At 41.4% G+C, this 1,153,433-nt stretch overlaps 11 protein-coding genes and 2 long non-coding RNA genes across 32 annotated transcripts; 6 read left to right on the forward strand and 7 right to left on the reverse strand.

The window, feature by feature from the left end:
* The first annotated feature begins 642 nt into the window (after nucleotides 1–642).
* On the forward strand, nucleotides 643–102,218 carry ITPRID1 (ITPR interacting domain containing 1). Of its 5 annotated transcripts, none has more exons than XM_072153229.1 (15): nucleotides 643–799; nucleotides 34,572–34,709; nucleotides 37,742–37,773; nucleotides 41,969–42,019; nucleotides 44,096–44,147; nucleotides 49,520–49,600; nucleotides 51,371–51,573; nucleotides 53,705–54,252; nucleotides 61,596–61,650; nucleotides 89,091–89,167; nucleotides 90,789–91,955; nucleotides 94,043–94,170; nucleotides 96,176–96,287; nucleotides 98,198–98,443; nucleotides 99,207–102,218. In XM_072153229.1, exons 2-15 carry the CDS (start codon nucleotides 34,669–34,671, stop codon nucleotides 99,240–99,242), a joined length of 2,829 nt encoding a protein of 942 aa, XP_072009330.1. In that variant the 5' UTR covers nucleotides 643–799; nucleotides 34,572–34,668; the 3' UTR covers nucleotides 99,243–102,218. The 5 variants fall into 5 exon arrangements, with proteins under 5 accessions (XP_072009330.1, XP_072009331.1, XP_072009329.1 ...); XM_072153230.1 differs by lacking the exon at nucleotides 643–799 and adding an exon at nucleotides 16,930–17,158; XM_072153228.1 differs by lacking the exon at nucleotides 643–799 and adding an exon at nucleotides 16,930–17,150.
* A 9,726-nt stretch (nucleotides 102,219–111,944) lies between these two features.
* Nucleotides 111,945–124,607, forward strand: PPP1R17 (protein phosphatase 1 regulatory subunit 17). Of its 5 annotated transcripts, none has more exons than XM_072153238.1 (5): nucleotides 111,945–112,091; nucleotides 113,179–113,250; nucleotides 115,972–116,076; nucleotides 116,787–116,936; nucleotides 122,273–124,607. In XM_072153238.1, exons 2-5 carry the CDS (start codon nucleotides 113,202–113,204, stop codon nucleotides 122,335–122,337), a joined length of 369 nt encoding a protein of 122 aa, XP_072009339.1. In that variant the 5' UTR covers nucleotides 111,945–112,091; nucleotides 113,179–113,201; the 3' UTR covers nucleotides 122,338–124,607. The 5 variants fall into 5 exon arrangements, with proteins under 5 accessions (XP_072009339.1, XP_072009336.1, XP_072009338.1 ...); XM_072153235.1 differs by having other exon boundaries at nucleotides 111,947–112,091; nucleotides 113,126–113,250; XM_072153237.1 differs by having other exon boundaries at nucleotides 111,957–112,091; nucleotides 115,924–116,076; nucleotides 122,273–122,503.
* Nucleotides 124,608–142,474: 17,867 nt separating this feature from the next.
* Nucleotides 142,475–662,571, reverse strand: PDE1C (phosphodiesterase 1C). 4 transcript variants are annotated; one of them, XM_072153240.1, is made up of 18 exons: nucleotides 662,299–662,571; nucleotides 531,409–531,459; nucleotides 518,307–518,472; nucleotides 277,802–277,915; nucleotides 276,182–276,364; nucleotides 274,663–274,729; nucleotides 259,188–259,304; nucleotides 225,652–225,792; nucleotides 200,037–200,137; nucleotides 183,203–183,331; nucleotides 180,020–180,121; nucleotides 176,474–176,594; nucleotides 173,948–174,029; nucleotides 171,817–171,937; nucleotides 168,999–169,174; nucleotides 166,796–167,086; nucleotides 146,234–146,299; nucleotides 142,475–144,393 (listed from the first exon to the last, which is right to left on the reverse strand). In XM_072153240.1, exons 1-18 carry the CDS (start codon nucleotides 662,348–662,350, stop codon nucleotides 144,221–144,223), a joined length of 2,253 nt encoding a protein of 750 aa, XP_072009341.1. In that variant the 5' UTR covers nucleotides 662,351–662,571; the 3' UTR covers nucleotides 142,475–144,220. The 4 variants fall into 4 exon arrangements, with proteins under 4 accessions (XP_072009341.1, XP_072009340.1, XP_072009342.1 ...); XM_072153239.1 differs by lacking the exon at nucleotides 662,299–662,571 and adding an exon at nucleotides 616,588–616,785; XM_072153241.1 differs by lacking the exons at nucleotides 518,307–518,472; nucleotides 531,409–531,459; nucleotides 662,299–662,571 and adding exons at nucleotides 386,004–386,030; nucleotides 448,192–448,492 and having other exon boundaries at nucleotides 142,477–144,393.
* Nucleotides 444,686–449,001, forward strand: LOC140133262 (uncharacterized). Its single transcript, XR_011855858.1, has 2 exons — nucleotides 444,686–444,831; nucleotides 448,460–449,001. It is a non-coding gene; the product is annotated as an uncharacterized lncRNA (long non-coding RNA).
* Nucleotides 662,572–709,032: 46,461 nt separating the features above from the next.
* On the reverse strand, nucleotides 709,033–711,794 carry LOC140134203 (uncharacterized). Its single transcript, XR_011856119.1, has 3 exons — nucleotides 711,688–711,794; nucleotides 711,327–711,423; nucleotides 709,033–710,109 (listed from the first exon to the last, which is right to left on the reverse strand). It is a non-coding gene; the product is annotated as an uncharacterized lncRNA (long non-coding RNA).
* A 32,358-nt stretch (nucleotides 711,795–744,152) lies between these two features.
* On the reverse strand, nucleotides 744,153–750,550 carry LSM5 (LSM5 homolog, U6 small nuclear RNA and mRNA degradation associated). Its single transcript, XM_072153243.1, has 5 exons — nucleotides 750,342–750,550; nucleotides 750,118–750,213; nucleotides 748,104–748,131; nucleotides 747,244–747,316; nucleotides 744,153–744,465 (listed from the first exon to the last, which is right to left on the reverse strand). Exons 1-5 carry the CDS (start codon nucleotides 750,484–750,486, stop codon nucleotides 744,433–744,435), a joined length of 375 nt encoding a protein of 124 aa, XP_072009344.1. The 5' UTR covers nucleotides 750,487–750,550; the 3' UTR covers nucleotides 744,153–744,432.
* Nucleotides 750,551–795,293: 44,743 nt separating this feature from the next.
* On the reverse strand, nucleotides 795,294–824,895 carry LOC140133265 (cytochrome P450 2C20-like). The gene is made up of 9 exons (XM_072153244.1): nucleotides 824,649–824,895; nucleotides 811,940–812,102; nucleotides 811,714–811,863; nucleotides 811,475–811,635; nucleotides 808,894–809,070; nucleotides 806,697–806,838; nucleotides 802,534–802,721; nucleotides 796,591–796,732; nucleotides 795,294–795,648 (listed from the first exon to the last, which is right to left on the reverse strand). Exons 1-9 carry the CDS (start codon nucleotides 824,823–824,825, stop codon nucleotides 795,467–795,469), a joined length of 1,482 nt encoding a protein of 493 aa, XP_072009345.1. The 5' UTR covers nucleotides 824,826–824,895; the 3' UTR covers nucleotides 795,294–795,466.
* Nucleotides 824,896–858,744: 33,849 nt separating this feature from the next.
* On the forward strand, nucleotides 858,745–900,883 carry AVL9 (AVL9 cell migration associated). The gene is made up of 16 exons (XM_072153245.1): nucleotides 858,745–859,097; nucleotides 871,588–871,708; nucleotides 873,474–873,559; nucleotides 873,894–873,965; nucleotides 875,320–875,409; nucleotides 878,028–878,094; nucleotides 879,491–879,531; nucleotides 881,483–881,521; nucleotides 884,693–884,762; nucleotides 885,959–886,470; nucleotides 888,192–888,326; nucleotides 890,521–890,740; nucleotides 893,841–893,958; nucleotides 894,471–894,524; nucleotides 894,600–894,688; nucleotides 896,670–900,883. The coding sequence occupies exons 1-16, from the start codon at nucleotides 858,996–858,998 to the stop codon at nucleotides 896,774–896,776; spliced, it is 1,923 nt and encodes a 640-aa protein (XP_072009346.1). The 5' UTR covers nucleotides 858,745–858,995; the 3' UTR covers nucleotides 896,777–900,883.
* Nucleotides 900,884–967,482: 66,599 nt separating this feature from the next.
* KBTBD2 (kelch repeat and BTB domain containing 2) lies at nucleotides 967,483–997,974 on the reverse strand. Of its 5 annotated transcripts, none has more exons than XM_072153251.1 (4): nucleotides 997,956–997,974; nucleotides 977,680–978,158; nucleotides 976,260–976,425; nucleotides 967,483–970,622 (listed from the first exon to the last, which is right to left on the reverse strand). In XM_072153251.1, exons 2-4 carry the CDS (start codon nucleotides 977,847–977,849, stop codon nucleotides 969,090–969,092), a joined length of 1,869 nt encoding a protein of 622 aa, XP_072009352.1. In that variant the 5' UTR covers nucleotides 977,850–978,158; nucleotides 997,956–997,974; the 3' UTR covers nucleotides 967,483–969,089. The 5 variants fall into 5 exon arrangements, with proteins under 5 accessions (XP_072009352.1, XP_072009351.1, XP_072009349.1 ...); XM_072153250.1 differs by lacking the exon at nucleotides 997,956–997,974 and adding an exon at nucleotides 997,770–997,840; XM_072153248.1 differs by lacking the exon at nucleotides 997,956–997,974 and adding an exon at nucleotides 997,323–997,581.
* A 6,564-nt stretch (nucleotides 997,975–1,004,538) lies between these two features.
* LOC140133268 (uncharacterized) lies at nucleotides 1,004,539–1,016,181 on the forward strand. Its single transcript, XM_072153252.1, has 6 exons — nucleotides 1,004,539–1,004,611; nucleotides 1,008,344–1,008,502; nucleotides 1,010,546–1,012,399; nucleotides 1,012,918–1,013,040; nucleotides 1,014,313–1,014,423; nucleotides 1,015,844–1,016,181. The coding sequence occupies exons 2-6, from the start codon at nucleotides 1,008,352–1,008,354 to the stop codon at nucleotides 1,015,879–1,015,881; spliced, it is 2,277 nt and encodes a 758-aa protein (XP_072009353.1). The 5' UTR covers nucleotides 1,004,539–1,004,611; nucleotides 1,008,344–1,008,351; the 3' UTR covers nucleotides 1,015,882–1,016,181.
* A 25,542-nt stretch (nucleotides 1,016,182–1,041,723) lies between these two features.
* On the reverse strand, nucleotides 1,041,724–1,072,942 carry RP9 (RP9 pre-mRNA splicing factor). 3 transcript variants are annotated; one of them, XM_072153256.1, is made up of 7 exons: nucleotides 1,072,808–1,072,942; nucleotides 1,055,307–1,055,486; nucleotides 1,053,962–1,053,992; nucleotides 1,052,520–1,052,649; nucleotides 1,050,863–1,050,954; nucleotides 1,047,484–1,047,545; nucleotides 1,041,724–1,042,087 (listed from the first exon to the last, which is right to left on the reverse strand). In XM_072153256.1, the coding sequence occupies exons 2-7, from the start codon at nucleotides 1,055,474–1,055,476 to the stop codon at nucleotides 1,041,925–1,041,927; spliced, it is 648 nt and encodes a 215-aa protein (XP_072009357.1). In that variant the 5' UTR covers nucleotides 1,055,477–1,055,486; nucleotides 1,072,808–1,072,942; the 3' UTR covers nucleotides 1,041,724–1,041,924. The 3 variants fall into 3 exon arrangements, with proteins under 3 accessions (XP_072009357.1, XP_072009355.1, XP_072009356.1); XM_072153254.1 differs by lacking the exon at nucleotides 1,072,808–1,072,942 and adding an exon at nucleotides 1,071,999–1,072,096; XM_072153255.1 differs by lacking the exon at nucleotides 1,072,808–1,072,942 and adding an exon at nucleotides 1,057,655–1,057,809.
* FKBP9 (FKBP prolyl isomerase 9) lies at nucleotides 1,072,205–1,097,970 on the forward strand. Its single transcript, XM_072153253.1, has 10 exons — nucleotides 1,072,205–1,073,113; nucleotides 1,079,969–1,080,114; nucleotides 1,085,775–1,085,964; nucleotides 1,087,936–1,088,081; nucleotides 1,088,983–1,089,172; nucleotides 1,089,455–1,089,600; nucleotides 1,089,690–1,089,876; nucleotides 1,093,600–1,093,745; nucleotides 1,094,669–1,094,832; nucleotides 1,097,530–1,097,970. The coding sequence occupies exons 1-10, from the start codon at nucleotides 1,072,857–1,072,859 to the stop codon at nucleotides 1,097,710–1,097,712; spliced, it is 1,755 nt and encodes a 584-aa protein (XP_072009354.1). The 5' UTR covers nucleotides 1,072,205–1,072,856; the 3' UTR covers nucleotides 1,097,713–1,097,970.
* A 2,492-nt stretch (nucleotides 1,097,971–1,100,462) lies between these two features.
* Nucleotides 1,100,463–1,134,796, reverse strand: NT5C3A (5'-nucleotidase, cytosolic IIIA). 3 transcript variants are annotated; one of them, XM_072153257.1, is made up of 9 exons: nucleotides 1,134,475–1,134,796; nucleotides 1,109,115–1,109,213; nucleotides 1,108,054–1,108,123; nucleotides 1,107,919–1,107,965; nucleotides 1,105,493–1,105,578; nucleotides 1,104,187–1,104,276; nucleotides 1,103,723–1,103,885; nucleotides 1,101,904–1,102,104; nucleotides 1,100,463–1,100,998 (listed from the first exon to the last, which is right to left on the reverse strand). In XM_072153257.1, the coding sequence occupies exons 1-9, from the start codon at nucleotides 1,134,610–1,134,612 to the stop codon at nucleotides 1,100,897–1,100,899; spliced, it is 996 nt and encodes a 331-aa protein (XP_072009358.1). In that variant the 5' UTR covers nucleotides 1,134,613–1,134,796; the 3' UTR covers nucleotides 1,100,463–1,100,896. The 3 variants fall into 3 exon arrangements, with proteins under 3 accessions (XP_072009358.1, XP_072009359.1, XP_072009360.1); XM_072153258.1 differs by lacking the exon at nucleotides 1,134,475–1,134,796 and adding an exon at nucleotides 1,114,023–1,114,172; XM_072153259.1 differs by lacking the exon at nucleotides 1,134,475–1,134,796 and adding an exon at nucleotides 1,113,859–1,113,880.
* Between the last annotated feature and the right edge of the window lie 18,637 nt (nucleotides 1,134,797–1,153,433).

Genomic DNA, 1,153,433 nt, shown 5'->3' on the forward strand with positions numbered 1-1,153,433 from the left:
AGAAGTAGAAGCAATGCTTTGTTCTGCTTACATGGTGAGTATGCCACAGTATACATAGACATTGAAAGCTAACTCATATGTTACCTATAATATATATTTTGTCCTAAAAAACAGAGACTTAAATAGCTGTGTAGGCTAAGCAAAATGTGTGGGTTTTGGAATGTAAGTTGGCAAAATTATGTTTAACTTTGAACTCCTTTAAGGTCCCAAGGGGTTAAAACTTATTTTGCACTGTACAATAGAACAGGTCCTTTCTGGGCGATGTTGAGTTGATTTGTTGTGCTTATTACATGTTAGCATCGGTTGTGACAGTATAATCATACAGCTATGAACATTAATTTGAGCCTCTAAGAGATGTTAAATATCCTTAGCTTCTGTTTTCCTTTCAGCACACTGACAATTGGACACATTGGAAAGTATGCAAAGTTCTCAGCTGACAGGTCATAATTTATCTACCTGTTCTGGTTCCAATCAGATTGTCAGCCTGTTTTAAGCTAAGACCATCTTCCTTTCTATACCTCCAGCATTTTCAGGTTTACTCTCTGGCTCTCTCTCTCTCTCTTTGTAATATCTAATGTTTACCTAGAAAAACAGGTTTGCCTTATGTCCAGTGGGCGGGAATATGAAAATTCACTCTAAGGTTAAGCAAATGGGTTTTTATCTTCTGCCTGTTTCGTGCAAGCTCTTAGTACAGCGCTCTGACCAAGGAATATACTAAAGCCCTGTGGTCTGAGACATGAACTGAATCCACATCACATTTCACTATGCCAAGACAGGGGGAATCCTCAAACACGACAAGGTAAGAAAACTTTATGACCCTTTAGTCAGTGCGAAAAGAACAACTAAGACAGTTCCTCCGGTAATGATAACACTTGCCCCAATAACAAAGATCAGAAACTGCAATGTACTACATTATGCATGATTGCTACCACCATGATGCCACAGAGATTAGTTATTGGCACCTAACATCTGTTCTACCACTCGGCTTTAAACTTGGTCCAGCCTCAGGTGGAATTTTTACATCTTTCCCTTAAGTATGAAATTGTTATAGAAAATGTAAAACTCCCTACAGATGCAGCCTATCAGTGCCTTGTGTCCATCTTTCTATCTGAAATATATATATACGGTCCCCGACTTAAGGACACCCAACTTACAGACAAGCCCTAGTTACAGAAGTACCTCTCCAACCTCTGATGAAGCTCTCTGGATGTTTTACATTAGTCCCAGGTTGCATTGATGAGCTGTAAGGTGTCAGCAATGAAGTTTTATTGATAATCTTTATACCCATAACAGCACAAAATTTTGAAAATTCAATTGTCAAAGAAACAAAAAAAAATTGTCTAGAGCTACAATTATAAACTATAGCTATTCTGACTTATATACAAATTCATATGTATACTGTATTAATTTACTGTGAATACATGTGAATATATATGCAAGCAATTTCACACATATCTAGTTACTTAGTTATATGTAACAACCCTCAGAGATTCCTTTTCAGTGTGTATATTTGGCTTGGTCATGGAGAATAGTCACATTCACAACATCAACAGAAAATATACCCCAATTGTCAACGTTTTATTAAATTCCATATGTACCAATTTTCAACAATTTTACTGTATTTTTCCCTATATATCTGGGATTTTCATATATTTCCCATTTCATGGGAATGGTTACGCTTTCAATATTACTCTATTAAATATTTTATCCTGAGGAATAAAGGATTTGCTTGAATAAACATGATAATAAGGTTGTATCTTATTGCCACATGGTATAGAATGAACTTGTTCTCACTCTCTCTCATGTGCTGAGCTAATCCATTGATCCATCTGCATAAGGATATAAAGATGCACATAGCGTAGGGTTCCTGTTCTGTGAAGTTTGCTCAAATTAGTCGGCAGCTTTGAGATCATATGGGAAAATATGAAGTCTTCACAACATTTTGTTAAATTTATTTGTTTTCCATTACTATAAATTTAAATTGATACTGTTGATTCTCTCTAATGGAACCAGGCCAAATATCTGCTGTGGGACCCATGGACACTAAATGTATAGTCCCACCAAAATCTCCATACAAGCACTGGTATTTGTGTCTTTAACATGTAGATACCATTGATTGGAAGCTCAGCAAGTGCCCACTCCATGACATAGTCAACACAACTACATCATTGTGCCGTCTGGGTCTTTCCACAGCGGCCAAGACACTAGAGCTCAGCCTGTTAATGCCATGGGGTCATTAGGGTAGGTTTAATTATTTAATGTTGGTCCACATTTAAAGGAATGCTGTATTTCAGAGGGCAGGGGGGCACTGTATGCAAATCCATTAGGGCAGTGGTGGCTAACCAATGGCATGGGTGCCAGAGGTGGCACTCAAAGCCCTTTCTGTGGGCACCCAGGCCTTCAAGGTTTCCTCCAGCGGTCCAAAACTATTCTTGGCAACACCTTTTTGGCTGCCGGGATTACACAAGAAGCGGGAAGGTATGGATAGAGATGGATTATGGTTGGAGCTCCTGCTCTGGGTCCCCTGATTCTTCATCTTCAGGGGACCCTGGAAGGAAGCTACAATCCAAATTTTCTTTCTATTTTATTGGTGTCCTCAGAACGCCAATACGATTAAGACTTATGATACAGTTGGGATCAATAGTTTACTGTTTAAATTGTCATCTTGGCACTTTGCCACATAAAAGTAGAGTTTTGGTTGTCTAAAAGGTTTGCCATCACTGCTTTAGGGGGCACTGAATAATGTGCAGGGGAGGGAGTCTGGATATTAATCCATGGGGGGGCACTATATTGGGGATTACTGTAAATATGTATAGAAATGGGGGCACTGTATAGCTGAAGGACTGTATTTAAATTGAGGATAAACACATTTACCCACATTTACTAAAAACAATGTAAACTACACTATGTGCAGTTTACCTGTATAGTGTGCAGAGGGCGCCAGATAATTTCTGGCGCACATTCTGCATGAATCTGGCGCTCCCTACATTGCCCAGACAGAGTGCACCAACTTTTTTTCGGTGCACCTTTAGTACGGGGTGTGCAACACACAATAAATGTGCGATACATAATAAATGTGGCGCATGCCCAATTCAGTGACAAAATTTGTGTTGCTTGAAGAATACTGCAGTCGAGACACAACAGAGTTGTGTGCAACACATATGTGGCGCAGACACTTTTTAAATACCTGTGGAAGCAGTTTGCTCATGAAATAATGTGCAGAGTCTGCCAGGGCACAGGGGCTTTAGTAAATGTCTTCGCCAGTCTTCTCTTCCTTTACTTAATTTCCACGCTAATGCACTGCTCTATTGAAGGTGCGCATCATTATGTCATCACATCAAGTCTGCTGACTATAGAACAATGCATTAATGTGGAAGAGAAGTGAAGGAAGAGAAGACTGCTGCAGGGGAATGTGGAAGGTGAGTATTTTTTATTTTAGAGTTCGGCTGGGAAAGTGGACATTGGAAGCAGAGGGTGGGGGCAGTTAAAGGAAAGGGGACATGGGAGGAAGGCATGATGCAGGAAAGGAAATGTGGAAGGAGCCAACCCTTAAAACCAGAGGATTGGCTCACTCAGGGTCTTACACATAATGGGGCACATTTACTTTCCCAGTCAATGCGTGATCCTCGATACAGACTGTCCGACGAGGATGAACTCTGCCGCAATTCATGAAGATTGTGAGCCTAATATCCTGTATGTGTCGCTTCTCTGTTCAGGTCCGCCGGAGTTCACCATATCCCTCCCGGTGCATGTAAGTGCTTGGCTTCTGACACAATTTTAAAGTTAAACCCACGGCCCACTCCCCAATTTTTGTCCCATGAAAGTCGGTGAGATTGCGCCAAAATCCTCTTTTAAATCCATTTCCCAGCAGCACTGTCCGACGACAGTGTGGTCCACGGGGCCCTTAGTAAATGAGCCTCAATATATGACCCCCCCCCCCCTAGATCCAACAGCAGACAAATCTATTTGGAGCAGACTGAAGCGATCATTTTCAATTCTAATAGGATTATTCACAAATATTATGGTTTATTAGATCTTAATAATTTCTTCTTTACGGAGATTTTTGAACTATTATCGATAGAGTGCTGATCTTTTTGGGCCAACATTACCTTGGGCTCCATGCACACTACCAAATCACAGCTCCCATAGAGGTCTACGCACCCGCTCATGGTGCAATGACCACCTATTTTGAAGATGATTTCCACCCAGCTGGGTGGAAAACACACAGTTGTGTGCATGAAGCCTTAGACTAACACTAACCTGTACACCATATTACTCATCCATCAAAGTATAGACCTCAAAATTCTTAGATCTAAAGTAGATGAAAATGGACGATTTATTTTTTTGGAGGGTATTTTAGAGGGTCTTCGGTGTATCCTTGCATTCGTGTATATCTCTCCACCTTTCTCCCCAGAAGTTATTAAACAATTACTTATCTTCATGGAGAACAGTCCAGATTGCCCTGTATTATCATGTGGAGGCTATAATACTGTGATGAATGGAAAATTAGACAGGAGTTCGTGCGACCCCTCTAAGAGATTGGAGGGGGATTCGCCTTTAAAAAGAATGTGTGATGAAGTTGGGCTGATGGACACGTGGAGAAGGAAGTACATTAATATAACTCTTGTTTCAGTAGTTCATATAAAACAATGTCAAGGATTGATATGGCACTGTGCAATGATACTTGTTTGGAATATATAAATAGGATAAAATATGAGCCAAACAGCTTATCAGACCATTATCTTGTGATGGTCGACCTTAATACAAAGAAAGATAGGAATGGATACAGCTCTCCATTCAGAGTAAATGCACATTGGCTATCGATACTTGACATGGATCAGGAGTTAATGAAGGAAATCAAAGAATTCTGGGATAGGAATAAACAAGCAATGGATATTAGATTGGCTTGGGATACATTGAAGGCCTATATCCGGGGCATCCTATATAATAAAATTCAATGGGAAAAAAAAACTAAAATGATGCAGGGGGATATGTATAAACAGAGAATTCAAATCTGTAGAACTGAATTTAATCTCATGTCCTCTGAGGATAACTTTGGAAAATTAAAAGAGGCCCATAAAGAGTATAATAATTTCCTACTGGATAAGACACATCATGCGGCTATGTTTGCAGGATATAAAAGATTCTATGAAGGTGGGAAAACAGGCAAGACGTTACCAAGGGTTATCAAAAGTCAAGAACCTAACACGGGGATAAGGACAATTCGAAGTAAAAGTGGCCAAATATTTAATGAAACAGGGGAGATACAAGGGGAATTTGTTAATTTCTTTTCAGATTTATATTCCTCCCAAATATCGGTAGGACAAGAAGAAATTAGAAGTTATTTAGAGAGTTTAGGCCTTCCCCGAATAACAGACCAACAGAAGGGACAACTTGATAAACAGATTACTAAAGAAGAGATAGGGGAAGCACTGGACGCGATTTCGGGCAATACTGCCCCAGGTTCCGATGGACTGCCCTTCGAAATTTATCGGGGATGTAGGCAGGTTTTGCTGCCTATCCTCTTGGAGGTTTTAAATTTTTCACTCAGGGAAGGAAAGTTACCGACCTCTATGAGATTGGCCATGATTGCCCTAATATTAAAAAAAAATAAGAATGAGCTTGAGGTTGAGTCTTATTGCCCTATCTCATTATTAAACACCGACGTTAAATTGTTGGCCAAAACATTGGCATTAAGATTGAGGACGGTGGTGGCGGTTATAGTACATTTGGATCAGTCAGGCTTCATCACTGGGAGACATGGGGCTAAGAATTCGGGATTTGAGGTCAACTGGTCAAAATCACATATTCTCCCTTTGGATGACTTTAAAGTGGATGACACTAATGAATTGAATGTTTTAGCAAGAGGAGAATGTATAGAATATCTCGGCATGAAAGTATATAGATAACAATTTGGTCCCTTTAATACAACGGGTGAGGAAAAAAATTGCTATATGGATAAAATTATCACTGTCACAGGTAGATAGAATGGCACTTATAAAGATGATTATTCTTCCCTAGTTGCTGTATATTATTACAGTTACTCCTATTTGGATAAAGAGTAAATTCTTCAAAATCATTGAGAGGTTAATGAATGATCTTATATGGGGAAGGAAGAGGGTAAGAATTAAACTTGAAGTATTTTACAAACCAAAGGGTAAGGGGGGATGGTCTCTTTGGTGGGTGGAACTGATAAATTAGTTATTGGGGAAATAGCACGAGTAGCGGGAATAGACACTAGGAATGGAATAGTTTTATTAGAATCAGGCTGTTTGAATCAATCTGCACTTAGAAGTTTACCAGTATGCAGTTGTTTTCGAAAAACTTGGGAATGGATTAAAAAAAAATATGAAATAAATAATAGCACAAAATTTTCACCATTATGGCAGAACGTAAGATTATAGGAATTAGAGAATTTTCACGGTAGGACTTTTTGGGAACATAAAGGAATCCAATTTATTTCACATATGTTTGTAGATGGTAGTTTAATTCCCTTTGACACAGTAAAAGAATTATATAATATTGATGATACAAACTATTTTTATTATGTTCAATTAGCACATAGAATAAGGAAGTTGAGGGATAAGCAGAGTTTAAGGATAGGGAATCACAATATAATAGATTTTTTGGGAAAAGTTAGAGGGGGGAAAAAATTATTATCCAAAATATATAAATTTATTATAAATAATATAAGGGAACCAGACACACATATAAGTAAAAGAAAATGGGAAAGAGATATTGGAGTGCTATCGGATGAACATTGGACGAACATCTTCCAAAATATGAACATTGTATGCTCAGAAGCAATCAGTCTGATTCAGTTCAAAATAATATATAGCTTGTACTATGCTCCGGCTATGATCAATCGGTTTAAGAGAACAAAGAACGTAAAATGCCCGAAGTGCCAGGAACAAAATGCAGATTTCCTCCACATGATGTGGAACTGTAATGTGGTACTGGAATTCTGGGAGGATATACATATAGAGGTGAGCCGTGTATCAGGACTGACGGTTCCTAAGACACCAGATGTCTTTGTGCTGGGAAATATGTGTGAAATCACTGGTACCTCACATCAGGTTAGATGGCTGGGAATGGCACTACAGGTGGCTCGCTGTATACTGATTTATAATTGGATATCCCTAAAAGACCATCCATGGCAGAATGGCATAAGAGACTAAATAAAATAAAAAATTTTGAAAAAATTAAATATATAGAATTAGGAAAGGAGGAAAGGTGGCAAAAAAGATGGCTAGACAATAATGTAGAGAACTAACTGTGAGGAGGAATTATGTATATATGTATGTGTATGAAAATTTTTTTAAATTTATTTAATTTTTTTTTTTTTCGCTGACTGGGAGGGGTGGGGAGGGAGGGAAAGGAATAGATTAGGAGGATAGAAAAAGTAAGAGGGAATCTGAGGATAAAGAATAGCACTATGAAATATTTATTGTTGTAGTTAAGGTGATTATAAACGAGCTGTATAAGTGAAAGTGTTATGGTTATTTCTGATTATTGAGATGTTCAGATATCAATAATATAAAGTGGATTATTGGAGACGTACAGCATATTTCTAATGTACTAAAAGGTTATTTAACACTGTGTTGATATCTTGTGATATCCCTCGCTTTTGATTAATGTTTTTTGTAATATTTATGGAAAATTTTAATAAAGAAAATTAAAAAAAAAAAAAAACCCTGTACACCATATTGTGTTTTAGGGGGGAAAAAAACTTTACCAACAATGTCCACTATGATACCACCAGTCAGTCAATGGGTCCGCAGAGCGCATTTTCGCCGGGTATCCCGGCGACTTCCGTTTTGCGCTGAATTGCTCCGGGATCTTGGTGCACACACGATCGGATTGTGGCGCATGGGCGACAGAAATCTGCCCCAATGTCTATATTGTCAGTCCCAGTAGCTCTAGAATCAGCCAGGCTTCCCTTAATCTTAGCCAAGCATCAAAATACATCAAAGGTTTAACAGTAGATGGTCTTATGATAGCATTTTTTTTGTTTAACATTAGGATATGTTTCCATGCAACCCCCCATTGTTTTAGGTTAGAATAGAATAATAGCTTTATTAGCCCCATAGGGGAAATTATTAGTGTCACTGTAAAGGCCGCCATGTTGTTACATACAAAAATACAACCTCTGAACTGTATAAATACATCAGGCAGGGATGTATAAACTGGAAGTCCTTGCTTATGATTTTCACTTTTCTACACCAGGATAGACATTCTACAGCAGGATAGTTAATAGTTAACCACTATGTTATTTGCAATTTACCTTGTATACCTATTACATTCTTTGATATTTCAATCATACATATGCCACACATAATATGTACTCGTTGTATTTGCTTACAGTACATCAGTGTACTGTTGAGTAGACACAGAGTAGAGTCAACTTGTAATGTTCTCTCTAGACAATATGGCACAATATCCCACTAGGATAAAGATAGCAACAAATAACATCTTACACAACACAATTGACATTTAAGTTCTATTAAGATTATGTCATGGTTTTAAAAGCAATGGAGTGTGGCAGTCATAACCATGTAAATAAAAATTACAGGTGTAGAAAATGAAAATGAAGACTCCTAACACTTTTGATGTACATACTAAAGGAATCTACACCTGTGTTTACAACCACCATATTTTGCACAGCCACTCAGACTACGTCATAGACTAGTTTTTGAATCAAAAGCGCCCGCGCCTTCCAAAACACACTTATTAATCACCATATACAGGAGCCATTGTCTGCTGCTGCTGTGTCTGTGTGCTCTGAGCTTTGATTGTTTACTATAGGCAATAAGCATAAGACAGCTTATGTGTAAGGTAAGATGGATAGGGATAGAGACAGAGGCAGGGAGAGGGAGAGAGAAAGACAGGCAAGGAGAGTGTGAGAGAGAGACAGGCAGGGAGATTGAGAGAAAGGCAGGGAGTGTGAGTGATAGAGAGAAAGGCAGGGGGAGTGAGTGAGTGACAAAGACACAGACAGGGAGAGTGAGAGAAAGGCAGGGAGAGTGAGTGACAGAGAGGCAGGCAGGGAGAGTCAGTGACAGACACAGGCAGAAAGACAGGCAGGAAGTGGTAGTGAGTGACTGAGAGACAGGTAGGGAGAGTGAGGGACAGAGAGACGGTCAGGGAGAGTAAGAGAAAGGCAAGGCGAGTGAGTGAGTGAATGACAGAGAGACAGGCAGGGAGAGTGAGTAAGTGAATGACAGAGAGATAGGCTGGCAGGGAGGGTGAGTGAGTTAGTAAAAAAGAGACAGGCACGAAGTGGGAGAGTGAATGAGTGAGTAACAGAGAGACAGGCAGGGAGAGTGAGTGAGTGAGAGAGAGGAAGGGAGAGTGAGTGAGAGACAGTCAGGGAGAGTGAGTGACAACGAGACAGGTGGGAATTGTGAGTGAGTGACAGAGACAGTTAGAGGGAGTGAGTCAGAGATAGAGAAATAGAAAGGGAAGGTGGGTGAGTGACAGAGAGACAGACAGAGAGATTGAGTGAGTGACAGAGACATGCAGGGACAGTGAGTGATAAAGAGACTGCAGGAAGAGTTAGTTACAAGAGAGATGGGCAGGCAGGGAGAATAATTGAGTAACAGATAGATGGGCAGGAAAGTGAGTGAGTGACTGAGATACAGGCAGGAGAGTGAGTAACAGAGAAACAGGCAGGGAGAGTGAGTGAGTGACAGAGAGACAGGCAGGGAGAGTGAGAGACAGGCAGGGAGAGTGAGAAAAATGGAGGGTGAGTGAATAACAGAGACACGCAGGAAAAATGAGAGAAAGGCAGGAAGAGTGGGTGAGTAACAGAGAGACAGGCAGGGAGAGTGATTAACAAACAGGCAGGGAGAATGAGTGACAGAGAGAGAGAGACAGGCAGGTAGAGTGAGTAAGTGAAAGACAGGCAGGAGAGTGAGTGACAATGGGACACGTAGGGAGATTGATTGAGAGATAGATAAACAGGCAGGGGGAGTGGGTGAGTGACAGAGGGACAGACAGGGAGAGTGAGTAAAAGAGAGACAGGCAGGGACAGTGAGGGACAAAGAGACATGCAGAGAGAGTGAGTGAGTAAAAGAGAAACAGGCAGGATGTGCCCTCCACCAATGACAAATGTTATATTAACTATATGCACATACATGTCTGCTGAGTCTCTGACAAGGACTGATTAAGCCTGCCATGGGCCCATGGGCTGTATGAATATTATGGGCCTCTACAAATCTTGAAATCACTTCCTGCATATGGTACTAGCATCAAGCTTCTTGGGGAATGTAGGATGGGTCCCTGCTTTCAATCTTCAGTTGCAGGACCTTTAATGGACCATCAAAGGCCTTAAATGGCTCTTTTGTACATATGTATAGAGAGGAAAAACAGATGTAGGAGGATTTCATGGGTAAAGGTTCTTTTCACCATCAAATTTTGTGGGTGTTTTGGATGGAAATAGGCCTCAGGCTCCGGCCCAAACCTCCTATTTTATAATCCACTACTGGTCTCTGACCTCCAACTATCCAGGCTACTGCAATCTCTGACCAACACTTACCTCACACTTGACAGTCCCGACACTCTTTATATCCCTATCTGTGAAGAACTTGTAAATGTGGCACATCCGATTTAAATATGAAATTTCACATCAACTATCTGATTATGCAAAATTACTGACACTTGAGCCTTCCAGCCTGTTTTACTAGCCCGGTAACCCTTTTAATGAGAGAAGGAAGGCTGGCAACAAGCTATTTTGCTCAGTGTGCATATTAAGATCCTGGATTAACAGTAAACTGAATCTTTACCTTTGCAAATACTAAAAAAGCCAAACTATGCTCTGAAAATTAATGTACATTGCCCTTTTTAATAGATTTAAAAGGTTTTTATCCATATGTTTTTTTTTCTGGTGTTTATTGGTTAATTGATATTTTCAATGTGGATGGTGATCTGTGGACGAAAAAAGTTATTGAGACATGGTTTATCCAGACAACAGGCAGAAATCACTTATAGCAAAGTAACGTAAACCTATAAAGGCTCCATGATTTATTCCTTTTTTTGAGCCTTATTTCTGCATTTCCAAACCGGGATCACTGAGATTTATCAAAGTTGTCTTTTTGTGCTTGTGTTTACATAGTTATGCTCGTTAAGATTTATTACACTGGTTTATTAGCTAATGACAATGATGCCTAACAAGGCAAGCTGTCTCTTGGTAAGTAATGGCTAAGATGAGATACATGATAGTTAGATATTGTTGGAACTTGGTTTGAGTTCAGTCTTAATAACTAACTAATGTAGGTGTTATATTGATTCATTCCTCCGTGGCCATCTGGTATTTTAACATTAAGTTGGCATCTTGCTTAGAATATATTATTTTCTTAATTTTGTTAGCTCCACAGTATTGCACAGTGCTGCTGATATTGTTTAAATTAAAAACTGAATGAAACTTGGCAGACCCCATTGATCTTATATGGAGTGCATCAGTTTTCTTTAAGGGTATAAAGTACACATTTAAAGGGGTTTGACCATGAATCGAAAATTCTCAAATTTCAATCCCTTAGTGCTGTTAACACAATAAAGAGGATCGTTAACCCCTTACTTTACAATTTTACTCAGTTTTATTGCAGTTTTAGCAACTACCACTCACAATAGTGATGGTCAGTGTAAGATTCCAGTGTGTGGGCGGGGACTCTCTAAGCAGATACTTCATGATTCCTCTAGTTGTCTATGCTGGATATGTGGTTATCAGGGTACAAGGTTTATATACACTTTCATTTAGCTTCTTAACATTCTACTAGTATCTTACACTTGGAAAGAGAGATGAGACACATCAAAGATGATGAGATGCATATTACACATGACTTTCTCCCCTCTTCTCCCCATTTCATAATGTCAGCTCTACTATATACCTCCCTCCCTCGGCCCTGGATAAAGAGCTTATCTGCCTGTAGCTTTACTCTCCTAATAATGTGTACATGCCAGCAGGGAGTTAGTGTTTGTGTCAGTGTATGTAATATAAGGGTGGGGGCCCCCGCAGGGAGCAGAGGGAGAGGGGAGCTCAGTGAAGCATCAGGCAAGATGACTGCCGACCCTAAAGTCAGTATATCCAGAGTTCAGTCTAGGGGTCTTGTGTATAACAGGACCGATAGAGACTGGTTTGAATTATATCTGTGGAATGCTGTATTTTTGTTAATAACATTGAATTAGAGAAAGTATTGTTTTGCTACCCTGAGTACATTTAAGAAATGTGTCTTCATGGGAATACCCCTTTAATTAAATTCATCTGCCATATACATGCATTTCTTGAATGGCATATTATAAAAACATTTACCTTTGTGAAGATAATTTCCCATTTGTGTAGCAATGCTGAGAGTTTCCCTTAGATATGACCACCCCAGGCCACGGTGACCACAAATGCCCTATTGTGGCACCTGACCACCCGGGTACAACATTCATTACCACAGAATGACTGTGGGATATGCAATAACACCTAGACATATAGGGCCAGATGTATCACTCATTTTTTTCTGTTATTTTTGCTCCTTTTCATACTGGCACACTGTTTTTGCGCCATTTTTGCAGTTAACTGGCAAACTAGCCACGCAGCAAAAGTAACCAGCTTTCCCTCATCTATTCTACCAATCCAGATGTTTTGCTGCGCCTATTGATATTCATCACTTGCGAATTTTCATTTAGGCGCAAAAATGGGTGCAAAAACACTCCAGCCCGAAGGTGGCGTAAACTGAGAAGTAACACTGAGCCCCTTTTCAGAGCAGCTCATTCCCAGCAGCGGAGATCAGCCAGACACTAGAACAGATAATACAGATATTAGATATTCTGCAGACAGGAGCTGTAGACTCTATTTACAGTTCATCATCTTCTATTTACAAAACATTCTGCAAAATTCTCAGCTCAGAGCAAGAGCTGAGAACTTTGCAGAATGTTGCAGATACTACAGACAAGTGTCACCCATGTAATTCTGCACAGTATCCCCCTCAGATACCAGTGTGTCTGAGGGGTATACTGTGCAAAATTACAGGGGTGCAGCAGGAGACCAGCACTGGGGGATCCCCTCCAGGAGAAGCCCCTGCTGAGGAGATCACTGGGTGCAGGGTGTCACACACCTGGGTGCTGTTGTGCATGTTATCTTCATTCCAGGATGTGAGAAAAGCAGAGAGGAGCTTGTAGCAGGATTACATGTAAGTGCCCAAATCTAACATTGTGCCTTAACTGTGCCAAAATTGTGCCTAAACTGTGTTAAATTAAAGTGATTAATAAGAGGCAGGAAATTAACTTATCACAGATGGTTGTAGCTTGTAATAATTCTGGCAAAACAGTGCGCCAGAATTTAGGCGTAACTACTACACTGAGGCGCACAAAAGTGATAAATGTGGCCCATAGTAATCCTTTAGAAGTTTGGTAAATGACTTCACAGCTCACATGGATTTCCCTGCACTTTACAACTTTTACATTGAAGTCCATTTTAAAATACTAATTTATAAGACTCTGTTTTTAGCGGAAACATCTGAATATGGAAAATGTATCTACAATTTACTATAAGACCGTAGGAGTATATTTATTCTATTGTACGGAATTTATCAAATATTTGGTGCTGCATATACATCCCTTAGTAAGGCTCTGGTTGGAGAAACATTGCCTTAACCAGGTACCAATGTTTTTTTTGAAACTTTTTATTTAGCTAAATATTGAGATTATGAAGGTGATCCAATAATCCTTGTGACCTCAAAAGCCTTAGATTCTAAAATATAGTAACTTCAAAAAAAGTTAGAAACAATATTTCAATTTTCCGTCCCCTTTCCACAATTGCACATAACCATAAACAAAATCATAAATAAGTTAGTTATCCTCATTTCCATAAATGGCAGATCTATCAAAATTTATGAATACTGGTATACCTACTAATACAGCAAACATCCTAACGAAATAAAAAATCCAAACATCTAAACCAGTACAATTTCTCTACTCCTAATAATTGGGATAAAAGGTGATCACAGTTAACACAGTTTTCAAAATGTTATCAGTGAAAACAGAAGCTCATCTTGTGCATCACAGTAAAAAAAAGTTTCGGATGCAAATATTTGGTGATATACGGAACATTTTCTTCCAGCTTCCCAGTACATAGCACAGAATATTAGATGGTGCCATTAGGAATTACAATTTGTTGCAGAAAACAAGCCTCTGAAAAAGACAGAAATTTATGACTATGTTAAATTGACACTGAGGGGTTTATTTAATAAGGGTCACGGATTGCACTTTCGTCGGACTGTTCGTCGTTTCCAGGATTTGCACAGCTTTGAAAGGTATTTAAAGGACACCTGTCATCAGGTCTGTGTCACTAGTCCTGTCACCTCTACCTGTTGGAGCAGCTCACAAGGATCCCATCCCAGCCTTTATCTAGTCATTTCATACATTATTCATTGTAAAATCATCTATTTTTTATCATGTAAATGAGGCTGGTCACATGGTCAGAGGCAGTGATGTCACCCCTGTTACCCCTCCCCTCTCCTCCCCCTGCTCATGTCTGTGTGTAATGTATAGTAAAGCATGGCTAGTGTGAGTGCTGTACCTGCTGACATGCTGCATCCTCCTAATATACAGGTGAGAGACACAGACATCAGCTACACATGAATCTGACATGTTCTGCTGTAACATGGCTGCCTGGAGCTGCTGTATCTCCTATACACACACACATGCACACACAGGCTGCAGGGGGTGTGGCCACCAGCACCAGGAAGCACATCATTATACAGCCTCACTCCATTATACAGGCTGTCAGTCAAGCACTGGGGGTGTGGCTGTACCTCCCACTCATGAATAGAGTGGACAGCTTGAATATGCTAATGCTTCATTGGACATTTCACAGGTCATTTGCATACAGCTTTAGGACCTCATTGCTTAGGTTTACAGGCATGTAGAGGGACAATGAAGGGATAGAGGCAATGCTCTCTAATAGCAGTTTATGAAAATATATTTAGTTTAGGGGGGTTATTTTGCATGACGGGTTCTCTTTAACAGGGGTTTTCCGCTGGGATCGTGTCGCACACAATCGTATTTTGGCACAGCAGCGCCAGCTTTCATGCCACAGAAATCGGGGGGGGGGGGGGGGGAGGGGGGTTGTGCTGTCAGATGATCCAACTGATTCGGACTGAGCGCAGGATTTCAGATTCAAATAGTGTCCAAGACAATGCACTTACATACACCAGGAAGAAGAAAATGAATAGACCTGAGCGGGGAAGTGACTCATGCAGGATATCAGGCTCATGATCTTATCATCGGACAATGCACTTTCTGTGAACTCCAGTGGATGGGTAAGTAAGTGTGCCCCATACTGTACTAAGGAATCCTGAAGGATCTCAATTATCACATACACTCACGGGCCACTTTATTAGGTACACCATGCTAGTAACAGGTTGGACCCACTTTTGCCTTCAGAACTGCCTCAATTCTTCGTGGCATAGATTCAACAAGGTGCTGGAAGCATTCCTCAGAGATTTTGGTCCATATTGACATGATGGCATCACACAGTTGCCGCAGATTTGCTGCACATCCATGATGCGAATCTCCCGTTCCACCACATCCCAAAGATGCTCTATTGGATTGAGATCTGGTGACTGTGGAGGCCATTTGAGTACAGTGAACTCATTGTCATGTTCAAGAAACCAGTCTGAGATGATTCCAGCTTTATGACATGGCGTAGTATCCTGCTGAAAGTAGCCATCAGATGTTGGGTACATTGTGGTCATAAAGGGATGGACATGGTCAGCAACAATACTCAGGTAGGCTGTGGCATTGCAACGATGCTCAATTGGTACCAAGGGGCCCAAAGAGTGCCAAGAAAATATTCCCCACACCATGACACCACCACCACAAGCCTGAACCGTTGATACAAGGCAGGATGGATCCATGCTTTCATGTTGTTGACGCCAAATTCTGACCCTTGTGCAAATTGTAGCCTCAGTTTCCTGTTCTTAGCTGAAAGGAGTGGCACCCGGTGTGGTCTTCTGCTGCTGTAGCCCATCTGCCTCAAAGTTCGACGTACTGTGCTCTTCTGCCTACCTTGGTTGTAACGGGTGGCGATTTGAGTCACTGTTGCCTTTCTATCAGCTCGAACCAGTCTGCCCATTCTCCTCTGACCTCTGGCATCAACAAGGCATTTCCGCCCACAGAACTGCCGCTCACTGGATGTTTTTTCTTTTTCTGACCATTCTCTGTAAACCCTAGAGATGGTTGTGCGTCAAAATCCCAGTAGATCAGCAGTTTCTGAAATACTCAGACCAGCCCTTCTGGCACCAACAACCATGCCACGTTCAAAGGCACTCAAATCACCTTTCTTCCCCATACTGATGCTCGGTTTGAACTGCAGGAGATTGTCTTGACCATGTCTACATGCCTAAATGCACTGAGTTGCCACCATGTGATTGGCTGATTAGAAATTAAGTGTTAACGAGCAGTTGGACAGGTGTACCTAATAAAGAGGCCGGTGAGTGTAGCTGCATACTAAAGTTAGGGAGAAATCTGGGGTTTGTAGCAAATTTCATAACCTTCAATGGAAATTAGTATTATATTTATTGTGACATGGATTGCAAAACACAGACATCTTCAAGTGATTCAACACATTTGCCTTCACATATCCATCAAACTTTTAGACGCTTGTCCAGTCAGAGGATATACTTAATACTCATGCATCTTCAGCAAAGAAAGCGCAGATTGTTTATAAAAGATGCCTCCTGAATATTAAGTTTCCACTGCCATTTGCTCGGTTTAATTGTTTTGAAATGCAAATAGCAGAGCATTAATCCAAAAGTAGCATATCCATGGAAACAGCAGAAAAGAAGTTTTGCTACTTCCTTGGGCAAGGGTAATCCTTTTCCCTTTCCTTTATGGCCCTGCCAATTTGTGAAAAGGAGCAATACATTTCTAGTGAGAGTGAATAAAGTAGCTGACCCTTATTATCTGATTTTCCTGACGATTTGGTTTTGTTTATGTAGTCCTGTAATGCTCGGAGCTATTTGATTCTTGGTGCACTGCTTGTCTTATGACACTCTGACTGTGAGGATCTGTGATGCAGTAATAGAAGGAGAGCTAAGCACCCTGTGACTTATTAAGGAAAAGGATTCTTTAGAAGTTACTGTTCGGCCAAGGTTCACCAGCTGGTAAGCATGTATGGAACATTTGTTTTTATGAAAATGTTTGTGAAATTATCTCTGACATAACTGCACCATAACTGGAAATAACCTTGGGTTTTCCGAAGATCATTTGTGAGTAAGTTCATACACGGGGTAAATAAACAATGTCGTTTGTTTTACTTATTTCCTCTTTAGCAGCCAATGGGGGTCATCTATCTTAAAATGTTCTCCTTTTTTCATTTATTTTTGCAACTTTTTGTGCACATTTGATAAATTTGCGACTTTTCAACTCACCTAGCAAAATTAGCTGCACAAGAATTTTTCAGTGTTGTGCCCGATATATCTTTAAAATCCAGATTTGAAGGTATAAAAAAGTCACAATTTTGTCTGCAAATCAAGGTTAAAAAGTCGCAAATAAACTCCAGTCCTGACCATGCGTAGAAAAAACTTTAAAAAAAGTTGAAGAAGAGTATGAGACTTTTGTGCGACTTTTTATTAAATAAATATTTAATAAAAAGTCGCAAAACCCCTCAGCTGCCTGATATATCAACCTCTAAGATAAATCAAACAACTCCAATAGCCAGAAAAAAACAAGAAAAGACACACTCAAATGTCCAGTCTAAAGATAAATGACCTCCAATGTCTCTGCTGCACTACATTCTCCTGTAAAATCTATAAAATATATTCTATCTAGACATTTAAAAAAAGTTATGTATCTTTCTAGTATAGACTCAAAAGTTAGAAGTTGTTAAGTTAGAGTAGACAGTCTTAAATGGTTACTAAGTTTTCAACAAACTTTGTATAAACCAACAGTATAAGCCACTACGTGAAACTTTGTCGTCTCATGTCTCATCAGAGCCAAGTGCTATCATATCCACATATTTTAACTTCCTCCTTCCTTGCCTATGTAGTAAATTCTGGCTCACAAGCAGCAAGAAAGAAGCTCATTGAGGAGATAGATTATATAGACGCTCAGTGGAGGAGGGAGGAGGCACAGGAGCAAAGTCTTCTACGAGGAGCTTAAAGTGAACAGCCACACGCTCACCAACCTAAGATATATACTGCTGCTGGAATATGAAGATTACAAGTCACATAATGCTGAAAAACAGTATTACTCCTGAAAAACATACACTAGAGTGCTGTTTGATGCAAACTTTGATGAATGCTTAGATACATGTTAAAGGGAACCTGTCACCAGGAGTCCTATTTTATCAGGGGACAGAGACAGACATATCAGAGTACTGTATATGCCAAATATGTTTTTAATATTAATCAGGAGTGTCACACCAAATAATTTGGTCTGATAGAAATGGGAAAAGGACATAAAGCGCAAAATTCAAATGTAGGACACCAGGGATAATTTTTAGGGTTGTATTGTGTTTACCTGGAAGAAGTCTTGAGTTTAAGCATATCACAATAAATGTATATATCACAATAGTGCAGCAGAAACCGTGGAAAGAGACGTGGGCATCAACCATGCTGAGCCAGGAGTTATTGGCGAGAAAATTCCAAATTTATTAAATATACAGTTCCGACTTCCATACAAATTCAACTTAAGAACCTACAGAACCTATCTTGTACGTAACCTGCCTGTATATACAAAACCTAGGTTTAGCGCCTTAGTTTTATGTTTACCCATCAGGATGTAAAGATATTATACTTAAATATTAACCGCGTGCCTACTTGTATATATGATTTATTTATAATAGGTTTTTGATATGTTTTGTATATCATTCAATTTTAGATGACAACATCTATACAACCTTGTACTACTATTTTTTTGTATCTCAAATCCAATTCCTTTTTCTTTATTGTTCATACTATGCACATCAGCTGTATGTTTTGACGGATAGTATTCAGGGCCGCACTATCACACTGATCCCCTTGACCATTTGGTACCATGACTTATACATACTTTTAAAAATGGACGCTCACACATGGCTGTATCAAGCTGTTTTTATTCATTTATTGATCTATTGTTATTTAATCAAACCTTATGAAGACTCCAGTACGGAGTTGAAACGGGTTGAAGCTTGAAGATGAACAGTCCTGATGTGGAATTTTCTTGCCAATAACTTAAATATGTTTTTAAAAAATGTCTGTGTTATATGTGTCTTAATTTCAAACACCAAATACCACAGACACTTTTTAAAAACATATTTGGCACATACAGTACTTTGTCTATAATATTCTGTCCCCTGATTCTCTTTAAAGTTTGCCAGATAATAGACCCAATTAAAGTCCTTCTAGTCTTTGCACTTTAACTGTTAGACATTACTAGTATATCTGTCCATCTTGGTCAGTAAGAAATTCTTATTGCGGGTCACATTAGACATTAAGGACCTGAAGGAAGCAGGTCATTTATAAATACTATTAGTGGCAAGATTACTTTCATTACAATTTTATTTATAAAGCCCAATGGGCCACAAAATAAAAATGTTAGTGAAAATTCTTGAAAATTTTGCAATATCCCTTTCTTCCAAGATTTACCCCTTTCCTACTAAGCCACAACAGTGACTGGTTGTATAAGCTTTTGGAGTGTAATGTGAACAGACAGCGAACTCTTTTTTTGGTTCTACAACATTTCAGACTCTATGAGTACACAATGATGATCATGTCCATATAGTTATAATCTTAAAGAGGACCTTTAGCTATCCCCACCTATTTCAATTGTTTGCTTCTCTTTATAGATGACACTCCACTGAATCTGGGGTACAGTTTGAATTTGTTTCTCTAGCCCTCACCTTTCTTGAGCCACTAGTGCCATTAGCTTTGCCTTGTAAAAATCTTATAAGGCTGTCTATAGTAATATAAAATATGTTATCTGCTGCTGACCAAGAGGGACCCATTTCAGGGTTTAAAAAGTCATCAGAGATAATAAATATTTATTGGACAGTGAGCAAGAGTTTGAGTTTTTTTAACACAACTCTTCTCTATCAGCAGGTAAACTCATTTTACTAGTGACGTCTCTGCTACACTTTGTAGTTGCTTTATTTGAATAAAACAAATGGTCTAAAAGTTAACCCTTTAAAGACATTAGGAAAGGTGAAATACTCCTGTCTAACATTTAGACCATGAAAACCTGAAGGGGTTCTCCAGTGACAAACAAGCCCTTATCCATGGTAGGGATACCCATGGATTAGGAGAATAGGGATCCCTTTTACCCCTGTCATACCTTGAGATGAAGAGGGCAGCCAGTCTTGCATGAGTTGGCCGCTTAATTCATCTCTATGGCACTGACGGAGCCAACCACCATACACAGCAATATCCTTCATCGCCATAGAAATTGATAGAGCAGCTGTCACTTGCTTGACCGGCTGTTCTCTTCATCCCGGGGTACAACTGGGGATCAACAGACCCCCGTTTTGTGATCTGGGGTGCTACCCTTAACAGAGACCCCACCAATCATTTAGTTAGCCCCTGCCTTGGGCTAACTTGTTTGTTTTAAACGTCAGCGTAAGGAGTTGTTCTAAAGTGAAATTGTTTTGCAGGCCTCAAGTTTTTTATATTTGCTTAATTTTATTCAATTTCTATTTTCCATGCTTATAGACCTCTAAGGTGTTTGAACCTCTTCATGAGTAAAATATGATGGAGTGCACTCACTTAACTTCATACAAATAAAGAGTGAAAATCCTCAAATTCAGTTCTAGAATAACTGTACAGGCAGTCCCTGGGTCCCAGTGACAATTGTATTTTCAATATTTTGTGCTTTCTTGGGAACCAGGATTATCAATTAAGCTTAATTTCAGACAACTTACAGCTGATCATTGCACCCTGGGACTAAAGTAAAGCATCCAGTAAACTTCACCAGGGGTCACAGTGGGCAGAGAGGTCCGTCTGGAACTAGGAGTTGTTTGTAAGTTGGGTGTCCTTAAGTCAGGGACCGCCTGTATTGTGTCACAAAATGACCAACAAACCTACAAGTCTGTAGTACTATAACAGTTCTTTGTGGATATGGTAAAGTATTTATATTCTCCTGGCTGGGAATAGGTGATAACTAGTTATTTTCTTAATCAAAAATATAAAAGTATTTTTTTGTTTTTAATATTCAAAAAAATATAATTTAATTAAAACAACTATTATTTTTCTTGTCTTTGTTCATTTTTGCAATCAAGGAGGCTCTGCCCGCTTCCTCGCGGCTACTCTTGCTTGCACCCACGAATCAAAACCCTTCCCCCAGCTCTACTTCACTACAATCCAGTTTCAAACTTCCCCGAATGCGGAGTCCGCCTGTTAGTCTGGCATCGGCGTGCATGTCCATGGCCGGCCCTACCGGTTCCCCCTGCAAATGCGTCTGGTTTGTAATGTGAGGAGGCGGGCAGAGCTTGAGTGGATCAGAAAGCTGTCCCACCCTCCTTGACTGCATAAATGAACAACGACAAGAAGAATAAAAGTTGTTTTTATCATACAACAGCAACACAGAGTAACAAGATTAGAAGCATTGAGATGACTGTACAGTGTTCTCTAAGGTACTGTCTGGGGTTTATTTAGCTGATCAGAGGTGACAGGTTCCCTTTAATGAACTCCCCCTATTTTCTTTCAATTTATTGGAGAATATTTACCATCTCAAAACTGTCACCCATTCCTAGCCAGGAGGATATGTATGCTTTACCATGTCCACAAAGAACTATTACTGTAATATATATTGCAGTTAATAAATGTGTAACATGTTCTAAAATTTTCTGCCACAGCCTTTTTATCTGCTTTTGCCTCTGTGTCATATCTAGCTGACCTAAGGGGATCCTCAGGAGCAGTGTGTTAGTAAGCATCTACTGTACATTATTGCTTAGTTCACATCTCAAAGCCACCAATAGCCAGACTCAGGTGAAAGGAAAAGACACACGTCTATACAGTATAATGTAAGTGCTGGAACTCCACAAAGAAAATATCACAAACTTCCTGGTAAATCTAGTTACTGGCAATAACATGTCACAGGGTATTATCAACACTTTATAGGGAAATAGATCATCAATAGAGATGAGCGAGCACTAAAATGCTCGAGTGCTCGTTACTCAAGTCAAACTTTTTCCGATGCTCGAGTGCTCATTTCGAATAACGAACACTAAAGTCAATGGGAGACTCGAGCATTTTTCAAGGGGACCAAGGCTCTGCACTGGGAAGCTTGGCCAAACACCTGGAAACCTCAGAAAATGATGGAAACACCACGGAAATGGACAGGAAACAGCAGGGGCAGCATGAATGGATGCCTCTGAGGCTGCTTAATCGCACCATCATGCCAAAATTATGGGCAACAGCATGGTGATGACATAGTGACCGAATGAGGCTAGATAGCATCTCAAACATCCAATAATTGACCCTGACACTATAGGGGACGGCATGCAGAGGCAGCAGCGGCAGGCTAGACTGTGAGCAAGAAGCGCTGAAATGATTTCCTATGTGAACAAAAGGGTTGATGGTATATTTAGTCGATAACACTGCATGGTGGCGACATAGTGACCAAGTTCCATAATGTATCTGGAGAAACACCCGAAAAATGAGCCTGACACAGCTCTTTTGATAAGGGGACGACATGTGGAGGCAGCCATGGAGACGACCTCCATGATTAAGAGCGACAGTATGGGGCATCCATATTGCGCTGCTATGATTGAAACTTCAGATCTCTAGCATGGCGGCGACAGATGGGCCGAGTTCCATTATGTATCTGGTGAAACACCCGAAAATTCTGCCTGACAAAGCTCTTTTAATAAGAGGATGATGTGCTGTATTTCCTCTCCTCTCCTGCGTCTGGGGTATAGACAGTTGAAAGTTGCGCATGGAGACATTGGTGGACGCTGTGGAGGATCGTGGACCTTGTGATTTCTAACAATGCGGAGATTGTCCAAAATGTCAGTGTCCAGGAACCCCTTGGGAACAGCGATCATAATATAATTATTTTCCTCTTAAACTTTAAAAAGCAGAAACAGGTGGGAAAATCGAAAACTTTGAATTTTAAGAGGGCTAATTTCCAAAAATTCAGGGCTGCAATACAGGATATAGACTGGGATCAGATACTGTCACATGGTGATACTAATGTTAAATGGGAGAAATTCAAATCTATCCTGGGTTTTTATACTTCTAAATTTATTCCAATAGGTAAGAAGTATAGACGGGCTAGATTACACCCCTCGTGGCTTACAGCTACAGTTAAAAGGGCAATTAATGAGAAAAAGAGGGCATTTAAAAAATATAAATCTGACGGGTCACCTGAGGCTTTCAATACTTACAAAAAACTTAACAAAATCTGTAAAAAGGAAATCAAATCAGCCAAAATACAAAATGAAAGACAGGTGGCTAAAGATAGCAAAACAAATCCCAAGAAATTTTTTAGGTATATCAATGCAAAAAAAAATGGGTCACAACAGGTTGGACCCCTTTATTCTGAAAATGGTGCATCGGTGACTGGAGACCAAGAGAAGGCGGAGATACTTAATAGGTTTTTTAGCTCCGTTTATACAATAGATGAGAGAACTTATGACTTGGGTGGTGCCAGTGCGGGTCATGCACCATGTAATATAGTAGACTGGCTGAATGTAGGCATTATCCAATCTAAGCTCAATAAAATCAATGTGTACAAAGCTCCTGGACCAGATGGGTTACACCCCAGAGTTCTTAAAGTTCTGTTATTGCTGTACCACTGTCTAAAATCTTCAGGGATTCCGTAATGTCTGGTGTGGTGCCAAGTGACTGGCGCAAGGCAAATGTGGTGCCAATATATAAAAAGGGCTCTAGAACTTCGCCAGGCAATTACAGGCCTGTAAGCTTAACTTCCATTGTGGGGAAAGTGTTGGAAGGGTTAGTAAAAGACTACATACTGGAGTATGTGACATCAAATAGTATAATAAGTGACAGCCAGCATGGGTTTACTTAGAATAGAAGTTGTCAAACTAACCTTATCTGCTTCTATGAAGAGGTGAGCAGGTGCCTGGATGGAGGAGCAGCTGTGGATATTGTGTTCTTGGACTTTGCAAAGGCATTTGACACTGTCCCTCATAGACGCCTGATGGGTAAAATTAGGGCTATTGGTTTGGCAGGAATCATTTGCAATTGGATTGAAAACTGGCTGAAGGATCGTATCCAGAGAGTTGTGGTCAATGATTCCTACTCGGAATGGTCACCAGTTATGAGTGGTGTACCTCAGGGTTCTGTGCTTGGCCCACTACTATTTAATATATTTATTAATGATATAGAGGTAGGAATTAATAGCACTGTGTCTATTTTTGCAGATGACACCAAACTGTGTAGTGTAATACAGTCTATGGAGGATGTTCATAGGCTGCAGGGTGACTTGGACAAACTGAATGTTTGGTCATCCACTTGGCAAATTAGGTTTAATGTGGATAAATGTAATGTTATGCACCTGGGGGCCAATAATCCAAAGGCAAAATATGTCCTTGGGGGAGTAAATCTGGGAGAGTCCCTTGTTGAGAAGGACCTGGGGGTACTAGTAGATCATAAATTGAATAACAGCATGCAATGTCAATCAGCTGCCTCTAAAGCTAGTAGGATCATGTCATGTATCAAAAGTGGAATGGACTCTCGTGATAGGGATGTAATATTACCACTATACAAGGCACTGGTTCGGCCACACCTGGAATATGCTGTCCAGTTCTGGGCACCGGTCCATAAAAAGGGAGCCCTGGAGCTGGAGAGGGTTCAACGTAGAGCCACAAAATTGATAAGGGGTATGGAGGATCTTAGTTATGAGGAAAGATTAAAACAACTAGATTTATTTAGTCTGGAAAAGAGACGACTACGAGGGGACATGATTAATGTATATAAATATATGAATGGTCCATACAAAAAATATGGTGGTAAGTTGTTCCAGATTAAATCAAATCAAAAGACGAGGGGGCACTGTCTCCGTTTGGAGAAACCAAGGTTTAATCACCGGAGGCGACAGGGCTTTTTTACTATGAGAACTGTCAATCTGTGGAATAGCCTGCTTCAGGCGCTGGTCACAGCAGGGACAGCGGAGAGCTTCAAGAAGGGTCTAGATGCCTTTTTACACCTAAATAACATTGATTGTTATGCTATATAGGATTGTTTCCCCTAAATCCCTTCCTAATCCAATCCCTACCCTTCCTTGGTTGAACTTGATGGACAAGTGTCTTTTTTCAACCGTATAAACTATGAAACTATGAAACTATGAAACTATGAAATGGACAGGAAACAGCAGGGGAAGCATGCATGGATGCCTCTGAGGCTGCCTAATCTTGGGATGGAGCTGGCGGTCCGCTGCCAGACGAGCTTTCGCCTGTCCAAGCCCTTGTGTCTCGGCTCCTCCCCACCCAAAATGGGCCTGTGGGCCAGAAACGTTTACTTTGAAAAAATTATAATTTTTAAAGCAGACGGGGTTGTTTGAATATTTAATCTAGGAATAATGGAATAGCATAGCGGTTCGATTTTTTATTTTTTTCGGAAATGGTTCCATGATTAAGAGCAACAGTATGGGGCATCCATATTGCGCTGCTATGATTGCAACTTCAGGTCTCCAGCATGGCGGCGACAGATGGGCTGAGTTCCATTATGTGTCTGGTGAAACACCCGAAAATTTTGCCTGACACAGCTCGTTTGATAAGGGGACGATGTATGGAGGCAGTAAGGTAGTAGTAGATTAAAGGTGCTGCAGTTGAAACTATGTTAGTTGGATCTTGGGATGGAGCTGGTGGTCCGCTGCCAGGCAAACTTTGCATGTCCAAGCCCCTGTCTCTTGGCTCCTACCCACCCAAAATGGGCCTTTCAAAGCAGGCCTGGGCTACAATTAGTACTTCTAAGAACCTTTTGTATAAGATCAAGTGTAGTACTGTTCTTATAAGTAATTGGCCTGGTTATGGCAGGGAAGGGAACGTAAACAGATGCGCAAATAGCGCTGAAATAATATCGGTAAATGATAAAAGATTGGCGGTATATTTTGTGGATAACACAGCAGGGTGGCAACAAAGTTAACAAATTTGATGTGGAAGCCGTGAAAACAACCCAAAATTCTGCCTGACACAGCTCGTTAGCTAAGGGGACGATGTATGGAGGCAGCTATGTGGACGACTTTTGGAGGCAGCTATAGAGATAAAGTGTGGAGGTAGCAATGGAGACAATGTGTGGAGGCAGCTATAAAGACTACGTGTGGAGGCTGCTATGGAGACAATTAAATTTGGATAGTGCCTGTATGTGGCAGTCCAAAAAAGTTTTCAAACCAGAGGAGCAGGTAGGTGGTCCTCCAGAAAAAATAAATAGATTGAGTGCCCGTATGTGGCAGTCCAAAAAAGTTTTCAAACCAGAGCAGCGGGTAGGTGGCCCAACAGAAAAATTAAATACATAGAGTACCTGTATGTGGCACTCCCAAAAATTGTTTAAAACAGAGGACCGGCTAGGTGGCCCTCCAGAAAAATTAAATACATAGAGTACTATAGCTAGAGGCAGTTGGCCCTGGCAAAAAATATCCAGTTTCCTCTGCTTTAGTGTACAAAGAGGAGGAGAAGGAGGAGAATGTGGAGGAGGAGTGCATACATTATTCAGGTTGAGCTGCTTTTACCTGGTGGAGAATGGAAATCCTGAGAAATCCAGGATTTGTTCATCTTGAAAAGTGTCAGCCTGTCAGCGCTATCAGTCGACAGGCGTGTACGCTTATCGGTGATGATGTCACCAGCTGCACTGAAAACCTGCTTTGACAACACGCTAGCGGCAGGGCAGGCAAGAACCTCCAAGGAGTACAGCGCCAGTTTGGGCCACATGTCCAGCTTTGAAACCCAGTAGTTGTAGGGAGCTGTGTGATCATTTAGGATGATGGTATGGTCAGCTACATATTCCCTCACCATCTTTCTGTAAAGATCAGCCCTACTCTGCCGAGACTGGGGACAGGTGACAGTGTCTTGCTGGGGTGACAGAAAACTGGTAAAGGCCTTGTAAAGCGTACCCCTGCCAGTGCTGGACAAGCTGCCTGCCCGCCTACTCTCCCTCGCTACTTGTCCCGTAGAAGTACGCCCTCTGCCGCTACCACTGTCAGAAGGGAAATACTGCTTCAGCTTGTGCACCAGGGCCTGCTGGTATTCATGCATTATCACACTCCTTTCCTCTCCAGGGATGAGTGTGGAAAGATTTTGCTTCTACCGTGGGTCCAGGAGAGTGAATACCCAGTAATCGGTGCTGGAATAAATTCTTTGAACGCAAGGATCATGAGATAGGCAGCCTAGCATGAAATCTACCATATGCGCCAAAGTCCCAACACGCAAGAATTCACTCCCCTCACTGGCCTGACTCTCCATTTCCTCCTCCTCCAACTCCTCCAACTCCTCTTCTTCTGCCCATACACGCTGAACAGTGAAGGACTGAGCAATGCTCCCTTCTGTCTCGCCAGCATTCTCCTCCTCTTCCTCCTCCTCCACCTCCTCCGATACGCGCTGAGAAACAGACCTGAGGGTGCTTTGGCTATCAACAAGGGAATCTTCTTCCCCCGTCTCTTGTGACGAGCGCAAAGCTTCCGACTTCATGCTGACTAGAGAGTTTTTCAACAGGCCAAGCAGCGGGATGGTGAGTCTAATGATGGCGGCACTGACCATCTGTGTTGACTCCTCAAAGTTACTCAGCACCTGACAGATATCCATGTCCACTCCTCATTGTAGACTTGAGGAAGCTGACTTGAGGAAGCTGACTACCAGTTCTGGTGGAAGTGGTCACACACAACCATGCCTGGCTTCAGGTTCAGCAGTGCCAGCCACAGATCAGTCTGCGCCGTGATGCCCTGTAATAGCTCTTGGGCGGTGTGCCTTTTATCGCCTAGGCTCAGCAGTTTGAGCACCGTCTGCTGTCGCTTAGCGACGGCACTGCTGCTGTGCCTAGAGCTACCGACTGATGGCTCCATGCCCACGGATGGTAATTATGAGGAGGAGGTGGAGAAGGGGTCGGAGGAGGAGGAGGCATAGTAGGCCTGAGAGACTTGCACCCAATCCTCGGCATCGGCAGTATATGAGCAGCCCAAGGGTCAGACTCGGTCCCAGCTCCAACCCAATGTGCCGTCAGCCACATATAGTGGCCCTGCCCGACAGCACTCGTCCACGTGTCCGTGGTCAGGTGGACCTTGTCAGAAACGGCGTTGTTCAGGGCACGGATGATGTTGTCTGACACGTGCTGGTGCAGGGCTGGGATGGCACATCGGGAAAAGTAGTGGCGGCTGGAGACCAAATAATGAGGGGTGGCCGCCGCCATGAGGTTGCGAAAGGCCTCGGTCTCTACCAGCCTATAGGGCAGCATCTCCAGGCTGAGTAATTTGGAGATGTGGACGTTTAGGGCTTGGGCGTGTGGGTGGGTTGCACTCTATTTCCTCTTGCGCTCCAGCGTCTGGGGTATAGAGAGCTGGACGCTGCGCATGGAGACATTGGTGGACGCTGTGGAGGATTGTGGAGGCGAAGGTTTGGTTTTCGCCTGGGAGGTGTTTGTGCCGGGGTCCTAGGAAGGGGGGTGACTAGCAGAGGCAGCAAATGACACAGGGTAAGGAGCAGTGGTGGACCCGGCCGGAGGTGAACGGCCTTGGTTCCATTGAGTGGGGTGTTTAGCATTCATATGCCTGCGCATACTGGTGGTGGTTAAGCTGGTAGTGGTAGAACCCCTGCTGATCCTGGTGTGGCACAGATTGCACACCACTGTCCATCGGTCATCCCGTGTTTCTTTAAAGAACCTCCAGACTTCAGAAAATCTAGCCCTCGCCACGGAAGCTTCACTACGTGAAACATTTGGCGCTGATGCACCAGCTCTGGCCCTGCCTCTCCGTCTGGCCCCACAACTGCCTCTTCCAACCTGTTCTGGTATAGAACTCACCTCCATCTCACAAGCACTGTGTTCACCTGTGTTTTTTTGTGTTTTTTTTATTTTTTGTGTTTTTTTGTTTTTTTATTCTGTTTTTTTGGTGTTTTTTTTTTTTTTTTATTGAACAAAACGTGTCAGCAACCAGAAGATGATGATTCCTATGGCTAGTTTCTAACCTACACTGACAGCACACAACAGGATTTTGTGCTGTGACTATGACTTTTCAGTTTTGAAAAAAAAAAAAAAAATCGTCAGACTGTGCCTAATTCAATCAAACCCCTAATAAATTTTCCCACTTAGGTGTTTGAGATGGATATGTGTGTCACTAAGAGCTAAATAGAACGTTCGCAAGTCTCCCTGCAAATTCCTCACAATATGGTACTAGCTGCACTACTAGTGCCAGCTAGCCCAGTCACAAGCAAATAAAAAAAAATAAAATATAACGCTATTGTAGCCCTAAGAAGGGCTCCTGCCTAACACTATTCTAATAGAACACCCTAACGGTTTCCCTGACCAGCAGCAGCTCTCTCCTTAAAGGCATCCAGACAGAGAATGATCCGAGCAGCGCGGGCAGGGGCTAGTATATTCCAGGGTCACCTGATCAGGCCAGCCAACCACTGCTATCAACATGTAAGTGTACCACAAGATGCTGGGTGTAGTGCAGAGTCTCCTGGCTTGTGATTTGCTCTGTTTCTGGCTGCCAAAAATCTAAACGCCGCGAGATGACATTTTCTTGTGCGGGCAAAATACTCATCCGAGCACCGAGCAGTTGCGAATATGCTAATGCTCGAATGAGCAGCAAGCTCGGACGAGTATGTTCGCTCATCTCTAATCATCAATATTGATCTATTGTTTGTTACCAATTTTTCATATTCCTGAAATATTTTAAGAACTTTTGATGGTTTAAAAAAAACCTCCTAGTAACTATCTCTATTTAATGTCCTGCATTATTCTCCCAAGGTTTAAAGAGTTTGTCCACATTTTATAATCTAAATTTCAGCAAAAATGCTGGGGCAAATTATTCTCGTAGAACCACTTCAAAAAAACTTATCTTTTTATAGTTTTGTTAAGCAAATTACAATATTTGTAATGATGCTTTGGTTTTTACTTTACTAGGGACCACCTACCATGCAAACAGTAAAACAATGTTGCCTTTTTTTCTGTTTTCAGAATTTTGGACAATCTCTTTGGTTTCAGAAATTCAGTACAGAAAAGCTAGTTAAGTAGATTAGACATAGAAGCTAATGAGGTAGGAGGTAGGTGCAGAGGTCATCAAGGCATTAGGATATTGTAGGTTGAAAATTAACACTGCAATGTGCTTGTTTTATAATAATTACTGTTAATCACTACTTTAGTTCGATGGAATTGCCTTTTTCTTTCATTCTCTACCTGAGAAAGAGTTATGAAATGCAGTTTATAATAATTAACGTGCCCTAAAAATGGTGCCATTTAAAAAAAAGCTGCTTATTTTACAGAAAATAAACTCTCATATGTAGATGAAGAGAATAGAAAACGGAAAATATAGGCTGGGTCCTCTAAGGCACAAAGAGTTAAAGGGGTATTCCAGGAATAAGCATAATTCATATACAAATGGGTACTCAAAATATAAGCTAATATGTAATTAGTTGTTATTTAAAATTTTGCTCCCCTTAGTGGAAAATGCTGGTGACATAGGCTGTAATGGAGAATTAAAATGCTACTGGCCCTTTAATCAGTCCGTTAATTTCCTCCGCGCGGTCCGGACAGGACAGAAGATGGCGCTGGTCACATGTCCACTTCACATGGCCTGCACCTGCCTGGGCAGGTCATGTGGTCACCACTATGTTTGGCTGTAGTTGGTTGGTTGAAGTGCAGCCAATATGGCCAGTGTTGTGGTGATGGCAGTTACACATCATTACTATGGTAACAGAGCAAGAAAACCTGTTACATCATCACTGGGAACAGAGCATAAGCAGGCAGGAGGAGTTACTGAGAACTAAAGGATCATGGAACTTGTAGTTTCCAGTGGCAGCCATCTTTGTGATAACCACCTACTTTAGGCCATAAATTTTGTAAATCATAAAATCAAACTATTTAAGCTCTGTTTTGTGTCTAATGACATTTATTATTGTTGTATTCATTTATTTATATCATCATGGGTTTTTGTGTCAGAAGTTCATATTCCCGGAATACCCCTTTAATATAAGAAATATAACAAGTTTATATTTAATTAGGGACAATATAAGAAAGTCTGCAGTAGATGTGGTGTAATGTGGCCTTTTTATATGTGGTTATACTCTGCTGAAGACTAATGGGGCAGAAAATGGAGAAAGCTATTTTATTACTTTTATTTACCTAAAAGTGGTTTTGCAAGAAGAATGAGGCTTTATGGTAATAACAATAATAATCTTTATTTACAGTATATAGCACCATTATATTCTGTAGCACTTTACAAATCATAGGGGACAAAAAGTTACTACATTACACATTTGGAGATGAAAGGAAGGTTAGAAGTTGGTCGGTAGTTAGCAGCACTGGATGAGTCCAGGGGAGCTTTTTTTTAATGGGGTAACAACTGCATGCTTGAAGGAAGGGGGAATGACACCAGAAGAGAGAGAAATGTTGAAGATTTTAGTGAAACGAGAAGTGACTACTGGGGAGAGGGACTATAGGAGGAAATAGGCAAAAAATATTTTGCAGTGTTTATTGTAACTTATCATTCCATCTTGTAATGCACATGACTTTGACAAAGTAGTCTCAACAGCAAAACATGAACAGCTTTAATAGACGCTGAAGGGTTTCAAGTATTCACTCTCTGTTTATCTATTAAAATCTGCAGGCCCGCTAAAGTAACCTCAGATGGGAAGGCATGTCAAGCATGCAGCATTGTGCATTGCACTGAGCACTGAAATGTGCTTTCTAATAAATCCCAGCCATTGTAGTAATCCACCTTCTGCCAATATTCATGTTTGCATGACCGCCACACCACATGATTCTTATAACAGGAAAAAAATACCAGAACCTATAGCTCGGGACTTTCCCAAGATGAACCTAACATACTGAGGAAATGTTTTCAGCTCTTTGGCTTGTTGTTCATGTGTGTCGCATCTGGTACACACGACCTTGAGATGCTTTTTACTTGTTCACACTCTTGTCCAAACTCTTTTACTTGTTCATATTCTCTTTTAGTGCTTTATTTTTTTTAATTTTTGTTAAACTCTTTATTGTAATGAACAATACGGCTTACACATTTTTAAAATGATTTCACATATATTAGCTTTCTTCACAAATATGTTTTGGAACACATGGCTGTCAAAACACAACAGATTTATTTATTTATTTTTAAACCTATTTTTATTAGAGACCTCGTGAGGCATTTCATTTATTTATTTTTATGTTTTTGTTTTTTACTTCCTGATCTCCAAAATTTAGAGTTCATTATTTTTCCCATTTCCAGAGCTATTAAGGGCCTGGTTTTATACAAGACAAATTGTATTTGGTAGTAGCACCATTTTTATGTTCCCACTGAGCAGTCATTTATTAGCCTTTGTTTATTTACTGTAGGTTTGAATACATTTTAAAGATGTAAAGCTCAGAATTTAGCCAAAATATTATTTTTCAGACACCTGTAACTTTTTAGACTTCAATTTTTTAACTGTGGTATTTTAATACTATGAGCATTTTGAGATGCTGGACCATGTAATGTGTGAAACCCTTTGTCTCTTCACTATTATATATAATTTACGAAAGGGGAGGGTGACATTTTTTAGCCCCTACTAGTACTTTTGATATGTGATTTTTAGATCACTAATACTATAGAATGCAATACAACAATATATACAGTTAAAAGGCAATGCTCAACAACATATAACATATCAAAATGCATAGTAAGCATACAGCTAAATTATAATACAAAACTAGAAGACTATTGATGTCTTATTGAAAAAAACAATTATGATGTAGTGGAGAGTTTATTGATGCACATAGTTCTTAAATAAAGGTCAGTAGAGTTAAGATAAATTTTATAAGCAACCTTCATCGCTAATTGCTATTTATTCTTATGTTGAATGAGCCCCCTTGGTTAATGAATCCCATGCTGGCTACCCTGATATTTTACCTATGCTGGGGGCCCTTTATGGTCCTTCACATTTAACTTTACGGACTGATGCCTGAAAAGATCCAGTTTAAGCCATTTCAGTTAGCTGTGTTTGCTCTTTGATGACTATGATACTTATGACTATCACACACAGCCCATATTTAAAAATCTTAATAAATACCCCTAATAATTATTATCTACATGTCAACATGCAGCATTAATATATTTGTTATATAAGTTGTACATGTATAATTTTATCTGATACAGATAAATCAAACTTTCTGCAGTATGTCAGGTAAAGAAATAATATAAGTATTTAAAGATAATTTCCATTGTGACTCATTTAGGTAGATCCAAAAATCAACTTCATATTTAGGCCTCATACACAGAAACGTAAATGAGGGCAGTGAGCTAGCAGCAAAAATGTTAGTTCATGACCTTTTAATCTATTGTGCAGTATGGTGAGCACACTGGGGCTCATTTACTAAGGAGCGCATTTTCATTGGGTTTCCTGACAATTTCCATTTTGTGCCGAATTGCCCCAGGATTCTGGTGCACTTGATCGGATTTTGGTGCATCAGCGCTAGCTTGCACGCGACAGAAATTGGGGGTGGGCCGTTGGACAACCCGACGGATTCAGACAACATGCAGGATTTAACAATTAGAAGACACGCACTTACAAGCATCGGGAAGAAGAAGGTGACATGAATGCCATGGATGGCGGAAGTTGACACATGTAAAGAGGTGCAGCTGGGTTGGTATTGCGGCTGTTAGTCGTCTTCCTGTGGTACTCCAAGCTGCCACCGCTGGCACTCTCAGCTGCTGTCCCTGTGTGGGCACAGCATTGACCTGTTTCAGCTTATCTGACATGGAGAGAAACCCCCACAATGTAGTAGGGGCGGACGTGTTCTTTCCAGTGGCACTTCTTCGCTTCCTGCACACTCCAGCTGTCTGAGTAGGATGCCATCAACTGTTACCAACAAACAAGGGGCTTGCTAGAACTGATGGATGTGGAGAGGTGGATGTGTAGAGTGAGCAGGCAGTCTGTCATTATAGCCACTTTACAGCAGTCTGTAGTTTGCTATGTAGTGGGTGTAGATGTAAGCTGATGAAGCCAAACATTTAAAAGGTTTATTTAAAAGAAATCTACCACTTAAGTAAAAGAAAATGCAGAAAAAAAGCAGTCTGCAGCACAGGGATGTGATGTCCGGAACTCCGGGCTGTTAACTATTTATGCCTCTCGCAAGACGTCATCTACCTCTCACAAGAGGGGAAAGGGAGCTATGTATTGTGCAGGAGGCATGAATTCACGTGAATAATCAACAGTCCAGAGTGCCAGTTGGATAGCACCTTTTATATCACCCATTCTTAAAATATTTTTAAATGTGAAAGGCACTATGACATGTGCTTGGATGCTTTTATCACCACAAAAAGTGAGTATAATATATTAAATTATATTGCATCATATTATTGTAATTATTATTATAGCTGTATATATATTCAAACCATCCTGAATTTAAGCCTATAGCGCTTATATAATAATAATAATAATTGTCTTCTACTTATGTGTTTTTTAGAGGTATAGAGTGACATGGCTACAGGGTTTTCATGTCATGGGATAGAAGAACACCCCAGACTCAGCAGTAAAGAATTAATGCTATATTGTGAGCTGCAATGGAGAATTCTGAACTCAGCACTGAAAATGGGTCCCAAAGGTAGGAGAATGTCTAACTTGTAGAATAATAAGAAGAGCTATTTAGTTTGTTCTTAAAAGAATTTAGTGAAAATCATGTGAAAAAGATTAATAATTGTCATATATTTTTCAATATATCTGTACAGGAAATAAGCCATTTAAAATAGCTTTCAGTACCTTGAGTACTAGCATCGAAAATTAAACAATTTGAATGACATAATGTAAAAAGTATGCCCTCTTGGCTATTAAAAATCTGATGTAAATACTTTTGTGTAAAAACTACAAAAGTGCTTAAGGAACGATACCTTTATTGGCTAACCAGAAAAATGATATTTGGTGCAAGCTTTCAGGGCACATAGGCCCCTTCTTCAGGCATGGATACAAATGAAGCACTGAGAGAAAAACACAAGATTTGATGGATGTTACAATAAGATAATTAGTACATATGGTGAGACTCAATTAAGATAAGCTGGGGCAATAAAACTAGAGGTTATGTTACACAGAGGAGGGTGATGGGGAGGGGGGGGGTGGCCTACGATGGCAGGGGTCTGGAGTTAGTCTCTTGTGGGGATTGAAGTGAGTCCATGTAATGAGCCATAAACCCAGGTGCAATATTGAGGTCATGTCAGTGACTGGAAAGTCATCATCAGTTTGAACTCCCAGGTTTTCCTTTCTCTGTTGTCCTTAAAGTCACCTTTCAGGATTAGGACCTTTAAATCCTTCTCGCTGTGGCCTGGTCCAGAAAAGTCTTTTCCCACAGGTGTGTCCATCCCCTCACTTATGGTGTATCTGTGAGAATTCATCCTGCTCTGAAGTTTTTGTTGAGTCTCCCCAATGTATATGTTATTTGTGTGACACCTCATGCACAGTATCATGTACACAACATTGGAGGATTTACAAGAGAATGTGCCCGGGATTTTATACTCCTGTTGTGTGTTGGGAATGTGGGCTGTGCTTGATGATAGAACATGGGCACAAGTCTTGTACCTTTTGTTGTGGCAGGGAAAAGTGCCCGTCTGTGTTGGTGGTGAGAGGGCACTTCTTACCAGGAAATTACTCATGTTTGGTGGCTGTTTGTAGGCAAGGAGGGGTAGGTCCGGGAATATGTCCTTTAGCCTGTTGTCCTTATGAAGAATTGCTTGGAGATCTGCTGCAATTTTCTTCAAAATCTTCATTTGGGGGTTGTACATGACCACCAGGGGTACTCTGCACTTGTCCTCTTTCTGTTGGTATTCCAGCAGGCTGCTCCTTGGAACCCTTGTAGCTTTGTGTATCTATAAGCAGGGGGTGATACCCCTGTTGTAAGAATGTTCTTCTTAGTGATAGAAGGTGTTGTTCTCTATCCTCACTCTCTGAGCAGATCCGGATGTATCTCAGAGCTTGGCTGTAGACAATAGATTTCTTGATATGTTTTGGATGAAAACTGTGCCACTTTAGGTACGCTGGACGACCTGTAGGTTTTTGATAAATTGTAGTTTGTATGCTGTTGTCCTTAATGTATATGGTTGTGTCCAGGAAATGTACCTTAGATTTTGTGTAGTCCGGGGAGAGTAGGATGGAATTTGTAAAAACTTCTTTGGAAAGATAACAGTTCATCTTCAGATCCTGACCAGATTATAAGCAGGTCATCAATATAGCAGAAGTATGCTGGAGGTTTAGTGGTGCAGGTAGTTAGAAACTCCTCCTCTAGTTTTGCCATGAACAGGTTGGCATACTGTGGTGACATTCTGCTTCCCATGACACTTCCCATATATTGCAAGTAAATGTCCTCAACAAAGGAGAAATAATTGTGATGCAGTAGAAACCTAATGAGCTGTAGGACAGGTTCTGTGGCCACGTTGTTCTTCAGTAAGGATGTTGCAGTAGAGGGATGCAACATCCATAGTTGCCAATCTTGTGCCATCTTGTAGTGGTCCCAGGTTGGAAAGTTTGCAGAGGATGTGACAATGCAAATATGCTCTGAATGGGGTTCCTTCTGTTCTATGCCCGGCTTGTGCCCATACAGCAGTTTACCAACACAAATGGGGTATTGGCATAGTCGGGAGAAATTGGGCATCAAACTTTGTGGAGTTTTTTATCATTTACTACATTGTGACTGTTTCATTTTTGGCCAAAATTAATGTATTGTCTTAAAAAATTACAGCTCCATTACAAGAACTTGGGAGCTGGGTGCAGGCTGGCTGCCATAGATACCCACAATACTTCCTGTGTGAAATGTTCAGGCAGGACTAATCAAGCTGAGCTGGATGACTCATACACAGCAACTGGTGGATGGTGCAGTGATTGATTACTTCTGCCTGTCAGGGACAACACAGTGCTTACATATTCTCGGCTAATGCTGGGTGGGACATGACTGGAGCAGTGCATAATTAGGGTAAGGGGAGAGCGCCAGGGTAACCACAAGAGCTACAGAGCCTCATTATCATAAGTTTATCATTTGTTTTTTCATCAAAACCGCTCAGCTCAGGGATTAAACAAGATAAGTTTCTGCATCAGTGTTGCTACAGCATTCTAAGGTATGTTTAGTTCACAATGTATAAAAGCAAATGGTAGATTTCCTTTAAGGAACTGGTCTTTTTAAAGCTACACCAATATAATCTCCTGAAGCTGTGACCTAGGGTCTCCTACTCTGCTTTACATACCTATGATACTAGAGGTGAACTCAGGAAATTACATACACTAGTGTAGCCAGAGTCCCAGTTGGATATCATAAGTATTCTTATCTTTTTATTCTTATGCTACCAATAAATATATTTTTATATATTTATTTTATAAATTTATCACTTTTGTTGATACCACTTTCAACTTTTGTCAGTTTGACCCTTGGTTTTGGGGCTGTGTGATATGTGCCACTGTAATGCATTTTGTAATTGTAATTTTGTTAAGGATGGCTCCCTAGTCAGAGTTTGACATCTTGACTGTGACTGCAGAAAGAGCTTTATTCATAAACAAAAACAAATAAAATAATAACAGAAATATTTTTTCATGTTAACAAAAATTTTACAAAAGACTATAACTTCAATCTTATCAAACTAAATATGTTTCTATTTGCAGTCCGCCAGGGATAGAGAGCACAAAACACGCAGGTAAGATAAAAAGAAGGCATTTCTATATTATATGCAAACAGAATTCTATATCATATCCATTTCTTTATCTGTGACTGGAAACTGGAGAAAAGAGTGTGTGAATTATATAACATGCCTAGATAGATATGCTGATGGAGAAATAATTCATAGCCACATGGATATTACTCAAATACCAAAGAGAGAAAGAGAGAGAGAGAGAAAGAGAGAGAAAGAGAACTCAGTACTCAGAACCAGTCTGCACTATGCCTGTCACCAATCTTTGTTCTCTATTACACAGAATTTCTTCACATTTTATTGCAATTTATCCTTATCTAGAGGTCTAAACTTTAGTAGATTGGGGAACATATTCCTCTACAGCAAAGAAACAAGTAGAGGTGAGAGAATTGATTTAATATTCAACCCCAAATATTTCATAAGGGCATCTCATGTTCCTTACAAGAATATTTTTGCCAATCTAAAGCAGTTTTTAGCTGTGATGTCAGAGTTATGTTCACAGTGATGATATCGCTTGCAGATGCCATATTCTGTTCTTCAAAGACCTTGTATAAAAGATCTTTCCCGTCCCATTAGGATGTATGTTGTATATTTTGAATATGTTGAATATGCTATGTTGTATTAAACATCTGTTCCTGGAGCTTTACTGTACAAAGTCCATGGGATGAACAAAGTTTTATTGCATTGTATGTACACTAGTTTGGCCTCCCATATAAAATCTTTTATGAAGGATTGTATTTGATGAATATGAATGAATATAAAAGAAATTGAGAGTAGAGACATTTTAACAGCAGTTGCAAGACCAGTAGAGAAAGCTACAATGGGACTCATGTATCTGCAAGTCTGACTTGACCATTACTGAAAAAAGCGTGGGTCATGTTCACAGAATGCATATCTCCATTCACAAAATGTATAAGGATATGCACCTTGTCTACAAAGGCAACTAGAAAAATCAACATTTCTGGTTTAGAAGTAAATGTAGGTGCAGGGCACACAAACCTCCTTTATGCATCTTGCTCAATTGACAAAATGAGGGTCATTTACTAAGGGCCGATTCACGTGTTCCCGATGTGTTACCCGAATATTTCCAACTTGCGCCAATTTTCCCTGCATTGCCCTGGGATTTTGGCGCACGCAATCGGATTGTGGCGCATCGATGCCGGCATGCACGCGACAGAAATCGGGGGGCGTGGTTGAACGAAAACCTGACGGATTCGAAAAAAGCGCTGCATTTCTTTTAAAAAAAGGGTCGTGGAACTTGCACTTACCTTCACCAGGAATAGGCCGGTGAACTTGAGCGCATTCCGGCGGGCCTCGGGGAACTTCAGCGCAGCAGCGCCACCTGGTGGACGTCGGAGGAACTACCTTAGTGAATCCCGGCCGGACCCGAATCCATCGCAGAGAACGCGCGGGAATGGACCGGGCAAGTAAATCTGCCCCATTGTGTTTTAAGATCAAAAATTCAAGACAAAGGAAAATTCCCTATAATTTGAATGGCTGCCTAATATCAAGTTTTATGGCTGCAAATGTTATTGATCGATGTACAGCTTGCACAGTTTATCTTATCTTTTGTTGGTTTAGTCACAGGTGTATAGACAAGCTGTAAAATCATGTGCTAATGCTCTGCATAAAACCATCTATCCATAGGTAGCACAGGAAATAAGAAAACATCAACCATAGATTAATTCAGAATAACATAGCTATTATATAATAATTAGAGATGGGAGAATTTTATTAAATTCTATTCGGTGAGTTCACCAAATTTTCGGATAAAATTTGTCTCGACCCGAATCATGACGGATCACATTAACAAACAGGTGTTTCCTGACTGCAGAGAGCCTTTAGGGTGTTGTAGAACATTGTGCCGTGCTCAAATATGCATAGGGAGCGTGGTTTGGTCTTCAAATAATGTTGTGTTTTAGTATGACATGCACATAACAGCTGCCGCTCTTAGAATCCCTTAACTCTTCAATTCCATGGGCACTTTGAGGTGCTGGAGCCTTGAGTGACTGAAATGGCATGTGTGCTACTAGGTGCTGCTGCTGTGGTGGCAGGATGGACCACCTCATCTGAGACATGTTTCTCCCAGGCCATTGGATGGTGATGCTGCATGTGTTGATGCAGGGCCGTGGTGCCAACATTAGCTCCCTGGCCACGCTTCACTTTCTGCCTGCAGATTCTACATATACACACGTTCGGCACCTCTGGTGTCTTAACAAAAAAACTGCTACACCGCCGAGTTGGTGATCTTACCGCCAACACTCTGCACTGAGTGACTACTAACGTTGATGCCTCGCTGAGCCACTGTGCCACTGCTTATTTGGACCTGCGAAGCGGGTTTTGTACCCCGCGGCCGTTTGGCTCCCGCACTCGCACTGCTTCAAACCTGCTGACTCATGGCCACAGCAGCGACTTGCTGCCTGATGCGCAAGCTGACACTCCCTTCGCCCGACGATGATGATGAAACCCATTTCACATGCAGTGTGAAATGACGGGAATGGACACCACATAAGCCTGCCGGTTGCTGATTGGCTTACATGTCTGCACATGTGATCGAGGGTGTTCCTTTCTTCTTCCCAGAGTTCTCTGCCCCATGTAACATGTTGTGCTCGCGCCCATTTTGCTAACAAAGGGGGGGGGGGAAACAATTTGTTCCCGAATTGAAGTTTTCCTGAAATTTAGTTCAAATCGATTCACCCATCTCTAATAATAATCCTACACTTCCTGAGCTCTGTATCTAAATAAAGTGAATACAGAGCTGTTCATACAGTCTTATGTTAATTATGATTGTTATTTAATGTAAGCATTAATATTATAAGCATATAATTATTTAGTTTTAGCATTATTATTATTAACCGGTTCGCGACCGCCCGCCGTGCATTCACGGCGGCGGTCGCGTCGCGCTGCATGGAGAGGGCTCACGGGCTGAGCCCTCTCCATAGCCGGTAAGTCTTTGCTGCATATTGAAGCAAAGGCTTACCGGTAACATCCGCGATCGGTGCTAGCAAAGCTGCCGGCAGCCTCAAACTGATAGCGGCGCATGGGCGCCGCCATCTTACCTGGGATCGCCGCTCCCCGTGACGTCATCGGGGGGCGGCGATCCGTCTCCATGGTAGCCTCGGGTCTTCCGAAGACCCGAGGCCATTTCGTTTTAACCCCTTCATTACAATGTGCTGATAGCACATTGTAATGAATGAGGAAGAAAATCCCCATATACTGCCATACTGTAGTATGGCAGTATATGATAGGATCGATCAGACAACCTAGAGTTAAAGTACCCTAGGGAGTCTGAAAAATAGTATAAATAAAAATAAAAAAAGTTAAAAAAAAAAAATTATAATAAAAAAACCTAAAATTTCAAATCCCCCCCCTTTCCCTAGAACTGACATAAATATAAATAAACAGTAAAAATCATAAACACATCAGGTATCGACGCGTCCGAAAATGCACGATATATCAAAATATGATAACGGTTTTTCAATGCGTTTAACCCCGTAACGGAAAATAGCGCCCAAAGTCGAAAATGGCACTTTTTTGCCATTTTGAAAAATCTAAAAAAATCTATAAAAAGTGATCAAAAGGTCGTACAGTCCTAAAAATGATATCATTGAACATATTATCAAATTTCACAAAAAATGACACAACCCACAGCTCCGTACACCATAGTATAAAAAAGTTATTAGCGCCAGAAGTTGGCAAAATCAAAAAAATTATTTTTGTACAGGAGGTTTTAATTTTTGTAAATGTATGAAAACATTATAAAACCTATACAAATTTGGTATCCCCTTAATCGTACCGACCCAAAGAATAAGGTAGACATGTCATTTGGGGCGCTCAGTGAAAGACGTAATATCCAAGCCCACAAGAAAATGGCGCAAATGCGTTTTTTCACCATTTTCATTGCATTTGGAATTTTTTTTCCCGCTTCCGAGTACATGGCATGGAATATTTAATACCATCATTATGAAGTGCAATTTGTTACGCAGAAAACAAGCCATCACATAGCTCTTTACGTGTAAAAATAAAAAAGTTATAGATTTTTGAAGGTGGGGAGTGAAAAATGGACATGAAAAAACAGGAAAGGGCCCGGTCCTTAACCGGTTAATATTATTGCGGCTTCTTTAAATCTTTAACTATCTAGATTTTGTCAAATACACCATAAAGGCACACTCTCTCACTCTCTGCATTATTTCTATTTTAGAGTTAAAGGTATTGAACAACCACCAAGATAACTCCTCGGTATCGGTGGAAGGTATGGTGGAAAATACCAACTGACCTACAGTATTGTATTGACATCAAATTTGTATTCAGTAGATAAAGCTAGTAACAAAATGTACCATTAGACTTCACCCAAATCAACATTTTCATTAGCTTGCTACAGTATGTATCTGAGATCAAAATTCTGCTGCATTTATGTTAGTATAGAAGAACATATAGAGGCCATGGACAAATACAATAAAGTAATAAAATACAATAAATATGTTATATAAAGTCAATTACAGAATTCCAGCCAGTTCTCAAGTGAAAATGGGTGAAATGAACTTTCCATAATTGATTTATTATGATCATTGCTTTTTGGTTTCGCACCACCAGGGGGACTGGAGTGGATTTGTGCCTAAATTTTAACATTTTTATGCAGGGACTCTTCATAAATCTACCACATCAGGATGCACATGATAATTTACACTTAAGATGTCTGAAAACAAAAATGAAATTTTTCTAACTCATTCTACAAAAAGTTGCACATTTTGACACAAATTGGCACATTCAACAAATTTGTGATATTTTAAAAACAAAACATTTGATGTTATTATTTATTGATAGAGCAGCACAAATTCCATGGTGTTGTACAATCAATAATGGATTCACACACATTACAAGACGATAACAAATGCACATACAAAAACTACAGAGATCTGAAACAAGTGGAAGGAGGATCCTGCCCATGAGGGCTCACAATCTATATGGGAGGGTAGATGGAGACACAAGGTGAAGGAGCAAAGCAGTGTGGTTATTGTGTATCGTTAGTGGTTTTCACATATAGGGAGGGGACATATTGGGAACAGCTATGTAAGTTAAGGTTAATATTTTTAACCTAATTCGCTATGTAATGGGTAACCATTGGAGAGACTTGCAGAGAGGCAAGGCAGAGGAGAAATAAGGAGAGAAATAGATAAGGCAGGCAGCAGCATTAAGTATGGATTGGAGGGGGGTTAAGTATGGTGGGAGGGATGTGTTAGATGACTGGAGAAAAAGTTCCATTTTGTCTATGTAAAAAGGGTTGGGCACTTTTCAATAAATATCTTCTATTAGACATTTCTCTGCATATGTAGGTAGCTGTGTCTATAAAAGCTCCAGGCTTTCCCCATTCTCCCCATACTGCACTATACACATATACACAACTTCCTGTCTGTCCTAATGGCAGCCTCCGGTGTGTTTTTTTCTCTCCGTCCGTCTCACTGACACACACTGGGAGGTGGCAGGGGGAGCAGCAGGATCAGTCATTATCTCCGGCTGCAGGTCCCTCCTATTTATCAGTGTAGGATCTTTGTTTACATGTCTATGCAGAGTGAACAGAGTCTACACAGAGCACTAAAGGAAGCATCAGGGATGATGAAGCAATTGGTGAATATTCATGGAATATTATAAGGGCAGTAAAGGCACATGGGCAATTTATGAATTTAGTTAAAGAGTGGCAAATCCCGTTAGGTTTTACAAAGCGGCAGGAAAAGAATGAGAATATGACAATGGTGATGTCTGGGCCATTGTAGCCAATTGGTAAGATTTTCTTTTAGAAGTTCTTTTTTTGCTCATTAATGTACCCCATCTTAACGGAAAAAAACCCAGAAATGTAGATATTTTTGCTAATTTATTAAACTAGAAAATTAAAATATCACACATAAGTATTCAGACCATTTGCTTCGACATTCATATTTTACTCACATGCTGTCCATTTCCTTCTGATACTCATTGAGATGGTACTACTGTTTCATTGTAGTCCAGCTTTGTTCAATTAAACTGATTGCAGGAAAAGCACAAGTCTGTACAGAAAAGACCTCACAGCTCTAAGTGCATGTTAGAGCACATGAGAATCATGAGCTCTAAGGAACTACCCAAGGAGCCCAGAAACAGAATTGTGGCAAGTCACAGATCAAAAAGAGTACAAAAGAATTTTTTGCAAGGTTTTCAAGGTTCCTAATGGCACAGTGGCCTCGGTAATCCTAAATGGAAGAAGATAGATAGATAGATAGATAGATAGATAGATAGATAAAGTCAGTGTTGATTAATATTTGTTAATTTGACCTTATTTGCTTATTTCAACTTACAGGCTCCATATCCAGAATGGGAATCCTTACATTATCTGTAAAAGACTATATGAGGTAAGAGCTATTTCTTTTAATTAGTGAATCAACATATGTATTGTATGAGTGATAGAAATTGGTAAAAATATTGTAAAAAAAATAGCACTTTACATGAAAAGCATAAAGAAAATCTGTAGTTCTAACTTGTTTGCTGGAAAGTGTTCAGAAAGAAATGGTAGACAATACTCTACATATAACTGAGATCTCAGTATGGGACTATCCATTTACATAAAGAATATTTGATTTTCCAGGCCTTCAGGTCTTTTCTGATTAAAAGAATACAAAAACTACTCAAAAAAAGTGTCTGAGAAGTATAAGCTTTATAACACAGAAAAGAAACAGAAATTAAATTAACCCCTTAACGACCAGGCCCTTTTTTAGTTTTGCATTTTCATTTTTCACTCCCACCTTCAAAAATCCATAATTTTTTTTATTTCTCCATGTATGGAGCTGTATATGGTCTTGTTTTTTTGCACAACACTTCATATTAGCGGTATCTAATATTTCATGCCATGTACAGGGAAGCAGGAAAAAAAAACAAATGGAATTGGTGAAAAAATGTATTTGCTCCTTTTTCTAGTGGGTTTGGATTTTGCGGCTTTCACTGAGTGCCCCAAATGACATGTCTATTTTATTTTTTGTACCGTATGAACAAAGGATACCAAATTTTTATAGATTTTTTATTGCTTTCATATATTTACAAAAATTAAAACCTTGTGTACAAAAAAATACAAATAGGAGCTGTGTGTGGCATCATTTTTATGACTTTTCAATCCTACCATTTTTAAGACTTCATTGGCCTTTTGATCACTTATTTTTGAATTTTTTTATATTTTTCAATATGGCAAAAAACTTTGGGCGCAATTTTCCATTACTGACTAAAAGTTATTAAAATTTCATAGATCAGACATTTTGGGGGAAAGTGGGAAACCATGTTTATGATTTTTACTGTTAATTTAAGATTTATATCAGTTCTAGGGAAAGGGGGGTGATTTGCATTTTTTTTTTTTTTTTTGTGCTTTAACCCTAGGTTGGCTGATTGATCCTACCATATACTGCCATACTACAGCATAACTCCCTAACTGAGCTTATGTATTTCAATACCCAGAAGCCACAGAAATATTAACTTTAAATAAAGTTATTTCAATACCAATGGCTTCAAATGTTTAATAATTATGTAACAAACTTCATCCTCTTTGATCCATCATTATTGCACCAGTTATGTTGATCAGTCTAGCATTGATGCTAACACCTTACCTTGTATGTATATTGTAACTCTCCTACAATATTCTTCAATCATGCATTATACCAATTAACTTTCCACTGTACTCAATCACTGATTGACAATCCCATCGTAGCAGTGCTGCTGTAGCTATTGTGGGGGTCTTACTGCCATGCACCATTAGATTTGCTGTTAGCATCTTCAGTTGTAAGTGTTCCTTCACAACTAATTTATTTAAGGAAGTCTATTGTGGGTCACAGGCAGGGGCATATTAAGACTGCCATGTGCCCTGGACTGTATGACTGCATTACAGCCCATACAAGTCTGGAATCACTTCCTACTTATGGCACTAGAATCAAGCTTCTTGGGGAATGGAGGATTATTCCTTTTTACCTGCTTTCAATCTGTAGTTAAAAAACCTTTGGAGGTTCTGAAATGGCACTTTGTATGGCTGTACTTGTGTATCGAGAGCAGGAACAGATGTATAAGGATTTAATCAATGAAGGGCCTTCTAGAATGCATGGACCTGGGCTACCGCCCAAAATGCCAGTATTGTAGTCAAATACTGGTCACAAGTAGCTTTATATTCTCATTTCCAGAAGTCAACGGAACATACATATTATGCTGCATATTGTAAAGCAATATGTATATACAAGTCCACAGTACATAGCTGGGCCAGAAACTCAGATAAGAAATGTTGGGGGAGAGAGAAGGGGCAGCAGACAGGGGCAGCAGACAGCTGACAGGACTAGGGATCTCATCTCTAATTCCTGCCGTCTACTTCCCCCATGTGGTCAGCAGCTACTGGTACAGATCTGTGTAAGGCCTCATTCACACGGCCGCAAAGGGGTCTGTGATCTGGTCGCATGATTTGCATCCAGATCACAGTCCCATAGTTTTCAATGGCTCCAGGTTACGGCATGGTGAGCACACAATGCCGCTATATTGCCTAGGGAAGGAGCAGGGGTGACAAGCGATCACCCCCCCTCCTACTGGTCCAGGCAAGCACACGGCTGTGTGAATGAGCCCTTAGTGTATAAATGTAAGCATCAGTGCATAAATGTATATATGTGTGTATGAGTGTATAAATGTGAGCATAAAAAATATCTACTGCAAAGGCTACTGGGGTGTGTACTGGCCTTATCTCCCAGTGCCCATCCAGGAAAGTACAAGCCCAAGTAGTCTCTGCAGTTAATTTACATATTACTAAAATAAAGTTAGGTTAGGTTCCAGGATTATTAAATTACAGATTAGGACAGAGCCAGGCAGGAGGAATCTGCCATCAGATCTACTTCTGATGCTAGATTCCTCATGGTAGGTTTCCTTTAATAGTCTACATATGCCACCATATATTTAACAGCCCTGTCATATGTAAAGTCCTTGTAAATGAAACCTTAATATGGTTGGAACAAAGTAAAATTTCCCAACTTGAAATAAGCTGCTGTACAACTAGTTTACAGACTATTGCAATCTCTTTATTAATTGAATAAATAGAAAAACTTATTTAAATGATGACTCACCTTAACAGGAATTTTGTAGAGCTCTATAAAAAGTCAATCCAAAATACAATACCTCCTTCCAATACCATTGCTAATATTTTAATATCTTCTTCCCTAGAAACATCTTCTATCCCAGCATTGCATGGCCAAGTATTCAGTCTTTATAAGTGTAGTTTGCTGTCCATAAAGACCCAATTATTCCCTATTAGGATATTTTCCATAAAGAATGACTGTAGTAACTGACAGTCACAAGTCACATCTACGTAAGCGCATTGTATTTACATCTTGTACAGTCTAGCTTGCCCAAGAGATTTAGCTTTTTCCAGTGTCCAATTCTTCTTAGCATTTGTATGAAGTACACGCATTCAACACTTAATTATTTTCCTACCATTCCCTTAACTGAAACATTATAAATAAAAACTAAGTTCTAAAAAGCCATAAGAATATTTCCTACTCACATGGTTAGAAATTTCCATATCAGGTGACTGCAATGTGAAATATTAAAGTAGAGCATGTATAGTGTTGCCTTTTAATGCAATAGCATTTACAATGTGGTATTGTGTACCTAGAAAAATGTAGTCTGGCTTTACTAGTGTCTAACTTTAAAGTGGTGCTTAATGTGAGAGACAGCTTTAAGTGTGTGTGGATCATCTCACCCTATACTGTTATGACATTTCTCCCATTAAAATACTGGTGAATGTGTCTTAAGTATGCCGAATGTCCACCTGCCATTCTATGTAGGGCTATTAGCAATGAAAATAGAGTTGAAAAGGGAACCTGTCACTAGGAATGTGATTTTTATCTGGTGACAGGTTTCAATAACCTCTCAGAATTAGGAATCATTTCTGTAGTTTATACAAGTTTAATTCACATTAGCTTGCTCCCTGCCAGCAGCATGTGGTGAGTCCTGGATAGTCGTTGTTGAAGCTGCAGCCTCTGTTTGCCTGTATCAGTCTCCTCTCCTGCTCCTTTACACAGCTTCCCCGCCCCAACCCGCTTCATGTCATGCGTATAGAGCTGGCAGGGGAGGGGAGTGGTGTAGAGGAGAGGAAGTTTGCATAAGTTTGCAGGAACGCATGCTGCTGCTGTCATCTCTAGTACTCTGTACTCTGTAATGAGTACTTCTACCTAGCTCTACTCAATATCAATTGTTAGCTTTCACATAAGTGCTCAGCTCTTTCTTGGCGTGCTCTGATACTTTGTGCCACTTTATTAAGTATAACAGCCAATATTTCTTGTAAAAATAAAAATAAACCAGATTTAAGTCAGGACCAGGTAAATATCTGATGTCTTTAAGGGTGTCCCACTTTGTGAGCTTTGTGAGCTTTGGGAATCTGTAGATGTGCATCCCAGTGGATGGACCCACATTTAGCAGACTATTATGCTATACCTGATACATATACCATATGTGTCTCATGGTAAAACTCCTTTAGAGTGTTCTGTTTCATCTAGATTAAAGTTCCCAGTTGTTGATACCTTTTATTGACTAACTAAAAAGGATAATAACAATTGCAAGCTTTGGAGACTACTTAGGTCTTGTCAACCGGCATGGTACACTATGCCGGTTGACAAAACCTAAGTAGTGAATGAAGAATTTGCTTTCTAATCAGATGCTGTCTTGCAAGACAGCATCTGATTAGAAAGCAAATTCTTCATTTTGCCATCTTCTGGCGCTAATAACATTTTCATTCTTCTGTGTACAGCTCTGTATGTGGTGTCATTTTTTTGTTTCTTTTGATAATGTTTTCAATGCAACCATTTTAAGGACTGTATAGCCTTTTGATCACCCTTTATTGAATTTTTATTTTTTAAAATGACAAAAATGGGAATTTTGGGCGCTATTTTCCCTTACGGGGTTAAACGCATGGAATTACCGTTATTATATTTTGATAATGTTTTCAATGCAACCATTTTAAGGACTGTATAGCCTTTTGATCACCTTTTATTGAATTTTTATTTTTTAAAGTGACAAAAATGAGAATTTTGGGCGCTATTTTCCCTTACGGGGTTAAACGCATGGAATTACCGTTATTATATTTTGATAGATCGGACATTTTGGAACGTGACGATACCTTACATGTTTTTGATCCCTTCCCCTCCATGTGTCAGCAGTTTAGGTCACACTTACTCCCACTGAACCCTGCCTTTTGTTTTTTTATTTCCGTTTTTGCCACAAAGGGATCAAGAAATACTATTTTACAACTTTACGCTTGATAAACATTCCTTACCTAAGTGTTCTTCAATCTGATGTTGAAGGCAGTTTGATCTTTGCTGTACAAGTCTCAAAGAGGAACACAATATTTCAGAAATAATATATTTTGGAAGTCATGGCTAGAGAAGCTGTGTTCCCTGAAGGTTAGCAGCTGATTCACCATCTGTCATAAAGCAAGATACCTTCTGTCTCATTTACAGTATAATTAGCATTTGCTAACACCTAACACCTTTATTCTCACACCTACAATATGCTGCCATATTTTGTTTTCCAAAGTAAGATGCTGAGGCTTGAATTAGACACATATTATGTTTTTTTTTCTCATGCTTTACTATTTTTTCCTCTTAATATGGTTAATTTAAGAGTAAATGAATGCAAAAAAATTAAAATGATTGCTCAGGAGAATCATTGCAATGTATAATTAAAATGAATATTTTTCTCTGTATTTCTTATCTAGCTCTCTACATAATTATATAGAAACATTTTCAACAGCAAGGAGTAATGGAACCATTAAACCTGCTCCAAGTGTTCCGACAAGGTTTGTTTCTCTATAGTTTCACATGTCTTTAGAAATGATAAGCCTTTTTATTAAAGATACATAATGATATGTTCAATCTGAAATTTAATTGGTGTAATATATAATTAGGTTGGCTCCTTCTGATAATTTTATGTCTGTCTTTGGAGCTTCACTGCCCTAAGATTCAATCAAAGTGACTTTGGCCCTTGATAAATCTGCTGGCAGTGTCTTTTCCTGTGCAAGTTGTTTGTGACAGCTTTATAAAAAGTACTAAAAAAATCAAAAGCCGCAGCTCATAGGCCAGGGTGTGACTTGAGTCAATTTGTGTCATAACTTGCACCTCAATGGAAAGTAGCAATCCATGAATTCAGTCTTATTGTGAAAACTTAGCCATGTGAGTTGAATGAATTGGATGAAATCAGGGTCTATGTGACTTACATCTACAAGTATTTAGAGAAGTAAAAGGAGAAGAAGCAGGCATGGGTAGGCTGCAAAAAGGACCTGCAGAAAAGGTGGCCATGGAGTTGAAGGCTGGCTAAAAGAGGAGCAAGAGTGTGCGGTCCAGTTAAAGAGAACCCGTCAGGCAAAATAACCCCCCTAAACTAAATATATTTTCATAAACTGCCATTAGAGAGCATTGCATCTATCCCTTCATTGTCCCTCTACATGCCTGTAAACCTAAGCAATGAGGTCCTAAAGCTGTATGCAAATGACCTGTGAAATGTCCAATGAAGCATTAGCATATTCAAGCTGTCCACTCTATTCATGAGTGGGAGGTACAGCCACACCCCCAGTGCATGACTGACAGCCTGTATAATGATGTGAGGCTGTATAATGATGTGCTTCCTGGTGCTGGTGGCCACGCCTCCTGCAGCCTGTGTGTGTATAGGAGAGATACAGCAGCTCCAGGCAGCCATGTTATAGCAGCACATGTCAGATTCATGTGTAGCTGATGTCTGTGTCTCTCACCTGTATATTAGGAGGATGCAGCATGTCAGCAGATGCAGCACACACACACTAGCAATGCTTTACTATACATTACACACAGACATGAGCAGGGGGAGGAGAGGGGAGGGGAAACAGAGGTGACATCACTGCCTCTGACCATGTGACCAGCCTCATTTACATAATAAAGAAAAGATGATTTTACAATGAATAATCTATGAAATAACTAGATAAAGGCTGGGATGGATCCTTGTGAGCTGCTCCAACAGGTAGAGGTGACAGGACTAGTGACACAGACCTGATGACAGGTGTCCTTTAAAGAGTAGGTAATAGGAGTGCTGACTAGAGAAATAGGAGACATGGGAGTTCAGTCTGTGATAAAAAAAAGGGATGTGTTTGACATAGAGTGTAAAAAGACTGGTGGTGGCTATGTAAAAAAAAAAATAGGGACATCCATCAGATTTCCTAAATATATAGAATGCCTGCACTAAACTTCCCAAACTCAGCTCCAGCCATGGTTAGATAGAATTTCTGCACTGAGCCTCAGCCTGTGGCATTAGGGCATATACTGTGCTGGAGCCTGAGGAGGTGAATAACCACTAGACAGCAGTTACTTTATTACAAAATATCCCCAGAATATTATTCACCAATATTGGTATTCAAATTAAAGGAAATTAAAAAAAATATAAACAGAATAAAATAAGAAAATAAATTTGGGGAACATATTGTGTTATCCTGGAGACTAAAGTCCTTGAAGGACAGTTTATGTAACTACTTCAGAGACAAAGTACAATTATCCAAGAGAAGGCTATATTTTTAACATTGATGCTTTTTTTTTCCTAACAGCATATCAGACATGCTCAAACTATGTGAGGCAGATCCAGTGGATCTTCTCATTGATCTTGGATTTGGTATTGATGAACCGGATATTTGCACAAAAATTCCTTCCCGATTTATCATGACACCTTCTGAAGCTAAAGGAATTAACACACGTGTGTTTTTAGAGGCCCAGAAAATGCGAATGGAAACTGAACATCCCAATTTGTGTGGTAAGTATATAGTGAGTATTATATATTCAGTATTAAAGGACTTTATACCAGAAGACATGTATTCACAATGGGCCACATTTATCACTTTTGTGCGCCTAAGTGTAGTAGTTGCGCCTAAATTTGGGCGCACTGTTTTGCCAGAATTATCACAAGCTACAACCATCTGTGATAAGGTAATTTCCTGCCTCTTATTAATCACTTTACTTTAACACAGTTTAGGCGCAGTTTAGGCGCAGTTTAGGCGCAATGTTAGATTCGGGCACTTACATGTCATCCTGCTACAAGCTCCTCTCTGCTTCTCCCACAGCCCAGAATGAAGATAACACTCACAGCAGCACCCAGGTGTGTGACACCCAGCACCCAGTGACCTCCTCAGCAGGGGCTTCTCCTGGAGGGGATCCCCCAGTGCTGGTCTCCTGCTGCACCCCTGTAATTCTGCACAATATCCCCCTCAGACACTGTGCAGAATTACATGGGGGACACTTGTTTGTAGTATCTGCAAACTTGTGCAAACTTCTCTTCTCTCTTGCTGTGAGCTCAGCGTTTTGCAGAATATTTAGTAAATAGAAGGTGATGAACTGTAAATAGTCTGCAGCTCCTGTCTGTAATGTATCTAATTGTATCTATTATATGTTCCAGTGTCTGGCTGAGCTTTGCTGCTAGAAATGAGCTCTTCTGCAAAGGGGCTCAGTGCTTTCTTCTCAGATAACGCCACCTTCGAGCTGGAGTGTTTTTGCGCCCGTTTTTGCGCCTAAATGCAAAAGTCGCACGTGATGAATATCATTAGGCGCAGCAAAACATCTGGAATTGAACGATAGATGAGGGAAAGGTGGTTATTTTAGCTGCGCGGCTAATTTGACGTTTAATCGCAAAAATGGCGCAAAAACGGTGCGCCTAAACGAAAAGGCGCAAAAACAACAGAAAAAAACAAGTGATAAATGTGGCCCAATATCTTATTAAATACCCCATCATATTATGTTTGAATGATTATTAAACTGGAGTGATTTATAAAACAAGCTCCCTGCACATTTACTAAGAAAGTTGGAAACTTCACTAAAAGTGCTATTCCCTTGTATAATTCTGGGTGAGACCGATTCATTAAGAACATGCACCAGAAATCATGAATCTGGCGCTTCCCTGAACTTGCCCGAAAGAGTTCACCAACTTTTTTGTGGTGCACCTTTAACAAAGCGTATGCAACTTTGATTTTGCATGTTAAATACGGCGCTTGGTCCGACTGAGCGCCGCAATGCCCCCTTATTTGTGGCGCATGGAGGCTTGCACAGCTGCGCCACGAAAAGTTCCAATTGTAAATACCTCCAATTATAAGCTTTTGGGGGAATATTCACTGGAATAACTATTTTCCCACATTTGAAAGGCTATAATTCAACCAAGTATACACAAAAGCAGATGCAATTTTCAGAAAATAACAATCTTTATTGAAAAAACAGCAAATAAACCAATTAAAACCAAGAAATGGGATCAGAACTACAATCTCCCCATTCCTGAATTAAATATCAGCAAAACATATATCATATATGTAGCTTATAAAGATACTTAGAAGATTAATTATTGTAGGATCATAGTAATTACAGCAGTAACAAATAATAATATGATGTATAGCTAAGGCCGCTACAATAAAATACAATGCAATTTTGCATATAAGAGAAGCATTGTTACATTACCATAAAGGTCGTACCAATGGAAAGGGGAGAATAGGTACCCAAACTTCTTAAATACCTGTGACGTTTTCACCTAAAAGAATGTGCAATGTCCATCAGAAAACTGTTGCAAACCCCTTAGTAAATGTGCCCCAAAATCTCATTTGTGCCTCAATCTCATTTATATTATTTTCATAATTCATTTATAATAACTGTATGCCATTTTGAGAAAAGATACTTTTATGATCCTTTTGCTATGATAAATTCCGATTGCATTTAACTTTCTTTAATGTAAAGCATAAAATGCATCTCCAGGGATCGTCCTGAATATCAATTCCGTACCCCTCCTTCAGCTATTAGTTTAGCTAGTTTGACAGTAGTTTACAGTATTTTAACCATTAGGCATTTAATTTTCTTTGCTCTGTTCACACTTTAGAGAGGTAGAATAAAATATATTTTCTTATTTGTAGGCCGTTTCCGGCAACTGGAAGTCTTAGAACAGGTTACAAGTGCATTTTCCTCATTGCTGAATGATATTCACACTAATCAAAATAATGGCACCCAGTATGCAAGTTCTGAGAGGAAATCAACGCTTACTCCGGAGAAGAGAAAGAGAATACGGCAACTTCTTTGGAAAGTCTCCAAGCAGTTAAAAATAGTTGATGAGAACTCAAGTCCAACTATAAATCATTTAGAAGCAGATGTAGTAAAGGAAGAACAACAACATCTGGGACCATTAATGGATTCTAGCAATTTGAAGGATTTCAGAAAGCAAAGTGGTACTGGGGAGAGCAGTTTAGTGGCTTTGTCATGTGAGGATATAAATAAGAACACAGTATCTGATGGAAAAGAATTGGAAGCATGCTCACCTTCTACACCTATGAAACAACGTAACCATTCTGACATGGCAGGAAGAATCCAAACAGCCAAGGGCTCCAAAATGCTTTTGAAGACCTTCAAAAAAACTGCTCAACAAAGACTTTTGTCTCCAGATCCAGAGTCATTTGAAATGGAAGAGGTAAGCACTAGTGAAGCATATTGTATATTCATTGTGAAATGATTTACAGGCTTATTGATTGGGATTTGAGACAAATTACAAAAGTTTGTAATCCCGCCCACCATCTTGGTTGCTCTTTGTTCATTAATTGAAATGGACGTGCTCATGTAGCTCAGCTTGTCTGGCTCCAGAGATGCTAGTTCCCAGACAGAAAAACAGGAGGGGCTCCAGCAATGGCTAGGTGAATGTGAGGCTTCAATTTCATATATAATCCATCTTCTTTATTTGAACATGTAAAAAACATATGTTCTTAAAAGAAATCCATCTAGAGGGCAAAATGCACATGAAAAGATGACGCTTTTTGAGCAGCATGGCTCTTAACCATACCTGTGTGCTACCTGACCTGTGTAGCTCTAAATAGCACGGATAAGGGGAGTGAGGCGGCATATAGCTTGTGATGTCACTGGTGGGATGCGTCTTCCCCCGCTATGTTGTGAATAAGTATATTTGTGTTCCGATTTGTTGCTTCTATAGTTGTTTCAGATATATTTATTAAATGCATGTGCTATATGTACTATATGTACTGGACCCATTGGAAACTGAAAAAGTCAAAAGAAATGGTATAGGTAAGAGCACATTAAATGGTTATTCCCATACCGAAACATATAATGTGAACTGAGGCCATTATAATGTGAACTGAGGCATACTCAGCTATTCTAGCCACACAAAAAACCATGGTGTAAGATAAACCCAACATAATTAGTGTGTGTGTCACCAGCAGATGCATAACATGATAGAAATGTATATGGTGTACAGGTATTTCTAATATAGATACATTAGATTGTTCTTGTAATTGAGTCATTTTGGAAATCTAGTTTCTAGTTCCAAAAGTTCCAATAAGCTTCTCGCATGAGTAGTTTCTTTATCCCCGCCTCCGCAGTTGTCATGACTGTTTCAATAACTGTAATCTTGAAATGCTGTAAGGATCTTTAGTGTATCTCTTTGAAATGCTTAGAAAGTCCCTACAGTCCTTGTCCTATGTTTGTTTGAGAGGTGGCATCAGTTATGTGTTCTTTAAAACGTGTTTTAAGTTTTCTTTTAGTACACGTAACGTATTGGAGTTGACATTGTTCCCATTCTCCTTAGTAGACTACGTTGGTCGAATCACAGTTGCCATATCTTCTGATGTTATATGTCTTGTTTGTTGCTATTGACTTGATTGTTCCTGTTTTTGCATGTATTGACATTGTGGGCAGCGGGCTCCCCCTTAACAGACACTTCTTTTGTAGATCAGCCATATTGCATGTTTTTTGGTATTTTCAAAAATGTTTGGGGAACGATGTTCCCTATGGTAGTTGGCAAATATGCAAAAATAGAATAAAAGCCCTCACCAAATCCTATGAATAAATGTTAGTCTTTATTGTTCCATGTGGCGGTGCGGGGAGGATGCTAAACATGGCAGACGATGGGCCGTTTCATGCACCTGCGTTTTAGTTTCTGATTTGTAGTTTATGAAATGTCAGTTCACTGCAAAGGGGCCCACTAAGGCTCTGCCACCCGTTGGCCTACTAAAACCTGGAGCCCGCCCTGCTCACCCTTTGCCCACAAGGGAGAGTGATGCCATCTTCTGAACAGACTGGCTGACACATCCATCATAGCATGTAGTGTGCTCAGCAGTCAAGTCTGTACCTGAATACAATCTGTTTCTGTGTAAAAGGGCATAGGTGTATGTATGGGTGTGTAATAATCTGTGGGTATAGGTCACAGTAACTGTAATGCGTGTAAGTATGTATGCGAGTAGATTTTGGCCATGAAAGGTGTGTTTTGCCTAAGGAAAAGCTAGGCAGATGGCAGACCTGGCAAAGAAGGGTCTGTCTGATTAAGTTTAATTTGCAGCCAGCTGAAAGTCCTGTACAAGTACCTGGTGCAGACTTCCCACAATGGGGAAGAGACAGGCTACATTAAAGGCTTGTGGAACTGTGGCAGTAAAGTGATACTGTGAGTTTTGGGGTGACTGGCAGTAGGCCAGCACCTGGTGAGGTAGGGAACCTCAATGTATAGTTAGTGGCGGAGAGGCTTAGGCTTTATTTTTGCTGTTTTGTTTATTTTGTGTTACTGCCAAATAAAACTGGCTGATGTCAGTTGTACCCAAATTGCACAGTGTGTACAGTGACAATCCCAGACCCATTCCCTTACATTTAATGTCACTTTAACATACTGTATCTGTTAGGTTAGAGTCACATCTTTCCTGGGGACACAAGAGACTTTGGCCCACATTTGGCCCCTCCGCCAGTTTTTTGTCTGACTTTATTTCAAATACTGTTTGTAAATGAACAATTAAGGTACATATAAAAAGATAAAATATTTTTACAGAGGAAATTGACTTTGACCCTCTCCAGTCTGCTTGGTTCACTGCTCAGATCTTCCGTGAGGAAAGTCATTCATTTGTCTATGAAGGGAGAAGGATGAAAAGTCAAGTAGGAGAGGCACAGACCCAGGCACAAGCTGCATTAGAGAACTCTAGGGCTCCTTTCACACTTGCGTTTTTCATGCGCGTGTTCTGCACATGCTTTTGACATGCAGAACTTGTATTGCACTCTGACCCATTGTAATCAACACTCTTTTTCAGAATTGCACCATACAAGTCTATAGAGATGCATCAAAAACACATTGCATTCTGAGACACATGCAAGTCCAATGCAAGTGCAATGCAAATGAAAATGCATTGAAAACCCGCGTGAAAAACTGAGACATTGAACAATCTCTGACTGAAAACTGATTGGACTCTGATGCAAAATGTCAGTTTTTCAAATACCAATCCCTGATCGCACCCTGATCAAACCCTGATGTGATCTGCAACACAAGTGTGGAAGGGGCCTAAGTGTTTAGCCTCTGATGTCTTAGACCTCTGTGGGGAAGATTTGCACTGGGGTATTGTGCACCACTCATCCCTTTTATCTCAATAGGTAGGTTTGTTGTTGAATTTGTATGTAAGTCGGAACTGTATATTTTACAATTGTAGCCCGAGCCAAATTTTTTTGGGTCTTTGTGACAACTGGATTTAAAAAATGTTGGGTTGTCATAAGAACCAGGATTAACAATAAAGGATCATTACAGACACCTCCGATAACTGTTATAGCTGTTTATTGTAGCCTAAGGCTAAAGTACAGTAAATTGCCAACATCCAGAGGTCCGTTTGTAACTAGGGGTCGTATGTAAGTCGGGTGTTCTTAAGAAGGGGACCGCCTGTATATATATATATATATATATATATATATATATATATATATATATATATATCAGGTTCCAGCCTCTCAACACATTGTTAACCAAAGAGCAATAAGGATCAAATAATCCAAATCAAAATACAATATTGAGAGAGGACCTACAGACAATGCACCTAGAAATACTTCAAATACCTCAAACATTAAACAAATACACCAGATCACTAAATGTAAATAGCAATCTGTATTTATCATATGTGATACTACAACAAAACCACCCATTAAAAATATAGATACATTAAAAACAAACAAAAAAGACCTGGCCAGTGTGTCCTGTACTTTTACAAGGAAGCAAGGGGGGATATACAAACAATATCTTACTGGGTCACAGTGCAGAGTAATTTTATATATGGTGTAGAAAAAGAAGGATCCACTCACTCACATATGGATTTGCAGCATGTAGACATCAAAACCTTGAGCAGGTCCCGATGCAGCGAATCAAACAGTGCTGTCAGACGACTGAGACGTTCTTGTAGAATTAGGGTACTGTACATTGTGAAAGGTATGATCCCTTATGGTGGTTAGAAACCTGTATATTATAATATTATAATTTATTTATAGAGCACCATTAATTCCTTAGTGCCGTACAATCAGTAAGAGGTTCACATACATTTCATTAAGGCAAGAAAAAGTACGGTACAAATACAAAACTACAGTGATCAGGATTCAGGAACAAGTGGTAGGGGGACCCTGGCCGTGAGGACACACAATTTATATGCGAGGGTAGATGGAGACATGAGGTGAGGGAGCAGAGCAGTGTAGTTATTGTGTGCTGTAGGCGATATTTAAATTTAGTACTATTAATACAATGGCTTGACTGCATGGCCGGGCAATTCTAGAATTTCCCTATAGCCTGTGCCACAATCTAGTGACAGGTTATAGTGAATGTGTGTGGTCTTGCACTGCCGCACTTTGTGGCATGGCCTACTATACCCCCCCACATGCCAACTTGAAGAGGAGGTGGCGTAAAGGGCAGAAAAGTCGATATTCCTCGCCATGAGCCATCAGTTGTGACGCTAGTACAATCCTTTCTAAATCTGCATCTGTGTCTATATCTGTTCAATCCTCACTTCTCTGCTTCCCACTGAAAACAGATCTTAACAGTAAACCGGGCAGGTTAGGAGTAATGTCTTCTGTTTTTTACAGAGTTCATCTGAACTATATGGGGCACATTTACAAACATCAATGCAAACTGCACTAAATGCAGTTTGCCTGTATAGTGTACAGAGGGCGCAGGATTCAGTATTTCTAGCACACGTTATCATGAATCTAGTGCTCCATATACTGACTTCTCCGACAGAATGCACAAATTCTTTGTGGTGCACCTTTAACATAGGGCGTGAAACACAATGCTCGCAGACTTTGCATGTAAAATCTGGTGCAAGGTTCTGCTGAGTACCTGAACGCCCCCTAATTTGTGTCCTATGATGTCTAGTGCAACTGTGCCACAAAACGGTCGCGTGCAACACAAATGTGGTGCTGGCACTTCTTAAATACCTGTGAAAACAGTTTACACTTGAAAAAACTTGCAAAGTCAGACAAAAAACTGGCTCACAGAGCTTAGTAAATGTGGCCCTAAATTTACAAAAATATGCAATGTGGAAGTTACTCTTTAATGGTAAATATCAATTAGAAGTGACTTCTTAGTTCTAACAACCTTCTTCTCTAACAAAGCTGAGAATCCAGGAAAAAGCCAAGAATGTGAGGCCCCAGAATTGGACTACACGGTGCATTAGATGTCATTTGTTTAAGCTGAGCAAGTTTGTCAGCTGCAACTAATGCAAATATAAAGCCACTAGGTCATCTCATTTTACTTGGCTATATAAGCACATAGCTGCAAGCACTTGCTGACACCTTGGGTTTAAAAAATGTGAAAGCTACAGATGGAAAGAACAAGCTAAATGTACACATTTATAAACAGAATGTTAAAGGAGCACATGACACGACTTAACCACTTAAGGACAAAGCTCATTCCCTAATAGGACACGTCTTTCTCTATAGGGATTTAACTTTACAACTTTTTAATTTACCCAGGTTATTTTAAAAATATTTCCTTTATGAGACACATTGTACTATATGTTACTATTAAATTTTGGTTGATATGCTTAGTTTAGTTTAGTTATATAATTGAATACATAATTGGGAAGGAGTGTGGAAATAATTCCAAATTTTACAATATTTGATTCTTCAGACAAATACTTGCTACCAAAATAGTTACTAAATAACATTTAGCAATTCTCTTGTTTTTTTTCAATGGTTTCTTGTATTTTAGGATACTGGGAGGCATACAAATAAAGCAAATACAAAATGAATTTTTCAGAAACAATTATTTTAGGGACCAATTAAGGCTTTTTTTATTAGAAACTCCCAATACATCACCCCATTTTAACAGAACAACACCGCTCAAACTATTCATAAAAGCTTTTAGGAGGCTTTTCAACCCTAGACAATATGAAAATAAAATTTAGAATTTTCCCATTTTGACAAAAATGACCTACTATGTACATGTTCACACAGAGTATAGGAGAAAGCACATCCTAATGCATGTGTTATACATTAGGCATTTTATAATAAGTAATGCACAATGGCTAGTGCAAAGGTTGACAAACAAAGGTAAGCTAGTACTGCTCCACCCAATGATGTAATATTTGTTGTACATCGCCGGGTATCATAAATTGGATATATCTTCACTGACTGAACAGAACAGCAGATTTAATGAGTTAAGAAAGATGTCATTATGGGACAAACAAAGGGTTCAAAGTACATAGTTACTGTTGAAAAAAGCCATATGTTCCATCATGGAAATGACCAAAAGCCATTCAAAATTCATTTTGGCCATTGTCCCTGGTGGTCAAAAAGCCGTAGTTTAAATTACTGACTTAATACACTGGATAGTGTATGTTGAGGTTCTATTTAATATGTAAGTACATTATATAGCTATCTAATGTACTTTTATATGCTGTATAAATAGAACCTATATACATCATAACTGGAGGCTGCAGCAAAAACTCAAACCATGAACTATGATTTACTCATGAGCAGCATCACAAGGACCTGCACCATGATTAGCGGGTGTTAATGTTGTAGCCATATTACATGCTTATGGCTCTTTCACATTGGCGTTCAGCTTACGTTGATCGTCCATTGCTTTTTGTCTCTGTTTTATCTCCACTCTGCTTCCGTTTTGCTTCGGTTTTGTCTCTGCACCTAGAAAAAAAAATGAAGGTTTAACATTGCTTTGGAAACATCACACCTGGTTTTCCAAGAAATCCCTTACTAAAGTAAGCAGCTCCCCAGCCCTACCTCAGTAATAGCACATAGAACATGCCGAAAAAAAATTATATGTGATAAAAAAAAATTTGTAGTTTCACAATATATTGACACCAATAACTTTGTCCTACTTTGGTTTACATATCTGTTTAACATGTTATTCCTTGTGGGATGTGCTGAAGTTTTCATTGCTACTATTTTAGGGCTCCTTTTTATAAAACTTTTAATGTGTTACAAAATGGTGAAAAAGTGTCATTCCAGACATTTGGGCGCTATTTTCTGCTACAAGGTTCACTGCTGGGAAGAATTCTTTTTTATATTTTGATAGATCTGTACTTTTGGGTACCTAATATGTTTATGATTATATTCGTTAGGTGGATGATTTAATTTTTTTTTTTTTTTACACAACCCAGGGTACTTTAACACTAGGAGGTCTGATTTCTCTTATGATATACTGCAATACTACAGCAGTGTAGTATATGGAAAATGTTCTAGTGATCCATAACAGTGTAACATTATTACAGATCAGATAACGAATGACAGTTCCAGGCTATCATGAGAATGATCACTCCCCAATGACATCAAAATGAGTGATGATTAAAGACAATATGGCCTGCGGCTCCTTAGCCTGTGAGCCCTCTTCATACTACTTTAATAGCCTTGTGACATACTAGTATGTCAGCACATTGTTATCCTAATAAGACAAAAGGGTTTGTGATAAAATTTCCACTGAGGAGGAAGTAGTATATGTGAAATGTCCATACTTACAATGAAAACTATTGTAATCAAAGTAATCTGTTTGCATTTAAGGTGCTAAGTTTTGAAGAAGATTGTCCTAGAACAAGGAATCAGGACAAGGGATCAGGTCAGTATACTATGCTTTCACATTCATCTCTATAATGGGACATTTATTTGAAGAACATGGCACACACCAATTTTTTTTTGGTCTTTTCAAATGAATGAGCCTGAGCATCGATCAACTCCACAAGCTTCATAAGTCAGATCCTACTTGACAAAGGTCGAGATGACCGAAACGTCATGTTAAATAATTATGATCTGTGGAAAATTACACTTGTATCCACATACATTACGGTGAAGGCTTTTTGCAATGTGACTGGACAACATATGTAGAAAGTTTTATACATAGCACATAAGTTGTATATAACACATATGTCATATAAAACATATGCATCAATCTGTCACATCCATTTTCATGCCCAAATTTGGATCTTAAAATTCTCCATCTTGGTAAGGACACATGGGAATGACTTCAAAAGGTACAGGAAGCAGAAGTTAAAAAAGTGTAAAAACGTATGCCAACGTATGCAACGGATACAACATATACATCAAAAAAACCTAGACAATTTTGAAATGTATACCTTGCAGTATACGTCTGGCAGATGCAAAAAACGTGATGTGAACCCAGCCTCATAGGGCTTTCTTCTACCCTTGTAATGGCTCATATAGCTCAGCTATGCAGAGTACAAAGGGTCTACACCTGGGTTATGTGTCGCCTATATGTGTAGCATATAGAACACATAACTGTAAGACCCACAGCAGCTTCTGTAGATGTAATATCACTTATCTCTGTCATCGTCATATTCTGATGCCACAACCTGGATATGCTGCTCTGCAGGTGGCTGACACTGCAAGTCTTTTGTAGCCTCCGAATACTTAGGAATGCTGATGATGTCATGTGCTCCAGTTTTTAATGGCTTCACCATTCAGCTGTGCCTAAAGTTTTTTCAGGGAACTTGTTTTTCTGCTATACATTTCTGGAAACAAGTTTTCAGGTTGTGCTTGCATTTCCAGCACTACACACATATTGTACTGATCTGTAGTAACCTCACCTGTTCAGCCGTCACTGTTTATTTCTTGCCGTGATCTGACTACAGACATCCAGTGCAGTTAGAGATGTCTCAGAATATACACATTTTCAGATGGTGCTTTCCATAAGATCCTCGAGCAGTTTAGGCAGTGCCAAGCAAATTTATGGTAAACTCCCATTTTTGTTGTCATAAAGTTGTATTGTGTTTAAATACAAAGGTATCTATAAAATAAAATGTTTAAGTATTCTAGAAAAGGAAAAAAAAAGGTGCTTATAGACAGTGAACTTTATGGAAAGTTGATTTTCTGGATGAGACCCCCACACTCGGTCATGAAAGAAACACAATGCTGAAGGTGTTAAACTGCTTGGAAACATATTGGTAGTTGTTTATTAAGTCAATTTCTGCTGACAGGTTCCCTTTAAAGTTTAGAAATTGCCTCAAGGAGCACCTGGCCCCTTTCCATAGTCCATGATTAAAGAGAACCCATCAGGCAAATTAATCCTGAAGGCCCGTCAGGCAAATTAAACTAAATATATTTTCATAAACTGCCATTAGAAAGCATTGCCTCTATCCCTTCATTGTCCCTCTACATGCCTGTAAACTTAAGCAATGAGGTCTTAAAGCTATATGCAAATGACCTGTGAAATGTCCAATGAGTCATTACCATATTCAGCTGTCCAGCTTATTCATGAGTGGGAGGCACAGCTGCGCCCCCAGTGCATGACTGACAGCCTGTATAATGGTGTGAGGTATAATGGTGCAATGGCTCCTCCATGTGCTTACTGGTGTTGGTGCCCCCTGCAGCCTATGTGTGTATGAGATACTACTATACACGTGACTGACAGCCTGTATAATGGTGTAATGGCTCCTCCATGTGCGTCCTGGTGCTGGCGGCCCCCTGCAGCCTGTGGGTGTATGGGAGAGATACAACAGCTCCAGGCAGCCATGTTAAGCAGAACATGTCAGGTACTTGTGTAGCTGATGTCTGTGTCTCTCACATGTGTATTAGGAGGATGCAGCATGTTAGCAGATAAAGCACAGACACTAGCAATGCTTTACTATACATTACACACAAACATGAGCAGGGGGAGGAGTGACATCACTGCCTCTGACCATGTGATCAGCCTCATTTACATAATGAAGACAAGATGATTTTATAATGATTAATGTATGAATTGACTAGATAAAGGCTGTGATGGGAGCCTTGTGAGCTGAGGTGACAGAAATAGTGACAGAGACCTGATGTCAGGTGTCCTTTAAATACAGAAACCACATTTATTAAAGTGTTTGCACCAGTCTGACTTTGCACTAGAAAGAATGTGCAAACTGCTTGCACATGTATTTATAAAGTGTCTGCCTCAGTTTTGTGTCGCAGCTGCACTGTACCCGAAATGGCAGAAAAAATGTGCATCTAAAGGGAGGGGTGTGTTAGTGCTTAGTCTGAGTTTGTGCAACATTTATTACTGAAATGCATTACATTTCTGCAGTATGAACACATTTCACCAAAAAAAGTGCACACACCCAGAGCAGTGCAAGGGCCACTAGATTAATGAAGACCAGGGCCAGTTATGATGAATCCGCCATGTGCCGCACTCTGCACACTACAAAAGCAAACTGCACATCGTTTGCACTACTTTTGATAAATGTGGGCCAGAGTCTGAACCACGAGTATATGTTCCTTATTGCAAAATCTAGTGACTCTCACTTAACTCATAATTATCACTGGCAGCTTCCACCGGATTATTTAAAAACCATTATTTTTAACCCCTTAAGTACACAACCTTAAATGACCTTCAATACACAGCACTTTTTTTCATTTTTCCATGCATAAGTTCCAAAAGACATCGGGGGTCATTTACTAAGGGCCTGATTCGCGTTTTCCCGACGTGTTACCCGAATATTTTCAATTTTGCGCGATTTTCCCTGAATTGCCTTGGGATTTTGGCGCACGCGATCGGATTGTGGTGCATCGGCGCTGGCATGCACACAACGGAAATCGGGGGCGTGGCCGAGCGAAAACCCGACGGATTCGGAGAAACCGCCGCATTTAAAAAAAGAAATGTGTCGCTTGGAACGCGCTTACCTTCACTTGGTCCGGCCCGGTGAACTCCAGCGCGTTCAGATGCTTTTCAGTGCAGCAGCGCCACCTGGTGGACGGCGGAGGAACTACCTTGATGAATCCTGGCCGGAACCGAATCCAGCGCAGAGAACGCGCCGCTGGATCGCGAACGGGCCGGGTAAGTAAATCTGCCCCATCGGTTTTTTTCTTTATCGGAAATAGGCATATGAGGGCTTGTTTTTTGCAGTATGAATTGTATTTTCCAATGGGTTCATTTTTTATGGTAAAAATAGCACAACTTTTTAACTCTACACTGTGCAGGGAACGGGATAAAATTGATATTTTGACATTTGATTTTTTAATTATAACTGCTTTACTGTACAGTATATAAGACATGATAAAATTTATTCTGTAGGTCAGTATGATTGAGGTGATAAAGGTAGAGGTTTCCTTAAGTTTAACTACTTCATTAAAAAAACACCTTTTTGAGGGAAACTCATTTAGCGAAATATAAAATGGCAAAATTTGTTACAGAGCTTTCAAAAAAGTAATTACATTTTCATTAAAAAAAAATTTTAGATTACCTTCACTACACAACAATATATATCATACTAGCTTTAGCTCTCTAGATAGTAAATAACTGCTCTTAGCTACAAAATAGAATAGGTTAAAAAAATATATTTTATATGTATATACAGTCTGAGACTCTCATTGACCGTCTCTTTTTTATAAACTTTTTTGATAGTCTCTTCCAGTGACTGTCTGTCTCTGACATTCTCATTCCAGTGACTGTCTTTATGACACTCTTATTCCAGCGACAACGGCTCCTGTATATGGTGGGTAATAAGTGGAATTTGGAAAGCGAAGGCTTAAAATTTCGTCTCAAAACTAAATCCATGCCGTTCCCTGAGTCACAGAGAGTGGCTGTGCAAAATCTTGTGATTTTAAACGCGACAGTACAGATTCCTTTATCCAACATACATACATACACACTCACACATATACACTCAGCTTTATATATAAGATTCCATACCTCTCTAACTGCCCATAAAATATATGTCTGTGCAAGACAGTGCTTAACTGAATCAGGGCCGGCTCCAGGTTTCTGTAGGCTCCTGGGCGACAGTGCCTCAGTGGGCCCCTTTGCAGTGAACTCACGTCCCAGCATTAAAAATTCAAAAACTAAAACAGTCTAATGTTCCCTGAAATATTCCCCAGTTTATCATCCGAAACAGCTGTGTCGTGGTCAGAGCAGTTTAGAGGTCATTTAACCAACAGGGCGAACCTAAAAATGTGTGTAGAACCTCAAAATACACACCTCAGCTGCTGCAGAACCTCATAATACACACCTTAGCTGCTGCAGAACCTCATAATACACACCTCAGCTGCTGCAGAACCTCATAATACACACCTCAGCTGCTGGATCACCTCATAATAGACACCTCAGCTGCTGCAGAACCTCATAATTCATAATACACACCTCAGCTGCTGTGGAACCTCATAATACACACCTGAACTGCTGCAGAACCTCATAATACACACCTGAGCTGCTGTGGAACCTCATAATACACACCTGAGCTACAGCGGAACCTCATAATACACACTTGAGCTGCTGTGGAACCTCATAATACACACCTGAGCTGCTGCTGAACCTCATAATACACATCACTGCTGCTGTACCTCATAATGCAGAACGTTGCTGCTGCAGAACCTCATAATACACACCTCATCTGCTGTGTAACCTCATAATACACATCACTGCTGACACAGTACCCTGTGGCTGAGGCAGCACCTGCTACCTAGCTGTGAGGTCGAGCAAGTACACAATGAGCTGATCCAGTAAATGCACTTTTCTACAATTATCAGTTCACAAGAGTTTCTTTTAAGGTCAAATAAAACCATCTATGACCAGGAAATTCAGTCTAAAATGATAAGAGACTGCAAAAATGTAAATAGGGAAGACATCAAGCAAGCAAAGCCGGTCGCGTCAACCCTTATGTGACGGAGATGATTATGGAACAGGAAATGTCTGAAAGACAAGTTTAATAAAGTGAATGTGAGTGAGAACGGGAGACTGACAGATACTGATCAAATATAGGTGGATTCTGTGAACTAACAGAAAGGAAAACAACAGGACGATCATTCACCCTTAAAACTGATTCAGCTTGTTTCTTACAATTCGCTAAAAAAAAGAGCGCATATAAATCCCTCTCCATATACAATTTACACAAGTAAAATGATTGAAAGCCTGAAACATTATGCTAAAATCAACCATGTGCACTAACCACCATGAGCTAGATATTAAGATACTGTCACAGCTGTACCCGTGATCCTCGGTACGGATCGCAGGTGCCTGCACGTCACCTCTTTAGGATTTAAAGGGCCAGCGTCCTCCTAATTGGCGCTGGCTAATCCGGCGCACCCTTATAATCCAGCACCTCCCTTTACTCTCTGACGGATCTTCACGTCATTCTACTGAAGTGAAAGCCTCCTGTGCGTTTCCAGATGCCTCCGTGTTTCCTGTGCGTTTCCAGACGCCTCCCAGTTTCCTGTGCGCTTCCAGACGACTCTGTGCTTCCTGTGTTCCCATGGCATTCCCTTGTTCCTGTGGCATTCACATATTCGTGTGGCGGTCCTGTATTCATGTGGCGGTCCTGTATTCCCGAGGTCCTGCCATCCCAAGGTCCTGCCTTCCTGAGGTCCTGCCTTCCCTGTGTCCGGTTTCCTGCTTCCCTACCTTGGCTGCTACCGCAGGCCTAGTCACACCCGTGGTACGAGCTGGTGGCATCACGCTGCAGCAAGACCATCCTGCTTTGCGGAAGACCAGGGTCCACTTAGACTCCGGTCCCGGGCTGTGGCGAGTAACATCATCTCCCACGGTGGTCCAGAGAGTCCACATACTCTACCAAGAGACTTTTAAACACCCCCGTGTTTGACGGATACTTTACAGATAGTACAGTATTTTACTTCCATTAGATTATCTCAATGCGATCCAACTTTGTCTCCCAACTGTTGGATTTTAACATTTTAATAAATTCGCCAACCTATCCGTAAACATCCCTAAAGCTTTCAGAGTATTAAAAAGTTACTTTATTTGCATCTCCTCCCTGGAAAAATACAAACATCCCCAACATACTAGATATTATCAACAAAATAAACAATAACTATATATATGAATATATCTATGTACATTCAATACACAAACTCTCCAACTTTTAAAGATATTGACAACCTTGGAACTCTAGTAGATCTCCCTCTCCAATACCCTTCAAAACAACTAATCAAAAATAGCCTGACAATAGTATGTGTCTACTGCGTCACTGCAAACCCACTGTTTTACTTATCCCAGTTCATCCCTTCCCTAAGACTACATGCACACTGCCGTTGCCTGCCGCACCGTAGCACGGCGGGCACACGGCATCTGCGCTCACCCCTACCCCTCTCCATAGGAACATATGGGGCACGGCACCGTAATAAGGGAAAAGATAGGACATGTCCTATCTTTTCCCAGGCTACGGAGCGGTACGGTGCCGCACGATGCCGTGAGCCCATGGAAGTGTATGGGGGACGTATATTGGCTGTATATATATAGGTCCCCATACATGTGTGTGAATGCAGCCTAACTCTGTATTATAACCTCACATTTGCATTGGTAACTATGTGACTTGTAAAATATATTTTATTTATTTATTATAATTATTTTATTTATAATACTACTACAATCTGATAAATATGTGTAATGTAACCTTGTTTGTTAAAATATTATGTTAAAATCCTATTGAAACAGACATACCTCTTCTGTACTATGTTGTCATTGTTACAGTATATGAAAGCTTTGTCTGGGAGTAGACACCATAACCTTTAGCATAATATGGTTAGGTTGAGACTTAAAATAATCTTATCAGGGATCCTCTAAGGAAGTCACTGAGCATTGTGCAAACACATCTAATATTGTCTTTACATTTGTCTCTGTCAGATGGTGCATAAGATTGAGGAAGTAGATGGAAAAAAATTCACAATAAATAAACATTTTCCATTCGGGGTGAATTCACATGCAGCTGATTTTGTTGCAGGAACTACTGATAATTAAAATAAGTCTTAATTATCTGATGAGGGATGTTTTGAAGGTCAGCACAAGCATTAATGCAAGCTCCATTAATATTAGTCAAAGTGAAAATGTTATCTATATGGCAAATTAATGTTTTAATGTTGAATTGTAGGTTGTAAATTATAAGGATAAATATCCATTTTCAGTCTTTAAAGAAAATCTGCCATAAAAATCAAGCATGATAAGTCAAGGGCACTTACACATAGTCACTGGGGTAATCTTCTTATATCTGTTATCCATGGCCTCCTTCCTCATAGAATAATCTTTTATATTTATGGTAATAAGCCATAAGGACAGGGGGTGTTTCTCCTGGATGTTACAATGAGCAGGGCAGGTTTCTCCCTTGCACTTCCTGCTGCTGCTAGATTAAACAGGAAGAGGGAGAAGGGAGAGAGAGGGGGGGGGGACAGGTTCTGCTCATTGTAAAAACTAGTGAAAACACATCACTGAGGGCGTTTTAATTTTAAAAAATAATTTTAGAAGGAAGGAGGCCATGGATAACAAATATAAGAAGATAACCACAGTCACAGTGCCTGGATCTATGATTGTAAGTGTCCCCGGTTTATCATGCTTGATTTGGATGGTAGATTTGGTCCATCATTCTGTCTGAGGAAAGCTGTCCAGGTGTCATAAGAGTTGATGATATCATTATGCACTAGTTAAAGGAGTTGTCCATGTTTTTTTTCTAAACACAGTGCCAAACCCGAGCATGGTTTGTGCTGGTATAGCAGTTCAGTGTAAAGGTGCACCACTAACCATGGTGAGGAGAGAAATCTTTTTGAACCTCCTGACAACCCCTTGAAGTAGGATGCTCAAGACCACCACCACTAAGACCACCACTAATGGAGAACAATGGAGCACAAATCCCTTACAGCAGTTGTTCTGAACTAACAAGAATACTAAATCTCAACCTTAACATGACACTGGAGCTGCACATTTCCTGTATGGTGGCTCTAGAGAAGTCCAGTAGAAATATCATCCGGGAGCTTGACTGTTTTCCAGATCTGTGTAACCTTGTCTGGGCTACACAGTAGTTTATCAGCTAACTTTTCTGGTATTGTAAGTTTTGTCCCTATAAATACTATTTATGCCTATAAATATGCCCACACTTAATTTAGTTTTGTACAGCCAAGTATCTGCCCTGGGTCTTTACAGTGCTGCAGTGAATCGATACTGAAAAGCAGCTTGATCCATCTCTCCCTGTAGAATATTTCCTAACACTAATAAGTTGGCCGTATTTTTTTCTCTCCATATTTAATTTCTGTTGCTCCCTATGAATGTGGAGATTCAGACTGCTTTGGGTCTTTTTTACGCCATGCCTTCGTGCTGATCCTGGCTGATTCTTTATAACAGACATCATGATGATGGGATTTTGTTGGGAGCTGGAGAAATAGCTGAACATAGAAGTTGATTACACAGATACCTCAATACACACATTGCTGTGGTTAATTAGCGGTAGAACCGGGGTGTTTTCTGCTCCGCATATGATGTATGACCACATTATTATCAGTCATTTGTACCATTGTTATAAATAAGTAATTGGGTTGGGAAAAAGGGATAATCCTTATTTAATTAAATTCATCTATACTCCCAGGTTGGCAGCAACAAGACATATGTGAGACTAATACCCTCAGTCTGCCTGCATGCATGTGCAATTAAAAATTCACTCTACAGTTGCACTGGCAGTTTAGTGTTGCTTTTGGCATTTACAAATTCTTTTATTTTGTGACTTTTTTTCACCAAACACATATGCTGGAGCAGATGTTGCTTATTTGTTGTTTATTCAGTTCTGTAGGCACTGGCAGCCAACATCATTGTTCGGCAAAGAAGCTCTATTCACAGTCTTGCTCTAGGACCCAGCAACTGTGAAGTCGGCTGAGCTGGCAGTCTATGCTGTGTACTAGCTGTTTATATCACAGACCTGGTATTATCAATACAAAAGCTGACAAGAAATGTTAACCTCTTAAGCACCGTAGTGTCAGACATAACACTACACATTGGAAGTAGTAACTCATAAGGAAGATATTTAGTTTTATTTGCATACTTGGGTTAGCTCACAGTTCAAGCATTCAAGTCTGCCATGGTCAGGTGCCTTGTATGGCAGTCAGTGATGACAGTATCTTTTGGCAACTGTCTCAAAATATCTACTGTACATAGGAACTTGACTGAGACAGTGGGGTACATTTACTTACCCGCTCCTGCGTGATACTAGGAATGTCCGCCGGAATGCATATCTGCCGCGATTCAAGAAGATTGTGCGCCTGATTTCCTGCTTGTGTCGCTTCCCCGATCAGGTCCGCCGGAATTCACCTTCTTCTTCCCTGTGCATGTAAGTGCTTGGCTTGCGACACAAATTTAAATGTTAAGTCCTGCACTTAGTCCACATCCGTTGGATCGTCCGACGACCCCTGATTTCTGTTGCGTGAAAAGCTGGCTCCGATGTGCCAAAATCCGATCATGTGCAACACAATCCCCGGCGCGATCCCCGAAAAGTTAGGATAAATGAAAATGCGGCCGCAGGACCCTTAGTAAATAATAATACCCTATTTGCTGTTTGCAAGGTACTTGGCATTGTGTTATACCTGGTTAGGTGAAATATACATTTGTACATATTGCACAGCTCTATCCTTTATTTATTTAGATGGTTGGATGTACGGTGTTATATACCATGGATTGACCATCACCATTTTGTTTGTTTTTGTGGATTTTAACGTGCGTTTTAAATGTCGTTTTCGATTTCCTTTGTGTGTACTAATAAAGATTTGTATCATATTATTTTATTAATATTAGTTATATGATTTATGAGTACTTTTTTGGTCCTTTATAATAATTTTGGTAATCACCCATAGTAAATAAGCCCCAGAGTGTCAGATTGATTGATTCATTATGTCAAACGTCAAAACACGTGAAGACAAAGGTTTTATCCTCCCAACAAAGTGCATGACCTTGAACTAATTCAACACATTTCTAGTTTTTCACACGTTGTACTCTGCAACACAAGTGTGAAAGAGGCCTCAGTCATGTGTGTACAGAATCCACATAGTTCTTGTACCCAAAACATATATAATGCAGAATTTAAGCAGGATCACAATGAGAATATTGGAAGAGACAAAAATCAAAACAATCTTTTTTTTTTATAAAAATAACACTTTATTTTTCTTACAAAGATTATACAATACAATATATACATATTTCATACATCAAAAATCAAAACAATCTTTGACATTAACATCAATATTTAAAAAAATTCTGTTAAGCCATAATGTTAGTGTGGCTAGTACTGGGTGATCTAGCTTTGGGCACCAGAAAGCTTTGAATCTCTGAGTAGCATAACACTTTTGCTATACAGATTTCAGTAGCCGAAGTGACAAAACAACTCCACCCATAAACAGGGCTGTATTTATACTTGCACTTACAGTCATGCTAAGGCAACTTATCATGCCCATGCATTTATTCATAAGCGCCTACATGTTCCTAAAAAACCAGGTCCTCAAACAGCAATCATGTGCAGTGCTCCGGCAATCCATAGAACTTGCTCTTTTCACTTTATATTTGATAACACCAAATAAAACGTAACATAAAAACTATTTATGATGTCATTGTACGTCACAAGGTATTACACGAAGTATGTAGAGGTCTCATCTACTGAACCCTGTCCATGTAGAGGTCTCATCTACTGAACCCTGTCCATACAGCTCAGGTGTTTGCTGCATTTTGTAGGAAGCACCCACCTATAACACCCACAGGTATTCAAATGCTGGTGGCATCTTGGCAAGGATCGTCAACTACTCTCCCCTTGATGTCATCGGAGGGTGACAATCTGTCGCCACGGCAGCCAGGAGTCTACACTCCAGGAGCTGTCATTTGGACAGATCTGAATTGGTCTCTCAGTGGCAGACCAACACAGATTATTAGCAAAAATGCCATATGCTGCAATACAGTAGTACTGCAGTATATGGTAGGAACAATCAGACCCTTATATAGGGGGCCTAAAAAGGTTAATGAAAAAACAATCCTAAGATTTCAAATCACCCCCTTTCCCTAGAAATTATATAAAAATAAACAAATAAAATCCATAACATGTTATTACAGGTATCACAGCGTCCCAAATGTCTGGAGCTATCAAAATGTAAAAACAATTATTCCCAGTGGTGAACCCTTTAACGGACAATAGCGCCCAAAATCCTGAAATGAAACTTTTTGCCATTTATCAACAAATCGCAAGGAATCTAATAAAAAGTGATGTATGTCAATATATTTGTTATATTGCATGTGCATGTACGTTATTGTCATTGTATGTACCTTGGTTAAATATACACTGGGGGAGGGAATATATCAAGATTAGAGTTTGTCACACTATTCTGGATACCCACTACCCCAATGCAGTGTGCACCTATTATAATAATAATAAGGCACAGGTCTCATCATACATTCGGGACACGGCCTTGCTACACTTGACTAAAGTGGAGGACTGGAGTCCTTTGCTCGCTTTTACATTAGAAAAGTGGTTTAAGGCTGCATTCACATGACAGTATGGGGGACATATATATGGCCCCTATAGACGGCAATGGCCGCACTGAGCATTACGGTGCCTTACACATAGGACATGTCCTATCTTTCCCCGTATGCACGGCTGAGCGCAGTGCATCTTTATGGAGAGGGGTCACCCCTCCTCCTCTCCGGACGTTTGCCCGCCCGGCTACGGCCCATCGGGCCTATGTTCCTGTGAATTTGCAGATGCCTTAAGAGTTAGTAACTTAGTCCTAGCCCTCACCATACATTTCAGGAAGTGGGAGGGTAGCAAAAAATGCAATTTACAAGACTTGTGCATGTGCAACATCCCCCACCAGGGCCTAGCCTTTTCTTGGAGCCTGGAGGCAGCCGGGCCCAGAATACCGGAGTTGCTGGCGGTTGCGGCCTAGGCACACTAGTGTTGTGGTGCTTGGTATGGGGACTGGAGGGCTGTCCTACAGCCTGGCAGGACTCCAGTGGGTGGTGTGTGCAAGAAATTAGATGAGAGAGAGGCTGATGTACTGGTTCTCCCTGGGGCAACCCCTTAGTGTTTGTAGTATGAGTCCCTGGATCATAGATGGGGGAGCCCTTGATGGTGACAGCCGTAGCAGGGACCAGACGGAGGCAACGTTGTGCAAAAATATCTTACAGTTCTTTATTCGAACCAACAGCAGAAAACGTGCCAAACGATTCCATACAGATGCCGGATTACTGGGAGTGATCTTGGAGATGCAGACTGGAAGGTAGCTGTGTCCAATGCTGGAAGCTGCAGCTTGTCCTGGGTCTTCTGTGTGAGATACTGAAGGTGTATCTCACACTGTCTCTGGTCACTCAGTGTTGTATAAGGTGAGCTGAGGCCTAGGAGGCCTGTAGCAAGAGCTTGTGCTCTAAGGGTCTCTCTGATAAGAGAGCTTGCTGGAAAGAGCTCCTCATGAGGTGAGAGCTCAGCACCAAGAGAGATTGCCATTTCCTGTCCAGGGGTTTTGTTACACTCTGGTCAGGTGGTCTCACTCTCCAATCACACTCCAGTTACAAAGGTGGAACATCAATGGATAATAACATTAAATACAATTAATCCTTGCCTATCCAGGCATTGTCTACCACTGCTAATTACCTCTATCTGACTATGTGATCCTGAAGTTAGTTGTACAGGCTCACCTACTGGGGACACACAGACAACGGGTCTTATCCGCAACTACTCCTCTGCCTATGCATCGGCAGGGGAGTTGCACATGTTAGATAATTGTATTCATGTAGCAAGTAGATGTTGAGACAAGCAACCATCTATGTTATGGCAGAGATTGTGCATATATATTATAATGTGTAACACAGCATGAATATCGTTGTTTCCGGATTGAGTCGGGGTCACATGGGCTAGTACCCCACATAGATTCCTGGCATTTACAGTATTTGCTTTACTTTTGGAGATACCCCTGAACATGATGGTTACTCAACTGATGACATATCACTAGAATAAGTCATTATTTTATGATTAGTTGGTTCCAACCTTTAGGACACATTATCCAGGTCCTTTAGTCTATACCATTGCTATAGTAAGAACCCAACACAGTTAGGGTGTTAGCTTATTGGTTATCTTAAATTGTATGATTGACTCAGCAGTAAAATATAAGATGACTTTCAAGTGAACCTGTGAGGGCAATTTTGGACACTAAACTACAAATGTTTAGTGTCCTATGGACCTATTATATAGTTTTTTTAAAGCAGCCATGGAGAGATCTCAAACAGGACGATCTGGAACAGTAAACCTGTAATCCACAACCTGTACTTGATTTAGTGCCCCAAATCGCCCTGACAGGTTCTGTGTACAAAAACACTTTAGAACAATATTTATTAAGGGTGTCAGTTTTACTTACATAGAAGAAACTTGGCACCCCCCTAGGCTGAGCAGCAGGTGCCAGGTCTGAAAAACATTCCGGGGACCTTAGGGAAAAATTTATATTTATATTGATGCAAAACTTATAAGGAGACAGAGTCATAGTGGTTACTGTATGTGTAATAAAGTGAATGGAAAACCTCCAGGCGTGTTACATTTTGTGTAAACATGGGGCGTATAGGTTACCTTCTCAAATAAATATGTAGATTAAACATGTTTGGATGGTGTAGTTAATGTAATAATATATGCAAATTTTAATTCTAATGCGTTGTATAGTACAATATATACTTCAAACCTCAAGTTCAACCATAGTCTTTATAGTTTGATGAGATGGCACACTAGCTTTATTATTTCCCCAAATCAGAGGTGAGGTTCTCTGAAGCTATTGCGGGTGTTGCACGATATAAATGAAAATGTTAGGATTAAAATAATCTAACAGCACTCTCACTTCAGAATCCAATCAGATTTTTCATATACATTATTTTTTGTCAGTAGGAAAAATATTAAAAATGAATAACAAGAATATAAAGATAATATGATATATTTCATATATATCCTATATTTTCATATCTTATCATTACTAAGGATTTTATTCTCATTTTATTTATTTCGACTATATCTCCTATAGTCCTATACTTAACTCAATTGAAGTGCTTTACATGATGGTTTATTTGAAGATTTGCATGAATACTTAACTTGTATTGTAAGAGTTTCATATGCAGACGGTCCCCGACTTAAGGACACTCGACTTACAGATGACCCCTAGTTACAGACGGACCTCTCTGCCCACTGTGACCTCTGGTGAAGCTCTCTGGATGCTTTATTTTAGTCCCCGGCTGCAATAACCAAGGTGTTTTTGTAATGTAAGGTGTTTTATAATGAAGCTTTATTGATAATACATTTGGAACAAGGACAACATTTTTTTTCTGCATTTGCAATTGTAAAAATATACCAGTTCAGACTGACATACAAATTCAACTTAAGAACAAACCTTAAGAATCTATCATGTACATAACCCGGGGACTGCCTGTATATTGTAAATAAAATAGCTATATAGTAAGCTAAAAGGCCACCATATACAGGCAGTCCCGGGTTACGTAAAAGATAGGGTCTGTAGGTTTGTTCTTAAGTTGAATTTGTATGTAAGTTGGAACTGTATATTTTATTATTGTAACCCCAACCATGGTCTCTGTGACAATTGGATTTTAAATATGTTGGGTTCTCATAAGAACCAGGAATAACCATAAATCTTAATTACAGACACATTTAATAAGGTTATAGTTGTTTATTGTAGCCTGGGACTAAAGTACAGTAAATTAACAATTACCAGAGGTCCGTTTGTAACTAGGAGTTGTCTGTAAGTCGGATGTTCTTAAATAGGGAACTGCCTGTACATGCATTGTGCAAATGACAGTGTACAGCACCTGCTGCAGTCAGATGATCTATAGTATAGAATTGCTTACAGAACTACTAGAAAAGTAGTCTGATATCACCACCTAATGGATATTTTGTAGTAAGGCACAGTAAAACCACTCAACGCTGCAAAGCTTATGTAACTTTATGGTATTATGTGAATCTCAAAGTCGTAAATATACACATTACTTATCTGAGTACAATTACATTATCCAAATGTGCCAACCTCATCACTACTATGTGCATTATTCCATTGAGTATGGGAGTATCTGTGTCTGACATATTGTAGCCATACAGTTAGTTCTGTTCCTTGTTAAAATTATGAAAATCAATGTCTAGGTCTTTCATTGATTACTTACAATACTCAGTAAACACATTGGTTTAACCTATCAGTGACTGAAATCTGAAAGATCTGAAAAGGTTTTGATGCCATTTTAGCAAATGTGCACAGATATAGTGGTTTAAAGACCCTAACTTCATTTTTTTGGTGTAGTTCATTTTTGACACCTAGGGCTAGTTAAAAAGGAACAAACGGGTCAACTATGGCAGTGCTTTTTATAGTGTAGGCAGGGATTTTTTTATTAATTAATTGGGAAATATAAATTCGTATTTAGTTATTTTTGTTACTTTTTTTTTTTACTTTATATGCTCGCTATGAGGTCATGAAAGACCCCTGGGAACATTTTTAAAATACAACAAAATGGGGATTCAGTCCATGAAAGAAATCCCACATAAATACTTAATAAAGACAAAACAGCCTTCATACATGATTACTAGAGATGAGCGAGCACTAAAATGCTCGGGTACTCGTTATTCGAGACGAACTTTTCCCGATGCTCGAGTGCTCGTCTCGAATAACGAGCCCCATTGAAGTCAATGGGAGACTCGAGCATTTTTCAAGGGGACCAAGGATCTGCACAGGGAAGCTTGGCCAAACACCTGGGAACCTCAGAAAAGGATGGAAACACCACGGAAATGGACAGGAAACAGCAGGGGCAGCATGCATGGATGCCTCTGAGGCTGCTTAATCGCACCATTATGCCAAAATTATGGGCAACAGCATGGCCATGACAGAGTGACAGAATGAAGCTAGATAGCATCTAAAACATCCAATAATTGACCCTGACACTATAGGGGACTTCATGCAGAGGCAGCGGCAGCAGCGGAAGGCTAGAGAGTGGCATGGCGACATACCCTAAATGGACTCAGGCTTCAAACCAATGGGTGGCAGAGAGGAACCAAAGGAGGTGAGCAAGAAGCGCTCAAATAATATCGGTACATGATAAAAGTTTTCCAGTATATTTTGTGGATTACACAGCAGGGTGGCGACAAAGTTAACATGGAAGCCATGAAAACAACCCAAAATTCTGCCTGACACAGCTCGTTTGATAAGGGGACCATGTATGGAGGCAGTGAACTAGTAGTAGATTAAAGGTGCTGCAGTTAAAACTATGTTAGTTGGATCTTGGCATGGAGCTGGCGCTCCGCTGCCAGGCGAGCTTTCGCCAATCCAAGCCCCTGTCTCTAGGCTACTCCCCAAACAGCACTTCTAAGAACCTTTTGTATAAGATCAAGTGTAATAGCGTTCTTATAAGTTTAGGATATGGCGGGTGAGGGGAATGGAAACAGATGCGCAAGAAGCACTGAAATAATATTGGTAAATGATAAAAGTTTGCCAGTATATTTTGTGGATTACACAGCAGGGTGGCGACAAAGTTAACAAGTTTGTTGTGGAAGCCATGAAAACAACCCAAAATTATGCCTGACACAGCTCGTTTGATAAGGGGACCATGTATGCCTACAGTTCATGCCAGTCGCTGCTCTGGCTGCCAGTCTCTTTTCGAATACAGTTTAAAATAATAACCCTCATCCATAAAGCTCTGTATAATGCTGCACCCCCCTACCTCTCCTCTCTTATCTCAGTCTATCGCCCAACCCGTGCTCTTAGATCCGCCAGTGATCTTAGATCAACCTCTACCCTAGTGCGGACCTCCCACTCGCGTCTCCAAGACTTCTCTAGAGCTGCACCAATTCTATGGAATGCTCTGCCCCGGACTATCAGACTAATACCTAACCTCCAAAGTTTCAAACGTGCTCTTAAAACCCATTTCTTTAGGCAAGCCTATAACACTCATTAACTGCATGAAGTTTTAACTCTTCTACTAACCCGCCCTGTGTCGTCCTCCCATCTGTTATCCAGCAACCAACAGGCACCAGACTTCTATGCAGTCCCATTCACCCTGGACCTGGTGACGGCTGAGTGGTTCAAGCGACAGCAATTCCATTTATTATATTTTGTTCTATTCCCTAAGAAGAATGGCTTGACCATTAAAAATTCTTTTACCTCGTGTTACCCCATCATCTTCATAAACCGTAAGCTCTGGCGAGCAGGGACCTCACTCCTGTTGTTCCATACAAATGTTGTGCTCTGTTACATTACATTTGTATTTGTTTCCTATGATTTGTAAAGCGCTACGGAATATGATGGCGCTATATAAATAAAGATTATTATTATTATTATTATTATTATTATTATGGAGGCAGTGAACTAGTAGTAGATTAAAGGTGCTGCACTTAAAACTATGTTAGTTGTATCTTGGGATGGAGCTGGCGCTCCGCTTCCAGGCGAGCTTTCGCCAATCCAAGCCCCTGTCTCTAGGCTACTCCCCAAACAGCACTTCTAAGAACCTTTTGTATAAGATCAAGTGTAGTAGCGTTCTTATAAGTTTGGGATATGGCGAGAGAGGGGAATGTAAACAGATGCGCAAGAAGCGCTGAAATAATATCGGTAAATGATAAAAGTTTGCCAGTATCTTTTGTGGATTACACAGCAGGGTGGCGAGAAAGTTAACAAGTTTGATGTGGAATGCCCTGTAATAGCTCTTGGGCGGTGTGCCTTTTAATCGGCTAGGCTCAGCAGTTTGAGCACCGCCTGCTGTCGCTTAGCGACGGCACTGCTGCTGTGCCTAGAGCTACCGACTGATGGCGCCATGGCCACGGATAGTAATTCGGAGGAGGAGGAGGTGGAGGAGGGGTGGGAGGAGGAGGAGGTATAGTAGGCCTTTAAGACCTGGACCGAGGTAGGCCCCGCAATCCTCTGCGTCGGCAGTATATCACCAGCCCCAGGGTCAGACTCGGTCCCAGCGTGCACCAAGTTAAGTGTAGTAGCGTTCTTATAAGTTTGGGATATGGCGGGTGAGGGGAATGTAAACAGATGCGCAAGAAGCGCTGAAATAATATTGGTAAATGATAAAAGTTTGCCAGTATATTTTGTGGATAACACAGCAGGGTGGCGACAAAGTTAACAAGTTTGTTGTGGAAGCCATGAAAACAACCCAAAATTCTGCCTGACAAAGCTCGTTTGATAAGGGGACCATGTATGGAGGCAGTGAACTAGTAGTAGATTAAAGGTGCTGCAGTTAAAACTATGTTAGTTGGATCTTGGCATGGAGCTGGCGCTCCGCTGCCAGGCGAGCTTTCGCCAATCCAAGCCCGTGTCTCTAGGCTACTCCCCAAACAGCACTTCTAAGAACCTTTTGTATAAGATCAAGTGTAGTAGCGTTCTTATAAGTTTAGGATATGGCGGGTGAGGGGAATGGAAACAGAAGCGCAAGAAGCGCTGAAATAATATTGGTAAATGATAAAAGTTTGCCAGTATATTTTGTGGATAACACAGCTGGGTGGCGACAAAGTTAACAACTTTGATGTGGAATCCATGAAAACAACCCAAATTTCTGCCTGACACACCTCGTTTGATAAAGGGACGATGTATGGAGGCAGCTATATGGACGACTTTTGGAGGTAGCAATGGAGACAACGTGTGGAGGCTGCTATGGAGACAATTTAATTTGGATAGTGCCTGTATGTGGCAGTCCAAAAAAGTTTTCAAACCAGAGGAGCAGGTAGGTGGCCCTCCAGAAAAATGGAATAGATTGAGTGCCTGTATGTGGCAGTCCAAAAAAGTTTTCAAACCAGAGGAGCAGGTAGGTGGCCCTCCAGAAAAATTGAATAGATTGAGTGCCTGTATGTGGCACTCCCAAAAATTGTTTAAAACAGAGGACCGGGTGGGTGGCCCTCCATAAAAATTAAATGCATAAAGTACTATAGCTAGAGCCAGTGGGCCCTGTAAAAAAATAGCCAGTTTCCTCTGCTTTACTGTACAAAGAGGAGGAGAAGGAGGAAAATGAGGAGGAGGAGGAGTGGATAAATTATTCAGGTTGAGCTTCCTTCACCTGGTGGAGATTGGAAATTAGGAGAAATCCAGGCTTTATTCATCATGATAAGCGTCAGCCTGTCAGCGCTGTCAGTCGACAGGCGTGTACGCTTATCGGTGATGATGCCACCAGCTGCACTGAAAACCCGCTCGGACAAGACGCTAGCGGCAGGGCAGGCAAGAACCTCCAAGGCGTACAGCGCCAGTTCGTGCCACATGTCCAGCTTTGAAACCCAGTAGTTGTAGGGAGCTGTGTGATCATTTAGGACGATGGTATGGTCAGCTACGTACTCCCTCACCATCTTTCTGTAAAGATCAGCCCTACTCTGCCGAGACTGGGGACAGGTGACAGTGTCTTGCTGGGGTGACATAAAGCTGGCAAAAGCCTTGTAAAGCGTACCCTTGCCAGTGCTGGACAAGCTGCCTGCTCGCCTACTCTCCCTCGCTACTTGTCCCGCAGAACTACGCACTCTGCCGCTAGCGCTGTCAGAAGGGAAATACTGTTTCAGCTTGTGCACCAGGGCCTGCTGGTATTCATGCATTCTCACACTCCTTTCCTCTCCAGGGATGAGAGTGGAAAGATTTTGCTTGTACCGTGGGTCCAGGAGAGTGAACACCCAGTAATCGGTGCTGGAATAAATTCTTTGAACGCGAGGGTCACGGGATAGGCAGCCTAGCATGAAATCTGCCATATGCGCCAGAGTACCAACGCGTAAGAATTCACTCCCCTCACTGGCCTGACTGTCCATTTCCTCCTCCTCCAACTCCTCCAACTCCTCTTCTTCTGCCCATACACGCTGAACAGTGAAGGACTCAACAATGGTCCCCTCTTGTGTCTCGCCAACATTCTCCTCCTCTTCCTCCTCATCCTCCTCCACCTCCACCTCCTCCGATATGCGCTGAGAAACAGACCTAAGGGTGCTTTGGCTATCAACAAGGGAATCTTCTTCCCCCATCTCTTGTGACGAGCGCAAAGCTTCCGACTTCATGCTGATCAGAGATTTTTTCAACAGGCCAAGCAGCGGGATGGTGAGGCTGATGATGGCGGCATCGCCACTGACCATCTGTGTTGACTCCTCAAAGTTACTCAGCACCTGACAGATATCAGACATCCATGTCCACTCCTCATTGTAGACTTGAGGAAGCTGACTGACCTGACTACCAGTTCTGGTGGAAGTTGACATCTGGCAGTCTACAATCGCTCTGCGCTGCTGGTAAACTCTGGATAACATGGTCAGTGTTGAATTCCACCTCGTGGGCACGTCGCACAACAGTCGGTGAGCGGGCAGTTGGAGGCGGCGCTGCGCTGCCCTGAGAGTGGCAGCATCTGTGCTGGACTTCCTGAAATGCGCACAGATGCGGCGCACCTTCGTGAGCAAATCAGACAGATTGGGGTATGTCTTGAGGAAACGCTGAACTATCAGATTTAACACATGGGCCAGGCATGGCACATGTGTCAGTCTGCCGAGTTGCAGAGCCGCCACCAGGTTACGGCCGTTGTCACACACAACCATGCCTGGCTTCAGGTTCAGCGGTGCCAGCCACAGATCAGTCTGCGCCGTGATGCCCTGTAATAGTTCTTGGGCGGTGTGCCTTTTATCGCCTAGGCTCAGCAGTTTGAGCACCGCCTGCTGTCGCTTAGCGACGGCACTGCTGCTGTGCCTAGAGCTACCGACTGATGGCGCCATGCCCACGGATGGTAGTTCGGAGGAGGAGGTGGAGGCATAGTAGGCCTGAAACACCTGGACCGAGGTAGGCCCCGCAATCCTTGGCGTCGGCAGTATATGACCAGCCGCAGGGTCAGACTCGGTCCCAGCCTCCACCAAGTTAACCCAATGTGCCGTCAGCGATATATAGTGGCCCTGCCCGGCAGCACTCGTCCACGTGTCCGTGGTCAGGTGGACCTTGTCAGAAACGGCGTTGGTCAGGGCACGGATGATGTTGTCTGACACGTGCTGGTGCAGGGCTGGGACGGCACATCGGGAAAAGTAGTGGCGGCTGGGGACCGAATACCGAGGGGCGGCCGCCGCCATGAGGTTGCGAAAGGCCTCGGTCTCTACTAGCCTATAGGGCAGCATCTCCAGTCTGAGCAATCTGGAGATGTGGACATTAAGGGCTTGGGCGTGCGGGTGGGTTGCACTATATTTGCGTTTCCGCTCCAGCGTCTGGGGTATGGAGAGCTGAACGCTGGTGGATGCTGTGGAGGATCGTGGAGGCGACGATGGGGTTTTTGTGGCAGGGTCCTGGGCAGGGGGCTGACTATCAGCTGACACAGGGGAAGGAGCAGTGGTGTGCACGGCCGGAGGTGAACGGGCTTGTTGCCACTGAGTGGGGTGTTAGGCATTCATATGCCTGCGCATACTGGTGGTAGTTAAGCTATTAGTGGTGGAACCCCTGCTGATCCTGGTTTGGCAAATGTTGCACACCACAGTCCGTCGGTCATCCGGTGTTTCCTTAAAGAACCTCCAGACTTCTGAAAATCTAGCCCTCGCCGCAGGAGCCCTCGCCACGGGAGCTTCACTAGTTGACACATTTGGCGCTGATGCACGAGGTCTGGCCCTGCCTCTCCGTCTGGCCCCACCACTGCCTCTTCCAACCTGTTCTGGTCGAGGACTCTCCTCCGTCTCAGAAGCACTGTGTTCACCCGGCCTATCAACCCAGCTTGGGTCTGTCACCTCATCATCCTCCGATCCCTCAGTCTGCTCCCCCCTCGGACTTCCTGCCCTGACAACAACTTCCCCACTGTCTGACAACCGTGTCTCCTCATCGTCGGACACCTCTTTACACACTTCTTCCACTACGTCAAGAAGGTCATCATCACCCACAGACTGCGACTGGTGGAAAACCTGGGCATCGGAAAATTGCTCAGCAGCAGCAGGACAAGTGGTTTGTGACTGTGGGAAGGGTCCAGAAAACAGTTCCTCAGAGTATGCCGGTTCAAATGCCAAATTTTCCTGGGAGGGGGCAGACTGGGGGGGAGGAGGCTGAGGTGCAGGAGCTGGAGGAGTGCCGATTTCGGTGACATGGGTGGACTGCGTGGAAGACTGACTGGTGGACAAATTGCTCGAAGCATTGTCGGCAATCCACGACATCACCTGTTCGCACTGTTCTGGCCTCAACAGTGCTCTACCACGAGTCCCAGTAACTTCAGACATGAACCTAGGGAGTGTAGCTCTGCGGCGTTCCCCTGCTCCCTCATCAGCAGGTGGTGTCTCACCCCGCCCAGGACCACGGCCTCTGATTCCTGCAGTAGTTGGACGCCCACGTCCCCGCCCTCGTCCTCTACCCCTAGCCCTCGGGTTAAACATTTTGAAAATGAAAGTTATAACTTTAATTTTTTTTTTACTTTTTTTTGTGTTTTTTTGTGTTTTTTAGTTTTTTTTTGTGTTTTTTAGTTTTTAAAACCAAACAATGCTATCCTATTGCTATGGCTATTTTCTAGCCAAGTATGAAAGCACACTGCTATGCCAGATGAGATGACGCTGAGTTATGAAAAAATAAACGTAAAATAAAAAGGAAATGGCAGACTGTGCCTAATTGAAATCCAACCCCTAATAAATTTTCCCACTTCGGTCTTTGCGATAAATATGTGCGTCACTAAGCGCAAAACACAGCGGTCGCAAGTCTCACTACAAATTGCTCACAATTTGCTAGTAGATGCACTGCAGCAAGGACAGCCACCAGCAGATCAACCAGAAATCAAATATATATAACGCTACTGTAGGCGTAAGTAAGCCATATGGACTCTCCTATGGCTATTTTCTAGCCAAGTATGAAAGCACACTGCTATGCCATATGAGATGACGCTGAGTTTTGAAAAAATAAACGTAAAATAAAAAGGAAATGGCAGACTGTGCCTAATTGAAATCCAACCCCTAATAAATTTTCCCACTTCGGTCTTTGCGATGGATATGTGCGTCACTAAGCGCAAAACACAGCGGTCGCAAGTCTCACTACAAATTGCTCACAATTTGCTAGTAGATGCACTGCAGCAAGGACAGCCACCAGCAGATCAACCAGAAATCAAATATATATAACGCTACTGTAGGCGTAAGTAAGCCGTTTGGATTCTCCTATGGCTATTTTCTAGCCAAGTATGAAAGCACACTGATGAGATGACGCTGAGTTATTAAAAAAATAAACGTAAAATAAAAAAGGAAATGGCAGACTGTGCCTAATTGAAATCCAACCCCTAATAAATTTTCCCACTTCGGTCTTTGCGATGGATATGTGCGTCACTAAGCGCAAAACACAGCGGTCGCAACTCTCACTACAAATTGCTCACAATTTGCTAGTAGATGCACTGCAGCAAGGACAGCCACCAGCAGATCAACCAGAAATCAAATATATATAACGCTACTGTAGGCGTAAGTAAGCCGTTTGGATTCTCCTATGGCTATTTTCTAGCCAAGTATGAAAGCACACTGATGAGATGACGCTGAGTTATGAAAAAATAAACGTAAAATAAAAAGAAACTGCCAGACTGTGCCTAATTAAAATCCAACCCCTAATAAATTTTCCCACTTCGGTCTTTGCGATGGATATGTGCGTCACTAAGCGCAAAACACAGCGGTCGCAAGTCTCACTACAAATTGCTCACAATTTGCTAGTAGATGCACTGCAGTAAGGACAGCCACCAGCAGATCAACCAGAAATCAAATATATATACAGGCGGTCCCCTACTTAAGGACACTCGACTTACAGACAACCCATAGTTACAGACGGACCCCTCTGCCCACTGTGACCTCTGGTGAAGCTCTCTGGATGCTTTAAAATAGTCCCAGATTGCAATAATCAGCTTAAAATTGTCTGCAATAAAGCTTTATTGATAATTCTTGGTCCTATTACAGCAAAAAAATTTGAAACTCCAATTGTCACTGGGGCAAAAAAAAAAATTGTCGGGAACTACAATGATAAAATATACAGTTTCGACTTACATACAAATTCAACTTAAGAACAAACCTACAGTCCCTATCTTGTATGTAACCCGGGGACTGCCTGTAACGCTACTGTAGGCGTAAGTAAGCCGTTTGGATTCTCCTATGGCTATTTTCTAGCCAAGTATGAAAGCACACTGATGAGATGACGCTGAGTTATGAAAAAATAAACGTAAAATAAAAAGAAACTGCCAGACTGTGCCTAATTGAAATCCAACCCCTAATAAATTTTCCCACTTCGGTCTTTGCGATGGATATGTGCGTCACTAAGCGCAAAACACAGCGGTCGCAACTCTCACTACAAATTGCTCACAATTTGCTAGTAGATGCACTGCAGCAAGGACAGCCACCAGCAGATCAACCAGAAATCAAATATATATAACGCTACTGTAGGTGTAAGTAAGCCGTTTGGATTCTCCTATGGCTATTTTCTAGCCAAGTATGAAAGCACACTGATGAGATGACGCTGAGTTATGAAAAAATAAACGTAAAATAAAAAGTAAATGGCAGACTGTGCCTAATTGAAATCAAACCCCTTATAAATTTTCCCACTTTGGTGTTTGAGGTGGATATGTGTGTCACTAAGAGCTAAACACAACGGTAGCAAGTCCCCCTGCAAATTCCTCACAATATGGTACTAGCTGCACTACTAGTGCCAGCAAGCCCAGCCACAAGCAAACAAAAAAAAAAAAGTATAACGTTATTGTAGCCCTAAGAAGGGCTGTTGGGTTCTTGTTGAATCACTCCTGCCTAACACTATTCTAATAGAACACCCTAACGCTTTCCCTGACCAGCAGCAGCTCTCTCCCTAGCGGCATCCAGACACAGAATGATCCGAGCAGCGCGGGCAGCGGCTAGTCTATCCCAGGGTCACCTGATCTGGCCAGCCAACCACTGCTATCGACGTGTAAGGGTACCACGTCATGGTGGGTGGAGTGCAGAGTCTCCTGGCTTGTGATTGGCTCTGTTTCTGGTCGCCAAAAAGCAAAACGGCAGGAGCTGCCATTTTCTCGAGCGGGCGAAGTGTTCGTCCGAGCAACGAGCAGTTTCGAGTACGCTAATGCTCGAACGAGCATCAAGCTCGGACGAGTATGTTCGCTCATCTCCAATGATTACGAATGATAACCTCACACAATGATAGAATGAAAACTCAAAAAATCGGATGGATCTTACTGCTCTTGAAGAAGTAGGGAGGTTGCACAAAGTGACCATGAATTTGCAAATTGGGTGCATTACACAGCATGAATATGAGACTGTCCCTAGCTAGCCCACGTGTAAAGCTACCTGTCATTACAAGAACAGTACCCAGAGCTCCCCCTAGCTCAAAATAAACCCTCACCATTCCACACAGTCCCAATATGTTTGTAGTGCATATGGCATTGTCATGAGAGGAACTAAACGCAGTGGGGCACATTTACTTACCCGGTCCTGTCACGATCCCAGAGGTGCGTTGTCCGACGAGGATGAAGTCCGGTGCGATTCACTTACATTGTGTGCCCGATATCCTGCATGTGTCGCTTCCCTGCTGAGGTCCACCGGAGTTCACCTTCTTCTTCCCAGTGCATGTGAGTGCAGGTCTTGCGTCACAATTTGATTTTTAAATCCCGCGCTCAGTCCGAATCAGTCGGTTGTCCGACGGACATGGCCCCCGATTTGTGTCACATGAAAGTAAAATAGTCGGAAATAGTTGGGAAACCTGACGGAAATGTGGTGTGCGAACCTAAATGTGCCCCAGTGTGTTTCTAGGGCTATCTTAATAAGCATATAGCCACCATTAGCGGCTCCAGTGGGAGTCCGGCTAAATCACAGGTATCATCTGCGATCGAAGGGAACAATTTCCACTTTTCCAAAATTTTGTCTTTTTTTATAAGTTTTCCACTGTAACTGGCCCATCTCTATGAACTCCAATTACAGAGGGAAACCGTTTCTCTGGGTACAGAGAGCTGCACTGGGTCTACCAACACCTAGCAACTCTAGTTAACCCTCTAAGAGCCCAAAATGACTGCCACTAACTGCTTTTACCGTCACCCTGGGTCTCTGGCAGTCTCTGATACCCAGAGACCCATCCTGCTCCTGCCATCAGATCGCAGGAGAAATTGCAGTGACGCCAAAAGACACTGTTACAGACTAGGGACCTGCACGACTGTCATCTTAAGACAGTGGGCAGTTAGGAATGAGTTAGAAAAAAAGGTGTTATCAGAAAATGATCGATTGTACAAGGCTACAACCCCAGATGTAAAACGTTAGTATTATATAGAAAAAGCCCCACTCTGCATATATTAATGTATATAGAAAAATCTATATACTTATATACTTTTCTCCAGCGCTTATTTAAAAAAATGTAAAATTTAAAAAAAATGTTACATTTTTTAAAATAATGTTGATGATATATATGTTGGACATTTGATTAGTGGGGAGACTTTGGTAACTTTTTTAGTGGGGGGAGTTTTGCTGGGCATTATATTGCTGGAGAGGCTGCTGGATATTTCATTCGAGGGGGAAGCTACTGGGCATTTTATTACTGGAGAAGCTGCTGGGCATTTCATTAGTGGGGAAGGGTGTGACCAATGCATTTCCCACCTTGGGCTTATTCTGTAGTCAATAAGTTTTCCCTGTGTTTTATGGTAAAATCAGATACCTCTATTTATATTCAAATTGCCTTATACTCCAGTATTTACAATCATTTTTTATGTTGAACTAAATATTTAAATCTTCATAGTGTCATTTTATTACCTTTCCTTGTATATATCTATATTTTAAAAAAATCCTAAAATTTAGCAGTTTTTAGCTAGCTGCTCAAAATAAATTGACACTTCCCAATGTAATAATGTTGACTACATCACATCCTCCATGTTTCCCTATATAATGACCCCTGCACAGGTCACATACCAAGATTAGAAAAGTCTTTCATAGATCTTCAGACTATAGGTGCCTATGCTGAACTTCACACATTATGGCCACCCATCCTTATGATGGCACAACTGCACAGAGGAATAGAGTAGGTAAGAGGGCTCACAGTCCCCACAATGTCCTACTGACTATTAGATTGTATGTAAAAGCCTGGGAAAATGTAACTTTTCTGTGGATCACAAGAACCCCTAGCCTGCAGATTGTTAGCCAGGGACTTTTGAGCACCCAGCTTAGAGCACATTTCAAACGGAAATATTTATAAGTCAATCACCATTCACATGTCTTCAAACTGGTCACAAGATCCAAATAATGGACCCAATAGAGTTAATGGTACACCCATTTTCTTTTGAAAAGGGGAAACTTTGCATTAATCGGCTGTTTTATTACATGACTGCATTTGTAATAAAAAGGAAAACACATCATTTTACAGAAATGACCAGAACAAACAGCTGCCAGTCTGACAGTAGTGGATTTCAAGAAGACCCTTCAGAGCCTTTACCCTTGCAGGTAAATCACATATTTATAAATAATAATCCAATTGCTATTTATTTTAGCAAGAAATTATATTCCTCAAATTTCTTTTTGTTAGCTTTCAAGCTAGAATCTCACATGCTGTTCTTGATGCAGCTTTTGAGCCATCATTGATAAATGTGAATCTAGGAGAAAGTATTAAAGGACATCTACCACCACATTTAGGATGCTCGCTACCTTCGGGGTGATGGGGGACTCCTGTTGGCATGCTCCGGGCCGTCTTCTATAATGAAATATTGATATTGGCTAGACGAACGCCTCCTGTCTCTGTTGGAATTTTATAAATTTATTCACGCCCCTTCTGTTTTCCTCCCCCATGTAGGCTTTCTGCACCCAGCTGCGCAAGGACAGTAGCTATCGCGCATGCGCAAGATGAACAAAAAGCCCCATGACATCACTGGCAGTCTGCTGCGCTTGCGGCCAGCCTACATGGGGTCAGGAGAACAGAAGGGACATGAATAAATTAGATTCTTACAGAGCCAGGAGGTGCTTGGAGTCAATATTTCATTATAGAAGATGACCCGAAGCATGCCAGCAGGAGTCCTCCATCACCCCTAAGGAAAGAGCATCCGTTTGGGAACAGTCTACCACCTCTAAATGTGGTGGTAGATGTCCTTTATATTTCCCATTACTGTGCATTAGAGACAATTATATATATGTATTAGTTGATTCTTTGATGATAAAGGGAGGACAGGCAAGGAGAATATAAAAAGGTGAAAAATTTGCACATATAAGATAGAACCTTTTCACAAAAAATAAAGGTTTTTTCCTGGACAATTGGAATAACTTTGGTTTGGACAAAACAGAATTGATATGAAACCAGATTTTTTATAGAAGCTCATCTGGGATGTTTCATTCATCTCCAATGTACAACTACCCCTCTTAAACTGCCACAAAAACTGCATGTGGAATGCTACAGAAATAACCATAGTATAATCCTACTTGCAGTCAGCTGATTTCTGGTAATAACCATGTCATTTTTTCGATTAAGCTCTAACATTAGAAAAGTTTTCTAAATGTATTTTCCCAAATGGTGTGTGGTATAAAATGGTTATTCAGTTAAGGCTATGCAATGCCATATTTCCTCTCCAGTAGGGAATTTAGAGAACTTGGACCTAGTTATTTGGTGATGAATTAAAGGCTGCTAAAATGGGTTAATTGAGATGGGCAGCCTCTTTGAATTAACCCAGCTTTTACACCACAAAGCTTACAGGCTGGGTATGACGCCATTTCCTCTTGTAACTTTAACTGTTACTTGTGAGTCATCAGAGTCAAAAAGTGACTGCTATCTGCTACTTTCCATATACTTTTAATAGGTAAACGGTAATTTCAATATAAAAGAGGGTATGCTGAAAATAATACTGAGTTCCTTTAATACTGGATATGCATTATATTGACTGCAAGAGAAGGCAAGCAAACTATTTTAGATGCATTTCCAATGATGAAATATCTAGAACAAGTTTTAGGTTTTAATGACCGCAGGTTGGTTCCTCCACCACATCATTTGACAGCCCAGTAGACAGTGGCAGTGTTTCCATACTCACAGTAATCCAAGTAATTTTTTTTTGTAAAAATTTGTTTTCTTCTCTGTTTTCAGAAACTGCATGAAAGTTCAGAAAGTAATGATAGCCAGACCACTCTCAGAGAGAAAGCAGATTTCTCTGTTTCTTATGAGGAAACTCAAGAATATGCTAATGTCACTCACGTTACTGAATCTTCAGAAATATGCGCAAATGTTACTTTAAGAAAGAAAGAAAAGTTGAAGTCATTGTCAATAAATAGTGAAGATGTGTTTCAGAGTTTTGATATTAATGATAAAGAGAATATACAAAAAACAGAAAGTCAAGAGCCGGCACCAAGAGGTATCAGTAATGAAGAAGATACAGTCAGCAACAGCTGCCTACTGCAACGTGATCTGGATGGTTCAGTCAATGAGGCTCGTGCACAGTCTCCAGAGGTTCCTACAGAATTTGACTATCCCTTTTATGTCACCCATTTCATAAGTGATATCAGCGGTAGCATCCCGGAATCCCCTAATAATATACATCCTAGTCCAATGCCAGACTTTACTGAAGAATGTGTAAGTGATCTTCAAAAGAATGACAGTGACAGAGATTCGTTTGCAGATGATGAGTGTTCAGTGGAGTTATACAGCCTAAAATGGACACCATCCCCCACGAGTGACCTACAAAGCTCTGGATGCCACGTCCATACTTTAGAGGAATCTATAGATTACTCAGATGGGGAGCAAAATTCTAGCGACCAAGACAAAAAGAGCACATTTCAAACGGAATTAAGCACAAATATTTATAAGTCGGTGACCATTCAGATGCCTTCAAACTGGTCACAAGATCCAAATGATGGACCCAATAGAGTTAATAGTGTTTATAGCAAAAATACTAACAGAAGTGAAGTGCATGCTTTGTTACAGCACAATACAGAGCGGAAGGAAGCCTTTAGTCAGACTGATGTGGGGTGGTGGAATGAATGTCATACTAACAATCACAATTTGCATCAAAGGAGCTGTTATCTCACAGAATCACATTCATTTGATACTGTTCTCTGGCCTCCATATCATTCTCCACGTTCACCTCTGAGCACCCATTGTTGTCATTGCTGCCACTGCTATCACTGCTGTATCCAACAAAGCCCAACAAGCTACAGGCATGATGCATCCATGAGAACTTCTCCTCACGTCAACCTAGAAAGAGAGTTAACTGATACGCTGAAGTTATTGAGGGAGTCACTAATCACTATATCACTGGTATGTATGGTTCACCCCACACATCCATCAACAAGTGAAATTATGTCATTATATCTGTCTCTTGTGAATAAACTGGGAATTTTGTGTGGTTATTAGATAATATCTGCTTTAGTAATCAATGCACATTCAATGCATTTCTGTGAATAATATCTACAGAATGCTGAAATATACAAAATACTATTCGGGTAGCCAATGTCATTCATGTGGTTTGCTTCATATTGTGACTTGAAAGCTATCCAGTTAAAATATAGATACAGGTGGTCCCCGACTTAAGAACACCCGACTTACAGATGACCCCTAGTTACAAACGGATCTCTGGATGTTGGTTATTTACTGTACTTTAGCCCTAGGCTACAATGATCAGCTGTAACACATTATGAAATGTGTCTGCAATTAAGATTTACAGGCGGTCACCTACTTAAGAACACTCGACTTACATACGACCCCTAGTTACAAACGGACAACTGGATATTGGTAATTTATTGTACTTTAGTCCTAGGCTACAATACACAGCTATAACAGTTATCACAGGTGTCTGTAATGAAGCTTTATTGTTAATCCTGATTCTTATGACAACCCAGCATTTTTAAAATCCAATTGTCACAGAGACCAAAAAAGTTCTGTCTGGGATTACAATGATAAAATATACAGTTCCAACTTACATACAAATTCAAGTTAAGAACAAACCTACAGACCCTATCTTGTATGTAACCCGGGGACTGCCTGCATTGTTAATCCTGGTTCTTGACAACCCACAATTTTTTAAATCCAATTGTCACAGAAACCAAAGAAATCTTGGCTGGGGTTTACAATGATAAAATATACAGTTCTGACTTACATACAAATTCAACTTAAGAAAAAGCCTACAAAACCTATCTTGTACTTAACTCGGGGACTGCCTGTATTGCCATAGGTTGTTTCAACATTGTTTCCAGGACTCTAATCAATGGGCTATCTTATCAATGATTAACAGCCTATCAACTGCTCATACAGAGATATCAATAGATGAAAAGTATCAGTCCTTAGTTGTTGATACCTTTTATTGGTATAAGTAACTAAAAAGGATGATTTGAAAGTTGCAAGCATTCGAGACTACTCAAGTAGTGGTATAAGTACAATACACTACCTACAGATTACACAGCATTTTCATAGTTACAAGTAACCTCTAACCTATACTTATTTAAGTCATATACCTTAGTCTATTTCATATATTTGAGAGGGATGCAGGAAAAAAAATCATAACATATGAGATTAAAAAGTAAATATACCACTATACTCCACAGATCTAAGAGGCAGATACAATCATATTTTCCTATAAGCTAACACAGCAGCACAAATTGCTTTACTTTCCACTCCTGTTTCTGCAATACTTGACTTTAAAGGAAACCTACCATCTCGTATCTACCTTTTAAGGAAGATCCAGTGGCAGGTTCAACCAGAAAATGGCATGGGTACCCTTTTTAGGGCTAATCCTTGAGTGGGCTGTAACTTTATAAATCTTTTATCACCTAATATACAAATATGTGAAAGAGGCTATTGGGGCGTGGTGTAGCCGGAGCTGAAGCTACACGGTGCAGCTACTCCACCCCCTAGTAGCCTTTGGATCTTCCTACTACAAGATCTTCAGTGTGCAGCTCCTGGTAGCTGCGTGCACTCGTCCACGCTCTCCATAGACTCTCTATGCAGAGCCGGCGGTTGTGCGTACTCGGATATATTTGGTATCCCTGTAATCGGAACGACCCAAAGAATAAAGTAGATATGTCATTTGTGGTGCAAAGTGAAAGATGTAAAATACAAGCCCATAAGAATACTGCGAAAATGCGTTTTTTCACCATTTTTACCAATTCGGCATTATACAGTGAAATTTGTTACGCAGAAAATAAGCCATAACACAGCGCTCTACATGGAAAAATAAAAAAAATTATAGATTTTTGAAGGTGGGGAGTGAAAAAAAAAATGAAAAAACAAAAAAGGCCAGGTCATTAAGGGGTTAATAGGTAGATCCGAGATGGAAGGTTTCCTTTAAAGAAAGTGCCTGGGTTAATACACTATTATGAAGTTTCTAAAATAAATTGTATCCTTAACAGAATAAAGATGAGGAAGTAGAAAATATGAAACGAGCATGTCAGAAATATCGGGAGAAGCTAATAGAAACTGAGCAACGTCTGACAGAACAGCAAGCTGGATGTTATAATTTATTTACAAGGGAAGAAAGGTAAAGTCAAAATTCAAGGTATTGATCAAAGGGATTTTTCACTTTAATGATATTGTTGACCTCTAAATAGTCCAGTCCAGCTCCAGCTTTAAGGTCTGGATCCAGAAACTGGAGCCAAGTTAACATTCACATTAAGAGAAGCTAAGCTGCAGTTCCAGGGTCTGGCCAATACATGGAGAAAGGATGTAGACTTTCAGCATCTGTGCTGGAGGCTGCCAGAAGCAGTGGTCAGTTTGGGGGTCCTGATTAATGGCCCCCACTCATCAGATTTTGATGACCTTTCTGAAGGACCACAAACATTAAAAAACTACAAAATGACAGTTTTGTGGTGCAGTGCTGAGTGCATTGCAATGTAATGTATGATAGGTTTTTTTTTGCTAGTGTGCAGATTTGTATTCTGTGTAAGACATGAACATGTTTATAAATCGTGCTTGATGGTAAGAGACATGGCTAGTGAAACGGAATTGACCTACATCCACAGGTCAGTTTTTTAAACCGGTCCATGTGATATATTCATATATTTAATGGTTTTTATATGTCTTACCTGAGTTTTACATAAATAATAGCGTGAATGGCAAACGCATAGATAGAAACATACACTCACCGGCCACTTTATTAGGTACACCATGCTAGTAACGGGTTGGACCCCCTTTTGCCTTCAGAACTGCCTCAATTCTTTGTGGCATAGATTCAACAAGGTGCTGGAAGCATTCCTCAGAGATTTTGGTCAATATTGACATGATGGCATCACACAGTTGCCGCAGATTTGTCGGCTGCACATCCATGATGCGAATCTCCCGTTCCACCACATCCCAAAGATGCTCTATTGGATTGAGATCTGGTGACTGTGGAGGCCATTTGAGTACAGTGAACTCATTGTCATGTTCAAGAAACCAGTCTGAGATAATTCCAGCTTTATGACATGGCGCATTATCCTGCTGAAAGTAGCCATCAGATGTTGGGTACATTGTGGTCATAAAGGGATGGACATGGTCAGCAACAATACTCAGGTAGGCTGTGGCGTTGCAACGATGCTCAATTGGTATCAAGGGGCCCAAAGAGTGCCAAGAAAATATTCCCCACACCATGACACCACCACCACCAGCCTGAACTGTTGATACAAGGCAGGATGGATCCATGCTTTCATGTTGTTGATGCCAAATTCTGACCCTACCATCCGAATGTTGCAGCAGAAATTGAGACTCATCAGACCAGGCAACGTTTTTCCAATCTTCTACTGTTCAATTTCGATGAGCTTGTGCAAATTGTAGCCTCAGTTTCCTGTTCTTAGCTGAAAGGAGTGGCACCCGGTGTGTTCTTCTGCTGCTGTAGCCCATCTGCCTCAAAGTTCTACGTACTGTGCGTTCAGAGATGCTCTTCTGCCTATCTTGGTTGTAACGGGTGGCGATTTGAGTCACTGTTGCCTTTCTATCAGCTCGAACCAGTCTGCCCATTCTCCTCTGACCTCTGGCATCAACAAGGCATTTCCGCCCACAGAACTGCCACTCACTGGATGTTTTTTTCTTTTTTGGACCATTCTCTGTAAACCCTAGAGATGGTTGTGCGTGAAAATCCCAGTAGATCAGCAGTTCAAAGGCACTGAAATCACCTTTCTTCCTCATGCTGATGCTCGGTTTGAACTGCAGAAGATTGTCTTGACCATGTCTACATGCCTAAATGCACTGAGTTGCCGCCATGTGATTGGCTGATTAGAAATTAAGTGTTAACGAGCAGTTGGACAGGTATACCTAATAAAGTGTCCTGGGAGTGTATGTTCGGCTGTGTTACCATATTATTCATTGTACTGAATTCAGTATGAGGAACAGTGCTCTGTACTGAATGTAAAACTTACTGTAAAAGTGCATCCATTGCAATTCAGGATATTACGTGTAGCTTGTAGGCCTTAAGCAGATGGCTGTATTATAGATACAGATGCATGAAACAAGCTGCTATGAGCCCATAGTGATTCATAACTTTCATTGTTTTTCCATTATTTTGTTTTTAGAGAAAATATGAGAAGATTGCATTTGTTACGTCAAAATGTTCTAAGAGAAGCAATAGAGTTGGAGTTTAATTTGGATGCCCGAGCCCATCAGGTGAAGGAGACCATTGCTGCGGTATGTGCAAAATGAAAATATTCTCAGATTGTATCAGACTTTATATCCCTAAAATAAGATTATAGTGTTTACTTTAATATAGATTACATTTTACTATTGAACAATGTTTTCTAAACACCCATTCCCATGTAATTTTTAGCACATTTTTAATTTAGTTCAGTTTTAGTTTAGTTCATACTTTAGCATTTTTGTAGCAATTTGTAGCTTTTATGTAGAATCAGCTTTTAAAGTTAATTTTGTAAAATTTAATAAAAGTTATGAAAAATATCCCATTGAATTACTGCTGTAGTAACATATAGTATATTTATCCATTCACAAGCAAACAAAAAACATTAAAAAAAGTTGACAGATGGACGACAAAACTACCTCTCTTGAAATATCAGGTTTGTTTAAAGTATGTTCCAATTTAGGGATTTACATCTGCTTAAATCTGGAGACAAAGATCAATGGGGCATTCTACAAGTAGATATTTGTACAGTTGCAAAATGTTGGCACAATGCAAAAAAGGTGGGGAAGTGTGGACCTTTAATTGCATAATCAGTCATTATATCCTAAGGAATGCTTTTTTACTTCTGTTCTGTTGAAATCTGTTGAAACTTTAATTGCAGGGTAAAAGTAAGGAATACAGATATGGATTTACAGTGAAGATACAGATGATACATATTAGTAAAAAAAAATAAATATGTTTGAGTAAAGATGAGTCGTCACACAGATTATTTCTATAAAAAGATTATAGCTCTTTTTGTTAATTTTATACAAATTTCTACAAATTTTGTTAGGATTCAGGTTTACCCTAATTCTAACAGTAGCCCTAATGCTTACCCTAACGCTGATAAAAGTAGAAAATAAACAAAAATTATGTTAAATAAAAAATGAAAACAACTATTTATAAAACAATAAAAAAGTACCGTAAATAGATTTACACATTTTTTTTATAAATACACCTTAAAGTCATAAATCACAAATATTTAAAGGACATCTACCATCAAAATCAAGCATGATAAACCAGGGGTACATATACATAGATCCAGGTACTGTGACTGTGGTATTCTTCTTATATTTGTCATGCATGGCCTCCTTCATACTAAAATCAACTTTTAAAATTAAGCAAATTAGCTTGAGGGCTCCTGTGGATTTTACCAGAGCCCCTTAATGTTATCGTTTCACAGGCTAGTAATTCGTCCCGAGGGATGGTGCTTGCAGATGAGAGTTCTTGTGTTTCAAACTCCAAATTGAGCATAGTAGATGGAGAGAGCCACATCACCGGAGCAGTAAAAATTCTAAGAAGTCTTTATCAGTGCATCATCCAGGCATAAAAAAGCAGCGTTTTGATTCCAATTTGAATCTTTCTCAACCATCATGCTCATCATGCTTGAGAAAGATTCAAATTGGAATCAAAACGTTGCTTTTTTATGCCTGGATGATACTCTAATAAAGACTTCTTCGAATTTTTACTGCTTCGATGCTGTGGCTCTCTCCATCTACTATAGTTTCACAGGCTGTTACAGTGTGGAAGGGGTACTTCCCCTCCCACTGTGTTCTAAAACATCCTCTGCTGCCTGAGATTACATCAAGCAGAGGGAGGGGGGGAGTGCTGAGGGAGCAGAGGGAGGGGAGACCGTCCAACAGCATATGAGGCTACATCTAATTTTAGAAGGAAGGAGGCCTTGGATAACAAAAATAAGAAGATTACCACAGTCACAGTTCCTGGATCTATGATATGTGTCCCTGGTTTATCATGCTGGATTTTGCTGGTAGATTGACTTTAAGATTCAAAGAAATATAATATGAATGTCTATCAATAATCTGTACAGGTTACTAAATAAAGCATTCAAAACTCTATTCAGCATGCATAATTATAGCCTTGCTTACTTGGATTATATTTACTTATGTTTTTTTCCGGATTCTAGCAACTTGAAGAAGTTTTAGAAGAGCAGTCAAGGTTGTACTCAGAGCTTGAATTTTACAACTTGGAGAAAGATAAAAATCCTGGGAAATCCTGTGAAAGTTTGCAAAGGACTCAGAGTTTACCATCTACACCATGTTCTTCAGCTCAAAATGAAGATCACTGCTCCCCAATAACTAGCACCCCAATAACCAAGGGAGAATCCAGGAGTCAATCACAAAAGATTGACCTCAGCACAATTTTAGAACATGTAAGTTGTAAAAAAAAAAATAGAACATTTAAAAAAATATAAATATATATTTTTTATATATATAAATATATATATAGACAGTCCCCGAGTTACCTACAAGATAGGCTCTTTAGATTCATTCTTAAGTTGAATTTGTATGTAAGTCGAAACTGTATATTTTATAATTGTTACCCCAGCCAAAATTGGATTTTAAAACTTTTGGGTTGTCATAAGAACCAGGATTAACAATAAATCTTAATGTGATAACTGTTATAGCTGTTTATTGTAGCCTAAGGCTAAAGTACATTAAATTACCAACATCGTCTGTTTGTAAGCAGCCGGGGACTGCCTGTATACAGTATATATAAACAGTATATATATGTTTAACAAATTTTTTTTTATCTAAGTATAAATGAACGCTGATACCACTTTTACAGACTGTTACACTGTGCAGGAGCACTCATGGGAAAGGAGTAATTGCCCCTTAACAGAGAAACAGCTTGCGAAGCTAAAGCTTTCTGGCTCGTAAAATTTTTTTTTAAATGTGATATTGGGATTTACAACAGTTTACTGTTAATCCCAATTTGTCATTTATGTTACTGGTACATGAGGGGAAAAGACACATTTTGGGCCCTTCTTGTCTTCCGGGTCCACGTTGAACTGTACTGTCTGCGCATCTACTATTTACACCCCAGTATCAGCTCCAAATTGGAGTAATCATTTGCATAATATAATGCTTGTAGATGTTTTTTTTTTCTCTCGTAAAAATTTTTTCTTTTTATAGATCAAGAAAACCTTCCGGAGTTTCAATAACTCCTAGAACCTTAGGACATGATGCTCAAGTCTTCAGGATTTTGGTTGTCCACATTTCTTCATACAAGTTCTGTGTCCTGCACTTCCATTATCCTACATCTGTCATCTACAGAAACAAGGGCAGTAAATGGGCGTGGGAAGCCAAATAATGAACTATTCAGATAAAATACTAGGACCTCATCATGTGGACGAATTATGGAGGATTCAAAGTGATATAGTGCACAATTATATCTTCTAGATATCATATTATTCACTGACAGTCATTGGCTTCTCCGATCCATAATTGCATTGTCTTGTCTATCATGTGTTTTGCTGTTTAACTGTTTACTGTGAAGATGTTTCCTTTCTCCCATTAAAATGCTGTATTAGATGATTACTGTATTATACAGTATAATACCGATTGCACCACTAAACACAAAGGTTTTAGACAGTTTGTAGACACTTGTACACAGAAAAGGTTATGACCAATAATAAGTAGCATGGCTTTATGGGAGAAGGGTGTGTTACATAATTGCACCAAAACATTTGTTCATTTGCTGGCATAAATTAAGCCATTAAGCCAATGAATGTTACAATTTTGACCAGTCTAAGACTACCCCACACAAACCTGGTATAGTTTTAGACTGTCTGTCTTACTTTGACTTTTAGACCCTTTTACACACACACTTTTCTAGAATTACAATTTTAAAGCAATGTCAAGGAAAGTTTTGATGTCACTATATTATAGTCTTTCTACCCTTCAGTCCCCACCACAGGGCTGAATGGTTTGATCGCCTTGTGACTTTTATTCCTGGGAATATCTCCAGCAGGATTGTATGACCACTCATATCTGTACTATGAGGACGTTACAAAGATAATGTATGTAGGGCAGTCCAAACCTTAGAACTCTTGTCTTCACATTTTGTACTAGGGCTGTTTGAAATCTGAGGCACTTGAATTGTATTAAGTAACACTACTTAAGTGGATACACAAAATGTTTAGAGGGAATTTGTCATGCAGTCCTTCTAAGATTATTGCAAAATGATATTTTAAGCAATGATTTAATCTGCATATACTAATATTAAGGATAAAGCTTTATATTGAGACATAGAAACAAGAAACAGAGCTCAGATCTGGCCAGCAGCCACTTCCCATGAAGTGTAGTTCTGCTGTACTGTGGTGCAATATAGTACTTTCTTATATTGCGATCAAACAAATATCATGATCACCACGAAATCTCCAAGAAAAAGAAAAAGCCTCTGCTATGTCTTTGTTAGCATTCTGAATCATTTCAGTGCTTTATATATAAGGAGGGGGGGGGCATCTGAAACCTGTGTGTGCCTGCATCTCCTCTACTCTACACTCATGCAGCTCCCTGCCCCTTCCACACTTCCTTTGATGTGCATTGAGCAGGCAGGGGAGGTAGGGGTTGGTGTTGAGTAGAGGAAGTATGCATGAGGAGACACAGGCACACACAGGCTGTAGCTGTCCCTTCACCAGGGATCACCACATGCTGCTGGTAGGGAACCACATGTGAATTATACTTATACAAACTACTAAAATTATTCAGAATACATACAAAGACATTTTAAAAACAGCACAGCATAGGCTTATTAAACCTCTCACCAGCTAAAAATTACATTCCTGGTGACAGGTTTGCTTTAAGGACTGTAGGCTGCAGGTGTAAGGTGTAAGACAATCTACCATATGATTTGATGCATTATGAAGCAAACATACCTTGAGAATGCTGTAGCTACACTGATGCAAAATCATATATTGTTTAATCCCCGTTCTGTGTGGTTTTGCTGAAAAAAAATTAAAGCTGGATCCACATTACACACATTACACACAAGCTTTCTGAACAGCCAAAACAGGACTAATAAACCTGAGCTGGTTCACTCATACACAGCAGCTGGGGGGGGGGGGGTGCAGCAATTTATTATTCTGCCTGGCAGGGAGAACAGTGATTACATCATTCTCTGGTGCAGTGCATAACTAATGTGAAAGGAAAAGCACTAAGCCCAGGTAAAGGAGCAGAGCTTCATTATCATAATTTTATAATTGTTTATAAAATCACAGGGAGTAAACAAGATATGATCCTGCATCAGTGTAGCTTCAGCATTTTCAAGGTATGTTTGGCTCATAATGCATAAAATCAAATGGTAGGTTTCCTTTATTCCTTTAAGTACTGTACAATACAGTGCAGTTGTATAGGCTGCCAAGTGGAATAAGAAATTAGTAGTACTGAGATTATTGATGTCATTTTCAGTAAATATATTGTTGCTTCCACAGTTGCAATTTGGAGACATTTCTACAATGCTTCTACAATGCTTATACAATACTGTCATTTACAGTATATAAAGCAAAAAAATATCAATATCAAAGTGTGTACACAGCTAATCTTCTTGTCATTGCTTTAGAAAGTTTTCAAAACAACTCCCTTATTACTGAAATAAGATGAGACTCTGACTGCAATCTGCAGTAAATCTATTAGGCTTTTCCACAAAAATTTTAGAATTTTGTGTTATTGTGAAGAGTTGACAAAAATATCCATACGAAAAAACACACAAGCTAAAACATAAATCAGATCCAAAGCAATAAGGGAATTCATTATGCTTTTCCCCTCTTTGGGATCCATTTGTTTCTATTGTTTTCAAAACATTACCACAAATTCCATCCTGTGAAAATCTTAAGGGAGAGACCATATATGATAACTTTAGGGTGGTGTTACATTTGACATATTCCTGTATTTTGCACTGCCTCTTAACAATTCAGAACAATGAAGCTAAAATGAGCGATTGTCCTGGTTTATGTCACTTTGCTGGTTTGTCTTTCCTCTTTGTTTTTTTTGGGAGTATTTTTGCTGTACATGTCACTTTAACTGATTTGTATATTAATGTATAACAACACTTTTTATGGATAAAATATTGAAGCAACATGTCACAACATAATTAGAGAGTGGAATATAATATGTAATAAACTAATAAAATAAACTGTTAATGAAGTGGGATGTGTCTTTAATTGACTAATAATGCCCTCAAGCATGAGAGCGTGCCAGAACTCATTGGATTATTTAGTATGGGGTGACACAAGTCAAAGAGAACCCTAAACTCATCAAGTAGTTATATTCTATATCTGCATTTATTTATTTGGGAATAGGGTTTTTTGTAAACTTCTGGAAGATCGACCGTCACTGCAGCATATTTATTTTGATAAACCGGATACATGAGGAATTTTCCACATCATCTATTACAATGTGAAAATCGCACATTGCAATAGATGAGATAATACTAGAAAACCTTGGGTCTTCGTATGACCTGAGGCTGTTATGGCAACAGATCGATGCTCCCCATTGACATTATGTGGATATTGGTGGCTGTTTGCTGCATTATGCATATTCATATGTTTTTAGCGCTCCATTACGTAATAGTAGTGTAAAAGTTGATTTTACAAGTAAGAAGGCCATGCATAACAAATATTCCACAGTCATGGTGCCTGGATTTATGAGTAGGTGTACTTGGTTTATCATGATGAATTTTGATGGTATATTTCCTTTAACCCCTTAAGGACACAGGGTTTTTCCGCTAATTTCTTGCTCTCAACCTTCAAAAATCTATACATTTTTCCATGTACAGAGCTTTGTGAGGGCTTATTTTGTGCATAACACATTTTACTTCTCAGTAACGTTACTTATTATTCCATGCGGTGTACTGGGAAGTTGTAAAAAATATCCAAATGTGGTGAAATTGGCTCAGTCTTTGGCTCAGTTTTTACAACTTTCACTGCGTGCTCCAATTACCACATCTGCTTTATTCTTTGGTTCGGTATAATCACGGTGATACCAAATTTATACAGGTTTTATTGCATTTAAAATACATTGTCAAAAATGAAATGAGTGTATACAAACAAATAATAATTTGTAATCTTCTGAGGCTTTAAAATTTTTTATTATTATTTAAACTTTTTTTAAACTATTTTTTAGACCCTCTAGGGTACATTAACCCTAGATGGTCTTTTCGTTCTGATCATATATTGCAATACTACTTTATTGCAGTATATGGCATTTTTGTACAGTATTCCTTACAATGAGCCACTGTAACGAAACTGCAGAAACCAGACAGCCTCGGGTCTGATGAAGACCCAAAGATGTCATGGCAACCGATCGGCAACCCCTGATAAAGTTCGGGTTAGTGACGATCGCAACAAAGATGGCGGTGTCCATGTGCCGCGACTTTTAAATGCTGCAGGTGGATCATCGGCAGGGTTAATGCCAGTGATCGTTGCTTGCACCGACCACAAGAATTAGCAGTAGGCGTTTGCTGCAATATATGTATGGCGTGGAGCGTGAAGGGGTTAAAAGTTTGGTTACACTTAATTTTGTTTGGCTTATTTATGATTTGATTTATGATGAGTTGATTTTACCAGGTTTTACATTTTTGATTAACCTAAATATTTTAATTTATATTAGATTTGATCATTTTAGCCTTTTATTCATTCTGATAAGGAATAAAATCAGAAGGAGGTCAGGTTTTGCAAAGGTATATTAGGGTGTGAAGTTTATTGAGGTGGGTTAATAATTGCATAGATTATTCTATTTCTTTGTAACAGGTAAAGGTAACTAGAAGACTGTCAACTCTCTAAAACTTTAACAATTAATGTAAACATATTTTTTTGACTCTTTCTAATGAGATTTAGGCATTTTAGCCACACTTATTGTGCAGATTTATTACTATAAGTCAAGATAACAGCTACTGTAGTTTAGCTAAGTGGTAAGGAATTAAATATGCATATTTATGTTTACTAATGGTAGTTTGCTTTAGGAAAAAATTGCACACCTTGGGATAGTTAGCCAAGTAATTCATTAGTTTGTAGAATCCTATGTGGCACAATTAATGTGCCTTCACATTGACTCTGCAGAAAGACATGACTACTGATCACTAATCTGCAATGTCATGAAGCATGCCAATGGAACAAAAAGGCATAATATTTCACAATAACAACATAAATAAATGTCCTAAAGAAAGTAAGTGTTTAAATGTTTACAAAAATTATAATTTGTCCTGTAGATATGGGAATAATCTTAGAGTCTTCTCATTTTGGAGGGGAATTTCATCAAAGTCAGGGCAGCAAACTGGGAAGTGTTCTAAAGGGGCCCCCTGCATGTGGACTTTTGTGGACAGAGGATGTATTGCTCCTTTACTGCCTCTCCTCTCCATATATCATCAATCTTCCAATCAACAGTTTATCTTCTATAACATTTTCCACAGTGCCATATTACAATTTGTCTTACCATTCTACTGTTTGTAAACTACAAAGTGTCATTATTGTGCAGGGCTAAAGGAGCCTCTTACTGACCGTGACTTTTCATAAAATAGTTTTATTTTGGGGCCCCACTTTTTCTAAAACCGGCCCTGATCAAAGTAAATGGTATTTGTGAAACTGTTGCATAGTAAGCGTACTTCAGCCAACTGCATAGGGAAATGTGGAGCAAGCAAAGGCAGTTCAACTTTTGCTCAGATTTGATACTCTCATTTCCACAAAAGCTGAAATGATATGTATATATCCACATACAAAGCAGAATAGCAGAATATGCGACTGACTTTACTCCCTTCTAAAGAGGAATACCCTGTAATGTAACTCTGACCAGATGCTCTCTATAATTGTATAACATCTGTTTTTATTATGTGATTTGCTACAAACTTTCCAAGGAGAGAGACAACATTGTTTTTAGGCAGAGGAGATAAGTGCACTGTGCCAAATACCATGTCCCATTGTGTTTCTGTGCCCAGTGTGACAGAAGGCTGGTAACAGTTCACTGAATCTTACTGTCAATTGGAATTTTGCTAGATGTCATTAAAAAGTAAAAGTCATTTTCCAGCACAATGTTTGCATTTGTCTACCCAACATTTTACAAAATCTTTGTATACAGTTTGAAATATTTAATTATTTGTAAATACATTAACAATTTTATTGATTTCGGAGATTTAGATTGTACTGGACTATGCTCAGTAGGCCTAGTACTGAGCTCAACCATCACACCATTTAGACTAGGGGCTTAAGACCCCCATTCTCATGAGGGGGTCCATACATTTGGACTGATATGAATTATAGTGTTTTCTTAATTGTCTTATTTGGACAATGTGGCCTTACTGTTACTGGGTGCACTTTGCTGACCATATAAGTCACAAAGCACTTCAGCACGAACTTAAATCGATTACAGTGGTATCTTTAGGGGAATGTGTCATCAATTTTTGATTTACCTCTTTCTAACCAGATAATAAAATCTATCACTTTTTCTCATTTGTTTTTATTTTCCCATTTATGCATTTGCTATCTGACCGGAGCTCTATTAGCAGTAATTATAATGCTTTACAGCAGCCCCATGAACATAGGCAATAATGGTCTGAAAGCAGACTAATTGAGATCTATGGAGTTTTTCAGTTTATTTATTTTTTGTTTTATAGGCATACAAGAGGTGTACATAAGATGTGAAATCATGTATTGTCAATTGTGGAGACAGTTAATGAAAGTGTATCAATTAAATGTATGTACCCCAAAATGTCTTTAGAGACCCTTTTTTAGCCTCCTCCATGTTCCGACAGGCAATTAATAGCATATACCCAAACAGCTTTTATCAAAATTCTGTATTATGTGGATCAAAAGTTAATTTATATTAAACTTTACCAGGCTCCCTGCCAGATGTGCCTCCTGTGTCCCCTGGGTGGGTTCATCACAGAGCCAGAGGAGAGTTTTTCTTCAAAGTGAAGGAAGAGAAGCATTTTGCACAGGAGAGGCTCTATGATGAACATGCCCAGTGGACACAGGGGACACAGCTAGCAGGGAGTCTGGTAAAGTTTCATATAAATAATCATTTGATCCAGAAATTACTGAATTTTGATAAAAAGCAGTTTGGGATATGCTATTAATTGTCGCTGTGGGCATGGGGGAGGGCTTGAAAAGGTTCTCTGGTGACAGGTTCACTTTAAGGCTCCCGGTATGCAACAACTACTAGTCACAGTGGACTAGCGAAAGCCATTCAGAATTTATCAGATTGATCAAACTGTTAATGACAGACCACTTTGGTAAATAGAGCCAATAAAATTCACTGTAGATTTAGGAGGATGGGCTGGGAAAACTGACTGCAGGGGACGGGGTCTCCTAACTGAAGGAGACCTCCAGGGGACATACATGTTACAGAAGTAAGTACTGTTAGTGGGCATGGGGGGCGGGGAGCTAGTGTGTTGACAGGGTACCTTTAAATCCCTTATGTGAGATTTATCTGGGTGCCTGATCTTTGATGAAGGGATGTGGTTTCACTGGAAAAAGAGCATGTGCAAATATGCCCAAATTTGTAAGTTTTCTACCATAAACAAAGCCAATTCATAGGATTAAAAGTTATACTTAACAGTCTTAAACCACGTCAGATTTATCATCCAGCATCAGGCACTGTGATAAATCTGTCTAATGTAAATGTATTTGATTTAACAGCAATTTTAATTAAACTGTTCTGATATGTTTGACCCCTCAACGACCTGGCCGTTTTTAGTTTTTTTACTTTTTTCACATTTTTCACTCACCACCTTCAAAAATCTATAACTTTTTTATTTTTCCACATAAAGAGCTCTGTGATGGCTTGTTTTCTGTGTAACAAATTACACTTAATAGTGATGGTATTTAATATTCAATGCCTTGTACTGGGAATCGGGAAAATAATTTTCAAATGCAGTGAAAATGGTGAAAAAAGCATTTGCACCATTTTCTTGTGGGCTTGGATTTTACAGCTTTCCCTGTGCACCCTAAATGACATGTCTACTTTATTCTTTGGGTTGTTGCGATTATGGGGATACCAAATTTGTATAATTTTTATAATGTTTTCATACATTGAAAAAACGTTATTATATTTTGATAGATCGGGCATTTTCAGATGCGGCGATAACTAATGTGTTTATGATTTTTACTGTTTATTAATATTTATCTCAGTTCTAGTGAAAGGGGGGTGATTTGAATTTTTTAGGTTTTTTTATTATAATTTTTTTTTTACTTTTTTTTATTTTTTACTTTCACTATTTTTCAGACTATCTAGGGCACTTTAACCTTAGGTTGCCTGATCGATCCTATCATATACTGCGATACTACAGTATGGCAGTATATGGGGATTTTCCCCCTCATTCATTACAATGTGCAATTAGCAAAGGGTCCACGAGCCCTCTTCATGCATCAGGACCCGACGCGTGCCGTACTACTATGGTGCGTGTCGGGAAGGGGTTAAGAAGTGGAGCTTTTTATTTCATTAATTATGGTACCATTAAAGTTATTTAATCACTTCTCTCATAGCAATGCTGCCAAGCATGTGCAGTCATAGTAAAACTGTATAACGCTAGTGTAACAAATCACTGAAAATTAGATAAAGAACTAGGATGATGAATAAGCACTGTAAAAGGTAAATATGATAGATAAAACATAACTTTTATTTCATAGCTAATAAAATCAACATTTCACCCAATGTGTATTGTGGCTTACTTCCACCTATAAAAACACATACATTTATTGTATGATGGTGCTATAAGGAGGCTCCAGCCACTGACATACTCCATCAGGCAGTGCCATGCACAGCACCAGCGGAACTAGTGTGCAAGTGCGGGGCAGGAACCACTTTACAGTCCAGCACCCCCCACTCCCTGTCCAACTGGCGTAGAGGCAGAGTAGTTGAAATTCCCGAATCTGTGGGAGTCCTGGGTTGTACGCTGCCACTACCCCAACCCCCCCCCCCCCCCCGATTAAGTAACCAAGGGCTATCTCTTACTTTCTCAATAACTAGCTATGCCCAAAGTCTGAGATAACTGTGTACTAAGTGGGCTGTATATGGAAACTGGTCTCTTCTGCTATCTGTCTGTCTATACATTCTGTTGCTAGTTGGAGAAAAGACTCACTTAACTAAGATTCCCTACCACTCACTCTTAACAGATGATTGATTCACAAAAAATTATCATCAGGGTTCAATAATTAAAAAAAAGATAAGATAAAAAAGCATGGCAGCTGCAGAGTTGATTCAAGTTGGCAGAGAGCACCATTTTGGACCAAGCAGATGCCATTTTAGTCTTATCCGGGGGTTATGTTGACCACTGTCAGATATATTGCATATTCATCTCATGATTCCAACATAATTGTGTTTAAATCTGCTGAGAGGCAAGTCTGTCATTGACTTTTGTCCTATATTTTTGCTTCAGCATCTGCTTATCTTATGTTTTGGCTTTACCAAGTCTTCTTTTCATGACTTTTAGTAAAAACATTCTGTCTCCCTGGAGTGCTCTGTATGAGTAATAATATGTATTCATCTGCATGTTTTGGGAAAGTGAATTTATAGGGAGATATTCAAGCTGGCCTATAGCATTACAGTATTATATCACCTTTTCACACCCCTATGAAACTGATCTTCTGTGTTTTATATATGTGGCTGTGTTTTAATAAAAAATGTGATTCTGCATTTTCTAAGAGACTGGTGTGTCTTAGTGTGTGCTCTGGTCCCGGTACCGGGGAGCCATTTTTGGCTATAAAGGGTTCATTCGATAGTCACCTTGCAAGTGCAGGGGGTTTGAGCCCCAGATAAAAATTCCATTATCCTGACGCCCACCTATGGGGGTGTGAATTCTCTCCTATTCAATAGAGCCTTCAGTAGGACTGAAAATTACCTCCCCTTCGGCATGGCTCTGCACTCACTCTTATATCAGACAAAAAGGAAGGCCATTCCCATGGTCCCAACACTGATCAGGTGACCGGAAGAAGCATCCTGTTACCAATGCAACAGTGGCTGGATAACACTGCCCTCCCATTACTGGAAACTCCTTCCACTAGAGTTATGGTGAATATGCCATTGGTATAATGCTGGTTATAAATTTCCTAACCAAAACTCTCTTCACTTGCCAGTTAGTGGGTCACACACACACATTGCTGGGTTAAGGCTTATGGGACATTAATACCTAAGCAATAGAATACGGAAAAAGATCTCCCAATTGCACATAGGGAAAAATTCTGAACCAAACTTTTTTTATATAAAGCAAAAACTGGTGCAGAGACTTGCCCCCTTAGTCAGTCAAGAAATCCTAAATATACTTATAGCCAGGCTGAGTGGTAATATACACATTATAAAGAAGGCTCCAACGTGATCAAATTGGGCCCATTTTGATCCAAGAGCCCAAATGGAATGTGGTACCTATGAGGTATGTGTGACTAAGTGGCTAAAAATAATAAGCATAACATTAAGTCTGAAAGTAAAACTGTGTTTGCCATTAAGCAGACACCAGGATGGTTTACACACAGTCTAACCATGCTGTTGTAAAATATAATATTTTTCTGAATGAGAGAAATATGATATCATTCCTTACATGTCCATCAGTGATCATTCCAGGAATTCAACAAATGTGATGCGAAAACAAAATGAATCAATAGCTGGATCAATAGCAGAGCTCCATGGAGAGCAGTTTACAATAGACAGGAAGTCTCTGCATCAGATTACACAATCCGCTCCTTCACTTGTGGGACACATTATGGTGGTAACTACGCTCACCAAAGCTTTGTGTTCAGGCTCACACAGCGCCACATGCAGCTGGTATCAGTGCCCAGTAACTCTGAGAATTCGGAAGCAAATAGTGAACCCCAGGCTTCCCACCAAAGTAAAAAGAACTAACCCAGTTAGAGACACTGTTACCTGTTATTCATTGGATTCATAGCAGTCTCACCTGACATGTCTATTTTAGCATAAACATATTTTGCTCAACAAATTATAATGTGATCCAGGATTAATGTCAGTAATTAGTAAAGCAATTTGTCCTGGACATCATCTTTATCTTCAATTTGATAACACTGAAGAAAAAAGTCATCATAAAATGTATATAATTCTAAAAAAAATATTTTATTACAATTCTCTAAACTCCCATTCACAGATGTAGCACATGGAGAACATGTTGACATGGAAGAAGCATGCTAGTAAAGGATACTGCCCTGAACTCAGAACCTCTGTCCCTGCCTACATGCCAGATCTGCAGATACACAGCAATATCAAAATAGAGAATGAGGTAGCACAAGTAGCAAGAGACAAGTATAGCCAGCACATGAGAACCAAACCTGACACACCCCCAGCTCAGAAATAAGATGCAATCACCCAGCTTTCCACATAACATACACCCAGCTCAGCCAAAGAAACCTAATCCGCAAAGGCACTGGTTGTGTTATTACAGTCCATGTCTGTAGCATCTCTGGTACAGTGACACCAATTTTATATCAGTTAATAGAATGGAAGACACACACTCCTAATGCCATTATATTGTGCAGTTATAAAGACTGTATGAAACCTGTGTTGTATTTGCACAAGTTGTATTTGCACAGGTTGTATTGTGTTGTATTTGCACAATAGTGCACCCTGTTATTCTGTGTATGTCTTTAGATTGTTGTGTTTTAGCAGAAAATAATAACGGCTAATAATACTCAATGATGACCACACTGTTCTACTTTTATTGTTGGGGATATAAGAGCCATGAGTATATTTATTTCGGGTTTACAAAGAATCTGATACAGCAAATACATCCTCAGTCTGAGTACAATTATTGTCATAAGACAAATACATATACCAAAATGGTTATAATTCTTTCTCATGACATCGTACAACTCAGAAATGCAGAAGATCAGTACTTGCCTTAAAAGTAATGTAATTCATATATATATATAATTTAAAATATCGGTTCATCCTATGCCTTTTATTAACATTCAAGATATCAATTTCTTAATTTCTAGGGCGCATAGAAGAACTCTGTTCCTGACTACCACAGATTCTCCATAAATCCATACATTAACCAACCCGTAACACCCTCCCCTACCCCTCATGGCTTGCAGACTTTTGCTGATCAATATAACTCTCCTCGTAGAAGAAAAAAGGAAAGAAACCCCTGTCCCCAAACCATCTCCCTATATTTCCTCTTACCTATTGTTTTATACTCTACAATCTCATACCTCCCAACCAGTTTAATCAAATCTTCCTAGTTCCTGGAAACTGGTGGTTCTGTACTTCCCCATTTCCTAACCACAAGCACTCTCCTTAAAAACAGCATTTTATTGCACCTGTCTCTTTCGAGCTTGGAGAGCTTTTCGTGACTGATCAGCCCAAATAGAGCCTCCATTCTTGAGACCCTCCTATTCCCTTTACACCTTCTTTCCAATCCTTCTATAACTTTTCCCCAAAAGGGCCGAATTGTCGGACTCTCCCATATTTTATGAAGGTAACCTGTATCTGAGTTAAGGCATTTCTCACAATTGGCATTTTTCCTTAACTTCATCCTGTACATTTTTTTGGGTGTATAATGAAGCCTTTGGATAATATTAAATTGAACTATTCTATGATTTCCACTTAATTTCCACTTTCTATACAGCTCTAACCATTAATATTTTATTTTAATCCATATATGAGGCTAACATTCTGAACTGTATTCTGTGAACTAATTAATCTAATTCCATATATTGTTCTATCACAGCAGTCCTTCTATAATACAGAGACATGCACAATCCACTCACTTCCCCCCACTTATCTGTCTTTAGTCATACAACTCATTATAAACTTACATCATCTCTGTGATCTCATGGCATAATGGTCGAGTGTTTGCTTTTATGTTCTTCTGTAGGTTTCTGGCTGATTAATTATGTTGTTAGAATTACATAAGAAAACCATCAGATGCAAGCGGAGCATTACAGTATTGTGCTTGGTCCTTCATAGGATGTTTCTATGGTAACACCTCTTTCGGATACTTAAAGAGGAGTGCAGAACAGAAGGCAACATCAGCTGGACCAGGACCTCCAGCAGCACAGAGCTCCAGCCAGCACTGCTGCTTTGGTGAGTACTGAATACCATATTGCACATGAATTTCTTCCAATCAATGTTGTGTTTACACAATATATAGATATATTAGGTGTTATTTCATATTGTGTAATGAACAATACACGGCTTACTTTGTGATTTACATTTTTCAAACCTTTATACAAATTTAGCTTAGTAATGCAAATGATTTGTGGTTATAGGAGCTTTGATACTTTCGTTTTCATTTAGGGGACATTTCTCAGTATAATATTAGTTAAATAATTTTTCTAAAATAAATTCACAGATATAATTATTAATCTTTAATTTTCTAACCTGATAGGATGTAGTTATAGTAACAACACATTCAGTCTAGGTGGTGCTTACGTATCCTGTTTTATGTTGTTACACATGAGTTCATCGTACATTAGGATGAACTAGGCAGGAATTGCTAGCATGTTTTCGTACTGTTTTCGTATTCCAAACATGGTATTACACAAGCAGTGTAGATTATCTGCTGGGAAGTCACATGAAATAGAACATTCCCATTGTTTTACAAAGCTTTATCACTGTTTCAAGCTTATTGCATACTAATGTTTAACAGATTGCTCCTTTTAATGATGAGCACAGAATTTATATGCATTTTAGTTATATATTAATTAGTTATACTTATTTATGTAAAAAAAAACTTAGACTCAATGTAATAAAAAGCCAGAGCAAAAAAGCTAAACCAGACTATCACAATATACTAACAGTATAAAACTTTTACTTTTTGACTTTTACATCAAAATGCAACAGTACATTTGATAATGTCCTCAATACCATAGTACAAGGTAGCCTATTTTTTTTTTTAAAAACTTTTTTATTTATTTATCTTGATGGGGGATGAGGTTGGTATTGTATGTGAAAAAATAGGTAGGTAACTTTAAATAAGGGTTTCAAATGTTTATATGATACAACACTTGTGTATATTATTAATTTACATTATTACTAAAAGAATGTTTTACATTTATTGGATGCAATTTGCTATTTTAACACCTTTTTATCATCATCCTTTCTTTTCCACCAAACAGTTTTCATATGTTATACATATCATTATTCCACAACATTGGATTCATTTTTACAGAGAGTAGAAGATTTTTTTTAAATATGTCCACGGAATTTGTGTCACCCCTGGATCACTCAGAAGACATATTGGGTAAGCAAGAACAGCATTGTAAGCTTTTAGGTAAATGACATTATTGGTTCTTCTGATATTTAATTGATTTGATACAAGGATGAGTCATCCATTGTCCTCTAGAGCAGAGTGAAGGATGATTCATCCTGCTGAAACTTAGAAATCTGATATCAATGGCTTTCTGGTAATAGACCTGCTGCCAGATGGGAAGATAAGGGCTAAGGTTTCTTCTCAAGGGATGGGAAACTGACTGATAATACACATTACAATGAAAGAACATAGATATAATGTCATTTATTCATTTATTTGTATATTTTAAAATAAAAAGTAAAAAAATCATATCTGTTGTAAAATGTAGACTACTTGGGAGATTTATTTTCTTTTTTTTAGCAGTGTTTGACTGCATGTATCTTATAATTCCATAATTAATTTGTAGTCACAAGTTTTATGGCATTTTATAATTTTTGCAGCTTTTACTCATTTGTAGGCACCTTGCGTAGATGTTTGTTATCTGATATACAGTGTATATCTTGGGTAGAGCATGGAGATGGTTCAATTCATGGTCCACACACCATATACATCCCCTCTTAGAGGTCTCAAAATGGTATAATAGCCACCTTAGCGGCCCTTCATGTTGCCTGACTGTGTTATTACATATGTCATATACACTGTATACCTTTGGCTGTGACTGAAGATTGGTTCAATTTATGACTTTTGGCAATTTGCAAAAGTCACATATTAAATGTGTATATAACCTTGACAACACCTTTGTGGTCTCCCAAATTGTATAGCACCCCCCTGTATTTTGACACAATGTTGTGGTCCACTTCATTTATTCTCTTTGGTGTCTCTTACATCTCCAACTTCTTTCTGTAAAATTAAAAAAAATATATAATAATTTTGCATAGTTAGGTGAAGTAGGCTTCCACTGTCATCAGCTCTAAGGCTTTCTGGAGAGATGACATTGCTACATTGTGCCTAATAGTGACAATAGTGGCAGACATTGAAATTTGGAGTTGGGAGCTGATAGGTTCCTGTTTTACTATTACATTCAATCTTACCTGCATCCAAAGGGTCCTCCACCCAGTAGTGGATTATAATATAGGATGTTTTGGCAGTAGCATGGGCCCAAGCCTTCCTGGGGGCCCATGGCCATCCAAGTTACCCACCATATGAAAAAGGACCTTCACCCATGAAATCTTTGTACATCTTTTCCTGATATGAATACACATTTACCTAGACAAGGGCCATTTCAGGAACTGAAAGAAGGGACGCATCCTCCATTCCCCAGGAAGTTTAATTCTAGTACCATATGTAGGAAATAAATTCTAGGCTTTTTGGGGCTATAATATTCATACAAATCAGGGCCCATACCTTAGTCCACCCCTGCTCCCACTACCCAAGAGATTGGGACAGCAACCAAAATATGGGACTGTCCATCTGAATGTACTGTGATTTTTTTTCACATTATTTGTGAATATGTAGTAAAAACCTTATGGTATAATATTTGGAATTCATTATTTAAAATAAGCAAAAATTAAGGATCTAGTGAAGATCCTTGAGAGTGCATATTCCCCACATTAATAAAGACATTCTATAGAAATAATTCACTGTCACTAGAGTTGTTATTTAAGAGTTAATTTTTCAAAGAGTCATTTCACAGTACTGTCATAGATATTGTGATATTGAAATTATTATCAAAATGGTAAACACTGCCCTAGTACATAATGTTTTCACTTCTCCTCTGCAACCTAACATTGCCACACAGCCAACATTGTCATGATATCTAGCGCAAAGGTATTTTATTGACTTTTCTAGAGGCAGAGTCTTTGTTAATCTTGTTGCTTTCTTTACAGGTCATTGATTTATAATTATCTTAAAGCAAACCTATTACAACACTACCACCCCCCCCCCCCCAAACCAACTAGCAGTACCTTCTTCTATAATATTTACATCACTCGGAGGTCGTTTTAGTATATTTCTAGGTTACAGCATGATGCAAAATCAGCTTTTATTATTTTGTAGGATGCAGTCAGGCAGCCAGGAAACCCTGCCTCCTCCAGTCAAGTAACCCCACCTCCTGCAGTCAGCTTGCTCTGCCCACTCCTTGCATCTGGCCCAATTCTGCCTCCTAGATCTCCAGATAGCCAGAGAATGACATCACAATTGGGAGGCAGGGCTGGGCCAGATGCATGGAGTGGGCAGAGCAGACTGACTGCAGGAGGTGGGGGTTACCTGACTGCAGGGGGTGGGGTTACCTGACTGCAGGGGGTGTGGTTACCTGACTGCAGGAGGTGTGGTTACCTGACTGTAGGAGGTGTGGTTACTTGGCTGCAGGAGGTTGGGTTGGCTGACTACAGGAGGTGGGGTTGCCTGACTACAGGAGGTGGGGTTTCCTACAAAAGATTCTCCAAATGATTTTTCATTCATGTTGCAACTTAGAAATATGCTAAAACAGCTCCAGGGGATGTACATATTACAGAGGAAGGTACTGTTAGTGGGCTTGAATGGGTGTGGGGGGTTGTGTGCTGACAGGTTCCCTTTAAATAGTTGTACAGGAAAGAAGAAAATGGGTAGGTTATCTGAAGGCTGCCTGGATGTAATTTTTCCATAGAAGTCTGAAAAAAGAGATTATTCCTTTTTTTATTTTCATTATTCATATTCAATTTTAAAATGCATTTAAATTACTTACAGACAACCTTTCTGAACAACTGATGAGGAATTGTGATATTCACATTAAAGGTAAAAAGGGAAAAAACGCTCCAACTTCCCAGAACATTGAAATGGATCTAAATCGACCTCGAAGAAAAGATACGCCAGCGTTACACAAGCCACCATTCATTCCAGGCAAGGACTTAATATCTTTACAGGAACTTATGAATGGGAACAGTAAAGCTGCTTCCAGATTACACCCCACCTATAGTATTTATGTATGTACTGGAAAATATTCAAGTGCATATATAAAACAAACCCATAGACTAGAGGAAGCCAAAAAAAAAGATTTATATTTTGGTAGTATCTGTTGGGCTATCCATCACTAAGCTTCAATGTCAATTGATTTTCTGTATGTTCCTGAAACCAGCAACCTTCTAGAAACAAAGGAGTTAACAGTCCATTCTGGTTTAAATTGGGATAAAGCAGGCTCCACAATCTTTTTGTCCTACTACAGACTGGACAACCACTCAGATTACAGCTAGATACTTGATAGTGACGAGAAGGAGAGAGGACATAGCCATCTCCTGGGACACATAACTATAGAAAACTATTCACAGCTTTATTGTAAAATATAATTATATATATGGAATTATCATGCATGTTTCCATGTATAGTGTTTTTTGTAGGATTTCATTATATTTTTGAATTGAACATTCTCAATTCACTTTCATTTGGTCTCTTAAACAAATCCAGCAGCAAGGGATGTCTAGAATATATAACACGTATATACTGTACACATTTGTCCATTTACTGCTTGCCTGAGCTCCAGCATGTGAACAGGATTTACTTTCAATCATTGTTTATGAAAGTAGCTGAATTTTAATAACATTGAATGTTTTCAGATTTTTCAGAGTTATTATTAAAAAGATTCGATGAAGTTGAGAAACAACAAAAGAATATGCAGATTCCCTCTGCCATGAATAAAGATCCTGAACTGAGCAAACCCCGGAGAAAAGACGCCCCTGCACTGCATGCTACTGTACTGCTTCCAGGTACAATAAGTATGAACAGTCACCGTACTGATATCATTATCAACCTATAGAGACTTTATGTGTAATTTATGGGCAGAAAACCGTCTTTCAGCAAACATTACATTTCACTTACAAAAATAAGACTTTGCACTTTCTTCACCTTGAATATTTACATAGGAGTAATCCCTAATTTATGTGGATATTCCATAATAATGTAGGAAGAAAGTTATTTTACCGAGGCACCACAGTCAACCACAGAACAAGAAAAATGAGATGTGTATATAGGACAAACAAAGAGTAACTTTATTAAATTATACGATCATAAAAAACATCTAAAAATCTATGAAAAGCCGAACATGAAACAACAATTAATTACATTTGTACTTTGGCTTATATTGCTCTGCTCTATCGTAGGAGCAAAACAATGAAAATATTGGACGCATCAGATTTTTAAAATGACACCAACAGAGCCCGGAAGATCCCATGTACATTATGGTGGAGTGGTGTTGGAGATCTTTATCTAGGGCTCATACAGCCCTTTTACAATTGTAAGGAAATTGCAAAATTATAGATCTTTGTTCCCAGCGCTGGGTTATGTAGCACAAAGAATGAAACATACACAATCATAAGCTATACTCAAATCACTGTGTTTATTTTTAAAACAAGCAGTCGTGTATATCAGAACAGAAAAAAAAATTGCAGAGGGCGTGAAAAGGTGATAAAATACCGTAATGCTATAGGTTAGCTTGAATATACCAGTACCTCCCCTGTAAGCCATTTTCTCAAATTAACTTAATTTATAGTTTTTACTAGAATAATAGTAGACTAGAGGGAAACAGAATGTTTATACTAAATGTCCTTGTTTTAGCTCTGTACAAGTCACAACATGGCCTTCAGTAAATAATAGCGAGGACAAAATATTATCTAAACAGTTTACAAAATGATGTTTGAGTGTGACATGGCTGGACAGTGGACAGCATGGTCCCCAGGTAAGAAAAGATGGCCTCTGGTTGAACAAAATGGTGTCTGGAGAGAAATATGATATCTCTCACAGTGGCAAGCCAGATAAAAAGTCAAATGAATGTAACCTTATTTTGATTTTAATTTATCGGTTTTATAAACGCACACCTTATACAAAAGTTATTTATGAGCTAAATACAAATATAATTAACCCAGGGCTGGAGAACATAGATATCAAACACCTGATTTTTACATGAATGTTTTGTTTGGAAAAACTGTGCCAGAATCTCTCTCCCATTGAAATAAATGGGAGGCCATCAGGTCCAGTGAGGGAAAAAAATAAGAAACACTTCAAAATCTACCATCAAAATCAAGCATGATAAACCGGGGTCACTTACTCATAGATCCAAGCACAGGGACTGTTGTAATCCTTTAATATTTGTTATCCATGTCTCCTTCTTTCTAAAATTAACTTTTAAAATTATGCTACGACCAAGCCCTTTTTAGTTTTTTCTACAGTATGGCAGTATACAGGGATTTTCCACATCATCTATTACAATGTGCAAACCGCTAGCTTTTTAATGCAGTTGGAAGCTTTGTAGGCGACGATCAAAGTGTTGTCACTTGCAATCCATGCTAGCACCAATTGCAGGTGTTACCAGTGGGTGTTTGCTGCAATTTGCAGCAGACACTCCCCGTCTATGGAAAGTGCTCAGCCCGTGAGCCCTCTCCAAACACCCACAGCAGATGTGTTATGTGGTCACATGTCATTAAGGGGATAAAGCAAATATTCATTTGCCAGGGATAGTAAACAGGAAATGAGCAACAATTATGAGAAATAGTCGATTAATTGTTTTACTGGAAATTCTGTGGAGAGCCACTTGAGACTCAAGCTCCTAGAACCAAAGTTAAATAGCTTATTAATGAAACACTTACTGGAGATAATCCATAATAAATGACTGAACCGCTGCACTAACTTGCCATAACAACAGCTTGTCTCACATAGATGATACACTGACAGGACTACCTTATTAAGCATGTTGGATTTCATATTTAAAGTGACTTCAGTGATCAGTATTTATATTGATAAGTTCAAATCACAGTATTTTATAGAATGAAAAGTGTTGTTGAAATGTACTTCTTGAATTAGATAGGTTGTAGAGTCCTTATGGGTTAATTTTAACCCAACGGCACTTTATAAACTGCCAAATAGTTGCTCTGTCCATAATACACCATTAGGTTTTTTCTTTAACCTTTTCAGTACCGATGGTCATTGGTGCCAGAAAGACCAGGTCAATTTGCACTTCTTTAAATGACGATATCTCTGGAAATGCTTATATCATAACAAATTTAACTTTGTTTTTTTCAAGACATGTCAGATGTTTTCTTGATACAATAGTTTTAATAATTACATATTTAAAATTTACCAAAAATTTAAGACAAATGTGAAAAAATAAAGATTTTTTGCCATTTTTCCAATTAAAGTGTTTTTTTTTAAGTAGTAACCTTTACCAAAGTATATTATAAATATGTACAGCATTATTCCATCACCCTTTCCAGGTTCAGCTACAGATGCAGAGGGTGCATGTACTCCTGCAATTCTGTAAAGTGAAAGTGAAAGTCTTTCTTGCAGCTTCTTCTGTAGTTTGCCTTCTTCTGACCCTCTGGAGGAGGACACACTTTAGATGCCTATATCATCTGAACCCTTGCACCTAGAAACAAGATTCTTGTGTCATATTAAACAGGAGATTTATTATATGATATATGGATTGTGTATGGATGCCTCACAGAACTGGAGATATCAACTCTTAAATTTAAATAATTTAAATAAAAATCTACTTTTTTAGTGCATGTTCAAGGGTGGATATCTCTGGTTCTGTGAACCATATATCATATTAAAGGGGAGATTCTCCTGTTTGATTTGACATCAGAATTGTGTTGCCAGATGCCTCTATAGACTATATTTTACTACACAATTTGGTGTCATCTGCAAAAATAGACACAGTGCTATTAATTCCCATCTTTATATCATTAATAGAGCTGAGCGAGCACTAAAATGCTCGGGTGCTCGTTATTCGAGACGAACTTTTCCAGATGCTCGAGTGCTCGTCTCGAATAACGAGCCCCATTGAAGTCAATGGGAGACCCGAGCATTTTTTTAATAAAACTGAACAGTAAAAGAACAGTGCAAAAAAAACATTTTCAGATGTTTGCAGATGTTTTACTTGTAAGAACACATTGAAATAACACTATTCTTCACTTTGCAGGTGTTCGCGCGTGTCTCCCGCTAAGTTAGGAGATGTGCACGAACATCTGGAATGTGAAGAATAGTGTTCTTTCAATGTGTTCTGCACTTAAATGGTCCTGTATTCACAGTTTTTAATGTTTTAATTCTATTCTTCACATTGCAGGTGTGCGCGCGTGTCTCCCGCTAAGTTAGGAGATGTGCGCGCACATCAGCAATGTGAAGAATAGTGTTATTTAAATGTGTTCTGCCCTTAAATGTTCATGTTTTCACTTTTTTTAATGTTTTAATTCTATTCTTCACATTGCAGGTGTGCGTGCGTATCTCCCGATAGGTTCGGAGATACGCGCGCACAGCTGCAAAGTGAAGAATAGAATTAAAACATTAAAAACAGTGAATACAGGACCATTTAAGGGCAGAACACATTTAAATAACACTATTCTTCACTTTGCAGCTGTGCGCGGGTATCTCCGAACCTATCGGGAGATACGCGCGCACACCTGCAATGTGAAGAATAGAATTAAAACATTAAAAACAGTGAATACAGGAGCATTTAAGTGCAGAACACATTGAAAGAACACTATTCTTCACATTCCAGATGTTCCGAACATCTCCGAACCTAGCGGGAGACACGCGCGAACACCTGGAAAGTGAAGAATAGTGTTATTTCAATGTGTTCTTACAAGTAAAACATCTGCAAACATGTGTAATATTTTTTTTTACAATAAAAATACTTTTATTCAATTTATTTTATTAATTTACTGCTCGATCTCGAGCCGGCGAGATACTCGTCCGAGTAACGAGCCGGTCCGAGTATGCTAATACTCGACCGAGGAGTATACTCGGACGAGTATACTCGCTCATCTCTAATCATTAACTAACAAGTTAAATTATAGTGGGCCAAGCACAGAAACTTGGAGTACACCACTTCTAACTGGTGAACTTTCTGAGTCAGAATCATTCACCAGATCTGGATATGATAATTCATCCAATTTTCAATCCAATTGCAAATGATTCCTTCCAAACCACTAGAACTTATTTTACCCATCAGGCATCTATAAGGGACAGTGTCAAATGCCTTTGCAAAGTCCAATAACACAATATCCACAGCCGCTCCTCCGTCCAGGGATCTGCTCACCTCTTCATAGAAGCAGATCAGGTTAGTCTGACAACTTCTATCCTTAGTAAACCCATGCTGGCTGTCACTTGTTATACTATTTAATGTCACATACTCCAGTATATAGTCTTTTCCTAACCCTTCCAATATTTCCTCCAGAATAGAAATAAGGGCTTGTAATTACCTGGTGAAATTCTAGAGCCTTTTTTAAATATTAGCACCAAATTCACTTGGCACCATAACATTCATTAGGGAATCTCTGAAGATTTTAGACAGCGGTACAGAAATAACAGAACTGAGTTAATTAAAGAACTCTGGGGTGTAACCCATCTGGGTACACATTGTACACATTGATTTTATTAAGTGTAATGCTTTTTTCCGTATGGTGATTTGGGATCTGGTAAACTCTATTTGATATTTATTGACTTACTGTTATGATTAGTGGACAATGTACCATTTTATTCATTAATGTGCATTAAAGGGAACGTATTATAAGAATTTAAGCCCATATATTGTCACCCTTTTAAACAGGACAGTGATAGGATCACAATGATCTGCTGCATACAAATGACTAAAAAAGGCCTTGGTCAGAATTGTCACATTGGCCTTACCCTTCCTGACTTGTTTAATGTCCTATGGGACAAGTAAATCTTTATAAACTGGCTATTAATTATGCCCCTGACCATAGGACATCAATAAAGCTAGAAGAGGACAAGCTAGCATGACTGTTTTATGCCTAAGAATATGTTTGTATATAAGAATATCATTGTTCTGGATTGTCCTGAATGTCACTAGATAAGGAGTTGGTATGTGAGCTTAAATCCATATCGGAGGTTTACTTTATTCAGAGACTTAGGAGTCTCTATCAGAGTTTGTTTTCCCATGTACAAGTCATTAGGATGTAACAAGCGGTAATAATTTTGTCCTACTTTTCATTCATTGGTTTTCATTGCTAATTTTATTATTTTCATTTTCTATTTGATCATGGATGGTTGTATTTACCTAACCATTTACTTCTTACATTTTTTTCAAAAGGTGCAAGGCCTGTGAATGAAGACAAGAGAACCATTATTGCAGAGAGTGACGAAAGCGATGGTTAGAAATATGGTTAAATATCTAGTTTTAGAATAATAATTCATTATTCAGTGCAGAATCTTATCAAATAATAATAAGCTCCATTGAACTTCTTGAATGACTTGGAACATTTTGTAAATTTTTGTAACTGATTTGTATACTTTCTATGTATGATATAAATGCATTAATATGTGTAATTTAAAATATTGTTGCATCTTTATTTATATAGAGCATATCTACTTATCCATCTACAATTGGAAAGTCCATGTTTTTGGGCATTTATCAGTAGAAGTGATGAGCAAGCCCGAACTGCCAAATTTGAGTCTGTACTGAATTTGGCGGGATCATCACCTAGGAACCCAAAAACCAAACAAGCTCTGTTCAGGTTCCGGGTCAGTGTTTGTTTTTATAAACTCGAGTATAAGCCGATTATTGGAATTTTGTGCTGAAAAACTCAAGTATATACAATATATTATTTTTTGTTCCTAAAAATGCACCAGGTCTTAATTGTCAGGGGTTGTTCAATTTTTCTATGAACAAGAATTTATATTTGAACAAAAAAAAATTAACATTATTAACACACAGTAGTCATGTGATCACAAGCATAAACATAACCACCCTGTCATGGCTGCACCCGCGATCCTCGGTACAGATCGTGGGTACACCCATGCCCTTCCATGTGACGCGGTTACCCCCCGGCCCAGACTTAACTCTCCAATGCTCCTGCTTCCCGATTAGGCCATGATTCTGCTGCCTGACTAGGCATTGCGCGTCCCCACTCTCTAGAGCTTGTGCATGCCAGCTTTTCAAGATAATCCAGGTTCTTCCAAATTTCCCAGACCAAGCTTTCCTAAGCGGTTCCTGTTGAAGAGAAAGCCCTTCCAGCGTTTCGAGTTGCACCTGTTCTTCCAGCTTTTCCAGATGCCTCCGTGTTCCTGTGTGTCTTCCAGTGTTTACAGATGCTCCAGTCTCCAGCGTTCCCAGACGCTCCTGGTGGCTCCCATGTACCCAGACGTCTCCAAGCCACCAGCTCTCCTCTGTGGACCTGTCCGTTCCTGTCTGCCTGGGTCGTGTGCCCGCTGCCAGTTTGCCTGCTGTGAGTTCCAGCTCATCCTTACAAGCCACACTCCTGCTGCCATCCCAGGCCTGGACTGTGTCCTACACCCCCTGCTTCCCTGGCTGCCACCGCGGGCCTAGTCACACCAGTGGAACAAACTGGTGGCACTTAGACTCCGGTCCCGGGGTGTCGGCTAGTACCATCTACATCTCCTGCGGTGGTCCACAGGGTCCACTGTCCACAGACTCCTCCTTCCGGACTCTTCCCACAGAGACTCTAGTTCTGTTGTCTGTGTACCGTTACACACCCTATCAAGAATTTCTTGTGACTCTATTTCCCTGTAAAATAAACTCATTATTTTACGATTCCAGTATTTATGAACAAAAAGATTAATTTTTTTAAATTTAAAGACCATCACATCATGTCAGCAACTTTTCTAACGACGTGGCCGTCGGACAACACGATAGATTTGGAAAAAAACGCGGAATTTAAAAAAGAATTTGTGTCGCATGATCAGCACTTACATGCACTGGGATGAAGAAGGTGGACTCCGGCGGACCTCGGTGCAGTAGCGACTCCTGGTGGATATCAGGCACACGGTCCTTAGTGAATCCCAGCAGACCCAAATCAGCTTCGGACAACATGCCGCGGGATCGCGACAGGGCCAGGTAAGTAAATGTGCCCCAATAGGTTCTGATCTACGCGTTTCAGCTGAAAAGCCTTAGTCTTGATTTATACTGACTTTCACTCCATGGTCTTTTAAATGATTTTCCCAATCAGTTACACAAGTTTTAGTGGGTAGAGAGAAACCTACAACTAAAAAACTTTAACTCTTTTTATAAACCACGACTACTTGTTACTACATAATCATGAACTATCAATTACAGCTTTACAATCTGTGGAGTTTGCCCTGATATTCACCGATTGATATTATTACACATATATAATGATAAGTGCATGTCTCAGAATAGGAAGTGGTGAACAAGCAAAGAGTATATATTACGTACAGTATACAAGAATATAGGTGGAATTATGCATACATCATAAATGGATACAAACTGCAAGATACAAAATAGAGCCTCCTTTTTTTATATTTTAAAACTTCAATAACTAGTGATCAGATCATGACGGGAGTTCAGACCTTTAGGTTGTCTAGTATCTAGAACAAAAATCCAATAGGATTCTCTATTTAGCAGTTTTCTATGGTGATCTCCTCCTCTAGTCGGTCTGCTTACTTTTTCTATAAATTTAAACAGAAAAAAGAAAAACGCAGGGGGCACTACTTCGTATTCTCAAGCTGTCAGTCTTTATGGATCAGACTAATGTGGAGTATGCATCAAGGTAGAGGTAACCCCGAGTGGTGGTGCTCAAATTCTGAAGTGGTACATGAAGTGGATATGAAAAACAGTAGAATGGCACTCACCCAAAAAACTTCTTATTTCATTCATGACAGGCAAGTCAGACGAAGCGCTGCGGCGCGAAACAGCTGTCACCTTGTTGTTTTTGTGAGTCCCTACGTCCATCCCTCCCCTCGTCATGTGTTTCCTTTGGAATTGTTAACCTTTTTGTGAGTATACCTCAAATAAACCGGAATGAAATAAGAAGTTTTTTGGGTGAGTGCCATTCTACTGTTTTTCATACTTACTTTTTCTATACCTGTCCATCTAAGGTCTGTGACTGATCCCTCGTGTACATCCCTAAAATGACGTGTGAGTGATGAGATGTTAACAGAGGAGTTGGTAACGTCTGAAATATGTCTTCTAATGCAAGTTTTTACCGGGCAGGTGGTACATCCCACGTATTGAACCTGATATTTAATGCAGGCTGCTAGGTATACAACTTAAGATGTGTTGGAATTAATAAATGTTTTGATATTGAAGGTGTTTTGTGTTGTATAACCCTAGAATGCATGACCATAGAAATCTACACTTTTACATACCTGGGGCCTTTTAGGCCCGTGTGCAAATAACATGGAATAACTCAAATAAAAATACTTTTTAAAGTTTATTTTAAAAATGCAAAGTAAGGATGCATTCCTACTAGCGCTGGTGTCTGACGGGAGGGGATCTGTACTGGATCTGACCTCCTGGTGTCCCCAGCTAAGGCTGGTAGAATCCGGGCATTCCGGCAGCCTTAACTGGAGTTACCAAGAGATCATATCCATTGCAGATCACCTCCTGGCAAACATCAGCACTAGTGAGAATGCATCCTAAGATGTGAATAATTCAAAACATTTTGTGCAAAAAAAAAAAAACAAAGTAACTGAACGGGCTTAAAACGCCCAATATACTCAATCAATATAACTCTTTATAATAACGTTTTTTTGTCAAAAAATTTTTTTTATATAAAAGTTGCAGTAAACATGCTGCAGGAATTTCCCTTTTCAAAGTTTCCTTTTGAATTTACTAATGACCGCAGTATCTTTCACATGTTATCTGTAATTCAACATCTGGAAGATGAAATTGTAGTATTTTACACAGGACTGTCTATCAAAAATGATTGCTTTGATTTCTTGGTCAGTCAAACCGCTGGATGTAGACTGTGCCATTGTAACCTTAGAAGTCAGTAAACTATAATGAAAAAAAATGATTACAATAAGGGTTGTAGACTCTTTGTTAGTGTCTGTGCAGCCCCCTCCTCTCACCTTCAGCAGGTCACCACTTTCTTTTAGGTGAAGTGGAAATCTTTGGATTTTTGGAGCTCAGAGTTTCTTTTTCAAGAAACAAGAAAACTGACTCCTTCCTCCTTCCTGTTCAGGAACTATGATGTCAGAAATGCATGACATCATGAGGTAGCCTCCTTCCCAAGATCACATGACCATGTAGTCAGGCACAATCCACACTCAGTCATAAAGACTAAGGCTACATTCACACGACCATATGGGGGACATATATACTGCCGACGTATATACGGCCGATAATCGTCCCCCATAGACGGCAATGGGCGCACAGCGCCCTACGGGAGCGGTACAGTGCAGCACACTTGCGGCACCATACCTCTCCGTACCCTGGAAAAAGATAGGGCATGTCCTATCTTTTCCAGTAATACGGCGCCGTGCACCATGTATCCCTATGGGGAGGGGCGGGGGTGAGTTGCGCTCACCTCCTCCTCCTCTCCCCGCGCGCTGCCGTTGCCCGCTACGGTTCGGCGGGCAACGGCAGTGTGAATGCAGCCTAAGTCACAGTTTTCCCCAGCAACAGAAAAGACAAAAAGACTTAGGATCACATGTAAACCTAGTACGGGCCTAAAAGGCCCCAGGTATGTAAATATAGGGTATTCACAAAAAAGAGTTATTATACCGAAATGCCTGTAACATAAAAATATATGAACAACTGGAAATGACTAACAACTATATAACTGAGGAATACCTAGAGTTTCAGAATTCTAACTAAAGTAATCTTGCAGTAAAAAGAAAAAAACTAACAGACCGGGCCTGCGAGGCCCCAGGTATGCATTCTAGGGATAAGAAGTTAAAGGACACCTGTCATCAGGTGTGTGTCACTTGTCCTGTCACTACTTGGAGCAGCTCACATAGATTCCATCCCAGCCTTTATCTAGTTATTTCATACATTATTCATTGTAAAATCATCTATTTTTTATCATGTAAATGAGGCTGGTCACATGGTCAGAGGCAGTGATGTCACCCCTGTTACCCCTCCCCTCTCCTCCCCCTGCTCATGTCTTTGTGTAATGTATGGTAAAGTATTGCTAGTGTGTGTGCTGCATCTGCTGATACGCTGCATCCTCCTAATATACAGGTGAGAGACACAGGCATCAGCTACACATGAATCTGACATGTTCTGCTGTAACATGGCTGCCTGGCTGCCTCCTAAACACACACATGCACACACAGGCTGCAGGGGGCGTGGCCACCAGCAAGCACATCATTATACATCCTCACATCATTATACAGGCTGTAAGTCATGCACTGGGGGTGTGGCTGTGCCTCCCACTCATGAATAAGGTGGACAGCTTGAATATGCTAATGCTTCATTGGACATTTCACAGGTCATTTGCATACAGCTTTAGGACCTCATTGCTTAGGTTTACAGGCATGTAGAGGGACAATGAAGGGATAGAGGCAATGCTCTCTAATGGCAGTTTATGAAAATATATTTAGTTTAGGGGGGTTATTTTGCATGACGGGTTCTCTTTAATGAGTTATTCTTGCATATGTGTTCACATGCTTTACATTTCCTATAACAACATTTATGACAACCTGGATGATCTAACCATGTACACCTTTCTGAGACTGGTATATCACTTAAGAAAAGACTAGGTGATAGAATGGTCCCCAAAGTGGATCCCATTTTTGCAACAAACCTGACCCTTGGGATACTATGTTGTTCAAATCTTTATCCTGTGAAAGTATGGGTAAATATTTACTAACAATTCTTTTAATCTCCTCAAATTGTCTACTATATTGGGTAACAAAAGTAACTGGTCCAGGATTGATTTTGTTAGTTGTAATACATTTTTTCTAACTTTGGGGACCAATTAGGAAGATCTTGTTTTGTTAAGTACCCTCTGATAAGCAGATGTAATTAAATTAGTATTATACCTGTTAATGGTGGTCCCGCGACCCATATCGCGGGTCGCGGGCTCACACGTGCTGCCCAGCCCCCGCCAGCGTGCCGCCAGCGCATCTCACCTGGCCTAGCTCCGGCTCGCTCCTTCCGCGCTCCTTCTCCAGATTTAAAGGGCCAGCGCGCCATTAATTGGCGCTGGCCATATTGCCCAATTCTATATAAGCCTGCCTCTTCCTGCAAGCCCTGCCGGATCTTTGTGCCTCACAGCCTGAGAGAAAGCTTTACTGCGATTAGCCTGCGTTCCTGTGTCTCCTGCGTTGCTATGTCTCCTGCGTTCCTTTGTCCCTCCGTGTTCCTGTGTTACCTGAGCTCCTCCGTGTTCCCGTGTACCAGTGATCCTCCATGCTGCTGTCCTGTGTGCTGTGTTCCCGTACCCCTCTGCTTGGACCTCCTGTTGCTGACCCCGGAGTGAACTCTGACGTTGCATCTCTGCCGCTTGCCCTGACCCTGTGCCTGGAGTTTGACCACGAGATTGATTGCCGTTCTTGTACCTCAACCTTGGCCGCCACTGCAGACAAGTCACGCCTGAGGAACGACCTGGTGGTACCACGCCGAAACTTGTCTAACCCGCTTTGCGGCGGGCTCTGGTGAAAACCGGGTACCACTTAGACTCCGGTCCCAGGTAGTGGCGTGAGTCATCGTCTGCAGCGGTCCAGTGGATCCACAACCCGCAAACCTGACAATACCCTCGCTCTTGCAGTCTGTTACTGACCTCCCGTGCTTCTTGTATGAAGCATTGCTCATTAGAACAATTCCCTTTAATTCTAACAAGTTCCCCATAGGGGATGTTCCTTGTAACATGTTTAGGATGACAGGAGGTCATTAAAAAAAATTTTCTAGAAGGAATTTGGTAGTCATGACGGTAACGGTCGAGCGTCTTTCTAAGATATGAATTCCCAATGAATGGGGGATGGAGTGGTACAGAGCCACTACATCACTTGTGGCTAAGCTACATCCTACCACATCTCCCATTTCTTCAATGCTTTGGGAGAACAGGTGCACAAGTAGGGTACCACCCCGATTCGATATGGAAGAACTTTTCTATCATCCTTATAACTCTCCAAACTCCAAATTTATGAACAAAAAGCAACATTTATTCAGAGACCGTCATATCATTATCTTATGGATTGTCATTATAACTCTCCAAACCCTGAATTTCATGCTGGAAATTCTTGTGGCTCCATTTCTTTTTTAATGAGGCCTTGCCCAGATATCCTGCTTTCAGTGCATTACAGTGATTTTATCCCTGTAATTCTTTGTTCCCTGTCAAAACGTCTTGCAGTATCTAAAATATGATTGTGATGAATGCGACCAGGGGGAGGGGAGGCCTTATAGTACGCAAATTCACCACTTTTCCCCAGCCTCAGCTTAAGTGGCCTAATTGAGCTAGGTTGTTTACGATCACACAGCACGTGTCCTTGCTTCAAAAGACCTCTGCAGTCAAATAGTCTCCAGGCATTCCCCACCTCCAAGTCTCAAATAGACAAAGGGCCATAACAACTCTTAAACCAATAGGTTGAATAGGGACAGTTATGGAGTTATAGTCTCACCATAAAAACAAATACATTTTTGGATTTGTGATATTCAGGTGATCACGGTGGTGACTTCCGGGGCTCTTGAACACTTGGTTCCAGAGATATCAATATATCTGGATAGGACCATAGGAAATGGGTCAGGTTTGATATCAATGCCACCCAGGGATTGACCCAGATCCAATGATACCAGAAACATTACCCTACGCTCTAGTTGTAGTACCAGGTAAGAGAGACCCATGACTCCTCATGTTGGGTTGGCAGAGGTGTATCTGCACCTGATATATTCAGGTACCTCTAAGGCACCTCTAAGTCTTTTGTCTGGGAACCATTGAAACATCAAGAGCAGAGAAGGATCTTAAGGTGTGGACTAACAGGTTCCATTAGGCCCACCACACACAAGGTAACAAACTTACTGAACTGCTGTTACTTGTAGTGCTACCTTGTATTTTGTACTCTGTGTAACTGTATATATCCCAACTGTATCTATTGTTTTGTCTAGTGTTCCCTTAAGGCAATTAAATATAAAATCTAATCTGTGTTGCTCTTTTATCTCAATCCAGGAATCCCCACGTCCAAGTCTCGCATATATACATGCTACCTCACCCTATATAATCCTGTTACGGGCTGGGCTTATATTAAAGGAGAACTGGTTGTAACTAGAGATGAGCGAACATACTCGTCCGAGCTTGATGCTCGTTCGAGCATTAGCGTACTTGAAACTGCTCGTTGCTCGGACGAATACTTCGCCCGCTCGAGAAAATGGCATCTCCCGCCGTTTTGCTTTTTGGCGGCCAGAAACAGAGCCAATCACAAGCCAAGAGACTCTGCACTCCACCCAGCATGACGTGGTACCCTTACATGTCGATAGCAGTGGTTGGCTGGCCTGATCAGGTGACCCTGGAATTGACTAGCCCCTGCCCGCGCTGCTCGGATCATTCTGTGTCTGGATGCCGCTAGGGAGAGAGCTGCTGCTGGTCAGGGAAAGCGTTAGGCTGTTCTATTAGAATAGTGTTAGGCAGGAGTGATTCTACAAGAACCCAACAGCCCTTCTTATATATATAACAATAACGTTATATATATTTTTTTTATTTGCTTGTGGCTGGGCTTGCTGGCACTAGTAGTGCAGCTAGTACCATATTGTGAGGAATTTGCAGGGGGACTTGCTACCGTTGTGTTTAGCTCTTAGTGACACACATATCCACCTCAAACACCGAAATGGGACAATTTATTAGGGGTTTGAGTAGAATTAGGCAGAGTCTGCTGATTTTTTTTTTTTTTTAGCTGTATTTCATTTTATAGCTCAAACTCCTCTTGCAAAGCAGTGTGCTCTCATTGTAGGCTACAAAATAGCCATAGGAGAACCCCAACGGCTTACTTAGGCCTACAATAGCGTTATATTTCCCTTTTTTTTGTTTGCTTGTGGCTGGCCTTGCGGGCACTAGTAGTGCAGCTAGTACCATACTGTGAGGAATTTGCTGGGAGACCTGCGACCGTTGTGTTTAGCTCTTAGTGACACGCATATCCGCCTCCAACACCGAAGTGGGACAATTTATTAGGGGTTTGAGTAGAATTAGGCAGAGTCTGCTGATTTTTTTTTTTTTAGCTGTATTTCATTTTATAGCTCAAACTCCTCTTGCAAAGCAGTGTGCTCTCATTGTAGGCTACAAAATAGCCATAGGAGAACCCCAAAGGCTTACTTAGGCCTACAATAGCGTTATATTTCCCTTTTTTTTGTTTGCTTGTGGCTGGGCTTGCTGGCACTAGTAGTGCAGCTAGTACCATACTGTGAGGAATTTGCTGGGAGACCTGCGACCGTTGTGTTTAGCTCTTAGTGACACGCATATCCACCTCCAACACCGAAGTGGGACAATTTATTAGGGGTTTGAGTAGAATTAGGCAGAGTCTGCTGATTTTTTTTTTTTTAGCTGTATTTCATTTTATAGCTCAAACAACTCTTGCAAAGCACAAAATCCAGTTGTGTGCTGTCAGTGTAGGTTAGAAACTAGCCATAGCAATAGGATAGCATCGTTTTGTTAAAAAAAATAAAAAACTAAAAAAAAATAAACACAAAAAAATGTATTTTTCAAGTTTACACTATATTTTGGAAAATGTTTAACCCGAGGGCTAGGGGTAGAGGACGAGGGCGTGGACGTGGGCGTCCAACTACTGCAGGGGTCAGAGGCCGTGGTCATGGGCGGGGTGAGACACCACCTGCTGATGGGGGAGCAGGGGAACGCCGCAGAGGTACACTCCCTAGGTTCATCATGTCTCAAGTTACTGGGACTCGTGGTAGAGCACTGTTGAGGCCAGAACAGTGCGAAGAAGTGATGTCATGGATTGCGGACAATGCTTCAAGCCATTTGTCCACCAGTCAGTCTTCCACGCAGTCCACCCATGTCACCGAAATCGGCACTCCTCCGGCTCCTCCACCTCAGCCTCCTTCCCCCCAGTCTGCCCCCTCCCACCAAAATTTGGCATTTGAACCGGCATACTCTGAGGAACTGTTTTCTGGACCCTTCCCACAGTCACAAACCACTTGTCCTGCTGCTGCTGAGCTATTTTCCGATGCCCAGGTTTTCCACCAGTCGCAGTCTGTGGGTGATGATGACATTATTCACGTAGTGGAAGAAGTGTGTAAAGAGGTGTCGGATGATGAGGAGACACAGTTGTCAGACAGTGGTGAAGTTGTTGTCAGGGCAGGAAGTCTGAGGGGGGGGCAGACTGAGGGATCGGAGGATGATGAGGTGACAGACCCAAGCTGGGTTGATAGGCCGGGTGAACACAGTGCTTCTGAGACGGAGGCAAGTCCTATAGCAGAACAGGTTGGAAGAGGCAGTGGTGGGGCCAGACGGAGAGGCAGGGCCAGAGCTGGTGCATCAGCGCCAAATGTTGCCCGTAGTCAAGCTCCCGTGGCGAGGGCTAGATTTTCAGAAGTCTGGAGGTTCTTTAAAGAAACACCGGATGACCGACGGACTGTGGTGTGCAACCTTTGCCAAACCAGGATCAGCAGGGGTTCCACCACTACTAGCTTAACTACCACCAGTATGCGCAGGCATCTGAATGCTAAACACCCCACTCAATGGCACCAAGCCCGTTCACCTCCGGCCGGGCACACCACTGCTCCTTCCCCTGTGTCATATGCTAGTCAGCCCCCTGCCCAGGACCCCGGCCCAAACACCTCCCGTGCGAAAACCCCATCTTCGCCTCCACGATCCTCCACAGCATCCACCAGCGTTCAGCTCTCAATACCCCAGACGCTGGAGCGCAAAAGGAGGTATAGCGCAACCCACCCACACGCCCAAGCCCTCAACGTCCACATCTCCAAGTTGCTTAGCCTGGAGATGCTGCCCTATAGGTTGGTAGAGACCGAGGCCTTTCGAAACCTCATGGCGGCGGCCGCCCCTCGGTATTCGGTCCCCAGCCGACACTACTTTTCCCGATGTGCCGTCCCAGCCCTGCACAAGCACGTGTCAGAGAACATCCTCCGTGCCCTGACCAACGGCGTTTCTGACAAGGTCCACCTGACCACGGACATGTGGACGAGTGCTGCCGGGCAGGGCCACTATATGTCGCTGTTGGCACATTGGGCTAACTTGGTGGAGGCTGGGACCGAGTCTGACCCTGGGGCTGCTCATATACTGCCGACGCCGAGGATTGGGGGGCCTACCTCGGTCCAGGTCTCAAAGGCCTACTATGCCTCCTCCTCCTCCCACTCCTCCTCCACCTCCTCCTCTGATTTACCATCCGTGGGCATGGCGCCATCAGTCGGTAGCTCTAGGCACAGCAGCAGTGCCATCGCTAAGCGACAGCAGGCGGTGCTCAAACTGCTGAGCCTAGGCGATAAAAGGCACACCGCCCAAGAGTTATTACAGGGCATCACGGCGCAGACTGATCTGTGGCTGGCACCGCTGAACTTGAGGTCAGGCATGGTTGTGTGTGACAACGGCCGTAACCTGGTGGTGGCTCTGCAACTCGGCAGACTGACACATGTGCCATGCCTGGCCCATGTGTTAAATCTCATAGTTCAGCGTTTCCTCAAGACATACCCCAATCTGTCTGATTTTCCCGCTCACCGACTGTTGTGCGACGTGCCCACGAGGTGGAATTCAACACTGACCATGTTATCCAGAGTTTACCAGCAGCGCAGAGCGATTGTAGACTGCCAGATGTCAACTTCCACCAGAACTGGTAGTCAGGTCAGTCAGCTTCCTCAAGTCTACAATGAGGAGTGGACGTGGATGTCTGATATCTGTCAGGTGCTGAGTAACTTTGAGGAGTCAACACAGATGGTCAGTGGTGATGCCGCCATCATCAGCCTCACCATCCCGCTGCTTGGCCTGTTGAAAAACTCTCTGGTCAGCATGAAGTCGGAAGCTTTGCGCTCGTCACAAGAGACGGGGGAAGAAGATTCCCTTGTTGATAGCCAAAGCACCCTTAGGTCTGTTTCTCAGCGCATATCGGAGGAGGTGGAGGTGGAGGAGGATGAGGAGGAAGAGGAGGAGAATGTTGGCGAGACAGAAGTGGGGACCATTGTTCAGTCCTTCACTGTTCAGCGTGTATGGGCAGAAGAAGAGGAGTTGGAGGAGTTGGAGGAGGAGGAAATGGACAGTCAGGCCAGTGAGGGAAGTGAATTCCTGCGCGTTGGGACTCTGGCGCATATGGCAGATTTCATGCTAAGCTGCCTATCCCGTGACCCTCGCGTTCAAAGAATTTTTTCCAGCACCGATTACTGGGTATTCACTCTCCTGGACCCACGGTACAAGCAAAATCTTTCCACTCTCATCCCTGGAGAGGAAAGGAGTGTGAGAATGCATGAATACCAGCAGGCCCTGGTGCACAAGCTGAAACAGTATTTCCCTTCTGACAGCGCTAGCGGCAGAGGGCGTACTTCTGCGGGACAAGTAGCGAGGGAGAGTAGGCGACCAGGCAGCTTGTCCAGCACTGGCAGGGGTACGCTTTACAAGGCCTTTGCCAGTTTTATGTCACCCCAGCAAGACACTGTCACCTGTCCCCAGTCTCGGCAGAGTAGGGCTGATCTTTACAGAAAGATGGTGAGGGAGTACGTTGCTGACCATACCATCGTCCTAAATGATCACACAGCTCCCTACAACTACTGGGTTTCAAAGCTGGACATGTGGCACGAACTGGCGCTGTACGCCTTGGAGGTTCTTGCCTGCCCTGCCGCTAGCGTGTTGTCCGAGCGGGTTTTCAGTGCAGCTGGTGGCATCATCACCGATAAGCGTACACGCCTGTCGACTGACAACGCTGACAGGCTAACGCTTATCAAGATGAATAAAGCCTGGATTTCTCCACATTTCCATTCTCCACCAGGTGAAAGAAGCTGAACCTGAATAATGTATGCACTCCTCCTCCTCATTGTCCTCCTTCTCCTCCTCTTTGTACACTAAAGCAGAGGAAACTGGCTATTTTTTTGCCAGGGCCAACTGGCTCTGGCTATAGTACTCTATGTATTTAATTTTTCTGGAGGGCCAACTACCCTGTCCTCTGTTTTAAACAATTTTTGGGAGTGCCACATACAGGCACTCAATCTATGTAATTTTTCTGGAGGACCAGCTACCTGCTCCTCTGGTTTGAAAACTTTTTTGGACTGCCACATACAGGCACTCAATTTATTTAATCTTTTTGGAGGACCAGCTACCTGCTCCTCTGGTTTGAAAACTTTTTTGGACTGCCACATACAGGCACTCAATCTATGTAATTTTTCTGGAGGACCAGCTACCTGCTCCTCTGGTTTGAAAACTTTTTTGGACTGCCACATACAGGCACTCAATCTATGTAATTTTTCTGGAGGACCAGCTACCTGCTCCTCTGGTTTGAAAACTTTTTTGGACTGCCACATACAGGCACTATCCAAATTACATTGTCTCCATAGCAGCCTCCACACGTCGTCTTTTTAGCTGCCTTCACACGTTGTCTCCATTGCTACCTCCACACGTCATTGCCATAGCTGCCTCCAAAAGTAGTCCATATAGCTGCCTCCATACATGATCCCCTTATCAAACGAGCTGTGTCAGGCAGAATTTTGGGTTGTTTTCATGGCTTCCACATCAAACTTGTTAACTTTGTCGCCACCCTGCTGTGTAATCCACAAAATATACTGGCAAACTTTTATCATTTACCAATATTATTTCAGCGCTTCTTGCGCATCTGTTTACATTCCCCTCACCCGCCATATCCTAAACTTATAAGAACGCTACTACACTTGATCTTATACAAAAGGTTCTTAAAAGTGCTGTTTGGGGAGTAGCCTAGAGACAGGGGCTTGGATTGGCGAAAGCTCGCCTGGCAGCGGAGCGCCAGCTCCATCCCAAGATCCAACTAACATAGTTTTAACTGCAGCACCTTTAATCTACTACTAGTTCACTGCCTCCATACATGGTCCCCTTATCAAACGAGCTGTGTCGGGCAGAATTTTGGTTTGTTTTCATGGCTTCCTCATCAAACCTGTTAACTTTGTCGCCACCCTGCTGTGTAAAATATACTGGCAAACTTTTATCATTTACCGATATTATTTGAGCGCTTCTTGCTCACCTCCTTTGGTTCCTCTCTGCCACCCATTGGTTTTAAGCCTGAGTCCATTTGGGGTATGTTGCCAAGACACTCTCTAGCTGCTGCCGCTGCCTCTGCATGCCGTCCCCTTTAGTGTCAGGGTCAATTATTGGATGTTTTAGATGCTATCTAGCCTCATTCGGTCACTCTGTCATTGCCATGCTGCTGCCCATAGTTTTGGCATAATGGTGCGATTAAGCAGCCTCAGAGGCATCCATGCATGCTGCCCCTGCTGTTTCCTGTCCATTTCCGTGGTGTTTCCATCCTTTTCTGAGGTTCCCAGGTGCTTGGCCAAGCTTCCCTGTACAGATCCTTGGTCCCCTTGAAAAATGCTGGAGTCTCCCATTGACTTCAATGGGGCTCGTTATTCGAGACGAGCACTCGAGCATCGGGAAAAGTTTGTCTCGAATAACGAGTACCCGAGCATTTTAGTGCTCGCTCATCTCTAGTTGTAACTCCTTGAGTTCAGGGCTGTGATTTATTGTTGTTCCATATCCGGAAGTTGAACTGACAACTTTAAATCACTTCCTCATGTGTGGTAGGATGCTAACTATTGGTTAATACACATTCCTCCAGTCAAGGCAGGTGTAAACAATTTTTGGGTTACTCTTGCAGTATCTAAATGATCTACTAATGTATGGCATGGGGGGAAGGGCTGTAGCAATGACTCGTCTTATTTCCAGGGAAGGTCTTATATTTCTAAGATTGAATAAAATTGCCCTAGGTCTTATTTCCGGGAGGGGCGATGGGGGTCTTATTTTCATACTTATTACTACTTATACTTACTTATATCTTACTAATTATCTTATCACATACTTATAACAGATCAGTAACCTTACACATTAATCTATATATGCTACACAAATATACACACACAATCTATAACAAACCAAAAATACAGCATCTGTATACAGAGGATCTAAGAGTATGGATTCATCCATTACTTATTTGATGAAAATTGATCCATTTCCTCCAATCCCTATATAAAAATTGTTATACTGTATGGGTGCTTTTGGGTGCATATGGGTAACACATGTGTGTTACATGGCCATATTCTGGCTCCTACAACAACTGACTAGTTAGTGTCAATAATTTAAAAAAAAACTTTTGTAAAATTATCTATGGAGGAGTCATGAACTACTAGAAATAATAAGCATCATAGGCCTGCATTGTTCACAAGAGCTTCACGGGTTACCACTGGAATTCTCTTCCTCTCCATTATGACATTACGGAGCTGATGCACATGTGAGATATTGCATTCCTCCACAGATGTTCAATAGGGTTTAAATCTGAAAATAGCAATCCAGCACCTTTACCCACAGTTACTTTAGCAAAGTCCCGGTCATCTTGGATATGTGTTTAAAGTAATTATCATGTTAAAATATTGCCCTGCCTTCCAGTTTCACAAGGGAGAGGATCATGCTTTGCTTCTGCATTTCAAAATACATGATGGCAACCTCAATAAACTGTAGGTCCCCCACAGCCGGCAGGACTTATGCAGCCCCATATCGGACCACCATACTTGTTTAATGCACCATAAGTTTATCTTGTAATCCGTGTCAATAGTCTGCATGTCATCAACAGACTGCCTATTGATTTCTAATGATATATCTTTAGTAGAGGACTTCAATCGAGGCAAACTCTGGAATTGATGCTCAGCACAAACATTTAACTTCTTTGGTTGCCCATGACAAGGCCTGTTCCAGAACCTGTGATTTAACAAATTTCATGATCCATTCACAGTTTCGCCATAACGAGCAGTTTGTACTTCGACACATATCACAATCTTTTTTTCCAATTCTCAGAGTTCCAGCTAAGCCATCATGAGGTTGTGCGAGAGCAATAAATTTAACTAAAACTAAGGTCTCTTCTCACACCTCAGACCTTGTAACGCTAACAAGTCACATGGCACGGAGAGTGAAAATGGGTAATTGGCCATTTGACCATTTTAACTCAGCAGTGTACTTTTGCTGCCAGTGGTTTAGACATTAATGGCTGTGTGTTGAGTTATCTAGAGGAAGCACCAAATTTATACAGGCTGTACATGAACTACTTTACATTGAATCTTATCTTCAGTGTCATATCTTCAGTATTGTCTCATGGAACGATATAATAAAATGTTTCCAAAAAAAGCTGAGGGATGTACTTACTTTTATGAGATACTGTAGCTAGGTAAGCAGAGTTACAAAATATGAACACACTTGTTTACCTACTATAATATCAGATAATGCCATGCTTACTTTCTACCTTTGGTCAATCGTTGAATGGTCGTGATAAATTTTAATTTTACTTGTTAATTCACCTGTACATGATATTCACAATGACACTTTCAAAGGTCTTGCAAACATTTTATTTAATACACATAATAGCAATAAAGCAATTAATATCAAAACCTTCTCCAAAGCTCATCTTGTGACCATGTACCCATATTTTTCTACTGGAAGCTTGTGTTAGAGATCTGGAGGAAGATATTGCACGGCTGCGAGCAATTGACAATCTTGAGAGGAGTATGCTGCTCACTGAGCAAGCAATAAGCGGGGTAGAAGTGGAGGGTGGAGAGGAAAGCCAGCAGGGCCAGGTGGGTAGCTGGGTTACTGTAACTAGAGGGGGTAGGAAGAGGTCAAAGAAAAGGAAGGCTAACTCTGACTCTGAACATCCAAGCAAAATTGCAAAATTGTGCAATGATGTAAGGACGTCAGTGTCAGAAATGGCAGCCCTAGCGGATCCTGCTCTCCCTCACAGCCGGGGGAGCAGACCAGCTAGTAGTAGGGTGGATGGGAGTGCAGGTAAGCCAAGGCAGCTAGTGGTTGTAGGGGACTCTATAATCAGGAAGACGGATAGAATAATTTGTCGCCAAGACCGCCTCAACCGAATGGTTTGCTGTCTCCCTGGTGCCAGGGTTCGGCATGTGGTGGAAAGGGTGGATAAATTACTGGGAGGGGCTGGGGATGACCCAGCTGTCGTGGTCCATGTTGGTACCAATGACAGAATAGATGGTAGGTGGAGGAGCCTGAAGAATAATTTTAAAGAACTAGGTTCAAAGCTTAAGGAAAGGACCTCCAAGGTAGTATTCTCCGGAATCCTACCTGTGCCATGCGCTACACAGAGCAGACAGCGGGAGCTCAGGGAGTTAAATGCATGGCTCAGATCCTTGTGTAGAGCAGAGGGATTTGGGTTCCTAGAGCATTGGGCTGACTTTTCACTGGGGTACAAGCTGTTTTCTGCAGATAACTTGCACCTAAGTGGAAGGGGGGCTGCTGTGCTGGGGGAGAAGATCCTAGCAGGGGTGGCGGAGTATTTAAACTAGGCTCGGGGGAGGAGGAAAAGGAAGACACTGAAGGGGTAGACAGGTCAGAGAGGTGGCAGGTTATGTTGGTGGGTGGTGATGTGGGCTGTGTATGGGGGCCTAAGGCAGTGGATAAGGAGATCCACAAGTTGCAGAACAGTGGTGAGGATATATGTGCCAGTAAAATTACTTTAAATCAGATAAATAACTGTGGAAAATTAAATTGTATGTTCACAAATGCCAGAAGTATCACAGGCAAAATGGGCGAGCTTGAGGCTCTGATATTAGAGGAACAGTTAGATGTTGTTGGTGTAGCAGAGACATGGCTCGATGCATCGCATGATTGGGTTGTTAATATTCAAGGTTTTACACTCTTTCGGAAAGACAGGGCAAATAGGAGGGGAGGTGGTGTATGTCTGTATGTCAGAAGAGACTTAAAAGCGATTGTGAATGAGTCAGTGGTCTCAGAGTGTGAGGAGGCTGAAACTTTGTGGGTTGAAATTCAAAGCCAAGAGAGCTTTGAGAAAATTATTTTTGGTGTAATTTATAGACCCCCTAACATCTCTGAGGAAATAGAGGGTCACCTATATAAACAGATGGAGCGGGCTTCACAGGAGGGGACCGTAGTGATAATGGGAGACTTTAACTTTCCAAATATAAATTGGGGTCAGGGCTTGTCTTCATCTATGAAGGGGAGACATTTTATCAACTTTCTGCAGGATAATTTTATGGTGCAGCTTGTAGAAGATCCCACAAGAGGTGACACATTGTTGGACCTTGTGATTTCTAACAATGAGGAGATTGTCCAAAATGTCAGTATCAGGGAACCCCTTGGGAACAGCGATCATAATATAATTATTTTCCTCTTAAACTTTAAAAAGCAGAAACAGGTGGGAAAATCGAAAACTTTGAATTTTAAGAGGGCTAATTTCCAAAAATTCAGGGCTGCAATACAGGATATAGACTGGGATCAGATACTGTCACATGGTGATACTAATGTTAAATGGGAGAAATTCAAATCTATCCTGGGTTTTTATACTTCTAAATTTATTCCAATAGGTAACAAGTATAGACGGGCTAGATTACACCCCGCGTGGCTTACAGCTACAGTTAAAAGGGCAATTAATGAGAAAAAGAGGGCATTTAAAAAATATAAATCTGACGGGTTACCTGAGGCTTTCAATACTTACAAAAAACTTACCAAAATCTGTAAAAAAGAAATCAAATCAGCCAAAATACAAAATGAAAGACAGGTAGCTAAAGATAGCAAAACAAAGCCCAAGAAATTTTTTAGGTATATCATGCAAAAAAAAATGGGTCACAACAGGTTGGACCCCTTTATTCTGAAAATGGGGCATCGGTGACTGGAGACCAGGAGAAGGCGGAGATACTTAATAGGTTTTTTTAGCTCCGTTTATACAATAGAAGAGAGAACTTCTGACTTGGGTGGTGCCAGTGAGGGTCATGGATCCTGTGATATACTAGGCTGGCTAAATGTAGACATTATCCAATCTAAGCTCAATAAAATCAATGTGTACAAAGCTCCTGGACCAGATGGGTTACACCCCAGAGTTCTTAAAGAACTCAGTTCTGTTATTGCTGTACCGCTGTCTAACATCTTCAGGGATTCCGTAATGTCTGGTGTGGTGCCAAGTGACTGGCGCAAGGCAAATGTGGTGCCAATATATAAAAAGGGCTCTAGAACTTCGCCTGGCAATTACAGGCCTGTAAGCTTAACTTCCATTGTGGGGAAAGTATTGGAAGGGTTAGTAAAAGACTACATACTGGAGTATGTGACATCACATAGTATAATAAGTGACAGCCAGCATGGGTTTACTAAGAATAGAAGTTGTCAAACTAACCTTATCTGCTTTTATGAAGAGGTGAGCAGATGCCTGGATGGAGGAGCGGCTGTGGATGTTGTGTTCTTTGACTTTGCAAAGGCATTTGACACTGTCCCTCATAGACGCCTGATGGGTAAAATTAGGGCTATTGGTTTGGCAGAAATCATTTGCAATTGGATTGAAAACTGGCTGAAGGATCGTATCCAGAGAGTTGTGGTCAATGATTCCTACTCGGAATGGTCACCAGTTATGAGTGGTGTACCCCAGGGTTCTGTGCTTGGCCCACTACTATTTAATATATTTATTAATGATATAGAGGTAGGAATTAATAGCACTGTGTCTATTTTTGCAGATGACACCAAACTGTGTAGTGTAATACAGTCTATGGAGGATGTTCATAGGCTGCAGGGTGACTTGGACAAACTGAATGTTTGGTCATCCACTTGGCAAATGAGGTTTAATGTGGATAAATGTAAGGTTATGCACCTGGGGGCTTATAATCCAAAGGCAAAATATGTCCTTGGGGGAGTAAATCTGGGAGAGTCCCTTGTTGAGAAGGACCTGGGGGTACTAGTAGATCATAAATTGAATAACAGCATGCAATGTCAATCAGCTGCCTCTAAAGCCAGTAGGATCTTGTCATGTATCAAAAGTGGTATGGACTCTCGTGATAGGGATGTAATATTACCACTATACAAGGCACTGGTTCGGCCACACCTGGAATATGCTGTCCAGTTCTGGGCACCGGTCCATAAAAAGGATGCCCTGGAGCTGGAGAGGGTTCAACGTAGAGCCACAAAAATGATAAGGGGTATGGAGGGTCTCAGTTATGAGGAAAGATTAAAACAACTAGATTTATTTAGTCTGGAAAAGAGACGACTACGAGGGGACATGATTAATTTATTTAAATATATGAATGGTCCATACAAAAAATATGGTGGTAAGTTGTTTCAGATTAGATCAAATCAAAAGACGAGGGGGCACTGTCTCCGTTTGGAGAAATCAAGGTTTAATCACCGGAGGCGACAGGACTTTTTTACTATGAGAGCGGTCAATCTGTGGAATAGCCTGCCTCAGGCGCTGGTCACAGCAGGGACAGCGGATAGCTTCAAGAAGGGTCTAGATGCCTTTTTACACCTAAATAACATTGATGGTTATGTTATATAGAATTGTTTCCCCTAAATCCCTTCCTCATCCAATCCCTTCCCTTCCTTGGTTGAACTTGATGGACAAGTGTCTTTTTTCAACCGTAGAAACTATGAAACTATTTACAGGTCAGATTTTAAGTCATTTTATTTATTATTTTCACATACTGTTTATAGATCTAGCAGGGGTGATATTATCATTGTGTTTACATAATGCTGTAGGCAAATCTATTGTATGATTGTTACAATAATTGTCATAATGCATTATCTATTGAACTTATTATATCTGTTTTGGATTTTAAGTATTGCTACATGTGCAAATAGTAACCACACAAGAATAAATCTTCCCAGGATTGGATTATAGTCATGAAAGCCATTGTCTTCATGTAGTGGCACTTGAATTTAAGTTAAGTATATTTTAAGTTTGTTTAAATTACATTAATTTATTTTAGCTCTTTTATTAATCTCAGCCCTGCAGAGTTCTTACTTAGCAATACTCTGAGAGTTGCTAAGGAAGGTCTTTATTCAGTCTGCATTGTGTGTACTATCCAGGCTAAATAAGCTAAAACAGGCAGATCCAGAATTACGTACAAGATAGGTTCTGTAGGTTTGTTCTTCAATTTTTTTTTTGTCTCTGTGACAATTGGATTTTAAAAATGTTAGGTTGTCATCAGAACCAAGATTAACAATAAAGCTTCATTACAGACACCTGTGATAACTGTTATAACTGTTTATTGTAGCCTAAGGCAAAGTACAGTAAATTACCAACATCCAGAGGTCCGTTTGTATCTGGTCGCATGTAAGTCGGGTGTTCTTAAGTAGGGGACTGCCTGTATACTAATGTTGTAAGCAGTCTCTGCTGTTACTCTCACAAAGAACTGTAAATGTAGTAATTTGCATGCAAATATGTACCTTCTCCACATCTTTAAAGCTTTAAAGGAAACCTACTATCACCTACCTGTTTTAATAAAACTTTTAGTTGCACAGAACGTAATACAAATCTCATCATTCATATATATATATACATATATATATATATATATATATATATATATATATATTCTCACATCTGTTAGTTTCATAGAGCTGTATCATGCATTTCTAGTGCATTCTAGTGTAGATTTCTCACTTTGCTATTTTCTTTAAAAAAAATTGTTAAATCTCAGCCTTTCCACCATCTTGTCTTTCTACAACTGAATGAACTGATCGGCAGTTCTCTCTATGTTCTCTGCATAATTTTTTACAATCAGGATTTTGCAGAAAATGCTGCAGAATGACAAACAGTGACGACAACTCTATTACACGTTTATTTTTATCCTTCGGTTCTAGGTTTCACAGAAGGTTTTGTTTGCAGGGATCTAGTATGTGCATGGACCTATTGAGCTGTGCACAGATTGATCCACATTTCAGAAAAACTGACTCATAGGAACAGGGTCTACAGTGTAATGTTTCCATGGGCTTTTATTTCGCCCCTGTAGCATTTATTTATATCATTTCTATAATGTGTCATGTGATTTGGTGCTATAATTATTTGCTAAGTCAATTCTTCAGAGATTTGTATGAGCACAGCATTTAAGGCATACAATGGCATAAGATACAATATGGCCTTTAAATAGTCTAAATCTTCTCTCTCTTTAGATTGTTTTTAAATTACTAATTTAACTAACAAATGTTCATTAATTAATTGCTTTGAACATCATTGCAGCACAGAAGATATAATTACTATACACCATGGGTATTGAAAACCATAAGTGAGAACTCTTAAGAAGCGATATGCACTATATGTATCAGTAGTGTTATGTTGCATTTTATTTCCTAATATGCAGTTTGTAAGAACGTAAGTCACTAATATTAATTAAACTAAGAGAGTTTCAAAAAACTTCTTATGATTTTTTGTTCCAGTGGAGGGAGATATGCTGTATTTTCTTCATCCTTCCTCTTTGGTCTACTGGTCTATATTTTGCTACATTTTCCTCTGTTTTCTTGTGGAAGCTAGGCAGGCGGGTTGTTGTACAGTAGGTAGGTCTTTTGAAGTATCTGAGCTGTGGTTTCAGCACTGAAAAGCAAACAGATATAACAATATGTTAAGATATCAGATCTACAGGGTTGATTAGAATTTCTTGTTTAAGAATATAGTTTATGATCCGATGGAACAATAAGATACCAATGTGCATCAAGAAGTCTGAATGTGTGACAAGTATTATTAGTACTAGGAAACTGAAGCCGATCAAATAGAATCTAATAACTGACTAATTAGGACATGTTTCCACATTCAATTTTAAGCAGTTCCTCAAAGCTTCAAAAACTCCATCTCAAAATAGCTTTTTGAAAACCTAGCCTTCTTAAAACTTGCATTGTAGTTTCATAATTTGCGCTGAAATCATGGAATGCACTGCACAGATCATTTGGGAACTATATTGGTGCACATTTACTTACCCTGTCCAGTCCCATCTCCAATGCTGATTCGGGTCCGGCCAGGATTCACTAAAGCAGTGCGCCCGATGTCCACCAGGTGTCGCTGCTGCGCTGAAGTCCACTGGAGTTCACTATCCTATCCTGGGTGCAGGTAAGCGCGTGTCAAGCGACACTTTTTTAAAAAAAAATATGGTGGTTTTTCCGAATCCGTCGGATTTTCCGTCAGCCACGCCCCCGATTTCCATCACCAATGTGCCACAATCCGATTGCGTGCGCCAAAACCCCGGGACTATTCAGGTAATATTCGGTAACCCGACGGAGAAACGTGATTCGGCCCCTAGTAAATGACCCCCATTGGGTCATTTTGTATCATATGTGATTCATACCTATCACAGGGGCCCTGCATGTGAACTGACCCCTCTCACGTCAGAGACATTTTAAGTAGTTGTGTTTAATTTTGATGAAATATCTGTTTATTGAAATACATCGTTATTTGCACTTTTATAAAAGGTTTTAGCCAGTATTTGGGAACTTTAGGAACCCGACCATAAAGCATTTATGGTTTTATGTGGAAAGAAGTGTGGCTTATGTTTAAGCAAAAAATATGTAGATGCACCAAATTTTTGGTGCATTTTTTCCCACAAAAGTTAGACTAGTCAGTTCTAAACTAGGTCGGATATTTAACTTTCACATTGATAAATCTGACTGGTTCAACACTGTTTAACTTTGTTCTAATAGTCTTTGCTTTATTCATTTTTATTCTTCGCAGCTCCCCCTAACAAATTGTTAAAATGATGGTCGAATCGGCAATACTCTGTGTGCGTTATTATTATATAGGCTAATATGAGTGTGCTGTGACATGGTGGTCAGGTGGAAGAAGAGAAAATTGACTTCTTCAATTAAGGAGGTCATCTGTGAATTAACAGATTCACAGAAATACTGGTATTAAGCTCATAATTCTACACCATCTGTGCACTGTGACTCCGTATGATCTTCTATTATTAGGAAGGCCTCCATGGAAACAGGTCAATTTCCAGTGGCCAAATATGATTTTGTGCGGCCGGCCTAAAAGAAAAAAATAATCCTAGGATTTACTAAGGGTTCGCAGACCGCACTATCGACGGATATTCTGACGTTTTCCGATGCGCCACATATAGCCGGGGATTTTGGTGCACTCGATCAGATTTTGGCCATCGGTGTCATGTGACACAAATCGGGAGGGCGGGCTGTCGGATGATCCGACTGATTCGGACTAAGCGCGGGATTTAGCATATAAATTGTGTCACAAGACATGCACTTACATACACCGGGAAGAAGATGGTGAACTCCGGGGGACCTGAGCAGGGAGCGACGCATGCAGGATATCGGGCGCATGATGTAACTATGCCAGAATCAATGGAGTCATACATAGTAATATGCATAAGAGTTGGTCAAAATCGGGAAACATCCTGTTACACACACTACATAAATGAAACACTTACCAGGCAGTTTTAGCAGATATGGAGAGTCAACAGTGCAGGAGGAATCATTAACTTTATAGTTCGTTACTATGGAAAAAAAGACATAAAAAACCTGTTATGTATGTTAAAATTTAATCTTCTAACCACTCAACTCTAATTTTGTAATAGTACCTGAGTGTTGAATCCAGTTTTGAATCCATTTTTATAAAATTGTACTCTCCTACTACCTGAGTGCCCACAGACTAGATGTTCTGTGGAATAGGCATAATCATTTTATGGAGTCAAGGTTTTCCTTGCCCAGGGGTGTAGTGGAAGGTGTTCTTTCTTATGTGTCTATTCCCCTCAAACAGGGTAAGTTTAATTCATTTTATAGTTCTCTTATCGCACTTTTTTTCAATTTTTTTAATTAATGGAAACTATAAACCACGCTTATGTTTCAACAACAATTGTATTGTTTTACTGGGAATAAGTTACACAGAACAAATTAAAAAAACATTCACCACTAAGAAACTTTATAGTATCAAATGTTATTTGCGAAAAAATTCTAAGACAACTTTACTATACTGAAAAAACTGCATCATATGTTAGAATTTCTGCAAATCCCAGCTTCTAAATACAAAATGTAAATGGGGATATTATCTGAGTTACATATATAATTAATGTGTTAATGTGTTCCCAACTGAATGAAATTGTTCCATCCTAAAAAAAAATTGGAATAATAAAAAAGGAAGTAAAAATTTGATGCAGAAATTTATAAACACAGCTCAATACATTTGTCCATGATTTATGTTAAAGGGAACCTGTGACCACATTTTTCACAAATCCCATAGAGCCATATTAACTAAATGCCACTTTTCTTTTAGCTAAAAATGGTTTCCCTCACATCATAAAATCAAATTTGTAATCTTACCTCCCATACAGCCAGATCCAGCAGCTTCATGTCATGTGACCTGGGTGATGTGATCTAAGGTCCTTTACTCACGAACATTAGCAAAACCTACCCCATGTATGCATCTGATCTCATGAAATTACAGCATGCCTCTATGGAGGCATGGGGATGAATAGAAGTCCATGCTGTATTTATATGTGATCACATACATACATATGGTAGATATTGCAAATGACAGTGGATAGTGGAAAGGGCCTTAGATTACATCACCTTGGTCATGACATGACGTGCTAAATGGTAAGAAGGAGGCATGAGGAGGAGTAGAAGAGCGTGAGAAAGGGAGGGGGCACTGGAACTAAGCCAAGCAAGACATGTCCCCATCAGTCTCACAGCTGTATCTGCCTGTACGCCAGGTAAGAAAATGGGGATGAGAGGGGGAACAATTTTTTGCTAAAGAATGGTGTCATTTAGTTAATAGGGAACCTATTACTAGCTGTATTTGTGAAAAATGTGGTGACAGGTTTCCTGTAATGTAGTGCTGCAAAATTATATACAGGTCATAAACCAATAGGATAGATACTAGTAGAATGATCACTAAATCCATAATCGTTCCATCTATTAACCTGCATTAGCCTTCAGAGGGCAGACTTATCAAGCAAATATGCTAGTTTCTCCAGACCCATTTATTATAGGTACTGTAGGAAGACAGAGATGCTGTCCTATATCATTTATCATTACTTTAGGACAGTAGGCATGAATCATGTCAGTCTTCATGTGCTGCACACTGATGTCATTAGCATAATAAAAAGATGTGTAGTTTTGACTTAAACAGAGTTCTGATATGTTCTTCTTCTCCTCTGATACATTTCCTTTTGTCTTTATATACATGCTTTTGTGCTTGCTTGAACTATCCATATTCAATACACCACCTTATACTGTATATAGAATATTGTACAAAATAAAATTCCCATTTTAAAAAATGTATTATGGAAGTCTAGGTTAAAGCAACTCAGGCTACAAAACAAAAAGTGACTTCACAATAGGCATGAATAGCCAACCTACCTGATATACCTAGTTCTGCTTTGAGTGTCGCTGCTATTGCCTTTTATAGGGAAGTCTGCATTTTCCCAGTGAAAGGCAGAGAGAAACTTACCAGCAGCAATAACTCTGAAGAACTCAGTGGCCATCAACAGTAATTTATATCCACATTTACCATATGGTTAAGGGAGCCATTAAACATGAATAAACATTCTGCGTCATGTTTCTCTCTAAAAAAAACTTTTATTTTTATCTATAAACAGATAAACATTATGTGAGCCTGGAGTACATCACTATATTTGACTTTTGTGTTTTTTCGATAGTTGTAGACTTGATTGCCACATTATTATAAATAGATTTAGCTCAGGCAGCCAGCTAGAAAAATATGCATTTACTTGTGTATGATCAGTGTAGTCATTGCTGACACTCAGTGGAGCCGTACATGGAAATGTGCAAATGGTCCTTGAAATTAAATATTGAGACACATGCAGGAATTCTTTTATCTATTGTTGTTACCTAGGTGGTGATATTTCGAGTTATAAACTTAATAGTTAGTTCACACTGGGTTTTTCACATAAATTTACCATAAATTAACAACTTAGCCCCAGTTAACATTACATTTTACCAAGCTGATGATGTTTGTAGCAATAAAAATCTGATGGAGCCCAACCTAAGTCAATGGTATTGTCCGGATTCCATTGATACAAAATGTATACAACATACAGTTCATGGCTTCCCGTAGTTATTGTGAAGGGAGTTATAGTGATACTTAGCATGTACACAAACATACAAATAAATGGACTGGAAAATGATTGGGCATACTTTTAAGTAGGAAAAAATCTAAATACCTAAAGTTAGCCTGTAAATGTAAGAATGACCAGCTAAATCTCTTAAGTATGTCTGAATACAAGAATGATATCTATTTTGTAACCATCAATCTATGAGCTTTGTAGCCATATATGAATGGAGAAGTTGATCGAACATGCACTGAAGTATCATTCACTTCAGTTTGACCACAAGAACTGTTATAAATCTCTCCTATAGAACTAAGCGCTAATGCATTGTGCGCTTGATGTTCCTCCCGCCCATTTGGTTGCGCTGGAAATACTAAGAGGCTGGCTGGTCTAGAATTGCTCAGGCTCTAGCTAGTACACTCATAGATAATGGAAGATGGCACTCAAATTTGAATAATAATTGCTTTTTATTTTTGTACAAATCCACAGAATAGCATGACATTTCGGTCAAAATGACCTTCTTCAGATGCGGATTGTACCTGTAAAAGGTGCTGGACCTCAGCTGTATGGCAGCCACGTTCTGGTCTCAGTGTTTAGCTAGTACACTGGCATGGCCCTTTTCATGTCCATTTTCTGCCCACTTGGTGTGGAGGTGGCATAAAAGAGAGATATTCGCAATTCCTGCTCGTGTAACCAAGCCAGTACAAGCCCTGATTAATCCCCACTTATGTGTTTGGAACAGAGAACATAATTATAAAAAAAGAAATTATTTATATAAATATTAAATCTATATTAATTATTGGGTCACTAAATTAACCTGCCATGTTGACTATATATTCTGAACTGCAAGAAGCATGTTCTAGAGCAGAAGGATCCTAGAAAATTGATAGATTTTGAAAGAAAAGATTCAGTATAACATAATCCATTTGTTAAAATTACTGCTAATACTAAACATTATCAGTTATGGACAACCTTAGAGACATCTCTGAACCACTGGATAATACCAGCATGTTGTCATATCAGACTGCAGTTTCCCTTTTAGTAATATTTTCCTGTCTAAATACAGTGGTGAAATGTTTGCTTGCACTAAAGTGTATTAGACAGATTTCTGGTGCAAATTACTACAGAATTTTGATGTAAATAGATAACAGATAAATCTACCCCTATTGGTCCACTGTCTGATACCGAGCCTCATCAAGCTTCCGCATGGTTTCTAAAAGCTCAACAGGAAGATATTATTCCAAATAGATTATCCACAAATTCTACTGAGCTACCCTTGTGTTCCTCCTATCGCAGTGATGGCTAACCTATGGCACAGGTGCCAGAGGTGGCACTCAGAGCCCTTTCTGTGGGCACTCAGGCCATCACCAGAGATGACTCCAGGTATCTTCCTGCAGTCCCAGACAGCCCAGGACTTGCTGTGCACAGAGCTATTTTAAAGTGACAGCTCTACCTGGGGCTATTTTCTGCTTTATTGATGTCCTCAGGGGCTGGTATCAATGAAAACTGTAACAGAGAAGGGAGTATAAATCACAAATTACATTTCTGTGTTGGCACTTTGCGATAAATAAGTGGGTCTTTGTTGAAGTTTGGGCACTCGATCTCTAAAAGGTTTGCCATCACTGTCCTATCGTGAGAGTGAAGTTACTGTGGAAACCTCTACAAAAATTTTTAGAAAATTTGTGATGAAAGATAAATAATTCACAATTGTCTACTCTTTATTGTTTATAACATTTGTTTTACTTTAAGGCCCCTTTCACACTGTCGTTATGGTCAAGTTTGCTGCTGGACATACGTCCACATAGATAAGGCTATGGAGCTTGACGGCGAAACGGTGAGCACACATATGTGGCCCCTTACCATACTGTACACAGGGAAGAGATAGAACATGCTCTATCTTTCCCCGTAAGTACATTATTATGGAGAGAAGAGGGATGAGCAACACTCACCCCTCCGCCTCTCCAGTGCACTGCCATAGCCTGGCCGAGTATATAGCAGTGTGTAAGTAGCCTAACAGGTATCATAACATGTTTGTATCAATGTCTGTTATCTTGATTCCTTGCAGACTTGTATGTGGCTATAATGTGACATATAGAGCAACAACACATCCTACAGCTGAAGCAGGTTGCAGCCCAGATTGTCTACCTAGCATTCTAAAAAAGTACAGTAAAGTTTTTGAATGTTTAAATCCACCTTTGTATATGCCATTCTACATTAGCAAAGCTTGCTCAGAGCTGTAACCAAGTAATAGCAGAAGAGCTAGACATTGCCTATGCCCACCATCAATCATGGTGACCGGTCATCAGCACTATTTACCAGAAAGGCCCCACTGAAGGTCAAGAAGAGCAACAGCGGTAGTACATGCAGCAATGTCACTGTTTTGTCACTAATTGATAAATATTCAAAGCATACGCAATTCTCTTTAGTCACTATTATTGTGCAATAAGGGCTACCCTCTTGTAATAATTTCAAATAAAATAAATCTCATTCTCTGTAGAGAAGTGGCACAGCAAAGTTTGGTAAATATAAGAAGAAATATATATATATATATATATATATATATATATATATATATATATATATATATATAACAAGCGCTAAAGCTAAGAACAGGTATAGTCCATGTTGTCCATTTGATACAGTTTTTTTCTTCTTGCCAAATTGACAGTGCAGTGGCAAAGTATAAAGATGAGATGCAGGAAACAGCTGTTTTCCCAGCATGCTGTGCCCCAAGAAACCAATATTATGGAAGACCTTGAAATGTTTTATGTAAATGAGATTTTCCCACATGAAATGAGACATTACATGAGCTGTTGTTCTGTCTTTTTTTTTTTTACTAAACACATATTATGAAAAAATAATAAATATAAGCCATTGGTGAGAAAAGTAACTGTAACATATTTCTTGCACATTACAAAAAAATTACACTCAAAAAGACAGTGTTGACCCCTGTGAAGCACGTGTGAAGCCGTGGTGCAGAGCATTGGATCTGTGAAGTTCTGCTGTAAGTGCAGGATGAATTTCCTTCCATTTGGCTTACACATGCACATGCGCAAACACATTTTAGACGTTTAGGACGCATGAAATCACATTTCCAAAATGAGTATAGTAGTGCAGGTTTCAACATGATCTCCATGTGTTCATTGAGTCTACTGAAGTGTTCCTAAGCCCCAATATAATGTTGTAATGACCAATGCTTAAGAGTTCCCCTGCTAATTTTACCTATTGTGTAAAAAGCCAAGTCAGTTTTATATTTGATTCAAGAAAAAAGGAGAGCGTTAAAAAAAATACACAAAAAACTAGTCTTTAACTGTAAAGGAGCCAGTGGATGCCTTGCTTATAAAGCTAATGCCTTGTATTTCCAAGAGACTTGTCTTTGTGGAAGAAGGAACAGAATGAAGAAGCACAGCTAAAATGATTCATTTTATTGGCATTCTCTTTTACTCTTCTTTATCTGGAAAATAAGAAGAAAAAAAGGAGAGTCACTTTTGATTCCTTTCCTCAATGTTCTTCCATCAGAGAGAAAGCTAGAATAGAAACCATGAATATCAGAAAGCATGTGTAATACTGTTCATGATGATGATGATGATGATGAGATTTGTTCACTTCAAGTCTCCTTGCATAAGGCGGGAACAAACGCTCTTGTTGTCCAAATCAGAGATAAGAGTCCATTGTGGGGGGGACAATGCTTTATGATCCATGAGTTACCCAGTATTAGTAAAATGAAAGTTGTATCTGTGCATGCAAGTTTCATATGTACAAATGTCTCTTCTCAGTGTCCATATTTGTAACGTTGTAGATGATTATTAGTTACAATTTTTATTTTATTTTAATTGTCCATTAATCTCCACAGAAGGGGCAGTTTGACAATCAGGTTGTTTTATTACAGTTCTTATTATTGTGAGGTATACGGGAAAAACATTTAATGGTAGAGAGAAACAAAGACACAAATACATCAGCATTGTGTCTTATTATGTAGAAGTAAATAAACATACATGCTGTGCACCCCACTAATTGCCGTATGTGTTTTGCCTCATACAGCAGGAAGGTATAGCTTAGCTGAAAAGGGTGTGGCTAGAGGAGAAGGGGTGTGGTCACACATACAACGCAAAATGCCTGGTTCAGGGTAAATCATAAGTAACATTAAATTAGACTGTATAAAATGATCATCCAGCATTAGTGCCAGTGATAAGAGTGACACTTGTTTCGACAGTGCACTTCACATAATTTATATTTTAGATTATTCCTATACAGGGAAGGTGGAACTCTGTGTTGTACAAATTATAGATCTTAATAAGCAGGATGGCACAGGACTGGCAACACTAGAGCTGCAAAATATGATGGAGCTGTATAAATAAAGAATAATTATTATTCCTCCTGTCACTACTTATGACAGACGAGTTCCCCTACTCATCACTCCCTTACATAGCCTTCACCTTTCATTTGCCACTGGCCCTTCTGGTAAGGGAGAGTTTTATAATGACTGGGAGAATTGTGCGCCAGTCACGATTTACCCCACTGATGCACCATGCACACATTGCCGGGATCTGGCATAGAAATGTGCTCTGGCCTGCACAAGGACCACAGTGTAGGCTTTAGTACTTGAGCTAGGACTGGGCTTGGTGAAAAAGAAGAAGTTAGAGCCAAAAGTTACTTTTATCCCTCCCCACCCCCTTCCTCTTAATAACCAATTAAAAGGCCTCAAAATTACTGAACATTAACCCTGAGCTTAGTCTTACTTGGCTGTTATCTTATGAATTGATATACTAACAGCCAGTGATACCTTGAGTCTGTTCGAAAACGATGGCTGTAAAAACAATAAACCTCTTATACTTACCTCTCTGCGCTCCTGTGCAGTGTCACCCAACACTGCTGGGTCTTTGTTTGTATACAAAGGCTAGCTGTGCCTACCTGACCTCTGCAGTGTACATGCTGCTGACTGAAAGACATCTTGTAGGCACATGGCTGTGGCAGGACCATATTACAAGCAATGTATACAAGCATACATCTGGCAGGGATGGGCGGCGCCATGGGTGAACGGGAGCATTAGTGGAGATGAGCAGAAGTGATTGTTTTATAGTGCTACCATCACTCCAGCCATATATAACATTTTTTAAATTCCTGGACAACCCTTTTACCCCTAGAACGCATACTGGGGGGCCTTTTAGGCCCCATGCTTACATTTTTGCTATTATCTGCAAAATTACTTTAGTTAGAATTTTGAAATTCCAGGTATTCCTCAAGTATGTCATTGTTGATAATATCTAGTTGTTCATGTAATTTTTTTTTATAGGCATTATGGTGTAACAATGCTTATTTGGTGAAAACTACAACTGTACGAATTGGGGCCTATTAGGCCCCCGCTGTTTTTATCATGTTCTCAGAAGTGTTTGTGTCTGAAGTTACTTTATTTGTACTTAGTAAAGCTGGTGGAGGGGCCAGGGTGTGGATAATAACATGTGAGGATGTCATGTAATTTTTGGAGGGAGTGATAAGGCCATTACCTCAAGTCCTCTGAACACAGTAATGAGCTGTGAATAAAGTACTGAGGACAGTATACACTGGATCCACAGTATACACTGAATATACGGTATACACTGACAGTATACACTGAATACATAGTATACACAGAAGGATCTGGGGTCTGAAATAGTCAAAACTCTTGCTGTTCCAATATTCAATTCAAGTAGAAACATCACCATGGACAATTATTTCACCAATGTTGAACTAGGCAATTTTCTGCTTGCAAAAGCTATTACACTTGTTGGTACTGTAATGCCTCACATGATAGAGCGAAGCGACTTATAATGCTTGCCAAAGTAAACTAAAGAAGCAATAAAACGGTGTGGCGCACATTTTCAGATTATTCCAGAGCCAGGAGAAAGAAAACAAAAGCGTTGTTTCATATGTCCAAGAAACATAGAGAGGAAAACTGAGCGAATAAATATGTAGCTGCAGCTAGTTTGCTATAGATTTCTATGCATTTTTGTGTGTTTTCATGTCTGCTTGAAATTTGGAGGAAAAAAAAGAATTTTTGGCATTTTCTGTGAAAAATTATAATTAAAATGTTGTCCATATTTTATTGAGCAATTTTGAAATAAACTTGTGAAAGTTATTTAAGTGTGTTTTTCTACATTATGTGCATGGGGGCCCTAGGGTTAAAAGGCAAAGCACATGTTGGTCTCTACAAATAAATTGCTCATAAAAAGACTTTTTTTGATGCAAAACATAATGCAATGTGAGAGCAGCCATCAGTTGTTTTGCAGAATGGCATTTGGAAGGAAGGGTCTGTGGGACCCCAATTTGCTAAAGAGTTGAGGGCCTACTTTCTACTTAAAATGTAAAATTATATCTAGTGTAAAATAAGATTTCCAGGCCTGAATGCCTTCAGGAGTAATGTGAAGACTATTCTAGTCCATTATAATACCTAAATGTTTAAATGAAACAATCTGACAGTCTAAGGGGTTCATGGAGCTTAACCAGAGTTGTCTCTGTTTGCAAACTCTGCTGCTGGGTCTATGCTGTGCATAAAGAAGTTAAAGGCTAAAGATTGTATCTCATGTATTAATGCAGGTGACCACATAACCAGACCCAGAACATCTCTGTAAACCTCGACTTTGAATTATTTTTTTAAATAAAACTTTTTGCTATACTGTTAGGACTCTTTACACTTGCATTGCAGATTATGGTAAGTCAGAGTGCAATGCATGACAAACTGCCATTTTTTCGTACATTTTTGGTCAGTTGTTGCTATGAGTCAGTATCATTTATGTTTTTTTCACACACTTTTTTTTCAATTCATTTTCAGACATGCGTGTGAAAAAGACTCAAGACTGTGGTGTATCTTTTCTGTGGCAATTGATCACGCATTGGACTTGCAAGTGTCTCAGAGTGCAATGCGTTTTTGATGTGTCTCCATAGACTTGTATGGGGCGTTTGCCATGCGCATGACTGACAAAAGTAGAGCATGCTGAGATTTTCAAGCATGTTATAATACATGCGTGTCTACGTGACAAAAATGCAAGTCTGACAAAACCCATTGAATACAATTGGACAGTGCAATGCAAGTTGTGCATGCAGAAAACACACATAGAAATTGCATGTGAAAGACCGTAGTGGCGTATAATGTCTGTATGTGGCTCTATTATCACTACAGTTTCAGTTCCAGCTATAGATATAGCAAAGTAAAACTTGACTTTGTACATCTTGATATATTTCTTTGCAGTCTGAAATTTTAACTAAAACATATTGAAAAGCCCTTAAAAGACAAGTTAGGTTTCCATGCCATTTTATGTTTTTCTAAACCAGCTTCCCATTTTATAAATACACAATAGACAATGACCAGTATTTCTTCTGCTACTTTAAACACCCTGAAAATATGTCTAGCACATTCTATCACATTTGTATAATCAAATTCGTTTGTATAATCCACCATCCGTCCTATTACTTGCATGGTACTTGGAAACCATTCTAATCAATTCTCAACTTTCAATGCTCAGTCCAACTTTATCAATACTTTTCATATATTTGCCTGCAGTGGCTCAACCTGGACTATAAATAATATATTATGCATTCGGAAAGTTGTAAGATCCTTTTAATTTTACTATATTCTGTTACAGTGGGCACATTTACTAAGGGCCGTACAGCAGTTTTCTGTTGGACTTTGCATGTTCTTTTAGATGCAAACTACTTGCACATGTATTAAAGAAGTGTCTGCACCACAATTGTGTCACACGCGACCCATTTGTGGTGCAGCTGCAATAAGTATCATGCAACATAAATTAGGGGATGTTGCAGTGCTCATTCGGACCATGCGACAGATTTATCATGCGGTCCACCAGAAGTCCACAAGAATTGTGTTGCACGCCCTAAGTTAAAGGTGCAACAGAAAAAAGTTGATGCACTCTGTCTGGGCAGCGCAGAATCCTGGAATGATTTCCACCTGAAATGTCATGCACCACATTAATTGTGCATTTAGAACATTTTAAAGCAGTTTGTATGTGTGTCCTTGGGAAAGGGGGCATGGTCTAGCCCGGGCACCAGGAAATTCCGTCTGTGCACCAAAAACTTTTTTCACTTTCTTAAGTACAGCTCCAGTTATATACTACCCAAAATACATTATCTAGCATGATTTACCTGGTGCGGAATAACACTGTGGAGTCTAACTGTGCACTGGTATATTTACTGACAGTTTTTATCTCCTTCAATAACTGGAGAAAGGTTCTAGATGTACTGATTTATGGATCAAAATTTATAGCTGAAATGTGGCATTGATGCAACTCCCGCACATGTATGCTGCTCTGGAATTGCTAAGATTCACCTGAAACAGGTGTACAATGTGCCAATCTTAATAAATTCCCCCCATTGTGTGTTAACCATGTGGATCTTGTAGTAAGGCCTAGTGCAAAGACAGTTGGATCCAACAGGTGTTCTGATTTATTATACCTAGTTACTCCCTTTTGTAATTTCACTGTTAAAGGAAATCTACCATTTGATTTCATGCATTATGAACGAAACATAGCTTGAGAATGCTGTAGCGACACTGATGCAGAAACATATCTTGTTTAATCCCTGAGCTGAGTCGTTTTGCTGAAAAAAAACTATTGTAAAATTGTGGGAAGGCTGGGTTGCATTCTGCTTGCTATTCATAAACCCATTGGGGCTTATTTACTTCGCATTTCCGTCAGACTGTTCATGGTTTTTAGGATTTGCGCCATTGGGACAGGTATTTAGCAGGGGATTGCGGCGCCAACTTTCATGCGACAGAAATCGGGGGGACGGGTCGTCGGATGATTCAACTGATTCCAACTGAGCCCGGGATTTAGCATTCAATTTGTGTCACAAGACAATGCACTTATATACACAAGGAAGAAGAAGATGAACTCCGGTGGACCTGAGCAAAGAAGTGACAGATGCAGGATATCAGGTGCATGATCTTCATAAATTGCGGCATATGTGCATTCCGGTCAGACAATGCACTTTCGGGGATCACACAGGACAGGTAAGTAAATGTGTCCCATTACATGGAGCTTACTGAACTGCCCAGACAGGACTAATGAACCTGAGCTGGTTGACTTATACACAGCAGTTGGTGGATGGTGCAGCGATTGATTGCTTCTGCCTGTCAGGCACAGCACAGTGATTACATGAGGCGACAGAGCCTCATTATCTTGAATTTTATAATAGTTTTTTCAGCAAAACCACTCAACTCAGGGATTAAACAAGATATGTGTCTGCATCAGTGTAGCTACATTCACAAAGTTTGTTTGGTTCATAGTGCATGAAATCAAATGGTAGATTTTCTTTAAGGAAATGTCATTCTTTGGTTAAGTACTTCAGCAGGAATAGGTGGGTTGGAAAACAATTATCCTGATTTCAAAGCTGCATTGGAAAGTTTGGTGTTCAGATGAATGTCATATTCTCTAAGCATCATCCTCCTTTTTCAAACAATGTCAAAGTGTTAGAAAAAGAGGCATGGCTCTAGCATTTTGCACTGTTCTGTTCAGAAAAGTGGTGGTGAGCGTCAATCAATAATACCTTATTATAGGATTGGGAAACCTGTACCACCACCTGAAGAAGCACCTTTTCTTTCATGAAGGAGAGTGTTTTGAGCTACCAGGGAGTAGTTGTGTTTCTGGATTTGTACATTTTTAAAAGTTGCACATCATAGGTCTGCTTGTCATATCTGGGACCACATAATATACTGTAAGATGGTTAAAAAAAATCTACTATTAACCAGTAACACTGCTAGGTATATACCAGCAGGCTGAATAATTTCATATATTTATTAGGAGCTTTTCTCTCCAAATATATATTTTTTTCTGCTCAGGATTTCGCCAGACAATGGAAGGAGGGGAGCTCTTGTGCTTCGTTTAAATAATTGTAAACATTTAGTTTACAACTGTATTAGCAGAACAAAGTCCCTATTAAACAAATGAATGTAATCACGTTGACAGGATTTACCGCTATTGTTAAAATAAGTCAAACATTTTTGCGTAAATTTACAGATGTAGCAATTTTAGGGCGAAAATCTAACTTAAACTACTTATACTTCTCCAAGTAGATTTGAAAGAGGGAGAATTTGTTAATAAAATTAATGCATTTAAAAAAAAGATAGTGTGGCATATAGTGTGAGAAAATTCTTTCATTGACAGCAGGTAAGGGTATAGGTTTTTGATAAAGCTTACTGTAATACTATTACCTGAAAGATAGAAGAGGCTACTGCTTCTAATCCTGTCTGACCAAAAATAACTTCATTGGAGCACATTAAAAAATTTAGAGACCTTTGGGGGTATTTATCAGGGCTTGTGCGCCACACCAGTGGCTTATAGCTAGCTTACACTTGTATTATAGCTAGCACTTGCAATTATTTGCCCTTTTCCTCCAACTCCACATCAGGGGGCGTGTAAGTGGCAGAAAGGGTAAACATGTGAAAAGTCCCCGGCTGTATTTATCCCTGCGCAGGCCCCTAACAGATACTTCAGGAGGCTGGAGCCTCTTGAGGTATCCAGCTGCGCCAGAGCAGCGGCGGACTATCATATGCCAATGCGCGGGCACCGGTGTACGATAAATAGCATCCTTGTGGCAGGGAAAGCCTTCACAGTGGTAGAAATACCATATACAGACAGGTGATGGGATTCTCCAGATGGAGTTGGTCCCTGTTCACCCGACACATCTCCTCATAAGATTCCTTTGCTCCCCTCTACCCTACAAGAAACATAAGCTGCTGCTGTGAAGGAAAAAAGAGAAGCCGCTTGAAAGGGAACCCATTCGTAACAAGGGGTCATTCGCAAGTTGGAACAACGTATTTTGGGAACTGCTTGCTTTTTTATTATCTCTGAGGATATATTAACAACTTTAGTTAATTTGTTCTGTAAATATAAAACAATGGTTAAAACCTGAAATATTTCATGTTCTGGCCCTGAAAAGAATTGGAACAATAATACTGCAATGGAATAATACTGAATGGTCTTGATTCAGCAGACAAATCTGAGAAAAAAAATTAATTTGGTATCATCATTTTTGGCATTAGCCTTTAGTCACTGTATTTATTATATATAACAAGGAAGACAGAAATAAAACCACTTAACACCCCAGTGAAAGTATGGAAAAAGACTGATAAGTTTCATGGACTGCAGGCCTGTCGTCTTTGCCATGGTAGCCTACCAATAATTTAAGAGAGTATATGCATCATACACTTGGGCCCGGATCCTCCTTCTTTTCACTGGCTATAAGCTATTATTATTGAGAGGCCTGAAAGGTAAATGTCTAATTTGACAAGATCCCCATATATCAAGGAGCTAATACATAAAATAGCATTTGTATTTAACCTTAGTGTGTGTCTGCATGGAAGTCAGCGATACAATCTACACAGGAATACCAGACTTGTAAAACTAAACGCTCCCCCATAGCACTGACCTCAGACTGGAACCACAGCCAATCCTACTAAGTTACATGCCAAGAGAACGACAAGAAATAGACCTTGCACTGCCTCCCCCATATACAGTATGAACAGTTTATATGCCAGGACCAGGGCAGTTTCTAGCTACAGGCGGCCCCCTACTTAAGACCCGATTTACAGACCGCCGATAATGACAAACGGACCTCTGGTAATTTACTGTACTGTAGCCTTGGGCTACAATAAGCAGCTATAACAATTATCAAATGTGTCTGCAATGAAGCTTTATTGTAAATCCTGATTCTTATGACAATCCAACATTTTTAAAATCCAATTGTCACAGGGACCCAAAAGAATTTGGCTGTGGTTACAATTACAAAATATACAGTTACGACTTACATGCAAATTAAACTTAAGGACAAACCTACAGAACCCTGGGACTGCCTGTACTTTGTTGTGCAAGGGGAATTTCAACAATTCACACACCTCCGTGGTCATTAAAATGTATACATTGAGCCCTGATTTTAGCATAAACAGCCCCAACAAAATTAAAAACATTAGAGAGAAATTCTGTTTCAATTATAGTGTATATAGCCTTATCCAACTAAGTTACTTTACACGTTGCTTCCTTTGGATTAATTCTAACATATACAGTGTCCTCCCTATTATTAAAATGTACAGTGTTGTTCAATTTATAACATTGTGCCTATCATGAATTATTATTATGTATATGTATACTTCACCAGAACAAAGCTTTACAATACACAAGTATAGTATAGTAAGTATAGTACTAGAACTGAGCTTCATACTGAAACAAATATATATATATATACACACTCACCGGCCAATTTATTAGGTACACCATGCTAGTAACGGGTTGGACCCCCTTTTGCCTTCAGAACTGCCTCAATTCTTCGTGGCATAGATTCAACAAGGTGCTGGAAGCATTCCTCAGAGATTTTGGTCCATATTGACATGATGGCATCACACAGTTGCCGCAGATTTGTCAGCTGCACATCCATGATGCGAATCTCCCATTCTACCACATCCCAAAGATGCTCTATTGGATTGAGATCTGGTGACTGTGGAGGCCATTTGAGTACAGTGAACTCATTGTCATGTTCAAAAAACCAGCCTGAGATAATTCCAGCTTTATGACATGGCGCATTATCCTGCTGAAAGTAGCCATCAGATGTTGGGTACATTGTGGTCATAAACGGATGGACATGGTCAGCAACAATACTCAGGTAGGCTGTGGCGTTGCAACGATGCTCAATTGGTACCAAGGGGCCCAAAGAGTGCCAAGAAAATATTCCCCACACCATGACACCACCACCACCAGCCTGAACCGTTGATACAAGGCAGGATGAATCCATGCTTTCATGTTGTTGACGCCAAATTCTGACCCTACCATCCGAATGTTGCAGCAGAAATCGAGACTCATCAGACCAGGCAACGTTTTTCCAATCTTCTACTGTCCAATTTAGATGAGCTTGTGCAAATTGTAGCCTCAGTTTCCTGTTCTTAGCTGAAAGGAGTGGCACCCGGTGTGGTCTTCTGCTGCTGTAGCCCATCTGCCTCAAAGTTCGACGTACTGTGCGTTCAGAGATGCTCTTCTGCCTACCTTGGTTGTAACGGGTGGCGATTTGAGTCACTGTTACCTTTCTATCAGCTCGAACCAGTCTGCCCATTCTCCTCTGACCTCTGGCATCAACAAGGCATTTCCGCCCACAGAACTGCCGCTCACTGGATGTTTTTTCTTTTTCGGACCATTCTCTGTAAACCCTAGAGATGGTTGTGCATGAAAATCCCAGTAGATCAGCAGTTTCTGAAATACTCAGACCAGCCCTTCTGGCACCAACAACCATGTCACGTTCAAAGGCACTTAAATCACCTTTCTTCCCCATACTGATGCTCGGTTTGAACTGCAGGAGATTGTCTTGACCATGTCGACATGCCTAAATGCACTGAGTTGCCGCCATGTGATTGGCTGATTAGAAATTAAGTGTTAACGAGCAGTTGGACAGGTGTACCTAATAAAGTGTCCGGCGAGTGTATATATATATATATATATATATATATATACATATATATATATATATATATATATATATATATGCACACACATATATGGTAGCCCAAATGATTTTACATATGTACAGAGCCCTCTAATTTACCTGTATAGAGTACCCCGTAATGAATTAATACAAACAGTCCCCCCTTTTAATTCATACCGTGCACCCTGTAAGAAATATAAATAGATACTCAGCCACCTGTATTAGTTAGATACTGTGGCCCCTCTATTAAATACTATTTTACACACATACACACATATATATATATATATATATATATATATATATATATATATATATATATAAATATATATAAATATACTGTGTCCCTCTCTATTAAATACCAAACTCCCTTTTATCCTTGCCCAATTAAAACAGCAGCTTAATATGCATAATATCTAATCATTATTCAGTGAAATAAGTAAACATGTGCCCCTTCTATTAGCTATCTAAATTGTGAATTGTGCCCCATCTATTAGCTATATACTTTGCCCCACTCTATTAGCTGTATATTGTGCCCCCTCTATTAAATACCATCCTCCCTTTATTAGATGTATTGTGCCCATCTCTATTAAATGTATATACTGTGCCCCCTATATTAGATTTATATACTGCCCCCAGGGGCGCACCTGCCATGAGGCGAGTTGAGATTCTCGCCTCAGGCGGCGCGCCTCCTGTTAGACAAGGGGGCGGCGTCGGGGTCCCGCCTGCCGGCATGTTCTCCGGGCGCCACGTCCCCCAAATCCCCCCTCAGCCGGCGCATGGACCTGTCCTTCACATCAACCCGCCCGCTGGCACTTCCCTACGCGGCCCACCCATCACATGAACACGCCCGCTGGCCGGCACACTCCCCCGCGTCCCGCCCATCACAGCCACCCGCTCACCGGCATTTCCCCTCGCAGCCCGCCCATCACACGAACATGCCCGCTGGCCGTCACACTCCCCAGCGGACCGCCCATCACATCAACCAAGCGGCACTTCCTCTCGCGGCCCGCCCTTCACATCCACCATCCCGCCAGCCGGCACTTTCCCACGTGGTCCGCTCATCATATCCACCGGCCGCCCGGCACTTCCCCTCGCGGCAAGCCGGCCGGCACATCCACCCGCAAAGGTACCTGCCCCGGCCAAAGTCCACACCGGTTCCCCACCCCCCGCTCGGATCCCCTCCCCCGGCTCGCTTCCCTCCCCCTCCCCCCCCGGCTCCGATCACCCTCCCCCCCCCCCCCCGCTCCGTTTCCCCCCTTTCCCCCGGGACTGATTTCCACCTCCCTGGCAAAGCCCACCCCCCCCACTGGAGAACAAGGCCAACGATGGAAGAAGAAAAAAGGTAAGGTAACTTCTTTGTATGTATGTATATGTAAGTATGGATGTATATATATATTTGTATATTCTGTATGTGGTATATGTATGTGTGTGTGTGTATATTTGGTGTATATACTGTTTATAAATGTATCTGCTGTATGTGTAGTCAGTATGCATGTGTGTACAGTCAGCATGCCACCATGTACAATATAACATATGGTGGCACGCTGTATGTATTATATGGTATATGGCGGCACGCTGTATGTATTATATGGTATATGGCGGCACGCTGTATGTATTATATGGTATATGGCGGCACACTGTATGTATTGTATGGTATATGGCGGCACGCTGTATGTATTATATGGTATATGGCGGCACGCTGTATGTATTATATGGTATATGGCGGCACGCTGTATGTATTATATGGTATATGGCGGCACACTGTATGTATTATATGGTATATGGCGGCACGCTGTATGTATTATATGGTATATGGCGGCACGCTGTATGTATTATATGGTATATGGCGGCACACTGTATGTATTGTATGGTATATGGCGGCACGCTGTATGTATTATATGGTATATGGCGGCACTCTGCATGTATTATATGGTATATGGCGGCACGCTGTATGTATTATATGGTATATGGCGGCACACTGTATGTATTATATGGTATATGGCTGCACAGTGTATGTATTATATGGTATATGGCGGCACGCTGTATGTATTATATGGTATATGGCGGCACGCTGTATGTATTATATGGTATATGGCAGCACACTGTATGTATTATATGGTATATGGGGGCACGCTGTATGTATTATATGGTATATGGCGGCACGCTGTATGTATTATATGGTATATGGCGGCACACTGTATGTATTATATGGTATATGGCGGCACACTGTATGTATTGTATGGTATATGGCGGCACACTGTATGTATTGTATGGTATATGGCGGCACACTGTATGTATTATATGGTATATGGCGGCACAGTGTATGTATTATATGGTATATGGCGGCACGCTGTATGTATTATATGGTATATGGCTGCACGCTGTATGTATTATATCGTATATGGGGGCATGCTGTATGTATTATATGGTATATGGCGGCACGCTGTATGTATTATATGGTATATGGCGGCACGCTGTATGTATTATATGGTATATGGCGGCACACTGTATATATTATATGGTATATGGCGGCACGCTGTATGTATTATATGGTATATGGCGGCACGCTGTATGTATTATGTGGTATATGGGGGCACGCTGTATGTATTATATGGTATATGGCGGCACGCTGTATTTATTATATGGTATATGGCGGCACACTGTATTGATTTTATATTATATGGTATATGGCGGCACTCTGCATGTATTATATGGTATATGGCGGCACTCTGCATGTATTATATGGTATATGGCGGCACGCTGCATGTATTATATGGTATATGGCGGCACGCTGCATGTATTATATGGTATATGGCGGCACGCTGTATTGATTTTATATTATATGGCGGATTGTTGTATTTATTTTGTTCTTTGTGGTAGCTCACTCTGTTTATAATATAGTACAATGGGATGCTCTATGTATTTTGCATTGCTTTATTTTCACATTAAACCAATATGATTGGGTCTGGTCCTGACACTCCTTTATATATTACATATATGGAGTGGGGGGGGGGGCGTCTTTTTATAGCTCGCCTCAGGCAGCAGAAAGGCTAGGTGCACCCCTGACTGCCCCCTGTATTAGCTATATATTCTACACCCTATATTATATACTATGCTCCCTTTCTTAGAAAGATATGATACCCCTCTCCATTACATATTCCTTGTGCACCCAGTGCACGCTTCATTGTAATGCATAAAAGTCCAGCTCCTGGAAGTGCTCCTATCACATACCACATGACTGATTCATACCACAAGGGGATAGGTCTAATTTTAATGAGTTCTGATCCCATCACTGGAAAGTTGGAGGCATTCCACTTTCCACTGAATCTTTGATCATTTTCAATCACAAAAGCGGGTATCCCTCTCCCTACACAGAATTCCTTAGCTCCATTTTTCAATTTAAAAGGAAAGAGAAACACTGCTCCCTAGAAAGACACCCCGGCCTTAATCCAGAACACTAGTGAATGTCTTAACATCACCCCCTTCATCCTGTTTAATATGCAGGGTAACAGCATGGTCAATTATGTTTTCTTGGCTATATTTGATTATTTGCATTATTTGTCTCCAGCTCTAACTGCACATGTCAGAGCATAAGAGCTAACCACGCAGGCAGCGGGAATGCTTGCTGCGGTGAGCTGACGTCATAGAGGGGCAGCGTGTGGGCGGCATGTAGGCGGCTTGTGGGCTGAGAATTTAAATTACAGCCCACCATGACTCGGCGTGGGTGCTTGGCAGGGAGCCAGGTAACCTACTGTAATCAATGGTAGATCTTCATATAGGCGGGAACTATATGAAGATCTGCCATCAGTCTTAAAAAAAATAATCTATATATATCATCTTCTGGCTTCTTCCCGGAATCGCTTCTCCGACATCTCCTTTTCTGGCCTGGGTGCATTACGATGATGCGGTGGTGTCGTGGCTGTATGACGGCATAGTGTATGTGCCGCGTGGCCCTAACACTGTGGAGTCACGCGGCAGTGTCATAATGATGCGCCCGGGCAGGATGGAGAAGACGGAGCAGCAGGGCAGGGGGGAAGAATCCGAAAGGGCTCTGTTGTGGACATTACATTAATGATGGGGAGGGGGGAATTTTTGTAAAGGGGGGCATCTGGGGTGGACATTTTATTTAAAGGGGGCATCTGGGGTGGATATTTCATTAAAAGGGAGATATGGGGTGGACATTTCATTAATGGGTGGCATCTGGGGTGGACATTTCATTAAAGGGGGCAAAATTGTATATATTTCTACATACTGTGCTACTAACTTAGACAACAAAATGTGGATGTGTGTCCATTTGTGCAAGTTTTTTTTTATTATTATTTTTTAGCTGTGTTTTTTTTTCACTGGAGATAAAGGGGCTATTGTTTTCTCAGATGTGCTCCATTTGATAACTTTCCATGCTATAACTTGTTCTATTATACACAAGTACTTGACCATAAACTACAGTAAGACACCAAAACTTACCATTTTGCACTTGTTCTTTTCCACCACTATCACCAGACTTCTCTTGCTTACTTTGACTTTGCCCTGAGGAATCATCGCATCTGTTTACATTTGGTAATCGAGTCCCATTAATATTTCCCTGACTAGATTCAGTGTGTTTGCCATCACTTGAGTTTGTTTCTTTATTTGCCTCATGTTTGGATAGTAAAGATTTTTCATTTTCACTTCTTTCTTCTCTGTCGTCATTCTTTTTATCATCCTTGTCTTGGAACTTTATTTCCTCTGCATCTCTTTTTGCCCTTTCTTCTGCATCTACAGGATTGATACAAGTAATGCAATCATTTGGCATGTGTATTAGATTAAAAGCAAAAATAATCAATTCAATTATATTTCATGCCACAAAGATAAAGTGGGCAGTCCTAATAAGTTACCGTATTTTTCAGACTATAAGGCACCCAAAAGATCCTATGATTTTCTTAGAAATCAAAAGTGTGCCTTATAGTCCAGTGCGCCTTATATATGAAACAGTTGCTTTAACAAGAGCTCTGGGTCATGCCAGCAATATCCTGCCAACATCCTGCACACACAACCCCACACCGGCTCCTGAAGTGCCCTTGCACCACGATGCCAACATCGTGCCCCTCCGTGCCCCTCCGCAGGGGAGTAGCGTTGAGAGCCGCGGCCGCGACCATGCACGACCGGCAGTACAAGAGGGGGACTCGGCAGGGACTGGAGGAGGAAAGGAGGCAAGTCGGAGAAGCGGACTCTACTTATGTGGGTCCCCACTACCGCTCACAGCAAATCTCCAACGGGAACTGAAGACCACACGGGGTGCGAACCACAGACGCCGCATGGAAACTGCCTGTGCCTTACATTCTTATATATGCACCTAGTCATCTTCGTAGGCCTTTATTCATAATGCACCTTATAGTTTGGTGCGCATTATTGTCAGAAAAATACGGTACTGTAATTGTATATATTCTTACATGAGGAGTCACTTTGCCCACTAGAATCCTATGCCTAGTAAAAGCAGAGTTTTCAATACATTCATTTCAAATTCAATACAAAATTTAACATTTTTATAGAAACTAATCATCAATCTGCTCAGCTCCTCTAGCTCTATAACATTATGGCAGTAGTTCGGAAGAACAATAGAATATTTTCAGGGTGTCAGCAAACCGTGAAATCCTTCCCCTTCAGGTCGGCTATTTTGGAGGCCACAATAATAGTCCTTGGGGCATATGTATCATAAGTCTGGCTTTGTCCGTCTGTTGGTCAGATGCATCTGAGCACTTGAGCCATGAAAAGTCTCAAAAAATAAAGAAAAAGACAAGCAAAGAGTTGGATACTTGTGCCCTGTTGTCTAAAGAGACATAGCACTTTCCCTTTACTAGAGAACTATAAAACTATTGGGGACATTTATCATATGCCAGGAATGCCCTTCAATGGTCCACTCTGCCTTCATGCCCCTCCATGCACACTGGGCGAGGAGGTAACATCAAATAACAGGAATTACTGGCGTAGAAACCCTGATACATCTTCCCATATTCCTAATTCCCTGTTATGTACATCCTCTTGGAGTCTTGATGTCTTGACATAGTGGGGCAGTCCCCGGCGTGATGCGGTGCAAAACGGAAATCGTCGGGAAACCCGACGAAAATGACCTCCATGGACCCTTAGTAAATGAGCCCCAGTATCTTACCATCAGGTAATCAAAAGGAAAAGGATCACATTTTTGATTTGTCCTTGCCTTAATTTACGACTTTTCAAGGTGCATGCAGGGTTGCATGTACCATGAGGCGGGGTGAAGTTCAGCTGCACCGTCAGACGTCAGCGAACGCAGCTCCGGAGTGTGCAGCAACGTCTTCAGAAGACCGGGTCTCCAGTGTCTCTGACCGCTTCTCCCTTCTCTGCTCCTCACAGCATCGCGCTAAAGTAACGTGATGTACATAAGAGCAAGTTCAGCCCTGCCACCGGCTCTATAGACTTGCCGATCACAAGACCTCTGGGTCTAAAGTGGTTAATCAGAGCTGCTGGGTCTAATTAGACCGAGTACAGCTCTGACCAGCATCACCAGTGACAGGTGATTGTTTTCCCCTGTTAACTGGGCCATCTATTCTGCCAAGCTCTTTTAATACTTGTAAAAGATAAAAAAAAGCCTGATCTTAGAGCTGATAGACTTCCATTAATAATTCACACAAATCCATTTATTGTTCCTAATCACCTTTGGCTGCTTGTGCTTTCCACTTTTCTCGGTTCTGTTGCACCACTTCATACCAGGTATTTTTAAAACTTTTGAAGTCCACAGTGAGGATTGAACAGTTCAAAGAGGCACTTCCTTCTGATCCAGTGCTCTTCACACTCGATCTTTTAACTTCTGAGGGGGTTATGCTGTTTAAACTGAGATGGAAATACAGAGAGGCATTTGATATATGTATACACAAATAAATGCATTATAAATAAAAGTTAATACTCCATTATATATGTACGAGAACTGAACACAAAATATCTAGCTGCCTCCCTGTAGTACATCCGCAGAGAAGTTCTAGTACCAAGTTATGTTTATAGAATATCCTCCTATAGTATAAGCCCATAAATGTTCTGTAATATATGTATTATAGAATTCTAGATCCATTCTAATAAAAGTGTAGGAAAGTTTATCTTGACTTTCATTTGGTATCAGGCTACAGCCTGTTATAAAATCTATTTTAACATTACATTTAACATTACATCTGTCCATGTATTGAGAATAATCCATTAGGAGCCTAAGGGTGGACTCACATTGGCGTTTTTGTTTTTTTTCACATCAGTGATTTTTCACTGAACCCATGGACACAAACAGATTAGTTTTCTCTTCCCTGGTTCAGTGATTTTTTACTGATGTCTTACTGAACCTTACTTTTCCATTGGCCTTTTCACACTTCAGTTTTTTTCACTGATCAGTGGTCATTTTAGAACTAGTTCTGTTTGTGTTCACCGACAACATTGGATCAGTGGGAAAAAAACTGAAGTGTGAAAAATCATTGAGGCCAAGAAGAGAAAAACAATCTGTATGTGTCAAAATTGGTTCAGTGAAAAATCAATGATACAAAAAAAAAAACGCTAGGCCAGGTTCCCAGATTTTCTTCTGGATTAGCTTTCATGGTGGTCATTCCCCCCAAAAAAACCCATAGGCCTCTTGGGAGTTTGATGCGTCCAACTTGCATTGTGTGTTTGAGTGAACAGCCCACCGCTGAGAAACCAGAGATGACCTGACATGCTGAGTTCAGTTCCGGTTTCTGAGTGCAGGACGTTCCAGTAAGCTCACTATACGAGATTGATGCATCAAACTTGCCTGTGGGGAAGGATTTAGACAGGGATGCACTGGCGAAGGCCTAAGGTCCACAAGTGAAATTGATACTGGGAGCCCACAAAATGCTTGGTTGCATTCATACAAAGTGTTTTCATTGCGTTATAAAATGCATTGCAAATGCATCATGCAAAATACATCACAAAACAAATCAGTATTAATGATGGTAAAAACGCTGATGTATTTTAAGTAGCATTTTTCCATTTTGTTTAAGATGTGTTTTAAAATGCAATGCAAACACATAAAGTAAAAGCAGCCTAAAACCATGTTCACAAGATGCAATTGTGACCCATCATCTCCCCCTTAATTTGGTCCCCCCCTCTCATATTCTGGATTTCTAATATTATGGCCCCCATCTCTTCCTCATATTGTGGCCCCTCAACTCCCTCTCATATTGTAGCCCCCTTTATCTCACCCTCATAATGCACCACCCTATACCCCCCATATTATGCCACCTCACCCCCCATATTGTGGCCCCTCATCTCCTTTCATCTTGGGTGCCCTTCTCTCCACCTCCTTTCCTTCTTTTAATATAATATAATAAACCACAGGCACTCGCCTTTCCCCATTCCCAGCACCTCTCCTCTTCTCTTCTTACTCTCTTGCTGCTGTGTGCAGTGATGTCGGCAGACATGATGACATCATCACATCCTGCCTGCCGTCCTCTACACACAGCTGCAGCAGGGGAACATTGATGATGCAGAGAGCTGATAGCTCTCTTCACCATCATTTTATTGAACTCTATATGTATCCAGAGGATGCAGATAGAGTTGAAGTCCCAACACAGTGGTGGTGTAAGCTGTGGCAGGGGCAGAGCCAAAAGGTTCAGGGCCCACTGATGTTTTCACTGGAATATCGGTGGGCCAGTCTGACCCTGTCCTTAGATTTGCTGCAGAAAGCTATGTATGTGTGTATCAAGAATTTCCCTAGATCAAAGTTTCAGATTTAGGTCGACAAATATCAAACAGGGATTGGAAAAATGGCACTTTAAATGGCAATATGCTAGAGGTACATTATAAAATCATTACCAGATGGTATCTTACTCCTTCCAGACTAACAAAATTACATCCGGAATATTCAGACAAATGGAGAAGTCGTTCACAAAATGGTTAATTTTTTTTAAAATTTTTGGGGTTGTCCCAACATTACCCTCTTTTAGAAAGAAGTATTCCGCTTATGCTTCCAAATTACATCACTTATCAAGGCAAACCCAGGGTTAGTAATATGAGAAATAGATATCTAGATAATGCCCAGCAAATATAGGAAACTTGCAGGAGACATACTCAGTTGTGCACTAAATTATCGATTACCAGAAAATGGAAAATGTGTTTTCCCCCGATTATGAGTTCCTTCTTGCAGAACATTGATTACTTCCCCTCCCAATAACTCCCTGTCCTCCTTTCACACAACATGGGACCCCTGGATTACCATACATCCTGCTCCTTCTCCCCTGATGGACAGATAGCATGATTCTAGCATGGAAGCTACTCCTTGCCTCTTATATCATAAGTGGTGATGGATCCCTGCTCTATATACTGTATAACAATATAATCTATAGTCTACCCCTGTATGTCAAGTCACTTTTGTTACCTATTAGGAAGTCTTATCCACTCAATAACTACATATTGTATTACACAATTCCTGTGTGTCTTATGAACATGGATTACTGTATAAAAATACATAAGTAACTTACCTCGATCTCCTAAATCCAGTAAGCCCAGACCGTGATGCCTCATCTACGAGTGGGATTACAATCTTTTCTGTCATGTCTGTTAACACGGTGAATGTAGGCTCCACAATGAAGTCAATAAAACCTAAGTAACACATTTTTATTCTTAATATATCTTATACTGTAACAAATTATTCATGGAGACTATTTTAATGGAAAAATCTACCAACAAATGCTATTACTAAACTATAAGGGACATTCTCATTAAGAATCCGGAAACCTGTGTGCATGTATATATAGCCTCCACAAGGTGGCGCCATTAGATAAGAAAAGGGTGGTCTCAGAGCTTTAGTATTCCAGGACAACAAAAAAGGCAAAGTTACTTCCATTGATGGTAAAATATAAAAATGCATTTGTTGGTTACTCTTCCTGAACCCATTTCCGAAGCTTCAATAGACAAATACACTAAAGTGATTCAAAGTAATTCTAAAGTATGGTTCAACAATTTTGTAAATGAACCATTACATTATTCAGTGAAGGTAAAATAAAGAAGTTCAGGTCTTGGGGATAAAATGGACATTGATAATAAATTGTAAGTTTTAGGTCACTAAGCCATTGAAATCAATACTCCTTTGTATCCTTCAATGCTATGTACACAGTAATAGCCACAATGGGGGACATTTATCATATGCTAGCGCTCGTGCGCCAGCGTATGATAGACCCGCCACTGCTTATTCGCAGCGGGAGACATCAAGAGGCAGGAGGCTTAAAAGTCGCCGGCTGCACCCTCCGCTAGCCCCCCCGCTACCCCTCCCCCTCATGCCCTTTCACGCCCCTATGGCGGATTGGTGCAAATAGTCGCTTATGCTAGCAATAGACTAGCATTTGCGATAGTTATACCCCAATAAGTAAAAGTTACTCTCAGTAAAAGTTCATTATAGGCCATGCTTTGTGAAATAACATGCACTTGTGTGAAAAGGCACAAAGTTATGCTTACTCAGCTTCAACAGCCACAGGGAAGAAGGACAGAAAGAAGACACAAAACCCCTGGATTGTAATAAAAAATTGTACCTGAAAAACCTGAGATGTCTGACTGGGATTTCTATACCTTCACTTACAATTACCATTCAGGTGCCAGAGGCAAAGGATGATATAAAATAATGCTTTGGTCTCTCACAAATAACAATTGGCCTACAGTTATGATTCTTCAGTGGCAGAAATCTCTACACTCTGAGAACCTAATAGTAGATTGTGCATCCAGTCCTAGAATTCAGGGACTATTCCTCTGTATTGGGTAATGAGAGATAAGTCCTTAATTTCAATTACAATCTACGAAGGTGAATCAGGAAGCCTTTAACTTCCTGCTCCACCATTCTGCCTATTGCACTGATGTAAGCCACTAAGAGGCCAGAAGCAGCAGCAGTGGTAGTGCATGGAGTAGAATTGCTGTGCAGAAACTTAGAGAAGTAGTATAAGGTTTTATTTTATGTATCTTTTTAAAAAATAAGAGGAGGTGGAATGAAAGGCCAAATAAGAGGGCTACAAGGGTCATGGATGGCCAAATGTGGTGGGGGATTATAGATTTTGGGGGTCACATTGCAGGAGCACAATAGGGAGGATTTTAAGTTTGTGGTCACAATAAGGGGGAAGGGGATAATTATGGCTAGAGTTGCCGTTGTAAGTGACCACAGAAACAGGGATGGACATAAGTCAAGTGCTGCAGAATAGGGGACATTACAAGATGAGGAGGATGCAGTGGTGAATTATCATTTACCACTATATACTGTATTTACCATTAAAGGAAGTATAAACAGGCTATGTGGGGTGTCATAATTTGTGTTTGTGTCCCATTGGAGAGGAAAATATGGTGTGGGGGCCCCAGTTGGGAGTCAGGGGCAAAGGCAAGCAGTGTGGCCTCATAAAAAAATGGCCATGGCTTACATATTGTTTTGCTATTTTAACCCCCTTTTTGTCTCCAAGAACTTGGGAGGTACAAAATTGGGTACCAAATAAAATTCACACTGGTGAACCTCCACTTACCTTCTACTGTATCTGTCTATTCATTATCTATCAAGGCTTGACAATGGCCTTAGACTAAGTTGAAATGTTGCTACGTGGTATTTTACACATGTACAAAAATAATTTTCAAACCTACCTATTTGGGATTGAGCAACCATTGTTGAATTGCGATCGCACAGTGGAGAAAATGGAAGGCCAAGTTCTGCTTCTTTGTCACCCTGTAAATAGTTCTTAGTGAGTTGTATATTTCTGAACAGCAAGAATTTAGAACATGAAGTTACAAATACATGAACTGTAGAATATGTGACAAAATAGGCAGCAGTCTGAGACAAGTCCATGGGACTAGATCTATTAAAATGGAAATGATTTCTGGTTCCTTGATGGCATCTAGCTGTACTTTGTCTTAATCGGACGGCTGGATTAGCATTTGCACAATAAAATCAATGCTGAACGGCGCAGAGAATTCTCAGTGTGATATGAAGTCTTATGTAAATTAAATGGACTGAATAATAAAGTGATCAGAATCTGGACCCAATTTATTCCTATGTCGGCAGGTGTCAGGTCATTGACATTGTGTACATCTACATGAGTATTATTTATTTATTACTTTATTTTAAAATTTCATTTAAATTGTCTAAAGAGAATATCTCTCTCAAATATTTGAGGCTTGTGATGCCTTAATTCTGCACCCTTTTCCATCTATAGTCTGATGTACACACAGAAATGAACAGAGCATAGGTGGCTCGTGAATGCCCACATCTGTGATGGGGTAGGATAGTGAAAGGATTGTAAAGCATTATGGTCTGTTGAAAGATTAGACCTGAATTTATCATGACTTGCACGCTACCTTTTATCCTCCTACACTATCCTCATGCCAATTGGGTAGGGAGGGGGCATGGAGGGGTATTGATGGTCTAGGGATGCCTGGCGTAGAATTTATCCTGGCACCAAGCGGTATAGCCAGCACACTATGTAGCAGCAGGGGGAGTATCACAGCTGACACATGATGCGACCAGTTGTTAGACATTTCCCCCATAGATTTCATTTTTTATTGCTCGTGAGGTTTAATTATCATTTACTTAACTATTTGGCATTTCTGCCACCTTCTTAATTGGAAATATATGTGCTGGAACCAATAAGTGGCAGTGCCTATGTAAAGAGTATTTTGTACAATTTATTTTATTAGATATATGCACTGGAGGATGTTTATGTTTAGTGCTACTTGTTGTGATGTGTCTTCAATATTTTTATGTTATGGCTGGTCCTAGGAGACCTAGTGCTATCGATTGATAACTGACTGGTACAAATAGGTACATAAAACTATGTTTGCGTTAGAACATTATGACACAGTGAAAAGCATTTGCATTGATATCTTAGGGTACATATCAGCTCTGATTTATTGCACTGCGTCATGTACTATTCGCAGGTGAAATTACTTTTTTCACTTTATGTTTTTCTGTACTGTATAACAATGTAAATCTGTCAGAATAGGCTCTGTTGGTAAAACTCATATTGTAAGTCAAGTCATGGAGTGGGATTTCCACAGTATCAATTACAATGATGTATGGAGAAAGCTAAACTTGTAGTTAATACAATATAACACGCTTTCTTATGATATACTGTACTTGTTTGAGTCATTTGACCTTGAAGGTAACCAGTCTATTTACACCTTGTTTTCTTCTGCATATGTCATCATTCAATGCAGAAAGACAAATTTCACTGCCTGCACCAATGTAGTGTACCCTTCTCTTTAAAACACCCTGGGGACCTGGTGAAAAGTCATCCACATCTCCTGGAGGATCCGGCAGCTGTGGATTTACTTTTCTTTGACGAATTAGATTTTTTTTATGCATTTAAGAACCAAATCCAAATGACCGTTTTGCATTTTATTTTTTAACAAAATATCCAAAAACATGACTTGAGTTTAAATGTTAAATCAATATATTAACATATACAACATGGTGAAGATATAAGAAAGCTTAATTATCACACATTGTACTGCTGTATTGACAACAAACAACATTTACACTAAACAACATATTTATTAACCTTTACTAAACTCTTTAGTCATATGTGAGCTATAAAAATGGACATTGACTTTTCTGTTCAGGCTTCATTTTTCTCAATATGCATGCCCAAAGCCATATTTAAACAGTTTGATCAACTATGTGACTTTGTTAAGAGAAACATGTTCGGTTTCTGGGTGTTGTAAGCTTTAGGAAGCTGTCATCAGGATGATAGGTCAAAACCTGATGACAGGTTCCTTTTAAAATCTGGTTGATTCCCCTCTATATGTGGAGAAATTACCTAATGATCTTTATCTCTTACTGGCATTTTTGGGGGGTAATTCATATAATCATTCTTCTCTTGTTGTAATGGAAATAAGCTCTCCATGTACTGGCTTGTATGGTAGCTCTTCTGGGGAGGCAGAGTCATCTTATGAAGAGGCAGTCTGGGCCACTAATGTGACAATGGGTATTTCTTAGACTACAACAGATTCCCTCTGGGCACCATAGATAACCCTAATGGAGCTGGGGTAGAAAGCAGCAGCCAAGTGACAAGATGGGATGATATGAGAAAGTTTCCTTTGTCAGTTTCCACAGATGTTAATAAAAAAAAATTATTATTATTATTATTCAAATAATTTAAAATATTGTCCTACCTGTCTGAAGAATTCTTCTAGTAGTGACATGGTCCACCGATGATGGAGGTCCCAGTTTTTAGCTGGATGGCTTATGTCTGCTGTATGCAATAGCAAGGATAAGGCTTTTGGCTTGTCAATCCTGCAAATTAAAGTATCAAATTATTTTCCTTCTACACAAGGCCTTATATGTCACAGTACAGATTAAGCCTGACACATCCTCTCAAGGCCACCTTTGCAGTAAATGAAAACTGTTATAGTTGTTCTGTACAGTAACTCATGATTCAGGGAGATCAGGGTCTTGCTAAAAGACTACTGTATAAAGCTACATTGTTTACTTGTTTTTATCCAGAATTATTCCATTCTTCTTTATGTTGCAGTGAATCAAGTTCCTGCTGCAAAATCAGTTTTATAGATCACGCAATGTTTTGCATTTGCAAAGATATTGTGAAATATCTTAGTAAACGCAATGTTAATGCATGTGTTAACATCTTGTTTATATTGCATTTTGTACACGCAAATGCACCCTCAGAAGTAACCAATACACTTAAAAAAAGTAAATGCAAAAATTTCAGAACTTTCATAAAATGGGTCACTGTGCAAAATGTTAAACATTTAAGCATGTAAAATAATTCCAATTTACATGTTAAAATAGGGTCCATGAAAAAAAATCCTTCCTCTTCACCTGTCTTGGACCAGGTGCAGATTTGCACCTGAAAAGTCGCAAAAATAAGCAAAAAAGTGATACATAAGTGAAAAGTTGCACAGAACATCTGGAAAACAAAGATACATAAGAAACACTGCATAAGGTGCAGACCAAGGTGTACTTGAAAAACAACAGCTAAAGTCGGAGTGAAAAGTCGCAAAAAAGTCACAAATACAACAAAAGTCGCAACAATGTGACAATTTGAATAGCAGAAATAATGATACATGTCTCCCAATGTATATTCACTTAATTATTTTAGAAATAATGAAATCTTCATTGATCAACATTTGATGGATTTTTTAAGCAGTACACCATGCCACAGTGTTTTATAAAATGACCAAAGCATATCAAAAAAACTTTATTTTAAAAAAATGATGATAAGATCTATATCTGTAACATAGAGAAAGATCATAATAACATTTTCTGAATGTTAAAAATGTCACCAGTCAGTAGGAAATACAGGCCTTTGCTGTGAATGACTGCAGCAGATCTGTGGCCACACAGCATCACTAGTCTCTCTGGAGTGATTTTGGTTCACTCTTATACCAGTCTCTTTCACAGTTCTGTGACTGTTGTGGGTTTCTTAGCCATAACTTTGAGGTTTTAGATCAAGATTCTTGGCTGGCCATTTCATTGTTTCAATGCTTTCTGTTTCAAGGAATTGCTTTAGCCATTTTGCTGTGTGACAGGTGGCATTATCCTGCATAAAGTATCCAAAAGGCAGGGGTTGTGGTTGCATCTCTTAACCATTGGGGCACATTAGTATTTGTATCGCCTATTGCTTTGTGTTGCTTTATTTGGCTGGGAGCCAAAATGTTCTTAAGGGTAAGTGATTCTAGGCTTGGGAAGAAGAACAGTATTAACAATTTTATCTTTTTGTAAAATGGGCCAGTGTTTGTTTAGTATTTTCGTGATCTCCCTAAACGTATCATTATAACGAGTCACGAAGTTAAGGGAATGGTCATTTGTTTGAGCCTCTGAACGGTATGTTCTTTTTCCACTTGCTAAAATGTAAACTATTGTAATTCAAATAGCTATTTGTATCTACTTTTTTTTTTTTAAAGTAGACGTATAGATGGATTGATCTTTAATATACAGGCGGTCCCCTACTTAAGGACACCCGACTTACAGACAACTCATAATTACAGACGGACCCCTATGCCCACTGTGACCTCTGGTGAAGCTCTCTGGATGCTTTACTATAGTCCCAGACTGCAATGATCAGCTGTAAGGTGTCTGTAATGAAGCTTTATTGATAATCCTTGGTCCCATTACACCAAAAATTTTGAAACTCCAATTGTCACTGGGGCAAAAGAAAAAAAATTGTCTAGAACTTCCATTATAAAATATACAGTTTCGACTTACATACAAATTCAACTTAAGAACAAACCTCCAGACCCTATCTTGTATGTAACCCGGGGACTGCCTGTATAGATTAAGATCTAAAAATTAAAGATCAACCCATCTATACATCTACTTTAAAAAAAAAAAAAGTAGATACAAATAGCTATTTGAATTACGATAGTTTATATTTTAGTAAGTGGAAAAAGAACATACCGTTCAGTCAGTACAAGAGAGTCAGAAAAATTGGTTTTGGTACTGTATTCCTGAATGCAGCAGGGTTCAGGTGCTATATTTCTGAAAAGAGCCCAGTTCTGGTACTGCATTTCTGTACTGAGCTCAGTTCTGGTTCCTTACATCTAAATGGTTTAGTACATATGTATTGAGCTAATATCTGGCATTATATTCCTGTACAAATCCCTGTTATGGTTTCTGTCTTGAGCATGTTTCTGGTCCTGTGTCATATAGTGAGCTCAGCTCTGGTTCTGTAATTATGAAGGCCACAGTAGTGACCACTGTATATGCAAAATATAATTTCAGGGATGCATTGTGTATGTTGATTTAGAGGGAAGGTGCTGCCTATGCATAAATGAATAAAGAAGCACTATATTTAATGTAATAATTTTTGGGGTGTTTTCATTATAATTGATTGTTATTGATTATTATTTGTACATATAAGATTGACCTTGTGGAGTTGGAGCAAGGGACTTTTCTGAGACTAGCCCTTTTGTACACATTAACTAGAAGCTGTCCCATTTTTCTATACAGTTTATCACCATACAAACTATTTAAAATTACAAATTAAATATCTTTCTACCTATAGTACAACTAAAATTATTTCTTGAATTGCATTAGATTCACTGCCTTCAGCACACTGCCTTGTGATCGCTATACCATACACCACTGTGTCATACCACTGTCTTAGTCCTAGTTCACAGCAGGCAGTCAGATGGCGGATTAAGGAAACCCTTGATGACGGAGGCAAGCCTCTAGAAATGTGTCGAGATTATACCTGATTTAGAGAGGGACCTTAGTGTCCCTGCTCTTATAGTGACAGGGTCAGTAGTGCACCTGACAGGGTGAGGACAAGAGCTATTGGAGTGATAGGGCTCATCTGTGCAGTATAGGGCGTACTAGGCCTTCTGATCATGCGTCCGTGTGCTCCTATTCTGAGAGGAGCCCTGCTACCTGTTCATTTCATGTAAACATATGAGCTGGTAAGATCTAACAATTTATTTACTAACTGCAAGGTCTTTTTCTACAGCCAGTATTATTTAGTGTTGGTGGCATTCTAGATTTGGCTATTTTTAGCGGTCTTTTATTACTTATCTATGTTTAGTTATCTTTTACATTTATTTCCACACCAAATGTTGCAATGTGCTCTTTATTTTAAAAGAGCATAAGACATTTTAAGAAAGTCACACACTGAAGAACCCATAATATAATACATTTGAAGTGCAAAACCAGCCTACTAGTATTTGCTTTAACCTTTTACCATAGGACATAACAACGTTACTCACCCTTCCGGCTGCTGCAAAGCATTCTTCATTGCTTTGATTTGTTGGAAGTGACAGGACATATCCGTGGCTAACACCATCTCAATCACCAAAGCCCGGAATTCCCTTTAAGGTTGCCATAAGGCAGAATGAAAAAGTATGTGTAAGACATTAGTTTTCTTGTGCATTTGCTAATTGTAATTGACATTTCTTCTCTAGACCATATGTGTCACAAACTGCTTTTAGATATCTTTATTCTGTGGGAGTTAAACTCATATATCTTAAGTAGCAAATCCAGATTAATAACTTTATTTTTTTCAATTCTTTCTGATTATGATTTTTTTTCTATATTCAGATCTGTTTTAATGATAGTGTAGATTACATATTTTTATTAAATAATTCACTTTGAAAAGAACACACCTGTAAAACTGATATTTAAAGAGGACCTGTCACCAGATTGTGACCCCCCCCCCCACACTGACTTACAATGTCTGCTGATAAAGGTTTAAAAGTCCTCCTTACATCACCTAAAATTAGCTGCCAGTGGGGCCCTGTACCTTACTTACAGATGTTTTTCTGATGTTCAGATGTTTTTTAGCCTCTTATCACCTGGCTCTGACTTAGGGACTGTCTGCTAATATTCAACTACTGGCATATAAAGCTCTATTTATTGATGGGAATATAATATAATATTGTGTCAATTTTTTTATATGGTGCCTTGTGTTACATTCATGACATTGTGACCAGTGACATCATAGCAGTTCTCACAGCCTTCTAAAAATAGCAAACTGTACACCATGTATGTGATTACATAAAATCACAGCAGTCTCCATGGATAATGGAGAGGATAAGAAGTCCATGGAGGCTGCTGTGACCTCATGTGGTCAGATACATTCAAGGGGTACAGTTTGCTATTGCTAAGAGGCTAAAGGACCTGAGATGATGTCACTCTGGTCACATGACATGAACTGTGACCAGTAAGGAGGCATAAGGCATGGGGAGGATTAGATGGGGGGCCAGCTGAGCAGGACATGCCCCCTCTGATGCCATGTAATACAAGATAAAAGGTGATTTATGTGGATGTAAGCAAAACAATTTTTAGCTAAAAGAAGGATGTCAGTTAGTTAATAGGGCTCTAAAGGAACCTGTCACTGGCTGTATATGTGAAAATGTGGTGACAGGTTCCCTTTAAACCTTTTAACTATGGCTGCTAACCCTCCCTGTCTTCAGCTTGCTATCAGTCAGTTGCCTTTGCAGCCAGGAGCCTTCTAGGTCTGATATTTCACCACCCCTAATGCATTAGAAAATGAACAATTTTACAATAGTGTGTATTGGATGAATGAATAGACCATATAAGGGGGGAAGCATAAAATAAAAAAGTGAAATAAAAGTTTTAAAGATTAAAAAATAGGAAAGAATTTAAAAAATACAGACTTTTTTCTAGAACATATGCGAAGTACTACTGTATGATTACTACTGTATGATTAATAACAATGCTTTTATTTTGCATGCTTGCTAAATGCAGGAGCTAAGATGATGCCTGTCTATGAACCCCCAGTACGTACCATGTACTGGCAGCACACTTCCTGGAATAGATGGATGTCTTGTATACAATGAGGTAGATGCCCTGCACTACCCCTTGAGGACACTCATCCCTTTTCGCCTTGCTCCAATAGGAATCGAGGCTGCACTAAGGTGGTGCTCAGCTGATGAAAAGTTGAGAAGGCAAAATCACATAATAGAGAAAGCAAAAAGCGGCACTCACCGGATTCGTGCAGAGAGTTTTATTTGGACACATAGAGTGTAGACGTGGACATAGTGCAGACCGCGGCAAGCGACGGGCCGTTTCGCGCCTATATGGCGCTTTTTCAAGCCTATGGCCTATGGCTTGAAAAAGCGCCATATAGGCGCGAAACGGCCCGTCGCTTGCCGCGGTCTGCACTATGTCCACGTCTACACTCTGTGTGTCCAAATAAAACTCTCTGCACGAATCCGGTGAGTGCCGCTTTTTGCTTTCTCTATTATGGATGTCTTGTACCCAGCCAGTTCATGGAAATCACAGGGAAGTTCTGCTACCAACGTCACAGAGCCACTGAACATGACTGGAACTATCACAGCCATATATGGACTATGGGCAAATGATGTTCTTGTGCTACATGGCTTTGCGATGATCAAGTGATAATCAGACAAACAACTATCTATGTATTCACTGTGAATTCCTCCTCCCCAAAGTAGTTTGGATATAATGTTGCGTGTTGGCAATAAAGAACAGAACTACTTCCTCTTTTGGTTGGTACCACTTCCTGCTGAGGAAGATCTTTATACCATACTCCAGTTTTGGTGTGGTTTATTTGAGCTCACTCAGCAGGCTATGTAAAATATTAGAATACCTGAGGTCGTGTAAGAAAGGGAAACCTGACACACATATGGAAATTAATAAATAACAAATAAAATCCTTCTGCTCCTCTTTAGCTCCCTAAAACAGCTTTTATTTTAACAACTAGTTCGGGTGGATTTGCCTCCCCCGACTGTGTGGGACCACCCTGTTCTCCATGGACACAGGCAGTTGCATGGTATGGGGAAATCCAAGTCCTTTAGTAGTTTGTAGAACACAGGACAAAAAACCCTTTGAAAACCACCTAAAATAGATGGGAGTAAATGCATGCAGTACAGTAACATGTATAAATGGAAGTTACCCATAAACACGTATTCAAAGGGGTATTCCCATTTCAAAAAGTAATAGATATTGTTCGAATAATGAAAAGTTATACAAATTTTTAATACACTTTCAGTATCAATTCCTCACAGTTTTCTAGATCTCTGCTTGCTGTCCTTCTATAGAAAGCTTCTATATTTACATCCAGCAGACAGAAATCTGACCAGGGTCACACAGGTGCACAGATCGTTAGTAACAGTAATCAGAGCTGTGGGATATAACGATCTGTGCACCTGTGTGACCGTGGTCAGATTTTTGTCCACTGGAAGTAAACATAGAAGCTTTCTATAGAAGGACAGCAACCGGAGATCTCAAAAACCACAAGGAATTGACACAGAAAAAGTATATTGGAAAATTGTATTATTTTTCATTATACAAACAATAACATTAATTTGCCAAAGTGGGAATACACCTTAAATGGAATTAAAGACACACAAAAAAGCTTCTGATAAAATTAATGAACTTACTAATATATTGCTTACATATCTCACCTCCAGTCATCCTTGGAAAGGTTATATAATATATTCATCTCCTCATCATCCTGTAGCAGGCGATACGCTGCACTTACATGGTGATTTTCAAGAACAGATCGGTCATTGTATAAAATAGCTGGATCTGATCTGAAAAGGAACAAAAATTATTATTAATCTCTGAATATCTCCTAAGAAGATCAAACATCTATTATAGTACAACACTGGTTATCATTCATTTATAAAACAGGATTTGATATACAAATGTAGAATCAATTGAAGATACTGTACAGGGTAATTATCACTTTTTGCCATACAAAAAAGTTACCAGACATAGCAGTTGGCATGGGTCTCATTTACTTAGGATGCTCATCCATTCCAGTTCTCTCGATAGAAGAATCAGCATTTCCAACAATGCCTGGGTGTGGCCAAAGTAGTTACAATTATGTAAAAATTGACACTACCTATCTAGGAACATATTGAGTAATTTCAGTGATGTTAAAAATAGATTGTTTATTAAATACACTTAAAAATGGACCATTAAACAGATATGGGAGGTGTCATGGCAAAAACATATAAGTGCCGGGCAGTGAATACATCAAATAACATGTAATACATTGTTTAAAAAGTGCATAGGGCAAAGTCTATAGTGCCAGGAATAAAAATGTATCAGAAACAGTGACTTCGACAAAGTCCTGTAGGGAACGAAACACGTGTCGGGAGGTGCTGGGCAGTGTTCCTTCCAAAGCGCCTTATTACTTCCTGATTCCAGGTATATACTATTATCCATTATTAAATGTGCGCATCCGATCTTGTGCAACACAATCCCAGCGCAGACACCTGTTAAATACCTGTCAAAGCCGTGTAAACCCCCGAAACCGGCGAACTGTCCAACGAAAGTGCAGTGAGCGACCCTTAGTAAATAAGCCCCAATGTATTACATGTGTTTGCTAACCGCCATATGTTTTTGCTACAAAACCACCCAAGTCGTTTTAATGCTCTATTTTATAAACAATCAATTTTTCACATCACTGATATTAAAATGTATTCTGAGTAACTGGTTTTATTCTGATTTGTGTCCTATCTCACTGCAGATGCACAAACATTTTTTGGTACACCTTTAACGTAGAGCGTGCAACACAATTCTGTCGGAGTCTGCATGATAAATGTGTTGCATGGTCCGACTGTGCTTTGGAACCCCCCTTCAGTCCAGAATTTTGTGTTGTGTCATGTATAGGGCAGCACAAATGTGCAACACATGTGCAAGCAGTTTGCACTGAAAAGAAGTCATACAGAAAACTGGCATAGGAACTATTGTGAATGTGCGCCATTGTGTTTATTGTGTCTATGTTTTCAAAAGGAGAGGCTTAGCTCTGCAATGTGCCCTGCTACCGTACAATGCTGCTGACTTTTCACATAGAATTTTGTCTTCTTCTTCACCTTCCATTCCTCATAGTGTTGCATGAATTGAAGGCATCCCACTGTGGGATGTGGGATGCAGCAATATTTTTATCTTTAAATAATGGAAGGGCATGACTGAAAGTCCCTAACAGTGTGAAAACTTAGCCTTACACAAATGCAAGCTATTTTTCACAGTCTGCTGTATGTGGTCATTGTGTCATCGACATGTAGAGAATTACTGCTTGCACACATTCATGGAAACTACAATCCGATGTATGAGACCAGAGAAATGAATTTATCAATGTGATTTCCATTGATTTAACATCAAGCACACACACAATGCAGGGAGCCCTATACAGAGAAATAATAGCATATCTACACTTGCTTTTGGCTTCTCCAAACTGCATTTGAATGTGTGGATGGACCATTACATGCTGATTTTATTTCATATTTCATATAGCTCCTATCTCGTTTTTTAAATTATTTTTACAAATTTTCCCACACCGTTCCCCTCGCCCTAAACTCTAGGATGATTGGCAGCAATAGAAAATTATGTCAGAGTGACATTGACACACAATGCTCCAAATAAAGGCATGTTTCAAGGTATTAAAAACAACACAAAAGTAAAGTTGAAAAAGACAAAGTGCTTTCAATAATTGTTCCTTATCGTAGGCAGATAGATTTTAAACACACACTTGTGATGTGACCTTAATAAAGGGTAGCCTATTGGGAGACAGAGCCTCAAAAACATATGGAAAGAAGCAGTGTTATTCAGGTTGGGGTCTTGGCTTGGCTTTCCCAATTCCTCAGCAGAGACAGCAGGTCCTCTTTCTTTTTAGAACTTACAAACAAAAGACCCAAATTCCACTGGAAGAGCTATATCACATGTCCATTACTCTCATTGTGGCCTTTAGTAGTCAATAAACTGCTCCTTCCTTTTCTCAATAGTCCTGACAAGACTCTACAAATTACTCTACATGCCATAGTCAGAATATTCCTCCAAATTACATAAGATCTTTAATACTGAGCTTTATATAAAAAATGCACTGTGACTAAAAACATGTGAGTGAAAATACATATGGGGTATGAACTTGCAAAACAATAATTATGATGATGACATAATAATTCCACTTCAGATTCATTTTAGCTCATGAAGATGGTGATGACAGTAGACATATCTCACCGGATGGCTAGTTTCATCCACACTGGAAATTGCTTACTGACATTTAGAGATTGCATGTAAAATGGTAACATTCAGGACACCATCTGTAACACTATTGAGCCAACAATCTTGCAGACATATTTAGGATTTGTAACAATGCAATAAAATATTTTTTTTCTATACATTAAATGTTAACCCCTTCCCAACAAAGGACATAATAGTGTGGCACAGGCCGTGGTAACTTCCCAACCCATGGTGTACTATTATGTCCCTCTTCCAGAGCCGATGCCAGAAGCTGCGGGTTTTAACCCCGTACACAGTCAAGAAGGGGTCCGATTCCCCGATGGCAGCATGCTGAGTAGGTTAAATAACACACTGCAATACATTTGTATCGCAGTCTGTTAGCTCAATAAGACACAGTTTTTTAAAAATAAAAAAAAATAATTCAAAGTTAAAGTCGCCTAAACACCATGATTTTATACACGCATTTTATAATGAACAAAAATGTAAATTTTCCACTAAAAAGTGATCACAAAAAGTTATTTGCGCCAAAATGCGCCTGTCTCTATCCGTCCTGCTGTAAACAATTTCAGTTGCCCCTAGAAACGACCCTGTAACTTCTGAATTAGGGTCATGGCCGCCATCTTTGATTTGTATGTGACAGCATGGAGTTTTCTGTGTCTCTCTGCTGTGTGTCTGTAGCCATGCCCCCTGCACGGAGCTGACACTGATGCACACTGAGACACTGATGACACTTCCTGCCAGGAGATAGTGAGCAGAGAGAGGCTGAAAACAACAACCTATAATCATCTCTGATCTGTGTGTCAGTGTGTTAGTACAATGTCAGAAGCCACATGAAAGTGCATATACACCTGTACCCTAATAATTGAACCACATTGACAGCTCAAAGAACTAGAGAGATCTTAATGGGGCTTACTTACTAAGGTTCGCGGATTGCACTTTCCTCGGACTGTGTGCTGTTTTCGGGGATTTTCACGGCTTTGACAGATATTTAACAGGTGTCTGCACTGGGATTGTGTCACATGCGATAGATTTTTTGCGCAGCTGCGCTGGCTTCCATGTGACACAAATTGATTCGACTGACTCAAACTGAGCAGCGTATTTCACTTTCAAATTGTGTCGCAAGGCAATGCACGTACATGCACCAGGATGAAGAAGGTGAACTCCACAGATCTGAGTGGGGAAGGTGACACATGCACGATATTGGGCATTATTATTATATTATCGTTGGACAATGCACTTTTGGTGAACTCTGCAGACCGGGAAAGTAAATGTGCTCCAATGTGTCTGCTTAGAGAGTACCCGTCCATACCCTAGGATTTTGCAGTGAGCAGCCTGGGGAATGATAGGAGCTAAAACAGCAATAAAACTGAGGAAATTGTAAAGTAAGGGGTTAAAATGATCTTTATTTTGTTATCACCACTAGGGGATTGAAATGTGAGAATTTTATTTTGTTTTGGGAAACCCCCTTTAATACATTCAAGAGTTAATGAAATCTTGTCAACATGCTAAAGACCCACTAAATGGAATATTTTTAAAGTCCATCTAATCCTTCAGAAAATAAGCCATTACATTTTTACATTTCATTTAAAAAAATTGCGTAGCCTTAAAAAAGTGACAATATAAATATGTTCTGAATGGTACACCTTCCCTTCAATGCCATAGTGTTCACGCATACAGCCGTTTACCACTACATATTAGGTATTGCATACTAGGGAGAAATTGGGCATGAAACTTTGTGAAGCATTTTGATATTTTCTCACTGAGAATGTGTAAATGTTTTAAAAAATACATTAATTTAGCCAAAAAAATAAACATTTTAAAATTGCACCTGATTTTGTTTTGATCTTAACAGCCATGAATGGGTTAAGCATAACCGAAAAATGAGAACATTTCCATCTCAACAGTTGTTTCCTTGCTATATTGTTGCAGCTATTTATATTTCTAAGTGCTTTAAATCTAGAAGCACCAAATAACTGTTATTACTGCTATATCATCAGCATGGAAGCTCTAATGAAAATACAAATCAATCAAGGGGAATGCGTGTTGTAAATCTGTGTAAAAGGATTAAATTATAGATCCAGAATAAAGGCAGTCCTTTGGAAATCAATCAAATTAAAGTGTTGCCCGTCCCAGGTTTTTTTGATAAATTATTGATGTGTTTGTATGTAGTTTCTGTGTACTCATGTGAAAGAACATTCAACCTAAATAGAACCTACTAGAAGGAATATATGCTTTTTCTCATGTCCACTTGGGGTAAAGGTCTATTTATGTCCTTGTAGAGAGTAATGACAGATATGTAATTTGTAAGATAATTATTAAATCACAGTTACCAGATAGACACTATTGGCCTAGAGTTTGGCACAAGTGACGCTATTTTAATTCAATATTTACATGGATGACATATCATATAAGATACAGTGTTGCTAGAAAGTTTGTGAAACCCTGAGAGTCATTTCTGGAGATCATTTTATTCTAAAAATATGTTGAGTTTTATATTTAAGGAAAAGCAGCAACCAGGAATGTCATTTTTAGCTGATGACAGGTTCCAATAATCTATGCTATGCTGATTTTAAAAATGCTTTTGTCAGTACAGGCGGTCCCCTACTTAAGGACACCCGACTTACAGACAACCCATAGTTACAGACAGACCCCTCTGACTTCTGGTGAAGCTTTCTGAATGCTTTACTATAGTCCCAGATTGAAATAATCAGCTGTAAAGTGTCTGTAATGAAGCTTTATTGATAATTATTGGTCCCATTGCAGCAAAAATTGTTTAAACTCCAATTGTCACTGGGGCCAAAATTTTTTTGTCTACAATGATAAAATATACAGTTTCGACTTACATACAAATTCAACTTAAGAACAAACCTCCAGACCCTATCTTGTACGTAACCCGGGGACTGCCTGTATTCTAATAAATTACACTTCATTTTAAAATTTTATTTCAGATTACCTGGCTCCCTGCCAGAAACATGTGGTGAGCCCCGAGCAGTTGCAGCAGGCCCGGCGCCAGCACCCGGCTAACCCGGGAAAGTGCCGGGGCCCGGGGTACTGGAGGGGCCCACTCGGGTCCCCGGATCTCCCCGGGTCAGCAGGACATCTGCCCCGCTGCCCGAGAGGTTCCTTCCCTCTCTCATCACGATCTGTGTCCTCCGGACACAGATCGCGATGAGAACGTGTGCAGTCACTCACTGCTTTCCCCGGCAGGAGCTGCAGCATGAGAGGTTGAAGGACCTGTGATGACGTCATGGTCACATGACCTGCCGGGGAAAGCAATGACCACACAGAGAGACCTGCATCAGTGAGGTGAGGGGGAGACTTACAGGGGCCAGGGAATATACAGGAAGAGGGGGGGGGGGCAGAGTGTATACAGGAGGAGGGGGGGGGCAGTGTGTATACAGGAGGAGGGGGGGGCAGTGTGTATACAGGAGGAGGGGGCAGTGTGTATACAGGAGGATAAGGGGGGCAGTGTGTATACAGGAGGAGGGGGGCAGTGTGTATATAGGGGGAGGAGGGGGCAGTGTGTATAAAGGAGGAGGGGGGTAGTGTATATTTAGGGGGAGGGGGGCAGAGTGTATACAGGAGGAGGGGGGCAGTGTGTATATAGGGGGAGGGGGGCAGTGTGTATACAGTGGTGGGGGGGTCAATGTGTATACAGGAGGAGGGGGCAGTGTGTATACAGGAGGAGGGGGGCAGTGTGTATACAGACAGAGGGGGGCAGTGTGTATACAGGAGGAGGGGGGAGTGTGTATACAGGGGTGGGGGGGTCAGTGTGTATACAGGAGGAGGGGGGGCAGTGTGCATACAGGAGGAGGGGGCAGTGTGTATACAGGAGGAGGGGGGCAGTGTGTATACAGGAGGAGGGGGGCAGTGTGTATACAGGAGGAGGGGGGCAGTGTGTATACAGGAGGAGGGGGCAGTGTGTATACAGGAGGAGGGGGGCAGTGTGTATACAGGAGGAGGGGGGCAGTGTGTATACAGGAGGAGGGGGGGCACTGTGTAAACAGGAGGAGGGGGGGCACTGTGTATACAGGAGGAGGGGGGCAGTGTGTATACAGGAGGGGGCAGTGTGTATACAGGAGGAGGGGGGCAGTGTGTATACAGGGGGGCAGTGTGTATACAGGGGTGGGGGGGTCAGTGTGTATACAGTGGTGGGGGGGTCAATGTGTATAGAGGAGGAGGGGGGCAGTGTGTATACAGGAGGAGGGGCGCAGTGTGTATACGGGAGGGGGGGGCAAGGTGACTACTGGAGGGCGGCCCATAAAGGGGCCCACTAGAGCTCTGTCGCCCAGGGGCCCACTAAAGCCAGGAGCCGGCCCTGAGTTGCAGCCTGTGTGTGCCTTGGTCAGTCTCCTCTTCTCGACACTCATCCAAATCCCTCCCCACTTCCTGTCATGTGTGTTTAAAGAAAAATTTACAAATACTCCCTATAACACCTAAAATCAGCTGTCAGTGAGGCACTGTACCTTAATTACAGTCATTTTTCGGATATGCAAATTAGCTTTTCTGACTCTTTCTGACTAGCTTTTCTGCTGACTCTTTTCTCTCCTGGGCTGCCAGTGAACCAAACCCCATTATTTTGACTGACAGCTTTGCCTTATGATATGTTACATTCATATCATGTGACCAGAGTGACATTAAATCAGGTCATTTAACCTCCTAAGAGTAGCAAACTGTACCCGTACTGTATGTTTGTGATGATATGAAGTCATAGCAGCCTCAACGCAGGATAGAGAAGATTAGAAGTGCATGGAAGCTGCTGTGATTTCATGTCATCAGATACATACATGGGGGAACATTTTGCAAATGTGAAGGTCACAGGATCTTTGATGACATCACCCTGGTCCTATGACATAAACTACTGAATAGTAAGGAGGCAAAATCCATGGGGAGGAGTAGATGGGAGGGGTCGACCGGGCAAGATACACCGCCTTGGATTCCATGTAATATAAATTAAAATTGATTTCTGGGAATGTGAAGGAAACACTTTTTAGATAAAGAAGGCTGTCAGTTAGTTATTAGGGCTCTATAGGAACCTGTCACAAGGTGTATATGTGCAAATGTGGCCCCTTTAACAGACAGGGGATGGTATGGAGGAGATGAAAAATGCATAAGGAGACATAGGCACACACAGGCTGCTGCTGACCAAACACCAACCCACCCCGGGACTCACCACATACTGCTGGCACACTCACATGCTACTTAAATGATTCAGAATGCTGACAAATGCATTTTTAAAATTAGCATAGCATAGGTAATTAGAACCTGTCAAAACTTACATTCCCGGTGACAGGTTTGCCCTATAATATATGGTTATAGAAAAAATGAAATAGAGATAACATATCATGAAGAAAGTATTCAATAAAAGCCTTTTATTAACATACTACTTAGATTATTAGCATAAAATTATCATGTATCAAAACATTGTATTGTGTATGAAAACTTACAGTCATGGCCATGAGTTTTGAGAATGAGACAAATATTATATTTATACCATTGAGAACCACAAGTTCTCAAGATATAAATTTATTTTTAGCATCATCGTCTTTCATATGCATAACTTTTATAATTTTCACCTCACAAATCTGGTTAAGGGCTTATTTTTTCAAGAAGGATTGTTCTTTTTAGTATTCTTATTTTAGAGTGCATAACATTTTTTAAATTACGTGCCAGAAGCGGGACGTTATAGCACGTCCCGGTGTGGAAAGTATCTACTTGCACGGACGTACTATAATGTCCTGGTGCACCTAGAGGTTAAGAGGTATAGTAGTTTTGAAAGTGTTGCTATTACAGTGGTTAAAAGTATGGCACTTTGTACATTAAATTAAGGCACAAAAATGTTGTCCCCTGGTAGATCTATACTTCTGAAGAACATCTGGTTAGTATGAATCATACGTAGAGGAAAACGGTTGCTACTCCCCGTAGCAGTAGGCATCCTGACAAGGTCAATCATAGAGGACAATGGTCAATCTTTAGAAAAAAGGAAGACTAAGGCCCCTTTCACACTTGCGTTTTTGAAGCGCGTTTTCTGCGCGTGCTTTTGACGCACAGAACTTGCATTGCACTCTGACCCATTGTAACCAATGGGTCTTTTCAGACTTGCATTTTTTTTCACGCACACACGCGCGTTTTTTTTAACGCGCATTTAAATCTCGACATGCTCTACTTTTGCAAGTTACGCGCGTGAAAAACGCACCATACAAGTCTATGGAGATGCATCAAAAACGCATTGCACTCTGAGACACTTGCAAGTGCAATGCAAGTGCAATGCGTTTTTCACGCATCATTTCATTTTCTGCGCGTGAAAAACGCATTGAAATTGCATTGAAATTGCATCAAAAATGCACGTGAAAAACTGAGGCACTGAATAAACTCTGACTGAAAACTGATTGCACTCTGATGCAAAATGTGCGTTTTTCACTGACCAAAAACTGATCGCACCCTGATCAGACTCTGACGAGATCTGCAACGCAAGTGTGGAAGGGGCCTAAATTTACTCTTTATGTAATCATTGAAGGAAGCTATTGCTGTGCACAAAAATTTGCCTGAAACCATCTGTTTGCAACCCAAATGAAAATCAAAATCTACGAGACAAAAGTGTTTAGAGGAAAAATAAAACTTCAAACCACTAAAGGCCACCCCAACTGTGAAGTATAGTTAAGACCAGATTTTTGGGAGAGCACCACAGGCATTTGTCCCAGGACCCCCACCAGTGAGCAGGAGGAGGTGGCTCCCACCATTCTGCCTGCCTCCAATCCTGCCACCTGAGCAGCAATAATGGTGTCCTGAGGACACCAATACTGCTGAGTGCTATGCTATTCAGGTAGTTATAAACTCCCTGAAGATCATTGCTCCTGGTCACCCTGCCTGTGTGGCCAAAGGAGTTGGAGCTTTGCTGATGAGTAGGTGGAACCTTGCAGATGAGTGGGCATATCTTACACCATGTAATTTCGGGACACTGGATGAGCAGTTCATTGATGTGTAAAGTGAAAGAATCAGGGTTGTAAAGGGCATATTATGAGGTTTTGCAGCAGCTGAACAGTGTATTATGAGGTTCTGCAGCAACTGAAATGTTTATTATGAGGTTCTGCAGCAGCTGAGGTGAGTATTATTATGTTCTGCAGCAGCAGACGAGTGTATAATGAAGTTCTGAGGATGCATTATTATGTCCTACATCGGCTAAGGAGTGCATCATGAGGTTCTGCAACAGCTGCGGTATGCATTATGATGTTTTGCAAAAGCTGAGGTGTGTGTTATAATGTTCCATAGCAGGTGAGGTTTGTATTATGAGGTCCTGCAGCAGCTGAGGTCGGTATATTGCGGTTGTGTAGCAGCTAAGGTTTGCATTATAAAGTTGTGCAGCACTTTTGGGGTGCGTTATGATGTTCTACAACAGCTGTGGTGTGTATTATGAGGTTGCACAGCAGGTGAGGTTTGTGTTATGATGTTCCGCAGCACCTGAGGTGTGTATTATGAGATTCTGCAGCAGCCGAGGTTTGTATTATGAGGTAATGTGGTAACTGTGGCAAATATTATGTGGTTCTACGAAAGCAGAAGAGATGTGTATTCGGTAGCAGCTGTGGTGTGTACCGAGAGGCTCTGCAGCAGCTGCGCTGTGTATTATGAGTTTCTCAATAAGTTGGCGTTTGATGGAGCTATAGAAAAAAATATTATTATTTATTTATGTATTCAGTATTCAGTTTTCAGGCAATACTGTTACTCTGAATTAAATGTTTTGTTTTTTTTTAACCAGCCTCCACCAGCCTTAATCTGGCCCTGAGTATTTCAGGAGCATCATGGTTTGGGCTGCTGACTGCCATTTAATAACTGAGGAAACAATGAATTCTAAGATGTATAAAAACATATACATCTGTTTGCAGGGGGGGAGGGTCACAATTTTTTCTTAAACTTATTCAAACTTGTCTATCTGCTGCTACAGAATTTTGGTGAAGGTGCACTGCTTGTTCAATGAATTCATAGTTCACTTGGTAATTTAATAAACTTCAGCCCCAGGCTGTAGTGATCAACATAAGAGTTATAAAAGGTGCCTGCAATGAAACTTTATTGGTAATCTTTATTCCCATGACAGCCCAAAATGATGAAAATGATATTTGTCATGGAAAGTCTTTATCTGGAATTACCCTTATAAAATATAACAGGTCTTGTAACAGTTCTGACTTACACACAAATTCAACTTAAGAACAGAACCTATCATGTACATCATGTACTGATGGATGTAATAAAGCAAGGAAATTGTGCCATGTGATCAAAAAGATTTTTTTTGTTTGCTTTGTCTTTTAAACTTTTCTGTGCTGTAAAATGTATTCATCTGTAATAGACTTCAGCATTCACATTAGCAAACACCAGATACTGAGAGCTAAACACATATTAAGTTTAGATGGATACTGTAATAATATGCCTCTTCCCTAGAGTATATGGTGAACGGTGTATAATATGCTGACACCACTGGCAATAGCACATTACTCTGCTGAATACAAAGCATGTTACTGACACTTCAATTACTGAAACAATGGCTTTCATAAGTAAGGAATATTCAATACCATGGTGTTGTCATTTCTTTCTTTTATGTCAAAACCTAAACAGGAATTTGTATAAGATATAAGATAGTTACAAAACTGCAACTTGAGACAGAATAATATCCAAATAAAGGTGGAATGAGTACCGTACATACTTGAGTATAAGCGGACCAGAGTATAAGCCGAGGCAACTAAATTTACCACCAAAAAACTGGTAAAACCTATTGACTTCAGTATAAGCCTAGGGTGGGAAAGGAATGGGTCACAGCCCCCCAGTATTGAGCCAGCAAAGTCCCAGTAGCATATAGCCAGCCAGCTCCCAGTGGTATATAGCCAGCCAGCCCCCAATAGTATATAGCCAGCCAGCCCCAGTAGTATATAGCAAGGCCCATAGTACATAGCCAGCCCCCAGTACTATATACCCAGCCAGCCAGCATCCAGTGGTATATAGCCAGACAGAAATCCCCCAGTGATAATTATAGCCAGCCAGCCCCCGGTAGTATATAGCCAGCCCCCTGTAGTATATAGCCAGCCTGCCCTCTTTAGTATATAGTCAGCCAGCCTCCAGTAGTATGTAGCCAGCCCCTTTAGTATATAGCAGCCAGCCCCGTGAAGTATATAGTCAGCCATGTGGAGAACATAGCCTGCCTGTGTAGTATATAGCCTGCCAGCCCCCAGTATGCCCAGCACATAAAAAATGAAAATACTCACCTTTCCGACGCCCCAGGCAGCTCCTCTTCTTACTTCATGTGTGACAGGTTCGTCTGTGTCAGGTCCGTCTGTGTGGCCCAGCGGGTGCACAAACTATGAAGTCAGCATCCCCTGCCTGGGGCATCGGAAAGCTGAGTACGGAAACCTTTTTTTTCTAATACACCCGAGTATAATTTGGGTGGGGAATTTTAAGCAGAAAAATTGTTTTGACAAACTCGGCTTATGCTGGAGTATATATGGTAATACTATGAATAAATCCTGCCTACCCCAGTATAACTGAATTCTATACTTTATTATAATGCAGTAGTATAATAAATAATATCTAGTGTCCTAAAGCTTCTCTGCTGTAAGACAGAATGGGAAAATCCAGACTTCTCAATCATACAGTGGAAGTGAAACATGCATAATAAAACAGGAAGTAACAAACAGCTCTAGGAGAAATCCCTTATTTTAACTCATAAAATGTCAGTGTCTGGCAAGATTTAGGAAACTAGTTTTAAAATTCTCACTCACTGATATTGGACCTCTGTCTGTTTAAATCGAATGTTCCCCTCCGTTTCCCCAATCTGTTGGAGATGCCTGTAAGTTTCAGATTCTATGCTTCCCATCTTGTGGTACTGCAAAGTAGTCGTCTCCATCTGGACTGCTATCTGGGACCTCTATAGAGATATATGTGGAGCTATTGCACTACTATCCATGTTCCCACGCCACTTAGAGATATCAAGAAAGGTCTGCATCGACATTGCTATGAGGCTGACGATCCCTAGGCTTTGGAAAACCACAACCCCTCCCATGAAGTTAATGTGGGTAGAGGATGTTGACCACATTCACCATATGGAGGAACTTAGAGCTCTAGATAGTAATCTGCTGGATGCCTACCACAATACTTGGACACTTCCTTCTCTATCAGGCTCCAAGCAGTCCCTTTTTCCCCAGCCCTGAACTTGGTCCTCTACCATTACTTTTTGTTCCAGTTTCTTTGCCCATGCTCCTTCCCCTTTTCTTCCTTTCCCCTTTCCCCGTTACTATCCCCAATGCTTACTGTTTTTGTTTATTTCGTCATGTATTGTTAAAATGAGCTGGTTGACTGCTTGAGTATATTTTGTCTTTCACTCATGCTTCATGGGATTCCTGCTCTCTTTGTTCTATTATGTGTTTTTTCAATAAACCATCAAAGGAGAAGTAACAAGTAACTAGTTAGTTAATTATAATTACTCATAATTGGTTAGTTAGTGTCCTCCTACTGTACAGCCGTTTTTTTTTTCCAAATCAGTTATCTTTTTCTTATGCCATTTTCTCTCTGTTGCAATGCTTAGTACAGTGCGTGCAGCAGGAAGAGAGATCAGCTGAGAGTCTATTCCTTTAAGAAAAGATATATTGGTTTGACTAATATGTCACTAGACTTCTTGTAAGTTATGTATTTTTGCATAAGGAGCTGCCTTTCAAGTTAACATTGAGGTAACGTTTACCCTTATCAAAACCTAAAGAATGAATTTGCATATTAAATATCCTTTTTTTAACTCATTTTTTAATTCAAATCCATTCTAACTTACATTCCATTAACCTTCAGGACTATTTTTCAAATCTGTCCTGTGTCACTTATAAGTGGTTAGAGCTGTAGACGCTTTATCATATCCAGGGGATTTTGATTGTGTTTTCGAGTGAAAAACAATCGATGATGATATATTTCGTGTTTAGTTATTAAAAAAACTGAAATTTGCTAAACATTTCGAAAGATTCTCCATTTTCAAAGTTCTACATTCTTTTGAAGTAGATAGTCAAACCCAACTAAATTCATAACTAACATTTCCCAAATGTCTGTTTTATGCTTTCAATTGACTGTGAGACGTCTAAATAATAGCAAGACTTGTTAATTACCCCATTATAGAAACTGCAACCCTGAACAGTTTCAAAGGGGTTAAAACAAAACGGAGGTGTGGTCTAGAAATTGCAATTTGTTTGGAGAATACATTCATTTTGGGCGGAAAATGAAACATTCACAATGGATTAAATGAAAAAAGGTGCACAAGTTTGATACCCAATTTCTTGTTAGTTTGCCAATACCCCATATGTGGTGGTAAACTGCTGTTAGGGGACACGGCCGGGCATGGAAGGGAAGCTGCGCCATTCAGAGCAGATTCGCATTGTCACATTGTACAGGCTATAATTTTTTTCTTTTTTAATGTTTATATATGAGTTATAGGTTTATTTATAGATGTAGTTCTCTGGTACATAATTTTGGGGCATCTATAACAAAATGATGAGATTATATTGACTCTTTGTTGGTAGATGAAATTAAAATCATCAATTTTTGGTAAGCTTTTTTTGTTATGTTTATGTTATGTTATTCTTATTCTATGGTCAACTAATATTACAATAATATTCAATGTACATGACTTTTTAATTTTACAGAATAAAAACTAATTTGGAGAAAATCTTGTTAATTTTAGCATCACCATCTTTTCAGAGGCATTACTGGTTCAAGACGAAGTATACTGTCTGGTATGCAGACTTATTTTCAGACAGTTTACATTCAGGCCCAGAATGGGTCTGGCTGCAGAAGACATCAGTCAGGCCCAGGACACTCTGCAGACCTCGGGGCTGCCGTTAGGAGGATTGGATCCCCTGGTAAGGGGCACGGAGGTCCGATCCCTAGGGGAAAGCCCCTTACAAGCTGTCGTCATTGGAGACATCTCTGATGGCGGGTGTTAAAATGCGGTGACATCTTTTATATACACCAGCTGCTACTGGAACCAGCTCCGCACTTGAGCCCGTGACAGAAACAGGACAAATTAGCACGTCTATGTGGGTTAAGTAGCTTGCAATACGGATGTACTATTACATCCGGGTATGGGAAGGGGTTAATTTCCATACAAGGCACACAGAGAAGAATGAATTTTCCTCCTCGAATCTCCTATCTTAATTGCAGAAAAGTGGAAGAAGAAGCAGCATGCAGCAAGTTGTAGGCCTCCTAATGTTTCTCCTTAGCGGCCACACTGCAGGGCACAAATCTGCCATGTCCGACCTGGTGTAATTTTGTGTAAAAACCTGTGAATGAATGTGCTGTGCTGAATCCCTATCTATGCCTATGACATGTATTGTCAACATACAACTTTTACTGACTGCTTCCCAAATATTTAGTTACATAATAGAACTGAGGGTGGATTGATAAAATGGCATCTATTGGTATAAAAGTAAAAGTGATTGGATGCACTTCATCAACATTCCTTTTCAATAAAGTGTTCTTTATTTCTAAGAATGAATCTGTGAATAAAACCCCTTCCTCCGGATACATGGAGATTGGATTTGAATCTTTCCTTCCAAGAGGAAATAATTAAGAAACAACATAGAGATTGCAATTAGCTATAATAAAAGGCTTAGTTGTCCTCGTACAATTGGCCACATTTATTAAAGCGTTTGCACCAGTTTTCTGTCTGACTTTGCAATGAAAAGAAAGTGCAAACTGCTTGCACATACATTTATAATGTTCCTGTGCCAGTATTGTGTCGCAGCTGCACTATGTCCATTCTGCACCTATAGGGGCGTTCCTGTGCAGAGTTGGACCATGCACCATATTTATTATAGCAACTCGACAGAATTGTGTTGCACACTCTGGGGCAGATTTACTTACCTGGCCCATTCGCGATCCAGCGGCGCGTACTGTGCGGTGGATTCGGGTCTTCCGGCGATTCACTAAGGCAGTTCCTCCGACGTCCACCAGATGTCGCTGCTGCGCTGAAGTTCCCCGAGGTCCGCCGGAATGCACGATCCTATACCTGGTGAAGGTAGGCGTGTGTCCCGCAACACTTTTTTGTTAAAAATGGGGAGGTTTTTCCAAATCCGTCGGGTTATCGTTCGGCCATGCCCCCCGATTTCCCCCGATGCGCCACAATCCGATCGCGTGCGCCAAAAACCAGGGGCAATACAGGGAAAATCGGCGCAAACCGGAAATATATTCGGGTAACACGTCGGGAATACGCGAATCGGGCCCTTAGTAAATGACCCCCTCTATGTTAAGGATGCATCTAAAAAATGGTACACACTTCCCAAGCAGTGCAGGGTGCGCCATTCTTATGAAGGCCGCGAGCCAGCATTCAATCATCTGCTGCACTCGGCAGATTAGTGAGGAAAAATGCACATAGTACAGTTTGCACCACTTTTTATAAATGTGGGCCATTGAGGCACATTTTCTTAGGACCTTGTGCCAGTTTTCTGGCAGACTTTGCACGTTCATTCATGTGCACAGGTATATAAGAGTGCATAGTGCAGTTTGCACTGTTTTTAGTAAATATGCCCCCGTATGTTTCACCAACTTTCTTCTTGTTCCTAGCCATTGTTCTGGGGGAAAATATATTCTGCAATAACACAGCATATTATTATTCAGTTTAATATAATGGCTTGATGAGAAGGAGGTGTGTTATCAGCTAGGATATTATAAGCATATTCATTTTATCCTGTGAAAGTAAAATAAAGTATGGAAGTTAATCAGATACAGACTTCTGGGGATTTTATTACCTTCAGGTTTCATGTATGTAGAAAAAAATAAAGAGCAGTTTTTTTTAAAATTATTAATAATCTTTGTGAGAAAAATAGATCAATGAAGTTTTGAAATAGAACACGGTGCTCCACACAGCTTCTTAATACAGAACTTAATGCACTGTGGGGCACTGAGTAATGCTACATTGGATACAATATTTGGGATATATACTCCAGTAGGTGTCATTCTTTTATGAGTGAAAAGAGTCATTAAAATTTATGCTACAGTTTAATTCAGATTTGTATAAAACAAATAATTTTAAATGTGTCTCCTACTAATGGTAACAGTACCCCAATAAGACTTCATGAACTGCTAAAAGAGACCTCCATATGGCTTTGCTCATTGTGGTAAAACTTTTCACCTCTATGGGCTCAAGGTAGTCTTGAATGACCCTGCAACACCCATAGATTGACATGTGACATAAGGGGAGAAAGGCTGAGAAAAGACTCCAGAAAGAGAAGAAGTAAACCTTTTCTTTGCTACCTTGTCTGGATGTGGAAGTTGTTTGTTGTGCCAGTGTGCTCATAGTCATGGACTGCAGCAGCAAAGATCATTGCAAATATCTCCAGTTCTGTTAGCCAGTGCTAAAATTCAAGGAGAGATGGATACGTAATTAGTATGGATTAGTAAAGAACGAACTGACAATAAATCAAATTATACTGTACAACCAATTCTTCATATATCTGAAGTTTCAGTAAAAAATACACAGATGAAGAATGGTTAAACCAGTTGTGCATACTCTTAGATCCAGGCACAGTACCCTAGCCCCTTTACAGAGTGTTTCACTGTCTGATCCATCCCTGCTCCCTCAGCACTAATGCAGTGAACACTTCCTGCTCACTGCACAAGTCCTGACGGAGCAGGGTGAATGGTGAGACAGTGGAACAGCCTATGAAGCTAGTGAGGAGGGGCACCATCAGAGCTCTTTGGGCTCATTAGCATAATTGTAAAAGTTGATGTTAGACGGAAGGAGGCCATGAATAACAAATATAAGAAGATTAGTACAGTCTGAGCCTGGATCTATAAGTAAGTATCCTCATTTATCCGGATGGATTTTGATTCTAGATTTCTTTTAAGTTGTACTTGCAAATTCTATATTTACTATTTACTACTAAGTGGTGCAAACATGATGTGATTTGTAGAATAATAAGATTATCTTTAACATTATACCAGAAACTGTTCGAGTTCTTTTTCTGTTTTTAAAATAAAAGTAAAAAAGTGTTTAGGTTAGGCTACATGCACATGATGTGGATTGTCATGAGCAAAATCAGCATCCAATACGTACGTTTTTAATGCAGATTTTCCACACAGTTTTTTTTTTCTTTTTTTCCCCATCTGTTTTAGATGAGGGAATTCTGCATAAAAACTGCAGATTTGATGCAGATTTCCACTCCCCCATAGACTTTAATGTAAAAAATAGCATGCAAAAATTAGTGAGGAAGCACAAGAAAAGTATCCTGATCATTATTTTATTTTCCGCACTGAACAATGATTTCCTCAAAGATTGTCAAAATTTCAAAAACCTTTGTTTCGAAATTGAAAACAATTGTTTAATAAACTTTTTTTGTTAAAAGCATACAGTTGTTCTTTATGTTTTTTAATAATTTTTCATTTAAATTGATGCTATTAAGCAGAAAAAAAAATATGATAGCTTAACAATATAAAGTATCATAATAACCCCTCCCCTCCCGCCTGAACACATATGTCCCTCAAAAGGAGGGAGGTCCCCAGTGATTTCAGTCTCCATATAAGGGCACTGACTTCACTAGGAAACCACCAAATACATTGGCAACAGCCAATCACTATCCTCTGCTGTGGTTGAGTCCTCCCCCTGCATTCAGGTAGCAGGATCAGGAAGCAGCGATTGTATAGTCCTCTATATGTACCCATTTATACTTCAGTGACATTACACTTTTTGACTTACAGACGACCCATAGTTAAAGATGGACCCCTCTGCCCACTGTGACCTCTGGTGAAGCTCTCTGGAAGCTTTACTTTAGTCCTAGGCTGCAATAATCAGCTGTAAGGTGTCTGTAATGAAGCTTTATTGATAATCTTTGGTCCCATTTCAGCAAAAATTTTGAAAATCCAATTGTCACTGGGGCAAAAAAAATGTTTTTTTGGAACTACAATTATAAAAAACAGTTTTGACTAACATACAAATTCAACTTAAGAACAAACTGACGGACCCTATCTTGTACGTAACCCGGGGACCGCCTGTAGAGACATTTTAGGTGCAAAACAAAAACACAAAATAGAAAAAAATTTAGATAAATCTGCTCCATTGTATTATACTGTACATTGTCCATAATTCTGACGAGCAACCTATTAGAGCTGGGTATGAAACATTGTGGGGGGGGGGGGGGGGGGTAGATTTATCACCACTTTGTTATATTTCTTCTACTACTTTTTGATACATTTTCATCTCAGATAAGGCATATTTGTCTAAGTTGGGATATTTTTTTTCTCATTTGAATTATTCTCAACTGAGACAAAGGGGGTTATTTTTCTTTAGTCTATTTTTGTTTGTTTTTTACCTGGGTTTTGGACTTGTTTGATGTATCTTAGAGGGTGATATATTTGCCATGATTTCAATGATTCTTGCAGAAACAAAAGTCCAGATGTATCACTCGTTTTTTCCATTGTTTTAGCGCCTTTTTTTAGTGTCACACTGTTTTTGTGCCAGTTTTGCGACTAAACACCAAACTAGCCGTGTAGCAAAAATAAACATGTTTCCCTTATTTATCCTACCAATTCCTACCAATCCAGATGTTATGCTGCACCTAATAATATTCATAATTAGCGACTTTTCATTCAGGTGCAAAAACACTCCAGCCTGAAGGTGGCGTACACTAAGAAGCAACACAGTGTGATAAATGTCCCCCACTGAGCTCTTGGGCAGAGCAGCAGCAGAGCAGCAGCAGCAGAGCTCAGAAAACACTACTTGCAGCCTTTGTTTACACCTCTTGATATTCTATTTACAAAACAAACTGCAAAAGCAGCAGCTTAGACCAGGAGAGAAGAGAAGTGAGTGGGAGCTGCAGATAGTACAGAGAAGTGTCTCATGTAGCAGAATGACCACACTGGTGTCTGAGGAGAAATACTTGCCAGAATTACAGAGGGGCAGCAGAAGATCCGCACCAGAGGATCCCCACCAGGAGAAGCCACTGCTGAGGAGCTCACTGGATGCAGGGTGTCACACACCTGGCCTCTGCTGTGAGTGTTATTGTCATGCTGGGGTGTGGGAGAGAAGCGGATAGAAGCTTATGGGAGGATCACACTGTGGGGATCCACACTGGAGGATGTAACTGCCCCAATCTAACAGTGCGCCTAAAGTGCACCTAAAGTGCACCTAAAATGTACCTAAAGTAAACTTATTAATAAGAGGCAGGAACTCAATTCATCGCAGATGGTTGTAACTTGTGATAATTTAGGCACAGCAATGCCCCAGAATAAAGGCTGAACAACTATACTTAAGTGCAGAAAAGTGCTGCATCTGGCCCAATTTGCCCTGGAGAACATATCTTTCTTTTATTGGTAAGGTCAATAAAGTTCTCTTTTTTGCTCATGTACACTCTGCAACCCTAATATACACTCTGCATCCCATCTTGACAGCAAAAAAAAAAAAAAGAAATGTACATATTTTTGCTAATTTATTAAACAAAAAAACCCAGAAATATCATGTGGTCATTGTGTTCATAGTAATCAGCCACTTTGCTCAGTATTGTGTAGGAGCACCTTCTGAGCTAGTACAGCCATGAGTCTTCTTGGGAATGATGCAACAAGTTTTCACATCTGGATTTTGGGATCCTCTGCCATTCTACCTTGCAGATCCTATCCAGTTCCCTCAGGTTGGATGGTGAACGTTGGTGGACAGACATTTTGAAGTCTTTCCAGAGATGTTCAATTGGGTTTGGGTCAGGGCTCTGTCTGGGCCTGTCAAGAATGGTCCCACAGATGTTCTGAAGCCACTGCTTTGTTATTCGAGCTGTGTGCTTGAAGGAAATCTACCAATTTAAAACAATAAAAAATGCTATATATACTCACCTAGGCTCCTCATGATGTTCATCCTGGTGCTCGTCTTCTCTAAGCTTGACATGCCGGGATCACCTAGAAAAGAAAGTTATAAAAAGCAGCATGGAGTAAAGGGACAAGATGTCTGGCACTCAGGGTTGCTAATTATGCACACCCTCACCACCACTCTCTCATGTGACGTCACCTAAGAGAGGGAGGTGGCAAGGTCATGCATAATAACCAGCCTGGAGCGCCGGACATCTTGTCCTGTTTTTACAACTTTCTTTTGTAGGTGATACTGGTGAGAAAAGACGAGCGCTGGGATCAACTTCAAGAGCAGTGTAGGTGAGTATATATGCTGCTTTTTTTACTGTTTAAGGCTACATTCCCACTGCTGTGAGCCCGCCGCACCATAGCACGGCGGGCACACGGCAGCGCAGGGAGAGGAGGAGGAGGTGAGCGCAGCTCACCCCGCCCCTCTCCATAGCGATGGGTGGCCGCAGCGCCATAATACGGGAAAAGATAGGACATGTCCTATCTTTTCCTGGGCTACGGAGCAGTACGGTGCCGCACGTGTGCTGCACCGTACCGCTCCCGCAGGGCGCCGCAAGCTCATAGAAGTGTATGGGGGACGTATATCGGCCACATATACGTCGGCCGTATATACGCCCCCCCCCATACTGTAGTGGGAATGTAGCCTAAAACTGTATGATTTCCTTTTAGGTCATTGTCTTGTTGGCAGGGGAACCTTTGGCCCAGATATCTCTGTACATAGCTGCATTCATCTTTCCTTTGATTGCAACCAGTCTTCTTGCCCCAGCAGCTGAAAAGCACCCCAATAGCATGATCATGCCACCACCATGTTTCACGGTTAAGATTGTATTTGGCAGGTGATGAGCAGTACCTGGTTTTCTACCACACATACCACTTAGTATTTACACCCAAAAAAGTTCAAACTTTATCTCATCAGACTAGAGAATCTTATTTATCATAGTCTGGGAGTCCTTCGTGTGTTTTTTGGAAACCGTATGCAGGCTTTCATTTGTCCTGTACTGAGGAGAGGTTTCCATCAGCAGACTCTGCCATAAAGCCCCAACTGGTGGAGGGCTGCAGTGATAGTGTCACGATACTAGTGGGACGGGAGCAGGAGCCCAGTAGTCAGGTAAGGCAGAGGAGGCTGGAGGCAGTACATGGATAGCACGCAGGGGGCTGCAATAGCAGTCTTGAACAGGAACGTAGAGACCAGAGTAATAGTCTGTCGTATCTCAGGAGCTGAAGGTGCAGTATAGACAACTTGCAGTCAGCAAAGGTGGTGTTCCAAGGAACTAGAAGAAGATCTCCTGCAAGGAGGTCTCCTGGGTGCACAGGCTGTACTCAATAAACTGAACACAATCCTAACACAAAGCAGGAAGTGTCAGAGACACATATATATAGGTAGACCAATCAAGGTAAACTCAGGGAGGTTCTAATCAGGAGAAACAGGTGGTGGGTTTTTCAAGTAGGTTCAACAAAATAGTCCAAACGGACAACTATTCAACTAGCTGAGTGACTCAGCAAACAAGGACACACAGTACCAGACATCAGAACACATGTTCGAATCCTGACAGTTGACTTTGTGGAACTATATCCCATCCATCTACTGCATCTTTGGAGCTCAGCCACAGTGATGTAGGGGTTATCCATTACATTTCTCACCAAGGCTTTTCCCCCACGATTGCTTAGTTTGTCTGGACAGCCAGGTCGAGGAAGAGTTGTGGTCTTCGCAAACTTCTTCCATTTAAGGATTATGGAGGCCACTGTGCTCTTATGAACCTTGACTGCTGCAGAAATTATTTTGTAACCTTGGCCACAATTCTGCCTCTGAGGTGCTTGGGCAGTTCCTTAGAACTTATAATTCTTATGTGCTCTGACATGCACTGTGAGCTGACAGTCCTTCTAAACACAGCTGGACTCAAGGAGGATCAGAAGGAAATGAAAAGCATTTGAGTTAAATATGAGTATCACAGAAAATGGTCTAAATACTTGAACATGTAATATTTAGTTTGTCTTCTTTAATAAATTATCAAACATATCTACATTTCTGTTTTTTTCTGACCAGATGGCATGCAGAGTGTACATTATTGAGCAAAAAAGGAACTTTAACCCCTTAAGGACCAGGCCCTTTTTCGTTTTTGCGTTTTTATTTTTCACTCCCCACCTTCAAAAATCTATAACTTTTTTATTTTTCAGTGTACAGAGCTATGTGATGGCTTATTTTCTGCGTAACAAATTGCACTTCGTAGTGATGGTATTAAATATTCCATGCCGTGTACTGGGAAGCGGGAAAAAAATTCTAAATGCAGTGAAAATGATGAAAAAACACATTTGCGCCATTTCTTGTGGGCTTGGTTTTTACAGGTCTATTTCATTCATTGGGTCGGTACGATCACGATGATACTAAATTTGGATAGGTTTTATAATGTTTTCATACATTTACAAAAATTAAAACCTCCTGTACAGAAAAAAAATTCTTCATTTTGCCGTGTTCTTGCGCTAATAACTTTTTCATACTTTGGTGTATGGAGCTGTGAGTGGTGTCATTTTTTGCGACTTCTGATGACGTTTTCAATGCTTCTATTTTTAGGACTGTGCGACCTTTTGATCACTTTTTATAGAATTTTTTCTATTTTTCAAAATGGCAAAAAAATGCCATTTGCGACTTCGGGCGCTATTTTCCGCTACGGGGTTAAACGCAGTGAAAAACGGTTATTATATTTTGATAGATCGGCCATTTTCGGACACGGCGATACCTAATGTGTTTATGATTTTTACGGTTTATTTATATTTATATCAGTTCTAGGGAAAGGGGGGTGATTTGAATTTTTATGTTTTTTTAATATGATTTTTTTTTTTTTTACTTTTTTTTATTTAGTTTTTTTACTATTTTTCAGACTCCCTAGGGTACTTTAACCCTAGGTTGTCTGATTGATCCTACCATATACTGCCATACTACAGTATGGCAATATATGGGGATTTTGCATACCATCTATTACAATGTACAATGTGCAAGCACCGATCGCGGGTGTTAGCGACGGGCGTTTGCTTCATTATGAAGCAAATGCCCGGTGACTATGAAGAGGGCTCAGCCCGTGAGCCCTCTTCATACTCCCCCATGCGCAGTAAGACGTAAGGGTACGTCTTATTGCGCTATGGGGTTAAAGGTATCTGCAACACCCTCGCCGATGCAATGGCGAGGTAGTGCTTGCGAATACGTCCCACCTGTAGGTAACACCACATTACACTACATGGTCCTTATAGGATCAAGGGGAAATTGCAGTGGTTAATCCTGCCTGGCAAGGCAGATGTTAATCTGAGATGTAATTATGTCAACCAATGTCTGTGTTACATCCTGTCTTTGTGCACTGAGAGGTAATTGGAGGAGCAGCCACCACCTGACCAAAGGGAGGTAATAAAACCTCTGGCCAGGAACGTTCTAGGGGTCTTAGAGAGAAGTCTCTCTCAGGAGAGAGAGGAGAGCAGTCTCTCCCAGAAGGGAGAAGAGACCGGTCCTAGTCAGGCCCTCTGGGTCTGCAGGACGCAAGCAGAGAGTAGTTAGCTGAGCAGTAGCTCAGAGTCTCTAGCACACCAGACCAGTGCAGGAAGAGCCTAGCCCCTGCCTGAAGTGGAGCAATAAGACTAGAGTTAGTGTAGTGAGGAAAGGGGTATCATCCTACCTTCAAGGGTGATACCTGAAGAGATCCAGGACCGAGCTGAAGCCTCCTCTAAAGACCCAGCTGCCTCCCAGCCTGCCCTATACATCCAGGCTGGTGACCTACATCCTGTGGCTCCCTCCAAATACCTCTCCAGTACTCCACCATCTTGTTAAAGGCACGTTTGCTGATGTTCCTGCGGTTCCAATAAAGAACTGTAAGTTGTTTTCTTCAACTGCTGCCTCCGTCTGGTCCCTGCTACTACCCCTGCCTTTATCACCGGCACCCTGTCCATCACCCAGAGACTCACACTCGGGACATTAAGGGGTTGCCCCAGGGAGATCCGCTATAGCAGCCGCTCCCTCATCATTTCTTGCCAACACCACCCTGCTGGAGACCTGCCAGGCTGTAGGACAGCCCTCCGGTTCCCCCCGTACCAAGCACCGTGACAATAGCGTGCTTAGGCCGCAACCGCCAGCCACTCCGGTACCGCGGGCCCCGGCTGACTCCAGGCCTCACCGCAAAGGGCTAGGCCCCGGTGGGGGATGTTGCAAGTGGCGTCACGAACAGGATTGATACTTCTGTGCCTTATTACGGCATTAAAGACTTTCCTTTACTGGAAAAAGACTGTGCTGCCTAACCCTGCTGCCATCCGGGTTTAGGCCCAAGGACTTGTGTGTTTCTGGAATGAATTGTGTTATACTGCTGCCACGTGCGGTCGAGCGCCGCTCCCGCACTCCAGAGGTTAATCCTGGCAAGAACTGTACCAGCTCTGCTACATCCGGCGCTGCCGTGCCCGAAGATTTTTACCTCAGAAACTGTGGCGCAGCAAATAATTCAAGCCCGCCAAAACCTTCACTGGCGGGAAACCCAGATGACGCATCAAGCTCCACCCACGCGCGAATGGCGCGAACCCCGCCTCCTGTGGCGCAGGAAAAATTAGAGCCCGCCACAGCTCTTGGCGGGAAGGACTTGGACTCCTCCCACTGGCTAGAGGCGGACTTCCTGCCCCGCCTCAGAGAAACGCCAGAACTTGAGTGGATTTTGGACAGTGAGGACAGCACCATGTGGGGTCCTCCGCCCTTCCCTCCTGTGGAGCGTCCGGACTTTTACGAGGTCCTAGAGACTATGGTGGTGGTCTCTGCGCAGCCCGTCCGAAGACCCTCCGCTGGACATCGGCTGCACCGAGGATGGACTCGGGCCTTCGTCACCAGGACATGTTACCAAACGGTGACGCAGTACCAAATCCCACCCGGGCGGATCCTCGTCCCTATCCCGGCTACCATCCCGGTACCGCGGGCCCACGTGGAGGCGCCACGTGGGGAGGCCCCGACTCCTGTCGAGCCAACGCCTGGGCCTAGTGTTGCCGCTCCCCCTGCTCCGAGGCCTACTACTCCTGCTGCGCGGCCTGCTAGCCCCGCTGTGGTGATTCCTGATCCTCCGGTGGTTCCTGCTCCTGTTCCGGCACCTACCTGTTGCCCAAGGAGATCCGAGCCTGAACCGGAGCCACGAGCCCCAGCACCGAAACCTCCGCAGCCTCAAGGCCGAGGTGAGGCCGCCCGCCGGCGACTCCGAGACGCTGTCTCAGACCAGCGACGCCGAGAGAAGGAGGCCCAGCGGTATATGGCCGGCAGATCCACAGCGGGAGCCTGGGTCGAGAAGAACCGCACCACCGGCATGGTCCGGTTCTTCGACAAGCGGAAGGGCTATGGCTTCGTCACCCAGGACTACACCGGACGGGAAGTATTTATACCCCGCCGGTCCGTCAAGAGGCCTGATCTGCCGGAGAGCCAGCACAACCTGAAGCCAGGCGAGTGCATTGAGTTCTCCCTGCAAGAGGGGCCCCGAGGACCTTGGGCGGCTGGTGTGATCCGGATCCCCGACTCCGATGAGGACCGCTACTACCCGCACGATGACTGGTATGAGGACGACGAGTGGCCGGAATCTCCGAACACCTCTTCTTCCTCGGCTGCGAGTCCCCGGGCGGTGACCCACGTGAATGCCCCATCCACGGTAATCGTGAGTACGGGTCCCATTGCCATCCATGGGCCGGGCATGATCCAGGGCGCCACCCCCACCGTCTCCCCTGCTGGGAGCATTGCCAGGTCCCGCGGCTCTTCTGTGGGAGAAGACATCCCGGCTAGCGAACCTTGTCCGGAGGTTCCATCTAGGCCCACATCTCCCCTTGCCGGTTACCAATGGGGTGATGACCCGGCCCCGGAAGAACCGGAGCTGGAAGGAGCCGCGGCGCGGCCGCCGGGCTCTGTCTATTTCTTCCTGGACCCCTCCGTGGTCCCTGGCTCAGTTGAGCCCCCGGCTGGAACAGCCGACACTCCGGGCGACAGCGCTCCTCCCCCTGAAAGTCTGGAGGATGTTGCTGCACCTGCAGTATCCACTGCTGCCACCGGGTGTCTCCAGCCGGCACCTACTCCCGCTGAGGATGCACAGGATTCCCTGCAGGAGCTGGATCCTGTCTTTGCTGAACCCAGCAATACTGACTAATCCCTGAAGGGCTGTAGCCCTCTTCAGGTACTATGTACAGATTGTGTATACTTCTCCACTTTCCCTACAGAGCCAGAAACTGTCCTGAGACTCTTACCCTTATTTATCTCAGTCAAGAGATTATACATTGTCTTGTGCTATGATAGCACCCCTTCCTCTGCCACAGCAGAGATTTCTTCAAAGGACTCTGTCCCTCTCCAAATAGAGGAGACCCTTTGCTTCTTCATTGCACTTTTCCCCCACATCAAGGGCTGTACCCAGAAGATGGACTTTGTCAGTAGAGACCTTCTGAGAGACTTTTGCCAGAGACTACCAGGGAAAAGTTGTTGTGTCTATTGACTTATTATTTTGCACTTAATGCCTTCCTTTTTAGGTATGGACATTCTGATTGCACTTTTATGCCTTTCCTTTGCAGGAAAAGAGACATTTGCTACCGTGCTACTCTGAGTAGCCTATCTATCTGTAACGTTATGTTATAAGATGTGTACCCATTGGGCTGCTAATCCAATGTGAGTTTACAAAAATGTTTGCACACTGTCATACCTGCCAGTAGTCTGCATTAACCCTTTTTATAGGCTTTTCAGGTTGTAGTGTGGCTGTGTCGGACCGTCTTTTTGTGTAAAACACTGACCGCTACCTGATCCCTCAAACTGAGGTTTGCACATGGGGGTAGTCCGTAAACTGCGGGTCTTTAGGGGACCGGGGGTGTTACACAGATAGCACCTGGATGCCACTCATACATGGGTAAGGTTGTCAGTCAGGAGGTACTCGTGTCGCATATGCTCATGCAATGCAGATAGACACCATATAATTGCCGCCAGGGAAGAAGCGTTGATCAAACAAATATACAGGCCTTGGTGCAAGGAGTGGATTACAGGACATGACACCACACCTTTCCTACTGTACAGTTCGGTTTAATGGCGTCAGCGACCAACTGTCATACAGCTATATTTTTGTCTTAGTCCGACACCAACCCAGGTGCCTGTCTCCAGGACCATGGGCGGTTTGTCCCTACACCTCACATAGCCTGCACTTCCTAGAAGTGCCCTTAGCCCCCTCTGTGTCCCAAACCATCTGTAGTCGAGCCGAGGGCGGCTCTTTCAATTGCCCCCGGGGTATGCAACACCCTCGCCGATGCAATGGCGAGGTAGTGCTTGCGAATACGTCCCACCTGTAGGTAACACCACATTACACTACATGGTCCTTATAGGATCAAGGGGAAATTGCAGTGGTTAATCCTGCCTGGCAAGGCAGATGTTAATCTGAGATGTAATTATGTCAACCAATGTCTGTGTTACTGAGAGGTAATTGGAGGAGCAGCCACCACCTGACCAAAGGGAGGTAATAAAACCTCTGGCCAGGAACGTTCTAGGGGTCTTAGAGAGAAGTCTCTCTCAGGAGAGAGAGGAGAGCAGTCTCTCCCAGAAGGGAGAAGAGACCGGTCCTAGTCAGGCCCTCTGGGTCTGCAGGACGCAAGCAGAGAGTAGTTAGCTGAGCAGTAGCTCAGAGTCTCTAGCACACCAGACCAGTGCAGGAAGAGCCTAGCCCCTGCCTGAAGTGGAGCAATAAGACTAGAGTTAGTGTAGTGAGGAAAGGGGTATCATCCTACCTTCAAGGGTGATACCTGAAGAGATCCAGGACCGAGCTGAAGCCTCCTCTAAGGACCCAGCTGCCTCCCAGCCTGCCCTATACATCCAGGCTGGTGACCTACATCCTGTGGCTCCCTCCAAATACCTCTCCAGTACTCCACCATCTTGTTAAAGGCACGTTTGCTGATGTTCCTGCGGTTCCAATAAAGAACTGTAAGTTGTTTTCTTCAACTGCTGCCTCCGTCTGGTCCCTGCTACTACCCCTGCCTTCATCACCGGCACCCTGTCCATCACCCAGAGACTCACACTCGGGACATTAAGGGGTTGCCCCAGGGAGATCCGCTATAGCAGCCGCTCCCTCATCATTTCTTGCCAACACCACCCTGCTGGAGACCTGCCAGGCTGTAGGACAGCCCTCCGGTTCCCCCCGTACCAAGCACCGTGACAATAGCGTGCTTAGGCCGCAACCGCCAGCCACTCCGGTACCGCGGGCCCCGGCTGACTCCAGGCCTCACCGCAAAGGGCTAAGCCCCGGTGGGGGATGTTGCATATCTAAATATTTTCTGTACCCACTGTAAATGGAAACATAAAAAGAAGTAAAAAAATTGATTGTGAATGGACCCTTAATATTAATGGCTAATACTAATACTATAATTATGGATGATAATTACTGAGTGAAAGAATGTACTTCATGTACAGTAATACAATAGTATTCTAAAGTGCTATTATTCCTATGCTAATTCTCAATTTTTTTCATTTTTGGATCCATACAGAAACGGATGAATGCTAACTCACAATGTGATCTATTATGAATTATTTTCCAGCAGGAGTCGCCAGTACATTATGTAAATTTATTACAGACATCACATAACACTCAGCGTCAAAAAAGAGGGAATTTGCTAAATGGCTGTTTACACTGGTGAACTTTTAGATTATTAATGTATTTAGAGAACTCTCCTGAGTGCTAGAGAAGAGAAGCAATTCTTACAGTCGGGCCTCTGGGTCCCAGGGTTTCTGTACATTTAATTAAGAAGTACTAATCTCACAAGAGCTTCATTAACAAGGAAGAAGCTGATAATAATTTACAGTGCTTACTATGAAAATGCCTCAATTTATATTAAATAATATTATATGGAAAGTAAGGTCTACTTTTAAAAAAAAAATTATTTTGGCTAATTCTGGAGATTTCTAGTAGTAAAACCCTTCAAGATAAAATTTAACAGATTATTCAAGTCATAAATTATATCGTAAAATTTTGGCATTGGGAAAATAAGTGTAAAAAAAAATCTATGGGGCATATTTATGCAAAACAGTACAAACAGCCTTAGACATCAAGCACACAAACATATGGTCACCCAGGCAATAGCCAAAGCGAGCATACAACTGAAGGGAGGAGAGGTGAGTGCTCCACAACCCTCTCCATTGAATGTCAAGTAGCTGCCTGGCATGGTTGTGGTGAGATGAAACATTGGGGCTTATTTACTAAGGGTCCATGGATCGCATTTCCGTCGGACTGCAAGACGTTAACGGGATTAGCGTCGCTGCGACAGGGATTTAGAAGGGAGTTGTGTCGCATGCGATCGGATTTTGGCACAGCAGCATCGGCTTTCATGCAACAGAAATCAGGGGGGGAAGGGGGCGTCGGATGATCCGACTGATTCTGACTGAGTGCGGGATTTAAGATTAAAATTGTGTCACAATCAATGCACTTAGACACACCAGGAAGAAGAAGGTGAACTCTGGCGGACCTGAGCGGGGAAGCAACACATGCAGGATATCGAGCACACGATCTTAGTGAATCGCGGTACGGTGCATTGTCGTTGGACAATGAACTTTCGGGAACTTCTCCGGCGGGTAAGTAAATGTGAATCGCGGCACAGTGTATTGTTGTCGGACAATGCAATTTCGGGAACTCCCCCGGACGAGTAAGTAAATTTGCCCCACTGTGTGCTCACTTCTATTGGGGCAGTGATGCGACGGCAAATTCTGCAACCTTATCACTGGCCCCATGAGGTTGTGTGCATAGGGCCTTATAGTGCACCATATTTATCAAAGTATTGAATGTAGATGGACACCACCTTAGGGATTAAAAATAAATGATTGACAGTTCCTTATTTTTATCAAAATATATACCAAAATCCTGATATAATGCAATATGGTGGTATAATCATAAAATACAATAGACCTAAAAATTCTCTTAAAATAACATTAAAAAATGTGATTGAAATTATGAGTGGAGTATCCTTATTCTACATCTCCCTGCCACTTCTATGGATTATTGCCGATATATTATTTTAAATGTACTTTTACAGGTCTAATGTATATATTTTGATATTTTAATAACAATAAAGACGTTAATAAGGCATTGTATAATAAGGAATAATACAGAATTTTGATAAAAACTGATTGAGAATATGCTATTAATTGCCTTTCGGGACTTAGTGGAGGCTAAAATAGGGTCTCTTGTGACAAATTCCCTTTAAAAGGATATTCTCAAGTCAGGTATTTAAGACAAATTCAACACTATGAAAAGTCCAAAAATAACAGAGGCTGTTTGCTCCCCCACAACTGTTTTTATAGTTATTTCCCTGTTAAAATCAATAAGGGCAGAGTCAAAATTCTCACTGTTAGTAATCTCTAAAGTGAAGCCTATTTCCCTAAAAATAATCTTTTAGTTATGAAGTCATGAAGTCTGAGCCAAAGTGAGTGCTACTGTGGCTTGTCAAAGCAACTGCACACACCATCTGTTTATTTTGGAGTGAGTTAAGCAGACTTGAGATTCTCATTAAAGTCATTTCATTTTTTATGTGTAGGTTTGACAATGCCAAATAAATTAATGTTTGGAGCTGTATGATTTTATACCAACACACTAAGATCTTAATTGAAAAAGTTGGCGGCTACTTTAATTGTTAAAAAAATGAACACTGTTTTTAAATTTATTGAGAACTCATTAAATGGATGTTTTCAGCTACAGTGCAATCCTTCTAGTTTATGAAGAAGACTACTCCAGTTTTATCTATTCACATTTCAAAAAAGTTTACACATTTGAACTTTAAATAAACTCTGGCTGATGTCATCGGGGATAGCGATCAGTTGCTGTGACAGGCAGGAGTCTATGGTAGACTCTATGGCCTGTCATCAAGCCTGCCTAGCAAAATGTGACTACAAAAACTGCCATATACTGCAATTCTGCAGTATTGCAGTATATTGTAGAAATGATCAAACCCCCAGGGCCTAAAGTACCCGTGGGATCGTAGAAGATAGTAAAAAAAAGTTCAAAAAATAATAAAAACCAAAAAGTTTAAATCACTCCCCTTTATTTATAACTGGTATTAACAAAAAAAAAATCTTAAACATGTTAGGTATCCTGTGTCCCAAAAGTACCAATCTATCAAAATATAAAAACAGTCATTTATAGCACCGAAACCGCCACTTTTTCTCCATTTTACAACTCAAAATAATTTTAATTAAAAGTGACCTAAGGTAGATCTCATCCCAACAAAAATAAGACCATTCACATGTCTATATGCTGTGGTATGAAAAAGTTATTGCTGTCAGAACATGGCAAAATCAAGAAATGTTTTTTTTTTACATAAAAGGTTTAATTTTTTAAATTGGTTTTTACAAAAAAAGGCTTTTAAAATTATACATTGGAGCCTGAAAGGCTTCAGGCTTCAATAACTTCTATGGAGCCTGGAGCCCCCCAGGCTCATTGCATAATTTTTAAAGCCTTTGTTTTCTTAAAAACCAGGGCATAAGAAGCTTAAATAAGAGCAGATCCTGCCAGAGGGTGCACACACCATTATGGCAGTGTGCTAGGTTTACAATCATTCATCCTGTTGTTAGATGTCCTTTAAATATATTGTCACAAACCCCTTTCTTGCTAACTTCCACCTTTTTTCTTATGCTGAACCATATTGACCTTCTTGTTACCTTATCCAAGACGGTTAATACAGTGGGGATTGCTTGTATTATATCATAGTTTTCTTTGAGCCAGCCATTAATGTGTGATAATCAGATCCGATCCGATTTTTTTCTCCCATAAAAATGTGTAAAAATTGTGTTCAAAGGGTTGTGTATGTCTTACAATGGTATCAATTGAAATGTAAGCATGTTCTGCAAAAAGTATTACATCTTATGTAACTCTGCATGATGAAAACGTGTCAGAAAACGATAATACGAAGGATTTTTTTTGTAAATTTCTTGTTGTTATTAAGACATAACATAACTATATAGATTTGGAGTCCCTTTAATTGTACTAACCCATAGGATTAAAGGGTTTGGGGAGATTTATCAGAAGTCTCTTAGAGCAGAACTGTTCTAGTTGCCCACATTTAAAACTTTTTAAAACTTCCCAGTACACTTCACAGAATGAAGTAAAAAATATGGTTTATCCTACACAAACCAAACCCTTCTTTGAGTAAGGCTCTTGGCGTAGTGGACCCAAGTGGCACCCGATTTTCACCAGAGCCCGCCGCAAAGCTGATTGGACTTGTTGCGCAGCGGTACCACCAGATTGTTCCACAGGTGCGACTTTGTCCGTGGTGTGAGCCAAGGCGAGGTACACAGACCTTCAGCAGAATCTCAGTCGGGGACAGGCAGGAGGTCAGGACGGGTAGCAACAGGTCAAGGCAGGCAGCAGAGGAGCATAGTCAGGAACGGAACTGGGGTCACAATGGGAAATCACAATAACAGCGCAGGGCGTAGGAACAAAGCTTTCTCTAGATCACAAGGTATGAAGAGCCGGCAGGGTGTGCAGGGAGAGGACTGCTTTATATGGAATTCTGGGAAATGGCCAGCGCCAATTAACAATGTACTGGCCTCTTAAATCTCCTGAAGCTGGAGCGCACGCCCTAGGAGATGAGGAAGCCCCATTATGGCCGGAGAACCGGGGACAGGTAAGAGGCGTGGGTGCCACGCTTGCGAATGGAAAGGGGCACGGGTGAGCCCGCGACCCGAGATATGGGCTGTGGGAGCATCCGTGACACTTTGTATGCCATTTTTTACAAAAAAAAATTTAAAAAGATGGCTTTTTAAATGAATGAAGCGAAAAAGGGAATGCAAAAACAGAAAAATGTCCTGCTCCTGATGGGGTCAAACAAAAAAAGAATCACATGACCTGATATGGATAAATATAAGGGAAATAGAAAGATTGAGGGTCAGGGAAAGCAGGGCAGACATGTTGAAATGAAAATGAAAATTGGCTTTGCCTTTAAGGGTTTTACAAACTTGTTGCCAAACAAGCTTTCTAATGCTATAGTTTATGTATTTTTAATGGTGTGCCCTACTCTTTCTGTAATCTCACTAGGGTACAGTATAGTAAGTGGCAGTGAGCACACTGTAAATGTAAGAATCTTTTTAACACATTGAATAAGGAGCAAAAGCAGCATGTTCTAAAAGACAAAAGTTTGCACCTTTATAATAAATTTGCTTGGCAAAATCTCAACTGTGTACTTTTCATCTGTAGCCCCAATGCTGTGGAATAACAGTATGTCATATTAAAATGTGCATTGGGATCTAGGGATGAGAGACTTGGAAGTGAACATGTGTGGTAAAGCATCCTATTTTATTTATGCTGGATAAAAGCATCTCCAATCCTGACATTTATATATTGTAAATTGATGAAGTAGTCCCCCCAGATAGAGAAATAGGACACTGCACAAGCCAGCGGTAGCTTCCAAATTGCATTTGAAAGGTATATTCGCTGGGTCATTTGAAGCCATGGAATTTAAAGTCAAATCTATCGAAGCTTAGATGAATGCAGACAGATAAGTGCACTAGATGTGACAGAGGGGACATTCTTTCATATGACAAAGGCAAGCCCTGTTATTCAGTAATACTAGGTCAAAATACATGCCGTAAATTTGGATATTTGGGTAGGTACACACCTCAGGTTAAATACTCAAATATACCCTTTAAAAATTAACAAGTACTGTTGTGTTTATTGATGATGTTAATGTTTTATCCCACTCCACCCGAGTGGTGTAGAGGGGGAATTACCATAGTTGCATTTCCCAGGCCTGTGCCAGGAATTGTAACAGCTTATATTCTTGTATTCAGATGTACAAGCCTGGATAAATCCCTCCCAATGTGTGTTTTTTCATCTTCTAATTCTTTTGTTTTTGTTTTAAGCTTTTACACTATTTACTCTGTAGTAGAAGTGACATGCTGACCTTGCAGCATCAACACTGACATGCTTGTAAGAAGAAAATTAGCTGCATTAGTTGTATGTATATTATTTTATTTGCCTTTTAATTTCTTGCAGTATAACAAATACATATACAAAACTTTTAAAGAGGCCACAATGTGGTGGTCAGTTTTACCCACAGGGCACACAGCATTAATCAAATTTTAGGGTGCAAAATAACATACCACAATGTGGTCATTTTGAGAATAAAATGTATGTAGTTGAACATACTGGGGCAGATTTACTTACCCGGCCCATTCGCGATCCCATTCGCGGCCCATTCTCTGCGCTGGATTCGGGTCCGGCCGGGATTTATGATGGTAGTTCCTCCGCCGTCCACGCTGAAGTCCGCTGGAATGCCTCAAAATACACCGGCCTAACTTGGATGAAGGTGAGTGAAATTTTCGCGCCACAATTTTTTTTTTAAATGCGGCAGTTTTTCAGAATCCGACGGGTTTACGCTCGGCCACGCCCCCCGATTTCCGTTGCGCGCATGCCGGCGCCGATGGGCCACAATCCGATCGCGTGCACCAAAATCCCGGGGCAATTCAGGTACAATCGGTGCAAATCGGAAATATTCGGGTAACACGTCGGGAAAACGCGAATCGCGCCCTTAGTAAATGACCCCCATTGTTTTCTATGAAGCCAAAATATCTGATAAAGTAAACCTTTTGGAGCAAGGAGTTGCATCAGACTCATCAACACCTATGTGGCATTTCAGTGAAAGGAGGAGTAATCTCTGGCTTCACTACACGTGCCTCACTGAAAGTAAGCCCCATTCACATTGCCTGTAAGGATGCACTACCCTATTATTTTTGAAACACCAGATATATCAGGTACTGGGAGCCCAGTTAGTCCAATGATGTTCACTAGACTCAACCTTAGGTAGTGAAAGCTGTGCTGTGGCTGCTGAAGTAGCTCCATCAAACACAGTTTACATATGAAGCAGCACACAAGTAAATTAATAGAATGTCAGTAATTTTTACCCCACTAAATTAACAGCTTCTTCAGGTGGGCTATGATATATGCTTTTGTAGAATTGCCACTTATGTTAAATCCTACCCATTTGATCTCAAAGCCATATGAAAATGAGCTGAAGAGAGCCGAGATGAGTCACAGTGAGAGGCTTAAAAAAGAAATGTCACTTTACATGCCCATATCTATTTAGTACCTTAACAATGCTTTGCAAGTGATGTCAGGCTTGTGATTCTGTGAGCTACAGTACCAGAGATACATGCAGTTAAATATGCCTATCTTTAACTGCCTAAATCACTTGCTCTGTAGCTCACAGATCCACAATCCTGGTGTGACTTGAAACATGAGATTCTAATCTTTAATATGGCACCATGCTAAAAAGCATGGTTCTAGCTATGGTAGAGACCAAGATATGGGCATCTGATGCTATGCTCCCCCTGCAGTATCTAAAAGTGACTCATAATTGAGGGAAGATTTCATCATAGTATCATAGTATACAAGGCTGGAAAAAGACGCAAGTCCATCAAGTCCAACCTTTAATAATTAAATAAATGTTTTATCCCCATAACCCGAGATATTTATTCTCTCCAGAAAGGCATCCAGGCCCCTCTTGAACATGTACATAGAGTCCGCCATAACAACCTCCTGCAGCAGAGAGTTCCATAGTCTCACTGCTCGTACAGTAAAGAACCTTTGTCTATGTTGATGGTAAAATCGGCTCTCCTCTAGGCGTAGAGGATGCCCCCTTGTCCTGGTCACAGGCCTAGGTACAGGCGGTCCCCTATGTAAGAACACTTGACTTACATACGACCCATAGTTACAAACGGACCTCTGGATATTGGTAATGTATTGTACTTTAGTCCTAGGCTACAATGATCAGCTGTAACAGTTATAAAAAGTGTCTGTAATGAAGCTATAGTGTTAATATTGATTCTTATAACAACCCAACATTTTTAAAATCCAATTGTCACAGAGACCAAAAAAGTTCTGGCTGGGATTACAATGATAAATTATACAGTTCCGACTTACATACAAACTCAACTTAAGAACAAACATACAGACCCTATCTTGTATGTAACCCGGGGACTGCCTGTATAAAAAGATCTTTGGAGAGATCCTTGTACTGTCCGTTCAGGTATTTGTACATTGTAATGAGGTCTCCCCTCAGTTGTCTTTTTTCTAAATTGAATAATCTTTTTGTAATCTGTCAGTGTATTCTAATCCCCCCATTCCCTTAATAATCCTGGTTGCTCTCCTCTGCACCCGTTCCAGCTCTACTATATCCTTTTTATACACTGGTGCCCAAAACTGTACACAATATTCCATGTGTGGTCTGACCAGGGATTTGTATAAGGGCAAAACTATGTCTTTATCATGAGAATCTATTCCTCTCTTGATACATCCCATAATTTGATTTGCTTTAGCAGCAGCCGCCTGGCTCTGGTCACTAAAATTAAGTTTACCATCCACCAATACCCCCAAGTCCTTTTCAGCTCCAGTTTTACTAAGTAATTGACCATTTAAAACATAATTATACTTTTTGTTTCCGTGGCCCAAGTGCATAACTTTACATTTATCTACATTAAACCTCATCAACCATTTCTCTGCCCACTCCTCAAGCTTCCAAAAAAACCCCTCTGTAATGCTAAACTATCGACCCCAGTATTTATTACTTTACACAGCTTAGTATCATCTGCAAATGTTGAAACTTGACTGTGTAAACCCACTACAAGGTCATTAATAAAAATATTAAAAAGATGTGGCCCCAATACTGACCCATGTGGCACTCCACTGGTAACGTCATCCCAATCTGAGAATGTGCCATTAATGACCACCCTCTGTTTTCTATCACTAAGCCAATTACTTACCCAAATAAACAGATTTTCTCCTATTCCCTGCAGTCTTATTTTATATACCAACCTTTTACGTGGCACGGTGTCAAATGCCTTTGAAAAGTCCAGATATACAACATCCACAGCGTCCCCCAGATCCAGTCTTGAACTTACCTCCTCGTAGAAACCAATCAGATTAGTCTGACAGGACCGATCTCTCGTAAACCTATGCTGACACTGGGTTATAAGGTTGTGCACAGTGAGATAATCGAGGATAGCATCTATAACAAACCCCTCAAATATTTTCCCCACCACAGCAGTTAGACTCACTGGTCTGTAGTTTCCAGGATCGCTATTTGATCCTTTTTTGTATATTGGTACCACATTTGCTATGCGCCAGTCCTGTGGAACCATAACCATAATCTTCAAATATTAAAAATAACGGTCTGTCTATCACCATACATAGTTCATGCAGAACCCGGGGGTGTATGCCATCTGGCCCTGGTGATTTATCTATCTTAGTGGTTGCGAGGCAGCGCCGTAGCTCTTCCTGGGTAAAGACAGTTGAGAAGTCAACATTCAGTAGATTGGCCCTTTCCTCATCTCCTTCCACCATGACCCCCATGTTATTTCTAAGGGGACCCCCACTCTCTGTTTTTAGTTTCTTATCATTTATATACTTGAAAAATAATTTGGGATTATTTTTGCTCTCCCTGGCAATATTTCTCTCAGTCTCTATTTTTGCAGCCTTTATCTGCTTTTTACAGGATTTATTTTTCTCTCTATAATCCTCTTTGACATAAAAGAGGCAATTCTAGAAGGAATACAGCATACCCTACCTGTGGGTGCTACTATTTTAGTGGTGTAAAAGCTAAGTTGCTACAGGCTTGCTGACATGGTTACCACTGCAGTCAATTACAGAAGCAGTTACTAGTTGGAAGCAACAAAACATGTCATTTACATATAATAGTGATAGAATATATTCCCAAAGTCGCTCAGATAAAGTAAAAACCATCTACAATCCACCAATCAATTTTCAATTATCTTCCAATTTTTAAAAGGCATGACTGGTAAAAAAGGCATCCATTATATGAGAATGCTCAAGTCCATTATACAGAGACCCCCTTCATGGCAAGTGAGACATAGAGTAAAGAATAAGAGCTGAACTATGTATGTTATTTAGGCACATGAAGAATGAAGGAGCTTCTACTGGATAATATCGGTCATGTCATTAAGCTCAGTAATGTTGAAGCCATTGGTGCAATATTGTCTTTTTTAGAATTTGTGAATAATGGTTGGTCCTAGAGAGCTGAATACTGTCCCAAATATTAGAAGTGTGTCATTAATAAGTGTGCAAAGATTGGTCTAATAGTTTCAGACAAGAGACACCAGGTAACAGAAATTCATTTGTACATATAAAAAGAGAGAGAAAGATATCTGGTTTCTTTATTTTATGAGCTTGTGAGAATCCAAGAATAGACAAAAAAAGACTCAACAAAGAGCAGCAAAGATCTTCTGCAGGCTCTAATGTTAAAGCCAAGATGCTACCCATGGGTCCCCCCTAAACTTTGCTGGGACTGGATAATATACTGTCAAGTTTTCAGTTTAATTAGAAAGTCCTATTTGTTCACCTTTTTATCTTTTATTTTAACATATTATTCCTTACAACAAAATGTCACATTTAAAACAGTTCATTTATTTAAAATTCCGGAAGAAGACGTCTAGACAAAGTTCACAAAGAAATTGACATTATCAAAGTTGTTTTATTAAAATAGTTTACCTCAAATCAAGTGTCGATTTTAACTCATTTTAGGGCTCAAATATCACTATATTTCACTGTGAGACCGTTATTTTATTTTCTTATAAATCTTTAGACTCAGAGGTAAAATATCATTGAAAACTCAAACAGGATTTGAGCAAAATGGTTACTAAAATGAACCAATTAAGGCAAAGTGCAGCCATCTGTGTAGCTGAATACTGAAGAATTATTTAGAAGCATACAGAAAAAAATGGTGTATATGGCGTGTACTAAATGTATGCACTGTCTTCTAAAGACTTTTTACACCTCATTTGACAAAAATATGGGGGGTATCTTTTCTCTTTCTAGTTTTCTACTTGTCTAGTTCCTTTTTTGTCTAGTTTCTTTGTCTGTCTTAGTCTAATTTGTCTTAGGTGGATTCAGGGTGTGTCCACACGTTTGCTTTTTCAGATGCAGTTTTTGGAGCCAAAAGAAGGTGTGGATCATAATGATTGAGACACATCTTGAGAGAAGCTGCTCCTCTTTTTACTCTACTCCTGGTTTTCTGCATCTGAAAAATTGAATGTGTGAACACACCCTCTTCTTGTGTTATATTGCACCTTAGCCAGTTAGTCTAACACTACTCTCTGGTGTGGGAAATTATTGCGCAAAAACGTCTCACAGTTGGCTTTCCGATAAATCTTCCCCCTTCTTTGTATAATGCTCTTGGTTATATTGTCTGCATATTGCTCTGAAAGACAGTTTACCGGCAGGGTTTTTCGTTGCTAAACTTTTAATGTGTCTAAAAAAAATAATCCAAAATAAATCCATTTAATGTTTTTTTTTTTAACCCGAAAGGTGGTGAAGAAAGACAGGACTAAAAAGTCCCAGTTGGCGAATACATCTAACTTTAGTCAGCTGGATTTGTTAGATAAATACAACACGGAAATTTATCATTAGACCGGCTGACTGTCACAATTCTTTTGTGGGGGATGTAACCATGTATCTCATGTTCCGCCAGTCTCTAGCTGAAAAACACTTGTGTTTTGCTGCACAGATTTATTACTGTGATAAAGAATTATGGTGTGGTATAAGACTGTCGGTTACTACTTTAGACCTACTTTAAGTTGGTCTAAACTGTGAACCAGAATTTTGGCCGCATGGACAATTTCCTGCAAGCCACACCCCTGTCTCACAAGGTCACACCCATATCTTGAAGGCCATGCCCCCTTAATCAATCATGACTAGAAAGTGCTTAAAAAAGGTCTAAAAGCCTTGATAACTGTGGTGCAAGGCATTTTAGACAGTGTTTTTGGCACCAAACCAGCAGAATTATGGCGCAAGTGCGTTTATAAATCCCCCCCATGTCTGTCTTTGGAGCTCTGCTGCAATTAGATTTATTAAAAGTGGCTTTTGCCCTTGATAAATCTGCTGGCAGTGTGTGGGTTGTTTGCGCGGTTGCATGAAAAATCACATCAACCAGAGTAGGGACTGGTGTAAATTTGCACCAAAACTTGCACCTTAATGGTAATTTGTGCCAACTTACAAATCATGAATTCAGTTCAGTATTGTGAAAACTAGTTTATGCAAATAATGAATTTGGCGCAAGCAGGGTCTATTTTAAAGTGACTTTCCACCATCCTATGTTCATTTGGCGCAATGGAAAGTCATAAAACAGCATTTGTACAACAAATGCACCAAAACAATGGCAAATATAGAGAAAAAAAAGACAATGATAAATTTTCCCAAACAAATCCATTGAAAAACAGCGTTTTCAAAGTTCTAAATTTTCTGCTTTTCGGGCAGACAGTCACAGCACCCAAACACCTTAATAACTAACATTAACTAAATGTCTCTTCTTTATATTGGCATGGCTTTTTATGCATACTTTCTTTTTTGACTGTTTTATTTTGTCCCAGAGTGGGACATTAAAGAGGGATAATTTGATCACTTGTTCAGTGTAATGTGATGCAATAGTAATGCATTTCAGCATATTACTTATGCAAAGATGTGTGCCACTTCCATCACAATTTTATTTTTAAAATTTAAATGACCACCATAGTGGGATTCCATGGCAGCTGTTTAAAGTACTTATTCTGATGACCCACCTTTCCACAGCAAGATTTATCAGAAGTGTATGAAAGCTCATGGCAACCAATCAGAGCTCACCTTTCATTTTCCCACAGCTGTTTCTAAAATTGTAGCTGACCTCTGATTGGTTTTCATGGGCAGCTAGGACAGTCAGGGAGGGAGCTCCCTCCATCTTCATTGCCACCAAGCAGAGACTACATGTCTGCCTGCAGAATCTCTCTATAAGGGAATGCCAGAGACAGCCTAATCGAATACCTTTCAGTTCTGACATTATAATACTATACTATAGAAAACATAATTAGCACAGTGTTTAAGTCTTCACATGTCTGTGTACCCTTGTGGGTTGTATGTTAAAAGAACATTGTATAAAAGAAAACAAACAATAAAGTATGTAAGAGAGTAAGATAAAAACAGCAACACACACACAAAAAAAACTTAATAGCACACCAAAAAGCTATATGAACTTAAAGGTTGTCCAAAAAAAAATTACAGGTTTTTACCACAAAAAAGATGCAGAAGAGTTTTTTGTTTTTTATTTCATACCGAAAGCATTTCTTTTTGCAAGTGTAATAAATAAGTTTTTATGTTGCATGATAAATGCAGCAAATTTAGTAAAACAGATCTTCATCATTTTTTATTATACTGTACTGTTTATCAGTTAGATATCTGAAGCCTAACATTTTGTTCTGAATAAAACAAGACCCCATATAGCCTTAGTGAAAAAGCATTATAGCTTGTAGAAAGTATTAAGGTCATTGATGTGCAAAATAGATGCAAGGATAAGTGGGCTAATGTATTTCTAGCACAATTGTGCCTATATTAGCAATATTCATAAAGGGAATCTATTATCAAAAAATCAAGCATGATAAACCGGGGACACTTACTCATAGATTCAGGCACTTTGACCGAGGTAATCTTCTTATATTATTTTATCTGTGGCCTCCTTTCTTCCTGCTAATGAATCAGAGGGACTCGGAGGGGTGTTATCAGAGCCCATCCGTACTGTAAGTACACAGGCTGGTACATTGTGCAGCAGCATATCCCACTCCCTCAGAACACTTCCCTCCCTCTGCTCCCTCAGCACTTCTCCCTCCCTCAGCACTCCTCCCTCTGCTCCCTCAGCACATCCACCTCCCTCTACTTCCTCAGCACTTCTCCCTCCCTCTGCTTGATGGAATCTCATGGCAGTCTCTTGGCATATGATGCATGATTTTGATGGTAGATTTGTTGCCCATTGTTAAAGTCACATTAGAAAATATAGTCTTAAATAATTGTCTCATAAAATGCTGGAATAGCAGTGTTTGTTTTGATATATATATTTTACAAAATGTAAAACCTATTCAAAAACTCAACATGGCCGTACTTCCTGTTCCTTTATTGCTTTCACAGCAAAACAAAAATATTGCAATATCTCTATAAGGAAAACCAATTAAAACAAAGACAATATCTAAAAAGCATTCCTAATATAAGTCAGTACTTACCGCTAACCCTGACTTAAAGAGAAAGTAATGTACAGTTTGGGTCACATCAGCTGCATGAATCAGGTTGTGATATGGATTTTTATGTTTGGTATATCCAACTTCCAGTGCCTCCACAAAAGATACAAGTGCAGAGATTGGGATCTAAAATAGAAAGCAGTAGAATTATAAAGTGTCCTGGAATTATTATTATCAGGAGGCAACCCGATTCTTTAATAATGACTGGCAGTGTACATAATAGAACTTGAGACCATAGAGTTTAGGGTAAACAGGACAGCGAAGGTCATATACTGTATACATATGATGAATATGTCACATGTACGGAATGATTGAAAACGTTACCAGATCCTGTTGAATAATTGTATCATTATCAATGTGACAGCGGAAATGCTTACAGTGGTGATTGCCTCTGCAAAGAGAAATCTAGGCTTCAGGTTGCATAGCTATATGGTCTGGGTGAATACATTTCCATATCATATAGTTATTTGTTTTTGTCCAAATGCGATTACTAGAAGAACAGAAAGGAAGAGAGTAGAAATCGAAAAGGCCTGAAATAGTTCAATGAATATATCATTAGGATTATGACATTATATTATATTGTAATATACAGATGAATTATTTAATACATACATGTGTTATGTACAGTATAAACATTTGAACAGTATTTCATGAACACAAGCTCCAGCAAAATCCCCTTAAGCAGGGCCGGCTCCAGGTTTTAGTGGGCCCCTGGGCGACAGAGCCCTAGTGGGCCCCTTTATGGGCTGCCCCCCCCCCATCCCCGTGTACACATTCCTCCCCTCCCCCTGTATACACACTGAGCCCCTCCTGTATACACACTGCCCCCCTTCCTGTATACACACTGCCCCCCTCCTGTATACACACTGCCCTCTCCTGTATACACACTGCCCCCTCCTGTATACACACTGCCCCCCTCCTGTATACACACTGCCCCCCTCCTGTATACACACTGCCCCCCTCCTGTATACACACTGCCCTCTCTTGTATACACACTGTCCCCTCCTGTATACACACTGCCCCCCTCCTGTATACACACTGTCCCCTCCTGTATACACACTACCTCCCCTCCTCCTGTATACACACTACCTCCCCTCCTCCTGTATACACACTGCCTCCCCCCTCCTGTATACACACTGCCTCCCCTCCTGTATACACTGACCCCCTCCTGTATACACACTGACCCCCTCCTGTATACACACTACCTCCCCTCCTCCTGTATACACACTGCCCCCCTCCTCCTGTATACACACTACCTCCCCTCCTCCTGTATACACACTGCCTCCCCTCCTGTATACACTGACCCCCTCCTGTATACACACTGACCCCCTCTTGTATACACACACTGCCCCCCCCTCCTGTATACACACTGCCTCCCCTCCTGTATACACACTGACCCCCTCCTGTATATACACTGACCCCCTCCTGTACATACACTGACCCCCTCATGTATACACACTGACCCCCTCATGTATACACACTGACCCCCTCCTGTATATACACTGACCCCCTCCTGTATATACACTGACCCCCTCCTGTATATACACTGACCCCCTCCTGTATACACACTGCCCCCCCTCCTCCTGTATATACACTGACCCCCTCCTGTATACACACTGACCCCCTCCCTGGCCCCTGTCATATCCCCCCTCACCTGTTGCAGCTCTCTCCGTGTTGTTACTGCTTTCCCCGGCATGTCATGTGACCATGACATCATCAAAGGTCCTTCAGCCTTCAGCCTGTGGGAAAGCAGTGAGTGCAAATGCTCTCATCGCGATCTGTGTCCGGAGGACACAGATCGCAATGAGAGAGGAAAGGAATCTCCCGGGCAGCGGGGCAGATGTCCTGCTGACCCGGGGAGATCCGTGGGCCCCTCCAGTACCCCGGGGCCCCGGCACTTGCCCGGGTTAGCCGGGTGCTGGCGCCGGGCCTGCCCTTAAGCCCTTAGAATGGGATGAAATACAAGAACAGCAAATTTTAAAGGGGTTTTCCGAGAAATATAAAATACAGATGTGGCCGAGGAAGGGGAGGGGAACTGCCTAAAAAAATAAACTTGTACGTCCGCTGTCCCACCAGTTATCCCGGTGCCATTTGGGCAGAGGTAAGTACAAGTTTTTATTTTTTTTGGCAGCCCCCCCTCTCGGCCACATAACTGTATTTTATATTTAGACAATGTTATTAATTTTTTATTTTAAACCAATGTTACTCCATTTGTCCTTTAACTTGATACAAAACCCCTTTTGTCCTCTAAAGACAGATTTTTCATAAAAAACTAATAACTTTGATTTTTTACACATTTTTTCATTTACAACATTCAAAGTTACAAGATTCAGATTTGATTTGGTGACAGATTTTTTTCGGTTTGTACCAAATCTATCAACAAATTGATTTGCTCATCTCTTCTTGTTATCTTAGTATTTCAGCTTCTACACATATATAATAAGGGGAATAATAATTGAAAACATGAATATTCACAAATTTGTAAAATTTAAAGGGAACCTACCACCACAAATCTACCTATAAAGGTAGATCGGGTGGTAGGTGGATCAATGGGACGTGAGGATAGCGCTTTTAAGGGCTAATCCTCACGTCCCTGCACTTTTTTAGTAACTTTTATCAAACTTTTATGCTAATTTTATTATGCGGCTACTAGGGCGTGGAGTAGCCGCTTCTGAGGTTACACGAGGCGGCTACTCCATGCCCCGGTAGCCTCTTTTCTCCTCCTACTCACCATCTTCGGCGCGCAGGTGCTCGTAGCTGCGCGCCCTCGTCCGACGATCCTGCAGTCTGCGCATGCGCAGAACAGCAGGCCCGTGCCTGCGCGGTCACTGCTCCGAAGCCGGGGCTCCACAGGCGCGGTCCTGCTGTTCTGCGCATGTGCAGACTGCAGGATCGTCGGATGAGGGCACGCAGCTACGAGCAGCTGCGCGCCGAAGATGGTGAGTAGGAGGAGAAAAGAGGCTACCGGGGCGTGGAGTAGCCGCCTCGTGTAACCTCAGATGCGGCTACTCCACGCCCCAGTAGCCGCATAATAAAATTAGCATAAAAGTTTGATAAAAGTTACTAAAAAAGTGCGGGGACGTGAGGATTAGCCCTTAAAAGGGCTATCCTCACATCCCATTGATCCACCTACCACCCGATCTACCTTTATAGGTAGATTTGTGGTGGTAGGTTCCCTTTAATTCTTTCTTAACCACAGAGATTTCATAGTGATCATTGTTATTGTGATCATTGTCTTATTCTGTAACTGTCATTTTTCTCAATGATTGTGTTAGTACAGGTGGTCCGCGACATAAGGACACCTAATTTATAGACAACCCCTACTTACAGATGGACCTCTCTGGTGAAGCTCTCTGAATGCTTTGCTTTAGTCCCAGGCTGTAATGATCAGCTGTAAGGTGTCTATAATAAAGCTTTAAAGATAATTTTTGTTCACAGGGACAAAAAACATTTGTTTGGAGCTACAAATATAAAATATACAATGGGCATGGAAAGTATTCAGATCTCTTAATGTACACTCTGCACCCCATCTTGACAGAAAAAAACCTATGTAGATAGGAATACTTTCAGTAACAACAGTACAAGTGGGGGTATTCCCATGAAGACAAGTTTCTTAAATATATTGAGGATAACAAAATAACACATACTCTAATTCAATGTTTTTAACAAAAACAACAGATATAATTCCAACTTGTCTCTATTCAGTTGCCCCTGGTTTCCGACCTCTTATCGTTTGACTTTTGGATTGGCAGCCATCTTGCCTGACACTGTGGAGCTAAGCTGTTCTCTATTCTCTGCTCCTTGCAGCGCCCCCTTTCCCCCTGGCTTCCAGGACGAGCTCACCTGACTTCCTGCCGGCACACAACAGTAGCAGCGAGAGGAGAGCTACAAGCTACAGGTAAGCAGATAAGTTCTTTATCCGGGGGAGGGAGGCACATCAGATCTGTCTGTGGCAGAACAGAGATGCAGCAGAGCTGAGCATGTAATATACATCTCATGGATCTCATTATCTCATTTTTAATCATTCTCATATCTCTTTTTATGTGTCAGATAGTTGTACAATGTACAGAAGGTAAAAGAAAGTGTATATAAACCTGTACCCTGATAATTTAAGCACACTGTCAGCAAACAGCATCTCATAGCACAAAGGGATCATGACATGTCTGGTTAGAGAGTCCCCACCCATATTTTGGGATTTTACACTGCCCATCACTGAGTAAAATTGTAAAATAAAGGGTTAAAAATTATATTTATTGTGTAAACATCACTAGGGGATTGAAATTTGCATTTTCTTTTGTGGGCAAACCCATTTAAGTACAAACATATCTTGTATGTAACACAGGGACTGCCTGTATAAAGTTCTGACCAATTTACTACTGAAAATTTGTAATAATTACTTATGTGCTTTACACCCTCCTTATAGGATAACACTTGGGGCTTAGTAGACACATTTTGACCGCTCGGCGGTTTGCTAGGCACCAGAATAATTTCACTTATATAAACAGAAGAGAAGGTTGGGGAATATGTATTACACCATGCATAAAATCCTGGAGAACCACAGGGAGCAAAGCTTGCAAGGCACTTAAACCTTCTCAACCCAATGTTCAAAGGAAGTGGTCAGAGCACCATTAGTGGGGGATCAGTGGTTTAGCAGCTAATAACAAATAGAAGGATACATATTTGTAGGGAGACTATGGATTACCAGTAGGCAGAACTTTCAAAAAGAGAAGAGTGGGAGCGAGGGGAGGGGCCCTAGGGAGGAGACAACTTATTGCTTGCTCCATCTTTACCCAGGCAGGGCCAATCAACAAGCAATCCCACCAAATGTACTTGCAAGTGCCCCTTTGGGAGTGGCAGGTTGCAAAATATCTTGTTACCAAGGACATTTCCAACTTAAAGGGGTATTCCAGGAATTAGCATAATGCATATACAAATAAGTCCTGAAAATATAAGCTAATATGTAATTAGTTGCTATTTAAAATTTTGCTCCCCTTAGCAGAAAAATGCTGGTGACATAAACTGCAATAAAGAATTAAAATGCTACTGGCCCTTTAATCAGTCCATTAATTTCCATAATGTGCAGAGAAGACACAGGACAGAAGCTGGCCGCTGGTCACTTGTCCACATCACATGTCCTGCACCTGCCTGGGCAGGTCATGTGATCACCACTATATTTGCCGTAGTTGGTTGTTTGCAGTGCATCCAGTATGGCCAGTGTTTTGGTGATGGCAGTTACACATCATTACTATGGTAACAGAGCAGGATGGTCTCTTACATCATCACTGGGTGCAGAGCATAAGAGGTAGTAGGAGTTACTAAGAACTAAAGGATCTTGGGACTTGCAGTTTCGAGTGGCGTCCATCTTGGTGGTAACTCCACATACTTAAGAGAGGCCATAAAATTTTGTAAATCATAAAATTAAACTATTTAAGCTCAATTTTGTGACTAATGACATTGAGTTTTGTTACATTCACTTATTTATAACATTGTGGGTTTTTCTATAAGATGTTCATATTCCTAGAATACCCCTTTAAATATATTACAGTAGCAGCCATAGCACAGTTAAAGGACATCTACCACCAGGATGAAGGATTGTAAAACCAAGCACCCTTACCTACTGATGTGTGCCCCTACTGGCAGGATCCACTCTTCTTGTAGTTTCATATAGGAAATTGTATGCAAATAAGCCTGAGAGGCTCAGGGCTCCACTGGCATATATGGAGCCCAGAGCCTCTCGGGTTCATTTGGATCATTTATAAAAACTTTCTTTTGTAAAACAAGGTCCTAAGAAGCTAAAAAAAAAAAAAGATCTGCCAGAGGAGGCACACACCAGTATATCAGTGTGCTTGGTTAACAATCCTTATCCAGGTGTTAAATGTCCTTTAAAGGAGCGAAGGAGAGAATACTGCATCACATAGCACCTGAGATATAGTACAAAAGGAGAAATACACTTACAAAAGTCAAATTCATTATCCAATGTCATGTGCTTAGATCAAAAACAAATTGTGCCCCTCCCCCCAATAAAATCAATTCTTAAAGGGGTATTCCGGGAATATGAATTTCTGGTACAAAAACCCACAATGCTATAAATAAATGAACATGACAAAACTCAATGTCATTAGTCACAAAATGGAACTTAAATTGTTTCATTTTATGGCCTCTCTAAGGGATGCAGAGTTATCACCAAGATGGCCGCCACTGATCCGGTAGTTCCCAGTATGCTCTGCTCCTAGTGATGATATAACACTCTCTAGCTTTGCACACAGGGGAGTACTATGGTTCGCTTGCATCATCAAAAAATCATTAATGGCTTTTCTTTGTTCATACAGGCGGTCTAACATATGGAGGCTGGAATTCCAATGGGTGGAAACATCGCATATCAGACTATGTTGGGGTAGGCCGTTCTGGCGCTCCAACTCGAAGAGGGTGTGCATGGCTTTGTAAGAATGGTTGAAGTGCGTGCAAAGTGACCTGGCAATTTTTAGAATGTCTTGCAGATGGGTGTAAGTCTTCAGGAACTTGTTGACTACCAGATTGAACACGTGCGCCATGCAAGGCGCATGGACCAACCCTCCTCTGTTTAGTGCGGACACCATGTTCCTCCCATTGTCTGTCACCATGGTTTCCGATTTTTAGTTGTCGCGGAGAAAGCCACACATTGATTTCTTCTTGCATGACGTGGAGCAGTTCCTCCCCTGTGTGACTTTGTTCGCCCAGGCAAAGCAGGTGTAGAACTGCGTGACACCGCTGTGCCCTGCACATGTGGTATGATGGAGCAGCACCTGTGGAGGCTAAGGTGGTGGTGGAGAAGGAGGGGGCGGACACTGGCGCAGGAGCAGCAGTTTGACAACGTGGAGGAAAAAGCGCTGTCTCTTGTGGAAGTTGTTGGTGTGGCTGGGTGGGAAGCACATTCACCCAGTGGGCTGTAAAGGACATATACTGGCCCAGACCATAATTACAGCTCCACGCGTCTGCGCTGCCGTGCACCTTGGAAGAAACTGATAAGCTCAAGGACTGGTCAACCTTCTGTTGTACATATTGGTGAAGGGCTGGCACAGCCTTTTTGGAAATAAAATTGCGGCTTGGAACTCTCCACCTCGATTCGGCACAAGCCATTAGTTCTCTGAAGGGCGCAGAGTCCACGACTTGGAAAGGGAGAGACTGCAAAACCAACAACTTCGACAAGAGAACGGTCAGCTTCTGCACCTTAGGATGGCTGGACGCATAGAGTTCTCTTTTTGTAATCGCCTTGCTCAACGACTGCTGGCGCCATGCGTAGCGAGGAGCAGGAGCATCTGGACCGGGCGATGATGTCAAAGACAAACAGCTCCCTTTGGAAGAGGTGCTGGAGCCTTGACTTGCTGAAACAGCATGTGTGCCACTAGGTGCTGCTGCTGTTGCTGCTCCTGCAGGTTGGACCGCATCTGACACCCGTTTCTCCCAGGTGATTGGATGGTGAGGCTGCATGTGTTGGCGCAGGGCCGTGGTGCCAATGGTAGCTCCCTGGCCACGCTTCACTTTCTGCCTGCAGATACGACATATACCCACGCACGGCTCCTCTGGTGTCTTTACAAAAATCTGCCACACCGCTGAGGTGGTAATTTTACCGCCAACACTCTGCACTGAGCGACTACTACTGCCTCGCTGAGCCCCTGTGCCACTGCTTATTTAGGCCTGCGAATTGGGATTTGTACCCAGCGGACGTTTGGCTCCCGTTCTCGCACTGCTGCCACCCTGCTGACTCACAGCCACAGTAGCGACTTGTTGCCTGCTCCGAAAGCTGACACTCTCTTCGCCCGACGATGATGAATCCCCTGCTACACCCGGCTGCCAAGTGCGATCGGCTACATCATTGTCAATTTGCATTTCCCGATCACTGCTACCCTCCTCACCGGTGTCAGTATGCACAGTCTGCCTACTGCAGGAATCAGCGGAAGTCTGCCCCACCTCTCCACTGCAAAGCAGCTGCTGACTGTCCACAAACACTTCGTCCTCGCTGAATAGTGGCGCTGAGCCCAGACCACCTAGTACCTCTCTGGCTGCGGGAAAGGAACAGGACAGAGCCTGGTTGAGGACAGGTGAGGGCCGCAGACCTGCTCCTGGGCCATGCCAACTAATTGTTGTATCAGAGGAACCTACGGACTATTGGCTGGGGTTGTCAGATGTTATATTTGAGGAATTGGATGACCTAGTCAACCATTCAACAACCTTTGGGTTGTTGATCAACACACTGCCACTAGATGACAACAGCAGTTCTGGCCTCACAGATTCACCCCTGCTGTGACATCCCCTTACTGTGCTGCCACCTCTGCCTGCTCCCCCTGCCACCTTTCTGTCTGACATAGTGGTTTATAAACTACGTGGATTTGACCCGTAAATCTGGCTGTAAACTAGAGCCCCCAAAAGGTATTGCAATGTGCGTTGTACAGATACCCCACAACTGACAGTGTAATTTCAGCAAAAATCACTGTATAAACTACGTGGATTTGATCCGTAAATCTGGCTGTAAACTAGAGCCCCCAAAAGGTATTGCAATGTGTGTTATACAGATACCCCACAACTGACAGTGTAATTTCAGCGAAAATCACTGTATAAACTATGTGGATTTGACCCGTAAATCTGGCTGTAAACTAGAGCCCCCAAAAGGTATTGCAATGTGAGTTATACAGATACCCAACAACTGACAGTGTAATTTCAGCGAAAATCACTGTATAAACTACGTAGATTTGACGCGTAAATCTGGATGTAAACTAGAGCCCCCAAAAGGTATTGCAATGTGCGTTATACAGATACCCCACATCTGACAGCTCACTACTGCAGATTTCTTCCTATTCGATTTTGTCACTAAATAGAACTGCTATTTGGGGTATACAGATCCCCCTTAAAGAACAACCAGAGATTAGTCCACCAATCGCTACTGCAGATGCATGAAAGTCAAACAGATTTCTTCCTATTTGATTTTGTCACTAAATAGAACTGCTATTTGGGGTATATAGAACCCCCTTAGAGAACAGCGAGGGATTGCAGCAAGAATCGCACAGCACAATAGCAGCAGCTGGACGCTACAACATGAAGTGTGAAATACTGAGATAGAAAATGGCTGTGTTTTATAGAGCGCCCATTTAGCAGAAACATGAGGGGGAAAAAAAACAACTTCAGCATAAACTTCGGCTTCGTGGCGAATCGAATTTTTCCTGAAATTCTAACCGAAGTTAGAATCATTAGAATCAATTCGCCCATCTCTAGTCCAAATGTCAGAATCTCAACACAATAAAACTTGAATAAAAAGTAACTAAGAGGTTAAACATTGGTAGCAATAAAAATGTCAACTTACTAAGGTCCCGACAGATTTAAAAGTACAACTTTTTTTTGTACAGAGGATTACATTTTTTGAAATGTATAAAAACACAATAAAACCTGTATAAGGAGAGGTGTTATTTGGAACACACAGGGAAATTCATTAACACAAAGCACTGCGCCACCTTATGAATTTTTCCAGCTTCCCAGTACAGTGCATGGAATATTACATACAGACATTTGGAAGCACAAGTTGCCCTATATATTAAAGGCCTTAATACAGTTTGTAAACAGAAAAATAAATAAAAATTATGGCTCTTGAAAGGTGGGGAGTAACTGAACCATTTCTCCACCACTGACAGTGTATGTTTATGTTTAGTTTGACATTTCTTCCCAACACACAAATAAATTCTGCACATAAAAATCAGTTCCGAACATTTAACTGAGCTTTTATCAGCAGCAGGTGCATGTATTTCAGCAATCCATTGAATCTTTTGTTATGAATTTGTACAGTCAAACAGTTAATTTGTCAAGTCTTATTTGTGCAATGAAATGGAAACCTTCGGGCTGTATTTTGCGGCAACTTAATGTTGTATACAGCTTAGTTGTCATGTCCTTAAAATGAACTCCTAGTGACCAGATGGTAAAATACATTCGCTGCCCCTAATAAGGGCAAATCCAAGAATAAATCCCAGAAGAAATGAGAGCACAAAGCCTTTTTCTTAAATCTTGAGAACTGATATTATTTGTGTTTTTAAAACTAAATTTCAATATCATCATACAAAGACATGAAGGTAAAGATTGTCATATACTATGCTTAAAAGGATGAAAGGTTCTCCACGGAAGAAAATCATGTTCTTCATGATAAAATCAAAAATCTATTAGGTGGGGAGCTTTCTTCTAGTAATTGGATTATAATCTGTACTTTTCATTTATTTCATATATCATTCAGTATAGCTGTTATTGTTTACTCATTTCCCTTCCTTAATGGTGTATATTCTATTTGTAGACTGACCCTTAGGCCCCTTCCACACTTGCGTTGTAGATCACGTCAGAGTCTGATCAGGGTGCGATCAGTGTTTGGTCAATCAGTTTTCAGTCAGAGTTTGTTCAGTGTCTCAGATTTTCACACGCTATTTCAAAGCAATTTCAATGCAATTTCAATGCGTTTTCCACACGCAAGTAATGTGCGTGAAAGAACTCAGGACTGAGCTCTATCTTTTCTATGGCAATCGCTGCATGAAAAACGCATTGCACTTGCATTGCACTTGCAAGTGTCTCAGACTCCAATGCGTTTTTGATGCATCTCCATAGACTTGCATGGTGCGTTTTTCACGCGCGTGACTTGCAAAAGTAGAGCATGCTGAGATTTAAACGTGCGTTAAAAACTGTGCGTATGTGCGTGAAAAAAATGTCTGATTACAATGGGTCAGAGTGCAATGCAAGTTCTGCGCGTCAAAAGCACGTGCAGAAAATGCGCGTGAAAAACGCAAGTGTGAAAGGGGCATTAGGTGTTATTGACCTTTGTCTACTGTATTTATTTCATATATTTAACCCCTTCATGACTGATGGTCATTGGTGCCTGAATGTCCAGGTCAATTTTTGACGTTCTGCTATGCGTTTTCTTAACCACTTGGCCATTTTGCTACTTCCTGACACGGCCTTTTTTTAAAATCTGCCCTGTGTCACTTTAAGTGCTCATAACTTTGGAATGCTTTAACATACCCAGGTGATTTTGAGAATGTTTTTTCGTGACACATTGTACACTTGTTGGTTAAGAAATTTAAGCAATATGTTTAGTATTTATTTATGAAATAAATGGAAATTTGTTGAAAATTTTGAAAATAACTGTGTTTTTTTTTATAGTCATATCGCCAAAATAACTTGATAACTAACATTCTTCATATGTGTGCTTTAACATGGCATCATTTTTCAAACATCTTTTCCTTTTTTTAGGATGTTAGGAGGCTTATAACTTTAGGTACGATTTTTCTGATTTTCATGAAAGTCATCAAAAACTATTTTTGGAGGGTCAATTTAGTTAGAAGTGACTTTATAAGGCCTACATGACAGAAAAACCCCACAAATTACACCATTTTGAAAACTGCACCCCTCAAAATATTCAAAACAACTTTTGGAAAATAAATGGAAGTGAAATTACAGAAATATATCTAACAATATATTCATTGAACACTAGAATTTGCACCTTCACAATGAGTTAAAAAGGAAAATGCATTTTACCATGTTTAGTGCAATTCCCCCCGAGTATGCCAATACCAATTTTGGCACTGTACCCTGCTGTACGGGCACAGGGGTCACTTGGAAGGGAAAGAGTGTTGTTTAGTTTGGAGGACAAAAATGTGGCTGAAAAAGTTTTCATGTGTCAGGATGCATTTAGAGAGCCCTAGTGGAACCAAAACAAAGGAAAGCCCCAAGAAGAGACACCATTTTGGAAAGTACACGCCTTGGAGAATTAAGTAAGGTGTAATTTGTTAAATTCAAATAGGCTCCAAAAATAAAAAGTTGAAAATGTACTTAAAAAAAGGCACTTTTACCCCAAATTTTTGTAAGCCACAAGGGATAAAAAAGATATAACCCCCAAAAATGTGTAAAACTATTTCTCTTAAGCATAGAATTGCCCCACATGTGCATATAAAATGTTGTGTGGGTATGCTGTAGGGCTCAGAAAGAAAAGAGGGATGTTTGCATTTTAGAAGCCAAATTTGACAGAAATTCTGTAGACGTGTCAAGATGCATTTAGAGAGCCCGAGTAGTACCAAAACAGAGGGGAACCCCAATAAGTGAAGTGAATTAAAGAACTTGGAGAATTACAAAGTATCTGCTAAAAAATCCAGAGGCTTGGAGGGGAAATAGTGACCAACAGGTGACCCCAGTTTGCGTACTACATCCGTCAAGGAAATAATAGAGGGGTATAGTGATCAAGGTTGGACGTAAATTGTGAATTGTGACTCTTTTCTGAGTCTTTCCTTTAGAAGTGATGGCATTCACTGGGTAAATGCTGTCCTGGCAAAACACGAGGGAAATCTAATCCAAAGGTACTGGGGCCCTGTCCTTCTTGTCCAAATATTAGTCTCACACCTTATCAGATGGATCAAACCCACCCATAAATTTATTGTAAGCCAGGATGCCGCCTAGCTTGGGGGCAGCGGGGGTGGTACCCCGTACAGGGGTGAGGGTGCTGGAGTCCCCTATGAATTTTGGTTAGAACAAGGACATCGCTTTTGTTCTTATACTTGACCAACACCATTTTCTGCTTGCAGAGTTCCTTTATATCCCCCCTTTCTTAGTAGCTGCCTAACAAGGGTTCCAGGGGACCTCTGGTAACCCTAATCCAGCATTGGGTGCACAGATCAGTCACTCAGAGCTCTCTGGGAGATGGCATGATGCCACTAGACATGGCCCCTTCCACCGCTGATTGGTGCTGTCCTAGACAGCAACAATTGTCGCTGTGTGTTGCTCTCATTCACCCCAGCGATGCCCATTGTGACAAATATTGCTGCTATTGGCTGGTCATGATCGACCAGCCAATAGTGGCGAACATGAACAGAGAACAGCAGACATCTGGGGTGAATGCAGCAGCGATAAGTCACAGACAGGAGAAGTCACCATGTTCTGTACCCAAAGGAGAAGCTCATCACCTGTAAGTTACTAGATGCCACTTTACCTGTGTCTTATTTATACCTTAGTAACTAAGTAACCTCCTAATGTGCATTAGTATTTTTTATGCTGCACACTGGTAATTTCTAATGTGCGCTGTGATATAGCGGGGGGAAGGACACTGTATACATCTTCACTTTTGGTTATCATTATTCTCTTCCACTATGGAGGAGAATAATGGAAATCAAATACTTATGGTAAGTGGAAGAACTTCCATTCACCACCATTTATAATAGACATAAATGCATTGAGGGTTCTCTTTTGTCATTATTTCAATAGTGTAGGGTAAAAAATAACAGACTACAGCATTATTTTTTTTATTACAGCTGAATCATGACAAAAGGTAGTTTTTCATGCATGCAAGTCTGTTGTAAATGGTGGGGGGCCCTGTAAGAAATATTGCCTGTGGCCGAGAGGACTCTTGTTATGCCACTGTGTATTTATATTCTTATATATCCTAACAAGTTGCCCCATGATAATAATAAAGCTAAAACCATCACATCTATCACATCAGTAAGCACATCAGTAAGTTCAATGTATGTGGAAATATTTTGCTAAAAACAGTATACAACAATAATTCTGAAAGAATAATATCACATGCTGTCAATTTGATCTTAAGTACTGTTATATAATTGATCAATTGTGTAGTAAGATCCAAGAACAATTTGACCACAACAATCTGTAAGTATCCAGTAATACAATTTAATCACATTATGTATTGTCCAGATGCTCTATAACTGTTAATTTGTTAAATGGTAAAACTTTGATGCCTCCCTCTAGTTTCTGGACTAGTTATCTCACATAATTATTGTGGATCATCTGCCATGTGGATATTTTGATAAATTTTGATATCAATGTAACACAAATTCCGCTTTCCTAGCAAACTTAAAGCTTATTGGTGATCATTTATCATATGTTAAAGTTATGCCTCTAAAAAGATGGTTATGCTAAAATTAACAAGATTTTTATTCAGTAAAATTGGGGAAAAAAAGCTAAATAATTAAAGTATTGCTGTAATCATGGTGAACCACAGAATAAAAATAGCATATTATTTTTATGGTACAGTGAACAGACAAAAAAAAAATCTCAAATTTCATCAATTAGCTGTTGCTGATACAAAAATAAATACCTATAAAGCGCATCTCATCTGGCAAAAAATAAGCCCCCATATATCCACATAAAAAATGTATGGCCTATATAGTGCAATAATACAAATCTGCTCTGAATGGCGCTCCTTTTAATCTATGCCCGGCCGTGTGCCCATACGTCAGTTCACCACCACACTGGGGTATCAAAGTTTGTGGAGCCTTTTTATTATTTAATTCATTGTGAGTGTTTAATGTTTCAGCCAAAATGAATGTCTTGTCCAAAAGTATTACAAATTGTTTAACCCCTATAAAACACGTTAACAAACTTCTTAAAAGCGGTAATTCATATGTTGATGGGTGCAATTTCCATAGTCACTATAAGAAGAAAAGTCCAGCTCACCACTACAGTCAAGAATCCATAGGTGCATGGAGAAAACTTTGACACCTCTACGACTCCGCATACAATGGAAAGGATACTTCATAATGTCCACAGGATTCATAAAAATACTTCTCGATTTATTGGTTCTATTTTAAAATCCACATATAACATCACTTCATGGGTATGGACGAAACACGTTGGTTTGCTGTGTCCATACACATGAAGTGAATTGAAAGTTCAGTAGGTGCCTCTAAATACAGGTTTTGTCGATTTTCCAAAAGAATTTGAATAATCGCACCCGAATTCTAAGCCTCATAACATTACAAAAAAAAACGAGATGCTTAAAAAACCATGGCAATATAAAACAGACATTTGGGAAATGTTAGATTTGTTTCATAACTAAACACAAAAGATACCATCCAAATTTTCAAACTAACATGAAGTACAATGTCTCATGCTAAAACAAATATATATATCGCATATCTTTTCTACATTGAACTGTTTCATATTTATTCTAATCATCCATCATGCTAGTTGGTGCATACAATATGTACTGTGTATGCTGTAATGTAGCGTATTGGGCATGACAAAGTTCTCCATGTAATGAAATCCAAGCAACTATCACTTTGTAGTCACTCCAGGCTATAACTGGTTTGAGTTCTAAAAATGGGGGTTAACGTAAGTTCTAAGAGGGTATTTAGAGAAAATATGTAATTCTTGTCTTATATTCATTTATTTAGAGAAATGTAGCAGGGGAAGAAGACCTTCTGTTAGTCTCTAGGCTTACTTCATTAAAATAACTAATTAATTATGACCGACAACCATTTCCTGCAAGTATTGATGTGGCAGTCTGGCAATGTCACCTTCTGTGTTCATTATCTGCCCCAAACAAAGGCCCTGAAAAAATGATATATATGTATACTTATATTTATACAGTTGAAACTGGAAATTTACATACACTATATAAAAAGACACATATGCATGTTTTTCTGCAAAGTCATAAAATTTACATGCATTAGCATTTGGTATTTGGTACCATTGCCCTAAACTGTATAACTTCTATAAAACATTTTGGATATCTTTCCTTTCCTTATCCTTTCCTTAGTCTTCTCACAATTGTTCCTTCTGATAGAACCAGTGTATCTGAGCTATGTATGTGGGCTGCCTTGCTCGTACCTGCCTTTTCAGTTTCGTCAAAAATCAGGGCTTTGTGATGACCACTTAAAAAAAATAAGGGCATTGGGAGGTGCTATACCGCGGGACACCCGGAGCGCTGGTCATATTTATGCCGCTCATCCCAAGTCATCTTATTTTTCTTTCTCGCGGACAACCCCTTTAAGCCACTTTGTAACCAGTTTGTCAGTATACTTTAGGTCAAAGCCCATTTGGAAGACCCACATGCACCAAAACTTTAACTTCCTGGATGATGTCTTTAGACATGGCTCCAGTATTGCCACATAATAAACTTTCCTCAAGATGCTATCTATTCTGTAAACAAAGATATATATATATATATATATATATATATATATATATATATATATATATATATATACACCTGTGCTAATCTGAAACAAACACTGAAATGTGCAGCAATAGTAACTTTTACTCTATACCAGTAGCTGTCAATCTAAAACAATACCATAATCATCAAGGCAAGAGGTTGGTGTTTGTTACCCTATGTGATGGATACAGACAATAGGCATATGTAGGTAAAAAATATCCAAAGGAAAAAAAAACAGCACAAGCCGATGATATCTAGCAATATTACACAGAGCAACCAAAAACGTGTGCATTATGCAGTTGAAACAGTTTTCTTTTACACTGTTAAGAGATAAAACTGATTGGACATTGACCTATATAGGCGGTCCCCTACTTAAGAACACTAGACTTACATACGACTCCTAGTTACAAACGGACCTCTGGATATTAGTAATTTACTGTACTTTACTCCTAGGCTACAATGATCAGCTGTAACAGTTATCACAGGTGTCTGTAATGAAGCTTTAGTGTTAATATTGATTCTTATGACAACCCAACATTTTTAAAATCCAATTGTCACTGAGACCAAAAAAGTTCTGGCTGGGATTACAATGATAAAATATACAGTTCTGACTTACATACAAATTCAACTTAAGAACAAACCTACAGACCCTATCTTGTCTGTAACCCGGGGACTGTCTGTATACATCATTTTATCCAAACAACTGGAGGATAATAATATAATTTACAGGCTAATGTTTTCTATATGGAGAGACACTCATTCACCTGTGATCCGATTAGTTTAATTATGCCATTGGAACTTGGACTCCCTCCCTGTTTACCATTTTAGCGTATTTGTGTTATATCTTTTAGGGGGAATACATAATATATATCATTTGAAATGTTGGGCTGGTAGCACTTTTGTTTAAATAAATTGTATTTATATACAGATTTTAACTGTAAACTACTTATCTATAACCACATGTATACATAGTATCAGAAAACTGTAACAGAAAACCTGGCAAGGAATGCAGGATTTGGAGCACAGAAACTCATATTGTGTATAAATGTAGGAAGCCTCATGATTTATAAAGGTGGTACATCTCCCTGGTTTTCTACCACACAAGCATCATTCTTTGCGATGTACAATGTACTGAAAGGCTTTTTTTAGTTAGTATATAATCTTAGTAAGGCATCTGAGCAGTACAGATTAGAGATTACCTAGAAGTGCAAGGAGCATTTTAGGGCAGAATATGCTTCATTCTTAAAATAAATTTCAGATAAATGTAAGAGATGTTCTTCAGTAGTTTAACATACAGAATCAATTACTGTTAATAAAGGCAACATAGAGCAGTCTATAAATCTATATATCTAGTGTTCTTATAAAATGAATGTAATAATCCTGTACTCAGTTCTAAAGCTATTTAAAAAAAAAATAAAGAAATTAAACAAAGTCAGAAATTCGGGTTCAACTGGTACTGATTATGAGCATTATACATGTGGCCCAAAGTGTGTTATTAGATAGTTCTGCATAGAGAAGGGTTAAAAACATGAATATTAGTTGATATTATCCCTTCTCAAAATGTAGTAACATATAAAGTGAATATTTCCATAATCTGTGAGGTGCAGCAGCTCCAGTGTGCAGCAAATGCTCCCGCAGCCTGATGGCTAAGAATCTGGATTGGGGGGGGGGGTTAATTTCAGGGGGCTGTATCTCTGGTTCTGTGACACATAGAACCTTACTTCTTTTTTTCCTATGAAAGAAGAGAGTCTCCTCTTTTATATGAATCTAAATTTGTGTTTCTAAAATGTAGGAAAACGGAGATATTAACTGTTAAACTGCCGTTGGGAGTAATTTTTATATATAAAAATGGCACCTGATGGTCTCACTTTAAACCTGAATATCTCTGGATCCATGGCACCTTGAAACAAAATTCAAGATTCATTTGAAAGAAGAGATTCTCCCCTTTCTCCCAGGGGCCCTGGGCAATTGCCACCTTTGCCTACCCATAGCGCCGGCCCTGGATACAACTTCAAAGTACAATATCTGTTTTTATTTTATTTCTATAGAAGCCTGAAGCTCCACCAAAATCACTGGGCCGTGAATATCATTTTAAGCTTTTGTTGACAATCTTTTTTTTTCTCAGAGATGGCATCCTGCTGCGTATATCACCTCTAGCAAACATTATGACATGGCTTGTAATGCAAAATCCAAGACATTTAAATATCTTTCATATGTTTATCACACATTTTGAAGGGTAATGTTAAATTAAGCCAAAGGTGATAAAAATAAAGGGGCATATTTATCAGGCCCTGAAATAGCCCTCTTCGCCACCTTCCCACAAGTGGGGCCTGAAGTGGCGTGTGGGGGATAGTGACCGGCTGAGCGGAGGGCACGGTACCCGCGCCGGCGCACTCGCTGCTTCCGGCAACTTTTAAGCCACCGGTCACGTTTATTTCTACGCCAGGTCCTGCCCTTGCAAATGCAGCGGCGTTGCAATCATACACATGAGCGCCAGTGTATGATAATTGTCCCCCAAAGAGTCTGTTTTTACTGCAATTTGTAGGATATGTCTACATCTTTAAAGGATACATTTAAATATTTTTCTGTATATTCATACTATTAATTATACTTATTCACAGATATATTTACAGAAATATCAACTCAAATGAGACTGTAAAGCCAGACAGATACAGATGTTTAGACTAAGCCTCTGCTCATCATTTATTTTAATGTGTTCCATGGGAGGTATGGTATTATATGTTGTCCTTGGGAGGTTTGGTATTATATGTTCTTCATGGTTGATATGGTATTATATGTTTTTCTTGGGAGTTATGGTATTATATGTTCTCCATGGTTGGTATGGTATTATATGTTTTCCAAGGGAGGTATGGTATTATATGTTCTCCATGGTTGGTATGGTATTATATGTTTTCCATGGGAGGTATGGTATTATATGTTCTCCATGGGAGGTATGGTATTATATTTTCTCCATGGGAGGTATGGTATTATATGTTCTCAATCGGAGGTATGGTATTAAATTTGTTCCATGGGAGGTATTATATGTTCCCCATGGATGGTATGATATAATATGTTCTCCATGGGAGGTAAGGTATCATATGTTCTCGATAGGAGGTGCGATATTATATGTTCTCCATGGAAGGTATGGTATTATATGTTCTCTGTGGGAGGTAGGTATTATTATTTGTTCTCCATGGGAGGTATAGTATTATATGAATTCCATGGGCGATATGGTCTTCTATAACATGTGTGAATACCCCAGTTGTTCCTTTCCTTGGTGTTTCTATTTTTATATATCACATATGTTTCTATATCTATTTGCAGTCTGAATCTATCTCCAGGTTTCAAAACTTTCCATACTTGAGACTATGATAAACATGTCATCCTCACAGACATGTGATGTTCATGTATTTTAAAAATTTCCTGGACTGTCCTATTCAGGCTCTTTATTGTGCTCCCATAGCATAGCTTTAAATATGAAACTCCCACCTATTGGAGATGCCCCCCCCCCACCTCACTTCCCTACTGGAATTACATGAGTCATTTTGAGTCAAATTTTGATTGTTTTTCATTTTTAATTATTCTCTAAGCTCCATGTGAACTGGGATAAATTAGTACTTTTTTTCTCTCATGGTTAATTATATCCCTTGACCTGACCTTCTTGTCCCGGTGGTCTAGCAAATTAAACATTTGGGGATCTGGGTTTCCCGGGATTACTACCCTCTTAATATAGATTGCATAAGATTACAAGAGTCTTACCTTCTTTTTATATGGGAAATATGCAAATACATTTTCCCGGAAGAATAAGGAAAACTATGCATCTTTTTGATACCTTGTAAGGCAACCTCCCATCACGCATGACTTTTAATAATCCAGATGAAGTGATGTGGAATTAAAGCCAAACCACTATATCCATTCCAGAAAATACAGATTTCCAACTGTAGACAGCACTGTTTCGACGTGGGTGCGTATCTTTGGTACAACATATGGAACTGGGTAAGAGGCTATTAACTAGGGTGAGGAAGTAAGAGTTCTCGTTACAGAGATTTTGCCAATTAAGGCCGCATTGTACACATGTGAAGACTAATAGCCATTGATGCTAGGAGATCTGCAGAATCAGCTAATTTAAAATCATACACTAACCTTAAGTCTTTATTTATTTCATGCTTGCCAGAGTCTACTCCCTAAATCTTTATTTAAGCTGTTAGATGGGCTCCTTAACTTCTTATATCGGCAGGGTGTGCACCTCGATTTTGCCTCCTGCTCTTTCAGTCTCCCAAATAGCAGGGCTGGTAATTTTATTTTGCATCCCAAATGACTGAGTGACAGAGTGACAAAGTGAAAGACCAAAAATGTCATATTTTAACAAGTGAGGTGCAAAAGGAGTTTATATAAATAAAACTCAGAAAATCATCAGATAATATTAGCAACTGAGCCCAAAGTTTACTAAAATTTTGAATACTAGTTTACAAACTACACAAATTCCTATATTATGGAAGACTACAACTATAGTCACGTTTAGTAACGTTAGACGATCTACAAATTTAGATGACAAAAGACCTGTTGCTTTAACACCATTAATCATGAAGGCTTTGGAACGTCTTGTCTTAAAGATTTGTGTGATTGTGTCTCCGCTTCTAGATCCTCTCCAATTTGCTTATCCGCCAAGGTTGGGTATTGAGGCTGTGCTGATATATTTACTTGACAGGGCATATGCCCATTTGGATTTGTTGAACAATTTCGTATGATAAACATTCCTTGATTTTAGTAGTGCTTTCAATTGTGTCTTTCCAGTGTTATTGACGGATAAATTAAGCAGTTTATTGGTGGATCAGAGAATGATTGACTGGATTGTAAATAATTTTAAGGACAGACCACAAAGGGTGAGAATCTGTAGTCACATGAAGTTTGGTCCAGTGTAGGACTCCCACAGGGGACTCTACTTTTACCTTTCTTGTGTACTGTATACACTGCAGATTTGAAGAGGGACAACAAGGAGTGCTTTTTACAAAAATACTTGGATGGTACTATTTTAATTGGATTGATAATAGATGGTGCTAACATAGAGTATAGGCACTCTGTGGATGAATTTTCTCACTGGTGTTCAATGAACAGCTTAAAGCTTAACCTCTCAAAAACAAAGGAAATGGCAAGTGATTTCTCTAGGAACAAGCGCAATTCAATTGAACCGCTGGTTATAGATGGGGTGTAAATTTATTGAGTAAAAGAGTACAAATATCTTGGAGTAATATTGGAAGATAAATTTCAACTGTTATTACTGGTCATTGCATTCCTTTGAAGTTAATATTAAGCTCTTGATCACTTTTTATCAGTCGGTAGTAATGAGTATGTAATTTTATGGGGTTGGTGCCTGGGGTCCTTGTTTGTCTGCTGGTGAATCAAGTAAGTGTAAGAAGATAGTAAAAAGGTAACAAATATAACTGATTCGGATACTGAAAGATGGGACATTGTGCTACTCAAAAAATTTCATCGGACGTTGACAAATCCATCCCATCCACCATATAGCCTACTACAGTCTTAAAGAAGTAACTTTGATGATTCATTCATTGAAATCAAATGTTGAGTTGACAGGTACAAAAATCTTTTGTGCTGAGCACTCTCCATCTTAAATAACCGTAACTGTGGTCAAAGGGGCTTAGGTGCTACATGTACTAAGCATGTACTAGCAATAAATAGCTATTCACTATTTTCAAATGTGCCTCAGTTCCACATATGGGCTTCTCCAAATTGGAGGCTCTATTGGCTGCTGTGGCGCTCTCTAAAACTCTGACACAGGCCCACAGTACTCTTCAGATCATTAGATAAAGAATTTACTAGCTGGGGATATCTATGATACGATTCTGACTCTAAGGAGGCAGAATTATCCTTCTTTGATCCCATGGTGCAAGGGATGTGGTTATGCAATCTAAATTTCTAATATTTAGTTAATTTTACTCCTGCCAGCTCCATAAGATGCGGGTCATCCGAGATGATACTTGCTTCAGATGTCAGGCTTCCAAAGATATATACTTACCATTGTATTTAGGGGTGCCAAAGGGTACTTCCCTTTTGGTTTGAGGTACTAGAATTTTTGCACAAACACTTTGGGGGAGATTTATGCTTATATTTATAAGTTTTCTGGCAGAGAAGCCCTGAAATAATCACAATTTCTTTAGTGCAGGCATCAGGCATCAAAACAATGAATTAACACATGTGGAATTATAAACTTAACAAAAAAGTGTGAAACAACTGACAATGGGGAAGATTTATCAAGCTGTCTGAAAGTCAGAATATTTCTAGTTGCCCATGGCAACCTATCACAGCTCCCCTTTAAAATATTTATGAGCACAGGTAAAATGAAAGCTGAGCTGTGATTGGTTGCCATGGGCAACTAGAAATATTCTGACTTTCAGACACTTGATAAATCTGCCCCAATATGTCTTCTAGGTTGTTTAAAGTAGCCACCTTTTGCTTTGATTACTGCATTGCACACTCATGGCATTCTCTTGATGAGATCTAGTCATCTAAAATGGTCTTCCAATAGTCTTAAAGGAGTTCCTAGAGATGCTTAGCAATTTTTGGCCCTTTTGCCTTTTCTCTGCAGTCCAGCTCACCCATAACCATCTCAATTGAGTTCAGGTCTGGCGACTGTGTAGGCCAGGTCATCAGGTGTAGCACCCTCCTTCTTGGTCAAAGAGTCATTACACATCCAGGAGGTATATTTGGGGTCACTATCCTGTTGTCTAACTAAACACAAATGTGATAGAATAGCATACCGCTGCAAGATGCTGTGATAACCATGCTGGTTCAGTATACCTTCAATTTTGAATAAATTCCCAACAGTGTCACCAGCAATGCACCCCCAAACCATTACACCTCCTCCTCCATGCTTCATGGTGGGAACCAGGCAAGTAGAGTCCATTTATTCACCTTTTTCTTCATTAAACAAAGACACGGTGGTTAATACCAAAGACATTGACTCATTAGACTAAAGCACAGATTTCCACTGGTCTAATGTCCATTCCTTGACCCGGTCTCTAATCTGAGCTGCTGTTAACCTGTGATTTCTGAGGCTGCTGACCCAGATGATACTTATCCTCCGCAGCAGAGGTGACACTTGGTCTTCCTTTCCTGGGGCAGTTCTCATGTGAGCCAGTTTCTTTGTAGCGCTTGATGGTTTTTGCAACTGCAGTTGGGGGCACTTTCAAGGTTTTTCCAATTTTTCAGACTGACTGACCTTCATTTCTAAAAGTAATAATGGCCACTCGTTATTCTTTACTTAGCTGCTTTTTTCAGCCTTAATAACAATTTTAACAGTCTATTCAGTAGGACTATCAGCTGTATATCCACCGTACTTCTGCACAAGACAACTGATGGTCTCAACCCCATTTACAAGGCCAGAAATCCCACTTATTAAATCTGACAAGGCACACCTGTGATTTGAAAACCTCTTGAAGCTCATCAAGAGAATTCCAGGAGCGTGCAAAGCAAAACTCGTAGTTTTGATGCCTTGTCACGGTTGCTCCCGCGATCCATCCTCTGCGTTGCTACCATTGCTGTTACCTGCTGTGCCTTCCAGGGTTCCTGTCCTGCTGTACCTTCCAGGGTTAATGTCCAGCGGAATCTATTGTCTGTGCCATCATCACCAGTGCTCCTCTGTGTGCCAGCGTTACCGGTATTCCTCCGTGTTTCCTGCTGTCATCTCAGGTTTGAACTGTTTCCTGCTGTATTACCTTGGCTGCCACCGCGGGTCTCATACCACCTCCCGCGGTGGTCCAGAGGGTCCACAGACTCTTCCAAGAGACTTTTACACACTTTCCCTCCTCAAGTGTGACAGCAAGATCCGGCCATGGACCCCGCCAAGGCTATGGATCCTGTCAAGGACATGGACTGTTCTAATGACTCAGACCAATTGCTGGCAGAGGTCCTCACCCAGCAGTCTCAACTGATTTTTTCTTGGAGAAAGGATCTGAGCAGGGTTACTACCCTGCTCCGACAGTTGCTAGACTCCGCAGACTCTACTTCCGCAGCTTCCCAGTGCTGCTCCAGCTTTCCAAGATCCACTCCAGCCTGCCTCCATGCCTCTGCAGCTGTTTGATTGCCAGCAACCTCAAGTCCGGCTTCCATGTCGGCCTCGCTTGGCTCCGGTGTTCCAAAAGCCAGCCGCCGTGCTTCCTCAGCTTCCAAGCTCTAATCTGGTTTTCCAAGAACCACTCCAGCCGGCCGCCATGCTTCCACCGCTTCCAAGTTCTCCTCCGGCCTTCCCAGAGGTTCCTCCAGTGACTCCACCGGCCTTCCCAGAGGTCGCTCCAGTGTCTCCACCGGCCTTCCCAGAGGTCGCTCCAGTGTCTCCACCGGCCTTCCCAGAGGTCGCTCCAGTGTCTCCACCGGCCTTCCCAGAGGTCGCTCCAGTGTCTCCACCGGCCTTCCCAGAGGTCGCTCCAGTGTCTCCACCGGCCTTCCCAGAGGTCGCTCCAGTGTCTCCACCGGCCTTCCCAGAGGTCGCTCCAGTGTCTCCACCGGCCTTCCCAGAGGTCGCTCCAGTGTCTCCACCGGCCTTCCCAGAGGTCGCTCCAGTCTCTCCACCGGCCTTCCCAGAGGTCGCTCCAGTGTCTCCACCGGTCTTCCCAGTGACCTCTCCAGATTCTCCGGCTTTCCTAGAAGCCACTCCGGCCTCCGGCTACCAAGAGCCGCTCCAGCCTCCGCAGCTTCCTAAAGCTGTTCCAGCTTTCCAAGAGCCGCTCCTGCCTCGACAGCTTCCCAGTGCTGCTCCGGCCTCCCAAGAGCTACTTCAGCCTCTGGTTGTACAGCTTGCAGAGGAGTCTATGCAAGATTGTCCTGTCTCTGCTTTTCTCCTTAGGTGTTCCATCACCAAGATGAATTGGAGGAGGCGAAAGAAGAGGCTGAAGAAGAAGAGAAGAGGGGTCCTAAAGGGGGTACTGTCACGGTTGCTCCCGCGATCCATGTCGCGGATCGCGGGTACACCCGTGCTCCGCTGCCTGCCGGTCCCCGTCTCCCTACCCTCACTTACCTCTGCTGGCTCCTGTCTGTGCTCCGGCTCCCGGCGTGTAGGCCGCAGGCCTCCTTGCCTGCAGTCGCACGCTCTCACCACTAAAGGGCGCATGCGGACTTCTCAAGCCTTAAAGGGCCAGCGTCCTCCTGATTGGCCCACGCTAATCGGCTCACGCTTATAATCCGGCACCTCCCTTCATATGAAGTTAACCCCTTATAATGAAGGTATCCAGAGCTTTGGGCCCAATTTCTGGTTCTTATGAACCAATAAGGGAAATAAGTCAATTTATTCCTAAGGTTGTTGATTTTTTTTTTAATTTTATTTTACTACACTTTACAAAACTATTTAACTTTTTTATTGTCCCATTAGGACTTACATTTGCAATACCATGATCACTTCTGTACTCAAAAGCTTCCAAAGTTGGGGGACCTAGAGGCATGGATCAGGCCTCCAGCTGCCATGACATTCCTCCGAAATCCCACAATCATGTTGCAGGGGGCTGTAAGGAAAACAGAGGGAACCCCCATTGCTCTGCCTGCCTCATTAGCAGCCATCATCACCAATAATCAAGGCAGTTAAAGGGAACCTGTCATCAGAAATTGGCCTAATAAATCACTACCAGTATGTTGTCAAGTCATGTTTCTTTCATGACCCAGCTTGATGGCATCATCCAGAAAATCAACTTTAAAGTGAGATGTAAGTTAGATCTAATAAATCAGGGAGGCGGAGAGTTAATCACTAAAAAATAAAATAAACACTATCCCTTGGACTATTAATACATGTAGGAAACATATTAACCATTAAATCATTTTACAGAAATTAAAATAAAGTGGAGTTTTTCTTTAGAATTTTCAAATATTATTATTAATACATTCTTTTTGCCCTAATAAAAGGAGAAAATGCTTGGAAGGAGCACCATTGAGCTTTTGTAGGGTATATTTTGATGGAATAGTTTTCAGGTGCCATGATATGTTTGCAGTGGCCCTTAGAAACCCACTCCCCCCCCCAAAAAAAAATACTCTTTTGGAAACTATGTTCAATAAGCATTTCAACTCACAGTGGTTTCCCAGAAATGATTAGCTTTGGCCCTATGCAAATGAAAAATTATTTTGTAGGCAAAAGAACACACATGGAGATTAGAAGGAAAGCAGCTTCATTGGGCTTTTGCTAGACTAGATTTCAGGTCTATGGCCCACATTTATAAAAACTAGTGCAATCTGCAGTTTGCCCGTGGAGTGTGCAGAGTGCGCCAGATTCATCAAAACTGGCGCATGGTCTTCATTAGTCTGGCGTCCCCTGCATTGCTCAGGCAGTGTGCAGCATTTTTTTGGTGCACTTTGTTCATGCTGCAGAATTGTGGCGCACATTAGTAATAAATGTGATGCCAAATCCGACCAAGCACTAAAGCACCCCTTTAGGTGCACATGTTTTCTGTATTGCCAGACACAGTGCAGCCTCGACACAAAACTGGCTTATTTGCTATAGTTTCTGACAGTTTTTCAATGGAGGCTACAATAAATCTAAGGGCCCCGGGCTCTCAGGCCCTTGCCCACCCACTGCTTGCCCCTGCCCAATTCTACATGTTTACAGTGGTATGCAGGTCAGGGAAACAGCAATTCTCTCGAAAAGGGGGAGATTTGTGTGTATAATGAATCTCCCCCATTATCTGGTGGAAATTGCTGAAGGGCAAAACAGCAGGGTTCAGGGTGGCAGATTTTACTGTAATTGAGTTCAGGGGCTATCTCACTAAGGATAGTTGAAACCCCCAAAAAGTGACCCCACTTTTACCCCCTTCAATGTATTTCCCAAGTGGTGTAGTAAGCATGTTGACCTCATAGGTGCTTTCCAAAAAGTATTGCAGCATAACTAATGCAAAGTAAAAATTGCCATTTTTAACCCAAAACACCAAATTAGTTCACAATGGGGCATTTATTAAGGGCTTTGCGCCATTACTGTTGTCGGACTGTGTACATTCTTCTAGGCCAGTGGTGGCGAACCTATGGCACGCGTGCCAGACAGGGCACGCAGAGCCCTCTCTGCTGGCACGCATGCCATGGTCCTCCACTGTGTGTGCTTCATTAATGGAGCTCCGGCCAATCCACAAGCTGCTGCTGTGTGCCGGAGCTCCAGTGATTCTCTGTGCATCGGAGAGGCAGAGCAGAGAGTAACACACTCTCTGCTCTGCTACACACCTCAGATGACGGACTGTAAGCTTCCCAGTGCAGGCTGCAGCTGACCTGTTCTGCCATCACTTGAGGAGCAGCAGCGGGTCACTGGCTCCCTCTTTGCTCCCTCCCCCTCCTCCTCCTCACTGAACCTGAGCCCGGGAAGACAGAAGCCGGCAGCCAGGAGTGCAGAGCAGCAACGAAGATAAGATAAGGAAGTCCCTCACTACAGGCAGGGGAAGCCAGGTACTCCATTGTCTGCTGTTAAGTGTTAAATAATTGATTTCAGTGTTTTGTGCCCTCCACCCCACAACACCCACTTTGCCCCAGTGAGGAGATCTTGCTAAATAGGTTTCCCCATCCCCCTCAGTGCCTGCTAGTTTGTTTTTATTTAACCAGGTTGGATTTGGACCTCATTTAGTCACTTTTCCTGGCACATTCAGTCCCTGCCCCTGTTTCCCTCTCCCACAGCGCTGCTTTCACCTTCTAAATTTTGACAGATTAAGACCCCTTTCACACTTGCGAGTGTGATGCGCTGAACTTGCATGCGCTGGATTGCCCAGGCCGAATGCTGCAAACCAGAGCTGCACTGACCTGCTGAATTCAGGTCCAGTTTGCAGCATTCGTGCCGGGAGATCCAGGCAGCACATGCTGCGAGTTCAGCGCATCACACTCACAGGCGTGAAAGGGGCCTTAAACCTAAATTCTTGTGATTGAGATAGAGACACAGGGTGCTAGTTGACGATTTAATGCACTTGCATAGAAATGCATATCTACTGGTGTAGCAGTAGCATTGGTGTTTCCTTTTACATGATGCCATATCTTCACTGTATGGCGGGGATAATTATCACTATATGGCACCAATGTTCATCACTGGCATTAAAAGCAATTACTGTATGACGGTAATATTAAGCATGATTCCATTTATGTTGTTGTAATAGTGATGCTCATCATGTGCCAGTATTATTTGGCATTTAAATAGTGTTATTGTGGGTATTATTGGTCTAAATTACCATGCTGGCACTTTGCGATAGATAAGTGGGTGTAGGCTTGCAGTTTGGGCACTCGAGTTCTAAAAGGTTCGCCATCGCTGTTCTAGGCTAAAACGGCTTGCACAGGTATTTAAGAAGCATTGAATTTAACATGTAAATTGTGTGACAAGCCATATATAAAAAGTTGCAATACAAAAAAGATGGTGAACTCTGTCGGCCCAGTGTGGGGAAGCGACAGATTCATGATTTCTGGTGCACGATCTTAGTGGATTGCCGCACCCACCATTATACACGGAAATAGCACTTTTAGTGCAGTTTCTGACTTTCTAAGTAAATGTGCCCCAAAATATTGTATCCATATTGGCCCCAGTATGAAAAGTTATCTCTCTACTTATTATGACATGTTTCCTATTTTTATAACACACTACACGTGGCCCTAGACCAGGGGTGGCGAACCTATGGCACTGGTGCCAGAGGCGGCACTCGGAGCCCTCTCTGTGGGCACCCAGGCCATCACCCCAGAATGAAGTTCACCAGACAGAACTCAAAGAATCTGCCTGCAGAAGCTTCCTACAATGATAGGCGAATTTGCCCTCCTTTCAACTGCGTTGGTGTCTTTAGGAGGCTGAACGATTGAAAATTGTCAAAGAACAAGGAGAAATATTACTGCTTAAATTGCTGTGCTGGCACTTTGCAATAAATAAGTGGCTTTTGGTTGAAGTTTGGGCACTAAGGCTCTAAAAGGTTCGCCATCACTGCCCTAGACTTTCATCTGGAAATACTACAGGGTATACTTGAGGCCTAATTCATTGAATTACACAGCACTGGCTGACAACTGTGCAGAAAACTCAGAATTGAAATAAAAAATGATCGCCAAACCAGTGACCCTGTTTTTTAACTACACTTTTCAAGTTATTTAGCTATAGATGTAGTGAGTATTTAATGTAAAAGTTAATGTAAAATATGTGCAAATTAATGTCAAACAGCAGGTCTAAGGGAAAAATTATTGTTTTTCCACAAATATGTCATGTAAGTGCCCAGTATGTTGTTCCCACAGAGATTTAGCCCCATTTATAGCTTGGTGTGTAGGCACAATTCAATGTGTAGGCGCAATTCCTGGTGCATGGCTTTATCCACCTCCATGCAAAGTGGGCATGGACTGGTAAAGGGGGCTAAGTGGGAAAGACCTGCACCTGCAGTCGATGCCCCGCCGGCAAAAAAAAATGTTGGCTTGCAAGGGCCAGGTGCAACATCATTCGCTGGTACACTTAGCATATGATAAATGTACCCTATGTGTCCATTCTGACACAAGTTGGGTATAACATATTGGGCACTGAATTGGCATAGTTCTGTAAAAATTGCATGACCTATGATTCAAAGTGCCCATTATACCCCTGCGTATACTCTAAAAGGGTGCAATGTCCAAAATTAGGTAACTACCAGGATATTTCATTGTACTGGCAACTCCAAAGTATTATATATGTGACCATGACCTTCTGTTTGGGCACTAAACAAGGCACAGAAGGTAGGGAGTGTGATTTAGTCAGGCGATTGTACAATACTAGTAGAGTGCCTGAAAAGTATTCAGACTGTGGGACCTTTCTTGGCACATTTGGGACAGGTTTCTTATGAACTCTTATGAACTCTTCACCATTCCCTCCTAGTTAAACCCACTCTCATTAAATTGGTTGTACTGAGGTGGTTTTTTGAGCTGATAGGAACATCATTATACTTTGTATTGATTAAATACCTTAGAAATAATATCTAATGGAGCAAATATCTATATTTGCTAACAAAAGATGTGACATGTATGTATTTAAAAAAAAACTTTTATGTAGCCATATGACCCCCTGTTGACCAAAGTAAACATCATTATTTGCAACAAATACATTCATGGTTTAAAACATGAAATATACATTCAAGTATTCATATCAATAAAATAATATGTAATTAAAATAAAAGCAGAATGACAATAACATGACAATGACATGTAGGCATATTATCATACTGTACATCAGTATGTAAGAAACAGATGTTACCAATACTAATCTGTACTAGAAACTATTAAGTAATGTTGCCATCTGCCTCTGTAGTAAATGAGCACAACTAAGACAAGGAACCTATCATTAAATATCTGTATGTCATTCTTCAGTAAACAGGATTTCTGAATCTTAGGGGTTTTCTGTGTTGAGAGTTGCGCTGTCCAGGGTTCTGATCTGAACTACTGTAAAAGGGTTACATGGGTAGCCGGGTCATAAGAGCAGGCTACACAGATAGCCTCAATTAAGTAATTCAGGCTTTCAGAGACGCAGACTGGAAGAAGGGTGGTTCATCTTTATTTCTTCTAGTCAAATGAAGGAATGGACATGTGCATCTCTCCTGCCAGTACTAACAGTCTATATCTAAAAATATCATATAAATATAGAATTATCACTAATTGTTTGCAAAATGGGAGACCTTTTAATGAAACAAAAGGACCCAGATGATGCTGCACACAGATTTCCAGGACCACACTGCCTAAATCCCTGTCAGCCATATGTGCAGCTGCATCCGTGCAGTTTGTGTTTTGATCCAGTAAAAGGTATCACTTCTTGCAAGCAATACAGTTTCAGATGAAACATAAATGTATTCACAGTAACATTATGCAAAAATCACTAATACACATGATACTGATATCAGGTACATACCTTTCTTTAAATTGTTCTTCATGGTTCCTGCTCATTAAGCTTACAATCTAATTCATGATTAAGACAGCAAGTGTGAAGTCATAAATGTAACATCTTGCAAGAAAAGGAAATACAGTTGAATGCATTTCTCAGATAATATTAAAGGGAACCTGTCACAACAGTAACCGCACCCCTTCCCCAAGCCCACTAACAGTACCTTCTTCTGTAATATGTATGTTCCCTGGGGGTCTTTTTAGCATAATCCTAGGTGGCAACATTAATTTAAAAATCATATTTTATTCTTTTGTAGGAAGCAATCAGGCAGTCATAAACATTCCCTGCCCATGTTCATTTTCAATGATGATGGCTGCCATGTAGACTGCCAGATACTGTCACTTGTAAGAGGGTTGGAGGCTAGGAATATCTACTCTCATAAAAAATAAAAAGCAGGTTTGGGTTACCAAATGTTGGGTTTACAATTACAGTAAAAATCTCATATTAATAAAGCACATCTTTATTTAATTTTCTCTTTTTTTTTTGCTCTCCAGTAGAATTCTACAATGATGCGGGTAGGAAATCCATTTTAACAAACACAAATAGCTAATTATCATACTGTTTTTACAGCAACGTACACTTCTTATAAATATGTAACTGCTCCACTGATAAAGTAGTAACTGCTGAATTAATATTTAATTAGCTACTCGATGTGTTGGAAAATCTACCATCACTGTACAATAACAATATCTTTAACATATAAAAGACAGCCCTCCAGGTATCTTACTGCATGTTACATTTTCATAAAAGCTTTAGGAATTCAGGATCTTTTCATATCCAGTATTAAATCCATAACTCTTCTTATATCAAAACTTTCAGACTTTATTATTTTATTTTGCATATACTGAGAATAATAGTTTCTTATTTATAATGTTTACCAAGTATTTGCGTCACAAAAGGAAACTATATTGAGACCTTGCCATAGTCATGCTATGGCAATTTTACACAGATGGAAAATGGAAATAATATTCCCCTCTCAACTTAATTTAAATTTTTCTGACCACTTCATGATAGAACCATGTAGATTAAGGACTACATTGCAAGTTTGATAGCATTACAGTGACATTGGCACCCTCGCACTGCCATACAGAAAATCCCAACTTTAACAATAAACTGCAAAAGGAAAACTAGAATTGTAACTGATGTTCTCGACAATTTTAAATCATTAGAAATTACCACATATGTTGTACAGAATAAATAAATGAAAAAATTGGGGTAGACAAAGAAACAAAAACAAATTTCACCTGTAAAATGCACTAAACACACTGGTACATGAAAGGGTTACCATATAAACTTGAGTTTAAGCCGAGTTTTTCAGCACAATTTTTGTGCTGGAAAAGCCCCACTCAGCTTATACTCAAGTAAATTAAAAAATAATAATCACCTTCGGCGCTGTTCTCTGGTGTCCTCTTTTCCCCGACTTGTTTTCTGCACTCAGGTCTGACCCCTGGGGAATGCGGGCAGAGACATGTCCATGCTCTTTGCCCACCCGCACACACACACACAGTGTGACATCATCAGGCTTCGAGACGCCGAGTCGTAATATGTGCGTGACGTGCAGGGAAGCCAGTGCCAAGCTATTAAAGAGAGATGGGGGAGAAGAGGACGCCAGGGGGCAGCGCCAGAGGTGAGTACTAAGTTTATTATTTTATCAGGGGAAATGCTGGATATTATATTTAAGGGGCGCAGTGTTGAACATTACCTTAAAGGAGGGCTCTGCTGGACATTTCCTTAAAGGAGGGCTCTGCTGGAATTTTATTTTTAAAGGGGGCTCTGCTGGAGATTTTATTTAAAGAGGAAGCTGCTATAGGATATTTTATTAGAGAGTAGTTGCTGCATTTTTTCCCCTAGGCTTATACTCATATTAATAAGTTTCCCCCAGTTTTTGGTGGCAAAAATAGGTACCTTGGCTTATACTAGGGTCAGCTTATACTTCAGTATATATGGTAAGTAATCCAAAATGGAATCATACCAACAAAACTCTGTAGTGGACATTGATCAAGCCCTCGCTGCATAATTCTGGCAGTTGTAACAATTTCGTCTCAGTTGTGTTAATAATTTCATTTATTCAATCTAGTTTTTTTTTTTATTAAACCTTTTTATTGTTTTTTTCTCAACATACAAACTGCAGCATTGTTCAGTAAAATACAAGATAATCACATAAGACATTAGTGGTATTTGTCTAATACAATTTAGAACGTTTATGTTCTGAGAGATTGAGATTAGGTGGGGGGATGTGGTGGGGATTAGGGGGAGAAGAGTCAAGTCCAGTCAATCAAATTTTTAAAAGTGGATGGGAAGGTGGTGGTGGTTGGTCAGTTAAGCCTAATTTATCAACTTTGGTATTTATGACACTCCAGTAAAGGGTAGCGGGGTTATAAAGTTAAGTAACATCTTAGAACAAACTAAAATAGAGCAGAGCTTGATAAAGTTCTCTATTTTATCTACCGGGATGTGCAATGTAGTAGTATCTAAAATATTTATTTTCTTGAAGCAAAGGAAAATGATCATTAGAAGTATATTATCTTTAATTACTATATGAACAAACATACTCAACAGTTTTCTTCATATGAACTTTTTTGATGACTTAAAACAATGTTTTGGGACTTTAATAATAATTTCACTAGATTTTCAATTCAGTATCAACATGGATTGAGAGATAAAAGTATATTTGATGGCACTCACCTTGAAGCGGTTGATCAAATCATAACGTGTGAGCAATTCATAAAAGATGAATTTAAGTGCATGATCGCCACTAGCATCATTTAGTGCAAATACATCAAAGGACCACTTGTCAACATTCTGCAAGAGAGCATCATACAGTTATTAATATTCTCTGTCCCACACACATACAACAACATTAACATACAGATGAAAGTTTTCATCCTGCCAGCATGAAATCTGTAAGAGAATGTATTATACATTCATTTCTGAACCTTTGATTTAGGGTCTATGATGATCATCAGCAAGTCCTTGTGCATTGAGCTAAATTTTCTTATAAAAAAAACAATAATTCAGTGTATATATTTGTGGAAGACATGAGACTAATGTTAAAAGATGCAGGAAATACTCATTCACTTGTAAGCACTTCATTTAAATATACTTTCCAAAATTTGAAGGCATCAAAAGTAGTGCAATGCTACACATGTGCAAATATACATCTATAGGATGAGATGCCAACACTTTGAAGCCAACCCATTAATAGGGCTGAGATATATCTATGAAATCCATGAATTTATTAAGTGTCGGCACCACAATATTCTTGTTTTCCAACACACTCGATGTTCTATTTTGGGGCACAAAATTTTGTGTCTGCTTGTGAACCCATCAGTTTTCTGGTGCTTCTATTTTTGAGACATGTTTTGGGGGCTTATTGTGGCACAATAATAGCCCAGCTAAAAGCCGGTTCTAAACCTTCTCAGTCCATGCACCAATTTATTAATCCCTTGTGCCACAAAGTTATATCCTACTGAACAGTATAGAACTATTCTAGCACCACCCTGCGCCCAAATGGGCATGACCTCAAGAGAAAGGAACTTGGCCTGTAGGGAAATCAGCCATGCGACAGTTTACATCGACCTAAACTGGGTCTAAAGTAGGAACTGACAGTCTTATACTGCACCAGAGTTTATAATCTCAGTGATAAATCTGGCTCAGCAAAAGACTAGTGTTTTCTAGTTAGAAACTGACAGAACCTGAAACAAATTGTTAAATTCCCCGCATTGTGCACCTGGCTCAGTTCTATGCCAGTTCCATCCAAGTGTGGAACTGCGCTATAACCTGTGCCTGAACATGACGCAGGCTATTGCTAGTGTGCAGGCCCAGGAGTGCCCCATGAGGGTGGAGTAGTTACAATTCCCATCTCTGCACTGAGCATTGTGACTAAGTCAAAGCTTGTACATCAGTATTAAGGTGTGATGGCCATGATAAATCCAAAGGCAAAAGAAGTTGATCAGCACTCACAGGCTCTGTTAAAAATGTTGTGCAGCTTTATTTATCCAAAATGGTTACAATACAGATAAAAGGCAGGTGCAAGGATAGGATGCTATTCACATCTACACAGATATCGCTATGAGCTGGACGCGGGCTGATATACCGAGCACTCCGGAAGTAGAAGCGTTCTCACATGTCTTGGCAATCAGCCTTATCTTAGTGGTTTAGATTTTTTGATAAATCTGACGTATGAGAAGTTGTGGTCTATAGTGGATTTAAAGATTTTTTTTCTTGAAAAGTCACACAGGCACAACACGACCTATACTATTTCCTACACTAGGAGGGAACATGAGTGAATTTGCACTGAAATTTGTAACTTTTTAAAGAGTTGCACATTATAAATCTGACTGCATCTGAATTGACCTAATAAATCTGACGTAAGTAGGAAGAAATGTAAAGTGAAGAAGGCAGACAATATCAGACAAAGAATCAGGTGTGGAGCAGCACCGTGCAAGGGGTAAAGTTGGGTGCAAAAATCTTCCAAACGGGTTTAGACACAACCCACCACGGTAATGAAAACAGCGATGAAGCAGCACTCCATATAGTGAAAAAAATCTTGAGTTTTTATTCCACCATAGTGACCATGCAACGTTTCACCTTATCAATAAAGGCATTTTCAAGCATGCTTGAAAATGCCTTTATTGATAAGGTGAAACGTTGCATGGTCACTATGGTGGAATAAAAACTCAAGATTTTTTTCACTATATGGAGTGCTGCTTCATCGCTGTTTTCATTACCGAAGGCAGACAATAGTCACAGAAAAGGCTAAAGTATTTAGCAAAAACTAATGCAATAATTATATGACAATCAAACATCTGAAAACTGGCATAATTACAAAGATTCATTTCCCGCTATAGATTCCCCTTAAAGGGGTTTGCCCATGAAAGAAAGTTATCAAATTTGAATTCCTTTGTGATGCTAATATACCAAAAATAACTTTTAAACCTGCAATTTTACAGTTGTATTGCTGCTTTTTCTCTAGATTAGTTGCTCAGTGTAGGCTTCAACTCTGTGGACGGGCACTAGCTGAGCAGATATTTCCCGATTCATCTGTTCTATACTTGTGCAGGAGATGATGTGTGCTGACAATGTGCTTAGATTAACAAGGTTCAGGGTTTAGCTACACTTCAATTTAGCTTCTGATTATTTCGAGTATCTAACACAAAGAAAAAGAGATGAGACAGATCAGTCATAAGATGCATATTATACAAGATGATACTCAGGTCTGCTATTTAACCTAACCAATGAAACACACTTAACACTGCTGTGTCCCCCTCCCCTTGGATCAAGAGCTTATCTTATTTGTAGAGCTGGTCTATTCTGCACACTGCTGGAGCCTCTGGCTCTAATGATCTCTTCCTATTATTCCTTCCCCACCCTCCACATGTTCATATGAGAGGAATCTGAGAGGATAGGAATATAAGTCCGATCATAGTTAGGAGTGCATTTATGGTCATATCCAAGAACAACCAAAATATAAAACAATAATAGATAATAATAGAAACAGTTTACAATTACATCTGTGAAATTCTGTATTTTTGTTAATAACATTGAATTTAAATGTGTTATTTTGCGATCCTGAGTACGTTTTAGAATTTTGTCAACGTGGGATTACCCCTTTTAACTGCAATCTTCTCAACTGGGACATGTTACGCCAATTTGTATATAACAGATAGGAAAGCTAAAAATATAGTAATAGCAAACCGGACAGTGCTGTAGGTTATTTGGTGAAAAACCTGCAGGCAGGTTCCTTTTAAATAGCAATTTACTGTAAAATATAATCTCAGGTACAATTGGATAGGTATTTGTTCATAAAGGAGAACAGCTACAGGGAATCCTAGCTGAGGACAGGCTGCAGTGTAAATAATAAATAATAATAATTCTTTATTTATATAGCGCACACAGATTACACAGTGCTGCACCAAGCATGTCAAATTGGTCCCTGTCCCCATGGGGCTCACAATCTAAACAACCTAACAGTATGTTTTGGAGTGTGGGAGGAAACAGGAGGAAACCCACGCAAACACAGAGAGAACATACAAACTCTTTGCAGATGTTGACCTGGGTGGGATTAGAACCCAGGACCCCAGTGCTGCAAGGAAGAGGCGCTAACCACTAAGCCACCGTGCCACCCAAAAATCAAGGGACTGTTATATCTTAATTTTATTTAAGGAGTTGTAAGAGTTAGATCTATATGTAAGCCATGGCTGAAATTCACAATGTAAGAATGTGGTTTTTCATAAAGAATTAAAGCTAATAGGTGATTGAATGTGACCTGCAGATATTATACATTACAACGAGAGCTGGACCCAGGACATCCTTTCTGCACAGCAAAGAGTCCATTCATCCAATGCATACTTAAGTAACAAGAGTGTCCACTAGATATGGGGAGGTCTGCTGCACAATCCAAATAAACAGATGGAAATGAAGTGCATATTAGATCATATATGTAAATGTATTCAGCGGGTAGTGGAATTCTCCAGCTTTGTTGAATTGAAAAATAGCCATAAGTTTTTCCATTTTTTGAGTAAATTTAATTATGAGCCCATATTGTCTTTAGCTCATATCTAATGCAATTTATTAGAAGCAGTGATGTCTCTTTTCTACAAAGACTCAATAGGAGTCTCTGGTGAATGGAATAAGGATGTGTATGACTGACACATATAAATGTATGGCTACTGAGGCATATGATCCCTGCTATTAAGAGCGTTATAGCAATAGCCAGGCCATTTCAGTCCATGTTCAGAGAATCTGTGCAGCCAGTTCTGTCAGTATTTGGTTCTCATCTCTTTGAGACTGGTACGTGACCGATGTATAATAAGGCTGGGCAACATTGTGATCATTAAAGAACAAATTATTAAAGAATTATTGCTGTCTCCATAGATAACAAAAGGTGCAAAAAAACACATTGCATAGATTCTCAGGAGGCAGCATCAGGCCCTATACAATTCAGTGCTTTTTAATTATAAATCTCCCAGTCTTTTTAACTCCCCCCCCCCACACACACACACACACATCTAGAGCGTCTTCTGCTCTAGAAGCACATGACCTATAAATAACTAAAATGTGGTGAAATTGACAAAAATGCATTCCTCTAAATTTTCTTGTGGGCTTTGTTTCTACAGATTTCCCTGCAGGTTCAAAATGACACCTCTCCTTTATTCTTTGGGTTGGTATGATCACAAGGATACCAAACTTATATAGATAAAAAAAAAAAATTAAAACCTTTTTCATAAAAAAAAAAAATATCCCGCGGTTAGTCCAAATCAGTCAGGTTGTCCGACGGCCACTCCCCCGATTTGTGTCGCATGGAAGTTGGCACAAAATGTGTGTTATCGAAAACCTGAATAAAAGCAGGCATTATGGGCAAATTATTCATTAGCTACTGAGGAAGGAGCCGATGAATGGCTCGGAAACGCATCTAGCAGCTCTCTCATTTGTTCCGTGTATCTACGCTCATTTTTATGGTTCTGGACTGTCATCATTTATCAGTTTTTATGCTGCACCTAATCTAATCTAGCTATGAGCCATCAGACGGACACTTACTAACAGTCCAACGGCAGCGGCTTCCCCACCCACCCGTGTGAGCTGCGCTCCTACACACCTGTGCGATTCCCTCTCTGACCGCGCTGAATGGAGTGACATGCATGCACAGAAAAATCGGAAAGAAGCTGATTGACACAGATCTGACTGCTTTGTTTGTGGAGGTAAATGCTGATTAACCGTCCGAGGAGTGGACTGTATTGTAAATATACACTTTCACTGTTAAACAACTGAGGGTAAGCACAACATCCAAATAAAGGTTAACCTTGCCAGTATATCTGATGAAAGAGATATTTATCGCATCCAGCTACTTATTCAAACAAATGGCTGGCCACCTAATTTGGAGCCCACACCCAGTGTAAAATCATCCTGTGTGGACTGCAGCTTAAAAGATCCAATTGTGGAAACAACTGAACCATATGCGCATGTGACTGGCCATACATTTTAATCGAATATATGGACTTTGATACGCTTATACGGAACAAGAACAACATGAGACCTTTTTTATCTTTTTTACATTTTAAACATATTTTTGAGGTATAGGTAAAGCACGTGGGCCCCTTTGAGTGCCACCTTACCTTTTTGCCCTGCCTGAGATCACACCGTGATACCTTTTTATGTCCTAATTGGGTATAAACATTACGTTTATTTTTTTGCAGCTTTATATTGCTGCCTACTTATATAGGACTGATTTTTTATAATTGTTTGATATTCAGTACTGTTATGTATTTTATCTATTGTTGCTTATGTATAACATTAAAATTTAATATGTGAGAATAAGGATGTGTATTTTTATTTATTTATTTATTTTGATGTATCGAGACCACAACTCGATTAAAACTTCTATATTAACTGTCTTACGAAATCAGTGTGAATTGGTGCTTGGTGTATTTTCTCTTCTCTTTTTAGTTTTTGTTTGATACAGAGAGACACTTGGATCACACCGACAGCACTTCCACTGCTTAGTTATCCTATTCTCTAACAATCAATGTCTGGGTAGTGCAGAGGTTTTATCTATTTTTATTTAAACTGAGATTGTGCTTTAAAAAAATTGACGAATAATGCAGTTAATGCTAATTGTTAGAGATGGGCAAATTTTTTAAAAATTCCAATCGCCCAGTTCGACGAATTTTCCAAAAAAAATTTGACCCGAATTGGATCATGGCGAATCACATTAACCCCTTAACGCCGAAGCCACTTTTCACCTTCCTGACATGGCCCATTTTTTCAAATCTGCCCTGTGTCACTATAAGTGGTTATAACTTTGGAACGCTTTAACATATCCAAGTGATTTTGAAATTTTTTTCTCGTGACACATTGTACTTCATGTTAATTAAAACATTTTGGTGGTATGTTTAGTATTTATTTATGAGAAAATCAGATATTTGGTGAAAACTTGGAAAAAGTCTCAATTTTTGAAATTCAAAAATTCTACTTTTACCACACATGAGTCATAACACCAAAAAACGTAATAACTAGCATTCACTGAATGTCTACTTTATACCTCCGTGGTTTTTTATACATACTCTTATTTTTGTAAGATGTTATGGGGCTTTGAATGTCAGGTGCAATTTTTCACATTTTCATAAAAAAAAGCAAAATCCTGCTATTGAGGGACCTGCTCAGGTTTCAGGTCACTTTGAGAGGCGTAAATAAAAGTAAAACCCCATAAATTACCCCATTATAGAAACTACACCCCTCAACGCATGTAAAACAACTTTTATGAAGTTTGTTAACCCTTTAATTGTTTTACAGGGGTTAATTTTGAAATTAAAAAGAGAGAAATGGAAGAATAAGACTTGTGAAAAATATTTTTGTGTTGTGTGGGGTATATTGTGATCCAATTCCTTGTAACATCATAATGCAGACAATAAGTAGACCACAAAATCCTCACAAAAACAATGTTTCAATTTTTAAAAGAAGATGTGTAAAATGATAATAGATTTTAATACGTTTTTAGTATCTGCTGATACTTTTAAAATAGGATATATTATCACTTTCCTTGTAACTCTGCAAGTAAGCATGTCATGTGCATACCTGATTTCCCATACCTGTCATATCCAGCAATACGTGTCAAATCACATGTCATCTACTGAGTTAGATTTTTGCACAGAAATTAGGATAACATAAAAATGCTATTGATTTTGTCATAAGGTTTTGACTCATGAAAGACAATTTAAGCGGAATCAAAACTGTTCTAAAACTGGTTCTATCTGTAAACACAAATAGGGAAGCTGTCACTTACTTTTACTCCCCTAAACTAGAAGCCCCTTCAGGTAGGGTATGATATCTTCTTTCTAGAATTAACTCTTTTATTTGAAAACATCTGGAACCATAGTTAAAGTATTGTATTAAAGAAGATAATCTCATCTTTCAAGCCAAATCAGGGTTGTGGTTTTTTGTGCTACAGAAAAGGAGATATTTTTCAGAGGTAAATTCATATTTAGAAATGCGAGCTGCAGATACAGATACAATTCCATACTGTGTCTTTTATCAGGTTCAGTAGGAAACAGAACAACAGGCCTGATATGATTTGAAAGATTATATTATTTTATTAATCTGACACAAGGTTCAAAACTATAAAGCCCAATATTTGGACATTTGAATTAATGCCACCCCTCCAGCATTTCAGTTTCGCAGATTTGTATAGCAGATACAATCAGGCCTTTAGTGCCATGACCTATAGAGTCAGAGATACTGGTGTTCAAGTGTTTGAGAACAGAACTGTTCTAGTTAGCCATAGCAACCAATTAGAGTTTTAATTTTATAAACAACTGTGGGAAAATGAAAGCTGGCCTATGATTGGTTGTCATGAGCACCTACAACAGTTCTGTTCTCAGACACTTCTGCTATATTTCCCCCTGTTACATTATTGCCCATATGACCATTTCTGTAGAACACACATACCACAAACCATAAGGGTTTCTCCTTTTCACATTGCCGTTGTGGTGACGTATATATACGGCCGCAAGCTTGCTGACGTAGTTACTGCCCCATAGACCGCAATAGGCTCCCTGCGGCATTAGGGTGCTGTGCACGATAGATGTTCTATCTTACCCCGCTGATACACTTTTGCGCTGTGCATCCCTATGGAGAGGGGAGGGATGAGAAGTGCTCATCCCTCCTCCTCTCAGACAAGTGTCTGAATGTAAGCTTAAATCTGATACTAGAACCATGGTCATATCTACGATCTACTATATAAAATAAAAGAAGATTGGAGCGCTTAACCCGTTAACGCTCAGCGTCCGATATATCGGACGCTGAGCTCAATGACTTAGCGCTCAGCGTCCGATATATCGGACGCTGAGCCCATGCCGGTTCAGCTCAAGATCTGAGCCGAACCGGCATCGGAAAAAACGGGGTGCCGGCTGTGACTGATAGCCGGCACCCCAGTGTAACACCCGCGATCGGAGTTGACTCCGATCGCGGGTGCTTAACCCGTTAAATGCCGCGGTCAGCGCGACCGCGGCATCTAACATGCCTCTGGGGGGGTCTTTCCTCCACGATCGGCCCCTCCGAACCATTTTCGGGGGGCGCCGATCGTTGCCATAGCAACTCTGGGGTCCGATCTGGACCCCAGAGTTACCTGCAAGAATTGCCGGTAAGATGGCGTCTGTGACGTCATCTTACTGGCACAGTGCCAGCCTATGCAAGTGTATAGGCTGACACTGATAATACTCTGCAATACATGAGTATTGCAGAATATTATCATGAACAAGCAATCAGAGGATTGCTTGTTCATATCCCATGGTATAAAAGTGAAAAAGTAAAAAAAAAAAGCTATTCAATAAAAAAATAAAGTCATAAATCACTAAAAATGCCCAAAACCCCCAAAACATATAAAGAGACATATAACTAAAAAAAAAGTCTAAATCATAACACAAACCCCACATATATAGTATCACCGCGTCCGTAACAACCCGTAGAATAAAAGTAAATCATTATTGAACCCCCACGATAAACGCCGTAAAAAAAAACTGCTATAAACCTTCCAAAAATTATGATTTTTAGCTATTCAATCCCACAAAAAATGCTATAAAATGCGATCAAAAAACCATGTGTACTCCGACATGATACTGGTGCAAAGTACAACATGTCCCGCAAAAAATAAGCCATCAACCAGCTCCGTAGCCAAAAAAGTAACAATGTTCTGCCACTTGGAAGACGGCAATACATAAATGATAGATTTTTCCCCACATTAGGGTTTTGTTTGACAAATTTAGTAAAACGTAAGAAAATATATTCAAGTCTGGTATCCCCGTAATCGTATCGACCCATAGAATGAAGATAATATGATTATTAGGCTATACGGTGAACACCAAAAAAAAAAGAGTAAAAAAACCAGTAGAGAATTGATGCTTTTCTACTCCTGCCCTCAAAAAAAGTTCCTAAATTTTCAACAATAGGTGATACCAACCCCAAAATGGTAACAATGGAAAAAGCATCTCATCGCGCAAAAAAAATGGCATCACATGGCCCCAATAGCGCAAAAGCGAAAATTTTATAGCCTTCAAAAGGGGCCAATGAGGAAACTAAAATCCTGGCAGCTGCAGGGCGCTCCTTCCCTTCTGCGTCTCGCTGTGTGCCCATAAAACAAGTAACGGCCACATGTGGGGGGTCTTTGTACTCAGGAGAAATTGCAGAACAAATTGTATGGTGAGTTTTCTCTTTTTATATTTTGGAAATGTGTAAATGTTAGGGCTAAATGAACGTATAAGGGAACAATTTGACCATTCTAAATTTCACCTCCATATTGATTCAATTACTATGAAGATCTCAAGGGGTTAACAATCTTCGTAAAAGCGGTTTCTGATAGCTTGAGGGGTGCAGATTTGAAAATGGGTTGGTTATATAGGGGGGTTTTGATGCTAAATATGTAAAATTTCATTCAAAACTGTATTTATCCCCAAAATAGTCAATTCTGAAAATCCGGAAAAGCGATATTCTTTTTGTAAGCCGCGTGACATCAAAATAAATTATCCAGACATTTCAGAAATTATGAAAATGTAAAGTAGACAAATGGGAAATGTTATTCAGCAACTTATTTAGGTGGTAAATCTATCTGCCTGGAAACGCAATGATTTTGAATTTCGAAAATGGCAAATTTTTCAAAAAATGTATCATATTTTCTTTTTTTTTGTAAATAAACGCAAAACTTATCAGCCAAAATTTACCACTAAAATGAAGCACAACATGTGGGGAAAAAACAATCTCAGAATCGTTTTGATAAGTAACAGTGTTCAAAAGTTATAACTATATAAAGCGACGCAGGTCAGAATCCAAAAAATCGGGCTGAGCCTTAACCTGCAAAATGGCTGCGTCCTTAAGGGGTTAATAAAGGGCTGTTTGTAATCAGCTTGTCAAGCTTATCAAGCAGGGGCAGTCTAAAGCAAACAACCTTTCAGATTTTCAGCTGTTTAATAATAATAATTTTTAAGTTATTAGAAGCACATTATATTGCACTACACTTACATAGAGGATACATTATTGTGTCCGTAAGCTGAAGGGGTTAAAATGAAGTTTTCCTTTAGAAAAGAAGTGAGCCAAAGTTTAGGCCTATGGCCTGTGGCCAGACTTAATTCATCCTTAAGTAAAAATGATGGTGTATTTTCAGTCTGTATAAATTCATGCATAGCTAAGTCTTATTGCTCTAGCAATGCATTAAAGATTCAAATCTTTAAATTGGAACTTTCATTTTATGCTCAATATCTGTCAAGGGTTATTTCCCAATCCTTTCTTTTCACTACAATAAACGAGGAGAAAATGCTATGGTTTTCTTGTATATGTTGGTGCGTGACTCACAACTGACAAATGACTTATGGAAAAAGGCTCAGGCGTTATGATGGCTGTCATAAAAGTTTCATAAAGAATAATTGCATAGTCTCAGATCAGACCCTGACATTTAACCCAAGCGTATAAAAACTTCACTATTCAACTTTATAAGTGAAGAACTATCAGATTTATTCACTAATGTTATGGACCATGCAACATAGCGTTCCAAAAAATGTTACACTGGCCTTTTTTCATATGACTCTCAGACTTATTCAGACTTATAGTAGAATCTTTTCATATGCCATTTATAAGAACAAAAACAAAGAAATAAATCATATGTAGTAAACAGAAGAGAACCAGGCCCTACTCAGTGGCACACTCTTGCATTTTTAGCATATTGTAGAAATTCTGATGAAAACACAATAAAGAGGCTCTACATTCAGTGGGACGGGGTCGACCAAAGAGTGGGTCATAAAGAGATTGTGCTGTAAGTGTTGATTTGTGAAGCGGGTCTGAATGCTGGGACTTTCAGAGGCACAGAGACTTTTTTGCACATTTTTTGCCACTTTTTCACATTTGCAACACAACTCAAGGTGCACTATTTTTCAATGGATCCATTGTTTATATCTGGGACTGTTTTAAAAAGTCACAAAAAGTCGCAAATGCTAGACAAGACTGACCTGTCTAACTCCACAACCTTGAAAAAAATTTAAGGTTGCAAAAAATTCAAAAGTTTATTTTCGACAGCATTTTCGAAGGCATTTTTAAAAAACCATTTGGGATCTAAAATGCTTTATTTAGACACATCCAAAGTTGTGCAAATGGACAAAACTGATTGCAATTTCTTTTCTATTTTTGGAAAGACAGTTGTTTTATTTTTTAACCAAAAAAAGCTGTCTTTCAGCTGCAATATGCAGACAATATAACCAAATGCACGGTATAAGGAAAGGGGGATATTTATTGGACAGCCAACTGCAAGACTTTTTAATGCAAATATGTGCAACTTATGTAATAAATGTCTCAAAAAGAGATCTGAAAAAACCCATTAAACACAAGTAAAGTGAGATTGATAAATTACCAAAGAAGCAGACAGAAAAACGACAAAACAAGGCAAAACAAATAGAGTTAAGAAAAATGATCCCCTTCGTTTTAGTGTTAGAGGACGCTTTTATGGTGCAAATTACAGCACAATTCTGCCACAAACAGATAATCTCCCTCATTATGTACATCAAAATGCAAGCATTGACCTTAGGTTGAGGACTGGAGCCAGTGATGTGATGGGGTAAAATTCTCTGGTTTTGAAGACAAATATGAGCTGATCAATTTAGTAAAAAAAGGGAAAAAATGGGTAAATATGAGCTAATGCACAATGATGAGTGAGTCTTAATGGGGTCACCTGTCTGCTAGTAGCTAGTGCTACACTACTACAGTATTGTGCAGATGCAGCAGTTCTTGTTCTTTCTTTCTCAACTTTGGCCTTCTTTCTACAATTGGCAACTGGATGTACCCAGTTGAGTATGTGTGTCACACACAAACGGATACCGTCCAATCAGTTCTGTAGTGATGGACTAACTAAATAAGCATTTGACAGGAGGCTAGTAATTCCGAGTTCTCATTTTTGGTAATATTTATGAGTATATATATACATATAGATCTGAGGTTAGGAAGACTCTACTCTGACTAAGGTGTTATAGCTTAGGGCAACATCATTCCAGAAGATTGGGGCCAGAGATACGGGCATGGTTATGTGTGTTACTACTTAAAGCGTAACTGTAAAGCTATGGTGATTTTACCAAATTATTAAATGTGATTCCCCCTTTGAAAGCAAACAGAACGATGCCTACTTTGTGCTACTCGTCATTTTCTTTCCAAAGCTATGGCAGTTTGTGTTCTGAAAGTGTTTGACAAAAATATTTCCCACCAGAGGTGAAGTGGGCGGAGACTAATATCTGTCAGTCTATGCCCTCAAGCTGAGGCAAGTTAGCTTGCCACAGACCCCATGATGCCCTGTGTTCTCTCTCAAAGTAATTTAGCATTAAATCCATATAGTTTCCCACAAGTAAATCTACTGAACACTGCACAGCATATTTTCAGGATGTATGTGGTGACTAGCCTACCAGTTTTCATCACATGGAGGAGCAGGGAACATGTAATAAGTGGTAGAAATCATTAGTAAACCAATTACATGCAGTCTATGCCTGTGCTGTGTGAGCAGTAAGAGTTGATAGCTTATCTACACAAAGTTGATACTGCCAATGACAAGGTGGGGCAAGGGAGCAGTGAGAAGGGCAGAGACAGACAGAGAAACTTCTGTAGAATCACAGCCTTGGATGGAGGGACTGATAGGGAATAGGGAAGATCTTGTACCTCACTATTCTGTGCAGGAGACTTCTAAATTCACTGTTCTGAAAACTTCTAGCTCTGCTACATTTACTGAAACATGACCTCTTCCACTGTGAGCAGGGAGCAGCATCTCCTTCCCTCCCATGAATCCATGGTGTTAACAATGCACGGATTCATAGGGCTTATTAGCACATGGAGAGGAGGCAGCCATTGCAATAATGAGGTAATTTGAGGGCTATAGCAAAGAAACTACTGCATATAGGTAATAAAGATAAAAGGGAAAGTTACTTTACACCCCAAGAGCTATTGATTTGTGAAAATAAAAGAACCTTTAGAACCTAAAGTTACTCTTTAAGGGCTACCGCTTGAATTTATGTCTTTTATTGCTGTAAGCTATCACATATTGAGCTCTTGTCTCTACTTAGGATAATTTGATTGTGGACTTCTGATTTGTTAAAGGCTATAACTTTATTGAATGTATTGAATTCCTATACTCCTATTCTTATTACATTGGCCTATATATGTTTTTGGTTTACAGTTTTTTCACCCTCCCCTCCGGGCTGAGCTCTTCTCCTCTATGTCATTAACTTGTTTTTAATACCATTATCATGTCATTTCATAGTTTCATTAACAATCTCATAAAAGTTATTTCTATTTTTTATGTCAAATGACTTATTTATTGGTTCTTTAGAAATGTTTTGTATAAACAAGGGAAAGAGTTATACCATTGGAGATGCCATCATTTCCTAAAACAAACATGTCAGGAGAGATGAATTCGGTTCATTAGCATAACAATTGATAGAATTGCAATCAAATACACCTCAGGGTGGATTGTCAGCCCAATCATGATACTATATCGATCTGGATTTATGATTATTATTTAGCCAGTCTGAGTCATTGTTCAATGGGTACAGATATTGGCTGTAAACTTCTTTAAGATTTTAATGTATTGTTGAACCAGTGCTATTATGCAGGAAAAGACAGCTCCTAAGTGAATTCACATTTTTCCAAATAAATGACTGAATTGATCAATGATTTCTGACAGTAATGTTCTTTTACAGACTACAAATTGTGTAAAACAAAGGTTTCAAAGGTTAATCTCAACACAAGACATTTGCCTTTCTCAAATATTGATTTCATCTCAATTACTATTATGTAAAGACTGCCACTGATTGCATTGCATTGCATGTGCTCAGATTTCACTATATGACTATAGGGTGGAAATCAATGCTATTTCTAAGGGTTACCCATGTACACCCTCCAAGCTCAACTTTACTAAGGCCATTTCCCCTAAATATATATTTGGAAGTGTCCCACAATTTTTCCTTTACTTACTGGTGATTTATTAATCTGTACTTTACAAGCATCCTATACTTGAAGCTTACACTAACCATGCACTAACTGCCTGGTGAGCCTGTGATATACACAGAGGCAGAGCTGCAGGGAAGAGGGAGAGGAGCAACATCCCTTGCTGGTGATAACACAGGAATGTTAGAGAATACCAGACACAGCTCCTGGCTGAAGACATTGGGGCAGGTTTATTAATCTGAATATAGAAAACTGTCTTTGCCTCATTTATGAGGGTTTTAGAGTTTTCAGGCTCTCCTACGACTAGTATAACAAATGTGCGTGGCATATGAAAAGGGGCATGGCCTCACAGTAAAAATTCCAGTGCCAAAAATACCGCTGACCTGACAGAATTTTGGCTGTAACATAAGCCAGCTAATAGGAGGTGCAGAGTACGACTAGACAGTCTTGTACTAGCACGGATTTATTATTCTGCATCAGACTATTATATGAATCTTGTGTAGCATAAGACTATCAACTCTAACTCGGCACTGTGTTACCTTATGACACTTTTGATAAATCCACCCCAGTGGATTTAAAACTGGGGTGGAATTAAAACTTTTGAGGTAATGATTAGAAGAAATAAATTGAACAGAAACTAAACTCAGTATTGTAACAGATAATGCAATATAAAAATAATGTTATATGTGATTATATTTTTCTATTTTTTGACATGGTAAACTAGGCCATACAGTCTAAAATTGTACCAAATATAACATGATGGCTGATGAGGCTGTAATATATTTGCACCACCCTTTGATGTCACATTTTAATCATATCCCTCTTCCTACTTATTCATACACTCTTGTTTACTGGGGCACAAAATTACGTACATAACATGGGGTCAGGATTTAGCTAATAAGAAATATCTCAGCAGAAATTGACCCAATAAACTACTACCAGTATCTTTTCATGCAGATGAACTACTTCTAGTTCATGTCTCATCCCTATTTCTGGATGATATTGTGGTAGTATCATCCAGAAAATCAACTTGGAAGTGAGAGTTAAATGTAAAATCATTGTCTAATGTCACTGAGCTAAGCATTAAATTCACCTTACTTATTCTTTAAATCCGAATATAGAAAATTCATAAACAGTATTACATTTCTTTTAAAATAGTCTCAGAAGATTTGACTGTATATGTAATATAAGTGGTACTTACCTTTAAAACAGCAATGACAGCTGGGGGATAACTCAGCCCAACCATGTTTGACGTTCGTCTGTACATCCTAAAGAAAGAAATCATTGCTTTATTATTTTGTTCCACATTTAATCACACAGTTAATAAACTGAACTATTGTACATATACATACATGCATTATACCAGTAATAACAAATCTAGAACAAGAATCTGAAGTCCATAATAAAAAAGGGTCCTACAAACAACAGAAACTTGATAATCAGATACCACCTGATGTGTAATTTAGGCCTCAACAGTTTTTGATTGTTTTTGTCAACCGTGAACTGGAGGACAAACTGTGGCCAGCTCATGGCCACCACTGACACAACCACGGTGTCAGAAGCACCCCTCTGTGTCACCTATGTGGGTCCTATTCTTGCCCAAATTTGTGGCACAGATGCCAGGCTCCTATGGAGCTCACACCTCACATCTCCAGCTGGCCCGAACCTTCCATGGGTTGCATTTCCAGTTGTGTGCATTTAGCCCTGGTATCAGGTTTTCAGTTGCTAATCATTGTCACTTAACGTTGTATTGAATTTACTAAAAAGGTTTAACTTTAAGGCATATCATATATTTTTATCTGTGAAATTTATATTTTTATTACATATAGAAATTCCTGCAGTGAGAAACTCAGACCTGTGGTACCTGGAATGTAGGCTAAGCACAAGAAGACAAAGAAAGGAAATTCACTTTCCAGTTATTTTCTTCTTTTTGGGCAATTCCTATTTATGAAAGTTTCCTGCAGCTTATCTCTTTTGCATTCCTACCTCAGTACATCAGTTCATTTAGCAAATCAATTTTTAAATGTTTAATTAGACTGTGACTCAATATATCCTCTTTGCTACTATTTTAATGCACACCTCCTTACATAAATGCACTTTACTTGTATTCTTGTATTCTGAACTCCAGGCTCTTTCTGGTACACACAGCCATTTTGTGGGAGACTTATCCTGTCCAGATTTCACATAGTGGAGTTTCATGCTGTTTCTCATGTTCTTCTTTTAGCCAAAAAGTAGGGAACTGGTTTGGCTGGGTGAGAGGCTTAGACTAGGGTCGGAACTAAGAGTTCTCCTTATGGAGACTGCAATGGACCTTTGGGAGGTATGCTTACACAGTCTTAAGATACAAGTTACATACAAGTTTAACTAGAAAAAACACATTAGATTCCACCACTACATAAATTATTTAGCAAAAGATTAAGCCAAAATGTAAAAAAACATGGATTTGCGTAAGTGGTTGTGCCATATGGTTTACTTTTGTTTACTTTTGTATCAACTGTTCAAAGGGCATAGTTTCACATAATTTACACAATTTTATTTTATGAGTATTTGTGTGTAATAGGGAAAAATAAGCTGTTACATTTCTCCAGGGATATGGCTCCAGCCTGTGTTGTCATTTATAGTACATACTGTATATTTCATAGTATAAATCTGAAAGGAAAATATACAATCTCAATTCTGAATTAATGTTAAATATCTGAACATTTGCAACTTTTTCTTACCTTTCCACAAATATCCCAGCCTGTACTGCATGTACAATGCTTCTAAACCTTGGCTTCTCCTCTGTTCTCTTTAACATCATCCCCATTTGCCTGGTAAATGTAGAAGCGAGCCAGTCTCGGACTTCTGAGGGAACTGAATCTGACCGGATGTCACTGAGTTCATCTTCTGTATCCAGTAGACGTCTGGAAAAGACAATATACATTGTTATGTTGTAGAAGGTTTCAACTGACTTAAAGGGGTAATCCCATTTCAGCAATTTGATAGTAATGTTTGTATGCTGAAAAGTTATACAATTTTCCAAAATACTTTCTGTATCAATTCCTCATGGTTTTCCAAATCTCCGCTTGCTGTCATTCCATAGAAAGCTTCTATGTTTATTTCCAGTGGATACACAGGTGCGCGGCTCATTATAACACACAGCTCTGATTACTCTCTGTGATATAACGAGCCGTGCACCTGTGTGACCATGGTCACATTTCTGTCCACTGGAGGTAAACATAGAAGCTTTCTATAGATTGACAGCAAGCAGAGATCTGGAAATCTGTGAAGAATTGATACACAAAGGATATTGGAAAATGATATAACTTTTTATCATACAAACAATAACGTTAATTTACTCAAATGGGAACACCCCTTTAAGTACTGCCCCCTTTAGTGGTTTTAGTGGTAGCAATGTGAACACAACCTTGCTCATTACATTATTTCAGAATGTGTTTGTAACATTGATCTAACATTTTTCTGATACATACCTTTATTTACTTTATAATAATGGTATTAATTGTGGTACTTAGTAATTTTAAAAGGGTAGTCCAGGAATTACTATTTGCTTATATGCTGGCCTCGGATTTGTTACAGAGGCCGGTGATGCAATCCTAATTACAGCAGCGCACCTGCTATAGCTTTAATCTAATGCTGTAGGAGAAGCGCGGCAGTGATCATATAGCAACGCCTGCCTCTGTATACAAGACCCCCAGCCATAAATAAAAAGATTCCTGGAAAACCCTATTAACATAGAATTAGACTATAGAAGCATAAAAGAACATATGGAAACAACAGTGGTGAAAATCAAGAGAGCTGCAGCTTGAAAGCAAGTCCAACCTACACAAAAAGTTACAAGAAAATGTATCAAATATCAAGCTTCTACCTCAAGAGTTACAAAAGATCCAGATTCTCTGTAAGTAGGTCAGTAGGTTGTAAGTAGTACTTTTAAAGAGCTATTTTTGACCAGACTCCTTTCTTTCCTCCATCTCTACTGTTGGACAGCATACACACCCTCTCAGGAAAACAGTTGCAGCACCCTGGTTCACTGATCCAGTTTTATCCCTTTCGGAGACTTTAACAAGGAGAACAGATCCATAGTATAATCTCCGAAAGGGCCTAAACTGGATCTGCAAACCAGGGAACTGCAACTGAAACGAGACAGTGTGTACGGTGACCAACAGGAGTGACAGAAAAAAGAAAAGAGTTGGGCCAAAAATACCAAACTTTATTGTTTATTTAAAGTACTTAAAGTACTGTTGATCTACTTACCTTTGCAAAGAAACTGGATCTATAGAAACTCTCAAGGTAGAAGCTTGGTATTTGAGAATTCTTTATAAGAACATCTGAGCCTTACTCACCTTGTCTCATCAATATAAACTGACTCCAGGACAGTTGCTGCATATTCCAGATTCTTTTTCAGGTCTACCACAGAAGCTTCCCCTCTTTCCAGCTGTTTGACCAGACATCGTAACCTGCAGGTCATATAAAAGGAAACACATCAGACTCTCTATAGATGTAAAAGCTTATTAGATTTTAATTATTAAAACTCTGCTCTACATCTACATTTATTGAATGGCAAATGAACTGCATTAAGAATATTCTCAGAAAAGTGTTATAATTATGTGTGAGTGAATTATTGGTATAATTAAAATATTGGGCTTTAAATGTAATTACTACATAATGTTATTACAAATGACTGCACATTGCCTGTAATATAAGCAAAAATATCTGTTCCCACTTCATTGTAGATCAATAGACCATTTTAAAAGGGAATGTGTCATGAGTTTTAAGGTCCCTACACCATCACCACGGTGTTATACTGACAGTATTCAAAAAATGAATTGTATAATTTTCTTGAACATAGCACTGTGCTGAAGAGAAATGTACCCCAGGGCCTTCCTTGCTTGACTACAGTCTATGGCTCATATACATCATTACACCCCAGGTCTAGCTAAAGAAAGTCTGACCAGAAGTGGTATATTTAGGGATCGGTTCTTCTAGCATCATGACCAGATAACTTTTCACAAGTCATTTACAGCATGTGCACCTTTTTGTTTTCATACTCCATCAAGACTTTGTCTGGGATCTGCTAAGAGAAGAAACCTCAGCACTTAGATAAACACAGCAGTCTCTTAGCATCCAACAAAGCACTCAGATTGACTGCCATGAGTGGAATAACTGTGACTTCATTATTCTGTCAAGTGAAATGGCACCTGCCTAAGTTTCAGGCAACCAATGGGTCAGAATCCGACTAATCTCTAACATTGATCACCTTTCCTAAAGATTATTGATAAAGGCAGATGTGGGGTTCTGTTGAAAAATGTAAGATTAAAGGTATTTATGTAGTGTGATATATTGTAATTTTATGTGTAACCAAGTTTGTATGTATGTTTATATTTTTGATACAATAAAGATTTATTTATAAAAATATCTAGCACAAGGCAGAAAAAAATGCATCTTCACACTTTTAAAGGGAAACCGTCACCAGAGACCTCATTTTCACTGAAGACATGTTGCAAAAGCCCATTACACTTGCAGTGCAAAGATGCCTTTACCCTTTTTTGAGCATTGTGATTACAGTATAATTGTGGGTTTAACTTACCTGGCTCCCTGCCAGAATCCTGTGCTGAGTCCCAGGGAATGAAATCCTGTGCTGAGTTCTGGGGGATGAAAAAATCACTTGTCTTGTATGTGCTACTCACTCCTCAACTATCAGCCCCCACCTCTCTGCTTGCGTACAACTCCTCCCTCCTGCTCCTTCACTCACACAGGGTCATGAGTAGGTTGTACACAAGCAGAAGGTTGGGACTGAGAGCTGAGGAGTGATTGAGCATTACAGACAAGTTGGGTTTTTTTCAAATGCATCCACACCAAAGCAAACCCCAGGACTCAGCACATAATACTGGCCAGGAGACAGGTAAGTTAAAACTTATAATTATATTGCAAACAAAATGCTTACAAAATGTACAAAGGCATGTTTGCACTGCAGCTGTAATTTGCTTTAGGAACCTGTCTTTAGTGAAGATGAGCCTCTACAATGGTATATATCTGTTATTTACCTTTGTATTGCAGGTGTCTGATTCTTTCTCTAACATTTGACCCTTTTCTGTCCTAACTGAGGCAGCAGACCCACTGTCTTTTGCATTGACCTCTCCTTTGCATCACATATTTAATCTCTTGCTCACTGTTGCTGCATGCATATCAGAAACATATCTACGGAATCTGCCCATTTCTTACAATTGATACCTCTAAAATGCCAATTGTTGCTCTAATTCACGCTCAACTAGACTGTTGTAACTCCTAACTAATTGATCTTCCACTCATTTAACTATTTCTATCCAATCTATTCTTAATGCAGCATCCAGGCTTGTCTTTCAGACCTAACGCTACACGGATACTTCCAGTTTGTGCCAGTCACTGCACTGGTTGCCCGTCTTCCTCTGTATACAGTTTAAAATAATTACCTAATCCAAAAAGCCCAACCTATGCTTTTCGATCTGCTAGTAATGTCAGAATAATCTCTACCTTCATTCAAACTTCTCGCGCACGTCTCCAGGACTTCTTCGGAGCTGCACCAGTTCTCTGGAATGCCCTTCCCTTAGACTAATACCCAACCTCCAAAGTTATAAATGTGCTCTTAAAATCCAACTCTTTAAACAAGCCTATTAGACTCACTAACTGCATGAAATTTCAACTCTCTCTTTACTAAGCCATCCTGTGTCCTCCTTCTATCCTGCAAACCTCAGATATATACCAAGCTCCAGCCGTCTCTGCAGTCCCATAAATTTTGGATTTTGTATACAAGATGGCGGCTGAGCAGCATTTTGTTTATTAGTTTACTCTGATCCCTTTTAAAAATTGGCTGGACCCTGGTGACAATAAGGAAGGTGTCAATATGATGGTTAAGTGGACTGAAAGCTCATGGAAAGTTGAAAAACAAGTATACTAAAGGTTCCTACAGTTTTATGGTTGATTTTGCTATAAATATTCACAAGCCATTTCAAGCAGGATGTTTCATATATTCCATTTGTATACTAGAAATATTGTGCAGTCAAAGTTTTGAGATAATTGAAAACTAGAAGGTTTTTGTTTATTCCGTTTTTGAAAGCAATTTTAGGAGTGGATTTAAGAAACAAATTAATTTAACTCCTTCTCGACTGCTAAACGGCTATGTACATCCTAATTACATCCTGCACATACCCCTTGCAGATTGCTTGTATATAGAAGTCATGAGAATGGCCCACTTCAAATGTCTATATCTTCTGAACCATGGCACCTAGAAACAAAGTTCTGGTGCCATATTTCCTCACTGGATTGCTTTGTGTTTCAGAAACTGAGATATCCACAGTTAAAGTCATAAAAAAGCTATTTTTATATACACCTTTCCATTCCTGTAACAGTAAACATCTCAGGTTCAGTTTCTCCTAGAAACACAATCCTGATGCAATATTAAAGGGGAGAATCTCCTCTTTAATATTACTCCAGAACTATGCAATGGTTCAGGAGATATTTACATTTACTAAGGGCCGTATGTCAGTTTTCTGTCAGACTTTGCACGTTTGGACGCTATTTCTAGTGCAAACTCCTTGCACAAATTAGGGAGCGTTTCAGTTGGACCGTGCTCCAAATTTAACATTCAAAGTCCAACAGAAATGTGCTGCATGCCCCATGTTAAAGGGGCATCAAAAAAGTGGGCACTTTGTAGGAGCTGTGCAGGGATTGCCAGATTCAGGCAGAACGTGTGACAGAAATCCTGAATCTGGCACACTCTGCACACTACACAAACTGCATATAGTGCAGTATGCACTGTTGTTAGTAAATGTGCCCCATAGTGTTCCCCCTCCAGTATGTCAGTTGAAGTCAGAATGCAGAAGGAGCTGCAGGGAGACAGTAGGGGAGTTTTTAAATGTACTTGCACACAATGGAAAAAATTACAAAAAACGTCATATTTTTTGCATTGTAGTTATGTTAATTATATAAAGAAACAATATTAATAAAACTATCAACTTTCAGTCTCCTATTGCATAAAAATAAACAAAGTAAAAGTTTTTATGTTATATACAGTTGTTCCAAAGTTATCATTTAGCGAAAAGCATATATCCAATGAAGATTTGAGCGTATAGATCACAAAAATACCATTCAGCGCATGTCCGCAGATTAAATAGTTTATTTGTATAAAAAAGAGGAAAGTTGGTTGTGACTTTAATACTACCAAAAAAATTGAGCGCGCTATGAAAATTTACAACATTCCCTCTACAGTCCAACACATTAGTTGTTGGATATAACCACTCTAATACACTTTAATATATATATATATATATATATATATATATATATATATATATATATATATATTCATGCAAAATGTGGGGAAATTACATTCTGTTTATAATAATTCTAATTGACTAGTTTTCTAAATTTACCACAGGTACAATCTATTATTATTATTATTATTATTATTATTATTGGGATGTCACTAGTATTTAGTTTATTACCATATAATTACAGTACAACAATTGTAAAGTTCCTATTTCTGATATCTCCATGAACAATTTTCAATGAACCACAGTGCACAAGATGAAGTATATATGAAGCACCATCTACTGGAAAGATAAAGTCGAACACAACCAATAAAGAGAGTCTCACCCTTAAGGCAATCATTTCATATTGCTGTGTTAGGAACCAACAAGAGTGTCAGACATACATTAAACTGAAAATTGTTCTTTTAGAAAAATACAGCAATGGACTGTTGGATCTATCAAATGTTTTACTCGACAATAATTTGCAAATCATAAATATCATGTTCTGTATTCTACAGCATTTCTATACATTCATATAAAATAACCCAAGGTTGATATGAAGCATAGCAAAATTGTATATCAGTACAATTATAGGGGCCAAAAAGAGAATTAATAATTTCATATATGCAATAGGCATATTCCATTTAGGGCCAGTACCCAGGGCCCAAGTTTAACGGACACCTGTCATCATGTCTCCGGAACTAATTCTGTCACCACTACCTGTTGGAGGAGCTCAGTAATTTTCCACCCCAGCCTTTATCTAGTCAATTAATTCATTAATCATTGTAAAATCATATTTTCTTTATTATGTAAATTATTCTGAGCACATAGAGAGAGAAAGTGATGTCACCCCTGTTACCCTCCCTTCTCCTCCCCCTGCTCATGCCTGTGTGTAATGTATAGTGAAGCATTGCTAGTGTCTGTGCTTTATAAGCTGACATGCTCTCTCCTCCTATACGCATGTGTGAGACACAGACATCAGCTATACAAGTGACTGACATGGTCTGCTATACACATGTGAGAGACACAGACATTAGCTAGACAAGTACCTGACATGTTCTTCTATTCACATGTGTGAGACACAGACATCAGCTACACAAGTGACTGACATGTTCTGCTATAACATGCCTGTATCCTGGAGCAGTTGTATCTCTCATACACACATAGACTGCAGGGGACGTGGTCACCAGTACCAGGAGTACAAGTACTGGGGGTGTGGCTGTGCTTCCCACTCATGAATAAGCTGGAGGTCATTTTTATAGGCATGTAGATGGACAATGAAGGGATAGGGGCAATGCTTTATAAAGAGAGTTTATGAAAATGTATTTACTTTGGGGGGTTAATTTGCCTTACAGGTTCTATTTAACTGCTATGTAAGAGCAAATTTTGTTCTAGTTTCTATACAAACTGTTATAAGCAGAATCTGTACTTGCTATTATTTTAAAGAGCAGGTGTTATGACAATGGGATTATTATCAAAGTGGATTGCTCTAATACCTCTGTTTCTAGCTCAGACCAGTTCCATACAGTAATTTCTCCCAAAAAATTCATTTCTGGTCTGTTAATAATTTAGGTAGCTGCTACATTGTTTCTAAGCATATAAGGCAAACGTACTGATGACATGTCCAGAGTTACCGTAGCAGAGAGAGGACATGACCAATGGTGACTACTTCACCATCAATCTGGCCTCCTGCAAGGGACCTGCTCACCCCTCTGCTTCTGACCAATAAAGTTATGTAAGCAAAAGTAGTATATTAGTGTAATGTTTACAATGTACGTGGATGGGGCAGTATTTGTAAGGTAAAGGCACATGTAGTGTAATGCTGCTATAAAGGTCATATAAATGTTGTGAATATTTTCTGCAAAGAAATGTATGTGTCAACATGCAGCTCCACAGCATATTTTCACCTGGATTCTATGGATTCTCATGTGTATACACATAGGAAGAGGATAAATTTGCAGCAGAGCCAAAGCAGCAGATAAACATAGCACATTGCATGCCAATTTCTATGTGATATCATTCAGCATAGTGTACATAGCAGTTTTGACATCTGAACCATTTAAAGCTAGTATAATACACATCAGATTTTTGTATGGAAAGCTAGGTAAAAAATCTGCTGCATTTCTCCATGCAAGGACCTTAAGGTAGTTGAAATATAGGTGTGTAACCATGATGAGCAAAACCTCAAATGATATGATATGAAAATCTCATACGATAGATAAACTTTACTTTCTTTCCTAATTAGATAAACTGGCAGTTTTTATAAAAATTTATTAAATTAATTAAAAGGTATTGGTTTGTGAAATAAGACCATATTTCATGGACTGATGCTGTCCCAGGAGCAAGAGTCCCAGAATCATAGTTACCTACTACAAGTCCATGCAAACCCTGCGGGGCTCCTGTAATGATGTTTTCCATGCAGAGCTGACCCACTATGTTTCACTACATAACCCCTAACCCCATGACTTATGTATGAGGCAGATTCAGTATGGTTTCAAACAAAGCTATGTACCATTCTGCTTGAAATGCCAGAGAAGAGAGCCTACTTCTCTGTGCTGGTTTACCCTAGAGTGTGTTGGGGTCCTCTCAATGCTGATCCAGTTTAAATTATAGGGTTAGGATGCAGGTTAGTATTCTGCTTTTCAACAACGATTCTGGAAGAACCGCCTGCAACTGTGAGCAGCCCCCTCGGTATTTCAGTCCATAATCAATTGTATAGGTTTCCTATGTCTCACACAATATAGATAAAAGGACAACACATCATTCCAAATTCAATCTATAATTTCATTAATTACAAAATTAAAAAAAATCTCTAATGATGATATTTGGTCCAGAGAAAACAGCAGATGTTCAATAAGAGTTACAGAGTCATAACTGTTCGGATCTGCAAACCCAGAGATGCCACCTGATTTATCTATTCTGTTTGTTTCACACTATAAGAATCCTTTGTTTCAATTAAGCAAAGTGTTCCCTGTCCCACCTGTTACTGTTTATATAGGAATGATCACTAAGTAAATGAAAACTCCATCTTCTAGTACCCAGGAGAAATTACAACTTGCTAATATAAGCCTTTGTGTGACAAGCAATTGTTACAACAGTGATTGATTCCATTTCTTAAATAGTATTTTAAGAGCAGCGGGCGGCTGGAAGAGTCAATATCCACAGCTTGAGCACCGCTTCATAGAAATATTACTCACGTCATTGGGAGCTTTTCCTTTCCAGCATTAATTTTTGCTGTTTCATTTCAAGCCCAGACAACACAGATTATTATAACAACAAGTCCATAATAATCAAAGTGAGACGTCTTATGAAGCCAGAAAAACATGTATATTACAGAGTTCACCACTCATTAGGAAACTATACCAAACTAAAGTTTTTGGGATGTAAGCCAGAGGGCTAAAGGCATGTGAAAATAAATTCAGAGCGAGAAGTTTTTATAGAATGCAGCATTCATGGTTTAAGGTAGTGAATGTGCTCGAATCTGCCCAGACATACGCTCGGGGCTGTAAACAGGAATCTATCTTTTCTTTTGTTCTTCAAGCATGTATTTTTCATTTTCATGCCACTTGTATTACATAAAAGACACCAGAGGGACACAAAGGAGCCTTATTAAATGTGACAAGCTAAATAAAGTCATTGCAGCCCAAAAACTCAATCACAACTATTCAACCAATACAGCTTCTTAAACTCATTCACATTAAAAGAAATATTGTACATGGTAACATTCTAAGCAATTATTATTCTAAAAAGGAAATAATGTATTCTTGTCTGGGCTGGAAGTGATGGCTGTCATGTGATCACTACAGTCTATCGGTGGCCTCATCTCACCTCACTTCATTTAACTGGCATGAGCATCATCTGAGCGCATTAAATGTGCTACTCATCACAGAGAAATCAAGAGGAACAAAGCCTAGAATTTATAAAAGAATTTACCTCTGCATTTCCTGGTAACATCCTAATATGGGTATATAACTACTGTAGCCCATCAGTGTCCACTACCCCAAGACATAAGGTGGGATTTATCACCATTTTGTCTGGTTTCTTAAACTACTTTCTTTCTCAGTTAAAGGGAACCTGTCACCACATTTTCACATATACAGTCAGTGACAGGTTCCTTTAGAGCTCTAACTGACTGTCCCCCTATTTTAGTTAAAAATAGTTTCGCTTACATCCACACAAATCACCTTTCATCTTGTATTACCTGTCATCAGAGAGGGGCGTGTCCTGCTCAGCCAGCCCCTCCCATCTACTCCTCCCTATGCCTTATGCATCCTTACTGTTCACAGTTCATGTCAGGTGACCAGAGTGACATCATCTCATGCCTCTTAATAATAACAAATTGTACCCCATACATGTATCTGACCACATGAAGTCACAGCCACTTCCATGGACTTTTACTCCTCTCCATCCTCCATGGAGGCTGTTGTGATTTCATGTCATCACATACATGGTGTACAGTTTACTATTCTTAGAAGGCTGAGAGACCTGCAATGATGTCACTGGTCACATGTCATAATTGTGACACAAGGCACCGTGTAAAAAGATTGACACAATATTTCCCATCTGTACATAGAGCTTTATATGTCTGTAGTTAAATATTAGCAGACAATCCCTAAGTACAAGGAGGCAGAGCAGGGATTTGAAGAGACAATAATGGGGCGTGGCTCATTGGTATCTCCAAATCTTCTCCTCTCTCAGGGTGCCAGACATGGGTCAGAAAAGCTAATTTGCATATCAGAAAAATGGCTGTAATTAAGGTACAGGGCCCCACTGGAAGCTAAATTTAGGTGAAATAGGAAGGACTTGTAACCTTTTATCAGCAGACATTGTTAGCCAGGTGGGGGCAAATGACTAACCCCCTTCCCCCATAAAGAGACCAAGAAACATTCAATGGAAATGGTAGAGACAGGACTGGCGCCAGCACTGGGCAAACCTGGACAAGTGCCAGGGCCCAGAGCTGCTAGGGGGGGCCCACATAAGGCTGTACATATGGAATCCATGGAGGTGAGGGGGGCCGCATCTTATGAATTCATAAGGTGTAAGGGGCGCTTTATATAAAATAATCATGAGGTGGCTGTTTTATATGATGGGAATATTTTAGGAAACAGGACACTTTTTTAGTGAATTTTTAGTGCCGCCACATAAGTTCACTGCCAATGGGTCTGTCGCCCAGGGGCCTACTGTAACCTGGAACTGACCCTGGGTAGAGGATTGCTACACAAAAAGTGTGCAATCACTTCTAAATTAATAAAACAAGAACTACAAAAAAGAAACATAGCCTTATTTGTACTGCAACTACTTATTCTATATTGTGATTTTTTTTTTTTGAACTGCAATCATTGTTCCCTGGAATAGGTTAAAAAGTTCTAAAAGCAGTTTAAAACTTGTACCATTTCTGATTCTTCCTGCTAATTTGCCAGGGGGTCTTTAGGTACCCTAGACACTACGGTAAAGGTAACTGCTAATGGCGCACACCCTATAACCGCACCCATAAGAAGATTTTAGCAACACTTGCAAGATTTGTTTGCTATAATAATAAAGTACATATTTATTTTGCATACATATATTATATTTTTACAGAACAATGTGACATTCACTAACTATAATCTGTTCAAGGCACTTCTAGCCCATGTATTCGGTGGTATTATGAGTCAATTCTGGTAATGCTGTGATGACCAAAAGTAATATTCAGTAAATTTCCTGCATACTGTGATTTTATGATGTATGCTCCAGAAAGCCAAAATGACTTGTAGCCGAATGACATGGGAGAATTATGCATTACAATTATGCACAATTATGCAGATTTCATCTTCAGTCATTTTTTTGACCGGTGGTATGGTAACTGGTTCATTAAAATCACATTAAATTATGTGTCACTTGAAAAGTTTAATTAAATCATCACTGCATATGGCAGAATATAATAAAAAGAGGCTATGTAATTTCCCCATCTAATTAAGCAAATGTCATTATTGTTTCTTTATATAAGATACACAGCTATCACACGTGACAATAACAAGAAAAAAATATGATTCATACACTACGAGGGTAAGAAAATAAGTGACGTTAAAGAAAACTTTAGAGTTACTATAAGAGCTGCAAAAAAATTAGATATAAATTCCATTAATCCTGAGCCTGACAAGTTTCCTAGTACAGGCAGTCCCCGGGTTACATACAAGATAGGGTCTGGTGGTTTGTTCTTAAGTTGAATTTGTATGTAAGTCGAAACTGTATATTTTATAATTGAAGTTCTAGACAATTTTTTTTCTTTTGCCCCAGTGACAATTGGAGTTTAAAATTTTTTGCTGTAATTGGACCAAGAATTATCAATAAAGCTTCATTACAGACACCTTACATCTGATCATTACAGTCTGGGACTATAGTAAAGCATCCAGAGAGCTTTACAAGAAGTCACAGTGGGCAGTGGGGTCTGTCTGTAACTATGGGTTGTCTGTAAGTTGGGTGTCCTTAAGTAGGGGACCGCCTGTACTATATAATTGAGCAGTATTGTCATCTGTAGAACCAAGAACCTGAGATGCAACCAAAATATTGTAAATTAAAATGAAAGAGTTACGAAACATTTGCTTGTATCTTCTAATAATCGTCTCAGTAATAGCCCAATAATACTATTATTTATGATCAATTTATATCAGTATAATACATGAATAGGCTATTGTTGATCAGGGGCAATATGCACTTTTTGAATTTAATTTTTTGCCTGGAGCTGTGAAATAAAACAAGGTGGGCCTTGTACACACATGATCGGAGTCCTTACGCTGCCTCCTGTGCACAAAGGCTCTTTGTTTATCTGTCTCTATAACAACGCCAAGTGTGACATCTCCTGCGTACACTGCGCTATGCTGTTTGTTTAACTGATCCTACGTAAATTTTACTCTTATATAAGTTGTAGTCATTTTTTTACATTTTTTATTTTATTATTGCTGATTCCTGTCACAGTGAAATCACATCCTGCTTGCTAAGAACTTGACTGCCTTGATTATAATTATAGATCTAATTCATAGAAGTGTTTAATTTAATCATTAAGCTGAGAAGCACACATTGGGGGTGCTTAGCAATACACTAAGGCTGGGTTCACACTAGGTTTTCTGTAAATGCTCGGTATATATGTTGTATAAGCTGAGTGCACCCATTCACATATGCTGGCAGTTAGCAGCATAGTTGTTGCCTCTGTCTGACCAGCATGCTCTGCGTCTGGAGATAAAGACAGGTTGAAAAAAGTACATCTTTCTATCCTGCTCCCTCTTGCTGAGCGACGTATACGCTCAGCGGGCAATAGATGCCTACTAGAAATGTAACATATCAGGTGGGGGGACCTGGTGATGTCACTGTACATTTAAGGACAGTGACATCAATGTGAAAACACCCTGTACATCTGCAGCAGCCAATGGCTGCCCTTGTCCACTCCTCTTCCCGCATTCAGGGGGAGGAGTGATGGTAGATTTCCTTTGAACTCTCAGTTTTTGACTGAAGTTTAGCGATTAGAGGAAATGTATGGCATTTCCTTCTATTATATTTATATTTAACAGTTGAATAAAATATATTACAAGTGTATCTAGGACAATAAAGGGTACATGTATGTATCAATTATTACAACATTTAACCACTTCACTACTGAAGACTTTATGTCATTTTTAGTGTTTATAAGAGAGGCATTGGAGGAAAATTGTATTCTCAAATGGCTGCTAAAGAGCTTTAATCTGTACAGTGTAATAGGTTGGAATGAATGCTCTGTCAAGTTACAAGAGAGCAATTTTATTACTGAATGTCTAAATTGGATCAAAAGCTGAATACGTTAAAAAAGACAATTTGCAGTGTTTGATTTCAGGTTCACTGCCAAATTAAGCTTTTTAGTGTTGGTTCTGGCTCCCAGTGAACTGGCTAAAGGGATGTTTTTGCTTAATGAGATTGTCTGCTTGGATCAGTTACCTTCTGATCCTTTAATTAAATAAAAATCAAGGGAGCTTAACATAACGAAGCACTAAGTCATTTCCTCTGTCTCCATCACAAGCCTATTAAACTCATATACTGTGCCTTATATGTCTAGTATGCACTAATCCATTTAAGGAGAACTGCAGCATCTATTATATTCTTGTAATTCATTGTGATAATGAAATAATAGTAGCCCGTGTTTAAAATCAACCACTTATGTAATGCATGTTGCTAAGCTCAGTTACTGTTTGGCGTGTTCTTACGGATAATGGTGGTACTTTTCTTTTTACAGGAAACAATCTTTTTGCTGAGGAAAAAAAGAGTTTTAAAATCGGCTTGGGCACGCCAGGCAGTCTCGGGCGCTCCTGTGTGCATAAGCATCTACTACACCAATCCATCTGCTGTTCCACTGATGGATTGTCCTCAAACTGCTGGTTCTTTTATCTATGAATTCAAGCCACTCCTAACCCCTCCAATCTTCCATTCTATCTAACCAGAATCCAACTACGGCATTGATTGAAAGCAGAGAGGTAGAGCTGTTCTGTGAGATCTCATACAGGAGTGCACCCCAGTGCTCCATGTCCAGCTACAATCCTAGAATGTATATCCACATTTTTCACAGTCCTGCTGCTTCTAAAAACAAACACAAGGATATTGTTACACAAACTCCAGGGCCAATAACTAAAAATGTATGTATCTTTGTACAGTCAAACATGGAGTCAAAAAGCTCCTGTGCTCCAGTACAAAATCTGTAACAGACCTCTAACTACTGGTTGATTTTATAATACTAATGTTTCCTATGTTGTAATTGACCCTTTGGGCACCTCATACTCCTGCATCTAGTTGCAGCTGCTCCCACAATGCACCTGTATTGAATTGAACACACATAAAACAAGAACACATCGGCAACTATTTTTACCAGATTTTGGACACATTTTCAAGTTCTGGAATTGCAAGAATGATAACCACAAATAAGTTGCATTATTGGAAACATTAAATGTGGTACATATATGTTAGTAGAAGTATGCTGGCTTTCAATATACTGTACAAGGTACAATACATTTTCAATATACTGTACAATGAGTATGCAACTCATATCATAACTATACTAAGGTTTTTATTAGCAGTATAGTGAATGCAAATTTATGAAGCTTTGACTGAAGCAAAAAATGTCTGAAGCAAAACATTGCCTAGAAAACCAAGGTCCATAGGTTAGGCAACGAATCTGTAAGGGCTTGTGTCACCAGCTGAGAACACAGCTGTTAGTGTTAGATGCAAGGAGTCATGGGTAATATGACACACTTCTGCTTCTGAACGAAGGATGACAAATGTCCCCTCTCACCATTTAAATGATGCACATGCTAAAAATAAATCATGATATTATTCACTGTGAAGTAGCAAGATAAAGAATTAAGCAACATATACTGTAAGAAACATTATCAATAACTCAAAATACAATATACAATCTATTATCCATTTAGCTCTTGTTACAATATGAACACATAGGTTAACAAGAGGCAGATCTATGCACTAGTCTGATTAATACTGTAGATGTTATAGAAGATGGACTATGACTACTGGAACATCACAGCAACTGCTCTAGTCTTTATATTTGGAGACAGCAGGTACTCTAAACATGTCAGCTCTGCTGGCAAAAGGGCACATTTACTAATGTGCCCCATAATACAATGGTCGATTTACCCATGAAGCAACCCATGCAATTGCTTGGGTCCCTGGAGATCAGGGGAGGTTCACATATTAGAAGGATGCAGTGGATTCTAGTAGAAGAGTTGTTAAAATTAGAGTGGTCTCTCCTGGCATTCTCCCTCGATAGCACTCCAACACAATTTAAAGCCATTGCATACTACCTACTCTGTTATTCAGATCAAAACTATGGATTACAGGCTCTCAAGAACTACATTAATTACAAGGCGGCATCCACTTTATTCTTCAAGATGGTGCTTGTGTCCATATATTTTATTGCATTGGTACTTCTGCTACAGTGTTTCTACTGCCATGAACAGTGCATTAAGTTACATGGAAAAAACTACAATGACTTTTGACTTGATGACTCATACACAAAGAGGATAATCCTAGTTATGCATGAATGCTCCTTAAAACATCCTAAGCAAAAATGTGTCACAGCAGAGGTTGTTATCTGGTACAAGGTAAGAAATAAAGTCCTGCATTTTTCATCTGTAAAGTTGCATATTCTATAAAGCAACATACAGTATCCAGTATTTACAACAAGGACATGCAGTATATCGGTATTTGCACTATTTTGTGATCTCTTTTTTCCCATGTATCCTGCTGGATTTCTTTGTGTTTGAAAAGAAGATGACATATTAATATGAAATCAATGATCTGGATCACATGACTACCTTTGGTCAAGTGCTGTGATATATTTAATCTGAAAGATTGTATCTACTGGATATGAAAAAAGGACATTCACTATGTTTAGAGAAAAGCTACTTTCACACAAACATGTTAGTGATGCCTGGCGCCCGTCCGTACTTACAGGGAAAGATAGATATCTATTTCACTGTGATGGTACTGTGTCACACGTCTGCTCAACGTACCACGGCCGGGCACCATAGAAGTCTATGGGGACGTACATCTGCAGCTGAATATACTTGGCTAGAACATCTGTGTGAAAGGGGCCTAAGAGCAGTAAGAACATGAATTTTTTTTTTCTAACATTATATTTTGTGGTCAAATACACCAGGGCAAAACAGATAGCAATAAATAGACACAACTTTACTAACAAGGAAGACCTGAACAAGAAGATCGAAATTCTTACTATTTAACTGTAATTTAATATCAATGGAAATTTGTTTGCCCGTATACAATCTTCAAATGTGAAGCTACACAGCCCCGAACTGGTCCCTCAGTCCATGTATTCCCAAAATTGAAGATTAAAAAATAACTGGTGCTCTATGCTTACAATCTTAGCTCTTCTTTGAACCAATTGTAGCAGGATATATCCTCGAGGTATAGCGTCAGGACTTCATCCAGGAATAGGTTCACGTTCCGACATTCAGCTAGCGGTGCTTTTCTTCTCTCCTGTGTACATACAAACACTTCCCTCCAGTGTACACACAAACTTTTAAAATCACATTGATGTGTAAGCCAGCCATCCACGGCCGACCCTGGTTTTCTCCAGTATGGCTTCTTCTCCTATAATGAAGACACTGATAAGTGTTTGTGTATACACTGGATGGAAGAAAAGCACAGGTATTTCAAAATCTGAATGTAAGCCTATTCCTGGATGAAGTCTTGATGCTCGTGAAGATACATGCTGCCACAATTGGTTCAGAAAAGAGCTAAGTTCATAAGGTTAGAGCTGCTGTCGTTTTTAATCTTCAATCAACAGTAATCTGTAGGCAATGGCAGGTGGAAAGAAGCATTACACTATGGAGCTAATTTACTAACGGTCTGCGTGCACACTTTAGTCAAACTTTCCGACGTTTTCCGGTTTTGCGCAGCTGTGACACATATTTAACAGGGGTTTGCGCTGGGATTTTTTCGCACGCAATCGAATTTTGCCACAGCTGCGCTGGCTTTCATGCGGCAGAAATTGGGGGGCGTGCCATTCAGACTGAGCATAGGATTTAACTTTCAAATTGTGTTGCAAGACAATGCACTTACATGCACCAGGAAGAAGAAGGTGAACTCCTTATGCCCTGTAAATGGGCCCCTGTGTGTAATGAAATCCAAGGCCTATTGCGGTATGACGATATATTAAAATGAAAAGTTGGTTTTCCTATGCAGAAATCTCCTCAAATGGTTAAAGTCTGTGAACATCTGCAATAAAATATGTGAATCTCATGATGGAAGAACCATAAATACCTGTTATTTACCAAAGACTAGTCTGCAAAGACCGGTAGCTGCATGAATTCTCAATGAGCACTGAAAAGTCATTAAATGTTGGTCAGGACACTAAAGATCATGTAGAATGTATTATCTGATGGAAAGTGGTGCAGCTTCTAAATCTGTAGTGACCATCTTTTGGTGTCACTGGAGTTACTTTGCTGTGCCAAAGAACCTGAGACGAAGACAGAATAAGTTTATTACTGCTTCCCATTTTGAAGTGACATAAGGGGGGACATGTATCATTATTTCTGCTAGTCGAATTGTCTCATTTTTACAACTTTTTTGCAACTTTTCACTGCGACTTTTGCTGTTGTTTTTCAAGTACACCTTGGTCTGGACCTTGTGCGGTGTGCCTTATGTACCTATGTTTTCTAGATTTTCTGTGCAACTTTTTACTTATGTATCACTCTTTTTGCTTATTTTTTTCAGGTGCAAAGGAAGGATTTTTTAATGGATCCTATTTAACATGTAAATTGGAATTTTTTCACATGCTTTAAATGTTTAACATTTTGCACAGTGACCTTTTTTTAAAAAAAAAAATCAGAAATATTTTCATTTTAATTATTTCTAAAAATGTATTGGTTACTTCTAAGGGAATGGCCACATGTTGTGTTTAAATTACATTTTAATTGGGTTTAGACACACATTACAACAGCGAGGTGATTTACCTAATTACATTACTGTTAACAAATGTGTTTACAAAACACAATATAAACACAATGTTAACACATGTAAATACTAAAGTAAGCAGCTCCTGGTGCTACAACAGATGCAGCAGTGTTACACTGATAGCGTTATCGGATTAGGGGAGGTGACTGCCGCATGATGCTCAGCAGTCACCACCGCCTATGGTGTGGGTGGGGTGGTCTGGGGAAGAGGAAGCACCTCGGACCGCCCCTCATGATTATGCCGGACCACTTTGAGAGCGGTCCGGTGTTTCTAGTGTACATTACAGCAGTATCTGCTAGTGTTATCGGAGGTTTCTGGTAACCCTAGCAGTGTAACACTGCTGCCTCTGTGGTAGCACTAGGAGCTGATTACTTTAGTAAGCAGCTCCTAGTGCCATTTTTACAAGTGACACGTCCTATTTAAGGGGAGATTTATCATATGATTAAACCCTGCCCCTCCCAACGCACCAGATCTATTTTGTGCTGGCACCCCACAATTCGTAAATTATTTTTATGTGACCTATTTTCAAGATCACCTTGTCTATTGTTGATTGTTTTGACTTAAGCAAGCTCATCTTCCACCAGATTAAGCTCTTGCTCCAAGTCAATGGGACACATTAACTTACCCGTCCCATCGCGATCCCCGCTGTGCGTTGTCCGACAAGGATTCCGGTCTTCTGCGAATCACTAAGATTGTGCGTCCAATTTCCTGCATGTGTCGGTTCCCCGCTGAGGTTTGCCGGAGTTCACCATCTTCTTCCCGGTGCATGTAAGTGCTTGATCTTGCGACACAATTTAGACTTTAAATTCTGCGGTTTGTCCGAATCAGTTGGGTTGTCCGACGGCACCCCCCCCCCCCGATTTGTGTCGCATGCAAGCCGTTGTCAATGCGCAACAATCCAATCATGTGCACCAAAAACCCGGTGCAATTCGGCGCAAAAAAGCAAATATTCAAGAGACGCAACAGAATCGAGGTCCACGGACCCTTAGTAAATGTGCCCCAATGAGTTGCTTGTCATGGTGGGAACACTGCGTGCACTTGCTGACGTACTTAGGAAACTGTAATCTCCAAACAGTCCGTAATACCAGGAGCTAATAGCTTCACTACTTCTAATGCCAGTGTCTTACAGGTCACGTTCAGGCCCTGTATCACATCCTCCATGTCTCCTTTCCTTTAGTAGTGTTCCTGGAGGTTGTGAGGAACGTTGTAGCTCTGACTTGCCTGTTGAATTCCAGTGCAAAAGCTACACAAGGCAGGAGTGGGCACAGCTGTGGCTCTCCTGGGGCCCCAAGTTTTTCAAGAAGCCACTCAATGAAGTGTAGCAGTTCCCTACTGTTAAAATATGCACAATATTTGCCCCTAGGAACAAATTAGCATAGATTGGAGCCTGATTCTTCCTTTCTAAAAGTATAAATGTTTTTTGCTTGTTTCTTTGTGCATTTTTGTTTGTTTATAGGTTTTGTATAAAATGTTAAGAAAAACCATGAAAGAACACATCCGCATTAATGTACACTTTCATTTACAAAAAAATTAACTTTTTTCTCGGCACCCTGGTACTGCTCGATAGACGCTAGCACTAACATATTTTAGTAGTGACTTTGCTAATGAAAATCAATGCCAGCCTTGGGCTTGATAAATTTAGTAAAGTGCTTCACACACGACACAACATGAATATGAGTTTCTACAATGCCGCGTCCCAGCTTCTATGATTTCCATTCACAGCTATGTTTTAAAAATGCATCAAGAGGTGACATTTCACAGTATGGACCTCCCTCCTTCCATAAAGCACAAGTAACTAAAATATAGTTTAGGCAGAAATACATCACAACATACTACATTGTGCTGTAAGTACAGATCAAAGTCAAGATAAATAGAGATTGTATATGTAAGAAATTTTTATATTTCCTTCAATGTAATCCCGAGCTCTTCGAGACCCTCTGGTCCCCATCCTACTGTTCTCAAGCTTCATATTGCTTTGAGTGGAAAGCAGCAATGCGGATAATGACTCTCATTGGACCATGAGCATGCCTATTCATTGATGTGTTATATGGACAGCATAATGCTCTAAATTATGTTATGCTTCCTTTCTCCTGCCCTTTCTTGGCGCTGCAAGGAAACTGTTGGCTCCACAACAGGGGACAGATGTGATGCCCATCTAAGAAAACCTCATTGTCAAATGCAGATCAAACCCTTAAAGGTGTATTCTCGTCTGGGCATTCACATTCAGTTTCATTAATATTCCATATATAAACATTTCTTCAATTGGATGCTATAAAAAAATGGTCTTGTGTGAAGATAATTTCTTATAAACATAGCCATGCTGACCCTTAGAAATGAGATAGCTTCCTCGGTTAAGACCACCCCACACCCCACGCTACTGGGGTCCTGCCTGACCTCTTGGATTCAGTGATCATTACCACAGGATGGCTGTGAGACCTGCAGTAACTCCCGAACATTTCATATACAAAAACTTTTTGTTTATTTGTGCAATCCCTCCAGCAGAGGTGGCCGTATCCGAGGAACCTATCTCGTTTCTAAGGGACTATATCACTACATTTGTGATAAATTATCTTCACACAGTTAATTTTTTTAATAACATCTAATTGAAGAAATGTTTAATGTATGGCAGATTAATGAAACTGAATGTGAATGTCCAGACGAGAATGCTACTTTAATATCTTCATTGATCAAAGCAAATTTCAGATTTTTATCATAAATATGACACAAAGGGGCAGATTTATCAAGCTGTCTGAAAGTCAGAATATTTCTAGTTGCCCATGGCAACCAATCACAGCTCAGCTTTCAATTTGCCAGTGCTCATGAATATTTTAAAGGGAAGCTTTGATTGGTTGCCATGGGCAACTAGAAATATTCTGACTTTCAGACAGTTTGATAAATCTGCCCCAAAGTGTTTAAGAAAAGTTCTGTTGAAACTAAATAGATAGTAGTGGGTTAATTGTGCATGTTAGGACATGTTTCTGCAACATGAAGTGTAAGCAATATATTTTGACAAACTATCTATATATAACTTTGAATTTCTAGAAATAGAAATAATTCATGGACTGTATGCGTCTTGTTATTCATTACAATATACAGGCGGTCCCTACTTAAGAACACCCAACTTACAGACGACCCCTAGTTACAAACAGACCTCTGAATGTTGGTAATTTACTGTACTTTAGCCTTAGACTACAATAAACAGCTATAACAGTTATCACAGGTGTCTGTAATGAAGCGTTATTGTAAATCCTGGTTCTTATGACAACCCAACATTTTTTAAATCCCGTTGTCAAAGAGACCAAAAAAATTCTGTCTGGGGTTACAATTATAAATATACAGTTCCGACTTACAAACAAGTTCAACTTAAGAACAAACCTACAGAACCTATCTTGTACGTAACCCGAGGACTGCCTGCATAATAATTTCGGTTTGAATGACCATGAATCCTTTAAAGGTAGTAAGTCCGTAATGCAGTGAGAAAACTGTTAGGATGGCCTGGAAGGAAACTGGAAGGAAACTGTTAAACCTTTTCATCACTTTTTGTAAAAAAATGTCTTTGTGACAAAATTGCAAAAAGCAGTGAATCAAACTTTTTATGGGATCCACCTGATATGATAATTATTATGATTTATTCATCCCTTAAAGGACATCTACCACCAGGATAAAGGTCTGTAAACCAAGCACACTGACATGCTGGTGTGATCCCTCTGTCAGGATCTGCTCTTCTTTAAAATTCCTATGGCCTTGTTTTTAAGAAAAAAAATGATTTTCTGGTTATTTTCTATATGCATTCTAGGGAGAGAGAACGATTTTTCATTTTAAGTTTGCATCTACTTTTTCAGGCCTGTTAGGGCAGTCATGATAGGTAATTGCTGTATAATATAGCAGACACCTTTCATGTAAGGAGAAGGCTTAGCTTGTGTGCCTTTACCATACACACTTAAAAACATCATGCTGTACAAGTATATCATGGTGTTTAAACGGGGTTACTATATTAGGTGTTTTGTTGACTGCAGAAATACCTAAAAAATAAGGATGTAATAGTGATTCTAATATAACATGCCAGACTGGCATTTCAACTGATAGTTTCCCCGTCATCATGCCCATGTGAGTTGCCATTTAGAAGCATGGCACCTAATGGTTAACAGCCGCTGCTAGAGCCAGTACTGATCGCAGCTGTTAATGGCGGGTGTCTACTGCATAATAACATCATCGCTCTGCCCCTTAATAACGTTGACATAATTGTGTGTTGAATGTCATGAAGAGGTTAAGAGGTTGTCTAGCAAAATAAGCAGTGTTTCATAAGCTGTCAATTAAATATGGCTTAGTATAATAACATATACAGCTAAAAGGCAAAAGTGGTACTTTCTAGAAATCATTAAATATCATTAAACTCCTTACATCTAGGTGCTGTACATGTTTTGCTGTCCTTGACAAATGGAAAACACTATTTTAATCAAGGCTAGAATAGACATCCAGAATACCTTTAGAGCCTCCAGTATTGTGAGTCATAATATATGGCAAGGCTCAAACATAGTAACTTGCTTTTCGCTTTTATAAACGGGATTTTATAAATGCACTTGCGCCACAATTCTGGTGTTTTTGCACCAAAAACACTGTCTAAAATGCCTTACACTACAGTTATGAAGGCTTTTAGACCCTTTTTTGGCACTTTCCCTTCTTGTCCAATGGGGCGTGGCATTGTGGAAAGGGGCATGGTCTCATGAGAAAGGGCGTGCGCCCAAAATTCTGGCACACAGTTTAAACCAACTAAAAATAGGTCTAAAGTAGGAACCGACAGTCTTATCCTGCACCAGAATTCATCATCACAGTGATAAATCTGGTGCAGCAAAAGACTAGTGTTTTCCAGCTAGAACAACCCAAGACACATTGTTAAATCCCCCCCAATGTAGGGTACACCTGGCACCCACTGCTAAACACATGGGGGCATATTTATCAGGACCTCTGTGCACCGCCAGTGGCGCAGAGGCCCTGAAATAATCGCAAATGCTAGCTTATTGATAGCTTTTGCGATCATTTGCCCCGATCCGCCACCTTCATGCCAGTGGGGTGTGAAGGGACGTGAAGGGGGGGGGGCGCGGCCGGCCGAGCGGAGGGCCCGGCCGGACGGGAGTGGGCCGGCGTGGGCGTTATTGTCCCCGCGCCTGCGCACTTGCTGCTGCTGGCGACTTTTCATACAGCCCTGCCTGGCGTGGGATAACCACTTCGCAGCCTCCCACCCCGATACATCAAGAGGCAGAAGCCTCTTGATGTACCGGGCTGCGAATTTGCAGCGGCAAATTTGCACGAGCGCCAGCGTATGATAAATATCCCCCCATGTGCCAATTACTAGACATAGTTGAATGTCCTTTTGGGGACAAATACACAACAATTTGCAACTTCATCAATCTGGTCTTCATTAATCTGGTGCCCCCTGCACTGCTCTGGAAGTGTGCACAGTTGTTTACTGTCTGAGACATACTGTAATATAGAAGCAGTATATCTACAATAAACTGCAATACATTAGTATTGAAGTATATCGTATAAGTGATGAGACTCCCCAGTGTTCAAGTACTCTCAGGAGTCTAAAAAAATAGTAAAACATTTTTTCAAAAGTTTAAAAAAATATATATAAAAAATTAATTAAAATTCCCCCTTTCCCTAGAACACATATAAAAAAAAGCAAGTAAAAATTTATAAATATAATAGGTATCTCCGCATCCCAAAATGTCTGAAGTATTGAAATATAAAAACAATTATTCCCAGTGGGAAATAGCATCCAAATGTCTGAATCGTCACTTTTTGCCACTTTGTCTTTAATAAAAATTTGAATAAAAAGTGATCAAAGGGTTATACAGTTTTCAAAATGGTATAAATGACAATGTAATCCCATCAATCGAAAGACATTTTTTATAATGTAAGGATTTTGATTTTTTTTTTAAACATATTGAGACATAACTAAACTATATCAATTTGGTATCAATGCAATCATAATGATCCAAATAATAACAGAAAGGTGTCATCCTGACCACACATTGGAAGCCGTACAAATAAAGCAATATGGTGCAACTGTGTTTTTTTTGCCAATTCCACCACCTTTGGATTTTTTTTCAGCTTCCCAGTAAATGGCACAGAATATTAAATGGTGCCATTAGAAAATAAAATTTTCCTGCATTTATCAAAGCCAAAAAATAGCTTTGTAAACATAAAAAAACCAAATAGTTATGCCCCATAGAAGGAGAGGAGTTAAAAACAGAAACACAAAAAAAGAAAATACTTTGTCTTGAGGGGTTAAGAAGACCACAGTCTCAGACTTCCCAATACAAAGCATTTGTTAAAAGTCTACCACATGTCATCTTTCCACTACCCTCACAGGGACCAGTGAGACAGATGAGGCACATTTTAATCACATTACTTAACCATGTGTTCACATATTGCAGTTAAAACTCCACCCATGAAGTACTGAATTACTGAATAGTTGGATGACATTTAAGTTGGAGCGAGGGGCTGCGGGGAGCGAGGTGCTCGCGATATGGGTCTAGGGACCACCCGTGACAGTACCCCCCATCCCCCCCCCCGCCTCCCCCTCTTCTTGGGCTGGAGGAATTTCTGTAGGAGATCACGGTCCAGGATATTGTCCTCCGGCTCCCACGACCTTTCTTGCGGCCCGAACTCCTTCCAGTCGACCAAGAAGAACTGCTTCCCCCTTACCGTCTTCATGTCAAGGATCTCCTTTACATCATAGGTGTTTATGGAGTCAGCCACAGGAGTGGGAGGAGGTACTTGCCAGGAGAAGCAGTTTAGGATGACAGCTTTCAGCAGGGAGACATGGAAAGAATTCGGGATGCGCATGGTCGGAGGAAGACGCAACTTGTAAGCCATAAGATTAATGTGTTTGCGATGGCATGGGTTCTATGTGCAGACAGCACTGGGTTATAAAGCCCATGCACAACTTGGGATCCCCGTCATACTAGTCAGGCACTGAGAGACATAGCCTGGGCTCAGCTGCAGGAAGACAAGCCAGGGTAGCAGGAGTCGCAGAAGCAGCCTCAGTGACCTGTTGCTGATGCTGAATAGCTAGCAGCTGTTGCAGCATGGCGTTGACTTGCTCCAGCTGATTGCGCTGTGCGGTAATCTGCCGGGATTGGTGGATCACAATGGTGGAAAAATCGGGCCGACTGGGAAGCGGAACCTCAGCGGGATTAATGGCCGGATCTTACTGTCAGGCTCAGAGGTTGTGGATCCTCTGAACCATTGCGGACGATGACACAAGCCACTTCCTGGGACCGGAGTCTAAGTGGTACCCGGTTTTCACCATAGCCCACCACAAAGCGGGTTGGACTTGCTGCGGTGTGGTACCACCAGGTCGTTCCACAGGCGTTACTTGTCCGCAGTGGCAGCCAAGGTCAAGGTACAGAAACGGTAGGCAATCTCGTTGTTGGGGACAAGCAGGCGTTCAGGATGGGCAGAACATGTTCGAACTCGGAGACATAGCAACAGGTTAGGACAGGCGGCAAAGGAAGTCAGAAACGGAACCAGGGTCACAGAAATCACAGAAATAGCACAAGGCATCAAACTCAAGCTTTCTCTAAGGCTCGAGGCACGAAGATCCGGCAGGGTGTGATGGGAGACGCAGGTTTAAATAGCCTTAGGAGAAAATGACCAGTGCCATTTAATGGTGCGCTGGCCCTTTAAATTCCCCAAGGCCGGCATGCGCGCGTCCTAGGATAAGGGGATGCGCACGCACGGAGCAAGGCTGGGACTTGGGAACAGGGAACAGGTGAGAGGCACTGGTGCTGCGCCTGCGGGTAGTGAGGGGCACGGGTGAGCCCACCACCCGTAACAATTGGTAGGTCTACTTTTTTTCTTTTTTTTTCAGATAGTTACATAAATCTCCTGTTTCAGATGGTATACAAAAAGTGTTGAAAGACTTAAGATTTATACCTGTCAGTAACAATTGATGATTGAAGAGAGTAAATCTTCTGCTTTTAGTTCATGGTACTATTGTGTCTACTGAAAACCAACCATAAACAATTCCTTTAGGGCTGTGTAATCTAACATAAACATGTTCTAAGGGAAATCCGCTGTTAATCTTCTGTTTTCTATGCTTTGTGAGGATTGATTCACTGGAATGAAATGCAAAACTAGGGCAATGACATTTTACACAGCTTTACGGCTTACGGTTCTTAGTTTGGTCAATTTGTAATTTGCTTTTTTGTGTGATTGATTTATTAATATTAAATATAGAATGACAATGACAGATAAGTATCGATAGAGTATGTAATCAAATCTGTAAACATTTGTATCACTATACATTGCTATGTCATTGATTGCTTCTCACTTAGCATCAATGGAATGCATAGGGGTCCTATAAAATTAATAGCAGCCATCTGATCCATTCTTCTCCAAGCATGTCTGCTTTGCTACTGCTCATCAGACCTAAGTGACAACAGCCATTAATACAGAAACAAGAACAATTTTAGACAATTTCCTCCAGTGCAATACAAAAGTCACCAAATAACATGAATGGCGCATGACTTCTTGAGTACCAAAGAAAATGGTTTCCTCTCTGGAGGAACACTCTGGTCATTGCTATAAACAGTGTTCAAGCCTTCAAGTCCAAGCCAGAGGCCTCCATTTAATAAAAATAGTGCAATTTCCAATGTGCCTATGTAGTGTGCAGAGGATGCCCATTGCATCGCCCCAACAGGGCATTCCACTTTCTTTTTGGTGCACTTTTAACATGGGCCGTGCAACACACTTCTGTCGGACTTGTTAAATGTGGCGCATGGTCCAACTGTGCCTCGAACACCTATTTCAGTGCAGTATAGTGTAGCTGCAGCACAAATGTGTCTTGGATACTTCTAAAATACATGTGCAAGCAGTTATCACTAAAAAATGTGCTAAGTCCAACAGAAAACTGGAGCATGGCCCTGTTGCAGGTCAGAGGCTGTCAGCGTGACATTAATGCTCAGCCTCTGTATACAGAAAAGCCTGATAGATGTCAACCACACTGAATTGGACCACCAAACTGGTAAGTATATAGATGTAGCACTGAATAACAAGATAGGCTTAACCACACGCAATAACTCAGTCTTAAGTGCATGTGAATAGGACGCCCATTTTCTGTAACAAATGAGTTAATTAACTCACTTTTAATCACGTAAGCCAGAGGGAAACAATCCTCCTCACAGACAATTGCTAGTCAGTGGTAGTGTTAGAAAATCAGGAAACAAGCAGTGTATAGAGCCTACATTTAATTAGTCTCCCTGAGTGTAATTCCTCACAGTTACCACTAGAAGTCTTCAGCTATCTGTTCCTGCATCACTTCCCAAAAGATAGATGCCTAGAAAAAGAGGAAATGCACAACTACATTACAGGTTTTCTGTCAGTTCTTCTTGTGACTCCAATTATTTCCTTTGCTCAATAAAAAGGGAGAAGTAGTTCTTTAAATATTCTCATTGAGTTTTCCCTCCTGCCTCATAATAGTCTGCAGACAGATTTGTGTTCTGGTACAGCCGGAGAATGTTCTCTCTATACACCCAGAGCTAAAATGGAAAATAATTTTCTTCTAATTTTGAATACTTCGAGTTATTTAACTGCCTTTTATATCTGACTGGATATGTTAAAACAATTGGACTGAAAAGGTTCAACAGAGTGTTAAGTCTCTAAGGGTACAAGCAACGTTTCATTACTTCTCCATCTCCATCAATTTGTGCATTTAGTTGAAAATAATGGTAGATAATAACAGTTAAATCATGAATGAGGAAAGAGTCAGAATGTACATTTCCAGAACGTAGCCTTCTGCCCTCTCCCCGTTTAGTTCACAACATACAGTATTTCATAAGACATGCACTTATTAGTGTCAAACATCTCCAGCGATGTACTGAGAACATGTAATAGACTAGCAGTGGGTACAACAAATTGCTTAGATTCTACAGGAAAAAATATCACAGCAAGCAGCTCCAGCCCCATAACAAAAATCATGTTTGATGTACTGTCAATCACTGCTACCATTAACCCCTTAATGCACTATGACAAAGCTGTACTTCTTGGTGTCATTAAGAGTGTGTGGAGAGGGCTCCGGGCTGAATCCTCTCCCTACTGGCCTAATCTGTTTGGCGCTGATTGGTTGCTGATCAGAAAAATTAGAAATCATTTAATGAAAATATAAAAACATTTTGCCACCCATAAAATTTGGAATACAAAGTAATAAGGCCATACAGAGCAGCTGCCTGTAAGCCTATGCTTATGTGTAGGATGACACTTCTAAGGAGCTGTAATAAATGGAACCTCATAACGGAAAAATACGCACAAATGTCCAAATCTAATAAAAAGTGATCTAAAGGTCGCACAGTCCCAAAAATGGTAGCAATATGAACTTTTGCTCATCCCGGAAATACATTACACTCCTAAGTATGAAAAAGTTATTGGAGTCAGAATATGGTAAAAGTAATATTTTTTTGCGGGTACAAAAAGTTTAAATTTTTGGTAAAATCTATTAACACCTAATAAAATCTATATAAATTTGGTATCCCTGTGATCGTACCGAACCAAAGAATATATTAGTGGCAATCTCTGAGGTAAAGAGAAAAGATCTGAGAATATTTCTTAGCGTGGTCGGGACCTATATTCAAAATCGTATTCTCATATTTCTTGCATTTCTGCAAGGAAAAAGAGGTCCTTGGACCATTGTTTAAAACTTAACTTTTATTGTTCCTTGTTATTATGAACAAATTAATATTTTTCTTAATGTTTGTTCAAAGAATTGGGTGCTAGCCTACATTGGAAGTGAGTTAAAATTGTGTCGTGGTGAGAGTGGGTACTGGATTCTAATGTAGTTAGGAGATGGGAATTTGGGTACTGGCCAGAGTATATATATATACGCCCTGGTGTATTTTTTGTAGGGAGTATAATCTAAGTATCCCCTCAGAAAAGGTAGTAGGTACTTTTAAATGAAAGGCTCCTTGAGAACCCTCTTGGACTGAGGTGTGGATTGCCCTGTTGTGATGCGGCTAGTGTAGTGGCCGCTATTTCTAAACTACTCCGCTAAGCCAGAATTCCCATAGACTCTCTCCTTATTTTGTCCCTAGTTGCAGTGTGTCGCTGCAGATCGGCACACTGCTATGATAGGATTTGTCCCACTTCTTTTCACCACTTGTTAAAAATATAGGCGCTCATACAGCCCCCCCAAAGAATATATTAGAGATGCCATTTGGAATGTACAGTGAAAGACGTAAAAACAGAGCTCACAAGGAAATGGCGCAAATGTGGTTTCTTGCCAATTTTACTGCATTTTGAATTGTATTTCTAATTCCCACTATACGACATAGACTATAAAATACAGTCACTAGGAAGTATAATTTGTTACACAGAAAAAAGCCCTCAAACAGCTCTGTACATGGATAAATAAAAAAGTTATTGATTTTTGAAAGTAGGGAGCGAACAGAAAGAAAATGGAAAATCAGTGGCAAGGGGTTAAAATTCCACCTATACCACATGATTAAAGCAAATGCAATCTTACCTCAACGTGGGATTGCAGGTGGAGCCTTTGGATTGAGTTTCAAAATGCAACCAAAATGCCTTGTGTGAACGTGGCCCCAGGGGCTCTACAAACACGTCATGGCACCTGAAAACTATTTTGCTCCTACAAAAACCTCAATGGTTCCTTCCCTTCCGCGCCCCGCTATGTGACCTGACAGTGGGTTATTTCCAACAGTGGGTTATGTCCTCTTACTCTGGAAAAACTGCCTAATATATTCCTAAATGCATTTCCTACTTTTATTCAGTTAATGTGAGTAAAGTTTGCAGCTAAATGAATGTATTAATGATAAATATTATTGGATTCCAAATCAAACCTTCATTTTGTTTGAATTCCTGTAAATAAAGGGTTAACCTGTGGTTTTGAATATTTAAAGGGGTGAAGTTAATAGAACGGTGTGATATGTGGTGGGTTTCTATTAACAGAGTTTCCAAAAACCCTAAAGAAATAAAATGGTCCCTGAAATAATTGATTCTAAAATTTTCTTAAAAATTTGAGAGAATGCTGTTCTGATTTGTGATCATTCTAGCGTTGTAATAAAGCAAAAGGACACTTATAAAATGATGCCAACACAAAGCTGAGATATAGTAAATGTTAGTTAGTAACTAATTTGGGTAGTAAAATTATCAGTTTGAAAAACTGAATATTTAGAATTTTGAAAATAGCTATTTTTTTCAAAATATTTACCAAAATCCCCTTTTTTCATAAATAAATATTAAATATATCAACCAAAATTTGCCTCTAACTTGAAGTACAAAATTTCATGGAAAAACAAACTCAAAAACACTTGGGTTAAAGCCTTCTAAAGTTATAACCAGATAAAGTGACACATGCTGGTTTTGAAAAATAGGCCTTGGTCATCATAATGCAAATGAGGTTGGTCACTTAGGGGTTAAATGTGGCGCAAACTCCACATAAGCACTAACACGCCACTTTAGGTGAATATTTTTTCTGTCTTGTTGGACACAGTGGTGCGGCAACACAAAACTGGCGCAGACACTTAATAAATACATGTGCAAGCAGTTTGCATGTTCTATCCAGTGCAAAGTCAGACAGAAAACTGGGGCAAACACTTTAGTAAATGTGGGCCATTAAGGCCAGCTGTACACAAGTGCAGCTCGTGGACCTTGATATAGTACAAGTGCTATCATTTGGCCGGCAGACAGGGACTCCTTGCATTGTGGGATAGGCCAAACATATGGGTCTGTTTTTAAGGAGTGACCTGTTTGTGTAGGCAGCCTAATTCTTCCATTTTATTTAGATTTTTTGATCACTTGTTTTGTGATAAAAAACTGAAATAAATTTTTTTAGGGATTGTTTTTTTTACGATGATCGTTGTGCAGGTACAACCATTTATAACATTTATAGATTGGTTTGTTATGAGCTCCATACTACACAAGAAACATTTTTTTTTCAACTCTTTATTTTTTAACATAAAGTAGTAGATTTACATCTTTGACTCTGGTCAAAGATTAATACACTTTAACTGGTTCAACTCTTAAAGGGATCCTGTCACTACATTTTCACAAATACAGTTAGTGACAGGTTTCCATGAAGCCCTATTAACTAACTGACATCATTCTTTTAGCTAAAATTGTTTCTTACATCATTATAAATCAACTTCATGTTTTATTACCTGGCATCAGAGAAGGTGTGTCTTGCTCAAACGGTCCCTCCCATGTACATCTCATGTCCCATGCCTCTTCTCAGCATGTCATGTGACCATGGTGACATCATGTAAGGATCTGTTACATTTGCAACATCTACCCCATGTGTGTATCTGACCACATAAAATCACAGCGGCTTCCATGGATTTCTTCTCTTCCCCATCCTCCAGTGAATTCTACTTCTTTCATGCGATCAGATACATCATACATACATGAACCTTGATTAAATCATCATGTTGCATGACTTTAAGTGCTCAATGATGTAACAAAGCTCTCTCTGAATGTTCCATACAGTAAAATATAATAAGCATGACTCTCTTGGTGTATGACCCAGGTGAGTTGCATATAAGTTTACAAACTGATTTTTTTAACATGGCAGCCATGGAAAGGAACAATTTAAGGAAAAGGGATATGTTTTTAATCATAATTTTTTAATAAAGTCTTTGCCAATTTGCCACATTTTCAATGCACAAAAACCCTGTAGGAAAATATAAATGTGAACCAGGCATAGTTACCATATGGTTAAAAAACACTACTACTTCTATCTATTATTATTATTCTTTTTTCTTGCTGTAAGATTGAACAGTGCATTCTGTTTCATATCTTCCTTGTGGAGCTCAATTTAATAGACTTTAATGTGCTTTCTAATCTCATCAACAATGCAACCAACTGAGCTACAAACAAGATGACCCCAGAAGACTGCTCGTAAAGATACGTGAGCACTCAGTCTGGTAATGGGTGCTCTCTATTCTATGCAGTGACAGTAGCTGACAGCGGCCCATGATTCTCCACCGTACTGTCATCTAGAATACACTGCCCCAGGCGTCGCTTTTCATGAGTTAAATATCTGCACATGTAATAAACTCTGTAATAAACTATTTTAAGCTCTTATATTTGAAGATAAATCATAATTTAGTGACCTATGATTTAAGTCATATCTATACATCTCTACTGTAAAGCCCTGAAACTTTTAGCACAAATGTGTGACTGATTGATAAGCTAGAGCTATATTATTCTGAATGTAAGAATAAATAGTGTGATTTATATCAGAATGGTCCTGACTCTAAGCTAAATTACAAATACCACTCGCTGACCATAAGGCAGAAAGACTCCATCTTTCTTACTGGTTAAAATTGATGTCTATAATATCATTATGTTGGAGATCAGAAAGATCAGACTAATAACAATGGACTGAGCACAAAGAAACCCAAGCCATAAAGACCACCAAGTCTGAGCATTCACTTCCAATTACCGAAAATATTATCCCTCGCTGCCCTAAGGATTCATTCATAAATTCCTGGCTTGTACTATGAAATATAGAGCATCCACAATAAGTAGGTATATCACCATATTTATTTTACACTTTGCAAATCAAAAAAGTAATAAAACAAATGAGTAGTAATAAGGAGTCAGAAATTGGAAACTGTCAATGTTTATTGTACGTAAATAAGTGAATTTGCAATTGTAGCCCGCCTCTGCAGGCATGTAGACACTTACAGACATTGATGGGATACTGAGTAAATAAATATGGAAACACATTTTCTAGGATGGGATTAAGAAAACACGCTACCTTGCATGACGGCTCAGGATATACCAGTATATGTATATACGGCTCCCAACTGTGGACTGGGCTGTTTAATTGCTGTGTTTATAATTATCATACTGTGACATCACTACCTCTGTTCTGTGACATCACTGTGTGTACTGTGACATCACTTTGTACAATATCCTTATACTGTGTCATCATTGTTCACAGGGATATCGTTATGGCATCCAGGGTTGGCTCCAGATCTCAGTAGGCCCCTGGGCGCCAGAGGCTCAGTAGGCCCCTTTGCAGTGAACTCACATTGGGATATAAAAAATTAAGAAACTAAAACAGTCTGCTGTTCTCATGGTTATTTTATATACAGTCCCCTCATGGTTATTTATATAAGCACCCCTCACCACCATAAATTGGTGGGTCCTGACACTCACCCAGGTATGCCCAGTGCTGGCACCAGTCCTAATGGCATCAATATGCATATCAGCTCTGAACTGTGCCACCTTTTTGTACATTATTTTCCTTGCAGTGTGCTTTATCCCTGTAATGAGACATCACCTGAGACTATTATCTCTGTACTGTGTGTATTATCCATGTACTGTGACATGACTATGTATATTATCCTTGTACGTTCATATTGCTGTCTACATTGTCCTTGTATTGTGACATTACTGTGTGTATTATTCCTGTACCGTGATATCACTGTGTATATTATCACTGTAATGTGATATATTTTTTTAAATTCTCCCTTTACTGTGACATGACTTGGTACATTATCCCTAGGGCCTAGCAATATACAATGTGACAAAACAGAATGTAATGGGTTTTTAACAGGGCAACTGTATACTTTTCAATGTGTGGATCATAGATCTTCCTATGTTCATGCATTTGATTGACTGTTTTTTTTAGCATTTTCTATAATCTAGTAGAGGATTTATAGATGTCTTAGATGACTGGCTTAACCAATTAACAAGATGTGATAAAATATATTTATGTGTGTGCCTCTGTATTCTTTCTCCCCTGTTAATAGATCCTATAAAATTAGAAACCAGTGTATGATGTGCATGACCATTCTGAGGTCTAAATAAATTCTGAGGTCGATATAATAGAATATGAACCGTGTTTGTGAATGAACATAGAAAATATAACGTTGTTACTGTATCAGAGATTAGGAACTCTGTACCATACATCTATATTTTCCCTAATTCCCAACATTTCACTTCTACATACAACCGTGTACAGTGATGAGAAGTGAATCGCTGAACTCAAGAGCTCTAGGGCCTAAGTGCTCTTGTAAACCACGGTGACTCATTCTCTAGTACAATCCTCAAGAAACCAATGTTAAAAAATAATATGGCAAGGAATGGGAATTGAAATAGCACAGCATTAAAATATCTTTAGTGGGACTTGCAGAGATGATAATTATATTTGGCAGCACTGTAGAGAATTCGAATCACACAGGATAATAAAGTAAATAATTCCGTAACTTGGACATTCTTATAATTTCTATGACAATTATTTAGTCAGAACTTGTTGGAACCAGCTGAGAATGACATAAATCATAATTCAGACATTTGATTTACACTTATTTCCTATCGATCAAATGGACTCCTCTATTATGCATGTTTTTGTAATGTGTGTGCAAGTGTGTGTGGGGGTGGTGCATTGGCAAGGCGATTGTTCATGGACAGAGATCACATGACCCTCCATCTCCATGACCCCTTTAAAGCTAACTTTATGATCGCTATGTAAATTATATACTAAAAAAACTAAAGCATGTCTAGTATGCACAGTCCTTTATTTTTTATTTTCATGGCAAAGTATCATTTTGCTATAGAGAATCATTCACCATACCAGCACTGAGTGACAACAAGGCGTCCTTCCACAGTCCCAGGTTGCTTGTAGAATCTTTGGTGAAGATATCATTTTATCTTTCAATGCTCTGTTATTCTTTTTTAAGTGATATCAGTGATCTCAATATAGGCATATTCAGTTATATACTTTAAAGCATATTTGATGAAAATTTTGCCCACAGCAAACATTTTTGCAATTTGTCTGACTAACACAATTCTACAGGTATATAACCCAAAGTTTAACAAACAAAGCCTTGTTAACTCATGTACATATATAGTGTAATGTCCACGAGTTGGGATCATTACTTAATTTTGTGTCCGGTTACCTTGTTGTAGTGGACCTTTTGAATTTGGAGTGCTGCCTCATTTTTTGGCAGATATATGAATGTGAGTTTCATACCACGACTCCTGAGTAGAGATGGGCGAATCGATTTGAACAAAGTGGAATTCGATACCAATTTCACGGAAAATTTGATTTGTCACGAATCCGAAGTTTTTTTCCTTCTTTTCTAGCTAAATGGGCACAAGTACATTGTGTTACATGGGGCAGAGGAATCTGGGAAGGAGAAAGGAACACCCTTGATGACATCTGCAGACCTGTAAGCCAATCAGCGACCGGCAGGCTTATGTGATGTCACACAGCCCTATAAAAACTGTCAGCCATTTGCAATCTCTGCATTTCACACTGCATGTGCTATCTATAGCTTCCAGTTGCTTCTACTGCACTGTGCTGATCTGCTCCAATCCCAGGGTGTGAGTAAGGGGGATCTGTATACCCCAAATAGCAGTTCTTTTTTGTTACTGAAGCGACAAGGAAGAAATCTGTTTCATATCCACACAGCTGCTGTATAGATTTCTGGACCTCTGTCAGTATGTGCGTTTTGGGGGATCTGTATACCCCAAATAGCAGTTCTTTTTTGTTACTGAAGAAACTAGGAAGAAATATGTTACATATCCATATGTAGTGATTTCTGGACCTGTCCCAGGGTGTGCGTTTTGGGGCATAACTCAAATATCCATACTTTTTTGTTGCTAAATTTGAGAGCAAGAAATACATGTCAAATATACATAGTTTATACAGTGATTTTCGCTCCAATTACAGGGTGTCTGTTGTGGGGTATATGTATAAGGCAAATTTCCATACTTTTTTATTGCTAAAGTTGAGAGCAAGAAGTACGTGTAAAATCCACGTAGTTTATACAGTGATTTTCGTTTCAATTACAGTGTCCGTTGTGGGGTATCTGTATAACACGAATTTCCATACTCTTTTGTTGCTAAAGTTGAGAGCAAGAAATAAGTGTTGAATTCACATAGTTTATAGAGTGATTTTTGCTCCAAATACAGGGTGTCTGCTGTGGGGTATCTGTATAACTCAAATACCAATACTTTTTTGTTGCTAAAGTTGAGAGCAAGAAATATGCGTAAAATCCACATAGTTTATAAAGTGATTTTCACTCCAATTACAGGGTGTCCGTTGTGGGGTATCTGTATAACGCAAATTTCCATACTTTTTTGTTTCTAAAGTTGATAGCAAGAAATATGTTTCAAATCCACGTAGGTTATAGAGTGATTTTCGCTCCAATTACAGGGTGTCCATTGTGGGATATCTGTATAACACAAATTCCAATACTTTTTGGTTGCTAAAGTTGAGAGCAAGATATACGTGTCAAATCCACATAGTTGATTAACCACTATGTCAGACAGAAAGGTGGCAGGTGGAGCAGGCAGAGCTCGCAGCACAGTAAGGGGACGTCGCAGCAGGGGTAACTCTGTGAGGCCAGAACTGCCATTGTCATCTAGCAGCAGTGTGTAGATCTACAACCCAAAGGTTGTTGATTGGTTGATTAGGTCATCCAATTCCTCAAATATAACATCTGACAACCCCAGCCAAGAGTCAGTGGGTTCGTCAGATACAACAATTAGTTGTCATGGCCCAGGAGCAGGTCAGCGGCCCTCACCTGTCCTCAACCAGACTCTGTCCCGTTCATTTCCCTCAACCAGAGAGCTACTAGGTGGTCTGGGCTCAACACCACTATTCAGCGAGGACGAAGTATTTGAGGACAGTCAGCAGCTGCTTGGCAATAAAGAGGTGGGGTAGAAATCTGCTGCTTCATGCAGTGGGCAGGCTGTGCATGCTGACATCGTTGAGGTGAATAGCAGTGACAGGGAAATGAAAATTCATGATGATGTAGCTGATCGCACTTTGGAGCCAGTTGTAGCAAGGGATTCATCATCATCATCAGACGAAGAGAGTGTCAGCTTGCCTAACCAGTGACTAGCTGAATAGTCAACATCCGGCATGGGGATAACTTTTGGCTCTCCACCCTCTTAGACCGTCGCTATTAGTCGAAAATGGGTGCCTTTTTTCCAGCTGCCGAAAGGGAGGAACAACTGGCATACTATAGAGATATACTGTGCAGATAGTTGGCCGCTGTCTATGTGCGCCATTGTCCATCCTCTGACAGGTCTTACCAGGGGATTCCTGGCAGTCATCGCTCACGTACTACTGCCACGACAGCTGTTGGGAGATTGGGGGGGGAGGAGCAGTAGCAGCTCCATCAGCAGTAGCTTAAGTCTGGAGTCCTTAATGAGCAGCTTCCTTCACCCATCTAGTTAGGAGGGCGGCCGCCACCAGCAGCAGCAGGACATGGAGCAGACCCTGCGCCAGCAAGTGGTGGCCTACTTGGACAGCACTATACCACCCCAGGTAGAGGATTCACTAGATTACTGGGCAGTCAAACTTGATGTGTGGCTTCAACTTGCGGAGTTTGCATTAGAGAAGACGTCCTGCCCAGCCAGTAGTGTGGAATCAGAGCAGGTGTTCAGTGCAGAGGGGGCCATCGTTACCCCAAGGAGAACTCACTTGTCCAGAGACTGACCTTTGTCAAGATGAATCAGGTGTCGATCGGCCAGGATTTCAACACACCGATGCCTTGTGCATCAGATTAGATCAGCCATGACTCCACCCTCAAACATTGAGAAATCAGTCTGAATTCTAACTACCTGCCTCAGCCACTATTCTGATGCTGCCACCTGCCTGATGCCACACATCTGCTGCCAGCTTCTCCATCTGCCTCCCACCATCTTTACCAGGGACTGGAATTGACACCCACCTCCACACTCTGTCATTGTACCACTTTCTGACCTCCTGCTACTGCTGGCACCTCCACGCTCTATCATTGAGCCACAAGGTGGCCTACCATGTTGCTGCCACCTCCTGAATTTTTCATTGTGCCACTCTGTGGCCTACCATGTTGCTGCCACCTCCCAAATTTTTCATTGTGCCACTCTCTGACCTCATGATGCTGCTGGTGCCACTGCCACCTCCACACTCTAACATTATGCCAAGCTGTGGCCTACCATGTTGCTACCACCTCCCGAATTTTTCATTGTGCCATTCTCTGACCTCATGCTGCTGCTGCTGCTGCCACTGCTGCCTTTATGCTCTAACATTGTGCCACACTGTGGCCTACCATGTTGCTGCCACCTCCCGACTTTTTCATTGTGCCACTTGCTAAACTCATGCCACTGCTGCTGCTGCTGCCAATTCCACCTTTGAAGTTCTTTTTTGGCAAATACATAATATTTTCAGGGAAATTTTAATAGATGATGCTTGTGGCATCTCTAATCTTCAAATTTAAATTAAAAACTTCAAATTCATTTCAAGCTTCAAATTCATTTCAAACTTCAAATTCTTTGTGGCCTACTATGTTGCTGCCACCGCCATAATTTATCAATGTGTCACATTGCGGCCTACTCATGCTGCTGCCAACTGCCAACTGTCTCCCTGGAACACCCTGTGATTTCCATAATGCTGTTTTCACCCTCCACCGCTCTATGACGTTGCCATTATGTTTGGTTTTCCCCTTCATTTCATCTGTCAGAAGGAATGATAAGCTTCAATATTGAAAACCAAAAGCAGGAGTGGACACAGAACACAGTGGACATTCAAATATCCCATTTTGTGGTCATCTCTGTTTTGGATCCACTCCTGTTTGTTTTTGGCTTTAGCAATACTGATGGATTAATGACCGAAAGAGGACATTGATGGATGAAACAAAGGGCAAAATGATCAGTGATGTCAGTGTAAAATTACTGTCTACACCCTCTCCCCTCTTTTGGTCAGTGTAAAAAGAGTGCACTCTTTGATGTTATAGTGGGATCTTGGCCCACAGCTCAGTCCTTTCGATGCTTGAACAGACGTTATCTTGTCAGGCTGCGTTCCAGCTTAACTTAATTGGTGAAGTCGGCCCCTGTAAGTGCCCATGGAATTTAGCAGTGAAGTGATTCTAAGAGCGGCGTCTGTCATGTGCATGTCATACTAAAACACAGCATTGTTTGAAGACCAAACCACGCTCTCTATGCATATTTGAGCATGGCACAACGTTCTACAACACCCTATAGGCTCTCTGCAGCCAGGAAATACCTGTGTTTTAACGTGATTCATCATGATTCGATTTGGGTCGAATCAAATTTTTCCGAAAATTTGGTGAATCGGGTCGAATCGAATTTCAACAAATTCGCCCATCTCTACTCCTGAGTCTCTCCCCCCCCCCTCCTTATTAGGGTTATTGTAACACTATGCTGCTGTGGAATTTTTCTTTATACATAATTTGTTAAGCTATTTATTTAACTTTTCTGTTTCAGGGGTTGATACATTTCTCCAAATCATAGTTCTGTTCTTTTTTTCTTTGGTGAAGCCGTGACACATGTCTCCAAATCATTGTTCCATTCCCCATATTTAATTGGAAAGAGGAAAATTTCAACCATTACACCCCTGTAGAAATTGGGGTTTCTAGTTGTTCAGAAAAGGTATAAAAGGTTATTTAATATTACCGTATGTTATGCTGGAAAATGCCTTACACAAACAAAGGTCATATTTGATGATTTGTGGCTTGAAGATTCAACAGCATCTAGCAGAACATATTCATTTAGGGCCAAAAGTCAGTACGATTAGTGGGTTATTATTGAGGATGAACCTTTGCCTGACAAACCTTAGAATCAAATGTTGCAGATCTCACTGTGAGTCCCAGCTAAAGCATAAGAACTAATTTCCATTACTGTTCTAATCAGACAACATCCATGATTTCCTTATTAACTATGACTTTGTCAACTTGATTTACATGGTTTTCTTTGGCATGCTGACAGCCGGCCTGAATCATTTAGTGTTATTGCAGAGGCAAGAATTGTCCCTGTGTTGCTTATAGTGAGTTCAGGTAAAGGGCAAGCTAATTCAAGCTTTAGTTTATGAACTGAATAATATACTTCAAATGTTTTACACAAAATATTCTACCTTCATTTCACTTTCCATAGATTTTTTTAAGGAAAATTTAACAAGTAGACATCGAATAACCCATCAGTAAATTTCTAAGGAATTCCTATGAAAAATAACAGAAGAAACGTATTCTCCTCTCCAGAAATGGTGTTGAGTTTGTAGGTAAGTGATTTTTTTTCAAGGTAAGGTGCATTATGAAAGCAAATTGATTTCTAATTGTAATAAACATAGTTGAACACAAGTATTGCTCTGTCAAAGCTACAAAATTTTTCAATGCACTCACTGGGGGAGATTTATGAGGACTTGTATGCCAAAAAACTGGAAATAATTGCAATTACTTGTGAACTAATAAGTATTGTGAAGGGGGGCACAGCCTGCACTTGTGCACTCTCTGTAGACTGCAAACAATCAGGATCAGGATTGAATGTTAACAGGTAATAGTTAAATTCTACATCAGGCAGGGCGTGGCATAAACTGGCCACTCTGCCAGTACCTCCTGGTGTATCCAGCATTATATACCAGGGGCACAGGATAAATTCCCCCCACTGTATCAATTCCTCATGGGTTTCAAGATCACTGCCTGCTGTGCTTCTATAGGAAGCTTTATTGTTTACCATCAGTGGATAAAAACCAGTCGACGTGTTGTGCAGACTATGAACGGACAGGTTAAATAGTATCATAGTTTATACGTTTGAAAAAAGACACATGTCCATCAAGTTTAACCAAGAAAGGGAAGGGACTGGATGATTGGATTTAGGGAAAACAATTCTATATAACATAACCGTCAATGTTATTTAGATGTAGACCCTTCTTGAAGCTCTCTGCTGTCTCTGCTGTGACCAGCGCCTGAGGCGCTAACTACGTAACTATCATATAATGTTAGTGAATCTTTCTGGCATAACACAAATTGATAAACAGAGATAAACTGTGCTACTAAGTTTTTATTTAAAAAAAACTTCTTATACAGGAGGTCCCCTACTTAAGAACACCTGAGTTACAGACGACCCCTAGTTATAAACGGACCTCTGGTAATTTATTGTACTTTAGTCCCAGGGTACAATAAAAAGCTATAACAGTTATAACACGTGTATGCAATGAAGCTTTATTGTTACTCCTACTTCTGATGACAATCCAACATTTTCAAAATCCAATTGTCACATAGACCAAAAAAAATGTGTCTAGAGCTACAATTATAAAATATACAGTTCCGACTTACATACAAATTCAACTTAAGAAGAAACCTATGGAACCTATCTTGTACGTAACCCAGTGTAGTTGTCTTTGAATGCCATGATCAGCATAAATACATGAAAAATTATAATTTGTCTGTGACCCCAGAAAATGCCATTTTATAGCAAACAAGTTTTTCCCTAATAAGATGTTTACCAAGCTTTTTTGTAACTCCCCTCTATTATGTACTATGTTTTCATTTATTTTTTATTACATGAAAATAAAATAGAAAAGTAATGTAGCGTGCAGGTAGAAATGTCAGTAAGGCAGCTTTATTTCTCAGTCTACACTACAATGCACTGTTATGCGTTTTAGACCTAATATTTTTATATTTATTATGGTTGTATATTCTAACTGTAGAATGTGAAGCCTTTATATGCACTGTAAATAATCTTGTCTAAAAATGAGTAAAAATTATTTAACGTGACAAATATAAAAATGTTATTTCCTTTGCTCTGATTGGTGGGGGTTCCAGCAGTGGCACCAGGGATCAAGAGTTCATTATATACCAAAATGAAAACGATGCTTTAGCACAGCTGTGGGGAACCCATGGGAATGGAGCCATCTCTGTGGGCACCCAGGCCATCACCCCAGCACAGAGTTTGGGAGACAGGACTCAAGCCTTCCTCCTGCAGTGCCAGACAGCCCGGGATGTTTAATGTTCAACACTATTTTAAAGCAACACTTCCTGGGCTTTCTGGGACTGCAGGAGGAGCAAGGTGACGTGAACAGGATTAGATTAGTATTGGAGATTCTGCCCGTGATTCTTCCTGTTCAAGGTGACCCTGGAGGGAAGCTATAATAATAATAATCTTTATTTAAAAATCATAGGGGACATATAGAAATATAATATAACATTACAGAGTATAAACAGTCATATGGAACAATAGGAGTGAGGGCCCTGCTTGTAAGAGCTTACAGACTATGAGGGTGAAGGGGGTGACACAAGAGTTTGTAGAATGGTCCAGCCATTCTTTAGACGAGAACAATATAAAATAATTAAGCTACATTGATAATCCAAATTTACCCTCCTTATTTAAGCACCAATGTGATTGAAAGCATGGAGCAATAAGTTGCTGATTCAATTTCTGTTTTGGCATTGTGTGATAAATAAATGGGTTTTTGGCTGTATTTTTGGTACTCAGCATCTAAAGGGTTCACCATTACTAGAAAGTGATATTTTATTTACACAGAAGTGATCAAAAGGTGTGACGTTTCGACCTACACTCAGGTCTTTGTCAAACACTAGAAAACATAATAAACAATTGTACATAAATATATTAATATCTTAATATATTAATAAGCTAACAAGATACTAACGTGTCATCACAGACAGTATGACAGTATGCAACACCACTCCTAACACAACTCCCCCTCACCCCAGAGTACCATTTGTCCATACGTACCACCCAGTCTCTAACAAAGTACTTCACATTCTCAGAAGACATTGGTCGATCCTGACCAGGGCCCTACCAGAAATTCCAGAATTTCAACAACCTCTCCTACCATGTAGGAAACGTCCCAAAAATCTCAGAGACTCTCTCATTCGAGCAGACATAGGCTCCAATACACTTTTGACACGTCAACAATTCCTCCGTACACCTAAGAAGGGCACATTCCCATGTCTATCCTGCTCACAATGCACAAACGTTCTCAAAGGCAATACATTCTCCCATCCCCACACTGGTCAATCGTACCCCATTAAAGACTATTTCACTTGCGACACAAATTTTGTCGTGTACCTCATCAAGTGCCCTTGTGGCCTAATCTACATAGGTGAAACTACCCAAAGAGTCGGCGACCGGATAGGTAAACACAAGTCCACCATCAGGACCAACAATTTATTGCTACCAGTTCCAGCCCATTTCCAGAGTAGACGCCACAATGTATCTCAACTACGGTTCCAAGTCCTGGAACATGTACCAAGACCAAGGAGAGGAGGAAACCGTATACAACTGTTAAAAAAACGTGAATCTTATTGGATTCACACCCTGCAGAGTCTAGAACCACGAGGGATGAATCGAGACTATGAAATTTCTAGTTTTATTTGATTGAATAAGCAGGCTGTTGTTTCATGATGATTCTAACATGTTTGTTATCTTTCCTTCCCAGAGACCTTAGAAACAACACTTCTCTACAGTGGTAAGACCTCCCACACATAACTTGCATTTATTTCTTAAAAACTCATTTACCCCACTTCTCCTAGCCCCATACACTCCCCTTTACATCCATATCACCTACCATGCTCCTCAGTACATTTTCCATATCATACCCCTTCTACCATTTTTCATCGCATTATCTATATCTCATTCTATTTACTATTGCCCATCGGTGCGCACACTCGCCCAGCCCATTTCCAGCGTCACCATCACCATGGCAATGTTTTACACATACCGCCCCGCTCCTTCAGAGACGGACCAATGTGCTTTAGACACACACCTAATCATCCCCTCCCCTCCACGCCTCCTCCATACTTACCTAATGATTCATCCAGGCCCCTCCTCCATTCACCGCTGCTTCAGCGCGAACCGTCACGTGACTGGCGACTCACGTGATCGTCACGTGACTCGCACGTGACCGTCACGTGACCGCCACGTCACACCAGGGGGCGTTCCTAGGGCTTTTAAACCCTGACACAGCGACACACAACAGCAGACTGCCTACAGACACATAGGGGAAGATTTATCAAGCTGTCTGAAAGTCAGAATATTTCTAGTTGCCCATGGCAACCAATCACAGCTCTCCATTAAAATATTCATGAGCACTGGTACAATGAAAGCTGAGCTGTGATTGGTTGACATGGGCAACTAGAAATATTCTGACTTTCAGACAGCTTGATAAATCTGCCCCATACTGTCAATACCTGATGCCCGCTAGCACAGCCAGCCAAGCCCTGACCTCCATCCTGATCGGTAATCTATCATGTTTTCCTTATATTTTCAGGCCTTTCAATACTATGCTTGTTATCACGCTACTGCTGCCTTCTATCTTATGTCACAAGACGCCTTACCCTGTACCTAGTTTTTGGAGTCTACAATTTATGGTCAAGATGATGATGATTTATGTAATTATTTATTATTTATTCTTTATTCTGTATCCGCTGGATAATTGTATTGTTCTGGCATTCTATTTACCTGATGCAGTAGTACTCTGCTATTCAGGAATTCTGTTTTGTTGCATAATTTCACACCTGGTATCCCAGTAAACCAACATAATGCCGTTCTGGGACTTCTCTTGCTCCACATACCATATACCATCATGGTCATTTAGTATCTTGTTAGCTTATTAATATATTAAGATATTAATATATTTATGTACAATTGTTTATTATGTTTTCTAGTGTTTGACAAAGACCTGAGTGTAGGTCGAAACGTCACACCTTTTGATCACGTAAATAAAATATCACTTTCTGGCATCAAAAAAACCCACACGGAGTGCTTGGATTTACTTTTATTTGGATATTATCGGGGTGGGAACCCTAATCCTAAACAGCACCCAACATTGATGTGTGACCGCACAAATTAGAAGGGTTCACCATTACTGCTCTAGCATATGTACTGTTGCTCCCTTCACTAAGTATAGCACTCAGCTTTCTCAGTCTTTGCCATAGAGATGAACAAAGCAAACAAAGGGTGCAACCAGGAGCTATATTCATTTGGGGTTTCAAAGGACCCTCGTTCCTAGATCCATTGGGATCCCTACCAATCAACCAATGGATAGAGGATACCTTAACTCAATTATCTGGGAATATGTTGTTCTGTACATTTTTTGAGCATCCCCTTCTTTGCATGTGTTTTATATGGATTTTTTTTATGAGTAGCCAATCTCCCATTTGATGTGTAATACCCTGTCCCCAGAATGGAGGATGACAGTCTGATTGGTGGGGGTCACTGCAGGGAAACTCACTTCACTGATAATGGGAATTGACCCCCATGATTCACAAGAACGAGGGGCCCGTTCACACTAATTGTATAAAGCCACATTCAAGCATGTATCCTGCCATTCCATTTAAAATAGTCATCTGTGACACTTATGTATATTGGCAGTAAATGCGAGTATATAAGATTTGTCAATGTATATGATGCTGAATAATAATTCTGGCCAAGTTTAATACAGTTTTCTGTGAAAAGTAAGGCACCTTCCTGTCCTTTACATATTGATTAATATGCCCTACATGTTAAGGTGTATTTGGGCATTGCTGGCATACTGGTACTTCCTAATAGTCCTGAAAAAGTCCAGTGTCAGATTACATAATTAGTTACTTTGTAAATCTGTACAAAGTAAATATGTGTCTCTTTTATTTCATGCATTTATTTAACAAATGATCCATTCTAGTGTTAGCTTTGGGTTGCCTATAACTTTACTTTCTCATGCTAACGGTACGTTTTCAAGTGGATGACGATAGACACATAAAATATCATTTCATTATACAATATTGCAAAAAGTGAATCATCTGTTGACATATCTAGACATGTCCAACTGCAAGGGAATTGGGGGGTGCTACATGAATAGGCATATATTCCCCTCTGCTAGAAGAATTATTTATTTTCAAGCTATATGCACAATATTTGTCTGATCATGATTTACATCTTTTGTTCTAATCCTATGAGTCACATATCCCAATGGAATGCCACAGCATCATAATGACATTCAAGCTATAGAAGACTCGCAGTGAAACCATACACAATTCTTCCAAAAGTAATTTGACTACCAGCAGAGGTGAGCAAGCTCACAAGGATTAGTCAAGCCTCATGCCTGCATGCCAACTTCAAACTCATCTAAACACCCTATAAATATTTTCATTACTGAGAGAAAGGATTTAGTTGATTAAAAAAGTCATCAGAGTTTGGCAAAAGACGCAATGTGTTAAGAATGTGTAAGCACTTATCAGACAGCCCTAGAAGGATATTATTGATGTTTTGCCCAAGTACATTAAAGCATTGATTAATCTTTCATGAGTTAAGTATCGGAATAGGTTTTTTACACATAACAAAACATGATTACTTATCAGGCTCCTATTCAGTGTAATACACACACCCTGAGATGGATATACATTTATACACCAGTCAATCCTGACTATACAAATACTTCTAATATGAGCCACAAAGACTGGTCACTAAAACCCTTTAAGGGTATATGGACATCATGGTGACTCAAAGCCACCCCTTGACGAAGGCAGTGCGCCAAAAAGCGCGTTGGGGTGTCAATCATCTGGGTAGACGCAGCAATCTTGATGCCAGGTAACTAATACTTTATTTTGCCTATTTGCTATGTCTAATTGGTGCTGTATTTTGGGTATTATACTTATATATGCAATAATGCATTAATGAATGGAGCAACATCCCTTTTCTATACAGCATGGGATTTTGATTGGACGCCTATCTATACTGTGGCAGCCTGGTATTGTCTATTTATCTCTAGTGTTGTTACTTAATCATATCTATGTCCCCCAGATGTTTTTTGTTATCCCTCCAGCATAATGCTGGTATTTCAGTTTATGTCTGTTCTATATACAAGTTTGTTTTATATATGTATCTATAAAATTACAATTTTTTTTGTTAAAAAAAATCTTAAACCGCTGAATCCTGGCCTTTTCTTAATAGGTTTTACATATATGAAGGTACTGGAAAGGGATTAACTGATCTCTTAGTGGTTTCTACACCAGATGTGTTCCTCTCTGACCATTGTGGGGTTCTCCCTGGCCATCCACACTATGCTCCAGTCTTTGCAATTCCTGGCCCTTTAAGAATCTAAAAACGTTGCATTCCATTTTCAGGCAATGTTATGGGCTCTATAATGCTCTGTAATGCAGTTAGTAATGCAGACGCTCTATGAGTAAAGAATTCTAACTTGCTAGATCCAGTGAAGGTAGTCTCCTACTGGTCCATATCTCTGTTCCTATATTTGAATCTTTGGGGGACATGTATCTTGTTGTGCGTTTGAAACGCGTTTCTTATTTAAAGCTGTCGCAGTTTGGATGTCACAAGTATATGGTCCATTAAAAAAGCATGAAGCATTGTTCGTAACAGTATTGGTGAGGTTGTCCTGTCCCTGGATCAAAACAAAGTGTACTGCTGAAAAACAGAAGACAAATTTGATAATATTCCTAACATTAGCCCCAAGTTAAACTAATTTGAATAACTTTGGTCAAACAAGCTTTCATTGATAAGAAGACTTATTTAAAAAAGAGTCTGCTTTGGAGCTATTTAAAGGGGTATTCCCTCAAAGCAAAATTCCTAAATATACTCAGAATAACAAAATCACACATTCTCTCATTTACTGTAATTAACAAAAATACAGCATTTAACAGATATAATTACAGCCTATTTCTATCAGTCATGATGTAGAGCACTAGAGACAGCGCACTTCCTGTGCAGCATTGTTTAGAGGAGACACCAGCTCTACAAACTCAGACAAGATAAGGGGAGGAGGCATAGCACTGCTGACTGTGTATTTTATTGATTTGGTGAGATAGAAGAGAATAGAGTGTCATTGTCTCTTATATCCATCTCATTACTCTGATCTGTCTTATCTCTCTTTTTCAATGTGTTAGATAGTAGAATAATCTTCAGAAGCTAAATGAAAGTGTAGGTAAACCCTGTACCCTGATAATCTAAGCCCATTATCAGCAGACAGAATCTCATAGCACAGAGGAATCATGAAGTGTCTGCACAGCTAGTGCACACACTGAAAAGTAAGGGGTTAAAAATTATCTTTATTGTGGAAACATCACTAGGGGCTTAAATTTTGAAAATTTTCTTTCATGGGCAAACCCCTTTAAAGCATGACAGTGCACAGCAGTTGACAGACTTGCCTGGGCCTGCATGAGTTTGGAAAGTAACACAAACACATGTATAATACTGATAATAACTGTGAAGCATAAGAAGAACATTGCTTAAATTCTGGTGAAGGAAATACTAACACTACCATGTTAACCTGCATTACCCAAAGAAGAACATGAGGAACAATTATTGACAGACATGTAGTGTGTGAATCCAAACTCAATTTAAAGAGATCATTCTAGCTGGTAACTTTCAACCAATAATGATATTTCCATGTAATAACCATTCAATTCAGAAAAATGGTTGTTCATGTACTATATGACTTGAGTCTGTGAGTGCTCCTGTTTGCATGTATGCTGTTTATAGGTTCATGTCAAACATGTATATTTCTTCATATCCATACTCACTAATCACATTATTGACCATAAGGTATACAGATTTGGACACCAACTTTACAGTTACAAGACTTAATCCAATATATTGATGCATGCTAAATCATGCAAGCCACTACTGTATTATGCGTTCTATTACTTTAATTAATGGTAATGCCACTAATTGATATTCAATGAAATGTAATCAGCCCCTAGGACAAAACTCAATCCCTAATTTAACAACTGTAAAAAAAACAACTTCAATTTAATAAAACTGCAATTTTGTCAAGTGAAACATAAGGAATAAACAAAATGTTGTCTTGTTGCCTTATTTTAAATAAAGGATGTTCTTAAGAGCATCCAGTGCTTTAGAGTGAAGGGTTGGTAACTTATACCCTTGGTCTCTTAAACCCTTAGGGCATAAGGACAGGATTTAGTGTTTTTTCTCAAAGGGGGATTCTGAGAATATTAAATTCTGATACAAAAAACATGATTCTATAAATAAATGAATATAACAAAACTGTTATATAGAGCTTATATAGTTTGTTTTTTGATTCACAAAATTTTATGGCTTCTCTAAAGTGGGCAGTGATGGCCACCACTGGAAACTACAAGTCCCATGATCCTTGAGTTCTTATTAACTCCTCCTTCCTGCTCTGCTCCCAGTGCTGATGTAACAGACTGTTCCGCTCTATTACCCTAGTAATAATGTGTAACTGCCATCACTGCACATTACCTCACTGAGATGACACCTCACCAAAAAATGGCCATACTGGAGGCACTGCAACCAACTGACTACAGCCAAATATAGTAGTGATCACTTGTGACCAGCGACCACCTTCGGCCCTGTGTCTGCTCTGCGAAGAGAAAATCAACGGACTGATTAAAGGGCCAGTAGCATTTTAATTCTCCATTACAGTCTATGTCCACAGCATTTTTCTGCTGAGGGGAGCAGCATGTTAAATAACAACTAATTACATATTAGCCCTTTAATGGTTAATACCCCTATAAAGGTTTTCCATTCTACTTTTCATGATATTGAATATTATTTAAAGGAAACCAATACTATGAGTAATCTATTATCAGTAGATATGATGGTAGATGCCTTCTGCCAGCCTCTGTCCTAATATGTAATTTAATAATACTGGAACCTAACCCTACTTGTTAAAAACTTTATTTAAGTAATATGTAAATGAACTGCTGAGGCTACTGGGGTGTGGAGTAGCCAAACTCGCAGTCCCCGGTCAGGCTTGTACATGCCCCAGTAGCCTCGGCAGTTAATTTACATATTACGGAATAAAGGCTCCAGGATTATTACTATTACTAAAATTAGGTTAGGCTCCACGGATTATTAAGCCTACTCCACATAATGGGGGTCATTTACTAAGGGCCCGATTCGCGTTTTCCCGATGTGTTACCCGAATATTTCCGATTTGCGCCGATTTCCCCTGAATTGGCCCGGGATTTTGGCGCACGCGATCGGATTGTGGCGCATCGGCGCTGGCATGCATGTGACGGAAATCGGGGGGCGTGGCCGAACGAAAACCCAACGGATTCTGAAAAACCGCCACATTTTGAAAAAATTATCTGTCGCGGAGCTTGCACTTAACTTCACTCAGCCCGGCTCGGTGAACTCCAGGGTGTTCCGATGCTTTTCAGCGCAGCATCGCCACCTGGTGGACGGCGGAGGAACTACCTCAATGAATCCCGGCCGGACCCGAATCCAGCGCAGAGAACTTGCTGCTGGATCAGGAATGGACCGGGTAAGTAAATCTGCCCCAATGAGTAGCTCTGCAGATCTGCCTCCCTGCATGACTATGCTGCCAATGAACAATGCGGCATAGCCCGCATAGATGCAGTGGCTTTTGGCATGTCACCGGCCAGAGCGGAGCTATGCGCGTTTACCAAAGCTTCCTGACAATATAGCTGGTTAAGTATCGAGTTAAATGTGGCTTTATCTGTAATAGAGGGCATTTCAAACAGCTTAGCATTAAAAAAAAAAATGGGTATATTTTAATTTATTCAACTCCCAGCAAAACATATGTGCCGGTTACTGATTCCTTGCCGACCAATGTGAAGTTGCCTGTAGATGGCAGTTTGCTCTCCATGAATAAAAAAATATTAACCTTTCCTTTACTTATTTCTAAAATAAAAAAATGATGTTATTGTGTTGAACTCTTTCACCGTAGAATGAAAGACAGACAAGCCTGCAAAATGAATTTTTAATACAAAAGTAAATGATTGCAACCCACCAGGGATATAATAAGAACTGAAGAGCAAACATTTAATTGTGAAACATGAAACTGTCCTTTCATCTAAGGTACTTGCTATAAAAATATGAACATTTTATCAAACTTCTGCTTAAAGGAATATAAAATGCGAAACTTCAAACAAACATGGCTAAAAAACATGAGAGCAACTTTTTCATGGGGAACAACAGCATTTACAAGTACCTACTTAGTGGGCCGTGGATCCACCCACCTAATAGCTACTGCCTTGCGTGCCATAAACAGCACGTTATGAAGAAAGATCCTTGTGTAGTATAGCCAGAGTTTTTCATCCAATAAGCTGAACAGGCATATTTCAGAGAAACAATGAATAGGGGACTCCTGTACATCTGACAGTGCTCATAATTACCTCCAGAATACTTGGAGCTGATGGCAGGCTCAAATCATGTGCCAAAAGGAGGCAGGAGAAAAACGACATCTATGGCAGCTGGAAGATGGAAAATGGCACATTCTATGCAGTGGTGTAAGATAACTCTGAGTATATAGAGCTGGATAAGTTTATTGTTCACAGATGGTGACAAAAAAATGACCTCTGTGAAGATAATTTTGCATTACATGTAGCCATGTTGTTCCTTAAAAAATTAGATAGCTGTCCTTAGATATGATCACCCATGCACTCTGAAATTAGTGGCTATACATCCACTATTCAGCCCTGCCTAGCCACCTGGATTCAGCATCTATTACCACAGCATGTTGTGGGACATGCAATAACTACCAGACATTTCATACAAGAAAATGATTTGTTTCCGTGAACAATCACTCCAGCAGAGGTGGTCATATCCAAAGACATCTCATTTCGAAGAACCATATGACTACATCTATAGAAAATTATTTTCACACAGGTACTTTATTTTAAGCAACATTGATTTGAATAAACGTGTGTTTATGGCAAATGAGTTAAATTAAAGGCCAATGTACAGATGAACATACCCCTTTTAGCACAGGTAGTCATATCCAAAGACAACTATCTCATTTCTAAGGAACCATATGACTACATCTATAGAAAATTATTTTTACACAGGTACTTTATTTTAAGCAACATCCATTTGAAGAAACGTTTGTATATGGCAAATGAATTAAAATAAAGGCCAATGTCCAGATGAAAATACCCCTTTTAGCACAGTAGTTTATAAAAATTCTACATATAAGCTCTTGGGAAAGACATGTTTTAAATGGGTATTCCCAAGAAGACAAGTTGTACTAAGGATAACAAAATAACACATTCTCTAATTTACTGTTATTAACAAAAATACAGCATTTCACACATATAATTCCAACCTGTCTCTATCAGTCCTGGTGTACACAATTTCAGTTTCCCCTGGATCTTCTGACTTTAGGGTTGGCAGCCATCTTACCTAAGGTTTTACAGACCTTCTCTCTCTCTCTCTCTCTCTCTCTCTCTCTCTCTCTCTCTCTCTGCCTCTAGCCTCTCTCCTTACATTGCAGGACAGAACTCTCACTCATTGACTTCCTGCCAGCATGTACACAGCATGAGGAGCTACAAGCTACAGGCAGATAAGTTCTGTATCTGGGGAGGGGGAGGCTCATATCTGATGTTTGTGTGTGTAGCTGAGCTAGAGAGTGTCATTGTGTGTAATATGTATCTCATGGATCTCATAATCTCCCATCTCTGATCTGTCTTATTCTCTTTCTGTTTCAGATACTGGTACAATGTTCAGAAGGAAAATGAAAGTGTATATAAACCTATACCCTGATAATATGGAATTTTACCATCACTGTGAGCTAAAACAGCAATAAAACTGAGTAAAGGGTTAAAATGATCTTTATTGAGTTAACATCACTAGGGAATTGAAATTTGAGAATTTTCTTTAAAGGACAAACACATGTAAAAAGAACAAATCTATTGTATGTGCATATGAGCCAAGAAAAGCAGTTTTAAACTATATCTTGCTACAGAAGGCCAGGTGTTCTCTTTCTTTGTCACTGTTGCAAGAGCTAACATTAAATTCATACAGTAATTTTGGTTTAATGAATAACATGTTAACAAATAATAGGATATTATTAACCTTAAGCATAGAGAAAAGGTACACTTAGTAAGGACTAAGAATAGGTTTGTTCTTCTATTACACATTACAGATTATAATCTGCTTTATGGCTAAACCTATCATGTATAATTAAGAGACCTTCATGTCTATCTTAGATTATGAGTTTTCTTAAAGGGAGTCATTAGCTCGGCATGGAGCAGTTATGTTACACAAGGTATGCTGCTCCAAAGGGAACGATTTCTTACAATCTATTCTGATATTCCAACAATAAACCATTCTAAAATGACATAATAATCATAGTGTCTGTCAGTAGGGGAGATAGTGTATCTAAAGAGGTGCATATAATGACGGAGGACAGAAATGAACCAATGGGAACAGTAAGAAACATATTTAATGTATAATCATTTGCTGCGTTGTATGTTTTCACTGTTTGACTGTGTGGAGGATAGTAAGGTTAACCTTCATTTCTTGATCAGCGGTTACTGCTCTGCTCCCTCTGAACCCTGAACACTAACTGCTTTATATCTGTGGAAAGCCATTTAGGTCACTTTAAAACACTTGCTGATAACATTTTTTAGTTACATTAGAAAAGAGATAACTGTCTGATATGTGGTCGTCGTGCTGTAAATATAGTCAAGTGTCCCAAATGAATTGACAGTTCATACTTTGAGCATCATTTTACTGTAAATTCACAGGACTTAGTCAATGTGCTATGATGATAGGATGGTGTTATCATCTGAGGAGAAAACTCAGGATTATTCATCCGGTTGACGTCATTAACATGTATAAGTACCTCTTGTCAGGATCAGTGGATCCTCTGGACCACAGCGGGAGGTGGTACTAGCCGACACCTGGGACCGGAATCCAAGTGGCACCTGGTTTTCACCAGAGCCCGCCGCAAAGCGGGTTGGACTTGCTGCAGCAGGATACCACCAGGTCGTTCCCAGGTGTGACCAGCCCGCGGTGGCAGCCAAGGTCGCGGTACCGATGAGACCGGTGAGACCGGGCAGCAGTGGGGGCACACGGAGGAGCACGGATGCGCCCGCGATCCGAGACAGGGATCGCGGGAGCACCCGTGACACCTCTTAATATTATTTCTGTGATTGATACTTGTTTCTAGAATTAATTTAGACCCAAAACTTAGAATTGCTTTGTTAACTATTAAATCTACCAAACAGGATAGTATTTCATGACCACTGGAAATCATTGACAAACATTACTGTGAATTCCATGGGTGTTATTGGAACTTGTTAACTACTATCACAGGAGTATGTTTACTGCTAATGAACAGAATCTCCCTCTCTTTTAGTACAATAATATAGTGCAACACTGTTGTTTCATTTTTATGATACAGATCTGTGGTTCCCTGAAAAGGTTGATATTAATTGTTCTTGAGCCACAGCTGGGGGAGTATGGAAGTCATATATATATAATTCTATCACCAGTAAATCAGTATGCAGTAAGCTCTTAAGACAAGTTTCTTAAATGTACACATGATAACAAAATAATACATTCTCAAATTCACTGTTATTAACAAATATACAGCATTTCACAGATATAATTCCAACCTTTCTCTTCCAGTCCTGGTGTACACAATTTCAGTTGCAACGGGTTCTGACCGTTAATCTTCTGCATCCCACCCTTGCATTCCAAGACGAGCTCACACACACACACTGACTTCCTGCCAGCAACACCACGAGAAGATTAAAACTACAAGCTATAGACAGATAAGTCTTTATCCAGTGGGGGGGGGGGATCTGTATGTTGTGGCTGAGATGTATCAGAGCTGAGAATATAATAGTATGAGAATAGAATTGTGTGATATATACTTGTAATAGATCTCATCATCTCTCTTTTTCTATGTGACAGATACTAGTGAATGACCACAAGCTAAATGTGTATATAAAGGTGTATATAAACATGTAAATAGTAAGTCAGTACAAATTAAAGTTGCCCACATATATTATCAGTCTGAAGCATTTTCTGCACAATTTCAATAAGTAGTCTTTTTAGAATTCCTCCAGCAAACCCAATTGTGTTAAAGTGGCAGTTATTTGCACCATCTTTAGTGGGGTACTGACTAATGCGGTGGAACGTATTCAAGATGTGGGAGCTAAACTGATGGGTAATAGAGTAGGAGGATCCTGCTCCAGAAAGTTGTCCTGGTACAAGAAAGTTAAATGGAGGTCTATGGCTAAGCTCAGGCGACACAGAAAGATATGTTTTAATATATTTCTAAGTTTTGAGTTAAATATTACAATTACATCATTTACGAGTTGTGAATGATAGATTAAAGGAATTGGTAAGATTTTGATGTGCTTCAGTGTTTAATTTTTCTAATTCTATGTCTGTACAAAAGTTTTTTCTATCAGAAAAGCTGAGAAATTAATCAGTGGTGTACTTAAAAATTACATGGCACTAAAATTCATGAGTGGAGAATAGTCACAGAGAGAATTGATTCTGGCATCTGTCAAACTGCGAGCAGAAGTTAAGGGAGAACTTTATTCTAATCTATGACAAATTAGTTCCCCAGAATAAAATTGTCAGGTTTACCATATAAAACGGTTGAACTGGGTGGAAATAGGTCTTTCGACAGAACACTTGCCCACTTTTGTCAAAAACAGTGCAAATTGCAGTTTGCCACTGCAATGTGCAGGGTGCGCCAAATTCGGGAATTGTGGCACCCGTTTTTCATGAATCCGGTGCCCCCTGTACTGCTCCAAAAGAGTGCATTAAGTTTTTTTGGTGCACCTTTAACCTAGAGTGTGCAACACAATTCTGTTGGACTAAGCATGATAAATGTGTTGCATGGTCTGACAGAACGTCCCTTTCGTGCAGAATTTTATGTCGCATTGTGTATACTGCAGCTGTGACACAAATGTGTCGTGGACACTTTATAAATATATGTGCAAGCAGTTTGCACTGAAAAGAACATGTAAAGTCATTCAAAAAGTAGTGCAGGGGGTTTAATAAATGTGGACCCATAGCTTTGTAACTATTTGCTATATCAATGTTCTCTTAAATACCAGATACTTCTAGAATTGAGCATCTTGATCTCTCAAAAAATACTTTAAGGGGTTACCTAGGATTGTTAAAAAGGTGGCAGCAGTAAACAGTGGAACACAGTGTTCCCTGGATTTCCTACCAAGCACACATCCATCCAAAGTACAGTGCTTTGCTTGGTATTGCAGTTCAGCCCCATTTACTTAAATGGGACTGAGCTACACACAGGCCTAGTATTAGTCGATGTTCCATTTATTCAAAGCAGATGCTTTGCTTCTGGCAGCCAATGGGTGGAAGTATTGGACCCATCCAATCTGAAATTAAACGGCTCTGAAATGTTAAAGGAACACTCCAGATATAGCTGATTGAATTATACCTTGCTCCTCCCTACTGGCATGCACCATGCACAATCCCCTGTACCATGCATTATTCAATGAATTAGCTTTGATTGGAGTGTTATTTTAAGTTCCATTAATTATGTGAGAAAACAGAGTTTGCACATTCGTCCATGCCCTGTTACCTGAAGGAGAACCTGTCATAATTGGTATATATGGAATATGATAAATGACGGCCCGTTCACAAAAAACTGTTGCTTTTACAGTTGTTTCACTAAGTGTAAATTCAGCATGTCAGAAACTGCCCAAAAAGAATAGATCTAATATATAAATCTGAGTGTATATGTAGGTATGTATGTATGACCGCTAAAGGAATCTGTGCGGTTGCATTTACAATCAACAAATTTTGCACAGCGGCTCTCTGTATTTCAGGGAACGTCATAGACTAGGTTTTAAGCCGAAATTTTCACCCTGTGCTTTCCAAAAATCCATGTATTACCCACCACATACAGGAGCCATTGTCTGCTGCTGCTGCTGTGGCAGTTAGAAGCTGAGCCATGATTGGTTGCTCTTCTTCCACAGGTAATTAATATGACTGGAATGAGAGTGTCAGAGACAATCACTGGAATGAGAGTGCCAGAGACAATCACTGGAATGAGAGTGCCAGAGACAGGCAGTCACTGGAATGAGAGTGCCAGAGACAGGCATTCACTGGAATGAGAGTGCCAGAGACAGACAGTCACTGGAATGAGAGAGCCAGAGACAGTCACTGGAATGAGAGTACCAGAGACAGACAGTCACTGGAATGAGAATTCCAGAGACGGACAGTCACTGGAATGAGAGTGTCAGAGACAATCACTGGTATGAGAGTGTCAGAGACAATCACTGGAATGAGAGTGCCAGAGACAGGCAGTCACTGGAATGAGAGTGCCAGAGACAGGCAGTCACTGGAATGAGAGTGCCAGAGACAGGCAGTCACTGTAATGAGGGTGCCAGAGACAGGCAGTCACTGGAATGAAAGTGCCAGAGACAGACAGACACTGGAATGAGAATTCCAGAGACGGACAGTCACTGGAATGAGAAAGAGACTGCCAGTGGTGGAAGCGGTCACTAAAAGAGACTACCAGTGAGAGTGCCAGACTGACAGTCACTGGAAAGAGACTGCCAGTGATGGAGGTCACTGCCAGTGGAGGAGGTCACTGTCAGTGACAGTCTGAGATAGTCTATAGATACATGTAAAATATTTTTCTGTTAACCCATTCTATTTTGTTGTAGCTAAGAGCAGTTATTTACTATGCCGGGCAATGCCGGGAGCTACAGCTAGTTTACTATAAACAATAAAAACTCAGACAGGGAAATTAATGCACTGACTCCTTCGAGTCTGAATCAGAATTCTTGCAATGAAATTATCTTTTTGATGCAATATTGTCAATGCATTTATTATATACTTAGTGAATGGATACAATGGTTACTTGTCATAGTTCTGTGATAAGAAAGAAACATCGATGATTCTATTACTAATGGACTCATGGGATTAGGCTTAATTATTGTTGACATTTTTATGCATCTGTAACATAAAGAATCATCCAGGGCTGCAGATATAGGGGGTTGTAGAGTTAGCCGATTCTACCAGACCATTAATCATAAGTGATCATAAAGGTTACTCTTCCAGATAAGCGTAAATATTTATATATATTATAAAGTACATGTGATTTCTGGGGGCTTCTTTATAGATTTTTAATGTTCAATTTACATTTCTGAGTTCCTCATATGATATTATAAGTACTTTGTATATAGATGAAAATACATTAACTAGGACATATTCACGTTTGACGTTTGGACATTTATCAATTCTTTCACTAAGAAGGCCCTGAAATATTACCAGTTAACGGTCTCAGAGATGGTGAGACACATTGGGTCACACTTATCTCTGGGACTATTTATAAAGGGGTGGAAAAGATGGTGTGGTCGGCGATGGAGTGGGCCGGCATGGACTTGGCATAGAAGTACCCCTCTGGCGCAGCACATCTCAGCTGCCCACCAGGATTTATCAAAGATCCGGCGGGTGCCGGGGGCCATCTCATACACTTAGCAGCAGTATATGATAAATGTGCTCCATTGACAGAAATTCCACAAACAATATTTATCACCTATCCATAGAACAGGGAATAAGCAATCACAGCAGATTCCTCTCATGTGAGAATGGGGAAGGGGGGTCGTCCATATGTGTGCTGCTCCATTCATCTGTGAAGCGGCTTCCAGAGATTGTAAAACGATACTTATATGTGTAAACATTGCTGCCTTCAAATTGCTGTACATAGGACCATAGAACCCCTGATCTTGTCACTGGTAGAGGTCTCAGTTGAGAGACGCTGCAGTCATTCTTTAGTTTTGTTTTATGGTAAAAAAAAAACCCTTTGAAGATTGTACACAGTGTTTTTAAGGGGTTAACACATTTCTTTAGTGCTGGCACTCATCATGGGTGTTATCCATTTTAATAACCCTGGCAAAGGCAACTTGGACTAGATCAACAATCCACGTGATGTCATCAGGGGGGAATGTTCTGTTACTGGGTCAGCCAGGAGTCTATATGAAAAAATCTCCTCCTAATTCATTTAAATTTAGCAGAGTCAGGCCAGAAGCTGGTGGGTGAGTGTGAATTCATATGCCTACATCTTGGGTTATATATCAACTAGAACCATGGTACCATATTAAAGAAGACAATTATATATTTTTGATCTACAGAACCATACATATGGGCAGGTAAATTCATCATTGAACAAATGAATTGCAAATAAAGATACAGTGCCTACTCTCATCTGCAATTGGACAGATAGAAGATTCTCACTAGAGATGAGCGAACATGCTCGTCCGAGCTTGATGCTCGGTCGAGACCTAAGTGAAGTTGGCCCCCCCACCTTGTTCAAATCAAACAAAATTGGTGTCAAACGTTTGTGCTCCGTTTGTGCTGGTTTGTGCAGCAGAAATTTTCGTTTGTGCCGCTATCGTTTTTAAGATTTTAATGAAAGTTTCCAGAGGTCATCAGAGGTCAACCAGCCCCCCCACATTGCCCAAATCAAACAAAACTGGTTCCAAATAATTCTGCTACGTTTGTGCTGGTTTGTGCTGCGCAAATTTTTGTTTGTGCTGCTTTTGTTTTGAATTTAAGAACAAAAAATGAAAGTTCAAAAGTTCAAGCAGCCCCCCCACATTAACGGAATCAAACAAAACTGGTGTCAAACGTTAGTGCTACGTTTGTGCTGGTTTGTGCAGCAAAAATTTTCGTTTGTGCCGCTATCATTTTTAATATATTCATACTTTTTTGCAGAGGTCATCAGAGTTCATTTCTTCCAAAGTACAATGTGTTTGCTAGCTCCCCCTGGTGATCAAACCAGGGAAGTGTCACTAGGTTTGTTTTTTACCAGTTCATCCAAAACACCTCAAACACCTGAACATACCTTAAAAATTATAACGGCACAAACAAAAATTTTTGCTGCACAAACCAGCACAAACGTAGCACTAACGTTTGACACCAGTTTTGTTTGATTCCGTAAATGTGGGGGGGCTGCTTGAACTTTTGAACTTTCATTTTTTGTTCATAAATTCAAAACAAAAGCAGCACAAACAAAAATTTGCGCAGCACAAACCAGCACAAACGTAGCAGAATTATTTGGAACCAGTTTTGTTTGATTTGGGCAATGTGGGGGGGCTGGTTGACCTCTGATGACCTCTGGAAACTTTCATTAAAATCTTAAAAACGATAGCGGCACAAACGAAAATTTCTGCTGCACAAACCAGCACAAACGTAGCACAAACGTTTGACACCAATTTTGTTTGATTTGAACAAGGTGGGGGGGCCAACTTCACTCAGGTTCGGTCGAGCATTAGGGTACTCGAAACTGCTCGTTGCTCGGACGAATACTTCGCCCGCTCGAGAAAATGGCAGCTCCCGCCGTTTTGCTTTTTGGCGGCCAGAAACAGAGCCAATCACAAGCCAGGAGACTCTGCACTCCATCCAGCATGACGTGGTACCCTTACACGTCGATAGCAGTGGTTGGCTGGCCAGATCAGGTGACCCTGGGATAGACTAGCCGCTGCCCGCGCTGCTCGGATCATTCTGTGTCTGGATGCCGCTAGGGAGAGAGCTGCTGCTGGTCAGGGAAAGCGTTAGGGTGTTCTATTAGCTTACTGTTAGGCAGGAGTGATTCTCAAAGAACCCAACAGCCCTTCTTAGGGCTACAATAACGTTCTACTTTTTTTATTTTAATTTGCATCTAGTACCATTTTGTGAGGAATTAGCAGGGGGACTTGCTACCGTTGTGTTTAGCTCTTAGTGGCACACATATCCATAGCAAAGACCGAAGTGGGAAAATTTAGTAGGGGTTGGATTTCAATTAGGCACTAACTCAGTGTCATCTCATCTGGCATAGTAGTGTGCTTTGATACTTGGCTAGAAAATAGCCATAGGAGAATACAAAGAGCTTACTTACGCATACAGTAGCGTTCTATATATTTGATTTCTGGTTGATCTGCTGGTGGCTGTACTTTCTGCAGTGCATGTACTAGCCAATTCTGAGCAATTTGTAGTGAGACTTGCGACCGCTGTGTTCTGCGCTTAGTGACGCACATATCCATAGCAAAGACCGAAGTGAGAAAATTTAGTAGGGGTTGGATTTCAATTAGGCACTAACTCAGTGTCATCTCATCTGGCATAGTAATGTGCTTTGATACTTGGCTAGAAAATAGCCATAGGAGAATACAAAGAGCTTACTTACGCATACAGTAGCGTTCTATATATTTGATTTCTGGTTGATCTGCTGGTGGCTGTACTTTCTGCAGTGCATGTACTAGCCAATTCTGAGCAATTTGTAGTGAGACTTGCGACCGCTGTGTTCTGCGCTTAGTGACGCACATATCCATAGCAAAGACCGAAGTGGGAAAATTTAGTAGGGGTTGGATTTCAATTAGGCATTAACTCAGTGTCATCTCATCTGGCATAGTAGTGTGCTTTGATACTTGGCTAGAAAATAGCCATAGGAGAATACAAAGAGCTTACTTACGCATACAGTAGCGTTCTATATATTTGATTTCTGGTTGATCTGCTGGTGGCTGTACTTTCTGCAGTGCATGTACTAGCCAATTCTGAGCAATTTGTAGTGAGACTTGCGACCGCTGTGTTCTGCGCTTAGTGACGCACATATCCATAGCAAAGACCGAAGTGGGAAAATTTAGTAGGGGTTGGATTTCAATTAGGCACTAACTCAGTGTCATCTCATCTGGCATAGTAGTGTGCTTTGATACTTGGCTAGAAAATAGCCATAGCAATAGGATAGCATTGTTTGGTTTTAAAAACTCAAAAAAAAACAAAAAACACAAAAAAAAAAAAAAACACAAAAAAAAAAAAAAAAAGTAAAAAAAAAAATAAAGTTATAACTCTCATTTTAAAAATGTTTAACCCGAGGGCTAGGGGTAGAGGACGAGGGCGGGGACGTGGGCGTCCAACTACTTCAGGGGTCAGAGGCCGTGGTCCTGGGCGGGGTGAGACACCACCTGCTGATGAGGGAGCAGGGGAACGCCGCAGAGCTACACTCCCTAGGTTCATGTCTGAAGTTACTGGGACTCGTGGTAGAGCACTGTTGAGGCCAGAACAGTGCGAACAGGTGATGTCGTGGATTGCTGACAATGCTTCGAGCAATTTGTCCACCACCAGTCAGTCTTCCACGCAGTCCACCCATGTCACCGAAATCGCCACTCCTCCAGCTCCTGCACCTCAGCCTCCTCCCCCCCAGTCTGCCCCCTCCCAGGAAAATTTGGCATTTGAACCGGCATACTCTGAGGAACTGTTTTCTGGACCCTTCCCACAGTCACAAACCACTTGTCCGGTTGCTGCTGAGCAATTTTCCGATGCCCAGGTTTTCCAACAGTCACAGTCTGTGGGTGATGATGACCTTCTTGACGTAGTGGAAGTGTGTAAAGAGGTGTCCGACGATGAGGAGACACGGTTGTCAGACAGTGGGGAAGTTGTTGTCAGGGCAGGAAGTCCGAGGGGGGAGCAGACTGAGGGATCGGAGGATGATGAGGTGACAGACCCAAGCTGGGTTGAGAGGCCGGGTGAACACAGTGCTTCTGAGACGGAGGAGAGTCCTCGACCAGAACAGGTTGGAAGAGGCAGTGGTGGGGCCAGACGGAGAGGCAGGGCCAGAGCTGGTGCATCAGCGCCAAATGTGTCAACTAGTGAAGCTCCCGTGGCGAGGGCTCCTGCGGCGAGGGCTAGATCTTCAGAAGTCTGGAGGTTCTTTAAGGAAACACCGGATGACCGACGGACTGTGGTGTGCAACATTTGCCAAACCAGGCTCAGCAGGGGTTCCACCACTACTAGCTTAACTACCACCAGTATGCGCAGGCATATGAATGCTAAACACCCCACTCAGTGGCAACAAGCCCGTTCACCTCCGGCCGTGCACACCACTGCTCCTTCCCCTGTGTCAGCTGCTAGTCAGCCCCCTGCCCAGGACCCTGCCACAAAAACCCCATCGTCGCCTCCACGATCCTCCACAGCATCCACCAGCGTTCAGCTCTCCATACCCCAGACGCTGGAGCGGAAACGCAAATATAGTGCAACCCACCCGCACGCCCAAGCCCTTAATGTGCACATCTCCAGATTGCTTAGCCTGGAGATGCTGCCCTATAGGCTAGTAGAGACCGAGGCCTTTCGCAACCTCATGGCGGCGGCCGCCCCTCGGTATTCGGTCCCCAGCCGCCACTACTTTTCCCGATGTGCCGTCCCAGCCCTGCACCAGCACGTGTCAGACAACATCATCCGTGCCCTGACCAACGCCGTTTCTGACAAGGTCCACCTGACCACGGACACGTGGACGAGTGCTGCCGGGCAGGGCCACTATATATCGCTGACGGCACATTGGGTTAACTTGGTGGAGGCTGGGACCGAGCCTGACACTGGGGCTGCTCATATACTGCCGACGCCGAGGATTGCGGGGCCTACCTCGGTCCAGGTGTTTCAGGCCTACTATGCCTCCTCCTCCTCCCACCCCTCCTCCACCTCCTCCTCCGAACTACCATCCGTGGGCACGGCGCCATCAGTCGGTAGCTCTAGGCACAGCAGCAGTGCCGTCGCTAAGCGACAGCAGGCGGTGCTCAAACTGCTGAGCCTAGGCGACAAAAGGCACACCGCCCAAGAGCTATTACAGGGCATCACGGCGCAGACTGATCTGTGGCTGGCACCGCTGAACCTCAAGCCGGGAATGGTTGTGTGTGACAACGGCCGTAACCTGGTGGCGGCTCTGCAACTCGGCAGACTGACACATGTGCCATGCCTGGCCCATGTGTTAAATCTGATAGTTCAGCGTTTCCTCAAGACATACCCCAATCTGTCTGATTTGCTCACGAAGGTGCGCCGCATCTGTGCGCATTTCAGGAAGTCCAGCCCAGATGCTGCCACTCTCAGGGCAGCGCAGCGCCGCCTCCAACTGCCCGCTCACCGACTGTTGTGCGACGTGCCCACGAGGTGGAATTCAACACTGACCATGTTATCCAGAGTTTACCAGCAGCGCAGAGCGATTGTAGACTGCCAGATGTCAACTTCCACCAGAACTGGTAGTCAGGTCAGTCAGCTTCCTCAAGTCTACAATGAGGAGTGGACGTGGATGTCTGATATCTGTCAGGTGCTGAGTAACTTTGAGGAGTCAACACAGATGGTCAGTGGCGATGCCGCCATCATCAGCCTCACCATCCCGCTGCTTGGCCTGTTGAAAAACTCTCTGGTCAGCATGAAGTCGGAAGCTTTGCGCTCGTCACAAGAGACAGGGGAAGAATATTCCCTTGTTGATAGCCAAAGCACCCTCAGGTCTGTTTCTCAGCGCATATCGGAGGAGGTGGAGGTGGAGGAGGATGAGGAGGAAGAGGAGGAGAATGTTGGTGAGACACAAGAGGGGACCATTGTTGAGTCCTTTACTGTTCAGCGTGTATGGGCAGAAGAAGAGGAGTTGGAGGAGTTGGAGGAGGAGGAAATGGACAGTCAGGCCAGTGAGGGGAGTGAATTCTTACGCGTTGGTACTCTGGCGCATATGGCAGATTTCATGCTAGGCTGCCTATCCCGTGACCCTCGCGTTCAAAGAATTTATTCCAGCACCGATTACTGGGTGTTCACTCTCCTGGACCCACGGTACAAGCAAAATCTTTCCACTCTCATCCCTGCAGAGGAAAGGAGTGTGAGAATGCATGAATACCAGCAGGCCCTGGTGCACAAGCTGAAACAGTATTTCCCTTCTGACAGCGCTAGCGGCAGAGTGCGTAGTTCTGCGGGACAAGTAGCGAGGGAGAGTAGGCGAGCAGGCAGCTTGTCCAGCACTGGCAAGGGTACGCTTTACAAGGCTTTTGCCAGCTTTATGTCACCCCAGCAAGACACTGTCACCTGTCCCCAGTCTCGGCAGAGTAGGGCTGATCTTTACAGAAAGATGGTGAGGGAGTACGTAGCTGACCATACCATCGTCCTAAATGATCACACAGCTCCCTACAACTACTGGGTTTCAAAGCTGGACATGTGGCACGAACTGGCGCTGTACGCCTTGGAGGTTCTTGCCTGCCCTGCCGCTAGCGTCTTGTCCGAGCGGGTTTTCAGTGCAGCTGGTGGCATCATCACCGATAAGCGTACACGCCTGTCGACTGACAGCGCTGACAGGCTGACGCTTATTAAAATGAATAAAGGCTGGATTTCTCAGAATTTCCAATCTCCACCAGGTGAAGGAAGCTCAACCTGAATAATTGATCCACTCCTCCTCCTCCTCATTTTCCTCCTTCTCCTCCTCTTTGTACAGTAAAGCAGAGGAAAATGGCTATTTTTTGACAGGGCCCACTGGCTCTTGCTATAGTACTTCATGCATTTAATTTTTCTGGAGGGCCACCTACCCGGTCCTCTGTTTGAAACAATTTTTGTGAGTGCCACATACAGGCACTCAATCTATTCCATTTTACTGCAGGGCCACCTACCTGCTCCTCTGGTTTGAAACATTTTTGGGACTGCCACATACAGGCACTCAATCTATTCCATTTTACTGGAGGGCCACCTACCTGCTCCTCTGGTTTGAAAAATTTTTGGGACTGCCACATACAGGCACTCAATCTATTCCATTTTACTGCAGGGCCACCTACCTGCTCCTCTGGTTTGAAACATTTTTGGGACTGCCACATACAGGCACTCAATCTATTCCATTTTACTGGAGGGCCACCTACCTGCTCCTCTGGTTTGAAAAATGTTTGGGACTGCCACATACAGGCACTATCCAAATTAAATTGTCTCCATAGCAGCCTCCACACGTTGTCTCCATTGCTACCTCCAAAAGTCGTCCATATAGCTGCCTCCATACATCGTCCCTTTATCAAACGAGGTGTGTCAGGCAGAAATTTGGGTTGTTTTCATGGATTCCACATCAAAGTTGTTAACTTTGTTGCCACCCTGCTGTGTTATCCACAAAATATACTGGCAAACTTTTACCATTTAGGGATATTATTTCAGCGCTTCTTGCGCATCTGTTTACATTCCCCTCACCCGGCATATCCTAAACTTATAAGAACGCTACTACACTTGATCTTATACAAAAGGTTCTTAGAAGTGCTGTTTGGGGAGTAGCCTAGAGACAGGGGCTTGAATTGGCGAAAGCTCGCCTGGCAGCGGAGCGCCAGCTCCATGCGCATCATGCGCTTCTTGCGCATCTGTTTACATTCCCCTCACCCGGCATATCCTAAACTTATAAGAACGCTACTACACTTGATCTTATACAAAAGGTTCTTAGAAGTGCTGTTTGGGGAGTAGCCTAGAGACAGGGGCTTGAATTGGCGAAAGCTCGCCTGGCAGCGGAGCGCCAGCTCCATGCGCATCATGCGCTTCTTGCGCATCTGTTTACATTCCCCTCACCCGGCATATCCTAAACTTATAAGAACGCTACTACACTTGATCTTATACAAAAGGTTCTTAGAAGTGCTGTTTGGGGAGTAGCCTAGAGACAGGGGCTTGAATTGGCGAAAGCTCGCCTGGCAGCGGAGCGCCAGCTCCATGCGCATCATGCGCTTCTTGCGCATCTGTTTACATTCCCCTCACCCGCCATATCCCAAACTTATAAGAACGCTACTACACTTAACTTGGTGCAGGCTGGGACCGAGTCTGACCCTGGGGCTGGTCATATACTGCCGACGCAGAGAATTGCGGGGCCTACCTCGGTCCAGGTCTCAAAGGCCTACTATACCTCCTCCCACCCCTCCTCCACCTCCTCCTCCTCCGAATTACCATCCGTGGGCATGGCGCCATCAGTCGGTAGCTCTAGGCACAGCAGCAGTGCCGTCGCTAAGCGACAGCAGGCGGTGCTGAAACTGCTGAGCCTAGGCGATAAAAGGCACACCGCCCAAGAGCTATTACAGGGCATTCCACATCAAAGTTGTTAACTTTGTCGCCACCCTGCTGTGTAATCCACAAAATATACTTGCAAACTTTTACCATTTAGGGATATTATTTCAGCGCTTCTTGCGCATCTGTTTACATTCCCCTCACCCGCCATATCCTAAACTTATAAGAACGCTACTACACTTGATCTTATACAAAAGGTTCTTAGAAGTGCTGTTTGGGGAGTAGCCTAGAGACAGGGGCTTGGATTGGCAAAAGCTCGCCTGGCTGCAGAGCGCCAGCTCCATCCCAAGATCCAACTAACATAGTTGCAGCACCTTTAATCTACTACTAGTTCACTGCCTCCATAATAATAATAATAATAATCTTTATTTATATAGCGTCATCATATTCTGTAGCGCTTTACAAATCATAGGAAACAAATACAAATGTAATGTAACAGAGCACAACATTTGTATGGAACAACAGGAGTGAGGTCCCTGCTCGCCAGAGCTTACGGTTTATGAAGATGATGGGGTAACACGAGGTAAAAGAATATTTAATGGTCAAGCCATTCTTCTTAGGGAATAGAAAAAAATATAATAAATGGAATTGCTGTCGCTTGAACCACTCAGCCGTCATCTTATATACCAGGTCCAGGGTGAATGGGATTGCAGAGAAGTCTGGTGCCTGTTGGTTGCTGGATAACAGATGGGAGGACGACACAGGACGGGTTAGTAGAAGAGTTAAAACTTCATGCAGTTAATGAGTGTTATAGGCTTGCCTAAAGAAATGGGTTTTAAGAGCACGTTTGAAACTTTGGAGGTTAGGTATTAGTCTGATAGTCCAGGGCAGAGCATTCCATAGAATTGGTGCAGCTCTAGAGAAGTCTTGGAGACGCGAGTGGGAGGTCCGCACTAGGGTAGAGGTTAATCTAAGATCACTGGCGGATCTAAGAGCACGGGTTGGGCGATAGACTGAGATAAGAGAGGAGAGGTAGGGGGGTGCAGCATTATACAGAGCTTTATGGATGAGGGTTATTATTATTTTAAACTGTATTCGAAAGGAGACTGGCAGCCAGTGCAGCGACTGGCATGAACTGTAAGCATACATGGTCCCCTTATCAAACGAGCTGTGTCAGGCAGAATTTTGGGTTGTTTTCATGGCTTCCATGTTAACTTTGTCGCCACCCTGCTGTGTAATCCACAAAATATACTGGCAAACTTTTATCATGTACCGATATTATTTGAGCGCTTCTTGCTCACCTCCTTTGGTTCCTCTCTGACACCCATTGGTTTGAAGCCTGAGTCCAATTAGGGTATGTCGCCATGCCACTCTCTAGCCTGCTGCCGCTGCCTCTGCCTCTGCATGCCGTCCCCTATAGTGTCAGGGTCAATTATTGGATGTTTTACATGCTATCTAGCTTCATTCTGTCACTCTGTCATGGCCATGCTGTTGCCCATAATTTCGGCATAATGGTGCGATTAAGCAGCCTCAGAGGCATCCATGCATGCTGCCCCTGCTGTTTCCTGTCCATTTCCGTGGTGTTTCCATCCTTTTCTGAGGTTCCCAGGAGTTTGGCCAAGCTTCCCTGTGCAGAGCCTTGGTCCCCTTGAAAAATGCTCGAGTCTCCCATTGACTTCAATGGGGTTCGTTATTCGAGACGAGCACTCGAGCATCGGGAAAAGTTCGTCTCGAATAACGAGTACCCGAGCATTTTAGTGTTCGCTCATCTCTAATTCTCACCTTTATACTGATACCTAAACATGGTTCTAAATATTATGAAATGATTACCTCTCCAGACTATCAGTCTGACCCATCTCAGACAAAGATGAGTCAGGCTCAGAGCCTGCAAGAGAGAGGCAGGAGAGTCACATCACATTGAATTAATCTAAATTAATGCTCTAATGCCAGCTTTTGAGCCTGACTAATCTGAGGCAAAAAAAAAAGTTTTCTACCTATGTTCACGAGTTTGGAGGAGATTTTCATAGGTAAAAGGGTGATATTTCACATGAAAGAGGGAATTCTTGAAGGCATATATCATAGTCTACCTTTTGGTGCAGCTAGTTTAGTGGGGAAAATGTAGCTGACAGGTTCCCTTTCAATCCTTTTAGTTAGGTCGGTACAAATGAGCATTGGTGGTCTCTGAGGTGTATCCATAAACTCACTGCTTCATAAATCATACAGTAGATATGACTGCTTACTTTTATGAAGTAACTTCAGTGCCCTAATATGTATTGTTAAATGCATGTCCAATCTGCCGAAGACATCTTCAACTTGAGGCCCCTATCATACCATGGAAAATATATCTAAAAATTAATAATTCCATTCTCACCTTTAAAGGCCTGTGGTTGCATTTACAATTCCTAAGAGTTAAAGCTCCTGACTGAGGGAGTACAGGCGGTCCCCTACTTAAGGACACCTGACTTACAGACAACCCATAGTTACAGACAGACCCCTGTGTCCTCTGGTGAAGCTCTCTGGATGCTTTACTATATTCCTGGACTGCAATAATCAGCTGTAAGGTGTCTGTAATGAAGCTTTATTGATAACCCTTGGTCCCATTACAGCAAAAAATGTTTAAACTCCAAATGTCACTGGGGCCAAAATTTTTTTTGTCTGGATCTACAATTATAAAATATACAGTTTCGACTTACATACAAATTCAACTTAAGAACAAACCTCCAGACCCTATCTTGTACGTAACCCGGGGACTGCCTGTAATGTGGTAATAAGAATAATAATTCCTTTATTTATGTAGCGCACACCGATTATGCAGCGCTGAACAGAGCTATGTAACTATTAACGTATAAATTTCACTAGCACTAAAGACTGCATTGGTTTCTCTAGGACATGTCATAGGTGCACACAGGGTCATCTATGACAGTGCGTTGTGGGTCATTACTACAGAATCCTGGTTATACTATTAAGCCCCTCATAACCAGCTGAAATTCCTTGTGTGCCAATACTACCTCAATTTACGCCCTCAGTTGTCTGCCTTCTTTTTCTCATTAGATAGAAATGGCTTTCTGCCAGTGCTGAAATGTGTTATGTGTCTTATTATCTATTACTAAAAGCAGAGCAAAGCTTTATATGGGAAAATGAGAGTACAAATGAATGTTTCCAGATGATTTATAGGCACTTTCTTTTCCAAATAGTCTCATCTATAGGCCGCCTCCCATCAAGTAATATGTAATGTGCTAATATGTTCAGATTATTAACCCTTTTGTTGTAGCCTAGACAGATCCAACAATAGGATTTTCATAGAATACTATCAGCTTTGTTCATTCTGGGCAGATAATAAGTCTTTGTATGCCTTTTTACTAAATTATGCCCCCAGGTGAATAGCACTTTAAAAGGATATTTTAGTGTGAAATGTATAAGCCTTTTCCTCTAGACGACTGGTAGAATGGATGACTTCCAAATGGGACCACCACCTTGGACCATGTGTAGGAGTTTGTTTTAAATGACGTCTGCTCCCACTTTGGGATCAGATATATGACAGCAGCTTGGTTTTATTAGTCTACTAATTTGGAGACATACATTCCCTCTCCTACAACCATGCTCAACAGAGCCAGCACCAGCACTGGGCATACCTGGGCAAATCCAGGAACTAGAGCTGCTGGGGGGCCCACATAAGGCTGTACGTAGGGAATCCATGGGTATGAGGGGGGCTGTATCTAATTAATCCATAGGATTTAGATGGGTCTGTTTGGTATCATAAACTAGGGATATATTTATGGAACAGGAGACTGTTTTCGTTTCTGAATTTTCTGAATTTTTAATGCCTCCATATGAGTTCACTGCAAAGGACTACTGAGGCACAGTCGCCCAGGGGCCTTCTAAAGCTAAAGCTGCAGTTGACCCTGATGCTCAACTAAAACCATTAACCTATGTATATATACATACATATAATGATAACCAATGACAGTAGTTTTGACAGCTACAATTTTCTAACATGGGTCAGTGACTGTGATAACATATATTTTACGGGACTTTATCAAATCCGTCAGCAGAATGGGTTAAAAAAGATGAAAGGTTCAAATATGGAGCAACACATAGAAATACTTTACACCAGTCGTGTCCAATGCTTCCCTGTATACTTTTGTTGGAGACTTTTTTAAGCTTATTATGAGTGTCTGGCTTTTATACATGGCTTTCAGCAATCTAAGCACAGCAAATTATTCCTATGACCTTCACCACCACACTACTGATCTTATATATCCCACAGCAGCAGTAATTACAAGGACAGCAGCTGCTTTGCTGTGAGCCTGACCATGAGGAAACTCGAATGTACATACTTTATTAAAAAAGTAAAGTCTAACTCTAGGCAAAAACATACAAATCTGCTTCTGGATATAGATATGCTCTAAAAGTCCAAAGAAATGCACTTTGTGTTATTGAGGTCAATCATCGATCTAATTGGTTTTCATGCCATTCAGGCATCCACCAGTGATGAGGCCAGTGATTGGTCAGAAGCAGTCACAAGCTGGCATGTCATCAATGTAGGACATTTCAATGATTCCACTGTATTGCTAAAGTGCTGGGGATTAGCCAGATAAAGGTAGGTTAAGGATCAGTAACATCATCAAACAGTTTTATGCTGTGGACTGATTGATGTGTCCATTAATAAAATTAAGCTAAAAAAATTGGATAAATCTGAAAGATTCCTCTATGCAAAACCTGGACCTACAGTGAGTGTAATAAGAAAAGCATCTACAGAAGAGAAACTAACTAAGCTACATTATTAAGAGTGAATAGAATGCACAGTTGTATGCAGAATAGCCACTTCTTAAATTGGTTGTCCAAGATCAATGATTTTTGAGGATTGGCTCTGGCTGTACAAACAAGAAAGTGCAGCACCTTTCATCACCTCCAGCCAAAGGCACAGGAGTGACATCATAGTCTGTGTAAGGGTGCATGCACACAAACGTGTGCCCCTAGCTACAGCTGGGTGGGCACACATACAGTGCCATGGAGAGGAGGAGGGGTGACCCCTCCCCTCTCCATTGAGATACACGGCGCACAGCGCTGTAACACGGGGACATGTCCTATCTTTTGCTGTGCTGCCATTGCTGTCTATGGGTGACGTATGTACGGCCACAAGCATGCGGCATACAAGTGGGAGGAAAAAGCAGGGATAAAGGCTCCCCACGCGTATCATCGTCTTAGACGACTTCCTCAGGGGTAACTTTTTCCTCCCACCCTTACTTAGGACGCCGACATCAGGGAAGTATTCGCACCCTGGGGGTGACTATGATTCGCTTTAAGGCACTTGCACTTTGGATACATGTGATGTTATTTGGGATAACATGGTACATCCTTTGGTATACTCCTTGGCACCTTTTAGGATTTTTTTGCACATATAGGTATTACTTACTATCTAACTGCTTGTCGTGCCGTCAAATGCTGCCCCCGTGACATCATTGAAAGGTGCTGATCAGTTGTCTTGCAGCCTGGAGTCTCATAGAGACTCCTAGGCCCATCATGAGGCCTTGAACAACTTTATAGATCAGCAATATATACACAATATACTGCAATTTAGTAGTATTCCAGTAGAATGCATGAGTGATCAGACCCCCTTCAGTTAAAGTAACCTTGGGGGCCTTAAATAACAGTAAAAAAGAAAAATAAAAGAATGTAAAAGTTTAAACCATACCTCCTTTCCCTATCAAACATATAAAATATGATAAATATGTTAGGTATCCCCACATCCCAAATACCACATCTATCAAAATATAAAAATGATTTTCAACTCTCATGAACTTTGTAATGAAAAACAAAATAACAATATCATTTGAATTATTAGTGATCAAAAGTTCATATAGGTTTGAAATAGATATAAATCAGCATGCTGGCTTGTCTCGCACCTTATACATCATATACATTAAATCTACACAAACAAAATAAAATCTGTATAAATTTAGTATCTAAGTGATCATACAAACCAAAAGAATAAAGGGGAGCTGTCATTAGTAGCACACATTGAAAGCTGTAAAGACTGAGCCCAAAGGAATTTCGGGCAAAGTCAGTTTTTGCTAATTTCATCACATTTGGAATTTTTTCAGCTTTCCAGTATAGTGCATGGAATATTAAATGGTGCCACTAACAATTTTTCCTGCAGGTAAAAAACTGAAACAAAAAAATTAAAAGAGTTCTGTTAGCGTTAAAGCGCAACTGTAATTTTTTTACAAATCCAATAGCTCTTGGGATGAAGAACAACTTGATGAAGAACAGCTTTATTATCTTTATTATTTATCTATATCCATCAGTTTCTTTCTATCCTCCTCAGTTTAGCCCGGCTCTATACTAGCTGAGCAACCTGCTATCTCTGGTTACTCTTATGAACAGTACATTAGTAAACAAGGAAAGAGGGGAAGGTCATGTGCCAGTGCTCTGTGTGTGTGTGAGTAGCAAAGTTGAGAGTGTTCAGTACCATGGATACAGATGTCTCCAACACAAAATGGTGTGATACAAAATTTCCCCTGTTCCCTATGAGTACCTACATCCCAGCCTGTGATTCAGAGTTACAATTTAAATTATGGGGCTGAAAATGCAAATGTAACTGGGGTACTGGGGCACTGGGGCAGACTTCAAACATCCCAGTTTTACAGAATCCAAAAGTAAACATCAACTTTATGTAAAGTATTCAAAAAACTGCACCAAAAATATCTTTATTTACAAGATTTGCAATCAAAGGCTCAGGCATTTGATCACTCCATTACTGCTTTATTTCTCTGTATGCCAACATCGGTACTTGTTCTAAACTCATAGTCCCATCAGCCCAATCACTTACTCAGTGACATGAGGGCTATGATGAGCCTATACAGTGTGCCCTCTTTGACACACTCCAATCTCATTAACAACCATGACATATGACCTACTTCACCATAGACTCATCCCGGTCTGTGGAACACCGGGTGTTGGTCAATGTTTCTTGCATGCCTTGCCCTCACTCTTTAGACCAGTCTACAGTAGCTGCTTCTCCCTTCAGCAGTCTCACCTGAAGTTGCTCTCTTCACTAGTAAAGCACACAAACGCATTCCATAAACTTGCATTTATACAATGTGCCTGTCACGGTTACACCCGCAATCCTCGGTATGGATTGAGGGTGTACCCTTGCCTGCTGCCGCGGTCCCCGCTCCCCCAGCTCTCACTTACCTCTCCTGGCTCCGGCCTGCACTCTTGCTCCCAGCTTGTAGGCCGCATGCTCCTTCCATGCAGTCGCGTGCTCCTGCCACTAGAGGGGGCGCGCGCGGACTTCTCCCAGCCTTAAAGGGCCAGCGTCCTCCTTATTGGCTCTGGCATTCCTGGCTCGGCTATATAGCCTGGCGACTCCCAGCATCCCCTGCCGGATCTTCATGTCCTATTACTGAAGAGAAAGCCCTCTGTGTTCCCGAGCGTTTCCAGACGCCTCTGTGATTTACGTGTTCCGTGGTGTTTCCGTGTTCCTGATTTCCTGTGTTATTCCTGTGGCGGTCCTAGATTCCTGTGGCGGTCCTAGATTCCTGTGGCGGTCCTAGATTCCTGTGGCGGTCCTGCAATCCTGTGGCGGTCCTGCAATCCTGTGGCGGTCCTGCCAGCCGTCCTTCAGAGGTCCTGCCAGCCGTCCTTCAGAGGTCCTGCCAGCCGTCCTTCAGAGGTCCTGCCAGCCGTCCTTCAGAGGTCCTGCCAGCCGTCCTTCAGAGGTCCTGCCAGCCGTCCTTCAGAGGTCCTGCCTTCCCGTGGTCCTGCCTTCCCGTGGTCCTGCCTTCCCGTGGTCCTGCCTTCCCGTGGTCCTGCCTTCCCGTGGTCCTGCCTTCCCGTGGTCCTGCCTTCCCGTGGTCCTGCCTGCCTGCCTTCCCGTGGTCCTGCCTTCCCGTGGTCCTGCCTGCCTGTCTGCCTTCCCGTGGTCCTGCCTGCCTGCCTGCCTTCCCGTGGTCCTGCCTGCCTGCCTGCCTTCCCGTGGTCCTGCCTGCCTGCCTGCCTTCCCGTGGTCCTGCCTGCCTGCCTGCCTTCCCGTGGTCCTGCCTGCCTGCCTGCCTTCCCGTGGTCCTGCCTGCCTTCCCATGGTCCCCGTGTCCCTACCTTGGCTGCCACCGTGGGCCTAGTCGCACCCGCGGAGCGACCTGGCGACTCCCCGCCGCAGCAAGACCATCCCGCTTTGCGGCGGGCTCTGGCGAAGACCAGGAGTTCACTTAGACTCCGCTCCCGGGTGCGGCTAAGGTTGTTGCGACCCGCGGTGGTCCAGGGAGTCCACTCACTTAGTCCTAAGGGACTATTCCCCATAGACTGTGACAGTAAGATCCGGCCATGGACTCCGCCAAGGTCTTGTATCCTGCAAAAGCCATGGACTGTGTCGAGGATCCTTACCTGCTACTGGGTGACCTCCCTAGCACCATCGCCCGGCAGTCCCAAGAGATTGCTGTCCAAAAGGAACTCTTGGACAGACTTGCTGCCACTCTTCGGATGATTGCCTCCCAGCAGCAGGCTCCCTTGACTCCTCCCGTTGCTCCAGTCACCCCGCAATGTTTTTTGGCAGTAGAGACTGGACCCGAAAATTTTTTACCGGACAAATTCGATGGCAACCCCAAATTGTGCCGGAGATTTATTTCCCAGTGCTCGCAGCACCTTGAACTGTTATCTTCCCAGTACCCCACCGAACGCTCTAAGGTGGCGTTCATCTACTGTCTGCTCTCTGGAGAGGCCCTGGCCTGGGCTACCCCCCTATTGGATAGTGGTGACCCGGACATGGTCTCCCATACCAAGTTCCTGGCTAAAATCCGGTCCAGGTTTTTACCACCTCAAGTCCGGCTACCTCGCCTGTCCAGCTTGGTCCCAGTGTCTCCACTGCCTCCCAGAGCTGCTCCAGCAGCGCCCAAGCCTCCGCAGCTTCCCAGAGCTGTTGCAGCGGCGCCCAAGCCTCCGCAGCTTCCCAGAGCTGCTCCAGCGGCGTCCAAGCCTCCGCAGCTTCCCAGAGCTGCTCTAGTGGCTCCGCAGCTTCCCAGAGCTGCTCCAGTGGCTCCGCAGCTTCCCAGAGCTGCTCCAGTGGCTCCGCAGCTTCCCAGAGCTGCTCCAGTGGCTCTGCAGCTCCCCGCAGCTGCTCCAGTGGCTCTGCAGCTCCCCGCAGCTGCTCCAGTGGCTCCGCAGCTCCCCGCAGCTGCTCCAGTGGCTCCGCAGCTCCCCGCAGCTGCTCCAGTGGCTCCGCAGCTCCCCGCAGCTGCTCCAGTGGCTCCGCAGCTCCCCGCAGCTGCTCCAGTGGCTCCGCAGCTCCCCGCAGCTGCTCCAGTGGCTCCGCAGTTCCCCGCAGCTGCTCCAGTGGCTCCGCAGCTCCCCGCAGCTGCTCCAGTGGCTCCGCAGCTCCCCGCAGCTGCTCCAGTGGCTCCGCAGCTCCCCGCAGCTGCTCCAGTGGCTCCGCAGCTCCCCGCAGCTGCTCCAGTGGCTCCGCAGCTCCCCGCAGCTGCTCCAGTGGCTCCGCAGCTCCCCGCAGCTGCTCCAGTGGCTCCGCAGCTCCCCGCAGCTGCTCCAGAGACTCTCCAGCCTCCGCAGCTCCCCACAGCTGCTCCAGAGACTCTCCAGCCTCCGCAGCTCCCCACAGCTGCTTCAGAGACTCTCCAGCCTCCGCAGCTCCCCGCAGCTGCTCCAGTGGCTCCGCAGCTCCCCGCAGCTGCTCCAGAGACTCTCCAGCCTCCGCAGCTCCCCGCAGCTGCTCCAGAGACTCTCCAGCCTCCGCAGCTCCCCGCAGCTGCTCCAGTGGTTCCTCAGCTCCCCGCAGCTGCTCCAGTGGCGTCCCAGTCTCCGCAGCTTGCCACGGCTGCTCCAGTGGCGCCCCAGTCTCCGCAGCTTGCCACGGCTGCTCCAGTGGCGCCCCACACTCCGCAGCTTGCCACGGCTGCTCCAGTGGCGCCCCAGACTCCGCAGCTTGCCACGGCTGCTCCAGTGGCGCCCCAGACTCCGCAGCTTGCCACGGCTGCTCCAGTGGTGCCCCAGACTCCGCAGCTTGCCACGGCTGCTCCAGTGGTGCCCCAGACTCGGCAGCTTGCCACGGCTGCTCCAGAGACTACGCCGCTTGCCAGTGCTGCTCCAGTAGCGCTCCAGACTCCACAGCTTGCCACGGCTGCTCTGGCCTCCCCTGAGGCTGCTTCGGTGTGCCTAGAGCCGACCCAGCCTGCGGCTTCCCAAGTCTTCCCGGTGCCTTCTCTGCTCCTAAGGTGTCTCATCACCAAGAAGAATTGGAGGAGGCGAAGAAAGAAAAACAGCGGGCTGAAGAAGAAGAGAAGAGGGGCCCTAAGGGGGGGGGGTACTGTCACGGTTACACCCGCAATCCTCGGTATGGATTGAGGGTGTACCCTTGCCTGCTGCCGCGGTCCCCGCTCCCCCAGCTCTGACTTACCTCTCCTGGCTCCGGCCTGCACTCTTGCTCCCAGCTTGTAGGCCGCATGCTCCTTCCATGCAGTCGCGTGCTCCTGCCACTAGAGGGGGCGCGCGCGGACTTCTCCCAGCCTTAAAGGGCCAGCGTCCTCCTTATTGGCTCTGGCATTCCTGGCTCGGCTATATAGCCTGGCGACTCCCAGCATCCCCTGCCGGATCTTCATGTCCTATTACTGAAGAGAAAGCCCTCTGTGTTCCCGAGCGTTTCCAGACGCCTCTGTGATTTCCGTGTTCCGTGGTGTTTCCGTGTTCCTGATTTCCTGTGTTATTCCTGTGGCGGTCCTAGATTCCTGTGGCGGTCCTAGATTCCTGTGGCGGTCCTGCAATCCTGTGGCGGTCCTGCAATCCTGTGGCGGTCCTGCAATCCTGTGGCGGTCCTGCAATCCTGTGGCGGTCCTGCAATCCTGTGGCGGTCCTGCCAGCCGTCCTTCAGAGGTCCTGCCAGCCGTCCTTCAGAGGTCCTGCCAGCCGTCCTTCAGAGGTCCTGCCAGCCGTCCTTCAGAGGTCCTGCCAGCCGTCCTTCAGAGGTCCTGCCAGCCGTCCTTCAGAGGTCCTGCCTTCCCGTGGTCCTGCCTTCCCGTGGTCCTGCCTTCCCGTGGTCCTGCCTTCCCGTGGTCCTGCCTTCCCGTGGTCCTGCCTGCCTGCCTGCCTTCCCGTGGTCCTGCCTGCCTGCCTTCCCGTGGTCCTGCCTGCCTGCCTGCCTTCCCGTGGTCCTGCCTGCCTGCCTTCCCGTGGTCCTGCCTGCCTGCCTTCCCGTGGTCCTGCCTGCCTGCCTGCCTTCCCGTGGTCCTGCCTGCCTGCCTGCCTTCCCGTGGTCCTGCCTGCCTTCCCATGGTCCCCGTGTCCCTACCTTGGCTGCCACCGTGGGCCTAGTCGCACCCGCGGAGCGACCTGGTGACTCCCCGCCGCAGCAAGACCATCCCGCTTTGCGGCGGGCTCTGGCGAAGACCAGGAGTTCACTTAGACTCCGCTCCCGGGTGCGGCTAAGGTTGTTATCTCCCGCGGTGGTCCAGGGAGTCCACTCACTTAGTCCTAAGGGACTATTCCCCATAGACTGTGACAGTGCCACAGACCATTTTGGCCCTCCAAGCTTTAAAGACCATCATCAGATGCCACCCTCAGGCCATTCACCACATAAAGCCTTTAAACTGCCATTGAATCTTCCATCTTAAAAGCACCTCCTACCAAGAAACATAATTTTCGGTACATTTAACAAATATAAACCTTTTCAAACAGCAATAAATCCGCCTCTACATCCCAAAGGATAGGACTTCTTCTATAAACATGGGTTAATCCTTTTAACCCATTTTATAACCATCATAATTAACCTGTTAAAAAAGAAATTCTTTCCATCAATCCTTTTCTAATGTCCTTCAGATCTTCTGTGGTTTACATAACTATACAATAAGTAATACAGTTGTGGAAGTTTTTCCCTTTTTTCTGGGGTTATATAAATATGGAATTACATCATACCCTAACAAACAATAATTCGTGTAATACTTTTAATTTCTTAACTTATCACTGCATACAATTCTGGAAACTTTTGGCCATGATAACACTTATTACAATATGAACTGTTATTCTCAGTGAAAATGAAGTGCGATCAGTGGTTGGAATTTGTCTCCGTTGGGATACAGAACCATGTGTCCTTTTCCCACATGCACTGTCTAGCAGGGAGGAATAAATGTGTGAAATATCATTACAAGAATATTGAGAATAGATCTCTTAAAATGATAACTTTAATATGCACAGCAGTAAATCAGAATGCTGTATTCATGCAATACTCACTTTTTAAAGGGTTTTACTTTTCATAAAAATTAGATAAAATTGTTGATAGAAAACAAACAGCATCTGCTTTTTCAGTGCTGCATTGACAGTCACTGAGATATACTAACAAGGGCCCACATTTATCAAAAACAGAGCAAACTGCACTAGGTGCTCTTCATGAATCTGGCGCCCCCTGCACTGCTCTGACAAATTTCACTAACTTTTTTTTGTGACAGATTAGTCTGACAGGACCGATCTCTCATAAACCCATGCTGACGCTGGGTTATAAGGTTGTGCACAGTGAGATACTCCAGGATAGCATCTCTAACAAACCCCTCAAATATTTTCCCCACCACAGCAGTTAGACTCACGGGTCTGTATTTTCCAAGATCGCTATTTGATCCTTTTTTGTATATTGGTACCACATTTGCTATGCGCCAGTCATGTGGAACATAACCAGTCCTCAGTGAATCTTCAAATATTAAAAATAACGGTCTGTCTATCACCGTACATAATTCATGCAGAACCCGGGGGTGTATGCCATCTGGCCCCGGTGATTTATCTATCTTAGTGGTTGCGAGGTGGCGCCGTACCTCTTCCTGGGTTAAACTGTTGACATTCCAAAAATAATTTACATTATTCCTCATTGTGTCTTCCACCAGGGGATTTTCCTGGGTAAAGACAGTTGAGAAGGCGACATTCAGTAGATTGGCCCTTTCCTAATCTCCTTCCACCATGACCCCCATGTTATTTCTAAGGGGACCCACACTCTCTGTTTTTAGTTTCTTATCATTTATATACTTGAAAAATAATTTTTTTTGCTCTCCCTGGCAATATTTCTCTCAGTCTCTATTTTTGCGGCCTTTATCTGCTTTTTACAGGATTTCTTTTTCTCTCTATAATCCTGTAATGCCTCATCGCTACCTTCATGTTTTAGCACCTTAAACGCCTTATCTTTCTCGCTTATTGCTTTCCTTACAAGACTGGTTAGCCACATAGGCTTTTTCTTGTTCCTCTTATGCTTTTTCCCATAAGGTATGTGTTACTCACAGGACTTTTTCAGAATATATGAGACCAAATCCCATTTTTTGGGGGGGCTTTTGTCTTTGAGAACATTCTCCCAGTCTATGCCTTTAAGGTCTTCCCTTAGTTGCTGAAAGTTTGCCCTCCTGAAGTTTAGAGTGTTGATTGCCCCTTCCGTAACGTTCTTAGTAAAGAGTAATACAAAATCAATGATATTATGATCACTGTTCCCCAGGTTCCCCCCAACCTGTAGTTTTGATACCCTATCAGGTCTGTTGGTTAGGATAAGGTCCAGCAGTGCCCCCCCTCTTGTTGGCTCCAGGACTAGCTGCGACAGGTAATTGTCTTTTGTTGTTGACAAGAACCTGCTACCTTTGAAGGACCTGCATGTTTCTGCCCCCCAGTCAATATCTGGGTAATTGAAGTCCCCCATGATAAGTACTTCACCATGCTTTGAAGCCGCATCCATTTCACTTATCAGCATTTCCTCTGCTGCCTCCATTATATTTGGAGCCTTATAACAAACCCCTAGTAATATTTTATTATTCTTTTTCCCTCCCTTATCTCCATCCATAGGGACTCCACATTTGCATTTGCATTACTGATGTCATCTCGTAGGATGGGCTTGAGGCAAGAATTCACATATAAACAAACCCCTCCCCCTTATTTATGGTCTTTGTGACAGCTTGCCCTGTGTGGTCCCCATATAATCGAATCTCCCACTACCAGCACCTGTCTGATCTTGCCTGTGCTCCGATTACCCTTCTTACTGGAGCAGACAGTCCCCTGGTTGCTAGAGGCCATGTCTTGCTGCAGTATTGCTACCCCAGAGCTTATATACCCCTCATCCGCCAGCCTGTCAAACTTATTGGGGGGCACCAGATCAGGACTAGACTCCCTACAACTCTTCCCTCTACCCCGCCTTCTACATGTTACCCAACTAGCTGCCCCCTCACTCTGCACCTCCATACTTCCCTCCCCACACCCATCTTCCCCAGAGAGTTTGTGCTCCAGGAGCAGCAAACTTCGTTCCATATTATCAATTGCCCGCAGCCTTGAAACTTGCTCATTTAGATCCAGAATCTGGGCTTCCAGGTGAGCAATTTTCACACACCCCACACAGCAGTATTCCCCCTTGAACGGCTGTTCAAGGAAAGCATACATGGCACAGGATGTACACTGTGTAGCAATACCACTTATGGAGTCCATTGTTCTAATGGGGATTACAATAGAAATATGCACAGAAAGAAGAATTTACTGTCAAAGTAACAAAAAATACAGCAGTTACCTGCTAAAGCCCCTCAAACTTAAGTCCCTTAAGTGTAAGTCACACTTAAGACACTGCACACACTTCGGATCAATGCACACTCGCCACCAAGCTCCCACACTCGCTTTTCTGATGCTTTTTTTAAAGGTTATGTGCCACAAAAATCTGCTGAGCTCACTGCAACAAGATCTGGCTGCAAACCCAAATACATGTGCAAGCAATTTTCACTAAAAAGTGTGCAAGGGGTAAAAACTGTTTAAGCTTAGTTAAATGTTGGCCAATGTCTTTTAGCTTCTGCTTATCCTATGTTAGAATACTGAGTATGATCATACAAATCACTTTGTTGTAGGCCAGTGATGGCGAACCTATGACACGCGTGTCAGCACTGACACGCATAGCCATTTCCAGTGACACGTGGCCGCCGTACGCTTGGCAATTATTTCCTGTAGCGCACAGGCTTGAGCATTCTGGTGCGCGCTGCAAAGAAGGGGAATGTCAGTAGCAGGATCGCAACGCGTGTCAGATCGCTCAGCAGGACACGTGATACAGCAATCCGTGTCAGCGCTGGAGAGACCCAAAGTTTGGGCTACGTGACTAATCATTGAATGCTAGAGGACAGCAAGATAGTTTGGTAGAAGTTCACGGGGAGACACTTTTGGATTTTTTTCCCCACTGACTTGTGAGGCATTGAGGCTGAAGTTTTCCTACCAGGGAAGAAGGTGCATTTCATCGCCGACCTGCCGGCTAGTAGTAACAGTAGTGCTGTCCGCTGGAGCGGGCTCAGGCAGCGACGAAGACGAGGTGTCTGAAGTGAGTGCTGCCTCTGTGCTGTGCCGCTTCTTCTTGGCCTGTACTGATCTGTCCTATTTTGGGAACTCCCATTCCTTCTGGCAGAGAGTATGTGGGAGCCCCCGTATAACCTCTTCTTTTGGGATCTGGCTTACTCGCAGTACTTACTCGCAGTACTTAGGCTTGTCTGCCTGGTGGCCTGTCCAGCTACTGGGAAAGTGAAAACATCACCTGAAAGGACTATTAAACACTTTTATCATAGTCTTTACCTCACTTACTGTAAAAAGAAGTGACATTGGCAAGAAGAAGTCCTTGAACCGACCTCTTCTGCCAAGTTAAATTTTGTGTTTCTTAAAGGGATTGTCCAGTAGGCTAAGACATTTTAGGAAAGGTGACACACCACCCGAGTTATGCTTGTTTTTTTGGGCAAATTTTGACACACCAAGCTCGAAAGGTTGCCCATCACTGTTGTAGGCAGTGGCACACATGAACACAGGCTATTCCTTCACCATTGACATTATAATCTTTTACCACTGAAGACAGTAATGACAGGGAATTTTGTATCATTGGGTTTACATCTGATGATGGTAGCATCAGGAATATACAGTAGAGTCTCTTTGTGGTAGTATCTGCTAATAATTTTTCAGGACACAACATCTTTAAAAAAATAGGTTTAGGGTGTTCAAGGTATAAAAAGAAAATTTACCAACCATCTAATACTGCCATGGTTACCACTGATCCTTAGAGTCCAGTGTTTCTTAAAAAACATATGTATTGTAGATGCCTCCTCAGCCAATCATTGTCCTCTTGGGCTACCTGTCTTAACAAGTGCCTGTTTGAACAACATTTCCAGTGTTGCACAAAGACAGCACAAAGACTAGCAGGGACTTTTTTTTTCTTATGCCTTCATGAACCTTTTTAAAGCGCAAAGTACCTTTCACTTCATGATGGACCACTGCACAAGGTACCATTTCCACTTGGTGTCAGGGGAGGAGATGGCTCTCCAGGTTTACATTATACATTTATCCTGGTAGTAGTAAAATTGTACTTACTGAAAAAGTAGTTGGGCAGAGAAAATTAATTTCTGGAAATGTTTACTGCGCTCATTAAAACTTATGTGCAGATAGGGTGAAGCTGAGAGGTATAGAGACCATACTTTAACACTAATGTTCTTTTTAGGATGTGAGAACATTCATATTGTGTCCCTTAACTAATGCTTAGCTACATATGCTTACGACTAAGTCCCGATATGCTAAATGTAATCTGTTGAGGAATTTGAAGGAATTTCTGAACAGATTAGTGTGCGATACAGTAGAAACAGGTTGTACAAGGAATTTAGATTCTTCTTCAGATGCTGAGGGATAGGTGGTTTGTGGGGACAAGATTGGATAACTGTTATTTACACTAACTTTGTTACGCAAACTTATGTTTATCTTTTATTATTATATTCACCCTGATGGTATATGTGCAATTGGAAATTGTTCTTGTGGCTTTATTACTAATTCTCTGTAATTACATTTGTACAACCCCTTTAATATGAAGAATGTAGCAATAAGTAACAGCCTTATAATTCCTATACAGAAAATTTCTGCTTGCTAATATAGAAGCCTTCCATGTATTGTTATAGTGGAAGTAATGTGGGATTTAATTTCCAATAAAAACATTACTGCCACTGTCACTGCCAGATGATTGAGGCAATGAGTCGTGGTATCATGTATGTAATGGTTGTGTTTGGCTGGTATACTGCATAACTGTTGTAATAAAAGCTGAATAAGATCTACATATGTCCTTGCTGATGCCAGACAGAAAATGTAAATGTCCTGCAGTGATGCCCAGCAGGGAACCTGCCAGCCTGCCAGTCTATTAAAGAGAAGACCTTCAGACTGTATCACGTGTTAGACATAGAGGGCTTGCTGGTTTGCTGCAATTTATTGGAATTTGAATATGTTTCAGAAGGAAGAAATGAATATGAAGAAGGAAATCTGTTTACCCTCTCAACTTCAAGAACACGCTTCCTCTGAAATTGACTGCATAAAGACTGATATCTATAAGACACATGAACGTTCATTTATCTTATTTTCTTAACTTTTTGGCTTAGAAAATTGCAAGGGCCTTTTCTTGCCACTGAGAAATAGTGGCTTAAACGTAGAATCATTGCTAGTACAACGCTGTGTAAAGCCAGATTAATGACGTTTTTTTAATGCAAGTTCTCTCAACTTCCCCCCTCATGTATGTGCTTGTGATTATTTTACTTATCTTGCGATTATTTAGCGATTAAAAAAAAATTGCAGACCATTATGATAAATTTGCAGACCATTATGATAAATTTATTATGAAGAAGCCTGCCCAATGATAAATACCCCATGGACTCAATGCACAGGCAGCACCATGGAATATGTTAGCACTATGGAAATATTATAAAATAATGAATAATTGCTCAGAGTCTTATTGAGTCTGACTAATGTAAAGTTCACAGAGACATGTAGACATGCCCTGGCATATATTTTCTGACTCCCTCACATTAAGACTGCTGCTAGAGCTGGTTTTAATATGGAGTTTGTTATGCTTCAGAAAGCATTAAAGCACATTACAATTTGAATAAAAAATAAACCTCATTTACTGCCAACCAGAAAATTATAATTTGACATCTTTGTCCTAGAGGAATTCATACCCATATGTATGTTGCTGTCAGTTAGCTCCCCTTCTATTTTTACTTTGATTTAATTTGGAAATGTACTTCAAGCTTGGCTAAGTTGGCTGTGTCAAAATCACCTGGCTTCTAGTCCAGCTGACCAAAAAGTCCAATGGAAATAATGCCCATCAATCACATTGTCATTGAGGTTATTTATAGTAGCATATAATTATACCTCCAAGTATATGTAAAGCATCCCAAGTCACTCATAATCAGGCAGAACTTGTTTGCTAAAAGATCTGATCTTTGTAATGACTGTTATGTTGGTTGTAACTTAGATAACAGTTAGAATGAGAAGTGGGTACGAGTTCTTACTATGGCTCAACAAAGAATGTATCAGTACTCCTAAATCTTTCTATGGTCATTATTTCATATGTGACGTTTGGCCCAGTGAGAAAGACAGTTGGGCCAAAATACTGCATGGAAAGGCTGCCTTTTTGCTTTTGGGTGTTTTTCTGCCCTATAGTATGGTTCTTATTTGAAGGAATATAATGTATAACATATAAAATAGGTAAGCCTCCCACTAAAATACATAGGTAATAGTTCAGCATCACACTATTTATATCCGATACAGTCCTCATGCAGACAAATCTGTGCATTTAGAGGACCACAAGCATTGGGTCTTGCACCATTGCAAGACCATTTTTGAAGTGGGCAGCACATTTCCTTTCCGTTATAGGGACGGTGTTGCACCACACTGTGAACAAGAGTACAGTTTTTTTTACATGAGGCCTTAAAGTAAGTGAACTTGCACTTTGTTTCAGTTATTTTATTCAAAAACAAATGATATTGTATTATTAGCTATCTACAATAGCTTGAACTGCACTTATCAAAATTAGATTTTATGGGAAATGTAGTAAACCAGTATTTGATACAAAAGTTATGTGTGCAAGTTTTCTCAATCTAGTTTTCATAAAATTATACTTTATATGTAGTCCATGCTGCTAAATGACAGCTTCCACCCTTTGAGCAACAACAGGGAGGCTATAAATCGCCAATGTAGAGCATTGGTGCCAACTGATAATGCCAGGACTCCATGCTTGACTCACCTCACCTGATGAAGTTGGAGTTTATTGAGACAATAACAGTAAATGTCATCAGGCACGGATCTTTGTGCCTCACAGCCTGAGAGAAAGCTTGTTGGTGATTATTCCTGCGTTCCTGTGTATTCCTGCGTTCCTGTGTATTTATGTGTTCCTGTGTGTTACCCAAGTTCCTCAGTGTTGCTGTGTCCCGTGTCCCTGTGTTCCCGTTCCCATCTGCTTGGTCCTCCCGTTGCTGACCCTGGATTTGGACTTGACCTTGCATCTCTGCCACCTGCCTTGACCCTGAGCCTGGACTTGACCACGAGACCACAGGGCCAGTCACACCTGTGGAACAACCTAGTGGTATCCTGCCGCAGCAAGTCCAACCCACTTTGCGGTAGGCTCTGGTGAAGATCAGGTGCCACTTAGACTCCGGTCCCAGGTGTCGGCTAGTTCCATCTCCCGCGGTGGTCCAGAGGATCCACTGATCCTGACACTGCTATGGCCCCAAGTTGTAGTTAACTTCCAACTACCCCATTTAGTAAATCATAAAACCATTAGTGTCTAAGGTAAATAAAAATAACATATAACAAAAAGTGAAATCTCTTCTGAACAGAATCATTTAATATAGATAATAAATGTGAAATTCATCTGATTATTACATTATTACATCTGATTTTTATGTAGTGTCTGAGGGCAGAACTGTTCTAGTTGCCTACGGCAGCTAATCAGGGCGCAGCTTTCATTTTCCCATAGCTGAGCTCTGATGTGCAACTATAACGGTTTGACCTCAGACACAGCTGGTAAATCCCCCCTATATAGTTATTAAATGCAGCTATAGTTTAATAGCAATCTTCTATATCATGTCACAGAAGTACAGTCAGCTATAATATGCTTATCCATTTATTCATTCCTTTACTGAGAAAAATGTGTAGCTGATGTAGCTAGCGATTAGATGCCAACTGTCTGTCAGCTGCATTGACATGAAATCAGTCGTTTTTCCTGCATGACTTGACATAAAAAGACTGGAAATTGTCATCCAAATGTAATACTATAACATCAGCAAAGACATAAAATGAGTAGCAGCAATTTAGCACGCAGTACAAAAAACTCTCACTGTTCGCTTAAGACTTAAGAGTTTTAAAAAGCTTAAAGTGAATCCGTATGTAAGTTGGAACAGGTATATTTTATAATTGTATCTTCAGACAAAAAAATAATTTGTCTCTGTGACAATTGGATTTTCTAATTGTTGTGCTGTCATAGGACCAAGGATTATCAATAAAGCTCCATTACAAACACCCTCCAGCTGATTATTTCAGCCTGGGAGTAAAGTAAATCATCCAGAAAGCTTCACCAGGGGTCACAGTAGGCAGAGAGGTCAGTCTATTACTAGGGGTCGTCTGTAAGTTGGGTGTCCTTAGGTCAGGGACCACCTGTAATATAATTTTACAAACATTAATTCCTTATATGTCTCCATGCATAATGGACTGGTGAGGAAGACAAATCATAACAAAAATGTTGCTATATTATGGAGGCCTTTAACTACAGTACCCTAAAGCTCATTTTATCAGCCGATAAAAGATCTATGGGCATTATAAGTGTCTTTAAAAATAGAAAAACACAATCTAAATGGGACAATCTTAAAGAGGTCATATGAAAGTTATATAAATTGTAGAAAAAAAAGAAAACCTGTATTATAAAACAATATAAAACAATACATTGTGGGGCCTTAGATATGATACATTGAGATAAAATAAAGCAGTTTAGCAAAGCCATAGCCAAAAGAACAAAAGTATACATTCTCTAAAGAATTTAAAAATAGAAAAAAAAATTCCGCTGTATAGGTAACAAGAAACAACATGAAGATTGTGAAGGTGGATGTGGAAAAGGCTCATCTAAAATTATCTTCTTCTTTACATTGTTTGCCCTGGAGTGTCCATTGTCAATCACTGGTTCATCAAAGTTTATATCCTTGAGTTCTGGAATTAAGAACTGAGACAGAAAATCTTTATAGTTTGTTTCAACATCCAACTAATCATATGTATCTGGAACCTTACCTTTCTACCCCTTTCCTCATGTTCTACTAGGATATGTGGATATGGCCATCCCTTTTCTATATATCACTGCATGCTGGCACCTTGATTTATATTTGATATTTACTAGCAATACAGGGAGAGTTAACTCATTACCACTGGTGACAACCATTATGGACCACTCAAATCAATATTAAACTGTGAAAATAGAAATCCATATCAAGATAAAGATATCCGTCTATTGAATATAGATTTCCAGCATGATGAGCACGGTGGGTTTTCTCATTGTACCGTATGATAATCAAGACTTGAGATTATTAGCAATCATTAGGAATCAGTACTTACATTATTGAGATTGGCTTGGAAAATTGAAGGACCGCCTTTAAGTTACACAAGGTTATTGATCATTGGGTCTTTTGTCTATGTTTGACTTTGTTTTGGCACAGTTGTGGTACAAGTGCAACTTTCCATTGCACCAAATGAACATAGGACAGCGCAAACTCACTATAGACCCTGGTTGTACAAATTCATTATTTGCTTAGACTTCTTTTTCACAATGATGAACTGAATGCATGACTTGCGATTTGGCACAAATTTTCATTTAGGCTCCAGTTTTGGTGCAAAATGACTCCAGTCACCCCCTGGTGTCCAAATAGTACAAAAACCACTACCAAATTTTTCAAGACCACTTGTTCCTTAGAAGAACATGTGCACCAAAAAAAAGAACATTTTGCGACAAACGGCCGCTCCAGCTGTTTGCTGTTACACGGAACAACATTACCCATAGTGTGTAACCTTATTACAATTGTACATGAAGAAGGATTTTTTAACCTGGAAGTATCTTTACTTTTTTGGAAATAAATGATCATTTTATACTACTCTGCAACTGTCGAGTGTAAAGAGCATCACCGTACCAGCCCCCCTCTCCTTTACCTTTGGGGTTTTTACCTCACCTCTTCTTTGCTTCACCGGGGATGAACTATATACTGTATATATATATATATACAGCATGAATATAATTATAGTGTCTGCCATCTTACCTGACCTCTATTATTTGTTTTAAGGTTAGTTCTATGCATGTTCTGTGCAGATAGATGTGAATGAGGTGTCACATCATCTACAGTTAGTAGTAGATGCAATGATGGTGTTTTCTATTAAGCTGTTGTCTTCTATTCTGATCCTAAATTCTTCATGATGTAAATGAGGTGACTGTTGCGCAGAAAACTCTTACAGAATCAGTAATAGTTCATTAGTAAGCTTATTGGCCTTAGTGAAATGGTACCTTACAGGAAACCTATCATGAGGAATCTACCATCTGTAGAGTAGATCTGATGTTAGATCCTCCTGCCTGTCTGCCTCTGCCCTAATCTGTAATTTAATAATCCTGGAACCTAACTAATTTGTTAAAAATTGTATTTTAATAATATTTAAAGTAACTGCAGAGGCTACTGGGGTATGTTCTAGCTAGTAGGTTTGGCTCCCAGTGGCCGGCCAGGCAAGTCCATGCCCCAGTAGTTTCTGCAGTTAATTTACATATTACTAAAATAAAGTTTTTAACAGGCTAAATTAGGTTCCAGGATTATTAAGTTACAGATTAGGGCAGAGGCAGGCAGGAGGAATCTACCATCAAATCTCATGGTAGGTTTCCTTTAACAAAATCCTAAAATATATGTTTAACTTAATTTTTTTTTTTGAAGAGGTCTTTCTCTTGTGACATATTCCCTTTTGGTTTTGCTACTGTAAAATGTACAAGACTACATTTGCTTGAAATGTTGTTTTTCCTGCAAAAAAGCTTATAACTAGCAGGCAAACTAAGAGTTGACGGTTCACTGAATAATGATGTGGGGTCTATAATTTTCTTCAATTCACAAAACATATAACTTTTTTACAATAAATTGAAGAGAGGGCAGAGCATGCCTTAATGAAAAAAATAATTTCATCGCAACGTCATAAATATTATGATTGCGGTCAGTGTGTGTGCTAATAATTTGCATGATTAAAAGAGCAATATCTTGCCATGACTAAGGGTGCATTGTGCACCAGAAACGCGTAGGCTTATGTGACCTCATATGCACTTAAGGGGATTATGCTTGCTATACTTTTAATGGATTTACCCGAAATAAAGAGTTCTTCGATGGAAGACAAACATTTTTAACCAAGCACTGTTGCGGAGTCTCGTGTTTTCCTTGGACTTATGTGCGGCACCAACACAGGTGTGGATCTCCAGCACGTGCGCAATCAAAAAGTTACGGTGAGCTGTATATTTTCCTTTTTTCTTTTTGACTCAATATCTAATTTAACTTGATGTTCTCCCACTCAGTCATTTATCCTTCTTGCTAAGTTATCATTGGTACCTATATAAAGCATTAAAATCCAAGCTTTTTAACACAATGATCTCATAAATCCAGTCAGGTCTAGTAGTAGGGCAATATGAACTGAAAAGGACCTAGTTAAGTATACTAATTGTCACAAAATAACATTTGACATATTACAATGCAATAAATTTAAAGCTGACTATACATACTACAAAATGCATGTTCATTGAATCACCAGGTACTAAACAGAAGCATGTCATTGGCCGCAATCTCTGAACCTGGGGCTTGTTGGTCTGATGCATGGGCCCCAGTGGCACCAAGGACAACATTGCTAAAAGATACATTATAATATACCTCTAAATATAAAACAGTAATAACTTTCCAAGTAGCAAATACCGTTACCAGTACCTTTACAGTATTACTGTACATAATCCTGTATACCATAGCAAATATTAACAATAATACCACAAATAATATATCCTGACTATATCCACATGATACTTATATACGCTCTCATTTTTTGTTGTACCATTTATTTATTTCTTCTCGATACAGCCCAGATCACCATGATTTTTTGGTCAAACAATTACACATCCAATAATGAAGTTTCATTGTTAATCCTGGTTCTTATGACAATCCAACATTTTCAAAATCCAATTGTCACATAGACCAAAAGAATTTTGTCTGGGGTAACAATTATAAACTATACAGTTCCGACTTACATACAAATTTAACTGAAGAACAAACCTAAAGAACCTATCTTGCCTGTATACTTAAGACCATATAACCTTTATCTCTAATACAAAAAAAAATATTTTAATATCCTTAAACGCCAAATAGGCAAATAGAAGTGTGTGGAGAATAACTTGTTACAAACATAACAGGCTCTATAGATAACCTTCATGTATCATCAAGGGATTTCATACCCTCTAAGCATGTATTCTTAGGTGTTAATAATACTGAGATTGCTTATGATAAAATTCACTCTTCTGGGATAACCAGGGCATTATGTATTAGCTACAATCTTGTCCTGATAATGATTCTATACCATGAACTTAAATAAAATGAATAGTAAAATCCAGTGACAGTGTTATGTCTTACCACAGAATGTAGAAAATTCCTTTTATAAGAGGATCTAATATATGTCATTAAATTCTGCAGGCTTACATACTGTATATTTATTCTATAACTGGCTGTAATGCTAGTATTTTCGTTTTTTACACCCCCTTTGTGCTTCACACAGGCTGCAGGGGGTGGGACCGCCAGCACCAGGAATAATACTAATGTATTGCAGCATAGGCTGACATAAGCACTGTTAGATTGTGCAGTAAGCACGATCTGATCTAGCAGGCATTTACTGCTGGCAGCCCTGGGGTCCTTCATTGGACCTCACGGGTTGCCATGGCAATGATTGCAGGGCAAAGAGGGTCACTGCGGCAAGGCACTTTAGACGCCGCAGTCACTATAAACTATAGGGTCAAACAGGCGGGTTTGCGATAGTCGTGATCCCCGCTGTTATGCAGAATCCCAGCTATTGAGCACTGCCAGAATCCCATAGTGATTGCTAAGGCTCAGCTTTTGAGCCTGAGCAATCACCCTGACATAACTCTACATCAAGGTGAGGGAACTACCCAAATCCTATGACGTAGAGTTACGTGAGGGTGCGGGAAGGGGTTAATGCCCATTGACTTTCCAGAGAGGTCTTAAATATGCTCTGTAATTGGTGCAGTGATTCCCTAAACCGCATACTGATTTCTATGGTACTATTGAAGTGTTTGTAAAACATGTGGGATAATTGTGTGCACTCTAGTCTGCACTGACTAATTTATGGGATCACATATGTGTTTAGCATGTGTAGAGTAGATGATGCTGCTTCAATTTGTGCACCTCCTCAAGTATTACATTACTTCATCCAATATAAACTAACTGTAAGAATGCTATTGCCTCCCAAAAGTACAAATCCATTTACGTGCTATTAATTAATCAACAATCGCCATCTACTCTCATGGTGACAGATAAGAACTTTAAGTATATTCTCAATGAGCCATTTTTGTGCAATTCTGTGTCTTGCTTGAGTTACTGAATGTATTTATTGGCACAGGCTCCTTTTACATTGGTGGCTGTGCTAATCGGTTTCTTTAACCAGATGAGAACTTTAATCATAATATACACAAAATACCTAAAATAACTTTAATACCTAAACACAAAAAGAGAGCAGGAAAAATATACTCTAATCAGAATGTCCCACACAATACGACAAAAGTGTACAATGCGCCTATCCAACCGGGCAGAAGGAAATAAGGCTAGCCTGCACGTCATGTATATGTTCTACAATAACGCTCTATTTGCATTTAGGCTTCATATGTACTGTCAATGACTCCCTGTATTCCTTTTGTATTCCTTTCTGCTCTGCTCTTTGTATTTCTACCCATTGTTGTCTGAGGACAAAAAAGTGCAAAACAATAAAGTATATGCCTTTAGAATCACAGTCCTGTGAAGAAGAGGTTTCATTATATTCCCTATTCCCCCTACTCAAGGAATAATGATACATTTTATAAGTCAAGTAATTATCAACTATATATGTATTAAGCCCTCATACCGCAACCTCATATCTAAACTCTTATTGCCTAATTCACCATGTTTTTTTAATTTCATGTTTGTGCCTTAAAGGGGTTATTCGAGAGCAGCAATAAATTAGGGGCAGGCTTTGTAAAAAAAAATCAAATGTGTACTCACTTCCTCCGTCACTCCCGAAGTCCACGGTCCGTTTGATCTGTGCCCCTGTTTGTTTACAGGGGCACAGAAGCTGCGGTCAAGAAGCTTACGGCCAGCAGAAGTAGCCAACCACTCCCGGCCGGAAGCTTCCATGCCCCTATAAACAAACAGGGGCACGGATCAAACAGACAGTGGACATCGGGAGTGGCGGAGGAGGTGAGTAGATGATTAATTTTTTAAAAAGACCGCCCCAGACGGCTACTAGTTTATTGCTACTCTCGGATAACCCCTTAAAAGGGGTTGGCCACTTTACCTAATGTTTTTTGTAATGTGTGTGTAATATATAATACTAGAATAAAAATCCTGTTTTCAAGACTTTGTTTTGAGAAAAAATAAAAAGAAATTTATGAAATCTAACCCAGAGCAGATGTGAACATAGCTTTAATTAACAAAGATTTATTATCTATTTAGTTAATGCGTCATTCCACTGAGAAATTATTCGGGGAGTTTAATGAAAAGTGTTGCAGACTAGAAAGTCTTATGCTTCACCTGATTTAATACATTGGGGCACCTTTACTAAGAATGTAGGAAACTGTACTAGAAGTGCTATTCCTGTGTAAAATGCATGGTGCACCAGATTCATTAAGAACGTGCGTCAGAAATAATGAATCTGTCACTTCCCTGCAGTATCCCAAAAGAGTTAACCAACTTTTTTGTGGTGCACCTTTAACCCCTTAACGCTGAAGCCACTTTTTACCTTCCTGACACGGCCCATTTTTTCAAATCTGCCCTGTGTCACTATAAGTGGTTATAACTTCGGAACGCTTTAACATATCCAAGTGATTTTAAAATTGTTTTCTCGTGACACATCGTACTTCAGGTTATTTGAAAAATTTTGGTGGTATGTTTTGCATTTATTTATGAGAAAATCAGATATTTGGTGAAAATTTGGAAAAATTTTTGATTTTTGAACTTCAAAATGTTCTACTTTTTCCATACATAGTCATAACCGCAAAAAAACGTAATAACTAACATTCACTAAATGTCTAATTTATGTGGACATGGTTTTTTATGCATACTCTTATTTTTGTAGGATGTTATTGGCCTTTGAAGGTTAGGTGCGATTTTTCACATTTTCATAAAAAACGCAAAATCCTGCTATTGAGGGACCTGCTCAGGTTTCAAATCACTTTGAGAGACCTAAATAAAAGTAAAACCCCATAAATTACCCCATTATAGAAACTACGCCCCTCAACGTACGTGAAACAACTTTTATGAAGTTTGTTAACCCTTTAATTGTTTTACAGGGGTTAAAACAAAATCGGATGCAATTTTGAAAGTAAAATTTTTTTGGCTAAATTAATATGTTTTTCAAAAAATGTACAAATTCTCAGTGGATAAAATACCAAAACGCTCCACAAAATTTGATACCCAATCTCTTCCGTATATAATAATACCCCATATGTGGTGGTAACCTGCTGTATGGGCACACGCCAGGGCATCGAAGGGAAGCTGCGCCATTCAGAGCAGATTATGCATTGTCAATTTTTATTGGCTATACAATCTTTATTTTTTTGACAATTTGGACATATAAGGGCTTATTTTCTGCGACATGAGATGCACTTTACAAATACTTCATTTTAGTGGGTCATTAGCTTATTGATGAGATTTTATTAACTCTTGAATGTATGGGTGAAAAGAAAATTGTCAATTTTGGTTTACTTTCTTTTCGTATTTTTTGGGGGTTGTACACCGTACACTAAAAATATTATATTATCTTCATTCTATAGGTCACTACGATTACGGTGATACCTCATGTATATAGTTTTTCATTTATTTTTACAATTTTACTGGATAAAAACTAATATAGAGGAAATCTCATTTGTTTTTGCATCGCCATCTTTTCGGAGACGTAACTTTAATATTTTTTGGTTGACAGAGCTAGTTTAGGGCTTATTTTTTACGTGTTGAGTTGTTCTTTTCAGTGGTACCATTTTTGCGCACATAACTTTTTTTGATCACTTTTTAGAACATTTTTGTGTAGAGATTTTATGAAAAATGTACATTTTTGGCGTGTTTTTCAGGTTTTGTTTTTACGGCGTTCACCGAGCGGGTCCAATAATGTTTCTGAGTTATTGTACGGATTGTTACGGACGCGGCGATACCAAATATGTGGGTTTTTTGGTGATTTTGTGTTTTTTTCACTTTATTGCATGTGTATAGGGAATATTTGTGTTTAGGGGACTCTAACTTTATTTAATTAATTATGTTTATTAAAAAATTATTTTATGTAGTGTTTTTAACATTTTTATTAACTTTTACAGGTTAGCTTGAACAAGTGATCCACTGATCTCTTGTTCAAGCTCTTCTTCACATTACACAGTGTAATACACTGCGCATGCTCAGTGTGTTACAGCCGGGTCCTGTCAGGAGGCAGGGACCCGGCTACTGGAAGGAGTATCGCGCAGCCCCGGGCACCGGCAGTCCCGGGGCTGCGATCGGAGCAGCGGATTCTTCTGCAATGCCCCTTGCACGCCGCGGTCAGTGCGACCGCGGCGTGTCAGGGGTTAACACCCGCGGTCGGAGAAATCTCCGATCGCTGGTGTTAGAGGCAGGTGTCGGCTATAATATATAGCTGACACCTGCAGCTTCTGGCGCCGGCTCCGTTCAGGAGCCGGTGCCAGAAGCATGACGTAATAGTACTGCATTTTGCGGGAACGCACCTCCCGCGATGCAGTACTATTACGTCAAATGTCGGGAAGGGGTTAACATAGGGTGTGCAACAGACTTTGCATGTTAAATCTGGCACACGGCCCGATTGAGCACTGGAACGCCCCCCAAATTTGCATCGCAAGGTGCCTAGTGCAGCTCTGCCCTAAAATGGTCGCGTCGTGACACAAATGTGGCACAGGCACTTCTTAAATATCTGTGCAAGTTTCCACTAGAAAGAACATGCAAAGTCTGACAGGAAACTGGCGCTAAGCCCTTAGTCAATGTGCCTCTGTGTTTGATGCTCATTGGTAAATCTGGTGTAGTAAATCTGGTCATTTATCTTTATTTGTCAGACTTTTGTGGCGCATTGAAATTTTTGCCCTTTTGAGGACATTTTGAAATGTCCACTGAAGTCTGTCGGACATTAGTTTATTGTCAGTAAGACACATTTATCTTCTATTCAAGATGTTCTAAATGTTGTAAATGATATTTATCTTTTAAAATTTTCTTAAATTTGCTATTGATATTTTTTGGCGCAAAAAACTCCAGACGAAACCATACTCAAGAAAATGCAATGAAGTGATTTGAGACATTTTTGCAACATTTTTAAGACATTTGTAACAAATGTTGCAAAAACGGATCTGGAAAAAAGACATTTAACACAAGGAAGAAGAGAGATTGCTAAATTAGCAAAGTAGCAGATGGAAAAAAGACAGGCAAAAACAAGCCAAAACAAACAGAGATAAGAGATGAGACCCCCACAGATCACAAGAACAAAGGGTCCAATGGGGTCCGAGGTACCTCCTTCAATCTCCGTCAAGCTCTCCAATCTCCGTCAGCTCCATTGAGATGACTGGAGCAGAACTAGATGCAAGGCCGTCTGCTTCATTCATCTTGGGAGCGACAAGGTGTACGCCGGAGGTCGCTTGGATCCAATCATACCCCTTGTACCGGTGATTTGTGGGGGTCTCATCACTGAGACCTCTGCTGATCAGCAAGTTAGACTTATCCTGTGGATAGGGCCTAACTTGTTCAGTGGGAAAGCCCCTTTAAGGTTATATGAAGACAGCCGATGGGCTGAGCCCCCTTGGTACATACTGCGCAATTGTTGAATTATGCGGCAAATACCCACCACTAACACCCACGATTGGCGCTGGCAGAGCAGCCTATGGACTTAAATACCATATTGGCTTTGATTGAGGACCCCAATGGGGCACAGGTAGGGAATCCATTAACAGTCGAAACTCTCAGAGAATCCCAGACCTGCCATACAGCAATCTGAAAATGACCATGATGAGTATTACAATACATTGTATGTGGGATCAGACTCCGTTGGAGTCAAGTACCATGGGTGGCCTAAAAAAAAAAAATACTAAAAGTCAAATCCCCCCCCCTTTATTACATTTGATATTTCATTTTGGTATGTCAGTGATCATACTGACCCAAAGAATAAAGTACAGGTGTCATTTGGTGCGCAAAGTGAAAACAGAGCCGACAAGAAAATGACGGCAATAATGAATATACTATAACCCTTGAAGGATATTTGTAGTCTACTTAGTTTTGAAAATGTAATACATTATTTATAACCTAATTTACATACACGATTGAATGATATCTCATCTCACACCCACATCTTCTTACTTTGTAATGTCAATGAAGTCAGGAAAGATCAGAATAGGCTGAATTATATGATATCATTGGCGGTTCTATTTGCAATTTAATTACCAGTATGTGTCATAAACATACTACATTTATAGACTGGGAAGTGCTACAATAAAAAGGGGAGTAAAAAAAAACCAAGTGTCACAGATGAAGTGACTGTTAGATCCAGCACAGAGATTAACACCTGTATTTATAAGTGCTATTCCTTACATTCTAAGGGATGTGTAAATCCTTTCATGATTATTCTAAACCAACTTTATACTGGCAGTTTTCTTTCTGTAATGAGCATCTGGAGCTTTATGTTAAAAGAAACTCGTGTTCTGCTGGCAATATGATAGCATGCTTTAAATTAAAATTGCTTTCTTCATGCAGCCAAAACATGTGTTCTGTTGGAACTGTTTTACATGGCAGCACAATTATTTCTGCATTCAGCTCTACTCATCCCATTATTTTTTTGTTGTTAAAATGTTTTCTATTGTATACAGGGACACAACAGTAGATGTGCAGCAGTGCCTAGGCACATGGGGGTCCCAAATGTCCCTTTGCCTTTAAAGACGACACCAGTGTTAGAAATATTACACTGAACATGAGGGCCACTTGGCATCCTAGATAGAACCATGGTGTATATGTATCCGTGTTTCTTTGTTTCCAAATAAGATGATGTAGAAACTTTCCGCATTAAACATGTAAGGATGATAAAAATAGATGAAATCCTGTCACTGCTGCAATGAGAATTGCAGTGTTATGAATTGCTATACTTACTGGGTACTATATGGTACACACCATTGGTTGAAGGCATGAATAGAAAGTACTATGCAGAGCAGTAACCAACCTATGAATGGCCATGTCAATTGATTACTAATTTTTGTATTAAAGTGAACCTGTCACCGGGAATGTAATTTTTCGCTGGTGACAGGTTCCAATATCCTATGCTATGTTGATTTAAAAAAAAATTCTTTGTCAGCATTCTGAATAATTTCAGAAGTTTAACTAAAGGAGTATTCCCAAAAAATTCTTATAGGTACTCAGGATAACTTCTCTAATTCACTGTTATTAACAAAAATGCAGCATTTCACAGATATAAATTCAACATGTCCTGCCAGGAGATCATGAGCAGAGAGAGATAGAGGATGCAAACTACAAGGAGAGAAGTGATCCAGGGGAAGGGGGAGGCAGGCACATATCTGTGAGATGTAGCACAGCTCACAGTGTAACAGTGTAAAAGTCTGTCAGCCTCTGTCTGCCCTGCTTCTGTGAAATCTCTGATCTGTCTCATCTCTTTAAAATTGTAAAGTAAGGGGTTAAAATAATCTTTGTTGTATTAACATCACTACGGGATTGGAATGTGAGAATTTTCTTTTGTGGGAAAACCCCTTTAACATTGCCTGTCGCAGCATGTGGTTAGTTCCCGGGGAGAGGGCAGCCGTAGCCTGTGTCAGTCTCCTGTCTTTCAAACTCCAAACATGCAGCCCCCCAACCCAACTAACTTCCTGTCATGTGTATAGAGCAGGCAGGGGAGGGATGGGGATGGAGTGGAGGAGCGGAAAAATACATCTTGCACTAATCCATCTGTAATGCTATACTATTGGTCTTAGTATTAATTACTTTACATGGCTTATTATCATCTAGAAATATTAAAACTTGACTGTGTAAACCCTCTACAAGGTCATTAATATAAATATTAATATTATATTATTTTTATATTAATATAAAAATTATAAAAGAAGGGCCTCAGTACCAATCCCTGTGTCACTCCATTGGTAACGTCAACCCAATCTGAGAATGTGTCAGCACCTGTCTAGCAAACGCGCTACCTCAACCAGGCTTGGAACTAGCTGTCAAACTAGGTAAGTGGTGGCGAACTCACCCTGCAACGTCCCTGCAGATAAACCACCCCGATAAGGGTGAACCCACTATCAGGAAGCTAACTGACGGTCCCTGAGCGACCCTACAAGATGATAGGAAGACTTACTTCGTCTGGCAGCTGCTGGATGGTGGAGTGGACAGGTAACTGGAATACAGAAATAGACCAGTGTTCACACTGGTGCACTGAATACTAACACAGGACTGAGACAGGGAAAGCGGAATAACACTGGGAGGTAAATGATACTGAGGGACAAACAACAGATACAGGACTTCAGGCGGGTTATACACAGGTCAGGTCAAGATCAAACGGGTTATATACAGGTCAGGTCAAGATCATGCGGGTATATACAGGTCAGGTCCAGATACAGGCAGATAAGTGGAGACAAACAAACCAGGTAAAAACCAAGATGGCTGCAAAGGTACAGAATCGGATACAAAACACAGAATAAAAAACAAGAAAGCAAGAGCACTAGATACACAGGTAAGACAAGACTAAAAATAACCAGCCAAGTATGATGGGAGAAGCAGGTATATATGGCCCTTCCCAGACACACCTCCAGCAACACACTGGGGAAAAAGTCCATCAGGCTAGTAGCCCTTAGTGGGCAGGGCTGAAATGCAAGAAGCAGAGTGTGGCTCAGTTAATCCAAACACAAGCAGTAAGCCACAGTTCACACACAAATAAACGCCATCTATTCTGCCAACTACGGATAGAGTGAAGTTTAGGCACGGACCTTACAGTGCCATTAATGACGACCCTCTGTTTTCTATCACTTAGCCACTTGCTTACCCAAATACACAGATTTTCCCTAGTCCCAGCAGTTTCATTTTATGTACCAACCTTTTATGCGCCACTGTATCAAATCCTTGGAAAAGTCCAGATATGCTACATCCACAGTGTCCCCCAGGTCCAGTCTAGAACTTACTTATCAGATTAGTCTGACAGGACCAAAACCCAGGTCCACTTTAAAGTCGTACAAATAATATATTCAAACAACTTGTATTTGTAATTTAAAAAAAAACCCTTTAGCCAAGTATTTCAACCTAAAATAAAGTTGGGTCAGTTAAGTTTTTAACAGTTTCTTTATTACCACTGTTGACTATAATGGTGCCACTAATAGTGCAAGGAATGCCCAGTAGATTTAAATATAGACCAGTACATCCAATATGAAATCAAATTAATCTCAGACTTGTTTACTACATGTTCCTGTTTAATATAATATTTATGTATTGTAATTTTGTTTTCCTTTTTTAATTGTAATTAGGCAAATCAAGACAAATAATTACTTATCCAATTAGATTATTAGTGTTATAGTTCATAATTTCCTGAAAACATGACTTACAGTATTTTACAGTAACATAACCCATCATTTTTTAAATAAGGCTATTTTTAAATGTTTACAAATTGTGTATTCTATAAAGAGATGCCATTTACATATAAATCATCTTGATTTAAAATAGAATTTTTAAATGAAATTCCTTCAGGTTTGCATGAGAAATGATGCTTGCTAATATCTAGTGCATGGCTTGTAGCTGAAAATTGTCCTATTTTATGGGTTTTGTAAAAGAAATTGAAAGCTGCTCTGAAATAAAGTGAGGGCATTGATAGTTTGTGTGTTCTCAAAATATTTTGGTAAATTTAATCAAGAAACTGAGCTGAAAATATTATACAATTTGGTACAAAATGATCTGTTTACTATGCAGAGACATGTAAATGTAATATAATTAGAATTATCATAATCAGAATATGTAATTCATTATTAATTTTGCATAATGTGGATATAAATTTATATAATTAAGCATTTTTCTCTATCAGAGATCAAGACATTAGCTCAAGATATTAGGTTTTCTTAATATTTATGCAGCTCAGGATCAAGAAATAGAAAGCAATGGATGGTCTCTCATGTGCCAAACATGAGACAACCGTTGGTTGAATGTTCATTCACAATTTACATGAAGAATTGAAGATGTACATCTGACCCAATCAAAGTGGACCAACCATTAAAAGCCAACGTGACCACTTTAACATCCACTGAAGAAAGAGGTTTAAAGGCAAAGACATTATGTAGATACAACCCACTCAGACTTGTCATATCCTTCTTCTTAATTGAGGTTATAAACCAAATGACAATGTGCTCTGTATAAGGATTGAAGGCTGTATGACAAAAAAGATGGAAAACAGTCACTAGCCTCATACACTCAAATGTGTGCACTTTGCTGGTCACAAATAAAGGAATTTGATTTCTTGTTTGCAGCCCATATGACATTGGTGGGTGAGCGCTCCGCCAATGTAACAAAAAAATGTAAATGAACAATTACTGCAGTCGCCCTGCCCAAGGCATACATTCACTGGCCATGGGCAAGACGACACATACAAAGTAATAAGGCATTATGTAAGCTGCCAAAAAAGGCTAGCCCCATTGCCCCATTACATGTTTGTGCACAGGCCTAAGAGTCTTGACAACCAAGACAGGTTATCTGTATTCTGAGCCTTGAATAGGAATATTATGTAAATAATGGCGTTCAAAAAAGTCTGTAATTCAATGCAACATGCACCGTTAAATTAGTGAAATGTCCTTTGCTACCCTGGTCTAAAAAACATCAATCAGTCAGATGGAGGCCCAAAGAAAGTAGTACAACTTTCTTGTTATAGGAGCAGATAGGACAGATAAAAGTTCCTGCCGTAGGAGATTGTGCATAAACCTGAAAGAGCAGGGCAGCAGGGTATCCTTTTATGAAGGTAATTTTAAAGAGAGACTTAAACTTGTAAAATATGCAATAACAATCCAGGAGGTCAAGATTTTCGGGGAAATTCATCAAAAATTTATCAGCATCAGAGCTCAGCTTTTATTTTATAAACTGCAGTGGGAGAACTTGTTGTCCCATTGTCTTTAAGAGTTAAGCATCTTATATCATACACATGTCCAGCCAAAAAAAAGCTTCACAATATAACTAGATTTAAGTTTGAAAAACAAGAAAAAAGGCTTATTAGATATTAACAGAAATTGATATATTTATGCTTATGAATTATACATCTAATATTTCCTAAAAAATAACCTGCATTCATGTTGGAATGAAGATAGTAATGTCAGTCCGTTAAGTATAATTAGCAGCTGCTACATTCCATAATTGGGAGCCATAACTCAGCCATAATTTACTTTATCATTACACACAAATGACATATCCAATTCATTATCATGGCCTCTTTTAGATTATACTGTGATTTATAATGTAACAAGAAAGCAAAATGACAAACCGTAATTATGTCTAGTGCACATGAAGTCAATAGATACCACAAAACCATTACTGAGATAGAAGCACAACAGTGGCTTGTTCCATCTAATCCTTGTCTGAAAGAGCTTACATTCTAAGATTAACCCCATTAAGTCACATGTTGTTATGGTGAACAAATTATTTCTATTATAAACAATTTATTTTAAATTTACCTGAATATTTTAATTTAATATTTTGATTCTGAAAATGAATTTGTAAACTTCAGATATCCTATAGGGGAGTTTTGCATTCAGGACCTGGCACATTTTTGTATTACTAATATAGTTTCCTCTGGGTCCTCCGGTTTCCTCCCACACTCCAAAACATACTGGTAGGTTGATTATATTGCGAGCCCCACTGGGGACAGTGACCAATTTGGCAAGCTCTGTGCAGTACTGCGTAATCTGTGTGCACTAGAAATGAGCGAGCACTAAAATGCTCGGGTACTCGTTATTCGAGACGAACTTTTCCAGATGCTCGCGTGCTCGTCTCGAATAACGAGCCCCATTGAAGGTTCGGGAATAAAATGTGTTAATTAATTGAAAAAGAATGTCTTCTGATAAGTTAGCAGATGTATGCAAACATCTGCAATCTATTCTTCCCTGTTCCGCGCGTATATTATCTCCCGACAAGTTAGCAGATGTGAAGAACAGTGAAGAATAGAATAAAAACAGTGAACACAGTGAACACATGATCATTTAAGTGAAAAACACAGTGAAGAATAGATTGCAGATGTTCGGCACATCTGCTTACTTGTCGGGAGATACGCTGTCCCGGGATCCGCTGCTCTTCTTCCACTGAAGTCTCCCCGATGTCTCCGTGCCGCTGCCCGATGTCTCCGTGCCGCTGCCCGATGTCACCGTGCCCCGATGTCTCCGTGCCCCGATGTCTCCGTGCCCCGATGTCTCCGTGCCCCGATGTCTCCGTGCCCCGATGTCTCCGTGCCCCGATGTCTCCGTGCCCCTATGTCTCCGTGCCCCTATGTCTCCGTGCCCCTATGTCTCCGTGCCGCTCCGTGCCGCTGCCCAATGTCTCCGTGCCACTGCCCGATGTCTCCGTGCCGCTCCCCGGTGTCTCTGTGCTGCTCCCCGGTGTCTCTGTGCTGCTCCCCGGTGTCTCTGTCCTGCTCACCGTGTTCTTCAATGTGTTCTTCACACATATATATTGTTCTTCACATACTATTTTGTTTGCACCGTTCCGCGCGTATCTTCCGACAAGTAAGCAGATGTGCCGAACATCTGTAATCTATTCTTCACTGTGTTCTTTACTGTGTTTTTCCCTTAAATGATCCTGTGTTCACTGTTTTTATTCTATTTTTCATTGTTCTTCACTGTGTTTTTTTAATTAAATGCTCAATCTCGAGCAGGGGAAATACTCGTCCTAGCAACGAGCCGCTTCGAGTACCTTAATACTCGAACGAGCATCAAGCTCGGACGAGTATACTCGCTCATCTCTAGTGTGCACCATATAAATAAGGAATTATTATTATTATAGTACAAAGTATTTGGACCCACCAAGGGTAACAGCTTCAGGACTTCAGGATTAATATAAGAACAAAGGCCATTAAGATGGATTTGGTGCATTTTCAGATTGACGGTTCTGTTTATACTGTGTAAATATTAATCACTATACACACCACAATGTTATAGTATGTTGTGGTGTGGTAGGGGCTATATGGAGAGAGCTCACCGGCTGTGCTCTCTACATACAGGGCTGGTGCCAGATGTATTACATAGCTGAACCCTGCCTTTTTAACTGCCCTGATCAGTGCTGGTACGAATCCCGGCACTTAATCTGTAAAGTGTCTTGGTCGAACGAAGGCTGATGGTGGGTGTTGCCATCTTGGATGGGAGATCAATGCAACAGGCTGACATCATCAGAGAGCACCGTCTGGTTGGATGATTTTGTGGAATCTCAGAGAGACTCCAAGGGCTTTTTTTCCATCCATAAATATTAAAATGAATTAAAAGTAATCAAAAGGTCTTATAGCTCCCAAACTGATAGAAATGCAAATGCTGGCTCATCCTTCAAAAAACGATGCCATACACAGATCCGTACATTAAAGAATGAAAATGTTATTGGTGTCAGAATATGGTGAATCTTAAATGTTATTTTTTTGTACAAAAGGTATGTACCAAAACATAAACTAACCTATATAAATGTAGTATGTCAGTTATTGTACTGACTGAAAGAATAAGGAGGAGGTGTCATTTGGATTGAACAATGTAAGTCGTAAAAACTGAGCATTTTTTTGTCAAACAAGCCCTCATACAGCTTTATAAATGGAAAAATAAAAAGTTATGACGTTTAGAAGGCAAAAATGCAAAAGGTTAAGAGTAAGGATTAAGCAAGCTATGATGTGATAGTATTGTCAATCACCGCTCTACAGAGCAAAACCTTATTTTGCATATGATTATAGCTACATTAAAGAATTGTATTCTCCTGTCATTTGCCTTTTCCAACTTTGAATTTAAACCCTTATTTGGTAACAAAGATCCCACTTTATTTGGTAATAATTGCCTTTGAAATTGGAGCCACATTATGTTATGATGGAGGATACACAGGACTACAGAATACACAGGACACAGTTCTATAGAGGGCTGGATCCTTTTTTTTGTATAATGGGAACTGGAATTTGACTGATGTTGGTGAATAACATCCAATAGGGTTTTCTGCCATTCTTGGAATAGATTGTATTCCAATATAGTGATAGCCTGCTTTGTAAAGAAGAACACCTACCGGGTAGGATTGCAGAAATTAATTGTGAATTGGAAGAGAGAGGGGAAGATGCACAGCTAAAATGTGACCTTTATGATTATAGTTTAAAACCATTTAGACTAACATTAACAGACAATTTGTGTTTAGAATGGGTTTATAGTTTATTGTATGGCATAATACAAAGAAAGATACAATCCAGTGCTTGTAAGAAGAAATCCTTGCTTCTTTTATTGGCTCCAAGTATGAGAACAAACAATCAAATAGTACAGGGCTCTGTGCCTATGAAGCAAATTACGGATTCCAGCCTACGCGTTTCAAGCGTATTCACACACTCTTAGTCATGGCTAACACATATCTGAGAGGCAGGTGGCTAAATTGTAAAGGAAAACACGTCAGGAGAAACCGGTAATCACACCTCTATTACTGACGTGTGCAAGGTAGAATGCCTCAACGCTAATCAGGAATGTCATATAACATTTCTTTAAAAAGCATTTTATTAAACATTTCTGTACAGATTAAAAACTTTAAAAGCATCTATTTACAGTTAAAAGAAAAAGAGTAATCCCCTGAAAGTGAAAGAACATTGGGGCAGATTTATCAAGCTGTCTGAAAGTCAGAATATTTCTAGTTGCCCATGGCAACCAATCACAGCTCAGCTTTCATTTTACCAGTGCTCATGAATATTTTAAAGGGGAGCTGTGATTGGTTGCCATCGGCAACTAGAAATATTCTGACTTTCAGACAGCTTGATAAATCTGCCCCATTGTGTTTAAATTATCGTAAAGGGAAAAGAGCTGCAATCACTGGCATATGAAGGAAAAAAAGAACCACACGGTTAAGGATAAATAGTAAACAATAATGCTATTTGTACGTATAACTTAGGATGTTATAACTACACATGCACGATCCTCTGACCACCACTGTGTTTTGCGAATTCTACCTACGGAAAAACATTTTTCCTGCTCATTGGGACAATATCCTCAGGTATACATACAAATATCAATATTGTTTACTATTTATTGTTAACCCTGTAGTTAGGACAGAGTCAAGGGGAGGGACCGAGAAAAAGTTTTGGAAAGAGTATGCAGAAGAGCTGTTTGTATGCACATGTGAGTGAATGGATGTAGCAAAGACTCTGTTTGTGTGAGTGAAATTATGTAGCAGACCTGTGTGAGTGAATGAAGCAAGAGCTGTTTGAATAGATCGATGTGGCAGCACTGTGAGTGTGCATGGATGTAGCAAAGCTGTGTGTGTATGGATTTAGCAGAGCTCTGTGTGTTAATGAGTGGATGTAGCAGTGCTCTACTTGTGTGTGAAATTTTAATTGGTGTCAAATATATTGTTTTTGCTTCTTTTAGATTAATAAATCTGGGGTACATCTTAAAGTAAGGTCCTTCTTATAAGATACTCATAAGAAGGACCTGTCATCAGAAATTGACCTAATAAATTACCTGTTTGGTGTGAAGCAGCTGAGCAGCTTCTACGTCATGTTTCTTTCATGACCCAGTGTGGTGGTATCATCCAGAAAATCTACTTTGAAGCGAGATATAAATGGTTTTATGAAGTCAAGGAGGCGGAGAACACAACCTTTACTGTGATTAGGGTTTTGCATCCAAGAACATTATTAACCAGATCTCCTGAAGTTTGGCACATATTGTCAATAACATGGGATGAGGTGTCAAGAGGCAGGGAAAGCTTGACTTTAATGTTAAAATCTCTGCCTCCCAGACTTGTTACAACCAGTTAACAACTCATTTTAAAGTTGATTTTCTGGATGATACTATGCTGGGCCGTGAAACATGATCTAGAAGCTATTAAACTGCTTGACAAAATAGTGGCATTGGTTTTATAAGGCCAAGTTCTAATGAAATTTTCCCTTGAATTTACAGTTTTTCCCATGTGGCGTATATAACATACAGACATTCCCTGACCTAAGAACACCCAACTTACAGATGACTCCTCGGTGTTGCTATTTTACTGAACAATAGCCCCAGGCTGCAATGATCAACTGTTAAAAGTTTCCTGTATTTGAAAATTTTAATTACGGTTCAGTACAAATCTGGTGATACTAAATGTGAACATAGATATATTATATATATATATATATATAAAAAGTAAAAAAGTTATAGCAGCACTCAAAAAAGGGGGGGTATTACTCAGGTGCACGCTCCCAGAACCGGGATCACAGTTCCTCCAACTCATAAAATACGAAAAAATGGCAGCACTCCGAGATTTCAATGTGATCAAAAATATACTATTTTATTCCAGCATGTGCCATGCAACGTTTCAGCTCCCAAAGCCTGGAGCCTTTTTCAAGCCTGAAAAGGCTCCAGGCTTTGGGAGCTGAAACGTTGCATGGCACATGCTGGAATAAAATAGTATATTTTTGATCACATTGAAATCTCGGAGTGCTGCCATTTTTTCGTATTTTATATATATATATATATATATATATATATATATATATATATATATATATATATATATTCCATACATCCGCAATGTGTTCTTCACACATATTGTTCTTCACATACTATTGTGAAGAACACTGTTCGGCACGCGTGTCTGATAAGTTAGCAGATGTACGGAACATCTGCAATGTGTTATTCACTGTGTTCTTTCAATGTGTTCTTCACTTAAAAGATCCTGTGTTCACTGTTTTCATTGTATTCTTCACTGTTCTTCACTGTGTTTCGTTAACTAAATGTTCGATCTCGAGCCGGCGAGCTACTCGTCCAAGCAACGAGCCGTTTCGAGTACACTAATACTCGAACGAACATCAAACTCGGACAAGTATACTCGCTCATCTCTAGTCAAAACCCATTAGGGACAATATAGTAAGACCAATACTTTACATTTAAGCTGTTCTGCTTGCGCCAAAAGTGTCAGATTATTAAGAAGTTCTGAAGCTTAATAATTCTTGTGCATCACTTAACAGTGGCTGGCATATAATACTTATCTCTGCCATTACTAGCCTCTTACTTGTAGCTAGTATGGAGCTGACTAGGGGAGGATTCACCCCAGTATAGTAATCTGTAAGATAAATCCTACACTAATTTTCTGTATTCTAATCACCTTCTGGATGGCTAATAAGGATGTGACAAGGAAACCAAATGGTTAAAATGCAGAGTTTCCTCTAGTGAAAAAAAATATTTTTATTTTGACTAGTCATATGTATTCCAATGGACCTGGCCTTCTTCTCTTCTGTGGTCGTAGTGCAGGGAAACTAAACCGCAGATTATTTATTGAACCCCCTGTAGATTTATAGGGAGGTGTACAACAGTAGGAAAAGCTATTGAAGTTGCTTGCAAGTGTTAAATAGTTGATTTCATACACAAATAATCATGACTTTCAAACAAAGCTTTATCTTTTTGATTTGTTCCAAAATAGAGAATACTACTTTGCAACGCTGACACTGAATTGATTTAGTAATTACAGGTTGTGATAAAGCCATTCCAAAACCAAGCAAATATTAAGACTTTTTTATAGGCACACAGTGAAATATTATTCCATAATGTTCTGTACAATATGATTCAATCACAAAAACACATTGCAAAGTCAAAACCTATAATGTAGGCAAGCCAACAGAAATGTGCATGCCCTTTGAACTGAGTGCACCAGAAGACCGGATCTAGTCAACATGAATGTGTTGCCCGCTGCACCATAATAAGGCAAATTGTGCTGTAAGTAAATGTGGGCCTTTGTATTATCATAGGTTGATCTATGATAAATTTGAAGAAATCTAATTGAAATATTTTTATGTTGTATTATTTTCTACAAACTATGACTAAATAAGTATACAGAAATATTGGAGACAGTAATATGGAAGAATAAAATAGAGAGGAAATCCTAGGTTATCTACATCTCTTTTATAGTATGTTATTACTATTGTTACTGTACAAGTAGCAGTTGTTCATGAACATATAGTGGAATAACAATTTAGGAGGCTCTTGCAGGGCTGGGAGGAGGGGAAGGGAGATGTAGGCAGTTGCCTAGGGTATCATCTCTGTTCATTCTAAGAGGAGTTCAGGTTTGAATGTCATTCACATTTTGAAGGCTGTGTGTGTATGATTATCCATGGTTTGTAAAACACTACAGAATATGATGGAGCTACATAAATAAAGATTATTATTATAAGGGATTATTACCCTTTATTTAGGGGTATATTAATAGTTAAATGAAAGTATTGAGGACAGAGTGGTGGACAATAACAATTTATTCCCCTAGACCATGTTTTTGGAGCTGTATGCATGTATGTATACATGCATGTTTGCCTTTCAATTAGTTTGAGCCTGGTTCTGTTACCATATCTATACATTAAGCTTGATTCTGTTATTATCTTTCTACATTAAGCTTGGTTCATTTTTTGTATCTATTACATGAGCTAGGTTCTATTACCATCTTTATATAGTAAGCTATATTCTGGTATCTACATAGTAGGGGATGGGGTCTCCAGAATGGCAGAGTGAAAGAGCCCTATTTCCAGTAGCGGCATGCTCCACCACTCTTCTTGCATAGTGCTACTCGTACATACATGAATTCACAGACCTATAAGAATTCAAATAATGCATTTGAACATATATAATATGTCATGTGTCAGAAAATGTCCACCCAAAATGAATATGACATAAATGTAGTTACATGAGTTATGGAAACAACCTTTCCCAGAGGAAAAACTATTGCTTAGAACCATTAAACTGAGTTTGTGGGCCTTATAGCATAAAAATGTTGCACACATCCTGCAAGGTAGCTGAAGCATGAGTGATACTATACTCCAAATAGTGGATGCAGGACTGTAAATTTAGGCAAAAATCTAAAAAAACGGTGTCCTTGACAAGTGTTTTATGAAGCTGCTACCGGAGACACTAAGTGCTTACACAGACCCAAATGCATGTGGGTTCCTACTACAACTACTGAAGTTAAACAGAATCTCTATATACGATTATGAGGGCTACAAGCTAATACTGTGACTAAATAATGGATCAAAATGAAGCATTTTTCTGCTTGGCTTGGCCTCTGAACACCATTGGCTTTGAAGCATACAGTGACCACTGTTGAGAACACTGAAGGGACGTTAGTCATATACATACGATCAATAATTCACTAGAAATACAACCAAGTTTCGAAAATGTACTTTGGAAAATAGAGATGGAAGCACTCTTTAATTTCACGAGAAAGAATTGGCTCAAACTGGACATCTTCCTGAAAATGTGTCCTACCTTTGTGATGTTTTCTTGTATTTTCTCCTGGAAAAAAAAACATCAAAACATGAAGTCTGGTAGAATGTCTAAGAATAAATGTTGTCTCTCACACTCATGAAAAAAGTGATTGCTCTCAGGGTGGAGGATGGGTAGTGATTAACAACCAGCAATGAAATCAGCTGGATTTACAGCTACAAAACTGTGAACAGGTAAAGATTGATGCATTCCAAATAACATGAGTACATTGTGCTGCTGCGGCAGGAGATGAAAGCAATTAACACATTAGAATGAGATGAATGAGTTATTGAGTGAGGGGTAGGAACTTGTTGTGAAGAGCTGATAGAGCCTTGTGAAGAAAGATTTGCTTAACTAGATCTCAGCTACATAAACACAAATAAATCATCCTGAACTACTACTGAATTTTTTACCATTGGTTTATAATTGCATTTCATTGCATTGGCATATTGTGGACATAAAATGTTACAATGATGTAATGCAATGGCTGCTGCAAATGTAAGGATTGTTGCAGATTTTCATGGTAATGACTGCTGGACTGCCATCGGCTTCTTGGGTTTTTTGTTGCACACAGTATATTGAATGAAACCTTCATGTAATATTCCCAGAAAAAATCCATTAACATAAGATTAGTTTGTTCCAAATCCAGGCATTAAAACCCCATGCACATGACAGTATCACAGACGGCAAAGAGGTCTATGCCACCCGGACACAGTGCAGCGAGCACACAGTCTCTTATCACACTTTGATCCGGATGGATGCTCAGCCTTCAAAAGAGAGGGGAGGGTCGAGGAGTGCTCTCTCCCCCATCCCTACTTCCCCTGGGCGAGTGCTGTGTCCATGATTTGGTCAGGGTGAGCCTAACTGTTTGAAGGGCCTTAATAATAAACTCATGTTGATCCAGATACCAGAAAATGTAGACTGAAAAAAAAGATAAAAAAACAACACTTGTGATATTTATTTATTCCAAGTGCCATGGGTGTGACCAGTATGCCTCTTTCCTAGGCATTGACAAATCGCTTCTCATTTTTCTTCTCCACCTTTGGCAGTTTGTGTATAAAATTAAGCAAAAAGTCATTCCTTCACTGATCTGATAATCTATCCCACAGGTGCCAAGATTTAAACCCAGGAACTCCCCAGAATTAAATTTATGTAATCGCTCAAAAATCTTCACTTAATTATATTGGCTACGCACCTAGATTCCTGGGTATCCATTTAATCCTTCAACAAATGGAAATGTCAACACTGTGTGGCACCATATCATGTAATGTATATCAGCATATTATACAGAAATGGGGGACCAAGCTCTTTAGTATTGCATATGAAATTTCATACCATCTCCATGGAAAACCCCCAGGGTTCCAGAGCCAGCGCCTGGTTCCCACATCATGGTTCCCATGGGGGGGGGGGGGGGGTTGGGGTCACAATCACTTCCTCCAATGCCTAGCCTTCTTGGACACAGGATTTTCCAGGGGACTTCCTATCTTGTGTTGTCCCCTGGTCAGAGTAGGCCAGTCATTGGATGAAGTATTTCAACTATAACAACACATCTTCAGAAGCACATGACATTTAAATATTGATGCAAAGAACTTCCTGTACAGGAAAAAGGGGGAATTACTTAGAAGTGCCTCAGCCACAATAATAAATCTAGTGTATTTTCCAAATAGCTAGGTTGAAGAGGACCTGTAATGAGGAGAAACATTTGGAGGTATCTCTGCATGCTTAAATGGTTACCACTCTCTTGGCTAGTATGTGTTATCTAACATATAAATTTCGGGGGGGGGGGGGGGAGATTTTTTAAGAAGTGGACAGATTTAAAAAAGCAAAAAAAAAAAACCAAACATTAACTTGATCTGGGGAACAGCAGCAATAATATCAGATGTCATCCAGCATTTTGTACAAGGTGACCAGCCCTATTTAATGCTCTGGAAATAAACCACACAATAAGTGAATCTGTCCTTTTTTTACAACATTTGAAACAGTATTGAGTATGAGAATTGCTTTGGTCATCCTCTCTTGAAGAATAACTTGTAGAAGTTACAATATTGCACACATATCAAATGTCCTTGTTATGCCCTCCTTATTATCGGTTGGTGCTTCTGAAAGGCATCCTACCCCATTGCATGTATAAAGAAAAGTTGAAGTCAATGAACAAAGTTTTATTGCGGTAATCCAAAGTATAACGTTTCGATTAAAATAAGCCTTTGTCATATACGTCTACCGCTGTAAGAAGGAAGTAAAAGGAATTCACTTATGTGTCTGTAGCGCTGCACGGTATTACACGTCTGTGCTTGTGGATGGCACCATGGTGCAATACCACACAGCGCTACAGACACATAAATGACGGAATTCTTTCTTACTTCCTTCTTACAGCGGTAGACGTATTTGACAAAGGCTTATTTTAGTCGAAATGTTATACTTTGGATTACCGCAATAAAACTTTGTTCAATAACTTCAATTTAAACTTTGTGTGCCTGGATATTCTTAATATTGAACAAAAGTAAACACTTTAGACATGTAGAATTCCATTAAACTATCAGGTATTTTTTTAAGACTAGCACATGATAAGAATCAGAATAACACAGTCTACGGCGACGCTCACACAACATTAAAGGGGAATTCCCATTTCAGCAAATTAATGCTATTATATGCATTATAAAAAGTTATACAATTTTCCAATATAGTTTCTGCATCAATTCCTCACTGTTTTTTAGATCTCTACTTGCTGTCATTCTGCAGAAAGCATCATTGTTTACTTTGAGTGGACAGAAATCTGACCATGGCTACACAGGTGCACAGATCGTTAGTATCACAGACAGTAATCAGAGCTGTGTGATATAACGAGTCGTGCGCCTTTGTGATCATGGCCAGATTTCTAAACAATGAAGCTTCTATAGAATGACAGCAAGTAGAGATCTAGAAAATCGTGAGGAATTGATACAGAAAGTATATTGGAGAGTTGTACAACTTTTTATAATACATACATTAACATTAATTTGCTGAAATGGGAATACCCCTTTAAACAAGGGCAGCCTAACAGACCTAACTTCAAAAATGTCTGTGCCAGTTCTTACTGTATCTCTTTGAAGCCATAGGAAAATGCATGATACACATGATAACCATAGGATGTAAGTGTGAACAGGGGCTTAGATATTGAATAAATTGCCAACATATAAAATGTTTGTTTAGTTCAACAGCAACTGTTACTTTTCAATGCAGTGATGATTTATATGTTTTCTTGTATAAAATACACTATACTGGTAACAATATAATAATGTAATAGTCTCATTACGTTCCTCTAGAACACAGTGTTGTGTCATTAATGTGTCTGAATGACTTACTGTAATATCAGTTTATCACTTGGCTTCTATTATTATGAAAGGTTCAGTAAATTTACTCTTTTTGGGATTAAGAACATTATCTATTGACCAGTCTTATGTTTCAGATTTTTACCAAATCCTGGATCTGAATCAGAAATAAGTTATTTTCACAAAGATGTATATTTAAAGGAATATTCTACTAAGGGTGAATCCTGAAGCTACCTCAGTTCCTGCTGGTCTCCGTTATTAATTGCCTGGACAATTGCTGAAATAGAGACCTGATGTGTGATATCTCTGACCATTTCTTCCCCATTATCTTAATGCAGTTTCACTGAAACACTTAAAAACTAAATCTTACTATTACTTAACTTAAGTCCCTTAAACATTCTACAGACTTTTACATAAAAAGTGAAAGCTTACAAAATTGCATTGAAAAGTTAATCCTACGGAGAGGTCTTCTTAAAGAATGAAGCTAGTTAATATAGTATTTAAAAAATTGGCACAGAAAATGTGGATAAGGAGGTGATCTTCTCCAATAAATGCTTTCCTGGAAAGGTTAGCTATCCAGTATATACACTCACCGGCCACTTTATTAAGTACACCTGTCCAACTGCTTGTTAACACTTAATTTCTAATCAGCCAATTACATGGCGGCAACTCAGTGCATTTAGGCATGTAGACATGGTCAAGACAATCTCCTGCAGTTCAAACCGAGCATCAGTATGGGGAAGAAAGGTGATTTGAGTGCCTTTGAAAGTGGCATGGTTGTTGGTGCCAGAAGGGCTGGTCTGAGTATTTCAGAAACTGCTGATCTACTGGGATTTTCACGCACAACCATCTCTAGGGTTTACAGAGAATGGTCCGAAAAAGAAAAAACATCCAGTAAGCGGCAGTTCTGTGGGCGGAAATGCCTTGTTGATGCCAGAGGTCAGAGGAGAATGGGCAGACTGGTTCGAGCTGATAGAAAGGCAACAGTGACTCAAATCGCCACCCGTTACAACCAAGGTAGGCAGAAGAGCATCTCTGAACGCACAGTACGTCGAACTTTGAGGCAGATGGGCTACAGCAGCAGAAGACCACACCGGGTGCCACTCCTTTCAGCTAAGAACAGGAAACTGAGGCTACAATTTGCACAAGCTCATCGAAATTGGACAATAGAAGATTGGAAAAACATTGCCTGGTCTGATGAGTCTCGATTTCTGCTGCAACGTTCAGATGGTAGGGTCAGAATTTGGCATCAACAACATGAAAGCATGGATCCATCCTGCCTTGTATCAACGGTTCAGGCTGGTGGTGGGGGTGTCATGGTGTGGGGAATATTTTCTTGGCACTCTTTGGGCCCCTTGGTACCAATTGAGCATCGTTGCAACGCCACAGCCTACCCGAGTATTGTTGCTGACCATGTCCATCCCTTTATGACCACAATGTACCCAACATCTGATGGCTACTTTCAGCAGGATAATGCGCCATGTCATAAAGCTGGAATCATCTGATACTGTTTTCTTAAACATGACAATGAGTTCACTGTACTCAAAGGGCCTCCACAGTCACCAGATCTCAATCCAATAGAGCAACTTTGGGATGTGGTGGAATGGGAGATTCGCATCATGGATGTGCAGCCGACAAATCTGCGGCAACTGTGTGATGCCATCATGTCAATATGAAAGAGTACAACTCGTGATTAGTAAATGTACATTACTACATTTACTAATCACGAGTTGTACTCTTTCTTTGATTAACTTTGACGTGATTATTGTAGGGCTTTCTCAGTAGACCACCTGAGAAACCCAAGACACAATATTTATTTTACATCATGTCAATATGGACCAAAATCTCTGAGGAATGCTTCCAGCACCTTGTTGAATCTATGCCATGAAGAATTGAGGCAGTTCTGAAGGCAAAAGGGGGTCCAACCCATTACTAGCATGGTTTACCTAATAAAGTGGCCGGTGAGTGTAAATATGGAGGAAGCCTGTTCACTAAATGGGGGTAAATCAGGCAGGTATTTTATATGGGAATGATATTATATACCGTAGCTTTTGCTAAGATTTAATTTCATAAAGCTCTTAATTTAGCTGCACTTGCCGAAACCATCACTAAATTGACAGTTTAGAAAAAGCCGTCTTCACATCCACATAAATGTACTTCTATTGATTTAGGGTCATAATGAAGTAAATGATGTAAATAGACCATGGGAAATTGCTTGGCAGATGAATTCCCCGGAATCCAATGTGTTATTGGTGTCATTATTCCTACACCTGCGGTTTCTTTATATGGAAGCTGATGATATGCAAACCACATTACTAATTCTTTCTATGGTTTTGCCTACTTTAACCCTCTGGTTATGGTATAGAAAGTAAACAATCACAGCTGCTATGAATTATACTTCATTGTACATGCCTACAGATAGTAGCTCCAATTCTCTATGGGTATCCGGAAGAATAAAAAAAAAAAATCTCATTTGTAGAAAAAAAATCATTTCTTTTCTTCCTGCAATCGCTTTCTCATTTTGAGCAGAGACACGTGATATGAAATGTTCAAGACACTTTAAAGCTCAGCTGTCTCAATGCAAAGCTCAATCTCTTTTTCTACAAGGTAACCTGCCTGTCTCTACATAAACCATGACACAAGAGACTAAGCTATGAAGCTATGAATTTTAGCTATGGGTATGAAAAGATTAGTAGTTCTCTGTAGGTTTGATGGCCAGCACTGTAATATATTGTATGTCTTGTGTATATAATAAAGTACTAAGCAACAGAAACTGTTGCCACTTTATAAATGAAATGTGCAGAAAAATGGTGGGGACTCTCTAAGCAAACACTTCATGATTCCTCTTTGCTATGAGATGTTGTATACTGACAATATACTTAAATTGTCGTAAAACAGGGTTTATCTACACTTTTATTTAGCTTCTGAACATTTTACTAGTATCTAACACATAGAAGGTAAGGGATAAGAGATAATGAGATCCATAAAATGAAAATAAAACACAATGATACTCTTATCTATGCTCTCTCATCTGATTAATAAAACACACAGTTGTGCTATAAAGAACTTATCTGCCTGTAGCTTGTAGAGTAAGTCTCTGCACAATGCTTGCTGGCAGGAAGTGTGTAATGCTGGGAGGAGGGGCAGGAGACACAGAGCACTGCAATGTGAGAAGAATTGAGAAGTATCCTGGGACAACCAAAATTGAAAAAACCAGAGAACAGTTGGAATTACAGGCAGTCCCCGGGTTACGTACAAGATAGGGTCCGGAGGTTTGTTCTTAAGTTGAATTTGTATGTAGGTCGAAACTGTATACTTTATAATTGTAGATCCAGACAAAAAAAGTTTTGTCCCCAGTGACAATTGGAGTTTAAACATTTTTTGCTGCAATGGGACCAAGGATTATCAATAAAGCTTCATTACAGACACCTTACAGCTGATTATTGCAGTCTGTGACTATAGTAAAGCATTTATAAAGCTTCACTAGAGGTCAGAGGGGTCTGTCTGTAACTATTGGTTGTCTGTAAGTCGGGTGTCCTTAAGTAGGGGACCGCTTGTATATCTGTGGAATACTGTATTTTTTGTTAATAACAGTGAATTAGAGAATGTGTTATTATGTTACCCTAAGTACATTTAAGAATCTTGTCTTCATGGGAAGACCTCTTTAATAGACCCCCATCAAATACTTAGTATTATAATATAAATCTAGAACCAGTCTGCTGAGCTACATTACTTAACATGCTAGAAATTAAGATTATACTACTTTCACTGGATGATAAATATAGTCTATGGGAAAATCTGGACATACAGGATATGAAGATAGACCATACAACTGTAAAAGAACCTATAAAGATAGTGGGCTAAAGGTTGATACCTGATTCATCTCACTTTCCTATGGGAACTGCATAAATGTTAAATAAGAATTTGGGGAATATTCCCAAGGAAAATTTTAAAATCTGAGCATTTTACATTGCATATTAAATAATCCTTCATAACACATTTAATCCTTAAAGGGGTATTCTCGTCTGGGCATTAACATTCAGTTTGATTAATCTGCCATTAATAAACATTTCTTCAATTAGATGTTATTTAAAAAAAATGATCCTGTGTGAAGATAATTTCTCATAAATGTAGCCATGTTGTCCCTTAGAAACGAGATAGCTTCCTCGGATACGGCCACCTCTGCTGGAGGGATTGCACAAAGAACAAAAGGTTATTGTATATAAAATGTCCGGGAGTTACTACATGTCGCACAGCCACCCTGTGGTAATGATTGCTGAATCCTGGTGCTCCGGCAGGACCCTATAGCGCAAGTCTGGCCACCGCTGCCAGAGTGCGACGTGGTCGTATCCGAGGAAGCTATCTGGTTTCTAAGGGACAACATGGCTACATTTATGAGAAATTATCTTCACACAGGATCATTTTTTTTAATAACATCCAATTGAAGAAATGTTTATATATGGCAGATTAATGAAACTGAATGTGAATGCCGAGACGAGAATACCCCTTTAAGAATTACATTTAATAAAATCTTCTGCCATAGACATAGGGGAGATTAGCCAGAAAACTAGTGTAGAAGCCCTGAAATAATCACAATTGCTAGCAAACCACCACATCAAGGGTAAGTGAAAGAGAGGCATGAAGGGGGGCACAGCCGGTGGGGAGTGCGCTGCATGTGCCATTTGTGCCCTGTGTCTGCACACTCACTGCAGCAGGCAAACTTTTATAAGTTAAAGTTTGCCTGCTGTGCATATTTCTACGCCTACGATATAGACACTGTGCAGCCCGGCCCACAGATACATCAAAAGGCCGTAGCCTCCTGATGTATCCGGCGGTGCCGAAGGGGCAGGAATTTTATTATAGGCCGGCCCATGATAAATCTTCCTCATTGTGTGAGAGCATAGGAATGTTCAAAATTGATAAATCTTAAGATGTTCCTAAGATCTATGTTGAAGCAACTTCTAATTGCCCCCATTCATTTCTTTTGAAACAATAGGAATAAATGCTTAAACACAGTCACAAGAAGCACTGCTTTAGAAACTGATGCCTTTTCTGCAGTAATTCAGCTCATCTTCTGTGATAAGTGAAGATGCACTGAAAGCAATAACTGTGATTAACATTCATGCTTGAGACAGCCTTTCATTTGCTCATGCTCTTGTCGAGTGATCATTTCATTGTGGAATGAGATACTGAGACAGGTACACTGATGAGATCTAAGACTGATTCCCTCCTGCACGCATAAGAAACACAGATTTTTACACCTTTTAAAGCCAAGGACCTTAAGGACATTTTTGGGAAATAATTTTGAATGTGACCTTAACAAAGATCAGAAAAAGTATATAAACAGTGTCTAATAAAAAAACCTCAAGAATTGTATTTGTTAGACTTTTTTTTACCTATTAACAAAACCTGTAGCTTATCTACAGGATAGATGATGAATGACTAGGTACTATTGTTTAGAATTCTGTGACTCATAGTTATCTGAAAACTGAGGTCCCTGAGCGCCTCATGTGACAAGATTTTTGTTTCGTTATTAAATGATTCTTGCGTCCAAAAAAAGTAAATAAAATGGCGGCCATGATGTTATAGTTCAATGCTCAGCAATCACTTATTTTCAAATATTTCCTGTGTATGAGTAGAAAAAACCTTTAAGTTGGGAAATGCAGTCCCCCAAGGCTTTAAAGACATGAATAGTCCCTATTCTAATCTTCCTTACTTATCTCCTTCATTGCATCTTCTTTTATATATAAAGTTAATTTAAAGTTGCATAAGATGACTGGATTATGACTAAAACATAAAAAAAAAAATTCAAGACCTCTTCTCATGATAGTGGTCAATGCAATTCCAAAGATGTTATTCCAGTGAGAAATTTAGACACATAGGATAGATCTTTTCATTTTGAAGCTGTGTCTGACTGTGTCTGAAGTGATAATTGTGAGATTTTATTCCTCTTCCTGATGGGAATTACTTGCAAATGTTTTCACAGGGAATAAAATTATAATACATCGCAGTATGCAATCCTCTCCACCCTTCCAAGACTAAAACAGTAATAGACGTGAGGCCACAAGAGACTTCTGGTTTCCTTAAACATGGAAATAAGTGGTATATCTTTACACAATGATTACAGATGATCTACCTGGTATGTATGTTGTGTCTTTGTCAGCTGCCTTCTCAGAAGCATGGGGGCAGCTGACAAGATGGCGTCACTGTCAGAAGGCAAAATGTATCCCTCTGAGATAGAATTAGAAATCTGAAGTAATATGTCATATTTCATGTAAGCAGATGAAATAAAATACTAAAATGTGCTTTAGACTACAGATGGGTCATTATAACATTGGCAACATAAACTGAAGATTTAAGGAATTTGCTGGGAAAGAAGTAGGTTGTATCTTTATAATCAGCTATTTAGTTATGTGAATGTACAAGAAAAGAAATGTATTTAGCTTGTGCGTATCAAAGAGTAACTCCACCAAAACCTGAACATTCCAAAAGGAATAACCAGTGGTCACCTGAAGCATGATAACTACTGAGTAGCAGCCCTGGAGAGCTGTGTAACCCCACTTACACTCACCGGCCACTTTATTAGGTACACCTGTCCAACTGCTCATTAACACTTAATTTCTAATCAGCCAATCACATGGCGGCAACTCAGTGCATTTAGGCATGTAGACATGGTCAAGACAATCTCCTGCAGTTCAAACCGAGCATCAGTATTGGGAAGAAAGGTGATTTGAGTGCCTTTGAACGTGGCATGGTTGTTGGTGCCAGAAGGGCTGGTCTGAGTATTTCAGAAACTGCTGACCTACTGGGATTTTCACGCACAACCATCTCTAGGGTTTACAGAGAATGGTACGAAAAAGAAAAAACATCCAGTGAGCGGCAGTTCTGTGGGCGGAAATGCCTTGCTGATGCCAAAGGTCAGAGGAGAATGGGCAGACTGGTTCGAGCTGATAGAAAGGCAACAGTGACTCAAATCGCCACCCGTTACAACCAAAGTAGGCAGAAGAGCATCGCTGAACACACAGTATGTCGAACTTTGAGGCAGATGGGCCACACCAGCAGAAGACCACACCGGGTGCCACTCCTTTCAGCTGAGAACAGGAAACTGAGGCTGCAATTTGCACAAGCTCATCAAAATTGGACAGTAGAAGATTGGAAAAATGTTGCTTGGTCTGATGAGTCTCAATTTCTGCTGCGACATTCGGATGGTAGGGTCAGAATTTGGCGTCAACAACATGAAAGCATGGATCCATCCTGCCTTGTATCAACGGTTCAGGCTGGTGGTGGTGGTGTCATGGTGTGGGGAATATTTTCTTGGCACTCTTTGGGCCCCTTGGTACCAATTGAGCATCGTTGCAACGCCACAGCCTACCCGAGTATTGTTGCTGACCATGTCCATCCCTTTATGACCACAATGTACCCAACATCTGATGGCTACTTTCAGCAGGATAATGCACCATGTCATAAAGCTGGAATCATCTCAGACTGGTTTCTTGAACATGACAATGAGTTCACTGTACTCAAATGGCCTCCACAGTCACCAGATCTCAATCCAATAGAGCATCTTTGGGATGTGGTGGAACAGGAGATTCGCATCATGGATGTACAGTCGACACATCTGCGGCAACTGTGTGATGGCATCATGTCAATATGGACCAAAATCTCTGAGGAATGCTTCCAGCACCTTGTTGAATCTATGCCACGAAGAATTGAGGCAGTTCTGAAGGCAAAAGGGGGTCCAACCCGTTACTAGCATGGTGTACCTAATAAAGTGGCCGGTGAGTGTATATATGTGTTGTTAGCATCAGGACAGTGAAAACGGATTTATATTATAAGATTGTAAATTTTCCAAATACACTCTGGTTGTATCCTCACACTGATGGGCTCTTTGATGGGTTAAAGGGGTTGGCCATTTTACTTCATGTTTTTGTAATGTGTGTGTAAGTTTGGGGGGCAGGATATTAGGTAAATTACCAATATACATCTATTAAAAGTTCTGCTCTGCTTTCTTGATATGGAAAGTGAAGCCTCCTGTCTTTGACCTCATCAGCCAGACATTCCTGTCCAGAAAATGGTGGCAGATGGAGGGTCATGGGACGACATTCTCCTCCTGGCAGACAGACTTTGGTGACAATATTTATAGCATGTATACTTCTGATTTCATGTTATTATCGTCTTATTGTTGACATGTGGCCAGAGCACTTGGCGCTTTATCTGTACTTTGTCCATGCTGTTATTTAGTCTTATTTTCAGAGAATAGTGAGGAGTGTACTCTGTGTTATTTCCACAGTGTTACAGAGAGGCACAAGAGGATGTGCAACTCTTTTATGTTTTTTTTAATATATACCAATAAACCTTTGGATTTTATCGATATGATTTGATTGCATTTCGTATATGACACTGGTCTGGTTGTACCTTGTTTAGTAGATAGTTTTTTCCAGTGGACCCACCACACATATATATGGCAATGATTGAGATGCTATGGTTTGGTGTAAACATATACTAAGGTCCTTGTACCAGTTTTCTGGTGGGCTTTGTCACTTATTTTATTTTTTTCTCCTACTGGTCATGATGTTTTTATCTTTAAAAATAATTTAGCACTAAAACATATGTAATGTGTTATAGCATACCTAACCTCTCAACAAATCTCGAATAATTTTTTTTTTAGGGATTTAGACCTGTCACCCAATTCCCTCCTTAGTGCTGCCCTTATCTTTACATCTTCCACTCCCACCTCCTTTATATTATCCTTCTCTTTTATTACTATCCCTCTCTCTTTTCTTTTTCTGTTCTTCCATCTCTCCTAACAGTTTACTACCTTACTATCCCCTCTACCTTTCTCATCCCTTTTCTCTCTTTTTGTGATTATAAGCAATAGAATGGATTTGAAAGTTGCTTCATTTAACATGAAAGGTCTCAATGCATTTTCCCACACAGTGCTCAATATTAAATACACCATGCAGAGAGAGGGACAGCATTATGGTAGGGATAGGAAGTGGACAGGAAAAGGACTTCCTGTCATCTCAGGCTGAGATTTGAAGAGACACTGAGCTGTCAAACAAAAGAAGGAGACATGTTTACTGGCAGCCTGGAGAAAGTGTGACTCTTCTTTTCAAGATTAGTTTTTTTTAGATTACATGTATCAAACTATTGGCTTGCCCTTTTCTTAAATTTTTCATGGTGTTTGTGCTCCTTTGCAAATTTTTTTTTTTTGCACATAAACTGTCTCCTTTCGCCAATGTCTAGTTTTCTGAAATCTTGAATCCAGATGTCAAAGTTTTTGGCGCAAATCTAAGGCTGCCCCTGACCAGGCGTAGAAATTAGATTGCGACTTTTGGAGACTTTTAGCAACTTTTAGCAACGTTTGTTAAAGAAATAGGCATATTAGAGGGACAGATGGGCACATACCAATGGATAGGGTACCGTATGGTAGGTGAAAATTATTAGCCAAAGGCAATTTATTAAACATAGAAGAAGGGACCACAATGTGTTTCAGGGATTGAAAAATACCCCTTTCTCAAGTGGAATTTTTTTGACTCCTTCTTTTTTCCTAAGTGTCTCAGGAGCTAGACTCCTGAGATATGCATGACAAAAGCAGGAGCCAGCAGAAAAGCCAAGAAAAGTCTCAAAAAACAGATAGTCAAAGCCAGACTTATGATGCATGTGCCCCTTTGTCTACTCATTTGCATATCATGGAAATGGTTGTAATTCAGGTACAGTGCCTCCGTGGCAGATCATTTTAGATGATATGGGACTTTAACCCTTTACCAACAGGTGTTACTGGTGTGAGGGGTAAAATTCTGGTGACAGGTCTTCTTTAAGTCATACAGAAAATTGACCACTTACGTTATAGAGACAACACATTAAGGAGTCTTAGTGTGCATCTTGAATTCTCTGCTTATTTTTCTGAATTCTCTGTTTGGTTTACAAATCAACCATATATTATATGTTTGTTTATAATTTATTTTTTCGATTATATATTCATTTTTCCATTCTTCTAAGTGGAGTGTATTTTTTGTTATTATTCATAACTCTTTTTAAAATCCACTTTGACCCTAACAAGGCTATGAGAGATGTTGACCCTAATCATACTTCATTGACCTTTGCATATAACTGTCCAGTATAAGGCTATATGTCTTATATATCAACAGACACCTTTGCATTTCCCATTGAGGGATGAAATCTAGCCTGGCAGATAAGCTTTCTTCAGCTCCAATGTAATAGCAAGGATGAAAAGGGTTCACATTGGAATCTCTGAACCAAGACATAGGAAATGAAATGTGAAATGCATTTAGTGTGTCATCTGACCCTTGAGAGTCAGAATCTGAACATCGTCTTTACATCTGAATTCTTCCTTGTAATATCAAAAGGGCATCACAGAAATCTCTGTATTCTTACTCAATACCTAGCAACAAAAACACATGACATTTGAAAGATTATATGACTCAATGTAGGGTTTCTCTGATGACTAATTTCAAGGTTGTTCAGCACAGTATAAAATCAAAGTGAAATCCAAGTCCCTAACAAAAATGCCTTAGGGTCCTACAAGACATCAACATTCATATATCATCAGTAAATGTTCAAAATTATGTTAGACAAGAGTGTTAAAGGAAAAAAAAAATAATAATCCAGGGTCAAAAAGGAAGAAGCAAAAGGTAAAAAATTTAACAACCCTGTCCTGTCTAGGCTAAGTTTGGAGAATCTATTTTAAGGAAATCACAAGGTCAGAGATGTCCTTGATGAAAACAAATATAGTATACTCTGTGTACAGACACTATATCAAAGGTCATTCTTGTTATAGTGGAGTTCCTAATTATCAAACTGTTGTTACATAAGGTTAAATGGGTAAGAAAAGTACATTTTTGGTAGCTCTACTGGAAACAATAGACAAGCTTTGAAAAGGAGGGGGTAGTGTATATAGAATACTGTTTCAGGAATAGGGTATTATGCACATATGATTAATTTATAGCTTAAAATATATTTAAGATTAGTGATAGATTAGGATACTATTTAGATAAGATACTATTTATGTATTTATTTATATACATGAACTTGTTTAGATAAAAACTTAAAAAAAAGATAATTTTGGAATTCTAATATTAAAGAAGACCTGTCATTCATATAATAGGTAAAAGTAAGCATGTACAACAGTAGCTACAACAGATATAGCAGTGCTACACTGCTAGCGTTATCGGAAACCTCTGATAATGCTAGCAGACACTGCCGCGCTGTACAACAGAAATGATGGACAGAGCTGTTAGCGGTGGGGCATATTCATGAGGGGGCAGGATTAGGGTTGGTGACTGCTGCATGAAGCCTGGCAGTCGCCGCCAGCCTATGGAATGGGAGGGGCGGTCCGGGGGAGAAGCAGTGCCTCTGACCGCCGGCTCATGAATACACCTTACCACTTACAGCGCAGTCCAGCGTTTCTATTGTACAGCGTGGCAGTGTCTGCTAGCGTTATTGGAGGTTTCCGATGATGCTAGCAGTGTAACATTACTAGTGCCTTTTTATGGGTGACCAGTCCTCTTTAAAGAAGAAGGAAATATTGGAGGCTGCTATAAAAATAGGTTGTAGAGCCCCCCATTTGCTGCTTGATACAGTCTCCAGCCTTCTGATGTGTTCGGAGAGGCAGCTGGGCAAGATTCCACGTATGATCCCGCCACCGGATATAGCAATTGTGTGAGTGCCACCAGCTGCACTCCCTTGGTGTGGAGGTGGTGTAAAGGCTGAAATATTTCCAAATACTGGTGCTGTGCCAGTAATTGTGTTTATTTCAGGGCTTGTAGTCAGAAAACTGGAGTACAAGTCCTGATAAATGTCCTTACTGGTGCTTGAGCAAAGAAAGTGTTTTTACATATGAAATGGCCAGGATTTACTACATTGTTCTCTGCTGTCCTGTGGTAATGAACAATGAACTGAGGTCCGGCGCCTCATTAGCACAAACATGGTCAGAGTATGAGAGCGGCCATATCCAAGAACAGCTATCTTGTTTCGTGGGAACAACATGGCTACGTTTATGGGAAATTATCTTCACACAGGTAGATTTTTTAAGTAAAATGCAGTTGAAGAGTGTATGTATATGGCTGATGAATGAAATTAAATGTGAATACTCAGGTGGAATACTCCTTTTTGGGAGAAATCTGCATGTGAGCATATTTTAAGGAATTACTTCCTGATGATCAGTAGATTTATGCAGCAATTAATTTTTAATTGGTCAATACATGTCCTGAAAGTGTTTTCCTTTATTAACAATAACTAAACAGTATCCAACATATTTCTGCAAGCAAATAGGCTTAGGCGCAGTAAAAGCTGAAATCTTTGAGGTTCTGAGACGATATTCTAACCTTAGCACAGCTCAATTACAATTAAAATCCTATGTTGATAGCAGGACTGAGAAGATCTCAAATTATGTTTTGTAACTTTAAATTCACTGCCTGGTATTTCTTGCTCTAGCTTCTTTACAAGCCTCCTTATTTTCTCCTGGAAAATCCATGTGCTGCTGTCAATATCATACAGTGGTTGACTACAGACAGATATATTGGTATTGAACTCCTGCAAAGATGCATCTTATCATACTTCACCAGTTCCCAGGACAATGATTAGTTCTCAGATAATCATAATATTTCACTCTGATGTGATCGGAGATGTAGCCACAGTTTTAAGTCAGGACTTTTTTGTGAACTTTAGACTTTTTTGCTGCATCTTTTAAAGATATGACACATGAAATATACAAGCGGCTTCAGAACTATCTACTCCGATTTGGGACAGCTAATTATATGTTCAGGGTCTATTGTCAGCTATTAACTGGGATTTTATAGGTCACTCTGCCGGATGATAATTTATATGCTACCTGCATATAAGTTCTTCATGTTCCTAGTTTACTCTAAAACAACAAAACGGAAATAAAAACCTCAGTGGACAAAATATATCAGTACTGTCACTGGTAATGGGTTAAGTCCAAGGATTTCTGCTAGATTAGTGGGGTAAAAGTAGGTGACAGGATGATTTACCCACCTGAAATAACTGCTATGTTTTGCCTGCCATGTCCTGCCATGCTTTGTTTTCCAGCTCTTTCCATGCCAAACCTTTAGCTTAGAAATATGCAATGCTTTGGGGGCTTACGCAGATATCTTCATGACTTCGGATCCACATCACAAGAGGAGTGATGTAGCTGAAGTGGGAAGGCTGAGAGAAGGCACTGGGTGGTGGAAGTGTTAATGGGAACTCTATAATTATGACGAGCTGTGGCACTGAGGTGCTCTGCTAACACCTCCAAAAGCACTTCAGCCCCATTTGCTTATTTTGAAGTGACATTTTGATATAGAAGGAGCAGCTGTACAATAAAAACAAAGGCATGGGTGATAAGTGTGAGCACAGTCCTACATAACATAGTAGTTAGTGTGGGTAGGTAAATCGTGGTGACAGATGCCCTTTAATGAAAACATATGAGCTCTTCCTTACATTTTCCCATTGGCTGGACAAGTCCAGATACAAGTACCATAAGGTGACCACCTTTTATTCAATATCACTTAACTGTACATGTTGGAATAAGTTGTTGTTATAATTACTTATTATTATTAATACTAATGCTAATATATGAGATTTTATGTAACTATTCATATTAAAATCCTAAAGCTTCTATTTCAGTTTCTTGGCTGTGCGCAACTCTGTCATTTACATCTGTAGGATTCTGAAGTGAATAGCATTACAGAGCTTTTATGGGGACAAATTTATTTTGCTTCTCCTACATATACAACAATATCTGTGCTTCTAAGAAAATGAATGTGGTAATATAAGGAATAATAATCAACCGAAAGAGAATAAGCACAAAACAAAGTTGAAATATTTAACAATTATATCAAATGTTTAATGCATGAGAGTATGTACAACACATTAAATATTCAGCTTTGTTCTTTTATTTAAAATATAGAGTAATCATATTTTTCTAACCCTTCCTTTTGTAGAAACAAATTGTCAAAGAGGTTGGCCAGCTATTCAGCCTGCATAAGGATGGTTTCACATTAACGTGTGTGTTCCGCTTCCGTTGCGTTTTGCTACCCTTTGGCCTTTGCGTCCGCAAAAAAACCTGAAAGTTTGACAATGCTTTGAAAACATAACAAATGGTTTCTCAGCCTCACCAGGGAAAAAATGGTCCCGTCATCAGTTTTTTTGCAGACGCATAGACTTCTATTGCTTTCTGTGATTGGCATAAGCCAATGAGAAAACAGGCCCAGGCCCTCCTGTTCAATGGAGCCATGGCTGCATGGACAGCACCTGGCTGGACAGAGACATAAGGCCAACGTAATCCAGATCTGTGTATTCTGGTAAACAGTTGCTCCTCACTATTTAAAAGGAACCTTTCATCAGGGGCTCTTTTTCTGGCTCCCCCATGTTCCCATAGAAAAAAGTGTACACATTGCCAAATAGTTTTTTATAGTAAAAGTGGCTTTTTCCAAAAAAAAGATAAGTTAGTTTAACTTTCTTTAGGCAGAGATGTGTCCCTAGTCCCATCGGAGTGGCCAGTGAGGAGTGGTTCCCCCCATCCTCAGGAAATAGCTCCATCATGCATCTATTTGAAATTTTAAAAAAGACTCTCATGTCCCTATATCTCCTCCCCCCATGTTTCCCCCATCAATATGTTATACATGTCTGCCCAACTCCTCACTGGCCATTCCCATGGGACTAGGGACACAGCTCTGAATACAGAAAGGTAAGCTTTGATCTTTCATCTTTTATTTTGGAAAAATACAGATTTACTATAAAATCTCTTTGGCAATGTTTAAACTATTCTCTTTGGGGACACGGGGCAGCCAGAAAAAGGGTTCCTGATGACAGTTTCCCTTTGAGACCTCACCCTAGGATAGTTATCAAGGCCAACCCTTTTAATAGGTAATTGGTTTAAACTATTTATATGCCTTAAGTATTTGGGCTAAAAGCAGTTGGTGACCTATATAAATTGTCACTAGTGCTTCCCTATAGGACAGCATTGGCAAACCAATAACACAGGTGCCAAAGGTGGCACTGAAAGCCCCTGTTTCCCCAATACAAAATTTACCAGACAAACACATCCTCCTGTAGTCCCATGAGCCACATTACGTTCCCCAGTATGCTCATTATTATAACAATGAATCCTGTATTGCCAGGGGCTATAGGAGGCGCGAGAAGGTGTAGACAGAGCTGGTATTATCATTAAAGCTATTGCTTCAGGCCCCAAGATTTTTGCTGTTAGGAAAGCAATATCATTGAAACCTTTGGCAGAGCAGGAAGCAACAAGCTACTGCTTAATTAGGCATGTTGGCAATTTGTAATAAAAAAGTGGCAATGTTTACAACTGGATAGGTCATTCCTATTGGCCATTTCATGCCAGGTCCTGCCATTCATAATATTACATCTGTTCAGGCCTGAATGGGCAAGGATGTAGCTAGTACACAGGTGAGGCAGGAACCACAATGTACCCAACATCTGATGGCTACTTTCAGCAGGATAATGCGCCATGTCATAAAGCTGGAATCATCTCAGACTGGTTTCTTGAACATGACAATGAGTTCACTGTACTCAAGTGGCCTCCACAGTCACCAGATCTCAATCCAATAGAGCATCTTTGGGATGTGGTGGAACGGGAGATTCGCATCATGGATGTGCAGCGACAAATCTGCGGCAACTGTGTGATGCCATCATGTCAATATGGACCAAAATCTCTGAGGAATGCTTCCAGCACCTTGTTGAATCTATGCCACGAAAAATTGAGGCAGTTCTGAAGGCAAAAGGGGGTCCAACCTGTTACTAGCATGGTGTACCTATTAAGGTGGCCGGTGACTGTACAATGAAACACATCCAATATGTCAATTCATGAAGTGCTTGTTAAAAAGTCCATAGAGCAATTTTTAACAATCACTTGAATTTGCACATATAGGTGCTGAGGTTTGTTATTATTAGAGTTGAGCGAGCATACTCGGCCGAGCTTGATACTAGTTCGAGTATTAGCGTACTCGAAGCGGCTCGTTGCTCGAAAGAGTATTTCGCCTGCTCGAGAACAAGCTTTCACTTAACACAGGATCATTTAAGGATCATTAAGGATCATTTAACTGAAGAACACAGTGAAGAACACAGTGAAGAACACATTGCAGATGTTTCCGTACATCTGCTAACTTATCAGAAGACATGAGTGCAGAACGGTGTTCTTCACAATAGTATGTGAAGAACAATATGTGTGAAGAGCACATTGCAGATGTTTAACACGGGTCATTCTCCTTTTTGAAGTTCCACAAATATTCCATTGAATAAAAAAAATGAAGAAACAGGACTGACTTCCTTATTTCTCAATAAAATGACCCATTCCAGTTCTACTATGTCCTTTATATACACTGGTGCCCCAAACTGTACACAATATTCCATGTGCGGTCTGACCAGGGATTTGTATAAGGGTAAAACTATGTCCTTATCATGAGAATCTATTCCTCTTTTTATTCAACCCATAATCGTATTGGCACTGGGCCCTAAAATTAAGTTTATTATCCACCAATACCCACATTAGTTTTATCAAGAAATGTACTATTTAAAACATAATTATAATTTTCATTTCCTGGACGCAAGTGCAATTCCTTATATTTATCCACATTTAACGTCATCTGCCACTTGTTAGCCCAGGAATCGTTCTGTAACATTATACTATCCTACTCTGTATAAATTACTTTACAGAGTTTAGTATCATCTGCAAATATTGACACTCTACTGTGTAAACCTTCTTTGAGGTCATTAATAAAGATATTAAAAAGATGTGGCCCCAATATTGACATCTGTGGCGTTCCACAGCTAACTTCAATCTCAATAAGTGCCATTTATGATGATTAGAGATGAGCGAACACTAAAATGCTCGGGTACTCGTTATTCGAGACGAACTTTTCCCGATGCTCGAGTGCTCGTCTCGAATAACGAACCCCATTGAAGTCAATGGGAGACTCGAGCATTTTTCAAGGGGACCAAGGCTCTGCACAGGGAAGCTTGGCCAAACACCTGGGAACCTCAGAAAAGGATGGAAACACCACGGAAATGGACAGGAAACAGCAGGGGCAGCATGCATGGATGCCTCTGAGGCTGCTTAATCGCACCATTATGCCGAAATTATGGGCAACAGCATGGCCATGACAGAGTGACAGAATGAAGCTAGATAGCATGTAAAACATCCAATAATTGACCCTGACACTATAGGGGACGGCATGCAGAGGCAGAGGCAGCGGCAGCAGGCTAGAGAGTGGCATGGCGACATACCCTAATTGGACTCAGGCTTCAAACCAATGGGTGTCAGAGAGGAACCAAAGGAGGTGAGCAAGAAGCGCTCAAATAATATCGGTACATGATAAAAGTTTGCCAGTATATTTTGTGGATTACACAGCAGGGTGGCGACAAAGTTAACATGGAAGCCATGAAAACAACCCAAAATTCTGCCTGACACAGCTCGTTTGATAAGGGGACCATGTATGCTTACAGTTCATGCCAGTCGCTGCACTGGCTGCCAGTCTCCTTTCGAATACAGTTTAAAATAATAATAACCCTCATCCATAAAGCTCTGTATAATGCTGCACCCCCCTACCTCTCCTCTCTTATCTCAGTCTATCGCCCAACCCGTGCTCTTAGATCCGCCAGTGATCTTAGATTAACCTCTACCCTAGTGCGGACCTCCCACTCGCGTCTCCAAGACTTCTCTAGAGCTGCACCAATTCTATGGAATGCTCTGCCCTGGACTATCAGACTAATACCTAACCTCCAAAGTTTCAAACGTGCTCTTAAAACCCATTTCTTTAGGCAAGCCTATAACACTCATTAACTGCATGAAGTTTTAACTCTTCTACTAACCCGTCCTGTGTCGTCCTCCCATCTGTTATCCAGCAACCAACAGGCACCAGACTTCTCTGCAGTCCCATTCACCCTGGACCTGGTATATAAGATGACGGCTGAGTGGTTCAAGCGACAGCAATTCCATTTATTATATTTTTTTCTATTCCCTAAGAAGAATGGCTTGACCATTAAATATTCTTTTACCTCGTGTTACCCCATCATCTTCATAAACCGTAAGCTCTGGCGAGCAGGGACCTCACTCCTGTTGTTCCATACAAATGTTGTGCTCTGTTACATTACATTTGTATTTGTTTCCTATGATTTGTAAAGCGCTACAGAATATGATGACGCTATATAAATAAAGATTATTATTATTATTATTATGGAGGCAGTGAACTAGTAGTAGATTAAAGGTGCTGCAACTATGTTAGTTGGATCTTGGGATGGAGCTGGCGCTCTGCAGCCAGGCGAGCTTTTGCCAATCCAAGCCCCTGTCTCTAGGCTACTCCCCAAACAGCACTTCTAAGAACCTTTTGTATAAGATCAAGTGTAGTAGCGTTCTTATAAGTTTAGGATATGGCGGGTGAGGGGAATGTAAACAGATGCGCAAGAAGCGCTGAAATAATATCCCTAAATGGTAAAAGTTTGCAAGTATATTTTGTGGATTACACAGCAGGGTGGCGACAAAGTTAACAACTTTGATGTGGAATGCCCTGTAATAGCTCTTGGGCGGTGTGCCTTTTATCGCCTAGGCTCAGCAGTTTCAGCACCGCCTGCTGTCGCTTAGCGACGGCACTGCTGCTGTGCCTAGAGCTACCGACTGATGGCGCCATGCCCACGGATGGTAATTCGGAGGAGGAGGAGGTGGAGGAGGGGTGGGAGGAGGTATAGTAGGCCTTTGAGACCTGGACCGAGGTAGGCCCCGCAATTCTCTGCGTCGGCAGTATATGACCAGCCCCAGGGTCAGACTCGGTCCCAGCCTGCACCAAGTTAAGTGTAGTAGCGTTCTTATAAGTTTGGGATATGGCGGGTGAGGGGAATGTAAACAGATGCGCAAGAAGCGCATGATGCGCATGGAGCTGGCGCTCCGCTGCCAGGCGAGCTTTCGCCAATTCAAGCCCCTGTCTCTAGGCTACTCCCCAAACAGCACTTCTAAGAACCTTTTGTATAAGATCAAGTGTAGTAGCGTTCTTATAAGTTTAGGATATGCCGGGTGAGGGGAATGTAAACAGATGCGCAAGAAGCGCATGATGCGCATGGAGCTGGCGCTCCGCTGCCAGGCGAGCTTTCGCCAATTCAAGCCCCTGTCTCTAGGCTACTCCCCAAACAGCACTTCTAAGAACCTTTTGTATAAGATCAAGTGTAGTAGCGTTCTTATAAGTTTAGGATATGCCGGGTGAGGGGAATGTAAACAGATGCGCAAGAAGCGCATGATGCGCATGGAGCTGGCGCTCCGCTGCCAGGCGAGCTTTCGCCAATTCAAGCCCCTGTCTCTAGGCTACTCCCCAAACAGCACTTCTAAGAACCTTTTGTATAAGATCAAGTGTAGTAGCGTTCTTATAAGTTTAGGATATGCCGGGTGAGGGGAATGTAAACAGATGCGCAAGAAGCGCTGAAATAATATCCCTAAATGGTAAAAGTTTGCCAGTATATTTTGTGGATAACACAGCAGGGTGGCGACAAAGTTAACAACTTTGATGTGGAATCCATGAAAACAACCCAAATTTCTGCCTGACACACCTCGTTTGATAAAGGGACGATGTATGGAGGCAGCTATATGGACGACTTTTGGAGGTAGCAATGGAGACAACGTGTGGAGGCTGCTATGGAGACAATTTAATTTGGATAGTGCCTGTATGTGGCAGTCCCAAACATTTTTCAAACCAGAGGAGCAGGTAGGTGGCCCTCCAGTAAAATGGAATAGATTGAGTGCCTGTATGTGGCAGTCCCAAAAATGTTTCAAACCAGAGGAGCAGGTAGGTGGCCCTGCAGTAAAATGGAATAGATTGAGTGCCTGTATGTGGCAGTCCCAAAAATTTTTCAAACCAGAGGAGCAGGTAGGTGGCCCTCCAGTAAAATGGAATAGATTGAGTGCCTGTATGTGGCAGTCCCAAAAATGTTTCAAACCAGAGGAGCAGGTAGGTGGCCCTGCAGTAAAATGGAATAGATTGAGTGCCTGTATGTGGCACTCACAAAAATTGTTTCAAACAGAGGACCGGGTAGGTGGCCCTCCAGAAAAATTAAATGCATGAAGTACTATAGCAAGAGCCAGTGGGCCCTGTCAAAAAATAGCCATTTTCCTCTGCTTTACTGTACAAAGAGGAGGAGAAGGAGGAAAATGAGGAGGAGGAGGAGTGGATCAATTATTCAGGTTGAGCTTCCTTCACCTGGTGGAGATTGGAAATTCTGAGAAATCCAGCCTTTATTCATTTTAATAAGCGTCAGCCTGTCAGCGCTGTCAGTCGACAGGCGTGTACGCTTATCGGTGATGATGCCACCAGCTGCACTGAAAACCCGCTCGGACAAGACGCTAGCGGCAGGGCAGGCAAGAACCTCCAAGGCGTACAGCGCCAGTTCGTGCCACATGTCCAGCTTTGAAACCCAGTAGTTGTAGGGAGCTGTGTGATCATTTAGGACGATGGTATGGTCAGCTACGTACTCCCTCACCATCTTTCTGTAAAGATCAGCCCTACTCTGCCGAGACTGGGGACAGGTGACAGTGTCTTGCTGGGGTGACATAAAGCTGGCAAAAGCCTTGTAAAGCGTACCCTTGCCAGTGCTGGACAAGCTGCCTGCTCGCCTACTCTCCCTCGCTACTTGTCCCGCAGAACTACGCACTCTGCCGCTAGCGCTGTCAGAAGGGAAATACTGTTTCAGCTTGTGCACCAGGGCCTGCTGGTATTCATGCATTCTCACACTCCTTTCCTCTGCAGGGATGAGAGTGGAAAGATTTTGCTTGTACCGTGGGTCCAGGAGAGTGAACACCCAGTAATCGCTGCTGGAATAAATTCTTTGAACGCGAGGGTCACGGGATAGGCAGCCTAGCATGAAATCTGCCATATGCGCCAGAGTACCAACGCGTAAGAATTCACTCCCCTCACTGGCCTGACTGTCCATTTCCTCCTCCTCCAACTCCTCCAACTCCTCTTCTTCTGCCCATACACGCTGAACAGTAAAGGACTCAACAATGGTCCCCTCTTGTGTCTCACCAACATTCTCCTCCTCTTCCTCCTCATCCTCCTCCACCTCCACCTCCTCCGATATGCGCTGAGAAACAGACCTGAGGGTGCTTTGGCTATCAACAAGGGAATATTCTTCCCCTGTCTCTTGTGACGAGCGCAAAGCTTCCGACTTCATGCTGACCAGAGAGTTTTTCAACAGGCCAAGCAGCGGGATGGTGAGGCTGATGATGGCGGCATCGCCACTGACCATCTGTGTTGACTCCTCAAAGTTACTCAGCACCTGACAGATATCAGACATCCACGTCCACTCCTCATTGTAGACTTGAGGAAGCTGACTGACCTGACTACCAGTTCTGGTGGAAGTTGACATCTGGCAGTCTACAATCGCTCTGCGCTGCTGGTAAACTCTGGATAACATGGTCAGTGTTGAATTCCACCTCGTGGGCACGTCGCACAACAGTCGGTGAGCGGGCAGTTGGAGGCGGCGCTGCGCTGCCCTGAGAGTGGCAGCATCTGGGCTGGACTTCCTGAAATGCGCACAGATGCGGCGCACCTTCGTGAGCAAATCAGACAGATTGGGGTATGTCTTGAGGAAACGCTGAACTATCAGATTTAACACATGGGCCAGGCATGGCACATGTGTCAGTCTGCCGAGTTGCAGAGCCGCCACCAGGTTACGGCCGTTGTCACACACAACCATTCCCGGCTTGAGGTTCAGCGGTGCCAGCCACAGATCAGTCTGCGCCGTGATGCCCTGTAATAGCTCTTGGGCGGTGTGCCTTTTGTCGCCTAGGCTCAGCAGTTTGAGCACCGCCTGCTGTCGCTTAGCGACGGCACTGCTGCTGTGCCTAGAGCTACCGACTGATGGCGCCGTGCCCACGGATGGTAGTTCGGAGGAGGAGGTGGAGGAGGGGTGGGAGGAGGAGGAGGCATAGTAGGCCTGAAACACCTGGACCGAGGTAGGCCCCGCAATCCTCGGCGTCGGCAGTATATGAGCAGCCCCAGTGTCAGACTCGGTCCCAGCCTCCACCAAGTTAACCCAATGTGCCGTCAGCGATATATAGTGGCCCTGCCCGGCAGCACTCGTCCACGTGTCCGTGGTCAGGTGGACCTTGTCAGAAACGGCGTTGGTCAGGGCACGGATGATGTTGTCTGACACGTGCTGGTGCAGGGCTGGGACGGCACATCGGGAAAAGTAGTGGCGGCTGGGGACCGAATACCGAGGGGCGGCCGCCGCCATGAGGTTGCGAAAGGCCTCGGTCTCTACTAGCCTATAGGGCAGCATCTCCAGGCTAAGCAATCTGGAGATGTGCACATTAAGGGCTTGGGCGTGCGGGTGGGTTGCACTATATTTGCGTTTCCGCTCCAGCGTCTGGGGTATGGAGAGCTGAACGCTGGTGGATGCTGTGGAGGATCGTGGAGGCGACGATGGGGTTTTTGTGGCAGGGTCCTGGGCAGGGGGCTGACTAGCAGCTGACACAGGGGAAGGAGCAGTGGTGTGCACGGCCGGAGGTGAACGGGCTTGTTGCCACTGAGTGGGGTGTTTAGCATTCATATGCCTGCGCATACTGGTGGTAGTTAAGCTAGTAGTGGTGGAACCCCTGCTGAGCCTGGTTTGGCAAATGTTGCACACCACAGTCCGTCGGTCATCCGGTGTTTCCTTAAAGAACCTCCAGACTTCTGAAGATCTAGCCCTCGCCGCAGGAGCCCTCGCCACGGGAGCTTCACTAGTTGACACATTTGGCGCTGATGCACCAGCTCTGGCCCTGCCTCTCCGTCTGGCCCCACCACTGCCTCTTCCAACCTGTTCTGGTCGAGGACTCTCCTCCGTCTCAGAAGCACTGTGTTCACCCGGCCTCTCAACCCAGCTTGGGTCTGTCACCTCATCATCCTCCGATCCCTCAGTCTGCTCCCCCCTCGGACTTCCTGCCCTGACAACAACTTCCCCACTGTCTGACAACCGTGTCTCCTCATCGTCGGACACCTCTTTACACACTTCCACTACGTCAAGAAGGTCATCATCACCCACAGACTGTGACTGTTGGAAAACCTGGGCATCGGAAAATTGCTCAGCAGCAACCGGACAAGTGGTTTGTGACTGTGGGAAGGGTCCAGAAAACAGTTCCTCAGAGTATGCCGGTTCAAATGCCAAATTTTCCTGGGAGGGGGCAGACTGGGGGGGAGGAGGCTGAGGTGCAGGAGCTGGAGGAGTGGCGATTTCGGTGACATGGGTGGACTGCGTGGAAGACTGACTGGTGGTGGACAAATTGCTCGAAGCATTGTCAGCAATCCACGACATCACCTGTTCGCACTGTTCTGGCCTCAACAGTGCTCTACCACGAGTCCCAGTAACTTCAGACATGAACCTAGGGAGTGTAGCTCTGCGGCGTTCCCCTGCTCCCTCATCAGCAGGTGGTGTCTCACCCCGCCCAGGACCACGGCCTCTGACCCCTGCAGTAGTTGGACGCCCACGTCCCCGCCCTCGTCCTCTACCCCTAGCCCTCGGGTTAAACATTTTTAAAATGAGAGTTATAACTTTATTTTTTTTTTTACTTTTTTTTGTTTTTTTTTGTGTTTTTTTTTTTTTTTTGTGTTTTTTGTTTTTTTTTGAGTTTTTAAAACCAAACAATGCTATCCTATTGCTATGGCTATTTTCTAGCCAAGTATCAAAGCACACTACTATGCCAGATGAGATGACACTGAGTTAGTGCCTAATTGAAATCCAACCCCTACTAAATTTTCCCACTTCGGTCTTTGCTATGGATATGTGCGTCACTAAGCGCAGAACACAGCGGTCGCAAGTCTCACTACAAATTGCTCAGAATTGGCTAGTACATGCACTGCAGAAAGTACAGCCACCAGCAGATCAACCAGAAATCAAATATATAGAACGCTACTGTATGCGTAAGTAAGCTCTTTGTATTCTCCTATGGCTATTTTCTAGCCAAGTATCAAAGCACACTACTATGCCAGATGAGATGACACTGAGTTAGTGCCTAATTGAAATCCAACCCCTACTAAATTTTCCCACTTCGGTCTTTGCTATGGATATGTGCGTCACTAAGCGCAGAACACAGCGGTCGCAAGTCTCACTACAAATTGCTCAGAATTGGCTAGTACATGCACTGCAGAAAGTACAGCCACCAGCAGATCAACCAGAAATCAAATATATAGAACGCTACTGTATGCGTAAGTAAGCTCTTTGTATTCTCCTATGGCTATTTTCTAGCCAAGTATCAAAGCACACTACTATGCCAGATGAGATGACACTGAGTTAGTGCCTAATTGAAATCCAACCCCTACTAAATTTTCCCACTTCGGTCTTTGCTATGGATATGTGCGTCACTAAGCGCAGAACACAGCGGTCGCAAGTCTCACTACAAATTGCTCAGAATTGGCTAGTACATGCACTGCAGAAAGTACAGCCACCAGCAGATCAACCAGAAATCAAATATATAGAACGCTACTGTATGCGTAAGTAAGCTCTTTGTATTCTCCTATGGCTATTTTCTAGCCAAGTATCAAAGCACACTACTATGCCAGATGAGATGACACTGAGTTAGTGCCTAATTGAAATCCAACCCCTACTAAATTTTCCCACTTCGGTCTTTGCTATGGATATGTGCGTCACTAAGCGCAGAACACAGCGGTCGCAAGTCTCACTACAAATTGCTCAGAATTGGCTAGTACATGCACTGCAGAAAGTACAGCCACCAGCAGATCAACCAGAAATCAAATATATAGAACGCTACTGTATGCGTAAGTAAGCTCTTTGTATTCTCCTATGGCTATTTTCTAGCCAAGTATCAAAGCACACTACTATGCCAGATGAGATGACACTGAGTTAGTGCCTAATTGAAATCCAACCCCTACTAAATTTTCCCACTTCGGTCTTTGCTATGGATATGTGCGTCACTAAGCGCAGAACACAGCGGTCGCAAGTCTCACTACAAATTGCTCAGAATTGGCTAGTACATGCACTGCAGAAAGTACAGCCACCAGCAGATCAACCAGAAATCAAATATATAGAACGCTACTGTATGCGTAAGTAAGCTCTTTGTATTCTCCTATGGCTATTTTCTAGCCAAGTATCAAAGCACACTACTATGCCAGATGAGATGACACTGAGTTAGTGCCTAATTGAAATCCAACCCCTACTAAATTTTCCCACTTCGGTCTTTGCTATGGATATGTGCGTCACTAAGCGCAGAACACAGCGGTCGCAAGTCTCACTACAAATTGCTCAGAATTGGCTAGTACATGCACTGCAGAAAGTACAGCCACCAGCAGATCAACCAGAAATCAAATATATAGAACGCTACTGTATGCGTAAGTAAGCTCTTTGTATTCTCCTATGGCTATTTTCTAGCCAAGTATCAAAGCACACTACTATGCCAGATGAGATGACACTGAGTTAGTGCCTAATTGAAATCCAACCCCTACTAAATTTTCCCACTTCGGTCTTTGCTATGGATATGTGCGTCACTAAGCGCAGAACACAGCGGTCGCAAGTCTCACTACAAATTGCTCAGAATTGGCTAGTACATGCACTGCAGAAAGTACAGCCACCAGCAGATCAACCAGAAATCAAATATATAGAACGCTACTGTATGCGTAAGTAAGCTCTTTGTATTCTCCTATGGCTATTTTCTAGCCAAGTATCAAAGCACACTACTATGCCAGATGAGATGACACTGAGTTAGTGCCTAATTGAAATCCAACCCCTACTAAATTTTCCCACTTCGGTCTTTGCTATGGATATGTGCGTCACTAAGCGCAGAACACAGCGGTCGCAAGTCTCACTACAAATTGCTCAGAATTGGCTAGTACATGCACTGCAGAAAGTACAGCCACCAGCAGATCAACCAGAAATCAAATATATAGAACGCTACTGTATGCGTAAGTAAGCTCTTTGTATTCTCCTATGGCTATTTTCTAGCCAAGTATCAAAGCACACTACTATGCCAGATGAGATGACACTGAGTTAGTGCCTAATTGAAATCCAACCCCTACTAAATTTTCCCACTTCGGTCTTTGCTATGGATATGTGCGTCACTAAGCGCAGAACACAGCGGTCGCAAGTCTCACTACAAATTGCTCAGAATTGGCTAGTACATGCACTGCAGAAAGTACAGCCACCAGCAGATCAACCAGAAATCAAATATATAGAACGCTACTGTATGCGTAAGTAAGCTCTTTGTATTCTCCTATGGCTATTTTCTAGCCAAGTATCAAAGCACACTACTATGCCAGATGAGATGACACTGAGTTAGTGCCTAATTGAAATCCAACCCCTACTAAATTTTCCCACTTCGGTCTTTGCTATGGATATGTGCGTCACTAAGCGCAGAACACAGCGGTCGCAAGTCTCACTACAAATTGCTCAGAATTGGCTAGTACATGCACTGCAGAAAGTACAGCCACCAGCAGATCAACCAGAAATCAAATATATAGAACGCTACTGTATGCGTAAGTAAGCTCTTTGTATTCTCCTATGGCTATTTTCTAGCCAAGTATCAAAGCACACTACTATGCCAGATGAGATGACACTGAGTTAGTGCCTAATTGAAATCCAACCCCTACTAAATTTTCCCACTTCGGTCTTTGCTATGGATATGTGCGTCACTAAGCGCAGAACACAGCGGTCGCAAGTCTCACTACAAATTGCTCAGAATTGGCTAGTACATGCACTGCAGAAAGTACAGCCACCAGCAGATCAACCAGAAATCAAATATATAGACCGCTACTGTATGCGTAAGTAAGCTCTTTGTATTCTCCTATGGCTATTTTCTAGCCAAGTATCAAAGCACACTACTATGCCAGATGAGATGACACTGAGTCAGTGCCTAATTGAAATCCAACCCCTACTAAATTTTCCCACTTCGGTCTTTGCTATGGATATGTGCGTCACTAAGCGCAGAACACAGCGGTCGCAAGTCTCACTACAAATTGCTCAGAATTGGCTAGTACATGCACTGCAGAAAGTACAGCCACCAGCAGATCAACCAGAAATCAAATATATAGAACGCTACTGTATGCGTAAGTAAGCTCTTTGTATTCTCCTATGGCTATTTTCTAGCCAAGTATCAAAGCACACTACTATGCCAGATGAGATGACACTGAGTTAGTGCCTAATTGAAATCCAACCCCTACTAAATTTTCCCACTTCGGTCTTTGCTATGGATATGTGCGTCACTAAGCGCAGAACACAGCGGTCGCAAGTCTCACTACAAATTGCTCAGAATTGGCTAGTACATGCACTGCAGAAAGTACAGCCACCAGCAGATCAACCAGAAATCAAATATATAGAACGCTACTGTATGCGTAAGTAAGCTCTTTGTATTCTCCTATGGCTATTTTCTAGCCAAGTATCAAAGCACACTACTATGCCAGATGAGATGACACTGAGTTAGTGCCTAATTGAAATCCAACCCCTACTAAATTTTCCCACTTCGGTCTTTGCTATGGATATGTGCGTCACTAAGCGCAGAACACAGCGGTCGCAAGTCTCACTACAAATTGCTCAGAATTGGCTAGTACATGCACTGCAGAAAGTACAGCCACCAGCAGATCAACCAGAAATCAAATATATAGAACGCTACTGTATGCGTAAGTAAGCTCTTTGTATTCTCCTATGGCTATTTTCTAGCCAAGTATCAAAGCACACTACTATGCCAGATGAGATGACACTGAGTTAGTGCCTAATTGAAATCCAACCCCTACTAAATTTTCCCACTTCGGTCTTTGCTATGGATATGTGCGTCACTAAGCGCAGAACACAGCGGTCGCAAGTCTCACTACAAATTGCTCAGAATTGGCTAGTACATGCACTGCAGAAAGTACAGCCACCAGCAGATCAACCAGAAATCAAATATATAGAACGCTACTGTATGCGTAAGTAAGCTCTTTGTATTCTCCTATGGCTATTTTCTAGCCAAGTATCAAAGCACACTACTATGCCAGATGAGATGACACTGAGTTAGTGCCTAATTGAAATCCAACCCCTACTAAATTTTCCCACTTCGGTCTTTGCTATGGATATGTGCGTCACTAAGCGCAGAACACAGCGGTCGCAAGTCTCACTACAAATTGCTCAGAATTGGCTAGTACATGCACTGCAGAAAGTACAGCCACCAGCAGATCAACCAGAAATCAAATATATAGAACGCTACTGTATGCGTAAGTAAGCTCTTTGTATTCTCCTATGGCTATTTTCTAGCCAAGTATCAAAGCACACTACTATGCCAGATGAGATGACACTGAGTTAGTGCCTAATTGAAATCCAACCCCTACTAAATTTTCCCACTTCGGTCTTTGCTATGGATATGTGCGTCACTAAGCGCAGAACACAGCGGTCGCAAGTCTCACTACAAATTGCTCAGAATTGGCTAGTACATGCACTGCAGAAAGTACAGCCACCAGCAGATCAACCAGAAATCAAATATATAGAACGCTACTGTATGCGTAAGTAAGCTCTTTGTATTCTCCTATGGCTATTTTCTAGCCAAGTATCAAAGCACACTACTATGCCAGATGAGATGACACTGAGTTAGTGCCTAATTGAAATCCAACCCCTACTAAATTTTCCCACTTCGGTCTTTGCTATGGATATGTGTGCCACTAAGAGCTAAACACAACGGTAGCAAGTCCCCCTGCTAATTCCTCACAAAATGGTACTAGATGCAAATTAAAATAAAAAAAGTAGAACGTTATTGTAGCCCTAAGAAGGGCTGTTGGGTTCTTTGAGAATCACTCCTGCCTAACAGTAAGCTAATAGAACACCCTAACGCTTTCCCTGACCAGCAGCAGCTCTCTCCCTAGCGGCATCCAGACACAGAATGATCCGAGCAGCGCGGGCAGCGGCTAGTCTATCCCAGGGTCACCTGATCTGGCCAGCCAACCACTGCTATCGACGTGTAAGGGTACCACGTCATGCTGGGTGGAGTGCAGAGTCTCCTGGCTTGTGATTGGCTCTGTTTCTGGCCGCCAAAAAGCAAAACGGCGGGAGCTGCCATTTTCTCGAGCGGGCGAAGTATTCGTCCGAGCAACGAGCAGTTTCGAGTACCCTAATGCTCGACCGAGCATCAAGCTCGGACGAGCATGTTCGCTCATCTCTAATGATGATGATTAAATGAATAAAGGTCATCTGCTGTACCCATATTCAGAGTAATAAATTTTGTTTTTTCTTCTCTGTTTCTCCATATCCTATGACGAAAGACTGATAACCAGTCCTAAATGATATAAAAGGAAATATTTTTATGTTTGTTATATGTGTACATGTTTATTACATGATACTATTAGTGTTTTTAATGCTGTTCCCATCAACGCCAATAAATGCTCTTATTTTTATGATTCATCTGAGTGCTCCAGCATTTTCTCTGAAACAAGTTATTCAGTGTTTATTTGGTATTTATCTGTCTTGTTCTTTTACACATATTATCCCCAAGATCTAAAATTATTGAAACTAAAAAGTTACATATAAAAGGTGACTAGTGAAAAACACAACCTAATGACAAATAGTTATCTAAACTATAAGTGATTTTTCCCTCCAAATGTCAGAATCTGTCAACCTCAAATGTCCCCATAGAGATAATTAATAAATGCAGTCTGGAGACAAATTAAAAAAACAGCTTCTTGTCCTAATTATTGGTCGCTCAGTTTTGCTCAGTACTTTTCCATACACTATATATTCCAAGATGGTAAACTGAGAGTCTGAAGATTAATAGCATTTAGTTAGAACTAAGCCATACAAATGTATTAAACAACTTATAATTGCTGTGTAATTGGTGTTAGGATGCACATGTGGCCAAGTTTGTGGTACTTGGATTACCACTAGTTTCTATTCTGCTCCTATTCTTGCAATTTAAACACATGACTACTGCCTTTCCAAGTATATTTATAGTGGCTTGGCTAAATGGTTTAAAGGGGTTGTCCAGCCACTTAAGTGAAAAATCAAGTTTTCCATTATCCACAATAAAGGGAATAATTTGCTGATTAGCAGCGGTGCCCTAGGAAGGATTCCCATGGATTATCAGGGAACGTCATATACAAGATTTTGAGCTGAAATTTTCACCCTATGCTTACCAAAATACAGTACACTTATTAACCACATATACATGAGTCATTGTCTGCTGCTGCCACAGGTTATGGCGGCCATTGCGGCACATCGGGTCCTGCTGGTATCGTGGCTAAGCTGTGTCATCACAGCCCAGACCCGGCACTAACACCTGGGATCGGAAAAACTCTGGGTTTAACCTCTTACACGCCAGGCTCATGCATGCTTACCGGGAGATCCGATCCTTCCTGCTGCAGCCACGGGATCTGGCGTGTGCCGGCTGCCGGCTTCTCTTCATGCCAGGTTCCACCTCCAGACAGGACATGGCTTTAACTAACTGAGCATGCGCAGCAAGTCACTTGAAAGCTGAGTTGTCCCTCAAACTGTGAGTTAGGGCGACATGAAAATGTGAAAAATGCACCTAAAGTTCTAAGCCTCATAACATCCTAGAAAAATGAGAGAATGCATAAAATATCATTCTGACATAAAGCTAACATTCCGGAAATGTTAGTTATCTAGCTTTGTGGGTAGTTTAACTATGTGCCTGGAAAGCAGGACATTTCAAACTTTGAAAATGAAGAATTTTTCCAGACTTTTGCAAAAACAAATTTTTTTCAGAACTCAAAGCAAAACTTATCACTTAAATTTTGCAACTAACATGAAGTACATGTGTCACGAGAAAATAATCTCAAAATCACCTGGATATGTTAAAGCATTCAAGCATAACCAATTACTGTGACACATGCCGGATTCTAAAAATCTATTCTGGTCATTAAGCTGAAAACAAGCATTGGTGATAATGGGTTAATATGAGCTTTGAGTTTTGATTGGTTACTATAGGCAATGAGTACAAAACAGCTTATGTGTGAGATAACATAGATGGAGATATAGAGAATTATCAAAAATGTCTGAGGTAAAACTGTTCCAGTTGCCCAAGGAAACCAATCAGAGATCAGCTGTAATTTTATAAACAGCTGTGCAAAAATGAAACCTGAGCTCTGATTGGTTGCCATGGGCAACTAGAGTTCTGCTCTCAGACACTTCTGATACATCTCCCCATATAAAAAGTGACAGAGAAAGTTACTGAAAGAGATGGTTAGAGACAGTCACTGAAAGAGACGGTCAGAGACAAAGACAGTCAATGACAGTCACTGAAAAAGCCGGTCAGAGACAGCCACTGAAAGGGACAGTCAAAAACAGTCACTGAAAGAGACGGTCAGTGACAGTCACGGGAAAATAAAAAAAAAATGTAAAATGCTAATATTACCTGAACTTTATGAATTTTATGGACTTCAAACATGTGTCACCCAAATCATGCCTCCATAGGGTATCCGTAGATTAAACGTACAATTGGCTACAATCAAAACATAAAATGCTGTATCTTGCAAAAAAAAAACAGTGAGAACTGTTTTAAAAGGCAGAGGGTGATTTGAAAGACTCCCCCCGGACATATATAGGATAGGTGGGGAGGCGTATAAAGTTCTTTGTAGATGCAAAGACTACAGTATTCTCCTAGAACATGTCTGTATGAAAGAGACTATAGAGCGAGACTGTGTACAAGTTTTTCTTCTGTTCTTTGAGGGAAAAACAGTGATCAGTAGTGGTGGCTTCATATGTTTATGGAAAACCTCCAGGTTCTGACCAGGACAGACAACACAGACCCAGCTGTTTCTGTAATCTTTGTTTATGACGAACAAATAGAGCTGATCAATAGGAAGATAGTGCTATGGACAGGGCAATTTTTATTATTTATGGTTAGCCCCTTTAAATACATATACATATTTAAATATTTATATACATAAATACAAAGAGAACCCCTATAATGTGAAAGCTACTGCAAATAGTTATATCAAGTTGTATCATATCAAAAAACTACTGCAACCATTAGAAGAAAGGGGCAAGACTCCATACAGCAGTTGGAACTGGTACCTTCCAAGTGCTGCATCTATTATATACAATGCATCTGCAACTGGGCATTTATTCACTTTCAAGTTCAATCATTCTACTGATTTGATATTTTGTAAATCTTCTGCAAGTACACAATGTGAACATGACTTTAAGTCTCTTAATCGGTGCCTTAACCTTGAAACTAATGGGCCCCAGTGCAAAGTCTGTGTAGTGGACGCCTTTCACATCTGAAATCAGGTGATAACTTAGGGAAACACTAGAGAAAACTTAAACATGCTCCCTACCTATAGATGGTAATAGACAGTTTTTCAGAAGGAGCATCGATTTACATAGTTTGCAACTTCTCTCCAAGGAAAACCAGTGCATTTCACAAATTATATGCATTCAATAAAATATTAAACTGCAAGTGGTTTTCCTTGCATAGATGGCTCAGAGAAGAACCTTTTGTATGAAAGTAAGAGAAAAATTATTATTAAATTACTCACAAACTCAAAAAAATACTAAGCAGAAGACCATTTTAAGGAGTTGAGATTTTAATGTACAATGCAACTTTAAAGTAAAAAACAAAGAACATTGCAAAAGCGTGGGCAGAAATGAAGTATGTAGTGTAGATACATTATAACTGTGGGAGGATATGCAAATGTAGAGGTGCTGCGTTGACGTCCTACAACTCATAAGAGCATATCATCATCTGCTGTATTACTTTAAGGTATAATCATAATTTGCTCGCTGGAAATAAATTTGAGCTTTTTCATTTTTTTTTACACAGATGATTTTATTTCAGTTGACAAAAAGTAATTTCTACCTAGAACATTCATATAATCTCCTCTTATAATGACAAGGAGGAGAGCATGTTTAACAGAGAGAACATTTTGTTTATTCTTCTATAGATCTGTAAGAAAATACATACCAAGCTTTTCTTGTGGCTAAAATACTATGTGGCACTGTATTTGTGCGAAATATGCGATACCGGTGGTCACACAAAGTGCAATAAGCCTGAACATGAAAAATCTACATGTTGAAATGTATTAGCAATTAATTAAAATTGCAATAAAAGCAATTTTAAACTGCACACATGTAGAAATGTCTCATTGTCCCGGATGTCCTAATTTCAAAGATCCAATACTATAGGTTAGCTAGTAAATGACATTTTCACTGGCTGAAATATCTGTGATGATGGGGGGCAAGTGCTACAGCAGAGATGGTCCATAGAAAAGTCCATAGAAGCATCGATGCCAGTGGCATTAAGCCAAAGTGGTCAAACAATTATTGATAAGTATAAACTGAATGTCACGTAATCTTGTGCTGGTGAGCAAGGATGCATCAGTGTGAGGTCCTGCTTCTGAAGACCCAGCCCTTTAACCTGTCCCATGAAATATCACCCATATCTGTAAAAAATATCCCCCAAAGTTATGCAAATATGACAATTTTCAAAAGAGATGAGTTTGCAGTTAGAGTGACACTCCAGAAGCCCCTATCTGTGGTTCTATAACACCTAGAAACAAGCTTTTTGTGTCATATTAAAGATATGAATCTCAACTTTCAGCTCCCAATGGTCCTGTGATCTACAGAACTGGGCATTCAGACACTTAAAAAATAGGCAGGAACTGGATCTTTATCTCCTGCTTGATATTTTCAACTATGTCTTAAGTTGCCTGTATCTCTGGTTCTGGAGCTTACAGCGATATACATCTGCAAGACGAGATTATTATCTTTAATATGACGCAAAAGCATGTTTATAGGTATTATAGATCAGAAGACTGGGGCTTCTGAAGTGACTGAAGTGACTAAATTTGACTCATCTAATGTGAAAATGAGGTGAGAAAATGAGGTGAGTAATACTTGCCCGACTATGGGGGAGAATTTTTATTTTTAGGTGAACAGGTGAGATTTGGCAGAATAGATGGAATTTTAGAATATTCATTTCATACCATACCTGAGGGTGCTAGTATTTTAGTGGGGTGAAAACCAGTTGGTAAACAGATATTTACTGTGCAACAATTTGTAAATGTGATGGCAGCCTGATATGGAATATGGAAGTTATATATAAAATCTTAATCTTGTAATTTATAAAACATCAATATGTTATTTGTGACTGTATTTAATTTCTTTCATTTGTTAAGATTCAAACAAAATGATTTCATTAAATGTGAACCTAAAAGACGTCGGTCAGACATAAAGAACAACTCGAGACATGTCTTTCACGGCAATGCACGATAAATTGAAAAGCAGCTGTACTTTACGTGTGTATTGTGCCTGCTCTGTACTATATTTATCGTCAACCCAGTTATGAAGATCTGTGCATGTCTTTGTTCCAATGTAATATCATCATAACCTTTTAAAGGTTTAAGTTCTTTTATAAAAGAAAATGAGTTATGTATCCTTGGGGTCTGACATACTTATATAATGCATCCAGTCTCCTGTGCAGCTGAAATTGAGGACATACAGTGACGTGGGCACAGCCATGCAGCTTCAGTAAGATGTGCACTGGAGCAGAACAGACTATGCTCCAAAAAAAGCTTTTTGGCTTTATTCTATCAAAAGCTTAAACCCATCATCACAGAACTGAGGCTAATAAAAAGTTATCGCGGATGAGGCAAGAGGCAGAGAGGCTGATGACAGTGATTTTTATTCATTGAGACTAACTGTATTGATTTGCAATTCATATCATATGATTCTTTATTCCGGAGTTTTCAAGATCTCTTATTGCGGTCATAGATTTGAAACCTCCATTTCTTCCAGTAGCAGAACATCTGTCTCATTCATGTTATGATCACCTCATTAAAAGACAGCTCTGAGAGAATTAATGGTGCAACCATGCATGAGATGAATGCTGCAGATGTCTGCATTAAGATAAAATCCAAGGGGAACACATCTACAGTGTGTAAATATATGTAGCAGAACATGCAACAAAAACATGCTTAAAATCATGCAACAAAAAATTCTGGTTTCAAATGCTCCTCTCTTGTATAATATGATCAAAACTTACAATGAAGGTTCTTATTATCTGACTACATGTAAAATGAAAATAAGAAACACTGATACAGAAAGAACATTGGAAAAATCCCACATTGTTAGTTCTACAAAGAATATACAGGCGTTCCCCTTCTTAAGAACAACCAACTTATAGACGACCGCTAGTTACAAACGGACCTCTGGATATTGATAATTTATTGTACTTTAGTCCTAGGCTACAATAAAGAGCTGTAACATTTATCAAAGGTCTGTAATGAAGCTTTAGTGTTAATCCTGATTCTTATGACAACCTAACATCTTTAAAATCCAATTGTCAGAGAGGCCAAAAAAAATTTGGCTGGGGTTACAATGATAAAATATACAGTTCCGACTTCCATACAAATTCAGCTTAAGAACAAACCTACAGAACCTATCCTGTACGTAACCTGTATGTAGCTTGTATATTGTTTCTAATGTATCATTTGCATTCTTGGCAGGAGTAGCACTGAGCTACAGGCAGTCCCCGGGTTACGTACAAGATAGGGTCTGGAGGTTTGTTCTTAAGTTGAATTTGTATGTAAGTCGAAACTGTATATTTTATCATTGTAGATCCAGACAAAAAAAATTTGGCCCCAGTGACAATTGGAGTTTAAACAATTTTTGCTGCAATGGGACCAAGAATTATCAATATAGCTTCATTACAGACACATTACAGCTGATTATTTCAATCTGGGACTATAGTAAAGCATTCAGAAAGCTTCACCAGAAGTCAGAGGGGTCTGTCTGTAACTATGGGTTGTCTGTAAGTCGGGTGTCCTTAAGTAGGGGACCGCCTGTATAAGAAACCCATGGCTCTCTATTGAAATGTACATAAATATTAACACATACAGTAATCTGTGTGGCTATTGAATTTACCAGAAGATTAGTTTTTCAACAAGTAGCTGTAAAGTTATACATTGATATGAGAAAATGGTATAGGTCAATTATATCTATGATTAATACACAGTAGTTTTGTTGAATTGCACATCTGTTTGTCTCTTACACTTTTCTCTGTCTGTATTCTTTTTTCCCTTTGTTTTGAGGAATTGCATTAACTGAAGATTAATGCATAAGCAATTAACTAATGCATTTCCCTGATGAAAGAGGTCATGAATGTTTCATTACTAGCGATTTTATTCTTAATGCAATAAAAAAATGGTTTAACAAGTAGATACATCAATTGCCTTGTGCTTTAATTGTACATTCTGTCTTCAGTAAAAACGGAGTCTAAATACAAAACACAGAAAAAGGTTAGAATTCCAACAAATGTTAGATTCATCCAAATGGATCTCTTCATTCCTAAATTTGCTCAAAGCTGTTTTATTTAATACTAACGTTAAAATAAAACTTCCAGGCCAGAAGGACTTAGGTGTAAAATATCTCCGTTAGCATTTTCTTACATAAAATAATAGAATAATTAATATACTTAAATGGATATTCCAAGAGGAAAACTGTTATCTTTGGTATGTGCATTATAATGGCACAAGGATGTAATAAAAGTAGGGGCCCCTATGTGGAACTATGAGGTTGGCTAACAATCAGTGGCTGCCATTATGGCAAGGAGAGCTGCCCACTGTATGTTTTACATGGTTGGCAATTCATTTAACTCCCCACCATGTAAAAGTAGGCTCCCCTACATGGGACTTCTGAGAGCGATGAACAACTTAGTGGCTGCCATCATGACAAAGGAGAACTGACTCCTGTATATTTAATGTGGATGGGTATTGGTTTTAAGGGCTACCTAGTGATGCTACATCTCCACAGCTGTCAGCCACATCATCCACTACTAAAATGAGGGAACTTGGAAACATATTAATTGTTTTGACAGTGAAATAATGACTAATTTATAGTCATCTAAGTGCCCGGTATAAATGTTTTTTTTACTAAACAACTGTATACAGTGGTACTACACCTTGTATATAAAGATATAAAGATGCATATTATTACATGCAGTTCATTTATTGCTCCTATTTTTAATGGTCTGTGATGAGATCAGTGATCTGGGACAGAAAATTAGAACAGGATGCTTTGTTATGTTACTACAAGTACAGAATGCTACAATGTGTACACCCAAAGAATTTCAATATTGAAGTGCCATGAATTCTATTCTTATCAGCTACAGTATGATGATGTCCAGCCACGACAGCCAGAAAAAATCCCATCACATCCTGACAGTACTTATTGAGATATCATGCGGACCGTCATAAAACTTTTTTTTCTGACTTTCTGTATTGAGCAGTAAGTATTTACTGATAACAATTGGAAATTGTGCTCTTAAAGCGTAACTGCAGTGTAATAATGATTTTTACCAAATCATCATATGTGATTCCCCCTTTTAAAACAAATAGAATGATGCCCATATTGTGCACCTCACCCTTTTCTTCCTCGAGTTTTGAAATTTTCTTTACTGAAGACACGTGTCAAAAATCTTTCTGAGCAACATGGACTGAGTGGAGTAAAATTAAGTTTGCTCCCAGTTCCCATGATTCCTTGGTTTAAAGCAATTTAGCAATAAATACAGTGAGATTCATACAAGTAAATCCACTGAACACTGCATAGTATACATAGAGGATGTATATGGTGACTAACTTGGTAGCATTTATCGCATAGAGGAGCATACAGCATATAATAACTAGTAGAAACCAGCATTGAAAAAATTACATGAAGTTTATAGTCTACGCTGTGTCAGCATTAAACACTCATAACTTCTCTGTTGTGCAGAAAGTGTCCAGAAAGCAGAAAAGTGGGGAAGGGGCTGCAAAGGAGTGCATAACACAACATGAGATGCAGAGAGAGAGACTTCTGCATTTACAGCACATCCTTAGCTACACACAGAGAGCACTGTCACATGAACTCCCACCTTACCTGTGAGTCCATAAAATTGTTTACAAGACGGTTTCATAAGGCTTTTCAGCAGAGTCAGGATAAGCAGCAACTCAAAGTGCAGCTACTCTGAAGTTAACTGGCCAAAAATATTTTTAGCACAGCTGGGGACAACTTTTGACCACCATTCTAAAGAAAGCTATATCATGCTGCTGGATTCTTCCTAGCCTGAGATCCAGCCTGGTATATCTATTAGACATTCTTATAAAATCATCTTCAGATCCCCCTGAAGTGGGGTCACTTCCTGGTTATGACATCAGCTAAAGGCGCTTGGGCTAGAGAAGCTTCCTGCACTTCCTATAATGCTGAGCTCTCTGCTGTAGCACTAGAAGTATTAGCACACAGATTATTACACACTCATATACGCCTACCATACGTTACCACAAATATACCTATAAACTAATACAGCCTTATGACTACTTTACACACTACCTGCTAAGACGGATATGTCAGTCAGGCTGTTCAGCAGATGCCACACTCTCCCGTTATCCCAGGACAGTCCTTCATGTAAGAGATCTAGCACAGTGCACAGCCCAACCATCCCACCCTTCTTCTGTAGACTACATATCCTGTGCCCTCCTCTTTCACTCTAAAGATGGTTCTTAACAACCAGAATGCCAAAATAAGGTAATGAATATATATTGGAAAATTTAAAGTTTAGCTATTGCATCTATAGAACTAATTTTATATAATTAACAACTATGCTTTAAGTTATAGGCCAAGCAGAGGAACTGCTGGACATAGATAATCAAGATAATATATAGTATATAATAATTTGGTACCTTCATTTACAAATAATTTATGTAACATATAAACCTCACACATTAAATAATCTTTTATCAACAAGTAGGGCAACTGGTTACTGTCTAAAAGAAATAATGTAGTTATCATTTATAACTCGGTAGCTTTGTCAGCTACCTAGACTTGACTATTAAATAATTGATATTTATGTGCCTCAAGTGTGTTTGCAGGATCACAAGAATGAAAACAACTCAATACCTATACATAATCAAAGACAAAAGGCAGTGGAATTCTGGAAATTCTACAGGGACAGAGATTATATTCAGTGAATATATAAGTTTGTACAGTGCAAGGGAATATTTCAGTACCCCACACTCCCTTTAATCTATAATATATAAATAAGTTAATACATAGAAATCTACAATCCAGGACTGGGAAGTAACTATATAGGCATAGGTAAAGGGTTGAGATTTGTAGGGACATTTCATTCCTTATCTGATGGGGCTAGTAGTTTAATGGTGTCCCTTTCATTTATTTGTCATTTGTACTGCGATTCCTCAAATTAATTTTTGTGGTCAATTAAATGAAAGGAATAAGCAGATAGGTCACAAGTAAGCTTGGTTAAGTAAGGACTTTAGCTGGTAGTAACTAAAGGCTCCGAGAAGTTTTATGTGAGTCTTTCTGAACTGGTGCAGAGCGGCATAGTACTAGGTGTGGCACAATTCAATAAACACAGCCACCAAACATAAACCATTGTTCACCAGGGAAGTCAGAGTGAAACATAAAGAGAAAACCAACGCATCCTAAGCTGCATTCTACTGGCAGAGGATGATGTCTGTACGGATGTTACATACCGTCTACTTAACAGGGTTAACAAGGAAAATCCTGCAAAAAACGCTCATCAACTAGGAATTTTTCTCAAAATACAACATAAGAAAGCATAAAAATGTACATGTATCAAAAAAAGAGAAAGGGAGGGGGAAATTTGGGAGAGAGAAAGTTGTAAGTGTAATAAAAATGAACTTTTATTAATTTTCTAAAATGGTGAGTATATTCTCACACAATAAAGTAAAGTGTAAATTAAGCAACTAGTATGGCAATATTGTTCTTTGCCATACTATGTCCTTGCCACATAGGTTATAATTTAGCACCAAGGGATATAGACTCAGGTGGGGGTTACCTTGTATTTTATTACATCCCTCCTGTGACTTAACTTAAACCCACCAATAATTTCTTGTGGGAATCAGAGACAGTGTAGAATAATAATCTTGAATTGAGAAGATCGCAGAGAATGCCTTTTTACACAGCACAGCACTGTGCTTTTGCCGGCTGCTATTGTGCAGGGAGATTGCGGTAAGATGGATTGTGCACCACGTCTCCTATTACTGCAGTAGCGTAATAACAGTGTGGTCCGCTGTGCGATCGCCTGCAGGTGAGTACCGCAACTACAGCTGCCCCTATAAAATTTTATCCCTGAGCTGTGGCTACGGACAAGTCCCGACAGCTATAGTTGCGGTATAGGGGCAGCTATAGTTGCGGTACTCACCTGCAGGCGATCGCAGAGCGGACCACCCTGGCACAAGTGACTGTGCATGAACGCACGATCCGACATAGTATGGCAAAGAGCAATATTGCCATACTAGTTGTTTAACTTACACTTTACTTTATTGTGTGAGAATATACTCACAATTTTAGAAAATTAATAAAAGTTAATTTTTATTACACTCACAACTTTCTTTCTCCCAAATTTCCCCCTCCCTTTCTCTTTTTTTGATATATGTCCCATTAGGTGGTGCACACAGTGAGTGTCTTGCAATTTGAACACGTTACGTGCTTTCATAAAAATGAACATGATATTAATGTAATAATATTGTGTCTTTAATCTTCTTATGCCCTTGTTTTTAAGAATAAAAGACTTTAAAAATCAGGCAAATGAGCCTGAGGAACTACAGGCTCCATTAAAACCTATGAAGCCCGGAGCCCCTCAGGCTCATTTGCATCATTTTAAAATCCTTTTTTTGTAAAAACCAGGGAATAACAAGCTTTCAGAAGAGCAGATCTTACCAGGGGGGGGGGGGGGGGGGGGACACACACCAGTATGTCAGTGTGCTTGGTATACAATTCTTGATCCTGCTGGTAGATTGTTTTTCAACCACTATCTTGCTGGGACAGAAACAATTCTGCAGAAATAAATGGCTGTGAATTTAAAAAACTGTGATTGTATTCATCCACTATTTTGGTACTGTAAACTGCAGCGATTTAGAAGCAGAACCATAGAACCTTGAGACCCTGGCCTAAAAAATACAACTTGTACAGGAACAGACAGGAATTCTCGCAAATTACCAAAAAAAAATAACAAGGGTTCAGGCACTTTTAATTATAGTGTATAAAATACTCAATATCGATTTTTCATGACCATTAACTAATTGGAAATTATGGTAAATACAGTAATTAATTTACAGATGTTACCAGGCTCCCTATAACCAATCTATAGTTGTTGCCACAGTCTCATAATGTGTTGCTATATTATAAACTGCTGTAAAATCTACTGTAAGTCTACAGCTCTAGAGAGTTTCAGTTAATTAACCGCAGCGTTATCACATTGTAAACATTTTATTGTATATCCTTCAGTTCAGATCCTTTAATTTTACACTTAAACATGTTTTAAGAACAGGGTTTCTTTTATTACAGTTTGAACATGACCATCGACATACACTATAATATTTGGAACAATGAAAAGACAGCTGTACAGTTGGTATTGGGGATTACAGCGGTGTACTGGGAATTTAGAGGAAGAAGGATTTATCACTACCAGCTGTAGCAGGGAGAAGAGATTAGAATCACATCAAACTGGTCAGCACTTTATTAAGAGAAACAGAATAAATCAACATCTAGCCCCAAGCTAAAGCAAATCTTTTGGACTGTGTCTTGGATTTTCTGATGTTTTTTTACTCTCGGAAAGAACATTTGTGATGATGTAAACTATTGGTATCCCTAAATTACAGAATCCTAACTATGAGCAACATCCCACAATTTAGGCTCATCCACAGAAACAATGGAAATAAATCATTTAGATCTTTCTTTTATGGGAGTTCCAAGTGTTATAAATATCTATGTACTGTAAATAATGTAAAAGTGGTATAAAGTACAAAAGAACCTACTCCACAACTACTAGCAACTTAAAAAGTTTTTCCCATTAAAGAAAGTTTTCAAATCTTAATCCCCTACTAATGTTTACACAATAAAGATAATTTTAACCCCCTTTCTTTACAATTTACTTAGTTTTATTGATGTTATTAGTCCTATCACTCCCTAGAAAGGTCAGTGTAAGAATCCAGAGTGTGGGTGGGGACTCTCTAAGCAGACACTACATGATTCCTCTGTGCTATGTAATGCTGTGTGCTGAGAATGTGTTTAGGCTTTATATATACTTTTATTTACCTTCTGAACATTCTGACACATTGAAAAAGAGAGATGAGACAGGTCAGAGATAAGAGATGATGAGATCCATGAGAAGGATTTAAAACACAATGACATTCTCAGCTCTGCTCCCTCACCTAATCAATAAAACACACAGTCATCTCTGCTATAAAGACCTTATCTTTCTGTAGAGTAAGTCTCTGTACACTGCTTGTCGGCAGGAAGTTCCTGTATCTGAGCTGGTCATGTAATGAGGGGAATGGGAGGCAAGAAGGCACAGAACACAGCAGTGTGCAGATAAGAGAAGCTATTCATGAGAAGAATCCAACCACATTAATATTTACGGTAGAATCCAGGGACAACCAAAATTGTAAACAGCAGGACTCATAGAGACAGGTTGGAATTTTATCTGTGAAATGCTGTATTTTTGTTAATAACATTGAATTAGAGAATGTGTTATTTTGTATCCTGAGTACATTTAAGCATCTTGTCTTTGTGGGAATACACCTTTTATACCACATATCATATATAACATTGTATAGACTATGAGATACAGTAGTTAGGAAGAACCAACCTTTTAACAACCAATCCTTATAAAAGATAAAAGATGCTAACTACCCCCTTTATACGGACATCCAATTCCAGCTATTGTAATCCATACAGTAAGACAGGTTAACACTCAGGAACCAACACAGTCTGCGTCGTGGCCCTTGCTCAGGGGAACTCGATCCTCACAGAAAATAATTTGCAGTGTGCAAAAGTAAAAGAACAGGAGAGCACTCACCAAAGCAAGCCAGAAGAAGTGCACACTGCGCAAAACGGCTGTCGCTGTTTTTGCTGCGCACTGCATGCATCACTCCCTCTCCCCTGGTATGTATCCCTATGATATGCAATAAAGAAAAATGTGCCCGAAGAAAACCTAATGACTGCATTTTACTATTGCACACTTTTAACAACTAATGTCTCACATTGTGTGTAACAATGCTTTTCCTGTGTAATTCTTTACTATGGTTGCATAGTACAATCGGTGCAGGGTTAGTCAATCCTAAGTACTTTTGCTTTGCACTACTGAGATACTGAGTTTGAATCTAAACAAGAGGAACTTTTATTACATAGTAGATTTCCTCTAATGCTCCAAATACATGCTGATACACTCACTGACATTGATCGCATTGATCCTCACATATGTGTATAAGAAATGAGATTGTAAGTCTTACTGTAGATAGAGGTGGATGTGAGTAATAACAATCTTTGTTCAAAGCTTATAAATACTGTAAATATCCATATTTATACTACTATATTTCCCAATTAATATTGATGCAATTGACCTCTATAATACTTCTAATTAACTGCTTTAAGACAGCTTACTTTATATAAACGTTTGCTCTATCTGAGCTTTGTACAGTGCCGCTTGTATACAGTCAGCTGTAGGATGCGATTTGGCAATTGTGTTATACACAGTGAGTGTCAGCTGCATATTACAGCAACATGGGCTGGTGATCCAATCACTGTCATGGCAGCCTCAGGATCCCCATGAGTGTCCAATATCGCATTATGACACATCCTGCCTCCAGCAGCCCATGTGTGTGCACAAAAAAAACAGGAAAAAAACATATTCGGTATGACTGCATGTGTAACAACATGTGAACGACATAAAATAAATAATAAACACTTGCCAAAAATGATATTATAAAAATTTTAAAAATAGGTACTTGTTCCAAAATAGTATTGGTAACGTCTCACACAAAATGAGGCCTCAGTCAGCTCCATCACGAGAAAAATAAAATATTTTGGTGCAGCAAAGACAAATTGAGTTTAGTTTTATTCAGAAAAAATTGTACTTTAACTATTACTGTTATGGTTTGGTGAAAACCTCAAAAAAAAAAATTGAAAAGCAAAATTGATAAATTTTATTTTCTTCCAACGAGAAAGAGTTGGGTTCACACCTCACTTGTTTCCATGCGTTGTAAGGACAGGTCGATTCCAACATGCCCTTACAAATATGGCACAGACTCACCCACTGTATGTGTTAGGGTTGGGTAACACAGAAGACAGGGGATAGTGTGCCCTGAGCTTGCCCCAACCTCTGTCCCTTCCTATAGCCCCCCCACGCTAAACCGTGGGGCAACTACTTGAAGACTCAAAATACACTGGATAAGTGTGGGAATGGAAACACAAACAGACTGACAAACATAAAACACAAAGGAATGGTAAACTAGCCGGAGTCACAATGAGAGGGTACGTCAAGAGCAAAATCAGTAAGCAAAGAGTCAATGTCAAAAACTAGCCAAGGTCACAACAATACAGATACAAATACAGAGTAATACAACCTAATGCAGCAAGCAAGTGATGAAGGGATTTCAAACACTGGCACAGGTGACTAGTGAGGCTGCAATTTATGCAGCCAGAACTCCACCTCCAGAATCTGATAGGAGCTGGACAGCTTCTGGGAATTAACCCCTCATGGTGCAGAACAACCAGGCAGCATGCAGAAGTACCACAAGTCCCAGCAGTTCCGAACCCAACTCCTAGACAGCACAAGATCTTAGCAGCCGCTGCCCGGGACGAGAGGCGGAGTTTGCACAGATACGCGCCGGGGGTCGGAGAATGCTGCTGGCACCAGCAGAACGTAGCGAACCTGACAGTATGCCTACACAGTTGGATATGTTGCCCGGAGACCCCCTCTCCCCCCTAATGGTGATTGGCTATATGCAATGGCAGATCTACATCAGAGAAGCCAGCAGAACTATCTGTCACTGTGGAGGAGGGCTGTCGGGGCTTTCCTCAGAGGTGTCTCTGTGCTGGGAAGCACCTACATGTGTTATACTGTGACCTCTCCACTCCTCCACATTACATCCGGATCTTCCTGTTATCGGAGGGAAGGGGGGAGCTTGTTACACTGTAGAATGTGTGTGTGTGTGTAACCTGTAAGTGCTTTGTATGTTTGTGTAGGTAGAGTATATATGAATGTGAATATAGATATATGTGTGTGTCTTATGTGTGTTACATATTAGTATATGTTTTCCCCACCGAACAGCAGAGATAAAGTATCATCATAATAACAGTTTGGTGCTGCTATTTTATCGGAAAATATGGATTCCTTGCATCATATATCACTATATCCCTTGTAGTCCCGTCCCCACATTAGGCATCATGCACCCAGCTTTATTTTTGGTGGTATATGATCCAGTGTAAATCCATTGCACAAAAAAGAACACGAGAGGAATGACTTACACTAGAATGTGGAAAATGAATAAACAGGCTTTATTAATCACAAATCATGATAAAACAAATGTGTTAAAAAGTATGGCTACAGGAGAGACCAAAATTTACATAAGCAGCAACCATAGTACATGAGATCAGTAGTGATAAAAGGCATAATAAGGTAACCAACCATTATTAAGTATGCCCATCCGGACCACAAGTAATGTTAACCATATGAAATGCAATAAAGTAAAAGCGTAAGTACATTAGTATAGAATAATGGTCCGGATCCCTATGACCATGGTTACCTGGCTTGCGAAATCCCCCAACGCACGTTTCAACCCGCCAGTCTTTCTCAAGGGGTAAAGTGACATACGCATGACCGGACATATAAACCGGACCTGACCAATGAGTGATCGAGAGCTGTCAATTACGGTGATCCACCTGTGTGGTCGGCGCATGCTCAGTTGGCCCGCATCTCCGTCATCAAGCGGGCCGGGCAGTGACATCACAGTGGCGGTGTGACCACCGAGTCATGTAATTGCCAATGTCACGAGGCCCGAGGACCGCAGGACGGGAAAAGCCGAGCATGCACATGTGATGCTCGGAGCGGAATAACAGGTAATGTATGGAACCATCAAAGGATCGCCAAAAATATATGACCGCTCCAAATAATCATATCATGGGCAAGATTTTCAGAATGTAAGGTCATATGCTAAAACATGGTAGAAATCATTGAAGTTATTAAATAAATCCAAACCCTTTCATGTATAACAGAGCGCAGTTTAAATTGGTATTCGGGAAATAAACACTTAATAAACTATAATATGCATGTAGAAACCTTATCGCATGATCCAGTGTATCAGAAGTAAATCCTCCATAAACACACATTTGTTTACACCAAAACGCTTGTGATCGGGAACCAGCACCACAAGTTCTGCATTGCTTACATACAAAAATTATAATTGAATAGCCTGTAGAGTGTGAAACCTGAAATTGCTACTTCCTGAACACCAGCTGACCCCAAGGTTACTGTCAAAATGGTGTGGGATTTGCCTTTTCCAATGCATTCTGCACCGCTTGTACAGTATTTTCCATTTTTGTTCAATGGGCATGATACACTCAGTACATCCCTTGGTGAATTGTATGGCTTTCCACTGTTTTGGTACCTCAGGGCATCTCCAAATGTGACATGACTGTGTGGACATACACTAATTTACATGCACATGTTGGGTATTAACCTACAGTACTTGGGAGAAATTGCCTAAAAATTGAAATTACTTAATTGATGCACAAACAAAAACTTTGGCCCATTTCTATCATATATTTATCTAATATATAAAGCTGAGTGTATGTGTGTGTGTGTATATATATATATGAACTGAACTGATGCCTCAAAAAGAAGATTTTAACATTATTAGTCTCCTAACATCCTAAAAAAAGGATGTTTAAAAAAGGTTCCATTGGAAAGAAAACATATAGTAAATGTTAGTTATTCGTTTTGTCTATCTGTCTCAAAATTAGGGCATTTGGGTTGGCGTGTCCTATATAGTGCATGGACTTATAGCTGCAAATAGCAGCCATTTCAGGGTCACTACTCTTGTCTGGTCTGGTGAGCGTTTACAACCGCAAAGCAAACATCTGGGGGGTGGGGTTCGGCAATTGCGCTGCCATTGAAACACATGCCATTGGTAACCAGCACCTAGTGTTTTGCATTGTTTTGCACTCATATGCAATCAGTTTGGTGTCTGCCTCTGTGAACTTGTATTTCTTTTCTAAATGTAATGATCAGTAGGTTGGAGAAAGGGCATTCTCACGCGCAAAACGGTCCGTCGCCTTGGCCCTGTCCTGACCCCTTTGAAATAAAGATGTTTGTTTGAACATTGCCTCAGTGAGTGGCATGCTTCATTTCTTCTACCCTGCAAGCAGAACATGTGACCGGATCCTCAGTCCGCAGTCTAGAGCAATCACCACCCAGTGTGAGTCCACAGTCTAATGTAATAGCTACCACCTGCCAGTCTGCAGTCTAGTGTAATTACTACCACCCATGCAGTCTCACTAATGTTATCACAATCCCCTGTCATTCCGCAGTGCATATGAGTTTAAACAATGCAAAAAATAGGTGATGGTTACTGATTGCATGTGTTTCGATGGAAGCAAATATGGAATCGGGCCGTGCCTCGGCCCAAGGTACGAATGGGGGAGGTCCCTAGGAGGGGTTGGCAATAGCAAACCAGTTGAGATCATGGGCCAAATCACTCTAGACATGACATGTTTCATCTTTTATTAGGCTCATTAGGGGAAAATAATAAAATGTGACCAGTGGTGACCTCATCCCTCCCTCCCTCAGGAATTCTCTTCAGGAATTCTCTTCAGAGGGAGGCGGATATTGAGAGAGATGACTTGGACGAATAGGATACACCTCTTGTGTCTAAGTCTGCTGGCAAGGTGCCAGCATTTTTAAAAAAGGTGCCATTGCTGAAACTATTTGTTTAAATGGGCTATACGACATTTGGCGCATTAGACATCCTACTGGGCATGATTTTACATTTTATTCTAACCCTCAGAAAAATTTGATACGTCACCAGTGATTTACGGATACTACCTAATCCAGGGAAGGCGACAGCTTTTACTTATGCAATGCCTATGTGATAATTTACTAAACAACAAACTATGGACATTACTACTTCTTTCCTAACTAACCAAGCCAGCCCCATTAGAAGTTTCTTTATAATCCTTTGTGACCCAAATAAATGATCTCACAACTACCTCACCTTGCATGGCATCAGGTCTCAACAGAGAGAGCTCTTATACCATACTTCTGTCTTGGTGTGATTTCTTTGAGCTCACTCAGTGGATTGTATTAACCATTAGAGAACCTGAAGTGTAAACAGGGGCAGAACCTGACACTACATTCGTGTCTTTATTATCCCTTTACTATGACATCACTATGTTTATAATCATGGTGCATTATCACTTTACTGTGAAATCAATGGGGCAGATTTACTTACCCGGTCCCATCGCGATCCCACGATGCATTGTCCAACGTGGATTCAAGTCCGGCGCAATTCACTAAGATTGTGCGTCCGAGTTCCTTCCAGTGTCGCTGCTGCGCCGAGGTCCGCCGGAGTTCACCTGCTTCTTCCTGGTGCATGTGAGTGCTTGATCTTGCGACACAAAACCTTTTTTAAATTCCGTGGTTTGTCCGAAACCGTTGGGTTGTCCGATGGCCACGCCCCGCCATTTCTGTTGCGTGCAAGCTGGCGCCAATGCACCAAAATCCCGGGGAAAATCAGCTTAAAACGGAAATATACGGAAACCCAGCGAAAGTGCGGCGTTCGGACCCTGAGTAAATGAACCCCAATGTGTTTATTTTCCAAATACATCACTGTATTATTTGTACTGTAACATAACCGCATGAATTATCTATGTACTGTGACATCCAAGTTTTGCTATTGGGCCCCAATATTCATAGTTACACTGCGGATAAATACATAGGATGGGCAAGCCACTTGATGTAAACTATAAGCCAAGGTACAATATGTCTTATTATATTGTGAAGTCCACAGAAGTAGAGGACTCTCCGTACAGGTCCTCTGAGATTGCAGGACCTGAGGCATGCTTCTGGTAAACCTTTCTATTCTCTGATCGTTGTTCACATAACAAGGAATGTGATATGTCTAGTTCATTGCAGACAGAGGTATTAAAGAATAAGGGACCATAAGAATTTCTGATATTTCTGTATAACACTAGTTTTTCTTTTCCTATGCAGGATAATTTATTTGCATGTTCCTTTCCGAGTATGACCATATTTTTATGTACTGTTTGGCCAAAGACACTAAATGACAGGATTATCTGAGTATTATGTTAATATTCTTGAAAACTGAGGTTTCTTTAAGAATACCTTTCTTTGATTATTTTCAAACCCCTTTTGGGCAATGTGTCCCTGTTATGATGGCAAACATAGTATAATCGATGTAAAATAGTATATAATAAATAATGTGTATATGTTATGATGCACAGACTAGAATTATTTGACTAGGTTACTGAAAGAAAATAAGGCTAGCATCATCTTTTTCACCTAAAGTCAATTAGCATATTCATATTTCTCAACTGAAATCTAATTTACACTTTTGCCACTAATGTGTTACTTTTGGGGAGTGCAAGAATAACTAATAATAGAGATAGATAAATCAAAGCTTTTGTTTAAAGGCCATAAAAGTTTTTTTCTGGAAATAACAGAAAAGGTGACCTATGATGAGGTGAGAGTGCATTCTGTTCAGCAAGTGACATTCTTATTCAATGGATTCTGCAGAAATCCTCTGCCTTTGGCTGACATGTAGAGGCCATCACATCAAGAGTATTTGTGAAATCGCTGCTGCATCAAGTGATCTTAAGTGTTCTTTTATTTGTCATATCAAAGTATTATATATTTTTTTACTATTTTGCCGTATGACATTGGTCAGCATTTTTTTTTTGTAAATTCAGTAAGGAAATTAAAATAGAAGTAAACATAAGCAAAACCTACGTTTCCATTAATGTCTATAACATGCACTATAGTGTATGTGCGGACTTGCCCAAAACCTCAGCAATTTTTGTTAAACAACACTGTTCTTGACCTCGGGCTGTTTACGATATTGTATCTGACCTTCATTTACATGACTAAGGATATACCAGATAGTTCGTTTATTACAAAAGCATAACCTTTTTGTTTAATCTTCCTCCCATCCCATTTAAAACCTGCTTTCTTGTAAGAACAGTGCCACACGTAGCCACAGAGTATCGCAGCTCCACTTCATTTCCATAAATAAAGCTAAGCTGCAATACCAGACATAAACCAATGAGGGTTGTGGCACTATTCCTGGAAAAAAAAACACCCATCTGGTTCTAGTTCTGTCACCAATGGTTATTCCATCAATGGTAATCTCAAATCCATCTGATGCAATAGAAGCATATGGGGTAAACATAATGGGGCTCATTTACTAAGGGCCCCGCGGCCGCACTTTCGTCGGGTTTTACGACTTTTTCTGGGATTTTGGCGCACGCAATCGGATTTCGGCACAATCGCGACAGCTTTCACGCAACAGAAATCGGGGGCGGGGCCAACGGAACAGGGAACGGGGCAGCACTGGTTATCATCATTAAAAATTAACCAGTTAACTAGTAAAAAATGGGCAGTTCGCTGTGTTACCTAACACTATAGACTTAGTTATAAGGTACAGTGCTGCACATGTCAGCCGTGTGGATTATCAGATAATTTTATTCAAAGTTGATTGATGAGTTTATTCAAGTTGATGGATGAGTGGAATAAACAATAAAATAACTCCTGATGAATTCAGCCTGGAATGAAATACCAGTCGATTTATTTAGCGGTTCCCCGCTGACCTCTGGCCCCCTCTCTAGATTATTTCCTACCATGCACATTTGAAAGTGACTATTGGTCAATTTTGCCCCCTTGAGGTATCCTGGTTTATTTTTTGCACTACCTTGCATCACAGTGGCATTTATCTGTTCCCTACCTATGCACTAAGATTACTTTTCTTCATTATGATCTATATTATATTTACTATCTATGATTTGGTTCTTCACAGTTTTTTAGTATCTATTTTTGTCAGTTTTTGACATCTTATACTGACATCTTCTGATAGTTTACCGTACAGTAAATTACCGTAGTATTTTTATATACTAAATTCTGTACAAACTAAGATATGGACATAATTTTTTTTAAAGGGTAAAAAGAACCCTTTCTCTTGTTCTAATTCTAGTGTGGTTCTGCGTGCTGGACATTTATGTTTTGAGGCAATTTTGGTCTTATTGTAATCCCAGCCCAAGAAAGAAAAATAAAGGTAGATCTACAAACATGCAGAGTTTTTACAATCACTGATAATTTTAGGTGTCTGTAAAATAACAACGGCTGAGAACCTTGCCTGCAGTGAAGACATCTGTTCCAGTCAACCTAAAGACGATGTATTATGTAGTGTGTAGCAGTGTAAAGACTTGTTTTCACTTAATTAACACATCAGAAAACCCTGAGAATTACCCTGCCATGACAACCTGATCAGTTTTTAGCATATGAAAATTCACCTGCCTGTTTCGACTGGGACAGCAAAGACCCAGCTAAACTCCACAAGAAATACAACCAAGGATAGAAAAAAACAACCCTACCTTCTATGTGACCAGGTCTTACTCTCGTGGTGAAAAGGGCAGGACAAACTCTCATGGTGAAAAGAACAGGAGTGACAAATTGTCCAATAGATGTCTCTACCCTTGCTGGTATTATTTGCTTTCCTCTTTTATCATATTTCTTTTTACAGGAACCAAGAGCAAATGCCTATTGCTTATCTTCCCTACCCTGTGAAGAATCAGTACACAATAATTGCCTATTATCACATTGACATCACAAGTATTCTTTTATTGTGTTTGATTTTTATTACAGATGGTAAAAGTGTTTTTTACAATATTTTTTTTAAAATGTTTTTACTACTACTGATTACCAGATGTAACCTGGTGGAACTTATCCAACCTATTATCCAGGACTGTAAAAGGATCACAATGATGTCGGTCTATATTCTGAAAAAACAGGTTTACAATGACAGGTTCACGATGACTTGTGAGCCACAATCTTCATCACAAATTTCATTTCAGAGGAAGGCAGCCCTAAAAGCCAAAGGATGCTGTAAAAGCGAAATGACACCTTTCAATCTCAGTTGTGGAGGTTAAGCGGAGGCTATTAGAGACCCTCTTCCTCTGATTGAGATATAAGATGCAATGGTCACTACTAACCACCACATCTCCTAAGATGAATGTCAGCAAAAAGTAAACAAAAGAAGACTTAAAGGAAATTTACCATTTGCTTTTATGCATTATGAAACAAACATACTTTGAGAATGCTGTAGCATCCGATTGGTTTTGCTGAAAAAACAATTATAAAATAATGATAATGAGGCTCTGTTGCTCCTGTGGCTACTCCGGTGCTTCTCCTCCCCCTAATTATGCAGTGCTTCAGCCTTGCCCAACCCAACATAAGCTGAGAAAACGTCATCACTGTGTTGTCCCTGACAGGCAGAACTAATGAATTGCTGCACCATCACCTCGCTGCTGTGTGTGAGTCATCCAGCTCAGGTTCATTAGTCCTGTCTGGACAGTTCAGGAAGGTCTGTGTAATGTGTTTATATATAGCAGCCAGCAGCACCCAGCTTTCCCAAGGTCCTGAATGTTATAATTGTTTTTTTGAGCAATACCAAGTTCAGAGAGTAAACAAGATATGTTTCTGCATCAGGGTAACTACAGACTTCTCAAGGTATGTTTGGTTTACAATGTATCAAAACAAATGGTACATTTCCTTTAACTTTTATGGATTAGCTAACAAGACAATAGCAAATATTGCTAAAGCAGGTAATGTACAAACATTTAAATCAATTCTTGCTTGGATATTGCTGCAAGCAACAAACTCCCTGTATTTACTCAACAGGCCAACATATGCAATTGCTTTCTCACCAGTACTCAAGCTCTAAGCTGAATGAGACCCAAGACTTGGGAGGTTAAAGCCATTAACTGTGTAGAGGGATTACTATTCTTGTCAATATGCTCCTAATGGGAATTTTACTTAAACACATGTATCATATAATTGATTACAATACATTAAGAGAGCATCAGTCTAGAATTAGCAATGTGCACAGGAAGCAAAGAAAATGTGTAGAGCCGCCGTCACCCAGAAAGCGCAGAACATGAAGTCTGTGTTCTGTCAACTACAGCTGTTAAACAACAGTAAACAGTCAAAGGCTTGGAGATTTGCACATTGTTGAAGTCTTATGTAATTTCATGCAGGCACTCAATGCAGGTTGCATACAATTGAGGAAATGAGAGGCTTTTTTATCCTGATGCTGGGAAAGAAATAACACAGCACTTATTGTCAATTAAACATTCAAGGAGCAAATGGAGCTGCTACACTTCAGCTTTACACACTGCCATATGGATGGAGGGGGGTTCTCAGAAATACGGCTCTGTTTTCTGCACCATACACAATGGATTCTATGATTTCTAGTACAATACCTGTGTTTTTCCACAAGTGATCTAAGTCCTTACTCTATATGTAAAATTAATATTGCATCCCAATATTGTAAAACATATGGATATGTGTATGGACAAAGCTTCATGCAACAACTGTTACAATTCTCAAAAGCGAGAAGCATTAAATTAAATTATACATTCATTGACACAAAGCAGGAGGCTAAAGACAATATGGATTCCATGGGGGAGATTTATCACAATCACAAAGTCTTGTGCAGTGCAAGAATTTACCATGTGGTCGTGGGGTTGAATAGAGGCTGCAGTGGCCAGTGGAGTGGTCATGAATGGAGCGTTCCACCCTGTACCTGTGTAATCTTGAAAAACCTGTGAACTCTTGTCCCAACGGATACATCGGAGGACTATGCCTCTTCCTCTTGATGTATGTGGCAGGACGTGGGGGAGTGTGGCTGCTATTATAAGCTGGCGCAGGAGCACCGCCCCTTTTTTTAAAATCAGTTTTAGGCTAACTGCACCGGCCTGTATATTGACCCAGACCTTGCACAGGATGGAAGTCTTTGCTTTATACAGAAATACAACACAAGGACTTCTTATCTGCGAGACAACCTGCATAAGTTCTTGTATCATTTTTCTGTATAAGGTGGTGACGTCTGTGCAGGAGTGGAGTCTGTATTATAGGGCCAGAATTAATCCAGTCATTGAATATCAAGCTGCTCACTATATGCAAGCGAAAGTTATAGGGGTTGTTCCACTTATGCAAGCTCTCACTTATTGATTCCTATTTTAAGCTAATCATTTTACTAACAAATTGTAATTCCTATGGTTGACATGATGGAAAGACAGTAGGAGGCTCCCATGTCCCCCATGTAAGAGAAGTGGAGGTTATGCATTTGCTCTACTGCTCCATTTAAAGGCTTTTGCATTCTATTTTGTCTTTTTCATTATCGGCCCTTATACAGAATAACTAGAGTGGCAGTGTGCATGCGTGACTATTAATCCATTCAAATGAGGGACACAGGATCCCTATTCTCATAATCTGTGGTTGTGTTCCTGGGGCCAACCCATGTTATGATAAAGGGGGAGCGCTATATTCATTATAACTGCACACTCCACATTTCATGTAATATATTGTGCATTGTGGGTAGGAGTCATAAAAAATAATGCTCAGAATTCTCTTGTTCTCATGTAACTATCTGGGAACTTCATATTTAATCCAGATTTTTATTTGCTTGGCTGTTACTTTCCTGCTATGTGAAAAATGTGTCATTAATGTTTTGTGGGATTTTAATCTATTTCCTTTTTAATCCTCCAGTTTGAGGTCCTTAGAGACTATGTGTACAGCTTCATCAAGCTCTCATGTGTGTTTACACATCTAATCTTCTTCCTACTCTCCCCAAGACAAGGAAGGTTCATTCCATGGGATTATGATATTAACAGGCTGAGTGACTTGGTCACTTTGTAATCTCCGGCTTGGTTAACAACCTCCACAGAAGAATGTAGAAATTAATAGTCACATATTCTAACAGTTGGTTTATAAAGGATTGCTTAAAGGGGTTTGACAGGATCAGGATATTGATGGCCTGTTCTTCCACACTCTGAAACTGGGTCAATCAGTTTCCAAAGGTGAACAGGACAAAGCTGCAATATTCTGTACCATATAGTTATTACAACAGATAAAATATAAATGACCTACATTAGAAAAACCCCTTTTGGGGTTTCATGTATTTAGGAGTGAGAATGATGTATGCAGATTAGCAAATACATAATATTTGTAGACAGACTTCACCCTATGCATTGTATTGGTAAAATGTAGAATGTACAAAAAGAATTTTCATGGTATCAATCCTAAAATCTGCATTGTAGGTTTATTAATATGGAGGCAATTCACTGATTTTGTTCATTTGTCACAAAATACAAACTGCTCTACCCCATTCAAAATCCCCTTCCTATATGGGGAAGATATAGTTTATGGGCCCTTTATGTTATGTTCAAAAATGCATGGCTCTATTTGCCATGCTTTCTGGTTGCCATGGGAAACTGTATTGTACAACTAGAGACAGGAGGCTTGTTGAGAGGAGCTGAAGGACCTGTAGTGATGTCACAAGCATGTGGCTCATCGAATGCTTCAGGTGGGCTAATTACATATAAGCTGTCCTGCATCATTTGAAAGTACTTAGTTGGATGTAAAAGACCTTCAATAATGTCATAAGATTGTCATATGCTTCAGATCGGCCAATTACAAACAAGCCGTCCTGTTTGGCTTCAGTGGGGTGAGTTGATGTCACAACCTGGAAGTGCCCACCCACTTCAGGAATAGCTGAATCTGATTCTTATGTTACATATATCAGATATGTCTCAGGTTAGGAAGAAGCCAGCAGCATGATACGGGTATCATTGACATTGTTATCAAAGGCTCTTTTCAGTTGTGCTACACTATTTTTTGTCAGTAACTTTACAGTTATGCTTTAATGCTGTATCTTTCTGAATGAATGGCGTGTAATGCTGTACTGAATGCTATCGCCCTAATAAAAAAGGTTTAATACTTCCAGATATTTAAATAAGAACATTAGAATTTGTGGATACTTAATAGGAAGTGATGACTGACTGATGACCATCATTTCATAGAGGAACATGGTGGTCATTTTTGTTGGATCATACAATATCAGATAACACTATCCTATGCTATATAACACAGGTATTTCCACCAGAAACTTGCAAGCACTATGCTACCATATTGAGTCCCCATATGGTGGCACATGCAGTACCTATGGCTCTGCAGCATGCTGGTACTCTCCAGGCCCTATACAGGGTACTATTAAACAATGTTTATCTAATACATCAGCACAAATTAAATTTTGTTTGTCGATTCAAGTAAACAATAAAATCACAAATGTGTTGTGTAGAAGTGAAAGGGTTAAACCATGACAGATCTAGTTATATTATTGTAGCATTAAAAAGAATAAAGGTTGATCCATCCTTGCTGTGTGTCATAAGCTGACAGCACATAACACATAACATGACTCCCCTCCATCTGACACACAATGAATTTGGTGGTACACCCCAGTGTGGCCTGGACCGGGCTGCCATATGAAGCCGTGAGTTTAATACAAGCTGGCATCCTCTTGTAACAGTGCGTACCTTGGAGTTTCTGTCTGCAGATGGCACTTGTTTTGGAATTAAGGCTCCACTCTGCAGTACATTCCTTAACAAACAAGTCGGACACTACTTCATAGTCTAAGTAAACTATACTGTGTTTGGATACAATTGCAGATTGTAACCATTTTATTTATCTTTCATAAATCCAGATGCTACAATCTTCTACAGGTGTCGCCATTCAGTGTATAGACTACTTCTAGTAACTAGGAGATTTAATGGACACTTATTATCCTGCACTTGCTGGGAAGGATGCCTGGACTATTCATTCCATACCTTCTGCACTCTACTATTAGAGTACATAACATAGGTGTACAGGAAAGTTATATTAGTCACTTGGGTAACAGTATATGCTGGACCAATAAACTGACCTTCCAACTGTCCATAATGGGGAGGGCCATAGGTAGTAGCTATGACCAAAATAGATACTAGATTGTTATATGTAATAATATATGAGTGATAGATAGATAGATAGATAGATAGATAGATAGATAGATAGATAGATAGATAGATAGATATGGGATAGACAGATAGATAGATAGATAGATAAAGTAAGGGAAAATTCGGAGCAGCACAGCAACCTCTGTGGGTGCAAACCGTAGGTCCCCAGGCCAGGGGACTGAAATATATGAACAGGAAAAGGCAGCACTCCGTATATAGTGTCAAATCAAGATGGGTGTCTTTATTCCATAAGCGACGTTTCAGCTCCTTGCGAGCCTTTATCAAGCATGATGCTTGATAAAGGCTCGCAAGGAGCTGAAACGTCGCTTATGGAATAAAGACACCCATCTTGATTTGACACTATATACGGAGTGCTGCCTTTTCCTGTTCATAGATAGATAGATAGATAGATAGATAGATAGATGTAATAGTGTAGATGGAAAAACAAATCCCGGACCCTTCAATCCATGTGCAATATTTCCAATCCACATAGGATCATTCTGAAAAGTTGCACATGGGTAAAAGAACTCAAGACTTATTTTTCCCCTGGATTGTAATGTTTCCTGTTCTTTGGTCTGCTTTGAGGAGTGCATCCACACATTCATTTGGGCAATGCATTTCTCACTGTGTTGCTTTTTTATCTCCTTTGATGCATAATAGGTATATATGAGATAGATAGATAGATAGATAGATAGATAGATAGATAGATAGATAGATGATAGATAGATAGATAGATAGATAGATAGATAAATAGATAGCAGGGAGCTAGTAAGATTCCCTACATATATAATGTATAATGTATAAGACATGGGTAGATAGGGAACAGACCGCACTGATCATTTGAAATGTACCAAAGTAGTATCTTTCAAACAATGGGATCTGCTGAAGTACCAACTTCTGGATATCCCAAGCCTTTAGAAGAAGTGGAAGCATTTTCCTCCTTCCTTCAGAGTTTATCTGAAGCATAAAATAAGAGATATAAACTACTTTGATCCTAGTATTAAATCTAGTATTGATCACATGAGCACTACCCCTGTGCGATCAAGTACAATATCTAGCACAGCCACAAAAGTGTGGTTTCCACTGTAAATCACCTTCCTCATATAAATAATTATTGAGTGTATTACATTATATTTTTCCATGCTTTCCATCTACTTGAAATTTTTTGATCTCCAAGTGAACGCTTTAGCCAGCATGAACAATAATAACAACAAATACCAGCAAGAAACAAAAGCTAGCAGTTATTACTATAACCCTAACCTTGCACATTGTGCAGAGCAGGGCATGCTGGGATCTGTAGTGATAAACCAGAAGGGCTAATGCCCCAGGCATCTGTCAAAGCAACAGGTAGAAAAAGGTAGAAATTACTATGTAGGAGCTCTGACATATTGTTTACAGATAGTATATCTATCACTAACACACACACACATATATATATACATACACCTAATGGACCAATCAAAGGTCAATGAGGGTAAAAGATTCTATAGAACGTAAACAATAACAACAATGTGAATACAGCATATAATTTTGTATGCAGTTAGTCAGCTGACACTAACATCTGAAAAGAATGTAACATAAAAAGGGGTTAAATATTGATCAGTGAATATCATATACCCTTTAATATGCACATACATAATGCTTAGTGCCATATATATATATATATATATATATATATATATATATATATATATATATATATATATATGTGTGTGTGTATATAATCTGCTGGCATATCCTACACCAGTTAACCCTATCCTATCATCTTAGTTTATATGTCATAACTTGAGCATAAGTGTAATATACATATAATCATCACTGCACAAGAAATGTATCATGAAAATGACATCAATGACCTTTGGTAAAGCTTATCACATCCTCATGGTCTTTTCTTATTTAAAACTAATATTTCACATGTTGGCCAATTCATGCAAAATGGATAGTGATATGTGTGGGATAAGAGATAAAGTTGACAGGAAAGAGGGAAGATGCAGCACTAAATGAATATATATACAGTAGAAAAGACTAGTACTTACAGTCCTCTGAGACGCAGCCAGATTTTCTCAATCTGTTCCGGCTGCAGATACTTGAGCGAATTGCTTTCAAATTCTTCGATTTCCTTAGTAGGTGACTCCATGGCTATAGGTTTGTGACTTTGGTTGAAGCTCATAAAGGATGGTTACTCCGAACAAACAAATACATGCACAGACAGACACTACAAACTTTGCCTTTAACAAAGACAGGGAGAATCAAACATTTTCTAATGGTGTCTTCTTCTTTTTTCTTTATTGTTTCCTTTTACAGAAATTCCAGATTATTAGAAAAAGTGTCTGCCATCAATAGGAGCTCCAGGTGTATACTGGAAGTAGCTGTGGCAGAATGCCATGATCCTGAGTCTGATGTTAGGGATTAGGCTGATCTCTAGATTGAAATCACTACAGATTTTTGTTTGTTTAAAACGATAAGCCAGACATACAATCGGTAATACCAGCTGAAGACTCTTTATCATTGGAAAAAAAGCCAGTGACAACAAGCTGGGGCGTACAGGGCAGAGGCATCTGCACAGCTTCTAATGTGTCTATTCTTCCCATTTGATGGACCTTGCGTGTTCTTTACTTCAGGATGCTCTGAATGCCAGCCCTTGTCCCCTCCAGCTCCTCTTCTCCCTCCCCTTATTCCTTGCCTCTCTCCTCCCTTATATCCCTCTTTCCACTACCAGTAGCTCCGCTGACAGGCAAGGGAATTGACAAGTGAAGAAAAAGTCATCCCATAGCCAGCCAGGGATATGCCTCTAACACATGCACACACACATCCACTCTTCTCTTCTCATGCACAGATGCACTAAGCAGGCTGCAGGAAAAATTGGCTGCTGCTAGAAATAAATGGGGGTGGGTTGAAGGAAAGTAAGAATAAAACTGGCTTATTAGCACAGTGATACATGGGAGGAGATACTGGCAAGGTGCTGCTCAGAGCACATGCACAACAACCACTCAGCTTGGAAGGTTTAGAGTTGGCTGCGAGAAGAATATCAGTAGTATCCTACATTGATACACTAAAGAAAATACAGAAGCCACAGATAAGACATAACATTCCACTGAGACAAACTGTCCTATGTCGCCTGCAAGAGATACAGATGCCAGAAATGAACAGTGAAGCAAGAGAAAAAGCCATATAACATGAAGTATGAATAAGGGAGAAGAAAAAGAAAGTCACACTCTCGATTCATTCTCTCCTATAAACCTAAGGCACCAGGGTTTCTCTTTCAGTTGAACTTTTTTATTCAAATGTTGGCAAATCTGAGAATCTATTATTTTGTCAGATCCAATACAATATATATATGCTTTTAAATTGTCTGCTTACATCACAACACAGCACCTATAAGTGGTGCTATTGAAGGTATAGACAGGTGTGGCACTTAAAGGGAACCTGTCACCAGTATACCCGGATTTTAGCCCTCCACACTTCCCCATAGAGCATTGCATGTACACTACTAAGCGCCACACTACCTGGGGCGCATGCGCAGATGAATGCGGGGACCTTGCGGCCGGCACTGCTTCATCTGCGCATGTCTGTGCGCACGGCACAAGCGATGCTGACAGCGCAGGCGCGAGAATGCCAGACGCGGTCAGCGAGAGTTGCGGCAAGCAGGCGGGACGCGAGTAGGTGACGTGAACAGTAGGGTCGAGCCAGGGGGCGGTAATATTGATTTGAAAATGAGGCACTGAGGAGACGTTTCCCGAGGGTGGGGGGAATATACTCCTCTTCAACCCCGCCCATTTGGCGACTGGAGTAGTCAAACTGCACAGGTCTTTCAAAGGTAAAATATAAGTTATCTTTTTCTCTGTAAAGCCAATTTTTTCAACAAAAGATGTTTAGTAGTGTACATGCAATGCTCTATGGGGAAGTGTGGAGGGCTAAAATCGGGGTATACTGGTGACAGGTTCCCTTTAAGAAAGCATGATTCTGCAAAACCCATTTGAAGGAGATTTTTCATAATTTATGACCTGTCTATAGGAACCTGAGAAATGGCTCCAAGGAGGATGTTCTCATGAAGTGGATGAAGTGGCCAGTGAATTTAAAGTGTCATGGACTGACATCAGCAGGTTGTAACAGAGAGACAAAGAGACTGGAAGAGTCACACAAAGGCTTAGAAGTGGACTTTTTTTGGCCACATCCCACATAAATGGCCACTTCATTTTGAACATTGCCTTGTGGAACTGGTTGATAAATGGCAAACAGCTCCAGGCACATTTAAGGGGGACGAGGGGCACCCAATAAGGGTACATGAACATGCCACAGGGAGCAGACATTGGGGCTTATTTACTAAGGGTCTCAAATCACACATTTGTCGGACTGTTTGCTGTTTTCAGGGATTGCACAGCTGTGACAGGTATTTAGCAGGGGACTGTGTCGTACTCGTGCACATTTTGGTGCAGCTGGCTTTCATGCGTCAAAAATTGGGGGAACTGATTCGAACTGAGCGCGGGATTGTCGCAAGACATACACTTACATACACAGGGAAGAAGATGGTGAACTCCAGCGGACCTGAGCCGGGAAGCAACACATGCAGGATATCAAGCGCACGATCTTAGTGAATCGCGGCACAGTGCATTATACGTGGAAAATGCACTTTCAGGGAATTCATTGGACCAGGTAAGTAAATGTGCCCCATCATGTTCCTTCATGGGTCGGAGAGCATCTCTCCAGGATGAGGGACCAGTGGGCCGATGTGCTGTTTGCAGATGTTGATTCCTGCTGAGCAGAAATTAATACTACCAATGAGGTTTAAGACATCAAGAAGTGCTGTCACCAGGCAAGCCTTTGGTGGTGGTGATGTTATAGTGTGGGCAAGTGTGTATAGTCACTACAGAACTACCCTATGGTAAAGTGACAAGCCCTTACTACTTAAATAGCATCATTAATCCAGTCATTGTGCCTCTGTATGAACAACACAGGCTTAAATTCATTTTCATGGATAACAATACACAAGCTTATTGAGAGCACATCATCAGGGAATGGCTTCTGGACACTCGGGTACCTCAAATGGAGTGGCCTGCATTTTCTCCAGACCTGTGTCCCAGTAAAATCCAATGGGATTAGCCAAGTCATTGTGTGTAGGCTCTTAACTCTCAGCCCTCAATAACCTTGAGTGTTGAATGCCTCAGCAGACAATTGGACAACTTGCAAACAGCATTAAGATGTCACTGTCAAACCTAAATTGTTGCTGAAGGCCACATGAAGGTTATTGAGACATTGACATTGTTTTGTAGGGTATACACCAAAGTTGTTGGCATTTGTTTAAAAAAAAATTTGAGAAGAGGAGATCTTTACTGCATGCGTCCACTCAAATTCCCTACTTTCATGGTATAATATCATTTTTATGTTCTCAATAAATCTTACCTGAAAACCAAGCATCCCTAAGTTTTTGTGAGTAGTGTATTACAAAGTTTTCTCTGCTCACTACAGATCTATTAAAAGTTTGTAGAAAGTAAATGACCATTGAAATGTCAGACCAAAATCACAAAATCAAAATGGTTTGTTCTACATAAACAGTATACACTCACCGGCCACTTTATTAGGTACACCTGTCCGACTGCTCGTTAACACTTAATTTCTAATCAGCCAATCACATGGCGGCAACTCAGTGCATTTAGGCATGTAGACATGATCAAGACAATCTCCTGCAGTTCAAACCGAGCATCAGTATGGGGAAGAAAGGTGATTTGAGTGCCTTTGAACGTGGCATGGTTGTTGGTGCCAGAAGAGCTGGTCTGAGTATTTCAGAAACTGCTGATCTACTGGGATTTTCACGCACAACCATCTCTAGGGTTTACAGAGAATGGTCCAAAAAAGAAAAAACATCCAGTGAGCGGCAGTTCTGTGGACAGAAATGCCTTGTTGATGCCAGAGGTCAGAGGAAAATGGGCAGACTGGTTCGAGCTGATAGAAAGGCAACAGTGACTCAAATCGCCACCTGTTACAACCAAGGTAGGCAGAAGAGCATCTCTGAACGCACAGTACATCGAACTTTGAGGCAGATGGGCTACAGCAGCAGAAGACCACACCGGGTGCCACTCCTTTCAGCTAAGAACAGGAAACTGAGGCTACAATTTGCACAAGCTCATCGAATTGGACAGTAGAAGATTGGAAAAACGTTGCCTGGTCTGATGAGTCTCGATTTCTGCTGCGACATTCGGATGGTAGGTTCAGAATTTGGCGTCAACAACATGAAAGCATGGATCCATCCTGCCTTGTATCAACGGTTCAGGCTGGTGGTGGTGGTGTCATGGTGTGGGGAATATTTTCTTGGCACTCTTTGGGCCCCTTGGTACCAATTGAGCATCGTTGCAACGCCACAGCCTACCTGAGTATTGTTGCTGACCATGTCCATCCCTTTATGACCACAATGTACCCAACATCTGATGGCTACTTTCAGCAGGATAATGCGCCATGTCATGGAATCATCTCAGACTGGTTTCTTGAACATGACAATGAGTTCACTGTACTCAAATGGCCTCCACAGTCAACAGATCTCAATCCAATTGAGCATCTTTGGGATGTGGTGGAACGGGAGATTCGCATCATGGATGTGCAGCCGACAAATCTGCGGCAACTGTGTGATGCCATCATGTCAATATGGACCAAAATCTCTGAGAAATGCTTCCAGCACCTTGTTGAATCTGTGCCACGAAGAATTGAGGCAGTTCTGAAGGCAAAAGGGGGTCCAACCCATTACTAGCATGGTGTACCTAATAAAGTGGCCGGTGAGTGTATATAACTACATATTCACACCCTATAGGGAACATAATAAGTTTGTTATATTGCAATCTAGCAGATTGTTTTTTTTCACCAAAAATATGAATTACCATATATACTTTAGTATAAGCCAACCCAAGTATAAGCCGAGATCCCTAATTTTACCACCAAAAACTGAGAAAACCTATTGACTCGAGTATAAGCCATGGGGGGGAAATGCATTGGTCACAGCCCACCCCCCAGTATATAACTAGCCAGCCCCTGTAGTATACAGCCAGCCCCCAGGATTATACAGCCTGCCCACCCCCAGGTTTATACAGCCAGCCAGCCCCCAGGAGTACACAGCCAGCCATCCCCCAGGAGTATACAGCCAGCCATCCCCCAGGAGTTTACTGCCAGGCAGCCCCCAGGAGTATACAGCCAGCCCACCCCCTGGAGTATTCAGCCAGCCCGCCCCATGGAGTATACAGCCAGCTCGCCTTATGGAGCATACAGCCAGCCCACTCCATGGAGTATACAGCCAGCCCGCCCCATGGAGTATACAGCAAGCCCGCCCCATATAGTATACAGCCGAGCACATTAAAAAAAACTTTGATAATCACCAGTCTTGATGTCCGGCGCAGCTCCCAGATGTTCCGGTCCCCACTGTTCCTCTTCTTTCTTCTCTATGAAACAGCCCACAGAGACACGTCCACGTGATCTGCCGGCCATCACACTCTATGACGTCATCAGTGCTGACACAATATAGCCACATCATAGTGTGCACCAGCAGATCGCATGGACGCGACTCTGGTGGCTAAGTACAGCACAGAGAAGAAAGAAGAGAACCTGCCACGTGCTGCGACCAGCATCTGGAGCCGCAACAAGGATCCGGAGCCGAGGTGAGCATCGTTGACACCGGAGGGTGAGTATGTAAGTTTTCTTTTTTTAATTGATTGGTGTATAACCCGAGGTGAGGTTTTTCAGCACTGCTGGAAAATTGATGTCTCCATTAATGCTTCTAACTAAAAACTCACTGGTCCCCAGGGTAAAAGTTTAGCCTGGAAACCCCCATGCAAATTTTTCATCATTTCAATATTTCAGCACCCCAATTCATGCAGGGCTGGCTACCTTGCTTATTTGAAAAGAAATCCACCACTTTTTTCCACCGCTTTTTAAGCCACCCATACCTCTTGCTAGCTTTAGGCATGCTGATTAAGGATATTAGCTCCTTTAGCCATAAAATCCAGGGATTTCACTAAAAACCTGCTTTTAGAATTATAGTAATAACTATCACAGGCTCCTGGCACATCACGTGGAGCTGCTGGGGTGCTCTCCTCTGCTCCTAATTATGTATGCCTCCAGCCCCTATTGTGTAAGCAGCTGGACAGTGGACTTTTTTTTTTTAAGCTGCTTTTCCTGCTCTTGTGTGTCACTCATGTTATCTAATGCATACTGTAGGTTGGAGGTGTGCAAAATTAGGAGAGACCCAGCATCTCTGTGTGACGTGGCAGGAACCTCTGATGTAGGGGCATAACTACAGTGGAAGGAGCCACAGAAGTCATTAGGGGGCCTACAGTATCAGGGGGCCCTGTCATCCAACTTGATACGCTAAAGATTAGAGGATGTGCACCAATATATACATATTATGCTGCACATTGTACAACATAATATGCATATAACGTATATGCATGTGTATAGAGTGTATGATGTCTGTATATACTGTATGTGTGTATACATGCTTTATGTTTGTACAGCAAACTTTTATAGCACTGTATGTGTGTCTATCTGCTCTATATTTGTGCACATAAGTGTATAAATGAGTCACTTGTGACTTGTATGCGTGAGTATACAAATATGTATAATTTTTAATTAGGAAGGGGGCCCCATGCAGAAGTCTGTTATGGGCCCTGCCTCTCCTAGTTACTCTACTTCTCTGATGATAATTAGCATGAACCTAAAACAGTTTTTTAGCAAAATCCCTGGGTTTTATGGCTAAAGAAACTAATATCCTTCCTCGGCACTCCTGCAGCTAGATAAAGTTATGTGTGGTTTAAAAAGAAGTTTTGTAAGTGATAGAAATCCTTTTAGGTTTATGGTAAATTAAGGACACTTTTCACCGAGGAAAAGTTTTTTATGACATGGTAAATTTCGATACATAGGCGGAATGTGTTGTTCAGCAGCTTTTGGGCCACGACAATAGTGACCACTGATCACTACAACCTTATAATAGCTTCTATTATGAACACTGCAATTAGCAAAGATTTGCCAAAACTTATTTTCCTGGACTTTGAGCTACAGGAGCAACACAATAGGGCACATTTACCAAAAACAGTGCAGTCTGCACAATGTGTATAGTGCAGGGTGCGCCAGCCAAATTCAGAATTTCTGGCGCACGTTCTGCATGAATCTGGCGCCCCCTGCACTCTTTTTTTGGTACCCCTTTAACATGGGGCGTGCAACACACTTCTGTTGGACTTTGCATGTTAAATCTGGCACACGGTCCGACTGAGCACCGGAAGGCCCCCTTCAGTGCAGAAATGTGTGTAGCATGAAGCATAGTGCAGCCGCAACACAAAACTGTTGTGTGGGGCACAAATGTGGACACTTCTTAAATACCTATGAAAGCAGTTTGAACCTAAAAGTAAATGTGCCCCAATTAATAAGTTTCACAAGCTGCAAATAAACCTGACTGCAGAAGGTGACCTGCATGCTGTGGGAGACCTGCAGCAGTTCATGCAGATGAGTAAAAGTTAATGATACTCAAACATTTCTACATAATCAAACTTTTGTGACCTTTAGTATGCAGCTAGAAATAATCCAGCATCAAGACAGTAGTGTGTATTGGATTCACCTAGGAATCCATGTTCACCGTGAGGGTTAATTACAACTGTACAACTAGTGATTTATTTGTTTAAATTAAGGTATATATTTATTTACAAAGGACACGTAAATGAAATTCTTTACTGTCAAGATGTGGGAGTCCACGGCATGGATGGCCAATCTACGGGTAAAGGAGATATAAAAAAGGGGAGTCAGAGGGTAAGCCTGCGGTGTCCTCGGGTATGTGAGTAGCTTAATAAGTAATAAAGCATAACAGGGCTCACCTCAGGAATAGAATACTGCTCGGAGCTCCCTAAAGGAGGCATTAGTGTAGATCCTGAGAAGATGGCGTCACAAGTGCTGATGCTCCAATATGTAGTTTAGGGACGTCAAAAGAGTACGGGAAGAACCCGTAAGGAGTACACATAGAAATGCACGGAAATAAGCAGAGTAGTGAAGAGAGTCCAGTAGGGTTTAGGGTGTGTAAGACTCAGAGGTCGTGCAGTGTTACCCTATACAAAACCCTATTGCGGACTAACGGTCTATCACTCCCTGAAAGCCTAGCCTCGGAACTGGGATCCTTAATGACCCCAGTCCCGACTGGAACCTGACCCTGCAATTACTGGCCCTGTTATTGGCCTATTCTAGCAGGTAACGTCAGATAACGCGTCAGGGGAGAGTCAGTATAGTGTTAATTCTGACCCCCTGTGGGTAATGTAAAACATGTCATGGCTGAGATCTGAATCCCATGTCCCGACAAGACTTGTTTCGCCCTATGGGCTCATCAGGGGATTGTTGGGTTCATGCAGAGGATACAGCCTTGTCCCTGGTGGGGGCAAGTGCGTGGTAGCCAGGCAGTGGGTGGCTGGTGAGGTATATAACCTCTCGGTAGAAGCCAAGGAACCCACTGGCCTCTGAGTCTTACACACCCTAAACCCTACTGGACTCTCTTCACTACTCTGCTTATTTCCGTGCATAGGGAACTCCGAGCAGTATTCTATTCCTGAGATGAGCCCTGTTATGCTTTATTACTTATTAAGCTACTCACATACCCGAGGACACCCCAGGCTTACCCTCTGACTCCCCTTTTTTATATCTCCTTTACCCGTAGATTGGCCATCCATGCCGTGGAACTCCACATCTTGACAGTAAAGAATTTCATTTACGTGTCCTTTGTAAATAAATATATACCTTAATTTAAACAAATAAATCACTAGTTGTACTTTTTTCTTTATTCACCTGAGTGATTCACCAGGGATTTCTAAGTAGCCTTTTTGAGCTCTCCCACCCACAATTTCCCATTAATTACAACTGGCAAACTATTAACAATAGATTCCATAAATCTCACAGCCTTCACTGTGAATAAGGATTCCTAGTCTTTCCTATATCTGCAGCGATATATAGTACTCATTTACAGGGCTGTGTGGAATATTGTGAACAATAGTTTCCATGAATCCTATGATTTTTTTCATGCATTTTTCACTTGTTTATGCATTGGATTTGACAAGTGCCATTTTTGTCTCTTTAATACTGTTAGCTTAAATTCTTATTACAGAATAGATGATAGCTATTTCCTGCATTTGATGATGCTTTACAAATGTAGTTGACACATCATTTACTAAGGGTCCGCGGAGCGCATTTTCGGCGGGTTTCCTGCCGATCTCTGTTTTGCGCTGCATTTAACAGGGGATTTTGGCGTACTCAATCAGATTTTGGCGCATCAGCGCCGGCTTGCACGCGACTCAAATCAGTGTGCGGGCCGTCGGACAACCCCGACAGATTTAACATTTAGAATTGTGTTACAAGACACGCATCGAGATGAAGAAGGTGATTTCCAGCGGACCTTGGTGGGGAAGTGACGGATGCAGGAACTCAGGCGCACGATCTTTGTGAATCGTGCCGGACTTCATCTTCGACGGAATGTCTGAATTGGGTATCGCGACAGGACCAGTTAACCCCTACGGGACACAGCATCTTTTGGCCTAAAGGACGCGGACCCATTTTTCAAATCTGCCCTGTGTCACTATAAGTGGTTATAGCGTGGGAATGCTATGAGATATCCAGGGGATTTTGAGATTGTTTTCTCGTGACACATTGTACTTCAAATAAGTTTAAAAATTTGGATGAAATCTTTTGCGTTTAGTTATGAAAAAAAACAAAATTTGGCAAAAAATTGGAAAAATTCTATATTTTCAACGTTCTAAATTCTCTACTTTTGATGCAGATAGTCATAGCACCCAAATAAATTCATAACTTACATTTCCCAAATGTCTGCTTTATGTTGGCATGGTTTTTTTAAGATTCCACATATTTTACTAGAATGTTCTGAGGCTCAGAATTTAGGTATCATTTTTCACATTTTTTGTAAAATCACCAAAACCCGTATTTAGATGGACCTGCTCAACTTCTAATTGACACTGAGAGGCCTAAATAATAGCTAGACTCATAAATTACCCCATTGTGGAAACTACACCCCTCAACGTATGAAAAACCACTTTTAAGAAGTTTGTTAACCCTTTAGGTGTTTTATAGGGGTTAAAACAAAACGGAGGTGCAGTCTGAAAATTGTAATATTTTTTCACAATACACTCATTTTGGGTGGAAAATTAAACATATACAATGGATTAAATGAAAAAAGGCTCCACAAAGTTTGATACCCAATTTCTCCCGAGTACACCGATACCCTATATGTGGTGGTAACCTGCTGTATGGGTGCACGGCTGGGCATAGGAGGGAAGGAGGCGTCATCCAGATCCAATTTGCTATGTCACATTGTACAGGCTATAATTTTTTTCTTTTTTTATTGAGGACCTATAGGGGCTTATTTCTTTTGCCACATGAGATGCACTTTTCTGGTACATAATTTTGGGGCATCTATAGCTAATTGGTGAGATTTAATTAAAGCTTTGTTGGTCGAGGAAATGAAAATCGTCAATTTTTAGGAACATTTTTATGTGTTTTTTTTTTGGCCGTTAACCATACCATAAAAATAGTATATTATTTTTATTCTATGGGTCGCCACGATTACAAAAATACTTCATTTATATATATTTTTTATTTTTTTCCATTTTTACTGAATAAAAAGTAATTTGGCAAAATTGTTGTTAATTTTAGCATCACCGTCTTTCATATGCATAACTTTTTTATTTTTCACCTCACAAATCTGTTTAAGGGCTTATTTTTTGCGAGAAGGATTGTTCTTTTTAGTGGTCTTATTTTAGATTGCGTAACTTTTTTAAATCACTTTTTAGAGCATTTTTAAAGGGCATTAATAAAAAATCATCTTTTTTTCAGAGAGAGTTTTTTGAGGTTGTTTTTTACGGGGTTCACTCTGCGGGTCTAATAACGATTTTGTTTTATTATGCAGATTGTTACGGACGCAGGGATACCAAATATGTGGGGGTTTTGTGTATTTTATTCAATTGTACTGAATAAAAACTAATTTGGAGAAAATCGTATTCATTTTAGCATCACCATCTTTTCATATGCATAACTTTTTTATTTTTTGGCAGATAAATCTTGTTAGGGGCTTATTTTTTGCGAGAACAGTTGTTCTTTTTAGTGGGCTTATTTTAGAGTGCATAAAATTTTTTAAATCACTTTTTAGAGCATTTTTTATAGGGTATTAAAAATTATCTTTTTTTCGGAACGTTTTTTGCGTTTTTTTCCTCCGGCGTTTACCGTGCGGGTCCAGTAATGATTCTGTTTTATTATGCAGATTGTTACGGACGCGGCAATACCAAACATGCGGGGGTTTTTTGTGTTTTTATGTTTTTTATACTTTATTAAGTGTTTTTATGGGAAAGTGACATTTTAGGGGCTTATATTTTTATGTATTTATTTTTTATTTATTATAATGTGTAGTGTTAAGTGTTTTTGCATAATTTTACTTCTACATACTTGAACTTAAACCAGTGATACTCTGATCACTGGTTTAAGTTCAATACACTGCTCTACAATACTATTTTATTGTAGAGCAGTGTAAACTGTCTGAGCAAGCTTGCGCATGCTCAGACAGTTTACAGCCAGACCCGGAAGGGTTCTGGCTGCCATGGAAACCGGGCAGCTCCGGGGCACATGCCAGTCCTCGGAGCTGCCCAGGAGAGGATCGGATCCCCCGGTAAGCGGCACGGGGGATCCGATCCATAGGGGGAAGACCCTTACACGCCGCGGTCATGCTTGACCGCGGCGTGTAAGGGGTTAACACCCGCGATCGGAGTCGGCTCCGATCGCGGGTGTTAGCGCAGGCTGTCAGCTGTACTAGACAGCTGACAGCCGCTGCTTCTGGTACCGGCTCCGTTCGTGAGCCGGTGCCAGAAGCAGGACGTTATAGTGCGTCCTGGTGCGCTAAGTATCTAGCCACCGGGACGTACTATAACGTCCTGGTGCGCCTAGGGGTTAAGTAAATTTGCCCCATTGGATCAAATTAGGACTTAAAAAATATGAATGTGCTTAGATTAAAGGGATATACTCTGAAGTGAAGATAAACACAGTGGGTACGGAAAGTATTCAGACCCCTTTATATTTTTCACTCTTTGTTTTATTGCAGCCAATCGGTAAGATCAAGAAAGTTCCTATTTTGCTCATTAATGCTCACTCTGCACCCCTTTTTGACACTCTGGAACTTAGTCATAGTGATCTTGTGGTTTTTCTCTCATGATTGCTTAGTTTGGCTGAACAGCCAGGTCAAGAAAGAGTTTTGGTCTCCCCAAACTTATTCCATTTAAGAATTATGGAGGCCACTGTTCTCTTAGGAAGCTTGAGTGCTGCAGAAATTCTTTTTTAACCTTAGCCAGCGTGCCGCCACATTTCTGATGGACTTGCCATAAATGTGACGGCCAGAGCGAGCCCACCCCTAGAACTGAAAAATCTGGTGCACACAGTGTCTGCACTTCAGGTGAGTGCAATGCATGCCACATTCATGAAGATCACGAGATCATCAGATCTGGTTTTCATGAATGTGTTGCCTACTGCACATAGTGCAGTTGGCCTTACAAGAAGTAAATGTGGGCCAGTGTGTTGGTATTTTTGCGATGGTTACACTTCTACAAACCTGATTTAATATTCCTTCTTGTCTGATACAGCTATGTTTATTGTGTTTGTGTTGTGTTAAAGTTCTGATTATCCTTGTGATATAACCTTACTGTTATGTAGCCTTACTATGGAAGTTACCACATATAATTTCAGGGTTTCCTGTGATATAAACGTGATTTACTGTATATAATGTAGAGATATCAATATCAAATATGTATTTCTGTGCTATGTTATTACCATAGTTATTATATGTTGTTGATATCACAGTGTTTCTTATCTGTTTTTTGTGATTTTGTTCTTTCTACAGAAACAATGAATTTAGTACTACTACTACTACTACTACTACTACTACTACTACTACTACTACTAAGGATATTTAGAATATATTGTTTTAATAGCTAATTCATATCTGATTGGTCGGGGTCTGATCTATTACCCTCGCCAATAAGCTGCTTAAAGCAGTTAATACACAGAGAATGGAACAAGAAGTAGACAACTCTATTATCAGTGTAGCAGTTAGGCAGAGCAATTCTAGCTCAGACCTAGTCAACTAAATGGGAGTTTATCTGCAGTAACCAGATTTGCGAGTACACAGATAACAGATAACATAGCTATGTCCATATTCTAAGCAATGGGGGGCTCAGGTGTCAAATCCACCAACCTGATGTATATACTGGCCATCAAACTATTTGCCCTGCAAGATCCCTTAAAAGGGATTCTAACAGAGGAAATCTACACCCTGAGCTCCCCACCCCCCCCCCCCATTATGAGAGTTTAGGTACTATGCCACTGTTTTAATGCATCTTTGACATTGCTACAGCCATCTTGTGCTGCAGTGACTTGTATCTTTATTCTAAATGGTGCATAAGGAAGTTCTTACACATATGTGGCTGTGGTGCTACTGTGCAGGAAAATTCAGTGTTACATAAGCAACCTTTTAAGATTAACTTTAACAGGACTCCCAGAGGGTAGACCTCATGGATAATAAAGTAAATGTAAATCCTAGTAATAACGCTATTAATTTACAAGATGATAAGCTGCTATTCAAAGTAATGTCCTAGATACACAAAGAGTTAATATCTGTTTTTTCATCTCAAGCCTCCATAATGCTCTCCTTCTCCTCATACCACATCCAAGGATACACATCATAACTTCTTCTATTGCAGTTCTTTAGTAATGCAGTTATAGTGTATCCATATATGTAGTCATTTCATATATATATATATTTATAACCCCTTGAAAGAATAATCGACATCTGCAAATTTAAAAAGACATTTGCCACTGGACACATGGGGCTTTCCTGTAAAGCCTGCATAATTCATAGTCAAATGAACTGCCACAGGTCATTGTGTAACAGAGATAACATGAAGACTGGAAATACACAACTATTCTTCATCCTGGGCCTCATGCTGCTCTATAGAATGCAGAGAAAAAAGGCAACATAAATTAGTAACAGATTAGTTACAGCAAGCAGACATTTCCTGTATACTCCATAGGTATACAATGGAGTGAGAGCAAAGCAGAAGAAGAATTCATTGTTTTATAAACAGTTTAAAAACCTAAATATTTTCTGTCATCACAACTTGCAATGGATACAAGAACATTTTTGAAATGTAAGATAAAACACTTGTAGCATGTACAGATCCTGCTCCAAGGACATTATCAGGTTGCATACTTCTAAGGGAAGGAGAGTGACATTTACCACCAGTAATGAATAATTGTTTACTGACCGGTATTTAATAACTAAAGTGATTGGTCATTGATAAGCAGGTAATTAATGTGTTTACCTCACTGTAACATAGCAGTTAGTATTGTAGAGGTCAGAAGTTACAGTATTCTGAATGAATCTACATCATTTTCTCTATGAAACCACACCAAGGGGAATGGTATGTTGATTGTAAAATAGCTTCAATCACACTAAAAGCCAATAAAAACTTTTAGAGTGTATGCTTTTTTTTACATTTTTTTTCCAAGAAAACTCGTTTGTTTCTATGAAAAAATATTATGTAAATATCTGTGAATAAGCTGTATGAAAACTCAGCTGAATATCGAGGGTATGTCAAGTGGTTACAAGGACTCTTCTCTTTATCTTACATCTTACCTGGATCCCATGTGGAATTGTTTCTTAATTAAAAAAAATTATGTTCAGCAGTTCCTAGAAAACATGCAATATGAATAGCAGACCAAAGATCCTTGAAAATAGTTCTCATAGTGCTTTCTTGTCTAGTTGCTGATACAGACATGTCCTTCTTACCTTAGTTTGAATTCAGTTAAGAACTTATATTTCCCATGAAAATAATTCAATCTAATATTATGAATATCAAAGGTGCGCAATGTCCTTAACAGGATTCAAATCACATACTCTGACGCTGTGGACCACACATCTGCATGTGTATCATAGTATCTTAGTATATAAGGAAAGGAAAAGACGCAAGTCCATCAAGTCTAACCTGAGAATTAAACAAATGTTTATTCCCCATAACTCGTAATATTTTTCTCTCCAGAAAGTCATCCAGGCCTCTCTTGAACATGTACATAGAGTCCGCCATAACAACCTCCTGCGGCAGCGAGTTCCATAGTCTTAAGCCTAGGTATAAAAAGATCTTTGGAGAGATCCTTGTACTGCCCATTCAGGTATTTGAGGTCTCCCCTCAACTATCTTTTTTCTAAACTGAATAATCCCAAATTTTTCATCAAGAAGGAGGCATATGAGGGGCACTGAACCAAAATGGCTTCATGGGACGAATATCAAAATTCAATTACCCAAATGAGGTGGAGGGTGCGCAAAAGTATGAAACAGGAGGTTTTCTAGCTCATACAGTCCATTAGGTGCATTTGTCAATCCATAAGAAAGAAAAAAAAGAGCTGGCACTTACCAATAAAAAATGTAGACTTTATTCTAAAACATAGCAGCGGGAGGGAAGGATAAAGCAGGAACCCACTGAAGGTGACGGCCTGTTTCGCGCTTCACGAGCGCTTAATTCTGCAGGCCATCGCCTTCAGTGGGCTCCTGCTTTATCCTTCCCTCCCGCAGCTATGTTATTTTCCAAGAAGTTAATTCAAAATAATGACCGTTCTTCATATTTTTTGGTCCTGTTAAGCATTGTCTCCATTTTGGGAAGGCCATAATCCAGTAAATCTTAGGAATTTCTGAACCATTCGATCCTGCCCTAATTTTCCTTCAGCATTGTGAGACTTCCATTGGGGTATATAAGGGTTCATTGTTGCGCTTTCTGACAATGGCTTTTTGTTATATCCTGGTGGGCACCACAATCATACATACCTACTGTGTCCCTCTGGTTATCTAAGGTAAATGACATTGTGTATATGGAAGAATTGACATCATCTGTCTTACACTCTTGCAATACATTTTACTCTACATAGAGCCCAAGGCTCATGTTCAGACAATCCAAGTCATACAGGGTACAAGTATCATCTGGAAACTGGTCTTGATTATGTTTTATAATGTTGAAGGACAAATTTGATGACTGATAGATATGCAGTGGATGGTAGATGATTATTTGCTGATGTTTCTTCTTCATTCTTAAGTATATGTGTGTATATTTATAATGTGTCTTTTTTCCCTTTTCCTTTTGTTTTCTTTTTTTGTTGTTTATTTTTATGATGTACAGGAAAATATTAAATCAAATTTTTTATAAAAAAAATAGACTTGTTTGCACTAAATACATAACTTTGATAAGCAAGTATGTGAATATTGGGGGTATTTATTAGGGCTTCTGTGCTCTTAAATAATCGCAAATGCTAACTTATTGCTAGGACTTGCAATTATTTTCCACTTTCCGCCACCTCCTCGCCAGAGGGGCATTGAGGGGCATGAAGGGGGCTGCTGCCGGCAGAGAAGTGGGTGCGGCCAGCGGGGAGTGGGCCGGCTCAGGGTATTCCTGTCTCGGTGCCTACGTACTTGCTGCAGCCAGTGAATTTTCATAGTTGCACAGACCCCTTCTGGATACATCAAGAGCGCCAGATGCACGAGCGCCAGCGTATAATTAAAAACTCAATATTGTAGGCCCTGGGTAATGGACCATTTTCTCCATTTGAGGTTTGTCCCCTGTTAACTCATGAAGTGACAATTTAGTGACATATGATGTATAAAGAGACTGCAATGCACCACATGGCTGCACATAGACATATGGGGGGGGGTTATTTATCCTTAGTCCTATGTAGCTTCTTGGCTTATAACTGTCGCTAAATTTTTGCGCAAACATAATTTCTGCTGGATTTTTTAGCAAGAAAAAAACTCAACTCTAAAATCACGCAGTGGCGGAAAAAAATACACCACAGAGTGTCGAACACCACATTTATCAACAGAGAATCTTCAAAAGAACGCAAATTTAATTGCAAAACTACATCACATAGGAGGTGGTGTATGTGGATCCATTGCTACTAAAGGGGGGATTTTTCTCAAACTAGCACAATGTTAACGTTTTTGATAAATTTTTTAATTCTTGCTCAATTTTAATGTTTTTTTCTCAATTTTATGTTTGAGGTATCTGAGAATTTACTGTGCAAAAACATCGCAAAAAGGCAGAAATTGAGCAGATGTTAAACATACATGCAACTGTTGAAAACCTGCCAGTCTAACACATAGACAACTGCTCAAAATCCTGCCTAATGATAAATCTCAGAATTTTTCTAGCTTTTGCTACATTTCAGGCTTCAAACATAAAGATAAGAAATTGTAATTTTTGGTGCAGAATCAACAACAAGTGGGACACAATTGTGAACTGGAACAAAATTTATTGGATAATTTAAACTTTTGTAGAAAATAATGAACTGAAAAGTGGAGTGTGCAATATAATTCAGCTCCTTAAATTATATAAATACCTTGTAGCGCCACCTTTTGCTGCGATTATAGCTGCAAGTCGCTTGGGGTATGTCTATCAGTTTTGCACATTGGGAGAGTGAAATTCTTGCCCATTCTTCCTTGGAGAACAGCAAAAGCTCAGTGAGGTTGGATGGAGAGCTTCTGTGAACAGCAGTTTTCAGCTCTTTCCACAGATTCTCCATTGGATTCAAGTCTGGACCTTGACTTCATTCAAACACCTGAATACATTTATTTGTGAACCATTTTATATTTGGATTTATGTTTGGGATCATTGTTTTGTTGGAAGATAAATTTCCGTCCCAGTCTCAGGTCTTCTGTGGACTCTGTATTTGGCTCCATCCATCTTCCCATCAATTTTAACCATTTTTCCTGTCCCTGCTGAAGAAAAACAGGTCAAAACCATGATGCTGGCACCACCATGTGTACCAGTGGGGATGGTGTGTTCAGGGTGATGAGTTGTGTTGCTTTCACGCCAAACATATCATTTGCCATTGTGGCCAAAATGTCTTATTTTGGTTTCATCTGACCAGAGCACCTTCTTCCACGTTAGCAGTCTTACACAAGGTGACTTGTGGCAAACTTTAAACAAGAAATTTTATGGATATCTTTGAGAAATTGCTTTATTCTTGCCATTCTTCCATACAGCCCAGATTTGTGCAGTGTACTCTCTCACCTCAGCTGTAGATCTCTACAGTTCATCCATGGAGTCATCATGGGACTCTTGGCTTGATTTACACGGAGACAGGTTGATTATATTTCTCATCATCAGTCATTTAGGACAATTTTGGATCATTCAGAGATCCTCACTAAACTTCTGGAGTTTACTTGTGCTGCACTGGAAGAAAATAATATTGCAAGTCCACTTTTCAGTTTATAATTTTTTTACAAAAGTTTAAAATATCCAATAAATGTTGTTCCACTTCAGAATTGTGTCTCAGCTTCCTAACACAGATCTACTGCACCTTGCTACAGCCACTATTAGGGAGTACCAAGACTAGGAGAGATTTGAGGTTTCAATTAAAGAGAGTCTTTCATTAGCTCCTTTAAGTCCAACTCTTTTTCATCATTAATAGATGGCACACTACTGGCTGGAATGTTTTCTTTAGCTTCCACTGTTTTTGAGCAATCATTATTTTAGGACCTCACTGAGAGATGGGCTGAGAAAAGCTGTCTTCTCCAGCCCAAGACCATCCATCTAAAACTAGAGAGCCTTATTAGCATAGTTTTAGTACCCAATATATTAAAAAGACTCTCTGATGTTGAGTGGTCCTGGACTGGAGAACACCCTAAACATTAGATTGTAGAGTTTCAAAAATGAATGATGTTGATTGATCTGAAACATCAAGAAAATTCCAACTATCCCAAAATAACACTAATGTAAAGAGGTAGAGTTAATAGAGATGGTGAAAGGTATTACCTAAACCCCATCATTGATATGTAAATCCCATTGCACTGTGCTCCCCCTAGTGGTGGCGGCCAGCAACAATTTTTATGTTTGCTTAGAGGCAATATGATATTTTTGATTTGTTATGGTTATTGAAAAGCTAATCACAGAACAAGTTATGCCAAGTCAAGATGAAAGAAAAGGAAGGGCTCAAGTACCTTGACCCCATTTTTCCACAAACCTTGCTAAAAGAAGAACAGTTCTATAACACAGGATATGCACTTTCAGTCAATTTTCATATCAATATAAAATGTGAAAAAACCAATAGCTGGAACAACAGTTAGCATGAAAACATTATTTATACTTGATAGTTGTGGTGATTCAGTGCTGTGCTTGGATTGCAATAGCTACTTGTATTGGCATTAAAGCTACTTGATGGTATTGACAAAATGCAGATTATTATTCCGACACTCATCAGTATTTTATTTACTCCAGGCTTAAATGACTGTGTGTACAGAATGAGTGTTCAACAATCATCATTTCTTACATGGAGATACAGTTATTACCATACAATATTGATTACTGCAGCTGAAAAATGCTGAGGATAATTTACTGAGAAGCACAGAGAGGTACTGAGGCATTCACATACAACATAAGTGATAAATTGTGTATTCATTGAACGCTTTTTCTTTTTTAAAATGTTTACAGTACTTGCCATTTTGTATGAGATCTTTAATCACAGTTTGTAAACTGCGAAGAAAAGTTTTAATCATGAATTTCATTGTTATGTTAGATGATGGATGTAACACAATGCTTTGGAATTTGGGTGTTAAATTAAATCTACCGTCAAAATGAAACATGATAAACCTGGGCCACTTATAGTTATTATCTACAGGGTCGGACTGGCCTACTGTTGTGACGCCTTTTAGCTCCTTGCCGGGTGCTGACCCTGCCCCCTGCCACCGCTGACTCTGCCCCTGATGTCCATGTCGAACTTCAACTCTATCTGTGTCCGGAGAGTTGGGTAACAGGATGCTGCAAAGAGCGCACGCGATTTGGCGCACGCGATCGGATTGTGGCACATTGGCGCCGGCTTTTACACGACAGAAATGGGGGAATAGCACTCACATACACCGGGACGAAGCAGGTGAACTCCGGTGGACTTCAGCGCAGCAGCAACACCTAGTGGATATTGGGCGCACGACCTTAGTGAATCCCGGCAAGCTCCGAATCAACATCGGACAATGCGCCACGGGATCGCGATTGGACCAGGTAAGTAAATGTGCCCCAATGTAAACTTATTGGGAAAAACACACCTCAAAATACATCTGTTATGTATTTTTACTGTCACGTATACTGCAATGTATCGTTTACATTAGCAGAATCTAGGTCCCAGATGTAAATTTGCAGTTCCCCAGGAGCATAATTTTACATAATTAACATAACTTTACAAGTTGATTTTAGAAGGAAGGATGCTATGAATAACAAATATAAGAAGATTACCACTGTCCATGAGTAAGCGTCCCAGGTTAAGTGTCTTACCACTGGAATCCAAATAATTGAAAGAGCAAGGCTTTGTATGAATTTGTAAAAATATCATGGAAATTTTTAACAAAACTACATATCAATTTACTTCCTCCTCCAGTGCTCCCATTGTCCTGTTGATGCCATGCCCTGTTTAGTGCCTGATATAGCATAGTATTAGGCATGGCAGCAGGGGATGGGTTGGAGTGCCAGGTGGGCGGAAGTTTCGGAGAGCATAATACCTGCCCCTTTAAACAAACAGGGTCATGGCACCGATGGGCAGCAATGTCGGCAACGGAAGTTCCAAGGGGGTCGGTATAAGTTTATTTTTTTTACAGTCTCCCTCCACCTCCCAGGCCAGCTGTATATTTTCTGAAAATCTCGGACAACCCCTTTAATATACCATGTCATCATAACAAAAATTTCATTACAAATACATCTGCTGAAGCTCTGAAAGTTTTTTTCATGCAAACATGAACAAAACTCTGGCACAGACACAATAATATATATATAGGCCATTGTATCAAGAAGACTTGATACAATGAATGAGACATGAGTGAATAGGGAGAGAGCCATGTAAGCAAAGGCTGAGAGACCCCTACTCTCAAGACAGATTGGGACTATTTCTTTCACAGCTATGAGAATAGTTCAGTTCAACAGCTTGGTTTGGAAAAGTACATTTCACTCCTGGGGCAAAATTGTGCATGATAGACTTTAGTCATAAAGTAGAAATTTTAGAGAAGCCAGTGACAGATTTAGCTAAAAGCAATGGTTCACATACCTAAGTCCTTTTAGAGCATCATAATGAATTCATCATTATATTGCCAATTATTCGGCAACAACAGTCATTTCACTGCCAAGCATAAAAGCATAACCAATAATCTACACAGAGAGCAGATATGATATTGTCAGTGCAAAAGACTATCTATCAACTGTGCCATAATATGATGTGCTTTCTTTGGTTTTTCGAAAGATCATGAGGGTCTGGGGATTACATTTGGCAAAACAAATAATCCATGTTACATACAGCCAAATATATTAAACTACATGATACTGTAAATCTGCCTTTACAAACATGATTTAAATGCATTTTATCCATGCACGTGTGTCATATGCAATTTTTCAGTTCTATTAAAAAGTGTAGTTGATGCCATGTTGTGTACATGGTAAGCTTTGGGATCCCACTCCAAGGGAATCTACCATCAGTATAAACAATTTTCAATCTGAGTACACTTATATGTAGCCATGTGCTGCCTGATCCCGGAGCTTATCTTCATTAGCCCTGAAATCACTTGTATTTTGTGTAATTTGAGTTTTAATAATAATAATTAATCTTAGGGGCTACTGCTTACGTCACAGTATTCCGTTCTTGTTCCTCATTCCAGTATTCCCTCCTAGTTTCACTAATTATTCACCACACCTGCCACACCACAATTCACCACAATTATTCACCACACTAGACTTTCTCCTTCCTAATCGTCCCCTGCCCAAAATTATGTTACGTAAAACGACTCTTGAGAATTCCCACATTTACTATCTGCAAAGCCTGAGAGCCTTGTAGGTTCAAAATACCTGCAATTTCATGGTTAATCAAGATAAGCTCTCAGCAGGCACAAAGCTACATGTAAGTGTGCTTATGTTATAATTGTTTATTTTGGTGGTAGATTCCCTTTAACACATTAGCAAATCTATCACAGTGGTTAATGATATGTGCTAAAGCAATTGCATTTTTATAAACTCTAGTCTCAATTTTTTACTACCTTTAGGCTGGCATAGGTTGCACTTGTTGTTTAATTGTTAAATTTTACATAAAGTTTTAATCTCTCAACATACAGAGCTAAATAACATTAAAAAAACAAATATATATACCATAAGTTCAGGTTTTGAGTTATTTTATCGTTTGTATTTAAAGCCTTCCTGATTTTTAAGCCTTACTTAATATTTCAAAATAAATTTTAGTGCAATGGGGAGGAGTTAGTCCCGAACACTGTTTTTACGTGTCCTTTTAAATGTATTGTAGTCACCTTGTAACTTGCAGTCAACTATAGTCTTTAGGTATTGTAGATGTTTATAATGGATTAACATTTTTGATATAGATATGTTTTGATCTGGAATTTTTTTTTGTTGCTCTATATATACATACTGTACATGACATTTTTTCTGTTATACCTCATTTTTCTCATCCATTTGTTGCCTTTCTGCTTTCTCTAAACTCGTTTATGGGCAATCACCCCCAAACATTACATAAGTTTGCAGCCTGGTTGTTTTACTGAACTGCTAAAATTCTGATTTACTGGGCAATTGAACAATGAATAAAGAGTACAGTATTTTGTGTGGTCCTTTTCAAATTCAAGAGTACTGGTGACTGTAAAAACACAAGCACTGAATGCACCATAACATAAATGTGCCTTTTTTAGTGAGACAGAACTTCAGTCACTTAACAGTTAATGTGACATTCATGAAGAGATACTTTGTTGGCTCAGAAAATGAGCTCAGAAAAAAAACAAATCAATAGCACTTACCTTAATGGAATATCTTTAGTTAAATTAAAAAAGGCGTATTTAATACTGATCTCAAACAAAATCCCAAAAGCGACAAAAACATTTTACAATTAAAGCGCCAAAAATGTAAACAGTAATTGGATGATTATTAATGAAGTGTTGCCTGGTAAATGATGACTTTTAAATAATCATCGCTCTGAATGCAATTTACTCAATGAAATAAATGCTATAATTATCACTTGGGGATTGATACATTTTAACTAATCCCAAAGCAAATGCAGGAGGCAGATGTACAGTCATTCTTTAAGTTTCACAATAAATTACTACAAATTGCTCATTGTTAAGCATTTATTGATAAAACCACTGCAGGAGACAGCAGTGTTCCAAACTGTGAATAGAACAGTGTTTATAGGGATTGTTTATGGCAAAATCTATTAATGACCTAACCATAAAATAGGTCATTAATTTGTAATCAATGGGGGTATTACAGTCGCCACACACACCTACCAACACTAAAAATGGAGCTGAAAGCATGGGACAGCCACATCCTACCTGATCTTATAGAGAACCTGTCAACCCCACCAAAAGACCCCCACCAAATATGTCTCCAATAATCCTCTCCCCAGCCCCTTTCTAGCAATTACATTTTTTTTTTAATTTAGATTGGCAAAGTTAGTTTTAATTAATCCGACCTCTTACCAAGTAAGAGGTTGGATCCTTGTATCCTGTCCCCTGGCAGTCGGCCGTATTCATGAGGGGGCTGGCCCACACACCCCCTCCATGCCCCTGTCAGTCAGGGACCTGTAAGAATAGCCGGCAGCAGTGCATATATTGTGCAATCGCTGCCTGCTCTCTGTGATGCGGCCGCAGTGACAGCAGCCTTGCCGTACCTTTTGACAGTGCCGGACGAATATTTATAACATTTGCATCGCATAGAGTTGGCAGCGATTTCGCAATACATGCGCTGCTGCCGGCTAGTTTTACAGGTCCCCGCTGACTGGAACAAAATACATTCCCAGGGCTCAGCTCACTCAGTGCGGGTTATACTTTCTCTCTGAACCTCAGCCTGCTCCGCTACTACTATGACCTGTTTTTCTTCTGCCTGTTACTCATGCCTGTCCTTGAATCCCATGACCTGATTCAGAACCCTGTATCCTGACCTGATCTGGTACCCTGAAACCCAATGTGAACTGTGGTCTGTATTTAGGCCCCTGTAACCCCAGCCTGAGCCAGAGATCTGTGTACCCCCTAGCCTTGGTCAAAACTCTGTGTACCCTAAACCTATGTGTACCCTGTCTGGAGAGTGGATGAATATACTTTTATTATTGATATGCTTTGTGAGCATTATAATTACTTAGCAATTATCAGATCATAATTGTTGCATTTAAATGAGCCTTTTATGTGGTTGTATTCATGCTTATTACAGCTGCAAATACAGCAATATGTCTAAGACCAGCTTTATTACCATACTTATCCACTTTGAGAAACAATACTCATTATTTAACCCTATATATGTCTGATTACATGAAATGTGGAGGCCAAAACAGTTCCTGCTCTGCACTAATAACTATAGTTATTTTTGTCACAACAATATGATTGTAACCAGCCCCTGGGATTTGTTTTGCCACAGTAATTCCCTGCTGATTAAATGTTTCCAATTACTATTCTCATTCTCAAATAAATGGTTCGATTGTAGAGCGCCACATGGAATATTATATTTTGACCTTAGAATTGGTAATAATTATACTTTAGCTGCGTAGGGAGAGTCACAATAATATTCTTAATTATATATAATGATGATATTAATACAGTTTGTACAGGATAAAGCCTCGTTGGAGCTATTCATTATTTTGCAAACGCTTGTTCTTAGAGATGCGCAAATCTTGCAAGAACCATGATTGGTTCTTGGAATTGTCCTGGAAATTCGGATATTAGCCACTCTATTTTTCTCAACTACATATTTTACATAAAAATCTTGTTTGGTTAATTTTTTTCTGCATGATTTAAAACATTTTTTTCTATTTTCACTCATCCACCCCCCCTCTCCCTCTGCTTTGGGATGAGTGAGAGACACCATTTTAAAGATTTGTCCAATATTGTAAAAGATTTAAAAAGTGGAAGATGTGTACCAGATCGACAAATCAATTCACTTATCTTTAGCTATGAGTAAATGTATCCATTGCTTTGTTTTTGCATCTTTTTATCAAAACTAATCCTGCAGGCATAAATTACATTATTCTTTCTATCCCATACTCCCAAGTTGTATTGAGGACAGCAGTATTTGGAAAGCAGTTTCACCATAAGATGAGATTAGACTGGGTTTGTTTGTAGAATATGACCATGGAGACAAATAGGTCAACATTAGAGATGAGCGAACACTAAAATGCTCGGGTACTCGTTATTCGAGACGAACTTTTCCCGATGCTCGAGTGCTCGTCTCGAATAACGAACCCCATTGAAGTCAATGGGAGACTCGAGCATTTTTCAAGGGGACCAAGGCTCTGCACAGGGAAGCTTGGCCAAACACCTGGGAACCTCAGAAAAGGATGGAAACACCACGGAAATGGACAGGAAACAGCAGGGGCAGCATGCATGGATGCCTCTGAGGCTGCATAATCGCACCATTATGCCAAAATTATGGCCAACAGCATGGCCATGACAGAGTGACAGAATGAAGCTAGATAGCATCTAAAACATCCAATAATTGACCCTGACACTATAGGGGACGGCATGCAGAGGCAGCGGCAGCAGCGGCAGGCTAGAGAGTGGCATGGCGACATACCCTAAATGGACTCAGGCTTCAAACCAATGGGTGGCAGAGAGGAACCAAAGGAGGTGAGCAAGAAGCGCTCAAATAATATCGGTACATGATAAAAGTTTGCCAGTATATTTTGTGGATTACACAGCAGGGTGGCGACAAAGTTAACATGGAAGCCATGAAAACAACCCAAAATTCTGCCTGACACAGCTCGTTTGATAAGGGGACCATGTATGGAGGCAGTGAACTAGTAGTAGATTAAAGGTGCTGCAGTTAAAACTATGTTAGTTGGATCTTGGCATGGAGCTGGCGCTCCGCTGCCAGGCGAGCTTTCGCCAATCCAAGCCCCTGTCTATAGGCTACTCCCCAAACAGCACTTCTAAGAACCTTTTGTATAAGATCAAGTGTAGTAGCGTTCTTATAAGTTTAGGATATGGCGGGTGAGGGGAATGTAAACAGATGCGCAAGAAGCGCTGAAATAATATCCCTAAATGGTAAAAGTTTGCAAGTATATTTTGGGGATTACACAGCAGGGTGGCGACAAAGTTAACAACTTTGATGTGGAATGCCCTGTAATAGCTCTTGGGCGGTGTGCCTTTTATCGCCTAGGCTCAGCAGTTTCAGCACCGCCTGCTGTCGCTTAGCGACGGCACTGCTGCTGTGCCTAGAGCTACCGACTGATGGCGCCATGCCCACGGATGGTAATTCGGAGGAGGAGGAGGTGGAGGAGGGGTGGGAGGAGGTATAGTAGGCCTTTGAGACCTGGACCGAGGTAGGCCCCGCAATTCTCTGCGTCGGCAGTATATGACCAGCCCCAGGGTCAGACTCGGTCCCAGCCTGCACCAAGTTAAGTGTAGTAGCGTTCTTATAAGTTTGGGATATGGCGGGTGAGGGGAATGTAAACAGATGCGCAAGAAGCGCTGAAATAATATCCCTAAATGGTAAAAGTTTGCCAGTATATTTTGTGGATAACACAGCAGGGTGGCGACAAAGTTAACAACTTTGATGTGGAATCCATGAAAACAACCCAAATTTCTGCCTGACACACCTCGTTTGATAAAGGGACGATGTATGGAGGCAGCTATATGGACGACTTTTGGAGGTAGCAATGGAGACAACGTGTGGAGGCTGCTATGGAGACAATTTAATTTGGATAGTGCCTGTATGTGGCAGTCCCAAACATTTTTCAAACCAGAGGAGCAGGTAGGTGGCCCTCCAGTAAAATGGGATAGATTGAGTGCCTGTATGTGGCAGTCCCAAAAATGTTTCAAACCAGAGGAGCAGGTAGGTGGCCCTCCAGTAAAATGGAATAGATTGAGTGCCTGTATGTGGCAGTCCCAAAAATTGTTCAAACCAGAGGAGCAGGTAGGTGGCCCTGCAGTAAAATGGAATAGATTGAGTGCCTGTATGTGGCAGTCCCAAAAATTGTTCAAACCAGAGGAGCAGGTAGGTGGCCCTGCAGTAAAATGGAATAGATTGAGTACCTGTATGTGGCAGTCCCAAAAATGTTTCAAACCAGAGGAGCAGGTAGGTGGCCCTCCAGTAAAATGGAATAGATTGAGTGCCTGTATGTGGCAGTCCCAAAAATTGTTCAAACCAGAGGAGCAGGTAGGTGGCCCTGCAGTAAAATGGAATAGATTGAGTGCCTGTATGTGGCAGTCCCAAAAATGTTTCAAACCAGAGGAGCAGGTAGGTGGCCCTCCAGTAAAATGGAATAGATTGAGTGCCTGTATGTGGCAGTCCCAAAAATTTTTTAAAACAGAGGACCGGGTAGGTGGCCCTCCAGAAAAATGGAATAGATTGAGTGCCTGTATGTGGCACTCACAAAAATTGTTTCAAACAGAGGACCGGGTAGGTGGCCCTCCAGAAAAATTAAATGCATGAAGTACTATAGCAAGAGCCAGTGGGCCCTGTCAAAAAATAGCCATTTTCCTCTGCTTTACTGTACAAAGAGGAGGAGAAGGAGGAAAATGAGGAGGAGGAGGAGGAGTGGATCAATTATTCAGGTTGAGCTTCCTTCACCTGGTGGAGATTGGAAATTCTGAGAAATCCAGCCTTTATTCATTTTAATAAGCGTCAGCCTGTCAGCGCTGTCAGTCGACAGGCGTGTACGCTTATCGGTGATGATGCCACCAGCTGCACTGAAAACCCGCTCGGACAAGACGCTAGCGGCAGGGCAGGCAAGAACCTCCAAGGCGTACAGCGCCAGTTCGTGCCACATGTCCAGCTTTGAAACCCAGTAGTTGTAGGGAGCTGTGTGATCATTTAGGACGATGGTATGGTCAGCTACGTACTCCCTCACCATCTTTCTGTAAAGATCAGCCCTACTCTGCCGAGACTGGGGACAGGTGACAGTGTCTTGCTGGGGTGACATAAAGCTGGCAAAAGCCTTGTAAAGCGTACCCTTGCCAGTGCTGGACAAGCTGCCTGCTCGCCTACTCTCCCTCGCTACTTGTCCCGCAGAACTACGCACTCTGCCGCTAGCGCTGTCAGAAGGGAAATACTGTTTCAGCTTGTGCACCAGGGCCTGCTGGTATTCATGCATTCTCACACTCCTTTCCTCTCCAGGGATGAGAGTGGGAAGATTTTGCTTGTACCGTGGGTCCAGGAGAGTGAACACCCAGTAATCGGTGCTGGAATAAATTCTTTGAACGCGAGGGTCACGGGATAGGCAGCCTAGCATGAAATCTGCCATATGCGCCAGAGTACCAACGCGTAAGAATTCACTCCCCTCACTGGCCTGACTGTCCATTTCCTCCTCCTCCAACTCCTCCAACTCCTCTTCTTCTGCCCATACACGCTGAACAGTGAAGGACTCAACAATGGTCCCCTCTTGTGTCTCGCCAACATTCTCCTCCTCTTCCTCCTCATCCTCCTCCACCTCCACCTCCTCCGATATGCGCTGAGAAACAGACCTCAGGGTGCTTTGGCTATCAACAAGGGAATATTCTTCCCCCGTCTCTTGTGACGAGCGCAAAGCTTCCGACTTCATGCTGACCAGAGAGTTTTTCAACAGGCCAAGCAGCGGGATGGTGAGGCTGATGATGGCGGCATCGCCACTGACCATCTGTGTTGACTCCTCAAAGTTACTCAGCACCTGACAGATATCAGACATCCACGTCCACTCCTCATTGTAGACTTGAGGAAGCTGACTGACCTGACTACCAGTTCTGGTGGAAGTTGACATCTGGCAGTCTACAATCGCTCTGCGCTGCTGGTAAACTCTGGATAACATGGTCAGTGTTGAATTCCACCTCGTGGGCACGTCGCACAACAGTCGGTGAGCGGGCAGTTGGAGGCGGCGCTGCGCTGCCCTGAGAGTGGCAGCATCTGGGCTGGACTTCCTGAAATGCGCACAGATGCGGCGCACCTTCGTGAGCAAATCAGACAGATTGGGGTATGTCTTGAGGAAACGCTGCACTATCAGATTTAACACATGGGCCAGGCATGGCACATGTGTCAGTCTGCCGAGTTGCAGAGCCGCCACCAGGTTACGGCCGTTGTCACACACAACCATTCCCGGCTTGAGGTTCAGCGGTGCCAGCCACAGATCAGTCTGCGCCGTGATGCCCTGTAATAGCTCTTGGGCGGTGTGCCTTTTGTCGCCTAGGCTCAGCAGTTTGAGCACCGCCTGCTGTCGCTTAGCGACGGCACTGCTGCTGTGCCTAGAGCTACCGACTGATGGCGCCGTGCCCACGGATGGTAGTTCGGAGGAGGAGGTGGAGGAGGGGTGGGAGGAGGAGGAGGCATAGTAGGCCTGAAACACCTGGACCGAGGTAGGCCCCGCAATCCTCGGCGTCGGCAGTATATGAGCAGCCCCAGGGTCAGACTCGGTCCCAGCCTCCACCAAGTTAACCCAATGTGCCGTCAGCGATATATAGTGGCCCTGCCCGGCAGCACTCGTCCACGTGTCCGTGGTCAGGTGGACCTTGTCAGAAACGGCGTTGGTCAGGGCACGGATGATGTTGTCTGACACGTGCTGGTGCAGGGCTGGGACGGCACATCGGGAAAAGTAGTGGCGGCTGGGGACCGAATACCGAGGGGCGGCCGCCGCCATGAGGTTGCGAAAGGCCTCGGTCTCTACTAGCCTATAGGGCAGCATCTCCAGGCTAAGCAATCTGGAGATGTGCACATTAAGGGCTTGGGCGTGCGGGTGGGTTGCACTATATTTGCGTTTCCGCTCCAGCGTCTGGGGTATGGAGAGCTGAACGCTGGTGGATGCTGTGGAGGATCGTGGAGGCGACGATGGGGTTTTTGTGCCAGGGTCCTGGGCAGGGGGCTGACTAGCAGCTGACACAGGGGAAGGAGCAGTGGTGTGCACGGCCGGAGGTGAACGGGCTTGTTGCCACTGAGTGGGGTGCTTAGCATTCATATGCCTGCGCATACTGGTGGTAGTTAAGCTAGTAGTGGTGGAACCCCTGCTGAGCCTGGTTTGGCAAATGTTGCACACCACAGTCCGTCGGTCATCCGGTGTTTCCTTAAAGAACCTCCACACTTCTGAAGATCTAGCCCTCGCCGCAAGAGCCCTCACCACAGGAGCTTCACTAGTTGACAGTGGCGCTGATGCACCAGCTCTGGCCCTGCCTCTCCGTCTGGCCCCACCACTGCCTCTTCCAACCTGTTCAGGTCGAGGACTCTCCTCCGTCTCAGAAGCACTGTGTTCACCCGGCCTCTCAACCCAGCTTGGGTCTGTCACCTCATCATCCTCCGATCCCTCAGTCTGCTCCCCCCTCGGACTTCCTGCCCTGACAACAACTTCCCCACTGTCTGACAACCGTGTCTCCTCATCGTCGGACACCTCTTTACACACTTCCACTACGTCAAGAAGGTCATCATCACCCACAGACTGTGACTGGTGGAAAACCTGGGCATCGGAAAATTGCTCAGCAGCAACCGGACAAGTGGTTTGTGACTGTGGGAAGAGTCCAGAAAACAGTTCCTCAGAGTATGCCGGTTCAAATGCCAAATTTTCCTGGGAGGGGGCAGACTGGGGGGGAGGAGGCTGAGGTGCAGGAGCTGGAGGAGTGGGGATTTCGGTGACATGGGTGGACTGCGTGGAAGACTGACTGGTGGTGGACAAATTGCTCGAAGCATTGTCAGCAATCCACGACATCACCTGTTCGCACTGTTCTGGCCTCAACAGTGCTCTACCACGAGTCCCAGTAACTTCAGACATGAACCTAGGGAGTGTAGCTCTGCGGCGTTCCCCTGCTCCCTCATCAGCAGGTGGTGTCTCACCCCGCCCAGGACCACGGCCTCTGACCCCTGCAGTAGTTGGACGCCCACGTCCCCGCCCTCGTCCTCTACCCCTAGCCCTCGGGTTAAACATTTTTAAAATGAGAGTTATAACTTTTTTTTTTTTTTATTTCTTTTTGTTTTTTTTGGTGTTTTTTTGTGTGTTTTTTTTTTTGTGTGTTTTTTGTTTTTTTTTGAGTTTTTAAAACCAAACAATCCTATCCTATTGCTATGGCTATTTTCTAGCCAAGTATCAAAGGAAGCACACTACTATGCCAGATGAGATGACACTGAGTTATTGCCTAATAGAAATCCAACCCCTACTGAATTTTGCCACTTCGGCCTTTGCTATGGATATGTGCGCCACTAAGCGCAGAACACAGCGGTCGCAAGTCTCACTACAAATTGCTCAGAATTGGCAAGTACATGCACTGCAGAAACTACAGCCACCAGCAGATCAACCAGAAATCAAATATATAGAACGCTACTGTAGGCTTCAAGAAGCTGTTTGTATTCTCCTATGGCTATTTTCTAGCCAAGTATCAAAGGAAGCACACTACTATGCCAGATGAGATGACACTGAGTTATTGCCTAATAGAAATCCAACCCCTACTGAATTTTGCCACTTCGGCCTTTGCTATGGATATGTGCGCCACTAAGCGCAGAACACAGCGGTCGCAAGTCTCACTACAAATTGCTCAGAATTGGCAAGTACATGCACTGCAGAAACTACAGCCACCAGCAGATCAACCAGAAATCAAATATATAGAACGCTACTGTAGGCTTCAAGAAGCTGTTTGTATTCTCCTATGGCTATTTTCTAGCCAAGTATCAAAGGAAGCACACTACTATGCCAGATGAGATGACACTGAGTTATTGCCTAATAGAAATCCAACCCCTACTGAATTTTGCCACTTCGGCCTTTGCTATGGATATGTGCGCCACTAAGCGCAGAACACAGCGGTCGCAAGTCTCACTACAAATTGCTCAGAATTGGCAAGTACATGCACTGCAGAAACTACAGCCACCAGCAGATCAACCAGAAATCAAATATATAGAACGCTACTGTAGGCTTCAAGAAGCTGTTTGTATTCTCCTATGGCTATTTTCTAGCCAAGTATCAAAGGAAGCACACTACTATGCCAGATGAGATGACACTGAGTTATTGCCTAATAGAAATCCAACCCCTACTGAATTTTGCCACTTCGGCCTTTGCTATGGATATGTGCGCCACTAAGCGCAGAACACAGCGGTCGCAAGTCTCACTACAAATTGCTCAGAATTGGCAAGTACATGCACTGCAGAAACTACAGCCACCAGCAGATCAACCAGAAATCAAATATATAGAACGCTACTGTAGGCTTCAAGAAGCTGTTTGTATTCTCCTATGGCTATTTTCTAGCCAAGTATCAAAGGAAGCACACTACTATGCCAGATGAGATGACACTGAGTTATTGCCTAATAGAAATCCAACCCCTACTGAATTTTGCCACTTCGGCCTTTGCTATGGATATGTGCGCCACTAAGCGCAGAACACAGCGGTCGCAAGTCTCACTACAAATTGCTCAGAATTGGCAAGTACATGCACTGCAGAAACTACAGCCACCAGCAGATCAACCAGAAATCAAATATATAGAACGCTACTGTAGGCTTCAAGAAGCTGTTTGTATTCTCCTATGGCTATTTTCTAGCCAAGTATCAAAGGAAGCACACTACTATGCCAGATGAGATGACACTGAGTTATTGCCTAATAGAAATCCAACCCCTACTGAATTTTCCCACTTCGGTCTTTGCTATGGATATGTGTGCCACTAAGAGCTAAACACAACGGTAGCAAGTCCCCCTGCTAATTCCTCACAAAATGGTAAAAGATGCAAATTAAAATAAAAAAAGTAGAACGTTATTGTAGCCCTAAGAAGGGCTGTTGGGTTCTTTGAGAATCACTCCTGCCTAACAGTAAGCTAATAGAACACCCTAACGCTTTCCCTGACCAGCAGCAGCTCTCTCCCTAGCGGCATCCAGAGACAGAATGATCCGAGCAGCGCGGCCAGCGGCTAGTCTATCCCAGGGTCACCTGATCTGGCCAGCCAACCACTGCTATCGACGTGTAAGGGTACCACGTCATGCTGGGTGGAGTGCAGAGTCTCCTGGCTTGTGATTGGCTCTGTTTCTGGCCGCCAAAAAGCAAAACGGCGGGAGCTGCCATTTTCTCGAGCGGGCGAAGTATTCGTCCGAGTAACGAGCAGTTTCGAGTACCCTAATGCTCGACCGAGCATCAAGCTCGGACGAGCATGTTCGCTCATCTCTAGTCAACATCAAAAAGGGAATGTAAAAAGTGCACAACTCTCAACTCATGCATAGTCTAAAAGAACACATAACATTTACCATGTAAACTGTAAACTAGAGACTTGGGATGGGACATTTCCATATTTTTTCCCCATAATAAGATAATTTGATTAGGTGAATGCACATGACTGCACTTATACCATATTTTTTAATAGATCTGTTTTCACTGTAGATTTTGGGCACTTTAGTGTGCAGATAACCTTCTGATATGTTTTTTTTCTTTTTGCTTTCATCTGAATGTTGTAGGATTATGTGTTGGCTGTGAAAGACTTGCATCTTAATTCAACCTAATCTTCTATGATACTATAATACATACAAGAGAAAAAAATAAAATAAATATGCGTGCGGGATTGTGTAATCAGTTCATAAATAGCACATTGCTAATGTATAGAATATTTTTTTAATGACACTTAAAGTCTTTTCCATGATAAAGATTTTAATACGCATCACAAGGGCATTTTGCATCTTTTCCTCCTATAGTGGTATAGTTTAATCTGTAAGATGACTAAAGCCTGTTATTACTCTCTACGACATCTATGATGACATTGAAGTCATCTGATAAGGAAAATAGGCCAATCTGAATAGAAAGTAATTTGGTCTTAATCATTCTTTAAATGTATCAATATACTGATAGCGGAATTTCAGATCATACTTTCCTTTTATTTTTCTTCATGCATTATTTCCTTTTTAACTTAAAGAACTGTTACTCACAAGACTTTTTCTGAAGTGACCTTGAATTCAGTGCAATAAATAATTAAAATCAATTTAGAAGTCATAGTAAAACAAAAGTAAAATAATTATTATTTGTAAATTAATTGTTTTTCCATAATAGCTATTATTATTATTATTATTATTATTATTATTACTATTATTATTACTAGTAAATTAGATTTTTAGGATCTGGAAATTTACAAAAATGGCCTATTGATAGGATAGGCCATTGATACCAGTTTGTTGGGGATCCTTATCTTGGAGGACAGTGGGCTGATGCAGTGTATTCTTCATTTTTAATTGAATAAAACTAAATTTTAATACCCTGTGCAGCCTCTATTATGAGTAAAGTATTGGGGTAGAGGGATTAGGTTTAACAATGTATGTGAGTGTGTTACCTACTTCAGCATCATGGTTCTAAAAAGTTATAACCCATTAACTGATAGTAACAGGCAATGCTATGAATAGGTGATATCCTATCACATCTAACTTTAAAGAGGACCTGTCACCCTGAAAAACGGCACAAGGAGCTGATTATTAAAGTAAGCAGCTCCTTGTGCTTAAACAGATGTTACACTGCTAGCGTTATCAGAAACCTCCCATAACACTAACTAACACTGCTGCGCTGTACACTACAAACTCTCAAAGCGGTCTGGCGTATTCATGAGGGGGTGGGTTTGGGGGAGGGAGTAGGGGCGGTGACTGCCGCAAACTGAGTAACTAGAGAAGCCTTAGGGTCAAGAGTTAGTTTGTGAGCTAAGCCATTAGGCAGTGCAACATTTCAGGGACCACCATCTCCCTTAAGCAATTGTGAAGTTGATTCCCTAGATCAGTGGTTCTCAACCTTTGTAATGCTGTGACCCCGCAATACAGTTACTCATGTTGCGGTGACCCCAAACCATGTGATTTGCAGTTAAAACACAATAAAATCGCGTCTCAAAAGGCTTTAGGGGACCCCTGTGTTTTGGTCGTTCGACCCCTGCTGGGGTCACGACCCACAGGTTGAGAACCACTGCCCTAGATGCTGATGCCTTGTCCACCACCTGCTGCATATTGTCCACTCTCAGCAAATAATTGATATTGTTTTTGTAATGAAGAGTTACAAAGTTTTCCAATATAATTTCTGTATCAATTCCACAAGGATTTATAGATCTCTACTTGCTGTCAGTCTATGGGGAGCATCACGGTTTACTTCCAGTGGATAGAAATCTGTCCACGGTCATTGATGCCACACAGGTCTACGAGCCATGATACTAAGACTTCCTGTAGACTGTCAGCAAGCAGAGATCTAGAAAACTGCGAGAAATTGATATATGAGGTATAATGGAAAATTGTATAACTTTTCCTTACATAAACAATATTAATTATTTGATGAAACTTGAAACTTTAACTATCAAGTTTAACTATCTTGAAGTACAAAAATATATATATATCGAAACCCCTGACTGATTTGAGGTTTTATTTCTAAGGGTTTAATGCTGTACAAAAATACTGTATGTCTTGTGGGCCCTACTGACTCTACTAAACAGCTTAATACTTCCCAGATTCCCCAATGGAACATGCATGACCTTTAAGTCACTGTACATGCCTTTATGGGAAATTCTCATGAGGAGAACTCTTTTGTCCCTGCCTAACAACACAGAAATGGCTTCTTAAGAAATATTTTAAGTTATGTGTGTATATGTGGTGCTTTTTCTCACCTACATAAACTTGAAATGTTTGCCCCTAAAATATGTTGAATTAAGATACTATATATAAACTACGCAGTGTAGATTTTAATTTCTGTTTCTTAGGTTCTTCCGGTAAATCCTTCCTCGTGTGTCTAAAGTTATCCTCCTTAGTGTCCAATACACAAGACTATTGCGTCAACTGTATTGTTACTTTACAAATATGACATGAAGAGATTTATCAGTAATCAATGGATATGTGAAATGCCTGTCTTAAAAAAGCTTCTTTTAGAATAAACTAGATTAAACGCTTCATTGATTTTAAAGGCTACTTTTATGTCTTTCGAGCACATATGGCACCTGGCTGCTTATGAATCCAGCCTTCTTTTATTGATCTTGTTTGTGTGTCTGTGACCTTTCTTATAACCAAAAGTCAAAGCGACATAAAAGGGAGTGTATATATGCTATTCTGTAGCTCTTTATATTGCACCGCTTCTATTGCTATTGTTTTAATTAGCTGTCTCCGTGGTTTAACTTAATATGAGGAACAGTTGAAGCATATTTTACTGTAGCGCAGAAATCTTATTTTGATTTTAATGCAATGCCGTCTGTACCTTGCATAGCCTAAAGAGATAAACCAAGTGTATTACCTCCACATAAAATTGTCTAATTTTTCCGCAAATGTGAAAATCTATGAGACAATTCATCAAAATGTCTAAAGAATTCTCAGCTTAATAAATCAGGGCAGCAAAAGAACATAATATGGAAAAAGACTTCCTCAGTGAAACAAAATTACAAATTTACAAATCTAGGCCATTGTGTTCAGGCATTGCAGAACAAAGAATTCCTGTGATACATTAAATGGGAATATGTATTCAACCAACAATTTACATTTTATACCCCTAGGGTGTTTATATGGGCAGGCCGCAACTATGTAACTTTCTCTGGAGACCACATTATAACATTTCAAGGACATCTACCACCAAATTACTGGTGGTAAAGTGTCCTAAATAGGCTGATCGTTATATCTAGGGCGTATTTCGGCATATTTATTGCCGAAATAATAACTTTGTAAAAGTGCCCGGCAGACGTCGCCCAAGCTTCCCCGGACTTTAATTTATGCACGCCCCCCCACCCCCACCCCCGCTACAAGCGGGGGGGAATGCATAAATTAAAGTCCGGGCAAGCCGAGAGGCGCTCAGCACAATCTGTCTGAGCACCTCTGCCATTTTTGCAAAATGATTTCGGCAATCGAAACGCCCAAATACATGTAAAAGACAGTCCCCCTATCCCATAGACATAACAAGCAGCCTATTTAGGACACTCTACCACCAGTAGTCTAGTAGAGGTCCTTTAATGTGCCTACCATTAACTACCCTTAACTAACAGTTTGGGGATTGAGTTATGAGGCTATTTTCAAGTAAAGATTTGTGGGGGTCCTACAACCAGCACCTGCACTACCCTGCTGATATCAACTAAATGGGAGCTAGGAGGCACAGCCACTACATGGGGTGCAGGGCTATCTGCTTCTGAATCCATACAATGTTCAGTTCCAGGGGTCATTGCTGCTGTTTCTAGCTGTGAGTACTAAGTGTCTTGCCCTTACCAATCTGATTTTGACCGTGGCTTATTTCACGTATACCTAAACCTCTCAGCATGCCCTGATTGAGGCATTCATAGTGAAGCAACAAAACCCCTGGACAGGGAGGAGCAAAAGGTCTTAGGCCTGAGCCTTGCTTCTGAGCACATGCTCTCACCACATGAGCATCTCTTAGGCCCCAGCTCTCCTAGAGAGCAGATCATCCAGAACACACCCTGAGAAAAAGAGAGACTGTCTGTGCACAACTAGCACAGACACACAGCTAAACCCAGGACAAGGGCTGCAGCATCCACATCTGGACACACATCTGGTGAATCTACTCCTGAGGATCACTCTCCATGACTACTCCAGTAATCCGGAATCTCCAACAATCCACTATCTGTTTTGAGATTGTTTCGGCCCGTTGCCTACAGTTGTTCTAATAAAGAACCGTGAGTTATTTTGCACAACTTTGCCTTCGTTTGATCCCTGGTTATGGCTGTATCACCACCACGGGCTCCCCAACCATTACCCAGGGACATATATTTCAGATACTAAGGGGTTGCCCCAGGGAGAACCAGTACATCAGCCTCTCCCTCCATATTTATTTCAAACACCACCTGCTGGAGACCTGCCAGGCTGTAGAAAAGCCCTCCGGTCCCCATACCAAGCACCATGACATCAGCATGTATAGGCTGCAACCGCCAACCACTCCGGTATTCTTGGCCCCGGCTGCCTCCAGGCCCCAAGAAAAGGCTAGGCCAGGTGGGGGATGTTGCATATCTATTTTACTTTTTCCATTTTTAACTCTATATATCTCTGTCTATCTATCTATTTATCCATCCCTATCACCTCACATATTACCTCACATCACATATGAAGTGTATTTTGGAAAGCAGGGGGTGGGGAGACTTTGACTCAAAACCCAGTCTATGACATTCCCTAAGTAACAGGGAGTGGCTGTGCAAAATTACATAAATGCAACTGTGCATAATCCTTTAGCGACATACACACACATACACACATATACACACATATATATACACACAAATACACACATCTTTATATATTAGATTACCAATGACTGCCTGAGTGACCAATATTCTATTGCATCACAAGAAAAGTTAAAAAACATACAAAGTTAGTTGATATTAATATATACAGAGAGCAATATAAAGGAATATTTAGGAATACTGTGTGAGTTTTTTGTAGACACAATCCACAACATGAGGCTATATATTGTTTGTCTGTCTTGAGTAGGATTTTTCGTTTTATACAACACTAGCGACCAAGTACAGTTTCTTTAAACATACATGAAAGAAAAAATGTACATTGCACACTAGGTATACAGGCATCCCAACAGCTTGTCCTGGTACATGTCAAAAATACCTAAATAATGTGTGTACCTAAATAAATGTGTGTAAAAGCAGAATCTCTCACAAACTAATCTGTTTTGGCATCATTGTTGTGATTATCTACAATCAAAAGCAAAGTGGGCCCCAACGGAATTAGAAGCGACTATTGTTTCTGTTGATTTATATTCACTCTTTAGATAAACATACATCTGTAAAGCTAGAAACATAATGCTGGATGTACTTGTGATGGAGGCTATGCATTACAATTAGGTATCTAACAATAATTCATTAAACACAATTATTACAATACATGGGGATTTTAGGCATGATTGATGAGCCTCACAAAATTAGCTATCATATTTTTAATTACATTACATTACAGAACTTTATTTAACTTTTCTAACAGGCACTATAAATGTATTGCTGCTTCTAGAAATTTGAATATTTATGTATGTTCATATTTGGAGATAAAACATTGTCCCGCATTTATCAAAAGTAGTACAAACTGCACTATGTGCAGTTTGCCTGTAGAGTGTGCAGAGTGCGCCAGATTGCGCCAGATGAAATGTGGTCTTCATTTATCTGGTGCACCCTGCACTGCTCCTGCAAAGTGCACCATTTTTTTTGGTTGCACTTTCAACATAGAGCGTGCAACACAATTCTGACTCTGCACCGAAACACCCCTCTAGGTGCAGAAATTTGTGTCGCGGCAGGGATAGTGCAATACATGTGCAAGCAGTTTGCACGTTCATTTTAGTGTAAAGTCCGCCAGAAAACACAGATTTAACTGCTTAACGACGTGCTGTATTAGTACGGTGCATGTCGGGTTCCAGTACATGGAGAAGGTTCATAGGCTGAGCCCTCTCCATAGCCAGTAAGTCTTTGCTGTATATTGCAACAAAGACTTATTGGTAACCGGGTGTTATCCCGCCAATCGCATGGGCGCCGCCATCTTGCCGAGGATTGTCACTCCCCGTAACTTCATTGGGCAGCGGCTATCTGTTACCATGACAGCCTCGGTTCTTCCGAAGACCCAAGGCTGTCTCGTTTTAACCCCTTCAATACAATGTGCTATCAGTACAAAGTCACAAGTTCATATACACTAAAATTTCTATTCATTTTAACAATGATGAGGTCATGCCTTTGGAAGCTTCTGATATTGGAAACATTTGAGTTAATTAGAGAGACATCTGTGAATGTATTTTAAAGCACACCTGAAACACACTGCTTGTAAGCCTGAAGCTGGTAAGAGTGTATCATTATACACAGAGAAATGACTACTGTATAGACATTGGAAGAAACGCCACTCTGCCATGAAGAAACCATTACTCCAAAAGAAACATAAAAAGAACAAATTAATGTTTCCAATGCACACTGGAACACAGACCTTAATTTTTGGAGGCATGACAAAATTGACACAATTGAACTGTTAGGACATGATGACCATTGTTACATTTAGATGAAAAAGGGAGAAGCTTTCAAACTTGAGAACACCATCCCAACTGTGAAACATGGTGGCAGCCATCAAGTTATGGAGTGTTTTGCTGCAGGAGGGACTAGCGAACTTTACAAAATAGATGGCACCATGAGGAAAGAACAATATGTGGCAATACTGAAATAACATCTCAAGACATCAGCCAGGAAGTTAGAGCTTGGATGCAAATGGCTCTTCCACATGGACAAGGACCTGAAGCATACTGCCAAACTGGTCACAAAGTGGCCTAAGGATAACAAAGTCAATGTTTTTGAGTGGCCATCACAAATTCCTGTTCTCAATCCTATTGAAAATTTCTGGCCAAAGCTGAAAAGGCAGTCGCACGGAAGCCTACAAACATGGCTCAGTAACACTAGTTCCGTAATGAGGAATGGGGCCGAATTCCTACCAACTATTGTAAGTAGCTTGTGGAAGGATATCCAAAATGTTTTAAAAAGCCTCTTTTGCTCCTCCTTTAGATCTCTGATATCTCATGAGAACTATCTAGGAGCAAAACCTTTCTGGTCACTAAAGGGCACTGTAAATAGTCCGTTAGATGTGAGATGGTCAAATTATCATTAATAACTGTGATTGCAGATAACCAAATGTTACCATTTTTTTCCCAATAATTACTTCACTCTTAAGGTATTTCTCTTTCTGTCCATTCTTGTTTTTTACTTCCCATTGTCTAGGGCTCTTAGGCCCATGATCTAACAGTAATTTACAAATTTGCATAGTTCCCCATTCTCCATGATGTAGGGGTAACCATGACAGTAAGATCCATGTTACTACAATCACATAATTTCCCCAACTTGCCAACTCTATCTATTACATCATCTGTGGATCTTGTACGTAACCCGGGGACTGCCTATATAGTCTTTGAAGTAGAATAAACTGCTGACAGATCTGGGGGATTGTCAGGGAATGAAATTGTGGCATCAACTTGGAAACAAAACAAGGACTTGTTAGTATGCATAAAGAAAAGGTGTTGGATACAATCGAGGTAGAGAATTTTTAATTTGAAGGGATGAATAATAAAAAATAAAACTTGTTTATGGGACCTCTTACAAGTCAGTCTGTATAGGACAGGTTTGGGAGATTTTTAGTCCGCTATTCTGATGATTACTTGCGGAGGGGGTGAACCCTCCACAATCAGACATTTACCTACATGATGACAGAAAACATTCGGGGAAAAAATGGAATATAAAAACAAATTTTAGACCTGTCAAAGATGGCAGAGCACATGTAACTATGATGAGGGAAGAGCTCTGAGCTATATGGCTGTCATACACTTAAAAATTCTTAAATTCCATAACTAATTAGCTTCCAGCTATAGAAAACAACATAAACAGTGAATGTATCAGGACAAACTGTTTTAACTATCCATCATATGCAAGTGCTCATTTAGACGTGAATATTCATGAAATGCTGAGAACCCATTTAGAGAGATTTACATTTCGATGTCACTTTCCTTTCAGCGATAGGTTTATTGTTTAAATAAATAAGTCTAATCAATGAAAACAGTGGTAAGATGATGAGATGTGCGGTGCCCAGCTTTATTTTCATTCTGGGGCTGATTGCAACCTTTATATTCAAGCTGCACAAAATGCATGATATTGCTTACTTATAGGCATGCTACAGTACATAAGTGTGTCAATGAGGTACACCATTTATTTATGTTTAAAAACATTTGGATCCAAGGTCTGGATTGACAAACTGCTCAATTTCAAGGGACCGTCCTAGTGTCAGCACCCTAAAAGGCACCAACAAACAAAAACACTACCTCAGTACAGCATCCCAGGAACCCCTGAAACCAAATAATGTATTCAGACAATTAATAATAAATACCCCAGAGCAGAAACTTAATAACATTGCAGACTCCAGGGCAGCCAATAGAAATGGAGACCCCATATCATTATTGCAAAAGAGACCCCTAGAGCATATTATAATGGAGTTCCCAGAGCAGACAATAATGATGGAGAGACTCCAGAGCAGGCAATAGTAATACTGCAGTTGCCAGAGCAGACAAGATTAATACTGTAGACCCTCAGAAAAGACAATACTAAGCCACACCTCAAAGAGCACACAATAATGCTGGGGCCCCAGAGCAGACTAATAATACTACACACCCACTGACCAGACCTATGCCATAGACCACATACAAGATTCAAAACCAGCCTATTAATATTAGAGACAAAACCAATAAAAATACTCAAGACTCCAGAGCACACTAATAGTACTGAAGACCCACAGATCAGACAATATTGATACTCGAGACCCCAGAGCAAGTAAATACTGGAGTCCCCCAGAACACACAATAATACTAAATACTAATACTGGAGACCCCGGACAAGATCCATAACAATGGAGACCTCAGACCAGACTACTTGTACTTGAGTCCCTAAAGCACATAAAAAATTAAGAGAATACTCAGCACTCCTTGCTCCCCTTCTGCTCCCTACGCTCACAACAGAGCTCCTGCTTTGCTCCATGTGCCACTCTGCGTCCTTGAGCTGGCATCGGGACCAAGAGTGGGACCTGGCTCAGGAGAGAACCTTGGAGTAGTTTGTAGTAGTAGTTTGATTAATTGTCATCTCTTGTGTACTTCTGAGATCCTCTCCTGTTTTGGGGAGGACCTGGGAGGGGTGAGCACGTGTGTCATATACCCCTTGAACTAAAGTTATACCATTTTACTGAGGGGTGCTTTTTTATGGCCGTGGGAAGAATGTCAGCACTGAAATAAATATACAGTAGCTGTGCCCACAGAATTACTGCTGAGACTAATGTTACCTGACATCCAAGCTCCTGACACAGGGATAAAGGATCACCATAAGCTCTACACCAGAAAACAAGAATGGAAATGGAAGGCAACAATACCCAAACCTAAACTGGAGGGCACAGTTTTTGAAGTCCTAGCGCTCATTTCATCTGGAAGAGAAGGACAATATTATCCTCTGGGTAACAGATGAACTTCAATATAATGCAATTTCTAGTGTGCTCTTCCCATAATTTGTATACTGTATTGCAAGTAAAGGAGATTATAACAGTGTTTGTTATTGGTTCACTCTTTCTTCATTATATTAATTATTCTATTATTAACTCATTTTTGTAGCTTTAAATTATCTGATAAATTAATATTTGCATAAATACATGAAATGTGATGCTGACATTCCTCTTTAGCATCAAACTAACATGATGCAAATGTTTTGCCTCCCCCTCAGCCTCAAAGGTGTATTACCACAACAAGACCCCCTCCTCCCCTGGTAACTGAGTCACGCTGGATATTGCAGAATACATTTCTGTCATAACAGCTCCACAGTCTGAATTTCAAATACAGCGAGATAATCTCTTTGCAAACAACTTTTGAAGCTGAATGTGAACCTGAGCATCAGAAACAAAGCAACCATTTACATATATATATTGTGGGGTATTGCTCAGGTATAAGCTAGGTAGCGGTCGCAGACAGAGGGAAAGAGACAGTTCTCAGTTCAGTTCAGTGTTTATTCACACCACAAAACAAATGGAACAAAAATCCAGCATTGTCTTCATGCTTGTTTAAAACATAAACATACAGACCAGGCTTGGCCTTCTCACCCAGTAGCAGGGTCTTCACAAATAGTCCAAATTGTTGGTGTATGTTCACACCTTGCAGAAGCTGCTGCATAGCACTTAGTCCATTTAAAGTCCAAAACAGCCAACCTGTCCTCCTAGACAGGACACGTGTTTGCTCTTGGAACAAGCTTCTCCCTCTGAGACTAGAGCTCACTCCACTCTCTTGTGCACACTTCCAGCTCAGCTTTGTTAGCTGGAACACCCTGAAAACCCGGTTTGGACCGGTGCTTGAAGTTTGGTCCGGTGCTTGATTTCAGCTTGCTGCATTACTCTGAGCAACACAAGCTGAGAGGATAATACCTCCCATCCAGCAACAAACCCCTGACTGTGTCACATACCCCCTCCCTTTGTTCAACCTTGAGGGGATGAACACTCGCCAGACAGTGCACCCGGGACAGGGCATCTGCATTCCCCTGTAGCCGGCCTGCTCTGTGTTCCACTGTGAATTTGAAGTTCTGTAGAGACAAGAACCATCTGGTGACCCGAGCATTCCTCTCCTTGGCCTGGCTCATCCACTTGAGAGGTGAATGGTCAGTCACCAGTCGGAACTTCCTCCCCAACAGATAATAGCGGAGAGACTCGAGTGCCCACTTGATGGCTAGGCACTCCCTCTCCACTATACTGTACCTGGTTTCGGCTGGGGTGAGCTTGCGACTCAGGAACCCAACAGGATGCTCTTCCCCATTAATTTCCTGAGATAGTACAGCACCGAGGCCCACTTCAGAGGCATCGGTCTGTACTACAAACTCCCTCTTGAAGTCGGGTGTCACCAGGACTGGTGACCCGCACAAGGCCGACTTCAAAGCGGAAAAAGCCTTCTCCGCTTGGTCATTCCAGCGAACCATCACTGTCTTACGTCCCTTCAGGAGCCCTGTCAATGGAGCCGCTACAGTAGCAAAATGGGGAATAAATCTCATATAATACCCCACCATCCCCAGGAATGACTTTATTTGCCTGGTGGTGACAGGCCGTGGCCAACTCCGTATTGCCTCTACCTTATTCATCTGGGGTTTGATGACTCCACGCCCAATGATATAGCCTAAGTACCGTGCCTCCTCTAGCCCTATGGCACATTTCTTTGGGTTAGCAGTTAGCCCGGCCCTACGGAGGGAGTCTAGTACAGCCTGCACTTTTGCCAGATGACTCTCCCAGTCAGCACTGAAAATGACAATATCATCGAGGTACGCTGACGCGTAACGCCGATGTGGACGAAGCACAATGTCCATTAAACGCTGGAACGTGGCCGGGGCGCCATGCAGGCCAAAGGGTAACACTTTATACTGAAATAGTCCCTCAGGTGTGATAAAGGCAGTTTTCTCCTTGGCAGCCTCCGTCAAGGGCACTTGCCAGTACCCTTTAGTGAGGTCCAAGGTAGAAAAATACCTGGCCTGTCCTAAGCGCTCAATTAGCTCGTCCACCCGGGGCATGGGATAAGCATCAAATTTGGACACTTCGTTCAGTTTACGAAAATCGTTACAGAAACGTAGCGTCCCATCTGGTTTGGGTATCAAAACTATTGGGCTTGCCCACTCACTTCTTGACTCTTCAATTACGTCCAGCCGCAGCATCAACTGTACTTCCTCCGTGATGGCTTGTCGCCGAGCTTCGGGCACCCGGTACGGCTTTAGCCGGACTTTTGCCTGGGGCTCCGTGACAATGTCATGTTGGATTACGGAAGTACGTCCAGGGAGGTCAGAGAACACGTCCGTGTTCCGACTAATGAACTCCTTGGCCTCTTGAGCCTGTTTAGGGGAAAGGCTGTCAGCAATGCGCACTGTGGCAGCCGCTTCCCCGGGAACAGTTGGAGGTACTGGTTTCCCTTCCCCTAAACATACCGGCTGCGGGGTGCTCCCAACGCAGGTCTCCCTATCTCTCCAAGGCTTTAGCAAATTGACATGGTAGACCTGCTCTGGCTTCCGCCGCCCTGGCTGATGTACCTTGTAATTTACATTGCTTACTTTTTCCAGAATTTCGTAAGGGCCTTGCCACCTTGCGAGGAACTTACTGTCTACCGTTGGTACTAAAACCAAGACTCTGTCTCCTGGGTTAAAGCTCCGTACCTTAGCTACTCTATTGTAGACCTGACTCTGGGCTCGCTGAGCCGCCTCCATATGTTCCCTGACAAGGGGCAACACTGTCTCCATCCGCTCCTGCATCTTAGTGACATATTCAATGACACTCTTATGCGGAGTGGGCTGTTGCTCCCATGCCTCTTTGGCCACGTCCAGCAAACCTCGGGGATGTCTGCCATATAGTAATTCAAAGGGCGAGAACCCAGTAGAGGCCTGGGGCACCTCTCGCACTGCGAACATAAGATAGGGCAGAAGCAGATCCCAGTCCCTTCCATCCTTGGACACTGCTCTTTTCAGCATATTTTTCAAAGTTTGATTAAATCTCTCCACCAGGCCGTCTGTTTGGGGGTGGTAAACTGAAGTCCTTAATTGTTTAATCCCCAGCAACTTGCAGAGTTCCTTCATGACCTTCGACATGAAGGGAGTCCCCTGGTCTGTCAGAATCTCCTTAGGTATCCCAACCCTTGAAAACATCTCCATTAACTCCTTAGCTATAAGTTTGGCAGAGGTATGACGCAGTGGCACTGCTTCTGGATACCGGGTTGCGTAGTCAAGGACAACTAAAATATGTTGGTGACCCCTAGCAGATTTAGGTACTGGACCCACAAGGTCCATGGCAATTCTCTCAAAAGGTACCTCGATAATTGGGAGGGGTACTAGGGGACTGCGGAAGTGCTGCTGGGGGCTAGTTATTTGACAGGTCGGACAGGACTTACAAAACTCTTCCACCTCTTTGAACACACTGGGCCAGTAAAATCGCTGCAGTATACGGTCCTGGGTTTTCTGCGGCCCAAGGTGTCCACCTAAAACATGTTGGTGAGCAAGATCCAGTACCATCCTACGATATGCCTGAGGCACTATTAATTGTTCAACATTCTCACCCCGTAGTTGGGTGACCCGATACAGTAAATTATGGTGAACCACAAAACGAGGAAAAACTGCCTCAGCTCCTGGTTGTTGTGGCTCACCTTCAACCATTAACACATTCCCCCAGGCTCGGGACAGAGTCTGGTCCCGGAGTTGCGCCGTACCAAAATTGTCACCAGAGACGTTTAAGTCTGACAATTCAGGGCCTGGCGGCAAGTCCTCTACTTCCCCAACCATTACATTCATTGGTAGTGTCTCCCCATCATCCACCGAAGTGGCGGTCACCCCTACCGCTGGCCCTTCCGCCTCGGGTTCCCAAGGTTCTGGTTCTAGGTCTGGAACATGACCTTCAGCTATTGCTCTCCCTGACCCCTGGGGACTGACATGCAGTAACGATGGCCATAGTGCAGAGAATAATGGAAAGTCTCTTCCTATAATTAGGTCATAGGGCAGATTTGATGCTACTGCCACCTCGTGGACTTTCCTCCCAGCAGGTGTTTTTATGACCACCAGTGCGGTTGGATAATCTTTTAAGTCTCCATGAATACACAATACTCGAACCTTGCGACTAGTGAACTGAGAGGGTAGCGCCAGGGTATCCCGTACTATGGTCACTAGGCTCCCTGAGTCAAGTAGGGCATTAGCCCTGCACCCATCAACGGACACTGGGCACATGGGAGGTGCCCTATCTGCATCCAGGACGTCAGCGGTACATACAGGCCGTGCATAGAAGGAAGTACGGCGAGCGTACCCACAGTCCATAGGTTCGGAGGCCAAGGGGCAATTTGCAGCCACATGTCCCAGGACATGACAGCGCCAACAGCGGAGTGTGGGGACCTCACGAATCTTTGTGGAACGTTGTTTGGACATCGTTGGGGAGCTACTCCCAGCAGAAGGTCGGGGCTTTTCCTCAGTCACTGCAAGTGGGGGTGAGGGACGGGGTGGCTTACGTGTAGGGGTACAGTCCCGCACAAAGTCCTGGGTGGCTATGTAACGTTCCACCAGACCAACCAGCTGGTCTAAATTACCTGGGTCACCTTGACCTACCCAGCGCTGAATGGCAACCGGCAGAGTGCGCACAAAACGGTCTACCACCACCCTCTCCACTATTTGGGCTGGGGTTAAAGTCTCAGGCTGAAGCCACCTTTTTACCAGGTGCAGTAGGTCATAAGCTTGAGACCTGGCAGCTCGGGATTCCACAAACCCCCACTGATATACACGTTGGGCCCGCACATAAACATTGACCCCCATGCGTGCCAGGATCTCACCTTTCAACTTCTTGTAGTCCAGGGCATCCTCCTGAGTGAGGTCAAAATATGCCTTTAACGCATCGCCAGTCAGGAACGGGGCCACCACTTCAGCCCACTGGTCAGGCTGCAGCCCCTCACGCTCTGCCGTTCTCTCGAACACCGCCAGGAAGGCCTCTACGTCATCCTCCGCTGTCAGCTTTCTCAGCGCAGTTCGGACTCTCTCTCTGGCCGCAGGCTGTAGCTGGGTCACCACTGTTGGAGTCTCACGCAGCGCCTTTATTTGTTGTAGCAGTAAGTCGTTAGTCTGTTGCTGGGCCTGCATAGCCTCAGAGTGTGCCATCTGCTGTTGAACATTAGCTTGCACAAGTTGTTTAATCAGCTCCTCCATCTTGTCCGGTGATACTAGCTGAAACTTTGCAGGTTTAATCCACGACATGCAATGGTGCCCAGAAAAAAAAAAAAAAAAAAAAGAACTCCGGTTTTGCACCACCCTCACTGCGTTTTGCCCGCTCCAAGCCACCAATTGTGGGGTATTGCTCAGGTATAAGCTAGGTAGCGGTCGCAGACAGAGGGAAAGAGACAGTTCTCAGTTCAGTTCAGTGTTTATTCACACCACAAAACAAATGGAACAAAAATCCAGCATTGTCTTCATGCTTGTTTAAAACATAAACATACAGACCAGGCTTGGCCTTCTCACCCAGTAGCAGGGTCTTCACAAATAGTCCAAATTGTTGGTGTATGTTCACACCTTGCAGAAGCTGCTGCATAGCACTTAGTCCATTTAAAGTCCAAAACAGCCAACCTGTCCTCCTAGACAGGACACGTGTTTGCTCTTGGAACAAGCTTCTCCCTCTGAGACTAGAGCTCACTCCACTCTCTTGTGCACACTTCCAGCTCAGCTTTGTTAGCTGGAACACCCTGAAAACCCGGTTTGGACCGGTGCTTGAAGTTTGGTCCGGTGCTTGATTTCAGCTTGCTGCATTACTCTGAGCAACACAAGCTGAGAGGATAATACCTCCCATCCAGCAACAAACCCCTGACTGTGTCACAATATATATATTATATGTATGTAAGTGTATGTGGATGGATGTGTTATGGACGTATGCTTTTGCTCTTCTCTATGCTTTATTACAACCTACTAAAAGAACTACTGATATTTGTATCCATGCATATAGACAGGATGTAAATCCTTGCAATATTAATTCTTCTGAATGATCAACGCCCTTGATAGAAGTTGGCATCAGACCAAAGCAGCTGGTATTAAACAAGTTGGTCACTTCATGTTTTCTGTAAAGTATAGAGGCAGGATTTATTATTGAACCACTTTCCATGAAACGATATGAATTAAAGCTCCCTAAGTTTAGCCATGCCTTTTACTCAATGAGCTGAAATTCCTTAAAATGGCAACAGATGAAGGGTCACATGATCCTAACTGTCCATGATCAATATTCTTTCCAGGACCTTAGTGTTGTATTCATGAATAATATCATAAGGTAGAGCATGGACAAATTGGTCATGGACAGTTCACATCACCTTCCATTTTATGGACAGGGATGGATGACGTATGAAATAAAAGACATTTCTTAAACGAGGGGGCTTTATTCTAGATATCAAGAAATCGCTGCAGAACTTCTAATATACGTATATTGGTAAAGAAAAGTTGAAGTAAAATGGTCCTCCTTTAACATTGGAGAACCAGTGCCAGTAAACAGTCCTAACTGGTGTAAAATTGAAGCTATACACACTGCATTTCTACCTGAATAAATAGCTCTTACGTCCTACATTATAATACTGTACTTGAAATTAAATTATGAGAAACACAGATCATTATATTCTTTCCTGCCTTAAGGAGAGAGAAGCAGGATAATTTATACTAACAGCAGTTTATTACAGAATAGATTTATATTCCTCCCTGTAAACAATAGAAATACCATGAGAGTTGTCAAAATAAAGAATATGCATTAAAATATTCATAGTATTGGGTGTTAATAGAAATATCCTAGAGGTACAGTGCTGTAACACGATGAAGAATACATGTCTATGGGTACATAGTGTTCCATCACAAATTCTATAAATGTATCATTCATGAATGAATGTTGAGCACTGTAGTTAGACAGCAGGATTTATAACACTGCTTTGATTCTCAGTCAAATGATCTCTTGTGCCGTTGTGCAGTGCACAGGTTTATTGCTGAAAAAAATTCATCGGCTTTGTACTTTATGCTGTTGTGCTGCCTTTTGTGAGTGCTCTTTAGAGAATGATCATATGATGAAAATGTCCTGTTTGGCAGCATTGTTGTTCTTTGTGGGAAGGCATCGGTAATGAGCTAATTCAAGGAGAAAGCTCCTCATTACAGCTATTCGGGAAGAGAGAGTAACATACAGTACACCCCCATTTGTGTGCACGTCTGGTCTATCTTCCTTATATCATGTACTGTAGTTATGATTCCCCCTGCACTTAATGCAAATGTTTGCACCTTACATTACCTTATGAGGGCTCCTTTCTTTCTGCAGGCGCCGTACACTATCCAGCAAATTAAAAACATTCATGGAGTGTGTGGAGAATCGTGTAATGCATGACACAGAGCTGTGCTAATAATGACGCACTTGTCTAGCAGACACCTTCAGGGTTTAATAAAAAAAGCTTCAGTTCTGCAATATGTATTTCTCCACTGTTATTTATTAGGCCTGAATTCTGGAAAGTATTTAGCGAGTGTGGAGAAACTGTATTTACTTTATTTAGGAGTTATTCTTCCCAGCGAGCAATGTTATTTTTAAAACAACCAGACAAGACTAAAGTTTATTTTTTAAGTGTAACTTTGGTTTCATAACCATTGTAACCAAATTGTTTTTCTTTCAAGATTTCTCTTTCCTGGCTTATGGCATTCTTTTCTGTTCTGGAGCTACTTGTCAGAAATCTTCCTGAGGAGTGGAGTCTAAAGTCTATCTCTCTTTGTCCTAGAACTAAGTCTACTGTATACTGCTCTCACTTCCTATGATGCCTTATGTTCACTTTTTAAGATGCTGAGTAGCAAAGTCACTGACAATTAACAAGTCCGCTGAGCCCCACATAATCTGCACTGACAGTATCTAGTCTGGTGGCTGTCACCAAGTAGGAAGCTTCAAGAGGAGAAAGCTCCAGAGAGTGAAGGAGTCTGTGGTGCAGCCTGAAGTGCAGATAGAAGGACACAGAAAGTTGTGCAGGCTGACAGACTGGGATGGAGGGACTAATAGGGCATGATGTAGATAGCAACCTGATATTTCCACAATCACGCAGACTCGAGCGCTCAAGGATCTTCTGGACACCCGATATTTTGATATCAGTAAATATTTATTATATAAAATAATAAAATGCACTGTTGCGACGCGTTTCGGTCCGGTACCCGGACCTTCTTCAGGCAGTGTATAAAAAATTACATGATCCAGTGTTACATATATAGCAAGTTGCCGGAAATAGGGACTCTCGGTAGCTGCATGTGCTTCCGGTTCAGGGTTTAACCGGGGCCGGTAAAAAACATAAACATCTGTTTTACAAATAAAAACTAATGTTATCTTATATATATAATAAACATTAAAAACATTGCATCTCTATAATAAAATAGATTCCATTAAATTTAATTGATTCCATTAAAAAAGTTTTTTTGTTGTTCCATTCATATCGGGTGATGGGTTGATTGTCTGGAACTATGTACTATAGAATAAAAAGATATTGCCTTAAGGGGCCTTATATTAATAGAGAGATAACCCCAAATGAAGATGTTATTCAAATGAATTCTGTCTCCGGGAGTCTAAGTATCAGTTTGGTATGTAGTCATGGCGATATATAGCGCTGTTAGTGAGTTCGCGTCGGCTACGGAAGCCGAGAGGGATCAAAAAGCCGATCGCGGTATCCAGGCTGATGCTGTAATACTGAGCTAATGATCGGATGTCAGGGGTTCCATGTACCGCCAGCGGATGGACAATGATGCTATGAGGTAGGTATATTTCCCTATGATGATGGTGTGCTCGTTTATTACGCTATTAGACCGATTCGATCACCTCATTTAGACCTATGGGGTGAAGAGTGCTGAGCTTGAATATCCAATAGGACTCTCTCCTATTTAGGGTTTTTACTCTATTTTTCACATCGATCGAAATTTGTTCAATCGGGGTTACTGTAATGGTTCCGAAATTTTTCTCATGTTCTAGAAGTAAATGTTTCGACAGACTCTGTTTTAAATATCCTATTTTCGTTTTATGTCTATGACCGTTCATCCGAACTCTAAGTGTCTGAACGGTGCGCCCCACATACTGCAGACCACAACTACAATTTATGAGGTATATAACGAAGTCGGAGGCACATGATAGATTTTGCTTTATATTAAAGACTTCTCCTGTAGTATTCGATGAAAAGGTAGTGATCCCGTCTTGAATTATGTCACAGCACATGCATTTTTTGTGCCTACATTTTTTAATGCCAGGTGTTATTTGTTTTTTAGTGTTTTCTATTCTGACTTTCCGTAATTTACTGGGGGCAATTATATTTTTTCCAGTTGTTGCCTTTCTGAATGTTATCATCATAGGGAAATATACCTTCCTCATAGCATCATTGTCCATCCGCTGGCGGTACATGGAACCCCTGACATCCGATCATTAGCTCAGTATTACAGCATCAGCCTGGATACCGCGATCGGCTTTTTGATCCCTCTCGGCTTCCGTAGCCGACGCGAACTCACTAACAGCGCTATATATCGCCATGACTACATACCAAACTGATACTTAGACTCCCGGAGACAGAATTCATTTGAATAACATCTTCATTTGGGGTTATCTCTCTATTAATATAAGGCCCCTTAAGGCAATATCTTTTTATTCTATAGTACATAGTTCCAGACAATCAACCCATCACCCGATATGAATGGAACAACAAAAAAACTTTTTTAATGGAATCAATTAAATTTAATGGAATCTATTTTATTATAGAGATGCAATGTTTTTAATGTTTATTATATATATAAGATAACATTAGTTTTTATTTGTAAAACAGATGTTTATGTTTTTTACCGGCCCCGGTTAAACCCTGAACCGGAAGCACATGCAGCTACCGAGAGTCCCTATTTCCGGCAACTTGCTATATATGTAACACTGGATCATGTAATTTTTTATACACTGCCTGAAGAAGGTCCGGGTACCGGACCGAAACGCGTCGCAACAGTGCATTTTATTATTTTATATAATAAATATTTACTGATATCAAAATATCGGGTGTCCAGAAGATCCTTGAGCGCTCGAGTCTGCGTGATTGTGGAAATATCAGGTTGCTATCTACATTGGAAATACCATCCCCGGTGACCCTGGAACACGGAGGACGGGCTTCAATCCACTATCGAGCTGCCAGGACACACAGGACCATAAGGATGACATGCTATTATTGATCACGAAATAGGTGAGAGTCCATTCGGACAAACTTTTTATTCACACGTGCTTGCCGATGATAATACACTAGGAGAGCGCTCCTGTCTTCTTCTCTCTTGTTCTCTCTCCTATTCTCTTGGAGGGAAATTGCATTGAGTGCATGATCCACTCTACTCCCAGGTTTTTACATATATTACGTGTCATCAAGGAAACTGACCCTGATTGTACACGGACAAAGAGATAAGACTGAGCAGCCCCAATTGACAAACTTGATATGGAATATTTCAAGAAACGCCTAGATAACAGAAGAGACCTCCTGAATAGACTAATAAAAGAAAACAAAATAGAGTCAACATCGACATTAGATGATGGGAATACCAGAGAAATGACTGGTCTCTTTAAAATCCTTGAAGACCTCATGAGGAAAGAACTGTACCATAGCTTAGATATCATGTTCTTAGAACTATATATGAAAAAGGGTGTGCTACCAAGGGGACTAACTATCAATATCCCATCTGCATTTCCCGATGATAAAGGCTATACCGCGGAATGGAATGAATACATCCATTCATGTTCGGCGGGCCTTATAAGTCGCATCATTAATAAAAGAAATAGAGAATGCGACTTTATAACAAATCAAATTGTCAAGACAGGGGAAAAATTATCCTCTTTTAATACACATCCTGACTTTACTAACATTGAGAATAATATACATCAAAGACTAAAAACGTTAGAGATAGAAATTGCCACTAAAAAAACAAGAAAGCTATCGGCTCTCTGCAATCCGAGGAAACCGATCTCAACCCTCTCCCCCCTAGAAAAATCAAAAAAACAAGAGTCAACACCTACATATAATATGAACAAAAGAACAAATAGTGTAAATAGGAAATATGCACATCCGGAACAAAGGAAAAAAATAGACTACCAACATAATAAAAAAAGAGAAAACAACCAACATGAACATATCCCCCGCACCATCCTAAACACTGCATTTAGAAGAAATGAAAATGGGATTAAAAATAAAAACAAAAACAAAAATCAAACAGTGAGACAATCGAGTCCTAGACAAAAGAATAGTGCCCAAGAGAAACCTAGACAACAGAACAATATCCAAGAGAGTCCCAGACAACAGAAGAATACCCAAGAGATCGATATTGACCTTAATGAGATCTCTATTCATGACACATTTTCACAGAGCCAGGATACAGTGATCCATATCGAATTACATAATAATCAACAAGATATCCGTTTAGAAGAACTTCCATCCATCTCCCCAGTGAGCCTTAACTTACAATCATCTTTTTTAGAGATTGGCCCGACCAGACCCCTCACTCCTCTAAGACCCCCAATAGATCCCAGTACTCCCCAAAGCAAAAACATGACAAAATCGAGGTTTCTGAACTATTTTATACCTCTAAATACCCCAAAAGCAGAAAAAAGAAAAAAACACATAGAGGAAGAAGAGGAGGTAAAAATAGAACGGGGGGGAAAAAAATCGAGACAGGAAAGACATAAAATAAACAGTCAGCTCTCGACTCCTCAAAAAACGGGGATGGAGGGACAGTAAAAATTTTTAATCTTTCCACCTATATTTTGACTAAGGAAGAAGAGAGCCTTTTAACTAAAGGCTTGAACTTCTGTCCAGATAAAAATACTGACGACTTCGAACTCTTTGTAGATCTAAACCTCTACATAAAAAAACTAACACAAAAAAGATACTTTAAAATTAAAGAGAAACAGAGCATCGGAGGAATGGAGCCGGCTCAACAAGCAGACCAATTCCTACATCAGAATGTAAAGGGAAAGTCTAACTTTAATCCTATCCAACATCGAGGTCACTATATAGATACTTTCTATAGTCTTGTTTCGGAAGACTTTAAAAAGATCCGGAGCCTACAGAAGAAAAATGATAAAAAAAACCTAACCAAGGCTGAAGAACTGGCTCTAAAAAATCTGAAACAAAATACTAATATAGTTATAAGATCGGCGGATAAAGGTGGAGGAATAGTGGTACAAGATCGGGAAACTTACGTAACGGAAGCCCTGAGGATCCTTGACGACCCGGTGTACTATGCACAACTACAAACAGATCCCACAAAAAACTATATAGAGGAGTACTCAAATTTGATAGATAGAGCACATAAAAGTAACCTGCTAAACACCAAAGAAAAACAGTTCCTGAAAGTTAACCATCCTGCGTTGGCCACCTTCTATCACTTACCAAAAGTACATAAGGATGCAATCAACCCGCCAGGACGCCCCATCACTTCAGGAATAGATTCGTTGACATGCAATCTGTCACACTACATCGATCTATTCCTGCAACCGTTAGTAAAGGAGCTTCCATCCTACCTGCGAGACTCTACCAGCCTTATAGCAGATCTAGAAGACTTCCAATGGAAAAAAGAATACGGCTTCCTTACTCTAGACATTACATCACTTTACTCCAATATAAAACATAACCTTGGATTGGAAGCATCCCGCTGGTACTTGGGGGAAACTAAAGATATACCACCAGCACAAGTCGACTTCTTGATAGAAAGTTTACAATTTGTACTCGAGCACAATTACTTTCAATTTGAAAATCAACTGTATTTACAAAAATGTGGTACGGCTATGGGAACTCGAGCCGCCCCAAGCTATGCAAATTTGTTTATGGGGCGGTTTGAGGACCAATATATTTATTGCACGACCCAATGGACAAGGAACATCGTCTATTATAAAAGATATAAAGACGATTTGTTCCTTGTATGGAATGGAACAAAAGAGGAAGCCAGATCTTTTACAAACCAGTTAAATGCTAATCCATGGGGTATCACATTTACAGAAAATTTCAATAAAAACACTACAATCTTTTTGGATCTGGAAATTACTCACAACAAGGAAAGCATTATAACTAGAACCCACTTCAAGAAAGTTGATAGTAATGGCTTTTTGGATTATAAGAGTAGCCACTACCATAAATGGCTAAAAAATATTCCATTCAGCCAGTTTCACCGCATAAGAAAAAACTGTACCCACACTGCAGATTACACAAAACAATCAAAAAATCTAAAAGAGAAATTCAAAGAAAAAAGTTATCCGACACCTATAATAAACGAAGCATATACCAGGAATCTGAATCGTACACAAAAAGATTGTCTGATACCTAAATTGAAAAATAAAGAAACATCACAATCATTTTCAGCCAATTTTCTTACAACCTTTGATAAAGGGAGCAACCAAATAAGGAAAATCCTGAACAAACACTGGGGGATACTCTTAAAAGACCCCTACTTAAAAGATCTAATACCCCAACAAGCCAAAATAACATTCAGAAAGGCAACAACTGTAAAAAATATAATTGCCCCCAGTAAATTACGGAAAGTCAGAATAGAAAACACTAAAAAACAAATAACACCTGGCATTAAAAAATGTAGGCACAAAAAATGCATGTGCTGTGACATAATTCAAGACGGGATCACTACCTTTTCATCGAATACTACAGGAGAAGTCTTTAATATAAAGCAAAATCTATCATGTGCCTTCGTTATATACCTCATAAATTGTAGTTGTGGTCTGCAGTATGTGGGGCGCACCGTTCAGACACTTAGAGTTCGGATGAACGGTCATAGACATAAAACGAAAATAGGATATTTAAAACAGAGTCTGTCGAAACATTTACTTCTAGAACATGAGAAAAATTTCGGAACCATTACAGTAACCCGATTGAACAAATTTCGATCGATGTGAAAAATAGAGTAAAAACCCTAAATAGGAGAGAGTCCTATTGGATATTCAAGCTCAGCACTCTTCGCCCCCTAGGTCTAAATGAGGTGATCGAATCGGTCTAATAGCGTAATAAATGAGCACACCATCATCATAGGGAAATATACCTACCTCATAACATCATTGTCCATCCGCTGGCGGTACATGGAACCCCTGACATCCGATCATTAGCTCAGTATTACAGCATCAGCCTGGATACCGCGATCGGCTTTTTGATCCCTCTCGGCTTCCGTAGCCGACGCGAACTCACTAACAGCGCTATATATCGCCATGACTACATACCAAACTGATACTTAGACTCCCGGAGACAGAATTCATTTGAATAACATCTTCATTTGGGGTTATCTCTCTATTAATATAAGGCCCCTTAAGGCAATATCTTTTTATTCTATAGTACATAGTTCCAGACAATCAACCCATCACCCGATATGAATGGAACAACAAAAAAACTTTTTTAATGGAATCAATTAAATTTAATGGAATCTATTTTATTATAGAGATGCAATGTTTTTAATGTTTATTATATATATAAGATAACATTAGTTTTTATTTGTAAAACAGATGTTTATGTTTTTTACCGGCCCCGGTTAAACCCTGAACCGGAAGCACATGCAGCTACCGAGAGTCCCTATTTCCGGCAACTTGCTATATATGTAACACTGGATCATGTAATTTTTTATACACTGCCTGAAGAAGGTCCGGGTACCGGACCAAAACGCGTCGCAACAGTGCATTTTATTATTTTATATAATAAATATTTACTGATATCAAAATATCGGGTGTCCAGAAGATCCTTGAGCGCTCGAGTCTGCGTGATTGTGGAAATATCAGGTTGCTATCTACATTGGAAATACCATCCCCGGTGACCCTGGAACACGGAGGACGGGCTTCAATCCACTATCGAGCTGCCAGGACACACAGGACCATAAGGATGACATGCTATTATTGATCACGAAATAGGTGAGAGTCCATTCGGACAAACTTTTTATTCACACGTGCTTGCCGATGATAATACACTAGGAGAGCGCTCCTGTCTTCTTCTCTCTTGTTCTCTCTCCTATTCTCTTGGAGGGAAATTGCATTGAGTGCATGATCCACTCTACTCCCGGGTTTTCTACTAATAGGGCATGAGAGAGGGCCCATTTTCAATATTTCCAAAATTCTGCAAATTTATGAATTTAAAATGCAGACATAAGGCCCAAAGCTACACATACACAAATCTTAAGCCCCACACAATTGAACAACCCCTTTTCAAGTTCTGGCTTTGTTGTGCACATTGTAAAAGTGGCTAATTTTAAGCAAATTATGCCATATTCGTTTCTGTGAGACATATTTGTGTTGCATGCGTCTGTTTTGAGGAGCAGCTGCACTATTCTTAATGCGACACAAATGTCTGCACTGAAGAGGGCGTTTTGGTGCTCAGTTGGACCATGTGGCAAATTTAACATGCAAAGTCCAACAGAAATGTGTTGCATGCCCTATGTTAAAGGTAGCAGTGCAGGTGGTGCCAGATTCATGAAGAATATGCACCAGAAATCCTGAATCTGCCGCTCTCTGAACTATACACAGGCAAACTGTATATAGTGCGGTTTGCACTGATCTTAGTGAATGTGCCCCATTGTCTTTAGTTGCTATCAGTGGCATAACTAGGAAAGGCTGGACCCAAAGCTAAATTGTAGTTGACCCATTGCAGTTAACATGAACATCAAAGGCTAAAATGTACGATGTTGTGTGTCTGTGGACTAAGGGTTTCCAGTGTCCCAGTCTGAGTTTCAACAATATCAAGTGCAAATGCAGTCTGAAAATGAGTGACATTGAGGCATCATTTAAAGGCAATTTAATGTAATAAAGGGAACATACAACTGTGTATGCTTTACCACCCTAACACATGTGTATAGCATATGTAGAGCATTGTGGCATTACAATAGGCCATATCAATAGAACTGAAGTATATGAAATTGTCACATTAGTTGTCAAATAGCATGTATACATGATTTTGTGATCAGAATAGCTCTCTATCCTATAGTCACTATTATGTATGCCATTGACTGTACTGAGCTTTATGTCTAAGAAAGAACAATGGTCTGTCATAGTGTGAAAAGAGGTACTGTATATATATGCCTGTTGGCCTTTTTGATGGGCACCAATAATACATACTAAAGTGTCATTCTAATCAGATGAAAGTTAAGTCGAACAGAAAATCTATTTAGTTGGTGCCAAGATCTCTTAAGTTAGTCTTGGAACACACATATTACAACCTTATTTGGCAGAAAAAAATTCAGATCAAGTTACAGTCATCCTAAAACAGTGATCGACATTAACTTTATTCTTGGAAACAATGTGGATGTACAACACAGCATACAATATTGGTCTTACAGTTACTATACTACTCTATACTTAGGCCTGAATTTTCATTGTTTGAGTCCCTAAGCCATACTACTGTATTGTTTGTGTATCATACTGTATAAATGGATGTAAATAAATACAAGAATCAAGGCCCATGCCAATCCTGTTTCATATGTATATCTAGCAGAACCATTAAACAATTTATTTAGTAAAAAATAAAGCATACAAATGTAGCCAACACATGCATTAGTTTCTGATCTTGGAAACAAATCCATTAAACAGAAATTCATCCATTTTCATAAACACAGTGATTCTTGAAATACATTTAAAACTTCTTATAAACAGTAATATATTGGTGACAGAATAATAATATAATGGATGCAGTAGACTTTCTATTTCAAGATACAGATGGTCCCCGACTTAGGGACACCGACTTACAGATGACCTCTAGTTAGAGACAAACCTTGTTTGGAGTTACAATTATAAAATATACCTGTTCCAACACATACAAATTCAACTTAAGAACATACTGTCTGAAATGAGTTTTAATTTATTATTCATCATCTTTTGCATAGAGTTTGAAATTTTCCATGTAAATATGTAAGTTTACCATAGAGGTCCCAAGCCAACCCTCTCCCACCTTAATGCCACATCCTAGTTTGCTTACAAGTATATCCTTTCCTCCATTTTTGTCACCTCACTATAAAATGTTCCCTTAAGTGGCTTTAATACAGTATTATCCTTACTTCCAGTGACCCACTGACCTGACACTGTACAATATCCCCTTCCTGTGCCTGCCCGCACTATATACTGCCCTCTGTGGTCCCCTTCTAAAACCCCCTAAAGTGACCCATTTACTAATGAACAGGGGCGTAACTTGAGTGGGTGCAGAGGGAGTGGTCGCAACCGGGGCCAAGAGGCTTATGGGGCCCATTAGGTGTCACTTTCTTATTTGAGAATACTTGTACAAAAATTCATACATTATAGACGGGGGCCTGGGACAAACTTTGCACTGGGGCCCATCAGCTTCAAGTTACGCCACTGCTAATGAAGTCTCTCTTCCTGTAGCCCCATATGTCTAAAGCCTCCCTTCCTTTACACTCATAATGATTCCTCTTTCAATAGCCCATGACATTGTTCTCTGTTGACCCCCATTTAAATGCCCCTCCCCATAATGCTCATTTTCTGCATCCCCCACTTATGATATCATATGCTCTGTAGCCACCCACTTATGCCAGCTTTCCTCACATATGAAACATGCTCCTCTCCTATTCCCATGCTGTGTGCAGCTCCCACCCCACTGGGCATGATCATCACGTCATGCCTGCCAGCTTCTGCTACACTCAGCAGCTGCTTAGGCACAATGAGGTAAAGTTAAAGGTGTATTCTCGTCTGGACATTCACATTCAGTTTTATTAATCTGCCATAGATAAACATTTCTTCAATTACATGTTATTAAAAAAATGTGTGAAGATAATTTCTCATAAATGTAGTGATTTGGTCCCCTAGAAACAAGACTGTGTCCCTGGATACGGCCACCTCTGCTGGAGAGATTGCACAAATAAACAAAAAGTTTTTGTATATAAAATGTCCGGGAGTTACTGCAGGTCCCGCAGCCGTCCTGTGATAATGAACGCTGAATCCAGGAGGTCAGGCAGGACACAATAGCGCATGTCTGGCCACCGCTGCCAGAGTGTGGGTTGGTCGTAACTGAGGAAGCTATCTCATTTCTAAGGGACAACATGACTACATTTATGAGAAATTATCTTCACACAGGAACATTTTTTTTAAATAACATCCAATTGAAGAAATGTTTATATATGGAAGATTAGTGAAACTGAATTTGAATGCTCAGATGAGAATACTCCTTTAAGTTTGCTAACAGTTCCCTACATCCCCATTACATTTAATTCTGTTGAAGCCCATGAAACACCCCACTAACAGTATGGACACACCCTGAAATGTGTGACAATGCTATTCTGTCTAGAACAGATTAGAAGCATGACATTTCACAATCAAAAAATCAGGAAATCATCAATATGCTCAGATCAAAAAAGGTGTCATGTCACATTCCAAAGGTAAAACGGTTCATGAAAAGGCATGGCCTTTCCCAAAAAGACATTTTTTTTAACTTGCATATTGAAAAGACAAACAAAAAATGGGTACACAAACCCCTACACAGAAAAAACACACATGTGCAATATAAAGTATTACAAATGCTTTTCATAGCCATCATAACATGAAGAAAAACATCAGCAGTTTAAAATGTTTCTAATCAGCCACCATGTGACCAGCACTGGGCTCAAGATGTACCTGGACAATGTAGCTTCAGTGGGAAAGCTCCATATAACCAATTATGACATATACGGTAACCCTTTCCATGAATACGTATTCATTCTATAGCACCTCAGAATACCCCAAGTGTCTTGAAGTGCCGCTGAGTTGCTCTCTCAAGTAGCACTGTGTCGTTGTAAAGGGGCACAAAATGTCTATCCGCTCCTGGTAAGAGAAGTGGCATGAAATAAAACGCTGCCACTTCCTGAAGAGTTTCCCTGTCAATTTGGATTTTCTTTGTTCTGCATCCAATCTCTCTAAAAGAAATAGCTTCTTCATTCGATCAAATACTTTCCCCTTCGGTGGTACATTTGGCTGCAACATGTGCTGCAGGGAAGAGCTTGGTGAATAGGCTCAGTGGGGCACATTTACTTAGCCGTCCGCTGTAGTTCACCAAAAGTGCATTGTCCGACGATAAAGCACTGTGCCACTATTCACTAACATCGTCCACCCAATATCCTGCATGTGTCACGTCCCTACTCGGGTCGAACAGAGTTCACCATCTTTTTGTGGTGCATTTTAGGGCTTGCGACTGTTTGAAAGTTAAATCCCACGCTCAGTCCAAATCAGTTGGATTGTCCGACGGCATGCCCCCTAATTTGTGTTCCATGGAAGCCCGTGCCGCTGTGCCACAAAAGGGCCGTGTGCGCCACAATCCCAGTGCACACACTTCTTAAATACCTGTTCAAGCCATGTAACCTCACGAAAATGGTGCACAGTTCAACTAAAGTGAGCAGCACGAATCCTAGTAAATGTACCCTAGTATGTCTGGGAGGTCCCATAGAGTTGGGATTACTGTCTTCCTCCTGTGGCACGTCATAATGGAACAGGTACATCACAAGGGCCCTGGGGATCTCCATCCCGCACATTAAATCTCCTAGCTGTTTCAGGGACTCACACAGTCCAGGAAATAGGTTAGTCCAAGGTTCCTGACATCTTCAAAAAGATATTTTGCTGGGTTTTTTCACATTGTCCTCCTAGCAATAAATGTTAACATTACCTCTCTTCAAAATCTTTTAGAGAATGGATAACAAAAAAGGGTTCCAGTACCCAAGCAGTTTGAACTGTTTTTGATAATTGTGGGTCATTATGCTGCACATTGTACACCATAATATGTATGTAACAGTGCATATCATCCAGCTCAGATAAGAAAGTCAGATGAGAGTGGGGGGCAGCAGAATGACTGGGCTAGGAATTTTTCATCTTCTTCCCCCACGTGGTCTGCAGCTACTGATACATAATTGTATAAATGTTTATATCAATGAATAAATCTGTGCTCATTAATGCGTGTAAAGTATATAAATATATGTGTATGTATATTTTTTTAAAGGAAAATGGGGCCCCATTCAGAAGTCTGCTATGGGGCCCGTGCCTCTCCTAGTTACGCCCCTACCTAAATTGATGCCCAGTCGAGGTTGTAAGAGATCAGCACACCTAAGATGTATATTTATTACAAATTTATTCATATCCATGCTAATAGGTAAATTATTATGGGCAGCATAATTTATAGTAAATCTACAGAAACATTTTTTTAACTAATTATTATCATATAAATGTTCCTATTGCTTCAAAGCATTATGACAAAAATGAGGGAAAGAACACTCTATTATGAGCATCTGTCAGGTTTTCTAAAGGCTTGAAAAACATTTTTATTTTATGAAGGTTCCCGCAGTGAAAATAGGCGTTGAGTATGTTGAGCTCAGAAGCCTCATTGCGGGACACCTAATATTAGAAACCTATGAGGACTTTTTATGATGCACAAATTATTCTTGTTGGGTTTTTTTGGCCAAGTGCAGCATATGCAGCACAACTCAAAGTACATCCTTATTTCTTAGTCTATGGTGGGCTACTGTCACGTATTTCTTTTCATCATGTACAGATCACTGAAACTAGCAGCACTTCTTAGTAGTCCAGGTCTGTACCACTTCATGTTCCTAAAAATCCTAAAAAGGAAATTTATTGTCTTCAAGTAAGTGCATCATTCCAACATAAGACACGTGATAGTCTTAAAATCTCTTAATCTGAAACCTTGTTTTTAAAAACTATACTGGAGTTTTCGCCTTCTAACCTGTCTAAGGCATGCAACACAGGGAAAACTGCCTCAATGTCACATTGTTACGTATCTATTTTGCTTGTGTATTTCATCCTGAGATTAAAATTTCTTTTTGCTGTGTATTTTTTTTACACAACCTATGGATATGATTTGTATAGATTATAGCCACTATTGAATGACTAAATCCCTGGGTGTTTTCACTGGAACAGAGCTGGAAAAGTGTAGCATTTAGTTATCTATTCTCAGAAATACATTACAGATGAACTCTAGTTATAATTTGTTATTTTATCAAATGCATATCCCACCAAAATTAGTTTATTTCTAAACTAATCTCACAGCGACCCTCTAATAATCACCTCCCTTCCTGTTATCTCACTGGGGTACCATCCCCTGGAATGATGCAATTCTGTCAAGTGTATTACACAGACTCTCCACTGGGGGAACAAATCCCCATCATAGCTTCTACTGATAAGTGCACAGTTCTGATGAATCATATGACAGTCACTTCTGCAACTGTATAATTATGGCTTCTTAGCTTTGTAGAAGTTATAAAGAGATGAATAATCAAACTGTTGCAGTCTACTTATGGTGCAGTCTATTGCTGCCCATGTGATGCTGCGTTGAAGCATCATGGGATTGCTCAAGTGTAGAGAAATGAGTGAAGAGAGTGTCTGATAAGAGCAGACATGATGATTTCAAGTCTCTTATATCCAGGGCAATAGATTTTCAGATAGAAATTATAAATAGCATCACTTGTCAGTGTACCATAATCTTTCGAATTTCATTTGTATATGCATATAATAATAATCTTTATTTATATAGGGCCATCAAATTCTGCAGAGCTTTATGCATGTACTGTGTTTTTATGTTTACAGCAGTATGAATGAGCAATCTGAATTATGATTTAGTCATAAAGTGAACATTTCAGCTTGTAGAATGTGGTTTTTTAACAAATGTATAATCTAAAATCAAGATGAACGTCAGAACAATGTAGCAGCTGGATATAATAACTTTCATAACCTTGATATTTGACCTTGTCCTTTTCAGCCCAAGAACCCTGTTACAAGACAGGTGACTTTTGCTATTACACATCTATTCCCTTTGATGACATATACAATGTTGAAGGCTACCTAAGATTGACCTATTGACTTGCAAAATATCAGATAACCAAAGTCAATTAGGACATGCACAGTAGGTCTGAAATATCCCCATGGACAAGTCAAGCATCCCCTCATTGACATGTAAAAGTCAATGACTATAGCGGTCACAAAGATACATTTCGCATTTCATTACCCTGCAAAGCTATCTACAAGTGCAGTATTTTGGTTCTCTCCATAGATGTATACATTTGTACAGATATTCCATTGATTCCATATGTAATACATGCCAATATGGTGTATAATAATGGCTATGCAGCAAATGCTATTTCCTATATTAGAGTTGGGTGTAACTTTACCACGGTAGCAGGAAAAAGATAAATGCATTCATCTGCTTGTTTCATGAGTTACTGGAAGTGGCATAGCTAGAATTTCAGCACAGGGGGGGGGGGGGCAACACATATGAGTGGGCCCTCAACCAAATGTTTTTAACTGCAAAGAAAAATTTTCCTATTTGAGTGCTGCTAGCAGTCTGCAGGTCCTTGGCTAAAGCAGAAGAACGCTATGTGTGCTGTGAACTCTGCCCTTTACACTGCATCATTGTGTCACACCCATCACCTGCTTACTTAGAGCTCCCAGCGCACACAGTGTTCTTCTGCTTCAGTCCTGGACCTAGCAGCACCAGAGCACACATCCTACGATTCTTTTATAAAAGGTCACTAGAGTTTCGCAGTAGCCCGAGCAGGGCCAGGATGAGCTCATTATGGTGCCTAAGGCAGAGGAACAAAATTGTGCCCCCCCCCCTCCACAGCAATACATAGTAACCCCCACACATGCCCAGCAGTACATAGTAACCCCCACACATGCCCAGCAGTATATAGTACAGCATAAAAGGTAAAGATATGTAGAGGCATTAGACAAAAACTGGTCTAGGCTCTGCTATAGGCTTAAGTCGGGGCATGCCCCATGTCCACTGGGTACGGCCCCGTCAGCCTGGACCCAAATACACAGTGGGCGATTCAGGCGGTCATGCGACCTCTCAAATCACCCACATTTGGTGGGGGCCCCTTTAAGGGCAAAGCGGTGGGGACCTGGGGTCTGCGCCCTGGGTGTCCCCCCTAATAATCTGGCCCGGCTTATTAGGTAGATTTTTGATGGTAGGTTTCCTTTAATGAATCTTCAAATATTAGAGATAATGGTCTATCTATCACAGTACATAATTCATAGAGTAGCAGGGGTGTATGCCATCTTGGCCCGGGTATTTTTCTATTTTAGTGGTGTTGAGGTGGCGCTGTACCACTTCCTGGGTTAAGCAGATCAGATTTAGTGGCGGATTTACATTAGTCATCATCAAGTCATTTCCCATGGGACTTTTCTGGGTAAAGACAGTTTCCACCATAATCCCCAAGTTATTCCTAAGAGGGAACACACTCTCCCTTTTAAGTTTTTTAATATTTATATCTGTTTTTTACATGATTTACTTTTCTCTCTATAATCCTCCCTATCATCGCTACCTTTGTGTTTTAGTAAAATGCCTTAAATGCCTTATCTTTCTCATTCATTGCCTTCCTTACAGTATGAGTTAATTACATGGGTTTTGGGTCACACTGGTTTCAATTATGCTTATTCCCATATGGTATATGTCTTTCACAGGAACTTTTTGGAGTATTTTTAAAAACATTCCATTTATTTTCAGAGCTTTTATTTTTTAAAAGCATTGTCCCAGCGTATACTCTTAAGGTGCTCTCTTAGCTTTTGAAATTGTGCCCTTCTAAAGTTAAAAGTTCCTGTTCCCCCTCTTTTGAAAGTCATATTGAAGAATAATTCAAAGTGAATGCTGTTGTGCTCACTACTTAGGTGACCCTCAACTTGTAATTTTGATACCCTATCAGGTCTGTTGGTCAATATAAGGTTCAGGAGTGTCCCACCTCTTTTTGGGTCTTGTACCAGTTGTGACCGGTAATTGTCGTTTGTTATTGCCAAAAAACCTTGTGCATTTGTAGGACCTACAAGTTTCTGGCCCCAGTCTATATCAGGGTAGTTAAAGGTTCACTCTGTTTTGAGGTCGCATCTATTTGACTTTGATCAGCAGTTCAGCTGTCTCCATTATATTTGTAGCCTAATAAACTCATATTTATATTTTATTATTAATTATATAAGGACTTTTTACAAAAAACAAACCCCACCCCCTTTTTTATTTTTAGGATAATTTCTAAAAGGACTATAACCATTTATATCAACAGCCCAGTCATAGCTATTGTCCAGTCATGTTTCACTGAAACCCACTATATCACATTTGCTCTCTAACTTTAAGACTTTTAGTTCCTTCATCTTCTACTTTGCTTGTTAACGTCAACCCCCACTAAATAACACTTCCCCGCTGTTTCATCCCTCTCTTTGTCTTCTTTATCTGTACAGTCATCCCCCTCCTGGTTTAAAAGCTTCTCCAGCCGTCTTTTCCCCCAGCATAGCCACACCGACCCCATTAAGGTGCCTGTAGCCGACAGAGAACTTTTCCAACCAGAAATATTTATTTTCCATTCTATACAGAATTCCAAACCTTACAATATTTCTGTAGAACACCATGTTAATATATAAGAATAGTAACAGAAAAGACACCATCTTACATTACGTATACAGATAAAAACAAGAATTTGATAAAATACCAGTTAATCCCCTCAACTCTCCAGCATTAATTACATCCCATCTGTTTGACAGCAATTAACAAAGCTTACTATAATTGGGTTGTACTCACGTCCGTCTTGCATTTCTTCATTATTCAAAATTGATACTGTGATGGTTGATTTAAAAAAAAAATTGTTATGTGTGTGGTGGAGGAATACAAGGTAATGTAAGAACTGTTACAGTGTAAACTTTGCAGTAGAGTGGAGTCCTAGCATCATATTTTTGTCTGATTCAAGGACTCCCGTCCTGTGCAATTTGTGCAGTTTGTGAGGTCAGACTAACAAACGACCTGTTTCCACAGGCTGCACATGTCCTTTTCATAAAACTTTGCATCAATCTGCACAGTAACTACTGCGTCATAATTCTTTACCTGATCCTATAAATGTACCTTTCTGGTGTTTAAAAATCTTTCTAAAATAGCGAGCGGTATTATGTTATGCAGAGTTTGTATACATGGCCTTGATTTAATGCTTTAATCTCCCTGTACTGGTTTGTGGTGATTTCTGCATCACACTTTTCCTACAAAAATTCCCATATGGATAAATATTTTTGGAAATAAGTTTTTTTCTAGACTGCATGAGAAAAATTTGTCAATGAGCAAAAACATTTACTGTACAAATGAAAGGCATATAGTGACACAAATTTTAATCTAAGGATGCTGTTGTTGAGATCCATACACTTGAGTGTCATTATAGGTCAAACTATTTTTTTTAAAAATATTCCAGAACTGAAAAACACCATAGAAGTAAGTAGAATTTTCATATCATACGTAACTATTACTGAAAAACTATACTGTCACAGGACATCACAATGAAAAGCTCCAAACCTGGGGAGATGAAATATGAAGGAAAAGGATTTGTTGGTATTGCATAATTGTTTTCAGAAATTTTGTTGCGTTATTTGTCAGAGTATTTTTACCATTTTGACATGTACAAATAAAACAGAAATTTTTAAAATAGAAACAAACCATATATTTTCTGAGAGGAGACACTTGCCCCATTTTCAAGTTTTGATTTAAAGTGTAGCATTTTATTTAAGAAATGCATAAAAATTGACTTTGATGGTAAAAAAATGTGCCCCAAACAGAAATTATTTTGCTACATATCTCCTAAATGTAATAGAGGAACACATGCATCCTTCATAGATACCTCATAGTCACGTAATATGTATGCAACTGCATGTGTGCAACAGAACCTTCCACCATTCAAAGGAATTTGAGTAAGAACTCCAATGTAGGTATAAATAAGGTAAAAACTTTATTCAAGGAATGTGTGTTTTTCATGTTACATGCAACTCTTTGACAAATTTTGGGTCATGGTGTTAATATGTAGCCACATTAGGCTAAGAAGATTGAATGTTCATCCTCTCCCTACATTATGTTAAAAAAGAATTGCTCAATATATGACAATCAGAGAGCAAGTGTGGTCTATGATCAGTCTGGGTAGGATCCAGATTCCAGGAAGAATCTCATAAGTCCTTGGCCATATAGGTGCCACCCTGTGAGGACTGAGAAGATATGCCCGTGGCAGGAAAAGGTAAAATGCAACCACTCTTACAAAATGCTGTGTAATCTGCAGGTACCATGTTATAGAGCAGCAGGAGCTGAGTAATTGAAATGTATATTTTTCTGGGGGAAAGATCAGTATAATTTGTATTTAATACTTAATGGACAACCCTCTATGTACAGTATGGCAGTGAGCAGTACTGCCTTTCTGAATATAAAGCACAAATATGTTAACACTTACAGAATTCTTCACCCTTTTTCCTTTTCATGTTTAAGTTTTTTATTCCCCTCCTTTCAGAAGCCATAATATGTTTATTTTTTCATCTACAGAGATATATGAAAGCTTGTTACCTCTAGGACAAATTGTACTTTTTATTGGCACAATTTAATATTTCATCCTGTTTGCAGCATTTTCATGCAGCCATCATTGTGCTCTCCAAATGCTTTATTTTTTTGGCCGGTACGGTCATTGAGGTACAGTATTTAAATATATGTTCTATTATGTTTTTGTAGATTTACAAATATTTACATATTTTAAAAACATTCTAACCCCAATAACTTTTTCATACTTTGGTGCGTGGACATGATTTGTTATTAATTCGTAATATTTTGATTACTTTTAATTCAAATATTTATGGATGGAAAAATAGCAAATAAGCAACAATTTGGACATTTGGATGCTATTTTCTGTCAAAGCATTCCCAGCATGGGTTTATCTGATTTACATTTTTATAGACTGGAAAAATCAAACCTAAAATGGTTATGATTTTTTTTTGTTTATTTTTATGTTTTCTAGGGAAAGGAAGAGGACAAGGCGAGCTTTTGCAAATCATAGATCGTCAATATGAGTAACATACACCAAAACATCTGGATAAAAAGATAAATGAAGCAAGTCCCACTTGGCTTGTGCCCAACAAGTTGAGGTACATATATACAGGAGTAATACAATAGTAAATGATATCCATATTAGTATACTTAGGTGAACAGCTCTTTTAGGGAGAAGATAAGTTTTCTCTGCTTTGAACATCAACATGTTTAAATTCTAATAATTCTAATAAGTATTGGATTGGTGGCCTTTGAAAGAATGTTACAAGCAAAATCAACCACAAAATGAAAAACATTTACCTTGAAAAATTTTCTCATTGCATTTAGCAGAATTACACAATAAGCAAAGATACAAGTGTGGTATACAGCAAACCTGATTGACGCTTTTGGGATTGCATCTGGGCTGTCAACCTGTGGCAATTCATCTGCTAGAATCTCTTCAGGGCTGCGAGGATCGGGGGAAATTGCAGGCTTCTGTTTCTCTTTAAGATTCAGCCCACTGATAATGCTGTTCCATAAGCTGTTCTGAGACTTGGACCCTAGAACGGATATTAAGTAATTTTACAATTTTAATTTAGAGCATTTTAGTAAAGAACATCTGAATGTGACTATAACTTACAAGTAAAATCTGATGAAACAGTTACCCATATAAACCAGCAAAGAAAAAAATAACGATATGGGATTTGAATTATTACCACAAATGAGCACTATTCTTATAAAGAATCTGTCAACTTTCCCAAAATTTCTATTTTAGCGATTTAACTACTTATTGTAGTTTTGCAAGAATTCCCCATAAACTAACAATTTTGGAGACTTTTTTGGTTCATGTTCCTCCCTAGGATATTACAGGATTTTACATACTTGGTATCCGGCAAATGCCAGATACCTACAGGGTTCTCTGCAGTTCCATTAACCTTGTACTTTGTATATTAGATAGTGACTGACATCTGGCTCAAGCAGTAGTATATTTATTTATTAAATTATTTTTATTCCATTCCTTTATAAAGACTGTCTGGACCATTATACAAGCTCTTATACCTCTAGTATCACCCCTTCATCCTCATAGACAGTAAGCTCTCACGAGCAGGGCCCTCACTCCTATTGATTCATATGACTGTTAATACTCAGTAATGCCTTATTCTATTAGTATATGTTCCTCATAATCTGTAAAGGGCTACGGAATTTGATAGCGCTATATTAATAAAGATTATTTTTATTACAGGAAACAGCACAAGTCAAAGATGTAACATCTCTTTATTTATAGAGAGATGTAAGTAAAGGTTACATGTCTACAATAAACCACAATTACAATACTACATTTTTTTATCAGGGCAATTCAGGAAACAAAACCCCCCACAGGTTCTTATGGACCTGTTGTTTAGTGTCCCGAATCGCCCTGTATGAGTTCCAAGGTGGGAGCAGTAAAAAAAACAATACCGTACTTGCTTCGGAACTCTCGGGACCTGTACAATACAGCAATGAAGCTGGAGTAGTACACCCCAGCTTCACTGCGTATGCGTTCTTGGTTTAACACATGCTGAATGAAGACAGGGTCGTCTCCCCCCACATTGTAAGAGGAGGTGCGTGTTGCAGCGAGAGCTTCAGATATGAGTCCTATGTGCCCTATCAGACTCGCATCTAAGTAAGTATATACGTTTATTTTTTAAATTGCCCCCCCCCCCCCCCCCGAGAGCTCATAAAGCCTGTTTTGAGACCCTAAACCACAGGTGCATACGGACCTGTAGTTGGTTTATGGTCCCAAAACTGGTGACAGGTCCTCTTTAAGCCAAAGAAAAGCAATATTTTTTCTGCACTACTGCAATGTGAAAATGTATTTAGCAGGCTAGGCTGTGAATATGGGTTTACCTGGCCAAGCTGTTTGGATTGTTTAGAAACATATCCATCTCTTTCCTGCAGAATTTGCTCTGGTTCATAGTTAGTGAAGCCATTGTGATTGACAGCTCCTCACACTAGTCACCTGCTGTCTGGATTTCTGGACAAATAACTATTGAGGTTGGGGCTCTCTCTGTTTGTATTGTTTTGCCCTTGTCTATATGTTTTGCATTATGGCGCCGGGAGGGACTACGAGTTACTGGCCATTGTTTAGGGTGGTTTTGAGCAAGAAGATAGGGTTAAATTGGTGGGTTCAGATTTAGGACTCAATGGGGCAGATTTATCAAGCTGTCTGAAAGTCAGAATATTTCTAGTTGCCCATGGCAACCAATCCCAGCTCAGCTTTCATTTCACCAGTGCTCATGAATATTTTAAACGGGAGCTGTGATTGGTTGCCATGGGCAACTAGAAATATTCTGACTTTCAGACAGCTTGATAAATCTGCCCCAATGTCTTGTCTTATACCTGGGCCCTTCATCAGAGCTCATGTACAACAGAGAACTATACTTGAAAGTTACATGAAGTAAAAGATATGTTTTGGTCACATTCCTCAAATGGAAGTTGGTGTCATCAGATAGGATTCCTAACCCAATTCATACCACATTTAATAATTTTGGCACACCTGTGGCTGTTTGCTCGAAGTAGTTATTATTTTTTGTTTTGTGGCATGTGTAACATTTTGACCTCAATGAGGCCTTGTCAAACACTGCAACAAATCATATTTACAATATGTACAGAATATACAACAACATACAACAAGTATCTGCCTTGTGACAAAGAAGGTTGACACATTATTTAAATCAACAAAATAAACAAAACAAATTTAATGATAGGATATGACATGAATATGTAAACTAGATCTAAGATATATGACTTAAGCTCTGTAGTTTTGCTTATTTTGTTGATTTAAAGGGGTTGTCCAAGACACATAAAAAACAGCTATGTGGCCATGTACTTACCTCTTCAGCCCCTACAGGTGTCCGGTAGGCACGGAAGCTGCGCTCAGACTAGCTTTCGGCCTGCCAAAGCAGCTGGCCACTTTCACCCGTCCCCATTCCCAGCGCTGCATCAGGGTGAGGAAGCTGGTCAGAGCGCGGCTTCCATGCCCCATAAATCAACATCTCTGGTGCTTCAGGTGCCTGCGAGATGCTTCAATGAAGCTAGCATAGTACACCCCACTATATGCACATGCTCAGTGGCAAAAACACGATAATACATGTGTAAAGTAAGCAGATAGTATTGTGCTGTGAGATCTTGAAATACATCCTACAGGGTCCCACTGCACGTGCACAGGACTCTACAGCAGATATATATCTATTCAGCAATATAGTAGTGTAGCCTGCTAGGTAAAGGATCTGGGATGATGTCATCATCACATAATCCACCAGATGGCTTCTACAATGTGCAGTTGCCAGGTTACAGGGCTGCTGGCTATCAGTATGGGGGACCAGACCAGGGGGGGTTTCTTGTGTACAGAGGGGGGTCCAGTCCTGAAGGAGGGAGGTGGGGAAAACCTGATTATATGTGAAGAGGAGAGGGGGAGACCTGAATGGGGCTGGTCCTGTGTGTGGAGGAGAAGGGTACCAGACCTGAATGGAGGGCAGTCCTGTGTGAGGAGGGGGGACCAGACCTGTGTGTGTGTAGGTGTGGAAGGGCTTTCTTTGTGAAGAGGGGGTACCCGACCTCGAGGTGTTCTGTGTGGGGATGGGGGCCAGACCTGGGGGAGTTTGCTTTGTGAGACCTGGGGAGCTTACTGTGTGAGGAGGGGGACAGATTTGTATGGGTTGTTGTTGTGAGGAGAGAGTTGCAGACATAAGGGGTGCTACCTGAGTGAGGAGGGAAACAAAACCTGCAGACTAGATGTCTTTAGAGGGGTAGTATTGTAGTCATTATTGTACATAGGAGGCAGTATTGTAGTAGTTATATTCTTGTACATAGTGGGCAGTATTGTAGTAGTTCTATTCTTGTACACAGGGGGCAGTATTATAGTAGTTCTATTCTTGTACATAGGGGGCAGTATTATAGTAGTTATATTCTTGTACATAGGGGGCAGTATTATAGTAGTTATATTCTTGTATATAGGGGGCAGTATTATTGTAGTTATATTCCTATACATAGGGGCAGTATTATAGTAGTTATATTCTTGTACATAGGGGGCAGTATTATAGTAGTTATATTCTTGTACATAGGGGGCAGTATTATAGTAGTTATATTCTTGTACATGGGGGGCAGTATTATAATAGTTATATTCTTGTACATAGGGGGCAGTATTATAGTAGTTATATTCCTGTACATAGGGGGCAGTATTATAGTAGTTATATTCCTGTACATAGGGGGCAGTATTATAATAGTTATACTCTTGTACATAGGGGGCAGTATTATAGTAGTTATATTCCTGTACATAGGGGGCAGTATTATAGTAGTTATATTCTTGTACATAGTGGGCAGTATTATAGTAGTTATATTCTTGTACATAGGGGGCAGTATTATAGTAGTTATATTCTTGTACATAGGGGGCAGTATTATAGTAGTTATATCCCTGTACATAGGGGCAGTATTATAGTAGTTATATTCCTGTACATAGGGGGCAGTATTATAGTAGTTATATTCTTGTACATAGGGGGCAGTATTATAGTAGTTATATTCTTGTACATAGGAGGCAGTATTGTAGTAGTTATATTCTTGTACATAGTGGGCAATATTGTAGTAGTTGTATTCTTGTACACAGGGGGCAGTATTATAGTAGTTATATTCTTGTACATAGGGGGCAGTATTATAGTAGTTATATTCTTGTACATAGAGGGCAGTATTATAGTAGTTATATTCTTGTACATATGGGGGCAGTATTATAGTAGTTATATTCTTGTACATAGGGGGCAGTATTATAGTAGTTATATTCTTGTACATAAGAGGCAGTATTATATGAGTTATATTCTTGTACATTAGGGGCAGTATTATAGTAGTTATATTCTTGTACATAGGAGGCAGTATTGTAGTAGTTATATTCTTGTACATAGTGGGCAATATTGTAGTAGTTGTATTCTTGTACACAGGGGGCAGTATTATAGTAGTTATATTCTTGTACATAGGGGGCAGTATTATAGTAGTTATATTCTTGTACATAGAGGGCAGTATTATAGTAGTTATATTCTTGTACATATGGGGGCAGTATTATAGTAGTTATATTCTTGTACATAGGGGGCAGTATTATAGTAGTTATATTCTTGTACATAAGAGGCAGTATTATATGAGTTATATTCTTGTACATTAGGGGCAGTATTATAGTAGTTATATTCTTGTACATAGGGGGCAGTATTATAGTAGTTATATTCTTGTATACAGGTGGCAGTATTATAGTAGTTAAATTCTTGTACATAGGGGCAGTATTATAGTAGTATTTTAGTTGTAGATGCATCATGTAGCCATTGCTAAGGCTAGTTACTTGAATTTTGTACTTATGATTAGGCAAATGGGGTGGCATTTCAATGGTAACCACATGCAGCAAAAAGGCTAGAATGGGCCCTGTTCAGCAGATAATAAGTATAACTAATAACCGGCTGCAGGGCACAGTGCTAGGGTCTATCAGAGCCCCTGCTTGCAGCCAGACAGTTATTCACAATTATCACTGGGCTCTTTGCCGAAGCTGCACTGCACACTGAAAGCCTCCTCCTCCCTTCTGTGAAATGCTGTTGGAGACCTCTGCTGTAGTTCCAAAAGGGGGGGAGACAGAGGAAGGACCTCTGGCCTCTGTCCCCAAATATATATTTCTTTCATGTTTCCCTGGATGGTGTGAGGTCTCCGGTACTATATGTAAGCTTTAGAGGGGGGTCTCCTGTTTTAAATTCAGGTCTCCAGTAATATTGTCTGCTTTGGGGGTCTCCATTATAACAAACATCTGCCCAGAGGTCTCCATTATTATACATTTGCTCTGGGGTCTCCAGTATTATAAGTGCGTTCTTCTTAGTTGGGGGAAGGTCTGCATTTTTATTTTCCTCATTATTTTTGTCTGGTTTGTGCACTATATTTGTGGTCTGCCCTGGGGTCTGTATTAGTTATTGTACAAATGAAATATTTGGTTTCTGGGGTGGTATTTGTGCTGTACTGTGTTTTTTAGCAAAAACAAAATAGTATCCAGCTCACCCACAAAGCTCTTGGTTTCCCAGTGCATGGAGATGTAATCCGAAGTCCCTCAGTTCAACAGCATACAAAAGGAAAAAAACTCCAAGGTTTTGCAAAAGCATGACTAAGTCCGGTAGGACAAAACACTTCAGTTTTTTGCTCTGTCCATGATCGTGATGTCTTGATTTTTATGTGGATGAAATAAAGCTACTATTTTATACGGATTTCCATGGATGTGCTGGAGTTTTTTCCTTTTGTAGCCTACTGTGTTTTTTAGCAAATCAATGTGGCTGGTTCCTAGTGCAACCCCTGAAGTTCAGTGGTGTGACAATGCAGAACTTGGACCTGACTTATACAAATAAAAAGGCTAATACTTTAAACATTCTTATTCCTTTAAACGACAAGGACATCGGTATTACAGCGGTTAACTGCACTCTGCTATAACAGTGAGCTGGGCATTTTTAAATGAAGTCTTCTACTGACACCTGGTGGTCACTTTTGGTAAGTATGTTGTAAGCTAAAAGAAACTATAAACCTCAGTAAAACTTTATGTACCGTATTTTCCGGACTATAAGGCGCACTTAAAAGCCTTGGATTTCCGTAAAAATCCTAAGTGCGCCTTATAGTCCGGTGCGCCCTATGTATGGCGCTGGGCACAGGGCAGCGGACCATACTTACATAGGTCCCCGAGACCGGAGATCTCCAGCGGGAACTGCAGACCACGCGGCATGAACAACTTCTGCCGCGTGGCCTGCAGTTCCCGCTGGAGATCTGCGGTCTCCGGTAGCGGGGACCTATGTAAGTATGGTCCGCTGCCGTCCGCTGCCCTCCTCCACCTTCCCCGCACCTTCCCCGCGTTCCCCGTCGCGTCTCGGCGTCGCGTCTCAGCGTCGTGTCCCGTCGGGTCTCCGTCACGCCCCCGGACCTCTGCCACGCCCCCGAACCCCGCGCCTTATAGTCCAATGCGCCTTATATATGTAATTATTACATATATAAGGCGCATCGGACTAGTGCGCCTTATAGTCCGGTGCGGCTTATAAGCCGCAAAATACGGTAGTTCCAAATTAAAACATTTATACAGCAGTTATATTATCCAGTAAAACTTTTCACATCATTATTTAACATAAGTAAGGTTGTAGTAAAGCACCTAGGATGACCTATGATGGCCTAGTTCTTGGTCATATGGATCAATATCACATCCAGTACACAATCGATCAAAACAAAGAACTAAAGAAAGACCAATGAAGTTAACCAAAGGCTCCACAGAGCAGTTTCCATTCCAATTTTTCTATAATACTGTCAGTATAGGGGGGCAAGACAACCAGACAGTGAGCCCTAAGGCTGAACCCCCCCCACTGTCCCTACCTACTTGCCTCAAGACAGCTCTAGCAACTGCGGACAACCTCGGTGGCGGTCCCTATACTATGTAAGTGACACACGTAACAGGACAAGACAGACAACACAATAAGGGGTAGTCGACAAGCCAGAATCAAAACCAGAAGAATCGCAGTACAAATTCAGTGGGCAAAAAACGGTAGTCAAAAGTCAGGCAGAGGTTCGGCAACGATAACAGAAGGTACAAAGAGGTCACAGGGAAATATGGGGAGCTGGGATATCCAGGTAAGAACAAGACAATAGCCAGCACGCAATTTAGCCACTAGCTGCCTTATAAGTAAAGCTGGAGAGACAGACAAGAAGCTGATAGGACTAGTGCTGATTGGAGCTGAAATCACCTGCATCAGTCCAGCAAAGACCAGGTAACTCATTAACTGCTGGACCAAAGTCATCGGGTGTGTCCAGACTCCAAAGGCACAATTCACATTGCACATTACTGTCAGAACTTGCTGCACCACCGCAATCGGGCGTGTCAAAACCCCTGAGACACAATTCACACTGAACGGTTCTGACAGTACCCCCCCTCTTATGAGGGGCCTCAGGACCCTTAATCATTGGACCAGGCTTAGAAGGATTATGTAAATGGTACCGCCGGACCAGACGGGGCGCATGCATGTCCTTAGCAGAGACCCACGTGCGCTCCTCTGGTCCGAAACCCTTCCAGTGGACCAGATACTGTAAGGAGTCCTGTACCCAGCGGGAATTCAAAATTTTCTCCACCTCATACTCCAATTCCCCCTGGACGATGAGTGGAGCCGGAGGAGGTGAAGGCAACACCGGTGGCACATATCTTTTAAGAAGAGACTTATGAAACACAGGATGGATACGAAGAGCATTGGGTAGTTTCAACCTAAAGGTTACCGGATTAATGATTTCCACAATGGTATAAGGTCCAATATATTTGGGTGCCAGTTTCCCTGACTGCACCCTAAGTTTCAGATTTTTAGCTGAAAGCCAGACCTTCTCACCTAGTACATATTGCTGGCCAGATATACGTCTTTTATTAGCATGTCTTTGATAAGACTCTTGGGCTTTTACCAAGTTCTGATGAGCTTGGGCCCAAACTGTGCACAGTTTAGAGAAAATGGCCTCGGCTGAGGGATTAATAGATTCTGCAGAATGAACAGACGAGTACCTGGGGTTAAAACCATAATTACAGAAGAATGGTGACATCTTAATAGCACGTTGTTCATGATTGTTTATAGCAAACTCTGCTAGAGAAATGAAGTCTTTCCACTTATTCTGAGTATCAGCCACAAAACATCTTAGAAATTGCTCTAACGATTGATTGGTCCTCTCTGTCTGTCCATTTGTCTGAGGATGGAATGCAGACGAGAAGGACAGAGAGATACCTAATTTGCCACAGAACTCTCTCCAAAACCTAGCCACAAACTGGACACCCCTGTCGGAAACAACATTCTCAGGCACCCCATGAAGACGTAGAATATGATTAATAAAAAGTGTGGCGAGTGTGCGAGCGTTAGGCAGTTTACGTAGTGGAATGAGATGACACATCTTAGAAAATCTATCCACCACTACCCAAATGACTGTCTTACCCTTAGATAGTGGCAAGTCGGTAATAAAATCCATAGAAAGATGCGTCCAAGGTCTCGTAGGGACCGGTAGAGGATGTAACAGACCCTCGGGTGGCCTACGAGGGACCTTGGACCTAGCACAAACCTCACAAGCTTCGACAAAAGCCTTGACATCTCGAGCCCAAGATGGCCACCAGTAATGGCGTGAGAGCAGATACTTAGTACCTGCCACACCTGGATGACCAGACAAAACAGAACTATGAATCTCTTCAAGAACTCGGAGTCGAAGGTTAGGCGGTACATACAACAAAGAGTCTGGAGTGTTATGAGGTGCTTGACCCTGAGATTCTGCAATCAGGGTCACCAAGTCAGGTTGCAAAATAGACACTACTACCCCGGGTCTTAAAACAGTATCAGATTGAGTTCTGGGGGAACTTTCTAAATCAAAGCTACGAGACAAGGCGTCAGCCTTGATATTACGGGAACCAGGTCGGTAAGTGACTTCAAAATCGAATCTGGTAAAAAACAAAGCCCATCGGGCTTGACGTGGCGAGAGACGTTTAGCATTGTCTAGGTAAACCAGATTCTTATGATCAGTGAGTACCACCACCTTATGTTTGGCACCTTCAAGGAAATGCCTCCATTCATCAAATGCCAACTTGATGGCCAATAGTTCCCTATTACCGATATCATAGTTACATTCAGCTTGAGAGAACTTCTTTGAGAAGAACGCAATAGGTCGCAGGTTAGTGAGAGTGTCCGATCCTTGGGACAACACCGCTCCTACCCCTACCTCTGATGCGTCCACCTCCACAATAAATGGACGTTCAAAATTAGGTTGAGTCAGTACTGGGGCCTCTGAAAAACACTTACGGAGCTTGTCAAATGCTCGGATAGCCTCATGAGACCAGTTGACAAGATCTGCCCCCTTCCTGGTGAGATCAGTAAGTGGTTTGGCTATAACAGAAAACCCCTTAATAAATTTCCTATAATAATTAGCGAACCCCAGAAATCTTTGTAAGGCCTTCAAATTATTGGGACGTTCCCACTTTTCGATGGCCACCACCTTAAGGGGATCCATACGGAAGGAATTAGGGGTGACGTAGTAACCCAAAAAAGAGACCTCCTGGATACCAAACTGACATTTAGACAACTTAGCAAACAGACTGTTTTGTCTAAGCAGTTCCATCACTACCCGAACATGTTTTATGTGTGAAGCCCAGTCGGGAGAAAAAATCAAAATGTCATCTAAGTAGACCACAAGAAAACGACCTAGATGCTGACGAAATATATCATTCACAAAATGTTGAAAGACCGCCGGGGCATTGCATAAACCGAAAGGCATCACTAGATATTCAAAATGACCCTCTGGTGTATTGAAAGCGGTCTTCCATTCATCACCCTCTCTGATTCTAATCAAATTGTAAGCCCCTCGCAAGTCTATCTTGGAAAACCATTTGGCCCCCACAATTTGGTTAAATAAGTCAGGAATCAGGGGTAGAGGGTGTTGATTCTTAACAGTGATTCTGTTAAGTTGTCGATAATCTATACAGGGTCGTAATCCCCCATCCTTCTTTCCCACAAAAAAGAACCCTGCTCCCAATGGGGAGGAAGATGGGCGAATGTGACCCTTCTGGAGACTTTCCTTAATGTACTCCCGCATAGCCTCCCTTTCTGGACAAGACAAGTTAAAAATACGACCTCGAGGAAACTTGGCACCGGGAATTAATTCAATGGTACAGTCGTATGGTCTGTGTGGCGGCAATCCGTCCACAGCTTTTTCATCAAATACATCCGCATAATCGGACAAAAAACTCGGAATACCCTCTTCCATGGAAGAGCACTCAGCAAAAGAAACCACCTCACAATGGGAGTCACATTCAGTACCCCATTTTACCAGTTCCCGGTTTGCCCAATCAAAAACAGGATTGTGCTTCTCCAACCAAGGCAAACCTAAGATCACATCAGACGACAGGTTATGCAGACACAAAAACTTCATACGTTCCACATGAACTGCCCCCACCTTAACCTCAAGGCAGGGAGTGATGTAACGTATATCCCCCTGAGCAAAGGGGGCTGAGTCTGCTCCTGTGACATTAACAGGAGATTGGAGCAGAAGGGGACACACCTCTAGACCGGAAAAGAACATAGGGTTAACAAAATTAGCAGAAGACCCCGAGTCAATCTGAGCATAACCAGAGATGTTTCTCCCTCCCAAAGACAATGAAATAGGCAATAATAACTTATTCTTATTGGTGAAGGTTACCTGTTCGCCTGAGTGACCCCCTCGATAGTCACTCAGGCGTAGAAGTTTTCCGGCGGTGGTCCAGGAAGGGATGGACATTGCCGGACTCGATGTCCTGCTTTCCCACAGTAGAAACATAAGTTGTTCAACACACGATATGCACGTCTGGTCTTGGCATCAGTAGAATCCACTTGCATAGGTTCCTCTGATGGGGGTATAGCAGAAGGGGAAGGACTAGGGTTGGTAACACGAATAGGTGAAGGTCTAAAAGCGTCTGATGTACCTCTCTCCTTTAGCCTGTCTCTCAAGCGTCTGTCAACTCGGATAGCTAATGTCATGCTATCCTCAAGGGAACTAGGAGTGGGATAAGCTACCAACAGATCCTTCAACCGATCATTCAGTCCGACACGAAACTGAAATCGGAGTGCCGAGTCATTCCAAGTGGAGGGACCACTCCACTGCCTAAACTCCGAGCAATATTCCTCCACAGGACGTCTACCCTGCCTCAGACCTGTCAAGTGACGTTCAGCATTAGCTGCACTATCCGGGTCATCATACAGTAGCCCTAGGGCCTGAAAAAACCCATCCACCGTCTGCAACTCAGGAGAACTAGGAGGTAACGAGAAAGCCCATTCCTGTGGTGACCCCTGGAGTAGAGACATAACTATGCCCACCTTCTGGACCTCATCCCCAGAAGAGCGGGGGCGCAATCTAAAAAACAATTTACACCCCTCCCGAAATGCACAGAATCTCTTTCTATCCCCACTGAACTTATCTGGGAGTTGTACAGGTGGCTCAGGTGGTGCTGGGGAAGCCATGGTAAACTGACGTGGGGCCGTCTCCTGCTCATGAAGCCGAACAGCTAGTTCCTGCACCATGGTGTTGATTTGCTGCATCTGTTCCACAATATTTGTCAACGCAGTTCTGCTGTCCATGACAGCGACAGTATATTGGGCTGGCTATTCTGTCAGTATAGGGGGGCAAGACAACCAGACAGTGAGCCCTAAGGCTGAACCCCCCCCCACTGTCCCTACCTACTTGCCTCAAGACAGCTCTAGCAACTGCGGACAACCTCGGTGGCGGTCCCTATACTATGTAAGTGACACACGTAACAGGACAAGACAGACAACACAATAAGGGGTAGTCGACAAGCCAGAATCAAAACCAGAAGAATCGCAGTACAAATTCAGTGGGCAAAAAACGGTAGTCAAAAGTCAGGCAGAGGTTCGGCAACGATAACAGAAGGTACAAAGAGGTCACAGGGAAATATGGGGAGCTGGGATATCCAGGTAAGAACAAGACAATAGCCAGCACGCAATTGAGCCACTAGCTGCCTTATAAGTAAAGCTGGAGAGACAGACAAGAAGCTGATAGGACTAGTGCTGATTGGAGCTGAAATCACCTGCATCAGTCCAGCAAAGACCAGGTAACTCATTAACTGCTGGACCAAAGTCATCGGGTGTGTCCAGACTCCAAAGGCACAATTCACATTGCACATTACTGTCAGAACTTGCTGCACCACCGCAATCGGGCGTGTCAAAACCCCTGAGACACAATTCACACTGAACGGTTCTGACAAATACGAGGCCGGTTTAATAAGTACCTGTGTTAGAAATGAAGACGCCACTTTTTAAAAAAAAAAATGTTTTATATTTTTCATCATAGTCCCCTTTTATAAAGATGTACTTCTCCCAACGTTCCTGCCATTTTTTTAACCCCTCCAAAAATAGGATTTGTTGAACTCTCCAAAATACGCCCCTGTCTGCGATGACTTCCTCATTTGAGCTAAATTTTTTTCCCACAAGCCATTACTTCCTGTTAGGGAACAAGAAAAAGTTGCAGGGAGCCATCCAAAAACAAAAAGCGAATTACTGAACAATGCTGCTCTTTTTCCATCTTAGAGAATATCACGAAACACGTCTTACTCAAATGGCTGCCAAATCCAAACTAACCTATCAATCAGTCTGAAATGTGTTATGCCATCATTTGATAGATGGCAGCACACGATGATAACACCAATTTCCCTCAGGAACGCCCTCTGTTTTCAAACACGGGTACTTATTGAACCACCTTCGTAACTTTTAGATGCAAGTTTGCACCTTCCATATAAAAAATGCAAGTCTTCCTAAAAAAAAAGTCAACCAGGACTTCAGGGTTTGGCATTTACCCTTATAGCAAAAATGTAAATAAAATAGCCAATAATTCCTGATAGCACAAAATCTGCTCAGGGCTTCAACATAGGAATAAACTAAAGCAAGAAGCATGGCTGCTTTACATTCTTGACTTACTTGCAAATCGCGCCAAAGGTCTTGCATTTTTGTCACCAGCTTCATTTGCAACTAAAGACAAGACAGAAAACAGAATTATTACAGGAAATAGGCATGAGAACAAATATAAATATAAATAAACAGTCACTGACAATTAGTCTATTATTTATTGTCAAAATTCATTGGTTGGTCTATTCAAAAATTAAGTTCAATATTTCTTAATGTGTATTTATATAAACATATAAATTCATGATACAATTTTAGGTACTTAAACATACAAATAGTTGCAAAAAATAAATAATTACCAATAAAAAATTAAAATTCAATAAAAAGGCAATATATAGATATGAAAAAATGTATACATTTTTAAAACATTTTTGGATCCAGGAGTTTATTTACATGGAATAGTAGGGCCCCTTCTCATCCCTTGTACATGAGGTTTTTTTCAATCGAGGTTACACTTGTATAGGACACTATTTGCACTTGTAGTCCCTCTTTTTTCTCTCATGCACTACTAGCGGAATTAAGGATTCTACACTATCCTTGTAGCATGGATACAGCAGGGTGGCCATCCAGTAATCATAACTGGTGATTATCTGGCCAACTGGAACATATGTGGCTCATGTTGGCCAAGCTACCAAGAAGCAAGGGCAAGCTGTCCATGGTGGCAGGTTTCTCCTCCTCCTCTGCACCACCCCAGCCACAAAGTAGCAGGCAGTAATGTGGCTATGGGCTAACGACTGTGCTTTGGCACCCTTTCTTTGTTCTGCTAGCAATTTAGGCCTCCCTGACCACTTCTTAATCCAAACTATCACTGCCTTCCACCCACTTTGGGTCTAGAACCTCAACGTCCCCACCCTCTACCACCGAACCTTCACCGCTGCCCTCCTTATCCATCTGCACATCACAGAAAGCCACAGCGGTTGGATTTAATCATCATTGTAGATCTCTTCTGATGGTCCATCCGTTGTCTACACCCTTATCCCCTAACACAAGGTATTGGGAATCTTGCAGCACTATGTCTGGGGCAGAGGTAGATAAATGGGCCGCAGAACCCTAGATAGGAAAGTCATCATTCAGCATGACTGACTGCTCCATGACTTTTGTCTGAGATGGCTTCGCTGTCTTGAAGGAGGCTAAAGAGTAGGATTCTGCACATTCAACAAAATTTGAGCATGGCAAAGATAATGTAATTGACAAATGCCTCAACTTCATGTGGCCTATTGGGGCCTACCAGAATACACTACACACTGTGGTGCATGCTTGCACTAGAGGAACTTGAAGTAAGCAGAGACAGAACACGTCCTCTCCCTGCAGTACCAGCTTCATCAAGATTGCTCTTTAAAGATTTTGCTGTAACTGCAAACTTTACTGAGAACGCACATTTAAGATTTTGATGAGACGAAATCAACTTTCCCCTAGCTCTGTCTCCTGTCTGTAATACAGTAGCATCTGGACATGTGACCCTGCTCTTTTACAGCATATGTTTTGTCTGGGCAATCACAGCAATGTCCACAGAGTGTCTATGGCTTCAAAGCTGCTACAAGCTAGTTGATTGGTTGCTCAGAAGTCAACCAACCAGCTTGTCGCTTTTTCCCCAAACACAAACCCTAAAGGGGTGTCTGGCTTCAGGGGTTGTGGTTGCGAATCCATCAAATTCGGTATGGACCTTGAGTTTGGACCCGCTTATCACTAGTGTTAATTGACGTAATTTACACTAATCTGTGGCACACACATAAGATATGTGGGTGTCATACATACAAAATGTGGTCAATTTCAAGGTTCCACAACATTTGTAGTAAGGGGAACAATACAAGTAATAACAAAGAACTCACTAACTCAACCATGATTTTTTTCAACTCTCAGCCTGTATAACCTTTAAAACGTGGGGTAGATTTATCAAACTGTTATTGACAGAATTCTGCCTTAACATGCACAAAAAACTTAACTTAAACTTAAATGCTTTGGGGCACATTAACATAACTGGCCGCTGGAGTTCACTAGAAGAGTATTACTAGAAGATTGATATATTCCTGATAAGTAACATATAGTCAGATGGCACCGCAATGTACGAGCACATCTACGCAGTGTTATTCAGTGGATAACATTTCTTCAGAGGTGATCTGGTATAAATGTTACTCTGCATTTCAGATTGCATTGGTGCTGAATGGTTTTACAAGATAGAGTATGATAACATTAACATTGAAAATAATAGCATAGAAGAACTGATTATACCCCATCGTATTTCTTGACATAAATGTATATATGGTGGAGGCAAATTTCACTGGGGGTAATATAACATTGGGCCAGCTCGTGGCAACAGTTCTATGTCTGTCTTTGGAGCTCCACTTCCCTCAGATTCATTAAAGAAGTTTTCGGTCCTCAATTCATCTGTTGGCAGTGTTTTATGTTATGGGGAAGTTTTGTGACGGTTGCATAAAACCACCGAAAGTCGAAGCACATAGACCAGGGGGATTTGGTTCAAGCAGGGTCTATGTCAAAGTGACTTTCCCTTGTCCTATGTTCATTTGGCACAAAATAGCACCACATTGCACCTCAATTGCCCCAAAACAATGCCACACATAAACAAAAAAGAAATATACATCCCTTTGCCAAATGCTGTCTTATTTCAGCATAGTAAAAAAACGTTTGAACATGCCTTGCACTCCATTTCTTAAGTATTTTAGACATTGGTAGAAAAAGAAGCATTGCTTTCAGGGAAAGAGGTAGGAGATCATTCTCCAAAATGCACCAAACTGGTCCAACTAATAGGAGAAGTAGTTATAATAGACATCCCAATAATGCAACTGGTCCTCCAGCATCAGGCACTGCAATAAATCTGGAGAATTTCAAAGCTGTCGAGTCCAACTTTATTCTATTTAATTTGTAGATTGTATTCACATCATAAATGCGCTTTAATAAATGTGGAGTGACAGCGATCTATACAAAAGGGACTTTGTGATGTCAGTCCCCAACTTAATTGCTAATAGTCCAATGTAGCTTTTAAATGACAAAAAAGGGGCACAAGAAGAATGATAAATCCCCCCTACGGGTTGTATATGTAGATGTGTACCAGCACAACTCGATAATCAGTATCAAGATACTATAGAAGTAACCACATTTGACAACAGTGAATGATATTAGGGTGTACAGCATCAGATTCTCAAATAAAAGGTAGTGAAGCCAATGGAAGAAAACTATTGACAAGGCGTGCTGCCATGTGTAGATCAATGACATGTGGAATTGGTTTTGGAGAAAAAAGTTCTTTATACACTAGATGCTATGTATTTCAATCCCGCTCCAGGGTTTTCATTGGGGGTACCACCAGGATTATTAGGTGTCAGGTATTTTGATTATTGCTTCCATTTTTGAATATTCTCCTGAATCTTTCACTCTGTGCTGTGACCTGGATTGTTTATGATTCTTCTGTGTTGTTTTGTTTGTCTTGTGTTTTCATTTTGGTGCAGGAAGGGATCAAAACCCAGTTACTGGGCACTGTTTGTGGTGAACCCAGTATTTAGGCACGAACACTTTGGGGGGCTGAGGTTAAGCCCTCTTTCACACGAGTGTATGAATACAGCCGTATGCCACCCATTTCCATATATGTAGCATATGGCCACATTCATTTCAATGGACATTACGGCCATCTATTTACATGGCCGTTCACTGTACCATTCTGTACCGTGAGCAACTCATAAACAAATATAGAGCATGTCCTATTTTCTCCAGTATTTCCATTCCAAATGCCCCTTAGAAGTCTATGGGAACATATAAAATATGTGTTACATAGGCGCTGAATATGGTTGTGCACCAAATGCTGCCGCATATATGCAGTATCCAGGGAGACCAAGCCGGGGGTCGGTGCATTCTATCAGCCAGTCAATAGTCAGCCAGCCATTATTTGTCAGCCCACCATTTTATATACTGATACTGTAAGGATACAGTGACAGACGTGCACATATGGATGAAAAACATCATGTATATATGGATTCATACAGCACAGGAGAAATCATACATTTACGTAAAAGGAGTCTTAGGGCTCACTGTCCTTGTCTGTGTCCTGTCATTTATACTGTCATTCAATAAAAAGTTTACTTTCCAGTAGATAAAAATCTGTCAATAGTGATGTGATGGACACACAGGGGTGATCTATCATTTGCAGGATTTTGAGCAGTTGTCTGTGTGTGAGACTGGCAGGTTTCGGATTGTCGGATTTATAGTCCAGTGTATGTGCAGTGTTAAATGCCTTCTGACGTGACTCAGCTGTGTGTGCTCTGTGCTAATAGGCTGCACCAGCCACACAAATATATAACATCTGCTCAATTTCTGCCTCTTTGCAATGTTTTTGCACAGGAAATTTGCAGATACCTCAAAACACAAAATTGAGCAAAAACAAAAAAATTTGCAATTTCTGTTCTGTGAGCTTGGTTTCCTCAATTGTGCTGCATCTATCTTACCGTCTGTTGTTTTTTCCATGAGTTTGTCTGATTTATTTTCAAAGTTTTTTTAAACTTGAGCTTATACTGGTGCTAAAATAAACTTACTCTAAGCAGGCTTACAGAGCACGGGCTGGCTGTCTGAGACCCACAATTCTACCTGTGTCTTGTTTTTGTTTGGATAGTACTGTGTGTTGCGGGGGATGTACAGGACAAGTCTGGAGACCTGTGCACATATTGACATGCTCATTGTCTAGGTAATATTTGCGGCAAGCAAGGGGCACTGTTCTTAGTAAATGTGCCCCAATGTGTGCACAGGTTTCCAGACTACACATCCCCTACTACACAGTTAGAATTTCTGGCCTCGGACAGTCAGTCTGTGCTCTGTAAGCTGCTTAGAGTAGGTGTATTTTAGCAACAGCATAAGCACAAGTTTAAAAAACACTTAAAATAAATCAGACAAACACAAGGAAAAAACAACAGACGGTAAGATAGATGCAGCGCAATGGGGGAAACAAAACTCACGGCATTGAAGCTCAAAAATTGCTCAGTTTTAAAGTTTTTGCTCACTTTAAATTTTATGTTTTGAGGTATCTGAGAATTTCCTGTGGAAAAACATCTCAAAAAGGCAGAAACTGAGCAGATGTTAAACATACATGTGACTAGTGCAGTCTATTCCCACACAGCACACACAGCTGATACTCACATCAGAAGGCATTTAACAATGCACATATGGACTCAGAGATGCGCGGAGAGTACAGGTAGAAGACTTCATGGAGGGCAGGTGAGGGGACAAGAAGAAGAAGATAACAGAGACAGGTAATGAAAAACACGGAAACACTTCACAACAACAGCTGCCCAAAGATTCATGCAGAACGTGCACCAGAAATCCTGAATCTGGTGCCCCCTGCACACTACACAGGTAAACTGCACATAGTGCACACTGCACTGTTCTTGGTAAACGTGCCACAATGTATGCACAGGTCTCCAACACATCCCTCGCAACCCACAACATCATCCAAACAAAAACAACATGTAGTTAGAACTCCTGGCCTCGGATAGCCGGCCTTGCTCTGTAAGTTGCTTAGAGTAGGTATATTTTAGCGGTAGCATAAGCGCAAGTTTAAAAAAATGCTGAAAATAAATCAGGCGAACACAAGGAAAAAAACAGCCAACGGGAAGATAGATCCAGTGCAATGGAGAAACCACGCTTGCGGGGGGAAAAAACAAGAGCACCAAAAAAAACCCTGCAAAAATATAAGCAAGTAAAAAATGTGCAAGAAAAATAAATCGCAAAAAAAAAACCCACCGACCCACCTAAAATAAATTATGATAAATATGGTGTTGCACACTCAAGTTGATATATGCCTCTGTGGTGTATTTTTTGCCATTTTCTTGTGCAAACATTTGCGACAATTATACGCCCAGAAGCTACATAGGACTAATGATAAATCTCCCCTACAGACTCAAATAACACGCAGCTCTGATCACTGTAGTGAACCTCTAACACTATACCTTTAAAGGAGTGGCCACTTTACTTCATGTTTTTTGTAATGTGTTTGTAAGTGGGGGGGGGGGGCAGGATATTAGGTAATATACCAATACACATTTATTAAAAGTTCTCCTCTGCTTTCTTGATATGTAATGTGATTGGCCAGACATTCCTGTCCATAAAAAGACCACAGATGGTGGGTCATGGGATCTGTCCATGAACAATTGGCAGTTAAAGATCACATGACCCTCCGTCTGCGGCCATCATAGCTTCCAGAACATTTATATTTACCTGCCATTGCGTTGTTAATACAAATTTTATTTATCACAGCTTTTTTTCTACTTTATCAAATAAGCAGAAGATGAAGGCTCCCCTGAGAAGTATTTCCATGCCTACTGCTTGTCCCCATGACGGCCCTGTCTCTTCATGAACTCCAGCAGCTCAGTGTTTTCATATGAACGCCACTATGTATCATAGCAACCAATCACATAGTTCATTTATTATATTTTTTACTTAGTTTTTAGTGTGTGCTAAAAAGAAATGTGCATCTTAACCAGATGTTTATGTGGACATGTAAAGCTTGCAAGAGGCCTGTAACTTTAATGCTGATAGCTTCATATAAGATCAACAACCATCTAGTTTTCAGATACTATGCTGGGTTCAACATTGCTGTTTTCCATTAAGAAAAACAATGGAAACTAAATACTGATGCCAAACAGAAGCTTTTCTGTGTAAGCTACAATTGACTTGCAAATACAGTACGGTCTCCTGTGCCATGCTCCTCCTCATAATGGAAAGGAAGGCTACTAACAACCAGTAAAAATGTTATGTACTCCAAAATATACAAGCCCTCACAAAATTAAAAAAGTTATGGGACTTGGAATGTGCATAACATTCATTTGGGCCAAAGCAGTAAAATATTTTACCATGTTAAGACCCACAATCAATTGATAATGTTATTCATACCATTCAGAGTATGCTAAAGAAGTACAAAACCAAAAAAACTATGATAGTGTTCTGATTTTTACCATATCCCATTACTTTAATGCAAAAATTATCTGCACAACAGTTTGCAGAAACTGGGCGCAAACAGGAGTGCTCCATTCTCCATAGGTTTCAAAAGCTTCTACTATATATAAAAGACTTTCCTAAGCAATTACCTTTTATCAGTATAAAAAAAAATCAAAGCTTAGAGGAAAATGGAAACAACTCTTTAACTATTACAACATGAGATGTGCTGTACTTCTTTTCTGACAGTAAAGATGGTAGAAGCATCTGAAGATCACCAGGCTGTGGACCACTGCTTTATTGTATAGAAAAGAATATGGGACATATTTATCAAGCTGTCTGAATATTATTAGTTGCCCATGGCAACTAATTACAGTTCAGCTTTACATTTTACCAGTGCTCGTAAATATTTTAAAGGGGAGCTGTGATTGGTTGCCATGGCCGACTAAGAATATTCTGACTTTCAGACAGCTTGATACATGTGTATCATAATGGTGATTTGTGCATCATAAACCTTATTAGAATTGCTTTTATGGCTTTTATTTTTTTTATTTTATCTTACATTTTTTGCTTTATAGCATTTTTATATTTTATTATATTATATTTTTTTAATTTAACTTCTAACTGCAGGCCTTTTCCATTATTGATTCATAGAAAAATAGAAAAAAAGAACGGCTCAATCCAGCTCACAAGTGATGAGAGTCTCCCAATCAGAGATGTTTCCCACAGCATGGAGGTATAGATGAGTTGTGCTGCTCCGGGATAACATAAATAGCATAAGCAATGTTTGCTCCAGCATAGGAAAAAAAAAAGTTTAAAAACAAAATTTATTTAGTCTACAGTATATTAAAAATTTTCAGATGCCCATGAAGGTTTTTAACATGGACTAAATAAATTTAGTTTTTAAACTTTTTTCTTTTTCCCACATTGGAGCAACCATTGCTTATACTTTTCCATTATTGCATTTCCTTTTCATACACCCAACAAAAGCCATATCTTTTTTATTTTTCTATTTGAAGAATAAACATGTAGGGCCTGTTTTCTCAGTAAGAAATTGAACTTTCTAGTGGTAACATTTAAAACCTTGTGCAATGTACTTGGAAGCTTTGAATTCTAAATGCAGTGAAATTGAAAAAAAATAATTGCCCTATTTTTTATTAAGCTTAGTTTTTACAGATTTCTTTGTAAAGTTTAAATGACACATTCCCTTTATTCTTGGGGTCAGTATTAAAATGGACCCACCAAATTTATATAGTTTTATTTTTTAATACCTTACTTTGGTTTATGGCACTGGTAAGGTGTCGGCTAGATTTTCAGTTATATCGATTTGGTAACTGTACAGCCTTTTTCTGCTGTCCCTGCCTGACTGCCTGGTCTACCCTAAATGGTATTTCTAGTAGAGCTATAAGTAGTGGTAGAGGTAGTCAATTTTCCCTTCCTGTGTCAAAGTGCAAAACATGGAGATGAAGACAAGATTGTACAAACATGGAGGAATCTTCACCAGAACCAAGCGGACAAATGCTGTACAAAATCACAAGACAAATGAAAAGTCTGAATACAAGCAAATAGTCAAGATACCAGAATACATAATAAGAGGATACACAGCAAGCTTACTAAGTACTAATACTACAGCAGACACACCTCTTATGTGAGTCCTGGTCCAGGAGGTTAAGAACTCTGAAATCGCATGAGTAATGTGAGTGGAGGGAGATTATCAGCAACAATGGGTTAATTATTGATGACCCTTAACAGATCCCTGTTAAGAGTGAAAACCTACAAACCCAAAGACCATGCAAGATCTTTAATGTGGTTAAAGATTAGTTTAGCTAGTCAAAGTACTCTTTAAGACGGCCATTACCTTTACAAATATTATAGAAATGAAGAAACTATGAAATGATGTTTCATTCATTCTACGACACAGATTTAAAAATGTATAAATGAATAAATGTGAACAAATAACACAAAGGGAACAATATCGTATTTGAAGTGAAACTGTTGAAAAGATTCATTAAGAACTGATGGTTGCTTTAACATTTCTTTTCATGTATTTTTCATTATAATTGCAAACATCCGTTAGATTTTTTTAAAGCTATGTTTACATTCATTTAAAAGTTTATTTATGAATATGCAAAGTAACCACAGGCTATTTTAAATATTTCAAAGATATTGGCAAGATTATAGAACTCACTCAGTCTCAGTCTCAGTCTAATGAAGACTTTCTACAGTCATCTGCAGGAGGAAAGTGCCTCTTTCACTTGTTAACCAAAGACATTTATAAACTATACCTCATCTATAACTCATTGGGGGGAATTCATTAAGACTTGAGTTATATAAACAGCAGTCTTAAAATTAATCCCTCCGGTTCTACAATACTCAAGCCTTTTAGTAGATTGGGTGCAAACTAAGATGCCTGCATGGAAAGATATCATCATACAACGATTTTTGAGGCATAAAGGTGTTTTAAAAGGACATTAACATACAGTTAGCCTTCTTCATGTCAACACAAGCAGGGGGGCTAAGGGGTGGATTTTGGAATCTTTCTTAGCCAGAAATTTTCCTTTAGAAAATTGTCATTCTTTGGGGATCCCTCATGGATAGATTGATATTTCTGCTTTCCCAGGCACCATACTTTCGCAGGTCACATTTACTTACAAGATCACTTGAGTTCAGTAAAAGTGCATTGTTTGTCTATAAAACAATTTGAAAGTTAAATACAGCGCTCGGTCCGAATAAGTCAGAGCGTCCGACGGCACACCCCCTAATTTGTGTTGCATGGAAGCCAGCACAGCTGTGCCACAAAAGGGTCACATGCAACACAATCGTAGTGCAGACACTACTTAAATATTGTGCAAGCCGTTTTAGCCATGAAGAATGCACACAGTCTGACAAGAGTGCACAGCGCGACCATTAGTAAATGAGCCCCATAATGACACATAATGGGGCTTATTTACTAAGGGTCGCAGATCACACTTTTGTCGGACTGTTCGCCGTTTTTGATGTAGCTGCATTGGCTCCCATGCGAAAGAAATGGTGGGGGTACGTGCCATCGGACAATCTGACTGATTTGGACTGAGCGCAAGGTTTAAGTTTCAAATTGTGTCACATGACAATGCACTTTCATGCACCAGGAGGAAGATGGTGAACTCTGTCGGACCTGAGCGGGAAAGCAACACATACAGGATGTCACAGTCTATGGGGATTAGTCCCTTGGGACTAAGTAAGTGGACTCCCTGGACCACAGCGGGAGATAACAACCTTAACCGCACCCGGGAGCGGAGTCTAAGTGAACTCCTGGTCTTCGCCAGAGCCCGCCGCAAAGCGGGATGTTCTTGCTGCGGCGGGAGTCACCAGGTCGCTCCGCGGGTGCGACTAGGCCCGCGGTGGCAGCCAAGGTAGAGACACGGGGACCACGGGAAGGCAGGCAGGCAGGACCACGGGAAGGCAGGCAGGACTACGGGAAGGCAGGCAGGACCACGGGAAGGCAGGCAGGACCACAGGAAGGCAGGCAGGACCACGGGAAGGCAGGCAGGACCACGGGAAGGCAGGCAGGACCACGGGAAGGCAGGCAGGACCACGGGAAGGCAGGCAGGCAGGACCACGGGAAGGCAGGCAGGACCACGGGAAGGCAGGCACAACCACGGGAAGGCAGGCACAACCACGGGAAGGCAGGCACAACCACGGGAAGGCAGGCAGGACCACGGGAAGGCAGGAAGGCAGGACCGCCACAGGATTGCAGGACCGCCACAGGATTGCAGGCCCCCCACAGGATTTCAGGACCGCCACAGGAATGCAGGACCACAATAGGATACCACGTAACAAGGGAACACAGGAAACCAGGAACACGGAAACACCACAGAACACGAGAATCACAGAATCCACAGAGGCGTTTGGAAACACTCAGGAACACAGAGGGCTTTCTCTTCAGTAACAGGACATGAAGATCCGGCAGGGGATGCTGGGAGTCGCCAGGCTATATAGCCGAGCCAGGAATGCCAGAACCAATAAGGAGGACACTGGCCCTTTAAGGCTGGGAGAAGTCCGAGTGCGCCCCCTCTAGTGGCAGGAGCACGCGACTGCTTGGAAGAAGCATGCGGCCTACAAGCTGGGAGCAAGAGTGCAGGCTGGAGCCAGGAGAGGTAAGTGAGAGCTGGGGGAGCGGGGACCACGGCAACCGGCACGGGCACACCCTCAATCCGTATCGAGGATTGCGGGTGTAACCGTGACAGTACCCCCCCCCTTAGGGCCCCTCTTCTCTTCTTCTTCAGCCCGCTGTTCTTCTTTCTTTGCCTCCTCCAATTCTTCTTGGTGATGAGACACCTTAGGAGGAGAGAAGGCACAGGGAAGACTTGGGAAGCCGCAGGCTGGGTCGGCTCTAGGCACACCGGAGCAGCCTCAGGGGAGGCAGGAGCAGCCGTGGCAACCTGCGGAGTCTGGAGCGCCACTGGAGCAGCACTGGCAAGCTGCGTAGTCTCTGGAGCAGCCGTGGCAAGCTGCGGAGTCTGGAGCACCATTGCGTAGCCACGGGAGCAGCTGCGGAGGCTGGAGAGTCTCTGGAGCAGCTGCGGGAAGCTGCGGAGGCTGGAGAGTCCCTGGAGCAGCTGCGGGAATCTGCGGAGGCTGGAGAGCCACTGGAGCAGCAGCGGGGAGCCGCGGAGCCACTGGAGCAGCTGCAGGGAGCTGCGGAGCCACTGGAGCAGCTGCAGGGAGCTGCGGAGCCACTGGAGCAGCTGCAGGGAGCTGCGGAGCCACTGGAGCAGCTGCAGGGAGCTGCGGAGCCACTGGAGCAGCTGCGGGGAGCAGCGGAGCCACTAGAGCAGCTGCGGGGAGCTGCGGAGCCACTGGAGCTGCTGCCGGGAGCTGCGGAGCCACTGGAGCAGCTGCGGGGAGCTGCGGAGCCACTGGAGAAGCTTCGGGAAGATGCGGAGCCACTGGAGCAGCTTTGGGAAGCTGCGGAGTCACGGGAGCAGCTCTTGGAAGCTGCGCAGGCTTGGGCGCCGCTGGAGCAGCTCTGGGAAACTGCTAAGGCTTGGGCGCCACTGGTGCAGCTCTGGGAAGCTACTGAGGCTTGGGCGCCACTGGTGCAGCTCTGGGAAGCTGCTGAGGCTTGGGCGCCACTGGTGCAGCTCTGGGAAGCTGCTGAGGCTTGGGCACCACTGGTGCAGCTCTGGGAAGCTGCTGAGGCTTGGGCACTACTGGTGCAGCTCTGGGAAGCTGCAGAGACAGTGGAGCCACCGGAACCATGCAGGACAGATGAGGTGGTCGAACTTGAGGTGGTTCAAATCTGGACTGGATTTTTGCAAGGAACTTGGTATGGGTAACCATGTCCGGGTCACCACTATCCCATAGAGGAGTAGCCCAGTCCAGCGCCTCTCCAGTGAGCAAAGAAAAAACGCATGCCAACTTAGAGCGTTCGGGGGTGGACTGGGAGGACGTCAATTTGATGTACAACGAGCACTGGACAACAAAACTCCAGCAAAAATTTGGGTTGCCATCAAATTTGTTTGGCATCAAAATATCTGTTCCAGAGTTTGCTGCCGAAAAACATGGCTGGGGGACAGAAGCAACAGGAGGAGTCACAGGAGCCTGCTGCTGGAAGGCAATAAACCGCAGGGTGGCAGCGAGTTTGTCCAAGAGTTCTTTTTGCGCAGCAATCTCTTGGGACTGCTGGGCAATAGTGCTGGGAAGGTCACCCAGAAGCAGGTATGGATCCTTGACACAATGTCCATGGCTTTGGCAGTGATCATGACCTCGGCGGAGTCCATGGCCGGATCTTACTGTCACAGTCTATGGGGATTACTCCCTTGGGACTAAGTAAGTGGACTCCCTGGACCACCGTGGGAGATAACAACATTAGCCACACCCGGGAGCAGAGTCTAAGTGAACTCCTGGTCTTCGCCAGAGCCCGCCGCAAAGCGGGATGGTCTTGCTGTGGCGGGAGTCACCAGGTCGCTCCGCGGGTGCGACTAGGCCTGCGGTGGCAGCCAAGGTAGAGACACGGGGACCACGGGAAGGCAGGCAGGACCACGGGAAGGCAGGCAGGACCACAAGAAGGCAGGCAGGCAGGACCACGGGAAGGCAGGCAGGACCACGGGAAGGCAGGCAGGACCACGGGAAGGCAGGCAGGACCACGGGAAGGCAGGCAGGACCACGGGAAGGCAGGCAGGCAGGACCACGGGAAGGCAGGCAGGCAGGACCACGGGAAGGCAGGCAGGCAGGACCGCCACAGGATTGCAGGACCGCCACAGGATTGCAGGACCGCACAGGACTGCGGGAAGCTGCGGAGGCTGGAGAGTCCCTGGAGCAGCTGCGGGAATCTGCGGAGGCTGGAGAGCCACTGGAGCAGCAGCGGGGAGCCGCGGAGCCACTGGAGCAGCTGCAGGGAGCTGCGGAGCCACTGGAGCAGCTGCAGGGAGCTGCGGAGCCACTGGAGCAGCTGCAGGGAGCTGCGGAGCCACTGGAGCAGCTGCAGGGAGCTGCGGAGCCACTGGAGCAGCTGCAGGGAGCTGCAGAGCCACTGGAGCAGCTGCGGGGAGCAGCGGAGCCACTAGAGCAGCTGCGGGGAGCTGCGGAGCCACTGGAGCTGCTGCCGGGAGCTGCGGAGCCACTGGAGCAGCTGCGGGGAGCTGCGGAGCCACTGGAGAAGCTTCGGGAAGATGCGGAGCCACTGGAGCAGCTTTGGGAAGCTGCGGAGTCACGGGAGCAGCTCTTGGAAGCTGCGCAGGCTTGGGCGCCGCTGGAGCAGCTCTGGGAAACTGCTAAGGCTTGGGCGCCACTGGTGCAGCTCTGGGAAGCTACTGAGGCTTGGGCGCCACTGGTGCAGCTCTGGGAAGCTGCTGAGGCTTGGGCGCCACTGGTGCAGCTCTGGGAAGCTGCTGAGGCTTGGGCACCACTGGTGCAGCTCTGGGAAGCTGCTGAGGCTTGGGCACTACTGGTGCAGCTCTGGGAAGCTGCAGAGACAGTGGAGCCACCGGAACCATGCAGGACAGATGAGGTGGTCGAACTTGAGGTGGTTCAAATCTGGACTGGATTTTTGCAAGGAACTTGGTATGGGTAACCATGTCCGGGTCACCACTATCCCATAGAGGAGTAGCCCAGTCCAGCGCCTCTCCAGTGAGCAAAGAAAAAACGCATGCCAACTTAGAGCGTTCGGGGGTGGACTGGGAGGACGTCAATTTGATGTACAACGAGCACTGGACAACAAAACTCCAGCAAAAATTTGGGTTGCCATCAAATTTGTTTGGCATCAAAATATCTGTTCCAGAGTTTGCTGCCGAAAAACATGGCTGGGGGACAGAAGCAACAGGAGGAGTCACAGGAGCCTGCTGCTGGAAGGCAATAAACCGCAGGGTGGCAGCGAGTTTGTCCAAGAGTTCTTTTTGCGCAGCAATCTCTTGGGACTGCTGGGCAATAGTGCTGGGAAGGTCACCCAGAAGCAGGTATGGATCCTTGACACAATGTCCATGGCTTTGGCAGTGATCATGACCTCGGCGGAGTCCATGGCCGGATCTTACTGTCACAGTCTATGGGGATTACTCCCTTGGGACTAAGTAAGTGGACTCCCTGGACCACCGTGGGAGATAACAACATTAGCCGCACCCGGGAGCAGAGTCTAAGTGAACTCCTGGTCTTCGCCAGAGCCCGCCGCAAAGCGGGATGGTCTTGCTGTGGCGGGAGTCACCAGGTCGCTCCGCGGGTGCGACTAGGCCTGCGGTGGCAGCCAAGGTAGAGACACGGGGACCACGGGAAGGCAGGCAGGACCACGGGAAGGCAGGCAGGACCACAAGAAGGCAGGCAGGCAGGACCACGGGAAGGCAGGCAGGACCACGGGAAGGCAGGCAGGACCACGGGAAGGCAGGCAGGACCACGGGAAGGCAGGCAGGACCACGGGAAGGCAGGCAGGCAGGACCACGGGAAGGCAGGCAGGCAGGACCACGGGAAGGCAGGCAGGCAGGACCGCCACAGGATTGCAGGACCGCCACAGGATTGCAGGACCGCACAGGATTGCAGGACCACCACAGGAATGCAGGACCACAATAGGATACCACGTAACAAGGGAACACAGGAAACCAGGAACACGGAAACACCACGGAACACGGGAATAACAGAATCCACAGAGGCGTTTGGAAACGCTCGGGAACAGGACAGTAACTCTCTCTTTCTCTTCAGTAACAGGACATGAAGATCCGGCAGGAGATGCTGGGAGTCGTCAGGCTAAATAGCCGAGCCAGGAATGCCAGAGCCAATAAGGAGGACACTGGCCCTTTAAGGCTGGGAGAAGTCCGAGTGCGCCCCCTCTAGTGGCAGGAGCACGCGACTGCTTGGAAGAAGCATGCGGCCTACAAGCTGGGAGCAAGAGTGCAGGCTGGAGCCAGGAGAGGTAAGTGAGAGCTGGGGGAGCGGGGACCACGGCAACCGGCACGGGCACACCCTCAATCCGTATCGAGGATTGCGGGTGTAACCGTGACAGAAACCCCCCCCCCCTTAGGGCCCCTCTTCTCTTCTTCTTCAGCCCGCTGTTCTTCTTTCTTTGCCTCCTCCAATTCTTCTTGGTGATGAGACACCTTAGGAGGAGAGAAGGCACAGGGAAGACTTGGGAAGCCGCAGGCTGGGTTGGCTCTAGGCACACCGGAGCAGCCTCAGGGGAGGCCGGAGCAGCCGTGGCAACCTGCGGAGTCTGGAGCGCCACTGGAGCAGCACTGGCAAGCTGCGTAGTCTCTGGAGCAGCCGTGGCAAGCTACGGAGTCTGGAGCACCATTGCGTAGCCTCGGGAGCAGCTGCGGAGGCTGGAGAGTCTCTGGAGCAGCTGCGGGAAGCTGCGGAGGCTGGAGAGTCCCTGGAGCAGCTGCGGGAATCTGCGGAGGCTGGAGAGCCACTGGAGCAGCAGCGGGGAGCCGCGGAGCCACTGGAGCAGCTGCAGGGAGCTGCGGAGCCACTGGAGCAGCTGCAGGGAGCTGCGGAGCCACTGGAGCAGCTGCAGGGAGCTGCGGAGCCACTGGAGCAGCTGCGGGGAGCTGCAGGGAGCTGCGGAGCCACTGGAGCAGCTGCGGGGAGCAGCGGAGCCACTAGAGCAGCTGCGGGGAGCTGCGGAGCCACTGGAGCTGCTGCGGGGAGCTGCGGAGCCACTGGAGCAGCTGCGGGGAGCTGCGGAGCCACTGGAGAAGCTTCGGGAAGATGCGGAGCCACTGGAGCAGCTTTGGGAAGCTGCGGAGTCACGGGAGCAGCTCTTGGAAGCTGCGCAGGCTTGGGCGCCGCTGGAGCAGCTCTGGGAAACTGCTAAGGCTTGGGCGCCACTGGTGCAGCTCTGGGAAGCTACTGAGGCTTGGGCGCCACTGGTGCAGCTCTGGGAAGCTGCTGAGGCTTGGGCGCCACTGGTGCAGCTCTGGGAAGCTGCTGAGGCTTGGGCACCACTGGTGCAGCTCTGGGAAGCTGCTGAGGCTTGGGCACTACTGGTGCAGCTCTGGGAAGCTGCAGAGACAGTGGAGCCACCGGAACCATGCAGGACAGATGAGGTGGTCGAACTTGAGGTGGTTCAAATCTGGACTGGATTTTTGCAAGGAACTTGGTATGGGTAACCATGTCCGGGTCACCACTATCCCATAGAGGAGTAGCCCAGTCCAGCGCCTCTCCAGTGAGCAAAGAAAAAACGCATGCCAACTTAGAGCGTTCGGGGGTGGACTGGGAGGACGTCAATTTGATGTACAACGAGCACTGGACAACAAAACTCCAGCAAAAATTTGGGTTGCCATCAAATTTGTTTGGCATCAAAATATCTGTTCCAGAGTTTGCTGCCGAAAAACATGGCTGGGGGACAGAAGCAACAGGAGGAGTCACAGGAGCCTGCAATAAACCGCAGGGTGGCAGCGAGTTTGTCCAAGAGTTCTTTTTGCGCAGCAATCTCTTGGGACTGCTGGGCAATAGTGCTGGGAAGGTCACCCAGAAGCAGATATGGATCCTTGACACTGTCCATGGCTTTGGCAGTGATCATGACCTCGGCGGAGTCCATGGCCGGATCTTACTGTCACAGTCTATGGGGATTACTCCCTTGGGACTAAGTAAGTGGACTCCCTGGACCACCGTGGGAGATAACAACATTAGCCGCACCCGGGAGCAGAGTCTAAGTGAACTCCTGGTCTTCGCCAGAGCCCGCCGCAAAGCGGGATGGTCTTGCTGTGGCGGGAGTCACCAGGTCGCTAATCGGGTGCGACTAGGCCTGCGGTGGCAGCCAAGGTAGAGACACGGGGACCACGGGAAGGCAGGCAGGACCACGGGAAGGCAGGCAGGACCACGAGAAGGCAGGCAGGCAGGACCACGGGAAGGCAGGCAGGACCACGGGAAGGCAGGCAGGACCACGGGAAGGAAGGCAGGCAGGACCACGGGAAGGCAGGCAGGACCACGGGAAGGCAGGCAGGACCACGGGAAGGCAGGCAGGCAGGACCACGGGAAGGCAGGCAGGCAGGACCGCCACAGGATTGCAGGACCGCCACAGGATTGCAGGACCGCACAGGATTGCAGGACCACCACAGGAATGCAGGACCACAATAGGATACCACGTAACAAGGGAACACAGGAAACCAGGAACACGGAAACACCACGGAACACGGGAATAACAGAATCCACAGAGGCGTTTGGAAACGCTCGGGAACAGGACAGTAACTCTCTCTTTCTCTTCAGTAACAGGACATGAAGATCCGGCAGGAGATGCTGGGAGTCGTCAGGCTAAATAGCCGAGCCAGGAATGCCAGAGCCAATAAGGAGGACACAGGCCCTTTAAGGCTGGGAGAAGTCCGCGCGCGCCCCCTCTAGTGGCAGGAGCACGCGACTGCATGGAAGAAGCATGCGGCCTACAAGCTGGGAGCAAGAGTGCAGGCCGGAGCCAGGGGAGGTAAGTGAGAGCTGGGGGAGCGGGGACCGCGGCAGCAGGCACGCGTACACCCTCAATCCGTACCGAGGATTGCGGGTGTAACCGTGACACAGGATATCAGGTGCACAATCTTAGTGCGGCACAGACAATGCACTTTCGGTGAATTCTGCACACTGGGGAAGTAAATGTTCCCCAATGTCTTAAGTTTACTCCTTTTATTTTACCAAGCTGTTTATTTTATGTATGCATATGTCTGTTTATTTTATGTTACCTTTTTGTAAGATAAGCCCTTTGTTTGTAAGCACTGTCCTTTTTGAATAAGAATCTTCTTGTGTTCTAGCAGAATTGGAGGTTAGCTGTAGGATAGATTAATTTATCTATTGGTATAATAAATTATTCCTCACATTTGAGGGCTGGTTCTCTTAAAGAAGAGTATCTCAGTCTACAGAAAAACTCTCAGTGCATACAATTGGTTATTCAGACATATATACGTGGAAACAGTTTTTCCCTTTCCCATCTCTGTTTTTCTTTTATATCTTTTATTTGGTAAGCACCTGCTAAGATTGCATGAAGAGGGGGTCAGTAGCAACTAGTGTGTACCAGAGGTCAGACTGGAAGGTGTTTTATTAGCCTACTTTGACACAGACTGGACAAGGTTCCAGACTGCACTACAGACAGATGAGACCTCACAAAAGCTGTAAAAGCTACAGGAAATTGAATATGATCACCATGTTTGATACATACCCGATGCACCCAATGCCCCACATTGATGAGTTACTGGATTAGCTCTCCAGTTCCCAGTACATCACGATTAAGGACTTGAGTAAGGGATACTGAAAGTTTCCATGTCCAAAGTGGCTCAGGGTATCTCAGCCTTTTCCATCCATTTGGGCTCAACAAATACATAGTGATGCCCTATGATGTGAAAAATGACCCTGCCATTTTTCAGTTCTTGGATAATTTGGGTTCTTGGGGAGTTTGAAGGGTTTGCCATACCTTTTCCCTGTCTTAAGTCATACTTGGGAGGATCATCTGACCAACGTCTCACAGGTGATTTAGTGAATCCAAACTGCAGGTCTGACAATCAGGCTTGGGAAGTGCCGGATAGCAATGACAGAAGAACAGTACCAGAATGTACCCAGTCTCTCACAGCATCGAAAACGGCACTAGCAAGCAATTTGTGGTACATACAGATGCCAGCATGTATGGCTTATGTGCAGTGCTCAGCCAGATGAAAACAAGGGGAAGGAGCGAAGTAATACTTGACTATTGTGTCTGTCTTTCATAAGCTCCAGGATTACCTATATGAGTGCAGATTCACAGCAGTGACTGATGAACCCTCCTGTTAGCTTGTTACACTGGGTGGCAGGTGATAATAGGAAGTTGCTGAGGTTCAGTTTGTCATTACAGCAATATTCACAAGACAGCACATAAAAGGGAGTGGTAATGCCAATTTCTTATCCCATCAGGAAAAAAATTTGAGACTAGTGTGACATATTGATAAATGTATCCATAACCCCTGGCCATATCTAAACGGTGGAGGTGTCATAATAAAGAAACATTAAAATTAAATAAAAATTAAACAGTAAAAGTAAGCGCACCCTCTGTTGAAATTCCCGTATAACAGAGGTCACATGTTGAAACCCCAATCTTGCTATACACATCAAAGAATTCATATTTTGGCCATGTGCTCTTTCCTAGTAATTTTCCAGGACTGACCGAAACAGGTTGGAATTATATCTGTGAAATGCTGTATTTCTGTTAACACTGAATTAGAAAATGTGTTATTTTGTTATCTTCAGTATATTTAAGAATCTTTTCTTCGTGGGAATACTCCTTTAAATAATTCCCAAATTATTACTACTGGTAGCATTATGTTTAGTATGTATGTGTGCGAGACATTATGAACTAAAAGATTAAGACCATCCTTGTGCTTATGGATGGATTTGGAGTCCTTCTTAGGTGGAAGTTTCAATATCCAAGCAGATTGATCACGTAATCTGCTTCCCCAGGAACCAGACTTCTAATATCACATAATGCATTTGTCATGTTACTACAGTTCTGTTAGACTTTGTAATATGATTTGGCTACATGGCGTCTACAGAGATGTTTTCAAAGTGTTTATTAAGGCCATATTTCCAAAAACATGTTGGTCTCATTCTAATACCTTATACTGTTCTCTTACAACATGTAATTGAATACTTTAAAATAAAAGTCTATGCTCCCCAAAAAATGCACCGTTGAAAAGATAATTTCCCATAAATGTAGCCATATGGTCCCTTAGAAATTAGATACCTGTACTTGGATATGAACAGCACCGCACTCTGGCAAAGATAGCCACTCATGCACTATTGAGCATTGGGATTCAGTATTCATTATTACAGGTCAGCTGTGCAACATGCAGTATCTTCCAACCATTTCATATGCAAATAAATTTTCATATGCAAAAAAATATTTATCAGGACCTGAAATAATCGCAAATGTTAGCTTATTGCCGGGAGTGGGCAGGGAGTGGGCCGGAGGGGGGCGTTACTATCCTTGCGCAGGTGAACCCACTGCTGCCACAACTTTTCACATGAATAAATGGTAAACGTTGCGCAGCAGCCTACCTGATATATCAAGAGGCGGATTTTCCTGCTGTGAAAATACTCACGAGTGCAGACGTATGATAAATATCCCCCTTCGTTTCTATGTGTAATTAAACAAGCAGCGGTTGTCCTCCATTTCTAAGGGTGCATATGACTACAGTTATTGGAAATGTATGATTATGGCAGATGAATTAAATTACATGTCTAGTTGGTGATACCCCTTTAATTCTAATTTAGATGTAGCAGGGAATGTGGTATTTAAGGGCCCTCTGGGAAATCTACTAGAGGCCAATTAAGCCCTTGTAAAGATCTAGTCCAAGTCCACATATAAAATACAATTATATACTGTAACTGAGAAGCAATTACTGGATTGTCTTATGCAATTATGTTACCATAACATGTTACCACTTATAACTTTCTGGACTAAAACAGAAAGGCTGCTTCAAGAAACTATGTGAAGACAAGGCATGGAATGTAGTGTCTGACTAGGTGTTCACTTACAGTAGATCTATCCTGGATTAATGAGCAGAGTGTTTAGTGCAAATGTTACCACTGAACAGTGACATGTGGTGAAGCAAGGGGACATTTAGCTATAATGAAGCAGAAAGCACACTGGAGTCGGCATTGTTTAATGAGCAAAAGCCTGTTTAATCATGGAATTTATTCATGTCACATTTTTGTTAGTAAATACTAACTTAAAATAGTCAAATAAAGTGGAATATTTTTATGATGTTGGTAAGAATATAATTGAATGCCCATAGCAACCAATGTATTTGCAGCTTTTGTCAGAGACAGTCAGAGACAGACAGAGACACAAATGGTATGACATAGTCAGAGACATAGTGCATCGCTAGTCTTGACATGCCGGCATCGCCTAGAAAAGAAAGATGTCCGGCACACCGGGCTGCTAATTGCGCATGCCCTCGCCATGCTGACGTCACCTCATTCGCCCATGTTCCAAGCATGGTGGAGGGAGGTGGGGTGGTCATGCATAACTTGCAGCCCGGAACGCCAGACATCTTGTCACTGCATTGCTAATTATAGCTTTCTTTTTTATGTGATCCCAGTCAAAACAAGTGATGGACAGCTCCGGGATGAAGAGGAGATGGGTTGAGTATTTGAAGGGTTTTTTTTTGTTTTTTGACTGGTGGTCTAGTCCATTATTTCAAAGAATGCTGTTAGGGCTCTGGTCATGGCTACAGTTCATTTGTGCATTGTTTTTGACACAGTTGGCATTCTCTTGAACAGCTGAATAAAAAAAGTAGTTAAATAATCACAAAAATCAAGGTGTGGGTTGCAAATGTACTTTAACTTTTCCTCAGAATATAAATTCTTAACCAAATTTGTAAGTCTACATCAATTGTATAATTAACATCATACAAAACAAAATTTAATTATTTTTAACTGTGAAAATCTCTAGATGTGAGCTTTATCCATAATAAATGACTCTGAACACTGTACAACATTGCTAAATTTAGAATTCTCTGCCCATGAGAATATGTTTAGAAGAAAATAACAACTGAAAAGAAAATCCATTTCATGCAGCACAGTGTGGAGCATGCAGGTTATATTATCACAATAGTAAAATTATTTGGTTGATGTGCAGATTTTATCAGGACTGTGCCTGCTAAGAGGTTGTAGAAACCATTTTCCATAGTTGCAGTTCTCATTACATTTCCAGATTTCAAGATATATTTAGAACTACATTTTGGCAGGAGATTTTGATGGACATTCTGTAATTTACTATATAATATGATAAGGTAGAAGGATGGAAAAATGGAAAAATATTCCTTTTTATAACAGAGCCATATTAGGTAATATTACAGCACATTGTGGTTGTAAGTACAAAATCATCAGGTAAAGTTAATGTGCTGGGGAATACATCAAGGGCTGCATGCCTGAATGTTGGCATCTATAATTTGCAAAAAAAAAGGACTTGCACATTTATGGAGTTTAGTTACATAAAATGTTGCAACATTTACAGTGTTCACTACACTTTGGAAAAATATTTCAGAAATACATCACGTTATTCATTTATACTAGTGTCAGTATCTGTCCAGCAACCGCGCAACCACAACCAGGCTTGGCACTAGCTGTCAGACTAGGTAGGTGTGACAAACTCACCCTGTGATGTCCCTGTGGGCTAAGGCCCTGCCTAAAGAAGATAAACCGCCCTGAAAAGGGGTGAACCCACTATCAGGAAACTAACTGATGCTCCCTGAGTGACCCTACAAAGTGACAGCAAAACCTATTTCATCTGGCAGCTGCTTGATGGTGGAGCGGACAGGTAACCGAAATACAGGTATAGACCAGTGTTCACACTGGTAACAGAAACTGACACAAGACAGACAGGAAGGTGGGGTCACACTAGGAGATAAACGATACTTAGGGATAACAACAGATACAGACAGACAAGCGGAGTCAAACAAACCGGGTCAGAACCAAGATGGCGGCAAAGGTACAGATTTCGTATAGCAAATAGAATGGTCAGTAGGTCAATACACAGAATAGCAAGAAACACAATGGCAAGAGCACTAGATACACAGATAGACTGCAATAATCAGCCCATAATGAAGGGCTGACCACACTATAAGGCAGAAATGGACACTGCCAAAATTTGCGCCTGCCAGGATAGGAAAAGCTGAACTTGTATCACAAGTAAAAAGACAGGATCATACATAAGGTGCAAAAAAGAGCCGCCAAATGTCTCAAAAATTCACCTCAGAGAGACAAAAGTATGATACATGTTCCCCTATGTGTGTCATTGAGACACACATAGAATTGATTTAGAGACACAGTTGTATGATGCTGTGATGACATCATCACCGTACCACATCATAAATTGGGAAACATTTACTTACCCGTCCGGAGGAGCTCCCGAAAGTGCATTTTCCAATGACAATGCACTCTGCCACGATTCATTAACATTGCGCGCCCAATATCCTGCATGCGTCGCTTCCCTGCTCAGGTCCACTGGAGTTCACCTTCTTCCTGGTGCATGTAAGGCCGTTTGAAAACGCAGACAAAGCCGCGCCTACCGGAGCGGGCTACGGTTCTATGGAAATGCCTGTGATCGGGAACGAGCCGCCGTTGTTTTGTGTTAATTTTAATTTGTCTGCGTTTGCATTTTCAAACGCAGACAAAGCGGTGAGTGTGGACACTGCTGACTACATATGGATTGCTGAGGGGGTGCTGCTCTGCTAATTTAATTAATGACATATACCATGCAGGGTAACATATAAATTAATAAGGGTTCTGCTTTGCTAAATATCATTGAATGGCAGTAAACATAAATTAATAAGAGGATGGAATTGCTGTATAACAATTAGGCCGTATTTAATTTAGGAGATAGTTTTTATCTATGTGACATACTATAGGTGATTGAGGTGTTTTTAGTGACACAGTTTCCAAATGTGCTGCACAGAGCTGAAGACATCTGCTGGTGAATACTACAGCTATAAGTCACAGCTGGAGAAGTTATCAAAGTTCTGTAACTGACGGAGAAGTGTAGTCATATATGAGGAGCCACCAAGATAAAGAACAGGAAAGATCAAATGTAGGAGGTTAGAACTATGACTTATGAGTTATACAGTAAGTGATGTCTATATCTGCCTTATGGCAGCCTCGGAGTGGCAATTTTTTCCTAAATAATAATGTGCTGTGTATTCCCAGCTGGTAAATATGCATGTATGTGGTGTATTTATAACAGCAGTATTATAAGTATTGTATGTAGGTATTGCTATGAGTATATTTATTTACCGTATTTTTCGGACTATAAGACGCACTGGACCATAAGACGCACATAGGTTTTAGAGGAGGAGAAATAAGAAAAAAATGTTTTTTCCCCAAATAGTATGCTAAAATATTTAATAAAGTAACTGGGCGGTGCAGTGCAGCCATGTTTCTCTTTGGAGAGGGGCAGGGGCAAGCAGTGGTCACCCCCTCCTCCTCTCCCGGGCACCGCCATCTATCTTTAGATAGAATTATGTTGGCATGTATTCAGGGGGTCTCAAGAGTTACCAGGGCTGCATAGGTATGAGTATATGTGACAATGGTTACAAGAGCTTACAATCTATGGGGAGGGGACACAGGAGATGACAGTGCTTGTACAATGGCCACAGGAGCTTACAATCTATGAGGAGGGGACACAGGAGATGACAGTGCTTGTACAATGATCACAAGAGCTTACAATCTATGAGGAGGAGGGTATACAGGAGGTGACAATGCTTGTACAATGGTCACAGGAGCTTACAATCTATGAGGAGGAGGGGACACCGGAGATGACAGTGCTTGTACAATGGCCACAAGAGCTTACAATCTATGAGGAGGGGACACAGGAGATGACAGCACTTGTACAATGGCCACAAGAGCTTACAATCTATGAGAAGGAGGGGACACAGGAGATGACAGTCCTTGTACAATGGCCACAAGAGCTTGGTCTGTGGGATAAAGTACCTTTACAAGTCAGCAGCCACTACATACCAGGCAACAAGGGGTTAAGAGTGTGAGAGCAGAGACCGGGGGAAGGGAGCACTAATCGCTTATCTGATCCTGTGAGAAGTTACAGGTCAGACACAGCACACAGCTCTGTATAGGCTCCTCTTCTCAAGTTGCCAGCAGCCTTCATGTTCTCTCTTCCCTCTGAGCCTCCCGGGCAGCCGAGTGGGGATTGGCCACAGAGTCCGTGCCTCTCTCCTCCCCCTCTCTCTCCACTGCTGCGCTCCTGCTCTGCCACAAAGCTCCTGTATATTGGTGCCCTGTGGACGGCAGAGCGCATGGGTGCTGCCATCCATTCCCTCCAGCAGTGGAGGGCTGAGGAGAGGAGAGGAGCGCAGCGGCACTGAGTACAGCCGCTGCGCTTCACTGTGAAGGGCTGCGCTTACTGCCAGCATTAGCTGGCAGAGCGCAGCCGGGTGCCCTCCATTCCCTCCTGCAGCTACATCCGGACTATAAGACGCACCACTGTTTTTTCCCCATCTTCTGGGGAAAAAAAGTGCGTCTTATAGTCCAGAAAATACGGTATGTAGACCTCTATTTGAGTGTTTCCTATGTATGTTATGTGTGTATTTGTATGTGTTGCGCATATATAATGTGTGTAGAGTGTTAATGGTGTTGTGTTAATATATGTAGTGTATATGTGCATATGTCTGTGGAGTGTATATATGGTATATGTGTATTCTAAAATACACACCAGGGCCCACTGGGGTCTTGTTACACCGTTGCAGATAAAATTATATTACAGATAATATTTTTTGTCCACAAGTTTTTTGAAATAATGAAATTGCAACCATTTAATTTGTATTGTATTTGTCCAATCTTTGGCTCCTTTAGGCTACATACTTTTTATGTCTGACAGAATAAAAAGTCCAAAATGGTATTGATGAAATGCCAGCTTGTTCCACAAAATAGAACAACTTGCATATCTCCAAAGGATTAATGGGTGTCAGAATATAGCAAAACAAAGACTTTCATTATTTTTGGAATATTTATTTTTTCCTTAAAGCTAATAAGACACATCACAAGTATATACATTTGGTATCTCCATATCTGTACTAACCTAAAGAATAAATGAGATGTGTCATTTGGACCACACAGTGAAAGCTGTTAAAACAGAGCACTCAAACATATTGTGCCTTTTGTCAATTTCAGGGCAACTGGAATTTTTTTGAGGTTGCCAGTAGCTTGCACAGATATTTAAATAGCACCACCAGGAATTGAAAATTGCACTAAAGATAATAAGCCTTCATGCAACTCTGCAAGCTGAAAAAGTTAAAGAGAACCCGTCAGGCAAAATAACCCCCCTAAACTAAATATATTTTCATAACCTGCCATTAGAGAGCATTGCCTCTATCCCTTCATTGTCCCTCTACATGCCTGTAAACCAAAGCAATGAGGTCCTAAAGCTGTATTCAAATGACCTGTGAAATGTCCAATGAGTCATTAGCATATTCAAGCTGTCCAGGTTATTTATGAGTGGGAGGTACAGCCACACCCCCTGTGCTTGACTGACAGCCTGTATAATGGTGTGAGGCTGTATAATGGTGTGCTTCCAGGTGCTGCGGCTACACCCCCTGCAGCCTGTGTGTGTATAGGAGAGATACAACAGCTCCAGCCAGCCATATTATAGCAGAACATGTCAGGTACTTGTGTAACTGATGTCTGTGTCTCTTACCTGTATATTAGGAGGATGCAGTATGTCAGCAGATGCAGCACACACACTAGCAATGCTTTACTATACATTACACACAGACCTGAGCAGGGGGAGGAGAGGGAAGGGGGAACAGGGGTGACATAACTGCCTCTGACCATGTTGCCTTCTCAATTGTGAATGTCGCCTTCTCAACTGTCTTTACCCAGGAAAATCCCCTGGTGGAAGACACAATGAGGAATAATGTAAATTCTTTTTGGAATGTCAACAGTTTAACCCAGGAAGAGGTACGGGGCCACCTCACAACCACTAAGATAGATAAATCACCGGGGCCAGATGGCATACACCCCCGGGTTCTGCATGAACTATGTACCGTGATAAACAGAGTTATTTTTAATATTTGAAGATTCACTGAGGACTGGTTATGTTCCACAGGACTGGAGCATAGCAAATGTGGTACCAATATACAAAAAAGGATCCAATAGCGATCCTGGAAACTACAGACCCGTGAGTCTAACTTCTGTGGTGGGGAAAATATTTGAGGGGTTTGTTAGAGATGCTGTCCTCGAGTATCTCACTGTGCACAACCTTATAACCCAGCGTCAGCATGGGTTTATGAGAGATCGGTCCTGTCAGACTAATCTGATTGGTTTCTACGAGGAGGTAAGTTCAATACTGGATCTGGGGGATCGCTGTGGATGTTGTATATCTGGACTTTTCAAAGGCATTTGACACTGTGCCACATAAAAGGTTGGTATATAAAATGAGACTGCTGGGAATAGGAGCAAATCTGTGTATTTGGGTAAGTAATTGGCTTAGTGATAGAAAACAGAGGGTCTTCATTAATGGCACATTCTCAGATTGGGTTGACGTTACCAGTGGAGTGCCACAGGGGTCGGTATTGGGCCACTTCTTTTTAATATTTTATTAATGAACTTGTAGTGGGTTTACACAGTCAAGTTTCAATATTTGCAGATGATACTAAGCTGTGTAAAGTAATAAATACTGAGGTCGATAGTTTAGCAGAGAGTGGGCAGAGAAATGGTTGATGAGGTTTAATGTAGATAAATGTAAAGTTATGCACTTGGGCCATGGAAACAAAAAGTATAATTATGTTCTAAACGGTCAATTACTTGGTAAAACTGGAGCTGAAAAGGACTTGGGGGTATTGGTGGATGGTAAACTTAATTTTAGTGACCAGAGCCAGGCGGCTGCTGCTAAAGCAAATAAAATTATGGGATGTATCAAGAGAGGAATAGATTCTCATGATAAAGACATAGTTTTGCCCTTATACAAATCCCTGGTCAGACCACACATGGAATATTGTGTACAGTTTTGGGCACCAGTGTATAAAAAGGATATAGTAGAGCTGGAACGGGTGCAGAGGAAAGCAACCAGGATTATTAGGGGAATGGGGGATTAGAATACAATGTCAGATTACAAAATTTGGGATTATTCAGTTTAGAAAAAAGACGACTGAGGGGAGACCTTATTACAATGTACAAATACCTGAATGGACAGTACAAGGATCTCTCCAAAGATCTTTTTATACCTAGGCCAGTGACCAGGACAAGGGGGCATCCTCTGCGCCTAGAGGAGAGGTGATTTTACCATCACCATAGACAAAGGTTCTTTACTGTAAGAGCAGTGAGACTATGGAACTCTCTGCCGCAGGAGGTTGTTATGGCGGACTCTATGTACATGTTCAAGAGAGGCCTGGATGCCTTTCTGGAGAGAATAAATACCACGGGTTATGGGGATAAAACATTTATTTAATTATTAAAGGTTGAACTTGATGGACTTGCATCTTTTTCCAGCCTTATATACTATAATACTATGATACTATGACCGCTTCATTTGCATAATAAAGAAATGATGTTTTTGCAATGATTAATGTATGAATTGACTAGATAAAGGCTGGGATGGAATCCTTGTAAGCTGTTCCCACAGGTAGTAGTGACAGGACTAGTGACACAGACCTGATGACAGGTGTACGTTAAGGCTTTTTTATTGCTGGAAGTAAACAACTGAACAGAGAAGGAAAAAGGTGAGGTTCATAAAGGGAACCTGTCATGAGGTTTATCTACCTAATGACGGGTTTCCACAGAAGTCTTTACTCCGTACCCTATTCATAGCTTAAAATGTTGCTGACACCTTGTCAGAAAACTCACTAAGTCACAGGGTTGTGTTTTATTGTCAGCTGAGTGATAAAGCTTAGTTCCTTCATTCCCCCTTCCCTCAGGAATTCTCTTCAGCATGTCACATATAGCCAATGCTTATATCAAATCTCTCATTCCCCTCTCAGGAATTGAGATTCATTAATAAAAGAAAAATTAGATGGCCCTTTCTATATAAAATGGCACTTTTAGTCCTCGTACATACAAATATTTTTGCAGGACGTATAGTATAGTCTGCTAGCCTCTGTTTGCAACTAGCATATGTTTTCATGTTGTTAAATGAGCTCAGACGGCTGACAGCTGAAGATGAAAAACTCAGAAAAGGTCCTATTCCGACTCGCGTTTGCAGCTTTGGCAGTCTCTTCTCCTGTCTTTGAATAGCATTTCAAAACACTATTCAAATGCAACGTGTGAATGCAGCCCTGGGGCATGTCCACATGAAACAATCATATAGAATAGGACATGTATGCAATTGTGTAAACATTTATTTATTTCCCATAACAACCCATCAGAGAAGCAGAGTGCAGAATACTACAATGAGCACAGTGATTGGCTGCCAAGAGCAATTCATTTTATCACATGCTCCAGAGAAGCTGCTGTGATTGGGGGACTATGTAGCTGACGACACTGCTGTAGTTAAGATGGAGATAGGGGCATGTGGGGAGGCTGTAGCTGTGCATGAGGGATGAAATCATGAAAATGTAGTTCTAGTTTGTTAATGTTGAACAGAGAATGTGTGGGACAGAGGATAGTGGGGGGTAGTTGTCACCATGGGTTGGACGTGATGGTGCTCATGAGAAGAAGGGTAGTAGTTGCATGAAACAATTGTACATTTTAAATAGCTGAATTTCTTTGGGGGCACTGTAAATATACTGAGGGTATGGGGTGGAGTAATAGGCTATATGGACATGGATGACAAGATAAGCTCTCACCATGCAAGGCAGGTGTCTGTGTATTATACAGCAGACACCAGCCGTTAATACCTATACATGTTTACCTTTTAAGTGCCACATTGGAGTGCAACCCTACCACCTAAGGGAACCCTTCAGCAGGCTTTCACATGCTGCTGCAGATCCCATTATACACACAAACATGGTATCTGGGGGTTCGTTTTTTAGGAAAAAAAATCAATTTACGATATCTATCTCTATTCCACTTCTTTAGCACAAATCATGTGGGTATGTTTCCAACTGTGACTCCATGACTTGGGTTGCTGCTTGAGATGCTCACATGATTTGTGCCCAGAGTTGAATAGAGATAGGTACCTTTTCTTAAACTTATTTTTCAAAAATAAACCAGCAGGTATCTTGGACAAATATGTGTCTTTGTTGTATATACTAAGACCTGCAACAGCAGGTAAAATCCTGCTGACAAGATCCCTTTAAATGCTGATGTGCACTGTCATATTAGATGTCATATTCGATATTTAATGGTGAAACTAGAGAGTACAATTTGTCCTGTAAATACAACAATAAAAAAAGTAACTGCACGAGTGAAAAATGGAAACGCAAAAAGGAAGGACTGTGGCACCAAGAAGTTGACATTTAGAAGTTGGCATTTTAGAAGTTCACTACCTCATATTGTATTTAGAGAATAGGAAGGCAAACAAGGGAAGACCAGACAGCGCTCATAGAGTAGTATTGTTTGAATAAACAGTTGATATTTGAATAAGGTGGTTGGAGAGAGGCTCACCGGATATGGTTGTGCTAGATTAGGCACAACACTATTTGATGTTTTGGACCGGTGAGGAATATCAAAGGTGCTGCCTCTAGACAGTAGTTATCCGGACGCGGTTGCCAGGACGGTCGGGATCTTGATATGGAGAGGTGAATAGGGTACTGTCAAATGTGGCGCACACAATGATTCAGGATGACTCGTCGGGTAAAGTTAAGAGGATCGTTTATTACTGGTCTCGGAACACAACGCGTTTCGGAGTATTAGGAACTCCTTTCTCAAGTGATAAGAGACTAAAAGACAGGGTATATAAAAAGGCTACGTATAAATAGATAGATAAAAAAATTTTTTTGGAGGGAATGATAAAAGCAGGAGTAGTAAGAATCAAGAAGATAATGCTAATCAGCGAGAAGTAGTAATAGTGTTTTAGAGATGAAAACACATATATCAGCAGTAGCTGAGAGGTAGACAAAATAACATGAAATAAATATGAAATAAATATGTACAAACAAAACAAACAAATTATGTTAGACAATAATGTTACAGAATACAGATGGTATGTATAATAATTCATGAATACATGGATAGACAATAAAAGTTGATTAGGTAAAGTAGATATGATCGAAAAGAATAAATAAATAGATGAATACACAAATAATTAATTAATTGGACAATCAGCATTTCGTCAGAAAGAATGAAGCGCTTCAGATATTTAAATATGAATGGTCCACATGAATAGTTCATGGATAGAAAGAAATCACAAATATATATATATATAAAATACATAAAATACACAAGGCTGGCAGAATAAAGTGCAGTTACTAAAAAAAATTTTTTGCAGTACTAGCAGAGTACAGCGAGGTTAGTTTAAACTATTAAGAGTAGGATATGGTTAATTCTTACCTGCCGTGCAGGGGGTGGGACACTTGTTGCAGCGGCTATACTGGGCGATCTAGTGAATGGGGTTATGTAAGGGAGTAGAGGGGACGGATTCGCGCCAGAGTGTGCGGGTGGCGCATGCGCCTTGTGTTTAGTAACCAATGTAATGTCTGCCGGGGTGAGCGGCGACATAAAAGGGTGGCGCATGCGCGTGAGGTCTGGATGCCGCTGAGAGTGGCGACAGACTTGTCTGGCGCACGCGTGGTGCGCCAGAAACATTGGATAAGACGCTGATCTGAAGAAGTGTAAAATGATGTATTAGAAATGGGGTGTGATCTATGAATATAGGGAGGGGATATGTGCTGGGAAGGAGAGGAGGGGGGGGGGAAGTATTTGAGTTGAAGAGAACTGAATTGTGGTATATCAATAATAAATGCAGTAGGAGGGGGAGGGGATGTAATACAAGGGGGGTGGAAGGAATTATCCAGATAAAATGAGACGTTAAAATTCAATTGCATAAAGAGAGTTAAAGAAGTCTAGAAGGGGTTCTCTAGAGTTTCATTGAGGCCATGAGGGGTCATGCAGTTCATTTTAAAAATCCAGAACATCTCTCTTTGACAGAGTTTCTTGTAGCGATCATTTCCTTCTGGGACGTGTTCAATGGGTGTTATAGAGTATGCGGTGAAGTCCTTTTGGTGGTGAGTGAGCCCGTGTCTCGAGATGCTGTGTTTAGTGTAGCCATTTACAGTGTTGCTTCTATGGCTATTCATGCGTGATTTGAGTTGTTGGATGGTTCGACCGACATATTGGAGGCCGCATGGGCACTCCAATAGATAAATTACGTATGTTGAGGAGCAGTTCATGAAGCTTTTTATTGCGAAGCTCTCATTGGTGGTGTTGCTTTTGAATGACCTTAGTTTGTTGGTGATGTTAAGGCAGCATTTGCATCCTGTTTGTCCGCATCTGAAGCTGCCGGCGAGTTCGGGGAGTATAGAATTCCTGTTTGAGCTGGATAGCGGGTTTCTTAATTTAGAGGGAGCCAGATGGTTCTTGAGTGTTTGGGCTCGCCTGTAGATTACACTCGGTTTTTTAGATAGGTTTTGGGATAGATATGGATCGTTCAGTAAGATAGGCCAGTGCTTCTCAAGGATACTCTTGATGGTATTGTGGCCGCTATTGTAGGTTGTGATGAAATTGATATTGTATTCTGTTTTGGGTGGGTTCGTTGGATGTTGTGAATTGGTGGTAATGGAAGATGGGAGGCACTCGTATTGCGTCAATTTCTTGGAGCGTTCGAGTGCTGAGTTTATAACCTCTCTGGGGAAGCCCTTCTCATGGAATCTCTTCGAGAGAACCTTGCTTTGTTCCAGAAACGTCTTGGTTTGGGAACAATTTTTACGGATGCGAAGAAATTGACTGTATGGAATGTTCTTTTTCCACTTGGTGTGGTGATTGCTCTTATAATGTAAAAAACTGTTAGTGTCCACTTTTTTGAAAAATGTTTTAGTTTGGATTTGCCCTTCTTTGATATGCAGATGTAGATCCAAAAATTCGATTTCGGAGTCGGATGAGTTTAGGGTGAAGGAGAGACCCCAATCGTTCGTATTGATGGTCTCGACGAATGTTTGGATGCTTTCTGTTGTGCCATCCCAGATAAAGAGGAGGTCGTCGATGTAACGACGATAAATCACAATGTTTCGTTCCCACTTGGGGTTGTTCTGGATAAAGGTTCTCTCAAATTCGCCCATATACAGGTTGGCGAAGCTGGGAGCAAACCTTGTCCCCATGGCTGTTCCTCGGACTTGTTTGTAGATATTATTTAGTAAGGTGAAAACGTTATGGGTTAATATTGTATTTGGGACTGCAATGTCTTGTTTGCCTACAGACATTTAGATGCAACATGGACAGATTTAACCTGGCCCACAAGAGTACCAGGGGATCCTCCTGTAGGCTCAGGGTCTTAACAAATACTTAACACAATAGTTCTAGCAGTAGACTACCCAATTTGGGAGCTACTAGTGTTGGTTTAAGGGTTGAACCCCCCCAAAACTGAAAAAAACTGAATGGATAGTAACAAGAAATTATCAGTTTTTGAATATATATATTTTATTGGTCTCTCTTTCCTCAACTTTTCTGTCTTTTTTCCCTACAGTGATTAATATATCTGAAAACAGGCAAGTATTTACATAGAGAGCAGCCAAACTAAAGCTTCTAAGAAGTCCTTAATGGCCTAGATAATATTTCACTTTAATATTTAGCTATGTTGTGATAAGTCTATCAAAGAACGTACTATACAGGTCTGTAATTAGTCATAACTTTAGCAACTTTACTTATCTGTCTGCTTTATGTGTAAGGAGAATTGTAAACTGTACTAATTATTTAGCAAAAATATTATAAGAAACGTTCGAAGTTAGCATTAGGTCAGCCTTACAAGCCTTTTCATTTTTCATGTATTATTGATATATAACAGTGAATATTTTGTTGTGACATTTAATTCTATAAATCTTATCTCCAATGTACAGTATTATAATAAAACACATATTAGAGACACATAAGAAAAACAGGCTGTTCTTCTAGTTAGTTTTTATTATATCCGTGGTAATTAGGTTTCACTCGCAGCCCCCAGGGAAGTGAGACTCAGGCTTGATATTTCACAAATAGCTGTTTGCACATGTCAGTCTCAAAGGAGGGTAATCCTGGTAAATACACATCTCATTATCAAGTTGCACAGAGCTCAACCATGTAGTAGCAGTTGGTAACAGTATGTACTGTACTAGATGCTGGAACCAGTACAGATGTCATTCTATATGCTTCATTGCGTTTTTTAAATAAAAGATCAAATATTCAGACGCTAGCACAAAAGTCAACTTAAACCTCCATTTTTTTTTCTTTACAATATATCCATAATGTACATTTCCACTTAATTTATAGACAGTGTATAGTATCTTTTTTTTATCACTGCTGTTGTATATGATTCAGATTATTTTTTTTTTTATTTTAAAACAAAGATTAGTACAATATATATTCTTTTAGAATATTTTTTTAAAACAAAGTTTATGACAGTAAAAAAAAAATTTTAAGTGTAAAAAAACAATCAAGTTAATTTTTATAAACTGATAGTACTGCACTTGATGAAAACAATTACTTTGTAATACAATCATTTGAATTTTTTACTTTTCTAGGATTAAGTATGACGACACTAAGAAAGTACATTTGGCCTTAAGGGATAACTACCATCAAAATCAGGCACCTACGCATAGATCCAGGACTGTGGCAATATTCTTATATTTGTTATCCATGGCATCCTTCCTTTTAAAATGAACTTTAAAAATGATGTTAAAGAGCCACAAGGGCTCCTAGGGGTCAGAGCCCCTTCCCCCCCAACCTCCCCCCACCCCCCGTCCTGCAGATTCACAGGCGGTTACAGTGTACAGGGAGCACTTCCCCCTCTCTCTGTGTGCAGAAACTTCCTGTGCTACAGTGACATTACATCAGGCAGAGGGAGGGGGAATTGCAGAACAGGAGCACAGGAGCAGGTTGAGACAGTCTGACAGCCTGTGAATCTGCTGCAGTCAGTTATATTGCTATATTTTGGCTACAGATCCGGTAGGCAAATTGCAAGAAGAGGGAGAAGCTGCGGTATGGTGGATGTAGTTCTCTATGGGTTACTCCCAGTGTATCTGTGTGTAAAGGTATCCTAGTATAGATAGTAGATAGCTGGTTGCATAAGGTCTGACAAAGGATGCTCACAGCCTAGTTTAGGGAACTTTGGGCTATAGAAGTTAGGAGCTGCTTGAGCTGAAGAAGGCCTGAAGTTTGCAGGCCTTGCATAGAGTTGGGTGCTGTTCCTCAGCACTCACAGGGAGACCTAGTCTGGAAGAAGTCTCAGAAAGAACTGGAACTTTCCAGCCACTGGGAATTTTATAAATTTCACCTGGGGGGAGAGGGGGTGTTACGTTCAAGATCCAACCAGGGACCTAGTGACAGGATTAGATTGACATAAATCACACATCACATATCATTGTCAATGTAAACTTTCTCTCTTCAGGTAGAAATTATACAGCTGCATTAACAGTTATAGACAGTAGGTGCACAGGGGTGATCAGGCTCTATGGGACACCTGCAATCTAATAGGAGCAATATTTCGTAATAGATGCTACGGCAGCCAGTCTGCAACTAGCTTTCTCAATTTTATAATTGTTTTTGAGCAAAACCACTCAGATCAGGAATTAAAGATATTAAGATATGTTTCTGCATCAGCATTCTCAAGGTATGTTTGCTTCACAATGCATGAAAACAAATGGTAGATTTCCTTTAAGATTTTATCAGACAGGTAGATTAAGATTACTATATAAATAACAATATAAATCCTCTTATTCTAATCTTCATTGTTCTGTGGAAATATAATTGACACCACTTTTCCATGTTGTCCAGTTCTACAATTCCCTTGGCGCTTATAAGTATAAAGGTAGCACATATAGATTAAAAGCACTTCCTTCAGAAACCATTTCTCTGAGAGCCCCAGAGGTAATTCCACACCTGCACCTTCAACTGTGGTTTCAACAGAATAAATTCACAAGACACAAGCTTAGTGACAAAACCCTTCTAAAGGTCAAGCCTTAAGTAAATAATAATACTAGAGCAGAATATTTTTAAGGCCAGATTTGTATTTTTTTTTATTTGAGGCTTCCAACAAATGTAGAAATAGATGAATTCTAACAATGCTACTGAACACTAAATACGACAGAAACACTCTCATCAGTACAAATAATTCTAAGGGCTTTGCGCACTTTGAGACGCACTTTAGTCGGACTGTTTACATTCTTCATGGCTAAGACGGCTCGCACAGGTATTTAAGAAGTGTGTGCGCTTTTGAACTTTATTCGCAAATATATGAATATTACTCAATCAATTTGTTCTTTCAATGAATCAAAATCTGCTCTTTAACTGTTATTTTCCATAAAGGTCAATGATCTTAATGTCCATGAAATCTTTCCCTATCATCTCTCCCGAGTACACAGAAAGAAAGCCAAGCAGAATAAGTATGATGTGTTTTATAGAGTAGTAGTCAAATGAATGAGAGGTTAAAGAGAACCTACCACCACGAATCTACCTATAAAGGTAGATCGGGTGGTAGGTGGATGTAAGGGACGTGAGGATAGCTCTTTTTAGAGCTAATCCTCACGTCCCCGCTAACTTTTGGGAAACTTTATTGACCTAATATGTAAATTTCGTTATGCGGCTACTGAGGCATGGAGTAGCCGACACGAGGCTACACAGCGCGGCTACTTCACGCCCCAGTAGCCACATTACTCCTCCTACCCTGTTGCGTGCAGCGCGCAACTCCTCGTAGCTGCGCGCTCTCGTCCGTCATGATGGCGGTCTGCGCATGCGCAGAACGCCGGCTGAGCAGTCCCAGCTCCGAGGCCGGAGCTACTGCGCATGCGCAGTAGCCGGCTTGTCAGACGAGGGCGTGCAGCTACGAGGAACTATGCACTGCACGCAACAGGGTAGGAGGAGTAATGTGGCTACTGGGGCGTGGAGTAGCCGCGCTGTGTAGCCTCGTGTCGGCTACTCCACGCCCCAGTAGCCGCATAACGAAATTTACATATTAGGTCAATAAAGTTTCCCAAAAGTTAGCAGGGACGTGAGGATTAGCTCTAAAAAGAGCTATCCTCACGTCCCTTACATCCACCTACCACCCGATCTACCTTTATAGGTAGATTCGTGGTGGTAGGTTCACTTTAAGCAGAACATTTAATTAATAAAATATAAAGAAATTATATAGTTTACATTTACCAAAGACAAATTGATATTATTGTGGATGTTCGGGTTTCCACCAACATCTAATAATAATATCCTGCTGGATTATCTGCCTGTCAACTGAATATAAACTTCTGGTAATACAGCATCTTTTATTCTGTGAATGGAAAGCAGTGAACCTCCAACTAAAAGGTACAATTCCACTGAACCTAAGGCATATATTCTGGGAAAAGGGATGCTTTAAAAATATCACAGCAGAGCTGTGCCCATGGAAGAAAGTTCTCAAATTTAACCACCTAGTGATTTATACAATACAGATCATTTTTAACCCCCATACTTGACTATTTTACTCAGTTTTATTGCTGTTTAGCTCCTATAAGTCAGTGATGGTCAGTGTAAAACTCCAGAGTGTGGACATGAACTCTCTGAGCAGAATCTTTATGATCCCTCTAGTGCAGGGATTTTTAGCTTCTTTCACATAGAAAAAGAGAGATGATGAGATCCATGAGAAGATATAACACACAATGACACACACTGTCAGCTATACTATATCTCAGCTATAACAAACACAGGGTCAGCTCTGCTATATGCCTTCATCCCCTGCTATAAAGATTTTATCTTGTTTTTAGATTGTAAGTCTCGTCACACTGCTGCTTGCCGCCAGGAAGTGTCTGTGTATGAGCTCATCTTGTAATGGAGGGGAGAGGGGCAGAGATTACACTGCATCTTGCAGACAGGAGAAGTTATTCACAATAAGAATCTGTCATGCCTGACCATAATCAGAAGATTTACAGTTGCAGCCAAAATTGTAATAACAGTGAATGAGAAAATGTGTCATTTTGTTATTCTAAGTATATTTAAGAATCTTGTCTTCATGGGAATACCCATTTAAAGGAGCTGTTAAAGAGGTAATCCAGGAATATAAACATCTGCAACAAAAACCCATAATGCTATAAATAAGTGAATAAAACAAAACTCAATGCCATTAATCATAAAATCAAGCTTTTATGGGTTTACCAAAGTAGGCAGAGTTATCTCCAAGATGGCTGCCACTGGAAACTACAAGTCTAAAGATCCTTCAGTTCTCATTAAGCGCTCCTCCCGCTCAGGCTCATGTAACAGACTGTCCTGCTCTGTCACCATAATAATGATGTGTAACTGCCATCACTGCACATCACCTCACTGAGATGGGTCTCAATACAACACTGGCCTTACTGGTTATACTGCAACCAACCAACTACAACCAAACTTGTCTTACTTACAAATAACACAATGATGCACCAATTTACTTACAAAGAACAGGATGATGCACCAACTGGATTTTCTGCCACTTGAGCAAGGTCATGCCCCTTTTTCTGACAAACCTGCCTATAAAATGGTCTAAAACCCAGAATAAATGTGGCGCATGGTGGTGGAAATTACTCCAGAATTAGAGCAAAGGTGGATAGATCTCCTTCATTGCATTTCTATTGTGGCATTCTTAAGATTTTGCTTAATTTCTACCCCAAGCGTATGTCCTTGCATGCTTTTGTCCATCACTTATGATTAAGGCCACTGCCATAGTCTAGTATAATTGATGTGCAGCACTCAAACTTCATTTTGCTTAAAGGGGTTGTCCACTTCAAGCATATTATGGCAAATAATTAATATTGTTTGTGTAACGAAAAGTTATTGAATTTCCTAAAATACTTTCTGTATGAATTCCTCACTGTTTGAGTGCTGCATTTCATTTATTCTATTCCTTACCTGCTGTGCAAGATCCACTACCCCAAACTGAGTGCCCTGATTATTATTTTGAATGCTAGTATCAATGTCCACACTTGCAATGTTCTACTGAGAATTTAACATTCAGTATGATTCTCAGCTGTCGGTGCAGTACTTGGACAGAAAGGTAATTTATACACACGGCTTAAAGGAAATCTACTATTAACATCAAGCATGATAAACCATGGACACTTGTAAATTTCAAAGAAATAGAGAATGAGACAATAAACAATAATCCTTTATTTAAACCAAACAACAACACGTATTTCATCCAACACAGGGATGGTAGACTAAAAAATTAAAATGTACTGAGTATGTGTAGTATATCACTAGTTGGTTCAACCGTGTAAGATGACCAACAACACACCTTCTTCACTAAGATTTAAGGTATCTGAATCACCCCCAATAGAAAATGAACAAAATGAGCATCGAGTAGAAAGCAATACACTACACAGCATCTACAACAAGTATATGAATCGATACCTGAGCAGAATAAAATCACAAATGAATAATTTAAAAACAAAAAAAGATAACAGCAAAAGAAGCATCTACGTTAAGAGTCAGTACAAGGCATTAGGTATATAGGTCAATGCGTCATGCTGTATAGCTTCAGGGTGGTTCAATAATAGTAGAAGGGATGGAGGGCTCCCCACAGGTTCTGTCTCCTACTGGAGACATCCTCAGGGGTAGAAGTGCCCCCTTAGATGCCATGCTCCCATAAATACCCCCCATCCAACTCACCAACAGGTGTGTATCTGGTGCGCTAGTCAAGATTAGAGGTATTTAATAAGATAAACATAGTTTGCTCCATAAAATCGTGTTGATTCAGGTATATACAAGAATAAAGATGATACCAATAGTCCCTAAATACCACAAAATTTCCTATATATCAAATACATACTATCTAGGAAGCTATATGAATATACCTTTAGGCGTCACATATCACATGATCAACGGTGTTGCATATATCATGCATGGTGTCAAAGACGCAAGAATAACTTGAATACAACGACAAAACTACTCAGAATAGAAGAATCAATAAGTATGTTATTCAGGGAGTCACATGCTAACGATATAAGGATAAAAAGATACAAAGTAAGATGTCCAAAGATAGATACTTGTGCAAGAATTGTACTTCGATAAGCGGGACCCATGTGTGAATACAAATAGGTGAGTTAAGAATGAATTTCTTTAATATTTTTTTATTGACATCAGAAAATATTCATAAAAGAATCCCATATGGGAGATCTGAGGAATAGACATTCATGTGACAATTCTGAATATTCAATAAGTGGAGCCCTTATATAAATATAGACAAATCATACAAACCATGGACAGTTACTCATAGATCCAGGCACCACGACTGTGCTAGTCTTTTTATCTTTGTTATTCATGGCCCTCTTTGAAAACTAACGTTTAAAAATATGCTAATGAGACAGAAGAGCTCTGTGCGGCATTTCCAGAGCCGATCTGTGCTGCAGCTGTACACTGTGTTCTAAAACTTCATCTTCTTACATCAGGCAGAGGGTTGGGGAAGTGGTAATGGAGCAGCGGGGAAAGAGAGACGTTGTAACAGCTTATGAAGCTAAGGCATGGAGTGGCACTGGTAATGCCCCCTAGAACACTTTGGGTTCATTAGTATAACTTTAAAAGTTGACTTTAGAGGGAATGAAGCCATAGATTACATAAGATTACCACAGTCGACGCCTGGATTTTTGAGTAAGTTCCCCTGGTTTTTCATGCTTAGGCCACTTTCACACACGTATACTACACCTGGGCTGGGACCTTGATGTAGCATACTTGGAGAGGTGGAGCGCCCCTCACTCTTTCTCTCTCCATAGGGATTCATGCAGCTGAGCCATACATATGGCAAAAGATATAGCATGCTCTGAAATCAATCTCATAATTGTCTTTTTAAATACAGAAGTGCCAGTCAAAGGTTACATACTAGGTGGGTATCATACAAGTAATTGTTCCAGTGTGACTAAGACGTAAGACTTATTGCAGTATTAAAGGTGGCCTATGGTCTCTTCTTATATATCTTCCTCATACAACATATGTTACGGCCCTATTGTGATTAAAACGGCACTTTTTAAGATCTTGTAAATTAATGAAATGGTCTGAAATAGTTTAAATACAAAGATTAAAAGGTCTGATCTCTATAGTATCTAGTGAATTTTTGTTCTACTTGCTATAATAAAACCGCTGAACTTTCCCTTAACAAGGATATGGCTGTGGAGCTTCACAGCATGTTTAACACTGTCTATTTATTTTCGGTTATTTCAGGTCATTTCGCTTTTGTTACATTTACAAAAAGAGCTAGCATGCTCCCTCGGGTTGTTTTTGCTCTCACACTTTAATAACTTGTTTTATTTAATGTCATTGCTGTTCAGCTTTGGTTCTTATTCTGTCAAACACCAAATACAGCTATTGTATGTCACAAACAAAGATATCCTGGAAGAAGGTAACATCATAAACAGTTGACCCTTTGTGGCTTGCCCTTGACGTGTGGCCTTATACTCATTTGTCTTTATTCTGTGCTTACATAAAACAATGTCCAATTGTCAAATTTTGTTTTATTGTTATGTTTACACCTTTTCTGAATGGTTCCTTATTTTATCTAAATAGTTTTCTGAGCTAATTTTTCTGGAAATCTCCTTATTTTTATGGCGGTAGTATGGCAGTCATAATAATTTCAAACAAAGGAGCAGCACTTCTATATTTATTGGTACACAATGGCTTTGTCCACACATATCTAATGACTTTACATAGTACAAGAAACCTTTACTAGATCTTGAGTCTTTTCTTAGCTTAAGTGGGTACTTAATTAGGTACGTTGAGTTGGACTTCCACTGATGTGATATTGATGACCTGTCCGAAATGTTCATGTCCTGAAAATCTCTATTAGAAAAGGTTCAGCAGGTAAGTCTATATTGCTGCATGGTTAAAGTCCTATAAGACCAACAACAAACAGTTTGAGAAAGTAAATTACAAATTGAGAAAAGTTACTGGGACACATTTACTAAGGGCTTTGCGCCAGTTTTCTGTCGGACTTTGCACTTTCTTTCTAGTGGAAACTGCTTGCACATGTACAATATCACTGCTAATGTGCATGGCAGAGGAGTACTTGCGAATAAGCCCCTTGTACCATTCAGTACACCAAGAGGTAATATGCAGATGTAGATACTGCCTGGATAGGCAAGGGTTAACTTGTTTACTGATATCATCCAATGATGTTCCATCTTTGAAACTGGCCAGTGACATCACCTGACCAGGGATTAACAAAACCCTTGTTCAAGGGAGCAGTTAGAGTTGTAGGCCAGAGCCTTGCTAATGAACACAAGGTCTAGGAATCCAGCTCCTGTCAGAGGAGCACATCAACTCCAAACTAAATGATTAGAGACAGCGTGTGCCTCACGCCTCTAGTGAGCTCACACAGAACAACCAGGATTAGAGCTGCAGCTTCCAGCATTGGACACAGCTACATCCCAGCCTGCATCTACAGCCAGGCTGGTGACCAAACTCCTGAGGTTCACTAGCATGCCTAGTCCGCAACTGCCAGCCACTCTGGTATTCTGGGCCCCGGCTACCTCCAGGCTCCAAGAAAAGGCTAGGCCCCGGTGGGGGATGTTGCACATATTTTAAAGAAGTGTCCGCACCACAAATGTATTGCATGCAACCCTTTTGTGGCACAAGTACATTAGGCACCATGCAACATAAATTAGGGGCGTTCTAGTGCGCCACATTTAACATGCCTTTAACAGTCTTTCACATGCCCTTTGTGAAAGATGCATCACAAAAAAGTTGATGAACTCTGTGGGACCAGTGCAGGGAAGCGCCAGATTCATGATTTCTGGCGCAGGTTCTACCGAGCGTTATACATGGGAAGAGCACTTTTAGTGCAGTTTCCTACATTCTTAGTAAATGTTCCCCACTGTCTTAATCTCTTGACTTATGGCGTGGAGCTGTTAATGCTGTATGAAGAGGGGTGAGCCCTTGTCATACAGAGGTGCAATTTGCTGCATATTGTATACAGTCGCAAACAACCCACAGGGCGTAAGCAGATTTATCAAGGGCCAAAGCCACTTTCATGAATCTGACTGCAGCAGAACTCCAAAGACTGGCACAGTAAGCCAGTCTAATAATAAATTACCCCCATTTTTTACGTAGAAAATAAGCCTTCACACAGCTCTTTAAGGGGAAAAATGAAGAAGATTTTTGAAGCTGGGGAGCGAGAAATGAACGAAAAAAGTCTGCAACTAGAAGGGGTTAGGCCCCATACACACAACCGTTGGGGGGGACATATGTACAGGCGCAAGCTTGTACATATGTCCCCCATAGACGGCAATAGCTGCACGGAGCGATACGGTGCCGCACGTATGTACCATTCTTGGGAAAAAGGAAGGACATGTCCAATCTTTCCAGATGTTACGGCGCCGTGCACCATGGCGCCAGACATGTGCCTGCTTGGCTACGGCCGTGTGCATGTAGCCTTAATCTGTAATGTATTTATAAAATGTAAGTATGCACACTGCCACTTTATTGCCCACAGTACCTTATCAGGCTGCTTGGCTTCCTATGGAGAAGGAATGGGTAAGGAGCGCTCACCCCCTCCCTCCTGCACCTGGCGGCTATGTAGTCTATTAGGTGAATCTTCACAGCTCCAGATAAACAACATCTCCTCCAGTTCACTCCTGTTACAAAACCAGAAGAGGACTGATAACGGTAGAGATATGAGGGAGCTATGTCTTTTCTTTAGCTATGTTTTCAGGTGAAAAAAACTCACCAAACTGGTGACCCCCCTCCGCTTTCTGGGACTCATCAGATGACATTATGTTCATGATTCATGTATCTGTTGAGCCAAATAGTACATTTCTTACAAATCTTAATTTGTATCAAGTAAATGAATGTTCTATGTAATAAATAAAGTAACTGATCCAATTCTAAACATTATATATATATATATATATATTTATATATATATATATATATATATATATATATATATATATATATACATAAAACAATGAGAATGCTTAGGGGTTTCCACAAAGTAACACTAGCTCTTAAAACTGAAAAAGGCAACAGATACAGTGTTGCTAGGAGACAGAATGCTCTTTGAGCCTCCGACAACAGAGCTTGGCGTTGCTAGGCAATAGTTCTGAGTTTTTGAACACCCTATGCTTCATTTTACAGACCTAGCATAAGTGGGAGATACAAAGGCTTTTGATGCAGTAGGGTTAGAGGTGATGATATCTTTAGCAAGCTTTGTCATTTTTATCATACTGGGAGTTATTTAGCGCTAACTAGAAAGAAAATGGTGAGACTAGATTACATAAGGCTAACCTGCATGATGGATTGCTAAACCATTTCATCCAATTCCAGAAATCAGAAATTTGATACTCACAGCTGGACTTTCTTTAGTGTAATATTAGTTTAATAATATAATACAAAGATAACATATCATAAATCAACAATTTCCAGATAAAAGTTAAACATAACGGTAGAGAGATAAGTCACCCCTTCTAGTCAAAGCTGGATCACAGTTATTATCCATATCTGTATCCTTTTGCCCAGTTTTGCTCCAAACCTAGTTCCTTATTATCGAGTTTTAAGAAGACTTTTAGGGGAAATAATTTTCCAGGCTTTTTTGGAAATATTGCATCATTGTACGACAATAGAAAACCTATTAACTACTTTTAATGAATGGCTTATTTTCAATAAATGCTCATTGGCATTAATAGCACAAGGAAAACATATTGAAAAAAAAATGCAGCGATTAATAAAATATGATATAAATGATACATAGTATAAAATAGAAAAAAGAAAGCGGCCCCTGATCTGATCATATAATACAAATTTTGGTGATTTTTCAGGTGCTGCTGGTGGAAAGTGCTCGTCTATTTTTGGTACTTAAAGAGGACCTGTCACCCGAATATTGCCTCTAGGAGCTGCTAACTAAAGTACGCAGTTCCCTACCCCAGTAAAAGCAGTGTTACGGACTGATTTGGTAAGCTCTGTGTAGCGCTGAGTATTCTGTGCACGCTATATAAATAAAGGAATTATTATTATTAAATCGCTAGCTTTATCGGAACATACCATTAAAGCTAAGAAACACTGCACTACATAGTTGTCAGAATGCCAGACCAAGCTTACAGCCCGCCTGGTAGCTTACGGTGACTACCAGGCGTCATTCGCCGCCTTCTAGGACCACCCCCCTCATGAATGTGCTGGACAGCTATAAGCTTGCTCTGGTGTTATGAGGGCTGTGTAGTGCAGTGTTTGCTAACTTTATCGGTATGCAGTGGCGTAACTAGAGTCCACTGGGCCCCAGGATAAAATTCCTAATGGGGCCCCCCACCCAATTATACCTAAAAAAACCCCATCAAAACCCTTTCTGCTAACCGATATTTCAGTGATTATTACATATTCTCTCCCCCCACAATTAATTATTTCCTATTCTGTCCCCCCCCCCCACAATGAATTATTTAATATTCTGTTCCCCCCCACAATGAATAATTACATATTCTGCCCCCCCACAATTAATTATTTAATATTCTGCCCCCCCCACAATTAATTATTTAATATTCTGCCCCCCCAATGAATTATTACATATTATCTCCCCCCACAATGAATTATTAAATATTCTGCCCCCCCACACAATGAATTATTAAATATTCTGCCCCCCCCACAATGAATTATTACATATTATCTCCCCCCACAGTGAATTATTACATATTCTGCCCCCCCACAATGAATTATTACATATCCCCCCCCCCCACAATGAATTATTGCATATTCTTCCCCCCCACAATGAATTATTACATATTCTGCCCCCGCCACAATGAATTATTACATATCCCCCCCCACAATTAATTACATATTCTCCCCCCACACAATTAATTATTACATATTCTGCCCCCCCACAATTAATTATTACATATTCTCCCCTCCCCACAATGAATTATTACATATTCACCACCACAATGAATTATTACATATTCTGCCCCCCCCACAATTAATTACTACATATTCCCCCCCCACAATTAATTATTACATATTTCCCCCCACAATTAATTACATATTCTTGCCCAACACCCCCCCCCCCACACACACACACACAATGAGTTATCAGATCAAATTAATGATTTTATACAATAAGCCCCTTTAAAAAAAACCCACTATACTCACCTCTGGCAGCGTATCCCGCGTCTTCTATCTTATTGCCGCGGGCGGGCAGGAAGGGGTGCGCGGCAGCGTGATGACGTCATCACGCGGCCGCGCATCCTAGTTCCTGGAGCGATGTGCGCCGGGGTTGTCTTCCGGCCACATCGCTCCAGTTATAGTGCTCGAGCGGCCGGAAACTCGACCGCGGTCGCCATTGAGAGGTCGGTACGCCACTGTCGGTAGGTTCTGATAAAGCTAGCGGTTTTACACTGCTATTGCTAGGGTAGGGCTAGGGAGCTGCTTACTTTAGTCAATATTCGGGTGACAGCTCCTCTTTAAACTAGCAAGTTATACGAAGAAGTAAAGACCTTTGTGTTTGCTGCAACCTTTCTTGCGTGGGTGACGTGGAGTCTTCTGAAAGATGAAAAGGATAATGGTGGAGAAAAAAAGAAGAATATGGTCATACTAAACAATCTGGGACATCAGTGGTTCACATTGATCAATCAAAGTGAGGAATCAATCCAGCGATGTAACTGGAATGTTTATTAATAAATAGGCGCTGTGTTTTGGTAAAACGGCTATGTGTTTGCAAAACCGTCTTTTGTTTTCAATCTTTTACTTTTTCTATAATGAGATTTATAGAAACATAAAACATGTAACATATAGAAATGGGTGGCACGGTGGCTGAGTGGGTAGTTTGTATGTTCTCCTCGTGTTTGCATGGGTTTCCTCTGGGTACACCAGTTTCCTTCCACACTCCTAAAACATACTGTTAGATTGTGGGCCCCATGGGGACAGGGACCAATTTGACATTCTTTGTGCAGTGCTGCGTAATCTGTGTGCGCTATATAAATAAAGAATTATTATTATAAACATGCTGTGCTTGAAAAAGTGCCAAAGAATCAAAAAATTGCAGCGCACTGTAAATAAGGCAATTTATCTTTTCTCAATTAATAAAAATGTACATGATTTGTGAGCATTTTCAAGGGAAAAAACACCTAAAATAACAAAAACACACTAGTTTGTTAGCTGGTGAAATGCTATTTAAAATTTGCATATAACACACACACTTTGGAAACCACATATAAGCTCCTTCAAGCACATGGTCAAACTCCTGGAATGTTTGGTCTATTCTCAACTAACCCATTATCTCTCAGTTAACTCACTCCCTGACCCCCTACAATCTGGTTTTCGTACTATGCACTCCACTGAAACTGCTCTTACTAAAGTTTCCAATGATCTCCTCACTGCTAAATCCAAAGGTGACTATTCACTCCTCATTATTTTTCTGGATCTATCGGCAGCGTTTGATACTGTACACCACCAGCTTCTCTTCAGGATGCTTTGCTCCATTGACCTAAAGGACACTGCACTCTCTTGGTTTTCTTCCTATCTCTCTGACCACTCTTTCAGTGTCTCCTTTTCTGAAACTTTCGCTTCCAATCTTCTTCTCACTGTCGGGGTTCCTCAGGGCTCAGTCCTTGGTCCTCTTCTCATTTCCCTATGAACTGCCTCCATCGGACAAACCATCAACAGATTTGGTTTCCAGTATCATCTCTATGGTGATGATATCCTGCCTTAATCCAGAACAATAGTGACTGTCTCTCTGCTGTCTCTAACATCATGTCCTCTCTCTTCTTGAAACGTAATCTTTCTATGACTGTACTCCTTATCTTTCCACCATCTACTAACCGATCCAACCATGTCTTCTTCATCTTTGTCTGTGGGATCACTGTAGCAGGCCCACCGTCTTGGGGTTATGCTGGACTCCGACCTCTCCTTTGCACCGTATATTCAATCTCTTGCTCATTCTTGCCGGATGCATCTCAGAAACAGCTCCAGAATCCAACCATTTCTGACAATTGAAACATCTAAAATGCTAATTGTTGCGCTGATTTACTCTCGACCAAACTACAGTAACTCCCAACTAATTGGTCTTACACTCACTAAACTTTCTCCTCTTAAATCTATTCTTAATGCAGCAGCCAGGCTTGTCTTTCAGACCAAACACTACACGGACGCCTCCAGTTTGTGCCAATGACTGCACTGGCGGCCCTTCTCCTTACAAATTCAGTTTAAAATAATAACAAAGCTCTGTATAATGCTGCACCTCTCTATCTCTCTTCTCTTATCTCAGTCTGTCACTCAACCCCTGCTCTGCGATCTTCCAGTGATATTAGATTAATCTCTACCTTAATTCGAACCTCTCATGCTTGTCTCCAGGACTTCTCCCGAGTCACACCAATTCTCTGGAATGCCCCTCCCTGGACTACCAGACTGATACCCACCCTCCAAAGTTTCAAAGGCTTTTAAAACCCATCTTATTAGAGAGGCCTATCATACCCGCTTAGTGCATAAAATGTCAACTCTCCCGTTACTAACCCACCCTATGTCTTCCTCCCATCTGTTATGGGGCAAACACCAGATATATACCAAGCTCCAGGCTTCTCTGCAGTCACTTTCACCTTGGACCTTGTATATGATGGCTGGTGCAAGCAGCAGAATTTTTTATTTGTTAAATTATTTTATACTGTTCCCTTACAAAGAATGGCTGGCCTATTATAGTTCTTATACATCTTGTGTCCCCCTACCGCCCTCGTCCTCATAGACTGTAAGCTCTTGCGAGCAGGGCCCTCACGCTATAGAAATAAAGATTATTATTTTTATTATTATTATTAAAAGGTCCCACTTGGTAGCAAAATTTACCCTGCAGATAAGAAGCCCTCAAATGGCTCTGTGAATAAAAAAAATAAAAAAAGATATGGATATGGAAATGAGGGGAGAGCACAACATTACTGCAATTTATAACAAAGAAAGGTGTTCATGTAACAAAGAAAGGTGTTCATGGGTTCTTGAAGCCGGCGGCAGCTTTGCTGCCACCAATCGTGGGTGTTACCGTTAAGTATTTGCTGCAATATGCATACACCCGCAGCTGATGCTGTGGTTGTTAAGAGGTTAAATCGGCATATGCTGGTTTTAACTTTTGTTCAAAAGTGTTTACTATGTAAAAAAATATGTGCTGACTAGAGATGAACGAGCACTAAAATGCTCGAGTGCTCGTTATTCGAGACAAACTTTTCCGGGTGCTCGAGTGCTCGTCTCGAATAACAAGCCCCATTGAAGTCAATGGGAGACTCGAGCATTTTTCACTGAAAGAACACATTGAAAGAACACTAAAGAAAAACACATTACAGATGTTTGCAGATGTTTTCACTGAAAGAACACAGTGAAGAGCACATTGCAGAATGATGTTCTTCACAATAGTATATGAAAAACAATATGTGTGAAGAACACATTGCAGATGTTTCCATACATCTGAAATGTGTTTTTCACACATAATGTTCTTCACATACTATTGTGAAGAACACCGTTTGGAGCGCGTGTCTTCCGATAGGTTAGCAGATGTTCGGAACATCTGCAATGTGTTCTTCACTGTGTTCTTTCTGTGCTGTTGGTTCTGCTCCAACCCGCTCCGCTCCAGCCTCCACTTCAGCCCCCGCTCCACTCCTCCATGCCCGCTCCAGCCCCCGCTCCCTGATGCCCGCTCCTCCATGCCCGCTCCGATCCTCCATGTCCGCTCCAGCCCCGCTCTGCTCCTCCATGCCCGCTCCAGCCCCGCCGCTCTGCTCCTCCATGCCCGCTCCAGCCCCGCTCCATGATGCCCGCTCCGATCCTCCATGCCCGCTCCACCCCCGCTCTGTGATGCCCGCTCCTCCATGCCTGCTCCGGTCCTCCATGCCCGCTTCAGCCCCGCTCCGCTCCTCCATGCCTGCTCTGACACCCGCCCCATGATGCCGGCTCCTCCAAGCCTGCTCCAATCCTCCATGCCTGCTCAAGCCGCGCTCCGATCCTCCATGCCTACTCTAGGCCTGCTCCACTCCTCCATGCCCGCTCCAGCCCCGCTCCGTGATGCTTGATCCTCCACGCCTGCTCCAATCCTCCATGCCCGCTCCAGCCCCGCTCCACTCCTCCATGCCTGCTCCAACCCCCGCTCTGCTCCGTAATGCCCGCTCACTACCCCTAATAAATACCCCCAAAAGTGCTCCCCCCATGAAATGCCCCCAGCAGTGCTTCCCACCCCTATTTAATGCACTCAGCAGCGCTGCTCCCATGAAGCACCCCCAGCAGTATACCCCACCCCTAATAATTGCCCCCAGTAGTGCTACCCCCTAATAAATGCTCCCAGCAATGCTCCCCCTATGAATTGCCCTCAGTAGTACTCCCCACCCTAATAAATGCCACCAGCAGTGTCTCCCCCCCCCCCATGAAATGTCCACAGCTCTTTGCTTGCACACACCCACTATGACATGCCTCTGCCTGAACTTGAGAAGAGATGTGTCAGAGCGGCAGGGTGGGGGAAAGGAGCGTCGGAGGTAAATACTGATTTTTTTCGCCTAAGTTTTTGGTGGCGGCCCAGGACAGGGTGTTGCATGATCTAGTCTTGGGCCACGGCCCGACGATTTGTGACCACTGCCTTACAATGTGGAACCTATTTTACTGTACATTCTATACTATCATACATTAATGTACAAAGGGTACTGAAATATACTATACAAAGCATATCACTCTATAATGTACTATGCTTTAGCATACTATGCTGGACTTTCTGTTCTATACGGAAATCCACTACATTCTGAGTCATTAGGTATCGTTATATGTCATTATCTGTTACTACAGTACTGTGTAGCTTGCACAAATCTACAGGTAGGGTTTACCCTCAGCTACAGTACCTGATAAAACTTTCCCTTGATTAACATTCACAGGTTTAGTAGTTCGATGACTGATGCAGTTTTAAATACATTGGAACTCTTTATAACACGGCTCGCTATAATTATCGATACATTAGCCCCCATTTATTAAAGCCCCAGCATCAGTTTTTTGTCTGACTTTGCACATTCTTTTCACTACAAACTGCTTGCACATGTATTTATAAAGTGTCTGCGACACATTTGTTTAGTGGCTGTGCTATACCCGACGCAACACAAAATTCTGCACTGACAGGGGTGTTCCTGTGCACAGTAGGACCGTGCACCACATTTATCATGCAGAGTCCAACAGAATTGTGTCACACGCCCCATGTTAAAAGTACACCAAAAAAAAGTGGCTACACTTTTGAAAGAACTATTCATGAATCTGGTGCACTCTTCACATTCCACAGGTAAACTGCACATAGTGCCATTGTCGCCAATGTATTATTCCATTGTGTTTTTTGTCTTCTAAGTACTAGATTTACATTCTATTGACAATAAATCACCAAAAAATGTTACACTGGTTTCTAATGTTTGACTAAATACATAGGAAAAAGTAGTGAATACCGATGTAAAGGTTTTTATTTTCTAGAGGTAATTCAAGGGATAAGTCAGGTCATCCTTGGGTGTTTTTAGCTTGTGTTTGATTTCGGTTCAGGCCCGTTTCATGAGTTTTATTCTGATGAAGCATGGTTAAAAATTATTATCATTTGTTAATTTCCATAGAAATTTATTTATTTTCACTTTTGTCAAGTTATTTCTGTGACCATCGTGGGTTTTTCTTTCATTAAAAAATACATCAATTTTGTCCATGTGTGTATTTTCCTCTGCTTAACATTAACCTTGATTCTACGTCATAGTATGCGGGTAGTTCCCGCACCTTCAGCCCGTGCCCGGTTGTAGTGACCATGGCGTCTTTAGTGCATCTCCGCCACGATCGGGACCCTCTGTGCAGGAGATGCCAATTGAGGCAATCCTAAGGTACGATAAGGACCCCAGGGCTGCCTTCAGTAGAAGCCTGTTAGGATTGTACTGACTATGTAATATGCTGCAATACATTAGTGCTGCAGTACATTACAATGCACAAGGGATCAAATGATCACTTATTCATGTCCCACCCTGTGACAAAATAAAACAGACATGATAACACATTGAGGCTCATTTACTAAGGGCCCCGCGGACCGCACTTTTGTCGGACATCCCGGTGATTTCCGTTTTGCGCCACTGGGACAGGGATTTAAAAGGGGTTTTTGGTGCACCCGATCCGATTTTTGGCGCAATCACGCCAGCATTCATGCGACACAAATTGGGGGGCGGGCCGTCGGATGATCCGACGGATTTGGACAAATCGTGGTATTTAACTTAAAAATTGTGTCGCAAACCATGCACTTACATACACCGGGAAGAAGAAGGTGAACTCTGGTGGACCTGATCAGGGAAGCGACACATGCAGGATATCGGCTGCACGATCTTCATGAATCGCGGCAGAGTTCATCCTCGTCGGACAGTCCGGATTGGGATCGCGCAGGGACCAGGTAAGTTAATGTGCCCCATTGTTTTTTATGGTACGGTAAAGGTCCGGGAAAAGGAATGCTAAAAACCATAAACAAGAATTAATGATTTTTTTAACCACCCCCAAGAAAGAGTTAATAAAATCTGATAATTAGCTACTGAATCCCCCCGGAAATTATGTTCATTTAAAGTGGATCTCATCCACAAAAAATAATCCCTCATATGCCCAAATTTTTTAAAAATAAAATGTGACAATGCAGATCTGAATGGCGCTCCTTCTGTTCTGTGCCCGACCGTGCGCCCATACAGCAGTTTGCCAATTAATATGGGGCATCCTCATACTCATGAGAAACTTTTTGGAGATTTCCGTCATTTAACCCCTTAAGGACGCAGGGTATTTTCGCTAATTTCTCGCTCTCCATCTTCAAAAATCCATAACTTTTTCATTTTTCTGTGTACAGACCTGTGTGAGGGCTTATTTTGTGCGTAACAAGTTTTACTTTCCCATGATGTTATTTATTATTCCATGCCATGTAGTGGGAAGCCGCAAAAAAATTCCAAATGTGGAAAAATTGAAAAAAACTGCATGTGCGTTATTTTCTTGTGGGCTCAGTTTTTACGACTTTCACTCTGTGCTCCAAATAACACCTCTACTTTATTCTTTGGTTCGGTACGATCGCGGTGATACCAAATTTATACAGGTTTTATTGTGTTTTAATACATTTTCAAAAATTAAACGAATGTGTACAAAAAAAAAAAAAAACTTTTGCCATCTTCTGACGCGAATAACTTTTTCATACTTTGGCGCATGGAGCTGTGTGAGGTGTCATTTTTTGCGAAATGAGCCGACGTTCTCATTGCTACCATTTTGAGGACTGTGCAACATTTTGATCATTTTTTATTACATTTTTTATGTCATCTAAAAAGGTGTAAAAGTTGCGTTTTGGACATTTGGGCGCCATTTGCCGTTCCGGTGGTCACCGCCGTCAATAACCGTTTTTATATTTTGATAGATCGGGCATTTTGGGACGCGGCGATACCTAATGTGTCTGTGATTTTTACTATTTATTATATTTTATATCAGTTCTAGGGAAAGGGGGGTGATTTGAACTTTTAATATTTTATTATTTTTTTACATTTTTTAAACTTTTTTTTTCTTTTTTTTCCCACTATTTCTTAGACCCTCTAGGGTGGGGGAATTACGTGACTTGAGGAGATGGATAAGCATACTGGTATGAACTGATACCGATGTAAGAGTATAAAGACACAGGTAAGTGAATGCCTAATTACGTTGAAGTACAATGTGTGACGAAAAAAAAATCTCAAAATTGCCTGGACATGTTTAAGCGTTAGAAAGATATAACCTCCTATAATAATACAGGGCAAATTTTAAAAATCAGGTCTGGTTCTAAGGCCCTAAAATAGCTTAGACCTGACGGGGTTAATCAATCCAGTTCAGCCATCTAGTGTGCTATAGCATGATTTTCCTGAATAGCTGTCTATTGAACTCAGCAGTGTATGTTTGAGTAAAGGATTATAACATTGTTCTGACCGGGGCTGCCTGCCCATGATGCCTACTTCCTGGATAAAAGAATGGATTAATCGTATGGCCTGTAGCAATGCTCTTGCTAGCGTCCTAGCACAGTCATCATCTATTTCACTTTGTATTTCAATGAATGTAATGTTTCTGCTGTCATTTTAAGTGTCCACTTAAACAACCTTAAGAATTACATCAGATGCAGCAATGAAAGTTCACACCTGTTTACAGTCTATATAAAAGCTTTTTGGTGCTTTGTTGCTATTGAAAGACAAGTGCCTACATTATTTCTATAGCATATGATCAATACATCTCCTTCTAGGGACCTACAGAAGCCTTGCTTTCTGTGCAGCTTACAGTTCATAAGATGTAAGTTTTGAAGGTATCAGCCTACAGTAATCACAGCTCTAAACCTATACAAACACTCACCGGCCACTTTATTAGGTACACCATGCTAGTAACGGGTTGGACCCCTTTTGCCTTCAGAACTGCCTCAATTCTTCGTGGCATAGATTCAACAAGGTGCTGGAAGCATTCCTCAGAGATTTTGGTCCATATTGACATGATGGCATCACACAGTTGCCGCAAATTTGTCGGCTGCACATCCATGATGCGAATCTCCCATTCCACCACATCCCAAAGATTCTCTATTGGATTGAGATCTGGTGACTGTGGAGGCCATTTGAGTACAGTGAACTCATTGTCATGTTCAAGAAACCAGTCTGAGATGATTCCAGCTTTATGACATGGCGCATTATCCTGCTGAAAGTAGCCATCAGATGTTGGGTACATTGTGGTCATAAAGGGATGGACATGGTCAGCAACAATACTCAGGTAGGCTGTGGCGTTGCAACTGTTAAGGAGGTCGCACTGGTTTCGGGCGCCATCTTGACTACTGTCCGCCATCTTAGATACAGCGGCCACCTTGGGGGGGGGGGGTAAGCTTCCCTTTTAGAAGCTATAGAGTTAAATGTTTTAATTCAGCTATTTTTCTCATTTAAACTGTTGTTTGCCTTTTCACAATATCCTTGGCATTTCTTACCGTCCTTCGGGCCTCTGTATTCTTGTTATTTATTTTGGTTATGAAGAAGCTTCTAGGAGCCATTGTGTAGATAAGCATGGCTGTAAACAAGGCCTAGTCATTTTTCCCAGAATGTGCTGGTACAAAAACATAATGGCCAATAGAATCTAAGTGTCTTATCTCCATTCATACAACACCCCAAATGCTGATCTCTATGTGTTAAAATATAGCTGTATCTGTTTGAAATAAACAGTTTGATTTGAGTGCATCGGAAGACCGACTGTGTCTTGCATTTACTCTGTCAGCTCGCTGACGGCAGCTATCTCATCCTCCCTCAAAGGGTTAATTAGGACTCACCTTACAAAAGTCAAGAGGGCTGTTGGGGCCCTGCATAAAAATCCCTAACAATATTTGGCGTCCTTTCCTGGGTGGGCTTAGGGGTGAGCAACAACAACACCGAGACAGCCTCCGTGAAGGGTCCCCGCCGGCTTGGTGAACAGAACTGACCAGAGCGCTCTCAGGGTAAGAGATTAATTTTTGTTGTCTACCTTGATATGTCACTTCTGGTTCACTGGTAGGACGGACCGGGTAAGACTGTCTCTGTGTTATGTATTTGCCACTGTTGTTCACTGTAACCTAAGCTCAGAGATTTTGGCAAAGAACCATTTTGTAAGGTGATGGACAGAGACTGAACAGAGATTGGACAATGACGGATGGTCAGACAGTCTGTGATGTTAGCTGAAGCAGTGAGATGGGAAGTAGTAACCCTTAGATGTCTGCAATGCTAGAGTGGGAGAGTGGGAGATATTCTGTTGTGATTATCATAGTGTCTATAGTACTGTTTGACTGGTGCCAATAGGGTTACCCATAGAGGTATAGAGCTCAATTTGTGCACGTGCAGCGGAGACCCGCTCTGATCAAGTGTGTGTTTAGCTTTCTTTTTTTTGGAAGTCTGAACAGCCTCGTGGGACTGTAAGAACTAGTAGTGACTTAGTAAAGAGTCGGTAAGAGAGTGGACTTGGTGTAGTCGGTGAAAGAGTAGTGACAGGTCAGAGTTGACTTGGTGTAGAGTCCTCTGTGGAAGTCTGGTATCTAGTTTCTTTGGGGTCAGTAAATCGAGGTGTTGGCATTCGCTGTGTCTGTGGGGACAAGTTTGGTTGTGTTGCAGTAGTAGGCATTTATGATGAGTTGTGAATTGGAATTGAGCCAAGTGCATTGCAGACAAAAAGATGGAGCTGCGTTTTGTTTTGTGAAGAACTGACATGTGCTGTGTCTGTCTTATCTACGAGAGAGACGATAGTGACCTTGATGTTCACGGAAAACTGAATTTCTCCATATTGAGTTGCTTGGAATCTGTGTTCTGTTATCTCGTGGTTTACAGGCTAGTGAGAACATTCACATTTGGGAGGGGTAGATCGCTGCGTTTAGACTTCTCCCTGACAATCTAGAAAAGACTCAGAAAGAACAGCCGGATACATGTAGCATGGTCCATGACCTCCAAGCTGCCAATGAGTGTACTGAAGCCCAGTGGTCCCTAGCCCAAACTGGCAGCAGTCCCTGAGAGTGACATTTTATTCACTGTTATTGATTTGGCAAATGTTTTCCTCTCTGTGCCCTTACATGAAGATTGCCAGTATCTATTTGCCTTTACCAGTTCAGTATTCCAGTACACCTGATGTAGATTCCCACAAGGGGGGTAAAACTCACCCAGCCAATACCCCACGGCCCTACAGGGAGTAGACTGGCAGACTGGCCCCTTACTGGATGTTCTCCTTTTCAGTATGCGGATGACCTACTGTTTTTGTTTGCCAGGATGCATTTATTGACCTTATGTGTTTTCTGTTCCAGAAGGGTTGCAAAGTTTCCTAAAACAAACTCCAGTACCGCCAGGAGAAGGTGGTCTTCCTAGGTCACTGCTTCTCAGCCACAGGCAGATACCTGACAGAGGGAAGAAAGCTGGCAGTCCAGAATGTGCCCCTGTCCTGAGGCCCTAAGCCTCTTTACATGTTTCTAGGACTGGCCAGCTCCTGCAGCCTGGGATAAGGTCTGCTGCCTCCAGCCCAATGCTGCCCCTTTCTGACTGCATTGCCTATTCCCCATTTGCCCTTAGTCAGGAGGCAGTTGATGCATTCCATAGCCTTAAGCTGGCAAATCCTGTCTGCCCCGGCCTTAGGCACATGCCACTGAACCAGACCTTTTATTTTATTTTGCACTGAGTATATAAGCCACAGGTGTCCTAGCCCAGGAACATGGTGGCCTCCCCAGTGGCCCACTATTAGGCCCGGTTAGACTCAGTTGTGCGGGGAGTCCCGCATGTGTCAGTAGCTGCAGCCAGCAATCTGCTCAGCAAGGCCAGTGAGCTGATCCTAGACCCTAGATCACTCAGTTACAGTGCAAACCCCACATACCTTGCACAGTGTCCTCACCCAAGTACAGCCCAAGCACCTGAGCAAAGGCCAGACAGCTCAGACTCCAGTGTGCACTCCTGATGCCTCAGGATACACTCATAAGGTGCACAGCTCTGAATCCTTCGTTCTATCGCCAGTCTTCCAGGATTCAGAGGGGGGGAGAGAAGGGTGAGTAATGCAGATGTTGAGTTTTTTCTCATAGATGGCTCCAGGTCTGCAGGAGAAGACAGGCGGTTCTGCACTGGATATACAGTGGTCAGTGGCGCACATGAGGTAGTACAAGCAGAACCACTCCCTCCACACAGGTCAGTGCAGGAGGTGAAGTGATGGCACTCAGGGAAGCGCTACAGCTGGTGGAAGGTAAAAAGGCGAACATCTATACTCAAGGTATAGTTCTGGGGTCTAAACACGACTATGAACCCATATGGAAGGCTAGAGATTTCCTCACCTCTCCAGGGACCCCCTCTAAGCATGGCACGCTGGTTAAAGAGCTCATGGATGCTCTCTTACTTCCATAAGAGGTGAGGATAATAAAAGTTAAACCACACACAATTTGGTAACTCCACAAGCCAAGGGCAAGTATGTGGCTGATGGGATGGCGAAGGCAGCTGCACAGATGGAGCCCAGAGACTGTCCTGAAGTCTCAGCTGTGAGTTCTGAGCTAAAAGTTTGATCCACAGGTGTTCCAGTCCCTGGTGGCCCGAGTGTCATCAGAAGTGAAGGAAGAGTGGAGAAAAGCTGGAGCCCAGATGCCGATGGGACCTGGATGCTGGGAGAGAGGGTGTGCCTGCCCAGAGCCCTGCACCCGACAGTAAGTCAAGTAGCCTACAGACACATACACATCCAAAATGGCCATGCTAGTGCTCATAAACCACCAGTGGGTTGCCCCGGCATTACTACCCCTGTCACTAGACTAGTGAAAGCCTGTATAGTCTGTGCCCGCCACAACCCGGGTAAGGTGGAAAAGACCCCACAGAAGGTGACACCCAAGCTGCTGTATCCCTTCCAAAGACCGCAGATGGATTTTATCCAGCTACCAAAAAGTGGTACGTAGGAGTACGTGCCTGTGTGCATTGATCTCTTTCCAGGGTGGCCAGAAGCTTCTCCCATGACCAAGGCTACTGCCAGAGCTGCAGCCAAGAAGTTGGTGAGTGAGATTTTTCTGCAGGTTTGGACTTCCAGAGACCATAGAGTCCGGTCGCAGAACCCACTTCACTGGACAGGTAAAGACTGAAACCTTGTCCCTCCTGGGTGTAGAACAGGCCCTGAACACCCCTTGCCCTCCCCAAGTTAGTGGTGGGATTGAAAGACTAAACAGCACTCCTAAGTTAGAGATCCAGGGGGCCATGGAAGAAACAGGGAAACCATGGTGCGAGTGCTTTCCTGCTGACCATCATTCAGTTAGGACCACACCCAACAGAAATATGGGATTGTCCCCCTTTGAAGTACTTTTTGGCTGTGCACCCAGACTAAGCCCCTACTTCCCACAGATCCTATAGCTGATGGCAGGAAACCAGGTGGAATATGCCACACAGTTGAGCCAGGCCTTGGAAAAGCTCTGCAAAAGTGTTTCTGATTCCTTTTTCAGATCCAGACAGAGACCTCAGGACGCATAACCTGAAGCCTGGAGACTACGGGTGGTGAAGACACACCAGAGAGAGAGTCTGGAGCCTCGCTATGATGGTCCTTTCCAAGTCCTGCTGACCAGTGCCACACCTGTGAAGCTAGAGGGAAGTCAGCATGCTTCCATGCTTTCTATTGTAAACTTACTTCTTGCTAGCTGGTCTCTTCTGACTGACTGTAAGCTCAGGGACACCCCAACCATGACTATCACTGTATCTATAGGGGTGACCAGGATGCCCCTAGGGTAGGAGACTTTACCTACGGTTGGTGCAACAAGACAATGACCTTCTATAACACTGACAGCACAGGTAACCCTGTCTTAGCAGTGTCTGATGTGTACTGGATTTGTGGGGATAGGAGAGTCAGGTCAGGCCTAGAGGCTGGGAAGGTGAGTGTACGGTGATAAGATTTGTGCATTCCTTCCTCGTGATCCCCAGGGATAAGGTTGATCAGACACATAAGAAAAGGTAGAGAATCCCAAAGGATTCTGGAGGTCTGAGAGAGAAGCACCTAGATGACAACGTTTATATAGATACAGTGGGAGCACCAAGGGGGGTCCCAGATGAGTTCAAGGCCCACAATCAGATATGGGCAGGACTAGAGTCCATTATTCCCCAGAGAGCTATGAGCAAAGATGTTGGTTGGGTAACTGTTTTTTTATTGTAATCAACAGAGATTTGTGAATTATATCGGAGATGCTTCCCAGAACTGCATGGCTTTGGACATGACCCTTGCTGAGAAGGGAGGAGTCTGTAAGATGGTGGGAGTGGCTTGTCGCATATACATCCCAGATGACTACCCCTATGGATCCGTTACCCATGCTCGTGAAAAGATTGAAGGACTGTCCAGGGAACTCAAGAGAAACTCTGGGGTGGACACTTTGTCCTTCATTTTGTGGTTGGGAGATTGGAAGGGTTTCCTTTAAGTGGGGGTGATATTGGGGATTGTGATTTTGCTCTTGTCACTTATGGCGTGCTGTGTGGTCCCCCTCATCAAGTCCACCATGTCCCAGATGGCCGTCCAAGCGGTAAGAACCACGACAGGAGAAGTGCCCGGAGCGGAGGATGATGCTGCCTGTTTACAAACCTATGGACTATGGGTACTCAGTGATGTGATTTGAGTGTGCGGGCCTGTAACCCCTGAGTGACCAGCCTCCAGGGGATCTGGTGAAGAGTTAACAAGTCCAGCAGGTATGGGCTCAGCCTACCTGTGGGTACCTGGAGCTTGAGGAGGTCGCTCAGGATGGAGTTACAGGCCAGCAAAGCTCAAAGGGGGGAATTGTTAAGGACGTCGCACTGGTTTCGGGCGCCATCTTGACTACTGTCCGCCATCTTAGATACAGCGGCCACCTTGGGGGGGGGGGTATGCTTTCCTTTTAGAAGCTATAGAGTTAAATGTTTTAATTCAGCTATTTTTCTCATTTAAACTGTTGTTTGCCTTTTCACAATATCCTTGGCATTTCTTACCGTCCTTCGGGCCTCTGTATTCTTGTTATTTATTTTGGTTATGAAGAAGCTTCTAGGAGCCATTGTGTAGATAACCATGGCTGTAAACAAGGCCTAGTCATTTTTCCCAGAATGTGCTGGTACAAAAACATAATGGCCAATAGAATCTAAGTGCCTTATCTCCATTCATACAACACCCCAAATGCTGATCTCTATGTGTTAAAAAGCTGTATCTGTGTGAAATAAACAGTTTGATTTGAGTGCATCGGAAGACCGACTGTGTCTTGCATTTACTCTGTCAGCTCGCTACCGGTAGCTATCTCATCCTCCCTCAAAGGGTTAATTAGGACTCACCTTACAAAAGTCAAGAGGGCTGTTGAGGCCCTGCATAAAAATCCCTAACACAACGATGCTCAATTGGTACCAAGGGGCCCAAAGAGTGCCAAGAAAATATTCCCCACACCATGACAACACCACCACCAGCCTGAACCGTTGATACAAGGCAGGATGGATCCATGCTTTCATGTTGTTGACGCCAAATTCTGACTCTACCATCCGAATGTCGCAGCAGAAATCGAGACTCATCAGACCAGGCAACGTTTTTCCAATCTTCTACTGTCCAATTTCGATGAGCTTGTGCAAATTGTAGCCTCAGTTTCCTGTTCTTAGCTGAAAGGAGTGGCACCCGGTGTGGTCTTCTGCTGCTGTAGCCCATCTGCCTCAAAGTTCGACGTACTGTGCATTCAGAGATGCTCTTCTGCCTACCTTGGTTGTAACGGGTGGCGATTTGAGTCACTGTTGCCTTTCTATCAGCTCGAACCAGTCTGCCCATTCTCCTCTGACCTCTGGCATCAACAAGGCATTTCCGCCCGCAGAACTGCCGCTCACTGGATGTTTTTTCTTTTTCGGAACATTCTCTGTAAACCCTAGAGATGGTTGTGCGTGAAAATCCCAGTAGATCAGCAGTGTCTGAAATACTCAGACCAGCCCTTCTGGCACCAACAACCATGCCACGTTCAAAGGCACTCACATCACCTTTCTTCATGTGATTGGCTGATTAGAAATTAAGTGTTAACGAGCAGTTGGACAGGTGTACCTAATAAAGTGGCCGGTGAGTGTAATAGGCAGCAGCCATTGATTTCAGATGCAATTTTGATTTTGATGAGGAAAAAATCTCAAAGTAGCCATGGGCGAAGGAAGTGTAGTTGAAACATGCGTTGGGGAGTCCAGGGCAGTCACTTTATATCCACATGTGTTTATTGGTTACTTTTGATACTTGAGATGGTAGGATCTATATGAGATCCAACTGCTGTCATAAGAACACTCTAACTGTGGATATACCTTGTATATTTTGGATGGGATATAGCCTTACTGGACTGTCTACACTGGTTCTTCTAGATCTGTTTTGTGTTTTAACAAATGTAATAAATTTATATGTATGTTATACATTTTTATGAAAAGAATGGTGTAGCTCCTTCATTTTTGGTAGCAATATTATTGTTTGGATTAGTTCTCTTGTGTAACATGGGAGGTATTTACCTAGTTCTGTATTGTTCCTGGAATCACCGAATACCTAGGCAGGAGTAAGCAAAAGAAAAAAAGAAATTGAAATGTACGTTCGTCCCCCAAGACCATGGAGGTCCCTAGGTAAAAAAAACAGTTTTAGGCTTCTCAAAAATTAACTTGTTGTGCCAAGGGAAAATTTTTGGTTAATGGGCCCTCCAACACTTCTGCAGAAACTCACGATACACACCTCACTGACTGCAGGAGAATATCATACTACACAACCAAGTAGCTGCAGAACATCTTATTAAACTCTTCAGCTGCAAAAATTTGTAATACAATAGAACCTTACTATACACACCTCAGCTTTTGCAGAACATCATAACATACACCTTACCTGCTGCAGAACCTCATAATACACAGATCAGCTGCTGCATAAGCCAATAATGCACACCTCTGCTGCTGCAGAGCATCCAAATATACGCTTCAGCTGCTTTAAAACTGCATAAGACACACCTCAGCTGCTGCAGAGCATCATAAAACAGACGGTCCCCTACTTAAGAACACCCAACTTTCAGACGACCCCTAGTTACAAATGATCCTCTGGATTTTGGTAATTTACTGTACTTTAGCCCTAGGCTACAATAAACAGCTATAACAGTTATCAGAGGTGCCTGCAATTAAGATTTATTGTTACTGCTGGTTCTTATGACAACCCAACATTTTTAAAACCCAATAGTCATAGAGACCAAAACATTTTTTGCCTCGGGTTATAATTATAAAGTATACAGTTCTGACTTACATACAAATTCAACTTAAGAACAAACCAGGAGAACCTATCTTGTACGTAACCCGGGGACTGCTTGTACACATCTCATCTGCTGCAGAGCATCAAAACACAAAACTCATCTGCTGAAGAACATCAAAACACAAACATCAATTGCCACATTACATCATTTTACACACCTCACCTGTTGCAGAATATCATAATACACACCTTTACACACCTTAGCTGTTGAAAAACATTTTAATACACACCTCAGCTGCTGCAGAACCTCATAAAACATTTAAACTGTGGAAATGCATTATGTTGTTTTACACACTGGTAGCCAATGCATTTGGCTAAGTGATTCATAAAAAAAGTTTTTTTTCAATTAATTTCTCCACTTTATTATTGAATATGTTGCACATGGTAGATGAGGATTAACATGCAGTGTCGGACTGGTGTACCTTGGGCCCACCAGAGAAAATTTGGGGAGGGGGCCCACCGCAGTGTGAATGCACACTAACTGTGTCCAATCATCGCTGGGAAAACATCTTATTAAATTACAGTGTACTGCGGCTGTAGCTCCATGTATGGCTGTGTACTGTGGCTGTAGCTCCGTGTATGGCTGTGTACTGCGGCTGTAGCTCCATGTATGGCTGTGTACTGCGGCTGTAGCTCCATGTATGGCTGTGTACTGTGGCTGTAGCTCCATGTATGGCTGTGTACTGCGGCTGTAGCTCCATGTATGGCTGTGTACTGCGGCTGTAGCTCCATGTATGGCTGTGTGCTGCGGCTGTAGCTCCATGTATGGCTGTGTGCTGCGGCTGTAGCTCCATGTATGGCTGTGTACTGCGGCTGTAGCTCCATGTATGGCTGTGTACTGCGGCTGTAGCTCCATGTATGGCTGTGTACTGCGGCTGTAGCTCCATGTATGGCTGTGTACTGCGGCTGTAGCTCCGTGTATGGCTGTGTACTGCGGCTGTAGCTCCGTGTATGGCTGTGTACTGCGGCTGTAGCTCCGTGTATGGCTGTGTACTGTGGCTGTAGCTCCATGTATGGCTGTGTACTGCTGCTGTAGCTCCATGTATGGCTGTGTACTGTGGCTGTAGCTCCATGTATGGCTGTGTACTGTGCCTGTAGCTCTATGTATGGCTGTGTACTGAGGTTGAAGCTCCGTGTATGGCTGTGTACTATGGCTGTAGCTCCATGTATGGCTGTGTACTGTGCCTGTAGCTCCATGTATGGCTGTGTACTGCTGCTGTAGCTCCATGTATGGCTGTGTACTGCGGCTGTAGCTCCGTGTATGGCTGTGTACTGGGGCTGTAGCTCCGTGTATGGCTGTGTACTGTGGCTGTAGCTCCATGTATGGCTGTGTACTGCGGCTGTAGTACCATGTATGGCTGTGTACTGCGGCTGTAGCTCCATGTATGGCTGTGTACTGCGCCTGTAGCTCCATGTATGGCTGTGTACTGTGCCTGTAGCTCCATGTATGGCTGTGTACTGTGGCTGTAGCTCCATGTATGGCTGTGTACTGTGGCTGTAGCTCCATGTATGGCTGTGTACTGTGGCTGTAGCTCCATGCATGGCTGTGTACTGCGGCTGTAGCTCCGTGTATGGCTGTGTACTGTGGCTGTAGCTCCGTGTATGGCTGTGTACTGCGGCTGTAGCTCCGTGTATGGCTGTGTACTGTGGCTGTAGCTCCATGTATGGCTGTGTACTGTGGCTGTAGCTCCATGTATGGCTGTGTACTGTGGCTGTAGCTCCATGTATGGCTGTGTACTGCGGCTGTAGCTCCGTGTATGGCTGTGTACTGCGGCTGTGGCTCCGTGTATGGCTGTGTACTGCTCCTGTAGCTCCATGTATGGCTGTGTACTGCCCCTGTAGCTCCATGTCTGGCTCTGTGCTGCAGCTGTAGCTCCATGTATGTATGTGTGTGTACTGCGGCTGTAGCTCCATGTTTGTATGTATGTGTACTGCGGCTGTAGCTCCATGTATGTATGTATGTGTACTGCGGCTGTAGCTCCATGTATGTATGTATGTGTACTGCGGCTGTAGCTCCATGTATGTATGTATGTGTACTGCGGCTGTAGCTCCATGTATGTATGTATGTGTACTGCGGCTGTAGCTCCATGCATGTATGTATGTGTACTGCGGCTGTAGCTCCATGTATGTATGTATGTGTACTGCGGCTGTAGCTCCATGTATGTATGTATGTGTACTGCGGCTGTAGCTCCATGTATGTATGTATGTGTACTGCGGCTGTAGCTCCATGTATGTATGTATGTGTACTGCGGCTGTAGCTCCATGTATGGCTGTGTGCTGCGGCTGTAGCTCCATGTATGGCTGTGTACTGCGGCTGTAGCTCCATGTATGGCTGTGTACTGCGGCTGTAGCTCCATGTATGGCTGTGTACTGCGGCTGTAGCTCCATGTATGGCTGTGTACTGCGGCTGTAGCTCCATGTATGGCTGTGTACTGCGGCTGTAGCTCCGTGTATGGCTGTGTACTGCGGCTGTAGCTCCGTGTATGGCTGTGTACTGTGGCTGTAGCTCCATGTATGGCTGTGTACTGCTGCTGTAGCTCCATGTATGGCTGTGTACTGTGGCTGTAGCTCCATGTATGGCTGTGTACTGTGCCTGTAGCTCCATGTATGGCCGTGTACTGAGGTTGAAGCTCCGTGTATGGCTGTGTACTATGGCTGTAGCTCCATGTATGGCTGTGTACTGTGCCTGTAGCTCCATGTATGGCTGTGTACTGCTGCTGTAGCTCCATGTATGGCTGTGTACTGCGGCTGTAGCTCCGTGTATGGCTGTGTACTGGGGCTGTAGCTCCATGTATGGCTGTGTACTGTGGCTGTAGCTCCATGTATGGCTGTGTACTGCGGCTGTAGTACCATGTATGGCTGTGTACTGCGGCTGTAGCTCCATGTATGGCTGTGTACTGCGCCTGTAGCTCCATGTATGGCTGTGTACTGTGCCTGTAGCTCCATGTATGGCTGTGTACTGCGCCTGTAGCTCCATGTATGGCTGTGTACTGTGCCTGTAGCTCCATGTATGGCTGTGTACTGTGGCTGTAGCTCCATGTATGGCTGTGTACTGTGGCTGTAGCTCCATGTATGGCTGTGTACTGTGGCTGTAGCTCCATGCATGGCTGTGTACTGCGGCTGTAGCTCCGTGTATGGCTGTGTACTGTGGCTGTAGCTCCGTGTATGGCTGTGTACTGCGGCTGTAGCTCCATGTATGGCTGTGTACTGTGGCTGTAGCTCCATGTATGGCTGTGTACTGTGGCTGTAGCTCCATGTATGGCTGTGTACTGTGGCTGTAGCTCCATGTATGGCTGTGTACTGCGGCTGTAGCTCCATGTATGGCTGTGTACTGCGGCTGTGGCTCCGTGTATGGCTGTGTACTGCTCCTGTAGCTCCATGTATGGCTGTGTACTGCCCCTGTAGCTCCATGTCTGGCTCTGTGCTGCAGCTGTAGCTCCATGTATGTATGTGTGTGTACTGCGGCTGTAGCTCCATGTTTGTATGTATGTGTACTGCGGCTGTAGCTCCATGTATGTATGTATGTGTACTGCGGCTGTAGCTCCATGTATGTATGTATGTGTACTGCGGCTGTAGCTCCATGTATGTATGTATGTGTACTGCGGCTGTAGCTCCATGTATGTATGTATGTGTACTGCGGCTGTAGCTCCATGTATGTATGTATGTGTACTGCGGCTGTAGCTCCATGTATGTATGTATGTGTACTGCGGCTGTAGCTCCATGTATGTATGTATGTGTACTGCGGCTGTAGCTCCATGTATGTATGTATGTGTACTGCGGCTGTAGCTCCATGTATGTATGTATGTGTACTGCGGCTGTAGCTCCATGTATGTATGTATGTGTACTGCGGCTGTAGCTCCATGTATGTATGTATGTGTACTGCGGCTGTAGCTCCATGTATGTATTTATGTGTACTGCGGCTGTAGCTCCATGTATGTATGTATGTGTACTGCGGCTGTAGCTCCATGTATGTATGTATGTGTACTGCGGCTGTAGCTCTTTAAGTAAAAGTTTTATTTTCTCCTCAGGACAGTCACAGCACAGGAGAAATGCTGCAGCATTGTGAGTTTAGGGGTAATACCCAGTCCCTCCAGTAGCCAGTATAGAGACAGGGCCTCCCCCCATCCCAGGATAGAAATAGGGCCAAACCCCCCACCCCAGGATAGAAATAGGGCCAAACCCCCACCCCAGGATAGAAATAGGGCCAAACCCCCACCCCAGGATAGAAATAGGGCCTTCCCCCCACCCCAGGATAGAAATAGGGCCTCACCCCCCCACCCCAGGATAGAAATAGGGCCTCACCCCCCACCCCAGGATAGAAATAGGGCCTCACCCCCCACCCGAGGATAGAAATAGGGCCAAACCCCCCACCCCAGGATAGAAATAGGGCCAAACCCCCCACCACCCCACCCCAGGATAGACAGACACACACAGAGGGCCTTACCATGCAGCAGCTGCGGGAACTCGCCTTCTCAATTAGACACAGGCCGCACTGAGTGTCGGCGCGGATGCGGTGACGTCACCGCCGAAACACAGGATGCCGGGACCCACCAGACCAGCAGCAGACATCGGGCGCGCGGGGCCGCGCTGTCGTAGAAGCGCCGGGGCCGCGCTGTCATAGAAGCGCCGGGGCCGCGCTGTCATAGAAGCGCCGGGGCCGCGCTGTCATAGAAGCGCCGGGGCCGCGCTGTCATCGGAGCGACGTGGCCGCGCTGTCATCGGAGCGACCTGGCCGCGCTGTCATCGGAGCGACCTGGCCGCGCTGTCATCGGAGCGACGTGGCCGCGCTGTCATCGGAGCGCCGGGGCCGCGCTGTCATCGGAGCGCCGGGGCCGCGCTGTCATCGGAGCGCCGGGGCCGCGCTGTCATCGGAGCGTCGCGACCCACAGGCGTCGGGGCCTACCGGAGGATTCTCCGGTACTCCGGTGGGCCAGTCCGACGCTGTTAACATGGATATTACATATGTATAAGAGAATATCAATATTTGCATATGTGGTTTTATATAGTATACATTACTTCTAATATCCAATGAGTGAAAAGGAAACATGCTAAGAATAAAAATGACACATACAAGTCGAAGTATAACATATTCAAATAATGATTTTGTATATATTTTATGACCTTTCAATCTTATTATATCTTCCATAGTAAAACATAGAAATTATTCAGCAATTTAGGGTTGTATTGTTTCAGACCAGTAATCTAATTTTAAATATATTTGAAATGATATTTCATGAAGATACATATGCATTAAAAGCAAATAAATGACACATAAATAATCGGAGTGCTTAAAATGGATTTTATAGTTTTGGAGGCTTATATGAAGCCTACACATTAAATCTCTACATCATGATTCAAGCCTTCACCAGACATCAGCCTACACCAATCTAAACAACTGAAACACCCATTTCTGGAATATATTATCCACATTGCTGAAATAATACTGTTCAGTATAATATTTAAGTTATGAAGACATCACTTAATTTTTGACATAGAAGTGCAAGGAATTTAACTTCTTTACCATACATAGTATAATTAAATATACCTTTTTACCTGTATACCCATACACAGTTACAATTGCAATGACAAGGGTTATTAAACCCTTATTGCAAACTTAGATTTATAATCAAAATTAACAAGCAGTTTGCAAAAAAAGAATCAAACAAGAACAACTTAAATGACTAAAATGAATATAAAAAGTGCTTTTCCAAATTCATCATAAAATGGCACTTTTCATGCCTTAGTGCCTACAGGGTTGGCTCCAGGTTTCATTAGGCCCCTGGGCGGCAGAGCCTCTGTGGATCCCTTTGTAGTGAACTCATGTGGCAGCATTATAAATACAGAAACTAAAACTGTCTCCTGTTCCCTAAAATATTCCCTAGTTTATCATAGCAAGCAACCCACCTAAATGAGTATAAATCCCACCTCATACAGCTCCAGCACTCCCAATCCGCTGCCATCAGCTGCCACCAGCATTTATACCGGGACCAATAAGTATCCCACTCTAAACCCACTCTTGCTTCTCTAGCAGTCACCTTGTCACACCATTAGGCATGCACACCCAGCACTCTAGCAGTCAAACAGCTAACCACACTCTACAAGGACACGAGTTCACAGAGAATACAGGCACCAAAATGAAAGTAAAAATCTTTAATTACAAAAAGTTATTCAATGCAGAATAAAAGATGTTTAAAACAAAAGAATTACAAAATAAAAAGACACACAACACGGAAAAACAGTTATAAAATAAAAAGGGAGAAAAATAAAAGCAACTTACAAATTTAAGAAATTTCTGAAGTGGGAGAAATATGGAATACCCAGATTTTCAAGCAGCCTCCATACAGTGAACACTATTTCCTGTATCTCATATTGTTTTATAAGATCTCTGTTTAGTTCAGGTTTCAGAACCCATTGATTAATTAGTCCACAGGGTCATACATGATTGGATAAAATGTTAATGAGGGAAAGAGTCCAGGAATATTTAAACAGTTCTTTGTTTCCAAGTCCTGATGCAGGAGGGGGGGGGTGACCACATGTCCTTTGGGGTCTGCACAGACCAGTCTTCAGTCCTACCTCTCTTCTCTCATCTCAGTTTATTGTCCAACCCGTGCTCTTCGATCTGCCAGTGATATTAGATTATTCTCTTCCCTTGTTTGAACTTCCCACTCACATCTCTAGGACTTTTTCCAATTCTCCTACACCTGTGTATCAGACTCATAACAAACCTTCAAAGCATCAAACATACTCTTAAAACCTCTTTAGATAGGCCTATCACATTCCTAACTGCATTCAATTTTAACTCTCTTTTTATTAACCCATTCCGTGTACTCCTCCCATCTGATATCCAGCATACACCAGATACCAAGCTAGAGGCTTCTCTGCAGTCCCACTGACTTTGGACTTTGTAGTATAAGATGTCAGCTGAAGGATGGTTTAAGCAACAACATTTTAATTTATTAAATTATTACTATACCTCTTGTGTCAACTCTTCATCCTCATAGATTGTAAGCTCTTGCGACCTGTCCTCATTCCTATTATTTCATGTGACATTGTTATTACTCTGTAACCTCTTATTTTTATATGTTCCCCATAATCTGTTAATTGCTATGAAATTTGATGCTGCTATATTGATAAAGATTATTATTATAATCACTTTGTGCTATATAAAACTTCTCCCTGTCGCCCACAGATCTGGTTCTACAAATTTTATTTTTAACCAAATTCGCAAATGCGTCTCTAGCAATATTATAATAGCATGATGCTGCCTCTGTATTTTTGCATTATTATGTTTCCACTCTGAGTTGGGAACTCAGCACTGACATATTGCCCGGCATCCTATGTGCCTGCTCAAATGCAAAATTAGAAGTAAAGTTTTCCACATCAATTTTCAGATCTTTTAGCAAACCGAACAGCATTAGAACCTTCCAACTTTTCTGGTATACCAATAATCCCAAGATAATTCATCCTTCACTGATAGTTCAGATCAACCAACTTCAATTTGAACTATGCTCCTGAGATATTTTATCCAACACAATTTTTAAAACAGTATAACTTTTCTCCAGATTGTTTAATCAAACTTCCATACTTTCCTGTTTCTCTCTAACTTTGTTCAAATCTTCCCTCAGCAAAGAAAATTAATTGCTCCTATTTGCCCTGCCAGTTCCTCATATGTTCCTCCAAGTTCAATGTCACCTCCTTCTGTTTATTCTTTTGTCCTTTCCTTTTTTTTGAGTTTTCCCTTTTACCAAATCCCCCAAAGTGACATGTCTTTGCCAAGTATGTCCTGCTCTGGTCTTTAATGTAGGAGTTTTCCAAATTTTATCTAATTGAGCTTTTGAGTGATTTGTAGGAATGTTGGTCTAAAAAAGAGAGAGCAGGTGGAGTTTCACTTGATAGAAGAAGAAAGAGACGACTGGGCTTTCACAGGACGCGGTGGAGCCCCAGTCAAAGGAAGCAAGAGTGTCCCTTACAGATGTCAGACAAATTGGCACTTATATGAACTAAAACATAGTAATGGAATGGAATCCCCTCAAAAGAGACCTTCTCAAAAGCAGTACTCTCCTCCAGTCCAGTCTTTTGAGTCCAAAAACCAATGTTCAGTAAGATCCCAAGAACAAAGAAGACAAATACTTTGTTACAGCTAAAATGTAGAGTCAGAAATATCCTGGTCAACCATTATTTCTATCTCTCAATGTAGCTGAATTCTAACCACCAGCTTCCCATTTACCAACACTGATGGGATGTGACATCTTACTGAAACAAGTAAACCCAACTTTAAAAAAATACTGTCCCAAACAGCTGCTGTCTCCAATAATCGCTCCAGCTGTCCACCAACAGTATATTCTCCACCAAGTGTGAACTTACCTGAGGCTGCTAAAGTGGAAAAACCCATAGGGGAGGGGGAGTAATAAATGCTTGGCTTGCCTCTAGAATGTTAAGTGTCAGGGACGGCACATGAAAACGCCAAGGGAAAGTGTAAGGGGTGAGACTGTCACTTTACATAATATAGATAAAGGTGTGCATCATAATTTATCATCCAGGTATTAGGACCCAAGAGACCAATGAGATATTTGTGCTCAGCTCTGATTGACTGGGTGTAACGTCCGTGCCTATGTCAGTTAGGTTCCTGATAGTGGGTTTGGCCTTATCAGGGCAGTTTATCTTCTTTAGGCAGGACCTTAGCCCGTAGGGACATCACAGGGTGAGATCGCCACCACTTACCTAGTCTGACAGCTTGCGCCAAGCCTGGTTGTGGTTGTGCGTTTGCTGGACAGGTGCTGACACTGGGACTTGGAGAATAGAGATGAGGTACAGTTTCCATGGAGAGAGGTATAGTTTAGGCCAGTGAGGAGACATTATTAGTTGGTGGGGAGTGAATTACTGGGGCTACAGTAGATATCTGAGTCCCATGTCTAGAATTGGCTATAAGTGAATGATCTTATGAACATGACAAGAGATCACAAGCTGCAAGGAATGTGTGGGTTTTTGATCTTTTACACCTCACCCATTGTTACAACATTATGTGAGGCACCAGAGGCAACATGTCAAAACATCAGCCAGGAGATTAAAGCTTGGGTGCAAAAGAGTCTACCACATCGACAATGAACCAAGGCATACTGCGAAACTGGTTACAAAGTGGCTTAACGATAACAAAGTAAATGTTTTTTAGAGGCTATCGCAAAGCTCTGATCTCAATCCTAATGAAAATCTATGGGAAAAACTGCAAAGGCAGGTGCAAGCAAGGAGTCCTACAAACATGTCTCAGTTATACTGGCTCTGATAGGAGGAATGGGTCCAAGTTCCAACTGGATATTGTGAGAAGCTTACGGAAAGTTATCCAAAACGTTTGACCCAAGTCATACAAGAGCAATGGTACCATAGACTGACAAAATGTATGTAATCTCTGATGAAAGTGAGAAAAACATGCATTTGTGTCTTTCAATATAGTGTATGTAAACTTCTGGTTTCAACTGCGTCTGTACCATGATTTTATACCATTAAAGGGGTTTTCCCACAAAGCAAAGTTAGGCCCTATCCATGGATAGGGCCTAATTTGCTGATCAGTGGGGGTCTCAGCGAGAACGAAGGATCCGTCTGACCCCTCGTCACTCCGTCAGATTAATGGAGCAGATGGCCGTGCATGACCGTTCAGCTCCATTAATCTCTATCATTCTCAGCACTGAGACCTCCATTGATCAGCAAGTTAGGCCCTATCCCGTGTATAGGGCCTAGCTTTGCTTCGTGGGAAAACCTCTTTAATATTTAAGGAAAACATTTTTATACCGTACAGTAAAGGAAAATAACTTTTTGTCTAAACTGTCTTAAGGTTTGACCAACATTTTGCCCAATTTTAGGCCTCTCCTAAACCAGGACTGCTCACTGTTATGTAATCCTAATATAATGCTACACACACTGCAAATATTTTAATGTAGGAATAAAGTAACCCATATCAAAGGAATAATGATATACTTCTCACCTGTAAAATTACCATACAGTGCAGTTAGTGCTATATACAGTACTCCCATAAGTTATCCTTACTGATCAGGTGCTGTCTGACCACTAGGAACCTGAAGCATTCATTCACCATGGTTGACACCTGAATGAAAGTAGCAGTTGGTTCATTCTCTGCAGGAGTACTGTATACAGCTAATTGATATAGTTGGTTATCTTTAGCAGTCCCACAAAAGAGAATGGAGTGACTGCTATTCAGGGATGTAGGGTACCAATCATTTGGTGATCAGCAAGTTAATTGAACTAACCTGGAAAAAACTTTACTTGTCCATTGGGCCAGACTGTAGGCTGTGATCTGTATCATAAAAGCCCAGATAAGCTTTAGAGTCATATAATGAGCAGCAAGGCAATAAGTCTAAGACCCCTTGTCACTAGCCAAAGAAACCATTGCTTAGTTCCAGACAACAAATTGTGTCTGTATTTGTTTGATCAGTTCTTTAATCCCTTAAATACAACAATTCTGTTGGTTTCTGACAAATCTACATATCATTTACAGTTTCCATTACCTAAGTAGACAAGATGTTTCACAACTGAGCTTAAAAGTGCTTCCTACAATGCAATATTTATTGATTTATTTAGAAACCAATCTCGGAAAGCACAAAACTAACCATATGTTGGTAATAGTTTCAATCTCTCAGTCAATCATTTTTCTTAATGCAATAATTGATGTTTCCATAACAACCTGAAAAACTATTCAAGCTCCATAATGATTCTACTGCATTTAATCATATTGTCTCCTTACACAGGCAATGCTGCTGTGCCGGATACCCAGCAGATATGCCATTAATGTCCCTTACAGTATGGGGAATAATGATGTCAACCTTTCTCTCAACATGATCTCATCTTATTTCAATGTAATTTCTACAAACATCCTGCTCTCATTACAGATAATGAATCATGCAAGTTCTATGACTTAGGAGATTTCCCTTACATTTCTAATGGTTCACACATTTTTTGAAATTGAAAGAGCAATCACTTTGATATTAAGCATTCATTTATATGCATCTGTTACTATCTAACCAGAGCTTCCATGAATATTTCAAATGAAATAATGCTTAATATACTGTAGAGATGTTTTTGGACTGCTTATCTATTAGTATTTAATCCATCCCCCCTATAATGTGGCATTGATGGGTTGATTTCAACAATGGACCCAGGGGCAGCCATCTTCATGCACCTGCACACCCACATGACATGGAGGTGGGGTAAAAGGGGAGATATTTGCAGTTCCTGGTCAAACTTTGGTAAATCCTCTCCATCGAATGAGGTGAAAACCCCTAAAAAATGGAAATATTTAGATACGACTGTATTGGGACCTAAAACAAATGTTCATCAGAGGTGGCGTGCCCTGCTTGTCCGGCCCCTCCCATCTACACCGCCACATGTCCTCAACATGTCAGGTGACCAGGGTGATGTCATCTGTGGTCCTTTGCCCAGTTATGTTTGCAATGTCTACCCAATGTATTTATCTTATCACATGGCAGTATTATGGCATGATGACAACAGCCTCCATGGACTTCTAGTCCTCTCTATACCTCCAAGCAGGCTGCTGTGATATCATGTGATCAGATACATATATGAGGAAGACTGTGCAAATGTAACAGGGCTTTAGAGAACGTCACCCTGGTCATGTGACATGAAGTGGCCAATGATGTATCAGAGCTCTATCTCAATGTTCCACATAGAGAAGTTCTGTAACACTGATACCTGTCAATCAGGAACTAGGAGGCATGGCAGTGCAAGTAGCTCATGAATATGCAGGGATTCATTGGGCACAAGTAGTGACATTGGACTCACATCAGGTGAGTTGCATATAAGTTTACAAACTGATTTTTTAACCACTGCAGCCATGGAAAGGAACCAATAAGGGATAAAGATAATGCTTTCTAATCATAGTTTTTAATGAAGTATTTATTTTGGGTGGGTTAATTTGCATGACAGGTTCTCTTTAACCCCTTAAGGACGCAGGGTTTTTCGGCTCATTTCTCGCTCTCCAACTTCAAAAATCCATAACTTTTTCATTTTTCCGTGTACAGACCTGTGTGAGGGCTTATTTTGTGCGTAACAAATTTTACTTTCCCGTAATGTTATTTATTTTAACACGCCGTCTACTGCGAAGCTGAAAAAAAATTCCAAATGTGGAAAAAGTGCGTCGCGTTCTTGTGCGCTCAGTTTTTACGACTTTCACTCTTCGCTCCAAATAACATGCCTACTTTATTCTTTGGTTCGGTGCGATCGCGGTGATACTAAATTTATATAGGTTTTATTGTGTTTTAATACATTTTCAAAAATTAAACAAATGTGTACAAAAAAGAAAAAAAAATTTTGCCATCTTCTGACGCTAATAACTTTTTCATACTTTGGCGCACGGAGATGTGTGAGGGGTCATTTTTTGCGAAATGAGGCGACGTTTTCATTGTTACCATTTTGAGGTCTGTGCGACATTTTGATCATTTTTATTTCATTTTTTATGTTATGTAAAAAGGTGTAAAAGTCGCATTTCGGACATTTGGGCGCCATTTCCCGCCTCAGAGGTCATTTTTATTTTTTTTTTCACTATTTTTTTGAGCATCTAGGGTACATTAACCCTAGATAGTCAGATCGCTCCTACCATATACTGCAATACCACAGTATTGCAATATATGGCATTTTTGCACACTATACATTACAATGAGCCACAGGCTCATTGTAATGCATATGCTGAAGCCATGTATCCTTGGGTCAAACGAAGACCCGAGGCTACCATGGGAACCGATCGCCGCCCCCCCCGATGAAGTTCGGGAGCGCGGCGATCAAAACAAAGATGGTGGCGCCCGCGCGCCGGCGGCAGCAACGGAGGGGTTAATAGCCGCGATCGGTGCAAGCACCGACCGCGGTTATTAGCGGTGGGGGTTTTATGCAATATGCAAAAACCCCCACCTTTGTATGAAAAGGACTCAGCCCGTGAGCCCTCTTCATACATCCCTTATACCTCTGCGCCGTAGAGCTACAGCGCAGAGCGTTAAGGGGTTAAGAGCCAGTCAATAGAACTAGTGGTACATGTGGTGTGACTATAGTTAGCTAATGAATAGAGATGGGCGAATTATTCAAAATTCTATTCGACCAGGTTTGCCGAATTTTTCGAAAAATTTGATTTCACTCGAATCGAATCATGTTACAAAAACAGGTATTTTCTGGCTGCAGAGAGTCTGTAGGGTGTTGTAGAACGTTGTGTCGTGCTCAAATATGCATAGGGAGTGTGGTTTGGTCTTCAAACAATGCTGTGTTTTAGTATGACACGCACATGATAGCCGCCGCTCTTAGAATAGCTTCACTCTTCAATTCCGTGGGCACTTGGAGGCCAACTTCACCAAATAAGCAAAGCAGGAACGCATCCTGACAAGATAACATCTGTGCCAGCTCGAAAGGACCGACTATAACATCAAAGAGTGCACTCCTTTTACACTGACATCAGATGATTCCATAGATGACGACAGAACCTGTTCTGTTAAATACGAATACATATAGAAACCCCCAAAAGAGTGGAGAGGGTGTCAGCAGTAATTTTGCACTGATGTCACTGATCATTTTGCCCTTCTTTTCATCCATCAGTATCCGCTTTTAATCGGTCATTAATCCATTAGTACTGCTAAAGCCAAAAACAAACAGGAGTGGATCCAGAACAGAGATGACAGTAAATGCGATATTTGCATGTCTTCTTGCACGTCTGTGTTCTGTATCCACTCCTGCTTTTGGCTATCAGTCCTGAAGCTTTTCATTTCTTCTGACAGGTGAAATGAAGGGGAAAACCAAACATAGTGGCAATGTCATAGAGTGGTGGAGGGTCAAAACAGCATTATGGAAATCACAGGGTGTTCCAGGAAGACAGCAGTCAGTTGGCAGCAGCATGAGTAGGCCGCAGAGTGGCACAATGACAAATTCTGGAGCTGCCAGCAACATGGTAGGCCACAGAATGGAACAATGACAAAGTGTGGAGGTGGCAGCAGCATAAGGTCAGAAAGTGGCACAATGACAAATTCTGGAGCTGGCAGCAGCATGAGGTTAGAGAGTGGTATAATGACCAAGTCTGCCATAATGAGCTGGCATAAAACATGGTAGGCCACAGAGTGGCACAATGACAAAGTGTGGAGGTGGCAGCAGCAGCAGCACGAGGTCAGAGAGTGGCACAATGACAAATTCTGAAGATGGCAGCAGCATGAGGTCAGAGAGTGGCACAATGCCAAATTCTGGAGCTGGCAGCAACATGGTAGGCCACAGAGTGGCACTATAACAAAGTGTGGAGGTGACAGCAGCAGCATGAGGTCAGAGATTGGCACAATGACAAATTCTGGAGCTGGCAGCAGCATGAGGTCAGAGAGTGGCACAATGACACATTCTGGGGCTGGCAGCAACATGGTAGGCCACAATGAGTGGCACAATGACAAAGTGTGGAGGTGGCAGCAGCAGCAGCATGAGATCAGCGACTAGCACAATGACAAATTCAGGAGCTGGCAGCCGCACCAAGAGGTCAGAGAGTGCCGCAATGACAAATTATGGAGATGGCAACAGCAATAGCATGAGTTCAGAAAGTGGCACAATGACAATTCCTGTAGGTGGCAGCAACATGGAGTTTGAAATTTGAAGTTTGAAATGAATTTAAAGTTGGAAAAGAATTTGAAGGTTTAAATGAAATTAAAGTTTGAAATGAATTGGAAGTTTGAAATGAATTTGAAGTTGAAATTTTTAATTTAAATTTGAAGATTAGAGACATGCATCATTCATTATAATTTAATATAAAATATTATGTCTTTGCCAAAAAAGAACTGCAATTTGGGGTATACAGATCCCCCAAAACGGACACCCTGGGATTGGAACAAAAATCACTTCAGAAACTATGTGGATTTTACACAGAGTTCTTACTAGTAACTTCAGCAACAAAAAAGAACTGCAATTTTGGATAAACAGATCCCCCAAAACTGACACCCTGGAATTGGAGCAAAAATCACTCCAGAGTTTTACACAGAGTTCTTCCTATTCACTTCAGCAATAAAAAAAAAACCCTGCAATTTGTGGTATACAGATCCCCCAAAACGGACACCCTGGAATTGGAGAAAAAATCAGTCCAGAAACTATGTAGATTTTACACAGAATTCTTGCTAGTCACTTCAGCAACTAAAAAGAACTGCAATTCGGGGCCTACAGATCCCCCAAAACAGACACCCTGGGATTGGAGCAGAAATCGCTACAGCACAGTAGAGTACAAGCAGCTAGACACTGGAGACAACACATGCAGTGTGAAATGCCAAGATTGGAAATGGACATCTGTTTTTATAGGGCTGTGACATCACATACGCCTGACAGTCGCTGATTGGCTTACAGGTCTACACATGTCATCGAGGGTGTTCCTTTCTTCTTCCCAGAGTTCTCTGCCTCATGTAACACGTTGTGTTCCCACAAATCACCGTAAACTTCGGAACAAGTCTTGAAATTCGGAACAAATTCCACTTTGTTTGAATCGATTTGCCCATCTCTACTAATGAACTATAGTCTTTCATTTTCATTAATGGTTACAGATTTGCTATAAAAGTTAAAACCTGATATAAATGATATTTATGTTTTTTCTTTAACTGGTACATCCGGGTTTCTGAATGCCAGGTCCCTATGTAAAACAAATGTAAAACAATATTTACGACATAAAGTGGATAAAACCCTTTACCTGAACCTCTCCAATTTTGCAACTAGAAACAATATTTTTTTATAGACTTTCAGTAATTACTCATAAATATTGATCCTTCTTGGGACAAGAATCAGCTGATAAAGTTTTGCCAGCAGGGTACATTGTGCTTATTTTACCAGTCATTGAAAAGACTGCAGGGAGTATGAAAAACATCTATACTTGTTGTGTTCAATATGGATAACTAGAGAGCTTAATATCTTCCAGCCTGGTCTTAGCCAAAGTTAATCGAACATTTCCTTCTCATCCCTCAGACATAACACTTACCCACTGTCAGGAGTTTTTAATTATTTCTGAGACAAAGAGAGGCTACGCATGTTTTCCGATAAAACTTCTTAGCACAATTTACCAAAAAGGTTTCTGAAATAATGGAGTAATTGCACTTAAATGAACCATTAATGCCTATAACTGATCACACAATTGTTTAGGTGCTCAGTCGGACCATGCGCCAGATTTAGCATGCAAAGTCTGTCGCACACCCTATGTTAAAGGTGAACCACAAAAAAGTTTGTGAACTCTGTTGGACGAGTGCAGGGAAGTGACAGGTTCATGATTTCTGGCACACATATTAATGAATCTGGAGCACAAAGCATTATACATGGGCAGAGCACTTTTAGTCCAGTTTCCTAGATTCTTAGTAAATGTGCCCCATTGTGCTTGTGTGAATAAATAGCTTTCAAAAATAACCCTAAATGTTTAATTGGTAGTAGTATTCTTTAAAAAATGACTCTAAAATGGCAAGTACATTCAGAAGTACAAATACATTTCTGAGAGTCATAGAGGTAGAGAAGCTATACTAGAACTCTTTTTGGCACTTTTTTTTGTGCTTATTTAGAACAGGTCTACAATCTTTCACACCCCTTAATGGATTTGTTTTTTCACATTGCAGCCAATTACTAATGGGCATGCGTCACAATATAACATCGTACTACCAAAACATACTAAAGTTGAATGCTAGAAAACAGTTCTCGCTCAAAAAAATTAATACATCCCCCCTACAGTGTTAAAAGTACCATGTATACTCAAGCATAAACCAAGTTTTTCAGCACATTTTTGCTTCCAAGAAACCCCCACTCGGCTTATACTCGGGTATAAAAAATGTAATATCATATTTATCGGAAATGTCAGGAGGATCAAGAGCTGCCAGACCTCTTGACAGCTTTAATGGAGATCAGGTAAAGCACTGATAAAGCATTCCACCCGATCTCCATAAGAGAAGTACCTGTGCACTGCTCTCCTCTTCCTACCATCCCAGCACGTAAGAAACAAGACCTTCAACAATGTCATCAGGTCATGTGACATTCTCAAGTCACATGACCTGGAAGAATAGGCTGTATATACAGTATAAGATTCCTGCAGGCTGTGAGTAGCCGTGGGGCAGCAGGGGAAGGTGATGGGGGTATTATTTAAATTATGTTGTAAGCTTAATGCTATGTGTGTAGGGGGTAAACTAAAAGGATAGGGTGAAAATTTAGGTAAGAGCTTAAGGGTATTTAGCGGGTTAAATCCTCATAAGAATGTATGTGTGACCAACAGGGGATATTAAATTGGTTTCAAATATATTTTTCCCTTTATGGTGTCCATATGTGTGGTGCATCTTATAGTAAGGTGTATCATATAGTCCTATTCTACCCGCGGCTCATCTTCTACCCTCAGCCTCGACTGGGCGTGGGCACATCTATTTTGCTCTACGTGTATTGTCTGTACAGGCTTCCTCAGGGGTGGTGGTAGATATATTAAATTCTATTTTTAAAGAGAAATATGATTAAAAAAAGTGTTTTGTTGTTATTTTATTCCTTTGCTAATTTTATAAACAAAAAAACATGTAATTAATAAAACTATCCTGTCAAGCTAAAGTTTGTCATGTTTGCACACCCTAGAATTATGGCTGTGGGATTTACCCCAGTGGTAATCCCACAAGCATTTGAAACCATTCACAATCAAATGAGACAAAAAAATAGACTAGCCAAAAATTAACACACCAGAAAAGTGGTTTAAAAAAGTCCCCTGGTGATATATTGTGCCAAATGTGCTTGAGACAGATAAGACCAAATATTGGTATTTGCAAGCACCCCAACACATCGTAACAGCATAAACACATCAAACTAACTGTCGTACAAAATGACAATATTAAAAGTTAAGCCTATTATAGTCATGTAGGTAGGTTTTCAAATCTCATCCATTACATTGTTCCAGTAAACCTCAGCTGCCCATCGACTTTGCCATTGGCTTACCTGCATATTATATACCCTATGTGCTTTTATGTAAGGATGTAATTTACAGATTTGCTGATTTATAATTTAAATTGCAAGGAACTTTTGAATGCAGAAAATATGCGACTTGTGCAGATTATTATGAAAAATATCAGTACATTTATTCTCAATAACCTTTATTGCTCCTATAATTATCAGAGTGATAACTAAATTAACCAAAATATATAGCTTTGAGACATTTTCTGCTTTTCCTTTACTAACCCTTCCAATGAATCGTGTTATACAACAGCAAATTCCATTTGTGCTATGTTTTCACTTAGTTTATTCCGTTTCTAGAAAACATTGTTAAATGAAGGTCGTTAGTTCTAAGTTCTCTCCTGTTCTTCATGTATTCAAACCAAAATGATATTTTTTAAATCATTAGAGCCATGATGTGTTAAACACTTCTGTGAAAAGCTTTGAATCTTACTGTGCAGAGTTTTCTACAAACATACGGTATTGTTTTTTTGTGAATGTGTGATACAATATGTTACTATGGAGATGTGACTTGCTTCTTCCACACTTCCCAAAGGCCAACTTTACTCTCCAAGGCGGACAGAGATAGACCTTGTACTTAATGACTTATCAACTATTCCCAATGGTAACACCTGCTTCTGAGGTGCTCTACATGTGCGATAAGGAGGTCAATATGTACACAAGATATATTGTGGTTAAACATGATTGAATGCGTGTAGAAAGTTGTTTTTTTAGAAATTAATAAAATGTCTATTTACATAGCATTTTCCCCAGTAGTTGCAGCATTAATCCACAACATGACTACTGCAGGTAAATATACTTTGACCAGCGTGCCTGGCTTCACATTAAATAACTACTACATTAAATAACTACAATATTTGTTTCACCTTGAAAAAAGTACAGGAATAATTATTTTATAATTGTTCAATATGGATTCCTAACATAATTAGTAGCATTTATAAAAAGGTTTTCCCACTACTGACAATTATAAATGTGTGATCACTTGGGTTATACCTCCATTCATCAGACATTTATCCCCTTTCTTGTCTAAAAACCCATGTAAACACATAGAAACAAGCCCTGACTATTGAAAATATTGTGTATTAACTATTTCTCATGATGGAGACATCTACAGATGGACAACTAATGTAAAGGGGAAACCCAGTTTTCAGGTGTACAAGACATGAAAATGTCTCAATTCCTTGGCACACAAACAGGAAATTAAGACTTTCCCATTTTCAACCAGCATACATGGCTTTACATTAGATAACTACTACAACTGGCCGAAGAAATTTTCAGTAGCTGTTTCATCAAGGAAAAAATTACAGGAATAACTATTTTAATAGTTTTTAATATGAATTCTTGACATATGGTTATTGTTTATGGTCTTTGCATTGAAAGTAATGATCATGATGCAAACTGCCCTGATAGAACGTAATATACATTGTTAATGTCCTCTGTTGCACCGATCAGTTGCTGCTACTCCATACTTATCTACCTATAGCCACGGATATGTCAAATGTCAGCACTACCCCACTTTAAGTCGTTCTGTTCTATAATGTTATTTTATAGCCCACCTTCAAGAGGAGTTTTACAATAAACTTGATTAAAACCTAAAAAAAGGTATTAATTAGAATGTAATAGCCATGGCGTAGTCACACCACCGCTTATTACATTTTCGTGTATTAAAAAACCAAGTATTTATACCAACCAAGTAACTTAATAATAAACATTTACCAAATGCATGCTTTATGTGTGCAGGAATTTTTAAGCATCCTCCCATTTCTCTAGAATATTTTGAGGTTTAGAATTTAAGTTAGTTTTGAGGGACCTGCTCATCTTTCAAATGTCCTTGGGAGGCCTCAATAAAAGTATACTCCCATAAATCACCATAGAAAAAACACCTCTCGATATATATAAATTCACTTTTAAGACATGTGTGAGCCCTTAAGGTGTTCAAGAGGGGTAAAAAGAAAATGAAGGTGAAATCGATCTATTAATTCTACATCTTTTTTGGCAACTTAGACATACAGTTTTTCTTTGATTAATTATCTACAAATATGATTCAATATTTTGTTTCAGCTAGTAGATTTTATAGTATATTTTACATAATAATTAATAATGTTCAATTTCCAGGAAAAGTATGCATTTATACCAAAGATAATACTAGCCAATTGTTTGAATTTCAACATTTACGTTTGTAGCACGTACATACACGTTTTGGATATCCTTCCACAAGTTACTCAAAATAGTTGGTAGGAATTTGGGCCCTTTCCTCCTGGCAGAACTTCTGCAACGAAGCAATGTTTGTAGTCTGTTTTTCTTGCACCTGCCTTTTCAGCTTTGTCCATAAATTTTCAATAGCACTGAGATCAGGGCATTGTTATGACCACTATAAAACATTGACTTTGTTTTCCTAAAAGGAGTATTCCCACAAAGACAAGATTTAAAAATATACTAAGGATAACAAAATAACACCTTCTCTAATTCACTGTTATTAACACACTCCAGTGCTCTTTGCCTCCTGCCTCTCTCCCTGCCTTACAAGACTAGCTCAGACACAGGCACTTCCTACCAGCAGGAGACTTACTCTACACGCTACAAGCAGATAAGGTCTTTATCCAGGGGAGGAGAGGAGGCATATAGCAGGGCTGAATGCAGGGGCAGAAGTGCACAACGGCATCTGCTGGTGATTGGCTACTTCCAATGTATAGGATGTTTCCCCACTTATATGGACAATGACATCACCAGGTCCCCCCTCCTGCTGAGTGACGCATCCGATCAGCTAGCCTAGAGGAGGGATGCAATACGATGCAATTTGCCACTATTGCCTTGCTATCCTGCGTATTATGTCGTAGGATAGCATGCTACTTCTTTCCATCCTGCCTCTTTTAGCGGATACAACGTATACTATGCCTCCATCTGCCAGTATATGTCGATGTGTTTGTTCAGCATATACATTGGGAGCTTTCCCAATTAGATTAGAGAAGTAACAATAAACTGCATTTTTGCAGAGATTTCTGGGATATATTTTCATTAGCTGGTTATTATAGATTACACTGCTCCACTTCCTGCCGTCTGCATTATTACAGCATTTCTGCCAGGGAATTTATTGTGGCAACAAGTGGTTCACTTTTCTTGAGTATAATATAAAAGCACCAGCCTTGTGACTTGTAAACATTCAATAAATATTTGCCAGGAAAATCATAGCTTTGACTTTGTGATTAAGAGCAATAAAACACATTGTTAAACGGCTCCATTTTTCTTAGAGATGATGTAGAGCAAGGAAAAGGGCTCTGTCTGTCATTATTGTTACTTAGCATTAAGGATGATGTCTTCTGTGCCCTCTGGCACTGCTACAGCATCTTGCTTGGAGATAACATTTAATTCGTAGGTCTATTTTATCTTTCACCTGTCACATAGAGACAGCAGTAACACAAAGTACATGGAGCACATAAAGCTCAAAGAGCTCAAAGAGACTTACACACAAGTCATCCTGTATCTTTCCAAGGCATGCTTATAAAAGACATTTAATACTAAGTTGTCATAACAAAATTCCACATTCTTCTAATGATCTTTCTCTATTCCTATAAGTGGCTACAAAACACAGAGCATGAAACCTCATTAAATAGGAGCATAAAAGAGCTGTAGTCAGTCCAGATCTAACTACAGCCAAATTACTCTGAACATTACACAATGCATGCTTCTATTAACTGAATCTATACAGTATAACCAATGTACTATACACCAAGGAACTTAAATCTTTCACAATAATGCTTTATTTGATGATGATCTGTATACAACATAGTGAATGTCTATCTGCTTTCAAAGCAATCATACAGCAAAGGAAGCAGCCAGCAGCTGTGCCATGAGTAGTCAGGGTGCCACCTCTACAAGAGTGTAATGAGACCTTAGAAATCAGAACAAACTGGCAAATTAAACAGAGATTTGACAGTAGATGCCAACACCCTAATTAATCCAACATGAATAGCTCAGTGGCGGCACGGCAGGTGGAAGCGTGTGGCTGATAGAAGCAAACTTTAGCTTATCCCAAAAAGTGTTTAATCCAAGAGTGCCTGCCTGTCAACATGGGAACAGGAGCAATTATGTGTTTACCTAATGGTAGAAATACGTATTAATAGCCCCGAAAATCCTTTAAGCACAAGTTCAAATTAACTAGGATCAAGCACAAGATATGGTGGGTGCCTAAACTAAACATATTGTGAATAGTAGTGTGCGTGTGTATATAATATATATCCAGAACTATTTGTAGATAGATGGAGGATACTGATATCTAAACTGACAGATGACATTCATAATTCATATTGATACACATCACAGAAATTATGCTTAATGGGGGCACTAAAGATCAATTTCTCAACTACCCTCATTTGATAGCTATAAATCAAATTATGACTAACACGCAAGCACCTTTTTAGGGAAACTTTACAAACTTTAACATCATATTTTGGGACTACGCACCTATGGTAAGGTATTGTTTGCAATGCAAACTTATTTTTTTCTCTGGTTTCTGGTCCCTCTAGTGATGCTTGTGGCAGGACAGATATGGAAGGGTTAACAGAAATATTCTACGCTCGGTACTGTGAAGCATGCATACAAAGAAGTGCACATTAGTCACAAAAAATCAAAGGTAGAAGATGATAAAGGCAATAATGAAACTCTTACCTATAGTAAAGCTAAAGCCATCGATGCTAAAAGTGGCGCTCCTGCATTTTTTAAATCCATCTTTCCTGCTGCTGGGCTCAGTCATTGTCCCCACTTACTAATTAGTTACAGGTGCTCTTCCTTTTATATCGGCAGAGATTCAATGCTGGTTATAAGTAGTCCTGCCCGGATATCTGCCTGTGGCAGCACTTACACCCCACTTCACACATCTCCTAATGCAGAGACAGCAGTGACTGTGAGAAAAGCACCCAACACTATCTCCTCCCACTGAGACTGTCACTGCTCTACTACTGACATGTAGCATTGACTTAAACAAGTGCTGTGGGACCCACAGTGCAATGTAGTAATCACACCTAATGAGTCCACAGTCGCCGTATGTACTGTGACATTTGTTGTGTCTACTGCCGCACTAACAGCCATTTTTAGGCGAACTACTGCTGCCAGCAAAGTTACAGCTGCATGTGATATTACAGATGTTAGATCAACTACATCTATTATTTATCTGCTGGTTGTCATGGGTACATGAATTAAAGAAAAGATATTGGTTAACACAGGGCATCACATAAAATGTTTACTGTAAAACAGCTACAAACAGAAGCGCCTTGCCTGAAGTAAATCCCAATCTTTAGTCCGAGACACCTCTGGACAAAGGGGAAGATGCACAAAAGACTAACTACGAGGTAGAAGAATAGAAGGGTGGATGAGAATTCAAGCACTGCATTAGTTAAAAAAACACTTTGAAAATATACACCTGTAAGATCACATGGAGATCTAGATCCTGTGATTTTAATACCATTGAAGTTTTCACAGCAAAATTATGTTTTGGTGCATGATTTAAGCTAATGATAATATCATATTACAACTTATAGCAACTCATGCCTCACTCATATCTTTAAGAGAGATTAGGAAAAGGACAAAAAGAAGGACCCAAAATAATATTGTGTTATAAAGAGCTGTTTTAGATGTGACGATCAGATGATCACTATACTGGCCTTTAAAGCAAAGTTGACTTCATGAGAAAAAAACCCTTTAACCCCTTCGCACACCACAACGGACTATAATATATTATAATCTTGTGGTGCTGTTGAGAAGGAGGGGTATGGCGACAGCTCACGGGTAGAGCTCTCTCCATACACAGCGATGTCAGCTGTATAACATAGCTGACACCCACCTCTAATTGCCACAATCGGTCCTGGCACTGATTTCAGCAGTTAACCTGTTAAGTGCTGTGGTCAACCCAATAGCGGCACGTAACAGCTCTGCCGGTGGGTGCCGCCATCTTGGATGGCCGATCAGTTCTCCCTGTGATGTCATCTGAGTGCACCAAACGGATGCCTTTGCAGCCTACAGGCTCATAGAGATTCATAGGTCTGCAATAAAATTACTATATACTGCTATACAGTAGTATTGCAGTATATAATATGAGTGATCCAAGGGGGTATGAAATAATAGTAACACCATAACAGAAAATAGCACCCAAATGTCAGAATCACCACTTTTTTGCCATTTTCCATCCATAAATATTTAAATAAAACATCAGTCATATAGGTTCCAAATTGATATAAGTTAAAACCCCAGTACAAAAGATGACACCTGACATAGCACTGTACAACAAAGTTTTTGGCCTCAGAATTTGGTAAAATGGCAAAAGATTTACATTTTTTTAAATCTGTTAAAACTTAATAAAAATTTATAAAATTTGATATCCATGTGATTTTACTGGCCAAAACAATAAAGGAGAGGTGTCATTTGGAGAATAGGAGAAAGACATTAAGAAAGACAAGAAAATGCTGCAAATGCGTTTTTTTGGTCAATTTCACCATACTTTCCAGTACGTTGTATGGAATAATAAATGGCGCCACTAAAATGTACAATTTGACCCACAGATAGCAGAAATGAAAAAGATCAATCTTGAAAGAGTTAATTTATTAATGAATTTTGGGCCCAAACAAAAACAAGTATGGCAGGTCCCTTGAGAATTTCCTTAGCTCTGTCTCCAACTGTATTTTCTGTTTCTGGGTTTCAGGCAGTTTAAGGTTATCATAGGTATCAACTGCCTTCATGGCAACCTCTCAGAATCTAGCTTTACATCTCTAGCGCAGAATTGAGATACAGCATCCCTGTCATCATACTACACTGCCAGGGCAATAGGAATACAGAAATAAACTGAGAGATGCTTTTCATACACTTCTTTCTACCACTAATCCAATATTATCAACTTCGCATGGACCGTCCACTGACTTTAGATGTCAGCAGATGCAGGTCCGGAGTCTGCAGCAAAGAAATCCGCTAAAAATTCCCTGTCACTAGAGCCTTTTCAGGCTGTGTCACTAAGGGGTTAAGAAATAAGATTTAACGCTGGGAATGGGAAGTCTATGAATATGAATTCTACAGTTTAGTCACTGTAGACCCCTTTGGGGCAGATTTACTTACCCGGTCCGGTCGAGAACCCGTGGTGCATTGTCCAACAAGGATTTGGGCCCGGCGTGATTCACTAACATTGTGTGTCGAAGTTCCTACATGTGTCGCTGCAGCACCGAGGTCTGCCGGAGTTCACCTGCTTCTTCCCAGTGCATGTGAGTGCTTGATCTTGCCACACAGATAATTTTTTCCGATTCTTCGGTTTGTCTGAATCCGTTGGGTTGTCCCCCGATTTCTGTCGTGTGCAAGTCGGCGTCGATGGGCCAAAATCTGATCGCATGCGGCAAAATCCAGGGGCAATTCGCCGCAAAATGGAAATAATATTTGGGAGACCCGACAAAAGTGCAGCGAGGGGGCCCTTAGTAAATGAGCCCCATTATCTTGCTGCAGAAACAGCCTAGTGAATGAGATTACCCCAAATCTTTTCAGCATATCACAAAAAACAAATTGCCTTTCTGTGTAGATTTTTTTATTTTAACTATCAGGGAAAATCAGCAACTTTTTATATAAAAAGATTAAGGCCCCTTTCACACTTGCATTGTAAACGCGCGTTTTCTGCGCGTGCTTTTGACGTGCAGAACTTGCATTGCACTCTGACCCATTGTAACCAATGGGTCTTTTCAGACTTGCATTTTTTTTCACGCACACACGCAGGTCTTTTTTTAACGTGCATTTAAATCTCGACATGCTCTACTTTTGCAAGTCACGCGCGTGAAAAACGCACCATACAAGTCTATGGAGATGCATCAAAAACGCACTGCACTCTGAGACACTTGCAAGTGCAATGCGTTTTTCACGCATCAATTGCAATAGAAAAGATAGAGCTCAATCCTGAGTCCATCTCACGCGCATTTTCTGCGCGATTACAATGGATCAGACTGCAATGCAAGTTCTGTGCGTCAAAAGCAAGCACAGAAAACACGCATGAAAAACGCAAGTGTGAAAGGGGCCTAAGGGCGCGGTCCCACGTTGCGTTTGCAAACGCAGACGCAGACCAAACCGCGCCCACCGGGCGGTCCGCGGTCCAATCGCATCGGCGTTTCTCTATGTTTCTATTGAAAACGCCGATGCGATTGGACCGCGGACCGCCCGGTGGGCGCGGTTTGGTCTGCGTCTGCGTTTGCAAACGCAACGTGGGACCGCGCCCTAACAGGCATACATGGCAGGTGACTGAATTATAAGCAGACACCTGCCATACACGCCTGCAATTGTGCCTGCTACCTATTACAGGTGTTCTCCATTTAATTGACTCCGTTGAACACAACCCCAGCATTTCCATGGAAGCAGTGCATGCAGGATGCCATATTGAATGAGATTGTTAAGCCCCTTTCACACTTACGTTTTTCACGCACGTTTTCTGCGCGTGCTTTTGATGCGCAGAACTTGCATTGCACTCTGACCCATTGTAACCAATGGGTCTTTTCCGACTGGCATTTTTTTTCACACACACACGCGCGTTTTTTTTAACGCGCGTTTAAATCTCGACATGCTTTACTTTTGCAAGTCACGCGCGTGAAAAACGCACCATACAAGTCTATGGAGATGCATAAAAACGCATTGCACTCTGAGACACTTGCAAGTGCAATGCGTTTTTCACGCATCAATTGCCATAGAAAAAATAGAGCTCAGTCCTGAGTCCATTTCACGCATTGAAATTGCATCAAAAACGCGCATGAAAAACTGAGACACTGAACAAACTCTGACTGAAAACTGATTGCACTCTGATGCAAAATGTGCGTTCTTCACTAACCAAACCCTGATCGCACCCTGATCAAACTCTGACGTGATCTGCAACGCAAGTGTGGAAGGGGCCTTACCCTTGTGTTATCATAGGGGGAAACTCAGTTGCTCTGAGGGGCTCCCAAGGCTGTCAATCAAGAACAACTAAAATAGACTGTCAAAGGTGAATAATCAAATCTTTTCTTTAAGTTTATAAAACACAGAGTTAAATCACTTATTGAAACTCATATTTAATAAATAAAATCATACACAAGTTGAGTACTCCATGTCCCAAAATGTGTGGTTATCAAAATATGGTGAACACTGTAACAGAAAAAGAAAATGTCCTAATGTCCGAATTTCTCTGGGTTTTGCCATTTTACCACCCATAACATTTTATAAGAAGAGACCAAAATGTTGTGCAGTTGTAAAGTTAAGGTGGTCTCAAAGGAAAAGGCAGATGGTCTCAATGAAAAACACAGCTGACACAGCTCTGTATATTAAAGTATAAAAGAGTGGCAGAAATATGGAGAAATATGGTGAAATTCAACATCTTTTTTTAAGGTATTAAAACATAATAAACTTATATGCATTTGACCGAATCCATATAAATTTGACACCGTATACATTTGGAAGAAAATTGCACAATCTACCATATTTGGATTTGCAATGTACCGGCTTCCTGGTACATTGCACAGAATATTGAATGATACAACAGTACAATTTATTTGGCAGAAAACATTCCTCATACATCTCTGTAAGTGGAAAAATGAAAACGTCATTGCTTTTGAAAGCTGAGAAAAAAAAATCCGAACACAAAAAAGGGCTGCTGCGCTAAAAAGTTAAATACAATTAAAATAAATACCATTCAATGTAAAATGAACCACACAGATCACCGGTTCTTTGGCAATTATAGGTACTTGCCGAAAGCATGCCAAAAAAGTATATTGCTAAAAACATAGATGTTTGGTATTGCTGTAAGAGTGAGGGAATTAATGCTCTTTCACATTGCCGTTGGTGCTTAGCTTCAGTTGCGCATCCGTTGTGTTTTGTCTTCATTGTGTCTCAGTTTTTCTTCTGTTTGTCTCTTTAGAGGGTTGTAACCTGCTCTACATTATAATACATCATTATAATATTAAACCATATTTTTTCACAATCCTTCATATGCACAAAATTTCTAGCTTCCCAGTTGTAATTATGGCTTAACCAAGACATTACCACAATGTACTGTATAAATAAAACTTTAGGAAGAGATTCATGTCACTGACTATGCTTTAGCAGTACCATGAAAAAGTTGAACAGATATTGAAAAATATGAATGTTTATTTTTAATATAATTTTCTTTTGTCTATTTCAGTCCAGTTGATATTGGTATTTTATCACAATAGCCCTCCAATCCTGCCAGCTGCAGTAATTGCCTAATGAGGTCATGGACAAAGGAATAAACAAGAAGCAAGAAATAACTGAGATGATTAGGAAACAATTACAAGTCATAAAGCATGGGATTGAAAGACCGGTATTATAAACATATGGAGGTCTGGATAAGTCATATGCTTTAGTTTCTCCAAATGTAATATACTGAAAAAGTTTCACCCTCCCATAAACCATTCTGCTTGGTAAGAGACCTGCATTGAATGACATTTTTTATTATTATTGATTTTAATAAAAATACTAAATGTTAAGCAACAGACTGTATTTTATTGAAAGTAATGTTTACAGGTTGATTTAATATTTGATGTAACCTGGACGGTCTACTCCAAGTTCTATCCTTAGTGTCATACATCAGATTGATGGGATTGGAAAGTTGGTCATTAAAAGTATAAGTCTTGAAAACAATTTTAAGAATTATATAAAAAGGGAATACTGGTCCTTATTTATTAAGAGTATTTGGCCATTTTGGGTGGCCACCTTAGTCCGGGGCTCCCAGCCAATGGTATGACTGCCACTTGCAAAGACGTTAAGTGAGGCAGCAAGACTACAACTCTGTCAATTAGTGGAAATTGGACCCCCCATTTTCTTGATTGTTCCAACCGGACATGGGACAATGCCTTTAAGGACACAATCAGTTTGTTCTTATGACTTTTATTTTTAGCCTGTGAATGGTAGTAAACTACAGAACCTTCTGAATCCTCATATAATACAGTGAAGTATTTTCTGTCCTTTCTGTCATTTCTGTTGACAACACATAGCAGGCAGCTAATATGGTACTAATACTGAAGGCAACATGGCAAACCTAGGAACCATCATGAGGCCCCAGAATGTCATAGCAAGACATCTGCTACCAACTCACAAGCTAGACAACAATGGCTTTTGCAAATATTGCTATGACAGGGATTGTAAAACACGCCCATATGGATATGGTGGTTTTGTACACACAAGTAAAAGATTGTTATTGTCCAAACAAACAAAATTTTTAAATGAAAGGATGCAAAGAATTCTAGATGCTTGAAGTCTCCTTGAAAACTCCTATTTTCAAATCCAATTTGTATTTACATGTTTTTTAATTTATTGGTTACCTCTAATGATGAGGTCACACGTGGTGTTTTGGTGGTGTTGTGAAATGCATTACATCAGCTGATGAGAGGTGATTTTCCTTATTACATTACTGTTAACATTTGCTTTGTGTATGCAATGTTAATGCATGTGTTAACACATTTGCTAACAATATGTTAACATGTGTGTTTTGTAAAAAATGAAGGACACTGTCTCAAATCCAATATTAACAGTAATGTCCACTCCTGTACATAACCCTCTCACATAGCTTGTGTCCATGTGAGGGGGTCCATGTGAGGGGGTTATTGCTAACACACATGTTAACAATAATGTAATTAGTAAAATAAGCTCTCCTCAGCTGTTGTAATGTGTTTTAAAATGCAACTAAAATGCCATGTGTGACCTCACCCATTGAAGTAACCAATAAATTAAAAAAATGTAAATGAAAAAAATTATGAATTTAAAAAGAACAGGTTAATGTGCAAAATTTTAAACATCTAAAGCATGTGAAATAATTCCAATTTACATGCTAAAACGGGTCTATGAAAAAAAATTCTTCCTTTGCACCTGCCCTGGACCAGATGCAAATTTGTGCCTAAAAAGTCGCAAAAATCAGCAAAAAAAAGTGATACATAAGTTAAAAGTCGGAACATCTGGAAAAAAAAAGATACCTAAGTCACACTGCACAAGTTGTAAAGTCGCAGTGAAAAGTCGCCAAAACTAGAAAATTTAACTGGCAGAAATAAAGATATATGTCCCCCAATGTGTTCAGTTGGTAAGACCATTGGTTGCTGTCCAAGACACAAGTGCAGAAATTGTATAATATTGGTTCAAGTATCAAGAGCTATTTGTACATGAAGCCTCATGGCCTTCAAAAATAGCAGCAATGTTTGCGATAGGTATTTTTGGAAGTAACACGTGTTTTACTAACAAAAAAAAACTGTGAAGGATGGAGCACAGAGTCAATTATTTTAATAACACTGTAAGTTGCCTTTCAGTTTATGTATGACATTTACAAGAGCCTAGCTGTCATCAGATAGCTTTACTTTTGCATGTCATTAATTAAGAAATAAATAAAATGTTGTTGCAGAATGAATGTTCTGGTTCATTTCATCCAAGATGTAGTGCCTTTTTCCACTCTTCAAATCCTCAGACAGGATCTAAGACATAGGGAATCAGTACACAGATACACTAATTGGTGTCAAGGGAGTACAATGGTATAGAAACAGATAGAAAAACAGAACAAAACACACTCACTTCCTTCACTGTGTTCCTTCTGAGGGTAATTAACCTTCATCATATAAAAAGCAGTTCTCGGCCATTACTGATTAAGGTTATCAGTATTTAAATTCGACCTCCCATTAAAAAAAACTTTTTTTATCCAGATAGAACCATGAGCAATGAGAGAAAAAATTGTTCCTATCCTCTACTACATATGGCCTCGGAAGAACCTCAAGCTGTCCAGCGGTGTATCTTGGCAATTCTTTTTACATCCGCTTCTGGTTGTGGTCAAGTGGCTTTCTGATGCAAATTCTTAATAAATTGAAGAATAGAAATGAGCAATAAATGGGAAAGAAGTAAACATAGTCCCCCCCCATCCCCCCCCCCCCTCTTATATGTCCTCGCCATTGAATTATAATATATATGTGTTCAGCAAAACCTGCCAACCATGGATCCTCCTCCAACAATCTGCTGAGTACAGACAATTTATATAAGGACCTGAAGTGGTTTCCTCCCCAGTTTGCTTCAATTGTCCCCGTGCCACCCGTCCTGGACGCCCCCACCCTCTTGTCTACCCTGGCGCCTTATCTTTCTCCCTCACTCCACTCATCTTGTTACTTCCTCTTGCTCTCCACTTTATGTTTCTTTAGGAAGCCCCTTTTGGGCACTTTATTGAGTCTAAGGACTCCCTAATAGTTCTGCTTCTTAATTCCATAAAAATGGTCAGAGTGCAAAGGGGCCGGAGCGTATACATGAAGAAGTATACCAAAGGTTATTCAACTGCAAATTTTGTCATTAATTTGGTTTATACTTTGGTTTACAAGGACTGCGTTCCTGTTCTTTATTTGTACTCTTACTACCAATAAAAACAAATAAAAAAAAAATATATATATATATATATATATATATATATATATATATATATATGTATATATATAAATATATATACACTCACCGGCCACTTTATTAGGTACAACTGTCCAACTGCTCGTTAACACTTAATTTCTAATCAGCCAATCACATGGCGGCAACTCAGTGCATTTAGGCATGTAGACATGGTCAAGACAATCTCCTGCAGTTCAAACCGAGCATCAGTATGGGGAAGAAAAGTGATTTGAGTGCCTTTGAACGTGGCATGGTTGTTGGTGCCAGAAGGGCTGGTCTGAGTATTTCAGAAACTGCTGATCTACTGGGATTTTCACGCACAACCATCTCTAGGGTTTACATAGAATGGTCCGAAAAAGAAAAAACATCCAGTAAGCGGCAGTTCAAATGCCTTGTTGATGCCAAAGGTCAGAGGAAAATGGGCAGACTGGTTCGAGCTGATAGAAAGGCAACAGTGACTCAAATCGCCACCTGTTACAACCAAGGTAGGCATAAGAGCATCTCTGAATGCACAGTACGTCAAACTTTGAGGCAGATGGGCTACAGCAGCAGAAGACCACACCGGGTGCCACTCCTTTCAGCTAAGAACAGGAAACTGAGGCTACAATTTGCACAAGCTCATCGAAATTGGACAGTAGAAGATTGGAAAAACGTTGCCTGGTCTGATGAGTCTCGATTTCTGCTGCGACATTCAGATGGTAGGGTCAGAATTTGGCGTTAACAACATGAAAGCATGGATCCATCCTGCCTTGTATCAACGGTTCAGGCTGGTGGTGGTGGTGTCATGGTGTGGGGAATATTTTCTTGGCACTCTTTGGGCCCCTTGGTACCAATTGAGCATTGTTGCAACGCCACAGCCTACCTGAGTATTGTTGCTGACCATCTCCATCCCTTTATGACCACAATGTACCCAACATCTGATGGCTACTTTCAGCAGGATAATGCGTCATGTCATAAAGCTGGAATCATCTCAGACTGGTTTCTTGAACATGACAATGAGTTCACTGTACTCAAATGGCCTCCACAGTCACAGATCTCAATCCAATAGAGCATCTTTGGGATGTGGTGGAACGGGAGATTCGCATCATGGATGTGCAGCCGACAAATCTGCGGCAACTGTGTGATGCCATCATGTCAATATGGACCAAAATCTCCAGCACCTTGTTGAATCTATGCCACGAAGAATTGAGGCAGTTCTGAAGGCAAAAGGGGGTCCAACCCGTTACTAGCATGGTGTACCTAATAAAGTGGCCGGTGAGTGTATATACAGTATATATATATTTGAGATCAGAATTAGAAGAGAACAATTTTCCTAATTGTCAAGGTCATTGTGCAGTCCTATGAGAATATATCATAAACTTAGTAAAATAGCAGTATTTTAAGCTTATTGCATAATGTGTCTATACTGTAAAGCACCGAGTGCAGGGTGCGCCAGATTCAGGATTTCTGGCACATGTTCTTCATGATCTGGCGCCCCCTGCACTGCCCTGACAGACTGCGTGTGACACAATTATGCCAGACTTTGCATGTTAAATCCAGTGCACTGTCTGACTGAGCGCCTCAACACCCCCTAATTTGTGTTGCATGATGCATAGTGCAGCTGCGCCACAAAGGGGTCACGTGTGATACAAATGTGGAGAAGGCACTTCTTAAATACACATGCAAGCAGTTTGCACTAAAAAGAACACGCAAAGTATGACAGAAAACTGTCGCACAGCCCTTATTAAATGTGCCCCATTACGTCTGTCAACAAAATGGGGAAAAACAGATCCAAATTGTGTAAAGAAGTCAGTGAAAGGTGGTGGATGAAGGTTGGAGAATGTCTTCTGCTGCAGGAGTAGGACCTCTCATACAGCTACATGGCAGAATGAAAGGAATTCATTAGATCCTTCTTCAACAACACGTGGTTCCGTCCTTGCGTTCATCAATCAGCAATTTTGATGCAGGACAATGCCCCCGTTACACAGAAAAACAGGTAAAATAGTTCCTTGAAACAATGAATGGCCAGCTCCAGTCCTGATCTAAACCTGATAGAAAACCTCTGGAATATCATTGGTGACAAAGTTATGAACAAGAAATCCACAACTGCCACAAAACTGTAGAGGAGACTGGAATAAGAGTGGACCAAAATCTCTCCAGAGCCTTGTGAGAGACTAATGATGTTCTTTGGCAGCACAATGTAATTCATTGTCACATTAAGAAAAAGTAATTTTAATCTTTGTTTGTGCTACAGTCATTGTTGTTCTCTAACTATGTTGTTCTCTAACCTTGTTTGCAACATAAAGGTTTCATGTCGATATACTTTGGTAAATTTTTAAAACACTCTTCTAGTGGCATGGTGTTCACCTTTCAAAAAAATCCATCAATAGTTTATCAATGGAGATTACTTTATTTCTGAAAAGTTATCATACATTGTTCTCTAATTTTGATATTGAATGTATATGTTCCCATAATTTATATAGTGATATAAAGAACTATAATAAAGAGTCCAACCCATAATGAATTATGTACAGTGACCTCCTTAAAAGGAACCTGTCACTACATTTGCACATATACAGCTAGTGACAGGTCCCCATAGAGAACTATTAAATAACTGACATCATTCTTTTAGCTAAAAATTATCTCCCTCACATCCCCATAAATCAACTTTATCTTATATTAGCTTCCATCAGAGGGGGCATGTCCTGCTTGGCCAGCTCCTCCTATTTACACCTCCATGTCCCATGCTTCTTCTCAGCATGTCATATGACCAGGGTGACATCATCATAGGTCATTTAGTCTCCTAACATTAGCAAACTGTACCTCACGAATATATGTGATCACATGGCAGTATTATGGCATGATTACAGTATGCCCCTGTGGACTTCTACTCCTTCCCATCCTCCATGGAGGCTACTGTGATATCATGTGATCAGATACATGCATAAGTAACAGGATCTTAGTTAATGTCACCCTGGTCAGATGACATGAAGGGGCCAATGATGTTCCACAGCTCTAACTAAATGTTCCACATATGCAGTTCTGTAACACAGAGACTTGTTAATCGGGAACAAGGAGGCAGGTAACTCATGAAAATGCAGGGCTTCATTGGACTCATTGCAGCCAAGGAAAGGAATAGTTTAGGGATAAGGGCAATGCTTTTTAATCATTTTTTCTAATAATGTATTTATTTTGGGTGAGCTAATTTGCGCGACAGGTTATCTTTAATGAATTATAATAATACCCAAAAACAGAGGCTGACCATGTCTCTTTAGATATGCACATTGTCTACTGAAACACGCCAAGACAATGGGGATGCACAGTCCAAAATACCGTAAAATCACCTTGAAGAGAATGAAGCAGTTGAACATTGAGATTGTTCATCACTCCTGTTTTACATGGCTTTAATAAAGTAACCAAAATGGAGAAGGGTAAGGGCAATTTGCTTAATTCTCTTTGACAATAATCAAAATATACATTAGGCCATCGTAAAATATATCGTAAAAAATACTTATCATGACCACAACAATGATTAATGATATGCCTAAAGGGAAACACATAATGAATTTATAAAATATAATACTTATCACACGTATAATGAATTATAATATAAATAGTGATCCATGAAACAAATATTAATATAAATACTAACCCCTCCCCCAATAATTTATTAAACATAGGTTTCCTTCCATGATAACATAAAGTAGTAATCATAATATTAATGGATTTTTATTTATTATGTATCATGTTTAAGATATTTAATGTATTTATTAATAAAATTAACAATTGTATTGTCCATAATAATTTTTTTATTAGAATTAGTTTATTATAAACAGTGAACACCGTAATAAATAAATTGACCCCCCCATATAATCAAGATATGTACTGTATGCCTGTGTGAATTTATATATGAATATGTACAGTAACCCCAATAAAAAATTTTTAGATATCCACTTAAGAATTTAAAAAAATCAAAAAATGGTGGCACTCCAAGTTCAGTGAAAAAGGAATTCTTTTATTCCAAAAGTGCTACGTTTCAGCTCCCATATCTGGAGCCTTTCTCAAGCCTTGAGAAAGGCTCCAGATATGGGAGCTGAAACGTAGCACTTTTGGAATAAAAGAATTCCTTTTTCACTGAACTTGGAGTGCCACCATTTTTTGATTTTTATATGTAGAAGGATTTAACAAACCTGAAGGTTGAGCACCCGATTTTTCTTAACTGGTGCAGCTGAATTGTTTTATTTTTTTCTGCACTTAAGAATTTAGTGATATACAGTACCTATTAATTAAAATAATACACAACTCACTTATCCCTTCCTCCTTCTGTTTCTCAGGCTCCTCCTGGATACCCTTGCAACATCCCCCACCAGACCCCAGCCTTTCTTCGGTGGTTGTAGACAGCCGGGGTCCAGAATACCGGAATGGCTGTCTTATGCTGCCCGGGCACGCTATGGTCACGGTGCTTGGTATTGGGACCGGAGGATGGGTCTACAGTCTGGCAGGTCTCAAGGGTATGTGCAAGAAAAGTGGAGGGAGAGGCTGATGCAATAGGTTTCTCCCTGGGGACACCCCTGAGGTATACGTAGGAGTCCCTGGATGATGGAGGATGGGGAGCCCGTGATGATGATGCAGCCAGAGATTAACAGTAGCATCAGATTCAACATGGTGGAAAGCTGGTGAGAGATAGCTGGTCTACAGGAAGGGTTGCACACAGCTTGGTAGTAACTTCAGGCTGGGTTGGTAAAGATGGAGCCAAGTACAGATGGTGTACCTCTGCTCTGGGGCTTTATCTCCTGATTTGCCCTGGGTACCCCTGCTTCCTGGCATTAGGACAGTGGAGAGCTGCACTCTCCTCTGCTTGCTTTGCTGACTAAACTGCAGGACCACGTGCTCCCGCCCACCATGCTCCCCTGGTCAGGTGGTAGCACCCTCAAACCAGCCTCAAGCTTGCTTTACAATGGTACAAGGAATATTATTGGTTATTAACATTTCACCTGTTGACTCTTGCCTGACCAGGCAGTGGCTTCAAGCAGCAATTACTAAGTTTACCTAGCAGTAGTTTCTGAATGAGCTCACCAGATAGATCTTGACAAGGAGAGGGCACTATTCCCAACAACCACCTAGCCTATGCATTGTCAGGGGTGTTGTACCCATATGGCACAAAAACATTGGGGCTCATTTAGTAAGGGTCCGTGGAGTGCATTTTTGTGACTATTTCCGTTTTGCGGTGCATCACGCCGCGGATTGTGTCGCACACGATAGGATTTTGGCGCAGCGGCGGCGGCTTGCACGTGACAGAAATCGGGGGGGGGGGCAGCCACTGGACAACCTGACGGATTCGGACAACGCGCAAGATTTAACAATTAGAATTGTGTTGCAAGACACGCACTTACAAGCACCGAGAAGAAGAAGGTGAACTCCGGCGGACCTGGTTCATGAATCGCGCCGGACTTCATGCTCGTCGGACCGTCGGAATCGGGGATCGTGACTGGACCAGGTAACTAGATTTGCCTCATTATGTCACAGTGAGGGTGCCACAAAATGTTTTACAGAAAAACACTGCTGCACTGCCCTAAGTCAACAATATTATCCTCATCTTAAAGCATAACTAAAACTTTTGACAAAACTGTATCAATTAACAGTGCAGATAATAGTAGTAAACCTCTTTAATGTGTCCTTCTTTCATCCTGGTACTTCCTTCCTTTTTTTAAGAAGTTTGTGTAAATAGGATTTCTGTCCTGTACTCCACTTTTTGCCAATACTTTTCTGCACACAAAAAAAGCTTCAAAGGTTTAAGTAAACTTTTAATACTATAGACATTTAAGAGGCAAAGACTACCCCTACTTGCTCCTCCTGGCCGGCACCCTGGTTGGTGGCTCACAACAAATGGTAGAAAAGATCCTGGATAAGCAAGGAGAATATTTTCTTTAATTGTAGCATTTTCTATACATTTTCTCGTTATTAATTTATGGAACGATTCGCAATATGGACATTATAGTATCTCCTTCGTTTTAATGTGTTTTTTATTCTTTGCACTCCAATGTGCAGTCTCCTTAGGACACCTCATAAATCTTGCCATAGGGATAGTCATAAGGTTCTAGATAGGGACTGTTTATTAACTATGAAAAACACTATCATTTCTTAGTAGGGTCCATGGCGCAATCTTTAATGCATACTAAAAAGTTTTCAGTGTGGTTTGAAACTCTTTGGTGGACCAAATAAATATTGTTTCTCATTGTGCATAAGAAGGAACATGGAAGGCTGCTGTTACAGCTTTTCCCCTTATCACAACGTGGCAACTTCTGCTATAACAGTGCCACTGCTAATTCCTCTTGAATCAGATTAAGTTATATACCATAGCCTCTACAGCAGGAATCATTCTCCTGTCTGTGTTCAGCTGCTTTTGACAGCCAGTCAAACATAACCATTAAAAGGCAAATAGGACATTAATGCTAAAAAATGTACTTTAGTAAAGTGTGGTAATCCAACCCCCTTACTTCTTACATAACAAGGTTTTAAGCAATGAAAGTAAACAACAATTGCCGGTGCTGGTTGCGCTAACAATAAACAGGATAGAAGAGAAAACAGCTGTGGACCTAAGCTGGCTATTTGTGTAGAATGAAAAACAATTGTAATCTCGGAAGAGCACAGATTCCCCCGCCACACTGTTTGCATTCATATCTATTGCGTTCATTGCGGTAATTACTTTGTAACCTAGTGTTAATATTGTAAATCACAATATACAACCATCTCCAATCTGGTGCTAGTAACACTGACACTGATGTATACCACAAACTTTGTCAAGGTGTAAAAAAATATTTGTTCTAACAAATAAGAAGTTCCAGTTATCAGTGCACTAACTTGCCCTGTAGTTATGAATAGCGGCTTTATAGCAAACTCACACAGTGACTGGTTCACTAGGGTTTACTCTTTCCCCATGGCAATGTTCATCAATGAAAATAAATGTAATAAGTGTGAGTAAAAAATTCACAACTCTTTTATATTATATATTACTGAAGATACCCTTGGAAGTATATACCGGTAGTAGCTTTGAGTGTTTGGATGAGGGTGAATAATATGTAGAAGAGTGCAAAGAACTAACTTTGTTGTGAGTACTGACAGGGTTCAGGTTTCTAAAAACAGCACCTGGATCTGTGAATTACAACAATTACAATGGGACACATTCCTGTGCAGCGATAACATGGTCAGGTACCTGCAGCACAGGAATGCAGAGCCAGGGTCATTTCTACCACTGGACGAGACAAGCAACCACCCAGGGGACCAACCATGCGGAGCAGGTGGTGGGCACCAGCCTCCGTCCTCCACCTTCTCCATATTGCCCAAGAATCAATAGCATCAGAGTCTTTGAGAGGCTGATGCTATTGATAATGAGTGCGCTGCATCGGGCTCCGTCTATGAGCTTCTGTGTAGTGCCAGCGGCTCTGTGACTCTGCATGTATCTTGCCAGCGGCTCTGGGAATCTGCATGTATCCTGCCAGTGGCTCTGGGACTTTGCATGTATCCTGCCAGCAGCTCCAGGACTCTGCATGTATCCTGCCAGCGGCTCTGGGACTCTGCATGTATCCTGCCAGCGGCTCTGGGACTCTGCATGTATCCTGCCAGTGGCTCTGGGACTCTGTATGTATCCTGCCAGCGGCTCCGGGACTCTGAATGTATCCTGCCAGCGGCTCTGGGACATTGCATGTATCTTGCCAGCAGCTCCAGGACTCTGCATGTATCCTGCCAGTGCCTCCAGGACTCTGCATGTATCTTGCCAGTGGCCCTGGGACTCTGCATGTATCCTGCCAGTGGCTTTGGGACTTTGCATGTATCCTGCCAGCGGCTCCGGGACTCTGCATGTATCCTGCCAGCGGCTCCAGGACTCTGCATATATCCCGCCAGTGGCTCTGGGACTCTGCATGTATCCTGCCAGTGGCTCTGGGACTCTGCATGCATCTTGCCAGCGGCTCTGGGACTTTGCATGTATCTTGCCAGCGGCTCCATGAATCTGCATGTATCCTGCCAGCGGCTCCAGGACTTTTCATGTATCCTGCCAGCGGCTTCAGGACTCTGCATGTATCCTGCCAGCGGCTCCAGGACTCTGCATGTATCTTGCCAGTGGCTCCAGGACTCTGCCTCTATCTTGCCAGTGGCTCCAGGACTCTGCATGTATCTTGCCAGTGGCTTTGGGAATCTTCATGTTTCCTGCCAGCGGCTCTGGGACTCTGGATGTATCCTGTCAGCGGCTCTGGGACATTGCATGTATCTTGTCAGCGGCTCCAGGACTCTGCATGTATCCTGCCAGTGGCTCTGGGACTCTGCATGTATCCTGCCAGCGGCTCCAGGACTCTGCATGTATCCTGCCAGTGGCCCTGGGACTCTGCATGTATCCTGCCAGTGGCTTTGGGACTTTGCATGTATCCTGCCAGCGGCTCCGGGACTCTGCGTGTATCCTGCCAGCGGCTCCAGGACTCTGCATGTATCCTGCCAGTGGCTCTGGGACTCTGCATGTATCCTGCCAGCGGCTCTGGGACTATGCATGTATCCTGCCAGCGGCTCCAGGACTCTGCATGTATCTTGCCAGCGGCTCCGGGACTCTGCATGTATCTTGCCAGTGCCTCTGGGAATCTGCATGTATCCTCCCAGCGGCTCCGGGACTCTGCATGTATCCTGCCAGCGGCTCTGGGACTCTGCAGATATCTTGCCAGCGGCTCTGGGATTCTGCTTGTATCCTGCCAGTGGCTCCGGGACTCTGCATATATCCTGCCAGCGGCTCCAGGACTCTGCATGTATCTTGCCAGTGGCTCCAGGACTCTGCATGTATCTTGCCAGTGGCTCTGGGAATCGCATGTATCCTCCCAGCGGCTCCAGGACTCTGCATGTATCTTGCCAGAGTGCCTCTGGGAATCTGCATGTATCCTCCCAGCGGCTCCGGGACTCTGCATGTATCTTGCCAGTGGCTCTGGGACTCTGCATGTATCTTGCCAGCAGCTCCAGGGCTCTGCATATATCTTGCCAGTGGCTCTGGGACTCTGCATGTATCTTGCCAGTGGCTCCAGGACTCTGCATGTATCTTGCCAGTGGCTTTGGGACTTTGCATGTATCTTGCCAGTGGCTCCAGGACTCTGCATATATCTTGCCAGTGGCTTTGGGACTTTGCATGTATCTTGCCAGTGGCTCCAGGACTCTGCATGTATCTTGCCAGCAGCTCCAGGACTCTGCATGTATCTTGCCAGTGGCTCTGGGACTCTGCATGTATCTTGCCAGTGGCTCTGGGACTCTGCATGTATCTTGCCAGCAGCTCCAGGACTCTGCATGTATCCTGCCAGTGGCTCTGGGACTCTGCATGTATCTTGCCAGCAGCACCAGGACTCTGCATGTATCCTGCCAGTGGCTCTGGGACTCTGCATGTATCTTGCCAGTGGCTCTGGGACTCTGCATGTATCTTGCCAGCGGCTCTGGGATTCTGCTTGTATCCTGCCAGTGGCTCCGGGACTCTGCATATATCCTGCCAGCGGCTCCAGGACTCTGCATGTATCTTGCCAGTGGCTCCAGGACTCTGCATGTATCTTGCCAGTGGCTCTGGGAATCGCATGTATCCTCCCAGCGGCTCCAGGACTCTGCATGTATCTTGCCAGAGTGCCTCTGGGAATCTGCATGTATCCTCCCAGCGGCTCCGGGACTCTGCATGTATCTTGCCAGTGGCTCTGGGACTCTGCATGTATCTTGCCAGCAGCTCCAGGGCTCTGCATATATCTTGCCAGTGGCTCTGGGACTCTGCATGTATCTTGCCAGTGGCTCCAGGACTCTGCATGTATCTTGCCAGTGGCTTTGGGACTTTGCATGTATCTTGCCAGTGGCTCCAGGACTCTGCATATATCTTGCCAGTGGCTTTGGGACTTTGCATGTATCTTGCCAGTGGCTCCAGGACTCTGCATGTATCTTGCCAGCAGCTCCAGGACTCTGCATGTATCTTGCCAGTGGCTCTGGGACTCTGCATGTATCTTGCCAGTGGCTCTGGGACTCTGCATGTATCTTGCCAGCAGCTCCAGGACTCTGCATGTATCCTGCCAGTGGCTCTGGGACTCTGCATGTATCTTGCCAGCAGCACCAGGACTCTGCATGTATCCTGCCAGTGGCTCTGGGACTCTGCATGTATCTTGCCAGTGGCTCTGGGACTCTGCATGTATCTTGCCAGTGGCTCTGGGACTCTGCATGTATCTTGCCAGCAGCTCCAGGACTCTGCATGTATCTCGCCAGTAGCTCTGGGCAGGGCCGGCGCTATGGGTAGGCAAAATTGCCCAGGGCCCCTTGAAAGGGGAGAATCTCTTCTTTCAAATGAATCTTGAATTTTGTTTCTAGGTGCTATGGATCCAGAGATATTCAGGTTTAAAGTGAGAATATCAGGTGCCATTTTTATATATAAAAATCACTCCCGACGGCAGTTTAACAGTTATTATCTCCATTTTCCTAAAACTTAGTAACACAAATTTAGATTCAGGAGACTCTCTTCTTCCATAAGAAAAAAGAAGTAAGGTTCTATGTGTCACAGAGCCAGAGATACAGCCCTCTGAAATGTAGCCCCCTCCAGATTCTTAGCTATCAGGCTACATCAGGAGCATTTGGTGGACACAGGAGCTGCTGCTCCTCACAGATAATGGAAATATTCACTTTATATGTTACTACATTTTGAGAAGGAATAATATCAACTAATGTTTATGTTTTTAACCCTTCTCCATCCAGAACTATCTGAGAACACACTTTCTCTCTTATTCCCTTTTACTTTGTGATGGGGTCTGTATGATCTCCTCACATCTTACTGATTTAGGAAAGTATATTTTCTTTATATAAGTATCTGGATTTGTACATATTTTAGAGGAAATTTTGAATGTTAATTGCCAAATGCATCGCCTGGTTCTCTGCTTTCAAAATTCTATAGGTTTTATGGCGCCTTTACTTTTTATTCTGTTTTATTAATATATTTTGCAGGTTGTGACTGTAAAAATTTCTAGCTGAAAAAAAGATATCTAGTTATTACAGTTTTAGTGATATTATGTGGATTTACAGGCAGTCCCCGGGTTACATACAAGATAGGGTCTGGAGGTTTGTTCTTAAGTTGAATTTGTATGTAAGTCGAAACTGTATATTTTATAATGGAAGTTCTAGACAATTTTTTTTCTTTTGCCCCAGTGACAATTGGAGTTTCAAAATTTTTGGTGTAATTGGACCAAGAATTATCAATAAAGCTTCATTACAGGCATCTTACAGCTGATCATTGCAGTCTGGGACTATAATAAAGCATCCAGAGAGCTTCACCAGAGGTCACAGTGGGCAGAGGGGTCCGTTTGTAACTATGGGTTGTCTGTAAGTCGGGTGTCCTTAAGTAGGGGACCGCCTGTATTTATGTGAACAGATCAATGTGGGACATTTGTGAACTCTACACATGTCCATCTATTACATTTAGGAGATGTGAAGGTAAATATTTTCTGTTTGGAGCACATTTGTTGCCATCAAAGTCAAATTTTAAGTATTTTTTTGTAAAATGTTTCAGTTCGAATCAAATGCAATTTTGAAAATGGGGCAAGTGTCTGCTTTCAGAAAATATCAGTCCCTCTCCCCAATGGGCCTCACACTTCTAATCAACCTACCAGTAATTTTTTGAAGTGTGGGAGGAAACCCACGCAGACACAGAGAGAACATAAAAACTCTTTGCAGATGTTGACCAGTGCTGCAAGGCTGTAGTGCTAACCACTGAGCCACCATGCTGCCCATCAATCTCCTTATCATCTATCTATCTCCTAGTAGCTCTGGGAATCTGCATGTATCTTGCCAGTGACTCTGAGAATCTGCATGTATCCAGTCAGCAACTCATCTGCATCCTTTCAGCAGCCCTGTGTTTCTGCATCCTGCCATCGGTCCTGGGATTCTGCCAGTGGTCCCTGTATTCTGCCAGAATTGGTAACCTTGTCTGAACTGTGACCTGTGTACCCCTTTTAGCGTGATTTTGTTTTATGCACATTGTTCTTTTTTTGTCATTACAACTCTGGTGTCCAGAGAATGAGGGTACTGTGGCCCCTCTTTTAAGAGGGTTTACTGTCATGATCCTTTGGATTGACTCTTGTTGTAAGCCACATTCAGCTGCCTCTCAGTAGCTCCGGAAGTCTGGGTGACCAGTTAGCTGCTGGGGGCAGCATCCTGGGGTTGTATATTTGGCTGCTTCTCAGGTGTCTCGGGGAAGATTGTACTGGCCCTCAACATGACTTCTGCTTCCTGCCAGTGGCCCTGGGACTTTGCATCTTGCCATCCTGACAGAGGCCCTGAAGTCTTACCAGCATCTGGAAACCTGAATTCTGTCTGATTCTGTTTTATGTACACTGTTCACTGCTTTTGTTCAATGTTATGTACACTGTTCAATGTCTTGTTAATAAAATGTTTTTTTTTCTTTAAAAAAACATGGCACTCTCTTATTTTATGTCACAAATAACCTGCAAAATATTTGGCAGGGATAGAGGAATAACCTTTTTTTCCAATCATGTGTGAGACATATTACACAATATAAAGGAACCAGAATTTTTTTTTAATTAATATAAATGGAAAGTTTATGAAAACTTGTATATTATAAAGTTTTTAAGAAAAAGTGAACCCTTTGTAATTGGTTACAAATCTACATGGAATCCTGAAAAATGTGGTAGGATGCATTTATTTATTATCATTATTTATGACACTAATTAACAAGTTTGGGACGCAAATACTTTAGGACTTAAAGGGGTATTCCAGAAATATGAACTTGTGATACAAAAAACCATAATGCTATAAATAAATGAATACAACAAAATGCAATGTCATTAATCAAAAAGTGAAGCTTAAATAGTTTGCTTTTATGATTCACAAAATGTTATGGGCTTTCTAAAGTAGGCGGAGGTATCTCTAAGATGGCCGCCATCTACAACTACAACTCCCATGATCCCTCAGTTCTCAGTAATAGCCCCTCCCTCTCATGCTCTGCTCATGATGATGTAAAAGACACTCCTGCGCTGTTGCCATAGTAATGATGTGTAAATGCCATCACTGCACATTGCCCCACTGAAATGACCTCTAACCACAACACTGGCCATACTGGATGCACTGCAACCAACCGACTACAACCAAACATAGTGATGATCATGATCAAGACCTGTCCTGGAAGGTCCAGAACAAATTCTGTCCTTGCTGATTAAAGGGCCAGGAGTATTTTAAAGGGAACCTGTCACCAGGACCTCATTTTCACCAAAGACAGATTGTAAAAGCCCATGACACCTGCAGTACAAAAATGCCTCTTTGCCTTTTCTAAGCATTTGAATTACAATATAATTGTGTGTTATAACTTACTCTTGCATCCTGACAAAATCCTGGTGTAGTCACAGGGGTTGGGCTTTGGTTTGGATGCATTCAAAAAACAACATGTGACTTGACTGAGCTGCAGGCTGCCTCCATCTTTCTGCTCCTGTACAGCTTGTCCCTCCCCACTGATGTCAGGTTGACCATGCTGTGACCTCTGAGAAGGAGCAGAAGGAGGAGCAATACAGGAGCACAGAGGTGGGGGCCAAGCTCTGAGGAGTGAGTAACACAAACAAGGCACATGTTTTTTTTTAAATGCATCCAAACCAAAGCTCAACCTCTGGGACTACCCCATGATTTTGTCACAATGCAAGGTAAGTTATAACACACACTTATATTATAATGCAAATGCTTAGAAAAGGCAGAGAGGCATATTTGCACTGCAGGTGTGATGGGCTTCTGCAACCTGTCTTTAGTGAAAATGTGGTCCCTGGTGACAGGTTCCCTATAATTTACCCTCATAGTGTATGAGCAAAACATTTTACAGCTAAGAGGAGAACATTTTTAAATAAAAACTAATTATAAATTAGCTTATATTTTAATGACCCATTTTAATATGAATTATGCTTATTCCTGGTATACCCCTTAAAGGCTCAGGCCCCTCAGTCTGAAGCCGCTGCCTTATTATTTTAGCTGTGTGCTTAGGGATATTGTCTTATTGGAAGGAGAACCTTCAGTCCAGTCAGGGCCGTCGTTCAGGGGTGGCAATCTGAGTATTTGCCGAGGGCCCTCTGTCCTAAATGGGCCCCCCATGTGGACTTTTGTGGGCAGAGGATGTATTGCTTCTTTAATAACCCCTTGGTTGAATGCCGGGTGAAGATGCTTATCATCTATCTCCTGTCTATATATCTATAATCTATCTGCCTCCTTATCTTTCTCATATCATTTGTCTATTTCCTACTCTCTTTGCTTCCTATCTATCAATAATCTACTTTATATTTATGCATCTTTAACCCCTTCACGCTCCGCGGCGGATATATCCGCCACGGAGCGCAGTGACTTAGCGCTCAGTGGCGGATATATCCGCCACGGCGCCTATGCCGGCTCGGCTCTGGATCAGAGCCGAACCGGCATCGGGAAACACGGGGTGCCGGCTGTAACTAATAGCCGGCACCCCAGTGTAACACCCGCGATCGGAGTTGTTTCCGATCGCGGGTGCTTAACCCTTTAGATGCCGCGGTCAGCGCGACCGCGGCATCTAACAAGCATCTGGGGTGTCTTTCCCCCACGATCGGCCCCCCCGAACCGTTTTCGGGGGGCGCCGATCGTTGCTATAGTAACTCTGGGGTCCGATCTGGACCCCAGAGTTACTAGCAAGAATTGCCAGTAAGATGGCGTCTGTGACGTCATCTTACTGGCAAAGTGCCAGCCTATGCAAGTGCATAGGCTGACACTGATAATACTCTGCAATACATGAGTATTGCAGAATATTATCATGAACAAGCAATCAGAGGATTGCTTGTTCATATCCCATGGTATAAAAGTAAAAAAGTAAAAAAAAAAGTTATTCAATAAAAAAATAAAGTCATAAATCACTAAAAATGCCCCAAACCCCCAAAACATATAAAGAGACATATAACTCAAAAAAAAAGTCTAAATCATAACACAAACCCCACATATATAGTATCACCGCGTCCGTAACAACCCGTAGAATAAAAGTAAATCATTATTGAACCCCCACGATAAACGCCGTAAAAAAAAACTGTTATAAACCCTCCAAAAATTATGATTTTTACCTTTTCAATCCCACAAAAAATGCTATAAAATGCGACCAAAAAACCATATGTACTCCGACATGATACTGGTGCAAAGTACAACATGTCCCGCAAAAAACAAGCCATCAACCAGCTCCGTAGCCAAAAACGTAACAAAGTTATGCCACTTGGAAGATGGCAATACAAAAATTATAGATTTTTCCCCACATTAGGGTTTTGTTTGACAAATTTAGTAAAACGTAAGAAAATATATTCATGTCTGGTATCCCCGTAATCGTATCAACCCATAGAATAAAGCTAACATGATTATTAGTCTATACGGTGAACACCAAAAAAAAAAAAAGTCAAAAATCCAGTACAGAATTGATGCTTTTCTACTCCTGCCCTCAAAAAAAGTTCCTAAATTTTCAACAATAGGTGATACCAACCCCAAAATGGTAACAATGGAAAAAGCATCTCATCCCGCAAAAAAAATGCCGTCACATGGCCCCAATAACGAAAAAGCGAAAATTTTATAGCCTTCAAAAGGGGCCAATGAGGAAACTAAAATCCTGGCAGCTGCAGGGCTCTCCTTCCCTTCTGCGTCTCGCTGTGCGCCCATAAAACAAGTCACGGCCACATGTGGGGGGTCTTTGTACTCAGGAGAAATTGCAGAACAAATTGTATGGTGGGTTTTCTCTTTTTATATTTTGGAAATGTGTAAATTTTAGTGCTAAATGAACGTATAAGGGAACAGTATGACCATTCTAAATTTCACCTCCATTTTGATTCAATTACTATGAAGATCTCAAGGGGTTAACAATCTTCGTAAAAGCTGTTTCTGATAGCTTGAGGGGTGCAGATTTGAAAATGGGTAGATTATATAGGGGGGTTTTGATGCTAAATATGTAAAATTTCATTCAAAACTGTATTTATCCCCAAAATAGTCAATTCTGAAAATCCGGAAAAGCGATATTCTATTTGTAAGCCGCGTGACATCAAAATAAATTATCCAGACATTTCAGAAATTATGAAAATGTAAAGTAGACAAATGGGAAATGTTATTCAGCAACTTATTTAGGTGGTAAATCTATCTGCCTGAAAACGCAATGATTTAGAATTTCGAAAATGGCAAATTTTTCAAAAAATTTATCATATTTTCTTTTTTTTGTAAATAAACGCAAAACTTATCTGCCAAAATTTACCACTAAAATGAAGTACAACATGTGGGGAAAAAACAATCTCAGAATCGTTTTGATAAGTAACAGTGTTCAAAAGTTATAACCATATAAAGCGAAGCAAGTCAGAATCCAAAAAATCGGGCTGAGCCTTAAGCTGTAAAATGGCTGCGTCCTTAAGGGGTTAAATCTATCATCTATCTATAAATCTAAATCATCTTTCATATTTATATCTATTTTTATATATGCATTATATTCTATCAACAATCTACCTATCATCTGCCTATATGCTATACAATTCTACTACAGTCCCATATTACAGATTGTAGTTTCAAACAGTAGTATGGTAAGGAAAATGTATTATTGTTCAGGGCTAAAAGTAGCAACCATACCGTATGTGACAGTTTATAAAAATAGCTTTTTTTTTGGATACCCACTTTTAGTTTTGCCAAGGCCCCCACTTTGTCTAAAACTTTCCCTGGTCCCAGTTTAAGGTCCAGAGTACCCTGGAAGAGGTTTTCATCCAGGATATCTCTGTACTTGGCCGCATTCATCTTTCCAGTTTCAGGGTTGGGATTGTATTTGGCAGGTGATGAGAAGTGTCTGGTTTACTCCTCTTATAATTTACTATAATCTTTGTGTAATAAGACCAGAGAATCTTATTTCTCATAGTCTGGGAGTATGTCATGTGTTTTTTTGTAAACTGTATGTGGCTTAAATATTTTGCACTGAGGATAGGCTTCTGTCAGCGCACTCTGCCATAAATCCCAGATTGCTGGAGGCTGCAGTGATAGTTGACTTCGTGGAACTTTCTCCCATCTCCCTACTGCATCTCTGGAACTCAGCCACAGTGATCTTGAGTTCTTCCCTACCTCTTTCACCAAGACACTTCTCCCATAATTGTTTAGTTTGGCTGGACGACCATGTTAAGCTGGACTCCAATGATGGTGTAGAACCATTTAAAGGAGGATCAGAAGGAAATGGACAGCACGTGAGATAAATATGAGTTTGACAGCAAAGGGTCTGAATACTCAAAACCATGTGATATTTCAGTTTTTCTTGTAGATATTTTTGCTAATTAATTAAACATTTTTCTTTTCTTCTGTCAATATGGGGTGCAGAATGTACATTAATGAGCAAAAACAAACTTTTTTGATATTAACAATTGGCTGCAATGAAACAAAGAGTTAAACATTTAAAGGGGTCTCAATACTTTCCATACCCACTGTACATCTAACTTTGCTATAACTTGTTTTCATCACTCCCATTATTTTGACTTACCCCTAGAGTAGAGGTTTATAGTTTTACTGTGATCAAGTTTCACAGTACAATAGAATACTTTCTGTTGATTTCTATATGAAATTAAATATTCTTCAGCTTTAGACAAGTGTGAAAACATTTGCAGAAAGAGATCCAGGCACTGTGACTGTGGTAATCTTCTTATGTTTGCTATCCATGGCATCATTGCTTCTAAAATAAATGTATAAAATTATGTTAATGAGGGCTCTGGGAGGAGTTTCCAGAGCCCCTCAGTGATGTCTTTTCACTGGTTGTTACAATGCGCAGAGCAGGTCTCCCCTCCCCCTGGACTCCCTGCTGCTGCTAGATTACACTACAGGGAGAGAGCAGGAGGAGGGAGACATATGTGTTGCTCAGCCTGTAAAAATACATCACTGTGGGCCTCTGGAAACACCCAACAGAGCGCCTCAGACTCATTAGCATAATTTGAAAGGTTTGTTTTAGAAGAAAAAAAGACCATAAATAACAAATATAAGATGACAACTATCACGGTACCTGGATCTATGAGTATGTTCTCTTGGCTTATCCATGCTTAATTTCGATGGTAGATTTCCTTTAAGACATGGGGGCACAGTGACAGCATCACAACACTGCCTAAAAAATTACTAAGGAGGGACTTCACCTAATGGATTACTGAGGGAGGATACTGCATAATGGATTACTAAGGGGCCAGACCTGCCTAAGTGAATACTAATGGGGGACCTTGTCTGATGGATTACTGAGGGGATACCCTGCTTAATGGATTACTAAGGGAGGCCCTGCCTGATGGATTACTGACTAAGGGGTACCTTACCAAATGGATTATTGATGGGTTGGGGGGTGTATATTACATGGATTACTGGCAGAGGAGGGCTGTATACTACATGAATTACTGACTAAGGGGGGAGCTGTATATTACATGGATTACTGACTGAAGGGAGGCTGTATATTACATGGATTACTGATTGAAGGGGGCTATATAACAATTATTACTGATTAAGAGATGGCTGTATATAACATGGATTACTGACAGAGGGGGGCTGAATATTACATGGATTACTGCCTGAAGAGGCGGCATATTACATAAATTACTTACTGAAGGTGATCTCTATTTTACATAAATTTCTGATTAAGGGGGATGGCAGTATACTTCATGGATAATTGACTGAGGTGCCTATATATAACATAGATTACTAAGATGTGGGCTGTATATTATATGGATTAATGACCAAGGGGGAGCCCTGTCTTATGGATTACTGAGGGAGGACCCTGTGTTAGGGATTACTAAGAGGGAACTCTGCCTAATAGATTACCAAGGAGGGACCCAAGCTTTTTATGGGGCCCTTGGCCACCCAAACCAATCACCAAATTTTATACTGAGAAGGGCCTTCACCCAAGAAATCCTTGTCGACCTGCTCCTGCTTTCAATACAAATGTACACAAGAGCCATTTCAGGACCTGCTATCCCCTACAACACAACTGACCACACTTTGTCGCTCACATGTATCAAACACACCCCCCCCCCAATAACAAAACCATGTTCTGCTCGTGCATATTTCGAAAATTACACTTAACCCCCTAAATATATTTCAGCATATACTATAGCCACTGAATAAATAAAAATGGGGGACACAATATGATTCACCATACAAAAAATGTTATATAAAGACCTCTCAATTTAATTACTGTGCCTATATAAAAAAAAACCTCTAATTATTGCACTTATTAATGAACAGTTTGATATGCAACCCCTCCAGATCCCTGTTCCAGATCTTTCTGTCCTCCTCCAGACCCCTCTGTCCTCCACATCCATATTTATCTGTCCTCCTCCTCCAGACTCTTGTGTCTTCCTCCCTCAGACACTTTTGTCCTCCCTCTTTAGAACCCTCTATTCTTCTCCAGGCCCTCTGTCCTCCTCCTATGACTCCTCTGTTTTCCCTCCTCCGAACCCTTTGTTCCAGTCCTACCAGCCCCTCTACCCTCCTCTTCCTGACTCCTTTGTCCTCCCCCTCCAGACCCTCTGTCCCCCTCCTCTTTAGTGCTCTGTCCACTCCTCCTGACTCCTCTGTTCCCCCTTATCTGGACACTCCTGTCAACCTCCTCCCGACCTCTTTGTCCTCCTCCTCCCAACCCCTCCATCCTCCTCCTCCTGATCCCCTTCAGGCACCTCTGTCGTCCTCCTCTAGATCCCTTCATCTTCCTTCTCCAGACCCCTCAGTCTTCTTCCTCCTGGCCCTTCATTATTCTTCTCCTTGTCCTATCTTTGGCCCTTCAGTTTGCTCTTTCAGGCCCCTCAGTCCTGTACTCTTCTTGTCTGTTCCCTCCCCCTACACTCTCTGCATGGCTGCAAATTGGGACATAATGCATGGCCACGTGATGCCATCATCAAGCTGCCGCCCATCCAGGGTCAAAGTGCGAAATGTGCCTGGGAAGTCTCCCAGGTGCGTTGCACTGTGACAGTTAATGTATTCTGCATCTTAAGATGCCAATGGCATTGATCACTATTTCTTCAGTCATAGTACACGAGTGTCTAGTGCTGCATTAGGTACTATTACTAGAACTGGAAAGGGCCTCCTATGGTGACACACTCTGCAGGTGACAACTAGAACACTATCTCTAACTGCACAGAATTTTATTGCAGAAAACGCCCACCGGTAACACCCGCGATCAGTGCTAGGTACATTCACAGGTATTAAGCTTTCAATCGCCGCTGGCAAAGCTTCCAACAGTATTTAAAAGCCAGCGGATGATTGCGTATTGGCTTAGATCGTCGCTCTTCGTGACATCATCGGGGAGCGAAGATCTGTTACCATGGCAATCTCGGATCATATGAAGACCCATTTGCACATTTTATTAGATGATGTGAAAAATCCCCATAGATAGATGGTTAAAAAAAAAATTTAAGTTAAAAAAAAAAATAACTACAAATTAAAACTCAGATAACCCCTTTTCCCTTGAACTGATTAAAAATCATAAAATTGTCTATCAAAAAATAATAATGGTTATTCAAAAGTTATAGATTTTTGAATGTGGGGATTAAAAAATGAAACCACAAAAACTAAAAAGGACCTTTGCATTAAGGGGCTAACATTAATAACTGTCAGGCTCAGGGGTAGTGGATCCTCTGAACCACCGCGGATGATGACACAAGCCGACACAAGTCTAAGTGGTACCTGGTTTTCACCAGAGCCCGCTGCAAAGCGGGTTGGACTTGCTGAAGCGTAATACCACCAGGTTGCTCCACAGGCACGGCTTGTCCATGGTGGCAGCCAAGGTCGAGGTACAGAAACAGCAGACAATCTTGTAGTCGGGGACAGGCAGGAGTTCAAGACGGGCGGCACAGGGTCAGAGTCGGGAACGTAGCAACAGGTCAGGGCAGGCAGCGGAGGAGTGTAGTCAGGAACGCAACCGGGGTCACAACGGGAATTCTCAAAAACGGGACAAAGCATCAGACACAGCTTTCTCTAAGGCACGAGGCACAAAGATCTGGCAGGGTGTGCAAGAGGAGGCAGGCTTATATGGAATTCTGAAAATACAGTAATGGCACGCTGGCCATTTAAATCTAGAGAAAATCTAGAGAATAGCACTGCTATTAAAGGGGTTGTCCACTTTCAGAAATTAATTGATATGGTTTGTGCAAGGAAAAGTTACACATTTTTCCAATATACTTTCTGTATCAATTCCCCGCGGTTTTATAGATCTCTGATTGTCGTCCTACTATAGAAAGCTTTTATGTTTACTTCTGCTGGATAAAAATCTGTCCATGGTCATGTGATGTCACAAAGGTGCACGACGTCACACCGTGTAATCAGAACCGTGTGATATAACGAGCCATACAATAGTGTTTCCATTGACAGATTTCTTTCCACTTGTGGATTTGGAGAATGGGATCGGCACCACTGGAGTAATATAAAGTAAAAAGCATACAATAACGGCCAAAGCTGTACCAAAAACTACCAAAATTGTAAATGAAAACATATGTACGCTATGAGACCAAAAACACACAATTTTATTAGTAATACAAAAAAAGCACAGCAAGAACAAACCACAATAAAAACCATTAAAAAGTGTGCAGAGCACACTTAACCATATCAATTATTTGCCGAAAGTGGACAACCCCTTTAAACTGTAAACATAGAGACAAAAAGATCCACAAAAAGGAGCTGTAGAAACAGTATTGTAGACTTGCATGTAGAAGGATGGCATATAGAACTGCTTTATTATTTTTACACTACATGGGGGAATTTGCACAGCCCCTCTGAGGATATTCCAATAACCTACCTTGATGGAACATTGCTGATTGAACAGATAATTGTACAGGAATTAGTTGTTTGTTTTAATATGTAGGGGGATAGGAATTATCTTACAAAGAGATGAATACTATGGAAACGTTTAAGGGGTAATTTGTGTTTAAAAATGCTAGGGATATGTATGTACAGTAATATATATTTGAGTGACAGTATCCCTAATAGCAGACACTATGCCCCATTAATGAAGGTTGGGCCCCAGAATATTTTCCCTGGTGGGCCAAACCCCAGTCTCACACTGAGTTGTAAGTTGTAAGTCAGCCAGCTGTAAAATATTTTGTAGTATAGTGATCGGTGCAAATAAATCTTTCCATTAAATGTCCTTTAAGGTGTATTATTTTGCATATTTCACAAGTAAATTGTGGTAATATGGTTCATCAACATATTATGAAAGGAAAAGAACGTATGAATGGTTTGGAATAAAGCAGCAAGTGCAGTGGAATGTGTCTATTTTTAGTTAAATCCCATTAGAAGTTTTATCCATTTTTAATAAACTTCCTTTTGTCAGTGTCACAAATCCAGAAAGTATTCATTTAACTAGAAAGCTGAGTAAAATGAAAAGGATTGAATATGTGGACAGGATTGCTCATTGCTGGTCCAGAAGTATAAATGTTAACCTCTTGTCTCTTCAACTACCTAATGTCAGTGCACCTCTTTATGTATATTATTACTGATCAGCCATGACATTAAAGGGAACATGTCACCACATTTTTCAAACATACAGCTAGTGAAAACTTCTCATAGAACCCTATTAACTTACTGACACCCTTCTTTTAGCTATAAATTGTTTCCCTCGCATCCCCATAAAATCGACTTTATCTTATGTTACCTGGTATCAGAGGGGGCTTGGCAGAGCCCTCCCATCTACTCTTCCCCATGCCATATGCCTCCTCACCATTCAGCACTTTATGTCAATATATAAATTACCTAATATCCTGCCCCCCACACTTATACACACATCACAAAAACATGAGGTAAAGTGGCCAACCCCTTTAATTTATATGCATTCTAGTGAAAGAAAGGTGATAAGAATATTGACATTTTCAGTTTTTTATATTTATTTACTTTTTACAAATTATTTCCTATTTTTACAGGCCCCTTAGCATGTTTCAACTCTAGGGTGGTCTGCTCATACTCCATACAAATGTAGGGTTTGAACACATTTAAAAAGGAGCTAAAACCACTAAGTGATATATATGATATAGTTTGGGTGTTAGGTGGAAATGTATACAGTCATTTCACATCTGGGTTGAGTTGTATTGCCGACGGCCACATCCAAATAATTCATTTTGCCAATAATAGAATATTATTATTTAGTTACTGTTTCCTGTTAACATTACATGAAACAGTCACTAAATAATAATTGTTTAATGAATTATCTGCAAAAAGCATTCAGTAGATGCTGCCAGCTGCAAGACAACTGCATCCCAGCCGCATCAATTTATAGTGGCAAGATGATAGGGTGAAAGTATCTCTAAACTTGCATCTTTTAGGCCCCTTCCACACTTGCGTTGCAGATCACGTCAGAGTTTGATCAGGGTGCGATCAGGGTTTGGTCAGTGAAAAACTGACATTTTGGATCAGAGGTCAATCAGTTTTCAGTCAGAGTTTGTTCAGTGTCTCAGTTTTTCACGCGCGTTTTCAATGCAATTTCAATGCGTTTTTCACGTGCAGAAAATGCGTGTGAAATGGACTCAGGGCTGAGGTCTATCTTTTCTATGGCAATTGATGCGTGAAAAACGCATTGCACTTGCACTGCACTTGCAAGTGTCTTAGAGTGCAATGCGTTTTTGATGCGTCTCCATAGACTTGCAAAAGTAGAGCATGTCGAGATTTAAACGCGCGTTAAAAAAAGACCTGCGTGTGTGCGTGAAAAAAAATGCAAGTCTGAAAAGACCCATTGGTTACAATGGGTCAGAGTGCAATGCAAGTTCTGCACGTCAAAAGCACGTGCGTTTTCTGCGCAAAGTGTGAAAGGGGCCTCAGGGTCTTTCCACTATTCCATGGCTGCAGTGACAGCAGTGGCTACAACTGCTTCTGGCTCCATGTCACTGGGTTTACAGGGCCCTAAACAGCTGAGCACATGGTAGTAATTGTCAGGAATAGCAGGGTTGAAGGCTACTGTTGGGAGAGTAGCCTGGAGTTTGTGGACCCTCTGGACCACCACGAGAGTTGATGCTAGCCGCAACCTGCGACCGGTGTCTAAGTGGCACCTGGTCTTCGCCAGAGCCCGCCACAAAGTACAGCCGTGATAGTAATATGTATACAACATGTAAATGACCTCTCGCTGCTGCATGAAGCAGTGGTCAACTCTAAAAAGATGTCCATATGTGGGAACTAAACACATTTTAATGCCTATTCTTTGTTTACTGTGGCAATGTTTCCATGACACATAATGAGAAATTACATAAATTGCACAGTACATTTTTACGCTTCAATGTATATTGCTAATTCAGGAATCACTTCAATAGTAGACAGCAATGTCAAATGAAGGAAAGAAAAATATTTCATGGTGGATTCTAGAGTATATGGTTTGACAAAGTATAGTATGAGGTTGACAAAAATAGCATGGAACAAGAGCAAAATATAAATGTAATGGAAAAAGACAGAGAGCATAAGGTAGAAGGTGGTGGATGTGGCTTTGGTTAGAAAGTTTCTGATACAATATGAATCATACACAAAAACATTTATATTCAAAGATGCTTTATTCCAACACAGTCTACATCAAGAAGTCTTACCATTTATATTATTCTGTTGCACAATATTCAAAAAGTTAGAAAATTTTCATGTATTTGACGTATTTTAGCTAAAAATCACTGATTTAATCAGTCCTGCCAACAACTCTTACAGTCATTAGAGTTTAATTACCCATCAAGTAACAAAATCATTTTCTTAAAGAAAAGCTGCGTAGAAATCATACACTATACTTATGCTGTTTCCAAAGACTAGTAGTGTTTAAAGAACTGAGCTACATAAATATATACAGGAAATACATCAGAACTTTTTCCATTTCCCCAATGAGCCTATTGATAAAAATATAAAAAATAAATATAGTTTAGAAGAATTGGTTGCTGTTATTTAAGAAAACATAGACTTAAGAATTGTGAGATTGCAGGGTATGAAAAAATGAAGCTGTGCTCACTGTAAAGAAATAAATTGTTCTTATTTTCGTCACGTACCCCACATCACAAACTTGCCAGTGTTTCCTGAAAGACAATAGAACTCTGAAAAGTCCATAGCTACATCACTAGCAACCACTAGGTGTTTAATATACAAACTTTAGAGCAAACTAGCCTGGATAACTTATTGACATCATTTAGTTCTCATTGTATTGTGGAGAGGATGTAAAAAAAGCATGTTACATTTATTCTGTTGGCCGATGCAATTCCAACAATGCTGAATTCTATTTTATTGTTTAGCTAATAGTATACAATAAAAACAAACTTCATTTTTCCATTTGTGTTTCAGTTTTTTGCTCCAATCCTCCTGGTTTTAAAAGCCATAACAAATTCTACTTCCTAGTGGCATTATGTAAAATAACATGCATGTACTGGGAAGCTGGAAAAAATACAAATAAAGTGAAAACTGCATTTGTGCCATTTTCTTGTTGGCTCTGTTTTTACAGTTTTCACTGTATGGTCCAAATAACACCTGTGTTGGATTCTTTGGATCAGTATTATGAGGGGGATACCAATTAATATAGGTTTTATTATATTTTAATAGGTTATACAATCTCCAAAATGGTAGCATTGTTAGAGAGAATAAATTGAAACTGATCAAAGAGAATATTGAATGTACATCTATGTTAACGGTGACTTGAAACCATCAGATAATTATTATCATTTTTCACAGGCTTCATCCCTAATGTGTTCATTGTATGGAAAAAGAAAATTTGAGTGTTACCTGTAAACGCTCTGTGCCTGAGGTAATTTGGAGTTTAAAGGAAATCAATCATATGAAACAACAAAAAAAACTTGATATATTCACCACTGCTCCTCTTGATGTTGATCCTAGCGCTGTCCTCCGCTATGGAGAGCATGAATTCAAGCCAAGCACGTGCATAATTAGCAGCCCGAAGTGACGGACATCTTTTCCCGCGTTCCGGGCTTTTAATTCTAACTTTCTTTCCTAGGTGAGTATTTCTAGGTTTTTTTTTCAAATGGTTGATTTAAAACACCATCAAATTAATGATTTTCTTACAAGCATTATTGGTGTTTTTTTTATTTTTTACAATTTTTTTCAAGTGCAGTCATGACAAACCCTTTGGCCGAGTACCCAAACTATAACCCAAAGCCAATTATTGTATTTAACCTGAATACTGAGGTTTTAGTATAGAAAACATACATTGGACATAATGGTCCACATTTATTAAAGCATTTGCGCCAGTTTTCTGTCTGACTTTGCACTGAAAAGAATGTGCAAACTTCTTGCACATGTATTTTTAAAGTGTTTTAGTCTGTTTTGTATTGTCCAAAACAAATGTTTGCACCACACTTATTACTGATGTGCGTCATAATTCTGCAGCATTGTTCACGAGTTTGTAACTGACATGGGAAATAAATACACATCCCATATTAATAGATAACAAATAAAATTTTATATTTACTTTTCCTCTCTTATCTCCTTTCTAACTAGCAATCTGTTGGTGGTGTTCACCAATGAGTGTGTCCTGTACCAGTTAAAACTTTGCAATACATTATTATGCTACTCAACCATCATTTATCTTATCAAACACTAGATGGAGCTGTAACTGTATGGATCCTAAAGCATGTTGCCTGTACTTCACAACCCTTAGTGTTTCCGCAAGGAAACTCTGAGAATGACATATTATGTGCTTTATGTACCTTCAGCTTCTGATATAAGTATAAGAACCTATGCCATTACCAGATGCCTGTGATACTTTGGTAGGAACAAAGACAAAACATTCTAAATATAACTTGCATTTTATGCAACATTAAGATAATTTATTGATTTGTTTGCTCATTGATGGGTTACAATATTATGGGTACACTTTTCCAGCATACCATGTGCCAATAATAATTATTTTCCAGACCATGTTGGCACCCTAGACTTTTAATCTTGTGCTTCAGATTCAATCACCAGTACTTTTAGTGCACAGAAGCACTAGGGGGCGATAGCTACTACTGCAGAGGCACAAAAAAGGACCAAGCAGGCATAAAAGCACGTACATCTGTGTGGCTTATGAATACAACACCATAGAGACATATAGAAAGACATATAGGAGCACATGTACAATAAGACTGGCTTTGTGCACCTGCCTTTTTTACAGATTCAAATACTTTGACCACCATGGAAAACACATTTTAAACTGCAGTATGACAGAGAAATACTCTCCCCTGCTGTCCTCTACACTGCAGGCCAATGTGACTGGTGGAGAAGAAGCTCAATAAAACACAATTGTTATTATTTATCCCAAGTCTTCCCAAGTGATACATGGGGCGTGTATTAGAGATCTTCTTTTGATCCAATGTTTAGCTTCAGGTAACACTTATTAGAACAGTGAATCACTGTCACTGCTAGGAGTCATATATCATGTGAACAGCTCTAGATAAGGAATGTAAAAGTCATTATACATGAGAGTATGTGTATGATTGTGTGTATATATAGCGTGTGTGCATAATTGTGTATGTTTACTGTACTTGCATGAATGTCTGTGTATTGGTGCATATGTTTGCATGACTGCATAAGTGTGCATGTATGCATGCCGTAGTGAGTGGATGTTTACTTGCATGAGTGTGTATGCATACCGTGTGTGCATGTATAGTTGCGTGATGAGGGTGTGTTACATGCATATGAGCGCAAAAGTAGTATTTCCATGATGCATATGGTTTTTAAATTGTGGTGCAATGTATATGCTAGGATATTCAAAAAAATGTATTCATGGTCTTTACACATTTAATGCTTTTGCAGAATTTTGGGCACATTTTCATCTCCAATAGAGGTTCTGAAGGTGTCATTTTTTGCAATTTTTAATGACGTTTTCAATGCTACCATTTTTAGGACTGTATGGTCATTTGAAGACTCTTTATTGATTTTTTTATTTTGATAGATTGGACATTTTGGGACATTGCATTACCTAACATGTTTCTGTTTTTTTCTGTTTATTTATATCAGTTCAAGGGAAAGGGAAAGGGGGGGGTTGAATTTTTTTTTTAATTTAATCTTTTTTTTTTTTTTTTTAATATTTTTTTCTATTTTTAAGATATTTAAGGATACTTTAACCCTAGGTTATCTGATTGATCCTACAATATACTGCCATACTACAGTATGGCAGTATGTGCAGATTTTACACGTATTACAATCACATATTACAATGTGCAAATTGCACATGAGGAGCGACAATGTCAGCCAACATGGCAGCACCCACACGCATCCGTCGATCGAAAAGTTAACACCCACAATCGGTATTACCACGGATCCTGGATGTTACCGGTGGATGTTTGCTGCATATTGCCGGCTATGGAGAGGGCACAGCCCGTGAGCCCTCTCCAATCACCCCTAGCCGACGTGTGGCGTACACCTAAGTCACGCATCGGTAAGGGGTTAATTTGAGCTTGGTTCTGTCATTCTATATACAGGTGGTCCCCTACTTATGGACACCCGACTTACAGACTCATAGTTAAAGACAGACCCCTCTGTTCACTGTGACCTCTGGTGAAGCTCTCTGGATGCTTTATTTTAGTCCTAGGCTGCAATGATCAGCTGTAAGGTGTCTGTAATGAAGCTTTATTGATAATCCTTGGTCCCATTACAGCAAAAACATTTTAAACTTCAATTGTCACTGGGGCAAATAACATTTTTGTCTGGATCTACAATTATAAAATATACAGTTTCAACTTACATACAAATTCAATTTAAAGGAAACCTACCACTTGAAGTGGCAGGTATAAGGGGGAACTACCGAGCACCAGCTCAGGGTGAGCTGGTGCCGGAGCTTAGTTTTGTTAGTGTTTTAAACCGCAGTATCTCGGTTTAAAACACTTTTTAAACTTTATGGCCCGAAGCTGCTTCGGCGCAGGGAGGTACGCGCTCGACCCACCATGCGCGTGACCGTGCGCACGGCTCTGCTTCACTTCCTATGTAGCCGCGTGCACGGTCACGCGCATGGTGCACCGAGCGCGTACCTCCCTGGGCCGAAGCAGCTTCGGCCATAAAGTTTAAAAAGTGTTTTAAACCGCGATACTGCGGTTTAAAACACTAACAAAACTAAGCTCCGGCACCAGCTCACCCTGAGCTGGTGCTCGGTAGTTCCCCCTTATACCTACCACTTCAAGTGGTAGGTTTCCTTTAAGTAAGTTTGGTTCTTTCATCATATCTATCAAGCAAGCTCAGCTCTGTTATCATATAAATGCTTGGTTCCCTTACTATATCTATACAGTATGTATACTGCTGGTCAGTTTGGGGAAGTACACAATATACCCTCTGAATGACCACCAGCAAAGCAGTTGGGATTGTTGGCGTACATACTTCGCTGGCATTTAAAAGCTTGTATCGTCGGCATAAAAAGGCTTTGTATGCTGCGGTTATTTAAAGGGTAACACCCCCAATCAACTAGTGGGGGTGAGCGTTCAGGTTCAGTACCCAAACAGAACTTTCGGGTTGAACTCGATCTGGACCAGTCCACTCATCACTAATGGTGATACAAAATATGGATAGTTTTTTTTTACAATTTTCATTTATGACTTTTGGAGCCATTGATGTCATGGTGATACCATACATGTATGCTTATTTATTTTTCCACTTTTACTAAATGAAACCTTTTTTTTTTTTTTTTAAACCTTTTAAAACACTTTCATTCTTTTTTTTTAGCACCCCCAGGTGTGTCTCATATTGCAATCTTTGGAACTTTTGGTCCAGAACTTCCTGTTACAAACCTCCTTTATGCAGAGGTTGAGTGGTGACATTGCGTCGACAGCATGTACCTACTATAGGCTGTGGTCTATATAAGGCTGTAGGGGCTACAAGTTTTTGACATGTCACCACTGCGCTGGACCTAATATAAAAACCTAAGGAAAGTATGAGTACTTTGGGAAGTTTTATACCAATAGTGATTTTTGAAGAAGAAATTCCTATCAGGAAATGAAGGCAACGCAATTCACTAAATATGCCTTTTTGAGGCTGGCCTAAGTGATTTATAGCTTTTTACAAAGTGGTAATCTTGGTATAAAAGAATGCTGCATAACATCTTAACAGTAATCTAGTAAACATTCCATAATGATAAACATAGAAGCATACACATGGTATAATAGCAAATATGTTACTTTTGTTTCCATGTAGATTTCACTTTTAATAATGTGGAGCTGACATGTATTTTTCTGCCACCTGCATAATCTGTGCCTAATAACAGAGCCAACAAAGTCCCCTGCAGATCTGCATTCTCCCCTCAGAAGAATAATACCATACCAAGTAATTGTAGTTCACAAAGCTGGCAACTGTTTGTAATGATTGTGCTTATTCCTAGAAGATATTTAGACCTAGGATGTTGCTGGTAATTTTATGAACCCTCGTATCCGAATTTACAAAAAGATAAACAAGCGCGTCTTCCTCCAATTTATTCCCCATCAAAAATAGAGGTCTATCTACACTGCTTCATTCCATAAGTTTTTTTACACCGTGAACAATTATTTTTGTTGAAAAATAAAGCTTTAAAGGACATCTACTATCAATTTAGGAGTGAGCGCACGCCATGCTCTGACGGCACCGGCTGGCTCCTAGCTCCCTGGCTTATTGCAGTAGTAGGCTTACAGCAAGGGGGGTGGAAAAAATTAAAACCCAGAAAAGCCAAGAGGCGATCAGGCAACATCATCTTGAGTGCCCCCGGCTCATTTACATCATTTTTAAAAGTTATTTTCTGAGCTAATATGCCCTATATGCCTTATATGCTAATATGCTTATACACTAAAAACTGTTCCAATTAGTGCATAAAGGAACAGGCGTCTAATGCTGGACATCAACCATAGGTCAAACTAGTGGGAGATGTCCTTTAAAGGTACATTCTCTCTGCAGCTACAAAATTCTCTAAAAAGATATGATTTCTAGTTGTACCCACATCTATTGTATATTAATGGCATATCCTGTGAATATGCCATAAACGGCCTGATTAGAATAGCCTTTTTCAGTTTTTATGGGGTTAATGGTAGTGCGGGCCCTGGGGATAACAGCATTGTCAGGGGTTCCATTATAGTGATGAGATAAAGATTCACTGGGGCACAAGTATCACAATTCTGGCTTTGTCCATCACTTTTTTCGTTGGCTTTTCTGCTGATTAGATGTATCTTAGTGGTTTTTCCTTATTGATACATGTGGCATTTGGTCTTTAGTGAATTTTTACACCTGGTCAGAGGCAGTCTTTGAACATGTGCCATGAAAAGTCTCAAGAATTACTACTGTAATACATAGTAAACAACAAGTAATGTTTGGTAAGAAAACATAAGGAGGTCTTAAAAAAAGGGATCCATGATTTTAAAAAAAACAATAGACTTTTACTTGTGGCTCTGTATGGAAAAGCAGCCTATTAAGAGGAAAATGCTGAAATCTTAGTGGACAACCCAATAATGGAGGTTGAGCAAAAAGTCTTTAGGCTCAATAATGCAATCCTTTAGCGACATTTAACATATCAGTGTTACCTGTGTCATCTTGTTCGCACTGTGTTTTTCAATCAAGGTCGGTTCACTACCTACTGATTAAGCTTATTACTGAAGTACTAAACATAGTGCTGTGATGGAATATGTAAAGTGATCTCCATAGATTTCTCTATTTTTGTTTATTATTGTTTGTTGTGTGCCTACAGTGATTTTCTGTATAACTATTCCTGACATATAATCATGTCTTGGCCCCGTGATAGAAGTGAGAGATGGCTCTAAGTAGTAATTAAACATATGCTCCCATCTGTAAAACACTAAGCCTCATGCCTCTCTTTCTGGTTTGTGTCAGCCCATCTGTAATAACATGCCCCCAGGGCAATCTTACTGTGTGCAAGATGATTTCAGTCATATAATTGGTAATGTATAAATGGACGATAAAGGAAGTCATCAGTCACCAGGTACAATGACATACACACTTCGTTACACTACATTACTAATAAAATAGTATGTGTTGTATTTGTAAGTAACAAAGTCAACAGGAAAGAGTCATGAGAACCCAAAGCTCATTGCCCACAGTAGGGCTACTGTTACTAATTGCTAAGACACACACTGTGTCACATCTTGCCCCAGACTAGTCATTTTATATCCACCTATAATGGACATCCAAAATGGCGGTCAACTTCTTGGCTCAAGAACATATCAGAAGAAAAGAAAAACTTTACTTGGTAAAAAAATCATGTACATTAACATGTTTTGGGTCAAAAAACATTTATCAAAATACACAGAAGGCTTCTATGCTTCTGTGTATTTGAATACAGGGTCCTTGACAGAGTTTTTAACCAAGTAAAATTCCCAAGTAAAACCAATAATCCGTGATATTGCTGATAGAGATATCTGTGTCTTCCATTAGAATTTAGACGTTTACAAACTCCAATGCTAGATTGGTGTGTTAATATTTATTTAATATGAGAGTCATCCTACAATAAATAACCCCTGTGTTATGTTATAGCTCCAGTCACCTCTAAATAAGTTTTTCTTCTTTTGGATATTGTGGTAGCGTTATGTGCCGAAGCATGATCCAACCAGAAAATCCTCTCTGGAGGGCCAGTCCAACCTCCCTGCCATGCCATGAATCTATAATGCTTAGCTTGGGCAATAACAATAATAATATTATTTTAAAATAAATGAAGACAATGGGGGTCATTTACTAAGGGCCCGATTCGCGTTTTCCCGACGTGTTACCCGAATATTTCCGATTTGCGTCGATTTTCCCTGAATTGCCCCGGGATTTTGCCGCACACGATCGGATTGTGGCGCATCGGCGCTGGCATGCAAGCAACGGAAATCGGGGGGCGTGGCCGAACGGTAACCCAACGGATTCGGAAAAAACGCCGCATTTAAAAAAAAAATTGGTCGCACGGGCCATACTCACATGCACCACGATGAAGACGATGAACTCCGGGGCACCTCGGCGGACTTCGGCGCAGCAGTGCCACCTGGTGGACATCGGGCGCAGGACCTTCATGAATCGCCGGAAGACCGGAACGCTCGTCAGAGAAGCCACCGCTGGAACGTGAATGGACCGGGTAAGTAAATGAGCCCCATTGGCTTTGTCCTGAGACACCTTTGCTCCTCTATTTCATGCTACCAGTCTGCTAATTGCCAGCTGTGTGGCATTGTTCCTATAATGACATGACCACACTGCACCTACTGTGGCAGAGGCACATTTTGACATTTTCTTTTCATCCCTGATAACCTTTAAATGCTTAAACCTACCTTTGACATTATAGCCTTGCCCAAGCAATAGACTCCCTAGGTTCCTTTGATTGTGTAAAGGTCTAATGGTTTGCTCATTTTATATAGTCTATATTGTCTCATTACTGTCTGCCATTACCTGTAGCTGTGTTTCTGTTTTTCATGACATTTTTCAACCCTGTCGATGTATTCACTGTCCATGTAGTGTCATCTCTCTATAATTTTGTGCTATGAACATCATATGCAGATCACCAGCTATTGCTATTTGAGGGGTAAAAATAATATGAAACCTGGGGACTCATTTCCATAATGATATATACTGTATCTTTAAGTTATAGTGAATAATGTAATCAATACTAAATATAATATATATATATATATATATATATATATATATATATATACCGTAATTAGGAAAAAAACATTTAAACAAGAAAAATCTAGAAGGCCTTAAAAATTGACAGGTTTAAGGATGTTGGATTTTTTATACTATTTTACATCATTGATGATTCTCACAGTGCAAACTATTCCTCTATGGAATAAGCCGTACAATGACTGGTGATGTAAAAGACAGCTTGTCTTGTTTATTCTCTTGTGTGTGTATGGCAGTGTACAGTAGTACAGTACACTGCTAAAGATAGCTAAACTTTAACCACAGATTCAGTCGTTACTTCCACCACTATAAGGTAGGTCAAGTAACATGTTTTGGGGGCAAAGAATCACTCATCTCGGCCTCCTATTGAAATAAATAGGAGGAAGATTTTCAGAGAAGAATCTTCTATATAAATGCTTTGTGAGCATACTCTTATGGGGACATTTATCAGGGCTTCTAAGCAAATAAGACTGGAAGGACTAAAATAATTGGAATTGCAATGAGAACTGCCAGGCTTTGAGACTGCTAGCCCATTTAAGCCAGTTCCTTGCCAAGGGGGTGTGAAGGAGAGTAAACAGGGGTGTGGCCAGCCGTGGTTCATCATAAATGTTCAGTTGGAATATTTGCATGCTACGCCAGCTGCCGATACAACCACCTGTCGGATACATCACAAGAGCTAAGCCTCTAGATATATCCAGTGGTACGCAGCAAAGCCTTCATTATACTTCGGCTACCTGATGGAGGCCTCTAAATTTCTCCCTCTAAATTTATCACTGCTGATATGCCAGTTTTTTGGCATAGAAGCAGTGAAATAATCGCAAATTCTTGTGCATTGCAAGAATTCACAATTAAAGTAGCAAATACGCCACATGGTATGGAGGAGCGTAGAGGGGCACAGCCTCCAGTGGAGGGGGCATTCTTTTGTCAAGTTTGCCTAAGTTTTGTTCACCAACCGTTCCACCCACCAGATACATCAAGCGTCCTAAGCCCCTTTATGTATCTGGCATGACACAGGGGGCTTGGCCGCTATCATGCATCGGCGTGAAATTAAGTATTTATAATTATGTTGAATGTATTGGCTTCCAGTATAATATTACAGCTGTAAATTCATAATCCTAGTAGGTTAAAAAAAATACAATGGGGCAGATTTATCAAGCTGCCTGAAAGTCAGAATATTTCCAGTTGCCCATGGCAACCAGTCAAAGCTCAGCTTTCATCTTACCAGTGCTCATGAATATTTTAAAGGGGAGGTGATTGGTTGCCATGGGGAACTGGAAATATTCTTTATTTTTTAGACAGCTTGATAAATCTGCTTCATTGTGTTGTTTGCGTAACATATGGGCAGTATTGATGGGCTTCCTATACAATTAGCGTGCATCTCTACATACCTGTGTGCCGTTTCCAAGCATAGATGTATGCAGGGGCCTTTAAAGGACCTTTACAGGTGTTAAGACTTTTGCAAGAATCCATGAAGACAAGACTGCTGGAGAACATTGAGCACTGCACAGTACCACTTCTCTAATGTATATATAGGTATTGCATAGTACAATTCTTCCTATCTACAATTTTCCAAATGACAATATGAAACGTGGGGGGGAGAGACCATAAATTCTCTAAAAGTAGGACAAGTGCAACATCCCCCACCTACAGTCCAGCCTTTTTGGACTTGGGGCTGCCGGATTCCCTTTAGTACCTGAGTGGCTGGCTGAGCATTGCCTAGCGCTCGTCTGGGTCATGGTCGCCTGGTACCAGAGGAACAAGCCTCGTCCACGCCGGGCAGGTAGATTTGCAAGAAAAGAGGGAGATGCTGTGGATGGATGATAGTTCCCCCTAGGGCACTCCCGATGTAGGGCTAGGGATCGCTGGGTGATGGTATATATGGGGTGCCCTTTTTGGGGTTCAGATTTTTGCATGCATTTTTTTACATTGGGAGAGTAAAAATGTGCATCAAATTCGCACCATAATGCAGATTTTTTTTCTGGATCAGGTGAAAGGAGGCGGAGTCAGCGTCTAGCCTGCCAATGTATTCATTTTTGGATCAGCTGATCCTACTTTCTTGAAAAATTTGATTTCTGACACCACTATGCACATACCACTATACTTGCATTGGAATATTTGTGACAAAAGTCTCCCAGAAACATTGGACATAAACTGCCGATACTTGTTTATCCATTTATTCTGTGCTGGAATAACTTGAAAACTGAGGTATGTTATCAGTGCATGACATTTTCTGTGTCTGGTACAATTATTACATACAACACATCTAATGCACAGCATGCCCCGTGCTGGGATTATCTCCCCTAACACACCATATGATCATCTGACACCAAAACCTGTAGTGAGCCAACCAGACTAGTGCACGTGTGCAATATCACACAAGTGAAGTTACTGTAACGCACTAGCCTGCACAATCTCTGGGATTTCAGGGAAGTAGGAGGCTGCATAAGGCGGCCTGTTTTTTTTTTATGGTCATAGCTTTCGATTCTAGGAACTATTCCATGTGTTGATATTCGGAACTATTAGATACTAAGACTAAGTATCTTTGAGTAGCCAATCTCCAGATTTTTACCTAGAAGAGGTTAATGTTTTAGCAACTTCATTGGCTATATATATGTGCTTTCTTTCTGTTGAATAGATATGTGTTTTTATGTTTTAATAAACTTGTCTCATTATTGTATTGCTACTTTAAATGTCAATACCTCTAATTTATAAATATTTTTATGAGAATTAAATTTGTAGTTGCCATATTCGGGTTACATATATGCTATGGGGCACATTAACTAAGAATAGTGCAAACTACACTATGTGCGGTTTGCGTTGATAGTGCGCAGAGGGCGCACATTCTTCATGAATCTGGCGCCCTCTGCACTGCCCCGACAGAGTGTAGCACTTTTTTTTTTTGGTGACCTTTATCATAGGATGTGCAGCATATTTCTGTCAGACTTTGCCTGATAAAACTGGCGCACTGTCCGAAATCTGAAATTTGTGTCGCTTGAAAAATAGTGCAGAAGAGCCACAAAATGGCCGCATGTGACACAAATACGGCACTGAGACTTCTGAAATACCTGTGCAAGCACTTAAAAGAACGTGCAAAGTCCTACAGAAACTGGAGCATGGCCCTTAGTAAATGTGCTCTTATCTCTGCAAATATAGACCAAACAAGTGCAGATATTACTTTGATACTATTTCTTGTTTACTTTATCCTGTAATACCCAGTAGCACTTTCATTTGTTGCTATTGTGATGCCCCCTATGTTTTAAATTATACTATGTGTAACATATCAATAATTCATTTTATCCATTTTAATACAGAACAAACACAATCATGTATATAAAGGCCATTAGACTGACATATTTACTACATAAGGAAAAACACTTAGCACAGTTGACGTGATTAATACAACACAAAATAAGAAAAGAGAATTACCTGCTGCCAATACTCCCGATATCAAGGCATCCCTTGACTTCTTAGTTGCCATTGTAATAATTGCTATAGAATCCCTTTGTGCTGCCGCGTTCTGTACTTTCAAATTATCTCTAGAAGCAGGCGTAAATTAGTATGTCCAAAGCAACAAAAGAGCATCAAGCCAGTCTGATCAAGAAAGGATGAAAGTTTTCTAAATATAGTAGTCTGACTTCTACAAAACAATGTTAGGAAGGCAGAGTGTTGCTTTTATTCCATAAATGTGATGTCCTCTAAGGAACATGGAAAGTCTGACAATGCAACAGCACAGCTTGGGAAGAGATCAGCAAGATGTTGTGGGTCTGCTACTCCCAATGGGAAGGCTTAAAAGTCACATGGAATGGGATCATTGTCATCTGAAATTGCTACCGTTTGCATGTGGATAATATAAACCTAAACATAAAAACACTTCAAAACTGCTAAATATAATGGAATTATTTAGTGATATTTCTTAATTCATCAGAATAAATTCCTACATTCAGGATTTATTTGTCTGTTCATTGAAATCTGTCATTTCAAATGATGTATTTATTGTTCTACAAAATGTCTATAGGAGCCCCGAGGCCCCAAACAATTTAGAAATAGGACTGGTTGTAGGTTTGGCATAGTAATCCTACCGAACCTGCAGTGGCAGGGACCTGGGTCTGAAATAGAGATTACAGTCTGCTCCGTTCTACTGTACAGATGATCCAGAGGAGGAAGCTGCAGCTGTTGGAACACTACATAAATATCTCCCGTTTTGGAGGAGATATAATTATTCTGCCCAGTAGGTGGCAGCATCCTTCATTGATGCTACTTTCTGCTTGAACTGGAGAGCGCCACCATGACATGAGGGTGAAGAGGGAGATCAGTAACATTCTTCCAGTTGGCTGAAAAATATAGAAGATCTGCTCCTCATCACATCAGTTCATGTGGAGCATCTTGTCTCTGGGTATGTGGGCTTGGAATTCTAAGGCATCCATTTTAATCCCCTGCAACCGGTAACTTCCAAATAGCCTCCCAGCCCCTCAACTCCATGCCTCCCACATCGCATCTAACCTCCTGCTATACAACTGCCAAATAAAATGTGCCTTGAGGCTACGTTCACATGTGTAAATTAAAATACAACAGAGAGGCCTTAGCCCAGTAGTATATGCACTTCCACTAAAATGCATGCAACAACACAACACACTCAGATCTGCTACTTAGAACGCCACTAGGAATTTTGGGGCCCCTGACTGGAAGATTTTTGAGGGCCCTCCCCCAATCAGTGTCCATTCCCACATTGATACATAACATTGCATGCAGAATTTTTTTTTTTTTTACCAAAACATTTTTAAGCTATGACAAATTAGACAGGACCCTACTCTACTGCACATGCCCACTAATTATACAGATAGGCCCTGCACATGCCCACTCATTATATAGATAGCCCCTGCACATGCCCACTCAGTATATAGATAACCCCTGCACTTGCCCAGTCAGTATATAGATAACCCCTGCACGTGCCCACTCAGTATATAGATAACCCCTGCACGTGCCCACTCAGTATATAGATAGCTCCTGCACATGCCCACTCAGTATATAGATAGCCCCCAAACATGCCCACTCAGTATATAGTTAGCACCTTCATGTGCCCATTCAGTTCATACATAGCCCCAGCACATGCCCCCTCAGTATATAGATACCCCCAGCACGTGTCTCCTCAGTATATAGATAGCCCTCCCTGTACATGCAGCCTCAGTCCACAGTCAGCCCCCCTACAGTCCATGGTTAGCCCTTACAGTCCATGTTCAGCCCCCCTACAGACCACGGTCAGCCCCCCCAGTCCACAGCCAGCTCTCCCCCAGTCCACAGTCGCCCCCCCCCCCCAGTCCACAGTCAGCTCCCCACAGTCCACGGTCAGCCCCTACAGTCCACGGTCAGCCCCCCTACAGACCACAGTCAGCTCTCCCCCAGTCCAGAGTCAGCTCTCCCCCAGTCCAGAGTCAGCTCTCCCCCAGTCCAGAGTCAGCTCGCCCCCAGTCCACAGTCAGCTCGCCCACCCCCTCCAGTCCACAGTCAGCTCCCCACAGTCCACAATCAGCTCCCCACAGTCCACAGTCAGCCCCTTCAGTCCACAGTCAGCCCTTCCTGTCCACAGTCACCCCCCCCCCAGTCCACGGTCAGCCCGCCTACAGACCACGGTCACCCCCACCCAGTCACCCCCCCAGTCAGCTCTCCCCCAGTCCACAGTCAGCTCCTCCCCCCAGTCCACAGTGAGCTCCCCCACAGTCAGCCCCCCCAGTTTATAGCAGATGCACCCCATTAATGAAATGACCATCGCAGATGACCCCTTTTAATGAAATATCCACCCCAGATGCCTCCTTCAATCAAATGTCCACCCCAAATGCCTCTTTTAATGAAATGTCCACCCCAGATGCTCCCCTTTAATGAAATGTCCACCCCAGATCCCTCCTTTTTAATGAAATGTCCACCCAGACCCCCCTTTTCATGAAATATCCACCCCAGATGCCCACTTTTAAAGGAAACCTACCACTTGTAGTGGCAGGTTTCTGATGGAAATATCGGGCACCAGCTCAGGGTGAGCTGGTGCCGGAGCTTATTTTCGTTAGTGTTTTAAACCGCGGTATCGCGGTTTAAAACACTTTTTAAACTTTATAGCCGGCGCAGGGAGGTACGCGCTCGGCGCTTACCATGCGCGCGGCTCTCCTTCACTTCCTATGTAGCCGCGTGCATGGTAAGCGCCAAGCGCGTACCTGCCTGCGCCGGCTATAAAGTTTAAAAAGTGTTTTAAACACTAACGAAAATAAGCTCCGGCACCAGCTCACCCTGAGCTGGTGCCCGGGATTTCCATCAGAAACCTGCCACTACAAGTGGTAGGTTTCCTTTAATGAATGTGCACCCCAGATACCCCCCTTTACATAAATCCCCCCATCATTAATGTAATGTTCAAAGCAGAACCCCCTTGAAAAAGCAGTAAAACTGAATAAAGTTTTACCAAAATATGTTATAAATATGTACAGAATCATTCGATCACATCATTCATCAAGTTCAGCTACAAATGCAGAAGGTGCATGCACTTCTACAATTCTAAAAGCTGCAAGCTGATTCTTTCCTGCAGTTTCTTCTACATTATCTCTTCAGCTGAGAGGCTGGATGGGGGCACATTTCAAACACCTATATCTCCTGAACCCCCGGAACCGAGAAATACAATTTGTGTATTTTATAAAAGAGGAGAATCTCCCCTTTAATATTCACAGAACTGGAGATAATCATTATTAAAGTTACAAATAAGTCAGGAATAGAAAAAAAACTGTATATACAAATAAGACATTTTTACTACAACTTTAAAAATGGATATCTCTGGTTCTGTGAAGCACACATACACAATTAAAGGGGATATTCTCCTGTTTAATATGACACTATAAATGTGTTTCTAGGTGCCAGGGTTCAGGAGATATACCCATTTGAAATTAGCCACTGTCATAATGTTTATAAACGTAATTTCTGCATGGAGCATGTGCACATAGGATGTATATAGCCGCATGGCTGTCATGAAGGGATTAACATAAAATAAAGAGTATATATTTTATATTTATGCGTGTGTATATAGCTTGATGATAGTGTTCACAATAGATTAAGGTCTGACTGGTGGCAGGGATTGTATTAGAATGAGGACTGATTGGTGGCAGGGATTAGACTAGCCTAAGGATGGACTGGTGGCAGTGATTATACTAGACTGAGAACTGATTGGTGGCAGTGATTACATTGGGCTGCAAAGTGAATGCAGTGTTTATGGTAAAGAATATATGTCGAAAATTTAATATTTTCACTTTTTATTTTGGGCTATATTATAATTTCTTATTTATTTACTTAATTTAGTAGTTGTAGACAAGCATGCAGTTTATGGAGGCTCCCAACTTTAATCCAGTCCTGTATGTCACATCCAGCAGGAACCACTAAAATTAAAATCCGCAGCAGGTTGCGTTTTTACATTCTGCCTCCTGCTGGAGAGCACAGTAGAAGCCTGTGGGGTATAGACACAACTGTATTAGTGCACTTTTTTCCCTAGTGATGTTACTATCCATATAACCTCCAAACCTATTCTTACCATGGAGGTAAAAAATGTAATGTGAATCTAGTCTACGAGATCTAGTGAATGTAGAAGTGCACGCACATTATACATAACTCCATTAAATTCTTTAGAAGTGCCGTACTGAATCTAGAAGCAGTTTTGACCTTACAAAGTGATATGTGTAATGTTACTGTACATTTCTGTGTGTTTTTATAGCAGCAACAGGACAAGAAAAAAAAAAATGCATTTATACTCAGGGAGGAGTAACTGGACATGGGGTACTGGAGGAGCTCCTGAAATTGCTTTATCCTTAGAACTCTCTACTCTCTATCTATACATTATATCATCTTATACTGTATATTTAACCAGAAGGCTGCTACCTCTCTCCCTCAGAGCAGTGAGGAGGGGCAACTCATATAAGAGTGCAACTCATTGTACCAAGTCCAGCTATATTTCTGGAATATAAATCAATTTTTCACATATCACCATTCTGAAAACTGCTGGTAGAAAGCTAGTAGGGCACATAATAGGACTTATTTACTAAGGGTCCGCGGACACACTTTAATTGGACTGTCTGACGTTTCCTGCTTTTGCGCGGGTGTGACAGGTATTTAACAGGATTGTGTCGCACACGATCGGATTGTGGTGTAGCTGCGCTGTCTTTCATGCGTCAGAAATCAGAGATTCGGACTGATTTAACTTTCAAATTGTGTCGTAAGATCAAGCACTCACATGCACGAGGAAGAAGAAGGTGAACTCTGGCGGACCTGAGCTGGGAAGCGTCACATGCAGGATATCGGGCGCACGATCTTAGTGAATCGTGGCACAGTCGATGACGCCACTCCTATATGTTTAAAGCAGCAAACTGTCTAGTATGTCAAGGACATGTTTCAACTAATTAGGTCTTTGTTTCTCACCATTCTCAGGGTCTTTAGGCCTCATTACTCTCTGTAACAGGGAGTAGGTCTATGGGAAGACAGACAGGACAGTGAGCCCCCAAAACTGTCACTTGCCTACTTGCTTCTGCGTTTCCTAAGCGATACGGGTCAACCACAAACACAATCCGTCCCTAGCTCACTGTGCAAACATCAAACAAGACTTACAAACACAAAAGCGGGATCAGAAGTCTGGGTCACGACAAAGATATAGAAAGGGATCATAAAAAGTATGTAAGCCAAGATCAGAAAACCAGAAAAATAGCAAGTTAATAACACACAAGTGAGCTAGCTAGAAATTTTACCAGCAGCAATACTAGCTGAAGAAGATACAGGCACGGATGTTAAACTCTCTCCATCATTCAAGGGCTGGCTTCATTAGATCTCAAGGAACACTAATCATTTTCACTTACATTATCGCAAACAAGATCAACTAAGAAATATGCTCAATGCTCTCCACATAGTGAAAACTTTAAACTTGATGCAAGAAAATGTAGGTTATAAACTTCACATAAATTATTGACTTTATGATAAAATAAAGACTAAGTGTATCCTTAGTATCGGCCTCATACATATATAAGAATCCCTGACATTACTGTTCTGTATTATACAGTCCATAGAATGTCATGGAAAATATACTGCAAAATCCATGCCAGCATCTTTATCTGTTTGCAGGATGCGGCTTAAGATGCATTGATTTTCCCTTTTTGTTTACACTAGTTATTTCTAGTGTGAACTGTTTATGTTGCTGGTTGTGTTGAGTCTAATTGCCCCAGCTAATTTATTGCTGGTAATATTTTCTGGCTAGCTCTTTTGGATTGTGCTATTCTTGCTATACTTCTCTAATTCTGGTTATCTGACCTTGGCTTACATTTTTTGACTGTTCCTTTGGACTCTGATTTGGTGCTGTATTTTCTATCTCTATGAGCTGGACCTCTGACCCTTCTTTTGTGTTATTTGTTCATGAGTCTTGTTTCATGTCCTCATTATAGCTTGAGGAGGGATCATCACCCAGTTATCGGTCACTGGTTCAGACCCAGTAAGCAGGCAGGTGAGTTTGGGGGGTCAGTTTTATGTCTCGCTGTCCTGTCCTCATTAAATATACCTAGGGACTCAAATAAGTGTTTATGCCACAAGTGTTCAGGATGTAAACAGTGCAGAATTTCTGCAGAATAATCCTACAGCTTCTTTTACACATAATTGAAACAAATTATGAAATCCAGAGACAACATGCACAGCAATAATTAGAATTATGCAGGTCAAACTGCAAAAAATATAAATTTTAATGCAGCATAATGATAAGACTTACCTAAATCCCATCCATTTTGCTACGGCAGGATGGTCACCACCAAACTTGCAGCAGCTAATCTGCAGAAATTTTCCCTAGTATGTCAGGAAAAATAACATAGTAATAGGACTATCTAACCTTGACTTATTTCCAGGTTTATTAAATACTATTTCCTATAACTGAGATGTTCAAGTAATGTTAATTCTTAATATATTCTGTGTTAAGAAGTGCTAGACAAGTAACATTCACATTTACTCTTAGATATGTCTGTAGAACTGACAACTATACATGTTATGTGCTTTCTACATGCCTCTAGTGACTTTTATGTTTGTCAGCTCTGACATTCTAGAAGTACCGGCTATACTGGATACCGTGGGAATTGTATACAAAGAAATATGTCAGAAAAGTGAAAAACAAGAAAGTTCAAGTGCCTAAAACACATCCCTTCCATAGAAATACATAATAAAGTAGAAAAAACACCATATAACAATGGAACAATCGGTACTATAAATTTGTAACATAATTGGAGCTTTATGGTGATCGCTGTAAAATAAACTTGCCGAAAAAGTGCGTTTCCATCAAATTCTTTCACAAAAAATGTTCTAAAAAGTGATAAAAAATATGGTCAGAAATGATAGAATTCTTGCAAAAAAAATAAACCATCAACCAGCACTGTCCACAGAAAAGTATAGAAATTATACCTGTGGCAATGAAAATGGCGATGCAAATAAGCTTTTTCCCCATTTTTGTTTTTATTTAGTAAAATTGGGCAGATAAAAAAAAATACTACAGCCGGTCCCCGACTTAAGAACACCTGACTTACAGATGACCCCTAGTTACAAATGGACCTCTGGAGTTTGGTCATTTACTGTACTTTACTCCAGCCCTAGGCTACAATAAACGGCTATAACAGTTATTAAAGGCTTCTATAATTAAGCTTTATTGTTAATCCTGGTTCTTATGACAACCCAACATTTTTTAAATCCAATAGTCATAGAGCCCCAATAAATTTTGCCTGGACCTAAAATTATAAAGTAAACAGTTCCGACTTACATACAAATTCAACTTAAGAACAAACCTGCAGGACCTATCTTTTGTATGTAACCCGGGGACTGCCTGTATATACCTGAGGTAATGCCATACTCGTAGTGACCCATAGAATAAAGATAACAACATATTATTTGCTTGAGTCAAAACACAAATAACAAAATGACAAACACTGGTTTAAAAAATGATTCTACCCCAAGGGGGACACAAGAAAAAGTTGCACTCCAAATGACAGGATCATCAGAAAAATTATGTGTAGGTTGAAGGCACCAATGGCCTTCATCTAGTGTGAATGGGAGATAAGGCACAATTGTCAATTGGATCAAACCTAATAGTGGGCAAAATGTATGAACATATATGGTCCGTAGGTGCAACGTATCTTACCCATGTTTAAAGATGATCGATGTCCGGAGTGACAACGCCCCGACGCGCGTTTCGGCTGACTCGCAGCCTTCGTCTGGGGGTGGAGTCGTCAGAACAACGAGCCGTGTTAAATTTATATGTGTGCCCAATAAGCGTGCCCGGAGATGATCAGGTGATCCAGTACCCGTCACGTGACGTCACGTCACTATGTCAAACTATCGCGAGACCACGCTAAGAGTGAAGACAGACGGGAAGGCGCCTGCGCAGTGGAAATAGCGAGCGCCATAAGGGAAGGTAAGTCTATCGAGCCAGTCATCTGGTCAACGCATGCGCAAAAGTAGTGCGGAATCTGTCGGCAGTCAGGGGATGATAACGAATATAGTCGGCACTATAGGGTTCATAAATTCATAAAGAGGATATCACAAGTGTAATCAGCAATATGAACACCCATTAGTAAAAACATTTACAAACTTGCTGTAGCAAATAAACACTTGTGAATCGAAAGAAATATAATTAGATATTCCTAAATGGTTACCATTTATGATCGGCACTGTAAAAATTCATGAATAATAACAGTTACAAAATTTACTGTGACGAATAAGCTCTTGTGAATCCATAAAATATCAATATACAAATTCAAATATACATAGTGAATAAAATTGCAAAATATACACTGTGACTAATTCATAAGGAAAACAAACGTGCTGTGTTACAATTTGCAGACAATACAGAACTATATAATGAACAATAAAGAATTTGGAATAAAATGTTCTTGAGAATCTACAATGTGCAGTTAAACTTTTAGAATTTTAGTTAAAATGTTCGACTTTTCGCATCATCTGAGTTCTTCATATTCTATACGTAAACGTTTGGTTTTTATGCATCTATTTGCACCCCCGCTCACTGTTCCCTCACTCCTGCACTCTTCACTACCCTTCCTCCACTTCTTCCCTTGCACCATGCACTTTAATGAATTTATGCATTTGTATAGAATTGGTTGAGTTCATGTTTACATAATTCTATAACATCAGGTATTATAAAAATACAGGTTTCTTATTTAACTGCACATTGTAGATTCTCAAGAACATTTTATTCCAAATTCTTTATTGTTCATTTGTTATGTAAAATTGATGGGTTACACATAGAAGATAATATGTACTTGGTAACATGCGACGTGGAGTCGTTATATACCTGTATCAAGCACGATGATGGTGTACGGGCAGCACGGTTTTTTCTCTCCTTTGAAAATCTTTCTCCAAATTTTTCCAACTTCTTGATACAGCTTTTGGAGTTCATCCTTTCTCACAACTTTTTTACATTCAATGGGTCCTTCTTCCTACAGCTCCAGGGTACAGCTATGGGGGCAGCTTGCGCTCCCTCATATGCAAATCTGTTCCTGGGGCTGTGGGAGAGGGACCTCCTATCGGGCGATCGGATGCCGTTGATGGACCGGGTCATCTTTTGGGCCTGGTACATCGACGACATCTTGATCGTCTGGAAGGGCAGTTTGGACGAGCTGAGGGATTTCTTTTCCCAGCTCAATCAGAATCCTTACAATATTAAACTCACTTACGAGGCAAATAAGTCCTCTGTGACTTTTCTGGATGTGAAATTAACAAAGGATACTAACGGTTATTTACAGACGAACGTGTTCCGTAAAGAGACGGCAGTCAATGCACTTTTGCACGCCTCATCATCTCATCCTCCGCAGACGATTCGCGCTATACCAGTCGGACAATTTCTTTGTGTGCGCAGAATCTGTTCCACAGATGCTGAATTCGAAGCTCAAGCAAAGGAATTAAAAACACGCTTTCAACAACGAGGCTATAGTAATAGAGCCATCAAAAAGGCATATTCTAGAGCCAAATCTACTCCTCGCCAGTCTCTACTACATCCATCACCCAGAATGCCAAGTCAAAACAAGGTAAGATTTATTACAGATTATCATTCACAATGGCAGAGTATGAGAGAGATTCTATCAAAATATTGGCCGATTTTACAATCGGACTCCACTATATCACAGTACATCAACTCTCAGCCCAGCGTGACTGCACGACGCTCTAAGAACCTTCGTGACCTGCTAGTTCGAAGCCATTACGAAACAGTAAAACCAAGAACTATCTTTAATTCAAAACTACCCGAGTGGGGTTGCAAACCCTGTGGCAGATGTATTGCCTGCCCCAATATAGCACGCGCCACGAATTTCTGTGACTCTACGGGGTCAAAAGAATTCAAAATTACCCATACTATCAATTGCAATACCAGGGCAGTCGTGTACTATGCCACGTGCCCATGCAATATGATTTATGTAGGTCTTACAACACGCAAATTAAAAATTAGGGTACGCGAGCACATGAGGGATATTACATCCGCCAAAAAATATGACTACAACACGGAGGGTAGACCGATTGCACAACATTTCAAAACACATCACAATGCGGATCCTCGGGGGTTCATTGTCTGTGGCATTGACAGAATTGAGACTAACATCAGGGGGGGCCCGATCCAAAAACAGCTGGCACAACGTGAAGCCCGATGGATATGGACATTAAATACACTTCAACCAAAAGGGTTGAATGAAACACTCAGCTTTGCTCCATTCTTATAGGACCGCTTTCAGCTCTGCTCTGCAGCCCACATCTCTGCCCACACTGGCCTGAGTCGTCTTTCAGGTTTTTAATGAGGTTCCCTTTTTTGGGGGGGGGTTTTTCCTCTTTTAACGTGTATTATATGTTCTTATTTTTATGTCATTAACAATTTCCTTTTTTCGTTATAGTTATTGTATTATACTTACCTCGAGCCACAGGATTCGTACGTTTAATGCATTGTTGCCGGAGACACGATTCATTCCCCCCTTTTCCTACCAGACCCATTCAGGAAATGCTCTGCCGCCGATTTATGCAGTCATGACATCAACGGCACAGTCGTTCTGTTTACATATGGCACTAGTTGCACTTTATTATGGGATGTTAGACTTTTCGCATCATCTGAGTTCTTCATATTCTATACGTAAACGTTTGGTTTTTATGCATCTATTTGCACCCCCGCTCACTGTTCCCTCACTCCTGCACTCTTCACTACCCTTCCTCCACTTCTTCCCTTGCACCATGCACTTTAATGAATTTATGCATTTGTATAGAATTGGTTGAGTTCATGTTTACATAATTCTATAACATCAGGTATTATAAAAATACAGGTTTCTTATTTAACTGCACATTGTAGATTCTCAAGAACATTTTATTCCAAATTCTTTATTGTTCATTATATAGTTCTGTATTGTCTGCAAATTGTAACACAGCACGTTTGTTTTCCTTATGAATTAGTCACAGTGTATATTTTGCAATTTTATTCACTATGTATATTTGAATTTGTATATTGATATTTTATGGATTCACAAGAGCTTATTCGTCACAGTAAATTTTGTAACTGTTATTATTCATGAATTTTTACAGTGCCGATCATAAATGGTAACCATTTAGGAATATCTAATTATATTTCTTTCGATTCACAAGTGTTTATTTGCTACAGCAAGTTTGTAAATGTTTTTACTAATGGGTGTTCATATTGCTGATTACACTTGTGATATCCTCTTTATGAATTTATGAACCCTATAGTGCCGACTATATTCGTTATCATCCCCTGACTGCCGACAGATTCCGCACTACTTTTGCGCATGCGTTGACCAGATGACTGGCTCGATAGACTTACCTTCCCTTATGGCGCTCGCTATTTCCACTGCGCAGGCGCCTTCCCGTCTGTCTTCACTCTTAGCGTGGTCTCGCGATAGTTTGACATAGTGACGTCACGTGACACGTGACGGGTACTGGATCACCTGATCATCTCCGGGCACGCTTATTGGGCACACATATAAATTTAACACGGCTCGTTGTTCTGACGACTCCACCCCCAGACGAAGGCTGCGAGTCAGCCGAAACGCGCGTCGGGGCGTTGTCACTCCGGACATCGATCATCTTTAAACATGGGTAAGATACGTTGCACCTACGGACCATATATGTTCATACATTTTGCCCACTATTAGGTTTGATCCAATTGACAATTGTGCCTTATCTCCCATTCACACTAGATGAAGGCCATTGGTGCCTTCAACCTACACATAATTTTTCTGATGATCCTGTCATTTGGAGTGCAACTTTTTCTTGTGTCCCCCTTGGGGTAGAATCATTTTTTAAACCAGTGTTTGTCATTTTGTTATTTGTGTTTTGACTTGAATAAAATATTTCTTATCATTACTATTACTGTTTGTCTCTAATGGTGCTATAGTGTTGGTTTTTCTCTTCCACTTTGTCGAGAGGAAGAACAATTGGTTTTGGATTAGTGCTTCCAACAAGCTACATGGTATCACGCCGAGTGGGGAGAGGGACAGGCTTTATTGCATCACTACATTTTATGCTTCCCTCCCTATTTTCGGCTTGTTTAAATTTTTGTATATTATTTGCTTGGTATGAGTTAATAAAATCTGATCAATAAGATATACATACGGCCCAAAATGAAGTACGGTATCTGTAAAGTGCATATCTCATCTCACAAAAAATAAACCCTCATATCCACACTTTCAAAAAAATAAAAATTTTCTAGCATGTACAATGTGACAAAGATAAACTGCTTTGAATGGAACCATAAATGGGAATCAGCACACTCAGGAGAAATTGGGTATACAATGTTATAGTGCATTTTGGAATTTTATTATTTGAGAATGTATATCATTTTTGAAAAATACATTCATTTAACTAAAAAAATAAAATTTTTAAAATTTCACCTCCATTTTGTTTCAACCCCCTATGAAACACTAAAAGGGTTAACAAACTTTTTAAAACTAGTTTTACGTACGTTGAGGGGTTTAGTTTCTATAATTGGGTAATTTATGGGGTTTTACTATTTAGGCCTCTCAGTTGAAAGTTGAACTGGTCCCTCAAAAGTGACCGAATTTCATGAAAATGTGAAAATGCAATGAGAAAACTATCTCAAAATCACCTGGTTATGTTAAAGTGTTACAAACTTATGATTACATAAAGTGACACATGTCAAATTTGAAAAGATGGGTGGTGTCAGCAGACCCATTTCTAGAACCGAGTGAGGTATGCCACTGCCCTGAGTGCATAGTCAGGTGGAGGGCGCTAGGTCATCTCCTTCTCTTCAACAGGAAATATATTATATAATTGTAAGGCTGCTGCCCGGTAACTGAGGCTGTTAAAAAATCTACTGCAGATCAGGGCCATGACAAACACCTCTGCTCGTAAATGGGGAAGGGGGGCAAGTTATGATCTGGAAATAAATCATTGACCTCAGCATGATGCCCCTATTTCTTCAAAGTTGTCAGTGTGTCCGTGCTGCAAGTTTTCTCGGTAGGAGTGCGGTTAGTTCCCAACCTTCCCAGACACCGGACACTCACGGTTTTTGGAGCTGTCCCGCCTCCAGTAGTTGGAAATCTTTCCGAAGACCCGAGGCTGTCTGGTTTTAACCTACTCATTACAATGTGCAATTCACACATTGTAATGAATAAGGAGAAAAATCCCCATATACTGCCATACTATAGTATGGCAATACATGGTAGGAGCAATCAGACAACCTAGGGTTAAAGTACCCTAGGGCAGTGATGGCAAACCTTTTAGACACAGAGTGCCCAAAACTACAACCAAAACCCACATATTTTTTGCAAAGTGCCAATGCGACAATTTAGGCAGTAACTTATTACTCCCTGCTCTGTCACAGGTTTAAACTGTATCGGCACCTGAAGACACCAATACAGTAGAAAGAAGTTTGGTATTATCATTTTAGCTTCCTTTCAGGGTCCTGGGACTGCAGGAGGCCTTGAGTCCTGTTTGGCAAACTCTGTGCTGGTGTGATGGCAAGGGTGCCCATAGAGAGGGCTCAGAGTGCCACAGGTTAGCCACCACTGCCCTAGGGGATATGAAAAATAGTAAAAATTAAAAAATGTTTCAAAAGTTTAAAAAATGATATTAAACAAACCTAAAAATTCTAATCCCCCCTTTCCCTAGAAGTCATATAAATATAAATAAACAGTAAAAATAATAAACAAGTTAGGTATCGCCGTGCCCAGAAAATGCTCGATCTATCAAAATATAATAATACTTTTTAATTGTGTTTACCACCGTAATCGAAAAGCACCCAAAGTAAAAAAAAAATGGCACTTTTTTGCCATTTTGAAAAATATAAAAAAATTCAATAAAAAGAGATGAAAAGACCATACAATCTTAAATATAAAAGCATTGAAAACATCATCAAAAGTCTAAAAAAATGACACCACCCACAGCTCCGTACACCGAAGTATGAAAAAGTTATTAGCGCCAGAAGATGGCAAATTATATTTTATTTTTGTGAAGGAGGTTTTAATTTTTGTAAATGTATGAAAACATTATAAGACCTATACAAATTTATATCCGTGTGATCACACCAACCCAAAGAATGAAGTAGACATGTCATTTTGGGTGCACAGGGAAAGCCGTAAAATCCAATCCCACAAGAAAACAGTGCAAATGCGTTTTTTCACCAATTTCACTGCATTTGGATTTTTTTTCCGGCTTCCCAGTACACAACGTGGCATATTAAATACAGTCACTATGAATTGCAATTTGTTACGCAGAAAACAAGCCCTCATACAGCTATTTACATGGAAAAATATTAAAGAGTTATAGATTTTTGAAGGTAAGGAGTGAAAAATTGAAATGCAAAAAACAAAAAAGGGTCTGGTCATTAAGGGGTTAACCTATTTGATGAGCAGCTCACTTATAGCTTCTACAGCCAGGAACAGGTCAGACACCACAAAGGTCCTGCTGAAGTTTGGAACATTATCATTTTGAAGCCTTGACATGCTATATTTGGATCTGACAGATGGGACCATCAAGATAAAATATATCACTTGCTCATGTGGCTCTCAATATGAGCGACAGCCAAAAGTGTAAACACTCTATTATATATAATATTATAATGCAGATAAAAACAGGTAATCATGGAAACCAGATACTTAGGAAGTTGCTATGTAGATAAACACTCAATGTTGCTATGTAGATAAACACTATAAACACTTAATGTTATGATACAGTAACGCTGTAAGGGTATCTTCAGGAGTCCCGCTGGTGACACATAGGATAGACTTACTGCAGGATTTACGTCATGGATTATTCCCCTGCAGGAATGCCCAACTACATTTAACTTTTGCAAGAGGTCACTTTGCACTCCAGCATTTAGTTGTATGAAGAGGATGAGATTTTATGAAACCCCTTCACTATGCTGCTACTGTAGACCACAGTAAGTTAGGTTTGGGCAACATTTCTAGGGATAACCGTGTGCCCCACCACTCTTTGTCCAGCCAAATGCACAACTTTTAGATGAGAGCAAGAGTAGCATCTTTACTCTAATCAATGTTACTAAATTTGATTTTCTACAGACATCTAAGATATTATATTAGAGTGCCACCGTATGCACATTTAATATGTAGAGCATTGATCCTAATTAAACAATTAATAATTACACATAACTTAAACATATATTATTTAACTACCATAAAGCAATTCTATAATATGATTTACTTCAATGTTTAGCTATTTATCATTTTTAGGAATTCGTCATTTGAAAATTAAATAATGTTGAATATTCCTCGATACTAACGAACACCACAACCTAATGAATTTTAACATGAGTGCAAAGTTTTTCTGTTTTTTTTAATACAAAAAGTTAATGCCCATATATCTGAGATAATAAGGTTGATAAAAACAGAGAAATGGTAATGAAATGACTGTTGGTTGAATGCATTAAACTTATAAAAGTAAAGTTTAAATACAGTTAGTACTAATAAACCAAGGTAAAGGTGTAACAAATGATAACAGTAGAGAGGTGACTTACAGTGTGAGCTGCTGCTGCTGCTGAACGGTGGAGAGTTGCTAGGAGCTAATTCCCCATTTGCATTGGCTATATTCAGCACCACGGACAGTTCTCCAGGTTCCACCACGCCCGGATCAGCTCTCTCCCAAGCCGGGTGAGGATGTCCTTGTACCGAGCAGTTGGATGCCCTGTGCTTCTTTGCCTTCATAGGTCTCCGCTCATTGCCTGTTCCAGGTTCTTTGCTCAGCTGAACCACTGTGTTTTTTGATCTGGTCAGAGCTGATGTTACTGAGCCCATGACTATGTGTTGCTGATGGTGATATTGTTCTCTGAATGAGTAGGTAGCAATTTAGGTGTAGAAATTGATATTTGTCTTCTTTACAGCTTTTTATATAAAAACAGCTGAGCTTTTCTCAAATGACCATTTTCATATTAGTTTACCTAATACCTTGAAACGTCATAGATATTTGGCATTTCACTTAGTCTTGCTCAGTCGTATTCATCGCAGATGCTCTTGTGTTGCCTTCTTTCAAGTTTGTAAAGTAAGGATGCTGCTGTATCTCCTCCACAGGTACTGGCTGCTTGTTAATGCTCTTGCCGTTTCAGACTTCCTCTGGAGATCTAATGAATGAAACCAAGTCCCTCCTCCTGTCTGTCTCCTGTGTACTACTCTATACTCTCTGCTGAAGCCCTTTGCCTACTATATCCAGCATTCAAAATAGTGTTGTGCATAAGCATTAATATTGCTTACCTTTAACTCTATAATTAAATATTTAACATGAAGAGAATTTATAAAGCCCTAAAAATAGAATTCTAGAATCAAAAGCTTGCAAAATAAGCTTGACTGAAAATAGTAAAAAAAAAAAAACCTAAAAGTTCAAATCTAAACATGTTAGGCATCACTGCATCCCACAATACTTGATCGCTAAAATTATAAAAATGGTTATTCTGGTGTTGAAAATAGCGCCCAAATCGCCACTTCTTGGCCATTTTGCAATGGTTGTACAGTAATCAAAACGTCATCTCCTCCGGCAAAAAAAGTGATCATACAACTATCTGTACACAGTAGTTTGCAAAAGTTATTAGCAGCAGAAAATGACAAATTTAAGACATTTTTTTGAAATCTATTAAAACATAATTAAAACCTCTATAAATTTGATATCCCCATGATCGTACCAACCCAAGGAATGAAGTGAAGGTGTCAATTGGAATGAACAGAGAAAGACATAAATACAGATCCTACAAAAAAGTAGTGCAAACATGTTTTTCGCCAATTTCACCAGATTTGGAATTTTTTTTCGCTTCCCAGTGTATGGCATGGAATATTAAATAGCATCACTGGAAAGAACAATTTGTTACACAGAAAACAAGCCCTCATACAGCTCTGTACATGAAAAAATAAAAAAGTTCTAGATTTTTGAAGGTGGGGAGCAAAAAATGGAAACACAAAAACGTTGTTAGGGGGTTAACAGACAGGAATATTCTTTTCCGGGTGTACTAATATCTATCTAATGAAAACTGTGTGGTCATACAGGTATATGGAAAGTGGTGCAATCTTCATTAGTGCACTTTGCACCACATTGTTTAATAGTGTGCATGCTTTTAATGGCCCGCAGACAGGAATGTGCACCATCCTGAACTGCTCGGGAAGTGTGCACCATCTTTTGTAGGTGCACCTTTAATATACAGCGTGCAACACAATTCTGTGGAATTATTGTATTAAATGTGTTGCAAACTCCGACTAATACACATTTTTTGGTGCACGTTTTTCTGTCTTGTGGGACACAAAGCAGCCGCAACACAAACTGGTGCAGACACTTTATAAGTACATATTAATATATCTGGGTCAACGATTTTTTTTTTTCCGGATGTGCACACAATTGTACCTTTTTTTTTGTTAGTGCACTTTAAAACTACACAGTGTGACATAATTGTTTTGGATTCTAAACATAAATGTGTCCCAAACTACGAATATGCACTACCACTCCTCTGTGGACAGACACAATAACATATCAAGGCCATTGAGTAGAACAAATGTATCAGATTTATCAAAAGTGGTGCAAACTCCCTTTGTGTGGTTTGCCTCACTCATGTGCAGGTTGTACCTGATAATTCAATAGTATTAGCCCGACCCCTGATGAAGCCAATTCACTGGCGAACATGTCGGGGGGCTAATGTTAGCAGTCCAGAGATAGTTTTTTGTGGACAGTTTGGCTGTAGTTAATCCAGTGTGTTATTTTGAGCATAGGGGTAGATGTAAATTGGTGCAACGATTTATGCCTATATAAGGGCTACTGTAACATTATTAATACATCTAAAAAGAAAGTGAGTGACAGTCTTCTGTATAGAATTGAGATCCAATATGATCTCATGTTACAGAATTTGATGCATGGATTTAGATGATATTAATCCATTGCATAAATCATCACAATATTAAAACTGCTAATTCTGAAAATTCGAGGTAGCACCCCTAGCCCTTTGCCCCCTTAGCCCCATGCTATATATGCTATCACAGTTTGGATTTAATGCAATGGCTTAACAAGAGTAACTGAACTATTTTAGAGTTAGTGAGCCTAGGCCATCTGTGTTTTTAACCCCTTCCCGACTTTTGCCGTACTAGCCCTCTCCATAGCCGGTAAGTCTTTGCTGCATATCGGCGTCATCGGTGATGGGCGATCCGTCGCCGTGACAGCCTTGGGTCTTCTGAAGACCTGAGGCTGTCTCGTTTTAACCCATTCATTACAATGTGCTATGAGCACATTGTAATGTATGAGGAGTAAAATCCCCATATACTGCCATACTGTGGTATGGCAGTATATGGTAGGATCGTTCGGACAACCTAGGCTTAAAATATCCTAGGTAGTCAGAAAAATAGTAAAAGTAAAAATAAAAAAAAGTAAAAAAAAAAAATTATAATAAAAAAACCTAAAAATTCAAATCACCCTCCCTTTGTACTACTTTGTACTACTCAGTGAGACACCGTAAACCAATCAGTTCCTTCCAGATCAATGTTTGGTCTGAGGAAGTGGAGTGTGAATTACAGTCATGCTTTTCAACAACGGATTGGGACCTGTTCTTATGTGAGTCTGGAGGGGACATTAACATGTGTGTGGACACGGTGACTGATTTTATTAATTTTTGTGTGGGTTCTATAGTGCCGGTCAAGACTATTAGGAAATACCCTAATTCTAAACCATGGGTTACTAAAGAGCTTCAAGTTCTTTTGAAGAGGAAACATAAAGCATTCCAGGTAAAGGATGGGGACCTGTATAGGGAATTACTGAAGGAGGTTAAAGTTATGATCCGTGAATGTAAAAACAGATATAAGGAGAAACTGGAAGGCAAATTGGCTGCCAACCAGGTCAGTGAGGTCTGGAAGGGTATGAAATTAATAACAGGGATGCAAGCAAAGATGGATGGTTTTTCAGGGGATAGAGATAATGCGAATGCCTTGAACTCCTTCTTTAATCGGTTTAGTACAGGGGAAGGGAACCCATGTACTGCTTGGGATGGGGACACTAACGAGGAGGATGCTATATTGGGAAGTATGGCCAATAATGATGTTGGTTTCTCAATTTTGGCAGAGGATGTAATATGTGAACTAAAGAAATTAAAGGTTAGGAAGTCGACAGGTCCGGACTACATAAGTGCGAAGATCCTTCGAATGTGCTCTGGGGAACTTGGCCCTGTTTTCTGTGAACTGTTTAATCGTAGTATTTCAGCTGCAGTGGTTCCGTCGCTATGGAAGACGTCGTGCATTATTCCGGTCCAAAAGGTCAGGGCTCCGAGAGATCCAAATGATTACCGCCCGATAGCGTTAACACCAATAATCATGAAGGTTTTTGAGCGTTTTGTTTTGAGACATCTTGCTGAAGTAGTTGAACCGTATCTTGACCCTTTACAATTTGCATACCAACCACGTCTGGGTGTGGAGGATGCGATTCTTTATTTGCTCCACAGGGTATACATGCATCTGGACGAGCCGGGGTCGGAGATCAGGATAATGTTCTTCGACTTTGGGAGTGCTTTTAATAGGATTATCCCGAAACGTTTATGTCAGAAATTGGGTAAAATGGGGGTTGGTTCTGGCCTAATTCAGTGGATCTTTAATTATCTGATATTAAGACCGCAGAAGGTGAAAATTGGAAACACGGTGTCGGACGTGGTTGTGAGTAATATTGGAGCCCCACAGGGGACTGTTCTTGCCCCGTTTTTATTTACCATCTACACCGCAGATTTTCAAAAAAATAGAAATCAGTGTTTCTTGCAGAAGTATTCGGATGACACTGCGATAATAGGGTGCATAAAAGGGGGAGATCTGTCTGAATACTGGTCGACCATTGATGTGTTCTCGGAGTGGTGCGACACAAATGGTTTGGAATTGAATCTATCTAAGACCAAGGAAATGGTAATTAGTTTCCGGAAAGAACGTGATACTGATGGTGAGCCTACGAAGATTAGGGGTGTCGCAGTGGAACGCGTCACAAACTATAAGTATCTGGGTGTTTATCTGGATGATAAGTTATTGTGGCATATAAATTCAGAGAAATTGTACAAAAAGGCGACCGGGAGACTGTACTTTTTAAGATCGCTCAGGTCCTTTGATGTGGACCGTAGGATGTTGCTGTCCTTTTACCAGTCTGTAATTGGAAGTGTTTTATTCTATGCGGTGGTATGTTGGGGAAATAATGCTCGCACGACTGACCTGAACAAATTTAAGAAATTGGTCAGGAAGGTGAACTCAATTGTTGGTATTAAGACAGAGGATTGGGAGTCAGTCTTGTGTGCACGTATGCTCTCCAAATTTAAATCCATTGTATGTAATGAGAAGAACCCATTACATAACACACTGATGGGTCAACGTAGCACATTTAGTGATCGGTTTTTGCACATGAAATGTAGAACGAATCGTTTTAAAAATTCTTTTATACCGAGGGCAATTGCATTAGTTAACCCCTACGGGACACAGCATCTTTTGGCCTAAAGGACGCGGACCCATTTTTCAAATCTGCCCTGTGTCACTATAAGTGGTTATAGCGTGGGAATGCTATGAGATATCCAGGGGATTTTGAGATTGTTTTCTCGTGACACATTGTACTTCAAATTAGTTTAAAAATTTGGATGAAATCTTTTGCGTTTAGTTATGAAAAAAAACAAAATTTGGCAAAAAATTGGAAAAATTCTATATTTTCAACGTTCTAAATTCTCTACTTTTGATGCAGATAGTCATAGCACCCAAATAAATTCATAACTTACATTTCCCAAATGTCTGCTTTATGTTGGCATGGTTTTTTAAGATTCCACATATTTTACTAGAATGTTCTGAGGCTCAGAATTTAGGTATCATTTTTCACATTTTTTGTAAAATCACCAAAACCTGTATTAGATGGACCTGCTCAACTTCTAATTGACACTGAGAGGCCTAAATAATAGCTAGACTCATAAATACTTCATTTATATATATTTTTTATTTTTTTCCATTTTTACTGAATAAAAAGTAATTTGGCAAAATTGTTGTTAATTTTAGCATCACCGTCTTTCATATGCATAACTTTTTTATTTTTCACCTCACAAATCTGTTTAAGGGCTTATTTTTTGCGAGAAGGATTGTTCCTTTTAGTGGTCTTATTTTAGATTGCGTAACTTTTTTAAATCACTTTTTAGAGCATTTTTAAAGGGCATTAATAAAAAATCATCTTTTTTTCAGAGAGAGTTTTTTGAGGTTGTTTTTTACGGGGTTCACTCTGCGGGTCTAATAACGATTTTGTTTTATTATGCAGATTGTTACGGACGCAGGGATACCAAATATGTGGGGGTTTTGTGTATTTTATTCAATTGTACTGAATAAAAACTAATTTGGAGAAAATCGTATTCATTTTAGCATCACCATCTTTTCATATGCATAACTTTTTTATTTTTTGGCAGATAAATCTTGTTAGGGGCTTATTTTTTTGCGAGAACAGTTGTTCTTTTTAGTGGGCTTATTTTAGAGTGCATAAAATTTTTTAAATCACTTTTTAGAGCATTTTTTATAGGGTATTAATTAAAAATTATCTTTTTTTCGGAACGTTTTTTGCGTTTTTTTCCTCCGGCGTTTACCGTGCGGGTCCAGTAATGATTCTGTTTTATTATGCAGATTGTTACGGACGCGGCAATACCAAACATGCGGGGGTTTTTTGTGTTTTTATGTTTTTTATACTTTATTAAGTGTTTTTATGGGAAAGTGACATTTTAGGGGCTTATATTTTTATGTATTTATTTTTTATTTATTATAATGTGTAGTGTTAAGTGTTTTTGCATAATTTTACTTCTACATACTTGAACTTAAACCAGTGATACTCTGATCACTGGTTTAAGTTCAATACACTGCTCTACAATACTATTTTATTGTAGAGCAGTGTAAACTGTCTGAGCATGCTTGCGCATGCTCAGACAGTTTACAGCCAGACCCGGAAGGGTTCTGGCTGCCATGGAAACCGGGCAGCTCCGGGGCACATGCCAGTCCTCGGAGCTGCCCAGGAGAGGATCGGATCCCCCGGTAAGCGGCACGGGGGATCCGATCCATAGGGGGAAGACCCTTACACGCCGCGGTCATGCTTGACCGCGGCGTGTAAGGGGTTAACACCCGCGATCGGAGTCGGCTCCGATCGCGGGTGTTAGCGCAGGCTGTCAGCTGTACTAGACAGCTGACAGCCGCTGCTTCTGGTACCGGCTCCGTTCGTGAGCCGGTGCCAGAAGCAGGACGTTATAGTGCGTCCTGGTGCGCTAAGTATCTAGCCACCGGGACGTACTATAACGTCCTGGTGCGCCTAGGGGTTAACATGGGCAAGTAATTAATATGTAACCACGGTGTTATTCTTCTTTTTATATTTTTTATTGATTCTTTTTAAATAATTGTTATATTTATATGTAAAGTATTTTGTATCTTACTCTGTCTGTATATGTATATCTGTGATTATGAATGGAGGTGTTGCTGCTGTCGTTGTGACAAAGTCAATTTCCCCTACGGGGACAATAAAGCATTCTATTCTATTCTATTCTTTCCCTAGAACTGAAATAAATATTAATAAACAGTAAAAATTATAAACACACTAGGTATCGCCACATCTGAAAATGCCCAATCTATCAAAATATAATACTGTAATGTTTTTTTCACTGCATTCTACCCCGTAACGGAAAATAGTGCCCAAAGTCGAAAAATGTCACTTTTTTGCCATTTTGAAAAATATTTAAAAATCTATAAAAAGTGATCAAAAGGTTGCACAGTTCTAAAAATTATAGCAATGAAAACGCCATCAAAAATCACATCACAGTTCCGTTTTAATTTTTGTAAATGTATGAAAACATAAAACCTATACAAATTTGGTATCCCTATGATTGCACCGACCCAAAGTAGACAATAAATAAAGAAGACATGTCATTTGGGGCGTACAGTGAAAATCCAAGCCCACAAGAAAACGTCGCAAATGCGCTTTTTCACCATTTTCACTGCATTTGGAATTTGTTTCCCGCTTACCAGTACACGGCGTGGAATATTTAAATACCGTCACTATGAAGTGCAATTTGTTATGCAAAAAATAAACCATCACACAGCTCTTTATGTGGAAAAATAAAGAAGTTATAGATTTTTGAAGTTGGTAAGTGAAAAATGGAAGTGAAAAAACTAAAAAGGTCGTGAAGGGGTTAAACACACTTCTCTGTTGAGCACCCAGTAGCAATGCTTTTTTTTAAAATAATAAAAGTGATATTATAAACAATTCCATTTTTGTCCGGAAATGGGTAACTTCTCTCTGCCAATGGCAGTTTTGTGTCAAATTTTGATAATTCAATAGTGGCACATAGTGTTCAATTATCTGGCGCAATCAGAGCTGCTATGGAAATTATGCACAAAGTTGCACCTTTTTCTTTTAGGTTCCCTTTTATTATACAGAACGTGCAGTAATAAATGTTGCGCAAACTAAGAACACACACCAACATGTCCTTTTACGTACACAGATTTCTCAAATATCGGACATAGTGCAGCTGTGACAGTGGCGCAAACATTTAACAAATACATTTGCAATCTCCAAAGATGTTCTTTTTAGTGCAAAGACAGACATAAAACTGTAGCAGACACAATAATATATTTGGGCCATAATGTTGAACTGGGCTCACATGTGAAAGTCACAAGAAAACTGGGATGCTGCTAGCCAGCGAATGGTTATTACTAGTCTCCTGAGAAGTAGGCAGCGAAGATACAGATAGATATTTCTGATAATAATAATAAACAATTCGATTGAAAAGTAATTCTGATTCTTATTAATTGAGAAGCTGTAAAGTAGATATTATAATTGTTTTAGCTTTTTATAAATTCAGTAAATAATTTGAACACTTCTAAAGTGGTAGCTTTAGCTGTTGCAATGCATTTATTTGCATGAAGCCCTGGAGCTCTCCTGGAACTAGTATTCCTATAAAATTGAAAAATTCTGGATCATTAATCTAGTGTATTTGTAAATGTATGAATAAATCGACAAGTGCCAATTTATCAATTCTTTGTCAATACGATGTTCCCTTACACTGCCAGCACTGGTTGATTTGTATAATAAGGTATAATAAGGCTAGAGACACATGACTGTGTGCAGTCCATGAATACTGGATTGTGCCCTGAGCAGATTTCATGGACTTAATACAGTTATGAGGATAGGATGCTGAGTATCATTGTTATATATTATGTAAGAAGATGCTTCTTTCCCACAGAACAGCAGCATTGAAATATAATCGTGATGCTCAATAAGGATTTAGATTACATAAAAGCTTTAAAGCGTAAGTAAACTTTCTACAAAAGATCAATAGTGAAGATGATAATTGTATACTTGTTATATAATCTCTTAACGATCAGGCCCTTTTATGTTTTTGCATTTCTATTTTTCACTCCCCATCTTCCAAAAATATTATTTTTTTTTTCATGCAAAGAGGAGTGTGTGGGTTTGTGCGAGGCACATTTGCTCTTCACAGTGACTGTATTTAATATTCCATGTCGTGTACTGGGAAAGGAGAAAAAAATGCAGTAAAATTGGTTAAAAAATGCATTTGTGCCATTTTCTTATGGCCTTGGTTTTTACAGCTTTCACTTTGCGCCCCAAATGACATGTCTACTTTATTCTTTGGGTTGGTACGATCACAGGGATACCAACTATATTTTAGCCATTTTACTTTTTAGCCATTGTTTTAATACATTTAAAAAATTAATTAAACAATTTTACTTTGTTTTAATACATTTAAAAAATTAAATCCTTCTGTAAAAAGAAAAATCTCCTTATGTCCCCATCTTTTGGTGCCAATATATTTTTCATACTTCATGTACAAAGCTGTGTGACATGTTATTTTTTGTGGGAAGAGCTGACATTTTTTGATCACATTTTATAATATTTTTTATATGTTGCAAAATTGTATAGTGATGTTTTGAACTATTGGGAGCTATTTTCCATTTTGGGCGCACAACGCTGGGAATAACTGTTATGATATTTTGATAGATAGGACATTTTGGGAAGTGGCAATACCTAATATGGTAGTTTATGATTTTTACCGTTTATTTTTATATATGTTCTAGGGGTATAGTTTTTTTTAAATGTATTACCTTTTTTTTAATTCAAATCACAATGTGTGTTTTATCACAATGTGCCACTGCACTGCTGTTAAACTGCACAGCCTTGATCTTACAAAGATATGAAGTTGTCATGGCGGCAGATTGTTGCAACGATTATATCATGGGAAGTGATAATCTCAGGCAAGATGGCTGCGCCCACACCTGTGACGATCGAAGAATTTACTCCTGCTATCGGTGCGAGAACCCATCACGGGTGTTACCGGTGGTTGTTTTCTGCAATATACAGCAAACACATACTTTGTATGGAGGACTCGGCCTCATGCGCTGCCATCTTTTTGAAGCCGCCGGCTGTTAATCGATGGGATAACACCCGCGTCGGTGCTAGCACCATCCGCGGGTGTTACCGGTAAGTCTTTGTTGCAATATGCAGCAAAAACTTACCTGCTATGGAAAGTGCTCAGCCCTAGAGCCCTAGTGCATGCACCCGCACCCAACGTGTCCCACTATATTACGGGGCGCGTCAGGAAGGGGTTGATGAAGTATGTTACAAAGTTTACTATAATTGCCTTCACTAATCATTTCTGAAACAAAAAAATTGGTCACAGTTTTAGTTACTCTTAAAGCAGCGGAGTAGTGAGTCATAAAAGCAAAGTCTCCACCCAGAAGCTATGAGAACAGCAAAAGCATAGAAAGACACTGCATGTGTTAGAAGATGTTAGAAAACAAAAAGTTCAAATAACACAATAACTAAAACCAGAGTAATTCCTTGTCTAGAAACACTTGACTTCTAGCAAAGATTGTTGAAAGGTGAAGTTTACTTTAAAGAGAACCCGTCATGCAAAATAACCCCCTAAACTAAATATATTTTCATAAACTGCCATTAGAGAGCATTGCCTCTATCCCTTCATTGTCCCTCGACATGCCTGTAAACCTAAGCAATGAGGTCCTAAAGCTGTATGCAAATGACCTGTGAAATGTCCAATGAAGCATTAGCATATTCAAGATGTCCACTCTATTCATGAGTGGGAGGCACAGCCACACCCCCAGTGCTTGACTGACAGCCTGTATAATGATGTGAGGCTGTATAATGATGTGCTTGCTGGTGCTGGTGGCCACGCCCCCTGCACCTGTGTGTGTATAGGAGAGATACAGCAGCTCCAGGCAGCCATGTTATAGCAGAACATGTCAGATTCATGTGTAGCTGATGTCTGTGTCTCTCACCTGTATATTAGGAGGATGCAGCATGTCAGCAGATGCAGCACACACACTAGCCATGCTTTACTATACATTACACACAGACATGAGCAGGGGGAGGAGAGGGGAGGGGGACAGGGGTGACATCACTGCCTCTGACCATGTGACCAGCCTCATTTACATAATAAAGAAAAGATGATTTTACAATGATTAATGTATGAAATAACTTGATAAAGGCTGGGATGGATCCTTGTGAGCTGCTCCAACAGGTAGTAGTGACAGGACAAGTGACACAGACCTGATGACAGGTGTCCTTTAACATCATTGGAACATTTCCTCCTGTTTGTTAGATTGTGAAGCACTGAGTTTACATTGAATGAGATATAAGTGTGAGATTTTGTAAATAGCTATGAGAAAGATTATTCAGTTAGCATCCAATTAGATCCGGAGAGCAGCTCTAGGGACCACATAGTACACTTGCACTGTTCTGCTGTCTATATCCCTCCCTAGGATCCTGCACTACAAATATATTTTCAATTAGACTTAATGAGCATTATAATTTACAAAGAGGAGCACATGTCATTTTAATGTCAACATCAAAAAGAGAAGTTGAAAAGACAAAGCATAAAACTGACATGCTGAAGCTTTGTAGTTGTCCATAATTTCATTTAAATTAGACGTCAGACTTTTATCAATTCTATAATTCTACAAAGCTCTTAGAATCTAATTTTTAAAATAACAGTTTTAATTACTTCAAACAATCAGTTGAAATATATTTGTTTAACCCCTTAAGGACGTAGCCATTTTTTGTATTCTGACTTGCATCGCTTTATATGGTTATAACTTTTGAACACTGTTACCTTTCTAAGCAATAAGAGATTGTTTTTTCCTCACATGTTGTACTTAATTTTAGTAGTAAATTTTGGCGGATAAGTTTTGAGTTTATTTACAAAAAAAATTAGAAATCATCGGGCTTTCAGACAGATAGATTTGCCACCTAAATAAGTTGTTGAATAACATTCCCATTTCTACTGTCAGGATTCAGAGGTTGTGGATCTTCTGTACCACTGCGGACAATGGCGTAAGCCTATACCTGGGACCGGAGTCTAAGTGGTACCCGGTTTTCACCAGAGCCCGCTGCAAATCAGGTTGGACTTGTTGCGGCGTGGTACCACCAGGTTGTTCCACAGGCGCGACTTCGTTCACGGTGGCAGCCAAGGCGAAGTAGAGAATTGTAAGGCAAACTTGTGTAACAGGCAGGAGGTCAAGACAGGCAGCACAGGATCGGAGTCAGGGATGCAGTGGAAGGACAGGCAGCACGGGATCAGAGTCAATAACGGAACCGGGGTAACAACGGGGATTCAGAAACACAGTAAATCACATGGAACAGCTTTCTGTGAGGCACTAGGCACAAAGATCCAGTGGGGCCTGCTAGGAGATGCCGGCTTTTAATAAATTTACTGGGAGTGGCCAGCTCCCATTAGCAGTGCGCTGGCAACACGTGTCGGGGTGTCGGAGCAGACCCGTCAATAGGTAAGACAGGGAGGAATCTGGGGACCACGGGGAGGCAATGTTGACGCCAACATTTTCATATCTGTATGGGGTTTTTCTATACCCTACATGTGCATGTATACTGGTATATGGCCCCTTGGTAGGGCAGAGAAGGGAAAGAGTGCTTTTTTTCTTTTTTTACAGAGCAGATTGGGGTAGATACGTTTTCAGCTGCCATGACGCAAATTGGAGAGACGCTCAGGTGCCAAAACAGTAGAAAACCCCAAGTGAACCCATTAGAAAAAACTACACCCCTCATAGAATTCACCAAGTGGTATGCTGAGCATATTATAACCATTAATCTTGTATTATTTTTAAAAATTAAGGCGTGAAAATTAAAAATATAAGCTGTGCAGAATTGGCACATCTAACACCACTTCTGTAATAACACTGGGGTCACCGGGTGTTCAGAGTGGACAGTTTTGATGCCTTTGGCATTGGTAATGTTCTTATACTTTGGGTGTACCCTGATGTTGTCTTGCCCAGCGAATATAGAATATATTCCCTATACATTCCCCTCTATTCGGCAGCCAGTCGCACATTGTAATAAATAAGTTAAAATAAGACAGCCTTGGGTCTATATGTGACCCAAGTCTGTCATGTTAACCAATCGCTGCCCTCCATCACTTCACAGGGGGCGGTGATCGAATACAAGATGGCAGCACCCGCTAGAGCCAGCACAAGCAATATGAGGTAAACGTCCACCTTGTATGGAGAGGGCTCAACCTGTTATCCCTCTCTATAAACCCGCAGCCAACATGTGATGTACAGATACGTCACTTGTTGGAAAGGGGTTAAGAATATGTTCCATTATGTTTAAAACAAAGGCACCATTCTATGGTAATAGCACATTAAGGCTACATTTACATCACATTTTCATTTCTCCTTTGTAAGGATACATCAGGGGGATTATGAGCATATAGTGGGTTACATCCTCCTGTTCCTATCCCCTATAAATATGAGGATAAAAGATTGGCTGCTGTCAATGTTCAGATTGTGATGTAACTGTCCTTATTTGGACAGTTTAATAACTGGAGAAACTCCCAGAGAGGCCAGTAATTGATTTAATACAGTCTAAGCCATGGAACCGGGACCCAAAGGAAGGTCAGTACAGTTTCCTGTTCCATCTTCCCCCTGCCCTATTCTCAGCTACCCCAAAGGATAATTTACACCTGTCTTTATGGATTGGAGTGTTGCCTTTGCAAACCTGAGATTGCTGTCAGTGACATTCAGACAACACAAATATGGCAGTTACCTTCCCTGCTTTCCTGATTGATGTAAATTGTTCATAATATACATAGGTGCTAGGGTTGAAACAAACACACAAGTCCATCATGTCTAACCTATAATTTTACCTTTTAGATCCAGAGAAAGGCAAAAAAAACAAGTAGGATAATTGTTGTCCACATCCTACACACAGTGGAATTGGTACAGAATTTCCTCAAAAGTATCTTGTAAAATAGGACAGGAAACTCTACATTGAAGAAGGTACCAGATAATTGTGTTTCTTGCTTTTAATTCTGTTTGTCTATGTTTGGCTGATTAAAGCCATCTAATTACATGTGAATGCCCTATGACATAGTTGCATATTTGCATAAATAAGAATGTGTGGTTCTCATGGGATGAGGAAACAGAATACCACATGAGAATCAACAAACCTGATGGTGCTGACTGCCATTGTCAGGCTTATGCAAGTTAATCCATGTGGACATTATGAGCTGTGGGTCAGTAATGATTCCTAATAGCTAAGTCCTTCGTTTAATCACAATTAAACATATTGGGGCACATTTCCGCCGCATTTAACAGGGGATTTTGGTGCACACGATCGGATTTTGGCGCCGGCTTTCATGCAACACAAATCGGGGGCATGGCAGTCGGACGATCTGACTGATTCGGACAAACCGCGGAATTTAATATTTAAATTGTGTTGCAAGCAATTAACTTACATGCACCAGGAAGAAGAAGGTGAATTCCAGCAGAACTGCGCGGAGAAGCGACAGATGCAGGATATTGGTCTCACACTGTAAGTGAATCACGCCAGTTGTTCATCCTCGTCGGACAACACACCTCGGGAATCGCACAGAGACGGGTAAGTAAATCTGCCCCATTATTATTATCTACCTTCTTTACTTAATGTTTTTGTTTAATGCATGAAAAATACAAATGATATCATCACTTTAAAATCAGCACTACAAATATATAGCACTAATTTTAGCTGTTACTCAATGTCAGGCAACAGACAGATCCATGTTCTTCATCCAATGGGGATGGAAACATAAAGAGCAGAGGGCACTAGTTCAGTATTATTCTGCAACTTACAGTGGCTACCTCTAATATAACTGTAATTATTCATCATTAGAAAGCATAACTAAACCTTTGAAACCATTTTTTTGCTTTTCAGAAATGAATAGATCACTGTAATCTTCTTAATTTGCTTCAGTAAAGAAAATGTACTACATAGATGCAGTATTTTATACCAAGAACACTTACACACAGGTGTGTTTCCCCTGATATATGATCCGTTCTTCCTTTATCTTCTAATGGCCTTATTTTGGGGAAAATTGTCTTTTAAAATGATGCAAATGAGCCTCTGGCCATGTGGTCTACTAATGTTTTTTTTCTCAAAAACCAGTCCACTAGAAGATTAAGCAAAAAACTGATCTTCTTTCAGGGGACAATAACATGTGTGTATATGTGCTTGGTGTAAAATACTAAATCTGTTTGGTAGATTTCCTTTAAAGCAGCTCACAAGGATTCCATCCCAGCCTTTATCTAGTCAATTCATACATGCTGACATGTTGTCTACTGCTATATATATGTGTGAGACATAGAAATCAGATACACAAGTACCTGACATGTTCTGCTATACACATGTGTGACACACAGACATCAGTTACACAAGTACCTGACATGTTCTGCTATAACATGGCTGCATCCTGGAGCTGGTGTATCTCATATACACACAGACTGCAAGGGGCGCGGCCACCAGAACCAGGAAGTTTAGAGATTCAGCCTGCACCAGGAGTGTCACACCATTATACAGGCTGTCAGTCAAGCACTGGGGGGTGTGGCTGTGCCTCCCACTCAAGAATGAGCTGGACAGCTGAATATGATAATGACTCATTGGACATCTCTCAAGTCATTTTCAGCTTTTCTAGTTAGCTTGCCCATAGATACCATGATGCCTTGTGTTCTCTCTCAAAGTAATTTCTCAAAGTAATTGAGAACATGTAATAAGTGGTGGAAATTATTAGTACATGAAGTCTATGCCTATGCTGTGTGAGCACTTAGGGGTAATAGCTTATCTGTGCAGAGCTGATACTGCTGCTGACAAGGTGGGGGAAGAGGGGGAGCAGGATAAGGCTGAGAGACAGAAAGTTCTGTAGAATCACAGACTGGGATGATGGGACTAATAGGGAACAGGGGAAAACCTTTACCTCAGTATTCTGTGCAGGAGACAACTGCATGCACACATCCAGCGCTGCTACATTCACTGTCACATGACGTCATCCCCTGTGAGCAGGGAACAGCAACTCCTCCCCTCCCATGAATCTGTCTGATAAACATCAGTTAAACAAATCTACGGACTCTAGGGTTTGTCAGCAGAGGGAGAGGGGGCAGCTATTGCAGCTCCAAGGTAAGAGGGATAGCAAATAAACTACTGAATGTAGGTGATAAAGATAATAGTCAAAGTTCTTTTACATCCCAAGAGCTATTGATTTGTGAAAAATAAAAAACCTTTATTTTTAGGAATATAATCAGGTTTGTTTATCTATGACTTGTCAGTGGAGAACAGGAAGAGAATGTTAAAATAAAGAAATGTATTTTTATAGAGGAAATACAAAAATGCTAGAGATCTAAAGGAGTACTTTTAGCTTAATTGAGATGTGGCGGAGAGGAAGGGTACCTCTGTTCTTTAAGGCTGGGGGGTGTAACTATAAGCTGCTGCGGAGATGAATCCTGGTTATGTTCAAAGTTAGAAGTGGAGTGTGGATTACCAGATTGGGTATCACGCTGCTTATTAAAACCAATGGTATCGAAACATAAAAAATACAGAAATCTCTGTGGCTCCGTCTCCCCTCCCTGCCTTACCTATCCGCGAGTGCCCCCCTCCTAGGGCACACGCGCCCAGGCCAGCGCACCGCTAATTGGTGCTGACCATTCCCGGAAAATTTATAAAAGCCGGCCTCTCCCAGCATTCCCCGCCGGATCTTTGGGCCTACTGCCTCAGAGAAAGCTGTTCAATGTGATTAACTGTGTTTCTGAGTTCCCGTAGTGACCTGGTTTCGTTATTGACTCTGATCCTGTGCTGCCTGTCATTCCACTACTTCCCCAACTCCGATCCTGTGCTGCCTGTTTTGACCTCCTGCCTGTTCCTGGCCACGAGTTTACCTTACGATTCTGTACTGCCATGGCCGCCACCACGGACAAAGGCACGCCTGAGGAACAACCGGACAAGTACCACAACAAGTCCAACCTGCTTTGCGGTGAGCTCTGGTGAAAAGCGGGTACCACTTAGACTCCGGTCCCATGTGTCGGCTTACGTCATCATCTGCAGTGGTACATAGGATCCACTACCTCCAAATCCTGGCATACAGAGAAAGTTTCTGTATAAAAAGACATTAAGAGTAAGGGTTAGTTCACATAAATTTTAGTTTTTAGTTAAAAAAGACAATAATAGATAATAAAACTTTTAACAAATCCCTAAAATTTCCAATAACTTTGTATGTATGCAACTGACTTGGAAAGGACATTTAAAGGTTTCAACTTCATACCCATTTATTATACTTAAATAATTTTGAAGGAAATAGTAATGGAGGTTGCCACATCATTTTTTTTTCGCTAAAGGACATCTGCCAAAAGGATCAAGGATTGTAAACCAAGCACACTGACATACAGGTATGTGCCCCCTCTTGCAGGGTCCACTCTTCTTTAACCCCTTAAGGACGCAACCATTTTACAGCTTAAGGCTCAGCCCCATATTTTGGATTCTGACTTGCGTCGCTTTATATGGTTATAACTTTTGAACACTGTTACTTATCAAAGCGATTCTGAGCGATTGTTTTTTCCCCACATGTTGTACTTCATTATAGTGGTAAATGTTGGCTGATAAGTTTTGCGTTTATTTTCCAAAAAAAAGAAAAAATGATGAATTTTTGGAAAAATTTTACTTTTGAAATTCAAAATCATTACATTTTTAGGTAGATAGATTTACCACCTAAATAAGTTGCTGAATAAGATTTCCCATATGTCTACTTTACATTTTCATAATTTTTGAAATGTCTGGATAATTTATTTTGATGTCGCGCGGCTTACAAATCGAATAGCAATTTTCCGTATTTTCAGAATTTACTCTTTTGCGGATAAATACTGTTTTGAATGAAATTTTAGCATCAAATTTAGCATCAAAACCCCTCTATGTATCAACCCATTTTCAAATCTGCACCCCTCAAACTATCAGAAACAGCTTTAACGAAGATTGTTAACCCCTTGAGATCTTCATAATAATTGAATCAAAATGAAGGTGAAATTTAGAATGGTAAAATTTTGTCGATTATACGTTCATTTAGCCCTAAACATTTCCAAAAGATAAAAATACAAAACTCAACTTATAATTTGTTCTGCAGTTTCTCCCGAGTAAAGAGACTCCCCACATGTGGCCGTTACTTGTGTTATGGGGGCACAGCGAGGCTCAGAAGGCAAGGAGGGACCTGCAGCTGCCAGGATTTTAGTTTCCTCATTCCCTCATTTCCTCAGTCCCTTTTGTAGGGTATAAAATTTTAGCATTTTCGTTATTGGGGCCATGTAAGGGCATTTTTTTTGCGAGATGAGATGCTTTTTCCAATGTTACCATTTTGGGGTTGGTATCCCCTATTGTTGAAAATTTAGGAACTTTTTTTTAGGACAGGAGTAGAAAAGCTTCAATTCTGTACTGGATTTTTTACTTTTCTTTTGGGTGTTCACTATATAGCCTAATAATCATGTTATCTTTATTCTATGGGTCAGTACAATTACGGGAATACCAAACATGAATATTTTTTTCTTACGTTTTACTAAATTTGTTAAATAAAACCCTAATGTGGGAAAAATCTATCATTTTTGCATTGCCGTCTTCCAAGTGGCACAACATTTTTAATTTTTTGGCTACGGAGCTGGTTGATGGCTTGGTTTTTTGCGGGACATGTTGTACTTTTCAACTATATCATTCTGAAGTACATTTGTTTTTTGGATCCTTTTTTATTGCATTTTTTGTGGGATTAAATAGGTAAAAATCATAATTTTTGGAGGGATTTTAGCAGTTTTTTTACGCCGTTCATCATACGGGTTCAATAATGATCTACTTTTATTCTACGGGTTGTTACGGACGCGGTGATACTATATATGTGGGGTTTGTGTTATGATTTAGACTTTTTTGTGTTATACGTCTCTTTATATGTTATGGGGCTTATGGGGATTTTTATTGATTACTTTATTTTTTAGTGAAAAACATTTTTTTTAAACTTTTTTACTTGTTCCACCATGCAACATGAACAAGCAATCATCTGATTGCTTGTTCATGATAATATCCTGCAATACTAATGTATTGCAAGGTATTAGCAGTGTCAGCCTATGCACTTGCACAGGCAGTTCTAACGTAAGAGAGGGCATTCCAACTCAGTACATAAAGTGTAACACACATTCATCTCAACTAAGAGCCTGGAAAATGGGTGCACAACCCGTGACCAACGAGCCACATGTCAAGACTCGAGTTGCATCATACATCCTGCTGACAATCACTCTCCAAACTTTATCGGGATTGGACCGGACATATAAAAGAAAATGTCATATTATTTATTATATATTTGAGGAGTCAAGAGTCGGTCCATTTTATCCGACTCCACCAAAATGGTCAACAACTCCAAATGAATATTTAAAAAAAAAGACATTTTTATTGTTAGTACCTTCATAAAGGAAAAGAAACGTTGCCTGTTTTGCTATATTGTGGAATAAAATAAATTGATATTTCAGTGCTGCTTCACTGCTTTTTTTTAAAGATTTTCCCTGGTGTGGTAGGCTATTAGAGACTGTGCTGCTCCACTCCCTTGGCATTCGGGTCAGTCATTCCTTCAAGAACACACAGTGGGGGGATTTATCAATGTGTTTGGCTCTCTTTTTGTTTTTTATTGTGACTGATTTGTCGCTCTTGGGTTTTGCGCTATTTGAGTAAAGTACACTCCACCTCCTGCTACTAATTTGTCACAGTAATGGCTAGACCCCAAATGTTGCAAAATGAAACTTTTGACTTTGCGAGTGTTTGGGCGCATTTTGCTGTGAAATCTGCAACTTTTTGCAGAAAGTCACAAGTCAGGCTCAAAAAGTTTTACTGTAGATCCAGTCATATAATAAATTGGATGCAAAAGCAACCAAGTGCAAAAAAAAGAATTGAACAAGTCGAAAATAGTGATAAATTCCCCACACTGAGGTTGACTGACCAAACTCGCTTGTGTGAACCTGGTCTTATTCCCCATGCAAACAAACATAATGGGGACCAATATCCAGCTACACCATTTGCGGCTCATAGACGTCTTTGCGATCAGAATGTGGCGCATCGGCGCCGGCTTGCATGTGACAGAAATTGGGGGCGTGGCCGTCGGACAACCCGACGGATTCGGACAAACCGCAAAATTTCATAACGGAATTGTGTCGCGAGATCAAGCACTCACATGCACCAGGAAGAAGAAGGTGAACTCCGGTGGATCTCAGCACAGAAGCGACACATGCAGGAAATTGGACGCACAGACCTTAGTGAGTTGTGGCAGACCCGATTGCTCGTCGGAAAACACATCGCAGGATTGCGACAGGACCGGGTAAGTAAATCTGCCACGTTGTCTCACCACACCATGACCATGCATGGAAAAATATAGAAATATGTCCTATACTTTGGCATATTAAGATTGAAGCCACTTCTCTATCAAGGAGTGAGCAGCGCAAGGAGCCTTAGTGTCAGTAATAAACAAACAGCTCATGTTGGGAATGTGTTAAAGCGTAACAAAAATTTTACCAAAATTGCACAAATCAATAGGGCAGATGATAATAGTAAACTTTGTTATATACTTTATTAGGCAAATATGTCCCTGTGTTCTATTATCCCCCCTATATTTTACTCCTTATTTAAAGAGAACCCGTCATGCAAAATAACCCCCCTAAACTAAATATATTTTCATAAACTGCCATTAGAGAGCATTGCCTCTATCCCTTCATTATCCCTCTACATGCCTGTAAAGCTAAGCAATGAGGTCCTAAAGCTGTATGCAAATGACCTGTGAAATGTCCAATGAAGCATTAGCATATTCAAGCTGTCCACTCTATTCATGAGTGGGAGGCACAGCCACACCCCCAGTGCATGACTGACAGCCTGTATAATGATGTGAGGCTGTATAATGATGTGCTTCCTGGTGCTGGCGCCCCCTGCAGCCTGTGTGTGCATGTGTGTGTGTTTAGGAGAGATACAGCAGCTCCAGGCAGCCATGTTACAGCAGAACATGTCAGATTCATGTGTAGCTGATGTCTGTGTCTCTCACATGTGTATTAGGAGGATGCAGCATGTCAGCAGATGCAGCACACACACTAGCCATGCTTTACTATACATTACACACAGACATGAGCAGGGGGAGGAGAGGGGAGGGGTAACAGGGGTGACATCACTGCCTCTGACCATGTGACCAGCCTCATTTACATGATAAAAAATAGATGATTTTACAATGAATAATGTATGAAATAACTAGATAAAGGCTGGGATGGGATCCTTGTGATCTGCTCCAACAGGTAGAGGTGACAGCACAAGTGACACAGACCTAATGACAGGTGTCCTTTAAGCAGTTTGTCTAAATCAGATTTGTCCCCATACTCCAGTAAAAGCTAAGAGATAAGGGAACGTGAGAGTAAGTGTAATGAATTAACAATTTACAGTCTAAAGTTAATCTTCAGCCTCCGTTCATAACTCTATACAGTTTTGGGAGCTTCAGAAACAGAAGATCAGAAATTAGGCAAAAAGAAACATTAAATGAAGTATGAAGTTAATGAAGTATGTTACAAAGTTTACTAGTACTATTTATTTCTGCAACACATTTTTGGAATGCTTCAGCCTATATGTTATAGAGATTTACACTGCTCCATTACAATTACATTTGGTTTTGTGTTTCGCCTGATGCATTTGCACTAGGTTTCAAAACACAATAAAAAAGTATCATGTGAACTCGGCCTTAGACGAGTTCTGTATTAGTTAATTAGTGGCAGTTTATTGTAGTATATATATATATGGGGTGCTGTATGTCATTTATTCAGGGGACTACATCGGATGTTTTATATGAGGGTCACTGTGTGGCCAGTTGTGTTGTGAAGGGTATAAGTTACTTAGGAGCACAGTGTTGTTATCCCAGTCATATTATACTGTAAGTGACTGGTATTTTTGTGGGTGCAGTGTGGATATATAAGTCACAATGAAGTTGTTTTCCTGATCAAATTGTTGCCTGTAAAGTACTAAAAGCCACTAATACTTGTGTCACTCAGTGATAAAGCGGTTGGGGATGGGTTATTTTTCCCCAGTTCCTAGGAGTTCCCTTAGTTCTAGTCCAACCCCTTAGTCTGTGCTATTTTCCATAAGCACCCACTCCAGTCCTTCATACATCACATGAGTAACAATACAACCCTCGCAGATACTTATATATAAAGACTTTACTAACAACATACATGTGACAAAGTAACTACATAAAATACAATACAAAATACATAGAGAACACACCTACACACAGTGGCCATCTTTCCTGCTCCCTCCTGGACCCCCAGTAATGTGTATGCATATACAATATATTCTAACACTACAGCATCTCCTGGATATATACATACACAGAAAGCACACACAATATAACCTGGTTCCTTGAGGCGAGTGCTTCTCCAGGAAGGGTCAGGAAACAAAGATAAGGTTTTCTGGTTACACCAGCCTAAATATACTTGTGGGCACCCCTGCCCTTCCCATAACTCCACCCAAAGTCCTCTCAGGATAGACCCCAGTGTGTGAGAGAATCTCACACCTGGTTCATGATGGCTTCTTCATGCTGAACGTTTTTGTTATGCTAATGATCAAATGGCCTCTGTACACACTGACATCTCACTATTGAATATCAGTGACTGCTGTCAGTATATACTATATCCATTTACCCTATATGCAATATATATAATCATAGAGCAGAGTGTCCAGTTAGGAACAAGTCAGTAAGCCAGTGGGGCTGTGTGGAGACATTATCAGGGTTTTCTGATCAGGTTGTAGTTGCTTTTCTGACGCATATAAAGGGGATCTGGCTTCAGAAGGTTGGGGAGGTAATTTACATTTTTGCATCAGGAAGCAAAAAAGGCTAGAATCACCCCTGATTAATATGATGATGTACCTGCAATGCTTTTACAGCCTGCACAGAATCAGACAGCCTTGCTTCTGCTCACTTCAGTAGGTGTTGAGACTGTAGTAATCCCTCACTACCACTTTACTGAGGACAAAGCTGTCTACTTCCCTCTCCTTTCAGTGTTTATCAGCTGATGGGTAGCCCATGAATACTGTATACAGGAACTGGATCACCAAGCTTGCTTACTTCCAAAAACCTCTTTCTTGTCTGACAATGTGAATTTTATTGGCCAATTGAAAGAAATGCTCTAATGTTAGTGATTAGTAACCAGAGCATCACTTTTGAGCTGTCTCGCAGTTTCATGCCAGTAAGTAAAGCTCTATTATCTAGGTTATTATTAATTTGTCAAGATCCTTTTACTACACTATTTAAAAAATATTAATGAGTCCTTTCTCGCTGAATTGTGCAAGTCCCATAGTATCTAGCATCATTTATAACTCATAAAATAGTTGGTAAATATATTTGATTCATTCCAATGAGCCTGGAAGGCTCATCCCTCTGCGGTCCCCTGAGATCATTACCATAGTGAAAAGCTTTTTTTAGACACTCATCTGACAAAGAACACTGCAATTATTTGGATTTAAATTAACTGTATTGTGCTCAGATCTTGCTGTGCCATAAAACCCTCATGGGAATCATTACAGGGTGGAGAATACCAGGATGTATAATAAAGGACATCATGGTATTTGGCAAAAAATGGCTAAAACATAGATTTACATATTTCAATGAAGAATGACCATTATACCTTTATATTGTCATGAATGGAAAAAAAGATTAGAATGCTAAAATAGTGGATTTGAAATTATTTTTTTCTTCTGTCAATAACTAAATATAAGGTACTGTGTCAATAGTAACAGGTATTGCTACTGTTGTTACTTGTAAATGTTGAACCTCTTCCTTCCATCTGCCACATACATAGTACATACAAAGTTTGTAAGGAAAACTATGGCTCGGGAGCTGAGCCTACATTATACAGGGTATATGTTGCTTGTACCACACAGCTAACATGTGCCAAATGTGTCAGTGATTTGTGATCTAGTGACAACTGACCACTCGTGAAACACAGTCAAATACTTCACATCTATGCTATGTTTTGATTAGGATTAATGTATCTGTATAGACTAGTAGAAAGAGTTAAGTAACATTTCTGACTGTGTATCTCTCAGAAGCCAGTAACTTTCCACAGCTTGTTTTGCAGAAAAGGACAGCTTGATCTTTAGAAAGACAGAGGCTGTCTGGAAAATTGTTTACACTTTAGAACCCTGCAATATTATGGGGACTAGGGCCTATGGGAAAAACGCTTTATCAATGTGTTTGTGCTAAAATGTAACCACTCCTCCCCTGGTAGAAAGTATATACGGAGAATAGTCCTAGTCCTCAGTGTCTTGCAGTTAGGGAACAGACCTTGAAGGAGAAGACTGCAAGTCTATCTGAGCAACCAAAGATCATGGGCTCTTAAACCTTCTAAGAAAGAAAGGGGCAGCTAGCCTTGGCCTTTCCTCGGCATTAAACCTTCTTCTGCCAGGGAGGAGATCGGAGAAATCAGCTCTTGGATTTGCTTGTATTGCTAACTCGATTTCTTCAGTAAAGATGGAAACGTACATACCCCGACTCTCTCGCTTATTTCCCATTATTGTGCACCATGCCTTACCATCCCTGGTGGATCCAGCATATGCATAGGGCCACCCTAAGCCCGGGCACTGCACAGGGCATCCAGAGCATATCTATCATAAGATCATTTCAGTCACATACAGAGCTGCAAGCATCTATCAATTGTTATACAATTTCTGATAACCCAGTCACAACCAAAGCTGCAACTATCTATCTACAGTTATATCATTTCAGATTACTTCAGCTCTGGATGTGACTGGAGTATCAATCTGGTATTATTTCATATCTGATACTCCAGTCACATTCAAAACTGCAGTCTTATCCTTGCAATTGTAATATAATTTGTGATACTCCAGTCACATCCAGAGCAGCAGTCTTGCATCTGCCATTAGATCATCTCTGATACTCCAGTATATCCAGAGCTGCAATGATCTGTCTACTGTTATAGCATCTCAAAGTATTGCATTTCTGACTGGAATTTAAATCTGAGTTTAACTTGAAGCTGATGGACTCCAGTGCAAAGCCTTTGACAGGCCCTGACTATAATGTATGGTTTATACTACTAGTATTCTTATATGGGAAACTGACACTTTATAGGCCCTATAAGCCTCTTGGGCTTGGTTGAGACTGCACCATTTGCACCGACAATAATAAATCTAGGGGGCTGATAGTTGGTCACAATTTGGAATACATAACACACCACTCCTGGGTCTCCTTCTAATGACCCCAATAGCTATAGAAACAGCCTGGCTACAGGAAAAGGGAAAGGTAGTGTGAACATGGGAAGATACAAGAGCAGAGCAAATTTCTGTCTTTGGTTTATATGCAAAATATTTTTTATTAGCCCATTCTATTTTTTTATAGCAAAAAACAGTTATTTAATAACCCTGAAAAATAGGACATGGGCAATATTTTGCGTTATAGGGTTCACTGGTAGGTATAATAATTTCTTATTTACAAATATTGGTCATTTTGGGACACTGGGATTCTGCACTTGAAATATTTTTCTAGAATGTCAGATTATATACAGAATATTAAATGATGCCACTAGGAAGTACAATTTTTACCACAGACACCAAGTCTTCATAGAGCTCCGTACATTTGTGTGAAGTTCCAGCTCACACTTCTGCCATTTGTTCTTTTAGCTCTCCTGTCATAGAAACTAAATACAGTTTCCACTAATAACAGCAAAAAAGACTAGGGCTGCTAGGCAGTCACAAGTGAATTTTATTCCAGAGTATCCTTGACTGCCTGTTATAGAGGGACAGATGAGCCGACACTTGCCTAACAACTGGGACTTGGCAAGTGGAAAAAGTAACCAGGTTGTGAGTCATGTGGGACCATGGTTAAGAGTGATTCACGTGCCCACAAGAGTAAGGAAGCTATCTAGATATTATATGATCATATTCTATGATCTCCGTACCACAGAACATATAGCAATTATTTTCCATATTTGTAGTTATATTTACTTACTTCTAAAAAAAGTGCTAAGCATTTCAATAATAAGGTATATGTCTACAACCAGTATATGCCAGTGATAATCATATTGGACCATAAAGACCTTATACATCATTAAAATGTTAGTTATTTTTATACTCCCAGAAGAACAATTATATCTCATGAATTGTATTATGTAAACAAAGAGCCACAGAGTTTTCAGAACCTAAATAAAAAATGTAAAAACTTACTTAAAGGGAACCTGCCAGTTGATTTGGTTCCACTAATCCACTAGTTATGCAGTTGTTCAGCTGGAAGTTTAGAGACCCACTAGTAGTCCATTCAAGCAGATAAATATAGCTTGTATGGAGAAAGGGAAAGACAGATGTAATTGCAAAATATATAATCTTTATTGAAGTGAACAAAACATGATAAAATTACTTAAAACACCCTCAAAAGCGGGTGGGAAGCTCAAATCCCCCAGGCATGAACTCAAATAGAAATAGTGTATATGCAGTAAATGGTTCGGCACTCAGCTCCTTTCCCTCGTGCACGTGGATACATTTTAACAGTATAAAAATGAAAAAATCCCGGCACCTCGAGGTGAAAGCAAAATTCCTCCTTTTATTTTCGGAGCATATAACAAATCAAGTATACACAAGTCACGCAGTAAAACGTGTTTTTTCGGCTCTCCTGAGCCTTCATCAAATAGAAATAGTACCATAATTCATGTAAATACACCATAAAATATCATGATTACAAAAGCTGACAAACCATAATTCATGGGTTGGCTAGATTCTACGGGCGCTGACCACCGACTGAGAGTATCAGCGAATGTATCACTGGTTACAAATCCAAATAATTTATTGATAAAACCAGAATGGTAAAACAAAAGTACAGGAATGTATAGTATATCCTCCTAACGCGTTTCGGGTCGGACGACCCTTTCTCAAAGATAGGAATGCTGTAATGGTAAGTATACAGGTATTTAAACAGGAAATCACATGTCTAGGACAGCTGGACAATTAGTGACATCACTTACAGGTAACCAATCAATGGTGTGCGGGTCATAATTAGCATATGTAAACAGGAAACAGGAAATCACATGTCTAAGACAGCTGGACAATTAGTGACATCACTTACAGGCAACCAATCAATGGTGTGCGGGTCATAATTAGCATATGTAAACAGGAAACAGGAAATCACATGTCTAAGACAGCTGGACAATTAGTGACATCACTTACATGCAACCAATCAATGTGTACTGGTCATAATTAGCATATGTAAACAGGAAATCACATGTCTAGGACAGCTGGACAATTAGTGACATCACTTACAGGCAACCAATCAATGGTGTGCGGGTCATAATTAGCATATGTAAACAGGAAACAGGAAATCACATGTCTAAGACAGCTGGACAATTAGTGACATCACTTACATGCAACCAATCAATGTGTACTGGTCATAATTAGCATATGTAAACAGGAAATCACATGTCTAGGACAGCTGGACAATTAGTGACATCACTTACAGGCAACCAATCAATGGTATACTGGGCATAATTAGCATATGTAAACATCTCTACATTGGTACATAAACAGGTCTTATACCTACACGTATAAACAATCAAAGCACATTATTGCTTTTACAGCATAGTATAGGGTTCCGGCGGTATGTGCAGATGTTTCAGTTTGGAAGAGCAGAAATAAAGATTTTGGTGCTTACCGCTCCTGTTACTGTTCTAGACCAAAGCTGGGAGACCTCCGCGCAGGACCGGAAGTAGATCATAGCGTAGGCAGCTCGATATAATTAGGGTAGGCGCCCGCCCGGGTGTACGAGGCGGCGCATGCGAAGGCCATGATCGCTAGTGCGCCTGCGCAGATCGTATTGGTGTTGGCGCATGCGTGCACCGCAGCAAGGGCCATAGTCACTGGTGCGCCTGTGCGAACAAGAATGTCAGTTGTGCTGGTGATGATGCACATGATAATGTGTAGAGAACGGCAATAATTATGTCGTTTTTTTATAATAATATATAAAATAGGTGTATGGCCTATGAGGGTGACAAGGGATCAAATCGTATGATTATATATATAAAAAAGGATATAAAAAGTGTATTAAAATATAATATATTGTGATTATAAACAGGGTCGATTATATCTCTGAGGCTCTACGTCTTCTTTCAGATACCGAATTTTATGTCAAACTAGACAAAAATCCTACTGTTGAATTTGAAACTGCTCTTTACAGACTCCTGGAGAAGGGACACAAAATAGGAATTCTGGATAAGAAAGAGTTCCAGTATCTAAGGATAGACGAACCATCAACTCCCTTGTTCTATTACCTTCCGAAGGTACATAAGGACCCTTACCATCCTCCGGGACGTCCCATCATCTCAGGGATCAATTCCCTAACCTCAAATTTATCGCACTATGTAGACATTTTTCTACAAAAATATGTGCGTAATCTTGATTCCTTTATACTGGACACTGCTGACCTGATTAGAAAAATTATTCCTATTCCCTGGTCATCAGAATACATATTTATCACAATGGATATCTCTTCCCTATATACTAATATTGCTCATGATTTGGGAACCCAAGCGGTTGCAAACTACCTATCAAAAGACCCTAACATTTCTACTGTCCAGCAATCATTTATAGTTGAGTCTATCATGTTCATACTTCAACATAATTATTTTTCATTTTTGGACAACATCTATCTGCAACGCAAAGGGACAGCAATGGGTAGCAAGTTTGCCCCTAGCTTCGCTAACCTGTTTGTGGGCCATTTTGAAGAGACCTGTATCTACCAACATCCGTTATTCACCAATTGTGTTGTTTATAAGAGGTTCATTGATGATATTTTTATTATATGGAAAGGGGACCTTGAGAGCGCTAGAACCTTCATCCGTAACATCAATGACAATGAGTGGGGGTTAAGCTTTACAGACAGTATCACATATGATAATGCAGAGTTTCTGGATATTACTATTTTCCACACGCCAGACAATAAGATCAATACAAGGACTTTTTTCAAAAAAGTAGACAGTAATAGCTACTTAGACTTTAGGAGCAGCCACTATAAGAAATGGTTATTGAACATCCCATTTGGCCAATACAAACGCATTAGGCGTAATTGTACATCAGATAAAGACTATGCCGATCAGAGCACCATTCTTACTGATAGGTTCAAAGCAAAAGGTTACCCACATTCCCTGATTTCGGCCGCTCATCAAAGAGCAGGCACACTCAGCCAACAAGAATGCTTAAAACCAAAAATCTCCCCTGAATCCCCTAAGGACTACCCACTCAATTTTATTACCACTTATTCCCAAGAAGGTAAGACCATAAAAAAGATTTTGCAAAAACACTGGAGCATTCTGAAACATGATCCTTATCTTAAGGACCTGCTACCACAGAACCCAATACTCACGTATAGGAGGTCCAGATCGCTGAAAAATATCTTAGCCCCCAGTCGGCTTAAAAACCAAAAAACTAATCCTACCCTATCCCTTTTTCCCAAAACCATAGGGAGTTTCAAATGTGGACACTCCCGTTGTAAATGCTGTGATAATATACAGCATAGGAGGAGTACATTCAGATCCGAAGTGACAGGAGAAAATCACACAATTAAAGAATTCCTAAATTGTGGCTCCAATTACGTAATATATCTATTGGAATGCTCTTGTAAGCTTCAATACATAGGAAGAACCATTATGCCGCTGAGGGAGAGATTTAATAAGCATAGGAACAATATAGAACACGGCTTCCTAATGCACAGTGTTTCGAGGCATGCTGCTATGTTCCATGATAAAAACTGCAAAGACTTTGCACTAACACCCATTGAGTATATCAAACCCAGTGTGCCTCATAGGTTTAAGACTCTTAAACAAAGGGAGATGTTTTGGATCTTCAAAATGCAAACTTTAACACCCATGGGTCTTAACGAAAGTTTGGAGAGTATTTGACCAAGGAGAGACACCAGCGTCCCGATCCTCCATCATTACATTCCTCCCGTCCTCTTTCCCAATAACCTTCTTTTCCCCCTTCTGAAATATTACACATACGCATATATGTATACCATCTCCACAAAAACATTCTCATTTTCTGGTTTTATATTTTCTGTATGTCAATTTATGGTGTAATTTATTATATGCATTTTATTCTATTTATTTAATTATTTATATATGTTTACAGGGATTTAATATGCAAAGTATTTGTGCACATATGCTTATATTATATTTTAATACACTTTTTATATCCTTTTTTATATATATAATCATACGATTTGATCCCTTGTCACCCTCATAGGCCATACACCTATTTTATATATTATTATAAAAAAACGACATAATTATTGCCGTTCCCTACACATTATCATGTGCATCATCACCAGCACAACTGACATTCTTGTTCGCACAGGCGCACCAGTGACTATGGCCCTTGCTGCGGTGCACGCATGCGCCAACACCAATACGATCTGCGCAGGCGCACTAGCGATCATGGCCCTCGCATGCGCCGCCTCGTACACCCGGGCGGGCGCCTACCCTAATTATATCGAGCTGCCTACGCTATGATCTACTTCCGGTCCTGCGCGGAGGTCTCCCAGCTTTGGTCTAGAACAGTAACAGGAGCGGTAAGCACCAAAATCTTTATTTCTGCTCTTCCAAACTGAAACATCTGCACATACCGCCGGAACCCTATACTATGCTGTAAAAGCAATAATGTGATTTGATTGTTTATACGTGTAGGTATAAGACCTGTTTATGTACCAATGTAGAGATGTTTACATATGCTAATTATGCCCAGTATACCATTGATTGGTTGCCTGTAAGTGATGTCACTAATTGTCCAGCTGTCCTAGACATGTGATTTACTGTTTACATATGCTAATTATGACCAGTACACATTGATTGGTTGCATGTAAGTGATGTTACTAATTGTCCAGCTGTCTTAGACATGTGATTTCCTGTTTCCTGTTTACATATGCTAATTATGACCCGCACACCATTGATTGGTTGCCTGTAAGTGATGTCACTAATTGTCCAGCTGTCCTAGACATGTGATTTCCTGTTTACATATGCTAATTATGACCAGTACACATTGATTGGTTGCATGTAAGTGATGTCACTAATTGTCCAGCTGTCTTAGACATGTGATTTCCTGTTTCCTGTTTACATATGCTAATTATGACCCGCACACCATTGATTGGTTGCCTGTAAGTGATGTCACTAATTGTCCAGCTGTCTTAGACATGTGATTTCCTGTTTCCTGTTTACATATGCTAATTATGACCCGCACACCATTGATTGGTTACCTGTAAGTGATGTCACTAATTGTCCAGCTGTCCTAGACATGTGATTTCCTGTTTAAATACCTGTATACTTACCATTACAGCATTCCTATCTTTGAGAAAGGGTCGTCCGACCCGAAACGCGTTAGGAGGATATACTATACATTCCTGTACTTTTGTTTTACCATTCTGGTTTTATCAATAAATTATTTGGATTTGTAACCAGTGATACATTCGCTGATACTCTCAGTCGGTGGTCAGCGCCCGTAGAATCTAGCCAACCCATCCTTATATATTGTATACCGCTGACTCCGCTTCTTGGAATTGGCGTCTTCGTTTTTGGGCTAGAGGAGCAGCAGACTGGGACCGCGTCCATTCCCTTGCTACCCTGTTTAAGGGCTTGATGCATACTAGCCAAGGTGGCTAATGGTGAGCACCCAATTTGGGACTTTCTTTACATTCACTAATTGCCTTACGATATCACCCGAGGCGCCGCCCTCCGTTGTCTCTGTTTTTTGTCTTTATCTCACCTTTTGTCTCACCTTCCTGAGCCTTCACCCTCATCCCACACTCTCTGGTAACACTTAGGTATTGGTTGTCCATGGGTGGCATGTGATTAGTGGGTTCATTCTCCACATTCACGACACAGCAAGACACCTCTGCACTATCAGTGCACAGATTTTTACTACTCCCTGCTGTGTCCCCTGCGTGTGGCTACCCCACCGCAGGGTATACACACACACACTCAGCCACCTTGCATTTGTTATTTCAGCCAGTGTGTTTGTGGGATGCCATTGTGGGGGGCTCAGGCCTGGAGGACCGGACAAAACCAGGTGTCAGGCTCCAGGTGATTTTTCATTGATGGGTGCAACTCTTTTCACCCTTTTTAAATGTTTTTATCTCTTGCTCTTTGGATGTTTTGTGCCATGTTTATGTTGGTAATTTGAATAAAATTGTGTTTTTTTGGCTACATGACACATGCTTCTTCTTCATTATATAGGCTCTTTTGCGTGTGTTCAGCCCTAGATAGGGTTTCCGTATTGCATCTAGATCCCAAATCTCTGCATACGGTATTAATTTCTAGGAGGCATTGCTGTGTACAGCGTGACTCTTTGATCCTAAGGGAACAAAAAACAAAAAAAACAGTTAGTGAACAAAAACTTAAAAACTGTGGTAAGGGCCCAATATACAAATAAGGGGTCCAGGTATGAAGCAAAAAAAGTGCAGAGTAAAGAGTCAAAGTGTAAAAGAAAGACAGGGCGGCAGCCGACTACATATGTTGTGAAAATACAATGCATGAAGAAAAGACGATGTAGGATGATAAGCATGCAATACAGTGAAGGGTAAAAAAAGATAATGTGCGTACAGTAAATGAAGGAAAATCCAGACCAAAAGCAATTGATATTTATTGTTTATAATGACCTGTGAAAAGTAGCTCCTCATTAAGACCCCTTGGTGCAATTGTATCCAATACATAAATCCATCTGGATTCCTTGCGGAGTAGGTGGGGAAATAAGTTTCCCCCTCTGATATTCTGTGATACTTTTTCCAAACAAACGATACGCAGGTCTCGAGCTCGGCCACCATGGTACTGAAGAAAATGTGAGGCCACAGAAGTGAGTGTCTTTCCTTTCTGCAGGTCCGACCTTGCTGTGTTGATTGTCAAATGGTGTTGTTGGTATCTTTTTTGTAATTCCTGAGTAGTTTGTCCAATATAGAGTTTTGGATATGGACATATGAGAACATATATAACGCCCTTCATTCTGAAATGGATGTGGATGTTTTGTACTTGCCCTGTCGGACTGGATCTAGAAACTCATTTGTCTGATTTATGTAGGGATACACTGAGCATTCTCCACAAGGAAAGGAACCTTGTAATCGGACACCTCGTCCCAGAGTTAGGCAAGCTCGTTGAAAATGGCTTGTAGTGAGAAGATCCTTAAGATTCCTCAAGCGTCGTGCTGTCATAAGAGGTCTCTCTGTAAGAAATGGTGTAAGTCTGGAATCGCTTTGCAGTATTGCCCAATTCTTTCTTTGTAGCAGGTTTTTGCAATCACTGTTTTTTGTCCGTATGAACGATCTGGAGACCTTTTGTGGGTAACCCCTATCCTTGAATCGAGATGTCAAATCCCTGGCATGATTTTTGAAGTCTAATTTGGTACTGCAATTATGTTTTATTCTGTAAAATTGTCCGGTTTGGATTCCACTCTTGAGGTGGTGTGGGTGAAAGCTGGAATAATGAAGAAGATTATTGGTAGCTGTCTCTTTCCTGTGGAGTGTGGTAGTTAAAGTGGGATGTGTATTCAAGATTTTAATATCCAAAAAATCTACAGACCTGTTTGATAAATGCGAGGTAAGTTTGATGTGCCATGGATTGACATTCAAGCTCGTAGTGAAATCCTGGCATTCCTCCATCGGACAAAGGATGTCGTCTATAAAACAAAATCAACCTTATCCTTGAAAATACTTGAACAAAACACCACATTCTCCTCCAACCACCCCAAAAACAAGTTTGCGTAGGAGGGTGCGCACTTGGACCCCATAGCGGTACCTGAGACCTGTTTGTAGTAGACACGATCAAAAACAAAATAATTTTGATGTAAGATCAGGGATAGAAGGTCCAATAAAAATGAATCGTGTCTCCTATCAATGGACCATTGGTTATCCAAAAAGTAAGATACTGCCTCAATGCCTACCTTGTGTTCGATTATCGGGTACAATGCTTCCACATCCAAGGTCACCAGGATAATGGGAGTGGAAACCTGGAGGTTGTCAATCTTCTGTATAAGGTGCGTGGTATCCCTTATATATGAAGCCAATCTGTTGACCAAGGGTTGTAAGTAAAAATCAAGATATGTACACAGCTTCTCATTCAGTCCACCAATGCCCGAGACTATCGGGCACCCTGGTGGTTTTTCCAGGGATTTATGGATTTTCGGCAGCATATAAAACATAGGGATTATAGGTTTTTCGGTAGTGAGGAATTTTAATTCCCCCTTATTAAGAATCCATACATGAAATGCTGCTGCCAAAAGTCGATCGATCTTGTCCTTGAAAATTAGTGTGGGGTCCGAGGGTAGAGTCATATAGAAATCAGAATTGTTTAATTGTCTTTTTGCCTCTGCTAGATACATATATGTGGGCTAGATTAGTATATTTCCCCCCTTATCAGCTTCAATTAGGAAGTTTGTCCATTTTTTTAAGGCCATACAGGGCTGTACGTTCAGGTCCCGAAAGGTTCTCCATCTTGTTTTTATCTATTCAAAGGGCTCGGATGTCCCATACAGTAAGTTCATAAAAAATTTCTAGTGTAGGGAACAATCTAAAACCTAGTGTACTTTGTGATGGATTACGCAAATTGAATTTCCTCTTACCTGTTGTATCTGAGTTTTCGTTGAGTAAATCCAAAAGGTCACACAAAGGTTTCTCTGTCTTCAGCAATCATGTCCAAGAGGTCCAGTCGATGGTACATTAGTTTGAAGGCTAGTTGCCTACAAAACAAATATATGTCTTTGGTTAGTTCGAACTTATCAAGCCTATTCATAGAAGAAAAGGAGAGACCTCTTTTTAAGACAGACAGTTCAGTAATGGAAAGGTGATAGGAGGATAGGTTAATAACCTGAAGGTTGGTTGTATTAACATCGTTCTTGGTCTTCCTTCCCCGAGTTGTTTTATCACTTTTGAGTTTGGGGACCAATTCCGATGCTTTGGGCCCCTTTTTCTAATATTCTGTGTGTATTTGTGGGTTGTTCATCCTGTGATGTTTCTGACTCAGTTTGTTCAGAGTATTGTGAGTCTTCTATCCGCCCCCCCCCCTGTGGGATGTTTGTGTACAGTTTTTGAATGAAACCGTCGCCTTTTGCCCCTGTGGGTCCAATGATAGGCTCTGCCCTTTTCGTAATCTCTCTTATCACGTTGTAATTTATTTTGTTTACTCTGGATTATGTTTTTTTCATAACCCTCAATAGTTTCCATCAATTATTTGGAGAACGGTTCCACCAAGGTATTTAAGTCGAAGGTCGCTAGGCGTGATTCCAACCTTTTGATGTCCTCACGATGTTGATTGAGTAACTCTCTGTCTTGATTTAACAGCATGTTGACTATAATCAGGGAGCATTGGGATAAACCCTTTTCCCAGTTAGTTTTTTCTTCGCTATCTACCTCCCAAGACGGAAATATTTGCACCCGCAGACCTCGGAGTAAATGCTGTTTTTCTTCTGTGTGAACTGGGTGTTAGAGGAAGTTGAGCCCAGACCAAGTTGTATATTGTTTGAAAAACTTTTGTATTTAATTCACAATGACGTCAGTGTTAAACTCTCCAAGGGATGGGGGGAGGCGTGTAGTAGGAAGTGTCTGGGTGAGCTCCTTGCGACGAGCCTTGTGCAGTACTAAGCGGCTAAAAGCAGAGGAGGAAAACAAACCCGCAGTCTCTGGACCTGCAAGTACTTACCTACAAGCAACATAGTAAAGGCGAAAAAAAAGATAGGACCAACTAAACTCGGGGAGTTCTATCCGTCCATGCGGTCACAAATTGGCGTCGTCAGAGCAGGAGATGCGGCTCCAGCAGCGACGACATTGCCTGTTCCACCCTCATGTTTTTCATAAAGAAATTGAAGCAATAGGAGTCCGCACGGACCATGTAGAGTCCAAAATGGTGGAGCTAAATAGGGCCCACAACAAACTAGTGGATGTTAACAACTCCCTAGAAGAGCAAGTACGAGAACTAAAATTAAAAGTGGCAGACACGGAGGACTGATCTCGCCGCAATAATGTACGATTCAGAGGCATCCCAGAAACTGTGAAAACAGACCAGTTAGGGAAATACCTCACCAATTTCTTTGTGGCAGTTTTACTGGATGTGTCCCAATCTGACCTGTTAATAGACAGGGTGCATAGGCTCCCCAAAGCCTAGAGGTGTCAATGCGAGACTGCATTTCTACCATTTTAAGGAACAGCTAATGCAATAGTATGGAAGAAATGTGACTGGTATGCCAGGCCGCTTCAGAGGGCTCACATTATACACGGACTTATCCGCTGCTACTCTGGCACACAGCAGGGAATTTCAAGAATCAGCACAAATTTTGAGGATGCATAAAATACCCTACAAGTGTGAAAACAATCATTTCCAAATATGGACGACAGATTTTGGTGTCAGAATTGGAAAAGTTACATCAGTTACTACTGGAATGGAAATTGCAAGACGTGGAAAGTAACCTCATTTCAAAGAGGATGCACACAGTGACGCAACTGGAGGAAGAATGGGAGAAAGTGAGTAAAAAATTATTTACCTGGTATAGTCCTACAGGAAGATGCAGGACGATATACACTCACTGGCCACTTTATTAGGTACACCATGCTAGTAACGGGTTGGACCCCCTTTTGACTTCAGAACTGCCTCAATTCTTCGTGGCATAGATTCAACAAGGTGCTGGAAGCATTCCTCAGAGATTTTGGTCCATATTGACATGATGGCATCACACAGTTGCCGCAGATTTGTCGGCTGCACATCCATGATGCAAATCTCCCATTCCACCACATCCCAAAGATGCTCTATTGGATTGAGATCTGGTGACTGTGGAGGCCATTTGAGTACAGTGAACTCATTGTCATGTTCAAGAAACCAGTCTGAGATGATTCCAGCTTTATGACATGGCGCATTATCCTGCTGAAAGTAGCCATCAGATGTAGGGTACATTGTGGTCATAAAGGGATGGACATGGTCAGCAACAATACACAGGTAGGCTGTGGCGTTGCAACAATGCTCAATTGGTACCAAGGGGCCCAAAGAGTGCCAAGAAAATATTCCCCACACCATGACACCACCAGCCTGAACCGTTGATACAAGGCAGGATGGATCCATGCTTTCATGTTGTTGACGCCAAATTCTGACCCTACCATCCGAATGTCGCAGCAGAAATCGAGGCAACGTTTTTCAAATCTTCTACTGTCCAATTTCGATGAGCTTGTGCAAATTGTAGCCTCAGTTTCCTGTTCTTAGCTGAAAGGAGTGGCACCCGGTGTGGTCTTCTGTTGCTGTAGCCCATCTGCCTCAAAGTTCCATGTACTGTGTATTCAGAGATGCTCTTCTGCCTACCTTGCTTTTAACGGGTGGCGATTTGAGTCATGTTGCCTTTCTATCAGCTCGAACCAGTCTGTCCATTCTCCTCTGACCTCAACAAGGCATTTCCGCCCACAGAACTGCTGCTCACTGGATGCTTTTTCTTTTTCGGACCATTCTCTGTAAACCCTAGAGATGGTTGTGTGTGAAAATCCCAGTAGATCAGCAGTTTCTGAAATACTCAGACCAGCCCTTCTGGCACCAACAACCATGCCACGTTCAAAGGCACTCAAATCACCTTTCTTCCCCATACTGATGCTCGGATTGAACTGCAGGAGATTGTCTTGACCATGTCTACATGCCTAAATGCACTGAGTTGCCGCCATGTGATTGGCTGATTAGAAATTAAGTGTTAATGAGCGGTTGGAGAGGTGTACCTAATAAAGTGGCTGGTGAGTGTAGGTCTCAAGTAGAAATAGTTTCTATAGAGAGACTAGTTGGTTAACCCCTTAACGCTCTGCGCCGTAGCTCTACGGCGCAGAGGTATAAGGGATGTATGAAGAGGGCTCACGGGCTGAGTCCTCTTCATACAGAGGTGGGGGTTTTTGCATTTTGCACAAAACCCCCACCGCTAATAACCGCTATTAACCCTCTAAACGCCGCCCGCAAAGTCGCGGGCGGCGTTTAAAAGACGGCGGCGCGCGGGCGCCGCCATCTTTTTTTCGATCGCCACGCCCCCGAACGTCATCGGGGGGCGGCGATCGGTTACCATGGTAGCCTCGGGTCTTCTCTTGACACGAGGCTACATGGTTTATGCAGGTTCGTTACAATGAGCCAGTGGCTCATTGTAATGTAAGACCTGCAAAAACGCCATATATTGCAATACTGTAGTATTGCAGTATATGGTAGAAGCGATCTGATCATCTAGGGTTAATGTACCCTAGATGGTCTAAAAAATAGTGGAAAAAAAAAGAAAAAAAAAAGTTTAAAAAATAAAAAAAATTAATAAAATATTAAAAGTTCAAATCACCCCCCTTTCCCTAGAACGGATATAAAACATAACAAACAGTAAAAATCACAGACATATTAGGTATCGCCGCGTCCCAAAATGCCCGATCTATCAAAATAAAGAAACGGTTACGGCCGGCGGTGACCTCCGAGGCGGGAAATGGCGCCCAAATGTCCGAAATGCGACTTTTACACCTTTTTACATAACATAAAAAATGAAATAAAAAATGATCAAAATGTCGCACAGACCTCAAAATGGTAGCAGTGAAAACGTCGCCTCATTTCGCAAAAAATGACACCTCACACATTTCCGTGCGCCAAAGTATGAAAAAGTTATTAGCGTCAGAAGATGGCAAAAAATTTTTTTTCTTTTTTGTACACATTCGTTTAATTTTTGAAAATGTATTAAAACACAATAAAACCTATATAAATTTGGTATCACCGCGATCGCACCGAACCAAAGAATAAAGTAGGCATGTTATTTGGAGCGAAGAGTGAAAGTCGTAAAAACTGAGCCCACAAGAACGTGACGCACGTGCGGTTTTTTTTCAATTTTTCCACATTTGGAATTTTTTTTCAGCTTCGCAGTACACGGCATGTTAAAATAAATAACATTACGGGAAAGTAAAATTTGTTACGCACAAAATAAGCCCTCACACAGGTCTGTACACGTAAAAATGAAAAAGTTATGGATTTTTGAAGTTGGAGAGCGAGAAATTAGCCGAAAAACCCTCCGTCCTTAAGGGGTTAATATTCATCAGGAGTAACAGTGTCCTAATGTATGGTATATGGTTGTTTTACACCCCCCAAGCTTCTTTGTTAGGGAAACCATCATACATAATGAGATATGTTTTATTTGTTCAGTTTATGTTTATTATGTTTTTAGGGTACCTGCAGGTAATCTTAATAGTCCTTTTAAAAGATCAAGATTGTGGAGAGAAGCTCAGACCGCAAATGCGGGTGTGTTTTTGGTGCAGGAAACACATTTGAATGCGGAAGATATCTCTTGCCTACATCATAAAAGATTCCCACATATTTTTGCCACACCAGCAATTCAAAAGGAAGGAGGTGCATGCATAGCAATTAGGAACATGTTAGCCGTGTCAATCATAGACACAAAAACTGACACACAGGGGCGCTATGTAACAGTAGTATGTCAACTAAACAATATTGTTTATACACTGGTCTCAGTATATGCCCCCAATATTAAGCAAAGGAAGTTTTTTAAGAAAATATTTGCAGTTATAGCATCAGTCAAACAGGGGTCAGTACTAATTGCTGGAGATTTTAATAGAACAATAAGGCCAGCAATGGACACAAGAGGCAGAAGGTCCATCAGAACTGTATCAATCAACACAAAGAGAGGCCTATTTGGATGTTTGCCGTCTGCATCATCCTATGGACAGAAACTTTTCGTTTTTATCCAATCCACATAAAACATTCTCGAGAATTGATATGCTGCTAACTGGCCATTTGCTGTACCAGAGAATATTAAAGTCGAGCATTGACATAATAAGTCAGATCACGCTCCAGTCCATATGGTGATTGCAGAACAATTTATCAAACCAAGAGGGGACACTTGGTGTTCAAACAGTTTTCTGTTGAATACACCAAAACATAGAGAATGGGCAAAAGAAGAACTTTCTATTTTAGCAGCAACATGACTAGTGATGTCAATCCAATGTCGGTGTGGCATCTTCACAAAGGGTATATGAAAGGACATTTCATAGGCATTGCTGCAGCAGAGAAGAAAAAGAGAGAGGAGGCTAGGTTGCATATAGTAGCATGCTTGGCTCATTTAAATGCCCTGAAAAAAAGGGAATTTTGTTCATTCAGGCATGATATGATACTTAATTTGCAAAGTCAATAACAGCAACTTGATCCACATAAATATGAACAGGCACTAAGGAAATTGAAAGCGACACACTATGACTTAGGAAATAAAGCAGGTAGAGTACTGGCCTCCCAACTAAAACATAGAACAGCTTAAGGAAGATTTAGATACACACCAAGCATCTAAAATAGAAATTGATAACTTCCTCACTTGAGTAAAACTTCCTATATTAACTCCTGAACACTCAATAAAATTGGCAAACCCAATAGAAGACAAAGAAATCAAGGAAGCTATAAAGACATTAAAATTAAATAAAGCCCCAGGTTCAGATGGACTAGGACATTATTATTATAAAATGTTTTCTGATACTTTAATCCCACAACTACGTAATATATTTAGAAAAATCCAAGCAGAGGGAGTTATCCCAACTAATATGATGCAAACAACAATTGTTACACTTCCTAAGCCAGGGAAAGCAGCATACAGGCCAGAAAACTTTAGGCCTATCTCACTTTTAAATACAGATCTGAAGATATATTCAAAATTACTAGCAGAGCGGCTGGCTATCATACACATCCGCTATTAGTGGGCCAAGACCAAGTTGGTTTTGCTTGACTTCTTATGGAAATAGGCAGTTTATAAATCTAATTCAAGTGGTGGAACAACGTCAGGCGCCTTCGTTCCTCCTCTCTTTGGATGCGGAGAAGGCATTTGACAGTGTTCATTGGAGATACTTGGAAGTGGTGTTGTGAAAGTTTGGTTTCTCTGCGAATGCGGCAAGGGGTATTATGGTCCTATATGCAAGCCCAAACGCAAGATTGTTGACATCCGAGTACATCATGAAAAATGGCACAAGTCAGGGCTGTACACTATCCCCACTTATATCTACATTGGTGTTGGAGCCCCTAGCCTCGGCCATTAAAATGTCAAAAGCAATATCAGGAATAAAAGTGGGCGAGACGGAGCATAAAATAGGTCTATTTTCAGACGACGTGATCATAGCCATAACGAACCCCTCAATGTCCCCAGCAGCAATATCCTTAATTCTAGAACAATTCCGCAAAATATCATGCTATGAATTTAACACCTCAAAGTCACTCATACTAGGTATGAATATTCCCAAAGACATAACACAACATCTGCAACATACATATCCTTTCTTGTGGGCAGAAAAGTCTATTACATATCTAGGGATTTAGTTAGTATACCCATTCTCACAATTATTCCAGCTAAATTACACCCCATTTTTAACACAAGTAGACAAAGAATTACAAAAATATACAAACATCTTGTGGTTGGGAAAAATTGCAACAGTCAAAATGATGGTGCTGCCGAAAAATCATTTACTTATTTTGCAAAGTTCCTATTCTAGTTTCAAAAAAATGCTTACTAAGGCTGCATGCACACTGCCGTGAGCACGCCGGACCGTAGCATGGCAGGCACACGGCACCGCGGGGAGAGGAGGTGAGTGCAGCCCCTCTCCATAGCGATGTATGGCCACGGCGCCGTAATACGGGAAAAGATAGGACATGTCCTATCTTTTCCCCGGCTACGGAGCGGTACGGTGCCGCGAGCCCATAGAAGTGTATGGGGGACGTATATACTGTAGTGTGAATGTAGCCTAAAACTGTAAATAAATACATATGGTCATATAAAAGGCATAGAGTAGCAGCTGATACACTATACATCCCAATCGGGAAAGGGGGGATGGGGCTTCCACACATAAGGTACTAATACTACGCTGCAATAATGGATCAAACTAAGATGTGGTTGTTGCCCCAGCCGGCTAAGCATTGGGTTAAAATAGAGTCAGATTCCAGCAGAGGATAACCCCCGCGAGACAACTGTGGTCCATAACTCTGGGACAACAACCACAAAGCATAAACCTCTTCACCACCAAAGCTGCGATTAGGACATGGGAAATATTCTTCACTCTGTTACCAATGTTCTCTCTGAAACTAGGAGATATGCCTATTCAAAAATTACAAGAACACATTCTAGGTTTAGATGTGTCTTCCTGGAACAAAGCAGGAATCAACACATATGATATGACATATGTCAGGTGGGACATTTAGTGGTGTTCATAGATATTTGTGAAAACGTCAAAATCCCGAAACAGGATTTTTATAAGTATCTACAAATAAGACATTTCATAGCAAGTGTGCCAACTAGATGTACAGCAGCTGAAACGGCCTTTGAAATGACCTTTTTTAATACACAAAAACTTGTGAAGGGGGTAGCAATGGTTTATAAAAACTTTACAACAAGAGAACAAACAGAACCTTTGTCATGTATGCCCCGATGGGAAAAGGACTTGCTAAAAACTCTTAAAAGTTCTTTATTTTTCAAATTAAAAATGTAATTGATAACTAACATTTCCTGAATGCCTGCTTTATGTTGGTATGGTTAATTATGCATTTTCTCATTTTTGTAGGATGTTAGGAGTCTCAGAAAATTGCTAAGACTCACATTTTGCAGGACCAGTTAAGATTTCAAGTGACTTTGAGAGGCCTAAATATTAGTAAAATCCCATAAATTACCCCATTATGGAAACTTAAGCCCACAATATACAAATAACTACTTTTATAAAGTTTGTTGACCTTTTAAGTCTTTCAGAGAAGTTAAAACAAAATGTATTTTTGGCTAATTGAATGTATTTATCAAAATAATACATTCACAAAGAATAAAATGCCCCATAAAGTTTGAAGCCCAATTTCTCTGCAGTATGCCGATACCCCATACGTGATGGTTACCTGCTGTGTGGGAGCATGACAGGGCATTAAAGGGAAGCAGCACCATTCAAAGCAGATTTTACAGGCTATAAAAATAAACATTTTTTGGTAGTGTGGACATATGAGGGTTTATTTTTTGCGGGATGATTCAGATACTTCATTTTAGGCCTTCTATGTATTTTGATCCTGTTTCTACTTTTTAGAGCTCTTTTGAGAATGTTCACTGTACCGTGAAAATCTTATCTTTATTCTATGGGTCACTACTATTATGGCGATACCCTATATATATAGAATTTTTTTGATTTGCCCAAATTTACTAAATAAAAACAAAAATAGAGAAAATCTCATTTGTTTTTGCATCACCATTTTTTTTTTTAGAGGTATTCGACTGAAGGGGGGAATGACTGCGTTCCCCTTGCACACCGCAGTCAGACTTGACTGTGCCTTGCAAGGGGTTACACCCACAATTGGAATTATCTCTGATCATGGCTGTTACATGAGCTTGTGAGCAGATGCCAGAAGCATGAAGTACTACATGGGTCAGCAAGTCACTTCTGCCCATGCAGTATTATTATATTGCAGTTCAGGAAGGGGTTAAAGAAAAAAGATACAAATCTATGATTGGTCAAGCCACTCCCTCACAGCTTTTGCATTGCGTTTCAAAATGCAACACAAACGCTGCATGAGACTTTTGTTTAAAGTCCACAAAATGGATAGGTTATTTGAAAACAGCATAAACCACAAAATAAATATAATATACAGCAAGTAGGACAGTATTGGAGCATAATAAAGTCTGGTACATTTTTCCTAGTAATCTGTTTCAATGTAGCATAAAAAGACATCCTTGTTATCCTTTACATACTGGGATATAATTTAGGGGTTTTTTTTGGTGATAGCTGATTGTCAAATGATGACGTCAAATCATGTGCAGTATGCTCCCTCTTGTGGCTGCAATCTGTCATTGTAGTTTAAGGGAAGTATGCAAATAAGTTTTCCAAGGTGTTAAAATTGTAGTTTAATGTAAGAGTACAACTCATTGGGCCACATGAACTGTATCTATCATGGTACATGTGCAATTTGAAAATAACAGAGCAATTGCGACTTTTAGGAGACTTTTTGCAATAAAGTTGAATAAAGCGCTTAAGGCTCTAATCAGGATCATAACTAAGAGAGGCAAGACCCCCTACCCCCTCAGAAAAGCTATGGCATTCCCAGATGTGTATGGCCAGAGGTTTCTCATCTTTCCATGAATTGTTACCAAAACACTGGAGATTGAAGTTAGAGAACAATGTATGATCGCTTGTGATCACTTGATTTTTCTCAGAAATAATAAATCTCCATTAATCAAAATTAATTTTTTTGTTTTTAAAACAGTGTTTCACAAAATTACCAAAGTATAGTACAGACCAAAAGTTTGGACACACCTCATTCAAAGAGTTTTTTGTATTTTCATTACTATAAAAATTGTAGATTCACACTGAAGGCATCAAAACTATGAATTAATACATGTGGGATTATATACTGAACAAAAAGTGTGAGACAACTGAAAATATGCCTTATATTCTAGGTTCTTCAAAGTAGCCTTTTGCTTTGATTACTGCTTTGCACACTCTTTCTCTTGATAAGCTTCAAGAAGCAGTCACCTGAAATGGTCTTCCAACAGTCTTCAAGGAGTTCCTAGAGATGCTTAGCACTTGTTGGACCATTTGCTGTCACTCTGTGGCCCAGCTCACCCCAAACCTGGGTTCAGGTCTGTGGCTGTGGAGGCCAGGTCATCTGGCGTAGCACCATCACTCTCCTTCTATGTCAAATAGCCCTTACACAACCTGGGGTGTGCTTGGGGTCATTTTCCAGTGGAAAAATAAATGAAGGTCTAACTCAGTGATGGCGAACCTTTTAGTGGCCGAGTGCCCAAACTGCAACCCAAAACCCCCCTTATGTATCGCGAGGTGCCAACCAAAAATTAAAGCAGTAACTTATTGCTCCCTGTTCGACAACTTTCAATCATACTGGCCTCCTGAGGACAGCAACACAATAGAAAAATGGAAAAGTTTCATCATTTTAGCTTCTTTCCAGTGTCCCTCTGTACAGAGAAAATTGTGGTCCATCAGGAGGTCCTCCAAAGATAATTTGGCCCTGTCTACTCATTCTGCCTCTTCCTACAGTCCCAGGTAGCAAAGTAAATATCAAAATATGACTGAAAGCAGCCTCTTTTAAGTTGCTTGGAACTGCAGGAAGATTCTTTGAGTCCTGTCTGGTGTGCTGGGTGATGGCCTGGGTGTCCACAGAAAGTGCTCTGAGTGACGCCTCTGGCACCCGTGCCATAGGTTCGCCATCACTGGTCTAACTAAATGCAAACCAGATGAAATAGCATGCCGCTGCAAGATGCTGTGGTAACCATGCTGGTTAATTTTAAATAAATCCCCAACAGTGTCAACAGCGAAACACCCCCTCACCATCACACCTCCTCCTCCATGCTTCACAGTGGGAATCAGGCCATTTATTCACCTTTTCTGCGTCACAGAAATACACGGTGGTTGGAACCAAAGATCTCAAATTTGGACTCATCAGACCAAAGTACAGATTTCCACTGGTCTAATGTGCATTCATTGTGTTCTTTAGCCCAAACAAGTCTCTTCTGCTTGTTGCCTGTCCTTATCAGTGGTTTCCTGGAAGGCTGCTGCACACAGTCTCCTCTTAACAGTTGTTGTAAACATGTGTCTGCTGCTAGAAGTGTGGTGGCATTGACCTGGTCTCTAATCTGAGCTGCTGTTAACCTGTGATTTCTGAGCCTGGAGACTCAAATGAACTTATCCTCCGCAGCAGAGGTGACACTTGGTCTTCCTTTTCTGGGGCGGTCCTCATGTGAGCCAGTTTCTTTATAGCACTTGATGGTTTTTGCAACTGCACTTGGGGACACTTTCAAAGTTTTCCAAATTTTTAGGACTGACTGACCTTCATTTTTTTAAAGTAATGATGGCCACTCATTTTTCTTTCATTAGAATTTGTATTATGGCTAGAAAAAAAGCAGCTAACAGTCTATTCAATAGGACCATCAGCGGTGTATCCACCTTCTGCACAACACAACTGATGGTCCCAACCCCATTTATAAGGCAAAAAATTCCACTTATTAAACCTGACATGACACCTGTGATGTGAAAACCTTTTCTGGTAACTACCTCTTGAAGCTCATCAAGAGAATGCAAAGAGTGTGTAAAGCAGTAATCAAAGCAAAAGGTGTCTACTTTGAAAAACCTAGAATATAAGATGCATTTTCAGTTGTTTCACACTTTTTTTAAGTATATAATTCCACATGTATTAATTCATAGTTTTGATGCCTTCAGTGTCAATCTACAATTTTTATAGTCATGAAAATACAGAAAAACTCTTTGAATGAGAAGGTGTGTCCACACTTTTGCTCTGTACTATATATCAACATAAAACCTTTAATTTGCAAAAACATGATGATCACAATTAGAGAACAGCACTGATTACAATGATCAATATGAAGAAAGTGTACAGGCTTTTACTTTAAATTACACAGGATATCAACAGTCCCTCACACGGCCAGTGTCGGACTGGCCCACCGGAGGACCGGTGGATCCTCCGGTGGGCCCTTGATACCTCTGCCGTGGCAGGGGCCGCCATCCCCATCGGGGGGCCCAGCCAGCAAGGTCGCGCTGGCCCACAATGGGCCCCCGATATCTCCGCTGCGGTAGGGGCCTCCATCCCCTGTTGAGGCCACTGCCAGGGAGTAACAGCAGTGGTACTCGATGCGGCCATAAGCGGCCACTCGAGTACCACCTTTGATGTAATGCGCGGCCATTGCTGTGCCTGCGCGACGCGGCCTCTTCTTTTACCCGGCCCGCGTCGCACTATGACCTCCGATGCGCGGCAGCGTGATGATGCAATCACGCTGCCGCGCGCCTTGTTCTTGACAGTTCCTCTGCTGCAGGGAGAAGAGGCGCGGAGGACGCGGGAGCGCTGCGACAGGTAAGTGAATTTAATTACTGTATTTTCATCTACTAAACTAAACATATTATAGGGGGCCACAATAGTTAGGGAAACGTATAATAAGGGACTCCAAGGGGCCACTAGAAAACTAAATACATTAATGGGACTGGTTATATAATTAATGGCCACTAGAGGAAATATACAGTGTAGTAAGGGGGGTGGGGTTATTTTACATAAATACAGGATAGGAGTAGTAGTACTGTGCTGTGCCCATATATATAGGATAGGAGTGGTAGTACTGTGCTGTGCTCATATATACAGGATAGGAGTAGTAGTACTGTGCTGTGCCCATATATACAGGATAGGAGTAGTAGTACTGTGCTGTGCCTATATATAGAGGATAGGAGTAGTAGTACTGTGCTGTGCTCATATATACAGGATAGGAGTAGTAGTACTGTGCTGTGCCCATATATACAGGATAGGAGTAGTAGTACTGTGCTGTGCTCATATATACAGGATAGGAGTAGTAGTACTGTGCTGTGTCCATATATACATGATAGGAGTAGTAGTACTGTGCTGTGCCCATATATACAGGATAGGAGTAGTAGTACTGTGCTGTGCCCATATATACAGGATAGGAGTAGTAGTACGGTGCTGTGCCCATATATACAAGATAGGAGTAGTAGTACTGTGCTGTGCCCATATATACAGGATAGGAGTAGTAGTACTGTGCTGTGCTCATATATACGGGATAGGAGCAGTAGTACTGTGCCCATATATACAGGATAGGAGTAGTAGTACTGTGCTGTGCCCATATATACAGGATAGGAGCAGTAGTTCTGTGCTTTGCCCATATATACATGATATGAGTAGTAGTACTGTGATGTGCCCATATATACAGGATAGGAGTAGTAGTACTGTGATGTGCCCATATATACAGGATAGGAGAAGTAGTACTGTGATGTGCCCCTATATACAGGATAGGAGTAGTAGTACTGTGCTGTTTCCATACATACAGGATAGGAGTAGTAGTACTGTGCTGTGCCCATATATACAGGATAGGAGTAGTAGTACTGTGCCCATATATACAGGATAGGAGTAGTAGTACTGTGCTGTGCCCATACATACAGGATAGGAGTAGTAGTACTGTGCTGTGCCCATATATACAGGGTAGGAGCAGTAGTTCTGTGCTTTGCCCATATATATACATGATAGGAGTAGTAGTACTGTGATGTGCCCATATATACAGGATAGGAGTAGTAGTACTGTGATGTGCCCATATATACAGGTTAGGAGTAGTAGTACTGTGCTGTGTCCATACATACAGGATAGGAGTAGTAGTACTGTGCTGTGCCCATATATACAGGATAGGAGTAGTAGTACTGTGCTGTGTCCATACATACGGGATAGGAGTAGTAGTACTGTGCTGTGCCCATATATACAGGATAGGAGCAGTAGTTCTGTGCTTTGCCCATATATATACATGATAGGAGTAGTAGTACTGTGATGTGCCCATATATACAGGATAGGAGTAGTAGTACTGTGATGTGCCCATATATACAGGATAGGAGTAGTAGTACTGTGCTGTGTCCATACATACAGGATAGGAGTAGTAGTACTGTGCTGTGCCCATATATACAGGATAGGAGTAGTAGTACTGTGCTGTGTCCATACATACAGGATAGGAGTAGTAGTACTGTGCCAATATATACAAAATAGAAGTAGTAGTTACTGTGGTGTGCCCATATATACAGGATAGGAGTAGTAGTACTGTGCTGTGCCCATATATACAGGATAGGAGTAGTAGTACTGTGATGTGCTCATATATACATGGTAGGAGTAGTTGTGCTGTGTCCATATATACAGGATAGGAGTAGTAGTACTGTACTGTGCCCATATATACAGGATAGGAGTAGTAGTAATGTGCTGTGCCCATATATTCAGGATAGGAGTAGTAGTACGGTGCTGTACCAATATATACACGATAGGAGTAGTAGTACTGTGCTGTGCCCATATATACAGTATAGGAGTAGTAGTACGGTGCTGTGCCCATATATTCAGGATAGGAGTAGTAGTACGGTGCTGTGCCCATATATACAGGATAGGAGTAGTAGTACTGTACCCATATATACAGGATAGAAGTAGTAGTACTGTACTGTGCCCACATATTCAGGATAGGAGTAGTAGTACTGTGCTCTACCCATATATACAGGATAGGAGTAGTAGTACGGTGCTGTGCCCATATATTCAGGATAGGAGTAGTAGTACGGTGCTGTGCCCATATATTCAGGATAGGAGTAGTAGTACGGTGCTGTACCAATATATACACGATAGGAGTAGTAGTACTGTGCCAATATATGTGGAATAGGAGTATTTATTAGGACTTTTATATAAAATATTTGATAAGAGGGGCACTAAATATAAGAATAATAATTAATAAAATATAATTAATAAGTAGGAGCACTGTAAGACTGTATAAATGAAAAGATTAATCGGAAATGATATATTATGAAAGGGAATGAAGTCCAATTTAATTTATTAGGTGTATCATATTATTTACTCAGGGGTGTGCATGTAATATACAGTACTGAGGAGTCGCAATGTAATATTTGATTTATACAGAGGGCACAGTGTGGCTTTTGTTATGGGAGGCACAGTGTGGTCAGTTGTGTTGTGAGTGGTAAATATTATTTAGGAGCACAGAGTGGGACAGTGTTATCCAGGTGACATTGTGCTGTAGTGACGGTGATATTTTTAGTTCCACAGTGTGGAGATATGCCACACACAGATGAAGATATCTGGTGGAAAATTCACCATTGATAAGAAAAATAAAAAGGGAGAAGTCGTCCTGCAATTCAGTACCCAAAGGAGAAGACGTGTGACATGTGAGGTACTGAATCCCACTTCTGAGTCTGGTAACTGTAATTACTGACTATTTTTATGCGGTGCAGAGAACATATGGAGAAGGTGAAGGGCTATAGGTAGTTATTCTTATTGGTAAGTTAGTGCTAAGCATAATGCAGCCACTGTGAACTCCTGTTAAATAACGAATATTTCTAGGCAGCGGTATGGTGGGCCCCCAGAATCAATTTCTCTGGTGGGCCCCAGGCGCCCCAGTCCGACCCTGCACACGGCTATGGTGTGATCTTATTTTCCTCCTCATCCATTCTCTTATACAGTTCTGCGACTGCTGTGGGCTACTTCGCCATAACTATATCACCAAGGATTTTCCAGAGGTTTTTTTTTATTGGGTTCACATAAAGCCTTTGGGATGGTCATTTCATCAATTCAATGTTTTCTGTTTTAAGGAACTGTTTTGCCTGTTTTGCTGTGTAACAGGGGGCATTGTCCTGCATGACAATTGCTGGATGTGTGAGTGCTGAATGCAAGGAAGGGACCATGTGTTGTTGAAGAAGGTTCTAATACACACTTGAATTTACTCTGCTATGTAGCTGTATGAGAAGTCCTGCTCTTTCGACGAACATAGGGAGCCACATTTACTAAGCAGTCTGCACTCGTATTGTGGCGTAGGCTGCACACAAATACATGTGCAAACTGCTTGCACAAGTATTTATGAAGTTTTTCAACAAGAATTGTGTTGCAGCTGCACTATGCAGGTAAGAATGTTAAGGTACGCATTCACACCACATTTATGTCGGAAGTCAGACATAATTGTGGTTCACGCCCATTTTTAAAACATGGTGCACTTAGTTTTTGCAGGGTACAATCTGCATGTAGTGTAGTTTGCCTCACTATTTTTTTTTTTATATAATTGTATTTTTATTATTATTTTTCAAAAAAATATAACAGACAAGTTATCACGTACATATTTCACATGAAAGTTTTTCAATAGTAAAACAACTGTAAGACAAAAAAGAAATCTGTTTCCCCAAAGAATATCAGCAGTTTAAATCTTCCGTTTGCGTATCAAAGTGTAAAATCCAACAGTACAATATGTTTACAATATGTTTACAAATACCAAAGATGGCATCCACCCAATGCCTAACCATTCTAGAGGGGTTGGGAAAAAGGGTACAAACAAAGACAGTCATGCATACTCACTATGACAACAATTAACACTTGGGTAGACACTAAAGGGATGGCCATGTCACTCTCCTCCTCCTGCTCGTTCTTCTATCCAGTAGCGGTCCCAACGTTCCCAGGTTTTGTCAAACAGTGGGATACGATTATTCAGGGAGGCAGTCAGATATTCCATACTGCGAGTTTCCCTTACCCTAGAGAGAAGGTCTATTCGGGAGGGGGGGCTTGCCTCTTCCAGAATTGTGCTATCAGGCACCTCGCAGCTGTGAGTATGTGCAAGCTCAGTTTTGTGGTCGTCTTGGCCATGGGGTGCGGAGAGACATTCAGCAAGTGAAATAATGGGGAGAGTGGGATATCCAACGAAGAAGAAGAAAAAGCTAGTATGCATTAGCATAAAGTGCGTACAAATTTTATTGAGGAGTCATGGTCCAAATAACATACATCAAGAAAGTTTAAAAACCATTAAAAAGTGTGAAAACACACATTCAAGAACAACAAGTGGATCAAGGCAAGGTGAGCCGATCCACATTCAGCCATAAGAATCTGTAAACAATTCCCACAACAAGTACAAATGTCTAATAACAGTAAAGCCCTAGAAAAAAGAAAGGGACTCCTGTAGTAGTCCCTGTGCAAGCCACCAACAGCGTCTCTATGGTTTAAAAACCAAAACAGGCAAACAATGAAGTGGTCAAACCCTGCATGTGGATCAAGCCTGAGTGTATGTAAAAGCGATCAACAAAGGAAGGTGACCTGAACCTAGGGAGAGTACGGTTACCGTATTACATATGGCTGGAGGCACCCAGAGAGTGGGATATCCACCGCTACGACCTCCCGAAGGAGAGTCTTTACTTCCTGCCAAAAAGGCTGCAACAATGGGCCACGCCCAGAAGATATGTTGAAGAGTACCTCCAACCGAGCCACATCGCCAGCAAGTATCTGGCGTATCTGGAAATAGTCTGTGCAGCAAAGATGGGGTATGGTACCACTGCATCATCAGTTTGTACTGGTTCTCCTTATGTGTGGCACACAAGGAGGTCTTAGCCGCCCTATGCCAGATCAGCCGCCAAGTGTCTTGAGATATCGGCCCCCCTACTATGCTCTCCCACTTGGCCATGTACGGGTGTGCCATGGGTTCGTCTGGGCTGGGATGGAGTAGTATCATGTATATATCTGATATGAAGCCAGAAGTCTGGGTAGCAGTTTTGCAAATGTGCTCGAATGCAGTGGGTGCCGAGACTGTCTCAGCACTGTCCAGGGATTGTAAAAAGTGCCTAATTCGGATGTAGTGAAAATTGGCCGCATGCGGGAGATTGAATTTATCCTGCAGGGCAGCAAAGGGCAAAATCTTCCTATCTCGGTAATCCACAATATCTGCAAATCTAAATAAACCCTTCTCGTGCCAGAGTTTAATTTCCTGCCCAGCCATGCTTGTTGCATGAGGGGAGTGTGTAAGAAAGATTGCATAGGAGAACACTTAGACACCAGTGGGAACCTGGCCAGACAGGCCCTCCATAACTTAATCGTGAATGAGATAGGGCCTAGTTGGGGATCAGGCAGCGCAGGCGCCTCTTTAGGCCAAAGGTAAGAGTTAGGATGGAAAGGGGCCAACCACAGTTTCTCTATCTCCATCCACTTAGAGAATGCCAGTAGGGTGGACCATGCAGGGATACGCCTCAAATGTGTTGCCCAGTAGTATCTGGTTATGTCCAGCACCGATAGGCCGCCACCTAGATTTATGAGAGAGTAGAACAGACCTGGAGACTCTGTGTCTCTTTTTCGCCCAGATAACGTATAATATTGATGCTTGCAGGGATCTCAGAGAACCCAGCGGCACTGTCACTGGCAGGGTTTCAAAAAGATAAAGCAGCTTAGGTAGAATAGTCATTTTGACCGCTGCTATCCTGCCAAAAAGAGAGAGGGGGAGACTGTTCCAATTATCAAGCAGAGTCCTTATTTCCTGGAAACTGCCAGGAAAATTCTGCCCATACAGTGTATTGTAAGAGGGGGTCAGGAGTATCCCCAGGTACTTAATAGCGTCTGCTTTCCAATTATATCTGAATGTGGCTTTCAATTGGTCTACCAGCGGTTGGGTACTATTGAGAGGCAAGGCCTCAGTCTTTGAGGTGTTCACTTTATAGCCAGAGAGACGACCATACTGCTGTAACCTCGCTTGTAGGTTGGGTAGGGAGATTAGAGGTTGAGTGATGGTGAGTAAGATATCATCTGCGAACAACGACAATTTAAATTCCTTGTCTCTAACCATAACTCCATGGATATTAGGGTTAATGGAGGCCAAGGGTTCAATGCAGAGTATAAACAGGAGAGGAGAAAGTGGGCAACCCTGACGTGTGCCATTCTTGATCCGCAGAGGTGGGGAGGACACATGTGGAAGCTTAATTTCTGCTGTAGGATTTGAATACAACCCCCTCAGAGCCTGAAGAAAGGGGCCTTTTATTTCAATGTGTTCTAGCACTTGAAACATAAAGGGCCAGCTGAGGCGATCAAACACCCTCTCAGCGTCTAAACTGAGAATTAGGGCCTGATCATTTTGTTTATTAATTACATCAATGAGATCAATTGTTCTCCTCGTGTTGTCACCACCTTGCCGTCCAGGTACAAAGCCTACCTGGTCCTTATGGATTACCTGAGGGATCCACTGAATCAGGCGATTGGCCAGTAGTTTTGTGAATATTTTCAAATCTGCATTCAAAAGTGCAATCGGTCTGTAATTAGCACAATCCGTTGCATCTTGGGGATGGGGATAAGGGTGATATAGGAATGAGTGAAAGTTGTAGGCATGGGTTCACCTTGTAAGAACGCGTTAAACACTTTTGTCATATGTGGCAACAACACAGGGGAGAAGGTTTAATAGTAAAGATATGTGAGCCCATCTGGGCCCGGGGATTTCCCATTAGGCTTTCCTTTAATCACCTCCTCTATCTCATCCGACGTTAACTCTGAGCTGAGCGTCTCGATGGCCTCCGAGGGGAGTCCAGGAAGGGAGCAGGAGTTCAAAAAATCCAGTAGCAGCGTTTTTCTAAGGCCCTCATCAAGGGGTAGAGTATTTGGCAGGGAATACAGTTTAGCGTAAAATTCTTGGAAGCGAGAGGCAATTGCTCTCGGGTCATGTATTAGACTCCCCCCGGAATCCCGTATGATGTGGGGAGTTTGGTGTTCTCTCTTCTCCCTCAGTTGTCTCGCTAGGAGAGAATGGTGCTTGTTCGCTTGCTCATAATATCGTTGCCTAGTAAACACCAGTAATTTGAGTCTGAAGTCTGAACCTCTCGCAACTGCTCCCTAACCTCAATTAGCTGTTGGAGTCTCCTCCTAGTTGGTTTAGCTAACAGAGCTGCCTCTTGCTTACCAATCTCCTTTCTCAGTTCCTTTTCCAGATGGACCCTATTTCTTTTCAATCTGGTTCCGCCTTATGAGCTTCCCATATCATAGGGATAGAAGGAATTGAATCCTCATTAAGCTGGAAATATTCCCGTAGTGCTCCATTTAACTCCTCCTTGATCAGGGGCTTCTTAAGAAGGGATTCATTTAAGCGCCAATGACATGCCCTAGTTGTGGAGGGACCCTCTCTAAGCTGTAGAAAAACTGGCGCATGGTCTGACCACGATATGTCTCCCACCACTGCGGTATGCATCATTCGCAAGAATTGGATATCTCCTAACCAGTAATCTATACGGGTATGGGTGCCATGTGGTGCAGAGTAAAAGGTAAATGAACGATCGCCCGGGTTGCCCACTCTCCATAAATCATACAAAGCAAACCTCCTAATGACTCTACGGAAAGCCGCTGAAATAGTGCTCTGCGATCTAGTGGTGGAATTGGGGTCGATTGCCAGTCGATCCATATTTTCTGAAAAGATTACATTGAAGTCTCCTCCTATCAGTAAAGGTGCCGGTGGGAGTCTGGCTATTTTATTCAGAACTTTGGTAATGAAGCGGACCTGTGATGAATTGGGGGCATAAATATTGCATAAGAGCACAGGCGAACCGAACATTTTACCCTGAACAATGATAAAGCGACCCATAGGGTCCGAAGTCACTGTCTCAGGCACTATGGGGCACGAGGTTGAGAACAGGATCGCCACTCCTGCTTTTTTGTTCTCTGTGGATGCCATATAACAGTGATGGCGAACCTTCTAGAGACCGAGTGCCCAAACTACAATCAAAATCCACGTATTTACCATGAAGTGCCAACATGGCATTTTAAGCAGTAACTTATTGCTACTCATCTTTCAATCGTATCGACCCCCCAGAGGCCACCCATACAGTTTAAAGAAGGAGGGCAAATTCAGACTCAGCAGCATCTCTTAAGTTGCCTGGGAGTGCAGGTGGATTTGGTCCTATTTGGTGAACTCTGTCCTGGAGTGATGGTCTGAGTGCCCACAGAAATGGCTCTGAGTGCCACCTCTGGCACCCGTGCCATAGGTTCGCCACCACTGCCATATAAGATACCGGGTAGAGGTGCTTAGCAAAATTAAAATTCCCCGTAGCATCATAATGTGTCTCCTGCAAAAACACCACATCTGCTCTACTTCTCTTCAGCTCATTAAGCGTAAGTCGTCGCTTGCGAGCTGAGTTAAGCCCCTTTACATTAAGTGTCAAAAGCTGAACCATGGTGAGTTAGTTAACCTATACTCCTGGGCAAGATACGTTGGCGCCCCTGAATAGGACGCAACTGGACAAGCTCTGGGGGACGGGGGGGGGGGGGTAGGAGAGGCTATGTATAGCTTTTTTCGTAAGGCTCTAGTGTGGGGGTAAGGGAGGGTGTCGGTGTATAGAGGCCTAGGGCGTCAGGGAGACTAGGAAAGGCGACAGGGAGGGTGACGGGGGAAGGGACAAAACTTGCACACCACAAGACAAACAGTCAAGACAGATAAAAAAAGTAATAAGAAAACAAGGATAAATTCCTAATACTATAACCAGGGAGAGGAGAACCTCCTGATCCTAGTGCAGGTCTACTCAGCCGGTCTGCCCCTAAGATGGGGGAGTATAGTCAGCTGAACCGGATTCACCACCTCCTGTATCAGCCCTATATCAGGGTCAGAGGGCGGGATCCGGAAAAGACCCACCTAATGGGGGAAAAACGTGGCAATAGAACCTTATAAAGGAAAACGTCAAGTGTAGTACTACACAAGAGTAGGAACTGAGATATATCACTAACTATCCAGACACTAACCCCGGTGCCGTTATGCACATTACTTCCAAAATTACTAAGGAGGGGAAGGGTACCCCGAATCTAAGCAAACATGACCATACAAAAGACCCCTTTCCATCAAATACAATAACTATAAAGGATATATATGCAGCAGGTGTTCTCCTCTAATCGTAAGAGTCCTGAGATGGAGCTCTGGTTCGCAGCCTTTGTCTCTTCTGTTGTAGTTGGGTCTTATTCTGCATTTGGCGCAACTGAGGGGGGAGGTCCCCCCAGTCGTCCAGTCGTGGAGTCGGGATGTTCCAAATGTCGCAGAATTCCTGCAGCTCCTCCATCACTGAGAGCGTCGCCGTTATTCCATCTTTGGTGGCCGACAGGGCAAAAGGAAAGTTCCAGCGATAGGAAATGTCATGCTCACGTAAAATGTCCAGCAGCGGTCGCAAGACCCGTCTCTTCTGAAGGGTGATCCCAGAGAGATCCTGATAAAGTTGTATGGTGTCCCCATTGAAGACAAAATTCTTTTTCTTCCTCGTCGCAAACATGAGGCGCTCCTTTAATTCAAAGTCATGCACACAACAGATCACATCTTGCGGGTTTCCTCCCATTACTTTAGACCTCAATGCTCTATGAACTCTATCAAGCTTTACTTGTGTTTCCGGTTCCCCCAGCAGTGTCAAGAAAAGTGCTTGAAGTGTGGCACGAACATCTTTACAACTTCTTTACCCTCCACCTCCGATAGGCCCCTCACCCTAATATTATTCCTCTATTGTCGAGGTCTTCCAGGTGCCTGGCCATGTCTTGTAGTGTGACAGATTGAGAATGCAAGGCATGTTGCGTATGTGTAATCTGACGCCTTGAGTCCGCCTGTTCAGCTTCTAGGTGGTCAATTTTCTGCGTCATGCACTGTATGTCACGCCGTACCTCCGAAATTTCAGATCTGAACGCCTCTTTAACTTCGGCAATTAGAGATTTAAAGTCCTCTTTAGTAGGCAGGTTCTGGAGGTGAGTGTGCCAGAGCTGTTCTGATACCGATGGTCTCTTATTTGCCATATCGTCTGTACTGAAGTGCTCAGGCGATGATGCCCACTCTGGGGAAGGTGCAGCATAGCGGGCAAGAGTGGGGGTTGCACCCAGCTCATCTTCCGTAGCTTGTGACCTGAGGACAAACGGGGTTCCAGGAACAAATTCCCCTGGCTGTGGGAGTTGGGGGGATCTCAGTGGGAGGCTCCCAAGATGTCGCCCCTGCCCTTCGTTTTCAACCTGACCCTCTTCCATAGGGTCATGTTCTTCTTCTGGAGTCTGCAGATGTTGCAGGGTAGGCTTTACTAGGTGGAGGGATGACCCCCCCCCAATGTGTCGCAGGCTGCCTCCCTGGTCAGAGATCTGCGGAAGCGCCACTTTATTCTGGCGCTGCTGCGTTGCTTCATTCTGGCGCTGCTGCGTTACTTCATTCTGGTGCTGCTGCGCTACTTCATTCTGGCGCTGCTGCGCCACTTTATTCTGGCGCTGCTGCGCCTCGGGAGAACCGCGCTGTCTGTCTGGCTGTGAGCCAAGATGGCGGCTTGGCGCGGCCTGAGGAGCCCTGGCCGAATCGCCGCGGGCCACATGCGGAGGCGGCGCGGCGGTGGATACCGCGGTTCCCCGCTTACCCGCTGCGGGCGTGGGTGCCATGGTGAGGGCGTCTACAGGCGAGTCTCCAGGCAGCACGCGGTCCTGTGCTGGCTGCTGTAGAAGAGCGGAGGAAAAAGCGGGTAAGTGGTATTTCGCCCACCCGTCCCGCGTTCTGGGGTCCCGAGGACTTCACTCCCCTTCTGGGGGTCTTTTTAACTTTAGGGGCCAGGGTAAATCCCCTCCTTAAGGGCAAAATAGGCACCGGGGCTGCAGAGGTGTCTCAATGTGCGTCCATCAGGCTCAGGGTCTAGCTCAGGGTCTCACTATTAATAAATATAGGCTAATGTTTTCCATCAGATCCAAGTAAATGAAACTTGTTTTCATCACTAGAGTGACCTGTGGAGCACTTCTCCTCTGTCCACACAACATTGATTCTTTCTGCTAATGAGAAGTGTGGTCACTGCAGAGTTATCTTTAAGTTGAAATGCACTTAAAGGGTATTCTGGGAACATGAACATCTAATACAAAAACTCATACGGATTTAATTAAATGAATACAAGACTCAATGTCATTAATCACCGAACCTTAAATAGTTTTCTTTATGATTCAAAATATATTATGGGCTTTCTACAGTGGGCGGATTTATCTCCAAGACAGCCAACCAAGGACATTACAACTCCCATGAGCCCTCAGTTCTCAGTAACATCTTCTCCCTCTCATGCCCTGCTCCCAGATGATCTGTCCTGCTCTGTTGCCATAGTAACGATGTGTGTGTAACTGCAATCATTGCACATTACCTCAGCCCCACTGAGATTGCATCTCACCTGAACACTGGCCATACTGTATGTATCATTACATAATCATCCAGTCCCATGTAAAGCAAACTCTCCCTTAAAAGGTTCTGTGTGGCATTTGAAATGGCAGATTTCTTCCATAAACAGAGCTACACCTGACTACAGTTTGTGGTGGTATTGATGCTGTGGAAAACCAGAGACAACCTATTTAAATCAACCAACAAACAAAGTTAAAAAACAAAACAGTGCTATGTACAAAGGACTCCCTGAATACTTCCAACTGTGTTCCAAATGCATGGTTCATGTCCCCCCAGCCTCCAGCACCATGTAGATGCATCTCTTGTGCTCCTCCCCCCAGCTTTCCAATACTCAGTTCCATAGAAATAAATGCCTCAAATCCCTCCTTGGCATTGTGCAGTTGCATGTAACAACATCCCTCCAGCACCAACATGCAGCCTCATGTGAATACACACCTCTTTTCCCTCCAGCTCAAATAAATGACATCACTATTGGCCCTTCCCCCTGCATATGCAGTCCTGTCCTGCTCAACACAACATTACGTCTCTCCTCCATGTATCCTCCTCTATGACTTTTTGGGTGTAGTGCTGCACTCTTAACTTTAACCCTCTCAGAGCTAAAACAACGGTCCAGGACTGATCCAGAAGTCCCAATGTTAAAAGAGATAGAAATAAAAATATATAGATTCCTTATCTGACCGGAGCTCCAGACGTTCACAGAGGTTTTCACTCCAAACATTCACAATAATTGTTCTCGTTTGTCCTCCGTTCTGCTCACAGCACAAATCCACAGATTTTCCAGATAAGAGTAGCCCACTGTTCAGACCCACGTGGATGCAGTTTTCGTTCCTCCTATTCATCCCTCCCGTTCACCACAGCGGACCACTAGAAGAAACATGCACTCCAATCGTGTAGAATGTCTTCATAAAATGTTTTAGTAAAATTAAATACTACTCACAAACGTTTAGTAAAAATGCGCATATCTATAGAAAGGACACCAGCCTCACACGACCGCCCCGAGGCTGGTGTCCTTTCTATAGATATGCACATTTTTACTAAACGTTTGTGAGTAGTATTTAATTTTATTAAAACATTTTATGAAGACATTCTACACAATTGGAGTGCATGTTTCTTCTAGTGGTCCTCTATGACTTGTCACAGATATCTGATGCCTATCTTTCTTCTGGATGATGGCCTTGCCTGCCCCCTTTGCGACATCAAACCCAACGCAAGCAACCAAACATAGCCAAACATAGTGATGATCACATGACCAGCCCGGGCAATTGCAGGACATGTAATCAGAAGCCATCTTCAGTTCTATGACTCTTAGGGTGGATTCACATTGGTATGTGTATTGCACGTCCGTTGTGTTTTGTCTCCGTTTTGCTTTTGATCCGCAAAAACAAAAAAAAAAGAAAAAGAAAGTTCAACATTGGTTAGAACCCGTTTCCCAGCCTCATGAGTGAAAAAAATGGACCCGTCCCTTTTTTTTGCGGATCCATAGACTTCTATTTCCTTCCTTGACCCGCATCAGTGAAAGAAAGACAAGTTTAAAAAGAAATAAATATAAAACACATAGAAAACAATGTGTCAGTAAGGCAACTTGTTGTATATTAGCTTACATTTCAATGAACCATTTCAAAATTATGTTTATTCCTGTACAACATTAAAGGACATCTACCACCAGGATCAAGGATAGTAAATCAAGTACACTGATATACTGCTGTGTGCCCTCTCTGGCAGGATTCGCTCTTTTAGAATAAAAACAGTCTTTAAAAATTATGCAAATGAGCCAAGGGGTTCCATTAACACCTATGGAACCCCTCAGGCTTATTAACATAATTTTAAAAGATTAAAAAAAAAAAATAAACAGAGCATAACAAGCTAAGAGTGGATATCTCTGTTTCTGTGAAGCATCCATATAGATATAGTAAAGAGGAGATTATCCTGTTTAACCCCTTAAGGATGCAACCATTTTGTAACTTAAGGCTTAGCCCCATCTTTTGGATTCTGACTTGCGTCGCTATATATGGTTATAACTTTTGAACACTGTTACTTAGCAAAAAAAAAAAAAAGAGAAAAAATGATGAATCTTTTGAAAAATTCGTCATTTTCTAAATTATTGCGTTTTTAGGCAGATAGATTTACAACCTAAATAAGTTGCTCAATAACATTTCCCCTATGTCTACTTTACATTTTCATAATTTTTAAAATGTCTGGATAATTTATTTTGATGTCACTCGGCTGACAAATCGAAGATCGTTTTTTCAGAATAGTCAGAATTGACTATTTTGGGGATAAATACAGTCTTAAATGAAATTTTACATATTTAACATCCAAACTCCCTATACAAATCAACCCATTTTCAAATCTGCACCCCTCAAACTATCAGAAACAGCTTTGTGGAAGATTTTCTTCACGTTCGAAATCCATCAGGAGACAATCTCCTTTTTGGATTTATCGATTAGCAAAACCTCATCTGTAAGACTGACCACACACATCTATAGAAAAACTACTGCTACCAATTCCCTGCTTGTGTGGAATAGCTGGCACCCAAAGCCACTAAAGAAGGGGATTCCCAAGGGGCAGTATCTCCGTGTGAGGAGGAACTGCTCTGACATGGCTCAATATCTGGCTGCAGCATCTGATTTGAGATCCAGGTTTCATGAAAGAGGGTATCTGGATGAGGTTCTTAAGGAAGCACATCATCACGCTATTGAGAGCAACAGGGATACTCTCCTCACTCCTAAAATGATAAGTAAGGAGGTGACCGAAATGCAGATCATAGGGACGTATGATTCCCATTTTAAACAAGTAAGGGAAATCTTAGCTCATTGGAGGATTCTTAAATTGGACCCTGATATGGGGGACCAAGTTGGGGACTACCCATAGGTCACATACAGGCGAGGTCAGAATATCTGGGACAAGCTGGTTCGTAGCCACCTGACACCAGCTACACAGGAAACATGGCTCCCAAAACCCCCACCAGGAATGCATAAACGCGGTTCCTGCAAGGCATGTAAGTTTATTACACTGGGAAGTTCAGTGACGAGTTGTGTGACTCATCATTCTTTTAAGAGCAAACAGTTTATTAATTGTAGATGCACCGGAGTGGTCTACCTTGTGACATGCCTATGTGGGGTTCAATACGTGGGGAAAACATTCAGGGAGTTTCATATACGCATTCGCGAACACATCAGGGACATCAAAAATGAGAAGGACACCACGATTGCCCGAAATGTCTGGGACAAACATGGGGGGGACCCCCTCAGTATTGGTTTTCAGGGTGTGGAACTGGTTATGCCTCCAATACGCGGAAGTGACTGGGTTCGCACCCTGCTCCAACGTGAGGCTAGATGGATCTGTACGCTGTTCACAGAGAAACCGCAAGGTCTAAATGACCTGATTAGCTATGCTTGTTTTCTCTAAACTCACGTATATAGTCCTTCCTGTATTAATATGTGTTCGTGTATCAACATCTGACCCATGTAATACCCAACTTCTATTCTAATTTTTCTTTCCAGAGATATACCTTATTTTGGCAGATATTCTTTCCTACTTATTGTTAAGCCGTTCAGTTCTAATGGTAATGCCGCAACACTAACCCTTTGTTTGTACATGCAATATGACAGGAGGACGTCGGGACAATATATCAAATGTCCGAACCCAAGCCAGACGACTGTGGCACCGGTACGGTAGGGGACAATGTTCTTGACACGATGGATCCTCTTCTCGGCACACTGGACATGTCACGATGTACAGTATATGCCTTATTTGGTACCTCTAAGTAGCGTGATTGGCTGCTGAGGTACAAGCCCTCTTCTCAGTTCTGGCTGTGAAGTTGATAGTTAATAGTGCCGAGAATGTCCAGGCGACTGCACATAAGAAAATAATGCGATGTGCAGCCGCGCTATTATTTACACCCTTTCATGTATTCACATGCCTCTGATGACACGATTGTAGAAACGCGTCAGGTGTAGAATGTGTAAGGCAGATTAGGATCACTGACCAATCAAGGCATAGTCAGTATCCAATGTACAATCAATACTCGGCAGAGTGCTAAGGTCTAAAACGGGAGTGATATGTAGCACTGCTTTCACTTTATATTAGCACTTTAGTTCATTGTGTGTATGGGCACCTAAGAGGAGCGTGATCTTACAAGCTACCTTTATTAGGATCTCGCTGGCTGCCGCACATGATGAATAAGTTAACACTACAACAATAGCACTTTAATTCAGTGTGAAGATATTGATTTCAGACAAAGCAACTTTTGTTCTGATATACACACTGAAAGCCTGAAATTATCAGTCTATGGCTGAAGAGTGGTCTTTATTTTAATATTTGTAATAAAAGCTAAATTTTAAGAGTTCTTACTTCAGGCAGATAAAATTTCTAATTACCTTATATACTCGAGTATAAGCCTAGTTTTTCAGCACAAAAAATGTCCTGAAAATCCCAAACTCGGCTTATACTCGAGTCAAAAAACTAAATCTAAAATAAATCTAATCTAAACTCACCTTACCGGCGACCCCTGTATATCTTTTGAGCGATCTGTCCGGCAGCGGCGGCAGGCTATATACACTGGGGCAGGGTCTGGCAGGCTATATACACTGGGGCAGGGTCTGGCAGGCTATATACACTGGGGCAGGGTCTGGCAGGCTATATACACTGGGGCAGGGTCTGGCAGGCTATATACACTGGGGTAGGGTCTGGCAGGCTATATACACTGGGGCAGGGTCTGGCAGGCTATATACACTGGGGCAGGGTCTGGCAGGCTATATACACTGGGGCAGGGTCTGGCAGGCTATATACACTGGGGCAGGGTCTGGCAGGCTATATACACTGGGGCAGGGTCTGGCAGGCTATATACACTGGGGCAGCTATGACCAATGCATTTCCCACCCTCGGCTTATACTCGAGTCAATAGGTTTTCCCAGTATTTTGTGGTAAAATTAGGGGCCTCGGCTTATACTCGGGTCGGCTTATACTCGAGTATATACGGTAATTATTTGAACACAAATTTTTGCATTGAGATTAATTTTGAATATACGTTCATTTAGCCCTACAATTTCGCCAAAGTACAGAGACCCCCCCTCATGTGGGAGTTACTTGTTTTATGGGCGCACTGCGAGGTGCAGAAGGAAAGGAGCGCCCTGCAGCTGCCAGGATTTTAGTTTCCTCGTTGGCCCCTTTTGCAGGCTATAAAACTTTACCTTTTTCGTTATTGGGGCCATGTGACGGCATATTTTTGCGGGATGAGATGCTTTTTCCAGTGTTACCATTTTGGGGTTGGTATCCCCTATTGTTGAAAATTCAGGAACTTTTTTTGAGGGCAGAAGTAGTAAAGCAAAAATTCTCTGCTGGATTTTTTACTTTTTTTTTTGTTGTTCACAGTATAGCCTAATAATAATGTTATCTATATGCTATGGGTCGATACAATTACGGAGATACCAGACATAAATATTTTTTATTACGTTTTTCTAAATTTGTTAAATAAAACCCTAATATGGGAAAAGTCTATAATTTTTGCATTGCCATCTTCCAAGTGGCATAACATTGTTACTTTTTTGGCTACAGAGCTGGTTTTTTGCGGGACATGTACTTTGCACCGGTATCATTCAGGAGTACATATGTTTTTTTGATCACTTTTTATTGCATTTTTTGTGGGATTGAATACGTAAAAATCATAATTTTTGGTGGGTTTAGAACAGTTTTTTTTTTAACAGCGATCATCGCGTGGGTTCAATAATTATTTACTTTTATTCTACGGGTTGTTACGGACACGGTGAGACTATATATGTGGGGTTTCTGTTATGATTTAGGCTTTTTTGCGTTATATGTCTCTTTATATGTTATGAAGCTTATGGGCATTTTTATTGATTTCTTACTTTATTCTTTATTGAAAAACTTTTTTTTTTAACTTTTTTACTGTTTCCACCATGGGACATAAACAAGCAATCATCCGATTGCTTTTTCATTATTACATTCTGCAAGAATCTGTAAGATGACAGGCAGTTCTTACAGGCAACTCAGGTCCTGACCCCGAAAATGGTTTGGGGGGGGGGGGATGGCAGAGAGGCATCATGAGGGAAAGCCCCCCTGCAAAGGCATGTTAAATGCTGCGGTCGCACGGACCGCGGCATTTAACGGGTTAAACACGCAGCGATCAGAGCCCACTGCGACCGCGGTGTTACACTGGGGTGTTTCCCGATGCCGGTTCGGCTCAGATCTTGAGATGAAATGGCATTGGCTCTGTGTCCGATAGATTGTGTTCTTAGGTGCCAGGGTTAAAGGAGATATAGACGTTTGAAGTCATAGATCATATATAATATGTCATATATAGCCGTATGGTAGCCATGAAGGGGTTAAACACCAATAAGGACTCTTTCCCACTGGAGTTGTTTTTCACATTCATGGTTCAGTTACTTTTCACAGATATTTTACTGAGCCATTGTCTTCAATGGGGTTTTCACAATTTAGTTGTTGTCCCCTGGGAAACTAGGCGTAGAGTTTTCTATTTCAAGTTAACCCTTCAGTTTTTTTGTGGACAAAAAAAAAAAAACAGACAAAAATGAAACATGAAATGGACCATTGAAATCCACACCAACATTCAGGTATCTGAAAGTGTTCTCTTATGTTGATCATTATCTTTTACAATTATTGCTTTAACTTTTTTATTCTGTGCTTGAAAACATAATTTACAAATAGGCTTAAAATACTGCTGTTTTACTCATGTTAGGATATATTCACGTTGAACAACCCAATGACATTTAGGAAGTTTTGTGTTCTCAAATTCTTATCTCCTGTATATATGTTCCAGGTATATCTTCCTGGGTTCACAAATATCCTTTTTACTGTATTGTTCTTATGACATGGACACATAGCCATGTGGAAGATCCCAGAGGTTCAACTAACCTCTTGCCAAACACACCTGGAAATGCCATAAGCAGCTTAAATGCTTACATTTTCAAAGCATTTAGAGTCTACTTAGACTCCAGAATTCTTCATATGGAATCCATTTCATGTACACTATTTATCTGATGATAGTCATCAGTCCTATTGTAGGAATTTAAGTCATTTGCCAACATCCCCCTGGAAGATGGAGAAAATGTCATGGGAAGCGCTGTTTATATGCAAGATGTGTAATCCACTTGGTAGCTCTTTTGAATGGACGCGGTCCATTCAAGACGTGATGCTGAGGAGACATACTCCTAACGATATTACTTACACACTCATATTTAATAGAGATGGAGGCCAATCACAGAGGTTGTTCTGGAAATGGCCAAACTTGCTTGGATCTTTATACATTCCCTCCAATAAGTTTTCAGAATAGGGATGGAAGTCATGAAATGGGTATTCTTTATCTTGGCATTGTGAATGAATCATCAGGGATTCTAATTATCATTAAATGACTCTTCTCCTAAGGCCATCAATATTTAATCATGCAGAAAGTGAGGTACATGGGCTACATATCCCCGAGACTGTATATGCAACTCAAAAATATTGTGGTTTTTTGAGCAAGTTTTCTTGGGCAGAAAACATAATATATGGTGGACACAACCTCTTGGGGGGGGGGGGGGGGTGTTATTCTGCAAACCAGCGGCCTCTTGAAAAGCTTCCCTGTAAAGGGAGCAGTCACACGTCGCATTTAAGGCATGCATTTAAAAACGCACTGCAACAGCTGAAGAGAGATTTGCCTAATTAACCAGCTGTTAAAACTTGCATTTACGCAAATGTTAACACTTGCATTAACACATGCTTTTGGTAAATGCAAGTGTTAACAGATGTTAAATTAGGCAAATCTTTCTTCAGCTTTTAAACACGTGTTAAACGCAATGTGTGACCGCACCCTTAACCTAAAAGAATTCCACATTATGATTCCAGCCTTTGTAATAATTAACAAGTAGCTATAAATATACTTTGCATTTGCACCAACTCTGCAGGCCTGATTGTTCTTACATTTTATTGTACAAATTTCTATAAATGTTTTGCAATTTTACATAATAGAAGGAAATACATCTTTCATAGCAAATCAAACCTTTTAATTGAGAAATATAGTACTGAATAATACAAATTGTGTAAAAAAAAAAAATCTATATTTTCCTACAAGAACACCTACTTGAAGGTATGGAAAAGAAAGTCTCTTAAGCCTACTTTTTCCCAGGTAAAAAGACCAAAAGAAAAATGTGATAAATAAAAGGATTTAGCTGGCAATTCTGCTTCCATTTATACTTCAGGGCCTTCTCCTCCAGGTACAAGCTGTAGAGGAATACACAGAGCATAGCTATATTAGTAGAGAACTTTTGTACAAAAGATGGCGCTTAAAGGGAAACAGTCACCAGGATTTATCTGCCCAAATTAAACTGCTCTGTTACATAGGGCCATGCCCATATATGCCTTTCATGCATTTTTATTGTGCAGCTGCTTGTGCCATGGCAAAAAAATCTCTTAAAAAAAATATGCAAAATGAGGCTGAAGTCCTTTGGTAGAATACTTTGCTGGATCTTGGAGTGACATAGCTGATGGAGGAAGGATAGGACAAGACACTGAGCAGTGGATGTGTAGTAGGGTTCATTGAGCCTCATTTGTAAATTTCTGAATTGAAGTGTTAGCACGAAAGTAGCAGCCGAAAAAAAAAAACAAATAAAAACATGAGTGGCACGTGTGGATATATTCCCATGTAACATTCCAGTTAGTTTGGGTAGGCAAATGGTGGTGACAGATTCCCTCTTAGGGATTACTTGCCGATCCAGTGAATGGGGCACTTGTCACACATGCACTAAAACTCCATTCACAATGGGACTTGAGTGCCTTGGCAACGCAGTACTTGGGAAACAAATGGAGCAACAGTACACATACGCAACCAGAAGCTGCATCTTTCAGGGGTCCTCCTGCCCGCCTATTAAAGGACATCTACTATCAGTTTCACAGATGGTAGATGTGTAGAACTTTCTTGTACATTCCATTATGCACTAAGTGGAAATGTTCTTAGTGATTAAAGAAACAATTTGCATGAAAAGGAGTTTTAAGAGACATGCAGATTAGCTAGAGGCCTTTAGGCTGACATAGCCCAAGAGCCTCTCGGCATCACAGTCATGCTTGGTGTGCATAAATTAGAGGACCGCGAAGCCGAATCATGCTCATGTGATATGAGGCTGAGCAGCTCCAGCTAATCTGCATATTTAAAACTCACAAATTGTGCCGTTTCATTATTCACCAAGAACAGTTCCACTTAGTGCATAAAGAAACGTTGCAAACAGTGGAGTTTGTCTACCGGATTATCGACCAGAACCTAGAATAGCTGAAAAGAAGTGACATGTTCAGTTCAGGTTGGCAAATTCTTGTGTGAAATTGTCAGTTTTTTTTTTTTTTTTTTTAAAGGTTGCCCTTATAAGCAAGTTTACCAAAATACCCTTATAGGGTGATCCTTGTTGTACTTACTGTTGTGAACTTTCTCTTCTGCCCAAGCGCTGTGAGCCACATGATCAGCCCACAGCAGATGTGATGTAATTTAATTTGTGGTGTTGACTTCAACAGATCGGTGGAACATACGCTCATTACTGAATGAGACAAGTTAGAGGGGGGATGCCAACAGAGGTCACATTAACACACGTACTGATGACCGCACTGCCAGTTTTACTAGAAAAAAGCCTGGCGTTTCTAGAAACTCTTAGACTTTAACCTGTGCCAAGGGAACGTGGAGGATGGCACTGCATTGTAGAACTTCTGGTACATTTCTTGACATCTCACACACAGCTACTGATCAATGCATAGACAGCTCCTCACTGACTTCTCCCGGGCAGGAAGCTTTCAGGTCAAGGTAGGCAGAGCTGCACAAAGACTCTGCCAGCCAATGTCTCTGACCTGTACAGTCTGTAGAACCAGAAGGATGAGGAGGTGCCATACAAGTGTGGACACAAAGTCACCTGAACTGAGGAGCAATGAGCCAGAGACTAGGGGCATGTGCTGAAAAACTAGAGCGACATAAGATTTGTAAGAGGCTGCTGGCCAGACTGGTCTATGTGTGGAAATACACACAAGCTGCACATTAGAATACTGGGGCTGTCCCAGAAGTTGATGTGGCCACATGAGATAAACCAGGAGACTGGGGGCATAACGGCTATGTGTAAAACATTACAGCGCGTAGTCAATGACAGATGTGTAACAGGCTGCTGGTCAGACATGGTTATTTATGATATGTATTTTTCCTCTGGCAGAAAAAAAATTTGTGAAACCGCTATCTGCCAAGGACATCAGAGGGGCATGTATTTAATAATGGAGCATATGGCCCCCTGATCTGACATGAGACATAACAGGAAGTCCTTAAATCGGGTCATATGACCTACAGCTTCTCTGGGCACAAGGGTAAAGTTTACCATGGCGAGTAAAATATTGTTTAAGTAATTGTACTTGCCCTGGTTTCCAACCCCTTTAAGGAGGAACACTTTTCACCAGACTTACGTGGTAAATACATAGTTTGAAGATGCACCGGAATCATCTAGTATCAGCTATTTGTGATAATTTTAATTCATTGTTTGTTTTTTTAAGACCATCAAGTGCAATTTTACCTGGTCTAAAAATTAAAGGAAACCTACCACTTGGGATAGGGCTTATAAGCCGGATATGCCGTGCACCAGCTCAGGGTGAGCTGGTGCCGGCACTTATCTCCGTTATGTTTTTAAATAGTTTTAAAGTGATTAATAAACTGTTAAATGTTTATATCCTTACTGGCTTTCCCGCACCGGGGTCCGCGCACCATGCGCGCTACCACTTCCTGTTCAGATGCACGCACGGTCGCGCGCATGGTGCGCCGAGCGCGGACCCCGGTGCGGGAAAGCCAGTAAGGATATAAACATTAATAAACTTAAAACACTTTAAAACTATTTAAAAACATAATGGAGATAAGCGCCGGCACCAGCTCACCCTGAGCTGGTGCACGGCATGTCCAGTTTATAAGCCCTATCCCAAGTGGTAGGCTTCCTTTAAACAGTGAACTGTGGATAAACATATCTGGCCCAAAACGTAACATGATCTTACCATTGTTATATTGTTTCCATTCAACAAAATTTGATCAAGCTTTGTAATTCGTCTTCCTTCAGGAGTGATCTCACTAAAGTTAAAAACAGATAATCAGGTTACAAATATATCATTTGCTCAATTACTAAAGGTATATTGCAGCTATTGTCAAATATTTAGTCACATTTTTATCTAGTAGGTGTGCCATGTAAGGCAACCTATAAGATTTCAAAAAATATAGATTGAAAAACAAACTTATTCTATATGAAATCAAGGCACATTGTGCACAAAGACTGTGCTAAAGCTCCCTAGTACATCAGTTTGCAGTTCTTAATGCTTTCCCTCTGAAACTGCCTACTCAACCATCACCTCCCCGAGGTGGAGGTAATGTAACAGCTTTCATGAGACCTGTTACTTATTCGCCAAATATGCTTGAGAAGTGTATTAGCCAACTTTCCAATGGTTTATTGTACAAGGCCTGTGTATTTGCTCAATGGGGGACATTTGTCAGGCTTCATAAACCAATTTACTGGTGCATAAGCCCTGAAAAAAATCGTAATGCCCAGGCAAAACAATCATTCTACCTTTCATGCCAAACTCCCCACCAAGTCCTCTAGCCTGAAAATGGGCATCTGAAACACCACCAAGTCTCTAGTGACGGAAGAAGCCTGGGTTACTAAAACACAAGTAAAATCTGTACAGCAATCTGCAGTGAATCTACATATAAATGAAAATTCAACAGATTTCCATATCAAATTAGCTACAGAATACTATGTGTATGTATCCCCTCCCATTGACAAATTAGAGATCTACTGCCAAACTGCTCAAAAATTGCCATGTATACAACTTGAACAGAACTAAAAGAATAAACATGTACTTACAATTCTGTGACATCTTCTAACACCATATCTGGATAGTGTTGTCAAGGAAACACAGTAATACAAAGATGCACTTCATGAGAACTCCATAGTCAGCTGCAGTTGAATTGGATACCCTGTAGGCTTCCGGGGGATCATTAGTGTACCCATGAGCTTTACTCTATAAAGATGTGCTGAGGGTGCATTCAAATGGTCAGCTTTTCAGATGCCATTTTTGAAGCCAAAAGCAGGTCTGGATCATAATTGGTGAGGTCTCATTATTAAGAAGTGCTACTCCTCCTCTATTTTCACTCAACTCCTGGTTTGGATATCAAAAACTGCACCTGAAAAACTGAACGTGTGAACGTAGCCTTAGAGCTCTGACCAATCAGTTATCCCGAGACCATTTGGTTCTCAGTCCCAGAAAGGGACTCAGTCACTAGATTTACTTCATTAAAACTACTACCCCTCACAGGTAAGGTACAAAATGAAACAATTGGTAATCTACCTGCGCTAATCCTCAGGGTGCGGTCACACGTCGAGTTTACTGCATGCGTTTAAAACGCATTGCTACAGCTCAAGGAAGATATGTCTAATTAAACAGCTGTTAACACCTGCGTTTACAAAATGTATGTGTTAACCGCGATGTTAACGCATGCGTTAACTCTTGCATTTTGTAAACGCAAGCGTTAACAGCTGTTTAATTAGGCATATCTCCCTTCAGCTGTGGCAATGCGGTTTTAAACGCACGCAGTAAACGCAACGTGTGACCGAACCCTCATTCACACATTGCAATCAAAACTGCATTGCATTGCAGGTGGTTTTAGGTGCAGTTTTGTTAAATTAACAGGCGAAAAGCTAAATGAGTGAATTTGATTTTGAAGGGAAATCCTGTTCAAATGTCTTCACCTGTTAAAATAAACTGCACCTAAACCACATCAAAACTGATTGTGATGCAATTTAACTGCATGGTGCTATATAAACATTATTATTTTAATTTAAATGAAGTAATCCACTAACTACATACAGACCTATTCATTTTATGGATATTTCAGCAGTGGTTGGTCAATTTGCCACATTAGTGCAAAGTTTGATAAAACAGATGTGTATCACAGTGACAACTGGCAATGGACACCAGCTCTTCAACCCCATTTATATGGGCAGCCCTATCACACTCGCTTAACGGCATGCAACTATAAAGTTGCTGCCATTCGGGGTGTTCTTGGACCGTTTTTGAAAGGACTGAAAAGTTTAAAAACATATGTGCTTTGTACGTTTACCATGCAATTGGCTGGTTTGAACCTGTTTATCTCAATTTCTAGAAGCGCAGGCAGCTGTGAAATTGATTAAAAACAACCGCATGGTAGAGTTACAAAAACGTGTGCGTTTTCAGTCCGTTTAAAAACAGCCCAAAGACGGGCCAAGAACCAATTCTGGTTACTCTCTCCGTCTGCTTTCCGGAAAATGAAAAGTGCCAAGTCCCAGGCTTCTTTGCAGTCACTTTCCCCTTGGATATGTATACAAGTTTGGGGCTGATGACTGGTTCAAGCAGTAGCACTTTTATTTAGTAAATTTTATTTCATTTCCTTATAAAGAATGGCAGGACCATTATACAAGCTCTTTTTCCTCTTGTGTCTCCCCTTCTTCCTTATAGAATATAAGCTCTTGGGAGCAGAACCCTCACTCCTATTATTCCATATGACTGATTGTACTCTGTAATGTAATATTATATTTGTATATGTCACCCAGAATCTGTAACGCTCTACAGAATTTGATGGCGCTAATTCATATGAAGCACAAGTGCTTTCCACCCACTACCTCCAGATCTTTTAGTTTTATGGATCTCTCAGCAGTGGTTGGTAAGTTTTCCACATCAGTGCTGAGTTTGGTAAAACACAGGTGTATCACAGTGACAATGGGCACCAGCCATCCCCATTACATGGAGTCTGTCCGGAGCTGCTTGTGGCGGTCACAGCTTCAGCTCCTGCAGTCATTAGTTCTGGTCATCCTGAGGCACCTACACAGGACTGAAGGATACTGACAAAATCATCGAAGCCCAGCAGCGTGCCCACTATCTCCTTATCACTCTTCATGACGATGTGGATGCGAGATCCTATACACTTATCCACGAGCTCTGTGGAGATACACGAAGGGAATTGGTGAGACACTACAGGCGTTACACTCAGCAACGTGGATGGATGGGAGTTACAGTTCCTCATCGGGACCGAGAGCAGCACACTGTATGACGCATGGTATACATACCGAGCGGAAGTAACTGGGAAGGGTTGGTGGCGACGTTAGCCGCCATCTCCGTTGCTATTCCCGTATTTTCAAGATACTGCCGTTTTCGTAATAGTCCGCCTAAAGCAACCTGAGCAATCGATCGCCGACGTCTTGGGCTGCGCATGCGCAGTATACAACCTCCCAGACTCGACTAATCAATAGATCGGAGTCTATCGTCAACAATTCGACGCAGGCCAGTGGGCGTGACCTGTTTATCGAACGTCAGTTGCGAAGTTGTTAAATAGGAGCGTGTAGCTTGTGTGTGATAGTTAGTTACACTGCTGTGCACCTGAGGCGGCCTTATAACTTGTACAATATATAATGGGTAAACAGGTCTGCATGAGGTGCAGCTGCCATGTTCTCTCACATGGTAAAGGGGTCCTTGCTCGTTTGCTTTTACCTGCCCTGAGCGCTCTCAGAAATGGCGGCACACGATTTATAAGATACCTCCAGATAAGGGAAACCAATTCCATGTAGAGTGCAGTGGCTGACAGTGTCAATAGCTCTAAACTAAAACTAAGTGGCTACTGTAATGTGTGCCCCCTTCAGTGTATTGTTCACTTCTGTACAACATTACAATTAGAATAAGGTTATTGATGTAAATGTAGCACTTCTACAAGGGCACAAAGGTTATCGGTGATGAACCACAAAACAATAGTGGTGGTCTTTAAAGGGGTTTTTACACTTGTCAATTAGGTCCTATGGACCTATAGGTCGTATCTAGCTGATTGGTGGGGGTCTCGGTGATGAGACCCCACAGATCACAAGAACGGGGGTCCCAGGTACCTCCGTCAGACCCCTCGTTGTTACTGGAGATGAATGGAGCAGACAGACATGCACAGCCATCTGCTCCATTTATTTGGGGAGGCTTAAAGCGTTCCAACGGAGGTAACTGAGACCGTGGATCCCCCATCATTACACAAGGTTGCATTTTCTTGCATTTTTCTGAAAAGGTCCATCCAACATAAATATTAAAGGAAATCTGCCATAAAAATCAAGGGACACTTACTCAGGCACTGTGACTGTGGTAATCTTTTTATATGTTATCTATGGACTCCTAACTGGTTGCTTCAGTGCCATACTCTCCAATTTACATCTCACTTCAAATTAGATATTTTGGATAATGTCAACAATGGACCATGAAAGAAACATATACTTGAGAATATAATGGTAGTGCTTGTTAGAGATTTTTCCCCTTCACAACGACGGCACCAACCAGAGAGAGGGATCCGCCCCCAGGGACAGGAAACCTGAGCATAAAAACATGCTCCTCCTATTCTGCCTCAGTGGTTTCCTGTACCTGGAAGGGACCTGAGCGTGGGCTGAGGGAACCTCTGGTTGGTTCCGTCGGGTGCCCACAGTTTCTGACTTACCGGGGGGCGCGTCGCGTCTCTCTGGAGAAGGCCGGCTCCACGTGGTCCTTCTCCTCCTGTATTGCGCCTCGCTGTGGTGTCGGATGCGCGCGACCGGAAGTGCTCGCTCTTCACTTCCGGGTCGCATCGGCGCTGCCCGGAACGGAGTGGGCAGCGTGAAGACAGGAGGAAAAGAAGAAAAAACACCGGTGAGATAACCACCGGGGTATTTGTGGAGCTGGCTGGGCTCGTTCTGTGCATATGTGTATATGCAATAGAAGAACGAGCCGGCAAAGCTGGAACCGGAAGGGGGCGTGGCCTGGCTGGATTTTCTTCACATTTAAGCGCCATGCAAGAGTAAGCATTTGGTGCTTTGCAGCTCAGGCCAGGAGAATGGCGGATAAGCGTGAGCTCCCTGAACCCCTGAAGAACCCAACTCCGGTAATGAAGGTGTGGTGAGTTACCCGATGGGGCATTTTTACTTACACACACTAATGTTCTGATTCTTAATGGTTTTAGGGAGAAGATACTCCCAAGAAAGCCACTAGGAAAACACACCACAGGGAATGTAGGATGTGCGGTAGGAAGTTGCCGTCTGGTTATGAAAAAAATACGTGTTCTTCCTGTATTGGAAAGATTATCTCAGAGGAATCCTCCTCATGGCTGGAGACCCTTCGTTCGGTAATTAGAGAAGAGGTCCAATTGACAGTAAAAGAAACGATTAATCCGGCACCTATATTACCGGATAAAAATCTTCCGGGTCCTTCCACTGTAACAGCCCCGGAAGACCCTTCAAACTCTGAAGAAGAGGGTATTATTCAGGATGAAACAACCTCTTCGCTCTCTGAGGAGGAATTGACGGGGCGTCCTTTATTCCTAACGGAGGACACTGATCAATTGTTAAAAATGATTAGAGCCACTATGGACATTGAGGAAAAGAGAGAGCCAAAGTCAGTCCAGGACATTATGTTTGAAAGTTTAGCGGAAAAGAAAAAACGCACTTTTCCCATTCATAACACTATTTCCACATTAATTTCAAAGGAGTGGGAAAACCCTGACAAGAAATCTTTTATTTCCAGAGCAATTAAAAGGAAATACCCCTTTGATTTGGATAATACTTCATCCTGGGGCCCTCCACCTAAAGTGGATGCTTCGATCATAAAAATGGGCCGTGGGGCTTTCCTACCCTTTGAAGATATTAGTTCCCTAAAGGATCCTTTAGATAGGAAAGCGGATGGATACCTTAAAAAAACTTGGGAATCTTCGACAAATGCGTTTAAACCAGCTGTGGCAGCCGCTTGCACGGCCCGAGCAGTATTGATGTGGTTAGGCCAATTGGGGAATGATATACAAAATAAAGTCCCTAGAGAAAGTCTGCAGTCCTCTATTGCAAATATACAGAAAGGAGCAGCTCTTTTAGCAGATGCCTCGATTGATAGTCTGAGACTATCAGCAAGATCTGCGGCACTATCAAACTCTGCAAGAAGAGCCCTCTGGCTAAAAGACTGGTCGGGTGATTTGGCCTCTAGGAGCAGACTGTGTAATATACCCTGTAATGGAGATTTTTTATTCGGTCCCATCCTGGATGATTTACTAGAAAAAGCGGGGGATAAGAGGAAAGGATTCCCTTCCCCTTATGTTCCCTATAAATCAAGATCCTTTCGGTCCTTTCGTAGGGCAAGGTTTGAAAGGAGAGAGAAAGACTCCAGACCAAATTCCTCCAGACCACAGAGGAATAGAGGGTTCTTATTTAACCAGTCTAGGAATCAGTCCAAACTGGCCCGTTCCCATCCACAATGACATGAGGCCCCAGGTAGGAGGAAGACTCTCCTTTTTCCTCCCGGCCTGGAAAACAATATCAGACAGCAACTGGATCCTAAGTACCATCTCACAAGGGATAACCTGGGACTTTACAACTCTCCCTCCTCAGAGATTCAGAATCACAAAAGTCCCGTCCGGAAAAGGTGGACTAGCAATGATGTCAGAAATTGCTACTCTTCTTTCCAAAAAGGTACTGTGTCAGGTACCGTCGGGGGAAAAGGGTCAAGGATTTTATTCAACTCTTTTCTGGGTGAAAAAACCCAACGGGTCATTAAGAGCTGTAATAAACTTAAAAGGTTTAAATTCACATCTTCAGATCCCAAGTTTCAAAATGGAAACTTTAAAGTCTGCGGTAAATCTGCTATTCCCAGGATGTTTCATGGCGTCAATAGACCTGGCAGACGCTTATTACCATATTCCAATTCATCCGGAATACCAGAAGTACCTAAGACTTGCGGTTCAAGTAGATCAAAGGATCTTGCATTTCCAATTCAGAGCACTTCCCTTTGGCATAGCCATCGCACCAAGGGTTTTTACAAAGGTTATTTCAGAAATGGCAACCTTTATAAGAAAAGAGCCAGGTCTGTTCATCCCGTACTTAGACGATTTCCTACTAGTTGGTGCCTCAGAACATGCAGTAAGGAACCAGGTAGACAGGGTATGCAAAATCCTAGATTTCTTGGGTTGGGTCAGAAACCTAGAAAAGTCTTGTATAACCCCGTCAACACAAAAAAGTTTCCTGGGGGTGCTGCTGGATTCCCAGTGTCAAAAAACTTTCCTTCCTCTAGAAAAGCAAGAGAAAATTACAAAAGGAGTAACCGACCTAATCTCCACTCCCGAAATCTCCATCAGAGGAGCCATGTCTCTTCTGGGTTGTTTAGTGGCAAGCATTCAGGCGGTCCCCTGGGCTCAGTATCATACAAGGGAACTCCAAAATTTTCTCCTCAGCACATGGGACAAGCGTCCAACATCCCTAGACAAGAAAATAAGAATTCCCGACATAGTACTAAAATCTCTAGACTGGTGGTTAGTTCCCCAAAACTTAACACAAGGTCTCCCATGGGTGTTAGACTGGGAAGGAATAATTACTACAGATGCCAGCCCCTGGGGATGGGGGGCTCAAGTAGTAGATCAGTCTTTTCAGGGCAACTGGGAACCACAAGAAGACGGCCTATCTTCCAATGCAAAAGAGTTATTGGCAGTACTAAAAGGGCTAAAAGCAGCACTTCCACTCTTACGGGAACAGAGGGTGTTAGTAAGGTCAGACAACACCACTACTGTAGCCTACATAAACAAACAGGGAGGCACAAAAGGGTTACACCTAATGCAAATTACTTCCCAGATCTTTCAGTTGGCAGAAGTTCACTTCAAATCCCTAAGTGCAGTACATATAAGGGGTACAGAAAATGTCCAGGCAGACTTTCTGAGCCGAAATTTCATCTCCCAGGGAGATTGGGCTCTGAACGAAAAAATTTTCCACATGATAACAAAATTGTGGGGGTATCCAGAAGTAGACCTCTTCGCCAACAAAGGGAATCGAAAAGTAAAAAACTTCTTTTCCCTAAATCGCAGAGACCATCCCCTGGCCATAGGTGCATTCTCCCAAAATTGGGGACACTACCATCTACTCTATGCCTTCCCTCCCATGGTGTTAATACCAAGAACGGTGGGGAAGATAAAGCGGGACAAAGCAAGAGTGATTCTCATTGCCCCATTTTGGCCACGCCGTGCTTGGTTCTCAAGTCTCAGGGATATGTCAATCGCAGACCCGTGGATACTGCCCGACAGGAAAGACTTGTTATTCCAGGGTCCTATCTGTCATCCTCAAGTGAAAGGGCTTCATTTAACGGCATGGCTCTTGAAAGGTTAATCCTACAAAATAGGGGACTTTCTTCTCGGGTAATATCCACTCTGCAGAATAGCAGGAAGCCTATCACCTACAAAATTTATTTTAGAACATGGAAGGCTTTCTTTTCATTTGTAGGAAATCATGACATACACATAGATAACCCAGACTTTAAGCTTATTCTAGACTTCTTACAGTTGGGACTTGAGAAAGGGTTAAAACCAGCAACTTTGAAGGTTCAGGTGTCAGCCCTAGCAGCTCTTTATGACCAGGATATAGCTAGTCATCCCTGGATATCTAGATTTATTAAGGCCTCAGTGAAACTTCGTCCTTCTATTAGATCTAGACTCCCCCCTTGGGACCTGTCATTGGTCCTGAAATCATTATCTGGTCCCCCATTTGAGCCTTTAGAAAGTATCCCAATTAAGCTTCTTACATTAAAATCAGTATTTTTAACAGCCATCACCTCGGCAAAGAGAGTAGGTGAAGTAGCGGCATTGTCATGTAGACCCCCCTACTTTTCTGTCCTACATGATAGGATTATTCTAAGACCCGACCCTGAGTTTCTTCCAAAAGTGGTCTCTAATTTTCATAGGTCCCAAGAGGTAATACTTCCATCATTTTGCACAAATCCTAGATCAGAAGGTGAAAAATCTTTTCATAACCTTGATGTTAGACGCAGTATTCTCCAATACTTAGAGGTTTCAAAATCCTGGAGAAAATCAGATTTTATTTGTTCTCTTTTCAGGAAGAAACAAAGGCTCCAAGGCTTCATCTGCAACCATCGCCAGATGGATTAGAGTCACTATACAATTGGCTTACGAACTGGCTGAGAAATCTGCCCCAGAGAATATTCACGCCCATTCTGTCCGGGCACTAGCCACCTCTTGGGCAGAATTCAGACATGCCTCCTTGGACCAAATTTGTCAGGCTGCATGTTGGACTACCCCCCACACCTTCTTCAAACATTATCGGGTGAATGTGGCGGGGTCATCTGAACTTTCTTTTGGGAGGAAGGTTCTCTCCTCTGTTATCCCTCCCTAATACTTTTCTCTGAAAATCTCTCTGGTTGGTGCCGTCGTGGTGAAGGGGAAAACAGTAGTTACTCACCGGTAATGATGTTTCCTCGAACCACGACGGCACCTGGTATATTCCCACCCAGGGTGTTCTTTCCTAAAATCTATGTTTCTATAGGATAATTCACGGGTGTTGCAAACAAAAAAAAAAAAAAAAAGACATATATATATTATATATATATAAATTACGCATACATGGAAAACGATATATAGATTTATATGTTTCTGATGTACTAATGATATGGCTCTTCCAAGTCTCTGTAAACACTGAGGCAGAATAGGAGGAGCATGTTTTTATGCTCAGGTTTCCTGTCCCTGGGGGCGGATCCCTCTCTCTGGTTGGTGCCGTCGTGGTTCGAGGAAACATCATTACCGGTGAGTAACTACTGTTTTTTTTATCTGGGGCTCAAACCCCCCATTGCATTTGACTTTCAAATGAACTCTTTCATGGCTCCCGGTACCAGGAGGAGAGAACAAACTCAAGACATAGACACGGTCTACAGCTGCACTCAAATCACACTGTTTACTTCAAAACCGTTGTGTATATAAAAACAGAAAAAGCAGCATTGGGCGTGATAAAGGAGATAAGATACTGTAATACTATTGGCCATAATAAATCTTACCAGGACATTCTCTAAGACATTCTCCCAAATGGTTAATGAACCATAAACTATTTCTTTTCAGACATGTTTATCTACAGAATGTATACAGAATGGCTCCAGAACCAAAACATGATAAGAAGGAGAACATACCAAAGGTCAATCATCTCTCACATGTGCAAAGGAAAAACTTTTCCAGGCTGGTTACACAAAAATGGCTGAATCATGACATTAGCTGGACAGTGGTCAGCAAAGATGTCCGCTGTATCTAAAATGGCTGACAGTACGCAAGATGGCATCTTAAACCAGTGCGATCTCCTTAACAATTCCCCCCTTTTGAGTCTTGCTGGCCTGTAACTCCATCCTGAGCGACCTCCTCAAGCTCCAGGTACTTACAGGTAGGCTAAGCCCTTACCTGCTGGACATGTTAACACTTCACCAGATCCCCTGGAGGCTAGTCACTCAGGGGTTACAGGTCTTTACATTCAAATCACATCACTGAGTTGCTATAGTTCACAGGTTTGTAAACAGGCTGGTTCTCCAACAGGCCGCATCATCCTCCACTCTGGGCACTTCTCCTGTTGTGGTGCTTACCTGGACAGCCATCTGGGACATGGTGGACTTGATGAGGGGGCCCACACACCACACAATAAGTGACAAGAGAAAAATCACTATCCCCAATATCACCCCTACTTAAAGGAATCCCCCCAACCACAAAGTGAAGGACAAAGTGTCCACTCCAGAGTTTCTCTTGAGGTTCTCTGGACAGTCCTTCAATCTTTTCAAGAGCATGGGTAATGGATCCATAGGGGGCGATGTCATCTGGGATGTACATGCAACAAGCCTCTCCCACCCATCCTCCCTTCTCGACAAGGATCATGTCAAAAGCCATGCGGTTCTGGAAAGCATCTCGGATATCATTCACAAATCTCTGTTGATTACAATGAAAACAGTTAACCCAATCAACATCTTTGCTCATAGCTATCTGGGGAATAATGAACTCTAGATCTGCCCATATCTGATTGTGGGCCTTGAACTCATCTAGAACCCCCCTTGGTACTCCTACTGTATTTCTCTAAACGTTGTCATCTAGGGGCTTCTCTCCCAGACCTTCAAAATCCCTTGGGATTCTCTACCTTTTCTTTATGTGTCTGATCAAACTTATCCCTGGGGATGACAAGGAAAAAATGCACAAATTTTATCACAGTACACTCACCTTCCCAGCCTCTAGGCAGGCTTGACCTGACTCTTTTATCTCCACAAATCCTGTACACATCTGACACTGCTAATACAGGGTTACCTGTGCTGTCAATGTTAAAGAAGGTCATTGCCTTGTTGCACCAAGCATAGGTAAAGTCTCCTATCCTGGGGGTATCCTGGTCAGCCCTATAGATACAGTGATAGTGATGGTTGGGGTGTCCCTGAACATACAGTCAATCAGAAGAGACCAGCTAACAAGAAGAATAAGTAAGTTTGCAATAGAAAGCGTGGAAGCATGCTGGCTTCCCCTCAGCTTCACAGATGTGGTGCTAGTCAGCAGGACTTGGAAAGGACTGTCGTAACGAGGCTCCAGACTCTCTCTGGTATCTCTTTACTACCACGTAGTCTCCAAGCTTCAGGGTATGCGTCCTGAGGTCTCTGTCTGGATCTGAAAAAGGAATCAGAAACACTTTTGCGGACCTTTTCCAAGGCCTGGCTCAACTGTATGGCATATTCTGCCTGGTTTCCTGGCATCAGCTATAGGGTCTGTGGAAAGTAGAAGCCTAGTCCGGGTGCACTTCAAAAGGGGCAATCCCGTCTTTCTGTTGAGGGTCGTCATAACTCAATAAAGGGCAGCAGGAAGTCACATGGGCCATGGTTTCCCTGTTACTTCTATGGCCTTCCGGATCTCTAACTTAAGAGTGCTGTTTAGTTTTTCAATCCAACCACTAGCTTGGGGTTGGTAAGGGGTGTGCAGGGCCTGTTGTACACCCAGGAGGGACAAGGTTTCAGGTCTTTACCAGTGAAGTGGGTTCTGCGACCGGACTCTATGGTCTCTGGAAGTCCAAACCTGCAGAAAAATTTCACTCATCAACTTCTTGGCTGTAGCTCTTGTAGTCGCCTTGGTCATGGGAAAAGCTTCTAGCCACCCTGGAAAGAGATAAATGCACACAAGCACATATTCCTACGTACCACTTTTTGGTAGCTGGATAAAATCCATTTGCAGTCTCTGAAAGGGGTAGAGCGGCTTGGGTGTCACCTTCTGTGGGTTCTTTAGCACCTTACCTGGGTTGTGGCGGGCACAGACTATACAGGCTTTCACTAGTCTAGTGACAGGGCTAGTAATGCCCGGGGCAAACTGCTGGCAGTTTATGAGCACTAGCATGGCCATTTTGGATGTGTGTGTGTCCGTGGGCTACTTGACTTACTGTCAGGTGCAGGGCTCCGGGCAGGCACACTCTCTCCCAGCATCCAGGTCCCATCGGCATCTGGGCTCCAGCTTTCCTCCACACTTATGACGCTCGGGCCACCAGGGACTGGAACACGTGTGGATCAAACATTTTAGCTCAGATCCCACCGCTGTGACTTTAGGGCAGTCTCTGGGTTCCATCTGTGAAGCTGCCTTTGCCACCCTATCGACCACATACTTGCCCTTGGCTTTTGGAGTTACCAAATTGTGTGTGCTTTTACTTTTACCATCCCCACCTCTTGTGGAAGAGAGCATCCATGAGCTCTTTAATCAGTGTGCCATGCTTAAAGGGGTCCCTGCAGAGTTGAGGAAATCTCTAGCCTTCTATATGGGTTCATAGTCGTGTTTACACCCCAGAACTACAACTTGAGTATAGATGTTTCCCCTTTTACCTTCCACCAGCTGTAGCGCTTCCCTGAGTGCCGTCACTGCACCTCCTGCGCTGACTTGTGTGGAGGGAGTGATTCTGCTTTTACTACCTCATGTGCGCCACTGACCACTGCATTTCCAGTGTAGAACCGTCTGTCTTCTCCTGCAGACCTGGAGCCATGTATGAGAAAAAACTCAACATCTGGGTTAAACACCCTTCTCTTCCCCCCTCTCTGAATCCTGTAAGACTGGCGATAGAATGTCAGGATTCAGGGCTGTGCACCTTTTCAGTGTGTCCTGGGGCATTAGGAGTGCACACTGGAGTCTGAGCTACCTGGCCTTTGCTCAGATGCTTGGTCTGTACTTGGGTGAGGACACTGTGCAAGTCATGTGGGGTTTACACAGTAACTGAGTGATCTGGGTTCTGGGATCAGCTCACTGGTCTTGCTGAGTAGATTGCTGGCTGCAGCTACTGACACATGAGGGGCTCCCCTCACGACTGAGTCTAACCAGGCCTAATAGTTGGCTACTGGGGAGGCCACCACGTTCCTGGGCTAGGATGCCTGTGGCATAAACTGGATACTTAGTGCAAAATAAAATAAAAGGTCTGGTTCAGTGGGGTGTGCCTATGACCGGGGCAGACAGGATTTCCCAGCTTAATGCTGTAGAATGCATCAATTGCCTCCTGACTAAGGGCAAATGGGGAAGAGGCAATACAGTCAGAAAGGAGCAGCATCAGGCTAGAGGCAGCAGACCTTATCCCGGGCCTGCAGTAGCTGGCCAGTCCTAGAAACATGTGAAGAGGCTTAGGGCCTCAGGGCAGGGGCATATTCTGGACTTCCAGCTTTCTTTCCTCTGTCAGGTGTCTGCCTGTAGCTAAGAAGCAGTGGCCTAGGAAGACCACCTTCTCCTGGCAATACTGGAGTTTGTCTCCGGAAGCTTTGCAACCCTTCTGGAACAGAAAACACATAAGGTCAATAGATGCGTTCTGGCAAACCTGTAAAATGGAGACACAAAAACAGTAGGTCATCCAGTAAGCAGCTAGTCTGCAAGTCTACTTCCTGTAGGGCCGTGGAGTACTGGTTGTACTGGGGGGTTTTACCCCTCACTTCCCCCCCTTGTGGGAATCTGCACCAGGTATACTGAAATACTAAACTGGTAAAGGCAAATAGATACTGGTAATCTTTATGTAGGGGCACAGATAGGAAAACATTTGCCAAATCAGTAACAGTGAATAATATGTCAATCTCGGGGACTGCTGCCAGTGTGGGACACTCATTTGCAGCGTGGAGGTCATAGACCATCCTACATGTAGCCGGCTTTTCTTTCTGGGGCTTTTTTTTTACTGGGAATGGGTTAAATCTTCATCGGGCTAGCAGGGGAGAGTTCTACAATGAAAGGAGCTAACTCGGGGAGGATGTTGCTGACGTCATTGTCCGTTACCACCCCCCTTGTCCCGCCCTGTTGGGGCCGTGTCCGTTTCCTAGAATTTGGCCACTCACTTCAGTCACTTTGGCAATGTCCCACCTGGGTCTGTTGGCTGAGACTTCTGGGACTGTTGTCAGTCTCACTTTGGTGTGGTCTGTGAAATTAGCCTCTGTGTTCCTTACAGTCTTATCAGTCCCTCTGTATGCAAGTCTGGCAGAGATGTCTCTAGTCCTTTAACTTCTTTGGTAACAACCCATTACAAAACAGATGTACACTACACAGTCAGGTCATCCCTCATGTGTCTTAAAGCTGTAAACAGTTCCCGTGGAACTCCTCCATGACCGTTTATGTCTCTGCTTTATCTCATCTAGACATATAGGATTCTCCCTTCACCATCTCCAGCCCAGTGTTCTGTGCTTTCTATAAAATTCTGGCCAGACTCCAACGTCTTAATATGGAGAAATTCTGCCTTATCTACAATTGAAGGCCACTTGCATTTCATTTCTGAACATAAAACGCAGATTCATGCCACCTCTCTGCCTCGTAACCCTTTAAATGACAGAAAGCAAGTACCAGAGACATTGCAACACTTTTTATAGTAATTTTTTTAGTAATCGTCAGGATCAAATAAGTTTTAACTGGACTATAATAAACCAAAACAGCGTCCCACTTCCAAGAATAATCCGAGCAGAGATCTGGAATCTAGATGAAATCATCTTCAGCCAGCATTTATTCCAGACATCTGTCAAGACCCTTCTAGGGTGCTCAGCTGCTAAACTACAACAAAGTAGAGTCAACAGAGTCAAAGTAGAGTCAACAGAGTAGAGTCATAGGCAATTGACTTGAAGGGAATATAAACTGTCCTAAGATGGCCACCACTGAAAAATAAACTGTCCTAAGATGGCCGCCACTGAAGGATGGTAGGGCGTGTCATCTTCTCTAACCACCAGATACAGGGGTGGTGTCTGCATTCCAGACGTCATCTCTCCCTCCCGAGGAAAATATAATAAAATCTCTTTTTTCTCAAATTCTCTCCACATCAAAAAGTTTAAAATGTCCCTTATCATCTGTCTCTTTCTTCAATGGGCACTCTGAAGGATTCCTGTCACTCTGTTCCATCCATCAAAGTCAGGGGCTCTAAGTGTCTGTGTCAGGTTCGCTGGAGAGAATGCTGGTGCTTCTGGTTCTTCTGGTGGTACCAGCAGTGTTCTCCAACCTCCAGCGCGTGTCCGCGCAAACTCCTCCTCTCGTCCCGGGCAGCGGCTGCTAAGATCTCGCGCTGTCTAGGAGTTGTGTTCTGAACTGCTGACTTGTGGTACCTCTGCATGGTGCCTGCTATTGTGCTTGGTTATTCTGCACCATGAGGGGTTAATTCTCAGTAGTTGTCCAGCTCCTATCAGGTTCTGGAGGTGGGGTTCTGGCTGCATAAATTGTAGCCTCACTAGTCACCTGTGCCAGTGTCTGAAATCCCTTCTCCACTCGCTCAGCATTAGGTTTGACTTGCTCTGTATCTGTATCTGTATCGTTGTTGACCTCAGCTCGTTTTTGACATTGACTCTTTGCCTACTGATTTTGCTATTGACGTACCCTCTCGTTGTGACTCCGGCTAGTTAACCATTCTTTTGTGTTTTATGTTTGTCAGTCTGTGTGTGTTTCCCTTCCCACACTTGGCAGTGTATTTCGAGTCTTCAAGTAGTCGCCCCACGGTTTATCGTGGGGGGGCTATAGGAAGGGACAGGGGTTGGGGCAAGCTCAGGGCACACTATCCCCTGTCCTTTGTGTAACCCAATCCTAACAGTCTGTTTGCAAATCTTATCAAGTTTTCTCACTTGTACAAACATCAGATCATCTGACACATCCCAAAACCTTCAAACCTTCACTAATACTTTTGTTTTCACCACAGTGCTACCAGCCCTTATGTTCCTTTAGGTAAATTTTTGCACTTTTCCAACAGTTCTACTTAACTCAACAACCAACCTTCTATCTCTTCATCTTTTCTCTTCATGTAAAAAACAATCTCAGTCCCTTGCACTCGAAATCAATTCACAACTCATCATAAATGTCCACAACCACAATACTGTCAAAGGAACCTGTCCCCACAGACTCAAGAGGGTTTCACAATGGATGCCGACACCTCGATTTACTGGACACCTCCTGACTGGACTTGCCCTACACCAAGTCACTGCCCTCAGACTGACCCTCCAAGTCTACAAGGGACTCTACACTGGATCACTGCTTGACTGGACTGACTCTGAAGTCACTGCCATCAGACTAACTCTCCAAGTCGCTTTCCTTCGGACTCGACTAGTTCTTACAGTCATACGAGCCCGCTCAGACTCCCAAAGGGAGTGGAATGCACACCTGGCCAGGGCAGGTCTCCGCAAATCTCTGAGACTCATTTATGTGGGCAACCCTTAATGACAAAACTGTATCACTGACACTATGACAATCAAAACAAAATATCTCCCATTCTAGCATTGCAGACATCTAAGGGTTAATTCTTCCCCTCTCACAGCTTCAGCTAACATCACAGATTGTCTGACCATCCGTCACTGTCCTATCTCTGTCAGTCACCTTACAAGTGATTCTTTGCCACAATTATAATGAGTATACTGTTATATATGGACATTTAAAGGCAAAGTACATAATATCACACAAGAACATGACCTTACCCAATCCATTCAGCCAGTGAAACAGAAGTGACATTCTAGGTAGACAATAATGTCGACTTACCCCAAGCGCTCATTGTCAGTTCTGGTCACTGGCCGCCGGGACCTTTGCGGAGGTCACCTCGATGGTCAGATGTCCATTCTAATATGCTCAACCCAGTAGACACCAATTAATGTTAGATATTTTTATCTGGGGCTCAAACACCCATTGCAAGGTGACTTTCAAATAAAATCTTTCATGGCTCCCGGTACCAGGAGGAGAGAACAAACCCAAGACACAGACACGGTCTTCAGCTGAACTCAAATCACACAGTTTATTTCAAAACCGTTGTGTATATAAAAACAGAAAAAGCAGCATTGGGTGTGAAAAAGGAGATAAGATACTGTAATGCTATTGGCCATAATAAATTTTACCAGGACATTCTCTAAGACATGTTTATCTACAGAATGTACAGAGAATGGCTCCATAACCAAAACATGATAAGAAGAAGAACATACCGAAGGTCAATTATCTCTAACATGTGCCAAGGAAAAACTTTTCCAGGCAGGTTACACAAAAATGGCTGAATCATGATATTAGCTGCACAGTGGTCAGCGAAGATGTCCGCTGTATCTAAAATGGCTGACAGTACGCAAGATGGCGTCCGAAATCAGTGCGATCTCCTTAACATGCTTTATAAGATCAAATGTTGCTGACAGATTCTCTTTAAGAGGAGAGTGTAATGGGAACCAGTGATGCATTTGTGAAATGGGACTTACACATTACATGACTAGGAAACTTATACTCTGGTTTCACATGACTGTTCAGTGGGGGGAATACATCATATAAACACTTTTCATTTCTTTGTCTTTTATGTTTCTGGTGTTTCTGGAGGGATTTTTATATAATTTTTTTTACTTCTTTATGATGAAAACGCTTAAACCTCATTTTCATTAAAGACAGGTTGCAAAAGCCCATTACAGCCAATTGCAAATATGCCTCTCTTTTTTGTTTAAGCATTTGCATTACAATAGAATGTGTGTTATAACTTATCTTGCACCCTGACAGAATCATCTGTGTTGTCCCAGGGATTGGGCTTTGGTTTGGATGCATTTAAAAAAACAACATATGACTTGTCTCGGCTGCACACTCAGCTCATGGCCCCCACCTTTGTGCTCCTGTACAGATCCTCCCTTCTGCTCCTTCACTTAGCTCATAGGGTGGTGAGATGACATCAGTGGGGGAAACAGGAGCTGTACGGGAGCACAAAGGTGGGGGCTGAATGAAAACCTATCGCACCTGATGCAGCTACAGGATGGGGGATGATGGTTCCGGTTCCGGTTCTGGCGCGTGCCTGATGAGAAGTGAGTGAGGAGAGCTCCTTCTGCCCGACACACATCGCATGGTCCTAAGCTGACATAACGGGAGCTGTGACTTCCCCAGCCCCCAACAAATGTGTGGAGAACCTCCCCGTTATATAGAGAGGTTCTTGATCCGAATCGGGACCCTGCAGCAGGTGCAATCTGCTCAGCTACTGCATCACTCCCCGAGTGCATTTAAGATGGCACCAGGGCCCAGCAAGAACAGCAGGAAAACATGCTCTTCCTCCCAAACCCCGGTGACAGCAGAAAGAGAGGCAGAAGCTGCAATGGAGGAGGTAATACAGGGACTTAATATATCATGCCGCATGCTAGCGGTGGAAGTTGCTAAGCTTTTGGCGCCAGACATATCAGCATCTATAGAAGCCACAATTTAAGACGCATTACAAAAATTGCAAACGGATGTTGCGTGCCATGACTCTCATATTACAGAATTGGAGCAGAGAATGAGTAACATGGAGGATGAGATGGGGGCACGCAAACTATTCTGCAGCAAGTCCTGAAAGGTGATGACCTGGAAAACCGGTCCATGCACAACAATCAGAGGAGATAGCCCAAATGGGACTGGCGAAATTGTGCGCAGTGGATATCACTTAACTCAGAACCCCTGTGCGGGGGAACGGGCTCACAGGATAGGCCCTCCGAGGGAACAACCGCAAAATGGCGCAACAGGCCAACCACGCCAGGTCATAGTGAGATGCATAGTGCGACTATGGGGCTTATTTACTAAGGTCCCACACGCCGCATTTTCGTGGGGTTTTCCGATGTTTTCACCGATCGCGCCGGGGATTGCGTCGCAATCTCGCCGGCTTTCATGCAACACAAATGGGGGGTGGGCTGATGGATGATCTGACGGATTCGGGCACTGCGCTGGATTTAACAAGTCAAATTGTGTTGCAAGACATGCACTCACATATACCGGGAAGAAGAAGGTGAACTCCGGCGGACCTGAGCGGGGAAGCGACACATGCAGGATCTTGGGCGCACAATCTTGGTGAATTGCAGAAGACTTCATCCTCATCGGACAATGCACCTCGGGGATCGCGCAGGGACCAGGTAAGTAAATGTGCCCTTATGTCGACAAAACAGCAGTGATAGTGGCCTACAGAAAGAGAAATTACCCCCTTATTTTTCAGAGGAAGAAGATTTTGATATTTGGGGACTTTTCGGCAGATGTATCGAAAAAAAAGCGGGCTTTTAGCCAAAGATGCACCACTTTGATAAAGAATCGCGATTTGCATTGGATTATCCGGCAGTCCTTAAAATTTTTCTTTCAGAAGGGGGCGCTGAACATTTGACACGCTTGGTGACGCATCCCACTTTGTGGAAACACTGGAGACTAAAGGGACCTACAAGCGACATGGAGACCAGGAGTCGGGATGGCGTACAAGCTCGCAGTAGCAGATCCCATTCTTTTTCACCCGATTAAGAATGCAGATTCTTTTTCTGGATAAAGAAGGAGGAGATACGGGAGAGGAAGGAAAGAAAAGAAAGGACAAAAATGGGACATTTCTAATCATATGAGGGAATGACGTTCTTTTGACAAACTATGGTCGGCTATGAGTATGATTATGCACCTGTTGTTATTACACATTGCACTTACTGTTCATGAGTAGTGGGGCTGGGAGAAGGACAGGCACATGGAGTTAGGGGAGGTCTCAAGAGGGTCAAGGGGAAGACCAGACACCCCGAGATGCTCAGTGTAAAAGAAGGGTAGTCCACAAAATAGATATGGTCTGAGGGAAAAATCATTGCAGTTTGAAATAGCGGAAAGCTCATCAAAATTTAAGTGGTTGGGGGATCTTGTTAATTATGTTACTTTTAAAAGGTGTTCCAGGTGATCTCTGCTGCCCCTATAACTTCGGGGGAACCCCAAAGATGAACCCAAAATGGGAATCTGTTTTATGAGAGTTGTTTCATTGAACGTGAAGGGACTTCGTTTCCAGCATAAAAGGATTATGGTTTTGAGGCATCTCCAAAAACTAAAGACGGATTTGGCGCTTCTACAGGAGACCCATCTAGGGAAGAGGATTTGCAACGGCTGAACAAGCTCTGGATAGGACAAGTTATGGGTTCCCCGGCAGTGAATTGGAGAGTAGTGGCTTTGATATTGGGATTGTTACATCGAAGTTTAAATTGCACAGTGATGTCTCAAGAAGCTGATAATCAGGGGAGACTTGCACGGGTAGACTTGGGGTTCCCAGTGGGAAAAGTTAGCCAATATATATTTATGCCCCTAATTAAAACAGCACTGCATTCTTCTCGAATCTAGAGTCATGGTTGCTGCAGGATAGGGAATACCATTGTGGTAGAGGGGACATGAACAATTATTCCCATGCCAGAAAAACATGGTCATGGATTGATTATATTTTGGGATCTCATGCGATCCTTAATGGCACAGACCAAATAGACATTGGAGATTCTATCTCAAACCACGTTCCAGTGTTATTGGATCTGAGAAACACTTTTAAAGGGGGGACGGATATTTTATGTCGCTTTCCTTCTTTCTTATACATAGATGAGACGTTTTTAAATGGGTGGGCGAGGTTCTGCGGAATCCATGTGAGCCACGAGGAGGAGACTTTCTTATATTGGGACTCAGCGAAAATGACCATTAGAGGGCGGATCAGGTCCAACATAGCATTACTAAAAAGGAAAACCACCATGACCTATCAAGTAGCGAGTGATCGCCTACACACAATTCCTGGCAGATCCCACTACAGAATGTAAAGAAAGATGGGTAGGGAGAAGTGAAGGGAGAGTATGATCTCTGGATCGATAGACAGGAGAATTTTAAAAGAGACAGTATCATAGTTTATATGGTTGAAAAAAGACACTTGTCCATCAAGTTCAACCAAGGAAGGGATTGCAAGAGGAAGGGATTTAGGGGAAACAATTCAATGTAACAACCGATTTCTTTAGATATGGTAACAAGGCAGGACCCATACTGGCAAAGATGGCGAAGGGTAGGCAGATGGGAATGTATATAAAAAGTCTTAAAAATCGGGAAGATTTTTATTCACAAAATCCAGTAAATGAGGAAGCAGGTAGTGAGTTTTTTTAGGGCGTTGGATCTTCAGAAGAGAAGAAGGCAACTTTAAATGCACCCATTACGGACTAGGAGGTGACTACAGTGATTAAAGGGCTAGCAAACTGCACTATTTGTGTGTTTTTTTGTTTTATGCTATACTTGTTGCCGGTCCAAAATGTATTTTTGGTTGATGGTGAGCATCTACCATAACTATCACTAAGCCTGGCTTATTCCATACTGTACTTGACATAATCCACTTGGATGTTCTTGTATGCGTCGCTAAGCCATCTGTACAGCATGCTGCATAACAGGTGATATTTTTGCCACAACTACATTATATTATTGATACTCGACCAACAGCCAGAAATATCTGGAGGTGTTGCTACTCCTGAACCCACTCATCATGTTCGACCTGCTTTAGCTGGAATTCGTATTCAAAATCCTTTTGCAGATTATTTTTTGTCTACTGTGGGTGATTTGGATGTGTAACAATATGTCTATGTAATTTTGTAAAACTATTTAAACGTTTTTACTTTTCTGTTATAGTAAGTATGTATCTGAAAAATGTTTCCTTATTAATACACCAACAGAATCAGCATATTTTCGGATTATGAAATGAATGCTGAAGATCCAAGTAGTTAATCTTAAATTTGTAAAAATAAAAACATTGCAAAGGCCCACTTTTGGACAATAAAATATGAACACAAGAAACCATGGCAAAATAGCCAGAAAACACACAAATCACAAATATTCCAAATCACAAATTCATAAAGTGCTGTGAGGGGGAATCTGTCCTCTCAGCTGTTGCAGCAGGAAAATGTGTTGCAGGGGAAGGTGGGGGAACTACCCCAGAGGATGGGCGGGTTTGATACACGTGGCTGGCACTAGCATAGTGCTGGTGTGGTTGGTACATAGGAGCACCAGAACCAAAAAACATTTAGCTGCATGAATGGCTGTAATCTGGGGCAGGGTATGTACCAAAATAAAAACTTGGGTGGGAAGGTGGTGGTGGTGGCAGAGGCTGGGTCCAGGGGGCTATATGTCCATACAAACGCCTTAAATACCTGTGTGGGATCGTTTGGGGGGGATGCAGCAGGCATCCAGAACAATAGAAAAAGCACCCTGACACCGGAGGAGGTGTTCTTGCGGCACCTGGCGCATGTGGTCGGCAAGAGTATGCAAGTATGTTACAATTGTGTCCTCCTGTACCCTGCGCCCCCAAAAATTTAAGACTGTCTCGTCCACCACTCACCCAGGGACAGCCCTTCTTGCTCGACATCCTCGGGGAAAAGGTGATGTACGTCGCCTTCCCCTTGTTCCTCCACCTGCAGTGGTTCAGATAGAGCCGTCAATGGTCCTGCAGTGTCGTCCTCAACAGCAGAAGGCGTTTCCCTCTCCACACTCGGCAAATCAGATGTAGGTGCCAGAGGGGGGAGATTGCCTGCATCCTCTGCACGAATGTTTTGTGTCCTACAAAGAAAAAATATACATGTGCAATTGCTCAAAACTATATATACTGCAGAAACTATTAAAAGGTACATGTATAGACAGACAAGATCCCTTTAAAGCAGAAAAAATGGTAAACTTACGGGCCCATGTTGCTCCCGATAGCAGTAGGGGCGCTTTCGGGAGCAGGAAGAGCCACTGTGGCCTTTTTCGGGCACGAAGATCTTTTATCAATTGGTCGCGACAACTCCACCAACTCTGCTGCACATCCTTGGCTAGACAAAACAGAGGCAAAGTCAGTATCTCTAAATAGGAACATACTGTTAAAATACACACTTTTAAATAGAACATTTAAAATAACACAAAAGTATGATAAAACTTACATGCAAGCTCGCGCTCATCAGTTGACATTTTAGCCCACTTTTGCCCCAACAGCTCCTTGCTGATATCCAGCCATATAGACTCCTTCTTGTACCGATCATGGTAATCGTTCCTCCGATTATCCCACAATGTTGGACGGTCATGAAACAAAGATATACGTTTTTCGACATCTTGGGTTCTGTGCATCTTGCAAAGTAGAAGAAAAGCAGCACTGCTACTGATAAATATCCCAGGCCTACACATGCACACTACTTCCTGTCTACTTCCTGACTTTTTTTTACATCACCTAGCAACCCATACATTTAAAATGCGTTGCTCGCGAGTGCAATGCGTTTTTGATGCGTCTCCATAGACTTGAATGGGGTGTGAAAAACGTGCGTGAAATGCAAAAGTAGAGTATGCTGCGATTTTGATGTGCATGAAAAAAACGCAAATAAGGACAATTCCAATGGAAACAATGGGACAGAGTGCAATGCAAGTTCTGCGCGTCAAAAGCAAAAAAAAGCTTAATTGCAATCTTGGCCACTTAAGCATTTTTGCGGCATTGATAATCTTAAACAGTATTTAATTAATTTGAAAAAAAGAGAAACATTTTTTTCTCCTGACGTCATGTGACTTAGATTTGAGTACCAGTCCAGCAGGTTCACACAGTAAATGTAATTAAGAAGGTTCAAGAATCAGACACATCATCAGGCTCCTTACAAGATTTCAAAATTCTGATGATTTGGATCAATTTCACCCATTTGTTTGCTTGCAGTGGCCTATAAGCTTCTGCTCATCTTTAGCAGCCTCCATATTCTTTTTGTTAAATAGGAAAATCATTATTCTTAGAAACCTTGCTTCAATCGGGTAAAAAGAGCCTTTAACTTTTTCTCTGAGGTGCTTGTTTCATCATCTAGATGTTCAGAATAATTTTGCTTTTTTGGTTTGCTTTTATCTAATGCAGTGGTTACCAACCTTTCTAATGCCGTGACCCCGCAATACAGTTCCTCATGTTACGGTGACCCCAGTCCAAAAAATAATTTTGGTGGCTACTTCAAAACTGTAATTTTGCTATTTATGGTTCAGAATGTAAATACCTAATCTGCATTATGTATTCTCATTTCTACCAATCAAACATAATTTAAATATAGTGATTCATCACAAAAACAATATTTAATTATATGTAAGATATATGTATATATTACTTATTCCAATAAATAACATTTGAATTGTGTCAGTGGCATCTTAGAGAAATCTGTTCTCTCTGCATTATTGTTAATTAGGTCGATGAACTCTTGCGCTGTCTCCAGAACAGCTTCAACTTTCTGTGAAATGGGGTGTCAGTGCAAATGGGGTGTCAGGTAGATAGGAAAGTATGATGAAATTTCATCTGCAAGCATGTGCAAATGTTCTTTCACAGAAGTTATCATCATAATTCTTTTGTCTGGTTCAATGCCGTGTTCCTCAAAGAAGGCAGATAATGTAGGAAACATGTAAATGTTATTTTTATCCAATTTATTTTTCCAAAGCGGAAGTTTCATTTGGAATGATCTAATTTTTTAGGACAAATCAAGGCACGTTGCATTTGGTCCTTGCAGTGATAAATTTAAGCCATTCAAGATCACAAAGATGTCCACCAAGTAAGTTATTTTCTGCAGCTCAGTTTTATCACTAAAAAAGTGCTTCAAATTGCGGTTTTCCTTTGTTTAAAAAATGTTTTCAGTTCATCATGAAGTTCCAAGTCATGTTTTAAAACTTTTCCTCTTGACAACCATCTGACTTCAGTGTGAAATAACTGAGCATTGTTCACGCATCTAACTCATTGCACTGTTGCCAAAATAGCCGACTGTTTAAGGCGCTTGACTTGACACATGTTATGACGCTTTTCATTACTTGTTATAAATCTTGCGGCAGTGTCTTAGTCGCTAATATTTGCCGATGTATCATACAGTGTGTTCCATTTGCTTTTGGCAATTCATTTTGTACCAAACATTGAAATCTTGAGTGACATCCTAGAATAGCAGAACCACTATCTGTGGAGATAAGGAAATTGCATTCCATTTCTGAACATATTCATTTCCAATCATCACTCAAACTATGTCTTTTGCAGCACACTAAATCCTCAGCAATGGTGTGAGGTTTCATAGCTCTGGCAATTCTGAGTGCCACCAAATATGAGTCTTCAACAGCTGCTACATTGTGTTTGTGGTACTGGACACCAGTGTCAAATCTAGATTTCTTGAGTCCATCAGCTTTGCTTCTAAAATAGTCGATATTCTTGACAGCAAAGCTATCAAAATGGCTTTTTAGTTTGTTCGGCTTCATAGATTCAGTTGAGAGAACTTCACAACAAATTGTGGTTTCACATTGTGGTTTCTCAATTTCTGCTGTAATTATTCAGGTAAAGCCATATTGCAAGAAATCCTAAGTGTATTTTCTTTTCCTAATATTCTTGTCTACACGATCCATTGTCATGAGACAGTTTTCTAAAGAAAAAATAAAAGATGGTCACGTCTGAAGAGTTTGTTTAAGTTTCCTATTATTTACTATTCCCTTGGGGACATGTATCGTTCCTTTTGCCTTTTTTTTTCTTTGTTTTAAGAGACTTTTTGTGCGACTTTTGGCAGTTTGCGACATTTTAGGTGCAGAATAAATCAGCGTACCAAAGTTAGCCGTCTCAAGGATTTAATGAAGTAGCCGCATTTATCTTTGTAGCCCAGATGTTTGTTAAACTTGTGTGACTTTTGGGCTCTGATTTGTCCCATTCTTGTTCCTAATAAATCGCAAAACAGAGCATGCTAGACCCAGACTTACTTTTGGTAAACTATTGTTTGGGACTAAAAAGTCGCACACCACAAAAAGTCGCAAAAGTGAGACTAAATAGGCAACTCATGACATGTTTTACAGAGGGAAAAAACTTAAGATACATTGCAATGATTAAGTAGGCCAACTTCAGGAAACTTGAAAAAGTGGCAGCCGAAAAACTATGAAACGTGGGCACATTTATCATGCGTTGTGTTGTTTTCTATTACACACATGTTACAATAAATAGTGTGTACTGCGTCATAGGATAAATTGCAGTTCCTGCATAGCATGGCATCTTTCAGGGATCTTTCACACTATGAAGTAGAGATTTCTGTGGGGGAATCCACATTTCATTTACTTCAACGGGAGACCCGTGAATTCCGCAGAAATGAGATCCCCAGTACGGCAGAAATGCAGTTCTGGCAGATGTCTCTAACTCCTATTTAAGTCAATGCGAGGCCGCAGCAGATTCCGCTCTAGATTTTTCCGCACTGGGAAAAACCCTAGTATGGGAAATTAAGCAACATGTTTTATATTTGACCGGAATCCACAGCAGCCTCCCATTGACTGAAATTAGAGAGGAATTCTTATTGAATTCCATAGGAGGCTGTGGCGGATTGTGTGGTAACCTGGGATTCTCGGGAGCTCTCTTCCACAAAATCCGTCACACTCACAATAAAATCAATAGGAGGCGGGTTCAACAACGAAACCGTTGATTTCAGCAGTTTCCTCATTTAGAATATGGGAAAATAGTGTTAGATATTTGAGATTATACATTGGGGAACAGTGTGAACTACATTTTATAGTGGTCTCTTATAGTATAAGACCGATGTAGTTCACACTGTGTAAATGTATGGTGCTTTGTGTAGGTCTAAGCTGTTTTGTGTACGGTGTAATGATTACAAACAAAGCACCTTACACTTAGGCCCCATGCATACGGCCATAGGGGGATGTATGTACGGCCGCAAGTTTGCACGTGTGTACACAGGAAAAAGATAGGACAACTCCTATCTTTCCCTGTGTTACGGCGCTGTGCATTCCTATAGAGAGGGGAGGGGGTCACCTCTCCATGGAGTCAAACGTTTGCCTGCCCGGCTACGGCCTGGCGGGTATACGTTTGCTGTGATGGAGAGAAGGAGTGGTGACCCCTCTCCATTACAATGCGCTGCGCTGTAACACAGGGAAAGATAGGACATATCCTATCTTTTCCCCGTGCACGGAGCGGTAGCCCATTGCCGGCATATGGGGGGTGTATGTACAGCCGCAAGCTTGCAGCGTATATATACGTCCCCCTATGGTCGTGTGAATATAGCCTTACAAAGTATTGTGTGTATTTTTTTTACATTATTAACCTTTTTTATAATAGCAGGCTGTCTCGCCTGCTCTGTCCTCTGGTGCTTGCTGCGTCCGTCCACTGATGATGTCAGCAAGCGCCGGACACACATAATGCGCAGCTATTGACTGTGGTGTGTGGCGCGGACAGATGATGGAATCCCCTCTGCTCATGCGCTCAGGCATTCACTTTGGAATTTACATCCATACTTCTCGATGGCTAAAGCCATCGGAAGCTCTCCTTCTTCAACTATGCCTTTTGTAATAGAACAGGCTGATTCAAATCCATGGAGCACTGATCCCATTTTTCCTTGAATGTGTCTATGTCGACCTTTGGATTTTGAAAAAGCTTGATTGCTTATCATACCAGACAACAATGTAAATAATAAATTTATTTTGGTCTGTGAATTTTTTTTACATGCATGGCAAAATTCATACCATCGCTCCTTGATTTCATGCACGGTACGTAATTTACTTTCTGAATTTATTTTAATTAGTAAGTTTCTCCAAATTATTATTTTTTTTTTCAAAAGAATTCTGTCAGTCATACATTTTAATTTGCCAGGACCTATACACATATATAAGTATAAGCCTAGGATGGGAAACACAGCAGCTACTCTCTAATAAAATGTCCAGTAGCCTCCCCTCATGAATTAAATGTGCCCTCCTACTAATAAAAATGTCCAGCAGAGTGCCCCCACCAATTATGTATCCAGCAATGTGCCCCCATTAAAAATGAGTTTGGCAGAGAGCCCCCTTAAAAAAATTAAGTTAGTACTCACCCTCCAAAGCTGTCCACCAGCGCCCTCTTCTCCCAGCCATGCTGGCAGAGAAACTATGACTTCAGCAGGCAGCGTCACTGCTGTGTCATAGCTCTGTGCCGCAGGACCCATAGATGTGCATCTTCTGGCCCGGCAGTGGACACGAGGACATTCTGTGCGGAGAAGAGGACACTAGTGGATGAGTCCTAAATTTGAGTACTTTAAATTTAAAATTTTATAGTGTGCCCTAATTGTAACAATGCAAATATTGGAAGTCTATTGGTCCTGAAAAAAAAAAAACTAACCAAAAACATATTTAGCATATTTTTTTTATTATGATACTGAGGGATGAGAGTTTATTCTTTATAATCATGTAAAAAAAAATGAATTCAAAAGTGAAAAGCAATGATGCTCCCTTTCAATTGGTTTGGTGCGGACCCATTTGCACTCAAATGAACCCTGAAAACCAACCAAATTTAACCCCTTGCCACAAATCGATGTAATAATAAGTCGTCGAGCAGCAAGGGTGTGTATTGTAGCAAATACCACGTGTAAAAGGGACTGGTCACTTTTCAATAAATCGGTATCATTAGACATGTCTCTATATGTATACGTACCTATGTCTTTGCCTCCTTTGAGAGCTTCTGCTTTTCCCTGCTCTTACCATGTTGCCCTCTACATATATACTCAACACAGGAAGAGGATAGGGGGAGAGCAGCATGAGTCATTAATCTCCTGTTGCATCCCCTCCTATTCATGAGTTCTCAGACTTGTAAACAAAGAAGTGGTAGGAATGCTGCATGACTTGATCAACTTTCAGGAATTATTATTTAGGAAGTAAAGGCACATTGAACAACTTATATAAAAGAGCGACCAGCTCCTAAAATACACGGGCCAGCATCTTGGCTGTGAACAGTAAAAATCATAAACTTGTTAGGTATCACCACGTCCCAAAAGGTATTGCTGGAATTAAAAAGAAACTTGCTGTAAAAACCCCTGCCTCAAGTAAATAGCCCCCAAATGTGTATCACTCTGCTGAGGATCTCTCCAGTAGGATATTTCTACTTCAGTTTGCTGAATGTTGGCATAGTTAACGGATGTGCTCACGTATGCCAATCCTGCTTGCACTGCACATGTGCAAGTGAGTGTTCATGTTCTTTTAAAAGGCTGTGGAAATTCTTAAACTTGGTAAAGTCGTCCTTGGAGATTTCAATATCCTATTTGCCAAATAAAGTGCAGCAGAAAGTGCGTAGAATTTTGTTTCAATTTCCTACTTGAATGAAAAAATTATCAGTCAAAAATGCACTTGTCTTTTTGCCTTATCTTTTAAAAATATGATCTCTATAATTTTCTTGGGTCCCCCTCTTCTCTAGTTCACATCTTTTATCATCAGAAATTGTGACGAGCGGATTTGTCAAAATTTGGGTTCAACAGGTTTGGCCAGACATCATGAAAAAATTTGCCCCATTGAAATCAGGTAACATGAATGGAGGTAGTATGGGGTAGAGGGCAGAAAAATGGTGGTAATATGGAAACACTATATGCTGCTGTAAATGCAAATAGTAAAGACTGGTCTTTTAAGGTAGTACTAAGATTGGTAGTGTAACAGAACACTATATGATTCTGTAAGTGCAAATAGTACTAAAACTTGTATTGTAACAGCAATATATGATTCTGTAATTCCAAATTCTACTACTATGGATCCTTTAACGCATTATGACATACATTGTGACATTCCATTCACAGAGCTGTATGGGGGGCCAGTTATCTGTCGGATAAATAGTGTAATCACAGGGATACAAAATGTATACTGTTTTTGTTGGGTTTTAACCGTTTAACAACCGTTTTTGTTTTTGAGTTTCCATTTTCACTCCCCACCTTCAAAGATTCATAGCTTTTTTTATTTTTCTGTGTACAAACCTGCACTAGGGCATTTTTTTGCATATCAAATTGTACTTTCTAGTGTCAATATTTAATGTTCATGCTGCATAAGAATACTTTACAGTACTTTACATACTGTTCTGTTTGAATACAGCTTTTACTGTCCTCCCAAGTAAAACCTCCAAGTGATCACAGGAATACCAAATTTACATAGGTTTTATTATTTTATATTTATTTTTATTATGTTTTAATTGATTTTAAACAATTATAATCTTTTGTAAAGGAAAAAAATATTTTTGACACATTCTGAAGCTGAGTACATTTTCATACTTTGGTGTACAGAACTGGCCAAGGTGTCTTTTCTTTTTGCAGGACAAAATGACATTTCCATTGTTACTATTTTTGGAACTGTACTATTATTCTAATTTTATTAAGTTGCAAAATAATGAAAAGGTGGGCGCTATTTTCTGTCATGGTGCTCATCAAGGTTTTTATATTTTGACAGGCCATACCATGCATTTTGGGATGCAGCCTTACCTTATATTACATCCAAAGGAAGTGACATCATTACACAATTCATAAAATACTGTATCAATAATTCATATTGGTGATCACATAATATAATTAATACAATATAATTAATAAATACATATAGAGTGATACAGTGTATATACAAAGCTGTACATAAGGATCAATCGCTCAGCATAGGATCAGCTCAGGTAAGTGTATGTGACTCGGTGTCCGGCATAGTCAACTGCGCATGCGCCAAATCGCCTGACTGTGCTTAGTACTAAGGATTGTGGGTGTATTAGGGTGTCACGTGATCGCACCGGAGTTCGCGCCTGCGCACTCAGAACACTGATGTCAGCGCCGCCATATTGAGTTAGGGAAACCTAGCAATACCCTTATGGGTATTAAGAGTATATCTGCTATACCCGAAAAAGGGAACAATCTGTCTAATAGCAGTGCAATGTTCTCTAAGGACCGCAGGCACAGGTACCAAGCAAAGGACCTCCATAAACGGAGGCCGCATGCAAGGAAATATGCTGACTATCGGGTACCTATTACTGGACTAGTTCAGCAGGTCCCCTCCCAGTCAGTACCCTGTTCCTATTGCGGACCCATAACTTGAACACTATGCACCATAACAATATAACTGTACAGGATCCCTGCATGGCAAAGGCAATAACTATATATGATCCCATAATGAGAAGCCCATCTATAATGACATAGTGCTGATCCTTATGGTGGTGATGTGATGATCAATTTTTCCACGAAAACATGAATGCGTGCGGTGAGTGTGTTATCTATAGGAGAAAGAGAAAGACATATAACAATTAATTGGCTTGAAATATAATATATACATAAAAATAAGTTTTACACCCCTATTTCCCAGATAGAGGTAGGTAATCGGATACCTATCACTTTCAAAGGTACGCCCATTCCTATATTAAATCTGAGGTTCTGAACTCAATGGGGCAGATTAATCAAGCTGTCTGAAAGTCAGAATATTTCTAGTTGCCTGTGGCAACCAATCACAGCTCAGCTTTCATTTTACCAGTGCTCATGAATATTTTAAAGGGGAGCTGTGATTGGTTGCCATGGGCAACTAGAAATATTCTGACTTTCAGACAGCTTGATAAATCTGCCCCAATGTTCAGACCGTTAGGTTTTAATGTCTGAAGTCTGTGCATCCATTCTAATTCTTTGCGATGTAACCTGCGGATTCTGTCCCCTCCCAATCTGTGTGGTGGGACATGGTCAATTATCCGTACCCTGAGCTGGAATTCCTTATGTTTAGCTTCCATGAAATGCTTTGACACCGGTAAATCAACCCTTTTGTCCCTGATGGACTGTCTGTGGTTATTGAGTCTCACTTTGAGCTCCATACTTGTTTCTCCTACAGGCCACAGGGACATTCCAGTAGGTATACGACAAAGCAGGAACTACACGTTAGGTAATGTCTGATACTGTATTCCTTGCCTGTACGTCTGTCCATAAACGTGTCTCCCTTGGCAACTATCTTACAGTTCACACAGTTAAGACACAGAAAACAACCTTTCTTTTTAAAGGACAGGAATGTCCGTATTTGCTTCTTTTCTGGCCCGATGTCGGACCTCGCTAGCTCATCTTTTAAGTTCCTTACCCTCCTGTATGCAAATAGGGGAGGGATCTGAAACGGTGTTGACTGTTTGAGTCCACTCTGCAAAATGGACCAATGTCTTCTAATGATATTAGAGATGGCATTACTGGACTCAGTGTAAGTGGAAATAAACGTAAGTCTGTCTTCGGTTTTATCTGTAAATTTACCACATAGCATGTCGTTCCTGTTTTTACATAAAACCTTTTCCCTATGCGATTTCAAAATAGAGGAGGGGTATCCCCTATTCAGAAATTTAGTCTCCATGTCATCCAGTCTCTTCTGTAGAAGAGGTTCCCCATCAACTATTCTCCTGACTCTCAACATCTGACTGTACGGGAGAGATTTGATCTTACGTCTGGGATGACAGCTCTCAATTCTCAACAGATTATTCCTGTCCGTGGGCTTCACAAACAGGTCAGTAGTCATGTTACCGTCCACCATTTGGACTTTCACATCTAGGAACTGCATTTCAGTCCTAGACCATACATACGTAAATTTTACAGAGGCATCAATATAATTCAAAAAATCAAAGAAGGACCGTAGTTCATTGTCCTTCCCTGTCCAAATTGCGAACACATTATCTATGTATCGCCACTACCTCAGAACATGTCCAAAGTAGTGCGATACATAGATGTGTTGCTCCTTCAAAAAATGCATGTAAATATGCAGATACGTGGGTGCAACGTTTGAGCCCATGGCCGTCCCCTACGTCTGGATATAGAAACGGTCTCTAAATAGGAAGTAATTACATGTTAGTATCACCTGTAACAAATTGAGGATGAACAGCTTGCTCTCAGGGGAGAGATCGGAACAGCCAGTCAAATAATGTTGGACAGCGTTAATATCTCAATTGTGTTCAATCGACGTGTAAAGACTGACAACATCGAAGGACACCAATATACACTCAATGTTATAGGGTAACTCAACCTCCTTAAGTTTAGATAGGAAGTCCGACGTATCCTTAATAAAAGATGAGGCATTGACAGCAAAATCTTGTAATATTTTATCTAGTAAGATAGCAATGTTGCAAAAAATGGACCCCGACCCCGACACAATAGGTCGACCGGGTGGGTCATTCAAACACTTGTGGATTTTAGTCAGCGTATAGAGTACGGGTGTTCTAGGGGACTCTATTAGAAGGAATTATTTTGTATCCTCATCAATTATGCCCCCCATTGGGGCTTCATCAATCATATTTTTCAACCTCCTTTGAATAGAAAATTTTGGATCAGTAGGTGTAAATTGGTATATCTGCGTATCCAGCAACTGCTTCTCAATCTCTACAAAAGGAAGAAAAAAGAGGGGCACAGCGCTAACAAAACATCCCACAGCAGATTTTTTGGGAGCATTAGCTTGAAATCAATCAGTCCAGGCAATGAGGATCTGGAAACAAACTGTGTGCAGGGATGCTCTAGCTCACATAGTTCACAATGCTTAGAAAACAATGCATTCAAGAGGAAAAAAAGAGCTGGCACTCACCGCTGTTGAAGTAAAATCAGTCTTTTATTGGTTATAGCTTTAAAAACTTCGCTACAGGAGAGAGGAATAAAGCAGGAGCCCACACGAGGCGACGGCCCGTTTTGTTCTACAAGCGCGAAAATCCTGCCTAATGGGAAGGCATCCTCAGCTGTTTCTTAACTGAGTGGCCCCAACCCGTAACTTAGCAACCATAAACATTTCATTTCATTGGTCTGGAGAGAAAGGAGGAGGTGCTAGCATCATGAACACAAAAACCAGGCATTACAATCCACAATATCATAGGGTCAGAAAGACGCAAGTAAGATATATTATCTTTTTTTGTTTTTTATATAAAAAATGTTTAGATAGTTGGTAAAGATGTAAAAAGATAAGGAATCACTAATATATCATAGTTACAAATGAGCTAAGGGTGCCAGCACTTTCTTTACAAAGAGGGGCAAGTAAACTTTGCAGCAGAAACGTTACAATATAACTTTACAGCTTTTTTCACTATAAAAACACACTCATATCATTTTTATTGTTGAGACCTAATGGTCCCAACGCATTTGTTATCGTAGTTACAAATGGGCTCAGGGTGCCAGCACCTTCTTTACAAAGAGGAGCAAGTAAACTGTACAGCAGAAACTTTACAATATAACTTTACAATATAACTTTACAGCGTTTTTCACTATAAAAACACACTCATATCATTTTTATCGTTGAGACCTAATGCTCCCAAAGCATTTGTTTTAATAATCCAAGAAGCTTCTCTCCTGAGGAGGGTTTTTTGCCTGTCGCCTCCATTAGGGGGTACAGGAACAATTTCTAAGTCTGCAAAGAAGATTGAATTAGGATTACTGGCATGTGTTTCTCTAATATGCTGAATTAGTCGAGGTGCCCCCTCACCTGTTTTGATAGAATAGCTGTGCTCGCGGTAACGTACAATTTCCTGATAGTTTGGCCTATGTAAAATCTGCCACAAGGGCAGATCAACACGTAGACCAAAAAGGAGGATTTGCAAGAAATAAACTGTCTGAGTATATGGGTGAGACCTCCAATGCCCAGACATATACCTTTTATGAAGAAGGGGCAAAAGTTACAGTTACCACAACAAAAATTTCCCAAAGGTATACATCTCTCCAACCGATTTTTTTCTCTGATGAGGGACAAACGACTTCGAACAAGGTGGTCTACTCCGTCTAAAAGTGATATGGGGACCTGACTCGACTACATTTTTAGTCAGTTGCTGGTCAGTTTTAAGAAGGAACCAATTATTCAAAATCACTGATCTAATTTTTGATGCCATAGGGGTATAGTCGAAAGAAAAAACGAATTTCTCTCTGTTCTCTTTTCTATTACTACCTCTCAGCAAATGAGTGGGATAGCGCTTTTTCATAGGCCTGTGTAAGTAAGGGCATAGGGTAACCTATGTAATTTTGTAGTAAGTTGTTTAGCCTGTTCAATAGATCCGTGTGTCTCACTGTTAATCCGCCTAAGGCAGAGATACTGTCCGTAGGGGACAGCTTTTTTAACTGGTTCAGGATGGTAGCTCGTATAATGTAAGTAGGAGTTGACAGCAGTAGGTTTATTTTACACTGTAGTTTTTAAAGTATTATCTTTCACCTGTATAAGTACATCAAGAAATTCAATCTGACTGGTGTTAAATTTGTAAGTGAAGAACATGTTCACCGCATTATCATTAAGGTAGGCAATGAATTGTAATAATTCTTCTTCTGTGCCTGACCACACGATGAACACATCATCCACATACCGGTGGTAGAAGTGTATCTTGCTTACATAAGGATTTTTGACAGTATAGACGTTCCTATCTTCAAAATGGGCAAGAAAAATGTTTGCATAGGAACAGGCTACAGGGGTGCCCATGGCCGTTCCGTCAATTTGCTTATACCAAGTATTACGAAACTTAAAAGGGTTGTTTGATAGGAAAAAGTCAAGGGCCTCACATATAAAATTAAGGGTCTGTACATCCCTACCGGTATTAAATACTGTAAGTCTCACAGCCTCTATTCCTGCCACCTGAGGAATCCTGGTGTACAGGCTCTCTACATCAATCGTAGCAAGTTTAAAGTCTTCTTGCCAAGGGAAATCTCTAATTGTTTTAAGGAATTCATTAGTATCTTTGAGGTATGAAGGTATAAATGGGAGAACAGGTCGAAGCATCCAGTCTACATATTTAGAAAGTGGCTCTGTAACAGAGCCAATTCCTGCCACAATTGGACGGCCGGGAGGATTAACTGTAGATTTATGTATTTTGGGAAGATAATACCATTCAGGTTTCATGGGGAAGGCTGGTATAAGTTTTTCTGCAGTTTTTTTGGAAATAACGCCCTGTTTAACATAAGATCTAAGGAATGAAATCAATTTAGTTTTTATTTTTTCAGTGGGGTCTCTGCTGAGTTTAGTATAGACTAATGTATTCTTGAGTTGTCTTTTGGCTTTTATATAAGCTATTCGGAACAACACCACTGTACAACCCCCTTATCCGCTTTTTTTTATAATTAGTGACTTGTTTTCTTTCAACCATTTCAAAGCTCTCCTCTCTCCAGGGGAAAGGTTATCTGGATCTTTGTCATAAATTAGTGCTTTTACTTCTTGTAATAACTTCTGTTGAAAAATATCCAGAGGGGTACCCGGAGAGAGGGGGGGGATTTAAGGTAGACAGGTTACCTCCCTTGAACACGGATGGTGGGGGGTGTACGCTCTTTGACTCTGCTACAGTTAGGAGGCAAGAAGCCTCTTCATCTGAAGGAGGATCCTGTAAAAAAAAGCCTAATGGGCCTATTTCAAATGGACTTTCTTCACCACTTTTTTATCCTTTATATCTGTTTCGTTATGTTGGACTATTTCAGCCTGCCTTGAAAACCATTTTTTGAGGTTGATCTTCAGCAAGCTTTTAAAAAGGTCAACCTCAAAACTGACTATATCGAAAGGTTGTGTGATCCCAAACCCTAACCCTTTAGCCAACAATGAAATACAATCTTTGTCTGGTGGGGTGTCTGTAAGATTTAGAATCGTAGAACTTCTATTGTCTTCTATTGTCTTTCTCTTCTATTGTCTCCCGGAGACTCGCTTCCTTTTAGTTCCTTCTTTTCTTCCTCCCCCTTCGAATCGATCTCCTAAAGGGGGGACTTCTGAACTTGTTGTTGCAGAGTCCGAAGGTTGTCTGATGGATGTCTTGATAATATTCTGATCATCAGATTGGCTGGAATCTGAATCTGTGGGCCAATAGTCCCTCTATTAATGTTAGGTTTCTTTTTCCTTTGTAGTTGTCTATGGTTACCCCAATCAAATATCTTTCCTTGCTCGAAGTCCTGTTTGTCACGGATAAACTTGTCTCTTTTTCTCTCTTTAATATCTGCCTGTATGGGAATCAGACGTTTTTCAAGCTTTTTTAAAAAATTCTGCATCTGTGTGTCTGACACTCGAGTCCTTAGTTCGACTTTCGCTTTACAAAGGTCACTTGTAACTCGCTCATATTCTGCTTCATTTCTTTTTAATACTAATTTTGTTATTATAAGGGAGTGTTCTAAATGCGCCTGCTTCCATTCTGCTGCAAAGGACGGGTCACCAGAAAACTGTGACATCTCTTTATATATTCTCAGTCCTCTTGGCACACGGCCACTTGCAACATATGACCGGAGTGAGTTGAGTGTCCAAAGTAGCCTAAGTTCCCATTCAGCCAGATTAGTAACTCTTTGTTCTAGGCACTTGGAACTCAGGACTTGCAATTCGTCCTTTAGGTTGCATGAATCAAAAAAGGCTCCTGCATCCTCTCTCCCTGATAGTAGCATATTTTCCTGCGATAAATCCATGCCTTCTGTTTGTGTGCTAGACTCCATTCTATCTCAGCAGAAAAAAGAGGGGCACAGCGCTAACAAAACATCCCACAGCAGATTTTTTTTGAGCATTAGCTTGAAATCAATCAGTCCAGGCAATGAGGATCTGGAAACAAACTCTGTGCGGGGGTGCTCTAGCTCACATAGTTCACAATGCTTGGAAAACAAAGTATTCAAGATGAAAGAAAGAGCTGGCACTCACCGCTGTTGAAGTGAAATCAGTTTTTTATTCCATATCGCTTTAAAAGCTTCTCTACATGAGACAGGGATAAAACAGGAGCCCACAAGAGGCGATGGCCCGTTTCGCGCTACAAGCACTAAATCCTGCCTAATGGGAAGGCGTCCTCAGCTGTTTCTTAACTGAGCAGCCCCAACCCGTAACTTAGCAACCATAAACATTTCATTGGTCTGGAGAGAAAGGAGGAGGTGCTAGCATCTTGAACACAAAAAAGGCACTACAATCCACAATATCGTAGGGTCAGAAAGACGCAAGCAAGATATATTATCTTTTTTGTTTTTTATATAAAAAATGTTTAGATAGTTGGTAAAGATGTAAAAAGATAAGGAATCAGTAATATATCATAGTTACAAATGAGCTAAGGGTGCCAGCACTTTCTTTACAAAGAGGAGCAAGTAAACTTTACAGCAGAAACGTTACAATATAACTTTACAGCGTTTTTCACTATAAAAACACACTTATATAATTTTTATCGTTGAGACCTAATGGTCCCAATGCATTTGTTTTTATATAAAAAACAAAAAAAGATAATATATTTCACTTGCGTCTTTCTGACCCTATGATATTGTGGATTGTAATGCCTTTTTTTGTGTTCAAGATGCTAGCACCTCCTCCTTTCTCTCCAGACCAATGAAATGAAATGTTTATGGTTGCTAAGTTACGGGTTGGGGTCGCTCAGTTAAGAAACAGCTGAGGATGCCTTCCCATTAGGCAGGATTAAGCGCTTGTAGCGTGAAACGCGCCGTCGCCTCTTGTGGGCTCCTGCTTTATTCCTCTCTCCTGTAGCGAAGTTTTTAAAGCGATATGGAATAAAAGAATGATTTTACTTCAACAGCGGTGAGTGCCAGCTCTTTCTTTCCTTTTGAATGCATTGCTTCTCAATCTCTGCTACATATTTAGTCTTGTCCAAATATGTAGCAGAGGGTCCTCAGTGCTTCCATCTCATCCTTCCTCATGTTGGGGTGTTTAAACATCATACCACATTCAGACTTTAAAGATTCCAAATCCCGTCTAATGGCAATCAAAAAGATCAGGTATAAGTGACCACAGGGACAAATTTACTTTTAAGGGATAAATCTACATCTTTCACAGACAATTCAGATGACCTCATTGATGGTCTTGATACAATTTTGTTGTCAGAGAAAAAAACTTTAAGCTTAATAGATCTAATAAATGCTTGTAAATCCAATTCTAATTGGAACCAATCAAAATGTTGCTTAGGACAAAATGTTAGCCCTTTGCTATGGGCCCTAGTTTCTACCTCATTAAGTGTCCTCGAGGAGATGTTAACCACTAGGTTTTCCTCTTCATGGTACGGCTCCTTTTTGAGGTCACAGGGATTTTTGCTTGTGGCGATTTTCCTCCTCTGGTGGCGTTTTCCCCCTCTTCTCGTTGGTTTTCTCCAGGATCCGGTGTCTGCGGGACCTCCTTTAAAAAAGAAGCATTTTCACTGGGCGATTTTGGTTTACTGTTTTGTCGCTTACGTTTCTTCGTATTCCCTTTTGGAAGTCTTTGGAAGATTGGTAGTCTTCCATGTCACAATACCATTTTGTCTCCTCCTGCTCATTCTGGAATTTTGAAAGCATATTATAGTAATGACTTATGTTTGGTCAGTTCATCCTCAGTGATTAAGGATTTCAATGAATCCTCAATATTCCTCATACTTTCTGAAACACATTGTATCTCTTGGTGTAAAAAATCTATATTTAGTAGCATCATATCTCTTGCATACTGATTTGATAATTGCATAAAATGTGTGCAAAATAAGTCATTATTTGAAAATAAATTAGGTCTCATGGTAGATCTCATACCTCTCGGTATCCGGTTAGATTTGTAATATTCGCCCAGGGTGGCTTTGTGCAATTTAAGGGTCACCAACCTTCTGGATTCACCTTCATGTTCCCTTTTCAGATCTTTCACAGACGGTGTACTAAGGAAAGCTGCATCCTCTTCCACATTAAGTATGATCCGATCCCTATCTTCATCTGAGAAACTAAAGACACTGGGAATAGAAATACTGGAAAAATCCATTGTTAAAAATGAAAAAAAAAATACTGAAAAAATGCAAAAATTAGCAAAAAATATTACGGTGGTGCCAGCAACTAAGTCACAACAATATAAAAATCAAAAAAGCAGTAGCAGCACTCTTACGGCTCTGTATGGAGAAAAATGGTAGTCGGGTGCACATCCCAGAATTTGGAGTATTCAATCATTCCAAGATACAAAATGCAAAAAAATGGCAGCACTCCAAAGTATGTGTGAAAAAACAGGTACTTGTTTATTCCAACATGTGCCAAAACAGCTACGTTTCGGCTCCTATGGCCTGGAGCCTTTCTCAAGCAAGGTGTACATACAAATGTGAAACATTTATATTACATCCAAAGGAAGTGACATCATTACACAATTCATAAAATTCTGTGTCAATAATTCATATTGGTGATCACCAATATGAATTATTGACACAGTAATATATATAAAAAAAATATATAGGAGAATTACAATCGGGGAGGGTAACAAGTCATACCATATTATGTGGGAAGACTAGAACCCATACAAGCACCCTTTATATCCCTGTGGCCAATTGTTGGCCCATAAGGGATTACGATTTTGGTGCCTAAAGTCCCCCCAAAAAACACAACCTATGTACATATGAATAAAAGCCACTCCCATGGCACATAATACGATCACCTAATAAGATATGTGATAAACATGATGTTCAATATGCAGAAAAATATAAAGCGTTCCAGACAAACACAATGGTGGTGCAAATGGATAGAAAAAATTTTTTTGGAAGAAATGAGCGCAACAAATAGTGGAGAGATGGTGAGAGTAATCCCGATGCGACATTTAGATGAAATCTGCAACATAGAAGAAACAATCATTAATGATTATGTTATTATCAGAATGTTAAAAATGTTAAATAGGTTTTTTTCACTCAATACCCATACTTTGTGATGAAAGTACCCCAGATCAGGATATGGAAGTATACAATATATATTATATTAGTCAGATATTACTTAATTTAAAGTCAACATTTAACCCTTTTGGTTTTAAGGTATCCAGAGTATGTATACACTGTAATTCTCTCTTTTTTAGGATACGTTCCCTGTCTCCACTCCTACGTATATGATCAATTAATTGAAATCTTAAGTCCCTTTCTGAATGTCAAGCCTCAACAAAATGTTTCGATACAGGCAAGTCCCTTCTACCGCTGCGGTGTTGGTTAAATCTTACCTTCAATTCAAGGGTGGTCTCCTCAATGTGCAAAAGACCACATGGTCAATTTAGCATATAAATAACATAACAGCTATCACAAGTAAGATAATGTTTCTCTCTATAGTCGATACCATTATGGGAGAAAGATGCTCCCTTATTCATCTGTTTACAATTAATGCAGTTCCCTAACCCTAACTTTGATAGATCGCTATAGTAATATAGTGCATACTTTGTATATCTTTTTTTTTTTTCAACTATAGATATATACTCATATACATGCATACTTTTGTGCTCGGTAACTCATAATCTGTAACCTAAGTTATTCGTTATCTGGATAAATATCCAAATCCTTGCATATATAATCCTGATCTTTCATGTGACTTGGTGCTCATTGATTTGTTTGCTGCGCCTATTATGCTCATTCTGGCATCTAACGATCATGGTTACTGTTGCGATGCGAGCTACATCACATCTTAATGAGCCACATGGTTACCTTGGTTACCTGTGCAACAATTCAACCCCGGCCAGGGCTGCGCATGCGTGTGTTGTGTACATCACTTCCGGTATACTCATACTCACTTCCGGTCCTGCGCCGTCACCCCAGTAGTACGCCGTCTGGGTTGGTCAATGATATGGGGACTGTATGTCAGGTGAGTCGCATTTGTCTAGGGCTATACACCCCTGAGGAAGTCGTTTTTATGTGACAAAACGCGCGGGGAATCTGCCGCCCCTGTCCATTTGTGCTCTCTCTGACTATATGCCGGTCCACTAGCGGAGCCATACTGGTTGTATACCTTTTCCTTCCTCTGCATATGTTTCATTGGTTTTGTCATGCTTATCCTGCAATATTACTGATTGACTTATGACTTGCTTTGGGGTTGGATCAACCTACCTCACATGCTCACATATCTAGGGGCCCTTTCACCCTTGTGCATTTAGCACTACAGTACTTACCAAGTGATTTTCTATCCTAGGGTTAGGCAGTCAGGGAGGCCTTGCATCACTATTTAGTGATCGACAGAGGGTTGTTTACAGTTCGCTAAAACCAGGTCCCTGTATGAATTGGATGTATATTGTATATTTTATATGTTTTTAAATGTGTGTCTTTGGATTGTCTGTCATGAATTTTTTGAAATAAACTTGGATATACTTTTTTTGTGCTTTTTCATGAGCCCATAAATGCATTCTTTATTCTCTTGTGGTGCTTCAATGTTGTAATTTGTGCATTGGCTCAGTTACCATTTGGCTGTTCTACACCCCGCTTTGTTGTTGTCAATTAATGCAGTTCCGACAAGGGAATGAGCCCTTGTTTAACTGTCCGAAGATCCCAGTCTGTCTGCTAGTACGAATGGGACCTACATCTGATTTAACCACACAATCTCTTATGGATTGTGACAAAAATCTCTTATGGATTGTGCAATAAGAAAAAACTGGAGGGTTATGAAATTCTGGGCCAGGGACAGGACTACCCTACAATTTTGACCAATGTTTGCGGATGAGGTTCGAAACAGCATTAGTCTGCTTATTGTATGTAGATACAAAAGGTATTCTATTAAAGTTAAGATTTTTCGGCGTGGGAAATAATAAACTGGCCCTGTCAATGTGTCGTGTTTTTTCTAAGTTGTTTTGTATGATTCTACGGGGATAACCCCTCTGTGAAAATTTTTTTGCCATTGTCTGTAAATTGATAGTGGCCTTCTCTGGGTCACTGGTGATCCGTTTAGCTCTTAACAATTGACTATAGGTAGGGTTCTTAACATGGCTGGAGAGTGATGGCTCTCAAACCTCAGTAAGGTATTTCTGTCAGTTGGCTTTACGTAAAGATCCATTTCAAGAATTCCCTCATTCAAAGTGACCTGAACGTCAAGAAATTGAATCTTATTTTTGGAATATGACAAAGTGAATTTTATCGAGTCATCGATGGTGTTATGGTAAGAATGAAACCCAAGAAGTTCCTCCTCTGTGCCACACCACAGGAGGAAGACGTCATCTGTGTACCTCCACCACCGCAGGCAATGACATAGATGACGTCCTCCTCCAGTACCCTCATGACTATATTGGCATATGTGGGTGCCATGTTGCAAATAAAAAACATTGCCAAATAAAAAATAATTATTCGTCAATACCAACTCAAGTAAGTCTAGAATGAAACGTTTGTCCTGGATGTATATTCTGTAGTAGCTAATTTACGTTTAATGGTATTGATGCCTCTCTGGTGATCGATCGACGTGTAAAGTGACACTACATCAAAAGATGCCAGAAGGGTATCACTTGTGATGTTAGTCTCCACCTCTTTGAGTCTATTGATGAAGTCAGTCGTGTCTTATATGTTTCTCTCCATTTTCTCATATTTGACTCTGCTCCGTGTCTCATTTCAAATTGTTTTGCCATCTTTCTCCTAATTTTTGCTGATTTCCCCGGTTTATTATTACCTTGCCTTCCTAGCCTTCCCCTTTGTCCTGGCGATCCCACCATACCTATACTCGGCCAGCATCTCCATATACTTACCTTATTTTCACATCACATTGCCACAGTGATGTCTTCATCTCCGCCCCCATCCGTCACGGCCCGATTCCCAAATGCGCATGCGCGCACATGCGTTCCAGCCGTGGAACGCATAAACTACAACTTCCGGTTGGCAACCGGAAGTACTCCAGTCTGAAACCGGAAGTACCCTCCCATCACCTCTACAGAGGATTTTTAACACGCCAGCACCATGGGGACAACAGCACCTTCTCTCCAGAGCGGCTACGACCGCCATTCCTGCTCCACGGTGCCCCCATTGCTATATGCAATACCTCAAGCCCCATACGATTTACAAACTGGTAAGCTGCCTTTTATCTTTCAGATCACGCTATCCTGACTATATGAATCATGTGTACCCCAGGGCTGGAGGTCTTCAGCATATGCTTTTGGCTCTCATGATGCTATATTACTCCATGACAAGACTGGGCCCATCCACCTTCTGTGCGACACCATATTTCCTTTAATATGCACATATACCATGTTATTTTGTTCTGTATCTTGCGATTCTGCATTGAAACAATGGCTTTATAACGATGTTAACTTCAAAAATATGATTATGCATTGAGATGTTGTGAATATCAGTATTTTCTGAACAAGTTGTACATATGTAAATATTTGTATATTTTGATATTTTGGACACACTATAATACGCACTTATTGTACCCACAGAGTCTGATGAAGGTCTAATATAGACCGAAACGTCACATTTGAAGTTTGACTGGAGTCCTATATTTTTTATATGATTCGGGGTTGGGACCCTCTCCAGAGCACCTGGATCCTCTAATTAAATCAGTGTGCAACAGAAATCCGATTTTTACTTGTATGTAAGATTGTCCAGAGATTGATAAGTCACGTAAGGATTTATCCAAAAACTTAGTTATGTTAGAGAAAATAGAATCACTGCCCGAGACTATTGGTCTACCCGGAGGGGATGTTAGGCTTTTGCAGTGAATCTTTGGCAGTGCATATAGCACCAGTGTAGAGGGATGTTGTATCACTAGGAACTTGTACATGTCTCCATCAATAACGTTCTCAGATCTAACAACACCTAGTAGACATTTAATTTTTTTAGTAGACATTTAACAAATTCTGGATCAGATGATATTTTTGGTAAACCATGTGTTCTGATAATTGCCTGCGGATTTCCGCTAGGTAGGAGCTGGTATCCATGACGACCAACTCCTCCAATGCACAAATTTCTGCTCGTGTGAGATTGGGGCGGGAAAGACCTCCAGCAGAAGTTGTCCTGCGTACATTTTGAATTGCAGCTGTCAAGGCCTCAATGAGGCGCATCCACATCAGGGGTGAAGGTGCTCACATTGCGTAAATGAAATTGTTTAAGTTCAGTATCACATGAAACATCAGCCCTAGTATTCAAAATTTGGTTACAGAAATAATGTTTCAACTTAATAGTTCTAAAAAAAAACTCTGTAAATCAACCTCCATTTGAAACAAGGCCGGTTTAGACACAATGCAAAAAGAATCCCTTAGAGAGTACAGAGATTTGTTGGTCAGTATTTTAGATTAAATATTTACCACTGATGGTTTGGATTCCTCCTTCTGAGTGCCATGATCGGTGTGGTTTATTTCTGTGTTAGTCGTGAGGTGTTTCTATCCACCTCTCCGGGTTTTGGATCGTTGTTTGGAGGTGTTGTCACTTGTGTTCCTAAAAAAACAGATGTATTCGAAGCTCTTTAGAGCCATTTTTTCTTGTACTATGCAGACGCCCCTTCTGTTTCTCCTTTTGGTTTGTTGGAGCATGATCCCCCTGCCATCCATAAATTAAACCAGTCCTATAATCTTCCATTTTTACGTTTAGTTTCTTCCTGTTCCCGTTTTGAATTCAAAATCCTGGTATTCATTAGATCATTATGTTTGGTGAAATCCTCTTCCGATATTGAAGTCTTTAGCAAAGTTACTGTGGTCTGTATCTTACATTTCAATGTGCCAATCTCTTTCTTCAAAAATTCTATGTTAAGTAATATTAAGTCCATTGAATATTTGTTTGAAATTGTGCGAATTTCTCACTGAATTCAGGATCTTAGAGATTTTTATCTGGGGCTCAAACCCCTCCTCATTGTCTGAAGATTAGCTCAAGACTGCTTTATTCTCTTTGGCACTGAAACTCTTATCTGGAAAGTCATAACACACTCTCCAAGGGGCGTGCAAGTACACAAGCAGGCAATACTATTGGGTGGTTTGACACTATTGGATGTAAGCACACAAAGGAATGTAGAACCATTGGCTGTCTTAACATAAACAAAATGCCCAGCGAGCAATAAGTCTTTGTGTGCTGAGGGACGAACCCCACCCAAACTTTAGTTTTCACTACACAAAGTTATGTGAAATGAATGCTGAGTCTTTAAAATGTCTGACAGTATGTAAGATGGCATTCAAGACCAGTGTGATATCCTTAACAGGGATCATGTTGAAAAAAAAGTGGGTGCAATCCTTGAACGCATTCCTCTTGGTATAAAGTGAGACTTGAAATAGTCACTTAAGGTGGCCAAGTGTAGCTGCAGAGTTACCAACCTTCTTGAATCATTTTCTAGTTTACGTTTTTGTTCTGATGAGGCTGGAGTGGTAAGGAATGTAACATCGATATCCAAATCTTGAAGAATCCGTTCACCATCCTCTAAACTTTTGGCGAAAACATGGGTAGAGTCTGTTTGTAGTGTGGTGTCCATGATGAAGGTAATAAGAAAAAGGTGTGCACCTTCAAAGATTCATAGTTTTTTTTTATTTTTCTGTGTACATAGCTGCCATGGTCGGTGTGGGGCATGTAGGGCATTTTTTTGCATATCAAATTGTACTTTCTAGTGTCAATATTTAATGCTCATGCTGTGGTGGAATTGAGGAAATAGAAAAGGCATTTACATACTGTTCTGTTTGTATACAGCTTTTACTGTCCTCCCAAGTAAAACCTCCAAGTGATCACAGGAATACCAAATTTACATAGGTTTTATTATTTTATATTTATTTTTTATTATGTTTTAATTGATTTTAAACACTTATAATCTTTTGTAAAGGAAAAAAAATATTTTTGTCACATTCTGAGGCTGAGTACATTTTCATACTTCGGTGTACAGAACTGGCCAAGGTGTCTTTTCTTTTTGCAGGACAAGATGACATTTCCATTGTTACGATTTTTGGAACTGTACTGTTATTCTAATTTTATTGAGTTGCAAAATAATGAAAAGGTGGGCGCTGTCATGGTGCTCATCAACGTTTTAATATTTTGATAGACCATGCATTTTGGGATGCTGCCTTACCTAATATATATATGTGTATATATACACTCACTGGCCACTTTATTAGGTACACCTGTCCAACTGCTCGTTAACACTTAATTTCTAATCAGCCAATCACATGGCGGCAACTCAGTGCATTTAGGCATGTAGACATGGTCAAGACAATCTCCTGCAGTTCAAACCGAGCATCAGTATGGGGAAGAAAGGTGATTTGAGTGCCTTTGAACGTGGCATGGTTGTTGGTGCCAGAAGGGCTGGTCTGAGTATTTCAGAAACTGCTGATCTACTGGGATTTTCACACACAACCATCTGTAGGGTTTACAGAGAATGGTCCGAAAAAGAAAAAACATCCAGAGAGCGGCAGTTCTGTGGGCGGAAATGCCTTGTTGATGCCAGAGGTCAGAGGAGAATGGACAGACTGGTTCGAGCTGATAGAAAGGCAACAGTGACTCAAATCGCCACCCGTTACAACCAAGGTAGGTAGAAGAGCATCTCTGAATGCACAGTACGTCGAACTTTGAGGCAGATGGGCTACAGCAGCAGAAGACCACACCGGGTACCACTCCTTTCAACTAAGAACAGGAAATTGAGGCTACAATTTGCACAAGCTCATCGAAATTGGACAGTAGAAGATTGGAAAAATGTTGCCTGGTCTGATGAGTCTCGATTTCTGCTGCGACATTCGGATGGTAGGGTCAGAATTTGGCGTCAACAACATGAAAGCATGGATCCATCCTGCCTTGTATCAACGGTTCAGGCTGGTGGTGGTGGTGTCATGGTGTGGGGAATATTTTCTTGGCACTCTTTGGGCCCCTTGGTACCAATTGAGCATTGTTGCAATGCCACAGCCTACCTGAGTATTGTTGCTGACCATGTCCATCCCTTTATGACCACAATGTACCCAACATCTGATGGCTACTTTCAGCAGGATAATGCGCCATGTCATAAAGCTGGAATCATCTCAGACTGGTTTCTTGAACATGACAATGAGGGCACTGTACTCAAATGGCCTCCACAGTCACCAGATCTCAATCCAATAGAGCATCTTTGGGATGTGGTGGAACGGGAGATTCGCATCATGGATGTGCAGCCGACAAATCTGCGGCAACTGTGTGATGCCATCATGTCAATATGGACCAAAATCTCTGAGGAATGCTTCCAGCACCTTGTTGAATCTATGCCACGAAGAATTGAGGCAGTTCTGAAGGCAAAAGGAGGTGCAACCCGTTACTAGCATGGCGTACCTAATAAAGTGGCCGGTGAGTGTATATACACAGTTTTTTTATGCCCCTAGAATTTCTGTCCTAATACCCATCTGAATTGCAGTATATTGCAAATAAACCGATTCTGTATAATCTGTAATACATTTTTACTACTATTGAGCATTACTTTAGTCGTTGAACAATACTGAGAAGACTTACCCTCCGACAAGTAACATAATGACTAGAACAGTGTTACTTCTCATGTACACACCCTGGACCACTCATTTCTGCAAAATTTCTATGGTTAGATATACCTAACTAGGCAACTACAGGTACCAAGGATTTTTTAAATATCCATGCCAATTTCTCCTAACACCAGATCCCCTTGCCATTGTGGGTTTTTCTAGCAAACCCAGTTAAAAAAAAAATGTAAAAACAAAAACCATACAAAAAAACAGTAACAAGATTTTTAAAATTATTACTAGAGTGGACATAGTATTTTAAAGTTGCTGTAAAAAGAAGCATAAGGACACTGACACCACTTCCTAGAAACAACAAGGTTGTAATGTCACAGTCTGAGGTTGGTGGTTGTGATTTCAACTCAAGTGAAGTTATCTCGATGGTGTTTACCGCAAAGTCACTGATATCTGATACGGTTGTGGTACATAAGAGCCACGGTTAGGGACAGGTGATATATCAATGTCTTCAGGTTCCTTGTCACATTTGAGGTCAAACTTTTGTAGAAGGTATGTAAGGAACAAGAAAATTTCCATACGTGCAAGTCCTTCACCCGGACAGGCACGTTTGCCTATAAAAAGATGACATAATATTTTTTAGTCGTTTTTACATTAAAAATTAATTTTCAATCATAAACCCCAAAAAGGCCCAATAAACATGGCAATGTTTGTACAGTGGTATGCATAAGCTGTCTGTACAGCACTGCGTTATGGAGATATTTTTTCTTACAATCTTTAAAAGGGTATTCCCAGCAGGAAATCCAATTTCTTAATTAATTAATTCATCTACCATATACCATATATACTCAAGTATAAGCCTGGTTTTTCAGCACAAAAAAAATATGCTGAAACTCGGCTTATACTCGAGTAAAAAAAATATAGGCTTTACTAGGTTTTTGTGGTAAAATTAGGAGCCTCGGCTTATACTTGGGTCGGCTTATACTCGAGTATATACGGTATATATTTATTCCTTTGGATTTTATTAAAAATGTACCTGTGTAAAGATAATGTGGGCATGTTTTCCCTTAGAAACTAGATAGTTTTCTATGGATACAACTACTGGCACACTCTGGCAGTGTGAAACCGGACCACTTGATTCAGCGATCATTACCACAGATTGGGAGTTACTGTATGTCCCACAGCCAGACATTTCATATGCAAAAACAATTTCTTTGAGCAATGACTTGAGCATAGGTGGTAGTATCCAAAGACAGCTTTCCTTCAATTGTAAGGGACCATATGAGTACACAGGTACATTTTTTAATAAGATCCAACAGAAGAAATGTATGTACATGGCAGATGAATTAAATGTGAAAGTTTAGTTGGGAATACCCCTTCAAGTCCAGGCGATAATACCTCCATTATATGTCATATGATGAACCAGGTACTAAAGTATGAACTATATACTTTTGTGGGTGCTTTACTATAGCGTAATACAACCTAGAATTTTTGTACTGAGCCATTATATAATCTTGAATAGCAAATTATAAAAGAGTTGATGCACTCAATATTACCTATTGAGAAAGGAATAAAAGCTTCAATCTTCTTAAAGTTCCCATGCTCATCTAAGAAATGTGCTGGATCAAATATCTTAGGATCCTTGAAATATTTTGAATCCTTTAAAACAGAGGTTATCATGGGAAACACTGTCGCACCCTATGGAACAAAAGTAAATATTTTAACTCCAAGAACCTGGTCTTCTCAAGAACACAACAACTTTGTAGTTATCACAAAAATAACTGTGTGTTCACATTGACAGTTATGTCCTGGAGGTTGTCCAGAACCTGTGCCGATTAGATCACCGCAGGAGCCCAGCAGTGTCTGACTCCTGCCAAACTCTTGTTCTAGCAGCCCAAGTCAGTGTTTACACTGATTGCAGCCATTTAACCTTTTAGATGCTACTGTCAACATTGAATGCTTAGATGGATGGGACATACCAATACTGCAATAAATATGTGGAGTTAAACTGCTGTTTTGTCACACAGCTGGTCACAGAATTAAAGAGGTACCATTGGGTTTTTGGGGTTAAAAGACAGACATTTTTATTGAAACTCAATGCAAGAAACTCACAATTGCGGAGGCAATTTGTCTCTCGCTTTTTCAGTTTATGGCTGACAAGTGTTTGTTTGAACACAGTCCTTATATGTGTATAATAGAGCTGTGTGTGTATTCATGTGTAGAGTAGTTCCCAGTGTGTTCCTTATATGTGTATAGTACAGCTGTGTATGTATTTATGCGTAGAGTAGTTCCTACTGTGTTCCTTATTTGTGTTTAGCAGAGCTGTGTGTGTATTCATGTGTGTAGTACTTCCCAGAGCTTTCCTTATAGGTGTATAGTAGAGCTGTGTGTGTATTCATGTGTGTAGTACTTCCCAGAGCTTTCCCTATATGTGTATAGTAGAGCTGTGTGTCTATTCATGTGTAGAGTAGTTCCCAGTGTGTTCCTTATATGTGATTAGTACAGCTGTGTATGTATTTATGCGTAGAGTAGTTCCTACTGTGTTCCTTATTTGTGTTTAGCAGTGCTATGTGTGTATTAATGTGTGTAGTACTTCCCAGTGTGTTCCTTATATATGTATAGTAGGGCTGTGTGTGTATTCATGTTTGTAGTAGTTCCCAGAGTGTTCCCTATATGTGTATAGTAGAGCTGTGTGTGTATTCATGTGTGTAGTACTTCCCAGAGCTTTCCTTATAGGTGTATAGTAGAGCTGTGTGGGTATTCATGTGTGTAGTACTTCCCAGAGCTTTCCTTATATGTGTATAGTAGAGCTGTGTGTGTATTCATGTTTGTAGTAGTTTCCAGAGTGTTCCCTATATGTGTATAGTAGAGCTGGGTGTTTATTCATGTGTGTAGTACTTCCCAGAGCTTTCCTTATAGGTGTATAGTAGAGCTGTGTGTGTATTCATGTGTGTAGTACTTCCCAGAGCTTTCCCTATATGTGTATAGTAGAGCTGTGTGTGTATTCATGTGTAGAGTAGTTCCCAGTGTGTTCCTTATATGTGATTAGTACAGCTGTGTATGTATTTATGCGTAGAGTAGTTCCTACTGTGTTCCTTATTTGTGTTTAGCAGAGCTATGTGTGTATTAATGTGTGTAGTACTTCCCAGTGTGTTCCTTATATGTGTATAGTAGGGCTGTGTGTGTATTCATGTTTGTAGTAGTTCCCAGAGTGTTCCCTATATGTGTATAGTAGAGCTGTGTGTGTATTCATGTGTGTAGTACTTCCCAGAGCTTTCCTTATAGGTGTATAGTAGAGCTCTGTGTGTATTCATGTGTGTAGTACTTCCCAGAGCTTTCCTTATATGTGTATAGTAGAGCTGCGTGTGTATTCATGTTTGTAGTAGTTCCCAGAGTGTTCCCTATATGTGTATAGTAGAGCTGTCTGTGTATTCATGTGTGTAGTACTTCCCAGAGCTTTCCTTATAGGTGTATAGTAGAGCTGTGTGTATTCATGTGTACATTAGATCCCAGAGTGTTCTGTGTGTGTGTGTATTCATGTGTAGAGTAGTTCCCAGTGTATTCCTTATATGTGTATAGTAGAGCAGTGCCCACTGTGTATAGTAGTGCATAGTATATGCAGCACTGGTGAGTGTGTTCCTATTTCTGTTTGTGTTTATAGCTGTGTGTAAATGTAATGATGAAGTAGTGCTGTGTGTGTAAATGTATGGATGAAGCAGAGCTGTGTGTGCTGTGCTTTAGTGCGACCAACAGGGATATTTTAATTGGTTTAAAATATATTTTTCCTATTTTGGAAGCCTAAATCTGGGGTGCATCTTATAGTTAGGAGTAATACGGGTAGTTAAAATTTAGAAAATGTTTGCATTTACAATACTACCAATAAGCCCATGGTATGGCTGTAGGCTTGAATGGTGTTGGGGTTTTGAAATGTATATTTAGCAGGAATACTTTTTATGTGTTTTGATACATTTACAGAGACCCTCAGCATTTAAAACTATACTCCTCAGGAACGTTATCAAGGGGTGTAGTAAACATTTTATCTAACAGATGTTTTCCATGAAAATTAAAATTGCTATTCTGGAAATACATCATTTCAGTGCTTAGAATATAGTGGAAATTATCAAGGGGGCTGCTGAGCATTTTGACCACACAGTTGTTGTATTAATTGTTTTCACATGAATGAATGCACAATGGATGTTGAAAGAAAAAGCTGTGGAGGGGAGTCTAAGGTGAATATATAAAATACTTCTGTATGTATCATATCATTTGAAACCATCTTTAATGTGGAGGGCAGGTGAAACACGCATAGGGGATTATTTATCAATAGGCAGGTTGTTTGGGACAGTTCTAGGTTTGTCTTTGGAGCTCCACTGCCCATTAGATTCATTAAACTGGCTTTGGCCTTTTAATAAATGTTCTTGTGCTCTACTTGCTGTCTGTGATTTTATATGTTATATTAAGTCACAAAATGCATAATTTTTTTTTTAAAGTTGCAACTCATGAATCTGGCTTTACGTGGCGTAGCTCTTTGTTTATGCCAGAATAGCTAAGTGGCAAACTACTACGCAGACACACTACCAGAGGCCACCACCCAGACACACTACAAGGAAGCAGAGGTCCACAATCTGGACCCGGCTCCATCTTTACAAGCACAGCCTGAAGCTATTACCAGGCTGTAAGCAATTCTTCCTGCGGACCAGCTATGTCTCACCAGCTTTCCAGCTCTGTTGAATCTGATGCTACTGTTAAGGCCGTTGCCTACCGTTTGGAGTTAAATAAAGAACTGTAAGTTGATTTGCACAATGTGCCTCTGTGTAATCTCTGGATCAGGCCGCATCACCATCACGTGCTCCCCATCTTTCATCATCCAGGGACTAATACATATACCTCAGGGGTTCTCCCAGGGAGAAATCTATTGCATCAACCGCTCCCTCAATATTTCTTGCACACACCATCTGCTGGAGACCTGCCATGCTGTAGGCCTGTACTCTGGTACCAAGCACCGTGACCATAGTGTACCAAAAAGCCGCATAAGCCAGCCACTCCGGTATTTTGGGCCCTGGCTGTTTACAGCCACCGAAGAAAAAGGTTATCCCTCGATGGGGGATGTTGCAACAGCATTGCGCTGAAGTTGCGTGATGCAGAGAGGATGAAAGCGGGCACTGCCAAGTGAACACCGACTCTGTAGGCGGTTAATCAGACATTTCCCGCTGTAACTGAGGCTCTCATAAACGCCCCAGTTACAGGTGATAACAAGAAAGTAGACTTTATGACTTTATGGGGGACATATAAAGTTAACACAAATTACATATTAATAAATATATAAAAATACACATTAATATTCCCCAATAAAATAAAAAAAATCCCCCACTACACTATAAAATACATTGCCATAGTCACCCCGTTTGCCCAAGATTATACATATATATTAAAATGAGTGTCACACACTAGGAAATTAATTTACAATGGTCATTATAAGTTAAAGGCAGTCCCCTACTTAAGGATACCCCACTTACAGACAACCACTAGTTACTGACGGACCCCTCTGCCCATTGTGACCTCTGGTGAAGCTCTCTGAATGCTTTCCTTTAGTCCCAGACTGCAATGATCAGCTGTAAGGTGTCTGTAATGAAGCTTTATTGATCATCCTTGCTTCCATTACAACAAAAAAATTTGTCACTGGGACAAAAAAAATTTTTTGTCTCGAGCTACAATTATAAAATATACAGTTCCGACTGTAAAACTGAAAAAAATATAGACTATACATTAAAAAAGAAAACATTTTTGCTCCAGTTTTTGTAGCTTTAACCCCCTCAAAAAACTAAAAATGGAAAAAAAAACTCCCTTAACTTTTTTATTTTTAACTATCCCTATGTGTCACAAAAAATGCAGAAAACATTTTTTTATGGTATTGCCAAAAAATTTTGGCCTTTAAACCAATAAGTATGAAAATTTGTTAAAAATGGTGCGCTAATTTAAGCCTTTTAAGGCCGGGTCACAAAGGGGTTAATGTCCCACAGCTTCTGAGGTAATGAATGCTCAGTCCAGGTGGTTGGAGGGTCTCAATAGCACATGGGTAGCGGTCATATCCAAGGACAGTTTTCTTGTTTCTAAGAAACAACATTGCTACATTTATGGGAAATTATCTTCACACAGGTATTTTTTTAATAAGATGCATTTTCAAGAAAGACAAATTGTCTGGCAGATTATTTAAATTAAATGTGCATACCCAGATGGGAGGAGTGGTGATGAAGGAGTGGCCTTGTATATAGGCCACTCCATTGAGGACTGGCCTCATTTGACTGTAAAATGATGTGTCATTTGAGTTGCTCATGTTATAGAAAACATCCACTCTCCAATACTCTGTTTTTGTTTTGTTGTTTTATCAATGTTATATGTAGGGCAAAATCCTAAACCTTCATCATCACTACTGAATCTACTGAAAATGCCACCGGAAAAAAAAATGGGGGGGATTTACAATGTATCTCAGTTTCTACCAGTATCTTGCTAGAAAACACTATTCTATTGCTGTGGCAGATTTTTCACTGAAGACTGCCGGGTTATACTTTAGGACAACTTTCTACCTGAAGACACCCTGTTTTCCCAGAGACTGCACCCCCTTTCCAGACGCCATGTACCCTTAGTTGCACTAGTTGGAAAAGTGTCAAAACAGGTCTAAAGAACTTCATGTGGTTCAAGTCCTTTTTGACAGTTTTTGGCACATATATGCCAGAATTATGGTGAAAGTACAGTGCAAGTTTTGTGCAAAAAAGATAAGTAGACATTCACATTGGTTTGGAACACCAATAAATTGACAAAATTCAGTGTCTGTGTGGCCAGCAAAATTGACCTGCCCACAAAATCAGAAATTGGGGTCTAATTTTAGGGGATGGGTTCCATCTTAGGACAATAGACTGTCCTTAAGGGTTGGAGCTGGGGAAATACAGGCATTGGACATCCTCAATGGCCTGCCCTTCTGAATCATTGTCAACAGCAACTGAATATAATCTTTTGGCCGAGTGGGACATTTTATAAGGATGTGTGATTCAATAAATGTAAAATATGTGAAAACTTTATGTGTTCAAAGAGGTGTGTATGTTCTGCATCAAAATCTTGTATGGGAATGTTAAGTATAAAAAAATCCTTCTCTAAAACAGAGGCTTGGTGTTGTAATTTGACACAGGGAAGGGGGAGAAGAACCATGGTATATTAAGGACCAGAGGAAACTGGAAAAAGCAGCCTGCTTCCCCCAATCACTGTGTCTATAGACATGGTGATAGCTATCTTTAGTGCCGTTATAGTACTGCAGCTTGCTTAAATCACTTCTTACTGTGCCACACAGCTCTGGTTGTTAAAGAGTTAAGGACTTCCTGTGTATATATATATACACACACACATACAAATTACATATATTGACCTCCTCCTTAAAGAAATAAATGCTTACTGGTAAATAAAAGACATCAACAAATGTTAACCCTATTTACACACCAACCTCTTACCTTTGGTATATAGTATCCTCTAAAAACGGTATCCTGGCTGGTTGCTCGCGGTACTCCTAATGGTGCAATATCTGTAAATCTGTGGATTTCATGAATCACTGCATCTGTAAATGGCATTTTTATCCGATCTTCTAGTGAAGGACATCGTGAGTTACCAATGATATGATCTATCTCATCTTGCATTTTCTCTGTGAAGCATTAATCACAATAATAATAATATATTTATAATAAAGCTTATATAAATGTGTAGCTAATTAGTTTATAGGAAAGAGCAGCAGTGGAGCATTTATAATACAGGATACACACCTTCTTTATAGGACAGATGGTTTAACAGGACTTTGCCATTTGATTAATGACCTATACTGGAGATATTGATGTCTTATGAACTGCAGTTGAATTTCAAAGGAGTATAACCCCGAAGACAAGATTCTTAAAGGGATATTCTCGTCTGGGCATTCACATTCTGTTTCATTAATCTGCCATATGTAAACATTTCTTCAGTTAGATGTTATAAAAAAATGTTCCTGTGTGAAGATAATTTCTCATAAATGTAGTCATATGGTCTCTTAGAAACAAGACTGTGTCCTTGGATATGACCACCTCTGCTGGAGGGATTGCACAAATGTCTATGAAATGTCTGGGAGTTACTGTATGTCCTACAGTCGTCCTGTGATAATGATTGGCGAAGCCAGGAGGTCAGGCAGGGCTCAATAGCGCATGTCTGGCCACTGCTGCCAAAATGTGTAGTGGTCGTATCCGAGGAAACTATCTAGTTTCTAAGGGACAGCATGTCAACATTTATGAGAAATTATCTTCACACAGGAACATTTTTTTTATATATTATATCCAATTGAAGAAATGTTTACATATAGCAAATGAATTAAATTAAATGTGAATGCCCAGATGGGAATACCCCTTTAAATATACTCTGTATACCAAAATCACACATTCTCTAATTCACTGTTATTAGCAAAAAATACAGAATTTCACAGATATAAGTCCAACCTGTCTCTATCAGTCCTGGTGTTTACAATTTTGGTTGCCGCTGGATCCGACCGTAAATCTTCTGACTATGGTCGGATTCTGCTCATGAATAGTTTCTCCTATCTGCACAACGCAGTGCTGTCTGCCTCCTGCCACTGCAGTACAAGACCAGCTGAAACACAGGCACTTCCTTCCAGCAAGATACAGACAGTTAAAGTATTTATAGCACAGCTGACTATGTGTTTTATTGAATAGGTAATTTAGCTGAGCTGAGAGCCATTGAGTTTTATATCCCTCTCAGGGATCTCATCATCTTTCATCTGTCTTATCTCTCTTTTTCTATGTGTCAGCTACAAGTATAATGTTTAGAAGCTAAACAAAAGTTTATGTAAAGCTACTCTAAGCACATTGCCAGAACAGAGGAATCATGAAGTGTCTGTTCAGCTAGTGACCGCTCACACTCTGGAATTTTACAATGACCATTACTGAGTTATAAGAGCAATAAAACAGCAATAAAACAGAGTAAAGTTCTAAAGTAAGGGGGTTAAAATTATCTTTATTGTGTAAACATCACTAGGAAATTAAAATTTGAGAACTTTTTTTTCATGGGCAAACCCCTTTAATCCTTTAACGACCTGGCCCTTTTATGTTTTTTCATTTCCATTTTTCACTCCCTACCTTCAAAAATCTCTAATTTTTTTATTTTCACACCTAGAGAGCTCTGTGACGGCTTGTTTTCAGTGTTACAAATTGCACTTCATAGTGACGGTATTTATTATTCCATGTTCTGTGAACTGGGAAAAAAACTCGTTACCGAGTTAAACGCAGTGAAAAACCATTGTTATATTTTGATAGATCAGGCATTTTTGGACGCGTTTATGATTTTTACTGTTTATTTATATCAGTTCTAGAGAAAGGGGGTGATTTGAAGTTTTAGTTTTTTTTTATTATGTTTTTTTAAAAAAAAAATATATATATTTTTACTTTCACTATTTTTCAGACCCCCTAGGGTACTTTAACCCTAGGTTGTCTGATTGATCCTACCATATACTGCCATACTATAGTAAGGCAGTACAGGCGGTCCCCTACTTAGGAACACCCGACTTACAGATGACTCCTAATTACAAACGGACCCCTGGAAGTTGGTAATTTACTATACTTTAGCCTTAGGCTATAATAAACAGCTATAACAGTTATCACAGGTTATCACAGATTTATTATTAATCCTGATTCTTATGACCATCCAACAATTTCAAAATCCAATTGTCACAGAGACCAAAAACAATTTGACTGGGGCTACAATTATAAAATATACCGTTCTGACTTACATACAAACTCAATTTAAGAACAAATCTACAGAACCTGTCTTGTATGTAACCTGGGCACATCGCACAAATTACAAATCGCACATTGTAATCAAATGGTTAAAACAAGACAGCCTTGGGTCTTTGGAAGATTGGGGCTATCATGGCGACCGATTGCCAGTTCCCAAATGACGTCACGGGTAGCGATGATTGTCACCATCATCATTGTGAAGCCACCGGCAGCTTTGCCAACGGTGCTAGCAGCCTGTGAGCCCTCTCTAGCACCTGTGCTCAACGTGCGCTGTATTATTATGTGTGCAATGTGTGGCTGCACCCTGAAATGATCAGAGTTGCAGAAATATCTGACTCCAATAAAGGTAAACAAGTTACAAAAAATGGCTTAGTGCAATGACCTATGTTGTTACCATATCTCCTGAAATACATGTTTGGCCGATATTGCAACTCTTACCACCTTAAAGTGACATAGACTGGGAAATTATCATGTTGGCAGTGAGCAACTGAGCCTGGACTAAGACTGTAAAGGGATTCTGTTAGCAAATTTTACCCCATTAAACTACTATCATCCTCAGGTTGTGTATGAATTGTCCTTTGTATCAAATAACGATTGTGGATATAGTATATGACTGGGTCCATATATATTTACATACTATTTACAAAAAAAAGTCCGTAAGGACCTCATTGAAACCTATTGGTCTAAAAATTAACCTTTATTTATAAAAGTATATATATGATCACATCTAATCCTATAAAAACTACAAATCAATGGTTTTGTTTGCTAGTTCATGATTAGTCACCATGTACGGACAGGAGAAGCGTTTTAGTATACTTGAAGCACACTACCAGGGAGAGCCTGTAGATGTCACTAGTATTTTGTTTGTGAATCAATCAATCACTTTATTATATTTGCAACACTGTAGCGATGTCAGTATAGCCAAATGAAAAGTAACAGATGCACTAAGATGCCGTGCCATGGAGATACAAACACACTAGTACCTATCTGGATTGTCCACATTGGTAAACCTGTTCCTATGTTTTGCGTGTGCTCATGCTACATCTCCTATTGCCCTCACACATTCCAAAGGTGACTGAACTCTCATTTCAATGCTAAATAAATTTCACACTATAGCCCCCTCAACGTGTTTCGCCAAAACAATGGGGTCCTCAGGGGCCATCCAAAACCTGTCCCCCTTTCCCTCTTCATATAAATCTGAACTAATCAGCCAATACTGTCCCACACAAAATCTGTAATCTTCACAAGATCTTCTGCTTCACACTCTTTCCATTGTTCTTACAACCATCACCAGGGCGTCCCACGTGCAGGTCCCATATACCCTCCCATATAGATTGTGAGCATTCAGGAGCTGAGTGCTCCTGGTTCTCATTGTAATATATGTGAACCCCTTACTGAATGTGTCATGTAATGAAAGGAGTTATCCGTTTGTTAAAAATTACTGAGGGCCGAGATGGGGTGGGCTATTTAAACATAGTAAACATCTACTTACCTCGTCCGGTGCATGCTGCTGATGTCCGGCGCTGGGACGGAAGCTCCCATCCGACACCATCTCCCAGCGCTTACAACGCTGACAGATAGGGATGGATGGAAGGAGCCAGACACATCACGGACCGGAAGTTCCCTGTGCGTGGCTTCTGTGCCCCTGTAAACAAACGGGCAACGGATCAAACTGACGTCGGCGCAGGACGTCGGCGCTGCCGGAGGAGGCAGGTACAAGTTAATTATTTTTAAATAGCCCACCACAGCCCGGCCATAAGTAATTTTTAACACTCGGATAACCCCTTTAACAGTGCTCTATAAATAATTAATAATAATCCATACATAATGTACCATTCACTTACTTGTAATTTTTGGATATTTTAGCAGGATGATTATAGCATATGACAGGGTGGTACTGGTGGTCTCAGTGGCAGCCAAAAACAGGTCCATCAAATTGACAACTAAATTTTCGTACTTAAACTCTGTGTTTGGATTGTTTTTTTCCTTGGTATGAAATAGAAAGATTAATAATTGGTTTAATAGGGTGCATAGATTGATGAAAATATTTCACATGGTATGATAATTATTGAAAAAAGACCTGTTGCATTGCTTCATAACTTAATTGTATGTAAATTATTACATATGTGGTCTCATCGTGGAGTGCAAGAAATGTTTCTACAACAATAATAAAAAAATGTTGCCCTGTTTACTTTGACTTTGAGAGGGGGCACTTCATAGGACTAAGAGAAACAATTTGGTTGTTTTGACAAATTGGACACAATCTAGGTTGTTTTGAATCTAGCTGATAAGGTATCTGCAAACAGGGATGTACCGAATCATATGTTTTCTGTTGCATATAAAGCTCCCTGCACACAGCTGCAAAAAGCGGCCACGAGCTAGATGCAAAAGTAGCAGCAGTAACGGCCACTGTAAACTTGCATTGTGCACAGGTTGCTATACTGTAAAAGGTAGGGCAGTTCCCATTCCAGCACAGCCGCTCAGCTCCCTATGCACTCACCCCCTCCCTCTTAAGCCAGCTTGCGGCACTCATCTGCTCATGCGATCGTGTCCATGGAACCAAAGCGCTCTTTCACATTGGCTTTGTTTTTTGCGTCCGTGGTTCAGCGATTTCCACTTTTTCACTCATGTGAATCATGGAAGGCAATAGAAGTCTATGGGTGCCCAAAAAAACTGATGAAACATCGTTTTTTCACTGAAGAGACTGAAAAACCAGGGTCCATGTTTTCAAAGCAATGTTTAAGAGTAAATGTAAAGGGTTTTTTTCACAAATCAATAGCTCTTGGGATGTAAAACAACTTTGCCTATTATCTTTGTTACCTATATTCAGTAGTTTCTTTGCTATAGCCCTCAGATTATCTCATTGCTGCAATAGCTGCTTCCTCTCCACGTGCTGTTAAGCCTTATGAGACCGTATCTTGTTTACACTACGTATTCATGGGGGGGTAGGAGCTGCTGCTCACAGAGAAGGAGGTCATGTAACAGTGAATGTAGCCAAGCTGGAAGTGTAAAGAACAGGGAATGCAAATGTTTCCTGCACAGAATAGTGAGGTACAAGATCTCCCTGTTCCTTTCAGTCCCTCCATCCCAGTCTGTGATTCTACAGAACTTTATCTGTCTCTGCTCTTCTCGCTGCTCACTTCCCCCATCTTGTCATCAGCGTATCAGCTCTGTCCAGATAAGCCTTACTTATTTAACTCACTTATTACATGTTCCCTGCTCCGAGTTTTTAGAATTTATTTATACTACAGGCTCCAGGCCTTGTCAGCTAGTGATGGGAACTATGGCTCTTCTTAGTGAGCTGGCTCATTAAGCTCAGCTCAATATGAAGAGCCGGCTCTTCTGGCTCCTGAACGGCTCCCTATTACATGTATAATAGGGAGCCGCAGTCCAGCCAGTACCCCCCGCTCCACACCACTTTTAACCCGATTATATCGGGATAAAAGAGGTGTCTTGAGGTGGTTAGGGGTGGGGTTAAGCGAGCCATCGGCTCACTGAGGGGAATTGGCTCCCGTCGTTCGCGAACGACACATCACTATTGTCGGCACAGGCAGAGGAAGGAGACTTTGCAGCATTAAGATAATCTGAAAAGTATATCAAAGAAACTGCTGGATATATGTAATAAAAGTAATAGGCAAAGTTGTTTTACATTCCAAGAGCTATTGATTTGTGGGGAAAAAAAAACATTAAAGTTAATCTTAAAGTCTGGAAACATATGTCTAGCTTTCGGTTTTTTATGCAAGGTTTGGGGCTTGCCTGATTTATCTTAGTGGTTTTAAAAGTGGCACCAAAGTCTCAAATGTTTATAAAAGAAATAAACCATTTGCTTTTGTGCATTATGAACCAAACATACCTCGAGGAAGCGAGCAAAAGAGGAAAAAAGTTTGATAAATGACCTCCATTAGAACTGCAGCACTAACAGCAAGGTGCGGCAATTAAGGACACGGCTATTGTGTGTAATTTAACAGCTCAGCTCAATGTAAAAAAGCTAATTAGTGTATTGGTACATGTTTTAGTAGTTTCACTGAATGCAAAACTTACCTGATTTCTTTTTATGAGAAAGCAATCAATGTAATCTCTTGGACAATTCTCATCCAGTGTTTGCTCATGTTCTTTTATTTTCTCCATAACATATTCTTTTAGTTTGTCAAAGTTTTTGAAAAGTCTGTCTTGGGGGCCGGGAAAGTGCTTCAACAAGTTTGGAGCTAAATCAAATATCTAAGAAAAACATGAGGATATGGTTTGTACTTAATTAATGAAAAAAAATTAAATTCAAGGAAAAATTTGGAAAACATTTCTTTTTTTCAGACATATAGCCTAATCAACCAAACTAGTTACTTATTTACATTTACCATATTCTTCTTTATGTTGGCATTTCTTTATTAAATTAATCAAAATAATTAAATTATTTTAGAGAACAATTTATAAAGGGACTTTAAGGCCTATTAATTAGAGCTGCTCCCTTATAATTAACCACATTTAAAAAATGCACCCCACAATTTAAACAATGTTAAAGAAGCTTGTTAACCCATTAAAGATTTTTTTTTTAAAATGTACAGATTTTGTGGGCAGATTTTGATTAAATCAGTTTTAGAACTCAATCACAAATTTGCAAAGTATCAATATCCAAACTATTCAAATTAAGTATAGGCAACTCAAAGTGCCACACATCCCCAACAGATTAATGTATCAAAGAACAGATAGGATGTGCAAAAACCAATTAATTGACAAAAAATAGAAATTTTATTGAATACACTAAGCACTAACATTTAAAAACATTTAAAATCAGCACACAAGAATGTTGTGCTGTGAACAGTGCATGACAATAACATGCTCTTTTGTAATCTCCCCCCTCTAGATCATGGTGGACCTCTACTTGGCGTCTATTCAGATAGAGAATGATGTAAACAATGACTGACTGTGCATTTGTAACCCTCAATAGAAAAGGTGCAACAGATGTCCTGAAATCAATGAATGATACCTATATCCAAGGAAAAAATGCAACAATATACAATGTAAAGGAAATGATCTCACCAAGCATTTGTGGAGGAGATGCAGCGCCCCACGCGATCCGCCTCTGATGTGGCTTCCTCAGGGGTATAGCTGTATCCAAACTACACACCTTAAAGGGAACCTGCCACCACAAATCTACCTATAAAGGTAGATCGGGTGGTAGGTGGATCAATGGGACGTGAGGATAGCCCTTTTAAGGGCTAATCCTCACGTCCCTACACTTTTTTGTTAACTTTTACTAAACTTGTATGCAAATTTACTTATGCGGCTACTGGGGCGTGGAGTAGCCGCATCTGAGGTTACACGAGGCGGCTACTCCACGCCCCGGTAGCCTCTTTTCCCCTCCTACTCACCATCTTCGGCGATCCTGCTACGCGGAGCTGCGCGCCGAAGATGGTGAGTAGGAGGGGAAAAGAGGCTACCGGGGCATGGAGTAGCCACCTCGTGTAACCTCAGATGCGGCTACCCCACGCTCCAGTAGCCGCATAAGTAAATTTGCATACAAGTTTAATAAAAGTTAACAAAAAAGTGTGGGGACGTGAGGATTAGCCCTTAAAAGGGCTATCCTCACGTCCCATTGATCCACCTACCACCCGATCTACCTTTATAGGTAGATTTGTGGTGGTAGGTTCCCTTTAAAGGGGTATTCCCATCTGGACATTTACATTTAATGGAATTAATTTGTAAACATTTCTTCAATTGGATGTTATTAAAAAAAATGTTCCTGTGTGAAGGTAATTTTTCATAAATGTAGTCATGTTGTCCCTTAGAAACGAGATAGCTTCCTTGGATACCACCACCTCACATTTTGACAGCGGTGGCCAGACATGCACTATTGAACCCTGTCTGACAAGTTGGGTGCAGCATTCATTACCACAGGACGGCTGCGGGACATACAGTAACTCCCGGACATTTCATATACAAAAACCTTTTGTGTCTTCGGGCAATGCCTCCAGCGGAGGTGGCCGTTCCTAAAGACACAGTCTTGTTTCTAAGGGACCACATCACTACATTTATGAGAAATTATCTTCACACAGAAACATTTTTTTTAATAACATCTAATTGAAGAAATGTTTATAATAAAATTATAATAAAGCTGAATGTGAATGCCCAGACAAGAATACCCCTTTAAAGTGTTTATCAAGCTATATATTTGGCATTTTAACCCAGTTGTTTCATATAATTTACAGCAAAAATGAAATGTATGTTCTGATAAAATTTAGCTTTGCTTCTCAGCAATACATCAATCATCAGTTTTTTCACTTAACATTGTAGTAAAGAATTGTAGTAAATTGTAGTAAAGATACTTTTGGATCCTTTTTTTTTGTAGTGGACAAAAGCAGTTGAACCTATGCAGAGATAAAGGGTTTTATATTTCTAGAAATAACCTTCTGCAATATGGAGGAGCAATGTGATTCACTAGAAACTGGTTATCCATGTTTAGGGGCGCATACATACATTAAACTCTATAAAGAAGAATTTTATAAAATATCACATTACATTACCATGATATAAAGCCACTGTAAGCTCACAATAAGGGTCCGTGTGCAGCAGAATAGACTACTTAACATGGATCATTCCACGTTATATAGCATTCGCTTTCACTGACCTGAGACCATGGTGAGGTTACAAGGTAGAAAGTCTCCTTCATAAGGGCAAGCATGTTTAAAAAATCCTTATCTTCATAATCATAACGATCCTCAAAGACCACGGAGCAAACAACATTGGACACAGCCAAACTGAATAAGAAGGTAGGATCGAAGAATGCATCTGTAAAAGTAGAAAGATGTTTACAATATGAGAAAATATAATAAAAATAACATTGTTAAAGAAATAAAAGAGCAATACCGCGTCTCTTGAGGAGTTCTTCTCCCAAACACTGTGCCTCCTCTTGTACACGTTCCTCCAAACTTCTCTTTCCCATGCCAAAATTTCTTAAAGTACTTAAAGTAAACCTTCTCATTTGTTTCCACCGCTCTCCATTTGTGAAGATCATACCTGTGTCATAAAAAAACCACTAAGTATATAGTTCACATTTGGGAATATACAGTTTTGTGTAATCATTCATGCTTACCGTAACCACTGAAAACCATCTTTGGAATGGCAAGACTTGGTCGATCACTAAACACTTCACTTTTCTCCAGAAAAGCTTCTCTCACCACATCATAGCCATTCAATATCACAACCTTCTTAGGCCCCAAGTGTGCCATAGAGACTGGACCATACTTTGAACCAAACTAGAAAAAAAAATGTTTAGTTAGTTTTACACTGTCCACAAAGGAATTTATGTTGCCACTTTTATATTTTATGCCAAGGTCTCACACATGCAGGGGTTTCCTCTGCGCTGAATGGGAGACACTAGGGGAATTTATTGAAGGGGGTAGTCTTAAAAACTGTAAAAATCTTATACTCACCTCCCCAGCGCACTTGTTCTTGGTGCTGTCCATCACTGCCAGCCTCTGTTTGTTTACAGAGGACAGTGTTACTGTCCCAACTACTGCCATGTACCTGCTAAACATTGAAACTGATGCTGTAGCTAGAACACTGTAGTGGTCTGGACAGGAGCGCCAGTCTCTGTAAATGAACAGACACCAGCAATAATGGGCGGCCTCATGGGAATGGGAGCTACAGAGGAGCTGAGAGTTTTATTGTTTTTATACCTCCCAAGCTTTATATAATAAAAAAAACAACCAGGCAAGGTCCTTAACCCCATAGCGCAATAAGACGTGCCCTTACGTCCTGATGCGCATGAGGGAGTATGTAGAGGCCTCACAGGCTGAGCCCTCTTCATACTCACCGGGCGTTTGCTTCACAATGAAGCAAACGCCCGTCGCTAACACCCGCGATTGGTGACAGGGGGCTGCTGGCTGTATACTGGGGACAGGGGGCTGCAGACTGTGTACTGGGGGGCGGGGGTTGCAGATATATATATATATTCAGGGGGGCAAGGGATGCAGACTATATACTGGGGAAGGGACTGGCTATCTATATACTGGGGCTGGCACCAATGCATTTCCCACCCTAGGCTTATACTCAAGTCAATGGGGGACATTTACTTAAAGTGTCAGTGTCTGCACTGGCTTTGTTACCGACCTGCTCTGGGAAAGAAGATACACATTTAATATTGTAGAGCTGTGCAGAGACATTTCTGGCGCCGAGGCTATTTTCTGTCCCTGGGACCAAAATCTGTCCCGAGCACCAGAAATGTGTCCCAACAGTCCCTGCTAGACCAGTTTTCTTTTGGTCTACTTTCCGCCAGTTTACAGCGGAAGTTTGAGTTTCCACTCCGCCAAAGCCACGCTCCTTTTCGGAGAAGAGTCGGAGCAGGCGGAAAAAGTCATTTTTTCTGGCGCCGGCAGCTAATAAATAGGTCTAAGAGCAGAACATGTGGTGAGAGCGCCACAAAACTGGCGGAAACGCCATAGTAAATGTCCCCCAATAGGTTTTCTCAGTTTCTGTGTTAAAATGAGGTAACTGTTTCAAAAAAAGGATGTTATGCTGCTCCCATCCCTGCATCCTTTCCAGCATATACACTTCACCCAGATGGGGGTTTTCCCATAAGTGGGTATATTTCATCCACTCGCCTATGACCAAAAGCCTCTTGTACCTTCCCCAAGTTTTCTGAATGGTATCCCTGGTTTAATGAAACAAAAATACACAACGGTAACAAAATTAACTAAATAATACATTTGACAAAAGTAAAAATAAATTACATTTCTCTTAAAATGAACAAACGAAAGGCAGACATTGCTTTTCAACCATACTTCAACAGAATTTTTAAGCGGACTTGTTAAATCGAGGTGTGTCCACTAATTAGCATCACAGGTCCTAATATATAGTATTAGCAATCAGACTCTCCATAGTTACCCTGGAAGGTCTGAAATAATGATAAAAAAATGTGAAAGATTATTTAAAAATTGGGAAAAAAAGTACAATTTTAAATCACCCCCCATTCCCTAGATCATATGTAAAAGTAAATAAACAGTAAGAATCATAAACATGTTCCAATCTATCAAAATATAATAACAATTATTCCCGGTGTTTAACCCCGTAACAGGAAATAGGCCTAAAGTCAAAAATTGCACTTTTTTGACATTTTGAAAAATAAAAAATTCTATAAAAAGTCATACAATCCTCAAAATGGTAGCATTAAAAATGTCATCAAAAGTCGCAAAAAATGACACCACTCACAGCTCCATACACCGAAGTATGAAAAAGTTGCCATGCCAGAACATGGCAAAATGAAGATTTTTTTTTTTTGTACAGGAGGTTTTAATTTTTGTAAATGTATAAAAACATTATAAAACCTTATAACATTATAAATTTGGTATCCCAATGATTGCACCGACCCACAGAATAAAGTTGACATATTATTTGGGGTACACATTGAAAGACGTAAAATCCAAACCTACGATAAAAAGGCGCAAATGCATTTTTTCTGAAACTTTCCTGCATTTGAATTTTTTTTTTTCCGCTTCCCAGTACATGGCATGGAATATTTAATCCCGTCACTATGAAGTGTAATTTGTTAAGCAGAAAACAAGCCTTCATACAGATCTTTACATGGAAATATAAAAAAAGTATGGATTTTTGAATGTGAGGAGTGAAAAATGAAAAACAAAAATGAAAAAGGGCCTAGTCGTTAAGGGGATAAAGGTGAACTTCAAGCTCAACAAACATCAGCTCACACCATCCGTCGTCGTAAGAGCCAAAGTGGACCAAATGGGAGACTACCAAGGAGGAAACCTTTGTTGAAAACAAATCATAAAAAAGCAAGACTGGAATTTGCAAATCTACATGTTGACAAGCCACAAAGCTTCTGGGAAAATGTCCTATGGACAGGTGAGACTAAAATTTAACTTTTTGGCAAGGCACATCAGCTCTATGTTCACAGGCAGAAAAGTGTAGCATATCTTGAAAAGTATACTGTTCCTACAGTGAAACACAGAGAAGACTCTTTTATGTTCTGTGCTGCTCTGCTGCATCTGGCACATGGTGTCTTGAACTTGTGCAGGATACAATGACATCTCAAGACAATAAAGGGATTCTTAAGAGAAATGTGCTGCTCACTGTCAGTAAGCTTGGTCTCAGTCCCAGGTCATGGGTCTTGCAACAGGATAATGACCCAAAACAAACAGCTAAAAACACCCAAGAATGGATAAGAGGAAAACATTGGACTATTCTGGAGTGGCCTTCTATGAGCCCTTACCTAAATTCTAATGAGCATCTTTGGAAGGAGCTGAAATATGCCGTCAGGAAAATGCAGACAACTAGGGCAGTTTGCTCATGAGGAGTGGCCAAAATATCTGTTGAGAGGTGCAGAAGTCTTTTTGACAGTTACAGATATAGTTTGATTGCAGTGATTGCAACAAAATATTAATATAAGGGAACCGTCATTTCTGTCCAGGCCCGTTTCTTGAGTTTTATATGAATTTTTAAATTCTGTTGAATCATGGTTGAAAAGCAATGTCTGCCATTAGTTTACATTTTTTTTTTTTTTTTAACTTTTGTCAGATTAACCCCTTAATGACCGCCGTATCGGCTTTTTACGGCGATCATTAAGGGTACTTCTTCTGACGCGTACGCCTTTCTACGGCGGCGCGTCAGAAGAAGATTTCGGGAAACCGGGTCTCGCTGGTGCCGGTGCCGTTGTCAGGCTGTGATATCACAGCCCAGACCCGGCACTAACCCCCGTGGATCGGACCCCCTCGGTGAGCTTACCTGGGAATCCGATCCCTCCTGCCTCAGCCCCGGGTTCCGACGAGTGACCCGGGGCTGTCGGCTCCTCTCTGTGCCGGGTTCAGCCTCCTGCTTAGCATGCTCAGTTACTTACACTATACACTGCAATACAAGTGTATTGCAGTGTAAAGGCTTGAATAAGACCTGCTGCGATTGAAACGCGCGTCGGGGTGCACGCCAGGTAATATGTCCTCCTCTTGGTCACACTAGCTTCCACTCATTTTGCACTATTTGTATGTGTTTATCCGTGTTTATCATTTGGCGTCTGTGACCTCTGTTATTATTACAGTATACCTGCTAGCTATATAAGGGCTCTACGTCATTATTACTTTACACCCATTGTCGTTCATTACATGTTTGGGTCCCTTATATTGTACATTTTACATTTGTTCATGTATTTTAGGACATATTACCTGGCGTGCTTTTTTGTATCTTTTCTGAGATGCTTCTCAGTCTATTTTATGCATTCCCATTGTTGTTTACTAAATAAAGATTTTCCCTTTTATGTTGTTGCATTGAAGCCTTGTCCTTTCCTCTTGTTTTTATTTATTTGGTATTTGCTGTATAAAAGTCCCATAATCTCCCCAGTAACACATAAAATGCAAATAAAGTAAATAAAACACAAAAACACGTATATATTTGGTATCACCTCGTCCGTATTGATTTGTACAATAAATCTAAATCAATATTGAACCCGCTCGGTGAACTACGTAAAAAAAAACTCGAAAAACTTCCCGTAATATACAATTTTCCATCAAACACCATCACAAAAAATGTTCTAAAAAGTGATCAAAAAAAGTTACGTTCCCTAATATGATACGACTGAAAAGAACAACTGTTTTCGCAAAAAATAAGCCCTCAACCAGATCTGACAACAGAAAAATACAGAAGTTATGGCCCTGAAAATTTGTCAATAGTAAAAACAATGCGATTTTCTCCAATATCGGTTTTGCTCAGGAAAATTGAGCAAAAATAAGAAAAACTATATAAATGAGGTAACACCGCAATCGTAGTGAACCAGAGAATAAAGATAAAATATTATTTTTATGTTACGGTGAGCGGGGGAAAAAAAATGCTAACAATCCAAAATAAAAATTGATGATTTTGTTTGTGTCCCCCTTGACATAGTTAATAAAATCTCATGAATAAGCTATAGACCCCCAAAATGAATTATCTATACATTGTATCTCATCCCATACATAATAAGCCCTCATATGTTCGCATTACCAAAAAAAAAACAAAAAACAATTTTTAGATCATACAATGTGACAATACAAATCTGCTGTGAATGGCGCCTCCATTCATTCTATACTCGGCCGTGCGCCCGTACAGCAGTTTACCACCACATATGTGGTATCAGTAAACTCGGGAGGAATTGGGCATCAAACGTTGCAGTGCGTTTCATCATTTAATTTATTCTGAAACTGTCAGTTCGGCCTAAATGAATGTATTTTCCAAAAAAATTCTATAGTTTCTAAATCGCAGGTCCATATTTTTTAACCCATGTGAAACACTTAAAGGGTTAATAGACTTAATAGAAGTTGTTTTACATATGTTGAGGGGTGAACTTTCTATAGTGGGGTAATTTATGGGGTTTTACTATTATTTAGGCCTCTCAAAGTCACTTGAAAGCTGAGTTGTCCCTCAAAATGTGAGTTTTGGTAATTTTCATGAAAATAAGAAAAATCGCACCTATAGTTCTGCACCTCATAACATCCTAGAAAAATGACACGATGCATAAAATATCATCCCAACATAAAGCATATATTCTGTAAATGTTAATTATCAAACTTTAAAACTTTTAGTTTTACATCTTGTCTGGAAACAAGAACATTTCAAACTTGGAAAATGAAGAATTTTTACAAACTTTTGCCAAATTTTCACTTTTTTTCAGAACGAAACGCAAAACTTATCACTTAAATTTTATAACTAACATGAAGTACAATGTGTCATGAGAAAACATTCTCAAAATCACCTGGATATGTTAAAGCATTCCGAAGTTATAACCAATTATCGTGAGACATGTCAGATTTGAAAAATCGGGTCTGGTCATTGAGCTGAAAACTAGTGTCGGTGATAAGGGGTTAAAGTAATGTCTATGACCATTGTGAGTTTTTCTATCATTAAACAAGGGGTACGAAAATTTTGTCTGTATGTAGATACAAAACTGTATGGCATGCTTGATGTACAATGCATTGTGTTGCAAAAAAAAAAGAAAAACTATAGTATTACATGTAATGACATGTCATAGATCAGGCACATTTTTTTATTTTCACGCTTCTGTTCCTGTAAGACAGGAGAAAAATGAGAATAATGAAACCAGTCACAGCCCGTCACAGAATAGGTATGTATATATTTTTTTATTGTTAATTTTTACCTCGGGTACCAGTGAGCAGGGAGCACATAATATATGTGTCTCCAGTTGTTCTTACATAAAGATTACATATAACGGTGATCTAATGGTAAAAGCCCATTAGAGGAATGTTAATGCAGGCGACCCCTAGTTACAAACAAACCTCTGGATGATGCTAATTTTCTGTACTTTTGTCTTAGCCTACAACAAACAGCTGTAACAGTTATCACAGGTGTCTGTAATGAAGCTTTAGTGTTAATCCTGGTTCTTATGACAACCCAACATTTTTAAAATCCAATTGTCACAGAGAGCAAAAAAATTCTGTCTGGGGTTACAATTATAAAATATACAGTTCCGACTTACATACAAATTCAACTTAAGAACAAACCTACAGAAGCTATCTTTTACATAACCCGGGGACTGCCAGTAATGACCTGTACACAGGGGAATAGTTGTCAAAGTGGTAAATCCCGGTATGAAGAGAACAGCGCTTTAGCCTTCACCAGGAACTATGCCAGCAGACCCCATCTGAGTCTTCCCTGCATGTCTCTCACCTCCTTCCCTTTGCTCCAGGAGTCCCTGTGATATCATCAATGAACTGACCTTCAGTTGTGCATTAGAGGGAGTCATTGTGTTAGGGGGCTGATTAACCCCTTAACGCTGAAGCCACTTTTCACCTTCCTGACACGGCCCATTTTTTTCAAATCTGACGTGTCTATTTAAGTGGTTATAACTTTGGAACGCTTTAACATATCCAGTTGATTTTGAGATTGTTTATTCGTGACACATTGTACTTCATGCTGGTTGAGAAATTTAATCAATATATTTAGTATTTATTTATGAAATAAATGGAAATTTTGAAAAAATTTTGAAAAAAACAATGTTTTCCAAATTCAAAATTTTCTACTTTTTGGAAAGTTGGTCATATCACTAAAATAACTTGATAACTAACATTTTCCATATGTCTGCTTTAACTTGGCATCATTTTTCAAACCTCTTTTCCTTTATTTTGGATGTTAGGAGGCTTATAACTTTAGGTGCAATTTTTCAGATTTTCACAAAAATCATCAAAACCTACTTTTGGAGGGTCAATTTAGTTAGAAGTGACTTTATAAGGCCCACATGACAGAAAACCCCCACAAATGACACCATTTTAGAAACTACACCACTCAAAATATTCAAAACAACCTTTGGGAATTTTGTTAACCCTATGAGCGTTTCATGAGGGTGAAAGATAAATGAAAGTGAAATTAGAGAAATGTAATTTTATCTTACTATAGATTCATTGAACACTAAAATTTGCACCTTCACAATGGGTTAAAAAGGAAAATGCATTTTACAATGTTGAGGGCAATTCCTCCTGAGTATGCCAATAACCATTTTGTCACTGTACCCTGCTGTACAGGCACATGGGGGCACTTGGAATGGAAAGAGCGTTGTTTTGTTTTTGCAGGGCAAATATGGCTGAAAAAGTTTTCATGTGTCAGGATGCATTTGGAGAGCCCTAATGGTACCAAAACAGAGGAAAGCCCCAACAAGAGACACCATTTTGGAAAGTACACCCCTTGGAGAGTTTAGCAACGTGTAATTTGTGTATTTTCCCCAACAGGTGTTTGATTCAATTAGGCCCCAAAAGGGAAAAAAGGTGAAAATTTTCTAAAAAAAAAAGTCACTTTTACCCCAAATTTTTGTAAGCCACAAGGGATAAAAGATTAAAAGATGAAACAACCCCATAAATGTGTAAAACTATTTCTCCTAAGCACAGAACTGCACCACTTTTGCATATAAAGTGTTGTATGGGTACACAGAAGGGCTCAGAAGGGAAAGAGGGGCTTTGGCCTTTTAGAAGCCAGATTTGACAATCATCCTTTACATGTGTCAGGATGCATTTGGAGAGCCCTAGTGGTACCAAAACAGAGGGGAACCCCAACAAGTGTCACCATTTTGGAAAGTGCACCCTTTGGAGAATTTAGCAAGGTGTAATATGTGTATTTTCCCCTACAGGTGTTTGCTTCAATTAGGTCCCTAAAAGGAAAAAGGTGAACATTTTCCCAAAAAAGTCAATTTTACGGCTAATTTTTGTATCCCATAAGGCATTAAAGATGAAACAACCCCAAAAAATGTGTACTAGCATTTCTCCCGAGTATAAAATTGCCCCACACATGCAAATAAAATGTTGTATGAGTACGCAGTGAAGCTCAGAAGGGAAAGAGGGGCGTTGGCCTTTTAGAAGCCAAATTTGACAGACATCCTTTACATATGTCAGGATGCATTAAGAGAGCCGTAGTGGTATCAAAACAGAGCGGAACCCCAACAAGTATCACCATTTTGGAAAGCACACCCCCTAGAGAATTTAGCACGGTGTAGTATGTGTATTTGTCCATAAAGGTGTTTGATTTAATTAGGACTTAAATAGATAAAAGGTGAACATTTTCTTATAAAGGTCATTTTACTCCTGTGTGTAAACCTATTTCTCTCAAGTGTAGAAGTACCCCACATGTGTATATAAAATGTTGTATGGGCGCACAGTAAAAGGAAAGGGGAATGTTTGCCTTTTAGAAGCCAAATTTGACAGAAATGTTTGACATGCATTTGGAGAATCCTAGTGGTATAAAACAGATAATAATCCGAAAAGTGACCCTAATTTTTGAATGTACACCCCTTAGAGAATTTTGCAATGTGTAATATATGTATTTGCCCCTACAGGTGAATGATCTAATTAGGCCCTAAATATTAAAAAGGTGAAAATTTTCCTATAAATGTTACTTTACCCCTAATTTATGTAAGCCACAAGGGATAATATATTAAATAATCCCAAAAAAGGTGTAAAACTATTTCTCCCGAGTGTAGAAGTACCCCATATGTGCATATAAAATGCTTTATGGGCGCACAGTAGAGGAAAAGAGGAATGTTTGTCTTTTAGAGGCCAAATTTGACAGAAATCCTTCACATGTGTTAGGATACATTTGGAGAGCCGTAGGGGTACCAAAACAGAGGAAAACCCGAAAAGTGACCCTAATTGTTGAATGTACACCCCTTGGGGAATATAGCAAGGTGTAATATGTGGTGTAGTGTAATACACGTGGTGAAATGAGCATTTTGAACATACAGGTGGTTTCCAAATATGATGTGCAATGGAGTCCAAGATGGAAATTTCAATTATTTCTGGAAAGTTCAGTGCCCGTTATGTGGCGCCCCTTATGAAATAATGGAGGGGTATAGGGAGCAACGGGACATAATAGTTGTTATTATTCATTTTACCGAAATTAATTCACAACAGGTTGGGCGTGAATTGTGAATGTGTTGCGTATAAGGAGGTAGAATATACCAGGGGACCAACTAAACTTTTGTCACTCTGGAGTTGTCGCAGGTCTCTTAGTAGTATATAGTGTCCATCCTAACTTCTCTTTTGGAACAGACTCTTTATTGAGTCTTACCTTTAGAAGCAGCAGAATTCACCGGGAAAATGCTGTCCTGGCAAAACACAGGAACATCTAAACCAGAGGTACTGGGGCCCTGTCCTTCTTGTCCCAATATTAGTTTCCTAATATCTTCCTCTTGAAAACGGAGAAATGATACGGCAGGACATGCACATTGGAACAGCTCGTAAGAGTTGTACAGCATAATCTGTACAATGTACATGGCCAGCGCTTTTGTACCATATCTTCGTTTTTCGTAGGGAAATTATCGCCAAGTGTTGCTCTTATTCACCCTAGAGATGCCCTTTGTGACGAATGTTGCTGCTTTTGGCTGGACCAAATCGACCAGCCAATAGCGGCAAACATGGACAGAGGGGGGCAACAAAACCTTTCTGGACCGCAAGGCAAAATTGGTGGCTGTCAGGAACAGCCGCCACCCTACCCCGATCACCGTGTCTACAGACATAGTGACCGGTATTACTGACGTCATAAGTAAATTCGCTGCTATTGGCTCGTCTGAATTGATGAGCCAATAGCAGCGATAATAAACTGGGGGTGTGTGGGGGGGACGTAAACCTTCTGGTCCATGGGGCAGGATGGATGGCTGTCAGGAACAGCCGCCGTCTTACCCCGATCAGTGAACAGCCGCCGTCTTACCCTGACCGGTGTTGGCAAGTCACTACCCGCCGCACCGTTCTATAACAACGCTCGTTGGGAATAGGCTATACAATCTTTATTTATTTTTTAAGCAATTTAGACAAATAAGGGCTTATTTTTTGCGAGACGGGATGCACTGTAAAAAAAACCTTAATTTTAGTGGGTTTTTAGCTTATTGAAGCAATTTTATTAACTTTTTACGTGTGGAGGAAAATAAAATCATCAATTCTTGTTTTGGATTTTTAGCATTTTTTTGGGGGGGGTGTTCACTGTAGCATAACAATAATATATTATCTTTATTCTATGGATCACTACGATTACTGTGATACCTCATTTATATAGTTTATTTTATATTTGTCCAATTTTATTGAAGGAAAACTAGAATAGAAAAAAATTGCATTTGTTTTAGTATTGCCATTTTTATAGTGGCATAATTATAGTATTTTTTGGTTTAGCTGGTTGTAAGCTTATTTTTTGTGTGACAAGTTGCTCTTTTTATTGGTATCATTTTGGTGCTTGTAACTTTTTCGGATCACTTTTTAGAACATTTTTTGTAAAGCAATTTGATAAAAAGTTTTAATTTTTGGCAAGTTTTTTTTTTTTTTCTTTTTACCACGTTCACCGAGCGGGTCCAATTATGATTAGGATTTATTGTACAGATTGTTACGGACGCAGCGATACCAAATAAGTTTTGGGGGTTTTTCGCGATTTAGTATTTTTTATACTTTATTGCTTGTGTAAAGGGAAATGTGGTGTTTGGGGGGACTTTCACTTTCTTTTGTTATTTATTTTTATTGTAAAAAACTTTTATTTATTTATTTTTACTTTTTTTACTGTTACTGACATCTAAGCTTGAACAAGTGATCTTCTGATCACTTGTTCAAGCTTTTTTACAGGTTACACAGTGCAATACAGAAGTATTGCACTGTGTAATGTAAGACACTGAGCATGCTGCGCATGCCCAGTGTCTTACAGCCGGGTCCTGCCAGAAGGCAGGGACCCGGCTTCCGGAGGAAGATCTCACAGCACCGGCAGTCCCGGGGCTGCGATCGGAGCAGCGGACCCCCAGGTAAGCGCCGCGGGGGGGTCCGATTCAACTTTAACTTTAAATGCCTCTAACACGCCGCGGTCAGCGATCGCGGGTGTTAGAGGCGGGTGTCAGCTATAACATATAGCCGACACCCGCAGCTTCTGGCGCTGGCTCCGTTCAGGAGCCGGCGCAAGAAGCTTGACGTAATAGTACTGCATTTTGCGGGAACGCACCTCCCGCGATGCAGTACTATTACGTCAAATGTCGGGAAGGGGTTAAACTAGCTACCTGTCATAGTACAAGTTCCTGACAATGACACTGTGTGCATCATATACACAATGTAAATGAACAAGCTGCAGATTCAGGCCGGCGGCACACGTGGCTTTTTGAACCTGCCTTTTTGGGCTGTTTTTTAACAGTCCGTTATGAAATCATGCATTTTTGAACAATGCATCTGTTTTTGACCTGTTTTATCAATTATCTTAATTAAAACAGGTCAAAAACGGATGCTTTTTTTAAGGCATGTATTTTTTAACGGACTGCTTTAAAACGGCCCAAAAAGGGGTTCAAAACGCCACATGTGCCACTGGCCGCAAGGAACAGCTATTGGGTCATTTATTTACGTGGCCCACAGAAGAAGTTGACATGACCAGAGCATCAGCTGCATATACTGAATAAATGAGCTGGAGTTATATGGCCTTCTATTGGGGCTGTGAGCTGCAGTAGAAATTAATCTTGTATTAGCTGCAGATCGTGACTCTGAGTGACAGTAAGGAGAGAAAAGTGTAATCCCTATTTATATAAATAGGGTAAAGAGGTTTTCAGAGAATACAATTTTTTCTATGTGGCTGGGGGTGCTATAAAAATAATAAAGAGCTCACCTCTTCTGGTGCTCCTGTTTACTCGTGTTGCCCTCCCAACCACAGCCACACCTACTATAAACTGAAAAAACTTTTTTTATGCAGCCCTCACCTGGCCGCATAAAAAATTTTTTTACCGTCTCGGACAACCCCTTTAAGAAATCATGAGGAGACACAGGCTGCAGCTGCCCCTCCCCCAGAACATAACAATAATAATAATAACAGGGATGAATTGGCGCATGTCTCTCCCCAGTGCTGTAATTTTGAGAGAAAAGCTGTTGGTAAATAAAGATTACAAGTTATGTAATATTCTGAAACTTATTGAACAGCTTCAGTAACTTAAGAGTTATTAAGCCATTAAGTAGAACTACATTGTAAGGTCTGAAAATAAGTCAATAACCATGCTTCGTCATTTTAAGGTAGATGATGACAGAATAATGTAAGTGAATAAAACTCTATAAACCTGAAGTATATTTGACAATATAATGTTTATCTTTTGAAAATCAAAAATCAAGATTAAAAATCAAGATTAGACTTTGATTTTAAAGCAATAAACACAATGTAATATGCAGAATCTGCCCAAATGCAGTTAAGTAACTACCCCCGCCCCTTAGCACACTTACATAAGCTTACAGGCACACAACATGACAACATACAGTTGATGGCAAGAATCTGCTGAAAGCTGCATCTGTTGTTCAGAGAACCAAACATCCCTTCAAACTGACCTTGACAAACTCATCTACCATGTTCCTGAAATCAATCTGCAGAACATTCCCCAGGAGAGGTAATGGAGTCGGTCCTGGAGGATACTTCAATTGTTGTCCTTTCCTTCTGATCCACTTGGTCACCAGGAATGTGAGCATGAAAACCAGTAAGAGTGATCCATAGCCTGGAAGCTCCATATCTGCTGCATTAGCTGTGGTTCTAGAGAACAGTCGGGCTCATGTGAAATGCTATACACACAGCAGGGCGTTTCTGTGTGGGTACTTGTGTAAGTATAGCCACACCTCACTATATGAATGGAAAAACCCTTCCCCCATGTAGCTGCGCCTTATATGTCACAAAGAAGGGATTTCAAGGATTTCAGAGATTCATAGAAACATCATAGAAAAGAGAGGAACATAAAGCTGTAGTTTAGGTCTGTTCTTGTCTTTCTAAAGTTCCTGCAGGCACAAAGCATTTAAGAGTAAGGATAGGAGTCTGCATGTCCCCCCTTCCCAGTCTCTATCAATCCTCTCCCTATACATCTATTTCACAGCTTTCTCAGGCACATGAGAAGTACACATTTAAAACCATTAGAAATTAGAATGTTTTTAGGCAAATATGTGCGGTCTGACAATTTTTCGCTATATTAAAGGGGCTTACAGACGAGTAGTTTCCAAGTACCAGTTTTGGACGGGCTCACATCCCTTATAGTTAATGAGTTACATCACACATGTTTTTTTTTTTTTTTTAACATAAGTCGGCGCTGCTGCACGAAAATAGTAGTCTTCCATAGTGGAGTGCAGTTCATTTTTCTCTGATCCATTGCTATAGAAAACATACGCCACTTACAGATTTTTTTGGTAAAAGCTTTTCACATGCCAAAAGATGAATGTGGTCAATATTTTTTATAAAAAAGAATAATTGAAAAATGCATTGTATTTGCATAGTGTCAAAGTGCAACGCTTTTTTTTGATGCATGCCCAAAGATTTCAATTGGGCGTTTTCAAGTGCGATTGCGCATTTAAAAAATCATGCCTAAATAAACCTTTTCAATATAATGAGTTAATCAAATTTTGTCCAATTGCACACCAGTTTTGCATCAAAGTTTTTCCTTTTAAATATCTTTTTATAGGTTTTTTAATATAATTATATAACAACAAATAAACAATTGCTCCGATAAGTACTACAATAGCGTTGAGAAATAGAAGTAAAACACATTAGAGAACATGTTAACAAGGAAATAATTAAGACACAAAAAATGTTGTGGACTTCAATGGTAAAGTCCATTATCTATATGGAAAAATTGTGATAGTGGCTGGGGAGCGAAAGTGAGTAAGGGATAAATTAAGAGAAAGATAAGGGAGGTTAGACATTCTCAGGGGTATCTTTATCTAGTATGGGTAGACATAATTGCAAGGCAGAACTAGTTCAGGTTAGGCGATCTTCCAGTGCTTTAAAGACGTTGTATCCAGTAAGGCTGTGGGCCCTAACCTTTCTGTATTCAGGGAAAAGCTGCACCCAAATTGTTTTTATTAAAATTGTGTACCCAGCAAATACCCAATATCTAACCAAAACCCATATACAGTATGTGCCATTGCCTACAGTCCCCTTTTCTAGTGCTCTCTTTTATGTAACCCCCTCCCGTTACTGTAGCCCCTTAATAGTGCCCCATTTTTGTAGACCCCCTTTATAGTGCCTTTTTATATAGCCCTCTTTTTATACCACAAGTATACCATTAAGTATTAGACAATGTGAGTAAAAGCCTAGGTACCTAATTTTACCAGAAAATACACTGGGAAAATGACTTGAGTATAAGCCTAGTGTGGGAAATGCAGCCACTACTCACTAATAAAATTTCCAGAGTACAACTCCCTCAAAAACATATAGCCCCCATAGTAATGTCCCCTGCCCCCTTAAAATTAAAAACTGTATACCTACTGCCAATGCGTCTCTTCTCCCTGCAGCTTCCCAGCAGACGGCCAGAGGCATGTGTATGCGTTCAAAACGTACGCACACACTATGGCACGGCAGATTACATCATGGTGCTTGCACACGGGCAGAGCGCATAGACACGCCTCTGGCCGTCTCCGGGTAAACCACATGGAGAAGAGGAACGTTGGAGGTAAGTATTTTCTTTCTAAGTTCCTTTGGCCGCGGCCCGGGATCAAGTGTTCCATGGTCCGGTGGTTGTGGACTGCTGCATTAGGGGAAAAATTATTGCAATTAAATTGTACTGAATGAGATTAATGCTGTGTTGAGGGATTATAAGGAGACCTCAAGTAATGTAACTATAGGGATCAGATCTTTAGAAACTTTTGGTGTTTACATAAATGCAGATTTCAGAGGCTTTATTTTTTAAATTTATTTTACCAATGAAGGAAGAAGTGGGTTTTTCCAATCACAGTGGAGGGGGATTTTGGTTTTAATGGGGAGAATCCAGAGCTGTCTGCTGAAACAAGTGTTGTGGAGGGGTTGAACTTCCCACTTCTTCATATTCTTGTTATTTCTCAGGGACGGATATATCCGTTGCTACGTTGATACTAGCTTGTCATCGGAGTTAAGCTGGCATCAGTATATAGTGTAACATCCAATTTCAGAGTGAGCTCCGATCACGGGTGTCTATTCTATTAAATGCCATGGCAAGCGTGACCGCTGCATTTATATAGCCTTCTGGGATCTCTCCCCTACAATCAACTGTCAACCAACCCCGCTTGTGAGATCCTGTTAGAACCAATAAAAAAAAGTTTTTAAAAAAAGTTTTTAACAAAAAAAAATGTATAAAGATGCCTGTAAGCCCTACTAGCAAATAAAACGACAAAGCGTGAAAAAAAGGTCATTGTAACCAATGTAAAAAAAAACACAATGTGACCAGTATAGTATCTGTAACAACCTGCTGCATGGCACTCACACACAACAAGTATGAGGTGTCTGAAATTGCATTAAAAAATGTAAGATTTATTTTAAACTTTTGTGAATGTGTAAATCTTAAGGCTAATTGAATGTATTACCAACAAAAATTAAACCATTCTAAACTTCACCATCATTTTGTTTTAATTACTATGCAGAGCTCAAAGGTTGAACATTTTCTTAAAATAAGAATAATATTCTTTATTTATATAGCACCATCAAATTCTGCAGCGCTTTAGGAATCATAGAAGACATATAGAAAAATAATAATGTTACAGGGCACAACCCGTTATTTAGAAAAATAGGAATGCTTAATCAGTTAATAGTTTGAGGGGTGGTGTAATTTTTAAAATTGAGTGATTCGTAGGGGGATTCTAAAAATGTTTATTTCAAAGTCATAAAAAAAAAATCCCCAAATTTTCAATTTAACCACTTATCTCTCCGTATCTATGCGCCACTGATGCCAGCTCGGCTCTGGATCGGAGCTGAACCGTCATCAGGAACCACGGGGTGCCAGCGGCATCTAACATGTCTCTGGGGGTCTTTTCCCCCATGATGGCCCCCCCGAACCGTTTTTGGGGGCGCCGATCATTGCTATGGCATTTCTGGGGTCCGATCAGGACCCCAGAAATGCCTGAAGGCAGTGCTTGAAAGATGCCTTTCAGGCACAGTGCCAGCCTATGCATGTGCATAGGCTGACACTGCTAGTACCCTGCAATACATCAGTATTGCAGAGTATTATCATAAACAAGCAATCAGATGATTGCTTGCTCATGTCCCATGGTGGAAAAACTATTTTTTATTGAATAACATTTTTTTTTTAATTTTTCCACAATGGGACATGAGCAAGCAATCATCTGATTGCTTGTTTATGATAATACTCTGCAATACTGATGTATTGCAGGGTACTAGCAGTGTCAGCCTATGCATAATAAATCAATAAAAATGCCCATAAGCCCCATAACATATAAAGAGACATATAACCCCAAAAAAAGTCTAAATCATAACAAAAACCCCACAGATATAGTATCACCGCGTCCTTAACAACCCGTAGAATAAAAGTAAATCATTATTGAACCTGTACGATGAACTCTGTTTGAAAACCCACCAAAAATTATCATTTTTACCTATTCAATCTTAAAAAAATGCAATAAAAAGTGATCAAAAAACATATGTACTCCAGAATGATACTGGTGCAAAGTACAACATGTCCCGCAAAAAATAAGCCATCAACCAGCTCCGTAGCCAAAAAAGTAAAAATGTTATGCCACTTGGAAAACGGCAATGCAAAAATGATAGATTTTTCCCATATTAGGGTTTTATTTGACAAATTTAGTAAAACGTAAAAAAAATCTACTCTTTTCTACTCCTGCCCTCAAAAACGAGTTCCTAAATTTTCAACAATAGGTGATACCAACCCCAAAATGGCAACACTGGAAAAAGCATCTCATCCCACAAAAAAAAAAATGCGGTCATGGCCCCAATAACGAAAAAGTGAAAATTTTATAGCCTACAAAAGGAGAAAACTAAAATCCTGGCAGCTGCAGGGTGCTCCTTCCCTTCTGCGCCCCGCTGTGCACCCATAAAACAAGTAACGTCCACATGTGGGGGGTCTCTGTACTTGGGAGAAATTGCAGAACAAATTGTATGGTGGGTTTTCTTTTTTTATCTTTTGGAAATGTGTAGATTTTAGGGCTAAATGAACGTATAACTGGCACAATTTGACCATTCTAAATTTCACCTCCATTTTGATTCAATTACTATGAAGATCTCAAGGGCTTAATGATCTTCCTTAAAGCTGTTTTTGATAGTTTGAGGGGTGCAGATTTGAAAATGGGTTAATTATATAGGGGATTTTGATGCTAAATATGTAAAATTTCATTCAAAACAGTATTTATCACCAAAAGAGTAAATTCTGAAAATACGGAAAATCGCTATTCGATTTGTAAGCTGCGCGACATCAAAATATATTATCCAGACATTTCAAAAATTCTGAAAATGTAAAGTAGACATACGGGAAATGTTATTCAGCAACTTACCGTATATACTCGAGTATAAGCCGAGACCCCTCATTTTACCACCAAAAACTGGGAAAACCTATTGACTCGAGTATAAGCAGAGTGTAGTATACAGCTAGCCAGCCCCCTGTAGTATACAGCCAGCCCCCATGTAGTATACAGCCAGCCCTCATGTAGTATACAGCCTGCCCCCATAAAGTATACAGCCTGCCCCCTGCCAAGCGTATAAAAAAATAAAAAACTTAATACTCACCCTCCGGTGTCCGGATCGTTGGCGCGGGTCCCGATCTTCAGCGCGAGGCTCCTGATCCTTGGCACGGTACCAGGCGGCGGCTCCTCTTCTCTCTTCTGTAGCCGTCAGATCACTTCCATGCGATCTGCTGGCAGTCGCGCACTATGATACCGCGGTTCGCGGCTGATGACGTCATAAGCTGCGACACCGCTGCATCTTATTGTGCGGCCACCGGCAGATCGCATGGACGTGATCTGCTGGCTACAGAAGAAAAAAGAGGAGCCGCCGCCTGGTACCGTGCCGAGGATCGGGAGCCTCGCGCTGAAGATCGGGACCCGCGCCAACGATCCGGACACCGGAGGGTGAGTATTACGTTTTTTATTTGACACGTGTATAAGCCGAGGTGAGGTTTTTCAGCACATTTTTTGTGCTGAAAAACTCGGCTTATACACAAGTATATACGGTATTTAGGTGGTAAATCTATCTACTTGAAAATGTAATGATTTCGAATTTCAAAAAAGTTAAATTTTTCAAAAAAATTCATCATTTTTTTATTTTTTTTTTAAATAAACGCAAAACTTATCAGCCAACATTTACCACTAAAATGAAGTACAACATGTGGGGAAAAAACAATCTCAGAATCGCTTTGATAAGTAACAGTGTTCAAAGGTTATAACCATATACGCAAGTCAGAATCCAAAAAATGGGGGCTGAGCCTTAAGCTGTAAAATGGCTATATCCTTAAAGGGTTAAAAATTTTGGGGAAAAAATGAAAATCTCTGTTCGATTTGTAAGCAAACAATCTCAAAATCATTTTGGTAAGTTAAAGTGTTGAAAAGTTATAACCATATAAAGCGACACATCAGATTCTGAAGTTAACGTACAAACTGGATAAGTCCTGTGGGAGTAGTCCTTAAACAGAAGTTCTGTCTATTTTTAACCACTTTTATGATAGAGATATCGATTTTATGAATATAATTTCATAAGGAAGATTCTCCTGGGTTAAATAAGAGTCTATTTTTACATTCTTTTGGTAATACCTAACATTTTTCTGAATCCTTCCACTCCTCTTTAATGAGGTCTTTCAGATTTTCACTTACTAATAAATGGTCTTCTGTTTATCTCTTATACCCACATACAGTTCATCCTGAAACTATGTTCCACAGTATCTTCACTCTCTAGGGTGTCCCTGATCAAGCACATAATTAGAAAACATAATTGCAGAAAAAAGGATTTCAGCATCCAAGGTTGAATAAAATTAATCTTCTTTATTTAGTAGAAAAGCATTAAAAAGTCCATACAAGCAAGAACCTACGCGTTTGACTAAGGGTGTATCCCAAAACAGGTAGATACTTGCTTGTATGGACTTTTTAATGCTTTTCTAATGTATAAAGAAGATTTATTTAATTCAAGCTAGGAAATCCTTTTCTACAATATCATGGGCATTCACCTAGCCAGCGGGTTATTTCCTCTGCATCCACCTGATATGGAATTAGCTTGAATGGACTATTACTCGAGGTGAAAGACTGCTGTGCATCCTGCCTTGCTTTCTTGTGTGCATTAGAAAACATATATTTGGGGTCGAATATTTAAATTCTGATTAATATTTGAGCCAGAGGCCGCTGTCACACATGCCGCTTGCGTTGCGTTTTATAACTCAACGCTAGTGCACAAGTGGCGGGACTTGCCCATATCGCATAAGTGCTTGCAGTGAAACGCATGCAATAGTTAAAAAGCCCCCAGAGTCTTGCATTTAAACAATAAACCAGGGAATGCATATGAGATTGGGCCAAGGTCCACCACTGTGCATTAGGAACACAACACTAGCGGCACATGTGACCGCTGCCAGAAGGTGATTCTGAAGCAGCTTTTGAGCCAAATATAACTACAGATTGGAACTTTTTTAAAGCAGGTTCTTGATCTGAGGTCCTAATTTCCTCTTTAAATAAGCTTCTTAATTCCTCTAGAAAAAAAAAGTTTTCCTCTCATTCAGAACCTTTTTAAAGCAATTTTTACATAAAGCTTTGTGATATGCCTAAGGGTGATGCCAAACATGGCGTTTTGAAACCGTTTTTGGTCCGTTTTTAAGCAGTCCGTTAAAAAACGCAACTGTTTTTTAAAAACGCATATGTTTTTTGGAAGTGCATCCGTTTTTGTCCGTTTTTAATTGCGCAAATTTGGAAAACCTGTAAAAAACCGCATGCGGTTTTTTTTAACGGATTGCTTAAAAAACGGACCAAAAACGGTTTCAAAACGCCATGTGTGGCATCACCTTTAGGTAGTTTTGAATAACATTTTTTAGTAGGAGACAATTAAGGTTTATCTTTCTCATTCTATTTCCCTTTCTCTTTAGGTAGATCTTTCTCCTGCACAGAGGAAATATGTATAAGAGATACAGTACACAGATGATTGCCCCAGGTGTGGGTACCAAAACAAATGGTGAGTAAAAACAATGGTCACATAAAGAGCCCAGGTATAGAGGGGAGAGGTCCAAGTCATTAGCCAAATCCATCAAGCAAAGTGCCTCTGCAGACTTACACACTAGATGTATGAGACCTCAGAGCATGACTGCCGAACCTACAGGCTGATATTTATACTTACCTTCCTGTGTTCCTTGCGTCTGACCAGCACTCCGGTATTCTCTTCAGACTTCCCCACTTCCGCACTCCCACCCAGCTATGCCAATAGTGGGGCATTTTTTACTGCACAGATGCCAGGAGTAGACAGAATACATACTGGCCACCGCAAAACCCCAGAAGCTATGGTGACTGGAGGAGATCCTTAAAGGACCTCTGGATCCAGGAACCAGAAAGGAGCCCCCAGGGACTCAATCAAGATCAGTGGGTACAGGTGCCTGCTGTAGTCACGAGGCACCATCCAGATGAGTGAGAGAAACTTTCTCTCAATACTGACCCTATAGTGACAGGAAAAAACTGAGGGAGTTTGTGGGACGCGCCAAATGAAACTCTCTCAATTTCCTGTCCAAGGATTCCATCCAGAGAATAATAGAAAGATTTGTACCTCTTCTGTATTCTAGGCCCACGTCTGCTTTTGGTTTCCAAACAATGATGTAATAATTTCTATGTTGAAATTGATTTTGGACAGCTTCACAGCGCCATGTTTTGTATAATAAGATACATGTCCTGGCTTCAATTCCCCAATCTATGGGCTATTGACATATTCTTAGGAATAGTTTTGGGTGCCATAGCATGTTTGTACCATAATAGCAGGAACCCCCGACAAATGAATATTCCCCTCAAACACTTTACCAAGGGCTACAATGAGCATTTTAGTCCCACATGCATTTATAAACATTTGCCTGAAATAAAATTAAAAAAAAGGCAAAAGAATAAACAATTTGACCCCCAAATTTATTTTGCAAATAGTTTAAGGAGTAAATGTATCCTACTGTTTGTTTCCTGTCGTGAAGATGAGCTTGTAAGAAACAGGGCACCATAGGGCCTTTTGCTGGACTAGAGTCATTTTTACCTCCCAGGTGCTTTCCAAAAGTAATTTGCAATGCATCCAGATTTTCTACAAATGTACTATTTAGTGCCCAGATTGTGTCACTATGAGAAGTTCATATGCCATGTTTCTTGATTTTATAAATATCAATAATAATATGTCACGTGACACTTATATGAAAACGCTATAGGATTCAAGAGGAAAAGAGCATGATGGGCATTTGAGGCCTAATTTGTTGACTTCCACAGCACTGCCTCTGAATTTAAATTAAAAAAAATAAATAAATCCAAGTGATCCTATTTTGAAAACTACACCCCTCATGTTATTTAGCAAGTGATGTAGTGAGTGTTTTGACTCGTCTGGACCTTTCAAAATTGTATGTGAAATGACTGGTATGAAGTTAAAATTGCACAGTGGTATATTCCTACAAATATGGTACTGTGAGATGTTAGCTATCTTGTTATTATCATGGGTTTTAGGATTTTAGTATCGCTCGACAATTGGCCTTAATCCTTTTTCTAAAAATATCACAGGGTTCAGAAGTGAATGACCACCACACCCATGACAGCCCAAGTCATTTAGACAGTAACGGTATATGATATGAGTGAAGAGACCCCCTAGCATTCAATTAGACAATACTTCTCCTGACATCTAAACAAAGAAACACGCTTTCTTTCTCTGATTTAAGATAGCTACAAAAAGAGGGGATGGTTATATCCTAAGACCTATGGGAATTGAAAACTACCTTAGGTAGAAAACCTGGATCTGGCCTAAGGATAACTTGTCTTTTAGTATCCTACAATACCGAGTTATGCAAGATAGGGCAGCTAATTCTCCTACCCTCCTGTTAAGGTAAACCTAGCTGATAGATCCTTGTTGAGAAGGGAGGAGTCTGTAAGATGGTGGGAGTGGTTTGTTGCATGTACATCCCAGATGACATCACCCCTGTGGATCCCTTGAAAATATTGGAGGACTGTCCAGAGAACTCAAGAGAAACTCAGAAGTGGACTCTATATCCTTCACTTTATGGTTGGGGGATTGGATCAGTTTGCTTTAAGTGGGGGGGATATTGGGGATTGTGATTTTGCTCTTGTCATTTATTGCATGTTATGTGGTCCCCCAAGTCCACCAAGTATCATGGTTATCAGGAGTTAGACAAACCAAAGACCCCTTACTCAAGTTACCTAAAATTGCATAATGAAGATATCTCTCTGAGATCAACCACCCCTGAAACATATCAAACAGCCCCCTGGAGTAGGGAAAGGTAGGGTAGAGATTTGATTCCCATATGTGAAAGTCCATTAATTGAGAGCACACCCAACAGGGGTCTGCTGTCATCCAACAGGTGAAGAGGAGAATGAAGTGCATATGGGCAGATCTGTAGGTCCTTCTAGACTAAGAGTAGCTGACAGAAATTCCAGGATTTAGGGGGGGGGCTGTTAAGGTAAACCTAGCTGATCAAATCCTGTAATTTTTTACTTGTCTTATTTTTCTAAAAAGTACTGTAATAGAAACAATGAACTCAAGATGGCGATTAGACAGAAAAGTTTTGAAGCTAAGGAATGCGGACCTGACGTCAATGTGCAACAGCATGGAAGTTCTCCAATCGAGACTTCATAAGCTGGGAACGACGGTGGTGCCGTCGTGTTGAAGGGGAAATATAAAAATGATTATGTCGATCAAGTCCATAACATAGAAAAATGGCTTAATGTCTGAATTATCACTTTTTCACCATTTTTCAACACATAAAGAATTTAATAACAATTAGTAGAGATTAGCAAAACCCTTCTTCAAGGCATGTAGGTTAGGCCGTCTGACCCGAATAATAGCCGAAATGCTGGCCAAACGGCCAAACAGCCAGTCTGGCAGGTGGATGCCTATTTAAATGTGGATACCTATTTAAATTATGTATTACTCTAATCATACCAACCCAAAGAATAAAGGGAATGTGTTATCTGGAACGCACAGTGTAAGCCATAAAATCAGTGCCCACCAGAAAATAAAGCAAATGCATTTATTTTGTCAATTTCACTACAAGCCACACAAATATTTTAACAAAATTCCTTAGTTACGCGCACTACAATGCTTTGCTTGAGAAAATTTTGAGTCATCAGCTTTGATACACAAAGCCACAGTACAGGAATGACTTCAGATTAGTGCCTTGGACAGCCCCGTAAACTGAGATTCATAACTTTTCGTCATCGGACATCACTTCCTGTAGGCTGAAAGTTGGAAGTTCTATTCACAAGTTGGTTCTATATATTAATATACACCAGAACATCCTCTTGTGCATTTACTCTACATACTTCTCATTTGACCAACATTTCAGTTTAAAAAAAAAAAAAAAAATTACAGTTGGTCTTATATAGTATTCTATTTTATTTTGAGATAATGACTTTAATCATCAACATTACCATAAATAAACACTTGAAAAATATATCCTGCCAGCCCCCCTGTAGTATATAGCCTGACAGTCCCCTCTAGTATATAGAAAAGAGATAACTTGGCACTCCTTTTAGGTCAAAAATTGAGGACAATTTATTTTGTCCAGAATAAACAGTATAGCAATTCAACAAAAATTATTATTTTACAACGTTTCGGTCTTATAAATTCAGAACTTCATCAGGCACGTATTGCAAGGTATAAATGAAAATGGACGGAAAGGAGGAAAAGCAGGTACCGTATATACTTGAGTATAAGCCGACCCGAGTATAAGCCAAGACCCCTAATTTTACCACCAAAAACTGGGAAAACCTATTGACTTGAGTATAAGCCGAGGGTGTAGTATACAGCCAGCCAGCCCCCATGTAGTATACAGCCAGCCAGCCCCCTGTAGTATACAGCCTGCCCTGCCCCAAGTAGTATACAGCCTGCCCTGCCCCAAGTAGTATACAGCCTGCCCTGCCCCAAGTGGTATACAGCCAGCCCCAAGTGGTATACAGCCAGCCCTGCCCCAAGTAGTATACAGCCTGCCCTGCCCCAAGTGGTATACAGCCTGCCCTGCCCCAAGTGGTATACAGCCTGCCCTGCCCCAAGTGGTATACAGCCAGCCCCAAGTGGTATACAGCCAACCCCAAGTGATATACAGCCTGTCCCAAGTAGTATACAGCCTGCCCCTAGTGGTATACAGCATGCCCCTAGTGGTATACAGCCTGCCCCAATTAGTATACAGCCTGCCCCAAGTGGTATACAGCGTGCCCTGCCCCAAGTGGTATACAGCGTGCCCTGCCCCAAGTGGTATACAGCGTGCCCTGCCCCAAGTGGTATACAGCGTGCCCTGCCCCAAGTGGTATACAGCGTGCCCTGCCCAAGTGGTATACAGCGTGCCCTGCCCAAGTGGTATACAGCGTGCCCTGCCCAAGTGGTATACAGCCTGCCCCAAGTGGTGTACAGCCTGCCCCAAGTGGTGTACAGCCTGCCCCAAGTGGTATACAGCGTGCCCCAAGTGGTATACAGCGTGCCCCAAGTCGTATACAGTGTGCCCCCAGTATACCAAGCTAATAAAAAAAAAATAAACTTAATACTCACGTTTGATACTCGGCACGGCTCCCGGTCCCCGGTGGCGGCTCCCGGTACTTTTCTTTCTTCACTAGCCGTTGCGTCCGTGCGAGCTGCCGGCGGGCGCGCACTATGATGTGGCAGTGTCGCCGCCGATTACGTCATCAGCGGCGACACCGCCGCATGGACGCGACTGCCGGCTAGTGAAGAAAGCAGAGAGAAGCGGAAAAACCTATTGACTCGAGTATAAGCCAAGGGTGTAGTACACAGTCAGCCAGCCCCCATGTAGTATACAGCCAGCCAGTCCCCATGTAGTTTACAGCCAGCCAGCCCCCTGTAGTATACAGCCAGCCCAAAGTAGTATACAGCCAGCCCCAAGTAGTATACAGCCAGCCCCAAGTAGAATACAGCCTGCCTTGCTCCAAGTAGTTTACAGCCTGCCCTGCCCCAAGAGGTATACAGCCAGCCCCAAGTAGTATACAGCCTGCCCCTAGTGGTATACAGGGTGCCCCTAGTGGTATACAGGGTGCCCCTAGTGGTATACAGCCTGCCCTGCCCCAATTAGTATACAGCCTGCCCCAAGTGGTATACAGCGTGCCCTGCCCCAAGTGGTATACAGCCTGCCCTGCCCCAAGTGGTATACAGCCTGCCCTGCCCCAAGTGGTATACAGCGTGCCCTGCCCCAAGTGGTATACAGCGTGCCCTGCCCCAAGTGGTATACAGCGTGCCCTGCCCCAAGTGGTATACAGCCTGCCCCAAGTGGTGTACAGCCTGCCCCAAGTGGTATACAGTGTGCCCCCAGTATGTCAAGCTAATAAAAAAAAATAAACTTAATACTCATGTTTGATACTTGGCGCGGCTCCCGGTCCTCCGTGGCGGCTCCCGGTACTTTTCTTTCGTCACTAGCCGGCAGTCGCGTCCGTGCGAGCTGCTGGCGGGCATGCACTATGATGTGGCGGTGTCGCCGCCGATGACGTCATCAGCGGTGACACCGCCGCATGGACGCGACTGCCGGCTAGTGAGGAAAGCAGAGAGAAGCGGGAGCCACCGCCGAGGATCCGGGTGCCGGAGGGTGAGTATTAATTTTTTTTTTTTTTTTAAATTGACTCGTGTATAAGCTGAGGTGAGGTTTTTCAGCACATTTTTTGTGCTGAAAAACTCGGCTTATACACGAGTATATACGGTACTTCCGCTGGAGAGAAGAGAGCTCAGATGCAATAGGCTGACTTGCACAGTGGCAGATCTTGCTAGAGACAGGATCTGTCAGGCAGCAGAGTAAGAGTAAGCCCCATAAATGCAGAGAAGGGCTAACCAGCCGTGATTGTGACTAGCCTAAGTCTCCATAAGGGCCATGACTGTCCATGTGTGTACACTGCATGTTTATTTTTACAACCTCAATAAAGATGAAGTCTGGAGTTGCTGTCCCTGCCAGGACTTTGATCTTATAGTCATGAAAACAATCATAAGGTCCTGACAGGGAGATTGTTCATGTACAGATCACATAACTTTCCATCTGCAGCCATTTTAGTCAGGAATGTCTAGGAGGCCGCACTTTACATATCAAGAGAAGCAGTGCAGAACTTTTAACCGCTTAATGACCGCTGCATTGTCTTTTTATGGTTTTCATTAAAGGTACTTCTTCTGGTGTGCCACCTTTCTACGACAGCATGTAAGAAGTGTATTGTATTGGGTTTTGCAAGTCCCGGGCACAGTTATCACAGCCCCTGGCAATAATACCCAGGATTGGAAAAGCTCCAATCCCGGGTATTTAACCCCAATGACCGTGGTGTCTAAGCAGCTGCAGGGTGCCAATGGTGTTGCACAGCAGCCCAGGATCGATTAGGACAAATGTAATGTATACATTACAATACATAAGTAGTGGAGTGAATTATGTATGAGATCAAATGATCTCATGTAAATGTGTTTCATTATGTAAAAGGGGATTTAAAAAATAACCCTATAAATTTGGTATCACTGGATGCATATTGACCCAGTGAAAAAGGTAATTATGTTATTTTGTATCAACAATATAGGCAGAACATTTTATTGTTAAAGCCAACCTCTCACCAGGAATGTCATTTTTAGCTGGTGACAGATTCCAGTAGCCTATGCTATGTTGATTTAAAAAATGCCTTGGTCAACATTCTGGATCATTGCAGTAGTTTATTATAGTATATTTTACCTTACCTGGCTCCCTGCCAGCAGTATGTGGTGAGTCCTAGAAGGGGGGGTGGGGCGCTGCAGCTTGTGTCTCCTCCTGCATTCTTCCTCTCCTCCACACCATCCCTCTCCCTCCCCTGCCTGCTCTTCGCATAAGACAGGATGTAGAGAGGGGGCAGCTTTGCCTTCCCTCACCACATGCTACTGGCAGAGAGCCAGGTAAATGTGAATTAAATTTATATAAAGTACTGAATTGATTCAGAATGCTGATAAAGGCATTTTTAAAATCAGTATAGTAGAGGCTAATGTCATTAGCTAAAAATGATATTCCTGGTGAAAGGTTCACTTTAATAAACGTTCACCAGTAGGGCATATGAGTTCTAAATTGTGCTATTAAAAACAAGACTCTATACAACTACAGTGACCAAAAAATAAAAAAGTTATAGCTTGATGAAGGAATTGACAAAAAAAACAAAAAAACACAAAAATGCCCTGGGCATTAATTTGGAAAACAGATGCGGAGATAAGGGGTTCATAGATGTATATTGGTAACTTACCTGAAATTCTGCAAGTGGCCAACCCGTTTAACTAAACTATATAAAGTGAATGGGTTATCTCTGTGTTCAGACTGACCCAAAGAGTAAAGGAAAGATGTCACCTCTACCGAATATTAAAGGACACCTGTCATCAGGTCTCTGTAACTATTTCTGTCAACACTACCTGTTAGAGCAGCTAACAGGGATTCCATCCCAGTCTTTATCGAGTTCATTTATACATTAGTCATACTAAAATCATATTTTCTTTATTATGCAAATGAAGCTGGGCACATGGACAAAGTGATGTCACCCCTGTTACCTGCTCATGTCTGTGTGTAAAGCAATGCTAGTGCTTTATCTGCTGCCTGTGAGACACCAACATCAGCAAGTTGGTAGGTAGAGACACAGACACAAGCACCTGCCATATTCTCTTCTCCCAAACACATGGCTGCATCCTGTAGCAGTTGCATCTCTTATATACACAGGGGCATATTTACTAAAAACAGTGCCAGATTCATGAATTGGGGCGCCCTGCACAGCTCCAACACTTTTTCTTTGGTGCACCTTTAACATGGGCGTGCAACACATCTTCTGTCGGACTGTGCATGTTAAATGTGTACACGGTCTGACTGAGCAACAGAGCACTAATTTCAGAGATGAAATTTGTGTTGCATGAAGAATAGTGCAGCCGCAACATGAAGTCACGTGAGGCACCTATGTGGCGCAGGCACTTCTTAAATACATGTGCAAGCAGTTTGCACCTAAAAGAATGTACAAAATCCCCCAGAAAACTGCCATACGGACCATAGTAAATGTGTCCCACTGGCTGCAGGGGGCACCAGCACCAGGAAGCACATAGAGGAGCCAGCACCAGGAGTGTCACATCATTAAACAGGCTGTCAGTCATGTGTATAGGAGTATCTCATACACATAGGCTGCAAGGGGCACCAGCACAAGGAAGCACATAGAGGAGCCAGCACCAGGAGTGTCACATCACTATGCAGGTTGTCAATCATGTGTATAGGAGTATCTCATACACACACGCTGCAGGGGGCATGGCAGCCAGAACCAGGAAGCACATAGAGGAGCCAGCACCAGGAGTGTCACATTATTATGCAGGTTGTCAGTCATGTGTATAGGAGTATCTCATACACACACGCTGCAGGGGGCATGGCAGCCAGAACCAGGAAGCACATAGAGCAGCCAGCACCAGGAGTGTCACATGATTATACAGGCTGTCACTCATGTGTATAGGAGTATCTCATACACACAGGCTTCAGGGGGTGTGGCAGCGAGCACCAGGAAGCACATAGAGGAGCCAGCACCAGGAATGTACATCATTACACAGGCTGTCACTCATGTGTATTGGCAGGGGCAGGGCCGGATTATAGGCGGGGCTCCCGGGGCTCGAGCCCCGGGGCCCCCACCATCTTGCCCCCCCAGGGGGCCCCCACCAGATGCCACCCCCGCGCCTCCCCTCCTGAGCCGTCATGAAGCCTGGCCGCATCCCCGGCACAGGAGACTGCCAGTGCCACATGCCCGCCCCCCGGCACAGGTCACAGCCTCCCTACCCGCTTGCATGGTCAAGCTTACCGCCCCACGCCCGCCCTCCGCCTATTCCCCTGCAAGGCTGAGCCACACGCCCCCCGGCAAAGCTGACCGCCTCCAATCCCGCCCACACCCCGCATGGCCGCCCCGCAGCCCCGCTAGTACTCCCGCCACCCCCGCCGGAAAAAGCACCTCCCGCAGCCCCCCGCTGGAAAAAGCACCCACCCTCAGTAACTCCACCCTCCGCAACACGGTCCCCCCGCCACCTCCTCCCCCGCCAAACAAGCGAACCCCCCCCCCCCCCCGCGCCCGTACAAGCAACAGTCCGACCGTCGCCCCACCCCCCCGGCCGAACAAGCACCCGCAAGACCCCCACCCGCTCGAACACCCGCCACGGACGGTCAACCGGAAATGTAAGTATATAAAAATGTTTTTGTGTGTATATATGTATTTGCGTGTGTATATATGTATATATATGCATCTACTGTGTATATATGTGTAATATATGTGTATATATGCATCCACTGTGTATATACTGTGTATATATGCATCTACTGTGTATATACTGTGTATATATGTGTATATATGCATCTATTGTGTATATACTGTGTATATATGCATCTACTGTGGATATACTGTGTATATATGTGTATATATGCATCTACTGTGTATATACTGTGTATATATGTGTATATATGCATCTACTGTGTATATATGTGTATATATGCATCTACTGTGTATATACTGTGTATATATGTGTATATATGCATCTACTGTGTATATACTGTGTATATTCTGTGTATATATGTATATATATGCATCTACTGTGTATATACTGTGTATATATGTGTATATATGCATCTACTGTGTATATGCTGTGGATATATGCGGGCTGTGGTGTATGTTACATGGGACTGCATATCTGGTAGGGGTGAAGGTAGATATAAAGATGTTTTACTGGGGATGAGGCGGCTGTATGTAGCTGTGTTACTGGGGATGAGGCGACTGTATGTAGCTGTGTTACTGGGGGCGAGGCGGCTGTATGTAGTTGTGTTACTGGGGGCGAGGCGGCTGTATGTAGCTGTGTTACTGGGGGCGAGGCGGCTGTATGTAGCTGTGTTACTGGGGGCGAGGCGGCTGTATGTAGCTGTGTTACTGGGGCGAGGCGGCTGTATGTAGCTGTGTTACTGGGGGCAAGGCGGCTGTATGTAGCTGTGTTGCTGGGGATGAGGCGGCTGTGTTACTGGGGATGAGGCGGCTGTGTGTAGCTGTGTTACTCTGGATGAGGCGGCTGTATGTAGCTGTGTTACTGGGGATGAGGCAGCTGTATGTAGCTGTGTTACTGGGAGCAAGGCGGCTGTATGTAGCTGTGTTACTGGGGATGAGGCGGCTGTATGTAGCTGTGTTACTGGGAGCGAGGCGGCTGTATGTAGCTGTGTTACTGGGGATGAGGCGGCTGAATGTAGCTGTGTTACTGGGGGCCAGGCGGCTGTATGTAGCTGTGTTACTGGGGGCCAGGCGGCTGTATGTAGCTGTGTTACTGGGGATGAGGCGGCTGTATTTAGCTGTGTTACTGGGGGCGAGGCGGCTGTATGTAGCTGTGTTACTGGGGGTGAGGTGGCTGTATTTAGCTGTGTTACTGGGGGCGAGGCGGCTGTATTTAGCTGTGTTACTGGGAGCGAGGCGGCTGTATGTAGCTGTGTTACTGGGGGCGAGGCGGCTGTATGTAGCTGTGTTACTGGGGGCTGTGATGACTCCAAGGACCAGATGCTTCAAGATAATTAAACACTGTACGTCTTACATCCAACAGATGGCATTTCTCCTCCATAGGACTTCTTGGATGCTGGCAAAATGTTGGTAAGACAATCTCTTGGTTCCTATGGAAATTAGAGACAACCTTAGGCAAGAAATTTCTGTCAAGCTTAAGCGTAATCCTATCCTCAGATATAGACAAATAGGGTTCACAGATAGACAAGGCTTGCAACTCACTTAACCTTCTAGCCGATGTGATGGCTATAAGGAAAGCAGTCTTTAAAGTCAAGAGACGCATGTTGTAAGAGTCATTTGGTTCAAAAGGGCTCTCAGTTAGGGTGTCTAAGACTAAAGATAGATCCCACTGAGGGGATGACTCTTTAACAGTAGGACGTAGACGTATACAGGCCTGGAAAAATCTTTTAACCCACCTGTGTTCTGCAAGTGCGGTGTCATAGAATGCACTCAGGGCCGAGACCTGGACTTTCAAGGTGCTAGGTCGAAGCCCCTTTTCAAACCCGTCCTGTAGAAAATCAAAGATTTGACATACAGTTAGGGCCAGAAATATTTGAACAGTGACACAATTTTCACGAGTTGGGCTCTGCATGCCACCACATTGGATTTGAAATGAAACCTGTACAACAGAATTCAAATGCAGATTGTAACGTTTAATTTAAAGGGTTGAACAAAAATATCTGATAGAAAATGTAGTAATTGTACACATTTCTTTACAAACACTCCACATTTTAGGAGCTCAAAAGTAATTGGACAAATAAACATAACCTAAACAAAATATTTTTATTTTTAATATTTTGTTGCGAATCCTTTGGAGGCAATCACTGCCTTAAGTCTGGAACCCATGGACATCACCAAACGCTGAGTTTCCTCCTTCTTAATGCTTTGCCAGGCCTTTACAGCCGCAGCCTTCAGGTCTTGCTTGTTTGTGGGTCTTTCCGTCTTAGGTCTGGATTTGAGCAAGTGAAATGCATGCTCAATTGGGTTAAGATCTGGTGATTGACTTGGCCATTGCAGAATGTTCCACTTTTTTGCACTCATGAACTCCTGGGTAGCTTTGGCTCTATGCTTGGGGTCATTGTCCATCTGTACTATGAAGCGCCATCCGATCAACTTTGCAGCATTTGGCTGAATCTGGGCTCAAAGTATATCGCGGTACACTTCAGAATTCATCCGGCTACACTTGTCTGCTGTTATGTCATCAATAAACACAAGTGACCCAGTGCCATTGAAAGCCATGCATGCCCATGCCATCATGTTGCCTCCACCATGTTTTACAGAGGATGTGCTGTGCCTTGGATCATTTGCCGTTCCCTTTCTTCTCCAAACTTTTTTCTTCCCATCATTCTGGTACAGGTTGATCTTTGTCTCATCTGTCCATAGAATACTTTTCCAGAACTGAGTTGGCTTCTTGAGGTGTTTTTCGGCAAATTTAACTCTGGCCTGTCTATTTTTGGAATTGATGAATGGTTTGCATCTAAATGTGAACCCTTTGTATTTACTTTCATGGAGTCTTCTCTTTACTGTTGACTTAGAGACAGATACACCTACTTCACTGAGAGTGTTCTGGACTTCAGTTGATGTTGTGAACGGGTTCTTCTTCACCAAAGAAAGTATGCGGCGATCATCCACCACTGTTGTCATCCGTGGACGCCCAGGCGTTTTTGAGTTCCCAAGCTCACCAGTCAATTCCTTTTTTCTCAAAATGTACCCGACTGTTGATTTTGCTACTCCAAGCATGTCTGCTATCTCTCTGATGGATTTTTTTCTTTTATTTCAGCCTCAGGATGTTCTGCTTCACCTCAATTGAGAGTTCCTTTGACCGTATGTTGTATGGTCACAGCAACAGCTTCCAAATGCAAAACCACACACCTGGAATCAACCCCAGACCTTTTAACTACTTCATTGATTACAGGTTAATGAGGGAGACGCCTTCAGAGTTAATTGCAGCCCTTAGAGTCCATTGTCCAATTACTTTTGGTCCCTTGAAAAAGAGGAGGCAATGCATTACAGAGCTATGATTCCTAAACCCTTTCTCCGATTTGGATGTGGAAACTCTGATATTGCAGCTACTGTGTATATACTGTGTATATATGTGTATATATGCATCTATTGTGTATATACTGTGTATATATGCATCTACTGTGGATATACTGTGTATATATGTGTATATATGCATCTACTGTGTATATACTGTGTATATATGTGTATATATGCATCTACTGTGTATATATGTGTATATATGCATCTACTGTGTATATACTGTGTATATATGTGTATATATGCATCTACTGTGTATATACTGTGTATATTCTGTGTATATATGTATATATATGCATCTACTGTGTATATACTGTGTATATATGTGTATATATGCATCTACTGTGTATATGCTGTGGATATATGCGGGCTGTGGTGTATGTTACATGGGACTGCATATCTGGTAGGGGTGAAGGTAGATATAAAGATGTTTTACTGGGGATGAGGCGGCTGTATGTAGCTGTGTTACTGGGGATGAGGCGACTGTATGTAGCTGTGTTACTGGGGGCGAGGCGGCTGTATGTAGCTGTGTTACTGGGGGCGAGGCGGCTGTATGTAGCTGTGTTACTGGGGGCGAGGCGGCTGTATGTAGCTGTGTTACTGGGGGCGAGGCGGCTGTATGTAGCTGTGTTACTGGGGGCGAGGCGGCTGTATGTAGCTGTGTTACTGGGGGCGAGGCGGCTGTATGTAGCTGTGTTACTGGGGCGAGGCGGCTGTATGTAGCTGTGTTACTGGGGGCAAGGCGGCTGTATGTAGCTGTGTTGCTGGGGATGAGGCGGCTGTGTTACTGGGGATGAGGCGGCTGTGTGTAGCTGTGTTACTCTGGATGAGGCGGCTGTATGTAGCTGTGTTACTGGGGATGAGGCAGCTGTATGTAGCTGTGTTACTGGGAGCAAGGCGGCTGTATGTAGCTGTGTTACTGGGAGCGAGGCGGCTGTATGTAGCTGTGTTACTGGGGATGAGGCGGCTGAATGTAGCTGTGTTACTGGGGGCCAGGCGGCTGTATGTAGCTGTGTTACTGGGGGCCAGGCGGCTGTATGTAGCTGTGTTACTGGGGGCCAGGCGGCTGTATGTAGCTGTGTTACTGGGGATGAGGCGGCTGTATTTAGCTGTGTTACTGGGGGCGAGGCGGCTGTATGTAGCTGTGTTACTGGGGGTGAGGTGGCTGTATTTAGCTGTGTTACTGGGGGCGAGGCGGCTGTATTTAGCTGTGTTACTGGGAGCGAGGCGGCTGTATGTAGCTGTGTTACTGGGGGCGAGGCGGCTGTATGTAGCTGTGTTACTGGGGTCGAGGCGGCTGTATGTAGCTGTGTTACTGGGGGCGAGGCGGCTGTATGTAGCTGTGTTACAGCTGGGATAGTGGAAAGTGAGCAGGAGGACGTGTATGCGTGCTACACTCAGTGGGGGCCTCCACCAGATTTTGCGCCCAGGGGCCCCCACCAACCTTAATCCGGGGCTGGGCAGGGGCGTCGCTAGGTCAAAAGATCCGTGGCTGTGTGAGGACATTACTTACTGGGGGGGCTGTGTGGGCACATTACTTACTGGGGGGCTGTGTAGACTAATTACTAGGGGCTGTGTGGGCACATTACTTACTGGGGGGGCTGTGTGGGCACACTACTTACTGGGGGGGCTGTGTGAGACATTACTTACTGGGGGGGCTGTGTCAGGACATTACTTACTGGGGGGGCTGTGTGAGGACATTACTTACTGGGGGGCTGTGTGGGCACACTACTTACTGGAGGGGGGCTGTGTGAGGACATTACTTACTGGGTGGCTGTGTTGGCACATTACTTACTGGGGGGGGGGCTGTGTGGGCACATTTCTTACTGGGGGGGCTGTGTGGGCACATTTCTTACTGGGGGGCTGTGTGGGCACATTTCTTACTGGGGGGGCTGTGTGGGCACATTGCTTACTTGGTGTGTGTGTGAGGACATTACTTACTGGGAGGGCTGTGTGGGCACATTACTTACTTGGTGTGTGTGAGGACATTACTTACTGGGAGGGCTGTGTGGGCACATTACTTACTTGGGGCTGTGTAGGCACATTACTTACTGGGGGCTGCTGTGTGGGCATATTACTTACTGTGTGCTGTGGAAGGACTTTACTTACTGGGGGCTGTGTGAGGACATTACTTCTTTTTGGGGGCTTTGTGGGCACATTACTTACTGGGGGGCTGTGTAAGGACATTACTTACTGGGAGGGCTGTGTGGGCACATTACTTACTGGGTGGGCACTATGTGGGCACATTACTTACTCCGGGGCGGCTGTGTGGGAACATTACTTACTCCGGAGCGGCTGTGTGAGGACATTACTTACTGGGGGGCTGTGTGGGCACATTACTTACTGGGGGGGCTGTGGGGGACATTACTTACTGGGGGCTGTGTGGGGGGACATTTCTTGGTTTGTGTTCATACGTGGCACTAGGACAGGCTTGATCTCATTTGCGTTTCCAGTCCCCCCCCCCCCCCATGTGATCGGTAAGGAGCTGTTTAAATGCAAGACAAACGTGTGAACACAGACTTACAGTATTTGGGGGAGATTGTTAGGGGCAGCAGCAGGATAACACTGCCAGGGAACCAAGATTTAGGGACAATGAGAAACATATGATGTGGAGAAGATGGAGGACGTGTCACCTTCAGTCACTGGATGTAACAAGTAGGGATTTCTCCTGCGTTTCTCCAACTAAAAATTATGTAAATGAACCTGGGAGGCTCCAGGCTCAATGGATGTCAATGAAGCCTGGAACCCCTAAAGCTTATTTGCATACATTTTTAAACCTTTTTTTCCTTAAATCAAGGGCCAAAAAGAAGAGCAGGTACATACAGATAGGTCACACACCAGTATGTCAATGTGCTTGATCTACAATCCTTTATCCAGGTATTAGATGTCCTTTAAAAGCCATAAAGATAAAGCCCTTCAAAATGGCTCATGGCTCCACTGTGCATTTTTGGCCATTCCACCACACTTGAAATTGTTTTCCAGGTTTACAGTACATGGCACAGTATATTAAATAATGCCAATAAAAAGTACAACTTGTCTTGCAGATAACAAGCCCTCATATAGCTCTATATAAAGAGAAAGCAAAAAAAAGGAATTAGTCTCACTGGTAATTCAGTTTCCATAAGTCCACCATGACGGCCCCCTGGAGGTTGCTTCCCCTTCCTCTGTAGGGACAGGAAATTGTGAGTATTAAAAAGCCCCACCCTCAACCTCCCACCAGTGTTTATCAAATAACTACACCGGTATAGGATCCAACTCAAATTTATTCAGTACGTTAATTTCACATACATAGATAAAACATAAAACTTCTTATACAAGTGGGAGGGAAAAAAATAGGGCCGTCATGGTGGACTTATAGAAACTGAATTACCGGTGAGACTAATTCCTTTTTTCCATATTGTCCCCCATGACGGCCCCCTGGAGACATACCAAATTATGCCCAGTCAGGGAGGGACCACAGCCTGAAGTACTTTCTGGCCGATGGCCAGATCTCTGGAAGTTAGAACATTAAGTCTATAGTGCTTAACAAAGGTAGTATTTGAGCTCCATGTGGCAGCTTTACAAATCTCTTCAATAGAGGCTCCCCCTCGCTCCGCCCAATATGTAGACATAGCCCTAGTAGAATGCGCTTTGACTGAAAGCGGTAGGGGAACACCTTTGACCTTGTAGCATTCTTTAATGGCTTCAGTAATCCATCGTCCAATTGTGGTTTTTGAAGCCTTCTTGCCTATATGTTTTCCTGGAAATTGAATTAACAGATTTAAATCCTTTCTCCAAGGACCAGATGCTTCAAGATAATTAAACACTGTACGTCTTACATCCAACAGATGGCATTTCTCCTCCATAGGACTTCTTGGATGCTGGCAAAATGTTGGTAAGACAATCTCTTGGTTCCTATGGAAATTAGAGACAACCTTAGGCAAGAAATTTCTGTCAAGCTTAAGCGTAATCCTATCCTCAGATATAGACAAATAGGGTTCACAGATAGACAAGGCTTGCAACTCACTTAACCTTCTAGCCGATGTGATGGCTATAAGGAAAGCAGTCTTTAAAGTCAAGAGACGCATGTTGTAAGAGTCATTTGGTTCAAAAGGGCTCTCAGTTAGGGTGTCTAAGACTAAAGATAGATCCCACTGAGGGGATGACTCTTTAACAGTAGGACGTAGACGTATACAGGCCTGGAAAAATCTTTTAACCCACCTGTGTTCTGCAAGTGCGGTGTCATAGAATGCACTCAGGGCCGAGACCTGGACTTTCAAGGTGCTAGGTCGAAGCCCCTTTTCAAACCCGTCCTGTAGAAAATCAAAGATTTGACATACAGTTAGGGCCAGAAATATTTGAACAGTGACACAATTTTCACGAGTTGGGCTCTGCATGCCACCACATTGGATTTGAAATGAAACCTGTACAACAGAATTCAAATGCAGATTGTAACGTTTAATTTAAAGGGTTGAACAAAAATATCTGATAGAAAATGTAGTAATTGTACACATTTCTTTACAAACACTCCACATTTTAGGAGCTCAAAAGTAATTGGACAAATAAACATAACCTAAACAAAATATTTTTATTTTTAATATTTTGTTGCGAATCCTTTGGAGGCAATCACTGCCTTAAGTCTGGAACCCATGGACATCACCAAACGCTGAGTTTCCTCCTTCTTAATGCTTTGCCAGGCCTTTACAGCCGCAGCCTTCAGGTCTTGCTTGTTTGTGGGTCTTTCCGTCTTAGGTCTGGATTTGAGCAAGTGAAATGCATGCTCAATTGGGTTAAGATCTGGTGATTGACTTGGCCATTGCAGAATGTTCCACTTTTTTGCACTCATGAACTCCTGGGTAGCTTTGGCTCTATGCTTGGGGTCATTGTCCATCTGTACTATGAAGCGCCATCCGATCAACTTTGCAGCATTTGGCTGAATCTGGGCTCAAAGTATATCGCGGTACACTTCAGAATTCATCCGGCTACACTTGTCTGCTGTTATGTCATCAATAAACACAAGTGACCCAGTGCCATTGAAAGCCATGCATGCCCATGCCATCATGTTGCCTCCACCATGTTTTACAGAGGATGTGCTGTGCCTTGGATCATTTGCCGTTCCCTTTCTTCTCCAAACTTTTTTCTTCCCATCATTCTGGTACAGGTTGATCTTTGTCTCATCTGTCCATAGAATACTTTTCCAGAACTGAGTTGGCTTCTTGAGGTGTTTTTCGGCAAATTTAACTCTGGCCTGTCTATTTTTGGAATTGATGAATGGTTTGCATCTAAATGTGAACCCTTTGTATTTACTTTCATGGAGTCTTCTCTTTACTGTTGACTTAGAGACAGATACACCTACTTCACTGAGAGTGTTCTGGACTTCAGTTGATGTTGTGAACGGGTTCTTCTTCACCAAAGAAAGTATGCGGCGATCATCCACCACTGTTGTCATCCGTGGACGCCCAGGCGTTTTTGAGTTCCCAAGCTCACCAGTCAATTCCTTTTTTCTCAAAATGTACCCGACTGTTGATTTTGCTACTCCAAGCATGTCTGCTATCTCTCTGATGGATTTTTTTCTTTTATTTCAGCCTCAGGATGTTCTGCTTCACCTCAATTGAGAGTTCCTTTGACCGTATGTTGTATGGTCACAGCAACAGCTTCCAAATGCAAAACCACACACCTGGAATCAACCCCAGACCTTTTAACTACTTCATTGATTACAGGTTAATGAGGGAGACGCCTTCAGAGTTAATTGCAGCCCTTAGAGTCCATTGTCCAATTACTTTTGGTCCCTTGAAAAAGAGGAGGCAATGCATTACAGAGCTATGATTCCTAAACCCTTTCTCCGATTTGGATGTGGAAACTCTGATATTGCAGCTGGGATTGTGCACTTTCAGCCCATATTATATATATAATTGTATTTCTGAACATGTTTTTGTAAACAGTTAAAATAACAAAACTTGTGTCACTGTCCAAATATTTCTGGCCCTAACTGTACATTAGGAGAATGCTGATTAGGCATATCCTTAGACCAGGAACAAAACTTTTTCCATATTTTAAGATATATGGCATGAGTTACTGGTTTCCTACTATTTTTTAAGGTCTTAATTACCTTATATTATAGTCCCTTCGTTTTCAAGAAGGCGCTTTCAGGATCCAGGCTGCCAATTTTAGAAACCCTGGGTTCTGATGCAGGACTGGTCCCTGATGTACACTCACCGGCCACTTTATTAGGTACACCTGTCCAACTGCTCGTTAACACTTAATTTCTAATCAGCCAATCACATGGCGGCAACTCAGTGCATTTAGGCATGTAGACATGGTCAAGACAATCTCCTGCAGTTCAAACCGAGCATCAGTATGGGGAAGAAAGGTGATTTGAGTGCCTTTGAACGTGGCATGGTTGCTGGTGCCAGAAGGGATGGTCTGAGTATTTCAGAAACTGCTGATCTACTGGGATTTTCACGCACAACCATCTCTATGGTTTACAGAGTGAGCGGCAGTTCTGTGGGCGGAAATGCCTTGTTGATGCCAGAGGTCAGAGGAGAATGGGAAGACTGGTTTGAGCTGATAGAAAGGCAACAGTGATTCAAATCGCCACCCGTTACAACCAAGGTAGGCAGAAGAGCATCTCAGAATGCACAGTACGTCGAACTTTGAGGCAGATGGGCTACAGCAGCAGAAGACCACACCGGGTGCCACTCCTTTCAGCTAAGAACAGGAAACTGAGGCTACAATTTGCACAAGCTCATCGAAATTGGACAGTAGAAGATTGGAAAAACGTTGCCTGGTCTGATGAGTCTCGATTTCTGCTGCGACATTCGGATGGTAGGGTCAGAATTTGGCGTCAACAACATGAAAGCATGGATCCATCCTGCCTTGTATCAATGGTTCAGGCTGGTGGTGTCATGGTGTGGGGAATATTTTCTTGGCACTCTTTGGGCCCCTTGGTACCAATTGAGCATCGTTGCAACGCCACAGCCTACCTGAGTATTGTTGCTGACCATGTCCATCCCTTTATGACCACAATGTACCCCAACATCTGATGGCTACTTTCAGCAGGATAATGCGCCATGTCATAAAGCTGGAATCATCTCAGACTGGTTTCTTGAACATGACAAGGAGTTCACTGTACTCAAATGGCCTCCACAGTCACCAGATCTCAATCCAATAGAGCATCTTTGGGATGTGGTGGAACAGGAGATTCGCATCATGGATGTGCAGCCGACAAATCTGCGGCAACTGTGTGATGCCATCATGTCAATATGGACCAAAATCTCTGAGGAATGCTTCCAGCACCTTGTTGAATCTATGCCACAAAGAATTGAGGCAGTTTTGAAGGCAAAAGGGGGTCCAACCCGTTACTAGCATGGTGTACCTAATAAAGTGGCCAGTGAGTGTAGAAGGTCTGGCCTCTCGGGAAGAAGGAATGGAAGGTCCACTGCTAACTTCTGAAGAATTGGGAACCAACTTTTCTTCGGCCAGAAGGGTGCGATCAGGATAAGACTGGCTGGACTGATCAACAGCTTCTGCAGCATCCTGCTTACCAACGGGATTGGGGGAAAGGCATATACCAGATCTTGGCTCCAGACCTGTGAGAACGCATCCAGCCCCCAAGGGGCCTCTCTTGGATTCAGTGAGTATAACTTCTCTACCTTGCAGTTCTTCCTTGAGGCAAACAGATCGATGTCTGGTAATCCCCATCTTGAAATGATCTCCTGAAAGACCTCCTCGTTCAGACTCCACTCGTGTGGAAGGATCTGAGATCTGCTGAGATAATCCGCCACTACATTTTCTGAGCCCTTCAGATGGATGGCTGAGATTGAGCGAAGATTTTCTTCCGCCCATGAGAATATTTCCTGGGATATCTTTAGCAGTTCCCTGGATCTGGTTCCGCCCTGCCTTTTTAGATAGGCAACCGTAGTGGTATTGTCTGACATTATTTTTATGTTATGCCCTTTCAAGTCGTCGGTGCAAGCTTCCAGTGTCTCCAGGACTGCTCTCAATTCTCTTTCGTTTGAAGAGACTTGTTTTCTCTCCCAGGACCAACGACCCTGAACATATTTTCCTGGCAGGACAGCTCCCCAACCGGAACTGCTGGCATCCACCTGAATCTGGATCAATGGCCACTGTATTCATTCCACTCCTCTTTGAAGGTTCCTGGGATTCTTCCACCAATCTGAATTTTTCACTTTTGGAGGAATTACCAGTGACCAGTGCAAACGGTGATGGTTTCGCTCCCCTTTGAAAGGATCCAGGATTTTAAGGTCCTTGAGTGGTTTTGGCACCAGGCCACACACTGGATACAAGATGTCATAGTCCCCAGCAGACTCATCGATGTCCGAACTGACACTGACTTCCTCTTCTGGAAATTTCTGATCTTCCCAAGAAGCTTGTCCGCTTTCTCCTGTGGAAGATAGGAGGTTTGTGTTACAGAGTTCAGGGATACCCCTAAAAATTCTTTTATGCGACTTGGGGTCAAGTCCGATTTTTCTAGATTTATGACCCATCCCAGGGATTGGCATATCTCTATTGTTGTCTTCTTCTGACTCTCCATGTGACTTACCGAGTCTCCAATCAGCAGGAAGTCGTCTAGGTAAGGTACCACGAAGATCTCCTCTCCTCTGAAAATGAAACTCCTCCCCTGAGGGTGACAACACTGCAAACCGTAAGTATTTCTGTGACTCCGGATGAATGGGTACATGGTAGTATGCATCCTTGAGGTCCAAGGTGCATAAAACCGCGTTGTGAAATATTAAAGGGGTGGCAGACTTCACCGACTGCATTTTGAATTTGGTGTATGCTACCCATTTGTTCAAAAATTTCAGGTTTGTGATTAATCTGAAGGTTCCATTTGTTTTTTTTTTATCAGGAATAAGGGAGAATAATGACCCATACCTTTTTCTTCTTGGAGGACTGGACTGATCACGTTCAGCTTCAGCAGACCGGAAACTTCTTCCCAAAGGAGACCTGTTAGTTTGTCTGAGGATTACCTGGATAGAACAAATCGGTGAGGGGGTGGTGACACAAACTCTATAAAATAACCCTTAACAGTAATTGGAAAAGGGATTCAACACAATTGCCTACTAGATAACGGCGCAAAGAGGAAAAGGAAAGGAATGGCTGTCCAATATTCCTTGTAGTCAAAGAAGTCTATGGGTTTTTCCTCTGCATTTACGTCATTTAGATACCTGCACGGATGCGGAGCTATAACCAATGGACAGTACCTTAAGTTAAATGAAGACAAGGTAAGATAAGGTCATCACGTTCTGCAGATATTCTTCCGTGCGATGTATTCGTCGGTCCCGATAATCCACGTGCAGCGTGCGGCTGTGTAGGTCTCTTTTCCTTCCGACTCGGAAACTGAGTCACAGCTCTTTTCGTTCCGCCTTGGTCCACAGTGGTGCGTGTAAAAAGAAATACGGGACAATAGTGTAGCACAGCTTCTATTTGAAAAGGTATTCTTTATTCTTATACTCACAAAGATTTGTGTTTAAAAAGGCCTTAAGTAAAAAACTCTCATGCACGTTCGGCGCTATCCACCCGACTCGAGTTTCGCCAATAGCGGCTTCTTACAGGGCTGCTATTGGCGAAGCCGCTTTGGCGAAACTTGAGTCGGGTGGATAGCGCCGAACGTGCATGAGAGTTTTTTACTTTTTAAACACTAATCTTTGTGAGTATAAGAATAAAGAATACCTTTTCAAATAGAAAGAATACTGTTTTTCTTGCTTATTTGTGGAACTGAAGAGGAACTGTTTGCTTTTTCCTCCTCTGGATGTACTCCCAAATCCTTGTGTCCATGCTTGTCTGCCCTTAAATCTCTGCTGATCTCTGGTTGAGCGAAAGCCACGAAAAAACTGTTTCTTTGTCTGTTGCTTCGCTTCCAGAAACCCTTTCTTACTGTCAGCTGCTTTATCCAGGATATCATCCAGCTCTGCGCCAAACAAAAACTCCCCAGAAAAAGGAAGGCTACACAACTTAGCCTTAGAACGCACATCTCCTGACCACTGCTTAAGCCAAAGTGCTCTTCTGGTTGCTTTAGACAATGCGGCTTCCCTTGCGGAAAAACGAATAGTCTCTGCCGATGCGTCTGCTAAAAAGGCTGCTGCTGACTTCAGTAGCGGGATGGAATCTAGAATCTCTTCCCTAGACGTACCTTCTCTAAGGTGATCTTCAAGCTGTCTTAACCAAAAGAAAAGAGTGCAAGAAACTGAGGTAGTTGCAACATTAGTTTTAAGAGTCGCCATAGAGGCCTCCCATGCTTTCTTAAGCAGACAGTCTGACTTCCGATCCATAGCATCCTTTAACTGGGTAGAATCCTCAAAGGGTAAATCAGTTTTTTTGACAACTTTGGAAATGGGAACATCAACTCTGGGCACATTATCCCAAATTTTTGTCTCCTCAGGGTCAAATAATAAATGGTTCCTAAATTCTTTGGGGATTGTTAAACGTCTTTCTGGGTCTTTCCACTCATCCAAAACAAGATATTTCAGATTTTCAATGATTGGAAAAATTCGCACTTTCTTCCTTCTCAAACCTCCAAACAATTCAACTACTGACCTTTCTTCTACTGTGTCCTCAATATTAAGGGTGTCTCTTAATGCTTTAATAAGCCCATCCATATCTTCATTTGGAAAAAGATATTTCGGGTCATTAGGTACGGATTGTTGCATGAAATCAGACTCCTCAATATCCATTTCATATGAACATGAAGGTTGCTCATCGTCAGTATCTACACATACAGGATTTCCTCTGACTTTCTTATGCGGTGGACTTCTAGAAGCTTTAATCTCCTCACGCATCACAACCCTTAATTCATCCATAAATGAAGATTTCTCTTTTATTAATATCTTGTCCAAACAATCCTTGCATAAGCTCTTTTTATATGACACATCAAGCTTTGTATTACATATCTGGCAGCGTTTAGACGGTGGTCTCTCCTTATCACATTCCTTAATTTTCTCCTTGACAAACATGTCCTTCTCCTAATTATAAAAACACAAAACACAGGAGTGATGCTTAACTAAAAAGCCGACTCCCAAACACAGCATATAGTGCCAGTAACATTGGCGTTTAGCCAGACGTCCTTCTCACAGAACCCAGGGATATGGAACGATTTTCAGCCTCCTCAGCCGTCTTGTTCCCATAGACCTCAGCAGACAGTGACTACACCGCGGTCTTATACATGCTGCCGGCGTCTGACGTCACCTTCCGCGGCCCGTCCCCTAGGCCATGGCGCTGAGGCCTCTGACGTTAGTTCCGGCAAAACTCAGCATTTCACAGATATAATTCCAACCTGTCTCTATTAGTCCTGGTGTAGAAAGCTGCCGCTGGTTCTTGAACCTGTAACTTCTGACTTTAGGGCTGGAGGCCATCTTGGTTTACTGTCTGACGGCTGTGGAGCAGAGATCTTCTCTGCTCTCTGCCTCTAGCCCCATCCCTTTACATTCCAGGATGGAGCTCTTACTGATACACAGACACCAACTGCAAGCTGGTGACAGCAGCAGAGAACTACAAGCTACAGAAAGTTCTTTATCTGGGGAGGTATGCACATGAGATATAGTGTGTTGTGGAATGGCAGAGATGTAGGAGACCTGACTGTGTCATTGTGTGTAATAGGCATCTCATGGATCTCCTCATCTCTCTTTCAATGTGCCAGATACTAGTATAATTTTCAGAGGCTAAATGAAAGCGTATATAAACCTTGATCCTGATAATCTAACCATATTTTCAGCACACAGAACTAGATGTATAATAAAGTGTCTGCTTAGAGAGTCTCAGCCTTCACCCTAGGATTTTGCACTGAGCAGCCTAGGGAGTGATAGGAGCTAAACAGCAATAAAACTAAGTTTAATCAAATTATAAAGTAAAGAGTTAAAAAATGATCTTTACTGTGTTAACATCAATAGGGATTGAAATTTGCTAATTTTCTTTCATGGGCAACCCCCTTTAATGACAGCCCAGTTTGTGTCACTAGAACTGATACCGATATACTGCATATAAATAAACATTAAAAATCATAGACATGTTAGGTATCACCGCATCCCCAAATATCTGTCTGATCAATCAAAATATAATAACGGTTATTCCGGCGTTTAACTCTGTATGCGAAAATAGAGCCCAAAGTCGAAAATGTTTGCCATTGTGCAAGGAATAAAAAATGTAATAAAAATGATCAAAAGGAAATACAGCCTTTACAATAGTAGCATTGAAGACGTCATCTCATCTCGCAAAAAATGACACCACACAGAACTCCACTAAAGTATGAGAAAGTTATTCGCGCCAAAGGATGGCCCTCACACAGCTCTTTACACGGAAAAACAAAAAAGTTATAGATTTTTGACGTGGGTAATGAAAATGCAAAAAATAAAAATGGCCTCGGCAGGAACAGGTTAATCAAACATCAAAAACAGTTTGACATACACTCACCGGCCACTTTAACACTTAATTTCTAATCAGCCAATCACATGGCGGCAACTCAGTGCATTTAGGCATGTAGACATGGTCAAGACAATCTCCTGCAGTTCAAACCGAGCATCAGTATGGGGAAGAAAGGTGATTTGAGTGCCTTTGAACGTGGCATGGTTGTTGGTGCCAGAAGGGATGGTCTGAGTATTTCAGAAACTGCTGATCTACTGGGATTTTCACGCACAACCATCTCTAGGGTTTACAGAGAATGGTCCGAAAAAGAAAAAACATCCAGTGAGCGGCAGTTCTGTGGGCGGAAATGCCTTGTTGATGCCAGAGGTCAGAGGAGAATGGGCAGACTGGTTCAAGCTGATAGAAAGGCAACAGTGACTCAAATCGCCACCCGTTACAACCAAGGTAGGCAGAAGAGCATCTCTGAATGCACAGTACGTCGAACTTTGAGGCAGATGGGCTACAGCAGCAGAAGACCACACCGGGTGCCACTCCTTTCAGCTAAGAACAGGAAACTGAGGCTACAATTTGCACAAGTTCATCGAAATTGGACAGTAGAAGATTGGAAAAACGTTGCCTGGCCTGATGAGTCTCGATTTCTGCTGCGACATTCGGATGGTAGGGTCAGAATTTGGCGACAACAACATGAAAGCATGGATCCATCCTGCCTTGTATCTACGGTTCAGGCTGGTAGTGGTGGTATCATGGTGTGGGGAATATTTTCTTGGCACTCTTTGGGCCCCTTGGTACCAATTGAGCATCGTTGCAATGCCACAGCCTACCTGAGTATTGTTGCTAACCATGTCCATCCGTTTATGACCACAATGTACCCAACATCTGATGGCTACTTTCAGCAGGATAATGCGCCATGTCATAAAGCTGGAATCATCTCAGACTGGTTTCTTGAACATGACAATGAGTTCACTGTACTCAAATGGCCTCCACAGTCACCAGATCTCAATCCAATAGAGCATCTTTGGGATGTGGTGGAACGGGAGATTTGCATCATGGATGTGCAGCCGACAAATCTGTGGCAACTGTGTGATGCCATCATGTCAATATGGACCAAAATCTCTGAGGAATGCTTCCAGCACCTTGTTGAATCTATCCCACGAAAAATTGAGGCAGTTCTGAAGGCAAAAGAGGGTTCAACCCGTTACTAGCATGGTGTACCTAATAAAGTGGCCGGTGAGTGTACATCTTGCACGTTTTTGCGCCCCGCCAGGCATTACTAATGGTTATTAGCGTGGGATTGTGGGTCCCCTGCAGGTGACTCAGGAATACTAAGCACCACGGCATTCTTGTTTGCATCCCGTGCGCAGGTAGCCTTACACAACAGCCTCGCTACCATACATGACACACGCATGAGCAGAGAGCATATGTTATGTGTACATCTGGAGCCTCCGCCATGTGTCCGCATCATCAGCCATTGGTCTTTTTCACAACACTGTGTCATCGCTCAACTTCCTACCCGCCCACTGCGTCTGGCCAATCACTTCACAAACAAGCGGTCACGTGATACACGGTGTATGGGCGGGCAGAGGCGTGGCAGGCGCTGTGACGTAACTCTGAGCCTGTCACTGACATGTGACTGCAGGCTGAACAGTAGGAAGAGGGGAGGCAGCAGCCTGACAGGGCAGAGGCGTGTACTGGACATTGGGCATTACATGCAGTGACTGGCGTACACCAGTACTAGTGCGACCATACGGACTCTCACGGCTCACGTCAGTTGAGGGGTAAACACTAAACGTGTCAGGTCTCCCCCTGCCTGCAGCGGCGTGTGCCTCGGTGACGTCACGCATGGATGCCCAGGATGGGCAAGAGAACCCTGGAGGCAGCGGCAGAACGGGGCCTGTGCTGCACATTGTGGTGGTGGGCTTCCATCACAAGAAGGGCTGCCAGGTGAGACAACTTCAGGATGATGTCACCTGCTGTCACTCTGGTAGAACATGGTTATAGGCTCGTGCCATGTCCTGTGTGTGGTGTAATATTATACAGCTAGAACATGGTTATAGGCTCGTGCCCTGTCCTATGTGTGTGGTGTAATATTATTATACAGCTAGAACATGGTTATAGGCTCGTGCCCTGTCCTATGTGTGTGGTGTAATATTATTATACAGCTAGAACAGGGATGGTGAACCTTTTAGAGATCGAGTGCCCAAAGTGAGACTCAAAAACAACTAGCTTTCCCAAAAGTGCCAACACAGCAATTTAGGCAGTAACAAACTTATTGCTACCAGAATCTTTGAGCTCCAATTCGACACCTTTTCACTCTTTGGACAGGACCAAGCAGCACAGGATTGGTCACTTTACAATAGCAGGGCACTACTTGGACTACCTGAGACTGCAGGAAGATGCCATGTCTGGCAAACTCTGCCTGGGAGACAACCTGTGTGCCCACAGAGATGCCTCCAAGTGCCATCTCTGGCACCAGTGCCATAGGTTCGCCACCACTGAGCTAGAACATGGTTATAGGCTCGTGCCCTGTCCTATGTGTGTGGTGTAATATTATTATACAGCTAGAACATGGTTATAGGCTCGTGCCCTGTCCTATGTGTGTGGTGTAATATTATACAGCTAGAACATGGTTATAGGCTCGTGCCCTGTCCTATGTGTGTGGTGTAATATTATACAGCTAGAACATGGTTATAGGTTCGTGCCCTGTCCTGTGTGTGGTGTAATATTATACAGCTAGAACATGGTTGTAGGCTCGTGCACTGTCCTATGTGTGTGGTGTAATATACAGCTAGAAGATGGTTATAGGCTCGTGTCCTGTCCTATGTGTGTGGTGTAATGTTATTATACAGCTAGAACATGGTTAGAGGCTCGTGCCCTGTCCTATGTGTGTGGTGTAATATTATACAGCTAGAACATGGTTATAGGTTCGTGCCCTGTCCTGTGTGTGGTGTAATATTATACAGCTAGAAGATGGTTATAGGCTCGTGCCCTGTCCTATGTGTGTGGTGTAATGTTATTATACAGCTAGAACATGGTTATAGGCTCGTGCCCTGTCCTATGTGTGTGGTGTAAAATTATACAGCTAGAACATGGTTATAGGCTCGTGCCCTGTCCTGTGTGTGGTGTAATATTATACAGCTAGAACATGGTTATAGGCTCGTGCCCTGTCCTATGTGTGTGGTGTAATGTTATTATACAGCTAGAACATGATTATAGGCTCTTGCCCTGTCCTATGTGTGTGGTGTAATGTTATTATACAGCTAGAACATGATTATAGGCTCTTGCCCTGTCCTATGTGTGTGGTGTAATGTTATTATACAGCTAGAACATGGTTATAGGCTCGTGCCCTGTCCTATGTGTGTGGTGTAATATTATTATACAGCTAGAACATGGTTATAGGCTCGTGCCCTGTCCTATGTGTTGTGTAATATTATACGGCTAGAACATGGTTATTGGCTCGTGCCCTTTCCTATGTGTGTGGTGTGATATTATACTTTGTGGTGATTATTTACAGTCACCGTAAGGACTCCTGTATAGCGCTATAAAATGTGCTCTGTGTTTGGGTATGTGCCCTGTTCTGGTGCGTATAGCATTGCTTTACATCATTGTACATACAATCACCTCATGCACCCTTACATAACGCTATAATGTGCGCAGTGATTGTGCCCCATGCTTTGTATTTCTGAGTATATAATTGCCATATATAATATATATTGCCTGGAATATATACAGTCTTCTATACTGCGCTCTATGTTTGTGCCTGTTTATATTCCTGGTTTTATTCTCATACGTACTCATGATTGTAATGGGTTCTAAATCTTTCATCTAGTGTAGCTGGTTTCTTCCCATTTCCTAATAAAATGAATTCCGGAGTGAATTTGGAGCCTGGAAATGAGATGTAGTTTTAGCAGACATTCTGTATTTGTTCCTAGCTTTATCCTGTACACATCAGTTTGCTGCTCTAGTGCTCTGTACATCAGGTTGATGCTATAAAGATATCCTGAATGAATTTTACACACGGCCCAGTGCAGAAAGGATCGGGGCAGTGCTCCTTACCCCTCATCTCTGCATCGAAAACTGAGCGACTGGAATCCAGTGAAAGATCCAGTGTCCTAACTTTTGTGGCTCAGCCGCCCATCCAGGTCACAGTTTGGTGAGACACCTAGTAGTCCTCACACCCTGATCAGGTGCCATAGACCTCTATTGTGGCTGTGATCTGGTGCAGCCACAATAACAGTTGTGTTCATGTAGCCTAAGTCAAGGGACAACTGCTGACTACAGAAGAGCACTGAACTTCAATCAGCTGCAAGTATCCTCTTTTCTGTAGATTAATTTTAATATTTAAAGGAGTTGTCCTGCTCCAATATTAAGCCTCTTTAAATTAAGATGCAGTAAAACTATTTAAGGTGTTGCCTTGAATGAATACATTTGTATCCATTACTAGGGCGGGTGGTAAAAAAATGAAAGGATCTCATACTGTCCTCTGTTGTCAGTTTCATTTCAGAACCACAGCTCCTTTACTGCTAATACACAGAAATGGAAGTGGTGATGTCACGTCGTGTCTACAAAGCTGAACACCACTGAGGCTAGTGAAGGGCTGCAGGGGGTTGCATGTATTCAAAATGGCGACACTGATGCATCTGTATTACAAATCAATGGACATTTTAAAGCATCAGTTAGACTTTACTTTTTTAGTGGTAGATAAGAGATCTAAATGCTAATGTGAATTGGGTCCAGGTTATTTCAACACAAAGTTTTGTGTTTACACCAGAGAACCCCTTTAAAATGGAAAATTCATACTAGCATAAATATTCTATTTTTCAGAATGGCACATATGATGTGGTGCCCTCCTCACAGATCCCCGCTGCTGTATTAACCTACCTGAGGCTGAGCATTCACTTCCAGTTTGTTGAGATTGACCAGGTAGAGACCATTTAGGTATAAGGAAGTCTCCTTACAGAGAACACGGATCAGTGAGTTGGGTATCCAATATTTTTAACTAGCTGGACATCACCACAGAGACTAAAAGTTCAAACTGAGTATCCCCAAGGAAGTGATCAGTTATGTTATGTTAGTATGAAACCGTCTCTCAGTAGAATACTAAAATTGTCTGAAATTGTCTCTCAAATCAAAACTGAGTGCTGATTGGATGCCATGAACAACTGGAACAATTTTGTTTTTAGACAATTGTGATAAAACTCCCCCTGTTATAGTGTCAATGGGGGAAATATATCTGAATTGTCTGAGGTGAAACTGCTGTAGGAAGGATGGGAGTTGGTTCATGTCTGCAGAGCTACAGTATGCTGCCTTTTCACTAAACCTAATGGTTACAGCCTGGTGTGGATTAGATGTAATGTGTGCCAACTAGAGACTGATACTCACTGATCTGCTTCAAACATGCCAAATAGGTAGGAAGTAATATGTACTACTGGCAGCAGTTTCTATAGTAGATGGACATATAGGGGGCGGCTATATTGATGATATTGCTTATGGATGAAGCATTGTTATTTATTTATTTATTTTTTTTTTATTTTTTTTTCGTGAGATCTACCTGTTTTTGATATATAGCCATGAGGTAAAAATACCACGTGTTAAAAACTTCTGCAGCAGGTGATTGAGAAAAGCAGATGTATAACCTGTCATTTACATGTTCTCTTCCTTTATTATCTGATCATGTTTATTCCAGTAACTTACACCTGAATTTGTAAAACTAAATGGGTATTCCCACAAAGACAAGTTTCTTAAATGTAGTAAGGAGAATACATTGTAGCCTTGTATTGACGTTCTTTTCCTCATACCCTCTGGCATACTTTTGCCCCGGGTATATTTTCTTTGTTTCCTGTTGGTCTAGTCTTGTAGCAGTCTTGTGTAATGAGTGTAGAGCTCTTCCCAGGTCATGTATAACATGGTGTTCTTATTCAAGTGCAGGTTTTATTTCATAACTTCACGTTTTTGCACAGTCTATTGTCTATATTGCACTTGGAATAGAAGAATTATAAATGAGTGGAAGACCTCATCTCACCACGCACAGTACAAATAACCTCCAGAAACAGTCTTGAAGGTGTAAAATGCTGCGGCCGCTTTGCTGAAATCAGCTTTGGGTCCAAGCTCATAGAAAGTTTGTCAGGCTGCATTCACACGTGGCGTTCACAGAGCACTTTGAAACTCTGTACAACAGCGGAGAGGATATTTGCCTAATTACATTGCTGGTAATGTTTGCATTTACAAAATGCAATGTTAACACATGTGTCAACCTTTCCATTGTGTTAACACACTGTTGACATGTTGATGTTGAGTTAACTAATGCATTTTGTAAACGCAATTGTTGACAGAAATGTAATTGGGCAAATCTTCTTTCTTCAGCTGTTGTTTTGCCTTTCAAAACACATTGTAAAGGCCGCGTGTGATTGCAGCCTCTAACTTTTACTGCTAACTTCAATGTCTCCCACCATATCATCTGTACAAGGTCACCACTAGTGGGACAGTGACCACTCATTCACACTCAATTCAGGCCTTCGAATAGGAAGACTTGCATGCGCAGCATAAGTCCCTTGTTTATTGTGGTATTCAGTTATTGTACCACTGCGATTTCTGGCAAACTACACACATTATTAAAGATGGCAATCATTTAATGAACCTATTATTATGACAGGTGTCACAGGAATGAGACTATAAATAGCAGGCCTATATTATCTATATGAAAATTAAGGTACACAGTTGCATAATATAAATGTATAAGGTCACACAAGAATAATACTAAGGCCTCATTCACAAGAACTGGTGTGTATAGTGGCACACTTACAACAGCCGTGTGACATTGGCATATGTATTCCACTAACACGCTGATAGTCGCAATAAAGACCTGAAGACTAAGAGCCGTTTCTAATCCTGTTTGTTTGCAGCTTAAAGGAAATCTACCATCAAAACTAGCCCCTTTCTTATCTGGCTTTAGAAGCTGTTACTCTCTCAACCTTCCCCTCCCCCGCCCCCCTGCTCCCTCAGCACTCCCTACTTGCTGCACAAGTGCTGACGAAGCAGGAGGAAGGATGAGACAGAGTAACAGTCTCTAAGGTCAGATCACAGCATTTAGATGAGCTGAATGTGACTGTACATGCATTGTAGTGAGGCTCCTCCTCTACAGATCAGAAGGGAAGGAATGACTGCACTTGTTCCTGACCCCTGCTCTAGAAGATGTTTTTGGCTGAGAGAGCCATGAACGTCACATATTTTAAAATGTTATTCTGTAAGAGCCGTACAATATGCACATGCCCCCCAGTAGATAGGTAGTCCCAGTGTTACGGGTGCACACCGCTGATTGGTCCCAGGTTTCTGCTTACATCATCATTCATGGTGGTCCAGGGGGTGCATTACTCCAAATCCTGACACCCACCACATGCCTCCCAGTAGATAGGTAGCCACAGCACATGCTCCCCGGTAGATAGGTAGTCCAAGCACATGCTTCCCAGTAGATAGCTAGCCCTAGCACATACCCCGAGTAGATAGTTAGCCACAGCACATGCTTCCCGGTAGATAGATAACCACAGCACATGCTCCCCGGTAGATAGGTAGCCTTAGCACATGCCCCACAGTAGATAGCCACAGCACATGCTCCCCGGTAGATAAGTAGCCACAGCACATGCTCCCCGGTAGATAAGTAGCCACAGCACATGCTCCCCGGTAGATAAGTAGCCACAGCACATGCCCCACAGTAGATAGCCACAGCACATGCTCCCCGGTAGATAGGTAGCCACATCACATACCCCCAGTAGATAAGTAGCCACAGCACATGCTCCCTGGTAGATAGGTAGTCACAGCACATGCCCACAGTTGATAGCCACAGCACATGCTCCCCGGTAGATAAGTAGCCACAGCACATACCCCCAGTAGATAAGTAGCCACAGCACATGCTGACCGGTAGTCACAGCGGAAAAAAAAAAAAAGAATATTCACTTACCAGCGCTCCCTGCAGCCAGCTCCTCATTGCTCCCACGCTCTTCTCTTTGACTCAGGTTTAGACGATGGCTGCAATAGCACCTGGGTCATACAAAGGATGTAGGCTGCGGTAACATTACTGCCTGTGTCCGGTGATCAGTCTAACAGACACACAGCAGCCGTCACTAGTTATTACAGATCTGCCTGAGAGCCGGATGCAGCCAACAAAAGAGCCACATCTGGCTCCCGAGCCACAGGTTCCCTACCCCTGTTCTAGAGTGATCAATAAAACTGTATTAAGGCAGGTTTGTCCAGTGTATATTCTCTGTATACTGCTTTGCATTTTTTTTCCTTAGCTAAAGTTTGTATGCATTTAATTGAGGTGAATATGGCTGCACATTATGTACATTCATTGCAGTGGAGGGGAATAAATCTTATAACGGCTAGAGTGATCAGGAACAATGACCATTTTAATTGATTACAATTTATTAAAATTATAGTTCTAAGTTTATATTTCAGTAACTATATATTTGTTATGTTCTACCTAAATAATAATGAACTAGTGTCATCCACATCTGGAAGCAAGGTGAACCTATTATGCATACACAGATAGCATAAACATATGATCACTAGAACACATTAGATAAGGTCATAGGACATGTTAAGATCTCGCCTATCCAGCAGAGGTCCAGCAGGGAGTGAAGAGGAGGGCCATTAGTGGTGTAGTCATAGGCACATCTAGGTCAGGAGAGAGATGAATGCACTGCCCCTATTGTGCCCTATACTGTACTCGCCCTCATATCCTGAAAAAATGCTCCTTACAAGGACGGTCCCAAATTGTCCCTAAGGGTAGGACTGCCCTAATAGGCCCTATACATCCAAAGACAACAGGGTTCCCGACGCGTTTCTGGTACCACACACAGTGTAACCTTCATCAGGGGAAACTGAGACATAAAGTTGTGCTGCAAGGGAACTAACAGTAGTTAGTAATATGGATCAGCAGTGGCATGGCCCATTCCTGTAGCAGCCACATAGTCCTACAAATCGCTTTATAAAGGGTATTCATGACTAGGTATACTCCCACCCAGTCCATGTACCTCATCCCTTATTGGTCAAAATGTCACTATGGGATGTAGGCATCACAGAACACATAAGCCAATCATTAACAGGTTTAAAATACACTTATTGTGATGGTATAGCGGGGGCGGTTCCTTATGCAAACATAGCAATTGTTCACTCGCCCCCCTATGATGATTCCCGTCATTACATAAACCTCTCCACGTGCTGTGCGATGCCGGCGCCCCACTTCGGGTATCGCCAGCATGGTGTGACGTCACTTCCGGTATCGCCATAGTGGCGAGACGTCACTTCCGGTGTCTAGGTAGGACCGCTTGATCCTACAGAGGGAAGCCAAATGGATCTTCTGGTGTGACACAGTGTCCTCTAAGGGCCTCAATGAGAACGTATCCTATGCATCATTTATTTGATCTTACTTTATGTTAGTGAAGATTACCATCTCTGATACTTAACAGTAATCTCTTCACTAATAATCCGATCTTCGTATCAAAGTATCCTCTCCTTGAAATACCCAGACTGTGGGATATATCTATTTTATTAGTATAGTCTTGTTTTGGATATGTCTTTGCTTCAAACCATCCAAAATAACAACGTTAAATGTGAGTGTCTCCTTTTTCCTTATGATTAAGAGGTCCCACTGGCTAGATGTGTTAAAGCCATTGCTCTTGGTAATATATACTGGGTGGTATAAGGACTCGGGTGATGGACAACCAGGATCCTCCCCTGTGAGTAGAATACTCCCCATGTAAATATCGGGAGCATAGGATATGAATCCGGTGGAAATACCTCTTAGGGACAGAATCCATGTAGTGGATACGAAATAATGTTTTTTCTACACCCTCTGTCTCCTCCGGTATCCACGGTCTGAATTTATATCTACTTATCATACTTGCATACAGTGGATACAGGGCGACAAGTAGATGGGTACTTGGTCGCACCTCTACCCCACCCCATACATCTCCATGACAACTGGAGACTGATGACTCGGCGCCCCTAGACACCGGAAGTGAAGTCTCGCCACTATGGCGATACCGTAAGTGACGTTACGGCGATGCTGGCGATACTGGAAGTGGGGCGCCGGCGTCGCACAGCACGTGGAGAGGTTTATGTAATGACGGGAATCATCGTAGTGAGGTGAGTGAACAATTGCTATGTTTGCATAAGGAACCGTCCCCGCTATACCATCACAATAAGTGTATTTTAAACCTGTTAATGATTGGCTTATGTGTTCTGTGATGCCTACATCCCATAGTGACATTTTGACCAATAAGGGATGAGGTACATGGACTGGGTGGGAGTATACCTAGTCATGAATACCCTTTATAAAGCGATTTGTAGGACTATGTGGCTGCTACAGGAATGGGCCATGCCACTGCTGATCCATATTACTAACTACTGTTAGTTCCCTTGCAGCACAACTTTATGTCTCAGTTTCCCCTGATGAAGGTTACACTGTGTGTGGTACCAGAAACGCGTCGGGAACCCTGTTGTCTTTGGATGTATAGGGCCTATTAGGGCAGTCCTACCCTTAGGGACAACTTGGGACCGTCCTTTTAAGGACGGGAGCATTTTTCGGGATATGAGGGCGAGTACAGTATAGGGCACAATAGGGGCAGTGCATTCATCTCTCTCCTGACCTAGATGTGCCTATGACTACACCACTAATGGCCCTCCTCTTCACTCCCTGCTGGACCTCTGCTGGATGGGTGAGATCTTAACATGTCCTATGACCTTATCTAATGTGTTCTAGTGATCATATGTTTATGCTATCTGTGTATGCATAATAGGTTCACCTTGCTTCCAGATGTGGATGACACTAGTTCATTATTCATTTGAGTTCATGTACTTGGTGCTGTTTGTGTTTGCCTAGATACATACAGCATCCATTGATTTTTATTATGTGATGTTTCTTTTTGTTGTTTTTTAATAGAATTATTAAAAGCTATGTTTTAATGCCCTTACCTATATATTATTGCTCTTGATTGGGTTGGTGAATTTGTTGGCCTTCCATAACGCGTTTTGCACTGTATGTGAACTAGGCTCAGTATTTTCTGTACTGTTTCTATAAGTGGTAGATGATGGTGTACCCCTGGAAAACTTTCATATTTGGATTGATGGTATTGATGAAAGGTAACACTATCATCCCATATACTTGATGTCCTCATATGCCGGTCACCGATCGAGTGGTCCATAAGCATATTGAAAAATAGATCCTTTAACGTGGCTTTCCAGGATTTCCTGTGAGGCATGGATGTAGCGAGACAGCTTTCTACAGTCACTTTGCTTCACTGTGTTTACACTGGTGTGGTTGATGTGCATGAATTAGTAGGAAATGTTTGTACTTTGGCACCTTCTGTAGAGAAGTGTTGATTGTATCTGCTCCTCTATTTATTTTATTACAGATATACTCTATAGTTTATGTTAAAAAAAATTCTAATGGCTAATAAGTGCCTTTAATCCTCAGCCTGAAGAATATATTCTACTGACAGAGATTAAATGTATATGCAAATTCTTCTAATAATATCTATACCACCTTTTATTGACCTGCTGGTTTCCTATTTATGAAGATTCAGAGTTTTCTTGAATGACAAATGACAGGTGGCAAAAACTGGGACACATCTGAAACAGTTTTTTTACATTGTGAAGCATCCACACAGATTGATGCAGAATGAATTCTGGCAGATTTTTTAGTACCTTCATTGATGTAATAAATGTTCTGATCCTGCTAAGAAAATTGCCTGAGCAGTTTTCCCTCAGACACTGGTGATAAATCTCCCCCATTGACTCCGGTACTTTTCATAGACAGTCATACGTGTTATCTAGTGATGAATCATCTCCATCAGTTGAGAACTTCTCCTGACCATGACTTGTCTTTATAGGATTTAACACCCCTTTGTCTTGGGCTCCTTATTTTTTCAGCTGATCTCCACATTGCACTCCTGAAAATAAGTCTTTATAGTGTCCTGGGTAAAACTATGCCCCACACTGTGCCACTAAATAAATGTGCTCCCTTCCAATTAATAGTGCTTTGCTTTTCACATATATCAAAGAATACACATTGACCCCTTACTGCATTGTAACATCTAATATGAATAAGTAATATAGGATACCCACTAATTTCATATTATATGTAGTCCCATTCCCTTCTAAATAACTATATAATATACAGGTTCTGTTCCAAATGTATTATATACTATACAGCACCTCCGAAATGTATAGTTTACACTACACCTCTGAATAATATTGTATACAGTACCTAATCTATACCCTCATCCAACCACACTGGCTTATTTGGAAAATATTACACAGCCCTTAAAAAGTTGCATGCAGTTCAATTACATGTTCTTATTTCCCTGTATTGATGCTATGAATAATTACAGTTCTCTAATCTTAATCTTGCCATAGTTTATTTTTTCTTCTGATATTAACAGGTTATTCCAGGTATCTATTTTAGTTGCTGAAATAAATATATATATATATATATATTAGTCCCCGGGTTACGTACAAGATAGGGTCAATAAGTACAATTTGTATGCAAGTCGAAACTGTATATTTTATCATAGTAGTTCTAGAAAAAAATTTTATTTTTTTTTTTTTTGCCCCAGTGTTTCGGAGTTTCAAATTTTATTTTTTTTTTTTGCTGTAATGGGACCAAGAATTATCTATATCTCAATAAAGCTTCATTAGACACCATACAGCTGATTATTCCTATTTAGGACCATAGTAAAGCATCCAGAGAGCTTCACCAGAGTTCATAGGGGGCAGAGGGGGTCGTCTGTAAGTCTGATGTCTACATATGTGACATTAGTCTGTATGTAATAGCAATCCTCATGTATTTTATATATCTTCCATCTGTCATGAAGATGGTAAACCCTGGGTACCATAAATAAAGAGGTTTCTCTTCAGTCTTCAGTTACCTAAGTAACAGGTGGAAAGGCTGTAGAAGTCTCGTTCCATAATCGCCACCTGTCATGACATTGGATTCCTTGTCCTTTTTGTTTTTGTTTCAGACTATTCGTTTTCCCTCTGCTCTGCATTGAGCTATTTGGTAGGTAATCATAGGTTTTCCTGTTACATATTGTTTCTGTCAATTTGAAACATGTGAGCTGTAGGACTTCTTTGTATTCTAAAAGCCACAACCCTCAGGCATATCTTAATGGATGCTATTAATAAACTTGTGTTGCATAGGCCCAGGAAAAGCAAATGGAATAGAAGTAGCATGGTGGTGAAGTAATGACAGGCTTACTTTATTCTCTTAACTACTGTAAAATCACAAGGAAAAAGATTGATTTCTAAGGGTTATTTCCTAATAGTTTACATAGCTGTACTTTCTCTAGATTTATACTATTACCAGATCCCAGCATCCTTGTCCATGTGACCTGGAACTCCATTGACTTCTGTAGCACTTCTGATGTCCTGGTGCCATGGAATGGATTGGGGCACTTGTGGTCCCCCCATTCTGTGCATCACAGGGGTCTTCACAGTTGGATCATACATTATTCTTCTATGCTGTGAATAAGGGGTCACAGGAGAACTTGATACAACTCCTTTTAAAAAAATTGAGATATAGATGTGTATATATAATATATGTTAAAGGCGTGGCCACTAATCGAAAACATTAAGGTTAAGGTAAGACCCTAATAAGGTTGCCCATATTTTAATGACCCTCTGGAAGTAGGATTCAGGATTCTTGTGACATTGCTTTACTGAATATTGACCTTGGCATCTAATGGGTTAAAGGGCCCCAATCAGTGTTTTGATGACCTCAGCCTTTACCTGTGTATCATGGTTCCAGAATGAATGGTAGTTAAGTCATGGGGCCACGTTAGGTTTCTAAAAAGTTTTATTTGTGTTTGTTCTAGTTACACAAATGGTGTAAGGCCGAATTGCGGCCGTACGTTCGTCCCACATAGACAGCAATGGCCGCAGGGAGCAATACAGTGCTACACGCTCTGTACATAGGGAAAAGATAAGATATGTCCTATCTTTCCTCGTATGCACGGCCTTGCGTTGTGCATCTCTATGGACAGGGGTCACCTCTCCTGTGCTCCATCGTGCTGGACATATACCCGCCCGGCTACGGCCCAGTGGGCATGCATTAGTGTAAATCCGGCCTATCTGTTATATTTATTTTGTGGACCTTTTTTCTACAAAGGTGTTTGATATGTGGTGTACAGAAAAAAATAAAACGGGTTCTCTGTAGCTGACATGGCCAGTGACAAGCTCTTGAAAGTAAAATCATGTAGAAGCTGGAATGGGATGTGGGGGAAACGTATTAAATATTCCACAGAATGCTTTGATTCTGTGTTAAGTGGTAAGCAATCGGGTAGATTCAACACAAAATAAGTAATGGATAGAGTTTTTAATGGATAGATTAATTAAATTGAAATTAAACATTGCAACTTTTTTTTTTTTACTTTTTAAGGTGGAATTTTCTTACCCTCCTTTAATACCTGAAGAAGGACACGACAGCAATGTCTTACCAGAGGAATGGAAGTACCTACCATTTCTTGCATTGCCAGATGGTGCACATAACTTCCAAGAAGGTATAAATATGCCCAGTTGAATTATGTTTATGTTTTGTTTGGCTGTTGAATCGCTTATCCATGTATATGCACTTGCTGGCTTACAAATTGCCCAAGTCTGTGGACTGCTATAATACAGTCAATGTTGATATTGATGTATAATGGTCTATTTCTAACAGTGGTGATGCGGTATAGATCAAGTTATCGGTTTATTTAACACAGTGCTTTGTTCATACCTTTTTCTTTCAACTGACTTTCTTAAGTTCTGTAGCTCACAGAATCATAAGCCTGATGTAATTTGAAAGATGAGATTATTATCTTTAAAGGACATCTACCACCAGGATGAAGGATTGTAAACCAAGCACGCTGACATGCTTGTGTGTGCTCCCTCTAGTAGGATCTGCTCTTCTTTTAGCTTCTTAAGCCCTTTTTTGTTAAAAAAAAAAAATGTTTACACCGTAACTGTAGCGTTAAAATAATTTGGTAAAATCATTATATGTGATTTCCCCCTTTAAAAACAAACAGAACAATACCTACGTTGTGCTGCTTTTCTTTCATTTTCTGTACTGAAAATGGTTGACAAAAATTTTTTTCATCAAAGGTAAGTAACGGAGACTAGACAGTCCGTTTGTGCCCTCAAGCTGAGGCCAGTTAGCTTGCCTACAGATCCTTGTGTTCTCTCTAAAAGTAGTATGGCAGCTTTCATCACATGGAGGAGCAGGGAACATCTAATAAGGGTTAGAAATCATTAGCACATGCAGTCTATGCCTGTGCTGTTTAAGTACTAAGGGTAAATATCTTATCTACACAGAGCTGATAATGCCGATGACCAAGTGGGGGAAGGGAGCAGCATGAGCTGCAGAGAAAGACAGTGAAAGTTCTGTAGAATCACAGACTGGGAGGGACTGATAAGTAACAGGGAAGATCTTGAACCTCAATATTGTGTAGGAGTCATTTGTATCCAGTCTTGGGCACATCCAGCTCTGCTTCATACTCGGCGAGCACTGTCACGTGACCTCCTCCTCTGCGAGCAGGGATTAGCAGCTCCTCCCCACCCAGGAGTCCAAAGAGTTTATAGAAATTGTTTATAAAATGGACTCCAGGGCTTGTCAGCAAAGGGAGAGGAAGTAGCTACTGCAGCTCACAGATAATCAGAGGGCTATAGCAAAGAAACTTCTGAATTTAGGTAACAAAGATAATTGGCAAAGTTGTTTTGCATCCCAAGAGCTATTGATATGTGGAAAAAAAAAAACCTTTACAGTTGCTCTTTAAAAAGTATCAAATGAGCCTGAGGTGCTCCATTGAGATCTATGGAGCCCGGGACCATCAGGATTATTTAGCATCATTTTAAAATCATTTTTTGGAATAAAATGAGGGCATAAGAAACTAAAAGAAGTATATATCTTGACAGAGGGGACACACACCTGAATATGAGTGTGCTTGGTTTACAATACTTCATCTTGGTCGTAGATGTCCTTTAATATGATACCAAAGCATGTGTTTATATTGTAAAGAACCCAAATATGGTCATCTGACATGAAGTTTACCCTTAAACTTGACTTATTTCAGGCAAAAGTGACTTTTCAGCTCATTATGGACTGCTATTTTTATAGGTAAATAGGTGATCTTTAACATAAGAGGGAATTCTAGAAAAGTATTTCATACCCTACCTGACAAGGCTGGTAGTAGAGGGGGGTTAAACTGGCATTTTTTTTTTTTAACTCACCTTTTGGCTATAAGAAAAAGAAATCTGTATTTCTGATAACTTTATTTTTATTCTACATAGACACTGTATTTTTTCACCTCCCACCAAGAAGCGGGGAGCGGAGGACTGTTTATGGAGTTTCTTGTTACCGACAAATTGAAGCAAAGGTATGAGGGGGTTTAGTGTGACAGTTCTGTGTTCCAATACATACAAGCTTTCCACTTCCACAGACTTGAATCCTTCCCCAGAGAAGACATCTCAGGCTTTATACATATTTAGTTGACAAGTGATAATAATATGAGATGATACATCAGCTAGTGTTAGAACTACCCATGTGCCTGAGCTTCAACCAACTAAATTAAGATTTTTAATTTTTGTATTTTTTATCTGTTTTTCATCTAAAATTGGTACCTGGTAGATGATGCTGTGTATTGCCAATTTAAATCTTTTGAAGCCTTTTTTTCTGTTGCCACTTCTTAGAATCAATTGTGTGTCTTACAGACCTTGAAAGTGCGTCAAGCTGATGTTACCCGGGAAACTGTACAGAAAAGTGTCTGCGTGTTGAGTCAGCTGGTAAGATTCTGGTTTTGTAGCATACCCAGGAAATTAAGGAAGTGATTAAGCCACATTAGAGCATCAACAACATGGACAAATATGCTACCCAGGGCAGTAAAAGACTGCAGTATATAGAATACTTATTGGACATGCATGGTATTGGATTGATAGAATAGTTTTGAATCTTAAGGACTAAGCCCATTTTGACCTTATGGACATTTTTCAAATTTCACATGTGTCAATTTAAATTGTAATAACTTTGGAACACCTTATTATTTTTTGGGACACATTTGTACTTCATGTTAGTTAACAAGTATGTTTTTAATGCCTGAAGAAGATCCTAGTATAGGATCGAAACACGTCACAAACAATAAAGACATTGCTTTTTAAATCCATGTGAACTGTATGTAGCTCCATTATCCAAGAAAACTTCCTTGTACTTTATTTAATTGTCTAAATTATGTAAAAAGTGCCTAACATCTGCCATACACATATGTTCCATGGATCAAAATAGAAATAAATTTTGATGGAGTACAGTGACCTTTTTAGCTTAACGGATTAACCTTGAAACTGAGTGTGGCCCAACATGTATTGTGCTTGACCGTTAAAGAGATCCTGTCCCCAGACAGTTTCTATTTATGCCATTTTGAAAAAAAATTGTTTGGAAAGTATGTTTTAATATATCCGACCTCTTATTAATGAGGGGGCTGGCTGACACTCCCCCCCCCCCCCCCCGCCCCCCCCCTCTACGGTCCTTTCAGCGGGGACCTGTAAGAATAGCCGGCAGTAGCGCATATATTGTGCAATGGATGTCGGCTTTCTTCGATGCGACCGCATTTATTCATAGCGCCTGCCGAATTTATATAACATTTGGGTGTTGCTGTGAATAAGCACGACGTGGCTGCAGTCACTGTTCCCGACTGACCCTGTCAAAAAGCATGCCCACTGTCAGTGCAGCCGGACCGGAGAGCCGGCAGCGATTGCGCAATATATGCGCTGCTGCTGGCTATCCTTACAGGTCCCCGCTGACAGGACCGTAGAGGGGGAGTGTCGGCCGGCCCCCTCATGAATAAGGCCGACTGCGGCACACAGGATCTGAGGATCCGACCTCTTATTTGGTAAGAGGTCGGATCTATTAAAATATACTTTCCCATCATAATTTTTTTTTTTAAATGGCATAAATAGAAACTGGCTGGGGAGAGGATTATGGGGGCATATTTGGTGGGGCTATTTTGGGGGGATGACAGGTCCTCTTTAACCCTGAAAAAATAATTGGCATACATTTTCAATTCATTATATGGCTTTGTTGTTTGACTTTTTACAATATTTGTATACATTTTAGATTAATTGGTTTTACATTTATATTCTTTAGCCTCTGTATGGATTGCTTCAAGCTAAACTTCAGCTGATTACTCATGCATATTTTGAAGAAAAGGATTTCTCACAAATATCTATTCTTAAGGTATGTGATACCTATTAATGCTGGATATAAAGCTAACCGAAACATAGCATATTTCACTTGGTGAGGGGCACAAATTGCAAAGCATTACGTATTCACATGGTTCTCTCTTGTACTTTTCCATACTAAGGCATGAATACTCTGCATAGGTGCATATTTGTTTGTTGATACCTGGTACAGCGTTCACTTGCATTACAGCACCATACAGAATAGCAGAAAGAGTTTGAGCCATAAATTTCTCTATAGAAAATGTTCTCTTATTAAAGGAAAACTGTTAAAGGAATCCTACCATTTGATTTGATGCATTATGAACCAAACATACCTTGAGAATGCTGTAGCTACACTGATGCAGGATCATATCTTTGTTAATCCCTGAGTTGAGTTCTTTTGCTGAAAAAACAATTATTCAGAACCTTGGGAAAGCTGGGTTAGGCTGGCTGCCTACATAAACACATTACACACGGAGCTTGTGTGATAACTAATCAACCTGGCAAGACATGACTAATCAACCTGAGTTGGATCACTCATACACAGCAGCTGGGGGATGGTGCAACAATTGATTATTCTGCCTTCAGCCACAACCCAGGGATTACATCATCCTGTGCAGCAGTGAATAACTAATGTGGTAGGAGAAGTGCTGAGCCAGCCATAGTAGCAGGACCAGCTTTATTATCATAATTTTGTATTTGTTTTATCAGCAAAACCGCTCGGCACAGGGATTAACCAAGATATGATCCTGCATCAGTGTAGCTACAGCATTCTCAAGATATGTTTGAGTCATAATGCATCAAGTCAAATGGTAGGTTTCCTTTAAACTCTTTCATAGTTAATGTGCAGTTATGTTTATTCATGCTCATGGTGGATAAACACATGGTCTATGGCAGAGATGGCGAACCTATGGCACTGGTGCCAGAGGTAGCACTTGGTGCCCTTTCTGTGGGCACTCAGGCCGTCAGCCCAGGACAGAGTTCTCCAAAGTGGTTAAAATCCATTGACTGTTTGAAACTGCTTGAAAAGTGAGAAGGTGTTGAAAGAAGTGCATTATCTTTGGAGGTCCTCCTGCTGGACCCACCATTCTTTCTAAACAGAGCTACCCCGAAGGGAAGCTACAATGATAGACTCAATTTGCCCACTTTGTTTCAACTGTATCTCGCACATGTCTATGGGAGGACACAGCATGTCAGCAGATAAAGCACAGACACTAGCAATGCTTTACTATAAATTACTCACAGACCTGAGCAGGGAGAGGGGAGGGGTAACAGGGGTGACATCACTGCCCAACTCCATGTGCCCAGACTCATTTACATAATAAAATAAAGATGATTTTACAATGATTAATGTATGAATTGACTAGATAAAGGCTGGGATGGATCCTTGTGAGCTGCTCCAACAGGTAAAGGTGACAGAAATAGGGACAGAGACCTGATGTCAGGTGTCTTTTAATGTGACATGTTTTTACTTTCTTTATCCTTTTATCCTTTCTTATCCTCTTATTACCTTTCCCTTCCCTTTTTCTTGGTGTGCTTTCTTCTTTGTTATACTTTTTCCGATACTAGTGGCACCAATATACCCCAGTAGGCAACTGTGGAAATATATGGAAGCTATAGAGAAACACTTCTGACATTGTAAATGCTTTGTTAAGACGAGATGTGTCTTTCAATTTCTTGTTGGAATGTAATAAATATAAAAATGGAAGCATCTTTTTGCACCTCCTTTATATCCTAATTTCAGTCCTCAATGCATCTTATTAAATCTTGGAAATGGTGCCCTTCTGCTGTGAAACTGGGCAAGAGAGGTTGCATTGTACCTCACAATCACACCCATGGCGCATGGTAAAATGTATTTGCACGTTAAAAATCGACAAAACCTGGGAATAGTGGGAGTAAGACCACACTCCAACCTCCAAAAGTATATAGAAGGTGCAAAAGACAAAAGGATTGCTCTCCTTGTGTGTTAACTGCTAACCAGGGTACCCTTCCTATAGAAGAAAGACTCTCGCCGGGTTCGGCTGGCAAACAAATGCATAGAATACAAAAGCCTGGCAGCTGTTCCAGTGTTTTAGCTCTCCTCCATATTACAGGATAACCAAACGTAAAAGATCCGACAGATATTAAACACATATAGGATCAGCGCTCACGGCAATGATTTGATCCAAAGTCGTGAATTGCACAAGATAACTCATTTATTGATTGTTGCAAAATTGTCTTTAGACCATGGATGTTTGTAAGAATGCTAAGCTTATGATGCAGCACGCTTAATTAAAAATGCCTTTTCCAGTATTCTGAATGGTCTCAGTACTTTACTAACGTACGGAAATGATTCCGAATGCCGACAAAGCCATTTTTGAACCCATCATTGCAGAGGCTATTGGAATCTGTCACCAGCTAAAATTAACTTTTTTTTTTGTTTGTTTTTTTCCCCGTTTGGTTTCAAGTGGCGCTTGGCTTATTCATGTTTAGTGTAGTGAGTTGTGTGTAAGCTTTTCTAGCACACTTCTCAGCTTAATTCTCAACATATTGTATTTTACAGTGAAGTAGGACCTTGGCAATATATTTGATTTCTGAGGATATGAATGAAAAATATAATCTTTGTGATCACTTATACGTGTCTATTTCATACAGGAACTCTATGAACATATGAATGGGTCATTAGGTGGAAGTTCATTAGAGGGATCGCAATTATTTCTTGGTAAATAAATGTTTCTGCCCTTTCTTTAAAAAAAAAAAATGTCAACTTGTATTTGATCATTCACAATGAAGATATTTATTCCACATGACTCAAATGCCAGGATATGTCACATCTTAAAGTGCTTTGCCTTTCAGGCATTTATAGAAATATTAAAGAAAATCTACCAGTTGATTTCATGCATTATGAACCAAAAATAAATTGAGAATGCGGTAGCTACACTGATGCAAAAACATATCTCGTTTAATCCCTGAACTAAGTGGTTTTGCTGAAAAAATCATTTCAAAATTCAGGATAATGAAGCTCTGTCACTGCTGTGGCTGCTTCGTGCACTTACTCTCACATTAACTGCTGGAGAGGATGATGTAATCACCGTTTTTGTGCCTGACAGGCAGAAAACCACTCAGCTCAGGGATTAAACAAGATATGTGCCTGCATCAATGTAGCTACGCCATTCTCAAGGTATGTTTGGATCATAATGCATGAAATCAAATGGTAGATTTCCTTTAACTATAGCATATAGAAAATCCAACATTTAATTCTTGCACTCTTTTAAATTGAAGCATTTAAAAATTCTCCTTTTTTAATATTTGTCTATAATAATAAATGGTGGCCAAATAACTAGTAAAAGAAAATAATAATCATAATCTCATCCCACAATATATCTATGGTTTGTAATATACATCTGGTTATGAAATCTTTGGATTTTTTTTTTTTTTTTAAACCGGAATGAAGTTTTTGCTTTCAGTAGATGTGTGGAGAGATATTGCTAATTTACTGGTTTTATATCCTATTCCTCAAATTCTATGTTTTACTCTTTAGTCCATTACTTCGGTAGTAATCACAAGCAGAAGATCACCAGAAATGGACTTTAATTTTAAAAAAAATTGTGGACAGTGTCCTACTAATATCTCTGCTTTTATGTCCTTCAGAGTTAGCAGTGGGATTGTCTTTTCTCTAAATAGAACTCTGTGTTCTGTAGACAGCGGGGATCCAGAGATCAGTCAGCGTGGTGTCCTCGGAAAAAAGAGAGAGAACAGAGTTTTCTGACATACCACAACTATGGGGTTATAAAAGGATGACACTCGCTTTGTGGCACCAGGGGATGGGGGAAGGGTTGAGGGTGCTTGGTTTGCTAGCACTGTAAAAAATAAAAAAACAAAAATAGTCTATTCATGCTATGATCTAGTTATGTTGTAAGTTAAATGCCTCGCCCTGTGACTTGCCTATGATCGAGCATAAATAAATAAGCTTATGTTACTTCGCTAGTCAGTGTATGTATACTGGTAGCTAAAACAAGGAAGTGTCCTCATAGTAGCCACGCAGTTCCAAAGGTTAAAAGATAAAGCATTACATATCTGAACACAAGTGAATATATCTTTTTCTAATAACTTTTCAGGTCTTTCTCCACGTGATCTGGTTCTCCAATTTAGACATAAGGTATGTTGTTTCTTTGTCCCCATTGTTATCTTTTTATTTCATTTATTGCATTTTTTAACAAAAGGTTAGCAAAAGTTCATCAATACATTCTATATTCTCCAAAATGGTGCTAGTAACCAAGAGCCACAGGCCAGGCAGTTTACACTGCTCTACAATGAATTAGTATTGTAGTGCATATATTGGACTTGAACCAGCGAACCGAGCAAGTTTGTATAAATTAAAAAAAAAAAGGTAAAGTTTCAACAATCTGAATAATAAAATAAAGTAATTACTGGACCCTCAGGTAAACGCCGGAAAGAAACTCCCGCTAAAATCGTTCCTAAAAAAGATTAAAAATTTATCAGTACCTTTTTTTAAAAAAAATGCTCTAAAAGGGGATTTTAAAAATGTTACGCACTCTAAAATTAGACCACTAAAAATAACAACTCACAAAAAATAAGCTTCGTCAGCTGAAAAATAAAAAATTTTGCTTTTAAAAAGACTGATGCTAAATTTAGCAACATTTTCGCCAAATTACTTTTTATTCAGTAAAATTTGGAAGAAAATCTATATTAATGAGGTATCTTTGTAATTGTGGAAACCCTAGAATAAAAATAATATACTATTTTTATGGTATGGTAAATGGACAAAAAAAAATCTTCCCAAAAATTGTTGATTTTCATTTCCTCTACCAACAAAGAGTTAATTAAATATCACCAATTAGCTATAGATGCCCTAAAATTATGTACCAGAAAAGTGCATCTCGTGGTAAAAAATAAGCCCCTATAGGTCCACATAAAAAAAAAAAAAAAATTATAGCATGTACAATTTGACAATACAAATCTGCTCTGGATGGCGCCTCCTTCCCTTCTATGCCCGGCCGTGCGCCCATACAGCAGGATACCACCACATATAGGGTATCCGTGTACTCAGGAGACATTGAGTATCAAACTTGTGGAGCCTTTTTTTTCATTTAATTAATTGCAAATATTTAATTGTCCACTCAAAATGAATGTATTGTCAAAAAATATTACAAATTGTAGACTGTACATCCATTTTGCTTTAACCCTTATAAAACCCCTAAAGGGTTAACAAACTTCTTAAAAGTGCTTTTTCATACGTTGAGGGGTGTAGATTTCATAATGGGGTGATTTACTATTATTTAGACCTTTAACAGTCAATTAAAAGTTGAGCAAGTCCATCTAAATACGGGTTTTGGTGATTTAAAAAAAAAAAAAAATTGTGAAAAATGATACCCAAATTCTGAGCCTCATAACATTCTAGTAAAATATGTGGGATCTTAAAAAAACAGATATTACGGAAATATAAGTTATGAATTTATTTTGGGTGCTATGTCTATCTGCATCAAAAGTAGAGAATTTAGAACTTTGAAAATAAAGAATTTCTCCAAATTTTGGGCATTTTCTTTTGTGTTTAGTTTAAAAATGAGGATGATATATTTTTCTTTTTTAACTAATTTGACATACAATGTGTCACGAGAAAACAATCTCAAAATCCCCTGGATATCTCTGGATACCTGATAGCGTTCCAAAGCTATAAGCACTTATAGTGACACAGGGCGGATTAGAAAAATCGGGCCATAATAACCAAAAGGAGGCGGTGAAAAAAACTTGTTTCGGCATCTTGGCCAAAAATAGGCTGGTTGATAAGGGATTAACATTAGAAACTGATTAGGATGTAGTGTGAATTGGTGAACGTGGCAGGGAATTTACTAGAAGAGAATAACATGAGCGCTTTAACCCCTATGAAGGGGTACTTGAGGGAAATGGTAGGAGTGCCGCTCTAAATGGGAGCCGAGCTGAAAGCTGTTGTTCTGACTCCATTTTCCATGGGATATATACAGTAAAAACTGCTTTTGTATCTCTCACAGAAGTGCACCTTATTTTTAAGGTGTAATGAGCTACAAAGAAGTGCACATTTTTATCTTTTGTTTTTTTCCATTTCTTAACAGGTGTTAATTTTGTTTAAGCTCATTCTGCTTGAGAAAAAGGTTAGTGTCATTCACAATATAGATTATATATGCTGTAGCGGTTTCACATCCAACAAAATGCAGATTCTGAGTTCGTTGGGATTCCCATGCAGATTCTGCCAAGAGAGCAAGGGAAATCGCCAACAGACTCATTGAAATGAATAGGCGGCAGATTTTTCTCTGTATCAATGTATGTTTTCTGGAAGGGAGTTTGAGGAAACAATTTCAAGAATTATCATTAGTTCAACCCCTTTCTAGTATTTTTTAAAATGTAAATTAATGTATGCTCATAAGGTTGCACAATGCATCAATTTTCTTTTTTTACATCTCTTGTTTTAAAACTGTTTGATACCAGTTTGATTTCCAGTATTTCAATACTTGCAGAAGGAATAGAACACCAGTGACAAGGGGAGAGGGAAGAGGCATAAGGGTGAGCAGCACAGTGAGGCATCAGTACGGCAGTAGTATAAGAGTAAGCAGCACAGTGAGGCATCACAACACTGGTAGCATGAGGGTGAGCAGCACAGTAAAGCATCAGTATGTCAGTGGTACACGGGTGAGCTGCGCAGACAGCATCAGGACACTTGTATCACCAGGGTGAACAGCCAAGTAGGCATCAGGACGCTGGTAGTGTGAAGGTAAGCAGCACAGTAAGGCATCAGTATGGTAGTGGTATAAGGGTGAGCAGCACTGTAAGGCATCAGTATGGTAGTGGTATAAGGGTAAGCAGCACTGAACGGCATCAGTATGGTAGTGGTATAAGGGTGAGCAGCACAGTAAGGCATCAGTATGGCTGTGCTATAAGGGTGAGCAGCACAGTAAGGCATCGGTATGGCTGTGCTATAAGGGTGAGCAGCACTGTACGGCATCAGTATGGTAGTAGTATAAGGGTGAGCAGAACAGTATGGCAGTGGTATAAGGGTGAGAAGCACAGTAAGGCATCAGTATGGTAGTGGTATAAGGGTGAGCAACACAGTAAGGCATCAGTATGGTAGTGGTATAAGGGTGAGCAGCACAGTAAGGCATCAGTATGGCAGTGGTATAAGGGTGAGCAGCACAGTAAGGCATCAGTATGGTAGTGGTATAAGGGTGAGCAGCACAGTAAGGCATCAGTATGGTAGTGGTATAAGGGTGAGCAGCACAGTAAGGCATCGGTATGGCTGTGCTATAAGGGTGAGCAGCACTGTACGGCATCAGTATGGTAGTGGTATAAGGGTGAGCAGCACAGTAAGGCATCAGTATGGTAGTGGTATAAGGGTGAGCAGCACAGTAAGGCATCGGTATGGCTGTGCTATAAGGGTAAGCAGCACTGTAAGGCATCAGTATGGTAGTGGTATAAGGGTGAGCAGCACTGTAAGGCATCAGTATGGCAGTGGTATAAGGGTGAGCAGCACTGTACGGCATCAGTATGGTAGTGGTATAAGGGTGAGCAGCACTGTAAGGCATCAGTATGGTAGTGGTATAAGGGTAAGCAGCACTGAACGGCATCAGAATGGTAGTGGTATAAGGGTGAGCAGCACAGTAAGGCATCAGTATGGTAGTGGTATAAGGGTGAGCAGCACAGTAAGGCATCAGTATGGTAGTGGTATAAGGGTGAGCAGCACAGTAAGGCATCGGTATGGCTGTGCTATAAGGGTGAGCAGCACAGTAAGGCATCAGTATGGCTGTGCTATAAGGGTGAGCAGCACAGTAAGGCATCGGTATGGCTGCGCTATAAGGGTGCGCAGCACTGTACGGCATCAGTATGGCAGTGGTATAAGGGTGAGCAGCACAGTAAGGCATCGGTATGGCTGTGCTATAAGGGTGAGCAGCACTGTACGGCATCAGTATGGTAGTGGTATAAGGGTGAGCAGCACAGTAAGGCATCAGTATGGTAGTGGTATAAGGGTGAGCAGCACAGTAAGGCATCGGTATGGCTGTGCTATAAGGGTAAGCAGCACTGTAAGGCATCAGTATGGTAGTGGTATAAGGGTGAGCAGCACTGTAAGGCATCAGTATGGCAGTGGTATAAGGGTGAGCAGCACTGTACGGCATCAGTATGGTAGTGGTATAAGGGTGAGCAGCACTGTAAGGCATCAGTATGGTAGTGGTATAAGGGTAAGCAGCACTGAACGGCATCAGAATGGTAGTGGTATAAGGGTGAGCAGCACAGTAAGGTATCAGTATGGTAGTGGTATAAGGGTGAGCAGCACAGTAAGGCATCAGTATGGTAGTGGTATAAGGGTGAGCAGCACAGTAAGGCATCGGTATGGCTGTGCTATAAGGGTGAGCAGCACAGTAAGGCATCAGTATGGCTGTGCTATAAGGGTGAGCAGCACAGTAAGGCATCGGTATGGCTGCGCTATAAGGGTGCGCAGCACTGTACGGCATCAGTATGGCAGTGGTATAAGGGTGAGCAGCACAGTAAGGCATCGGTATGGCTGTGCTATAAGGGTGAGCAGCACAGTAAGGCATCAGTATGGCAGTGGTATAAGGGTGAGCAGCACTGTACGGCATCAGTATGGCAGTGGTATAAGGGTGAGCAGCACTGTACGGCATCAGTATGGCAGTGGTATAAGGGTGAACAGCACAGTAAGGCATCAGTATGACAGTGGTATAAGGGTGAGCAGCCTAGTACGGCATCAGTATGGCAGTAGTATAAGGGTGAGCTGTGCAGGAAGCATGGAGACACTGGTAGCACCCAGGTGAGCAGCATTAGAGGCGTCAGAGGGGCAGAGGCATTAGGATGCTGGCAGCACTATTGTGTTACCTTCCCTGGAGGGCACGGACTGTTTGCACCTTGAGCACACACTGGCTTGGGATTGATCATTTATACATTAGTATACTTTATTTGCATTCTTTTTCAGGAGAGAAGTCTGTCTATAACAACATAGGTTTGTTAGAATGTACAGTGTGCAATTCCCTTACATGATGCAGTTATTGGTTTTAAGGACTTGAAAGGCCTCTTTTAAAATCTTAAACATTAAATAGGTTTCTAGATATTCTGCAACCACTCCTGGGCAGGGGTAGGGGAAAAAGTGCTTACCCTTCTGTGACTTGTGGGTTTCCAAGACCTTCATGAAAAGGGGCAGAAAAGGGCAAGTACATTTTTTTTTTGTTCTTTTCCCTGCCCTGAGCCCAATGGAGTTTTCCAAAATTTCTGGAATACCTTTTATAATGATATTGGCTAATCTGTAATCATATCTTCTACAGGTCTTGTTTTACGTATCTCCTGTTAACAGACTAGTGGGTGCATTGATGACTGTCTTGTCTCTGTTTCCAGGTTAGATATTACTATAATTAATATTCCTTCTTTAACCATGTTTTCCCACTGATGCCTAAAATCACTTGGACATGTGCATAAAGTTTGTGAGCATAAGTGTTCATCTGAGTTGTGTGCAAACCGTCTGTTTATGCAGGACCCAACCTTAAGTCAGGGGACTAGGGCAGAAGTTTTTGGACCTAAGTCCTAGACCTTTTACCTGGTTCCCCGAATATCTCCCAGCTTTTATAGAACAGTAAATAGTTGTGAGGGCAGATGTTAGGTGTGCCATTTCTTCGTCCTTCTAATCTTAGCTGCCACTAAGAATGACTTTGCTGCTTGATCGGCCTGTATGAAGGCTCCCGATGCTGAGCTCCATCTCCGCTTTTTTTTTTTTTTTTTTTTCTTTAAACCACATACAGCAGTCAATGGTAAGAGATGGGGTGGTTCATGGCAGAGATCAAGCCGCACAGGAAGAAGAAACTTTCTGTAGTGCAGACTGTGCTTTGTCCTCCTGCCCTTCTCTGGTCCATGCTCCTCTATTATCATTGGAAGGAGGTAGTGTGAGCTTTCCCAGGAGAACACTGTAGTATATGTCGGGCAAGCACAGGAAAGTGTATTTGTGACTTGCTGCCTGTGCGTATGCAAAAATGTCATTCTAGATCCATGTGTAAAAGTCCATGCTGCTGTATGTGTCTACATGTGTTAATGTCTTTCTGCCTATAAATGGGTGTGTATGTTTTTGTGGATGTGTGATCCTGTTATAGGATTGAGTAGGTGATTTATTTGTGTGAAAGTTTATAAGGACTTTGTTTTTATTACAGCAGTGTATACAGGAGTTCCCCTACTTAAGAACACCCAACTTACAGACGTCCCCTAGTTACAAACAGCTATTGCAGTTATTAGAGGTGTCTGTAATGAAGCTTTATTGTTAATCCTTGTTCTTATGACAATCCAACATTTTTAAAATTCAATTGTCACAGAGACAAAAATTTGTGTGGAGCTACAATTATAAAATATACAGTTCCGACTTGCATACAAATTCAATTTAAGAACAAACCTACACAACCTATCTTGTACATAACCCGGGGACTGCCTGTAATTCTATTTTTATTTCATTTGTTCTTTGCTATTGTATATTATATGTACATAGAAATTCATAGCATGTTTTGAATGTGAGGTTTGCAATCTTTTTTTTTTTGATTGCTTGTACACAGGTATGATCGAGCATGGACTCACGGACAGTTCACATTATAGGTCTCGGCAAAGCATTGCAGAAGGAGGAGAAGCTCCTGTAGTTTTTTCGTCACATGACAGTAGTCCAGCATCTTCTCAGATTTCTAGTCCTAAAGATAATGAAACTGAGATCGGACAGGACTCTTTTGTAGAACCCAGAAAACCAGAGGTTTCCACTACTGATCATGAGGATACTAATGGCAGTATAGAGCATCTTAGGCCTCCATCTCACACATCTCCAGAATCTGTTGAGAGTGACTGGGAGACACTAGATCCAAGCATACTGGAGGAGTGTATCACAGCAGAGGAAGAAGATGTGTGGAATGTGGGACCAGGCCCTTGTGAGCTTCTTACTACGGACACAATTTCTTCAGGAAGTGTTCCCATAACAGTTCAACCGCAATCTAAAACGGGACAGACGGTGTTTACTCCTGGACTTGTATCTGGTCTGGAAGAAGACAAGTATGGAATGCCACTGGCGATTTTTACAAAGGTAATACAAACAACAAGTGCAAGAAATTAAGTTTTGTGACAAAACCTCTTTCTAAGACAAGTATCATAGTATATAAGGCTGGAATGAGACTCAAGTCCATCAAGTCCAACCTTCAAGAATTAAATAAATGTTTTATCCCCATAACCCGTGATATTTTTTCGCTCCAGAAAGGCATCCAGGCCTCTCTTGAACATGTACATAGAGTCCGCCATAACAACCTCCTGCGGCAGAGAGTTCCATAGTCTCACTGCTCTTACAGTAAAGAACCTTTGTCTATGGCAATGGTAGAATCGCCTCTCCTCTAGGCGTAGAGGATGCCCCCTTGTCCTGGTCACAGGCCTAGGTATAAAAAGATCTTTGGAGAGATCCTTGTACTGTCCGTTCAGGTATTTGTACATTGTAATGAGGTCTCCCCTCAGTCGTCTTTTTTCTAAACTGAATAATCCCAAATTTTGTAATTTGTCATTGTATTCTAGTCCCCCCATTCCCCTAATAATCCTGGTTGCTTTCCTCTGCACCCATTCCAGCTCTACTATATCCTTTTTATACACTGGTGCCCAAAACTGTACACAATATTCCATGTGTGGTCTGACCAGGGATTTGTATAAGGGCAGAATTATGTCTTTATCATGAGAATCTATTCCTCTCTTGATACATCCCATTATTTTATTTGCTTTAGCAGCAACCGCCTGGCTCTGGTCACTAAAATTAAGTTTACCATCCACCAATACGCCCAAGTCCTTTTCAGCTTCAGTTTTACTAAGTAATTGACCATTTAGAACATAATTATACTTTTTGTTTCCATGGCCCAAGTGCATAACTTTACATTTATCTACATTAAACCTCATCAACCATTTCTCTGCCCATCCCTCAAGCTTCCACAAATCCCTCTGTAATGCTAAACTATCGACCTCAGTATTTATTACTTTACACAGCTTAGTATCATCTGCAAATATTGAAACTTGACTGTGTAAACCCACTACAAGGTCATTAATAAAAATATTAAAAAGTGGCCCCAATACTAACCCCTGTGGCACTCCACTGGTAACATCAGCCCAATCTGAGAATGTGCCATTAATGACTACCCTCTGTTTTCTATCACTAAGCCAATTACTTACCCAAATACACAGATTTTCCCCTATTCCCAGCAGTCTCATTTTATATACCAACCTTTTATGTGGCACGGTGTCAAATGCCTTTGAAAAGTCCAGATATACAACATCCATAACATTTTGTGTAGTCATAACAAGTCATAGTGTGTATAGTGTTCATTTGCACATACTATACAAACTATCTAACATATTAAAGATTTTTGATACAGACCATACAAATTATTGACAGCTATAAAACAGATATTGGGTTAGATTTATCATCAAGTTTCTGAGGTAAAACTGTTCTAGTTGCTCATGGAAACCAATCAGAGCTGAGCTTTAATTTTATAAATAGCTATGGGGAATTGAAAGCTGAGCTCTCTGATTGGTTGCCATGGTCAACTAGAACAGTTCTGTTCTTAGAAACTTAAAGGAAATCTACTATATGGATGCATATTGTACTCCAAGTACACATAGGCCTTAAACAGGCTGAGCTTTGTTACAAAGTTTCTAACGTTGACTTGTTCTATTTCATTATAAAAGGAAAAGCTTATTAAAAATCACAGAGCTGAACTGAGACAATTGCTATGTATTTATTTAAATGTTCTAACTTGTATACTGTTACACCAGGGCTACCTGTGTTTACCATACATGGCTCTGCAACAGCATCACCTACTTTCCGATGTCAGTATCCGTGGTTTTGTAGCTGGAGCCACCAACATTCTCTTTCGGCAACAGAAGCATTTAAGTGATGCTATTGTTGAGGTGAGTACAATAATGAAGAACTTAGTTGGGGTGTATGCAGGGCCGGATTATAGGCTCCCCGAGTGGCCCCCACCAGATGACAACGTCTGACTGACACTGTCAGTCAGACATTTGTATGCTTAAAGCGCGCGTGCTGCAGCACATCTATCTGAGGGAGTTGGGACGGTATTGCAGTGAGCTCCCTGGGTGCGCAGCGCTGGCCGCTATCCTGCGAGTCCCATACAGTCAGCTGTAAGCTGAATCTCTGACTGGAGCAATTTGCAGCAGCGCTGCACGAAAAGCAGGAATTAAAGAAGCTGCCATGTGTGACTACAGGAGAAGAGAAAACTCACAGAAAGTTATTCATCTGTATGGAGATGAGGGGGTCCGACAGGAAAGAGTAATATAATGATTGCTTAATGTCAAGGGATCTGAACTGGAACAAGATTTGTATATTTCATGGGGCTGCATGGTTGGTGAGGGCTGTGGTGAATGGGGCTGTGTGTTTGGGGGGCTGAGGTGTATGTTACATGGGACTGTATGTCTGGTGCGGTCTAGGGTGTATGTTACATGGGACTGTGCGTCTGTTGCAGGCTGGGGTGTATATTATATGTGGCTACATATTATATGGGGCTGCGTGTCTGGTGTGGACTGAGGTGTTTGTTACATGGGACTGTGTCTGGTGCCGGCTGAGCTGTATGTTACATGCGGCTGCGTTTCTAGTGTAGGCTGAGCTGTATGTCACATGGGGCTGCGTGTCTGGTGTGGGCTGAAGGTGTATGTTACATCGGGCTGCTTGTCTGTTGCGGGCTGAGATGTATGTCACATAGGGCTGCATGTCTGGTGCGGGCTGAGGGGTATGTTACATGGGACTGCGTGTCTGGTGCTGGCTGAGGCGTATGTTACATGGGACTGCGTGGTTGGTGACTGAGGTGTATGTAGATTTATTACTGGGAGGCTGGTGGCTGTATGTAGATTTATTACTGAGGGGTTGGCGGTTGTATGTAGATGTAACACCGGGGGGTTGGCGGCTGTATGCGGATCCATTGCTGGGGGGTTGGCGGCCGTATGCGGATGCATTACTGGGGGGTTGCGGCCCTATGCGGATGCATTACTGGGGGGTTGGCGGCTGTATGCGGATGCATTACAGGGGGGGTTGGTGGCTGTATGCGGATGCATTACTGGGGAGTTGGCGGCTGCATGCGGATGCATTACTGGGGAGTTGGCGGCTGTATGCGAATGCATTACTGGGGGGTTGGCGGCTGTATGCGAATGCATTACTGGGGAGTTGGCGGCTGTATGCGGATGCATTACTGGGGAGTTGGCGGCTGTGTGCGGATGCATTACTGGGGAGTTGGCGGCTGTGTGCGGATGCATTACTGGGGAGTTGGCGGCTGTGTGCGGATGCATTACTGGGGAGTTGGCGGCTGTATGCGGATGCATTACTGGGGAGTTGGCGGCTGTATGCGGATGCGTTACTGGGGGGATTGGCGGCTGTATGTAGATGTAACACTGGGGCATTCAGTGGGGGCCCCCACCAACCTTAACCTGGCCCTGGGTCTATTAAAGGAAACCTACCACTTGAAGTGGTAGGTGTAAGATTCATAAACCGAGCACCAGCTCAGGGTGAGCTGGTGCCGGTGTTTACTTTCATTAGTGTCCTAAACCGCTGTATCGCGGTTTAAACACTTTAATTTTTACAGAAGGAGCTTCGGCGTGACCGTGCGCGCGCCTACATAGGAAGGAGAGTCGGTGACACCATGGCATTTGGTGCGCCGAAGCTCCTTTGACTGTAAAGAATAAAAAAAAGTGTTTAAACCCCGATACAGCGGTTTAGGACACTAATGAAAGTAAGCACCGGCACCAGCTCACCTTGAGCTGGTGCTCGATATATGCATCTTACACCTACCACTTCAAGTGGTAGTTTTCCTTTAAAGGATGTACAGTATCAGATTCTCATAGTTACAATGACACCAGAACCACTTCTATAAAGTGTAAGATAGGGTTATCTGAAGTGATGCTCCCTTTCCAGCCTCTAGAAGTGACTCATCTTTGGCAAAAAGTTCACCTATTTTATTTAATAGATGAATGAGTGAAATTTTGCTAGGAGTAGGAATGCTAGAAAGAATATTTCATACACCCCCCTTTTTAATGGTGTAAATGCTGGTGACAGAATCCCTGGTAAAGGATTACAACAATATTTCTGATTTTTCAGGTGGAAGATGCTCGAATCAGCATTCATGACCCTGAGCTAAGGAAGATCCTGAATCCTACAACAGCTGACCTCAGATTTATTGACCACTTAGTAAAGCATGTCACCGAAAACAGGGATGATGTCTTCCTTGATGGAACAGGCTGGGAGGGCGGAGATGAATGGATCAGGGCACAGTTTGCACTTTACCTGCATTCTTTGCTTTCTGCCTCTGCCCAGCCAGGTAGTGGCTCCTTTTGTATTGTCCAGCATATAGTTGCATTTTTCTTTCCAATATATATTTTTTTTTATCATAACGTTTATTTACTAGCAACTATGAAAACCACATATTCTCTTTCATTAAGTTGCTAAAAGAAGTTGTTGGAAATATATGTAAATCAATCTGAAGTAATGTTGGGGATTTCCAGAATTACACCTATAGGTGAACTGTGCAGGAGCAGCAACAGAGAAAAACAAGTGACATTTGCAAGAGCAAATGCCTGAGCTTCCTGTACTCCTATCCTCCACCTGACATTGTGGCGCCTCTCCTCGCACATTTTAGCACTGCTCCACCTTCCCCTCACATTTTGCCCCCTCTACTCCACCCCCTCACACATTTTGACACTTCTCCTTTTCATATTGAGGCACCTCTCCTCTTCCCCCTCACATTGAGGCCCCTCTCCTCCTCTTCCTCCTGACATTGAGGCCCCTCTCTTCCTCTTCCCCTCACATTGAGGCCCCTCGCCTCCTCTTTCCCCTCACATTGAGGCCCCTCGCCTCCTCTTTCCCCTCACATTGAGGCCCCTCGCCTCCTCTGGCCCCTCGCCTCCTCTTTCCCCTCACATTGAGGCCCCTCGCCTCCTCTTTCCCCTCACATTGAGGCCCCTCGCCTCCTCTTTCCCCTCACATTGAGGCCCCTCGCCTCCTCTTTCCCCTCACATTGAGGCCCCTCGCCTCCTCTTTCCCCTCACATTGAGGCCCCTCGCCTCCTCTTTCCCCTCACATTGAGGCCCCTCGCCTCCTCTTTCCCCTCACATTGAGGCCCCTCGCCTCCTCTTTCCCCTCACATTGAGGCCCCTCGCCTCCTCTTTCCCCTCACATTGAGGCCCCTCGCCTCCTCTTTCCCCTCACATTGAGGCCCCTCGCCTCCTCTTTCCCCTCACATTGAGGCCCCTCGCCTCCTCTTTCCCCTCACATTGAGGCCCCTCGCCTCCTCTTTCCCCTCACATTGAGGCCCCTCGCCTCCTCTTTCCCCTCACATTGAGGCCCCTCGCCTCCTCTTTCCCCTCACATTGAGGCCCCTCGCCTCCTCTTTCCCCTCACATTGAGGCCCCTCGCCTCCTCTTTCCCCTCACATTGAGGCCCCTCGCCTCCTCTTTCCCCTCACATTGAGGCCCCTCGCCTCCTCTTTCCCCTCACATTGAGGCCCCTCGCCTCCTCTTTCCCCTCACATTGAGGCCCCTCGCCTCCTCTTTCCCCTCACATTGAGGCCCCTCGCCTCCTCTTTCCCCTCACATTGAGGCCCCTCGCCTCCTCTTTCCCCTCACATTGAGGCCCCTCGCCTCCTCTTTCCCCTCACATTGAGGCCCCTCGCCTCCTCTTTCCCCTCACATTGAGGCCCCTCGCCTCCTCTTTCCCCTCACATTGAGGCCCCTCGCCTCCTCTTTCCCCTCACATTGAGGCCCCTCGCCTCCTCTTTCCCCTCACATTGAGGCCCCTCGCCTCCTCTTTCCCCTCACATTGAGGCCCCTCGCCTCCTCTTTCCCCTCACATTGAGGCCCCTCGCCTCCTCTTTCCCCTCACATTGAGGCCCCTCGCCTCCTCTTTCCCCTCACATTGAGGCCCCTCGCCTCCTCTTTCCCCTCACATTGAGGCCCCTCGCCTCCTCTTTCCCCTCACATTGAGGCCCCTCGCCTCCTCTTTCCCCTCACATTGAGCCCCCTCGCCTCCTCTTTCCCCTCACATTGAGGCCCCTCGCCTCCTCTTTCCCCTCACATTGAGCCCCCTCGCCTCCTCTTTCCCCTCACATTGAGGCCCCTCGCCTCCTCTTTCCGATCACATTGAGGCCCCTCGCCTCCTCTTTCCGATCACATTGAGGCCCCTCGCCTCCTCTTTCCGATCACATTGAGGCCCCTCGCCTCCTCTTTCCCCTCGCATTGAGCCCCCTCGCCTCCTCTTTCCCCTCGCATTGAGCCCCCTCGCCTCCTCTTTCCCCTCGCATTGAGCCCCCTCGCCTCCTCTTTCCCCTCGCATTGAGCCCCCTCGCCGCCTCTTTCCCCTCGCATTGAGCCCCCTCGCCTCCTCTTTCCCCTCGCATTGAGGCCCCTCGCCTCCTCTTTCCCCTCGCATTGAGGCCCCTCGCCTCCTCTTTCCCCTCGCATTGAGGCCCCTCGCCTCCTCTTTCCCCTCGCATTGAGCCCCCTCGCCTCCTCTTTCCCCTCACATTGAGGCCCCTCGCCGCCTCTTCCCCCTCGCACTGTGGCCCCCTCCTTCTCCGGTTCTATATAACTGACGGCCCTCTGTATCATATTTTTATCAATGAACTCATAGAAGGTGTACACGGTAGAGTTTCAATATTTGCAGATGATACTTTAAAAATATTTATACTGAGGCCGATGGTATAACATTGTGAATGTATGGAGGAAAAAAAATATTGTATATTCTGGTTTCCTTTCTCTTTGTATTTTTTGGGCCCTGCAGTGTACCATAAAAATTATGTAGACTGTGTTACAGGACCCGGCTCGCGGAGAACTTTGCGGGGGCTTCTGGAGCAACAACCCTAACAACAACTTTAAATCCCCCCTCCCCACCATAGTACTACGTCAAATGTCAGGAAGGGGTTAAAAAAAAAAGCGCATAGCAGAGCACCAAAAATTGACCTTGATATTCAGGCACCAATGATCATTGATCACGAAGGGGTTAAAGGAAATCTACCAGTGCTATACAGTCGTTATGAGGAGCGCTCATTTACACACTGCTGGGGTGCTACAGGTGAAGGAACTGTAACACTGAAGCCCAGGAACGAGCTGCCAAAAAGCCACCTTAACATTAAAGAGATTTTCTCCATTGACTAAGAAAATTGTGGAGTTAGCAGTTTAAGATGAATCCAAAGAATTTGCTGTGGTTTCTTGGTTTGATTTGATGCAAGATTATGCTCCGCTAATCAGACCCGTGTAGACTTGGCCAAAGAATAGCAGCCGAACAGTACTAATTCCTGCCACCTTGCACAATTATAGTTAAAAAACAAATGGATAGGTTATGAGTGTTATATCTTGTATTAGATGATTTTATGAATCTTGTTTACATTTTACATATCTTCTATTGAATTGTACTTTTTTTTGCAGAGAATGAGAAGGTGTTAGCAGATTATGGATCTGCCTTTATTGCAATGTGGAAGATAACACACAACTATAGAGTATGGAACAGCAATAAACATCCTGCTCTAGCAGAAGTGCATCCTAGGTAGGCACACAATTGGCAGTTTGCATCAACATCATCTTGTTTCAAAGATAGATTAGGGGAACAGTGTCAGACTGGGTTTCCTTAGGTCCACCAGAGAAAATCAATCTGGGGGCCCACTCTTTATTATCCCCCAGGAAATATACTCTAGCAGCCTTCTGGCTGATGGACCTCTGGGGTTCAGTATTGGGTTGAGCCATGGCCTACCGCAGGATCCTCTGGTACTCTGGTGGGCCAGTCCAACACTGGATCTGAAGGAAATGGTCAGGATGTGAGATAAATGTGAGTGTCACAGCAAAGGGTCTGAATACTTATGACCATGTGATATTTCAGTTTTTATTGTTTAATAAATTAGCAGAAATATCTACGTTTCTGTTGTGTGTTTTTTCCGTCAAGATGTGTGACGAGTGTACATTAATGAGCAAAAAACCTAGACATGTCACCCTTCCTCTATATTTCTTGATTATGTCCATTTACCAGGTCTCCAATTTTATTTACTTTATTTTGTCTTGCAGCCATCCATTCCAGGGAAACTATAGTGTAACGGATGTGAAGCTGAGGCTTTCACAGTAAGTATTGACTTTCTGCCTTTAAATCACTAGTACTAAAAGGTTCCAAAGGCTAACATAGATGTCGTTTTAAAGTTCGGTTCAGAACAGTGAAAGAGGAAAGAAGATCGGCAATGCTGTTGTCACCACAAGTCGAAACATGGTTCAGACTGGAAAAGCAGTAGGTAAGAATATATTGTTGCTCATTTGCTTCCATACAAAATACTTTAACTCCTTAAGGCCCCTTTCACACTTGCGTTTTTCACGTGTGTTTTCTGCGCGTGCTTTTGACACGCAGAACTTGCATTGCACTCTGACCTATTGTAACCAATGGGTCTTTTCAGACTTGCATTTTTTTTCACGCACACACGGGCGTTTTTTTAACGCGCGTTTAAATCTCGACATGCTCTACTACTGCAAGTCACGCGCGTGAAAAACGCACCATACAAGTCTATGGAGATGCATCAAAAATGCATTGCACTCTGAGACACTTGCAAGTGCAATGCAAGTGCAATGCGTTTTTCACGTATCAATTGCCATAGAAAAGATAGAGCTCAGTCCTGAGTCCATTTCACGCGCGTCAGCTGTAGCTCTTAGTGACTGTCTCTGGCAGTCTCATTTGATTGTTACTTTATCTATGAGGATAACGGTTTCCATGGGCAACAGATTTACCTTGGACATTTCTGATAAATCTCCCCCTAACTCTGTATCCCTATGCATCTTACCTCACACATAAGCATCTTATACTCATTGCCTAGAGTAACCAATCAAAGCTCAGAGCTCATATTAATGACCTGTGGCAGAACAGCAACCAATCATGGCTCAGCTTCCAACTGCCACAGCAACAGTAGCGGATAATGGCTCCAGTATGTGGTGGTTAATAAGTGTATTTTGGAAAGCGTGGGGTAAAAGAGAGTTGCTGTGCAAAAATTTTGTGATTGTAAACCCGACGGTACATTCCTTTAGTGGATGTACACACACTTGTATATTAGATGTACAATATACCGGCTAACTAATATACTGTCTACTAGTTACTAGGGGGCTGTATATTATATATTCGGGGTATACTGTATACAACCACCAGTGTACAATATACAGCCCTCTAGTAACTAATATATAGCCCCCAGTAAAATAATAAATGTATACTCTCCTTCTCCTGTTCCCCCAAAACAGCCACCTCAGCAATTAATAAATATACAGCCCCCAGGAACAAATATAAATCCCCCTGTAATATACAGTCCCCAGCAACTAATAAATGTACAGCGCTCCAGCAATTAATATGCAGTCCCCAGCAATTTATATCTACAGCAAGCAGTAATTAATATATACAGCCCCGCAGTAATAAATAAATTACTTGAGGGGTGTATATTTCTGTGCAGCCCCCCCAGCAATTTCTATGTGCAATGTGTACAATATACAGCCCCCATAATGAATAACAAGCCCCCAGTAAAATAATAAATCTGTATTCACTATCTCCCATTCCCCCAATGCACAGTGACCCCCTTTTAGTTCAGGATGTCTGTATCCTGACGCACAAGTGTACTGCCTACCACCTGCGTCACCGAGCGGGGCGGTTAGCTGAACCTCTACCCTAACACCTTGGCACCCACGCTTGGTGCGGTCCCATTTAAGGGCAAAGTTATGGAAGTGCTCATTGGACAAGGTGCAGACCTCAACTTGTGGCTTGGCAGGCTGCACGTGGCCTGTCTGCACAGATTGTGCTACTCTTTATGTACATACTCAGGAGTGAAGCTCCTCTGCTATAGATGGAGGAATAAGGCACTGGGAAAGAATTGCCGCATTTCTTTCAAGCACTGCTACAGTAACCAGGAAAACTGTGTACTGTGTCTGAGTGGTTACCATTTTGGTGGAGCTAAAGTCTGAGTCAAAGTTCAGGAAATTAACAAGTCGAGTAGGAGTTAGAGGTTTGGCTTATTGACTCCACAGCCCTGGTTCACCATGTAGATAAAGAGGTCAGCGAGATAGGGAGATTCAGTTAAAGTGAGTGTGGCATTTCTACAAAGATTTACTTTCCAACTCCGATAAGGTAGGTGCATATTTTATTAACATAGGGCAAAAGTTGCTGGCAGGTTCCCTTTAAGTAGATAAACTAAAAAAATTACCTTGTTATTATGGCCATTGACCCATTTTCCTTTGTTTCTGCAGGTCAGTCAGTTGGAGGAGCTCTGATCAGTGCAAAATCTGCAATGTCCTCTTGGCTTTCTACTTTTTCTCAGCCATCAACCCAGGAACATCAGGAAGAAAAGCACTGATCAAATCATCCAGGATGAATGGATTTTGTATCCATTCTCTATAGTTACAGCAGATTTTTATGCATTTGTCACCTGTATGCTCTCGTAAAGGCCTCTTTGACTTCTGTTGCCTTTATGAGGATTGTATATTTCTAATTTGTCTCCGTTTTCTTTAGGTAGAAATAACCTCCTGCCTAAAAAAAGGTGTCATCAAAAATGTGAACACAACCTTGGACTGTAGTGATTGTTCCGTTTACTGAAATCACATGAAACGGTTAATGAAGTGTTTACATTGTGTTTAGTTGATGGTAAATCAACTTTATTTCCGTACCTTCCTGTTGTCGAGTTTTGAGTTTTACCTCTTTTATCTTAGGGAAGTATAACCAGGTGTTAAAGCTAGAAGTGTATGCAGTCATCCATGATATCACTTGTATCCTGCACAGAGACCACACTTGGGCTTATGCATAATTTTACACTACTGAGAACAAATTTTACTTTTTATTTTGTTGGCTTAAAGGAGGCTTTCAGTTTTAGGCAAATATGGTTTATATGTCCTATAATGGGATATTGAAAATTTCTACTATGTCTTTTTGTATAACACAGTTTTAAAGATTTGGATGTAAATAAGACCATTCAACAAAAGCAGAGACCCTGAAAATATTCTGTTTGCAGCTTATCATCAGAGATCTCTCTTAAAAGCGGCATACTTATATCACCTGGGTAAAATGAAGAGCTGCAAATATTTAAAAGTGGTATTTTCATCAATGCATTCACATTTATTTAATACATCTGCATTTTTCTTCAATTGGAGGTTATTAAAAAAAAATGTTCTGTATTTCCCATAAATGTATCCATGTTGTCCCTTGGAAACGAGATGGTTGTTTTTGGATAAAACCACCACTGCACTTTGGCCACTCATTCACTATTAAGCCCTGCCTGACCACCTAGATATAGCATTCATTGCCACAGGACATTCACTAACTCCCCGCCATTTCATATGCAAAAACAATTTGTATCTTTGTGCATCCAATTGGTCATATCCAAGGATCCTGTTACATTTATGGGACATTTTGTTATTGCAGGTACATAATTTTAATAACCCCTTGAGACAAGCAGGAAATTAAAAGAATGAAGAATCCTTATTTTAGGCAGCTTAAAAGACGACCATGTAGGGCTTGCTAGACATGTTATAATATTGGTCAGATGAAATGGGAGTGCAAGGGAGAAAAGTGTTTATAGGCCACACAGCTTTCCCAGATGCTTTTCAAAACTCAATTGCAGAGTATGTCTCTAAAAATGGGTAATAAATTGTATTTGTGAGTTTTTGACACGACAGTATGTCACTAAAATCAACTTGCACAACATAAAAAAAGCATTTTGCTAATTAAAGGGGTTATCCGGGTTTAAATTTTTTTTATGTCCGGGCTGGGGAGGGCTAGTTAAACATAATAAACATGTACTTACCTCCTCCGGTGCTGCCGATGTCCCGCACCGCGGCCCGTCTTCTCTGTGCGCCGGTTTCATTACACCGGCGCACAGGGAGCTTCCGGCCGGCCGGAAGCTCCCATGCTCACCATCTCTCAGCGCTTACAACGCTGAGAGATAGGGACACATGGGAGGAGCCGTCCACATCGTGGACCGGAAGCTCCCTGTGCGCGGCTTCCGTGCCCCTGTAAACAAACAGGGGCACGGATCGAAGGGACGGCGGCGCCGGAGGAGGTAAGTACATGTTTATTATGTTTAACTAGCCCTCCCCAGCCCGGCCATAAAAAAAAAAATTAAACCCGGATAACCCCTTTAAAACAACTCTCAAAGGAAATTGCAAGGATCCTGCATTGTAGGTAGTTACAATAGCTAAATATTTGCAGTTCTTCTCATTACCACTTACCAACTCAATTAGTACTGCCAGCTTCACCCTCTAAGTCCAGTTCTTCATATAAATCTGCTGTTGTCCATTTATCCTCTTTATGCCTCATGATTATCAAAAGGACATGCCTAAAATATTAAGATTACCAAGATTAACTAGCTACCAAGGTTAGGATTTTGAGGCAAACACATAGTGAATATGGATAGGGAACAGTCTGCATCTTTTGTATCTATCTATCCATCCTTCTTGAATATGTGGGTAGAGCTGATCACTACTCAGGTAGATGATAATTCACATGTTTGATTTTATAATGTTATGACATTTTTGTTGTTCTATGTATCCAACCACCTGTTATATTGACTGCAAAATGTGATAATTTCAAGATGGTGTCTGGATTTTATTTATGTTTTCTAATTAATGTAGAATGTAAAAAAAGAATTGAATTCCCTAAGGCACCCACTCAATTAAGCTTGTATGAAAATATTGCAGTAGGGGTCAGATCCGTATTTGTCATCCCGTTGTCTGTGAAACGTGCAAATGACTTCACTACAGTTGTATCCTAAAATGTTTAATATCCTCATGTCACTGCACAGTTGCAGATTTAGGTGCATATTGTAGCTACAATGTTTAGTGTGGTATATAGGGAATATTTAATTTTTTTTAAACACTCAAAGGGTTTTCTGACAATATAATAAAATCTCGATGTGGCTGGTCCCCTGCACCAGCGCCTGTTACAGCAAGGACACAAGGAGCGCCAGAAAAGCCAAGTACAGCCTTGTTTCTTTGTAGTTAGTCTGTAGTATACAGATTTGGGCTACATGCTCACAAGAATTGGTCTGTGTGCTCTGTGGCTTCCATAAACCCATTCACTTCAACGGGAGAATCTGTTTGTTAAAAAAAAAAGACTACCTTATATACTCGAGTATAAGCCTAGTTTTTCAGCACAAAAAAATGTGCTGAAAACCCAAACTCGGCTTATACTCGAGTAAAATATATATAAGTTTTACCAGGTTTTTGTGGTAAAATTAGGGGCCTCGGCTTATACTTGGGTCAGCTTATACTCGAGTATATACGGTATTTTTCTTTTAACCACCAAGCACATGGGGCAATATAATACAGTCATGTGCATGTAGCCATAAATTGCTGCCATGAGAAAGAACATCAGATACAGGTACCCTTAATAAAAAGAAACGAACATGTAAAGAAGGTTTTGTGATCATTTACCCTTTTATGTTTGTGCAGCGGGGTTTTTTTTTTTTCTTCCCCTCAATTGTTGTGACCTGATATTCCTTTACTGTAACACGTACAGTAGAAGAATGTGCTTTTTTTGAGGCATTCAGAGTTTGCTGCTATATGAATAAATTTCATCTATTCTATATAAAAGGGTTTTCTGGCCCCTGAAGTAATAATGACCTATCCTCAGGCCAGTAGTGGGTGATCGGCAGTGTGAAGCCCAGTCCCCCATTGATGTGGGATCTTTCCCTGTGGATGGAGTAGAATATCAGTAGTTGTAGTGTAACAGCTGTGCTGCTCACTGGATGCCACTCGTATTCACTTCTACACCCACAACATTATGGACAGAGCCATTTGTGGATAGGTCAATAATGCCTATTAAATTACTTTTTTTTTTTTTTTAAATCGTTTCTGCTATTTTTCTTTTAAATGTTGAACGTCCTGATTCTTTGTTTGCTCCGGAATTTAGCTCAATTTTTATTACATTCCGTTTCACATTATATAAGACTAAGAGGACTTATGGAAGGCAAGTTTGCTTAACGCCCCAAAGCGCCATGCAGGTTGTGTATTATACATGCCTTGTTTCACACGTGAGGCATGGTTTCTATGATCTGGCCAGGCACATGTTTGGGGCTTCACAGTAAGTGGTGTCATCGATTCTAATCCTGAAACACAAGAGATGTAAGCAATGTCCTGAGCATGTTGCACCTTGCATTCTTTTGCATGTATAGTATGTCCATGATGAAACAGGTCTGATATATAATGTTGTATTGGCTGATATTTAGTGACTGGTTCACTTTTTCATTCCAAAATATACCTGGGGCTGTACCTTTTTTTTTTTTCTTAAGTAATATATTTTGTTTTAGTTTGTATATGTGTGGAATTGTCTGTAAATAGAAAAATATGGAAACATTGTGAGCTGCAAAATGATTATTTGATAACCGAGCCAATCTCTGAGCTGTATCTCCACTGTGGTTTCTGATGTCTGTTGTATGCAACAAATATATGAAGAGTAGAAGAGTTCAATGTGCTTCCTTTTCAATTTTTTATGCAGTCCTGTGAATGACAAATATATTTTACTTACAAATTACAAATTGAATTTGACTGAAAAGTGTTCATTTTATCTATGGTGTGTAGATTCATTTTACATAGACAGAATGTTTAGTTTTCATTAGAAATTACAGGTCATTGTGTCCATCACCAAATTACAGAGTTTTAACAATTAGGTGATGTGTTATCACATTTTACTGAAGCTATAGAATTTACATCCCAGAACTAAACACATATACATAAGATAAAACCCACAAATCCATCTTTTGCCTTCTATAAAACACTGTTCTTTTGCAATATAGAAAGTAAATGAGTTCACATCACCGCTAAGTCCATTTACTTAGCAAAGCTTTTTTTGCATGATGGCATTTTGACTTTTTATATTAAAAAAAAAATTATATATATATAGTCAAAAGACAAGTTTTTTTTTTTTAAATGTACTCACATATAACTCAATGACACATTCTCTAATTTATTGTTATTAACAAAAATACAGCAGTTCACAGATATAATTCCAACCTCTATCAGTCCTGGTGTACCCAATTTCGGTTGCCCCTGGTTTCCGACCCTGGATCTTCTGACTTTAGGGTTGGCAGCCATCTTATTCTTCTGTCTGATGCTGTGGAGAGCTGAGCTTATCTCTCCCTCTGCTCCCTGCAGCAGCCACTCAACAACAGCAGCAGCAAGAGAGGCGCTACAAGCTACAGGCATAAATAAGTTCTTTATCCAGGGAGGGGGATAGTGTGATAGAGCAGAGATGTAGCAGAGTTGACTGTCATTGTGTGTAATATGCATCGCCTAATCTCTGATGTGTCTCCTCTCTTTCTGTGTGTCGGATACCTTGTACCCTGATAATCTAATCACATTGTCCGCACATTGTATCTCATAGCAATGGAGGGATCATAATGTGTCTGCTTAGAGTGCTAAAACAACAATAAAACTGAGTTAAATTTTAAAGTAAGGGTTAAAAATTATTTTTGCGTAAGCATCACTAGGGTTTATTTTTATTATGTAAATATCACTAAGGGATTGCAATTTTATCAAATTCTTTTGTGGGCAAACCCCTTTAAGCTGCTATTACAAATAAAAGGGGTTATGAGAAGTGTTGTTACCTTTTATATCAATCGGCAATTCTCAAACGCTTTCTACTCATGCCTCTGGTGATGTCAAGAACTAGCAAATATGAACAGCTCTAATCTGATCCAACATGCAGCTCAACACAGTAATCTAACAACACCAGATACCAGCCATCATGAACAATGGGGCAGATTTCTTAAGTGTCACATTCTGCATATGCTGGGTATGCTCTGGCATTGTAACTTAATATTTAAAGTGTCGCACATAAAAACTTTGAAGACTAGGGTACTTTAGATGGTGAGAGAATTTGTTCTCTGAGACCCCAATAAAATTCTGCAAGATGGCCATTATGTCCAGGTGCTTTATTATAGCTTAACATTTTGATGGCTGTAGAAACTTTATCATCTGTCATATTTGAACTGTGTAGAAAATTGTTCCTATGAAATTGTGGGCAGAAAAGCTTTAACAAATAAAATTTACCACTTCATATATAATATTGCCAGAAACTCTCAAGGATCTCCTCTTGTACACCTGGATTACACCTTGGGAGCCAACTAATCTAGTATGTTCAGCATCAAATATGAAACTATGGAACTTTTCCTTCTGCTCAATAAGGCATGTGTGGTGGCTGCGATCCAGGCCTCCAGTTGGGCTAGGGTGGGTTTGAATAATTAAACTGTGTAAGACTCTCTAAGGGTCCAGCTACCGGCCTCCCAGTAATTAGCTGGGTTGTCTTGACAGGATTTATTATAATATTCACACACTGACCACCATCCTCTAAGCAATTGGTAAAGGGGTGTTCTCATTTTGGCAAATGTATGTTATTGTTTGCATAATGAAAAATTTTACATTCGTGCACCTGTGTGACCATGGTCAGATTTCTGTCTATTGGAAATAAACAATGAAGCTTTCTATAGAGCTAGAAAATCATGAGGAATTTATACAGAAAGTAATTATTTGAAAATTAGCAACTGAAGCTGAACATCAATGCCAATATGAAAGAGCCCTAAATAAAGCAATTGTAGCATATGTAAAAATATCACAGAAGTGCTTCCTGATGTATAGATTATAGTGTGCGCAGTGGTCTAGGCATTGCCTCCCCAGAATTAATTTCAGCATTAACAGCGACTCCTCCTTTAATTTAAACCAAACTTGCAGTGTCTTTCCAATGACAATATAGTGCCTGTTATGAATGATTGTAGTAGTGCAGTACATAAATACAACACCAGATCTACCCTACCACCATACAGAAATACAGCACATGGACAGAGCTCAGCACTTAAAGGGCTATTCCTATTTCAGCAAATAAACTTTCTGTATCAATCACGTGTGACGGCTTCAGAACCGAGGCACATGGAAGCAAGAAGATCGCTGTTGCAATGTTTTGGAGGACGAGTAAAGGAGAGTATTGGAACCTGTGTCTATGCTGTTTTCCTCACGCCCCGAATTTGGCCACGTGCCTTGTGTTTGATGCCCGTGCCCCAAGGCTTCAAGAAGACTTAGGGAGGTTTATACAATTACGTGAACATACAGTTGTTATACAAGTGAAATACTGTGACTGGTATTTTTATCAAGGGAAGTAATATGCTTAAATGAATAGGTCAATATAAAATTGGTTCTTTATATGTGTGGCTATAACACTGCACATGCATGAAGAATGCTTCTAAAATGCCTAGTTAGAGGAATATATGAGTTAACAATAAGCACTTAACTAATTACATTTTTCTGAACTCCATTAGTGTAAAACAGTACCTAAAAATTTGCTGCCACCTAGTGGAAGAGTTTACAACCATGGACACTCAAAAAAAACAAAAATGGCCAAACTAACAGCTTCATAGAGATGCATACTACTTTGTTAATCCTCTGGCCCAATTATGAATCTAAATGATCTATCCTGATAAGTGATTATTAAGGTTAATTGTTTTCTAAGATCGTTGCGTAGCAAGAATAAAAGAGATAAGTTAACTAAACTTGAAAAAAAGCTTATTGAAAGTTTAATTAAGCTTTAACGCTTTATGGCAAATTTTGTCTTGGCCCTACAGAGTACCTGGTACTTTTTTTTGTAAATTAATAGTTTAGATGAATATAAAGTCATCTGGAGTCAATAAGAAGGGATACAGAAATGCAGCACCAAGGTATTTTTTGGGGCGCAGTATGGAGATGTGTTGCATCCATAGCAAAATAGTTGATAGATGGCCCAAATCAAACCATCCGGTGTCTTACATTAGTTTTTGCTCCTAAAGAGGCAGTAGGTCTTATTTTTAGGGGATGTCTTTTTTAAAATGAAAAATAATTCACATTTATTGTTGAACAAAAAATTAACAACTTCTTGACCCAGTAGCTGCTTGTAGCGCACCTGCAGTGCAACAGTCAGTGATTTTATCCCATGAATTCTTCACCCATGTCACAACCTCTTGAAGTATCTAAATTATCTACTAATACTCATATATGGCATGGGTCATGTAGTAATGACTGCCGCTGTCTTACTTTCAGGGGAGGCCTTATACTTCTAAGATTGGACAAAATTGTACTACTACTCTTATTTTTGAGAAGTGTCTTATTTTTTGGAAAACAGGGTATAACTACTATAATTCTCCTACTATGTAAAGGAATATAACCACTATTGTACCTACCCCTAGTAATTAGAGGTACATATTCTCACATCCCCACAGAATACAACTACCATAATGCTGGCCTCCATACACAAGAATACTACCGTATTTTCCGGGCCATTAGGCGCACCGGAATATAAGGCGCAACAGTCCGATGCGCCTTATATATGTAATAATTCCATATATAAGGCGCATCGGACTATAAGGCGCAGGGTCCGGGGGCGGAGCGGATACCCGACGAGAAGAGACGCGACCCGGAGACGAGACGCGGCGACGCGGAGAGGTGAGCGGGTAAGGTGAGGGGGAGGTGGAGGATGGCAGCGGACCATACTTACATAGGTCCCCGCTACCGGAGACAGCAGATCTCCAGCGGGAACTGCAGACCACGCGGCAGAAGTTGTTCGTGCCGCATGGTCTGCAGTTCCCGCTGGAGATCTGCTGTCTCCGGTAGCGGGGACCTATGTAAGTAGGGTCCGCTGCCCTCGTATAGGGCGCACCGGACTATAAGGCGCACTTTGGATTTCCAAGGAAATCCAAGGCTTTTAAGTGCGCCTTATAGTCCGGAAAATACGGTACTACTATAATACTGTTCCTACTAGCCATAAAATAAAGTGATGTAATATTATACTGCTTAGTAGAGAAAACAATAGTTTCTGCAGCAGTACTGTGTAGGGCAATAGTCACAATGCCATTTTCTTATTTCCATTTTTCTGCTTCATTTAAAACCAGAAAGACAAAAAGTTCAATGGAAGAGAGAAGATAACAAATGCCAACTAAGAACCAATATTTTCTCTAAACTTAATAGGGCTTTTTTGTCTTTTGAAGTATAGTCATGAGTGCAGGTCTTAGTAATGAAAGGGGTGTCAGACATCTGCAGTTCAGTGTAAAATATGGATCTATGGGATGCTGTACTTCTGTGCAAAGTGTGATACTATATATACATAACACCTATACATATTTTGCAGCCTTGTACAGAAATACAGAGCCAGATCCATGAGCGTACCATAACTAGACTAGACGGACTGGGAATTTAAAGTGGCCCTGGAAAAAACTGTAAAACTGGCCATGCCTTCAGGCGGGGTCCAAACAAGTAGGCGTGGCCATGTGATGTGGGTGGAGTTACTAAACTCTAAACATACTGTTTATAGATGGTCTAAATCAACATGTACAGCGAAGAGAAAGAGACTCAAACTGCCTCCTTTGTACAGGAATAAAAGAACACAACTTAATACTGCCTTATATATACAAAAAAAAAATACAAACAAAATCCAGCTCACCAGTCGTATGGTCTGATTCCAGCGCACGGACACAAGGAAATCCCCCACAGACTCAGGGCAACGGCAAATTTGAAGAAAGACCAGCGCTTCAGGAAACAGTTGTGATGTAAAAATACGAAAATTTTCTTTATTCGATCCTCTTTAAAAACATAAGTCACGGCAGTGTGCACAAAACAAAGGATACACGGGGTAGGTCCAACGCGTTTCGCTCAGGTGAGCTTAGTCATGGATACACATACAAGAAGTTCTTACCTCTATTTAAACTCCGCGCTGCTCCTGGGCGTGTGACGTCACGACCACGTGTTCGGGACACATGACCTAACAGTGGTCACGTGTCCGGACCACACGATCAGGACAGCCACACCCCCTAACAGGAGAAAAACCGCAGTGAGTTAGAAACATATTCTCATTGTTAAAAACAATCTAGAAAGGATTATATGGGAGGGAACAATAAAGTGCAATTACGTCTAAACAGCAATCATGGCTAAATATAATCATTAATTGTGTCTGAATCATCAAAAAGATATAAGTACAAAGCACTTTAACCCTTAGAGTATGGTAACCAAGATACGAGAGTGGTAAGTATGAAAGTATGCAGTTGGCCCTCTAGAACCAATGTCTTATTGCTGGGAAAACTGCATACGGGGGACATTTGTAGATATGGTCCAACAGTGCTTTGTACCAAATGGTCTGAATGACCCACAGAAACACCCACATGAAACACACCCCCAGTGGGGAATATATATTAGTAAATAGCGATGTGTTTCAGTAACGATCTCACATCTAAAGTGTGACAATATATGTCAAGACAAAAAACTCTTAATGCCTCACTCTAGGTACTTTACTACACAGAACATAATAATTTGTGGATAGTAGTGTGTTTATAGACTATCATAAATAATCTAGGGTAAACATCAGTACAAAAATTATAATTCATATATTTCCTAGACTCTTAATAGCACAGGATTAGATCCTGTCTAAGATTCAAGCCAAATGGTTGTGTAGTTTTTAAGGTAAACATCCAATAGGTTTCCCTATTCATCAGTTTTTTCTTGTGGTCGCCACCCCTGGTTGGTTTTTTTACTTTTTCTATTCCTATCCATTTGAAGGAACTGGTATCTCCATGGTGAGTTTCCCGAAAATGTTTAGAAGCCGCAGATAAATTTGTAAGGTTGATGTTCCTAATGTCTGAAAGATGTTTTCTGATCCTTACTTTGAGTGGGTTTGTGGTGCATCCTACATATTGTTTATTACAAAGGGTGCATGTGATGAGGTATACAACATAAGCGGTGTTACAGTTGATATATGTTTGTATCTTATAGCTTATGTTTGTTGTACATGATGAAAAAGTATTCGTTGTTGATAGGAAACTACATGTTAGACATCTTGTATGGCCACATTTGTGGTTGCCCACGTGATGCAGCCAAGAATAATTGTTAGTGTCTTTCTCAGTGTATGTAAAAAGACTAGGGGACACCATAGACCCTATAGTCGGGGCTTTCCTGGAGATGAAACGTACACCTCGCTTAAGGCAAGTTTTCAAATCATTGTCCTGCTCTAAAATAGGCAGGTATTTATTTACAATCTTTTTGATCTGGTGAAATTGGTTACTATAGGTCGTAACAAAGGAGATGGGAGTCAGATCATCTCCTCCTGTTTGTGGGGTGTTATGTTGTTTATCAACCAAGAGAGTGGACCTCTGTATATTGCTCATTCTCTTTTTAGCTGAAGACAAAATCTTAGGTCTGTACCTCCTCTCTTTTAGCCTTTGTTCCCAATCTGTTAGATGTTGGTTAAATACATTATCTGTGGAGCTGTTTCTGCGGATACGAATCAGTTCCCCAAAGGGGATGTTATCCACAACGTGTTTTGGATGACACGATGTGGACAGCAAAATGGTATTCCCCGATGTTTGTTTCCGGAAAGGGGACACTAAAATCGTGTTATCTTTCCCTTTTAGGGTGACGTCTAAGAAATCTATGCTTGTACCTCCAAAATGATGCGTGAACTTTAAGTTCATGTCATTTGAGTTGAAGTAGAACATGAACTTCTCAAATTCTAGTGGGGTGTCATTCCAAATCCATAACAGGTCGTCTATATAGCGGCCAAACCACCCTATAGACGACCTGTATGGATTTCCATCAGAGAAGATGTAGTGTTTCTCCCATTGTATCATGTAAATGTTCGCAAGGGAGGGGGAAAATTTCGCCCCCATAGGAGCCCCCTCCACTTGCAAATAGTAATGGGAGTTGAACATGAAAAAATTGTTTACCAGGAGGAACTCCTCCATCGTCCTTATGAATGCATCTTTATATAAAAAGATAAATGAGGAGCTCCTGAATGACCCTACAACATATCGTAGACTTTCCTCCAATCCAACAAAAAGTTGTCAGATTAGCATGATGAAACATCTAGAGGAAGGTGTAGCACTTGGGGTGTTGAATGAAAAACTTAAGGATTTCCTATTTGTCAGGTTCCCGGTCATGCCTATCTTCCACTCTCTCCCCAAGGTCCACAAAGGGGTCTTTCCCCCGCCATGTCGACCTATTGTCGCTGGCATTGGGGGCCTTGGGGAGAGACTGGGGGATTGGCTTGACCATTATTTGCAACCACTAACCTGGGTTACACCCAGCTACCTTCGGGACACTAAGCACCTACTCCAAAAAATTGAGACGTTTAAGTGGAAGAGCTCTTATGGTTGGACGTCGTGTGACGTATGTGCTTTATATTCATCAATTCCCCACAAAAAAGCCCTTATTTATTTGGCTAAACATTTAAACGAATTCAGCACATATTCTCCAGAACTAAAGGAATATATCCTAATGACAACGGAGTTCCTCCTGGTAAACAATTTTTTCATGTTCAACTCCCATTACTATTTGCAAGTGGAGGGGGCTCCTATGGGGGCGAAATTTTCCCCCTCCCTTGCGAACATTTACATGATACAATGGGAGAAACACTACATCTTCTCTGATGGAAATCCATACAGGTCGTCTATAGGGTGGTTTGGCCGCTATATAGACGACCTGTTATGGATTTGGAATGACACCCCACTAGAATTTGAGAAGTTCATGTTCTACTTCAACTCAAATGACATGAACTTAAAGTTCACGCATCATTTTGGAGGTACAAGCATAGATTTCTTAGACGTCACCCTAAAAGGGAAAGATAACACGATTTTAGTGTCCCCTTTCCGGAAACAAACATCGGGGAATACCATTTTGCTGTCCACATCGTGTCATCCAAAACACGTTGTGGATAACATCCCCTTTGGGGAACTGATTCGTATCCGCAGAAACAGCTCCACAGATAATGTATTTAACCAACATCTAACAGATTGGGAACAAAGGCTAAAAGAGAGGAGGTACAGACCTAAGATTTTGTCTTCAGCTAAAAAGAGAATGAGCAATATACAGAGGTCCACTCTCTTGGTTGATAAACAACATAACACCCCACAAACAGGAGGAGATGATCTGACTCCCATCTCCTTTGTTACGACCTATAGTAACCAATTTCACCAGATCAAAAAGATTGTAAATAAATACCTGCCTATTTTAGAGCAGGACAATGATTTGAAAACTTGCCTTAAGCGAGGTGTACGTTTCATCTCCAGGAAAGCCCCGACTATAGGGTCTATGGTGTCCCCTAGTCTTTTTACATACACTGAGAAAGACACTAACAATTATTCTTGGCTGCATCACGTGGGCAACCACAAATGTGGCCATACAAGATGTCTAACATGTAGTTTCCTATCAACAACGAATACTTTTTCATCATGTACAACAAACATAAGCTATAAGATACAAACATATATCAACTGTAACACCGCTTATGTTGTATACCTCATCACATGCACCCTTTGTAATAAACAATATGTAGGATGCACCACAAACCCACTCAAAGTAAGGATCAGAAAACATCTTTCAGACATTAGGAACATCAACCTTACAAATTTATCTGCGGCTTCTAAACATTTTCGGGAAACTCACCATGGAGATACCAGTTCCTTCAAATGGATAGGAATAGAAAAAGTAAAAAAACCAACCAGGGGTGGCGACCACAAGAAAAAACTGATGAATAGGGAAACCTATTGGATGTTTACCTTAAAAACTACACAACCATTTGGCTTGAATCTTAGACAGGATCTAATCCTGTGCTATTAAGAGTCTAGGAAATATATGAATTATAATTTTTGTACTGATGTTTACCCTAGATTATTTATGATAGTCTATAAACACACTACTATCCACAAATTATTATGTTCTGTGTAGTAAAGTACCTAGAGTGAGGCATTAAGAGTTTTTTGTCTTGACATATATTGTCACACTTTAGATGTGAGATCGTTACTGAAACACATCGCTATTTACTAATATATATTCCCCACTGGGGGTGTGTTTCATGTGGGTGTTTCTGTGGGTCATTCAGACCATTTGGTACAAAGCACTGTTGGACCATATCTACAAATGTCCCCCGTATGCAGTTTTCCCAGCAATAAGACATTGGTTCTAGAGGGCCAACTGCATACTTTCATACTTACCACTCTCGTATCTTGGTTACCATACTCTAAGGGTTAAAGTGCTTTGTACTTATATCTTTTTGATGATTCAGACACAATTAATGATTATATTTAGCCATGATTGCTGTTTAGACGTAATTGCACTTTATTGTTCCCTCCCATATAATCCTTTCTAGATTGTTTTTAACAATGAGAATATGTTTCTAACTCACTGCGGTTTTTCTCCTGTTAGGGGGTGTGGCTGTCCTGATCGTGTGGTCCGGACACGTGACCACTGTTAGGTCATGTGTCCCGAACACGTGGTCGTGACGTCACACGCCCAGGAGCAGCGCGGAGTTTAAATAGAGGTAAGAACTTCTTGTATGTGTATCCATGACTAAGCTCACCTGAGCGAAACGCGTTGGACCTACCCCGTGTATCCTTTGTTTTGTGCACACTGCCGTGACTTATGTTTTTAACCCCTTAAGGACGGAGGGTTTTTCGCCTCATTTCTCGCTCTCCAACTTCAAAAATCCATAACTTTTTCATTTTTCCGTGTACAGACCTGTGTGAGGGCTTATTTTGTGCGTAACAAATTTTACTTTCCCGTAATGTTATTTATTTTAACAGGCCATGTACTGCAAAGCTGAAAAAAAATTCCAAATGTGGAAAAATTGAAAAAAAACCGCACGTGCGTCACGTTCTTGTGGGCTCAGTTTTTACGACTTTCACTCTTCGCTCCAAATAACACGCCTACTTTATTCTTTGGTTTGGTGCGATCGCGGTGATACCAAATTTATATAGGTTTTATTGTGTTTTAATACATTTTCAAAAATTAAACGAATGTGTACAAAAAAGAAAAAAATTTTTTTGCCATCTTCTGACGCTAATAACTTTTTCATACTTTGGCACACGGAGATGTGTGAGGGGTCATTTTTTGCGAAATGAGGCGACGTTTTCATTGCTACCATTTTGAGGTCTGTGCGACATTTTGATCATTTTTTATTTCATTTTTTATGTTATGTAAAAAGGTGTAAAAGTCGCATTTCGGACATTTGGGCGCCATTTCCCGCCTCGGAGGTCACCGCCGGCCGTAACCGTTTTTATATTTTGATAGATCGGGCATTTTGGGACGCGGCGATACCTAATATGTCTGTGATTTTTACTGTTTGTTATGTTTTATATCCGTTCTAGGGAAAGGGGGGTGATTTGAACTTTTAATATTTTATTAATTTTTTTTATTTTTTAAACTTTTTTTTTTCTTTTTTTTTTCACTATCTTTTAGACCATCTAGGGTACATTAACCCTAGATAGTCAGATCGCTGCTACCATATACTGCAATACTTCTGTATTGCAATATATGGCATTTTTGCAGCACATTCATTACAATGAGCCACTGGCTCATTGTAACGAATATGCAGCTGCCAGATAGCCTCGTGTCAAAAGAAGACACGAGGCTACCATGGCAACTGATCGCCGCCCCCCGATGACGTTCGGGGGCGTGGCGATCGAAAAAAAGATGGCGGCGCCCACGCGCCGCCGTCTTTTAAACGCCGCCGGCGACTTTGCCGGCGGCGTTTAGGGGGTTAATAGCCGCGATCGGTGCAAGCACCGACCGCGGTTATTAGCGGTGGGGGTTTTGTGCAAAATGCAAAAACCCCCACCTTTGTATGAAGAGGACTCAGCCCGTGAGCCCTCTTCATACATCCCTTATACCTCTGCGCCGTAGAGCTACGGCGCAGAGCGTTAAGGGGTTAAAGAGGATCGAATAAAGAAAATTTTCGTATTTTTACATCACAACTGTTTCCTGAAGCGCTGGTCTTTCTTCAAATTTACAAAAAAAAAATACTACAATATGTTCTCCAATAAACAACTATTATAATACTGTCCCCTATGTACAAGAATATAACTAATATAAACTGCCCCTTAGGTACGGTAATATAGTTACTATAATACTGCCCCCTATGTACAGGAATATAACTACTATTACTATGCCATAAAACACTGCCAGTCGGTCCCCTGTATATAGCCAGCCAGACCCTTCCAGTAAACAGCAACTTGCTGAGGTCATTGGCTGTCACTGCATTAAGTAGCGGAGCTGTAGGGGAGCGGCAGAAAGGTGGGTACATGTTTTTTAGTACATTGTCCTAGTACAGTGAGGAAGTTCAAACAGTCATATCTCCTGATCCCTGGCACATAAATACATAATTTTTATGACATTTTAAACAGGAGAATCTCCCCTGACCTTTTGACTTTTACAATTTTGTAAATAACTTCAAAACAAAAGCAGCACACGCTAAATTTTAGTAGCACAGTTGATGTTTGGCACCAGTTTTGTTTCAGTTGGGTAATGGGGGGGGGCTGCTTGACCTCTGATGACCTCTGGAAACTTTTATTAATATCTTAAAAACGACAAGCAAAAACGTCTGACACTAATTTTGTTAGATTTGAACAAGGTACAGGGGCCAACTTCACTTAGGTGGTAGATTTTATAGACATAAATTGGTTCTTCTGCTGTATTGATGGTACAAGCATGGTTCTGGTACATTGGGGCACATTTACTTACCCGTTCCCTGGGCGATCCCAATCTGGAATGTCCGACGAGGATGAAGTCTGCCGCAATTCACTACGAGCGTGCGCTCGATATCCTGCATGTGTTGCTTCCCCGATCAGGTCCGCCTGTTGCATGTAAGCGCATTGTCCGTGTATAATGCCCCGTGCGGCGAGTCATTAACCCCTTAACGCCGAAGCCAATTTTCACCTTCCTGACACGGCCCATTTTTTCAAATCTGCCCTGTGTTATAAGTGGTTATAACTTCGGAGTGCTTTAACATATCCAAATGATTTTGAAATTGTTTTCTCATGACACTGAAATTGAAAATTTCCTACTTTTTCCATACGTAGTCATAACAGCAAAAAATCTTGATAACTAACATTAACCGAATGTCTGCTTTATGTATCCAAGGTTTTGTATGCATTCTCTCATTTTTGTAAGATGCTATGGGGCTTTGAACTTTAACTACAATTACTCAAATTTTCATAAAAAAAACACTAAATCACGCTTTTGCAGGACCTGCTTAGATTTCAAGTCACTTTAAAAGGCCTAAATAAAAGTAAAACCCCATAAATTACCCCATTATAAAAACTACACCCCTTAATGTATGTAAAACAACTTTCAGGAAGGTTGTTAACCCTTAAATTATTTTACAGGGGATAAAAGAAGATCGGATGCAATTTTGAAATTTAAATTTTTTGGCTAAATGAATGTGTTTTTCAAAAAATGTACAAATTCTCAGTGGATAAAATACCAAAACTGTCCACCAAGTTTGATACCCAATCTCTCCCAAGTATAACAATAACCCATATGTGGTGGTAACCTGCTATATCTGCACACGCCAGGACATTGAAGGGAATCTGCGCCATTCAGAGACGATTATGCCTTGTCCCTTTTTATTGGCTATACAATCTTCATTTTTTGGGGAATTTGGACAAATAAGGGCTTATTTTTTGCGACATTAGATGCACTTTACAAATACTACATTTAAGTGGGTCATTAGCTCATCGATGAGATTTTATTAACTCTTAAGTGTGTGTAGGAAAAAAAAATGTAAATTTTGGTTTCCTTTCTTCTTGTATTTTTTTGGAGTCATTCACCGTACCTTAAAAATAACATAATATCTTTATTCTGTGGATCACTACGGTTATGGTGATACCTCATTTATATAGTTTTTTATATATTTTTTCAATTTTACTGAATTAAAACTAATACAGAGAAAATCTCATTTATTTTTGTATCGCCATCTTTACAGAGATATAAGACTAATATTTTTCGGTTGACAGAGCTGGTTTAGGGCTTACTTTTTGCGTGTTGAGTTGTTCTTTTCAGTGATACTATTTTGGCGCACATAACTTTTTTTTATCACTTTTTAGAAAAGTTTTGTGAAGCGATTTAATAAAAAATTTACATTTTTGGCGAGTTTTTCGGGTTTCGTTTTTACGGCGCTCAACAAGCAGGTCCAGTAATGTTACTGAGTTATTGTACAGATTGTTATGGACGCTGCGATACCAAATATGTGGGTTTTTTCTGGTGATTTTGTGTTTTTTACTTTATCAGATATGTATAGGGAATGTTTGTGTTTAGGGGACTTTAACTTTATTTTTTAATTAATTATTTTTTATTAATAAATCTTTATATCAAGTGTTTTTAACAATTTTTTTTTACTTTAACAGGTTGGCTTGAACAAGCGATCCTTCACCTAATACAGTGTAATACAGGTGTATTACACTGTATTATGTGACACACTGCGCATGCTCAGTGTGTCACAGCCCTCCCGGAAGAAGCTGCATATCCCCGGGGCACTGGCAGACTCTGGGGATGACAGCGGAGGATTGAACCCCCCTGGTAAGCGCCGCGGAGGGGTCATATTTAGCGCACCAGACCCTTGCACGCTGCTGTCACACGAGACCGTGGTGTGAAAGGGGTTAATGCCCTCGATCGGAGGAAACTCCGATCACGGGTACTAGAGACGGGTGCCAGCTGTAACATACAGCTGGCACCCCATGCTTCTGGTACCGGCTCCATTCAGGAGCTGGTACCAGAAGCATGACGTAATAAATTGCGGGAACGCACCTCCCGCCATGCAGTATTATTACATCAAATGTCTGGAAGGGGTTAAGATTGTGCATACGATATCCTGCATGTGTTGCTTCCCTGATCAGGTCCACCAGAGTTCACCTTATTCTTCCTGTTGCATGTAAGTGCATTGTCCGTGTATAATGCCCTGTGTGGCGAGTCATTAAGATCGTGCGTGCGATATCCTGCATGTGTTGCTTCCCTGATCAGGTCCACCAGAGTTCACCTTCTTCTTCCTGGTGCATGTAAGTGCTTGGCTTGCGTCACAATTTTAAATGTTAAATCACGATCGTCTGATGGCCAGCCCCCCAATTTGTATTGCGTGAAAACCGTCGCAATTGCGGCACAATCCGATCGCATGCAGCATAATCCCCATCGCGATCCTCGAAAAGTCAGGAAACCCAACGAAAATGCGGCCGCGGGACCCTTAGTAAATAAGCCACGTTGTGTTTCTTGCAAATGACCTTTAAATCCTTGGTGCCTTTACAGTCAATACTGAAATATAATGCAAAGTACACAGAGGCAACTTTCTGTTATAACCTTTTAATGCTGCAGCCCTTTTTTGCTTTTGAGTTCACATTTTTGCTCCCCAACTTCCAAAAGCCATAACTTTTTCATTTTTCAGTTTACAGAGACTTCTTGGCTTTTTTGCTTTGGCAACAATATCCGATGCAATGTAATAGGAAACAGAAAAAATGCAAATGCATTGAAACGGACAAAAAAAATAAGTTGCTATATTTCCCCTTTTGGAGCCAGGGGGTTAGTAAATCTGACGTTTTCCAGGCCAAAATTGCTGTAGGTACGGAAAGTATTTGCCCATTAATGCAGACTCTGTACCCCATCTTGACAGAAAAAAACTAAAAAACTTTGCTCCATATTGAGTAGAAGCATCTTGTGAGCTGGTCCAGCATGCAACAAGTTTTTCAGACCTAATTTTGAGGATCCTCTGCCTCTTCCTTGGAGATTCTGAGGCAGATTCTGGATGCTGAACGTTGGTGCACAGACATTTTCAAGTCTCTACAAAGATGCTCAATTTGGTTTAGGTTGGGGCTCTGGCTGGGCCAGTCAAGAATGGTCACAGAGTTGTTCTGTTACCTTTTTGGGTCCTGCAGTTCCTGGTGGCACAATGCACTTGTGAAGCTGGGATTTCTCATCTTTAAAATGACTTTAGAATACCTGAGGGTGCTGTTAATTTAGTAGTGAAAATGCTGGAGACAGTTTCCTTTTTTTTTTTGCTATTAATCCAGCTGTACTTTAATTTTGATAAATCGTATGCTTTTATCAGAATGTTTTTATTGCTTAAGGATGGAAAGGTTTACATATGTAGATGTTTAAGCTCCCAGCAGGAAATATCACATGATTTATAGAGCATTCTCAATTCTTTTAAAATACAAGAGGCCATCCAAAAGCAATGTGATGTGAATAAAGAGAAGGGTCCACATTCAGCTATTTTTGAAGTCTGTTCACTGTCAGAAAATAAGACAGCAGTCAAGAGCAACTATAAACTGGATAAAACTTTTGTGGTCAGAAATTCTTAAAATTCTCTTGTAGCCAAATGCAGGTCTCAATCTCTTGTCTCAGATTGGAAATATCCAGACAATTTTTTTTTTTATTATTTGTTATAGGTCAATAATGTACCCCATTTCCCCTATAACAACATATCAATGTATCAGTACCAGTATTAACCCCGTAATGACCGCCCTATCGACTTTTTACGGCGGTCATTAAGAGTACTTCTTCCGATGCCATGCCTTTCTACGGCGGCGCGTCAGAAGAATATTTATGGACATCGGGTCAGTCTGGTGCCAGTATCAGGCTGTGGTCCCCGGGTGTTTAAACCCTTACACGCCGCGGTCAAGCATGACCACGTTGTGTAAGTGTCCCCACCGTGTGTGCTTACTGGAGGATCCAATCGATTCTGCTGCAGCCCCTGGGTCTGGTATGTGACCCGAGACTGTCGGCTTTTTTCCCCACCGGGTTCTGCCTCCTGGCAGGACTCGGCTGTATGTAACTGAGCATGCGCAGCATGCTTAGTTACTTACACTTTTCACTGCAATACAAGTGTTGCTTAAACAAGAGATCGGATGAACGCTTGTTCAAGCCAAGAAGTGAAAATGTAATAAAGTGAAAAAAAAAGATTAAGTCATTTTATAATATGATTAAATAAATAAAATAAAAGTCCCATAATCTCCCTAGTTACACATAAAAGGCAAATAAAGTATATAAAACACAAAAACACAAAATAATTTACATATTTGGTATCACCGCGTCCGTATTAATCTGTACAATAAATCTAAATCAATATTGAACCCGCTCGGTGAGCGACGTAAAAAAAACTCGAAAAACTTCCCATAATATACAATTTTTCATCGAACACCATCACAAAAAATGTTCTAAAAAGTGATCAAAAAAAGTTACATTCCCTAATATGATACGTCTCCAGGCCCCAAGAGAAAAAGGCTAGGCCCCGGTGGGGGAAGTCTCTGGGTATGCATCAGGGCCTGCTGAAAAGGAGAACTCTGGATCCTATCACCTATGACTGACTGTACCAGATTGTGATTCCCTGGAGGGATGCCAAGATAGTGCTGGATATGTACCACGACCAGTCCGGACACTTTGGCACTCAGAAGACTGAAGCTACCCTCCGAAAGCACTTCTACTGGGTGAACATGAAGCCCGACATCGAGACCTGGTGCTGGGAATGCCCAGCCTGCCCCATTGCTCGAGGGGAGCAACACAATCAAAGGGCTCCTCTACATCCCATTGTGAGCCAACGGCCTTTGGAGATTCTGGCTCTGGATCACGTGAAATTGGAGCCCAGCAGATCCGGTCACACTTGACATTAATGGACCATTACACCAAGTTTGTGGTCGCAGTACCAATTAGAGACTTCCTGTGGAAGAGCTTCATCCTCCCTTATGGCTGTCCGGATAAAATCCTTACGGACCAGGGAACTGCATTTGAGTCGCAAGTGTTCTGGGAACTGTGTACCCTCTACGGCTGCAAGAAGCTGAGGACCACAGCCTACCATTCTCAGGGCAATGGGCTCTGTGAGAAAATGAATCAGACTCTCATCAACATGCTGAGAACCCTGACCCCTTCAAAAAGGACTGACTGGCCAAAGTTACTACCGGAGCTAGTATACCTGTGTAATTATACCACCAATTGCTCCACAGGATACACTCCCTACTACTTGATGTTCAGGAGACATGGCCATCTCCCTGCACATATGGCCTTGGACATGGAAAACCCGATTCCCAATCTCTACTCTCTCAGACTGAATGGGTTCAGGAGCATCAGAGGCACCTGGCGGATGCCAGAGAAATTGTGGATCTTCGGGTAAAAGAAGCCCGAGACAAACAAAAGAGAGACTTTGACCGCAATGCCTGTGCTGAGCCCCTTGCCCCCGGAGAACGAGTGTGGCTGAAAAACAACCATCCCACTAGTAAGTTAGATGGGCGATGGGAGTGTGAGCCATAACTAGTTAGGGACAGTCTCTCCCCTGAAGTCTATGAGATTTCAAGAGGAGACCGTCCATCAATTCGGGTACACAGGAACCGGCTGAAGAGATGTCTACGATCCTTCACCCCTGTGTCAAGTCCTATGACCCCCAACATCCAGTCCAAGAGCCCCATTGTGTTCATCTACCCCCAGTTTCCTTGAACTTGTGATTGTGCCTCAACTTTGTGTGATTGACTCTACTCCAGTGAGAGTTACTCCAGAGAGGTCTCCATCCACGCCGCAGTCTCCAGTGCTGCTGCCTGTGGAGGATGACCCGGTCCCAGAACCTGTTGCCCCTGATGGGCTGTAGCCCTAACAGGTACTGTGTATATTGTAAATAATGTTCCTGTAACGTTTGTAACGTTCAAGCTATGTACCCATTGGGCTGCTAAAGCCAATGTGAGTTATTTAATGTTTGCACAACTGCCAATGTTTGTCAGTAGTTTGCAGTAACCTTTTCATAGGCTTTTCAGACTGTATTGTGGCTGCGTCAGACCGTTTTTATGTAAACCCTGACCGCAATCTTATGCCTCAAACCGAAGCTTCGTAAGTGAGGGTAGTCCGTAAACTGCGGGTCCTTAGGGGACCGGGGGTGCTAAATTTGTAGCACCTGGATGCCAATCACACAGGGGTAAGAATGTCAGTCAGCAGATAAATTGTACAATGTCTTATTGTATCACATATGCCAATGTAATGCATATATGCTATATATTTGTCGCCATGGAAGAAGTGTTCATCAACAAATATACAAGCCTTGGTGCAAGGAGTGGATTACAGTACATGACACCACGCCTTTCCTACTGTACAGTTTGGTTTAACAGCATCCGCAACCAACTGTCGTACTTAGAATACACATGTCCTTGTCTTAGTCCGACACCAACCCAGGTGCCTGTCTCCAGGACCATGGGCGGCCTGTCCCTACAGATCACTTAGCCTGCACTTCACCGAAGTGTCTCTTTTGTATTTACCTCTACCTCTACTGCTGGTCAGCGGTAGGTCCTCTGTACCCTAGCCAGTCCATAGTCGAACCGAGGGCGGCTCTTTCAACTGCCCCGGGGGTATGCAACACCCATGCCAATACAAGGCAGAGGGGTTGTTGAGAATACATCCCAATATGTAGTTTGCAACCTGTGTGGAGTCTGACCAACCACACAGCAGGTCACTACAAACACGGGGAACACCGCAGCGGTAGATCCTGCCTTGTAAGGCAGGAGTTAATTGTTTAATGTGATGTCATTCCATCAGCCAATCACAGCTGTTATCATATAGTATTGTAAGCGGAGATGTAATTGGAGGAGTAACCTCCACCTTACCAGGAGCTGAGGAGAAGTTGGAGAGTGCAAACGGTCAGTTCAGTCAGTCTAGTCAGGAAAGACAGAGAGACCAGTCTGACAGGAGTCAGTCAGAGATCAGGAGACTGACAAGTGTCAGTCAGACAGTGAGTTCAGCTAGTTTAGTGAGGAGAGACAGAGAGTGCAGTCAGTCAGGAGTCCAGTCAGACAAGAGTCAGTCAGAAAGACTAGTCAATCAGACCAAGCAGTGAGACAGTATAGCTCTGAGGAGTTAGTGAGAGAAAAGGGGTATCATCCTACCTTCAAGGGTGATATCTGAACTAACCCAGGACAAGCTGAAACATCCTACTAGGACACAGCTATCTCCCAGCCTGCCCTTGCTTCCAGGCTGGTGATCAATCCCTGTGGTTCCCTCTTCAAGTGCATCCCCAGACTGTTACCATTGTTAATATTGGTTGGACACGATATCCACTGTTCCTGTTGGTTCCAATAAAGAACTGTAAGTTGCTTTTAGACAACGACTGCCTCCGTCTGATCCCTGCTACTACGGCTGTCACCATCATGGGCACCCTATCCACTACACAGGACCTCAAGACCTCCAAGGGTTGCCCCAGGGAGAACCACTATCACAGCCTCTCCCTCATCATTTCTTGCCAACACCACCCTGCTGGAGACCTGCCAGGCTGTAGGACAGCCCTCGCGTCCCCATACAAAGCATCATGACACTAGCGTGCCTAGGCCGCAACTAGCGTTATTCCGGGTCCCGGCTGTCTCCAGGCCCCAAGAGAAAAAGGCTAGGCCCCGGTGGGGGATGTTGCACATTTTTATTTGTTTTTATTTAAGAACACTGGATCCGAGCCTTCGTCAGGCATAAATACATAATAAAAAGGCTTTTCATAAATACTTTTAAAACAGGAAGGAGTCACCAATTCAGGTGATCCTGATTACTCTCCAGATGTGACTACAAATACATATTGGGGCAGATTTATCAAGCAGTCTGAAAGTCAGAATATTTCCAATTGCCCATGGCAACCAATCACAGCTCCCCTTTAAAATATTCATGAGCACTGGTGAAATGAAAGCTGAGCTGTGATTGGTTGCCATGGGCAACTGGAAATATTCTGACTTTCAGACTGCTTGATAAATCTGCCCCATTGTGTCTAACAAATTTATTCCACATATACATATATGCAGGCTATAACTTCATTTAAATACACAAAATTGTTCAATTTAAATGTTATTAAAAACTTTTTCCGGAAGTAAAATCAGCGTGTGTGGTAAGGGGTTAGCGTGCGGTAACATAGTGGGAGCGTAACACCTTAACCCTTTCTGTCCGTAGTCCTCGGATCGGAAGTTACGTGTTAGGAGTGATGTGACGTCAAAGCGTCACAAGGGTCACTAGGCAACCCCGAAGACCATGACACAACTCTGTGTATAATTCCGGATCTATGGTTGCAACTGGAACTTAGTAGTCGGAGGGTTATGTGAAACACATCTCTCCGAACTCATCACCTGCACGATTGAATAGTATGTGAGGGATCATCAGTAGTGGAGTCCGTTGTGGATCAAGTCCTAGTGGTACCTTCAGACCGTGGTAGCGTGATTAACAGATAAGTTAGAAATCTAATTTATATCAATTGCATTTCATATAATAGAAACGAATCAATATTCTCAAAGAGGAGAATATGTCTCTTGTCGATAATCCTGCCTTCAATTTAAGTTTTGTTAAAAAAGACCTATGGTGCATGCCATTCTAGAAAAAGGTTGTATGATTACAATGTAAAGTTGTCTTTTTTATATATAAATAATTATCTTATTTGTATTAACCTCTTAACGCTCAGCGTCCGATATATCGGACGCTGAGCTCAGTGACTTAGCGCTCAGCGTCCGATATATCGGACGCTGAGCCGATGCCGGTTCAGCTCAAGATTTGAGCCGAACCGGCATCGGGAAATACGGGGTGCCGGCTGTGACTGATAGCCGGCACCCCAGTGTAACACCCGCGATCGGAGTTGTCTCTGATCGCGGGTGATTAACCCGTTAAATGCCGCGGTCATCGCGACCGCGGCATCTAACATGCATCTGGGGTGTCTTTCCCCCACGATCGGCTCCCCCGAATCATTTTCGGGGGCACCGATCATTGCTACGGTATCACTGGGGTCCGATCTGGACCCCAGTGTTACCTGCAGGAACTGCCGGTAAGATGGCGTCTGTGACGTCATCTTACTGGCAGAGTGCCACCCTATGCAAGTGCATAGGTTGACACTGATAATGCCCTGCAATACATAAGTATTGCAGGGTATTATTATGAACAAGCAATCAGATGATTGCTTGTTCATTTCCCATGGTGGAAAAAGTGAAAAAGTAAAAAAAAAAATTATTCAATAAAAAAATAAAGTAATAAATCACCAAAAATGCCCAAAACATATAAAGAGCCATATAACTAAAAAAAAAGTCTAAATCATAACACAAACCCCACATATATAGTATCACCGCGTCCGTAACAACCCGTAGAATAAAAATAAATAATTATTGAACCCGCACGATGAACGCCGTAAAAGAAAACTGTTATAAACCCTCCAAAAATTATGATTTTTACCTATTCAATCCCACAAAAAATGCTATAAAAAGTGATCAAAAAAACATATGTACTCAAGAATGATACTGGTGCAAAGTACAACGTGTCCCGCAAAAAATAAGCCATCAACCAGCTCTGTAGCCAAAAACGTAACAAAGTTATGCCACTTCGGAGATGGCAATACAAAACTGATAGATTTTTCCCCACAATAGGGTTTTATTTTACAAATTTAGTAAAACGCAAGAAAATATATTCGTGTCTGGTATCCCCGTTATCGTATCGACCCATAGAATGAAGATAATATGATTATTAGTCTATACGGTGAACACCACAAAAAAAAAAGTAAAAAAAACTGTAGAGAATTGATGCTTTTCTACTCCTGCTCTCAAAAAGAAGTTCCTCAATTTTCAACAATAGGTGATACCAACCCCAAAATGGTAACATTTGAAAAAGCATCTCATCCCGCAAAAAAAATGCCGTCACATGGCCCCAATAACGCAAAAGCGAAAATTTTATAGCCTTCAAAAGAGGCCAATGAGGAAAGTAAAATCCTGGCAGCTGCAGGGTGCTCCTTCCCTTCTGCGCCTCACTGTGTGCCCATAAAACAAGTCACGGCCACATGTGGGGGGTCTCTGTACTCGGGAGAAATTGTAGAACAAATTGTATGGTGGGTTTTGTATTTTTATCTTTTGGAAATGTGTAAATTGTAGGGCTAAATGAACGTTTAACCGGCACAATTTGACTATTCTAAATTTCGCCTCCATTTTGATGTAATTACTATGAAGATCTCAAGGGGTTAACAATCTTCGTAAAATCTGTTTCTGATAGCTTGAGGGGTGCAGATTTGAAATTGGGTTGGTTATATGGGGGGGTTTTGATGCTAAATATGTAAATTTTCATTCAAAACTGTATTTATCCCCAAAATAGTCAATTCTGAAAATCCGGAAAAGCGCTATTCGATTTGTAAGCCGCGTGACATCAAAATAAATTATCCAGACATTTCAAAAATGGTGAAAATGTAAAGTAGACATATGGGAAATGTTATTCAGCAATTTATTTAGGTGGTACATCTATCTGCCTGAAAACGCAATGATTTCAAATTTCAAAAATGGCTAATTTTTCAGAAAATTCATCATATTTTCTTTTTTTTTGTAAATAAACGCAAAACTTATCAGCCAAAATTTACCACTAAAATGAAGTACAACATGTGGGTAAAAAACAATCTCAGAATCGTTTTGATAAGTAACAGTGTTCAAAAGTTATAACCATATAAAGCGACGCATGTCAGAATCCAAAAAATGGGACTGAGCCTTAAGCTACAAAATGGCTGCGTCCTTAAGGGGTTTATCTACACATCAGGCGTGATAGTACAGCTATCTGTTTAGTGTTTTTGTTGTTTTTATTTTGTTATGTGATGTTATATGGACTCCAATTTTTCATTTAGTCCATTGGGATATAGGGTATTTAATTTATAAATCCAGAAAGACTCCCTTCTATTTAAGGTTTTTATCCTATTTTGAGTAATTAAAATTTGTTCTATAGGGAGTCGAAAGTGCACTTTTTTTTCCATGTATAGGTGTTTGGAAGGCTGTGTTTTTGAAAGCCAGTTTTTGCCATTTAAATGCCAATCTATGACCATTTTGCCATTTAAATGCCAGTCTATGGCCATTTAAACGGACTCGAAGAGTCTGTACCGTTCTTCCCACATACTGGAGACCACTTGCACAGTTTATCACATAGATAACAAAGTCTGAGCCACATGACAGACCATGTTTGATTGTGAAGTTTTCTCCTGTGGAGGTTAATGTTTTTGCCCCCACATTAATGTTTTCACAACAGAGGCATTTTGTATGCCCACATTTTCTTACACCCTGCTTTCTATTCCTTGATTCTGTTTTATTTTCTATTTTCCTTAGTTTACTTGGAGCTAGGACGTTTTTATAGTGGTGGATCTGCGGAATGTGATCTGCGGTCTATCTGGGATCACATCTTTTAAGAAGGGGTCTTTGAGGAGGATTCCCCAATGCTTATTCAGAATCCTGCTTATTTCCTTACTCCCTTTATCAAAAGTAGTGATGAAATTGAGGGTGTGGTTCTTTTTTGGGGGTGAGCTTCCCATCTTTTCTTTTCTTGTTCTTATTAGGTCTTCTTGATATCGATCCAGGTTTATTTGGTATGCTTCTTTGATTAGTTTCTTCGGGTGGTTCTTTTGTGTGAACTTATATTTTAGAATAGAAGATTGTTCCTTGCAGTCTTCTATGTTCGTACAATTTTTCCGAATCCGGTGGAATTGACTAAAAGGTATGTTCTTCAACCACTTTGGGTAGTGGGATTTCCTTGTCTAAGTTCATGGTAAATTTTAAACCCCAATTATTGTTGTTGAGGAAGAGAGTTGGGATGTTGTGCTTGTGGGAGATATTATTGGAAGCTGTTCCGTAGATATATTCAGGGGATCAATGTCCTGCAAAGTTATAATTGTCTCTTGGGTGTGGGAGAAGAACGTGTCATGTGTGGTGAGGTTGGATAGACTAGAACTGTGAAGATCAAATGCGATGGGGCTTGAGGGATTCTTATTTTCCTCTTTTGAATTTGTGTGCTCTAGTATTTTATTATTATTTTGATTATTTCCAGAATATTTACCAGGATGATAATTAGAATTATGTTTGATCCTTGGATTATTGGGTTCATTAATCTTTCTGTTTGCATTGTTTGAATGTGTAGTGTCTATCTTTTGCTTCTACCATTGTTAGACCTCACTGTTAGTATGCTCTGTCTGTTTTCTATTTTTTCCTTTATCCATTAGTGGCAGCTGACGCCCAGTGTATTCCAATGCCAGCCCAGCTCCGATCTAGAGCTGAGCCGGCTTTAGCTCTGCAGCTTATATATTGGACGCTGAGCGCTCATTGATGCCTTCAGTGTGAATCTACAATTTTTATACTCATGAAAATACACAAAACTCTGAATGCGAAGATGTGTCCAAACTTTTGGTCTGTACTGTACATACACCCATATAAAGATTTGCCCACTTTTCCCCAAAATGTTGGCGGCAGCAGGCTCCACCAGGCTCTTCTTCTTGCAATGTCGGGTCACATGGGTTATGTAACCAGAAGGTCAAAGCAGGCAAAGGAGAATGAAGAGGGCGGATGGCTCTGTACAACATAAAATTAATATAGCAGGCATTTTCCTCCTCTACAGAGGGAGGGCAATTGGAGGATGTGCAATGGAAGTGCGCTGCACATTACATTGCGTGTGTCCCCCTTTCCCCTGATTGTGTTCTGTGAGAAAGAGCGCTGCATGTATCACAGTCGGGCACAGCACATCATTATAGATAAGCGCTGCATGTATCACAGTCGGGCACAGCTGTGCAGTGCGGGCCCTATAGTTATGGCTACACTCCTGCCCCTGAGATATGCCATTACTCTGTGGGGCACATGTATAATAGTTTTTCGGCTGCCACTTTTTCATGTTTCCTGAAGTTGGCCTACTTAATCATTGCAATGTATCTTAAGTTTTACCCTTTGTGACACATGTGAAGAGTTGCCTGTTTAGTCTCACTTTTGCAACTTTTTAGTCCCAAATAGTAACTGCAAAAGTAAGTCTGGGTCCAGCATGCTCTGTTTTGGGACTTACTAGGTGCAAGAATGGGACAATTTCAGAGCCCAAAAGTCTCACAAGTTGAACCACTGCATTAAATCCTGGAGGCAGCTCACTTTGTTACGCTGCTTTATACTGCACCTAAAAAGTCTCAAACTGCAAAAAGTCTCACAAAAAGTTGCACAAAAAAAGAAAGCAAAAGGAATGATACATGTTCTCTGCAACTTCAGTGCATTGTGATCCGTGTCTTACTAACAAAATCCTTATGAAGACGTGGGAACATTTTTCTTGTTTTTATCCAGACATGCCACATAGTACAATTCACAGTGGAAAGATTCAATAGTCTGTTTTAACATATTGTATCAATTTTATTTCTGGGCTGCACAGACCATAGGAAGGGAGTGTAGTACATGATAATATATTTGATCAAGTACATAAAAAGAGCACATTCAATCAGTAAATCAAAGCAGAACATTGCCAAGGATGCTTTTAATCACTGTTTTACTTTATTAGATAGGAACATGTTGTTGGCTCAGGAAATATAATGATGTAATAGAAGACAATGAATTAGAGAAGAGAGGCACATACAAATATTTTACTTCTCTGTTTGCTTATAGAATATGACACTTCTGTATGAATGTTTTGGAATATTGATTCTCATATTTAATGAAGCAGATATGAAATATCCTGAAGATTAATCACTATGGGAAACAAAGCAAAAACACTGTCAATTTGAAATAGAAGCAATCTATTAAAGAGAAGCTGAGCCCTCTACATACAATGCAGGGATGACAAGTCCTCATACGTCTCTCCACAAACTAAAAAATGGAATTATATATTGGTTGTTCCATTAAAGTCAATGGTATGATTCAATCATTTGAATCATCAGGAGCTCTTTAATATTCTTTGTCTGCTCTTATAATGGTGCAGAACAACATGAGCAGAAGTGAACCTTGCTTCCTTAGGTCAATAGTGCATGATTATGTTATGTAAACTGGGCTGCATTGGTATTAGTATCTCACTGGCATAGTGAGATTATGCCTACTGTTAAAGGGCATCCAGGAATATGAACGTCTGCTACATAATGCTATAAATAAGTGAATACAACAAAACTCAATGTCATTAATCACAAAATAGCCAATGTTTGCCTACAGTAGCCACAATGCTGCCTCCAGTAGCCAATGGAAAAAATATAGTTACCTGCAAGTCTCACACACACATCCTACACACCCAAATTACATCCATGTCACACTGCACCCCCACATTACATCCCTGTCGCACACAGCCTGCACTACCACGTTACATCCATGTCACACATACCCTGCACCTGCACATATAGCTGATCGCTACTGGAGGCTGATGCCCTAGGCATTCGTCTACCCTCACCTACCCCTAGTTTCACATATTCGTCAATATATTAAAGGGAACCTAGCACCTCGATTCTACCTATAAAGGTAGAACGAGTGGTAGGTGCATGTATAGGACGTGAGGGTAGCGCTTTTTAGAGCTAATCCTCAGGTCCCCGCTATCTTTTTGGGCCTACTTTCTTCATTCTCAGACGAGGGCACGCAGCTACTAGGAGCTGAGCGTCAAAGCTCTCAGGGTAGAAGAAGCAAACCTCATTTCACACACCTCTAATCAGGTAATTTGGATTAAAGGCATAACTAAACTTTTAACTAAACTGCATAAATCAATAGTGCAACATTAAATTTTGTAATATCATTTATGAAAGAATATTGTTAATCTGTCCTTTTATTATTCTTTTAAATTTGGTGGCAGAGGCTCTTGTAAAAGATCCTACAATTTCCACACTTTATCTTCTCCAAGCTAATTTTACGGATAACATCTGCAAATATGTGGATGCACTGTTATGACCATGGCTGTATTTAGTGTTGATGCTGCCCTAGGCACCCCCAGTGCTTATGCCCCTATTGGAGCTGTCAAGCTAACGCATCTGCCCATAACCCCCAGCATGTTACTAGAAGACATCAATGCTGGACCCAGGAGGAGTCTCTCCAATGATCACTACTGACATTAGATTGAAAACCTGCTTCAGGCTGCGTTCACACAATGCGTTTGTATTTTCTTAGTAACAACATGTGTGTAGTGTTAGGCCCCTTCTCCACTGGCGTTTTTCACGCGCGAGTTCTGCGCGTGCATTTGACGCTCAGAACTCGCATTGCACTCTGTCCCATTGTATTCAATGGGTCTTTCTCCATTTGCGTGGTTTTCAACGCGCGTGCTTGCGTTCGTTTGCACGCGCGTCAAAATCGCAGCATGCTCTATTTTTGCGAGTCACGCGCAATTTTCACGCCCCATTCAAGTCTATGGAGATGCATCAAGAACGCATTGCACTCGCAATCATTGCAAGTGCAATGCGAGTGCAATGCGTTTTAAACGTAAGGGTTGCTAGGTGACCAGTATAACAGTATTTCCCCTGCTCGCGAACGATCATTTAATTAAAAAAACACAATGAAGAACAGTGAAGAATAGAATAAAACCAGTGAACACAGTGAAAACAGTGACCACAGGATCATTTAAGATAAAAACACAGTGCAGAACACAGTGCAGAATAGATTACAGATGTTCGGCACATCTGCTTACTTGTCGGGAGATACGCGCGGAGCGCTGCGAACAAAATAGCATGTGAAGAACAATATATATGTGTGTAAAGAACACATTGCAGATGTTTCCATACATCTGCAATGTCTTCTTCACACATATATATTGTTCTTCACATGCTATTTTGTTCGCAGCGCTCCGCGCGTATCTCCCGACAAGTAAGCAGATGTGCCGAACATCTGTAATCTATTCTGCACTGTGTTCTGCACTGTGTTTTTATCTTAAATGATCCTGTGGTCACTGTTTTCACTGGTTTTATTCTATTCTTCACTGTTCTTCACATCTGCTAACTTGTCGGGAGATAATATACGCGCGCGGAACAGTGAAGAATAGATCGCAGATGTTTGCAACTGATCAGAAGACATTATTTTTCAATTAAATAAAACATTTTATTCCCGAACCTTGGTCCCTTTGAAAAAGTCCCATGGACTTAAAAAAACGCGCGTGAAAAACGCACCGAAAACGCAAAAAAACGCGAACAAAAATGAAACAAAAACGCAGCAAAAACGTCAGTTTTTCACGCATTGCACCCTGACGTGAAACGCAACGCTAGTGTGCAAGAGGCCTTAGTAATCACTATTTATGTTAAAAGACAAAACACATGTTGCTACACATATGTGTTTGATGCATTTTGTCCAATTCATTTGAATTGCAAATGCAGCATCAGCAGTAGTGGATTATAGTATAGGCGTTTTGGGTGGTAGCCCAGGGACCAAGCTTTCTAGGGGCCCACAGCCACCCACCCTATTTTACTCCAGGTCCTTCAAAGGTCCTGACACCACAGATTAAAAGGAGATGGAGGCTTGCATCCTAAAGTCCCTGTCACAGCCTGTCTGTCAGCCACTCCCTGTCACAGCCTGTCAGTCCCTGTCACAGCCTGTCAGTCCCTGTCACAGTCTGTCTGTCAGTCAGTCTTTGTCACAGCCTGTCTGTCAATCAGTCCCTGTCACAGCCTGTCTGAAAGTTCCTGTCACAGCCTGTCTGACATCCCTGTCACAACCTGTCAATCCCTGTCACAGCCTGACAGTCCCTGTCACAACCTGTCTCACAGTCCCTGTCACAGCCTGTCTCACAGTCCCTGTCACAGCCTGTCTCACAGTCCCTGTCACAGCCTGTCTCACAGTCCCTGTCACAGCCTGTCTGTCTCTCTGTCTCTATCCATCTTACCTCACACATAAGCTGTCTTAAACTCATTGCCTGTAGAAACCAATCACAGCTCAGAGCTCATATTAATGACCTGTGGCAGAATAGCAACCAATCACGGCTCCTGTATATGGTGGTTAATAAGTGGATTTTGGAAAGCACAAAGTGAAAATTTCGGCTCAAAACCTAGTCTATGACAATACCTAAGTCACAGAGAGCGGCTGTGCAAAATTTGGTGACTGTAAACGTGACGGTGCAGATTCCTTTAGCGGACACGCATACATACACACACACGGGGCCGTATCTGCCATGAGGCAAGATGAAAAACTCATCTAAGGCGGCAGAATGTGGAGCCCTTTGGAGAGCGGCAAAATTTGCCAATCTATTTTGGACGGAAATCGTCCACCAGTTAAATAAATCACCCCTGTCGCACACAGGTGCAATTTATATGCGGAGCGACGCAGCGACTTTCGGGCTGCTGGCATTAGTCCGTTCTATGCAGTGACACACACGGCGGATGATAATGTCACAGTTATAGGGGGCTGGAATCCGTTGATACTGGTGGGAGGGGTTCTATATTTATTGAAATTGAGCTGGATACTGTATATACTGGGGGGGGGGGGGGTCTGCATTTATTTATATGGGCCTAGATCCTGTTTATACTGGGGTGTCTGTATATATGGGTCTGTATATATTAATATGGAGTCAGATTCTGTATATACTGAGGGGGGGTTTATATACATTTATATGGGGCCAGATACTGGGGGGGGGGTCTATATATATATATATATATATATATATGGGACCAGATACTGTATATACTTGGGGGGGTCTGTACACATTTATATGGGACCAGATACTGTATGTACTGGGAGGGGGGGGGCTCTGTTTATATCTATATGGGACCAGATTCTGTTTATACTGGGGGGGGGGGGGGGGGTTATGAACATTTATATAGAACCAGATACTGTTTATACTGTGGGGGTGGGTGAAGATATCTGGCCGTGAATTCAACATTGATATGTCATGAATGGAAGTACCCGGAATAAAGTCCTACTCATGGAAGAGATTGTCATCTATAAGGTACTAGAGGCCACTAATGACTCTCAGAACCTTTAGTCATAGGGACACATACTTACCCGGCCAACGGAGTTCACGACAATGCACTAAGCCGCGATTCACAAAGATTGTGTGCCCGATTTCCTGCATCCGCCGCTTTCCCGCTCAGGTCTGCCGGTGTTCCGCATCTTCTTCCCAATGCATGTAAGTGCATTGGTTGTGACACAATCCCATGCTCAGTCCAAATCAGTCGTCCCGCCCCCGGATTTCTGTCACATGAATGCCGTCGCAATGCACCAAAACACCGGAAATTTCCAAAATCCGGCGAAAGTGCATTCCACGGACCTTTAGTAAGTAAGCCCCACAGTGTCAGTGAGCCTGCCTGTGGGGATGTTCATTTTTAGTAAAATTTTCAGCATTTACTGGGTGTGGGTGTGGGCACTGTAATAGGAGTGGGGGGGCAGCATTTTAATATTCGCCTCAGGCAGCAAATATGCTGATATCCGCCCTGCACACACACACATACATCCAGCATTATATATTAGATATTAGATCAGCTTCATATATTAAAGGGGGAGATTTATCATAAGTCTCTTAGAGTAGAACTATTCTAGTTGGCCGTGGCAACCAATCAGAGCTCAGCTTTCATTTCCCCACAGCTGTTTATAAAATTAAAGCTGAGCTCTGATTGGTTTCCATGAGCAACTAGAACAGTTTTACCCCAGAAACTTGATGATAAAGCTGATAAAGCTAATACAGTTAGGTATAACAAATAGAAATTGAATGGTTTCACCAGGGCAGCAGTATATCAGAGACTCTGAGGGAGCCTCCTCCCACAGCACATGGAGGACACAAGCTTCATCTAACACACACACACACACACAGTTCCACTCAAATGAGGAGCCACTGCTGCCTTTTGATAAGTGACAAAATCTGGGGTGGAGTATGGGTGCGACCTTCCCACTTAGACTCTTTGGTCGCTCCATAAAAACCCGGACCCGAACTACCACAGGAAAAACTGCTCAGTAACATAACATTACTGGCAACAGCTACTGGGTTTTTACATCACCAAGGCCAGGTACCTTCGTGATATATACATTGAAGAGTGGCAAGAAGAAAGCATTTATCAAAGATATCCATAAAAAGTCTTGTTTAAAGTTTGCCACAAGCCACTTGGGAGACACACCAAACATGTGGAAGAAGCTCTGGTCAGATGAAACCAAAATCAAACTTTTTGGCCACAATGCTTAACGATATGTTTGGCGTAAAAGCAACACAGCTCATCACCCTGAACACACTATCCCCACTGTCAAACTTGGTGGTGGCAGCAACATGGTTTGGGCCTGCATTTCTTCAGCAGGGACAGGAAATATAGTTAAAATTGATGGGAAGATGGATGGATCCACATACAGGACCATTCTGGAAGAAAACCTGTTGGAGTCCGCAGAAGATCTGAGACTGGTATGGATATTTATCTTCTATCAAGACAATGATCCCAAACATAAAACAAAATCTACAATTGAAGGTTCACAAATAAATGTATCCACGTGTTATAAAGGCCTAGTCACAGCCCAGACCTGAATTGAGAATCTGTGGAAAAACTGAGCTGTTTTCTAAGGAAGAATAGGCAACAAATTCAGTTTCTCGATGTGCAAAACTGATAGAGACATATCCCAAGCGACTTGCAGCTGTAATCACAGCAAACGGTGGCGCTACAAAGTTTTAACTTAAAGCATAACTGTAAAGTTACTGACAAAAAATAGAGTTAGCACAGCTGGAGAGAGCCTTTAGTAACAATTCCAACGATACCTGTATCATGCTGCTGGCTTCTTCCTAGCGCAAGATATATCTGGTATATAGAAAATTAGATTCAAATTCAGCTTATTCTGAAATGGGTGGGCACTTCCTGGTTGTGACATCAGCTCACCCCACTAAAACCAGAAGAGGAGAGCATGTTTATAATTGGCTGTTCTGAATCATGTGATGAGTTACATGCTTGTGACATCACTACAGGTCCTTTGCATTAAACTAAGTACTTTCAAATGATGCAGGACAGCTTGTTTGTAATTGGCCGGCCTGAAGCATGTGATGAGTCACATGCTCGTGAAATTACTATAAACCCTACAGAGCATCTCAACAAGCCTCCTTCCGTCTCTAGCTGTACTATATGGTTTCCTGTGGCAACCAGAAAGCATAGCAAATGGAGAATAGCCTGGGGGGAAAGGTAGAATCTCTGCTGGAAGCGAAACATCTGCAGATAGCTAATGATAGTAAATTCGAAAATTATGTTTGAAGCCTGAAATGTGGCAAAAGGTACACAATAGAACTTAATTTCCCTGGGGGAACAAATAAAAGTATCAAATTTACATACACAACAGATAAATAATACACAGATTCAAAAAGACATAAAACATCCAATATATGCATTACATCGTGAGTGTAGCCTTATTGAGCTGAGTAACTCCCTCTTAATGCTTATGTTCATTAAACTCCATTAACCATGATGAGAGCTGAGGGAACAAATGATCTTCTATATCTCTCAGTATGACATCTCATTATTAAAAACCTCGTACTAAAGTCACTTTGCTGAGACCGAATTACCTCATGTAGTGGGTGATCACTTATCAATAATTCTTACCAATAATTTATTTAACTTTCTCTAAGATTTTACGCTGTACTATACTATCGCCCTCCTCTAACGTTATACCTATAATTGAGGCCAACTTTTTGGACTATTCTATTCAATCTTTTACAATCCCTAACCGGGATACAGTTTCCACGGGTAGCTACGGCGAATAGTAATGCATTCATAACCACTGTATGATAAAAAGAGTAAAGCATCAACTCAAGTACGCAATTTGCGTACAAAAAATTTGCTCTGCCCCCGCCTATATTGTTTTTCTACTTGCTGATGCCAATTTCGTTTATCATCAATTATGATGCCTAAATATTTATAGCAGTGGACTATTTGCACCTCTGTGTTACCAATATACAACGGTTCACTGGAACCTGTAACTTTCCTAGAAAAAAAGGAATTTCTAATTCCTTTGTCTTACTAACATTCAGTTGCAGGCCATTATAGGCACACCAGCTTGTAAAATCCCCTACCGCTTCCTTATAGATTATGTCTACGCAATCCTTTATGCACACCACTTAATATTTTTGTAAAAAACATTCAGATTTGTTTTTTCAGAGCTGTAGATAATATATAAAAAGGGCAACAAAACTGTCCCCGGCAGGGCACCTATGCTACACACAGCCTCGTCCGACCATGTTTCCCCCATTCAAACTTTTTGTGGACGAGCTGTCAAATAGTTCATCAGCCAGTTAACCAACTACTGAAGTCAGTTACACTGAGGTCTTTGGGGGGTCCAGGTGGGAATATATACTATTCATCAATTGTATTAGAGTGTCTTCTACACTAAGATTTCATTGGTAGGCAAATTACAAGGAATCTAAAATTGGTTTAACAATTTTCTCTAAATGCCTAATTTCTTAAAAGTTTTCAAAATTAGTGATGTTAGAATGATTGGTCTGTAATCATTCAGACACTGTGGTCATGAAAACAGAACCAATTCCAAGCTCAGTGTTGGCCACAGAAGCTCATGCCCACATAACATCCATGTCATAATGTACTCCGACATTAGATACATGTCACACTGCACCCCACATTCTCCCTCCCTGCACAGGCTACCCCTGCATAACTTCCCATACCTTGTCTGAGCAGCACATGGCAGCAGACTCTACAGGATCCTGTGCTGCTCCTCCCACACAATACATTGTTATGACTTTATCAAAGGTCCTTTAGACCATATCTATTGCAGCTAATACGAGGTTAGTGTGTGGAGCAGGCCCGGCGCCTGCTCCAACAGCAGCTGCCATGGACCAGACTACCCCCCCCCCCGCCCCAGTCACTGTTCCCCTGATGACCAAGCTACCTGCATGACTCTACCGACCTGCTGCAGAAGTTGGAGGCAATACATTTGGTTTCCGACTACCTTTGTATGGCTTGTGTTATGAAGTTATTTTAAACATAAATTAGATATGAGGGTATATGACCTCCGCTCCCGCACCGACCTCGTGGTGAAGCCTGCCGACAAGGGGGGCAATGTGGTCTTAATGACAAGGTTGGCTTATGAAAAAGAGGCCATGCGCCAGTTACTAGATACAGAAACCTATGCTAGACTAGATGCGAACCCAACCTGCAAATACCAGGATAGGCTTCAGTCCTATATGCGCTGGGGTGTAGAACAGAAAATTATTTCAGAGAAGACGACATCCAGGTTACTTCCCCTCAACCCCCGGCACCCTAACTGGTATTTTCTCCCCAAGGTGCACAAGACCTTGGTAGACCCCTGTCACAGTATCTGGATTGGTTCCTTCGCCCCCTCCTTAGGGACATACCATCCTATCTCAAGGACACGAATGGTTTTTTGGTGGTGTTGGAGGATTTGCACTGCCGGGAAACGTATAGCCTACCATCAATAGATGTATATGAGGATCCCACAAGAACTGGGGGTGGAATGCATTAAGGAGGTATTAACCAATGCTGGTCAGGAAGAGAAATACATCGACTTTGTCTGTGAGGGCCTGAGGCTGGTGTTATCCCACAATGCCTTCATGTTTGGCGTTTTTCCCTGGGCAATCGCTACGCGTCAAACGTGAGGGCATACTATCGTTATGTAGACGATGTGTTTATGGTGTGGGAAGGGTCCGAGTCCGCCTTTCAGTCGTTTGTGCATTACCGCAACACTGTAAATACAATGAGCATGCGGTTCACATCAGTCTTTGGGAACAAGAGCTTGGAGTTCCTCGATGTGCGGATTGTAGAATCTGAGGGCAAGCTTGTTACCACAGCATTTCGTAAACCCACAGCCACTAATTCCCTCCTGCACTATGGGAGCTTCCATCCGGAACACACGAAAACCAGCTTACCTTACAACCAGTTCCTCCGTTTGAGGAGAATTAATAGTGATGAGGACGGTTTTCTCTTTCAGGCTCAGGAGTTAAAGGATAGGCTGAGGGACTGGGGTTACCCAACAGGTCTGCTGGAAAAGGCAAAGAGGAAAGCGATGGATGTTCCTTGCAGAGAATTGCTCAGGGGCAGGAATAAGGGTACAAGGGAGGATGTGGCAGCTGGAGGGGAGAATAGGTTCACCTTCTCCTTTAGATACTCCCCCTGTGAGAGGGCTATACGATCAGCCATACAGAAGAACTGGCACATCCTTAACCAGGATCTCGATCTGGCCAGCATTTCATCCTCTAGACCCCTAGTTGCCTTTAGAACAGGGGTCTCAAACTCGCGGCCCGCGGGCCAACTGCGGCCCGCGGGACAACATTTTGCGGCCCCCACCTGGAAAAGCACCGCCCGCCGTGTATTCACGGCGGCGGTCGGGTCGCGCTGCATGGAGAGGGCTCACGGGCTGAGCCCTCTCCATAGCCGGTAAGTCTTTGCTGCATATTGCAGCAAAGGCTTACCGGTAACACCCGCGATCGGTGCTAGCACCGATCGCGGGTGCTTTCACAGCGATGGCTGCCGGCAAAGCTGCCGGCAGCCTCAAAAAGATAGCGGCGCATGGGCGCCGCCATCTTACCTGGGATCGCCGCTCCCCCGGGGACAGCGATCCGTCTCCATAGTAGCCTCGGGTCTTCCGTAGACCCGAGGCTATTTCGTTTTAACCCCTTCATTACAATGTGCTGATAGCACATTGTAATGAATGAGGAGGAAAATCCCCATATACTGCCATACTGTAGTATGGCAATATATGATAGGATCGATCAGACAACCTAGGGTTAAAGTACCCTAGGGAGTCTGAAAAATAGTATAAATAAAAATAAAAAAAAGTTTTTAAAAAAAAAATTATAATAAAAAAACATTAAATTTCAAATCACCCCCCTTTCCCTAGAACTGACATAAATATAAATAAACAGTAAAAATCATAAACACATCAGGTATCGACGCGTCCGAAAATGCCCGATCTATCAAAATATGATAACGTTTTTTACAATGCGTTTAACCCCGTTACGGAAAATAGCGCCCAAAGTCGAAAATGGCACTTTTTTGCCATTTTGAAAAATATAAAAAAATCTATAAAAAGTGATCAAAAGGTCGTACAGTCCTAAAAATGATATAATTGAAAACATTGTCATATTTCGCAAAAAATGACACCACCCACAGCTCCGTACACCAAAGTATAAAAAAGTTATTAGCGCCAGAAGTTGGCAAAATCAAAAAAATAATTTTTGTACAGGTTTTAATTTTTGTAAATGTATGAAAACATTATAAAACCTATACAAATTTGGTATCCCCTTAATCGTACCGACCCAAAGAATAAAGTAGACATGTCATTTGGGGCGCTCAGTGAAAGACGTAATATCCAAGCCCACAAGAAAATGGCGCAAATGCATTTTCATTGCATTTGGAATTTTTTTCCCGCTTCCGAGTACATGGCATGGAATATTTAATACCATCACTATGAAGTGCAATTTGTTACGCAGAAAACAAGCCGTCACACAGCTCTTTACGTGTAAAAATAAAAAAGTTATAGATTTTTGAAGGTGGGGAGTGAAAAATGGACATGAAAAAACAGGAAAGGGCCCGTAACCGGTTAATCCCCTTCCCTCCGGTACTTGAAAAAGATGAAGTCGCCGCTCTGAACGCACTTGGTGCAAGTCAGAGCGGCGACTTCATCTTCTTCGATGGGAGGGACACGGGGAGGCAAGTACCGGGGGGGAGGGGGGATGGAGTGTCCCTGACTGGGCTCAGTGCGGTAGGAGCTTGGGACCCCTCGGTGCACAGGACGCGTTCATAGAGAAAACACGTCTCCCCGCTCGGGGCTTTCCTTGCGCTGGGAGACGCCATGACATTTGAATCTGAATAATGATATTTTGTAAGGCCCAGCCTTACCCAGAATCTACCTCCAGCGGCCCCCAGGTAAATTGAGTTTGAGACCCCTGCTTTAGAAGGAGTACCACAATCCGTGACAAACTGGTCCACAGCAGACTTCCATCAGTGGGAGGGACATGGTTATCTAAGGATTTACCTATTGGGAATCACAGATGTGGGCACTGCAACTATTGCAACGCAAATGGCCAACTAAAGGTGGTAGAGTTGGGAGGAGTGAGACAGGCAGTGAGGTCTTTGATAACCTGCCGTTCGGACTTTGTGGTATATGTGGTATACTGCCCATGTGGTCGCTTCTATTTTGGGAAAACCATTAGGAAGCCCTTTACCCGTTTTCGGGAACATAAAAGGTCCATCTTAAAAGGTAATGGCAGTCCCCGTTTGGTCGAGCATGTACTACGGGACCATGGGGGTGACCCAGGAGTTCTTAGGTTCTCAGGCATTGAGAGGATCGAATACAAGAACTCAGGAGGGGATCGCGCAAAACTCCTCCTACAGCGGGAGAGTAGGTGCATCAGTAAATTTGGGGCTGTGGCCCCCTAGGGCTTAATGATCGGAATGAGTTCAATGTGTTTTCGTAAAGAAACATCGGTACCCGTTATCCCTTCACCCCTTTTCCTCTCCCTCCCCGCTATCCCTCTGCTTTCTTTCTCTCCCCTCCTCTTCCCCCCTTCGAGGGTTAAATAATATGGTAATTCCGTTACCGCTAAACAGTATAGCCACCACTAGGGGGCACGAACTTCTATCGTGCCGTATGTTCCCTATACCTTGGAGACGTCAGGGTGGTAGGGTGTATCCGTATCATGTGCCGCTATGTATAGTCAGACGATTGGATCATCTTTTTCGGAATGTCCTTCTGTTTTTAGTTTTAGTAGCGGGCATGGACCCCTGGTCCCGGGTGTGAGAAAGATTTCTGTCCCGGACCCGGTGACTCGTGGTCCTTCCGCTCAGATGACTAATTTTAACAATCACTTGTTTGCACACGCACTTTGTATCTTTATGCATCTACAAGGTAATTGATGTATATCACTTTTTGTATGTCGTGTTTACCACAGGTTTTATTGTTACATTGCTTGTTATCAGATGTGGCCCCGCCCACCCTCGTTCACGTGTATTTTAGCAATGACGCGGGTGGGCGGGACCATCGGCTTGAGAAAGCGCCATAGCGCGCGAAACGGCCCCGTTGCCGAAGTCTGTCTGTATACCCCCCTGCATGCTTACCCATCAATAAAGGACGTTATTTCTACTTTTGGAACCGGTGAGTGCCGTCATCTTCTTCTGTTATTGTATATGGACTCTTTCTCTCACATATCGACAGAGCACCGTCAGAAGGACCTATTGTGATCATATTTGCCCTAGCACACCATCCTAAATTGCGGATCTAACTGTCAGTGATAGTATTGGGACTGTGCCCGCCAGATACACTCTCCTATTCATACTAGATATGAGGGTAGCCTTAATGCACTGTCATGTTTTTTTACACACAGTGACATTTGAACAGGAAGTGCCACTCATTTTGGGCTTGCTGGAATTTGTGCATACGCACATTTTTGTTTTCTTTTGATAGATCCTTATACCTGCAGCTCCAGGGCATGGCTACGGGGGCAGCATGTGTGCTTTCATGTGTTAATATGTTCATGGGGATGTGGGAGATGGACCTTTTCTTGTCAGATGGTCTCAATTCATCATATGGCAACAGCTTATGTAACTGCCTTCCGGACAGGCTAGGTTACAAACTTTATACGCTTCCCATGCCCTCCAGATGTAGGTGAAGTATGGCCAGCTAATCCTGCAATCTGTGGATAAGTAACTTCTATCTATTCTCTATATTTGGTATTTCAGCTGCATTACATCTGCCTGGGAAGGAAATGTTTACATTGTTCATTCCATATTGTAAGAAGGTCCCTGGTTGGATAATGGAACTTGCCATCTCCTAAGGGGAGTTCACAAAACCCCTTTTGGCTGAGCATTAACATGCTTAAGACGCTCTACGTCGAAACACATTGATCACCTGCACAAAAGTTGTTCAGTTCCTGAGACGATAATAAAGAAAAACTGCTTTTTATCCATCATGGTGGCTTCTTATGAGTTTTGTACACGCTTGTTCTGTTTGGATCCTACAGCTTGGATATCGCTAGGTGCACCGGGCTAAGACCACTGGATTTGGAATTACATCCATTTAGGTAAACTGGACATTTCACCTGAGGGTGTGATTTCTATTTTCATAATCCACCACACAATAGGGTTCAAGTACCCATTGGGGTCTGAAATAATAGTAAAAATAAAAAAAATTATAAATACAAATCACGCCTCTTTCCCTAGAATACAAAATAAAATAAGCAAATAGAATAAAGAAATGTCCAAATAGCTACTCTTTAATTTTTCCAAATTCTAGATCAAAAGGTTGCACAGTTCTCCAAATGTTGCACAGCACTGTATACCAAAGTATGAAAAAGTTCCAGGTGACAAAATATGGCGATTGAGATTGTTTTCTCGTGACACATTGTACTTCACGTTAGTTGTAAAATTTAAGTGATATGTTTTGAGTTTCGTTCTAAAAAAAATTGAAAATTTGGCAAAAGTTTGTAAAAATTCTTCATTTTCCAAGTTTGAAATGTTCTGCTTTCCAGACAGAAAACTACCTAAAAAGCTTGTTAATTAACATTTACAGAATGTCTGCTTTATGTTGAGATGATATTTTATCCATCCTTTCCTTTTTCTAGGTTGTTATGAGGCGCAGAACTTTAGGTGTGATTTTTCTAATTTTCATGAAAATCGCCCAAACTCACATTTTGGGGGACAACTCAGCTTCCAAGTGACTTTGAAAGGCCTAAATAATAGTAAAACCCCATAAATTACCCCACTATAGAAACTTCACCCCTCGCCGTATGTAAAACAACTTCTATTTAGTCTATTAACCCTTTAAGTGTTTTGCGTGGGTTATAACAATATGGACCTGCGATTTTGAAACTTTCTAATTTTTTGGGAAAATACAATAATTTAGGCCAAAACTGACAGTTTAATTATAAGTTAAATGATGAAACGCTCTGCAAAGTTTGATGCCCAATTTCTACCGAGTGTAGCAATACCCCATTTGTGGTGGTAAACCTCTGTACGGGTGCACGGCAGGGTATAGAATGAAAGCAGCGCCATTCACAGCAGATTTGTATTGTCACAATGCATAGGCTATATCAGTGGTGGCGAACCTATGGCACGGGTGCCAGAGGTGGCACTCAGAGCCCTCTACATGGGCACCCTTGCCATCACCCCAGGGTAGAGTTTGCCAGACAGGACAAGGACTCTTGCAATCACAGGCAGCCCAGGACCCTAGAAGGAGGCTACAATAATTATACAAACTTCTTCTCCTTCTTTCTACTGTATTGGTGTCCTCAGGTGCCTATACAATTTAAATCTGTGACAGAGCAGGGAGTAATAAGTTACTTCTTAAATTGTTGCATCGGCACTTTGCGAAAAATATGTCGGTTTTGGTTGTAGTTTGGGCACTCGGTGTCTAAAAGGTTTGCCGCCACTGGGCTATACATTTACATTTTTTTTTGGTAATACAAACATATGAAGGCTTATTATTTGCGGGATGAGATACAATGTATACATAATTAATTTTGGGGGTCTGTAGCTTATTCATGAGATTTTATTAACTATTTCAAGGGGGACGCAAACAAAATCTTCAATTTTTATTTTGGATTTTTAGCACTTTTTTTCCCCCGCTTTTCCCCATAAACTATCATATCTTTATTCTCTGGTTCACTACGTTTACAATGATACCTCATTTATATAGTTTTTCTTATCTTTGCTCAATTTTCCAGAGCAAAACCAATATTGGAGAAAATCACATTTTTTTTTTACTATCGACAACTTTTCAGGGCCATAACTTCTGTATTTTTCTGTTGTCAGATCTGGTTGAGGGCTTATTTTAATATATTAGGGAATGTAACTTTTTTGATAATTTTTTAGAACATTTTTTGTGATGGTGTTTGATGAAAAATTACGGAAAGTTTTTCATGTTTTTTTCTTTACATCGTTCACCGGGCGTGTTCAATATTGATTTAGATTTATTGTACAGATGAATACGGACGCTGTGATACCAAATATGTACCTTTTTGTGTTTTATATACTTTTTTGAATTTTATGTGTAACTGGGGAGATTATGGGACTTTAATTTTATTTATTTAATTATTATTATTATTTTTTTAAAAATCATGAAATCATTTTACTTTTTTTTTTTTTTACATTTTCCATCCTTTGCACCAATACACTTGTATTGCAGTGTAGAGTGTAAGTAACTTAGCATGCGCATGCTCAGTTGCATACAACCGGGTCCTGCCAGGAGGCGAAACCCGGCGTGAAGAGAAGCCGGCAGCCTCGGGGCACTCGCCGGACCCCGGGGCTATGGCAGAATGGATCGGATGCCCCGGTAAGCACACCGGGGGAGTTCGATCCACAAGGGACACACTTACATGTGTAAACGGTTAAACACCCGGGCTCTGAGTTTTTCCAATCCCAGGTGTTAGTGCCGGGTCTGGGCTGTGATATCACAGCCCGACAACGGCACCAGTCTGACCCGATGTCCTTAAATCTTCAGCGGTACCCTTAATGACCACCATAAAAAGCTGATAGGGTGGTCATTAGGGGGTTAAGGAAGTATATAAATTTGACATCTCTACGATCGTACTGATCTAAAGTAGAAAGGGAGGTGGAAGCGGTAACAACAAGCATGCTAGGGAATAGCCCTACAGTATTTTTTCATCAATGGCACAACATTTTTCCAGCTTCCCAGTAAACTGAAGTACCATTTGTCTCGTGGACTTCATACGACTTTTTAAATGGAAAAATAAAAAATATGTTTTTTAGAAGGTGGTGGGTAAAAAATGGAAACAAGAAAACTAAAAAGGATGCTGCTTTAAGGAGTTAAAAAAAACTACTCACATATTCTGCAAAAAAAAAAGGAAAAAAAAAGAAAAGAAAATGTCTACCATTTTCTTCAGTACCACATTATAGTAAAAGATACCATCAAAATCAAACATGATAAACCAGGGACACTTCTTACATTTGTTATCCATGGCCTCCTTCCTTCTAAAATAAGCCTATAAAAATATGCTAATGAGACTGAAGGGCTCCTGTTACCAGAGGCTCTCCATGTTCTGGCTTTACAGGCTGTTACACTGTGCAGGAGCACCCCCCCCCCCCCCAGGAATGAGGCCATGGATAACAACTATAAGAAGTTTACCACAGTCATATTGCCTGGATCTAAGACTAAGTGTCCCCGTTTTTTCATGCAGGGTTTTGATGGTGGATTTCCTTTAATGTATTCCCATTTTTCGACTTGTTATGACTGCATTATTGTTAAACAGATCATGAGTCACAAGTGTTTTGTACCGTTGCTCAATGAACACTATAAAAGAGAGTTTATACCAGGGGGTATCCAGGCTAAAAGATTTGGGGCCCTTTCCCCAATAAATACGATCCTGAGAGTGCAATAGGATGATGTCATAACATCTCGTTCCGCATACTGGCAAGAAGGGTAGAAGCAGGAAGGGAGGGAGGCGAGTATTCGATTTTTTTTTATTTACAGTGTATGAAGTTGCTGGGGGACATCAAATGATTGGGGGTGGGGGCATCAATTGATGGGAAGTTTGAGTTACATTCATTTTTAAAGGGGAGTGTGATGAACATCCATTACTTGGGAGGGCTGAGGGAAAATCAATTACTGTGGAGCTAATGGGAACATTAATTTCTGAGGGGCTGTGGAGACATCCATTGCTCAGGAGAAGGGTGGGGGGAAATCAATTGCTGGGGAGCTTTTGAGAACATTAAGTTATGGGGGGCTGTAAGGGATAACAATTGCTGGGGTGTTAATGGGAACATTAAGTTCTGAAGGGCTGTGGGGGACATCTATTGTTGGATCTGTGGACGGCAACTGCTGGGAACATCAACTGGTGGGTCTGGGTGGGACATCAATTACTGTGGTGAGAAATTTATTCAGTGGGGAAGCATTATTTTGTGTCCTTTCAAACGCTGCAAATGTGTTTTTTCACCAGTTTCACTGCATTTTGATTTTTTTTTCCCGCTTACCAGTACACAGCATGGAATTATAAATACCATCACTATGAATTGCAATTTTCTACGCAAAAACAAGCCATCACACAGCTCTTTACGTGTAAAGAAAAATTATAGATTTTTGATTGGGGGGAGTGAAAAATGGAAATGAAAAAACAAAAAAGGGCAAGGTCCTTAAAGCTGTTAAGAGTTTGATGTATGTAGACTCTTCATTATTTTACACTAGACTTCAACAATTTTCCTACTAATGTCTCAAATTTTATCTCCAGACTTTGCAAAAGCCGTAAGTTTCCTAATTTTTTGTTCTGATCCCTAATGGGCTTTATCTTAATGTGGAAGAATTGACAAAAAATGCAGTTTTAGCAGTTTTAGCTATAGCCTGCAGGGACATTGCAGGGTGAGTTAGCCACCACTTCCCAGTCTGAAAGCTTGCGGCAAGTCTGGTTGTGGTGGAGCTGTTTGCTATCTGACATACCCTTTATGACATCGCCTTTATCTTTGGGGTCAGTAACATCACAGAAATAAATTTAAATCCTTCAAGAAAAAATTCTCTGTATTGCCATATTGTAGCACCGGCAACCTTTTTTTCACTTTGGTGTGTAGCGCTCTGTATTGTATAATTTTTGGTGTGTAGGACCAGTTTTACTTATTTTGTTATTTTATGTGTAAACTAGGGTTTGCCTCTTTTTTTTTTTTTTTTTTTTTACAATTTTAAGCTTTCTAGGGTGTTTGAACCCATGGGGGGCCTGGTCACACATACAATGAATTTCAATTTCATAGGCTATAGTTTATGAGGACCCATGAAAGTCATATATCAGCCTGGCATACGGCTTTCATGGGTTCTCATAAAACCAGTGTAAATGAAAAACAGAGAATATACAAAATACATGTAAATGAAAAAGAAATTACTATTTTCAGAAGAATATTAAGATATTTGTATTTCCTAAAACTTATATCACTGGAAATGTTTCTGGTAAATTACCGCTGCATTTAGACCATTAACACCAGTGCATTCATTTTTCTCACTTCCAAGGGATCTGAGCCAAGTAAGACTTAGCTAGGAAAGTAACCCACTGCCGCAGAGTCATAAAGAAACCAGAGCAGCAGTTGTAACTCCCAAACACACCTCTATGGCTGGCTCCTATCCTCAAATAACCCTTTGTAGGATTTTCTCTCACAGCCTCTGGTAATGCAATCACAGCTAATCAAACAATTTTATCGGGAGCTCTAGTCATGCACTTGGATGTCTCATTTTCTTCCATGGCTCTTGGCTTCAGGCAGAACATTTGTAAAACATATAGATTGTATTTTCCCTTGGCTTCAGTCCAAGCATTCACTTTGTCATTGTGGGCTGTTTCTTCAAGCTAAAAGCGCCAAATGGTAACATTAACTACTAGAGTTCCGAGGACAATGGAGTTCAGATGACTGAAATATTAAGTATTGATTTTGTTATGAACATTAGTGAATTAATATATTTTTGTAAGGTAAATCTGTAATCTGTGGCTAGTGATGGGTCTGCATAATAACATTCTACAGTTGGAAGGCTATTTGTTTTATAGAGACTTGCTGTTGTGGCTATGATCTCATGTCATGTCACAAAGCTTCCTGAAAGCCGAGCAATAACCCCTTAGCGCTCTGCGCCGTACCATGCTGAGCCGATGCCACTTCAGCTACTGCTGGACTCTGATCGCGGGTGTTTAACTTGTTAAATGGCACGGTCAGCGCAACCGCGGCATTTAACTTACCTTTAGGGGGGGTCTTTTCCCTATGATCAGCACCGCTGGGCCGTTTTTTTCGGGAGCGCCGATCATTGCTATGGCAGCCCTGGGGTCCTGCTGGCACTGCCTGAAAGATGGCGTCTATGATGTCATCTTAAAGGCACAGTGTCAGCCTATCCATGTGCAAAGGCTGACACTGCTAATACCCTGCAATACATGAGTATTGCAGAGTATTATCATGAACAAGCAATCAGATTATTGCTTGTTCATGACCCATGGTGGAAATAATAAAAAAATAACTAGAATCATTAGAAATTAAGAATTTTCTTTTGTGGAAAAACCCCTTTAAGAGGTTATGGCTGGGTCATAGTTTTCCACCCTGGAAAACTTATATGCAATCTCTTACTCGGAATCCTCAGCAGAGCAAAGATGGCCTTTAAGACTCAATACCTCTAAAAAGTGGCCTGCAAAGGGTATCTCCATAAGGTTAGCAATTCCTTTTCTTTTTTGGTGTTAAAACTTAATTGCATACAAAATATAAAAATACAATCTGGAAAATACTTTACATGGGAAGATAATCAAAATAAAAAAGGAGGAATTAGGACCAACTAATACAACTACAGCAAAAAAAACCATCTTATTAGGCATTAGAACACATTTTAAAAAAATACTGTTACTTTGCCGTTAAAGGGAACCTACCACCACAAATCTACCTATAAAGGTAGATTGGGTGGTAGGTGGATTAATGGGACGTGAGGAGAGCCCTTTTAAGGGCTAATCCTCACGTCCCTGCACTTTTTTAATAACTTTAATTTGGTGTTTATTCAAATTTACTTATGTGGCTACCGGGGCGTGGAGTAGCCGCATATGAGATTACAGGAGGCGGCTACTCCACGCCCCGGTAGCCATTTTACCACTCCTACTCACCCATCTTCGGCGCGCAGCTCCGTGTAGCTGCGCGCCCTCGTCCGGCGATCCTGCCGTCTGCGCATGCGCAGAAGAGCAGGCCCGCGCCTGTTTCGGAGTTGTGACCGCGCAGGCGCGGGCCTGCTCTTCTGCGCATGCGCAGACGGCAGGATCGCCGGACGAGGGCGCGCAGCTACACGGAGCTGCGCGCCGAAGATGGGTGAGTAGGAGTGGTAAAATGGCTACCGGGGCGTGGAGTAGCCGCCTCGTGTAATCTCATATGCGGCTACTCCACGCCCCGGTAGCCGCATAAGTAAATTTGAATAAACACCAAATTAAAGTTATTAAAAAAGTGCAGGGACGTGAGGATTAGCCCTTAAAAGGGCTATCCTCACGTCCCATTAATCCACCTACCACCCAATCTACCTTTATAGGTAGATTTGTGGTGGTAGGTGCCCTTTAAGGCCAGTCTACAGAGATTAATTTGATATTTATTTGAGTGGATGGAATGATTGGTATTAAGGAAAGAATTCAGTATAAACATATTTGCAGAGAGTTTCAAAGATATTTGAAGTCTACTTTACATGAACCCTAGCCCAAAAGGAGTTTACCATCAGGCGGCAGATGCCCGATCCCTGATGAGAGCGGCAGCCCAGGTGACTGTAATGTGAGTGATTCGGGCGACCATTACCACCCGAATAACCCACCATAAAATTAATTGCGTCTGTTTCTTTAAGAAGACAGACCCAATTAATATGCAGGCCTGTCTTGTTGTGCCGCTCTGTTGTTCTGGAGGACCCAGGCGTCATGTGATAACGTCCCTGCACAGATCATCGGTGGGAGGAGAGAAGATGAGGACGGCAGCGGCTGCGTGGGAGCGTGACTGGTGGTGAGTAGCAAATTTATTATTTTTATTTCTGGGGATTAAAGAGGACCTGTCACCCATAATCGGGCACTAGGAGCTGCTTACTAAAGTAAGCAGCTCCTAGTTCTTAAACAAACGCAGCAGTGTTAGAAGGATAGCGTTACCAGAAACCTCTGGTAACGCGATCTAACACTGCGGCGAAGTACAATGCAAATGTCGGACCGCTCGCCAAGCAGTCCGATGTATTCATGAGTGGGCGGGGTTGGGGCATGGTTATGGGGCGCTGACGGCCGAATGACGCGCGGAAGTCATCACCGGCCTATGGAGCAGGCGGGGTGGTCCGGGGAAGAGGCAGAACCTCGGACCACACCCCTCATGAATACGTCAGACAGCTTTGCGAGTGGTTCGACGATTACATTGTACTCCGCAAACCAAGTTAGGTCCTATCCACAGGATAGGGTCTCAGGTACCTCAGTCGAACCCCTCATCTCTCCCGGAGATTAATGGAGTGGCACTTGGCAATTTTCGTCAGCTCGATTTATCTGAATAGAGCATAACGGTCACGCGTGGCCGTCTGCTCCATTAAGGAGAGACAAGGGGTCCGATTAAGGTATATGAGACCCAATCGGGTCTCTTACATAGGTCCGTACACCAAAGTCTGAATAAGTTATTGGCTACAGAATATTTAAAATGTTTTTAAAATGTACTGGAACTTATATTTATTCCTATTTAAATCATCCCTGTGATTGCACCCACCCTGAGAATAAAGTACAGCTGTCATTTTGAGTGTATAGTAAAAGTTGTAAAAACAAGAAAATGCTGCAAATGTGTTTTTTTTCCTTAGAATTGCTACTTAGAATTTTTTTTCCAGCTTTCCAGTACACAGAATGGAATATTAAATGGCGTCACTCAAAAGTACAATTTGTCCCACAGATCACAAGCCCAAACACATCTCTGTAAACGGAAAAATATGGCTTTTGAAATGAGGGCAGTAAATGAATAATCTAGTTGGCACATAATATTTATTCTAGGGGCACTGTGTGGTCAGTTGTGGTGTGAGGGGTATATTATATTATTTAGTAGCATATTGTTATTATCCAGGTGATATTATAATATAAGTGACTGTGGTATTTTTAGGTGACCACAATGTAAAAGTGGCCCCATTCCAGTATACAGCCAACCAGTCCCCCTGTATATTGCCAGCCAGTACCCCCTGTATATAGCCAAACAGTCCCCCCAGTATACAGCCAGCCCCCCCCCCCCCCGTGTATAGCCAGAAAGCCCCCTCCCCCCCGCAGTATATGGCCAGCCAGCCCCCCAGTATACAGTCAACCAGTCCCCCTGTATTTCATAAACAGGACTTCCTCTCCCACCCACATTTAAGTTATTTACTTCTTTAAATAAAGAGGCAGCAGTCATATGCTAGGAGGGAAGACTGCAGCAGCCTCGCAACAATGGCATAGTTCTTGTTATATTCCTGTACATAGGGAGCAGTATTATAGTAGTTATATTCTTGTACATAGGGTCAGTATTATAGTAGTTATATTGTTGTACATAGGGGCAGTATTATAGTAGTTATATTCTTGTACATAGGGGGCAGTATTATAGTAGTCATAGTCTTGTACATAGGGGCAGTATTATAGTAGTTATATTGTTGTACATAGGGGGCAGTATTGAAGGTTCACCTTCAAACAAGACAATGGGGCAGATTTACTTACCCGGTCCATTTGCGATCCAGCAGCACGTTCTCTGCGCTGGATTCGGGTCCGGCCGGGATTTATTAAGGTAGTTCCTCCGACGTGCACCAGGTGGCGCTGCTGCGCTGAAGTTCCCCGGAACGGACTGGAATACACCGAACTGGGCCGAGTGAAGTGCAAGCTCCGCGACACTTTTTTTTTTAAAATGCGGCGGTTTTTCCGAATCCGTCGGGTTTTTGTTTGGCCAAGCCCCCCGATTTCCATCGCGTGCATGCCAGCGCCGTTGCGCCGATCGTGTGCGCCAAAATCCTGGGGCCATTCAGGGGAAATCGGCGCAAATCAGAAATATTCGGGTAACACGCCGGGAAAACGCGAATCGGGCCCTTAGTAAATGACCCCCAATGACTCTAATCACACAGGTGAAATACCAAAGCAGTGGCCTCAGTTAGTGAACAACATTCTTAGCTGGCCCAGGCAGAGCTCTGACCTACACCACCTTGGGCATGTCTGGAGAGACTTGAAAAGGGCTGTGGATTACCATGAATCAACTCTGCAATCAGAGAGTCGGCAGCCCCGATCAACCAAAGGAGACCCATCACCAGCACAATTGTCAACCAAAAAGCCCAGCAGCAGACTTCCTTTGTGGCTTTAATGTCGGGCTATCAGCATACTGAGGTCCTCACACAGGTGGGAAGGCAAGGCGGAAAGAGCAGTGGGTTCCGAATATACTTCCTGCCACATATGATCGCTGTAATTCCCTTCCTGAAATACTCAAAAGCAACATGCACTGTAAATGCTCTGCATTCTATGAATGAGAGGCAGGAATTTACAATACCTGGAACTAATTAGCTGGTGTGGCTATATATAGCTCATTTCTGCAGCAGAAATCTGAAAAATTTTACATGCTGAATTTTACTTGCCCAAAACATGTTTGTGAGCAAGACTCTGTTATAAAAAAAGAAAGAAAAAAGGACTATTTGTCAGAAAACAAGATTTCGAGGATGTAGGGAAACACTTTATTATTATTATTATTATTATTGCATGAGCAGACCTCACGAGTCCATTGTTTGCGTCTCGATATTGCACAAATTTCATGTGCATGTAACTGTATAAATGGCGGGTGTTGGACGCTTATAGACACTCATATTGCAAAGCTACCGGCAGCAGGGAAATGTGCGGGCGCTGCTTTCTTGGACTAGGTTGTCGCTCTCCGTGACAGCCTGGTGTCTGTATGAGACTCTAGGATCTGTCATTCAGCAGGATCTATAACTGTATGTCAGAGGCACACTGTTATCAAGGTACCAAAAGTCCCGATCTATCAAAATATAAAGACGGTTATTCCCAGCAGTGAGCCCCATACTGCAAAATGGCAAAAAAGGTGGCGTTTCGGATATTTAAGCACTATTTATCAAATATAAATGGTAGCAATGAAAATGTAATGGGGCCAATTACATGCCTTCTCTTCCAGAAAACTGGTGAAGAAGGCATAGTATATCTGCCCCTGTACATTTTAAGTCAGTCACTTTAGCCTGACATGGCAAATGCAAGAAGAGCATAGTGTGTGCACCAGATTGGTGCTGGATGGGGCAGAGGTATTAAGAAGCTTGCGCACCTCCTATGTAAGCTTTCCCACATAGATATAGATACAGCGGAGATGGATACAATTGCAATAACTATATGATGTTATATATAATTATATCCACGGAGACAGAGCCAACATACTGTACATTAAAAAACACAAGGATTTATACATTTTAAAGGATATTTACTATTAGTCTAGTATGCCCCCAGAGCCCTTCTGGCTCTGGAGCATAATTTTAAAAGTTGATTTTAAAAGAAAGAAGGCAATGGCTTAGAAATTTGAGAAGATTACTATATTCACTGTGCCTGGATCTATAAGTAAGTGTCCCTGGTTTATCTATGTGTGAGTTTGATGGTAGATTTCCTTTAAAAATCTGTTTCTGTTTAAAGTTTAATTTCCCAGAATACTACAGGAAATCAGCCTCGTTCATGAAAATATAAAACTGTTACAGAGTTGTTAACAATGAAGGCAACATGGTGCTCACCTGAGTATTCTAATAATTTCAATCTGCTAAGGGATGGTGGTGCCGAGGTGTTACCTACTGGATCCCTGCAAAATAATAGCTATGTTCTAACCCAGAAATAAGCCATCAGTAATAAAGTTCCAGATATTACTTTAAGGTGAACTTGTGCATAGAACAGTATTGTGCATCTGTAATCAGAAGCCAAAAGAACGCCCCCCCAATGCACGATGACTGTATCTGCAGTAAGGAAGAAAGTGTCCTTTGTCCTTGAATTTGATGGTAGATTTCCTTAAAGTGTTCACAATCTTATTTGAGATTTTTTGCAAGAAAGGGTTGAACCACTCTACAGGCGCATCTTCCAAGAGTATAAAGGATTTTTATTCTTGTTCATAATACAGGTCTGCAAACAACGCGTTTCGGCATTGAGCCAATGCCTTCATCAGGTAAAACCCTGTATAACACATAATGGAAACAGGGGCACATTTATAGTCACAGACTGGCCTCATTATGATAATGGGAGGTAAGTCAGAGCCTCCCTATCATGAGGTCAGGCTCTCATAGGGTGAATTATCTGTCCATCTCCCTATTTGACAAGATCCCCAGTATCATGAGATCAGGCTGTCATAGGGTGAATTATCTGTCCATCTTATCTCCCTGTTTAAAAAGATCCCCAGTGAGTGGATCCACATGTCATTCATCAGATATAACATAAAATACGTAAAAAACAATGCTATATAATCTATAATACACATAAGACTCTATTGACAGGATAAAACATGAAATGAAAATAAAATTGAGAAGATTTTATCTGTGTGGGAATGTATCGGCAGGAGTGTAAATGATAAAATCTTAAGGTGAGGTAGTATTTCGGCGGTCTCATAGTGTTAGTATAAATTACCGTATTTAATGTGTTTCTTGCCGTTTTTGTGAAAGAAACAATGAACTTACATCTGTCATTCTGGCTCCGTTGGCTGGTGTCCAAAAAAGTACGGAAGCCGGAGAGGGACAAAGCGAGGAGATGAGGATGACGCCAATAGCTTTGTACAGCACCTCAACCAAAATACCTGGGGACTCCAATTCACGTCCCATTTTGACTCCAATTCAATTATCTTCTTGGACCTGGAAATTTTTAGAGGGGAAAATGACCGTATAAACACAAGGACACACTTCAAGAAAGTTGATGGGAATAGTTATTTGTGCTATAAGAGTGCCCACTACAAAAAATGGGTCAAAAATATTCCCAACAGCCAATTCCGTCGTACCAGAAGAAACTGTACATCCTTAATAGACTATGAAAAACAAGCCAAAATCATCCAGGAAAGATTCATTGCAAAGAACTACCCAAAAAGTCTAGTAAAATAGGCACTCGAAAAAAAAACAAAGGGCAACACAGGACGAATGCCTAGCACCAAAAAAACCTTCTATAAAGGACAATTCGAAAAAATTTACTCAAAATTTCATTACCACCTATGATAGAGGTAATCATGCCATCAGAAGAGCTCTAAAAAAGAATTGGAAAATTCTCAGCAATGACCCTTATCTTTCTGAAATCCTATGGCAATCCAAGCATCACCTATAGAAAATCACGGACTATAAAAAATATTATAGCACCAAGCAAATAAAAAATACAAGGAGAACATAATAAAGAAAAGCAACCCCCAAAAGGAGCATTTAAATGCAAACAGCAAATGCCTATGCTGTGACACCATTACCAATCAATGCACTCATTTTTCATCGAACATTACAAAGGAAACTTTTCATATAAAACAACGTATGACTTGCGATTCCTCTTTTGTTATCTACTTAATCAATTGAATTGTGGCTTACAATACGTTGGCCAAACCACAAAATCTTTAAGATCAAGACTCAATGGTCACAGGCATAAGGCAAAAATTGGCTGTTTAAACCAAAGTGTATCAAAACACTTACTTTTAGCGCTTGATAGAGATTTTAACAGCATTTCAATCACTCCTATTGAGCAGATCCAAGCAGAAGTAACAGACCGAGTAGGGATGCTTAATAGAAAGAAATCCTATTGGATCTACAAACTCCACACATTGACCCCTGAAGGTCTCAATGAAGCTATAGATATTATCTAATATAAAAAAAAAACAACTTGAGCTACATACCTACTCTGCGCCTCCACACGAGACCTCCTGCACTCCATGATAACTTCCATTATACTCTGATGCCAGTCCGCAGACACATAATGGGCTGAAGTTTGTCCCTCTCCGGCTTCCATACTTTTTTGGACACCAGCCAACGGAGCCGGAATGACAGATGTAAGTTAATTGTTTCTTTCACAAAAACGGCAAGAAACACATTAAATACAGTAATTTATACTAACACTATGATATCTGATGAATGACATGTGTATCCACTCACTGGGGATCTTTTCAAACAGGGAGATAAGATGGACAGATAATTCACCCTATGAGAGCCTGACCTCATGATAGGGAGGCTATGACATACCTCCCATTATCATAATGAGGCCAGTCTGTGACTATAAATGCACCCCTGTTTCCATTATGTGTTATACATACATTGGTTTTACCTGATGAAGGCATTGGCTCAATGCCGAAACGCGTTGTTTGCCGACCTGTATTATGAACAAGAATAAAAATCCTTTATACTCTTGGAAAATGCGCCTGTAGAGTGGTTTAACCCTTTCTTGCAAAAAAAACCTCTGATCTCCAAATGGACTAAAGCTGTGGACTACTTCTTTCCCGTAACTCCAAATCCACTGTGAGCTGCACTTCCTACCGCAAAAAAAGGTTGTGGGGTATCTGTGTAACGCACATTGCAATACCTTTTGGGGGCTCTAGTTTACAGCCAGATTTACATGTGAAATCCACGTAGTTTATACAATGATTTTCGCTGAAATTACACTGTCGGTTGTGGGGTATCTGTATAACGCACATTGCAATACCTTTTGGGGGCTCTAGTTTACAGCCAGATTTACGTGTGAAATCCACATACCGTATATACTCCAGTATAAGCCGACCCGAGTATAAGCCGAGACCCCTAATTTTACCACCGAAAACTGGGAAAACCTATTGACTCGAGTATAAGCCGAGGGTGTAGTATACAGCCAGCCCCCATGTAGTATACAGCCAACCAGCCCCCATGTAGTATACAGCTTGCCCCCAGTAGTATACAGCTTGCCCCCCAGGAGTATACAGCCTGCCCCCAGTAGTATACAGCTTGTCCCCTTGCAGTATACAGCCTGCCCCTAGTAGTATACAGCTTGCCCCCAGTAGTATACAGCTTGCCCCCCGTAGTATACAGCCTGCCCCCAGTAGTATACAGCCTGCCCCCAGTAGTATACAGCTTGCCCCCAGTAGTATACAGCCTGCCCCCAGTAGTACACAGCACAGCCCCCAGTAGTACACAGCACAGCCCCCAGTAGTATACAGCCTGCCCCCATCAGTATACACTCTGCCCTCAGTAGTATACAGCAGCCCCTATACAGATAAAGAAATAAACTTAATACTCACCCTCCGTTGACCCGATGTTCGTCGCGGCTCCCGGACGGTTCCGATCCCCATCATCCGCGGCGACAGCGTCGCATCACAGTGTGCGACGGCCAGCGCGATCTCCCGGCCAGTGAAGAGTGAAGAAGCCGCCGGGAGCCGCGACAGGGATCGGGAGCCGCCGGGAGCCGCGAGGAACATTGGGGACACCGGAGAGTGAGTATTAATGTATTTATTTTTATCATTGACTCGTGTATAAGCCGAGGCGAGGTTTTTCAGCACATTTTTTGTGCTGAAAATCTCGGCTTATACACGAGTATATACGGTAGTTTATACAGTGATTTTTGCAGAAATTAAACTGTCAGTTGTGGGGTATCTGTATAACGCACATTGCAATACCTTTTGGGGGCTCAAGTTTACAGCCAGATTTACGTGTCAAATCCATGTAGTTTATAAACCACTATGTCAGACAGAAAGGTGGCAGGTGGAGCAGGCAGAGGTGGCAGCAGAGTAAGGGGATGTCGAAGCAGGGGTGACTCTTTGAGGCCAGAACTGCCGTTGTCATCTAGTGGCAGTGTGTTGATCAACAACCCAAAGCTTGTTGAATGGTTGACTAGGTCATCCAATTCCTCAAATATAACATCTGACAACCCCAGCCAAGAGTACGTAGGTTCCTCTGATACAACAATTAGTTGGCATGGCCCAGGAGCAGGTCAGCGGCCCTCACCTGTCCTCAACCAGGCTCTGTCCTGTTCCTTTCCTGCAGCCAGAGAGCTACTAGGTGATCTGGGCTCCATGCCACTATTCAGCGAGGACGAAGTGTTTGAGGACAGTCAGCAGCTGCTTTGCAGTGAAGAGGTCGGACAGACTTCGCTGCTTCCTGCAGTAGGCAGGCTGTGCATACTGACATTGGTGAGGAGAGTAGCAGTGACCGGGAAACGCAAATTGACGATGATGTAGCCCATCGCACTTGGGAGCTGGGTGTAGCAGGGGATTCATCATCGTCGGGCGAAGAGAGTGTCAGCTTGCGGAGCAGGCAGCAAGTCGCTACTGTGGCTGTGAGTCAGCAGGGTGGCAGCAGTGCGAGGACAGGAGCCAAACGTCCGCGGGGTACAAATCCCGATTCGCAGGCCCAAATAAGCAGTGGCACAGGGTCTAAGCGAGGCAGCAGCGGTAGTAGACGCTCAGTTCAGAGTGTTGGTGGTAAAATTACCACCTCAGCGGTGTGGCAGTTTTTTTGTAAAGACACCAGAGGAGCCGAGCGTGGATATATGTCGTATCTGCGGGCAGAAAGTGAAGCGTGGCCAGGGAGCTAACCTTGGCACCATGGCCCTGCGCCAACACATGCAGCGTCACCATCCAATGGCCTGGGAGAAACGGGTGTCAGATGCGGTCCATCCTGCAGGCGCAGCAACAGCAGCAGCACCTAGTGGCACACATGCTGTTTCAGCAAGTCAAGGCTCCAGCACCTCTGCCGAAGGGAGCTGTTTGTCTTTGACATCATCTCCCGGCCCAGATACTCCTGCTCCTCGCTACTCATGGCGCCAGCAGTCGTTGAGCAGGGCGATTACAAAAAGACAATTCTATGCGTCCAGCCATCCTAAGGTGCAGAAGCTGACCGTGCTCTTGTCGAAGTTGTTGGTACTGCAGTCTCTCCCTTACCAAGTCGTGGACTCTGCACCCTACAGAGAACTAATGGCTTGTCCGAACAGAGGTGGAGAGTTCCAAGCCGTAATTTTTTTTTCCAAAAAGGCTGTGCCAGCCCTTCACCAATATGTACAACAGAAGGTGGGCCAGTCCATGAGCTTATCAGTTTCTTCCAAGGTGCACGGCAGCGTGGATGTGTGAAGCTGTAATTATGGTCAGGGCCAGTATATGTCCTTTACGGCCCACTGGGTGAATGTGCTTCCCGCCCAGCCACACCAACAACTTCAACAACAGATGGCGCTTTTTCCTCCTCGTTGTCAAACTGCTGCTCCTGAGCCAGTGTCCGCCTCCTCCTTCTCCACCACCACCTCAGCCTCCACAAGTGCTGCTCCATCATACCACATGTGCAGGGCACAGCGGTGTCACGCAGTTCTACACCTGGTTTGCCTGGGCGAACGAAGTCACACAGAAGAGGAACTGCTCCAAGTCATGCAAGAAGAAATCAATGTGTGGCTTTCTCTGCGACAACTAAAAATCGGAACCATGGTGACAGACAATGGGAGGAACATAGTGTCCGCGCTGCACTGAGGAGGGATGGTCCATGCGCCCTGCATGGCGCACGTGTTTAATCTGGTAGTCAACAAGTTCCTGAAGTCTTACACCCATCTGCAAGACATTCTAAAAATGGCCAGGACACTGTGCACGCACTTCAGCCATTATTACGAAGCCAAGCACACCCTCCTCGAGTTTCAGCGCCAGAACGGCCTACCCCAACATAGTCTGATATGCGATGTTTCCACCCGTTGGAATTCCAGCCTCCATATGTTAGACCGCCTGTATGAACAGAGAAAAGCCATTAATGATTTTTTGATGATGCAAGCGGACCGTAGTACTCCCCTGTGTAACTTTGATGTCAGCCACTGGCAGCTCATGCGTGCCACCTGCCGTTTGCTCAGGCCTTTTGAAGAGGCCACGTGTTTTGTCAGTCACCAGGACTGCGAGATGAATAACATCATTCCACTGCTTCATGTCCTGGAACTCATGCTGCAAAATCTGTCTGGTCAGGGCACTGGAGAAGTGGAGACTACATCTCATGGCCACATGAGTCCGCTGGGGGCTGAACTGGAGGACATTGGAGCACAAGCAGAGTCTGGTGCAATTTGTGGTTTTTCTACTCAGGTGACAGGAGAGGAGGAGCAGGAGCATCCGGAGGAGGTAGAAGACGAGGCAGATGACCCAGAAGCACCCTGGCAGTATACTCTGTCCCTCAGAGTCACTTGCGCAGATGGCCCGCAGCATGCTGCTTTGCCTAACTAGTGACAGCCGAATAGTCAACATCCGGCATAGGGATGACTTTTGGCTCTCCACCCTCTTGGACCCTCGCTACCGGTCCAAAATGGGTGACTTTTTTCCTGCTGCTGAGAGGAAGGAAAAACTGGCATACTATAGAGAAATACTGAGCACACAGTTGGCCGCTGCCTATATGCGCCATTGTCCATCCTCTGTCAGGTCTGACCGGGGGATTCCTGGCAGTCATTGCCCACGTACTACTACCACGGCTGCTGTGGGGAGCTGGGGGGTAGGAGCAGTAGCAGTTCCATCAACAGTCGCTTAAGTCTGGATTCCTTAATGAGCAATTTCCTTCACCCGCCTAGTGAGGATGGTAGCCGCCACTGGCAGCAGCAGCAGGACATGAAGCAGACCCTGCACCAGCAGGTGGTGGCCTACTTGGACAGCACTTTACCACCTGAGGTAGAGGATCCTTGATGCATGGCCGCAACTTGCGGAGTTTGCAGTAGAGAAGCTGTCCTGCCCGGCCAGTAGTGTGGCATCAGAGCGGGTGTTCAGTGCGGCGGGGGCCATCGTTACCCCCAGGAGAACCCGCTTGTCCACCCGTAATATGGAGAGACCGACCTTTGTCTAGATGAATCAGGCTTGGATCGGCAAGGATTTCAACTCACCAATGCCTAATGCATCAGATTAGATAAGCCATGACGCCTCCTCCAAACGTTGAGAAATGAGTCGGGGTTCTAACTACCTGCCTCAGCTACTATTCTGATGCTGCCACCCGCCTGATGCAACACATCTGCTTCTTGTTGCACCATCTGCCTCCTACCATCTTTACCAGGGACTGGAATTGTCTGCCACCTCCACACTATATCATGGTGCCACTCTGCAGGCTCCTGCTGCTTCTGATGCCACCTTCACACTATATCATTGTGCCACTCTGCGGGCTCCTGCTGCTGCTGCTTCTGATGCCGCCTTCACACTATATCATTTTGCCACTCTGCGGGCTCCTGCTGCTACTGATGCCAACAACACACTATATCATTGTGCCACTTTGCGGGCTCCTGCTGCTTTTGATGCCAACAACACACTATATCTTGTGCCAATCTGTGGGCTCCTCCTGCTACTTATGCCACCTTCACACTATATGATTGTGCCACTCTGCGGGCTCCTGCTGCTTCTGATGCCAACTTCACACTATATCATTGTGCCACTTTGCGGGCTCCTGCTGCTTCTGATGCCAACAACACACTATATCTTGTGCCACTCTGTGGGCTCCTCCTGCTGCTGCTGCTACTGATGCCACCTTCACACTATATCATTGTGCCACTCTGCGGGCTCCTGCTGCTTCTGATGCCGCCTTCACACTATATCATTGTGCCACTCTGCGGGCTCCTGCTGCTACTGATGCCACCTTCACACTATATCATTGTGCCACTCTGTGGGCTCCTCCTGCTGCTGCTGCTTCTGATGCAACCTTCACACTATATCATTGTGCCACTCTGCGGGCTCCTGCTGCTACTGATGCCACCTTCACACTATATCAGCGATGGCGAACCTTTTAGAGGCCGAGTGCCCAAACTACAACAAAGACCCACTAATTTATCGCAAAGTGCCAACACAGAAATTTAATTTGTGGTTTATACTCCCTTCTCTGTCACAGTTTTCATTGATACCAGCACCTGAGGCACAGATAAAGCAGAAAATAGTCCCTGGTAGAGCTGTCACTTTAAAATAGCTCTGTGCACAGCAAGTCCTGGGCTGTCTGGGACTGCAGGAAGATACCTGGAGTCATCTCTGGTGATGGCCTGAGTGCCCACAGAAAGGGCTCTGAGTGCCACCTCTGGCACCAGTGCCATAGGTTAGCCATCACTGCACTATATCATTGTGCCACTCTGTGGGCTCCTCCTGCTGCCGCAGCTACTGATGCCACCTTCACACTATATCATTGTGCCACTCTGCGGGCTCCTGCTGCTACTGATGCCACCTTGACACTATATCATTGTGCCACTCTGCGGGCTCCTGCTGCTACTGATGCCACCTTGAAACTATATCATTGTGCCACTCTGCGGGCTCCTGCTGCTTCTGATGCCACCTTCACACTATATCATTGTGCCACTCTGCGGGCTCCTGCTGCTACTGATGCTACCTTGACACTATATCATTGTGCCACTCTGTGGGCTCCTCCTGCTGCCGCTGCTACTGATGCCACCTTGACACTATATCATTGTGCCACTCTGCGGGCTCCTGCTGCTACTGATGCCACCTTGACACTATATCATTGTGCCACTCTGCGGGCTCCTGCTGCTTCTGATGCCAAAAACACACTATATCATTGTGCCACTCTGTGGGCTCCTGCTAATGCTGCTACTGATGCCACCTTGACACTATATCATTGTGCCACTCTGTGGGCTCCTGCTGCCACCTTGACACTATATCATTGTGCCACTCTGCGGGCTCCTGCTGCTACTGATGCCACCTTGACACTATATCATTGTGCCACTCTGCGGGCTCCTGCTGCTGCTACTGATGCCACCAACGCACTTTATCATTGTGCCACTCTGCAGGCTCCTGCTGCTTCTGATGCCACCTTCAAACTATATCAGTGTGCCACTCTGCGGGCTCCTGCTGCTTCTGATGCCGCCTTCACACTATATCATTGTGCTACTCTACGGGCTCCTGCTGCTCCTGATGCCACCTTCACACTATATCATTGTGCCACTCTGCGGGCTCCTTCTGATACTGATGCCACCTTCACACTATATCATTTTGCCACTCTGTGGGCTCCTCCTGCTGCCACCTTCACACTATATCATTGTGCCACTCTGCGGGCTCCTGCTGCCACCAACGCACTATATCATTGTGCCACTCTGCAAGCTCCTGCTGCTTCTGATGCCACCTTCACACAATATCATTGTGCCACTCTGCGGGCTCCTGCTGCTTCTGATGCCACCTTCACACTATATCATTGTGCCACTCTGCGGGCTCCTGCTGCTGCTTCTGATGCCACCTTCACATTATATCATTGTGCCACTCTGCGGGCTCCTGCTGCTACTGATGCCACCTTCACACTATATCATTGTGCCACTCTGCGGGCTCCTGCTGCTGATGCCACCTTTACACTATATCATTGTGCCACTCTGTGGACTCCTGCTGCTGATGCCACCTTCACACTACATCATTGTGCCACTCTGCAGGCTCCTGCTGCTGATGCCACCTTCACACTATATCATTGTGCCACTCTGTGGGCTCCTGCTGCTGCTACTGATGCCACCTTCACACTATATCATTGTGCCACTCTGCAGGCTCCTGCTGCTGCTACTGATGCCACCAATGCACTATATCATTGTGCCACTCTGCAGGCTCCTGCTGCTTCTGATGCCGCCTTCACACTATATCATTGTGCCACTCTGCGGGCTCCTGCTGCTACTGATGCCACCTACACACTATATCATTGTGCCACTCTGTGGGCTCCTCCTGCTGCTGCTTCTGATGCCACCTTCACACGATATCATTGTGCCACTCTGCGGGCTCCTGCAGCTACTGATGCCACCCTCACACTATATCATTGTGCCACTCTGTGGGCTCCTCCTGCTGCTTCTGATGCCACCTTCCACTATATCATTGTGCCACTCTGTGGGCTCCTGCTGCTTTTGATGCCACCAACACACTATATCATTGTGCCATTCTGCCTGCTTCTGATACCACCTTCACACTATATCATTGTGCCACTCTGCGGGCTCCTGCTGCTACTGATGCCACCTTGACACTATATCATTGTGCCACTCTGCGGGCTCCTGCTGCTGCTACTGATGCCACCAACGCACTTTATCATTGTGCCACTCTGCAGGCTCCTGCTGCTTCTGATGCCACCTTCAAACTATATCAGTGTGCCACCCTGTGGGCTCCTGCTGCTTCTGATGCCGCCTTCACACTATATCATTGTGCTACTCTACGGGCTCCTGCTGCTCCTGATGCCACCTTCACACTATATCATTGTGCCACTCTGCGGGCTCCTGCTGATACTGATGCCACCTTCACACTATATCATTTTGCCACTCTGTGGGCTCCTCCTGCTGCCGCTGCTACTGATGCCACCTTCACACTATATCATTGTGCCACTCTGCGGGCTCCTGCTGCTACTGATGCCACCTTGACACTATATCATTGTGCCACTCTGCGGGCTCCTGCTGCTACTGATGCCACCTTGACACTATATCATTGTGCCACTCTGCGGGCTCCTGCTGATACTGATGCCACCTTCACACTATGTCATTTTGCCACTCTGTGGGCTCCTCCTGCTGCCACCTTCACACTATATCATTGTGCCACTCTGCGGGATCCTGCTCCTGCTGCCACCAACGCACTATATCATTGTGCCACTCTGCAGGCTCCTGCTGCTTCTGATGCCACCTTCACACAATATCATTGTGCCACTCTGCGGGCTCCTGCTGCTTCTGATGCCACCTTCACACTATATCATTGTGCCACTCTGCGGGCTCCTGCTGCTGCTACCTTCACATTATATCATTGTGCCACTCTGCGGGCTCCTGCTGCTACTGATGCCACCTTCACACTATATCATTGTGCCACTCTGTGGGCTCCTCCTGCTGCTGCCGCTTCTGATGCCACCTTCACACTATATCATTGTGCCACTCTGCGGGCTCCTGCTGCTGATGCCACCTTTACACTATATCATTGTGCCACTGTGTGGACTCCTGCTGCTGATGCCACCTTCACACTATATCATTGTGCCACTCTGCAGGCTCCTGCTGCTGATGCCACCTTCACACTATATCATTGTGCCACTCTGTGGGCTCCTGCTGCTGCTACTGATGCCACCTTCACACTATATCATTGTGCCACTCTGCAGGCTCCTGCTGCTGCTACTGATGCCACCAATGCACTATATCATTGTGCCACTCTGCAGGCTCCTGCTGCTTCTGATGCCGCCTTCACACTATATCATTGTGCCACTCTGCGGGCTCCTGCTGCTACTGATGCCACCTTCACACTATATCATTGTGCCACTCTGTGGGCTCCTCCTGCTGCTGCTGCTACTGATGCCACCTTCACACTATATCATTGTGCCACTCTGCGGGCTCCTGCAGCTACTGATGCCACCCTCACACTATATCATTGTGCCACTCTGTGGGCTCCTCCTGCTGCTTCTGATGCCACCTTCCACTATATCATTGTGCCACTCTGTGGGCTCCTGCTGCTTTTGATGCCACCAACACACTATATCATTGTGCCATTCTGCCTGCTTCTGATGCCACCTTCACACTATATCATTGTGCCACTCTGCGGGCTCCTGCTGCTACTGATGGTACCTTCACAGTATATCATTGTGCCACTCTGCGGGCTCCTGCTGCTGCTGCTTTTGATGCCACCAACACACTATATCATTGTGCCACTCTGCCGCTCTTGCTGCTTCTGATGCCACCTTCACACTATATCATTGTGCCACTCTGCGGGCTCCTGCTGCTTCTACTACTGATGCCACCAACGCACTATATCATTGTGCCATTCTGCGGGCTCCTGCTGCTTTTGATGCCACCAACACACTATATCATTGTGCCACTCAGTGTAAAAAGAGTGCACTCTTTGATGTTATAGTGGGATCTTGGCTCTCAGCTCAGTCCTTTCGAGCTGGCACATTCGTTACCTTGTCAGGCTGCGTTCCCGATTCGCTTATTTGGGGAAGTTGGCCTCTGTAAGTGCACATGGAAGTGAAGAGTGAAGCGATTCTAAGAGCTGTGGCTTTCATGTGCGTGTCATACTAAAACATAGCATTGTTTGAAGACCAAACCACACTCCCTATGCATATTTAAGCATGGCACAACGTTCTACAACACCCTACAGGCTTTCTGCAGCCAGGAAATACCTGTTTTTTAACGTGACTCGTTTTGATTCGATTCAGGTCGAATCAAATTTTTTCGAAAAATTCGTCGAATCGGCTCGAAACGAATTTTAACAAATTCGCCCATCTCTAGTCGGAATCATATATATTTTTTCAAATGCTGGATCAACCTTTTTGCTTTGCATCAATAGAATTTTCTATCCTATGTGGATTATTATGCCTTTCTTATGTCTGCAGTGAAAATAAAAATGTCATGTTAAAAGAAGACTGTCCTTAGGCTACTTACACACAAATATGCATTCTAGTCTGTTTTCAGCGTGTGTGTCATAAAAGAGTTAAGGTCCTATGGTACAAACTCTGGCAGGAAAAGGTCCTGCTCAAATTCAACCAGGGTCCACCAGCGAAATTGATTCATGGGGCCCATGAATACACCAAATATTACCCACATTACAGGAGTCAGGGATCAGTGAATCACTGGGGAAGGTGTGTGTGGGTGGGGGGGAATCAATACCTTTGTCCTTACCTCTTGTACTGTGCATGGCTCTTGGTTTGTAAACTGAGGCTACAGTGATGTTATGCTGAGGATGGTGTAATAATTAACCCTGGTTTTCAGCTGGTGGCTGGGCTGTGGTTAGGGATGTAATTGTCAACACAAATATAACTAATTACTACGTTTACAGTAACTGTAGACTATAACTCCACTCCCCTGGCATGCCTTGGCATCACTTACAGAAGATAGAATTGAATCTCTGATATTATGAATAAAACATTGTATGTGCTGTCCTACGATCTTGATGGTTAGTCAGAAAGTATGGATCACAGACACAGGCAGAAGTGGGGTTAAGTACCTTACAGGCGACAGGTCTTCTTCTTTGGTCAAGAACATCATTAAGACTTCTTATTGTCACTTGTGACTACATAAGTCTTCAGCTCTGAGCAGCACATCTAAACAATGGGCAACTAAAAATACCACAGTTGCAGTGTTGTGTCACCTGGATAACAATGTCATGAATTATGCTACTAAATTGCTTCTTCAGACAATTCTTTCCTCCTCCAGACCTCTCTGTACTCCTCCACCATGACCCCCTGTCCAGCTCCTCCAGACTCAACTGTTCTTCTCCAGACTCCCTCTACCCTCCTCCTGGCCCCTGCGTTCTGGTATACTGTCTTCGGCTGGGCCGGACTGAGACAGGATGCCAAGACGTATGATGTCATCATCAAGCTGCCGCGCATCCTGAATTAAAATGCGTTGTGCACTGGGGAGGTCTCCCAGCCGCGTCGCACTGTGACTGTTAATGGCATTGGTATGTTACAGATGTCGACACCATTTACTGCTTTCTCTTTAGAAATAGTACACAAGTGCATCATGTTCTATTACTATAGCAGGCAGGGCACGGGTCTCCTATGGGGACACAGGCCTCTGCCATAAAGCCAGGTGTCTGGGCCCACCGGTGGGCCAGTCTGACCCTATCTGACACTTCGGGCTGTGGATACCATTGCACATGAATTCTATGGTGGATAAAGTAGCACCTAACTGTCAGAAATCCTTTCCTACTTAGCCACACTCTCAACCGCCCTACCCTTGGAAGCTTGTAAAACATTGCATTTCTTTTAATCTGGAGATATATGCCAGGAAAATTCCCCCTGGACTGTTATACTTCTGGACTGCCAACACTGTCCCTACTAGGGTATTTCCAAACAGGTCTCCTGGTAATGTACGGTCCACTGTCTAAGAATGCAATGTATGATTCTTTGTTTGCATGTATTATTAAATCAAATAAAAAATACTTGACTTAAAATCTATAATAAAAACCATTGTGTGAATGGTGCCGGCTAGATAATTTCACAGCAACAACTTTCCTGAATTACGGCCTGCATTTCCCAGCCTTATACACGCAATTCAAGGTCTGTTTTCTGACCTCAGCTGACATCCTCTGACATGCACGTTTGTGAATCTTGTGTAGCGGGTCTTTGAAACCTGTCAGAATGAGCTTTACCTGAGGATAAGCCCTGCTGCAATTAGGACTTTGGATTAATGTAACATATAATCAATGTTTCCAGTATTCAATTACTATTTTCTCAGACAACATTCAGGCGCCACCAATAGCTATTGCTAGGTAGCCATTTCCCAAAGAGAAAAGACTGGAACACTGTTAAGTTGACACAAGAAAAATGATTCTATGTAAGCACTGCACATGAACTCATCCCATTATGAGACACTTAGAGGACCTTTCGCCACCTTACACATGTGGAGATGAATACCAAGCTGTAGGATCAACTACACAGATTCAGGGGCACTTTGAATTTTCTTTCCAGTCCCACACAGTTGCAGAGATATCAGTCTCGGTATCTGACCATTGTAATTTGTGTTGGGGCTGGAGGCGTGTGTTGAGCTAATCTTCTCTCATTTTGTCCAATCAGTGGCAGACAATGTAAGAGAAGCTGCTATGAACAGTAATGAGCTGTGATTTTTTTTTCTCTATGTTGATCAAAAGGTTATGTTCCCAAATAATCCGCTAATATTCTGTTGACATTGCATTTACATAACCACAATGTTACGAAACTGTGTTCACATTGCCTGTACATTCCATTTTCATTACAAACGAGTTGTGAAACCAAATGCGATGTTACCACAAACGCAAGATGTAAACATGATGTGAACACGGATGCAATGTATCCTGAAACATAATGTTACCACAAAAGCAATGTGAACATAAAACGGAATGTAAAAGTATCTACATTACATTTACGTAAACATGGCGTTTACATGGTGTTTGCACTAACATCGCATTTACATATGCCGCTCATTTATAAGTGACAAGTTGGTAAGTGGCATTTGCGTTGGCACTTGCACAGTGTTTCTTCAGCGGTTGCATTTACATTGCTTGCATGCATGTTTACAATATACTTGCGTTTACACTGTGCTCACAACTCCATCGCATTTGCAACCGGGTCGCATTGCAATTTGTAACAGGGCATTTTTGTGACCAAAAAAAAATTGTGTGAGGATTTATTGTTTTGCAAAAACATTGACAAAAACTTCAACTGTTAGACAGAAAGCTAGGAAAGTCATTTAAAAAAATAAAACACTGTATTTTAAGAGAAAAATTTTACAAAGGCTATACATTGTAGAAGGTATTAATGAAAATACTGAGAAATAGCCTGATCATTAGAGTGGAAAAACAGATTAAGGGAAAGGGGGTTATATATATTTTTAATTGAATAGTTCAGGTAGCAAAAAATTAAAAAAAAAAAAAATTGAGGGAAATTCCTTGATCGCCTGTTATCACTTCCTATTGAAGCAGATAAGTCATACAGATAAAAAAAAAAAAAAGACAGAGGTATTGGATCAGGGAACAGTAAAAATGTGAAACTTCAGTGCTTTCTTCACATCTATTCCGTTCTTTTCTGTTAAAACCTGCTAGATTTATAAAACAGCATTAAGAAATCAGCTTAATAAGTCTTCGATGCATCACAAGTTGGTTTTGTGTTTCTTGTATTCAGCTCCACCTTCTTCACCACCTCCTCCATTGAAATGACTTCACTGAAATCAGATCTGAGCAGACCTTACAAAGTTTCTTATACGTTTTAGGCCTCATACACACCACTGTGAACTGTCTGTGCAAACTACAGCTAGCTCAAGGCCTACATAAAGGTTTATTACACCACTTCATTGTCACCATGTCTCACCACCCGAGCCTGCAGCCACACCATCAAAAACAGTGTGTACCCCATATTAGTGCAGCTTCCTATGGAGCTCCCAGCAGTCTACATGAGGTCTTATTTGAACTTCTTGCCTTACTCTTATCACTTCAAGCCCCAATATGTTATAAAAAGTATTTGCTGGTTCCTAGTTTTAAAAGGAAAAAAAAAAAAAATCAAATATTGTGCAAAAAAAAAAAAAAAACTTTACAGAGATGCCCAAACAAAAATATGGAAATATTTGTAAGACTTATTTTTTGATTTAAGGAAAGGGAAAAAAAAAAAAAAAAAAAAGAATCGGACTTTTTTTGTTCAGAAACAATGAAATATAAACTACAAAAGACAAACATGTTCTGCAAGTCTATAGCCAAAAAGTATAACAAAAGGGTATATGCAAATCATCTGTCTACCAAGAACGAACGGTCATAAAAACTAGTATAGCCACAGTTTGTAACCCACCTTTCATGTTTTACAAGCATAGAAAACATTGCTCACTCAATCACAACACAATGTTCATTTTAATATTTTTTAATAAATTAAGGTCATTCAAAATACAGTGCCAGAACATGATGCAGCTGAACATGCTAGTAGGGTTTGTCATGAAGCACCTGTGCCCATGTTGAGTTGGCGACGGTGCCCCTCTACTGCTAGTGGTTCCTGGGATTGATAGTAATGCCGGAGCAGCACAAGGGCATCAGCTCTCTTGTGCATCTAGTTATTCCTGAACAGTTTGTTTCCCTTCCCTTGAAAATTAAACAAAATATAAAAAAAAAAAAAAAAAAATCTAGGGTATACCAATACACAATCACACTACAGTAAATGCTTGTTAAGTTAAAAATGATATAAGACCTGGTAATCCAACACTAAATGTACAAATGTGGGAAGGGAAAGAAAGACAGCAGCAGTTTTTTGAATGAGTGAGCTCCCATCACTTTATCAGAGGATGAGAGCTCCATTTGTTTAATCCCCTTTCTGCAAAGAAAGGTTAAAAGCTCCACAGGGACCCGTACTATGAGGGGCTGGCATATAGGTTGGACGCCCGGTTACGCCAGAAAGAACGTTACAAGGCCATATTGGAAGACCTGTATTCTACAACAGAAAGGTACAGGTTACTGACAACAGAAGCACATGCTCCTCGCACAGCCTGACTGAGCCTGCAGTCATTTTATTGACCTGTGTTACCAAGTGAAACACTACATTTCCCCAGCAGGAAAGTCTCAATTTAGCAAAAAAATATATTTATATATATATATTTATATATAATATAGGTTACGTGTTAAAGTGGGACTTTGGTGATAAATCACATTGTAAAAAATAAAAGTTTGCAGGTTATCTGCATATTTCATTGACTACTTCCAAGTCGCTCTGGGTCTAGGGTACATCGCACACTTTAGGTTTGTTACATAGCACTGAGAGAAAACAAAGCTTGAGAGATGTTCTTTCTGGAGATGAGATCAGGCCACTAGAGTTCTGGTTCTTGAAGGAGTAAATATTAAGGAAAGGAAAAGCTAGTAATACAGTAGTAAGTGTACTGAGGAGGCAATCTTGAGGTTTTGAGAACATAAGGATTTTTTGTAGTTTGTGTGTTTTAAGCACATCTATCCCCAGAGAGATAGTTATATAGATACTTAGTAGATCGGGTCACACTGCACATATACATATATATATATGTGAATATTCCAGCATGCAAACTGGATCGCTAACTAAAAAAGGAATATGATTACATGGAAGATTTCGTAGAAAGCATTTAGACTTACAATGCCATTCATAGTCTGTGGATCTAAAAAACTTGCACCTGTTTTTTTGCGGTAAAGGACGGGGAAGAGGAAGAAATACATCACAGGGATACAATTTAAATGCTTGTTGTAAACTGAACGCTAAGGCTGGATTATATAAAGTTTTCTTTTCCCATTAGCTGGTCAAATTTTTTTCGGATACTGGAAGCATATCTCCCTATATAAATGCATTAAAGATTACAAACAATATGCAGGGAATAAAAATAAGGACTGAGTAGTAAGCAACGCAAACTTATTTCTCCAAGCCCACTTTATGTAATTTGAAGGAATTCTCCTTGCGGAAAAATAGCCATGCATACACGCAGTCTCTTGCTTGTAGAAAGCTATACTGGGGGTAATGTAACCATGTTTCCATCAAGTTCAAAGTCATCTGCACCATCTTGTGAGAAAACATGAGTTAGAGGTTTCCATGGAGATACTTCTAGACATGACGGGTAGAGCTTTCCTACAGTGCATCGGAACTCTTTTCCCAAATCCCAAAGCACACGCTCCGATATCTGCTGACGCAGAAACCACTGGTCAAGGTCCATGTTATATTGATAAATGGCATATTTTGCTTTTTCATTCATGTGTGTCTCTCTGATAAAAACACACAAAGAATTTGAGATGACCACTGCCCGAACACAGGGATCGGCAAATCGTTTGGCAGGAATATTGGCTGCCATGTACCATTCATTCTTATGAACATCATACACCTCAACAGCAACAGAAGAGCCATCTAAAGTACTTGATGGTAGCCTTACACCAGAGTTGTTATCAGTTTGCAGGCCTCCGAGGTAGAAGATTTTGCCATCAAAGGCTGCAGCAGATGCAAAACATCTACTGCTCTGCCTTTTTGCCATTTCTACCCATATACCGGACCGTGGAATGAAGCAATAAGTCAAATTATAAGCCATTACATAAATGCAATCGTGGACTACAACAGCAACACTCCACTGAAATGCACTTGGAAGAGGGCTCACCAATGTCCACTCATCTTTCTCACAGTCATATCTTTCCACAGTCCTTCGATTGAGTTCACCACCTACACTATCTCCTCCTATTGCATAGATGTATCCATCACACCATACCAAAGAAGGTTTTACACGAACGCATAACATGGGGGTCTTTGGAATCCAAGTATTCTGCTGGGCATCAAACCAGTAAAAACTATTCACAGTCCTAAACGTAGCCTGAAATTTGCCCGGCTTATTGTGATTGCTTTTGGCGTTCTTTAAGGGCACTTGCCCTCCAGCAATATAAATATCATTGTCGGGAGACACGACAGCCCCCACTTTAAGTAGCTCAGAGGGTGGGTTGCAAAGCTTGTAAACCTTCTCTGCCTGAGGACTGTAACAGATTGTGGAGTAACTCCCTGGGTTTTCCAGAGCAGCTTCTATTATTATGATCATTTCCTCTTTTGTCATGCCAAGCCTTGGTTTAAAGAATCTAGGCATTGATTTGTAAAGTCCTTGAACTACTACAGACTTATCATTTGGTGGTAATCCTTGGAACCACTCCCGCTGAATTACTTCCGACAGAGCATCAATACGTAGGTGGCTTAGCACAGTTGACAAGTATTGTGAGCGTGACACTGTGTTGTAATCCAGCCATGACATTGCGGCCTCTCTTACAGTCTCTTCTTTTTCCACATTCAGATTGTCACTGCTTACAAGATCTATCAAAAGCTCACTTGATAGCTGCATAAACGCATCCTGTCGGTACACACTCGTAAACTTGTGCTCTACCATTCTTTTGGCGCTCTGTTTCAACTCCTCACAGCTGAACAGGTCCGCAAAACTCATCAGCCGAACACAGTTCTTGGCATTGATTTTCTTAATTAAATATTCTCTACAGAGTTGCAACACATCATCCACCTGCAAAACAAAAGGTCCATTAGGTGAAGTATTTCACAGTATTTACCATTAAAAATGAACATATAATTGTTCTAAATTTCTCAAGCCTTGTACATATGGTAACCAGCTTTAATTTCTGAAGGAGGAGTCTGCAAAATGGATAAAAGGTAACAAATCATGTGAACTAAAAACAAAACTCACCTTAAATAATACCTATCACCAGGTTTTCCCACTCTCCCATTCTCAGTACATCACCTTTATAACTTTTCCAACCAGCTATTTGTTTTATCCTGTTGCCATCTCACCACTGCAAGAATCGTTATTTTGGTTGCGGGATTCAGTTGCAAATTAGGCAGTTGACATCATCAATCGTTCCGATGCATGCAATACTGAGGGAACAGCCCGGCTTATTCATGAGCATGCAGTCAGAGCACTCCCCTCTGCTACCCCCTAGAGCAGTGATGGCGAACCTTTTAGAGACAGAGTGCCCAATCTACAACCAAAACCTATTTTTATGTCTCAAAGTGCCAACATGACAATTTATACAGTAACGTATTGATCCCAGCTGTATCAATCGTATTGGCATCCTGAGTTCACCAATACAATAGAAAGATGATGGAGAAATTTGGATTATAGCTTCGTTCCAGGGTCTCCTGAAGAGGAAGAATCAGGGGACCTAGATCTGGAGCTTCAATGATCATCCATCTCTGTCCACATCTTCTCGCTTCTCGTGTAGTCCTGACAGTCAAGGAGATGTCGCTTTAAAATAGCGCTGAGCATTGCTTGTCCATGGCTTGGACCACAGGAGGAAGCCTTGAGTCACATCTAGCAAATTTTGTGCTCGGGTGAAGGCCTGGGTGCCCACAGAAAGGGCTCTGAGTGCCACCTCTGGCACCCGTGCCATAGGTTCGCCACCACTGCCCTAGAGCCACACCTTTAGCATTCTTCGAGTCCCGTTCATGTGCATTTGAAGACACTTATAACGGCATAGCAAGGGGTTTCCCACTTCTCCTGGGCATGCACAGGGTTTGAAAATTTACTTGAAGGATAGGAGGGTGTAATTGCGTCCGAAAAGTCTGGGGTTGTCTGGTGACAGTTGTCCTTTAAATGTCCTACACTACAGCAAAGGCAGTCAGATGTATACCTTTCTCGACATTGTTAAATGGCCAAATTTGCCAACATTGGCATCTACATGAATCTCACAGGATCATAGATGATCATTATAGATGTGCGGCATAGGGCTCAGGAACTGGGCAGTCTGCTGTAATATATTGTCAGACCCAAGTTTTTCTACAGCAAGGAAAAAAAAAAAAAAACCACACGCACACAACCCCTTCCCGACGTGTGTGCATGGAGAGGACTCAAGGGCTAAGCCCTCTACACTGGCGGGTGTGAGAGAGCGGGTGTGAGAGCGGGTGTGAGAGCGAGAGAGGGTGTGAGAGCGGGTGTGAGAGCGAGAGAGAGCGAGAGAGCGGGTGTGAGAGCGAGAGAGAGGGTGTGAGAGCGAGAGAGAGCGAGAGAGCGGGTGTGAGAGCGAGAGAGAGCGAGAGAGCGGGTGTGAGAGCGAGAGAGAGCGAGAGAGCGGGTGTGAGAGCGAGAGAGAGCGAGAGAGCGGGTGTGAGAGCGAGAGAGAGCGAGAGAGCGGGTGTGAGAGCGAGAGAGCGGGTGTGAGAGCGAGAGAGCGGGTGTGAGAGCGAGAGAGCGGGTGTGAGAGCGAGAGAGCGGGTGTGAGAGCGAGAGAGCGGGTGTGAGAGCGAGAGAGCGGGTGTGAGAGCGAGAGAGAGCGAGAGAGCGGGTGTGAGAGCGAGAGAGAGCGAGAGAGCGGGTGTGAGAGCGAGAGAGAGCGAGAGAGAGCGAGAGAGCGGGTGAGAGCGAGAGAGAGCGGGTGTGAGAGCGAGAGAGAGCGAGAGAGCGGGTGTGAGAGCGAGCGAGAGCGAGAGAGCGGGTGTGAGAGCGAGAGAGAGCGAGAGAGCGGGTGTGAGAGCGAGAGAGAGCGAGAGAGCGGGTGTGAGAGCGAGAGAGAGCGAGAGAGCGGGTGTGAGAGCGAGCGAGAGCGAGAGAGCGGGTGTGAGAGCGAGAGAGAGCGAGAGAGCGGGTGTGAGAGCGAGAGAGAGCGAGAGAGCGGGTGTGAGAGCGAGAGAGAGCGAGAGAGCGGGTGTGAGAGCGAGAGAGAGCGAGAGAGCGGGTGTGAGAGCGAGAGAGAGCGAGAGAGCGGGTGTGAGAGCGAGAGAGAGCGAGAGAGCGGGTGTGAGAGCGAGAGAGAGCGAGAGAGCGGGTGTGAGAGCGAGAGAGAGCGAGAGAGCGGGTGTGAGAGCGAGAGAGAGCGAGAGAGCGGGTGTGAGAGCGAGAGAGAGCGAGAGAGCGGGTGTGAGAGCGAGAGAGAGCGAGAGAGCGGGTGTGAGAGCGAGAGAGAGCGAGAGAGCGGGTGTGAGAGCGAGAGAGAGCGAGAGAGCGGGTGTGAGAGCGAGAGAGAGCGAGAGAGCGGGTGTGAGAGCGAGAGCGGGTGTGAGAGCGGGTGTGAGAGCGAGAGAGAGCGAGAGAGCGGGTGTGAGAGCGAGAGAGAGCGAGAGAGCGGGTGTGAGAGCGAGAGAGAGAGCGGGTGTGAGAGCGAGCGAGAGAGCGGGTGTGAGAGCGAGAGAGAGCGAGAGAGCGGGTGTGAGAGCGAGAGAGAGCGAGAGAGCGGGTGTGAGAGCGAGAGAGAGCGAGAGAGCGGGTGTGAGAGTGAGAGAGTGAGAGAGCGGGTGTGAGAGTGAGAGAGAGTGAGAGTGTGAGAGTGAGAGTGTGTGTGTGTGAGAGTGAGAGTGGGTGTGAGAGTGAGAGTGAGAGTGGGTGTGAGTGAGAGTGTGTGTGTGTGAGAGTGAGAGTGAGAGTGTGTGTGTGTGAGAGTGAGAGTGAGTGTGTGTGAGAGTGAGTGTGTGTGAGAGTGAGAGTGAGTGTGTGTGAGAGTGAGAGTGTGTGTGTGTGAGAGTGAGAGTGTGTGTGTGTGAGAGTGAGAGTGAGAGTGTGTGTGTGTGAGAGTGGGTGTGAGAGTGAGAGTGTGTGTGTGTGAGAGTGAGAGTGTGTGTGTGTGAGAGTGAGAGTGGGTGTGTGTGTGTGAGAGTGAGAGTGGGTGTGTGTGTGTGAGAGTGAGAGTGGGTGTGTGTGTGTGAGAGTGAGAGTGTGTGTGTGTGTGTGTGTGTGAGAGTGAGAGTGTGTGTGTGTGAGAGTGAGAGTGAGAGTGTGTGTGTGTGAGAGTGAGAGTGTGTGAGAGTGAGAGTGAGAGTGTGTGTGTGTGAGAGTGAGAGTGGGTGTGTGTGTGTGAGAGTGAGAGTGGGTGTGTGTGTGTGAGAGTGAGAGTGGGTGTGTGTGTGTGAGAGTGAGAGTGGGTGTGTGTGTGTGAGAGTGAGAGTGGGTGTGTGTGTGTGTGAGTGAGAGTGGGTGTGTGTGTGTGTGAGTGAGAGTGGGTGTGTGTGTGTGTGAGTGAGAGTGGGTGTGTGTGTGTGTGAGTGAGAGTGGGTGTGTGTGTGTGTGAGTGAGAGTGGGTGTGTGTGTGTGTGAGTGAGAGTGGGTGTGTGTGTGTGAGTGAGAGTGGGTGTGTGTGTGTGAGAGTGAGAGTGGGTGTGAGAGTGAGAGTGAGAGTGTGTGTGTGTGAGAGTGAGAGTGGGTGTGTGTGTGTGAGAGTGAGAGTGGGTGTGTGTGTGTGAGAGTGAGAGTGAGAGTGTGTGTGTGTGAGAGTGAGAGTGAGAGTGTGTGTGTGTGAGTGAGAGTGGGTGTGTGTGTGTGTGAGTGAGAGTGGGTGTGTGTGTGTGTGAGTGAGAGTGGGTGTGTGTGTGTGTGAGTGAGAGTGGGTGTGTGTGTGTGAGAGTGAGAGTGGGTGTGAGAGTGAGAGTGAGTGAGAGTGGGTGTGAGAGTGAGAGTGAGAGTGTGTGTGTGTGAGAGTGAGAGTGGGTGTGTGTGTGTGAGTGAGAGTGGGTGTGTGTGTGTGAGAGTGAGAGTGTGTGTGTGTGTGAGAGTGAGAGTGTGTGTGTGTGAGAGTGAGAGTGTGTGTGTGTGAGAGTGGGTGTGTGTGTGTGAGAGTGAGAGTGGGTGTGTGTGTGTGTGAGTGAGTGAGAGTGGGTGTGTGTGTGTGAGAGTGAGAGTGGGTGTGTGTGTGTGAGAGTGAGAGTGTGTGTGTGTGAGAGTGAGAGTGTGTGTGTGTGAGAGTGAGAGTGTGTGTGTGAGAGTGAGAGTGTGTGTGTGTGTGTGTGTGTGAGAGAGTGAGAGTGGGTGTGTGTGAGTGAGAGTGAGAGTGGGTGTGTGTGTGTGAGTGAGAGTGGGTGTGTGTGTGTGAGAGTGAGAGTGGGTGTGTGTGTGTGAGAGTGAGAGTGGGTGTGTGTGTGTGAGAGTGAGAGTGGGTGTGTGTGTGTGAGAGTGAGAGTGGGTGTGTGTGTGTGAGAGTGAGAGTGGGTGTGTGTGTGTGAGAGTGAGAGTGGGTGTGTGTGTGTGTGAGTGAGAGTGGGTGTGTGTGTGAGTGAGAGTGGGTGTGTGTGTGTGTGTGAGTGAGAGTGGGTGTGTGTGTGTGAGTGAGAGTGGGTGTGTGTGTGTGAGAGTGGGTGTGTGTGTGTGAGAGTGGGTGTGTGTGTGTGAGAGTGTGTTCTTTTGCCCATGCTCGTTTTATCCTATTCATTACAATGTGCGAGAAATGAGAAGGAAAATCCCCATATACTACCATACTGTAGTACTGTATAGGATCAGACAACCTAGTAGGTTTGAAAAATAGTATAAAAAAAACCCCTAAAAAAAATTCAAAATCGCCCCCCTTTCCCTAGAAGTCATATAAAAATAATCTGTAAAAATCATAAACACTCTAGGTATAGCTGCGTCCAAAAATGCCCAATCAAAATATAATAACGTTTTTTCACTGCGTTTAACCCCGTAACTAAATATAGTGCACAAAGTCGAAAATGGCACTTTTTTGCCATTTTGAAAGATCCAATAAAAAGTGATCAAAAGGTCATACAGTCCAATAATTGTCATCTCCGTACACTGAAGTATAAAAAAAAGTTATTAGCACCAGAAGATGGCATAATCAAAAAAACAAAAAAAATTGTACAGGAGGTTTTCATTTTTGGAAATGTATGAAAACATTATGAAACCTATACAAATTTTTTTCCCTGTGATCGCACCGACCCAAAGAATAAAGTAGACATGTCATTTGGGGCGCACAGTGAAAACCGTAAAATCCATGCCCCAAGAAAACAGGGCAAATGCCTTTTTTCACCATTTTCACTGTATTTGGCATTTTTTTTTCCCCGCTTCCCAGTATCCGGCATGGAATATTAAATACCATCACTATGAAGTGCATTTTCTTACGCAGAAAACAAGGAGTCACAGAGCACTTTACGTGTAAAAATAAAAAAGTTGGGGAGTGAAAAATGGAAATGAAAAAACTAAAAAAGGGCCAGGTCATTGGGTTAATACCCAAAGAGTCAAGCAGACCGGTCTTTTGAACCATACATTAAAAGCCATTAAAAAATTTTTTGAAAAACAATAGATTATTAAATGAAAGTATAATTTTCCCACAAAATAAAAATAGAAACATTAAAATTAGAAAAGTGTTAAAAAACAAAAACTTAAAATCGGGAAACTGCTTTGGTAATTAATAACTTCACAATTAGAATATGAAAAATCAATATTTACCTGTAAGAAGCATGCGGTCTCGTATAGCTGTTCTACAGTGCTTTCATTTATTGCCAAATTACCCGTGTATGCATATGTTATAATGATCTGCAAAGACGCTGCATCCACATTTCTCAAATGTACATGTGTTTGCTTACTTTCACTGAGTCCACTCATAAACATTGCTCTGTCAAAGGAAAATAAATAATAATAAAATAAACAGGTTGAGGTGAAATATGAGCAGATCATTGACTTTCTGAAATATAACAACCTGAACATGTCGAAGTACTCAACATGCAGAAGAAGATTGCATGGCTTGATGATAATGTAATATAACTCAGCACAGGCCAAGCACAAGGTACAGAACAAGAAAGGAAAGAAAAGTTCTAAGACACTTGGACAAATTCTAGAACTGCAGGTCATCTGTATAGATCTCTTTTACTCTTCAAAGCCTACTGTTGCAGTGAGGGTGCAGTCACACATGGGGGGGCGGGAATTTATCATACGCTGGCGCATGATAGCGACCACGTAGGTTTTTAAAAGTATGCAAACACTGGGCACGCCCCATGCCTGCCCAGTCGACCCTTGGTCACACCCTTCCACATGGTGTGGGGGTTGTGTAATCGCTATTATAATTATTGCAAATTCTTGCGCACTCCAAGTATTGTGATATCAGCCCCTCTACGCCAAAAACTGACATTGATAAATCTAACTCGGGTGCTGGTTACCAATTGTATTTGCTTCCATGAAAACTCAAATGTGATCAGGCAGAAACCCATCCCCGGACTTGTTTGTAAACGTAACACAAGTGCCACATGTCACCACACCATCAAGGTGTATGCAGGTGCCATTTACAAACAGGAGACAATCTTGACAACAGTTCAACATTTTTGGACTGGTGGGGGTCTGACATCTACCATCCATTCCAATCAGGAAACAGGCTGTTAAAATTACTAGATCTAGTTACTTCAGATGCAAATATATCCCCATATATCCTGTGGTAACCTTCTTACATTTGTTATCTATGGCCTCCTTCCTTCTAAAATAAACTTATAATTTATAGCCCGTGTTGAAGCTTCACAGGCTATTACACTGTCTCACCCTTGTCATTGTCCTGATGTAATCTCACTGCAGCAGAGGAAGTTTCAGCACACAGTGGAAGGGGGAAGCGGTCTTTGCACACTGTAAAAGCCTGTGAATCTGAAGCACAGAAGCCCTTCAAGGTTCATTAGCATAATTTTAAAAGTTGATTTTTAGAAGGAAGGAGGCCATGGATAACAAATATAAGAAGATTGCCACAGTCACAGTGTCTGGATCTAGGAGTAAGTGCCTCATTTTCCATGACTGATGGTACATTTCCTTTAAAGGAGTTGATGATTGGAGAGAACCTTTTTCAATTATAACAGATGACAAAGTAGCAAGTGATGCTTATATTACATACCTGAAATATGAGCTGCATGTAGCAAGAACCATTTTGTGACATGGAAATTCAGTGCCCTCAACAATTAACACTATATCCGTAAGTAGCCGCTGTTCATAGAACAACTTCAGCTGTTCCAGTAAGGAGACCGCATATTCAGTATTGATCTGCCTTTCGTCCTGGGTGGACATGACTGCATTCCATTAATAGTTACAAGGATCTAAAATCAAAATAATGACTATATGTAGTCAAAATACAAAAGAGGAAAAAAAAGATCAATACTACAGAGGTGTTGGCTCTTAATAAGCAAAAATTGTTCTTAGCAGCCTGAATCAGAAGTGTGCTGTACAACACAGCTGAAAAAAATTGATCCAAAGTATTTCAGACTTCATGATGGTCGTAAGAAGTGAAGGCCCAGTGATAACTCCAGGGGAGCTCCTCTAGAGAGTGAACAGCATGAAAGTGCCCAGCTGCAAACCAAACAGCAACATTCTTCACACCTAGAAAAGAGGAAAAGGTTAATATAGAAAACTAGAAGTCAAACTTAAAAGGAGGTCATTTAATAACCTAGCACATCACTTGTCATTATGCAGAACATAGACCCTCCATCTCTCACAATTGTCATCACCAGGTCATGCAAATGTTGGAGGATCCGATCGGGACACCAGAAAGCTTTACAAAAAGCAGAGCGCTTTCTTCTAAAGGTCAAGAAAAAATATTTTAATATTTCATGCAGCATTTCATAGAGCAAGGGGTGCTGAGCAAATGGATAGAACAGTTTGTGGGAAAAGCGTAAGGCTAAATGCATTCATTTCAATGAACAGATTTTTTAGGGAACCTGTAGAAAACGCAGAGCAGGTCCAATTCCTGGCCATGTTTGCAGCTCTGAACTTCCCATAGACCAGTGATGGCGAACCTATGGCACGGGTGCCAGAGGTGGCAATCGGAGCCCTTTCTGCGGGCACTCAGGAAATTGTCCAAGTCCATTTTAAAGTGACACTTTATTGGGTGTTTGGACAGCAGGGAAAGTAAGAAGGTGTTGACAGAACTGCATTATCTTTGGAGGTCATCCTGCTAGACCCACCATTTCTTCTTGTACACCCTGGAAAGAAGCTACAATGATAGTTTGAATTTGCCTTCCTTCTGTCAACTATATTGGTGGCCTCAGGCGGTCGATACAATTGAAAGATGTGGAAGAACAGGTAGCAGTAAGGTACTGTATAAAATTCCATGCTGGCACTTCACGGTAAATAAGTGGATTTTGGATGTAGTTTGGGCACTCTGTCTGTAAAAAGTTTGCCATTACTGCCATAGACCCTTCAAGGGTTTTTTTTTTTGCAGATCTGTAAAAACAGATGACATAAGAAAATAGCACTGCTTTTTGGCGGACATAAAGCTTGACTATGAATAACAAATAACAGGGATAACAAATGTCCCAGGGATCCGTCATGTTCAGCCTGAGAACAGCACAAGTTCGTGAACAGGTAGCCGAACCATTCCTTGCCATCATTTTCTGCTTAGCAATGAAGTGGGCCATTCTGTAATCTTGCCGGAAAGGCTGGCACTCATGAAGACCACATGACCACTACAAAACTACATCTGCTCAGAACCTAGTTCTCCAATGTTTTCAGATTACCACATAGATAAAGTAATTCAGCTTCACTTTGAATGAACTTTTCCCATTTATGATAATGAAGAGAACAAGTTAAAGGGATATTCCCATTTCAGGAAATTAATGTTAATGTCTTTATGATAAAAACTTATACAATTTACAATAAGGTTTCTGTATCAATTCCTCACAGTTTTCTAGATCTCTGCTTGCTGTCCTTCTATAGAAAGCTTCTATATTTACATCCAGCAGACAGAAATCTGACCAGGGTCACACAGGTGCACAGATCGTTAGTAACAGTAATCAGAGCTGTGGGATATAACGATCTGTGCACCTGTGTGACCTTGGTCAGATTTCTGTCCACTGGAATTATACAATGGAGCTTTCCATAGAATGACAGCAACCGGAGATCTCGAAAACCGTCAGAAATTGATACAGAAAGTACATTGAAAAATTGTATAATTTTTCATCATACAAACCATTACATTAATTTGCTGTAATGGCAATACACCTTTAAACTTTGTGTTCAGGGTTTCTAAAAATGGAACAAAATGTGCAGTATGTTTTCATAATAACAAAAATAATTTTTGCAAATGGAAATTAGTTACATTAATTTGCCGTCATTTTTCCCTATTTACTTCAATGTAAAAATAATTGATCCTTTCACCATCCATCAGGCTTCATTTTCTTTCCCGGTGGACAGTGAAAGGATTACTCAATTTAAATCAATCAAGCGACAATTACTCATAGTTCCAGGCACTGTGACTGTGGTATTCTGCTTATATTTGTTATGGTTGACCGCTTTCCTTCTAAAATAAAATGATGCTTGAATAATAAACTTTAAATGCTGCAGATTCACTAACTGTTACACTGTCTCCCTCTCTCCCTGCTCCCTCAGCACTGCCCCCTCCCTCTACCTGATATTACCTCACAGCAGCAGATGAAGTTTCTGCCACAGAGGGAGGGGGAAGGGCTCATACACTTTGTAAAATCCTGTGAATCTCAAGCAGATAGGGGCTGTGGTAACATAATAAAGTTGGGTTTAAAAGAAAGGAAATATAACAAATATAAGGTCACAGATCCAGAAATGGTGACTCTGGTAATCTTCTAAGTGTTTATCCTGCTTGATTTTGATAGATTGCCACTAACATTGAGGTAAAGTGGGAAACCAACAAAGAAATATCATGTATGCATGTATGTATGTATGTATGTATGTATATATATCTATCAAAGGGGAAGGGGGGGTCATAACGGATCAGTTTATTTTTAGTATTTTAACTAACGGAAAAGAACAGCTGAAAGGACAATGTAAACATGAACATTATCAGAGTACGGTCTTTATTATTAGCAATAAATGGGAAGGGTGATACGGACATAGCAAACGCCTCATGCACATGACAGCAGAAAATGATCCCGTTTGCGGCTGGATGAAAATAGGAAATGAGCGGCTATGTCACAATACGTAGGGCTGTGGAGTAGGAGGCCATTTTGGTGGAGTCGGAATTAAATGGACCGACTCCAAAAATATGACAAATTGTTACAATCAGTTCTCGGCAGTACGTGCTGAATAAGTTTTTTTTTTTTACAAATTTGGGGAAATTATGGAATGTCCTATAAATGTCTGTTCTATTTCTGATCTAAGGATGTAGGTTTTTAGTTTAGATGAACGTGGATGCACTTTGAAGGAGCTTCACTACTGATTTTGAGCACAAACAGATCAGAGGGGAAGGCATGTCTGCACTTATCTTAGAACGGCTAGAGTGATCAGGAAAACAGGATTGTGCTGTGTTTGCGTTTTCTGTATACTGCTTTAGGTTTTAGTTTGATATTCCTCAGAGTTCATGTTTGTAGAGGTTACCTGCTCTGATGGATTCTATAAACTGTACATAGAAAACAGTTTTCCTCTCATATTCTAACATCTCAAATTCAGAAACACACATGTAATCTAGCACTGCTAGACTGTAATAAATTCTGAAAAAATTTGAAACACTTAGTGAGCTGTGCTCAGAAAAAAAAAAAAAAAAAATTCTGGTATTGAAAGTTCAACCGTTCATCAAAACTGACTGTTCACAAAATCTCTAAGTTGTTAGAGATGTTGCCTGTGTTAACTGCATTGTCTCTAACCTAAGTCAGTGTAGGGAGGTTGTTCTATAGCCTAAAATAATAAGGTTAGACTTAAGATCATCTATGAAGGAGAATCTGATGGCGGCAATAATTTTTCTAATATGAAATTCATAGTCAATGGTTTTTCCCCACAGTGTATTACACAATTACAATTTATTGAAGTTATAGTTATAAGATAAACAACTTGGTTACTGTGCCATAATGGCGATAAAAAGCCTTATTACTGTAAATGTAACACATAAACATGCCCCACGTATGTGGGATTTGGAGTTAGGGAAACAGAGGTTAGGTTTACTGACTCCACCTCCCTGGATAAAACAGAAGTAGTAGCATTTGAGATTCCAAAATGTCTACAAAATTAAGAGTTTCATTTTACATCTTAAGTTAAATTTATTTTTTTCATTAAATGAAGGTATACATAAAATAAACCCTGACAGTATGTCCACTTGTGATATGACAACATGTGTGGAATGTCATCAGCATTCATGGTATCACATGCATCAATGACTGTAACAAGATCCTACAGGGATTTGTGCACCCTGGAATTCTCCACTGCCAAAAGAGGAGGGGATAATCTCTAGGTAACATGACTCTTGTAAGAGGAAACATCAAGAAAAGTTAAAATAAATACAGTTGTTCCCAGATATATCACATGAATTCGTTGTGTGGGAAGCAGTACAAGGAACACAGAATTGTGCTAACTTTTAACCCTTAACAACTTGGCCCTTTTTTGTTTCTTCATTTCCATTTTACACTCTCCACCTTATAACTTGTTTATTTTTCTGTGTACAGAGCTATGTGAGGGCTTGTTTTCTTAGTAACAAATTATAGTTCTTCGCTATAGTATTTATTATTCCATTCCAGAGAAATGACTGTGAAATTTATGAAAAACAAACTTTCATTCTTATTTCTTATTTTTTTTTAGTCTGATTGCTCCTGCCATTTACGGCAATAGTACTGTATTACAGTATATGGAGAATTTTCCATAGATCTGTTAGTGTGGCATGGTTTCAGATCTTCAGCAATGACAGTTCCTGGAGTCTCAGACTCCAGGCTGTCATGGCAACTGATCGTTTCTCCCCGATGACAGGGAGCGACAATCAAAGCCAATAGGGCTGCTACCTCTCTATTTATTGCCTTCTATGGTCCAAAAGGATGGTAGACTTCCTCTAAAATCTAATGTATTACAATAAAGCCTTTCAACAGATGTATACATTGGTGGCATTGCTGTATTTGTTATACTGAAGAGAAATATACATGTAGACCACCTCTGCACGGAATAGCATTGTCAACAATTCAATAACCAATAGCTGCAATGTGCAGGCCACAAAGGAGGCCATAACATGGGCAATATATTTTGGTACCGAATTTTTGTCAGTAGAGTCCTATAGATAGTGTATATATACTTAGCACATTGCTCTAAAGTTAAGCAAGTAGGGCCTACAGAAAGGATAGTATAAAAACTGTCTGCACTTGCCATATCCTATTTCGTACATTTCAAGAATTTCCTGAAATACGGATTTATACATTTACATTTCTACAAAAAAACAAAAATGGTGAATTAGTACTCACCGGTAATTCGGTTTCCATCTAGTCCTCCATGACGGCCCACTTGGAGGATGCCCCTTGACCTCTGTAGGGACAGGAAGCAGAGAGGTTAAAAGCCTCCCCCCCGCATCCTCCCGCCAGTGTCTACCAAATAACTACACTGGTGGAAGATAAAGAAAAAAATTTTATTTGTATGTTAAATATTCACATACATTTACAGTATAGCAGAAAACATAGGGAGGGAAAATATATAGGCCGTCATGGAGGACTAGATGGAAACCAAATTACCGGTGAGTACTAATTCACCATTTCCAAAACGTCCTCCATGATGGCCCACTTGGAGATCTACCAAATAAGTAGAAACTCTAGGGTGGGATGACCGCCTGTAGAACCTTCCTTCCAAAGGAGAGGTCCCGAGAACTTGGCAAGTCCAGACAGTAATGCTTTATGAATGTAGATGGTGAGGCCCAAGTGGCCGCTTTGCAGATCTGCTCGAGTGATGCGCCTCTTCTTTCGGCCCAGGAGGCCGACATAGCCCTGGTGGAATGAGCCTTTAGATTAGTAGGAACCTCCTTCCCTTGTAACGTATAGCAGGTGGAAATAGCCGACTTTAGCCATCTTGCTATCGAAATCTTGGAGGCTTTTCTCCCCTTATTTTTCCCCTGGAATTGAATAAACAGGTTATGATCAATGCGCCAGGGTTCTGTAGCCTGCAGATAAGCTAGCACCACACGTCTTACATCCAGAAGATGCCACGAGGCTTCGTCACTAGAAGAAGGATTCTCGTAGAAGGACGGGAGGGTGATCTCTTGGCTCCTGTGGAATTTTGCTACCACCTTGGGAATGAACCCAGGGTCTAGAGTAAGAATAATACAGTCAGGAAGAATGTGCATATAGGGTTCTCTGATGGAAATAGCCTGAAGCTCCCCCAATCTCTTGGCTGTAGTAACAGCAATCAGTAGAGTAGTTTTTAGCGTTAAGTTTTTAATGCTAGCACTGTCCAGAGGTTCGAAGGGAGGTCTGGAAAGTGCGTCTAATACTAAAGTGAGATCCCACATAGGGGTCCTCCTGAGAATCTGAGGTCTGAGTTGAGATGGAGGATTATCCCCACAAAAAGACAAATTTCTTCCAAATTTTGTGATAAATGGTGAAATTAACTTTTTTCCTACTTGCCTTAAGTGTGGTTACCACCGCTCTGGAAAGGCCCTGCGATCTTAAAAAGTCGGACTCAGGATCCAAGCCGCTAACTGAAGCTTCTCCGGGTCTGGATGCAGAATAGGACCCTGATGCAGAAGATCCTTCCTCGGAGGCAATATCACCGGTTGCTGGATGGCCAGGGATGTCAGCAGGGGGTACCAGCCCTTCTTTGGCCAGTTTGGGCAGATGAGTATTACCCTTGCCTGGTCCATAAGGATCTTTCTGAGGACCCTTGCGACCAAGGGAATAGGGGGAAAGGCGTAGGAGAGAGGTTCGGTCCATGGATGACTGAAGGCGCCTAGTCGATCCTTCGGCTCCCTTGCCTCCAGAGAGAAGTATAGATGACACATTGAGTTCTCCCTTGTGGTGAATAAGTTGATTCATGGAGTGCCCCAAAGATCTGTCAACTGGCAGAAGATTTCCCGATTTATGCACCATTCGTTGGGAGAGACCACTCTCCTGCTGAGGAAGTCTGCCTCCGTATTCAGAACTCCTTTTAGGTGAGTTGCAGAAAGAGAGAGTATGTTCTCTTCTGCCCAGGAAAAGATGGTGCGAGTCAGGGAGGAAAGAGCTACTGACCTTGTACCTCCTTGTCGTCTTAGGTAAGACACCGCCGTGGTGTTGTCTGTCAGTATGTGGATATGCCGATTCTTCACTAGAAGAGGGTTGGACCTTAAGGCTTCCCAGACGGCTCGTAGTTCCCGATAAATTGATGGTTTCTTTGCTAGTGAAGGGGTCCAAGATCCCTGGGCGTAGTGCGAGGGGAAGACTGCTCCCCAGCCCAGACTGCTTGCATCGGTCGTGATGGTAAGACACGGAAGGCAGTGCCAAGGAACCCCTTTCTCCAGATGCTTTAACTCCAACCACCATCGCAGGTCTCTCTTTACCGAGGATGGAATGGCGACCTTTTTGTCCAACCCCAAGGTTCTCCGGTTCTAAGACCGGAGGATCCAACTCTGCAGAGTGCGACAATGGCTCTGGCTCCAGGCTACAGATGGGAGGCAGGCCGTAAGGAGACCCAGGACCTTCATTGCTCCTCTGATTGTAATGGAGGTTTTTCTTCTGAAGGAGCGGATCTGAAGTCCTAAACCGTCGGCTTTTTCCTGAGGGAGAAAGGACATCATAAGAGTAGAGTTCAACATTACTCCTAGGAATTTCTTGTGAGTGGAGGGAGACAGATCTGATTTTTGGGTGTTGATTAACCACCCCAGATCTGAGAGTTTCCTCATGGTAAAATCTCTTGCTGTAACAATATCTGATCAGTTTTTTCCTATAATCAGAAGGTCGTCTAAATATGGAACAATAGACACCTTCTGTAGCCTCAGGAAGGCAACAACCTCCATGATTTTTGTAAAAACTCTCGGAGCTGAGGAAATACCAAAGGGGAGAGCCCGAAACTGAAAGTGGAGGATATAACCCTCTGGAGAAAGGACTGAAAATCTGAGGAACCTTTGAGAAGAGTGGTGAATAGGAACATGGTAGTAAGCGTCCCGAAGGTCTATCATGCACATATAGTAGTCGGTATAAATAAGCTGAGTAGCGGATCTTACCGATTCCATGTGAAATCTCCTGTAGGTGATGAAGCTGTTTAGGGATTTTAAATTTATGATCAGCCGATTCGACCCATTGGGTTTCTTGAAAAGGAACAGTGGAGAGTAGAAGCCCGACTTTTCTTGGTCTTGAGGAACTGGAACAATCACTCCTTAATGAATGAGGGATGAAACTTCCTGCCAAATAAGAAAATGGGTAGAAGAAGAAGTAGAGGGTGATGGAGAAATAAATCTTGAAGGGGGGTAGGTGCTGAATTCTATTCTGTAACCAGAACTGACAATGTTCAAGACCCAAGGATTTGAGGTAATATCTGTCCATTGAGTGATGAACTGTAGAAGACGCCCCCCCCCCCCACTCTGGCATCACTGCTTCCCCTCCCCCGAGTTGTCTGGAGGATTGGAGAACAGAAACCCCCTACCTCTGCCTCCCTTAGAGTAGCTCCAGCGCCCCGGTTTACCTTTCCCGTGAAAGGAATCTTTAGGGTTCTTGAAGGGGCGAAAGGAAGGTTTTCTGGAGGGTGTTTTGCTTTCAGGAAACCCCTTCTTCTTGTCTGAAGCTTTTTCTAAGATGTCCAATTCTGGACCGAACACGAAATCACCTGTGAATGGTATGCTGCAGAGTTTTGACTTCGAGCGTATATCGCCGCCCCAATGTTTGAGCCATAAGGCTCTTCTTGCTGCGTTTGTTAATGCCCCCTCTTTTGCAGCGAAGCGAACGCCCTCGGCGGAGGCATCCGCCAAGAATGCCGTGGCAGATCTTAAAAGTGGAATGCTGTCCAGTAGAGACGCTCTGGTAGTACCTTCTCCAATATGCGATTCCAGTTCATTCAGCCAGGAGTTTTTTTTTTTTTTTTTTTTTAAGAAGAGCGTCGGACTTTCGGTCCATGGGATCCCTGAGCTGTGCGGAGTCCTCAAAGGGAAGGTCTGTTCTTTTGACCACTTTCGTCACCTGCACATCTACTTTCGGGACAGAGTCTCAAACCTTAGAGACTTCATGATCGAAGACGAGGCGTCTCTTAAAGCTTTTAGAAATTAGGATCTTCTTTTCTGGGTCCTTCCATTCCTCCGTGATTAACCCTTTCAAGGTTACGTTAACCGGGAAGACACGTTGTTTTTTAGCCCTTAGGCCCCCGAACAATTCGTCCTCCCGAGACATACAGGGAACTTCCTCTTCAATATTTAGCGTCTCACGGATCGCCTTCAAGAGGTTATCCAGATCATCTATTTGAAACAGGTGACGAGAATCCAATCTCTGACTAATGTCCTGGGAATCTTGCTCCTCAGTATCCGCTAGGGAACAGGATGGACCCTCTGAATCATAGTTTTATTCATCAGAAGAAGAGATATCCGCCAGTCTAGGTTTTTTAGGAGGAGGATCTTTTTGTGTCGCTGACGCCACTGATGCTACCACTTTATCTTCGATAAAGGATTTTAACTTATCCATGAATTATACTTTCTCCCCCCGCATAAATTCGTCAATACAGGGCCTGCATATGGGTTTTGTGTATGATTCGGGCAAAACCTGGAGACACAAATTACATTTCCTAGCAGAGGTCCTACTCTTCATAGAACGGTCGGACTTGCTGGGTTTCTCAGACCTTTCAGGTCTGTCCTCTTTGCCTTTCCCCTTAGACCCTTGATCCTTATCCTAAGGGGGAAAGGTGAGGAAAATAACTAACTTGGGGGTCAATATGTATCATAGATACTATAAGAACATGCCATACAGCACCACGTGACCAGAAGGGTGGAGTAGGCCCAAGTCTGCCTCATCAGCCATAGCAAAAAGTCTGGGACGGCAACCAACCAACAGCACACAGTCCAATCACAAACGGACGCCGATACAGACAACCGGATGTTTAAAATACCTTATCGGGGAGCCCATCCCCCATGCAGGTGGCAGAATGCTGATTTTCAGCGGTCTCCGTGACGTTGCGGCCCTACTTCCGGAAGTCGTCATGGAGCGCAAAGAACGCCTGGGAACGGAACCTCCCCCAGGCGCCGCGCGTCCTCTCGTGAGCCCGATGTCAGCCGCGGGTGAAGGACGGATGCCGCATCCACCAGGACCAGGGAGGAGATATCCAGCCGCGGCCCCGATCTGGAGGGGAACTACGACCTGCAATAGGCCGGCGTAACCCCAGGTAAGTGCCCTTTTTTGGCAGAAAAAAAACGTCCCTCCCCCCCCACTTGGAGGAGAGAAAAACCCTCTCTTGCCTGCCCTCTGTAGGGACAGGAAGACACTGGCGGGGGGGGGGGGGGGGGGGAGGCTTTTAACCTCTCTGCTTCCTGTCCCTACAGAGGTCAAGGGGCATCCTCCAAGTGGGCCGTCATGGAGGACGTTTTGGAAAATACAAATGTCTAAAATCAGGCGATTTCTTTAGACACACATGCACAGACGCTCAATGTGCAAGTCTTAATAGCTCTTCCCCCATTGAGCTCTGTACATTTAAGGAAAATAAGAGTAGTATTAAAAAAAAATTATTGTAAAATAATATTGTATGTCAGAACACACACACAATTGTATTCATGACTTGTGAATGCTTACAAGCCTTCAAAACAATAGAAGATAATCCGGTGTTAGCATTGTTCAAAAACAGGCGGGCCCTGGGTTACGTACAGGATAGGTTCATTAGGTTTGTTCTCAAGTTTAGGCTGCATTCACACCAACACAAGGGGGACGTATATACGGCTGATATACGTCGCCCATAGACGTCAATGGGTGTGCAGCACCGTACTGCTCCGTACCCCGTGTAAAAATAGGACATGTCCTATTTTTTCACGGCATATGGCGCCGTGCACCATACATCCCTATGGAGAGGGGCAGAGGTGAGCAGCGCTCTCCCCCTCCTCCTCTCCCCGCGAGCTAACGGCGGGCAACGTTAGTGTGAATGCAGCCTTAAAGGACACCTGTCACCAGGTCTGTGTCACTAGTCTTGTCACTACTACCTGTTGGAGCAGCTCACAAGGATCCCATCCCAGCCTTTATCTAGTCATTTCATACATTCATTGTAAAATCATCTATTTTTTATCATGTAAATGAGGCTGGTCACATGGTCAGAGGCAGTGATGTCACCCCTGTTACCCATCCCCTCTCCTCCCCCTGCTCATGTCCGTGTGTAATGTATAGTAAAGCATTGCTAGTGTGTGTGCTGCATCTGCTGACATGCTGCATCCTCCTAATATACAGGTGAGAGACACAGACCTCAGCTACACATGTACCTGACATGTTCTGCTGTAACATGGTTGCCTGGAGCTGCTGTATCTCTCCTAAACACACACACACACATGCACACACAGGCTGCAGGGGGTGTGGCCACCAGCACCAGGAAGCACATCATTATACAGCCTCACATCATTATACAGGCCGTCAGTCATGCACTGGGGGTGTGGTTGTGCCTCCCACTCAGCTTGAATATGCTAATGCTTCATTGGACATTTCACAGGTCATTTGCATACAGCTTTAGGACCTCATTGCTTAGGTTTACAGGCATGTAGAGGGACAATGAAGGGATAGAGGCAATGCTTTCTAATGGCAGTTTATGAAAATATATTTAGTTTAGGGGGTTATTTTGCATGACAGGTTCTCTTTAATTTGTATTTAAGTCGGTATTGTATATTTTATAATTGTTACCACCCCCAAAACAGGACAACTGGATTCTAAAACTTTTGGGCTCAAATAAGAACCAGGATTAACAATAAAGCGCAATTGCAGACACCTGTGAGAACTCTTACAGCTGATTATTGTAGCCTGGGACTAAAGTACAGTAAATTACCAACATCCAGAGGTTCGTTTGTAACTAGGGGGTCACCTATAAGTCGGGTGTTCTTAAGTCGGGAACCAAGCCAAGTTAGCAAAGGCTCACTCTGTAAGCTCCAGGGAACACATGACTTCTTTCTCTGTATCTACAAACAAGGAGCCAATGATCACAACTTCATCCCCTACATTCTTTATAGAACAACTTGTTGCCAGGAATTCATGAGAAGGAAAAATGAACAGGCTGCTTCCTGCAACCAAACACCAAGGTCCTGATGGTTGACACTAATGAAGGACTCTCACAGAAGTGGAAAGAGAACTTAGCTGACAGATATGAACTAGATTATGGTCAGATGATAGCACTGCAAGTCCTAGGAGAGTTACACTACCATTGTACTTGAAATTGGTCCTGTATATTTCTGATAACATATTCCATATTCTACTTTAACTTGTGAAATACATCTATCCTTTCAATTAAAGGAAAGGATTCATTCACTTTATTATGGGAACTCATTACACACTGAAAACATAAGGAACCAGTACAACAAATTCAGTAGCCAATTTAATGAATTAATTAATTAGTAACAACTGAACACAACATTTTGGTCAAAATGCAAAAAACATTTGGGGAAGATTTTCTACTTAAGCACTTAGAATGCGTTTTGGAACTAATTGCAAGTGTGAACGCAGCCTGTACCATCTGTCTGCCAGGAAGATGGTGGTGCAAATGCCCTTCCCTATATTCCCCTACAGTAAGGGTGTCAAACTAATTTTCATCAGGGGTCACATCAGCCTTCTGGTTGCTTAAGAAGGACCGAATGTCATATTTATTACTGTATAAATGTATCTACTTGAGCTGTTAAGTAGTAACATTTACACAGCATTACAAATACAATTAGCCGTATGAGTGAAACCACAAAGCTGAACATATTGTTAAAGGGAACCTGTCACCACATTTTCACAAATACAGCTAGTGACAGGTTCCTATGGAGCCCTATTTACTAACTTATACCCTTCTTTTAGCTAAAAATTGTTTCCTTCACATTCCTATAAATCAATTGTTATCTTGTATATTACCTGGAATCAGAAGGTGTGCGTCTTGCTCAGCTGGCCAATCCCATCTACACCTCCCCATGCCTTATGCAGTTCATGTCATGTGACCAGGCTGTCAAAGGTCCTGTACATTTTACATTTGAAAAATGTACCCCCTGTATGTATCTGATGACATGAAATCATAGCAGCCTCCAACTACCTAAAATTTCATGTGATTACATACATACAGTACAGGTACAGATTGCTAATGTTAGAAGGCTAAAGGACCTGAAATGATGTGACTCTGGTCACATGACATGAGTTTAATGCAAGGCAGAGCTGTCAGTCAAAATAAGGGGGTGTGGTTCACTGGTAGCCCAGGAGAGAGAAGAGTCAAAGCCAGAGGACAGGAGTCAGAAAAGCTAATTTGGATATCAGAAAACTTACATGTTAAGGTACAGTGCCTCACTGGCAGCTAATATGGGAATACCTGTAACCCTTTATCAGCAGGCATTGTTAGTCAGGGTGGTAAAATTCTGGTGACAGGTCTTCTTTAAGTAACCAGAGACACTGGCATGGCCAAAATTACAATAAGAAAAAGGCATGCCTACCTTCTCCCAGTTTCAAATCATCTATAGGAAATATGCCTGGATGCACAGTCTCCTTGAAGCAGTCAGTTGATCACCAGAATATAGACACACAAAAACCAGAAGATAGGAAGCCAACATCTGGTCTTTATTTTTTTTTTACTCTCCATTAAAGGGGTATTCCCACAAAGACAAGTTTTTTTTATATGTACTCAGCACATCAAAATAACATTCTCTAATTCACGGTTATTAACAGTGAATACAGTTTCACAGTCCAACCTGTATCAGACAGTGTTGGGTAGCCGCCATCTTGATTTTTGTGCGAGTTCGTACTGAGATTTCTGTGTCTTGTGCCTGTAGCCACGCCCCCTGCAGCATCGGACACAGACAGATTCACTTCCTGGCAGGAGATTGTGAGAAGAGACAACCTGCAAACTATAAGCTACAAGGAGATAAGTGATCTGGGGAAATGGAATGCAGGCACAGATCTGTGAGACTCAGAACAGAGATGTAGCAGAGCTGACTCTAATAGGTATCTAATGGATCTCATGCATCTCTGATCTGTCTCATCTCTTTCGATGTGTCAGTGTGTTAGTATAATCTCACAAGCCAGATGAAAGGGCATATACACCTGTACCCTGATAATCTAACCACATTGTCACCCCACAGAACTAGATGGATGATAATGTTTCTGCTTAGAGAGGCCCCCACCCACACCCTGGAATTTTGCACTGAGCACCATAGAGAGTGATAGGAGCTTAAAACAACAATAAAACTGTAAAGTAAGGGGTTAAAATGATCTTTATTGTGTTAACATCACTAGGGGATTGAAATTAAGAATTTTCTTTTGTGGTAAAACCCTTTAAGACTAGTTACTGTGACTTTGGATGTCAAGATTTTAAATGGATTTAAAATAAAATTAGGGCTGCTAGGTAAATAAAGCTATGCTGAGGATACAAACTCTACTCTCATGGAGTTAATAAGGGGCAAGTAAATTCTAAACATGGCCTTGTAAGAACCATGAAACAATTCAGAAAAATAGGGCTCTAAACAGTGACCCTGACATCCGACACTTTCTATGCACATGGTACATCATGCTTAAAAGAACGCATGGATCACACCACCCTTCTATAGAACAGACATAGCCGTGTCCTTACATGGCCCCTCGTGTCATGCTGCAAATGAGAGATGAAGCTTTTAAACAGAATAAAACAATCCATTGAAATGTCAAAGAGGAGACGTAATGCAGGATCTGCTCTCCCACACACACAGTTCCGCTCACTTTCTGGATATATAAAAAGGCAAGTATGTAACTACATGTGCCCCACGCTGCCCCCACCTCCCCAAGGTTTAGTCAGGCTGTTCTCTTTCATACAACTCTAGAGTTTCTACAATGATGTCAGTGAGAAGATATAAATCTGAAAATAATAAAGTTTTCCTGCACAAATCATTCATTACCTACACATGTATGTATAAAAACCTTAGATATTAATTGTTGGCAGTGTATTAATGTCAGTGCTACATACTTTGAGTGAAGCAGCTCCTGAATACATAGTTTCCTCATGGATCATTTGTTGCTCTATCCTGGAAGTTACCTCCCCCCCATCACTATACACCTCAGCAATCACTGAATGTAGCATGTCAGTTACAGTTATGAACCAGGAGGTCAGGGCGCCAGTGTGGTGCAGGAGGTAGCCCATTTTAACCAGTTTACTGCACTGTTCTGCATATTTATGTTCTTATCAGCTCTTAGAACATCCCTGTTTCACCCCAGGGAGCCAGGTAGTGCCCTATGTTGCTCTATCTTTTTGCGGTGCGTGGATCAGTGCCACACGTGTGGCTCCTTACCACCGCCGGGCCGCCATTGCCATCTATGGGAACGTATATGCGGCAGCATGTACGTCCCCATGAACGGCCGTGTCAATGAGCCCTAACACTGCAAATGTTGCAAAAAAGTAAATCCACTTGTTATAAGGGTGCAACCACTGCCCCAATGAGCTCTTCAGTACGAAATAAACAGAACACCCTGTATTAGGGTGGTTTCACATTAGCATTTTTGTTTCACATCAGTGACTTTTCACTGCATAATGCAGCACACACCCACCGGCAACAACCGCAATCGGGTCTTAACACTTCTGTTGCCATGACAGACTCGGGTCATACAAAGACCCAAGGCTGTCTTCTAGCCACTCTATTACAATGTGCAATTTGCACAATGTGATAGATGAGGTGGAAAATCCCCATATACTGCCATATATACATATACAGTATGTATAAACAGATATAAAAACAAACAGTAAAAATTACTTGTTAGGTATTAGCGCGTCCCCGCACCCCTTTTTCAGCATATAACAAATGTAGTAAAAAGTGATCAAAAGGCTGTACAGTCTTTAAAATTGGAGCATTGAAAACGTCATCTCGCAAAAAAAATTACACCACACACAGCTTCGTAGATTGAAGTATGAAAAAGTTATTAGCGCCAGAAGATGGCAAAGTGAAGATTACACATCATGGAATATTAAATACCATCACTATGAAGTGCAAAATGTTACACAGAAAACAAGCCCTCACACAGCTCTTTACATGGAGAAAAATAAAAGTTAGATCTTGCCTGGTCGTTAAGAACTACTTTGTTACTCAGTTCACCGACAAGAATAACAGTTGTTACACTTCGCCATCAACAATTGACCTAATAAACCGACAAGAATAACAGTTGTGACACTCCGCCATCAGCAATTGGCCTAATAAACTACTACCAGTATATTATCAAATAGTGTAATACCTTCTAGTTTGTTTCTTTCATAGCACAATATGATGGCCTCATCTAGAATATAAATTCTAGGAGGTGGAGAGTTTAACACTAAAGTCAAGGCGCAGAGCTCTGAACACCGCCTCTGTGACTGACATTATGCATTGGACTTCAGGAGATCTGGTTAGTGATGCAGAACCATCAATTACAGTGAAGGGGGCTTTCAGAGGAAGAGAGTGCACGACTTCAGTAATAGAATCTCTGCCTCCTTGACTTTATACAACCATCAACTTCAAAGTTGATCTTCTGGATAATCCCACCATACTGGACCATGAAAGAAACAATACCAAGAAGCGACAATACCGGACATGTTTATGATTTGTTTTGCTTGTATATTTTTATATCAGCTCTAGCACTTTTTAGCCCCCTTGGGTACTTGAACCCTAAGGGGTCATATCACTTCTGCCATACAATGCAATTTTACTGTATTGCAGTATACAGAAGTTTTGATAGTGATCTCTAAGCGTCTGCCTCTGGCAGAGACTTGGAGAATGACAGAGACTCCAGACTGTCATGGTAACTGAGATAATCAAAGATGTTGTCGCGGCAGCTTTGTCGGAGGCATTTAAATAGTTAACACCCACAAATGGTGCAAGCAATATGCAGCATACACCCATATTGAATGGAGGGGGCTCAGTTGTGAGCCCTCTCCATACATCCAGCTCCATGCTGAACCACAATATTACAGCGCTCCTTGGGAAGGGCTTAATGGGTTTTTTCCCATGAAAGAAAATTAGCAAATTACAATCCACTATTGATGTTTACAAAATAGAGATAATTTTTAACCCTTTACTTCACAATTTTACTCAGTTTTATACCCGTTTTAGCTCCTTTCACTCCCTAGGAAGACACATTATGATCCATCTAGTTAAGAGAGCTGACCATATGGTTAGATTATCAAGGTACAGGGTTTATATACACTTATCTGGCTTCTGATTATTCACTAGTAACTGACACATAGAAAGAGAAAAATGAGACATCAGATAAAATGAGATCTGTGAGATGCATATTGCACATAATGACAGTCAGCTCTCCTACATCTCTGCTATGTCACGACACACAAGATCTCTTGTGCCTTCCTGCTGTGCCTCCCCAAATAAAGAACTTATCTGTTTTTAGCTTTTAGTTCTCCCCATGCTGCTGCTGGCAGGAAGTCAGTGTCTGTATATCAGTGTGCATCACTGAGTGAGCTCAGTCCTGGACTGCAAGGGGGTGGGGCTAGAGTGGAAGGAGCAGAAGAGAGAGAGACTCAGCTCCATGACTGTCATGCAGAAATCCAAGTCAGTAGTTACAGGGATGTGTCTAAGGGCAACTGAAGTTGTGTACACCAGGACTGATAGAGACTGATAGTGAATTAGAAAATGTGTTATTTTATCTAAAACACTGAAAAATAACATGTCTGCACTAGTCTATTTTTTTAAAAAACAGTCTAGAACAGACTGCTATAGACTTTTTTTCTTTGTGACAAATGATGGATTGATAGAAAATACATAGACTTTCCATGAATCAAACAAAAGTAGTAAACATAAGCCAGAGAGGCCGAGCTTCATAGGTACTTCATGGGAACACTTCAGAAGAAAATACCTTTAAAAGGGAACCAGCCACAGTGAACTGACTGAATAAACCCCTACAGTTTGTCAAGCAGCCGAGCACCTACTAGTTTAGGTTTCTTTCATGATCCAGCATGGTGGCATCATCCAGAAAAATTAACTTTAAAGTAAGGTGTCAATTGGTTGCATAAAGTCACAGAAGCAGAGAGTTCAGCACTGAAGTCAAGTTCGGTCCCACATCTACACTATGTGTCTCTCTGTCTCCATGAATTTTTACAACTGATTTATAGGTCACTTAAAAGTTGGATTACTTTATGGTGTCACCACACTGGGCCATGACAAAAATATGAACTGTTTAAAATAACAAAATGATCTCTGCTGACAGAATAGCTCCACAACAGATTCTCTGTCTACGTCAAATATCAGTTGCAATTTTACACCAAAAAGCTAAATGCTTTTTAGCACAATTATCAAGGTTTTTCGACAGTCTTACACAGGGCCGGATTAAAGGAGGGGATCCTTGGGCTCTAGCACCAGGGCCCCCACCACTTTCACTTCTTAAGGAGCCCCGACCAGTTTCTGAGTTTCTCAACTGAGTCTCTGACTGTCTGTGTGCGATGCGCAGCGGCCTGGGGCCGCCTGCATCACACATAGGGGTCTAGGATGTCAGCTGTGTCAGTGAGACACAGCTGCCATCGCTGAGGGAGTTCGCCGATGCACTGTTTTGGCAGCAGCAGGTCGGTGCCGGTGTCGCTGTCCAATCACTAAATGCTGCTGCCCAAACATTTGCGCATCTGCGTTCTCCCCCTAGCGATGGCAGCTGTGTCTTCAGTGACCGGCAGCTGCTTGAAGAGCGAGGAAGAGCCTGCAGTGTTGCAGGGGGCTGGCAGGCTACATACTACAGGGGGCTGGCAGGCTACATACTTCCAAAAACAGAGAGAGTGTAACAGAAGCCCAATCACAGATGTGAACTGTGCCCAACTCTTAAAGCATTTGCCTTTATCCAATACAAAGAATATACTCTTTCCATTATGCCGTCAGATGTCTGACACTAGTTCCCAAAATTTAAATCTGCAGTTACAGGCCTTGTTCGTCACAGGAGAAGAGACGTTTCATCTATGCCAGTACTTGACCACCACTGGCATAGGAATATAGGGTTGCGGGCGAGTTGTTTGAATTATTTTAACAAAAAACTGCATTTCAAGGAGATTTCTTGGATAGCCAAAAAAAATGATACTGCAGGTTTTCCCTGCAGCTTTAAACCACAAAAATGTAGAAATCAGCAGAAAACCCTCTGCAATGCCACCGCCACCTTCATCTGGTTATGTCTGATGATGGCTGCTATCAGAACACAGGATTCAGACTACTTCAACTTGGATGATCCTTTATGACGTCTGATTCCATTTCACATGTGACAAGAGGGGGACAATTATTAACCTTTTGATAGTGATCATTAATAAGAAGAAGACATGGGGCACCATGTCCCAGAAATAAAGGGCGTGGGGGGGATGCCATCTCCAGGTCCCCTAGGATCTGACTTATGACAAGTCACTAATGTCTGTAAGAGAGGGTCGAAGGAAAACACAAGTATACAAAAGGTCAATTACTTCTCCATCTCCCCTCCCCCACATCAGAGTATCATTACACTACAGTAGAATTACATCAGAGCCACAAGAGCTGACAACCTAGGTGCTGCATGTAACTGACCCCCGGAGATGGCAGAGCAATCCCCCGGCTGCCGGCAGCTATTGTAGAATAGCTTCACTACAACAGGCGGCCATGGCCGGTTACATTACGATCGTCGGTAGTCATGTCATGCACCAGGGCAGGCGCCGCCGCTGCTACTCACTGGGTGTTTGTGGCACTGTCCGCAACCGTTCCTAGACGTCCCCTGTGTCTGTACCCACCGTCTACTCTCCAGCCCTTTCCTCTTCCTTCCGGGTGTGACCTCGCCGTTGTTGCCACCGCCGCCCCCTTCCACCAACCAGCGGTGCGTGAGAGAGGAAGAGAAGAGACAAACACCGAGGCGGAGAATGCAGGAAGGCGGTGGTGCAATTTTAGGACTATTTTGTGAATTTTCAATAAAGTTTTATTTAATTAAATAAATAAATAATGAGAAGTGGCTTTCGGAAGTACGCAACAGCGTCTCCAACCAGTGATTGATGATCGCCCGCCAGGGTGGCCACGCCCACCCGATGGCTGTTTGTGGCAGATTCCATTTCAAATAAAGCTGCATTGCTGAGGCGGACATATTTGATAAGGGGAAAACCCCACGGCTAATGTAATGGAGTGGGTCACATTGTCAGGCACTAGTTTTATAATGAACCACCAGGCATATACAATTATATAACTACCCGCAGCAGCCACATAAGAATTGTATAATGTCCGTCACCAGAGCGCTTATCGCTTGAATGGCGCCAATGTAACCTGGAGGGCGGGACTTATCTCGCGTCACCTCCAGTGTTTTAGCTGCTCCGTGCAGTGAAGCGCTCAGCCATGATGCTAATGACGTCACGACATTCCTAGCAGCCTTTCCTTACCTCCTCTGGGCCTCCTCTTTACGTCATCTCGCGAGCACGTGATCGCGGCTGTGCTCCCGCGTTTTGATTGTTCTAGACTCGTTACGCCGCAGATGAGTCACCAGTTGCTGAGAGGAGATGATGTGTGAGACTCCTGAGCGATCTGATAAAGCGGAATAAACACGTTTAACCTATTAATACGCTGCAATAATCATTTTGTTGTAAACTCTAGAGCCTTAGTAACATAAATATTAAAACACTGCAATTGCATAGCTCCCAACCGTCCCGATTTTGACGGGACTTTCCCGTTTTTCGTACCTCTGCCCCGCGTCACGGGCAGCTATGAGATTGTCACGGATTCTCCCCCCAGGTCCCGCTGTGTCCCGGAGCTGTGTCCCCATAGTAAATACTTTGAAAGCCTGAACTCACAGTACAGAATGGCTTCTACAGACATCGGGAGGGAATCCTTTTCAGAGAAGTGTCGGGCTTAGCGGAGAGAGCAGGGACCACGTCATCAGGTCAGATCAGTATCTGTCCATATATGGTCACTGCATCTCCTAGGGTTCCCCAGAGCAGACATCGGGAGGGAATCCTTTTCAGAGAAGTGTCGGGCTTAGCGGAGAGCAGGGACCACGTCATCAGCTTCAGATCAGCATCTGTCCATATATGGTCACTGCATCTCCTAGGGTTCCCCAGAGCAGGCAGGGAATCCTTTTCAGAGAAGTGTCGGGCTTAGCGGAGAGCAGGGACCACGTCATCAGCTTCAGATCAGTATCTGTCCATATATGGTCACTGCATCTCCTAGGGTTCCCCAGAGCAGACATCGGGCAGGGAATCCTTTTCAGAGAAGTGTTGGCTTAGCAGAGAGAGCAGGGACCACGTCATCAGGTCAGATCAGTATCTGTCCATATATGGTCTCCAGGGCTTCCCCAGACACAAGCTCTTTATATAATTAAATTAAATAAAGTTTTGTGCACCATAGACAGAAGCTTAACTAACTGAGCTATAAGCCCAGTGATACAGAGCTGAGGATTTCTGGTAACTAAGACATGTTATCAGCCAGTGTTACATTGTGATACAGACTAATGCACTGATATATAGAGAGGGATCTTCTCAGAGAATATTATTGTAATTATTGAGACTATTATTATTATTATTATAAATTTTATTATTATGGAGATGATTATTAATAATGGTAAAAATAATAATAATTATCTTAATAATAATAATAATCTCCATAATAATAATAATAATAGTCTCAATAATTACAATAATCTGAGAAGATCCCTCCCTATATACCATTGCAGTATATAGTCATAGTTCTTAGTTACCAAAATTCTCCACCTTGTTAATCACTGAGGCTATAGCTCAGTTGGTTGAGGCGCTGTGTCATTATTGTACATGGACACTGCAGGTTCTGGGTTCAAATCCCAATGAGGATAATTTTTTTTTTTTTTTATTGAGATGATTTTTATTATTTTAATATGGCTAAAATTTGGGGCGTGGCCAGTGAGTGATTGGGGGTGTGGCTTAGGGGGATCGCCGCGGCACGCTACACGTGCCGCCATTTTGTCCCTCTTTCCTTTTCACAAATGTTGGGAGGTATGCAATTGGTTCCACCATAAATTGTGTTTTAAATGACATGACTGAAGCACATCACTTATGTGCAGAGATATTCACGATGCAGTCCCTGAAGAGTACACAACTTCCTTGGGGGCTGAGGGAGCCGTAGAGAAAACATGCTTCTTGTGACAGCTAATTTTTAAAAATCGATTGAATAAAAAATATGAAATATGGATTTGTATAATAAAAACTGAATGGGAAAACGTAAGGCCGCGGACACATGTACCGCTAGGCGTCTGTCATAACGCGACGCTAGCGCACAGGGGGAGGTCCTCGGCCCGAACGCACATGCGTTTCCAGGGAAACGCATGCGATTGTTAAGCCGATTGCATGCGTTTCTCAGGAAACGCATGTGTGTTCAAGCCGAGGACCTCCCCCTGTGCGCTAGCATCGCGTTATGAACGGACGTCTAGCGGTACGTGTGACCACGGCCTAAGAAGACGTCTGTGGGAACCTATTATTAGGTTTAATGGTGAAAAAATTATAATAGGTTCCCTTTAAGATTGATTAAAATATTATATTAAAGGGAACCTACCACCACGAATCTACCTATAAGGTAGATCGGGTGGTAGGTGGATCAATAGGACGTGAGGACAGCCCTTTTGCATGCGCAGACGGCAGGGTCGTCGGACGAGGGCGCACAGCTACGAGGAGGAGTAGGAGGAGTAAAGAGGCTACTGGGGCGTGGAGTAGCCGCATAACAAAATTTGCATATAAAGCTAATAAAATGTAATCAAAAAGTGCGGGAACGTGAGGATTAGCTTTTAAAAGCGCTATCCTCACGTCCTATTGATCCACCTACCACCTGATCTACCTTTATAGGTAGATTCGTGGTGGTAAGTTCCCTTTAACCTTTATACTTTTATGTCACTATAACCATATGAGGTCTGGTTTTTAATGGGCCTCCTTCCTTCTACTTTTAAATTTATGCAAATGAACCTGAATGGCTCCCAGGAATGTTACCAGAGACTCTTCATGCTGTAGCTTTCCAGGCATTTGTCCCATGTTGATGCAGGGACTCCATGCGTCCTAGACAAGTTATGCCAGAGTTATAGAAAATTGGGGTGGGGGTCTGACAATATAAACTATAATCATGCATTTAAAGTTACCCAATGCATAGATCCTATAGGTTGCATGAATTAGAATAAGCAGAAGTCAAAAAGTAAATGGGAGAAATGGGGAGGTATAGAGGTTGAAAACAGTAGAGCATAGTTGAGAAAATAGTCTGTAGGGGTAGACAGGATCAGTATATGTACTTTATAGGACAGAATGTGGGGATGTGGTGGACAGCGCGTGTCAGCTGCCGGAACCCAGCTTTAAATTGAGATGGTTTGCACATGGCCAGAAGTTTGATCAAACGGTAGCTATAGTAACTAAACGAGATCACATTGTGGTGCCGGAAGTAATGTTTGCCACGATGTATTGTAATAGTATGCATCCTGTGTAGTTTTGGGAACTAGCCCTACCCCTATAGACTATATTCTCAACTATGCGCTATTGTTTTCAACCGCTATACGTACTTCTCTATTTCTCCCATTACCTTTTGACTTCTGCTTATTCTAATTCATGCAACCTATAGGAACTATCCATTGAGTAACTTTTTAATATTGTCAGCCTCCCCCCCCCCCATTTTCTATAACCTGACTGTTATAATATATAACATATAGTCATTTCTATACCTGGTGCATAATGCACAGATTTTGTAAATAGCACCTTTTTGTATCTTCTCATTATGTGGTTTGTTTTAGCCTGATCTTTACCCTAGATCCTTCTATTTTCAATCCATATCTGACTTGAAAAAGGTTGAGATGACCGAAACGTCGTAAACTAGTTTTGATCTGTATAACATATACCTTGTGTCTATATACTACGCCGAAGGCTACGCTGTGTGAAATATTCACTGAAATAAAATCATAAAAATTCATTTTGGTGTGTGCCATGTTCTCTATATGGATTAAGGCGGATTGAGAATCCCACCACCTTCCAACAGCGTGCGGTCACCATTGTTCTACGTGGTCTGTTTTTTGAGCAGATAGTTGGACGTGAACTGCAGCAACGGATGGCAAATGGAAGCCTTTTTTCCATTATATTTACATTGCTTTCTATGTATGGCGAATGGTCTTGTTTTGTATCCGTTTGTACCATCAGTTAATCCATCTTTTATTTTATACTGAGCACGCTCAGCAAAAGAAAGATCCATTTTTATGGAGACCTCTAGTGGCCAAAGTAGTGATAATACACAGACATGTCATCCCACAGTAGCTTGCATTAACTTACTGTACTTGGCTCTGATGCATGTCAATTTTATCCAACACAAATGACATGTCTACTTTATTCTTTGGGTCGGTGCGATCATGGGGATACCAAATTTGTACAGGTTTTATGTTTTCATACATTTACAAAATTTAAAACCTCCTGTACAAAATTTTGTTAGATTTTGCCATCTTCTGGCGCTAATTAATTTTACATACTTTGGTGTAGGAGCTGTGAGTGGTGTCATCTTTTGCCACTTTTGATTAAGTTTTCAATGCTACTATTTTTAGGACTGTACGACCTTCTGATCACTTTTTATAGAGTTTTTAATATTTTTCAAAATGGCAATAAAGTGCCATTTTCAAATTCGGGCGCTATTGAAATTAAGCGCAGTGAAAAATGTTATTATATTTTGATAGATCGGGGATTTTCGGACGCAGCGATACCTAATGTGTTTATGATTTTTACTGTTTATTTATATGACTTCTAGGGAAATGGGGTGATTTGAATTTTTAGGGTTTTTTTATTATAATTTTATTTTTAACTTTTATTTTATTTTGACTATTTTTCAGACCCCCTAGAGCACTTTAACCCTAAGTGGCCTGATTGATCCTACCATATACTGCCATATTACAGTATGGCAGTATATGGGTATTTTCCTCCTCATTCATTACAATGTGCAAATCTCCAAGATAGTGGCGCCGAAGTGCAATATGCAGCAAAGACTAAGGCGTTTTTAGGCCGTTTTTAGTAGTGCGTTTTCAGATCGGAAAAAAATGCATGCGTGAAAAAAACACATGTGGTTATTGAAAACGCATGCGGTTTTTGACCAGTTTGAATTAAGATAATTGGTCAAACTGGTCAAAAATGCATGCGTTTTCAAAAAATGCACGTGTTTTATAACACATACATTTTTTTACCATCTGAAAACGAGCTAAGGCTGCATTCACACTGCCGCAAGGGGGACGTATATACGGCCGATGTATACACAGCCGATATACTTCCCCCATAGGCGGCATATGTTCCTATGGAGAGGGGTCGGGGGTGAGCTGCGCTCACCTCCTCCTCCTCTCCCCGAACGCTGGCATTGCCCACTGTGCTACAGTACGGTGGGCAACGGCAGTATGAATGTAGCCTAGGGCTACATTTACATGAACGTATGATTTCTCCAGTCCCGTATTTACAGGCCGTATGAGCCCGTATATACGTGACGTTTTTTCATCCATATGCAGCACGTATGTAACCCGTATTTTATACGTCCCCATAGACTTCTAGGGCATACGGAACTGAAATACGGGAGAAAATAGGACGTGCTCTATATTTTTATACGGCAAGTATATGGTACGGTACAGTGTCAAAAACGGCAATATAAATGGTTGGACATATCGCTTTCATACGTCCGTGTGAATGTAGCCTAACTAAAAACGTCACGTGTGTCACCACCCTAAGGCCGGCGCCACACGTGGCGCTTTGTCTGCGCTTGCATGTTTTGCGTTAATTTAATGCAAAACACTGGCGGCTCGTTCCCGATCGCAGGCGTTTTTATAGAAACGCCGATGCAATCGGGCCGCAGCCCGCCCCGGTGGGTGCGGCTTTGTCTGCGTTTGAAAACGCATTTACGTGTGGCACCAGCCTAAGGCTGGCGCCACACGTAGCGCTTTGTCTGCGTTTGCGACATTTACTATGGCGTTTCCGCCAGTTTTGTAGCGCTCTCACCACATGTTCTGCTCTCAGACCTATTTATTAGCTGGCGGCGCCAGAAAAAATGACTTTTTCCGTCTGCTCTGACTCTTCTCCAAAAAGGGGCGTGGCTTTGGCGGAGTGGAAACTCAGACACAATTAATATGTGTCGCAGCCCTTTTTGGGCGCTGTAAACTGGTGGAAAGTAGACCAAAAGAAAACTGGTCTAGCAGGGACTGTTGGGACACATTTCTGGTGCTCGGGACAGATTTTGGTCCCAGGGACAGAAAATAGTCTCGGCACCAGAAATGTCTCTGCACAGCTCTAAAATATTAAATGTGTATCTTCTTTCCAAGAGCAGGTCGGTAACAAAGCCAATGCAGGGCGCGTTCACATGTTGCGTTTTGACCTGCGTTTTCATTGCGTTTGAAACGCATATACAACAGCTGAGGAGAGGTGATTTGCCTAATTACATCACTGTTAACGCTTCCGTTTACAAAACGCATGTTAACAAATCGTTAACATATGCGTTTTGTTAACGCATGCGTTAACATTGCATTTACAAACGTAAGCGGTAATGTAATTAGGCAAATTACCTCACATCAGCTGTTGTATATGCGTTTCAAACGCAATGAAAACGCAACCAAAACGCAACGTGTGAACGCGCCCTGAAGGTTGCAAAAACACAATGATAAAAAGGCAACAAAACCGCCAAGTATGTCACCAGCCTTTGGTATTTTCTATCCCCCATCCACTACAACCAAAGCATTTCTTTCTTCTAAGGCCACGGTCACACGTACCGCTAGGCGACCGTCATAACGCGACCTTAGCGCACAGGGGGAGGTCCTCGGCCCAAACGGACATGCGTTTCCAGGGAAACGCATGCGATTGTTAAGCCGATCGCATGCGTTCGGGCCGAGGACCTCCCCCTGTGCGCTAACGTCGTGTTATGAACGGACGTCTAGCGGTACGTGTGACCGCGGCCTAAGCAGGCTGAACTTCTAGTCCATTATCCTCATTTGTCAACTAATTGGTCTTCAGGAAGAGCGGGATAATTTATAAATGTGTATCAGGTGCTGAGGAAGTGGTGGAAAGTTAGTTGTGCTTTTGAATGTAGCCAGGTAAGGTTTTTGATGAGAAACGCTAATGTGTAGTGGTCCACATTATGATGGTTATACAGCAGTTTCCGTATTTTATACACATTTGTTGGTAGAAAGTTATTTAGTGGAGTCTGATAAACAGAAGTTATGGTGGAATTTTATTTTGTAGTTATTATTTTTATATTCCTGTCACCTGCTGAGAATGCATGAGATGTAAAAGTACATAATCCTTATTGTTTGTCCCCATTTGCTTCTAAATGGAATGAAAGCTGTAAATGTGACCACATCTTAATCCTGTAGTCTCAGGCCGCCTTCATGTGTGGTATCTGAGGGGTTTTTGTGTCTACATTGCTTTTAAAGTGCATTATGGAAAAATGCTTGCATTTTGGTGAAAACTCAAGCTTTTATAAAATGTTTTACCTTTTGTGTTTTTATGTGCGCTTTTTAAAATGAACAAAATTGCTGTGTGAATGTGGCCTGAACATTTGTGTGAATGTGGTTGTGACTTTTTTTTCTAAATTCTGTACTTTATTAAGAAATTCTACTTAATTTGTAAAGAAACCAGCTGAAAAGTGCCCCTCAGTAATGGCTTTACTTTTATGTTATCAAGGGCTGCCTACAAACGCAAAGAACTCCTCCTCCTTTTTTTTTTTTTTTTTTTTGAGACGCATAGAGCTAGTTAAAAAGGTAGTAATTTTTTTTAACACTGTTTTAAAAGAAACCTTTTATTTGGGGTTAAGTGGGGAAAAGTCTGGGGTTTAAAATTAACATTATTAATAAATTCCCTATTTAGTTCCGGTTGTTTTGATGTATAATATGTATAGCCTTGGGCAAACAGGGCGACTATGGCACTGTTTTTTGTAGTGTAGAGGGGGATTTTTAATTATGTCAATGTTTGTGAATATTTATTATTTTGTGGTTTTTACTTCATATGGCCCCCACGAGGTCATAAGACCCCTGGGGGGTAAGCGGTTGTAAACAGACACTCGGTCCTGCTATCGCAGGAGAAGTAGAAAACTTCAGCGACTCGGGACCTGCAACTTCAATAACTCGTCTGGGAGCGCCTGCTGACGTCTAAAGTCATTGAGCGGTCCCAGATGAGTTATTAACCCCTTAGGGTGAAGACACATGTGGTGTTTTTAGGCCATTTTTAGTGCGTTTTCAGATAGTTAAAAAACGCATCCGTTTTTAAAAACTTGTGCGTTTTTTGAAAGCTCATGCGTTTTTGTCCAGTTGTCCGAATTTGCGCAATAAAAAAAAAAAACGACAAACGCATGCGCTTTAGAAAAACTGATGCGTTTTTTATGATCTGAAAACTCACTTGGTAAAAAACGGCCCAAAAACTGCCTAAAAACGCCACGTCTTCACCCTTGGGGTGAAGACACACATGGCGTTTTTGGGCCGTTTTTACTAAGTGCGTTTTCAGATAGTTAAAAAATGCATCCGTTTTTTAAAAACGCATGCGTTTTTTGGAAACGCATGAGTTTTTGTCCGTTTTTTCGGAATTGCGCAATGAAAAACTGACAAAAACGCATGCGTTTTCAAAAAACGCATGCGTTTTTAAAAAACGGATGCGTTTTTTAACGATCTGAAAACGCACTTAGTAAAAAGGCCCAAAAACAGCCCAAAAACGCCATGTGTGTCTTCACCCTTAGGGACGCAGGGTTTTTTTTTGTTTTTTTGTTTGTTAAGCCAATTTCTTGCCCATAACTTTTTCTTCCGTGTTGTTTTGTGTGTAACAAATTTGACTTCTTCGTCACATGGTTGATTATTCCATGCCATGTACTGGGAAGCTGTAAAAATAAAATATCCAAATATGAAAAAAAAATCAAGTTTGCGTCATGTTTTCGTCAGCTCAGTTTTCACAACTTTCACCGTGCGCTCCAAATGTCACGATCACGGTGATACCAAATTTATACAGGTTTTATTGCGTTTTGACACTTCTTTTTTTTTTTTTTTTTTTTTTTTTTTTTTTGTATTTTATACAAACATTCACTATACATAGATACGGCTCGCAGACCATTAGTTACATATAACACAAAAGATCCATCTGCTGGGTATCTGACTTGCAGATCTTAAAACAAACAGGTATAACTTCCATACACAAACAGAAAATTTGTACACGGTATTCCTTCTTTGGTCTGGGATCTTCCCAGAGCCCCCTCTGGCCACGTTTTGACACATTTATAAAAGTTAAACCTATTGTGTACGAAAAAGAGAAACATTTTCGCCATCTTCTTGCGCCCATGACTTTTTCATACTTTGGTGTACGGAGCTGTGTTCGGTGTCAATTTTTGCAAAATGAGCCACAGTTTTCATTGCTGCCATTATGAGGTTTGTGCGACATTTTGGTCACTTTTTGTTTTTTTTATTTATTTTTTTAATCTGATGTAAAATGGTGTAAAAGCCGCGTTTTGGGCGCTATTTCCAATTATGTCGTTCACCGCCGGACATACCCGTTTTTAGATTTTGATAGGTCCAGCATTTTGGGATGCAGCGATACCTATTGTGTCTGTGGTTTTTACTGTTTGTTACGTTTTATATCAGTTCTAGGGAAAGGGGGAGATTTGAACTTTTTTGTAAAAAAAAAAAAAAAGTTTTAAAATACTGTTAGACCCTCTAGATCAGGGGTAGGGAACCTACGGCTCGGGAGCCACATGTGGCTCTTTTAATGGTAGCAACTGGCTCTCAGACAAATCATTGATTAATATCGATCGCCAGTATATCTAAGACACACAGCGATGATCACTGGATGCAGGCCGGGATGTTACCACTGCCTGCTTCCTTTGTGTGACCAAGGTGCCATCACCGCACTGTTGCTTTGGTGACAGTGCCTGTGTCATAGAGTAGAGCAGCATCCACTCCTTAGGCAATGCTGCCTGGGTCATAGAGAAGAGCGTGGGAGTGATGAGAAGCCACTGAAGGGAGAGCAGGTAGGTGAGTATGCCTCGGGGCATGTGATGGGCCTACCTATCTACTGGGGAGAGGGGGGTTATATGATGTGACTACCTATCTACTGGAAGGCATGTGCATATTGTATGGCTCTCACAGAATTACATTTTAAAAAATGTAGTGTTCATGGCTCTCAGCCAAAAAGGTTCCTGACCCCCTACTCTAGATTAACCCTAGATGGACTGATTGTTCCTACCAAATACTGCAATACTACTGTATTACAGTACATGGCATTTCTGCACAGTATACGTTACAATGAGCCACTGGCTCATTGTAACAAAATTGCAGAAACCATGCAGCCCCAGGTCTGATGAAGACCGAGGCTGTCATGGCAACCGATGACATTTAGGGTGCGTTCACACGTTGTGCTTTGGTTGCGTTTTGGTTGCTCACAGCTGTGTAAACAAACACGGGAAGATTTACAATAGTTAATAAAAAACTTGTATGAATTTACACACCTGAATTTGTATGGAAGTCGGAACTGTATATTTTATAATTGTAGCTCCAGCCAACTTTTTAGTCCCTGTGACAATTGGATTTTAGAAATGTTAGATTGTTATAAGAGCCAGAATTGGAAATAAAGCTTTATTACAGACACCATTGATAACTGTTACAACTGCTTTTGTAGCCTAAGGCTAAAGTCCCTAGGGGTTGTCTGTATGTGAATTGCTATTTTGATATACTTTTCAATAAAAAAAAAGATGTTTTACTTGATTGGGTGTATGGATTTTCCTCCACTTGTAAAAGCCAGCTAATACAGAATTACAATAGTTAACAATGTGACCTTTTATTGTTTTCTAGTTAAAAAAATGAACACTGCAGCACCTCCTACAGAAAATGGGCAGTATCCTACGACCCAACAGAGGCCCTTCTTTTATGCACAGCCAACAGCACAACTACCTTTCCCAAATCCTTGGTATCTGAGCCAGCTGTACAACCCATATTGCATCCCTGGACCAGGTAAGATTACTAACAAATATACACTGCCTTTTTTTGTATGGCATTAAACCCCTTATCACCAATGCTTGTTTTCAGCTTAATGACCAGTTTCTATTTTTAGATTCTTGATTGAGTCTTGATAATTGGTTATAACTTCAGAACACTTTAACATATCATGGTGATTTTCAGACTGTTTTCTCGTGACACATTGTACTTCATGTTGTAAAATTTAACCTCTTTCCCGACATTTGCCGTAATAATACTGCATGGCGGGAGGTGCGTTCCCGCATTTTGCAGTATTATTACATCATGCTTCTGGCACCGGCTCCTGAACGGAGCCAATACCAGAAGCATGGGGTGCCAGCTGGCACCTGTCTCTAGTACCCGCGATTGGAGTTTCCTCCAATCGCGGGCATTAACCCTTAAGTGCAAGGGTCTGGTGCACCAAATTTGAACACCAATCGCTTACCAGGGGGAGGGCTCTGATCCTCCGCTGGCATCCCGGGGGCTGCCATTTTCTCCCAAGTGTACCTATACCTTATGTATACCTGTGCAGGTGATAACTTTTTTGGTAATGCGAACATATGAGGGTTTATTTGCGGTATGAGATGCTGTATAGAATTCATTTTTATGAGTCTATAGCTTATTCACAAGATTTTAACAGTTTCAAGGTAGACAAACAAAATCAATTTTGCCATTACATAAAAATATTGTATCTGAATTCTCTTGTTCCCTAAGATTATGGTGATATATATATTTTTTTTTTTTTGTATTTTTGATCAATTGTACTGAGCAAAACCAATATTGGAGAAAATCACTTGGTTTTATATACTTTATTTGGGGTTTTATGTTACTGTGGTGACTGGGAGACTTATCTTTTATTATAAAACAATTTTTTTTTTTTTTCCTGACCTGTTTCCAGAATTGTTCAAGCCCTCACACTTGTATTACAGTGCATAATATAAGTAACTGAGCATGCTTGATTACAGCCGGGTACTGCCAGGAAGGAGAACCCGGCGTAATGAGGACTTGGCAGTGTCGAGGCACACCCTGGACCTTGGGGCTGCTGCAGGAAGGATCCATGGGGGACACACCCAGGATCTGAGTTTTCCCGATCCTGGGTGTTAGTGAAGGGTCTGGGCTGTGATGACACAGCCAGACACCAGCACTTGTAGGACTCAATGTCCTGCAATCATCTTCTGAGACACTGACGTAGAAAAGCGGTGCATCAGAAGTACCTTTAATGCCTGCTGTAAAGATCTTCACATGTAATTTTTGCCCTCTGTAAGGATATGTTGGGTGGATTCTAGGCCCATCAATACGCATACTTTGGTGTATCAAATTGTATGCTCACACCATCCAGTGTTTTCTGCCAGATGTGACTTCTACTGTGCAGATGGAGGTTAAAAGGATGCCTCCACTTGCCATTATGTCTATAGATATGACAAGTATATACATTGTGAGCTTTCCTGGCGTATATGCTAAACATATCCAAAAAACGAGATGTGAAGGGGTGTAAGACTGTCTTGTGCACATTAGCACAGGGGCTAATACTGGATGAAAAATCTTTATGGGTTTAGTCATTTACTAGTCCACTACACATGAAAACCCTACAGCCTTTTTCCATTTTATAAAATCTATATAAATTTACTATCCCTGCAATTGTAACGACCCCAAAGAATATAGGATATGTCAGTTGGGGTGCACAGCGAAATCCGTAAAAGCGTCTCTTCACAAATTTCACTCCATTTGCAATTTTTTTCCCACTTTCCAGTACAGGGTATTGAATATTAAATACTGGCGTTATGAAGTGCAATTTGTTACGCAGAAAACAAACCCTCACACAGCTCTTTAGAAGTAGATTTTTAAAGTTCGAGTAGATTGAAATGCAAAAAACAAAAAGGGCCTGGTCGTTAAGGGGTTAAAGTCCACAAAATGACTTTGTATGGTAGATTTTTTTTTTTTTTTTTAGATTTGTCACCTATACTTACCAGCTTTATGTGAATGCCAAACCTCTATTTTTGTACTATAAGTTACATTTTTTTTTTTTTCCTTCTCTTCCAGGCTTTAGAGGAGGGAACCCTTATTTTCCCTACTACTCTGTTGCACTCCATGAGTACCCTGGGTTTTATGTTCCCCAGCATCAAATGAACATGAGAATGAGTAGAAGACCTCATTTTAATCCTCATCCACCCTCCCCTATGTTTTACCATGCCACACGATTTAGGCATTACAGCAGTCCAGGAAGAAAAACGGAAACTAAAGAAACTCAAACGGATCCAAGACAACCAGAATATGTAGCCAAAAAGCACCAGGTTACAAATGGTAAAGACTGTGATGCAGGAAACTTGGTATCCCATTCTTCTGGTATTAGCACCGAGACTGAAAATAACTTGGAGACTGTTGAAATGAACATGTCACCAGCTCCTATACTGTCGGAAAGGGAATTTCACAAAAATTCTTGCAATCCATCGCAGTACCGCAACATGCCTCCAGGAAGTTATGCTTATGAAAAGGAGGAGGTAAGAATAGAGTATGGAAGTGGTTCTCCTGCTGCCATACAGATGTGGAAGTCTTATAAAGAAACCATTCCAATATATGATGTGGCAGTTGTTAAAGACATACCAGAAAATGTTGTTCAGCGTGATCTATTTTGTGAGGGTGTACTGTATAGCCCTCGTGCAGAAGAAGACATTGCTGTACAAAGTGTGTGTTTCTCAAACAAAGAGGAGAGTAAGCCGTCTACTTCTCCTAAATTCCTAAGCCTTGATGCTGTACAAGAAACTGAAACTCAGACCATCCTCTCACAATCCAGGGAGTCAAGTAAACAGACCAAACACAATGTAAAAGTACAGCCCTCTCTAGAGTGTGAACCACAACCTGTTTTGGTGGGACAGGTTGAAGTGGTATGCCCAGTTTATGATCAGCAAGTTGATGACCATGAAAAGTCTGAGGGAAATGATGCTTCTGAAGAAACTGCCAATGAAGAAAAGTTAATAGGTCCTGAGAAACTAATTTCCAACCAGTCCTTATACAATGGTGATGTCAAAGTAACAAATACCAGTGTGTGGGCAGAAGATTCTGTACAGAAGTTTATTCCTTCACCAGCATGGCTGGCTTGTTTTGATAATCTAGAAACCAATTATGATTATGACTTGTATATGTCTCATAGAAAACAAAAGCGACCAAGCATACTAAGTATAACGTCTGAAGAGCTCTCGTCCAGGGATGAAAGCTCATCAATGGATAATGCCTCTGTTTCTTATTTTGTTCCAGATTATATGCTTAGGAAAGGTTTGTATGCTTTCCGAAAACATGCAGAGAGCGCTGAAAGGGAAAGAATTCAAAGCAGTGGCTCTTTAAAAGAGGATGATGTGCAACTGAAGAATGCTAGCAGTCAATATGAGAAGAGCTGTGGCTCTTCTGGATTAAAGGTTAGAGATGTTTCGCGCAGAAATCGCAAAATTAGTGTACCTGTAAGAGATTTAAGCAAAAGGAAGCTATATTCCGTAAAAAAGAAGCCACGGAAGAGTCAATCCTTGTCTGAACCTGAAGATTCTGAAGAATATTGGGTGTTAGAAGAAGAGAACTTTCCAGATTATGATCAAAGCGATGATGATGAAGAATATTACTATCAGGAACGCTTGCCACATGAGCAGCTAGAGCTCTGTAAAGGCAACTACTTTAAACAGATTGCTCAGAAGAGAATTTTATGGAAGCCTCCAAAAGGTGTATTTCCCGCCCAGCTTGTTGGGTTTCCTGTCCGAGAAAAGCTGAGGGTAAAGAAAAAAGGAGCAAACGACTCTTCAGGGCAGATGCATCGACTGAAACAGGGAGATTATATCGACTATGAAAAACCTGAGAGGGGGTTCAAAGAGGTGACTGACCAGAAGAAGTCTCTGCAAAAGCCAATGGGTGGTAAGTTAATTAATGAAGAGTCTCTGCATTTGGTCTTCCCCTTCACAGCTCGGTTCATAAAGACTGCTGATTTGGAGGAAAAATATTCGTAAACCACTTTTTCATCACCTGACTGAAACCTTTTTGGTTTGTATAAAGCAAGTGCAAGCAAAGTTCTGCAAGAACACTCCAAGCTGCAAATCCGTTAAGGCAATAAGACTGAAATATAAAATGCTCCCCTCTAAATTCCTGTATCCATGTTAGTGCTGTCAATCGTAGATCTGTAGTACCTGTATGCATTAGATGACTCCTTGCTTGAACTTGTAGGCTAAAGGAATAGTTGCCCCAATTTCCTTGCATCTGACATTCAATGACTGTCCTGTTAATCATATGGTGGATAGGGGATGTTATGTCTGTAATATGGTAAAATGAAGTGCTAAAAACTGAAAATCCCTTCAAAATTCCATGTGTAAATCTCTACCAAACAGATTTTTATATTTAAATGTTTTGTATAGTTTAAATATTTCTGCTTCAATCAGGAAAATCACAAAAGAAAACCTCTGGGGCAACTGTTGAAGAGTACTGGGTTGGAAGAGGTGCTAAACCCAAATTCTCCGAACCTACATATTATCTACAAGATCCAGCCAAAATCAAAGAACAAGGTAACTTGGTATTATATTAAGTCGGTGTTAAGTGGGCCGGTGTGCCTCTAGATTCATAGCTCATATTATACATTGGCAAATCCGCATTAAACATGCAAATCCACTGGGATGAAGGTATTTTCGGGGTACGGTCACAAGTTGTTTACCGCATGTGTTTAAAATAGCATTAGAATAGCTGAAGATTGATTTGCCTAATTAAACAGCTGCTAACACTTGTGCTTACAAAACGCAAATCTTAACGCTTGCATTAACATTGCGTTAACAAGCGCATGCGTTAACCACGATGTTAACACATGCATTAACAATGTGTTACGGTTGCATTTTGTAAACACATGTGTTAACAGCTGTTCAACCGGGCAAACCACTCTTCAGCTATCGCAATGCGTTTTTTAAATGCATGCGTTTAACGCGACGTGTGACTGCACACTCTGGGGGGGCTTCCAATTTAAAAGTTACAAGACGTGTAGACAAATCTCTGGAAAACCAGTTAATCTGCTAAATACTCATAGTGCAAGACTACTAGAAATCCATTCATAGGACTTCCTTTCATGGAATTATTGAAGCTCTGGGATGTCTCTATGCCACATAATAAAGGATTTATCCAAAGGGGAAAGGTGTATATCAAGCAGCTGACTGTATAAATGTGAAACTGCCCATCTGGTCCTTGGCAATAGGAAAGCATTAGTGTCACCTTCTGATACTCTTAAGGCATGTCTAAGCTGATAATGGAGATTTATGAAGGTGGGGGCAAGATAAACTCCTGTAGCTTTGGGCATGTATGTGGTACACACTCGGTATGTAATTTCCTAACTGGACCAGAACTTGGTCCACAAGGTGAAATCAACAACTTGTATTTTTTTTAAATCGGCAAAACTGCCCATGCATGACCTGGGATCTTGTTGACTATGGCCTGAAATCTGCAAGTATCAAATGTGGATTCACTGCAGGTTTTACACCAGATTTCAAATGCAATGAATAGTGCTGCATGGGTTGACACTTGCTACCTCCTGTGCTGTACTTTCACAGGCTGTGAAGTGCTCTCCCAACCAATGTGTGTTGAAACTTCTCTGATGCAGTGCGATTACATAAAGCGGTGGGTGGGGGAGGAGTGCTAATGGGGTAGGAGGAAAGACTGCCAGCCTATGAAGACTTTGCAAATGAGCCGGACATTACCCAACCATATTTATGCTCGAAAACTTGATTTTAGAACAAAGGAGGCCATGGATAAACTGTTTGGGCTTTAATTTTTTAAATTTTTTTTCTTTCTTATAGACAGGCCTCCAAAAAAGAAAGGAACGCTCAAGTCTTCTAAAAGAAAACAAAATAGAACTGATACGGAAGAAATAGAAGCATGGGAGATACCCAGATCCCTTGTGTACAGAGGTATACTAATTGAAATTTGATGAAGCAGTTTCACTTTTTTGGCTAACGGACAAATCCATATTTGGGGCAGTTTCACAGTACTGTGGTCAGACCGCCACACTGCTGGAGATGGGATTCCTTGCTTCGTAACAATATAATGCAGGGAAGATGATTCCTTGCATCATAGCAATACATGATGCAGACCCAAGTCCAGTAGTGTGGTTCATGGATCCAACATGCTATTGTGAAACTGCCCTAAAGTATGTTATATTCCAACACAAGTTCCTGCACAAACAAGCTTCTTAACACTTTGCTGCAAAATCACACATCTGTACTGTACATCTATGAACACAGAATATTGTGTGTGCAAAAGCTGTGTTTAGTAGTGACTACTTCACTGTTTGCGGGCTGACAATGATTGTCCAGGCAACTATGCGCTTTAAATGCCCCAGTTTTGTGACTATTGAACGCATAATTACCACTGAGTTTATAATGCGTTGCTATACTGGGAATACCAATGCATTACAGAATCAAAGGATCACTAGTTTAACTAAGAAAAAGAACTTAAAGGCTTTTAAAAAGGAAAAACCATGAGTAGCAGAATTTGCCTAAAAGTACCAGTTTGCGTATGACTGCCACAACCTGAAAAGTAACGTGTCACTTAAGTTGTATTATTTTTTTTTTTCCCTAGACATAGAAGGAAACATTTTTTTAAGAGTATTCTAATCTATTTAAAAGTAGTATAAACAAACTCCTCATGCACAAAATAAGCTACAATATGGTTACATTAACAAAATTGACAAATTGTAAAAGTATCTATATTCTATACATATCTATTTCTTATGTGCATATTCTTAAACATATGTGAATGGCACAATGTTTAAAACACAAAACAAGGCAAGAATTGCAGTGGTGTGTTTTATTTATTTTTTCTCCTCCCACAGTGTTAGTAGTTAATGTGCAAATCATAGACACAACTGTTCCAAATACAACCCCTCATACAATGATGGTAATTGATGAATTGGCTTGGGAAAAGAACAAAAAAAAAAAAAAACTTGGTCAAGGTGAAAAAAATTTTGTTTAGCTGGCTTAAATTGGATAAAAACATACTTTTGCTATATAGGATGTGTACCTTTTTTCTGAAATACACATATTTTAGCGTGTAAAGTAAGCTATGTGAAAGTATGCTTCGGGCTGCAAATCCTGTGTGTGGTTTTTTTTTTTTTTTTTTTTTTTTTGTTTTTTTTTTTTTTTTTTCAATCTACGTATCTTGAACTGCTGAACTTGCTAGTTTAGGTCACCTGTGTTTGGGATTTAATGCTATAATAAATCACTGGATCTGTCAAATGATATTTTTGAAGCTCAGGTAGTTTATTTTATTGTTGGAAACCCTCAACTAACATTCTTTATATTTTTTTTTTTATTCTTTATATCATTCTAGGGCGCAGCCTAAAAAAAAATGGCACCAAGAAGAAGTAGCACAACTGCTTATTATGTGTATTTAATATATTTATTTCTTAATGTATCTGTGTGAGTGAGTTTGCATGAAACATGTTTACTTCCATAAGGAAGTCCTACCTACTAGTCCACTAACTTGTGATTTATTATGCACCGAAAGGGAAAATGAGGCTAAGAATCTGAGTACCCGGCACTATGAAGACATAAACTAAAGAGAATTAAAAATGATTATTGAAAAAGTAGCACATATTTGAAAGCACCTATGTAAATAGCACAGATCACGTGTAATGCATCAAATAAAAGCGAAAAAACTGGCAACTATTCTAAATTTCTAGCTTTACTGTTTTGGGAAATGTAAAGGTTTTTTTTTTTTTTTTTATTTAAGCACCAAAAGGATTACATGAACAATGGAGCAGTGGTGCTCTTTGTGGTGGAGCATCGTATGGTGTATCATATATCACTATGTAGTTACTACAGGACTCTGATGCAAAGAGTCCCATTTTTGGCACTGTGGTTGGTACCTAATTCAAGGGCTAACTATGGTAGTCTGAAGCAGCCTTACCTTCTAGTTGTCCGGGGTCTGTCCATCCATGTAGGTAGGTCTGGCCAACAGGTGAACCAAACGTGCTTGTTACTTTACAGATTTGTCCCTTGCTGACCTAAGCTTGATTTGACTAAATTATGGGCTTCATCCAGACTGCAGCTCCCCAAACCTCAAGAAACCCCAAAGTTCAGGACACAAGTGTCTTTTTGAGCAACAGATTGCCAGGAAAGACCTTTTGGTGTCCTAGGCAAATGAGAAATGGTCACGCTCATAATTCCAGCTTGTTTCTATCAGTCCTTATGTACACAATTTCAATTGCCCCTGGCAACAACCACTCCCTCCCCCTGCTGGCAAACAGCAGCAGCAAGAGGCAAGCTAGAGGCAGATTTTTTTTATTTATTTTTAAATCCAGGGAGGGGGAGGAGATTTGATCACCTGTTCGATCTGATGGTGTGGTAGGGCTGACCCTGGTCTCATCTTATCTAATAAGCATCTTGTGGATCTCATCTTAGATTTGTCTTATCTCTTTCTGTTTCAGGTACTAGTACAATGTTCAGACGGTAAATGAACATTTTAAAGGGGCCCCCACCAAATGCAGGCAATTCGGGCGGTCGCATGACCGCCCAAATCGCCAACAGTTTATTCGGCTCCGGGCCGAATCCTGTCAATGTGCCTGACTTTTTAGTCTATGGCAGAGTGAGGGAACAATAAGTTCCCTGCTCTGCCATAGACTATTGGGTTTAAACAAAGATGGTGGGGTCCTGGCGCTGGCGGAGCATAGTGTGACGTGGCAGCGTGTGATGTCACGCCTGTAGCAGGGTGCTGCCATCTTTGTTTATACCCACTATCCACTTGACACCAGCAAGGAAGATCAGGATGGCGCGCATTGGGGAAACAATGGAAGGTGAGTACAATTTTATTATTTTACTTAGGACTGGGATGGGGGATTGTATGTAGTTATAGGGGGTGTATATAGCGATTGCTGTTCCCTATCTGGACTACATTCAATGGGGTCCCCCACCAACCTTTATCCGGCCCTGAAAGTGTATATAAGCCCTGTACACTGATCTAACCCCATTGTCAGCTCAAAGCACAGAGGGATCATAATGTGTCTTGGAGCTAAAACGGCAATAAAACCAAATAAAATGGTAAAGGAAGGGGTTAAAAATAATCGTGTAAACTTCACTAGGGGATTTAAATTTGAGAAATTTCTTTCATGTGCAAACCCCTTTTTAAAGATGCCATCATTGGTATAGTCTGTTTAATAACTTTTTTCACAGGACTCTACATGGACAACATAAATTCCAGTTTGGCATATTGTAGCTAGCCCTGAGTTGTTGCTATATTTCTGCAGGCATCAAACTTTTGTAAATAAAGTTGTGCAATTTCTCCCGAGTACAGACACTCACCCCCACCCCCACCCACGTGACTGTTACTTGTTTTATGGGTGCGAGGCACAGAAGGAAAGGAGCGACCTGCAGCTGCCAGGATTTTAGTTTTCTCATTAGCCCCTTTTTTCAATATTGGGGCCATGTGACTTTTTTTCTTTTTTTTTTTTTTTTTTTTTTTTTTTTGCTAGATGAGAAGCTTTTTCCAATGTTACCATTTTGTAGTTGGTATCCCCTATTGTTGAAAATGTAACTTTTGGTCATGTGTAGAAAAGCATCAATTCTGTACTGTATTTTGTACTTGTTTTTGTTTTTTTGTTTTTTTGGTGTTAATGTTATCTTTAGTCTATGGGTCAATACGATTATGGGGATAAGATACATGAATATTTGTGCTTATGTTTTACTAATTTGCCAAATAAAACCCTGATGTAGGGAAAAATCTATCATTGTTGCAAGCAGTCTTCCAAGTGGCCTGACATTTTTTTAACTTTTTTGGCTACAGGGCTGGTTCATGGCTTGCTTTTTTGCGGGGCATGTTGTACTTTGCAACGTGTGTGTGTGTGTGCCCATGGGAATTGAACAAGCAATCATCTGATTGCTTGTTCATGATAATACCCTGCCATACTGATGTATTGCAGGGTATTAGCAGTGTCAGCCTATGCATAGGCTGGAACTGTGCCTTTAAGATGACGTCACAGATGCCATCTTTCAGGCACCACCAGTCGGCAGTCCCCCTAATCGGGCCTCGGGCTGCCATTGCAACGATTGCCACCCCCTCAAACGGCTTGGGAGAACACCCCCCCCCCCCCCCCACAGGCATGTTAAATGCAGCGATGGCGGGTTTTAACGGGTTAAACACCCGCGATCGGAGCCCACTCCGACCGTGGGTATTACGCAGAGATGTCAGTGATAGATTACCGCTGACATCTCGCCACTCCCAATTCTGACTTGGCTCCAGTGCAGAGCTGAACCGGCATCGGCTCTGCGCCGTACGAGTACTGTGCGCTAATAGTGGGAGCCTGCGCAGTACTGGTGCGGTGCTAAGGGGTTAATCCCTTCACGCCGCACACAGATGCGTGGGGTGTATGAAGCTCTCATATTAAAGCAAACACCCACTCTAATACCTACAATCGGTGGTATTAACCCTTCCAATGTTGCCAGCGGCATTTAAAACACCATCCCAGTTGTGAACATAAATGTCGCACAGCCCTCAAAATGGTACCAATGCAAATGTCATCTCATTTAGCAAAAAATGACGCCTCATAGAGCTCCGTATACAATAGTATGAAAAAGTTATTAGCATTGGAAGATGGAATTTTTTTTTTGTACATATTTTTTACATTTTTGAAAATTGTATTAAAACCTATATAAACTTGGCATCACCGTGATCGTACCAAACCAAAGAATACAGCAGTGGTGTTACTTGGAGCACACAGGGAACTTTGGAAAAACTGAGCCCACAAGAAAGGGATGCAAATGTGTGTTGTTTTTTGGCCAATTTTGCCACATTTGGAATATTTTTCCAGCTTCCCAGTACACAGCATGGAATAATAAATAACGTCACTGCAAAGTAAAATTTGTTATGAAAAAAAGAAATAAGTCCTCCCAGTGAAAAATGAGCAAAAAACCTCTGTCCTTAAGGGGTTAATAAACTCCTAGTGGCCTCCTCCAATTCTGAGTGTGTTATTGGAATTTCCAAACTCTCTTGCCTGTGCTAAAGCAGATCAACTCTGCACAGGGGGTTGTTTTCACCCACATATTCCATTTTCTGCAGGGACTTTGTTTTTTTTTTCTTCATAAGTTTTACTTTATTTCAACAACAAATCTTATACAAAATGCATAGACATGAAATTCATAGTTACCATAACAGCAATAAACACAGCGACTATGTATACAATTCCATTACAAAGTCACTACATAATTTGGTTTTCCTTAACAATTCAAAAGCTGTTGTGATACCGATTAGTATAAAATATTTCCCCTCTTTTCCCCAAAACCCTTCCCTCCCCTCAGTGGCTGGTGATCATGCACGCCATAAAAATGGATTCAGCAGTTGCTAACAAGGGCTCTGGAGTTATCAAATCACATTTTATGCAATCTGTCTCTAGACCCCCTCTTGTTTCGTCTTATAGCATTCTCCCATAATCATACTATCCATCTTACTCTTCCATAACTGGACGTTGGGCTCTGTCACATTTTTCCAATTGTACAGTATGACCTTTCTTGCCATCAAAAGACCCTTCATGGAATAAATAATCATTTTGACTGACCCCTTGACTCCAATCCTAATGCCCAAAATACAGATCTTAGAGTCATATAGAATGGTGCAATCAAACGAATGTTATAAACATTCAATTACTCCCCCCAATATCTGGTCAATTTTGGACATCTCTCGATCATATGGACTTGACCAGTGTCCACCAGATTACATCTGGGACACTTCTTCTGTTTCTTCATTTTACAGAACTTATTTAATACTCTAGGGGTGTAGAACACTCTGGAGCAAAAAGTTTTGGGATTCTACATATGAAAAATTGCTTGTTGTTTGTTTGATCATTTTTGATGCATCCATCCATCCAAAGATAAAACTACTATTTCCCTCTTCCATTTTTCATAAGAGTATAATGCTGGGGGAGGCTTTTCATCACATAAAGCCTTGTATATTTTTGCCATTAGTCCCTTTGGTTCCAACTTGGAATTAAGAATTTTTAGGAGGGGATGCTGCTCTTCCCTATACTCTCCACTAGCTACGATAGATCCGTAAGCATATCTCAGTTGGGCATATGGTAGCCAATCCTTACTACTCCATTCAAAATTCAGTGACAACTCCTCCAAAGGTTTCAACCCATTTACCCCCATTATCTGGTGCACATAAAAGATACCTTTCTCATGCCAAAATTTATAACCATCGATAGGTGCTAAGGTCCAATCCCCATCTCCCCATAAAGGAGTTACGTGTAAAAAATGTTTCCACTCCAATTCTATTTTTGCCTTATCCCACACCATTTGCATCAATTTAAATAAAGTAAAGTTAATTTTAAATTCCTCCCTAACCAATACCTTTGATTCAAGCAACTCCATACCCCAAGCCCTTTCAAATAATTCTATCTTTCCCCCAACGTGAAGTAAATATTCTCTATATTACAATCCCTTATATTTAGCAGTTGTGTTGCCAAGAGATATTTCCTAAAATCAGGGAGGCCTAGACCTCCTCCTTCCACCGGTGCATTCAATTTCTTTAAACTTATCCGTGCCCTTTTTCCTCCCCATACTAATTCTCTTATTATAACATCAGGTAATTTAAAACAAGCACTGGACAATTTTGAAAAAGAATTTGTGGCAAAAATATCATCTTACATAATACTACTCTTGCGGCTACGGACAAATTAAATTTCTTCCAGATATCAACTTTTAATCGCAACTTACGCAGTAGAGGTATGACATTCAAAGCTATATAATCCTGCAGATCTTTACTAATACAGACACCCAAATATTTCATCACTGACACCCTTTGGTGCTGGCCAAGAGCCTGAACATCCTCTGACAGTGGATCCAATGGGATAAAAGAGGATTTACTCCAGTTAATTTTTATGCCGGACATCCTGCCATGATGTTCTATAATATCAATTATTGCTTGGATCATATTCCCTGAGTTGTCTAGATAAAACAGCATGTCATCTGCAAAGAGCTGCAATCTATCTTCTCTGACCCCGCTAATAAAGCCCCTCAACAAGCTACTATCTCTCAAAAGGCAAGATAAAGGCTCCAGTGAAATTAGAAATCACAAGGTGGACAATGGGCATCCTTGCCTTGTGCCCCTAAAAAGTTGCACTGCCACTGAGGCCTTCCCATTTATACTTACCCTTGCATTTGGACTGGGCTTCTTCTATAGAGATTTTAGGGGTATGGATTCCTTCCAGCATTTCTGCAATTGCATCCTTACTCACACCTAGCTCAGATGAATAAACCTTTTTAAAATAGTCCACCAATTATTTTCTAATTCCTTCTTGAAAATACCATTTTTGGCTCTTATCCCTCCAATATAATTTTTGGATCTTTGGTTTTTAACCAGAGAAGCTAGTTTTTTCCATTGAGGTGAACTGTCCCATTATATTTTTCTGGGTCTGCCTTTTAGCAGAAAGAACACTCTCTCCATGCACACTGAGCATCAACCCATAATTTATTGTTTTCCTCCGTAGGGTTGAGCAGGAAAGATTTTTCCAATTCAACCACTTTCTTTTTAACCTCTTGTAATTGTGCATTACCTCTTCTCTTATAACGTGCCATGCTTCCTTGCACTGCCCCTCTAAGATAGGCCTTAAATGCATCCCATACAACTTAACATATCCTCCTCTTTTATCAAATTAAACATTAATTTTATAGAAGGTTATTCCCGAGTCCACTCTGGAATGTAGAGTTAGACACATTGGGATATGATCAGATAATCCTCTTGCACCCAAAAAGATTTTTTGAATTATGCAGCATCCCCTCCTATTAGCCAGGATTAGATCTATTCTAGAAAAAATGTTGTATGATTTGGAGTAACAGGTTTAACCTGGCCTGGAGGGAAACTTCATTCTCCACACATCTTGTAGCCCAATTTCTTCCAACAGTCTCCCAAACGTTGTTGCTCCTTATTTTCTGCAGGGACTTAAAGGTGTATTCCCATTTCGTTAGTATCAAAGAGTAATCAGAGCTGTGTGATATAATAAGCTGTGCACCTGTGTGACCATGGTCAGATTTCTGTCCATTGGAAGTAAACATAGAAACTTTCTATAGGAGGACAGCAAGCAGAGATCTAGAAAACAGTGATGAATTGACACAGACAGTATATTGGAAAATTGCATAACTTTTCATAATACAAACAATAAAATGTATATACTGAAATGGGCACAGCATTTTGAACCCCTGCCGGTAACATAGGAAATCAAAGGTTTTTTTTTCTTTTTTGACCCATTAGTCCAAAGATAAAAGGACTACATTTTCAAACAACATATCGTAGAAAACGCATGCGTTTTTGACCAGTTTCAATTAAGACAATTGGTCAAACCTGTCAAAAACGGACTGCTTAAAAACGGGCCAAAAACGCGTTCAAAACGCCATGTGTAACATCACCCTAATGGTGTTCAGAATTAATTTCATGTTCCATCTGAAAAAAAAATGTTTAACAGAAAAGCAGGAACCTCAAAAGTATTAAAACTTTGATTTCCCTGTTACCTGCTGGGATATAAATCCCTGCAGTTCATGGAATATGGGGGCTTTTGGTGAAAACAGCCCCGTGTATCATGCAACAGTTGATCTTTTTTCCATGCAGTATACAAATACTGGGGCTAAATGGACCTTCATGATCTGTAGTATCCCTGGAATAATTATTTAGCTAACTTATGGAATTGCCGTTTATTTTGGCTGTTGCCTATATGTGTCATGTCCCAGGACTTGTTTCTATTCATTGACATGTATATGTGTTATACTGCTTTGCCTTTTGACCCTCCTGTCTTCCTGTCCTCTAGCTTCAGTATTGTAACTCCTCCCCTCTCCCTCATGTATGCAGCCATCTTTGTCAGGAAAAGTGTATATCTGAATGTCTCTGCTACCCTGGCAAATTATATCCTTTTCACACCGTTGTAACCAGCATTTCTTCAAGATTTCTGCACTAAATAAAGCTGGAATCTTCCCACATGCTTCTTTCGATGGAGTTGACACTATCTGACGAGTGATTTCGGTGTAAGTACTGGTTAAAACAAAGATATAAGACTATCTATAAACACCTGCTTACAGCCAGGTTATTGAGTCAGAATAGTGAAAAGGATCATAGACTGCCAGTCCCAGCCGTGGAGACAGAGACTCAGCTACAGCTACAGTCATAGCATCCATCCCTCCTCAGTGTAATCCATCCTGTGTGTATTCCATCATCATGGCTGAGGGACACTCAGTACAGGGAGGCATGGATCCCAGTCTGCTGTCCAGCGATAAGGACAAACGCTCTGTTAAGCCTACATGGAAGGTTAGAGAGAACCTTGAAAGCCTGCAGCATGAACTTTCATCAGACATTATGAATCTGTGGAAAAATTTACAGGCACATGTCTTCACCATTTCCTTGCCTGAACATAATGTATTGCCTCTAGAGGGAGCCCTAGAGACGCTGTCCACTATGCATGAGCATTACACACTCAAGTGTCAAGAATATGAAAGCATTCTGAAAAGAATCAATACACAAGATAGTCTAGAAGAACTGCAAAACTTCCAGCATCTTAATGGTGAACGAGACGGCTTAATATATGAAGCTTTGTCAAAAACAAGGGCAAGAATTGTGCAACTTCAAGAAACAACATCTTGTAATTCTGAGTCCACAAGACGTTCTAAACACAAGTCTAGGTCGCAATCTTCAAAATATTCAACACTCAGTGAGCAGCTTATAAAGGCGCGTGCAGAAGCCGAGGCGACTAAGGTTCAGGCCGCCTTTGCGCAAAAGAAAGCTGAAATGGAAGCAGAGGCAGCAGCCAGAGAAGCAGATGCAGCAAGAAGAAAGGCAGAAATAGAAGCTCTTCAGAAACAATGTGAGCATGCCACAGCCATGGCAAGGGTGAAAGTTCTGGAAGAAGCAGCAAGTGGGAGTGAAAGAGACAGTGTTGCCTTGAGCGGCATGGATGCAGAGGATCCTCTCAAGCGTACTAGAGACTATGTGTTAAGCCAAAGCAGTGAACCCCAGATTGCTATTACTGTTCCTGACAAAGCTAATATGTCTTCACAGCGACAACACATAATTCCTCCTGCAATATCCCAAAGTCAAGGTCAGTACAGCACTCTGCCTGTTCATCATCCTTATTCTTCACTCTACATGAATCACCACGGCCCTACACCTCAGCACGCTCAACAAGCTAAAACGCCAAACCCTAACAATGGCCTTGCATCATACCATACTATGGACTGTAAGCCACCTCCTGGGCTAAACGCCTATGCAGCCTCATTTACACCAGTGTTTCTTAACCAGAACGCCGAGAACAACGTGACCAACGTTACTCAGCCAGCATTTCCTTGTCCAAGATCAGAACGAACAGACATGTCAGAGTTTGCAAGATACATGTTACGCCGTGAACTTACTAAGACCGGACTCACAAGGTTTGATGACCAGCCTGAGAACTACAGAGGCTGGAAATGTGCCTTCAAATCTGCAATTAGTGACCTCGGCATCACTGCTGCTGAAGAGCTAGATCTGTTGATCCGATGGCTAGGCCCACAGTCCACAGAACGTATTAAGAGACTCAGGTCTGTTCACATTGGTAATCCTGCAGCAGGTCTTACAGCTGCCTGGGAGAGATTACAGCGAACCTATGGCAGTCCTGAAGCAATTGAGAGTGCTCTCTTCAAACGGTTGCAAAGTTTCCCAAGGCTATCTGGCAAGGACAACCAAAAATTTCAAGAGCTTAGTGACCTACTTTCAGAGCTCCAACTAGCCAAGACAGACCCTCACCTACCTGGTCTCAGCTACCTGGATACTTCTCGTGGGGTAAACCAAATAGTTGCCAAACTGCCACTTAACATTCAAGAAAAATGGGCTACAGTTGGGTCAAGATACAAAAGAGAGAATGAAGTCTGTTTTCCTCCATTTGACTACTTCTGTCAGTTTGTGAGCAACATTGCAGAGTCCAAGAATGACCCAAGCTTTTTCTACGGTGAGTCCAGCGGCCTCAGTTCACCACCTTCTAAATATGACAGCCCACACTCCGAGTACAGAAAACACAGAGGTCCAGTGTCAGTAAAAAAGACTGATGTTCTTCCCACTACCTCATCAGCTTCTGAGGAGCTCAGCTGTAAGATCAACCAAGGGGAAAAGATTGAGAACCCCAATCGCCTATGCCCTATTCATAAGAAGCCGCATCCTCTCAAGAAGTGTATTGGCTTCAGAAAGAAGCCACTTCAAGAGCGCAAGGAGCTGTTAAAGAAGTTTGGAATATGTTACCGATGTTGTGCTTCCACTGAACATGTTGCTAAGGACTGTAAAACCACTATAAAGTGCATAGAATGTGACAGTGAGAACCACGTACAAGCTCTTCACCCCTCTCAGTCCAGCCCTACACCATCTACAGATCTCCCTCCTCCGGCAAAGCATGGCGGGGAGAACACAGATCAAGCAGCAAGGTCTATTACAGTATCCTCTTCATGTACAGAAGTCTGCGGAGAGGATCTTTGTGACAAGTCCTGCGCAAGGATATGCCTTGTCAAGGTGTACCCTAATGGTCAGCCAGAAAAGACTTTGAAGGTGTATGCCATCCTGGACGACCAGATCAACCGATCACTTGCAAGGTCAGAACTTTTTGATCTGTTTAACCTAAAGGGAGATGATTACCCATATACCTTGGGCACTTGTAGTGGCATTACAGAGGTTTCAGGGAGAAGAGCCAGTGGACTTGTAGTAGCTTCTCTATTGGGAAATCTAGAGGTACCTTTGCCCACACTTGTTGAATGCAACCAGATACCATCAAACAGACAGGAGATCCCTACACCAGAAGCTGCTCTCCATCATCCTCATCTAAGGACCATAGCCAGTGAAATACCAGCTCTGGACAAAAATGCAGAGATCCTGCTTTTACTGGGAAGGGACATTCTCAGAGTGCACAAAATACGTCAGCAAATCAATGGTCCACATGATGCACCATTTGCCCAGCGCCTTGACTTAGGCTGGGTTATTATAGGCAACGTCTGCATTGACCGAATGAAAAGGCCTACCAAGATATCTTCATTTAAGACTCATATATTGCCAAATGGTCGCAGCACTTATTTTCAGCCATGCCCATGTCATTACCAGGTGAAAGAAAAGATGAGTAACTGTAAGGGGCAGCATGACCAGCAAGATGACATGGATATTTGCCTTCCATGGGATGATAGCCTTGGATCTACAGTGTTCAACACCACAAGTGATGACAACAAGTTGGCACCTGCTAGAGAAGATAAAGAATTTCTCAAAGTAATGGATAAGGAATTCACTCAAAATGATTCCAACAGCTGGGTAGCACCTTTACCCTTCCGTACTCCAAGAACAAAACTACCAAACAATCTGCAGCAAGCAGCCTCAAGATTTTCATCTTTAAAGCGTACCTTAAAGAGGAAGCCAGAGATGGAAAAACACTTTGTAGACTTTATGCAGAAGGTGTTTGATAGAGACCATGCAGAACCTGCACCGCCACTAAAGGAAGGAGAAGAATGTTGGTACCTGCCATCATTTGGTGTGTATCACCCTCGGAAACCAGACCAAATCAGAGTGGTGTTTGATTCTAGCGCACAGTTTGAGGGAGTGTCTCCCAACAATATGCTCCTCACTGGTCCTAACCTCAACAACAGTCTTCTAGGGGTCCTAATGCGCTTCAGACAAGAACCTGTTGCAATAATGGCCGACATTCAACAGATGTTCCATTGCTTCATTGTTAAAGAAGACAACAGAAACTATCTTCGGTTTCTTTGGCACAAGGACAACGACGTCAACAAGGAAGTCATAGATTATCGAATGAAGGTGCATGTCTTCGGCAACAGCCCATCTCCTGCTGTAGCAATCTATGGACTGAGAAGGACAGCCCAACAAGGTGAGAAGGAGTATGGTTCTGATGCTCGTCAGTTTGTTGAGAGAAATTTCTATGTTGATGATGGACTTAAGTCTTTACCCACAAGTGAAGAGGCAGTTGATCTTCTTACCAGAACACAAGAGATGCTGTCTGCAGCAAATCTCAGACTTCACAAGATCATCTCCACTAACCATGAGGTAATGAAAGCATTTCCCTCAGAAGATCATGCCATCAACTTGAAGAGTCTTGATCTTGGTTCTGACGCTCCTCCTGTGCGCAGCCTAGGGTTGCTCTGGAACATTGAACAAGATACTTTTACTTTCCAAGTGTCTGCTTGTGATAAACCTTTCACCAAGCGAGGAGTTTTATTTGTTGTGAACAGTATTTACGATCCTCTTGGGTTCATTGCGCCCATCACCATCCAAGGCAAGATACTGCTAAGACAGCTTACCACTGAAAATACGGACTGGGACTCTCCGCTACCTATTGAGAAACAACTAAAGTGGGAAAAATGGAAAAGGTCTCTGGAAGTGTTAGAGCAACTCCAAGTTCCACGTTGTTATTCAACCAGCTCCCTTTCAACAGCCATCAGAAGGGAAGTCCACATCTTCTCTGATGCATCAGTGGAAGCCATAGCTGCAGTAGCCTATCTGAAGACCACAGGAGCCAGCAATGAGACACATTGCGGATTCGTCTTAGGTAAGGCAAAACTTACTCCAAAACCCGCACACTCTATACCAAGACTTGAGCTTTGCGCAGCCGTGCTAGCAGTTGAAATTGCTGAAGTAATACGAGACGAAATAGACATTTCAATTGATTCATTTACATTTTACACTGATAGCAAAGTCGTGCTCGGTTATATACATAACCAGACTAAACAGTTTAACATGTATGTCAGCAACCGAGTAGAACGCATCAGGAGCTTTTCTATGCCTGAACAGTGGCAGTATATCTCCACAGAACTTAACCCTGCTGATCGAGGAACAAGACCTGCACCAATTGCACGTCTTTTAGATCACATGTGGTTATCTCCTCCAAAGTTTCTGTGTGAGGAAACTTGTCTGACTCCATCCAATGATGTCTTTGAGCTAATTGATCCTGAGTCTGATAAGGAAATCAGGCCCACAGCCTCCACGTTGTACACTTCTGTAACTTCAAAGGTCAAGCTGAAGTCACATCGCTTCGAGCGTTTCTCAACTTGGTCATCCATTGTGCGAGCTATTGCCAGATTGGTTCACATCTCTCGCTGCTTTGCTAAGGACACACCATCACAGTGTCATGGGTGGCATATGTGTAAGGAACACCCTACTGCTTCAGACCTTGAACATGCTGAACAAGTCATCATCTGTTGTGTTCAACAAGAAGTGTATCATCAGGAGATAAATTTTATCTCAAAAAACATCAGTTTGTCCAAGAGTAGTGCACTCTACAAACTCAATCCGATGCTCGATCACCACCAGTTAATGAGAGTGGGCGGCCGGATAGAGAGATCTGACCTGTGCAACAAGGAACAAAATCCTATTATCATACCAGGTGGACATTACATTGCTACATTGCTGATCAGACACCATCATGAGCTAGTACAGCACCAAGGCAGGCAGTTTACTGAAGGTGTCATCAGGTCAGCTGGTTTCTGGATTGTGGGCATGAAGAGATGTATTTCTTCTGTACTCCACAAATGTGTTAAGTGTCATAAGTTAAGAGGAAGACCGCAACAGCAGCAAATGGCAAACCTACCAGCAGACCGTCTAAGTACTGATCCACCATTTACTTATGTTGGGGTCGATGTCTTTGGTCCATGGCCAGTAGTTACTCGTAGAACCCGTGGCGGAGCTGCAAATAGCAAACGATGGGCAGTTCTGTTTACTTGTCTCAGCTTTCGAGCAGTACACATTGAAGTAATTGAATGCATGGATGCCTCTTGCTTCATCAATGCCCTTAGAAGATTCTTCTCCATTCGTGGACCCGTCAAACAGTTAAGGTCCGACTGCGGTTCCAACTTTGTGGGAGCTTGCAAGGAACTACAATTGGAAAACTTCTTGACCAACAATAGATGTACTTGGGTGTTTAACCCTCCACATTCATCCCATATGGGAGGATCCTGGGAACGCATGATTGGAATTGCACGCAGAATACTTGAATCAATGCTAATGGACAAGTCTTCTTTGCTTACTCATGAGACATTGGTCACTTTCCTTGCTGAAGTATCAGCCATAATCAATGCAAGGCCTTTAGTTCCAGTTTCCTCAGACCCTGATTCTCCAATCATTCTTACTCCTGCAACACTTCTTACTCAGAAGATCGGAACTGCTGATATTCCTCCAGGCACCTTGGACCACAGTGACATCTACAGACGCCAGTGGAAACAGGTCCAACATCTGTCTAATGTGTTTTGGCATAGGTGGAAGAGAGAGTATCTACATATGCTTCAAAGCCGTCAAAAGTGGCAGACTTCAAAACCTAACCTCCAAGAAGGTGATCTTGTTCTATTGAAGGATAAAGAAGCCCATCGTAATGAATGGCCCATGGGTCTCATCACCAAAGTTATGCCTAGCGACGACGGAAAGATTCGCAAAGTGGAAGTCAAGGTAACAAAGGGAGGTTCCGCAAAGGTCTTCTTCCGTCCTATCCATGAGCTAGTGCTCCTGCTACCAAAAGAAGAAGCTACATGAGTAACTTGGATACCCACTCAGCTTATGGCGGGGAGCATACCGCCATAGACTATGATATCACCTGTGGATTACAGTGTCGGTTGGTGGAAGTTTTGCTGATTGCGTCTTCCCCAATCTGAAGATGGGTTTACTTGAACTTCTTCACAGTTTCGCATCAGGATTTCAAATCTTCAACCTCAAGATTTGGACTTATTGTTATTGTTTGCATGTTGTTTTTTCTCTTGTTTACAGGTTTTAAGAACTACCTTTGGACTCATACTACATTCTTTCAATTTTGGTATATTATGAAATCTTAAGATTTCAGACGGGGAGTGTCATGTCCCAGGACTTGTTTCTATTCATTGACATGTATATGTGTTATACTGCTTTGCCTTTTGACCCTCCTGTCTTCCTGTCCTCTAGCTTCAGTATTGCAACTCCTCCCCTCTCCCTCATGTATGCAGCCATCTTTGTCAGGAAAAGTGTATATCTGAATGTCTCTGCTACCCTGGCAAATTATATCCTTTTCACACCGTTGTAACCAGCATTTCTTCAAGATTTCTGCACTAAATAAAGCTGGAATCTTCCTACATGCTTCTTTCGATGGAGTTGACACTATCTGACGAGTGATTTCGGTGTAAGTACTGGTTAAAACAAAGATATAAGACTATCTATAAACACCTGCTTATAGCCAGGTTATTGAGTCAGAATAATATGTATAAATGAAAAATGCAGTGCTTGGGCTTTAGGGTACGTTCACACAGCCATATGTGCGCCTTTTGTTTGTGGGAAAACCCCTTTAAGGCCCCTTCCACACTAGCGAGTGTGATGCGATGAACTCGCATCACACTCGCAACGCAAGCTGCCGGGAACGCACGGCCCGAACGCTGCACCGCGGGAGTGAACTCAGCATGTCAGTTCACTCCCGCGGTGCAGGGCTCGGGCCGTGCGTTCCCGGCAGCTTGCGTTGCGAGTGTGATGCGAGTTCATCGCATCACACTCGCTAGTGTAGAAGGGGCCTAAAGCTCAGTCTTTTTTTTTTTCTCAAATTTGACCAGTGTCTCTTCTTGTGGTAAGAACTTTTCAAAATTTAAAAATATCCCTGTGATTCTGAGATTTTTTTCTCGTGAGACATTGTAGTTTATGTTAGTAGTATCATTTTGTTGACCAGTTACTTTTTTGGTGGGTAAAAATTAAAAAAAATTCAAAGTTTCAAATGCTATACTTTTCAGACAAAAAGTCATACCACAAATATTTTTTGTAGAGACATTTTGCCATTTGTCTTCTTTATATTTCCATAATTTGTTTTATGTTCCCTTTTTTACGGATGTTAGGTTTATAGTTTTAGTAGCAAGTTCTTAAATTTTCAAGAGATTTGAAAAACGCAAAATTTTTGGTGACCAATTTAGTTTGGAAGTGCCCTTTAAAGGCACTTTATAAGCAACACCATTTTATAAACCCAACATCTCAAGCTATTCGAAACAGTACAATAGAGACCCCCAAGAAGTGACACCATTTTGAAAACTACACCCCTCAAAGAATTTATCTGGGGTTGTGGTGAGAATTTTACCCCCCATCATGCTGGTCAAAATGTAATACAAAGTAAATGGTGCAGAGTAAAAATTGCATTTTTTCTCTAATATGCCATTTTAGTGCCATTTATATTGTGCCCAACTCATGCCACTTTAGACAAACACCCCCAAATATCATTCTTCTGGTTTTCCCGAGTACGGCAATACCCCACATTTGGCAATAATTACTAGGCTGGGCACACGGCAGGGCTTAGAAGGTAAGGAGCAAAAGCTCAGTTTTCGCAAGTTTGGATTTGGAGTGTGATTTTGAAAACTACATCCCTCAAAGACTTTATCTGGGGTTGTGGTGAGCGTTTTAACCCTGAACATGCTGGTCAAAATGCAATACAAAGGGAATGGTGCAGAGCAAAAATTGCATTGCAATTTATCAAATATGCCATTGTAGTGAAAAATGTATTTTGCCCAACTCATGCCACAAACACGTTAAAAATCATTCTGCGAGTTATCCCGGTTAGGTCAATATATATGGCACATGTGGCAATAAACTACAGGATAAGCACACTGCAGGGCTGAGGGTGATGCCACACATGGCGTTTTGAAACCATTTTTGGTCCGTTTTTAAGCAGTCCCTCCAAAAACATCAGTTTTTGACCAGTTTTAATTAAGATAATCAGTAAAACCTGTCAAAAATGGATGCGTTTTCAAAAACGCATGTATTTTTTAACAGACTGCTTAAAAACGGACCAAAAACAGGTTAAAAACACCATGTGTGGCATCACCCTCAGGAGGAGGGGACCGAAATTTAGCTTATGGAGCTCCGTTTTCACTAGATTGGTGTTGGGGTGCCCCTGAGGTACCAGTACAATAGAAACCCCCAAGAAGTGACCCCATTTTTGAAAGGGCGCCCTTCAAAGGGTTGTATGAATGTTTTAACCACTAGAATGCTGACTCAAATGTAAAACAAATTCAATGGTGCAGAGTGAAAATTGCATTGTTTTCTCAAATGAGCTATTAAAGTGAAAAATGAAATCAGCCCAACTCATGCCACTGGGGGCAAACACCCCAAAAATCTTTCTGCACCTTGTTCCGGGTGTGGCAATATCCCATATGTGGCAATAAGCTCCAGGATGGAGACACAGAAGCTCAAAAGGGAATAATTGGCATTTGGAGCAGAGACATTTTACATATTTTTTTTCTTGCCATTAGGGACCATTACAGTAGAAACCCCTAAGAACTGACCCTATTTTGGAAACTACACCCCTCCATAAATTCATTTTGGGGTATAGTTAGCGTTTGAACCCCCCAGGTGGGCCCCACATAAAATGCATAATGCATAGTAAAAATAAATATCCATTATGTCGTATTGTGCCCAGCTCCTGCCACAGGAGACACACACCCCAAACACCGTATGCGTATTCACCCGGGTACGGCAATACCCCATATGGGGCAATAATCTACGGCTGAACACACAGCAGGGCTCAGAAGAGAAGGTGCGGCATGGGGCATGATGTATAAGCTGTGCATAGTACATCGGCGTAAAATCTACATCCAAAGGTCCGGGGATGTGTGATAAATACAGAAGCACATAGTCCTGTTTTTTCTGGGCATGTTTCACAATGGTAAATGGAGTCCTTCCAAATGCATTTTTGGAGCACACCCTGCACCTTTTTGTGTCCTTCCCTTCTTGGCAGTTTGAGGAACTTCTCAGGGTAAGTGCTGCCCTGGTACAATACGTGATGTGGCCTCGCTTCCAGAAGTTCTGGCACCCTCCCCCCCTTCCTGGTCTACAAAAAGAAAATACTTAATAACCACCTCTTGAAATCCCAGGAAAGTTTCCCTTTGGCCTGCACATCAATGTAGCACATAAGCATTATGTGCTACATTATACAGTGCCATCTGCATGATATGCACGACCAGCTTCTTATACAATACCCTTGATTTCCGCATGGTGTTGTATGGCTGAAGCACCTGGGCAGACAAGTCAACCCCTCCTATGTACTTGTTGTAATCCAGTATGAAATCAGGTTTGGGGGCTTCTGTACTGGTACTCTTGTTAACCCCTAGGTGCACCAGGACGTTATAGTACGTCCCCGGGGCTAGATGCTTAGCGCACAGGGACGTTCTATAACGTCCTGCTTCTGGCACCGGCTCACGAACGGAGCCGGTACCAGAAGCAGCGGCTGTCGGCTGTCTAGTACAGCTGACAGCCTGCGCTAACACCCGCGATCGGAGCCGGCTCCGATCGCGGGTGTTAACCCCTTACACGCCGCGGTCAAACATGACCGCGGCGTGTAAGTGTGTTTGCGCTGTGGATCGGATCCCCCGTGCCGCTTACCGGGGGATCCGATCCACTTCTGGGCAGCTCCGAGGACTGGCATGTGCCCCGGAGCTGCCCGGTCTCCATGGCAGTCAGACCCCTTCCGGGTCTGACTGTAAACTGTCTGAGCATGCGCAAGCTTGCTCAGACAGTTTACACTGCTCTACAATAAAATAGTATTGTAGAGCAGTGTATTGAACTTAAACCAGTGATCAGAGAATCACTGGTTCAAGTTCAAGTATGTATAAGTAAAAATATGCAAAAACACTTAACACTACACATTATAATAAATAAAAAATAAATACATAAAAATATAAGCCCCTAAAATGTCACTTTCCCATAAAAACACTTAATAAAGTATAAAAAACACAAAAACACAAAAAACCCCGCATATTTGGTATTGCCGCGTCCGTAACAATCTGTCTAATAAAACAGAATCGTTACTGGACCCGCACGGTACACGCCGTAGAAATAAAAACGCAAAAACGTTCCGAAAAAAGATAATTTTTAATTAATACCCTATAAAAAATGCTCTAAAAAGTAATTTAAATGCACTCCAAAATAAGCACACTAAAAAGAACAACTCTTCTCGCAAAAAATAAGCCCCTAACCAGATTTGTCAGCCGAAAAATAAAAAAGTTATGCATATGAAAAGATGGTGATGCTAAAATGAACAAGATTTTCTCCAAATTGGTTTTTATTCAGTACAATTGAATAAAATACACAAAACCCCCACATATTTGGTATCCCTGCGTCCGTAACAATCTGCATAATAAAACAGAATCGTTATTAGATCCGCAAAGTGAACCCCGTAAAAAACAAAACAAAAAAAAGCTCCAGAAAAAAGATCATTTTCAATTAATACCCTATAAAAATGCTCTAAAAAGGGATTTAAAAAAATGTTATGCACTCTAAAATAAGACCACTAAAAAGAACAATCCTTCTCGCAAAAAATAAGCCCTTAAACAGATTTGTGAGGCGAAAAATAAAAAAGTTATGCATATGAAAGACGGTGATGCTAAAATTAACAACATTTTTGCCAAATTACTTTTTATGCAGTAAAAATGGGAAAAAAATAAAAAATCTATATAAATGAGGTCTTTTTGTAATCGTGGCGACCCATAGAATAAAAACAATATACTATTTTTATGGTATGGTAAACAGCCAAAAAAAAAACCCATAAAAATCTTCCTGAAAAGTGATGATTTTCATTTCCTCCACCAACAAAGAGTTAATAAAATCTCACCAATTAGCCTATAGATTCCCCCAAATTACGTACCAGAAAAGTGCATCTCATGTGGCAAAAGAAATAAGCCCCTATAGGTCCACATTAAAAAAAAGAAAAAAATTATAGCCTGTACAATGTGACATAGCAAATCTAATCTGGATGGCGCCTCCTTCCCTTCTATGCCCGGCCGTGCGCCCATACAGCAGGTTACCACCACATATGGGGTATCCGTGTACTCGGGAGAAATTGGGTAACAAACTTTGTGGAGCCTTTATTCATTTAATCCATTGTAAATGTTTAATTTTCCACCCAAAATGAGTGTATTGTGAAAAAATATTACAATTTGCAGACCTCCATTTTGTTTTAACCCCTATAAAACACGTAAAGCGTTAACAAACTTCTTAAAAGTGGTTTTTCATACGTTGAAGGGTGTAGTTTCCATAATGGGGTAATTTATGAGTCTCGCTATTATTTAGGCCTCTCAGTGTCAATTAGAAGTTGAGCAGGTCCATCTAAATACAGGTTTTGGTGATTTTACAAAAAATGTGAAAAATGATACCTAAATTCTGAGCCTCATAACATTCTAGTAAAATATGTGGAATCTTAAAAAACCATCCAACATAAAGCAGACATTTGGGAAATGTAAGTTATGAATTTATTTGGGAGCTATGACCATCTGCATCAAAAGTAGAGAATTTAGAACGTTGAAAATAAAGAATTTTTCCAAATTTTTTCCAAATTTTGTTTTTTTTCATAACTAAACACAAAATATTTCATCCAAATTTTTAAACTAATTTGAGGTACAATGTGTCACGAGAAAACAATCTCAAAATCCCCTGGATATCTCATAGTGTTCCAAAACTATAACCACTTATAGTGACACAGGTCAGATTTGAAGAATGGGGCCGCGTCCTTAAGGCCAAAAGAGGCTGAGTCCCCTAGGGGTTAATACAAGGACCTCTCTATTGTCCGTGTACAAACCAGACAATACAGAGTTGCTGCATAGTGCCCTGCTCTCGTGCCTTCTAGTTTTTTGCCCAAGGAGCGACTTAGGGAGACCTCACCAATTTCTGCGTACAGTGCCGCATGGCGCAGTATTTCTGGGAGTGAGGCACTTGAATAGTGTAGTGCTTGTGTAAAAATTGTCCAGGTAGAGGTGGTAGCCCTGGTCCAGCAGTGGGTGCACCAAAACCCCACACTACCTTCCCTGTAACACCCAGGAAGGGGGGCATACACCCCAATGTACTTTCGCACAGCTTATACATCTTCACTCCATACCTTGACCCAGGGGCGTTGCTAGGGTGGTAAAAGATTCGGGGCACGGGCCCCAATGCATGTGTATTGCACTTTCAGTAATGCCCCCTCCTGTACATAACCCCCTCACATGTGGCTGTGCCAATAACAAGGTTACTTCTGGTATATACAGCTACAGAAACACAGGAGAAATCCCCATCACCACATCTTATGTTCCTCATTGTCCCTACATCTTGGTTCCCGGGCAGTGTTATCCTGCTGCCGCCCCCAACAATCTCCCCAAATACTGTAAGGCTGCGCTCACACGTTTGTCTTGCATTTAAACAAAACCAGGTGCGTGTTACCCATCACTTGTGTATTACTGGAAAATATATGTGATCAAACCAAGGCCTGTTCTAGTGCCATGTGTGAACACACTCCAAGAAATGTGCCCCACACAGCCCCCCCATAAGTAATGTGCCTCACACACAGCCCCCCCATAAGTAATGTGCCTCACATAGTCCCCCCATAAGTAATGTCCTCACACAGCCCCCCAGTAAGTAATGTGCCCACACAGACCCCCAGTAAGTAATGTGCCTCACACAGCCCCCCCCCATAAGTAATGTCCTCACACAGCCCCCCAGTAAGTAATGTGCCCACACAGCCCCCCAGTAAGTAATGTGCCTCACACAGCCCCCCCCATAAGTAATGTGCCTCACACAGTCCCCCAGTAAGTAATGTGCCTCACACACAGCCCCCCAGTAAGTAATGTGCCTCACACAGCCCCCACTAAGTAATGTGCCTCACACAGCCCCCACTAAGTAATGTGCCTCACACAGCCCCCCCAGTAAGTAATGTGCCTCACACAGCCCCCCACTAAGTAATGTGCCTCACACAGCCCCCCACTAAGTAATGTGCCTCACACAGCCCCCCACTAAGTAATGTGCCTCACACAGCCCCCCACTAAGTAATGTGCCTCACACAGCCCTCCACTAAGTAATGTGCCTCACACAGCCCCCACTAAGTAATGTGCCTCACACAGCCCCCACTAAGTAATGTGCCTCACACAGCCCCCACTAAGTAATGTGCCTCACACAGCCCCCACTAAGTAATGTGCCTCACACAGCCCCCACTAAGTAATGTGCCTCACACAGCCCCCCCAGTAAGTAATGTGCCTCACACACAGCCCCCAGTAAGTAATGTGCCTCACACAGTCCCCCAGTAAATAATGTGCCTCACACACAGCCCCCCAGTAAATAATGTGCCTCACACAGCCCCCCACTAAGTAATGTGCCTCACACAGCCCCCCACTAAGTAATGTGCCTCACACAGCCCCCCACTAAGTAATGTGCCTCACACAGCCCCCCACTAAGTAATGTGCCTCACACAGCCCCCCACTAAGTAATGTGCCTCACACAGCCCTCCACTAAGTAATGTGCCTCACACAGCCCCCACTAAGTAATGTGCCTCACACAGCCCCCACTAAGTAATGTGCCTCACACAGCCCCCACTAAGTAATGTGCCTCACACAGCCCCCCCAGTAAGTAATGTGCCTCACACACAGCCCCCCAGTAAATAATGTGCCTCACACAGTCCCCCAGTAAATAATGTGCCTCACAAAGCCCCCCAGTAAATAATGTGCCTCACACACAGCCCCCCAGTAAATAATGTGCCTCACACAGTCTCCCCAGTAAGTAATGTGCCTCACACAGCCCCCCAGTAAGTAATGTGCCTCACACAGCCCCCCAGTAAATAATGTGCCTCACACAGTCCCCCCAGTAAGTAATGTGACCACACAGCCCCCCAGTAAGTAATGTGCCTCACACAGCCCCCCAGTAAGTAATGTGCCTCACAAAGCCCCCCAGTAAGTAATGTGCCTCACACAGTCCCCCAGTAAGTAATGTGCCTCACACAGCCCCCCAGTAAGTAATGTGCCCCACACAGCCCCCCAGGAAATAATGTGCCTCACACACAGCCCCCCAGTAAATAATGTGCCTCACAAAGCCCCCCAGTAAATAATGTGCCTCACACAGCCCCCAAATCAAAAATCAAATATGGGGCTGACCTTAAACTATCATAACTGGGGTCATCTCAGAAAATGGCGCTCCCTCATACCTCCCTCCATCTCTGACTGGGCCCTAGAATTGCTACATCTCCATCGTATGGAAGAGATAATGGCCGATGTTTCTGGTACCTCAGAGAAATTCTTAAAATTGTGGCAGCCGTGGTTAGTTCTCTGAGACTCCCTGCGCTTCCCTTTGCCTACTTACTCCATTTCTACCAGTATGAATGTTCTTCCCTGTCTCCCCCCCCCCTCCTCACATATTAGGTTGTTGCTGACCTTCCTCCTTCAAAAATGAACAGGGTTCCAGGAATGCCACTTTTCCCAAAGACATAGACTACCCTCCTATTGAAACTTAGCATCAGATATACCCTCCTTATTGGCAAAGGCCTACTGACTGTGTAAACATAACATCTCCTCTTTCATGCTTATAGGGACGGGTACAGACACCCCATCGAATACCCTCACTGATACTCCCCCTGTATTTTCCTTTTGATGCCATTATTTGTTACTGTTGTAAGTAATGTAAAAAATATTCATGTTGAATAAGTTGATTGAACATATCTGGGTCACCTCTGGGTGGGCACTGTGTGTTGTTGGTGTAATGCAAAAACTTAAGGATGGCTTCAAAGTGCATCCTGCTCATCACCATGCGGAACATTGGGTGTGGTATAGTATATCTGTGCTCCAGTAGTTACTGAATGCGGGCTTCTTTATAATCCCCATAAGGAGTATTATGCCCCAATACTTCTCCATCTCTGCTGCAGTGACAGGGGTCCACCTGTAGGGTTGTGCATAAATTGAAAAGGGGTTTTAGGTAATATGCTGTGCAGCGTACAATTAAATTCAACAGCTCCTCATAAACAAAAAAAAAAAAACCTAAAAAAAAAGGCAACAGCTCTGAGCCCTGCTGTGTCAAATTTAATTCCAGGTTGACCCAAAAAGTCTGGGACCTTAGGGATATAATTATCTGGGGCTACCAATGTGGGATCAGTGGAAGTCCCAGGCACTTCTCCAGCATAAACCCTACGGCGCCTCCTCAGGGGTTCTTCCAGGCAACTGGAAGATGAGGAAAAGGAGAGGTAGAAGGGGACATCATTCGCACTAGCTGACTGTGTCAGAGACCAGCATTTTGGTGTAACAGTAATGCTCAGCTCCTCTCTCCAGCGATACCAAACCAAATTGGTGCCGCTGGAAGGAGGAGGAAGGAACTAAAACCTGACTGGCCAATGGCAGCGTTTTGGAGCTAAAAAAACGTGGGTTTAGTTCCTTCCTCCTCTCTCCAGCGATACCAAACCAAATTGGTGCCGCTGGAGGGAGGAGGTAGGAACTAAACCCACGTTTTTCGGCTCCAAAATGCTGCCATTGGCCAGTCAGTTTTAACTGGCCAATCGCAACGATCGGTGGGCGGGACCGATCTGATTGGCCGGGTAACTTCGGTAGGTTCTCCTGCCTTTGTTACCCGAGTCCCAGTCATGCAACATGGAGAAACACAATTTACGAGTATGGCACTGAGTGTGAATCGAAGGAGGTGGCACAGCGCCAAAGGATACCTGTCATGAGGAGCCCTTTTTTGGGCTCCCCCGTGTCCCCATAGAGAATAGTGTACACATTGCCAAACTTTTTTTCTTCTTTGAAATCAACGCATGACAGTGCAGTTTCCCTGATAGTGGTGAGGGGGCTCTTCACTGGCCATTCCCATGGGACAAGAGAAACAGCTCTGCATTCCCTTTAATATATAAAATAAATAGGGCAGGTGATAACAGTAAACTAATACATTTTGTAATATACTTCAGTAAAGTAGATTATCTGTGCCTTTTCTCTGCTTATTTTTCCTGTAGAGAGCAGTGCATTTGAAAGCATTCTTAGGTCCATCCATTCAGACTAATAAGCAGTGTAACTCTATCCATAGAGACTATTTCCCCTGAAGATTCAACTATCCAATGTGATAAGTGCCTACAGAAAGCCCCTGGATAGTTATCCCTGAGCTGTCAATGGTGTGCAAAAAAGGAAAACATTTACACAAACTGCTTACATAACGAAGAAAGGCAGAGGAAAAAGAAGGGCGCAGGAACATATTTTACTATAATTATTGCACTATTCATTTATGCAACTTTGTCAAAATTTATTTACACTTCAGACTTTTAATTTTTAGCCTGATTTTAGATAACCTGCAATACTTGTATTCTGGAATATATTGTAGCTGACAGTTTTACAGGTAGCCATTGTTAGGCCACTAGCTGCCATGGGAACTGTGATCAGCCAGTTGCTTTATAAGCAACAGTCAGCATTGAATGTGGCATATAAAAGGTTCCACTGCTGTGCAGCATAGTCCAGCTGTTGGTCACAGTGGTAATTGCTGGAAAAGGCCTCTGCAATCATACTGATTTAAATGCACACTATATATATGAAACAGTCACCAACGATCTGAATAGGTACTTAAGGGGGTATTCTCCTCTCGACATTCACATTTTAATTACCGTATATACTCAAGTATAAGCCGACCCGAGTATAAGCCGAGACCCCTAATTTTACCACCAAAAACTGGGAACAACTACTGACTCGAGTATAAGCCGAGTGTGGGAAATGCATTGATCAAACCCCCCCAGTAGTATACAGCCTGCCAGCCCCCATGTAGTATACAGCAAGCCCCAGGTAGTATACAGCAGCCCGCCCCCACAGCCCTTAAAAAATAAACATAATAGTCACCCTCCGATGTCAGCGTGTTCCGTCTTCTTTCTTCTCCGCGGCTCCTCTTCTTTCTTCTGGCATGGACGCGGCCATGTTTTCGTCTAGCAGGCGCATACTATGACGCGGCCGCTGCTGATGTCATAGTATGCGTGGCCACGAAGAAAACATGGCCGCCTCCATGCCGGGAGAAAGAAGAAGAGCCGCGGAGAAGAAAGAAGACGGAACACGCTGACATTGGGGAGCCGCGCTGACATCGGAAGCCGAGTATATACGTTTATTTTTTTAATGTGGGTAAATGTTTTTTGTAATAGACTCGTGTATAAGCCGATGTTTTTCAGCACATTTTTTATAGACGAGTGTATACAGTACTGTATATACTCGAATATAAGCAGAGTTTTTCAGCAGAAATAAAAATTATTGAAGAAATGTATTATATACATGGCAGATTAATTAAATTAGATGTTTATATCCAGGTGAGAATTTCCCTTAAAAACATTAGATTAGCAGCAATTTCCCAAATTCCCTACTTTTTTTAATAACAGAAACAAATAATGAAGAATGTATAACTAAAATATAACCACAAACCAATGAACACATTATAAATTGATTCCCGTATAAAATTGACACACCTGCAGAAAGTGGACAAAAAAGGCCAGCTCATGAGAGGGTAAAACAGGTTTAATTAAATAACTGCACATTATATGGACCACTAGTCCATTATATTGATAATTTGCAGACTTTATTTTACACACAATGTAAATGTGAAGTCTTCTTCTTACACCATGGAGATGTAAATATCACCATGTATCGATACTATTCTTCAGAAAGAATATATGCAAACTGTGTGCTTCAGTCACACGTTTAGTCTGAATCTGAGTTCCTATGAGAAGATTTACGCTTTTTCTTTTTCTTCTTTTTATCTTTTTTCTTCTTTTTCTTCTTGCTTTTTTCTCTGGAGTCATTTGAGCTGTCACTGCTGTCTTCAGATGTTGAATCTTCAAGCAGTTTTTTGAGCTGCTGAATCCTGTAATGTGAAGTACACTTGGTGAACAAACCTATGTTTTACACTATATTCCCCAATATACCTTTCTTATAGCAGCTTCTCTATTGGCCCCTAGTGAGGTTTACACAATTAAGATAATTTTTGACCCATTACTTTACAATTGTGCTCTGTTTTATTTCCATTTTAGCCCCTATAACTCAGTGATGGTGAGTGTAAGAGTCCAGACTGTGAGTGGGGACTAGACACTTCATGATTCCTCTGTGCTGGGAGATGCTGTGTACTGACAATGTGCTTATCTAAAGCTAATTAACACTTTTATTTAGCTTCTGAACATTCTACTGATATCACACAGAAAAAGAGAGGAGACAGATCAGAGATGAGAGATAAGATCTATGTAACACGCAATGACATTCTCAGCTCTGCTATATCTTAGCCATAACATACAGTGTGAGCTCTATACACATACACCACATAAAACACAATACTCAAAAGAAAGCACACTAAATAGTAAATAACGCAGACCTATTGCTGATTGGTGTGAGTAGAATGGCTGGGTTCATATAAGTGATATGTCCTGGGGTGTATAGAGTGTGCTCCAGTGCGAGACGAGACCATTCAGGTCCCAAACAGAGGATATTATCTACCAAGGATCCTCTAAAGATCTTTATGATCGGTACTCATAAGGGGATATATCAAATTAGCAGAAAGTAGGTATAGGGAGAAGGAAAGAAAAATCACAGGGGATATAAGTTAAGCTATAAAAACACCATTTATGTTAAAATCAAGTCTCCAGAGTTCTACCTCCTTCTCTAAACCTACATCTGTATTGATCTCTTATTACAAATGTGGGGGTGCTCCAAAATATCCAGACACACCACTTGCTAGGCTGTTTAGATAAAACAAGCATATTGCCATTGCTCATTTAGGCCATTTGGTGCCACCAACCTATGGTTCACTGTTCCAATCCCATCCCATCTCTGGGTATAGCACCATGGTAATCCCCACAAATCTTAACATACCAAATTCACCACCATGATGTTGATGCATATGTCTGTACATTACCCCTTAGGACAAACAGTTTATGAAGTCTTTAACCCCTTAACGCTCTGCGCCGTAGCTCTACGGCGCAGAGGTATAAGGGCTGTATGAAGAGGGCTCACGGGCTGAGTCCTCTTCATACAGAGGTGGGGGTTTTTGCATATTGCACAAAACCCCCACCGCTAATAACCGCGGTCGGTGCTTGCACCGATCGCGGCTATTAACCCTCTAAACGCCGCCCGCAAAGTCGCGGGCGGCGTTTAAAAGACGGCGGCGCGTGGGCGCCGCCATCTTTTTTTCGATCGCCACGCCCCCGAACGTCATCGGGGGGCGGCGATCGGTTGCTATGGTAGCCTCGTGTCTTCTTTTGACACGAGGCTATCTGGCAGCTGCAGATTCGTTACAATGAGCCAGTGGCTCATTGTAATGAATGTGCTGCAAAAATGCCATATATTGCAATACAGAAGTATTGCAGTATATGGTAGGAGCGATCTGACTATCTAGGGTTAATGTACCCTAGATGGTCTAAAAGATAGTGAAAAAAAAAATAAAAAAAAAAGTTTAAAAAATAAAAAAAATTAATAAAATATTAAAAGTTCAAATCACCCCCCTTCCCCTAGAACGGATATAAAACATAATAAACAGTAAAAATCACAAACATATTAGGTATCACCGCGTCCCAAAATGCCCGATCTATCAAAATATAAAAACGGTTACGGCCGGCGGTGACCTCCGAGGCGGGAAATGGCGCCCAAATGTCCGAAATGCGACTTTTACACCTTTTTACATAACATAAAAAAATGAAATAAAAAATGATCAAAATGTCGCACAGACCTCAAAATGGTAGCAATGAAAACGTCGCCTCATTTCGCAAAAAATGACCCCTCCCCCAGCTCAGTGCGCCAAAGTATGAAAAAGTTATTAGCGTCAGAAGATGGCAAAAAAATTTTTTTCTTTTTTGTACACATTCGTTTAATTTTTTAAAATGTATTAAAACACAATAAAACCTATATAAATTTGGTATCACCGCGATCGCACCGAACCAAAGAATAAAGTAGGCGTATTATTTGGAGCGAAGAGTGAAAGTCGTAAAAACTGAGCCCACAAGAACGTGACGCACGTGCGGTTTTTTTTCAATTTTTCCACATTTGGAATTTTTTTTCAGCTTCGCAGTACACGGCATGTTAAAATAAATAACATTACGGGAAAGTAAAATTTGTTACGCACAAAATAAGCCCTCACACAGGTCTGTACACGGAAAAATGAAAAAGTTATGGATTTTTGAAGTTGGAGAGCGAGAAATGAGCCGGAAAACCCTCCGTCCTTAAGGGGTTAATAACAAAGACCTCAACTGATACATTACTCGTGAATGTTTTGAAGACAGATATAAAACGGAAAGGAGATGCAGTCACCCCCACATTTGAAGCAACCCCATGGTTTTCGATCCAACTATCTGATAACTTGGGCAGTACAAAATGACCATGTACTAGCCTGATCGGCCACGTCTGAATATAATGAAGGGGCGGGGCCCAACCAAGTTTTTGATAACCTCATCCATCAGCACAAAGAAGCAGTGTTGTTCTTACCGGCTCTGCCCCCTTGTTATAGGTGGCTATCAATCGGCACAGGCCCTCATCTCGTTTCCCTTGTTGGTACTAGTAAATAATACACTCTGATTAAACTGTCATGCATTTTTTAATGCTCATCTCGGGACATTGGTTGGGATATCCTTGCTGTTGGAACCGGACCCCAAGGTCGTCCACCTGAGTCTTATATTCTTGTGGGGTATTACAATTCCTCCTAACTCTCAGGTTATTGCCCTTTGTTGTGTCCCTAATGTACGTAGGTAGAGACTCCACAAGAGGTCTGAGGATCCTAGCTACAAAAATGTGTGTTTTGACATAGGGAGTTGAAACCCCTGAAACTATTGACCATGTGCCGCTGGTGGTTGCTGAGGCAACCCGTTTCATTCACCACCTCCCCGAAATGTGCCCACCCTCCTATCCCACGCCATGACAGGAGCACCACTGCATCATCATCACGTGTTGATCACAAGTTATGTATTTTTCAACAGCAAAAAGTAGGGGAAAAAAAATGCGTAAAAAAACTATACAAAATTGGCAAATCCAGAATTGTACTGATCTGGAGGATAAAAGTTAAAGGATTTATTACCTGTGTCGTAGGACACAATTGTGGCTTCTACAATGTACAATGTATTATTGGCGCATGGCAATAACAAATGAGGCAGAAGTTCTGCATTGTCGTTATTTACATCAGAATGGGGTCGATACACCACATTAACTACCCCTCATTATGTAAAAGGACATAATATTTTTTTTTTGTTTTTTTTATGGCATTCACGATGCAGTGTAAAAGGGCATTCACCATCATAATCGTAAACCAAGCTTCTTATGCCCTGGTTTTTACAAATTAATTTGTGCAAATGAGTCTGAGGGGCTCCAGATTCCATGGGTGTTAATGCAGCCTGGGGCACTTTAGGCTCATATGCATACATTTTAAAAGGGCATGGGAAGCTTAAAAAAGTGGATCCTGCCAGATGGGGCACACACCAGTATTTCAGTGTTCTTGGTTTACAATCCTTGTTCCTGGTGGTGAATGCCCTTTAACCCCTTTGTGTCCAAGCCATTTTGACCTTTAGGACCAGGCCTGATTTTTAAAATTTGCCCTGTGTCATTATAGGAGGTTATAACTTCGTGGTGCTTTAACTTAACCAGGGGATTTTGAGATTGAAGTACAATGTGTGACAGTAAAACAAAGTAATCGAAAAATTGATGATATCTTTTGTGTTTAGTTATGAAAAAAATTGAAATTTCTTAAAATTATTCATTTTCAAAGTTCAAAATTTTCAGCTTTCCAGGCAGATAATGATAAAGTTACTTGGGTGCTATGACTAACATTTCCGGAATGTCTGTTTTATATCGGCATAGAGTTTTATGCATCCTCTCTCTTTTCTAGGTTGTTAGGAGGTTCAGAATTTTGGGTGCAATTTTTCTCATTTTTATGAAAAGTGCCAAAACCCTTATTTAGAGGCACCTGCTCAGTTTTAACTGACTTTGAGAGGCCTAAACAGCAGGGCTCAATAGCTAATAATCAGATTTTATTAACGCTTTCTTGGTGGTTAAAAAATCATTAATTCTTGTTTATGGTTTTTAGCATTTTTTTTCACCGGATGTTCACCATACCATAAAAATGTATGTGTTATATTTATTCTATGGGTTATCACAATTACAGTGATAACCCATTTATATGGCTTTTTTATGGTTAACTTGTTATGCAGAATATAGAACTCATTTTGTGAGAAATTTGCTTGTTTTTGTATCGCCATATAACAATGGGCAGAACGTTTATATTTTTTTGTTTACAAAGCCGGTTTATAGCTTATTTTTTGCGGGAGAAACTATACTTTTTAGTATCATGTCGGGGTAAATGTTACTTTTTGATTACTTTTTATGAGGTCAGATGTGAAAATTTCATAATTTTTGCAAGTTTTTTTTTTACGCCGTTCACCGTACGGGTTCAGTGACAATTTTATTTTATTGTACGGGTTGTAACGGACGTTGTGATGCCCAATATGTTGTGTTTTTTGGGTGATTTTCACTTTATTTTTTATTGGATTATTGCATGGGATGGGACTTCAAGGGACTTTTATTCTTATTTTTTTTAACTGCATTTTTTTTTTTTTTTTTGTCCCAGCGTGGGACATGAACAAGTGTTCATTGTAATATACTGCAATACTAATGTATTGCAGCATATTACATAGTAAGCCTATGCATTCGGCACAGGCTGACATCAGCAATGTTAGATCGTGCTGTAAGCATGATCCTAACAGGCTTCTAGTGAAGGCAACCCTGGGGTCCTTATCGGGCTCTAAGAGTTGCCATGGCAACGGCACGGCGATTCACCATAGACACTGCGGTCACAATGACCGCGGCATCTATAGGGTTAAACAGCCGGGATTGCTATAGTCGTGATCCTGGCTGTTACTGCGGGATTCCGGCTACCGGGTAATCACCATGACGTGATACTACGTCAAGGTGCGAGAACGACCTGCTTGCTATGACGTAGGTGCAGAAAGGGGTTAAGTACACTGCATGGTGAACACCATCAAAAACAAAACAAAAATAAACACACTTATCAAACAGATCACATGAACCTCCTTCTGTTGGCTTCTTATGGGTAGAAAGGTCTGGCTGATGAGGTAAAAGACGGAAGGCTTCACTTCACATATCAAAGCGGTGCCAAACTTTATTAGATGCTCATTGGTAAATTACTTAATATCCTGCCCTCACACTTAAACATACATTACAAAAGACATGAGATAACGTGGTCAACCCCCTTAATCATTGCAGAATAATTACCTCATTTGTTTTTCTTCATTTGCTTTCTCCTTCAGTAATCCATACATTGGGTCTTCATGAGCCTATAGAAAAACAAAACAAACAAACGATAAAATAAACAAACAAACAAACAAACTCTTCTAACCCTGGACGAGCATGGCAGTTATGGCCCTTTTTCGTTTTTGCATTTTCACTTTTCACTCCCCACCTTCAAAAAAATAAAGAGCTGTTTGGGCTTGTTTTCTGCGTAACAACTGGATTTTTATAGTGATGGTATTTATTATTCCATGCCGTGTACTGGAAAGCGGGGAAAAAAATTCAGAATGCAGCGAAAATGATGAAAAAATGCATTTGCGCCGTTTTCTTGTGGGCTTGGATTTTACAGCTTTCACTAAGCGCCCCAAATCACATGTCTAGTTTATTCTTTGGTTCGGTCCGATCACGAGGATACCAAATTTGTACAGGTTTTATAATGTTTTCATACATTTAAAAAAATTTAAACCTTCTGTACAAAATAAAAATTAAAAAAAAAAAAAATTTCATTTTGCCATGTTCTGGCACTAATAACTTTTACATACTTCAGTGCACGGAGCTGTGTGTGGTGTAATTTTTTGCGACATTTGATGAAGTTTTTAATGCTTTCTTTTTGAGGACTGTATGGGCTTTTGAGCACTTTTTATAGAATTCTTTATATTTTTCAAAATGGCAAAAAAAAAGTGGCATTTTCGACTTTGGGCGGCAATTTCCATTACGGGGTTAAACGCTTGGAAAAATCGCTAATATATTTTGATAGATCGGACATTTTGGGACGCGTCGATACCTAATGTGTTTATGTCTATTTTTTCATATTTTTTTTTACCATTATTTTAGATCCTCCAGGGTAATTTAACCCTGCAGGGTCCGATTGCTAATACTATATACTGCAATACTACTGTATTGCAGTATATACCTATTTTACAATTATTTTTAATAGCCTGCCCTCTGCTTGCTATTATAAATCATTGCACCTTGCAAGCCTACGAGTCTCAATGAGACTCTAGGCTGCCATAGCAACCGATCGCCGCCCACTGATGACGTTCCAGGGGGCGGCGATCGGGCATCCAAGATGACGGCCGGCATTTAACAGCACCGACCGCAGCAGTGACAGGCGGGTGTTGGCCGTTTTCCGCTGTGTATGTAGAGAGCTCAGCTCGTGAGCTCTCTCAATACACCCCTTGCCGCGCGAGGACGATATAGCTCGTCCCCGGTCGGCAAGGTGTTAAAATGCAGTAATTTACAATATTTAAAATCCACATACTTTATTCACATTGCTATAAAACAAGATTTCTCTTCTTTTTGGTTTGTATACACTTGAGTATAACTTGACCTAAATAAAAGCCTAGGTACCTCCTTTTAGCACAAAAACTGGGAAAACCTATTGACTCTAGTATAAGCCAGTGTGGGAAATACATTGGCCACAATCACCCCAGTAATGTAATGCCCAGCAGCCTCCCACTCATGGCCCCTTGTTATATAAAAATAAATATAAATCTGTTTATATAAAAAATCTGTTGCTTGCTCAGTTACTTTTGTGTTGATGTATTTTAAGAAATAACAGTGCTGGCACAATTACTATGGGCTGGTAGATAATGCAGCATTGCTGGTCATGACATTCAATTGCTCAAAACACATTAGAAGACTATCAAATAAACAGCTTCTAAACCCTTCCATACAGGCTTACTACATCACTTAAAGGAAATCTACCATTTGATTTCATGCATTATGAAGCAAACATACCTTAAGCGGCTGTAGATACACTGATGCAGAAGCATATCTTGTTTAATCCCTGAGCTGAAAGTTATTTACAAATTTATTGCACTGGTCTAAAGAACTATGTAATCACCATGTTGTGCCTGCAGAAGTAATCAATCGCAAGCTGCTGTGTATGAGTGATCCAGCTCAGGTTGATTAGTCCTGTCTGAACAGTTCAGGAAGCTCCGTGTAATGTGTTTATGAAGGGCAGGTGGAATCAAATTCAGCTTTCCCAAGAGCCTGAATGTTTTTATAGTTTTTTTCAGCATAACCACACAGCTCAGGGATTGAACAAGATATGCGTCTGCATCAGTATAGATACAGCATTCTCAAGGTATGTTTGGTCCATAATGCATGAAATCAAATGATTGCTACAGTTCAGTTTTTTTTAGAAGTTATTGTACAGATATAACAGTACTTGTATGCACACATAGGAGCAAAGACAGCCAGAGTGTCAGGACTTTAACTCGTGTTTTAACAAACGCATGCATTAACACAATGTTAACATTTGCGTTCTGTAAATGCAAATGTTAACAGGTGTTTAAAATCTTTCTTCAGCTTTTACAATGTGTTTTGAAAACGCATGCATTAAACGTGACCGCACCCCAAGAGTTGGTTAAGTTGTTAGTAATTAAGAGACACTTCGGGTACCTGCAGAACCAGCTCCACTGCTGTAATTGTCTTTTGGCTTCACACACACACAGCTGCTTTAGCGCGGACTGTTCTTCCAACCTTGCAGACACAGTACTCCTGTGTTTACACTGCACTTGACCTGTCGTTTCTGCTTGATGCTCCGTATGCATTCCTTCTTTGGATGCCAAAAAGTTACTGTTTCTCCTCTGTTTACACGCAGACACTTGCACGTGCTTAACCCCTTAACGCTCTGCGTCGTAGCCGCTGACACTTGCGGCGATCGGTTGCCATGACAGCCTCGGGTCTTAGTCAGACCCAAGGCTGCATGGTTTCTGAAGATTCGTTACAATGAGCCATTGTGTCATTGTAATGAATCCTATGCAAAAACGCCATATACTGCAATACAGTAGTATAATATTGCAGTAAATAGTAGGAACAATCTGACCATCTAGGGTTAAAGTACCCTACATGGTCTAAGAAATAGTGGGGAAAAAAACCCCAAAAAACCCAAAAAAAACAACAACATTCCAGGGGAGGGGGCCGGCCGGCGGCTATAACGCTCCAGGGAAGGGGGCCTTGGCTTATACTTAATAGGTTTTCCCAGTTTTTGGTGCCTTGCCTTATACTCGAGTATATACGGTACCTTACACCAGTCCCTGGTTCCTGCAGTGCACAACTCCATCTGTCTGTTCACACCGCTGGCTAGGCTGGAAGTGTTGTGTTCCTATCTAGTGGCTTCAGTAGTCAGAGGAGGGTTAATGGTGGTGGCACTGGTTACATTTTCAGCCAAGCGGAAAGTGCAAATGGAAAGCCGCTCTCCCTCGATAAAATCTGTTGTCCCTGAGCAGAACAAGTTTACAGACAATGCAACTTTTTTTGTTAATGAATAGAAAGATTTTTTGAAGGAACACAGGTATCATGTTAAGCAGAGAAATTAGTTATATTTCATGTGAAGTTAGTTACTATGGCCACTTACCACTCTGAACTGCTCAATCTTTTGATTTCCTTTGATGAAATAGGGACATTCGCGATCGCCGGTTCTGTGACCATACTGCTTACATCTCCAACCTAAAAAAAAAATAAAAAAAAATATATACACACACACCCCACTTTATTAGGTACACCATGCTAGTAATGGGTTGGACCCCCTTTTGCCTTCAGAACTGCCTCAATTCTTCGTGGCATAGATTCAACAAGGTGCTGGAAGCATTCCTCAGAGATTTTGGTCCATATTGACATGATGGCATCACACAGTTACTGCAGATTTGTTGGCTGCACAACCATGATGCGAATCTCCCGTTCCACCACATCCCAAAGATGCTCTATTAGGTTGAGATCTGGTGACTGTGGAGGCCATTTGAGTACAGTGAACTCATTGTCATGTTCAAGAAACCAGTCTGAGATGATTCCAGCTTTATGACATGGCGCATTATCCTGCTGAAAGTAGCCATCAGATGTTGGGTACATTGTGGTCATAAAGGGATGGACATGGTCAGCAACAATACTCAGGTAGGCTGTGGCGTTGCAACAATGCTCAATTGGTACCAAGGGGCCCAAAGAGTGCCAAGAAAATATTCCCCACACCATGATACCACCACCACCAGCCTCAACCGTTGATACAAGGCAGGATGGATCCATGCTTTTATGTTGTTGACGCCAAATTCTGACCCTACCATCCGAATGTCGCAGCAGAAATCGAGACGCATCAGACCAGGCAACGTTTTTCCAATCTTCTACTGTCCCATTTCGATGAGTTTGTGCAAATTGTAGCCTCAGTTTCCTGTTCTTAGCTGAAAGGAGTGGCACCCGGTGTGGTCTTCTGTTGCTGTAGCCCATCTGCCTCAAAGTTCGACGTAGTGTGCGGTTAGAGATGCTCTTCTGCCTACATTGTTTGTAACGGGTGGCGATTTGAGTCACTGTTGCCTTTCTATCAGCTCGAACCAGTCTGCCCATTCTCCTCTGACCTCTGGCATCAACAAGGCATTTCCGCCCACAGAACTGTCGCTCACTGGATGTTTTTTCTTTTTCGGACCATTCTCTGTAAACCCTAGAGATGGTTGTGCGTGAAAATCCCAGTAGATCAGCAGTTTCTGAAATACTCAGACCAGCCCTTCTGGCACCAACAACAATGCCACGTTCAAAGGCACTCAAATCACCTTTCTTCCCCATACTGATGCTCGGTTTGAACTGCAGGATATTGTCTTGACCATGTCTACATGCCTAAATGCACTGAGTTGCCGCCATGTCATTGGCTGATTAGAAATAAAGTGTTAACGAGCAGTTGGACAGGTGTACCTAATAAAGTGGCCGGTGAGTGTGTATATATATACACATATATATTTAATACTTAAAAAATTGTAGCCATATGGCACTACTGGTAGATCATATGTGTAGGTGCAATAGAGGCTGGACAGCGTAAGGCTTCCAGCAAGCACAACAATAGAGTAGGGGCCAGCCAGTTCAAGTCTCAGTAAATTTTTTGCATCCTATGTGGAGACTTCACAGAGAGATCAGGTAAAATGGAAAAAGATTTGCACTTTTGCACAGTTTGAGGTTTGGGTCCCAACAACTGATGCAAACAAGGTGTCAAGTGGCCCATTGTCACATTGGAAAAATAGCCCTGATTAACTTACACTGCATAACCTTCACTTCTTTGCCCAAAGGCATCCATAAACCTCTGGTAGGAGCATGGGCAAGGAAATCTCTGGCATGTTCATTGCCAGGTAAATCAGGAATACAGTCTTCAGGCTTTGGTTCATCTTCCTGAAAAAGAAAGAGCAGGATAAAAAAAAACATCTGCACATCCATACTTCGATGTTATATCTTTACACTATGGGGGTCATTTACTAAGGGCCCGATTCGCGTTTTCCCGACGTGTTACCCGAATATTTCCGATTTGCGCCGCTTGTACATGAATTGCCCCGGGTTTTTGGCGCACGCGATCGGATTGTGGCGCATCGGGGCCGGCATGCGCGCGACAGAAATCGGGGGGCGTGGCCGAACGAAAACCCGACGTATTCGGAAAAACCGCCGCATTTAAAAACCGAAAATGTGTCGCTTGGGGAGCGCTCACCTTCACCTTCTATGGGATGGTGCATTCCGGGGCGTTAAGATTATTTTCGGCGCTGCAGCGCCACCTGGTGGACGGCGGAGGAACTACCATCTTAAATCCCAGCCGGACCCGAATCCTGTGCAGAGAACGCGCCGCTGGATCGCGAATGGGCCGGGTAAGTAAATGTGCCCCTATATATCCACAATTAGATGTGTAAGGCAATTACGGTAAGTTAGATTTCCAAAGCAAAAAATGCCTTGGACCAGATTTATCAAGTGTTTTAGGCACTTATAAGGGACTTGGCTTAAGAAAGTGAACATGGTTTAAATAGCAACAACATACTTAAAAAATGTGCAACTATTTTGGTGCATTTTCTTGCATAAACTAACTAATTATACAAAACATCTAATAATGTGGCAGATTTATCATCAGCATCTACCACTGTAATAAACCTGGTGCAGTTTAAAGCAAACCTGTCACCAGGAATGTAATTTTTGGCTAGTGACAGGTTCGTACCCTATGCATTCATTTTAAACATGCCTTTGTCAGCATGTGGGGAATCCCGGTGGAGGGGCAGCTGCAGCCTGCATGTACGAATGTCTACTCACCCCCCTCCCTCCTCTATGCACATGACATGAAGCGGGCGGGACGAGGAAGCTGTATAAGTGTGGAGGAGAGGAGTCACAGGCAAACACAGGCTGCAGCTGCCCCTTACCAGGGACTCACCACATGCTGCTGGCAGGGAATCAGGTAATGTGAATTAAACATATATAAATTACAGAAATCAGAAAGGCCTAGGCTATTGGCACTGTCACCAGCTAAAAATACCATTCCTTGTGACAGGTGCGCTTTGAAGGGGTTGTCCGATGAAGCAAGTTAGACCCCCACCAATAAGCAAGTAAAGCGCTATACATTAGATAGGGCCCAACTTGCTTTGTTGGAAAAGCCCTTTAAGGCCGTCTAGGCAAACAGTAAATCTACATAACTTCTCCTAGCACATGATGTAGAAGAGGCAATTCATACCTTTATTAGTCCGGGTGGCGGTTTTTCATAACTAAATAAAAAAAAAAAAAATCAAGAATGATGAATAACTACAGGTAAAAAGTATAACGTACAAATCACAAGAGTATCCATTACATTTAAACATGTTTGAGATATATTAGAAAATGTCTAGAAAATATGGTTACTGCACATAGCTGATGCAAAGGATTTAACATAAAGGACCCATCTCTCATACCAATATTAATATACAGAATAACCTCAAACTAATTCCTACATGTCCCTGTAGGTAGCCAAAAACAATGGTAGAGGTTTACTGCAACAACATAGAACAGAAAAGTTATGCTAGGTCTGCGACCATCGTTCACTGCAGGAAATAAGAAAACAGAATAACTGCTTCACAAGTTGCATTTAAATTGTTTACATTACAAAAAAAAATTGACATCACATTTACGTAATGCTAATGTAACCAAAAATGTTAATACATTGTAAACTCCATGCCCCTGGGCTTTGGGGGGGACCAACACCATTCAAAAATTAAAGCAGAACTGTCTCTATAATGGTTTTCCTGCCTTTATTCTGTGATATTCCTATATTCTGCCTCTTCTCTGCATAATGCAGAATGCCAGCCCTATGGTGTCTTGTCCCCTGAGCTCCAGCATAAAGCATTGATTATTAAAACAACCACATGGATTTAGTGGTTTTAACCCTAGCATACTTACACAATACAGAATCCCCTTCTGGCTCTGTCCGCTGTCACTGGCTCTGTGGCAGGTTAAGGGCAGGAGAAGGGAGGAATAAGCGCAGAAGGAAGGCATGAGTAATTAGCAGCCGATGGAGAGAGAAGGGGAGTCGCACATACCAGTGTGCAAGTATGCTTGGGTTAAAACCTTTTTACATGACATGTGTGACTTTAACCTGATAGGATAGTTTTATTAATTACATTTTTTTCAGTTGCCAATAATTGACTACAAATGTGAAAAAAATAAGCTTGCCATTTTTATTTTTTTTTAAATTAAGTAGTAACTTTTTCCAAAATGTTATAAATATGTACAGCATTATTCCATCACTATTTCCCGGGTTGAGCTACAGATGCATAGGGTGCATGTACTTCTGCAAAGTAAAAGTGAAAAAGTCTCCTGCAGCTTCTTGTATATTCTGAATTCAGGTGACAGGCTGGAGGGGGGCCTATATCTCCATGCACGGGGCATGTGCAAACAGGATGTATATAGCCATATGTCGTCAACGGGTTGAGATGTGAGTGGCAGCTGTAAGATGGGTTGGTACAATTGTATGAAAGGAGTTTTCTTATTTCACCGTTTGTTCTTTAACTAAAAATAACATCTGGCAGTAGGTGCCATGAACTTACAAGATCTCAACATGCTTGATCTTTTGTATCTCCTGTGAAGTATGGCTGCTACCACTGCTGCTTCTCCTCCTTTTACTATCACTATGATGGCTGCTACTACTTCTCCCTGGTGTCACAGGCCCATCATCTTCGCTCCTGCGCCTTTTTTCTTCTTTCCTTCTATGGGACATTTTGTAGTTGCTGTAATGTAATGTAATCGCATCAGAAACATACATGCAACAAATGCAGTCTCCATAAGTATTGGCAAGATGTTATATAAAGCCACAAAGCTAATTGCTTAACATTGTTTGCACTGTGGAGGAATACATCTCTAAAAGGAATACTATTATTAGATTAGAGCTATGGAGCGAGCGGGGCGGTCCGGGGAAGAGGCAGCGCCTCGGGCCGCCCCCTCATGAATACATTGGACCACTTTGCAAGAGGTCCGGTGATTACATTGTACTCCGCCGCAGTGTTAGATAGCATTATCGGAGGTTTCCGGTAACGCCATCACTCTAACAATGCAACGTTTGATCAAGCACTAGGAGCTGCTTACTTTAGAAAACAGCTGCTAGTGCCGAAAATTTAGGTGACAGGTCCTCTTTAAGAGGGGAAGGTTTATGTCTGCAAAAAGAAAAAGCTTTAATATAAATGTTTTGATTAAAAAATAAATAAATGTGGACTCAAAATTTACAGAATTTATGTGCACAAAATCTGCTGTAGTTTATGGTTGTAGTAGTAGTAAACTAGACACCATTTCTACCACACATGCTTACTACACCTCAGCTACAGTATGATCTGCCAAAGGAATTGTTACATTGGAGACCGGAAAGCTTTTAATTATGATGAGTAACTTCCATTGTGCTTTCCACTAGCGAATAAAGGCCCCCAACACACACTGAATAAAGATCCTCTGAAATGCACACACCGTCTAATACAGTGATGGCGAACCTTTTAGAGCCTGAGTGCCCAAACTTCAACCAAAAGCCACTTATTTATTGCAAAGTGCCAGCACAGTAACTTAAGCAGTAAATTGCTCTTGTTCTTTGACAATTTTCAATCGTTCAGCCTCCTAAAGACACCAACGCAATTGAAAGGAGGAGGGCAAATTCGCCTATCATTGTAGGAAGGTTCTGCAGGCAGATTCTTTGAGTCCTGTCTGGTGAACTTCATGCTGGGGTGATGGCCTAGGTGCCCATAGAGAAGGCTCCGAGTGCCGCCTCTGGCACCAGTGCCATAGGTTCGCCACCACTGGTCTAATGTTACCTACAATCAAACATGGGCAGTTCTTGGGCAGCAAACAATGGTGTAGTGGTTCAGTTTCACTAGTCTGTGTGCCATCAGTGTGTAATCAGTTGCCCAGTAGCAAGTACACAAAAAAGAACTCCAAGATACACAAAAAAAGGGAAGCCGGGCAAGTGATGCTCTTACCTAGTCCTAATTTCTTGAAGGGTGAACTGATCCGTATATATGTACGGCACACGGATGGCTTATTTCACATTCCCAGAGACTTCTAAAGAAAGGGCCATGAAAATCACACAGATTTTGGTGGCGTTGGGTTAAAATGGACCAAAATTTGGGGAACTAAATCCTATAAATGTCTGTCCTATTTCTGATCCAAGGATGTAAGCTTTTAGCCAAGATGAATGTGGATGCACTTTTTTGCTCAAGCTCAGTTGTGAAGCACCTCCCCTAGAGGACACACTGTATTATTTTATCATAATGGTGATAAACAGCATTATTACTGTAAATTTATCACTTAAACATGTATGTGGGAGTCAGGGAAATGAAGGAATTTATAAAAATATTCAAATAAGCTGGAGACCCTCTGGGATATGTCACCCGAGCACCTCTTGGCTCTGCCACCTGCTAATATATGCACGTCCCCCGTGTTCAGTGCAGCCTGGTCCTGCCCACCGATCGCGACATCATGAACACGTAGGGGGGAGTGCATATATATTAGCAGGTGGCAGAGCCAAGAGGCGCTCTGGGCTGTGTCACCCTTGTGTCTCTGGCTCATTTGAATATTTTTATAAGGATTATTATTTTTTTTTTTTTTTACAAGAATGCAGATTTGTCAGGAGATAACAAAAGTGAGGTCCTCCCCTTATAGAAGTAAGGAGCAAGTACATTTGGTACATCTTCCTTCAGTAAATCTGCTGCTGGATGTCTTATAATGTGCAGACACAACGTTTGTGGGCATAGATCTCCATAGCAGACAAGTGATGGGCTGCAAACATTCCTCTTGGACAGAGCCAGGGCCTGCGGCATGGTACTAGCTACCCCGACTCCCTGCACATAAGACTTAGCGCGATCCCTCATTGTATATACATATATCTCTGCGGACACATCTTCCACACATTACTCACCCGGATGTTGTGATCCTTATGGAACATGTCCCACCACCACACACCTTCTCTTACATTTATCATAAGAGGTCGCACTCATAAGTTACATGAGACTCAGCGGCCGCCATGATGCTGAACACCGCACCTTATGTCTGAAACTAGTGCTACACCAAGATGGCCGCCGCCACGGACAGGGAGAAAGAGCTCGTTTACACCAAGTTCAGAAGTACAGAAGAGCGGACAAGGAAGTTAGTGGAAGGAAGTCAAAAGAGCGTCACTTAGTGGTAACATCAGGAACTGCTTGGTCCTTCACAGTGCAGTTTCTTTATGATATGAAACATGGGTGGAAAATCTTTGTAACCATTTTCTGTCATTAAAAACTTTAATCTGAAATGAAAACGTGGATTTTTATGTGAAACTTATTTCCAGAACTCGTTGTCATATGTCTGTAACAGACTAGGAAGTTGTTTCCTAAAGCCTCCCAATTCAGTGACATCCACACCATGAACTAAAAACGTGCGCATGTGGATATGTTTATACAACACATACCTGCCATGTGTCTGTTAGTGAATCCAATGCAGCACTCGTGCACTGGAATATTGGAATATCTAGTCCAGATCCAGGTAAATTTCAGTCATAACTTGCCCCAGGGTCACATCTGCCATGAAGCAGGATGAAAATCCCGCCCCAGGAAGCAGGTGTCAGACCCCAAAAGTCGGGTTGAATCATCGGTTTTACACACTTGTCAAGTGCAGGCAAGTCCGTAATATTACATTGATGCCTTGGGAGGTGAGGGGTGTGCATAATCAGCAGCCCGGAGCGCCGGACATCTCGGACCCACGCTGCACACTGTTAATTATAAGTCTCTTTTCTAAGTGATCCCGCCGTGTCAAGACTGACAGAGAAAAGCCAGGATCAAGATGAAGAGGAGCGGAGGTGAATCTTTCAAGGTATATTTATGGTTTTACAACTGGTTGATTTACTTTAAAGGGAACCTACCACCACAAATCTACCTATAAAGGTAGATTGGGTGGTAGGTGGATCAATGGGACGTGAGGATAGCCCTTTTAAGGGCTAATCCTCACGTCCCCACACTTTTTTATTAACTTTTATTAGACATTTATGCAAATTTACTTATGCGGCTACTGGGGTGTGGAGTAGCCGCATCTGAGGTTACACGAGGCGGCTACTCCACGCCCCGGTAGCCTCTTTTCCCCTCCTACTCACCCATCTTCGGCGCGCAGCTCCGCATAGCTGCGCGCCCTCGTCCGGCGATCCTGCCGTCTGCGCATGCGCAGAAGAGCAGGCCCGCGCCTGTTTCGGAGCAGTGACCGCGCAGGTGCGGGCCTGCTCTTCTGCGCAGACGGCAGGATCGCCGGACGAGGGCGCGCAGATACGCGGAGCTGCGCGACGAAGATGGGTGAGTAGGAGGGGAAAAGAGGCTACCGGGGCGTGGAGTAGCTGCCTCGTGTAACCTCAGATGCGGCTACTCCACGCCCCAGTTAACAAAAAAGTGTGGGACGTGAGGATTAGCCCTTAAAAGGCTATCCTCACGTCCCATTGATCCACCTACCACCCGATCTACCTTTATAGGTAGATTTGTGGTGGTAGGTTCCCTTTAAGTTACCGATTTAATTGACAGGCAGAGCGCTGCAGCACAGAGGCGCCTGTGTGTTTTGCTCTGTGCACAGGCTGGGGTGACATCATTACGTGTGGCAGAAAAGAGTAGAGGGAGAAGAGACAGCATTGGCAGTGGAGAGCTGGGGCTGGAGCCTGGAGGTATTATAGTATATACTATAAATGTGGGGTCCAGCCTGTATATACTTCTATGGGGTTGGGGGCTTACCTGTATATACTATCTACTGGAGTCCAGCCTGTACATACACTCTATGGGGGGTTCCTGCCTGTATATACTCTATATGGGGGTTATGCTTGTAAATACTATCTATGGGGGGGGTCTGGCTGTATATACTATTTATGACAGGGTATGGCTGTATATAAGTTATATATGTTAATTAGGATTGTTTTGTATGTATAGTAAATTGTGGGTGCTGTAAGCACTTTACTTTATTTATGAGACTATACAGGTGATATTATACTGTAAGTGACTGGGATATTTCTAGGTGCACAGCAGGGTCGTTGCTAGGGTGGTAAAACATCCGGGGCACGGGCCCCAACGTATATACATAACACTTTCAGTAATGCCCACCCCTGTACACAACACATACAGCTACATAAAACACAGGAGAAATCCCTACCTGTTACATCCAGTGCCAGGAGGTGCTTCCTAATATAAAATGTTATAAAGCCATAAAACCTATACACAGGCGGTCCCCCTACTTAAAAACACCCGACTTACAGACGACCCCTAGTTACAAAAAGACCTGGATGTTGGTAATTTACTGTACTTTATCGTTAGGCTACAATGATCAGCTGTAACAGTTATCACAGGTGTCTGTAATGAAGCGTTAGTGTTAATCCTAGTTCTTATGACAACCCAACATTTTTAAAATCCAATTGTCACAGAGACCAAAAAAATTCTGTCTGGGGTTACAATTATAAAAAATACAGTTCCGACTTACATACAAATTCAACTTAAGAACAATCCTACAGAACCTATCCTGTACATCACCCTGTGTATATACATACATTCTGGTTTACACACAATGAAGCTGACAATTACTGCCCCACCACGGTCCCATAATTTACATTACTCCCCCTCAGTGTGCCACCCACCTAATAATGTTCTCTAATCTTGACAAGTAAGAATGCAATTTACAATTAATAACTATAGCCCCCCACTAATTAGCTCTCAATGTGACTCTAAACTAAACGATTCCCTGCCTAATCATGCCCACACAAAGAATCCCCTCACCTAATACCTACTCCAAGTAATGTCTGCAAAACCCACAGTAATGTCCATCACAGCCCCCAATAAGATGTTCCCCAGAGCCCCCTGTAATGTTACCCACAGCCCTCACTAAGAAATGTCCCCCATGCCCCCTCATTTTCATACAGCCCCCTTGTAATGTTCCCAAAGCCCCCTGTAATGTTATCCACAGCCCCCAATGTCATCACAGTCCCCTGTAATGACCCCCACAGCTCCACTAAGAAGTCCCCCACAGCACCCAGTAATGTCTCCAAAAGCCCCCCCTGTGTCTTCGCAGCCCCCCAGTAAAGTTCCCAAAGCCCTCTGTAATGTCCTCCACAGTCCCCCAATGTCTTCACAGCCCCCCAGTAAAGTTCCCAAAGTCCTCTGTAATGTTCTCAACAAAGCCCCCTAATGTCCAGTCAGCCCCCTGCAATGTCCCCCACAGCCCCACTAAGAAGCTCCCCAGAGCCCCCAGTAATCTCTCCAATATCTCCCCCTATGTCTTCACCCCCCCCCCAATAATGTTCCCGAAGCCCTCTGTAATGTTACCCACAGCCTTCCCAATGTCTTCACAGCCCCCCTACAGCTTCCAGTAATGTCCCTAACAGCCCCCACACCCCAAAGTCTTGACAGCTCCCAATAATGTCCCCAAAGCCCCCTGTAATGTCCCCCACATCCCCCTCAATGTCTTTGCAAACCCTGTATTGTCTCCAAAGTCTCCTGTAATGTCCCCCACATCCCCCCCCCAAAGTCTTCACAGCCCCCAGTAATGTCCCTCACAGCCCCCCCCCCAAAGTCTTCACAGCCCTTAGTAATTTCTCCAAAACCCGCTGTAATGTCATCCACAGCACCCCTCCGCAATGTCTTGACAGTGGCTTTACTGTCCCCAAATTGCCGGTAATGTAATGTTCCCTATAGACACCATAAAGTCCCCAATGTGCCCCCTCCCCCTTGCATAATTAAAAAAAAAGACTGATACACACCTCTGTGTCTCCCCCGGCTTCTCTCCATTCACTCCAGCACTGAGGCGCGGTGACGTCATCACCAGGCGCCTTCTGCTCCCGGCAGCTGTAGTGAGCTGCTTGAAGCAGGAGACGCTGTGTGATCGCGTCTCCTGCTCTCTGTAGTGAAGAACGGAGCCGGCAGCACCTTCACCACTACTGTGCTCATCGCTATCTATGTCCTGAGGACGTAGATAGCCATGAGAGTAGGGAAATTTCCCCGGACATTTGGGGCATCGGTCAAAAGATCCGGGGCACGGGCCCCGGATCTTTTGACCTAGCAACGCCCTTGGTGCACAGTGTGGGTAATTTGCTGCATGGAGGTGAAGACATCTGGGGGCAAATTAAGCAGAGATAAGTAGAGCAGATCTTCATCTGTAAGGTACTAGATCCAACCAATATCTGTGTCTGAGTGACTGCTAGTGTGTGAGATCGCAACAGCGTGTGTAGTGTCAGTCACAATGGGGCACATTTACTAAGGGTCCGAACACCTCATTTTCATCAGGTTTTGCAATTTTTTTTCCGTTTTGAGCTGAATTGCCCCAGGTTTTTGCCGCACGCGATCAGATTGTGGGCATCAGCGCCGTCTTGCATCCGACACAAATTGGGGGGCGTGGACATCGGACAAACCCACTGATTCGGACAAACCGCGGAATTTAAAAAGCAAATTGTGTCGCAAGATCAGCACTCACATACACCGGGAAGAAGAAGGTGAACTCCAGTGGACCTCAGCGGGGGAAGCGACACATGCAGGAAATTGGACGCACAATCTTAGTGAATCGCGGCAGCTCCGAATCCTCGTCGGACATTCCAGATCGGCGGCGTCAATGGGACGGATAAGTAAATGTACCCCCGTGTGTCAGTGATCTGGTGGCACAGTGTGCATATGTTCTCAATTGTTAGTAATTTTCTAAGCATTTTCTGATCAGGTTGTAGTTACTTTTCATAGATTTGCCTGCAAAATCGTCAGGCAGCAAAAAGGCTAGAACTGTATAGTAAATTTGACAGACCAAGGCAGGCTGGCAGCCTTATGTCCATCCCAACCACTCCCAATTTTCAAAAATTGGCCATGCACCAGAAATTTTTTTTTTCTTTAAGCCTTGTATGCCATAAAAACAAGGCATAATAAATGCCTCACAATGAGATCTAAATTATATTTTATGATGGATTTATCCAGCATCAAGTGCTACAAAGTAATAAGTAATTAGTAATAGTAATATCATTTGGATAAGCAGATTTCTTTGCTGGGAAAATTATAATGTTGCGATGAACCACAACTGTAACCCAAGCCATAGAAAGCCATGCATGTCCCATATTTTGCACAATTAACCCCCAGCCAGGTCATGGTGCTTACCTCACCGTAATCAGGTGCCATATATCACTATGGGGGCCCTCATCTAGCCACAAATGGTCTGTACAGCTTCTAGGTTGATTTTCTAGAATTTACCACTACACAGGTCCATAAAAGAAACATGATCTGGAAGGTGGCCACTATTTTACATTAGTTGCCCATGTGCCTTCACTGTCTTGTGGATAATCCCTGAATATTCATTAAGTGATTCAGTATTCCTGCTCCTTACTTTTGTGCTGTGTGCAGACTCTCTGTGGCTTTTTGTTTACATGTCTAAGCTCTGATGAATAGGAGGTTGCTGCAGCAGGAGATTATGACTCTCCTGGTCCCTCCCCACCCCTTTTCCCGTCTCTGTTAGTGGGGACTGGTGTTGGGCAGTCATGCTTTTCTTAGTGAGCTGGATCATTAGACTCAGCTATCGAAAAAGAGCTGTCTCTTTTGGCTCCTGAACGTCCCTCTATTAAATATATTACAGGGAGTCTCCGTTCAGGGGCGGAGTCGGTGCTTAAGGTACATCCAGGAGCCGACTAGTTAATTGTGATTTTATTCGAAATAGAGAGAGTGAGGGGTCAGGGCCGTATTTATGCCTTGGCCCCGGGAATACTGTGCCTAGGGCAGCCGGGCCGGGGTGCGGTCCTGGGGAAGGGGGGAGTGTAAAAATTTTTTTTTTACATTTATTTTTAAGGAGGAGAATGTGTGGTGCAGTGTGACATAGATGTAATGTGGTGGTGGAGGGGGCAGAATGTGGGTGCAGGGGGAGAATGTGGGTGCAGTGACATATTAATGTAATATTGGGATGCAGGGGGGATAATGTGTGGTGCAGGAGGAGAATGTGGGGTGCAGTGTGACATGGATGTAATGTGGGGGTGCAGGGGATGTGGGGGCGCAGTGTGACATGGATGTAAGGTAGGGGTGCAGGGGGAGAATGTGGGGTGCAGTGTGACATTGATGTACCCCCACCGGTACAGGGGAGAGAATATGGGGTGCAGTGTGACATGGATGTAATGTGGGGTGCAGCTGAGCGCTGTACTTGCCAGATACAAAGTGGGACAACCCCTGTAACCCCTTAACGCTCTGCGCCGTAGCTGCAGAGGTGCAGGGAATGTATGAAGAGGGCTCACGGGCTGAGTTCTCTTCATACAAGGGTGGAGGTTGTTGTATATTGCAGCAAAACCCCACCGCTAATAACCGCGGTCGGTGCTTGCACCAATCGTGGCTATTAAAATTTCCGTTGCCGCCAGCAAAGTCGCCGGCGGCATTTAAAAGACGTTGGCGAGATGGTAGCTACAGTGGTGTATAGTTAGTTGTAACTTAAAGAGTCCAAGTTGGATCAGTATTAGTGTTAGAAGCCACTGAGCCCCTACTCCTATTATCAGTACATATGATAATATGACATATTATATGATCCACTTAACCCTTAACTGTTAACACTATCTCCCACATTTGATATTACCCCATTGTGTTACATCATGAAAGGAAACCTACTATTTGATTTGATACAGTATGAAGCAAACATACCTTGAAAATGCTGAAGCTACACTGGTGCAGGATCATATCTTGGTGCTGAGTGGTTTTGCTGATAAAACAGATATAAGATTATGATAATTAAGCTCCGTCGCTTCTATGGCTCCTTCAGCGCTTGCTTCTGTGCTTCTCTTAGCATGTGAGTCTTTCTCTGCAGGAGAAGATGATGAATTCCCCATTTGTTGTGTATGGGTGATCCAGCTCAGGTTGATTAGTCATGCTTGACTAACCTCCATTTGTAATTACAAGCTCATTGTTGATCCAGCTTTCCCAAAGGTCCTGAATGTTATATTTATTTTTTCAGCAAAATCACTCAGCTCAGGGATTAACCAAGATATGATCCTGCACCAGTGTAGCTACAGCATTCTCAAGGTATGTTTGCTTCATAATCCATTAAATCAAATGGTAGCTTTCTTTGAAGGAGTAACTCTTGCGTATTGAACCACTACTCCTGCTACATAATTTTAATCACTTTTATATATATATATTTCCTCTCTATAAACTGTTATAATTGATTATTAATTAAAGTTAATTTGACCAAAGGGTACTAGTGGATACCACAAGGTGGCCTTTGGATTTTAATTAAATAAATAATTTTGTCAGACAAAGTGATACTATGCTTTTTGTTGAACATGATTTCAAAAGACTTCAAGGAAATCTACCACCAGGATAACGAATTGTAAACCAAGCACACTGACCTACTGGTTAGTGTCCCCTCTGGCAGGTTCTGCTTTTCTTTTAGCAAACCCACTGATTCGGACAAACCGCGGAATTTAAAAAGCAAATTGTGTCGCAAGATCAGCACTCACATACACCGGGAAGAAGAAGGTGAACCCTCAGCGGGGGAAGCGACACATGCAGGAAATTGGACGCACAATCTTAGTGAATCGCGGCAGCTCCGAATCCTCGTCGGACATTCCAGATCGGCGGCGTCAATGGGACGGATAAGTAAATGTACCCCCGTGTGTCAGTGATCTGGTGGCACAGTGTGCATATGTTCTCAATTGTTAGTAATTTTCTAAGCATTTTCTGATCAGGTTGTAGTTACTTTTCATAGATTTGCCTGCAAAATCGTCAGGCAGCAAAAAGGCTAGAACTGTATAGTAAATTTGACAGACCAAGGCAGGCTGGCAGCCTTATGTCCATCCCAACCACTCCCAATTTTCAAAAATTGGCCATGCACCAGAATTTTTTTTTTTCTTTAAGCCTTGTATGCCATAAAAACAAGGCATAATAAATGCCTCACAATGAGATCTAAATTATATTTTATGATGGATTTATCCAGTTACTTGACATTTATTAAAGTAAGCTGTTAGGAACATCAGCATCAAGTGCTACAAAGTAATAAGTAATTAGTAATAGTAATATCATTTGGATAAGCAGATTTCTTTGCTGGGAAAATTATAATGTTGCGATGAACCACAACTGTAACCCAAGCCATAGAAAGCCATGCATGTCCCATATTTTGCACAATTAACCCCCAGCCAGGTCATGGTGCTTACCTCACCGTAATCAGGTGCCATATATCACTATGGGGGCCCTCATCTAGCCACAAATGGTCTGTACAGCTTCTAGGTTGATTTTCTAGAATTTACCACTACACAGGTCCATAAAAGAAACATGATCTGGAAGGTGGCCACTATTTTACATTAGTTGCCCATGTGCCTTCACTGTCTTGTGGATAATCCCTGAATATTCATTAAGTGATTCAGTATTCCTGCTCCTTACTTTTGTGCTGTGTGCAGACTCTCTGTGGCTTTTTGTTTACATGTCTAAGCTCTGATGAATAGGAGGTTGCTGCAGCAGGAGATTATGACTCTCCTGGTCCCTCCCCACCCCTTTTCCCGTCTCTGTTAGTGGGGACTGGTGTTGGGCAGTCATGCTTTTCTTAGTGAGCTGGATCATTAGACTCAGCTATCGAAAAAGAGCTGTCTCTTTTGGCTCCTGAACGTCCCTCTATTAAATATATTACAGGGAGTCTCCGTTCAGGGGCGGAGTCGGTGCTAAAGGTACATCCAGGAGCCGACTAGTTAATTGTGATTTTATTCGAAATAGAGAGAGTGAGGGGTCAGGGCCGTATTTATGCCTTGGCCCCGGGAATACTGTGCCTAGGGCAGCCGGGCCGGGGTGCGGTCCTGGGGAAGGGGGGAGTGTAAAAATTTTTTTTTTACATTTATTTTTAAGGAGGAGAATGTGTGGTGCAGTGTGACATAGATGTAATGTGGTGGTGGAGGGGGCAGAATGTGGGTGCAGGGGGAGAATGTGGGTGCAGTGACATATTAATGTAATATTGGGATGCAGGGGGGATAATGTGTGGTGCAGGAGGAGAATGTGGGGTGCAGTGTGACATGGATGTAATGTGGGGGTGCAGGGGATGTGGGGGCGCAGTGTGACATGGATGTAAGGTAGGGGTGCAGGGGGAGAATGTGGGGTGCAGTGTGACATTGATGTACCCCCACCGGTACAGGGGAGAGAATATGGGGTGCAGTGTGACATGGATGTAATGTGGGGTGCAGCTGAGCGCTGTACTTGCCAGATACAAAGTGGGACAACCCCTGTAACCCCTTAACGCTCTGCGCCGTAGCTGCAGAGGTGCAGGGAATGTATGAAGAGGGCTCACGGGCTGAGTTCTCTTCATACAAGGGTGGAGGTTGTTGTATATTGCAGCAAAACCCCACCGCTAATAACCGCGGTCGGTGCTTGCACCAATCGTGGCTATTAAAATTTCCGTTGCCGCCAGCAAAGTCGCCGGCGGCATTTAAAAGACGTTGGCGAGATGGTAGCTACAGTGGTGTATAGTTAGTTGTAACTTAAAGAGTCCAAGTTGGATCAGTATTAGTGTTAGAAGCCACTGAGCCCCTACTCCTATTATCAGTACATATGATAATATGACATATTATATGATCCACTTAACCCTTAACTGTTAACACTATCTCCCACATTTGATATTACCCCATTGTGTTACATCATGAAAGGAAACCTACTATTTGATTTGATACAGTATGAAGCAAACATACCTTGAAAATGCTGAAGCTACACTGGTGCAGGATCATATCTTGGTGCTGAGTGGTTTTGCTGATAAAACAGATATAAGATTATGATAATTAAGCTCCGTCGCTTCTATGGCTCCTTCAGCGCTTGCTTCTGTGCTTCTCTTAGCATGTGAGTCTTTCTCTGCAGGAGAAGATGATGAATTCCCCATTTGTTGTGTATGGGTGATCCAGCTCAGGTTGATTAGTCATGCTTGACTAACCTCCATTTGTAATTACAAGCTCATTGTTGATCCAGCTTTCCCAAAGGTCCTGAATGTTATATTTATTTTTTCAGCAAAATCACTCAGCTCAGGGATTAACCAAGATATGATCCTGCACCAGTGTAGCTACAGCATTCTCAAGGTATGTTTGCTTCATAATCCATTAAATCAAATGGTAGCTTTCTTTGAAGGAGTAACTCTTGCGTATTGAACCACTACTCCTGCTACATAATTTTAATCACTTTTATATATATATATTTCCTCTCTATAAACTGTTATAATTGATTATTAATTAAAGTTAATTTGACCAAAGGGTACTAGTGGATACCACAAGGTGGCCTTTGGATTTTAATTAAATAAATAATTTTGTCAGACAAAGTGATACTATGCTTTTTGTTGAACATGATTTCAAAAGACTTCAAGGAAATCTACCACCAGGATAACGAATTGTAAACCAAGCACACTGTCCTACTGGTTAGTGTCCCCTCTGGCAGGTTCTGCTTTTCTTTTAGCTTCTCATGACTTTGTATTTACAATAAAAAGGTTCCACGGATTATGCAAATGAGCCTCAGGGGCTCCAGACTCTATAGATGTAAATGGAGCTTGGACCCCCGAAGGCTCATCTGCATAATTTTTAAAACCTGTTCTTCAAAAAAAAAAAACGAAGGCATACGAAGCTACAAAAAGGGCAGATCCTGCCAGAGGAGGCACACGCGAGTATGTCAGTGTGCTTGGTTTACAATCCTTCATCCAGGTGGTAGATTTCCTTTAAGGAAAGCCTGAGCAGTGCGTAGAAAGTTTGTCCATTTACACCTCTCCAGAACACATGTCCTGTACATATGATCAAACGGATGATTTAATCAGTTGGTCTGGGGAAGTTTGCTGTTGTTTTTTTCCCGCCTAGATTACAACTACACAAAGACTTGAAGAAAGAAATTACTTGGAAATCATATTCAATCAAATAATCAATCAATTTGTAGTTATGAGGCCCCACTAACAGTATAGAGGTAACGGGGTTTACTTTACATGCCTCTTAAATTTCAGAACTCTAACTGTTCAGGAACATGGTCAGATGATATAACAATCCTGATTGTAAGCTTATCCACCACAAATTTGGTATGGGGTGAAGGAGGGTGAGGTACACAGTCAATTAAAAATGGTTGTCTCATTGTAGCTATTTACTGAAAAGATTTATGAGTTTTAATAAAAACTCACTTAAAATGAGCCTTACTGAGGTGGCTGGGATAGTTCACATTTAGCATATGAACATATAAACCACTCATGCCTTCCTGCTACCACACCTGCTGACTTCTTTCATCAATGGGCGGATGTGGACGGAATAAACAATTTGTTGCAGCTTATTTGATGATGCCATGTTTTTGAAGGCTTCTTTAATGAGGACAGTGGACTCAGGCATGAGAGTGCACCCTAAAGCTCCAGCCCCCAATAACTCTGCCTGCTTGCCTTTGCGTATCCTAGGCGATATGGGACAACTACAAAGATGGTCCCTCCCCATTGTCACAGGTGCCCCTGCGACCTATATCCTGTGTCGCAGGCGCACCCATGCATCTCCGTGTGCCCCAGCGTCTCACGTACCTGCCCTGGCTCCAGCAGCAGTCCCCGCGATGTTCGCGCTCCGGAGTGCGCGCTCCCGTGTTCTAGGGCACGCACACGTCACCCTAAAAAGTTAGGGCCAGCGCGCCGCTAATGGCTTTGGCCAGCTGCCAGCCCTGATAAATTCCAGCCCCTTCCTATGTCCCCCGACATATCTTTGTGCTTCCGAGAGAAAGCTATATTCCAAGCCCTCTGTGATTATCCTGATTTCCCGTTGTGACCTCGATTCTGTTCCTAACTCCGATCCAGTGCTGCCTGTCCTTACCTACCGCTACGTTCCTGAATCTAATCCTGTGCTGCCAGTCTCGACCTCCTGCCTGTCCCCGACCATGAGTTTGCCGTAGGTTCCTGTACTACGCCTTGGTCGCCACCAAGACGGCCTTGAAAAGCCTTGCGCTCTGCCAGCCAGCGCATACTATGACATCATCAGTGGCCGTGTCATAATGTGCGCCGGGTGCCAGAGTGCATGGCCACGTCTCTGCCGGCTGTTACAGCAGACAAAGGAGCCGCGGGGACCATAGCAGTGCAGAGAAGATCGACGAGAAGCCAAGCATCGGGGAGCTGTGCCCAGCATCGGGACCACCCGAAGGTGAGTATATAAGTTTATTATTTTTTTAAGTACTGGCTTATGGCTAATAAAGGGAGCTGGCTACTAAAATGAGCGGGCTGGCTAAATGTGGCTGTGAGTATGTAAGTTTATTTTTTTTAAGTACTGGGCAAACTGGGGACTGGCTGTATACTAAAGGGGGCTGGCTGGCTAGTAAAAGGGGCTGGCTACAAAAGGAGGCTGGCTACTAAAGGGTCTGGCTGGCTTATAAGACACGGCCATGCGCTCTGCCGGCTGGCGAATACTTTGACGCCATCAGCGGCGACACCGCCGCATCATAGTGTGCGTCCGCCGGCAGTTCGCATGGACGCGACTCTGCCAGCTAGAGAAGAAAGAAGACAGAAGCTGCCGTGGATTGGGAGCAGTCGCCGGGGATCCGGGCACCGGACGGTGAGTATTACGTTTTTTTTTTAAAGTTGACTCATGTATAAGCCGAGGTAAGGTTATTTCAGCACATTTTTGTGCAGAAAAACTCGGCTTATACACGAGTATATAGAGTAATCAGATAGCCAAAAAGCTAAATAGATAAATGGTTAGATAGACAGATATATAGATAGGAAAAAGTCAAATTATAGGAGTTAGGTAACTAGACAGATAGATGATAGATATATAGACAGGAGATAGATGATTAGCATCTTCAAACAGCATTCAACCAATGGGTGTTAAAAGCGCAATACATCCTCTTCCCACAAAAGTCCAAATGCAGGGGGGGGGGCCTTTAGGACCGGGGGCCCTGTGCAAATGACCAGTTTGCCGCCCCTGATTGAACTCCATGCTGGTGCTGTATTTATGTGCTAAGCTTTGTTTTTGTAAAGTATATATGTAAATCATTATTATGATAATTCATGACAGACACAGTATTATAATTTGGAAGACACTGTCCATTTTAATTGAAGGGGCGACACTGTATATGTTAGAAATAATTCGGTAGAGAAAATATCTAAGGTGGCCTAGTGGGATGGTACTGCATACACTACAATCCATACATAAATGCATCTCTGTAATATTTGTCATTTGTGGGGGGATGTTTATGCTAAAAATCGAACCACATTGTACACATTTTAATAATCGGGGGGGGGGGTAAATTTTTTTGAGATTCGCCCTGTACAGCAAACTACCTAGAAACTGCCCTGGTTACTGCCAACACACCAGCCACGTATAATAAGAGGGGGCAGGGAGACAACCCCTCAGTGTAGTATTTCTGTGTGACCAGTGGCGTAACTAGAGTCCACTGGGCCCCGGGACAAAATTCCTAATGGGGCCCCCCCCCCCAATTATACCTAAAAAAAAACCCTCAAAACCCTTTCTGCTAACCGATATTTCAGTGATTATTACATATTCTGCCCCCCACAATGAATTATTAAATATACTCTCCCCCCATAATGAATTATTAAATATTCTCTCCCACCCCCACAAATATTTCATATTCTGCCCCCCCAATGAATAATTACATATTCTGCCCCCCCACAATGAATTATTACATATTCTCTCCCCCCACAATGAATTATTACATATTCTACCCCCCCACAATGAATTATTACATATTCTGTCCCCCCCCCACAATGAATTATTACATATTCTGCCCCCCCCACAATGAATTATTACATATTCTGCCCCCCCACAATGAATTATTACATATTCTCTCCCCCCACAATAAATTATTAAATATACTCTCCCCCCATAATGAATTATTACATATTCTGTCCCCCCCCCCACAATGAATTATTACATATTCTGCCCCCCCCACAATGAATTATTACATATTCTGCCCCCCCACAATGAATTATTACATATTCTCTCCCCCCACAATAAATTATTAAATATACTCTCCCCCCACAATGAATTATTACATATTCTCTCCCCCCACAATAAATTATTAAATATACTCTCCCCCCACAATGAATTACATATTCTGCCCCCCCACAATGAATTATTACATATCCCCCCCACAATGAATTATTACAATCTCTCTCTCCCCCCCCCACAATTAATTATTACAATCTCTCCCCCCACACACAATGAATTATTACATATTCCCCCCCCCCCCACAATTAATTATTACATATTCTGCCCCCCCCCCCCCACACACACACACTTAGTTAATTATACAATAAGCCCCATTTTAAAAAAAACCTATACTCACCTCTGGCAGCGGGTCCCGCGTCTTCTATCTTCTTGCCGCGGGCGGGCAGGAAGGGGTGCGCGGCCGCGTGATGACGTCATCACGCGGCCGCGCATCCCAGTTCATGGAGCGATGTGCGCCGGGGTTGTCTTCCGGCCACATCGCTCCAGTAATAGTGCTCGAGCGGCCGCTTACTGCCGCATCGAGCACTATTCAGTGACGGGCAGGAGCTTCCTGTCCGGACGGACGGAGGCCCCTGCCCGACTGCCAGTGGTGTACCGACCGTGGTCGCCATTGAGACGGTCGCCCGGGCCCCCCCGTCCGATGGGCCCGGTCTCAATGGCGACCGCTGCGACCGCGGTCGGTACGCCACTGTGTGTGACCCTCTCTAGTCGGCTCCCTGGCTGTGACCTGCATCCTGTCCTAACTACAATCTGTCCGGGAGAAGTTATGGAGAGGCTCACTCCTACTACACCCCCTCCTTCCCCACTAGATGGTCTCCTCCCCACATAATGGGTGTATGAGGGGCTTGTTCAACGTGGAGAAGGAGGGGTGTAGGTGTCCACGTTTACATATATCATTAATGGCCGCCACACAGCAGTACATAATAAAAGTTTTATTGCTCTTTACACCCCTGAGGGGTTCAGTGAGGCTGCACATGTAACGGGGTGTCCCGCAGTCAGAGCCCTCCGTGCCCACACACGCCCGCATACTTTGCTACCATTCCTCCACCCGCGGGCGCTGTGCCTGCAGGAGGTACACACTGAGAGTTAGTGGAGTAGTCCTGGTACCTCCCTCTCCTTGTACTCCCACCATCACTAGGGGCTCACCTCCTTCTCTCCACTATTCTGACCCCTGCGAGTACCGCTCCGTGACATCATGGGTGTACGGCACAGGACCAACCCGGCCGCCGCTCTCCCGGGCACGCCCGTCACTCGGTGGCCGGTGCTGGCCTTGCAGGCTATCTTCCTAGTAAGTTTTGTGGCTTGTAACGACGCCCCGCCAGTGCCAGGGGATCAGCTGTACATAGAAAGGACCTCGGTGCCCGAGCTGTGCCCACGCAGCGTCCAGGAGGGAGACTTTGTGCGGTACCACTATCATGGCACTTTCCCGGATGGCAAAAAGTTCGATTCCAGGTAGGTGCCAGTAATATTACATTGCCCGATGTTTTCCTTTATCACAGTTATGACAATTAAGACGTGGGTAGTGATGGCAAGTATAGGACATTACTAAAGTACCCCTTTCATCCTTCATTCACAGCAAGTACTGCACCATCCATTCATCATAACAAGAACTTATCATCTATCCATCCTAACAAGAACTTATCATCTATACATCCTAACAAGTACTTATCACCTATACATCCTAAAAAGGACCCCATAATTCATTCATCATAACAAGTACTTATCATCTATACATCCTAACAAGTACTTATCATCTATACATCCTAACAAGGACTTATCATCTATCCATCCTAACAAGAACTTATCATCTATACATCCTAACAAGTACTTATCATCTATACATCCTAACAAGTACTTATCATCTATACATCCTAACAAGTACTTATCATCTATACATCCTAACAAATACTTATCATCTATACATCCTAACAAGAACTTATCATCTATACATCCTAACAAGTACTTATCATCTATACATCCTAACAAGTACTTATCATCTATACATCCTACCAAGTACTTATCATCTATACATCCTACCAAGTACTTATCATCTATACATCCTAACAAATACTTATCATCTATACATCCTAACAAGGACTCCATAATTCATCAATTGTAGCAAGTACTCCTTCATCCTTCCATCATACCAAGTACTGCACAATCCATTCATCCTTCCATCCATCCATCATAGCACATACTCTATCATCCCTACATCCTAGCAAGTACTCCATCCTTCCAAAAAAATATGCATTCATCCAGTCAAACTGCAAGCTACTTTATCATTTATTTATCTATTCATCTATCCATTCATTATCTCATTCATTCATCCAGCCATTCAACAACTCATATCCTTCTGTGCATAAATCCTTGCATCCAACTATTCAACTATCTGTACACATTCATTCATTATAGAGCTTAATTAAACACCCTGTAATGCCTGCCATTTATGCACCCTTAGTTGTTTCAGTATTCATATAAACATTAAAGCATTGTAAAATTGAGCCTTTATTATGGAGTTTTAGAAATGAATGGTATGTACCTTATTTATGTGCTTATCGTGGGTCTGAGCACTGGAACCACAAATGAAGATGATTGCGGTGGACCCTTCATAGTGCCACTATAATCTGTACAATTGGTTTCTGCAGCAGCCAAACCTTGCTTTTTGGCTGAATGGTAATACCAGGCTCAGGTCAGAGTGGCGCTGTTTCAGATAGTTCACTTTTATTCTCTACATCAGTAATCCCAATGTAATCCCAATAGGAAGGGTCTCCAATTAATATTTGAAACTACAAAATTGACCCCATGCTGACTTATAGGCAAAGAAAAGATTTTTTCCAGTGACATTGTGAAAGTACAGATGCTTTCCCTACAGAGGCCCTTAAAAGCATGGGTAGTGTGTGAAGGATGTTGTATTATATGACAATTCTATAAATCAAAATTGGAGATACAACACTTACTTGCAAAGGCCATTCAGTACTCATGAGATGTTACACTCGTTCTCCCATACATATACACACTTGGCTGGTATGAGCAGTGGAAGAAAGAAAGCATCCAGAAACCTTATATTGTTCCTCTAGTAAAAAAAAATGGACCACACAATGAAATCCAAATAATCCGAATTTGCTGGATATCTGTGATCAGGGGAGGATATGTATAGAGGACACTATACATATTAGATGCTGAAAACGGTTTGCCTGTTTATACACTTAGCCCTGGGCCATTCATTCCTCCCTTTCTTTGGAAAGGTGTAAGCAGTCGTGTCTTGAAGTGCATTCCTGAGTTATCCATAGTCACCCATATGTTGTGGGGGGTTGTAGAGGTTGTAGATACTGTGAAAAAGCTGCTGCACCTGGGGGGCCTGCAGGCCCTTTACCAAATCGGCTAACAGTGGAGAAGGAGGTAAAATAAAATATTGTGCTGATGTGTTCATTACATGAACACATCTGGAATGGTGTTCACACTCCATAAGTGTTATACTAGATCAGGGGCAGATTTGCAATTTCTGTGGCCTCCACAAAAGTTATTTATGGAGCCCCCTAATGTAAAGGTTCCATCCAAACTCCAGAGCACGGAGTCTTCCAAAGCTTCACTTAACCTGTTGAAAACAAGCAAAGCTTCCCAATTATGGTAACAAATGGTCATTGGTCATTGGCTGATCCCTTCGCCATGTGGGGCCCCAACAATTGCTTTGGTTGCTGAATGGATAAATCCTCTGTACACCTGATGAGTGGTATACTATGTGCTTCATCTGTAATTCTGTAATCATTAGACAGACTAATGAACATGCATAAACCGCATATGTTACCCATATTTGTCTGCTACATTTGTATGTGTTTCTCTTATATGACACTTCAATTAGAAGTGTAGTTGTATGTGTTAAAAAGTAAAAAATGCTTACAGTCTATGCAACATTTCTATGAAAGCAAACTGCACACGAGTTGTTCACCATAGTGTCTGTGCAGTAGAGTAACTAGCAGATTCTTGAGCGTCTATGGAAAAAACACCATCAGTTTGTTACTTTTTTTGTCATCAGAAATCTGTCAGCAAATGTATACTTTTTTTTATAAATGTGTAATACAGAATTCTAGAGCCCGAGCTGCAGATTAGCAGCAGCGTTTTTTCTCTGGTCTCAATTAGTGGCAAGCTGAAACATGATTCCCAAGGATTGTCCACGTCCTCACATTTGCCTGGGAGTCTTACATAGAGTAACCGTCTGTTATGAGAGAATGGCTTTCGCAGAGGCAGCCTGGAGCATCAGTAAGGCCTTTCATGCCCAAAATTTTATAGAGTTGGTCGGCAGAAAGTTGTTAACACATAGTTAAGAATTCTCACATGACAGAAGTCCCAATTCTCTTCTACTGTTACTTTACACGTTGGTGAGTCTGCGTTACCATAATTCACTTCACCTATTTTGAAACAAGGTTTCAAGGTTGGTATTTTCCATCAGTGTTTGTAGATTCACTTGCAGTTTAATAAATAGATTAAATACTCCCCATGTTCAAAAACAATTCATCCGGAACATGTTAACGCAGCATATTTATGATATGTTTACAGCTTTGATTTGCACCGAGGGTTTTATAGTATGAAACGGTATCCAGGCAGTTAGAATTGCACTTCTAAGCACAATCCATCCAGAACAGGGAGGGGCTTGGCACATTGTTTACATGCAAAACATGAAGGGCTTGTTACGGATACATTTCACTTGAAACATATATGCAACACATGAATTATAGTAATGTGCTGCATACATTTATCTAGGAGCTACAAACAGCCAAGGACCGATCCAACACAAAATCCAAAATTTAAAACATAAAAAGTTACTCTGACCGGAGCTCCAAGTCTTCTTACTGTTTCCTTTCACTTCCAATAAGCAGTTCGGCAAGTTCTCATCAAAACTTTTTCCACAATGTAAGCACAATTTCACAGATCCTCTGATTAGAATAAGCCACTATTCAGACAACCTCCGCTACGTTTTTATCCTCCTTCGTTCACATTACTGGTCATAGCAGATTGCTGGAAGAAATTTACACATAGATAACGTAGTACGTTCTTGACAGTTAAGATTTATTGGTTATAAAATATACTCACAAACATAGTTTAAAATGCGCATATAAAAATCACAATTGGGACGCCAGCTTCACATAAAGCCATTTGTAAGCCATCTGTTTGTATTGTGTGGCTTTTAGTGTAAAACACACTGACCCACATTTATCAAAAACAGTGCAAACTGCCCTGTGTGCAGTGTGTGCCAGATTCATGAATTGTGGTGCACGTTCATCATGAATCTGGTACCCCATGCACTACTCAGGATCCTTTACTGTGACAGGGTGCCGATGTTATCAGTCCCCTGTCTCCCTGCCCCTCTATACAGTGAGAGGCTGCATGGAGAATGCTATATGCAACCTCTCTGCAGGTCTCTCTATACAGATCGCTGATAACAGTCATCCAATGGGCTGTTAGCATTAGATCACTGGTATCTGTGATCTATATAAAAGAAAAGCAGGGAACACATATAAAAATAATAAAAATAAAAAACCTTGAAAATATAAATCACCCCCCTTTCCCTAGAACTGATATAAAACTTAATAAGCCTTAAAAATCACAAACACGTTAGGTATCACTATATCCCAAAATTCCCAGGTCTATCAAAATATAAAAACAGTTATTCCCGGGGGTCAACCTCATAACGGATATTAGCGCACAAATGTGTGAAACACCACTTTTACACCATTTTATGGGCAAGGATTGGCGTCCTCGTGGAGTTATTTGTGATATGCACATTTTTTATCTACATATGTGAGTAGAACTGGAAATAAAAGTTTGAAACTGTCTACACTATGTCTGGATATGTCTCTTATATACAGTGAGTGGAGGAGACTAGGACAGGAGTGAAAATATTTATGGTTTCTGGTCTGAATGGTGACTTATCCCTGAAAGTGATTCCTTGTGTTTGGTGCACAAATAAGGAGGAAACCTGCATGGATCGTCTTTTTAGTTTTTGAGCTCTGGTCACAAAAGAGTTTTTTCTACTGGATTATTGAATAGTGGGTGTTTGCTGGATCCATCTAGGACCGTTAAGGACAGCTCATAAGAGGGAAGGTGCAGCATCACGCAATTTTTGTTGGTGTTTACACATAGTGCAGTTTGCACAGTTTTTAGTTAATGGGGGCCATTGGTGTTAGATGCAGCTGTATGGAGGTTCCCAGAGATGTCACTCTCCATATAAGGACAGTGATGTCACTCATCGGCAGTATGCTCCATTGAATTCATTACTACAGGTTATCCATACAGCATGGCATTTTACCAAATCCATCCATATTCTGCAAAAAAGGGTCATGTTATGCAGGGGATCTCACAATGCTTACAGCCTCTGCAGTGTACAGAGTATTTTTGGAAAACTTCTTCAGAACCATAAAGGATGCCTCTGAATAAACACACCATCTCAGCCAGGGCATTTTTCTCTCTCTGTATGTGGGAGAAGGGTGAGCACAGGGGTAACACCTTCCAGATGTAAAAAGGAGCAACAGGTTCCTTTTGTTAAAAATTGTGTAAAGATTCCCTCAGTGCTGTGGTTCTTTATATTACTGATAATTCACAGAACACACTATGAGGCTGTGAGATGTATTTGTACCCCCCTCTACCATCATGTTCTTACAGCTGCTGCAGACCGGAAGTAGGTCTGTGGGAATAAAATGTTTATCCAGCTGAGCCTCTGAAACATTCACACGTTATTTTTTTTATCTATTTTTGCACTTCTCATATGGGTGGCATTCATCACTTGTGGCGCAAGGTCTGTGTTTTTGGTGCTCAAATTGTGTGCTAATTTACACTGGGATGTTAGATTGTGGCACAAGGGGTTAATGAATTGGTGCATGGTTATAGAAGGTTCTGAACTGTTTCCACATTCAAAAAATGCACCATAAAAAATGTTGGGAACCTAGAAGTGCAATGAAAGTGTTGTACTTCTAAGGTGCGCCCATATTAAGTGACCAAAAGAAAAAAGGCGTGAGGCGGAAAAGAAGAAATTTTGTGGCGCCGACACTTCATAAATTTGGGACCAAAAAAAATCTGCCAAATAATTGTCGGAAAGTGAATAATGAATGCCCCCACCCAGTGTCTACATTTAGTACACATAAGAAACAATGGGGCACATTTACTTACCCGTCCTGCGCGGGAACCTTGATCCGGACTGTCCAACGATCCTGCGTTCACATAGCTTGTGCGCCCGATTTCCTGCATTTTTCACTTCTTCGCTCAGGTCTGCCGGAGTTCACCACCTTCTTCCAGGTGCTTGTTAGTGCATGTCTTACGACACAATTTGACTTGTTAAATCCTGTGCATAGTCCGAATCCGTCGGATTGTCCGTTGACCCGCCCCCCTGATTTGTGTCGCGTGAAGGCTGGCACGATTGTGGCACAATCCGATCGCGTGCGACGCAATCCCTGAAAATGTCAGAAAACCTGACGGAAATGCGGCTGTGGGACCTTAGTAAATAAGCCCCAATTTGTTCTGCCGTGTTATTCATGACTATTCTAGTGAATGAGATTTTAATAGAAAAAGTGCAGAAATCGACATTCAGACGGAGATGTATTAATGTGTCGTGTCGGTCTTTAGACCAGTGCAGAGTAGAACTAGTCAGCTCTCTGCTGCACCAGATTTATCACTGTGTCAATGCTGGTAATCAATGTGTTAATCTGGTGCAGTATAAAACTGGCAAGTCATACTTTGTACCTCCTATAAGTTGGACTAGTTTGCTGTGCCAGAATATAGAATTTTCTGGCACACGAGCTGTTTCCTGTGAGGCCCGCCCCCTTTTACAGAGGGCACACCCTTTATTTGGACGAGTTTGAAAACAGACTAAAAATGGTCTAAAACCTTCAATAAATGTGGTGCACAGAATTCCAGGTGGAAAAAAACCCAGTATTCTGGCGTAGACAGATTAATACATTTCCCCTGTAGTGTTTTTTCACAGCTTGTCAATACAGTGGATATGATCTGGTTTTTCATTGAGTCACTTTAAAATCATTGTTTAAAAAATATGAAAAAAATGTTAATATACTCTGGATTATGGAGTGGCCAGAGTAAAAATGCATCATAAAACCCCTCTTGTCTACTTTCTGTTGCACGCGGAATGGTTCGAATTACCTAAGGATAAATTCTGTTGGCATTACGCATCCTTTGCAGATAACCAAAATACATTTTTCTCTGTGATACTTACTGAGACTGCTTAAAGGGGTGGGTCAAACACAACACCCTAATAGGGTCACCCATATTATACTTATCCTGTGGAATTCTTATTTTTTGTAGTTATGACCGGGGTACCACCTATAATGTCTTTGTGGGAAAAGGACAGATCATTGCAGGAATGGACAAAGCACTTGTTGGAATGTGTGTGAACGAGAGGCGATTAGTGAAGATCCCTCCTAGTCTTGCCTATGGAAGTGAAGGAGTGGGTAAGTGATCTGCCTGCATGCCCTCTATGGAAAGAAACTTTAAGGCTGCATTTACACACATGTATGGGGGACGTATATACTTCTATGGGCTCACGGCATGGTACGGTGCAGCACACTTGCGGCACCGTACCGCTCCGTAGCCCGGGAAAAGATAGGACATGTCCCGTATTACGGCGCCATGGCCCATATGTTCCTATGCAGAGGGGGCGGGGGTGAGCGGCGCTCACCTCCTCCTCCTCTCCCCGCGCTTCCGTGTGCCCGTCGTGCTATGGTGCGGCGGGCACACAGCAGTGTGCATGTAGCCTTATTTGAAGGAAATCTACCACATGGCTACACACGATGTAAACAAATTACGCTTATTTGTGGTGCTGATGTCTTGGATTTCGGGAGATATCTTTCTTAATCCTGATGATTCATTTTTATTCCACACAAAAAGTCGACTTTTTAAAATATGCAAGTTAGTGCTGGGCGCCCTGTGGACGTCACACAGATGGCCCGGCATTCTTTCAACTGCTAATTATGCACGCCTACTGCATGCTACAAAACAAAACCACCTGCTCCCACCCAACTGCTCGAGAGCCAGTAGGGCCCGGCATAGAAATATATACGCAGCCGCCGGATGCAGCGATTGCGCTGGCACGGGGACAGTAACGTGCCAGCGCAATCCCCCCTTCCCGCCCCTTCATCCCCCCTTCATGCCCCACTGCCGTTAGGAGGTGGTTTAAGGCAAATAATTGCATGTGCTAGCAATTAGTGACGTGGTGCAGAGGCCTTAATAAGTATGCCCCAAAATATAGCCTATATTAACCGGTTCGCGACCGCCCGCCGTGTATTCACGGCGGCGGTCGCGTCGCGCTGCATGGAGAGGGCTCACGGGCTGAGCCCTCTCCATAGCCGGTAAGTCTTTGCTGCATATTGCAGCAAAGGCTTACCGGTAACATCCGCGATCGGTGCTAGCACCGATCGCGGGTGTTTTCACAGCATGGGCTGCCGGCAAAGCTGCCGGCAGCCTCAAACAGATAGCGGGCGCATGGGCGCCGCCATCTTACCTGGGATCGCCGCTCCCCGTGACGTCATCGGGGGGGCGGCGATCCGTCTCCATGGTAGCCTCGGGTCTTCCGAAGACCCGAGGCTATTTCGTTTTAACCCCTTCATTACAATGTGCTGATAGCACATTGTAATGAATGAGGAAGAAAATCCCCTGTAGTATGGCAGTATATGATAGGATCGATCAGACAACCTAGGGTTAAAGTACCCTAGGGAGTCTGAAAAATAGTATAAATAAAAATAAAAAAAAAGTTAAAAAAAAAAATTATAATAAAAAAACCTAAAATTTCAAATCACCCCCCTTTCCCTAGAACTGACATAAATATAAATAAACAGTAAAAATCATAAACACATCAGGTATCGACGCGTCCAAAAATTCCCGATCTATCAAAATATGATAACGGTTTTTCAAAGCGTTTAACCCCGTAACGGAAAATAGCGCCCAAAGTCGAAAATGGCACTTTTTTGCCATTTTGAAAAATCTAAAAAATCTATAAAAAGTGATCAAAAGGTCGTACAGTCCTAAAAATGATATCATTGAACATATTATCAAATTTCGCAAAAAATGACACCACCCAAAGCTCCGTACACCATAGTATAAAAAAGTTATTAGCGCCAGAAGTTGGCAAAATCAAAAAAAATATTTTTGTACAGGAGGTTTTAAATTTTGTAAATGTATGAAAACATTATAAAACCTATACAAATTTGGTATCCCCTTAATCGTACCGACCCAAAGAATAAAGTAGACATGTCATTTGGGGCGCTCAGTGAAAGACGTAATATCCAAGCCCACGAGAAAATGGCGCAAATGCGTTTTTTCACCATTTTCATTGCATTTGGAATTTTTTTCCCGCTTCCGAGTACACGGCATGGAATATTTAATACCATCATTATGAAGTGCAATTTGTTACGCAGAAAACAAGCCGTCACACAGCTCTTTACGTGTAAAAATAAAAAAGTTATAGATTTTTGAAGGTGGGGAGTGAAAAATGGACATGATAAAACAGGAAAGGGCCCGGTCCTTAACCGGTTAATTCGCAGATTCTCTTTTCCTTTGTTATCCCATGTGTATAGTAAGTCATGTCTGGTACAAAGGAAGGTCTTCAGTTGCCAAGATATTAGACATTTTAATATAAAGGCTCCTCTAACAGAAAGCCGGCCTATATATGAGTCCTCTAAAGTCGCCCAGACATTTTTATATTTTTTCCCCGTAGGCTCTTGATCGAGGTTCAGTAGTTGTTGCCTATAACAGGATATATACACCGTTATTTACTTATATATTTATTGTATATATAAAAAAAAGCTAAGTAGGTCACACATCATTATGGTACCGGTGGTCACACACGACTAAGTGCTATAATGCTGCTCTTTTGATCTAAAATTAAAAAAAGCTAGAACCTTCATTATAATCCACAAGGCTTAAAACATATACTATAACATACAAGTATAACTATATACTTCTAGTTTAAAAGTAATGTTGCTGACCACCAAAAGAATGTTTGTGATTTATTTATACATTATGATGAGCTGCAGAACAATATTAATTTTAAAAACTGCAGTTTTATATCACCAGTCTACACACAAGCTAGAGTTAATTTATTATATAAAAATTGTGCCATTGAAAAATACATCAGTTTAACAAATAAAAGCCTAAAAATTCAAAATCTTGTTGAAGATAAGCATGGAACAACAAAAAAAATCTTTGACCTTTAAAGCCCAAAGAGGCCAACTTCCTTTGGCTTCCTGCGTGCGTATGTGTGCAATATTGGGCCATAAAATTGAACTGTTGGGTGCTTTGTCCGCTCGCACACGCAACAACTACAGGAGAAGGAACTGCATGTGCCGCAAACTCATTTAGGAATAGAACCTGCTCTATAATTGGCAGAGTGAAGTTGGCCCCCCCACCTTGTCCAAATCAAACAAAATTGGTGATAAACGTTTGTGCTGCGTTTGTGCTGGTTTGTGCAGCAGAAATTTTCGTTTGTGCCGCTATCGTTTTTAAGATATTCATGAAAGTTTCCAGAGGTCATCAGAGGTCAACCAGCCCCCCCACATTGCCCAAACCAAACCAAACTGGTGCCGAACAATTCTGCTACGTTTGTGCTGGTTTGTGCTGCTCAATTTTTTGTATGTGCTGCTTTTGTTTTGAATAAATGAACAAAAAATTAAAGTTCAAAAGTTTAACTAGCCCCCCCACATTAACCGAATCAAACAAAACTGGTGTCAAACGTTAGTGCTACGTTTGTGCTGGTTTGTGCACCTATCATTTTTAAGGTATGTTCAGGTGTTTACAATGTACTTTGGAAGAAATGAACTCTGATGACCTCTGGAAAAAAGTATGAATATATTAAAAATGATAACGGCACAAACGAAAATTTTTGCTGCACAAACCAGCACAAACGTAGCACTAACGTTTGACACCAGTTTTGTTCAATTCGGTTAATGTGGGGGGGGGTCTTGAACTTTTGACCTTTCATTTTTTGTTCACATATTCAAAACAAAAGCAGCACAAACAAAAATTTGAGCAGCACAAACCAGCACAAACGTAGCAGAATTGATTGGCACCAGCTTTGTTTGGTTTGGGCAATGTGGGGGGGCTGGTTGACCTCTGATGACCTCTGGAAACTTTCATTAAAATCTTAAAAACGATAGCGGCACAAACGAAAATTTTTGCTGCACAAACCAGCACAAACGTAGCACAAACGTTTGACACCAATTTTGTTTGATTTGAACAAGGTGGGGGCCAACTTCACTCAGGTCATAGGAATACATGGGGCTGTGTGCTTGCTACTAAAACAACAGCTAGCACATGTCCAAAAACAATATTTGTGTACACAAGCCCTTAAAGAAGACCTGTCACGAGAATTTTACCCAGGTCTCACTGCAAAGACATGCTGCTGTATGGAACTAGTATTAGGAACTATTTGTCAATATTCAACTTCAGACATATAAAGCTCTGTTAACCTATAGGATATATTGTGTCAAATTTTTTACATGGTGCCTTGTGTTACATTCATGTCTTGTGACCATGGTGATGTCATCTAAGGTCCTTTTCCCCCTAAAATTTGCTATATCTACCCCATGTATGTAACTGATCACATTAAATCACAGCATGCCTCCGTGGAGGCATTGGGAGGAGTAGAAGTCCATGAAGGCATGGGGAGGAGTAAAAGTCCATGAAGGCATGCTTTGATTTCATGTGATTAGATCCAAACACGTGGTAGATGTGACAAAGTATAAGGGGAAAAGGACCTTAGATGACATCACCCTGGTCACATGACATGAAGGAAGCATGGGGAGGAGTAGATGGGAGTGTCCAGCCGAGCAGAACATGCCCACTCTGATGCTAAGTAATATAAATAAGTACATAAAGTTGATTTTACGGGGATGTGAGGGAGACAATTTTTAGCTAAAAGAAGGGTGTCATTTAGTTAATAGGGCTCTATGGAAACCTGTCACTAGCTGTATATGTGCAAATGTGGTGAGAGGTTCCCTGTGAAAAGAAAATAAAGGGGAGTGGAGTAACTAATACGACAACAAATGTTTTATATCTTAAATTTTTATTACCGTATAAACTTAAGTATAAACCAGCCTGTATATAACCACATGCACCTAATTTTACCACAAAATACTGGGAAAACTTATTGACTCTAATATAAACCAAAGGTGGGAAAGGGATTGGTCACAACCTCCCCTCACTAATAAAATGCCCAGCAGTCCCCCCTAGTAATTAAATGCCCAGCAGCCTCTCCCACTATTGAAATGCCCAGCAGCCTCTCCCAGTAATGAAATAACCAGGAGCAGCCCTGTGTGGGATGTCATAAGTGTGTGCACAGACAGAGTCGATGGACCCATCTCTACCGCACTGTTATACAAGAAACCGATAGGGAAGAAGAGCTGCAGAGAATGCCAGTAATAACTGAGTTCATTTATTTTTTTATTTACTCAGGTCCTAGCTGAGTGGGGCTTTTCACCACAAATATTTTACTGAAAAGTTAAGCTTCCACTTGAGTATATAGGGACGTTTTTAACAATAGTGTAAGGATTTATATACATATACATATATTTATATACATAATACATATATTAAATCACAATAGATACTGAGCTATATAAATGACATGCTGAATTTATTTAGAGGGGAGTAACTGTTATACCGATATCATATATTTTAAAGTTTTTATAATGTTTTTCTACTTTAAAATTACATTTAGTATGCTTTTTGAATATGCCATGCTATTAGTAAAAAAATGTAAAACAAATCTAGACAAAAATCTATGTAATAGCTGACAACCCATTTGAGATTAATGGAATTGATTTTATTTGCTGAAATCTGCAACAAATCTGATAGATTTGATACTTCTACGTTCCCACACAAGTACTTGAAAATAGGAGTAAAGCCTGATATCTCCTGATGACCATGTGCCGAAATGGGCCACAAACAGGGAAAGTTTGGCCTTCCGTTTCTGCAGGGTGGAGATAGTGGGGGGTGAGTGCAGCTCTGCCGTAGAGAAGTAATACATGACGGCTGCACCATGACCAGGCATAACATAAGTCAATGGCTACAATATACATGCATGAGGTCTAGGAGATTTTTTTTTTATTTTTTACAGGTGATGTCATTCCCCCAGACGCAATACTTCACTTTGATGTCCTTTTAATGGATATATGGAATCCAGAAGATACAGTTAAAATGGAGACATACTACAAACCTGAAAATTGTGCAAGAACAGTACAAGTGTCTGACTTCATTCGCTACCACTACAATGGAACCTTGCTTGATGGGACACTTTTTGACTCCAGGTATGTATAAAATGCTGTTTAAGGACATGATTATTATATATTGATTTACAGTACAGTTTTCACATGAAAGATGAGATGTCAAAGTAAGTAAGTAAGGCTTTTATGCGCATAAAATCACAGTGACAATGCACATTATGGATTGTATTGTGGTCAGTACTGTTCCATATTGTGTGCAGAACATCATACTATAGTTCCTACTATAAGATTAATGTATGTTTTAGGAGACGTCTAATGAAAAATTATCAAGACGTGTGACAGATGTATCTGAGGAAAGAAGTGCAGTAGCAGTAACCGACGTTTTTTTTCATCTGTCTTCTGTGTGTCTGACACTGACTGCCCAATATATACACAAGCAGCACAGCAATGTAAGAAAAGATTGTGGGTACTTTATTTGACCAAGTGCTATGTTTCAGATCCTATTCAGGATCCTTCCTCATGTCACTCTCAAGGGTTTGAGAAAAGATTATGAATAGGATCCGAAACGTGGCACTTGGTCGAATAAAGTACCGACAGTGTTTTTTTATGTTGGCGTGCTGCTTTTTTTGGTGCTGTATTGATAAGTGGAGAGTCAAACCACTTAAAAGAGCAAGCACCTGCTTTATATACACTCACCGGCCACTTTATTAGGTACACCATGCTAGTAACGGGTTGGACCCCCTTTTGCCTTCAGAACTGCCTCAATTCTTCATGGCATAGATTCAACAAGGTGCTGGAAGCATTCCTCAGAGATTTTGGTCCATATTGACATGATGGCATCACACAGTTGCCGCAGATTTGTCGGCTGCACGTCCATGATGCGAATCTCCCGTTCCACCACATCCCAAAGATGCTCTATTGGATTGAGATCTGGTGACTGTGGAGGCCATTTGAGTACAGTGACCTCATTGTCATGTTCAAGAAACCAGTCTGAGATAATTCCAGCTTTATGACATGGCGCCTTATCCTGCTGAAAGTAGCCATCAGATGTTGGGTACATTGTGGTCATAAAGGGATGGACATGGTCAGCAACAATACTCAGGTAGGCTGTGGCATTGCAACGATGCTCAATTGGTACCAAGGGGCCCAAAGAGTGCCAAGAAAATTTTCTCCACACCATGACACCACCACCACCAGCCTGAACCGTTGATACAAGGCAGGATGGATCCATGCTTTCATGTTGTTGACGCCAAATTCTGACCCTACCATCCGAATGTCGCAGCAGAAATCGAGACTCATCAGACCAGGCAACGTTTTTCCAATCTTCTACTGTCCAATTTCGATGAGCTTGTGCAAATTGTAGCCTCAGTTTCCTGTTCTTAGCTGAAAGGAGTGGCACCCGGTGTGGTCTTCTGCTGCTGTAGCCCATCTGCCTCAAAGTTCGACGTACTGTGCATTCAGAGATGCTCTTCTGCTTACCTTGGTTGTAACGGGTGGCGATCTGAGTCACTGTTGCCTTTCTATCAGCTCGAACCAGTCTGCCCATTCTCCTCTGACCTCTGGCATCAACAAGGCATTTCCGCCCACAGAACTGCCGGCCACTGGATGTTTTTTCTTTTTTGGACCATTCTCTGTAAACCCTAGAGATGGTTGTGCGTGAAAATCCCAGTAGATCAGCAGTTTCTGAAATACTCAGACCAGCCCTTCTGGCACAAACAACCATGCCACATTCAAAGGCACTCAAATCACCTTTCTTCCCCATACTGATGCTCGGTTGAACTGCAGGAGATTGTCTTGACCATGTCTACATGCCTAAATGCACTGAGTTGCCGCAATGTGAATGGCTGATTAGAAATTAAGTGTTAACGAGCAGTTGGACAGGTGTACCTAATAAAGTGGCCGGTGAGTGTATATCAAGTGGGGCAGCTGAGTATTTTTTATATATATATATGTGTGTATAGAATTTAATTCTAGGAGAACTCTGCCCGTATTTCACTATGATAGACTAAAAAGCACTAATATAAATGTACTTACATCTGTATTCTTCCAAACAAGCCACAATCGCATGAAAACGTACGACACCTATGTGGGTATCGGTTGGTTGATCCCTGGAATGGATACTGGACTACTTGGAATGTGTGTGGGTGAAAGACGTACCATCACAGTCCCCCCATTTCTCGCATATGGAGAAGATGGTGATGGTAAGGTGGTTAGCAGATTTCAATAATTTTTGTACTGCATACATATGTAGTTATATTTAATCAGCTTATACGGGTGTGTTAGCCTAGTCAAACTAATGAAATGGGACAAATGCCAGTGGGATATACTTGTAGAGAAAAGCGCATTGATGGTGAGAAAGAAGTTAATCAATTACTTTCCCCTGTTATTCTCACAATCAATAGAGTTTAATGGGTTGTACCAAGTTTGCATCTTATATCCTATCTACAGGATAGTGTCACATGTGGATCACTGGGGTTCGGACCACTGAGACATCCACCGGTCAAAAGAATAGGGTTTGATGGCAGAGCAAACACAAGTATGCATAAAGAAACCTAAAGTGCAGGAATGTGATATTTTTTCTTTGACTGGAAGGCTTTCTCAGGGTATATGCACATAGGTGTAAATCTGGACGGAAATCAATGGTCAGGGTCACCTAACCGGACAGTGGGGCACCACCTGGAATCTAAGACTATCCCACTTTTTTCTGGGATGGGTGGAGTTATGCTACACATTAAAGAATAACTACATCTTTGAAGCAGTTTTATTTTTATTTCAGAAATAAATAGAGCCAGGGATGATAGTAAACCCTGTTACCCTTCATTAAAGAATACAGCTTCTCTTTGCTTTTTTTCTGCTCTCTCTCCTGCAGTGAGCTGTGTATCTGAAAGCATTCAGAGTTCTGTCCACTGCAGACAGATAAGAATAATGATTAACTATTTCCATAAACTAGCGAATATTCCCATTGATGCTTCAGCTCGCAGAGGAAGTTAGGCTACACAGGCACTGCCATTTCTGTACTATATTTAGTATAAATGTAACAGAATGCTTCTATCTACAAGCATAGAATGTTTAAACTATACTTGTTACTATATGCCGTTACAGGTAAAGATATTCCTTCTCAGGCAACTCTGGTCTTCGATGTAGTCTTATTGGACTTGCACAACCCAAAAGATGGAATTACTGTAGAAGTTCAGTATGTTCCAGAAGACTGTGAGAGGAAAACCCAGGCTGGTGACTATGTCCGTTACCATTACAATGGAACACTACTGGATGGCACATTCTTCGACTCCAGGTTTAAAGATTGCTCCTTTTCATTTACATAAAAAGAGATACATATTATACTGATTGCATTCTTTAGCCCTAGAATTATTATCATTTTACAAAAAAACAGAAATGCATACCACTGCCTCGTGCTTTTATGTAATCTGAGACCTGAGTGTACTTTTAACTACATTTGACATCAGGTTAAAATGTAAATAAGTTGTCTTTTCATTTACTCTACATGTAAAATTTTATAGTTATACTATTTTCTGTGAAAGTGATCTAGTATTTTGTTCCATTTATTAAACTCTAGTTACTCCCGAAATCACACTTATGACACATATATTGGAAAGGGCTACGTGATTGCTGGTATGGATGAAGGTTTACTGGGCGTGTGCCATGGAGAGAAGAGACGAGTCATAATCCCACCACATCTTGCTTATGGTGAAGAAGGCACAGGTACACAGATACCTTGTATATTGATTACTGTACAGCTGAAGAAATCGAAAGATGATTCAACATTTTGATTCTCCATTTTGCTTCCAAAGGAAAGATTCCAGGATCAGCAGTGCTTGTGTTTGATATCCTCATAGTTGATTTCCACAACCCAGATGATTCTGTCAACATTGAATCAAATTATAAGCCAACTAACTGCACCGTCCTGAGCAAAAAAGGAGACTATTTAAAGTACCACTATAATGCAACACTAATGGATGGCACCATGTTAGATTCAACGTAAGTTCACTTAAAAGTGTGGATGTAACTATTATAGAAATGTACAAAAGCTAAATGATATTGCAAATTTACAGTTTTCCCATAAGCACCATGTATCACCTACTCACGATATTTGTTGTATAAATCCGGGCTCACTGGGGTCACTAGATCAGTGGGAGTCTCAGAAGTAGACCACCAACAATCAGACATACATCACCTACTTGGGTGAACAACCTCTTTACCCTCAGTCAGTGTAATAACTTTTGGTATTAGTCGTTCCAAGGTTTGTTCTTACTGCTCCAGCAATAATTCGGTAGTCTAACATGTGACCATACTACAACTTTTCTTAGTTTGCACAATTGTAAGGAGTTTTTAAAATCTTTTTATTTTTTCAAGATAAGGTTGCTCAGGGTGGATGTTTTTTTTATATAGGTATGAAGTATAAAAATAACAAACATGCTTTACTCCTCTGCTCCCGTTCAGTGTGTTGTCTCCTATCACTAGCGGCCTTTGTTAGTATACAGAAGCTCATCTGTGATGCAATGCAAACAGCCGCACACTAAAGCAACAGTTGCAGTCTGTCATGTGACAACACTGCTGAGCCCCTATATAAAAACATGAGAAGGAAAGAAACACCAACTGTCAGCTCTGTCGGCCTGGGATCCACATTCAACAATCTTTAAAACGTCTGAATGTCTATGTTGACAAGCGTACACATACTGCTTTTTAACAGCTTACTGATACTTGTGACACAAAGGGCTCAAGTATCAATATTGGCTTTCCACCAGTTTTTTGTTGTTTCTTTTTTTTTTCCTTGCTGCACCTTCTGCGCCATATTTCTGCAGTCACATTATTGGTCCTTTTCTAACACTTTTTTACGCTTTTAGATTCCTGAAAGATAATTTCCTATTTCAATGGCAGCAGACCATTACCTTGGTATCTCTATACCCACTGACCTATCTAAACTGTTTGCTCTTAATTACGTGCCCCTAATGGAATGCACTCTGAGAGATTTGCAGCAATAAGATTAGAAACAGCTGTCCTGGTTTGAAAAAAATCAATGCTTTTAAAATGGACATCCTACCTCAATTTCTATATGTCTTTCAGGGGGTGCCTATCCTTCCCCCGGCCAGATTCCTCCGCACTGTACACGCTCATATGGAGTACTATTCGCCCCAGGGTGAGCTGGAGAGTCTCGGCCCGAGCCAAATGCATAGAAGGAGCTGGACTCCCAGACCTCAAGCTCTATTATCAAGCCTCGGTACTGTTGCGGCTCTTTGATTGCCATTTTCACTCTGCCTGGAATCAATGGGTGGCACTGGAACAGTCACTCTCCCCAGTTCTTCTCAAAATTCTTCCATAGATCCCCCCCAGCATCTCCCCCCGCCCTTCCCTGCCCAGGTGCTTCTCTTGCAGGATGCAATGGACGTCTGGAGGTCTATGCTTTCCCGAAGAGTTCTGTTGAGGCAGTGCAGTCCTTTAACACCCATATTTCGGAAACCAGGCTTTCCCCCGGAGATGTCAAAACTGTCTTTTCTGGTGTTGGAGATCATGGAAGACCCACGCCTTTACTATATCCTGCAGTGATTTTCGGCCACGCCCCCAGAGGCTAATCCCCCTGCTTCGAATATACACCGATTAGATCGCTTGTGGCTGGTGCAGGCGTTGCCACAACGTATGCAGATTCTCTCCCGACCTTCAAGGGATACTTTCGGCTATCCTCTCCCCCCTTTCACATCATCTCACAGGCCTATTCTCTCCTGTCACAAGACCCCAAGAAATTTGAGCTCCCTTTTGTGAGGAGCTGGGAAAGGGAATTGGGGGCTCCCTTGTCAGAAGACAAATGGCATGCTTCCTTTCTTTTTTCTCACAAACTGCTCAGGAAAAGGGGTATAAAGTTGTGCCAAGGTGGTACAGAGTCCCGATGGTGCTACATTTGGCCTTCCTTTCTGTACCAGATTATTGTTGGCGATGTGGAACTGAGAAAGGAGACATGCTACACACCTGGTGATCTTGCCGAAAATTGAAAAAGTTCCGGGCCAAGTGTTTACTACCTACCATCAAATAATGGCTAAACAAGTGAACACATCTCCTGAATTGGCACTCCTGTCAATGCTTCCAGGCCCCCAAAAAAAGAGTCCTGCTCAGATTTTGCTTAGTAGCAGCTAGAGCGATTAATTCCCTGCCACTGGCGCTCTCCCATCAGCCCCACCATATTGGGTGATATCTTAGAGGCTCATATATCAGCCATGTGTGTCTTAAACTTTTCCCTTTCTAAACTTTTGCCTACGCCTGCTTGGGACTGGAGTTGACTTGCACCTAAATTGCACCATTTTACTGTACCATTTTTATACATCCACACCTGAAGTTTAAAGATATATCAGGTGCAACACTGAAAGATTCTTGTGCAGCTAACTTTGCTAACCAAGTGGAAAAGTTTCAAAAATATGCAAATGTGACAAAATGAAATGAGAAAAGTCTAAGAAAAGTGACCCCCAATAGGTCCATGAAAAACACTTTTTTACCAACTGTTGCTCTGAAGTTTGCATTTAGAAAGTCATGTAACCTTTTCTGTGTTTTAGACCTGCTTCTGTTTTTTAAACATGTGCTAAACATATGTGATAAACAGAAGCCAGAGTCAGGGGGAGATGTATCATTCGCTGGTGCACACAAGAGCTGGCATATGATGAATTCCCCACCCCTACATTCTTGATGTATACAGGGGGCTGGACTGCATAGCATTTATTTCACTGCAGAGCTGTGTGTGCTGGGCCAGGAAGGAGAAGTACATGGGGAGTTACGGTGTATATGAGAGGCAGAGAAAAGAGGGGTGGAGAGTGAGTGGGTAGTGAAGAGTTACAGACATCTCCTCAGTGTGCACCCCTGTGTGACATTTCAACATAAACATGGCAGGTAAATAATGAAGGCTAAGGGTTACCAGGACTAGTGGGGCAAAACTAGTCACAGAGATCCGGCTTTTTTAATGCAGGCCATTCACCGACCACCACATTTATTTTTAGTTTGTCTTGGACAACCCCTTTAAGGCAATAATGAAAATTGTGTCTTTTCGAAGGGTTTTGTTTATTATATATGAAATCATAGGGGGCAGAGGACTTTTATCACTTCCAAAACCCTTTTTCCCCCATTTATAGAAACATATTAGGGCTTGTTATGTGTGAAACAATTTGTACTTCTTAGTTGCACCATTTTATATTATGCGTCATGTATTGGGAATCTGGAAAGAATATAGCAAAATTGAAAAACACCCACAATTTTAAAAATAATAATAATAATAATAATAATATACTTGAGCATAAGCCGACCCGAGTATATGCCGAGGTACCTAGTTTTACCACCAAAAACTGGTCAGGTACTAGATGGGACCTGGTCTTCCTGCACCCCTGGTGGGTACCAGGGTAAGGATAAGTGGGAGAGATAAGAGTGCTAGCCTTTTTTTACTGGCCAATACTAGGCCTGCTCCCAGTAATGGATGCTGTCTATTAGACAGCACCATTACTAAGACAGTTAAGACATTACTAAGACAGTTAAAAAAAGAAAAAAAAACACAATTTTTTAAGGAAATATATTTTATTAAAATAAACACTCTGATACACCCTTGTTAATCATTTTATTAAAAAAAGGTCATCAATGTAGTCCACCAAACCAGGCGAAGTATGAATCAGCATATCTACATGCACAGACACTGTAGTTACGCCTCTGTCTGATTTTTATTTCTTCTTTAAGACACCAATATGGAAAAACATACAACATTGTTCTCGGATCGGGACAAGTGATAATGGGAATGGATATAGGACTGCGGGACATGTGTGTCGGAGAGAAACGTACGGTTGTCATTCCTCCACATTTTGGATATGGAGAAGCTGGAGTAGGTGAGTTGTTAAAAAGCATTCCAGTGAGTGAAACATAGGACCATAACTGCTCAAAACCAATTATATTGCCAAATACCATATTACCACAGATCACTAATGCATTAATATTTTTGGTATTATGATTAGTGTTATTTACACTGTTTTATAGTCTTAAAGGACATCTACCACCGTGATCAAAGATTGTAAACCAAGCACACGGACATACTGGTGTGTCCTCCCTCATGAAGCATCTGCTCTGTTTTAAGCTTCTTATGTCCTGGTTTTTAAGAAAAAAAGGTTTTAAAAATTATGCAAATAAGCCTGAAGGTCCCCAGGCTCCATTAACACCCATGGAGCCCAAAGCCCCTCAGACTCATTTGCATAATTTTAAAAGCCTTAAAAAAGGGCATAAGAAGCTAAACGAAGAAGATCCTGCCAGAGGGGGCACACACCAGTATGTCTGTGTGCTTGGTGTACAATTCTAGATCCTGGTGGTGGAGGACCATAATCTGTGATCCACTGGTATCAGATGTGACAAAATTATGACAAAGACTCGGGCCTCTTAATGATTGTGCCGTATCTTGGGAAGTTCATTCACCAGAACTGACATGTCCTCCAGTTTTCTGACACAAGTTATGTTAAATGTATCTGGCTGTGAAGAAGTGTTGTGAATGCTGAGTAATTAAAGCCAAGAAACTCCATTGAAATCAATGGACATTTTAACAAACTACCATTATTCTTGTTACTGAATGAGGTTACTATTGGAGGCCTGATGACAGGCGTGAACTGGGCCTATGTAGATATCTGTTTAAAAATAGATCAGACACATATCTGTTATTATTGTGTCTATAAACTATGATGTGAAATAAGCCGCATCTGTAATTAGACCAATGCACATGATAATCAATAAAAACATATTTTTTGTTCATTTTACCTCCTGACAGAAGGAGAAGTACCGGGAAGTGCAGTTTTGATATTCAACATTGAACTGCTAGAATTGATACCAGGTCTTCCTGATGGTTATATGTTTATATGGAATGGAGAAGTCTCACCAAACCTATTTGAAGATATTGACAAAGACGAAAATGGGGAGATATTTTTGGAAGAGGTAGGTTTTAGATCTTTATTTAGAGCCTGCATTTAAAAGAAATCTTTCTTTCTTTCTGATAGATTCCCCATAGTATAGTAGTTTGATCGCCCGGGCAGCAGCTACATCTTGTTTTTCACTTATTCAGGGATGCAGCTGCTGCAGAAATAAAGTTTAAAGTGTAACCGTCATTCTGAGCAAAAAAAAAACTAAAACATGACTCTGCTCCAGGTGTCCCTGGGAATCATTCCTCAAAGTATGTTGGTCCTCATTTAGTACCTGTTTCGGCCCATAGCACCCATGGTTTCCAGGTCTCAAAAAAATTGCAATCAGCAAGGAGGGTTGGTACTTGCCTCCTGTCACCTCATCACAAGCACGTCCTGATGACCAATGACACCATATTTATCTATCTATCTATCCCATATCTATCTATCTATCTATCCATCTCATATCTATCCATCTCTCTATATACCTACTTACCTACCTACCTAAGTAAGTAAAACTCCAGAACAGCATATGATGGGACAGCTTGAAGACTTGGAGAGTCTCTCCTACTATTTCCTGCTGTGGAGTGTGAGGTGAAGGGGGAGGGGGAATGTGATCGATCTGCAGTCTGTGTCTGTGTGGATTATTTGCTTATATACAGCTGAGGGAGAGATAAGTGTAGTTGTTTGGTTACTACATTAGTTAGGGCTCCCAGCAGCACATGCCTGAGTGCTGGAGCACTGAGCTATGAGGTAAACAGCTGAGAGTAGGGAGAGGGGGTGTGTCTCATTCTCCCTCCATAGTCAGCAGCTCAGTAAAGAATGTGCCCAGCAACAGCTATCTGAGGAGTCACTGACAACAGGGGGAAGTCCACAGAATAAAAGAGGAAGGAGCAAGATTCGGGGGGTAACTAATCCAATTACAAAAGGGCTTAAAATCAGCTGCTCTACAACATATCAAAAGTCTCCTTAATGCTTAAATATGCAAATTAATTTCTAAGGTTACGGGGGGCGTGGAGTAGCCTCAGACAGCCTCAGGGGCGAAGGCTACTCCAAACTCCCAGTAGCCTTTACAGACACAACATTACCCCCTCCAGCTTATTCATTTGGTGCATCCCTGACAGCAATTGAGCTGCTGCAGTCGAAGCGCATGACACTGGGGAGCTCTGCGCTTGCGCAGTCACTCCGGTTGCTGTGCTTGTGCAGAGCTCAAATGCTCCCGAAGGTGGGCTGGAGCGGGTAGAGGCAGGTTTGTAAGTGGCCTCAGAAATTATTTTGCATATGTATGCATTAAACTTTAGTTTTCTAGCAGCTACATCCTTGAATTAGTCAAAACAGGATGCAGCAGATGTTCGGACAGGGAATCTACCATGGGGAACCTCTCAGAAAGTAGATTCCCCATGGAAGATTTCCTTTAAAGATAAGCTCCAGTGCAACCCAGAGATTTGTAGACTGTGACAAAATAGCAAAAAAAGCAAAGTTGATCACAATAAGTCTACATTGGTTTTAGTACATTCAACTTAGTCACTTTAAAGTGTAACTCTATTTTTTTCCCCCACAAATCAATAGCTCTTGGGATGTAGAACAACTTTGCCTATTATTTTGATTACCAGTGTGCAGCAGTTTCCATGCTATCCTTCTGAATTTAGACTACTCCTCAAGTAGCTGTGTCTCCTGAACTGTGGCGATTTCTCCTGTGATTCCTACAGTTGCATAGAGGGGAGGGGTTTCTGCTCCCTGCTTACTCTGGGGGGGAAGCCATGGGACAATGCTCTCTCAGGGTTAGCAGTGTGTGTTCAGCACTGTTGATGCCGAAATCCCCTACACAGAATAGTAGGGCACAAGATCCCTCTTCAGTAACCTCTATCTCAGTCTGTGATTTTGCAGAACTTTTTCTGTCTCTGTCTTTCTGTACCTCAAGCTGTGTCATACACTCCTCTACAGCCCCTCCCCCACCCTCTGCTCTCCCAATACATGCACATCCAAAAACCAATTAACTTTTAGTGCTCACAAGGAACAGACTATAAACTTCATGTAACTATCCCCCTTTTGTTTTCTACTACTTATTACATGCTGTGTGCTCCTTCATGTGATGAAAGGCTAGTTACTATATAGATCCTGTTTGTACACTATGTAGTGTTCAGTGGATTTAATTGTAGGAATCTCACTGGATTTACCTCTAAATTAAGGAGAAAACACAAGGCATCATGGGAAGTGTGGGCAGTCTAAATTTGACTCAGCTTCAGAGCAGATACAGGAACAGGTTAGTTTCCACCCACTTCACTGCTGCTGTGGACGGTTTTTGATAAACAGCTTCAGAACAGAAAATACCATAACTCTGGGAAGAAAAGGGCGAGCAACACAACATGGACATTGTTCTGTTTGTTTTTGAAGGGGAAATCACATGATGGTTTGTTAAAAAATAATTGTTTATGAGTGTTATAGGCATAATTTTAAGCTAATAGTAGTACAGGGAACCTGTCAGCAGGTTTGGGGGCCATAAACTAAAAATGTACATAAGCTGTCTCACTGTTTAACATGTAAGGGGAGAAGCTTTACAAAAATTGACTGTACTGCACATATACATGTCCTGCATTTTCTACCTACACCTCACTACAGAACAATAGATTATTGCTCCACAGGCTCACTCCGTAGTGCCATTACCAATTTACCATGCTAAATTAATATTGTGTGTCTGACGAGAGAAAGATACTCATAACCTTTACTCTTCTAGTTTTCAGAATATATTAATGCCCAGGTAGAAATGGGCAAAGGAAAACTAGCTCCAGGATTTGATGCCTCGAACATTATAGAGAACATGTTTAAAAACCAGGATCGAAATGAAGATGGCAAAATAACAGAAGCAGAGTTTAAATTAAAAGACCAAGAGGACAAAGAAAGACACGACGAACTGTAATATACATCAGGGCCAAAATGCACTGTGAAAGCTTTATAAGACAGTGAAAAGATACAGAACTTGAAATGACTGAATGGATGGCACCACATACAACATTCCATATGGAGGATCTGTTACTACAGTCATTTTATCTCAGGTTCAAATCTGAAATCTATGGGAAAAAAAACATGTTTAGTAACCAGTTTGCCAACTTACCAGGAACAGAGACGTTGTGCACGTTAGGCTTTTCACAAGCTGCAGTTAAAAAAGCCCCCCCCCCCCCCCCAAAAAAAAAAAAGCCTCTAGAAGCCACATTAATTTTAATGTGGTTGTGGTTTTTACAAGTTTCACTTGTAAAAACAAAAATCTCACTGTAAACTAGATGAATATTTTTTTTTTTACAAGGAGCAAAGTGTCATGTTTATCTCAGACTTCTATAGCCGCTTTCTTGAACAGATGCAACGGAGTTGTAAAGATGTGATTTAGTGGGTCTGTAGTGTCATTTTAGGTCGTACACCTGTAGTCAGGGCACACTATGGATTGGAAGTTGATGGATTTGGGTTATATAGGAGGCTTGAAATTACATCTTATTCTTTCGGTTGTTTCCTGGGTGGGGAGGGTTGGTTGAGGGAATCCATATGTGCTGTAGATTTCTGAGATTACTTTCCTCATGGGGTACAATATAGTTCACGTAAGTCACTTAGAATGGAGTCGTCTGCCCGAGAACAAACGATCTGTGTTGGACTCCTTTTGATATCAAGGATATTTTTAGCTTGGGAGACCTGTCTAATTAGCTTTTCAGAGGTATCTTTACACTTGTCAGTGGCATCAGTTTTTTTATCCTCAAATTAAAAATGGTGAAACTGATGCAAAGATTCTGATTTGTGGATGAACAATGGTAAAACTGTTAGGAATCCTAACAATGTTGCCTAGCAGATTTACTTTTGCATAAGGTCTATATGTTCTCCACCTGTTTTAGTGGGACTCCCACAACAAAGACACGCTGGTATGGAATTTTTACATTGTGAGCCTTACTGGAGACTGTGAGTGATGACAATGCTGCGGAATATGTTGGCACTGTATAAATAAAGAGAATAAATAAAAAGTCCTAAGCCTATTGTGACTGTCCCTTATACTGGTCATAAAGATGTTTTCTTCACAGCACCTATGATACAATCAGTATTTGGTCAAGTATATTTGAATTTTGTAACAGATTAGAGTTGATTTGCGTGCAGCTCACCTGGTTCCATGTTGGCGGTTGCTTGATATATTGGAAATACAATTTTCACGTGCATTAGGCACGCTGGGAGTGCATCCGTGTTGCCTGCTAGGACCGCAGGTGTAGTATAAGGATAATCAGGAGAAGGACCGCGGCACTTCCGGATAAAACTTCAGTCTATATTAAATTATTGGATAAAACATGGTAGATTACATACACAAATCGCCTATGCGTTTCAAGCTATTGAAGCTCTTAGTCATGGCTGAAAAATGTTAGAATCACTTAAAAATTTAAAGGAAAGATCTACCAATAGGATTTGGGGGTGTGTGAGGATCACGTGATGCAACACGTCAGAAAAAGAGGCGCGTGCAAACCACGTGATCAGCCCCGTCACGAGAGGTGTGTCTCAGTCATGTGATGCAGGACGTCTATGAGGAAGTGAACGAGCGGTATTGTTAGTTCTGATCCCTGTCTCATTACCTGTGCTGCATACGTCGTTTATTTATACCGATGTGATGTTTTCATCATACATTTTATACTTACCCTCATAGACGTCCTGCATCACATGACTGAGACACACCTCTCGTGACGGGGCTGATCACGTTGTTTGCACGCGCCTCTTTTTCTGACGTGTTGCATCACGTGATCCTCACACACCCCCAAATCCTATTGGTAGATCTTTCCTTTAAATTTTTACGTGATTCTAACATTTTTCAGCCATGACCAAGAGCTTCAATAGCTCGAAAAGCGTAGGCGATTTGTGTATGTAATCTACCATGTTTTATCCAAGAATTTAATATAGACTGAAGTTTTATCCGGAAGGGCCGCGGTCCTTCTCCTGATTATCTTTATATTTGAATTTTGCCTGGAAGCTGGACAACACTTTTTTTTTGTAACATATCTGAAACTGTTTGCTATGATCCAAGCAATCACTATATACACAATACCCATCTATTCCTACCACTGATCGATATTAACCTGCACACTTAGCATACTATTTGTGGATTTGCTGCTAGCCCCCCAGAATATGGCCAGCCAGCACCAGCCCCCTGTATATAGCCAGCCAAGCCCCCGTATATAACTAGCCAGCCCCCCAGTATATAGACACCTCCTGTATATAGACAGCCCCCTGCAGAGCATATAAAAATAACAAGCTCTGCACTCACCTTTCCAATGCCCCTCCGCAGGTGCACTGCTTGATCCAGTCCTGGCGGTAGTGACAGGTCCATGCGCGCTGGCAGCGTACAAGCTATGGCGTCAGCTGCTTGCCGACATCATAGTCTGTGGACTTAATGCTGCCGGGGAAGGGTGTGTGTGTGTGAATATGGAATAGTATTTCTGAAACATGGATCCATGAATCCATGGCCAGGTGGAAGACCCTATAGAAATTAATGGGGAAGTGTGTTAGTTGTTTAGACACACGTTCACATTTCATGTTTACTTGCAGGAAGCCTGAAGCTGCAGCACAGATTTTCCCACAGAATGTGGATTGGATTTGCATGGAAAAGAACAACTTCACACTATAAAGTATAAATACAGTTCAGCACATAAATTCAATGAATAAAGTGGATAATTTAATACATAAAAAGATTGTACAAACAGCATTTTTAAACATGCGCATATTTGGCCTTCAAAAACATATGCTTATACAAAATACACTGACTTATAGGGCATATGAAAATAAAGATACATCTCAAACTCTTTACATTCGGTCCGCAGAATGGTTTCCATTCCATCTGCTGGTTAGATTCACTTCTCATGGAGGCTGAAGGTGATTGCCGTACTGCAGAAACACAGGAACACTCAGAGGTATAACAAAGCAGTACAGTGCTAAAAGGTAAGGTGCTTCAAAAGTCAAAAATAGTTCTATTAAATATCTTTACATAAAATAAAATTAAAACTTAAATCACAATATGAGAATTAATAAAAAAAGCAGCTAATTTGTGTCCTCCCAGTTGGCAAGTGAAGGGTGTAGATATGTGTGCATCAAAGAATCTTTTGTAGAATGGAATTAGCCACATCCAGGGTTTCATCTTTGACTAAAACTATATCATAAGAGTCCATGTATTTTTCTAGCAACTCTTCTACCTGTAAAAAGGGAGAACAAATAAGAGTTATCTTCTCTTATGTTATCTTATCTTACTATACCAGTACAGTTACATTGTACACCCATATATCCTTATATTTCCAGGACAAATGGGGAAAACAAAAATGTACAGTTCCAAGGAAAGATACAGGACACGCCAGTTGACCACAAAATTGAAAGGGCAGTCTGTTATAGAGACTTAACCGGCCCCATTGACTTGAAGTGTCAATTGCATGAATCAATTGTGTAGATGATAACTGTGAACTCTAATATTTGATCTTTTCTTCTGTCATTCTTCCTTATTAGTTGTTACAGTGTTGGCATTGCAGTTCAGCTGGCAGGCAGGGAGTCTGTGCATCATTTCTGTATGATGCAAGGACTCCCATCGAGTGCACTATACTTGGTCCGTGGGTTATGACCAGAACATGGTTCCGTTTTAACTCCCTGAACAAGTTAATGCGCTAAGTTAATGGGCCTAACATTTAGTCATTTATATAAAGCGGCACAGACGCATAGACTGAAGACTTTGGATCACTGATAGGATGATAAGAATTTAATGAAAAGAGATGTGAATGGATACAAGTTACAGTGAATTCTGCTCAGCTCTTCCTTCTCTATAAAATGCTGCCTGCTCTAAGGCTCCATGCACACTGGCGTAGTACCATACATCTGCTGTGAGCCACAAGCCAGGAGGAGAGGGAAAGAATGAGCTCCCGCACGGTGTCTGACCTCCATTGATTACAATGGTGGCTGCGATCTGGCGCAAGTCATGTGGTCTGCAGATTACATTGCATTTCATGGTGACAGGTTCACTTTAAAGAGGTTTTCTATGACTACTAGCACCCATGCTGATACACTTAAGTAGCACAGTCCCATTATTTAGCTGGGTAGCAGTCCATTTCCTTACCTTATCATTAAGGTATCCTATTTTGAGTACATTTTCCACATTTGGCACTCCATCCGCCATAGTCAGATCTCCTAAAGAATCCCCCAGAAGTATAATGTTACTGTTTTCTTTCAAATGGTTAAAATACTCTGTCCTCCTTAAGGCACCGTCATGCTTGTTGTAAACATGGATCAATTCTCCTTTAAATCCCTTTATCACGCCCTGGAAGAGATGACATAAAGCCTTGTTATGAAATAGGCTCCACCATCAATTCTTCATATGTTATGGGGGACACCTTGTCAGATGAAAAACTGGAGCAGACAATTGTGATCCTAGTGAAGTATTTACAAAGTATGAGGAGGACTATGTCCAATTCTTCTACACATAGGTAAGAAGCAATGGAAGAACACCCAACCCACTACCACTGACATATCAGAAATTTGGAGTAAACTCGAACTCACCCCAGCCAGTGAAATATTAAAGAAATCACATAGTAAAGAGGAATTAATGGAACTCATGAATAACATCTTTCCTGACATCCACTTCATACATAAGATTGAATTGAACAACTTTGTGAGACGCATAACATCTAAAACACATGGGCCTACAGAAAATACATGGATAGAGGATTTGATGAGTAAACCGTTGAGACCAAAAGGTCTAATTTCTGAGATATATAATAAACTACTGGAGGACACGCTGGGGAAGGGGAAGCCTGACTATATTGCTAATTGGGAAAAAGATCTAGGTCTCAACTTCAAGGAAATAGAGATTGCCAAAATTCATAAAAACTCTCATGGCTTCTCAAGATGTGTGAAGGTCCAGGAGAGCTCATATAAATTAACGACCAGATGGTATAGAACCCAGATGGGTCTAGCTTCACACAACAAATGTTGGAGATGTGATGGCGCAATTGGTTCTCATGCTCATATATTCTGGTCCTGTCCAGGGATCCAGAAATTCTGGAAAGAAGTAGCTAAAATAACTAATCAGATAACATCCCAGGCAATACTCTTAACTCCAGCAAGTGTCCTCCTGTGGCTACCTAACAAAACTTGGACCCCTAACAAACAGAATCTAGCAACTGCGCTAGTACAGGCAGCGAAGTTACTGATACCTTTATATTGGCTGAACAAAACGCCCCCTACAATACCTGAGTGGCTCAATAAAGTTGATCAAATGTGTAGATTAGAGGAATTAACAAGTTGGTCAGATAGAAAACATGACACATTTATTAAAATGTGGGCTCCCTGGCACAAGTATAGGCAATAGTGAGGATAATATATCAAGTGTTTTCACTCCTCGATCCTGGAAATATAAAAATTTTGTGGACACTCCTTGGGGGTACGTTTAATGCCACTAAAAAACCCTTGAAGTATAACTTAATGGAAACAATTCGAACTGCGAATTCAACTAATTATGGTAAAATGACATCTGTATCCCCTCTACCCCATTACCTTTCCCCACCTCCCTCTTATTATTGTTTTTACAAGTTAGAAATATTTATAAATGTATACTAACTTTGCTACAAGCAATGGAAGGATAACATGTCTACCCACAAGGGGTTTAATTCACCCAACTCAACTGAATGCAATAAGACTATCTAGCGCCTCCTCAGTGGTTGCTCTAAGTTACTACATTAAGAAAGTAAAAAGATATATCAATCACCATTTGGCATACCCACATAGCATGTGGCTGATGGATATGGGTCCCACGTTTGGGACCTCCACCTACATGTAAAAAGGCAATATTACAGGGCAGCCATTCACATTACTTCATTTTGCTACCAGGAAAGTCTATAAATGCAAACTATAAATACAACACACAAATCCAAACCTACATTTTCATCAAAATCCATAAAGTTGGAGATGACTTTAACATTAGGATAGTATACACCAGACTGGCGTATTGTTTCCTCCAGAACATCACCAAGCCCTGCTGAAAAGATGAAGACTGGAGTATTGTGTTCATTCAGCTTATCGAAGAACGTTTCATATCCTTCCCTGCAAAACAGAACAAGAAAATAGATACATACTACATACTTCTGAAACTATGGAAAACGCTCAGAAAGGGTTGTAGAAATTATTTTCTGAAAGATACTTTTTCAATAGAAGACGACATTTCATGTAGTCTATGAAAAGGAATGGCGCCAAGTAGTGGGGAAAAGTGCTACTGCAAGTGACAACATACGGTAGATGTTCCTATGTATTTTCTAGACAAAGCCAATCAGTCATTAAACTAGAACAGAAATGGACACATTTATATTGTACAAAACTAAATAGCAACTTAGTAATAGAAACTTACTTGAGCATAATGTCAGAGTCCCTTATTACTTCCACAAGTTTATCTTTCTGAATCCGCTGTTCGATCAACAGTGCATGCGACTTAGTGTACCTTAAAAAAAACAAACACGAGTCTGGGTTTTGGATTCTGGAATGTGGGGAGGAGCATGTCACTTATATAATGTCAATTATTTAAGGGTAGTGGAGACCACATTCAGCTCTTCACCAATTAGATGTGGGAAGTTTATTCTACCGATACTATCAATGAAGGAGATTCAATGGGCAGAAAGGTTTTGCTGAAAATTATGTTGTCTTTACTGCTTCAATGTTATCAATTGTTGCAAAGTTTAAGAAATTTGATGCAATCTAATTTTAATTCTTCTTCTGTAAAATATTACACTACTTTCTAGAAGAAACTCAAATGCTATCCACATCCATTTTTCCAAGTGAAAGGAAATCTACCATGAAAATCAAAGCATGATAAACCAGGGTCATCTACTCATAGATGCAGGCACTGTGACTGGAGAAATATTCTTATATTTCTTATCCATTTCTTATCATATTGTACTAAAGAGCATGAAGGGCTCTACAGGGTGTTACCAGAGCACCCCTGACTGCTACACTGTCTCCCCTCTGCTCTTTAAGCATTTCAAGGATGAACAACAAATATAAGAATATTACCACAGTCACGGTGCCTGGATTTCTGAGCAAGTGCCCCTGGTTTATCAATGCTTGATTTTCATGGTAAATATCCGTTAAACAGGAAAATATTTAAAAATCTTTGTACAAACAAAATGATGCAAAATCCAGTATTGCAACTTAGACAACAGAACTCTGGAGTACAGGTCTTGAGTAAGAAAATGTCTTTATACTTTGAAACATTTAAAAATATTTTTTACATTAAAAGGGCTATTCATACACCCATATTTTGTCACATTAAAAAAATGAGCAAATTTTTTTTTCTATTTTGCACAACATTAGACTGGATTCTACCACAGAAAATATCCTCTTATTAATGGGTGTTTCATTGAGAAATCTTAAGAAAAAAGATAAAAAATTCAAAAAAGTGGCCTCACAAATATATTGGAGGTGGATTTGAGGAGGAAATTGACATTGATTTTTTCTGTTACAAACTTCACCATGTGAAAACCCCCCAGGACTTGAACACCAGTCTCCCGATGTACATGCTATGAAAATGAAACACATTCCTGGAACAAGTCAGGAATAGGGACAACCAAATGGGCAGGGAGGAGGTGTACAGAGACAGGGAGTGGGCTGGGCCATGGGCATCTCCCCAAACATGGCATCTATTAGCATTTCTGACTTACCATTCAATCATGTAGGGATATTTCTCTTTGATTGTAAGGTCTGGATCTATTTCAATTGCATAATATTTTTCCTTCAGTTCATATAACTAGGCAAAACAAAAAGGACAAAGTTTGAGAAAAAAAGACTGTATACACCAGCCCAGAAAGTATCCTCAGGATTTATGGAAAATGACAAAAATCTTTATAGCATGGCGGGCGCACGGGAGAGAAGGAGGGGGTGAGTGCTGCTTGCCCCCGCCTCTCTCCATAGAGATACATGGCGAATGGCGCCATAATACAGGGAAAGATAAGACATGTCCTATCTTTTCCCCGGGTACAGAGTGGTCCGGTGCCGCACATGTGCTCCTATTGCCGGTCTATGGGGGACGTATATATACTGCCACAAGGTTATGGCTGTATACACGACCCCAAATGGTCGTGTGAATGTAGCCTAAGGCAGTGACACAGAGGTGCTCTTCATACAAGCAACGTCACTCCCTTAACCTGGAATAAAGAATCAATTATATGAAATTGCTGGATAGGTGAGTGCCATCATTTCCCTCTTATGCTTTGGGTCCTTGAGTTATAAAGAATATTTTATGTTTTGGTATAGAGCACCCCTTCAACAGCATGTATACAAATATCTCTCCCCATATGTGTCTCCCAGCGTTTAAAGGACACCTGTCATCAGGTCTTTGTCACTATTTCTGTCACCTCTACCTGTTGGAGCAGCTCACAAGGATCCCATCCCTGCCTTTAGCTAGTAAATTCATACATTTATCATTATAAAATCATCTTTTGTAATTGAGGCTGGTCACATAGTCAGAGGCAGCGATGTCACCCCTGTTACCCCTCCCCTCTCCTCCCGCTGCTCATGTTTGTGTGTAATGTATAGTAAAGCATTGCTGGTGTGTGTTCTGCATCTGCTGACATGCTGCATCCTCCTAATACACAGAGACACAGACATCACCTACACAAGTACCTGACATGTTCTGCTATAACATGGCTGCCTGGAGCTGTTGTATCTCTCCTATACACACATAGGCTGCAGTGGGCACCAGCACCAGGAAGACACGGAGGAACCATTACACCATTATACCTCACATCATACAGGCTGTCAGTCAAGCACTGGGGGTGTGGCTGTGCCTCCCACTCATGAATAAGCTGGACAGCTTGAATATGACGATGACTCATTGGTAATTTCACAGGTCATTTGCATAGAGATTTAGGACCTCATTGCTTAGGTTTGTAGGTATTTTTCGGCCTATAAGGCGCACCGGACTATAAGGCGCACCTCTAATAAATGCCTGCTAAGACATCTAGGTTCATATATAAGGCGCACTGGAGTATAAGGCGCAGGATCAAATGCAGTACCTAAAAATGACCAGCAGGTGGCAGACCTGTGCACAGTTCAAGCCAGCTACACTTCCCGGGAAACTTGTCTTCAGCGTGTCAGAGAGCTCCGTTCTCAGAGGTATGGGCTGCTGGGGGTTAATGCAGGGTGATGCAGCAGGGGTTAAGCGGTCTCCCTCTGCCCCTTCTCCTTCCCTCCTCAGCCAGGGTTTTATTCCTGTGGGGTTCCCTGTGGCTCCTTCTCTTTCCCCTGTTACAGGGCTGTCAGGTATGGGGGATTGTTACTGATGATGATGATTGCCTCGTGGTCGGCACTATGGCGGCTCCGGTCTCTCTGTGCTAGGGGAGGGCAGGATGGGCACAATGTTAGTTGTGGTGCCAGGGCACTTCAGGAGCTAGGGACCCTGTATACTGTGTGGGAAGGTGCAGGAGATTTCTGGGGATGGAGCTATTAAACACTGGTAAATGTACAGTACATCTTGTCTGTAGTACATTTCTGTATAAGTTCATATATAAGGCGCACCGGCCTATAAGGCGCACCTTTGATTTCTGAGAAAATTGAAGGATTTTTGGTGCGCCTTATAGGCCGAAAAATACGGTAGGTTGTTATTTTGCATGACGGGTTCTCTAACTCCCTCACGGAGTCAAAAATGTCAAAACTTTTTTGCCATGTCGCAACAAACATTTTTTTTTTTAATAGAAAGTGATCGAAAGGCCATAAAGTCCTCAAAATGGCAGCATTGAAAACATCATAATTATTAACTAAAAATTACATCACACACAGCTCCATACACTGAAGTATGAAAAAGTTATTAGTTCCAGAAGATGGCAAAATAAAGAATTTTTTCTTACAGGAGGTTTTAATTTTTGTAAATGTATGAAAACATTATAAAACCTATATAAATTCGGTATTCCTGTGATAGTACTGACTGAAAAAATAAAGGAGACATGTCATTTGGGGCACTTAGTCACGAAAAACACCATAAAAATGCAAATGCAGCACACAGACAAAAAATATATATATATATATTAAGCAACAGGCCTTAAATGTGCTCAAGCACCTATTAAGGATACAGGAGGAGCGTGGTACATACCTTTTTTCTACATTCATCACTTACATATTTGCAGTTATCGATTACATCTGTAAATGGAGATTAAAAGATGAAGTTAACATCCTAACACATGTATATAAAGCAGAATTGTAGTCGGACTTTTGGAAACAGACTTACTATGGCAAGTGGGACATCGCTTTCCATTGTGGGAAAATCTACTTAGAGTCATATCAAAATCTGTTATTACCTGCAATACAAAAACAAACCAAAAACATGGATCTTAGGAGCAGCAAAAGGCAACAAGCATTCATCTCATTATTATTCGTAATACGGGGAATAAACTTTACTGCTCCTAAGCTGTAAATTCACATGTATTTTTAACCCCTTAGTGACCGGCCTGCTTTGGGCCTAAAGGTCCAAATACATGTCATTTTCTTACCCTCACCTTCCAAAAGCCATACATTTTTGTCATCACAGCCATTCGAGGATTTCATTATTTTCATGGCATTATTTCGGGGTACATAGAGTCTGTTGCTGATCTCTTATATACCCTTTTTACAAAAACAACTGCACCTTTGGGCCATTTTTTGTTGAATATAACTAGGACAGAAAAAGACTACTGGGGGGGGGGGGGTCCATGTTAAAAGAAGATATTCCACATTATTCCATAAAACTAACAAGATATTGACATATGTAAGTAACTTGGATTTCAGTGCCTGGTAAAAACGTAAAAGACAAAACCTGGTAGGATGAGAGCTCAGGATTATTTTACTGTTGTGCAATGGAATAATCTTGTAAGTTTTATAGAGTAAAGTAGGATATATTGTTTTTTTACATGGACCCTACCTAGCAGGCCCTTTTCTCCCCTGCCCTAATGGTCTCCCGTCTTCCGTCTGTTACATTACAGCCAATGTGCACAAGACCAGCCGCAGTGTAATTCATATGGGGAAAGATAATTTAGGGTAGTGGATTTTAGGCTACCTCAGACTCCCCTTATACAATGAGGTTAAGTAAGAGACACTAAATGTACAACAACTGGACTTTTGCAGCAAGATCATAAATTTCAATAGGTTTTACAAATTATGTAAAGCTGCTTCATAAAACGCCCCCATCAGTTCCTGCTCCAACGGGGTGGAGTGTGACCTGGTAAAACCCGCAGGTTATAGGATTCTGAAGCCGTAGACTCAGCACAAGATGTGGTGATCAAGTTGAGAAGTAATTCCAGGGGCACACGTTACCTGAAGCTTAGCAGCACCTCCTTTTATTAATCCACATATTATCTCCTCGACTCTCGCCGGGTCCTTTATGTGGACAGTTTTCTTCTGAAATTCTGGCATCTACAACAATAAGATATAAACTTAACATAAATATACAAGATTTACCTGTGGAAATGTATAGCATTCACAGCAGGATATCAGAGCGATTGCTTTTTTTATACACAATGACAAGCCCCTAGGTCAAGGTGTCATCTCTGGGGAGGGAAATGTAGAGATACTTTCGGGTAACTGTAGACGATGCACAAAAGATCTGCTGCATAACATCTGTTGTAGACGCCAATTTATTTAGCATTTACAATGTTTCATCCTCAGCATGTCCATTTTCTGCAGCATTTTGAATCGGATTTTCACTCAATGATGAAAATCCACATCAACTTGTTGCCCGATTTCTGATGCATCATATAAAGATTTCCTTTTACATCCTGTTTGAAGATAGTTTTACGCTATATTAGTTATACCCTATATTTTGTACGATTGCCATAATTACTCCTAAAAACCATGAGGATCAAGGTTAATCTAAATGCACACAAACCTGTGCTTCATACAGGCTGCAAACCAAGTGAAGTTTGCAGACCATTAGAGATGGGAGGGGCGAGTACTCCTCACCACTCCCACCTCCACAGGGAGCAAGGAGGCCCTGCCAAGATGAGGGCAGGAACAGGACCCGCCCTATCATCAACTTGGTCATGACCTGGAGAGACATGGTGTGCTCACTGAACCGTGACTGTGTATAATGCAAGTCAATGGCGACCATAAGCTGGCTGCAGTTTGTGCGGCCATTTCACAGACTACAAAAGCAGTCGTGTGCATGGAGCCCTCAGTGTTTATACAATGTAATATAATGTAGCTGCAGAGGAGGACAATTCCGAAATAGGTAGCAACAGACAGGTTTTTCTAAACAGAACAAAACCAGATTTAAAGCCCAAAGTAACAGAAATCTGAGCAGGGTGTACAGGGACACTGTTTACTGGAAACACTTAGTTCTTTTTGGAAGGCATTGGAGCATGCAAGAACAACCTGTGCATTTTGCATCAAACTGGAATGGCATAAATAAGAGTACAAAGGATGCACTAGCCTATTAGGTAATAGGTCTACCTATGACCTTGACACTAAGTATAGACCCGTTGGTACTCCGGACGTATATCTTAGTAATTGTATTCTTCATTAAGTATAGAATAATTTGTTAGAATTCTGAATAGTAAATTATAATATGAGGAACACAAGTATATACGTTACACACATACAGTGCCAGAATAAAGAAATGCCAGCATTATTGGCTAGAATATTTTCTATACACAGCAGAATCATTAGAAAAGCAGAGAGAAGAGTTAAATGTGCTGCTGCTCCCTTCTCCCATCACTAGTGTCCTTGAAGGACCTTAAGCAGGGTTATGAAATATGTGGCTGGCGTAAGGAGTAAACAGAAACAAAGCCATTTTTAGAAACTTGCAGAGGACAGCTTCTCAGAAGATTTTGCGGAATTATTTCCTAAAACAAAGTTGTTCTTGGCACCCAAATGGGCAGATAAAAATCAATGATTTCCACTTAAAGTGCGTAAAATATCTGTAGCAATTTCTGAATTCTTTTAGGCAAAGCCAAAAGAGATGACCTAGTGCAGAGGGTCATATTTGTGACTGTCACATAAGTAAATATATCAAACATTAGTTCTAGTAATAACTGGTGACCTTTACACAAGGTTGGCCAGAAAGTGTGTGACAGCATCCAGGAATCAGTCTGATCCTACATATATTCTAGTGGTGGTCATATCAAGGCAAACATTTCAAAGAAAGACACTTGATACATCTCTCAGGCCAGGCGACCAATGCACCTAGAACCGAGCCAACACTCTCCAACATTTTGTGTGGTTTCACTGATGCTGGCTCAACTAAGGTCAGATCAAAAATGGAAAAAAAAAAAAAAAAACTGCCCCACACATCCCGACCTACTACTCACTATGTAGCTGCATAGTTAAATGTTTTTGCTTAAAGGCACTTTCCCACAAATCAAGTTAGGCCCTGTCTACAGGATAGGGGTAACTAGCTGATCAGTTGGGTTCTCAGTAATGAGACCGCCACTGATCACAAGAACGAGGGGGTAACTTAGTCAGACCCCCTCGTTGCTCCACGAGATTAATTGAGAAGACGGCCAGCCATGACCGTTCCGTTCCAATCATCTCTATGGAGCTGACAAAGATCTCCGAACGCCATACTTAAATTATTTACCACACTTGTTTTCTTGTTTGTCTCTTCTGGCCATAAGATTTGTAATTATTACCGTATATACTCGGGTATAAGCACAGCCAGGCCAGCACACAACTGTGATGTCAGCATCTGCTACAGGGGGCTTGCTATATACCACTGGGAGTTGGCTTGCTATATACCACTGGGGGGCAGAGCTGACTATATACTGGGGCGACTTTGACCAACGAATTTCCCACCCTATTTTTATACTTGAGTCAATAGGTTTTTCCCAGTTTTTGGTGGTAAAATTAGGTACCTCAGCTAATACTCGGGTCGGCTTATATTCGAGAATATATACAGTACTATTAAAAGTTAAGTTTGATTTAGTGTTCAGTGAATAAGGTGGGGACATTTGACCTTTGGTTATTATAACAGTCTTCAGGACTGAGGCTTTATTGCTTGGTATATAAAACAAATGTTTACAATCACATAATGCCCCATATATGAGAAAGCCCCAATTAAATATTGGTGAATGACCAACACAACTTGTACTACCTGCTTGCTCATAAAGAGGCACGCCTGTGGCCTAACCCTCCATAGCAAAACACTGCATGAATACTCTTATGACTCATAGTTGACCAATGTTTTTAAAAAACATACCTGCTTGTATTTGGCACGTGGCAACGGGATTTGGATGCATATGGAAACCATCATCAGCGGATGATTTAAAGATTGTTCATACATAACACAAGTTCAAGAATAGTGCACGCGCTTACAAAGTCTACTAAATACAATGACATGGAATAGTAACACTTTGGGGATAAGAACAGATACTTATGAGCCTGTTAGTTATGGTATTTACAGCAGAAAGAAAATTTAATGTTCAAGTCAAGTCCAATGTAGTACACCAAAATGTCAACTTACAGGACCTCCATGATGCATAGATGCTGTAGATGTCACATGCAGAAAACACGATAAGGCTATGTATTCAGTTTCAGGTAAGAAACAAAGTCTGAAATAGTTCCTGACCATACAATTGTAAAGTACCCTTTAGAGACTTTGATAATGATGATAGTGTTTAAAGTTTGACTTCCACTTGATATTAATAACTTACAGTCAACTGTTGAAGGGGTTGTGGCTTTTCAGAAAGTGATGTAAGCTCCACTTTTTACAGGGCAGTGTACCTTATAATGTACAAGACAGTGGCTAACACAGAATTTGCTGGTTATTCTATTCATCTCTATGACGCTGACGGACATTGCCGAGTATGGCCCTCTGCTATCTCTGTCATTGCCACAGGGATGAATGCTGCTCTCTTTATCTTGAGGTTCTCGTGATCCATGCGAGTCCCCATCACAGAGACCCTTGCCGATCTGAATCATTTCAGTACTTCATACAAGTTTAATTCACATTATCTGGCTCCCTTCCAGCACAAGTGGCGAGTCCATGGGGAGAAGGCAGCTGCCATCTGTGTCAGTCTCCTTTTCTCATCCAGCTCCCCACTTCATGTCATGTGCATTCAGCAGGCAGGGGAGTGAGGGGCATGGTGTGGATAAGAGAAGGTATTGAGCAAGCGTGAGGAGACACAGGCGCACACAGTGCCCCGGGACTCACCACATGCTACTAGCATTGAGCCAGGTGATGTGAATTAAACTTCTATAAACTACTGAAATGATTCAGAATGAAAAATATTTTTAAACTCAGCATAGCATAGGATATTGGAACCTGTTACCAGATAAAAATGACATTCCTGGTTCCCCCTGCATCTTAATTCACTATGATACAAGGACTCCTGTCCCTGGACCTTTGCTCAGTCCATGGAATCTGACAAGCACACAGCTCTGTTTCCATGGGCAGAGCACAGTCGTGTTCCAATTGCTTTAGAGCAAAAGCAGAGCAGCAGAAAAGTCTGGTCATTAAGAAAGAATAAAAAAATCAAAGTGTTAGACAGATTATAGCATTTGGTATACTCTCTTGTATTTTTCATTAATGAAACATTTAAATAAAGTTCAGGTTGCACTTTAAATGAATAAACCAAATGGATGACTGTATAATGGCAAAAATAGTGCTGCAGCCCCGTAACCGAAAAGCATATCGGAAAAACATTGGAAGTGGGAATTATACTGAAACTTAAAAAAAAAAAATAAAACAGTAGATATGTATCCATCTCACAATCAATAAGCTCGGCTCCCATACTCCATAACATTTTTTACATTTTTTTCCTTTACAAAGCCACTTGATTTAGAACAACTTAAAAAAAGAAGGATCAAACTCCCTGTCAACCTGAACATGGGCTATTTACATTTCTTAAATATTAGAACCAAAGTCTTAATCTTTATAGGGAATAAAGATAATAAAATGTTCTTTTTCTAAGCAGTTTCCCCATCCAATGTGTCTATTTGCTTGTTAAAGATCTACAACTCCAAACATTACAGATCATCAACATCACTTGCAAAAAACAAACTGTAAAAGTTAAAAGGCATAAAACACAATCATTACGAAATGTTTAAACATAAAGACACTTACACAGAATGGCCTAAGTATAGCTACATATGGTGAGATGAGTACATACTATAGTTATTAGACATCAGCAGTGATTAGTGACCCTGCCGGGCAGGTATGGCCGCACAGATAATACTACCGAGTCATGGGAGGCAGCCTGCTTGTTTACATAGGCAGAAAATTCTTACCACGGGATTCTCTGTAGCAGCTGACAAGAGAAAAGAAAATTCTATTTGTCTGCACAGCGCTTATATAGCTCAAGGTGTAGATAAGGGCGTTACTAGAAATAGAAGCTCTAATCCAGCCCAGCAGGCTGCAGCTCTCTGACGTACGGCGGCATAGCTGGGCACCGTGCCATAGCTGGAATCCTGACAGAAGGGGTCAGGGGGCACAAACTATGTACAACCTTTGGCTCCATCACAACTTCTGTTTTTCAGAATACTAGAAAAGGATTTTAGCCTTTTTTGCAGAGGCAGGAAAATCCCCAGTGCAATGCTCCTTACCGCATTCATGTTGCCACAAAGAAATTCTCTCTGTATCAAACAGTTACAGGAAAACACTTCCTAGCTCTGAACACCAGCTCTGGGAAATCGAAACTGAATGAATTTCTTAATAATAGGGCACACTGTATACCGAATATAACTAAGAATAATTAGCAAGATAATGTGTTAGAATGGAGCAATTTAGGGAGCACAGTTTGGGACATTGTTATCCAGGTAACACTACACTGTCCGAGTGACTGGATTATTTTTAGCTGTACAGTGTGGAGATTTGTTGCTCGGAGCTGAAGACTTCTGGTGAAAAATTATGCAGCTGTAAGGGACAACAAGGAGAAGTCTTAATGCACCTCTGGACCAAAGAAGAAGACCTGTCGCCTTTAAGATACTTGATCCCACTTTTGCCTGTGTGTGATCACTATTGTAGTCATTGACTAACAATCATGATTATGAGATGACTCTCAGCACGTGTAGTTTTTTATTCATAAGGTCAGTGAATCAAGTCTGTCTTATGTATGTGAAGCTGTAGCTCCAGGGGTTATTCTCATCAGTTATTAATTAGAAATATTGGTGCATACAATTAGATCCCAACATCAGCCAAGCCACCAGCAAGAAACCAGGGGTAATTATTATATCATGCTCAACACAACATCACTGTAGCCTCAATTTACAACCCAAGAGCTGTGTAACATGTTTTTTTTCTGAAAAAAGCACTAGCTAAAGGAATTGTTCAGGATTAGAAAAAAAAAAAAAATAGATGCATGGGGGTGAATAGTTAGAATGGAGTATGAGAGGTTTATTGTTTTATTACATCTCCGCTCACATTCAGCCCCTGTGCAGCCCATTACTGCCAGTCTTTGTTTACAGTGGATGGCCTTGTCATCTAGACCACTTTCTAGAGCCAGCTAAAGCCGGAAACTAATGCTGTGGCAGACACATGGCAGTAACGGGCTGAACCATGGGTAAATGGGCGTGAGGAGACAGGCAAGTATAAGAGGTTCATTGTTTTAATGCTCCCACCAGCCATATTTCAACTTTTTCTAATCAGGGACATTACTCATTAAAATGAAACTTGGTACGTAAAAAAGGCAAATTAGTCCAAGTATTTGTTTTTAAGATCTTTCTTAGTGCTGGATTATTGAAGCAAGCGGCTGTACTCCCAGATAAAACCTGCATGACCGCCCACTATGAAGGCAGACACAAATAAACAGTGTCTTCTGTCCTGGTTTGGTTTCTGCCAGACACAACAGTCTCTCTTCTCCTGTCAGGGAATCAGACAGCACAATTTACCTACCTAAACGAACTGTGATGTAAGGTAGGGCTATGGCCACTCTGTCCACCCATATCTTTGTATTTATTTCCTAGAACAGTGATGACAAACCTTTTACAGGCCGAGTGCCCAAAATACAACAAAGTAGTAGCAAAGTGCCAACACAGAAATTTAATTTGTGATTTATACTCGCTTCTCTGTCACAGTTTTCATTGATACCAGCACCTGAGGACACCAATAAAGCAGAAAATAGTCCCAGGCAGAGCTGTCACTTTAAAATATCTCTGTGCAAAGAAAGTCCTGGGCTTCTGGGACTGCAGGACGATACCTGGAGTCATCTCTGGTGATGGCCTGAGTGCCCACGGAAAGGGCTCCGAGTGCCACAGGTTAGCCATCACTGTCCTAGAAGCTCCTTTTATGCCTAACATTGGTGGGAGATGTATTGATCTGCCCATGTCAGAAAACTGGAGCATCTTGCACCTGAAATGCCCTGTGACACATTTACTGGAGGTTTTAGACCATTTTTGGGCTGTTCGGCTTCCAACTCCTCAAAAAAGGGGCATGTCCTTCTGTGCACCAGAAAATTAAATAGTGTGGTGTAGAAAACTAGTCCAACTGAGAGGAGGTACAAAGCACAACTCAACAGTCTTATACTGCACCAAATAAACCATCCAGCATCAGACAGGGATTAATCTGACACAACTGTCTAGTTCAGTGATGGTGAACCTTTTAGAGACCCAAACTACTACCAAAATCCACTTATTTACCAGGAAGTGCCAACGTGGCATTTCCAGCAGCAACTTATTGCTACCTGTTCTTCAACATCATTCAATAGGATCAGTCCACTGAAGCCACCAATATAGTTGAAAGAAGGTGGGCAAATTCAGACAATCATAGTAGCATCTTTCCAGGAAGAGTGGTGGGTCCAGCAGTAGGATCTCCAAAGATAATGTAGCCCCGTCCACACCTTCTCACTTTTGCCACAGTTTCAAACGAAGTGTCGCTTTAAAATAGCTCCGAGAGCAGCATCCCTTAAGTTGCTTGGGACTGCAAGAAGATTTGGTGGATTTGGTCCTGTTTGGTGAAATTGGGGAGATGGCCTGAGTGCCCAAAAAAAGGGCTCTGAGTGCCACCTCTGGCACCCGTGCCATAGGTCCACCAACACTGGTCTAAAGACTGACATCTTATTACATCTCCCCCATTAACTTTACAAATATGAAAATTAGGCTGAAGTGCTTTGGGGGTCAGTAGCAAAGCAACTCCAGAAATAACAACTTTCACCTTCCAGCATCTTCTGTCATTCTGCCCCCCTTTAGCTACATTGCTCCTGGGTCCAGCAAGATAAGGAGCTCCAGTTCCAATTTTTTTTCACATCTAGAATATACATTTTGCCACTCCAGCCACCTCAATAAAAAGAAGTGTGACATAGGGGCTGCCTTCTCATAAGTCACGCACATACTTCTGCCAGCTTAGGGGTATTACAATAAATGTTCTACAATAACTAATCAACTACTTTAAACTAAAAATTTTAAAAAATTATCCTAACAACAAACAATATACAGTATGTGAAATGTCTGTAGCATGTAGAAGTCATCATTCTTTGCTGTACTGACTGGGTCTATATTTAGGGGCAAGTTTTAAATACTACACCAACAATATCTGGTAAACAAGAATAATGACTAAAACAGAGCTGCTGCTGTGCTGTATAATGAGATCTTGGCTTCTGCCCCAAGGTTGTGGATCGGAAAAACTTCCAATTGACAATTTAACCCTTTGATAACATGGTCATAGACTAGACTCCACACCATGAAGTGACAAGAGCACGAGGTTATGATTGTTTTTGGTGCAACAATGGCTTCTGGATCTACTGTGTATGCTAGCTTATTAGACCCTGCCTTAAAAGCGGCTGTCCGACTATAAAAAAAATATTTAGCAGGCATGCTGCGCAGGGGGGTGGGGAACTTTACTCACCTACCCCCCGCAGTCTGTCAAGCCCGTGCCCTTGTTTGTTTACAGGGGCATGACTGCTCTGCTCCGGCAACTTGGCACACGCTGTATTAGGGGCTCTATCAGGCGCTAGGACAGGAGACGGTTGGGCGTGTCGGATGTTACTGGAGCGGCCGTACCCCTGTAAACAAATAGGGGCATGGCTCCCATGGACCGCAGCACAGGACACAACAAGCACCTGGGGAGGTGAGTAAAGCTTTATTTTTTTAACCCCTTACTGACATGTAACAGGACTTTAACCCCGCAACGGAAAATAGTGCCCAAGTCAAAAATGGCACTTTTTTGCCGTTTTGCTAAAAATTTAAAATTCAATAAAAAGCGATCAAAAGGCCTTTGAGTCCTCAAAATGTAAGCATTGCAAACGTTATCAGGTAGCAAAAATTGACACCACACAAATGTAGAATTCTTTTGTACATGAGGTTTTAATTTTTGTAAATGTATGAAAACATTAAAAAAACCTATATAAAATTTGGTATCACCGTGATCGCACTGACCCAAAGAATATGTCATTGCCCTCCCCAGCTCACATCCTAGACGCGTATGCAGGCAGTTTTACTTCAACAAAAGGTTTTCTGCTCCTGTCGGCTAGGCTGTGAGCTGGCCGATCTCTGCTGCAGCCTTGTTGCCCGATTTAAGGTCATGTGATCGCAGCAGTGTTCCAGTCACATGACATAACACAGCGACGGCCGGGAGGAGTCAATACTGTGACCACGGCATTGTGCACATCGGCATGATGTCATCAGTCCCCTGTCACAGTGGCCGCTGTATACAGGGCTCATAGGGACATAGGGAAAGCTTGGGGGGGGGGGGGGGGAGAGAGGCATGTAGGGAGGATGTGCACATCATCTCTGTATGTCTCTGTAGACAGGAGGTTACCATTAGATCACTGTTCTATGTAATCTGTACATAAGAAAAGCAGAGAACACATTTATAATGTGCTGCTTGCTAAACATCCACCTGTTGTAAAAATTGCAATTAAAAAAAAAAAAAAAAAAAAATTTATAGTTATGCCCCCAACCCCCAAAAAGTAAATGAAATAAAATTTAACTGCACCATACCAATCTAGGCTTGGGGCCGGTGTCAACCATAGTCCACTCTGTAGGTTGAAATTTCTGAGGAGACTGAAAAAAGATTGTGCCCTTTTATTTAAAGGGGTTTGCCCAAGAAAGTAAGTTCTCAAATTTTAATTCCCTAGTGTTGTTTAAATTAAATCCCCTAGTGTTGTTAAATTAAACATAATTTAACACCTTACTTTACAATTTTACTCAAGACTCTCTAAGCAGATACTTCATGATCTCTCTGTGCTATGAGATGCTGTGCACTAACAATATGCTTAGAGTATCAGGGTACAGGTTTATATATATGTTGAGTGAACTGCAGTGCACAGACAAGAGCAGCAATTAATGAGAAGATTTACAGTCGGGTCCAAGAGTAACCAAAATTTGGAAAACCAGGACTGATGAGACAGGTTGGAATTCTATTTGTGAAATATTTAAGAATCTTGTCTTCATGGGAATAGCCCTTTAACGCACAATGTAAAATTACTAGAATTGTCTCAATTGTCTATTAAAGCACAGAAAAATGTATTGCTCCTTGGCTAAGAATACTCCTCAAACAGGAGTATCATTACCTTTCTAGAAAAACGTTAGTGCAACCTCTGAGTGATTGCAAATTGGATACATTTTCAGTGTGTTACAAAACAAGTGTGTAATTGGTAAGCATGCGTTTCCATTTTAGGCAACAAACAAATGTTTGCATTGCCGGAAAAAACGCCAGCGTTCTTTTTAGAAGAATATATTCCAAAATCGCTTGAAAACACTATTCAAAACACATTGCACTTAAAACGTGATCCAGTTGCACATTATCAAGAAGATAATTAACCCCATAAAACTATTAAAATGTGTTTTTGATAAATAAAATAGTGAAGACGGTGATGCCACCGTTTTCACTATTTTTTGCAATACAGAGCTGTACTTTTCATAAGTACTATATGGATCACTTTTTATTAAAAAAAAAAAACAACAACTAACAAACAATTTTTTTTTATGATGTTTAGAATATTATTTTCATACATATTATATAAAAAGGGGATGTGAGGGAAGTGGGCTATGATATTCTGACACTAATATACTGTTTAATCACACAGCAATACTAATGTAATCTCCAATTTATTTACTGTCTATAGTGTGTAAACATATCATTCCTTGTGGTTATTAACCCCTTAAGGACGCAGCCATTTTGCAGGTTAAGGCTCAGCCCGATTTTTTGGATTCTGACCTGCGTCGCTTTATATGGTTATAACTTTTGAACACTGTTACTTATCAAAACGATTCTGAGATTGTTTTTTCCCCACATGTTGTACTTCATTTTAGAGGTAAATTTTGGCTGATAAGTTTTGCGTTTATTTACAAAAAAAAAGAAAATATGATACATTTTTTGAAAAATTTGCCATTTTCGAAATTCAAAATCATTGCGTTTCCAGGCAGATAGATTTACCACCTAAATAAGTTGCTGAATAACATTTCCCATTTGTCTACTTTACATTTTCATAATTTTTGATATGTCTGGATAATTTATTTTGGTGTCACGCGGCTTACAAAAAGAATATCGCTTTTCCGGATTTTCAGAATTGACTATTTTGGGGATAAATACAGTTTGGAATGAAATTTTACATATTTAGCATCAAAACCCCCTATATAACCAACCCATTTTCAAATCTGCACCCCTCAAGCTATCAGAAACCGCTTTTCCGAAGATTGTTAACCCCTTGAGATCTTCATAGTAATTGAATCAAAATGGAGGTGAAATTTAGAATGGTCAAATTGTTCCCTTATACGTTCATTTAGCACTAAAATTTACACATTTCCAAAATATAAAAAGAGAAAACCCACCATACAATTTGTTCTGCAATTTCTCCTGAGTACAAAGACCCCCCACATGTGGCCGTTACTTGTTTTATGGGCGCACAGCGAGACGCAGAAGGGAAGGAGCGCCCTGCAGCTGCCAGGATTTTAGTTTCCTCATTGGCCCCTTTTGAAGGCTATAAAATTTTCGCTTTTGCGTTATTGGGGCCATGTGATGCCATTTTTTTTGCGGGATGAGATGCTTTTTCCATTGTTACCATTTTGGGGTTGGTATCACCTATTGTTGAAAATTTAGGAACTTTTTTTGAGGGCAGGAGTAGAAAAGCATCAATTCGGTACTGGATTTTTTACTCTTTTTTTTTTTGGTGTTCACCGTATAGACTAATAATCATGTTATCTTTATTCTATGGGACGATACGATTACGGGGATACCAGACTTGAATATATTTTCTTACGTTTTACTAAATTTGTCAAACAAAACCCTAATGTGGGGAAAAATCTATCATTTATGTATTGCCGTCTTCCAAGTGGCATAACATTGTTACTTTTTTGGCTACGGAGCTGGTTGATGGCTTGTTTTTTGCGGGACATGTTGTACTTTGCACCAGTATCATGTCGGAGTACACATGGTTTTTTGATCGCATTTTATAGCATTTTTTGTGGGATTGAATAGCTAAAAATCATAATTTTTGGAAGGTTTATAGCAGTTTTTTTTTACGGCGTTTATCGTGGGGGTTCAATAATGATTTACTTTTATTCTACGGGTTGTTACGGACGCGGTGATACTATATATGTGGGGTTTGTGTTATGATTTAGACTTTTTTTTGAGTTATATGTCTCTTTATATGTTTTGGGAGTTTGGGGCATTTTTAGTGATTTATGACTTTATTTTTTTATTGAATAACATTTTTTTTTTTACTTTTTCACTTTTATACCATGGGACATGAACAAGCAATCTTCTGATTGCTTCTTCATGATAATATTCTGCAATACTCATGTATTGCAGAGTATTATCAGTGTCAGCCTATGCACTTGCATAGGCTGGCACTGTGCCAGTAAGATGACGTCACAGACGCCATCTTACTGGCAATTCTTGCAGGTAACTCTGGGGTCCAGATCGGACCCCAGAGTTACTATAGCAACGATCGGCGCACCCCGAAAACGGTTCGGGGGGGCCGATCGTGGGGGAAAGACCCCCCAGATACATGTTAGATGCCGCGGTCGCGCTGACCGCGGCATTTAACGGGTTAAGCACCCGCGATCGGAGTCAACTCCGATCGCGGGTGTTACACTGGGGTGCCGGCTATCAGTCACAGCCGGCACCCCGTGTTTCCCGATGCCGGTTCGGCTCAGATCTTGAGCCAAACCGGCATCAGCTCAGCGTCCGATATATCGGACGGTGAGCGCTAAGTCACTGAGCTCAGCGTCCGATATATCGGACGCTGAGCGTTAAGAGGTTAATATATGTCAGTATTGTGCAGATTGTGCCAGCTGCTTCTTCTGGAATGTCAAGTGCGAGTGACTTCACAGCAGACATGGTATCACCGCATGTATATATAGCGCAGAAACTGTTTACATGTCTCATAACATCGCCTGCTGTTACAGCATCACTGGAACGTACTGTCCACAGTCAGGAAAATAAATGTACACTACTGGTTATACATGAATATAGAACCTGAGGCAAGGATCACAAAAACTGAATGTAACTGACCATCAGCTTGAGCTTAAAATGAAACAGTCACCAGTGAAATCCTGGTTTTTGATGAAGTATTTATCTATATTAAATGGCAGGTTCCCTTTAAATATCTAAACTACTGTATACACAACATCAAAAGGTATATACATTACTCAGTATTTCGTGTAAATGTTATTTGGTAAATTTACCAGGAGTTTTTTTGGCGGCCTATTCAAACACATGCATGATTTCGTTGTGAAATTACCAGTGAAACTTATTTTGTGCCTTATTTCACCTACTAAAAGGTTGTTGATGATGATGGAGAGGATACTAGTTTAATTATTGGATTGCACTATAAAATAAAATTGCAAAAAAATGGATGAAAATACAGCAGTTACCTTGACACGTAGGAAACTCATTAGTAAGGGTTGTTCAAAACTCTCCCCCCCCGATTGCCTAACCCTCTCCCCACTGCGCTGATCATATCCATGACAGCCCTGATGTCTGTCCAGGACCACATGGCTGTCTTTAGGCAATGCCTGTAAGATCCCATGTGTCAGGGGAGCTTAAAGGGGTATTCTCGTCTGGGCACTCACATTCAGTTTCATTAATCTGCCATATGTAAACATTTCTTTAATTGGATGTTATTAAAAAAAAATGTTCCTGTGTGAAGATAATTTCTCATAAATGTAGCCATGTGGTCCCTTAGAAACGAGATAGCTTCCTCGGATACGGCCACCTCTGATGGATTGAGTGCACAAAGAAACAAAAGGTTATTGTATATAAAATATCCGGGAGTTACTACATGTCGCACAGCCGTCCTGTGGTAATGAATCCTGGTGGTCCGGCAGGACTCTATAGCGCAAGTCTGGCCACCGCTGCCAGAGTGTGAAGGGGTCGTATCCGAGGAAGCTATCTCGTTTCTAAGGGACAACATGACTACATTTATGAGAAATTATCTTCACATAGGAACATTTTTTTAATTAACATCCAATTGAAGAAATGTTTATATATGGCAAATGAATTTAATTAAATGTAAATGCCCTGATGGGAATACCCCTTTAACCCCTTAAGGACGGAGGGTTTTTCGGCTAATTTCTCGCTCTCCAACTTCAAAAATCCATAACTTTTTCATTTTTACGTGTACAGACCTGTGTGAGGGCTTATTTTGTGCGTAACAAATTTTACTTTCCCGTAATGTTATTTATTTTAACATGCCGTGTACTGCGAAGCTGAAAAAAAATTTCAAATGTGGAAAAATTGAAAAAAAACCGCACGTGCGTCACGTTCTTGTGGGCTCAGTTTTTACGACTTTCACTCTTCGCTCCAAATAACACACCTACTTTATTCTTTGGTTCCGTGCGATCGTGGTGATACCAAATTTATATAGGTTTTATTGTGTTTTAATACATTTTCAAAAATTAAACGAATGTGTACAAAAAAGAAAAAAATTTTTTTGCCATCTTCTGACGCTAATAACTTTTTCATACTTTGGCGCACGGAAATGTGTGAGGGGTCATTTTTTGCGAAATGAGGCGACGTTTTCATTGCTACCATTTTGAGGTCTGTGCGACATTTTGATCATTTTTTATGTTATGTAAAAAGGTGTAAAAGTCGCATTTCGGACATTTGGGCGCCATTTCCCGCCTCGGAGGTCACCGCCGGCCGTAACCGTTTTTATATTTTGATAGATCGGGCATTTTGGGACGCGGCGATACCTAATATGTCTGTGATTTTTACTGTTTGTTATGTTTTATATCCGTTCTAGGGAAAGGGGGGTGATTTGAACTTTTAATATTTTATTAATTTTTTTTATTTTTTAAACTTTTTTTTTTCTTTTTTTTTTCACTATTTTTTAGACCATCTAGGGTACATTAACCCTAGATGATCAGATCGCTCCTACCATATACTGCAATACTACAGTATTGCAATATATGGCGTTTTTGCAGGTCTTACATTACAATGAGCCACTGGCTCATTGTAACGAACCTGCATAAACCATGTAGCCTAGTGTCAAGAGAAGACCCGAGGCTACCATGGTAACCGATCGCCGCCCCCCGATGACGTTCGGGGGCGTGGCGATCGAAAAAAAGATGGCGGCGCCCGCGCGCCGCCGTCTTTTAAACGCCGCCCGCGACTTTGCGGGCGGCGTTTAGAGGGTTAATAGCCGCGATCGGTGCAAGCACCGACCGCGGTTATTAGCGGTGGGGGTTTTGTGCAAAATGCAAAAACCCCCACCTCTGTATGAAGAGGACTCAGCCCGTGAGCCCTCTTCATACATCCCTTATACCTCTGCGCCGTAGAGCTACGGCGCAGAGCGTTAAGGGGTTAAAGTTACAGTGTAAGCCTATACAAGTGCATAGGCTGAATGAGCCAATACCCTTCAATACTTCAGATCACTGCTTGTTTATGTCCCATGGTGGAACTAATAAAGTTAAAAAACAAAAAAAAGTTCTATAATAGAAAAATAAAATAATAAAAATGCCCAAAGTTGCAAAAATTATAGATTTTCCCCCTCATATTCTAATTGAACCATAGAATAAAGATAACATGATTATTAAGCTATACGGTGAACACAAAAAAAAAAAAGAAGTAAAAAATGTATTATAGAATTGATACTTTTCTACTCCTCAGCCCCCTCCCCCCCTAAAAAAAAAAAGAATACATTTTCAACAATAGGGCATAGCAAAACCAAAACGCTATCACTGGGGGGGGAAATCGCAATAGTATATAGGGTGCTACTAGGGTGTCTGCGCTACAGAGGTGGTTGAAACTACCTCAACTCTGACGGGGGGGGGGGGGGGGGGGTGATCACCCAGATGAAGAAATTATTTCATTTAGAGAGGCTGGAAGTGGTGAAAGAAAATAAATAAATACATAAAAAAACACAAGGCTGACGACCAAGCTGTTCAAAAAGAGGATGGGTTTTGAAAAGGGGCGCATATTTCATCCGTTCACTGTGACTTACTGGAACAGTTGAAAGGGTCTCCAAGTAGATGGGGTAAAAGGGAGAACTTTGGTGGTTCAATGTACGTGTATGAGCCTGTACCATGCATATGCTAATTGCTGGTTGTTTCACTGGATTATGATAATGTGTCCTAACGTGGTTGAGACATATATTCTATGTCTTAAGCTCCTGTGAGCCTATTTTGTTGGGTCTGTATATAGAAAAATGTATAGCCTACTAAAGGGCACCAATGAGGAAACTAAAATCCACCAAGTTCTATAGGACAAAACTGGCACCTTTCCTTTTGAGCCTCACGGTGTGCCCTTAAAACAAGTAAGGTCCACATGTGGGGGGTCTCTGTACTCGGGAGAAATTACAAAACAAATTTAAGATGGGGTTTCTCTTTTTTATACTGTGTAATTTTTAGGGATAAATGTTCTAAAGTTCAGCTCCATTTTGTTTTAAATACTAGGAAGTTAAAATAAAAAAAGGTCTCAAAATGATTTTGGCAAGTTAAAATGTTCAAAAGTTATAACCATATAAACACATGCCAGAATACAAAACAAAAAAAAAAAAAAAAAACGAACCCCAACGTACAAACTGGCTGCATCCTGAAGGGGTTAATCCTTGTACGACTTACAAACGTAAATATATGTCAGTCAGTGGTGAGGTTGTGTATTAAGAGGACTCGCAAACTCCAAATGCTGGCACCGATTGCAGCAGTTAACCTGTTAGGTGCCATGGTCAAACCTTTTGTGGCACCTTACAGTGCTGCATGTGGGCAATGCCATCTTGTATGGCTGATCGGTGATCCCAATGACGCCATTGGATGCCATGACAGCTGGGAGCCTCTTGGAGGCAGACAACAATACTGTACAGCAGTGTTGCAGTTTATTGTATAAATGATCAGACCCCCCCGAGTGATTAAGATTTATTTCATAGGAGTCTAACAGTCCCATGTAAAAAGACAGCAACTAGATTTTCCTGCCTCATGAGCTTATTATGATGGCAAACTCTGAACTAGACAAAATATTGCTGAGCCAGTGCAACCAGCGTCTTATCACATACACACAGCACCAGACAGATTAGCACTCCCAATTCAGACACGGCAAATATAAAAGTTCCCAATTTACCTTGTAGACCGGATGCTTGGAGCATAGATGCTTCCTTCATATTCATAAGCTGGCATTTATATACTGTAATATCCTGTGTTAGTACATAGCGATTACTTAGACGAAAGACCTGCTGCTCAAGTACAACCAGAATCGTAACTTCAGCTTATTTACAGCAGTGCAATAGGCCACGATAATACATGTATTCATTCATTTAAAGGAAGTACAGTAAGAATAGAAAAATAACAGTCAGTCAGTCTCATGCTGACAGTAACAAATGTGGACAAATTAAAGTATGACATCACATTTAATTACAGTTACAAGAAGGACCGGTTACACTTTTTTGTTTTTACTATTATGCAATGTATAATAGAGGGAAAAAACATGTTCAACTACATCATTAACACAACATCCGGTACTCTATCAAGCTGACACCATGATAGTCATAAACAAACAAAGGCCGGAAAGGTAGCATTTCTGAGTACTGTATATACTTGAGTATAAGTCGACCCAAGTATAAGCTGAGGCCCCTAATTTTAACACAAAAATTGGAAAAACCTATTGACTTGAGAAGTCGAAGGTGGGAAATGCACTGTCACAGCCTCCCACCAGTATATTGCCTGCCCCTCCTCTCAGTACATAGCCAGTGCCTGCCCCCCCGTACATAGCCAGTGCCTGCCCCCCCCGTACATAGCCAGTGCCAGCCGTCCCCCGTACATAGCCAGTGCCTGCCCCCCCCAAAGTATATAGCCAGTGCCTGCCCCCCCCAAGTATATAGCCAGTGCCTGCCCCCCCCAAGTATATAGCCAGTGCCTGCCCCCCCAAGTATATAGCCAGTGCCTGCCCCCCCAAGTATATAGCCAGTGCCTGCCCCCCCAAGTATATAGCCAGTGCCTGCCCCCCCCAAGCCAGCCGTCCCCCGTACATAGCCAGTGCCTGCCCCCCCCAAGTATATAGCCAGTGCCTGCCCCCCCCAAGTATATAGCCAGTGCCTGCCCCCCCAAGCCAGCCGTCCCCCGTACATAGCCAGTGCCTGCCCCCCCCAAGTATATAGCCAGTGCCTGCCCCCCCCAAGTATATAGCCAGTGCCTGCCCCCCCCAAGTATATAGCCAGTGCCTGCCCCCCCCCAAGTATATAGCCAGTGCCTGCCCCCCCCCCCAAGTATATAGCCAGTGCCTGCCCCCCCCCCAGTATATAGCCAGTGCCTGCCCCCCCCCCCAAGTATATAGCCAGTGCCTGCCCCCCCAAGTATATAGCCAGTGCCTGCCCCCCCCCCCAAGTATATAGCCAGTGCCTGCCCCCCCCCCCCAAGTATATAGCCAGTGCCTGCCCCCCCCCCCAAGTATATAGCCAGTGCCTGCCCCCCCCCCAAGTATATAGCCAGTGCCTGCCCCCCCCCCCCAAGTATATAGCCAGTGCCTGCCCCCCCCCAAGTATATAGCCAGTGCCTGCCCCCCCCCAAGTATATAGCCAGTGCCTGCCCCCCCCCCAAGTATATAGCCAGTGCCTGCCCCCCAAGTATATAGCCAGTGCCTGCCCCCCCCCAAGTATATAGCCAGTGCCTGCCCCCCCCAAGTATATAGCCAGTGCCTGCCCCCCCCAAGTATATAGCCAGTGCCTGCCCCCCCCCCCAAGTATATAGCCAGAGCCTGCCCCCCCCAAGTATATAGCCAGAGCCTGCCCCCCCCCCAAGTATATAGCCAGAGCCTGCCCCCCCCCAAGTATATAGCCAGAGCCTGCCCCCCCCCCCAAGTATATAGCCAGAGCCTGCCCCCCCAAGTATATAGCCAGTGCCTGCCCCCCCCCCAAGTATATAGCCAGTGCCTGCCCCCCCCCCAAGTATATAGCCAGTGCCTGCCCCCCCCCCAAGTATATAGCCAGTGCCTGCCCCCCCCCCAAGTATATAGCCAGTGCCTGCCCCCCCCCAAGTATATAGCCAGTGCCTGCCCCCCCCAAGTATATAGCCAGTGCCTGCCCCCCCCCCAAGTATATAGCCAGTGCCTGCCCCCCCCCCAAGTATATAGCCAGTGCCTGCCCCCCCCAAGTATATAGCCAGTGCCTGCCCCCCCCAAGTATATAGCCAGTGCCTGCCCCCCCCCAAGTATATAGCCAGTGCCTGCCCCCCCCCCCCAAGTATATAGCCAGAGCCTGCCCCCCCCAAGTATATAGCCAGAGCCTGCCCCCCCCCAAGTATATAGCCAGAGCCTGCCCCCCCCCAAGTATATAGCCAGAGCCTGCCCCCCCCCAAGTATATAGCCAGAGCCTGCCCCCCCCCCAAGTATATAGCCAGAGCCCCCCCCCAAGTATATAGCCAGTGCCTGCCCCCCCCCCAAGTATATAGCCAGTGCCTGCCCCCCCCCAAGTATATAGCCAGTGCCTGCCCCCCCCCAAGTATATAGCCAGTGCCTGCCCCCCCCCAAGTATATAGCCAGTGCCTGCCCCCCCCCCAAGTATATAGCCAGTGCCTGCCCCCCCCCAAGTATATAGCCAGTGCCTGACCCCCCCCCCAAGTATATAGCCAGTGCCTGACCCCCGGGTCATATAGCCAGTGCCTGACCCCTCCCCCTCACAGTATAGGACCACTGCCTGCCCCCAGTATATAGCCAGTCCCCCCCAAAGTATATAGCCAGTGTCTGCCCCCCCTCCCAGTATAGAACCAGTACCTGCCCCCAGTATATAGCCAGTGCCAGCGCCCCCGTCCAGCCTAAAAAAGAAAACTAAAAAAAAAAAAAAAAAAACCCCTCTGTACTCACCTTTCCGACGCCCCTGCTGGTCCTTTTCTGTCTTCAGCTCCGGCTCCGTCTTTGGCTCCCAGCGTGGTTCCGTCACACAAACCGTGACGTAAGCTACTTGCTTACAAACTATCATGTCGGTAAGTGGCTGACTTCATGGTTTGTGCGACGGGACCATGTGGGGAGCCGAAGACGGAGCCGGAGTCTAGGTTGGTTTTCACAAATTTTCTTATCAACCCTGCCTTCAGTACCTGGTTGTGACTACACTCTAGTGTTCAGCACTTGCCCCCAAATACCCTGGCTGATCTCATGTGACCACACATTCCTCACGGACAGCCCCAGCCACCTAGCTGTGCCTCGACAGCAGAGGAGGCATGGACTTTGGTAGGCCCTCCCACCTTACCGACGTGCGCCATAATAGTACGGCTCACTGGCTGAGCCCTCTTCATAGCCGTTAAGTCTGATGCATATTGCCAGCACTGATAGCGGGTGTTATCTCTTCAATTGCATGGCCACTGCCATCTTGACGAAGATCATTGTTCCCCGTAACGTCATCAAATGTGTTATCCCCGTGACCGACCCAAATAATAAAGTAGACATATAATTTGGGGGCACAGTGAAAGGCATAGATCCAAGGCCATAAGAAAACGGGCTGAGCTCTCTCCATACACGGTAGGTGTCAGCTGTATAATACTCGTAGTATTGCCATGTGTAATGATATTCAATAGCCTGCAGATGCCAGGCTAATAGACATCATCATCAAAATTGCTATGTACTGCAATACAGCATGCAAAACACCGGGGGCTCGTTCCCGATCACATGCGTTACAAACGCCGATGCTTTCGGGCCGCGGCCCGCCCCGGTGGGTTCGGTTTGGTCTGCGTTTGCAAACGCAGCCCGAACCGCACGTTTGCCACCACCCTAAAGAGTTCAAACAGGTGTAAGTATTACAAGTAATGAGTGCAGAGTAGCATGAGCTTCTTCTAGAAACACTCAGGCCGGCGGCACACGTGGCGTTTTGAACCCGTTTTTGGGTCGTTTTTAAGCAGTACATTAAAAACCGCATCCGTTTTTGACCGGTTTTACCAATTATCTTAATTAACCCCTACGGGACTCAGCATCTTTTGGCCTAAAGGACGCGGCCCCATTTTTCAAATCTGGCCTGTGTCACTAGAAGTGGTTATAGCGTGGGAACGCTATGAGATATCCAGGGGATTTTGAGATTGTTTTCTCGTGACACATTGTACTTCAAATTAGTTTAAAAATTTGGATGAAATCTTTTGCGTTTAGTTATGAAAAAAAACTAAATTTGGCAAAAATTTGGAAAAATTCTTTATTTTCAACGTTCTAAATTCTCTACTTTTGATGCAGATAGTCAAAGCACCCAAATAAATTCATAACTTACATTTCCCAAATGTCTGCTTTATGTTGCCATGATTTTTTAAGATTCCACATATTTTACTAGAATGTTATGAGGCTCAGAATTTGGGTGCCATTTTCCACATTTTTTGTAAAATCGCCAAAACCCGTATTTAGATGGACCTGCTCAACTTCTAATTGACTGAGAGGCCTAAATAATAGCGAGACTCATAAATTACCTCATTATGGAAACTACACCCCTCAACGTATGAAAAACCACTTTTAAGAAGTTTTTTAACCCTTTACGTGTTTTATAGGGGTTAAAACAAAATGGAGGTGCAGTCTGCAAATTGTAATATTTTTTCACAATACACTCATTTTGGGTGGAAAATTAAACATTTACAATGGATTAAATGAAAAAAGGCTCCACAAAGTTTGATACCCAATTTCTCCCGAGTACACCGATACTCTATATGTGGTGGTAACCTGCTGTATGGGCGGACGGCCGGGCATAGAAGGGAATGTCACATTGTACAGGCTATAATTTTTTTCTTTTTTTTATTGAGGACCTATAGGGACTTATTTCTTTTGCCACATGAGATGCACTTTTCTGGTACATAATTTTGGGGCATCTATAGCTAATTGGTGAGATTTTATTAACTCATTGTTGGTGGAGGAAATTAAAATCATCAATTTTTAGGAAAATTTTTATGTGTTTTTTTTTTTGGCCGTTAACCATACCATGAAAATAGTATATTATTTTTATTCTATGGGTCGCCACGATTACGAAAATACTTCATTTATATATATTTTTTATTTTTTCCCATTTTTACTGAATAAAAAGTAATTTGGCAAAGTTGTTGTTAATTTTAGCATCACCGTCTTTCATATGCATAACTTTTTTATTTTTCACCTCACAAATCTGTTTAAGGGCTTATTTTTTGCAAGAATGATAGCTCTTTTTAGTGGTCTTATTTTAGATTGCGTAACTTTTTAAAATCACTTTTTAGAGCATTTTTAAAGGGCATTAATAAAAAATCATCTTTTTTTCAGAGAGAGTTTTTTAGGTTGTTTTTTACGGGGTTCACTCTGCGGATCTAATAACGATTCTGTTTTATTATACAGATTGTTACGGACGCAGGGATACCAAATATGTGGGGGTTTGGTGTATTTTATTCAATTTTACTGAATAAAAACTAATTTGGAGAAAATCTTATTCATTTTAGCATCACCATCTTTTTATATGCATAACTTTTTTATTTTTTGGCTGACAAATCTGGTTAGGGGCTTATTTTTTGCGAAAACAGTTGTTCTTTTTAGTGGGCTTATTTTAGAGTGCATAAAAATTTTTTAAATCACTTTTTAGAGCATTTTTTATGGGGTAATAATTACAAATTATCTTTTTTCGGAACGTTTTTTGCGTTTTTTTCCTCCGGCGTTTACCGTGCGGGTCCAGTAACAATTCTGTTTTATTATGCAGATTGTTACGGACGCGGCAATACCAAATATGCAGGGTTTTTTTGCATTTTTATGTTTTTTATACTTTATTAAGTTTTTTTATGGGAAAGTGACATTTTAGGGGCTTATATTTTTATGTATTTATTTTTTATTTATTATAATGTGTAGTGTTGCATATTTTTACTTATACATACTTGAACTTAAACCAGTGATGCTCTGATCACTGGTTTAAATTCAATACACTGCTCTACAATACTATTTTATTGTAGAGCAGTGTAAACCCCTGCCATGGAGACCGGGCAGCTCCGGGGCACATGCCAGTCCTCGGAGCTGCCCAGAAGAGGATCGGATCCCCCGGTAAGCGGCACGGGGGATCCGATCCACAGCAGGAACACCCTTACACGCCGCGGTCATGCTTGGTGTCAGCTGTGATAGACAGCTGACAGCCGCTGCTTCTGGTACCGACTCCGTTCGTGAGCCGGTCCCAGAAGCTGGACGTTATACTACGTCCCGATGCGCTAAGCATCTAGCCCCGGGGACGTAGTATAACGTCGTGGTGCGCCTAGGGATTAAAACAAGGGCTAAAACAGATGCGTTTTCAAAAACAAACTGCTTACAAACGGTCCAAAAAACTGGTTCAAAACGCCACGTGTGCAGCTGGCCTAATAGCTCTGAGAGAGACAAAATCCTTGCTGGATAGTAGGTGATCATATACTTATTCCATGCAATAAAATACTAATAATTACCGTATATAGCTGAGTTTTAAAACAAAAAAACTGGGAAAACCTATTGACTCGAGTATAAGCTGAGGGTGGAAAATGCATTGGTCACAGCCCCCTCCAGCGTGTACAGCCGGCCAGCCCCCTCCAGCGTGTACAGCCGGCCAGCCCCCTCTACCTTTCTCACGTTTCTGACACCCCACGTAGGTCAACTCCTTGCTTCGGATCCTCTTCAGGTCTTTGCGCTCGACTGGCACACACGATGGCGTCAGCCACTTTCCGACGTCATTGTTTGTGTGCCGCCGGCATTGCAAGGGGACCCGAAGAGACACCAGAGCATCGGAAGCAAGAAGAGAACCGGCTGCTCTGTGGGCGGGACAAAGGAGGACAGCAACAGTGGAGGAGAGGGTGTAAATATATTATAAGGCGGGTCCAGCCGACACGCCACCTCATTAACATATTTGTTGTTTTTTGCGGATTACACACATTCAAGCCGAAAAAATATATCATCCTTTAGATAAGGAAACAAGCATTGAGTTAAGGTCATCTGCCATCAGTAAATCCCAGACGTTTTGGGTAGATTTTTACCATGCCCAAATATGGACATTCTGTGGTGGTTGCTTTGAATGGATCTGTCATAATAGATTATATAGATCCAACCTATGGTAGTCTACTAGAGAAGCGGTTCTCAACCTGTGGGTTGTGACCCCGGTGTGGGTCCAACGACCAAAGCACAGTGGTCGCCTAAAGCCATGGGAGCCACGGTTTTATCATGTTTTTGACGCTAATTGCAGTAAGATCTGGGTAGGGGATTCTTTGTAGTGGGGGGGTAGATTTTGGAGGGGTTTGTTCTGTGAGGGGGGGGGGGGGGAGATCTGGGAGAGGATTTTGTGTTGTGGAAAAGAGAAAGGGTGACAAGACCAGGGGGTGGGATACTGTTTAAGGAGGGAGGCGATACCTGAGGGGAGTTATGTGTGAAGAGGGAGTAGCAGACGTGGGGGGATACCTGAGTGAGGTGAGGAGGAGGATAAGACCTGGGGGGGGGCAGTGTTATAGTAATTACATTGTTTACATATGGGGGCAATGGTATAGTAGTTATATTCAAGGACATAGGGGGCACTATTATAGTAGTTATATTCCAGGACATAGGGGCAGTATTATAGTAGTTATATTCTTGTACATAGGGGGCAGTATTATCGTAGTTATATTCTTGTACATAGGGGGCAGTATTATAGTAGTCATATTCTTGTACATAGGGGGCAGTATTATAGTAGTTATATTCTTGTACATTGGGGGCAGTATTATAGTAGTTATATTCTTGTACATAGGGGGCAGTATTATAGTAGTTATATTCTTGTACATAGGGGGCAGTATTATAGTAGTTATATTCTTGTACATAGGGGGCAGTATTATAGTAGTTATATTCTTGTACATAGGGGGCAGTATTATAGTAGTTATATTCTTGTACATAGGGGGCAGTATTATAGTAGTTATATTCTTGTACATAGGGGGCAGTATTATAGTAGTTATATTCCTGTACATAGGGGGCAGTATTGTAGTAGTTACATTCTTGTACTTGGTTTGGGGTCACCACAACATGAGGAACTATATTGCGGGGTCATAGCATTAGAAAGGTTGAGAACCACAGTACTAGAGGATAAATGCACCTCCTTCAGTGACAGCCACTCTCAGTCTGTATCCTGCAGCATCTCCTGGTGCGGACAAGAAGTCACTCTCTGTACTTATAAGAGACAAAGTTTCATGGTCTTAAATAGACTGTACCACAGATACCTTCTATAGACTTAGAGTAGACACTTGTACAACAATGGACTATACAAATCGAGCAATCCATGAACACATTTCCCATCAGACTAAAACTAGAGATAACATGTGCTAAAGGGTCACAGGGGTCAGTGCCATCCTCTGCTGAAGATATTAGACAATGCATGGAGCCCACAGGTAGCAGCCAGATCCCTAGACAGATCACCATAGTACTCACCATTTCTATAATTTTTGTTTTCCTTCCTGTTCTCTTCTTGGCTGTGAAGATGTACTGTGCCAGCACCACCCCAGCTACTAGGGCACACATACTGGCACTGGCCACTGCCCCCACTTTGGCCACAGAAGATCTGTCCATGACCAGTGAGTGATGGGTCAGTATTCTATAGCTATGTAGAAAGTTCTGCTATAGGGCACACTGTGGGCACATGGAGCTAGGCGCATGGATCACACATGATGTATGGAGCGGCGCTGCACTCTCCTGCCGGCTAACACGCTTCTAGAAGTGACAGTTATTACTCTTCCGCTTCCGTTCTCCATGCGTTTCGACTCTCGCTGTGACTTTCGGCCCCTCCCACTTCATGCTAATACTGTCTTCCTATTGGCTGAGAGGCGTGATGTCACAGCGGGAGCCGGTGTAGTTTAGAACCTGTAGCTCTAGCGTCCAGAATAGTTACTAGGGTAACAATGGCGGAGAGGAAGCTGTGAGGAGACAGGACCCGTCATACTGTGTATTGGATGACTCTGCCTGCAGATTCCTGGAATACTGGAGAATCCAGGGCGTGCTCCTGTGTGACGGCTCAGCCATAAGCTGTGTTATAATGCCATGTAATGCGGGTTTTATTGAAGGCACGTAATCTTCAAACATCTCTAACTTTCCCATTTTTCTGTGTACAGGGCTGTGTGAGTGCTTACTTTCTGCATAACAAACGTTACTTCTCAGTGATGTTATTATTTCCTGCAGTGTACTGAGAAGGGGGCAAAAAATGCAAATGTGGTTAAATTAGTAAAAAAAACAAAACGCATTTACGTCTTTTTCTTAACTGTACGACTTTCACTGTGCGCTCCAAATGATGCATCTACTTTATTCTTTGGTTCGGTCCAATCACGGGGATACTAAATTTATGTAGGTTTTAATACATTTTCACAAATTTAAAAATGTACATAAAAAAAAAAAATGTTTTGCAATCTTCTGACGCTAATAACTTTTTCATATTTTGGTGTACGTGGCTGTCAGGCGTCATTTTTTGCAAGATGAGCCGACGTTTTCATTGCTACTTTTTTGAGGACTTAGATCGTGCATTTTGGAACGCGGTGCTACTTAAGATGTTTGTAGGGAAAAGGAGGTGATTTGAATTTTTATATATAAATATATATATATTTCTTTACTATTTCTTAGACCCTCTGGGGTACTTTAACCCTAGATGCAGTGTATGGCATTTTTACATAGGATTCATTACAATGAGCCAATGGCTCATTTTGACAAATCTTCAGAAACCGTGCAGCCACCCAAGGTTGCCCCCCCTTCTGCCCCCCCCACTGCCCCCCCTTCCCCGATGACAATAGGGGGAGTGGCCAGGGGTGTACCAAGCCTGTCTGCTGCCTGAGGCGAGCCATAGAAAGACGCCCCCCGCCCATATATGATATATTGCAGGGAATGTCAGGACCAGATCCATCATATTGGTTTGATGTAAAAATAAAGCAATGCAAAATGCATACAGCGTGCCGTCATGTAGTATAAGATAGATAAAGCATATCGTACCGCCATATAGTATAAAATGCATACAGTATACCGCCTGTAGTATAAAATGCATACAGCATATCGCCTGTAGTATAAAATGCATACAGCATATCGCCTGTAGTATAAAATGCATACAGAATATCGCCATGTAGAATAAAATGCATACAGCGTATCGCCATGTAGTATAAAATGCATACAGCGTACCACCATGTAGTATAAAATGCATACGGAATATCGCCATGTAGTATAAAATGCATACAGCGTGCCACCATCTAGTAGAAAATGCATACAGCGTATAGCCATGTAGTATAAAATGCATAGTTTCCCCCCATGTAGTATAAAATGCATACAGCGTGCCACCATGAAGTACAAAATAGAAGTCCTGATAAATATCACAAATACTCCATATACATACAGCATATATATACATATACAAATAGTAGATACAGCATATACACACACTGCACATGTATACACACACACACGCATATACATATATACACACATACATACACACGCATATACATATATACATACACACGCATATACATATATACACACACATACGCATATACATATATACACACACATACGCATATACATATATACACACACATACGCATATACATATATACACACACACATACGCATATACATATATACACACACATACGCATATACATATATACACACATACACACGCATATACATATATACACACACACATACGCATATACATATATACACACACACACACATATATATATATACATATATATTTATATATGCAAAGATAAATACCTTTACCTTTCTTTTACGGTTTTGGGGTCTTTTCTGCCTTGTCCTGCAGCACAGCGGGCGGTTTCAGGCCGGGAGTGAGGGTTGGAGGGGGGAGTCGGGACCGTGAGCGGGGGAGGGGTCGGAGCCAGATGCGAGGGTTTGGGGGGGGAGGGGTGTTGAGAGCCGGGACCAAGGGAGCGTGGTCGGAACTGGGAGCTTGGGGGGAGTGCAGCCGGCTACGGGGTCGGAGCTGAGAGCGGACCGGGGGGTGGGGGGCGCTGGTGTCGGTCGGCGTCGAGACCAGCGGGGGGAGCGGTGGAGTGTGTGGGGCAGGAGAAGAGGTATGCGGAAGCGTAATTATGCGGGGGCGGGAGTGTCTGCCAGCGGCCGGAAGCACGGAGCTGGACAGAGCACTGGAGTGCCAGAAGCACGGTGTCAGCGCCAGCAGGGAGCGGGCGCATGGTGGCAGCGGGGAACATGGTACCGGACGGTGGGCTGCAACGTGGCAGCGGGGGTCAGGCGCACAGTGCCGGCGGCGGGCAACTTGGTGCCTGCCGGTGAGGAGTGGGAGCACGGTGCCGCCCCCTCGTCGAGCAGGATGGCGCGCCGCCTGAGGCGAGATGCTCAACTCGCCTCATGGCAGGTGCGCCCCTGGGAGTGGCGATCTCAGCAAAGATGACGCTGCCCACGCCCCACCGTCTTTTAAATGCCGTTGGCGTCAATCAAGTGGTTAACACCCGGGGGTTAACAATGGCTGTTTGCTGCAATATGCAGCAAAGCCTATCTCAGTCAGTGAGCCTGAAGGGGTTAAAAAGTTATTTCCTAAAAGATGAGTAAAACCTCTGTCTGTAATGGACCACTCAGTAGGGCATTACATACCTAAACACTTTATATGACCTCTAGTCAATTCATGGAGTCTGGACCATTCTGTTGTACAGGGATAAATGGTTTCAGGTTAAAGGGAACTTGTCATCAGGGACCCTTTTCCTTGCTCCCCCATGTCCCCATAGAGAATAGTGTACACATTGCCAAAATGTTTTTATAATAAAACTGGCCATTTCATATTTTTTAGAAAAAAGTTAGATTAAAGTTTAACTTTCTCTCTGCAGAGCAGTGTCCCGTAGCCAATTAGAAGCGGTTCTCCCACCCCTGGGAAACCGCTCTGTCATGCATCTATTTCAGATTAAAAAAACACCCATATCCCTCATATCTGAAATAGACACATGACGGAACGGTTTCCAAAGGGGGGAGGGGCACCAATCCTCAGTGGCCACTACTATGGGACACTGCTAAGCAGAGAGAAAGGTAAACTTTTATCTAACTTTTCTCTTTATCATAAAAAGACAGTTTTATTATAAAAACACTTTGGCAACGTGCACATTATTCTTTCTGGGGACTTCTGGGAGTTGCCAGAAAAAGGGCACATGATTATAGATTCCCTTTAAGTCCATCATATTTGCCATCTAGTGCTCATTGTGGGTATTGCAGCTGTAATACTCTATTTGCCTGGAAAGAAGGGTTAAAGTATTAGCCAATTGTAATCAATGTTTTATTATTGTTATTCCTGATGCAGCGAGCTCAGGGATAGGTTGGATGCCTGGAACCTCTCAGAAGAGTCTGAGACAAGACAAGACACAAGGCCTGCAGAGATTATCAGCCTGCTGCTGCTGTCTCCCACCTGAGGCCAGGCCTCCCAATCACCGCTAAAGGACAATTTATTATTGAGTGGAGGCTGCTGTTGCTACTTTATTCAGTGGAGGCGGCTGCTGTGATTTTATTGAGTGGAGGCTGCAATTTTATTGAGTGGAGGCTGCTGCTACTTTATTCAGTGGAGGCTGCTGCTACAATTTTATTGTGGGGAGGCTGTTGCTGCTTCATTGAGTGGAGGCTGCTGCTGTAATTTTATTGAGCGTAGGCTGCTGCTACTTTATTGAGCGTAGGCTGCTGCTGCTACTTTATTGAGCGTAGGCTGCTGCTGCTACTTTATTGAGCGTAGGCTGCTGCTGCAATTTTATTGGGCGTAGGCTGCTGTTGCTACTTTATTGAGCGTAGGCTGCTGCTACTTTACTCAGCGTAGGCTGCTGCTGTGATATTATTCAGCGGAGGCTGCTGCTGCTACTTTATTCAGCGGAGGCTGCTGCTGCTACTTTATTCAGCGGAGGCTGCTGCTGCTACTTTATTCAGCGTAGGCTGCTGCTGCTACTTTATTGAGCGTAGGCTGCTGCTGCTACTTTATTGAGCGTAGGCTGCTGCTGCTACTTTATTGAGCGTAGGCTGCTGCTGCTACTTTATTGAGCGTAGGCTGCTGCTGCTACTTTATTGAGCGTAGGCAGTTGCTGCTACTTTATTGAGCGTAGGCAGTTGCTGCTACTTTATTGAGCGTAGGCAGTAGTCGGAAACTGTGATGAGATCTATAACAAGCAAAGATTTATCAGGAATTTTACATTGCTGATGTATTTGCTGTAACTAAAAACTGTGCTTCAGTAAACACACAAGCTTATGACTTGTTACAGTTGTTGTATCTCCCACTGCCAAGGTCATAGACCATCATTCCTGTGCACAAGGAGCCCACCACTAGACCCCCTGCTTTTCACCCATTCTCCCAGTTTTGGCACATTGATTTTGAAAAACCAAAACAAACCAATACTCAAAACACACAACACTAAAAAGAACTAATTATACAAATGTTCAAAATAAGTAATGGTCATTGAGGAATAAAAAGTCTATAAAAATTGTTGTGTAATACTTGTAATTGTTGGGTAATACTTGTTGTGTAATAAGTTTAGAGTCGCAATAATGTTCACATATTTGTTATGTAGGTGTTGTAACTAACAGTTTAATATTTAATGTAGTAGAATCTATGGTTGTACTGTATAAAATAATTAATAAAATGCATTCTTTACAAAAAAAAATATTCAAAACACTAAAAAGAACTAATTATACAAATAAGTAATGGTCATTGAGGAAAAAAATAGATTAACGTTTGGTCATGTGGCTCTATAGATGCTGACAGGTTATGTGAGATTCCATATACCGTATATACCGGCGTATAAGACGACTTTTGAAGACTGAAAAATCTTCAGTCTGGTCTGGGGTCGTCTTATACGCCGGTAATGTTTCTTCTCACCTTTTCCGCGATCCACCGAAGCTCCGCTGCTACGCTCCAGCCGCCGGTGACAGCTACGTGGGTGCCGGCGTCGCAGAGAATATGACGTCGGCACACGGCTGACGTCATATTCTGTGAGCCGCCAGCACTCAATGAGCTGTCACCGCTGGCCGGAGTGTAGCAGCAGAGCTTCGGTGGATCGCGGGAAAGGTGAGAAGCTGTTTTTTTATTAGTGTGCCAAGCAGGCTGGCTGTATAGAGGGGGAGGCGGCAGGATGCAAACTGGGGGGGGCGGCGTTCTGCACAATTGGGGGCCGCCAGGCTGTATAATAGCTGGCTGTATACTGGGGGTACAGGCTGGCAGTATACTAGGGGGGGGCAGTTTGGCTATATACAGGGGGGCTGGCTGTATACTGGGGGTACAGGCTGGCAATATACAGGGGGAGCTGGCTGTTGGAAAAGGGGTAGTCTTATACGGCGAATATATCTTAAACTCTATATTTTTAACAGGAAAGTAGGGGGGTCGTCTTATACACCAGATCGTCTTATACGCCGGAATATACGGTACCTCAGACATGTAAACAGTTTCTGTACTATACAAAGTCTTTAGGCAGCGATACCCTAGCTGCTGTTGTATCACTCAGGCATTTGACGTGCAGGGAATATCACCATGCACCTGTTACCGGTTAGTAGTCTGACATTTATCCATCTATATTTAGACATTCCATGCTGATATAAGTTTACAGACTATGGTCTTACAAATGCAATATACAATATGTGTATGTAAATACAGTACTTATAGCTCTGAAAATAACATGTTAAAAATGTGACTCAAAATCACTAAACATCCCAAAAATAATAGCCTATGTAAAGCAAAAATAGAAAAAAAGTAGTGCCACGGGTACTCCTGCGACCCATATCTCAGGTCGCAGGTGCACCCGTGTACCTCTGGGTGCCCCAGTGTATGCTAACTCCCATCCTGGCTCCAGTAGCAATCCCCGCGATGTCCACACTGCGCCACGTGCGGGTGATACCAAGTTACCAATGGTGACAGCCCCCACTCAATATTTTTTTCTATTTATCATCTGCTGATAATAAAGGTAGGTATTTTTTCGTATTGGCTACAATTTTCGTATTATCTTTGCTGTATGTTGCAGAAAACCTAACCCCTTTCATTTCAGTGTTGGGTTCTGTGTTTTTGCATAAGCGTGAATCCTATTTGCTATTAGCTATATATTCTTCTGTTGAGGATATGTTTGAAATACCCCCGTTGTCGCATCCTTTCCTAAACCTCGTTAGGGAAAAGAGAGAGATGAGGAAAGGGAAAAGTTGTGAGTGTGTACGCTAAAATATAACTTTTATTAATTCTTATAAAATAGTTTATATAATCATTTGTGAAATATATCCAAAAAAAATAGTATAGCTTCACTAGTATCACCAAACTTTATAATAGCCAGAGAGGCTGTCAGGTGCCAGCCCAGGACAACTATACAAGAGTATAGTTCTTCCTGTTACTTCTCCTGTAAAGATATATAACGAGACAGAGTATTATCACTGTATGTGCAGCAGCGAGATGCCACTGCGCAATCTGCCCTCACGTGGTAGTAAATACGATCAGGTGCTGCTATTGTATATACACCGAAACACCTTAGCAAGCAGTACAATAATTTACTTGTGCAGCAGCGTGGTTTCACTAAATAGTTCAAAATCGCTGCCTCAGACACAATAGGGCACTGCTCTTATGTGTATACAATATCACCGTTACTCCCCCTGCACTACACACTACCACTCAGTCTGAATACGTAGTAATAAGAGTATAGAGATGCCGTGCTCCCAGCTTGTAACCAGCAGCTGGACACGGCAGTCACTGCAGCTAATGCTGTGGCGTGGTATAGAGCAGTTCACACTATGTGGATGAATTTATATGCTCTCATTGTTCCGCATTGTATCGCAGAACTTCTGCCATTAATTGATCGGCGTCCTGCAGCGTGCTGGCATGCGCTTCTAATGGCTGATAGGGCAGGAGTATAGAAGTTTTTCTCAAAAGAAAATAAATTGTTAGTGAGTAGAAAATGGGTCACTATATTGTTGTAAATCTTGAGTATACTCAGTGTATTTTGCATATGGTGTTGTAATGCTATTACAGCTTTGTCATGGGGTATGTTCGTTTATAGTGACATAATGTCACACGTTATCCACAAGAAATTATCTTTCCATTGTAATTTGGACATGGTCAGTAATACTTGTTTGGTACCCTGTAGATACCCCGGTATATCAGTTGTAGAAATGTATCCAACCAAAGCTCAATTGTTCTAGAATAGAATTTACTCCTGAAATAATGAGCTGTAGGGTTGGTGAAAATGCCCCTTTATCAGTTTTCAGAAAGGCATGAAATATGGGGCACAACGGAAATCCAGATATAAGATAATTAGCTTCTTTTTTCTGTATGCCCAAAGTGATGCCCCATTTATGGTGTTATTTAACCCCATAAGGACGTAACCATTTTATAGCTCAAGGCTCATACCCATTTTTTTGTATTCTGACTTGCGTCACTTTTATATGGTTATAACTTTTTTAACACTGTTACCTATCAAAGGAACCCAGATCGGAACCCAGGGCTGCTATAGCAATGATTAGCGCCCCCGAAGATGGTGCGGGGTTCGATCGCGGGGGGGGGGGAAGACCCTCCGCCCGCGGGTGTTACTCGAGGATGTCAAAGGTAGATTACCTCTGACACCCCGCGACTCCTGATGCCGGCCCGTCTCCGGTGCAGAGCCAAACCGGCATTGGCTCAGCACTGTACTACTACGGCGCTGAACGCTAATCGCGGGAGCAGTACCATGGAGCACTAAGGTGTTAAGACCTGTCTAACATTTTCTGTTGGATTGTAAGATAATATTTTATACACATTACTATCACCAATCATATCCATAATACATTTCTTATGGAGACCTTTGTCCAAAACCACAATAGATCCCCTTGTTTCCTCAATAAATTTGATTGTTGATGATTTTGTACACTGTTCCAGTAAATCTCATTCCATAAGTGCTTGAAACATATCCATCTCTGGAGAGCGGGAGGCAGTGGGGTAAAACTTGGGATTTTTGATTGTGATGTATGGTATATACGTTGTGACCATCATATTATATTCATTAATATGCTTTTATCCTTTGCTCAGTACTTGTGTTTGTGCATCGGTTAATATACAAGTCGACATGCTAAGAACCATAATTTCTTTTTTTGTTGTAAATATTTGTTGCTCTTGTATTGTACTGAATGTTTGTGTCTTTTTCCTGCTCATCTTGTTTATTTTTTTTGGGAGGAGGTATTGGATTTCTTTTGAGATTTGTAGTTTTTTCTTTGATTGTTCTTTTGGGCTTGTCCAGTAGAAGTAGATGCACCTGCACCATCGCTGTCTAAATCCTCCGTAATTACATCTGTTGATTCATGTTTGGACGTTGTATACCATTTTAGTGGGTCCGGTTCTTATTTGGATTTTTCAATACTGAAAATAAGGAATGATTATATCTTTTGTTCAAATGCCATATACCATATACAGGCGGTCCCCTACTTAAGAACACTCGACTTACATACGACCCCTAGTTACAAACGGACCTCTGGATGTTGGTTATTTACTGCACTTTTGTCCTAGGCTACAATGATCAGCTGTAACAGGTAACACAGGTGTCTGTAATGAAACTTTATTGTTAATCCTGTTTCTTATGACAATCCAACATTTTTAACCGGTTCGCGACCGCCCGCCGTGTATTCACGGCGGCGGTCGCATTCCGATGCATGGAGAGGGCTCGCGGGCCGAGCCCTCTCCATAGCCGGTAAGTCTCTGCTGCATATTGCAGCAAAGGCTTACCGGTAACCGGTAACAGAGGGCGCCGCCATCTTTCCGAGGATCGCCGCTCCCCGTGACGTCATCGGGGAGCGGCGATCCGTTGCCATGGTAGCTTCGGGTCTCACGAAGACCCGAAGCTACTTCGGGTTAACCCATTCATTACAATGTGCTATCAGCACATTGTAATGTATGAGGAGTAAAATCCCCATATACTGCCTTGTAGTATGGCAGTATATGGTAGGATCGATCAGACAACCTAGGGTTAAAGTACCCTAGGGAGTCTGAAAAATAGTAAAGATAAAAATTAAAAAAAAGTTCAAAAAAAAAATTATAATAAAAAAACCTAAAAATTCAAATCACCCCCCTTTCCCTAGAACTGATATAAATATAAATAAACAGTAAAAATCATAAACACATTGGGTATCGCCGCGTCCGAAAATGCCCGATCTATCAAAATATGATAACGGTTTTTCACTGCGTTTAACCCCGTAACGTAAAATCGCGTCCAAAGTCAAAACTGGCACTTTTTTGCCATTTAAAAAAAAATTAAAAATTCTATAAAAAGTGATCAAAAGGTCGTACAGTCCTAAAAATAATATCATTGAAAACATCATCAAAAGTCGCAAAAGATGACACCACCATCAACTCCATACACCAAAGTATGAAAAAGTTATAAGCACAAGAAGACGGCAAAATAAAAAAAAAAATTTTGTTCATGAGGTTTTAATTTTTGTAAATGTATGAAAACATTATAAAACCTATAAAATTTGGTATCCCTGTAATCGTACTGACCCAAAGAATAAATTAGATGCGTCATTTGTGGCATGAAGTGAAAGCCGTAATAACCAAGCCCACAAGAATACGACACAAATGCGTTTTTTCACCATTTTCACTGCATTTGGAATTTTTTTCCCGCTTCCCAGTACATGGCATGGAATATATAATACCATCACTATGAAGTGCAATTTGTTACGCAAAAAACGAGCCGTCACATAGCTTTTTACGTGTAAAAATAAAAAAGTTATAGATTTTTGAAGGTGGGGAGTGAAAAATGGAAATGAAAAAACGGGCCCGGTCCTTAACCGGTTAAAATCCAATTGTCATAGAGACCAAAAAAGTTCTGGCTGGGATTACAATGATAAAATATACAGTTCTGACTTACATACAAATTCAACTTAAGAACAAACCTACAGACCCTATCTTGTCTGTAACCCGGGGACTGCCTGTATACTCATGTATAAGCAGAGTTTTTCAGCACAAAAAATGCTCGGCTTATACACGAGTCATACAGTCATAAAAAATCTTTAAAAAATAATAAACTTATATACTCACCCTCCGGTGGCCCTGACCTGCAGCGCTGCTCCCCCGATGTCCGCACGGCTCCTCTTCTGGCTCCCGCGGCCGTCTTCTGTCTTCACTAACATCGTGACGGGCGCCGCCATGTTTTTCCTCCAGGCGGCGCCTGGTATGACGTCAGCAGCAGCGCGTCATACTAGGCGCCGTCCAGGGGAGAACAATGGCGGCGCCCGGCACGAAGTTAGTGAAGAAAGAAGACGGGCGCCGAAGCCAGAAGAGGACCCGCGCGGACATCGGGGGAGCAGCGCTGCAGGTCGGGGCCACCGGAGGGTGAGTATATAAGTTTATTATTTTCTTTTAATGCTGGGCTGGCTGTATATTACTTTGGGCAGTGCTGTATACTACTTTGGGCAGTGCTGTATACTACTGGGGGCTGTGCTGTATACTACTGGGGGCTGTGCTGTATACTACTGGGGACTGGCTGTATACTACTGGGGACTGGCTGTATACTACTGGGGACTGGCTGTATACTACTGGGGGCAAGCTGTATACTACTGGGGGCGGGCTGTATACTACTGGGGGCAGGCTGTATACTACTGGGGGCAGGCTGTATACTACTGGGGGCAAGCTGTATACATATTGGGGGGGTCCGGAAATTAATGCATTTGCCACCCTCGGCTTATACTCGAGTCAATAGGTTTTCCCAGTTTTTGATGGTAAAATTAGGGGTCTCAGCTTATACTCGGGTCGGCTTATACTCGAGTATATACGGAATATATGCAGTCCTTCTCATGTAAATATCGATTACATTTAGTTTTGTTTAATTTGTGTTATTTTCCATATCCGCTATGTTGGTCTTAAGTTTAATGTCCAAATCTCTGAATTCTGGTTTATCCACATGTATAATAAGTCTCATTAATTTGAGTGAACATTCTGATAGGATCTGATTCCACTGCTTGCTAAATTCATTGTTGTATACTGTTGTTGGGAGTCTTTTGATTCTTAACCCCCTGAGGATCATTGCTCTCTTCAGATATGATCGAACCTCATGTACCTTTTTTGATGTACAGTGTATGTATGTCTAGTTCAGACTATGAGTAAGAACTGAATTGTTAAGTACGAAATGCGTTGGTCCACAGTACTATGCAATACTCTACATTTTTAATTATGATTTAAATAAAAGCATGTTTTTATTCAGCCTAGTGTGCCGGATACAAACTTTTTCTCCAGTAGCCTATGTAAGCTTGTTTTTGCATGATGAGTTGTATTTTTCAATGAAGCCATTTTGGTGTACCTAAAGCATATTAATTACATGTTTCTGACTCCTTATGCGGGGCAATGGAAAAATAGCAGATGGCAGGCTATTAGAGATCACCAGCAATATTGCTATATACAGTAGTATTGACGGCATACTTGAGTGCTTTAATTGAAAAATAGATCGTACAGCGTTCTCTGGGGGCGGGGGTGGCGCTGCAGGCGTAGGACACCAATTCCATTGCCGGTGTCTATCACTGTGCAGGACACTTCCTGGAACCCGATGATGACTTCTTGGCGCATGCGTCTGTGCTGGACGCTGCACTGAAGATGAAAGCGGGATGGAGCTTTGGACATGCATTCTTGAGGTAAGTTAGAGTTTATTATTTTTTTACTGGCCACAAGATGCTTTCCGCAGTTATAAGGTCTGGAAGCACGATGACTTTGGAGCCGTGTATGTAATATCTTTAAGCTCCCTAGCTCGGCTGAGAATCTCCTCCTTTTCCTTGAAGAAGTGGATGCGACATAGGATGTCTCTAGGGCGCTCTGTGGATGCAGGCTTAGGACCTAGGGTGCGGTGGATGCGATGTAATTTGATAGGAAAGGCAGAAGGTTGGTTAAGAATTTCAGCGAAAAAACGCCTGGGCCCATTCTTCAAGCTTCGATGGTTCCACTTCTTCAGGTTATTACGGCAATGCTGATTTTCAATATCCTCCAGGTGAGTCAAGATGTCGGAAATATGAGTTGCATGCTCCTGCAGGACTTGAGAGTTCACATCCAATTGATCTAGAATTTTCTCCTGAGCAGCTTCAGATTCTGCCACCCTGTGGCCAATATGATGTATTTCCTTTTGCAAACCAACCAGATCTCTTTTGTGGGATTCCTCCAGCCTTGAAAATAAACCATCTATCTCCTGTCTGGTGGGCATAGCCCTGATATGAGCTTTCCAGTCCCAGTGTTCTGGGGGAACTGCTGACATGGGAGCTGCTGATGTCCCCTGAGTAGTTGTAGGGGTTAGGTGGCAAGTCCCTGTGTGGTATAGATGGCCATGCCGGTGGAGGAAATGCCACCTCCTGAAAAGGATCCTTGTCGCACCCCTATAGTGATAGGAAGTCCTCACTTTGCCTCCCAGGGGAGGTACTCACAGCGGAGCCAGGGGAATGCTGGACTGCCTCATCTGATGTCGGCTGCGGAGGCCAGGCAGCGACCTGGGAGGAGGGGTGGAGCAGGGACATGCTGGTCGCCATCTTGGGCACCACGTGTGCTGAATCCTCAGTCTGATCCACAGACCGGAGGAATTTGGTGATGGCGCCGGGAGTCTTCTCCGTTGCCGCAGTGGTCTTCCTAGACTCTCTCCTGTGGACCATGCCCAAGTTGAGCATGGTATGTGCCCGCAAAGTGGCGTTACAGCGGGGATGGCTGGGAGCTCGCAATCTGTGCGACTTACTCTGCTACGCCTTCTCTCTCTCGGCCAGGGAGGTGGGGGCGGGTCAGGGGGGATTTACAAGGGTGAAGATTTGTAGTGGGGCCATACTTTGTTGATTGTAAAGGGAGGGAATTTCATCAGATGACAATGCAAAATAGTGATGGAAAAAGGGAGTAAGGATCCTGAGGTTAATCGTAGGAGGAAAAAAACACTCCAACATGTTTCTCTTGAGGAATCATATGGTTTTTTTATCTCCTAAATTTAATTTTTTAATATTTCATTTATTATTATTTTTCTCTTTTTTTTTCTTCTCCTTCCCTTCTCCTTGTCACTCTTTTTTCTTTTAGCCCATGTGTGTTGGTAATGCGATATGGCAGGAAAGGGGGAGTGGAAAAAGAATATAACATTTTGTCAGAGAGGAGTTACAGTAAAAAAAGAATATAATGCAATTATAAAGAGGATCTGTGGGGAAATAGAGCAACAGGCATATAATATACACTGCTCAAAAAAAGGGAACACTCAAATAACACATCCTAGATCTGAATGAATGAAATATTCTTATTGAATACTTTGTTCTGTACAAAGTTGAATGTGATGACAACAAAAACACAAAAAATGAAACAATGGAGGCCTGGATTTGGAGTCAGCGACAAAAATTAAAGTAAAAAAAACACATGAAATGTCAAAATGAGGCTCAGTATTGTGTGTGGCCTACATGTGCCTGTATGATCTCCCTACAATGGCTCAGCATTCTGATGAGGTTGTGGATGGTCTCCTGAGGGAGACCTAGACTAAAGCATCTGCCAGCTCTTGGACAGTCTGTGGTGCAACGTGACATTGTCACCAGTCATGCTGAATGATGTTACAGGCCGCAGATCACTCTCCATGGCGTCACCAGACTCATATGTCACATGTGCTTAGTGTGAACCTGCTTTCATCTGCCAACAGCACAGGACACTCGTGACGAATTTGCTAATCCTGTCGTCCCCTGGCAAATGCCAAGCGTCCTGCACAGTGTTCGGCTGTAATCACAACTCTCATCTGAGATCGTAGGGCCTTCATAGCATCCTCATGGAGTCAGTTTCTAATCATTTGTGCCGACACATGAACATTTGTGGACTGCTAGAGGTCATTTTACAGGGCTCTGGCAGTGCTCCTCCTGTTCCTCCTTGCACAAAGAGGAGGTAGCAGTGCTGTTGCTGGGTTGTTGCCTTCCTATAACCCCCTCTCCTGGTGTCCTAGCCTATCTCCTGGTAGCGCCTACAGCCTCTGGACACTATGCTGATAGACACAGCAAACCTTCTGGCCACAGCGCGTATAGATGTGGCATTCTGGATGAGCTCCACTATCTGAGACACTTGTGTAAGTTGTAGAGTCCGTCTCATGCTAAAACGAGTGTGAAAGCACCACCAACATTCAAAGTTGACTAAAACATCAGCCAGAAAGCATATGTACTGAGAAGTTGTCTGTGGACCCCACCTGCAGAACCACTCCTTTATTGAGTGTGTCTTGCTAAGTGGCAACATTTTCCACCTGTTGTCTATTCCATTTGTACAACAGCATGTGAAATTGATTGTCAATCAGTGTGGCTTCCTAAGTGGATTAGTTTGATTTCACACAAGTTTGATTTATGTGAAGTTATATTGTGTTGTTTACGTGTTCCCTTTATTTTTTTTGAACAGTGTAGACGAAGTGGGGCCCTGGCCAAACTAAAAGTGTGGCCTCAAAATAAAACTATTTCTTGACCAGTCAGTCGGTAAGAGGCTCCCTTTAGTATGGTAAAACAAACTGTAATATGGGAGAACTTTATAGGAGATAGATAGATGATAGGGAGATTGATGAGCAGCATGGTGGCTCAGTGGTTAGCACTACAGCCTTGCAGCGCTGGTCAACATCTGCAAAGAGTTTGTATGTTCTCTCTTTGTTTGTGTGGGTTTCCTCCAGGTCCTCCGGTTTCCTACCACACTCCCAAAAATTACTGGTAGGTTGAATAGATTGCACTGTGGTATCTGTGTGCGCTATATAAATACAGGAATCATTAATTATAATTATTATGATAGAAGATACATATGTAAGATGATAGAGATTTCTAGATGCAGAATATAAAGTAGATGATATATACAGTAGATAGATATGAGAGATAAATATAGTAGAAAAGAAAAAGATTGAAAAATAGATAAAGAAAAAGAAAGATATATAAATGGTCAGATTATAGGAGATAGATAACTAGACAGATAGATATATAGACAGGAGATAGATGATAGGCATCTTCACCTGGGAATTCAACCAAGGGGTATTACCCTTTCACCGCCAGGCATTTCGGGATATTTTGTCACGTTATTGGCCAGAGCAATTTTTACAATTTTAAAATTTACAGCAAATTGAAATTACAGCAAATAGAATTAAAGTACCGTATTTTCCGGACTATAAGGCGCACTTAAAAGCATTGGATTTCCGTGGAAATCCAAAGTGCGCCTTATAGTCCGGTGCGCCCTATGTATGGCGCTGGGCACAGGGCAGCGGACCATACTTACATAGGTCCCCGCTACCGGTGACAGCAGATCTCCAGCGGGAGATCTGCTGTCTCCGGTAGCGGGGACCTATGTAAGTATGGTCCGCTGCCGTCCTTCACCTTCCCCGCTCACCTTCCCCGCGTTCCCCGTCGCGTCTCGGCGTCGCGTCCCGTCGCCGCGTCCCGTCGCCGCGTCACGTCGGGTCTCCGCCACGCCCCCGGACCTCCGCCACGCCCCCGGCCCCCGCGCCTTATAGTCCGATGCGCCTTATATATGTAATTATTACATATATAAGGCGCATCGGACTAATGCGCCTTATAGTCCGGTGCGCCCTATAGGGCAAAAAATACGGTAAACTCAACAAACCACATATTTTCTGAAAGCAGACACTTGCCCCATTTTCAAAATTGCATTAAATAGTTTATAGACATAGGTGTCCTTCATGCAATTTTGATTCAAACTGAAACATTTTATAAAAAATACTTAAAATTTGAAATTTGATGGCAAAAAATGTGCTCCAAACAGAAAATATTTACCTTCACATTGTCATGGTCACACCCGCAATCCTCGGTATGGATTGAGGGTGTACCCGTGCCTGCTGCCGCGGTCCCCACTCCCCCAGCTCTCCCTTACCTCTCTTGGCTCCGGCCTACACTCTTGCTCCCAGCATGTAGGCCGCATGCTTCTTCCATGCAGTCGCGTGCTCCTGCCACTAGAGGGGGCGCGCGCTGACTTCTCCCAGCCTTAAAGGGCCAGCGTCCTCCTTATTGGCTCTGGCATTCCTGGCTTGGCTATATAGCCTGGCGACTCCCAGCATCCCCTGCCGGATCTTCAGGTCATTCTACTGGAGTGAAAGCCTTCCTGACTGTTTCCATACGCCTCTGTGTTCCTGTGGCGGTCCTGCAATCCTGTGGCGGTCCAGTATCCTAGCTGTCCTTCAGAGGTCCTGCCTGCCTTCCCGTGGTCCCCGTGTCCCTACCTTGGCTGCTGCGACCTGGTGACTCCCGCCGCAGCAAGACCATCCCGCTTTGTGGCGGGCTCTGGCAAAGACCAGGAGTTCACTTAGACTCCGCTTCCAGGTGCGGCTAAGGTTGTTATCTCCCGCGGTGGTCCAGGGAGTCCACTTACTTAGTCCTAAGGGACTAATCCCCATAGACTGTGACACACAACTCCTAAATGTAATAGATGGACATGTGTAGAGTTCAGAAATGGCTCATATTGATATGTTCACATGAATAAATCATCATAATATCACTAAAACTGTAATAACTAGATATCTGCTTTTCATCTAGAAATTTTAAGACAGTCACAACCTGCAAAATATATCAATAAAACAGAATAAAAAGTAAAGGCGCCATAAAACCTATAGAATTTTGAAAGCAGACAACCAGACGATGCATTTTTCAATTAACATTCAAAATTTCCTCTAAAATATGTACAAATCCAGAATACTTATATAAAGAAAATATACTTTCCTAAAACAGCAAGATGTTGGTAAATACTTAGCGTATACAAAGTTTAAATAAACTGTGCATACATCAATTGTCCAGTGTATATTCTTTCTGTATACTGCTTTACATTTTAGTTTTCTTTTTCACTGAGCTTGTGTTTGTATGCTTTTAGTTGAGAAAATTATTCGGTTCAGACTTAAAGGGGTATTCCAGGAATATGAACGTCTATCACAAAAACCCATGATAATATAAATAAATGAATACAAGAATACTAGTCACAAAATGGAGCTTAAATAGTTTGATTATGTGATTTGCAAAATTTATGTCCTCTCTAAAGTATGTGGAGTTATCACTAAGATGGCCAAGTCCCATGATCCTTCAGTTCTCGGTAACTCCTCCTCCCTCTTATGCTTTGCTCCCGGTGATGATGTAACAGACCTTCTTGCTCTGTTACCATAGTAATGATGTGTAACTGCCATCACCACAACACTGGCTATACTGGATGCACTTCAACCAACCGACTACACCCAAACGTAGTGGTGATCACATGACCTGCCCAGGCAGGTGCAGGACATGTGATGTGGACATGTGACCAGCGGACATTTTCTGTCCTGTTTCTGCTCTGCAACGGAACGCGCAGCGGAAATTAACAAACTGATTAAAGAACCAGTAGCATTTTAATTCTCCATTACAGTCTATGTCACCAGCATTTTCTGCTAAGGGGAGCAAAATTTTAAATAACAACTAATTACACATTAGCTTATATTTTGAGTACCCATTTGTATATGAATTATGCTGATTCCTAGAATACCCCTTTAAGGTCATCTATGAAGGATGATCTGATGGAGACAATACTGTTTCTAAGAACAAATTCATAGACTCACTAAGCAAATTTATTCAGTACATTTTTGTTGAAAACTGTTTTTTTTTCCACATTTGTTGCGTTTTGCATAATTACAATTTATTAAAGTTATAGTTCCAAGGTTGTATTCCCATACATATTATTTATGTTCTACCTAAATAACTTGGTTATGGTATCATAATGGTGATAAAAAGTAAATTTAAGTGGGAGTAAGGGCAATTGAGGAGCGGACCCTTTGTGGTATAACCTCAGTGTCATGGTGGAGGGAGATGTGGAAAGGGCCAATCTAGTGAAAACTGCCTTCTCAACTGGGGTACTGATGGAATTTGTATATTTATCATATTTATATATATCAGTTACAATACCAAATAAATACCATTGCAATAACATTAAACTCACTCTTCTATTACTCAATCTACACCAGCATAATATACAAACATATTCATTGAGTTTGATCATTTGGTATTGCCCATCTAATTATTTGTTGTGTCGGGTATAGTGCAGCTGCGACGGAAATGTGTAGCGGACACTTTATAAATACAAGTGGAAGCAGTTTAATAAATAAATGTGGGACAATCTCTGAGATCTCTACTAATTACTGTAACGAAATATTCAACATTATCTGACACGATTGTGTCCACCATTATACAGGATGACTTTGACCAGTTTATTTTTAGGCCTGAAAATCGGCCATGTACTTCAAACAAATGAACAACTACCTCAACCATATTTTCTGTCAGGTCAAGAAAGAGAAACAGATCATCAGCATACAGCATAACATTATCCACTGTGAGACCTTTGACAAATCCCCTAAGCTGGCTACATGATCTGACAGCCCAACAGTGACACATGGTATTGGCAGCATCATGCTATGTTTTTCTGCTGCAGAGACCGGAAGACTGGT

The sequence above is a fragment of the Engystomops pustulosus genome, chromosome 5 (genome assembly GCF_040894005.1).
Source record: "Engystomops pustulosus chromosome 5, aEngPut4.maternal, whole genome shotgun sequence".
NCBI lineage: Eukaryota > Metazoa > Chordata > Amphibia > Anura > Leptodactylidae > Engystomops > Engystomops pustulosus.

What these genes read in the sequence shown, in the direction of transcription:
- ITPRID1 (XM_072153229.1), top strand. Translation starts at nt 34,669, where the DNA reads ATGGAGAATTCTGAACTCAGCACTGAAAATGGGTCCCAAAG. An exon ending in TTATTTACAAGGGAAGAAAG is followed by an intron (nt 94,171 to 96,175) that starts GTAAAGTCAAAA and finishes TTTTGTTTTTAG; the next exon opens with AGAAAATATGAGAAGATTGC. An exon ending in TGAAGGAGACCATTGCTGCG is followed by an intron (nt 96,288 to 98,197) that starts GTATGTGCAAAA and finishes TCCGGATTCTAG; the next exon opens with CAACTTGAAGAAGTTTTAGA.
- PPP1R17 (XM_072153233.1), top strand. Translation starts at nt 113,133, where the DNA reads ATGTTATACATATCATTATTCCACAACATTGGATTCATTTTTACAGAG. An exon ending in CAAGCCACCATTCATTCCAG is followed by an intron (nt 116,077 to 116,786) that starts GCAAGGACTTAA and finishes GAATGTTTTCAG; the next exon opens with ATTTTTCAGAGTTATTATTA. An exon ending in TGCTACTGTACTGCTTCCAG is followed by an intron (nt 116,937 to 122,272) that starts GTACAATAAGTA and finishes TTTTTTCAAAAG; the next exon opens with GTGCAAGGCCTGTGAATGAA.
- PDE1C (XM_072153239.1), bottom strand. Translation starts at nt 616,672, where the DNA reads ATGACTGAGCCCAGCAGCAGGAAAGATGGATTTAAAAAATGCAGGAGC. An exon ending in ACTGGATTTAGGAGATCGAG is followed by an intron (nt 169,175 to 171,816) that starts GTAAGTTACTTA and finishes TTTCCATCTCAG; the next exon opens with TTTAAACAGCATAACCCCCT. An exon ending in AAAAGAACAAGTGCAAAATG is followed by an intron (nt 146,300 to 166,795) that starts GTAAGTTTTGGT and finishes TTTTTTCCATAG; the next exon opens with TAACGAACTATAAAGTTAAT.
- LSM5 (XM_072153243.1), bottom strand. Translation starts at nt 750,486, where the DNA reads ATGCGCAGCCCAAGACGTCGGCGATCGATTGCTCAGGTTGCTTTAGGC. An exon ending in TTCCCAGTTACTTCCGCTCG is followed by an intron (nt 750,214 to 750,341) that starts GTATGTATACCA and finishes GTATCTCCACAG; the next exon opens with AGCTCGTGGATAAGTGTATA. An exon ending in GGGCTTCGATGATTTTGTCA is followed by an intron (nt 748,132 to 750,117) that starts GTATCCTTCAGT and finishes AACACTATCCAG; the next exon opens with ATATGGTGTTAGAAGATGTC.
- LOC140133265 (XM_072153244.1), bottom strand. Translation starts at nt 824,825, where the DNA reads ATGGAGCTTCCAGGCTATGGATCACTCTTACTGGTTTTCATGCTCACA. An exon ending in TGGTAGATGAGTTTGTCAAG is followed by an intron (nt 812,103 to 824,648) that starts GTCAGTTTGAAG and finishes TTTTTTTTCTAG; the next exon opens with TTTGGTTCAAAGTATGGTCC. An exon ending in AAAATATCCAAAAATTACAA is followed by an intron (nt 802,722 to 806,696) that starts GTAAGTGAATGG and finishes AATGCTTCACAG; the next exon opens with AGAAAATGCAAGATGAGATA.
- AVL9 (XM_072153245.1), top strand. Translation starts at nt 858,996, where the DNA reads ATGGATGCCCAGGATGGGCAAGAGAACCCTGGAGGCAGCGGCAGAACG. An exon ending in TCATTCTGCTTGAGAAAAAG is followed by an intron (nt 881,522 to 884,692) that starts GTTAGTGTCATT and finishes TATCTTCTACAG; the next exon opens with GTCTTGTTTTACGTATCTCC. An exon ending in CACTGGCGATTTTTACAAAG is followed by an intron (nt 886,471 to 888,191) that starts GTAATACAAACA and finishes CTGTTACACCAG; the next exon opens with GGCTACCTGTGTTTACCATA.
- KBTBD2 (XM_072153251.1), bottom strand. Translation starts at nt 977,849, where the DNA reads ATGTCCACCCAGGACGAAAGGCAGATCAATACTGAATATGCGGTCTCC. An exon ending in ACATGCAGCTCATATTTCAG is followed by an intron (nt 976,426 to 977,679) that starts GTATGTAATATA and finishes TTCCTTTGACAG; the next exon opens with AGCAATGTTTATGAGTGGAC. An exon ending in AGACCGCATGCTTCTTACAG is followed by an intron (nt 970,623 to 976,259) that starts GTAAATATTGAT and finishes TTTGTTTTGCAG; the next exon opens with GTGGATGATGTGTTGCAACT.
- LOC140133268 (XM_072153252.1), top strand. Translation starts at nt 1,008,352, where the DNA reads ATGAACACTGCAGCACCTCCTACAGAAAATGGGCAGTATCCTACGACC. An exon ending in ATATTGCATCCCTGGACCAG is followed by an intron (nt 1,008,503 to 1,010,545) that starts GTAAGATTACTA and finishes CTTCTCTTCCAG; the next exon opens with GCTTTAGAGGAGGGAACCCT. An exon ending in AGCCAAAATCAAAGAACAAG is followed by an intron (nt 1,013,041 to 1,014,312) that starts GTAACTTGGTAT and finishes TCTTTCTTATAG; the next exon opens with ACAGGCCTCCAAAAAAGAAA.
- RP9 (XM_072153254.1), bottom strand. Translation starts at nt 1,072,093, where the DNA reads ATGCGCGGCCGCGTGATGACGTCATCACGCGGCCGCGCACCCCTTCCT. An exon ending in CGCCACCCGGACTAATAAAG is followed by an intron (nt 1,052,650 to 1,053,961) that starts GTATGAATTGCC and finishes TTTCTTTTTCAG; the next exon opens with GAAGATGAACCAAAGCCTGA. An exon ending in AGATTGAGCAGTTCAGAGTG is followed by an intron (nt 1,047,546 to 1,050,862) that starts GTAAGTGGCCAT and finishes GTTTTTCTATAG; the next exon opens with GCTCATGAAGACCCAATGTA.
- FKBP9 (XM_072153253.1), top strand. Translation starts at nt 1,072,857, where the DNA reads ATGGGTGTACGGCACAGGACCAACCCGGCCGCCGCTCTCCCGGGCACG. An exon ending in GGCACCATGTTAGATTCAAC is followed by an intron (nt 1,089,877 to 1,093,599) that starts GTAAGTTCACTT and finishes TTCTTCTTTAAG; the next exon opens with ACACCAATATGGAAAAACAT. An exon ending in ATATGGAGAAGCTGGAGTAG is followed by an intron (nt 1,093,746 to 1,094,668) that starts GTGAGTTGTTAA and finishes ACCTCCTGACAG; the next exon opens with AAGGAGAAGTACCGGGAAGT.
- NT5C3A (XM_072153257.1), bottom strand. Translation starts at nt 1,134,612, where the DNA reads ATGGACAGATCTTCTGTGGCCAAAGTGGGGGCAGTGGCCAGTGCCAGT. An exon ending in GTGATGAATGTAGAAAAAAG is followed by an intron (nt 1,105,579 to 1,107,918) that starts GTATGTACCACG and finishes TGTTTTGCCTAG; the next exon opens with TTATATGAACTGAAGGAAAA. An exon ending in TTATGGATTTTGATGAAAAT is followed by an intron (nt 1,102,105 to 1,103,722) that starts GTAGGTTTGGAT and finishes CATCTCTTCCAG; the next exon opens with GGCGTGATAAAGGGATTTAA.